The sequence below is a fragment of the Hemicordylus capensis genome, chromosome 4, assembly GCF_027244095.1.
Source record: "Hemicordylus capensis ecotype Gifberg chromosome 4, rHemCap1.1.pri, whole genome shotgun sequence".
In the NCBI taxonomy this organism is placed as follows: Eukaryota; Metazoa; Chordata; class Lepidosauria; order Squamata; family Cordylidae; genus Hemicordylus; species Hemicordylus capensis.
This window is the reverse complement of record NC_069660.1, coordinates 301246501-302320713: the sequence shown is the minus strand read 5'-3', so window position 1 is coordinate 302320713 and position 1074213 is coordinate 301246501. Positions and strand designations below refer to the sequence as shown.

Genomic DNA, 1074213 nt, shown 5'->3' with positions numbered 1-1074213 from the left:
GTCCCTTCCAATTCTAAATTTCTATTATTCTAAAATTCTATCTGAACGTCTAATGCTGGACGGAAATGAAGAGTATGTATGTCTTTATTTATAGCCAAGGATCGCATGCTGACCCTTAAAACATGGGCAGATTTCTCCTCCTCCTCCTCCTCCTCCATGTGGGGTCTGGCCAACTCTTCCTCACACTTGCTTTTAATTCCTAACTACAACCAGAGGCCACTCACTGGAGGTAGGACTCCCAAATCAGTGGTTGTAATTTCTGACACATCTCAGTTAAGCACTGCCCGCAAGAAAGACAGGAAGAGAGAGACTTAATTGGGATATCTGGAGCAAGAACAAGATCTCTCCTCTAACTGGCACCCTCAGCTCTCCATACCTCATGCCTGCCAAGCTGGATCTTACAGCAATTTGCTGGCTCTGCATTATTTATTTATTTATTTATTTATTTATTTATTCAATTTCTATACCACCCTTCCAAAAATGGCTCAGGGCGGTTTACACAGAGAAATAATAAATAAATAAGCAGTAGGGGGTGGGGGGAATAGCAGTGGGGAAAACTGGAACCTTTCATAGCGCTTCTATTATAGGCCTAGAATGCTACTAAAGGCAGGGCTGGCCTTCCATGGGGCGAGATAAAGCGGTTGCCTTAGGCAGCAGATTAATGGAGCACCAGTGACACGGCAAGTGCCCTCCTTTCCCCTGCTTTAAAATGAGGGAAAGGGGAGCGGGGTTCACACAAGGGTGGTATTTGCGGGGGTTGAATAGGGACAGTTTCTCTCCTCCGGCTAAATTGGAGAGCCACCACTTCAAAAGGTGTTTCCTTTCCCAGTTAGCAGTGGTGATGCGAAACAAACACTTCCCGCCCCCCAGAAAGGAGACAGGCTTTGCCCCCTTTTAACTTTTATACAGTGCTTAGTGTATACTCTGGTATGTACTACAGAGACTTGGTTGGGGGAGGTTGGTGGCCCAGTCTGGTCCCAGCTTCTCCCTCCAGGGTGCTCTGTTGAGGAGCAGGTGCAGGGACGTGGGCGGGGAGGTGGAATGTTTGTGGTCTATAAGAATAACCTCTCCCTGACCAGGATCCCTGTGGAGGTGTCTGGCCACATTGAATGTGTGTACCTAAGTTTGGGGACCAGGGATAGACTGGGACTTTTCTTGGTGTACTGATCGCCCCGCTGCCCAATGGAGTCCCTAACTGAGCTGACAGACTTGGTCTCGGGTTTGGCGTTGGAGTCTCCCAGGCTTGTGGTGCTGGGGGACTTCAATGTTCACTTTGGGACCAATTTGTCTGGGGTGGCTCAGGAGTTCATAGAGGCCATGAAGACTGTGGGCCTATCCCAAAGGATCTCGGGACCGACGCACATTGCAGGTCACACTCTTGATCTGGTCTTTCACTCTGATCAGGCTGGTGTTTGTGGGTGGGGACTCCTGTGATTTCCCTATTGTCATGGACAGACCACCATCTGGTTAAGGTTCTCACAGTCACACCCCACCTTCGCAGAGGCCCATTAGAATGGTCCACCCAAGAAGGTTATTGAATCCAATAGGGTTCCAAGAAGCCTTGGAGGGATTTAGTGTTGTATCTGCCGGTGATCCTGTTGATACCCTGGTGGAGAACTGGAACAGCAAGCTCACCGGGGCAGTAGACATGATTGCTCCTATGCATCCTCTCCAACCCGCTTCGAAACTGGCCCCTTGGTATATGGAAGAACTACGGGGGCTGAAGTGGCAAGGTAGACAACTTGAGCACAAGTGGAGGAAGACTCGACTCGAATCTGACAGATTACAACAAAGAGCATGTTTGAAGATCTATGCTCTGGCAATACGGGCAGTAAAGAAGCTATTCTTTTCAGCCCGTATTGCATCTGGAAGTTCACATCTGGCATAGTTGTCCAGGATTGTGAGAGGGCTAGTGAGTGCCCCTCCTCCCTTGAATCAGAATTTGGAACCATCTATTACCTGCTGTGATGTGTTTAATGATTTCTTTGTGGATAAAATCTCTCGTATTCGGTCCGATTTGGATTTAGACCCCACAATTACTGCAGTGTCTGAATCAGAGGTGTCCAGCAACTCCTCTTATGTGGTTAGGCTGGATCAGTTTCAGTTTGTGACTCGTGAGGATGTGGACAAACTGCTTGGAGCGATGCAGCCTACCACCTGTTCTCTTGACCCTTGCCCAAAGTGGAGGCCTGGTAGAGATCATAAATGCTTCTCTGAGGGAGGGTAGGATGCCACCTTGCCTTAAGGGGGCAATTATTAGACCACTTCTGAAGAACCCTGCCCTGGATTCCACAGAGTTGAGCAACTACAGGCCTGTCTCCAACCTCCCATGGCTGGGCAAGGTAACTGAGCAGGGGGTGGCCTCCCAACTCCAGGCAGTCTTGGAGGAAACTGATTATCTAAACCCATTTCAGACTGGCTTTCGGGTGGGCTATGTGGTGGAGACTGCCTTGGTCAGCCTGATGGATGATCTCCAATTGGAAATGGACAGAGGAAGTGTGACTCTGTTGGTCCTTTTGGACCTCTCGCCGGCTTTCGATACTATCGACCATAATATCCTTCTGGAGTGTCTGAGGGGGTTGGGGGTGGGAGGCACTGCTTTGCAGTGGTTCCACTCTTACCTCTCGGGCAGATTCCAGATGGTGTCTCTCGGGGACTGTTGTTCTTCAAAAACTGAACTTTGGTATGGTGTCCCTCAGAGCTCCGTAATGTCTCAGATGTTGTTTAACATCTACATGAAACCTCTGGGAGAGATCATCAGGAGATTTGGTGCAGGGTGCTATCAGTATGCTGACGACACCCAAATCTCTTTCTCCACGTCAACATCATCGGGAGAAGGCATAACCTCCCTAAATGCCTGCCTGGAGGCAGTGATGGATTGGATGAGAGGTAACAAACTGAGACTGAATCCAGATAAGATGGAGGTACTTATTGTGCAGGGTCGGAACTCTGGAGATGATTTTGATCTCCCTGTTCTAGATGGGTCACACTTCCACAGAAGGAACAAGTATGCATTCTGGGGGTGCTTCTGGACACAAAACTCTCCCTGGTTTCCTAGGTTGAGGCAGTGGCCAGAGGTGCCTTCGCCAGCTGCGTCCTTTTCTTGAGATAAATGACCTTGGAACAGTAGTACGTCTGCTGGTCACCTCCAGACTTGACTACTGCAATGCGATCTATGTGGTGCTGCCTCTGTACGTAGTCTGGAAACTGCAGTTAGTCCAGAATGTGGCAGCCAGATTGTTCTCTGGGTCATCCCGGAGAGACCATATCGCTCTTATCATAAAAGATCTACACTGGCTGCCGATAAGTTTCCAGACAAAGTACAAGGTTTTGGTTATAACCTATAAAGCCCTTAACAGCTTGGGCCCTGGGTATTTAAGAGAACATCTTCTTTGCTATGAACCACACCGCCCATTGAGATCATCTGGAGAGATCCGTCTGCAGTTGCCACAGGTTTGTCTGGTGACTACTCCGGGACGGGCCTTCTCCATTGCTGCCCCGAGGCTGTGGAACACACTTCCTGCTGAAATAAGAACCTCCCCATCTCTTACACTTTTAAAAGGGCAGTCAAGACACATTTGTTCACCCAGGCTTTTAATTAGATATTGTTTTAATCATTTTAACTTTTTAAATTTTAATTGTTGAAATGTGTCAATCTTTTTATTGGTTGTTTTATTGTTTTGTAAATCGCCCATAGAACTTGTGTTTGGGGCGGTATAAACATATGATAGATAGATAGATAGATAGATAGATAGATAGATAGATAGATAGATAGATAGATAGATGCTATAGCAAATAACAGCCTTATAATTGTGAAGTTGAATTGCTCATAGCTCTAGCAGATTGCTTCTTCAGTACAGCCTTTTAAATTGAGGCAAGGTGTTTGAGCCTTGCGACATCCAGCAGTTCCCAAAATAGAAGGTGGGCCTCCCCATGAAGGCATGGCCAGAAGCCAGAGGAGACTTAGGTTCCCCCTGAGGCCATCCAAGAACGCGGCTTGATTTGGCCAGAATGCCAGGCCTTGTGATGACAGCCATTGCTGGGAGCCCAGTGATGGGGTGTTTAGGTTCAAGTCCCATCTCGTCTGTAGCTCACTGGAGAATTGTTACAATTTCAAGGTCAGTCCAGTCCAACATTCAGTACAGTCCTGCAGCAGCCAGCCAGATGCCTCTGGAAGATCGCACGAAGAATGTGAAGGAGACCTTGTTACTCGCCCCCAGTATATGGCATGCAATATCACGTATACCATTAGACATGGAAGCAAGTCCCATTTTTAGCCACCATGTGCATTAGAAACTTCCAGGAATACGCCTAATGCTTTTTTTTTTTTAAGCCATCTAAGCCAATGGCCATCAGTACATCTTGTGGCAGGGCATTCCACAGGTTAATTATGCAACATGTGAAGAAGGTATCCCTTTGGGGGGCCCATATATAGGGGAGCATGCCAACTAGTGTTGTGGTGGCATAAATGCTGTTGTGCTAGTGTAAGGACATAGTGCAAGATAAATGCACAAATAAAGTAATCTTCATTTCAGACTAGCTCTAGTGGAAAATTATGCACTAGGAACAACACAACAAGGAGCACTAGTTAATTATTGTGCAACATGTTGCATGATCTCATGCACAAGCTCATGTATGTCCCCAAGATAATGCCTCTTCTGTTAGTAGTAGTACAACTCCCCAAAACACAACAACCAGAAAGAGTGCCCTGGTTCAGAGACAATTGTTCGGATCTAGGTTTAATGCGAGTTACTGACCTTCGTTCACAGTTGTGTGAACCCGTGCCAAGGTGGTTTATGGCCCAAGATGATCAGTGGTGCATTTAGGCACAGACCATGGGGCAGGGGTCCATGGCCTCGTGCCTCCTGGGGGGCCTCCGAATGCTCTGAGGGGCCTCCCCAGAGCCCTGATATTCTGCCACTGCTTTCTACCACCCGCCACTATTTCCCCTTCACCACCACTCGCCACACAACCCTGGTGGCGGCAGGTGCAGAAGGGCCACCAGGCCTGCAGACTGGCCTCCTCTGTCTACGCATATGCACAGTCCATAACTCCTATTGCTCATGCGCGCAGGCAGGCCAGCCTGCAGGCCCAAGGAGGTTGGTCTGTGCCGCCGCCACCACTGGAGTGTGTGTGGTGAGTGGTGGCGAAAGGGAAATAGTGGCAGACGCCAGACATCAGTGGCATGGGCTAGACAGCAGCATATTAGAAAAATAAATAAATAAGGGGGGGCCTTATTATTAAATGTTGAAAGCTGAAGCCTATCTCTGGGCAGAACTCAACTTTACAAGAAACACAGGGTGGTTGCCAAGAATGGCAGCACCGTGTCAAGCTCTGCACCTCCCCTCTGTACCATCTAGTTAAATTTCCCCCATGACCTCCTGACTTTATTATGCTGTGCTACACTTCCCTCCTAGGGATGTGCAAACAGGTTCGATGTCGAATGTGTTTGAAGTCAAACTGGCTCAGTTTGACTGTTCGGGGTCAAACTGAACCACCCCAATCAGTCCTCCTCCCTGCGGGTTCGCAGGGTTGTGTCTTTTTAAAAAAAACTTACACCCTCTGAGGGAGTTGTTGTCCAAGGTGGCAGGGGGGATCTGCAGAGGTTCCCCTCCACCTGCCAGCCTCCCTTAGTCCAGAAATTGGCCATTCGGCTGTTCTTCGGCCAGTTTCCAGCCTTCCCCTGTAGCGTGGCAGCTATTTTGAGGGTACGTTTTTTAAAAAAAAAAAATTAAAAGGAAAAGAAAAAAATCTTGTTACACACACATACACACACCCCGACTGAACCAAATCGGGGGGGGGGGGATTTGAGGGGGTGCCGGACTAAACTGGCCCTATCCAGGTCCAGTTTGGACTCGAACCGAACTGGACCAGCCAGTTCCGTGCACACCCCTATTCCCTGCCCCACGTAACTGGCTACTGCTGGCAGAGGTGGCTAATGCAGAGTATGATGTTGTCAGGACATGGGGTGTGTACTAGATGGCATGGACATGGACACAGCACAGGGACTGCCATTTTTTATGGTAGCTTAGTGTTTCTTGTAATACTTTTTCTGACCTCTATGTCATTTTCTAGACTAATTCCAAACTGGCTTTAGGGCAGGCTATGGGGTTGAGATGGCCTTGGTTGGCCTGATAAATGACCTTCGCCAGGGAACTGATAGAGGAAGTGTGACTCTGCTGGTTCTTTTGGATCTCTCAGCAGCTTTCAATACCATCAACCAAGGTATCCTTCTGGATCACCTGAGGGAGTTGGGGATAGGAGATGCTGTTTTATGGTGGTTCCGCTTCTATGTCTTGGGTAGATTTCAGATGGTGGTGCTTGGTAACAGTTGCTCTTCAGAATGGGAACTGTTATATGGAGTCCTTCAGGGCTCCATTGTGTTACCAATGCTTTTTAACTTCTCCATGAAACCACTGGGTGAGGTGATCAAGGATTTGGTGCTGGGTGTTATCAATATGCTGATGACACCCAAATCTGCTCCTTGTCATCAATATCAGGAAATCGCATTAGCCCCTTAAATGCCTGCCTACAGGATGAGGGATAATAAACTGAAGCTGAATTGAAGCAAGATGGAGGTCGTGCTCATTATTGGGGGTCGTAATCTGCAAGACGGGATAGAACTTCCTCTGGACAAGGTTATACTCCCTCAGAAAGAACATGTTTGTGGCTTGGGAGTGCTCTTGGACCTGGGTTTCACGCTTGTACCTCAAGCTGAGGCTGCAGCCAGAAGTGCTTTTTAACAGCTGCAATTGAGTCGACAACTCCACCCATTCATTGAGGAGAATGTCCTGAAAACAGTGGTACAACCTCCAGGCTGGACTACAGCAATGCACTCTATGTAGGGCTGCCTTTGTGAAACTTCAGTTAGTCCGAAATGCAGCAGCCAGATTGGTCTCTGGGTATCTCAGAGAGACCACATTATCCCTGTTCTTAAACAGTTGCACTGGCTGCCGATATGTTTCTGGGTTTTAAAAAAAGTGCTGGTTATTACTCTTAAAGCCCTGAATGGCTTAGGTCCAGGTTACCTGAGAGAGCACTTTTCTCTACAAGATCTCCTCCACTCATTAAGATCATCAGGAGGGGTCCGTTGATGATCAGGTGCCACCAATTCATCTGGTGGCAACCTGGAATCAGGTCTTCTCTGTTGTTACCTCTAGGTTGTGGAACGTGCTCCCCATGGATATAAGAGGATTGTCTTCCTTGGAGACCTTCAGGAAAGCCTTAAAGACCCACCTTTTTAGCCTGGCTTTTAATGATATCTATTTTTAATTTTAATGAGTTTTAATCTGGTTTAAATGTTTTGTTTTGTTTTATTTTAATTGTTTTATTATCTGTATGATTTAAATGTAAACAGCCCTGAGTCACTTTAGGAAGGGCAGTATATAAATTAAATACATAAATAATTTTTCCTGATGCAAATTGCCTTCTCCTCAAAGCTGCCATAAGTCCCAAGGGTTAAACCTTCTGCCCATGAAGCAAGTAACAGCTCCAAAGGGGCAAAACAGATCAGGAAAATATTGGGGAGGGTTAACCCTCCTCTCTTCCAGAGTCACAGCACAGATCCAGATTTCCCCTTGCCGCTGCGCTGAATTCTTTTTACTAACACCAGAGATCCTGACCTCCACCAGTCTACACCAGAGGCACATGTGTTGCATGTGAGCAACTCCAAAGCACACCCACTATGTATGTGAATGTGGGGCTGCTCTGTGACTGCTAAGCCCCTGCTAACAGGGCAAAGCTGCAGAGGGGACCGCTGGTTCAAGCAAGAGGTGCAGCCGGTAGTGTCTCATCCTAATCAGCCAGGTGGCGGGGAGTGCTAACTGAGACACAGCTGCCTCTGGTTCCTGGCAGGTGCAGTTGTACCTCTCTCCCATCCCTCCCTGCCCTGGCATTAACAAGAGCCATACTGCCTGCAGGCTGGCCGTTTGTCAGAGCTGTGACCAGTCCCCACAACTCTACCCAACAAACAGCCAGCACTGCAGGCATGGGGTGGGGCAGGATAGGGGAGAGAGGCCCAACCAGGGCTGCGGGGAACCAGAGACTGCTGCGTCTCATTTAGCATCCTCCCCGCCGGCTTATTAGGATGAGACACTACCAAGTGCACCTCTTGCTTGAACCAGTGGTCCCCTCCACAGTAATATCCTCTTGATTTGAAGAGGCCTGCTATGAAAACGTCTAAACACACAGCTCTATTACTGCATTTGATTTTAATGGGAAAACATGTCACTCTCCTCCTGGAATCCAGGAAAGCAGGAGTCCTGTGTGAGAGACATGCACATACCTTAAGCCTTCTGTTGCATCAATCCTCCCTCCTGTAACAGGATCATGCTGAAACAGATCTATTAATAATTACTCTGGTGCCCAGGCATTTATAGGGATCTATTGTCGCTCCGAGATCATCCAAGCCTCAAAAATGTAACACAGATGCTGGCCAGGCAAGCAGCCCATTGCAGCAGAAGTACCGTTGTACAGCAACTCAGACAGACATGAAACTGGAATTCAAAAATAAAGCCTGGCAGCTGAAACTTGACTTGTATTCTATAAATAACTGAGCAAGACCTTGGGGAATAAGGGAAGCAAGGAGCCTAAGGCTCCATTTCTCAGCAATTATTATCAAGGGAGTCACAGTTCGAACTCAAAATGTAAAAATTCTTAAGGCGATTCAAAGTTCTTGAATTTAAGCCCAAATATAAATATTTACAAAACTGTGGCATTTATTATTATTCCAGGCCTGCTCTATACCCTGTATTTGTACTCTGGCCCAATACTCCAGGGGTTATTCTAGAAGTCCAAAGTCCATGGCTTGGTTCACACAATCATTCATACTTAGGTTTAATGTGGGTTACCAGCATTAGTGTTATCGTGTGAACCCATGTCAAAGTGGAACTCTCAGGTTCATCTCAGGCCATAAACTACTTTGGCATGGGTTCACACAATCACACAAATGTTGGTAGTCCACATTCAGTGGTGGAACCAGGGAAAAAGTTGAGTGGGGTGGAAACACAGAAGGGGCAAAGTGCATTTCTGGGTGGCTGAGCTGTGTCCCACATATTAGATTTCTAAAACTGGGAGGGCAAGAGGCAGAGCACTTGGGGGGGGGGTGGCTTGACCCCTCCCTTTGGAGCCGCCCTTGCCCACATTAAACCTAGATTCGCATGACTCTGTGAACCTGGTCAATGAGTTGGCTTGCTTTTTCAGAGCAATATATGAACTTATCTTTGCAGCCCCTCATCATGCCTCTCTCTCTCTTCTTCATCAATTTTCTCCCCTTTCTTTTGTTGGTCTGCTGCCTTCTCTGGCTTCCTTCTTTCTTAGGCTCCTGATTCATCCACTTCCTAAACCCCTTTCTTAAATCTTTCAAGAATCAGAGCAGCTCAGCCAGTGGCAGCCAGAGATCATTCATGCTGCCTTACTCCTCTGTGACATCAGGGTCAGTTCAGCCAATCACAGGAAGTGGCGATTCACCACACAATTCCTTCAGGCTGGGGTTCTCAGACTTGGGTCCCCAGATGATGTTGGAATACAGCTCCCATCACTCCAAAGGCCATCATAGCTGAGGATGAGGGGAGTTGAAGTCCAACATCTGGGGACCCAATTTTGAGATCCCCTGACTTAGAGCAACAACCAGGGGCGGAGCCAGCCAAACGGCGGCCTGTGTTCAGCCAGCCCGGCAGACTCGCCAGTGACGCCCCGTGCATGTGACTTCACGCACACAGAGGCATGGCTTGGGCTACAGAGAGTCCTGAGTGAGCTCTCGCTGTCTTATTTCAGGCAGTGTTTGCTGCCTGACAGCATTTATTTCAGGAGAGGAAGGGAAATAAATGCTGTCAGGCAGCAAGCGCTGCCTGGAAATTAAAAGGGGAGGACTGGGGCAGGCCTTTGGGCAATCGGGCCATGCTCCTTCTGAACGTGACATCATGTACAATGGGGGCTCCAGCAGCCCTTTTCATTGGCGGCCCAGGTTCTTTGAACCCGTTCACTCAAAGATGGCTCTGCCCCTGGCAACAAGACCAATTGATCAAGTTGCTCTGAATCTGCACTACTGCATAGAATTGTAGAACTATTCAGATAGACACACACCAAAGTTCCTTTAGTTGAACCCAGGAATACCGAAGTAGAATAATCTGTGCCCCAAATATCCCTGTTTGAAATCAGAAATAGGATTGCCTGAAAGGCTGGAATATGTCAATCCTTCTATGCCCAGCCTCTCCTCTGCTGTTTGGTAAAAATGCCAGTTTGCATCATATTTACAGCTGTGTCCCGGGGACTGAAATGTTTTTTTTTTTAAGTCCCTCCGTTTTACAAATATTCTGCAAAACATTTGTTCCAGGTCATAAGAGTCATTTGGCCTGTGCCTGTGCATGGAATCCAGGCACATGACATGGCAAAATAAACAGATTGCTGCTGAAAGCCTTGCTTCATATTTGCTAAAATTCAAGGGTGAGGTGGGGCTAAACAAGAAAGACAATCCACTCTGCATGCTGGCTCATTTGCAGTATTGATCCATTGTGTATCATCCTGCAGCAGCTCTAAGCAGGGTGTAATTCAAGCAATCGTCAAGGTTACAGATGAGGCTTAGAGTGCTGAGGTCTGTCAGCCAACAGAAAGTCCTAGCCCAAGATATAGATCTGATAAACAACGGTAATCCCTCGGGACATCTGCTTGAAGTATTAGCATTTTTGCAAAAAGTTCTCCTGATCCCATGTGAAGAACCTATCACTTCATAAGGTTTGTGTTTTATTTCAGGGACAGTGACCAACAGGCTGCCTAACACCTACCTCACACTCCCCCCGGGTCTGCTGCAGACTCCTAAGCAGCCCCGAAGCGGTTCAGAACTAGCAGCTGCACAAGCAGTGCTACCAGTTTCCCCATTTTGCACAATATGCAGTCAAACGGGAGTTCAAACGAAAGGAGCATAGGAACATAGGAAGCTGCTATATACTGAGTCAGACCATAGGCCCATCTCGCTCAGTATTGTCTACACAGACTGGCAGTGGCTTCTCCAAGGTTGGAGACAGGAATCTCTCTCAGCCCTATCTTGGAGATGCCAGGGAAGGAACTTGGAGCCTAGAAGCTCTTCCCAGAGCAGCTCCATCTCCTAAGGGGAATATCTAACAGCGCTCACACTTCTAGTCTCCCTTTTGTATGCAACGAGGGCAGATCCTGCTTTGCTTAAGGCGACAAGTCATGCTTGCTACCACAAGACCAGCTCTATTACCAAGTCAAAGAGTCAAAGAGGTTCAAATGAGCTTAGATAAGTTGAGTGGTTCAGCCTGAATTTGGTTTCGGCAGCTTTCTGAGGGCCAAATGACATGTGAGGCTGGAGATCCATGACCAGGAATCCCTGATGCATTTTTCTTTTCTTAAAAGTGACAGCAGGGATGTATCTAGGGCAGGGCAGGCAGGGCACGTGCCCTGGACGCCACTTGAAGGGGGCACCATTTTTAAATTTTTTTTTTTTTTAAAGGCCACCAAAAACAAAATGGCCACTGCACATGCCCTAGGCCAGGGATGGGGAACCTTGGCACTCCTGCGGATGTTGGCCTACAATTCCCATAATCCCTAGCTATTGGCCTCTGTGGCTGGGGATTATGGGAGTTGTAGTCCAAAAACAGCTGGAGTGCCAAGGTTCCCCACCCCTACCCTAGGCCATGCCAGGCCTCGCAGAGGCCATTTGAGCATGCACGGTGGCCATTTTGTTTTCAGAGACTATATATATATATATAAATGGCCAACGCACATGCTCAAATGGTCCCTGCGAGGCCCTAGAGGCCAGCAGGGGGGAGAAGAACCTTTGCAGACCCCCTCATGGCCTTTAGGAAGCCCCCCGAAGGGGTTACAGGTAAAAACAATTTTAAAAACTAGCCGACCCCACACAGAGCATCTGTGCGCTCTTTGGGGCCGGCAGTTACCTCTTCCCCCCCACCTTCTGCCCCAGTCTCCACTTCCTGACCATGGTCCAGCCACCTCTCCTCCTCACCACCACTTCTGCCCCCCACTTTCTCCAACCCCCTGCCGGGCCTTGCCTCCGTGGCCGGGCCTGCCGCTGCCGCTGCTTGCCTCTTCAGCCAGGCCGGGCCAGCCACCTCTGGCCTGCCATGGTGGCAACCAATCCTCCTGGGTGTACCTCAGCCAATTAGGCGCCTCTGCCGCCCAGCCAATCAGCTGGGCAATGGGACACACATTCCAAGGCACACCCAGGAGAATTAAATATATAGATTAATATAATATAAGTTACTGCACACATATTCAGATTGGCACTATGTACAGAGAATCAGGGCTTGTGAATACTGAGCTGAAGCTTATGAGCTAGGATTGTATTTATTTGCTCTTACTTTGCTTCTTGTGATAAGTGAGCTAAATGAGATGTCTTAATAATATGGCTATTAATGGTGAGTTTGTATTTGAATCAGTGTGAAATCCTTAGTATTAAGGCCCACGGGGAGTTTCTAGCTCTCTTTCTCTCATTTTAACTGTCTTTCTGAAATACTAGAATATATTCCAAGCAGTGATACAGTTTACTCTGCATATCCTTTAATTATTTTCAGAGTATCTGGGAAAAGCCAAATTCTCCATTTATTTTTAAAACTTATGTAATAGTGATGCTACAATGCATAGTAGAGAATTAGACAGGCACTTCTGTTTAGTTTCCCAAGTACACCTCCACATAATATTTCGGTATTTCATGAGCCCTAGCATACTGAAATTTGTAGTTTTCCAGCATTTTTTGGTCTGGCTATGTCCACTGCTAAATAGATTTTGAAATATTAAAAGACTTACAAGCTTGACTTGTATTTTTCAGCTGATATTATGGTAAAGTTATCTGAAAGATGGGTGTCAGATGTTTGGACAGGGTGAGCAATTTCAGTGCTTGCCCTAGGGGCTATTTCCCCTAGATACGCCTCTGCTCCCCGTGCTTTAAAGCAACCACCCCCTGCCTCTTTTATTTTTAAAAAAATGTTTTTACCTGTAACCCCTTTGGGGAGATCTCTAAAGGCCAGGGGGGTCTGCAAAGGTTCCCCCTCCCCCCTCTGGCCTCTAGGGCCTCACAGGGACCATTTGAGCATGTGCAGTGGCCATTTTTTAAAATTTTGTTTTTTAAAAATGGCCACCAAAAACAAAATGGCCACTGTGCATGCTCAAATGGCCTCTGTGAGGCCTGGCATGGCTAGGGCCTCACAGAAGCCATTTGAGCATGCACAGTGGCAATTTTTGGTGGCCATTTTTTAAAAAAATGATCTTAAAAAATGTCGCCCCCTTCAAGTGGCGCCCGGGGCACATGCCCTGCCTGCCCTACCCTAGATACGCTCCTGAGTTGGGGAGGGTACCCTTACCTGCCCCACTGCTCCCACCACCACTGGTGCTCTCCCCAAAGGCATTGGCGTGGGCTGCAGCGTACCTCCCTGCAGCCCCAGTCAGCTTTGTACTGGAAATGGCCGCCTGAAGGGAGAGGTGTCATATGTGTGTTCACTGCCAATTCCATAAGCTGCAAACTTGCAGCTCATGGAATTGGCAGTGGACATGCTGATGGCAGCACCTTCCCCTTCAGAAAACGGCACTGTAAGCATGTCGGTGGGAGGGGATGAGTGACAGCTCTGGGGCAGGGCTTCTTCCCCTCTTTCCCCACTGTAAGCACAAGTGCTGCTTATACTGAAAACAGCTGAAGAGGGCTGCTGAGACCCTGGAAACAGTGGCAGAAGCCAGTGCTTCTTGTAGGACTTACAGGCCCAGACCAGATGTAAATTAGGTAAATCCTCCCTTCCTGAGCCCCTAGGAGCTATGTCTAAATGGCATTTGTCACTTGTGCTTCATTCATCTACTGCCATAGCTGGCTATAAATACAACCCAGGCGGCCAGAAATGTAAAGAGTTTAAATGAAAGGATCTAAAGAAGCAAAAGGACGCCAATCAATCCTTAATTTTTTGAAAAAGACAAGGCCTTGGTGGGAGCCACTGAATTCCTACATTCTTGACAGTACTGCTGGTGCTAGGTTATGGCCAGTGTTCCCTCTTACAGGGATTCCCAGATGTTGTTGACTACAACTCCCAGAATCCCCAAGCTGATATAGCTGGGGATTCTGAGAGTTGTAGTCAACAACATCTCGGAATCTCTGCTGGAGGGAACACTGGTTACGGCTAGGGTAAGTAAAGGTATAAAGAAAACTTCCATTCCAAGTTGTGAATTTGAAACCTCACTGATATTGGGAGGAGAGCTTAGCCTTTATTTAAGCATCTCCCATTGAAATCAATGTGAGTTATTGCTTAATTTTGGCCAGATAATGCATGTTTAATATATCCAGGTGTATTTATTTATTTGTCATTTTATTTAGATTTCGTTTCCTGCCCTAATTCCAAGGTCTGGAATACAGCTTCATCTCATTTGATCTACATTCCTTGACTGAGAATGACTTCCTTGTGGCCACCCAAGGAGCAAGGATTGCATCCAAAATATTGTGAAAATACCAGTGGACTTTATTTTTGCTAGAAAGTATCCATAAACTCATCCCAGCTATACTGTCTTTTCCTGTTTATCATACCAGCTATTGCTGGTATATCCCTTAATTTTTTATTTTTTTTTAAGTGTGAGCCACTTTGGGAAAGAGAACCATTTTTTTGTTTCCTATTTCTTTTCTATGTAAACAATTTTGTTGAAAAGTGGTATATACATACACCATAACTATAAGATAAACTTATAAAGATAAACTTAAACAAAGATAAAAAATAATCAGTAGCACTGCATATTTTTATTATAAAGACCAGCAACATTACATCCAATACCTACAAATTAAACTATGAGTTAATATGAATAAAATAAAATACATCCCACACAAACAGAAAAGAGAAAAGGTAATTTTGTTGAAAATTTTGTTGAAAAATATTTTATTTTTATTATTATTATTAACATATGCCATAACTATAGATAAAAATAATCAGTAGCACTAACACTGACCACTGCAATTTGAGAAAGCAACTATTTCTCATGTATTTCCTTGTCTAGACATTAAATGTCTAGATACCTGTACTTCACTAATGCTCTCAAGTCTTGTTTATTTATAAAATGTATATATTGTCTTTCCTTTGCTAGGAGGCCAAAAGCACCTAGCAAAATCCATAGCCTTAGAACAATTCCATTAAAGCAAGCTGTACTTCAGGCAGAAAAAGACAACAGCCAGGAAGCAAGAGAAGATTAAGAGCTGCTCTTAAAATTACCTTTATCTCCAGCTAGGGTTGCCAATTAGGGACTTTAATATGACTATTTTGAGGACCAAATGCCTGTGCGGGGGGCATTAGGAGGCTCTTTGGGGGACCAAACAACTTTTTCGCTTGTGTTGTGGTGTCCCAAGTTCAGGGGAGCAACTGGTACAATTTGTTCACTCAGAACAATTTGCTCTCATGAGCAGCTTTTCTTCCTCTGTCTCCTTCCCTTTCCTACTGACCATCCATCCAATGGGGAAGTCAGAGGGGAGATTCTGCTTCAGTGGCAGGTTGCTGAGTCATGTGATGCAGGAGCATGGATAGGTGGGTCTGGCAGATGCAGCTTGCTTCCTTCATGTGTGGTCAGGAGCGTATCTAGGGTAGGGCAGGCAAGGCACGTGCCCCAGGTGCCACTTGAAGGGGGGAGCCATTTTTAAAAATTAAAACCAAATGGCCACCACGCAGGCTCAAATGGCTTCCGTGAGGCCCTAGCCATGCCAGTCCTCACAGAGGCCATTTGAGCATGTGTGGTGGCCATTTTGTTTTTGGTGGCCATTTTTTTAAAAACAAAATTTTAAAAAATGGCCAGCACACATGTTCAAATGGTCCCTGCGAGGCCCTAGAGGCCAGAGGGGGGAGGGGAAACCTTCGCAGACACACACCCCCACGGCCTTTAGAAAGCCCCCTGAAGGGGTTGCAGGTAAAAATATTTTTTAAAAATAATATAATATAAGTCACTGTACACATATTTAGTTTGGCACTATGTACAGAGAATCAGGGCTTGTGAATACTGAGCTGAAGTTTATGAGCTAGGATTGTATTCATTTGCTCTTACTTTGCTTCTTGTGATAAGTGAGCTAAATGTGATGTCTTAATAATATGGCTATTAATGGTGAGTGGGAGTTTCTTGCTCCCTTTCTCTCATTTTAACTGTCTTTCTGAAATACTAGAATATATTCCAAGCAGTGACACAGTTTACTCTGCATATCCTTTAATTATTTTCAGAATGTCTGGGAAAATCCAAATTCTCCATTTATTTTTAAAACTTATGTAACAGTGATGCTACAATGCATAGTAGAGAATTAGACAGGCACTTCTGTTCAGTTTTCCAAGTACACCTCCACATAGTATTTGGGTATTTCATGAGCCCCAGCATACTGAAATTTGTAGTTTTCCAGCATTTTTTGGTCTGGCTACGTCCACTGCTAAATAGTTCTTGAAATATTAAAAGATTAACGAGTTTGACTTGTATTTTTCAGCTGATATTATGGTAAAGTTATCTGAAAGATGGGTGTCAGATGTTTAGACAGGGTGCATAATTTCAGTGCTTGCCCTAGGCACTATTTTCCCTAGATAAGACTTTGTGTGTGGTAAACCTAAGTGGGGGGTGAGTGTAGAGCACTTAGAGAGGAGACTGAGCATACATACAGCTCACATGTTCTTCATTTTCACAGTGGTGAGCTGTATTCTCAAATTCTCCAATTTTAATCAATAATACCAATAAACATATGCAATAAACCAATAAATATAATGCCAATAAACATATGCAAATTTTATGCATAGTGGAGACTTTCTTTAGTGGAAAACATCCTCTTTTTGGTAATGGATATCTACTTTTTTCACCATTTGGACCTGGCAACCCTACTCCAAGCTCTCTCTGAAGACATTTCATATTTGATGTCTTGCATCAGTAGAACCATATCCCAAATCTGTGGGAGACTGCCAAAATCCACATATCTTATGTTGGTTCTCTCTGTCCCCATTCCCTCCCGCTTTTTTTGTAAAAATTATAGCCCACGGCTGAGACAGAGTGTAAGGCCCAAGTCACATGATGTGCTTCATGACTAAGGGGGGATTTGAACCTTAGTTTTCCTAGAATAAGAATATAGTAAACTGCCTTATACTAAGTCAGACCTTTAGTCTATTTAGCTTAGTGTTGCCTACACTGGCCAACATCCTGTGCTGCAAAATGCTGGTGTGAGGAATCTGCCAGGGTATTGCAGAGGTGGGGAGTTGCAAAATGACCTAAAACAGCATGTAGGCACTTGCATTGCACTACTTCCATTGTTGCCACTGGTTGCCCCCTGCTCGCCCACCCCTGGCTTCTGTGGCACCCATTCACTGCCATCTCTAGTTGCCTCCCATTATACTGCCACAGTGTGCCATAATGGCATCAATGCCCCAGTGTGAGCCCAACCCAGCAAAAACAGCTGCCAGGATGGTGATGTTATTATAGCAGTGGGGCAAGCACTGCCATGGGAGCTCAGAGGAAGGCAGCCAAGCACCCCCCAGAAAAGTAGTTGCCTCCCCCACAGCTGCCCCCTCCCCATTTCTGCTTCAGAAATCTAACATGTAGGACCCCTGCTAACTGAGCAAAGAGGCACCTCTTAAAGTGATGATTATCTTATATTTAGCAAGGGAAGAGCAACTGGTCCTATCCAACCCTAGCACAGCATCCATCCTGTGGCTACTGTTGGCGCCATGTTTCTTTTTAGACTATGAGCCTTTTGGGTATAGGGAACCATCTTCTCTCTCTCTCTCTCTCTCTCTCTCTCTCTCTCTCTCTCTCTCTCTCTCTCTCTCTTTCCCGCTTTGGAAACTTTTGTTGAAAAGCAGTATATAAATAGTAGTAGTTGTAGGGCACAGCTCAACCATCCAGAAATGCATTTTGTGTTTTCTGTGCCCCCTCAGTTGTTGCTTTTTCTGATCCTGCCATTGTTTAGGCCTCCTTCCAATTTCTTTTTTCTTGTGCTACTATTCTCCAGTCCTGGTCCAACATGGTCTAACCAAACTGTTTCTCTATGCATGAACCCAACAGTCTACTATCTGTAACATCAGTAGGCAAAAGTCTAGCCTTCCGTAAGACAAGGAAGGGATAATCAGAGTCCAACAGTCTCTAGACAGACTCCATTAGAGGCAGAACCAAAATTAGAAGGAATCTTCTGTAGGAGATTGGCAGAGAGACCTGGGTATCAGGTCCAAAGTAGCATGAGGAAATTTAAACATATGGGTCAAATTCAAAGCTGGGGTTTGCTAGAGTAGGACCTGAACCAAGATCTCAGACATGAGTGTTCTTAGGAAGAAAATTAATTAAGAAGTCTATGGTATAGAAGCATAGTATTGCCATTTGCAAGTGTGCACTTCAAGAGTATTTCATCACATACATGGCTAGACAACATTTGATGGTTTCATCACAGAAGATGGTGTATGATGAAACCATACCTACTGCTTGTGATGAAACATGCATACCTACTGCATGTGATTTTTTCCTTCCATGTGTTTCTGTGTGCATTGCAACATTGCAAATGAGGTCACAGAAGTTGTTGAAAGTTTTATGCACTTGTATACATGTTTACTTGGAAGTAAACCTGCCGAAGAGGGGGAAGGGGTGGCAGGGAGCTACACTGCCGCCCCAAAGGCTTTTACAGACAACAAGTGCCAGTGGGGGAAAGTGGGGGAGGGGTAAGTGCACCCTTCCCTGCCCTTAAAGTGGCACCCCGTGAGCCACCCCTGCCCAGTTCCATGCACATCCCTAGCTCACGCTGGCTCTGTTATAATTGGGGTTAATCAAACCCCTCCCCTCCAACACACCCCAGCAGGGTGAGGAGGGGGAAATGAACAGCATGCAAGAGGAGGGGGTGAGGAAGGGTGGTGGCAGCAGGCTTATGGGGTGGCACCCAGGCCGTCCTTAGGGTGGGGCGACTGGGGCAATTGCCCCGAGCCCCACACTGGCACAGGCCCTGCTCTGGGCACATTGCAGTGCAGCCTGCCTTCCTCTCTCCCCCAGTTCCAGCCACTCATCCTTCCCTGCAGCCCAGCTGGAGCCAATCTTTTGTGTCTGTATGTAGCTTGAAAGGCTCCCAGGCAAACAGCTAGAGCTCTGCCTCTCACACCTCTCAGCTGTTCGGCGGGTGGGCAGGGCTTCCAGAGAGGCCTCCGTGCAGGCCTCCCTGAAGCCTGGACCTCAGGAAAGAAGCAAGCAAGCCTGCAGGCAGGCATACAGGCAGGCAGAGAGTGTCCAGCACCAGAGCTTTCTGTAGACCCTCTGCCCAGACCAACCTTAGTAATGGAGGTATGATGTGATTTCCTTTTTGTGGTTATCTCCCCCCCCCGACCTTGAATATTTAGGGATTGGCTTGCCATAGGGCTTTGGCATTGAGCAAAGATGTAGAGCAGGGTGAGGGGAATATGTATATTTAAATTGAAGTGGATTGGACAAATTTTTGTTTTTTAATTTAATTTATTTTTAATTTAAAAAACCCCATCCAAAAAGTCCTGTAAGTGGCTTGCTTCATGGCAGAAAATTACAAAAATGTCTGGAACTGAAATCCCCCCCACCTTAGACTATCATTCCACCCCCATATGGAATAATCTGCCCTTTGTCTTCATAAAAAAGGGTAAAATGCCCCCTTTCTGCCCCAGGCTTTAAATCACCTGGAATGTCTTGGCATAGGGCTTTGGCATTGAGCTGAGATGAAGGGCAGGGTGGGAGGAATATGTATATTTAAATTGAAGTGGATTGGACACATTGTTGGTTTGTTTTTTTTAATTGAGTTTTGAAAAAATTCAAAAAGTCCAATTAGTGGCTTGTTTCATGGCAGAAAATTACAAAAACTTCTGGAACAAGCAGTATATAATATTTATTTATGAATGCACTATGCTCAAGTTGATTTGCAACCCAGAAGGTCTAAGAACTGTGAAGCATGTGTTGTGCTTTTGATTTGTATTTCTTTAGAAACGCATTATATGTCCAAGCTGGTTGCACATGTCCAAAAACTTCACTCATGCTATTTACACTGTATGACATCAATCAGTATGATTCTGTAATGATATGAAATGTTAAGGAGTCCCCGCACATGCTGATCCGCCCCCAGCCCCGCATCCCCCTAGGGACGGCCCTGGTGGCACCCATGGTGACGGGTGGGGGCAGTGCTTGCTGCCACTGCACCCCTCCTCACATCCATGCTTGAGGTGACTGACTGACCATGCCTCATGGAAGGACCATCCCTGACTATGAACCACTCCAAGATGTGCTGCAGTCACAAGAATTGTGGCTAGCCATATCTAAGTTTGTCCAATTCACCTGTTACACTGTGGCTTTACTGAGTAAATCCGACTTGGAATAATGGGAAGGAATTTCTGTAAGGACTGTACCATATTCTAGCATTACTCAGCATTCATTCCCGTCTAAATGGGGGAAACCCACAAGTTCAGAAATGCAGGACCCCACTTCCCAACTACCCTATTGAACAAAAGCTAAGTTAAACAGCTGGGACGAACAGTCATGAGAAGAAACGTCCAGAAGTTATAGACTGTTTACAAGCTTCTAGAATTACAAGTTTACCTCAGGGTGCTGTGGTGGCTGTTTCCATCCAGGCCTCTTGTAAGCAAGCCATCCTTCACCTTCACGTCTATTTTCGTATGGAAAGGCTTGCCAGAAAAACACCCCTTGGGCATGCTCAGTAGCGCAGTGTTGCATTCACCTCGTGGCACCAGGCAACTGGAAAGTCACATGTGACAACAGTGTGAAAAGTACATGGCTAGCTATTCTTAGCTGAGGAATGTATACAGTGCCTCACTGCAGTACCTCGTTAACCAACCTTCAGAGAGCCGTGACAGTGCGTTGATATTAAACAAACTCAGAAATCTCCCCCTATGAATCTTTCGCCAGCGAAAGAACAATCTTGAGAGGTTTAAGAGCCTTTTTAAAAAAAATTATTACTCTTTATGTTCATGATCTAGGCATGGAAAGCTTCAGCAGAGAATAAACAACCCAAAGCGACTGAAGGCAGGGAAGGAATAAGGTAAACATATCTGCCCCAATCTTCACTGCAAATGTGAACAGTTGGGTTAGGAAGAGAGTTTAGCCATTGCATTTAAGTGCAGACTGTAATGGTCAGCCATGCAAATTACACAGTTATGTCTTTTGTTTTTCATGGGGTGGGGGTAGGGCTGCAAAAGCAGTCGGCAGCTATCCCTCTCAACTACAGGTAGCGGAGATTTTAAATTAACGTGTGTGTGTTTTTCTTCTACAGCAGTGTTTGCTCTTTTAAAAAAAGGAAATTGGAGATTGCATCCATTTTTATCTAGGGTGGGTTGGGTGAATATAGAGTGTCGTGGTGTGGGACACTGGGGGTGGAGCAGTGGGTATCCTCGCAGACTTTTTGCACAAAGCCATGAAGAAATCGGCTGCTCTTGGTTGATATGAAAGCAAAAGCAGTTTGGGGCAAATAAATATATCATTTTCCCTACAGATTCCTAGAGCTGAGGAGTTTATTTTGTCCTGTTGCTCTGCCAGAGCGGCATTCTTTGGAAATGACTAAATCGGGGAGTTGGGGGGGGGGGGGAGTGGATTGAGATGGAAGATACCAGACTATAAGTGCTTCAAGGGAATGAGAGGCTGACATGGATGTGTATTAGAAATATTTATCATGAGCAAATTGTTTGCTTTATGCCGGAGCCACCAACTGATGCAATCATTTCATATCACTTGTTTGTTTGTTTTTAAAATTATATTTTATTACTGAGGTGCTGTACATGGGTTACATCAGAAATCCACCTGGTTTGTTTTATATAAGAAGACTGTGATTAATTCCCCCCTTGACTGCATGGCCTTTTACTGCTGTATGTAGCTTGTTTGCCCATTTCTGCACTAGACAAGACAATAATCAAAAGGGTTGCTCCACTGTGTTCCTTCAAGTCAAGTATGTTGATAAAACACTCCTGGGAATTCATGTTTGGTCACTGTTGACCTCTCTCTGGTTTCAGCTATGGAAGAGAAATCCCCACAAGACCTGCTCTTCAAAGATCAGGACTTCTCCTCTGAGATGTTAAGGCAACTTAATGGTTTACGACAGAACAGGATTCTAACTGATGTCGTCCTAAGCACAAGTGACATCGAAATCCCTTGCCACAGGAATGTTCTTGCTTCCAGCAGCCCCTACTTCAAGGCAATGTTTTGCAATAAGTTTAAAGAGAGCTGTCAGGAAAAGGTCAGCCTCCAAGGCATCGACTCAGGTATTCTTCATTGTATTATCATGTATGTCTACACAGGAGAGATTCTCATAACAGAGGATAATGTTTTGTATCTAATGGAGACTGCCTCCATGCTCCAGTACGTGAGACTGTTTGAGGCCTGTTCGGCCTACCTCCAGGACCAGCTCACTCCAGACAACTGCCTCAGCCTGATTCGGCTCTCGGAAATCTTGCACTGTGAGAATCTCAATAAGAAAGCCAAAGCGATGGCTCTGAAGTGTTTCCCTGAAGTAGCCACTTCGGAAGACCTGAAAGAACTTTGTGCCTTGGAGCTTATTAACTATCTTGGAGACGATGAACTCTGTGGGGATGAGGAACAAGTCTTTGAGGCACTGATGGTTTGGGTTAGACATGACCTCAAGGCCCGGCAAGGCTATATCCAAGACTTGTTCGAGAAAGTAAGGCTTCAATATGTCCATCCAACTTTTTTCTTCCACTTCATTGCCAATGACTCTCTCATTCAGTCATCACCTGCCTGTAGGAACATCTTGGAACTAGCAAATAGGCAGATGTTTTCTTTGTATAGCACCAGTGCTCCAGGCATCAAACCTATGTGGCACGTTCCTCGGCGATATTCGTGCCGGGAATTCCTTCTCCTGGTTGGTGGTCGGAAAGACAACCAACAGACGACGAGGGATGTCTTGCTGTATGACGAGAAGACAAACCAATGGCTGAGTCTTGCCAAATACCCAACAAGCCTCTATAAGGCTTCTGCTGTGAGTTTACACAGTAATATCTATCTCCTTGGAGGCATTCCTATTGGCAGTGGGAATAGCCAAGTCACTGCCAGTGTTTATATCTTCTCACTCAGACTTAATCAGTGGAGGTTGATAGAACCCATGCTGATCCCACGCTATTCCCATAGGAGTATCGCCTACAAAAACTACATCTTTGCTATTGGAGGCATTGGGATGAACCAGGAAATATTAAATTCCATGGAGAGGTATGACAGCATCTACAATATTTGGGAGCACATGACAAATATGCCCATTGCTGTTCTTCATCCTGCTGTGGCTGCCAAAGACCAAAGAATCTATCTTTTTGGAGGGGAAGACATTATGCAAAACCCTGTCCGGCTAATACAGGTAACTACCAGGCCTCCCCATCTCTTCAGCATTGCACCAGTTTCCCCCAGCTGGAGACAGTATTTAGCATGCATGGATACATGATTCAAAGACTGTAAGAACATTGTCTGTCATACAGAGCAAGGATTCACCAGTGCAGTGAGAGAACAGCCTAACAGAACTTTCCAACTAGCTGCACCAGTGCAGTTAATTGGGAAGTGGCAATTTTTGACGCTATCACCTTACTCAGAAAGCCCTCTATACCACCCAAAAGTATGTCCCTCTGGGTTGCGCAGCCCTCGGGGACATATTCTCAGGTGGCACAGAGGGCTTCCTGGGGAAGGGGACGGCATCAAAAATTGCCACTTCCCCATTGTACTGGCGCAGTTAGTTGGGAAGCTCTATTATGCTGCTCTCTCACTGCAACGGTGGAACATAGGAACATAGGAAGCTGTCTACTGAGTCAGACCATTGGTCCATCTAGCTCAGTATTGTCTACACAGACTGGCAGTGGCTTCTCCAAGGTTGCAGGAATCTCTCTCAGCCCTATCTTGGAGATGCCAGGGAGAGAACTTGGAACCTAGATGCTCTTCCCAGAGCGGCTCCATCCCTTAAGGGGAATATCTTAAAGTGCTCACACATATAGTCTCCTATTCATATGCAACCAGGGTGGACTCTGCTTAGCTAAGGGGACAAGTCATACTTGCTGCCAGAAGACCAGCTCTCCTCCCATTATGTGCATCCTCTATGGCAGCCATTGATTAATATCATCATATTTAGGTGTCCTTATCTTCTCTAAAAATGGAATAACTTGTGCCTAGAATTGACAAGCAATATATCATTCTCTTCTTTTGTCTTGATTTATCATGAGTCACACAGAGTAGATATCCAGGTGAACACAGGACACTGCCTTCTACTGAGTCAGACCATTGGTCCATCTAATTCAGTGCCATCTGCATTGAGTGGTAGCAGCTCTCCAGGGTCTTGGGCAGATGTCTTTCCCAGCCCTACCTGGAAATGATAGGGATTGAGCCTGAGGCCTTCTGTATGCAAAACATGTGCTCTGCCAGCAAGCTCCAGTCCCATTCCTATGGGATACAGTTGTACTTGGAGCAGGAATTACCTTCTCCAGAAAACATCTAAATTAATTTCTGTTTACACATTCAGTTATGTTATTATTAAGAGTGTAATGAATGTCGCAATGACACTTTGCTCACTCTTTAGATAAGGGGCCCACCAACACGGCCGGCACCATTTTGCAGCATGCAATCCAGGCAGTAGATATACTGCCATGCGCAGGAAACACGGAAACCTCGAGCCAGGTCAAGCCAATGACTAATCAGAGACCTGAAATGTCCTCTTGCTTGCTTGTCTGCTTCCCGAGTCTCTACCTCTTGACCCTGCCCAGAAGACCGCCATTTTTAATATACAAAGTTGGCAGCCTGAAGTGCAGCAAATAGCACTGCCCCGAAAATAGAAAGGAATGAAGTTTAAAGCAGTGGTTTCAGACTGTGAACAAGCCAATATGAAAAGCTAGCATAATATACTGTTATGTAGACAAAATTCTCTCTTAAGCAAAATAGTGCCAGTGGAGAAATTCTGCTTCATAACACAGGCATTTTATGCAGTATTTTTTAATATCAGATATTCACTTATCCAGAGACACTGTAATCAAGGACTTTAAATTTGGGCACTTCTAATCAATTTAATTGGTCAATCAACCAACTAATTAATTATAGTTAAATTTATGTGCCATCTTTCATACATTTATTCCAAGGTGGTTTACAAGATTAAAACAAAACAAAACAAAACAAAAACAATAAAATCTATAAAATCCAATTAAAATCACCAACAATATAGATCTAGATTGCAGAGTATTTATTTTTAGAGCTGGGAGCTTCAGCAATTCGAGTTGGTACTAACTAAGAATAGGAGCAGACTGTGGTACGTAGAGCAATTGCTGATGGTCTAAGGATACCTAGCAAAGGATAGCTTGCTGTCTCCTGTGGGGAGATGCTTGCTATTTGGAATGGGGTAGCACAGTGGTACAGCATATGTTTTGCATGCACAAGGACCCAGGTTTAATCTTTGGCAATTTGAGATATGACTGGGGGGAAACCCTTCCTTGAGAGCTGTTCTTATTTAGGATATTTATATATCCACCCCCGCACACCAAAAAAAACCCCCAGTTCTCAAAGCAGTTGCTGGTCAATATAGGTAATATTGAGAACTGGGTCAAGGCAGCATCTGATATGTCTGTACAGATTTCTTCCTACTTCCCAGCTGCTAAGATATATCAAGCCAAGTAAAAATGTATAGGCCCTGATCCAGCCCTATTCATGCATATAAATACATGCATAGGAGAATGTGTACCGCATTGAGAACAATACTGTGTGGGTGGCATGTATATTTGAGTGCACCATCTGACAATGCAATCCTATGCATGTTTACTTAGAAATAAGTCTCACTGGCTGATGGTGTACCATCACGAAGCTGTAGTGCTGAGCTCCGGGGTGGGGGGGCTGCAGACTCAGAAGGCAGCCTCGACACTGTTAAGAACAGGTGATTGTGCAAGCAGCACTACTGCAGTTTTCCCCATTTGCAATAATGGGGGAAACTGTGGAAGCACAGCCGCTCTTTCTTAACAGCATCAGGGCTACCTTCCAAGTCCTGGGGTGCAGCATTATGGCTCCGTAATGCTGCGCATCATGTTAGCCACTGTGTTTAAAAGGGCTCACTCCCAGGTAAGCCCCTTTGCTGCATAGTGAATTGGATTGCTGCCTGAATGAGTATCTGATTTATACCACTGATTCCAAATCCTGCAAGTGTCAAAGCCTTCTTACGTGCATCATTCTCCATCCACGGAGACCAAATCTGTTTTTCCATTTACGCAAATGGTAGCAATTGCTGCAAGGACAGAAATAATTCACCCTTCCCAAATAAAATTGGGATTTTCAGTTGGGGATTCTATCCCCACCCCCAATCCGTTCCATGCCTTATATGTTTCTTAGGTGTACCATGTATCCAGGAACATGTGGTTCCGAATGGAGACCAGGATGGTAAAGAACGTCTGTGCGCCAGCAGTTGTGATTGGAGACCGGATTTTTATTGTTGGAGGTAATGTTTATTTAAACATTGATAGATCTGTTTTGCAGCTCAAGCACTCCATGGCAGAATGATTTCTTCCTTAATGCATGATAGAGCCTCATTGTTATGTTCCATACCTGGTAATGAAGTCACATCTCCATAAAGGTTGCAGAGTACCTTATAGTTTCTGGAAGTGTTTCTCATGCCCATAAGACCTTCCAGGTAGAGAAATGCTCCAGTGGGTTTCAAATTCCTCTGGACAACTTACTGTTAAAGCACATATGCCAGTTCCCTTGCCTTGCTGCCTTCTCAGGCCTCTGCTTTTCTATGCTCCTGCTTTTTAAGCTGACTCCTTTCCTAGGCACTGGCCTTCTGCCTCTTTCTAGGATCTGAGCAGCTCATTCAGTGCCAGCCAAAGCCTCCTTAAGATCAGCTCAGCTCAGTCAACAACAGGCAGAAACGCTTCTACTTGCCCAGCAACTCTGTGAGAGCTGCTGCCTCTCACTAGATCATGACTCCTCTCTTTACCTTAGCTTCTCTGGCTAGCTTTATCTGATCCAGAAGAATTATAAGATGTTCACCTGGAAACAGACAATAAGGTCTTTCACACAACCAAGAAGTAGAAGGCAGGAAGCAGTAAATTCAGCTTTTTCTGCCTGTGAGAACCCACGGGATGTCCACCTATCCAGGACATTCAAATTCAATTTTTTTTCATATCAAGGTAGGATGGAAATAGCAGCTGCCCTAACTTGGTCTGCCAATTATGTGTTGAAATCCCCATTTTAAGCAGTCCCCAGCAGCCAGTGGTCATGTTTTCCAGAGAGTTCTGCAGCTGTCAGAGGGAGAGTTGCCTCTCCCCTGGGATTGCAGTGCATTGTGGGATGCCTCCTTCAGTCCTTGGAGAACTCAGCTCCCTGAAGCAATAATGGAGCCCGTTTGCTGTGTTCATTTGTGGGGTGAGTTAGCAAAGCCAAATGGAAGCTCAGCTCATCTGCCAAGAATGGGGTAGAAACCCTTCCCTCTCCCAGACCACCCCCAAATGATCTTTTAAAAGACCTTAGTAGTTTTTTAAAGATAGTTAAAAGTCATGTGACAGCAGACATTGTTCACCTTGGTGTACACACACACACACACACACACACACACACACACCCCTTTTGTCCCACTTTCAACTCCAGTCAAATAAATGTTGCAGGTTTCTAAAGCACTACAAAAACCTGCAGAACCTGTCTGACAAGAGGCAACAATGAACATATGAAGTTGCCTTCTACTTAGACACATCACAGGTCCATGTAACTCAGTCTTGTCTATAGACAATAGCAGGGGCTCTCCAGGTCTCAGACAGGGATCTTTTCCTTCTCTACACAGAGATGATGCCAGGGATCGAAAATTGGACCTTCTGTCTGAAAAGCATGTACTAGCTATAACCCATTCACTAAGTGTTTCTCAGATTTCAGCTTCAACTCTTTGGAAGCACATGTGTGCACACACGCACACACACAAGCAACACCAACCAAATTCTTGCCTTTCTCCAGCCACCATAGTAACAGAGAAAGGATGGCAGCCATACAAGGAAGGGGGAAAACTGAACCTGGAGCAATGGGACAGAGTATATCTGGGTAGCCTTTCCATGAGGCAAAGTGAGGCAGTAACCTCAGGGGGCAGATAACTTCAGGGAGTATATAACAGGGGGCCCAGTAGAGCAACTAGATTCCCCTTGCATCAGAGCAGCTCTTTGGGATCGATCTGACCCTTGAGAGCTATGCAAGGAGCATCTGGTCTTCTCAAATTGCTTCCAAAGCTTACAAGAAGCATGAGGAGAGAATAAGAGGCTGTTGGCAACTTTCTCTCCTCCCTGCCCCTGAGTCACTGTTAAAGCTTGCAAGGATCAGTTTTGAAAGGAGGCCAGCCCTCACTAGGGGTGTGGGACAAGGCAACATTTGGTGCTTTGCTTCAGACACAACAATTTTTTGGGATGCCCCTGAAATATATAACTACAGGCCTGTCTCCAACCTTCCATGGCTGGGCAAGGTAATTGAGAGGGTGGTGGCCTCCCAGCTCCATACAGTCTTGGAGGAAATGGATTATCTAGACCCATTTCAAACTGGCTTCCGGGCTGGCTATGAGGTGGAGACTGCCTTGGTTGGCCTGATGGATGATCTCCAACTGGGAATGGACAGAGGAAGTGTGACTCTGTTGGTCCTTTTGGACCTCTCAGCGGCTTTCGATACTATCGACCATAGTATCCTTCTGGAGTGTCTGAGGGGGTTGGGGGTGGAAGGCACTGCTTTGCAGTGGTTCTTCTCCTACCTCTCAGGCAAATTCCAGATGGTGTCCCTTGGAGACTGCTGTTCTTCAAAATCTGAACTTTGGTATGGTGTCCCTCAAGGCTCCGTATTATCTTCGATGTTGTTTAAGATCTACATGAAACCGCTGGGAGAGATCATCAGGAGATTTGGTGCAGCGTGCTATCAGTATGCTGATGACACCCAAATCTATTTCTCCATGTCAGCATCATCGGGAGAGGGCATAACCTCCCTAAATGCCTGCCTGGAGTCGGTAATGGGCTGGATGAGGGATAACAAACTGAGACTGAATCCAGATAAGATGGAGGTACTCATTGTGCGGGGTTGGAACTCGAGAGACAATTTTGATCTGCCTGTTCCGGATAGGGTCACACTTCCCCAGAAGGAACAGGTTCATAGTCTAGGGGTGCTTCTGCATCCAAGTCTCTCCTTGCTGTCCCAGGCTGAGACAGCGGCCAGAAGTGCCTTCTATCAGCTTTGGCTGATATGTCAGCTACGTCTGTTTCTTGAGTTAGACGACCTCAGAACCGTGGTACATCTGCTGGTAACCTCCAGACTGGATTACTGCAATGCGCTCTATGTGGGGCTGCCCTTGTATGTAGTCTGGAAACTACAGTTGGTCCAGAATGCGGCAGCCAGGCTGGTCTCTGGGTCATCCAGGAGAGACCATATTACTCCTGTATTGAAGGAGCTACACTGGCTGCCAATATGTTTCCGGGCAAAATACAAGGTGTTGGTCATAACCTATAAAGCCCTAAAGAGCTTGGGCCCTGGGGTTTTAGGAGAACGTCTTCTTCGTTATGAACCCCACTGCCCATTGAGATCATCAGGAGAGGTCCACCTGCATTTGCCACCAGCTCGTCTGGTGGCTACTCAGGGACGGGCCTTCTTCGTTGCTGCCCCGAGGCTTTGGAATGCGCTCCCTAGTGAAATAAGAGCCTCCCCATCTCTGACATCTTTTTAAAAGTCTCTAAAGATGCATTTCTTCACCCAGACTTTTAACTGATATTGTTTTGATTGTTTTAATGTTGTTTTTAGAATATTGTTTTAAAATTTTAAATTGTGTTTTAAATTTCTTGCTTTAAATTTTTTTTAAAAAAAAATTAATGTTTTACTTTTAATCTTGTTGTAAACCCAGAGATGTAAGTTTTGGGTGGTGTAAAAATATGATAAAATATGATAGATAGATAGATAGATAGATAGATAGATAGATAGATAGATAGATATCAGGGGGCACAGCCAACACACATACATATACTTACACTTCCAAGATTAACCTTTCTACTCACAAAGAAACAGATAATGGCCATAACAACAACATCATCATCATCATCATCATCATCATCATCATCATCATCAACATCATTTCAATTTCTATACCACCCTTCCAAAAATGGCTCAGGACGGTTGGTTTACACAGAGAAATAACAAACAAATAAGATGGAACCCTGTCCCCAAAGGGCTCACAATCTAAAAAAGAAATGTAAGATAGATACCAGCAACAGTCACTGGAGGTACTGTGCTGGGGGTGGAGAGGGTCAGTTACTCCCCCCCTGCTAAATAAAGAGAATCACCACGTTAAAAGGTGCCTCTTTGCTAAGTTAGCAGGGGTTATTACAACATTTCAGGATTTGTTCTGATATGCGCTACACTTCACCCATGATAGTTTCCCTACATGGATTAATGTTTGTGCATAGCAGGGTTGTAGCTACGATTGAACAAGGGAGGACAAATGTCCCTGGACCCCGCTGCTGACAGCTTGCTGTATACTCTTCTTGCACCTCTCTGAAAAATAAGGCTGTGGAGGGGGGGGCAGTGTAAGGGGCCACCTTCACTTTTTGTCCCAGGGTCTACTCCTTTCTTGCTATGCCTCTGCGTCATAGTGTCACGTGTGATTAACATACATGTCTCTGTTTTGACTCACAGCCACAGTTGGCCATGGCTTCTCATCATGGGAAATTATGTATATCCAATTTTCCATATACAGATGAAGACATCAGTGTATTTGTATTTGTCATTCTTACACTTGGTGTACAGACTTTTCCAGTATGGAGTTGTCAGAAAATCAGGATATACAAAATGACCCTGTGTGCAGAAAAAACAGAGAGCCCCAAATGCGAACACAGCAAAGATGAAAAGGGATTTACAAAAATAATGCTTCAAATATATTTATTCTGAATCTTTGTGCCAATAATTCAGCTGACGAGCTTAAGCCATAAGCCTTTTGGTGTATTTGACAAAGTACAAAAACATTTCAGCTAATTTTAAACATAATTCATTCTCTTTCAAAGTGGAAAGATTTACTGCCGATACGTTTTCATTTACCAGAGTCTCCCATAACATCATCCATTTGTTCCTGGCTTATCAGCAACTAGAACTGAAAATCACAACAAACACATTAATTTTTGTTTTTAGAAAAGCATCCAATATATTTCAAGACTTCCATGGACAACTCACATCAAAACAATGTAGATTTATTGCCTGAGTGATTCTTGCTTTTAATTACATATAGCCTTTTTTCATTGTCACCTATTGCAATAAAAATTGTGCCTCGGCCTACACTGATTTTGTTCTGAATTAAACCTACAAAACATAGCTGCTTCCTACCCCCACCAAAAAAATAATGTGGCAAAAGATAAATTCGCAGAACCATACAAGTGAGCTATCTACCAGCTCATGTTTAGTATAGGCATCTTAATCCTGATTAGATCCCTGTGAGCTTAAGGATGGGCATAGGGACTGGAGCAGAGGGAGGGGGGAACAGCCATCCTTCCTTTTGCCAATGCCCACTTCCTTCTCCAACAACTTACCTCCCCCCATGATTAGTGTGTCTGTCAACCTAGTTGGGAAGTGGTGGCTAAGTGTGGAGGTGACAGAGAATTTGATGACTGAATCAAATGAGGGCTCGTGAAGGGTGACTCCCAAAGGTCCAATTCAGCCACACAGTCAGCAGATGGGCAACTATTTGAAAATGTAACAATCGGGGGCTATTCCACATGGCAAACCATCTGTGTGCTACAGCAGATGGGCACTTTTCTCCATGTGACTATCAGGTCTTCATTTGGGTCTGCTTACTGTGTAAGTTTATCTCTTCATAGGTCTGTCCCAAAGCTAGAAAGCAGAAGAGTCTAGAGTGACCAAACACACTTCTCTGTTCATGCAGGATTAAGCATTGCACAGCTTAGCACAAACCTACAGAACTGGTTCCAACCAGACTGGGAGTAAAACCACATCATCTGCTAGAGGAGGAGAAAGATGGCAACAAACTAAACTTGATTCTTGGAGCATCACATACACCAGCGGTTCTCAAACTTGAGTCTGTGGATGTTGCGGGACTTCAGCTCTGCAAAGTTGGGTAATTGTGGCTGGGGATTATGGGAGTTGAAGTCTACCAATATCTCAGGATTCATGTTTAAGAAACACTGACATACACAGGGGCTATTCACACGGCCGCGTGGGTGGGGGCGAGGATGGTGGAGTTCAACTTACCTCCATACTGATGACTGCTCTGGCCCCCGTAGCATGCAAGCCGCACACCCACATGACCAGCACTGCCAGGAGCAGCGCAGATGACTATCTGTGCTTTTCACGGCAACATGGGTATGCAGATACCAGGACTCGTTGTCCCAGCCTCCGAGAATTCCACAGTGCACTGGGGGATACCCCCAGGGAATGGGCCTCCAGGAGCCCATTTCTGTGTCATCGCAAGCTGCAAGCAGCTCGCACGGACACACAATCTTGGGAGATACGTTTGCATCGCCAGGATCCATGCAGATCTGACGGTTCTCACGAACAGCAAAGCCCAGGCTTGGCTGCTCATGAGAACAGCCTCATTATGTACCAAGGCTTGCCAACCTTGGGTCCACGGTTGAAAGATCCAGTTGTGTGGTCAAAAATGTATGGAGTTATGCACACAGTTCCACATGGTTGTCATTTCAGGCCACACCGCTGACTGCATTTGTGAACAAAGTCCAAGTTATTCATATCCCAGAACTGGAACCAACCTTCCAGAACTGGAACCAACCTTCCAGTTCCAGAGGCTTTTATTGCTCGGAATCTTCCTCTTGATACATTTTATGTGAATAATTTATCTCCCCCCCCTTTCTCTCTCTTTTGGTAGGATATACCAGGCGAGTAATTGCTTATGATACAAAGGCCAATAAATTTCTGAAGTGTGCAGACATGAAGGACAGGCGGATGCACCATGGGGCAGCAGCCATCAATGAGAAGTTGTATTTGACAGGAGGCCGCTGCCTTACCATTGACAATGTCATCGAAGACTCTGATTCGCTTGAGTGCTACGACCCCAAGACGGACACCTGGACTTCAAGGGGGAAACTGCCACACAAACTGTTTGACCATGGGTGCCTTGCACTTCAGTGTGTGCCTTATGCCAACCTCATGTGAGAGGAGGACTGGCTGAAATGGATGTTGTTTCCCTCAGGCCAAAGGGAACATGCATCTGACAAATTGCTTTTTTTCATCTTAGATATTCAAACCACAAAAAGCTAATTCTGAGTCCAGAAGAAAGAAAAGGGAAGAAAGAGGGGTGGGGGGGGGGAAGAGATTGAACTTGACCATTTGCAGAGAAAAAGCATCCTATCCCTGTTCTGAATCCAGATCCTTCCCTTCCAGTCTGACCTTGATTTTTTTGGAGTGCTTTCATTAAAAATCAATGACAACCGATGTGCTTTTACTCCTATCTGTGTTTTGGCCTTCTTTCTCCGTTTTGTTTAGTTCTTTTGAGGAGCTGGAGGCAGAGGTGCCTTGAAAAAGTTTCTAATTACTGTATTCCAAACTGAAGAGAAAACATTACATAACATGAGGATGTGGAACTCACTCTCTCAGCTGAGACTGCATGGCTCCCTCTTTCCCAGCCTTTAGGAGGAAAGAGAAGACTGCCCTTTTTATCCAGGCTTTTTGGCCAATGAGCTGTCCTTTGGTCTTTTAAATGTTTAGCTGTATTTGTTCTGTTTTTATGTTTTTATTGAATTGTTTTTATCTTGTTCACTACCCTGAGGTCTTCAGACAAAGGGCAGTATATAAATATCAATAAATATCAGTTTCATTAAAATGTCATTAATATATTTACATTATATCTGATGCCCGTTTTGTCCTTTCCCCATCTTGCATCTGGCCTTTTCATCCCTATTGCCTCTCCCTACTCATACCACTGGTCTCTTGCACAAGCAGCTGGGGCGGGAACTTAACTCAGTGGTAGAGCATCTGCTTTGCATGCAGAAGATTCCAGGTTCAATCCTCCATCTAAAAGAAGCTCAGGTTGCTGGGAGTCGGGGTCCACCCATACTCTGATCTGGAGGAGACCTTATTCGAGACAGGAAGAGGCTGCCTCAGCCTGGGTCTTGATCCCAGCAACAGCCTTCCCGAATCCTTAAACCCAGAGGAGCCAGTGCTGGTTGCCGCCTGCCCACAGGACCTTTGGGATCTTCATGCAGTGAGTCTCTCATCCCATCAGCAGAACCCCTTCCCTTGCCCCTGAGTCATCAGGAGCAGAAGTGATGCTGTGAAGGCTTCATTTCTGATGGGCCTACTCAGGAGAAAGGGAGGCCAACTAAGACCCCTCCAGAGCAGGGCTAGCCTGAAGGTCTAAGGAAGAGGTAGGGCCCCTGCTGGCTATATAAGACCCACACCAGCCTTTGGGTGGCTCCACAGCTCCCTTTGTGAGCTCATGCTTCCTGTTGCCTTGTGGCCTCCACCTGACAGACACTAGGCTGAGAAAGATCTTTTCCTGCAGCGCTCTACCTAGACAGAGCAGGTGACTCTGGACTAGTTGGATGAGTGGCCTGGTTCTGTATACAATATATACAACTGTGGCTGAAATTCATGAGAGCCACCATTTGATCTTTGAATAATTCATATTAAGCAGGAACAAACTCCTAATATCCTTTGTTTCTGCAAATGAGCAGAACAGAATCTGTACTTCAGTCCTCTATCCATTCTCTTTCCTCACACTTCTATTTCGTTCCTTGTAGTTCTGTGAACACTTCTGTACTGTTAAAGGTTTGATCCTCACCAGGAGCCTTTGTGGGTGATGTCTGTGTTTTTTAACTCTGGGCATTTATCAAAGAGTGAGATTGGTTCCAAGAGCAGTGTTCTCCTTGTACCGTTACTGTGTTTATCATTTTAATGCATTTCTCATTCCTTTTTGATTGAACTCCCTGGACAAATTATGAAAGAAATTGATGCACAGATAAGCAAGTGTTCCAACTTTGCTCCCCTTGTCCTTGCCTGCTGTCAAAGTTCAGTGAGTTGAACAACAAGGAATTTTTGCATCTGACCAGTGTTTGGTGTCACAGCTAAAGGAAGAAAATATGAGTGGCAGAGTCATCTGCTTTATCACTATTACTTAAGCCTTGTTAGTCACCCCGTGTTTGGTAGCTGCTGGGAGAGGGAAACAGGTGCATAATGACTAAGCCAACTACCTTCATGCCAATGTGCTCTGTGGGCACACACCCAGGCCTTCTGCACATTCAACGCTGGTCCGAAGAAGCAAGCATTAAATGCAGGGAGAGTCAATTTTAGAACCCTGGGTGGCCAGGGTTCTAGAACACAAGGAGAACTGTCTTAGTCCAATTCAGACATTATGAATTTGTTTGTTTGTGTGAGTGTTTGTGTGAATGACTGTACCTGTGTTAATTTCAAAATATGACCTGGATACAGGCCCTTCAAATGCATGGTACAGATAGAAAGTTGTAACGAATGGAGACTGGTGAATGGCAGATTTAAGCCCAGCCTTTGTCTCAGAGCAAGTCCATGTGGGGGAAAGAAAATTGCTGATTCACTTCTTCCATATTTGTTCAACAAAGACTGTCCCTCTGGTATTGCTGCCACCACACCCACTTTTTAACAAGTTTTAATCCCTCCCTGGTGTGGGTGGAATTCCAGGAAAACCCTCTTTCTTTTACCAAAGAGAAAAATACCAAAACCTCCCACGTGTAGCCTATGCATGAGGAGAAAAACTTGGTAGTGTGCTGCTGAGCAATCAAACTTGAGGCATGTTTGCACTAGAGTAAAACCTCTTTTCAGCACCACCACCCCTTTTCTTGAGTTGAAAATCCACTCAAAGAGGCTGGTTATAATTGTGAAGGACCAAAAAGAAAAATAACCTTTATTCAAAATACTACAGACTGTTTCAGTCTGAGGCTCTCTCTCTCAGCTTCAGTTACAGGTAACAGCAAACACTCAGAGATTACTCAAGATACACACAAGATTACTTTCAAAAAGACCACTCCAGTTGATAGTTGGAGTGGTACACTTAAAAATCTTGATTACCCAGTTGCAAAGATAATTCAAAAAGCACCCCTGGTTGCCAGGAACCTTTAAAAGCACCTTTAAAGGTCACAGAGACATTTGCAGTGCCCTGGATGGATAATAATGGCACAGGTACAACATTCTTATGTTACAGATAAAACACAATAGACCAGTTGTAAGGACTTGCAAAGCACTAAAATAACACACGATTCCCTGACTAAACCCTTCTCCGAAGCCAAGCCCTGGCTTCTTCCCTGAACTCACCAAAACCATGGTAGATGCTTCAGGCCCCTGAAGAGTTCTTGGTTGCTGCCATGGCTTGGCTAGCCAACTGTTGCTTCCCCTGCCTGGCTCCAACTGCTGAGAACAAAAGACACTTTCACTTCCTGCCACCAGGCCCTCTAAGTCCTAGTCACCGTGTGCTGAGTGTCTGATCCCTAGAGGTCACTGCCTGACAGACAGGACAGGGTTCCCTTCCAGTTCACTCTTTAGCGTAAGGGAGGGGCCGATTGCTACAGAAGTGTACTGTACCTGCTTTCAATATAACACGTGAATGACTTTGCCTGTGTACAGATCTGTACTTGTGTACACTATACACTCGTACGAGTGTTGAACATAATGTGTGAATGGGCCTCCTGTGAAACAAGGAGAAAGGGCCAGTGTAGTGTAGTGGTTAGAGAATTCAGTTGGTCTAGGACCAGAGAAAGAACCAAGTTCAAATCCCCATTCAGCCATGAAACTCAGTGGGTGACTCTGAGTCAGTCACTTATACGTCTCAGCCGAACCTACCTGATAGGGTTGTTGGGGGATAAATATAACCATGAACACCACTCTGGGTTACTTAGAGGAAGAGTGGGATATAAATGTAAAAATACAAATAAACTCTCCCCATGTTCAGCAAGTGCTGAAAGGACAGAGGAATGGGGGACAACATAGCCAAAGAGTGCATGGGGAGTGATTTGCTTGAGTGCTCCTGTTGCCTTCATCCCGTGTTCAGTGAAAAACATAGGGAGAATGTAATGAGAAGAGGGCTTGTGAATTCAGTTCCTGGTCTGGAAGTTATTGCAGTTCCTGCAAGTTCCACTAAGGGCTGGCTTGGATGATACTCTAACCAACCCTTTGAAATGTATGGGTTAGTAGCATGGACACACCCATCTCCCTCCCAACTTGGTGCACTGTTCTGCTACTGCCTATTTGCACAGGATGATGCTTCAGATGAACCATCCCTCAATGCAGGATTAAATACACAGTTAAAGTGGTATAGAAATCGAACAAATAAATAAATAAATAAAGCAGTATTAAAACTGAACATATAGAGGCCGTTTGAACAACTCCCCCCACCCCGCAATGGTGTAACGGGACACTGGGTTTGGGGGCAGACTACACTCCCACTCTCCTCCCTGCACATTTAAAGGAGCCAATCAGAGTACTATACAAACTAAACCTAATTCCAGTTGTGTGGGGTAGAATTATGATGTCAGGAACTCAGATCAGAAATTTGGTAGGCTCAAGCTCAGACTTAACCTGAGTTGCTTCCATACTAGGGCCCTTTAGCCCTTTCCACAGTTACAGTAGCTGGAACTGAATTAAAATGGAAGCTCCACACAGCACAACATAGCACTATATCAGAAGCTCCCAATTTCAGCTTTCCGGATTTTGTTGGACTACAATTCACAACAGACAAAGGCCATTGTGGTTGGAGATGATAGGAGTTGTAGTCAACAACACCTGGAGGCCCAAAGGTTGAGGGCCTCTGCACTATATAATGCAGCAATACCTTTCCATAAGGCCAAGATCCTTCTATAATGTCTATTCACAAGTGTGTGATTAGCTTCACTCAGATACTCCCAAAATGCCTTTAAATATTACAGCATCACTCTGGTATTTATTATTTGTTTACCAAATGTATATACTGCCTGATATGTGTATCTCTAGGCGGTGTACACAATTTAAAACACTACAATTACAACAATTTCACAAGGGGACAAAGTTAAAACAATTTCATGAGATAAAAACAATAACAATTTAAAATTAATTTCACTTAAAAGCCTGAGAAAACAGGTGTGTCTTGAGGGTCTTCCTAAAAGCAATCCGAGATGGAGATGATCTTATTTTTACAGAAAGCATATACCAAAGCTCCGGTCCAGTTCGAATTAGAGCTGGTTTGGGCCCGAATTGAGGGTGGTGGTGGGGCGTTAAAATTGGTTTTTAAAAGTGATGACTTACTGCTGCCAAGGGCTGCGGTAGCCTCGGGGGGTGATGAGGTGGCCACTGAGGGATCCAAAAGGATCAGCAGTCACACTCCCTCTGCCGATAGTCAATTGGAGATCATCCATCAGGCCAACCAAGGCAGGCTCAACCCCATAGCCTGCTCTAAAGCCAGTTTGAAAGGGGTCTACAAAATCTGTGTCCCCCAAAACTGCCAGGAGCTGTGAAGCCACCACCCACTCAGTCTCCTTGCCCAGCCATGGAAGATTGGAAATGGATCTCTAATTAGCTAACACTGAAGGATCCAATGCAGGTTTCTTCAAATAATGTCTAATAATAATCTCCTTGGGACAAGGAGGCATCCTGCCCTCCCTCAGAGAAGCATTTATAATATTTACCAGACCCTCTCTGATAAATACGGTTACCAGATTAAATAAGCCAAGTTGGGCAAGGGTCAAGATAACAAGTTATAGGACATATAGTTTGTCCACTTCCTCAGAAATAACCAACTGAAAGTGTCCCAATCTAATCCTATAAGAGGAGTTGCTGGACACCTCCACAATAGACTCTGCAGTAAGTGTGGAATCCAGTTCGGCCCAAATATGAGAGATTTTATCCACACACAAAATTATGGAAGACATCACAGCAAGTGACTAATGGTTCAAGTTCAAATTCATGGGGGAAGGGGCACATACTAGCCCCTTCACAAGCCTAGACAACTCTGCTGGACATTAATTTGTGGAAACAATGCAGGCAGAAAAGAATCGCTTCTTTGCCGCCCGTACTGCCAGAGCATAGATCTTCAAATGTTCTTTGTGTTGTGATCTGTTGGATTCATGCCAAGTCTTCCTCCACTTGTGCTCTAGTTGTCTGCCTTGCCGCTTCAGCTCCTGCAGTTCTTCCGAATACCATGGGGCTAATTTTGTAGCAGGTTGGAGAAGCAGCTTAGGAGTGATTGTGTCTACTGCTCTAGTGAGTTTATTAATCCATGTTTGCACCGTAGCATCATCAGAATCACTAGCAGAGCCAACTCGAAACCCATCCAAGGCTTCTTGGAATCCTATTGGATCCAATAACCTTCTTGGGCAGACCAACCTAATGGATCCTTTACCCCTGCAGGGGTGTGTTGTGGTTGCAAGTCCTACCTTAACTAGATTGTAGTCCATGACGATCTCCCAATGACAATGGGGAGATGACAGGAGTCCTCACGCACAGAACACCACCATGATCAGAGCAAATGACCAAACTGAGTGTGTGACCAGCATCATGCATTCGTCCAGAGACCAACTGGAATAGTCCCATAGTGGTTATGGCTGCTATAAACCTCTGAGCTGCTCCCGACAACCTGGTCTCAAAATGAACACTGAAGCCTCCCACCAACAACAATCTGGGTAACTCCAATGCCAGCTCCAAAACCAGATCTGTCAGTTCAGTTAGGGACCCTCTTGTTCAGCGGGGTGATTGGTACACCCAGAAGTACCAATCTATCTTTGGTCCTTACTCCTTAGGCTTAGGTACACATACTCAAAATAGGCCAATTCCCTTACAGAGATACTGATAAGGGAGATGTTTTTCTTATAGACCACAGCCACCCCACCTCCCCCACCACATCTTCTCACCTGCTCCACCATGGAGTATCCCATCGGGAGAAGCTGGGGCCAAGCTGCCTCTGCCGACCAGGTGTCTGTAATGCACACCAGCTAAGCTCCTTCATCCATAATCAAGTCATGGATGATCTCAGACTTATTTTGGACTGACCTGGCATTACGGAGTAATACGGAGAGGTTCTGTGGGTAATTGGCACTTCCCTCCAAGGTCAAAGAGGTGGTAGGTCTGCTGGAAGGGGAAACAGGGAATTTCAAAAATAGATGTCTGAATTCCCGTCCCCTGTATTGGCCTGCTGACCTACCTGCACCACATCTTAGTCGATTCCCCACCACCACTGGAATAACTGCCCTAGAGCTGTCCCCTACTTCCCATCTCTAGCCACCCTAAGACACATACCTGTACCAGGCCCAACCAATTACTAAGCAACAATAATACATTGTTGATGAGGAAATGACCCCCATGATGCTACAGTAACAATTAAAGGTTATCTCCATTCCTGATACTATGTAAAGGGGTGAAGGACACTGATGAGGTAAAGAAAGTGATTCATTGGGAGACAATGGCAGGATGGGCTCCAACAGGTCACCTTTGATGCTGAATCAGACAAAGGCCTACCCTTCCCTCACCACCTTCGCTGGGTGGTATGAAATGGTGAGGGAGAGAAATGTGTCTGCTTTGTGTTGTTATGACACATGTATATAGTTCCCTGAAAACACTGAAAAGCACAGAGGGTGCTATGCCATTGAGTTCATTAATATTTCTCAGCAGGAGCTCATATTCCAAAGGACAAAATAAATATCACAGGATATAGCTTCTGGAAGCTGAAGTTGCTCACGTGAAGCTCTTGTGTCCCTCGCTTGGTACCCAAAACAAATCCTGTCCTCTCAGCCTCAGAAGTGGAGGCAAGTAGAGGAAAATAAAGGGTAATATTCATAGTAAAATGTCAGCTGTTGTTGTACTTGGGTCCCCAGGTGTTGTTGGACGACAGTTCCCGTCAGCCATTCTGGCTGGGGGTGATGAGAGTTGTCCGACACCATCTGGGGACCTAAGTTTGAGAATCTTGTTTTAACTGAATAATATTTATTATGAAGAAGGCGGAAGCCAAAATGCCTTGTGCTTATACATCATGTCTGCTAAGTTAATCACAACAAATTTATAATCTAATCTAAACCATGCAGAATTACATGCACCCCCTACTCCCCCGAGTTGTGAGAAGTTTTGGAGCAACACTCCCCAGGGTTGGCTTACTTTGGAGAAGAGTTCACTAAAGGCTTATGGTATCTAATAGTTGGCTAATTTACAAATATTCAAGTGGAGCATCAAGTGGAGCCTAGCAGCTATGAACTGTCTCCTAGAAGTCAGCAGCAGATCGGATCAGCTTTGCAAAGAAGCCCTGCACCCCAAGAAACCTCATTCTCAGCTTCGTCATTCGCCACTCAATCCCTTCAGATCTCAGCCCATCTCTCACAAAACCCCAGTCTTCCTCCAAGCTGCTTCTTCTGCACTTTACACTCACATATTAGCCCCTCCTGTCTGGTAAAGAAGAGGTAGGATAAGCCGCCTTGCTAGTTTCGACTGCTTTCTACTTAAAAGATATCTCTACAGAGGTTGCCCAGCCATTTGCTCACCTTAGGAAACATGAACTAGTCTTCCTCCTAGGAACTCACAATCTGAAAAGAAATGCAAAGGAGACACCCGCAACGGTCACTGGGAGGGACACTGGGCTGGGCTGAATAGGGACAGTTGCTCTCCCCGTTATAAATATAAGAGAGCGACACCATATTCAAAAGGTGCCTCTTTGCCCAGTTATATCATTCGTGATGCAGGTAAGGCAACAAGCCAAAGGATAAGTTTATAGCAACCATCAAACCATTACAGATTCCACTGCTTCCCATCATGGTTTCAGTCCTACATGCAGTAGAATCTGATCATAAGAAGTCTCTTCCTCATGCCACATCATGGCTGCTGCACCCTTTGCTAACCAGGCAAAGCGGCACCTTTCAAAATGGCGATTCTCTTATATTTTGTAGGGGGAGAACAACTGGCTCTCTGCAATCCCAACTCTATATTCCTTGAGTGGCTGTTGCTGGTGTTTCCTGTGTTTTTCTTGTTAGATGGTGAGCCCCTTGGAGACAGGGAAACATTTTGTGATTATTATTCTTGTTCTATGTAAATTGCTTTGAGAACTTTGTGTTGCCACAGGAAATCATGCCTCCGTTCGGGCAAGTTGCATTCGAAACGTAAACAGCAGGATGGGCAGTCTCACAGCAACTAACAACCCCCCAAAACACCAACTTTTTCACACCGGATATATGATGTCCTAGCTCTATATCGCAGCAATTAAATTCTAAACAAGGCATTGGCAATGTGAACGGCACCCTGCTTTCTGCGTAGGGACTGCGGTGTCACAACGCGGGAAGTGTGGAAGGACACTTCTGAGATATGTCCTGACCCCGTTGTAGGGTCTAATCTGGAAAGCACCCTACAGAGGTAGCATCCTTTGTTAAGGCAATTAGGAATTCTAAGTACCTCTTTTCTTGGAGACTGAGGCTATCCTCACAATTGCTCAGGCGGGTGGACCAGGGTGGGGATGCAGGGTCCAGCTCACCTTCCCTCCAGATGATCTGCAACATGCTGCTAGGGGAGCAGCTTCCACTCCCAGACCATTTGCGCTACTCCATGCACCGCAGATCGTTCGAGGCCAGGACTCATCCACCCAGCCTCTGGATATCCTTCAATGCACTGCACAATGAGCACGGGACATTGAGAGATAACCCATGAGACAGGCGCTCTAGGTGCCCAACTCTGTATGCACTTGAGCTGCAACCCGTCTGAGCACACACACGATCCTGGTGCTGGAGGTTAAGGGTGTGCTTGCACCCTTTACCTTGTGTGCTTTCACCCTTTACCTCGGCTAAAGGCCGGGTTTCAAAGTGGGGTTAGGTGGGCCGTCAGCACCAGGAACTGCACAGATCCCAGCACTGCACACGAGTAGCATTGGGCTGCCCAAGCCTGGGATAGGCTGCCCATGAGAACAGCCTTACTGTCTGATAGTTCTACTTACTGAATCCTTGCAACATACTGCTGCTGTTTTTTTAGCCTGACCTGAACGACACCTGTCTGGGTGAAGGGTATCTGTAGTCAATAACAATTCATGGTAACTGTTACATATGTAATCCATACTGTCTGGAAATAAACCGATCTGTTTATATTTATAGGGTCAGGGAAGTTCAGGCAACACTGTATGACTCCCATGTGGCTGTCCATGCTTCTGCCAAGCAAGGGGTGGCGGGGAGGTGACAGATTGCTCATATGTAGTGACAGAGATGCAGAAAGAGATAGTGGGGAGAACTGGAAAATGTGAGGAAGCAGAGCCAGATGTACAGCAACAGGTGGCCTTGTTGCCTCTGTCCCCAGTCAAACCCACAAGAGAGTATTAGTCTTTGGCTGGCTGGTCCATAGCAGTTCACGGGAAGCAAGTTCCAGTTGGGAATGTAAACAGCTTGGGAAATGATCCACTTTGGGGAAGCAACTTGGACAGTAAATCACATTGCTGCCCCCCCTTTGCTCCAGCAGTCCTAGAAGGAGCTGAGCACACACAACTCTGCGAAAGGGACACCCAAGTGCACAGATTCCTGGAGGATGGAAGGATTGCTGGGCATCTGCCTGGCCCTGGTTTGCTCCTCTTTCCAGAAGCAGGAAAGGAATCAGGATTGGTTTCCTCTTGGAAGAGAGAAAGGGAGAGCTCATGGGGGCGCTATGAACATCTGCTTCTTTACAAATACATAGGTTAAGATTTCTCAGCTTTGTTCTCCTGAGGTGATAAATATGTGTCTGTCTCTGGGTTGTACCACTCCAGACTGCAGGCAGGGGCTCGTATGATTGATGCTCTTCCATTTAGCAAAAATGTATAGATAAGAAAGGCTAGAGTAACTCATCTGATTGTCTGGAGAGCAGGCGCTCCTAATGTTTGGGGGGAGGGGAGGGAACACAATGCTGCTGCCCAATCACACCTCTGCTAAAATCCTACATTTCTCCTTTTATTTTATTTTTATTTTATCTTTCATTTCATTTCCTCTTTTCTTTTCTACTACTTACGACAGCAAAGTGAAATTGACAAAATTTGGCCAAGAAACCCAGAACATCCAATAGTGCAACTCAAAGTCTGCATTTGCATGTAACAAGAAACAACAGGTAGATGAACCCAAGGTTAATGTTTTTAACTGTGAATTGCATCACAGACATTCATCCAACTGTAGACCAGCAACCTCTGGCTTGAAGGTAGGAGAGGCCCTCCCTCTTCCTGGTCCACCAAGTCTGCATCCCAGCAAGCTCTGTAGAGCAAGTGTCACCAGACTGTGGGCCAGGCAACAGAACGTCTGCAGGGCAGCACTCATTGGCCACGATTGCAAAGGGGGCGTGCCAAGAACAATTGTACCTTTTCAGCATAGAAAGGGCATTTAAATCTCTTTAAATGGCATTTAAGCCCATATTCTGACTGCAATTGCACCACCGCCCTCATAAGAGCCCCAGACCAAAACAGTCTTGCACAGGCACTATTTATGGCCATGGGGGGATACAGAAGGGCACTATTTTCTGTTACTCTGGGAAGGGATCATGATGACTTCCTAGGAGGGAATATGTATATGAGCGAGGGATCCTGGGGAATGGTCCACTGTGAACAAGGATGCTCTTGTGATGGCAGACCCCAGCAAAGCAGTTCAGGAACACCCAAGCACACTCCTGCCCTCATGTCAGCTTGCTGTCCGCGATCAGTCCTCTCATGGGAAGGCCAGTCCACTGGGGAGGCCCACAGGCCCACAGACCTTCAGTCCTCCATTGGACTGCATTCTCATGAATTAGGACATCCAAATCAAAGGGGCCCCACTTGTATGGGGTCCTCGTTCTCTCTGGTAAGTAATAGAACTTGTACATCATGACCCCCTCCTCTCCAGGGAATGCTTTCATACTCCCAAGGAGTAGTGGCTGCTCCATGTGTCCAGGCAGTACCGGGTGGGCAGACTAGGGAAATACCAGGATCGGGGATAGATCTTTACTCTCATTCGAATTTCGTAGGTTTGGACTGGCATTGCAGAATATGCAGATTGGGTGCCGTGGGGAATTGTGGGAGAGGAGGCCTCTGGTTATCAGGGACACCAGGAAAGTAGGGTCACAGTGCCAGGCAAAAACTAACATGGATGTGTGCCAATGGCTGTCTGGAGTAGCAGAAGGCCTTCTTGTACTGCTTTTTCATGGCAGTCACCAAGATAGGGAAAGGTGTTGCCGGGGTACCTGTCCCCGCGGCTTGTTTGTGTCAAGCAACCAGGCTGGGCGGCATCTGCCAGCCAGCCAGCATACAGGTGAAACTCAGAAAATTAGAATATCGTGCAAAAGTCCATTAATTTCAGTAATGCAAATTAAAAGGTGAAACTGATATATGAGACAGACGCATTACATGCAAAGCAAGATAAGTCAAGCCTTAATTTGTTATAATTGTGATGATCATGGCGTACAGCTCATGAAAACCCCAAATCCACAATCTCAGAAAATTAGAATATTGCATGGAACCAAGAAGACAAGGATTGAAGAATAGAACAATATCGGACCTCTGAAAAGTATAAGCATGCATATGTATTCAGTACTTGGTTTGGGTCCCTTTTGCAGCAATTACTGCCTCAATGCAGCGTGGCATGGATGCTATCAGCCTGTGGCACTGATGAGGTATTATGGAAGACCAGGATGCTTCATTAGCGGCCTTCAGCTCTTCTGCATTGTTTGGTCTCATGTCTCTCATCCTTCTCTTGGCAATGCCCCATAGATTCTCTATGGGGTCAGGTCAGGCGAGTTTGCTGGCCAATCAAGCACAGCACACTGTATACTTTTCAGAGGTCCAATATTGTTCTATTCTTCAAGCCGTGCAGCGGCTCAAGGAGCGCAGGGACGGGGATGGGCAAGTGCTTGGAGAGGCAGCCATGGAGAAGCACAGCAGGCATGGAGCAGGTGTATTTCTGGGTGGGTCTGGGCTGCCCTCTCTATGATTTTGGTTCCAGAAACATAACGAAACCACAGTTATGTTGGCGTATGCATTCAGCCGTAACACTGCAGCCTTCAAACCTCAGGTTGGAGCAGCGGAACTCACTACAAACCAAAGGTTCAAACTGGAGTTTGGCAAAGGAAACTGCAGGTCGCTTTTTGATGCAAAAGCATGGTTTAACGCTTTCAGATGTACACAAATTCCAATCTCTGCCCCATTCATCTCCGGTTTGGCGTTATGTGCGAATGAGGCCAAAGTCTGCATTCTCTTTATCATGGCAAACCCACCTACTCTCAATCAAAAGTGCTACAGAAAGCTGAGACTCTAGGGATGCCACATACCAAATCCTCATCATGATCCAGCAAGTGCCACTAGTTCTTGGAACAGCAACCAAGGGGTATAATAGGAACATACAATGTGCACAGTGTATGCCCATCAAAGGAAATCCATACACAAAAGCAGGTTTCCAAATATGTGGCTGGGTATACATCCACATCATAATGCTCATCCCGGCCTCACTGAATGAGCTAAACATGTCTTTTGAACTGGATACCAATATGCATCCCCATGCCTGACCACTAGATGTTGTATACAAGTAAAGCTGGATTGGGGCCACTTAGGAACCATATTCACATGTTATACTCAACACAAGTACAATCTGTGCTCAGTGTATGCATATACAGATCTGAACACAAATTCAGACATTATGTTCAGCACACACATCTTAGTACATTTACTCTGTGCAGCCTGCATCTGAAAGGGCCTGTACCCAGCTTTACTACTGAAATGAACACATCTACATCATGCAGACACCTGTACACACATACAGAATAATATCTCAATAGAGTTAGAGTATGCAGAAAATATCAGACTGTGAGTCATCTTTGCAGCACTTTCCTGTAAAGAAACAAAGAAGAAAAACCAGCATTGTTTTAATGCTGTAGGTACGCTTTGGCTGATTTACACCAACTGGGGACCTTGCCTTCATTGTTTAGAGTACGTTATGTATTTGGCTCATGAGTTTGTTCTGTTTTTCCTCTTCACTTTGAAGATGTGATGTTCCTGATCTTTGGGTATTTCCTCTTCTATTAAACTTTTTAAATAATCAAAACATAAATCCTTTTTAAAATACTGCATAACATCACCAGAGAGCATTGGCAGGAGACATTTGACTGCACTCAGACAAGAATAAGGATTTGTTTGTTTGTTTATCATATGTATATGCATATCTCTAGGCGGTGTACATAAAGGATGAGCTTCATTTATGCCCAGTGAAAAAATAGAACATCTGTTGTTCTTCACAACTGTTCTTCAGGTGTTAGTTAACACAGTAAAATAGAAACAACACCAAAAAATCCCAACTCCCCTCTTAAAGTGGATGTCCTGTATGTGGACACCAAAAAGAAAACTGGCAAGAGGAAAAGATCTGGGTTTCTCTTTCCCCCTCTGCCAAGGCAACCAAAGCCTTACTTTTATTTAAACATTCTGTATAGCTACTTTATAAATAGCGTAAATAGCTTTGAGAACTTTTTGTTGAAAAGTGATCTAAAAATATTCTAAATAAACACATAACATTTGTGCTTGTGACATAGGTTAATCCTGCTCCTGTATTTTCAACCACAGCACCAGAGGCAGAACGATAATTGTTCTGGAGAGGTCTGGTTACGGTCGCCGCTAGCTCGTTTGGTGGCAACTTGGGACTGCGCCTTCCGTGCAGCTGCCCCGGGGCTTTGGAAAATGCTCCCTGTTGAAATAAGAGCATCTCCTTCTCTGTTTGCTTTTAGGAAGACTAGGAAGGCATAACTGTTTTCTCAGGCTTTTAACTGACATTAATTTTAAACTGTTTATTTTTATTATATCAGACTGCTTTTACTGTATCTTGTGATATTTTAATTGTTCTTACTCTGTTTTATATTGTGTTTTAAATTTTGTACATCGCCTAGAGATGTACGTATCAAGTGATAGGGAAATATGATAAAGGAATAAAGATAATTGGACAACATGTTCAAAGAACATGGGCCACCCAGCTCCTGGGAGCCCCCGGCTTGCCCCCAACTTCATTGTTGGCTCCATGGTTTCTTTGTTTTCTCCCTTGAGCAAAGGAGAGAATGAAGAAAACACGTAGCTGACAATGAAGGTGGCTAGGAAATGAGCTCCAGAGGGCCGCACAGGTCCTTCCGGGTGCTGGCCATGCCCCCTGTATGTGACATCATGGCTGGCATGCACGAGAGGCTGCCGGGGAGCGACGCAAACATGAGCCCACCCTCCCCTAGCTACGCACCTGAGCAGCATCTTGCCAAGGCTGTGAGCCTGTACATATTTACTTGGAGTGGCTATAGAACTTACTAGGATTTACTTCCAAGTGATGGAGTAGAGTGGAGGAGAGACCCTCAAGATATTAACCAAATTTTTAATTTCTGGGGAGAAAAGCCCAGCACCGTTTTTTAAAAAAGAAGACCAAACTAGGAACAACTGTAAGCACTGCATATATAGCAGAAGGATTCTGAGGACAGGCCATGGCAATTGAGGGTTACAGACGGACACAAGGAGGGAGAATGTAGTCAGTGGCAGCAGAGGCATTAGATGAGAGCCTGCTGTAGGGCAAAGAGCACCATGGTGAGGTGTGCCTTCAGTGCCCCCACTGGTCAGTTTGTCAGCCAGCTGGTTCAGATCAGCAGCCTTCTCTACACGCGAGCAGGATGGGGCCATGGCAAGTACGTGCCTGCCCTGATGTCACTTAAGGTTGGGCCAATGCTATCTCAGCTTGTCCTTTAATTGCATATGAGGAGTGTTCATCCGAAGAGTGCCTCTATATGCATACAGGGCAGCTGACCTTGTGGCAGCAAGCATGAATTGCCCCCTTTGCTAAGCAGGCCCCACCCTGGTTTGCATTTGAATGGGAGACATGTGTGAGCACTGTAAGATATTCCCCTTAGGGGATGGGGCCACTCTGGGAAGAGCATCTGCATGCTTGCATGCAGAAAGTTCCACATTCCCTCCCTGGCATCTCCAAGATGGGGCTGAGAGAGACTCCTGCCTGTAACCTTGGAGAAGCCGCTGCCAGTCTGCATAGACAATACAAAGCTAGATGGACCAATGGTCTGACTCGGTATAAGGCAGCTTCCTATGTTCCTGTGTTTCCTGTGATGAACACCCCTCACATGCAATTAAAAGACGTGCAGAGATCCCGTTGGCATGGTGATGTCAGGGTGGATGCATTCTCTGTCCCTGCTCACATGTAGGGGAGGCTGTTCATTTGAACTGAACTGGCTCAGTGTTGCCAAGTTGAGTGGCTTGTGCAGGCTCACAAAACCTAGTAGTGTCACAGACTCTGCTTCTATCCCCAGCCTATCCCAGCAATGCTCATGAAAAGGGCCCCGAGCAACCTCTCAGTAATTGGCTGCCAGGGCTCTCTTGCTCCAGTTCTGGAGTCCCACTGAAGTCTTATAGGTTGTCTGTAGCTTCTTCTTCAGCCTTCTTCCCTCTTGCTCCCTAGCTGAAAGAGGTGAGCCACCCCAAGCAGTAGTGTACTGTAGGGGAGGGGCATAAACAAACAAACAAAAACAACAATACGAGCAGTAGTGTACTGGAGAGACGGGTATATATATTCTAAATAAATAACTACTACTACTACTACTACTACTACTACTAGCTGGGCTGGACACAGAGTATCTGCGCCTCTAGTTCTCCTCTCTCCTTTCCCCCCTACCTCTCAGTTTTCCCTCTGCTCTCAGCCGCCCCACCACCACCTCCATTTTCATTCCTCACTTGCCCATCTGCCACTGCTTTCTTTCCCCCACCCACCCACTGCCAGCTTTTTCTTTCCCCACCTGCCCACCACCATCTTCTTTTTCCCCCCTCCACCTGCCACCAGGGTTTTCTTTTCCCCTGCCCACCCCCGCTGTCATTTTCTTCCCCTCCCACCGCCGCTTTCTTTCCCCCCTCGCCCGCAAGCCTGTCCACTGGTGCCACCGCTTTCCTCGCCCTCTGCCGGCAGCTCACTCCCGAACTCTCGCGAGAGCTGCCACCCATGCGATTAGCGACGGGTACGCCTTAGAGAAACAGAGAGAGAGATAGCTCACTGCAGACAGTATACTCCACAAACAGCAAGCCACAATCTCAGTTCAGTGCCCCCTTCAGATAGATGCTTTGGGCAACCACCCTACTCACCTGTGACTGTCTGCCCACAAGTTCAGCCCAGTGTCAGACTGTGCATGACTGTGTGATGGGGGTGGGGAGACAGAAGGGCAACAGTGAGTTTAAAGTCCCATCTGATTTGGCCCTACGACTGAGGATAAAAAGACATATGGTTTTTTTTTAAAGGAATGTCAAGGAGGGAGGGAGGTTAACAGGATGGAATATGAGAAAGTGAGAAAAGCAGAAAGTTTTTTTTAAAAAAACAACTGAAAACATAAGTTTGAAAATAGATAGATAGATAGATAGATAGATAGATAGATAGATAGATGAGACTCAAATGCTATTTTAATTGTTTTCTATTAGGAAAAAGTGGAGTCAAGTTCTATCCATGTCTGTTTGGAAGTCCCACTGCATTCAATGGCACTTATTGCCTGGTAAATATACAGACAATTGGAGCATTCATTGTTTTGGGACAGAGGTTGGTTATTTGCAGCTTATTAAACTTTTTGAATTAAAGATCAGTTGTGTCTAACAGCCCTTACATTAGGACTGATTTGCTTTATATAAAACACAGAAAAATTAGTCCACATGTCCAGTTTATTAAAGTAAATCTGACAAGAACAGGATAAAATTGGATATTTAAGAGAAGTCAAAAGAGGGATAAATACAATCTGGCCACACTTTAAAGATGTTTGGACAAATAGAGAAGTTTGGTAAGCAAAAGAAAAGGGGATTTAGTCTTTCTGTCTTCACATCAAAGAAAATTGAAATTACATAAATAAATGTTTATAGAGTAAAACAAAAATGGCAATAAAACCCTAACAGAGAAAACAAAGACAAGGGAAGTGCAGAAAACGAGGCACAAAAGAAAGTTAAAAGCAGACAATCAGGGTGCATTCAGTCACTCATACCTTCACTCAGTGATAAGCCCACTGTGTAAACATATTCACAAATGTGGAAGTCAGGGGCGTAACAAGGCTGGAGTGGGCCCAGAGACAAAATTTTAAAATGGTCCCCTTGCAGATACACACACGCACACTTCACAATATATAGTCATGTGACTTGCCTCTGGGGGGGCCCTCAAGGCGTGGGGGACCCCAGGCAGCCGCCTCCCCTTGCCTAATAGTACTCACGCCCCTGGTGGAAGTCTGTTTTAGACACATTTGCTGTCTTCTCCCCACATTGGGTTTTTTTTCCCCTCCTTCAAATTTGCAGCAGGAGCTAGATTTGCACAAAACTGGCTGACCAACCCCAGCATCAGTCATGAAGCCAGTAGTGGTCCAGGTTGCTGTGGCACTTGAGGCCTCCTCTCTCATCCTGTCTCCTGCCACAGAGCACAAAGCCATGACCAAAGTCCCACCCGACATTTTTTATACCAATGGCTGCATGCTGCACAATTTTTCCCTATCCTAACTGTCTGTCCTTCCTTCCCTCTCTAGCAGGGGCATAGCTATAATTGAGCGAAAGGGTTCAAAGAACAGGGCCCCCAGCTCCTGAGGGACCTCTAGCTCTACCCCTCCCTATTTTCTTCATTATCTCCCTCACTCTGGGGGACCGCCAGTGAGAGGGATTAACACGGGCCCCCTCTCCCCTAGCTACACCCCTGCTGTCTAGCTCTCTCCTCCCACCCTCCCACCCAGCCTAAAGCATCCTTCTTTCTCTCCATTTCTTCCTCTTCCTTTCCTTCTATCTCCCTGCCCAAACCACTGCATCTGTCTTGCTCTCTCTGTCACTCCCACTCACATTCACACACAACATACAGTCCATGTTGAGAGGAGAGATGGTCTTGTGATAGCAAGTATCAATTGTCCCCTTAACTAAGCAGGGTCCACCCTGGTTGCATATGAATGGGATACTAGAAGTGTGAGCACTGGAAGATATTCCCCTCAGGGGATGGAGCCACTCTGGGAAGAGCAGAAGGTTCCAAGATCCCTCCCTGGCTTCTCCAAGATAGGGCTGAGAGAGATTCCTGACTGCAACTTTGGAGAAGCTGCTGCCAGTCTGTGAAGACAAGACTGAGCTAGATAGACCAATAGTGTGATTCAGTATATGGCAGCTTCCTATGTTTCAGTCCATCACATCCCCCCCTTCCCTACTTACATCCCCCCTCACCTCACCCAGCAGCATCAGTGCAAGGGTCTGGGCCTGGGTGCATCCCACAATCACAAGCTGGCCATCCCTACTATTCATTTATCAGCCAATGGCTACTTCCTCCAGGTCCACTAGCCCTCAGGTGGAAACTTTTCTGAAAAAAGACCATCCCATCTCAGCATTGCACATGGTGCAATCTGGTGTAAAATGCCAACCATCAGAATCAGAGCCCAAAGAGTAAATGTGGAATCAACATCGTATCCACCCAGAGAGGATAAGAAAGGCCTTTCATATCAGCAGTAATACCAGGGTCCTCTGTTCTGCATCTGTATTCAAAAACAAAAGGCAGCCAAAGCAGCCTGGTTGTACACAAACAAGGCTACAGTACAGAACGTTACAGAACCATGTGACTTTTGAGATGCAGGCAAGCAGAGGCCAATACAGATGGCATCCATCCAGCAACTGCCTGCAAAAGGCTGGACAGTTGGGGTGGAAGAGCACACAAGGATAACTAATGAAGAAAGTTAATTTCATACATGGATTAGAATTAAACATCCAGCCTCTCATCACTCAACGGAGAAGAGAGGTTGTAGATGTAGGTTTCAAACAACTGCAAATCCAGGCCAGTCTGGAACAAAATGTTTTCATCCAGCTCATTCTTAGAAGACAAAGGAAACTTGTCCATTATGAATGGTTTGACTAAATACCCTCTTTGTGAAGAACGGCAGCAGAGGGCAAGCTTAAACCCTGAACCTTCCAGGTGCTACATGGAACTTGATCCCTGGAGTGCTCCTTTTAGAGTGCTCAGTGAATCATAGGGAGGGACATAGCATTTTCTATACAGACTGGCAGCAGCTTCTCCAGGGTTGTAGGCAGGAGTCTCTCTCAGCCCTATCTTGGAGATGCTGCCAGGGAGATAACATGGAACCTTCTGCATGCAGGTGTTCTTCCCAGAGCAGCCCGATCCCCTAAGGGGAATATCTTGCAGTGCTCACACATGTCTTGTTGGAGCTAGGACCCTGGCAGCATCAGCTCTCAGCTGCAATGTCTCATAGTGTCCAATGTGGGGGGCAGTTAAGGTCATGGATAAAAGTGCTGGACTCCTCCCCTCTTTGTTTTTCCAGTGTCTCCATTTTGTCTTTCCAGAGATGGCTGTTGATTTTTGTTTCTCTCTTCAGCTGTGAGCTAAAGCTGAAATTAAGATGCAGGCTCTTTCACATTTATTTGTAACCTTTCTTTAAATAAATCCTTGTTTTGGTGGCCATTTTTAAAAAAACAAAAATGGCCACCGCGCATGCGCAAATGGCCTCTGTGAGGCCGTGGATCATGCCAGGCCTCACAGAGGCCTTTTGTGCATGTGCAGTGGCCGCCATTTTGGTCGCCACGCCGTTTTTTAAAAGGCCTGAGAGGTGCACTTTGAAAGCTAGCGGGGGAAGGGGAACCTCCTCACACACACGCACACTCACCTGCTGCCTCAACAATCATTTTAAAGGTAATTTTAATTTTTTTTTAAGTACTTAAAATTCACGAACCCTCCCCCCGGACAGGAGGACCTGGCAGGGGGTGGGTTTGAGGGGTGCCGGACCGAACTGGCCTCAAACCAAACCAGGCCAGACGATTCCATGCACATCCCTAGTTGCTTGCTCACACAGGGCTCTAATATTCAAAGCCTCTTTCTGTTAAGGACTAACTGTTATTATTTCATCTCTGGGGTAAAACACTTGCTTTGCATGCAGAAGGTTACCAAGTTCAGCCCCATATATCTCCAAGGGCTTCTCCAAACAGCCATTGAATGCTACTTTACTACACATAGATGGGGGTGGGGGGGTGGGGAGAGTTCATATTAGGGAACCATTTACACACAGTGATGTCAGGATGTCTACAGAAGGGGCCGTTCATACAACCAATGGCATTATTCAGCTTTGCTCCTGACGATTTGCAGTTTCTGCACATTATATGCATCCTAAAGAAGTAGCACTTTGGTGCAGTGTTCGAAACAGCTTAACTTCAGGCACTTCCTGCCACAGTAACGCTGCCTGTCTTGGAAAGTTCCGGGGTGCTTTCCAGACTGCGGGAGGAAGTGGTGTAAAATCCCACGGCTTTTACCCTAACGTTTTGAAGCTGCCATGGGATTCAACACCACTTCCTCCGAGAGAGCGAGAGACAGAAGGGAGAGGCAGATGGCTGGCAGCTTCTTCCTCCCTCTCATGGTGAATGTGTGCATGGGCACCATCAAGGTGCTTATTTTTCTCTTGAGAACATGGTGTGGAATGTAGGGGAGCCTTAAAAGGCATCCCTCCGAGAGTTGAAAAAGTTGGACTGGCGGCACCAGTCCGCCTTTTGCAAAGAAGGAACAACACCCTCCTTCTCCCCCAACTCCTATTTGAGCAAATTAAGCGGGGGGGAGGAAGGCATGTGTGTGAAAGAGCGAGCACAACAGCAAACAGCGGCAGGGGTTCTCAAGCCCGGTCTCCTTTCTCACTGTCCACTACTCCTCCCTGCAGCTGGGCATGGGTGGGGAAGCACCCCCCTTGCATTGGCAGTCGCTGGGTGGACCCCCCCAACCCCCCCAACCCCGCTTTGCAGCGCCACAATTTGCACAAGAGCACCAGGCTCTTGCCAAAAAAAAAATAATGGTGGGAAATTGTCTGCCTCTGTGCAAGCCACACTTCTACAGCGAGCCTATGCACTCTTTCTTGGGAGTTGAGTAAACAATTTACATTGAACTAAATTGTTTACTTCTGAGTAAACCCAGCAAGCCTGCAAACTGTTCTCAAAACTAAAAAAAAAAAATCAGCTACTTTTTTGTAAAAAAAAGTAAACTAAAAAAAAACTAAAAAAAAAATCAGCTACTTTTTTGTAACGCACATAAAACACTCTAAGCCTGGAACAGCAAGATAAAATCCGAAAACAGGCTGTGGCTGTGCAAACGGCACCTTGCTGTTCCTGTTTGCAAGATGGTGTCAAAAACCAGATCATACGAACCCACACTAAGCCTATATGTTGCAAAGCCATTTTAAGTCACCAGCGTCTGGAAAGCACCCTGGCTGGGTTGGGAAAGAGTGCTGGAGTGCTGCTAGTCAGAGCAGACAAGACTGACCTCGAGGGAACAATGATCTGCCTCAATATAAGGCAGGTTCATATGCTGTTTAGGAATCTCTTGGTTCTAAGGCAAAGCAGGAGAGCAACTGTTTTAAGCATTGTATTTACATGGGAATTGTGATGGTACACATAGGCATTTGGAACAACTCCTGTAGCTAATGCTGAGTTTCTTGAGTTTGTCTTGAGTTTCCAGACACTCTTTATTTCTATGACTAGATTTTGGTATTTAGTATTTTGGGCTGCAACCTTATGCATACTCAGGAGAAAACCTCACTGAATTCAACGGGACGTTCTCCCAAGTAAATATGCATAGGGTAGCAACGAAAAATATTGTGAGGAGTGTGAGGTTGTGAAGAAGTCCGGCACTGGTGTTTTGCCCTATGGCAATGCCTCGGGGTCAGTGTGCCTGGGATTCGACAAAAGAATGAAATGGACCAGGATGCTTCCTTAATGGGCAACTTCCCTGGAAGGTGGAGACCCCATCAGAGGTTATTCATCCTGTTCCCCAGCCAAGAATGTGTGTGGTCAGCAAAAAAAAAAGACAAGCAGTTTTATGTGGTTTATGTATAAGACAGGGTGAGCAGAGGCAGAAACAGAAACAGAAGGGAGAAGGAGAGGGAGGGAGGGAGAGTGAAAAGCCAAAACACCTTGGTGTGCAGGGGTTTCTCTCTAAGGATCTGAGGTAATGTGTTCCTTATTTTTAAGTGTACACTACTACTATTTGTCTACTGCTTTTCAACAAAATGTTTGCAGTTTCTGGCTTAGAAAGAGACTGAGGCAAGCTGGAGGTGCAGCAGCTGGCACAGGCCGCCTGCAGGTGGCCACCAAAGGGGAACAGCCTTGGGTGGCAGCCTTCAGGGGTGGGACTGAGGGCTGGGGCCAACTTATTGTTTTGGACCATTGGAAGGAAGACTCCTGCTCACTACATTGTTGCTTTGTTCTTAGGCTGGATACAGGTGTGTGTCTTAGGCTGAACAGAGATGGGGAAATGGGAGACGTCCCTCGGGCAGCTATACCAGTGGTGGTGGGGAACTGACGAAGGTGTGGCATTGGTAGGTCAGTGGGTCATTACAGAGGAAGAGAATTCAGAAATTTAATTGCTATTGCTCCTTCCAGCAGGCCTACCACCTCTTTCACCTTGGAGAGAGCAATGCCAAACACCGACAGAACCTCACTTATTACTCTGCTATGCCGGGTCGGTTCAAAATAAATCTGAGATCATGCATGACTTGATCGTGAATAAAGGAGCTGACTTGGTATGTATCACAGAGACCTGGTCGGGAGAGGCTAGTGGTCTGGTTAGGTCCCAGCTTCTCCCAGAGGGTTACTCCATGGTGGAGCAGGTGAGAGGATGTGGGCGGAGAGGTGGGGTGGCAGTGGTCTATAAGAATGCCAGCTCTCTTAACAGGATCCCTGTCAGGGATTTGGCCTATATTGAACGTGTGTTCCTAAGTCTAGGGAACAGGGATAGACAGGGACTTCTGCTGGTGTACCGATCACGCTGCTGCCCAGAGGAGTCTCTAATTGAGCTGATGGACCTGGTTGTTGAGTTGGCATTGGAGTGAACATAAGAACAGCCCTGCTAGATCAGGCACAAGGCCCATCTAGTCCAGCATCCTGTTTCACAGATTAGGCCACCAGATGCCTCTGGGAAGCCCACAGGCAAGAGATATGTGCATGCCTTCTCTCCTGCTGTTGCTCCCCTGCAACTGGTATTGAGAGGCATTGTGCCTCTGAGGCAGGAGATGGCCCATAGCCATCAGACTAGTAACCATTGATAGACCTGTCTTCCATGAATCTGTCTAAACCCCTTTTAAAGCCATCCAAGCTGGTGGCCATCACCACATCCCATGGCAAGGAATTCCATAGATTAATTATGCACAGGGTGAAAAAGTACTTCTGCTTGTCAGTCCTAAATTTTCCAGCCTTCAGTTTCATGGGGTGACCCCCTGGTTCTAGTGTTGTGTGAGAAGGAGAAAAATGTATCTCTTACCCTCTCCACTCCATGCATAATTTTATACACTTCGAACATATCTCCCCTTAGTCACCTCTTTTCCAAGGTAAAGAGCCCCAGATGCTGTAGCCTAGCCTCATAAGGAAGGTACTCCAGGCCCCTGATCATTTTGGTTGCCCTCTTTTACACCTTTTCCAGTGCTACAATATCCTTCTTAAGATACGGTGACCAAAGCTGTATGCAGTACTCCAGATGTGGCCGCACAATAAGGGCATTATAATATTAGCATTTTTATTTTCAATCCCCTCTCCTAATGATTCCAAACATGGAATTAGCATTTTTTACAGCTGCTGCACACTGAGACAACACTTTCAATGAGCTGTCTACCACAACCCCAAGATCTCTCTCCAGGTCAGTCACCGACAGCTCAGATCCCATCAGCGTATATGTGAAGTTGGTGTTTTTCCCCCCAATGTGCATCACTTCACACTTGCTTACATTGAACCACATTTGCCATTTTGTAACCCAGTCCCCCAATTTGGAGAGCTCTTTTTGGAGTTCCTCACAATCCGTTGTGGATTTCACTACCCTAAATAATTTAGTGTCATCTGCAAATTTGGCCACTTTGCTGCTCACCCCAACTTCTAGATTGTTTATGAACAAGCTAAAGAGCACTGGTCCCAGTGTCTGGGGCTGTGAGGGGGCTAGTATGTATCCCCTCCCCCTTGAATTTAAACTTGGAACCATCGATCACTCGCTGTGACATTTTCAACAACATTTTTGCAGATAAAATTTCTCACATTTGGGCCGAGCAGGATTCCACAATTATTGCAGAGTCTACTGTGAAGGTGTCCAGCAACTCCTCTTATGGGATTAGATTGGTTCATATTCAGATTGTGCCTCCTGAGGAAGTGGACAAACTGCTTTGGACTGTGTGCCCTACAACCTGTTCTCTTGACCCTTGCCCAACTTGGCTTATCTCATCTGGTAATCATATATTCAGAGAGGATTTGGTAAATAATATAAATGCTTCTCTGAGGGAGGGCAGGATGCCTCCTTGTCTTAAGGATACTATTATTAGGCCACTTTTGAAGAAAGCTGCACTGTATCCCTCAGAGTTAGCTAATTACAGACCTGTTTCTAACCTTCCATGATTGGGCAAGGTGATTGAGCAGGTAGTGACCTCTCAACTCCAGGCAGTTTTGGATGATGCAGTTCATCTAGACCCATTTCAAACTGGATTTCCTGTGTGCTATGGGGTTGAAACAGCCTTGGTCAGCCAGGTGGTTGATCTCCAACTGGCTATCGACAGAGAGAGTGTGACTCTACTGATCTTTGTGGATATTTCTGTGGCTTTCGATACCATTGACCACGGTATCTTTCTGGATCTCCTGAGGGATTGGGTGGCACTGTTTTACAGTGGTTCCATTCCTACCTCTCTGGTAGATTCCAGATGGTGTTGCTTGGAGACTGTTGCTCTGCAAAGTGAGAACTGAAGTATGGAGTTCTACAAGGCTCCATATTGTCTCTAATGCTCTATAACATCTACATGAAACCACTGGGAGATATCATCAGGAGGTTTAGTGCTGGGTGTTATCAATATGCTGATGACACCCAGATCTACTTCTCCATGTCGACCTAAATGCCTGCTTGGAAATGGTAATAGGCTGGGTGAAGGATAACAAACTGAAGTTGAATCCAAATAAGATAGAGGTATCAACTGGGGGCGGGGGGGGCGGGACTCGAGAGATGGTTTAGATCTGCCTGTTCTGGATGGGATTACACTTCCCATGAAATATCAGATACATAGCTTGGGAGTGTTCCTGGATCCAAAACTCTCCCTGGTTTCTTAGGTTGAGGCAGTAGCCAGGAGTACTTTTTATCAGCTGAAACTGATATGTCAACCATGTCAATTTCTAGAGGTAAATGGCCTTAAAACAGTGGTACTGTTATGCTGGTAACTCCCAGACCTGTCTACTGTAATGCGCTCTACATGGGGCTGCCTTTGTATGTAGCCTGGAAACTACAATTGGTACAGAATGTGGCAGCCAGATTGATTGGTCTCTGGGACAACATGAAGGGACCATATAACACCAGTTTTGAAAGAACTGCACTGGCTGCCAATATGTTTCCGGGTGAAATACAAAGTGCTGGTTACCACCTATAAAGCCCTTATCAGCTTGGGTCCAGGCTATTTAAGAGAGCGCCTCCTTTGTCATGAACTCTCCTGTCTTTTACAATCTTCTGGAGAGGTCGGGTTGCGGTAGCCACCAGCTCGTCTGATGGCGACTCAGGACCAGGCTTTCTCTGTGGCTGCCCCAGGGCCTTGGAAAATGCTCCCTGTTGAAATAAGAGCATCTCCTTCTCTGTTTGTTTTCAGGAAGACCTTCAAGTCTCTCCTGTTCTCACAAGCTTTTAATTAGAATTTTATTAATTTTAATTTGTTTTAATAACTGTTTTATACTATTGTTTTATTGTGTTTTATGTATTTTAATCTGTGATTTTTTAATATCTTAAATTTTGTACACCGCCTAGAGATGTACATATCAGGAGGTATTAAAAATGTTAAATAAATTAATAATAAATACATAGAAGAAGAAGAATGAGAAGATGGTTCCCTGTCCCCAATAGGCTCGCAGTCTAAAAAGGACTTTTTGAGCAAAAAGAACTGTAAAGTAATAAACCCCTGGAAAGCTGCTGTGCTGGGGCTGGAGAGGGCCAGTTCTCCCCCTGCTTAATATAAAAAGAATCACCACTTTGAAAGGTGCTTCTTTGCCCAGTTAGCCAGATAACATGAATATATTGTTTACTCCCATATAATGCTTAACTTGTATATTTGTAAATAAACCAGATATTTCAAAGGCGTCATAAGTCTCCAGTGATCCAAAGGAAGCTAAAATACAGGTAGCTCTGGTTCCTTGGAACTTTTCACCATTCAGTGCAACATAGTGCATGGATGACAATATCAAGCACCAGAAACTAGCTTTGGAAAGTTTCACCACCAAAATCAATAGGACTTACTACTGAGTAAGTTCTGGAAACAATGGCCCTACTCTTGTGTAACATCATTTGCATAATTTTTGCATGTGTGCAATTTATGTATGCAACATTACTGGGCTGACATACTCTTGTGTTATAGATAGCAGAACATCTATATATATATATAATTCTCTAAGGCGTACCCTTGGCTAATCCTGTGCGTGACAGCTCTTGCGAGAGTTCGTGAGCAGAAGCACTGCGGTGACTGGGCAGTGGAGATTCCATATGCAGATAAGGAGGAGGAGCCTGTGAGAGAAGAAGCACCATGGTGATTGGGGAGTGGGGATTCCATATGTAGATAAGGAGGAGGAGCCCGTGGCACCATGGTGATTGGGCAGTGGGGATTCCATAAGCAGATAGGGAGGAGGAGCCTATGATGGTTAAGGTTAGTTGGAATGCAACTGTTCAGAAGATGTTCTTTATTGTAGAGGAGAGGAATCTATATATATAAAAGGATAGCGGGCAGGGGTCTCAATAGATAGATAGATAGATAGGGCAGAGGTCTGCAAAGAGAGGCGTTGTGAGGGAGGAAAGAGCCCCTTTAGGAAAAGGAGGCTGGCATGTGAATTAGATGAGGAAACAAAGTGTTAGCTCAGGAAGGGAGGGAGAGAGGGGAGAGTGAGTGGAGGACAGAGAAAGAGAGAAAAAGAAGGTAGGGGAAGAGAGAAAGAAGGAAGGGCTAGGGATGGCCTGAGCCTGTCCACAGCCTGAGGGGAACAAGCGGCCATGGCAGCGCCTATTGGCAGCAAGGAATGGCCCAGTCAACCACTGCTGTTGTTTGGGGCTACTGAGGCCATTGGTGGAGGGAGGCAAGCAGGCAAGAGACACACCCAGACCTGTCAGCAGCCTGAAGGGAATGAGCAGCCATGGCGGCAGTGAGGAAGTGCCCTGTCAGTTGCTCCTGCTGATGCTTCTGTGGGGAGGAGCAGGAACGGAGCTCAGGTGAGGGTGGGGAAGTCTCTGTGGACAGGGGGCTACAGCTTGGCCAATAGGCACCAGCAATGCTGTGGCCGTGACCAAGAGCGGTGAGGGGGATGGAGTAAAGGGATGAAGAAGTGACCAATACGGGTGAGGGGGGTGGAAGCAACCGGATGGAGGAGGAGGAGGAGGAGTGCAGCTCAGGTCAGGTGGAGAGATATCTGAGGTGAGGGGGTCTGTGGCAGGGGGTGAGGGGAGCAATCGAGTACTAGCGCGCAGATGCTCTGCGCAGGTTAAGCTAGTATAATACATATTGTCATTCTTTTAAAATTGTTTTAATGCTCTTACTTTTTAATTTTTGTTTTAATCTATATTGTTTTATTGTAAATCACCCAGAGACATGAGTTTTAGGTGGTATAGAAACATGCCAGATAGATAGATAGATAGATAGATAGATAGATAGATAGATAGATAGATAGATATCAAACAACGTGGGAGTTACTTCTGAGTATACATGTGGGTACTGTTAATGGAACTGCTCCCGGGGAATTGATGGGGACCCCGAGCTACATTTTAGGCTTGTGTGGGGGAATTAGCTAACTTGAGATGGAGCAGTCCCACCTTCACAATAAATTTTTTTCAAAGCTTTGGTTGTAGAAAGAACTGGATGGGGAGGTTAAAGTTCAAAATAAAATGAGGTTTATTGAGAGGTTTGGGGGTTTAGGAAGAGAAAATAATGGTAAAATGAGAAACAATATTAAACTAATAAGACTAGGGGTGTGCACAAAACCATCTGGCCTGGTTCGGTTTGAGTTCAAACTGAACTCCAACCGCACTGGGTCAGTTTGGTTTTGGCTCTCTTCAAACCCCTTCCCCCTGGTTTGGTTCGGTTCAGGGGGGTTCGAACATTATTTTTAAGATTTTCTTTTTTTTAACTTATCCCCTCTGGGGGGCTTCTCCAAGGTGGCAAGTGGGTCCACAGTGATTCCCCCTCCCCCCGCCGGCCTTTCCCTAAAAATCACCCCGTTTGGGCTTCTTCGGCCCTTTCTGGGCCTGTTCCCTGGTGTGGTGGCCATTTTGGAGGCCACCACACCTGTGCAATGGGACCCTCAAGCCCCCCAGAAGGGGTAAGTTAAAATAAAAAATAAAAAGATTAAAACATTTTTTTAAAAAAAAGCTCAACAGGAGTGTTCTGTTCGGAGTGAGCCGAACTGGGGGTGGTTTGGTTCGACCCCGAACCTTCAAACTGAACCAGTTCAATGTCGAACCAGTTCAGATTCAAGACGGTTTGCACATCCCCAAATAAGACTAGCAAGACCAACAAGTTATATAGAACTATGTTACAGCTCACAAGGAGGCGATTTGGCTTTAGTTTCCAAATCAGGTTCACTCAAGGCTGACAAGAGAAAAACATGCAGTTTTAGATTGTATAAGGAATGAGGGAAAAGGGAAGTAGAGTTTTGGGAATAGGGGTTATATACTACCTTACACCTTCCCAGAGGAATGCTGTGAACCCTTGCAGCTCGGTCATTTCCAAGAGGCTTCTCTCCTCTGAGGCAGGCAGGAAGGCGGGAACGGGAACCCAGGAACCAGGCAGAGGTCCAGGAGCCAGGAGAAATAAAAAAATGGACCAGAATCTCTCTCTCTCAATGGACCAGTGCTGCACAGACCAGGTTAGGGAAAGGGCTGGTTTGGAGGCAAAAAGTAAAGCAGGAGTGAGAGTCAAGGGAGGGGGAAATAGAGGTGCCTGTGCCAAGACGAAGGAAAAAAGGTGATGGGTCCAAAGAAGAAACACCTGGTGAATCTGAAGTAGGGACATGAGTGGCCCTCGAGACACACGTAGTCCAAGAGACACAGGAGACACAGAAAACACACAGATTGATGGTGTCTTGATCTCTTACAGGAAAATTCTTGCCTGAGAGCATTATGCTGATCGTACCTTGCAAAAGTGGACAATAGGGACAAATGACAGGACACAACATTGTTCAATTCAAAAGTGAGGAGTGGAGTTCTTCTTGGATGAAGGCTAGGGAAGGTCTGAAGGACCCGTGTAGGAAGAAGTGCAAAGATTATCTCTGATGTCTTTTGGAATATCTGGGGGTGGCTAAAATGTAAACAAGCTAGCTTCCTTCACCTCTAACCAGCCATTAACATACTTGTTAGCAAAGGAGATGGCCTGTTGCTTTCTTATCACTCCTTCCTGAGGAAGTGCTATCTTGACCAGCTCTGCTGTGCCAACATAGGGAGAATACTTAGTTGATTCTTTAAAGAATAGCTCTTGATTTAATCACATCTGCTCCAGCTTCTGTAAGTAATCAAGGGGTGACAGCAAGGGGAGGTCCTTCTGCAGTCCTGTGCTTTGAAACTGACCTAAGAGTTCCTTCTCCCAGGCTATGTGCCAAAGTGACATGCCCTTTGAGTTAGCTGCAGGCGAAACAAAATGGAGATCTGTAAGATCCAGAGTGCAACCAGTGGTAACTACAGGCTTGTAGTTCCAAATGTAGAGGGGTGCTCCTCGGGGGAGCCCCCCAACAGACTCTCTTTGTAACAGTCCACATATTGATCACACAGCTTAGAACCCATGGATCAGGCAGCACCAGGGATATATCTATCATTGATCAAGTGGTGGGGGAGGATTTATCCCTGGGCCGCTATGGGAGGGAGGCCTGCCAACTCAGCAACAACTGGTTCTTCACTCTCCCCCTCCTGCTCGTACAAAGGCAGAGGCAAGGTGGGAACGGGGGGCGGGGGAGGGCATCTTGACTTTTGGCACCAGGGCATCACACTAGTCTTATTTATTTGTCAGAGTGGTGTACTACATACTTAAGTTTCTCCTCACAACAACCCTGTGAAGTAGGTTAAGCTGAGAGAGAAGTGACTGGCCCAGAGTCACCCAGCTAGTTTCATGGCTGAATGGGGATTTGAACTCAGGTCTCCCCGGTCCTAGTCCAGCACTCTAACCACTGCACCACGCTGGCTCTTTTTATGGCATAACAATCTGAAGAATTAGTAGTTCAGCACCCAGCACATTTTTTTTCTTAAAGAAAAGTTATATTGTAGTCTTGTGGAAGAGAGGTTTGGGGTGGTTTTTCACACAGATGGTTCCCTGCTAAGGCTTTAAGCAGAAGCAAGCAAAACAGCCCTCTGATTTTTTCATTTTGTTTTCTATTTCGGGAAACCACCCCTGGCACAAATTACAAAGGTTTGCTGTACTCAGAGATGGTTTATTCCGTGAGATCAGTAGGGCTGATCCCTGAAAATCACTTTAGCTGTTGTAGATTTTTGTTCTTCTTTGGCTGAGATACACAACTGACAATCCTGGTACCCCTCCCCCACCTTCTACATATGGCAAGTGTTGTTTTCCACTGGAGGAACTTCAGTTAGATGCTTGGGATAACATTGTGGTTTGGCCAAAAGAAACTGGATTTAGCACAGTGCCTGATTACAAGGTGGCTCTTGGTTGTAGAATTTAACCCTTCAAGGACCTGTACAACTGAAGAGCTATCGGTCAGGGGCACAGCACACACTTTGCATGTGAAAAGTCACCAGGTTCATTTGCTGGCTTTTGCTGTCAAAGGATTTCTGAAGGCGGAGCTGGAATAACATTTGCCCTAGACCTTGGAGATCAGCTACCAACCACAGCAAACAGAACTGGGCTGGGTGGGCCAATGGAAGGGCTATAGCTCAGCAGAAGAGCATCTGATTTGCTGGCAGAAGGTCCCAGGTTCAACTCCTACCATCTCCATGCAGGGTGGGGAGAGAGGCCTGTCTGAAAGCTGCTGCCAGTCAGTGTAGACAATACTGAGCTAGATGGACCCAAGATCTGACTCAGTACAAGGCACCTACTGTATGTGCCTATGTTTTACCCCCCGATGGACTAACTCAGTATAAGGAAGGTTTATGCCAGTATCCAAGGGCATCATTAGGGGGTAGTCCATGGGGGCCCCTAATGAATTGCTCTGAGCCCTGAATCTCAGTGGCCACCTCCCTCCTCCATGACCTCTTCCACTAAAGTGCAGCATGGGAGAGCAATTCCAGCCTCATCTCGCTCTCTGCTGCTTCCACCTTCATAAGCGCGGCATTATAATATGAGAGACTTAAACACACACACACACACACGTAATTATTCTTGGTGGGGGGATATGATTGAGTTTAATTATCAAAGGGGTCTCTGGGCCTGGGGCACTGGTGGAGCCAGACCGCTGGCAGCCTGGGCTCAGTCATGGGGGCGGCCCCGCTCACCCCGCCCCCAATGCCAGATGCGGGGGCTAGGCCACTACTGTGACTATGACTGGTCCACATTCCATGCACCATAACTCAGTCAGTTCAGAAAGCTGAGGTACAGAGTTGACGACGACAACGAATATTTATACACCTCTTTCCAACAAAAGTTCCCAAAGCGGTTTACATAGATATAAATAAATAAATAAAACGGCTCCCTGTCCCCAAAGGGCTCGCAATCTAAAAAAGAAACATAAAATAGATACCACAACAGCCACTGGAAGGATGCTGTGCTGGGGATGGATAGGGCCGGTTGCTCTCCCCCTGCTAAATAAAGAAAATCATCACTTTACGCTTTTAAAAAGGTGCCTCTTCTGTTCAGTTAGAGAGGCCAATTCCTGAATAGCAAGCTCCTAGGTCATTATCATTCTATAATATCCATGAGCTGTCTTTTAAGTACGGTTGGGATCCCTTTTTAATTTAATTTTAAACTGAATATTGGAGCAATTTATAGCCTGCTCTCACCTTCTAAAATACAAATAACATCATATATATTTACTGCTTTCCAACAAAAGTTTTCAAAATGGTTTACATAGATATAAACAAACAAACAAACAAACAGGCTCCCTGTCCCCAAAAGGCTCACAATCTTAAAAAAAAACACACCAAAAAAACACACTATAAGATAGACACTAGCAACAGTCACTGGAGGTAGTGGGCTGGGGGTGGATGTAGCCAGTTACTCTCTCCCTGCTAAATAAAGAGAATCACGATGTAAAAAGATGCCTCTTTGCCCAGTTTTTAATACCAGTTTAAGTGTCATGGCTTCCCCCAAAGAATAGTGGGAACTTGGCTGAGGTGGTAGGAGTTGTCTGTTAAGATCAAAATCCGCCCTCTGCAAAACTACCCTCACTCTTCACGTTTCCTAGGATGAGAGAATTATCGCCAGGGAACAGTGACATGCCCCAGTGGAGGGCTGCCACAACCGATGCCTAGGTGTTTGGGGTCAAACCAGGGTTGAGGAGCACCCTCAGATCGCAAACCTGCATTTTCAGAGGAAATGCTACCCTATTCAACATCAGTTGAATTGTGTACTCTCAGGGGTTCTCAGACTTGGGTCCCCAGGAGTTGTTGGACTACAAGTCCCATCATCCCCAGCTGCATTGGCCAAAAGCCATTGTTGCTGGGCATGATAGGAGATGTAGCAATAGCAATAGCAATAGCACTTACATTTATAGCACTTACATCTCACCTTCTAAAATACAAACAACATCATATATATTTACTGCTTTCCAACAAAAGTTTTCAAAACGGTTTACATAGATATAAACAAACAAACAAACAAACAAACAAACAGGCTCCCTGTCCCCAAAAGGCTCACAATCTTAAAATATTGTGAGAACTGGTCTTAATAGCCAGAGCTCTCTAAGCGGTTTACAATGATTTTTTAGCATATTGCCCCCAACATTCTGGGTAATCATTTTACCGACCTCGGAAGGATGGAAGGCTGAGTCAACCTTGAGCCCCTGGTCAGGATCGAACTTGTAACCTTCTGGTTACAGGGCGGCAGTTTTACCACTGCACCACCAGGGGCTACAACACTTGGGGACCTAAGTCTGAGAACCCCTGGTATAGCTGATTAGCACCTTTCTGGACCAAGAGCATCTCTGTCTTGTCAGGATTAAGTTTCCGTTCTTTGGCCCACAGAGATACACATATCATATATAAATATGATAAATAAATAATCCAGGTAGTCACCACCTCCAGATACCAGCTCAGTATGTGTCCCTGGAATCTGATGGAAAAGAGCTGAGTATCAGGCATGGCATTTCCATGAGGCAAGTTGAGGTGGTGGGCAGCAGATTACTGGGGCACCAGCAAGATGACAAGATGGCCTTCTGCACTTTTTTTTTTTTTTTTTTTAAGGGGAGGAAGGTGTACACAAGGGGACAGCGTTTGCTTCCCTGCCTCAGGCACACAGAGGCCTTGAGTCTCCACTGCTGAATATCATTAGCATACTGCTGACAAGTTCCAAATCCCCAGATGATCTCTCTCAGCGGATTCATGTAGATGTTGAATAGCTTAGGGGACACCATTTAGCCTTGTGGGACACCATATGATAAAGGCCATGGTGTCAAACAGAAGTCTCCCAGCACGTCCACCTAGGACCTGCCGTCCATGAAAGACCAGAATCCACATAAAAGGCTCCAATGGTCTGACTCAGTATATGGCAGCTTCCTATATTCCTATGTGTCCAAACGGTATATAAGAACATAAGAAAAGCCCTGCTGGATCAGGCCCAAGGCCCATCTAGTCCAGCATCCTGTTTGACACAGTGGCCCACCAGATGTCACTGGAAGCCTACAGGCATGAGTTGAGGGCATGCCCTCTCTCCTGCTGTTACTCCCCTGCAACTGGTATTCAGAGCTCTCCAACTAGTAGCCGCTGATAGACCTCTCCTCCACGAAGTTATCCAGACCCCTCTTAAAGCTATCCAGGTTGTATATCATGGTCAGTTGTACTGAATGCTGCTGAAAGATCCCAAGATGCTGAGGGAGAAGAACTGGTCTTGTGGTAGCAAGAATGAATTGTTCCTTTTGCTAAGTAAGGTCCACCCTGGTTTGCTTTGGAATGAGAGACTACAAGTGTGACCACTGTAAGATATTCCCCTTAAGGGATGGGGCCGCTCTGAGAAGAGCATCTGCATGCTTGTATGCCGAGGGTTCCAAATTCCCTCCCTGGCATCTTCAGATAAGGCTGAGAGAGACTCCTGCCTGCCTGCAACCTTGGAGAAGCTGCTGCCAGCCTATGTAGACAATACTGAGCTAGATGGACCAATGGTCTGACTCAGTATATAGCAGCTTCCTAGGTTCCCAACTTCCATAGCTGGGACAGTTTCAGGAGGCACTAGAAAGCCTCCTGCCTGCAACTTGGAGAAATCTCTGCCAGTCTATGTAGACCAGTGTTTCTCAACCACCAGTCCATGGACAGGTGCCGTCCGCAAGGCATTAGGTACCGGTCCATGAGGCATCAGTAATAAAAATCCCCCCCTTTAAAAAAAATTGGGGGCCAACAGAGGCCAGTGGGAGCTCTCCGGAGCTCATTTCTAGGTTGCCCTTGCTGTTGGATAACATTCATTTCACTTCCTTGAAATGAACATGATCCAGCAGAGAAGGCTGCCTGGAGCTGAGCCCCGGAGAACTGCCCGAAAAAAATTGGGGGGAGGTGCCTGGGGATGGGGGTGAGGGGGGTGACCCTCTTACTAACTGCTGGTCCAGGAAATGGCACATGAATAATGTACTGGTCCATGACTCCAAAAGCATTGAGAAACACTGATGTAGACAATACTGAGCTAGATGGACCAATGGTCTGACTCCATATAAGGCAGCTTCCTATCTCCCTATGATGTGCTGCTCCTGTCTATGGGGATGCGGAGCCAATCTTGTGGTAGCAAACTTGAATGGTCTCCTTTGCTAAGCAGGGTCTGCCATGATTTGCATTTGGATGAGTGACTACATGTGAGCATTGTCTACTGTAAGATATTCCCTTAGGGAGTAGAGCCATAGCAAAGTGGCAGAGCATCTGCTTGCACATGGAAGGTCCCAGTTTCAATCCCTGGCAGCTTTGGGAAAGACTCCTGCCTGAAGCATTGGAGAGCCACTACCAGTCAGTGCCGACAGTACTGAGCTAGATGGACCCATGGTCTGACTCCATATAAGGCAACTTCCTATGTCCCTAGTTCACAGTGAAGATCACCAGTCAGGGCAACCAAGGCCATTGCTGTACTAAAACCCAGCCTGAAGCCAGATTGATAAGGCTCCAGATAACCATTCCTCGCATCCTGACGACCTTAAACCCCCCTGGCTTAAATACACTTTGGGGTCCCCCTCCTTTTCTTCCTCATGTTTTCTTTGGAGTTAGGATGTTGAGTAAGCATTTGCCTTCAGACGCCTGTCCCATGTGCTGCGTTCCAATCACTGGGAACGCTGGACAGAAGATACCCATGGCATTTTGTATCAACCCTGAATCACAAACCTACATCCAAATGCCCTTGACATCTGGGGGCAGCTCAGCTCAGATGTGAGCTTTGATGTCTGGGCCTAGCACTAATTGTAATGGACTGCTCTTATCCTCCTCCAAGAAATACATGCCAGGTGCCTTGCTTGAGTCTGGAACACACTGTTCTTGCACAACTCTTGAGGATTACAAAAAGAGCTGGACAGAAAGAGCAGCAGTTAGAGTTGGTGTTTAGGTGTCTAATGTTTGAGTTTTTTACTGTCACCCATGCACTGTGACAAGGCCAGGCAACCTTACACGTTGTGTGGGCTGAGAGCAGCCCTCTACAAAAAAACCCCAAAACTGCCTCCAATGTGGGGACCCAGCAATGGTTCGTTCACAATTTGCTGCACCTACAAATATCTAGACTATGTTCTGCATTCATGTTTAGCAGCCGAGCTCAACTGGACACATGTCTGGGGTGGGGGGAGAGGTGGCTAATTGCACACATTGTTGCATCATTAAGCCAACTGCACATGTGATTGGCAATAATGATTCAGATCTGAATTACAGCGTTGACATTCTTACATGGAGAACAGTGAGGTAGAATTAAACCTATTGCAAATGATAATATACATGAAAGGCAGATTGAAATCCAGATTGCAAAAAATCACATATTTACTTTCACAGATAAGTGTCCCACACATGTTACACCCATGAGCACTAGGGAACAGAAATACCTGCATAAGAGAAAAGGGGCAGATTTTGACACCCCTAATCTAGATGTGTGTTTTGTATTTGCCTCATATTTACCTCTACCTTTGTTCATGCAGTTTATCCCACGTTGCACCTCTCAACCCATACACACACACACATCATGCTTTCTCTCTCTTGGACAGTGGGAAATTCAAGTCAGCCTTTAAAGGGGAAATTGCCTCTAGGCAAGAGGAATGAAATTGTATCATGCCTTTAGAATAATCTGCTTACTTGCCTATGTATGAGTAGGGCAGGTTGGTACAGGTGGGGAGAGGGTTTACTCCTCCACCTGACTGAGACAATCTTCACTGAGCACCCTCCTGCAGCTATTGGCTGGCTCTCCATAACCCTTCTCCTAATATCCTGTTCTCAGACTCCATGCCTTTCCTGTTTCCTGTCTCACCCCCACCCTTCCAATCCGCCCCACCTGCATTATTCTTGGTTGCCACAGCCGCTGACCCTGCATAGCCAATTGACCGCTGAGACTTCAGTGCCGCTTCCAGCTCCAGATGAACCCCAATCATATCAGAAGGAGTGGCCACATCAAGAGCAGCATCTGTGTGTAGGGTGTTTGCTGCTGGGGTGGTCCAAGGTCGGAAAGCCCAGCAAGGTGCATGCATCCGTTTTAAAAATGAACCTGCATTTCAGGGGGCCTGTACCCAGGTCCACTTTTAACACAAACACAGGTATAACCAGGCGCGTAACAATGATAGGGCAAGGGGAGACAGTTGTCTGGGGGCCCCACTGCCTGGAGGGGCACCCCAGGGGCACCTCATGTGACTCCCCATTGCCCCCTGCCCAGCCCCATAGCCTCTCAGCCACTTGCCCTCTTCGCCGTCTCTCCTGCTTGTTCTGCTGGCCCGCAATCGAAGCAGCAGGCAAGCTGCCAAGAGCTCCTTTTCTCCCGCCTCTCAGCTGATCGGCGGGTGGGCGGGGCTTCCACGGAGGCCTCCGTGTAGGCCGCAGTGAAGCCTGAACTCGAGTAGGGCCCAAGCCAGCCAGGAAGGAGGAGGCAGCCAGAGTGTTCTCTGCAGCAGAAGACCCCTTGCTGCACTGCTTAACCCAGACCAGCATTTGCCAGGTAGAGTGTGAACTCCTTTTTGTGGTTACCTTTCCCGCCCACCCCCATATATAGGGATCTGCTTGCCATAGGGCTTGGATATGGGGGGGGGGAGGGACCGAGAAGTCTCTGAATATTTATTTTGAAACAGCTTGGAAAATTTGCTGACTTAAAAAAAACTATCTAAAAAGTCCTTGTGTCATGGCAGAAAATTGCAAAAACTTCTGGAACAGTATTTTATTAATTTTATTTATTCATTCATTCATTTATAAATGCACTTATGTTCAAGTTGTTTTGCAACCCAGAAGGTCTGAGTGAGAACTGCGAAGCATGTGTGGTGCTTTTATTTTATTTTTCTTGTGTGTGAACTGCTCCCCAATAACTTGCAGGGACTTCAGGGTAAATCTGGCCAACATGTGAATGCAGCACCTCCATTCCAGAGGAGAGGTGTCTTAAAGGGCTTTAAAAGCCTCCTGTGAAAAACCTCCTGCAATCAAACTTTACTGAATTTGTTCAGAATTCTGAGAAAACAAACATAGGTTCACCCTGCATGGTTGAAAGTCTCCTTTGCTAATCTGCAACAAGGGGCCCATTTTAATAATTCATCTTTCTAGTGTGTTCTAGGCATTAAAAGTAATACAAATGTATAGTACTCAATGTATATCACTATATATTGTGACGTGTGTGTGTGTATTCAGTGAAATGTATTTGCAGGCAGCATACTTATTTTGGAATATCAGACTTAAATCCTTGGGGGCCTGGGGTGTGCGGAGGCCCTGGACTTTGGGGGGGGGGCATTTTAAAATCTTGTCTCTGGGCCCACTCCAACCTTGCTACGCCCCTGGGTATAACCATTCACACAAAAATAAGTGTGTGTGTATAGACATCTGAACTCAGGTACAACATAATGTCTGAATAGGACTATGCTGTTTAGGTGAAGTGTTCACTACGTGCAGAAGCAGATTTCTTGCCTGCCATCACAAACTCGCCTAAATAAATCAGCCTTAGAGAGAGAAACGTTTGAAACAGCAGTAAGTGAGACTGCCTTCCAAAGATATTAAGGAGTGCTCAAACCGGAGATGTTCTCAGTCAGCTTGGGGAAGGGGAAAGTGATATGTTAAAACCCAGATCCTTAAGGGAACCTCTATTACAAAACACCATGGAAGTGCAATAACATCTCCAGGAATTAGAGTGCCAGCCTTCTTGCACAAGGACAGAAACACAACTGTCAGCTAAAGCGGTGATGATAGGTTACACAAGCTCCATTGCAAACACATAGGAACAGAGTCAAGATGTGTGGGGCTGCTGCCATACAGGCCAGTTGCAAGTCACACTGTTGTGTTGTGATACCTCCTTGCTGTTACCAAGAGCTTGGGAGCTTAACAATTCAGCTGTTCCCTCAGCTGTGATCTATTTGTGGTTTCATAATTCTCATGTGTTACCTTGGTCAAGAGTTATTTTCCACAAACACATGTGCTGGGGCTTCATTTAGGCTTCCTCTGACACTGTCACCCCCAATAAAGCTTTGGGTTGAATTTCCTGGAATAGTTATCCCCCCCCATAACTTCCCAGGAACACAGATGAGCAGGGAACTCTATTTTTCTGGAATTAATTTATCTTGCAGAGCAATTCACAAGATTTCTAGATACCACTGAATACGAGGAGTACCTGCCTCTGATACTGGTGTCATCAGGGGGTTAGGAACTCTGGAAACCCAAATTCTATGAAAACCCACCCACCCCCGATATTTCACAGATGAAAATAAGAACACCCTTGAGTACTGACATCAACACTTTTATTCTCACACCAAGCATCATTGTATAAGCATAATCTCCCCCTCCGCCCAGTCATTATACCAGTGGCAGCTGGGATAAATGGGCTGTGGGGTGGGAAGTGAGCTGTGGGCACAGTGCATCAGGCTCCCATTCTGCCCTGCCCCTCCCCAGCTACCCTCTCGTATCACTCTAGGCCCAGCGGGCTGGCAGTTCACTCAGTTGGGGTCTGAACTCGCCATCTGCTTGGTTGGAGAGTTTAATCCCCAACCACTGGGCTCAGGATGGGGAGAGATGAGAGAGGTAGCCAGGATGGGGCCACCAGGAGCATCCCTCATTACAAGCCCTGCGGCTTTTCTCCCCCCCTCTCCCGCTTGTTTATACCTGCCACCACTGCATTATACATTTTGCAGGCTTTTTTCTACCTGACGCACACTGTGGGCCATTTCAGACAATAATTCAACCAGCTCATCCTAAGCATTTGGGCCCTGGATATGTGAAAGACCACCTGCTCCCAAGCATTTCTGCCCGCTTAACAAGATCATTGGAGGGGGCTCTGCTCTGCATGCCCTCGATAAGAGAGGCTCAGCTGTCCAGCACGCAGGACAGGGCCTTCTCAGACATTGCCCCCAGGCTTTGGGATGCTCTCCCAGCTAGCATCCACTCCTCAGCCTCCATCACAGTTTTTAGAAAACAAGTAAAGATGCAGCTCTTCACCCAGGTTTTCACTACTGCTGCTTTGTGGTTTTTGGGTTACTGTTGTATATATGTTTTTAAAAGTTTTTAAACTTTTAAATAGGGATATGTTATGTTCATATTTAATATTCGTACTTTTAATTTGTATTTTAATTGTGCATTGTTTTAAATATATTGTAAACTGCTTTGGGGTTATTTTAATGAAAAGCAGTGTAGAAATGGATCAATCAATCAATCAAATATATGGGGGAGCAGAGTGTGGGTGCACATCTCTGCTCTGCTCCCGCCCACTCAGTGTGCCTAATTGCATTTCAGTGTGTAGTTTTAATGCTAAAACTGTGCATAGAGGAATGGTTCGGACAAACCACGCTGCCCCCATGCAATTAGATCCTGATGCGTCAGAATGGAAAGAGGATGTGCATGTCCACACTCCTCTCCATACATTTAATGGACCAGCTGGAGTATTGTCCAAACTGGGCCTGTATTTATTCTGCAATATTCTGTCCTGTGGTGGCTTCAGCAGGTGTGTTATTAAAACTGACCATGACCGTTTCCTTTAAATAATACCAAAAAAGTAAGAATGTTTAATGGAATGCTTAATCTCACAGTGGATCTGGCTGTACTTATTACAGATTAGCTGCAACTCAAACACACTTCAGCAACATCTGGATAGGCAGTTAGTAGAGGCGTGGAAGTGTATGCTAACTGACACATGAACAAAAAGGTTTTTGTTCTGCTTTAAAGCAGGAACTTCAAAAGCTTCCTCACAAAGCAAAATTAAGACAAGGATTTACCAGAAACAAGGTGACATATTTTGTGCTTCCAAAACAGAAGCTCTATTTTACTCATATAGACTATGTCAGGGATTCCCAAGCTGTGGTACTCCAGATGTTGCTGAACTACAACTCCCATCATCCCCAGCCACAATAAATCGTAGCTGGTGATCAGGGACGGAGCCACCATTGCACGCACGGGTCCAAAGAACCCGGCCGCCATTCTGGTAGAGCTGCCTAATCCGCCCTAGCCACGCCCCCTGCCTCTGACATCAGACACTGGGGCGTGGCCATATGTGGAAATGGGGCTGCGTGACCTCGTTCACAAGGCAGTTCAGCCAGCTGTGCATTTCCAGCCTGGCTGGGAGCACCTTCCCCTGCTCTGAAAGGCAGAGAGACATAGTCCTAGCCAGGCTAGGAACCCAGCGCTGGCTGAAGCGTCTCACAAATGGAGTCATGTGGAAACTGAGTTCCTAGCCTGGCTGGGAACATGCCTCTCTGCCTTTCAAAGCAGGGAAAGGCATTCCCGGCCAGACTGGAAACGCAGCACTGGTTGAAGCACTTTGCGAAGGAGGCCCCATTTTTTCATATGGCCGCGCCCCCATTTCTGACATCAGACACAGTGGGCATGGCTAGGGCGCCTAGGGGCCACTACCAGGAGGTTGCACTTGTGCCACCGCCAGCTTCCTATGCACCTGCTGGAGATGATGGGAGTTGTAACTCAGCAACATCTGGAGTACCACAGGTTGGGAACCCCTGGACTATGTGTATAGTGGTGGCTGGTGGCGACTGGGGTGGAGGGGAGGAACAGAAGGTGGAGTATGCCTTTAACATACGAGTATGTTACATGGAGTATGCCTTTAACTGGCCCTATCCACCCCCAGCACAATACTTCCAGTGACTGTTGCTGGTGTCTATTTTATGTTTCTTTTTAGATTGTGAGCCCTTTGAGGACAGGGATCCATTTTATTTATCTTATTTATATGTTATTTCTCTGTGTAAACCGCCCTGAGCCATTTTTGGAAGGGCGATATAGAAATCAAATAAATAAATAAATAAATAAACATCTGGTAAAACCTCCCCTTGCTGCCCCCAGCATCCCATGCAGACAATCATCTGCTCAGCGGGCTGATGTGCATGCGCAGTGACCATTTGAGTGGTCAGCATGGCAAGTTTTTGCTATGTTGATTCTTCGAATGACTGCCGTATATGAGCATCAACCAGCTGAGTGGCAGGATGGGGCATACAGATGGTTTCCTACATAGGAGGCCAGGCAGCAAGAGGGGGAGATTTTACTGATGTTAAAGGCATACACTGCCCTCCTTGCCCCAGCCTCATAGGAACATAGGAAGCTGCCATATACTGAGTCAGGCCATTGGTCTATCTAGTTCAATATTGTCTTCACAGACAGGCAGCAGCTTCTCCAAGGTTGCAGGCAGGAATATCTCTCAGCCCTATCTTGGAGAAGCCAGGGAGGGATCTTTCAACCTTCTGCTCTTCCCAGAGCAGCTTCATCCCCTGAGGGGAGTATCTTACAATGCTCAGACTTCTAGTCTCCCATTCATATGCAACCAGGGTGGACCCTGCTGAGCTAAGGGGGACAATTTATGCTTGCTACCACAAGACTAGCTCTCCACCAGCCACCACTGGTATATCTATATAATTATGGATGGTCTATACTACATTATATGGAAGCATTATTGATATTTAACGCTAGGAATAATTAAACCAGAGGACAGACAAGGAATAGATGAGAGTGGGGACGGGTCGGGTCGGGGGGAGAGAAGAATAAATGCTTGCAGGATAAAAGCTTTACAATTTCACCAGCATCAACCCTGGCTAATGTTTCTCTTACTTGATTGCAAACTTGTGGTTGGTGAGAGGAAAGCCTTATCATCTTCACTTTGATGTCACATTCCTGGCCCAGCTTTTTGTCAGCGATGCAAGCAAAGAATGTATAATTTAGGAATGCAGACTGGCTGGAAAACATCTGCAAAAGCCAGATCATTTAGACCACATGGAGAATCGGAACCCACTAATAATAATTAGCCAAGGATTGTGGAATGTTTTACATCGAGTACCGTGTCAAACATCCTTTGCAAACCTGTCATACTGGAAATGTCTCTACTATACCACACATTTAGTCCAGTTTCAGAAGGAAATAACTGTCCCTAAGGAACACTGTGAATTGTAGTTAAGGAACACTGTGAATTGTAATTTTTCTTTCTTTTTTTTCTATTTGTTCAAGACCCCAAGATGCACCATAGAACTTCAGTTCCCAGGTCACTTTGGCTGGAAGCCATTGACCAATTCAGAAATTACGTCCACTACTCTTTCCTAATAATGTTGGGGAGGAGGGCAGGAACTCACACAACCAGCACCCAACATGCCAACCTGCTGATGCCTAATCAGTGTGGTATAGTGGTTAAAGTGCTGCACTAGGGTTGGGGAGACTCGAGTTCAAATCCCTGCTCAGCCATGAAACTCACTGGGTGTCACTGGGCCTGTCACTTATCCCTCAGCCTCACCTACCTCACAGGGTTGTTGTGACAATAAACATAACCATGTACACTGCTCTGGGCTCCCTGGGAAAGGAGTGGGATATAAATGTTAAAATAAAATAAAATAAAATAAAATAAAATAAGGGTGAGGTTTGTTCAAAATATTCCACATTGTACAGATTAAATCCTGTGTTGTTGTTTTTTTTGTGGTAGTAGTAAGTAGTAGTAGTAGTAGTAGTAGTAAGTTTTTACTGCCCATACACTGCCAAACCCTTAAGGATGAATGTCAAAAGGAACAAGAGCTTCCTTGACACAAATTACTTTTGCTGCCTCCAAACAGCTGGGACAGTGCATGATCAGACTGGCACGAGCCATGACAGGAGAAAGACAGGAAGAGAAAGTACAATGTCACATGCACGGTTTTGTTGGGCAAGATTAAACTGCTTCACACATGCATGCGTCTCACTTGGTGATTGCACCATTCAGTGAAGACTTCCATGCGTGAATTAAACATCAGAGTTCAAACACTGCAGACAGAATTCTCATAGCACCTCCAACAAAATGGCTTTATGTTCTTGTAAGGGGCTTAGACAAATTCACAGAGGACAGGTCTATCAGTGGCAACTAGTCTGGTGGCTGTGGGCCATCTCTAGCCTCAGGGATAAAATTCCTCTAAATACCAGTTGCAGGGGAGCAACAACAAGAGAGAGGGCACACTCTCACCTCTTGCCTGTGGGCTTCCCAGAGGCATCTGGTGGGCCACTATGTGAAACAGGATGCTGGACTGGATGGGCCTTGGGCCTGGTGCAGCCGGGCTCTCCTTATGTTCTTATTTTTAATTGAGCCAGACAGTTCAATTGGAGCTGAACATGTTGTCCCTACCACAGGGATGCAGCTGAAAACTGGCAAACGCTCCCCTCTCCCTGCTACAATGTCTAGGAATGCTCACCATCTTATGTGGAGTCATCATATTGGAAGTTTGCCCACCAGTAGCATTGACTGCCTCCTCCAGCTGGGATGAAGAAGCTCACAGTGCAATGGCTGCTGCATCATGTGCATATTTCCAGGCATTACACCAAGCAGAGAGCAAACTCACCATGGGCATCAGGGGCATAGCTATCGTTGAACAAGGGGGTCGGGCGTCCCCAGGCCCATGACAGAAAGGGGGCCCAGTCGCTAAGCAACAGCTCAGCTCGTCACTCCCTGCCCCCATTCTCCCTGACGAAGGTGGTGGCAGGCTGTGAACCCTGCAGATAGGTGAGCTGGAAGTCAACATTTATTTATGTGTAGAGTTAGGAAATGAATGTAATTAAATGTAAAAGTTATTGTAAAATATAATAAAAATTTAAAATGCAAAAAGGAGGAGGAGGAGGAGGAGGAGGAGGAGGAGGAGGAGGAGGAGGAGGTAGCAGGGACAGAGGCCCATCTTAACATTTTGTCCCAGGACCCCCTGCAGCCTTGCTACATTTCTAATGGGGCTTTACATTTTGGTGGCAATTAGTCCTGTGTGTATTTGAACAATTTTAATCATATCTCTATTAGGACTGCTACAGTTAGTAAGTTGATTGATTGATTGATTGATTAAAAAGCAAATTCTTTTTTAATGTTCATTATTTCTAATTAAATGTTGCATTTGTGGGTCTAGAGAGGTAGAGGGTGTTATCCATTACTTAGGAGGTTGTCCTTTACAAAATGACCCAAAGTGTAAATTTCTTGCCAATATTTTGCAGTCTCTTGCTAAGTCGCTTTTAGAGCAGATATCTATTCTTTCAGGCAATAATTTGTTTACTATTATGAGGGCTGAAAAACCTGTCCTAGGCACAAAGAAAATCCAAGCCCAGCATACAGCAACATGACGCAAATTAAAACATGTATGATTCATGCAGTATGGTCTCTCTACGTGGATAGGAACATAGGAAGCTGCCTTATACCAACCCAGACCATTGTTCCATCCAGCACAGTATTGTCCACACTGTTTGGCAGTGTCTCTTCAAGGTTTCAGGCAGGTGTTTTCCCCCAATCCTAGCAACCCAGAGATGTCGGAGACTGAACCTTCTTGGGACCTTCTGCATGGAAAGCAGATGTTCTGCCACTGTGCTACAGCTCTGTCCCTTTCCTAATGTCCATCCAATCATCCATCCTGCCAATACAGAAGCCCTTTATCAAAGTTCTTACCTGTCTGAGTGTGAAGACAGGCAGGCATTTCTAACTGGGGGAGGAGGACGCTGAATATGCATCTCTGCCGCAGAATGCTGGATGTGTCCAAGGCTCTTCCGTCACACTTAGAATGTCTGCCCTCACCCTGTGATGCTTCATTGCTTTGGGGATTAAGTCCTATGATGAGTCTGTCCATGGGGTCACCAGGTAAAGCAACTGAGACATCCTGCATTCCATTCCTTGTGGTGACACTGCCTTGGGCTTGGGCAGCTCTAGACAGATCATTTCTCTCTCTTTCCCGCCATGGAAGGAGAATAATGACTCTTCCTCATCTCCCAGAAGTGAGTGTGGGTTGATGAATGAATGCTCAGATGCAATTTGTAATTGCAAAGTGTTGTATGAAAAAAAGCAGAAGCCCGTTGTTATGAAGCACAGTCTTTGTACACCTGTGAGTAGGCGTTTGCTGCATAATTAACCTTGAAGTCTGCATGCAGAGATGTTATTGGAGTTATTTTTTACCTGCTGAATACTGAAAAGATGTGCCGAGGTTGGCAGGGCATCACAGGGGCTAAAAGAACTTGATCACCTGAGGCTGGGTAGGGTATGAGTAAAGGCAATCCCATCAAGGCCTGTTCCCCTAAATATCAACTATACTGTAGTCTATTAAGGATAGTAGCCCCTTGTGGCAAGGAGTTGCAATAAAAATGACAGCTTCTGCAATAAGGTTAGTATTGCTCATACAGTATGGATATACTATCCTTCTGCCAAGGAGGTCATGCATGCATCACCCCTTTTTTTTACTCACAACAGCCCTGTGAGGCAGGCTGGGCTGAGAGAGAGCAATTGGCTCCTAATTGCCACCCAGTGAGTTTCATGGCTCAGTGGGGATTAAAACCTAGGTATCCCTAATCCTAGTCCAACATTCTAATCACTACACCATGCTGGCTCCTTAGAGCACAAGGGTTCTTAAACTTGAGTCCCCTAAAGTTGTTGGACCACAGCTGCTGTCATCCCCAAAGGCCATTGTGGCCAGGGATTATTTATTTATGTATTTATTTATTGACTTTGTATACTGCCTCGTATAAAACTCTCTAGGCAGTGTACAGAATTTTATGTACAAAACAAAACTTAACACATTTAGAATTCATAAAAAGATAAAATCATAATAGATAAAAACACATTAATAACACATTAAAATTTAAAAAATAATGGGAATTGTAGCCCAACGACATCTGCTAACTGAGCAAAGAGGTGATTTCTCTTTATTTAGCAGGTGGAGAGCAACTGGCCCTATCCATCCCCAGCACAGCTTCCCTCCAGTGGCTGTTGCTGGTGTCTATCATATATTCCTTTCCTTTCCTTTCCTTTCCTTTCCTTTTGCCCCCCTTGGGGGACAAGCAGCCATTTTATTTATTTTGTTTGTTTGTTTGTTTATTCATTTATTTATATCTATGTAAACCACTTGGGGAACTTTTGTTGAAAACTGGTAAATATTTGCCGTATTCATATTTAGGAAGCCCTGTATTAGTGGCATAGCCTCTGGTCTAGATCTAAAACACTTATCTATGACAATAGCCCATCTGGCACTCGAAGTAACCCATCCCCATGAAAGGATGTGAGGGGGAGGAAATCTTACTCCCCTCCTTGCTGAGAGGGAGGAAAGCTTACCACGATTTTTTTTAACACGATGGTAGGGCAAGTCTGTGGAGACAGGCCACACCATTTATCCACCTTTTGTGCCTTACAGTACCCTGCAGGTAACTCAGTGGATCCCACCATGCTGCAAAACCCATTGTGCAAGGTGGGGGAATAAAAATAAAATGTCTTAATCCACCCTCAAGTTTCAGCGGTGCTTCAGCATATCTTGTGATCCTGTGTGGACAGGTTGGTCCACATACCTCCAAAATTCTGTCATGATTACTGCGTAACTCTCCCAACACCTGGATGTGAAGGTGACAGTAAACTCATCTAACTGCCAAGGAAGAATGTTGTTTTGAGGAGTCAGGTGCTGTCTGTCCTTGGCAGAAGCTTTATGGTAAATGCCTGGCAAGTGATACAGTTATCTGAGAGTATGTGCACTCAAATAAGTAAAACCAGATGGTAACAATAGCTAGCCACAAAACACCACTCAAGGACATGCCATTGTCTAGCTGTCTGCATATTATACAAATGTTGCCACTGTCCCACACAGGAGAAGACGACTGAGGAAGCGAGCACATCTCTATGTTTCCTGGGGTTTCTGGTGTCATTATTGGCAGCATAGTACAGCAGCTAAAACACTAGATTTGGATGCTGGAAACTCAGGTTCAAATCAGTACTGGACTGCAAAGCCTGTTAGATGACTTTGGGCAATTCACTGTCCCCATTCGCACGTAATGGGAAACCAGAGTTAAAGGAGACTGAGGTTGACTTTCCTGTACATCCAAATTCATGAAACCCCAATCCTGAAAGAAAAGCAACCCGAGGTTTCCCTTCCCAAACTTGTATTTGAAACCTCGGGCTGTAGTGAGTTTCACTGTTTCTACCTTAGGTTTTCATCCACCAGCATTACATCCATTTGCTGGACTGCAGGCTGCATTGGCAGTAACTGGAATTGAGGGAGGATGCTCCTCCCTCTCTTCGGCTGTGATTGCCTGTCAGGGCTGTCCATGCCAGAAGGAAGCCTGCACAGGCAATTCCCCCTCCCCTCTGCAGTCTCCATGACAGCAGTTTGGTTCCTGTAGGTTTCGTACAAACACGGATGGGTAAGCGTGGGGGTGGGGGGTGGGGACGGAGATTGCAGGTCCATTGGACACTCAGTTCCGCATTATGTTTGAATGGAGCATTTATCTCATAGCCTAACCCACATCACACGGTTTGTATGAAGCTGAACATTTATGTGTTTATCTAACACTAGTCACATTAGGCCCATTACAATAACGGGCGCTAGAAGAACCGTTGCCGCCTGCGCCCCTGCCTCACCTCCTCCGGGCCTCCTCCGGCAACTGGTGGCGGTGGCAGCGGCGCCGGGTGGTTCCCGCCGTGGGTCAGCTTCCCCCCAGCTTCCCCCCGGGCCCGCTTCCCCCGGGCTCTGGCTTCCCCCGGACCCACCGGCTTCTCCGGCCTCTACCCTCCGCCTCCTCCCGGCCAGGCCCACCGCCTCTTCCGGCCGATCCTGCGGCTCTGGCCAGGCCCACCGCCTCCTGGGCCCGCCACCGCCTCACCCGGCTTCCCCCGCCGCCTTCTCGCCGTGCCACGCCCGGCCCAGCGCCTCAGCTCCTCGGCCTCTCCCCGTCGCTGCCGGGCCAGGCCCACCAGTGGCCATGGCCGCCGCCGCAACGAACCTTCCGCTCCTGCTCAGCCAATGAGAGGCTATGCGCACCACGCATGCGCAGAACACCTCCCAGAGACACGGACGCAGGACACGGACGCAGGTACCCTAGGGTTTTATTATATAGGATGTCCGGCATTTAGTATACGTGAAGTCAATAGACTGGGCTGGCGATGGCATGGAGCTCAGACAGTGGTCCTTAAATGTTGCTTGGCATGCTGTCATGGTTAATAGCCACAAATAGATCTGCCCTTTATTATGAATTGGTTTAATCTTTTTTTGGAGGGAGCGGGGAGTAAACTCGAGCCACAAAATGGCTCCACGCTGCCTCCAGACCAGAAATGCCACCAGAAGTCATTTCTGGTGGCCCAGGAACCACAGATAGGTTAAAATCACCTATTTTAGTACCATGGATAAGGAAACTGTGATCTGTGAATAAGCAGATAATAAAGATCTCCTCATTATATTGAGGGTCTCAATGGACCAATTATCTGACTCACTCTAGGGCAGCTTCATATGTCCAAATTGGTTTTAAAGCAATCTTGCAACCCAAGTAACAGCTACCAAGTACCTCCTTGCTGCATTGAGATCCCCTCCACCCCAGCCCTGTCCTACAAGGAACAAGTGGTATAGCACCCAATCTGTGCTATACAAAACTTTCCAACTGCTTCAGACACAGCAAGATTAAATGGCAGAGAGATAGTAGGCAGATGCCAGGAACTAGCACAACAGCACTGATGCTAATGCTAAAGGAGTCAACTCTGCATTAGGACAAAGGAAATGTTGAGGCACACCTGACACAAGTCACCTTTATACGCCAGACATGTCAGAAATACATCTTTAAAGAATACTAGCTTAACCCATGCAGAGCATCTGCTTATTAGTACTTGATTGCTCCCCTCACCCCCTGCTACAGCCCCCCTCACCTCAGAGATCTCTCCACTCTCACCTGAGCCGCACTCCTGCTCCTCCTCCATCCTGTTGCTTCCATCCCCCTCACCCCTCTTGGTCATGGCTGCAGTGTTGCTGGTGCCTATTGGCCAAGCTGCAGGCTCCTATCCCCAGAGACCTCCCCACCCTAACCTGGGCCCCGCACAGGAGCAGCAGGAGCAGCAGTTGACGAGGCCTTTCCTTGCTACCGCCACGGCCGCTCATTCCCCTCAGGCCTCTTACAGGCCCAGGCCCGTCCCTTGCCTGCCTGCCTCCCTCCACCAATGGCCTCAGTAGCCCCAAACAGCAGCAGTGGTTGACTGGTTCCTTCCTTGCTGCTGCTATGGCCGCTCGTTGCCCTCAGGCCGCTGACAAGCTCTAGCCCATCCCTTGCCCTTCCTTCTTTCTCTCCTCTCCTCCCTTCTTTTTCTCTCTTTCTCTCTCTTCCACTTGCTCTTCCCCTCTTTATTTCTTCCCCTCCCTTCTCTCTCTCTCTCCCTTCCTGAGTTAACAGATCTTGTTCATATTGTTTCCTCATGTAATTCACACAACAGCAAGCTCCTTCTCTTTCCTCCCTCATGACCCCTCTCTTCACAGACCCCTGCCCATTATCCTTTTATATATATAGATCTCTTCTCTACAATCAAGAACATCAACTGACCAGTAACAGTTGCATTCCAACCTACCTTAACCATCACAGGCTCCTCCTTCCTATCTGCATATAAAATCCCCACTGCCCAATCCCCATGGTGCCACAAACTCCTTGTCCCTATCTACATATGGAATCCCCACTGCCCAATCAGGTGCTTCTGCTTGGAAACCCTCGTGAGAGCTGCCACGCACGGGATTAGCTACGGGTACACCTTAGATAATTATTTATATAGATGCTTTTTCTGTCAGAGAGCTATCATAGCATGGAATACACATAGCTTCAGAATTAATCCTGCAAACATCATTTCTATTGTGTCATGACTGATGATTCTGTATATAATTGCTACAGAGTGGCAGAACAATCATGCATTTATTTCAGAATTCTATCCTGCCTCTTCCCAAAGTTCAAGGTGTTGAGAACAATTATTTTGTGGTTAAAAAATTAAGGGTGGAGGAGTAGAAATATTAGAACAGTGTAAAATTTATAGATGCACTGATGGTGATTTATCTCACACCTGCTTAACGCCAGCTGTTACAAGCCAGGTTGAGCGATAAAGTCTTACAGTGCATCTAGAAGGCATAAAGATCTGGACTTGGAGGGACATCAAGTTCCACAGTGGAGGAGCAGCCACCAAGAACACCTCTCTGTGTGGTCATGCGGTTGCTAGATGCACTGACAGTTCAGTCAAAATGGTGCTCTCAGCTGATCTTAAAGACCACAATTAAGAAAAAGGGAAAAGATGATCTCTGAGGGCCCAGTCTTTTGCTGGCCTGGTTCAGATCCAACGATTCAGCCCAGGGCTGGCTCAAGTCATTGGCCAGATTGGCCTCAACAAGGAGCATCAAGGGTTAATGGGCATCCAAAAGAGCCAAGCAGACCTTCCATCATCTCACTCAGACCCTTCTTTAAACCAGTTCCCTAATCTTATCTGACACAGAAGATAGGGCCATTTTGCATCTCACCACCCAGAGGGGAGGAAATTATAATACTCTTTGGACAGGTGTGAGCTCGCCCCCTCCCTCATGGCTTTAAAGTTAGAGGACAATGGCCTGGCCAGTGTTCACCCTTTTTCATTTGCAAATGGATAATTATAAATAAATTATAAGCATAATTATAAATGGGAAGGTGGAAAGGGGATTGAAAGACTCTGGCGCTGACATTACCTCCATGCATGAAAGCCTTGTAGGACCAGAGATGATTGTGCCTGAGAGAAGCTGGGCCGTTAAACCCTTTGAAAGTGCAGTGGTGTACCTACCGCTTGCCAATATTTGCCTAAAGTACTGAGAGGGTCCCTGGACAGTTACTGTGCACAAGGATTTGCAAACTCCTGTTTTGATTGGAAATGATCTGAGCAGCCAGGTTGCCTGACATGCCTGTGTCAGTGTGGTCACATGCAACCAGGCTCAAGCACATCAGATATGGGGGCGTGGCTTGGGGGCACCAGGGACTATTTTGGCCAAGGGCACCAAAACCCCTTGGGCCCTGGTTCAGCCCAGTTTGACCCGGTTTGGGTGGCTATGCTTGTAAAGGGGAATCCTTACTGGATTCCCCTTTACAAGCAAAGGGGATTCCTAACTCTAAAACGGGATTGAAGGGGCAGGTAGCAGGGCAGACGAAAGGGCATTTTACTGGCGGTGGCAGCTTCCCTAGGTCCTGCCAGCGCTCCCCTCCCAGCAGCACAGGTCAGCGGGGGATGGTTCCGGCCTCCGCACATGCACGGAGGCTGGAACCAGACCCCCACCAGCCCCCGCTGCTGGGCAGAAGTGCAGGCGGGGCCTAGAGGAATTACTGCTGCGCTGCCGCCCGTAAAGTGCCCTTCTGCCCACCCCCCTGCCCGCCCCTTCAACACCTTTTTAGAATTAGGAATCCCCTTTGGCTGTAAAAGGGAATCCTTACCAGATTCCTCTTTACAAGCATAGCCACTCAAACTGAGCCAAACTGGGCCAAACTGGCTTGACCTGGTTCAACTGCACAAACCAAACCACCAGCTGGTTCTAACGAACCGGTTTGTGGACCAGCAGTTTGGTTTGAATTCAATCTTAATTCAAACCAAACTGCCCAGAACAGTTCCGTGCACACCTGTAGAATATGTACACCTTGTAGCATTTATTCAAACATATCTTGGAAGCAGTATTCCCTCTAACCGGGATTTCCAGCTGTTGTTGACTGCAACTCCCAGAATCCCCTGCTGCAATGGCTTTTGCTTGGGGATTATGGGAGTTGTAGTCAACAACATCTGGGAATCCCTGTTAGAGGGAACACTGCTTGGAAGCGAAGTAGCAGGACAAGAAGCCCCCACCTTGGAATCACGGTTCCCTCTAAGGTGTGCACATGTGTGGACGCTCACACATTTTTTGATTTCCACTCACTTAATTGTCTATCCCACTTAGGTTTAATCAGGAAGGTCCCACTCTGAATGCATGTGAGCACACACTACCTTGATACTGCCACCCAGAACAAAACTCATTCTGCACACAGATGAAAAAGATTAGGGAGAACACTGCTTGGAATAGGTATTAAGTCATAACTAGATCACCGGAGGATTAATCAGCACCTTGCTTAGTAACCCCAAACTGACCTGGCTGCTTCCTTTGTCTTTAACAAAAGCTTTAGCCACAGAAATCCGCAGGTGAACCTTGTATGACCATTAGCATACTCTGCAGCTAATACTTCAGCTCAAGTGATCCTTGAAGATTCAGGAGCAGGACAGGCAGCTGCAGTTTACACTTGTTTATTAAACATGGACTAGAAAAACTCTGGCAATCCTGGTACACAAATTTATGACAATGATCTCTCCCTTTTTTTTTCTTCTTTTTTTTTTTTGCCTACTTTCCTTAAGGAAAGTAAGCTTATGAGATCACCTGGCTGTGTGTGTGTGTGTGCTCTGCTATCAACTTCACAATACCTGGACAAATATAAACCAAATTAGCCAAAGTTTTAGGGACACATAGGGAAACCTCAATGGTGCAGTTTAGGATGATGTCATCCACCCCAATTCAAGGTGACAGACGCATGCATGTTTGAGGTGCAAGTGGGAACCAGTTTGGACCAAATTTGGTACAGTTGTAGGGACACCTCAAAGAAATAGTTTGTGATGATGTCATCCACCACAATTCAAGATGGTGGACGTGTGAATATTGGTGGAGGACCTGAGCCATTTTGGAAGGGCAGTATACAAATCAAATCAATCAATCAATCAATCAGTCAATCAATAATAAATATTTGACGTGCAAGTGGGCTAACTTATGAACTGCCTAACCTATTTGGACCAGATTTAGTCTATTTGTAGGGCTAGTGAAAGGAAGTAGGTAGATTAGTTCTTATAAGAACAACTTGTAAGGTTTTAATTTCTGTTTTAATTGTTTTCTGTTGCTGAATCTGCCCAGAGATGGAAGTTTGGGGCAATGTACAAATAAAATAAAATAAAATAAAAAATAATGGATAGAAACAAGTTTCTTTTTTTCTTATGAGATCCCATGTTTATGCATTCAGAAGGCTGCTTTAACAGCCATGCCTATATGATTTTTTGCCATTTCCTGCTCAAGACAAGTTAGTCTTCTGTGAAGCAAAAGTTAAAATGAGATATTGCCCTGTTTGGCAATACAGTTGGCCCTCATTATCTGCCATTTCAACAACTGAGGTTTCGTGTATCCCCAGAGGGGTCTTAAAGATCCGTGGTATAAATATAGGCTAAAATTAGCCTATTCACAGTTTTGAGTGGCCAGAAATGACCCAGAAATGACTCCCAATGTCGTTTCCAGCTGCCATTTTGCAGTGCAGAGCCAGTATGTGGCTTTTAAAAGAAATTGTAGCAAATCTTTTGTAAAATAGGAGGGACGGGGGTTTGGGAAGGCATTGCTTGAGACCTGGAGAGTGAAATAGAGTACTTTATTTCTCTTACTTATGCTCTCCTCCTCAATTTTTAGCTTTTTTGTGTGTATAGGAACCTAGCTCCTAGATTCCCAAAGGGATAAGGTTTCGTTGTTTGTGGTTCCCTATTATTCATGCCTATAGAGGAGAACAGAACCACCATGAATAATGGGGAACCACAAACAACAAAACCTTATCCCTTTGGGAATCTAGGAGCTAGGTTCCTATACACACAAAAAAGCTAAAAATTGAGGCCTATAGAGGAGAACAGAACCACCGTGAATAATGAGGGCCACCTTTATAGGGCCCTAAGGCCATTGTGAAGGATAAAAACATCAAGATCCAAGCATGACAGATGTAATGGATAGCACCCTTGCTCTCCCTCTGCAATGTTACAGGAAGCAACTGTTTTCGTATTAGGCAGTGAGTTACATCTTTCTGTGACAAGGATTTGTCAGACCCTAAAGGGTTTTCCTGCCAATCAGGTGGTATCCAGTTTATGAAGCAACCCTGAAGAACCGGGGGTGAGTTCATCACTTAAACTTAAACAGGCCAAACCAGAAATGATGTCCAGAAATCTGTGATCAGATCTTGTGTAGGATTTTTTTAAAGGTAAAAGCTTCCCAGCTGTGTTGGGAAAGTTCCCAGATGTATTAGGAAGAGAATCACCTGGGGCTGCACCACTTAGGGAAGAGTTTTTAAACCTTTTCCTTTTGTACTATTTTCCTAATTTACTGATACAGTAAAGTCCTAATTTACTAGTAAATTCACTTAGCATTTGTCTAGCACTTTTTGAATGTGCAAAGTGCTTCACATGTGTGATTCTGGCATAATCCAGGGCTGCACAACTTTGGCCCTTTTACAGATGTTGGACAACATTTCCCAGCATCCCTGACAGGGCCACTGTGACAGGGGATGATGGGAGCTGTAGTTCAGAAACAACTGGGGGGCTGAAGTTGTGCAGCCCTGGTGTAATCCTTGCAACAACCTTGTAAGGTAAATAAATGTCATGATCCTCATATTGAAGCTGGAGCTGAGAAGGAATGGCTTGCCTAAAGCCACCTAGTGAGTTCACCTCAAATATCTGAAAAGAGGACATCCGGGATTTAAGGTAGGGAAGTTCTGGTTTGTGGCTCAGTCTATTAGACACTACTTAATAGACTGAGTTTGAGGGGGCTGATTAAGATCGGGAAAACTGGGTAAGGGGGGAAAGTCAATCCCCTGCCCCCAACATGTGTTGGGGTTTGTGGTTATTTAGCAAAGCACCGAGGAAGCTACCACTCCAGTTACAGAGTGCAGAGTTTAGATGTTGCAGCTATTCAAGGAACATGCATGGAGATCACTGCAGAGTCTAAACTAAATTGATTTATTGGTGAAGTCCATTTGAGACAGGAAAGACCTATCCCATCTATCAGTTACGTAATGAATAGGGAGAGGGAGAGATGTTTCCATCTTCTCTCTAGGAGGAAAGGAAGGGGACTGACTCACTACAGGAAGTACCTGAGGCGTCAAAGCAGGGTCAATCTAATTTGGCCCCCTCCTACGTTCCTATTGCAGGTCTTCAACATCTCATCTATTTTGGCCTGTTTCAATAAGCTGTGTGACCATAGATCCTTGCCATAAAATAAAACATCAAATCTTCCGCTAGTGGTTGTTGCCCAAGGTAGCAGATGTCACATGATAGCCTAGATAAGTGAGCCTTGCATCACAGAGTGACTCATAATGAGAGAGTATTTCTGACTCTCCTAAAGGCACTAGTCATCAAAGGGGAAAAAAGTTGTCATGTGCTGAGATCACGACCATGTGAGTGGGCTTTGGGGAAGGTTGTCTGAAACCAGCACTAGGAGGGGATCAGTTGGGATGACTCAACACAGAGTAACTGATGCCAACAAACTTTGTGTTATCAAGTGACATCTGAAATTACCACGCTAATCTGGTCCAACATTATGGATTGAATTCAACCTAATACTGTATAAAGTTGTTTCTTGTGTTGATTTTTGTTTTGTTTTTGCTGATATTCGAAAACTCCAGTTATTTCTAACCTTTATTTATTATTTATTTATTAAAATTTTCTTATAAACCACCTCCTCCAAAGACTCTAGGTGGTTTCCTTTGTTAGAAAACAGTTTCTGATTTTATTTATGTGTCGTTTCTCATTTTTATTTATTTATTTAAAATGTCTTCCGTGCTTTCCCATCCTAATATAGGATGTCCAAAGTTGCTAACGAGCATACAAATTAAAAACAATGGCCACAGGGAAACCTATCCTCTTAGCCTATGGATAACATTTTATCTATCCTCTAAAATGATAGAATTTCTCCCCTCAAAAATTATCTGAAACTATCATCTGTTTTCAGCTTATTTCAATATGCCCACATTTTAAAAAGTCTGCTCTCAATACTTAAAAATAAATACATAAACCAACACAGAAATTGGACCCAATACTTCTTTTGTCATTCTTAAATAGTGCTGGTTGCAACCCTGCAACCCTCAGAGTGAGGCCTAAAAATACAGAGGTTTATGTTTTTAACCTTCAGCACTTGGGTTTTGAGACTTTGTTCTGAATAACAAAAGTTTTGAAGTTCCAGTCACCGTATCTTAAGAAGGACATCGTGTAAAACTGGGAAAAGGTGCAGAAGAGGGCAACCAAGACGATCAGGGGCCTGGAGCAGCTTCCTTATGAGGCAAAGCTACAGCATCTGGGGCTTTTTTGTTTGGAAAAGAGGCAACTATGGAGAGACATGATAGAGGCGTATACAATTATGCATGGAGTACATACCTGCCAACATACCTCTATTTCCCTATTCTCCTGAATGGGAAAATAGGGACATATTGGCAGGTATGGCAGTAAAGAGAGTGGACAGAGAGAAAATTCACTCGAAAGCGGACTAAGGGAACCCAGCCTGCTTTCGAGCAGTCATGAGAACCACAGGGAGGCGTGGGACTCCCAGAGGTTAGCCCTCTTAATTCCCCCCCTTAAATGAGGTTAGCGGAGTGAGTGCTCCACTAACCCTTTTTTGAAGATCATGAGTCACCACGGTGCAGCTCCGCACCACGGCGACTCTACTTTTTTAAAAATATTGCGCTCTTCCTCCAAGGAGCACAGAACGGTGTACTACATACTTAAGTTTCTCCTCACAACAACCCTGTGAAGTAGGTTAGGCTGAGAGAGAAGTGACTAGCCCAGAGTCACCCAGCAAGTATCATGGCTGAATGGGGGTTTGAACTCAGGTCTCTCAGGTCCTAGTCCAGCACTCTAACCACTACACGAGGAGACTCCCGACTGGGAGGTTCCAACAAGCCTCCTGGCCTCGAGGGTCTCCCCAAAATGCCCCACGCACTTGCTGCCTTTTCCTACTTACTGCTCCTGAGTTTTATGCATGCTGAATTTCAAAACATGTACCCCAGGTTTATAAATAATTCCTTATACTGACTCAGTAGTGCCATTTTCTGATAACTTGTATCGACCCAACTACATTTAGCATAATACCAAAAGCTGCCTTTTCAAGAGAAAAGGAACCTTTTTTATTCTGGGTTCCAAACAACTAGTGGGACTTCGTTACACAGATCATGTGACATGCATGTGTATGTTACATGCAATTTTTAGGACTACGCATCAAATCAGAACAACAATCGAATCTCATACAGCCTCTATTGGCAGCACTTTGTATTGTATAGTTTTTGATGCAAAATTGCTAATATTAGCAATGCCAAACTATTATTAGCAATGACAAATATAGTTTCTGCATCATATCGAGCTGTATCTATCATACTTGCCGATTTACATACCTGCCTACCCCTATTTACCCAGGACAGCCACGAATTCCCACCAATGTTTCCTGGCTCACAACCACACAAGGGCAAATCCTGATTCCCACCGGCTCCTGTCTCCCTCCTCTCCACTCCCTTCAGAGAGTCGTCCTCATCTGAGGGACTGTGAGGGAGGGGACCATCACAGAGAGAAATCTTCTCTCTGAAGGGAGCCTGCCACAAGGTCTCTCTCTCAGAGCGCATGGATTTCCCTGCAAGAAAGCAGGGTCTGATTTGTTTAAGAGAGCACTACCTTCCTATCCCTGCAGAAAGGGTGGGATTATTTGAGAGAGCACTGACTTCTTTGCTTTTCAGAATAATTTTTACCCCAGTTTATATATATCCCTGCAGAAAAGAGTCAGATTCATTTGAGAGAGCACTTGCTTCAGAATTCAGTATATATCCCTGCAGAAAGGGTCAGATTATTTGAGAGAGCATTGATTTCGCTTTTCAGAATAATGTATTGAGAGAGCACTGACTTTCCTGTTCTGAAATCTTCTGAGATCAGATGGTTGCTTTGGCTTGTTGCCCTCTATTAGCTATGCACAGAATGCCTACCAAGTTGGGGGGGTGTCCCCCCACCTTTTAAGCAAAACCTCTTGCTAATTTTATTTTTTATTTTTCAGGGGAAAATTGAAAAAAAAACAAAATCATTGTCCCTATTGCTCATTCTGAAATGTTGGCAGCTATGATCTAGCTCCATCTGATGATCAGATAGCTATTACATGCTTTTCTCTGTTGGTGATGATATCACAAAACGTGCTTGTAAGTGAATCTGGTGATGTGCCATATATGCAAAATGCTGCAGGGATTGAGAGAAAGGAGCAGTGGTGTGACTGACATCTCTGCTTCAATGCCTCAAGCCTGCAGCTGATCCAAGTATGCTGCAATTGGTTCATCTCCCTTCCAATCACATTGCTTGGTGGGCGGGGGTGAGGGGTGGGGATGTCGAATTGTATATTACAAGGTATCTTCTGTGAGTGACTTTTTCAAGGAGCATTGGGAAGGTACTGCTTTCCAAAGGTGGTTGGAAAGTGAATATTGTTGATCTTTTCTGAATGTATATATTGAGAGCAGAAGTGTTAAAAGTTGGGGGGAGAGGTTTGCCTGCTTCTGGGGGAAATGGGGGTGGTATCAAGCCCTAAGAAAGTAAAATGCCACCCTTGCTAACTAAGCCACCTTTTAAAGTGGTGATTATCTTATATTTAGGAGGGGGAGAGCAACTGGCTCTATCCAACCCCAGCACAGCATCCCTCCAGTTGCTGTTGCTGGTATCTGCCTTGTGTTTCCTTTTAGATTGTAAGCCCTTTGGGGACTACGCGCGTGCACAAAACTGGCTGGCCTGGTTTGGTTTGAGGCTGAACAGACCTCGAACTGGACCGGGCCAGTTCAGTTTTGTCCCCCTCGATCCCCCGATTCGATTCGGCTCCAGGGAGTTGCAAATATTTTCTTTTAAAATGCTTTTTTTTTAACCCCCTCCAGGGGGCTTCTCTGAGGCTGTGAGGTGGGGTCCATGGATGTTCCCCCTCCCCCCTGCCGGCCTCCGTTTTGTTAAAAAGCACCTGGTTCAGGTGATATCTGGCCCGTTCTCAGCCTTTTCCCCATCACAGCTTCCATTTTGGAGGCTGCCGCGCATGTGCAGTGGGCCCCTGCCTAGCTGGGTCATGACCCGAAGATAGCCCAAACCGGGTGCTTTTTAGCAAAACAGGGGAAGGGGGACATCTGCAGACCTCCCCGCCGGCCTTGGAGAAGGCCCCTGGAGGTGGTAAGTATTTAAAAAAGTAAGAATTTTTTTTAAAAAAATCTGCAAACCCCCTTGAACAGCTGGGGGGGGCGGTTTTGGTCCAATGTTGAGCTGAACCGGGTGATGGGATTCGGCTGAACCATTTCAGCTTCTAACAGGTTCAGATTTGAACCTATTCACACATCCCTATTGGGGACAGGGGGCCAACTTATTCATGTATTATTTATTTTTCCATGTAAAGTGCTTTGGGAACTTTGGTTGAAGAGCGGTATATAAATAGCAGTAGTAATTGTAGTTGTAGAAGGGCCACTATCAACTCCAAAAGAGGTCTACCATGCCTGAAAGCTTTATCCGATTCTGACTTAATAATATTCCATTATATTCTATGGGAAAATGCAACCCAAGAATGATGCATCAGACAATTCAATCCTGGCTGGTACAATTATCTGATGCATTATTTGATCATCACTTGCATTGGGATCAGTTCTGATAATTTTGTCCATGCATAGCCCTAGTAATTTTGCCCTGTGACAAGTAAGCATGGGCCCTAGTTCTGCCCTGGGTGTTATTGGATGGCCTTGAATCTGATCCTACACTCTACACAGCATGCACAGGGCCAAATTTTTATGGAGCAATAAAATTAAAGGAAGACATTTGATTGACAAAAATAAATATGATTGATGGCCTGGGGAGAGCAGGAAATAAAGATGTTCAAACTCTGAATATACTGAAAAGTTTTTAAAAACACACCTGCGTTCTTGCACGCTTAAACCATAAGAAATGGAACTCATAATTCCCTAAGTAGTTATATAATTATGTTGTTGCCTGCATATTTTTCACTGTACAAAGTGCTTTACTTGCTTTACATCATTTACCTTTCAACAGCTCCATGAAGTAGTTTAAATGGAGATGTAGTGCAGTCTGTTCCATGATCAGTTGTCCTAGAGCGGTGACTTTCAAATGTTCCACCTTCAAGGAATGCTTTCCATACCATCTTATGAGCCAAGGAACCAGCTGAGTGTCTGCCACAGAATCCCTGCTCATTGCAAAGGATTATGCTTTAGGCTTGCTGTTCCCCACATAAACTGGGAATGCATCTTAAGCCACACCTTATGCCACCCTGTATCTGCAAATTTCAAGGGAAGATTAGTCATGGTGGGTAGGAGGTCTTCCAGGGAAGCTTGTGTACAAGTACTGATCTCCTAAAGAATCCTCTAATAAGCTTCCAAAGAGGATTTTCCTGGAACATAAATTTGAAATCTGCTCTCCTAAGGGGGGAAAAATCCTGAATTCACTTTAGCACATCTGATTTGATTATATATTTAAGTAACAAAGATGCTTGTGTGGTGCTTTTCCTTTTTCTTTGGGTACAGATACATTTTTCAGCTCATTTCAGGGGTTAATAAATTCATACTTTACTTGACTCAAGAACAGAACTCTGAGGACAAAATACATTCACAGTGCATCTGTTGTGAATAGCACATCTGCATTTACTTGGCCTCATCCCAACAATATACTTGGAAGCAGCTATCAGAAAATAATTGGGTCCTCACTTCTATGTTAACTGTGGATAAAGCTGGAGATTTAAATGCAAAGGTATCATTTACTATTTATGCACAGCTACATATAATCTGTCCTCAGGGATCTGTTCCTGAATACATAAATTTTGACTGGGATAACTCCTGAGTCAGAATTTAATTTAAATTTAATCTTTTTTAAAAAATATCCCGCTCTTCCTCCAAGGAGCCCAGAGCAGTGTACTACATACTTGAGTTTCTCCTCACAACAACCCTGTGAAGTAGGTTAGGGTGAGAGAGAAGTGACTGGCTCAGAGTCACCCAGCAAGTATCATGGCTAAATGGGCATTTGAACTCGGGTCTCCCCAGTCCTAATCCAGCACTCTAACCACTACACCACACTGGCTCAGGGGTCTTGACAAACTTCTCTTTCATTCTAGGGCAAATTATAGCAGGGTTGTTATCCTTGATGGATGGGGTTCGCAGTTCCATAGTACAGTAACTTGTGAATGATATAGTACAATCAGCATTGCAACAGGGTGTGATTAAGCCCTGGTCTTCACATGCAACAGAGTGAGGTGCTAATGAGATGGCAGAATCCTCCTGAGGTGGCAGAACGTATAATTGGAGACTGCTGGTGGGGAATCTTATTGTTGAAAAGATCTATTATGGAAAAAGATCTTTCTGCATGTTTTTTTAAAACAACAAAACCTTACACAACAGAGAGAAAACAGGAATAGAATTTATCTCTTCAATGTGCTTGTTCTTTATTTGCAGGAAGCATTTAAGAAAGGTACATCCCCACCTGTAGCGATACAGTCTGCCCTGTCACCTCAGCATTCTACCACTTTATTCTGCTGCATATGCAGACCAGCCTCTGGAAACCTAGGGAGAAGAGCTGGTCTTGGGGAGGAGAGCTGGTCTTGTGGTAGCAAGCATGAATTGGCCCCTCTACTAAGCAGAGTCCACCCTGGTTTGTATTTGAATGGGAGTCTACATTTGCAAGCACTGTAAAATATTCCCCTTAGGGGATGGGGCTGCTCTGGGAAGAGTATCTGCGTGCAGAAGGTCCAAAGTTCCCTCCCTATCATCTCCAAGATAGGCCTGAGAGAGGCTTGTGCCTGCAAATTTAGAAAAGCTGCTGCTAGTCTGTGGACAACAATGAACTAGATGGACCAATGGTCTGATAAGGCAGCTTCCTATGTTCCTATACCCAAACTTGTTTGAACAGAGCTGCCTTATACTGAGTGAGATCACTGGTCTATCTAGGTCAGTGTTGTCTGCACTGATTGGCCGTGGCTCTGCAGAGTCTGGACAGGAGCCTTTCCATGCCCTACCTGGAAAGACCAGGGACTGAACCAGGGACCATGTGTCTGCCAGATGGGAAGTTCTTGCATGGCAGGGAAAGCACTTAAATCAGGGCTTCTCAAACTTGATTACCCAGATGTTGTTGGACTACAACTGTCTTTGCCCATTGGGATTAGGGATGATGTTTGATATGAAGCCCTGATTTAAATGACTCAGCCACACAGACCCATTTCCCACCTATGTGGTGATGAAGCACCTGCTCCACAAAGAAGACCAAATCAGGTCACCCCCACATGGCTGAGTCATTAAAAACACAATCCTTCGTGTGTTTGCTGGGGTGCAAGTTCCCCTGTGTTCAGTGGGGCTTATTCCCTAGTAAATATGTTAGGGCTGCAGCCTGAAACATGCTGTAGGCCGCTCAGAAGCTGCTAGCTGCTAACAGATACATGGCAGGGGGAGGGCTGGGAGAAAGTCTAAAGGGCATCAGAAACATCTCTGCGCTAGTTTACTCTGCCCCTGCCCCTATCAACATTTGAATGTGAATTGTGTAAGAAAGTCCCTCGTGACATGCTTGAAGGTCACCCAGTAAGCCTCATGCAGCTGATCAAGAATTTGAACCTAGACTCAAGGCTTCATGATGGGGGGGGGGGGGCAGCTACAGCCACTCTTACTACCAGTTGCAATGTGTTGTTGTTAATAATCGCTTATTCTATCCAACATGGTTTCTGACTGTAGTCTCTCCCTCTCTCCTCTGTTTTGCCTGAACTTCCCTTTGGGGCCCTAAAAATATACTGATGCCAGGCCGCTCAGCGAGACCCCCCTCCCCTGCCAGGACAAAAGTTTCCATTTCCAGGGGTTGTGCAACAGGCAGGAACAACAACAACTCCGCCTGCCTCGCTCCCTCTCTCAAGCAGGCACCGAGGAGGAGCAGCAGCAATAAACAAAGCCACGTGTCCCTCCCGGGCAGCGGGAGGCGGAGCCGCCGCGGCTCTTCCGGCAACAAAGAGCCACCCGCGGCAGCCCTGCAGATAAATACAGGGGCGGCCAGTGTGCGGGCAGAGGAAGCGACCAGCAGCAGCAGCAGCGGGGGGAGAGGGCAAAGGCGAGGAAAGCTAGAGCAGTCGGCCTTCAATCCCGCGCACCGACAAGGGACCTTCCCCGCGACCGATCCCGGCTCAGGCGCTTTGGAGCAAGCGAGGTCGCCTGTGCGCTCTTCTTGGTGCGTTCTTGGCTGGCGGCGATGCCTTTTCTAGGGCAGGACTGGCGGTCCCCAGGGCAGAACTGGGTGAAGACGGCGGATGGGTGGACGCGGTTTCTGGAGGAGAATGGGAGCGCCTATGTCAGCGATCGGAACAGGTGAGGCTGCCCCTGGGTTTCCTCTGGGTTGGCAGCAATTGGCCGCTGTGGTGCCCCAAGAGAGAGAGCTGACTGAGAACTGTTGCGGTGCTTTGAAAGGGCAGGGGCGGCAGGTGGGCCCCTTCTTGATCAGCCCCTCGGGCGTATTTGCAAATCTGCTAAATACAGTATTCCGGCTCTTGCAAAGGGTATCTTTTTTCTTTTCTTTTTTTCTTCCCCAAGTGCCGCTCTGTTTGTATGCGAGGCTGCGAAGCCTTTGTTTATGTTCTCGGGGTTGTGGCGTCATTGCGGGAAGGAAGGAGGATCATCAGCTCTGGCGACCTAAAACCCAGAAGGCAGAAAGAGTCGGGAGGAGGGAGCGAGCAGTTAACCCCCGCCCTGCTGCAGGGCTATAACAAGTGTTGCTTGCTCCAGATGTACTCGACAATTCATTTCGGCTTCACTTTGGTGGGGGGGGGGCGGTCGGGTCTTGTTTGCTCTAGATGTTAGCGAGCCTGTATGGTGGTGGAGAGAGTAGGAGTCGTCTCTGGAACCAGAGGAGAATTCCTTTATCTTGGTTGTAAGGATATACAGAGATGGAGCTGTAAAAAAGAGAGAGAGCGAGAGAGAGCAAAGGTCTCCTCCTAACATTCCAGTTTTCAGGACAGGGGTGTGTGTGTGTGTGTGTGTGTGTGTGTTCTAAAGGAGGGGTGGCCAAGCTGAGGCTCTCCAGCTGCAGTGGGACTACAACTCCCACCATCCCCGGCTGCAATTTATGCAATTTATGGCAGCTGGGGACAGTGGGAGTTGTAGTCCCACTGCAGCTGGAGAGCCTCAGCTTGGTCACCCTTGCTGTAAGGGCCAGTTTGATGTTTAGTAAGGAGTTCTTGAGCTCAAGTATGTCCTAAGATCTTCGGATAGTTGAGCATCACAAAGTAATGTATCTCTGCCTGCCAGCCAGCCAGTGCTTTATTGACCTCCTAGCTCTTCTCCAGTTGTCAGAACCAATAGAAGTAAGTGAGGAAGAAAAAAAGCCTTGCTGACCCATTCTTGCTCATAGGGCTCAGGTATGTGTGCTGTCAAAATGCATGCCTATGCTCTGAGGTGCCACATGATGATGGCACTGCAGTTGTAGTGTAAATGTGGATTTAGGTGCTGTGAATGCTGGTTGCACATACTATGTTGCCATGTTGAGCTCCGTCCCTTATTGAGAGGATGCTAGAGGTACTAACTGGCACCATTCTGCAAGATGCATTTGGTGAGACTCTGTGTGTGTGTGTGTGTGTGTGTGTGTGTGTGTGTGTGTGTTGGTGTCCCAGCTGCTTACAGGCAAATGGTGTCTCCAAGAATCCAAGCCTCTTCTTCTCCCCCGCCCCACCTCAGCTGAGTGGCTGCCTGCCATCCTGCTCTAGAGCAGGGGCTCCTGACCTCAAGTCTCCAGGTGCTGGACTACAACTCCCACCATCCCTTCAGCCACAGTGGATGATGGGAGTTGTAGTCCAAAAATATCTGGGGACTTGAGGTTGGGAACCCTTGCCCTAGGCCACCTTAGGCAGTACAGCAGCATCTGTGGCACCACTTCCAACTTAGCCGTGTCGGCCGGGGCACAGAACACCAGTTTCTACAGATCACTATTCACATGCTTAGTGGCATTTTCCCCTTGGATCGTTGTGTGTGGGGGGGGAAGCTCTGCACGTGCTCAGAGTCACTCTCCTGCATGTGCCATAATTATGTTGTGTCTGTGTAACATGTAGCAGTACTATACCACCATTGCCTTTCCCCTACACCCATGTCTTTCCCCCCTCGCTCCACATACATCCCCCTCTTATCCTAGCTTTCTGCCTGTCTGCTCCTGTTAACCTCTATTGGCCTTGGATACCCATGCATGTGGTGGAACACCCCCAGCATGTGCTGTTGCTTCCTTGTCTGTCTCAGTTCTGCTGGTGTGAAGCTGGAAAAGGTGCCCCAGAGAGCTTCAGTGCAGAGAATGGAATGTCCCTTAGCTCTTCCTCCTTGATAGTCTTCAGGACCTCAAGGAACAAGTGAGAGGATATATCAAAGAATAGCTGGGTTTGTTGGAACAGGAGGAGTTTCTATGTGGATTGCAGATGAGGTCGGATAACAACCCTAGTTCTAAAATAAAAATTTAAAGCAAAAACAACCCATGGACCAGCAGTGAAAGATTTGTTTGGTGGAGGCATGTGCGAGATACATTATGTAGTTAAGAACTGTGCCTGGAATAAAAATACTATCCCCTGTGGCTAAAAGCTGTGGCAGACCAAAAGAGATTTTTAAGATGGATGACTTGTGCATGAGCCAGCCCTCTACTTATTAGTTTTTCAAGAGTTTTGGATTTGTTCCCTGAGCAAGCAAGAAATGGAACCCAGTTTGCCCCTTGGTTAAGGTGAAATGTGTTTGTTTAAACTGGTGTGTGTCCCATTGTGTTTAGTGGGCCTCAAGACTACAGAACTAAGCACAAAGGCTGCAGGCCTGTGCAGCACTTACTTGAGAACAAGTACCATCAAACTGAATGGGATTTATTTCTGAGTAAGCATGCATAGGATTGTGCTATTCCTTGAGAGTAAATCCAATTAAATTTACTCAGACTTGCTCCTGAATAAGTATGTTTAAGACAAGTCTGTAAACTTTCTTAAAGGGAAGTGCTTAAGCTATAACTGGGCTACAGATGGAACTCTGAGAGCTTGGCTGACAATATTTAGCTAACAAGTCCCAGTTATGGCAGGCTGATTGGTTTTTTATTTTGTTTTTTTTTTTAAATCAATCAGAATGTTAGCCAGAGATGTGTTTGCTTATTAAATGCTTCCATGAATAAGGACAGAAGATTAAGCACTGATCAATCTAGCCCCAGTATCCTGTCTCCAGCAGAGACTGGGACTGTCAGCTGAACATCAGAAATGGTGTTTCAGTCTGTTGGTCCCACAAAAAAAGAGGCAGCTTCAAACAAGTAAAAAGATTCTGTTGGTTGAACAACCTAGTTGCTTCATTGTCTTTCAGGGTTTAAATTCACCTGACCATCATGCAAAGTGTTTTAGAGCAAAAGAAGTGAAATGGAAAACGTTCTTATGTCTAATTTTATTTATCATTTGAAATCTTCTTTGGCAGAGGAAGTAGGTTCTTCAAGGGTTATCTGGCTTTTAAAAGTGGAGTAGCAAAACAAAATCCAGCAATCCTGGGACAAGGCATGAGTAGCAGATAAGAGAGAACCTGGCAATGCTGCAGCAATCATTTCTTTGTAACTCACTTGGAATCACTTCCAGCATAGATGTGTGACTAGTCAAAACATGCCCTAACAGTATTTTTAAGCTCGTGCTGTGATATTCCTGCAAGTCTCTCTTCAATAACAATAGACCATAGGCATGAAATAGATTGGAAAGATAGCTGTGCTGTGTTAGCAATTTTTAAAAAGAAAAATATGGCTGGATGTGTAGGAGAAGAGATGCACAACTGCAAAAGTATTAAGAGGATGAAATGAAAGATACACAATGGGACATCACGGGCGGGGGTGGGGGTGGCATTACAGAAGCACTCCTGAGCTGGAGTGCAAAGTCTCCTTGCAACTACAAAGACAGACAGGAGCCTTCTTTCTGACATGCTAGATATGCTTACATAAGAAGACGTCCAACATGTTCCTGTACTCAGACCTGTAGATGCCCATATTCATAACTTGAGATCGCCGCTAGTGGTAGCACGGGGGTGTGTGTGGAATCGTGGGAGCACAGAAGGGTCAAAGTTCATTTATGAGTGGGTGGGCTGTGTCCCACGTACTGGATTTATTAAATAAAGGATGGGGGGGCATTACCCATTCCACCCACCCCCAGATCTGCCTTCAGTGGCCGCTTCCCCTAGTTTAGAATCTGCTTTGAAGGATTGCAGAAGTTGGTGTAGATATCTGTCCTTGGAACCCCACCGCCTTTCTGGCATAAACATACTGCTGGCATCTCAAGACAGTACTCCTAGTGAGTTTCAAGCCGAATGGTATTGGGCAATGAAGCACTGTTGAATCATCTGATCCAGTGACATTTCTATGGCCTAGTAACACAGCCGGGTAAACAAAGATACAGTTTCTATTGAAGATGAGGAGCAAGATGACGCTGGCTTTGGGAAAACACAGAGAAGTGAGAAGCTGGGCGCATGGCGATGCCTCCTTAGATAACATATTTTGCTATATAGCTCCCTTAGGGATGGAGCAGGGACTTCTTTGCTCAATAGCTGTTGGTTGCTGCTGCACCAAGCGCATGCATTGCAAGCCAGATCAAACTTGTACATGCATCAGAACATTTCAGGAAGGCCTGCCTTCTCTCCAAGACTCAAGCAAAATGTTCCTTCCCAGCTCTGCTGCTACCTGAAATGCTTTTTATCAGAGACCTTCAACCATTGTGGCTGGGGATGATGTAGTCCAGTGTCTGGGGACTCGGGGTTGAGAACCTCCGCCTTGTACATGCAAAGCATATGTATGGCAGTAGCCTCCTATGTTCCCAGTTTTAGAGGGTGGGATTCAAGAACTAAGGCGCCCAGTTCTGCTTTCTCGAATGTAACTAATTTCTCCTGTGTGAGTAATGAACTTCTGTGTTGTTGAACAGGATGGAGGAGCAAAGTCTTTTTTTGATGGCCACTTTCCAAGTCATTCCTTTTTTAAAAGAAAAAAAGATGAGATTTGATATAGAAGTGTGACCTGGGTAGGAGATCCAACAAGAGTCAGTTGTCTAAAGATGGCTCTGAAAAGACAGGATCTTGTTACAACAAATGAAAGAGGGAACATGATCTCTTTCTGCTTGCTGCAGAGGATTTTGTTGTGCCTCTTTTAAACATGCTCTGAAATTGTTTGACCTGAGCATTACACAGGGGGTGAGAAAACAGATTGCTATGTAAATAGGAACATTTGGTACGCATGGCTGTAAAACTATAATCTGAGTGCAGTGTGTCTAGCCTGCCATAATTGTTCAGTTACCTCTGATATAAAAGCATTATGAGGGCAACTTGTTTGTGTTGAGGATGGTTGTTACTGAAATCCTCGGAAGTAACTCTGCAGTCAAGGTTGTATTAACCTTGTTCTGTCATCTGAATAACTGAGTACAGTCTCTGTACTGGGAACCGGATTTGCATAGAAATCTGCCTTATACTGACATAATTCACACAATCAGACTGTGTTCTATCCAGGTTTGCGAGCTGTGTGTGCTCCCAGTTTTCATTTGTGCGGAAGCAAGATAGGAGGAAAACCTGGGTAGAAGTGATCATTTGGAAGGGTAGGGGGAAAGCTACCCAGGTTTTCCTCCTGCCTTGCTTTCATACAACCAAAAATTGGGAGCACACACAATCACAATCATCTTTATTCGGTCCATTGACCAGTAAAGGGAGCACACACTGCTCCCAAACCTGAATAGAACACAGTTCTTGATTGTGTGAATGACCTCACTGAGTCAGTCCATTGGTCCATCTAGTTCAGTAGTGTCTACTCTAACAGGCAGTATAGCAGCTCTCTAGGGTTTTAGGCAGGACTTTTCCTCAGCCCTACCTGGAGATTCCAGGGATTGAATCCAGGACCTTTGCATGCAAAACACAGAGCTCTATCATGGAGCTACAGCCTCATCCCCAGCCTTTGTCATGCAAAGCCAACAAAAAGTGATACAAACTTGGGGAAACCACGTGCCCTCCTCATAGCCTTATTTGTGGTGCTGCAGAGAGTGTGAGACACTCGGGGAGGTATATTGGTGGCATTTGAAATCGGAGTTGCTTCTCCCCACAGCCCTGATGGCCAGTGCAGTGAGGAAGGCCAAGGGCTGTGCATGTGGACTGAAACCAGTATTTGTTTGAGCAGAGAAGTTTCCACTACAACCACAGACATAGAACACTCAAACATGTGATTTCCACCGACAATCTGAAATGGTACAGTCTATCTCACAAGACTTCTCTGCAAGTGTAGAACAGCTCTTTGTTTTGCTCTCCCTCCATCCCATTCATCTTTGTAAACTGAGCTGTTCAAGCTTTGCAGGCAATGTAGGGATGGGCCCGGACCGGTCCGAAGGCTATTGAAAAGTTTACTTACCCCTCCCGCCGCTTTCCTGCTGTGGCGCCATAATCTTCAAAGTAATTGGGGCGGCAGGATACCTCCCTGCCGCCCCTTCCCCGCCGCTGGTCTGCAAACCTCCCAGGAGTGCTTTGCGCGTGCGGGCGAGCGAACGTCAGAGATGTGAAGCGCGCGCACGATGTGTGTGTGTGTGTGCGCGCAAAGCACTCCTGGGAGGTTTGCAGACCAGCGGCGGGGAAGGGGAGGCAGGGAGGTATCCTGCCGCCCCAATTACTTTGAAGATTACGGCGCCACAGCGGGAAAGTGGCGGGAGGGGTAAGTAATTTGCAAGGTGTCTACAAGAAGGGGAATAGTTACTGAACTGATATAAGTAGCATTTCTAACAGCATGATCAGTTGGTTACATAGGAAGCTGCCAAATACAGAGTCAGACCATGGGTCCATCTAGCTCAGTATTGTCTCTACACGGACTGGCAGCGGCTTCTCCACGGTTGCAGGCAGGAGTCTCTCTCAGCCCTATCTTGGAGATGCTGCCAGGGAGGGAACTTGGGAACCATCTGCTCTTCCCAGGGCAGCTCCCTAAGGGGAATATCTTACAGTGCTCACACTTCTAGTCTCTCTTTCATATGCAACCAGGGTAGACCCTGCTTAGCTTAAGGGATCAAGTCATGCTACCACAAAACCAGCCCTCCTGTATACAGGAGTTAAATGGACTCCTGTATACATACACATAAGTTGTGCAGGAATTGCCTCTGAGCACCCTTCCCATGTCTCTGTGGTTAAATTTGGAATCTTGATCCAGGTGAGTGGGACCAGTTGCGTGGATCTTGCCCCCAAACCATACATATAACCCTCCTGAATGCACCAAAATTCCCACTTTCCAACTTGGGTGCCTTCAGGGCATTAATTTCAATGGGAAGTTTACCATAATCGGAACCAACACACTCGTCCTTTGCAGACCTTATAGGGAGTGGGGCACTAATAGGCAAGTACAGTGCCTTGGAACCCCTGCCCTGGTGCTGATGTGCTGAGAAGCTCAACCTGCCTGTATACAAACACTGTAAGCATGAAGAGATCATTTCTGTGCTCAGAAGTCTGGAGTGCCCCAGCCTTCTAATCGTGGAAGGAATCTGTTAACGGATGATTAGTCTAAGATTTGTTTTTTTAAAGGGTTGTTGGTATCCATCGCTTTGTTGGGTCTAGATTTTATATTATGTATGTTAGCTGCCTTGGGGAGAAATGGTGGGATAAGAACATTTTTGTTCAAGTGGTTTCCAACCTGGGGGCCTCCAGATGTTGCTGAACTAAAACACTGATCAGCCTCTGCTACAATTTATTGTGGCTGGGGATGATGGGGGTTGTAGTTCAGCAACAACTGGAGGCCCCCAGGTTGGGAACCACTGTTGTAATAAATAAAATTTAACATTCTCCTTTCCTCCCTTATCCCCAGTTACTGCAGAAAAGAGGACTACAATAAGGAGAACATTTTCAACAGCCTGAATTGTGATGTTGCTACAAAGAAGAGAAAGAAGGACCAGATGAATAACAAGACAAAGATTCAGTGTAAGACATTAGCTAGGGAGGCTTGTTAAACAGCCCCGCCCCCCCAATAACCATAAACAACTGTGCTTGGATGAGGAGTGAAGCCTCTCGCTTCTCACACAATAACCTGACCTCTGCAGCTCTTCCAGAAGTCTGTGGAGAGAGATTTCACCCATCTTGTTATGATCTTAGCCAGAGAACTTGGAACCATTTCAATGTGAAGACTTCTGCCTGCAATGCTAATCTTCGCTCCGTGCCTTTTGTACTTATTTTGTTCACATTGTTGTCATTTGTGTTTGGCAGAGGAAACGTGACCCCGCCCCATGGTGCACTCAAGTGAACAAATTCCAACGTCTTCTCTCCCTGCCTATGCAAAGCTTGGATTTGGTTCTATGGGAATTTATGGGAATATAAACCAGGCCTTGGTTCTATGGGAATTCCTCTATGGGAATCCTTTTGGATTTGGTTCTACCTGTACTGGCTTTTAAAGCATTTTTGCCAAAAGTTCAAGTTGGAAAAACACAGCAGTGAAAAAAGTGTATTAATTCAGGGGTTCTCAGACTTGGTCCCCAGATGTTGTTGGACCACAACTCCAACAATCCCTAGCCACAGTGGCCAAACAGAGTTGTAGCCCAGTAAAACCCAGGGTGGTGGTGGTTGTTTTTTAACAAAAAGCTAAATGCTTCCGGGCTAATAATGCTTTACAACATACAGAAATAAGGTCCTGAAATATTAACAAAACATTCCAGTCTAATGCAGAAACGCCTGGTTCTAGCACTATTCTAAACTCAGATTTTTGAAAATCTGTTTGGATTGTAATTGGATTAGGATACTGTATTAAAGTTAAAAGGTGACAAATTTTACAGTTAAAAAAACAAACTCATGCTCTTTTTCTCTTGAGCATTGCGGTGCTAGAAAGTTGGTTGTGGCTGAATTTGCTTCAGATTATTATTATTTCTTGTTTACACAGTCAGACAGGTGTTATTGACTGGTTTTATCCAGACATTGAGTCCTTCCCAAGGACCTGGGATGGCTGAATTTTATTGTCAATTGTTATAGATATCGTCGCAGAATATAGGCTGTTCCCAGTAAGCTGCTTTATTATTATTATTATTAATTCAATTTTTATACCACCCTTAGATGTGACATTTAACCAAAATTAAGGAAGCCATTTACCAGTAATTCCAATGATTTCATACTCCTGTTAATATTGGGAAGGCTCTGATGACAGTTGAAGAAAATGATACATAAGTATTGACTCTTTCATTTCTGATAACATTGCAGCCGCCCACCACCACCCAGCCCCAAGACTTAGTAATTTAGAAGAAAAAGGAATTGATTTTGTTCAGGCTTTTACTTTCTGATTAATTGATTTTACTTTCTTGAGAGGAGGGAAACAACTGAGAAACACACTAGGATGTGAATAAAATGTGCGTGGGTTTAAATGAAGAATATGTATTTTTTTCTCATTTGAACAGATTTTCATCAAGAAAAGTGGATTTATGTGCACAAAGGAAGCACAAAAGAAGTGAGTGTCTATCTTGTATTGCTTCAAAAACGGTTATTTTTCCTGAACTATAATACAACCCTTGCTTCTGTTTGCCGCAGCCCAACTGGCTTATAAAGCACAGCTATTAGGCAATAACTAAGTATAGTGTATGTCCTAAAGGTGCTGGTTTAACCAAGAGGGCTTGAAGATTTTGTACCAGCCGAGCCACACATCCAGGACAATTACAAGATATAACCCTCTTGGGACTGCATCACTTCTGACTGTTTCTGAAGGAAAGGATGCTTAAATAGTTCTTCTTATCAGAAACTCCCTGACATGCTACGTTTCCACATGCAGGGAGTTCTTGTAATGTCTGCTGTTAACAAAACATATGACACAATTTCATGGCATTTAGAGTTTTGCCTTCCTATGCACATGACAGCCAATGAAATTGAGCAGAAGTATGGAAAACTGCAGGCACGATGACATCATGTGTCACACTGGTAATAGCAGACATGACAGGGAGAGAAGAGGAGGAAAATGTTTGGAGGCAGCAACGTGTGCTGCATAACCTGTTTTGGTCCAATCCATGGTTCACTCCAGTCACTAGGCTGAAGAATGGGGACAGAGAGGAGCATAGTGCTTCCCCGCCCCCTTCTTAGTCAGTGGAGGTGGGGCAAGGGGAATGATCTCTCTGGATCAGCATTCCTTTGCTCTTCGTTTGGAGTCCTCCGTACCCTATGAAATGTGGGGGAGACTAAATTTAGTTATTTGGAGGTTAGTTCATTTACAGAGGTGAAATGCAGGTGGCATATCTCATTGGAGCCTGGTCTCTGGCTCCTGGGGTTGTAAACAGGGGCTCTGTCCCTTTAGATCATGTACTCCTTCTTCTTCTAGCACTGTTCAAAGCCCCAGGTAGAAGAACTTAAAAAGAATCCTTCCGGATCCGACCAAAGTTTCCTCTAGTCCAGCATCCTCTTCCCCATAGTGGCCAATCAGATGCTTCTGGGAAGCCCACAAGCACTGTGCTTAAAAGCAGTAGCCCTCTTCTGCTATTGCTCCCCAGCAAATAGTATTCACTGGTATACTGCCCCTGAGCCTGGAGGTTCCAGATTATGGTAATGACTGCTCATCCTTGATAGGCGTATATGAATATTAATATGGCCTCTTGTTTCTTTCTCCTGTTCTCAGCGTCATGGCTACTGTACCCTTGGAGAAGCTTTCAACAGACTTGACTTCTCCAATGCTATTCTGGACTCCCGGAGGTTCAACTATGTTGTTCGGGTGAGTGTGAGGAAAAGTCAGCTCCTTTAATGAAGCGTTAAAACTAGATGCAGATATCATGAAATCAATGCAGGAGAAGAAAATGAAGTTGAGCATGCAAAAGTGTGTGCCTGTTTCCTTGCTTAAAGATAACATCTATTGCCAAATAGCCTCATGCTCCTGCATTGAACATGCTCCTGCATTGAACATGCTCCTGCATTGAGCAATTTGAGGATCACAGCTCTAGCAAAACTGTGTTGCTTCTTCTGATACACAGGTGTGCCGGTGCCCTTATTTAGAAGAAATAGCTCTGTGGTCAGGATTGCTTGTATGGCTGTACCAAGTGTAATATCTTTGAGCACAGAATATTCTCTTTGGTGCTAAATGTAGAAGCCTGTATGGTTATTGTGAAGGTGTGCAAGGTCACTTTTTGAAGAACAGGTTTCTAGGTCTCATGAAGAATATCCTAAATACCTATTGGTGGTTTCTGCTAAAGACTTGGAGGGTAGAGAGAGTCTTGCTTGATATCTAGATCAGAGCCTCCCAATCCTGGGTCCCCAAATGTTGTTTGACTACAGCTCCCACTGTCTTTCCATTGTGCCTGGGGATGGTATGAGTTGTAGTCCAACAGAATCTGGGACCCAAGATTGAGAACCTCTGATCTATTAGTCAGAGGGTGAGGTGTCTTCACTTAGTATAGTTCTGAAGCCCCTCATGAACCTTGGTTCCAACCTCTACATCTTCCATTACCTGTTTGTTCCCTTCCTTGAGTCCAAACTCTAATTCTCCAGTCCCTCTTGCATTATCCCCATCTCTCTCCCACACACACTAAGCTGTTTACACATAGCTGTGTTCTTGCTTAGTCATGGGGAAAACATCAGCTGCTCTAAGTTTTAGGTTCTAGAATGACGTTCTGGCTGACAAGTTGCTGCACCCAGTTTAGTCGGGTGCTTCACTAGAGGCTGTCAAAAGGATGATGATCGGTTGGTTGGCTGTAGTTCCACATACTTGTTGCCTAGAGGTAGGTATCCCAGGCAGACTCCAGCAATTCTTATGACGTGCCTGATTGTTAGTTGGCATGCTCCTGCGGACTGATCTGGTCCTCACTGGGATGGTCAAGTTGTGTCTGAGCTATGCCACTTCAGGAATGGTTTTTTTTAAAAAAAATTGTATAGAAAAGCTTTCATGTGAGTGTCTGCCTCCAGTCTGAAGTGGTACAGTCCTGACACTGGTTTCCCACTTTGTTGAGAACTAGTCCATTGACCTAAGGGTGGCCTGTGCAACGAATCCTCCTTGGCATTTCTGACATAATCCATATTCCAAAACTCAGCCCAGGAATTTAAATGTCCCTGTCACTCTAGGCTCCTGGCAGCATTCCTGGAGCTGAAGGAGGACCAAGGGAAAAGAAGCACATTATTATTGGGACAAATGGACACTAAGATCAAGGATACAGCAAACACTTCAGACCTCAGGAATTGGATTCTGTGGACTTGCTGTCTTTTCTCAGAGATAACGAGACTTAATTTAAAACAAAACAAAACCCTACAACCCAACTGTAGTGAAACTTGAAGGTGCCTTAGAATATTGACTGACATCCAGATTAAATTACTCCTGAATAGTCGTCTTGAAGGGCCATCTAATGACGTAGTAGCAAAGTAACTTAACTTGCCTAGGGAGCAAGAGGTTGCTGGTTCAAATCCCCACTGGTATGTTCCCAGACTATGGGAAACACCTATATCAGGCAGCAGCGAAAACTAAAACATAATAAAGAAATAAATAATACCAGTATGCATGCAGTCTACTGAATGGGCTAGCCATGTTAGAGGACAATATACTTGTTTGTATTGGCTAAATATCCATTTGGTGTTACAACTGTGGGAATTTTAGCTTAGTGAAAATGCTGAGAATTCTGTTAGTGATCCAAAACCTCCTCCCAGAATTACAGTTCCCTGGAGAAAGGAGAAGACTACAGTATTAATGGTTCTAGGCTGCAATCCTAAGTCTTACTGAACTCTGTGGACTCTATCCAAGTATGCATAGGACTGCACTGCATTTCGACACCGATTCGACGGTGCAACTCTACCTTTTAGTCTTACTGAAATTAACTAGTCCTTTAGAGTAGCTCCTTGAGTAATATTGCTGATTAACTTAGTCTGGATGTTAACCACTGTCTCAGCAAGTTGTGTAGCTAAAATAACTCTGTACCTGGAATTCTCTGTGAGAAACCATGGAACAAAGTGTAGATGGAGCTTGAATGACTCTTTGATGTAAACTATGTTCATAGGAAAGGTTTAAGTAAGATTTAGCTTTCCATTAAAATGCTGTTAGGGAAAAAACTGGGAACACTAGTTTTATCTTGGGTGGCTCTTAGCAGTCAATGGTAGGTGTCCTCCAATGTTGTTCAGAAATCTGTGCATGTGCAAATACCATTGGTGGTCCCTTGGCATGGATAACTCGTCTTGCCTTTGTGCCTGTCTCCGCTACAAATCAGAAAGGTGGAGGCAAGAAACAAGTCCAGGGATGCCATGCACTCGAATTATCCGAATGTCTCCTTTTCCAACATTGTCTATTAACTGAGCTGGGCTGGTAATCTGTTACAGTGATAGGCAACCTTTGGCACTCCAGCTGTTGAACTACAACTCCCACCATCCCCAGCCACAACTGATGACATGCACTGCACTACATATAAGTGATTGTGGCTGAGGATGGTGGGAATTGTAGTTCGGCAACAGCTGGAGTGCCAGAGGTTGCCTCCCCTTCTACTAGGTCTAAGGTCATTGGGAATGAAAGACAATTATATAAGAGATTAGTGAAATGGGTAGCATTTCTCTCTTTGTGTAGCTGAACACACATATAAGTGAATATTACACAATTGTTCAGAGTTGCAAGCTGTATAGTATACCAGACAGGAAGCGTGGTTCTTACCTGAATCACTTTGGCTTCTAAATTTTCTACTAGAACACTTCTCCCCCTGCCCCTGAAATGGATTGGAAGTGCAAAGGCCCTTTTTAAAAAAAAATTGGCACATGATTGTTCTAGTTGAGTTGGAAGAGCAGCAGGAGTACAGCGGGCTTAGGAAATTGGTTAACCACCAACTCCTTCTCATGGTGTAGCTTTTCAAACTCAGAATTGTTCACTTCAGCTTTTTATGTGAGGGTGAAAAGGATGTAAAATTGTACCATATATACGGTAGTGGTGGGCACTGAGTAGCTTAGGAGCTACTGGTAGCTCTTGGGCTTCACTGAGGTTGCTCCCTAGGCATTTAGGCTTGCTTCTCCTTCCCTTCCTGTCGGTACTGAAAACCTAAATGGCTGAGTGGGGGTGAGGGGTGTGCATGAACCAATTCTGGTGGGCTGGTTCAAGTCGAACTGGCCCCCCGTTTGGCCCCAGTGTCGAAACAATTTGGCAGTTCAAGGGGGCATGCTTATAAAGGGGAATCCAGTGAAGATTCCCCTCTACAAGCAAAGTGGGAAACACTGCCTACCTTTTAAGCAGGGGGGGGCTCTAATGGGGCGGCAGGAGGGCACCTGTACGTGATGGCATGGCTCCTCCGAATTATCCAGACTGGTTCCAGCATAGAACCAGGCTGTGCTGGAGTGCCGGTCCTGGTCCAGACAATTCGGAGGAGCCCCGCCACTGGGACACCACATATAGGTTAGGGATGTGCACGGAACCGCCAACTGCGGTCTGGCACTGGGGGGGGGGTACCTTTAAGAGCGGCGGGTGGGTTTACTTACCCCTCCTGCCGCTTTCCCGCTCTGGAACCTCCCTGTCACAGAGACAAGCGTGCGCAAAGGACTGCTGGGAGTTCTTTCAAGCAACATCACGGGAGGGGCGGCAGGGAGGTGTCCTGCCACCCCAATTACTCTTAGGATTACAGCGCCAGAGCCAGAAAGCGGCAGGAGGGGTAAGTAAACACTCCTGCCGCTTTAAAGATACCCCCCCCACCCAAACCGGACCGCCCAGGTCCGGACCAGTCCGGAGGCTTTTTTAATGACCGGTCCGGGCCCATCCCTAATATAGGTGCCCTCTTGCACCCCTTTATGGTCTTTTTTTTTTTTTAAGGTAGGCAGCATCCCGTGCCCCCGTTTTGCTTGAAGGATTCCCCTCTACAAGCATGCCCCCTTGAACTGCCGAACCAGTTTGTTAGAACTGGGGCTGGTTCAGCTCAAACCAGAACCCCTTTTGGGGGGGTCTGGGTCTCTTATGCACAGGTTTGAATCTCTTATGCACAATGCTGCCCCACCCTTCCTAGTACACTACTGGAGCCTTGATCCTGACTGCTTTTGCGATTGGGATTCTTCCACCGTAGTTACACCTGTTAAAGGTGTAGGCCGGGGTGCAGCAATCCGGTGTTTGAATCTCATTTCATGCACATCCCTGCACTGGTAGGGCTGCCTGTTTGAAACCGTCTCTGCATTGTGCTTCTCTGTGCATATATAGCTGGCCCAAGAGAAGGCTAGACTAGAAGCCTGCTTGAGTAATCCACACCTGTGTGGTTTTTAATTCTCAAAATGCTGAGTCAAGAAATAAAGCTGATGTGAGCCCACTTTGTGAGTACAGGCCTGAGCAGATTGTTTTCTTCCCTCCTCCTGTCCACTTGTCCGCATTCTAGACAGTCTTGCTCACTCTCTGAGGTGTTCTGTATAGGCAGACGACGGTGACACATTCCTTGCTTTGCAAGAATTGGCCATGTGACACTCTTAGTAATGTGTTATGAGAGATGACTTGCTCTTGCAGTGAATTCATGAGACGGAAGGTGTGTGTTTACAAGGGGAAATAGAAAACTGTTCTAGGGGAATAGCATTAGAGTGCTTGTGACTCGAATAGCTGGGCTAGTAATTAAAAATGTGGTTAGTTGTCTACTTGCCCTAAAAATGTAATGGAGGCAGCTGTGCTGTGTTGAGTCTGTACATCTCTTGCTCTGACACTTTAATTAAAAAAAATGACCTTTGAGTTGAGAATCGGAGTTCATAATTGTCACTAATCAAGGTTGTACTAATGTGATCTGTAGAACAAACTGCTGATTTATTCCTGGAAAGATATGAAGAGCTAGCACTCCTGGCTTATTTGCAGTGTCTTCCCCATGCTTTTCGAGTTAAAGCTTAGGATTAATAGGGCCTTTTGAAGATGGCCGTTGGTTAACTGAGATCTTTAATGGCTGCATTTTGAAGTCCAGTCACTACAGCAGAGATCCCCCAACCTTGGGTCATTGTGCTGGGGATGATGGGAATTGTAGTCCAACATCTGGGGACCAAAGGTTGGGAACTCCTGTACAACAGTGTTTACAGGAGGCTACCAAGAAGTTTGGTCAAAGAAACTTTACTTGGCAGACTAGGAATCATAACAAACCCTCTCATTCATCAGCACTGTCTTCAAGATAGCTGTGATATTGTATTCTTCTCCTGTTCAGCAGTAATGTTGACACTTCAAAATAATGAGGTTGACATTTGAAAAGTTATCTTTCCCATCCCACACCACAGGGCAAGATGCTTCTTCCACAGCTTTAAGCACTAGAAGTTTAATTGAAGCAAACATGTTTAGAGAAGTTTCAAATGTTGAGCAGGCTCCAAGGTGATATAGTCTTCAGACTGTATTTGATTTATATACTGCTTTTCTTCCAAAAATTGGAACTCAAGGCAAGCACATTGAAAATTAGCAATTAAGAATTAGTTTTTAATAAAATAAGACTGAATTGATGAACAACATACATCCAGTCACAACAGAAAATACACACAGCAAGCCAAAAGTCCCAAGTCAGAAATATTTCCAGTGAAAAACATGGAGCAGAAAAGCAGAAGCTTAACTTGTCTGCAGGAGGCCAACAGAGTGGAGGCCTGGCAAACCTAAAGAGGCAGGAAATTCAAAAGGATAGGCACCACCACTAAGAAGGCCTTGTTAAGGGTTACTCGAACCTGCACCTTAGAAAGGGGTGGCTGGCACCCCCAGAAAAATCTAAGTGTCTGTGGTATATCTTTAGGAACTGCCTCCCTAAGTTATACCGTTCAAGTGTAGACTTGCATGTTTAAAAGTATCTCACTCCTCGTTTCCCTGAGCATGTATTCCTAGCATGTTAAGGAAACTAGACTAGAAGCCTACGGACTGTCTGACAAATGCACACCTGTATATGTATGTGCACACACACATCCCCCCCCCCTTTAATTCCCCAAATTGATGAGTCATAGAAGTAAAGCTTATTACCTGGTGTTAGATGGCTTAGCAAATTAGCATTGACTCTCTTTTTCTGTGTCTCTTGCTTTATGCCAATCATGTGGTGTGCAAAGTATTAATAGAATGCCCACATAGAAGAGCCATCTGTTGACATTCAGAGTTGGCCAGAAAGATAAACAGAAGAGTAGATCAGTCACTTTCGGCCACTCGGCTGCCTTGAGCTGACAGTCACACGGTGATGACAGCGCTGAGTAAAATGGGCAGGTGGCTGAAACGGGACATCTTCCCACTTCCCCTCTTCCTCCTCATCCACTGTGCTCTGAGTTTATGGAATGATGTTGATAACAGCAGATAAATTCTTATCATTATTCTAACTGGGCAAAACAGTTCGACCCATGACTCTGCTTTTTTTTTCCCCCTTCCCTTAAATCGTTTTAACATTGAGTTCCCTTGCTGGATCAGCCCAAGGTTCAACCTGCCCATCATTCCGTTTCCAACAGGGAACAGCCAGATGCCTGTCAGGGTTCACAAACAGGGCATGATGGTGATAGCTGTGGCAGTTTCCTGTTGGTTTCCAGTTTCTGATATTTGACTACCTCTGTACGTGGAGGTTCCATTTATCTGTTATAGCAAAGATCTTGCCTCTTTTTTTATTTTTATTTTTATCAGAGTGCATTTTAAGACACCTTTATTGCCCTCCTAGGTTACTACAAACAATGTAGAATAGGCTAGCTGTGTGTGTGTGTGAGAGAGAGAGAGAAATATGGGTGCATTATTATGGATAGCTAAACAAAATAGGCTTGCTCTAACTTGAAAGGAAAAGGCAAAATGAAGAAACCTACATGACATTCTAATGTATTGTTTATACCACTTTTAAACAAAATTTCTCAAAGCAATTATGTAGAAAAAATAAAAATAAAATGGTTCCCTGTCCCCAAAGGGCTCACAGGCTAAAAAGACACAAAGTAGACACCAGCAATACCCACTTTAAGGTGATTGTGCTGGGATTATATAGGGCCAGTTGCTTTTCCCCTGCTCTGACAGAGAATCGCCACTCTGAAAGGTGCCTCGGCATGAGCATCTGAAGCCAGCTTATACAGAGTCAGACCATTGGCTCAGACATTTAGTTTAGTATTGTCGATGCTGACTTGTAGTAGTAGCTCTCCAAGGCTTCAGACAGTCTTTCCAGGCTCTAATTGGAGATGCCAAGAATTAAATGCCCTATCCATCTCCAACACAGTACCTCCAGTGACTGTTGCTGATGTCTATCTTGTTTTTTGTTTTTAGAATGTGAGCCCTTTGGGGACAGGGAGCCATCTTATTTATTTATTATTTCTCTGTGTAAACCACCCTGAGCCATTTTTGGAAGGGTGGTATAGAAATCGAATTAATAATAATAATAAAAATTAAAAAATCAGTGATTTTTCTGCCTAAAAGCATGTACTCTACCACTGAGCTGCAGTCTTTCCCTGAATTCCATATTTGATGCCAGTTGCATCCTCTCACAGAGACACTGGGCCTTGTTGTCCCTTTATTTTTAAGATTTCAGTCTTTCCACAGCATATGTCCTAAACTTTGGCTAAATTGAAACAAATCCTTTTAAAAAAAATAAATGCAAGCAACACAAATACACCAAGTATACAATAGTACTTTTTTCTGCTTGCAGATCTTGGATATCTATATCTATTTTGGACGGCACAGAAGGCTTTCTGGGGTAGGGAAGGGCATCAGACTGCATGAATACAACTAGTTGGAAAGTACTTCTGGGCTACACTCGCACTGCACTGCAGAGTGCAGCCTTCTCTGTGTGTCATCCAGTAGCTTCCAGAAAGAATAAACACCGGGAGAAAAGACAACTTAAACAGGGCAGTCAAGAGAAATATATAGTTAGGCCTAATGGGAAGCTGTAGTTGGTTCAAAATGAAAAGTGGAAGTTTTAAATCTCTTAAGTGTGAGGGAGAAAGAGGAGAGTGTGCAAACCTCTAAGGCTTGTCTTCATAATACAAGCCATAGTTACATCTGAACTGGACCAGTAGAAGAGAGTAACGCTCAGTGATGGAGGGGAAGTTATTCTCGCTGACGGTCTCTTTTGGTTCCCCTTCACTTTGGTCATGATGCTTCCTCTTCCAGCAAAGCGGCTTAGATGACCACAATCTATTTTTCTCCCCTGTCAGTTTTAATGACTTGGCTTAGTAATTAAACCAACTAGAGGAAGAAGCTAGATTGCTATCACTTAAGCTCCTGCATCTGTCTTTCCTTTCTAGCTCTTCTGCCTATCTTTAAAATAAAAATCCAAGCAACAAACGAGCATCTGAACTCTGTCATGTGACCAGAAAGCCAAGATTAGAAAAGTGCCTTTGTACTCTCGGGCTGAATGTCTTATTTTTATCCACAGCTGTTGGAGCTGATAGCAAAGTCCCAGCTCACGTCACTGAGTGGAATTGCCCAGAAAAACTTCATGAACATCTTGGAAAAAGTAGTGCAGAAAGGTAAACAAAAAATAAAAATGTAAAGCTAGGGTTACCAACCCAGCAAGAAATAGCCCAATCCCATGCATGTTCAAATAAGAGGTTGCCCATTCACATCGCCGCTGGTGTGTTTCCCAGACTTTGGGAAACACCTATATCAGGCAGCAGCAATATTTATTTATTTATTGTTAAATGTATATACCGCCGCGTGGGAGGAGGCAATGGTAACCCCCTCCTGTAGTCTACCAAAGAAAACCACATGGCCCTGGTCACCAGGAGTCGACACCGACTCGATGACAACTTTACATTTAAGTCCCATTAGTTTCCCAGCCAATTATTGGATCTGTTTTCAAGTTGTATACATAGTTGGATGGGGGAAACGATGTGTAGTTATAGTGTGCACTCTCTCTAGATATAGAAATTTTCAGCTCTTCACGGCTGGCAATCCTGAAAGATTTGGGATACTGGGTGAATCTGGCACAATTCTTACCGAGCTGATGAATTTGTGTCTGTGCTGTATTACTTCAGGTGGGAACTAGCATGACAGAATGCTCCTTGATTATTTTCATATTTAAAAAACCCTTTACATGTCAGGGCAAAGGCTAGGCTTGAATCTTTCTTTCTGGACCTGTTAGTTCTCTGTATGGATGTTTCCCCTTCTATGGAGAACCTTTTGATCCTTTGAGCCCCTACAGCAGTCTGAAGTGCCACAGCCACAAAACACAGGCTTACCATTCTGATTAGAACCATGCTTGAAGCCCCAGGCCTTACGTTGGGCATCTCTAGCAAAATTCAACCCCTTTCCCTAAAATGGAATGGTCCAAGCCAGAGAATGCTAGCGGTGCATAAGTCCAATAGCCATCAATGGGATAAATGAGTCGTGACAAATGTCAGCTCCATTAATTTAAATGGGTCTTAAAAGCTGCTAACTTTCTCTGGAAGAGGGCTCTCCTCTGCACCAAGAGAGCCTCTGTCCAGCCTTTTATTTGGAAGCTTTAAGGAAGGAAATTCTCCAGCTTACCACACTGAAAGGCAGTGTGATGTAGTGGTTAGAGCAGCATCCAAGGTCTGGAAAAACCTAGATTTACGCTCCTGCTCAGCTATGAACCTCACTGGATGGCCTTGGCCCAGTTGTTATCTCTTATTCCAACCTTCCTCACAGGGTGGTTGTGAGGATAAAAATGGGTTGGGGGGAATCCTGTCAGCTACCCTGAATTCCTTGGAGAAAGGGTGGGATATAGATATGTTTATTCTTAATCTTATTATTTTCTCTCTCCTACAAAAAGTACTGGAGGATCAGCAGAACATCAGGCTAATAAAGGAATTGCTCCAGACACTCTATACATCCCTGTGCACTCTGGTTCAAAGTGTGGGCAAGTCTGTCCTGGTTGGAAACATCAACATGTGGGTCCACAGAATGGAGACGATTCTTCACTGGCAGCAGCAGCTGAACAATATCCAAATCACCCGGGTAAGCAAGAGTCTTGCCCTGTTGCTTAGAAGCTTAAAAATAATACCACTGTTTCATCATGTAGCCTTATAGCACCTATTTAAGGCAAGTTGGTTGCAGTTTGCATGTGCTGCTACATCTTCTGTTGGCTACATGTGTACACTACCACCATTTTTGATTGCCATACCACATCAAATATCAATGGTTTTCTAGTGGCTTTCCTTCTTAATCTGTGGCATCCCCTGATTACTTGAATAGCCTTTATAATCTCTCTCTCTCATATATATTGGGTTCACATGTAATGTTAACTCTTACTTAAGTATGGAAGAGCTGCCATTCCCCACTGGGCACGCAGGCTCCCAGTCCTGCTACCCTTTCAGCATCTTCAGAGCCTAGAAATGTTGAGTGGAGAATATTTTTTGGTGACCCACCTTGGCCTGCCATTCACCCACGTTGGGCTGAGGTGGGTCACCAGTGTTCTCCACCCAACACTTCTGGGTTCTGACACCACAGAAACAGCAGCAGGAACTCACACCCAGAAGGAACCAACAGCTCTTCTATACATACTTGCCTCTGTTAATGTGTGAACTCAACCTCTGTATCTCTTCCTACAATCCATAACAGAGAAGTGGTCAGGTTTTCCAACGTCAGTACTATGTCTGAATTTTCTGTATAGTCTAAGGGAATGTGAAGTGCATTGTGGGACATGAACACAACTTTAATTTCTGGGCACAAGTCTTCTGTGGCAAATAATCGTAATACTAACACCTGATTTAAAAGAGTGTTGTAAGCACCTGACCTTAATAAATGGATGATCTCATGGAAACGGCTTCAAGGGATCTCCTTGCTGCTTGGCTCTGAAGTAAGCACAATGTCCGAAACACCCTCTCTACTGTCACCAGTAAAGAAGATTCTTGCCAAACTTCAGCAAAAGCAGTTGAAAAATGTGGACAGGGATTGCAAGGAAGAAGAGTGAAACAAACTGTACTGCAGGCTCTCAGCCATTTACAGTAAACAGACTTAAGTGCTTCAGCCATATTTGAATAGGCAATCATGTTTTGGAATAGCCAAGATTTGAAAGGATAAGCTTGAAAAAATATTTACCAAGCCATATATTTCAGTGACTTTCTGTAAAAACTCAAAATCCTGTCGGAGAAATGAAAACTAACTCACTCTTCCAATCCATCCTGGGCTGTTTCTCTTAAAAAAGCAATGTTTGGACAGCACTGGGAAAAGCTGAGACCACAGAGCAGTTCTTGTTTTCTGTACCCACTGTGAGCTATTAAGTGCAACTTTTCGTTCCATGGAACAGTAAAAACTCAACTGTCTTTAAAAGTATTAAGCAAATAATTTGGCCACTCTGATACCTCTTATATACATCCAGGACAACCCAGTTTTCATTTTAATTAACAAACTAAAACCTTGGGTCCAAATTAGATACCCTGTCAGATGTTCTTTTTCATGAGAACATAAAAATTTTCACATTTTTAGAATGTGAGCCGTTTGGGGGACAGGGAGCCATCTTATTTATTTATTATTTCTCTGTGTAAACCGCCCTGAGCCATTTTTGGAAGGGTGGTATAGAAATTGAGTTGATGATGATGATGAGTGAGAACTATCCCACCTCTTCCTTATAATAGATATTCGAATAGAAGACAACTCTGAATTTAAGACTCTCTCCTTATATTTATATTTATCTGTCTGTATACATATGTGTGTTAATGCGCACACAAATACCTGTATTTATCCAAAAGGAAGAGGACTTTGAATTTAAGATGACCCCTCAGTCTGGAGGGGGATGGGACTAGTCCTGCATTCAAGTAAATACAGTATATAGCTATAGCAATAGCACTTACATTTATATACCGCTCTATAGCCGGAGCTCTCTAAGCGGTTTACAATGATTTAGCATATTCCCCCCAACATTCTGGGTACTCATTTTACCGACCTTGGAAGGATGGAAGGCTGAGTCAACCTTGAGCCCCTGGTCAGGATCAAACTTGTAAACTTCTGGTTACAGGGCGGCAGTTTTACCACTGCGCCACCAGGGGCTGGGTATATGTCTTCAGGATATTGTTAAAAATATTGCTTTTCAACACAAAAGGGTTCTCTGAGTGTTTTACATAGCAAAAAGTAAAAGAAAATGGTTCCCTGTCCCAAAAGGGCTCCTAACTTATACACACAGCCACTGGCGGGATACTATTTTGGGCTGAATTGATGCCACCTTACTTCTGTGCCTCCATGAGGAGAGTGGTGACAGTTATGCTCTGTTCATTTTACCACTTCCAATAGCCATGAATCCTCCAAGGATTACATCACATGGTCCACAGCAAGCTGAATTGGAGGACTGTCACAAGCCTTGTGTAGGGTTTATTCAGTTAGCTTGATCTCAGGCTCTTATTGAGGTGAAACTGGCTTCCTTTAAGCACATATCTATTCCACAGACATGCAGTGCAGTCCTGTGCATACTTGGATAGCATCCACAGAGTTCAGTAAGACTTAGGATTGGAGCCTAAAATCACTGTTAATACTGTAGTCTTTTCCTTTCTCCAGGGAAATCTGGGAACTATCATTCTAGAAGGAGGATTTGGATCACTAACAGAATTCTCAGCATTTTCACTAAGTTAAAATTCCCACATTTGTAACGCCAAATGGATATTAAGCCAATACAAACACATGTATTGTCCTCGGATATGCCCATACAGTAGACTGCATGTGTACTGATAGGTTTTGGTTTTCCTTAAATCCATGGAACTTCCATTTTTAAACTGAATTCATTAAGCCTTCTTAGTTTGTCAACAAAGTGAATTGAGTTAGTGCTGTGGGGCAATACTGGAAGGCAGGGGCGTAACTACCATTAGGCAAGGGGAGGTGGCTGCGAGGGGGCCCCCACAGGCAAGTCAAATGTGAAGTGAGTGTGTGTGTATCAGCGAGGGGCCCATTTTAAAATTTTGTCTCTGGGCCCACTCCAGCCTCGTTATGCCCCTGTTGGAAGGGAAACAGACCTGGGGTGACTGCATTGCATGCAGTGTGCATTGGTATGGACATGGGTGATGCAAATCTATGCTCAACAGCTTCTCTAGAGCATTCTCAATCTCAGAGGATTGCTGTGGAGGTAAAATGAGGATACTGTAGCTTATGGATTTACTTCTATTTCACACACTTATTCCTGAGTTCTGGTCTGGGAGGCAATCTCAAGGCATAGCCCACCACCAGCCTCACTGAAACAACTGTTGTAATTAGGTGTCACTTCGACTCTTAAAGTATCTGCATGAATGGATTGTTCATAACTTTCATTTGTGTCAGTGCGGATGGTGTAGAAGGATCTTTCCAGTGGATTGTGCCCTAAAATCTCCATGTTGTGTTGGACACATGCATAGTAGACCTGCCTTGCAAAGGAGTCCACAAAATGTCCTCACCCACAAGAAAATTGTACGCTTGTCTACACAGACCTATGTTAGTTCCTTGTGGTGTATAGATGCCCTAAAGTAGAAGGACCAGTGCTTTTCCAGCCCACCCCCTTGTCTAGTTACCTGGAAGCAATACATATTTGCCATGAGTGACCAGGTGAACAGATCTGCAAAAACCTTAAGTAGCATATATTGTAAATGGAGTAGAGCAGGCATCCCCAAACTGCGGCCCTCCAGATGTTGCTGAACTACAATTCCCATCATCCCGGCCACAATACATTGTAGCTGGGGGTGATGGGAATTGTAGTTCAGCAACATCTGGAGGGCCGCAGTTTGGGGATGCCTGGAGTAGAGGCTTGCACTGCAATCCTTCCCAAGACTGTTCCAGAAAACTCCCTAATAGGGTACAATTTGAGCCAGGCCTTGGAACAAACTTCTGGTGTCAGAGCATATATGAAATGAGAATGCCCCTGAGCATATGCAGTGTGCTTTTATCTGCTTAGTGAACCATACATATTTTATATATAATCTCTGGGCAGTTTACAATTTCAAACCTTGAATTGTATAAAACAAATTAAAATAGCCATCAATAAAGCTTGAAAAGATTATACACTGAAAACTTATACCCTTGGACAGGCAGTAGGTGTTGGTTGCAAGCACGAACATGTCATGTAAGGCACTGATCTTTGCTCTTGAAATAGGAGTCACTTGTTGGTCACTACTTTAAAAATCTTGGATAAAATCACTTGTGTGTGTTCCATCATTGTCTCACATCATTATTTGCTCTCTTTCTCCTCCCCGCTCCAGCCTGCCTTTAAAGGGCTGACGTTCACAGACCTGCCCTTGTGTCTACAATTGAACATAATGCAACGGCTAACAGATGGGAGAGACCTTGTGAGTCTCGGGCAAGTGGCACCAGGCCTTCAGGTGCTCAGTGAGGACCGGCTGCTGTGGAAAAAACTTTGCCACTACCACTTCACAGACAGACAGGTAACAGACAGCAGGAAGTCAAGTTCTGGGCCCTGCATTTTAAGAAGGATGTCGATAGACTGGAAGGGGTTTAGAGGAGTGGGACCAAGATGGTAAGGGGTCTAGAAACGAAGTCCCATGAGGTTGATGGAGCACTGGGTATGTTTAACCTGGAGAAGAGAAGATAGGATAGTCGTCTTCAGATGTCTGAACAGCTCTAACATAGAAGAAGGAGCCCTGGCCACCACCTCCACCTGTGCATCCCAAAGCAGAGCTGGGTCCAGCCACACCCCCAAGCCGCTATGCACTTGCTCTTTCAAGGGGAGTACAACCCCACCCAGAGCTGATTAAATTGCCCTATCCCGATTGCCTCTTCTACTGACCAGCAGCACCTCTGTCTGGATTTAACCTCATTGTGCTAGTCTACATCCAGCCCCCAGTTCAGGACATCCACTGCTTCCCTAGGATCCGATGTCAGAGAAAGGTGGAGCCGAGTGTCATCTGCATATTGATGACACTCAAGTCCAAACCTCCTGGTGACCTCTCCCAGCAGTTTCATGTAGATGTCGAGCAACATGGGGGACAATACTGAGGCTTGCAGGACCCCAGAGGCCAAGGAGTCGGGCAGAAGTCCCCCAGCACCACCTTCTGGAACCTTCCCCCAAGAAAGGGCCGGAATCTCTCCAGTGCACCACCCCCTGATCCCAATATCTGAGAGGCAGTCCAGAAGGATTCAGTGATCTCAAATGCTGCTGAGGTTCAGCAGAACCAACAGGGACACACTCCCCCTGACCAAGGCAGTTTCATTCCCAAAGCCACATTGAAAAAGGTCTAGATCATCTGTATCATCCAAGACCCTTTGCAGCTGCACAGACACCACACGCTCCATCACCTTGCCTAAAAAGGGAAGATTTGAACCAGGCCAATCTTGATCAAGGGAGGGCTTTTTAAAATAGTGGTCTTACCGGTGCCTGCTTGAGGCTCGATGGCATCTTGCCCTCCCTTAGTGAAGCATTTTTTATGGGCTCCGACCACCTACCTGTTCCTTCCCTGGCAGATGTTGCTAGCCATGAAGGGCAAGGGTACAGAGAGGGGAATGGACATGCATTAGATGACTGCAACTCCTCCTCCCGGACCCTCAAGGCAGGGCTGCTGTAGGATCATGAAACCTGAAGGGCAGAGCACTCCACCGAGCTCACCCAACCAGGTCTCGGTCACACATACCAGCTCAGCATGCTCATCTACAACTTAATCATGGATGAGAGGTGTTTTTGCACTTACTGACCTGGCATTCAACAGCAGAACCCTAATAGGAACATAGGAACCTGCCATATACTGAGTCAGACCCTTAGTCTAGCTAGCTCAGTATTGTCTTCACAGACTGGCAGCAGCTTCTCCAAGGTTGCAGGCAAGAATCTTTCTCAGCCCTATCATAGAGATGCCAGGGAGGGAACTTGGAACCTAGATGTTCTTCCCAGAGCGGCTCCATCCCCTGAAGGGACTATCTTCCAGTACTCACACTTCTAGTTTCCCATTCAAATGCAACCAGGGCAGACCCTGCTTAGCTAAAGGGACAAGTCATGCTTGCCACCACAAGACCAGCTCTCCTCTCCAATAAGCCTACTGCACCCGGTATTCCCAGGCGGTCTCCCATCCAAGTACTAACCAGGCCTGTCCCTGCTTAGCTTACGAGATCGGGCGCGTTCAGGGTAGTGTGGCCGTAGAAGGAGAACTTGAGGGAGAACTCCTTGGAGCTGCAGGATTGGGAGAAAAGCTGGAAAAAGGAACAGCCTCAGTTGCCTAGACTGTTGTCCCCTGTAGGCCTGCCCAACATCCACTAGCATATCTCCCTCTGCCCGCCACCCAAGAAATAGTTGCCCCCCCCCCGACTACCCCAGTCCTCTGCTCTTCCAAGCATGTGCTAAACTCCAGTTCCCCCATGTGGGTAGCATTTAAGAAGTTTTTCTCATGGCCACACAAATCTCAGGGCATGGGGTGAGAGCCTTTGTGCTCTGGCCAAGAGGCTCACACCTCTGCCTCCAAGTGGTCTCTTGTACCTGCAGAAGGGGAGGGGGAAGAGCAAACAATTCAGGGCTCCACTCACAGCTGCCTCTTCCCACTCTGAATGATGAAACTTCCTAACCTAGGAAGCAACAGAGATAACTAAAATGAGGCCAGGTTCTTGTTTAGTTTCACCCCAGACTAGCCTTGGGCTCTGAAAATACTCCATAAATTATAACATCAGTTGTCTGACAAGCTCCCCTAAGCAAGTTTGTAATATCTTGTGGAGGATCCAGAGATGAAACTTGTGCCGTTTCTATAGCCAAAGAGACAAGTCACCATTCAGTTTAATTACTTTCCTCTTCAGTAGCCAGATCTGCTCCAAAATAAGAGGGGACCCAAGCCTTAAGAAAATTTCAGAATAAATATCTCCATCTTTGTGTGTCGTCTTGTACATTTTTTCCATTTTTAGATGCCAATTTATGGGCCTTGCAACCAATTTATAGTGCTAAGCGGACACAGATTGCAATTTTAAGTTTACACCATATCCCACAGACACTAGGCTTGGCTTTGGATCTTGTTTCATTGTGGTGTGGACTATACTAACTAGCCCATGAAGTATCTTCTAGATTTGCACTTCTATGGTATCTTCCATATTTCAGATTCGCAAACGGCTAATCTTGTCAGATAAAGGGCACTTGGATTGGAAGAAGATGTACTTCAAGCTTGTGAAATGCTACCCAAGGAAGGAGCAGTATGGGGATACTTTGCAGCTCTGCAGACACTGCCATATTCTGTCCTGGAAGGTAGGTGGTCGGAATCCATTGATGGTTGCATCTCTGGCTGGATGTTCAAGTTTGGGAGCAGGAGGCAAGTTACTTCAGGCCTTGACCAATATTCTTTGGATTCAGGAGCCAGGCAATGGACACTTGACAAAACAATTAGACTTAGTGATGGGTACTGTGGCAAGGGAGGGTAAGTGGACTGCTCTTTATCCCCTGTGCAAGTAACATACTTAGAACAGAATAGGGCTGTCTGGGACAAATACAGATTTTTTGTATTTAATAACCCTGCCTCTGAATATCTTTGTCTAGCCCAACAGTTAAATTTCTAGGCTCCATGGGAGGAGAGCTGGTCTTGTGGTAGCAAGCATGAATTGTCCCCTTTGCTAAGCAGGGTCTGCCCTGGTTTGCATTTGAATGGGAGACTACAGGTGAGCACTGCGAGATATTTTCGTAGGGGGGATGGGACCATTCTGAGAAGAGCCGAAGGTTTCAAGTTCCCTCCCTGGCTTCTCCAAGATAGGGCTGAGAGAGATTCCTGCCTGCAACCTTGGAGAAGCCGCTGCCAGTCTGTGTAGACAATACTGAGCTAGATGGACCAATGGTCTGACTCGGTATATGGCAGCTTCCTCTGTTCCTATGGTGCCTGGGATTACATAGGAAGCTGCCGTATACAAAGTCAGACCATTGGTCTATCTAGCTCATTTTTGTCTACACAGACTGGCAGCAGCTTCTCCAAGGTTGCAGGCAGGAATCTCTCTCAGCCCTATCTTGGAGAAGCCAGGGAGAAAACTTGGAACCTTCTGCTCTTCCCAGAGTGGCTCCATTGGCCAAGCCCTCTGTTACATGAGCCTAGAACTGTTCCACACCTTGCCTACTACTCTAAAGTAATATGTAAATTGCATAGTGAGAGGCACTTTGGACGTTCTACCCCCCCTCACATGATTGTGCAAAAAAGCACGATAGTGTATGAAGGGAAATGCACATAATCCTCCCCTTGTGCCTTGGCAGATTGCTGGGTGGTATTGTCCAAATTTGCCCATTATTGCAAATATTTATCCTGCAGTTACACTCATTGGGGAGCCAGATTTGCTTGAGGTGCCTTGCACAGGTGTGCTCTGTGGCAAACCCATGGTTACTGCTGCATCATGTATGATATGGCCCACAGGGATACGTTTCTGTGTATTTTTTGAATTGCAGTATTTCTAAAAAGGCCTGGTTATTATCTAATATGTTGTGCAGTGGAGAAATGACTTGACTAGCAAGCCAGAGATCGCCAGTTCAAATCCCCGCTGGTGTGTTTCCCAAACTATGGGAAATGGTTTCCCAAACTATGGGAAACACCTGTATCGGGCAGCAGCACTATAGGAAGACGCATCTGATACTGCACAGGAAGAGGCAATGATAAACCCTCCTGTACTCTACCAAAGACAACCACAGGGCTCTGTGGTTGCCAGGAGTCGACATCGATTCGACAATACACTTTTATGTCAACCAAGAGCTGCTGTGATAGTGCTGATTAAATGAACATTATCAGTTAGGTGAGCTTGTGGCTTTTGCATTCAATAAATGGCTAACACTGATCACTGCTAGTGAGGAATCTGTCTTCCTGGCAGCACTGAACAAACCTGAAGATACACCCCTAATCATGCACCCTTGTAAATCCTAATGTATGTGTTTGTTTTTTTAGGGCACCTATCACCCATGTACAGCTAACAACCCGGAGAGCTGCTCCTCTTCTCTTTCACCCCAGGAGTTCATCAACTTGTTCAGATTTTGAACTCTCAGCATAATTTCACTGTATCTTCCGATATTCTATTGGGACGCTTTATGCTACTGAGCAGACTTGCTCAATCTGTATATAAAATGTAAATAGGACTGCAAGGAGTTCCTGGGTCAAGAGGACACAAGAATTTTAGGAGGCAAAGAGTCTTTATTCAGTGACATTGAACTCTTTTGGAATATGACATTCTAATTGGACTGACTGTGTAAAGGTAGTACTCTGTAAATACTGCGCTTCGTAAAAATGGGAGTACAGGGGAGAATCCTGGTTCTGCTTAAAAAATCCAAATGGAATTTGGTCTTCGTCCATTTGAAACATATCTTTGGTTTCAAAGCATGGAGAATTAAACCACATGATTAGGCTAAAGCTTTGGAACTACTTCCCAGTCTGGGATTCGTTTACAGTACATATTTATACTTATGAGGATATATCCCTTTATCCTAGACTCCATGCAAAATGTTCACGCCACACCATCTTCTACCTCTGAAAAAGCTTTCCAACCAATGCAATGTGAAGTGTTTGTACTTTATATACAGAGATTTAAAGGGAAAAAGTTGTTGGTGACAGTATAAAAGTGTTCCTTTTCTTTAATGCTTGATTTCTAGTTTAGTCTGCTTGTTTTTTGTGGTATTTGAATTCCCAGATTCTGGGAAATCCAGGGATCTAGCAGAATTCTTCGCTAGCCTTTTGAGGGGCTGGTAAAACATCAAATGCAAAGACAGAGTTAACGATGGAGACAGGTTGCTATGCCACATCAATCCGTGTGAAATGCCATTTCCCTATTGGCTGACATCCAGAGCAGCAGAATAAGGACCTAGCAGAGCTGTCTGCCTATGCAGAGAGGCTGCTCTAATCTCGGCCAGAGTCTTCCTTAGCTGCAGAGTGTGGGGAGTCAGGGAAGCAATTTTCAGCTATCACCCCACAAGTGCTCTCTGACTTCCACAAATACATCCCTGGGGGCTGTTCTTCCTGCTGTTGCAGACTGCTGCTCTGTCTAGCTCAGGGCTGCACAACCCAAATGCCCTGGTAGGCTGGAACCAACCAGGACATGGTATTCGAGGGCAGAAGTCGACTTTCAGCATATTAATACACTGAAATTATTACATATATTAATGAAAGCAGTTATTAGTTACTGGTGGATCTCCTCCCTTTGTCAAGGGGCCTACCATTTTAACTCGAGATTGTGGCCAGAAAATAGGCCCTGGTCCTGTTCAGTCACTGTAACGGACCCAAAGGGTGACAGGCTGCCTTTCTAGGGTGCTGTTGCTGCAGGATATTCCTACCTGCGGGCCAGCAAAAATGTCTCCCCAGGCCAGATCTGCCCCTGGGCCTTAGGTTGTGCAGGCCTGGTCTAGCTCAGTATGGTCTGTACTGACTGGCAACAACTCTCCAGGATTTCAGGCTGTGGTCCTTCCCAGCCCACAAGTTGGTGCAAAGGACCCGGACCTCTTGCTTGCAAAGCATGTGGTCCAAGACTGAGCTGTGCCTCCTCCTTGACATGAGGGCCATGTGCACGTGCTGCCGCGGAGTAGATTGTGAAGGGATGAGTAAGGTTGAAATATGGGCAATGGGGTGGTTTGGAAAGTAGGCAGAAGTGACAATGTTCCGGAAGTCTTTTTGTGACTAATGTTGGTTTCAGTACTGTGCAATTCATGTGCGCTCTGGGTTCAACCAGACACGAATGCCATAGAAATCCATAGAGTAATGTTGAACACTACAGTTACTTACTGCAAGGGAGGACAGGCTTTGAGCTTCCAGGAGCTGCTACTTTGTTTTGCCAGAGCCTCTGGAGCAGGGGTTCTCAACCTTGGATTCCCCAGATGTTGCTGGACTTCAACTCCCATAATCCCCAACCAAAGACCACTGGGGCTGGGGATTATGGGAGATGAAGTCCAACAACATCTAGGGACCCAAGATTGAGAATCCCTGCTCAGGAGCTAGCAGCATGAAAAAGCTGCCTGGGGAGGTGGAATTGGTCGTAAAAGGCAGCCGCTTGTGTAAGAATCCATATTAACCGAATCAGAGATTATAATATCAAAACCCCTGAGTTCCAGGAGAACTTGATTGCAGGACAGAAAGGGAGCAAGAGAAGCTGTTTTGTGGGAGAGGGAATTAAAAAGCCAACCTGAGAGCCCAGAGAGATGGAGGAGAGAATGAGACAGCCATGCCCCCAAACTCAAATTTGCCGCTTTGATGGGAAAAGATGGGGAAGCCCAAATGCCTAGAGAGCTATTTCGGAGAAACCCAGGGAGTTACCAGTAGTCTCTAGGAAGCTGCTTTATGCAGAGTCTGCTCCTGCTCAGTATTGGCTATGCTGGCTGGCAGCAGCTTCTTGAAGGTTTTCCAGCCCTACCTGGAGATGCTGCCAGGGACTGGATTTGGGACCTGCTACATACAAAGTGGATGCTCTGCCACTGAGCAGCCTAGTGCCCACCCCCGGGTTACTACATGCTTTTTCATCTATTCTTGAAAAGTGTGTGGAGAGAAAGGAAGGAGGCCTTATGTTTTGTTTCTGAGAACAGCAGAGTGGAATGTCTGAGCATATCTGCACTACAGATTGGAGTCATCCTCTTTCTAAGGAACCCTAGGAACTGTCCCTCTGTGAGGCTCAGGATGAACGGAAAATCCTCTGTTCCCTCCCCAAACTACGATTCCAAGTACTCCTTGAAGGAAACTGTCTCATTACACCATTATCTGTAGTGTTGATAGATAGGAAACACTGTAGAAAGAAGCCGATCTTGAGGAAGAGTAAAGGGGGGAGGGCCCTGGATGTAACGGGGCTTTTGGTGATAAAGGAGTGTTTGGGATATGTGCATGAGAGAGAGAGAGAGAGCGGGGGAGACTGTGTTTATGTGTGCTAAGATGTTTTCATTCTCTCTATTAAGCAAAGTTAAAAGAAACTGGTTTGTAACAGCAGTTACACACTTTAACTCTTGAAGCTCATTCAACATTTCCTGTATTTAACCCAGCCCATGGCAAGCAAATCCCTAATGAATACCACTGGTCTATATTATAGTGTGGCTTTTTATTTGATTTTATAAAATGTGTGACTTTTTTATACTGTAGAAACACTTATTGTTCCAATGATGGAAAGAGAAGTTTCCACCATGTGTATAGAAAGCTTATGAATGTCTTTAAGTTTTTGAATCTGGGTCTCCTTCATCAAGAGCCCAGTTCAAAGTGTGTGTCTACCACAATACAAACCCAGACAACTATTTTAATATTTATAATTAATATTATAAATATTAATATAATAATACATTCTATTGCACAGCCTACCACAGGGGTTTCCAATGCTGAGTCTCCAGATGTTGTTGCACTACAACTCCAATCACCTCCAGCTACAATGGCTTTTGTGGTTATGGCTGGGGATGATGGGAGTCGTTGGACTCTATCTGGAGACCCAACATTGGGAACCCCTGATTTCATTGCACATCTTCATCTGATGTATGGTACAATCTTTCTTCCATTTGGCAGGATGGCTCAGATGCATTCTCACGATAATCTGGGCTAGTGGGAAAGGGGGAATTTTAGATCCAAGTGGTGTGCACACTCCCAATTTTGTATCCTTGTGAGATCCCAGAAACCAAGGGCTTGCAATCACATCCAGCTACATCAACCCCAGATCAGTAACCTAGGGCTTTTTCTGGGGTGGCTGCTCTGTGGTCAATATGGGTCGGGTGTGATTGCAAGCCCTGCATTTCCAGATTCTCGCAACACACAATCAGTAGTGATCTACTTGGGTATAGGTTTCCTGCTAGCCTGGATCATCATGAGAGCATGATGAACAGAAAAACAAGCTAGCCCATTCAGAAAGAGCTCACCCTGGGTAGCTGGGCCGTCTGTTGGTCTGTCTGAAATAGTGTTGGATGCTGAAATAAGAGTACTGTACTTGATTAAATCCTGTGTTTCTGTTTTTGCACAACTCTGATTACTTTTGTGCAATGAACTCCCTCCATGAGGGAGGGGTATCCAGATAACTATCTTTCCTATTTACCAAATTCTTGACCACAGATAGCCTCTGTTGTCAGAGATCAGGAACCTTCCAAATGCAATAACATATCTAATAACTCTGACAGGATATTCCTGAGTTTGACATCATCCATTCACTACATGGTGTGCAAGAGAGACTTCTCAGGAACCTCTTTCATAGCGTATCATAACAGTCCAACATTTTGCCAAAATAAGTATTTAATTTAAAATGACTCCCCTTGCTATCTGACTTATTGGCAAAAACAATACTTTGCTGTAACTGTGATGACTTTAAAAATCATGTTCTTTTGGCAGATGAGATGGCCTCTCTGAGATTTTTAGCTCAACTTCTGGAGTTCTGCCTGCAATACACAGTGCAAAGTACTGACAATCTGTTAAGCCTTTTTTACATGTAATTTCAGCTGAAAAGCCCCACTCTAACCTAAAGTGACAAGAACTCATTTGACTCATGGACTCTGTAGTGTCTGGAAAATGAGCCCTTTGCACTGTGATTTTATTTCCAACAAGCTTTGCAATATCAACCTATTACTTGATTCCCCCACCCCACCCCCCACTTCAACAACTACACACTCTAAGGATGATCAGTAATTCACGGAATACCATTGCTTGATGATACAAAATAATGTGATATGAGGAAAGTCTATTGGTGTAATTCTTCCTTGATTATGGCAACAACCCAAAGGCTTTGCATGTGGAAGGACTAGCAAGCAGAAAGGGAGCTAAACCGCACCATTTCCCAAAATTCTCTACTCTGACCCACCAATGGAATACTGACCCTGAACCAGATGTGTGTTAACTCCCCTATCTAACTTGCAAGCTTTGTAATTTTTTGTCTATACCAGGGTCTCAAACCACAGCCTTCAGAGATGTTGGCTCACAACTCCCATCATCCCTGTCTACTGGCCATTATGACTAGGGATAATGGGAGTTGTAGTCCTAGCAGCTGGAAAACCACTGCTCTCTGCCTTTGTCCATTTTTACCACTACTTGTCTCCTGAGTTTAGATGGCTGACACTGATTGCAACCATCTGTAAAGCAGGGAAAATAAAAAGCTCTCTGTAACTTGCCTTATAGGAGTGAGAATCATTCCATTTGAAATTGTGAGGTATGCATTGTGCAGGAACTGTGGTGGAAGGGAGAGGCATCCCAAAGCTAATGCTGCTCTTTTCTCACGACAAACTTGTCACACTTTGCATAATGCCAATAGCTCCAGAATGATTTTTTTTTAATCACAAATTTCCTTAAAGAACATCATTAACACTAATTATATATATATGTGTGTGTATAAAGAGGAAGCTTATTTGTTGAGAAGTTTTTTAAAGGTGCCTGCTCAGTGGAATGAGATGAAAAAGGATACCTTGTGTTTTAAAACTTCTTGCGTTTTTAATATTGTGTGGATATTATTGTGTGATTGAAAATTCTTCCCATATACATCTTGCACATTCTTTCTTGCATGTTCAACCATTTTGTCTTTTACAGCTGTTTGGTACAAGCAGTGATGTGACTCCTTTTTTGTAAACTGTTTTTGACACAATTACAAATAAAATGTTCAGATATTATGAACACGGGTCCTCCCATTGCTTCAGCTGGCTCAAGTGTCTCCCTAGTTTAGCTTTCATTTACTTTTGTCCCTTCCTTTCCCCCACTCTCCCTCCAGATTTGGACACAACTTTTGTGTCCAGTCCTGGCAAAACTGAGTCCACGGACAGATTGGGAAGGAGCAGGTCCGGCAAGCAGGTTGGGGCAGAATGGAAATTACAACCAGGTTTTAGTTCCAGAGCAGGCAGAGAGAGGTCCCAAAACATGGATGACTTATTTCACCAGTTTCTGGAATTCAGCTCCAGTTGGATTGCAACTCCCATTGTTCCCAGCCACAATGGCCAAAAGGGATGATGGGAATTGTACTTACCAGAAGCCAAGAGTAGTTCTTTTTAAAGTTATTTGCTGTTAGAAATTGTGGGTGCGGTGGGTCGGGTCATCTTCAATTCAGCCCTCTCTTTAAGAGTGCAATTTTAAATGTAGAGTTGCCTTCTTTTGGGGTAAATCAGTTCAATGCCATTTGGAGACCAATTTTGAGAACCCCCAACTTGATACAATTTTATTGGTATTCATTTAGTACACTTCTATATCGCCCCATACAAAAAAAAGCCCCTGGGTGGTATAAAAGTGTACTAAATACATAAAGAGCCCCTGGTGGCGCAGTGGTAAAACTGCCGCCCTGTAACCAGAAGGTTACAAGTTCGATCCTGACCAGGGGCTCAAGGTTGACTCAGCCTTCCATCCTTCCGAGGTCGGTAAAATGAGTACCCAGAATGTTGGGGGCAATATGCTAAATCATTGTAAACCGCTTAGAGAGCTCCGGCTATAGAGCGGTATATAAATGTAAGTGCTATTGCTATTGCTAAAAATTAAGCCTCCGTTGACTCATTTTCCTTGGCTTTGATTACTCCTCCAGGCCTTGTCCCCAATAACAGAGGAGTGGAGAGCCTTAAAGGGTCAGTCTTGGCCCTGGAGGTAATTTCATTTCCCCCTCTGTCACTTTCACCTTGTGTATTGCCTGGACTGGCAAATGGGCACCTGCAAGGCCCTTGGAGTGGAGAGGCCCAGTTCCTTGAAAAACTCCATCCTGGGGGATGCTTTTTCTGAGGATCCTGGTTTAGGGACTTGGGCTTCAGGGAGTCCTGACAGCCAAGTGCAGATGTGGTAGTATCGCTGGGATCCAGAGCCTCGGCAATTGGCACTGGCTTTCCTGCTTGACTGATGCCTCTAATCAAGAGCCCAATTCAGACATTATGCTGTACAGGTGTTTCTGTGAATGACTGTACCTATGTTCATTTAAAAAATGAACCTGGATACAGGCCCTTCAAATGCATGGTACTGATAGGAAGGAAGCATACTTCTGTACTTGCATTCAGCATAACATGTGAATGACTGTACCTGTGTATACTCATTGTATGAATATTGAATGTAACATGTGAATGGGCCTAAGGTCAGGGTAATAACATCCCCCACACACACCCCGCCACTCTGTTTTTCAAATCATAGGGTATTTATTGAGGGCTGATCTTGACTGTGAGGTCACTAACAGCCCACTCCTTTCTTATGGCCCCTTATCTGGACTATGAGTAACTCTGGCCTGCTGAGCCCAGTACAGACCCAAGGAGGAAATTCTACAACAAATCCACAGGATTGACTCTGTCCCTGTCGAAATAATATCAGCAGCAATGGCCAATATTATACTACATGTGATAAACTGGATTAAATCAAGTTAATTATTTTGATTCCAGGTGGGAATAATATTGGCAGCAATGGTTCACCTGCATGCCCTCAAAATGTGATATGTGCTGCCATCTACCAACAGTGTCCTCCTCTGGTTTACTTAGGAGAAACAGGATAGTCTGAGGAAGAGAATTAATGGACACAAATCAGACTCTAAAAACAGCCACAAGAATGTCACTGGCTGGAAATGTGTTTCAGACATTCCATTTCCGGCTTCAGGGTCACTATATCTTAAAAAAAAGATCCAAAGGTAGATTGAGCCCGAAGCTGCTGAATAATTCAGATTATTTTCAGGTTTGATACAATCTGATACAACGGCTTCCTCAGCCATTTTTGGAAGGGCAGTATATAAATCAAATACATAAATTAATTTCATTCAGCCCTACTGGTGACTTGGGATGCTTACCACAAATAGTAATCATCTCACATACAGGTGAAACTCGGAAAATTAGAATATCGTGCAAAAGTCCATTAATTTCAGTAATGCAAATTAAAAGGTGAAACTGATATATGAGACAGACGCATTACATGCAAAGCGAGATAAGTCAAGCCTTAATTTGTTATAATTGTGATGATCATGGCGTACAGCTCATGAAAACCCCAAATCCACAATCTCAGAAAATTAGAATATTACATGGAACCAAGAAGACAAGGATTGAAGAATAGAACAATATCGGACCTCTGAAAAGTATAAGCATGCATAAGTATTCAGTACTTGGTTTGGGCCCCTTTTGCAGCAATTACTGCCTCAATGCGACGTGGCATGGATGCTATGAGCCTGTGGCACTGATGAGGTATTATGGAAAACCAGGATGCTTCATTAGTGGCCTTCAGCAATTCTGCATTGTTTGGTCTCATGTCTCTCATCCTTCTCTTGGCAATGCCCCATAGATTCTCTATGGGGTCAGGTCAGGCGAGTTTGCTGGCCAATCAAGCACAGTACACTGTATACTTTTCAGAGGTCCAATATTGTTCTATTCTTCAATCCTTGTCTTCTTGGTTCCATGTAATATTCTAATTTCCTGAGATTGTGGATTTGGGGTTTTCATGAGCTGTATGCCATGATCATCACAATTATAACAAACTAGTATTTTGAAGCCCGTTATAATAACGGGCGCTGGCCTTTTCCTCTCCCCTTTACTGTTTTTTTTTTTTTAATTCTGACGACGACGCTGCCGCCGAAGTCCCACCCTCCCTCCCTCCCTCCGCTGCCCGGGACCTCTCCCTTGTCGCCGCGGCGTGTCCTCTGGCCAAGGCGGTGGTGGCCAGTATCCCCCGGCGCCGCTCACCCGGCTTCTTCGGGGCGGCCGCTTCTGGCCGCCCAAGATGGCCACTGGGTGCCGGTGGCGTGTCTCCCTTGCTCTGTTCTGCGCATGCGCTCCGCGCATGCGCAGAACAGGCCAGGGAGGCACGGACACACGCTTGGTGTCCGTCCACGGACGGACACCAAGCATTTTATTATAGAGGATTAAGGCTTGACTTATCTCGCTTTGCATGTAATGCATCTGTCTCATATATCAGTTTCACCTTTTAATTTGCATTACTGAAATTAATGGACTTTTGCACGATATTCTAATTTTCCGAGTTTCACCTGTATGGTATCTTGAAAGTTAAGCCCCAACTGGCAACAGTTGGACATGATCCTAGAAATTACCAGGAATCTCAGATTCACACCATGCAAAACTAAGATCAAGCTAAGATCAAATATTGGTTGGCAATTTTAGCTTCATCTTCATTTCCTGCAGTGTTGAATATGAGATTACTGGACCTGGTAATGTATGGGTTTTCATGACAGGCTCCATGGTAGCGTACATGCCTTGAGAATTTGATTGATGTTAAACTAACATAGATCATGAGCTTATCTTTGAAAGCCCTTAAAGGATTTATACAATTTAAACAATAAAAGCACCAGTTTTGAAAATAAAATAAAACAGGCAATGACTACAACATGACAAAAGCATCAAAACAATAACTGTAATTGAACAGCAGCTACTATAAAAGAAAATGCAATAAACCAGAGATCCTAAATACTATGAGCTTTCCACTCATTCCCCTTTCTTGTCTTATACAGATTTGTGTCATTTTGTTTTCTATACAGCATTCTAAAATAAGTAGCAATACACTGGGGATGGGCATGGAACCATGGCGGGGTGGTTCGATGCCAGCGGGGGTGCCGCTTTAAGGGCGGAGGAGGGTGCACTTACCCCGGCCGCTGGTGCTCGTTGCCAATAAAAACCTTCAGGGCGGCAACGTACCTCCCTGCTGCCCCTTCCCTCTCCTCGGCCGGAAGTGGCCAGAAGTACTGGGTGCACATTTTATTATTTAGAAATACTGGTTTTATTCTTGCCTATTAGCAAGGGGAAGCATTTTTTTTTAATTTGCCCAATGCCCAGTTAAAGAGAGACTTTGGACTAAGGTACTTTATTATTATCTTGTTTTCACAGTCAGACAGATGTTATTGACTGGTTTGTTTTATACAGACATCGAGTCCTTCCCAAGGACCTGGGATGCCAGAATTTTATTGTCAATGTTGTTGTTGTTTATAGATATCGTCGCAGAATATAGGCTGTTCCCAGTAAAGCTGCTTTTTGTAATTGGCTGATGGTGATTTCTGTGGCCCCTATGGTGTTGAGGTGCTCTTCAAGGTCTTTTGGAACTGCACCCAGGGCGCCAATGACCACTGGGATTATTTGGGTCTTTTTCTGCCACAGCCTTTCAATTTCAATTTGTAGATCTTTATATTTGGTGATTTTTTATATTTCTTTTTCTTCTATTCTGCTATCCCCTGGTATTGCTATGTCGATTAGTTTGACTTGTTTTTCTTTCTTCTTGACTACAGTGATATCTGGTGTATTGTGTGGCAGATGTTTGTCTGTTTGTAGTCGGAAGTCCCATAATACTTTTACATCTTCATTTTCTTCAACTTTTTCAATTTTATGGTCCCACCAATCTTCAGCTACAGGTAGCCTGTATTTTTTGCAGATGTTCCAGTGTATCATCCCTGCTACCTTGTCATGCCTTTGTTTGTAGTCAGTCTGTGCGATCTTTTTACAACAGCTGATTAGGTGGTCCACTGTTTCATCTGCTTCTTTACAAAGGGGGCACTTGCTGTTTGTTGTGGATTTTTCTACTTTTGCTATTATTATTATTATTATTATTATTATTATTATTATTATTATTAATTTGATTTGTATACCGCCCTTCCAAAATGGCTCAGGGCGGTTTACAATTAAAACAAACCACTAAAACAATAAAGAGCTAAAACAAATTAAAAACACATTATAACAATCAACAATTTAAAAACTTTTTAAAACAACCATTAAACAATTACAGTGATTAAAATCCCAAAATCAGGTTATTAATTTTAAAATAAACCAGATATTAAAACCTCCGAAATTCAGGAAGCTGAGAAAGCTTGGGTGAAAAGATGGGTTTTCAGCTGTTTTTTGAAAAATTGCCAGAGATGGGGACGATAGTATCTCAGCAGGGAGTGCATTCCACAATCTTGGGGCAGTGACTGAGAAGGCCCATCTCTGTGTAGCCACCAAACGAGTTGGCGGTAACTGGAGACGGACCTCCTCAGATGACCTCAATGGGTGGTAGGGCTCATAATGAAGAAGACGCTCTCTTAGACACCCAGGGCCTAAGCCGTTTAGGGCTTTGTAAGTTATAACTAACACTTTGTATTTTGTCCAGTAACCTATTGGCAGCCAGTGTAACTCCATCAGTAAAGGAGTAACATGGTCTCTCCGAGATGACCCAGAGACCAACCTGGCTGCCGCGTTCTGAACCAACTGAAGTTTCTGGACTACGTACAAAGGCAGCCCCACGTAGAGCGCATTACAAAAGTCAAGTCTGGAAGTCACCAACAGACGTATCACTGTTTTGAGGTCATTGATCTCGAGAAACGGGCGCAGCTGGCGTATCAGCTGGAGCTGATAGAAAGCACCCCTGGCTACCGCCTCAACCTGAGAAACCAGGGAGAGGTGTGAATCCAGAAGTACTCCCAGACTGCGAACCTGTTCCTTTTGGGGAAGTGTGAACCCATCTAGAACAGGCAGATCAAAATCATCGCTAGAGTTCCGTCCCCGCACAATAAGTACTTCCGTCTTATCTAGATTCAGCTTCAGTTTATTCTCCCTCATCCAGCCCATTACTGCTTCCAGGCAGGCATTTAGAGAGGATATGCCAGCTCCTGAAGAAGTTGACATGGAGAAGTAGATCTGGGTGTCATCAGCGTACTGGTAACACTCAGCTCCAAATCCCCTGATGATCTCTCCCAGCAGTTTCATGTAGATGTTAAAAAGCACTGGAGAAAGTACGGAGCCTTGAGGGATACCATAAGCTCAGATTTTGAAGAGCAACAGTCTCCAATCGACACCATCTGGAATCTGTCTAAGAGGTAGCAGCGGAACCACTGTAAAACAGTGCCTCCCACCCCCAACCCCCTCAGAAGTTCCAGAAGGATACTATGGTCGATAGTATCCAAAGCTGCCGAAAGATCCAAAAGGACCAACAGAGTCACACTTCCTCTGTCAATTGCCAATTGGAGATCATCCATCAGGCCGACCAAAGCAGTCTCTACCCAATAGCCCCCACCCGAAAGCCAGTTTGAAATGGGTCTAGATAATCCGTTTCCTCCAAGATCGCCTGGAGCTGAGAGGCCACCACCCTCTCAGTTACCTTGCCCAGCCATGGGAGGTTGGAAACAGGCCTATAATATAACTCTGAGGGATATAATGCAGGCTTCTTTAAAAGAGGTCTAATGATTGCCTCCTGAAGACAAGGAGGCATCCTGCCCTCCCTCAGAGAAGCATTTATGATTTCCACCAGGCTGTTTACAACAACCTCCCTGCTAGATCGAACAAGCCATGTTGGACAAGGGTCAAGAGAACAAGTGGTAGGCCTCACCACTCCAAGCAGCTTGTCCACATCCTCAGGAGTCACAAACTGAAACCAATCCAGTCGAATCACATAAGAGGAGTTGTTGGGCACCTCCAGCTCAGACATCAAATTAATTGTGGAGTCTCCATCTAGGTTGGCTCGAATCCGAGAGATTTTAACTGCGAAAAACTCTTTAAACACATCACAGCGGGTAACTGATTACTCCAAATTCTGGTTCAAGGGCGGGGGGGGGGCAGATACTAATCCCCTCACAACCCTGAACAACTCCGCTGGACGTGAATTTGCAGAGGCAATACGGGCAGAAAATAACCGCCTCTTTGCCGCACATATTGCCTGAGCATAGATCTTTAGATGTGCTCTATGTCACAGTCTGTCAGATTCGAGTCTAGTCTTCCTCCACTTGCACTCCAGTCGCCTACCTTGCCGTTTCAGCCCCCATAGACCTTCCGTATACCAAGGGGCCAAGTTTGATGTGGGTTGGAGGGGACTCTTGGGAGCAATTGTGTCTACTGCCCTGGTGAGCAAGTTGTTCCAATTCTCAACCAGGGCATCAACAGAATCACTGGCAAAGCCAACATTAAATCCCTCCAAGGCTTCTTGGAATCTTAATGGATCCAATAACCTCTTCGGGCAGACCATTCTAATGGGCCCCTTGCCCGTGAGGAGGTGGGAAGTGGTTGTAAGTCCAACCTTAACCAGATGGTGGTCCGTCCATGACAATGGGGAAATCACAGGAGTCCCCACCCACGGAACACCACCCAGATCAGAGTAAAATACCAAATCAAGTGTGTGACCTGCAATATGCGTCGGTTCAGAGACCACTTGGGATAGGCCCATAGTTGTCATGGCCGCTATGAACTTGTGAGCTACCCCGGACAGATTGGTCCCGAAATGAACATTGAAGTCCCCCAGCACCAAGAGTCTGAGAGACTCCAATGCGAGTTCCATGACCAAGTCCATGAGCTCAGTAAGGGATTCCACTGGGCAGCGGGTTGATCGGTACACCAACAGAAGTCCCAATCTATCCCTGGTCCCCAAACTCAAGTACACACATTCAATATGGTCCGATACCCTGACAGGGACCCTGGTAAGGGAGATGTTATAGACCACAGCCACCCCACCTCCCCACCCACGTCCCCTCACCTGCTCCTCCCCAGAATATCCTGGAGGGAGAAGCTGGGACCAAACTGGACCACTAGCCTCCCCCAACCAAGTCTCGGTAATACATGCCAGGTTGGCCCCTTCATCCATGATCAAATCATGGATGAGTTCAGACTCTAGTCCAACCATCTAGTCCAAACATTAGAGTGCTTGGTGGCAGCAGTAACCTACCAGATCTTCTGGGTTGACCTGATCAGAATCTTTTTCTTAGCTTTCTGGGTTTTGAAAGTTAAGGATTTTTTAATCGTTCGTAGGCAGCTTCTCTGAGCATGCTGCAGAAATGACTTATCACTGCTAGGAGTCATTCCTAAGCTAGTTGACCGAGAAGGCTGCTATGAGCTGGTTAAAGTCTGTTCAGCCAGTTTATTCATTAACTGACCTGAGTCAGGAAAGGAAATTTCCACATACCAATTCGGTACACTGGCTGATGTGCAAATGCGCACCCTCCATTTTGAGCTAAAAGCCCCGTCTGGAAATGCTCCTGGTGAATTCCATAAAGGTTGCAGAACAGTTGAGAATACTTGTAATTTGCCTTGAACTTGATTTTTTTAAAATTATTTGATAGAGTGAGTGTGTGTGCGTGCACGCGTGTGTGTTCGTTCTCTCTCTCTCTCTCTCTCTCTCTCTCTCTCTCTCTCTCTCTCTCTTCTCTCTCTCATGCACCAAGGGAGGTCAGGATATAAACCAATGTAAGTGGAGGAGGCCAAGGGTGTAGCAAGGCTGAAATGGGCCCTGGGACAAAAAGTGAGGATGGGGCCCTCAGTCACCTTGCTGCCTTCTTTCCTCTGCAGAAGGACTGCATGGACAGGGTAAAAAAAAAAAACATTCTGGCATGTGCCATTTCTGTCGCTCCTATGAAAATATTGCACACTCCCCACATTCCAATCAGGAGCCAGCAGCTCACCACAGCCAGGGAGGTAGGAGGGGAGATCGGGCTGTTTCCCAGCCAGCAGGGCCCCCTCCCTCATGGGCCCACAGACATTTATCCCCACCCCCACACCCCTTGTTCAGTTACGGCTACACCCTGGACAGATTGCCCTTGCTGCAGTCTGGCTCAGTCCCTCCCTGCGTTTGCCATTAACCCCAGGAGGGAGGTTCCCATCTGTGTCAAGGTGAGCTGTCTCCCAGGACAAATGGCAGTGTGGTAAGTCCATAGGAGCTTAGGAAGCTGCCATATACTGAGTCAGACCATTCGTCCATCTAGCTCAGTATTGTCTACACAGACTTCTGCAAGGCTGCAGGAGGGAGTCTTTCTCAGCCCTATCTTGGAGATGCCAGGGAGGGAACTTGGAACCTTCTGCATGCAAGCATGTAGGTGCTCTTCCCAGAGCAGCCCTATCTCCTAAGGGGAATATCTTACGGTGCTTACACATGTAGTCTCCCATTCATATGCAACCAGGGTAGACCCTGCTTAGCTAAGGGGACAAGTCATGCGTGCTACCACAAGACCAGCTCTCCTTTCTCTGAGACCAGCTCTCATCCAGTCCACATCCGGATGAACACTGAAGAAGGGTCAAGGTCCATGTTGCAGTCCTGAACCTGATAGATTCCCCTTCTACCCCGGCTGCTATTGAAATGTGTGTGTTGGCGGGCGGGGTGGGGGGCAGGTAGACTGCATGCTTGGTGTAGTTTGGTCCTAGCCACTACCTTATATCTGCTTTATATATTTCCCCCTCCTCCTTAATGAGATTAGATCAAAAATTATTTTGTGTTGTCTCCTAATTCTGGCCACTGCTACACTTTTATATGAGGAAATGAATCAGCGAAGAGCATGTAATTTACATACCAGACAGAGACGTCTGTGGCTAATTCTTATCTCTCATGAACTCTTGCAGGCTGTTTTGAGATGCAGGCTCAGCTCTGTGACTGGCAAGAGTTGTGATCGGGCTCTCTCTCATGGGCTACTTACATATTCTTCTTCTTCTTCTTCTTCTTCTTCTTCTTCTTCTTCTTCTTCTTCTTCTTCATTTTTACATTTATATATCCCGCTCTTCCTCCTCGGAGCCCAGAGCGGTGTACTACATACTTAGGTTTCTCCTCACACCAACCCTGTGAAGGTTGTGTAGGTTAGGCTGAGAGAGAAGTGACTGGCCCAGAGCCACCCAGCTAGTATCATGGCTGAATAGGGATTTGAATTCGTGTATCCCCGGTCCTAGTCCAGCACTCTAACCACTACACCACGCTGGCATATTAAACTGGCTGGCTGGAAAATGAGCTTTCAGCAAAGTAAGCAGCCCAACCCAGGCTGGTTGCAACCTTCTCACACCTGTCTCACATAGTAAATCTGAAAGGAATTATTCTCCAAATTGATTGGCCGTGGTTCAGGACATGCAAAAGAAAGTACTCCTTCATGCACCACACAAAACTAACTTCTGGAGTTCACTGTCACAAGTTCATGAGAATCACCTCCAACTCAGGGGCTCCCACCCTTGGCTATTGTGGCTGGGAATGATGGAAGTTGTAGTCCAACAACATCTGAGGCCACAAGGCTGGGAATCTCTGCTCTAGCTTAGAAGCCTTTCAAAAATGGTTAGACAGATTTGTAAAGGATAAGTCTACCGGTGCCTGTTAGCCATGATAGCTCAGTGAAACCTCCATGGATAGATGCAGTAGGCTTCTGAACACTCGACATTAATCAGCAGGGAAAGTGTATCACCTTCATACACAGTTTGTGAGAGACGTAAGCCTCATTTAGATGTTCTGTTGAAGAAAGATGTACTCAAGTAGACTGTCCAAAGCAGGAACAGAAGTCTCACCCTGCCTTCACTGTCTATTCCCCTTCACTAGCCCTTCCGTGACACTCACCCTTACAGACCCTTACAGCCTTCGTCTGAAGTGGCAAAGGCTGTAAGTGTAATGGTGGGTGCTTCCTTCCATGCTAGAAAGGCTTCAGCACCTGAGCCTCCTGATCACAGAAGCTCCAACACACGTACGGCCTTCGCCTCTTAAGATGAAGGCTGTAAGGGTGAGTGAAGGGCAGTGAGGGGGAATGATGACAGTGGAAGCAGACCAGGACTTCTTTTCCCACGTTGGGTGGTGTAATCGGGTACACTAGAGGTGTGCATGAACCATTCTATGTTGAACCAGTTCAGCGGCTTGATCGTGAACCAAACTAGGGCCGGTTCAGTCCACAATCAAACCAAATTAAGCCTGGTTCGAGTGGACCAATTTGACATTGAAGGGCGGTGGTGGGGGAGTGACGAGAAAGGTAATCTATGCTTCATACCGGCATGGCACGGCACAGCACAGCTGCCGTCATGACCGCTTGCCACTCACCTCCCTCTAGTGCAACCCAGCCCAATCACCAGTCTGGATCACTCTGTAAGCAAACCGCCCATGTGCCACCACCATGGGGGCAGCCTGCTTACAGAGTGAGCCGGATCAGCAATTGGGCTGCACTGGGTGGGTGGGTGAGTGGAAGTGCTGACAACTATGCGGGGCCACGCCAGGCCGGTAAGAACCTTACCCTTCTCACCACTCACCCACCCACCCTTTGGTGGATTCCCCACCCCCACCCCTTGTAAAGGGGAATCCTCACTGTAAAGGGGAATCCTCACTGTGTTCCCCTCTACAAGTTTTGCCACCCGAACCACTGAACTGGTTCAGTGGAACATGGTTCAGTTTGAATTCAGTTAGAACTGAACATCTATTTTGGGTTTGTGCACACCCCTAGAGAATACCATCCTTAAGAAGAAATGAGGCTGTAGAAACATCTATTAAAATGTTATGTTCAGCACTCATAAGAACAGCCCTGCTGGATCAGGCCCAAGGCCTATCTAGTCCAGCATCCTGTTTAACACAGTGGCCCAACAGATGCCTCTGGGAAGTCCACAGGCCAGAAGATAGGGCATGCCCTCTCTCCTGCTGTTACTTCCCTGCGACTGGTATTGAGAGCAGGGGTGTAGCAAGGTTGGAGTGGGCCCAGAGACAAGATTTTAAAATGCCCCCACCTCACTGAAGCTCAGCTCATGAAGTAAAGAAATCTTAAATGAGGCTGAATAGTGGTAACAAAAAGCATAGTAAAAACCTGTGTGCCACAAACAGAACATCATCCTAAATTATTTTTTTGAAGGTTTTGTAAATTGTGGACAATGCATGCCATTTAATCGCACTAGAGAAAGACATGCTGTTCTGGTAGCTCCAGGTCTTAACACTCACATCAATTTCGGAGGATAAATACAACTGAAGGAAGCCCGGGCGGGTGCACAGCTGAGGGAGTCAGTCATGTGACTTGCCTCTAGGGCAGGGCTGCTCAACTTCAGCCCTCCTGCAGATGTTGGCCTACAACTCCCACAATCCCTGGCTATTGGCCACTGTGGCTGGGAATTATGGGAGTTGTAGTCCAAAAACAGCTGGGGGGCCAAAGTTGAGCAGGCCTGCTCTAGAGGGAGGCCAAGGCAGTGGGCCCCCAGACAACTGTCTCCCCTTGCCCTATTATAGTTACGCTCCTGATTGAGAGGCATCTTGCCTACAGTATGAGTGTACAGTATATACAAGTACAGATCTGGACTCAGGTACAGTTATCCACATGTTATATTGAACACAGGTACAACTGTACACTTCCTATCTATACCCTGCTTTTTAGGGGGCCTATACCCAGGTTTGCTTTTAAAATGAATGCAGGTAGTCATTCATACAAGAAGCAAATGGATATCTAAAGATTCATACAACATACAGTAATAGACCTATTCAGTCGTTCTGGAAAAAGACCCTCTACATGAGTAAAATGTCTAAAGTGGGTCTGAAAGTCCTTGCCTGGCTTGTCACTCCGCTTCCTTCCACAGTTCTGCAGCATTTGTCTGGAGCGGCGAATTCCATACTCATGATGGCAGGCATTTCCGTGATTGAGAGACTAGGGTGCCCCAGCCTTGCGATCATGAAAACATCCACCGTCACGGGCATGAAGTTCACCTCTTCAGGCAAAATGCTGCTGTAACCATGAGCCCCGCAGCAGGGAAGGTGAGAGATGGGCTAGGGTGGGATTTCCAGATCCACTTTTGACATTCTGCTCATTTAGAGCATCTTTTTTCCTGGACAATTGAATAAAACTAATATGGCTCTAGTTAGCCATTGTTGGAAAACAAATGCTGGTCTAATCCATCAGAGCTTTTCTGTTCTTAGCAGGTCACCCAGAAGTACCAAATGGACAATCATCCAATTGAAATGTTTTTATGTAAAGATATTTTTAAATGTCAAATAACTGCAAAGAAAAGAGAGCAAAGACATCACTATCCATTTTAAATCCAGTGAAATCAAAGCCAGCATTTCATGCTTAATGTTTTCCTTTGGCATTGCTCCATTCCAATAATGAAGAAACAGACACCGACTAATCTGCCAGGAATTTCTCATTTTATTTTTATTTTTTATTTTTCTTTCCATTGGCCCTTGAAAGAGGTTAACTTGTTCATAAACTTTGTATTCCAGGATGTACATAGTGAACGTTCCAAAGGTGGGTAGCTAAGACTGTTTCCAGTACTTCAGTATCACAGTCTTTGTAGCCATCAAGAGGTTTTCCACTTAGGTTTTATGTTCAATGTTAACAAAAAACTTTTAATATCTAAATAGAACAATCATGGAGTGAAAGGTATCACATATCCATAATCTAGATAGTTAATACAATATCTTTCTAGTGCATCTGAACAAAAGTATCAAGAGATAAGGCAAATAACTACTGTGTTGATTATTAATAAAATTGGTGCCAGTACATATTACTCTTACTGGAATAATTAATCTCACAATTTTAGGAATGCTGGAACTCTTTAATCAGCTCTTGAATCAAGACAATCTCCTCTTTTGTTGTTGAAGAAAGAAGTTTCTCATATCGTCCTTTTAAAGAACACTAGTTCAGAAAGTCAAGAGCATCTCTAGAGAACTTGAAGACACATATTATCTAGACAGCTCCACAAATAATTGAAAACCGGTGGCTGAGCTGAACCACTAGTTCCTGGAGCATGTGTGTGCGCCCGACTCAGTGTTGGTACAGCTACGCTGACATTGGGTTCACCATCCAAACTAGCCAGTGTTGGCGTATTCAACTCTATGTGCAGTTCCGAACCTGGCATTGTCTGGAGGACAGCAAGGGTTCCAGGGTGGGTTACTTTAGCAAAACCAGTGGATTGTGCTCATGGTACAAATGTTACATCCATTTGAGCAGATCTATACCCCAGGCTTAAACTGGCTTAATAGCTATAAGAACGTAATAAGAGTAGCTCGGCTGGGTCATACCAAGAGTCCATCTAGTTCAGATTTCTGTTTCTAACAATGGTCAGCCAGATAGATGTTTCCTGGAAGACCTCAATGTGTCATAGCATCCATAGCTCAGTGGCAGATCATATGCCTTGAATGCAGAAGACCCCAGGTTCAATCTCCAGGTAAAAGGTTCTCTGTGCCTGAGACCAGAGATTGCTTTTGCCGGTCAGAGCGGACTAAGGGTTCCCAACTTCGGGAAATCCCTCTGAGGTCCACAGGTACTTGGAGCACAACTCCCATCAACCCCAGCCACAGTAGACCCTTGTGACTGGAGATGATGGGAGTCGGAGTCCAACAGCTTCTGAGGACCTAAGGTTGGGAACCCTTGGAAGAGACAATACTAGACTAGAAGGATTGATGAACCAGCTCAGTATAAACTGTGTGTAAAGACAGTAGCCCTCCACTGCTGTTTGTCTCTGTTCCCTGACGATCATTCTCTCATCCTAGGAAACATGGGGAGTGTAGTTTTGTGGGGGGCAGATTTTGATCTTAACAGCCAACCCGCACCACCTCAGCCAAATTCCCACTATTCTTTGGGGGAAGCCATGACACTTACTGGTATTAAAAACTGGGCAGAGAGGCACTTTTTTACATGGTGATTTTCTTTATTTCGCAGGAGGAACGTAACTGGCCCTATCCACCCTCCAGCACAGCATTCCTCCAGTGGCTCTTGCCACTGGAGAAATCTTATGAAAGAAATCTTATGTTTCTTTTCAGATTGTGAGCCCTTTGGGGACAGGGAGCCATCTTATTTATTTATTATTTCTCTATGTAAACCGCTTTGAAAATATTGTACAACCAATATAAGTTTGTAGAGAAGATACGAGCTTGAAGGGCACTATCACTCTATCATCCCAACCTTCCTACTGCTGAAAGAACCTTCTTTGAGCTTTCAAAATAAACTAGGCACATTTTGCTGCATAGCTTTGTTGAACTTTCAGATTTGTTCAAGTCCAATTTCTTGCAGATTAAACGGTTCTTTCTCCAAAATAACTGGCTTATGGGACTGGATGACAACCCACAATCTTTCTTCACCACAAACCTCATATTTATTATTCCTCTATTTTTAACCCAGTGATGGAATTCAGGGTTAATACTAGTTTAGAGAGTCATCTAGACAGTCATGAAAGCCAGGCAGGAGGCAGCAGGGGAAACAGGAAATGTCCTATGTAGTTGAACAAGTGGAGACAGGAAACATCCCTTGTTATTGTTGAGTAGGCAACCTCTTGGCAAAACCAGAGCTTGTGTCAGAGTTTTATTTGGAAGTTGCAGAAAATGCAAAAAACAAAAGAACACAATCCAGAATCTGTTTACTAAAGAGAAGTCTTACTAAAGTCTAAGGCAGTGGGTTGCTGCCAAAACCTGACATTTCTACAGACCTCAGAGGGATTTCACACACACATTTCTGTTTTTAGCCTACTTCCCAGTAGGCATATATGATCACCCGTCATTCTGTGTGTGTGTGTGTGTGTGTGTGTGTGTGTGTGTGTGTGTCCATCAGTGTGCCCCACACACCCCGCCATCAACTTCACAATGCCTGGACCAATATGAACCAAATCGGGTAGTTGTAGGGACACATAGGGACACCTCAACAGCGTAGTTTGTGATGATGTCATCCAACCCAATCCAAGATGGCGAATGTGTAAACTTTTGAGGTGCAAGTGGGCTAACTTGTGCACCACCTGATCGATCTGAACCAAATTTGCTACAGCTGTAGGGACACATAGGGATGCCCCAATTCTGTAGTTTTTGATGATGTGAACATCTAAGGTGCAAGCGGGCTAATTTGTGGACTGTCTAACCCCTTTAAACCAAATTGAGTACAGTTGCAGTGAGTGACTCACAGGGACATCATAGTTTGTGATGATGTCATCTACACCGATTCAAGATGGCAAGACACAAACTTTTGAGGTGCAAGTGGGCTAACTTGTGAACTGCTTAACCGATTTGAACCAAATTTGCTGCAGCTGTGGGGACACATAGACACACCTCAATGGCATAGTTTGTGATGATGTTATCTACCCCAATCCAAGATGGCAGACATGTGAACATTTGAGGTGCAAGTGGCCTAACTTCAGGACTGTCTAACTGATTTGAAACAAATTCTGTACAGTTGTGGTGAGTGACACACAAGGACACCTCAGAGGTGTAGTTCATAATGATGTCATCCACCCCGATCCAAGATGGTGGATGCATGAACATTTGAGCTACAAGAATTCTAACTTGTGGACCTCAGTTTGACCAAATTTAGTCCAGTTGTAGAGACAGTGAAAGGAAAGTAGGCTGATTAGTTCTTACTAGAACAACTTGTTTGTTATGGTGACAAGCTAATTTGTTTTCTTTGGTCCCAATGGGAAAGTTCTGTTTTTATAGTTTTCTGGAAACTGAAGCATCTAAACATGTTGAAGGATAATTTTAGATGGCTGAAATGAGCTCTAGAAAACCCAAGATCTCTCCAAACTGGGTGAGTGGACGACAAAGTGGCAAATGCGGTTCAGTGTTGGCAAGTGTAAGGTGATGCACATTGGGACAAAAAAACCCAACTTCAAGTATATGCTGATGGGATCTGAGTTGTCGGTGACTGACCAGGAGAGGGATCTTGGGGTTGTGGTGCACAGCTCGTTGGAAGTGTCAACTCAATGTGCAGCAGCTGTGAAAAAGGACAATTCCATGATAGGGATCATTAGGAAGGGGATTGAAAATAAAACAGCTAACATTATAATGGCGTTATACAAAACTATGCTGAGGCTACACTGGAAGTACAACATACAATTCTGGTCACCACATCTAAAGAAGGACATAGTTGAACCAAAAAAGGTGCAGAAAAGGGCAACCAAGATGATCAAGGGCCTAGAGCACCTTCCTTATGAGGCAAGACTACAACACGGGCTATTTAGTTTAGAAAATATATGACTTCAGGGAGACATGATAGAGGTCTATAAAATCATGCATGGCGTGGAGAAAGTGGATAGAGAGAAATTCTTCTCCCTCTCATATAACACGAGAACCAGGGGTCATCCCATGAAATTGATTACCAGGAAATTTAGGACCAACAAACGGAGGTACTTTTTCACACAACACATAATCAGCTTGTAGAATTCTCTACCACAAGATTTGGTGACAGCCAACAACCTGGATGGCTTTAAGAGGGGTTTGGATAACTTCATGGAGAAGAGGTCTATCCACGGCTACTAGTTGGAGGGCTATAGGCTGCCTCCAACCTCAAAGGCAGGATGCCTCTGAGTACCAGTTGCAGGGGAGTAACAGCAGGAGAGAGGGCATTCCCTCAGCTCCTGCCTTTGGCTTCCAGCGGCATCTGGTGGGCCACTGTGTGAAACAAGATGCTGGACTAGATGGGCCTAATCCAGCAAGGCTGTTCTTATGTTCTAGGCTGGTAACTGTAGTGGTTACCTTTTCTGTAGTTGTCCCAGGACTGTGGAACACACTTCTTGCTGAGATTAGAGCTGCTCTATCCCTGTTGGCTTTTAGGAAACAACAATGAAAGACACATCTCTTCAGCCAAGCTAGTTGATGTGTTTTTATGGATAACTAAAAAGTTAGTTGGTGTGTTTTTATGGATACTTTAATCTGATTTTTATATCTTTTAACTGTTAAATTTTTGTTTTGTTTTATGCTGTAAGCTGCCTAGAGACTTCGGTAGTGGGCGCTATACAAATTTATAAAATAGAATACCTGGCCTAGATGAAACAACCACAGCAGCAATAGGAAATAGATTGCAATAAAGGAAGGACTGTGGTTGATTAGTGGAGTTATTTCTTAGTAGTAATAATATGAACGGTCCATGCATTATGCACTCTAATGTGGGTAGTAGCAATGAGCCTGTGCTGCTGCGGACATCCCATGAAACACCAGCACTGTGGGGCATTTGTGCAAAGGTCAAATACTCCAAGTTGCCCGCCCACACTCCGGAAGCACTAGATAGATGCGCAACAACTCAAGCAATGTAATGAGTTTCTAATCTAACTATTGTAGTATTCTTCATTGTTAAACCCCAGGAACCAGTGGTGGCCCACGTCAACCCTAAGTGTGGCTCCTTTACTAATTGTTTCTTGGGACAGTGTGAAGCTTTGGCCAGAACTAAAAACCTGCACAGCTCCCCTGGCACCAAGCGGAGGTGACCATTCTCACCATGTACTGTTGCACTTTGCCCAGCACTGGGGAGTGGGGGGGGGGCTCCTTTAAGGGAAATGGAACCCTCTTGAGCCCCTGCTCTTTCTTGGAAGGCATGCACAGAGGACTGGGAAATGCAGCCCTTCCCAGTGCCTTCCTCCTTGAGCTCTGTCTCTCTTAAAGGGCCCTCCCAGCACTGAGAAAAGCACACCTCTGTGCGGAAATCAGCATAGTGAGATGTGGCTCTCACATTGAAGGTTTTTTGCCAAGGTGGCCTCCACTTGAAAAAATAGCGACGATCACTGAGAACTTCCAGAGTGCACACAGGCTACATGGAGTGCCTCACCAGAAGCCAACAGCAGTCCAGGTGACTCACCACATAGGAAGCTGCCATATACTGAGTCAGACCATCTAGCTCAGTATTGTCTACACAGACTGGCAGCGGCTTCTCCAAGGTTGCAGGCAGGAGTCTCTCTCAGCCCTATCTTGGAGATGCTGCCAGGGAGGGAACTTGGAACCTTCTGCTCTTCCCAGAGCGGCTCTGTGCTCTACGGGGAATATCTTACTGTGCTCACACATCAAGTCTCCCATTCATATGCAACCAGGGTGGACCCTGCTTAGCTAAGGGGACAAGTCATGCTTGCTACCACAAGACCTGCTGTCCTCTCCACCACTCACCTTACACTGTGCCACACGTGGGCCACTGTCCGTAGCTGGCTAGCTAGTAATATTTTCTTGAAGTTGCACCCAATTTTCATTGTGGCTTGAGCATATTTCTTCCATTTAGCCTTATCTTATATTACAGAATTTATAACATACTCCCTTGTAGATTTAACAATTGCTGTGGCTCTACTCAAACTGACAGAAGATTGGGTGGGGGCAATGGAAGCAAGAAACAGGCAATGTTTAATTTGCTTTATGAGCAGGAGAGACAAACTGCAGATGGTGACATCTGGCGACAGAACACTAGAATCTGCCCATCCCATTTGATTTGGTGTGGAGGGTCTCTTGCATGAGCCACTGACAACAGAAACCTGCTCACTGGGAAGTCCTTTTCAGTGGTGGTCCCTTGCATTTGACGTGCACTCACCCTAAGGGATTTGTTTGATATTTCTTTGTGTTGTTTCTGTCGCTGAAGACTCACCTATTCTGCTTTGTTTCCCTCTTGCTCCATCGTTTTGACACAGGCCTTCGTTTCTCTCTTTTCTGACGGCATTCTGTTTTGTTTTTAACGTATTTTTAAAATCATTTTTAATTGATTGCTGTATAATTTTATCTTGATTTTTAGTCACCTTGAGTGAAAATTTTGAGAAAGGCAAGACAGAAATCTTTCAAATAATAATAATGTACATAGGGACAGAGGAAGCTGCCTTCTACCAAGTCAGACTCTTGGTTCATCTAGCTCAGTATCCTCTACACAGACTGGCTGCAGCTTCTCCAGGGTTGCAGGCGGGTGTTTCTTGGAGATGCCAGAGAAGCCCCATCCCCTACGGGGAATATCTTACAGTGCTCTTAACAAATATATTATTTAATAAATAATATATTTTTATTATTTATAACACTATATTGTATATTACTATTATTTTATAGCAATAATTAAAAACATATTTAATAGAACATAGTACTAGCCCTCCCAGGGTGGGTATAAGATAAGTATGAGCAGGAAGTTCCCTTCTAACTGGGCAAAGAGGCACTTTTAAAGTAGTGATTCTCTTTATTTAGCAGGGGGAGAGCAACTGGCCCTGTCCACCCCCAGCACGGTAAAAACCACTCTGAAAACCTTGGTTAAAAAGGTGGTATATAAATATTTGTTGTTGTTATTGTAGGAAGGATTTTTTTAGATTTTGATCAAATTGAATATTAAGAAGGAAAGAGTAAAAAGATGAGTTTTGAACCATTTCTTATAAGAACAGCTCTGCTGGTTCAAGCACAATGCCCATCTAGTCCAGCAGCCTGTTTCACACAGTGGCCCAACAGATGCCTCTGAGAAACCCAGAGAATGCCCTGAGAAGCAAGAGGTAGGTACATGCCTTCTCTCCTGCAACTGGTATAGAGAGGCATCATGCCTCTGAAAATTTGTGCCTCTTAAAGTGAAACAGACAGTACCAGGTGAATATTAAAGGGAAAGGCTCCAGACATAATTGGCCATAAGAGAGAAGGCAAAGACAAGAAATATCATGAGAAGAGGTTTAAATACGATTTGTGTTTGATGGACAGACGAGGAAGAAAAAAATTAAAAGAAGGGGTAAAGCACTGAAGAGACTTAAAGGTGGAAAAGATGTAAAGGTTAAACTGAATATCAAATAAAAGTCTGTAAAGAGAAACATATCAAGCTGTAACATAATTAAACATGAACAAATAAAAATCAAATAAGAGCTGAGAACAGAGATGATAAGAGTAAGTGGAGAGATTGGGAGACAGGAAAATATATTGCACTTAGATGAAACTCTCCGCAAGTAAAGAAAAGCACGACAGAGTACAGAGTAAGACTGAATTTTTCTTCCTGATATGCCAGCTTTTTTTTAGTATTTCATGGTAGAGCATTCAGAAATGCAACCCTTTACCAGCAATATAAAGTAGTACAGCGTCTTCTACCATCTCATACATAGGCCAGGCCATGTCCCCTGCTAACTGATCAAACTAACTGAGGTGCCTTTTAAAAGCGGCAATTCTCTTTATTGATGGGGTGGCGGGAGCGAATGGCCCTATCCATCCCCAGCACAGCATCCCTCCAGTGGCTGTTGCTGTTATCTATCTTATGTTTCTTTTTTAGATTGTGAGCCCTTTGGGGACAAAAGGAGCCATCTTATTTATTTATTTATTTATATCTATCTATCTATCTATCTTTGGGAACTTGTGTTGAAAAGCAGTAGATAAATATCTGTCATATTCGTTTGAAACAAAGAAAGGAGAGAAAATGGAAGCAACTGCCTTTTGAGGGTTAAAAAAGAGAGAGGAATGGAAAGTGGTTGCTTTAATGACTGAGTTGAAGGGCAACACACAAGATGAGGCAAAGGGGAGAAGGATGGAGGGGGCGGGATGGAAAATGTACCGCTTCCAAGAAAGACCACACACATTTCGTTACAAATGAATAATTCCTTATTTTCCCAGTTAGGTCTATGCAAGGTTCTGCTCCTCCCTTTTCTGCAGGGGTTCATCCCTGACCTTACGAGTGATATAAAAACACTTGATCGGAATTTTTATTGAGGTATTCCAAAGTTTAGTGTTCTTTCAGATGGGCAAATATGTGAGAATGGCATAATTTTGGAATCTAGATAAATCCATGTAAACAACTCTTTGAACCCCTAAGACAGCGGTTGCTTGACAGGAGCACATGACAGCTACTCCACAAAAAGGCATTCTGGCCCCTCATGACAAATATCTCAACGATGCCCCCACCAGAGTTATAAAAACATAATAAAATATGGAGAAGCTGCTACCCTTTAACAGTACCTAAACATTGGGGGCCGTTCATGGTTTGAATGGGATGTCTTCATCCATGCCCCCATCCTGATGTAATTGGAGCATCACAGCAAAGCAAGAACACCTGAAGGCCCATCTTAAAACAATTTACAGTCCAATCTTATGCCTGCCTTAGAAGTAAGTCCCGCTTAATTCAGTGGAACTTAAGGTAAAGTGTGCTGTTGAGTCGGTGTCGACTCCGGGCGCCCACAGAGCCCTGTGGTTTTCTTTGGTAGAATACAGGAGGGGGTTACCATTGCCATCTCCTGCGCAGTATGAGATGATGCCTTTCAGTATCTTCCTAAATCACTGCTGTCCGATATAGGAGTTTCCCATATTCTGGGAAACACACCAGCAGGGATTCTAACTGGCAACCTCTGGCTTGCTAGTCAAGTCATTTTCCCGCTGTGTGGAACGTAAAGGTAAAGTGTGCCGTCAAGTCGATTCCAACTCCTGGCGCCCACAGAGCTCTGTGGTTGTCTTTGGTAGAATACAGGAGGGGTTTACCATTGCCTCCTCCCACGCAGTATGAGATGATGCCTTGCAGCATCTTCCTATACCGCTACTGCCCAATATAGTACCAGCGGGGATTTGAACCGGCAACCTTCTGCTTGTTAGTCAAGCATTTCCCTGCTGCGCCACTTAAAGAACTTACCTCCTTATAAATGCGGTTTTAGTTGTAGCCCAAAGGACTTGCCAGTGCTGGAATACAAGAAGCCCTTAGGAAGGGGTGCACAGCTCAAATACCCCGGTGGGCCGGAACCAACCATGACTTGGGGCCAAGGTAAAATGTTCCACATGCTAATGATTACATGAACCTTAATTATTAAATATAAATGGAAACAATTATAACTCATTAAAATATGAATGAAAGCAATTATTAGTTACCTGCAACATGAGGAGAGAAGAGGAGGCTGAGAGCAACCTTTCCTCCTCCCAGCCCCTTGAGTACTTTCAAAGCTTACAAAGGTTAATTTTGAAAGGGGCCTGACCCCCACCAGGGCCATGGGGCAAGGCAGCATTTTGCACCTCACCCCAGGTACCACAAAACTTTGGGCCACCTCTGGGGCTAGAAAAAAAAAAAATCCCGCCCCCAGGCCTTATATTGTGCAGGCCTTATGTTGGGCAAGACTTCTCTAAGCTGGGTCTCAATACATTGTTGTTTTTGTTGTTAATTAAATGTCTATACTGCCCTTCCAAAAATGGCTCAGGGCAGTTTACACAGAGAAATAATAACGGTAACCTTGCTGGACTACAACTCCCAACACCCCCAGCCACTGTGGCTGGGGATGATGGGAGTTGTAGTCAGGTAACATCTGGGGACCCAACTTGGAGAACTCCTGCCCTAAGGCAAGCCCCTGCTGTAGCTCATCTTTTCTTTGAGGCTCATCCTAGCCTTTGATGCAGAAATGAGACTAACCAAGCCTTTGTGGGGAAGGAGGCCAGAAAGTGGATGCTGTCCACCCCTGCTGAATAGTTTCCACTCAAACAACCAACTGTTTTGTGAATTAAGCATAGTTTACCCTGGCATTCACCTAGCTGGGTGCCTGGCACCATAGCAGATAATGAGTGCCACTAAATAATATTTTGCACAACTGACTTCTGACTGCTGCCTGCACAACCATTACTTTCCTCTTGCACTTGCACCTCTGAGTCGTTTCAAGCACACACACTTTCATGCGGCATTTCCCCCCCATGTAAAGTGGTGGGGCGGGGACACCCCTATTGCATAAATGGCCTCCTATCAAGCAACTGGTCTCAAAATCTGAGACTAGGGCCTACCCTAGTAAGCTACCCATGACTGTGGGGACCTAGATTTCAGGGGCCGATTCAGGCACAGAAGGAAGAAAGGTATAATTGGTGGGCCACATGAAGCCTCTGGATTGGCCAGGCCAGGTATATATACTAGGAGGCCGGGATTTCAGCCCTTGCCTGGTCAACAGAGCAAGCCTGCTACAACCCAGCCTCTAGATTCATCAGCTGACTACAATAGCCAAGGGCTGCAGCCCCCGCACCCCCTTAATTAATGGGAGGTCTGCTGGTCTTGTGGGAGCAAGCATGCACTACCCTCTTTGCTAAGCAGGGTCTGCCCTGATCTGCATTTGCATGGGAGACTACTGTAAGCTCTGGGGCCGCTCTGGGAAGAGCATCAGCATGCTTGAATGCAGAAGATTCCAAGTTCCCTCCCTGGCATCTCCAAGATAGGGGTGAGAGAGACTCCTGCCTGCAATCTTGGAGAAGCTGCTGCCAGTAAATGTAGACAATACTGAGCCAGATGGATCAAATGGTCTGACTGAGTATAAGGCAGCTTCCTATGTTCCTAACATGGGTCTTTCCACTTTTAATGCAACACTCTAACCACTACCCCACAGTGGCTCTGTGTTTGGTTCTAGATATGCCCACCCATTGCCCTTTCCTGGTTCAGGGACCTTTAAAAGAACTGCATCCATTTTCTTAGGCTCCTGCTCTTGCCATCTGAAACCCTAACCCTATGAAACGTGATCGACGGTCTTGGTTCACTTGGGGCCAGCAAAAGCCCTTCCAATGACACAGTTCGTTTTGCAGACTGGGCTACAGGCACATCACAAATTCCACAGAGCTAACATCGATCCGATTCTCATGATGGACTTTTAACACCTTGCCACATATTTCAAAAATTTAAAAAGGTTTATTTAGTTCAGTACATTATTTTATTTGCCGAAACGCAACACATCATATTATGCCATATTTAAACACAACAAGCAATAAATAGAATGGCAAGTGTCATCAGCTTGATGTCTCAACTTTAACAACTTCATTGTCCTTCATCATAAGCTGGAATCAGCTCTGACTGCCAAAACCCTGCACGAAGTCAGGAAGGGGGAGCACAGATCCCCATCCTACACCTGGATTCATACTGATGAAGTCGTTCAAGTTCATCATAAAGTCTGGGAAAAAAGGGGGAAAGAAAAGAAAGGTATTGGTGGGAGGAAATGTTTCCTACGCCTGGAGATCTCAGGAATGTTGGCCCTGTTTTTCTCATGGCCAAGTCCCTGGCCATATAGCTTATAAGGGATAGGCCCAGGATTCACCCAAACCAGTAAAATTATTGCTAAGGGCAAGGGATGAAGAGATGGTGGGGACAGCAGAGCTGGATTACGGAAAAGGAGGAGACAGTTGAGAGAGAGAGGAGGTCAAGAGGACCCTCTGCCCACATACACTGGCCCCAGTCCAGACGTAGTAGCACACAATAGATGAGTTGGACACAAGATGCTAAATAAAGACTATGAATGGAGATGTGTACTTGCAGACGCATTGTCAGATTTATTAGTGGCATTTTAATCCTGCCCTTCACGGGCAGCAGAGCAGCATGAATAGGTCTCTCTCCCTGATTAATTTCATTCTCATGACAGCCTTGTGAGGTAGGATAGGCTGAGAAAGAGTGTTTCGCCCAAGGTCTTGCGGTAAGCTCTGGAACAGAGTAGGATTTGAATCCAAGTCTCCCCAATATAAGTCCACCACTCTAACCACTACATTACACTGACTTTCTAGACTGGGTTGAACACATATCCCTGTCTCCACTTTGCAATGCGGATGGATTTGGATGCAATCCAATGTAATAGATTTGGATGTAATCCAGCAAGAAAATCCACCCATGGGGCTGACGATCTTCGCTTCATCTAAGATGGCTGCCGTAGCGGAACTGAGATTCCTGGTAATTCCCAGGTTCTCACAAGATGCCCCTGCACACCTCAGGAATCAGAGATTCCCATTTAACTAACATTGTGCAGGTTGTGAGTACTGGTGCCCACTCTTTCTCTATCCTAAAAGTTTTTAAAATATTTTCATAAAACAGATGTTGAACCATTGGACCTAAATAAATAGTAGAAGGTGGGGAAGATGTTAGAGATCACCTTAGGGAAAATGTTAGAGCTATTGCTTACCTGGAGATCAACTTGGGGGAGATGTTAAACTATTGCTTACCTGCAGTTTCAATGCATGGGTAGGGTGGAGGAGTCTTCAGCCAATTCCCACTGGCATCCTTCATGTGGGACCGGTCAGAAGCAAACATCTTCAGGTACACATCAGCTCGAACCACTCTGACTTTTCTAAACAAGCCAAATACTTAAGTGATGGAAGTTGTATAGTCCATAGCAGAAACATCAGGAAGCAGTGGGCTGATTCTATTCCTAGTATTTTCCACTGCAGCTGAACCAAACATTAATTGTAAGCATCAAACTCCACAAATGTAATTAATTTGAATGGTGAAAATCCACTTTAAACATGTACATCTTGCAAATGAAATTCGTATGCCAGTATATGCCATTTTAAATCAAGTTTGAAATTAATATACAATTTGGGATGTAGAAGCAAATCAATAAAGAGTCTTGTGGCACCTTAAAAATTAACAAATGTATCATGGCATAAGCTTTTGCAGGCAAGAGCTCATTTCATCAGGTGCACAGTACGTGTCTTAGTCAAAGGTTAAGGTGTCACAGAACTTGTTGTTGCTGCAATAAACTATCAGACCTATTCTTCTAGAATTTCTCTCTACTAGTGGGCCCGGGCACAGAGCATCTGTGCCTCTAGTTGGGCTCTGCCCAGGCCCACCACTGCCGCCCGCGGCTCCGGCCAGGCCCACCGCCGCCTTGCCCGGCTTCCCCCGCCGCCTCCTCCAGCCAGACCCGCTGCCTCCTCCGGCTTCCCCTGGGCTCCAACTTCCCCCGGGCCCGCCGCCTCCTCCAGCTTCCCCCGCCGCCTCCTCCCGGCCGGGCGCGCCACCTCCTCTGGCCGGGCCCGCTGCCGCCCGCCGCCTGCCTGGGCCCGCCACCACCTCGCCCGGCTTCCCCCGCCGCCTCCTCGCCTCGCCCGGCCAGGCCCGGCGCCTCGGCCTGTCCCCATCGCTGCCAGGCCGGGCCCACCAGCGGCCATGGCCGCCGCCGCCGTTCTCCTGGGTGTGCCGCCAGGACCAATCAGGCGCCCCCGCAGCCCAGCCAATCAGCTGGGCTGCCGGGACGCATTTTTCCTGGGCACACCCAGGAGAATTATATATATAGATACAGGAAGTTTTCCATCTTGTGCCTACTCCATATTCGGTTGCATCTATGTGGTATAAAAGGACAAGTAAATAAAACACAAATTAAAAAAGCAATGAGTCTGGCTTGCTTGTATGTGTGTGTGTGTGTGTTTATTTAAACTATCACTTTAATGCTAATGTGAATTCAGGTCCAAATCTTGGCTGTTATTTAAGTGACACAAATAAGGTTTGTGCTTTACACTCACCTCCGAAATTCAGGATGAATAATGCTGTCCGATTTAAATGCCTCCTCAACGTAGGTGTCAAAAGGGCATGGGAAAGGTAGCACAGTGTCAAGATCATAAATAAAGTTCTGGCCCCTGCTTGACGTATGAAGCAAAACAACGTGGTAATCCTAGTAAAATACAATATTCTCGTTAACTGTAAATATCCACAATGATTAGAGAAGCTGGGAGAAATGTCCAAAATGTATGCACTTTATCTATAAAGCATGAATAAAAATATAACAAATCTTTAATTTTGCCATTATACATTTCTTAGTAGTGATAGTTGTTGGCTGGGAAAAGGAACTCAGGGCAAGCAAACCATAATCACAAGATCTGGTTGCAGTTTAAATCCAAATTTATCAGTGCTTAACACTTCCTGAAAAGGTGAAGTCAAGGGTCAGGTCTGTCTGACCACAGCTAATCTATAAGGGGCTTACAGCTGTTTTGAATTCCCTGATGCATTGAGACCAGGGCTTTGCATGAAGGGGTTAACATCCTTTTGGAAGGCTTCAGTGCAACCAAGCCTCAAAGGTCCACAACCTTAATGAGAAATTGAAACCCAGTAGCTGGACAGAGAGCCAGCATGGTGTAGTGGTTAGAGCGCTGGACTAGGTTGAGGGAGACCCAAGTTCAAAACCCCATGCAGCCATGAAACTCATTGAGGCGATTCTCACGATCGGTGAGAAGAGCCGTAAAGGGGTTTGCGGGGAGAGCGGGCTTAGTCCACTCTCCCCGCAGATGATTGGAAGGCAGCCCTGTCCCTGGGCAGCCGGATCAGCCACCCACATGACTGCCGGCTCCGTCATGGAGCCAGTGGGGGCTGCGGGGATCGGAGGCCATGTGGTCCCTGGAAGTTCCAGGATGCCCTGCACGGGCACTCGGGGCATCCTGGAGAGACCCCCTGAGCCTGGGAGGCTGCTTGTAGCCTCCTGGTTGGGGGTCTACTCGTGTGTTGCCGTGCGTCATGCCAACACACAAGCAAAAAGACAAGGGGTATTTATGAGGGTTAGCTGCCAGAAGCCACGCAGCTCCCGTTGCAGCACACGATCACCCCAAAGTGGGCTAGGCTCGCTCAGCCTACTTTTGGCCGATCGTGAGAATTGCCTTACTGGGTGACTCCGGGTCAGTCACTTATCTCTGGGCTGAACCTACCTCACAGAGAACTTGCAAGCATAGCCATGTACACCAATTTAGTTAGGAGGGAGTTAAAAGGGTTCCCCAAGCGGAAAACCCCACAAATAACCCAAACTCCCCCTGCAATAACTAAATTGGTCTACAAGAAAATTGTCTGCGGATGGGCAAAACCATAGGGGATGATTCTCCAAAAGTAAAGGGTCACCTGTATTTAGTTGTAAGAAAGTTCCATTGTGTATAATGGGGCTTACTCCCAGGAAAGTATGCCTAGGGTTGCAGCCTTCATTAGTTATTCATATGAACTATAGTCAATGAATCAACTGGTTAATTTGCATATGAGTGAAACCAATAGTTTCACTTCAAAAGCAAAAAGTGGGCTTTGTTTTTAGATTACTCTTGCTACAACACACATCTGCATCATCTAAGGAGGGGCGTTCCGTCCTGTGTAGGAGAGAAGTGGGACACCTCTTTTTAAGATGGTGTTTGCCATCTGCTGGCTTGTAGGAGAACTTGCATTTAAACATATCTCTTTTAAAAACCGGCTGCCTGATTAATCAGAGCTCCTTTCTAGTCAATCAAAAGATATACTGCAGTCTTAGTGGAGACTCTCTGTAGTGGGGGGGAAATGCACTCTGCAGTTGCTCAGAGACACTTTCATCTAACTTTATTCGTAAGTTCTAGATTTTAGCTCAGTACTGAAAACAGATGCCTTGGCAAAGGCTCATTACTTCCTGTCTGCCACCCCGGACTGCAACATGGAAATAATAATACTGGTCTGTCTTACAGAAGTGACACAAGGTTGTATCCAGACTTGCACAACCAGCAGAAAGCTAGGAATCTTTCTGCCCCTCCCTCCCCACTTCAGTTCCCAAAAAGCTGCTTCTGAGGGTCGTGGGACCCTCAGAAATAGGGGAACATGTGGCTGTTCAGAGGGGAATCCACTTAAGTCAGATGGAGGCACATTGCATGGGTGAGAATAATATCAATATGAAACACAGAGAGGAAGGTGTGAATTTCCTCACCCAAATCACAGGCTGATCTCCACATCCTGCTTGTTGCTTCCAAAGTGGTACCTGAGGGTTGCAAGGAATGGGTGGCTACATGTAAATAAGATAAACCAACATGATTTATACATGTGTATTTTTAGGCCGCTTTTCTGCTTTAAAGCCTCCAAAGTGGTGCAGAGTATTAAACACTTCACAATAAAATAACCAATTTATTAAAAAAAACAAACCACCAGTATGCAAAATAAAAATCAGCAAAAGGAAGTTAAAACTAAGCAGCAAAAAACCAGAGTCAGCCACACTGCTAGGAGTTCAGACAAGACAGTTTTTTCTTCATTACTCAACAAAATCAGTAGGCTCGATCACAATATTATTAGGGTGAAACAAGTTCAGGAACTGTGCATGGTCCCGTCTTGTGACCATGAGCAAGGAAAAAAGCAAGGTGGGGGTGGGGGAGGAAGTGATCATCTGGGAGAAAGCAGTTAGCGCTGGCGGTGTTTCCTCTTACCTCACTAAAGGGCTGGGTAAAGAGCTGGATAGGACGGTGCCCTCTGACCCAGCTCTTCTCTCCCAGACAATCACTTCCTCCCCTCCTAGCCTTCCTTTCCCCCTTGCACATGATCACAAAATGGAAGCCTGCACAGCTCCTGAACTAGGGTATGACACTTGTCCTACCCTAATCATCATCATGTGAACCAGCCTTGTAATTTGTTGTGGAAGGTGGACTGGGATCCAAAGAGCCCCATGCAAGTGTCGAAGATACTCCCGCACAAAGGGGACGCCTTTCCTCCCTTCTGAGTGCAGCCCTTCTAGGAATACTATTTATTTATTTATCACATTTATCATATTTTTATACCACCTGATATGTACATCTCTAGGCAGTGTATAAAATTTAAAACAATATTTAAAAATCAACACAGATTAAAATATACGAGACACAATAAAAATAACATAAAACAGTCATTAAACCAAATTATTAAAATCATGAAAATTAATTCTAATTAAAAACCTGCAAGAACAGGACAGTCTTGAGGTTCTTCTTGAAAACAAACGGAGAAGGAGATGCTCTTATTTTAGCAGGGAACATATTCCAAAGCCCCGGGTAGCCACAGAGAAAGCCCGGTCCTCGGTTGCCACCAAACGAGCAGGTAGCAACCATAACCGGACCTCTCCAGATCATAACAGGCGGCAGGGTTTATGACAAAGGAGGCACTCTCTTAAATCCTTGGACCTAAGCCATTAAGGGCTTTATAGGTAATAACCAGCACTTTGTATTTCACCTGGAAACATATCGACAGCCAGTGCAGTTCTTTCAAAATCAGTGTTATGTGGTCCCTTCGTGTTGTCCCAGAGACCATCTGGCTGCTGCATTCTATACCAATTGTAGTTTCCGAATGTACAAAGGCAGCCCCATTTAGAGTGCATTACAGTAGTCAAGCCTGAAGGTCACCAGCATATGTACCACTGCATATTTTAAGGTCATTTACCTCTAGAACCCATGCTAACTTGGCAAAGAGGCACCTTTTAACGTGGTGATTCTCTTTTATTTAGCAGGGGGAGAGTAACTGGCCCTATCTACTCCCAGCACAGTACCTCCAGTGACTGTTGCTGGGGTCTATCTTGTGTTTCTTTTTAGACTGTGAGCCCTTTGGGGAAAGGGATCCATCTTATTTATTTGTTGTTTCTCTGTGTAAACCACCCTGAGCCATTTTTGGAAGGGCGGTATAGAAATTGAATAAAATAGATAGATAGATAGATAGATAGATAGATAGATAGATAGATAGATAGATAGATAGATAGATAGATATGACATAGCTGACATATCAGCTGAAGCTGATAAAAAGCACTCCTGGCCACTGCCTCAACCTGAGAAAACAGGGAGAGCTTTCGGTCCAGGAGCACTCCCAAGCTACGTACTTGATCTTTCAAGGGGAGTGCAACCCCATCCAAAATAGGCAGATCTATACCATCTCTTGGGTCCCGCCCCCCCACAGTCAGTACCTCCATCTTATTTGGATTCAACTTTAGTTTGTTATCCCTCATCCAGCCCATTACCTCTTCCAGGCAGGCATTTAGGGAAGATATGCCATTTCCTGATGAGGTTGACATGGAGAAATAGATCTGGGTGTCATCAGCATATTGATAACACCCAGCATCAAACCTCCTGATGATCTCTCCCAGCAGTTTCATGTAGATGTTAAAGAGCCTTGTGGAACTCCACACTTTCATTCTCACTTTGCAGAACAGTTTCCAGCAACACCATCTGGAATCTACCAGAGAGGTAGGAATGGAACCACTGTAAAACAGTGCCACCCAATCCTACCATCCTCAGGCAGTCCAGAAGGATACCATGGTTGATTGTATCGAAAGCCACAGAGAGACCCAAAAGGATCAGCACATTCCCTCTGTCGATAGCCAGCTGGAGATCATTCATCAGGGCAACCAAGACAGTCTCAACCCCATAGCCCACAAAAGGCAGTCTGAAATGGGTCTAGATAATTTGCATCATCCAAAACTATTCCAGAGGGTCCTCTGACCTTCGGGAGCAGCTTCTAGGGGCATACGGGTGCTGAATTGAGAAGAAAATGCCTGAACACCATCCAGTTCCTGACCACAGAATTTAGTGCAAGAGCTATTTTTATTATTAGAAATGCAATCGTCTTTCAAACCAGATTCTCATTTGGCCTTCCTGGAGCTATTAGTTGATTTGGATCACAATGACCCATTTGACTTTCCAAGAGTAAAGGCAGGAATTGCTATTCTCTTTTGCCTTCCCTTGTCACTTCGTCACATTTGTCTTTCTCAGTCGGGACAAGGAGAGCTGCTCTTGTGGTAGCAAGCAAGACTTGTTCCCTTTGCTAAGCAGGCTCTGCCTTTGTATAGATTTGGATGGGTGACTACATGTGAGCACTGTCTGCTGTAAGATATTCTCCTTAGGGGATGCAGCCATAGCTCAGTGGTAGAGCAGAAGGTCCCAGGTTTAAACCCTGGCATCTCCAGACAGGAATCCTGTTTGAAATCTTGGGGAGCTGCTGCCAATCAGTCTTTTCAGTACTGAGCTAGATGGACAATGGTCTGACTCAGCAAAAGGCAGTAGGAATGTGCACAGACCGGTTTGGAGGCCATTCTACTGGCCTCCGAACCGGTCCGGACATGGGGTGGTTTTGGTTTGGCACTGAGGTGAGGGGGTTCCATTAAGGGCGGCGGGGGGGTGGCTTTACTTACCCCTCCCGCGCTTTCCACCTTTTGAACCGTAAATATTGAAAAAATCCAGGCGGCAGGATCCCTCGCCGCCCGCTTCAATTCAAGACGATGGCGCCTCCCTGTTAAAGAAATCGGGTGGCAGGATACTTCCCTGCCGCCCACTTGAAACCCCTGCTGCTGCCGCCCCCTTAAATCTCGCCCAGACCCGACTGCGCTCTCTACAAACAGGCAGGCGGCAGCGGGATGTACTGCTGCCCGCCCGCCCCCTTTCTCCTTGTCTGGCGTCCGTCCTGCAAGTCTTCGGGAAGCCTTCTGCGCGTGCGCGCGCAGAAGGCTTCCTAAACACTTCTGCAGATGGCAGGGAAGGGGGCGGGCGAGCGGGAGTACATCCCGCTGCCGCCCGCCCGTTTGTAGAGAGCGTGGTCGGGTCCGGGCGAGATTTAAGGGGGCGAAAGGGGGCGGCAGCAGCAGGGGGCTTCAAGGGGGCGGCAGGGAAGTATCCTGCCGCCCGATTTCTTTAACAGGGAGGCGCCATCGTCTTGAATTGAAGCGGGCGGCGAGGGATCCTGCCGCCTGGATTTCTTCAATATTTACGGTTCAAAAGGTGGAAAGCGCGGGAGGGGTAAGTAAAGTGCCCCCCTGCCCTTAATGGAACCCCCTCACCCCAGTGCCGAACCGCAGCTCCCGGATCCATGCACACTCCTAAAAGGCAGCGACCTATGTTCTTAACCTAGTGTTTCTTCAGGCACCACCAGGTCTGCCTTTTCTTTCTGCTTACTCTACAGTCAAGCTTCGCTTGCACTGAAGCCCCAAACCACTTCTTAAGTTTGGAGGAGATTGAAACAGAGGGTATAGTTTGGCATGTGACGCTGCTGCAGTGGAAATTAGGGATGTGCACAGACCAGTTCAGAGGTCCTTTTCCAGACCTCTCAATTGGTCCGGCTGGGGTGGTGGTTTAAAGGTAACCCCCAAGGAGGGTGCTCTTACCTTCCCCGCATTTCTCCCGCCGGCACTGTCTGCAAAATTGCTGGCACGAGGCGGCAACATACCCTCTTGCAGCCCCAGTCAGAGTCAGACCGGAAGTGGCCTGACGATGACCGGGGCGGCAAGAGGGTACACTGCTGCCCCACGCCAGTGATTTTGCAGACAGCGCTGGTGGGGGAAATGCAGTGCACGGGCCGTCTGCCAGTTTGTCCACATACCTAGTGGAAATGGCCTCGTGGCTTAGGCCCTGGATATCTAAGAGAAGGTCTTCTTCATCATGAGCCCCACCGCCCATTGAGGTCATCCGGAGAGATCCATCTCCAGCTGCCAGCAGCTTGGCTGATGGCCACACAGGGACAGGCTTTCTTGGTTGCTGCTCCAAGACCATGGAATGTGCTCCCTACTGAGATACGATCCTCCCCATCTCTGATAATTTTTTAAAAGCATTTGAAAACCCACCTCTTGACCCAAGCTTTTTCAGTTCTTTAAAATTTTAAGGTTTTAATTTGTGGGTGATTTTTAAATTGTTAAATTGTTTTATGTTTCTGTATATGTTATAACTTGTTTTATGCTATTGTTAACAGCCCAGAGATGAGAGTTTGGGGTGGTGTACAAATTTGATTAATAAATAAAGAAAACAGATGGCAGAAGGGAACCCTGTGTATGCACAGTATTGCTGAGTCCAGAAACTGTAGGCTTCAAAACAAGAACTGTTCTTTAAACATCTGCTCAACAGCTATGCTCATTCACTATTCAGGCAAACTAAGGGCATATCTGAACCAAACATTTTGTTTCATTTCATTTCCCTTTTATCCCTTGCTGTCTCCAGATCTCCTTCTTCCTCTCAAATTTGCAAAGCCATTTTAAAAAATTGTCTTGTTCTTAATAAACGCTGACAATGCAGAATTCAGTTTATGCACCCATAGATTTTGCCCCGACCACTGTGATGCACAGTATCAAAGAAGGGGAAAAGTGTGTCAGAAGGGATTTTTTAATGGTGTCATGCAGTAGCCACATTTAACCCCTGAGATAGATAGATAGATAGATAGATAGATAGATAGATAGATAGATAGATAGATAGATTTATTTGTAAAGGCAAAATTAGGAGAGGAGAGCTGGTCTTGTGGTAGCAAGCATGACTTGTCCCCTTAGCTAAACAGGGTCTGCCCCGGTTGCATATGAATGGGAGACTTGAAGTGTGAGCACTGCAAGATATTTCCCTCAGGGGATGAAGCTGCTCTGGGAAGAGCAGAAAGTTTCAAGTTCCCTCCCTAGCTTCTCCAAGATAGGGCTGAGAGAGATTCCTGCCTGCAATTTTGGAGAAGCCACTGCCAGTCTGTGAAGACAATACTGAGCTAGATAGACCAATGGTCTGACTCAGTATATGGCAGCTTCCTATGTTCCTAGTCATACTGTGCGGAAGGAGGCAATGGTAAACCCCTCCTGTATTCTACCAAAGAAAACCACAGGGCTCTGTGTGCGCCAGGAGTCGCAATGACTTGACGGCACACTTTACCTTTACCTAGGTTGCAAATTCACCATAAACATTTATTTTAATGAAGAAAAAACAAGGCTCTAATTGTAAAGGAAAAAGTGAAACAATGATTAGGAATCGCAACAATGCAAGACTTCTCTCCAGGAAGTTTCTACCTTTGTAATGAAGTGATGCACTAAACAGGACAAAGATCATAGAGTGTAATTTCTTGAGCAAACTGTATGAAAATTGCTCATCTGGACTAGGATAGCTACATCCTGCTCCTTCTCTTTTAACAGCATCAGAAACAACAACATAGAAATTTAGCAGATGAAGTTTTCCTGGTATGGAGAATGGCTGGCATCCTAACAGTGTGCTACTTACTGCAAGGCGGTTTTGCAAAATCTAGAGCTTGCATTCCAACCGAGAGTTGTGCTAATGCAAGCATGTTTGTACTTGCACAACAGATGAACAACCTGTGTGGCACACCTCATCTGTTTCAAAGGGAACTTTTTCACAACAGCGCAACAACATGATCTTCTTGCACGAGCACAACTTTGTTGCAGAAATGCGCCATTCGTCAGGATGTCAGCCACTGTAATGGGAAAAGTTTCACCAGCTGTGATAGGGAATGTTGCACCAACACTGGCCTTTGCCAAGTTACTGTCCAAGGTGGAAGAAGAAAATATGTTAAAAAACAACCACCACCCTAATCTGGGTTCCAGTAAAAGGCAGGGGGAGCACTAAGCTACAGAAACTGTAAAATCTTGGTGTTGAACAACACACCAGGCTCCAGCTTTTGACCCCCATACCCTGAGCCCAAGCTGGTGCTTCAGCTTCACGTCTGCGTCACAACTTACCATCTTTCTATCATTGGAAATGAAAACAGCATAAAACTCCTCCAAGGGATATTGATTCCGGTTTTGGATGAATTCACAAAGTTTCCATACATTTTCCTCGCTGTGGAAAAACACACACATGCACACAATTTAAATTTCACATTCTCTCCTGGTAATAACATTTTAATAGTGAATATATGTATTGATATTGAATTGCACAGCATTTAAAAATTCTTCTAAGGATTATAAATTTTTAAAATAATAATATCTCTAATTTCCATGTACACATCTCTTTCTAATACTTTGGTCCAATCTCTTTTTAGAATTTTCTGTGCATATAAATGTACTGAAGTCAGGACTTCCAAAATCCATGCCTACCCCACAGACACTTTTGGATACCAGCTGCACTGATGCAAATTCATTTTGTCCAGAATAGTTGTCCCTTGAAGAAGATGCGCACAGTCCTTTGAAGGTATTACAATGCACGGGGTGGGAAATGGAAGTGGAGGGATAGATGCACTGATATTTCAATGTGTTGCAAAGCTGCCCTTACACAGGAAGCTGCCTTATACTGAGTCAGACTATTGGTTAGGGATGTGTACAAACCTGTTTGGACACTGGTTCGAACACTGGGAGGTTCGAAGGTGTCGGACTTTAAGGATGGAGGAGGGTGCACTTACCCCTCCCTCCGCTTTCCCCCAACCGGTGCTCGGTTTTTGTAAAGTCCTTCGGGGCGGCAGCATACCTCCCTGCTGCCCTGTCCCCTCTTTGGCCAGAAATACCTGGCGTGCATGCGCACGTTGGGTGGGCTCGCCCACGCGCCAGGTACATCCAACCACTTCTGGCTGAAGAGGAGATGGGGCACATCTAAAAGGTGTTCAACATATGTGCTGGTTACACACACACACACTTTTATATATTTTATTTAGTTAGTTTTTAGGCCACTTTTCACTTAAAAGCTCTAAAGCAGCTTACAATACCAAAAAGCAACATAAAACAAACCTTAACACCAAATCAATACAGTTTACACCTGGGCCATAGATTACTGGCATGCAAATGCTATACTTAGACAGGCCTTTCAGGGGGCACACACCTTTTAAATATTCTAGCTTTGTAAATGCCTATCCAGGTAGGTGCTTTCTGTGCAATGATATCACATTTCAATTGTATCTTACTCGGATATGTACAGTTAATACGAAGCTGTCTTATATGGAGTCAGCCTATTAGTCCATCTAGCCCAGTACTGTCTCCTATCAGCACTTTCAGATGTCCCCTGCTAAGTAAATGAGCAAAGAGGCACCTTTTAAAAGTGGTGATTCTCTTTATTTAGCGGGGGAGAGCAACTGGCCCTATCCACCGCCAGCACAACATCCCTCCAGTGGCTGTTTTGCTGGTGTCTATGTTTCTTTTTTAGATTGTGAGCCCTTGGGGGGACAGGGAGCCATTTATAAATATTCGGTATATAAATATTTGTCGTATTCATATTTGAAGCATTGCTGCTTTCACATTGCAGTAGATATAGGAGGTTTTGGAGACACAGTACATTGATCCAAGCCCTTGTCCCTCCTATTTCTGTTCGATCTGGATATGCAGCAGTGCTATCAACAGTGTCCGGAAGTGCAGTCAATGCACAGCTGAACCGCTGTTCTCAAAAAGTAATTGTCCATTAGTAACTATGACAATTTAAGTGCAGTAAATGTACAGGTTAACTGCAGATGTATGACAATGGTAAAGAATGATTCAACAAGGTGCAACAATCCCAAACTAAACACCCTGTCTGGAGGACATGCCTGGCAGAGACTCTGTCAAACTTCAGACAAGGGATTACGCAGGTTATGCAGGTAAAAAGCTAACTTCTATCTAGTCAGACAACGCATTGGTCCTTCTAGCAGTACCGGTTCTATGCTGACCGGAAGTGGCTCCCCCAGTTTCAGGTGGCTATTTTCCAGTCCTACCTGGAGATGCCAGAGATTGAACCTGGGACCCTTTGCAGGGAAAACAGATGCTCTGCCACTGAGCTAGTCTGTCCCCTTTTGCCAATCCTGCCACCAGCATGCAAAGCTTGTGCTCTACCACCAAACTGAGTTCTGAGTCCACCAAAAACCTCTCAAGGTCTGAACACAGCAACCTTAACTCGATAAGGTGACTGGCATTATTATGCTTTATAGAGGAACTGATACTCTGAGCGTTATTATTATATGAATATTTATATACCTGTTTTCTCCAAAACGTTTTCAAAGCAGTTTACACATACAGTGCTCAAGAAGGAACATAGGAAGCTGCCATATACGGAATCAGACCACACACCCACTTAGCTCAGTATTGTCTTCACAGACTGGCAGCGGCTTCTCCAAGGTTGCAGTCAGGAGTCGCTCTCAGCCCTATCTTGGAGATGCCAGGGAGGGAACGTGGAACCTTCTGCTCTTCCCAGAGCGGCTCCATCCCAAGGGGAATATCTTACAGTGCTCCCATTCATATGCAACCAGGGCAGACCCTGCTTAGCTAAGTGGACAGGTCATGCTTGCTACCACAAGACAAGCTCTCTTCCCTACGAGGATGGGGCCGTAGCTAGGGGTTGAGCATCTGTTTGCATGCAGAAGGCCCAAGGTTCAATTCTTAACATCTTCAGCTAGAGCTGGGAAGGACACCTGCCTGAACCCTTGGAGAGCCACTGCCAGTGGGTGCAGGAGCGTTCCCAGACTGCGGTTTTACTTCGATTAACCACAGAAGAGCAAGTGTGCTCTCTCCCTGTGAGCTGTTGGGAAGCACTCCATACACAATTTGGGTTTTTCATTGCACATTGGAACTTAGCCCGATTTCTGTCCGGAATAATAAAAAAAATATATCCCAATTTTTGCGTCGGTTTTTAAAGCAAATTCAAAATATCCATAACGCGCAGCAGCACTTCACCCCTCTTAATCCTAAAGTAAAGCCTACTGTCTGGGAAAGCTCCAGGCAATATTTAGCAAGATGGACCCAGGGTCTGACTGGGTATAAGGCCTCTTTCTATGTTCCTAAAAGGGATCACACAGTCAAACACACACACCAGCAAGAGCTGCTGAAGAGACACTAAGCTGGGCTGAATTCTTAGCCACTGCTATGATGAGGGCCTCAGTGGTCCCTAGGCTTGGGTCCCCAGACGCTGCTGGACTACAACTCCCATCATCCCCCGTCACAGCAGCTTTGGCCAGTGTGGCGGGGGGTGATGGGAGTTGTAGTCCGGCAGCGTCTGCGATCCAAGCCTGGGAACCCAGCCTGGCCCGTGGAACTTTGGGTGTTCTGGAACAGGTGGCCTCGATTATGCGATGTCCTAGAACCAAGCCTTGCTCCAGGGGACGGCGACCGTCTGGACGCTCGGGCAACCCTAAGCCGGCGCCAAAATCCCCTCTCCTCCTCCCTCGGCCCTTACCAGTAGCAGCTGGTGTACACGCAGGCGGGCCGAGCGGGCACAGCGAGCGGATAGGTAGCGGCGGCAGCAGCAAGCGCGGAGGCCGGCTGCTCCATGTGGACCCTCGCTCAGCTGGCAGTAGGGAGCGCGGCGTGAGGGGCTCATTTCCCGAGCAGGCGGCAGCCGCAGCAGCCCCAGCGGCGGCTCTCCCAACGATGGGAAGCTAGCTACTTCGGGAGCTCCAGGAAGCGTTGCTTGGTGTGTACACAAGCAGCTCATGGGGCGACGAGTTACACAGAATTCCTTCCCCGGGAAACCAGGCTGCTTTGCAAGGGAGGCGGGGGCGTCTGCTGCTGCTGCTGCTGCAGGGCTCTGTGGAGCCTGAAGGCACACACGGGAGCAAAAATGAATTTTGTAAAAGAATTGGTTGTTGGTTGCCGGGGGGGGGGGGGCGATATACTGGAAAAGGAAGAACTAAGACGGACCTCCAGGAATAATTTCATTAAGAGTTGGCATCGCTAAGTGAGATGTGGCTGCGAGCCTTTCTTCAAGCCCCGCTGCATGCAAGGGAGTTTCTAGGGATAAGGACTAGCTGGGACGGGACGGAGCTGGCCCTTTTCTGAATAAAAGAAACGGGGGCAAACAACAGCGGGATGCAGGAGGGTCACCAGAACAATGCTTTAGGTCGGAAACCCAATAATTTAATTTATTCAACACCGTCCCAGCCAGAGCCCATTTGAAACAGAAGGGAACAAGCCGAAAAGGATGTTATAAACAACTTCTGTGCAGAAAGAAAGAAAAAGTGGAATATGTTAGAGGCACATGAGAACAATATTTGGAAATAAATCTATGAAATATTTTTTATTAGTCCTTTGCCAGCCAAAATCCTATATTTTACAAAATATAATCATGCTTCTTTAAAAAAATAGAGAGTGAATACAGTTAGGAACTTGGGAAAAACCTAGTCTTGGATTCAGGTAAGTACGATAATTAACAACCATACAAAAGATTCCACACATACATGTTTATATGTGTGTGTGGTCTAGTGGACTGGGGAGACCTGAGTTCAAATCCTCATTCAGCCATGAAACTCACTGGGTGACTCTGGGCCAGTTATGTATCTCTCAGCCTAATCTACCTCACAGGGTTGTTGTGGGGATAAACATAACCATGTTCACCACTCTGGGCTCCTTGGAGGAAGAGTGGAATATAAATGTAATTAATAATATACACATATACACAAAATATATACTTAATATACTACAATTATTCTACAAACACAAAAAATAGACAAAATAGTCAAGCCCAATTTTTAACAGCAAAAAAAGTAAGAGATAATAAGCCATAATGTATAGATTTAATTTCCAAAATTTTATGTACCTAGGATCGCTGCCTTAGGGCCCCCCTAAGTTTCCTCATTGAATGGGGATAGTATTAGAGCATCCACATGCAGAAGGTCCTAGGTTCACTCTTTGGCAGCATCTCCACTCTCTTGGAGAGACTCCTGTCTGAAAATTTGGAGAGCTGCTGCCAGCCAGTGTAGACAATTCTCAGCTACGTAGACCAGTGATAGCCTCAGATTCCTGCCTTTCTTCTCCACCCTGTCTTAAATTGGGTTGCCAATTCAAGCAGGTTATTCCTGGATATTTATTATTTTCCAATATTTTTCTCAATATCATGCCATTAAGGTCTCCAGGATTGCTTTCAACAGTCAACTGGAAAGATACTGATTGCTGGATACTTCAGGCCAATCCTGGAGGATTGGCAGCCCTACCTATCAACATTGGCTTTAGTCTTGATAACAGACAAAGGAAAGACAATTTGCAGCAGAGGGCATAGCAGCCCTGTAAGCCTTTGTCAGCAAAAAACAACAGAGTTTTGTGTTGCAAATTAATTGTAGTGTAAGCTTTTATCTAAGACCTACCCTGAACTCAAGACAGAAGTGGGGAAATGTTTTTCCTAAAATGAAGCCAACAAGCCAAACAATGCAAGGACACAGTCATGGGTGGGTCACAGTACCTTGCAGAGCACAAATGAATCTAATCATGCACTTGATACAATCAGCATGGCAATGTGAGTGTGATCTAAGTGGCAAAGCACCTGGCAGGCCCTCTCAGAGGTCCCAGAGTGGCCCAGGCCACTTCCAGCTTTTGAGACTCCTAGCCATAATAATTATTTTTTAAATGATGACAAAATAAAATAAGGCATCAAAAAGATAGTGGGACATAATTTGAATTTTTAAAATTTAACAAAGCTTTTCTAGCCTTTTTCTGTACAAATGCATTAATTATTAGGAAAAATCTAATTTCTTGCAATGCCACAGTCAATATTAAGCATGGTGAGCCCCTTCAAATGCTACTCTCGTCCCACAGTTGAATGAGACAACAGTCCTAATAGGAATGCACATAAAAGCAACTTGCTAAGCTCATCAAATTTCAAAAAATTGTCTAAATTTGAGGCCCTCTTTCAGTTTAAGGCCCAAGCTAAATGCCCCCCCCCTTGCCCCACTCTGATTGGCCCTGAGCAGAGGCACAGCAAAATTAAGAGTTTCAGTGGTCAAGTCTCTGTTCTCCATGGTACTATGTCCTAGTAAATACCAAAGAAAAGAGATCATAGTTTTTTGTGGTGAGCAAGAGAGTAAGTCCTACTGAATTTGATGGAGCCCTTGTTCAGTGGTAGCACATTTGCTTTGCATGCGGATGCAGAAGGTCCCAGGTTCAATCCTGGCATCTCCAGGTAGGGCTAGGAAAGATTCCTGTCTGAAACTTCAGAGTCAGCATAGGCAGTACTGAGCTAGATGAACCAATGGTCTGATTCATTATAGGGCAGCTTCCTATGTTCTTATGACTTACTGTTGAATAAAAATCCATACGATTGGGTGCAAATGAAATAAAGTGGAGCCTTAAAGAGGAAACAGGTTGCCACCTCTCCTGACCCTTAAGGTTGCCAGCTCTGACTGAACCTATTCCTGGAGATTCCGCCCCCCCCCCCTCAATATTTTCTTGGAATATATCATCCAATATATTTTTTCATTATACTATTTCCAACATTTCCCACAATATCAAGCCATTTAAATCTCCAAGAATTTTGGAGACTCCAGGTCAGTTCCTGTACCTTTAACAACAATCCTCATGTACAGAAATTAGGGGAAGCATTTCTTAGTGATAGCAAAAATCACCAATCCTATCACCAAGTGATAGGAAAAGTCCCGCCCTCTTTCCTAAGGCAGCAAGAATCTCAATAGTCTTGGATGAGATGTGACCTGTAGCTGCTGGGAAGGGACTCTTTTCCCACCGGGTGGAGAAAACTCGGTTTGCTGTCTGCTTTGGAGAACTGTTGCCACCGGTTGCATTACTGGTAAGTATGGCTTTCTATCTATTATATATTTTTGAAGAATTTGTGCAAAATAAAGTTATACTTCCTGATGACCTAGAGACCAAATTTTGCATACACAACTCTGCCACTGCAATTAGCTGGATGCACTACTTTTTTCACCAGAATGTGCACAGTGAACACTTAAATAATTTTTGTAGCTTTTGAAGAAATTCTGAATATCATACTTTGGAATTGCAGAGTATGATATATGCATATTCTGAATATCATACTCTGGTGAAAACAGTCCAAATTTTGCATGAATACCCCTGCTTCTTAAAATAGCTAAATGCACTACTTTTAACACCAGAATTAATAACTATAGTTTAACTGTTATTGCTCTCAACAGATTTTAACACTCATTAATCAGACCAGTATTTCCAAAACAACATAATGCTCATGAAAAGATCTTTTCCAGATTCAAATATACTATGATTCAAACTTACCATATGTGTTTATTATACAATAAGTGAATAATGTTTGAGATTGAAATTCTACAAACTTCAAACTGGTTTCACATTTCTTTTGCAAGCACAAGCAAATAAGTCTATAGCATATGTTTAATTTCTGGAACTTTCCTAGTAGTGTAATATATGCAAAATGACAACCAGTCTTCTAATATTTTATTGAACAGGGAGTGTTTACTCTTTCTTATAGTAATATAGAATTCAGAAAACGTAGGCTTATTGGAAAGAGCTCTGTGTCAGGCCTCCCCCTGCCCCCCCCATCCTGCAAAGGGATCCTATGCAGGTTGACTTGGATGTAAGTCTCAGGTCCCTGTAAACAGGTCTCGCTCTGCTACCAGGCGGGGGGTTGTAGGGAGCCCATATCGAACAGCAAACTGTTTAAGGGTTGTTGTTTTTTTTTTAAACCACCACTAAAAAGATCAAAATGTCTTAGGCTAGCCCTGATAAGAGCATATCTTCCTTAGTCATACATGGGCGAAACGGCGAGACAGTTTTGTGCAGTAGGTATCCTTGGCACCTCGTGGAATGGTTAACATCTTGCTTTAAAGGTAATTTTTTCACTTTATGAATTCAGTATAAATTGCAGTGTTTTTCCAGACAGATGTTTGCTCTTCTTCTGTTAAGGATATATTGCATTTTCCCTTAAATATGTTTAAGATATATTACATTAAATATGTTTAGGATATATTGCATTTTCCCTTAAATTAAATATGGCATTGATGGGGAAATGTGATTCTTTTAATGTGGAAATAAAATTGTGAGGGGCCATTTCATCTATTGATTGAGCTAGTCTTTTCTAGATTGTGAGCCCTTTGGGGACAGGGAACCTATCTTATTTATTTTGCTTTGTAAACCACTTTGAGAACTCCGCTGGAAGAATGGTATATAAATTTTAGTAGTAGTAGTATTCTCCAGAGGCCACCTAATGGCGCAGTGGGGAAGTAACTTGCCTAGGGAGCAAGAGGCTGATGGTTCGAATCCTCGCTGGTATGTTTCCAAGACTATGGGGAACACCTATATCGGGCATTAGCAATATAGGAAGGTGCTGAAAGGCATCATCTCATACTGCGTGGAAGATGGCAATGGCAAACCCCTCCTGTATTCTACCAAAGAAAACCGCAGGGCTCTGTGGTTGCCAGGACACCAACTTGATGGCACAACTTTACTAGTATTCTCCAAACAAAATGTGGAAAAACCACCTCTCAGTGAGTTTCCAGACTCTCTTCCCAACTATGTAGGTTTCCTCACTGCTGAGTGGGAGAGATTTAAGTGTGCAGAGGATTTTAGGAGTTTTGAGGCTTTATTAGCAAATTTTGAAACTGTCTCTTACTACAAAAAGGAACTAGCCCTCTTTAGGTGTTAATTACTTAGTAGTTTGCATCTTGCTCTGCCTATTCATCCCTAGTAGATACAAATGGGGAGTAGGTCACACTACTCTCACAGCTGATTGGATGTTAATGCAGTCTGATAGATTCCTTTGTGTTTTGCAAAGTACTGCAAGATAACCTTCTGCTTTCTCTCATATTGCTTGAGGCCTCACTTTGGGGGGGAAAGGTGTGTTTTTCTTCTCTTTACTCATATTTATTTACTATTTTGTTACACTTTTATCCCACCCATCCTTAGAAACATAGGAAGCTGCCATATACTGAGTCAGACTATTGGTCTATCTAGCTCAGTATTGTCTGCACAGACTGGCAGCGGCTTCTCCAAGGTTGCAAGCAGGAATCTCTCTCAGCCCTATCTTGGAGAAGCCAGGGAGGGAACTTGGAACCTTCTGCTCTTCCCAGAGCGGCTTCATCCCCTGAGGGGAATATCTTACAGTACTGCTCACGCATCAAGTCTCCCATTCATATGCAACCAGGGTGGAACCTGCTTAGCTAAGGGGGCAAGTCATGCTTGCTACCACAAGACCTGATCTTCAAGGAGCTCAGGGCAGCATACATTATTTTCCCCACCCCATCCTTGCAAAACCCTGTGAGGCATGTTGATCTGAAAGAATTGGCCATGCCATGCCTGCTGGAGTCCAAACTCCCCATTTCCAGTGACTGCAATGGTCCTGGGCTGCAGAGTACCCACTCTCAAGTTATTTACAATGTAAACTGCACAGGTCTATTCAGGAGTAAGCCCCACTGAGTTCAGCTGAGTTTACTCCCAGGAAAGTGAGTAATAGGATTGCAGTCTCGTTTAAATTCAGTTAAATTTCTATCCCAACCTTTCTCCAAAGAACTCAGGGTGGTGCACATCTCTTCTCCCATTTATTCTTGTGATACCCCGTGAGGTAAGCGAGGCTAAGAGACAGTGACTGGCCCAGGGTTGCCTAATGAATTGATTACTATTGCCCCACTTTAATAGTCACTTAATGAATCTACCCAAGTGTGCACTGGCTGGAGGAATAAGCTTATTAGATAGTAAAAAAACATACTGGTTTCAGACCAGAGTTAAGGCTACCACATTTTTGGCTCAGGCTTCACAAAGATGGGGAGGATGGAGTGCTCCTCACCTGTGAAGATGCCCCATATTGTCCTGGTCCCCTACAGACTGAAGAAGCATCTGTATTGCTAGAGGAATTATCCCATGAGTTTAGTATCCCTATGACTCTTGTCTGTTGTTTACTTCATTAGCTTGCAGGACAACTTCTCTTCAAAGACCAAGGAAAAGTTTGGTTATATGGACGGCAAGTTGTAAGCGAGCACAATTTGTGACATTGCACATCATTACTGGGTATGTGGCATGTCTGTTAAGGCATCAGTCAATTTCCCAACTTTTTGGAGCCTGAGCTCAAAGGAAATAGTAAAAAATCTGCTGGTTTCAGACCAGAGTTAAGGCTATTTAATTTATTATGGCTTTTATTCTGGCTGCAGGCTATCCTTCTGGAACTAGCAAATTATGTTGGATATCTTAATTCTGTGTTTTATGTTTTTATTTATATTGTAAATGAATAAAACATGATATTGCTTCTATATAGGGTTGCTACCCTTCAAGCACTGGCCTGGAGACTCCAGAATTGGCCTGGAGCAATTGGCATCAAGGCAATCCTGGATATTTAACAGGTTCAACTTGCGAAAAATACTGGAGAGGGGGAAACTCCAGGAAAAGCTTCAGAGTTGGCAACTTTACTGCTCAACCTTGTGGCTACTAATGTGTACGTGTGCACACGTATGCATGCTCCTAATGTTGTCGATGTAGTGCTGGATGATGGGACCCTCAGGTCGGATGGTACTCAACATGCTACTGAGGAAGAACTGAGGATCTCTCAGCGTATCGATGGTATTTATGACACTAAAGGCTTTTGGACGTCTAGCTGCTAATGTTGCCGTGCGGGAAAAGAAAATCCGAAGCAGCAAAGACAGAATTACAATGGGAACATGGAACATAAGAAGCATGAATATGGGAGAGCTCGACACAGTGAAAGATGAAATGAATCAACTACAGATTGACATTTTGGGCATCAGTGAATTAAAATGGACTGGAATGGGACACTTTCAGTCAGAAAATCATACAGTTTACTACTCAGGACACGAAAACCAAAGAAGGAATGGTGTTGCTTTCATAGTCAGGAAGGATATAGCAATGACAGTACTTGGGTACAATGTGGTCAGTGACCGACTAATATCAATTAGATTTCATGGACAACTCTTTAAGATGACAGTTCTTCAAGTCTCTGCTCCAATGAGTGATGCAGAAGAAGAGGAAGTTGATGAGTTTTATTCTCAAGTTCAGTCTGAAATTGACAGAACATGTAAGCAAGATGTGATGCTGGTGGTTGGAGACTGGAATGCCAAAGTTGGAAAAGGTAAGGAGGAAAACACAGTCGGCCTATATGGCCTAGGAAACAGAAACTAAGCAGGAGAACGACTTATTAGTTTCTTCCAGGCAATGATCTCTTCATTGCTAACACATTCTTTAAACAACCAAAGTGGCGTCTATACACATGGACATCACCAGATGGAGTACACAGAACAGAAATCAAATTGATCACATTATTGGTGCAAGGAGGTGGAAGAGCTCAGTTATAACAGCAAAGACATGCCTGGGGGCCGATTGTGGAACAGATCACGAACTGCTCATATGCAAGTTCCAAGTCAAGCTAAAGTGGAAAAACAAAGCTATCCATCTTCTACAACATGATCTTGAGAATGTGCCCACCATTTTCAAGGAGAACATCAGGAACCGCTTTGAAGTTCTGAACCTCATTGATAGGGAACAAGAGAAACTGTGGAATGGAATCAAATAAGTTAAGGACGAATGTGAAAAGAGACTGTCAAAGACTAAGAAACAGAAGAAAGCAAAATGGATGTCAGAACAGATGGTGGAAATTGCCAAGAAGAGGAGAGAAGCCAAAGTCAAGAAAGAGAAAGACTTCAGGTAGGAACTTAATAGGCATTTCAGAAAGCTGTTAGAGACAAGGAGCAGTATTACAATAACTTCTGTAAAGACTTTGAGGATGGAAATAGACACGGAAAAACAAGGAAAGTTTTCCAAAAGATCTCTGAACTCAGAGGGAGGTTCCAACCTTGAACTGGTATGTTAAGGGATGCCAAAGGACAGATAGTAATTGATTCAGAGAAGATCAAACAGAGATGGAAGGAGTATACTGAAAATCTGTACCGCAGGGACATCAACATCCAAGATACTCTAGAAGATATTCCCTACTTGCAAGAACTTCTAGTACTGGAATATGAGGTTAGATCAGCACTCTGGTCATTACCAAGTTGGAAGGCTACAGGAATTGCTGAAATAGCTATAGAAATATGGCAGTCAACAGAAGAAGAATCAGTCAAGGCTCTAACCAAACTATGCCAGCAAATTTGGAGAACGACACAGTGGCGAACAGATTGGAAGAGGTCAGTCTACATTTCCCCACCAAAGAAAGGAGACATAACAGATTGCACAAACAATTGCACAATATCCTTAATTTCACATGCTAGCAAAATAAACCACCCTGAGCCTTTTGGAAAGGCGGTATAAAAGTTTTAATAATAAATAATGCTCAGGATCATCCAATGTAGATTAGAGCCCTATGTGGAAAGCGAATTGCCGGATGTTCAAGCTGGTTTCAGAAAAGGCTGAGGAACAAGAGACCCCATTCTCATGCACGCTGGATAATTGAGAAAGCCAAAAAATACCAGAAAGAAGTCAATATGTGCTTCATTGACTACAGAAAGGCCTTCGATTGAGAAACCTATACACAGGACAAGAAGCCACAGTCCAGATGGAACATGGTGAAACGGACTCATTCCAGATCGGCAAAGGAGTAAGACAAGGCTGTATACTTTCTTCTTTATTCAACTTCTGTGCTGAACATATACTAAGAGAAGCTGGATTGGAAGAAGATGAGCGTGGTTATAAAGTTGGAGGAAGAAACATCAATAACCTGCACTACATTGATGACACCACTCTGATCCTGAGAAAGCGGATGATCTGCAAGCTCTAGTAATGAAAGTCAACGAGATAGTGAAAAAATGGAGCTACGACTAAATGTAAAGAAGACTAAACTAATGACAATGGGTACAGCAACCAGCCTCAGAATTGATAATGAGGACATTGATGTGGTGGATAGCTTCTGCCTTTTAGGATTGCAAAGGATCTAGCAGTCAAGAAATATGCTGCGGACTAGCACTTGGTAGGGTTGCAATGAAGGCCTTGAAAAGGATATTTAGATGATGTGACATGTCTACACCTACAAAGATTTAGAATCATTTGGACAATGTTTTTTCCTGTGACACTCTATGGATGCGAAAGTTGGACTTCGAAGAAGCAAGACAGAAAAAGCATTGGTGCTTTTGAACTTTGGTGCTGAAGAAGACTTCTGAGGATACCATGGGCAGCCAGTAAAACAAACAAATTGATCATAGAACAGATCAATCCAGAATTTTCACTCGAGGCAGAAATGACCAGGTTCAAACTATCATACTTTGGACACATTATGCGAAAACCCAGCTCCCTTGAGAAGTCCATAATGCTGGGAAAAGTTGAAGGCAAGAGAAGAAGAGGACGACCAGCAACAAGGTGGATGGACTCGATTAGGACAGCAATGAATGCACCACTGAGAGACCTTAAAGGCCAAGTTGGAGACAGATCATCCTGGAGAGAATCTATCTGTGTGGAGGCTAAGAGTCGACACCGACTTGAGGCACTTAATCAATCAATCAATCAATCAAATGTATACATGTGCATCTTAACAATGTGCTGCTTTTCTCCCCCTCTCTTAAAAAGTACAGCAATAGCGTAGGAGCTCTTGTGTGACTGACTGTCACTAAACGCTTCGTGTTGGCAGGCAAAGCTGCCTGGCAGGAGCAGGAAACAACAGGCGGATCGCGCGCCGTCCTCTAAGCCAATCAGAGCGCGGCAAAACAAGTTGCCCTCAAAAGTTCCAGCGCGCCAAAAACACCGAAATCTCGGCGCGCGAAGTAGCGTGTCCCTCCGCCAGTAGAGAACTGTCTGGAACTACTTACGGATGAAATAGCTCCGAGATCTAAAGGTAACCCGAGAACGTCCAGTACTAGGAACTGAAGGGAAAGTAATTCATGGCTTGATGCCGGCTTGTGCCTCCGTGAGGGGAGGAGGAGGAGGAGGAGGGATGGGAACAAAAAGAGCTGAGTCGCGGAGGGATTCGCAGGGTGGTTGGTGACGCGGTAGCGCTCGGTCTGTGGCGCCAGAATTTGGAGGCGACTGAGGGGAGAAGTGGACGTTGCTGCGGCTTGCTGGGAGTTGCTGCTCCGGACGGCCATGGTGATGCTCCGAAGTGGCGGGGGCGGTGCGAGCCGCCCGGACCCTCATGACGGCGGCGGTGCTGCGCCGGCGGCTCCCAGCAATAATAGCCGCCGCCGAGACGCTACGTCGGGGCCCCTCTTCGACGCGATGGAATCCAGCTCCGAGTTCCTTTCGCTGGAGGTGTCGACCCCCTCCGTGGCGCGGAGCCGGCGAAGCGCGGGGAAGGGAAGCCCCACCCCCGCCCGCGGGAGAGCAGCGGCGGCGGTGAGTGAGGGCAGAGGGGGACGGGTGAGCATCGTGTCAGCCACAGAGCCCCTTCGGGGTACCCTGCTGGGGCGGGAGGGGAGGCCTCTGGGGATGCTGCACGTCGGGGATTCTTAACCTGGGGTCCCCAGATGTTGATGTACTACAACTCCCATCATCCCCAGCCACAAAGGCCGCGGGGGGTAATGGGAGTTGTACTCCAACAACATCTGGGGACCCAAAGTTACGAAACGCTGCGGTACGGGAATACAACGTCCCGACTGGTGGTGGTGGTGGTGGTTTTTGTGTGTGTGTGGGGAGTTTGCCCCTGACGTTAGAAAACGGAGGAGAGTTGTGCTCCAGAGCCTCGAGGGGGCTTGCTTGCATGGGAGTTGAATGACTGATCTCAAGATCTGAAGAAGCCTCTGGTCAGCTGTTCCTGTGCAGCAAAATAGGAACATGAGCAGCTTTGCTAAGTTTTTGGAAGTGAAATCTTCTCTCAAACTGTTCAGTGTTGGCTACTGTTGTGTATAGCAATTTCCCATTGAAGTGCTCTAGTTATAAGTTCTCCCTTTTTTGCACTGCTAGATACAGCTAGGGTGAAGGATAATAGGATCCCCAGTAGTCCATTTCAGAGGAATATAATGTTTGTATTATATGCTTATTTGTGGCTATGGGTATTTATATACTGCTTTTCACCAAAATTTCCCAGAGCAGCCTTACATAGAAAAATAATAAATGAAGATGGTTCACAACCTAAAGTAGATAAATCTAAAGTAGATGACAGCAACAGTCATTGGAAGGGGTGCTGTGCTGGGGTTGGAGAGAGACAGTTGCTCCCCCCCCCCCAAATAGAAGAGAACCACCATTTTAAAAAGTGTATCTTGGCTCAGCACAGGTCAGGCAGGATCCCTTGGCAAGGTTCTGGCTGCCAAGAAAAATCAAGCCATACTGTAAAACTGTAAAATGTACTGTAAAAATCCAGAGTTTAGAAAAGCCTTTCTCCAGCCAAGTTTTCTTTCTCCTCACACTGATTTGGAAGGACAAGGTTTTTTTAACCGCAGACGTGACAAGACTCCAGATCTTATACAGGTGAAACTCGGAAAATTAGAATATCGTGCAAAAGTCCATTAATTTCAGTAATGCAAATTAAAAGGTGAAACTGATATATGAGACAGACGCATTACATGCAAAGCGAGGTAAGTCAAGCCTTAATTTGTTATAATTGTGATGATCATGGCGTACAGCTCATGAAAACCCCAAATCCACAATCTCAGAAAATTAGAATATTACATGGAACCAAGAAGACAAGGATTGAAGAATAGAACAATATCAGACCTCTGAAAAGTATAAGCATGCATATGTATTCAGTACTTGGTTTGGGCCCCTTTTGCAGCAATTACTGCCTCAATGTGGCGTGGCATGGATGCTATCAGCCTGTGGCACTGATGAAGTATTATGGAAGACCAGGATGCTTCATTAGCAGCCTTTAGCTTTTCTGCATTGTTTGGTCTCATGTCTCTCATCCTTCTCTTGGCAATGCCCCATAGATTCTCTATGGGGTCAGGTCAGGCGAGTTTGCTGGCCAATCAAGCACAGTATACTGTATACTTTTCAGAGGTCCGATATTGTTCTTTTCTTCAATCCTTGTCTTCTTGGTTCCATGTAATATTCTAATTTTCTGAGATTGTGGATTTGGGGGTTTTCATGAGCTGTACTCATCACAATTATAACAAATTAAGGCTTGACTTATCTCGCTTTGCATGTAATGCATCTGTCTCATATCAGTTTCACCTTTTAATTTGCATTACTGAAATTAATGGACTTTTGCACGATATTCTAATTTTCCGAGTTTCACCTGTATTTAGGCTCAACAGGCTTTGGGACTGATTGTGTTGTAGGCATTCATGTTTACTTGGAAGTAAGTTCCATATTGCAGTGGAATGTACTCTTTAGTAAGTGTGTAAAGAATTGCAGCTCTAGGATACATTCTTGTGCACACTTACTAAGGAGTATATCCCTCTGCAGTAAGTAGGACTTCTGAGTAAACATGCATAGGATGTTTGGACTAGCTGTCAGTTTCCTCTGGCTGAGAGCAAGTGCTGAAGACTGCCACTGTCTAACATTTGCTTTTATCACAATTGTATAAGAAGGTGGAAGAAACATCAAAACCAGTGTGATGTGGTTAATGTTTGGACTAGACTCGGTTGTGGGGGAACTGGGTCCAGATCCTCCTCGGTCATGCAGCTCATTGGGTCAGTCGCTCTTGTTAACCTTAATTATCTCACAGGGTTGTAGTGGTACTGCTAGTGTATACGTGGCGGGGGGGGGGGATTGTGTGTGCTGCTAAACTATTTGGAGAAGGAAGAGCAAGATAAAAATGTAATAGGCGCTCTTATAGCAAGTTCCTCCCAGAGAGCAACTTGGGAAATCTTCAAACACTGTACCCCCAGTTTCAGGTAACTTATTATCATTAAGAAACATTAACCTTCTTCTGTCACAGGTCCTGAACACTCATTTGCTCACAGTGATCAAGACAGCAAAATATGACAGTTTCATATTTCTCTCTAATCCCTGCCAACTGAGGATAACAGATGCCACCAGGCCCTAACAGCTACTGGATCCTTTCTGAGAAAGGTAATCTGTCACACCTGGAAAGCAGGGACTTTAATAAGTAAAACAAATACAACATTTCATGTATTTGTCTAGTGCACAAAAAAGTACACTACAGTAAATTTGTTAGAGCTGTCACAAGATTCTTTTTTTATTTTACCAGAATCTTGTGACAGCTCTAACAAATTTATTGTAGTGTACTTTTTTGTGCTCTAGACAAATACATGAAGTGTTGTATTTGTTTTACTTATTATAGTCCCTGCTTTCCAGGTGTGACAGATTACCTTTCTCAGAAAGGATCCAGTAGCTGTTAGGGCCTGGTGGCATCTGTTATCCTCAGTTGGCAGCAGGGTGGATTTGATTTAAATCAAACTGATTTAAATCACGATTTAAATCACTAGCAGGGTGGATAAAAATTAAAAAAATCTGATTTAAATAAAAAAAATTTGATTTTTTTGATTTAAATCGGATTTTTTTTATTTTTATCCACCCTGCTAGTGATTTAAATAGTGATTTAAATCAGTTTGATTTAAATCAAATCCACCCTGGTTGGCAGGGATTAGAGAGGGGGAAATTATGGACCAATGTAGGGTATGAAATGCAAGAGGTGACTGTACTAATGTAAAGCTTAAATGTATGAGTGTTAGTGATAATACAGCCTTATTAGCTCTGCTAAATTACTCAGCATAAGCTGCAGTCAGTCTCTCAGACAAATGCTGTATTTCTGGAGAGATTTTTCCTGTCATCAGAGTGCTGGGATGCCCTAGTGTCCTTCATCATGGTAATGATCTCTCCCCAAATACAGTGTTTGTTTCTTCAGAATTGTGTTGGTCTCTTCAGACATGTGCTGTAACCATGGAGAATAGAGGAGTGGGATTTTAGTATGTCAGAATGGGGCTTGCAGGCGTGCTTTCAGAGATGCTGAATGTGAATACAGTGTCCCCACTGCTTTTGTCTCTAACCTTAAGAACTGGAGATGTGTGCTACAGAGCATAGAGGGGGCTTGCATGGGATTTAAATTACTGATGTAAAGAAGCATCTTGTCAGCCTCTTGTTCCTATGCAGCAAAATAGGAACATGATTATCTTTGCTAAATTTCTGAAAGTAAAATCTTCTCTCAACTGTTCAGTGTTTGTCACTGTTGTATAGATATTTCCCATTTAAGTGCTTTAGCTATAGGTCTCCCTTTCTGTACTGCTAGATATGAAGGATAATAGGCTCCCCAGTAGTCCATTTCAGAATAACTTTCTCGCTATGCTTGAACTACATAAGCCTATGCCATAGATTACATCAGAACCCCCAAAGCCAATATTGTGTGCAAGAAGTTGTCTGACTTTAAAAAAACAGAGCTGTGTCCCAGTTTCATTCATTTTCTCTCTTTCTCCTTCTCTCCCATTGGTTGGCATAGAAAATTGGTGGTGGTGATTTTGGCTATAGCATCAATCTGGTATGTCTGATTTTTGTGCCAAAAATACCAGCAGTATGTATCTACTGACTTCCTTACCCTCTTTTGACTTGCAAGAAAGCTAAAGAGATCAGTAGAGAAGCTTTGACTTACAATAGAGTGACATTTTCTCCAGTGATTGCCTCCCAAAGAAATTAAAGTTAGGCTTGAAACCTACCTAGGAGTACTATTTTTCTCATATAAGGCACAGGTAACCTATTTAAGGCCTTGTGCAATTAGATGTTAAAAAAAAAAAGTCATATACAATTGTTGGGGAAATGGGGAGGGGACTTTGCTCTATAGCAAAGTCTGTGATTTGATCTCTAACATGTAGTTTCTTGACCATTTTTGTTCTGCTGTTGGAAATGAGACAAGTTGGCTACACTTTTGGATGACTCAGGCTCTTATGTAAAGTATATCAAAATAATTTGTCCCTAGTGGGTTTTGCTTTTTTAGCATGAGACTCATTATTCTAATGTTTTGACTAGCAGTTTAAAAATGTAATTGCTTTTATCTTTAATCATGGTGGAATTGCTTCTATTTGTATCTCACATGCCTGCTAGCAACAGTTTGTACAAAAGCTTTAGACATGTATGTTTGTATTTATTATATTTGTACACTGCTCCAAACTTCCACAGCAATATATTACAATGCATTACATTGTAATAAATTTGAGGTGGTTGTTATGAATGCTAGTTGGCCTATTCTTTTTGTTAGGCAGATTGCTTGCTAATAGGTCAGGAGGCTGGGGTGTGTTCCTGAACATAGCATTAAGTGCTCTGCAGTGCCATGAGGGGGAAGCCATCAACAGCAGTATCTTTAACTTGATAGGAGCTGTCTTCTCCCCCCCCCCCCCAGGTGTGTGTGTTCGGTCAGTGAAAAGAAACAGCTTTACGCTGGGTGTGTGTGTGTGTGTGTGAGAGAGAGAGAGAGAGAGAGAGAGAGAGAGAGTGGGGGCGGGGGGGGGAATGAGAGAGTGATCTGGAGAGGCTGGAATGAAGAAGCTGGGCAGGGACTTAAAGCACCTTGAAATCCTGGGCCGCTCTCTGAGCCTGTTAATGACTTGTAGCAGTGCTACACTGTAGCTACAGTGACATGTAGCTGTTTCAGGTCCATCTTATGTTCTACTTGTAATTAAAGCAAATGTTACAAACACTGCATAAACCTTCAGTTGTCTGTTCTGCTAAGAAAGTCAGAATCTAAGTCATTCTGCATGCACCCCTGGAACTTAACATTTATGGAGGAGGTGCAAAACACTATCTACTATAAGATTAAACTAGTTGATCACTTCCTGGAGTTAATGGGTATAATTGAAGATCAGGGGAAGATATCAACAGAAATGCTTAGTTCTGCTTATTGTCCAGCAAATGAAAGTGGCTTCTTCTGACTCTTAAATAATGGCAAAGGGTAATATATTTTTGAATCTAGTCCCTTAGATGGCCTTTACATGAACTATTTTGTTCCTGGTAGCCTTTTTAGATTTTAATCAAGGTGTAGTAACAAGTTTTGCTCAAAAGGAAAATATAGGTAATTCTTTTCAAGGAGTCTGATCTTCTGTGATGAGGGTGCATCCCTGGATCAGTAGAGAATAAAACCTCTTGTTAAATTGTGCCTTCATTTTTGTTTTTGCTTCATTAAAATGGCAAATTCAGGCCTTGACATATTTTCTTTGGATTTAATAGCCAGACGGTGGGCACTTGAAAAAGTTACCATTGTGTGGTGAAAGGGTAAATTGACTTCTCTTTATCCTCTTTACAGTTAACATACTTAGAACAGAAACAGGGCTGCCTGGGACAAATATTTAATAACTCTGCCTCTGAATATCCTAATATAGGTGCTGTGGTTAAATTTCCAAATGCTCCATGGTGCCTGGGATTTGTCAAGCCCTATGCAAATAGGGGTTGTTGAATCCAGAATATGTGGCCAAAACGATAAGAAAATCCAAAGTTTAGCCTTAAATAAAATAAGATGAATATTTCATAATTGTTTCTATTTACATTTCAGGAGTTTTCTCTGGATAAAGAATGTGAACATTTCACAAGGCACTCCTTAAGGTCTATGAGGAAAAATAATCAATGTTACTCAGACTCTAATTTTGACAAAAGCATGGCAATGCTTAGTGAGAATGGTATTAACAGGAAACATTTTACAAGGTAATAGCTTTTTCTGCTTCTTGCGAATCAGTTGGCAACATCATTTTTCTGAATCTCTGATAGCTCAGTGTCTGTAACAGGATTGTAGTTCTGTTGATGCAACTTTCTCATGTCAGTGTCAGCTGCGGTCCACTGCATGCTAAATGAGTACAAGAAATCTGAATGGCACTGTACGTAGAGGAACTACAGCTATTGTGAGATTGATTCAAGCTTCATAGTTTTACTTAGCTAAATCTGTGCACAGTGGGGTTGGAACTGGTGTGTACACATTAAAAGAACAGCACCCATTTGTTTTCACATAGCGCTTTGCTATTGCTCTGTGAGAGCCACATGAATAGAAATTATGATAATTACCACAACTATTCAGGTTCAACTGAAATGCAGATCAAAGAACTCAAGAAAAAACCCAAGAAAACATGAGTGCCACAACTCTCCTGTCTTTTAAACAAGGAAAATTGCATATCCTTTTATCTTATTTTAAGACATAGAAACTTGGTTTATTTCCCTCTTTTAAAATTTTATTGCATAATAAAGACAGTTGCCTCTCAAAGAGTGTGCATTGGGTCTGAGAGTGCAAGTGGGAGCAGAGATTACTAAGCAAATGAGCTGTAAGCAATATGAACCAAAACATATGAATACAACAGATATTTAAATACAACCTTTCAACATAAGTTCCCAAAGTGGTTTACATAGATATAAATAAATAAAATGGCTCTTTGTTCCAAAGAGCTCACAGTCTAAAAAAGAAACATAAGATAGACACCAGCAACAGCCACTGGAGGGATGCTGGGCTGGTGATGGATAGGGCCAGTTGCTCTCCCCTTGCTCAATAAAGAGAAATCACTTTTAAAAGGTGCCTCTTTGCTCAGTTAGAAGCATAACCAGGATATATTGTAATGCAGCTATGATAAAGACTAGCATATTTCACATGCCATTTTTTAAAAATGCATGATACTGTAGCATGTGAAAGACTATAATGAAGTGGAAACTTAAGGCTGAAAAACTCTAGTGCCAGGGAACTTGAATTTTTTTTTTAAAGGTACTGTACAAAGCCAGTGACTAAAACATGGTGGCTCCTAAGAATGTGACATTTCTTTCCCTACTTGTGGTCAGCTTATGCTTTAGAATCTTTCTGAACATTGAAGAGAGGTTTCTCCCTCAGAAGAGGGTTGTATCCACCAATAGTATGGGTTATCTCGACCTCCTGCTCCAGACAAGGCCAATCACAGAGTTTTCACATGGTCAGGAGGGATCAGCAATCCCCTAAACCTCAGTTTTCTGCCCTGTCTCACTCCTACAGGTTTCTGAAAACATTTGTTCTCTGCCGTTTTCCTTTTATCGAAGGTCTTTGGCCTTATTGTTTGCCTTCCCCGCATGTCTCCATATGTTGGCAAGGGATGAATAAGAGGGAACCCGGGAGACAGCAGCGTGATCAAACGATGGAGAATTTGCTTGCGGCCTCTGCTGCGGCGCTTAGCGGCTCTTCCACTAGTGCCCTGTGCAGCAAAGACCTCGGGTCAGGAGGACTTGCCAGCGGAAGGTGGGGGGGGGGAGGTTTCTTGACTGTAGCTGAGGGCAAGGGCTTGCGAGGGGCCACACCGAGCGGTCACACGGGCAGCCATAGGGTCAGGGAGAAATTGTACTCTGGCGGAAGTCCAGCTGCCAAGCATCCTTGCCCTTCAGAGGCAATCCAGCTTGAAGGGGGTGACGGGGGGAAGACGATATCCCCCTGGGTTTTGTGGCCTTACTCTGCTGAGTCATGGTGGAGGAACTCCAAAAACTACCCTGGCCTCAGGTTCCCACTGTTCCTCTGATTCCCGCCATTTCCCCTTCAGTGCCCACAAAGGGTGCAGGGAATAGCTTGGAGGATAGGGGGCGCAATGAGGACGGCAGGGCCCCAGTCCCGCATAATTCTGGTACCTCCTCCAACAGAGATAATCTTGACCCACCAGTTCTCTCTCCACACTGGTCCCCAGTTCCAATGCTGCCCGCAGTGCCCCCATTGCCAGCTGAGCCCGACTCTGATTCTTTGGCAGATCCGGTCTCAGGGAGGAGGGGAAGCTGTCGGAGGGTGAGACAGGCCCTTCCCAGTCTGTATCCTATCGGCTGTTTACTCACACTGATTTCCCGATCCTTCTCCATAAGGCTCTCAATAGCCTCCGCTTAGAGGGAGCTATTCAGCCAGTGCCTGAACAACCAGAGGGGGATCCTGACATCCTCCCATCGCTGTAGGTGCCAGAAGTGTCAGTTTCATGCCCAAGGCTGTTTTTAAATGTTATTCAGGAAGAGTGGGACAGACCTACAGAAAGGGGGCCTCCCCCTAAGGTTAGGTTATTCTGTACTTCAACCAAGCCAATGATGGAAAAGCTAAAGGTGCCCCCCATAGATGCAGAGGTGGCTGCCTTGGTGATGGGGATGAGGTCCTTAGAAATGAGGAGGATAAGAAATGTGAGGCTGCCTTGTGCAGGTCTCATGAAGCTACAGCCCTTTTGATGCGAGCCTCTATGACCAACTCTATATTCGCTAGTGTGTCTGTTTTGTGGGTGAAAGAAACATTGGTAGACTTACCGTGAAGGGTTCTTTTTCAGGGTATGGGGAGGGCATCCTACACGTGACAGGTTATCAAGCTCTGCATGCTGCAAGACAGGGCCAATCAAATTTCAGGTTGGTTATGCCTATCCAGGCTGCTGTCACTCCAACCCAGTTCTGGGACTGTAGAGCACAGTAAATCATAAAGGAAAGGAGAAAAATTCTTGGCCATTAAAAAAGTAGTTATAGCACTAAAACAGAAGCAAGGAAAAGACAAGTTATAGCAAAAAACTGAAACCCTGGGAGTCGCCCTGCCTCCCCGATACCTGCTACTTAAAAAACACCCTTGGGCGGGCCAGATGCCCTCCCCATATCCTGAAAAAGAACCCTTCACGGTAAGTCTACCAATGTTTCTTTTCCCATGGTACCCAAGCAACCCAAGAAGGGTGGGATGGTTAGACCACCTGCTGTAAGACTGTCCATCCCATAGGAGCTTGAGCCGCATGAAAGGATGGAGTCTTGTAATATCTAATGAAAGGAGACACTGACGACCATGTTGCTGCCTTCCAGATTTCCTCCAAAGGCGCGCCAGCCGAAAAGGCCGCAGAAGTGTTAGAATGGGCTGTAACACCATGAGGCATGGTCAAATGGGGGAACTCATAAGCCAAGGCTGTGGTCGCCCTAAGCCAACGACCGAGGGAACCCTTGGACTCCTTAGACCCCAAGGAAGAGGGCTGAGAGGGAAAGAGAGAGAGAGAGATTGAGAATTGGTCCTATGAAAAGCCTTGTACAGTGTAATGTACAATCCTAGTGCTCTGTGCACATTGAAGGTATGCCAAGCTCACTCCTTTAGATGATTAGGGTGATGACAGAAGGAAGGCAATACACAAGGTCTTGGCTCCTATGGAAAATTGAATTAAACTTGGACAAAAACATGGGGCCCAACTTTAATACCACACAGTCCTTATGAAAAAACACAACTCATAACGAACTGAAATTGCAGTCTGCTCGGACACCCTCCGTGCCGATGTGATGGCTACCAAAAAACAGGACCTTGAAAGACAAATTTCTCAAGGGAACTGAACTAAGGGGCTCAAAAGTAGCCTTAACAAGGACGTTTAAAATCCCAAGAGGGAACTCTGTGAATGTGGGGGAAGAGCCAAAATGCTTGCTCCTCACAGAAAAAACCAAATATGAGGGTGCAGGGCAGATGAACCTGGCACAACTATATCCAGCACAGAAGACAAGGCCGATGTTCGTCGTCTCAACATGCTAGGGCGAAGACCTCTCTCGATGCCCGATAGAAGGCACCCTAGTACTTCTGGAACTCCCGCTGTGGACAGTAGAATGCTGTGCTTTCATCCCCTGGTACAAAAAGCCACCCAGGTAACTTGATATATACGTGAGGTAGACGCCCCTCTTGATGCCAGGATCGTCTCCTATACCTGGCATAAGTATCCCTTGGCTTCTAAGTTCCTATGCTCAACCTCCATGCATGAAGGTGTAGCCAGGCTAGGTCCAGGTGAAAAGGAGACCCTTGCGACAACAGGTTCCTTCTTAGAGGAAGAGGCCATGGAGCAGCAGGTCTGAAAACCAAGGTCTGCGAGGCCAATAAGGGCATTACTAAAATGACATCTGCCCTTTCTAATAAGAGCTTTCTCAGGAAAGATCTTAGAATTGAGTCTGGGGAAATGCATAGAGCAATCCTGGTGGCCAAGAAGAGGTGAGGGCATCCACTTGTTCCTCCTGGTGACTCAGATATCTGGTGAAGAACCTTGGCAGCTTGGTGTTCAGGTGCGATGCAAACAGGTCCAACTGCTGGAGACCCCACCTTCGTACAATGAGCCCGAAAATGGCTGGATGTAGAGAACCAGACCGGATGCTTGGTCTATCCACTGGTGGCTCTGCCAGTCTGCTTGTAAGTCCTATTTTTTTCATTAGAGCCCATGATGTCATGCCCGCTAGATGGCTCACGTGAGCCTTGGCCACATTGTTTGTGCTTATGAGAACAAGCCTTCCTCTCAGCAGGTCCTGGAAATGAAGGAGGGCCAATCGAACAGCCTTCAACTTGAGTCAATTGATATTGTTCTCCAGGTCCTCCTGCTCCCAAAACCCCTGTGCCTGATGCGCAAGGCAGTGCCCCCCCCAGTTGGAAAACCGATGTTTGTAGTCACTATGACTTGGAACATGTCCAGAGGGAGACCTTTCCCTAGGACCGGCCACAGTCCCCAAGGAAGGAGACCCTGAACTTGTACGGCAAGCGGACCTTCATTCCCCCCCACCCCATGATGGCTGGCTGGTGAGGAAAGAATAACCATTGTAGAGGTCTGGAATGCCACTTGGCCCAAGGTGTACATTTCAGGCAGGCAACCATCAGCTCCATGAGTTGCACCTGAGACATGAGGGAACCTCGTTTCCTGCACATCCATGGCTTGATGCAATCAGCAATTTGCTTTTGACGTTCTAGTGGTAGAAAGACTGTGGCCGTCCTCATGTTGAAGATAATTTCCAGATGTTGGAGTATGCACGATAGCTTTTGGAATGGCTGGTGACAACCCCGTGTTCCCTAAGTATCAGGACCATCTGGAGTATATCCTTGGTTGCCTGGTGATATGACAGAGAGCGAACCAACAATCAACGCCACCATCAGCTTAATGTAAACCCAAGGTGCTGAGGACAGCCTGAAGGGAAGAGTCCTGTACTGGAGCCACCTCTGGTTATAAGTGAACCTCAGGTACGTTCGAGGCAGGATGTACTGGCACATATAAATACGTCTCTGAGAGATCGCTTGATTACAGAAAATTTTCCGTGTGAACCGCGGCCTTGATTGTTTTCAGTGACTCCATTCGAAAAGTGTTCTTCTTTAAAAAGAAGTGGAATTGCTTCAGATCCATAATAGTATGCCAGGAGAAGTCCTTTCTAGGATTAAACAGAACAAGGACAACACGCCTGCACATGATTCCGTTGATGGAACTGGCTCCATTGCTTGGATGTCTAACAGGTGCTGAATAGCCTGATCCGTCAACTTTCCTTTGTACTCGATTCTGGAAACAGGCATCACCAGGAAGAAATCGGGTGGAGTTGTCAAGAGGTCTACGTTGTAACCCACAGTTATAGACCATGTCACCCATCTATCGGTGGTGCAGCACACCCAGGCCTCGGCAAATTCCAGAAGCCATGCCCCCCACCGGTATTGTGTCATTACTTATGGTTTTGATGGCCTCCCACGTTGGGGAAGGCTCCAGCTCGGTATCTGTTTGATCCTCTGCCCCTGTTGCCCCAAGACTAATGCCAGGGAAGTCTGAAAGGCGGCCTGCGATCATCTCCACCTGTAGTTGTCTCTGAATCCTGTAGTTGTTTTATTGAAATTCCTGTAGGGATGAAAAGAGCTCTGAAAGGTGTCATTCACCCTGAAACTCATATGGGAACCACCACGCCCACAGGCATGGCTTTCTTTTTATCCCTTGTTTTCACCAAAATTGGTTCCAAGGATTCGCCAAAGAGTTTTCCCCCTAGAAAGGGAGTAGCCGCCCTGGCAACCTTGGATTTGGCATCTACCTGCCAATTTTTCAACCATCATAACCTCCTGCCATGGCGCGGGAAATATTCTATATACAGTCAAGGCTTTAATCCGTCATAAGGGCAGATGCCATGGTCAACTTATTTCAGCCCCGACGAAGCCTAACGTTCTCTGGTGGTACGAATTTCACAAGTTCCTTAGTCCACAGAAAATGGAGGCCCAGGCGAAGATCAAGTTGGTGGCAGCTGCCCTGATGACGGTGACACATGCCTTATGTCCCTTACGAAGCAGATGATCTGCTTTCTTTTCCTCTGGTGTTTTAAGAAATTTGTCGCCCTCCTTACTCATAAGAGTACTGGACACGAGTTGGGCCACTGGACCTACAACGGGAACGGCTAAGAGAGACATTATGTCAGTAAACAGAATATACAGTCTACTGGGAAAGGCCAATGTGGATTTGGTAGCCACACGCACACCCCATTCTGCAAACATAACATCTTTAAATAAAGATGGGAAGGACACAGTGGCAGCCATAGTAGGGATAGAAGGAAAAAACCTCCTGATCCAAACCGGACATTGAAAGCATCCTTTATGGCCCTTTCACTTTGGTCAGTAACACCTGAAACTCCGCTACAGTAAAAAGGGTGGTATTGGATATTAAGAAATACTTTATAGTGTTCACACATAATCTCCTATTCAAATGCAAATCAGGGCAGTCCCTGCTTAGCAAATTCATGCTTGCTACCACAAGACCAGCTCTCCTCCCTCCATTTCTAATAGGGTCTGTTCATCTGACAGTCCTCCCTCCTCCTCCTCAGACTCTGAAGACTGAGTGTCAGCAGAGAGAGGAACCGAATGCACCAATGGGCCTGAGTAGGAAAAAAACTAGCAGGCGCTGCTTGAACAGGCTGTTGCTTCAATGAAATAGGAGAAGCATTGGCCTGAACCTCTTCTGAAGCAGCTGAAGAAGTAGGGACGAAACGTCCAGGTGCTCAGGAACCCTCTCATAAGAAGAGGAAGGACCAGCCCTTCTTTCCCGACGGTGCCTCCTGACAAACTTCAAAAGGAGACACTGTACCTGTGGAATAGCCTGCCTGGCCGGGCTGGAGTCAGCTCGGGTGGTGGGGGCGCTGAAATTGGTGAAGGAGATAGCATGTGGGTGCTAGGAGCTGGTATGGAGTTAATAAGTGCACCTGAAGTGACAAACTGCCAGGTGGGGGGAGGGCAAGGATCACATGCCCCGCAGAGCCTGACTGCCCAAGTAAAGGAGAAAACAAGGCCAAGCAAAAAAACCAACCCAATTCCCCCATCCAGTGCAACTCACCAGGAGAAAGCAGTTCATTCTCTGCAGGTGAGACCAGGACTCATAACAAGCGGACCCTGCGGGGGATCAATGGTTCCAGATGGCACATTAATAGTGAATAAAGGGATTAAAAACGGCTTGGCATGGGGTTGAAGTCTGGCAGCATTTGGCCGGAACGCTTGGCGTTTTCCAGACTGCTTAGCGTTTTTTTAGTGCTGCGACAGGGCTAATCTGCAAAGGAGAAGACAAAATGGCCAATGGGGACTTGGCAGTTAGATCGGGCGGGAAAGTGTGTGGTTGCTGTGCCCAGACTGCCTTAAGTCATCACCTCTCACAAAGCGGAGCTCTGCTGGAGGCACGCTTACATTTATTTATTTCTCATCATGCCCTTCTGTCCTTTAACAAGTTTGTTTTCTTTGCCGCTTTTTCAGGCGGCAGGGTGATTGTAGCAGGAGTCTCCAGGCTAGATTTAGCTGCTCCCTCATAAATGCCTGTCAGGCTTAGGACCGCATTCCCTTCATTCAAGGGAACTGACGCGGTTTCAGTGAGGGGGCCCTCGGAAAGGGAACCCCTCAACATATCCCCATACGAGATAACTCCATCTCAAGCGGAGAGCAAAACCTCAGACTGAGGAAAATTAAATTAAAATAATTAAATCAACAAGCTTAAAGAACTCAGCAGCATGAACCGAGCTCTGTCTGCGGATCCGGCGAGTCAGGACTGGAACTGGGGTTGGAGTGACAGCAGCCTGGATAGGCATAACCAACCTGAAATTTGATTGGCCCTGTCTCAGATCATGCAGAGCTTGATAACCCATCATGTGTAGGATGCCCTTCCCATACCATGAAAAATGAATTAATGCCACTTGTTCCACCTAAGCTCCCTAAGTTACGCCAGTGGTTAAACAAGCTGGGCAAGGCAGTGGCCTTTATGGCTGATTCTTCATTGGACGCCACCCAGCTGCCTGCTAGGACATTAGCCTCAGATGTTGCCAAGGATACGTAGGATTCTGTGGTTAAAAAATTGGAAGGTTGCTCAAAAGTCTAGGAGCAATCTAGCCTACTTGGTCTTTAAAAGTGGAAAATTGTTTGGTGAGGCATTGGAGCCCATTTTAATAGAGACAAAGGATAAAAAGAAGGCTATGCCCTCTGCTACCCAGAAGAAAGAGCACAATTCCTTTCAGTCCGCGCCTTCGCAATTCAAGAGGTTCAAGCCAACGTCTTGGCCTCGGCTAGGTAGGCAGGATAGGTTTGCCTGGTCCAAACAAAAAATTTCCTTTTGAGACAGTGCATTTCACAAGCTCTAGCAGGCTAGCCAGTCCAGCAAGCTGGGCTTCAAGCAAAACTCCAGCCAATAACTCCTCAGGCCCGGTCTCCGGACCCTACACAAGTGGGGGGCAGGTTGCAGGCGTTTGCACACGTTTGACGGTTGCCACGCAAGGATGCCTGGGGCCTCCAGACCATCTCTCAGGGTTACTCCTTGGAACTCACTTCCCAGCCCCCAGATTGAATCCTTCCCTCCCCAAGGTGGCACAGGAGAGCCAAGCATTTCCTGATGCTGAGGGCCATATGCCACTTGCTGCAGATTCAAGCCATCGAACCTGTGCCTACAGAGGAAAAAGGGGCTGAGAGTTTACTCAATCCTGTTTCTAGTTCCCAAAAAGAAAGAATGGAGGGCCATTCTGGACCTCAAATTTGTCAACAAGTTCCTGAGAAAAAAGGGGGTTCTGGATGGAGACCCTCCAATCTATCCTGATGGCCATTCGAGAGGGAGATTTCCTGGCCTCGGTGGACCTCAAGGAAGCTTACCTCCATGTGCCTATCCAACCCCAGGTCAGGTGTTTTCTTTGCTTTTCCTACTTCAATGTCCACTACCATTATTGGGTGCTCTTTTTTGGTCTGTTGACTGCGCCACGAGAGTTTTCCATTATTATGGTGGTGCTTGTGGCGCACTTGAGGACCAAGGGGGTTAACCTTTACCTAGACGACCTGTTGATCAGGTCTCACTTGTTCCGGAAGAGCCTGTGGGACATTCAGATCACTCTCTCAGTGATCAGGTCCCACGGCTTTGTAGTCAATGTCCAGAAGAGTTCCCTGCAGCCAAGTACCAGGATCCTGCATCTGGGGGTGGTTATCGACTCAATTTGGCAGGGTGGTTTCCCTTCCTCCCGACTGCAGGAAGAAATTGGTGGCCAAGTGCCAGGCGCTGATTCAGTGGCCCAGGGCTAATATCTTTTCCCTCAGCCAACTACAGGGGATAATTATCTCTACCATAGGGATAGTTCCATTGGGATGGTTCCATGCACAGCAATTCCAGTGGTTCCTTCTGCCATGGCAAGATCAGGTCAGGGAATGGTCCATACTCAAGGTCACCCTGCCGGGACGTGTACTGCTTTCACTCAGGTAGTAGACATCATTGGCCACTCTAAAGGGCATCATGTTCCTCTCAGTCACTCAAGTCCAGGTCACAACTGACGCCAGCTTGCAGGGCTAGGAGGCCCATTGTCCCCACCTGCTTGCGCAGAGGCTCTGGTCCGAGGCAGAAAAAGCAAATTCCATAAACTGGAATTTTATGGCTAGAGCTACGGGCAATAAGTTATGCCCTCCAAGAATTCCTTCCCATTCTCCAAAACCATCATGTTCTGGTCCAAACGGACAATGTGAATGCAAGGCAGTCAGGCTACTGTCCTGAGCAGAGCTCCATCTGTTATCTCTAGAGGCCCATCATGTCAAAGGCATTTTCAATACAGTGGCAGACTGGCTAAGCTGGTCCCAGTTAAGCTAGGCGGATTGTGCTCTGAGCAACCAGTCATTCAGAATGATCATTCAGAGGTTCAGTTGCCCAGTGATCTACTTGTTTGTCACTCCGGCCAACACCAAGCTGCCTTGCTTCCTGTTGAGATACCTGCCCCCGGGTGGTGAGGAGGCAGATGCATTGACGGCGCCTTGGCCGGAGGGCCAAATATACACCTTTCCTCCAGCATCTATAATTCCCCAGACAGTGCACAGAATCCGTCAGGGGAAGGTGGAAGTAATCCTAGTGGCTCCATATTGGCTGCAATGGTCTTGGTTGTCGGACCTGGTAGTTATCCCTAGAGCCGCCTATAGTCCTGGAGTTCAATCCTCATCTTCTCCACCAGGGACCAGTTTTCCACCTGGAGCCCGAATGGCTCAATCTACACTTGGAGATTGAGCAGGAATCTCTAGCAGCTTGTGGCTACTCAGGGGCAGCCCAGAGTATGATCCTGACCTCCCGCTGCCCTTCCACTGTTAAAAAAAATCTATCAGTCAATGTGGAAGTTTTTGCCAATGGTGTGGCACGCAACCTGTCTTGCCCGTGTCCGCTTCATTAAGCCAGGTCTTGGGGTTCTTGCGGAAAGGGTTGGACGAGGGGCTCCAGCCAAATAACCTATGGCGGCAGGTCTTTGCCCTATCCTCTGTCATAGGAAGGCAAGGAGGTTCTTCTCTGTCCGGACACCCTCATTCATGTTCAGAAGTTTCTGAAAGGGGCAGTCACTCTTAAACTGCATACAGTACACAGGTTCCCCACATAGGATCTGAACTTGGTATTGCAGGCTCTAATAAACCTCCCTTTGAGCCTCAGGTCAGTGTCCCTTAAGCTCCTATCCTTTAAGGCAGGGATTCTCAATGTTGGGTCCCCAGATATTATTGCACCAACTCCCATAATCCCCAACCAAAGGCCGCTGGGGATTATGGGAGTTGAAGTCCAGTAACATCTGGGGATCCTACATTGAGAACCCCTGCTTTAAGGCAGTGGTTCCCAAACTAGAAGCCTCCAGATGTTGCTGAACTACAACTCCCATCAGTCCCAGCTACAATTTATTGTTGCTGGGGGTGATGGAGCTGTAGTTCAGCAATATCTGGAGGCTCCCAATTTGGGAACAACTGCTTTAAGGTTTTATTTTTAATTGCAATAACATCTGCAAGGAGGTATCTGATCTGGGAGCGCTTTCAGTGTGGAAGGAACTATGTTTAGTCTTCCCTGATTATGTTCTCCAAACTGACCCTACCTATTTACCTAAAGTTAATTCTGTTTTTCATAGGTCCCTGGAATTGATGCTACCTTCCTTTTGTCCCAGGCCTGTTTCTCCAAAGGAGAAGCAGTGGCACACCTTGGATGTTTGTAAGGCCCTAAGGGTCTACTTAAGTTGCACAAAGGCCTTCAGGGTCTCTGGGTCTCTTTTTGTTTCTTTTAGGGATTGTACACTGGGTAAGAAGGTATCTAAGTCCACTCTCTCCAGGTGGATCTGCCAATGTATAGAGCTGGCTTACCTGGCTAAAGGGGTGCCTTCTTCAGAAGGTGTAACGGTCCACTCTACCTGGAGTGTGCTGCTTCGGCTGCCTTGTCCAGCTCAGCCCCATTGGTGGATATTTGCTGGGCTGTCACCTGGTTGTGTTTATCTACCTTTGTGAAACATTATAAAATACAGAACTGAGCCTCGGTTGATGCCGCTTTTGGTAGGCGGGTTCTGCAGCAGGTGGTTCCATCTTAGGGAACAGACTCTTCAAGGCCCACCCTGTATATTTGGGGCTCTAGTAGGTCCCATAATATTAGCGGATACAACCCTCTTCTGAGGGAGAATGAATCATTGGCATTTACCTGAAAGGTCATTCTCTTCAGCAGTATGGGTTATATCTGCCCCACCCAAGTTTGTCTGGGTCCTTTTTTTCCTGTCCTTTTCTCCTGTGGGGTTTTTTGCTCCCCTTGTGTTGTTGTGGTTGGTGTCTTTTTCAGTTTGTAAGTTTCTCTAGTGTCTTCTGGCTATGGAGTGTCAGAGTGCTGGCTGCATACTGAGGTTGAAGGGATTGCTCTTGATCACGTGAAAACTCTGTGATTGGCCCTGTTTGGAGCAGGAAGTCGAGATAACTCATTCTATTGGCGGATACAACCCATACATCTGAGGAGAATGACCTTTCAGGTAAGTGAAATGATTCATTTCTTCCAAATACTGAATACATATTTTGTGATGAACCATTTCTAGTACTGCTCCCCCCAAAAGCTGATAAAATCAGTTTGACTGGATGCACAGTTGGTTAAATCAGTGTATTTGCTTCTATGCAGGCAGCTGGCTAGACTACAGGCTGATCAAAAGAATGAAGATTGTGAAGAAGGTAATCTAGTAAATCATGAATTGTAGAAATGTAGAGTTGTAAAGAACCCAGTAGATTGGTCTGTACAACCATCTGCTCTGGGGAAGGGATGAAACTTTTGTGATATCTGTTTTGTTTTCAGTTGAAGAGCAAATTGTTCCATATCTTGATTAGGAAAAGGTTTTCATCCGAACTTTGATACTTTTTTACCTTGTTCAAACACAAAATTATTAGATTTTGAGGGTTAACTCTCAACATAACACCTTTATTGCACAAAAATAAAGATGGTATACAATAAAATAAAAGACAATTTGGTGTAACAAACCATCATCGATTAAACAGACATGCACAGATAAAAACCCTTCTCTGTTCCTCAGCTATTAAATTCCATAGACTTGATAACATTCTGTTCTGTTACTGGTGGAGAGATAATTAGGGAAGGCGGGTGGCGGAAGAAAGGGAATCACTTGATTTTTCTCAAAGGCTAATGACCCTAATAGTATCAGCCAGTGCCTCCCGAGCATTAATATCTGGTCTCAATTTCTCTATAAATAATGCTTCCTTTATTTTCCGATTTTCGTAAACTCCTTTCAATCCTCCAAATAGATATTTTAGTAGACACTATTTTCCCTTCGTGCCTTTTTCTCATATGCATTGACCAAGGTTTTGTTTTCTGTGCACAATGCCTCATATCTGCTAGATGTTCTTTGTATCTATCTTTCAGTGGCCTACCGGATTCTCCAATGTGGAATGAAAAACAACCTAAGGATTGAATTTTCTATATTGCACCTTTCTTCCCACAGTTTCCTTCCCCCGTTCACAAATTTCACAATCTTTTTACATCACATCTCCTAACATACAACCTGGAATTAACTAACAGCTATTTTAGTGTCATTGGTGCTGTGCAAACTACATTCACTTTGATTCCTTGTCTTTCCAAGATTTTCTGGGTTTGCCATGTACATCTGTCAGTGATGAATGGTATTTTAATTACTTTAATGAATTTAGTTCTTCCCCAACTCCTTGAAACAGGCAATTCATACCCATTCTTCCTAATTAGGTTTTCTGCAGGGTGGATTTGATTTAAATCAAACTGATTTAAATCACTAGCAGGGTGGATAAAAATCCAAAAAATCCGATTTAAATAAAAAAAAATCGGATTTTTTTGATTTAAATCGGATTTTTTAAATTTAAATTGGATTTTTTTGATTTTTATCCACCCTGCTAGTGATTTAAATCGTGATTTAAATCAGTTTGATTTAAATCAAATCCACCCTGGTTTTCTGCTTTCTTTCTAGATTCCTTTTGCTGTTCAATTGTGTTAGACATCTTCTGCCCTCTTTAACACATTTCTCATAGTTTGTATTTTCACTGTTTTGGGATGTGCTGACTGATTCTTTAATAAAATTTGTACAAAATTACATTAGAATTGATACTCTTTCTCTCAATGGTATTCATGTATGAAATAGCCAGTAAAAGAGCAAGTCTATTTCCCATTGCTAGCCCGTCTTTATACATTGTACAAACCATATTTGTCAGTGACATGACCATTGTCTTCTAATAACTATATAAGACTCTGTCTTTGCCCCTTCATTGTCTACATTTGTATACAATACCTCAACATCAAAACTTTCAAAATGTAATTGCTCCCCCAATCCCAATTCCATGTAGAGCCTCCAATAACTTCTTAGTATTATGTAAATGTGCAGGTACATAATCCAAAAGTGGTGATAATATAGTTACAATCAACCAACTAATCCAGTCTGTAGGCCCATCACATCCTGAAATTATTGGTCTAACTGTGATTGTTTCTGCCTGTACATTTGGTCCAGAACAAGTTCAATACAGGGCATTGAGGATGATTATTATCTACTGTATGAGTTCCTGAAACCTTTTACAAATTCTTCGCTTTGCACAAATGCCTTGCCAGGTTGTCTTCACATTATAGCAGTTGTTAATAAAATCCCCCTTTTCTACTTTCCTATAAGTAGTCTCATCAGCAAGATGTAACCTCTTTAAATCCTTATCCATCTGCTGGCTCATAACAACAAAATCACCCCCATTATCACTCACAGAAATCCTAATCAGTCCATCATCCCACATAGACTTTAGTTTGATTATAGTTCTTGATTTCATTGTTAAAATGTCCCTTTGATGTCTTTGCTCTTCTGCCAACAGTCTGTTCACTTCATCCATTACAATAATCAACTTACTGATCTCACAATTTTCAGAGCTGCCTTATTCTTTTAAATGGGCAATTCTTTTCCAGTTGTCTTAAATGTTGATTAGGCTGTGATGTTGTAGGAAAATCCTCTGGAACCTTACCCTCCTGTAATTCAGCCCCTTGCGATCATCCATCCGTCATTTCCCTGCTAACTTGGCAAAGAGGCACCTTTTAACATGGTGAATCTCTTTATTTAGCAGGGGGAGAGTAACTGGCCCTATTTAGCCCCAGCACAGTACCTCCAGTGACTGTTGCTGGTGTCAATCTTATGTTTCTTTTAGATGTGAGCCCTTTGGGGACAGGGATCCATCTTATTTATTTGTTATTTCTCTGTGTAAACCACCCTGAGCCATTTTTGGAAGGGCGGTATAGAAATCGAATTAATAATAATAAGGCACTACCTTGGCGTGGTTGTGGGGCTTGCATGCTCTGAGGAAGGTGAGAGCTATGCCAGAGGTCCAACCGTACTGGACAGGTCTCACCAGAGGAGCCAGACTAAGAGTGCCTCTCCCATCAACAATATGGTGAGATGTAACTTTAATAAATCTATACCGGATCGGTCGTCGCCCGGGTCAACAAGGACCGCGCCAGGTGCTGGAGTCCCTGGACATCTGGTGGCAAGTGGGCTACAGGACTCAGGATCTTCAGTTGAGCAACCAAGGCTGAAGACTGCAAGGTTACTGAAAGAAATGTCGCTTAACCAGAAAAAAAATACGAAAAATGCCAACAAGGAAATAATGATCTGCTATTACAAGTCTAGTCCAACTAGAAGAGGTTATTTAAAAAGAATACACCAAATTTGGAAAGAGAAGCATCCAGATACAGAAATAACAGAACAAAGGCTAGCAGACCAGAGAAGATTCATAATAAGAAATAAAGTATTCACAGGAGTTGAGCTGGAAGAACTGCAAAGAGCAACACAGGCTCAAGATATGGAAGAAGAATTACCACCAACTGAAGAAGTTGCTCAGGCGCAGGTGGAGGAGGTATTGGAAATAGAGAATGCCACTGTTGCTGAACTGTTTCAAAATCAAAACCAGGCAACCTCCCCTTTGCCTTCACCTCAAAAACCCAAATGCCGTTTAACAGAAAAGCAACAAGAACTAAAGCAAAAAAATAACTGAGCACATGAACCAAACAACCACCAGGGTTCGACTTCCAGCGCTAAAAACAGTTGCCAAAAAACAACTTGCTCAGGCATTAAAAGATGTCAATGCTGCACTTGCAGAAATAACAACCAAGAATTTGCAAGAAACAAACCAACTAATGTACGGTGCAGCAACAATAACAACACAAGAGCTCGGATATAAGATCAGTGGACCTGTAAAGAAAGTAATACATCGCTGAAATGGAAGATTAGATTAGAAAATAAAATCTCCAGGCTTAGATCAGATGCTAGTAAATTGAAAGATATGAAAGACAAGAAGCTGAAGAATGAAAACACCAAACAGTACCTGATCCAAAAATACCACCTAGATTCAAGGAAAATTAGAGAAGTCCTGGAAATAATAAAGCAGCAAATAACAGAAGTGTCAAAGAAGATTAGCAGATACGAAACCAGAATTACACACCACAGGCAGAATCTCCAATTCCAGTCGAATCAGAGACGTTTCTACCAAAACATAGAAGGAGAAACTGCAAGAAACCTAGAAACACCAAATAAAGAAGAAAGCAGGCCTACAAGAAAGAACAAGTCAAGAACCGAGCAGAAAAATGGAAAAATAAGACACTACATGGTCAATATTTGCACAATATAAGTGGAAAATCAGACATCACCAAGACCTGGCAATGGCTTAAGAATGGCAACTTGAAGAAAGAAACAGAGGGTTTAATACTGGCTGCACAAGAATAGGCACTAAGAACAAATGTAATAAGAGCAAAAGTAGAAAAGTCAACAACAAACAGCAAGCGCCGCCTTTGTAAAGAAGCAGATGAAACAGTGGACCGCCTAATCAGCTGTTGTAAAAAGATCGCACAGACTGACTACAAACAAAGGCATGACAAGGTAGCAGGGATGATACACTGGAACATCTGCAAAAAATACAGGCTACCTGTAGCCGAAGATTGGTGGGACCATAAAATTGAAAAAGTTGAAGAAAATGAAGATGTAAAAATATTATGGGACTTCCAACTACAAACAGACAAACATCTGCCACACAATACACCAGATATAACTGTAGTCGAGAAGAAAGAAAAACAAGTCAAAATAATCGACATAGCAATACCAGGGGATAGCAGAATAGAAGAAAAAGAAATAGAAAAAATCACAAAGATCTACAAATTGAAATTGAAAGGCTGTGGCAGAAAAAGGCCAAAATAATCCCAGTGGTAATTGGCGCCCTAGGTGCAATTCCAAAACAACTTGAAGAGCACCTCAACACCATAGGGGCCACAGAAATCACCATCAGCCAATTACAAAAAGCAACTTTACTGGGAACAGCCTATATATTGCGCCAATATCTATAATAACCAACAGTATTGATAATAAAATTCAGCCATCCCAAGTCCTTGGGAAGGACTCGATGTCTGGATAAAACAAACCAGTCAATAACACCTGTCTGACTGTGTAAACAAGAAATAATAATAATAAATTGACAGGGGATTGGCTGTCTAACTGAAATAAAGAGGATTAGACAAGGTTCCCTCAATAGAGCTCATTGCCTGACAGAGAAACTCACTTCTACAAGTCAACACAATGAGTGTGCTTGCTCAAATTAGCTTTTATTCATGATCATGAAGGCAGAGTACAGGTCAGAAGTCTGACAAGCACTGTGCACTCGGGGTATGCAGTTGCAAGTCTATACAGGTTAAAAGCAAGTCAGTACATCGATCAGACATATGCAAGTCAGACATATGCTTTCCTGTTTGTTCCGTTTAGAGCCTTAAAAATGAGTTCGTGTCTGGGTTCTGCTGACCCTGCTCCCTATCAGCATCTCCTGGTGCCAGCTATTTTTCTTTCTGCTGAGTGGGGGATTGTCTCATGACCCTGGTCAAATATATTTGCTCTAGTATTTTTACCCCTTGGCTGATAGGCCTCACATCCTTAAGTGTCTTGAACAGTTTTGTACTGGCCTTACATTCTGTTTAGGATCCTAAACCAAACTTTTATACACTTATGTGTGTTCCTGGATTAAACATTTCTTTATCAATGTGTCTTCCTCACTCCTCAGCTCTCTCCATTCTAATTGATTGCCTAGAAGTCCATCTGTATATCCATTCTAATCCGGTAGCTCACTTTACATGTTCGGGCAAATAACAGACCCAAACTTAACACCTCTCTCATTTCCTCCTTCATCTTTACATCTCCAAGTATTGTCTATAATGTCATATCCTCCTTTTCCACACTTGCATCATTTCCCTTCTTTTCTTTCTTTTCCTCTCTTGCCTCCATTCCAATATCATCCATTAAATCAAATTTATTATTATGGTCCAGGACCAAGAAAACAAGGAATAAAAACAATACAATACAGAAAATATACATCAAAGAATAAATTAGATAAAACCAGGGTGGATTTGATTTAAATCAAACTGATTTAATTCACGATTTAAATCACGATTTAAATCACTAGTCAGTAAGGCTTGATTTAAATCATAGTTTTCTACATAAAGACTAATTCTTGCTGGTATAACTTTAATATGCAAGTAGATGAAGATTTTTAGAATAACAACTTTTCATATTAGTTTTTTTTATCCCCAGTTTAATAGGTTAATCATTCATATTTGGACAACTTTTCTGTTGTACTTAGGAAGGAGAAAAATAATCATTACCTTAATAATAACAATTTGAATAGATTTATTCAACTGAAACAATAACATTACAGCATATGTTATTTGCTTAAACAAACATCCATGTTTCTTAACTAATTTGGCTAAACAAAATATATATATTTTAAGAAACTGAAGACTGTCAGCCCAGCCTACACATGAAAAACTTAAATACTGTCCTCTGTAGCTCACTCGTCATCTTCATCTTCTTTGTTCATAATCTGGAAAAGAAAAACAAGCTTTCCTGCTTTATTGGGTCCCAAACAATTTCTCAATTTAGAATGAATGAGTCCAAAGGAAGAGAATATTCTTTCAACACCTGCAGAAGAAGCTACTGCTGTTAAAAGTGAAATCATTACTTGAACAGTCTCTAAATCCAAGTGCTTAAGTGACTTCCACCAGTTCACTGGTGTGACTTTCTTTAAAATATCTTCAGCAAACATATTTCTTGAATGGTTCCCCCTTAGCTTTGAAGTTTATTATAGTTGTCATTACAGATGGATGATTGCTGGATACCCATGTCATAGCTAATTCCTCTTTCTCAGCACTTAAGTTTTGACCCTGGTACTGGATATTGACAATATTTGCCAAAAAATGAGCTGGAGACAGTACTTGTCCCATTCGTTTTTTTAATGCTTGTAATTTAATTCTGTCCATGTGTAGTTCTGTTTTTAAGTGTTCACTCAGTTCCTTCCAAATTTCAACAGCATCAGCAATAAAACAGCTATTTTTCTGTATTTTGTTTAAAGATTCAGAGATGGGTTTCAGGATGCTCAGCATATGTTCAACATTTCTCTTAAGCCCAATGTTGAGGATTTTGGCCGTGACAGTGCCATCTATTTTATCTCGATTTTGTTCACAAACTGTCATCCCAATAGGCCAGTTCTTGATATACTGCTCAAAACAGTCCACCACAGAGTTCCATCTAACATCTTGTGGGAGCGTTAGCTTGGTTCCACCCATCCTTTTCAGAGCTGCTGCAGCAAAGTGATTGTTACGGAAGTATTTAGCAATTTCAACAACATTAGTCTTTATTTCTGGAACACTTAAGTCTTTGGCTAAGAGATGCAGCAAATGAGCACTGCAACCATATGTTATTAGCTTTGTATTCCCTTCCTGCTCTTCTAAATTTCTTCTCATCTTGGATACATTTGCAGCATTGTCTGTGACCAAACTGCGTACTAGACATTTGAATTTTTGTTCACATGTTATTATAGCTTTTACTGCCACTTCTTGTAAGTATTCTGCTGTGTGTGCATTTCCTGACGTATCAATTGTTTGTGCAAGGAAGACTTTCCCTTCTTCTGGTGTTATACTAGCACATACAATAGGATCATTGTGGACATTACTCCACCCATCAATACTTAGGTTAACAATTCTACCCTCCAGAGCTGTTGCACATTGCTCCATTTCTCTGTCATACACTTTATCCAGCAGTTTCCCTGCAACATCTGCTCTGCTGGGTGGACTGTATCCTGGTCTCAGTGACTGAACCATATTAATGAAATGTGGGTTCTCAGTCAGACGGAAAGAAGAGTTCGTTGCATAAACAAACTGGGCAATTTTTTCATCAATTAACTCTTTTTCTAATCTGCTAGTTTTTATCACAAACTTATCTATGGTGGTTCCAGGAGGGAAGGATTTTTTCTTTCTTTTAGGTGATAGTGATATGTGGCTGTGGGTGTCTGATGATGATGCTAATGAAGCACTATCCTGGATGGATAACTCTGAAACTGTAGAACAGGAGGATGGTGATCTTGAAGGTGGATAGTTTCCAGAATCCATGAATTCCCCTAAACAAAAAAGTCAATGCTGTTATTTTATTGTTTATACAATTTCTGCTTATTGTACACAGCACTGCCCCAAAAGGAATATTTGCTTTTCTTCATAACTGTACCAAATGACAGTAACATGCAGTAGTAATAATAAGAAATATAATTTTGCTCAAACATGACTGTTCAAGGCAGTCTTTAGAAATATTATATGATTCAATAAAAATGTTTACCAACCTGAAGATCCTGCCTGTTCAAATGTGTTTCTTTGGTCATCTTCATCACAGCACTTCTCATGATGTTGCCTCATTCGGGCCACCAGGCCTTGCATTTCTTTGTTGCAGTGTTTGCATTTTGCACGCATGCCTGCCTTACCGATAGGTAAAGGAACTTCATTAAAATATTGCCAAACTGGGTCTCTTTTACGGCCTGCTGCCATTATAGGTTTTTTCCTCCAAGGAAAGAATGTGATAAACCTCAGATCATACACACAAAAAGATCCAAAGACTTGTCTGTCTGTGGCTATGCAGTATTGTGCTCAGAAAGTTTCACTTTCATTTTGTACTGCTTGTCTGCTTGCCCCTCCCTCCTCACACTTAGTTTCACTTTCTTCTTGTGCAGATCTATTCCACTCCAAACAATCAGAAAAATATTGTTTCTATTCTATTTCACTGAACTTCTTGAAACTTAGCACTGAAGGGGTAGATTCTGTATTCATAGGTTTGTAGAACAATAGGATTAAGGTCTTTTTCTCAACTCTGTTCATGTCATAACATTTTTGCTGTGAAGAAGAGGCATGTGATCTCTGCTGAGTCAAATTCAGTTTTGAGAACTGCAAAAGTAAACCAAGCATCTGTGATAATATCTTGTAGGCAGAGAAACTGTCCAATAATCTTACAAAAACCTCTGGAAGAGAATGGCATTGTGAATGGATTAATGGAATTTATTTACCAAAAAAATTAAACATATACAGCCTTATTCTACATAATTAAAAAACTAATCTTTATTTCATGATGGAATAACCTTTGGATGGTAATATATTTTCCTCAAAAAGCATTTTATTTTTAAAAAATCCGATTTAAATCAAAAAAATCCAATTTAAATTTAAAAAAATCCTTTTTTTTAATTTTTTTAAAAAAAATCATTGATTTTTATCCACCCTGGATAAAACTGAGTTACAAAGATGGCAAGGTCATACACAGCTAAAGCATTTTACATGCTGCAGCACAAAATCTTGCAATCCTCTCTGTAACCCCTGCGTGGTGATCCATTTAAAAAAATAAGAAACATAGTAATCATCAGAATAACCCGGTTTATCTTTTAAAAGAGGTTCTATCCATATAGGGCAAATAGTCCTATAAAAGCACGGTGTAAAAGGATGTGTGCTACTATCAACAACTCCAGTGCCACAAGGGCATAACCAATTCCTTAAGGGAATTGCCTTAAACCTCCCTTCTAACACCGCAGAAGGTAATGCATTAAAGCGTGCCTGTGAAAAAACTCTTCTATGACTTAAAGTGGTCAGGCGTATCAAGTATCCTGCTGGCAGAGGATAGTTCAAAAAACTGCCTGAGGTGTTCTTTGGAGTAATCAAACTTAGTTCTCTTTGTTTCTCCGTATCTAGCACTCTTTGCTTAACTATCTTTTTAGCAGTATCAGAATTTAAAGATGTCAGATATTGCCATGAGAACCCACAGTTCCCAAGGATGACCTGTGAGTTCTTTCACCAGGATGACTGGAATTTATCTTCCAACACTAATGTCACAAGGCCCAAGGGGTGGGCATGGAGTTTAAGCCAAAAATTAATCAGATATAACCACGCCTGGGCTTCGATTCTAATCAGATTCAAGGCATAAAGCGGCATTGGAAACACATTTAGGAAGATGAAAAATAGCCCGAAAGAAGCCCGCCTGAACAGCTTCCAATATAGAAAAGTTACCTGTAGGGAAGATCTGAATCCTGCATAACATTTAGGCTGATATTTTGGCCTGGAGCACCTTGAGGGCTGCCGGAATATAATATCAACCTTTAGTATAGAATAATTTTTTAAACTGCAATTGAACTCCTTTGGGCACTTGCTGCAACATATTCATAATACGGTTTCCATGGCCCTCCAGAGTGAAAAACAATGTCTAAATATTTATAAGTTTTAACCTCTTGAACCCTGATGCCATTTATTACCCATTTATGGTTTTTCAGTCGCTTACCAAATACCACGAGTTTAGACTTTTGGGTATTAATGATAAGAGATTCATTCTCACAAAATTGTGTGAGTGTTCTCAAAGCTCTTTTACATGCCAGCGAGTGTTGTGGATAATATAACTGCATCGTCAGCATAGAGCAGTATAGAAATATGTCTGCCTGCTATCTTTGGTTGATGAACATCAGGGCTATCCAGGAGGAGAACTAAAAAATAATATAAACGTTAAAAAGAAAGGGGGGCTAAAATACAACCTTGTTTAACCCCCCTCTGCGTGGAAACTGGATCAGATAAATGGCCAATAGTGTCGCACTTAACTCTCACAAAAGTATTTTCATTTTCAGCAGCATGTAAATGAGTGAGAGTAGGCAAGGGTCTATTTATCATTTATTTATTTATTGTTGCATTTCTATACTGCCTTTTGTTAAAAAAAAAACAACCCCAAGGCTGTTTGGGCCAGTTTACTCCATAAGCAAGATCTATGAATTGAATCAAAGGCAGTTTGGAAGTCAATAAATGCCGCATATAAGGAGGGTATACTGGTATATTTTTCTGTGAGGTGACGCAAAGCCAAGGCCTGGTCCAGTGTGGAACGACCACGTCGAAAGCTGGCTTCTTCCTCTCTAAGAACATTATTCTGCTCCGCCCACTCAATAAGCTTTTGACATAGATGTCTCACATACATTTTACTTATACTTAACAAATGTATTGGACGATAATTCGCAGGATTGGAGCGCTGACCACTTTTGAATATTGGAACAATAACGGCTGTATTCCATTCTTATGGGATTTGCACAGCCTGATCTATATATGTAAAAAGACTGGCTAAGACAGGTGCCCACCAATCAACCTCTGCCTTTAATAAATCCTCTAGTATCAAATCCAAACTGGGCACTTTACCCGGTTTTAATTGAGTTTAAAACCATTCCATTTCAATCTCACCCCTCCCTCCCTCAAAAGTCTGTTTGATCTTCCCGTTCATAGTTTTGTGAGTACATACCACCCACAGTGACAAATGATTCATGAACTTATTCCAGATTCTTTTTCTTAAGAAAAATTTCTTGACTAGTTCCAGAAATGACTTCGCTTTTAAATACTGGAACCGATACATGGCTCTCCTCTTCCTATTTAGTTCATAATTTAGTAGGTTGTTTCTTAAGGAGCGTACTTGTTGACATATGTACTCACTTTGATGAAATAGATGTTTAGTTCTGTTGTCAAATCTAGGTATGAGCTTCACATAACATGCAAAGTACTCGGTGCTATATGAATGTGAAACAACTCTGGCCTTCAAGGGAAAATGCCTGAAATGTGATCCTTAATGTGAACCAACAGGTTTTAAAAGAGACTGCTCTTTTAAAACTGTAGGTACTGTAGTTCCTGTCACCAGGTCGCTGAAAGCGGGAATAAATGCAAAACCTGCTGAACATATCACAGAAGAAAATGGGGATGTTGAAGTCCGTCGCAGCTGCAGAATTAGGCGAAGCCGCTATAGTACTATGAACCAATCAGTTTTATTTGACAAGCTTATTACGAAGTAAGTTTTTTCTATGTTCCTGAAAAATGTAAGCATTTTCTTTAGTGTGTGAGATTTCAAGTCCCCAGTGTGCAGTAGCGGCTGGTGGGCATTGGAGCAGGGGGGCAGGGGAGAACCTGGTCACTGAGGCAGAAGCTTACCCCACCCCCTTTTACACAAGCCTGCCAGCACTGTGGAAAACAGAAAGAGAAAAAAAAGCAGAAAAGCAGGGGCAAAAGTGGAGTGGTGGGGGGAAAGGCAGAAAGCAAAAAAGCTGGGGCAAAAGGCAGGGAGAAAGGCAGAAAGGAAGGGCAAGAAGGACAAGCAAAAAGAGGGAATAGAAAATAGAAAGCAGAGGTTGCATCCCCCCTCCCACCAAACAAACAAGCTACTAAAAGATCAGACTTACCAGCAGCCAGGGATTCCTCCAGGGCAGGGAGCTTTCTCCAGCCCCTCCTCCCCGCCTACAACTTCCTCTTTTGCTGTTACTGGCTGGAGTCACTGCTACTCAAGCTGCTCTAGCCAATCTGATTCCTAGGGGGCTCCTCCTGGTACTGCCTCCTGGAAGAAGGGGGGAAATGTATTTAAAATATACTCCCTGAAGCAACCAGGAAGTGCATTTTTAACCCATTGTTTTAGTTCTTGCGGGCAGTGCCAGGAGGAGCCCCCTAGGAATCAGATTGACTGGAGCAGCTTGAGTAGCAGCTGTTCCAGCCAGTAAGACCAAAACAAGTTACTGGCAGGGGAGGAGGGGCTTGAAGAAGCTCCTTGCTCTGAAGGCTTTCCTGGCTTCTGGTAAGTCTGATCCTTTATTAGCTTGGGTTTTTTTTTTTTTTTTTTTTTTTTTTGTTGGGGGGGCACTGCCCTTACTGACCAGCCACCACTCCGTGTGTATCCAAGCACTTCTGTGTACACATGGAACTCTTGCTTTTTCTTTTTTTTTCCCTTTTCATATCTGACTTCAGCCAGACAGGGAACTCAAAGTGACATCCAGTATAATAAAACAGCCACATCTAAACGTTCTATTTCAATACACAGTAAACAGGAAAATGTGCTAAAACACATAGGGGCTGTTGGAGAGGCTTCTTGGTTCAAAGGTAGAGTACACAATGCGCATGCCAAAGGTGTCAGTTTTAATCTCTGACATCTCCAGGAAGTACTGAGAAAGGCCTCTGTCTGAACACCTGAAGAGATGCTGCCACTTAGTGTAGAAAACATTGAGCCTGATGGACTAATAGTTTGATTTGGTATAAGGCAACTTCTTATGGAGTGTCCCTAACTTTCTAGAATGGCTTTTCTGGAGGGTGCAAGGGTCAGCAGTGGAAAAGTGAGGCCTGAAACGTTGCAGTGAACCTGCATGTGGGGCCCTGTGTGTTGAGTGACTTGATTGTTCTACTCCAACAGTAACATAGTTTGAACCTTTATGCTAAATTGTCTACTTATAGGCCCATATCTCAAAACCCCACACAACTGATGTTTATACGTACTGTAAAGTTTTCTTAATCTTACTGCCTGTCTAATAGAAATATTTTCATATAGAATAACTTTAACTTGTGAAAGTAAATTTCTATAGGTAGTAGAATGTGACCCATATGTAGTTTGCCAGTTACGGTGAACTTAGTTGCATCTTTCATTCCTCCTCACAGGAGGCCCCAGCTTGCGATGAGTACCTGCTACATGCATTCAGTATAAAATAGCATGTATATTTATTAATGAATTGCTTACAGTTGAGGAGATAATAAAGAGGGATTTATATAAACAGAAGGTAGCATCCACAATTTGCCTTATTCTGGAACAGGGTTACTTATGTAGAAGAGAGATATCCTGTTCCAAACAAAGGACTATGAGAAAGTTTAAGATTTTACCCCCAAATAGGCAACATGGTGGTAAAATAGTTTTCTCACACACCTTATTTCACTTTTTTTTTAAAGCTACCTTTGTTCTCCCATCCTCTTAGGATAGTGCTGCAGCATGCTGTTTTACTGATCTGTTTCAAATATTTTTCTTGCATCTTGTACATTTTATCAGTACAGCAGAAGCTGTATTACAGAAAATGGATGATATGAAGAAGATGCGTCGACGAAGAATGATGGATTTGGAAGACCTTGGGGTGTTCAATGATGGAGAAGAGGTAAATGAGTACTCAAATTGTTTTAAACAATAAGATTTCTTGATACTGCTTTTGCTTTGTAAAATGTGGAAGTTACAGATTAACTTCGTTCACAATCTGAACAAATCAGATGGATATGGAAAAGCTAAAATATAAATACAGGAGAACCCAGTTATTTGTGGGGGTTACGTTCTGTAGGGAGGGGCAGATAGTGAATCTGTGGATAACAGGGCATTAGGGCTATGGGAATCAGGGTGAGGTTTCCAGACTACAATAAATCACCCCCGAAACCAGTAAAAAGGGCAAATAAAATGCCCTGCCATGCTCCATTTACCTTAAGAATCCACGAACGCCCAAGAGTCACAAATTTGGCTGAAAATTGCAGGGGTTTTGCCATTTTTTAAAAAAAAGAGCCATAAAATGTCTCCCAAACACAAAATGATGGCTGGAAATTAACTCCAAGGTAATTTCTGGCCACCCCCAACCCACAGATATGTGTGTTTAACCCTTTTTGTGGTGTCCCTCCCATATATACTGAGGTCAGGTGTCCACTACCAAACCGTGGATATGCAAAAACGCAGGTGGGTGAGTCCACGATTAAAGAGGTTCTTCTGTATTGATTTTTACTACTTGTAGGCTTGAAGCTTTTCTTTCTCTAGCAAGGAAAGGGAGCACATCTTACAGTGGGGTGCTCTCTCCCATTTGCTGCTGGACAGGGCCAATCAGACTGAAACACATACCAGAGGGCCCCCACTCCTGTTTGTGGAAGGAGCTTCCCCTGAAAACCCAGTTCTGCCATGTCTGGCTCCATATAGGCAGGGTAGTCACAGTGCTCAGATTTCATTTGAGTTTTATTGATCTTTTCTGCCAAGGGAAGGATCGTGTTTGGTTCCTTTCCCTTTGCAGCAGTTGACTGGGAATTTTGTGAGTTTGGGGGCAGAGGGAAAGCCTTACCGGTTAGAGCATGTTGTTCATTTTGTTCATTTGGGTGGGGGCGGCAGAGTACCTTACCCCTCAGAGCATATCTTCCAGGGAGATCACTCCTGAAGCAGACTGCTCACATTCGGGCACCACACTGCCCCTGCCCTGACGTGAGTCTTGCTCACTGGACTCCAGGGCTGAACCTCCAAAGAAGAAAAAAAGTATGCCAGAGGGCTCAGGCGCCCCCATGCCTCTTCCTTGGCTAGCCCGAATTCATGCGCTAACAGGCGTCATGAGGCTGACCTGATTGGGATAGGCCCTGCCTCTTCGCTAGCTGCTGGTTTGGCATGGGGGAACTCCACTCAGGTAGGAGGTGTGCTGCCCGCAGATTCCTGCTCTGAGGAGGAGGCTCTCGAGCCCTATATAGGGGAGCAGCCTCTTCCAAACAGCATAAGGCAATGGCTGCGCAGCATGGTGCTGGAGGAGGTAAAGAAGGGTTTCTCGGCTCCCCTCCAAACCGGTCACAACAGGTGGTGTAACCGTGCTGGGACTTCTGGCGTGAAGGTAAAAAACTGGCCCAGGACTCGGCATTGCATGCTAGGTTGCCCGGGTCACACTCCCACTTCTTGGAGGGCTTGGAACAGGGGACACTGGCTCCTATGGACTGCCTTAGAAACCCCACAGGATGGAGTCCAGCTCCCTTAGTGGTCATCCCCAATTCCCTGCATTGGGACAAGTCCTGTATCCCGGCCTCCCCCCTCCTTCTTGATCTCAATAGGGAGGGTGATTCTGACCCCCCTGATTAAGAAGGCTCCATATCTGAAGGGAAATGGGAGGACCTGGAGGAGGAGGAGGATGCAACTTGAGCCCCATCCAATAGACTTCAAGCAGGAGGAAGTTGCAGTGTTGCTTAGAAAGGCATGTAGGGTGCTAAAATTAGAGTTCTCTGATCAGAGCCTCTCTCAGGTGGATGCCCTGTTAGAGGGCGAGCCTGAGGTTTTCCATTGTGCGGGATTCAGATTTGCACATTCCGTGCCCCTCATCAGGGTGGATTTGATTTAAATCACTAGCAGGGTGGATAAAAATAAAAAAAATCTGATTTAAATTTAAAAAATCAGATTTTTTTTATTTAAATTGGATTTTTTTGATTTAAATCGGATTTTTTTGATTTTTATCCACCCTGCTAGTGATTTAAATCGTGATTTAAATCAAATCCACCCTGCCCCACATTTTTCAAAAAGGCTTTTTCTGGAAGAACGGAATACCCCAGGGGCTGGAACTCTCCTGCCTGTGACAAGCACATTTATGCTTTTGCACAGGACATTTTAGATTCATTTAAAATTCCTCCAGTTGATGCCCCTGTGGCTGCCCTGGTCAGTGGTTCTGTCCTATCAAAGGATGGGGATGATTTCCTCAAAAGATTTTGAGGACAAGTGATGTGACACAATCCTAGGGAGATCCCATGAGGCATCCGCTCTATCCATACGTGCTGCCATGGCAACTTCACTATTTGCAAGAACATCCATTATGTGGACAAAGGATCTGAAAGATAAAATTCCTCAAAAGAATCCCTGGCTAAAACAGTGTCTTAATATGCTTCTCATCTTTTATGGTGGATTCCCTAGGTGCTTGCATAGATATGGAGAGTGGAGTAGTTTCCCTTCCCTCTTCAAAAACTGCTTCGATGGCTCAGGCGTGTCAGAAAGCACAGAAACACTCCAAACCGGACTTGGCCTTCCTGGTCCATATATTAAGGAGCATGGTTGCCTGTTACTATCTGGTACCCTAGGAGCAGTTCCATTCACATCCCTTGCAATGGGCTCTTCTACCTTTTCGGGACAGGGTAGTGGCCAGTAATTCGAGTCCCATAGTATTACTTACATCAGACAAATCCTCTCTATCATGGTGGAGCCTTCCCCACCCCCATTCATAAAAATTGTTTTCTTCTGGTAGACAAGATACCAGTCTGTTGGGCAGGGGTGGTCACTGTGGTTTCTGCGTAGTGCAGGTTCAGTGGACGCAGAAGGAAAAGGGCCACAGTATCAATTGGCTGGAGCTGTGGGCAGTTCTCATGTCTCTCCCAGTGTTCGTCATCCCCCCTCCAATGTCATGTGCTTGTCAGGAAGGACAACGCAACCGCAAAAGCCCACATCAATAGGCAGGGGGGCAACTTGGTCCAAGTCTCCTATGTTGGAGGCCACCCTACTGTTCAAGTGGGTGGAGTGTCACCTACTGTCAATATCAGTGGAACACGTACAGGGGGCGGGATAGAAAATGCCGAAGCCGACTGATTCAGTTGGCAGAGCATGGACTGGGGGTGTAGTCCCTAAGTGCCGAGGCGTTCAGAAGGATCTGCCTTGGGTTTGGCAACGTGGAAATGGACCTGTTTGCCTCACCATATTGAACCACAAACTTCCAAGGTTGCTTTCAAAGTTTCTCTGTCGTCAGGCAATCAACATGGATGCACTAGCGCAAGGGTAGCCGGACAGCCTTCTCTATGCGTTTCCGCCTCAGGCAATCCTGTTCAGGATGGTCCAGACTGAGTGTCATGTTGTGCGAGGCGGAGATAGTGCTAGTTGCTTGGGCCTGGCTATGCAGGCCAAGGTACTCTTATCTGAACCAGCTGTTTGTGGCAGAGCCTCTTTCCTTGGGGGACAGCTCAAGCCTCCTAAGTCAGCGACTGGTTTTTTATCCGGACCTGGGTTGGCTGAACTTTAAGGCTTGGCACGGGAAGCGTTAAAGAGGAAAGGCTATTCGGAAAAGGTGTTGGCAACGCTGTTAGCAAGCCGAAATTCTACCAAGAAGCTTTATCAAGCATCTTGGAAGGCTTTTGATACCTGGTGCCGATGGGAGGGTATAGTATCTTCTTCCCCTTCAGTCCAGGTGCGCATCTCCTTTTTGCAGGGTGGGCTGGATATAGGTCTGAAGCCAAATACCCCTAAGAGGCAGGTAGCAGCACTTTCTTCTGTCCCGAGGGTCAATGATTCCATGTCACTATCGACCCACCCTCATGTTATGCAGTTCCTGAGTGGGGCAGCTCTTTTGAGCCCAGTGGTGGCACACAGACTCCCCACATGCATCTTAATGTGGTTTTGTAGGCTCTAAAAAAAAATCCCCCTTGAACCCTTGAGATCTGTAGATCTCAAGTATCTATCCTGGAAGGTTTTGTTCTTGATAGCCATCACCTCAGCTCACAGAGTTTCCAAGCTGAGGGCACTTTCCATCAGAAAAGAGCTCTGTCAGACTTGTCCAGATTATATTGTACTATGCACAGATGCTTGTTTTGTCCCTAAAATTAATTAAGTTTTCCATAGCTCACAAGAGATCTTCATGCCTTTTTTTTGTCCTAACCCATCCACTGCGAAGGAGAAGTCCTGGCATATGCTGGACCTCTGGTGAGCAGTAACAATTTACATTGAACAAACTAAGTGTTTTCGTCAGTCAGAGTCCTTTTTTCTTTCTGTGCCTGCACCTTGGGAAAAAGGGTTTCTTCCTTCACTCTAGCCCATTGGATCCGGGCCTGCATATTTCAGGTTTATGCTAGTTCTGGAGTTCCTCTGCCATTGGGAATAGCAGCACATTCCTACATCTGCCACATTCTCCACTCAAGCACCCCTAATTGACATTTGTTGGGCAGCTACTTGGTCCTGCCCATCCACATTTGTTAGACTTTACAAGCTAAGTGCTCTGGCCTTGGCTGATGCATCTTCCAGCAGAAGACTGCTTCAGCGAGTAGTCAAAACATAGGAAGCAGAGATACACCCTTCTGGTGGGACTGAAGCTCATGTAGGTCCTGCTGTCAGATGCACTCTCTTTCCCTGCTGGAGAATGGAACATTGTACTTACCTGAAGAGTCTATTCTTAGCAGGGAAACGTAGTGCATCCGCCCCACCCCTATCTTTGCTTATTTTTCAGTCAGGTCCAGGTTTGGGAAAACCTGGTGATTACCTTCTTCCCAGTCTCTTGGGGAAAGAGCATGTTAGAGCTTTGGGATTATTCTTTCTTTAATCTCTGAGTTGTTTTTTCTTCTGTTTTAATATTTTTATTGTTTTCAAAGCACTGTTGGATTAGTCACTCTGAACTGGGTTTTCAAGGGAAGTTCCTCCCACTTGCAGGAGTAGGGGCCCTCTGGTATGTGTTTCAGTCTGATTGGCTCTGTCTAGGAGTGAATAGGAGAAAACAACCCACTGTTGGATGCACTCAGTTTTCCTGCTGAGAATGGATTATTCAAGTATGTACAATGTTCCATTCTTATGAATGTTTGTCCACAGTGTTAACTGCTCATGTGTTGTATAGTGCACTGTCATTAGTAGGACCCTTTTTTTTTATCACCACTAGGAAAACCTTAATGTGTACTCACGAGGGAAACAAAAAAGAGGCATCCAGAGGATTGACGAAGAAACCACAGATAACCAGGATGGAAGTGCAGGTAATTCTGTGTTAATTTGAACTCTTTATAATGGTGCTCCGCTGTGCGACTTATGTAGTACAATTTTGTTTACATACATAGCTATTTTATGATTTGTCACTATATGCCATTTAATTTTTTTAGCAAATGGATAATTTTTATTAGTATCCCTCTAGCATAAGAATCTATTATCTTGGAATTTGATAGGTAGATATTCCTGGTCTTCGAAATCTAGAAAATGACACATGGAGATGGGAGTTATTAGCCTCTAAAGAATTTTTCCACTGAACCCATGTACAGTCTCCTAACATAACAGGGAAATGACATGTTCACAGTCCTAGAATTCATTATAAGTACATCCCCCCCCCCCTTTAAAACTAAATAAAAGTATTCTATGTTAATCAGAGTCTTCAGAAGAAGGTGAGGACCAAGAAGATGAAGATGGAGAAGACAATCAAAAGCGTTATGACCTTAGACAGCGAAAAACTGTTGTACGCTATCAAGCCTCACCAGAAAGTAGGTTGCTTCCATTCAATCTTTCTAACTTTTTTGTGGCTGTCTTCATGTTACACTTACTTGGAAATCCTTGATCCTTATAGTGAAGCTTTATTTTACTGTTTTACTCTTTGCCAAAGTTACATGTTCTTCACTGTTCAGTTTTTGCAACAGACTGAATGGAACTAACTTTTGCAAATATTTTACAGTATGGCAGAACAAATGAATTTAGTTTAGTGCTTCCTTGAATCTAAGTGTATATACGTGGTTGTTAAATTTTTGTCTTTGTAAGGAAAATGAATATTTACATATGCAATCTCTTATTAATGTGTAGGCAAAAATATGTAACCATTCTGAAAGAAGCTTTGTTATTAACAGAGCCTAGACACCAAAGAAAACCCAAATTATTTTATCCTGATGCTACCTCTCCAGAAAGGCGAAGGTTTCCCTTTAGCCCAGCAGGATCCAGGAGCCCTTACTGTAAAAAGATGAACAGGTTTGTGACAGTGCTCCAGTTTTGCCAGTGTTTCCTATGTCTTCTCTTTCCTCCTTCCTTCAACTAATGGCTTCTATAGTTGCAGATCAGTTGTAGTGTCCTCTAGTTGTACTTGGCTTATTGTAATTGTAATTATTATTTTATTTACAGTCATTGACCAAACAGAGAGTAAAAACTAATAGACATTAAAGTGTTTGTGTGTGTGTGTGTGTGTGTGTGTGTGTGTGTGTGTGTGTGTGTGCGCGCGCACACACACAACTCTCCCTGGCGGGCGTGCAGTCTCTGCTGCGCCTGCCAGTGCCGACCAACACCCTGGCACCCTGTTTCCCCTCCTCCCTAACTGGGAAGCATTGCCACACTTTCCCCCTCTCTCTGTTCTGGTTGCTTCTGCACCACCGCCTCTTCCTCCTTCCTCTCCCATACCGGCCAGACCTCCTCCTCCAGTTCTGGCTGTAGAACCAAGCAGCTAGAGGAGGATGGGAGGCGTTGGTGGCTCCCTTCACCAGCAGCTCCCCACCCAGAGAGACTGGAGCTGGGGAGGGGTAGGAGGACGGGAGGAGGTTGGGAAGCGGCAGTGGCCCCTCCCCAGCGGCTCCCTGCCCAGAGAGACGAGAGCTGGGGAGGGGGAGAACGAGTGGTGGCGGCGGCCCCACAGCAGCTCCCCCCCACCGAGAGACCAGAGCTGGGGACGGGGTGGGGAGAACAGGTGGCTCCCTCCCCCCACCCCTGGTTTTAAAATTTTGCGCACCGTGCAAAGCGCAATAGTCAGGGACAGGGTGGGGAGAACAGGAGGCGGTGGTGGCTCCCTCCCCCCACCCCTGGTTTTAAAATTTTGCGCACCGTGCAAAGCACAATAGTCCGTTAACTTGTGAATGTGAGTGTTTAAGAGAGTTATGTGTGCACACTGACAATGCTGCCACCCAGGATTGCTCACTGATCATAAAAATTAGAGGCAACACTGATTCTCAGTGCAATCTGAAGATAGTCTATTTATTAATTCATTTTATATACCACCTGACTCCAGAAGCTCTAGGCAGTTCTTTCTGTCCATGATGGTAGATGTTGCAAATAGTTGTAAGCTTTTCTGTATGTCTTATGAGCAGTGATCCCTCTAATTTTTTTCATCTCTGTGCGGAATGAGATTTGTTCTGGGTGGCAATATCAAGGCAGTGTGTGCGCACCTGCATTCAGAATGGGGCCTTCCTGATTCAGCCTGAGCGGGATCTGAAATGAACTGAGTGGACATCCAAAAACTTGTGAGCGTATGCCTTAGAGGGAACATTGCTTATGAGGGTGGGCTGGTACAGACAACAGTCATTGCCCACTTGATTAGAAAGGAGGCATGCTGAGAATGCGCCTGTTGTGACATTTTCCGCAGATGTCTTGACGTGTCCCTTTATTGCATACTGTGGGAGGCTGTTCATCCAAATGGCTGCTCTATATGCCTTTCAAATAAAAGTATTGGGGCACAGGTAGAGTTGCTGTTTGGATGAACAGACCACCACCACCCCACCATGTGATACCGATACATTGGAGGAGTGTCAGAATGTCTGCGGATCCTGATGTCACCACAGGTGGACTCTCAGTGCGTTCTTTTTCTAATTGTGTGGGCAATGACTATGTAGTCTGATGTAAACTATGTAGTCTGATGCAAAACATGATGGCATACCTTCATATGAGGATGGAAGATATTTTAACTAGAGATGCCATGGATTGAGCCTAGGACCTTGTACATGCGTAGTATTGGAGCAAGGATATCCTCTCAAACTAAGCTGTGTGCCCTCCTCATAGGTCTCTCCCAGTTATGCAGAATATTATTTCTTTACTTAACATATTTGTATACTGCCTAAAACGCAAGTCTCTGGACAATTTACAAGAAGGCAAAACGTTACAATAATTTAAGATTTAAAACCATCAGACTATTAAAACAGTATCTAATTAAAAGCCTAAGTGAACAAATGTGTCTTGACTGCCTTTTTAAAAGTTATAAGTTGTAAGCAGGGAGTGCGTTCCAAAGTCTCGGGGCAGCAACGGAGAAGGCCTATCCCCGAGTAGCCACCAGACGAGCTGGTGGCAACTGCAAAGGAATCTCTCCTAATGATCTCAGTGGGTGGTGGGGCTCATAGTGAAGAAGACATTTTTTAAATACCCAGGGCCTAAGCTGTTTAGGGCTTTATAGGTTATAACCAAGACCTTGTATTTTGTTTGGAAACTTATCAGCAGCCACTGTAGATCTTTTAAGATAGGAGTGATATGGTCTCTCTGAGATGACCCAGATATCAACCTGGCTGCTGCATTCTCCAGCAGGGAAGAGAAGTGCATCTGACAGTGGGTTGCTCTCTCCCATTGGCTCACAGACAGGACCAATCAGTTTTCAATACTCCCTAGAGGCCCCCCTCCTGTAAGTGGGAGGAGTTCCCCCTGAGAAATCTCAGTTCTGTCTGGCTCCGAAATGGTAGGGTAGTCACGGTGCTCAGCTTTTCTTGAGCTCTTTCTGTATCATTTTTTTCTGCCAGAAGAAGGGCAGTGGTGGTTCCTTTCTCCCTTGCAGCAGCAACCGGGAGCTTCATTGTTGAAAAGAAAAGAGACCGATTGGAGCATGTCTTTCAGGGAGTTAGCCCCTGCTGCAGAGGGCTTGCATTCGGGTAGGGGTGTGCACCAGACCGCGGACCTGCGGTTCGGCACTGGGGTGGGGGGTTCCATTAAGGGCGGGGGGGGCTTTACTCACCCCTCCCGTGCTTTGCTGCTTTGGCGCCATAATTAGTTTAAAAAATGCGCCGCAGAATCGCTCGCCGCCCGCTCGCCGCTCCAGGGCTCCTTCTTGTCTTTAAAATCGGGCGGCACGATACTTCCCTGCCGCCCCCGAAGCCCCCTCAAGCCATTTTAGCTCTTTAAATCTCGCCCCGGACCGAGTGCTATAGCGCTCGGGCGGGCGGCGGGGAGATGTCCGTCCGCCCACCCCCTTCCCTGCCTTCTGCGAAGTGCAGGGAGCCTTCTGCGTGCGCAGAGTCTGACCCTCCTGGCTCGGGAGTCTTAGTCTGATAAGAATTGGGATGATTTATCTGTGGAGGAGCCAGATAGCATTCTCCGCCTCGTCCCTCAGCAGACTCTTCAAACAGGAGGATTTTGCAGTAGTTCTTCAGAAGGCTCGTAGAGTTTTAAAATTGGATGCCCCCAATCAGGACCCTCCTCAGAAGGAAGTCACTTTAGAGGGTGAGTCTGTGGTGTTTCTACGCACGGGAGGTTCAGACACATGTGTTAAATGTTCCAAATTTTTTAAAAAATGCAGTTTTGGAGGAATGGAAGGTGCCAGGGGCTAGCAGGAACCCACCTGCTTGTGCTAAGCAGATTTGTGAATTTATCCAGGATGTTTTGGACCTGTTTAAAATTCCCCTTATTGATGCTCCTGTGGCAGCTTTCGTCAGTGGAGCTGTGTTGTCAAATGATGGGGATGACTTCCTCAAGGATTTTGAGGATAAGCGTTGTGATACTATTCTAAGGAGGTCCCATGAGGCATCAGCTCTCTCTCTGTGTGCGGCCATAGCAACATTTTTGTTCTCAAGAGCATCCATTATGTGGAGAAGGGAACTGTTATGTGGAGAAGGGAAGGCTATTCCCCATAAGTAACCACGTCTCAAGCAGGGATTAAATAAGCTTCTCAAGGCATCATCCTTCATGGCAGATGCCAGCTTGGATTCTCTACAATTTTCTGCAAGGGGCCTGGCTGCAGCTGTAGCAGTTAGACGCTACCTTTGGTTGAAGAACTGGAGGGTGGATCAGAAGTCAACATCCAATTTGGTTTCATTTGCCTTTTCGGAGGGGTGGGGTTGTTTGGAGAGGCTTTGGATGCAGTAACATTGGAAACAAAGGAGGAAAAAAAGGCCATGCCATCTTCTCAGACTAAGGATGATAGGAAACCTGCCTGAACGTACAGTCCTTCCTTTCATGTCTCCCATTCCTTTCAGTTTAGGCAGCCTAAGCAAGATAGCTTCTACTGGGTGAGGGTGAAAGGCCCCGCCCCCAGGCAAAGGACAACAACCAAGCCAGACCTCAACAGCACAAGGGATTCAAGCTTCCCCAAACTCAAAGACTCTGTCCCGCCTCCGGTTGAGGGTTGTCTGCAAGTGTTCACACAAGTGTGGATTCAGATGATATCCAACAAATGGGTGCAAGACACCATTGGAGAAGGCTACCGGCTGGAACTTTCACTCCAGCCGTTTGGTCATTACCTTCCCTCTCCCAGATCCCACAAACAGTCAAAGCACAAGCTGGTGCTGGAGGCCATCCAAAATCTACTAGATATTCATGCCATTGAGGAAGTCTCTCTGACTCAAAGGTGATTAGGCATCTATTCAATTTTCTTTCGTTCCCAAAAAGAACAGCAGCTGGAGGGCTATTCTGCACTTGAAGCATTTAAATCAATTCATTAAAAAGCACAAGTTCAGGATGGAGACCTCAACGATCACCTGTCATTGGATCTTACCTAGGCTTACCGTCATGTCCCTATCCATCCGGACTTCAGAAGGTATCTGAGGTTTGCATATGGTGGTCTCCACTTTCAGTAGAAGGCTCTGTGCCTTTCGATTTCTCATCTGTGCCACAGGTGTTTACCAAGATTATGGTGGCACTGGTGGTGCACTTGAGGACCAAAGGCATCCATGTTTACCCTTTCTTGGACAATCTGTTGATCAGAACGTCATCAATTGTGCAAGGGCACCAGGACGTTGGAACTACTGTCCACTTGCTTCAGGAACATCGGTTTGTCATGCATTTCAAAAAGAGCACATTGATTCCATCATGTCGTATCACTCACCTAGGGGCTTGCATAGATAGGGAAAGTGGAGTGGTTTCCCTTCCTCCCTCAAAGGCAGCTTCCATATCACAGGCATGCCTGAAGGCACAGAGAGGGTCCAAACTAGACTTTGCTGCCCTGATCCATATTTTGGGGAGCATGGTAACCTGTTACAACCTTGTACCTTGAGCATGGTTCCAGTCACATCCCCTAGAATGGGCCCTGCTGCCCTTCCAAGACAGAATAACAGAATGTGGGGCCCGGTACCTTTTGTCTTTGTAAGTCAAATCATCCCTATCTTGGTGGGGTTCTATCTCCCTCAGTCTCGGAAATTGCTTTCTTCCAGTGGAAAGGGTGCAAGTGACAAGGGGCGCCGGTTTGGTTGGGTGGGGTGGTCACTGCGGCTCGCGTATAACTCAGGCCCGGTGGACGCAGGAGGAAAGGGTCCACAGTATCAACTGGCTGCAGCTATGTGTAATCCACCTGTCCCTTCTAGCGTTCCACTCATCTCTCCTCCAGACTCATGTGTTTGTCCGTGTGGACAATGAGACCTCAAAAGCATATGTCAGCAGGCGGGGGACACTCAATCCAAGTCTCTTATGTCAGAAGCCACCCAAATGGGTAGAGGGTCACCTCTTGTCAATGTCATCAGAACATGTCTGGGGAGTAGAAAATGTCCAGGCCAACTGGCTCAGTCAACAGAGAGTAGTTCAGGGGGAGTGGTCCCTAAACGACGAGGTGTTCAGAAGGATTTGCTGAAGGTTCGGAACCATGGAAATAGACCTGTTTGCCTTGCCATGCAACCACAACTTCCAAAGTTTCTTTCGAGGTTTCTCTGTCATCAAGCGACTGGCACAGATGCTTTAACGCAAGAGTGGCCAGGCAGTCATCTTTACGCTTTCCTGCCCCAGGCGATTCTGCACAAGGTAATTCAGAGAGTCAGGGCATCCGGAGTGGAAGTGGTCCTTGTTGCCTCGCCGTGGCCCCTTGGGCCCTAATACTCTAATCTGATTCAGCTATCCATAGCGGGGACAGCCCAGACCTTCTCAGTCGGTCCAATTTTCCATCCAGACCCGGGCTGGCTGAACCTCCAGGTCTGGCACTTGAGCGGGAGGCACCAAGGAGTAATGGTTATTCAGACAAGGTGTTGGAAACTGTTAGCTTCTCAGTGTTTGCCCACTAAGAGGCTTTATCAGGCATCTTGGAGGGTGTAGCCAGAAGGGTATAGATTCCTCATCTGCCTCGGTGAATTCTGTCCTCTCTTTCTTGCAGGGTGGGCTAGATAGGGGTTTAAAGCCAAATACCCTTAAGAGGCAGGTGGCGGCACTTTCTTCAGTGCTGAGGGTCAACAATTCCATGTCGCTGTCTGCCCTTCCCCATGTAAAAAGGTTTCTGAGGGGGGAGGCTCTGTTAAGCCCTCCAATGGTGCACAGATTCCCCACATGGGATCTGAATTTGGTACTACAGGCTCTAACCAAAGCGCCCTTTGAGCCCTCGAGATCAGTAGACCTTATGTCTCTGTCCTGGAAGGTCCTGTTTCTGATAGCCACTACCTCAGCTCGTAGAGTTTCTGAGCTGGGGGTGCTCTCTGTCAGGAAAGAACTTTGTCAAATCTTTCCGGATTATGTGGTTCTCTGTACAGATCACTCTTTTGTTTCTAAGATCAATTTGGATTTTCGTAGATCGCAAGAAGTTTTCTTACTTTATTTTGTCCTAACCTTTCTAATGCGGAGGAAAAGTCCTGACACATTCTAGACCTCTGGCGGGCTGTAAAAATTTACATCAAATGGACAAGGTGCTTTCATCAGTTGGAGACCTTTTTTGTTTGTTTTAGTGCCTGCACCTTGGGGGAAAGGGACTCCTCCACTCAGGGCCATTGGATTTGGGCGTGCATATCTCAGGCCTACGCATCCTCTGGAGTTCCTCCACCACCGGGAATAGTGGCTCAGTCCACATGGGCTGCATTTTCTACTCATGCACCCCTAATTGACATTTGTTGGGTGGTGACTTGGTCCTTTCTGTCCATTTTCATTAGACACTACAAGCTGAGCTCACTAGCATCGGCCGACGCTTCGTTCAGCAGAAGGGTGCTTCAGCAAGTAGTCAAAACGTAGGAAGTAGAGATTCATCCTCCCAGTGGGACTGAAGCTCATGTAGGTTCCGCTGTCTGATGCACTCCTTTTCCCTGCTGGAGAATGGAACACTGTACTTACCTAAAGAGTCCATTCTCAACAGGGAAGCAGATTGTATCTGCTCTGCCCATATCTCTGCTTATTTGTCTGTCAGGCCAGGCATTGTGATCTGGATCCTTGATGTATCCTTATGGTTCTCTCTATTGGGGAAACAACATGTTAGAGGTGTGGGATTGCTATTTTCATTTCCTCTCGAGTTATTGGATATGTTATCTGTTGTTAAAGTATTTATCACTGTGTTTTCATGGACACTGTTGGCTTAGTCAGTCAGACTTAGGATTCTCAGGGGAAGCTCCTCCCACTTGCAGGACTGGGGCCTCTGGGGAGTATTGAAATCTGATTGGCCCTGTCTAGGAGCGGTGAGAGCAACCCACTGTCGGATGCACTCTCCTTCCCTGCTGAGAATGGACTCTTCAGGTAAATACAATCTTCCATTCTGGACCAACTGCAGTTTCTGGACTACATATAAAGGCAGTCCCACATAGAGCTCATTGCAGTAGTCCAGTCTGGAGGTGATCAGCAGACTGATCTGAGGTCACTTATCTCAAGAAACAGATGCAGCTGGCATATTAACCGAAACTGATAGAAGGCACTTCTGGCCACTGCCTCAGCCTGGGATACCAGAGAGAGGTTTGTGTCCAGAAGAACCCCCAGACTGTGCACATGTTCCTTCTGAGGAAGTGTGACCCCATCTAGAACAGGCAGATCAAAATCATCTCCCAAGTTCCAACCCCTCACAATAAGTACCTCCATCTTATCTGGATTCAGCCTCAGTTATCCTTCATCCAGCCCATCACCCTCTAGTGAGGCATTTAGGGAAGTTATGCCTTCTCCTGGTGATGTTGACATGAAGAAAAAGATTTGGGTGTCATCAGCATACTGATAACACCCTGCACTAAATCTCCTGATGATCTCTCCCAGCGGTTTCATGTAGATGTTAAACAACATTGGAGACAATATGGAGCCCTGAGGGTCACCATACCAAAGTTCAGATTTTGAAGAACAAGCTGGGTCATGACTTGTGTGAGAAGGTAGCTTGCTCAAGGGAACCTACCTGCTCTCTTCTCCTCCTAGCAGCCCCCATGCCTCCTGAAAAGTAACTTGTGAGTTGGGAGATTCTCCATGGGTCCTAGGATGCAACATATGGGAAGGGAATTGCCAAATAAATGGGCAGACACACCTTTCAGGAAACTCACACAAGGTGCTTTCTCCTAACTTTGGGCCATTCCCCCTATACCACATCCCACAGCCTTCTGGGGAGTTCTTTTAGGGGGACATTGGGCACTGATGTGGGGAGGATGGGCTGGGAAAATCCTTGGTGGAAGTTTCCTTATGCTTGTACAAGCTAGGATGTAACATGTCAGTGCAATCAGTTCCACAGATGTGTCTATTACATTTCCCACCCCTAGGTAGCTGCAGTTTTGAGGTTGGCATTTATTGGAAATTTATTTTTGTCTTTGCATTTTCGCTCCTTTATTAGTTTCTCCAATCACTCTGCTCTTTACCTTGCTACTGCTGCTTTGTTTTGCCCATGAACAGGAAATCATTTAAAACATCTCTACATAGGATCCTCTCATTCACAGCAAACTATTAATGCAACCTTCCAACTCTCCAAAATTCCTTGCCATCCCTTTTTATTTCTGTGCATTTCCTATTTCCCCTAAATGTGTTTATTAGTCTACAAGGTTTCTAAAATACCTCTTTAATGTGTTAAAACATAAAACAGATGTCCAGACTTGGCAAATGTTTCAGTGTAACACATCAGCTTAAGTGCTATACACTAGTGGTTGAAGCATGGTCTTAAATACAATAGCTAGGCATCATGACTCAGCAAACTGAGAGCAAATAGCCAACCCTATTACAGTACCAATACCACCCAATCCTAGTACAATGCCTAGCTATTGTATTTAAGAGTATGCTTTGACCACTACTGTATAGCACTGAAGCTCATGTGTTGCATCAAAAGGTCTGCTAACTGGACATCTGCTTTATGTTTTAAGGCATTAAAGAGGTATTTTAGAAACCTAGTGGATTTCGGAATATCCATATTTCATCGCCATTATTATTATTATTATTCAAAGGTGTGTTTAAAAGTTTGTTTTTTAAAAAATTAAGTGTTCAGGGCACATTAGCAACCAATACCCTGACTTACATGGGCTATTGTTCTTGGAATTGACTGAGCAGAAAACACAGCTCTACATCTGCTTTCCCTCCAATGTGCCATGTACCAAAGTTGAGTGGAAAACTTCCTCTGCTTGCTTATTGCTCAGTCAGCCCCTTTCCTCTCCCCCATCTTTTCTGTTCCCTCTCTTTGCGTCTGTGCACTACCCTTGAATGCTGTGCTCATTCCTCCGAATCCTTGAAATGCCCACGTGCAGCTCTTCAGTTTTTCCTGGATTTGAATCGGTGTGAGCTTTCCCCCACAAGCCAGGGTTTTTATACATCCTATTTGTAGGGGTTGGCTCCTGTCCTCTCTCTCCACCCTTTCTAAACCAGCATATCCACTTTATTAATATTGTGAATGCCTCAACTGGGCATCTAAATTAATCGTTATACTTCATTGTATATGAATTTTTACAATGTTTGTCTTCGAATAAAAACAGACGAAAGCATGCAATTCATAACAGTGATTCTACATCATCGTCCTCATCTGATGATGAGCAGCGTTTTGAGAGACGTAGGAAACGAAGTCGGAATAAAGCATTAAGCAGGTATTTTTCTGTAGCTTTTTGTGCTCAGAGTAGTGATGTATATATGTTTGGATAATGTTTGTTTCGATAACAGGTCACCGTTGTGTCCAAAACTTTGGCTTGGACCAAAGGTGCCCTTCTGCCTAGTGCAAAGCCTCTTCTGCTAACTGGGCTGATTCTGACCTGTGGGAGAACATTTTCCCTGGAACACGGGGAAAAATAACCTTGAATCCAGATTACTTATTCCATTCACACAAGTTCTCTTCAAGACTTAATTATAGAATTTGAGACTTTATATGCTATTATCTGTATCTTCCTTGATTCAACCTGTTCCACAATCTCACGTTCACAATCCTTGTACTGTGACACAAATAGCCACTAATACATTATTCTGTTCATTGTTTTTTTGGATTCAACACTTTGTTCCTGAAAAACATTGTTAATTTGGGAGTTCCTTAGGTTAAACATACAGGAGAACCTCATTATTAGTGGGTTCGTTATCTGCGGATTCAAGTATCTGCAGTCTGGTAATAGACACCAGTCCCTGGGATACATGGGGGTTGAGGCAATAAAAGGGTTAGATCCGTAGTCAGGGGTGGCCAGAAATTAACTTGGAGGTCATTTCCAGCCTCCACTTTGACATAGGGAGCCATCTTATGGCTCACTTTTTTTTTTTTTAAGGGAGCAAAAAAATATGGTGATTTTTAGCCAATTTTCAACACTTGGGGGCATTGCTTGACTGCTGGGGACCCATGGAGCATGGTAGGCACACACCCACACCATCGCACTTCTAGGGTCTTCTAGCCCTGCTTTTTTCTTTTTTTAAAAAATGGGCAAAAAATTGTGATTTTCGGCTGGTTTTGGCTCCTGGGGGGCATTCCTGGACTACTGGGGGGCTCATGGAACACATTAGGCTGGCCATCACCACATATTTATAGGGACTTTTAGCCCAATTTTTCAGAAAAAAACTTTATTTAAAAAATGGCAATTTTCCTCTCCTGGAACCTAACACCTGTTATCCCAATGCAACAATAACCCAGTATCCATGATAGTAGGAGAGAACAGAATTCCCACAAATACTGAAGTTCTCCTTGTAGAGAGAAGAAACCATATTCATACATTGGGCAACCAGTTTGTTGTTTGACTAATGTGGATTCTACTTTGTTAAGCAGCTAGGACAGAATGTTTTTTTACTTGAATCTGCATTTCTTGGTACTTAACAACTTTAACATCTTAACTTTAGCAATTGGTGAAACCCATTACCTGGCTATGATATAGCTCATTGATTTGTTTTTTCTTACACTTTCAACAACTCTGATTTCCACACTAGGTGCCTTCCACTAAACTTTAGGAAAGATGAGTTGAAAGGAATTCACAAGGATCGAATGAAAATTGGAGCAAGCCTGGCTGATGTTGATCCAATGCAGATTGACTCATCAGTAAGTCTTTAATATCTTGGGTTCTTAAGGAAATGTAATTTACCACTTTCTTGAAAATAAACTCAACTCTTTCCTCAGGCTAATAATCAGACCTCTGAGTGAGAGCTGTTAGCATTTTTAAAAACTGGATACTATAATCATGTTTAATTCATTGCTTTGCTCTGATTTCTGTGGACTTATTTCATTTGTCAACTCTTTATCTCACCATCTCAGGTACGATTTGATAGTGTGGGTGGACACTCTAGCCATATTTCAGCTCTAAAGGAGATGGTGGTTTTTCCACTGCTTTATCCAGAAGTGTTTGAGAGATTCAAAATTCAGCCTCCAAGGTAGTATGCAATACCATTTAAGTAAATGTGTGAGGGTCTAGAGATTTTTAAACCAATCCAATATATCTTAGAGGCTAGTTTATTGGAATCATTTGCACAATATCACATCTGTATCATGTTGCCATTCATAAACTTGGGTTCTGCACCTCCACAGGACCTCATGGGTGGATTCTCCAAACTCCTTGTGGTGCTCGTGTTCTACCTACCCCTTGTGCTCGGCGCAGCCATATATTTTGGTGGTTGGGATGCCACTTCTTCAGTTCCTTTCTGACTGCCATAGCATACTCTTTGATGGGGTTAGGCTCCTCGGTTATTGGTCAGGTTCTGTGAGTAAAAGAAAATACTTGGCTTTGACTATGGACTGTATCTTGATTATTCTTTGCTACTCTAAACATTGGACTTGGTTATTTCGAACTGGGTGCAGGCTAGCACCACAAATGAAGGTTAAAAAGACTCTTTAAAAGTGTGTGGAATGTGGCAGCAAATTTACCATCAATTGACTGCCATGACTCATGCCTTTTGTGCTTGGACGAGAAGTGTAATATGATGGTCAGTTAAGATCTGCATGTCATTTTCTCACCAAACTCTGAAAAACAGAGCTCTTGAGCTTCGTGTGGCACTTCATGAAATGCCCTTCTACCATTACTGCCAATTCCATGACCTCCATCAACGATGGTGTCAAAATCGATGTTGGGGACTGTAGCTGCTGCACAGTCTAAAACCTTGGCATTGAGTGGCACTTCATCATTAACTGAGTTAAGTGTCCAGACATGCCTAGGGGATCATATTCGTCAATGATGCTTTGTAGAGGAAGAGTTACTTGCCTCTCCTGCTGCAAAACGCCATAGGGATTGGAGCACCACCTTGTCCTCGAGATCGAGCAGAGATATTCGATCCCCTACTGGTGTACAGACCCTCAGTGTTCCAGCTTCGACATCGACACCAAGATTAACATAGATGCAGAAAGACTCGGCCCCCAGCACTCAACAACACAGGTGCACCTTGAGCATGCATCTTCAGTGTCGATAAGCCAACAAGCAACACCTTGCCAGTTGCCCTCTATTTCTGCACCGGGAACGCCTCATCAGTCTCATTTGACGTCAACTGCCAAAATAAATGGCTGCGCCAAGCAAAAGGGACAGAGCATGAGGAGCCTGGAGAATCCACGTCTGTGGTCCTGCACAGGTACAGAACGCAAGCTTACTCACTGAGTCAACGGATTACTCATAGATCATTAGTTACAGGTGAGCAAGCTATTTTTTTGACAATATTACTTTGGTGTAGGTGCACCATTGTGTGACAAATCAATTGTGATGTGTGACAAATCAATGTGTGTCCCTTGTGAGTTCAGGTGAATATTGCAGGAAACAATGAATGGTTGTAGAATTTACTTGTGTGCACTTAGTATGTTGTTGTTGTGAGTTCAGGTGCATATTGCAGGAAACAATGGATGGTTGTAGAATTTACTTGTGTGCACTTAGTACGTTGTTGTTGTTAAATCAAATTTGTACACCGCCCCAAACTTTCTGCTCTGGGCGGTTAACAATAGCATAAAACAAGTTAAAACATATACAAAAACTTAAAACAACTTAACAATTTTAAAATCACCCACAAATTAAAACCTTACAATTTTAAAGAACTGAAAAAGCTTGGGTCAAGAGGTGGGTTTTCAAATGCTTTTTAAAAATTGTCAGAGATGGGGAGGATCGTATCTCAGTAGGGAGCGCATTCCACAGTCTCGGGGCAGCAACCGAGAAAGCCCGTCCCCGTGTGGCCACCAGCCAAGCTGGAGGCAACTGGGGATGGATCTCTCCGGACGACTTTAGTGGGCAGTGGGGCTCATAATGAAGAAGACGTTCTCTTAGATACCCAGGGCCTAAGCCATTTAGGGCTTTATGTTATAACTAGCACTTTGTATTTTGCCCGGAAGCCTATTGGCAGCCAGTGTAACGCTATCAACAAAGGAGTGAAGTGGTCTGTCTCTCTGAGATGACCCAGAGACCAACCTGGCCGCCACATTCTGTACCAACTGAAGCTTCTGGACTACGTAAAAAGGCAGCCCCACATAGAGAGCATTGTAGAAGTCAAGTCTGGAGGTTACAACCACAAGTACTACTGTTTTGAGGTCATTCATCTTCAAGAAACAGACGCAGTTGGCGTATCAGCTGAAGCTGATAGAAAGTCCCTCTGGCCACCGCCTCAACCTGAGATACCAGGGAGAGGTGTGGATCCAGAACTACTCCCAGACTGCGAACCTGTTCCTTTTGGGGAAGTTGGACCCCATCTAGAACAGGCAGATCAAAATCATCTCTGGAATTCTGACCTCGCACAATAAGTACTTTCGACTTATCTGGATTCAGTCTCAGTTTATTCTTCCCCATCCAGCCCATTACTGCTTCCATGCAAGCATTTCAGGAACTTATGCCATCTCCTGAAGAAGTTGACATGGAGAAGTAGATCTGGGTGTCATCAGCATACTGATAAAACCCCGCTCCAAATCCCCTGATGATCTCTCCCAGCGGTTACATGTAGATGTTAAAGAGCATTGGAGAAAGTATGGAGCCTTGAGGGACACCATGCTTAAGCACAGATTTTGAAGAGCAGCAGTCTCCAATCGACACCATCTGGAATCTGTCCGAGAGGTAGGAGCAGAACTATGGTAAAACAGTGTCTCCCACCCCCAACAGACGTTCCAGAAGGATACTATGGTCGATAGTATCGAAAGCTGCTGAGAGGTCCAAAAGAACCAACAGAGTCACACTTCCTTTGTCAATTCCCAATTGGAGACCATCCCTCAGGCCAACCAAGATAGTCTCTACCTCATAGCCCGCTCAAAAGCTGGTTTGAAATGGGTCTAGATAATCAGTTTCCTCCAAGACCACCTGGAGCTCAGAGGCCACCACCTTCTCAATTACCTTGCCCAACCATGGGAGGTTGGAAACAGGCCTATAGTTGCTGAACTCCGAGGGATCTAATGCAGGCTTGTTAAGAAGAGGTCTAATGATTGTCTCCTTAAGACAAGGAGGCATCCTGTCCTCCTCCAGAGAAGCATTTATGATTTCTACCAGGCCTCCTACAACAGCCTCCCTGCTAGATCGAACAAGCCATGCTGGACAAGGGTCAAGAGAACAAGTGGCAGGCCTCACTGTTCTGATCAGCTTGTCCATGTCCTCAGGAGTCACAAACTGAAACGGATCCAGTCGAACCACATAAGAGGAGTTGCCGGACACCTCCAGTTCAGACATTGAATTAATTGTGGAGTCTCCATCTAAATCGGCCCAAATTGGAGAGATTTTATCTGCAAAAAATTCTTTAAAGACATCACAGCGGGTAACTGATGGCTCCAAAATCTGATTCGGGGGGGGGGGGGCACATACTAGCCCCCTCACAACCCTGAACAACTCCGCTGGACGGGGACCCACAGATGCAATATGGGCTGAAAAGAACCCCTTCTTTGCCGCACGTATTGCCTGAGCATAGATCTTTAAATATGCTCTATTGTAATCTGTCGGATTCGAGGTGAGTTTTTCTCGACGTGCTCCAGTCGCCTACCTTCCCGCTTCTGCCCCTGTAGATCTTCCGTATAGCAAGGGGCCAGTTTTGAAGTGGGTCGGAGGGGACGCTTAGGAGCAATTGTGTCTCCTGCCCTGGTGAGCATGTTATTCCAGTTTTGCATCACAGCATCCAGGATCACTGGCAAAGCCAACATTAAATTCCTCCAAGGCTTCTTGGAATCCTATTGGATCCAATAACATCTTCAGGCGGACCATCCTAATGGGCCCTCTGCCCCTGCAAAGATGGAAAGTAGTTGTAAGCCTAACCTTAACTAGATGGTCATCCGTCCATGACAATCGGGAAGTCACAGGAGTCCCCACCCACAGAACACCACCCTGATCTGAGTAAAAGACCAAATCAAGCATGTGATCTTCAATGTGCGTCGGTCTGGAGACCACTTGGGATAGGCCCACAGTTGTCATGGCCGCTATGAACTCCTGAAGTGCCCCAGACAAATTGGTCCTGAAATGAACATTGAAGTCCCCCAGCACCAAAAGTCTGGGAGACTCTAACACGAGTTCCGCGACCAAGTCCACGAGCTCAGTAAGGGATTCCGTCGGGCAGCAGGGCGATCGGTACACTAACAGAAGTCCCAATCTATCCCTGGTCCCCGAACTTAGGTACACACATTCGATATGATTAGATACCTCGACAGGGACCCTGGTAAGGGAGATGTTATCCTTATAGACTAGGGATTCTCAACATTGGGTTCCCAGATGTTATTGGACTTAAATTCCCATAATCCCCAGCAGCCTTTAGTTGGGGATTATGGGAGTTGAAGTCCAATAACATCTGGGGAACCAACGTTGAGAATCCCTGTTATAGACCACAACTACTCCACCTACCTGCCCACGTCCCCTCACCTGCTCCTCTACTGCATACCCTGGAGGAAGAAGCTGGGACCAGACTGGGCCACTAGCCTCCCCCAACCAAGTCTCGGTGATACACACCAGGTCAGCCCCTTTATCCACAATCAAATCATAGATGAGTTTGGGTTTATTTTGGACTGACCTGACATTGCAGAGGAGCAAGGTAAGGCTATGTGGGTTCTTGGCAGTGCTCCCTGAGGTCACAGAGTTGGCAGGACAGCCAGAAGATGAAACAGCTATTAAATTTCTGACTACTCTTCCCCTGGAACGGCCTGCTGACCTGCCAACATTACTACTTCTATTCCCCACCACCAACGGAATAGCTGCCCCACATTCAATGAAGGCATCCCCTGTCTCCCCATCTCTAGAAGCACCCAGACACATTACAACTACATCAACCCAATCTCACCAACAGTGTAGTGAGCAAGAATCTTCTCTAGCTGTTCAAGTTAATAAGTCGGCCCCAGCCCTCCATGCCACCTCCAAAGGCCGGCCCCCTTTGGTGGCTGCCTGCAGGCGGCCTGCACCAGCAGCTGCACCACTGGCTGCAGCCCACTTTAATAAAAGCCAAGATCTCAGAGGCCCAGTGGGTGTGTCTCACACCCACACCAATCAGGCAGTCTGGCCAGGTGCAAAATATATATGAACACAATTAGAGTGAGTTCAGCCCCTGATAGCAAATAGGCTACAGAAAGGATGACAAGAGCAAAAGGACTGAAATGTATATCATTTTCTGATATGGAAGTGATATCTGAGTAAGAAAACAATTCTGCTGGTGTTTGTATGCATTTCCCATCAACACTTAGAAATGTGCAAATCTGTTATGCTCAACAAACTGAGAAGATGGTGGGGAAGAGCTTCAGAAGCAGGTTGTTGTATAATCCAGGGGCTGATAGGATAGTGGAGATTAGTAGAGATGAATGCCCTCCCAGACATGCACAAATGTTTAGCTGTGTTTTAATGAGATTCCCTTGACGAAATATTCTGTTAGGTGCAATGTAGTATGTTCTTGAAATGTTAAATTCCATCTATGTATTTGTTATTTTAGTATCTTACCACTGTTACCAATTTTTCAGTATATCTGATTTTTTGATATTTTGATGATTGTATCACTGCTGCTTTATTCTGGTCTAGGACCGTAATAAAGTATAAAGTAGATCCCTTAACCTAAATATTTTATATTTCAATTTTTAACAGGGGCTGCCTATTCTATGGTCCACCAGGAACTGGAAAAACTCTTGTTGCCAGGGCACTTGCTAATGAGTGCAGTCAGGGTGACAGAAGAATTGCATTCTTTATGAGAAAAGGTGCTGATTGCCTCAGTAAATGGGTGGGAGAATCGGAACGGCAGCTTCGTCTGTTGTTTGATCAGGTAATTTTGCTTTCTGTATCTGTATGCTGTATTCTGTAACTACCAGGAGTCGACACTGACTCGATGGCACACTTTACCTTTCTTTACGTTAATACTTACATATTTGAGCTTACTTTATAGGCCTATCAGATGCGTCCTTCAATTATATTCTTTGATGAAATAGATGGTCTTGCTCCTGTACGGTCCAGTAGACAAGATCAAATTCACAGGTACTAGCTTCATACTTAAGAATTGTTTTGTTTTTATAATTTACTTGAACCTTTGAAGATTCGGTTTCAGTTAAACTGGGTTTCATATTTATGGTCCTGATACTATGTGTAATTCTAAAGATGGTACAAAATAAGAACATAAGAACAGCCCTGCTGGATCAGGACCAAGGCCTATCTAGTCCAGCATCCTGTTTCTAGATAGTGGTCCTCCAGTTGCCTCTGGGAAGCCCACAGGCAAGTGCTGAGGGCATGCCCTGTCCTGCTGTTGCTCTCCTGCAACTGGTATTTAGAAGCATCTTGTCTCTTAGAATGGAGGTGGCCTATAGACCTCAGACTAGTAGCTGTTGATAGACTTGTTATCCATGAATTTATCTAAGCCCTTCTTAAAGCCATCCAGGTTGGTGGCTGTCACCACATCTTGTGTCAGAGAATTCCATAGGTTAATTATATGTTGTGTGAATTAGAGCCACCTTGGATCCATTTTATTTGGAGAAAAGTGGGATTTTTTTTAAAAAAGTTTCTCATTTTAGGTGAGTGGCTAAATGCAAGGTTGCCTGAAAACAATCACTCTTTCCATTTAATTTCTGTGGCATAATAGCTGGATCCCACACCAGCATGGTAATGCTTATAAATGGTAAACATGTAGGACATTTTGCCAGCACCACTAGTCCTTGTTGAGGTGCAGTGTTGACATGATGTGCCCCATCTATCTATCTATCTATCTATCTATCTATCTATAAGCCTTAGTTGGTTCTATATATATAAAAGCCTTAGTTGGTTCTCTATATATACTGTATAAGCCTCAGTTGGTACATGGCAAGCTTAACACACTGCTTAACCAATCGAGGTGTGCGTGGGTGGGGCTACCGAGGCCAGGGGGCTTCTCCGTAGTCTTCGGAGGGGGAAAAATGGGCAGCAACTGAGGGGGGAAAGAGGAGGTGGAAGGGGAAGATGGCAGTGCTCCGGGCCTGGCAGGTGGTTGTTTTTCCCCCTCCACCACCTCCTCGCCTGAGGAGCCAGGAGGACAGGCAGGCAGGGGGGCTGGCACAAGGTGGCCCAGTCCCACCCCGCCTGGAGAGGCAAGTGAGCGTGTGGCCTCTGTTCTAGCCTGCACAGCACCTCCTTCTTTATCTTCTCAGCCCCTCCAAGGCTGAAGCTTCACAGGCAAGCGAGCACAGGCTGGGCCTGAGGCTTTGATGGTGGTGGGTGGGAGCGGGCTCTGTTCCGGTCTACACAGATCCCCTCTCCCTTCATCTGCTCAGCCCCTCATGGGCTGGAGCCTAGCAGATGGATGAGGGAGCATAGGCCAGGCCCGTGGCCTTTTGAATTTGGTGGGAGGAGGGCGGCCTGCATCCACCACCACCCCCAACATGAAGACAGCTGCAAGGCACCTGCCCGCTTCCCTCCTAGCGCAGCAGCCTTGCTTGGAGTGATGGCGGCAGTGGGGCTTCAGCCCAGGAAGGACTCTGACGTGGAGTGGGCAGGCATTCAGCTTCCTTCTATTCTTTCTCTGTGCTCCCTGCCTGTCTCTGGCACCTCCCCCGCATTAAATCCCCACCGACCGGCCCACCACCTCCTTCTTCCAGCTCCGACTGAGGGCCCCCTTGCCAGTTGCGTTGTTGCCCCCCATACTTGCTTTGTTAACTTGCTGCTCGGGCCCTGCAAGGAGGAGGAGGAGCGGGGCTCAGGTGAGGGTGGGGAGCTCTCTGCGGTGAGGGGGCTATGGCAGAGGATATGGGGACTTCATGTAGGTCTGTCACAAGTAAGATCAAGAGATCATAAAATGTATGTATGAAGAAATTTATGCCACTGAGCAAAAAAGCTGGGGCTGCAGGGGGTGGGGGGAGGAGAACAGTAAAGTACTAGCATGCAGCTGCTCTGCGTGGGCTAAGTTAGTATGTTAGAAATGTCCTAAATTACTAGACTTAGACATCAACACTAAATGGACTCTTGGGTTAGGGAAGTTATTTTGAATTTTTCATTAAAGCTACATTTAACATTGTAATAGAAGTTTTCTAGTTTAGGAAAGTCTCAATCATTTGTTGCTATTTTATTGGCATCTTTGGGTAGATACAGCACACATATAGGTTTAAATACAAGGATACTGCTATACAAGCCATTGTACCATCTGCTAGAAGGGGTGGGTATTACTGATTCCTGCTCTCCATGTTCCCTGAAAAGCTGTTTTGGCAGATCTGAATTTCTGAAGTCAGAGGACATTTTAGGGGGCATAGACTAATTGGGTTATAGCCTTTCACTTGGACAGTAAGATTGTTGATCCTAAGCCAGAAAACATAAAAACGTGTGTTTTTCTTTAAAAGTTCTATTGTATCCACACTGCTTGCGCTGATGGATGGCTTAGACAACAGAGGTGAGATTGTGGTGATTGGTGCTACTAACAGACTGGATTCCATAGATCCCGCTTTACGAAGGCCTGGACGTTTTGACAGAGAATTTCTTTTCACCTTGCCTGATAAAGATGTAAGAAACTCCCTTTTATTCATGAATAATTGTCTGCAAACTACTCGGGATCCATGGGATGGGGTAGTTAGTAGAGCAGTTAATATCTGACCAGTAGAACAGCTTCTTAAATTCAGTATCAGTAAGTCTTGCACTGAACAGATTAAAACAAGAAATATGCTGATTTTAACTTTGTAAAACTCTAGTTCTCATTTTTTAATAAACTAAACCAGTTTATATTGTGTAGTTCAGGCCTGTTCAACTTAGGCCCCCCAACTGTTTTTGGACTACAACTCCAATAATTCCCAGCCACAGTAGCCAGGGATTATGGGAGTGTGTTGTTTTTATTTTTTAACTGCCCAGAGATGCATATTTTTGGTGGTATATTTCTATACCACCCAAAATTTGCATCTCTGGGTGGTTTACAAATGATTTAAAACATTATAACATTTAAAACCAAGTATTAAAAATATTAAAACTATGAATCTAATTAAAAGCCTTAGTGAATAAATGTGTCTTCAGTGCCTTTTGAAAAGTTGCCAGAAATGGGGAGGCTCTTATTTCAACAGGGAGAGCATTCCAAAGTCCAGGGGCTGCAATAGGGAAGGCTTCAAGTGGTTGCGAGATGAGTTGGTGGCAACCGCAGATGAACCTCTCCAGGTGATCTTAACAGGTGATGGGCTCATGGTGAAGAAGGGGCCTAAGCTGTTTTAGGGCTTTATAAGTAATAACCAGCACCTTGTATTCTGTCCAGAAACATATCAGCAGCCAGTATACTTTGTTCAACAGAGGAGTAATACAGTCTCTCCGAGATGACCCAGAGACCAACCTGGCCGCCGCATTCTGGACCAACTGCAGTTTCCAGATTATGTACACAGGCAGCCCCACATAGAGTGCATTGCAGTAATCCAGCCTAGAGGTTACCAGCAAATGTACCACCGTTTTGAGATTGTTAATCTCAAGAATCTGATGCAGCTGGCGTATCAGCTGAAGACAATAAACAGCACCTCTGGCCATCGCCTCAACCTGGGTCACCAGGGAGAGGTTTGTGTCCAGAAGCACCCCCAGACTGCATATCTGTTTCTTCTGGGGGAGTGTGACCCCATCCAGAACTGGCAGATCAGAATAGTCTCCCGAGTTCCAACCCCACACAATAAGTACCTCCGTATTTTCTGGATTCAGCCTCAGTTTGTTATCCCTCACCCAGCCCATAACCGCCTCCAAGCCAGCATTTAGGGAGGTTATGCCTTCTTCTGATGATGTTGACATGGAGAAAAAGATTTGGGTGTCATCTGCATAGTGATAATGCCCTGCACCAAATTTCCTGATGATCTCTCCCAGTGGTTTCATGTAGATGTTAAACATCGGAGACAATATAGAGCCCTGAGAGACACCATACAAAAGTTCAGATTTGAAAGAACAAGACTCCCAAGAGACACCATCTAGAAATCTGCCCATGAGGAAGGAAAGGAACCACTACAAAGCAGTGCCTCCCACACCCAGTCCCCTCAGATGTTCCAGAAGAATACTATAGTCCATCGTATTGAAAGCTGCTGAGAGATCCAAAAGGACCAACAGAGTCACACTTCCTCTGTCAATTCCTAATTGGAGATCATCCATCAAGCAGACCAAGGCAGTCTCCACCCAATAGTCCCTCCGAAAGCCAGTTTGAAATGGGTCTAGATAATCAGTTTCCTCCAAGACTGCCTGGAGCTGGGAGGCCACCACCCTCTCAATAGCCTTGCCCAGCCATGGAAGGCTGGAGACAGGCCTATAATTTCTTAACTCTGAGGGATCCAAAGCAGGCTTTTTGAGAAGCAGTCTGATTGCCTCCTTAAGACAAGGAGGCATCATGCCCTCCTTCAGAGAAGCATTTATGATCTCTACCAGGCTCTCTACAACAGCCTCCCTGCCAGATAATATAAGCCATGTTGGGCGAGGATCAAGAGGACAGGTGGTAGGCCACACCATTCTGAGCAACTTGTCCACAACTTCAGGAGTCACAAACTGAAACTGATCCATGGTCATCACATAAGAGGAGTTGCTGGACACCTCAGCATCCAAGTCTGTGACAATTGTGGCATTTGAATCTAAGTCGGCCTGAATATGAGAGGTTTTGTCCACACACAAAACGCATTTAAAAAGTGACAGCTAGTAATTGTTGGTTCCAAATACTGATTCAAGGAGGAAGGGGTGCACATTAGCCCCTTCACAACTCCACCGGATGTCCTTCACGTATTGCCTGAGCATAGATCTTCAAGTGTGCTCTGTAATAATCTGTTGGATTATTACATAGAGCACATCACAGCGGGTAACTGATGGCTCCAAAATCTGATCCAAGGAAATGGGGGAACATAGTAGCCCCTGAACAACTCCTCTGGATGTAAACTCGCAGATGCAATATGAGCAGAAAATAACCTTTTCTTTGCCACACGTATTGCCTGAGCATAGATCTTTAAATGTGCTCTATGTCATAATCTGTCAGATTCGAGTCGAGTCTTTCTCCACTTGCGCTCCAGTCGCCTGCCTTGCTGCTTCTGCCCCCTTAGATCTTCCATATACCAAGGGGCCAGTTTTGAAGCGGGTCAGAGGGGACGGTTAGGAGCAATTGTGCCTACTGCCCTGGTGAGCATGTTATACCAGTTTTGCACCACTGCATCCAGGATCACTGGCAAAACCAACATTAAATCTCTCCAAGGCTTTTTGGAATCCTTTTGGATTCAGTAACATTCTTGGGTGGACCATCCTAATGGGTCCTCCACCCCTGTGGAGGTCGGACATGGTTATGAGTCCAACCTTAACCAGATAGTGGTCTGTTCATTACAATGGGGAAATTACAGGAGTGTTACAAGCTTGCCTGACGGCCGGCGCCTTACCAGATATTTATGCCCCAGGATCCAGTAGCTCTGGTTTTAGGTTTCTTGCACGGGAAGCACGGGTCACAGGAGTCAGAACAGAAGTCTGGAACTCAAGGTCACAGAAGCTCCAACAATGGTGCAAGCCCAGCCGACGCATTGTTTCCAGCCGTTGCTCGCCACCCACGTCACCTGATTTATAGTCCTTGGCCTTAATTAACGCTCCACCCCTGCCAGCTGCTAGAGATTCAGCGTCACTCTTGCTGTCTCTCGAGGAGATGCCAGCTTCTTCTCAGTTGCTTCACTTGCTGTTGCCGTCTTTCTTGTCTGCATTCTTGAGGAGTCAAGGACCGCTCACCCTCTGGTTCGGGTCTGACTCTTCACCCCCAGGGTCCCCTGGACCTGATGGATCTTATTGTGCTGAACATTTGCCCTGGCCCATCTCAGCTATCCTGATACCCAACACCAGACTGCCCTCTTTTAGATGCCTCCTCACCTACCAGAAGGCTGCCTGCCTCCCACTCCTCTTCACTGTCCTCAAGCGAGGACATGACAAGGAGTCCCCACCCACGGAACACCACTCTGTTCAGAGTGAAAGACCAGATCAAGCAAGTGACCAGCAATATGCGTTGGTCCCAAGACCACTTGAGACAGGCCCACAGTTGTTAGGGCCACTATGAACACCTGAGCCGCCCTGGACAAATTGGTCCCGAAGTGAACATTGAAGTTCCCCACCACCACAAGCCTGGGAGACACCAATGCCAAACCCGAGACCAAGTCCGTCAGCTCATTTAGGGACTCCATTGGGCAGCGGGGCTATCGATACACTAACAGAAGTCCCAGTCTATCCCTGGTCCCCATACTTAGGTACATACATTCAATATGATCAGACACTTCAACAGGGATCCTGGCAAGGGAAATATTGTTCTTATAGACCACAGCCACTCCACCTCCCCATCCACCTTCCCTCCCCTGCTCCTCAACAGAGAACCCTGGAGGAAGAATCTGGGACCGGACTGGGCCAGCAACCTCCCCCAACCAAGTCTCTGTAATACATACCAGATTGGCCCCGTCATCCAGAATCAGATCATGCATGATTTCAGGTTTATTCTGGGCTGACTTGACATTACAGAGGAGCAAGATGAGGCTCTGTGGGTGGTTTGCATTGCTTTCCAAGGTAAAAGAGCTGTCAGGACAGCCAGAAGGGGAAACAGCAATTAGGTTTCTGACTTACCTTCCTCTGAAACGGCCTGCTGACCTGTCAATGTTACTTCTTCTGTTCCCCACCATCATTGAAGAACTGCCCCATAATCAGTGGATACACCCCGTCTCACCATCTCCAGACAGACCCAGACACATTAAAACTCAGATCACCCAGGATTTCAAAAATAAGCTGAATTAAAAATATCCACCCACCTTTACACACCCACGAGGGATCTCGAGCCAAACAGCCTGGCCCTTGCCCTCGTTATCCCCCGAAGTGGCTCCCCGAAAGGGGTGACAACCCTGCTGGTGGCAGGCCCACCACCACAGGCAGTGTTCCTATTAAAGGCCCAAAGCTGGGCAGGTGACCCCAGGAACCTCTGAGTCACTCAGAAACTGGCTTCAATCCTGCACACACTCCCCACAGATGTTACACAGAGGCAGCAGGTCACAGCCTGCAACCTCACAAGGGAAGCAGGAACAGGCAGGTAACAGCAGAAAGAGCCAACAGCACCCACCCTGTCTCACCCCAGGCAGCACTGGGTGGGAAGCAGATGGACTTTTCCTCTCCTCTGCTGGGCTTCTAGCAAACTGAGAGACAAGCAGTGTTCCTATAAAGGCCCAAAACTGGGCAGGAACCAAGTTGTAGGCCAACATCTGCAGAAGGGCTGAAGTTGAACAGGCCTGTTGTAGAACCAGGCCATCCTGTTTGAACTGCAAGTAACTGAGAATTTCTTTGTTTGACACTTGAGGAGAAAGAATCTGGGAAAATTGGGAAAGACTTTCAGGCATATATAGAGCATGTGGGCACAGGTACTCTTTAGCATCCATCACCTCGCTTTCTAGCATATGATATGACTTCACTCTAATCCCAAGCATATCACACTGAAAAAAGCTCCACTGTAATCATTGGGACGCTGTTTCCTGTGATGTGTTTAAGAAGATAAAGTTAGAGAGAACACTTGTATTCAGTGTTTCCTCTAACAGAGATTCCCAGATGTTGTTGATCCCCAAGCAAAAGCCATTGCAGCTGGGGATTCTGGGAGTCAACATCTGGGAATTCCTGTTAGATGGAACACTGCTTGCATTGTGTGCTTGGTTTTGAATACCCTGGAAAAATCTTTACTCTGAACTTCGCTCCATTGAAATCTTTATTCTGAGTAAATGTTAGAATCGGGCTGGAATCGGATAGTAAGGAAAACCTGCTCTCTTTCCAGATTGCTTTCCTTCATCAAGTGTTTTTCATATAATGTGCCAGTTGGTTTACAACATTGGAAAATAGCATCCAGCACATTCACGTTAATTAAAGCATATCTATAGAGTTTAACAATTGAAAGGTATGAGTAGTATAGCTGGAGATTATTTTTGGAAGAAAGACCTAGAGGAATTGTAAAAACTGTTTGTGTGTTTCTAGGCAAGGAGAGAGATTCTTAAGATTCACACACGAGAATGGTCTCCTAAGCCAACCGAGTTGTTTCTTGAAGAGTTAGCTGGAAAATGTGTTGGTAAGAGAGTTTAAAAATACAATATGTTGCAATCCTTGTCTTAAAAATACTTGTTAAACTCAGATTTTTAAAAAATAACAATGAATGTGAATACTCTAATTTGAGCAAAACTTAAAGTTGAAGATTGTGACCTGTATAAAATATCAAATAGCTCTAATTGCACTGAGATTGCAGAGAACAAAAAGCCCTGACTACTGCAGTGGAATTTAATCACATGAACACTGACAATTTTACTAAAACTATATTCTAATATAGAATGAATTGTTTTCAGACATTATTATGGATGTGAAGGACTTTGATATATTAACAATATATTGTGGATACATTCTGCATGTGCATGCAGAATTTGTTGGAATGTATTACTTAGTAAAAGAGGACACAACTGTAGTATCTACTAATATTTGGCATGAAAAATAAGCCAATCCATTCTTTGGAAAAAGTGCATTTTGTCCATAGTAAATAATGCATAACTTTTGTAGTACAAACACACCTTCTGGGCTAAATGTTACTAATACATGGAGGATTTATTCTATTCATTTTTACATATACACTGACATTATCTGAAATTTCCCCTATATAGGCTACAATTAAGTCATCTTGCCAATATAAGATCAGTATATTTTGTATGCTGGATGGAAACCACTAGCCTTTGGGCCAGTGACAACATGTTTAAAAATAGATGAAAGTGTAAAGTAGAACCTGAACACATAAAGTTATTACCTCACATAGATGAGAAGAATCTTTGACATATATTTGATTGTAAACCTCTGATAGTAGGTTCTCTGTTTCAGGCAATGACACTCTAATTTCAGTATACAGTAAGGCTGTTTGCAGACCACATGGTTAATCTAGAAATGTTTTTTCCTTATAGGTTACTGTGGTGCTGATATAAAGTCCATATGCACCGAAGCAGCTTTGTGTGCTTTGCGTCGACGTTATCCTCAAATTTACACTAGCAGTGTTAAGTTGCAGTTGGATATCTCTTCTATTAACATAACAGCTAAGGATTTTGTGGTTGCTATGCAGAAGACCATACCTGCTTCTCAGAGGGCAGTAGCTTCACCTGGCCAAGCACTTTCCACCATTTCAAAACCACTGCTTGAAAACACACTTCAGAGAATCTTGGAAGTCCTACAGAATATATTTCCACATGCAGAACTTGCACAAAAAGGAGGAGAAAAGTCAGGTATTTATATATGGATTCTCAATTGATTTGGAGAAAGAGCAAGGAAACATTTACTTACCCCATTAAGTATATCACTGTGTCATGTATCAGTGCTATTTTAATAAAATGCTCTGTGAATGTAGCACTGAAACAACTTTATCCTTTCCTCCTCTCTTTAAGGGTTACTACTTTTTTTCAAGAATTCGACAACCCAAAAAACAACCTGCTGTAAAACTTGTGACGAACTAGATGCCCAGGTTGATTCTTCAGCCTTGCAAATAATTCCTCACGAAACAACTAGGCTGCTCAGCCGCACATCTTTATTATTTAATTTGAAATAGTTTCAAAGCAGCTTATATTTAATATATGCTAAAAACAGTTTATCTTAAGTATCCTACACTGGCCAGGGCTTTTTCTGCCAGCTACCAATGGTGTCCTGTGATTCCTGGTTCCAGAGGTAAAAGGCACTAGGGACAGGCATGGAGAGAGAATCTGTGGCCAGACATTTGAAAAACTTACCTATTGTTTACCTGGAGGGGTTTCTTGCACGTATTTTGTTTTACAGGAGCCCTGCTTATTCTTCTTCTTCAGGGGTTCTGTACTCTCCTCCAAGCGCAAAAATGGAAACCGTGAAAAAGAAACCTTAAGCCTATGGGGATTGGTGTGGGGTGGGGTGTTAGGTTCCTCAGCACATTTAAGTCTGCTAAAACCACTGAAAAAAGTAGAGGGGTTATGCAGAAAAAAGACACAGCACAGTACTTTGCTTTCTAGCAATGCCCCCCCCCCCAATCTTCCAATTCTCCCTCAAAAGAGGGTTGTATCAGTTGCCTATTATGGATTGCTTCAACCTGCTCCAAGACAGGGCCAATCACAGAACTTTGCCTGCCACTTGGAGGGAGGAGTAATCCCTTCAACCCTTAGTTTTTTGCCCTGTCTCGCTCCAGGAGGTGCAGAAATTGTTCGCTCTGTATCTGTACCGTGTTCTTCAGGAGTAGTTTGGTCTTGGTTTGTTTTGTCACCCTTCCCCCTCCTGTGCATTCCCTGTGTGTATTAGTGCTAGTCAGAAGAAACCAGGGAGACAGAGTTGCGGGTTCATGACTGGATTTGCTTGAATGCCTCCGCTGCGGCACTTGGTGCGTGCTCCAAGATGGCCACCAGTGCCCTGTGCAGTGAGAGAGGTTTTTCCTTCTTTTGGAGGATTCTGTGGCGTATTATCTATGCCAGGCCGAGTGGGCTGCAGCAACATCTCCTGCTCCTGATACTCTGACTTTGAAAGCTGCAAAAATGAAGGTTATGGCAGCAAAAAGGGGAAAAAAGAGCAGCACATAAGGTCCTGTTTCGGGAGGGGAGACCGGCTGAAGTGGGGAGCTAATGCCACAGCACCTTCTGAGGCCGATCTGCCAGTGCCAGGCGTGGCAGGAGTTTGGGTTGTGAGACCAGGGGCGCAGGCATTAGCAGAGGCTTCGAATGATTTGCCCACCAAGCGTTGTCACCCCTCTGGGGTCTCCCAGCAGTCAGCCTTGGCTGAGAATTGGGAGGACAACATCCCCCTGAGTTTTGTGGCTCTGCCCTGCTAGGTGATGGAGGAGCTCAGGAAATTGCCCTGGCTGCCCGTTCCCACCAATTTGCTGCTTTTGCCCACGGCTGCCATTCTGGGGAACAAGTGTAGTGATGGGTCCCTTGTCTCTGCCTGTCCTGCAGCACCTTTGCTGCTGAGAAGACCTGATCCCGATGACCCTTCTGAAGCATCAGAGTCTGGAAAAAGGTGTGGGAGTTGTTGGGGGGATGAGGAGGAGTCTGGGTCTTCCCAGCATCCACCTTACCAACCGTTTTCACAGTCGGATTTTCCTGTGCTCCTGCACAAAGCCCATAAGAGCCTTCGTTTGGAGGGGGTGGCTTGGGCTGCCTGTGATAAGTCCAAAGGGGACCCAGCAGTGCTTCCCTCTTTTCAAGTACCTGAGGTCTCAGTGCCTTGCCCACAGTTGTTTTTGGTTGCCATACAGGCAGAATGGGACAGGCCAAATGAGATTAAGGGGCCTCCCCCTACGATTAGACATTTCTGTAATTCAACCAAGCCAGTAATGAAGCTCATGGTGACCCCTATTGATGCCAAAGTGACAGCCTTAGTGATGGGAGCTGTTTTACCAAGGGATGGCAATGAGGTACTGAAAAATCTGGATGACAATAAATGTGATGCTGCCTTACGCAGGTCACATGAGGCTACTGGCCTTTCAATGCACGTCTCTGTCCACTTCCATTTTTTGCTAGGGCATCAATTCTATGGGTTAAAGAATTGTTACCGCTTGTCCCTCCCGGTCTGCCTGCGTTTCAGGCTGGGAAAGGCTGTAGCTTTTATGGCAGATTTCTCACTTGACTCTACTCAGTTGTCATCCAGGGCTCTGACATCAGATGTTACAGTTTGCTGTATGCTCTGGCTCAAGAATTGGAAGGTGAACCAAAAGTCCAGGAGCAACTTGGCTAATTCTGCTTTCAAGGGTGGCAAGCTGTTTGGTGAGGTTCTAGAACCCATACTGATTGAGACAAAAGATAAGGAGGCCATGTCAAAAGATAAGGAGGCCTAGTCAAAAGGAGGAGCGTAAGTCCTTTCCATCCACATCATCTAACACCAGGGGTTACAAGGCAGGATTCTGACCCTGCCAGAATAGGCAGGATAGGTTTACCTGTCCTAAGCCAAAATTTTCTTTTCAGGACAACGTGCTCTACAGGCCCCAGCAGGCCAGTCAGCATGCCAAGTCCAACTACAAGCGAATTCCCAAGCAATGACTGCTTCTTCAGGTGGGGGGCAGGTTACAGATGTTTGCATGACATTGGAAAACGTGTACAGACAACTGGATTCACCAGATTGTGCCCCAGGGCTACTTGCTGGAGTTTTCTTCCCAGCCTCCGGACTGTTTCCTGCCATCTCCTCCATCCCACAAGAGGTCCAAGCATGCCCTGATGTTGGAAGACATTTGTCGTCTGGTTCAGATACAGGCCATCAAACCGGTCCCATTGAAGGAGAGGGGGTGGGGAGTGTATTCCATCTTATTCCTAGTTTGGAAAAAGAATGGAGGGCCATCTTGGACCTCAAATTCATCAACTGGTTCCTGAGGAAGAAGAGGTTCTTCATGGAGAGCCTTGGTTCAATTCTGATGGCCATCCAGTGGGGGGACGTCTTGATATCGGTGGACCTCAAGGAGGCGTACTTCCATGTCCCCATTCATGTCCAGGACAGGTGCTTCCTTCATTTCACATACAGCAACTCCCATTTCCAGTATTGGGTGCTCCCCTTTGGTCTCTCGACTGTGCCATGGGTGTTTACCAAGATCATGGTGGCACTTGTACACTTGAGGCCAAGGGTGTCCACGTGTACCATTCTATAGATGATCTTTTGATCAGGTCTCCATCAGTCCAGAGAAGTCTGGGGTATGTCCAGGCCACCTTCTCTGTGCTGGAAACTCATGGCTTCATTGTCTATTACCAAAAGAGTTCCCTCAGACACCAGAACAGGATCCAGCACTTGGGGACATTCATCAGTACCATTCAGGGGATGTTTCCCCTTCCATGCAAGTTGGTTGCCAGGTGCCTGTCCCTTCTACTGCACCCAAGGCCTGCCATTCTGTCCCTGAGTCAGCTGTAGAGGATTATGATGTTGCTCATAGAGATCGTCCCGTGGGGTCGCTTTCATTCGCAGCCTCTCCAATGGGTTCCTTTGCCTTGGCAGGACCCGGTCATGGAAATGTCAAGGTGCAAGATCAACCTTCATCAACCGGTTCCTAAGGAAGAAGGGGTTTCTAAGCGATCAAGCATTTCATTGGATTGTGTAGAAGTTTGGCTGGCCGGTAATGGACTTGTTCGCCACTCCGGCAAATGCAAAGCTGCCCTGGTTCTTGTCCAGGTACCTGACCCTGGGGGCCGAAGGGGTAGATGCTTTGAAAGCGCCCTGGCTGGAGGGTCTATTGTATGTGTTTTCCCCCCACTCCCTGCTCAATTTCCATGTGAAACAGATTGAGCCATTCTCAGTTGGTTCTAGGCAACATCATGGCCTCTCGTCACCCTTCTATGGTCAAGATTTACCAGTCGACCTGGAAAGCATTCTCCCAATGGTGTCACACACTGGGAATCGCACCAGTGTCGGCCTCCATAGCTCAGGTTTTGTGATTTCTACAGAAAGGTCTTGATCAAAGGCTTCGGCCAAACACTTTTTATCGCCAAGGTTTTGCCATTGCCTTGGTACTAGATGTTCAGAGTGTGACCTCTCTATCGGCACATCTGCATGTTTAAAGATTTCTGAGAGGGGCGGCTGTCCTAAAACTGTTGATGGTACATAAGTTTCCCACATGGGCTTTTAAGTGCTTCAGGCCCTCACTAAGGCACCATTTGAGCCCTTAAGGACGGTGTCATTGAGGCTTCTCTCTCAAGGTGTTCTTGGTGGCGATAATAGCCGCAAGGCAGGTCTCTGACTTGGAGGCTCTTTCTGTCAGGAAAGAGCTGTGCTTAATCTTTCCTGAGTATGTGTCACTTCAGACTGATGCTACTTACTTACCGAAGATGAATTCTAGTTTTCACAGAGCCCAGGAATTGATGGTGCTGTCCTTTTGCCCTAACCCGTCTTTGCCTAAAGAGAAGGAGTGGCATGCATTGGATATATGCAGAGCTCTTAAAATTTACTTGAGGCATACTGTCCTTCAGGGTTTCTGAGTCACTCTTTATTTCCTTTAGGGACTGTTCCCTTGGCAAGAGGGTTTCTACATTTACCCTGGCTCAGTGAGCTTGTCAGTGTATCCAGTTGGCTTATACTACTGCAGGTGTGCCTTCACCAGGGGGAATCACAGCCCATTCAACTAGAAGTGCAGCTACTTCGGCTGCTCTTTCCACAGTGGCTCCATTGGTAGACATTTGCCGGGTGGCCACGTGGGCTTCCTTGTCCACTTTTGTGAAGCATTATAGGATACAGAATTGGACTTCAGCTGATGCCTCGTCTGGTAGGAGGGTCCTGCAACAGTTGATTTCTACTTAGGGGCCAGACTCCACAATGGCCACCCAGTTTTTTGCTGTAGGGGCTCTGGTAGGTCCCGTAATAGGCAGTGGATATAACCCTTTTCTGAGGGAGAATGAATTGTTGACACTTACCTTAAGGGTTATTCTCTTCAGAAGTATGGGTTGTATCCGCCCAGTTCGTCTAGCTGTTTCTTCTGCCCTTTGTTCTGTGGGCAGCGTTCCTTTCTGGGGTGGACTGTTCTCCCTGGACAGTGTTGTTTTAGTACTAAGAAATATTCCTTGGGGTTATCTACCTTGACTTTGCGAATGTTGTGTGTTCAATCTGTTTTTTCTTACCTTTTGGCAACAGAGCATTAGGAAGCTGGCTACATATTGAGGGTTGAGGGGATTGCTCCTTCCTCCAAGTGGCAGGCAAAGCTCTGATTGGCCCTGTCTCTGAGCAGGAGGTCAAAGTAACCCATAATAGGCAGTGGATACAACCCATACTTCTACAGAGAATGATCCTTCAGGTAAGTGTCAACAGCTCATTTTCAACAGTTTTGGGTGTGTATGTGTAAGCATCCCAAAATGGCTCTGTGCTGACTCCAAACAAAATACCACTGCAAATTACATTGGAGGTCATTTCCAGGTGGCAGGAAACTGTGAATAGCTGAAAACAGCCTTATTGTCATCCCTATGAATCGTCTGCAAATAGCAAGAGCTGGGAAAGGAGAACTCACAAAAAAGAGGGTCTCCTGTATTTACTATGGAAGTGTTAAGCCAAGGTGGTGTAGGATGATTGTCAATAAGCTGAAATGGAGGCATTTTTACTCTTAATGGATGTAACCATGACAACTCAAGATCAAATTGCCTGGCCGATGCTTTAGCAAATTAATTAATTGTGCATTTGTGGAATGCAAGGCAAGAAGACCAACTTTCTCTGGCCTGCTTGAGCCTTTAACAACTTATTTGAGATTGGCATTATGGTTGGGAAGATGGAACGCATTTGTTGTAGGTCCCACTTTTGCACACTGATAGTAAAATCTCATAGTCAAGTACCCTCGGGTCAAATACCTACCAAAAGTGTGTTACCTAAACACAAGATAATGTGATCTACATACTTGGGAGACTCCCTCGATATGTAGAATTATTTTGGTTTATAAATGGTTATATCATTGATACATTACTACATTATTATTATCCTAACTTATTGTGTTTTTATGGTGTGAATCTTTGTGAGCTGCTTTAGGAGCCTCTTGGGGCGATAAACAGGATGTATATATTCTAAATCTCATTTAAGAAAAATTGAAATAAAGACCAAAGTAGTTAATTGTGGGGTTTTGTGGGGTGGTTATAGTCCACTCTATTACCCTGTGTTTTGAGGATAACTGGTCTTGTAGAAGTTTCTTAGGCTTTATTGAATTTTTACACATGCTGCCGCCAGGAAAAATAACCTATAAAGCCTCCATAATACTTCAGATTCATTTCAGTCTCTCACTGTGCTGATAAACATAGCTTTGCTTAGCATGAGTAGAAAAGTGACAGAATTTACACAGACCAGAGATTCAAAACAAACAGGAACATATTTTTTTACAGATGTTTCTGAGGTATTTATCTCTACAATGCTGTAGGGCAGTGGTTCCCAAACTGGGAGCCTCCAGATGTTGTGGAACTAGAACTCCCATCAGCCCCAACTACAATTTATTGTGGCTGGGGATGATGGGAGCTGTAGTTCAGCAACATCTGGATGCTCCTAGTTTGGGAATCACTGCTGTAGGGTATTGTACTTGTTGGTATTACGGGGTTACACTTTACTTGGTTGCAAGATATTCATTAAGCTTTAAATGAAAGTCCAGATCAGGCACTTTCTCAGAAACCCAGCTTTTTTTCAGGGTGACTTTTTCTTTGAGTCACAGAACATCTCTTCTTTGAGACTGTCCTAAGTAGACTCCAACCCCCAGCTATCAACTGACATTTCTAGCCACACCAGCTCCCATCAATGGATTCTTTTGATTGACAGCTCTGCAGGGTTGCAAACCATCTCATCACATGCCCTGACATAGAATTGTGCTCATTGGTTTCCAGAACTTAAGGAATGCTAAGGGTGTCATTTTTTGGGTGGGGGGTTGACTGACGAGGTTTTCACACAATTTATAGTCTAATTTATAGTTTGTTTGTTTATATTCTCGGCTGCTGTGTGAGGACATCTCCTGGGTTATCTCATGCTCGCTCCAGGGCAGGACATATGCAAATTAGCAAGAAGCTATAAGAGGGGCCTGATGATAACCCCTCTTTTCGTCCTGTCAGCGCTCCAGTAAAGGACTCTTCAGCCTTGCTTCTTCATTCCTATTACTTTACTTCTACTTTCTTTTTGGTTCAGTTAAGCCCCTCATTATTGGTTTTCCTTCAAGTCTTTGTTTCTTGTCTCTTGGTGTTACCTTAAAAACAAACAAAAAAATGCATCTCAGCCTTGTGTTCCCTCGTCCCTCCTTCCGCCTTCCTGCCCTCCTTGTTGCCTTTTCTGCCTCATGGAGGCAAGCAGGGTACCCTGCCTGCAGGGCCTTCGGGCCAAGAGTGATAAGCGAAAGCTCGAACCCAAAAGCAAAATGGCCAGATAAGCCCGCTCTCTGCCACTAAGCTCCCTTCCGACATGCCCAGGACCACTGCGTCCTCCTCGGGCGAGGGATCCTCAACCACGCCGCCTCCTACCGTGGCAGCAAGCACTCCGTTGAGTGGCTGCCATTTCAAGCACATTCAGGCTCCTGCACAAAGAGGGCAGGCGCCATCTTGGGTTAGCCCATGAAACTCCAGGTGCAGTCGCAGAAGACGCAGAAGCTCCTACTTTGTCACGGGTGGCAGAGGAGCGGGCAAGGGTGCAGAGGTGCCTGCGGAGGGCGCAAGTGCTTGAGCCTTTCTTGCCTGTAAAGGCTTCAGAAGCTACAGGCTCTTCGGGGGCGGAGGAGGAGATTCTTGAGGAGGAGGCTGCAGAGGAGCCTCATTCAGCGGGAGGAGCAGGTCCCTCAGATAATCGGCCACAGCCCCCGCTAGCAGGCCAAACGATGGCCGCATAAATTTCCCTGGGAGACCCTTCACATCTGGAACTGGCAGGACAGGAGGTGGGGTGTTTGGCCATGGTGGTGCACCAGACTAATAACTTGCCAACTGCCCCTTTTCCCCCTGCCATGGTCAGGGAAGAAATTCCATATAGTTGGAAGCAATGGGTTTCCAGTACCTTGGCTCAAGCACTCCAAATGAACCAAGGAGACAGGGGATGTAAACGAAGGAGGAGGTATCTCTTCTCATCCAGTGAGTCTTCTGCCTCGTCTCACGAGGAATCCCATAAGAGCAGAAAAATTCACAAAAAGCACCACAAGAGGCGTAGGCAGCATAAATCAGCAAAGCCACGTTTACCCACCCTGCATTCATCAGAGGTTTCCAATTATGAATCGCCTGCTTACCCAGGGAAACCTTGGGATTCTCATCAGACATCACGCAACCCCTCAGTTACGGGAGTTGCGGGGGGGTCCAATCCTGACATAGTGGACTTAGAACAAGGGGAAGAATCTAGAGAGGAAGGAGAATGGTCAGATGGACAGCAGGGGGTGTCACTACCCCAATTCAAACGTTTATTTCCCCCAGATGACTTCTTGAATTTGTTTATAAAGGCTATGAGTACCCTGAGTCTCACAATAGAGGGATTACAGTCTGCGGTAATTCCCTCCAAGGACTCTTTGGTACTACCTACAAATACAGCCCCTGAACTCCTCTTCCCTTTACCAAGTACCTTTTCAGAGGTTCTCCAGCAGGAGTGGCAGGCGCCATCTGTTCAGAAAAAGGTGCTGCCGATTGCTAATAAACATTATGCTTTTGTTCCTTCAGCGGCATCCCGGTTCCAAACTCCTCCTGTAGATGCGCACGTGGCAGCTCTGACGTCTGGTTCGGTGCTCCCTCAAGATCGGGAGTCTGTTTTGAAAGATCTGGTTGAAAGGAAGATTGAGTTTCAATTAAAGAAAAATGAGTGTATTTCTCTTTCTATTAGAGCATCTATAGCCACATCCATTATCTCAAGAGTATCACTCCTGTAGACAGATGAGCTGCTCCAGTCTCCGCCACCAGACCCTGCCAGACAACGCCAGATCGCTCTGAAGCTACAAAAAGCACAAGCATACATCGCAGATACAACATCGGATGCGGTACATTTGGGGGCTAGGGCCACTGCCAAAAATGTCATTGCCGGGCACACCCTGTGGCTCCGCCATTTGCAGGTGGACTCAGCATCTAAAGCCAATTTGGCTGCAGTCCTGTTTTCAGCGGCAAAATTGTTTGGGGATGATGTTCTAAAGGACATCCTTATAGAAACGAAGGATAAAAAGAAGGTGCTTCCTACTACGGTTAGGAAGGAGGAAAGGCGCTTTTTTCGCAGGGGTCAACAACAGTTTCGCCCCTTTCAGTCTTCCTTTAGCGGCCATGACAGGGACAACAGAAATAAGCGCCACAACGTCACAGGGCAACTTTGCTGCCAGAACCAACTCTAGACAGCAGCAGTCAGGCCAACATTTCAGGCAGCGACAGTCTCAGTGACTCTGGGGATAGGGAGGTGCCTCTCTCGCTTCTACCATGTGGGAGGTGTCCATCACAGACTAGTGGGTTCTGCAGACGATATCACTAGGTTACACCATAGAGTTGTCAGAGCATCCCAGGGCTCGCTTTTTAACTACTTCACGGTCAGTGGCAAAACACCTAATTCTATAACAGGCCATAGACCATCTGTTAGCAATTGCAGTGATAGAGCCATTTCTGTCTTTGGAGCACCATCAAGGGCTTTATTCAATCTTATTCACCGTGCCCAAGCGGGGCGGCTCTTACAGGGCAGTCCTCAATTAAAAATTTTTGAACCGATGTGTGCGCAAACGAAAGTTCTGTATGGAAACTCTTCTATCTATTGCAGAAAGCTTGCAGCACGGACATCTTACAGCCTCAGTAGACTTGACCAGCATACCTTCACATCCCTATACAGCCAGAGCCCCGCCGCCTTCTGCGGTTCTGTTACAGGGGAGTTCATTACCAATACCGGGCCCTTCCATTCGACCTCTCTTCAGCTCCCAGAGCATTCACAAAGGTGTTGGCCCCTTTAGTGGCTCACATTCGTCAAAAAAAGTTGTGCCTCTCTGCCTATTTAAACGATTTGTTAATACTATCAAGGCAGGAGGCAGCAGGAGATGTCCATGTTACTCTAGAAGCCTTGTCTGCCCAGGATTTCAAGGTAAACTTCGCAAAGAGTCAGCTGACCCCCTCCTTCAACCTACAACATCTGGGAGTCATCCTGAACACCAAAACGGATCGTCTGTATTTACCAGAGAAACGCAGACTGAAAATTTGGACTATGGTCTCGGGTCCTGGCCGCCCGCAAGTCATGAGTACTCAAGCTGGCTCAGCTGTTGGGACTGATGGTGTCAGCAATCGACTCAGTCCCGTGGGCGAGGTTCCATCTCTGCCAGCTATAGTGGTTCCTGCTTCCATTTCAAGTGGCAATTGCTTCCAAATCTCCCAAGAAGGTTGTATTAACTCAGCAGGTTCGATCCTCCCTACTATGGTAGCTTTGCAAGAAAAAATCAGCTGTTGCCCTTCTTCAGCCGGTTTCCGTGCACACAAGCAAACAGACATATGCCATCATGTCTCCGTGGCTACAAGAGCTACTTTATGCATTTCCTCCAGTGCCTCTGCTGTGCAGACTTCTCAGGTGCATTCGTAAGATGGGTGCCCAAGTAATCTTAGTAGCCCCATATTGGCCTTGTGGGCCTTGGTTCCCAGAGCTGCTCAATCTGGCATCACGTCCTCCAGTCTTCCTGCCAGTCTGGCAAGATCTACTATCGCAAGGCCCGATATATCAACCAGTTCCCACATGGTTCCAGCTTGAATGGGACCTACTAGGAAAATTTGGATACTCCAGGAGTGTGCTAGACACTTTGATGGCGCCCTTCAACACATAGAATGTACCACTGTACATGGAGGATATTCATCAGGTGGTGTAGAGGAAAGAAATTAGCCCCCAGGGCATGTTCTCTGCTGGAGCTTTTGCAATTCTTACAAGATGGCCTTGACAAAGGACTCAAGGCGAATACAATCAAATGCCATGCAGATGCTCTAGCTCCTCTTCTCCTACCATTTAAAGGAAAAACCGTTATGTCACACACTCATCTTAAGCATTTTCTTCGAGGAGTGACATTATCCTTGCCCCCAGTTGTACATAGATTCCCTACCTGGGGACTTAAACAAGGTGTTGCGAGTTCTACACAAACCTCTGTTCGAGCCGATCAGATCCATTTCTCTGAGGATCCTGTCCATGAAGCTGGCCTTCCTGGTCTCTATTACATTGGCCAGAAGAATATCAGAGTTGGCTTCGGTTTCGGCTAACCCCAGATTTTGCATGTTTTCTTCAGACTCAGTAACCTTAATTCCGGACCCATCAGTGCTGCCCAAGGTAGCCTCAGTTTTTCATAGGTCACAAAATTTGGTTCTGCACTCCTTTTGCCCCAAATCTACACATTCCAGGGAAAAGGACTGGTACAATTTAGATGTTTGGCGTTGTTTGAGAATAGACCTGAAAAGAACTGCTTCATTCAGAACAGCAGCCTCTTTGTTTGTGTCCTTTCTTCCGGCATCCATGGACCAAAAAGTTTCTTCTGCTGTCATTGGTCGTTGGATCAGAGCCTGCATAAGCTTGGCATATGAATCTCAACACCTATCTACCCCTCTAAGGATTACAGCGCACTCTACTAGAGCAGCCTCCACCACAGCAGCGTTTTCCACCAATGCACCGTGGGAGGAAATATGCAGAATGGCTACGTGGGCTTCATCGTCCACTTTCACAAAACATTATAAAATTGACACTATGCACTCTGCTCAGGCTGCATTTGGCAGATGAGTTGTGCAACACATTCTTCCTTCCCAGTAGTCCCCAGGAGATGTCCTCACACAGCAGCCGAGAAAGGAGCATTGGTACTCACCGAGAAGGCTTCTTCTGGCTGCTGTTGTAGAGGACATCTCGGCCCACCTGAGGTCTTCTCAGACTACTGGAGTTCTTTCTTCTGCATGCGTTACTAGTTTGTTGATTGTAGGTTAACATATTTGTGTACTTTCTTGGAGATTTCCTTTCATTAGAAGCTTGGCTGATTATAAGAACTGGGAGGGGTTATCATCAGGCCCCTCTTATAGCTTCTTGCTAATTTGCATATGTCCTGCTCTGGAGCGAGCATGAGATGATAACCCAGGAGATGTCCTCTACAATAGCAGTCAGAAGAAGCCTTCTCAGTGAGTACTAATGCTCCTATTTATAGTCTCCTAGAGAGGAAGGGGATTGGGTATGGGCAGATGCATGTTGCAAGGTTAAAAGAAACTCCCCTCGCAGTGCTATGTGGGGAGGTTTCAGGATGGAGGGAAGAGAAAAGAACACTTTCACCTGTCCTACTATCTGGAAACCTACACACTAGGCCTGTTCGTGGAACTAAAAGTTGGATTTGCATCTGACCTGACCCCGCAAATGTTGGTTCAGAAAGCTGGGATTGGGATTGGGGCCGGGATTGGGTTGGAGTCACTGAACCCAGAAGAAAATTAACAAACACCACACCAAAGAGTCATAGGGGAAGTGAGAGAACATCAGAGAATCCAAGAGGAAGTTCCCTTACATCAGACAACCACATGAGGAATCTAGAAATGGACTGGCGTCTGTTAATATGAATAGAAAAAAGGGGCTAAAAGTTGAAATTAAAGTATTTAAAAGTTTAAATATGCATGGGGCAGTCATGCTGGTGGGCAGATAGGGCAGAAGATGGATTTTTTCCCCATGGGTCTCATCCCCGCCCCTCTCCACCCACCTCTCGTTGCTCCAACTTTTTCCAAAGGGGGTTGGAACTGGAGTGTCTAAGTTCAGATTCAAACTCTCTCCTAACTCCTCTGATTTTACTGGTCCAACCTTGCACAAGCCTTACTACATACATGCCTGCCCCCCCCCCCTCTCTCTCTCTCTATATATAATTTTTGTGTGTGTGAATAAAATTATCTGGATTTTATTATGATGTACCTGGCATTAGGTAAAACACAGTTGAAAACATACATTTTTTTCTTTTCTTTTTTCTTTTTAAAAAAGATTTTTCTAGTTGCATATTAGAAAGTGACTTGCAGTACAGTGATGAAGAGGGACCATCAGTGTTTGACACTGGACATTCTCAGAAAGCTTGCGATAAACAAAAAAAATTCCTTAATTTTAGCAGGTAAGTGTGTTGATAAATGAAGCTCACCTTCATTTTACACCTCTTAAAACTTCCTTCCCCTTCTTCCTATTTATTTTGATTTAGTCTGTCTTGTCACTTATTTTCTTGTCTGCATTTAGAAGGCAAAATGACTTTATTTCTGTTGAGAATAAGGAGAATAGATCACTCTTTAAGTACGCCTGGGAGTAAAATATGGGGGAAATGTAAGTAAAATTTTTCATTTGTTTTGAAAATGGAGTGCAGCTTAAGTAACCGAAGATTGTGAAACCTTGTTTTCTTGCATGTAGCTTTTGATAAAGTTGTGTTCATTGTTTACTTCATTCTCCCTGAAGGTTCCATATGAACCTGCTAGGGCCCTCCCGCTCAGCATCTCAGGCCCTGCTCATGGCCCCGCCACTGACAGAGATCCAGTTGGCAGGGAATAGGGACGGGGCCTTTTGGGTTGTGGCCCCTTGGCTTTGTAATTCCCTCTCCAAAGAGCTTCGCCATGCTCTTTCCCTTGGTGTTCTTAAAAAACAATTTAAAACATCTTTTTAAAGAGGCTTTTAAATGTTTTGTCCGCTGCTTATATCTGGCACAGCGGCGAAATGACTTGACTAGCAAGCCAGAAGTTGCCAGTTCAAATCCCCACTGATAAACACCTATATTGGGCAGCAGTGATATAGGAAGATGCTGAAATGTATCATCTCATACTGCACATAAGATGGCAATGGTAAACCACTTTCTGTATTCTGCCAAAGACAACCACAGAGCTCTGTGGTTGCCAGGAGTCGACACCGACTCGACAGCACACTTTACCTTTCTATCTGGTAGGTTCTTTATTTTTTATAGTTCTCGGGTTTTCTTTAATTAACTTTTAATTTGAAACTTTTAAAAAATGTAATTTTAAATGTGGTTTTAGCCTGGTCTTTTAACTTGTTTACTTTTTATTAATTTTATTTTACATTGTATCTTATTTTATTAATGTTGTGAACCGCCCCAACCAGTAGTGGCCCTATGCACCCATAACTGGCCCTATGCACCCCCAGCACAGTACCTCCAGTGATGTTGCTGGTGTCTATGTTTCTTCTTAGATTGTGAGCCCTTTGGGGACAGGGATCCATTTTATCTTATTTATTTATTATTTCTCTGTGTTAACTGCCCTGAGCCATATTTGGAAGGGTGGTATAGAAATTGAATTAATAATAATAATAATACTATACTGGAGGGGCAGGATATAAATATTTTAAATAAAGAAGTTTAATACTAAGTCTTGAAAGTAGGCAATCTTTCAGTAGCATTCTTCTTTTTGTATTGAACAGATATTCTTTTTTCTTTCTTTTTAGAAGTGCTTATCACCAGCCCACATCTTATCGACCAAGACTCTTAATAGCAGGAGAACCAGGATTTGGGCAGGCTTCTCATTTGGCACCAGCAGTCATACATGCTTTGGAAAAATTTACTGTGTATACATTGGACCTTTCCATTCTCTTTGGAGTCAGTGCCAAAACACCTGAAGAAACATGTGCACAGGTATTTTTTGCTATATTATCGCTACTGAAGTGGGGTTGACAGAATACTTAGTGTATGGAAGCTAAGGTACATAGTGCAAATTGGCTTCCACATTGTGCAGCCAGGATATGTTTTTCTAGGGTGTTGAAACCTCTTCATTCATTCATTCATTCATTGTTAAATTTATATACCACCTTTCATTAAAACAATCCCAAGGTGGTTTACAGCAAAATTTAAAAACAAGATGGTAATAAAGACACAACTAAAATATTAAGTGAAAAATATTAAATCTGATTAAATTTAAAACAAAAGCATAAAAGCAATACATAGTGCAAAGAGCAGCAACAGAGAATCAAATAAATGCCTGAGCAAAAAGCCAAGATATTACACTCTTTCTAAAAGCTGTGATGGTGACCGAGGAGCGAATAGCCACTGGGAGAGTATTCCAGAGTCTGGGGGCAGCCACAGAGAAGGCTCTGTCCCGCGTGCATGGCAACTGAGCCTCCCTCACTGTTGGCACCTGGAGCAGAGCCTCCTCAGATGACCTCGTCAAGTGGGCAGTAACCCTTGGGAGCAGGCGGTCCCTCAGGTATCCCAGGCCCAAACCATTAAGGGCTTTAAAGGTCAAAACCAGCACCTTGAATTGGACTGGGAAACAAACTGGTAGTCAGTGTGGCTCTTTCAAAATGGCCAAAGTGAGATAATTATGCTTAACTTGAGAGGCACATGAAAATATCTGTACAAGTTCTATTTCATTTAAGTGTTGTAGCTACTATTGTACTGTCTCTATTACTGAATTAAATTAATTGTTTGGATCACATTACAATTTATTGAATTTTGATAGTTTCAGAAAGGAGGAATATTAGGGTGGGATTCAATAGCTTGGATTTAGTTGGATTTTGAAGTGAGAGAGGCAAGGAAATGGTATATACAGTCAACTTCTACAGCATCCTTGCTTTCAGAAAGTACAAGAATAAGTGTTGCTGATTCTGTACAATTAAAAGTAATCTGTACTGTGTTAATGTATGAACCACAGTCAGTTTTGATTTTCAAACTATGAAGGTTAAGAAAATGAAAAAGCCATAATATTTTTTTGGTACTGAAAAAATCCAAAACATAGGATGGGTTTCTCTCAAAATTGTTTATCTCGGCACCAGGTCAAAAACTACTTTTGGACATGACGACAGTTCAAACTAGTTTTCCATAATAGAGGGTGTATACAAGCATTGTGTGTGTTGCTTGTACATGTAATATGTTCCTTTATGACTTTGTCAGCTGGAAGCTAGAGCATAATGTGTTGTAACAGAGAGTAAAATGACCGAGTTAGCCAGTTCTACATTTCCCCCCCATATGTAAATTCTCCTTTTTTACTAGTTGATCTGTGAAGCCAAGAGAACAGCACCAAGTATACTATATGTTCCAAATGTTCACTTGTGGTGGGAGACAGTTGGACGCACATTGCAAGCTACATTTACCTCACTGTTACAGAACATTCCATCTTTCACTCCAGTTTTGCTGCTTGCAACATCAGATGTACATCATGCAGCTCTGCCAGATGAGGTATTTACTATCAATGAGTTTGTGGTATATCTTTTAATCTAACATACTTTATTCTAAGCTGCTGAATGTTAAGAACATAAGAACAGCCCTGCTGGATCAGGCCCAAGGCCCATCTAGTCCAGCATCCTGTTTCGCACAGTGGCCCACCAGATGCCGCTGGAAGCCACAGACAGGAGTTGAGGGCGTGCCCTCTCTCCTGCCATTACTCCCCTGCAACTGGTACTCAGAGGCACCCTGCCCTTGATGCTGGAGGTGGCCCACAGCCCTCCGACTAGTAGCCATTGATAGACCTCTCCTCCATGAAGTCATCCAAACCCCTCTTAAAGCCATCCAGGTTGTTGGCTGTCACCACATCCTGTGGCAGAGAGTTCCACAAGTGGATCATGCGTTGTGTGAAAAAGTACTTCCGTTTGTTGGTCCTAGACCTCCTGGCAATCAATTTCATGGAGTGACCCCTGGTTCTAGTGTTGTGTGAGAGTGAAAAGAATCCCTCTCTCTCCACTTTCTCCACACCATGCATGATTTTATAGACCTCTATCATGCCTTCCCGCAGTCGTCTTTTTTCTAAACTGAAAAGCCCCAGGCGTTGTAGTCTTGCCTCGTAAGAAAGGTGCTCTAGGCCCCTGATCATCTTGGTTGCCCTCTTCTATACCTTCTCCAGTTCAACAATGTCCTTTTTAAGATGTGGTGACCAGAATTGTACGCAGTACTCCAAGTGTGGTCGCACCATAGTTTTGTATAAGGGCATTATAATGTTAGCCGTTTTATTTTCAATCCCCTTTCTAATGATCCCTAGCATGGAATTTGCCTTTTTAACAGCTGCCGCACAGCTGAGTCGACACTTTCAGCGAGCTGTCCACCACAACCCCAAGATCCCTCTCCTGGTCTGTGACCGACAGCTCAGATCCCATCAGCATATACTTGAAGTTGGGGTTTTTCGTCCCAATGTGCATCACTTTACACTTGCTAACATTGAACCGCATTTGCCATTTGTCACCCACTCCCCCAGTTTGGAGAGATCCTTTTGGAGCTGCTCACAATCCGTTTTGGATTTCACTACCCGGAAGAGTTTGGTATCATCTGCAAATTTGGCCACATCGCTGCTTACCCCTGCTTCTAGATCATTTATGAATAAATTAAAAAGCACCGGTCCCAGTACAGATCCCTGGGGGACCCCACTTCTTACTTCCCTCCATTGTGAAAACTCTCCATTTATACCTACCCTCTGTTTCCTGTCTTTCAACCAGTTAGCAATCCACACATGTACTTGTCCCTTTATCCCATGACAGCTAAGTTTCCTCAGGAGTCTTTGATGAGGAACTTTGGTCAGAAGCTTTTTGGAAGTCCAGGTATACTATGTGAACTGGATCACCTTGATCCACACACTTGTTGAAACTCTCAAAGAAGTCCAAAAGGTTTGTGAGGCAAGATTTACCTTTGCGGAAGCCATGCTGGCTCACTCCCAGCAGGGCCTGTTCTTCTAGGTGCTTTACAATTTTATCCTTGAGGATGCTTCCCATCAATTTTCCTGGAACGGACATTAGGCTAACTGGCCTGTAATTTCCCGGATCGCCCCTGGATCCCTTTTTGAAAATCGGTGTTACATTTGCTACTCTCCAGTCCTCTGGTACAGAGCCCGATTTCAGGGATAAGTTGGCAAGGAGGTCGGCAATTTCACATTTGAGTTCTTTGGGGACTCTTGGATGGATGCCATCCGGCCCTGGTGATTTGTTAGGTTTCAGTTTTTCCAGACAGTTTTCATCATCCCTTGTCACTTCTATCTGACTCAGCTCTCTAGCCTCCATCCCTAAAAAGACTGGTTCAGGAGCAGGTATATGCTCAGTATCCTCTGCCGTGAAGACAGATGCAAAGAACTGTTGTAAACTTGATAAGCTTTAAGTTCTTAAGGGAGGGAAAGAGGCAAATGTTCTTATTTCAATAACCCCCCTGCCCCGTAAACATTTAATTTCTTTAGTATAGTATAAATATAAATGAATAGCTGTCTTGCGTCTGCCAAATACAGACGTATAATGTGTGTGTATATACAATTGTATATATGTGCCAAAAGGTTCCCTACTTTGTTTAAAAATGGAATCTAATTGTTCCATTCCTTAAAGCATTGAAGCGTTCTAAAACAACCTTTTAGTGTGGTGAAATTTCCCAAGTGAAATCAATTGAAATTAGAATGATTTTTATCCACAGAGTTCTGTTTTAAAGCTATTTCTTTCTCATTTTGTCAATGTCCACTACTGGAAGCATTAGTAGTTAATAGGGCGGGAAGATTGATCTGGTCTATAACTATCATTCTGATTTGTATTGTATAAAATAACCTCATAGCAGATTGTGCTTTTCACTAGCCTTGTTCAATTTTTTTAGGTACAAGAAATATTTGCTATTGATTATGGAGAAGTGTTTAATGTCCACTTGCCTAATTCTGAAGAAAGAAGAAAATTCTTTGAGATCTTAATTCTTTGCCAGGCTGTTAAGCCTCCTTCATCAAAGAAAAAAGCAGGTTAGGAAGTTCAGCAAGTAAATTGTAGAAGTCTTGTGTAGATAAAGATGACCGGAATATCAGCTCTTATTTTCCAAATCTTCTGTTTTGGTTTTAAGTTTTGCAGGCTTTAGAAATACTACCAGCAGCAGTACCACCTGAACCACGGCAGCTGACAGAAGAGGAGGTCAAACAGCTTGAGGAACAAGAAGAAGATACTTTACGTGAACTTCGGATTTTCTTAAGAAACGTTACTCATAGGCTTGCCATTGACAAACGTTTCAGAGCCTTTACAAAGCCAGTAGACTTACATGAGGTAAAAGGATTTATTCCTGCTTTATAAACAAACAAAACTATTACAAACCTTTTCTGAAACTTCATTTGGAACATATAGATCTAGATTGTGATCTGTTGAATCCATTAGAATGGATTCCTTGCCTGTGCAGAAGCCTCTCAGTGTGGAATACCACAGCTCCTTTTCGTCGCTTGTGCCCCACCCCACGTGACCACTTGGCTATTTAAAGCTAGAGAAAGCGCCAGCACTTCAGTTGCTTTACAACCACCATTCTCTTTGGTTTCTCCATCACTACAGCTCCTTCGTGGAGCGTGGACAATGTCAGTGGACAAATGCTCAGATAAGAAAATGGGAAAAAGGACTTTCAAGCACTGTTCTAGTTGTAATTTGACTTTACCATCACTTGTGTTTGCTGTGCCTGGGGGAGGCTCACGTTACCTCCATTTATATGGTTTGCCAGTCATTCTCAAAGCAGACCTGACATAACAAAGAACTTCGTCTGAGGGCAGTGCTTTATGACGACGTGTTAAGCCGCCCTGGCCCATCTAGGGAGGGGGTTCCGTCATTGAAGGAAATTAGCTCAAGGGCTGTGGAAGTACCCCAGTCTAAATCCTTGACAACAGTGTTTAAGTCTCCCAAGATGCCAAAGCAACATGGAAACAAAATGGCAGATGTAACAGAGCCTGCAAAAAAGAAGAAAACCTTGACATCGAGAACTACTCCATCCCCTGCAAGAGGTAGTTTTTGTATCTGTGTTGAGGCCATCAACACCGAGAGGCTTGGCTCCTAGTGGAAAAAGCTCACAAGCAGACAACCTTGGCGCTGGCTGTGGCATCGAAAATGCCAACAAGTGCTGCGCCTGCCTCCACATCAACGTCAAAGGAGTGTAGTTTTGTGCATGTTTTTCAACTGGAACTTACCTGTTCGTATAGCATGGACCACCTGTTCCTGTGATCTTCAAGGAACTGAAGTGCTGGCGCTTCCTCCCACCTTAAACACCCATGTGGTCACGTGGGGCAGGGAGCAAGTGTTGAAAAGGAACTGTGATACTCCACACTGAGAGGCTTGTGCGCAGGCGCAGAACCCATTCAAATGAATATTAACAGATCACTATCAGATCTTCAGTTACAGGTGAGCAACCTGTTCTTCTAGGACACAATAACTGGCTAGTGTTGACTAGTATTGTGAGCCGCCCAGAGAACAATTTATGGTGCAGCTAACAAATAAAATTGATGTTGATTATTATTATTATTATTATTATTATTTTCAATCAATATCTAGGTATTTTGTTTAATGTCAATGTGTCAAGTTGGAAAAGTAATAAAATATCAAAATCCCTTCTAAATGCTGTCCAGAGCAAATATTTTGTTTTCTATGAATTAAATAGAGCCTTGTATGTACTGTCCATAATGCTGATCTGGATTGTGATCCGTTGCATTCATATGAATGGGTTCTGCGCCTGCGCAGGGACCTCACGAACCGATTAGCTAGCTCCTCGTGGTGCCTCCAACTGCCGTGCACGAGATCGTGCTCCCAATATCCTTTGCAGTTGGGGCGTGTCCTACTCAATTTCTGTTAGAACACCATTGCATCTACACCTCGGATTGATTAGCTCCTCGGATATTGTTGAACTATTTGGTTAAGACTCGGAACGGATTAGGAACTACGTACGGTATTTGGACATTGGACTGTTTTAACGGATCTGGCTAAGGATGACTCCTTCTAGTGGTGTGTGGGGGGGGAAGTTTTTATCTCCGCTGCTGCAAGGGGAATGTCTGACGCTATATCTGCCAAGGACAAGCTGAAAACAACTTTTAAACACTGCTCTGAATGCAAGGCAAAGTTGCCCTCAACAGATACGCACGACTCCTGCTTGTTGTGTCTGAGTGAGCAGCAAAACCCTGCAAAATGTAACATCTGCTCGTCTTTCAAAACAAACGCTGAAAAACCGAGCACTGAGGTTGTGGGCAGGCCTTTATGACGATGTGCTGCGCCTGCCAACACCGAGGCCCTCAACCTCAAGATTGGAGTTCGACTCCTTGGTGCCAAGCCCTTTGATACCGGGCACTTCGAAACTGAGCCCTTCGATACCGGGTACTTCAAAACTGAGCCCCGGTGTTCCTCTGGCAGACCCTGCTAAGCAGCAGTCTAAAGCCGCCAAGGCTCATGAATTCAAGCAGTCTGAGGTGGTGGGGGGAAAGCGGCACCAACACAAACATCATTAGCACAAATCCTCCACGGAGAAAGAGACAGAAACTTCACTGCCAAGAAAGAAAACGAAGAAGAACCGCGTTCACAGCTGAACTCCATCACTTTCAGCATTACAATCAGATTGTGAGGACTGGGACTCTACGGTGTCGGGCGCTTCTGCACCGTGGGTCACGTTATCGACAGAGAGCCCAAGCTTACCAGCCCTGTTGGGGTCGATGGTGTCGGCATTGGGAGAAATGCCGTCGCTATTGACCATTGCAACACAGACAATGGAATCGGTGCCGATGCCGAACATGGTGTCGAGAGCTGGCAACACTTCGACATCGAGGGTTTCCGATACTTTGGGACCAAAGGAACTACAGCAGCATTGCGGGGCAATGGAGCTTACTCCTGCGCATACCCCGCTTATGTCTCCTGCAATGACTCCATGACCGGAATACCGGACAGAGGACTATCTTGATTTTGGAGAAGATGCTGCAGAGAAAGAAATATCAGCAACTTATAAAGCTAGGACTGATTTGATGGCTCTCCTTGACTCCACGGATAGCACACCAACGGGGTCGACATTTCATGGATTTACTGGAGTCGAAGTCGAGCACGGCTCCAGACACTTGTCGGTACTGAGAACACCTACTATCCAACCAGTACTGAAGACTCCGTCGATGTCACCGATTCATCTACCTACGTTACCGAGACCCATACATTTGGTATTGGCATCTACAAGCCCAGTACATTTTCAGAAAACGATGGATAGGGTAACATTGACTGGTCAGTCACTGTTATTTATATGCCCGTCTTCGCCATTTTTCACACGCCCTTCATCATCGACTCATTTTTGTGGTTTCTCGCATGCACCACCAATGGTATACCCGATGGATTATGCGGGATATGAGATCTGGAAAGCTCAACAAGAGGCAGGCCTTATGCAGCCGACACTGCAACAGGAACGGACTGTAGTTGCACAAACAAAAACTATGACAGCCCAAGCTACATCACGCTCGTCTGAGATGGAGATAAGAGGCAGCCAACGCTGTTCGAATGCACCTACGACTGTGCCCATAGGGCCCAAACCAACTACGCATCCGGTTGCGCATGGCCAGAACGTTCCAGCTGCTCCAGTAGAAATATCTGATTCAGGGGACGCAGATTCATCTGACACATCAGATACTGAAGATGAACCTACAATCCCGGAGGAACCTTTGGATCCAGAGCTCCCGCCCAATGTGCCCCCGAACACTTCGGTTTCGCCAACTGAGGAGCTAATCACATCCAAATATGTGAGATGGCAGAGGCTCTAGGCCTAGAGTTGAAACAGCCAGAGCTGGATTTAAAGGACCCAGTTTATAATATGATGGCACGGGCTAAAGTCGCCCATCCAGTATCTTTGCCTATGCTACTTGCAATAACGAAGGCAGCACAGACTGCCTGGGAAGTTTTGCAAACTTCAACAGCTACCTCACAAAAACTGGAGGGCTTGTATTGGGTGCAGGAGGAAGATAGTGTTTACCTGATGAAGCATCCGCTACCAAACTCTTTAGTTACAGAATGTGCCTCTGCAAAAGGTGGACAGCGCCAGTCTACGCCTAATGACAAGGAAGGCAGGAAGCTGGATGTGTTAGGCCGAAAGATCTATGCCACATCAAGTTTAGCCATTAAAATAGCGAACTATTCTGCCTGTTTAGCTCGATATGGCCACCACTTATGGGATGTACTTTTTCAGGACTCTGCGACAATGTTGCCAGAGGAATTTCAGGATAACTTTAGGAAAACTTATGAGAAAACAACAGTTGTTACTAGGCATCTGTTAAGCACATTCAAACATGTGGCTGAGACGGAGTCTCGGGCTATGACCATGGCAGTAACCCTGCGGCACCATGCGTGGCTTTGTTCCACAAATTACAGCAGGAGATGCGAGACAGGGTAGAACATTTATCTTTTGACGGTAAAGGGCTCTTTGCTGAAACTACGGATACAACAATGCAATCCTAGAAACAGTCTAAATTCACAGCAAAAACATGCATGGCTGCTACAGGGGGCGAACCACCACAAAATCGAACATACAGGAGGTACCAAGGACGTTCCGCATACAGACAGGAGAAGAGGGATTATAGGAGACAGTATAAGCCTTTCCAACGCAAAAGCCCTATACCCAGCAACAAAGAGGGCAGAAGCAAAGCAAAGACCAACCTAAGCAGTCTCTTTGATTGGCAGGTCCATCCACTTCAACCACTTGCGATACCTCGAACACAAGTTATAGTGCCCAAGATCCACGTCACCGGTCTTGCATATGTCAGCACATCCATCAAGCTGGCAAGCCATGCCCAAGCATGGCACAACATAACATCAGATCAGTGGGTCTTGAAGGTTATAAAGTCTGGCTATGCGATAGAGTTCAAATCTTTGCTGCCTTTTCAAGGCATAATGTATACCAGGCCGACCCAGATACTGATGGAAGAGGTGCAGGTGGTGTTGGAAAAGCAAGCAATTGTTCAAGTGAAGTGGGTGGGCAGGATGAAGGGATTTTATTCCTGGTATTTCCAAATCCCCAAGAAGGACAGGGAGATAAGAGCAATCATGGACCTGAGAAACCTGAACTGCTATGTAGACACCAGGAAGTTCCGGATGATTACACTTCAGGGTATTCTCCACCTGCTGGTTCGGGAGGAATGGGACGTGACCCTGGACTTAAAGGATGCGTACTTTCATATAGGCATACGCAAAGGACATCACAAATACCTAAGATTCACCGTAGGAGATACAGCATACCAGTATGTGGTTTTGCCATTCGGCCTGTCCACAGCACCACAGGTTTTCACCAAAGTAACGGCAGCGGTCGTGGCATATTTAAGAACACAGGGAATTGTAGTTTATCCCTTTTTGGACGACTGGCTTGTAGTCAGCGACAAAAGAGGAGAGTTACTTTTGCAAATCCAGTTTGTGCTCCGTCTCCTAGAGGATTTGGGGATCATGGTGAACTTTAAAAAATCAAAGTTGGAACCCCAAAGGCAAGTGAGTTACATAGGGGCAGAACTGGAAATGGAAGAGAAGAAGGCTTCTCTGCCAGTGTCCAGTTATGCACAAATCAAAGAGCTGATTTGCTTGTTCAAGAAACAACCGAGGCAACCAGCAGTGTTAGTCCAAAGGTTACTTGGTCTCATGGCGTCATGCAATGCAACTGTATGCAACACTCGCTTACACATGCACACGCTTCAAATGTGGTATCTCAAGAACTTCCATCCAAATCAACGACTGTCAACAGAAGTGACTTACACTACCACTGCTAGTATTGAGGTCATTGGACTGGTGGACGATTCCTGCCAACTTGAGGGTGTGTGTGCCGTTCCAACCAATCACCCCCACATGCGCTGTGACAATGGACGCCTCCCTTCGGGGCTGGGGTGTGCATTGTCAACACCATCAGATACAGGGGCAGTGGTCCGGACAACAACGAGAAAGACACATAAACTATTTGGAACTCCTTGCTGTGTTTCTAGCGCTGAAAGCATTTCAGCCACTGATACAGGGGAAAGTGGTTCAAATTCACTTGGACAACACCACTGTGATGGCGTACCTGAACAAGCAGGGAGAGACGGTATCGCAGACACTGTGCCTGTTAAGTCAACAGATCTGGAAGTGGTGCTTAGCTCGGGGTATAACCCCGACAGCATTGCATATAAAGGGGACAGACAATGTACAGGCAGATGGCCTCAGTCGGACATTGCTACACAATCAACACCACGAATGGGAGTTGGGCACAGAATATCCGAGAACCCTGTTCAACGACTGGGGCTGGCCAGATGTGGATCTGTTTGTGACTGCTGCCAACGCAAAATGTCAGACATACTGTTCGCGTGCAGGAGTTGGCAAGGATTCACTAGGAGATGCGTTTCAATTAAAGTGGACCAAAGGCCTGTTTTATCTATTTCCGCCACAACCACTGATAACGAGGGTGGTCTTGCAGATGTTAAGAGATGCCACAAGAGGCATCTTGATAACACCATGGTGGCCTAGACAACAGTGGTTCCTGACAGTGCTGCGTCTATCAGGGAAGGTATACCGAAGATTTCCAAATCGACCGGACTTATGCAGAGTTACGGCGCAATTCAAAACCCACAGTTAGAGATGCTGAAACTGACAGCATGGCTCATAGGTTATTGAAGAAGATACTATTAAATAATAGAAAGAAATCCATACATCTTAATTATGGCAGCAAGTGGAAGCATTTTAAGATGTACGCCAGACGAAAAGGATTATTTCCAAAGAAAGCTACGGTCAGGCAAGTACTGTTATATATGACAACCCTAAAGATGGAGGGCCTAGCGAATGCATCTTTGAAAGTACATTTGGCGGCAATTTCTTCGGAACATAGTGGATGGGAAGGGACTACAGTGTTTTCCCATCCAGACTGCAAGAGGTTCATTAAGGGCCTGAACAATTTGTTCTAATAAGAGTTCTGCCTTGAATGAATAACATACAACCCTCCACCAGGGCTGCAGCTGGCTAATCACCCATTCATATGAATGCAACGGATCATGATCCAGATAAACAGGTTGCTTACCTGTAACTGATGATCTGGAGGTGATCCGTCGTATTCGTAAAACCCGCCTGAACCTCCCCGCAATGAAAGGGCAGGACAGAGCTCATCAGGATCATCATAAAACAGCAACTGATGGTCTGCCAGAAACTGAGTAGGACACACTCCAACTGCAAAGGATATTGGGAGCACAATCTCATGCACGGCAGTTGGAGGCGCCACGAGGAGCTAGCTAATTGGTCCGTGAGGTCCCTGCGTAGGCGCAGAACCCATTCATATGAATACAACGGATCACCTCCAGATCATCAGTTACAGGTAAGCAATCTGTTTTTCTCTCTGTCCATAATGCTGTCCCCCTTCACTAAGTACTCAGTAGCTCTTGTTTCATGGAAACAGGGCACTACTCAGTAGTGGTCTGATCATCCAGTCACACTAAGGATGTATGTGCAGACCACATCTCAGAACCTTCCAGAGCTAATCTGTTTTGGCGGTAAACCCGCCCTGTTTTAGTGACAGAAGCGCTTACCTGCTCAATCCCTCAGTCTTTTTCCGACTGCCGCAGCAGTGACTTTGGAGAACCTTCCTTGTCACTTTTGCTCGTGAGAGACTTAAAAAACCAAAAACACACCTCGTTCTTATCACGTTTATTAGTCGTTTGTTTACTCTTCCTTTCTGTCGTCTCGGTTTTTTAACAGTTTGTTCTGCGGTTGTTTCTTTGCCTTCGGTCCACCACCATGACCCTCCCCATGTCCAGCATGGCCTGTGGCTGCTTGGATAAGCTTCAAGCTCTGCAAGACATGTTCGGCAAAGAGTCATTCCTCGGAAGGCCACATGGAGTGTTTGGCCTGCCTCGGTGAGGCGCACAATGTAGAGCACTGCAAGTTCTACCTGGCCTTCACAAGGCAAGCCTGTCTGAATCGGGCCTCACGTCTGCGAGCACTGCTCTGGGAAAGGGCCCTGAAGGCAAACTCGCTCTTAAAGGAGAAGCCCACCCAACTCCACTCTGAGGAGCACCACACTAGTTCCTCCAGCATGCAATCATCAGAGCCGTTGGATGTGCTCATGCCTGACACGATGCAACTGGTCCTGCCGATACCGAAGTCCGGCCCAGGTTCCACGGAAGTAGCCGCCTTTACTAGTGCTCTTGAACCCAAGGGGCCACTCTGCTAAGCCCCACAAAAAGAACAAGCCTGTATTAGTGCTGGGGCAAGAGCAGAAGAAAAAGAAACAAGCAACACAACCAGAAAATGACCATGGTTTCAGTGGCGACTTCCCTGATGGTTGCAGCACCCTTGGAGGAGGAGCTCCTACCTGACAATGTGCCTGACTTGGATGGAGAACACAACCCAGACTGGGAAGCTGATCCCTATCTGAATTCTGAGGAGGACCTGGAATCCCCCGAAAGAGACCACCATAGGTGTAAGGACTTTGAGGGCAGACAGGCAGTACAGTACTGGGGGAGAAGATACCATTACTCCTCAGAATACCTGTATGAGACTTCCCCTAACTGGTAATATTGACTATCATAGGCCCACGATAGAGTACATGTTGATGGAGCCCAGGCATACTACCTACCACGGATGGAGGACTTCAGCCTATCCTAGACTTGTGTGGTCTTAGCCAATATATCGCCTATGGTCATTTCCAAAAGGTGACAATCCTATCTTGCAACTCTTTCGAAATGACTGGTTTGCATCAATATTCATATGTCTATTCACCCTACCCACAGGAAATATTTACACTTCTGCAGAGAAAATAATATCTTACCATTCGGCCTCCATGGCATCACACACCTTTACAAAATGTATGGCCGTGGTGGTAGCGCATCTTCGGCAACAATCCATTCGACTGTTTCCGTACTTGGACAAGAGCTCTGTCTGCACACCACCACAACCCTACATCTTGTAAAGCAGCTGGGGTTGCAGGTAAACTGGGAAACTTACCCCCACCAGATCTATCGAATTCATCAGAGCATCCCTTGACTCTCCATCCATGTGTGTTCTTCAACGTGGTCTCTGTCTTCTACACAAATGGGCTATGCTCCCGCACAGAGACCTTGTCAGAATCTAACAAGTTCGATTCTCCTGCTTTGGACGGGATATGGGTCCCGTTATTCAGAGAATCCCTCGTATAAGTCCTTGACGATGAAGGGTTGGCAAGAGCCCCCCTCGCATTTGGAAGAGAGGGCCATGTTCCCGCTCACCTCAGCGCTCCCCGAGGGACCATATTGAACATCACGAACTGTCCCCTTCGGTGCCAGTGATACCCCAAACCACTTTGATACCGAATGCTCAAGATGACAACTTGGGCTCCCCCTCGGGGTCGATGCCTGTGGCACAAGACTCTGGAGTCCGATTATAAAAGTGAAGATAGCTCACAGGCTTTGGAGGCAGTTTATCTGGGATCGTCCCCGCTCGATGTCCAGTTGGACTCTAAACTGATCTCCCCATCTGAAGACCTAAAGCTGTATACGATGTATGTGACGTGAATGGCTTCTGCCCTGGGTGTGAATCTGGGTAACCAACAGAAGGGAGATCTAGAACTGCCGTTCAGCCTCATCGATACTGAGGCCAGGGTACAAGGTACCCTGCCCCTAAATCCAGCATTGCTGAAAGTATTAAAAGGTCACTGGAAGAAGCCAACGACGCTTTTTCAGCCCAACAAACGTCTGGAAAGTTTCTGTCGGGTGCAATTAGATGAGGATACGTCCTTTTTGAAAAATCACCTCACCCTGAATTCAATAGTCGTAGAGGCGTCCCTGCAAAGAATCAGAGGCCACAGTCAGTTGGCACCAAGTGATAAAGAGGGCAGAAAGCTCGACTCTTTTGGGAGGTGACTATACTCTGCCTCAGTGCTACATCTAAGGGTGGCAAATTACCAAGCTTATAACGCCCGATGTAATCATTTTTAATGGGAGAATGTAAGCCCATTTCTGGACCACCTCCTGTAAGATAAGAGAGATCCGGCCAAGTCATTTGTCAGAAAGGCCATTCAAGTGACCAAACAAGAACTTTATTCTGCCCAACATTCGGTGGAATGTGTGGCCATGTCGGTGGCACTAAGGAGGCATGCATGGTTTTGGTCATCAGGACTACACTATGAGGCTCAATCCATGTCTTATGCTTCACCTACTAGTAAAACACAGAGGACAGCCAAGTGGTTGCCCTACCAGTCGCAAAAGGCTCTTTCCCAGCAGCAGTCGTCTTCGGAATGGTCTTTTCATGGCACTAAGTTCCAACCGAGATACAAGTCGGGAGGCCAGCCTAGTAAGCTGTCTTTCCAAAAACAGCTCCCAAGTATCCCCCAGAAGAAGCAATGACTCAGGGTGCTACAGGACTCACCTGGCTCTATTCTTGGCAAGCTGGGACAAAGTGACTACAAACCAGTGGGTCCTCACAATCATACATCTGGGGTATGCCCTGGAGTTCTGTGGGACACGGCCGGTGTCTGGGGTTGTGGTGGCTCCTTGCACCCTGGAGTTAGAGCAGGAAGTTGTTGCCGTCCTGGAAAAGGATGCGAGTGAGTCATCAACCCCGACAGCCCCAGGTTCTACTCCTGGTATTTGCTGGTACCAAATTCAGACCAAACTCTACGTTCAGAGTTCTGCTGAGTGGAGGAAATCTCCCTCCTTGTTTGTTCTCTATGACAGGCCTTGTAAGGGTCTACAGGTATCAGTCGGGTCCATGTCTAGGTGGATTGTTTCCACAATTGAGCTTTGTTATTAGTTGGCTCATAAACAATTGTCTGCAACAGTTAAGGCACACTCTGTTAGGTCTGTGGCGGCCTCTGTGTCCTTTGATCGTGCGGTCCCGTTGTACGCTGTATGTCAGGCAGCTACTTGGGCTTCGCCCCATACATTTATTCGTCATTATACAATTGATACTAGGGCATGGAATGATGCAGTATTTGGCAGGAGTATCCTACAATCCATTTTCAGTTGATGTACTTGTTTCTGAAATAAAAAGTTCTGGCAGATTATATTTGCTTCTGTTCTTCCCTCCTCCTTGGGTGCTAGCTTGTTATGCGCCCATTTGTGTAGAAGACAGAGACCACGTTGAAGAACTACAGGTTACTTATCTGCAACTTTGGTTCTTCTAGTGGTCATCTGTACTTCTACACAAATAGGCTATGCACCTGCACAGAGACCTTGTCGGATTCTCCTGCTTTGGATAGGAAACCTGCCGCCAGCCGCTATATTCAGCTGCACCACTCCTCAACCCCTTAGTCACAGAGTCCAGCTTCAGCGAACCCCGCGGGGAGGACAGGAGGGCATGTAGAAGTACAGATGATCATTAGAAGAACCAAAGTTACAGGTGAGTAACCTGTAGTTACCTTGCCACAACGCAGGATCGGCAAAATATAAGCGATGGCACACCAGTTCATAACTTCAAAGCTCCACACGGTGTACTCTATTGAAAAACTATTGGGGTTCATGCCATTAATAATGGTTATCATTTGTCTGGCTTGTCTACAAATGTGCCCTCTATAGGCATGGTTTCTCTCTTTCTTCCATGCCCAAGTACACCCACCAAAAAAATCTTTTCATCTGGATCGTGATCCGTTACATTCATAATGAATGGGTTCTGCACTTGCACAGAGACCTCACAGATAGATTGACTAGCTCCTCACTACGCCTCCAACTGCCTAGCATGTGCTCCGTGCTTCTTTATTTTCAGCAGTTCTGGCGTGTTTTTGCTCAGTTTCTGTTAGACCACCTGTGCGTCTACACCTCATATACTTAGCTCCTTGTTGAATTCATTAAAAAAAAGTTTATACATGGTAAAAGACTCCAGACAGAATACGGATAACAGAACTCTAAGCAATTTAAACGAAAAGAAAATAAACAGAGCATTCCCCGCACTTGTCCAGAGGACGCACAACTTGGAACTGCTGGTCAATCCTCAACAATGGCATTGAAACCTGTGGCTAAAACTACTTTCAAATTCTGCACGTAATGCTGGGCGAAGCTACCAACAACGGATAGCCATGGTGCGTGCTTGCTTTGCTTAGGAGAGCACCACAACCCAGCTATGTGTAAGATATGCTGCTCATTCTCAAAACCAATGCTCAAAAACTGAGCACTTCATCTCCAAGCGGCCTTATATGATGAGGTGCTTCAGCCATCAACACTGAGACAGACATACCCGTCGAGGTCGAGCATGGGATCATGCATGGATGTGACTCCTTTGGTGGAACCTGCAACAACACAGTCTAAAGCCACCAAGGAGCAAGAGTTCAAGCGACTAGAGACGGTGGAGAAAAAACACAACCGGCACAGAAAACATAGACATTCATCCATGGAAGAGGAGGAGGACTCCCCTCCTAGGAAACAAAATAAGAAAACAGACTCCAGGAGGAGTATGCCTTTGCTGACCTACAGATGAGGTACGGGACATCTCGACATTGATGTCGAGCAGAGTGCCTTCGACATTGACAGCCCTGGGACCAATAATCACACCATTGAAGACAGTGCTGTCTTCGGTATCGACAGAATTGGAGTGCTGGAAGCCAATAGAATTATCTCCAGCAGAAACGCCACAATAGACATACCAAGCAGCAGATTATGTGGATTTTGGAGAAGAGGCGACTGGAGAGGAGTGTGTTGCTTTAGACCCCAAGATGACAACATCACTACTTGCAATCTTAGAATCCACAGACAGTACACCATCCGGCTTGACTTTCCAAGGGTTCATGAGCGGGGGTCTCAATATCGAGCATGGCGCCAATGAGGGAGCGCTCTCGGTACCGAAAACCCCATCAATGTTTCCAATAAGAACACAGTCTTCATCAATGAACCCTATACGCCTAATGCCTACGACTACAAATCCAATATGGCTAATGTCACCATTGAGACAGAAGGGTGACCGAATGGGTGTGTCAAAATCTATTTCTTTTTTTGCATGTCCAGCATCAGCCTATGCCCTGTGGAAATTGCCATCACAATATGCAGCCACGCAAGGATTAACTTCCTCTGGTATATCAGAAGGCTACGGTGTGGCCAGATCACGCATAGTTGTGGGTTTAAGCAAATCCCTACAGTGGTCTGTCCTGCTGATTACGCAGAATACCAAATTTGGAAAGTGCAACAAGAGGCTTTGCACAATATGCAGCACGCAGCATTGCATGCAACTCCCGCACCTGCTAAAGAATCTGAGACAGTACCCACGGTGGCGTCTACTGCTAGTCAAATGCTGACTCCGCCTGTGCAGCTGCAAGTGCCAGTGCGGTTTAAGAAGGCAATAAAGAAGAAAACACTATCTGACTTACCCCCAGAAGATGAGAATGAAGATGAAGGAGATAGACTACAGATTCATCGGAAACGGATTATGGAGGGGGTGATGATCCAGATCCACCAGCAGAGGCGCCACCTAAGACTTCCTTGTCGCCCTCAGAAGAGCTGAAAGCCTATCATGCACAAATAAGAGAAATGGCTGAGGCTCTGGGGTTGGAACTGAAGCAACCCAAAGTAGATCTTAAATACCCAGTTTATAATATGATGGCTAAGGCAAGGGTGATGCACCCAGTAGCACTTCCCATGCTGCCTGTGATTACAAAGGCAGCCCAGCTGGCATGAGAGGTGCTGCAAACATCTACACCGACATCAAGAAAATTAGAAAGATTGTACAGAGTACAAGAGGACAACACTTATCTGATGCGGCATCTGGTGCTGAACTCTTTAGTCGTGGAATGTGCAGCCTCTTCAAAAGCAGGGCAGTGGCATACTACTCCTTCTGAAAAGGAAGGGAGAAGAATAGATGTATCGGGGTGGAAAATATATGCCACTTCCAGCTTGGCTATAAAGTTAGTAAATTATGCTGCATGTCTGGCAAGATATGGACATCATTTATGAGAAGTACTTTTCCAGTACTCAACTACAATGACACCAGAAGTGTTTCAGAACAAGTTTGCACAGACAGGAAAAGACAACTGCTGTGACTAGACAGCTACTCAGCACTTTTAAGCATTTTGCAGAGACAGAATCAAGTTATTTGTGGTACACAAGGGGAGGTCCAAGGGGTAGCCAGTGTCAGGGCAATGGCTATCCCAGTGGATAGTCTAGCTGATAAGGTTAGTATACAAAACTCAGGGGAAAGAACCTCCAAAGGCTATTAAGGCACACTCCACAAGGGCTTATGCATCTTTGGCAACCAATCTGGCTGGAATTTCAATGGCAGAAATCTGCAAATCCACCAGCCATTTATAATGCTTTAAGCCATTGATTTGTATCTGACAAAGGAGGCCAGTTTTGGAAGGAGCATTCAGAAGCAGGTACTGCCACAATGACAAGCTCTGCTGTGCCCACCACCAATTGCGGAGCTGGCTAATCACCCATTCATTATGAATGCAATGGATCACAATCCGGATAAACATGTTGCTCACCTGTAACTTATGATCTGGAGGTGATCCATTGTATTCCTTCAATCAACAACAACAAAAGAATAACAAGGAAATCACAGGGATCATCAGCACTTGGCAGTCTGAAAGAAACTGAGCAAGAAAACACCCCAGCTGCTGAAAATAATGGAAGCATGGAGCATGTGCTAGGCAGTTAAAGCTGTAGTGAGTAGCTAGTCAATCTATCTGCAAGGTCCCTGTGCAGGTGTAGAACCAATTCATTATGAATACAACAGATCATCTCCAGATCATAAGTTATAGGTGAGCAACCTATTTTAATGCCCAGGACGGCCAGGTGCTACATCTGCTGGTGAACAAGGAGCTCCAACTTAGAAGATGGCTTGACCCTTCACATACAATCAGGATCCAGCGATTGTACATGACTTGTTTTGCCGCTGGGGCCAGCCAATGATAGATCTTTTCATGACCTGGACAGACACACACTGTTGGAGTTTTGCAGCCGCAGAGGAAGGGATCCAGCCTTGCTTGGAGATGTCTTTCTCCTGCCCTGGACTTCTGAACTCTTGTACATGTTTTCCCCACTCCCTCTCATACAGAGAGTGCTCCAGAAAATTCAAGTAGAGAACTCAGACTGCATCTTAATCGCACCCTGGTGGCCATGCCAAACATGGTTTGCAACTCTCCTGTCTCTGTCAGAAGCCCAACACTTACCACTTCCCAAACAGAAACATCTATTCGCCAGAGAACACAGAACAGTGCTCCACCTGGATATTCAGAGACTTCATCTTGCAGCATGGCAGATTCATCCGAAACAATTCTAGACCACGACATCTTGAGAGTTATTGAAGCATCCAGAAAGCCATCAACCCGAGCATCCTGTTAGGCAAAATGGAAGCATTCCACTGGTTTTGCAAATAGCAAACGTGTTTGGCCTGAAGAGGCTTCATTTGAGTGAGTTTATACCTTTTTTTTTTTTTTTTTTTTGGCAGTTAAAAAAACAATTGGGACTATGTATTGCTTCATTAAAGGTTCATTTGGCCGCCAGTACAACCTACACCTCACATACTCACGTCTTCTCAAAAGAACCCCATCGGACATTTCTTCAAGGGACTGCTTCGCCTCCCCCCACCCCAACCCAGACTAGTTTGTCCATGGGATCTGAAACTAGTACTTACCACTTTGATGCGAAAGCTGTTCAAGCCTATGGCTTCTTGCCTTCTACGATACCTTAACTTCAAGACTGCATTTATCTTAGCCATTGCTTCTGTCCAACACATATCAGAGCTCCAGGCCCTGAGATCAGATTCTCCATTCCTCTCATTTCAGCAGAATAAGGTGCTCCTCTGTCTGGATGTTGTGTATTTACCTAAAGTGGTATCTCAGTATCATGTTTCCCAAGACACTTACTTACCAGTCTTCTTTCTGAATCCATCCTCCGACTAGATCACACCTGACACAACTTAGATGTCAAGCGCACCATATCTTTCTGCTTATATTTGATGGGTGTTCTGCCAGACAATGGTGCTCTTTGTATGCTATGCTGGCCCTAATAAAGGCAAACAAGTCTTTTGCGAATGCCTCTCAGTCTGGATCAGCTCTATGATCAGACTGGCGTACATACTGGCCAATCGGGAAGCACTGAAAACTATCTGTGCTCATTCTACTAGAGCCATGGCAGCTTCCACAGCCTGCCTCCAAGGCATGCTACTGGATGACATCTTCAAGGCAACGATGTGGAGCAGGCCACTTTCACTTTGCTCTCGACACTTGATCCTGGGCCCACTCTCCATTTGGAGCAGCAGTCTTAGACACAGTCCTGCAGTAGGAGACGGATGCTCGCTTACCCACCAACCAGGTTAGTAAATTTCTAGCCTGCTTGGTGTGACTGGACAATCAGGCCGCTACTGAGAAAGTCAGGTAACTAGTTCTTGTAGTGGTCCATTGTCGATTCACCCAACCCTCCCTTCTTCCCGCTGCAGCATTCACCATAATATTTAGGTGCTATGCAACGGTCAAGGGCTGAGGGATTGAGCAGGTAAGTGCTTCTGTTACTAAAAGGGGGCAGGGTTACCGCCAAAACAGGTTAGTTCTGGAAGGTTCCAAGATGTGGCCTGCATGTTCACAGACTTACTTAGTGTAAATGGACCACTATGGGAACTAATGTTACAGGTAAATAACCTGACTTTATGCAGTCCTCTTAGGATAGCTTTGTGTAAATATAGAGCTATATGAGCCTGATTATAGGCTTCCTAATAATATATGAAGCTGCCTTGCACTAAATAGAGAGCTTTGATCAATCTAGTCAAGTATTATTGTCATGACTCCTATCAGCCAGATGAGAAGGGGGGAATTCACTGGAGTTGAATTATTGTCTGTAAGGGATTCACAGTAGGCTGTCACCATGCGCTTTATTTCGATGTAGGAAAACCCAGTCTACATATAAGATTCCCGAGGGGGTAAAGTTGCAAAACCCTCCCCAAAAGGGTTAAGCAATCCTAGGCCTCCAAAGGTGTGTGACTAAGGCAGACCCAAATTAAAGAGTAGCACGCTTCACGAACAAGGGTTTATTATTACATTAAAAGAAAAACAAGATTATGCAATAAGATGAATTGTCTCTTCATAAAGAGGACTGTGTGAGAGTGATAGTTTCCATTAACTGGGCAACTCAGATTCCAAGCAATACAGAAAAGAAAAATATAAGTTCCATTACATGTCTAACTGAACTGGTCCTAACTTTTGACTGGCTGCGGCCTTCCCATTTCCCCAGCAGCTCTTAGCTCGCTGCTTCCTCAGGGCCATCCTGGGACAGATCTAACTAAGAGAACAAAGCTTTCTCTTCTTCAGTAGGTGGCTGTGTGGGCAGTTCCCGTCCGGTCCTCAGGATTGGTCCTTCCATTTTGAATTTCTCAAGCTTTTTCCCTTATTAGGAAAGGCCTAGCCTGCTTGCATTTGCTCTGAGTGAGATCTAGTCCTCCCCCAAAGCCCTACTATCACTACAATTGTCTATCCTGTTCTGACTGGCAGCAGTTCTCCAAGACCTTGGTTAGAGATTTTAGCCAGCATTTTGAACTGGCGATGGCAAGGAATTTAACCTCTGGCCTTCTGCATTCAAAGCCTATAGATAGTGAGCTAAATGGGCCCTTGGTCTAATCCAGCAGGGCTCTTAGTGCAACAGTGTAGCCAAACAATATTATTTGCACTCATGTGATCTCCTTGAATCAATGTTTATTCTCCATAAGTAGCTAATTGTAGGGCTGGTGTTGCAGTTTTAATGAAGGACAAATATTTTCCTTCTAGTATCATAATGCAAAAGATGCCCTTCTAAAAAAGTCATTTCAGTAACATTAAAACCAACATCATGAGGTACTAGTATCCTTGGACACAAATCAAGGATTTGTGTTTAAGTAATAAACTTTTCTAAGCTTACTTTTTATATTGAATTTGTAGGTACCAGATTATGTCACAGTTATCAAGCAACCAATGGATCTTTCAACTGTTATTTCAAAAATTGATCTTCACCAATATCTGTCCGCCAAAGACTATTTGAAAGATATTGATCTGATCTGTAGCAATGCATTAGAGTATAATCCGGACAGAGATCCTGCAGGTCAGTACATGCTATATGGCAACACTTACAATATGATCTGTATTGTAATCCTGAATCTGGAATGTAAAATGAGGTAATGTTTTTAAAAGCCATTCTTTTGTACATAACTCACATTTATTTTCTTACCATTAACATTTATTTAGATAAATGACAGTATTGCATGAGGGAGCCTAAAAGTTAATGTAAATTTTTATTGAACTGCCGATTTAGCTGCTACAAAGTACTTTCTTGGGTGTTTGTAGATCGTCTCATCAGACACCGAGCCTGTTCTCTCAGAGATACAGCATATGCAATAATTAAGGAGGAAATGGATGAAGACTTTGAACAACTTTGTGAGGAAATTCAAGAGTCTCGCAAAAAAAGAGGTGTGCATGTAATTCATCTATAGTATGTTATAAAAATAACGTGGCTGAGTTCCAAAGGATTATGCCCATCTTTTGTGTTTGTATAAAGGAATTGCCAATTGCCCCTGCCTGCTTCAATTCTTTGTCAAATTTAACTCCACCAGGCCCTCAGCCTTCACTCCTTCCGACTTCTGCAATGTTTGGTTAAAAGATAATATTAGTACCTTGTTTCTTTTAAAGGTTGCAGTTCCTCAAAATATGCTCCATCTTACTATTATGTAATGCCAAAACAGAATACCACATTGGAGCATAAGAAAATGGATTCTGAATGTACTGAGAAGCTGAAAATGCCCCCAGTTCCTCTGGATTCTAGCTCTCCTTCCCTCTCTAGTGGTAAGCACTGCTTTGTTATGATTTATCTCTTGGTTTATTTTATGCATTTACAGTTTTTCTGACGCAGCAAGCCATAAACACAATTCTATTTGTTTAATAAGATAATATGTAAACCGTCCAGAGACGTAAGTTTGGGGCAGTATAAACATGTTAAATAAATAAAAAATAATGAGAAGCAACACACAATTGGGGTTCGTGTAAGGATAAATAGGATAACCTGGGGTAAGTCAGTTTGTATCCACAACTAGCTTTAACTTAACAGCTTCTTGAAAGGTGTCTTGCCTTGTACACTGTTTTTCTTCAATTTAAAATATTTCCTGTGACAACAACTTTCTGTAGCCTTATCAAAGAGGAAACTCCGAAGAAAAAGTAGATGGTGCCTGGGTAACCTAGCAAAGCGGAAGAAGATTTCTCACTTCAATAAAGAGAACAAAGCTCCAGGGGAAGAACAAGATGAAGCTGAAAGTGATGGGGAAGAGTGTCTAGAAAATAATGACTCTAGCATGGAGCAAACTGAAGTTGAGATAACTCAGAATTCATTGGAAGAAGCTGAAATTACTCTTCCAGTGCAGCACACAAATGGATGTGAAAATAAATCTGATACAGAAAATGAGAAGCAGCAAGCTGTTGGTAACATAACCAAATGTAGGTCTGAGAAAAGCAACAAGGACACTGAATGTTCAGAACAAAGCAAAGGATGCAGTGGAGACCTACTGGAACCCTCATTGGATAAGGACACTAATAGTAAGTAGAAAGTTCATTTGTTGACATGTCTTGAACCTCTGGGCAAAGAAGCATTTGTTTTGTTATGCATAGTTTCCTTCAGTTGCTTTAATATCACCCAGCCGCCGCCTCCTACTACTACATATTGCAACAATAACACTTTTCTTTCTAGTTTTCCACATAACCAGCATTATATAAAACAAGACTAATGATTGATGATCATAGGCTGGTTTGACCATATGTCCAACTGGCCCTGCCATTGTGCAATAACAGGTGTGAGTGTGCATGTTCTGCTCCCCTCCTGGTACTTCACATAATTGCGTGAGAGCACACACTCTTTAAATACTGCTTTAATTTATACTACTTAAATTACACTCATGCAATTACATGACTATAGAACAACACACTGGGGGGGGGGAGTGTGTGCGCACAGACACTCATCACAAGTGATGGAATGGGCTGGTTGGGCATATTATCCAATCAAATTCATGTATATACTCTATATAGCTTTTGCACACTGAACAGGACTGTGATTAAGATTTATCTACCTTTGTGGATTTCAGCCTTAGTTTTGTATTGTACCGCTTCCCACTCACTACCTGATAATAAATCCCTCTGTAGTCACTGGGAGTTGCTTCCAAGAAAATGTGCATAGAACTAGAGCTTTTATATGAAAGCAGTGATCTGCAGATTTTCTGGAGAAGTCTTGCTGCCTGTGACTCAAAAGTACTTCTATGGCCTAAAATCTTAGAACTCAATGCTTTTTAAAAAGTATACATAATATATGTTCAAACAATACAAAATGTGGGAATTACTTTTATTGAAATACTTACAAATTTTTGATAAAGCAGTTCTATAACCTGCATGTTAGTTACATTATTTTAATTTTTTTAAATAAATGAAGGCATTGAAAATTGTTAGTATGTTAAGCACACTCAAGTGCTGCATTTCTGTTTGCTATATTTATGTACATTCTTTCTAGGGATAGATGCTGGAAGAAATGAGTTGCAACTTTTGAAGCTGTCTAATTTTGACTGGGGCTTTATCTGTTCATAATGTTGAGAGTTTATTTGCCCTCTTTTTTTGAACAGTAATAGTGTTAACTCAGCAGTAATACTGCGTTTCATTCTAGCTTTTCCTTTTAAAAATATACTCTAGATGTATGTGTGCTTCGCATGACACGTGCTAGACGGTCCCAAGTGGAACAGCAACATCTCATCAGTGTTGAGAAAGCTATGGAGATTCTCTCGGAGCAAACACCACCACTCATTGTAGACTATGAAAAGCTTAATGTATGTACCTGGTCTCTTTCTCTAGAATTGTGAAGTAATAAGAGATTGAAATAAATGAAAAAGCATCCTAATTTTTAGGATATATGTGACTACTGATGCCATGGGTGCATGCCATTTCACTAGTACAAAACTGCTAAAATTGGCAGAAATACCCTTCTGTATTTAAGTTAACTTATTTCAGTGATCTCCTTCTAGTAGTACTCTATTGCTGAGTTCAGGATTCCCTGCCTTCATTATATGGTAGCTTAAATATGGATTATGCTATACATTTTCTGTGCAAAGACACTGCTAGTCTAATGAAGTGAAATGTATGTGCATTCACAACAAAGTGTTCCTTGGTTGTCCCACACTAAGCTCCCAGTAAACACGAGCTGGGTGGGGTGGAGTGTGAATTAATAATAATTATTATTATTATTATTATTATTTTATTATTGAGTGAGGCACTAAATTGGCGTGGTTGTGGGGCTTGTGTGCTCTGAGGAAGGTGAGAGCTATGCCAGAGGTCCAACCATACTGGACAGGTCTCACCGGAGGAGCCAGACAAAGAGTGCCTCTCCAATCAACAATATGGTGAGACATAACTTTAATAAATCTATACCGGATCGGTCATCGCCCGGGTCAACAAGGACCGCACCAGGTGCTATAGTCCCTGGACATCTGGTGGCAAGTGGGCAACAGGACTCAGGATCTTCAGTTGAGCAACCAGGGCTGAAGACAGCAAAGTTACTGGAAGAAACATCGCTTAACCGAAAAAAAATACCATATTTTACGGAGTATAAGACGCACTTTTTTCCTTGAAAAACAACCGCCCAAATTCAGGTGCGTCTTGTACTCCGGGGAGAAGTTGGAAGTTGGGCTTGTCGGGGAAGCGGGGGGGAGGGGAAGGGCAAGCAGGGAGGATTCACTTCCCACCTCCCTTCCTCTCTCGCTGGGGCCTGCCAGGAGCGTCCTAGTCAGCCCGCCCGCTGCCCCCCTCCCCAGGCTCCCTCCGGTTGCCACTCCGATGCTTCTGCAGTGAGGGAGGCTGCTGCCCGCCGGCGGCTGTGATGAACAACAACCAGCGGCTGCCGCCGCCGCGGGTCACCAACGTGGGCTCGCTGCTGCTCACCCCGCAAGAGAACGAAAGCAAGAGGACAGAGCGGGGCGCGGTGGAAGGGCTTGGAGGGGAGATGGAGGCGAGGGGAGAAGGAAAGCTCAGAGAGGGAAAGCTCTCAAAAACTGGATTAAATTTAAGGTGCGTCGAATAGTCCGTAGCGTCTTATAGTCCGTAAAATACGGTACGAAAAATGCCAACAAGGAAATAATGATCTGCTATTACAAGTCTAGTCCAACTAGAAGAGGTTATTTAAAAAGAATGTACCAGATTTGGAAAGAGAAGCATCCAGATACAGAAATAACAGAACAAAGGCTAGCAGACCAGAGAAGATTCATAATAAGAAATAAAGTATTCACAGGAGTTGAGCTGGAAGAATTGCAAAGAGCAACACAGGCTCAAAATATGGAAGAAGAATTACCACCAATTGAAGAAGTTGCTCAGGCGCAGGTGGAGGAGGTGTTGGAAATCGAGGATGCCCCTGTTACTGAACTGTTTCAAAATCAAAACCAGGCAACCACCCCTTTGCCTTCACCTCAAAAACCCAAATGCCATTTAACAGAAAAGCAACAAGAACTAAAGCAAAAAATAACTGAGCACATGAACCAAACAACCACCAGGGTTCGACTTCCAGCTCTAAAAACAGTTGCCAAAAAACAACTCGCTCAGGCATTAAAAGATGTCAATGCTGCACTTGCAGAGATAACAACCAAGAATTTGCAAGAAACAAACCAACTAATGTACAGTGCAGCAACAATAACAACACAAGAGCTCAGATATAAGATCAGTGGACCTGTAAAAAAAGAAAGCAGTACATCACCTAAATGGAAGATTAGATTAGAAAATAAAATCTCCAGGCTTAGATCAGATGCTAGTAAATTGAAAGATATGAAAGACAAGAAGCTGAAGAATCAAAACACCAAACAGTATCTGATCCAAAAATACCACCTAGATTCAAGGAAAATTAGAGAAGTCCTGGAAATAATAAAGCAGGAAATAACAGCAGTGTCAAAGAAGATTAGCAGGTATGAAGCCAGAATTACACAACACAGGCAGAATCTCCAATTCCAGTCGAATCAGATGTAGTACATCCCATCCCAGATGGCCACATGCACCAACAGAGAAATGCACCAACAGAGAAAAGAATGCTGGTACACAGTGCTTCTTGTTGGAGTTATGGAGACCAGCAAGACCCACCCAATAGCTTTGAGGATCTAGTGTAACTGAAGTACAAAGGCTGCAGAACAGAGTCTCTCACAGAAAGGGATTGTAATGTGGAGACTGCCCATCTACACTTCTTATTGCAGTCTCTCCATCACTTATGTCCCTCCATACCATCTCTACTCCTACTCTCTTTGCCACTTCCTCGTGCAACATCTTCACATTTCTCTGTATAGTCATTCACACAAAAACATGTACAAGTGTACAGACCTCTGTACAACATGATGTCTGAATAGGGCTATTTTCTGTTCTTAATTAGTACAGAATGAATTATTTAGAATCCTTCAGTAAGGTATGTATAGATGTTCTATAAACTTAAGCATTGTGGTATTTGTTTGTAACTTTGTATTCTTAAAATTTCTTCATTCCCAGATATTATTGAACATTGTTGTTGAAAAAACTAGAAACTACACTATATTTCAGTTGGAAAAACTATATGCCTTGCTTAGCCAATGTATTTATAGACATCGCAGGGACTATGACAAAACCAAACTAATCCAGGTATGGTATTTTACACACAGGTATGTTCTTGTGGATATTCAGAACTATGCATTCCAGTGTATTACTGGTTCACCCTCATAGTGGTCATCGGGTTTTTGGATTTTTATTGTTTGTTTCGATTCACTTCCCTGCAGCCTGTCTTAACTAAATTGCCCTTTTTAGAATGCAGACTGAGATTAAACTATACGTATCACAAATATATTGGTACACATGACACTATATTGCCATTCTCCCTCAGTGGGGAAATGTATCCAATGATGCTGGGTTGCTCCTCCCACCTGCTCTGAGACGGGGCCAATCAAAGGACGGCTTTGCCGAGGAACGGGTGCAGCTATTCCTCTAGCCCCCAGTTTTTGCCCCCTCTCACTCTGGTTCAGTGCATATATTTTGAGTTCAGTGTCTTAGCTAGGGGGTGACTATTCCTCAGAGCCCAGGAATATTGTGCCCCTGGTCTGCTACAGTGTGTCACAGCTCTGTCAACATGGGAGTCAGCAAGAGAGAGGGAGATCTCTCCCCCCAATGATTCTACCACAGCCTCCATATGCTGGGTGCAACTGATGGCAGCAATTCTTCCCACCACCAAAAGCCACCCTAAAAAGGACAAAGCCAGGGAGGTGAGTAAAACGGCTTGCAAGGCCACACGGAGTGCTAGGGCCCTGAAGGAGCCAGTCCATAGCCCGAATCCCCCAATTGCACTGACCCCTACACATGGTTCCAGGGATGAGATGGCACAATAGACAAGCAGGGAGGGCCAGGGGGCATGGCATAGGCTGGGTTTCCACCTAGCAGACAGACCAAGCGTCCCAGGATGCAGCCCCTTGCTGCAGACAGCAATAGGAGTCCCAAGTGCACCTGTTCATCCTGTACTCCACTGACAGGAGGAAGAGTAGGCAGACAGAGAAGAGGAGGTTATCATCTGCATAAAGATGCTCCTCTGACACTTGGTTGCAGAGAAGCTGCAAAAAGAGCTTTTCCCTCTGGTTTTCACCAATGCTGCAGTATTTGCCAATCGTTCCTGTTTTCACTCTGGCTGACATTAAGGACAGTAGGGGCCGCTCCACCCCTAGACCTGACTTGGGCAATTCCTATCCCCAGCATTCTTAATTGTTCCAGGCTTGAGGCTGATCTTCCTGTCCTCTCCTCTAATGGCTCATCCATACCTAATCCAGCAAGTCCCACTGAAGACTCGGGTGACTTAGATAAGGAAGACCATTCATGATCTCCATTATTGGGATTATTCCTTGGGCTCACTTTCATTCCTGGACTTTGCAATGGATGCTACTGCTGTGGCAGGAAAAGATCACGGCATGTTCTCACCAGTGGGTAACACTTCCCAAGAAGGTCTTGTCATCCCTCTCATGGTGGACCTCTCCAGCCACCCTGAAAAAAACTTGATTCCTCCCAGTCCCTCAGATTCAAGTCACCACAGATGCCAGCCTAATGGGCTGGGGAGCCCATTGCCATCATCACCCGGTCCAGGGTTAGTGGTTGGATCTGAAAAACATTACTGCATCAATTGGCTGCAGCTCTGGGCGGTATGTTATGCCTTATTCAAGTTGCTGCCAATTGTCCAAGATCAACATGTGCTGGTTTTGACTGACAATACCACAGTCAAGGTGCCCATCTGCAGGCAAGGTGGCACAAGATCCTGATCTCTAATGAAAGACGCAGAGCTGCTCCTGTTGTGGGTGAATCCAACCTTCAGTCCCTAACAGCGGAACATATAAGAGGGGAGCTAAACATAGTAGCAGACTGTCTAAGCCACTCCCAAGTGGACCAGGTGGAGTGGTGTCTCAGCTCCCTGGCATTCAATCAGATTGTTCATAAGTTTGGTGTCCCCGTCATAGACCTCTTTGTGAAGCCAGACAATGCCAAATGCTCCCACTTTCTATTCAGGTAGGAGTTGAATGGGGCTGAGGATGTGGATGCCCTCAAAAGGCCTGGTATATGCTTTCCCCCCATATCCATCATCCCTCAAACCATTTGAAGGGTTCATATGTTACAGGCATAGGTCAGCTTAATTGCTCCCCATTGGCCTTGCAGGCCCTGGTTTTTGCACCTGATGGAGCTTTCAACGGTAGCTTCTCTGGATCTGGGGTCAGATACTCCTCTCCTGCACCAAGGCCCAGTGTTCCTACTCAGAGCTGGAGTGGATGAAATTATTCACTTGAAGTCTGAGGGGAGGTCCCTAGAGACCTGCAGTTACTCTATAGAGGTCATTAATACCTTACTGGCATCATGCAGACCCTCCACTAATAAAATATACCAGTCTACCTGGAGGGCATTTTCAAAATGGTGCAATTTACAATTTTTCACCTTCTAGCTTTTCTTCAAAAAGGGATAGACAGTGGCCTTCACTCCAATATCTTAAATGGTAGGTGGCTGCTATAACTTCAGTTCTGGATGCAAAGGGTATCTCATCTCTAGCAAGACATCATTACACGAAGAGGAGAGACAGCGTGGTGTAGTGGTTAGAGTGCTGGACTAGGACTGGGGAGACCCGAGTTCAAATCCCCATTCAGCCATGAAAACTAGCTGGGTGACCCTGGGCCAGTCACTTCTCTGTCAGCCTAACCTACTTCACAGGGTTGTTGTGAAAGAGAAACTCAAGTATGTAGTACACCGCTCTGGGCTCCTTGAAGGAGGAGCGGGATATAAATGTAGTAGTAATAATAATAAGTAGTAGTCCTGGAAATAATAAAGCAGCAAATAACAGCAGTGTCAAAGAAGATTAGCAGATATGAAGCCAGAATTACACAACACAGGCAGAATCTCCAATTCCAGTCGAACCAGAGACGTTTCTACCAAAGCATAGAAGGAGAAAATGCAAGAACCCTAGAAACACCAAATAAAGAAGAAACAGTGCAATTCTGGGGGAAATTATGAGACAATCCAATAGATTATAATAAAAAAGCAGGCTGGATGAAAGAGGTCGAAAAATGTAACCAACAAATGCAAGATCTAATAACAACACCAGAATTAATAAGTGAAAGAGCAAAGAAAATTAAAAATTGGATTGCGCCAGGCGACTATGAACTGCATGGCTTTTGGCTTAAACACCCAACAAGCCTTCATAAACAACTATCAAAACAGTTCAATCACATTTTGCAAGGAGGTGATATTGAACAATGGCTAACAACTGGGAAAACTCATCTCATCATGAAAGACCCAGCAAAAGGTGCAGTTCCAAGTCATTATAGACCGATCACCTGCCTGCCAACCATGTTCAAATTATTAACTGGAATAATAGCAGATGAAGTGATGCAACACTTATTAACTAACAAACAGCTTCCAGTTGAACAGAAAGGAAATTGCCCGAACACCAGAGGCACAAAAGACCAGCTGCTGATTGACAAAATGATTTTAGAAAATTGCAAGAGAAGAAAAACCAATCTAAGTGTTGCATGGATTGACTACAAGAAAGCCTTCGATTCATTGCCTCACACATGGATACTAAAATGTTTAGAAACAACTGGTGTCAGCAAAAACATTTAGATATTTATAAAAAAAGCAATGAGCATGTGTAGTACACAGTTAACAATCAACGGCGAGACACTTGGACAGGTTAGCATTAGAAGAGGCATTTTCCAAGGGGACTCACTATCCCCTCTATTGTTTGTAATCGCCATGACCCCACTTTCACAAATACTAAACAAAACAGGCCTTGGATACCAAACATCTAAAACATCAAGTCAAATCAACCATCTGCTGTACATGGACGATCTGAAGTTGTATGGAAAGTCCCAGTCAGAAATCGAATCACTGCTAAACACTGTCCGTATATGCAGTAGTGATATAGCAATGGAGTTTGGACTAGACAAGTGTGCTGCATTAATAATGAAAAGAGGAAAAATAACAAAAACAGAAGGAATAGAACTACCCAATGGAAGCAACATCAAGAACCTGGAAGAGAAAGAACATTACAAATACTTGGGCATTCTCCAGACTGATAACATTGCACACACTGAAGTTAAAAGAAAAATTGGAAGTGAATACATCAGGAGGGTTAGAAAAATCCTCAAGTCCAAACTCAATGGTGGGAACACCATACAAGCCATAAACACCTGGGCTACACCTGTTATCAGATACACTGCAAGAATAGTAGAGTGGACCCAGGCAGAGTTAGAGACGCTAGATCGCAAGACCAGGAAAATCATGACCATCAATCATGCTCTGCACCCCCACAGTGATGTAGATAGGCTATACCTCCCTCGCAGCTCAGGTGGAAGAGGAATGCTGCAAGTCCATCAAACAGTAGAGGAGAAGAAAAGAGGCCTTGAAGAATATACAAGGGACAGTGAAGAAGGTGTACTTCAAATGGTCAATAACGAGAAACTATTCAACACCAATGAAAGAAAGCAGGCCTACAAGAAAGAACAAGTCAGAGCAGAAAAATGGAGAAATAAGTCCCTGCATGGTCAATATTTGCACAATATAAGTGGAAAATCAGACATCACCAAGACCTGGCAATGGCTTAAGAATGGCAACTTGAAGAAAGAAACAGAGGGTTTAATACTGGCTGCACAAGAACAGGCACTAAGAACAAATGCAATAAAAGCAAATCGAAAAGTCAACAACAAACAGCAAGTGCAGCCTTTGAAAAGAAGCAGATGAAACAGTGGACCACCTAATCAGCTGTTGTAAAAAGATCGAACAGACTGACTACAAACAAAGGCATGACAAGGTAGCAGGGATGATACACTGGAACATCTGCAAAAAATACAAGCTACCTGTAGCCAAAAATTGGTGGGACCATAAAATTGAAAAAATCGAAGAAAATGAAGATGTAAAAATATTATGGGACTTCCGACTACAAACAGACAAACATCTGCCACACAATACACCAGATATAACTGTAGTCGAGAAGAAAGAAAAACAAGTCAAAATAATCGACATAGCAATACCAGGGGATAGAAGAATAAAAGAAATATAAAAAATCACCAAATACAAAGATCTACAAATTGAAAATGAAAGGCTGTGGCAGAAAAAGACCAAAATAATCCCAGTGGTAATTGGCGCCCTGGGTGCACTTCCAAAAGACCTTGAAGCGCACCTCAACATCATAGGGTCCACAGAAATCACCATCAGCCAATTACAAAAAGCAGCTTTACTGGGAACAGCCTATATTCTGTGACGATATCTATAACAACAACATTGACAATAAAATTCAGCCATCCCAGGTCCTTGGGAAGGACTCGATGTCTAGATAAAACAAACCAGTCAATAACAGCTGTCTGTGTAAATAAATAAATAATAATAAAACGGGTCTCTTGTCCACCCACAGGTTTCGACTTGAGATCTCCACATAATCCTCACAACCCTCACTAAAGCTCCCTTCAAGCCCCTCAGGTCGATTTCCCTTCAGTTCCTGTCCTTGAAGGTTCTCTTTCTCATTGCCATTACCTCTGCATGTAGGGTTTTGGAACTGGGGGCTCTTTCTACACATAAGGAGCTGTTTGATATTGCCTGATTATGTCCTACAGTTGGATCCTACCTTTGTCCCTATGGTCAATTCCTTATTTCTCAGATCATAGGAACTCATGTTGCCTTCCTTTTGCTCTAATCCCAGTTCATCTAAAGAAAAGGAATGACATATTTTGGACGTGTGTAGAGCTGTTAAGATTTATCTCCATCACACTAAGAGTATTGGAGTTAGAGTTATTCTTCATTTAGTTTTGTGACAATTCTCTGGTGTACAAGGTGTCTAAATCTACCCTTGCTAGGTGGATTTGTTGGTGTATAGACTTGGCCTATGCATCTAAGGGTCTCCCTTCTCCTAGGTGTGTTCCAGCCCACTCTACGAGGAGTTCAGCTACTTCCACTGCCCTGTCCACCCTGGCGTCTTGGCTTACAAGGCCTCCACTTGGACATCCTTGTCTTGTTTCAGGAGGTGCTACAAAACCCTGAGTTGGGCATCAGCTGATTCCTCGTTTGGGAGATGAGTATTGCAGCAAGTGGTTCAACATTAAGACCAGACTCTCTCTCTCTCCCCCCCCCCCCCCGATCACTTGTAGGGGCTCTGGTATGTCCCGGTATCATCGGATACACTCTCCCACTGAGGGAGAATGAATAGCTGGCGCTTACCTGAAAGGTCATTCTCCTCAGTGGTAGGGAGTGTATCCTTCCCACCCGCGTTTCATCTGTTCTTGGTTTCCTTTCTGTCCTTTCCTATTGGACAATTTCCATTCTGTGATGGACCATTTCCCCCGGGGCCTACATTAGTGATATGTATTATTCCTTGAGGGTCCTCCCTTTTTCGCTCATGTTTGTGGTTATGTTTTTTTTATCGATGTGTTCATATCATTTAAGTGCATTGTTCATTGGCACCAGAGCAATACTACTTCTACGACTTCAAACTGTAGACTAGGGGGATAGCTCTTCCCATGTTAACAGGCAAAGTCGTTCTTTGATTGACCCGGTCTCTGAGCAGGTGGGAGGAGCAACCCAACATCTTTGGATACACTCCCTACCACTGAGGAAAATGACCTTTCAGGTAAGTGCTAATGATTCATTTTCTCAAGAAGCCATTGTCCTATCTTGACTGTTGGCACAGATATTTGGCAGTCTGTACTGCACTCCTGAGGTTAACCTAAATTTGCCTGCACCTAGAAACATGACCACCATCAAGAGATGGAACAATTTCTGAGCCCTTCTACTTCCTGTATTGGAAGCATAACCTGTGTCCCTGTGTGTTGTGTTGTTACTTCATAATAATTAGGTTGTTGTAAAATATTAATGGACATGGTACAGTTTTTAATTAGATTCTCTTCAGTAATTTTTATTTGATTTACTTATTTTATTAATATACTGCCCAAAATCTGTTTCTCTGGGTGGTGTACAGTAAAGACAACTAATTTTTCATTTGCATGATCCCCACAGCATGCTAAAATCATCTGAGGTGGTCCATCTTCAGTTACCACCAACACGTCTGGTGGAGACTCAGAGATGGGCCTTCTCTGTAGTTGCTCCTGGGCTGTGGAATGCACTCCCGGCAAAAATCTGTAATCTGAGTTCATTATTGGCTCTTCAGGAAAGCCCTTAAAACCTATCTGTTTGGCCTGGCCTTCCAGGATTTTTAAATTGCTTTTAAACTGTAAATATTTGGCCTGGTTTTCCATGGTTTAAAAGAGTGTTTTAATTGTTAACTAGCCAACCCGCACAGAGCATCTGTGTGCTATTTGGGGCCGGCTTTTCTCCCCTCCCTCCTGCCCCACTCCCTCTTTCCCACTCACTCACCCCCTTTCCAGTCTCTCCGCTGCTTCCTGGGCTTTGCCGCCGCCACCACCTCTCCCTTACCTGGGAAGGCCTGGCCATGCCGTCCCGCTCCTGTTTCCAGTGGCCAGGCCAGGCTTTGCCGCCGCCTCCCCCTTACCCAGGACTGCCAGCCTGCTGTGCCGCCGCCGCCTCCCACACCCTGTGGACAGGCCGGGCTTTGCCTCCTCCTCCTGCCGCCGCCCAGCCGAGGCTGCCTCCTCAGGCCGTTTTGCAGCCTGCTGCCATTTCTCCCCCCCCCCCCCGCCGAACTCTCGCCCAATGCAAGGAACTCTCACAAGAGTTCCTCCCCCAAATCCAGGAGGACATGCATGCCGGCTAAGAGAATTAAATATATAGATGGCTTTATGTTTTTACAGTTTCCGATTTTAACTGTTAATTGATTTTAGTAGTTTTTATTTTAATATACTGCCCTGAGCCACCTTTGGAAGGGCAATAACGAAATTAAATAAATAATAAAAATAAATAATAAATTAAACAAAATTAAAATGATTAAAGCATTACAATGCAGCATTAAAATCATGTTTGAGAATTGGTACAGATGGCAATCTTAATTCAGACTTAAGCCATGGTGCATTCAGATTTTTTTAAATTGCCATTTTCCAAAGCAAAAAAATCTATTTAGGGCACAGTTAGTGAATGCTAGCTGACATCCTAACTACCACAGTGGGCATGGAACGGAATGCTCTGTCTGCTGCAGAAACCTTCCCTAGAAAGGCAGTACTCAGGAACATACTTTTGGGTGGCCTCCATCTGTCCTTCCCCCGGAAGCGTTCTGTGCCACTCAGAAATATTTTCCTGAGGGCTGTGTGGCTCTCAAAGACATATTTATGCAAGATCAGAGCACTTTGAAGAGAAGGAAAGAGCCCTAAAATTTGCTTTGCCTGCTACGCACTGTACCATGCACAGCTAGGGTAAGTTTCCACACTCACTGTGTGGTAGTTAAGATGTCAGTCACTGGATTTTAGTAAAAGATTTTTCTGGAACCTTGCTGTTGTCTTTTTGCCCTCCAAATGTGGGTTTCTGGACATATGGTTGTGCATGGTGGTCAGGATTTTAAGTTTCATTCAGTTTTGGCTCTTTGAGTGGAAATACATGAACTGAAGCTGCTTTCTCTACTGAAATTCTACAGTGCAGATTTGCAAACATAATCTCATCTGAACAATAAAATCTGATAATGATATTTTAGCAAAAACGTCTTTTAAAATGTTTTATTCTTTTTTCACTGGCACCTTTTTTTCCCCATTTGCAGGAAATGATGAGAGAAGTTGTTACCTTCAATTAATTCCATTCACGTACTCTTCCAGTTTGAAATGTGTTATTGGCAATTAATTTGAGACTGAATATTATTGGTGTACAATAAATAGATTTAATTAAATCTTATGTCCTTGATTCTGCTCATGAGTGTAGGCACCATAGCATCTTGGTGAAATGGGGAGCTTGAATGAAAGAGCAAGTGGTTAGCTAATGTGCCTAGCAGTCACAAGCGTATTTGGTTTTTTCCTTTAAGATTATTTTATGATTTGGACGCTGATTTTAAAAATTCTGGTTCTATGGGGTTTTCAGTGAGGCTTTAAAAATAAATATGCATTACACCAAATTTTCTCTGTAAATTGAAAAACATGCTAATTTATCTCAACATATTATTTTTCAAATCATGTACATATGTTGAAGCTCTATTTTAAAAAGCCAGTATCTTAACATTTCTCACAGTTTTTAACAAGGGCAGAATACTCTAGTATTCCCGTTTTTCAAGTTCCCAGCAATATCTAGGTTATTTTTATCACTGTACTCATTCTTTTAGTGTTAATACAACTTGTATTATCTCTTCAGTGCTCTAAATGTTATGTAATATATAAATGTTACATGTTAATAAAGAAAATAAATTTCTGTATTCTTAACATAGTTGGATGTTATTTTTTTCTTTTTAAGTCATATTACCTGTATATTTAGTTGAATGTAACTTACCTGAGTAGAGATACCACACTACCAGTGCATATGTTCTTGTGCTTATTTTGGAGTTGTAAATACTGAACATTAATGCCTCGGGTAATGAAATTGACTTGGAAACCATGATACTTGAGAATAATTTTGAGAGTTTTGAGCTTTCCCCTTTCTTCATATTAGAGAAAAGCAGCCATTTTTGTGTTAACATGCAGCATTCATATCTGACATGCTACATGTATATTTTACATTCTGGCATTGTACCTGAACACAAAGCATCATATGATAAGTGGCCTTGGAGAAGCCGCTGCCAGTCTGTGGAAACAATACTGGGCTAGATAGACCAGTGATTTGACTCAATATATGGCAGCTTCCTATGTTCTTATGTAGCCCTTTATTTGCAAAAATGGCACAGAAAGATTGGGAATCTGAACCATTTGAGAAATTGCTTTGCAGAAGGCTATGGAAAGTGCACACATGAAGCTCACTGTGTGCATTGGGAATATGTGTAAACTCATGTCAGTTTGGCAATACAGTACTTACTAGTTTGAATCTTGTTTCTGCATGTCAGAAATTCCAGCTGTAAACCACCATTCTTTGAAAAAATAGATACAGCCAGGCCTAAAAGCTTTTATCTAGATTTCTTCTGGCCTTATCTCCACAGACTCAAGTTTTAGTGCAACTTAAATATGTAGCCAAAATTGAATTAACTAATTTCATGCAGTATGGCAGAAATTCTTAACCTGGGGTCCAGGGGCCCCATGGAATTTTTTTTGCTGCATTGCACTTAATTTGCTTCTTGGTGAGCCAGAATAAAGTTATTGAACATAACTACCCTGACAAAACCCCCCCCCCATTTTGATTGGTAGTTGAATAAAAAATATAAATGGATAAGGGGGTCCATGAGTAATACCCGAGGAGGGGGGGAGTCCTGTAGGTACAAAAAGGTTAAGAACCTCTGCAGTATGGTATTTGATCAGTTACCAATTAAAAGTCATAATCCTTTTAAATTAGGGTTACCTTTTGGCAATATACTATACTTCTCATGAGCCTTTTTGGCTCTTGGTCTCCAACTTGAGGGAGAGGCAAATAATGGGGCATGGAGGACTACATAGTGAGAAAATAAAATGTGTACATAGGAAAATCCCCTCTCAAACTAATTCCAAGTAGGCTGGGGAAGACCCTGTCTGAAACCTCGAAGATCCTTTGCCAGTCATAATAGACAACTGAGTTAAATGGGCCAGTGAGTTCTGACTCGTTATCAAGAAGTTTTATGTTCTCATAATTTTACTACATCTAGAAGAGTAATTTGAAGGAGCTTGTCAAAGAGTGGAATTGAACACTTCAGCAGTCTAGCCTTGAGAACTCTGTGCATGGCAGTTCCGTGAACAGTGTGCAGGGCTCTCTTCATGGATCAACTTGAAACATGGGGTTGTGGGAGCATGGCAACAGGTGAAGTCCCAAGATATGCTGAATGTATTCGCAAGATTCTTGTGACGTGAAACTACTAGTACTATTTATATACCACTCCTCAAAGAAAGCTCTTAAAACTGATTTACATGGGATAGGAAATGAGAGAATCTGACCACAACTGACCATCAAATAAGTTTCGTTCTCTGAAGACAGGAAAGATATTGCTTCTGGAAATTGTAACCTGTGGTACATTTTGGAACCTGTGCTTAGCTGAACATCTTGGGACAATTTAAACTTGCAATTTTTTATTTATTGCAGGTTAATTGAAATTAATACCAAATTCTGCATGGGCAAAATAAATATTTTCTTTTGCAAGCTGTCCTGAGCAGCAATGTGCTGGAGGGACAGGGTATAAATAATTAAAATAAGTTTTAGAGGGATAGAGACATCCGGGCAGAAAACAGCTTTGCTTTCAAAATATTCTGTGGGTGGGTTTGCATGATCTGCAACACGGGAAATGGGGAAAGGTTGGTGTGATGTCAGTCTGCCCAGGTCCTGTTCTCTGTCGTTCTCCCAAAGTTCTCCCAACTGCCTGAATTCAAATCATGGTTGCAGAAGTTGGGAGAACAGATTTTTCTCTATTCTCCGGCTTACTGATTTGTAGAGGGTTGTGCAAACGTGTCCTGTATGGCAGCTCTAACATGGTCTAGCATTTGCCACATACTGACAGATGTCCTGTGTCAGGGCTGCACAACTTTGGCCCTTCAGCTGTTTCAGGGCTACAACTCCCCTCATCCCTAGCCACAGTGGCTAGCAGGGATGATGGCAGTCGTAGCCCAAAATCTGTAGGAAGGCTGAAGTTGTGCTGCCCTGATCTACTTGATGTACTGATCACATGTAAAGACTTCTACTTTCTGATTTTGATCCTTGCTGCTGCAAAGTTGCTCCGCTTTATCACATGGTATCTTTATGTCAGTACAACATATCAAGCACACTATTGCTTCATCTAGCTCCATATTGTCTACATTGACTAGCAAGAGGCTGTGCAGGATTCCAGATGGGTTCTCAGCCCTACCTGGAAATACCAGGGCTGATCCTAGAAGATGCCTCTAAATACCAGTTGCAGGAGAGAAAGCATGCCCTCAGCTCCTGCAGGTGGGCTTGCCAGAGGCATTTAGTGGGCCCCTGTAAAACAGGATGCTGGACTAAAAGGGGCCTGATTCAGCAGGGCTGTTCTTATGTGTTTAATCTTTGGTATGCAAAGCATGAGCTCTGCCACTGAGCTGTGGCCCCTCCCTAATGTCTGGGTAGGTCCAACTACGGCTAATGATGCTGTGTGCAATAAAAAATACAATGCTCTGTCATTAATCCAGAGATGCAAATTTTGGGTGGTATAGAAATATGTTAAATACGTGGCATTGGTGATGTGTATTTATCCCATGGTAAATATGTTGACCAATGCAATTACTGCATAGCAGTAATTGAGGATCAGGTGCTGCTGAACTAGTAGTGTACCAACAACTGGTTAGTTGTAGATTCAAACGACAGGGCCGGCAGAGCACTAACACGCTCTCACAACTGCCTGATGAAAAGGAGGGAGATGCTCACCTTGTGACTTCCAAGTTCACGCTACCGCTAAACGGGATCTTGGTGTCTGACTCGTTCACAAGTGTCTGTTCCTAATGCAGCACCGTATGGTTGTGTGAATGAACCATCACAGATTTATACTGTCCCAGACTCACACGATGCTTCTCACAGTTGAATCCGCTGATGCATTCCAAAGCAAGTAACTGCTGAGCAAACGGAAAGACAACTTTTAAGTGCTGAACTGGACATGGTCATGTGTGTGAACTAGGCAGCGCTTAGCGCTGTTGTACAGGCATTTATAAAATCAGTCACCGTGCAGTTGGGCTGTATCATATGTGGAAAACACCATGGCACAAGGCTATGATAAATGGTGCCTTCCCTCGCCCTCTGCAAAGCGTGCGATCATTTGCTGCAATCGGGAGTTCGAGTCCGCAACATTCAGCCTCTGGAACGTCTGCTGCTATCAATGAGAAAGTGTTCAGGACTACCTAGGTTTAAGGGAACGGGCTTTAAGGACAGATACTTTGGATTTCTAGGCAGGTTGCAACCTCTGTTTGAAGAAACTTAACCACGGACTCCCTGCGTGTAGCTGTTCACTCGTGTACGACAGACACTCAGACGCTTGCAGGCAACCCAAGCAAAGACCCCTCGCGGTCTCCCCTCCCCTCTCCTTTTTCTCCAATTCCCTATGGCCAGAGTGAAATCTCTCTGGGGGCCAATCAGAAGGTTGCTTTCTGTTGGGCCCTCTTGCTACAGTGGGTCTGACCCCACCCACTCCCTCGTTTCTCACACTCTCAGTCCGGGCAGGGCGGCGAAAAAGGCTCTTCCAGAGCCGGGATTGGCTCCGCCCTCTCGCTGTTGTTCTTTCCTGCTTCTTTTTCTCTGTGTTGTGTAGTGAAGGCTGAACACGCACAGACACACATACTCACACTCTCTCTGTCGCTCAGGTTGCTGGTGCTGCATTCCTTCCCTCCTACTTTTTAAATGTCCCCTGATGTTGTGTGGCGCGGGAGGGAAGGAGAGTGAGCAATTCCAGCTCCCAAGGCTGCATGGAAAAGGTGAATCGGGGAGGTGGGCTTTGGAAAAGTGCTGTCTGGTAGTTCAAAGTTCACTAAGCATCACCAACCAACCCCCCCCCCCAAAGTGCAGTAGATTTTTTTTTTTTAATGCAAGATGGCGGCTCTGCATTGAAGAGGAGGCAGAACCACAGAGGGAGAAAGGCAACCCGCAAACAGTGCGAGGTAGGGGTTTTGATAATCTTTCATGCTGGGGAGTGCTGGGGGCCTCTGTAGGCGTGAGATGGTCAGTAGACTAAGAAGAAATCCTGGGGGTGGGAGCTACAAAAGCATTTTCTTCTTCCACACCCCGGAGCACTAGGAGTCGTTGCTTCTGAAGCTGACATTTGGGAGGTGTGCTTGGTTGTTCTTCATGCTTCCCACCGCCCCACAGATCTTAAAACGCATTTGGAGTAGAGAAGTAAAAGGAAAGGAAAAGGGGCTTGTGGGTGAGTGACACCCATTTTCTCACTCCCTCCCCACTTCCCTGGTTCTTTGTGTTCTTTGGGTTCCTTCTAGAAGAACAGACCATTCGGGGGGAACCTAAAAACACATATTTGTGTGATGCATTTCTTATCCTTTTTTTAAAAAATAAAAGATTATTATTGGGATTGTACATTAAAAAATATTTGGCACACTCTGGTCCCTGCAGTATGCTTCTCTATTGTTTGTTGGATGCATGTTATTTTGTCTCCTTGTGATTCAGAGAGATTTAGAAAACTCACTATGTAGCAGAGGGATGAGGGTGACACCCAAAATGTAGGCCTGATGCTAGAAAGAGAGCTTCTGAATTAAAAACAAGCTCTGCAGTCATCCTCCACAATTCCTTTTTACTTGGATCTGCTCTGCAAAAGCATGCTGTAAAATTCTTCATCTGGTATCAGAGGCGTAGGAATACTACTGTAGAAATGTTTGCTTCTTTCAGTTTGGGTTAAGGGAACCTTTTTCTGACTCTTACAAGCACCCTACAAAGAAAACCCCTAGTTGGGAAGAAGTGGCATTTGTGTTGGAGATGGTTCTGTGTGGGTGTGGGTAACCAAAAGGCTAGACAGAAATTAAGCTAATTGGATTAAATCTGTTCTATTGATGCTGTTCCTTTCCTCTAAGGGGTGACATAGATGGGATTATTTCAGCAGCTGTGTACAACAACCCTTCAAGGTTGCTGGTAAGCGCTAACTTTCCGAAGCCTACCTGCCTAGGTTCATGACTAAGAGGGACTTGAACGCTTGCATCCCACACTTTAAATCCCACCTTCCAGCCACTGTGCAAAAGTATACAGAACTATAAAGTATCATAGACTTTAGGGATTCGGTGCATAGGCGTGCATGAATTGTGCCAAGATACTTTTGACTTGGTGGTGGATGTGAAATTGTGCAGGTCTGCAGAATTGTTTTTGGCTTGATGTGGTGTATGGCAGTATTTATAAGGAAAAAGCTTTAAATTGGAATCATAACTGTTTTTCAGAGTGTCTTTCTCTGCCCTGGTTGCTGTGACATAGAGGGTGCCACTCCTCCTGTCACCCGGAACAGGATGGATGTAAAGAATTGGGAGTCTGAAGAGACTTTAAAACAAGTGTAGAGCTGCAGGACTTCCTGTTGCTCTGAAAGAATACCTGAACTCAGTGGAAGGTACTTCTGTGCTAAGTCTTTTGCCTGGTTTTCCTCTTTGGGGTTTGTTGTGTTCAGTTGTTTAAAGCGATTGTCTGTGCTATTGCCTAGATTACTGAAGTTGTCTTCTCTCTGGCCATACTTTGCTGGTCGGTCCCCTCATTTCTGTCCACAGACCAAAATCACCTCTCCCACCGTGACACTTCTCCTCAAACTGCATGCTGTCTTATCATAACCTTTCTGAGCCATTTTTAGTAGGGCGATATATAAATCAAATAAATACATAAATATCCTTCTGCATCTCCAACACAAGCCCATTTACTTTGCATTCTGTGCTTTTCCTTTCCCCACCTTTCTTGCCTTTGCTTTTTTCCTAATTATGACCCTCCTTTAGTTCAACCACCTTCGCTTGCCTATAAATTTCCTACTCTCTCCAGCAGCTTGTTCCTTACTCCTCAGACTTATGCCTCCAGAAAATATACATGTTGACCTTTTCATTCTCCTTCAGATCCCACCTTTTCCCAAAGAGCCTTTGTTTAATCCCCAACTGCACACACACAAAAGTCTGCATATATATTGTCTCTTCGCTCGAAAACTTGAGACTGTAAGCTCCATGGAGGCAGGATCCGGACTCTTTTGCATCATGCTAAAGCACCGTGAACACTGACGATACTGCTAATGTACCTTTTGGTTATGTGCCTTTTTAAAAAATGCAAGAAATTGGGTTGTTAATATTTGGACAAGTAGGTGAACTACTTTGGATAAACATGTCAAACTAAATGTAAGAGCAGTCATATAGCTGGGAGTGCCATTGGAGAAACTTCCACACCTCTTAAATTAGACATAGTGTTGAAAGTTCACTGTGGCCACGAAGAGGGTGGTCTCAAGAAGTAGCCTTTGGATGTCTCCAGATGTCATGTGATGCTGGTTGAATGACTTGGCACTAAACCCTTAATCGGCAGCGGATATACTGTAAAAATGGTTGCTGTTTACAATTCCTAGGATGCTTATAGCATGCAGTTTATAATTCTTATTTGTCATCACTTACGTATAATCTCAGCTATCCTACAAGAGGGGTTAGGGCTGTGAATGAGCAACTTGCATAAGCGAGTTTTCTGGCTGACTTGGAGCTTGAATCTGAGATAAGTCTGCATAAGCATTTATTTACTTATTTAGTTAAAAACAAGTTGTTCTAGTAAGAACTAATCTGCCTACTTTCCTTTCACTATCTCTACAACGACTAAATTTGGTTCAAATCAAAGTCCACAAGTTAGATCTCTTGCAACTCAAGTATTCACATATCTGCCATCTTGAATTGGGGTGGATGAAATCATCACAAACTATGGCATTGAGGTTTCCCAATATGCCCCTGCAGCTGTAGCAAATTTGTTTCAAATTGGTTAGGGAGTTCACAAGTTAGCCCAATTGTGCCTCAAAAGTTTACGCGTCCGCCATCTTGAATTGTGGTGGATGACATCATCACAAACTGTGCCATTGAAGTGTCCCCTGTGTGTCACTCACTAAAGCTGTACCTCATTTGGTTCAAATTGGTTAGAAAGTCCACAAGTTAGCCCACTTGTGTGTCAAACATTCACGCATCCACCATCTTGAATTGGGGTGAATGACATCACAAACTATGCCATTGGGGCATCCCCATGTGTCCCTACAGCTGTAGCAAATTTGGTTCAGATTGGTTAGGTGGTTCACAAGTTAGCCCACTTGCACCTCAAAAGTTTACGCGTCTGCCATCTTGAATTGGGGTAGATGACATCATCACAAACTACTCGGTTGAGGTGTCCCTAGAACTGTACTCGATCTGGTTCATATTGGTTCAGGCATTGCAAAGTTGATGGGGACACACAAACGGATACACTGAATGCTGGGTGATCTCATAAGCCTACTGGAAATTAGGCTAAAAACATGATGTGTTTCTATTTAAAAAATAAGCAACGTAGCCTACAATGAAATGCTGGCTGACATAATGCTGAGCTGGTACTACAGGGAAGGGATAGGTTTTTTTTTGCTGGTCTCCCGTTCTCCCCGAAGGCCACTGTGTCTCCTTAAAATATGACCCTGAGTGCTATGCAGCCCTCCAGCAGAGGTGCGCCTAGGTAATTTTGGAGCCTGGACCTAAAGGCCTTTGGAACGCCCTTCTCCACCCCGCTGCAAGTATCATCATAGCTAAGTAGCATCTCCCTACATACACACACCGCGACACATGCAGTATTTTTAACAAACAGCAACTGAACTCACAAGAATGTAAGAATCTAAAAGAGGTATCTGGATGCGAATATGCATTAGCAGAAGCATATCAACACTCAACTTGAGATATTCCCATCCCACATATTTCTTTCCCCACTCTCCCCTCTGTCTCTAAAGCAGAGGTCACGCTCAGCCGCCCAGTGCAGCACGGTGACCACACTACCCAGGACAGACTAAAGAGGATTTGTGGGGCCCCAGGGGGTGTGGAGGCCCTGGACTTTGGCCCGGAAGTCCCAGGGTAAGAGCGCCTCTGCCCTTGAGGACATGCTTTTGGGAGGTACAATGACCTTCAGAGAGAAGGGGAGCTCGATGAAAATTGCCCCTCTGTCGTAGTGCCAGTGCAGCATTAGTTTGAATGTCATCCAGTAAAAATAATTAAAATGAGAATTACCAAATATAAGCAACAGCAGACATAAACAATTTTAAAACAGCAGACAATATAGCCCTAAAAACTGTTGTATCTAAAAGGCCAGGGAGAATTTTTTAAAAAGGGCCCTGCGTGGCACCTAAAGAACAACAGTGTAAAGAACCAGCTGAGCTTCCCTGGGGAGAGAATTCTAGAAGTGAAAGTGCCACAGCAGAGAAGACTCTGTCTCCAGCTGCCACCCGCCTCACCTTCAAAGATGGGAGCATCTGGAGGCGGGCTTCCAAATATTACTTTAGTGAACAGGTGAGAATATCGGAGAGCAGGCATTATTTCTGGTATTTGTGATCATTTCGCAGAAAAGAAAAATCAGAAAAAGGTAACCTGTTCCTTGTAAGAGAAGTAGCAAAGGTAATGCTCTTGATAGAGTGATACACTTGAAACTCATTGGGTAAACTTCAATAAATAAATATTTTTCTATGGCCGCTGTGGATGTATTGTATCCCGACAAGAATTCAATGTCTCCCCACCCCACCCCACCCTGTCTGCTTGGAAATCTGAAAACAGGGAATTGTCAGGCAGCCGGCAAGTCACAAAGTTTTGTTTGGTGGGTTAGAAGTTGTTCAGACCTGATCTTAGGGAAAACATGCATTTCATTCAGACTTTCTTGAAACCTTAAGCATTCAGAAGAGACTTCAATACAGAAGTGCTTTCAAAGTTCTCAATAAGATTGAAGGGAAGGGCCCATGGCTTTTTATTTGAAAGAGGTTTAAAAGTATCCTAAGGTGGTGCTTTTAAAAAGTACAAGATTTAAAAGTAAGCAGCCACTCAAAAAGGTTGGTGACAAGCAGTAAGTGTGACTTTCTACAACACTAGAACTTGTACAGTGACAAAAAGTAGTATACGAGGCTGTTCTCACGAGCAGCCAAGCCTGGGCGTGGCTGCCCGTGAGAGCCACTGGGATCCATGTGGATCCCCTGGTGCCAAACCCAGCTCTGAAGCCCGGCTCTTAGCCAAGGTTAAGGGTGCAAATGTGCTGTTAACCCGGCTGCTGGGATCATGTGTCAGCATGAGCTGCTTGCAGCTTGCGCTGAAACAGAGATGGCCGCCTCAAGTATGTGGTGCACTGTGGGCTACTCGGGGATAATGAGTTGGATAACAGCTCGGGATAACGAGTCCCGGCCTCTGTTTGTCCATGCTGCTGGGAGCAGCAGAGATAGTCATCCGTGCTGCTCTTGGAGGCATGGATCGTGTGGGTGTGTGGCTTGCATGCTGCAGGGGCTGAAAACAATCGTCTGGGGAAAGGTAGGTTGAAACCTGCTTCTCCCACCCCCCACGTGGTCATGCAAATAGCCCCTACATCTTAGAGCAAAGATGGAGGCAGACCCCAAAGGTGGATCTGGGCCCCAAAGAAAGCCGGGCAAATGAACACTTAATCCCTGGCGGGGGCTTGATATTGGCTAGGTGTATACGTGTGTGTGTGTGTGTGTGTAATATCTTTATATATATATATATATATATATATATATATATATATATATATATATATAGTCCTTGTGACTAATCTCTCTCTCTCTCTAAAAATATAAAAAGATATTTTGTGTGTGTGTGTGTATAAAATATCTTGATTGATATTTCTGATTAATATCTTGGTTATAAAAAATAAGCAGTCTCCGTTAACGTATAACGGAAACAGCTTTGTGCTTTTGTATGGCTACCGTCTACACCAGGGGTAGGCAACCCTGGCTCTCCAGCTGCGGTTGAACTACAACTCCCATCATCCCTAGCCACAATTTATTGTGGCTGGGGATGAAGAGAGCATAGTTCAACAACAGCCAAAGAGCCAAAGTTGCCCACCCCTGGTCTACACCATATTTTAAAGACCTGCTCATGATTCAGTAATCATGCATTCCTTAGAATCCAGGTACAACTTCTGTTTTCTTATACTCTGTCCTTGAGTTGCCATGTTTGTGTCCAAAATAGGGAAGACATACAGATTTTACTTCCAATGCTGGTAGGTCGTTCTGTTAGTGGTGGTAGGTAGTTTTGAACATGCCTGACATTCTCTGCAATGTACCAGATTCCTTCTATCCATTCTTTCTTGATAGGTGCACACTTCCCTTTCTCTCTCATTGGCTAAAAATAGGATACTTTAAAAAACTAGCCCTCCAAAAAGACAAGGAATTCCAGCACAGTAATATAAAGAGAACAAAACATTGAACGTTTTCTTGATGCTGACTTTTATGTATGCTGTATGACTAAGTTGTGGTGATGTCATGGAATGCTCACAAACATTCTAACCACTGAGGTGGGAAGAGTGAATCATAAAGTTGACAGTCAAGGTAGATGCTGCAAAGAAGCAAATGTCAGTTTGGTTCAAGGAGCCAAACTTCAGTAACACCTAATGGCTACATGCTCCTGGCAGCAAGCAAGGGCAGCAGGGAGACAAGCCTGGAAAACGAAGAGGTTCCAGGAGATGCGGTAGCTAAAGGAAGAGCTAAAAAGCTGGAATCAATAAAAATGGGTGGAGCAGACATAGAGTTATTAGAATAAGACTGTAGCTGGAGGAGAGATGGGCACCAGGGCTAAGAAGCTGAGGGAGGGAGATGGGTGAAGAACCCCAAATAGAAATTAGAACATGCGTGGGGTGTGTGCTGTGAGGACAGGAAACCGATTTGGAGACACAGAGTGATTGGGAAGTTGGTGGGAAAAGAAAGCTATTTTTCTGTGTCCAGTCTCCATTTTTGGTGTGTGATTTAACCAAAGTGGCCCTAGTCCAGAGGATGTGGCAACATAATTGATTTTTTTGCTTTAGGTGCAAAAAAATTTTAAGGCCAGTCCTTGTGACTAAGCAAACAGTCTGCATGTTTGTTTTAAATAATTCCTGACATATTATTAATACCAGGGGATTTAGTGTTCGAAATGTTGTGTGACTTGCTTCAAAGAAAATCCAAGGGTATATGGTACAGGTTTCTGCACACTTTTATTTTTTAATGCTGAATTGAGGCATGAATCTATGTTTCTGCTTCTAAATTAAATCCTTAATCCCTTAAATTAGTCATACACAGAGATCTTTACATGATCCAAGCAGAGGCACTGGTCCAGATTTATAGCCAAAGAAATCTCTGATTTCTTTGGGCCAGTACTGTTGGAGAGATTGCGTAACAACTGCCAAGCAAGCAGATGCTTAGTAATAGTGTATCTGTTTCGTTCTGAAGTGTTTCTTTTCCCTTCTGCAGATATTAAAATGAGAATACCGGATTCAGGCATGCATGGACCATTACAAAGAGGCCTAGTGAAACGATACATGCAAACAGCGTCTAGTTGAAACAAGCTGATGCAGGATAAAAATATTAGCTATTGCCTGTGTGCCGAAATTGAAATAAGTTAAAGCTGTTTGGATATGTGCCATCCTTGCTTTTCATAGGTGCCATCAGTGAACATGGTACCTTACAGAGTTCCATAGAGCAGTCTTGCTCCCAAGAAGCCTACAACCTGAAAAAGAGAAAGGCAGGGTTGGAAGAAAGTGAGCAAATACATGTACTTAAAGCTAGGTTGCAGTTGGGAATGAGGATTGAGCAGAAAAACCAAAGGCCACTTGGAAAATGGGAGTTTTGAGCAGGGGAAATTTGATTTGAATCAAATCAGTTTAAATCATGATTTAAATCACTTCTCAGGAAGACTCAGTTTAATAATTTAAATCATGATTTAAATAACTAGTCAGATTCTATTTAATCATCATTTTTGAGTAAAAGTGAATTCTTGTTGTCTGATATAACCTTAATACGTACTCATCATTAGAAGGTAATTTTATACACTATAAAGCAATTATTTATTCTGAGTGGGATGATGGATTTGATCAGTTTATTTAGTACATGCAAAACAGATGCAGAAGGTCTGAGCTTCTGTCTCTGGCGGCATCTCCAGATACGGCTGAGAAAGATTCCTGCAAGTCACTGGCTTGATGGACCAATGGTCTGACTCAGTATAAGGCAGCTTCCTCTGTTCCTAGATACATACTTGTGAAACCATTAGGAGGTGGATCAGCTCCAGTTCAATTAACCATGGATGTTTGGAGGATATTTTTGTCATGATGTGTTAGGAGAACCACCACCATCACCCAACAGGCTTTTAAATGGTACTAATAAGCTTGCTTATTCTGGTTGGTTTTCTTCAAGCAACCAACCATTTAAGCAGACAAGCACATGCATTTTTGAATTGTTAACTATTTTATTCATTCATTCATTCATTCATTCATTCAGTTTATATACCGCCCTTCCAAAAATGGTTCAGGGCTGCTTACAACAGAATTAAAAAAATTAAAACCAGTTAACAATTAAAATCAAAACTATAAAAACAGCAAAAAACCAATTAAACATTCAAACAGTTAAAAACCCTGGAAAACCAGGCCAAACATTTAAAACCATTTAAAACAGTTTACAACCATTAAAAAACCCTGGAAGGCCTGGCCAAACTTTATAAATGTAAAATTCTTTTTAAAATAACATTAAAAATTAAATAGGCCATTTCAGCCAAGTCAACACGAGAAACTTAAAATATTGGGTGGAACAACTTACTCAATCTTCCTCTTTGTTCAAAGTCTGGAAAAGAAAGACAAGCTTTCCTGCTTTTCCAGCTACCAAATTATTTCTCAATTTATAGTGAATTAATCTGGAAGAAGGAAAAAAGATCTCTACACCTGCAGAAGAGGCCACAGCTATTAAAAGCTGGAGTACCATTTCAGCGGCCTCTAAATCCAAATGTAAAAGCCTGTATTCTTCATTGTGTGGCCCATGGAGACTACACTGGCATCCTCAGACTTGCCATTTTCCCCCGTCCCTTCCCTGATGATTGGGCGCACATCCTCTCCCACACATTCTGCCTTCTGCCAGCCCACAGGAGCAGGGGCGGCAGGGAAAACAGGAGGGTGCTTGGCAGCTCCTTCAGTGTGCACCCTCCCCATTCGCCATTGGGGGCATGCGCCACTGGGCCTAGCACAGGCCTGCGGCAGACAGCAGGAATAGTGACAGTGGCCCTGCCACAAAATGAGTGACAGCCGCTGGTTTAAATGACTCCCATCAGCTCACTGTTGTTACTTAAACACACACACACATCTCATCAGCAAACATATTTCTTGAACTGGCCACCCTTGGCCCTGAAATTAACACTCAGAATATGTTTTCTCAGAACTGCATGAATATGTTCTGCTCACTTTCTGTTCCTCTCCTTTGTCTTTTGCATTTATATCCAGACTCCTCCTCTTTGCCCAGATCTTCTCTATCCCCCCAAATCCTCTGTTCATGGACTTTCTTTGTCTTTGCACCTTTAGAAAGAGAGTGAGGTAAGGACTTGACTGTTTGTGCGCATGTGCTGCACCACCTCCCGAACAGAACAGACAAGGTCTGCTGTGTCTCATCTCTGAATACTGATGTTAATGTTTATATAATATAATTATAACTATTCATGATGATATCTATCATTTCTAAACACATTTTTAAAGAAAATATTAAAATCCAATTTAAATTTTACAAAATCTGATTTTTTTAAAAATTTGGGGTTTTTTTTGGTCCACCCTGGTTTTGAGACAGGACTTGAAAGGAGGGAGAGAGATGGTACCTCATAATCAAGGAGGAGCATAAGAAGCTACCTTGTACCTTTTCAGACCATTGGTCCATCTAGCTTAGGACTGGGCAAATCTCAGGTGCCAGGGAGCTCTGGCACCTAGAAATTTAATTGAGCATGTAGACTAGGATATTCAGTGGTAGAGTTGTTTAAGCCTTTATTTGTCCCAGGCACCATAGTTAAATTCTTTCTGTGTCTTTAAGTGCTTTACTTGCAAAGAGGGTAATGAGAAGCCTGTTTATCATGTCTAGTAATTTTGTCAAGTGTCCATTATCTGACTCCTAAATGTTTGGTCTGGCTCCTAGATCCAAAGAAAATTGTCAAGGCCTGATTTAGCTCAATTTTGTCTACACTGACTGGCAGTGGCTCTCCAAGGTTTCAGGCAGGAGTCTCTCCCAGCCCCACCTGGAGAATAGGGATGAGTCCGAACCGTTCCGGAGGCCATTCTAAAGGCCTCTGGACCGGTCCGGACATGGGCGGTTCAGGGTTTGGGTGATTCGGAAGGGAAGGTTCCTTTAAGAGTGGGGAGAGGGCTTACTTACCCCTCCCACCGCTTTCCCCCTCCAGCGCCAGTAGTTCTTTTAATAATTGGGGCGGCAGGATACCTCCCTGCCGCCCCTTCTTGCATTTTGCTGCTGCAGCCTGCCACTGCCGTTGGCTACGCTCCCAAAGGCTTCAATAAGCCTGTAGCGCACACGCACATTGCGCGCGCTTCACATCCGCGAAGTGCATGCGCGCATACGCATATCGTGGAGACATGAAGCACACGACGTGCGTGTGCGCTACAGGCTTATTGAAGCCTTTGGAAGCATAGCCAACGGCAGTGGCAGGCTGCAGCAGCAAAATGTAAGAAGGGGCGGCAGGGAGGTATCCTGCCGCCCCAATTATTAAAAGAACTACGGGCGCCGGAGGGGGAAAGCGGCGGGAGGGGTAAGTAAGAACCCCCCACCCCAGTGCCAGACCGCAGTTCTGCGGTTCCGTACACACCCCTACTGGAGAATGCTGCTAGGGATTGCGCCGGGGACCTTCTGCAGGCAAAGCAGACACACCACCACTCAGCTATGGCTCCATCCCTTCAAAATATGGAGCATGTTGTGAACTTGCATGTCATGGTTGCATGTAAGCCACACAAATTTTCTGCGTATCTTTCCAAGTTTAGTATGTGTGACACCGAAAGAGATAATTGTAAGCAGATTATTATAACCGATAATTGTAAAAGAGAGAACTTGATCCTTGTCCAACATGGCTTGTTCTATCTAGCAGGGAGGCTGTTGTAGGACGCCTGGTAGAAGTCATAAATGCTTCTCTGAGGGAGGGCAGGATGCCTCCTTGTCTTAAGGAGGCAATTATTAGACCTCTTCTTAAGAAGCCTGCATTAGATCCCTCAGAGTTGAGCAACTGTAGGCCTGTTTCCAACCTCCCATGGTTGGGCAAGGTAATTGAGAAGGTGGTGGCCTCTCAGCTGAGCTCCAGACGATTTTGGAGGAAACTGATTATCTAGACCCATTTCAAACTGGTTTCCGGGCGGGCTTTGGGGTGGAGACTGCCTTGGTCAGCCTGATGGATGATCTCCAATTGAGAATTGACAGAGGAAGTGTGACTCTGTTGGTCCTTTTGGATCTCTTGGCGGCTTTTGATAGTATCCTTCTGGAACGTCTGAAGGTGCTGGAGGTGGGGGGCACTGTTTTACATTGGTTCTGCTCCTACCTCTCGGACAGATTCCAGATGGTGTCAATTGGAGACTGTTGCTCTTCAAAATCTGAGCTTAAGTATGGTATCCCTCAAGGCTCCGTACTTTCTCCAATGCTTTTTAACATCTACATGAAACCGCTGGGAGTGATCATCAGGGGATTTGGAGCTGGGTGTTATCAGTATGCTGATAACACCCAAATCTACTTCTCCATGTCAACTTCTTCAGGAGATGGCATAACTTCCCTAAATGCTTGCCTGGAAGCAGTAATGGGCTGGATGAGGGAGAATAAACTGAATCCAGATAAAACGGAGGTACTTAGTGTGTGAAGTCAGAACTCTAGAGACGATTTTGATCTCCCTGTTCTAGGTGGGGTCACACTTCCCCAAAAGGAACAGGTTCACAGTCTGGGAGTACTTCTGGATCCACACCTCTCCCTGGTTTCTCAGGTTGAGGCGGTGGCCAGGGTGCTTTCTATCAGCTTTGGCTGATACGCCAACTGCATCCGTTTCTTGAGATGAATGACCTCATAACAGTGGTACATATGTTGGTAACCTCCAGACTTGACTTCTGCAATGCACTCTATGTGGGGCTGCCTTTGTACGTAGTCCGGAAGCTTCAGTTGGTACAGAACGCGGCGGCCAGGTTGGTCTCTGGGTCATCTCGGATAGACCACATCACTCCTTTGTTGATAGAGTTACACTGGCTGCCAATAGGTTTCCAGGCAAAATACAAAGTGCTTGTCATAACTTATAAAGCCCTAAATGGCTTAAGCCCTGGGTATCTAAGAGAACATCTTCTTCATTATGATCCCCACCGCCCATTGAGGTCATCCAGAGAGGTCCATCTGCAGTTGCTGCCAGCTCGGCTGGTGGCCACACGGGGACGGGCTTTCTCGGTTGCTGCCCCGAGACTGTGGAATGCGCTCCCTGCTGAGATACGATCCTCCCTATCTCTGACAATTTTTAGAAAGCATTTGAAAACCCACCTCTTCACCCAAGCTTTTTTGTTCTTTAAATTTTAAGGTTTTAATTCATGGTTGATTTTTAAATTGTTAAATTGTTTTAAGTTTTTGTATATATTTTAACTTGTTTTATACTATTGTTAACCGCCCAGAGACGAAAGTTTGGGGCGGTGTACAAATTTAATTAATAATAATAATAACAACAACAACAACAACTTGTAAACTGCCCAGAGATGGTAGTTGGGGGGCGGCATACACGTCTAATAAATAAATAAATAAAATTCATGTGTAGGAGGCAGCAGGGAATAGTAGGAACAGACATGTAGGGAAGCAGGAAGTCTTTGGTTGGCTGCAGGAAGTTAAGTTGAAGGAGTGGAGGTCATGGTCTTGGATACAGAGGGTTGAAAAGTAGGGTGCTGCAAAGTCATGGATAGGGCAAGGGGTTTGTGCTCTGCATTGACCATGTAGAGATGGAGGGGGGAAGCTGCATCTTAAGAGCTAGTAATTCAGCCTTGTAAATACACCTGCAAGACTTATTAGCCCGTGCATAAAAAGATTTCTGTCCTGCTTGCTGTCTCATGTTAGTCATTCATGTTACAGACATCCTGAAAGAAAAAAGACCCATCTGCCTTCCAGTGTGCAAATTCTCCCCTACTTGGCTGTCGACTTACAATCAGAGAAGTGGATATTTACAAAACTGTAGAGGTTGTGTTGAATCCAGTTCTTGATATCTAAGACACTGTTTCTCAACCAGTGGTCCGGGGACCACTGCGTGTCCGCAGAGACTTGAGTGGTGGTCCGCGGCTGGGAGGTAAATCCCCACCCCCAACAATGGAGGAGGCAGTGCCAGATTAACTTGGGGCCCCACACTTTGTCTTGTTCCTTAACTGCTGCCTTTCTTTTTGTCTCTTTCAATTTGCTTATTATCATTTGCATGCCTCTGACTTTTCCTTTTCCCACCCTTTTAATACCTACATGGAAGGGCAAGTTACAGGGAAAGAGAGGAAGTAAAGGCAGGAGTCTTTGCAGATTCAGCACAGCGACGGCCTTGTGCTGGGGGACGGGCTTTTTGTCCCATCCCCAAGCACAGGCTCAAGGAGAGCCCTGATTGGTCGGGGCTAGGAAGGGGGCGGGGAGCACGCGCTCTTCGTGTGGCTTCCTTGCTTCCCCTTCCTCTTTGGGCTTCAGCCGGCGTCCCTTCCTTGCTCCCCTCAGCGCAGAACAGGCTTCGGCTGGTCGTCCTTTTGGGAAAAGGCAGGAGTGTTTGCATTCTTCTTTATTTCTCTTCCACGGGTGGGACAAGTTGGAGAAGTGCATGGCAATGGACTGAAGCTTGTGCATGAGGGATGGCTGGAAAAAGGGTGAGCTGGAAGTTTGAGGGGGTCAGGTTCTTAGGGTGAGGTGGCAGTCCTGCTCCTTTTTCCTTGGAAGTGACTTCTGAAATCAGTGGGCATTTACTTCCAAATAAATGTGTGGAGTGTATGGGGGCAGGGAGCGTGGGAAGTACTTTCTCTAAAGTGGAAGTACATGCATGTTTCCAGGGAGTTTACCCTTGGTTTTGTAGAGATGTGCAAATGTCGATGCCATTTGAGAATATGAGAATAGAGTATGAGAATAGATAAAAAGTTGGAGGGCTACATCTGAACAGGAGTGAGAGACCGCTGTGCCTTAATCTCCAGACTGTAGAGTCGCCCCATGGACTGGAACGGCCTCTGGTGGGTCTCAGATGTTTGTGGGCGCTAGTGAGAAGAGCAAGGGTGCGTGTGTGCATCCTTCTAGCTTTAGCTTTTGAAGGAAAAGAGGAAGATCTTGCCCAGGAGAAGCCTGCGGTGGTGGTGGGACGCTTCTCCTTTTCTCAAAGGCTGCTGGCTAGTTGGTGGGATTATATCCAGTTTCACATTAATTTAATATTGTGTGTGTGTGTGTGTGTGTGTGTGTGTGTGTGTGTGTGTGATGAGTATGTTCTTTGTTAACAAATTTTACTTTATTTAACTGAATACATATGAAGACATACTGAAGACATATTTATTCAACTGGGCTTTTGCAGGGGTTCTCAACCTTGGGTCCCCAGATGTTGGTGGTCTTCAACTCCCATAATCCCCAGCCATAATGGCCAAATGCCATTGTGGTTGGGGGTTATGGGAGTTGAAGCCCACCAACATCTGGGGACCCAAGGTTGAGAACTCCTGATTTATAGTTTTAATGTTTAATGTTTGCTTTTAAATGATTCCAATTGTAATGATTTTAATTCTCATAATATTATTTTAATTGTAAACTTACCAGAGATGCAGGTTTTGGGCGGTATAGAAGTCTGTTAAACAAACAAACAAACTTAAACTTGAAACCCCTTTACTAACTGCTGGTTCGGGAAACTGCGCACGAAGAATGTAGTGGTCCTTGAAACTGCACACAAAGAATTTACTGGTCCTTGACCCCGAAAAGGTTGAGAAACACTGATCTAAGAGATACATTTATTAAAGGGTGGGGGGATACTCTTCAGAGCCTTAAACAACTTGGGTCTTGGGCACCTAGATATGCTATCTGAGACCCAATACGAGTCTTCCCAGGGACTTGGGTCATCTAGAGCAATGATTCTCAGCTGGTGGAATATGAACCACTGTGGTGGGACACAGATATCGTCTAGGTGGGGACACAGGGTTTTCATTATGACTAAGAATTTGCTCTCCCTCAATCCCCATGTCCACTTGCAAGTGTGACATGCTTCCCTGATTTTGCATTGTGAGGCTGGTGATTTTTGTTGGCTCCCTTTCTGTTCTGAACTTGTTTTATTAATTTTTGGTTCATATTATTGTAAAATGCTGGTGGGTCAAAAGTTAAGATACAAATTGCTTAAACAAATAATACATATAAGAATCAAGCAAACTATTACCTTCTCTCGCTGGCAGAAATCAGTATTTTTGCTATTTACATTTGCAGATGTAGAAGGTGAAAAACAAGAGAGCAACTAAAGAGAAACCCACACTTATTCAGTCCTCAGGATTGAGTTGTCATTTTTCCCAAAGCCTGATTCAGGTTTGCCAACTGTTGTTAGTCATTTATTGCATTAATGAAAACACTAAAGTGTAGCTAAACGTGTAGATTGTTTTGGATTCTGAGAGAGAGAAAGCACAGAATATTCTGTTTTGCCTGGTGAAGAGATCGTTGGCATCACCCCTGCTAACTTGGCAAAGTGTCACTTTTTATAAAGTGGTGGTTCTCCTGTATTTAGCAGGGGGACAGCAGTTGTCGCTATTCAGCCCCAGTACAGCATTTTTCCAGTGGCTGCTGTCTTTGTGTTTCTTTTTAGAATATGAGCCTTTTGGAGACCATCCTCTTCATATTCTTCTTTGTTTTTCCCCTTTGCAAATCCCTTTGAGAACTTTCCTGTTGAAAAGCGGTATATCCATATTTTCTACTTTATAACTTGAATGCTTGCATACTTAAACTGTCAGCATACTAGGGATGTGCACGGACTGGTTTGTGCACTCCTGGGAGGTGAGGGGGCCTATAAGGGGCTGGGAGGGGGCCCTTACCTCCGCTTTCCCCCTGCCTGCGCTCTCCCCCAAACCATTGCTGAAGGGCTGCAGCAAAACCATTGCTGAAGGGCTGCAGCATACCTCCTTGTGGCCCTGTTCAGCGTCATGTCGGAAGTGGCCAATTCTGGTATGACGCTAAACAGGGCTGCAAGGAGGTACACTGCAGCTCCACTGCAACAGTTTTGGGGAGAGTGCCGGCGGGGGAGGTAAGGGCACCCTTCCAGCCCCTTAAAGGACTCCACTGCATACTAGGTTAGGCCAATAGGCTATACTGCCATAATAATTTCAGCCAGAATACAAAGAACAACTTGACATATATCCTGGGATATTTGGATTTGAACAGCAGATCCCCATGGTCTTAATAGACTTTAGAAAATGCCCTTGGCTTTAAAAGCAGTTGCCGTTTGGCGTTGGGAGTTATTGTTTGAGCAGCTTAAGTCTGAGGCTCCCATGGGTGCATGGAATTCGTTGTATGGTTCTTTGGATCCTGCCTGTCAAATTCCTGATATTCCTTTATAACAGGGGTTTTCAAACTTGGGTCTGCAGGTGTTGTTGGACTTCAGCTCCCATAATAGCCTTCGGCCATTGTGGATGGGGATTATGGGAGTTGGTCCAACAACATCTAGGGAACCAAGTCTGAGAACCCCTGCCTTATTATTATTATTTAAATCTAGGTAAGCAGGTGCTTGTGATTCTCACCAACACGCACACACACTAGTCTTGGTCTCAAGCATTTTTAAAATTTATATTCAAAACATTCCACTGTTCACTGCTTGTACCACTTTATAGTTTGGGACTCTAATATCTAAAGAACTGTCTTCTCCCCATAAGCCTGAATATTTGGTCACATTCTGAGACCCTTCTTTAGGTACATCCCAAATGGGATAGAGAGGTGGCTGCTGGATAAACAGCATTTTGTAGGATGCTGTGCTGTCTCCAGGGAGGCTCACCTGACGCCAGCTTTCGTATATTTCCGGTGCCATATGCTGACATCTATATTTGCTCCTTACAATAGACCCATTCACGTGTTATGTTCAACACTTGTATGACGAGTGTACAGTGGTACAGATTTGTACACAGGTACAGTCATTCACATGTTATGTTGAATGCAGGTACAGAAGTGTAGTTCCTAGCAGTACCATGCCTTTGGCTGTATTCAGGTTCACTTTTTAAGTGAACACAGGTACAAGTAATTCACACAAACACATGTACAGCATAATGCCTGAATTGGAGTACCCTGAATCGGAGTACGGTAATATCTCTTAGATCAATGCTTGGTTCAATGCATTGACTTTGCAGTATGTGTTGGTTTTTTGTGGGGTTTTTTACTGCTGTGCTCTTTTAAATAATATTTTGTGTTGTGCATTATATTCTAGACTTTATTATTGTTAATTGTAAGCCACCCTGGAGATTTATGAAACTGAAGAGTGGGGTACTGGATGTTTTAAACAAATAATAGTGCAAAGAAAAATACTTCATTTGCCACTTTTTAAAAAAAGTACTTCAGGCAACTAGGATTTGCAAGGAAGCCTCCTCCCCACGTTCCATATAATTTAAAAATATCTTTATTAAAATAAGATAGTTATTACTCCGATTTCAGGGCATACCACATGAATTATATACATTGTGGGGGAAACTTGCAGAAGTTCATTGGTAACCCACGGACTAGTTCTAATATGACAGAGTTTCCATTTCCAGTAAAAATGGTTCACTAATGTTTTCCTGTGGTAAAGCTTAACAAGATAAATGAGTTAACGCGTTCATAAGCCATACTAAGTTTCTAAACCTAAATTTGAATTTTCTCTGACATTCTCTTTTGAGGGGCACATCTGCTTACTCTGAAGTCATTAATTTGACTAGTAGAACAAGGAGTTGCCAGATCTGTCTTCTCAGCTAGGCCTGTGTCAATTTCTTTCTGTGTTTCTATATCTACATTTTAAAAACACTGAAGTCTCCTGTCATATGCTAGTAATACAATTCAGTAAAAGGCACTTTAAGTCTAAAACAGTTGATGTGATGTAGTTGTGGCATGTGGAAATCTGCATGGTGGTTATTTCCAGGAGTGAAGAAATGTTGGCTTCAGTTTATCAGCAAGACAAAATACTTTACTCAAGCTATGTTGGTATATTACTCATCAGGACTTTTTTCACTCATCTTGTCAGGTATAATTTTTCACTTGTCACAACTAGCAGACTAGTGGATCTCTGCAGCCCTGATTATTTAGACTTCCCTGGAGTCTAAAATGTATTGAATCCAGAGAATCTTGTGTTGCATTTCCTTTTTTAAAGCAAGTTTCTAGATCACATAGTTTCAGATTGAGAATCCTAGCAGCTTTTACTAAAAATTATTTTAGTGGAACTGCTATACTTAGCACAGGGATTTTCAAATTTGGGTCCAGTGTTCCCTCTAAGGTGTGCACACGTGCACGCACACACACATTTTCTGATGTCTGCTCAGTTAATTTTAGATCCCGCTGAGGTTGAATCAGGAAGGCTCCACTCTGAATGCATGTGCGCGCACACTGCTTTGATACTGCTTCCCAGAACAAAACTCATTCCGCACACAGCTGAAAAAAATTAGAGATAACACTGCTTGGGTCCCCAGATATTGTTGGACAAGAGCTCTGTGGCATAGGAAGCTGCCATATACTGAGTCAAACCATTGGCCTATCTAGCTCAGTATTGTCTTCTCAGACTGGTAGCAGCTTCTCCAAGATTGCAGGCAGGAATCTCTCTCAGCTCTATCTTGAAGAAGCCAGGGAGAGAACTTGGGACCTTCTGCTCTTCCCAAAGTGGCTCCATCCCCTGCGGGGAATATCTTAGAGTGCTCACATTTCATCTCCCTTTCATATGCAACCAGGGCAGGCCCTGCTTAGCTAAGGGCATAAGTCATGCTTGCTACCACAAGACCAGCTCTCCTCTCATGCATCTGGTGGGCCACCGTGGGAAACAGGATGCTGGACTAGATAGGCCTTGGGACTGATCCAGCAGGGCTTTTTCTTATGTTAGCTTTCATCATCCCCAGCCAGAGTGGCCTTCAGTCATGGACATGGGATCCATATTCACCTGTACTTGCTAAAAGATGATCCCCCCCACCAGTGGATGTTTCTTGTATCGTTCACCTAATGGTTAGACAAATGGTGCTCAAGTATCTGTCTTGTTTTTCTTAAATGCTCACCAAAACTTTCTGCAAACTGAGCTGCTTGAACTATATCCTTTGTGCCTAGCTTTCTTTTTGGGCAAGGACACAAGTCTTCTCAATTTTTGGAAACAATCAGCTACTGTCATGGTGTTGTTTTTTAAAAACCTCCTTGGGAATGAATAAGAACTGGTGGTAGGCATAAAAAGTTGCTTATTAACTGAACGGAAATTGAGAAGCGATTGCTTAAAATATATGCAACAATGCCAGTCTGCCTCTTTGCCTATCCACCCTAAGAGTGTACAAGACTCTTTCCCCGAGAATCTGAAAGCTATTTTGGATAGGTGGGTAGAAGGCGCAAGGTGGGGTCCTAGAAAACCAGGAGTGCTCCTTTGCAGTTTATGCTTTGGACTCCTCTCTCCATATTTTATTACACTGGATGCCTGTGTGGCCATGTGTGTGTTTTTTCTGATAGGGAGGTCCTACTTAAGAAAGAAGTTGAGAATAAGCAACACCAGCCAAGATTTGGAGAAGTTCACAGTGGCTGACTTTGAGCACCCCAGGTTTTAAAATTTGAATTTTAAGTATTATGTACTTTTGGAAAAATTGAGAAAAATAACTTTTTCACAAGGTTTTTGTTTTGTTTTGTTTTTGTTGCGGGGGGGGCGTGTTGAAGTATGCTCAAAACTATATGATGACTGAGAGGTTAATTCTTAACTGGAGTCAGATTTGCAGTTGCAAGCATGAATTGTCCCCCTTGCTAAGCAGGTTTTGCTTTGGTTTGCATTTGGATGGATGGCTACATATCACCCCATCATCCTCAGCCACAATTGCCTAGAGATGTACATATCAGTGGTATAAAAAATATTATATATAAATGTGAGCGCTTCTGTTGTAAGATATTCCCCTTAGGAGATGGGGCTGTAGCTGAGTGCTAGAGCATCTGCTTACATTTAGAAGGTCCCAGGTTCAGTTCCTGGCAGCATCTCCAGGTAGGGCTGGGAAAGACTCCTGCACAAAACCTTGGAGAGCTGCTGCCAGCCAGTATAGACAATACTGAGCTAGTTGGGCCAATGGTCTGACTTGATATAAGGTAGCTTACTATGTCCCTATATGTTATCTGTCGAAGTGGTTGCTCAAAAGGAATTGTTATCATTGTAAACAAAGCTGTTAAGGCAAGGGCTCTCAAACGTGGTTCAGCATCCCCAGCTGCCATGGCCAAACCAGTATATAAATATTCGTTGTCATCGGTAGTTGTTTCTTGTGTTTCTCCCACCCCAGCCCCCGGGTAATTTGCCAGCCTCCTTATGTCTTTCTGTTTCATTTGAAACCTTTTACTCCACAGATGGGTCGATGTCTTCTAAATGCAGGGTCTGAGTGCAGATCTGCACAACTGGTTTCCCCTCAAGCTAAACACAGCTCACCCACCCTATCTGGTTGCCTGCAGGTACTAGACGGCTCCGCAGTTCTTGGAGTCTTGAAGAGCAATAGACATGTATCTTGCCTCTCATGGGCTGTTCGACTTGAAGGGCCTGAAATTGGGCAGGGCTGTGGTATTCTGTTCATAACTCTGTTGAAATATAATCAAGAGTGAGACATTATTTGAGAGGTTTGAGGGCATTTGGCTTAAGACAACAGCAGCCATTTCTTGAAAAAACTAAATTTTCTCCCCCCACCCCTTTTTTTAACACAGGCTGTGGATGCAGATGTCAAGAAATCGCTGCTCTTTTTTCTCCTTTGGACTGCAAATTACTGTCTTGGGTAGTTGCACTATGAAGACGCTGCTAACAGGATAAGCATTGAAAAGTCACCATGCATTGAAGTAGTACCAAAAGCCATTACAGGAAAACAAGCACCCAGCAAGTCTGAAGTGGGAAGATCAGCACTGATTCCATTGTGGTCTTTCCATTTCAACAGAATGGCAAGTAAGCGAAAATCTACCACTCCCTGCATGGTTCTGGCAAATGAGCCAGATGCAGACCTAGAAGCAGTGTCTGATGCTGACGAAGGACCACCTGTGATTACACCAGCAGGAAGTGTCTCAAGTGATGAGGACTCCCGAGAATATGTGGACTCGGACAATCAGCAAAATAAAAAAGTCGAAGGTGGCTATGAATGCAAATACTGCACATTTCAGACTCCAGATCTCAACATGTTTACTTTCCATGTGGATTCTGAGCACCCCAATGTGGTATTAAGTTCCTCCTATGTTTGTCTTGAATGCAAGTTTGTTACCAAAAGATATGATGCTCTTTCAGAGCATAATATGAAGTACCACCCTGGAGAGGAGAGCTTTAAGCTGACCATGGTGAAACGTAACAACCAGACAATCTTTGAGCAAACAGTGAACGATCTTACTTTTGATGGGAGTTTTGTGCAAGAGGAGAAAGCTGAAGAACTGGAGGCTTCTGACATCTCTTCGGGCATCTCAATTAGCAAAACCCCTATTATGAAAATGATGAAAAACAAGAATGAAACAAAGCGAATTGCTTTTCTCCACAATGTGGCAGAGGATGGTCCTGCAGAAGAGAAAGATGTTGAAACTGATCCAGATTGTGAAGAAATAATAGAAAAACCTATTTCTGTGGTTTCAGAATCCAACACAAGCAATAAGTTGCCTGTGGAAACAACTAGCACAGTTGTGAATCCTACAACGGTAATTCAGCCTACGCAAGTGATAACCACCATAGCGTCCCCACAGAGCACAAACTTAATTTCTAAAGTCTTGATTCCTATCAGTAGCATTCCAACCTACAACACTGCTTTGGATAACAATCCCCTCTTGCTTAACACCTACAACAAGTTTCCTTATCCAACAGTGTCAGAAATTTCACTTCTTGCAAATCAAGCTAAATATACTGAGGAACAGATTAAAATCTGGTTCTCTGCCCAGCGTCTGAAGCATGGGGTCAGCTGGACACCAGAGGAAGTAGAAGAGGCAAGGAGAAAGCAGTTTAATGGCACTGTACATACTGTCCCTCAGACAATTACGGTTATTCCGGCACACATTTCGGCAGCCAGCAATGGTCTGCCTTCCATTCTGCAGACGTGCCAAATAGTTGGTCAGCCTGGTCTCGTTCTTACACAGGTTGCAGGCACTGGCACGCTCCCAGTGACAGCTCCGATAGCTCTGACAGTGGCAGGAGTCCCAAATCAAGCCCAGCTGCAGAAAGCGCAGATCCAGGCCACTCAGCCTGTTACCGAAACCAAGCAAGTAGCTGCCGTTCCAACCCCTCAGCTTACCAAACCAGAAGTGGTGGTTGCAAATGCTGACACGGTGGGGGTCCGTGCAAAGAAGACAAAGGAGCAGCTGACAGAACTGAAAATCAGCTACCTTAAAAATCACTTCCCTCATGATTTGGAGATAGTCAGACTCATGAAAGCAACAGGCCTGACTAAAGGGGAGATCAAAAAGTGGTTCAGTGACACAAGGTACAACCAGAGGAACTCAAAGCATAACCATTATAATCATCTCAGCAACGATTCCTGCACTATCATCATTGATTCAAGCGATGAAACGAACGAACCCTCAACACTGGTCCAGCTGCAGCAGAAACCATCATTGAATGCCTCAGAGCTCAGCCCTCAGAAATTCAAAGAAAAGACTGCTGAACAACTGCAGGTTCTCCAGGATAGTTTTCACAACAATCCTGTCCTTACAGAGGATGAACTGAATAGGGTAAAGTCAGAAACCAAGCTGACCAGGCGTGAGATTGATGCTTGGTTTGAAGGGCAAAAGAAATGCAGTGCTCTGCAGGATGAAGGAGAGGAATTAAATGAAAGTAATACAAGCAGCTCAAAGGAAGCATCTGCAGAGACATCTGGTGGGGAAGGAGCCGGAGCACAGAAGTCAGGAAAGCAATCTAAAAAGTCGCCAGAACAGCTACATGTGCTTAAAACATCATTTGTCCGGACTCAGTGGCCGTCATCAGAAGAATATGACAAGTTGGCAGAAGAAACCGGGCTTCCTCGACCAGAGATTGTTAGTTGGTTTGGAGATACTCGTTACGCCTGGAAAAATGGCGGCTTGAAATGGTACTACAACTATCAAGGGACCAACGCAAATAGTTTGAACGGTCAAGGCCATTCCAGAAGGAGGGGAAGAGGAAGGCCAAAGGTGAGAGGACGAGGAAGGCCTCGCGGGCGACCGAGGGCAAATAAAAGGATCAAACACTGGGACAAAACACCAGTGATCAAATTTAAAACTGGAAAAGCAATCCTTAAGGATTATTACCTGAAACACAAATTCCTTAATGAACAAGACCTCGACGAGCTGGTTGCCAAATCGCACATGGGATACGAGCAGGTCCGAGAGTGGTTTGGGGATAGGCAGAGAAGAGCTGACCTGGGTCTTGAGTTGTTTGAGGAGGAGGAGGAGGAGGAGGAAGAGGAGGAGCTGCTGGATTACCAGGAGGATGAAGAAGATGAAGAAGAAGATGAAGAAGAAGAATCGGATGACAGTGACAATTGGGAACCTCCTCGACATGTTAGGCGTAAACTCTCAAAATCAGACTGACATGTAAGTTTTTTGCGTTGTGGGAACATAATCTTGCTTTGCAGTGCTCAGTGTCTGGTGCTGGGCCTCCAGCTCCGGTGATTGCCTGCTTAGAATTTGCTCCACTTTGGAATGGGGAGACAAGTTGCTAACTCGTGCGGCAAACACGCATTTGCTCCTTGATTAGCAGAGATGGGGGGAAACAACCCCAAGATTTGGAATTGCAACACCCATCCCAAATTCAGCTCTCCACACCTGTGCTGATAGGGGCATACCATTTAAGGGACTATCTACTTAATTGCCTTACGTTTGATTCCAAAAATCCTCTATGGATGCAGATGTGTGTGTTTTACTGTTTTTCTCTTATTACAGGAGGGAATAACTGCAAAATGGGGAAAATGCTTACAGCGTTGCTACTGCAAAACTGTGTGTCAGGTTTTCTTCCTTCCAGCGTAAGGAAATGTTCAGAGGGAAAACAAGATGGGTTGTGGGTAAATGATACCAAAGGAAAGAAGCAGCAATGGGATGAGGATTGTTTGAAGGGTTTTTGGCTATTTTTAGAGGACAATAGAGGAAAGGAATATCTCTGTTGCACATGGAGCTTGTGTGCTAGGTTTACAGAAGTCATGTTGAATGTGTCTCCCTAGCTGTCTTCAGGGAGTTAGGTTTGGGCCTGAAATACGTTTTATATTCAACCTAATCAGTGTATATCATATTTAAATACTAGATACAGTGAATGCAGCCAATACCAAAATTTGTTTTTCGTTGTGCAGTCCTTTTGAAATTGTAAGATAAAGGTTGCTTCTATTTTAAAAAAAAAAAAAATGAAGTCCCCAAAACTTTGTATGGCATTTTGGTTTTCGTTTTTTTTAATTAAAGGAGCAAAGTTTAAAACACCACACAAGATGCTGTGTTTAAAACAGTGATGATCAAATTATTTAGCCTGGGGAAGCCAGACACTCCCTAGGATTGACTTTACTACCACCAGCACCTCCATCTCCTCCTCCTCCAGCATAGATCTAAAAGCTTGGCCAGGGAGAGCCTAGACCTTCAGGCTCAAGAAATGACATTGCCAACAGCCCATAAAGCACAATCTCTTACCTGGCGATTTCCAGAGTGGCCATTAGCTTCCTGATGAAAAGGTACCTGCCAGGTAGGAAGGAGTGCCTTGTAGTTCCAGAGGGGGCTGAGTGGAATCATGGCAGGGGCTGATTGAAGCCTGCAAGGCTGCCAGCTGACCACCCATGGTGTTAGAAGAGCAGGAACTCGCAAATATTGTAGGCAAGGACTCCCTATGTCAGGAGAGCAATAGTCTGAAATTATCCCAAGTATATTGAGGCAAAACGCGCAGCTCAGCTCTGAGCCTGCAATCTTGAAATCAAGCAGATGAGGGGGAGATAATAGACTATTTTGACCTGCACAGTGCTTTATGTAGCAAAAAGACCATTAAGTGGTTACCTTGCTGACCATGCTTGTGGCCTATCATTATAATGCAAATGATGTGTATCCCCCAAAAGACATGCTGATGGAGAGTCAGTGGCCCACTCCAGTTGAGATGGGGGCAGTGGGGAGATCCCACTACCTAGCAGATGTCTATTTCCTACCCTTAGGAACCAGGATTTAAAATAGGTGTACAAACTGAAGATAAAGAGGATCTATCTGCTAGGGCTGCCGGTTAAAGAACTCTTGATTGCTTAGTTAATCAAATTTTGCACACGAGTAAAGACAATGGTTCTGAAGCATAAAGCATGTTACCTTTCCTGAAATGTTGGTGCATGCATTTGTTATCTTAGAAGCATTCCCTTCTGTTTGAGGGAGAAGGGGGAATACCTCTTCTGAGACAGCACTTGCTATATGCAGCTTTTCCAGGTATTTGTATTAAGGTTTAAAAGATCTGTTGTTCCAGTGAATAATTGGGGCACAAGAACACCCTGCTGGATCAGGCCCAAGGCATTCCAGCATTCTATTTCACAAAGTGGCCCACAAGATGCCTCTGGGAAGCCCACAGGCAAGAGGTGAGGGTGTCAAACTTCGAACACCCCCCCCCCCCGCACACACACACACACCTGGTATTTGAACCTGTTTTGAGGCCTGTAAAAGGTTCGTGCACATCCCTAGTGGCCTATAGCCACCAGGCTAGTAGCCATTGATAGACCTGTCCGCTGTGAATTTGTCCAAGCGCCCTTTAAAGCTCTCCAAGCTAGTGGCTATCACCACATCCCTGGGCAGAGAATTCCATAGATTAATTATGCATTGTGTGGGAATGCACTTCCTTTTGCCGGTCCTAAATTTCCTGGTCATCAGTTTCATGGTTATTTGAATAACCAGTTTCATGTATATTCTAAGCCTGTCAAGTTTTCATTAAATCAGTGGCACACTGCAACCCTGGCAACAACTGATTCGCGTCAGATGTTAAAAAAGCATTTTTGCCAGTGACCCCAGTGTGTGTTGCATTTGTGAAAATTTAAATTGTGACATTTCCTGCCTTTCTGGTTTTTGGGTGTTGCCAAATCTTTTATGCAGCTGGCAGTTGCTTCATCTGTCTTCCTTTGCAGTCCTCTGCAGTGGCCTGAATGAATGAATGAACGTACACAGGTAGTTTTTCCAAACTTCATAATAAGGAATTTAGGCAATCAGTTACTTTTGCCACTCAGTCAAGTGCCACTTTTTAGTTTAGTTCTTGACATTTATTTGGGCTTAATTTTCAGCAGTGTGGTGTTCTAACTGGGAGAATCCTTCTTGTTCAGTTTTAGCACCCAGAAAGCAGCATTTTGAAGGATCAATTCAAAAGCAGCGTACAGGGATTTCATTGAATTTGTTAACATTAAACATGCCAGACTTGAAACACACATGGAAGTCCCATTCGAAACTGTTCCAGGGCAGCTGGATTGCTGGCTTCCAGCAAACCATGCAGACTGGGAGCAAAAATTTACTTTGAGAATGTGAGTCTGTTCCCCTCTAGGGCGAATTCTCCCTTCACCTTGTTGTTAACCATGCAGGGGTGTAACTATATAAAAGGGCAAGGGGAGACAGTTGTTTGGGGGCCCACTGCCTTCGGGGGGCCCCCCAGAGGCAAGTCACATGACTGACTCCCCCAGCCGCACACCCGCCTGGGCTTCCTTCAGTTGTATTCATCCTCCAAAATTGATGTGAGTGTTAAGACCTGGAGCTACCAGAACAACGTGTCGTTCTCTAGAACCATTGAATGACTTGCATCGTCCACAACTTACAAAACCTTTAAAAAAATAGTTTAGGATGGTTTTCTATTGCGGCACATAGGAGATAGATAGATAGATATAATTTTACTACTGTTACCACTATTCAGCCTCATTTAAGATTTCTTTACTTCATGAGCTGAGCTTCCGTGAGGTGGGGGCATTTTAAAATCTTGTCTCTGGGCCCACTCCAACCTTGCTACGCCCCTGTAACCATGGTTTAGTATTGCATGTGCACTGTCCATGATTAACTCTTGATTCAGTTCTCTCAGAACTGTATACTTGCTTCAAATGAGGGATTCAAATTGTGGCATAGAAGGTAATTATCACTTGTGTTGATTGACAAACAGAATGACAAACCATTGTTAACACCACTGAGGAAAGGAATTAGCTCCAGAGAAGTGAAAGGAAGGAAGCATATATTGCCCAGCCTGGCTTGTGATTGTGAAATCATGGTTTTTAGGCACCAGTGTTGCATCTGCCTTGGGTTCTGCCATACAAACCCTTCCCTCAATGGCACAGACACAGGGGCTACTTATTGTTACTCTGAATATTCTCAAAGACACTCTTCTTTAGCTTGGTTTGGACTGTAGAACATAAGAACAGCCCTGCTGGATCAGGCCCAAGGCCCAAACAGCATCTTGTTTCGTACAGTGGCCCACCAGATGCCTTTGGGAAACCCCCAGGCAAGAGCTGAGGGCATGCCCTCTCCTGCTGTTACTCCTGCTGTTACAACCTGCAGCTGGTATTTAGAGGTATTGGTATTCCCCTTAAACAGTGCTTGTGGAGGAACCAGATAGGCTTGATTTTTCTGTTTGTGTTTAATGCTGGGAAAATCATAAGATTATCTTCATAATTGTGAAAATTTCTGAGGAACAGGTCCCTCTTGACCAGTAGAACCCAGCTGCCTGGCCTCTCATCTGACATGGCATATCCTTGCTGTCTCTAAAAGCCCTCCTTACACACACTATATTCAACACACATGCAATCTGTGTACAGTATACATGTACAGATCTGTACATATGTTCACACATTATGGCCAACACATGTACAGTAGTACACTTCCTATCTGTACCCTGCGACTGAGAGGTCCTGTACCCAGTTTCATTTAAAATGTACAGCCATTCATATAAAATATGTACAAGTGTACAGACACCTGTAAAGACATACAGTGTAATGTTTGAATAGAGCTAAAGTGAGGGCACATTCATAAGGAGCATTCATGGTGAAAATGGCACAATTAAAACGTGCTGGGATTATTTTTGATATGACAAAATGAATGTAGGAATCAAGAGTAATGGAAAACAATACCATATTTAGCTGAATCCAAGCCTAGGTTTTTCCAAATTCTTTTATGTTAGACATCAGGGGATTGTCAATTTTAGAATCCTCTTCCATTTGGGTTAATACAGGTATAAACTAAATTTAACCTTTATATTTTAAGGGGGGTCATCTTGAATAGAAAACTCTGAATTTAGGTAAATACACTATATGGCCTGAAACATGCATGCACAGTCTTTTGACTCTTATTAGACTCCTGAGAATTCTGTTTTGTTTGTGTTGAAAAGCACTCTTTTCAACAAGATTTTAGTAGAAACCCTGCATGCGCACACACACACAGACAGTTCCTGTTTAGATATTAAATCAAAAGAAGTCCTAAATTTATCTTGAAAATTGATTTCAATGGCCGTTTAATTGTCTATCTACAGATATTTTTACTCTTAGAGTTAAGAATTCCATGGTAATGTCACAGTGTGACATGTCTGCCAGTTTTGGTATTTCCCATGATCGTGCAAATATCATGGGTTTCATGCAAATAAAATACAGGTGTTGGCTGCAGGCCTGTACAACGTGTTGTGCTCAGTTATGTCCTTGGTGCTAATCAGAGTTGCCTAACAGAGATGTAGTTCACTCAGGGTTTGGGGTTTGTTTGTTTTTACTGTGGAACAGTCATCCTTAGGGAACTTTACCCTGCAGCTTTCATAGTCTTGCACCCCTCTTAATACATCTACCTTTTACCACATTCTAGAAAACTTGACATTGTGTAGAGATGGTAAATGATGAACTTTTACTGCATGGGATACAACTACAAGAGCACTTTATGGAAGTTGTGGGGAGACGTCTCTTCCTGAGAAGTTTCTTCCGAGACTCTTTCACTTCAGAATGGCTTTTTAAAAATGAGTCCCAAAGACAGATGCCCAGAGCTTCTTTCATTCCATTATGTCTCCTGTTAGGAGAATTTAGACTCTACCAGAAGAATTAGTTCAGCTTTTCCGTATGATAACCTGCTAATTAGGGTGTGGGTGTGAAGAGTGTTCCTTTTGTCAGATAAGTATTTTGTCCTTACAAATCTGTTGATATATTTAGGCTGCACAAAATTTGGGGAACAACATAAAAATTGGGGGATGAATTTGTACTGGTGTCACCCATCTTGTCATTGGGTGTCTGGGGAGACACTTGTCCCACCACACACAGAAGTAAATTAGGACAAAGGGTCTTAAGGGCAACACCTGATAGTGTGCCCACCTGATTTCTTTAATTGTGAGGTAGAGTCTGATAAAAGGAGTCCTACATTGGTAGCATTTGCCACCATTTTGGATTTTCTAAGCTCTAGAGGCATTTGATTCCAATCCTCTTATGAAAAGAACTCCAACAAGATATGGTGAACAAATCTAGTCAGACTCTGCTGGTGCCTGCCAGAGTAAGCATGAACATGGAAAGTGTGCATGACCCCATTGTATTGGATTATAGTTAGTAATCAAAATTTAACTGGGGTTATATGATATTAAAAGGAAGAAAGGAAGAACTACTTCCAAAAAAAAAAAAGTCAAACGTTAGAAAACATAAGATTTCTTAAGCATTTTTATTCACCATTTGACTAGGATGTTTTCCATGGAGGACTCCCTTTCCTATTCAAGCATTTTTAAGATGGAGATAGCCGTATGTTGTCTCCAACCAAACAGGACGTTCCTTCCACAGTGGCTTGCAAATAATGGGAATCTCTCCAGCCAATAATAATTCCCTTTAATTTACTAGGTGTGACCTTTATTAAACAGAAACAGAGAATGGAAATGGCCCAAGGCCTCTCTAGAAGCTGAGCCTTGTCATACAAAGGAGATTAATTCTAATTTCTGCTCCTTTTCGTCTCCACAAACTGAGGGGAATTGAACTGAGCATTTTCTAACGGTTTAGCTGTCAGGTATTCTTCCCTCCCCCCTGAGTTGCTTTATAAAATGTAGGATATACTTTAAAGCATTTTACAGGGCACCCAAAACTGAGCAAAATTTAAACAGGATGAGGGGTCAGTGGAATTGCAGGTTTTTGCTGTTGAGCGACGGACATTGATTCACAAAGATAACTAATCACTCTGAGGCAATTAACAACAACAACAACAAATATTTATATATTGCTTTTCAACAAAAGTTTCCAAACCAGTTTACATAGAGAAATAACAAATAAATAAGATGGATCCCTGTCCCCAAAGGGTTCACAATCTAAAAAGAAACATAAGATAGACACCAGCAGCAGTCACTGGAGGTACTATGCTGGGGATGGACAGGGCCAGTTGCTCTCCCTTTGCTAAATAAAGAGAATCACCATGTTTAAAAAGTGCCACTCTGCCCAGTTAGCAGGTAATTGCTGGTAATTGCTTAAACACACACACACACACACACACACACACACACTTCAGAAGCATGAAATCTGTGTGGTTAAGTCAACAACTTTTAAAAATATAACAAATTTCCACCATGGACTCTCCTCTAGATCCTGAAGTGCAAAAATGTGGCTCCTTCACAGTCTTCTGCACTGAGCACTCTGATTGGCCCTCAGATGGTTTCTCTGAAGGCTTGGCTGGCTAGTTTTCCCCTGACTTGTCACCTCCAGAGGGGTTTACATTGTGTGCCAATTTTCTGAAATAATAGGCAACTTAATTTATGCTAATTGGTGCAATTCTTTGTGGAGCCTTAGACGCACCCTCTGCAGAATGGAGAGAGCTAACCAGTCTTCCTTATGAGATTCTTGTATACTAGTTACTCTTAAACCTTCACGAGACTGAAGAACTGTCCTACTCACTTCAGAAGTGGCCCTGAAGCCCTTAAACCTGCTCTCGGGTATTTGGCTGCTGGGTTCCAAGTCGTAGCTGCCTATAGGGTTCACTGGCACATGCTAACGCCATCCCCATCTGTCTTTCATTTTTCTTCCTTGAGACTGCTACATCCCTGTCCAAGTTGGGAATCTGGCAATGGTTTATGGCTTTAAAGGGCTATGGGGGTCATCCACACAATCAAAAACTGTGTTCTACCCAGGTCTGGGAGCTGTGTGTGTTCTCAATTTTCGGTTGTGTGGAAGCAAGGTAAGAGGAAGACCTGGGTAGCTTTTGCTCCCCCGTTGCTTCCACACAATCCTTCTACCCAGGTTTTCCTCCTACCTTACTTCCACACAACCGAAAATTGGGAGCAGATACAGCTCCCAAAGTATCAAAAAATATTTGGGGAGAGAGGAGTGTGGTTTGTAGCATGAATCCTGATAAGCCTTTATCACAATTCTAGAATTTCAGAGTTGGCAGTAACCTTGGAGGTTTCTAGGTCAATTCCCTGCTCAGTGTTTGAACTGGTAGATTAATCTACTAAAACTTTAGTGGGGGTTGTGAGTTAGGATTACCAAACCTCCAGGATTGGCCTGGAGACTCCAGGAATCGGCATCAACTTCCAGGTGACTGTTGAAAGCAATTGTGGAGATTTGAATGGCCTGATATTGTGAAATGTCTTGAGTGGAAAACATCCCCAGAAGTGGCTTCGGTCAGAGTTGACAACCCCTACTGTGACAATTAAGGACATGCTCATTTACTTTTAAGCCCCCCTTTTTTCTGGCATGCTAAAGGCAATGAAGTAATAAATTAAAGCTGCTGAGTGGTTGCTTTTTGTTTCTTACATTGCAAGCTCTTCACACTTCACTATTTTAGGAGGACACCTTGACTAAAGATTCAAGCATATGCAAATATTTTGAAGATGTAATTGATCCTGTCAGAAGGTAGACAAGACCACCTCAGAATTCTTAACTTCGGCAGCCAAGCCACCGACAGCCTTGTAAGATATTTTAGAAACTAGGGCGGTGTATACAACTTTGGCTCTTCAGATGTTGTTGAACTACAACTCCCTACAACAGCTAGAGTGCTGAGGTTGCCTACCTCTGCTCTAGAGCAGTAGTCCCCAGCCTGAGGGCCTCCAGATGTTGCTGAACTACAACTCCCATCATCCCCAGCTACAAAAAATGTAGCTAGGGCTGATGGGAATTACAGTTCCGCAACATCTGGAGGCCCCCAGGTTGGGAACCACTGAACTAAGGTATAGTTTGTATCTCCAGTGAAGAGCAAGTGAGACAGAGGACCATTAGTGGTTCACATGGATTATAAACAGTCAGTGGAGAAGCACATGGCACACACAGCTTCCACCTCTTCAGCCAATTGAGAATTGAGCAGGGTTTGGAGCAGTGTTCCCTCTAACACTGATATTGTTTTGATTGTTTTAATGTTGTTTTTAGAATATTGTTTTAAAATTTTAAATTGTGTTTTAAATTTCTTGCTTTTCAATTTTTTGTTTTTGTTTTTTAATTAATGTTTTACTTTTTATCTTGTTGTAAACCGCCCAGAGACGTAAGTTTTGGGTGGTGTAAAAATATGATAAATAAATAAAATAACAGGGATTCCCAGATGTTTACTCCAACTCCCAGAATCCCCATATTGCAGCTGGGGCTTCTGGGAATTGTAGTCAACAACATCTGGGAATCCCTGTTAGAAGGAACACTGGTTTGGCGGTCAGTTGGACCTCAGACATCTATCCATTCTGTTTTTAAAAGAAAAACAAACACCACCCTTCCCCAAATGTGAAGCACAATGGCTTGTAATTGTCTGTGTGAGATTTCTTGTGGGACTGAAGCTCTTTTCCCCTTCCAGAAGTGAAAGCGTTTCAGCACTGATTATATGAACCCTGCCTATATAGTCATGTTTCTGTTTGTATTTAAGCTTGCAAAGCCTTTTGGCTTGACAATGCTGTGGGATATTGTTTCATCTTGTATTTGTTTACAGCTCAGTGTTCCTAACTCCTGCTAAAAAAAGAAAGCGTAAAAGCACAACGTTGTGAGGCCGCAACCAGCACTGTGACGAGACAAGCCACAGGACTCCCTGTTACGTTATGCCTTTCAAAGTGGCTTTCTTCCCAACTTCTGGAAAACACAAGTACAATAATTGTTCGTTCTCCATTGGAGAGATGTGTGTGATACAGGGTGAAATAATTGCACAAAGAGTGCCACAAGGGATCCAGCATCCCAGATTTACTTCAGTGAAGCCCCTGAGACTTTATTCTTACGATGTCCTAATCTGCAGTTGCGTTACTACATTGCAATGTATTTGAACCATGAGACTGGTGCTTCTGTAACTGCCAGTAAAGATTTGAGGTCAGCATGTAGCAAGTTACAAAATCTGCTCCTGGTGTATTATAATTGCACATGACCAATGCTATTAGGCTCCTTCTAGAAGTGAAGATGCTTTGCTTGACTGGTGCACAGCAGCTTACAGTTTTCTTCCTTTCCAGCTGCCCAGAGTGGTGAAGGGAAAGCAGTTCAGGGAGAAGGGCAGGCAGGGTGGGGGGAGGAATAGGAGTCCAAGAGCTCTGGCTTATGCTGAATGGGGCATGCCTGATCTTTCGTGAAAGCAAGGAAAGAATTGGATGCATACACAACCCCAGGATTGGAATACACCACAAGGATTGGACTGACCGTGTTGTGCCAAAGTTAAAAGCGCCTGCAGCTGGCAGAAGTTCTGCATTGTAAATAAGACTGATTAAATTACACCTTGTTAAAAATCAGATTTTAATACAGAACATTTTTATTCTGCTACATGATGGGAACTTTCTCTTTAATGAACATTATTCAAAAGGGGACTCGATGACCACTAGATTATTGTCTGGCTTGTTCTATGTTCCTAGTATAAAGATGGGCTTCATTGCCTGTGTTCTTTGATATGTGATTTAAGCTTATAGCTTTGAGTGACCAAACATTTTACAGAGTAAAAGTTCTTAGAAACAAGTAAACATAACTGATATTTGTGTCTTATTTAACAGGATTTGCACACGGGTTTTAGATGTATTTGTTCAACTCTTTTAAAGAAAAATACATCTGGAAATTCAGTGTACTTCTAAAATATCATGCAAAAGTTTTGTGGCACTAGATGCTGTAGTTATGGATTTTCTTTAAAGCAGCTGCTACTGCTTTAACATTTGTAATATTTCAGTGAAATATTGAGCACACAGCTGAAGAAAACAGTTGGGATTTGAGCAGGGCGGTGGGGAAGGAAGAGGCATAGATGCTGTTGGGAGGGGTGTCAACAGCAGCCGCTGAACTAAATAAAGATATACCAAAAATGTTGACAAACAAAATAATAAATATCTGCTTGTTGGTTGTATGTGTGTTTTTTTTCTCCAAGAGTGAAGGAAAAGCCAGAAAATGTTGTTGTTTTTTTAGTCCTCTTCTCCCCGCCACCAGCATCTTTCTGTGATAGTGCTAAAAAAATACAGGTCTGGCATTCAAACATTAAACACTAATTTTTAATTGCACAGGTGTTGAAGCAACAGTGGTTCTGCCCACACTGTCCCCAGTCGTGCAAGGGAAGATTTGGGTAAAGACTTTCCTCCTCCACAGTATGAACAGCAGCATAGAATTTCTCATTTTATTTTATCTGCCCTTTCATCAAGGAGCTCCAAGCTGCTATGCAAGGTTCTTTTCCCTTCTTGCTACTCTGTAAGATAGGCTAGGCGGAGAGCAAGTGTGACGGGTCCAAGGTCTCGCCCAGTGAGTGTAATAGCTGGGCGGGGATTTGAACCTGAGCCTCTGTGCTATTCTGTACACCCTCCCCCCCGCCCTTAAAGGAACCCCCCACCCCATGCTGGACCACAGCTCCATGGATCCGTGCACACCTCTATTGTCATATTCCCATCTCCCATCATTCCCAGCCACAATAAATTGTAGCTGAGGCTGATGGGAGTTGTAGTTCAGCAACATCTGGAGTACCACAGGTTGGGAACCCCTGTTGTAGTCCAGCTGCATTTGAGGACCTAAGTTTGAGAACCCCTGGCCTAGACAATACTGAGCTAAGCAAACGAAGGGTCTGATCTAAGGCTGTCTCATGGGAAAGAGGACAGGTCTCCAGAGATGCACAGAAGAGGGAATTTTAGCAGGTGCAGCTTGTCATGTAGGGGGAAGAAAAGTTGTACCTCTTGAAATTCCCGCTTCTGTGCATCTCTTAAAAGTACAGGAGACCTGTCCTCTCTTCTGTATGGCAGCCCTAGTCTGACGCAGGAAAGAGCATATAGTAGACTAGTCATTTGTATTTTTTTATGTAATTTTAATTCCAAACTTAAGGCTTTTATAAATGGGAAAGCTGCCTATAAATATCAAGAGTGTGACCCACCAGCCACACAACCAGGAGATGAAGATGTGCTCCGTCTCCTGCTGCTGCTCCTCTGCAACTGCATCCTGCCTCTGAACATGGAGGTAGCCTATAGTCAGTAAAGGATCCAAAAGGATAAAAGACTGTTATGGAGTAAATACGATGTACCTCTTGGAGGGCAAGATGAATTGTTATATGTGTTGATTTACCTGTGGTGTCTATCTTTCTAAACAGATTCCACTGTTGATCTGTTTTTATCAATATAAGGAGATAGACACTGTTGTAGTCAAGGCCACTGAGGAAGACCTTTTGGGGGTTGAAATGTCTGGCTTCCCATGACTGTTGAGATCATCTCCTTTTGGAAGTTAACTTCTAAATACTTTGGAAGCATTTTTGGGGTTCTACCTTATTCTCTTTGGCAGTTTAGGATACACACCCCATGGACTTGATAACAATTATTGCATTGTTTTGAATTGGGCAGGGTTTTTTTCTGTTAAAACTCATATCCCTACATGCTTGTGTAAATTTTTGAAATGTTAATATTTTAATTATTCATCCATCTTTTTAGTATTCATGATTTCTTAGCAGTTATTTTGGATTATTTGCTGGTTTTGTCATCTATGAATCCTTGATGAAATATTAATGAAATGTTAATATTTTAATTATTCATCCATATTTTTAGTATTCATGATTTCTTAGTGGTTATTTTGGATTCTTTGCTGGTTTTTGTCATCTATGAATCCTTGTAGATCATTTTCAGTGGTAGGTAGCCCATAGCCATCAGGATCAGTAGTCACTGATAGACTTTTCCTCCCATGACTTCAGTTGCTACTGAACTTGATCAGAATAGAAAAATCTAATGGTTTAGTTCCCTGAGTTATACATAAAACAATGTTTTTAGCATAAAAACTGCATTTTATTTATTTATTTATTTATTTATTTACCCTAATTTTTCACCGCCCAAAACTTACGTCTCTGGGTGGTTTACAAGAAGATTAAAAGTAAAACATTAATTAAAAACAAAAAAATTAAAAGCAAGAAATTTAAATCACAATTTAAAATTTTAAAACAATATTCTAAAAACATCAAAACAATATCAGTTAAAAGTCTGGATGAAGAAATGCATCCTTAGAGATTTTGACAGCATTTGTGGGATTAAATAATGTTCTAGCATCATCAGCTAGACTAGTCTATTATTGGGGCTGTTCTGTTTCCTTCAAGGCTGATTTAAACAAACTGTGAAAACAGCAAAATAAAGATAAAATGTAATACAATATATTAATAATTTGGAATCAAAACCATTGGTGAAGTGGGGGGGGACTAGAGAGTGTCACCATATGACCCACCATATGTGGTTGCCATGGGCTGGATGGCTTCTCCAATTTAATGTAATAAAACCATGGGAACAGTTCCTGTGGATTTCTGGTATGTGCTCTGCTGCTATCAGAGAATGGCAAGGGTTATGATTCTGTGCTGGAGTTACATAGGAAGAAAAGCTGGTCTTGTGCTAAAGTTATGCTGTTGAGTCACTGTCGACTCCTGGCAACCACAGAGTCCTGTGGGTTTTTTTGGTAGAATACAGGAGGGGTTAACCATTGCCTTTCAGCATCTTCCCTTATTGTTGCTGCCCGATATAGGCGTTTCCCATAGTCTGGGAAACATACCAGCGGGGATTCAAACCAGCAACCTCCGGCTTGCCAGTCAAGTCCTTCCCTGCTGCACCATTAGGTGGTAGCAAGCATGAATTGTTCCTTTTGCTAAGCAGAGTCTGCCTGGTTTTGCATTTGGATGTGAGCATATGTGAGCAGTGCAAGATATTCTGCTTAAGGGGTGGGTTTGTAGCTCATTGGAAAAGCATTTGCTTTGTATGCATGCAGAAGGCCCGAGGTTCCCTTTCTGACATCTCCAGATAGGACTGGGAGAGACTCCTTCCTATAAACTTGGATAACTGCTGCTAGTCAGTGTAGACAATACTGAGCAAGATTAACCGATGATCTGACTCTATATAAGGCAGTTTCCCATGTTCCTACATTGCAGTATTCTACAACGTGTAAGACAGCCTCTTGTTTCTGAATAAAACTCAGCCAGTGCCAAAATGTGTAACAGCAAAGACAGTGTGGATGATAGGGGTGTGCACGGAACCACGGTACTGGGGTGGGTGGGGGTTCCTTTAAGAGTGGGGGAGGGCTTGCTTACCCGTCCCGCTACTTTCCCCCTGCGGCACCCGTAGTTCTTTTAATAACTGGGCAGCAGGATACCTCCCTGCCGCCCCTTCTTACATTTTGCTGCTGCTGGCTATGCTCCAAAAGGCTTCAATAAGCCTGTAGTGTGCGTGACGTGCACATGCGCTACAGGCTTATTGAAGCCTTTTGGAGTATAGCCAGCAGCAGCAGCAAAATGTTAGAAGGGGCGGCAGGGAGGTATCCTGCTGCCCCAGTTATTAAAAGAACTACGGGCACCGCAAGGGGGAAGTGGCGGGAGGGGTAAGCAAGCCCTCCCCCTGCTCTTAAAGGAACCCCGAACCGCCCATGTCTGGACTGGTCCGGAGGCCTTTAGAATGGCCTCCGGAATGGTCCGGGCTCATCCCTAGTGGATGACTGGTAGCATAATCCACTGCCCTTGCTAGATAAATGGTTATTTTTCAGTGCTGAATATATCATGAAATGGTTTCTCCAGCACAAGTTTCTATTAGACTCCTATTTATAATAACCTTTGTTCAAAAAATAAATTTTAAGCCAAAAAAGGGACAAAACACATAAAAAACTAATATACTTTATACCAAATCAGGATAGTTTGGCATAGGAAGTTAATGCATAAAGTGACATACTGTACTATAAGATATATTCAACACTGAAAAATATTTTATTGCCAAGGAAATATACATCAAGAAGTGCTTAATGTGGTATAACTTCCAAGTTGCACGCTAAGATTGGTTTGATTACTGTGTGGGAGGACGCAATGGTAAACCCCTCCTGTAGTCTACCGAAGACAACTACAGAGGGCTCTGTGGTCGCCAGGAGTTGACACCGACTCAACGGCACCCTTTAAAGAGAGCACAGAAAGAGATACAGGAGAAAGAAATCACAGCAATAGTGCAGATTTCAATCCCAATCCTAATGGGTGAGGAGGAAAAACCCAGCTGGGATCAATCCTACCTCATGGTATCTCTTCAGATTGCCTTTCTGAGCTGGCCACAGTGTTGCTCAGCTCAATAAGGGCCAAGGGTTCAAAAGGTCTAGTGATGTGGTTCTCATCCACCCTGTCGGACAAATTTGACCCAGGTGCTGGGTATCCATGCAGTTAAGGAGAGCACAGAAACGGAGAAGGGAGGTGTAGAATCCAAGGGAAACAGTTGTGGTATGCAAGGACGAGGCAGTGGAGTAGAATCAGGAATATTAATAGTTTAATGAAATACACATGTAGAGAGAGAGGGAAGTGCAGACTGCTTTTCAGGGTTCTTGCTGCCGCCTGTTTGTTAGCCCCACCTCTACGCCAGGACTGGAATACAGGGAACTGGCCTGGATCAAGGAATGGATTAACAAAAGTCACCACAGGAGGAAGAAAGAAGCCAGAGCTGCAGTTCATCTCACACCCAGTCCAGATGAGGGCTGGGGTGGGGGGGAGAAAGTCAGATCAAATGAATTTTTACCTCATCGGGTCCATGACAGAACAGGACGGAGTTTACGCATCACCATGGATTGCAGAAATATGGGTTAATGAGACACCAGTCAAGTAGAAACTGGACCCCGGGGATAGTTGTCATGGCCATCCCCCCCGGAAATGGTCAGTGGGGAAAACAGCTTCTTACCTTTGGACAAGACACTGAAAGGGCCTTTAGAGATGGTGGCGAGGTTCAATATAGACATGGGGGCCTTTTGTTACTTTGATGTTAATAAAGCCATTTGTATCCATGAGACTTCCAGAATCTCAGTCTTTACTAACAAGACACCAGGTGTTGCTCACCCTAATAAGGGCAACAGTTGTAGACGTCCAAAATGGTAAAAGTCCACCCTATCAGACAAATCTGATCCAGGTGTTGGATATTATTGGGGAAAGCACAAGTCTTGCTCCCAATCCCATTGGGAGTAGGGATGTGCACAGAACCGTGGCGGGGGGGGTCTCCCTTTAAGAGCGGGGGAGGGTGTACTTACTCCTCCCACCAGCATTCGGTATTTTTAGCAGCCCATTGGCTGCTAAAAATACTGACGCGGGGGGGGGGAGCAGCGGGAAGGGTTAGTGCACCCTCCTCCACTCTTAAAGGGAGACCCCTGCCGCCTTCAAACCGACAGAACCGCCAGTTCTTCAAACCGGTTCAGAGGCCCATAAAAGGGCCTTCAAACAGATGCCGTGCACATCCCTAATTGGAGGTGGAGGACAAAGCCCGATGAGATAAGTCCTACCTTACTGTGTTTCTCCAGATTGTCTTCAGACTAGCTGTCCTGGTGTTGCTCAGCTTAATAAGGGTCAAAAGTTTTAAAAGTCCAAAGGTGTGGCTGTTATTCATTCTCTCAGACAAGTTTGACCCAAGTGCTGGGCATTATTGCAATTAAAGAAACCGCTGCAACTACAGGGTCAAAAGGGAGATAGAAAGAAGCCACAGGTGTGCAGTTCAACTCTCATTCCCAATCAGAGGGGTTGCAGCAGGGAGAAAGCCAGATGGAATCAATCTTACCCCACGATGTCTTTAAATTGCCTTAACCCCACTGGGTGGCAGATGGCGTGCCCAAGGTGAATTAATAACATACATGTTCTTAGAAAAGCCATACCATTTCTGTAGTCACCTTAAGAAAACCTCACCAGGTTCAAACATCACTGGAAGGCCATGATAAATGCACAGTAAATCACAGTTATTCCATTTCTTTGGAGAATGGCAAAAAGCTGCTCTGAAGGGGACCAAAGGAGGAAACATAGGGAAAGGAGTCTGCAGCTTGGTTTAAATCTCACCAGTCTCTCGTTTGCTTTCTGAGGTTTCCACCTTGAGAAAACAGCACCAGTTTTCCCCCCAGACATTTATGAAAGACAAAGTCATCCATGAAAGCAAGCAAGCTTATCCAGTTCCATTTAGGAGCATCACCCAGGCATATGTCCAGTCTTCTGTCTGCCAACATCCACTAGCTTTAGTCTGCAAACATCCACAAGAGACTTTGCCTTTTCTTCACATCCCACCACTTTTGCTAACCGAGGATCATTTAGTGCTACTGAGTAGTCTTATTTCATTCCACCTGGTTGACAGCATGTGTAAAACGAATACGTTCCCATGAAATACATGTTCTTGGGGGACTTTCTGCACTTTGATTTAGGCTGTGCACAGTGCAATACTTTGGATTGATCCTCTCAAGGGAATATGAACCCTTCTTTCCCATCCATTTGCCCCAATGACTGTGCCTCCTTTTCTTTCCCTTGCCCTCATCTTCATCTATTCCTCCTCCTGCTGTGACTCCTCTTGTCTCTTTGTTCCCACACCCAAGAAGTACGCAGACACAATAGGCTTGGGTAAAAGGGCCAAATTTTATTGACGTGGTACAATCAGTGAACTGTGTGAAGCAGACTCCACCCCCCTGCAATGCAGGCCTAAGCAGGCTGGTTTAGGACATCGCTGTCCTCACCCGTGCCCCAAAATGGGCGACACACCCTGACTCAGGATAGAAGCCGGATAAGCCCACTTCATCCCCCTCCTTGTCAAGCCATCCGGGTCAGGGCAACTCCTAGGGCTTCACACCCCAAGCCACGCAGCCTTTGAAGTGTATGAAGCCCTGAAGCAGGTTTCCTGGCAAATCTAAGTCCCTGAGCTGCCAACCCTCTAGGGACCGGTTGTCCAGTCCACCTTTTTCAAACTGCCCAAGGGTGCTCACTGTTCTCAAAGCCATGTGCACCTCCACCCAGCCTGCACTGTACCTGCCACAAAGGGAGGTCAGCCTAGCTTGGCCTTCCTACCCCATCACCCTCCAAGATCACAGCAAGTCCCCTCCGCAGGTTCGCCAGGTACAAATTACACCCCACCATGGACAAATGCACCTTGTCAGAATGAAAAAGTTGAGCTTAGGGTCCGGGACCAGAGGCGGCCAATAACTATAGAGCTGGTCGCTGCCCTTCTTGATAGGCTCCAACCCCTTTGCAGCTCCCCTTGGGAAGCTACGCTTTACCAGGCAAGCAAACTGGGCTCTCCTTGATTCAGCAAAATACCAGGCTGCAGGGTGTAACTGCTGCCCTGAGCAACGACATACCTGCTCATGGCTACGTTCAACTTTTTCCGAGCCCTTTCGACACCTGGAGGGCTCTAGGTTCCCCTCCAAACCCTACACTGAAGGCAGTCAGCCCATACAATGTGCATCCTGGGGGGCCCACTGGTGAATGGTCACGAAGTCAGAGACGGCTTGCTGAATCAAGGAGAGCCCAGTTCGCTTCCCCAGGTCATTCTCACCCAAATTAATCATTAAAACATCTGGAGGTGGCCTGCTAGCTAGCTCTTTCCACAGCCTCAGAAGCAACTGGCCCCACAGCATTCCCCTCATCCCAAGCCATTGCACGGTGGTGTGCTTCCCCAAACCCAGTTGGGTGCCAATCGGCGAGGTGCTGGCTCACTTGTGGGCCCAGAAAACCAGGGAGTGGCCACAGATTAACACACGCACTGGAGCCACTGCTCTGCCCGCACCTGCCAAGAAATCACAGTACACGATTAGCAAATATACCGCAGGAAAACCTTGGGTTTCCAGCGACCAATGTGCTTAATCTCACCATCTTCTAGGCCCAGCTCACAGGCGGTGATGGCAGCACCAATCCGGAAGGAGTGCAGGCTAAAAAGGTGAGCTGATTCGCCCAGGGCAAGGAGCGCTTTTCGCAGAACAGCCCAGAATTGGTATTGTGTCAGAGGCAGGCCATCAGAGTGCACAGAAAAGCACCCCTGTATGCTGGGCCGAAGTGTGATGTACTGCCACAGTGCCTGTAACAGGCATAGCATGTCCGGCCGCAAGAGCCAGTTCCACACACTGACTTCTGCCTTTCTGGTCAGTCTTAGACCAGCGCAATAACAGCTGTACTCCAGGTACCTGAAAGGACAAGTCTGCAAATTGCAAACATCGGTCCCTCGGGACCCAACTGCTACATGGGAGGACCTCACTTGGCTGAAAGGCCTCAAAGAAGGTTGTAGTGACAGCAGCCCAGTAAAGGATCACTTCTCAATGGGCACTGCAAAGGGGTTGGAGCCTATCGAGAAGGGCAGTGACCAGCTCTATAGTTATCGGCTGCCTCTGGTCCGGGACCCTAAGGCCCTCCCTAGCCCAGCCCACCAACATGCGCCTCACCCTAACTTCACCTGTGCTGTCCCACACCCCCACCTCAAATGACAGTGCGGCCAGATGACCTGCCAAGGTGGACTGCCTGCCCCGAGGTATGCAGGTGTACCAGGTATTGCATGAGGTGATTGGGTGGGATTGACCAGCTTTCCGGCAAGCCCTTGTGCTGCCGGAATGCATGGAAGGCGGCTACCTTACAAGAGTAGCTAGCCCTCATGCTGGGGGCCAGAGATGCGTCAATGGCCCGCCAGGCTTCTAGTCTGCAAGCCTCTAAAGAACCTCCAGCATCACCTCTGGTTCCAAATTGGCTTCTGGGACTAACTTCCTGAACCTGGCTACCTGGAAACAAGATAGGGCATCAGCAATGTCGTTCAGAAGCTGAGGCACATGCCGCACCAGGAACGGGATGTTGTACTGTAGGCACTTTAGAACAAAGGCATGCAGGAACTCCATCACCCTGGGCGAATGGGAGGTCTGGAAGTTCACCACCTGGACCACCACCGGATTGTCATGCCAGAAACGCACGGTGGAGTCACGAAACTCCTACACCTGTAGGTGGACAGCCATGACAATAAGGAATAATTCCAAGAAAGTGAGGTCCCTCGTGACCCCCCCCCCATAACCCACTGCAAAGGCCACCGTGTGGCACACCACCTGCCCCTGCAGTAGACCCCGAAGCCAATCCCACCTGCGGCATTGGAATGTACCTGGAGTTCGGCTTCCAAGAACTGCTCTGCGCACCAGAAGGACACCCCACTGAAATCCCTCAGGAATACAGCCCACACTGCCAGGTCAGTGCACATCCCTTCCGGGATGCGCACCCTATGATGTGGCCGCTGACCTCCAGCAACGGCATCACAAAGGCATCTTTAAAAAGGCCCATGCAGGAGCAATCACCCTGCATGCAAAGTTAAGGTGGCCAGTCACCACCTGTAGTTCCCTAAAGGTGGCCTTTGAAAGCAATGAATCAAGCAAACCCCTCAGCACTTCCAGCTTATTGCGGTGTACTACATACTTGAGTTTCTCTTTCACAACAACCCTGTGAAGTAGGTTAGGCTGAGAGAGAAGTGACTGGCCCCGAGTCACCCAGCTAGTTTCATGACTGAATGGGGATTTGAACTCTGGTCTCCCCGGTCCTAGTCCAGCACTCTAACCACTACACCACGCTGGCTCTCATCCTCCGGGAGGCGACTGAACCCTGCCACTGTGTCTAGCTCAGTGCCTAGGAAAGACAGTCTTGTGGTGGGCCCCTCGGTCTTAATTGGATGGTCTGACCATCCTAATCGCCTCATCAAAGGAGGTATACCATACCAAACACAGGTGCTCCAGGATCCCGTCGTTCACTGATGACCCCTTAGGGTAGGACAGGTGGCGAATCAGGCAAATCTGATGGCCACGTGGCTTGGAGGGGCTGAGCACTGAGCGAGAGCTCCTTCCTCCAAGCCAGCCATGCAGGGAAGGATGAGGCAGGGGATTAAGCGAGGGAGCTGCTCGAACAGTGCATGGTCCCCGCCCTCTGCCCAGCCCCGACCAATCGGGGCTCTCCTCGTGACTGTGCTGGGGGGTGGGACAAAAAGCCCGTTCCCCCAGCATGAGGCTGCTCCGGTCGGGCCCACCCACTCTCCTTGGCACTGTCAACAGCTTCCTCATGCTCTAGCTCAACTTCCTTTCCTTTCCATCAAACTGCCCATTGTCTTTTCTGACATCACAAGCAGGCAGCAGCTAATGGCAATGGCTGATGAGGTACCATCACAATTCTTGGGGCAGTATCATTGCCCCACTGTTCAGACAGGTGTATTTTTCAGTTAACTTGTCACACATACACATATGTCTGTATATTTGTGCAAAATAAAGTCATCCTTCCCCATGAGCTACTGATAGCAAATTTTGCATACACAATCCTGAAATTATTTATTATTGTAAATTTATTATTTACAACAGAGGTCCTGCAATTTTTAATAGCTATGGAGAAGAAGAATGTTTCACCTTGTATGTGAAAAGCTTCAGCTGACAAAATCACCTCTACTATACAATGGTTAGAGGCATGGGACTTGGGAGTCCTTGTCCTTTTCTACCTGGTTGTCCTCTATTTTTAAGCTTGCACAGCCACATTTCTTGCTGTGCCAGGGATGCAACAGGGAAGGTGAAACTGGGATGTAGAGGGCCAGGGGCTTCTTGCTCAGTGTCGTCCCCCCCCCTTCCAAAAAAAATATTTATGGACTGGGCTCTTGGTAGGTTGGCCCACCTTGCTGAGATGCTAGCACTGGCCATGATGAAGCCACAGCAACAGGGGCATAACTAGGTTGGAGTGGGCCCTGAGAAAAGATTCTTAAACGGGCCCCCCGTCACCGCTTACCTCTTCTTCCTCTGGCCCGATGTCTCTGCTAACTATCCCAACTAGTTGCAAGGTATAGATAACACCTTGGGGAGAGCCTCTGAGGGGCCCCTCCAAGGGTGGACTCGCGGAGACAAACAACAAAGAAATAGCGCCAGAACAAGGAGGAGAATTTTTCTTTAATGACTTCAAAAGGAAGATCGGGTGGGGGAGAGCCTCTGAGGGAGGCTCCAAGGCGGCCTCCCCCTGCCTAATTGTAGTTACGCCCCTGCACAGCAACTCAGAAACTTTCTTTGCAGCATTTTTGCGCATGAGAAGGTGCTGTATGAGAGTAGTTAAGCCACTTGTAACAGCTGGTTTACAGGTAATTGTGGTTGATGGCTGGCTGGAAGCCAGGAAGGGCAGATCTGCAGTTGTGCTGCTAAAGCCACCAGCTGAAAAAATCTTAAGAAAAGCTCTCTGCAGGACTGCACGTTGTCATTCATTAAGTTCAGTGCACAACCTGCCTTACTGGAAAGAGTTCAGGGCAGGCAACAACACTTACTTACCCAGTTAAGCCCTGCTATGACTCCCACAGCGTCAGTGACTGTGGAAATCATGACAGCTCAGCTATGAGAGTGGAAGATGGTAGGAAAATTGGCTGCTGGAAATCCTTAGGTCACTGGTGTGATTCTGGTTTGAAGGAGGCATCTTTGGGGGGATGGGGGCTCCGTGGTAGAGCATCTGCTTTGTGTGCAGAGGGTCCCGGGTTCAGTCCCTGGAATTTCCATGTAGGGCAGGGAAAGACCTTGCCTGAAACCTTGGAGAGCCGTTGGCAGTCATTGTAGATAATGCTGAGCTAGATGAACCAATGGTCTGACTCGGGATAAGGCAGCTTCCTATGTTCCTACATGAAACACTCAGAATGTTAGTAAACATTTGTGGAGGTTCTGCCTTGCCTAGAAGTCCCATCCTTCAGACCTAGAAGAATAGAAGTTTGCTGCCCACGTGCTGATGAGAAGGAAACTCATCCAATCAATTATGGGGGGACGGGAAGTAAAGCTTTGGGGCTCAACACTCAGCAAGCAAACATCCCAAATGTTATGGAAGTATGATATTTCCTGTAATATCTTCTTTGCACTCGTGTTGCACAAATCCATGGAAAAGGGTTTACAGGAGAGAGAGTATACATGTGCTTTCTTTATCCTTAAGAGTTCTTAAAGTTGAATAAAACCATGATTATTACATGAAGGAGCCATAGCTCAGTGATGAAGAACACACTTTGCATGCAGAAGGTTCAGTCCCTGGCATCTCCAGATGTATGGTTGAAAAGACCCCTGTCTGAAAGACCCCTCTCTCTGGAGAGCTGCTGCCACTCGGCGTAGAACATCCAGAGCTAGATGGATCAATCATCTGACCCAGTAGAAAACAGTTTCATACCTACAACAGTATGCAAGGGGATGTCTAAAGAGACTAAAGTTTTCAGGGTTTGTTTCCAATCATCTATATGCCCTACTTTTGCTCCAAGTATCTCAAGATATTCTGCACGGGGATGTTGCCATTCCACACTTACAACGACCCTGCAAGGTAGATTAGATCAGGATAGTGACTCGCCCAAGTGAGCCTCATAGCCAGGCAGAAATTCTGACTTGGCTTTCCTATTCTCACAGTCACCGTCAACACTTTCCACACAGCTGTCAGGGTTTCCCCTTCCCAGCCAACACCCCTGGAGTGTTTGGGCAGCTTGTGGGGGGGGGGGGAAAGGTACTGACTAGCTTTACCACAAGGGACAGACTGTTCTTCTGTGGTTACCAAAGTAATAGCTTTTTCCCACCTCTAATAGAGAATCATAGTCAATCAGCTTTCAGTTTTTACCGCAAGTTATTTTTTTGTGTCACTCTTTTTCCCCCTTCTTTTTGTTTTTTTGTTTTTGGAGAATAGGTGCAGGAAAAATTTCACTTAACTATAGATTGCTTATGTCCATCAGAAAACAATACCTATCAGAAAAGCTTGCCCCAATACTAAAATCCATGGGAGTAATGAAAACTGACAGGGTCCTGAAAACTTACATTAGTCTATCAGAAAACAGCACCTATCAGAAAAGAATACCTCATTACTGGAACCTGACAGGGTCTAGGGATGTGCATTATTCAAAAGGCGGTTCAAAAGGCAGGCGGTTCCTCCGGTTCGATGGCGAGTGTGTGTACATCTTTAAGGGGGGGGTGCACTTACACACACACCCGCCACATTTCCCCCCCGCTGGTGGTCCATTTTGCTAAAGCCCCTCAGGGCGGCAGCGTGCCACCCCGTTGCCGCGTCTCCTGGAAGTAACTGGAAGTATCAGGAGCGCCTGCGTGCACTGGGCATGGACGCGCATGTACCCACAGTGTGCACAGGCGCACCTGATACTTCCAGGTACTTCCAGGAGATGTGGCAACGGAGGAGCGGCAGGGAGGTACACTGATGCCCCAAGGGGCTTTTAGCAAAACAGAGAGCCAGCAAGGGAAATGTGGTGGGAGGGGTAAGTGCACCCTCCCCCGCCCTTAAAGATGTGCCCCCCCCCGCTGTCAAACTACCCTCACCACATCCCTATTGCATGGAACCAGCGGGGGCTAATTTGAAGGCGAGGGGTACAACTTTCAGGGCAGGGGTGCACTTACCCCCCACCGTGTTTCCTCTGCTGGCGCTCTCTTAAAAACTGGCCAGGTGGAGCGGCAGCATGCTTCCCTGCTGCCCCATTCCCTCCTCGGTCCAGAAGTGACGAAGTACCCTGTGCACATTTGCACATCGCACACATGCCCGAAGTGCATGTCGCGAGCATGCCCAATATGTGCACGAGCAAGCACAACATGCGCACGCATCTGCCCAACATGCGCATGCATGTGGGGTACACTACCAGTCACTTCCGGACTGAGGAGGGAATGGGGTCGCAGGGAGATACACTGCCGCCCTGCTGGACCGGTTTTTAAGAGAGCACCGGCAAGGGAAATGCCACCTTTAAAAGCTGTCCCCCGCACCTTCAAACTAGCCAAACCACCGGCTGTTTGAACCTATTCGGAAGCTCACAAAAGGTTCATGCACATCCCTAGCAGAGTCCTGAAAACTTACTGTCTTGCCTATCAGAAAACAGAAAACCAGAATAAAATCTATAAAATAAAAGTATGAGGAAGTTATATTTGCAGTACCGGAAACAAAAATCTGATCATTAAGGAAAAATTATCCTACACAGGTAAGGCATCATCTCATACGGCGTGGGAGATGGCAATGGTAAACGCCTCCTGTATTCTACCAAAGGCAACCACTGGGCTCTGTGGTCGCCAGGAGTCGACACCAACTCGATGGCACACTTTCCCTATGGATGGCATAGGCCAGGGTTTCTTAACCCTGGGCCTCCAGATGTTGGACTACAACTCCCATCATCCTCAGCCACAAAGGCCATGTCTGGGTGATGGGAGTTGTAGTCCAACAACATCTGGAGGCCCAAGGTTAAGAAATCCTGGCATAGGCTCAGCTCTTATAGCTATGAGGGATGGGAGTTGGCTGGGGCCTTCTTTTTTTATATAGACTTAATAATCATACTGACAGGCTAAACTTCCGGGTCCTTTTGAATTTTTTTCCCTTTCCAGCTGACAGGTGTCTATAGAAATCAATGGGAGGAATTCAAAATTTTTGTGTAGTAGGTGTGATTGGGCACCAGCGTGTCTATCCAATATGAAAAGACAACAGCAAAGTAAGCAGCAAAGATAACAGAATTGTTCCTCCTCTTCCTAACTCAGGACACACTCCGTGTAAAAAAAACCCATATTTTTGCAGTCATGAACATTTAAGAGTGCAAGATGTCTGCGTTGTATTCTGTCTAGCAGTCCTTTGTGTTTTGTCAAATAGAAGTTAGTCCCAGTGGGGATCCTATAGAGTGTGTGTGTGTGTGTGTGTGTGTGTGTGTGTGTGTGTGTGTGTGTTGGGGTGGGGTGGGGTGGGGGGAGTCAGAAAGGAAAAGGGAGGAAAAGGAGAAGGAGAAAATGAAGTTGATTGATTGTTAAAATTATATACCACCTTTCATTAAAACAATCCCAAGGCAGTTTACAGCAAAAACTTAAACACAAGATGGTAAAAAAGACACAGTTAAAATATTAAGTGAAAAATATTAAACAAATCTGATTAAAAATTTGAAACAAAAAGCATAAAAGCAATAAAGATTATAAAGAGCAGCAGCAGAGAATCAAATAAATGCCTGGGCAAAAAGCCAAGATTTTACATTTTTTCTGAAAGCTGTGATGGAAACTGAGTAGCGAATAGCCACCGGGAGAGCATTCCAGAGCCTGGGGGCAGCAACAGAGAAGGCCCTGTCCTGAGTGCACGACAGCCAAGCCTCCCTCATTGTCAGCCCCCAGAGCAGAGCCCTCTCAGATGACCTCGACAAGCGGGCAGCAACCCTTGGGAGTAGGCGGTCCCTCAGGTATCCCGGGCCCAAACCGTTAAGGGCTTTAAAGGTCAAAAACAGCACCTTGAATTGGACCCGGAAACAAACTGGTAGCCTGTGCAGCTCTTTCAAAATCAGTGTGATGTGCTCCCACTGGGCAGCTCCAGATAAAACCCTAGCTGCCGCATTTTGCACTAGCTGCAGTTTCCGGATATTCTTCAAGGGCAGCCCCACGTAGAGCGCGTTACAGTAATCCAGGCGTGACATGACTAAGGCATGGGTAACTGTGGCCAGATCTGCCTTCTCGAGAAAAGGATGCAACTGGCGCACCAGCCGAAGCCGTGCAAAGGCACCCCTGGCCACCGCCTCCACCTGAGCTTCCAAAAGCAGAGCCGGGTCCAGTAATACCCCCAAGCTGCGGACTTGCTCCTTCAAGGGGAGTGCAACCCCATCCAGAACCGGTAAAATCTCCTCATCCCGATTGGCTTTCCTACTGACCAACAGTACCTCCGTCTTGTCTGGATTCAATTTCAGTTGATTAGCCCACATCCAACCCATCACGGCCTCCAGCCCCCGATTCAGGACATCATCCACTGCCTCCCTCGGATCAGGTGACGAGGAGAGATAGAGCTGAGTATCATCCACATATTGCTGCCCAGAAAAGTTGTTTCTGAATAAACCTCTAGTTAAATCTATGTAAGTTTTCTTTGTGTCTGTGAGGGAAGCAGTCATAGAAGTCTGCTTATTGCCTTTTTGCAATATGGAACGCATGCAGCTGGGTGCTTGATTTGGGCAATTTAAATTGATTGACCTTTGCTGCAACCTGGGAGGTATTTTATGATGTGGCGAGTGCTGCTAGCCTGGAAATCCAAACCTACCTGCAAAGTTAACAGCAGACTACATTGCAAGGTTATTGTAACTCTCTCTCTCTCATTCCTCCACCTCCCTATATACGGGGATAATTGGCACTGAAATTTGCATTACCGGGGTGGTTGTCGTTTTTGTAAAGTCCATTTTATTCACAGAAAATAAGATCTGTGTTGGAAAAAGCAGGAGGCCTTATCTTTGCTTCCTCCTTTTCTGAGGGGGAGATGGCACTAGGATCGCCATCCACCTAGGATTGGTCTGAACGAAGTTTCCAGGAACGGACATTAATTTCCAAGACTATTGAGAGCAATTCTGGAGTTTTAATGGCTTGTGAAAAATAATGGGGGGAGTGGGGGGAGATTGGCGTGTGTGTCGAATTTCCCAGGAACAGCATCAGTGTTGGCAACCCTAGCGGAGAAACACTGCTGTACTATCACAGTTAAAATCCTCAAATCTCCATTGTTTTCTATAGCCAGTTCTCACTTAGGCGGGACGGAGAGGAGAGGACGTTGGGGGGAAATGGCTTCTCCAATGAAAACCCGGAAATTCCCTATAAAGGGGTTACTCTGGCATTTTCTTACCTCTTGGTGAGCAACATAGACAAAAGTGGCCAACCTGAGGCGCTCCAACTACAACTCCCATCATCCCCATTCGCATGGCCGAGTAGTCCAATTACAGCAGGCGCTCTACCGGTCTAGCCATGTCACCGGCCTCTTCTCTATAGTTCAGGGGGAGTCGCTCTAGCGGCTGAGCCTCCGGCGCTCTCGCTTTCCTTCCCCTTGCAGCGGCAGGATGGAGCTGCCTTTCGGCTTCCAGTTTGAAGAGTCCGTGTTCGAGGGGGGGTGCCGCGAGGCGAGCGGGGGCCCCTCGCTGCTCCCCGCCTATAGCGCCCGATGCTGCGAGTCCAAGGTGAGGGGGGGGTGCTCTTTCTGGGGATGAAATTTTACACCCCGTTCCCAGCTCTCTCTAGGCATGGGTGAAGTTTTTATTCCTCTTTAAAGGAAAAGGTTCTCGGAGGCTGAGCCCTACTTGGGACCACGCGTCCCACCTTAAATCCTGGGGAGACGGAATGGAACTGATGCCTGCGATTGTTCAGAGGGAGCTCCACAGTACTCTGCACGTGCTCAGAGGCAAGCCCCTCTCCAGCGAGCCTGCAGGAGTTAGGGTGGCCACAGTCCTCCAGGAATGGCCTTGAGACGTCTCCAGGTATTAGCATCAAAGCTGCTCCAGGTTACTCTTGAAGCAATCATGAAAGATATTCATGGCTGGGTTTTGTTTTGTTTTGTATCTGCAGGAATAGTTTCAGGCAGAGTTGGCAACCCTCGCATGGGTGAGAGGGAAGACTCTGGTCATGAGATTGATCTTCATCAACATATTTTAGCAGTGTTGTTCATTGGTAATAATGACTACTATTACAACTAATGGCTACCCTTTATCCTGCCTTTGTAAAGACTTGAGGATGGACCTAAACTTAAAAAAACAACAACAAGAAGTTACAAAACTACCTTAGAAACAAAGATGACAGATCTAAGACAGCTGCAGCAAATTTAAAAACAAGCCACAAACAAACCTCTCTCTTGGGAAGCTATTCTAAATCCAAAGTGCCACAACAGAGAAGGTCCTGTGTTTCTAGTAAAGTTGTTGGTTGTGGAGGTGGGTGGGGGTTGCTGATGGATTTTAGAACGAGTAGTCAGGTTAGTCTCTTTCAACAGCAGCAACAATCTAAGAGCCCAACACCTTAATCGAGATTTAACAAATGCATTGTGATGAGATTTCATAGGCAAGAGCTTGCTATGCTTCTTCAGATGCATGATGTATTTTACTTATTTAACACACTTTGTACGGCGTATAAACAAGTCTTAAGGCAGTTTACAACTAATTAAAACATCTATAAACTTTAAAATCAACAGTTAGAACAAATAGACAAATTAAAATGTAAAACCAGGGTTAAAAAATCAACCAAAAGCCTGATTGAACAGGTGTGTCTTCAGACATAGACAGTTAAAAGGGGTGCTGGTGGGGAGGTTGACCCACTTCCCGAATGTTGGAAAGTTCAAGGAGTTTGCAGCACACCTTGGATCCTGATTTCTTTGGAAGGAGAGTCAATGCAAACTCATGGTGTCTTTGTAATATTTAGTTTATTTACACAAATATACAGGTTGAACATTGGATGAAGCTGAAAATTGCATAACATCCCTAAAAGTCAAGCAACAGCCTACATTGGAGAGCCCGGAGTCTGCATCCTAAATTAATTTAATTTTTATGCCCAGTCATTGATTGATTTTAACTGTTTTTTTAAATGATTGTGAACTGCCCTGAGCTATTTTGTAAGGGCGGTCTAAAAATCGAACAAATAAATAAATCTGCTGTCTGCTTGGCTCGGGCCTCTTCCAGACATCTAAAATCCTCCCTCTATCTCCTCCTGCTAGATACAGTGTGCCTTTCTTTCTCTCAAATACCTCCAAGGGAGGGGGGAAATGAGGATGAGGTAATCTTACACCTTCCCATGAGCCCCTGCCCTGAAATGGAGAAATGGCTGACACTTGGTGGCCTTCGAAGGTGATCACAGCTCTTGGATCGCCTTCAAAGGTGATAGCAGCTCTTCAGAGTTATTCAGAAACCTCCTTTTCACTGAACCATTAGGCTGTATTTAATTTATAGAAATTAAACTGAGAGCCAGTCATTTGAGGTGGTCAAGCAGCCCATGACTGAGATGTACTGGGAGAAGGTTGCCTTGACTGTAGAAGGTGTAACAAGATGCCCATGGAGGGCTCAGTGAGTGCTCTGGGAACTTCTGAGGCTGCAGCATAGCTGAAGCTAAATGTGTGGACCTGGTCAGCCCCTTGGCAAGGTCGACCTTAAAGGGGAGCAACAGGACCCTGGATAAATGGATGGGGGTGTGGGACGGTCTCTCTCTTCTTAAAGGAAAGATTGTGCTGTCGAGTCAATGTCGACTCCTAGCAACCACAGGTCTTGGTAGAATACAGGAATGGTTTACCATTGCCTCCTTTTGCAGAGTATGAGATGATGCCTTTGCACCTTCCCATATCACTGCTGCTCGATATAGGCGACTACAAATATATATTTACTAGGCACAGTCTGGGAAGCACACCGGCAGAGATTCGAACTAACAGCCTCTTGCTCCCTAGGCAAGCTGCTTCCCCGCTGCACCACCACAGCTGATCTCTCTCTTCTTACTTGGCTTTAATTTCAACTGAGCAGGTAATGATGAGCCCACTTGACTCAAGTTGGAGTCAAGAAGAAAGAAAGAGAGGTAGCCATGGTGGGGCGGGAAGAGAGAGAGACGCAGCTGCAGTTGGTTCTGCCTCTCCTGCTCTCTGCCCCAGCCTCACTCGCCAGCCATACCACCCACCACTGCCATAGCCGCTGCTGCACTCCGATCCAGCCAGCTCTGCATCCTGGTCTGCTTGGCTGCACACCACCACTGCTGCAGGGCTTGGGATGGCTGGTGGCTCAGGGCAATGGCCCCAATTAAAAAAACCCTAGGAACATCCTGGCCCCTTGGGTAGGAGATCACTAGGAGCTCCTTGTAGGAGCAGGCTATAATACTATAATATAATTAACAATAGTTAATTTTAGGCTTTGTATGTCTCATTTTTGCCTCTGGTAAATGGGTTCCACAGGTATTTGTAGTGTCTGCTGGACCAAAGGTGACCGTGGTCCAAAGGATATCTGTTTATACACCATGGGAAGTGATGCCTCTCTAAACTACTTTAAAGTCTCTCAGAATGAACTTTTGTCTCCCCACCATCACTGTGCATGTCTTGATAACAACAAACACTGTTTTCTTTCCACCTCCCACAGTGGTTTTGTGAAGAAACAGCTGGCGAAGATTATGCTGAAAGTGTCAATCTAAAAAAATTCAGAGGAGATTTGGCATATAAACAACAAGAATTTAAGGTATATTTACAGCCCCCCTCTCCCATACATTCATACTTTGCTGCAAGCAAAACTTCTGGATTCCATCATTTGAATGTGTAGCTTATTCTTGACATGTGTTCATGCACATTGTAAAAGTACAACTGCATCCATTTAGTCAACAGATCAGTTACTGTTGTACTTATTTTTCTCTCCCCGCCCTTTCCTAAAGTCTCAAGACAGCATAGTAATATCCAATTTTAAAAATAAAAATGTAGAGGGCAGATATCAGTTGTATGCCAGGCTGGTGATTCAGTGTTCTCCCTTTAAACCATGGTTTCCCAACAGGGGATACTAGTATCTCTGCAGGTTTCCCAGGGGGTACTTAGAGCCCTTCTGCCTCCCCCAGACTGCAGCAGTACTGTTTGTTCTACATTTGAGGATCATCCACGAAGCTGGCCCATCCTGAGCGATGTGTCCACTGCAGAAGGGGAGGAAGGAAGGTGACTCTTCCTTCTCTGCTCCTGATTGGCTGGCTATATGCTTAAGCTCAGTGTGCCCCTCCCCTCAGCCTGACTGGCAGGTTAAAAAAATAAGCATTGAGTACTCCCATTGAATTTAACAGAACAAGTAAACCTGTTCCATTAATTTCAATAAGACTCATTATGAGTAACTTAGGGTGGATGTGAGCCAGTGACTGGAGTAGCCTGCCTCCCTAACTGTAACACTCATATCCATGTTTTTCTGTATATATGTGTATACATACACCCACATAAATCTATATATTATAGTTATGAGATGGGCTACTGCAGTCACTGGCTTACATCCAGATTATGTTACTCATAAGCAGTCTTCTAGAATTTAATTTCAATGAGAGTACTCATGAAAAACTTAGTCTGGATGTAAGCCAGAGACTGAAGTAGCCAATCTCATAATTGTAACATTTAAATTTGTGCGCACACTCACAAAATCTCTATGGGGCACCTGAGCTGAAGGCTTGCAACAGGAAGGTCACACTTGTGGGTTTTTTGTTTTTTTAAAGGTTGGGAACCTCTCCTTTAAATAATTCAATTGTTATTTATCCCAGAATTTAACATAGATCTTGCTTTGCATTTGATGTTTTTACACCAGGGTTTCTCAAACTTGGGTCTCCAGATGTTGGCGGACTACAACTCCCATCACCCCCTGTCATATTGTGGCAGAAGATAATGGCACCTCTGTAGTCCAACAACAACTGGGAACCCAAGACTGGGAGCCTCTTTCTTACACAGATCACAGTTGCCCCAGACTTTCAGAGTTGTTCTAAGATGAAAGTTGGTCTTTGCAAATCTCATTGCAGAAGGCACTCTTCGAGTATTCCGGCTGCCTTGCGCTGTTACCTCTGAGCAATATTGCCATGAGAAGAGATGTACAAGAGAGCCAGGCTCGCTGTTTAGCTCATCTGGGAAGATGCGAGGAAGCCTTGGAGATCACAGAGATGCTGGTTGGTGGTTTTCCCATTCTCTTCCTCTTTAGTGGGTTGCTGCCATGGGTGGCCTTCTGTCAGTTAGTTTACTGCTCAATGCTCTTCTTTGCTGAACACAGACTAAACACAGACTTTGCTTTAATTCTGTGTTAGTCTGTAGTAAGTCTGCAGCATTTGTTTTGCAAAAGGTTGCTCAGAACAAGAGGTCACTTTGGCTGGAATGCGCAGCACGCGTGCGGTGAAGGAAGTCCGCTGTGACTCTGTTGAGACTCCCCTGTTGAACACAGGGGAGGATTACTACAGTCTAACACAGAATTTCAGCCCTCTCTTCTCCAGTACTTTCCAACAATATCTGTTGGCACTGTGCTCAGTCTATATTTGGTGAGGAGGGAGGAAGTGCTTGCAGTGGCATGGGAAGAATTGCTGGCTAAAGATTATTTCCCTTTTTGTGTTTGGTTTCTCCTAGACCAGGACCCTTTGGTTATTCAACTGTAACTCCCATAATTCTCCAGCCACAGTGACCAATAGTCAGGGATGATGTGGGTTGTAGTCCCACATAGGCAGGAGGACTGAAGTTCTCTAGCCCTTTCCTAGATGGAGAGAGTCCCTTGATCCATGCCCCTAACCCACAAAATAGCTTGTGTGATAGCTCTGGGGGAGCCATTGAAACAAGCCTTCATGAATCACTTACTGAGATCACTCACACAATCGAAAACTGTGTTCTGCCTGGGCTTGGGAGCTGTGTGTGCTCCCAACATTCAGTTGTGTGGAAGCAAGGTAGAAAGTGATTATGTCTACCCAGGTTTTCCTCCTACCTTGCTCCCACACAACCGAATATTGGAAGCACATACAGTTCTCAACCCCAGGCAGAACACAGTTTTTGATTGTGTGAATGACTTCCTTGTGTTGACTTTGATCCTGTTAATTTTGGAAATCTATTTTTAAAGTTCTGAATTGCTGTTTCCTTATTTAGGAAGATAGCTTTCTTTTCCCCAGACTCTCCTCTAAAAAGTCTGTAGTGCCTTATCTTCATTCTCCCTTGATTTTTCCTTCTAGCAAAATGGAGCAACAAACACAGACCATGTGACCGTGGTGCTTGGCCTGAAGTTTGCTATTTACCGCACTCTGGGGCACATGGAGGAAATGATTGGCTGCTTACAGCAGCTGATTTCGCTACACCCTTTTCACCCAGGGAACTGGAAGTTGCTTGCTGAGGCTTACATGAGCTATTTACAGTTTCCACTGCCACAGTCTGTGTCAGAAGCTTGTCTCCAGGGATGCGAAGGCGTCGCCGTGAATCATTGTCTCCCGGTTTCATCCAAGGAAGGCTGCTCTCAGCATCCTCAGAAGCACCACTGGAGGACAGATTTCTCCTTGCAGATTTCACCCAAAATAAATGGCAGTTTGGAGTCTTGTGAAAAATGTCAAACAGGGGGACCCACCAATGCCCAGGGAAAACGGGAGGCACAGCCTGCAGTGAGGAATACTGCGTTTGGTACCATGAGGCAGGAAGAGTCAGGAGACATCTGGATATATGCATGTGCTTCCTTAGTTAGAGCAAGGTAAGGTAATGATAACATGTGCCATCGAGTCGGTGTTGACTCCTGGCAACCACAGAGCCCTATGGTTGTCTTTAGTAGAATACAGGAGGGGTTTACCATTGCCTCCTCCCACGCTGTATGAGATGACACCTTTCAGCACCTTCCTATATTGCTGCTGCCCGATATAGGTGTTTCCTATAGTCTGGGAAACATACCAGTGGGGATTCGAACTGGCCACCTCCGGCTTGCTAGTCAAGTCCTTTCCCACTGTGCCATTAGGTGGCTAAGGTTAGAGCAAGGTACTGTATAGCAATAGTTTCTATAATTTCATAGCCCCCCCCTTTTTTTTGCATACAAAATATTCTGCAATTCTCCTTTTAGTACTGAAACAGACATAACATTGAAAATCTAGGCTCTGATTCCACAGTTACTGTGGGCTTCAAATATGATTGGAGCAGCAGAGCTGTTAAGGGTGTTGTTTTAAAAGCCCTCCCTGTTGCGTTTTCCCCATCCAGATTGACCTGACCAAAGCTGCTGTTTGCCCTGCTGGGGGGAAACATGCAGGTATTTTTAAGGGAGGTGGCCTGGATTGGGAGAATTGTGCAGGGACAGAGGGTTAAAATGTCCTGCTGCTCCCGTCAGAATTGGCGCTTCATCCCATCATCACCTCCTGATGTTTGCTGATTTGTGGTTTAAAAACAAAGTATCAGGAGATCCAGTCCCAGTTCTTCCACAAGGTGCCGGTTCTGGCCCTGTTTACAGTATTGTTGATATTGCTGTTAGCTGTGCTATTCTACCCTGTTAAGTGGAGAGAGGGCTTCTGCTCAAGAACCTGGTACAGCCATGTTGCAAAGAAATTTACAAAAGTTACCATCCCACAACAAGTTCTACTAGCCTTTGATAGTCATTTATGACTCTTTGACAGCCTGAAAGGGTGGGGGAAGAAACTAGAGCCCAACTCTTTTTTCTTCTTTTTTTTCAGTTTATGTTTTTGCTGTCTGGTTGCCTGGAGGAGATTCTTATTTGCCACAGGTGGCCAGATAGGTTGCTATTTACAAACTTGATGGTAAAGTCTTTTTATCTGATAGGAAATAAAAAGTGCTGATTGCTGTAATGGGCTGTGAGTTGCCACAGGTTCACTTTACTTGGATATGGTCTGAAGACACATGGGAAGGCAACTTGGTTGAAGCTAAGCAGGTCTGGACCTCGTCATTGCCTGGATGGGAGATGGCCTGGGGCTTCCAGATATACTGCCTTGAGTTCTAGCATGGCAGACAGGCATGATAAAAGTGTAATGACATAAAAAACCTGGATAACATTTTAGGGGGAAGAAAGACTTTGTTCAGAGCTGTTTGGGAGTTTTGAAGCTGGCCAGTGGTGTTGAAGCTAAGTTGGTATTACTGTGGGACTAGGACAGCCTGTGTGCTTGCTCCTGCAACTCCATAAAAAAATCATTCTGCCTGTAAATTTTGTAAAGAGAGAGCTCATTTGCAAAGCACTCTTTGGTGGAATCTGATGCTGTGAAAACTGTCTCGAACCTGCCACCATTAGCACCAAACCGGTGTTGTAATGCTGTTTTTTACTACCCAAACCCTTCTCACTGTACTAGGTGTGTTCAAGTTTCCCTCTTTACTGTTTCCTCCAGGCTCTTGCTTCAGCTCACACAGTCTCAGCAGTCCTCTTTCGCTTTAGAGAGTAACTTAAAAGCACAGCAAGACATTGAAGACAAAGTTGCATCCTTTGGATTGAAGGGAGATGTCTTGTCCTTGATGACTGAAGTAAGTGGAGGCTTACTGTGTGCGTATGATTTGTGTGTGTTTGTGAGTACACTGGTATAGATTTATTGTTGATGAACAGAACAACTGGTCTTGTAGTGCATATTAATTGCCCCTTTGCTAAGCAGGGTCTGACTTTGGATGAGTGACCACATGTGAGTGCTCAGTGCTGTAAAATATTTCTCTTAGGGCAGAGATCCCCAACCTGTGGCACTCCAGATGTTGCTGAACTACAACTCCCATCACCCCCAGCCACAGTTTATTGTGACTGGGGATGATGGGAATTGTAGTTCAGCAACATCTGGAGTGCCACAGGTTGGGGACCCCTGTCTTAGGGGATGGGGCCGCAGCTCAGTGGAACAGCATCTGCTTGCTTGCTTACAAGGTCTCAGGTTCACTACCTGACATCTCCTGGTATGGCTGGTAGAGACTCCTAAAACTATAGACAGGGGCAGTCACAGAATGAAACAAACAATGAAGAGGAGAAAGGGAAATCCCACCGTGACTACAAAACAAAAAAATACAGATGATAATGACCAAACACTGAAAATATAAATAAACACTGGAAATGTGTATTCAAAAATAATAAACCAGTAATAAATGATCCATAACATTAATAAACAAAAATCATGAATCTAAACTGAATGATTCCACAAGAAAAATAATAATAATGTATGCAGTAGTACTCAAACCTACTAGTAACACATAATACACAAATTGCCTTCTCACAATGCAGAATACAAAAATAAAAGGATGTGCAATAACAGTCAAAACATAAGGAAGGAGGTGTAACTGAGCCCGGCAAAAATTGGGCTGCAGGATGAAATAGGCAAAGTCATGTGTCAAAATGGAAGTGGCAGATGACAAAGGCACTGCGTCAGATGTGGTCTCAGAAGAAGGTGTAAACGTCCTCAATGGCGAAATGCTCAATACCCTTCGCACAGAAGTGAAGATGTGAAATCACAAACATGCTGATAGCAGAGAACCCGTCGAGCATGCTTCCATAAATAAGCTGACCTGGATCAGAGATAAAGCCCACTGCATGTCCTTGTAGAGAAAAACAAACTTCATGAACCAATGTCGTTCATGAATCAAAGTCGAACGGCTCTTCCGGATATGTGCCGTTTCGCCCACAAAGCTTCATCAGCCTCCAAAAAATATTAGTTTTTTTTACAAAGGATTGTAAACTGTGTTAAGAAATGGGGTACTGGTACTAATATTTTCTGGAATGGTACCAAACCACCTAAGAGGAACTACTTATTTATTTATTTACATTCGATTTATTGCATTTATATACCGCCCATCCTAGAGCGGCTTGGGGTGGTTTACAGCTTAACATTTTTAATTTTTAACAGCGACATCAATTTTACAATTAAAGCAGCTGTGTGTGTATTGGCAAATAATTCTCATTCTATAATGTCGGGGTTCCCTACCTTGGGCCCCCCAAATTGGTGGGCCATTGTGGCTGGGGATGATGGGAGAAGTGGTCCAATGACAACGGGGGACCCCCAAGGCTGAGAACCCCTTCTATAATGCATTTATGCCTAGGCTGCAAAGTGTGACCTCTCTTACCAGTACTAGCCGTGATCAAAACTTGTGGCTAGCTCAAATCAAACTTTAGCATGATTTGGGTCCGTCCCCCACTTTCAAACACTAGAGCCCCCTCATTTGGCATTATAAGCTGCTTCTGAAAACTCTCCTGATATCAAAAAAGCAGCCTGGGGATGAGTGTGAAGTGTGGGGAGCACCACTGTCGTCAAAAGCTGTGCTGATCGCCCAGAAGGCTTGTGCTGTCTTCTGGGATGTTGCCTGATGTTGCGTCTAAAGTTTTGCCTCCTTCCCTGCAGGAGATGGGAAAGGATCTCGTTCCAGAGAAGCTCAAAGAGGATGCCCAGGGAGAGGTGAAATGCATAGCGGCTTCAGCCCTGGCATCCCTAATGACGCCATCTGCCCCGGACTTTGAGCAGAAATGGTTCCGAAAGCTCCGAGATGGTTTCTTTTGCTTGGGCTCTTGCACATAGCTCAGGACAGCTAAACTAAAACTCTCCTTCCACTGGTTTCTCTTTCCTGGCTATCCAAAGGACTTGTAAGGAAGTGGCTGAAGGGTGTGTGTAGCCGGATCACATGCTCGCCTCCGTTTCACTCGGGCCAGAGATTCCATACCTGAAGTGGCTTCCATCTGTCCCAGGCTGTGGTTGCCCTCTCCAAAGTAGTCCTTTCAGCTCCCATTAGAGTGGTGAAGGGAGATGGGGGTTGTGGTAGCTGTGGCTGGGAATGATGGGAGCTGTAGTCCAACAACATCTATGGGGACCCAAGGTTAAGAACTCCTGGGCTACAATAACGATCACCCTACATGCAAAAGGACTGAAAACAGCCTTTCGGAGGGGCTGTTGGCTCGGTGGTGGTGATGGCATTATTTTTATTATTTATTTATTTATTTATAATTAATTAATTTAAACCCTGTCCTCCCCCCCCCCGCTGACAAAGTGACACAAGGAAGTTTTGTTTTTTTAAAAAAATACAATCCAATAAAAGAACAGGGAGCAATGAGAGAGCTTCACCTTGTGGAGGCGAAATGAACTTGTAAGCAGCACAGGTGCCGAATGATTGTGTGATCATTTTAGTGCGTGTGTGGTTCCACTCACTATTCAGCCGATCAATTCAGTTTGCATGAGACGGGAAAAGACCAGACAGTGGCCCCTCTTCTGCGCAACAAGCGGCCGATCAGTGTTCCCTGTAACAGGAAATGCTGCCGCGGATCCAAGCAAGGTGCCTGCCCGCTGCTTCTCTGTGCAGCATGCCAGCGCTGCTTCCAGTGGCCGGGCTGCAGCGTGCCTACAAGGGAGTGCAGAAATGCAGAAGCAACAGTCCTCGCACACTCGCCACTTCCGGCCGACGGGGGGAACGGGGCGGCAGGGAGGAACGCTGCCGCCCCAAGGAGCTTAAGAACAACAGCGCACCGGTGGGGGAAATGTGGCGGGAGGGGTGAGTACACCCTCCCCCGCCCTTAAAGTGCTACCCCCGTCGGCGCCGAAGATTTTTGTGCACATCCCTATTTGTTAGCCCCTGCTGCCTCCCTTCCTCCCTCCCTAGCTGCCTGCTTCTCTTCCCGTTGCTGCCAGTAGTGAAGAGCTGGCGTCGGGCTAATGACATCACCCCCTGGCACATGTTGCCAGACAGTGACATCACTAGCCCGTGCACCAGTTCTTTACTGCTGGCTGCAATGGGGAGAGAAAGAGGTGCGCAGCTGTGGAGGCAGGTGGCCCAATTGAACGGCTCTGGCCCCACTGCTTGCATGCAGGAGGTTCCAAGTTCCCTCCCTGGCAGCATCTCCAAGATAGGGCTGAGAGAGACTCCTGCCTGCAACCTTAGAGAAGCCGCTGCCAGTCTGTGAAGACAATACTGAGCTAGATGGGCCTATGGTCTGACTCGGTATATGGCAGCTTCCTATGTTTACTGCACATGGTCACCCAGTGTTAGATCTGCCCTCATCTGGCGGTCATCAATCTAATTGGCAAGTGTGCCAGTCACATTCAAAGTGCTACTCAAGTGCACACTGCAGTACATATATAGCCCCTTGCCTTGGGCTGGTTGCTGTGACTCAGATTCTTGGTGCAACTTGTGACCTACCTAGCACAGGGCATGGTCTGAGAGTACTTTATACAGCTGAGCTGCTCTAAGTCTGGTGAATGCATTGGGTGGCCACTTGGAAACCCCAAGTATGCCGCCCAGTGGAGGAGAAATGTGAGAAACAGCATGCCCCTCACATGTAATATTGGGTGGCTTATTGAGATCCCAACAAACTTCCTGCGGCTTTTGCTTGGTCTGCAAAAGAAGGGTGACTTCTGAGTATTCGGTTTGGCTACAGAATGTGGCTGGCAGACATCAGCTTGGTGGGTTATAGCATGTGCAGGTCTGTGCTACTCCATAGGGCAATGCTGTAGTGCACCACCCGAGTGGATTATACACTTGGTTCCATGCTGTAGCCAGGGCAATAAGCCTTCCCTCCAGTTCAGGAGTACCCTAAACTCGGGAGGGGAGCAGCTCTTCCCCTTTGCTAAGTAGGATATGCCTTGAGTTGCATTTGGATGGGGAACTAAATGTAAGTGCTAACTACATGTGAGCTCTGTAGGCTATCCCCTTTACGGCATGGGGCCATAGGAACTTAGGAAGCTGCCATATACTGAGTCAGACCATGGGTCCATCTAGCTCAATATTGTCTACACAAGACTGGCAGCGGCTTCTCCAAGGTTGCAGGCAGGAATCTCTCCCAGCCCTATCTTGGAGATGCCAGAGAAGGAACTTGGAACCTAGATGCGCTTCCCAGAGTAGTGGCTCCATTATCCCCTGAGGGGAATATCATACAGTGCTCACACTTTGAGTCTCCCATTCATATGCAACCAGGGTGGACCCTGCTTAGCTAAGTGGACAAGTCATGCTTGCTACCACAAGACCAGCTCTCCTCTCATCACCTGCATGCAGAGGGTCCCAGCTTCAATCCCTGGGAGCATCTCTAGCTTGGGCTGGGGGAGATGCTTGCCTGAAAGCTTGGAGAAGCCGCAGCCAGTCAGTGTAGGCAATGCTGAGCTAGATGGACCAATGATCTGACTTGGTTCAAGGAAGCTTCCTATGTTCCTAAACGCCTGCCAGAGCCACAGACAGGCCATCCATGCTTGAAGCAGTGGTCGAACCCCATAACTTATGTCTCCAAAGGATACGTCTCCCACCTTGGTAGTCCTGGGAAGTGAAAGCTGAAATGGATGTATGAACTAAGGTCTGAGCATACCTTGTCAAAAAAAAATTGTATTTGCCTAATAAAGTGCATAACTCATTCTCCGTCTAATACTGCATATCCAGAGAATGTTGTGGTGAGGTGTGCGGGATACAAAAGAATTGCAAGGCACCACAGACAAGGAGAAGCCATCACTCTCTGACTACTGGAAAACCTGTTTGAACTCCTCTGATACAACATGCTGATATAAGTGGCGGACATTCAGACCAGGTTACTCAATTGTGCTACTCAGGAGTTACTCCAAAGGCCTATATAATTTCAATAGGACTTGCACTGGGTAATTTAGTCAGTTTGCCAGTCTGCATCTTCAGCAAACTCCTTTCAACTCCAACGAATTGCTGGAGGAGTTTGGTGCTCATGGAACTCCATTACGTGTCAGTGCTTTCTAGTTCTCTTTGATCGAGGGGGCAGCTGTGAATGCACCTCTCTCTGCACTGGAATGCACATCGACTTTGGACCAGGGCATCAGGGTTTGATTGTATAATCCACAGTGATCAGAAATGTTTTTGAAAAGTTGTTTATTTTGCACATGCTGATATAAGTTGAATAACAGTTATACATGCAAAAAAACCAAACCAAAAACCCCGTGGGTGTGTTTGTATGAATTACAGACAGACCTGGACTTAAAATGCTCTGCATTAAGATGAATGGCACTTAAGACTTTTCAAATTATCACCTTGTTTCAACTTTACAACTGTTTCAATTTTTCAACGCTGGTCGTGGGAGGGCTGGCCTCCGCTAAACGGCTGCTGGTGCATGAGCTGGAGGAGGAGGTGACAATAAAAGCTCCGGCACACATTTATTATAAAGACTGGGAGTCCTGCTGGCCGTTGTTGCTGCCTCAGAGATAATGGAGGAAATGGCTGACTCGCCTATCCCCAGTGGAAGGATGATCTGGCTCGCCCTCATTGGAGGCATGAGCGTCTGCAGGACTTTTTCGGTGGTGGGGCAAAGCCAGCAATCCAATACCCCCTCCCTGGGAATATGTCCCATTGAATTCAATGGGGACTGGCTCAACCCAGAGGGGCAACTGCTCCCTCTTGCCCCACCCACCACCGCCCCAGACACCCATGATTGGAAGCTCCCTGCATTATCACTGTTGCTGCTGTTCCTCCTTTTCCAGGTTTAGCTGTGATGGCAAGAGGGGAAGAGCCTGGCCCATTCCCAGCACACACAATACTTCCCCCCAGCCCCACCTCTTTCCTTCCCTGTCTAACCATTCCTGGGAGGAGGATGGAGAAGTGAGCTACCCAGTTGCCACTCTTCCTTCCACGGAAAAGTGAAAGGAGTGAGTGGCGAGGGTAAGAAATCTGCTGATTCCCCAACACCACCACCTCTGCTGCATGTCTGCATATTTGTGACTGTCAAGCCACCAGCTTTGGCTGCAGCAGGGAGAAAAGGGGGGTATCAGGAACCAAACCCCCTTGTATAACATTTTCCTGTCGGAAAATAGGTTCTGAGTAAAGGCATGTTTCACTTAGGATGCAGTTTTCAGGAACCAACTCGCGTTATAATTCTGAGGACATTTTCGCTTATTCTAGATCTCATTTATTTATTTAAGTCATATCCTGCTCTTCCTCCAAGGAGCCCAGAGTAGTATACATGGTTATGCTTATCCTCACAACAACCCTGTGAGGTAGGTTAGGCTGAGAGATGAGTGACTGGCCCAGAGTCACCCATTGAGTTTCTCTCTGCTCCTAGTCCAGTACTCTAACCGCTACACCATACTGCTCACTGCACATGAGCAAGGCTGTCTGCTATCCTTTTTCAATGATCTGGCCTAGTTCACCCTTGGAGAGGACTGCAGAATTCATGCTTTGCATGCAGAAATAAAGATCTGTAGTAGAAGGCCAGAGGCTCAATCCCATTTAAAAGGACTAGGGACAAGTGGTGAGAGAGAGATCCCTGTACCGAAACCCTGGAGAGCTGCTGCCAAACGGACTGACACGGTGGAAGAGAGCTTCATATGTGATTGTTTACCCCAACAGTGGAAGAGAGGATGTGTGTCCCTGGACGGGACACTGCCTAAGACTGCTGGTTTGCATGGTTGAATATGGCCCTATGGAGGACAAAATAAAATAAAATAAAAATCTTGTGCTGCATTCCTGGCCCACTGGAGAGAAGGCTAGGTTAAAACCCTTCTCTGTGGCATTGGTTTTGTTTGCTTTTTAGTTGTGTTTTAAATCCAGGAGCATTCAAGTCTCCTGGTACCAGTCTAAAGTGGCACACTCCAGGAACCGTTTAGTGTTACGACTTCATCAGCATGTGAAGACGAGACCTTTAGACCATTTGTTTACTCTTTCAGGCCTGGCAAGAAATCGGCCTGCTCGGAGTATCTTAGTGATCATTTCATTCTTAGCTAAATAATGTGGGGAAACCAGTTTTCTGTCTAACTGGGTCCACAGAGAACTCTGGTATTTCAAACTCGCAACTGCTCAGTCATGAATCACATTTCTGATTCTTAAAGAGTCGGTCATACTGCCATAATGTTTTCTCAAGTTTTTCAGTGGTCTTGAGGTCTAGCAACTTTCTCTTTTTTAAAAAAGGACAATTCAGGTCCCCAGGCTGCTCGTGAGTCATTGAGGTGCAAGAAGTACAGTATTCCTCTTATGAAGAGAGTAGTTTCCCAAGACACAGGATGTGTCTCACAGGATGTGAGACACAGGATGTGAGTCAAAGGAATGTCAAGGAATCCCAGCTCCTGCCATTCATGCCCACTGCTTTAAAAAACAGAAATCCTTCTGGTCAATCATCCAATCAGGTTGGCTTTGTGAAGACACCTCCAGACTGGGTTCAGCTGTGCTCTGCTGGCATCCCCTTGCCTCATTCTCATAGGTCTGTAGATATGAATGTTGTTGTAAAGGGCAGCCGGTGACTCTGTGATGTACTGACGCTGGTAATAGTTGACTTGGATACCATTTGGCAGTGGTGGTGTCATGAATGTGGTGTAGCCGTGGAAGGAGTGGACTCTGTTGAGAGGCGACGGTGATACTGGGTGGCAGCTATGAATGGGAGTCTTCCTGGGGGGTTGCCTGCTTGGCGAGACGCTGTTGTTTGACAGACAGCTGAACGGATCCGATGGCGTGTGGATGCTTCCCTGGTTGCTGCTGTTGGTGAGGCTGCCTTGGGTGGCGGCAGTGCTCTTGTTGAGCAGGAAGAGCGAAGGGTGGGAGAGCGGCCGCAGCCCCGCGACAGGCTTGGAGATAGCGTAGAGATGCCGGAACTCTTCGTCAAAGAGCTCCACCACTTGGCCAGTGTATTTGGAGAGGAAGTTCCGGTGGACCTGGCCACACAGCCACGTGAAGCTGTGGAGTGGGGAGGAGGAGAAGGTCAAAAGATGGAGAAGTCAAGGAGTCAGCAATTATCAGAAGGCTGGAACCCCTTCCCTCGCAGGGCAGGCAGGACCGGATTAAGACATGCTGAAGCCCTAAGCGATGTGGAGCTTAAGAGGCCGCACAGCATTACAACATGGGTTGGAAACCCCACCCGGGAGCATTACTATTGTAGCTGGAGATGATGGGAGTTGTAGTTCAGCAACTACAGCAACTGTGGAGTACCACAGGTTGGGGACCCCTGAGCTAGACCATGGCTGCACAACTTTGGCCCTCCTGCAGATGCTGGCCTACAACTGGCATCATCCCTCACAATTGGCCCCTGTGGCTGGGGAATGATGGGAGCTGTAGTCCAAAAACATCCAGAGGGCTGAAGTTGTGCAGGCCTGGTCTAAACTGAGCCCCCTTATCATTCTGATAAGCCAAAAAGTATATTTTTGTCTTACCAGAATAATAATGTCTATGTAAGAGTCTTTTCCTCCTTTCTTTCCCAACCAATTATGTAAAGCTTGAAATTTAGTCAGTTTGGGGGGTATTCAGAGGCCCCTCATTGCGTGAGGCCCTAAGTTGTAGCTTACTTAGCTTATGCCTAAATCTGGCACTGCGGGCAGACTAATGTGACTGAGGCTCTTTAGTTTAGGAACACGACAACTAAGGAGAGGACGATAGAGGTTTATAACATACACATGGTGTGGAGAAAGTGGAAGGAGATATATTTGTTCCCACTCTCATCACACTAGAATGTAGGGTCATCCAATGGAAATTAATCAGCAGTAGACTCAGGAAAGATCAAAGAAAGTGGCCGACATGCTGCGCAGCATTATGGAGCTGTTACATTGCCCACCAGGGCTGCTGCTAAGAGACTCCTCAGGGAGTCCCGATGCTGGTAAGAATGGATGGTAGAGCAAGCACTGCATCCACAGTTTTCCACATTCACAATACAGGAGCGTAGTTTGTGCTACTGTCCATGCTTACTAGTGGCTGGATGGAGGGGGCATTGTAAGAAAACAACAAAAAGAACTAGTCTGTAGAGTTCTCTCTTTTTCCATTTATGAAATAATTTTTAAGTGCCAAAGATGTCCACCAATTTCAAATGGGTTTCCTTTATTACTCAACTAGGGGTTCTCAGCCCTGCATGCCCAGATGCTATTCTACAACTCCCATCATCCCCAGTCTCGGTTGCCTTTAGTCTGACCTAAGCAATTGGTTACCACCTTATGGCACAGTGGGGAAGCAACCTGCCTAGAGAGCAGGAGGCTGTTGGTTCGAATCCCTGCTGGTGTGTTTCCCAGAATATGAGGAACTCCTATATCGGGCACAGCAGCAATATAGGAAGATGCTGAAAGGTATCATCTCATACTGCACGGGAGGAGGAAATGGTAAACCCCTCCTGTGTTTTACCAAGAAAACCACATGGCTCTAGGAGTTGACACAGACTCCTAGAAAGGCACAACCTTTCCTTTCCAAGCAATTGGTTAGGAAATGGCCTGTATCAGAACAAGAGAAGAGCCCTGCTCGATCAGACCAAAGGCCCATTAAGTCCAGCATCCTCTTTCCCTCAGTGGCCAACTAGATGCTTCTGGGAACCCCACAAGCAAGGCTTGAAGGCAATAGCCATCTTCCACTTTTCCTTCCCAGCAACTAATAGTAGTGCTCCTGAATCTGGAGGTTCCACTGATGCATTTCCCCCCAGCCTCCTTTGCATTTCTGCAAGTAAAGGGCCTGAAATGCAGATGTCTGGGATATCCCTGAAGGGGCCTGAATGTTTTTCTCACTGCTCCATCTCCATGGCAATGACCTGGATCCTGTTGAACCAGAAGAGGAAATTTGCTGTTCAGCCTTTTACTGTCTCTGCTCATTTCTACCATATAGCATTTTGCGGCTTGAGGGGGGATTTGAGTTTTCTGCATAGTTTAGCCCTGAAGAAGGGAACGAACACACTGGAATGTTTGGAATATCTGCCAAATATTGCTTCATTTTCAAGATAAAACATGTGCATTTGCTTTTTTAAAACAAGGGTGTGAAAAAGATCTCCTCAGCCCAAAGCTAATACAGTTTCATTAAAATCAGTTTCTGGGAGATAAACCTACCTGGAGTAAGTCCAGGGTTTGTTTCTCAGAGTACACCCAATAGCCTTTTCAATCGCGTCCCTCACTCTATATGCAGATTTTGAAGCTTGGCTATTTCACTACTAAGCCCCTCAAAGCAGTGTTTGTGGGCATCTGTTATACTTTTAGATTAAAACTCCTTGCAACAGCTTGTCTTCTCTTTCTTTGCAAGAGTTTGGGCTGAAATAAATCTGTACGGAGGGAATAAGCGAACAGATATATTCTGTTTGGGCTGCAGAACGTCCACAGCTCAGTGGTAGAGAGCATGAACTTTGCATGCAAAATGTGTCATGTCAGGCTGGGAAAAACTGGGCTGCTGCCTGTCGGTGTAGAAAACAGTGAGCTAGATGGTCTCAGGCTCTGACTCAGCATCAGACACCTTATAATATGGCCATATACTCTTAAATGCATTCAATTGCTAACATTCTGCGCAATGTGAACACCATCAACGGAATTGTGTGCCAGGGTAGCTCAGCTCCAGTATAATGTTGCGCTGATGCAGTTGAGGAATGGTGCGCAACAGACACAGCAACGTGAGTAGGAGTCGGACTCCTACCACCTGTGCTGTTTTGTGCAGAATGTGAACCAGTTTCTTCGTAGCTGTTTTAAATAGGTTTGCTTGCAGCATAACTGCCTTGGTTCGATCTTTCTAGGTTGTACCCATGACACAGAAGGGCATATTCCATTCCACTGATTTCAACTGTGTTTGTGAACTGATGCACAGGCCATTGGTGCATCTGGATTCTCTGCACCAACTCTCCAGGGTTTCTGACATGGGTCTTCCCCGGCCTTGTATGGAGGTGCCAGGGCTTGAAGTTGGGGCCTTCTGTATGCAAAGCATGCGTTCTGCTACTGAGTCATTGCCCTTCTGGGTCAACATACTGTGCAGCTTCCTTTAACCTTAATCTTAGAGAGCACCTTCTTCTGCATGATCTCCACTGCACGTTAAAGTCATCTGAGGAGGTCTGTCTCCAGTTACCACCGGTTTGTCTGGTGGTGACTCAGAGGCGGACCTTCTCTGTAGCTGCTCCTGGGCTGTGGAATGCACTCCCAGCAGAAATCTGTAATCTAAGTTCATTGCTGGCCTTCAGGAGAGCCCTTAAAACCTATCAGTTTGGCCTGGCCTTCCAGGGTTTTTAAATTGTTGTAACTGTTTAAAATTGTTTTAAATGTTTGCCCCGGTTTTCTAAGGTTTTTAACTGTTTGACTGTTTAATTGGTTTTATCCTGTTTTTATAGTTTTGATTTTAATTGTTAACTGATTTTAATTTTTTTTATTCTGTTGTAAACTGCCCTAAGCCATTTTTGGAAGGGTGGTATATAAATCAAACAAACAAACAAACAAACAACCAAATGTGCTTTGGTTCAAGAGGTTAGTCCTGCTTCTAGTTTTTCAGACACAGCCGATTTCCCTTTGGATGAATGCTTATCCATTAATGCATACAAGCACTCAGTCCATACGTTGACAGCTACCTTAAGTTTAAACACAGTTCTTGCAGTTGTCTCTTGCTTCAAGAACTTTGTCAAACCCAATCAGCTTCCATATAGTTGGCAGCCATAGGGTGTGGTGGTAAAGACTGAGCAAGCCTCAGCTTGGATATGCATCAGTTAGTGCAGGGCCATTGCAGAGGACTGAAATTCATAATTAACTTTTGTGGTGTGCATTGGACAGCCTCTTGATGATGACTTTATTCCCTGACAGTGCTTCCCCCAGCGCCCCACTTAGAGCCTGTCCTGTAGCTACCCACTTCTGAAGGACAAGGTACATTTCCATTTCAGATTACTAGGAAGTCAAGTCTGAGGCTGGAGTCCCCGCATAGCTTTTATCCTTCAGCCACCAGATACTTAGATGCTGCTGTTTCAAGGTGGAGGCACTGACTGAGCAAAGTTGAGCTGGGATATCTGTTTGATACTGAAGCCAGTTGGACAATATGTCCAGTAGTCCCTCAAAGGCACACGGAGAAGAGGTGGGCACACATGTATGCCCCCCTCACCATGATGTGCTACCATTCTGCCACACAACCGAATGGGGTGGTTAATCCAAACGGCCCCTTGCTGAACAATTTAGATTCTACCAGCATTTAAATCATGCTGCGAGGAGTATTTCGATCAAACTGCCCTCCCTTGCAGTGATGTGTCAGAACGAGATGGTATATACTGGGTGGGGGAGGCACACGTGCCTATGCTCGTCCCATGTCATTCCAAGGGCCTAGCAGATCCATCACCTAAACTGGCCAGTTATAAAAGTGTGCGTCAAGGGAGACCCACCACTAGCAGGCTGCAATAAGTCATTCATTCAACAAATGATCCTGTGAACGCAAATTGCTCATGCATGGAGGAGGCTGTTTACTGAATCTCTGCAGGGAAAGAGGCCTGTCATGCTCTTTATGTCCAGGAACGGCCAGGCATTGTAGAGGCTGGGTGGATGCTGCCACACACCTGCTGCTCACCTGGAAGCAATTTCTCCTCTCCCAGGAGAGCAACAAACCAACAGTCAGGTTTTTCCTTCCTGAAAGCTGCAGCCCAAGAGACAGCCTGAGCCTTGAATCAAGCCCTGTAAGGAAAATGCAGCAGGTGCACTTACCTGTATGATCCAGACAGCACATATCTCCAGTCTGAGATGATGAATTTTTCTTGGATTTGCCCTGAGAATTTCCGACCTGATTTGGCGCAGTAAACCTCCCCAGTAACGCTTCGCACGGAAATATTCTGTCAGATTATGAAAGAACATCAGATGCATTTGTGTCATACAGAGAGCCGGGCCAGCTGGGAAAGCTTTTCAAGGGGACAGTAATTAGCAATACCTTGAAATGATTCTCTGGGACATGCAATTTGTCACACATCTCAGTGAAGAGTTTCAGGTTGCTGTGGTCAAGCAACAAGTAGACAAACACCCTCCGCTTGTTAGCAGCTTCTAAGACATCACAGAATATTTCTGCATCTGTGAATACATCCATCAAAATGGCCAGTACCTGTGAGGAAAGGGGAAAGGGCTGTTGGAATATATCAGCAGGATGTAGAAGGATCCGAGATGTGGGTTTTCCAGAAAATTTTGAACTGGAAAATTTTCCCATGCAAATTGCCCCCTCATTTCCATCAAAATTGCCTTCCCCCACCCAACAAAAAAGTACCATTCACATTTCCCTGATGTCCCAAATGGACTGTGATCAATTTGGCATGTTATTTGACCTCTTCAAACAACAAACACTTCCATCATATTTATTTCCCCTCACTATTTCTCCAAAGTTTTTCAAGGAGCCAAGTAGAGACTTTAGAAATGGAAAATTTTCCATGGAAAAATAAAGTACGGGAAAAATTTCCAGAAAAATTTCCACCCCACATCTCTGAGGAAGATTGGTCCCGTTAAATACTACTACTACTAGATATTTATATACCACTCTTCAACCAAAGTTCTCAAAGCGGTTTACATAGAAAAATACATAAATAAGATGGTTTCCTGTCCCCAAAGGGCTCACAATCTAAAAAGAAACATAAAGGCAGATACCAGCAACAGCCACTGGAGGGATGCTGTGCTGGGGTTGGATAGGGCCAGTTGCTCTCCCCCTGCTAAATAGAAGAGAATCGCCACTTTAAAAGGCATCTCTTGGCTCAGTTAGCAGGGGCCCAACAGCACAACAGATAGATGGCCAACAGCACAGTTGAGAATGAGCTGCTGTTATGTTCTTAATGGTAGTTAACATGACGGGCAGCAGTAAGTCAGCAGGAAATGGGGTGTGCATTTGCAAAGAGCTTTTAGCATTCCTGTGCCAAAGGCTTTTTGTGCAGCTGAGCAGTGTGGAGTAAGAGAGGGAGTGATTTTTACATATCTGCCCTTGCTGCAAAATATCTTCCCACTTGCATAAATGTGTGTATGAGGGTTGTTCAGTCCTTAGGAACAGATTTAACCCCCCCACACACACAGCTTGGCTGTGCAAAACTCCTTCAGTAAAGGGATGCAGAAGGCTCTTTACAAACGTGCACCCCTTCTCTTGCTGAATTACTGCCATGTTCACATAGAGAACTATCCATGCCAAAAACGGTGTGGCAAGCTGGGCTTGCCTTGGCTTGGTGGGTGGCCACCAGTGTTTCCTGTAACAGGAATTTCCAGACTTTGTTGACTACAATTCCCATCATCCTCAGCCAAAGGTGATTGCAAATGGGGATGATGGGAGCTGTAGTCAACAACGTCTGGGAATCCCTGTTACAGGAGACACTGAGGTCATTCACACATGCGAAAACTGTGCTCTACCTGGGTTTGGGAGCTGTGTGTGCTCCCAATTTTTGGTTGTGTGGAAGCAAGGTAAGAGGAAAACCTGGGTAGAAGTGATTGTGTGGAAGCAAGGTAGGAGGAAAACCTGCTACTTTGCTTCCACACAATCACTTCTACCCTGGTTTTCCTCCTACCTTGCTTCCACACAACCAAAAATTGGGAGCACACACAGCTCCCAAACCCAGGTAGAGCACAGTTTTCGCTTGTGTGAATGACCTCACTGGTGACTAGCCCTTACATATTTGATTCAAACCCCATACCTGACAGGTCTTGTTGATGCAGCGGCGTATGATGTCTCGAATATTGCTGTTTTTATCCGTCTGGAAATACACCGTGGCGCTTGACTTCTCTTTCAGGTAGGGCTTCTCTGCGGAGCTCCATGAGTGAAGGAGAGCTGGTTCGCTGCTCTCAGAGATGAGAGGGAAATAGGTTCCTGACTGGAGTGACCGGCCGTCATTATTCAGCCTTGGCCCTTCTTCTCCATCAGTGTGAGAGTCTCTAGCATAGTAAGGTTCCTTTGCATTCCTCCTGATGTACTGAGCTTCCACCGACGACAGGAAATCCACTTCTCCCTCTTCCTCCAAGGCCTTGAGGTAAGATTGGACCCCGCCATCCAAGAGGGCATCAGTGGCAAGACGCACACTCTCATTGTGACTAAAATCCATTTTTACCAGTCGGAATGACCAGTTCTTGACGTCCTCCAGCCGCCTCCGAATCTTGCCTACATGTCTGGATCTATTCATGATTCTTCAGTGGGTTTGTACAACTAGAGTGAAGAGCTGGATCTGGCGTGCTTCTCGTCTAGGCAACAAAGAAAATAAAAGAAAATTACCACTCACAAGCTGTGTAGGGTGGGGGACTCACATCCAAGACCTGGATGTGCGATGTTGCAAACTCTTTTGTCAAGAGCATCAAAATTTGTTAATGAAGACACACAACTCTCAATACCTGAGGCTAATCATCCCAACTGTCTCCCTTTCTTTCAGAGTATGGGTGGATACCAAAAAAAAGAAAGAAAGAAATTAAGCAAGCTTAGCAAATGCACTTCAGTAACAATTATGCTCCAGAGGGCAGTCAGGCTTCAAGCTGATCTGTTTGCTAATCTCGAAAGCTACACCTTCTCCCCAGGGCCAGGAAATAAAAATTCAACTGCTCATTATCCAATTTCGATTTCATCATATATTTCCTTCACCCTGTAATTCAGTATGACAGGGCAAGAAATTACTCAAGAAAGGACAGTATTATTCAGACAAAAGCAAAAGCATTTCTGAATATCACTGGACAGCTTAAGAGACCTATGGGCTTGTCAGACCTCCTGCAAAATTAATGGAGTTGTAAAGACCCTGGCTGACAAACTGAGCCACAAGTGGATTGCAACATAATGTTTGCGCAGTTGCACAAATGCGCTCTTGCGTAAGTGTAAAGATTTTGTAAATGGAGTTGCGTGACAGTGTGGCCACAGGAAATAATGGCTGTACTGCCATACAACTACATCTGTGCAATTTTGGCACTGCACAAGAGCACCTTTGTGTAACATGACATTGCACAATAAGTCAGCCCCTGTTGAAGAACATAAGAACAGCCCTGCTGGATCAGGTCCAAGGCAGCCCATCTAGTCCAGCATCCTGTTTCACAGATTAGCCCACCAGATGCTCCTGGAAAGCCTACAGGAAAGACGTATGTGCATGCCCTCTCTCCTGCTGTTGCTCCCCTGCAACTGGTATTGAGAGGCATCTTGCCTCTGAGGCTGGAGGTGGCCTATAGTCACCAGACTGACAGCCATTGGTAGACTTGTCCTCCATGAATTTGTCTAAGCCCCTTTTAAAGCGATCCAAACTAGTGGCCATCACCACATCCCATGGCAAGAAATTCCATAGATTAATTATGCACTGTGTGAAGAAGTACTTCGTTTTGTTGGTCCTACATTTCCTGGCCTTCAGTTTCATGGGATGACCCCTGCTTCTAGCGTTAAGAGAGAGGGAGAGCAATGTATCTCTGTCCACTTTCTCTACTCCATGATAATTTTTTATACCTCTGTCTCCTCTTATTTGCCTCTTTTCCAAACTAAAGAGCCCCACGTGCTGCAGCCTGGCCCTTGACTCATAAAGAAGGTGCTCCCTCCAGGCCCCGATCCTCTTGGTTGTCCTCTTCTGCACCTTTTCCAGTTCTACAATATCCTTCTTAAGGTACAGTGGCCAGAACTGTATGCAGAGCTCCAAATGTGGCTGCACCATAGTGCAATTTCTATTCACTGGCACCAGCAAGGTTTGCAACGACCATCTCCCTGCAACCCCTGAGTAAAGCTGTAATATTGTGCTGGAATAGTAATTATGACACTCAGACCAGTGAAGAGAATGCATATTTTGGTGGCAGAGTCCCAGGTTCAAACCCCAGTGTCTCCAAGTACAGTCATTCCGCCTGTTGTAGTTTCCCCAGTCATGGAATTTATTTATTTATCTATCTATTTATTTATCTATTTATTTATTTAATACATTTCTACACCGCCCAAAACGCAAGTTCTCTGGGCGGTTTACAAACAATAAAAACAGCCAATAAAAGATTAAATCATTTCAACAATTAACATTAAAAAGTTAAAACTATTAAAACACAATTAAAACAGTATCTAATTAAAAGCCTGGGTGAACAAATGCATCTTGACTGCCCTTTTAAATGTTGTAAGAGATGGGGAGACTCTTATTTCAGCAGAAAGTGTGTTCCAAAGCCTCGGGGCAGCAATGGAGAAGAAGGCCTGTCCCTGAGTAGCCACCAGACGAGCCGGTGGCAACTGCAGACAAACCTCTCCAGATGATCTCAGTGGGTGGTATGGTTCATGGTGATGTGTTTAGAAATCCAAAGAAACTCCATGTTTGCCCAGAATACCTCATTCTAACTTAAAGTAACCCCAGCCCAGCTCAGGGACATCACTGCCTCTCATGATTAACGTCATTATCTCTCTCCAGCTAAATTGTATCTATGAAACTTGCTAAGACAGCTAAGTTTCCCACTGTAACAAAACAGGATCTAACCAAATAAGGAGTAATCACCAGATGAACAATGAATCATTCACATGTGTACTAGATACTTAGACCACCATTTTATTGCCATGTATACTGTGTCTAGGGTGTCAGCATCATTTAGATTGTCTGTATAAATGTAAGATGCACCTGCAACCAAACTGTAATCGGTTTGAGAACATGAGCCTATTGATTACCTATTGCTGACTGCAGAGCAATAAACCTCAATTAATAATTCCCAATCTTTGTGTCTGACTGATTGGCTAAGTGGACCCAGGAACGAGCCCTATCTACATCAATGGCAAAGAAGATGTTATCTTAAATACCCAGGGCCCAAGCTGTTTAGGGCTTTATAGGGTTGGATTTGAGTATCCGCAACTGGGAAATTGTGATCACCCACGCCAACGGCAATCCGAGTATCCGCGGTTTGGCAGCTTAAACAAAAAGATGTTTTGGGGGGTCATTTCTGGGGGTCAGGGGGTGATTTCATCTATCTTTTACTGGTTTTTGGGTTTTTTTTGTCTTTTTGCAACTGCAATTCCCCTAACCCCTAACTTTCAATGGCTCTCCAACTGCGAATTTGCCAACCGCGAGGGTTCCGTTCCTGCAAACCCTGGTTGGCAAGGGACGACTGTACTCCAAAATGGTCACGACCCTTTCTGCTTTATTTTGTTTGTTTATTACATTTATAAACCACCCCATCCAAAGGCTCTGGGCGGTGTACAACAAGTTTAAAAAGACACAAAAACACAGAAGGTCAAAAGGTGCCTAAAACGTTCACCATGCCCATGTGCACAGTCTCAGAAAACACATGCACACTAGGATATACTGCAACCTTTTCTGTGGGTCCACATTTGCTCAATTCTTGAAGGAGAACTGCATAGAATGTGATTTCTCAGCAAACCAAACAGCCTCCCAGCCAAGTATGGCGGCTAGCAGCAGAGGCTTGGTTGTCCCATTGTTTTTGCATTCCCCGCTGCAAACAGCAGAAACAGGTCCCCGCTGGGATACTGTACCTTGGCTGGTGGGCTGCATTGGGCTTGATGGGTCACAAATTGTGCAGAAAGGCATAGTAGTCCGACAACCCTAATCCTGCAACAGTCCCGGTAGAGAGGGGACTTAGAAGAGCAATAGAAACAGACCTTCTCTGGTACTTGAACGGAGGCAACAGCTGTTGAAGGCTATTTGGTTGCTTGCTATTAATGAACCACAATTTGCCTTCAACACTGGCCTACAGCGGGATCAGGAGCAGCATAAATTAATTAGCCAGTGACCTGCTACGTGTAATTACACAGGAGAGAGTCATCTGGGATCATTAACTGGATGGGTAAATAACGGCCTGTCAGCTTCCATCAGCTAAATCATTTAAGCTGACAGTGTATTGTGCGTGTCTGAGTTATTGGGGCTGGTTTGGGTTTTTAACGTCACAACATGCCTTTCGGTGATGTAGGCCAGGGTGAGTGGCCTTCACATTATATGACATTCAGGATTGTGGGATCTACTTTGCTTTTAACTCAAAACCAAAGGTCCATTAAACGGAGTCAGGTGCATGGTCGTGACTGGAGCGCGGAGCCTGAAACAAAATGGGAGCTCTGGGGGTGGAGCCGATTGGCTACTGCTTCCTGTGAGGTGTATAATGACCTACAAGGACAAATCTGCCTCTGAGTTATTACCGGTCAAGGATTCTGCAACCGGCCAGCAGAGCTTGACTAAGGCAAACAAATAATTATAGTATTTTAAAGTGAGGAATGTGGAGAACATAAGAACAGCCCTGCTGGATCAGGCCCAAGGCCCATCTAGTCCAGCATCCTGTTTCGCACAGTGGCCCACCAGATGCCACTGGAAGCCCACAGGCAGGAGCTGAGGGCATGCCCTCTCTCCTGCTGCTACTCCCCTGCAACTGGTACTCAGAGGCATCCTGCCTCTGAGGCTGGAGGTGGCCTTTAGCCCTCCGACTAGTAGCCCTTGATAGACCTCTCCTCCATGAAGTTAGCCAAACCCTTCTTAAAGCCATCCAGGTTGTTGGCTGTCACCACATCTCATGGCAGAGAATTCCACGGAGGCGGAGAGAGAAACAATTAGTACCAACCATGTAGAAATATATTTTTTTAAACTGGATATTATTAACCTATGGCGAGTTAGAAATCTTACTGAGATTTACTATGCTGGCCTTGGGCCGAAATAAACCAATACATACATACATACATACATACATACATACATACATACATACATAATGAGATTTACCAGCAGGAAGATAAAACATGGACTATGTGTTTTAGATTGTGAGCCCTTTGGGGACAAGGTACCATTTTTGCATTATTTTGTTGTGTAAACAATTCTGCCTGAGAACTCTTGTTGGTGAAAAAACACACACACACACACATACCAAATATTGCTTTGTAGTGAAACTCTCTAGATAGGAATTAGTTCCCCCGCCCCCCGCATTAACAACTGTACAAAAGGCAGACATTCAATAAGTTGTCATAAAGATGCAATTATGGGGAAGGGTTTGGCTGTTGAATGTTAGGCCTATGCCAGTCAAAGGTGCAAAATCTCCCTACATATAAAAAGCTCCCAACTTTAGCCATAGAAATATAGTCATTTTTTATCCTTGGCTCAATTTCTGTCTCCTTCATTGGTTGTCTTTTTCTAGATTGTAAGCCCCTTGAGGCAGGGACCTATCCTCTCATTCTCCATAAATGATAATGTACATAAATGGTGCTATAGTTCTTATTTATAACAAAAGGTACTGTCTGTGTTTTAACTATGAAAGGTGAAAGCCTTTTAGCTTTAAAAAAAAAGATGACCAATGAGAAGGGACATGAATGAGGTGGTAAGAGGAAAATGCTGCTTTCTGTCTCGTCCTTCCAGAAGCTGGCATCACCCAAATAACCTTGCTTGTTTTTACCCCACCTTTCAATAAAATGATATTTTTCATGGTGTTAGAGCCAGGGATTCCCCGGTAGTTCATTTTCTTGGCTAGGTAATTTCTTAACCGGACAGCAGTATCAAGAGTTTCAAACAAAAGCTTTATTAAATTTGCTAGCAACAAAGCTCTTGGGTGTGGCCACATGCTCTAGCAATTTCTACATACCTTTTTATACGCAAAAAACAACACATTCCACACTTGTGCATTGCATACAAGCCAAGACATCCCCTTTTAACTCCAAAGGTCCCAGATGCTTCCAAGTGTGATTTCTCTCACCCACACTTCTCAAGAGATGGGCTTGTGGACCCCAATCTCTACCCTCCTCACACAGAAATTATTTCAAGTAGTGTAATCAGACACCTTCAAGGCAAAGCACGGGATGTACCAGACTATCTCAGTCTATCTTAGCTAGCTAGATACTATTCAAGCTAATTATGCTGTTTCTTTTTCACTCCTCAAGCAAGTTGCAAATACCTTTCAACAATGGTCTCCTGGGTTTAAATTACTTTCTGCTGTGCTGGTTTTACAGCCCAGTGCTATGCAAATCTTGCTTGGAAGGCCCATTATGTGTAATAGTGCATACTCTAGACATGTAAAAGAATATTCTCCAATGCATTTAACAGAATGGACAGAATAATTCTCTGAAATATTCCCTCTTATTCTAAACAATGCAGGAGAATATTCTTTTCCAAGTCAATTTATTATTATTTCTTGTTTACACAGTCAGACAGGTGTTATTGACTGGTTTGTTTTATCCAGACATCGAGTCCTTCCCAAGGACCTGGGATGCCAGAATTTTATTGTCAATTGTTATAGATATCGTCACAGAATACAGGCTGTTACCAGTAAAGCTGCTTTTTGTAATTGGCTGGTGGTGATTTATGTGGCCCCTATGGTGTTGAGGTGCTCTTCAAGGTCTTTTGGAACTGCACCCAGGGCGCCAATGACCACTGGGATTATTTGGGTCTTTTTCTGCCACAGCCTTTCAATTTCAATTTGTAGATCTTTGTATTTTGTGGTTTTTTTCTATTTCTTTTTCTTCTATTCTGCTATCTATCCCCTGGTATTGCTATGTCGATTATTTTGACTTGTTTTTCTTTCTTCTGGACTACAGTGATATCTGGTGTATTGTGTGGCAGATGTTTGTCTGTTTGTAGTCGGAAGGCCCATAATATTTTTACATCTTCATTTTCTTCAACTTTTTGAATTTTATGGTCCCACCAATTCTTGGCTACAGGTAGCTTGTATTTTTTGCAGATGTTCCAGTGTATCATCCCTGCTACCTTGTCATGCCTTTGTAGTCAGTCTGTGCGATCTTCTTACAACAGCTGATCAGGTGGTCCACTGTTTCATCTGCTTCTTTACAAAGGCAGCACTTGCTGTTTGTTGTGGATTTTTCGACTTTTGCTGTTATTGCATTTGTTCTTAGTGCCTGTTCTTGCGCAGCCAGTATTAAACCCTCTGTTTCTTTCTTCAAGTTGCCATTCTTAAGCCATTGCCAGGTCTTGGTGATGTCTGATTTTCCACTTATATTGTGCAAATATTGACCATGCAGGCGCTTATTTCTCCATTTTTCTGCTCAGTTCTTGACTTGTTCTTTCTTGTAGGCCTGCTTTCTTTCATTGGTGTTGAATAGTTTCTTGTTCTTGACCATTTGAAGTGCATCTTCTTCACTGTCCTTGATATATTCTTCAAGGCCTCTTTTCTCCTCCTCTGCTGTTTGATGGACTTGCAGCATTCCTCTTCCACCTGAGCTGCGAGGGAGGTAGAGCCTATCTACATCACTGCGGGGGTGCAGAGCATGATTGATGGTCATGATTTTCCTGGTCTTACAATCTAGCGTCTCTAGCTCTGCCTGGGTCCAGTCTATTATTCCTGCAGTGTATCTGATAACAGGTATAGCCCAGGTGTTTATGGCTTGTATGGTGTTCCCGCCATTGAGTTTGGACTTGAGGATTTTTCTAACTCTCCTGATGTATTCACTTCCAATTTTTCTTTTAACTTCAGTGTGTGCGATGTTATCAGCCTGGAGAATGCCCAAGTATTTGTAACGTTCTTTCTCTTCCAGGTTCTTGATCTTGCTTCCATTGGGCAGTTCTATTCCTTCTGTTTTTGTTATTTTTCCTCTTTTTATTATTAATGCAGCACACTTGTCTAGTCCAAACTCCATTGCTATATCACTACTGAATATACGGACAGTGTTTAGCAGTGATTCAACTTCTGACTGGGACTTTCCATACAACTTCAGATCGTCCATGTACAGCAGATGGTTGATTTGACTTGATGTTTTAGATGTTTGGTATCCAAGGCCTGTTTTGTTTAGTATTTGTGAAAGTGGGGTCATGGCGATTACAAACAATAGAGGGGATAGTGAGTCCCCTTGGAAAATGCCTCTTCTAATGCTAACCTGTCCAAGTGTCTCGCCATTGATTGTTAACTGTGTACTACACATGCTCATTGCTTTTTAAAATAAATATCTGAATGTTTTTGCTGACACCAGTTGTTTCTAAACATTTTAGTATCCATGTGTGAGGCAATGAATCGAAGGCTTTCTTGTAGTCAATCCATGCAACACTTAGATTGGTTTTTCTTCTCTTGCAGTTTTCTAAAATCATTTTGTCAATCAATTATTATTATTATTATTTTTGGAAGGGTAGTATAGAAATCAAATTAATAATAATAATAATAATAATAAATAATTCTATTTCTATACCACCCTTCCAAAAATGGCTCAGGGCGGTTTACACAGATAAATAATAAATAAATAAGATGGCTCCCTGTCCCCAAAGGGCTCACATTCTAAAAAAAAAAAACACAAGATAGACACCAGCAACAGTCACTGGAGGTCCTGTGCTGGGGGTGGATAGGGCCAGTTACTCTCCCCCTGCTAAATAAAGAGAATCACCACGGTAAAATTTGCCTCTTTGCCCAGTTAGCAAGTGTGAGCCCAGTTAGCAAGTCTAGTGCACTTTAGTAAGCATGTTTAGGATTGCAGCCTCAGTGATGCTGAAGACTCATCTGCTTTGGTAATCTGGAATAATCTGCATACGCTTTATAAGCAATTTTGCATTGGGGGCATGCTTGCAGTCAGAATTGTGCATCCTGTCTGCTTCTCATGTGGTTTGGCCACCACCTCACTACATATTGTACACTCCACACCTCCTAGGCAGGCTGCTTCGCCATGCCCTCTACACATTTTATACCATTCCTTCAAGTGCCTTGGCCACCATGCCTTCGAGTTGTGTGTCCACACTCCTTACACATTGTACATCACACTTCAAGGCGGCTTGGCTACACATTCACAGAAATGTCCCTAATGGCACTTGTGAAGGACTCTTATGTTAGTGTTGATTTATTGGTCTGAATGTTTTTCTTTTTATGCACATATTCCCCCACCACATTAACAGACATGTCCCTAATCTCGTTTGTGACAGATTGTTATAGTCCAAGAGCCCGTGTCAAAGAAATATTGTGTGACAAGGAGCAAAAGGTTTGACCATCTAGAGTTGTTGAACTAGTTCTGGGAGTTCCAAAAGTGTCAGTCTTATGAGCGGCTGCTGGGGCATTTAGGGGGTGTAAACCCCCCCATGCCTTCTTGGGGCCATTACTTATGTCATAAAGTACATGGATGAAACAAGCAGTAGCTGTTGGGGAAGGATGCACATAATTCCAAACTATCTGACTTTGCTGGGGTTTTATTATTTATTTATTATTATTATTTTATTATTACTATTATTAATTTATTTTCTGTACCCATTTCAGACTGCTCCGAAAGGGGGTAACAGGGGCCGCAAATTGCTTCATTAGGTAAGTAGAGTTTGCCCTCAAGTCGATTTTGACTCCTGGCGCCCACAGAGCCCTGTGGTTTTCTTTGGTAGAATACAGGAGGAGTTTACCATTGCCTCCTCCCACACGGTATAGATGATGCCTTTCAGCATCTTCCTATATCGCTGCTACCCGAGATAGTACCAGCAGGGATTCAAACGGACAACCTTCTGCTTGTTAGTCGAGCATTCCCCCACTGCACCACGTAAGGTACACGGCTACAACTGATACCATTTGGTAGAGATAACTCCCTTGCATTTTAAGATGTGCAATATGATTACGTTGTGGGGCCAATCCCAGACCAGACCAGACTATTTAATGTGTTCGGGGCTGGGGGTGGGGCAGAACCGCTTCCACTGTACTGAAGCATGTTCAGATCAGCTGGAATATTTGTGAGGAGAAAAGGGGACGGGAAAGGGAGTGAGTGGGCAGAGAGCTTCCACTGTACTGATCTGGAAATGCACACCTCATTCCTGAAATTATGAACTCTCTCAGCAATCAAGTCAAATACAATTTATATCTGGTGGGCGTTTAACTTTCTGACTTTCAGCTTTTAAATTTGGTTTTAGCTAAGTCTGATTAATTTTGTTGATTTTGTATTGTTTTATATCATGTTGCTAATTTTGTGAGCCCCACCCCACTACAGTATTACACTGGGGAGTGGGATATAACTATTTAAAGTACATACACAAATAAATACCCTGAAATGACCATCTCAAACAAATAAATATAAAATGTGTATTTTTGTAGCAAAAATATGTATGAAAAAACCTTTTATGTACTTTAAATAGTTCAATGTAATATATATTCCAAAATAAAATTTGAAGTGAAATTTCATTATTTATCATAGTAGGTAACATAAAATACCATCTTTCAAATTTTAAAAAATCATTAAAGGAAGAGAAAAATAACCACTAGGTGTAAATTATTAAGTTATAATGTGAGATCTTATTCCAGTAATAAAGGAGCTAAGACCAACGAATGCCACGTCCGAGACATTCTTTTAGATTGTTCCCAGTAATGTAAATAGTTGGGTGTATTGTACCTTGTTCCTCCAACAAAGGAGACGCGAATTCAGTTTTTAAGCAAGCCCTAAAGTAATTTTGTCTCCCTCTAACACAGTTTTTCCTCATTGTATGAACTGAGTAGGAAGGAAAATGAAACCTCCTTCTCTCCACTCTGATAGTTAAAAGCATGCTATGCAGAAAAGGCTAGCTTATTACGCGCAAGATTGCAAGCACAAACTCAGAGAAGTAATTGAAACGGCTGAACGTGCGAGTTGAAAAGTTCACATACAGACTTGTTGAAACAAACACCAAGTGCCTCGTTAGCGCAGTAGGCAGCGCGTCAGTCTCATAATCTGAAGGTCGTGAGTTCGAGCCTCACACGGGGCAGCGGAACTTTTTCGACCTCGCTTTAAAAAAAAACAAAAAACAAATCAATGTTCTTGGGGTGCCTTTAGACGCCTCTAGTAGGTGCGTTACAAGCAGAATCAGCTTTTCCCGAAGAGCCTGAGAAACTGTCGGAAATGCCGCAAACGTGACGTTTAAAATCGCGATATGTTTTAAAACTGCAGGCGAAAATATCGAGCAGAGAGGTTTATGGGGAGAAAATCTACTTTCAGCCCCCCCCCCTTTTGAAACTGCTATAACAGGATTGCTGAAATGGATTCATGCAATACAGATTTACTCGGAAGTAACTCCCAGTGAGGTCAATGTTACTGTGCACAAGTTTGCAGTGCGATTTATAGCAATCCGATGCATATCTACTCAGAAGTAAATCCCACTGAGTTCAATGGGACTTACTCCCAAATCAACATAGGACTGCACCCTTAAAGGCTTTTAATATTCCTTGTGAAAAAAATTGTGTTTATTTAAACTTCCATACCACCCATCCTTTAAAATTATTGCCATAAACACACACAGAGACACCCCCGCCCCCCGCGCATCAATCAGCTAAAAACAAACTAACAATAATTCCCTTTTGAATGCATTTAAGAGACTCGGCGAAAATGATTGACAAGAGTGCTAAATGGAGATTGAACGATTTAAGGCTACAATTGTGTTCTAGAGGTTAGGATTTGTCATACACGGACATGTACAAGGCAAATTTGCTTTTTAATCTCTGATGCATGTAGACTGGTTGGCTATGGTTACTTAATAAGGAAAGATACTCTGTACATGCTCAGAAGCACCACTGCTCCACAGGGCAGAAGTGAAAGGCAGAAGTGAAAGTACAGGCCATTTCTGGGAATTAAAGTGTCGCTCAGTTAAATTGTGATTTCAGATATTCTAGACTTGTGACCATTAAAAAAATCAACACAACCTAAAGGAAGTGATTTCAAGAGCATTACTATTCCTGCCCATAATAGTTGAATTAATCAAAACAGCCAAAATAACTGAATTAATCAGAAACTGCTCCAGACATGCTGGTGGCTGAAGCAGCAAATCCAGATACCACTCCTGCAGTGTAAATATAATCATACACACAGCTGGCCATTTTCTGCTCTCGAATGGTACCCTCGATTTGCCATTACCTTGCCTAATGGTAAAACCAGCCTGGGGTTTCATTCAGCTAGTTTTGCAATGCAGAAGAATAAATCAAGTGATGCATACTGAGTAGCTGAATGAATCCGGGTTTTTCTGCTGCCAGCCACAACAAGGCCCATGGTCAAAAAAAATATCAAACATGCCTGCCTGATTTCCATGGCCTGTGAAAAGACCAGGAAGAACCCTGTTTGGTATTCCTGTTAAACCACAACGCTAGCTAAGCAGAATTAAATGAACTTCACAGGGCTGCACAAGTCAAATACACTGGTGGGCCGGAACCAAACATGACTTGGAATGCAGGGGCTGAGGTAAATTTCAGCACAATAGTTATTAAAAATATGAATGAAAGCAATTATTAGTTATTCATGGCATGAGAATGTAAGAGGAGGCTCCTGGCAACCTTTCCTCTTCCCTGTCCCCCCTGCACTTTCAATGCTTGCACAGAACAATTTGGAAAGTGGCCCAACAGCCCCACCAGGTCCATAGGGCAAGGTGGCATTTTGCACCTCACCTCAGGCACCACAGTATTTGGGGCCACCTCTGGGGCCAGCAAAAAAGTCCCTGCGGGTCAGATCCAGCCCCCGGGCCTTATGTTGTGCAGGCCTGGCACAGATTATGGGAGGTGGGGAGAGGGAAGGTGGGGTGTGGAATGAGCCTGTCCTTTAGATATAGTTTCTTTTAAGACTCCTTTTGGTCAGAGACAGAGAAGAGGTTCCCAACCATGGGTCCCCAGATGTTGGACTCTAACTCCCATCATTCCGAGCGGCAAAGGCCATTGTGACCAAGGATGGTGGGAGTTGTAGTCCAACAATATTTGGGAACCAAAGGTTAGAAAACCCTGGGTTAGAGGGATATTTATACACAAAAATAGATGAAAAACAAGAGTAGAGCAAACCTCACATCCAGAAGAGCCATCTCAATATCTCTGGCATGTGGACTTGCATTTGATTTATGGAAACTGATAGCATATAAAAAGATGGTCTAAAGCAGGGACCTCCAGTTGTTGTTGAACTACAACTCCCATCATCCCCAGCCACAACTGGGGAAGATGGGAGCTGTAGTTCAACAACTGGAGGGTCAGGTTTGCCCACCCCTAAAGGAAGCTAGTATGGTCTTTTTGCAGTGTACAGCCCTTTCTACAAACAGCTGCTCTTTTCTTCGAGAGTAGTTGTTATGTTGCTTTCAGTCCAACTACTGTAGCCCAACCACCATTTTTTTCTTATATAATCCAGTTCTCCATTGAACTGCTGTTCAGACCCCGATTATTAGATGGAAGTGAGCTTCAGGCTTCATTCATAAGATTAGGACACATTTAGAATCTGATTATAAATAGAAGCCATATGTTCTATTCCAAGAAAGGGAAAGTCTGCTACTCTGGGCCTCTCAGTGGAGACATGAGTTAGGGCTGAGAGAGCACAGACAAAGAAATAATGAACTGAGCTGGAATAATCTAACATGGGTTTTTACTTTCTTTTCTGGAGTATGGTGCTTGGATATTGGTTTTATGTTTTGTGTGTATTAAGTGCAATGCATCTCCAGCTTTTGAAATGGTGCAGTACGAATTATCGATCAGTGTTCATGGGTCACTAGACATTTGCAGAGTTGCAGTTGCAAAGGTTCTGCTTCTCAAAAGGTTTCTGTCTACAATAAACCCTGGGGAGCACAACAAAGAGAAAAATGTAGGGAGGTAAGAGTGTGGGCAAAGGCAGTTACATTTAGTTAATGCTTAGACACAGAATTTATTGTGTGTGATTAAAAAAAGCATCAAAACAGCTAAATTGTATGTTATGGCCTTATCTGCAAAGGCGTTTCCTGACTGCAGGTGCAGTAGAGTTTCTTCTTTGGGAAGTATATGAAATGGCACTTCAGGAAATGGGCCAACATAGTGGCTCTCTTCAGATGTAAATTTAAAAGCACAATGTACAGTACTTGTGCACACCTTCCAAAGCAGGAACTGAAATCCCACCCCCTGACACGTCAATCATTTCCCCTCACTCCCTGTCCCATGCTGCTCATACTTAGCCATTCCCCACCAACTGCAGATTTTAGTATATGCAAATGGAAATTATGATAGGACTTGCCATATGTGACCCCACATATCTGCGGTTGGAGAGCATTTTTTTTTAAAAAGTTATTTTGGGGAGGTTTCAGTGATGGCGGGGGATGTTTTAGAGGTCCGATCTGCTCATTCTTCTTGGTGACTCTTAGCAATATTATAGGATTTTTAGCAAATTTTTTTGGTATTATTCCTTTTAGGTCTTTTTGCGGCCATGGTTCCCCTAACCCCATTTCCCATAGACTTTAATGCCTCACCAATGGCGAATTTGCCAACGGTGAGGTTTTGCCAGAATGGAACCCTTGTGGTTGGTGAGGGATGGCTGTAGCATTCAGCTGAAGAGGCAAACACTGTAAATGTGATGGCAGGCTGTGCCACAAAGAGGTTTAATTTACTTCATTTTTGTCCCACACACTTCTAAGGAACTTGTGGTAGTATACACGGTCTTGCTCAGTTTCATCTTCACAACAAGCTTGTTAAGGTTAGGCTGAAAGGGAACAGCTGCCCCAAAGTCACCTGCTGAATTTGAACTGGGGTCTCCCAAGTCCTAGTCTGACTCTCTAAGCACTAACCTTAATCCGCTCTAACCACGACACCATGGAGCCTTCCTGATTCAGAAGATGTAGAAGAGCAGAAGGTTCCAAGTTCCCTTGTGAGCACTGTAAGATATTCCCGTCAGGGGATGGAGCCGCTCTGGGAAGAGCATCTAGGTTCCAGGTTCCCTCCCTGGCATTTCCAAGATAGGGCTGAGGAAGATTCCTGCCTGCAGCCTTGGAGAAGCCGCTGCCAGTCAGTGAAGACAATACTGAGCTAGATGGACCAATGGCCTGACTTGGTATATGGCAGATTCCTATGTTCTCCCTATCAGAGGGAGAAGAGAGACAGCCCATTCTCTCAGGCTGGCAGGCACCAACTGACCCTCGCCTCCAGCCCTCCCCTACTTTCCTCCTGCTGCAGCCTTTCCACCAGACTGGGAAAGAGCAAGGCTCCCTCCACTGGTCTGGTGGGGAATGCCACTTGGTTCCTCTTCTCCGCAAACTGTCTCCACTGACAGCTATCCCACCTGATCATTATAACAGCCATGCAGCATTCTGTAAGAAATCAGAACCTGCATTCGCTTTTCCCTCCTTATCCCTCCCCCCTTCCATTAAATTATAAATTTAATTTAATTCCATTAAATTACTTTGAGTTATGAACTGTCTTGAATGCATTGTTAGAAAGAGGGTAGATACATGTTGCAAAGAACAAACATCAGCAACAGTAGTGATGAGCTGAAAAATATTTGCTTATTTAAAATGTTTATTAAACAAAGTTTCAATGTGGAACTTTAGTGTTTTATTTTTATATACAAAATTTCTCTTTAAAAGTATTTCAAACAAACAAAGGATATAATATTCATTCCTGTGATCCCTTTAATGTAGCTACTCAGGATTTCAGTGATAAGGTCCATTTGAAGCTGGATCGTGTCCCTTCAGGTGCTCCATTTTGCGTCCAGTCGTGGGTGAGCCTTTGCGCGTGCCTGAGACATCAGCTTATGCCTGAGCTGCCTAACTTCTGTCATCAGTTCTCGTTCCTTAGATTCTAGATTTTCTCGTCCTCTATCTAAAGAAACTTGAAAAGACAGATAATTAAAACTACAAGGATTTTACAACTCAAAGTAGGGAATGATCAAGAGTAGCACAAGTTTGGTTTTTTTTTTTTTTTGTAAAATGGAGTTGCAAGCATAATATTTTAATGCTTAGATTAACATGGCTTCTGCAAAGAGAAGTCCTATCATTTAAAATTATTTCAGGAGAGGATAAATTTTACAGTGGCTGCATTCCTCTAAGTGCTAAGTGCTATTCCTCTGAGGTCTCATGACATGTTGTCAGAAGTGGAATGCAGCCATTATAGGCTAAGACTACTTTATTATGTAACAGGAAGAGACCAGTTCAACAAAGGTACAGGCAGGAAGAAGGAAGGGACTCTGCCCGCAATTAAGATCACCACTAGCAAATGCTAGTGCCACCTACTGGCTGGACATATTACAACAACATTTCCACACAGATTCTCAAAACCTTCTGACCAACTTCTTTACTGAAGACTGTTTATGAAACCAGGCAGGCATGGAATAAGATAAGTGATGGGTAAGTGCTATTTTATGGCTACAGACAAATTTCAACATGCATCAGCAAACATGTCTGATGTGGTTCTAACTTCTTGAGCCCCTTGCCTACCTCTGGGCTATGGTCACATGGACATCAATGTGCTAAAATCAGAAGGGAAGACAAAATTTGTACCATTAATCTGACTCTCTCAAGAGAGCCAGAAAGGAGATGCATCTTGTGCACCAGTCACTCTTATCTGGGGGAGAAGCCATGTATTTCTCCAGAGGGAAGCGTAAAAGCCTATTCTCCATTTAGCTGCTTACAGTGTATTGGTGAATCTCCTGTCAGAGGCTCATTTAAGCAGATATTGCCAGGTTGTGGCTGGGTCTTGCTTGGTGCTTGCTGCTCTCCTAACACTTGCCGATTCTGGGAGGCTCTCAAGTCACGCAGTCTCTCTGCAGAAAGTGGACAGGTTTCGTGCTAAGCTACAAGCATAGATAAGCATTCTTTGTGCCACACAATACATGCAAAATATGTTCTAAGTCAGGAATTCTCAATGTTGGGTCCCCAGATGTTATTGGACTTCAGCTCCCATAATCCCCAGCCCCAGTGACCTTTGGTTGGGGATTATGGGAGTTGAAGTCCAACAACATCTAGGGACCCAAGATTGAGAATCCTTGTTCTAAGTTACCAACACCCCAATTTTACACTCTGATGAAAACAATGCCATTGGAAGTTGGACTATGAATGGCAATATTTATTAGTTTAAATATTTATTAAATTTATTATTTAATCAATATTTATTAATTAAATACTTATTACTTATTATTTAATAAATAATAATTTATTAATAAATTGAATTTTATTTAAACTATAAAATTCATTTATAATTTAAATAAACTAAATTATTAAATAATTCATTTATTAAATTAATAAAAATAATTATTAAATGATTAACAAATTAGTAATAATTTATTATTATACATTTCAAAGTATGTGACGCAACATACAAAGTAGAACTAAACACACCATCATCAAATAAAGACCATGTCCAAGATGGTATTGTCAGACAGGTGATGTCTATTGGGATATATTTGGTTTAAAGGAACAAGAGACGGTTTCTTCCTCCCAATGTATCTAGCATTTTAGGTTAAAGCAGGGCTACACAACTTCAGCCCTCCACTGCTCTATGACCCCCCCCGCACCATCCCCAACCAGAGTGACCAGTTAGGGATGATGGGAGTCCCACAACAGCTGGGTGGCTGAAGTTGTATAGTCCAGGGTTAATGCCTTCAACTTGAATACTACCTGGAAGATTAGGGGAAGCCTGAATATGGGCCTCATATATAGCAATAGCAATAGCACTTACATTTATATACCGCTTTATAGCCAGAGCTCTCTAAGTGGTTTACAATGATTTAGCATATTGCCCCCAACATTCTGGGTACTCATTTTACCGACCTCGGAAGGATGGAAGGCTGAGTCAATATATGGCCTTGATCCATCCATGCACTGGCTGAGACCACTGAATAGTCTTCAAGAGCAGCCCCAGGCAGAATGCCGTAGGGCAGCTTAGCCTTGAGGCTCACAGCAGAATAGCTGCAAGGGGACAAAAGATAGTTTCATCCAGCTTTTTGCCATGGAGCAGAATGGCCCATGAGCAGCAGCCCAACGTCCCCTACAGACCAAAGCAGGCAATGCTGACCCCAGTGAAGACTGCAGAGAAGTGGAAAGTAGTCAGTGCACAGAGTATATTGCAAGCCATTTAAAGGAACTACCATCTCTGTAAATCAGTGAGGGAGTTAGAATTTGAGTTGCGATTTGAAGAGAACCTGCCTTCTAGGAGAGGGGATTCCAAAGCACTTGGGGAGCAAGCAAAATATTTGTGGCAACTGAGGGAGAGACAGAAAGGAGAATTATTAAATATCTGATAATCTAGACATACACGAGGAGTCATGAGCACGTGATATGGCTTATTAATATGACGCAGTGAGGTCATACTCGCACTCATTCACACTCTCTCACTCTCCCTCTTAAAGAGGACTCTGCCTCTTATATTCTCTGGAATATAATAATGGTTTGGCAGTTGAAGCTGATGAAAAACGAAAACCCTAAATACCCACCAGAAAGGGACAGCTGGTAAGGGCTTGTAGAACAGAATTAACATTAGTCTCATTCCCATGTCTGTCTCTCTTACAGGGCTTCTCAACTTTGGACTACAAATCCCATCACCCCCAGACACAATGTTGTAGTCCAACAACATCTGGAGACCCAGGGTTGAGAATCTCTGCTCTATTATTGGATTTGAAACAGACCCAGTGACTCCATGACTTGGTGGGGATTCCAGCCTGGATCACTCTGGTTCAACACTGGCACTGTATCCAGTCCGTGACTCTGGCTTCCAACTGGATCACAAACATTACATTTGCTTCCCTCCGATGATGCCACTTGAGACCAACTGCATGCTCACCAAAATAGCCGTCTTCATCCTGGAGCTTTGCAGCCAGCTCGATGGCATCTTTCATTTCGCGTTCTAGAAAGAGTTTCCGGTTGGCATCCAAAGCAGCGGTAATGGCCTGCTCTGCCGCTACCTGCTCTCTCTTTTCTAGAACTTCCTCCCACTGAAGAGGAAACACAGAGAAAGCAGGAAATTTATGTTAAAAAGAGCAATGACCGGGGGCGGGGCGGGGGGGGGGGGTGAGAAGAGAGACTCCAGTGGTTGAAGCCATTTAAGAACAATTGTTACACACCATCCTGAACAAGGGGAGCTAAAATGTCAATTTTTTTGCTTTCAAATACCGTATTTTACGGACTATAAGACGCTACGGACTATAAGACGCACCTTAATTTTAATCCAGTTTTTCAGAGTTTTAACATACTAAACTGTTAAAACATATAAGACGCTCCTGAATTATGGCGGATATTTTTCGAGGAAAAAAGTGAGTCTTATAGTCCATAAAATACGGTACCTGAAAAAAGAGTGCAAACTTCTAGGCTCTTACAAACACTTGCAACTTTTGGGACAAGGCAAACATACTTAATTGCCTGGTTTGAGGAGCATCCACATTAGTTGCTCTAGGTCAGGGTTTCGCAACCTTGGGCCCCCAGATGTTGTTGGACTACAACTCCCATCATCCCCAGACATGGCTTTGTGGCTGAGGATGATGGGAGTTGTAGTCAAACAACATCTGGGGAAGCAAGGTTAAGAAACCCTGCTTTAGGTCAGTGTTCGTCATCGCAAGGCCTGGGGGCCAGTGGCAGCTCCCATCAACCCTAAGTGCAGGTCCCTGACTAACTGTTTGTTAGGCCTGCGTGAAGCTTCAGCTGAAGCCAAATACTCTGCACAGCCCCCTGGCACTGCTCAAAGGCTACTGCTGCCCATGGTGTAGTGCTGCACTTTGCCCATCAGTGGTGAGGCCCCTTTAAGAGAAAAGAAACTCCTCTTGAACTCTAGTGTCACCTTGGAAGGCATACATGCTGCATGGAAAAGAGCTCAATGGGGAAAGCGCCAGGAAGGACTACACTTCCCAGTGCTCCGTGAGCATCTTCCAAGATATAGTGGATGGCAGTGTACCCTCTAAGGTGTGTGCATGTACACAAGTTTTTTTTAATGTCCGTTCAGTCAATCAATATCTTTATTATGGTACTTGACCAGAGTTCAGCATTATAATACAAAGTTGACATTCAATGCAGTTGGTACAGTCTGTCAGATATCACAGTTGCATTTAGGTAGAGGAAGTTTACCCAATCAGGGACATCCTTACCTAACGAATGGTGTGTGTGTGTGTGTGTGTGGCTTCGCCACTGCTTGGTGGATCTTGTATGCAATGGCACAAAATCTAGCGACACAAGAAGTGACAAATACAGTCTTATCTCCAAGAAGATAGGTAACATAAAAGTCCACTAATCTTCCCTGAAGGTTCTCTACAAGAGGTAAAATCAATCTGCTACGTGGGAATGTCCGCTCAGTTAATTTTAGAACCCGCTCAGGTTGAAATAGGAAGGCCCCCGCTCTGAATGCACGTGCACACTCTTGATACTGCTGCTCAGAACAAAATTGTTCTGTGTATCCACGGTTTCGTGTATCCACAACTGGGTCGTAAAAGACCCTCTCCACTCCATGCATAATTGTATACACCTCGATCTTGTCTCCCCTTAGTTGCATCTTTTCTAGATTAAAGAGCCCCAGGTGCGGTAGGTTTCTGGCCAGAATACTAAGTGCTGGCTATTACCTATAAAGTCTTTAATGGCTTGTTCCCAGGGTATTTAAGAAAACGCCTTCCTCGTTAGGAACCCTGCCGCCGATTAAGATCTTCAGGGGAGGTTTGTCTGAGGGTGCCGCCTCCAAGGAGAGCCTGCTCTGTAGTTGCCCCAGAGCTGCAGAATAGATTCCTGCTGAGATTAGAGCTGCTCCATCCCTGTTGGCTTTTAGGAAACAATTAAAGACTCATCTCTTCAGCCAAACTTTTGAGTTAGTTGGTGTGTTTTTATGGATATTTTAATCTGATTTTTATATGTTAACTGTTAAAATGTCTTGATTTTATTGCTGTAAACTACCCAGAGAATTCGGTAGTGGGCAGTATACAAATACGTTAAATAAATAATGGTTTCATGAAATAAAGGGAAGTCATTAGATAGCTTTCTGATCCAAGTATGTGCAGCTACACCGTCCAGTGCAGTTGAGACTACTTTTGAAACACTGACACTTTCCTTTGCCATCAGCTTTCCAGGCTCGTTTAGTAAGTTCCTTGCAGCATTCCACAACAACAGTGTGTGGAAAGGATTTTCCATGTGCCTTGATCTTTTGTCCATCCCCATTCAGCAGGACTGGCTAGGTTTGGTTTGCACACAGTCGTTTGACCCCATACTATTCCTGCCTGATATGCAACCAACTTTGAGTGCAGTAAGAGGACATCCTTGGTTGGAGGAATATTAAAAGAGGATTTCTGTTTCCTTGCAAAAACCTCAAGTCTTGAATCATTCACATGCATAGCTGTGCTACCTCTGTCAGGCCTGATTACCACAAACCTCTCCAAGATGTGGAGATCTTGGTCGTCAATCATGGCCGGGCACCGACTCAGTTTTGTAAACACACTGGACACATCATCAAATACACTTGACTTCTTGCCTTTGCCATGAAATGTTAAAATGGTATCATACCCAGTGAATGCATGGAAGAAGGGTAGGCTACTAATTTTTTCAGGTCCTAGTGAGTCTGTGATTTTTTGGACAGAAATCCATCAATACTTTTCATCCCTCCCAAAAGAAAGCTATACGGTCTGAAGGCCAAGCTCCTTCAGTGATGATAGAACTGATATGACAATGATGTCTGTGTCATTCACATCAGAAGTCATTTCTGGGTCATTTCTGGCCACTCAAAACCGCAGATAGGTGAATTTCACCTATTTTTCTACCTGTGGATAATGAAACTGGGTCTTTTAAAGACCCAATTGTGGATACATGAAACCGTGGATACGGACTCTGCTAATGTGGGGCATCTGTACAAATTGCATGCTGTGATCTGATGCACTTGTGTTTTTGCTACGCTTAAGGCTGTCATAAATGAATCTGTAGTACCAGGTGATGCTACGCCCGCTTCAACAAGGGCCGAAACTCTTCATACGATTCTGGCCACTGGCACTAGATCTGTTTGGCAATAGCAAATAGTGGTTGGTCAGCAACCATGATGGGAGTTTGCTCTTGGTTTAACAGTTCAACTGTCTCTGTATCTTGTTCAAAACATGTTTTACGGTAGCTACTGAATGGGCCTGCTCACGTAGCAGAGGAAGTAGTGATGCAAATCTGATTTCAAAAAACAGGTTGCTTATCTGTACAAAGAATCTTCAATTCATAGTCCGTAGATCGAAAAATACAGTCAAATCAGTCCGAAATAAAGCTTTCCTTTTTTTATTAACGAAGGAGCAACAACCCTTTTCTCATGATGACAACGGATCACTTCCACATCTGTTACCTTCTTCTCCGCGTTGCATGGTGGGCTGACCAAGTGATGCAGGCAACATTGTCCACCTCTTCCACGAGGCTTATCTTTTCTGAAGAATGACTGGCCATGTAACACTACAGGATAGGAAGATACCACTTGAGGAGTAGTAGTTGGTGTACTCTTTGGAAAGGAAGCCGGTCCGATACTGGTGAAAGTATTCAGTTCAGAAAGCTTCTTTGCTTTGCATTCTGAAGTTGCTGTAAGGGCTCTTGTGCATCACCTTTACAATCAGAGCTTGAGCGCGTGTGGAAAAGGGCAGAGGAGTTTTTGGGTGCCTAAGGTTACTTTCTAAAATCATAAACACTAGCCGACCCGCACAGAACATCTGTGCGCTTGGGGGCTGGCTGTTTTCCACTCCCTCCTGCCCCAGTCTATCCTCTCTTCCCCCCTCCCTCCAGGCCCGTGCTCTCTTGCCCTCTCTCCCTTCTGTTCCTCCCCCTAGACAGAGCCTCACTGGGCTGCAGGCGGCCAAAAAGGGCCCCGCCGCCACCGTTCCTCCTCTCCGATGGCGAACAGGGAAGCCTCGCCGCCCGATTCCTTCCCGCCCCAGGCTGCAACAGGTGAGGGGGCTGCGCCCCACCGCCCATTCCCCACTCACCCCTGCAGGCGCCGCCAGGGCCAGTCTGTCCCACTGCCTCCTGCCTCCCACCTCCTCCCAGCCCAGGCCGTGGCTGCGATGGCTGGGCTAGGGCTGCAGCCACCGCCATTTCCCCCCCACAGCTGCAACTTAACTCAACGGCCTCTTGCCGCTCGCTCAGCCAATCCCAACGGCTCCCGCCGCCCAGCCAATCCGGCGCCTCCGCTACCCAGCCAATCCGCTGGGTTGCTGGGACGCATCCCCACAGAGGCACGTTTACGGGGATTAAATATATAGATGTTACAACATTTCTTCCAAATCTCAGGTTTGTATCACAATGGGAATGATTCTGATGATTTTATATGTTATTAGTCACCAAACTGAATTTTTGGCACACAAGACACACCCCTGGCCTTATTTTCTGGAAAGACAGAAAGTAGTATCTGAAAACATTTCTGCCAAGTCTCATGCTTGAAGGACTATTTTAACAATTCAGTTTATTTTGGGCATTTATCTGCTCCACTAATGGTACTGGGGCTCAAGAGGGCTCCATTTCTCTTAAAGGAAACACCAGTCACACTAGGACTCTCACACTGAAGGTTGTTTGCTGAAATGGCCCCCACTTGAAACACAGTGAAGACCACTGCTTTAGGTAATCCTCTGGACCTCTGTCAGGATCAACCAGTTTTGTTAGAGATGAGGTTCTCCAACCAGAGATGGAGGATATTATTTTGTGTCCAGAAGAGGACAAAGGTGGAGACATCTAAAACATGATAGTAGTTTTAACTCCTTCCACGTACTTCTTCCACCTAATACATTTCTCAGGAACCTTATATGAGAAGGCTGCTAATAAAAGGAGGAAGCAGGGGGAATGGAAGAGTGTTACAGCAGAGGCAGCACGTGGGGACTCTAAGAAAAAAGCTTTGGAGTGCTTCTCCGGAGGCTTAATTTTATAGCTCAATACCCACCGATGGGATTATCAGTTGTGGCAGCAGACAAGTCTCAAAGTGTGCATTTACATATGGATTTAAACAGGTATCACCTCATTCCCTCTTTACAGAGAACCCACAAGAACTGCCATTCCTTGAAGGGTGGGAGAGGGAAGATGATGAGAGATCTTCAAGCATGACTTGTCAACACCCACTGCAATTCCCAGGATTCTTTGGGAGAAGCCACAACAGCCTAAATGCTAGACAACTGATATAGGTCTGCTGTGTAAATATTGCCAAATACTGTGTCCACTTCTGCCAGAAACTGAGAAGAGAACTGGTCCTGAGTAAGAGGAGGGTGAGCCTCACCGTTCAGCCCAGTGCTCTGAACTGCTCTCTTAAATTCGGCCCACCATTCTACAGGCAGCCAGCATGAAGAAGTAAGACAAGGCATTGCAAGATCATGGTAGGGCTGGACCAAGCAATTAACCAGGCTGCCATATTCTGGAGAAAAAGAAGTCTATATAAGACAAATTGTGCATGTGATGAAGTGAACTGTGCTTCATGGACGCTTTTGCCACAATAAATGTATTGGTCTTTCAAGTGTCAGTTTGTTGAGTTTGCTACAAGAGACTAACGAGGCTGCCCCTCTGGATCGAAAATGGAATTACTAAATAATTCTAAACTGGACAAGATCAGGTTTGTAGTCTGGGAGTGCTCCTGGATCCCAAACTCTCCCCAGTTTCTCAGGTTGAGGAGTGGCCAGGAGTGCTTTTTATCAGCTTTGGCTGATACACCAGATATGTCCATTTCTGGAGAAAAATTACCTTAATAAAACATGCTGGTAACCTCTAGGCTTGACCACTGTAGTGCAGTCTATATGGGGCTGCCTTTGTATTAAATTCAGAATGTGGCCGTCAGATTGGTCTCTGGGTTTACCCAAAGGGACCATATAACACTGATTCTAAAAAAACCTGCACTGGCTGCCAATATGTTTCCGAATGAAATACAAAGTACTAGTTATTACCTATACAGCCCTTAATGGCTTAGGCAGAGGGTCCTTAAGAGAGCGCCTTCTTTGTCATGAACCATGTTGCCTATTAAGATCATCTGGAGAAGCCCAGTTACGGTTGCTGCCAACTTGGGACCAGGCCTTCTTTATGGCTGCCCCAGGGAATGCACTTCCTGCTGAAATAAGAGCGTCTCCTTCTCTGTTTGTTTTTAGGAGGACCATGAAGTACCACCTATTTTCCAGGCTTTTAACTGAAATCTAATTTTTAAATTTTAATGTGTTTTTATCTATTAATATTTTATCTTTTTATGAATTTTAAATGTTCATATTTTATATTATGTTTTTAATTCTGTACACTACCTAGGGATTTTATATTAGGCAGTATATAAAAACAAACAAACAATAAATACTTGAGACCAAAGGCATATGAAGATCCTTGCTGTAATTTAAGGGCTCCTCTATGTAAAGGGTGTACTAATTCCTTTTAACAGCAATTAAGCACCTTAAACATTTGCTGTAGGCTCAACCCTCACAGCCAGCAGAGCTCATAATCCTCCATGTCGGTAGTTTGGACAGCAGGATAAAGAAGATATAATATGTGCCACAGAAGATCTAACAGGCAGGTTATGCTTGGGTGGCACAAGTGTAGCCAACCTCCGTGGGAGAATTCACACATGGGCTGCATTTGCACATAATGCAGAATAGAGGCTCCAATGAACCTGTGGTCCTCTTCTGCCGTGCTTCCTTGTCCGCGTTTGGACGAACTGGACAGGAACCGAACTGTGGTCAGGGACATTGCAGAGAGAATGGGGAATTGGCTGTGTGGGCTTCCTTCTGGCACGTAGGACAGCCCTGTAATCCAATCACAGTCTGACAGAGGGAGGAGTTTCCTCAGTTCCAGTTACAACAAGCACAGCCAGCAGTTCAGCATTCGGATTTAATGCTGGTGGCTGCAAACCTCAAGTAGAAATAGTGAAACTCACTACAGACTGAGGGCTCAAATCAAACTCTGGGAAGGGAAACCTCAGGTCACTTTTCTGACGGGACTGGGGTTTCATGAAACTGGACGTACAAGGAAGTCAACCTCAGGCCCCTTCACCTCTGGTTTCCTGTAATGTGTGAATGCTGCCATCTACCAAATGTATAGAAAAGTCAAAGTACATGACAGCTAGGGGTGTGGCAAAGGGCCATTTGATTCCTCATGGCCAGATGATAATTTTACAAAAATTGTAGGTAGACCAAAAAAAACCAAAGAAAGAAGAAACCCACCCCAAAGCCACACTATACGAATATCTTTCTTAGGATAAAAAAAATGTCATAAAACTGTGAGAAAGCTTGCGAGTTCTCCAGAATTCTTCATCAGGCTAGATGTTAAACAATATGGGAGGTGGGTTGGGGGAGTGAAAAGAAAAATCTGGGCATGATGTTGAATGCTCAAAGTCTGCATTTTATACCAGCCATACTTGGTTTTAGCTCCAGTACTAACTGGAGCATGGGGATGCCTTGTGGGGGATCAGTTTTCAGTGTGTTATGTGGAAAGCATCGTAATTCTCATCACAGGATGAAAACTGATCTGGCTGGGAGTCAGAGCAATCAGATTCCTGTTTTGCTTGCAGCCAATTGCAACGTGCTCTGAAACTAAAACCATGCTAGGGTTCCAATGGGGTAATGGAACTCGTGTGGTTCCATCAAAGAAATAGCCCGATCCTAAGAATACTGTTAACGCCCACCTCCCACCCCCATTCCCTTTTAATCCAGCCCTCCATGCTACAGCCCATCCTTGGGTGGACCTTAAGCACTCACTTTCTGGGCCTCCTCTCCTTTCATTGCATCAAAGAGCTCCGCCTCAGTTGCTCTGTTGTTTTGGAGGAACTTTGCTAGCTCTTGGTAACGCACCTCACGATCCATATCATCACACCTTTGCTTGCGGAGAACCTGAGCGCGCCAGTCTGTGTCAATGCACTCTTGAGCGGCCTTGGCCAAAGATTCTTCAGCCAGCTATGAAGACACAAGTCTTGTCAGAGAGAGAGACTGACTTTTGAGGTCTTTTCCCCCACTTCCATGGAGGGATGCATCAGACTTGTAAACAGCTACTTCCCTGGTCACTTCTGGCAAACAAATGCCACCCCCCCCCCCGGCGGTATGTTTGGACAGATGGGCTAATAAGCAATTTTTGGGGAGCTAGTAACATTTTCTGGAACTTGTAAGGTTGGGATACATAAATGATAACCTCCCATTTTACTTTGAAGTAAACCACTGTTGTATTCTATCTAGCAATCTTTTATGTTTTGTTAATTAGAAGTTTGTCCCAGTGGGCATCCTGTAGAGCAGGGTTTCTTAACCTTGGGCCCCCAGATGTTGTTGGACTACAGCTCCCAGAATCCCCAGCCACAAAAGCCATGTCTGGGGATTCTGGGAGTTGTAGTCCAACAACATCTGGGGCCCCAAGGTTGAGAAACCCTGTTGTAGAGAGTGTAAAGCGTGGGGTCAGAAAGGGAGGGAAATGAGAAGGAGAACAAGTTGTTCTAGTAAGAACTAATCTGCCTACTTTCGTTTCACTATCCCTACAACTGGACTAAATTTGGTCCGAATCAAGTTATGTGGTCCAGAAGTTAGCTCAATTGCATCTCAGACGTTTATGTGTCTGCTATCTTAAATTGGGGTGGATGACATCATCATAAACTACACTGCTGAGATGTCCCTACAACTGTACCCGATTTGGTTCATATTGGTCCAGGCACTGAGAAGTTGATGTGGGGGTGGAGGGGCACACACAAATGGACACACACCTACACCCACAGAATGTCGGCTAATCTTATAAGCCTACTGGAAAGTAGGCCAAAATAGAGCTGTTTCTGAATAAAGCTTAGCTAAACATACATAAAATGGTTTTGTGTTTACGACGGAAGCAGCTATAAAACCACCACAAAAAAATATGTATGTATATACATATGAAGGCTGTGTAGTTCTGTTAGTCCGACAGACATATTGGAATGGATATGCCCTCTGTCTGGTATTATAAGGAGTTCAGACATCCCTGTCAGACCAAGTTATATGGCCCATGAAGAACCTCTCAGCTGAGAGGTGCCAGGTGGGCCATTTGATTTTTAAATGACTCACCTGGCTCCCTGCAGCTGAGAGGCACTGGGGAGGCCATTTAATTTCATCCAGCAGGAATGTTGGATTACTGATCTGACCCGACAATCTGTGGTCAGGGGTGGGAGGTGACATGTCGGCCCTCATTTTTCTGTCAGGTTGGATTTGACATTTTTTAGGCTGCACAGGCCTGGTATGTATATGGAGCTACCTTGTATCAAGCCAAACCAGTGGTCCAGCTAGGCCAAGATTGCTTACTACAGACTGGAAGGAACTCTTCAAGGTCTCAGGCAGTGGTGCTTCCCATCACGTGCTAGCTAAGCCTTTAAGCCAGAGATACCGGGGATTGAACCTGGGGCTGTTTGCATGAAAGGCATGTGTTCTACCACTGACCAGTGGTGGTCTTCTACTAAACTAATGGCTCCTAAGCCCATTGCAACCTTCACAGTCCTTCTATGAACTTCCTGCTAGGCACAGAGAGTTCACTTTGAAGGATACCTGCTGGGATTGTATTCCTGTTAGGTATTACCTAGCCTTCCTTTGTGCGGCGGTAGCAGCAGAACAAGGAAACAAGTGAGGGTGTGCTGCTAGGGAGAAAGCAGCACACTTCACCCTCAGACTACAAAGTTTCCCTTTCAAAAGGAGGAAGTTTAATGTAGAATTTTAAATTTTCAAAAAAGAACTCAAGCATTTCCACGTAAGATTAAAAAGCTCCTTACTCTTTTAGCTTTAAGCTCTCCATCCTGCTCAATGTCAATCAGCCTCTGAAAGAGGTGTTCCTCAAGATCAGCTTTTTTCTGGCTGGTGTTCAGCTCCCCTTTTATTTCCTGTGTCGTACTTTCCTGCTCTTTGACCAGTTTCTGTAGAGACAAAAAACAATTACAGTACCGCTCTTGTGAAGGACGCTTGCAGAATATTGCGGGCTTCATTTTTCCCAATCAGAACCATGGCAGAAGGAAGGTTCCTTCAACTGGCACAACCAATAAGATGGGCCTCTTAAGGATGTCCCTGCACCACAGATGAACATGCTTCCATTGGAGGCCATGTTGGATCATCATGCTCAGCTTGCTCCTACAGTCGATTTGTCATCTGATTGTCTGCTCCTCAGTGCTCCCATATTGGAACTGCATCTGGATTGGAATACAGCTAGGTTATTCTGGGGCAACCAGGCTACCTGCAGTAATGCATGGCTATGGTGTTTTCCCACCCTACTCAAGGGCCAATTCATCAGTAGTGCTGTGGCTACGATGAACAGGAAGCAATTGGACAGAGCAGTCACAAGGAGGAAGCTTCAGACTAATGATGTGGGAATGGTGCTTACTTCTGAGCAAACGTTAGAGAAAAATAATACAGTGCTGTATTGAGTACCAAGAGCTGGTTTTAATTCTGCTTACAGCTTTGTGCAGAAGAATATTTCAGCAGGAACTAAAGGGCCATTGTTGGCAAACAACAAGAGGCGTTAGATCTGCAATACATACACTAGAGAATAATGAAGTTCTGGTATGAGCTAATTTGCCTACTTTCCGTTCACTATAATCTTAATTGGTAATCACCATCTTCACAAGTTAGCCCACTTGCACCTCAAAATGTTCACATGTCCACCATTTTGAACTGGGGATGAACTGGAACATCACCACAAACTATGCCGTTGGAGGTGTCCCCATGTGTCCCTACAACTGTACCAAGTTTGGTCCAAATCAGTTCAGGCATTGCAAAGTTGATAGAGGGACACTAACAGATACAGAAAGCTCGTTGATCTGATCTATAAATATTAAAATCCTCTGCTGCTAAATCAAGGGAGCAGATGGTATTCTATATGCTAGAACAACTGGATTGTTCCCATTGGACAGCCATTTTTCAGCCCATTGGACAGGCCCAGGGAGAAATCTGATCCCCTCTGTTATAGTATACTATATATAGTATAGTTCAGCACTCTACCTGCACCAACTCCCACCTTTGTCAGGGGAACAGATACAGGTTAAATTGACTGAGGAAATGCACCGAACTGGCGCTGACCCAGTGAAGCTGTTCAGGCAAGGCATGGTCCAAGGCATGGTCAACTATTTCATCTCCCTCATATTATCATGTCATGAGTATGTACCTGTTCAAAAAGCTGCCTTTGTGATTGAAGCTCCATCTGTCGCACTTCAATATCTTGAACTGTAGCAGCAGTTTCTTGCTCTCTCATGGATGCCTGCAACAGACATAGACAGTAATGCCCAAAGGACAAAGATTTATTTATTACTTTATTTTACACTTACATACCCCATCTTTAAAATATAATTTCCCCATGCTACAAACGGGAGATTATTATATATTTTTTAAAGTAACAAAATAGATCAGCATATATTTTTAAAATTAACAAAATAGATCAGCATGTCCAGCTTAATCTAATTTCTAATCGAAGAGCCAGAGATAATATAAATCCATCATAAAATGCCTTATGGGACAGAAATGGTTTTCAGAGCTCATCTAAAAAGGCGATTTCCTGAGGAAAGAACTGCACAACTGAAAAGCCACCACAAAAAGGCCCTGCCCTCCATACCACTAGAGTTAATGATGGGCTAGCGAATGGAGCCCATGAATCTGATCTTTGGGGTCAGGTACAGGTAGGTCAATATGGGCAAAGGCAGCCCTTAAGATAACCCTTGATTTAAACGAGAGAACACCTTTCACTGCAAGATCCCCACCACTCACTAAGATCATCAAGAGAGGTGTGTCTTCAGGTGCCACCACTTCAGGTTCATCTGGTGGCAACCTGTAATCGGGCCTTCTCAGTTGTCACCCCTAGGTTGTGAAATGCATTCTCTGTGGGTATAAGAGGTTTATAATCTCTGGAGACCTTCAAGATTGCTGTAAAGAGCCATTTTTTCCAGCCGGTTTTTTAAATGATATTTAATTGGTTTAAAAATGAGTTTTATGTTAATATTTTAACTGTTTATTTTGTATTTATTTATTTTAAATAGGTTGAATACATGATGTTTACATCTGAGCTCAGAGCCATTCTAGAATGGGTGGTATAAAAATGAAAATAAACAAACTGGCAGCAGGATCTTAACTTTGGGTCCCCAAATGTTGTTGGACTACAACTTCCATGATCTCCAGTCACAATGGCAGAAGATGATGGGAGCTGTTCAACAATATCTGGGGATCCAAGGTTGAGAACCACTGGCCTAATTGCATCAAAGACTAGTACCAACACTTTAAACTGAGCTCAGACATTAACTGGTAACCAGTGTAATTTGTTTTCCTTTGCCGTCAACACCTCCATTTTATTTAAAATATTTTTACCGAGTTTGTAGACCACAGGTGGGGGAAACCAGTTATCAGGCCAGCCTCTGATACAAAAGCAGGATCTTCCACATATCTGCCTCCTGCTCAGCACAACTTGCCCATATAATCCTGACCAGCGACAGCGAACTTTTGGAGCCTGGAAGGCCGAATTCTCCTGCTGTCAGACAGCTCAGGGGCTGGATCCACATCCAAGAAACTGGCCATGGAAAGATTAGCCCCTAGACTCAAGAAACTGATAGGCACTCCACCCTTCAAGAAATGAAAGGCTGCTTCAGAAGCCTGAGGCGCGGGGGGAGGAGTTTAACATGGCTACGGACAGCAGGCTTTTAGCTGAGCTCTCAGCGTTTTTCTTGTTTTAGCTTTTTATTTTCTATTTTAGCTCTTCTTAGTTCATTTTTTATCAACTTAAATTAGGTTGAACAATTTTATTCTAAGCTGTTGAGCTTTGAACTGATCTGAAGCCCCTAAAGGGGTTGAAATGATTGATTTTATTCTTGTCAGAAGCCTGAGGCCATCTTGAGAGCTCAAGGCTGCTGAAGGGAGGATTACCTGCTGGTTCTGCTTTCTGCTCTTGGTCAGGGCCAGAGAAGGAGGAAGATGTAGAAGTAAGATGAGAGGTGTGCGTCAAGGCAGAGACAGAGGAGGTTTGGAACTGTGGAAGGCCCTGGAACTTGTGCTGAATGGACACCATTCTCAGAATGGTGGAAACCTCACCCAGATTTCCATCTGGAAGGAACTGTTCACATGTTTTCAGAAATGGTAAAGATTGTGTTCTTGGAGTAAAAGATTTAATAATAAGATCATGGTCTTTTAATTCACTTTGTTTCTCTCATTCTGTAGGACAGATGTGGCAGCAAGAACTTCGGGTGACAGCTTTAAGTATTGGGTTCCTTCTTTTTTGGGAGGTGGGTGGGAAGAGAGATGACAAACTTGTCCCAAAAATCTATGGTAGTAATGAAGGGGCAGAACCATAAACATTTCCGTTTATGGGAATGCTGCAGTCCATCCTGTTTTCGATGCCATACACTACAGTCCATGGCATAATGGCTGTTACACAAATGATACTCATGCCTCTAGACAGTGTAAAAAGAGAAGATGGAGATGACATATTAGCCCACTCAGCCATTCTCTCACTGTGTTCAGTGGGGAGGGGAGGAAGCCAGGAAGCCATGGCCCCTAATCCACCACACACCCTGGTCACCCCCATGTTCCCCACTTGGCTGCAGATGCAAGTATTGAACATGGAGATAACTGGGGGTGCAGCTAGCTGGCACAGGCTATGTGGGGCTAGCCCAGTCCAGCACACTCCTGTGTGTGTTCATTCTCTCTCTCGAACACAGAGAGATCAGTGATATTCGCTTTCTAGGGTAGAGCAGAGCATGTGCCATGTCAACATATATATATTGCATTTTTCCAGGGCACCCCTCTCACTTCCCCATGAACAATGAGCAGCATGGTTACCTTTCTGGCAATTTCATCATCGAGCCTTTTGAGCTCCATTTCACGCTGATCTTGCTGGTATTTCAGAAAACGCCTTCTTGCAGCTTCCAGTAACTGCAACTCCTTCACTTTAAGCTCTCTCTTCACGGCCGCTAGCCTGCCCAAAGCAGCAGCAGGAATGAAAAAGAAGAGGATCAAATGAAAAATCCCCCCCCCCACACGCTTGAATGAAATGCTGGCAGCAGTTTCCTGTTATCTCATTTAGCCGTTCACACTGTATGACCCAATAACATAAAACCCTGAGATTTTTAGAGGCAAACCCCATTAATCTAATCTAATATATTCTTATCCAAAACCAGTCTAATCCATCTGCAAAACAGCACCCCTTTTGAATAATGCCTCTGCAACTTTTGTAGCCATAACAAATAGTGTTAAAATATAAAGTGGGGAATACCTCCTCCTTTGCTCAGAGAGTTTCTCTTCTTCTTTAAGCAGAATCTTCCTTCTTTGCTCTTCAGCATCACGAAGCAGCTCTTGTTTCCGAAACCAAGTTTCATCTTCCATCCGGCGCTCAATGGCTTTAGCTTCCATCTCATGAACCAACTGCCTACAGAGAATAATTTCATACTTTCCTGCAGGGCTGCACAACTTGGCTTTCCCGCAGATGTTGGACTTCAACTCCCATCATCCCTCACTTTTGGCCACCATGACTGGGGATGATGGGAGTTGTAGTCTGACAGGAGGAGGGCCAAAGTTGTGCAGCCCTGCTTTACTGTCAGAGGCAGAGTTTAAGCAATCCTATTTTGCTCTTCTAAGGGCTGGAAAGAGTAATCTCAATTTCTAGTCCTGCCCTATACAATAGCTCTCAAATAGACTAGCTCTATCCTAACCAAATGATTTAAACTGAATCCCTTGGGAGTACATGGGCACATAATATAAACTGAACATGCTGATAAAGAGTATTTCTCATTGTATATGTTGCAAAGGCACAGATTGCAAAGGAATACAGACTGGATGGTTGCACTGTTTTTCTAGTTGTTCTGTCTACTTTGAAGACTTTGCCTTCAAAAGGGCATGGGGTATTAGCTCATTGGCAGGGCATCAGCTTTGCATGTAGGAAGTCCCAGGTAGGGCTGGGAAAGACTTCTGCCCCACACCTTGGAGAGCCACTGCCAGTCAGCCCAGACAACAGATGGTAGGGATGTGCACGGAACCAGCACAGGGAAGTTCGAAGGCGCAATGTGTGTGTGTGTGTGTGTGTGTGTGTGTGAGAGAGAGACTTTAAGGGTGGGGGAGGGTGCACTTACCCCTCCTGCTGCTTTTCCACTGTCACCGCTCCATTGTAAACCCGTTTGGCAGAACAGCAGCATACCTCCCTGCCGCCCCGTCCAACTGGAAGTAAGCAGAAGTATCCGGCGCATATGCGCACATTAGGCATGTGCACGTTGTGCTCGCTCATGTGCACATCAGGCGCACAAGCGATGTGCACACATGCCCGATGTGTGCTGGGTACTTCCGGTCTGATGAGGGGACGAGGCGGAGGGAGGTATGCTGCCACCCTGCTGGGCTGGTTTACAATGGAGCACCAGCAAGGGGAAAGCAGCAGGAGGGGTAAGTGCACCCTTCTCCACCATTAAAGCCCCCACCCCCACCCCCACCCTTCAAACCGGCAGAACCGCCAGTTGTTTGACCTGGGTCGGAGGCCCATAAAGGGCCTCCGAACCAGTTCCGTGCACATCTCTCTCTACTAGATGGACCAGCTGTCTGACTCGGCATAAAGCTTCCTATGTTCCATTTATCAACTGCAGATGGTCAGGTGGGCAAATGTTTCTATGATATAATGCTGTTTGGGCCTCACTCACTCACTGGCATGAAACTCCCAGGCCAAGCCACAATCAAGATAGAAACATGCCATTTTCATGGGTAGGTTCCAGACTTTGCCTAGACTACCAGAAAAATAAAAAATCCCAGGAAAAATGCTTAACTGGCCAGAACATGCAGGAAAACTGTCTCACTGAAAACACATGAGGAATGAGAGCCGCTGACAAACAGTTTTCTCGGGTACTTTGAGACAAAAAGTCCAGACTTGCACTGAGTTATGAAGCAAAGGATAAGCTATATTTTTCCAGTTCACTACATGTCAAACCGTGTCAGATTTCCACAAAAGTCACTGAGGCAATCAAAACCCATGATGAAGCTTAAGTGCTGGAGATATCAATGAACTATTTCTATATACATCAACTCTTCTGGACATCAACTAGCAACGTGTGAAGGACGACTGCATGGTCAGTGGAGGGCACAGGAGAAATGCTTGCAAAATGCAAGCCTGTTTCACTAGTACATACATACATAGGAAAGATTAATCCGCCCCTGGAGAGAATGCACTGGTAAGATAGGAACATAGGAAACTGCCATATACTGAGTCAGACCATTGGTCTATCTAGCTCAGTATTGTCTTCACAGACTGGCAGCGGCTTCTCCAAGGTTGCAGGCATGTGTGCTGTGTATTACTTATGAGTCATTTCAGAGTCATTTTCCTGCCAAAAACCCTTTGTCCAAAGTTGCCACTTGCTGCAATGCACTGGGCGGCGAGGCGGGGGGAAGGAGGAGGGTGTTTGGCAGGAATACTGCACAGAAGAAAAGGTTAAAAATCTCTGCGCCATGCTTGCAATTGGAATTGGGTCCCTGCATGGATATTTTAAAGTAAAAGCAAGCCTCAAACTAGATAATGATACATTTAATATCACATCTTGCTTGATCCCCCGTGGCTGCTTTTGCTTCATATTCCAAGGCTCCAGCATAAGCCAGGCCAGAAGCATAAAGCAAAACACAGCATCAAGGCAACAACCTTCTCATTCCTCCCTGGCCCAGACAGCACAGACATAGCATGCCTGATCTGCTAACTACAATGCATTCAAACCCTGAGATTGGGCTAGATCATCTTCAAGTTCCATCCACTTGAAATTCTGGTTTTTTCAATCCTCGTCCCCATCAAACTTGAGCTGCCATTCATCGTCTTTTCAATAGGTTCAAGAGCCAAATTCCTTCCCCCCAAATGCCCATTTTCCACCAATACCTCTCTCTCAGGTACTCTATTTCATCCTGCCGGATCCGCTCACGTTCTTGAGACTGGTAGTCCACAATGAATGTGGGGTACTTATTAAATACTGGATATTGTCCCTTGGTCAGCGGCACAAAGTCATCCAGCATACGACGCGGATGGATGTCAGCCGGGGTACACTCCATGAGATGGTAGGCCTCCTTAATTACAACATTGATATCCAAGTTGTTCCGATGATGGAAGAAATACTGCAACAAAAAAAGAACCTTTGGTTTTTGTTTTAAAAGCACAAGGAGAATCTGGGTGGCTAAACTTTCCCAAGAGTCATTCAATTCACTCTACAGCCCAAAAATGATTAGCGGGATAGCATGGCAGCACCACCAATTACTGCTCCAGACTACTAGGATATTGTCACCTCCGAATTCATAGGATTGCTAACCCTTCCCTTGATGGAAGCTTCATTCATCTGGTGCCTTTAACAGGGACATGAAGGAGGAAATTCAACAGCTCTCTCGTGAGAGTGGTGGCTCTGGGTTTCTGGGGTGTATAAGGAAGGAGGCGTGCCAGAAGGGACAGAGGACTGGAAGGGCAAGGTAAGACCCTTGGATTTTGCCAGCGAGCCTCCTCCGTCTGGACCAGGAAACCGATTGCTTGCCGCCTCCCACCCCACTTGCTCCGCCAGAGGACCAGTCTTGCTCTGCTCTTGCTTGGCTGCCTACGTTGGAACCGTGGCCTACCTTTCCTGATTAGCCACACCTGCAGGCATTAATTACCAAGTCTTGGAGTCTCTTTGAGAGGGGTAGCTTTGGGTTTCTGGGGCTTATAGGGAAGGAGGTGCAGCAGAGGTGCAGCTGGCAGCTGAAGCTGGCCACCAAAGGGGGCCAGACTTTGGTGCAGGACTGAGGCCTGGGGCAGAGTATTTACTTTTATGGTTGTTTTAGCTGCTATTTAGATAGCCTCTGTTGTCCGAGTCTTGGGTGAGATTGTCTACAATGTATTTAGGTTTGTCTGGAGATAGGAAAACAGAAGGTGTGCTCAAAGGTTATGTGGCAGCTATTCCAGTGGTGGTGGGGAATAGAAGAAGCAATGTTGGCAGGCCAACAGGCCATTACAGGGGAAGAAAAATGAGAAATTGAATAGGTGTTTCCCCTTCCAGCTGTCCTACCAGCTCTTTGACCTTGGGGAGCAGTGCCAACTACCCACAGAGCCTCACCTTGCTCCTTTGTAATGCCAAGTCGGTCCAGAATAAATGAGAAATCATTCTTGATCCTATTATGGATGAAAGGGCCAACCTGATATGTTTCAGAAAGACTTGGTTGGGAGAGGCTGGTGGCCCAGTCTGGTCCCAGCTTCTCCATCCAGGTACTCTGTTGAGGAGCAGGTGAGAGGATGTGGGCAGGGAAGTGGAGTGGCTGTGGTCTACAAGAACATCTTCTCCCCTTCCAGGATCCCTGTCAAAGTGTCTGACCATATTGAATGTGTGTACTTACGTTTGGGGACCAGGGATAGACTGGGACTTTTGTTGGTGTACCAATCACCCTGCTGCCCAACACAGTCCCTAACTGAGCTAACGGATTTAGTCTCAGGCTTGGAGTTGGGAGTCTCCCAGGCTTGTTTCCTCTTGGAGGAAAATGATTATCTAGACCCATTTCAAACTGGGTTTTGGGTGAACAATGGGGTGGAGACTGCCTTGGTCTGCCTGATGGATATCTAACAGAAAATTGATAGAGGGAGTGTGACTGTCAGTCCTCCTGGATCTCTTGGCAGCTTTCAATATTATCAACCATAGTATCCTTCTGGACTCTCTCAGAGGGTTGGAAGTGGGAGGCACTGCTTTGCAGTGATTCCGCTCTTATCTCTCTCAGGCAGATGCCAGATGGTGTTGCTTAAAGACTGTTCTTCAAAAACGTGAACTTTTACATGGTGTCCCCGAGGGCTCCATACTATCTCCAATGCTTTTTAACATCTACATGAAAACTGCTGGGAGATATCAGGAGATTTGGTACAGGGTGTTATCAGTATGCTGATGACACCCAAATCTATCTCTCCATGTCAACATCATCAGGAGAAGGTGCAACCTCCCTAAATGCCTGTCTGGAGGCAGCGATGGGCTGGATGAGGGATAAACTAAGACTGAATCAAAATAAGACAGAGGTACTTATTGCAAAGGGTTGGAACGCAGGAGACAATTTTGATCTGCTAATTCCGGATGGGGTCTTACTTCCCCAGAAGGAATCGGTACACAGTCTGGGGGTGCTTCTGGATCCAAACCTCTCCCCGATGTCTCAGGTTGAAGAGGTGCTGATGGGCCAGCTGCATCCGAATTGCAGGGCACATTCCTTTAAAACCGAGAGCTTACACAGCCGCTTTAAAACAGAGTAGAACAGGTCAATACCTGCTCCTCCCCCTCTCGCCACCATTGCTATCATCCTGGCGCTTCTCCCAGCTATGCCCGTGTGCCGGCATGCCCCAGCTTCCCCTGTGTGCCAGTGTTGTGCAGGGGTAGCTGGGAGACATCCTGCCAGCACACTGACATAGCTGGGGGTGGAGCAACGGGATGACAGCAACAGTCGTGAGCAGAGGAGGAGCAGGTACGGAACTGCTTTGTTCTGCTTTAAAGGGATGTGCCCTGTGAATCACAACTTGGCACATCCCTATTAAATTGTTTTAAGATTTTAATTTTAAATTGTTTTAAGGTTTTAGCTGCTGTAAACTGCCCAGAGACAGAAGTTTGGGGTGGTATACAGATATAATAAAATTAAATAACCAACAGCGACTGTCATGATGGGAAAAGCTGCAACATTTCTGCTTCTCAAAGAGTTACCACTCTTCTCATTTTTATTTGCTCAACACGCTTTATCATGTCCTTCCTCCAAAGTGGTTAGGGAAGGGTCATTCTGTTTTGCCAATGCTATGAGAGAGGTTAGGATGAGTTTACTCTCAAATGCAGGATACAGAGAGGAAGTGTACTATTCTATGTGCATTGAATCCTCCATGTGAGTTGAACCGTATGTGTGCACACTGTATGTGTGAACAAAATACATGCATAGGGCTATAGTTATTATGTAGCTTGACGCTTTTGCTACCTGCGTTTACTTGGTCTTCCTCTTCCTCCCTGTTTCCCCCCCGTCTCCCTTTCACATCATGTCTGTTTCACTGTAAGCCTGTGGGCAGGGCCTGTGCCATTTTTAGAAAAATATGGTGGACACATGAACATTTGAGGCGCAAGAGATTTAACTTGTAGACTTTGATTTGCCCCAAATTTAGTCCAGATGTAGAGGCAGTGAAAGGAAAGTCGGCTGATTAGTTCTTACTAGAACAACTTGTTTAATCTATGTATTAATCAGCGCCTAGAAACATTTAGATACGACAACAAATAAAATTTGGCAATAAAATTCTGGCTCCCAGATCATCGTCAGGCAAGTAGAGCAGGCCCCTGAGAATACCGGAGATGGTCACTCCAGGCAAGAAGCTTACCTCAAAGTCTTCTTTCTGAGCACAGTGAAGCAAAGGGGCTCTGGAACACATCACATAAGCAGCAACCACCATCAGAAAGAACGAAGGGTGGCTGGAGAAGATATTATCAAACATTTTCAGCCACTCCTCCCTTGTCAGCACCTCAGAGAACATCGTTTCTAGAAGAGGCCAAGCATACACCTAGAGTCATGGGGAGAACTCGGTTAGCAGCTGTTACACCTTGGATACAGAAACATTAGACAGGCTTGAACAGAAGAGTCAACTTTTATTTTAATATACACTTCGTTGTCCACCTGGAAAACTTTGGCTCCCTTCCAGTTATACAAGCCCAATACTATCTGCTTCAACTGGCAGCATCGGTGTCAGGCAGGAAACCTGATGCCCCAGGGACCAGAACAAATTCTCAGTGCCTAATTAGGAAAGGGAGACTTGCCTCCATCATGGACTGAGTCAGTTCAAGCTCTTTAGACCTGCTCCCTTGCTTCAGAGAGCATCAGTAGACGCTGCCTAATAGGTGGTGGTTGAAGAGCAATACTGAGGAAAGCCATGGTTAAGGGCAGGAAGTGCTGCTTCAATAATCCTGGCACCATGTGGACATCATCTGATTTCTGTTCCCGATACAAAATTTTAATCTGACTTTATTGTGAGAAAGTGGGATATAAGTCTTAACGATAAATAAGGGAAATATATTAAGCCTTAATTGTAGGATACAACAGTAGTTCCCTCTGAAGAAGGGGACCTTTTTTCTCCAGTGGTTCCACTGAAGGAGCCAGGTTTCAGAACTGTTACAGAATAGGAGTCAACCTCCCAGTCAGTACAGCAACTTTAGCAGGGTACCTGCCCACAAAGATCAGGCTTGAGCAATTGATTGGTCCAGAAGGAACAGCTACTTGCCGAGGGCAAGTGGCTAACTGATAGGCTAGAATAAACAGGGGCTTCAAATTGAGAAAGTCTGTACTGATAGTAAGAAAATTACCTATTTTGTACTGCGAAAACCTTAAATCAGGTGCACAGAACAGAAACAAAAGATGATGATTTCTGGTCCACAGTAGCAACCGATCGGGCCAGCTAAGCCAAAATAATATTTATTGAAGCCATTTTAAAGGGTCTAGACTCAACTTCAGCTGACTCTTGTTTATCTAGGCAATTTGTTCATTGGGCAATCTCATCCTGTTCTTGCTCTATGCACAAAGCTGGGTTGAAGTTTTACCTGTGATGTTATATTGTAACTCATTAAATGCTGAAGCAGTTCTTTGTCATGATGGGCCAAGATGTTCTCCACCATACTGAGGACATTGACTGGAGGATTTGGAAAAAACTCAAACCAGTGCTGACACCAATTAACTAAAAAAAAAAAAAAAAGCAAAAGAACTAGCTAACAATAGCGTATAAGCAACATGTTATCTTCTGTTTCCATCCCACTAATTGCCATGGGTATGTGACAGATCAGCAGATGATCATTAATATGCAGATACAACTCCAAGATACTTTCATCACATACAAGTGTGAGGAAGCTACAACAGGCCTTGGAACCCCACTGTGTGTGCACATGGGGTGAAAACTGGCTTATACGTTATGTGCACACTATGGGGGAGACACATTACACTCACTGTGTATTTAATATATGGAACCATCTTAAGATTTCTGTCACTGGATTTGCACTATGGATTATTGCTACATCAAAAAAAAGAAGAAGAAGAAGATGTGACCAGCTGACATGACAGGCAGTGATCTGTCAGCTGAGTCAGAACTGCCTGGAGGCAGGGAATCTTCAGAGTACTTGCCCTGCAGGCTTGTTGGACAGGGCAGTGTGTGGGGAGGAAGATCAGAAAGCTGTTTTTGCTCCTCTCTTCTCCCTGCAAAAGTGCTGTTTGCTGTCAGGAATATGTCCCTGAGGGTTGCACAGCCCTCATGGACATATTTGTAGCAACAGCCAGCACTTTTGCAGGAAAAGGAGAGGAGCAAAAAACAGCTTCCTGATCTTCCTCCCCAAGCATTGCACTGCCCAACAAGCCTGCAGGGCCACTACTCTGAAGATTCCCTGCCTCCAGGTAGCCAACAGATCACTGCCTGTCATGTCAGCCTAGAACATCAAGTTGCTTAATATGCAGTAGGGGTGTGCAAGAACAGAAATTTGTAGCTCAGTTCAAGTTTGGACTGAATTGGAACAGAACTCTGGGTCTATGAACCAGTTTGGTTGATTGGCTGTTCGAGGGACTATGTTTGTAAAGGAGAATCCGGAGAGGATTCCCCTTTACAAGCAGAGGGGTGGGGGAATCCTTGAAAAATCTTCTAGAGGGTGGCTGGGGGTGGGGCCGCAACAAGAAGACACCTTTAAAAGTAGATTAATGTTCTACCTGGTGGCAGCTGAACTCCTTGAAGCCACCCTGGCACAGGATGCATGTGGTGCTCTTTCCAGCAACCCGCCACCTCAGGGTGGCAGTGCAGGCAGACTGCATGAGGGAGCGCTGTGCACTGTGTCAGGAGGGCTTCGAGGAGTGGCAGCCACCACCAGGGCATTAAGAACCTTAATCTACTTTTAAAGGGGCCTTCTTGTCACTCCCCGGACACCCTTTAGAAGATTTTTCAAGGATTCCCCCACCCCATTTGCTTGTAAAGGGGAATCCTCACCGGATTCCTCTTTACAACCATAGCCCCTTGATCCCAAACCAGTCTGCCATGGACCGGGCTCAGTTGGGTCATGGACCATACTGCCTCTCGTCACAACAGGCCAGTTCAGAAAAGACCTTACCAGCCCATGCAATTAGAAAGGGGCCATACCAAGAACATGCCTGCCGGGACATTTTCCACGAATGTTCCAATGCCTTCCTGGTACATCCCTTTATTGTGTGGAGGTAGTCTGTTCTCCCAAATGGCCAAAGTTCATAATCAATATGCTCGTCTAAAGATTGAGCTGTGAAGCAAGAAGCCTCCGCTTCAAGTCCCATCCCTAACACTATTACAACGTGGTTTCGCCACCTTTTTATTTCCAAAATAGCCTCTGTTGGGTGGAGCTCAACTGTGGCAAGTGGGGGCAGGAGGATAGGAGCCAATGGTGGCTTCCCTTCTGGGGCAAATACCACCTTTGGGGGTGTGTGATTCTTGTCAGGACTGCAGCATGGGCTGAACAGACTAACCTCTAATGCCAATGGAGTCTCTGTAATGCTCAGTTTACATCACTGAAGAATCAGAAACAGTGCCCTCTTTCTGGAGATTCACAAGGGGCTGAATTCTGAATGTGTGCAGGAGATGCACAGCCTTGCATAGGACTGGTCTTCAGCACCCTTTTTTGCAGTTTACTTCTTGGAAGGCCATCAGAATGCCATGCCAAACCCTCAGTGAAACAAGGAACTTCTCCCAGGGCCTGGTCTGAGGGCACATCATCCAGAAACCTTGCTGAAGTTAAGCAGGTCTAGGTCTGGCAGTGCTTGGATGAGTGACTGCCTAGGGACCCCACATACCCTGTCTTAAATTCCACGATGGAAGAAAGGCAAGACAGAAATGTGACAAATAAAAATAGACATGTCAACCAAGAATGATCCATGGTGAACATTTTATGGTAATTTTGAAAATCCTTCCTTACCTATTACAGTAGCAACCACCTCAAAGCAGATGAGCTGATTGTTTTGGAAGAGTTTGACAAAAGGGAAGGCCAGCAGAGGGATGTAGGGCATCTCGCCAAAGATGGTGGACCAGTGAGCTAGAGCCGATAAAGTCCTGTACGTAGACAGAAGCAGCTGCTCAAAAATGTTGGCCAAGAAGAATCTTGAATACCAGAGTTATATTATAAATGCTCTGGAGTCCAAGATCCTTTTAAAAGTTTCATCAAGCTGCTGTTAAAGGAAGTGTTAAAGTTACTCCCAGGCTAATTGGGCAAGGAGGCCAACCAAGTGAAGGCCCCCACATTTATCAGGGGAAGAGCAACTGCCCCATCTAACCCCAGCACAGCATCTTTCCAGTGGTGGTTGGTGGTGGTTTGTTTGTGGGGGTTTTGAGACTGTGAGCCTTTTGGGGACAGGGATCCACTTTTTCATACCTTTTGCTAATGTAAGCTGCAATATCTACATATTTTTTAAAATATCAAACTGTTGGTTGAGGGATGATTGAGACAGTACCATTGATAAATCTCTCCTAATCAGTCTCCTACATAGTACCACTGATAATCTCTCCTACAGGGCTCAGGAAATCCATTTGTCTGCATTTCTGTGATGAGTGAAAAGTGATGCCTGATGAGCAAAAAAAAATCCTGAAGAATAATGTACTAACATAGCTTGACAAGTAAAAAATTTTTTGTCTGGCTGCTGAACACAGCCAACATTTATTGATCCCTGCATATCTATACTTAAGTTTGCTTAATGTCTCTAGATGTCATAAATGTTAAGCCTGTCCACATAAGGGCATACTGATGAGAGAACTTCACAGAAAAGTCATGAAATGTTGACTTTCTGATGTCATAAATGATTGTATAAAAAACACAGAATGAGGTGGCAGAATTCTCAGGCTGCCATTTTATTTATTAAAATGCATGTTCTTTGACATTAAAAACACACACAGCTATAGCTGTTTACCTCATATAAACGGATGAAGTGCCTATGGAGGTTTAATTCCATGTGAGGAAGCATTCAGAATACAACCCCCACCTGCAGTCTGAAGCAGCTTGTACTTTGCTACTTTTGATGATTGTGGTTTTATTGTTACCAGCCATGATTTTATTTATGCAAACTGCCTTGTGCTGTAGAAAGGTGACTTACATGTTTTAAAAGCATTCAACTCCCTGCAAGTAAAAATAATGAACACACTAGGGAAGAAAGGTTCGAGCCTAGCCCACCTGCAGTGCTAGTTTTCTACTTAAAGGGAATTTTTTCAACAAAAGGAGCATCCAAAAATATAATCCCTCCACTTGCAATCTAAAATAGTACAGCCTATTCTACTATCTCATTCTGTTGAACATGTAGGCCAGGTTTTTAACTGGGTCCAACAAATTACAATGTGTTGCTGGTAGCAAATGATTTTAGAATAAGTCACATGCAAAATTAGTACTGCAAACCAATTCTCAAGTTCGCTCGATTCAAACCTTGTATAAATTCCACAAGTCCTGCCTTACTGCACTCACAGAGATAGTCAGTTGATGAACAGAACAGTACAGGCCACTGAATATTAGAATTAACTGCAGAAAGTTTCTCCAAAACAATGTTACATTTACCTTTGTAAGACTCTCAAGAGTTTCCGGCTTTTGATAGGGTATTCATTCTGAAGGTGCACAAATGCCGAATGGGTCCCTTTATCTAACAGGCTGCTGAAGGCCAAGTGATTTTCTGGGAGCTGGAGCAAGGACCGCCAAACAAACATCCTGTAATTACAAGCCAGATTTAGTGAGGCAGATCAATTTGGTTTAGTCAGGAAGAATGCAACAGATCAGGGTTGACACATGCACAGACGCACCTGTATTTTGCTGGATACTCCCCAAACCCTTTCAGCAAGGCTTGCAGCCGTTTCTTGTTCAGACCATCTGGCAGCTCATTCTAGAACAGGACAAAGCGATTTCTTGCATGGACTTCTACACCACTCCGTTCGTTGCTCAGTCTTCTCGCCTCTTCCCTCCATTTTGAATCTCGCTGCTTGCACTGTTTGTTGAATTCCTTATTATGATCATGTTGGATCTCTTTTTCTTTGCTCCACATTGCCCCTTTCTTTATCCTCTTCCTCTAGTTAAAAACTTCTTTGACTGACTTGGTTACTTTTCTAGGCAGTGTTTTGGCAATTCCTCTATACCAGGGGTGGGGAACCTTGGCACTCCAGCTGTTTTTGAACTACAACTCCCACCATCCCCAGGCACAATAATTATGGCTGGGGATGATGGGAGTTGTAGTTCAAAAACAGCTGGAGTGCCAAGGTTCCCCACCCCTGCCAGCTCCACTGCTGGCTGGGGTATAGGACTGGGATGCCTGCACCTGCCGGCTGGAATTAACTCTCAGCTTGCCAGTCTGTAAGAGGCCCAATGGTTACCATCTAGTTCAGCTTTTATATTCAGGCATTTCAAATAAGACTTATTAGCCAAAATATGGTATGTAGGGCTGTTGTTGAATTAAACAAGTTGTTCTAGTGAGAACTAATCTGCCTACTTTCCTTTCACTATCCTTACAACTGGACTAAATTTGGTCCAAATCAGTTAGGCAGTTCACAAGTTAGCCCACTTGTGCCTCAAATGTTCATGCGTCCACCATCTTGAATTGGGGTGGATGACATCACCACAAACTATGTGTTTGAGGCATGCCTACAACTGTACCAAACTTGGTGCAAATTGGTTCCCACGTACACCTCAAAACATTCAAGTGCCATCTTGAATCAGAGTGGATGAAATCATCACAAGCCACGCCATTGAGGTGTCCCTGTGTGTCACTCACTACAACTGTACCCAATTTGGTTCATATTGGTCCAAGCATTGTGAAGTTGGGGATGGGGGGTGAGAGAGAGAGAGAGAAACACACATACACAGCCGGGTGATCTCATAAGCCAACTGGAAAGTAGGCTAAAAAAAATCTTAGTCAAGTAATGAAGTTGGTCACTATCACATGATAAAGATTGTCCCACCATGGCGGCAGAGTGAGGTTGCTGCTGCATACTTCCGATTTTGAATGTCATGAAAGCTAGGAGTCTGGGAAGGCTGTTGTGACTCATGGAGTGCAGTCCACTGGGAAAACCTCTTGCCCAAGCCCAGCTGGAATTTGTGGGGGCTGCACAAGAGCACCACAGTTTGGGTGCGAGACACATTTGGACTTTCCTCTTCAGGCATCAAATACTGGGTTAGCCATGCACACGTGCTTACCTCTTTATCCTCATGTGACACAAACGGTTGCGGTCTTAACACTTTGGTTTGGATTTTCCCCTCTTTTGATTTCCAAGGCCTCTCAGGCCTTCCAGACGTCACTCTCACTATAAGCTTCTGTGCGTTAGACTTGCCTCTGGATGAGTCATCTATCACTTTGAATAGAGGTGGGGGAGGCTGAAAAGCAGAGGTTTCAGATAATCCATTACAACCTTCATAGGAACATAGGAAACTGCCATATACTGAGTCAGACCATTGGTCTATCTAGCTCAGTACTGTCTTCACAGACTGGAAGTTGGATAAAGAATGCTACATGGAGTCCAAAGCCTTAGTGAAAATCCCAGACCCAATACTTGAAAGTGAACAGCACAACATGTGCCTTCAACTCCACCTTATTGACTTCTTGTGTCAGAGCCTGGACACTGTAGACATTAAGACTGCCATTCTCCATGACTGCTGCAATGTATCTTCCATTCGGACTGATGGTGACCATGCAGATTCCCTCCTCAGGACTGCCAATGTCAAAGAGAAGCTTACACGTCTGTATGTTGATAAATCTTACAATGCTATCTTGACTCAGCACTCCAAGAACCTAGAGTGCAAAGAACAAGGTGATAAGCCTGTTTAAAGTGAAGTAGACACACATACTATATTTTAAAAAAAATTAGTTTTAGTGTCTCTGGGCTGAGGTCATGCTTACCTGGAAGTAAATAATATTGAAATAAATGGGACTTACATCTAAGTGAACACAGGACTGGGATGTAATTGCGTAGGGTGTTTTACAATTGCAAGGAAATGAATTGCTACCCCCTCTTTTACAAATGGAGAAGAGGCTCTAAGAAAGACTCTCAAAGACACCCAACAAGAGGCTCACTGAGATCTGGACTGTGACGGGACCTTCTGCATGCGAAGGAAGCATTCTATCAGTGAGCTATAGCCACTTCCCCTGCAAATGCAGCAGGCCTCCAATTTTAATTCAGAAAGCATGCATCAGCTACCAGAAGCTTAGGAAACATTTCTCTACTCCATTCTGCATCAGACTCTGCCACTCACCTGATTTGAGCCACCGTCAAAACTATCCGGAAGGAATTCGAGGTGTCGAATGGCTCGCACTTTGGTTGGCATCTGGATTATTCTGAGCAGCTGCTGAGACTCCAGACACCACACGTGAAGGTGATTTGATTTGCCACCAGCTACAAGGACACGGCCGTCTCTGCCCCAAATAATTACAAAATCAACACAATTAACGCTGATCCAGCCACCTCTATGTACAGCTAAAATTCTAAATTCATAGTTAGGCTTTTGGGCCAACAACTTCTAAGCACATTACAGGACTTTTTTCATGTATAGACACCAAATTATCTTATTTATAGGACCTCTGAATCACCCTTCCTGCCAAATGGGATGCTCAAAGCAACCGCCAATGCAATAAAACACACACATACAATATAATACACAATGAGTAGTACAGGGGCTGCAGCGGAAGAGCCACAGCACAGTGGCAGAGCATCTGCTTTGCATGCAGAAGGTCCCAGGTTCAATCCCTGACATGCACACACAGATATATAATAAGGTGGTATATAAATATAAATTTTGGTGGTTTAAATAAATATCCAGGTAGGTCTGCTAACTGAACAAAGAGGCACCTTTTAAAAGTGGTGATTCTCTTTATTTAGCAAGGGGAGAGCAACTGGCCCTATCCACCACCAGCACAGCATCCCTCCAGTGGCTGTTTTGCTGGTGTCTATCTTATGTTTCTTTTTAAGATTGTGAGCCCTTTGGGGACAGGGAGCCATCTTTATTTAATATCTATCTATATAAACTGTTTTGGGAACTTCTGTTGGAAAGCAGTATATAAATAATTGTCAGTGTTGGAATCACTGGAGAGAACAGAGGAGAGCTGGGGACCACTCTTACATTTGTGGCCAAAGATGTTCCAAAACAGAAAACTTCCCCATACTTAATTTTTCCGTTTCTAAAATTTCACTGGACAACATCTGTACTAGCATTGCACATGTGCAGCAGTGCCAGTTCCAGATTACCACTGTACTGTTGCTTGAGCAGAAGAAGCGGCGACATGTGCCAATTCCCCCTTCCCACTCAAGCCCACTGTGCGTCACCAAAATATGTCCCTGAGGGTGTACGTGCACTAGGACTTTTGCATGCCTGAAGAGCACTATGTACCGTGTAACCGCAAAAGCTTTATAGCGCAATGAAGAACCTTCGATTGGAGATGGCAACTGGTACTTGCAACGAAGTGTATCGAACTCCCAGGCAAAGACAGAGTTATCTTTAAAGCAGCTGAGAATGGTGTTGCTTAGTGGAAGAAAGAAAACCTGAAAGCACAGGGAAGAAGACCTGAGAAAAGACAAGTTTTAGAACAAGTAGCTTTCTACACCACAACATAAGCTGTATTTTAACTTCTAAAACACAACAGATCTACAAACTTCTGCCCTACTTCATCTCTTAAGTATCTACAATCCAGTAGGAACACTTGATCTGCAAGCTAAACACAAGCTTTGGTAATCAAGCCTAGAGGCCTTGAGCCTGGGGGCCCAAAAGGTATCAGGCAGGGATTCGACTTGTCTGCCATCACCAAGCTCCCCATACAGGGAGTAACCATAGAGAAGCCCAACGGATTGAAAAGGAGGCTACTGAGACAATTGGTCAGAGGTGGTCATGTGGTACTGATCGACCCTCTATAATAGCTCTCAGGTTAGGCATTTCCCCCCTGCACAACAAGGGAACTCTACTGTTGCTTGTGGAGATGAACCAGCTTTGCTTTGACCCCCGCCCAGGTCAGACAATAATAACATTTATAATGGATTTCTGAATAAAGGCTGACAAACTTGGTAGTGGAAGTGTTTTAGAGCCTGCTTGTACTCTTGATTGTCTGGCAAGATTCTTCTCTGCATTTACCTGCCAGTGGAGGTTCAGTGAGTAGGAAATGGGTCTTCCTTGTGGTGGCACCCTGTTTGTGGAATGCCATCTTTAGCTGTGAAGGCCTGCGTGTGCTTATGTCCTTTCTGTACCAGGTAAAAACCATTTTTATTTTCCCAGGCTTTCAGTTCAGTATGCAAATATCTTCTTATTGCTGCCATTTTTACCTTCTGGATTTTATTAGAGCTTTGCCCAAATAGTTTTGCTGCTGCAGTGTTACAGTTATTTATTGCATTTTGTCCAACAGTCTAAGCACTACATCACTCTGGCTCTCATGTTTCTTTTTTTTCTATTTTCTTGTAAGTTGCCCAATACTTTTTTTTAAAGAAAGATCAGTGGTTACTTATTAATATTCATCCACAGACATGAATGGCACAATGTAATAACAACAAAATTAACAACAACAACATAAAGCCTCCAACTGACCTTTTGGATACCCACAGACTGGCGAATATTCAGCTTTCTTTTCCGCTGAAACGTGTCAAGATCCCAAATCTGGGCTGTATCTGTAGAGGTTGTGATGGCATACCTCCCAGAACCATGAACTGAGATTGAGGACACTGAAGAATCGTGTCCTCTCATCCAGCTAACAAGTTCTTTGGAATCTTATGATGGAACAAAGAAAAGAAAATACAAGATTCAGCAAGAGAATGAAGACACTCTTGTTTTGCCAGCCAGGAGATGACATAAGTGGTGGTTGTTATTCCTGAGATATATCAATAAAACTGAAAAGCAAGACAGCCATCACACTGGTAAAGGTGGCAAACCCCATTCTGGCAAAAAATGTTTTTCTTGCTAACTGTTTTGAGGAAAGGATTAAGAGAGGCCAAGCCTGAGTGCTTGATGGTGAGGCACTGCTGAAGTTAAGAGGGAGTCAGCCTAATCAGTTGCTTGGATGGAAGTTGCGAGCTCCATGTAAGACTGGGAGGAAAAGCCTGTTTCCATAGTTCCTTGCCACTGCTTCAATTGCCAGTTTTTCTGGGATTGCAGAAGTGAGGGAAAGATCACTCTGCCACTGGCCAGAGGACCAAGGGCTGCTGGACCGGCTTTAAAATAAATAAATAAATAATTGCTGGTTTGTTGCAAGCTGCCTTGGAGATGATTTGATCATATAGTAGTGCATAAATCTTCAAAACAAGTTATCTCTCTTGGCCTAAGCTACCTCACAGGGTTGGGAGGATAGAAGAGGGAGGGAAGAACCACATATACCACACTGCGCTCCTAGGAGAAAGAGCAGGATACAAGTGTCATAAGTTAAAACAATTGTTTGTTTAAAGATGGCGAACTTTAAAACCAAGAAATTATGAAATCAGACCACACAGGGGGAAAACCACACACACACACACACACACACACACGGTCGGTTCAGATGAACAGCAGCCTCTACATGTGATTGTCGGGGCCATGCTGAGAACACACCCACCCTGACATCACTAAATGACATGCTGACAAAATCTTGGCACGGTCCTTTAATTGCATGTCAGGGGTGTTCATTGGAATAGTCCATCTACATGTTTTATAGCACATGTAGAGGGACTATTCCAATGAACACCCCTGACATGCAATTAAAGGATGTGCTGAGCAAATTTGCAGTGGTTCTGAGTTGCCATCATGTTCTGGAACTTCAGAGATGCTTTCAGATTTTCCTCCAGGGACAGCAGCTCCCTCCCTGCTAAAAGTAATGAGAATCACCATTTTGAAAGATGCCTCTTTGTCCAGCCAGCACTGGGAAATTAGTTCTGACTTCAGATAATTGACATCCAGACTAAGTTGTTCACGAGCAGCTCTACTGAAATTAATGGAAGTTAGGCATGACTACTACTGCTCATGAGTTAGGCATGGCTACTACTGCTCATGAGTCATTCAGTCTAGATGTCAGCCAACTTATTTCACACTTATCACTAACAGGGTTTTGTCGTTTGCTTCCCAGCAGAAGTGAAGAATAATGACATATGATCAGGCAGATGCCTATGTATTGCTTGGTAGGAAGAATGCAAGACCATCTGGCAACTAAGATGAAGATGTTTTACACCACAGCAAACTACAGACACGAAAGACAGGACTGGCCATATATCAGCAGCGTGTGCTTCATCAACAGTGCCTATTACCTGTGTCAAAGCATTTAATGGAATAATCAGCCAAAGCCACAAGGAATTCGGTTTTCCTACGAAGATTGAAGGCCAGAGCAGTGGAAGCCTGCATTGTTCGTTGAACCAGTTTAAATCTATTTGTACAAAGAAAGATTATTGCAGCAAGTCAAAGTACTAATCCATAGTAGGTATCAAGCTGACGGCTGAGAAATCAAATGCTTAAGTGAGGCCTTTGTGACCTTTTCACATGCTCTGGGCATGCTAGCCAGAAGAGAATCCTATGAAATGTGGAAAACAACTAAGAATATTTATATACCTCTTTCCAACAGAAGTTCTCAAAGCGGTTTACTTTAAAAATTAAATTCTAAATGAAGTTGTTTCTCTATCCCCAAAGGGCTCACAATCTAAAAACAAACCACTGATCCGTTGCTGGGATAGGGACAGTTGTTCTCCCTCTGATAAATACAAGAGAATCACCACTCTAAAAAGGTGCCTCTTTGTAACCCCTGCTAACTGAGCATTTGTCCCAGTGACTCAGAGGATTTCCAAAGTCTGCAAGGAAATGGAGTGTTCTTTGTACAAGGCTGGTCTACCAATGAGGCCCTGAGGCTGCCTTGCCCTACCTGAACTTGCGGCCCTGACAGACTCCTCCTCCTCCTTTTGGCCACTAATCTGGCCCCATTCTCCTTGCCTTTTGAAAAAGCAGTGGCAGGACATGTGCATTCACACTCAATTTCTTGCCCCTTGCTTTTTGAAAAGAAAAGAAGAGAGGGGCAAGATTAGTGACTGTAAGAAGGAGGAGCATAAATAAATGGTGGCGGCAGCTGCCACCACCGCCAACAAAGAAGATATCGGGGTGGAGTGGGTGTAATTGAGGGAACATAGGAAGCTGCCATATACTGAGTCAGACCATTGGTCTATCTAGCTCAGTATTGTCTTCACAGACTGGCAGTGGCTTCCCCAAGGTTGTAGACAGGAGTCTCTCTCAGCCCTATCTTGGAGAAGCCAGGGAGGGAACCTGGAACCTTCTGCTCTTCTCAGAGCAACTCCATGTTCTAAGGGGAATATCTTGCAGTGCTCACACATCAAGTCTCCCATTCATATGCAACCAGGGCAGACCCTGCTTAGCTAAGGGGACAAGTCATGCTTGCTACCATAAGACCAGCTCTCCTCCTAAATCAGAGCTTGGGGGCGAGGTTGGGCCTGTTGGGGGGTCAGTAATTGGTGCTTGGTACACTCTGCATGCCAAGCAGCTTGAAGGGAGACTGGGGACTCTTTCGGGGAGGGAGATTAGCTCTGTGGGGAGGTGATGCGAGAGTCAAATTGTGCATGTTCTGGGTGGCAAGTGGGGGACGGCAGCTCACCTCACTGTCTGAGTAAGGCTCTGGGCCAGGCCTGTGTGAGAACATGGCAGAGTACCTGCTCAAAGAACTGGATGGCAACTTACCTAGACTAGAAGGACAGTCTGGACAGGGCTTGTCCCTTTATCTTGGGATAGCTACTAAACACTCCCAGATTTCCCCCCCCCGCCATTCATATATACATATATATTTTTAAAGAGCAAGCCAAATTCTTAGAGATAAATAAGCAGCACCTACCTGTTGCCCACCAAGTCAAAAACATAGATATTCCCTTGATGATCTCCAGCAAGCAATGAATCTCCGGAACTGCCAAAGGCCACATTGAGAAAACGGATTGTCTTGGAATGGTAACCTGTCGTACTATGAATAATATTTGCAATGACTCTGTGGAGAAATTGACATTAATATGAAGCATTAAGTGTGCCTAAGCAACAGTTGGCATAGGTGTGCCTGCCTCTTAATAGAGTTGGGCACCCTCTGGGCAAAATATTATTTGCAAAATCATCTTCACCTTTCCTAAAGGTAAACTGTGCTGTTAAGTTAATTTCGACTCCTGGTGCCCACAGAGCCCTGTGGTTGTCTTTGGTAGAATACAGGAGGGGATTACCATTGTCTCCTCCTGTGCAGTATGAGATGATGCCTTTCAGCATCTTCCTATATCTCTGCTGCCCAATATAGTAGCAGTGGTCCCCTGCTGGTTTGAACCAGCAACCTTCTGCTTGTTAGTCAAGCATTTCCCTGCTGCGCCACTTAAGGTGGTTCACCTTTCCTACATAAACAGAAATATTTCATGTACAAGAGTGTTTGACTACGTCCTTCCAAAGTTCTTAAGTCATTACAGAAGATCTGCTTCAAAGGGGACAAGGTCCTTAGGGAACATGAATACACTCCAGGTGTAAAACTATTTCCTCTGAGAAAAGGTAAAGAAAGAATACAAAGAAAAATATTAAACACAAAGAAGTCTAAAGTAATAAAGCTGTATAATACACAAGAAAAAGGAAATTAGGGTGGATAGAGTTATGCTAACATCAAGGGACAATCAGTAGCAAAAACACTTTTTTAAAAAATCCAAAATTCTTTAACGCTCATTTAAATGTTCTTTCATGAACATCACAGATCCTTGCGTACAATTCTTTTTTCTTTAGGATTACAACCTAAATTTTGTTTAATCAAGAGTTAGCCCTGCTTGAAAGTACTGTGATGAATTCCAAGGTGTGAGAGAGGTGTGTTGGTTTATCCTGTACCTCAAAGGACCTCTTTCAAAGTTCTGCTTTTACAGTCTACACACACACTCAGGACAGTAAGAGAGTAATTTCTCTTTGTTCTTTCAATGCATATCCAGGATATGCTTTGAAAGAACAATGCATATCCAGGATTATTATTATAATTATTACAGTAACTCCCATTTTTAATAGCACAGAAAGGCGACAGGGATTGATGAATTAATTTAAAATAAAGGAGAAAAGGGTAGTTTCAAGCCCCACCTAAAGTGATATCCCAGCTTGGACTGCACATTAATACACTCTAGGGAAATCAAGGGCCAAAAAGATACGTCCAAGTCAATCTGTGGGGCAGTTAAGCAAATCTTGGAACAAATGAAGTATTATGTTGGTGAAGCCCCATATCTATGGTCTGGGATAGAAAATGTTTTTTCTGATACATGCTTAAGTTTACTATCACAGACTCAAAAAGCCACACAGCAATTCTGAGCAATAATCTATTACATTTAAAACAAACAAACCACCTTAATTTGTATTCATAAATTGCTGTCTGAATTATTGGTCATCACTGATTTGGCCTTCAATTTACCTGAAGGAGGATGGTGCTGTCATTGACAATCTTATAAGCAGTTCTTTTGAACATGTCAGGTGGCAAAGTCCTGGGCCAGTATTTTGCAGATGGCTCCCCACAACATTTTTCAACAACTCCTTGGTTACACACATAGGTATGAGTCTTATTCAAATTCTACCTCAGTAAAAAACTAGCCATGGTGGCTTTTAAGCTAGCCATTGTCTCTCAGCCCCTCTGTAGCCCACAGGGATAATAAGAAGGGTCTACGTTACAGGGTGGAGGCATCTAGTCCAGCATTGTTCAGTACCTCTGGCAGTTAGGGAGGAGGGCATGAAGGAGATGGTATTCTCTATCTTATCTATCTATCAGATTTGTACACCACCCCAAACTTTCATCTCTGGGCGGTTAACAATAACATAAAAACAAGTTAAAAACATACACAAAAACTTAAAAATAATTTAGATAGTTTAAAATCAAGCACAGATTAAAACCTAAACATTTAAAAAGCTGTAAAAGCTTGGGTTAAGAGATGGGTTTTCAAACGCTTTTTAAAAATTGTCAGAGATGAGGAGGATCGTATTTCAGTAGGGAGCGCATTCCACAGTCTTGGGGCAGCAACCAAGAATTTGCCACCAACATTTCATATTCAGATGAATATCGTTTATGTACACAGAAGTTCCATGAAGCCATCAAGACAATCAGCCATGAGCAAAACTATCCTCTGCAAATCTGTGCAATCCCTTTCCTAACATGAGATATAGAGTCTGAAGGAGTGCCTTTTTCTGCTATTGTGCCCAGCACTTAGTACAGAGGTATACTGTCTCTGCACATGGAAGCTCCATGTAGCGATCAAGGAGGGGGGGAAAACAGCCATTGGCAAAACTATCCTCCATAAACTTGCAGAATCGCTTTCTAAAAAGCCATATAGAGAGAATAGGATGGGAATCACCATTCCCTTTACTCGTCTGCCTGCAGCATCCGGAAACCATGATAGACTGCCTTTGGACATGGGTGCTCCATCGTTTGCTGTCACCCAATCTGGGCCTAGAGCAGGGCAGTCATTTAAAAGAAACAATGAAAATTAACGCCTTTCCCTGCACAGTTACCCCTGCTGCGCTGCCGGGGAGGGCTTGCGGTGCCAGATCTTGCCCTCTTCTCTGCTGCCCAGGTCGGAACTCTGCATCCTCGCAGGGAAGCAACAGCAACCCCCCAACGCTCGAAAAGGTTCCAACCAAACTTCCCCGCCCCAACCGCCGCTTCTCCCTGCCGAACCCGCCCACTTTGGACGACACCAAGCTGCCATCCAAGATAGGGGGGAAACTGAGAGCTATCTTCTCCCCTTGGTGGGAGTCGCCTAAACCCAGATACAAAGAAGCTCCCCCTCACCGTGTGCAATTTCCTGTGCGGTTCAGCCCAATGGCTGCTGGGAGTTGTAGTTTACTTTTAATAGGACCGGCGTCTTGCGCGCAAATCTGGGTTGGGTTACAACAACAGGAGCTGCAAGGGCCTTGAATGAGCAGGTGCACAAGGGCATAGGGCGAAGCTGAGGCTTGCAGCAAAGGAGGGTGGTGAACGGGGGTTTAATTAGGAGGTCAATGAATCTCTCTTATGGAATTATTAATATACTTTTGAACAGATTTATTTGTTTTGCAAATAGGGTGTTCTTCCCAATGTATTTGACTCTTAATGAATTACTTGATAGTATTGCAGTTAATATTTGTGCTGTGTTTTATTTCTGTTATTGTACACTGCCCAGAGCCGCTGGATGGGGCCGTTTATAAATTTAATAAATAAAAAAAATTAAAAAAGTGATTTGACTTTTTGTTGTGAGCTGCCTTGGGCACAGTTTTGTGGAAAGGCAGGATACAAATGAATTTGATTGAGGGTTTTTTTTAATTCTTGGGAGGCAACTACCTGAGTTGTGATTTGTCTTCTCTGGGTAGATGTTCTGTTGTGTAATTTGACAGACAGAAATTCAAAAGGGGTTGCCCTCTGCAGCATGGAGGTACAGAAATGGAGAAAAGGCTGCTCTTTAATGGCTTTTAAAAGTGGGTGAGTTCTTTTCCTCATTCACTCCTGCCCCAAGGAAGCAGTCTTTATCATTTGAAGCACCAAAGAGCACCGTGGTATGCAGAAATTGGCATTGTGAATGGGCCACTCTGTTCTTACCTTGGATACATTTGGTTCTACAATATTATCTATCAAACAATCGGGTTGGGTTGCACTACAGTTACCACTCTGGAATTATTTGAAGACCACCCCCACCTCTGATGGTGAGAAATATCTAGGGTGTATGTATGTGCAATGGCTTTTGAAAAGAATTAGATGAATTCATGGAGGATAAGTCTGTCAATGGCTATTAGCCATGCCAGCTAAATAGAGCCTCCGTATTTGGAGGCAGAATATTTCTGAATACCAAAGGCTGGAGCCAAAGAATAGGGGATGGCTATGACCTTTGTGCCACACTTGTGAATATCCCAAGGGTTATCTGGACTGTAAGGCAATTTTAATGTATTTCACAGCCATGTTACGTTTACAAAAATTAAAATTTGATGAATTGGTGTAAATGCTGCTGGGAATTTGAGATAAACAATAATGTATAAATAAAGGAGCGGTTGCAGGCAGGTAGAACAATAATTGATGCGACTATGTCCAATTTTGCCTTGGTCTTAAAATATATAGTCTAAAATCCTGGCCATTCTTACTCAGAACCAAGTGTATTAAATCCTGCAACTGGTCAGGTGACCTATAGTGTATAACACCATCAATTCAGCAGTCTTTAAAGGTGCCACAAGATTCTTGGTTAGTTTTACTTCTACAGACAAACACGTTGGCCTTTCTGGAATTATTCCAGAGTGCTTTCAGTGGGATTTACTCTTAGTAAGTGTGCATAGGATTCAGGGCTGGCATTAGTGGGTCAGAATCATCAGGCATTTCCTGCAGCCCCTGCAGCAGTAGAAGGTCAAATGTGGGGCCCACCATAGGCCCTGGTGTTCCTTACTGCTGCCTCTTCACCTGCCTTCTCTGGACAAGGAGGGCCAGGAAAGAGAAGAAGGAGCAACAGCCATTGCTTGGCTCCCCTTTTCCCTCTGTGCAGCTGTACAGACTGTGCCCAGAGGAAGAAAGCGAACAAAGAGGGAACGGACAGGAGTGAGAGCCTAGGGACTTGTAACAGGGCAGTGATGATGAGGATGGCCCACCGAAGGCATCCTGCACAAAGCCACCCTCCGAAAACTTGGAACAAGCATTAAATAGGATTTGATCCTGTTGTATTCTATCCAGTACTTTTTATGTTTTGTTGTTTAGAAGTTTGTCCCAGTGGGGGTTCTGTAGAATAGTTTGGGGGGGGTGGAGTCAGAAAGGAAAAGGGGAGAGAAGCAGTTGGAGGAGGAGAACAACAGGGAGTTTCAGAATAAACTCTTAGTTAAATCTATATAAGATTATTATTATTTTTTTAGGGAAGCAGCTATAAAAGAGACCCAAATCTTCAAGCACAATCCTAAAAAGCAAACTCCACTGGACTAGATAGGCCTTGGGTCTGATCCAGCAGGGTTGTTCTTATGTTCTTATAAGTCCCACTGATTTCAAAATGAACTTGTTGCCTTACTCTTTTATCAGTGTTACAGCTACTGCAGCTAAGCAGAAGTACATGTAAATGAAACAATAACATATTATTCTGCGGCTTCCGTCCACCGGACCCTGCTGTTGTCTCTTATTCTCATCTGTGGTGTCGTTTGTAAGCTCCTTGGGGTGTTGGGGACCTGTCCTTTGTAAAGTTTTCATGTATATGTACATACATATACAACTGATGATAATAAAGGATGATGACGACGACATACACAACACTATTAAAAGTGTCTTTATTTATAATGTCTATGTAGTGTGTGCCCATAGATGTGGAGTGGAAATTTATTCTGGAAATTTCCCCCATACTTTATTTTTCTGTAGAAAATTTCCCATCTCCAGCATTTCTTCGTGAGTGTGACAGCTTGAAAAACGTTGTCAAATGCTGAGAAATTAATGTGGTGGGTCTCCCCCCCCACTCCTTTTTTCTTTTAATGTACAAATAGTTCAAATAACATCAGATCACAATTTATTTAGAGTATCAGGGGAATTTATAGTAATTTTTTGAGAAAGCAATTAATGCAGACTCCATGCAAATGAGAAGGAAATTTCAGCTCAATTTTTTTGGGGGGGAAACCTACATATCTGCATATGCCATAATCCCCATATCCCTGTATTTTAGGGCTACATGTGCTTTTAATTCTCTGTCACTTTAAGAAGCGGACCTCCAGCGACGCTCCTTCCGCTTTTCCTCTTCCCTACGCCCCGTTTTGGTTTTGTTGCTACGCGAGGGGAGGGACGTAAACCGGAAGTGTCCGTTACTCGGGCGAATTCGGAGCAGCCACGTCGGGGGAAGGCGGGCCTCGCCCAGCCGCTGTCCAGCCTCCTTGGCTTCGCTGTAGGGGCAGCTTCGGCAGCAGTGCGACACGCCAAGGCCTCAGGTCCTAGGCCCGGCCTCGCAAGAGTCGCTCGGTAGTGGAGCTGCGATGTCGGACCTCGGGGACTGGTTTCGGAGCATCCCGCTCATCACCCGATATTGGTTTGCAGGCTCGATCGCGGTGCCCCTCGTCGGCAAGCTAGGCCTTATCAGCCCCCTCTATCTCATTCTGTGGACGGACGGCTTCATCAACCGCTTCCAGGTAGGGGGGAATGCGGACTACGGCTCCCGGCATGCATCGCGCGACCCTTTTCTGTGTAAATAGAACAACGCTCGGCGCAATACTGCGTTTTGCGTACTGGGCGCTGTAGTTAGTGGAACGCCAGGTAGAAGGGGGCATGCTGGGAAATGTAGTCGGTGGGGTGGGTGCATCTGCTGACCGGTTGGGGTGTCCTCAAGGGGCAGTGACGGAAGGGGTCGATATGGGCATAACTTGAAAACATGCCCACATTGTTTTATTTGAATTTTATTTCAACGAACGAGCCTGAGCTCTGAGTAGCCGTTAGTCCCTCCAAGGTGTGAAGCCTAACATTTTATTTGTTTGTTTAGTGCATGTTTATACCGCCCTACATATAAATTTCTGGGCAATTTACAATTTTTAAAACGCAAATGATTAAAACGATGATGATGATGATGATAAAATTTATTTGTTAGCCGGCCCATAACAAATTATTCTCTGGGTGGCTCACAACACAACATTAAAACATCGAGTTAAAACACACAAAACACATGGAACACACCAAAAAATAAAATAGAATGCAAAATACAGTACAAAGCAACTCAAACTTTTTTTAGAAGTCAGTTTTAAAAATCAAATTTAAAAGTTCTGAGTGAACAGAAAGGTCTTTACCTGGTGTCTTAAAGAACAAAGTGATGGTGTTAGGTGAACCTTATTGGGCAGGCTGTTCCATAAATGGGGTGCAACCACCGTTAATATCTTCTCCCTACTAGCCACCTGCCTCACCTCATTTGGCAGGGGCACTTGGAGCAGGGCCTCCGAAGAAAATCTTAAGGTCCGAGTCTAGATATATGGGGCAAGGCACTCTCTTAGGCAGTGTTCCCTCTAAAAGGGATTCCCAGAAGTTGACTATAACTTCCAGAATCCCCAAGTAATGGCTATTGCTGCTGGGATGCTGGGAGTTGTAGTCAGCATCTGGAAATACCTCTTAGAGAGGACATTGATCTCAGGTAACCTGGTCCTAAGCTATTTAGGATTTTAAAGGTCAGCACTTTTAATTGGGCCCAGAAACTGACTGGAAGCCAGTGCAGCTGACGAAGCACTGGCATAATATGATCAGTCCCAGTTAATAATCTTGCAGCCCTATCTTGTACCAACTGCAGTTTCTGGACCATTTTCAAAAGCAGCCTCATGTACAATGCATTGCAGTAATCTAAGTGAGAGGTTACCAGAGAATGAGTATCTGTGACCAAGCTATCTCTATCCTGACTAACTGTGACCAAGCTATCTCTATCCAGATATTAATAATTTTAAAACTTGTTTTAATATCTATTTTATTCTATTGTTTTAATTATGTATTTTAATTTGTAACTTTAAATTTAATTTTAAATTTTGTGCACTGCCTAGAGATGTACATATCTACGTATCTATATACACTGCCTAGAGATGTACATATCTACATATTTCTATACATACGTATAGAAATATGATAAATAAATAAATAAATAATATGGTCGCAGTTGGTGTATCAGCTGAAGCTGATAAAAGGTGCTCTTGAGCCCCTAGTGACAGTGCTAGATTGATGAGCACCCCAGTCTGCAAACCTAGCCCTTCAGAATGGGGAGTGCAACCCCATCTAGAACAGACTGAACATCATTCACTCAGGCAGAGGAACCACCGACCAACAGTATTCCTGTCTTGTCTGGATTGAGTCTCTACTTGTTTACCCTCATTCAGTCCATTACTGCATCCACGCACTGATTCAGGACAGGCATCACCTCACCCGTGTCTGATGAAATAGAGAGCTAAAACTGAGTGGCATCTTCATACTAATGCTACCTCAGGCCAAATCTCCGTATGACCTCTCCCAGTGGTTTCATGTAGATGTTAAACAGCATAGGGGAAAGAATGAAACCCTGCGGAACCCCAAAGTACAACTGCCAGTGGGCTGAGCAGCAGTCACCCAGCATCACCTTTTGAAAACAGGCCTCGAGGTAGGAGCAGAACCACCTCCAAGCAGTGCTTCCCACACTCAACTTGGCTGGCCTGTCCAAAATGATACCGTGGTCAATGGTATTGAATGCTGCTGAGAGGTCCCAAGAGAATTAACATGGTTGCATCCCCGCTAAAAAAAAAACAGGTCATCCCACAGGGTGACCAAAGCAGTTTCTGTTCCAAAGCCAAGCCTGATTGAAATGAATCTAAATAATCAATTTCCTCCAAGAGTGTCTGAAGCTGATCAGCCACTACATGCTCAATCACCTTGCCCAGGAAGGGAATATTGGCCACAGGCCTATAGTCTACATCTTCTGGGTCCAGACTAGGTTTCTTTAGGATTGGTTGAATAATAGCTTCCTTTAATGGAACTGGGACCACTCCCTCTCTCAGTGAGGGATTTAGAACCTGCTGGACCCAGATAAAGATTCTCTTCCTACTAGATTTAATAAGCCATGAAGGACAAGGACCAAGCATGCATGTGGTCTACTGAATACCTTGTCCACATCCTCGGGTACCAATAATTGAAACTTTTCCAGCAAAACTGGACCAGGTAGTACTCTGGACACCGCTCACAATGACACTGCATCAGCTGTAGAGTCCAACTCACAGCAAACGTTAGCACTTTACCCTCAAAGTGCTGTGCAAATGTGTCACAGCGTGCTGCCAAGGGTTCTAACACATCTTGTCCAGGGCCAGATTTCAAGAGGCCCCACCCGCACCACCCAGAAAAGCCCCGCTGGATGACATTGAGAAGATGCAGTGCTGGGAAAAAATGTTGCTTCTGTTCCATCACTGCCACAGAGTAGGCTCGATAATGAGCTCTAATCTGTGTTTGCTCAGAGTCACCCTGAGTTTTTCCTTCACTTAACATTCCAGCTGTCTCCCAGCGTGCTTCATTGCCCTCGGCTCAGGTGTATACCAAAGCACTGCACGGGCTCTGCTTTGCGGGAGAGGGCACTTGGGAGCGATTGTGTCAACCACCCAAGTGATCTCTCCATTCCAGAGAGCAACTAGAGCTTCGACAGGAGCGCCTGCCATACCAGCTGGAAAATCCCCTAGAGCCCTCAGGAATCCATTGGTCCAGTAGTCTCCGGTGGCAGACTATTTTAATAGTTCTCCCACCCTCGCAAAGTGGTGTGGCTACTGAAACCCTAAACCTCAGAAGGAAGGGATTTGACCATGACAAGGGCACAGATGACACATCCCCCACTTTCAAATCACCATTCTCCTGCCCAGTTGTGGGGGGGGGGAAACAGATCCAGAGTGTGCCCCAATTCATGTATTGGGCCAACATCATGTTGGGACAGCCCCATGGTTGTCATGGCGGCCCTGAAGTCCTGAGCCACCCCAGAAAAGGCAACCTCAGCATGGATATTGAAGTTTCCCAGAAAAATCATTCTGGGAGACCTCAACACCAAACTGGAGACCACCTCCGTAAGCTCAGGCAGGGAGACAGCTGGGCAGCAGGGTGGGCAGTACACCAACAGAATCCCCACTCTATCCCAGGATCCCAGCATCAGGTACAAACACTATGAACTGGCAGTCACTTGGGCAGGGGGCCTAGAGAGGAAAATGGAGCTTTTATAAATTACAGCCTCTCCCCCTGCCCCAGCCTCCAGGCTGTGCTGCTGCTGCACTAAATATGCAAGTGGACGCATTTGGGAAAAACTGTTCTCTCCCAGATCCTCCCATCCAGGTCTCCGTAATACAATCCAGGTCGACCCCTTCCTCCACAATTAAATCATGGAAGATAGCACTGACCTGGCATTAAACAGCAGCACCAGCAAGCCAAGGGACAAGCTGGTAAGGCAGCCAGAGACCCTCCTATTATGGGAACAGCCAGAAGAAGGGATAGGAGTGAGATGTTGAGCCCTCTTCTGATGTAAAGGAGGCCCCACGCCATACCTTCCCCTACCCGTAACCACTCTAATTGAAGCACTCCCAGCTCTTCCCAGGTTCACATCCTCACTCAGGCACATAATTCAATAGCTAAAGCTACTGTCCCAGCCAGTGTTTCCTCTAACAGAGATTCCCAAATGTTGTTGACTACACCTCCCAGCATCCCCAGCTGCAGTGGCCTTTGGCTGGGGATTATGGGAGTTGTAGTCAACAACATCAATAACACCTGTAGTCAATAACACCTGTTAGAAGGAACACTGCTCCCAGCAAATCAGAGTAGAGCTCGTGACCCCGTTTGGTGGCGACCCCTCTGGTGGTGTGTTTGCTGCCCAGGGCAGTGTGCTCCGCTATACTGCCAGCCCATGAAACGATGCAGGGCCCAGCAGAGACTGCTGAGTCAGCACTCCGGGCAGACCGGGGAGTTGAAGCTCTGCCACCAACAGGGCTTGCAGCAATGTTGCTCCCAGAGACAGAGAGGGAGAGAGAGGGCAGGCCGGCCTCAGGAAGACAGAAAGGCAGCTGCTGGTACAATTACCAGACTGAGGGATTGATCTAGGGAAAGAATTATTACTTACCTTCCTTTAAGTAAATAGTTTTTCAAAATCAACTCTCAGTGCCTAAACCTAACCTGCTTTTTACAGAGCAATCCTTTGCATGTTTACTTAGAAGTAAGTCCCATTGTGTTCAGTGGCATTTATTCCCATGCAAGTGAACATAAGATTGAGGCCTTAAGGAATTTTTCTCTGGACTTGCCAGTCTGTTTCAGCCCAGTCTCAGAGAAATGCAAACAGGCCTCTTACGTTACTTATACAAACAGTAGCACAAGCAATTTGCCCTTTGAAGATACATTTTTATTTTCTCCGAGGCATCGAAACAACCACCATGATTATGATATTAGATCTGCCAGCTTTCCAAATGCTATTTTGTTTGGACCCACAGCCTGTGTCACACATTAAGTTTAGCACATCTCCACCTGTTTTATGGAGGCCCCATATCTTGCATTTCAGGAATAGCTCTGCTAACGGAGGGAGAAGCAGCTGTCACATAAATCGCCTGGCTGTGTTGGGCTGACCATGTTCTCAGTTTTGACACACCATAATGAAGTCAGAGATATAGTACTGCCTAACAGAAAACCAGGATAAGTTTCACGCAGAGCATTTCATTCCAGTTATTTGTCAATAAAGCCCTGTTCAGGTGTTATAAAAAGTTGGGATGTGGTACTCCTCTCTGCATGAGCCTCTCTCTGCATGAGCCTGCTAACTGGGCAAAGCGGTCCCTTTCAAAGTGGTGATTCTCTATATTTACCAGGGGAAGAGAAACTCCTTATTCAATCCCAGCACAGCATTCCTCCGCTGGCTGTTGCTGCTATTTTTCTTTGTATTTCTTTTAAGATTGGAAGCACTTTGAGGACAGGGAACCATCTTCTTAGTTTTCTTTCAATTTTGAGAACTTTTCTATTGAAAAGCACTATATATGAGTAGTAATACTCACAGCATCCCTGAGATTGTGCCATGAAGCCCTACTGACAGGTTCACAGGTGCAGGCCACTTCCGGTGTTACTCGGACCAGGGTGGCAAGAGCGTATACAACCGCCTTGTGATTGCAGTTTTTGAAGCAGCGCTGGAGGGGAAAGCACGGTGGGGGAGGTAAGAGCACCCTCCCCATGCCTTAAAGGAGCTCCTGCTCCCACGTTCGAACGGTGTTCTAGCTGAATAGAACACTAAACAGGTTTGTGCTCATCCCTATTTGTTAGTGGATGGGTGATACAAGTAATCTGACAGATTTGGACAAGCGGAAACGTATAACACTTAGGGGCTTTACCTCTTGAATCCTGACCACTGGAAGTCCTGCCTGATACACACACACACTCTCTCTCTCTCTCTGGCTTATCACTCATCACAGTACATTCAGTGTCTTACATTCTGGGGCCTCAAAACTAATTTTTTGAAAACAATTAGCCAAGTAGCCAGAACTTGTACCGAATTTTGTACTGTAAAAATTGCTCCGTATACTGTCTTTCTCTGTATTATTACATCTGATATGATACTATCTTGCAAATCAATGAGAGTGCCTGAATTACACAAATTTAAAGTGTTCTGCCATTTAGACTAGTTCCTTTAGTCTTAAAAAAAAATCCAACATAAAATTCTATATTTATGCTTTATTTCGTTTGAACAGATTTGGAGGCCAATCACTGCGACGTTCTTTTTCCCTGTTGGCCAAGGAACTGGCTTTCTTTATCTGGTGAACTTATATTTTTTATATCAGTATTCATCACGACTAGAAACAGGTAACTTATCATTGTGTGCAGATACTGTTGTGTCCTTGTGTCCAGTGAAACTAGTCATCTTCATCTTGCTTTTAAAACTTTGAGTCCATTGCTGTGGAGACAGGCACTCATTTAGTCATGTTCCAGAAAGAGAGATGCAAGTATATGCAACAGTAAGAAACCACATTTCTTAATCCTAACCTCACTCAGTTGTGACCTTGTTTAGGCAAGGTGTCACAGAACCCTCAGGAGATTAAAGAAAATTCATGGTGCTGTAATTTGTGTTCAATGTAGTGTTGGATTTAGCAGCTCTGGGGCACAGTCAGGAGTTTGCTAGGTGAGGAAGCTGGAAGGTGGCTAGTAAATTGACAGTATGAGGCCCGGGAGGAAATGGCCTCACAACTACCCTGAGAAATAGGAATAGGACCGTCAGTTCATCTCCCTGTTCTTTGACTGACTCCATGCATGACCATGTTGATTTCTTTCCATTCTGCTTGCCCCATGGTAGCTAGGGGTTGGGTTGCCATGTGATGTGCTCAGGACTTCCCTGAAAAGGTCTTGCTTATTTACTGTTCATGCAATTTAGTTTGCTTTCACTGTTGTGTGTGGAGGTGCCCAAGGCCGGTGAGGGTCTTCTTGGGCTCAAACCACATCCCAGTCAAACTCTGTATCTCAGGCTTCTAAATAGCCACTTGCCTACAGAGAGCAAGAAATATCTCCAAGCTAACCAGGAGGAAAAGGTCATAGAAGCTGATTCTCCCCATGTTTTAGACCACAAACATGGCCTAAATATGACCTGTCTATGTATTAGAGGTGAACTAGTGAAATTTGTTGGAGCGATAAACTATTTTGGACGTCTCTGCAAGGCTGTTGTGTGCATTGAACTTGCTGCTGTGAGCTTTTCCTGGAGAAGAGAGTAATTGTGAGAGGGACCTCCATATCAAAATGGAATTGGAAGCTTCTGCACAGGTCTCAGGGCGGCATGGTTGATCTGGTGCTGGAGCAAAGCCCACTGACCGGCTGACTATATGTTCATGCTCCTCTTTAACTGGATCTGCATAGTTGTATCCTTCTGACACATGCAACATGTTGCACTAGGAGTTGTCTCATCTGACAACTGACTCTGCTTACTCGTCTCGGAGCCCTAATAAACTCTGGGCCAGGAGCTCTCAAACAGTTCTGTTGGACTACAGCTCGCACTATCCCTAGCTGTTTTGACTGGGGATCAGTGTTCTCTCATTTTTTCACCTGTGTGCGGAATGAGTTTTGTTCTGGGTGGCAGTATCAAGGCAGTGTGTACGCACATGCATTCAGAGTGGGGCCTTCCCGATTCAACCTGAGCAGGATCTAAAATTAACTGAGCAGACATTAAAAAAAACTTGTGAGCATGCACATGCGCGCACACCTTAGAGGGAACACTGCTGGGGATGATGGAAGTTGTAGTCCATCAACATCTGAGAACCCAAATTTGAGAACTGTTTCCATTGGTATGCTAGGGTCTGGTTGAAAGCTTCTCTGCATAGCCCCTGCCTTCCTAGAGGAACGTCTGATGGACTTGCCTCCTGTCTCAAAAGCCTGGAATCACCAAATGCTTTGGATTGTGTGTGTGCATGTATTCTGGTCTGCTACCTGCGGTTCAGGCTGTTCCTCTCCTGCCCCAATACTGGGGGCATCTCTTCCGGAGTTAAAGCAGGAGCCAGGGTACAACTTGACTGTGAGGTACCAATCAGTAAGATCATATTTCTTGGCTTCGCTGGTGCTTCTGAGACCTTTTCCATCAGAAAAAAACATAGCAGGATGTGAGGTTGTGGTCAAGGCTGCAAAAGTTGTACGTGGCCGTTAAAGGTTGAGGGGACCCAGCTGTCCCAGGATTTATGGTGGTAGATCTTAATGCAGGCCCATGCATTATGACACTCACTAAGCTAATTGAGACCACCAGCTGTATATGGTAGCCCATAAGGGCTTGACAGATCTTTTGTCTCTGCTTTTCTAGGACAGAAAAGATTGTGGTTTTTAAAAAAAGCATCTGGCAGGCCACAGTACATGACTAGGGATTGAGTTTGGTTTGACAGGTTGTAATTTATGTAGGTGTGTTCTGATGCACCATTGGTACCTGAGAGCTCCTTTTTCATGGATAGAATCAACATATTTTATTGTTGCCAACTTCACTAAAAAACCGGCATGTGGATTCCCTTTGTTCTCATCTCCTCCTGCTGCCTGCCCCTCAAACTAAAAAAGGACTAAGCGGTTGCATCATGACTTGATACCTGTGCTCATCTGTGAAGATTTACAAATCACCACTTACTCAGGAATAGAATTCAGGCCTCTCTTTGCTACCTTGGGGAAGAGAGGAAGACGGAAAGCTATGCGGTTAGCACACTAGGTACTAGAGAGATGTGCACAAATGGCTTGTGTGTGGGGCAAGGAGAGGTTCCCTTGAGGAGCCAGTAAGGAGCTCCTTACCTGCTCCTCCCTGCCACTTTTCCGGGCACAGTGCCTGGTCCCCAGCTGACTGCGCAGGGCTGTGACGCTGTTCCCTGCAGCCTCCGCACAGCGTTGGCACGCACTTGGCCAGCATACATGCGGTTTGACGCTTCCCAGTGGAGGCGCTAAACTGGCTCGTGCACATCCCTAAGGTATTGGGTCCTGAATACCCCCACTCCCCACCATAGTCTGGATCTGTTGAGAAAAATATCATAGCGGCCTTCTCAGAAGAGAGCTGTGCTGTAAGGATTATGTAAACTGCTTTCTTTAAAAAAATTTCGTTAAAATATTTATACCCTTGCCCCTCCAGTAACTACTGCTCGGGGCAGCTAACAACATTAATAAAATTAATTTTTTAATTCATTAAAACTGAGAACTATAAAAACTAAAGAACCTACCAGTTATAAGCAGCAGATAAAACATTTAAAAGTCTCTTTAAAAAGATGTGTTTAATTATTATTTTTTTAAAACTGAGGGGAGGGAGCATAGTGAAGTTCTTCAGGGAGGGTGTTCCAAAGCCAAGGGGCCACAACTGAAAAAGCCCTGTCTCTAGTCCCCACCAGCTGGACCTCTGTTAGTGGCATGGCCTGAGATGATGAGCGGAAGGCCCTGGCAGGTTCATATGGGTGAATGCAGTGTGACAGGTGCCCCGGCCCCAAACCATGTAGAGCAGTGATCCTCAACATTGGGTCTCCAGATGTAGTTGGACGTCAGCTCCCATAATCCCCAGCCAAAGGCCACTGGGACTGTGGATTATGGGAGCTGAAGTCCAACAACATCTGGGGACCCAACGCTGAGAATCCCTGGTGTAGAGTTTTAAAGGTCAAGACCAGCATCTTGAATCTAACCCGGAAGTGAACTGGTAGCCAATGAAGCTGTTGCAGGATGGGTGTGACACTCATAAAGTGACTTACGCACACAAACATCCTTGCAGCATCATTCTGGACCAGCTGAAACTTCAGAAGCGTCTTCAAGGGCAGCCTCTCGTAGAGTGTATTTTGTAGTATTCCAGTCTGGATGTTACCAAAGTATGATGACTGAGGTCAGGGCTAATTTCTCCAAGTAGGCTCGCTGCTGGTGTACCAGCTATAGCTGGTAAAAAGCATCTCTACACACAACTGCTGCCACCTGTGCTTCCAAGGACAGCTTCAGGTTCAGAAACATCCCAAGCTGTGGACTTGTCTTTCAGAGGGATTGTGACTCCGTCCAAGACCAGATTTACCTCGCTGCTCGGATGATAGTTTTACCATCCCAGAGCATTTCTGTCTTATCTGGATTAAGTTTCAGCTTGTTTGCCCCCATCCAGTCCAGACCAGCCTCCAGTCCCTGGTTCAGAACGTCCACTTCCTCCCTGGTGACTGCTGATTTAAAAGCTAGGTAGAGCTGGGTGTCATCAGCATATTGATGGTACTGCAGCCCACACCCATGGATGACCTCTCCCAGAGGTTTCATGTAGATGTTAAACAGCATAGGGGACAGAATAGATCCCTGTGGCACACCGTAGGCCAAGAGGTGGAGTAGCTGTCACCCAGCACCACCTTCTGAGTACAACCCTCCAGGTAGGAGTGGAGCCACCATATAACGGTGCCCCCAAGTCCCAACCCGGAGAGACAACCCAGGAGAATACCATGGTTGATGATACTGAAAGCTGCTGAGAGGTCCAGGAGAATCAAGAGAGTCACACTCCCTCTGTCAGCCTCCCAGCATAGTTCATCCACCAGGGTGACCAAGGTAGTTTCCGTCCTGTATCCAGGCTGGAAGCCAGACTGGAAAGGATTTACGTGATCAGATTCATCCAAGACTGCCTTGTGTCTCTGTTTTTCAGACTGTTTTGTGTCCCTTCTCCCTATTACTCCTTGTTATAAAAGTCTGAGCAAAGCGTTCAGATTCCACTGAGCTGCAAGGTCAGATTTCAATTCAAGGAAAAGCATGTATGTTGCATCCTCTGGGTGCAGTCTGCCTTGATGCAATAGATTAACATCCTTGAAGCTAATTTGTTGCAGCTATACAGGTGAGTTCCAAACTCACCTCTGCCCGTCCCATTGTTCCCACAGAGTAGTTGGAGTGACATGGCAAGTTCTGTGACAGTGGGTGGGTGGGGATTGTTCCCAGAAAATGGTCCTCTGCAGAACTGCATGTGTATATTAAATAGTTCAAATGACCAATCTTAAAAGTGTATGTGTGCGCGCCAAATAATACCAATTATTAGAACTATCTACCAACTGGAGAATTTCTAGTTGATCATCTGCATTTTAACTGATCAGTGAATTAATTTGCAGTATACTTGTTTATATGGAGATTTTGGTTAATATACAAGTGTCTTTCAAATTAATCCAGTAAACGTTGAGATATTGTGGGAAACGTGAGGATTTAATAAACACAAGCTATCAGTCAGTGTTGGAAGGGAAGGTAGTCTTTATCTTCTTTTCCATTACCTACCACAAGTCTTGGATGATGAGCTCCTTGAAACAGAGACTATTAGGAATATTGTATATACTGCTTTCACTTTAGAAAGTGCCAAGTACACTGATGATGCTGAATAAAGAAATAACAAAATGCTCCAAAAAATGAATGTTCTCTTAACCCTACCGATTAAAATTTGCTCTTACTGATTAATCAGCTAATGCTGTGTAGCCTGCCTGTATGTGTTTACTTGGAAGTAAGTCCTACAAAAGTGAATGAGATTTATTCCTCAGTAAATGTGCCTTGAATGCAGCTTTAATTGATTTACTATTTAAACCAATTAAAGCTTATGGCCTTAATTCTGCTGTATATGTTTTCAATTCTGATCATGGTGTGGATGCTATTTCAGGTGCTTGCTAAGAACCAAACTCTGCGTGACCTCATAGATGTGTGACTGTTTTTCTGACACAATCTTCTTTTGTTCTTGTTTTTTTGCTAAAAGTAGCTGCAAGGGGGTTAATAGTTCTTCCAATGCTGCAGCCCTGATTAGAAGCTCCCTTACCTGGGGCTGCCTTTAGGAAAGGGACAGGGAGATGCCAGGTGTAGTTGTGCATCTGTCGTCATGTCCAGGGGTCCACAACCTTAGGCTTAGCTCACTAGCCAGCCATTATTTGGGATTGCCACCAATCCGCTCTCTTCCCTCAGACCCTTTTCTGGCACACAGGCAGAGAGCTTAGGAGAGAAGTGGGTCTTCTGTCATTGGCACTGGGATATGGAGATGGTAAGAAATAGTGGGAGCCCTCTCCTGCCGCTTTGGAAGGATTCTTGCTGTTTCGTGCCTTCTCAGAAATGGCCGTGGCAATGAGACCTCTGGCGAGATGCTTGTGGTGCTGAGGGCACTGTCCGCTAGGGATGTGCACGGAACTGGGCGGGGTGGCTCGAGGGGGTGGGGTGGGGTCTCGCTTTAAGGGTGGGGGAGGTTCACTTACCCCTCCCCCGCTGGTGCTCGGTTTTGGTAAAAGCCTTCAGGGCGGCAGTGTACCTCCCTGCCGCCCCTTCCTCCTTTTCGGCCAGAAGTATTGTTTGTGTGTGACGATTGCGCACCTGATTCTTCCGGCCACTTCTGGCCGAAGAGGAAGAAGGGGCGGCAGGGAGGTACACTGCCGCCCTGAAGGCTTTTACCAAAACCAAGCGCTGGTGGGGGGTAAGTGGGGGGAGGGGGTAAGTGCACCCTCCCCGCCCTTAAAGTGAGACCCCACCCCCCGCCTTCAAACCTTGAACCCACCCCGTGTTTGCACTTGCTTGAAGCCCCGTAAAAGGGCCTCCAAACAGGTTCATGCACATCTCTACTGTCCACTAGCAAGCTGGCAAGTGAATCTGAATATGCCTGGTTGTGTCTGATGTTGCCTCAAACTCCAGCATGTGTTTTTATTGTGGTGTTTGTGGGAAAATAACTCCAGATCCAGAGCTGGCACTTTAACTGAATAAATAGAGGGGGCCCCCCGCCCCCAAATATGGGGAGAAATCGTACATTTGTGAGTCTGTTAATGTCACCAACTCTTCGGGTGCTCCTTTGTTTGTGAAAGGTCTCGCTGCCTCTTCTTGCAGATGCCTGGAACAGAGCAGCATCTTGTTTGTCCCTCTGAATACAAGCCACACTTGTGTCCCGCATTCTAATCATAGCCCTTAAGAACCAACCAAGGTCTCTTGGGGGGTGGGGGTGGAAAGAGCAAAACAACTGCTAAGGCTGCCGCTCACACTACCCTCTCTCTTTGTTCACAGGTGCATTTGATGGAAGGCCGGCTGACTATATGTTCATGCTCCTCTTTAACTGGATCTGCATAGTTGTATCCTTCTGACCAGTTTGGGCCCCGAAAAAAAGAGCCACAGGTGGCAAGACAGAGCCAGTCAGGACGTGTCCCCTTCAGATCGTGGCTCAGGCCTGCATTCACTGAGTGGCCAGGGGCAAGGCACTGTTTCAGCCCCTGACTGCCCCAGATGATGATGATACTGACTTCACCTAAGCGCGGGGGTGAGGGGAGGAATAGAGGATGTATGTGGGGGTAAAACCAGACTTGCTCCATAAGGAAGGGACTTGTGTAACTTTTCCAAAATGGAAGGGAGGGTAGAAGCTGGCACTGTGTTTGGCTTCTAGAACTTTCTCTTCTGCCCTGGCCTGTGAGTGTGTGTGAGAAATCCAGCATAATCTTTCTGCACACGGTGTCAAAGCTATGTCGGAGAGCTCTAAACAGTGAAAAGTTCTTACATGTTATGTCTGCTTCACAACCATGTGCAGTTTTGTAGTAGTTTGCTTTTCCTTCATTGCACACCGAAAGATTACTGCCTTGGCAATGAATATGCAGGTAAGTGTCTCTCTTCCGAAAGCAATCGTGCTTACAAAGTGTGACTTCTATGCCGGTGCAAATGAGAGAGTGTCCATAGCTTGGTGGTAGGGTACCTAGTTTCATGCAGAAGACTCCAGGTTCATCTCCAGTGAAAGGAATTCGGAGAGTGGCTGCTCCCATTGCTAGTCCGACAGTGCTGGGCCAGATGACTCGAAGTCTGACTTGGTAGAAGGCAGCTTCGTATGTCGGTAGTGTCAAATACATTTGGGTCTTGTCAAATTGTTGTGGCATATGTGTGATTACTGCTTTTGCCTTTCAAATCCTTGTGGTGGCAGCGGAGGGCTGGTCTCTGCTTGCGAGTATCATGAGGGGCAAATCACCAAACAAAACACCCAGATCCTGCTCCTCTGTGACATGATTCATGTGTCTCTAGTTCTTGGGCAATATGGATGCTCCAGTGCAAAACAGCATAAGGAATGGCCCAAAGAGAATATGTCTGTTAGCCAAGGGATTGAGACTGTTATCGGTGTCAGGAATGGGGGGCATACCTCAGGCATATTTCCTTCTAGCAGGGCTTCAGCAAGCTGCCCTAGAGATTTTGTTTTATGTAGCAAGGAGTACTTGTGGGCAGTGTTCCCTAGAACAGAGATTCCTGGATGATGGTGACTACAGCTCCTATCCTCCCAAGCTGCAATGGCCTTTGGCTGGGGATGATGGGAGTTGTAGTTGGCAATAGCTGAGATTCCCTGTTACAGGGCACACCGCTTGTGGAATGTTCCAGAAGCCTCGAACCAGAGGGAAGGGGTTTCCAGGTGTGCCCCTTTTCTCCATATCCTGAATCCAAATCCTGGAGCTCCCATAAACTGCAGGGTTTGCTCTTCAACTCTCGTCCCTCCTGCACTGGCTAGCTCTGTGCTTGAGCGATTTGGCCTCATTGTGGGGTCTGACACGTTTCCCCACATATGGTACTTTTCTCAGATGTGTGCTGCTTCTTGCACTACCGCAGAGGATTAGGGTTAACTCTGATATTTTAGGTGCAAGGTACAAGTGAGCTCATCCCAAGTACAGCAGGCGGATGTATCTTGTATAACTCAGTTGTATAACTGAGCAAGTTTGCTGTTGACATGTCTGTGAAAACTGTCCCCTGCCTTCAAAGCATCGTTCCTCCTCTGTAGCAGTCACGTCTTTTTTAAGGTAATTGGTAAAGGAAGTAAATTGACACCTTTTTCCCCCTTGCAGAGGATCTGGTTACACAAGAACCAGAATGAAATTTCTGAATAAGGAGACCCAAAATTTTGCACAGCCCCCATTTGTACCATGAATCTCAATTGTTGTCTGTGCACAACTGAGTGACATTGGAGGGCTGCAGTCCTAAGCTTATATCCTTGGAAGTGGGGAGGCTTAATTCCAGAATAAACCAGGTCAGGAATGTTGGGGTTTCTCTTTGTTCCGTGCCTCCACAATTTGCAACTCCCCCTCCCCACAAGCTGAAAGTAACTCACAATCCATGAGTCTTGACTTGACAGCTCTTGTTTCCAGATGCAGGCAGTCAGCAAAACCAGGAGGTTTACTAGTCTCCACTGAGCTGCCCCACACGCCCCATTTGTGGGCTGCCTTTGACTTAGTGGGTCAAGCTGTGAAGGCCTAGGAAGATAATAAGCTGCTTTCTATTGAGTCAGACCATTAGTCTGTCCAACTCAGTATTGCCTACACTGACTGGCAGCAGCTCTCCAGGGTTTCAGGTGGGAGTCATTCTCCTCCCTTGCCCTACCTGGAGATGTCAGGGATTAAACCTGGAACCTTCTGCATGCAAAACAGGTCCTGTACCACTGAGCTACAGCTCTGTTCCAAGGGCCTAGTGAAAAGAGGAACACCCTATTTCTAACCGTGTTTATTCCAGAATCAAGTCCTAGTGGTCTCACAATTGGAGACACAGGCCCAGTTCAAATGTGTTACAGAGCCAGGATTTAATCCAGGCTTGGTTTGATGCCTGAGCTGGACCACAGAGACCTCTGCATGTGTGTTAGAGATGACTTTGCCAGGGGCGTAACTATAATAGGGCAAGGGGAGACAGTTGTCTGGGGGCCCACTGTCTTGGGGCCCCCCCGAGAGGCAAGTCACATGACTGACTCCCCCAGCCGCGCACCCGCCCCGACTTCCTTCAGTTGTATTCGTCCTCCAAAACTGATGTGAGTGTTAAGACCTGGAGCTACCAGAACAGCATGTCTTTCTCTAGTACCATTACATGACCTGCATCGTCCACAGTTTACAAAATCTTTTTAAAAATAATTTAGCATGATGTTCTATTGTGGCACATAGGTGTTGTATTTTACTATGCTTTTTCTTACCACTTTTCAGCCTAATTTAAGATTTCTTTACTTCATGGGCTGAGCTCATGGTGGGGGGGCGGCATTTTAAAATCTTATCTCTGGGCCCACTCCAACCTTGCTACGCCCCTGGACTTTGCATCCCTTTTTATTATTAACTGCAGTGGCTCGTATATGCCTTCTGAGCCATTTTTCTTGGTGCCTCTCTTGCAGTTCCTGATGATCCCCCTGATCATGTCGGTGCTTTACGTTTGGGCCCAGCTGAACAGAGACATGATTGTGACATTTTGGTTTGGAACACGTTTTAAGGTAAGACCCGATGGCTGTTCTTCCTTTTCTCGGGGGTCTTGTCCAACTCAAGGGAACGTCTCCTTCCCATCAAGGCAGAGAGGGAGTCCTCCACCTCCTCACCCATGACCAGTGTGAACATGGGCCTTGACCTGATCCAGCAAGGTGTCTCTTCTCTAGTCTACCATCCTGTTTCCTGCAGTGGCCAACCAGAAGCCTACAAGAGGGCGTGAAGACCACCACCTGCCCCTGTTGGCTCTCTCATCCCAAATCTCCATGTTTTCTCTTGGTACCAGCTGCCTGAAGCTCTGCTTTGACCCCTATTTCTCCCAGTACCTTCACCCCTGGTATTGGACATAGATCCACTGTAGCCCTCCCTAGCTGCTTCTCTAGCATTTTGTAACCAATTAAAGAAAATCTGCTCCCTTACCCTCTTAGTTCCAAAGTACGATTCCCAAACAGATTTGCATGTCCCCTGCCAGGTTCTTGCCTGTAGGCATCACCCTGTGATAGCAACTCACCTTGGGCCCCAGGATCCAGATCAGAGAGGAACCAGGTGCTCCTCTGCTTGAGGTGTCTTCAGTTTAGGTTTGAAGGTTAATTGTGGAATGTTTGCTTTGGGGAAGGAATTCTGATGTCATGTAGAACCATGGTTAAATCTTGGCTCCCTGCAAGATCCCTGTGCCTTGGGAGCACACAATCCTCCCTCCGCTGCTCATCTGAGCCTCCAAATAATTCTGCCGCCTCCAGCCTCCGAGGCAAGATGTCTCTGAATATCAGCTGCAGGGGAGCAGCAGCAGCAGGAGGGAGGGCATGCCCTCACCTCTTGCCTGTGGCTTCTCAGAGGCATCTGGTGGGCCACTGCTTGAAACGGGATGCTGGACTAGATGGGCCTTGAGCCTGATTGAATAGGGCTGTTCTTATGTTCTTATGAATTGGTAGAGGGAATTGGTTCCTCTGGCTCGAGCAAAAAAGCACAAGTGGAAGGGCATTGAAATGTGACTTTTAGACTTCAAAAGTTGTCTGTTACTCTCCAAAGGAGAAGTAATTTTTAAAATGTAAACTATACTTTGGCTACTGGAGACTTTGCTTAAGCATCTTCTTTTAAATTTGTTCAACTATGCCATCATTTCGTCATACTTGCTCTTAAATGCCCTGCAGTGTACTTAGCTAATTATGTAATGTCCTATATGCTGTTATTCCTTTTTGGTCTTCACTTGCTACAGAATACCCCAGTCTGTGCAATCTGAAAACTTTGTTCATTACAAATACACTTTTTCCTCCCCTTCCAGGCATGTTATTTACCATGGGTTATCCTGGGATTCAACTATATCATTGGAGGCTCGTAAGCATTACAATACTCTTTGCAACATATCTTTAAATACCCTTTGCAACATAATCTGGATTGCGTTTATCTACTTTCTGCCCCGCTTCCCCTTAAAAGAAATAGACCTTACAGTGCAACATCATTTATTTCTGTGTCCTAAAGAATATATAAGATATTCAGAAAATTGCATAAGTGAAAACCTGTGATAAAGTTTAGTTTAGGGGTCTCAAACTGCAGCTTTCCTGCAGACACTGGCCTACAACTTCCATCACCTCTGGCTACTGGCTATTGTGACTGGGACTAATAGGAGTTTTATCTGTCTATCTAACATAGTCCAAGTTTAGCTGTAGTCCAAGAACAGCTGGAGGGTCACAATTTGAGAGCCCTGGTTTAGTGGGAGAAAGGTGGGGCAGATGAAGGGGGAAGATTCTTTTCCCTTCCTTTGCCCTCTCCTGCTGACCCAACTTTTAGGTCATTGCAAATAGATTTCATTTGGGAACAGTCTCATTAGAGAGCCTCCATGGGTGTGTGTGCGCAGAGAATATTTATTTGTGTCCCCCCCCTTAACACATTTTTATACCGCCCCATATGCAAGTCCCTCAATGGTTCACACTCTAAAAACACAACAAGGCTAGCTCCCTTAGCCCGCTTTCCAGGGATCGTGGGAACCACCGGGCTCGCAGGCGAGCCTGGTGCTCCCAAGGCGGCTAGCCCACCTCATTCCTTCTCCCCTTAAATGAGGTTAACGGAGCAAGGAGTCTCTTAACCTCATTTGGTTGCTTGTGTGTTGCTGTGGCGTGCGGCGATACATGAGTAGAACCTTGACCCCTCCCGAGCTCAGGGGTCTCTCCAGGATGCATTCTGGGACTCCCAGGGGCTGGGCGGCCCCCGATCCCTGCGGCCCTCGCCGGCTCCATGACGGAGTCGGCAGTTGTGTAGGTGGCTGATTTGGCCACCCAGGGCTGCCTTTTGATCATCTATGGGGAGAACGGGCTAAGCCCATGCTCCCCGCAGACCCGGAAGAAGCTCTTCTCACCGATTGGTGAGAAGAGCTTCAAGAATTAAAACATTAACACAGTTAAAACAGTTTAAAATACAGATTAAAACTTGAAACTTTTAAAACTATAAACTAAAAGCCTGACTAAACTGGTATGTTTTCTGGTCCTTTTTAAAGACATCCAGAGAAAAGGAGGCTCTAACTTTGATAGGAAGTACATTCCAGAGTCCCGGGGCAACCCTAGCAAAGGTCCAGTATCTCATTGCCACCAACTGAGCTGGTGGCAACCACAACCGGACCTGCCCAGAAGGAGGATATAGTTGCAGAACCAATCTTGTTTAAGTTGGGAAATATCTGATTTGAACAAGGTTGCTCTTGAATAAACAGTAGGCTCCTGTACTCTTCCCCTCCAAAGAAAAGGTGGGAAGACTTAACCTTTGCTAACTGAGCAAAGAGCAGCTTTTTAAAGTGGTGATTCTTTTATATTTAGCAAGGGGAGAGCAACTGGCCCTAACCAGCTCCAACACAACATTCCTTCGGTAGTCCTTATGTTTGTTTTTAGATTCTGATGTCTTTTGGGGTTTTGTTTTGTTTGTAAATCGCTTTGAGCACTTTTGTTGAAAAGCTGTATGTAAGAAGTAGTAGTAGTAGTAGAGGAGCTTTTGAAACAAGTATACTGACCCTGTCATTCCTTGTTCCCCTATTTTTAGCATGTGTGTTCTAGACTTGGGTGCTAGGAATCAGGGCTGTTGGGGAGGTGGTGACAGGTCTTTTTCTGCCAGAGGCTCTTCCATCTGTAGGGACTCTCAGCTGCCCTGCTCCAGTTCATTGTTTTTCATGGTAAAGTCCAGAGTCCAGTGGCAGCCCCCATCAACCCTAAGTGCAGCCCCCTGACTCATTGTTTATTGGCTGTGTGCAAAGCTTCAGCCAAAACTTGGACATTCTGCACAGTTGCCCTAGCATCATGAGGAGGTGGCCATTCTCACTGTGCAGAGCTGTGCTGTTCCCATAGTGATGATCACTGCTGTAGTTACTGTCTTTGGCTCTCTGCAGCAGTGGCCAAAGTTTCTGATTGGCTATAGATGCATGCACCAAGTCGATTCTTGCAAGAAAAGTTCAGATAATTGCTTAAATTTTCAACCTTTCATTGCATGATTTTCAAGTGCTTCATGGACAAACTACATATACAATTACCCTCTTAACAGCTTAACTCTGGCCATTGGAAGCCAAATTGAAAGGTCTCTTGGTGCTTTCTAAAGTTGTTGGGGTCCTTGCCAAGTCTTCAAAGCTATGGGCCAAGTGCAGAGAGCACCTCTGGCCTGTGCCCTGGATTCTAATATTTCCCACAGGGCACTTCTTAAATCTGGATAATACAGGCTAACATAGTCGATACAGGCTAATCATAGTCAATATTTCCACCATCCCCACCTCTCTGCATTGGTGGGGAAATGATTAACAGTCTGTCAGTAAGTAGCATTCCAAATGAGAAACTGTGGTCCTCCAGGACAGGCAGGTATGTCCTATGAAGCCTCGAAATTTAGAATATAAATGAGTTGGAGTAGATGACCCTTGAGGGCTGTTCTGATGCTGCAACCCTTATCTGCTCTGGAATTAAAATATGTTTTAAATGACACTTGCTTTTCAGTTCTATACTAAGCCCGTATTTTCAGGATTCATTTTTCCACAGATTTGCAGATTCTAGAATGTACTGCTTTTTTAAAACAAGTGTTTGTTCTTCAGTGTGTATCAGGGATTCTTAATCTTTTTTGCACCCACAGAGCCCCCAAATTCTGAGTATTACCCATAACCCACCCCCACCCCCAGTCCTATTTATATAATATATTTTCATAAGGCTCCAGTAGAAATTAAAGGGGGAAAACAGGATTGTTATTTTCTAGCCAGAACTCTATTCTGGCTTACCAGGAAGCAATTAAATCAAGTGCAGCAGAGATTTTCCACAGACCAACTGGACATAACCCATGAACCCCAGGTTAGGAACCCTTGGTGTAATGTGGGGCATTTAAGAGGCCTGGCTGAGCCCCAACCAATTATGGTTCTAGGTTGCTTTCAGGCTGACAGCAGAAAATGTTCTATAAATGTTAAAGCTAACATATTATTCCTTTTCCCCTCAGTATCATCAATGAGCTGATTGGCAATCTAGTTGGTCATCTGTACTTTTTCTTAATGTTTAAATATCCAGTAGACTTGGGAGGAAGAAATTTCCTGTCAACGCCTCAATTTCTGTAAGTTCTTGGGGTTTTCTCTCTCAGTGATGTTGGGCTTTCTTTCTTAAAGTATTCATATATTATCCCAGTCCATCAGTTGCAAAGCATTTGCAGTGGCAAATCAGGTGACACAAGGCAAGGTTTTTTCCCCAGGTGGGTGCGTCCATCCTTGGACCAACTGCTACATTTAGCAGATGGCATTTCTTTATTGACATTGAGACCAAGAAGAAAATAATTTTTAATTGAAATTACAGAAGCCACCAACCAAAGAGAAGAAAAAGATAACACATAATTGTTGAATAAAACAAAAAATGCAACATGAATGTATTAAATCTGGTATCGTCCTAGAAGCACTATTGTTAGAAGTAGTCATGGGAAAGAACTTGTGTTCAAAAGTGCACAGTATAGCATACTAATTTTTACACCAGCCTTGTGAGGTAGATCAGTACTATTCCTATGTTGAGATGGGAGCACAGTTCCCTCTAACAGGGATTCCCAGATGTTGTTCAGTACAACTCCCAGCATCGCCAGCTGCAGTGGCCTTTGGCTGGGGATTGTGGGAGTTGTAGTCAACAACATCTTGGAATCCCTGTTAGAGGGAACGCTGGCTGGGAGGTGGATGCCGAGAGAGACTACCTTGCTTAAGGCCACCTAGCTAATTATTCGAGGTGAGATTTGAACTAGGGACATGAAGGCCGCAGCTGAGTTCCTTAGCTCTACTCTAGCTCAATTTTTCAAGCTCAGTATGTAGATGCACAGAGCTGTCTGACTTTTACTTGGCTGACATACTGCGCAGTGTTCTGCATGTGTTGTAAAAATGCACGCAGCTGCGCAAGAGTGCTCTTGTACCAATGGAGTTATTTGATGGACGGCCATCCATTGAGCAATGGCACTTGTGCAGTTTTGTGTGTTTGTGCAAGAGTATTCTTCAATTACAAAATGTGCAAAACATGCAGTATTAATCCAGTCTGTGTTAGTAACAGCTTTAGTTCTTTTTAGCTACAGTGGTCCCTCGACCTACGAACTACTCGACTTACGATGTTTTCGAGGTACGAATGACAAAAAAGACTGGAAGTCATTGCCGTTTTAGATGTGGCTTACTCGACCTACGAATTTTTAGATGCGGCTTCCTCGACTTACGAATGTTTTCAGACCTCCGTGGATGCGCTCTTCGACTTACGAAAATTTCGACCTCCGAACGTGCGTTCGGAATGGATTAACATCGTAAGTCGAGGGACCACTGTACTTATGAATAGTAAACAGCGCATCAGAAATTGGCAAACTTGCAGTTTGTTTACCTTTTACATTGTTGTAGTTGCAGGTTGGAAAAGCTTGGGATTTTAGCTCTTAATTCTGCAACTTTGGGCTCAGAAGGACATTTGTCTTTGTAGAACACTATATAGCTTCTAAGTTTACACTCCTGAAAACATTTCAAAATCAGTTTTATATTGCTTTGTTCTATTGTTTTAATATGTTGTAAACTGCCTTCTGGCAATTGTTAACAAAAGTTGGTAAGGAAGTATAAAAAATAAATGCAACAGAAAATTGAGAGGGAATTACAACACTGAATTCCTTGGGTTTATCCTTCCTCTTGCTTGCTCCCTTGCTAACTTAAAGATTGGATGATAACCCTTTAAAATATGCACACTGCAGATAATTCACAGTTTTAAAATTGTCATCAGTTTTGTGTTTCATTTTGGAGAACTCTGTTTGCTTTTACGGTTAATCACAGACCCTTAAGGCTTCTTAAGCAATAACATTTTCCTTGTAATATGCAAATTATTTTGTGAAATGCAATTCTCTGTCATTTACATCTTGCTGGTTTCTGACACTTAATCCCTAGTAAGTAATGCTTGCAGCCTCAGAGTCAACATTGCTACAGTAGAATTGCACAAGATATCCCATGGTCAAACTCACTCAACCACCTGTCATAATGCTGAAAGCCACGCACTTGGCTAATGAGATTTAGCATCCTGCCTTTCAGACTCTGCATCTCCCAAGGTGGCTTACAACTCCAGATATAATAATATTATTTATTTTATTTTATATGTATGTATTATATCTGGAGTTGTAAGCCACCTTGGGAGACCCAGGGTCTGAAAGGCAGGATGCTAAATCTCATTAGCCAAGTGCGTGGCTTTCAATGTGTGGCTATATAAAAATGTAATAAACAATCATTACAAATTCTAGCAGCAGCAGAGCAACCACAGTACAACATCAGCAAGCACAGGCAATACAAAATCAAATAAAAGCTTAAATCGTTTTAACGCTTTACAGAAAAGAAAAATAGCCAAGGCATGCACATGCGCACGCATACAAAAACCTGCCCTCCTTGAATGTTGAGAAATAAAATCAGCAAGCTCCAGAAAAGCCCCAACCGTACTCAAAGGCAACTGCGGCCAAATCATGCACAGTAACAGCCTTTGAATAGACAGGTGGTTAAACGTAATGTTCAAGCCCAGTGGTGTTTGAAAACCACAAAGCAGTACATTTTGTCGAGTGTTCGGAATTGAGGAAACTGCCTGATACCAAGTCAGACCAGTAACTTATACTGAACTTTCTGTATTGATATGCCTTCCTCTCAAGCACGATGAATATGTCTTGTAGCTTTAGTGTGTAACAAATAGTACGACATTTTTTTAAAAAAAGTTTAACTTGCTCTCCTACTCTTCTGCAAACAAGCAACCGGAGAGGCTTGCAAACAACAGAATCTAAAGCATTAAACTACAATGTAACAGACAAGCAGAATAATGAACACCCAAATAGCAACTGCTAAATCAAGCAATTGCAAGCAGGCCCGGGACTAGCTATAAGGATTTGTGTCACGGACCCTCAAGAAGGGCCTGCTGCCAATACCTGAAACCACTTCTATGCCCGGAGCCTGCACGTGGTACTGGCAGACTGATTCCCTTAGGGCCCACCCAGCTAGAAGGAAACCCATGGAGGACAGATTACTGAGGGCCCCCGAGACCTGGAGCTGGCCTGAACAGAACGAAAAGGAAAAACACATCCCATTTAACAGCAGGACACCAGAGACAAGAGGAAGCTCCCCCCAGTGTCTTTCTGAAAGATGGATGTTCACTTGATGTCTAGAAACAAGTGAGGGTGCACCACAAAGTTGGTTTCACAGCTGAGAAGACTGTACTCCTGGTTGTGCAGATTCTCTGCACTTTGGCCAGCAGGGGGGATCTGGAACACAACCTCTGATGAGTGCCAGAGGAAAGACACACAAGGAGGGGAGGTGATCCTTGAGATGCCCCAAACCCAAGCTGTTTAAGGCTTTAAAAGTAAGCCCCAACCCCTTAAATTGAGCCTGGAAATATATAGAGTGCAGACTGAATAGCACAGGATCCGTATGCTCTAATTGCCTACTCAAAACAATAGTCTAGTGCAGGGCTGCTGAACTTCGGCCCTTCTGCAGATGTTGGCCTACAACGGACAATCCCTGGCTATTGGCCATTGTAGCTGGGGATTATGTGAGTTGTAGTCCAAAAACAGCTGGACACGTTGTCGGTTGGGGGGCTCAGTTCAGCGGGCCTGGCATTTTGCAGCCTCCAAACATTTCTTCAGGGCAGTCTCATGCAGTGCACATTATAATAGTCTAGTCTGGAGATTCCTGATCCATTGCCACTGGCCAGGTTTGCCTTCACCTTTGCACATGAGAGGATTGAATTGGAGGCCAGAACACTTATGCAAAACCTCAAATTACTGTTCTCCTGGTTTGAATGTTAGGCAGTCTTTTTTCCAATTATAGTTGAGCAGGGTTAATAAGGATCTGAACTCGAACTTAAAAATAGCTGTCAGTTTTGTCAGAATATATAAACAACTGGCACATGCTTATTTTTCTATAGCTTTGCATATTGGTTAGATGCGGATGCTTAACAGACATGTGAGACCTTGATCTGGTTGACCATGCTGGCATACTCTTGAATGGCTCTTTTGCTCTGCCCCTCAGGTACCACTGGCTGCCCAACAGGAGAGGAGGCGTGTCTGGGTTTGGCGTTCCACCTGCCAGCATGCGAAGAGCTGCAGACGACCGGGAGGGTGGTGGAAGGCACAACTGGGGCCAAGGCTTCCGACTGGGTGATCAGTGAAAAGGGAAAACTCTGCTTCTTCTCTCCCCACCCCTTCCCCTGACCTTTTTTCTTTTTTGTGAGGAACATTTCCAGCCACACATGGGGAGCGACCTCTCCTGTGGAATGTACTTAAGGACTGATTTTGCTCTAGTGCTCTGACCGATAAAGAATCTCTGTTCCTGGTGGAAGATGACACAACAGAAGGTGCAAGATAGATTTTACTATATTGAATAATGCTCAACTCAGTGCTGCCATTAAAACAAACACCCACATTTTTACTGTTGTCTAGCACAGTGTACTTTTTCTTACCAACCTCTCCTCTGGTGAGTTAATGCTGTTCCATCTGTCTTCTTGGCTTCATGTGAGAAGCCTATAGAGTTCTTTAAGAATCTACTCCTGACAGGTCTTGGATCAAAGAAGAGAACTCTCTCTTTCCAGTGCAAAGTTATTTTGAAGTTCAGTTTTTAATTTTTTTTTTTGGAAGTCAAAAAGGGTCTTCAGATTGCTGAAATGACATTGACCTTTTGGTTTGCAAGAAAGGGCCATTATAAAGGTTCCGTTTTGGGTGCCGAACTTTTGTTCACCAGTTCAGATTGGTGTTGATTGGGAGAGATGCTCGCAATCCCCTGAAGCAGCGGGAGAAAGGAACCAATGGGAAATGCTGGCTTGCTGCAGCCACAGTGTCTCTGTACTCACAGCAAGGTGGAAGGCTTGGTGTGCATGTAATTCTGCAATTTTATGCGTATGCAATGGGAAGGAGTCCTCTTGAACTTGGTGGAACTTCCTTCTGACTAATTTGCATTGGTTTATCTGAAATTGATAAGATGCGCATGTGAGTATTGCGTGCAAAATTGAGAGAGTGTTTTGTATTGTGCAGGGTGCACGTGTTAGGTAGGTGAGACAGTAGCTTCTGCTGAAAAATAAGGAACCATGACTAGAACAGATGATGATGACGGATATTTATATGCTGCTTTTCAACAAAACTTCCCAAAGCGGTTTACATAGATAAATAAAAATAAATAGAAGCAGGTTGTTGGATTCAATAAATTTTATGCTTTTCTCTCCCTGCCCTCCCCCTTACCCTATCCCCAAGCACCCCAGCTTTTTTAATCCTGCTACCCTTCTTTGCATGTTCAGATAGGAACATAGGAAGCTGCCATACTGAGTGAGACCCTTGGTCCTTCGCACTCAATATTGTCTACACTGACTGGCAGCGGCTCTCCAAAGTTTCAGGCAGGAGTCTCCCCTTCCTGGGCTCTACATGCAAGTAGGCGCTCTGCCACTGAGATGCTTAACTTTTTATTATGCAAAATGGGTATGACACCATCACAAATACACGTGGAGCATTTCTAATGTCAGGCAATGTTGAGATCTGTGGCCAATAAATACACTTTAATAGCAGGAGGAAGGAGCTGGTGTAACTTGTTTCTCCTAACCCATGGGTCTCTCTCTCCTCCCGTTGGACTGCCTGTGCTTTTGTAGTATTCAGCCCATGTAAGAATTGGAGAATGTGGTCCACTGTGCAAACCCAAGAAACACTAAAGCAATCCTGGTCTCTTTCCCTGCCCTTGCCCACTTGCATTAGGAAGTCTCACTTCTGTATCTGGGTTTCCCATCTGTGAGGTGGGGTTATAAACAACCGTTTGTCCAGTAGTGTGAATTGGCATTGTTTTCATAACATCACAGCAATAGAAAATGCTGCACAAATTGACATGGTTGCTCACACTTAGCAATTTGAGCAACCTCATACATAGGTTGCCACTCATCCTTAGCAGGCTCTTTAAAACTTATATTTGTGCTGAGCTGGGAGCCCAAAGGGATATGCTAACTGGATTTCACTTTGTTACTAGTTCCAAAAAGATGTACGAGTGAACACAAAATCATTGAGCAGTACAGAAATGTTCCAAACAGTGCAGAAAGTTATAGATTAAAAAACAAACATTTAGCACCTTCTTGCTCATGGTTAATGAGCAATGTCTTTCCATGTCTTGCCTCAATTTTTATTTATATTTTCAGTGAGATGGCAGAGAAGCCTCTGCAAGGCACAATGAGGCTATTCACACGATGGGAGGAAATCGGGCTAGCGGAGGCTAGCCCAATTCCCTCCCATCGTGATAACCACCGGGCTCGGCTGCGAGCCCAGTGGTCCTTAAGCTGGTCACCCGCTTAAGTAGCCCGGCAGTTAAACCGGGTTTGCAGAGGTTTTTCTGCTCGTGAGTCGCCGCGGCGTGGCTCCATGCCGCGGCTACTCATGGGGAGACCACCGACCAGGAGGCTGAAAAGCAGCTTCCCGGCTCGGGGATCTCCAGCATGCCCTGCATGCTCATGCAGGGGCCGCGTGGCCCCCGAACTCCCCAGCCGGCTCCATGACGGAGCCAGCAGTTGTGTGGGCGGGCGCCCGGAGCAGACTGCTGCTCATGTGTGGGGAGAGCAAGCTAAACCCGCTCTCCCTGCAAACCCTCCCCAGGCTCTTTTCACTAATCATGAGAAAAGCCTCAATAAGTCATTGATCCTGGCCTGTAGAATTTGGGAAGCCACATGCCTACATCCTGCAGGTTAGGATTCATAGCAATTGGTCATTAAAATAATAGCTTTGCTTGGTCTTTTTCCTGTAGCCGTTCTCATTGCCAAAGAGACAAGCGGCTATTAAAACAGAACTGCAGCTTGGCTCTTCATTTGTGGAAACTGTTGTACCCAAACCAGAAAGCAGTGCTCTAACTGTGCACAGTTCTTTCCCATGGATTTATGCCCCTTCTTTGGATCCTGGCCCAAGAAATATGTATATTTTATGAATATTACATTGTCCAAAACTGGGTTCTCTACTCTGAAAACCGGGATCTCATTGTGAAATAGAATCACATTCAGATCTGGATCCTTGCTGTGCATTCTGGGATAAATTCATCACTGTGTTGCAAGTGGTATTGGTCCTTCTGCACAGAGCTGGATTTTGCACTAAGGTCATGCATTACATAGCTTTAAGAGCTGAAATATACATTCAGAAAAGGCTTTTGTATGATTTGTAATATGACTTCCTGGGGACTATATCATTTTGGACTGTAGGTGAGGAATTGCAGGTTTGAATGTGCCCGGTGTAGAAAATCAGCAGCTAGGGTGTGGGCAGGGATAGGCTAGACAAGACCTGTTTTCTCTAGCAGGCAAGGGATTTGGGTGTGTATATGGTGGAGGCTGGGGAGAAGCATCCAGACATGTGATTTCTCACCTTGGTCTGAAATAGTATTGTTCCATGTATTCTTTTTTCTGAATCTGTAGCTTGACTATAACTTAAGGGACCTCATGCACTGTTTGAGCAGACCCAGTCCCTAGAGTAGGTCTAGTAGGGTTCTGGCTGATACGGGTCCCTCACAGACTGTGTGGCTAGTGTGGTCTGTTATGCCTTCAGAGTGGCTGCTCATTTGGAGCAGAGGGGTGAGCAAAAGGAAAAGTAGTCCCTCCATTTTCTTCACTGCAGTTCCTGCTGCCAAAGAGATAATCATTTTTGAAGTAGAAAAAACTGAGCTGCAGCTTGGCTCTTCAGCAGTGGGAATGGCTGTACTAAACTTCCCATTTTCCTTGCAATGTAAGCCTGTCCTAATGCTTTTGAGAGGATTCTACCCTTAGAAATACACAGTACACGGAAAAGGAAATGGGGAGCATAAAAGAGGAAGCTGGCTGGCTCTATGAAATTTTCCACCTGCAGAGTGACCTGAAGGCTTTACTCCTTGCAGAAACTATGTGGGTGATGGTAGGGCATGTTTAACTAACTGAATTATCCATGTGCATCTGCAGTGGTCCAGTTGTGTGGGGGACTCTCCCTTGTGCCCTCTCTGAAGTCGGATTTGATTCTTTGAATGCACTTCCTGAACTCAAGTCTTTTCCCATGTAGAAACTCCACTTGTTGGGGAGGTGGCTCCTTGTGCATCATCTCTCTAAGGTGCTTCCTTCCATGATGCAGGGGCTGCCTTGAAAGAGAGGATTTGACACAAATGGTATCATGTGCCTTTCCTGAAGATCAACTTCACTTTTGCTTTTGAATGCTCAGCACAGCTTCTATATCCTCACCTGAAGCACTCTTCATTCTCAAGTTGACAACTATGGCAGATCCTGTTGTGAAATGAGTCCTGTTCTTTTGTATAGAGAATGTCTCTTTTGTAACAAAATCTTTTTTGTTGGCAAAGTTTTAAATTAAAGTTGTAAAACTCTATACATATGTCTAGTATTGCTCCATTGTGTTTCACTCTCACAGGCCTTTGACTTGCAATGCAACCTGAAGATGGCTTCTAATCCATTCTGCTGTTCTAACAATTGGCAGTAGATTTGTTAATAGTTCTTCATGCACCAGTCCTACCCCCAGTAAAGACCAGCTTACAGACGAGAGTAGGTAGAACTAATTCAGGCCAGAGTGGATTGATTTAAATCACACCAATTTTAAATAATTTAAGTCACCAAGCAATCATTGACTTAAATCAAATTTACCAATGATACTACTCCATACATTCCTTAAACAATTGTGCAAATCTGATCACTAAAACATGTTAACGTATAACAACTAGGAAAGTATAGTTTGAGCATGTACAACATCTAGGAGGGGTATAAAGGTAATGTGTGCCGTCGAGTCGGTGTCGCCTCCTGGCAACTACAGAGCCCTGTGATTGTCTTTGGTAGAATACAGGAGGGGTTTACCATTGCCTCCTCCCATGCAGTATGAGAAGTTGCCTTTAAGCATCTTTATAGATGCTTCATATTCAGCATCTTGATCGCTGTTGCCTGATAGAGGTGTTTCCCATATCACCATATTCTGGGAAACACCAGTGGGGTTTCGAACGGGCAACTTCTGGCTTGCTAGTCAAGTCATTTCCTCGCTGCATCATTGTGTAGCCCAGGAGAGAGATATACTTTGTGTAATTTTTAAAGCTAATTTGATATTTACTAAGGAATTAAATACCTCTTTTAAATATAATGGATCTGTCATGGCCCAGCCCCACCACGAACAATCCTACTATCCAGCCTGAGTCTTTGCATATGGCACTTTAGTCTGCTTAGAAACAAAGAGCCCAGAAATGTCCATAGCAAGAGCTCGTAGTTGCTAGGCAGATGAGTTGTTTTTGAGATGAAACAAACAAATGTCCATCTTTAGTAGGTAACTGTGAGAGAGGCTGTAGATTTTTAAAAAAGGCTGTAGGTGTAAGCATGTTTGTGATGAGCTTTAACTTAATTTTTAAATGAGAAACTTAGTATTTCATTTACATTTTTAAAAAAATCTAAAATCCAATTTTTAATCCACCCTGCTTAAGGCTGATGGGTGGGAGCTAAGGTAGAAGATCCTTACTGACTCCTTAGGAGATACTGGACCTTCAACAAAGGAATTAATGGCAACAGACTAATATTTAGCCTGATGCTTCTGAGATCCATGCAAGGATTCAGGAGCCATGCTGTCTCAAGGTCCATATGGACATAGATCCTCACACAAAGGTAAGAAAAAAGCCAGTACTGGAAGACTCCAAGTGAGATTTACAGATTCCTGCTGGCCTGTCAGTGCTCTGACAGAAGAAGGAAAAGGGCAGATTTCAGACTTGTATGATCTACTTTGGTATTTTGCTAGAACCTTGATGTCCAACAACTGGAGCCACATGTGAAATAGTGACTCAAAGTAGACCTAGTTGTCGTCTTCACACTGGGATGACCAGCATATACAAAGAGAAATTCTATCTCTTATTACAGATTAGAGACGCTAATAGAAAACAGCTCAGAATAGGTTTTTTAAAGCTGTTTTGCTGTTGCCATTGTTTGACAATTTGGAGTTAGAAACTTCTGGTGATCTACTTATAAATCCTGATCGACGAGTTTGTGTCCACTCCTAATGAAGAGCCATGTTCTCTAAAGGGCTGCATGCTTATCTACAAAATAATCATGAGACCTCTTGAGTGTCCCTGCTGCTGTTGGAAGTTAGACAAATGACAAGAGAGGAAGGACTTTTTCTGGGATGGCAACCCAACTTTGGGATGGTCTTCCTTGGGTTGCTTGCCTAGTCCCTATTTAACTGAATTTTAGTTGCCAGGGTAAGATCTTTTTGTTGCCCAGATGTTTATTGTTCAGTTGGATCTGTGCTGCTGATGGTCTTCTTAAATTTGTGGTTTACTGTGTTTTTATACACTTCTCTTAATGTTAATCATTATTTTTTGACAGTTGGGAGTCATCTTGAAGATGTTTTAAAATGATAACGGTGTTATAAATAGGAAAAAATTCAATTTCCTTAAAATAAACAAAAACAAAAGTTGTGAACAGTACTAGAACTAGCCTCTTCCTCAATATGTGCCACCTAATGGTACAGTGGGGAAGCATCCTGCCTAGAGAGCAGGAGGCTGTTGGTTTGGATCCTCGCTGGTGTGTTTCCCAGAATATGGGGAACTTCTATTTTGGGCAGCAGCAATATAGAAAGGTGCTGAAGCAGGAGAAGGCAATGGTAAATTACTCCTGTATTCTACCAAGAAAACCCCATGGCTCTGTAGTCGACACTGGCATTTCCTTCCCCAATACAGTTCTTCAAGTTGTTACTTAAGACTTGGGTCCCCAGATGTTGTTGGATCACAACTCCCATAATTCCCATAAAATGGGAATATAATAACAACAAATATTTATATACTGCTTTTCAACAAAAGTTTCCAAAGCAGTTTACATAGAGAAATAATAAATAAATAAATAAGATGGATCCCTGTCCCAGAAGGGCTCACAATCTAAAAAGAAACAAAATAGACACCAGCAACAGCCACTGGAGGGATGCTGTGCTGGGGGTGGATAGGGCCAGTTACTCTCCCACTGCTAAATAAAGAGAATCGCCACGTTTAAAAGGTACCTCCTTGCCCAGGTAGCAAGGGTAAATATATAATTAGGTATATAAATGTTTGTTGTAATTGGGGATGATGAAAGTTGTAGTTCAACTTCATTTGTGGACCTAAGGTTAGGAGCAAGAGAAAACATTTGTTCCATTTGATACCAGGGAGCAGTGAGAGTGATGGATAAAATTGTTTTTGTGCTAACACAAGATGTTTAAATAGACAAGAGAGAAAAGCATACCAAAAAAACACTAAACCTTTGTTTTATTGAGTTACACCAAACAAGCAAAAAGTTAGAAAAGTTGGTTTTTATTCAAACTTCCTAGTATTAGAGTTGTGCAATGTATATTTGGGGCAAAAATGATCATTCTCTCCAAACACAGTCAGTTGCCTTCGAACATTTTATACAAGACAGAGTTGCCGTCCCTCCCTCCTTTCAGCAGTTACTTGCAGAACAAAAGTGCACTCGGAAGGACCTAGAAACAAGCTACAAACTTAGTGGTGAGGGTTCAATAAACTTCCCATTGTGCACTACAGCATCTGACAAAAATAAGACAGTCTCTTGATCTTTGCACCAACCAAGTATTATGAAGAAGTTCAGGTATAAAGAAGCTTAAACCCTCCATTGTAAAGTCTTTGTTTCTTCTTCTTCTGAGATTGTACTACGTGTAGTAGAAAAAAGGTGCTTGGAACAAGCAAAGGCGTACAAGTAATATCTTCAGAGTTCCATATTCCAGATGTTTTGGCAAAGTATGAAAGACAGGATATGGGTGGGAATCTGCTCTCCCATTCCAATAAAGGGAGGGGTTTGCATGCAGAAGAACGCAACTTAGCCAACTCCAAACAAAATGGCTATTAAGAAAGCCAACTGAGGAACTAACTCAAGCCCAGAATGGAGTCAGTAAAGCAGGTTCAGATGAATAAACTCTCCTTAGACATAGAAGCCCATCACTGGAAACTGATGAAGCAGGCCAAAAAGGTTCAAAATTATTATAGAAATGGATGGAGTTGTTCCTAGTTCTTAAGATAAGCCAGACTGTGACTTTGAAATGGCCCATCAGAAAAGAGAGCAGAAGTCTCCACGTTGTAAATGCAGGTGATATGCACATTCAGATCTGCAATGTATCTACAACAGGAGGCAAGCAAGTAGGACACCAGAGAGAGGATCCATCTATGTGGGCCCTTTTTGGAAAAATCCCACAATGGGACTTTGGCACCATGAAACTTGTTGCAATACTCCACAGGATTGTCTCGTCATCTCCGCGACAGTACCAACAAGGCTTTGATTCCGGAGTCGAAACGTGTTGGTTATCCTGTTCCCGAAAGCAAAGTTTGAGAGACCACGTACAACCAAGATCAAGGAGATGGTCTGAAAAGCTGAATGATGTGCCTAAGAAAAAAGGGGGGAAAGGCATGGAATGTTATTATTTCACAAAATGCTCCAGAAAATAGCAAAGTTTTGTGTTCCAATTCTGAAAAGGCACAGGATTTGATGGGGGAGGATTGATGTAGCTCAGCAGTAGAGCACTTGCTTTGTATGTGGAAGCTTCCAGGTTCTATATCTTACAATCTCCAGGTAGGGCTGGGAAGACCCCTCTCTGAACACCAAAGAGTTGTTGCCAGTCAGCAGACAATACTGAGCTAGATGAACCAGTGGTCTGGCTCACTAAAAACTCAAAACCTGATTTTTTACAGGATTGTATAATTACACTGTTCTCCGTGTCTATGTAAGCTTTCAAAGTACTTGGAATAACATTTTAACAGCAGGAAAGTTTTCCTGCTGCTGGGTTTCCTTTTTGCTCCCATGAATCCTCCTCCTTGCCTCCAAAGGAGTGCGGAATTAAAATGGCTCATGCAAGTTTTCTCATTCCCCACGTGGCTTTTGCATCTCTTCTCTTTTCTTGTTCTCTGTACCAGCCTTGTTATCTAAAACTACACCCATTTAGCAGGGCTGGATTACCACATGATGAGGCCCCAAGCTATGCCAAGCTTAAAAGGCCCCATAGCATTACGACAAATTTTATTACTCTAACAAAAGGGACAATGAAAATAGAGGTAAAGCTTTATTTTTACATGGCAAAGATGCATTGGAAACAATGGAAGTTGCACTTTAAGTGTAAGGGTGCAATTTTAGATATCTGCACACTTGCGCAAGACCAGTGGCACTTCCGTAGATGCTCACAGCAGCACAGGCCAATTGGAAACGCCGGCATAGGTCTACGCAATAGGTGGCCCAGCAAAAACCAGAGTTCCAAGCCAATTCATTTCTTTTTCCAATCCAACACAGAGTAAACCCGTTGAGTTAAATGGGCTTAAATGTGTCCAACTGTGTGGGACTGAGGCCCAACTGAGAAGAGAATTTCAAGCATGCCTGAGTTTTCTGTTTTCCCACTAGAGGGCAAGAGTTTGCACTTTCAGTATTAAAATGTAAATGAATGATTGTGGTTGTTGTGCTGCCTCCTGGCGACTGCAGAGCCCTGTGGTTGTCTTTGGTAGAATACAGGAGGGGTTTACCATTGCCATCTTCCATGCAGTATGAGATGATGCCTTTCAGCATCTTCCTATATTGCTGCTGCCCAATACAGGTGTTTCCCATAGTCTGGGAAACATACCAGCAGGGATTCGAACCAGCAACCTCTGGCTCGCTAATCAAGTCATTTCCCTGCTGCGCCATTAGGTGGCTTAAGGGCTGCTAAAAAGCTTGCAGTGGTATGTGAAGGTCACTGCTCCATCATCCCCAAAACGTATGAAGCAGATACATGTTTTTCTGGACTGTGTATGGTATATATGGTATGCTTGGACCTTTGAGAGACATCAATTCAAGTCCCAACTCAGCCAAGGGCCTTGAGTAGTCTTGGGCAAGCTGGATTATTTATTTAAATCATCCTTGATTTCTCCGTCTGTAGGGTTAACCTATCTCACAGTGTTTTTGTGAAGATGCAAAATGGTTATACACTTTCATTGTTTAATGTCCTGCAAAAATGATTGCGGTACATCGATCAGCAGCAAATACGGACTGGATAAAATGTCTCTTCTTTAAGTCAGTGGGCCAGTAGACACAACCCAGAGTCAGGATGTGTTTCACTTGCCATTTCTGAGCCCCTGGAGCACACACTCCCCTTTTCCCTTCATGTGCGAGAGTCAGAAGTACAATTCAGGCTCAGAAGCAGCCAGGATTGCTGGTTACATCCAAACCAAGCAATTCCGGCTTATTCTAACCAGATTTCCAAAGGAAAGCAGGAACTGCTCCCAAGATTCTCCTGACTCCATATTATATCTGAACCAGTACACTGTTTACATATTCCTGCATAAGCCAACTTGGTCAGACAAACTCTAAGCAAGCTCTTTTCCCTAGTTGCTTTATGTGCTATAGCCATCACAGAGAGTATTTAGCTCAAAGTATATCAGCAACTGGGATTGTGAGCAAAGGCAACAGCAGAAAACCCCGCCTGGCACCAGGGTACTTAAGCATAGTGCCTTCTGCCACATGAACCTGACCGTCCTCCAAGATAATCAGCAGAGGCCTGCTCTATGTCCTGACACGGATGTTAGACAGGGCCTTTTTAGAAACAGCACCCAGGCTTTGGGACTCCTACCTGGCCCCCACTTTACTAGCATTTCAACAACAGAGATGTGAGTTTTCTGGAAACCTTTGAATTGTAAGATGTTTTGGATTCCCCCCCCGCCCCCAAATTCTGGAATTTCCCTGTGCAAATTTTCCTCATTTGCATAAAAATTGCATTTAATTCTTTCCAAGAACATTTTACTATGCAAATTTCCCTGATGTGATCTAATTTCCCTGTTTGTGATCTAATCTGGCATGGTATTTGACCTATTTAGTCAGTAAAACAAACTCCCACCACTTCAATTTCCCACACTCTATTTAAAGTTTTTCCAGTAGCCAAGTAGTTGAATGGAAATGAGGATTCAATGTTACATCAAAATTCAAAGCTTTATGTGGAAAGTAATCATGTTATGAAACCATACCTGACATTCAGTCTAGCTTTGCACATGTGCAGCTATGCAGGCACGGAGCCAGCCAAAAGGTGGCCTGTGTCCAACCCCGCCCGGCAGCCCCTCTAGTACGTGTGCTGTCACGCGCACAGGGACATAGCTCGGGTTCCAGAGAGCCCGAGCGAGCTCTCCCCCCGTCCATTTCAGACAGCATTTGCTACCTGATAGCTTTTATTTCTCTTTCTCTCCCTCCAGAGAGGAAGATAAAAGATAAATGCTGTCAGGCAACAAGCACTGCCTGAAATGGATGGGGGGGGAGCTTGCTTGGGGCTCCCAGTGCCCGGGTGTGGAAGAATTCGCTTGGGGCTCTTCTGGAGCTCAAGCCATGCCCCCCTTTGAACCTGTTTGCACAATGGTGGTTCCATGACAGCAGCTATGCAAGTTCCAAACTATGCTGCACTATTGCTTGAGCAGAGGAAGGGGTGATTTTTCACTGATCTCTTTCTCCTGATGCCCATTATGCATCACCAAAATGTATCCCAGAAGGTTGTGCAATCCTCACATATTTTGGTGGGCTTCAGAGTGAAGGGGAGATTGGTGAAAAAAGAGCAGCCGTAGTCTAGCATTGCTGCATGTGTACAGTGCTAATTGGATATTGGCCAATGCATTTTTAGAAAAGGGAAATTTTCCATAGAAAAATAAAGCATGGGAAATTACCCCAGACAAATGTCTCTACAACTAGTTAAAACCACATTGTTTTGCCATGTCTTTGGGTTGGATTTTCTCCTGGTTTGCTGCTGGATGGTTTTTCCTGCTTAGTTTTTGTTGATTCGCATATATTGTGCTGATTTTGTGGGTTTCCTGATTTTTATTTTCTTAATTTCCAACCACTTAGTTTATTGTGACATTTTTTATTTTTGCATTGTTTCCTGCTTTGGAGGTCTTTGGTGGAAAAGCAGTTTGTAAATATAAACAAACACATCTACATAAAGTGTCGTGGTCAACATCGGATCAAAAACCCCAGCAACATTACCTGTCTAGGTGTGATTGTTTTCACCAGATATACTTTCAGAATCAAAATTTGCTTTGCCTTCGGGCACTGTTTGACTCCAGCTGTCCATACAGTCGGAAGCAGCATCGTCGTCTTCTATGGTGACTTCCATCCAATTCATGTTTCCAGTGTCGTGATTCTCATCATTACCCTGGCTATCTTGACTGTTGCATTCTGACCTCTCAATGCCTTCCTTGTTAAGCCATTGAACAACATCATTACTGTTCTTCAGACTCTCAGAGCGCTTTGCGTCATTACACCCATCAGTGAGGCGCTGCTGCTGGTACTGGTCCAACCATTTTAACGTCCCAGTTTTTAGAGAGCTCCTGTTCTCCTTGAACCAGCGAACTATTTCCGTTCTAGTGAGCCCCGTTTGAGCTGCCAACTCATCATACTCCTGTGGTGACGGCCACTGAGTTCTCACAAAGGTGCTTTTCAGTAGGTGGACCTGCTCTTGGCTACTTATGGTGAATGCTGTGGGGCACTTGGACAAAGATGCTGGTGCCTGGGAGAGGGTATATGGCTCTGTGCAACTTACTGCACCATTGGAAGCTCCCTGATCTTTTTTCTTTATGTTTGATCCCATTGAGTCCAAGACAGCTTGTTCCATGTTGTCCCTGAGTTTTCTTCGCTCAGCAAACCAGGAATCCACCTCTCTTCTACTCATCTTGGCTTCAGTCCTAAGCCTTTCCAGCTCGCTTTGGGTTGGGAAAGAGCTCTTAAGGAAACTTTCTTCGAGGATCCCAAGTTGCTCTTGGGATTTTCCTTTGAACTTCTGGGTAGTGAATTCAGGGCATGGGTTGTAAGGGCGCCCCTGCCGCGCAGCTGCGAGGGCAATTTGTTCCTTGGCGATGGATTCACTTGTGATGTGGACGATCCCTCTTTGACTTCGGTATCGGTGGTCACTGAACCACTTCTTGATCTCACTTCTGGAGAGACCTGTGATTTCTATAAGTCTGTACACTTCTGCATTGTCAGGAAACTGACTGACTATAAAACTTGCCTTTAGGGCTGCTATCTGTTCCTTGGTCTTCTTGCGGTCATTTGACAAAGTCAGCGGCACAGCGGACAATGGTGATGTAGTTGTATTCGTGGGGGTAGTAGGAGTCGTTTGTTTGGGCTGGACATCTGCAGGGACAACCTGTGGGCGCTTGGCTTCTGGAGCAGCCGGCTGGCTCTGTGGGCCCCGTTTCTGCCCCTGACTGGCTGCTACAGCAAGGGTAATGGGTGAAACACTGGATCCGTTGGATACTTGAGTCAGCACCAGGCCTGTCTGACTCAGTATCTGGCAAGGCACAGCTGTCTGGATAAGGGGCTGTTGCATTTTTGTGGCAGTGACATGTGCTGGCAGAACAGTGATGGTCTGGGGTGCTGCCTGGAGGGTGCCATTGAACATCTTCTTCCTCGCCTCTTCTACCTCTTCTGGAGACCAGCTGATGCCGTGCTTCAAGCGTTGAGTAGCGAACCAAATTCGGATTTGCTCCTCTGGGTGTTTGGATGCTGCCGTCAGCCACGACAACTCTGCCTGTGTTGGGTACGGAAATTTGTTGAAGGAACTGATCATGGTTGTGTTAGTGTCCAGGGCCGAATTGTACTTGGTGCTGTTCAGTGGTACAGGGACTTTGGGAACAAGGTTGATATTTGGTGGGAGCTGTACAGAGGGCATCACATGAGCCAAAACATCTTGGAGAAGCTCAGCTCCATTGAGACACGTGATAGGCTCCACAGTTTCTGTCAAAAGATGGGGCATCCCATCGAGATGGTTGTCTAAAGAGATTTTCTTGACCTCCCCTTTAGGCCTTCCAGTATTCATACTTGATGTCACTTTATTTGTACTGCTTGCCCCAAGGGGAATCACCTCAAATTCAGGGGTTTCAGCCGCAACGGAGTTGTTTGCCACCTCAATGGATTGCTCTAGGACCGTCTGGTTGTTGAGCTTGATCAACTTAAGCCTGAAGTTGTTCTCTCCTGGGTGGAGCTTTGTGTTGTGTTCAGATAAGGAATCATACTTTTTGGTTGTGAAGTTACACTCAGCGCACACATAGAGGGGGTTGAGGATCACATTGGGGTGTTGTGTGTCTATGTGTTCTGTGAATTCATTCAGGTTCTGCGTGGAGTAGGGGCAGTACTTACATTCGTAACCCCCAAGGGGTTTCCTTGCTGGGTTGGCTGGGGAAGATTTCCCCTCGATTACCTCACAGTCATTTTCACAGTTCTCTTTACTGGTTGCCAAGCCCTCTCCTGAGTCCGGCTCCGGAGTGCCAGCTGCCCCTACTGTACTGCAGTCCTTGGGACCTTCCTGCCTCATGGCTTCCGATGCTCGGACCATACATGGAGTTGTTGACTTCCTTTTGCTAGCCATGTTTGATGTGCAATGGTTCTCAACTGCGGCTCTCTCTTCTCTTCTTTGATGAGTCCCAAGGTGCTAACTTAGATGATCTCAGCTTTCCTGGAGGGATGTTACCCAGGATAGAGCCTAAACCATTCTAGACCCAGCCATCACCTTCAGCTCTAGTCATCAAATGAACTGGGCTGCATTGTATCTGCAAAACAGAATAGACACCATCAAAACACGTTCATTGGGCCACCTACCTTTTTTCACAACCAATACTCTACAACCAATTCAGTACTAAAAGCACAGAATTCTGTATTTTCTGGAAAACTTTGAACTGGAAGAAATTTTTTCAGGAAACATTCCCATGCAATTTTTTTTTAATATTTCCAAAACTTTTCCCAGAAAACTTTACTACACAAATTTTCCTGACTCCCCTAAATAGACTGAACTGATTTGGCATGTTTAGTGATAACTGAATATTTATTGTGAAACATTAGTAATAGGATCACTGTGTTTAATTTTCATACTATAAGTTGCCCTGTGTCTGGAACTCTTCTGTATGCCTCCTGCTAGGAGTAAGACACGACAGGAACTGGGAGGGTTTGGCTCCAGCTGCCTGATGGGAGAGAAGGCTGGCCTTCCTATTCTACTCAAGGAGCAAGTTGGAGGACTTAACCCCATGGTAATTGATGACCTCCTACACTGTGTGAGGTGCCTCTTTTAGGATGATGACTAAGCTGATCTTGTGGTAGCAAGCATGACTTGTCTCCTTAGCTAAGCAGAGTCCACCCTGGTTGCATATGAATGGGAGACTTGATGTGTGAGCACTGTAAGATCTTCCCCTCAGGGGATGGAGCCGCTCTGGGAAGAGCAGAAGCTTCCAAGTTCCCTCCCTGGCAGCATCTCCAAGATTGGGCTGAGAGAGATTCCTGCCTGCAACCTTGGAGAAGCTGCTGCTAGTCTATGTAGACAACACTGAGCTAGATGGCGCTATGGTCTGACTCAGTATAAGGCAGCTTCCTGCCTTCCATGTGGAATGTGTTAGTATCATCTAAAAATAAAACACATTTTCCACTTCAATCTATTGTTTTAGTTCTTATTCAAATATATGCTAATTTAATCTACTGATTTAGGGGTTCTCAGATTTGGGACCCCAAATGTTGGATTATAGCTCCTATCCTTCCCAGCCACAGTGGCCATTGTGACTGCAGATGATGGGAGTTGTAGTCCAGGAACACCTAGGGGGCCCAAGTTTGAGAACCCCTGGATTAGCAGGCTAAAACTCATATAATTTAGACTCCAATTTCTTTAACTGGGCAACAGCCAAAGAAATACTGTATACTGGACCACAAGTACAAGCCGTGATAAGCAGTTCATTCAAAAGCCCTCCCTAATGGGAAGCTAGTTCAAGAGTCTGCTTCATAACTCCTGAAGAGCAATTGTATTGTCTACATCTATATAAGGATTCAATCAGGATTCAATCAGAATTACGAACTGCTCATATGAACACAAGAACAGCTCCACTGGACCAGATTGAAGGCATATCTAGTCCAGCATCCAGCTTCTCTACGAGTTCCTCTAGCTCAGTACTGCCAGCAGTGTTCCCTCCAACAAGGATTCCCAGATGTTGTTCACTACAACTCCCAGCATCCCCAGCTGCAATGGCCTTTGGCTCGGGATTATGGGAGCTGTGCAATGAAGGCCTTGGAAAGGATGTTTTAGATGCCGTGATGTGTCTAGACCTAACAATTAGAATCATTTGGACAATCGTTTTTCCTGTGACACTCTATGAATGTGAAAGCTGGACTTTAAAGAAGCAAGATAGAAAAAGTATTGATGCTGTTGATCTTTGGTGCTAGAGAAAGCTTTTGAGGATACCATGGACAGCCAGGAAAACAAACAAATGGATCATAGAACAAAGCAATCCAGATTTTTCTCTCGAGACACAAATGACCAGGCTCAAACTATCATACTTTGGACACATTATGTGAAGACCCAGCTCCCTTGAGAAGTCCATAATGCTGGCAAAAGTGGAAGGAAAGAGAAGAGGACATGTTGTGGACAAATCATGGTTGGTTCTGGTCCACTGGAGCATTTTGGGTTGTGCACCCTGGGATACAGCTTGCATGCAGAAGGTTCCAAGTTCCCTCCCTGGCATCTCCAAGGGACAGCTGAGAGAGACTCCTGCCTGCAACCCTGGAGAAGCCGCTGATAGTCTGGTAGACAATACTGAGCTAGATGGACCAATGGTCTGACTCAGTATATGGCAGCTTTCTATGGCCGGCTACTCTTCTGAAGCAACTGCTGATTAATGGATTAACAAGCAAAGGTGATTGCAAGATGTTTTTAAGTTGTTTCCATTCAAGTCCTGCTAGAGAGTCAGTAAACACTGGCTGCATATGAGAATAATATACCCCTAAGAAACGCCCCTGCTCCCCAGAATTCTGTCATGAGATTCTGGTGTCGTGTTTGAAGAAACTGCTCTTGGACATTTAATTGATAAAAATGTTCTGCATGGAAGCTGTTTTGGATTCATTAACTGTGCATATTAAAATACCAAGATATTACCAGGTCCCTGGAGAGGACTGGGGAAACTCAAAATAATTGTCCCACCTACAATATTCTCTCCGGATGAGGGCTCCGCTGTACATCACTGCCTTCAATTCCCAAAGATGTTTGCTTTTCACCCGTGGATGAAGCAACATGCTGCAAACTTGCTCATAACTTGAAAGGACAAGAAATGCATCACTGCATTTCTGCAATATGCATAATAATAATGCATAATGCATTATTGCATTGCTGTCTCTAAATCTCTTTTAGTAAACAGAAGCTGTCTGGGGACCTGATCTATAGCAGGGTCATAGTATGCAGGTTTAACCCTCCCCACATGCCATTTTCCCATAAAAATTGCCCCCTCCCCAGCAGCTTTGGGGTGGGCAAGGGATTTTAATTAGAAAACCAGGAGTGATGGAAGGTTCCCCCAGCCCATCTCATGGTTCTGATATTGATTTCCTCCTCCCTGCCCTCCATTTCTATGTTGTTGTTTTTTAAAAAAAGAAATGGAAATGCAGGAACACAGTACTCATCCTGTTGACATTGGAAGCAGTCTTTTACTGAGTAAGACCATCAGTCCATCTAGCTCAGTATTGTCTACTCAGCAGTTGTCCAGCATTTCAGACAGGAGTCTTTCTCTGCCTTACCTAGAGAAGCCATAGATTGAACCCGGGACCTTCTGCATGCAAAGCAGACATTCTTCCCCTGAGCTACCATCCTTCACCAAAAAGCCACAAGTCACCTACTACAAGGCTAGAACCCAAGACCCTGGGCTCCCCGAATGTTCAGCTTGCTAGTGCCAGCCACCGCAAACCACCCAGAAAGGCTCTGGTCTTACACTCCTGTTGAACTGGATCAAACTATGTATTATACATGCCTCAGGACCTGTTTACATATGAACAATGTACATAACTAGTTATGTAAGACAACCATCCTGGGCTTGAACACATTTCAGTTTCTGATTTGTTCACAGTAACATTTTTAAAATCCTCCTACATTTAGGGCACCCAATGTGAGAGCCAGTGTGGTGCAGTGGTTGGACCAATTCTGTGGCGATCAGGGTTCAAGTCCCCACTTTGTCATAAAGCTCATAGGGTGACCTTGGACCAGTCATACACATTCGGCCTAGGCTACCTCACAGGGTTGTTGTGAGGATAAATGGGAAGAGGAATGAAGCATGTTGCCTAGAGATCTTGGAGGAAGGACGGGTTAAACTCGTTATTAATTGTTGTTAAAACTCTGCTAGGAACATAGGAAGCTGCCCTATACAGAGTCAGATCCTTGGTCCATCTAGCTCAGTATTGTCTACAGAAGACTTACAGCAGCTTCTCCAAGGTTGCAGGCAGGAGTCTCTCTCAGCCCTATCTGGAGATGCCAGGGAGGGAACCTTTTGCACACAAGCACGCAGGTGCTCTTCCCAGAACAGCCCTATCCCCTAAAGGGATTGACAGAGCTCACACATATAGTCACCCATTCAAATGCAATTCAAGACAGACCCTACTTAGTAAAGGGGACAATTCATGCTTGCTACCACAAGATCATAATGGCGCAGCAGGGAAATGACGTGCCTAGCGAGCAAGTGGTTGCTGGTTTGAATCTCCGCTGGTATCACCTCTATTGGGCAGCAGCGATATAGGAAGGTGCTGAAAGGCATCATCTCACACTGCACGGGAGATGGCAATGGTAAACCCCTCCAGTATTCTACCAAAGAAAACCACAAGGCTCTGTGGTAGTCAGGAATTGACACCGACTCGAGGGCACAACTTTACTTTACCTTACCCCAGCCCCCAGAACTAGCCCACAAAATTAAGAAGGGAGAGAGGGAGACTCCTGCCTGCAACCTTGGAGAAGCTGCTGCCAGTCTGTGTAGACCAGGGATTCTTAATGTTGGGTCCCCAGATGTTATTGGACTTCAACTCCCATAATCCCCAGCCCCAGTGGCCTTTGGTTGGGGATTATGGGAGTTGAAGTCCAATAACATCTGGGGACCCAACATTGAGAATCCCTGGTTAGACAATATTGAGCTAGATGGACCCATGGTCTGACTCAGGATATGGCAGCTTCCTATGTTCCTAAGGGGGACGTGCCAAGAGTAGTCCAATCCCGTCTCTCCCGCCTGCCCCGATGTCCTCTGGGTGCATTCCTTCTTGGTGTGGGGCTGCAGTCATCACCCCAAATGATAAAGGAACACAACCAGAGGACACTGGGGGCAGCCTGCCCTCAAACCTCACAAAAGCTAGAATGCCAAAGTCCTGAAGAACCCCATCTTATGGTTTGGGAGTGGCTGCCACATCTTATTCAAGAGCTCTTTGTGGGTCCTGTCAGCGAAGATCAGAGCAGCCTCTCCCTTTGCTTTCAAACGGAGGCAGCTTTCAAGGCATCAAAGCCCACGGATGGCAGCTTTAAAGCTTCACGAGTCCTCCTGACAAAGCTGTTAACTGATTCAGCCATGGGAGAGGCCTCCCCTCCCATGCCTCAAAGTTAGCTAGCGGAATGGGCAAGGAAAAGGACCGATGCCAGCTCATTAGCACCAGCCCCCAGCCCCGAGTTGCTGCGGTTTCTAAAACAAAAGAAAAAGGTTACCTAAGCTGTGCACTCCTCTGGGAAACGGGGCTTGGAACATTAAAACCAAGCAGCCTCTAGGAATGCCATTGCTTTGATTAATCAATGTTCCTGACTAATTGGGCAACAGGTTAAAAAAAACCAAAAAAACAAAAAACGATGACAAGTACTTCTAAAAACTGCAGATGGCAAGCACCCAACTTCAAGCCATGGGTACAGATCATAGTTTATTTTAAGAGCTCCAGTTAGAATAAGCCAGGTTTAGGAACATAGGAAGTTGCCTTATAAACTAAGTTGCCTTCATCTAGCTCAGTACTGCCTATGCCAGGCATCCCCAAACTGCGGCCCTCCAGATGTTGCTGAACTACAACTCCCAGCATCCCTAGACACAATTTTTTGTGGCTGGGTATGCTGGAAGTTGTAGTTCAGCAACATCTGGAGGGCCGCAGTTTGGGGATGCCTGGCCTATACTGACCAACAGCGGCTCTCCAGCTTGGAGAGAGGAGTCTTTCCCAGCCCTACCTGGAGATGCTGCCAGGGGTCAAACCTGGGACCTTCTGCATGCAAGGCAGATGCTTTACCTCTGAGCTACAGCCTCATCCCCATTGGGACTGGTCAATTCAGATGCCATGGCTGATCCTAGCTTGTTTCTAGCCACAACTGGAACTAGAAGTTGCCCAAAGCTTGTGCATGGAGGCGGGAGCATATGGTCCCAAGGCTCTGAGATGTTGCACAAAGCCAAAGTTTGATCTTTTGATCTTAGCTCTGTGTGACGTCTGAACTGGCCCAATATGCTTGAACCAGCTTATTCTCTCTCTCTCTCTCTCAAAAACCAACCGTTTTCTTTATTTACAAGCGCTCTCAGAGTGTTTGACTGACTCTGGGAGAGGTGGGGGAAGCCTCGAGTTCACATGGCTCCTCCAAAAGAAGCACAAAGCCTGTGATCTCCCCACTTAAATGTACATAAGGGGAACCACATTTTATATTTGCCTGCTAGCAGTAGAGAGGGGCCTGGAAGTTTTATCGCTCTCTTCCAGTCAGGGAAAATTACTGAGGAGGAGTTGGTGGCAGCGATACAATCTACCGCAGACTCCTTTTAATTATTTAAAACCCAGTCAGCCCAAGAGGCTCAGAGAGGGGCATGATTAAGCTGTAGTCTCCTCTCAGGTGGGCTGGGCTTGGGTTCATTACAGTGTGGTGTAGTCGTTAGAGTGTTGGACTAGGACCTGGGAGACCTGAGTTCAAATCCCCATTCAGCCATGAAACTCACTGGGTTACTCTGGGCCAGTCACGTATCTCTCAGCCTAACCTACCTCACAGGAGTGTTGTGAGGATAAACCTAACCATGTACACTGCTCTGGGCTCCTTGGAAGAAGAGTGGGATATAAATGTTTACACACACACCAGTTTCATAAGTGCACTCTTTTCCTTCTATCTGGAGTTTATGTCTGTGTAGGAATAACTGCATGCAGAAAGCAGCTACAGGAGCATTTCCCCAACAGGCATCGCAATTTTTGTCCCAGGTTCCCATGTCTCTGATGTGGCACTACACAGTTCTGAACTATACACATCCAGTTCCTTTTACAGTGATCTAACAAGCAGAAATCCAGCTAGTAACGCTCCTCCCAGATCTGCACCACTGAATTCCTGCTAGTCACAGTTATTAAGGAACAATGGCCCTGTCAGGAAAAACACACACAAACTCTCACAAGCCTATCATACAGTCCTTGCTGCGCGCGCGCACACACACACACACACACACAAGCTGATACCAGCTGTGTGTGGACAATTGGCTGCCACTGGAAACCAAGACAACTGCCCATCCATTTGGCTGACTTGATTGACAGTTCTTGTAAAAGGGTGGATATTAGCTATAATTATTAGCTGTCTGCAACAATAGTCAAGGAATCAGGCCCGGGTGAGTACATCGGTGGCGGGAAGCATGGTTCAATAAGTCATTCATACTTGATATATGTGATCCACTTGGACTGGGAGCCAGATTGTGGGCCACACACAATGGAAAGCAACAACTCCTCCCAACATCCATATTCATCTCCAGACAGTCTTTCCAAATTTCCCGCTTGCATGTATTGCCAACATTAGAAGCCAGGGATGCAACTGTTTGTTCTTAAAGAAAAATAACTCAATATTATTTGGGCGGGAAAGCTGAGTATCAAAGTGAGTGCTATAAACACTCAATAGTGTTCATTACAACATGTTATAATCCCCATAGTATTTCTACTGCTACCAGGAACAAGGAGGTCTAATGGTGCAGACTATAACATTTCCAGCTCTGTCATCACCTGTTTAGGCTGTACATTAATCTAAGGGGGAAATAGTGTTACAGAATTTATTACACGGTTTTTCATGCATATGAAAACACTTGAAATTATTTATACACTGAAAGACAACTCAAGGATAAAGAAGAGATCATCTTGCTGTGCTCGGATCTCACAACATTTGTTCTATCAGTCATTTTTTCCTGTACCATTGGTTGAAAGTGGAATGATTTATTTTGCTGTTTTGCATTGGATTTGAAGATGAACATTCAGTGTTCATGGGATTTGTTTTTGAGCAGAATGAAAAGGGGCATTAATTACAAAAGAAAAAAGCTCTAAAATTTTCATTCGTTCCATTTATCTTCTTTAAGAGATTTTGTAATAGCACTTCAGCATTGGTCAGTTGTTCCAGTGGAGTCAGAATTTCATTTCTCTCTCCTGCACTCACATTCATTCCAAAGTACGTGTCTTCGGCATCAAAAGCCCATCTACAAACATCTTGGTTCACTTGTTGTACATTTCAGTGGGCTTGCTAGCCTTGCCCACCATGTGATGAAGAGCGTCAGTTTCTTTGCATATCGGGGTGGTATTCAAACTGCCCCTCAGTTCGAATACCTGAAATTTTAACTACTACAGTAAACAAGTGAGCCACCTAATGGCACAGCGGGGAAATGGCTTGACTAGCAAGCCAGAGGTTGCCGGTTCGAATCCCTGCTGGTATGTTTCCCAGACTATGGGAAATACCTATATTTGGCAGCAGTGATATAGGAAGATGCTGAAAGGCATCATCTCATACTGTGCGGGAGGAGGCAATGGTAAACCCCTCCTGTATTCTGCCAAAGACAACCACAGGGCTCTGTGGTTGCCAGGAGTTGACACCAACTCAACAGCACACTTTGCTTTAGCAATCAAGTATTTAAATCCCATGTGAGGACAGCTAAGATGAATATGATCTGGTATGATTATGCTGAGCAGAACAGAGCACTTGGAGGACGAGTGGGACATGTATATGCATATGTGTCACCGTGTGATGGGCAGGGCTGGTAGATGGTATCATCCAAACCAGCCCAGTGTATCTGAATTACCACACAAGTCCATAGCCCTTGCTCAGGACATTACCAAAATGGGTGCTATGCACCTGGACAGAAGAGGAACCGGAGTGCACTACCAACACAGGAAGCTGCCCTACACTGACTCAGACCTTTGGTCTGTCTAGCTCAGTGTTGTCTACACTGATTGTCAGTGGCCAAGGTTACAGGCAGGAGTCTCTCCCAGCTCCACCTGGGGATGCAAGGGAGTGAACCTGGGACAAGCATGCAGATGATCTACCACTGAGCTCTAAGGGGAATATCTTATAGTGCTCACATGTAGTCTCCCATCCAAATGCAGACCAAGGCAGACCCTGCTTGGCTAAGGGGACAATTCATGCTTGCTACCACAAGGCCAGCTCTCCATTTCCCGCTTCCCCATGTCAGCACACTCTGCTGTGTTCCATATCACTGGGAGAAAATCTCCCCAAGGTTCGCCACTTGCCTCCGCAGACAAGCACTGAATGTGGGGAGAGCCGTGCGGCATGACCAGAGAGCACACCGGTACTGGAGAAGCTCCCTGAAGGGGGCAAGTTAAATAAACAAACAAACAAACGAATAAATAAATAAATAAATAAATAAATAAATAACACACATTTAAAAAGATTGTAAACCGCCCCCCTCAATGGACGGGATGGGTGGGTTTTGGTCTGACACCGAACCGAACCGAACCGAACCGAACCGTGGGGGGGAGGGGTGTTGGTCCGATATCGGGCTGTTGAACCGAACAGGTTCGATGTTGAACCTGTTCGACATTGAACATCTTTGTACATCCTTACCCTGTAATAGGGGATCACCTCTGCCACTCACCTGGCCTCGGGCGAGTGATCAGCTCAATGGAGGCCAGGTGAGTGGTGGAGGTGACCCCCAGCCACGGGGGTGATGGATGGTGAGCTGCTCCTCGACGCAGCACTCAGGTGCAGTGGTAGCAGAGGTAGCAGAGGTAAGCAGCAGAGGTAAGCACCTATTAATTTAAACTTAAAGGTGCCTATTGGCGGCGCCCACACCGGCTGCTACTGATTAGGGGATGTGGTGAGCTGGTGCATTCCTGTTCCCCCTCTGTCTACACTGCACCCATTTAGATAGTGCCTAGGGCTAGGAGTTCCTTGGCATCTGCCAGAATGGGAAAGTTTTTCATTCTGGACCATCTGTTTAAATCACACTGTTGACTGGGTAATTTTAGGCACAAGAGCCCCTTTTCACATGCATGCTTCAGAATGGAGCAAGGAGGGAATCCATGTGATCAGGCCTGCTCACATGCCTGTGGCTTCACCCAATGACTGAATGCATTATTCAGGTGGATTCCTCAGCAGAACAAGATGGCCCTGTGCTAGAGAACCTTAGAAGCTTACTATTACATTATTATATGAAGCTGAGTTCTATGAGTCAGATCATGGTCCCACAGAAGACTATTCTGGCTAACAATACCGTACCAGAGTCTCAATCAGAGGTTTTGCCTGCCATCCTTTTTGCCTTGATCCTTTGGAAACTGAATCTGGGGCCTTCTGCATGCAAAACTACTGCAGTTGTCCCTCTCCTTATTTTGTATACATTTCAACCTAACATAGAAATGGCACACAGAAGTTATAAGCAGCCATACCGGCTACATTCAACTAAAGTATGGCACCAACAACTACAGTATGACAATATCTCTATTTGGACCAACCCAAATCTTGGACAAAGTCATAAGCAAACTTTTGAGTTTCCCAAAACTCTTCATCAAGCTGAGTGTTCAGAACGGGTGCTGGGGGAAGTGTAACAGTCTACTGTTTATAATAGTTTTAAGGAGGAATGCAAGAGTAGTTATGCAGATGTAACGGGATTGGCTTCACTTGATACTAGACAGGTTTGGGATGCTTGCACCCAGGGCAATATACCGCATGCATTCCATCACCATTTGGCCCACTATTTTATACTTCTCACCTCTATACAGGGGTGTAGGCATAATTGAACCGGGCAGGGGGGAATGTTCCTGGGCCCCCAAGGGAGAGGAGGCCTGTCAGTTCAACTGCAGTTTCCCAGATATTGTTGGACAGTGTATTTTGGCCATTGTGGCTGGGGATGGCAGGAGCGATGGCAGGCATAAACTTTGATGCATTATCCTCAGTTGCCTTTTTTGTTTCAACTGCAGCAGGTAAATACAGCTAACCCCATGGAAATAGCAAGGAACAGTTATGCCCCCTGGATGGAAGCAAATCTGAAGACCCCTAACAGCATATAAAGACCTGCAATCAGAGAGTCCCTATAGTGGGACCTAGCTGTTGTGTAAGCATACCAATGTTTTTGCCTTCATTTTCCACTCCAGCATCCCTCACTGCACACCGAATCCCCCCAGGTTGAAAATGCAGGAGTGGAAGTTGGTTGTCCTGTGGATAGTCAAGACTTAACATGTAAACAAAACCATCTCCCTGCATTTCAAGACTTCTCTTTCTCTCTCCCCCCGCCCCCCCAAATCCTGTGCAAACTGGAAGCTGGAATTCCTCTTTCAAAACAAGCGGCATCAGGTGGACTATAAAGGTCTGGGATGCAATTTCACACAGAGGATGAAGGGAGGGCAAAGAGACAGCTCAGTTTTGCAGTGTGTGCTGAAATGTGCACTTTTAGAATGAGAAATTAATTATGTAGTAGAATGTCCTGCTGAGAATCACAACATCCCAAAGCATCCAAGAGTTGAGCTGGAGCTAAGCAAGCAAGAGACTTCCAAGAATAAACACAAGTTTTGCCTCAATGCCCACCCTGTTCTAGAACATGCCCTTGTTCCTTCATGCCCTGTGGACAGATCACCTGGGCTCTGTCTTTGATCTTTTTTGGATTCTACCTCCTTGTGTTCCTGCCAAAGGCAATCTCTAGAGCAGTGATCTTCACTATTTTTCAAGCGGGGAGCGGGGGGCACTTTGGCAAAAAACCAAAAACACCAAAAGGCTGTGCAGCCCAATGGTTGCTGCCGCCCTTGGGCCTCTAATCTCAAGATAAGAAGACTTTTGGAAGACTCTTCAATATTAACACTTGGAGGAAGGCCTCAAGCTATTAAAGCCCACTTAAAAATAAAACACAGGAGTGATTCTGGCCCAAGGAAGAACAAGTAAAAAAAGCATGTTTGAAGTTAATGGAAAACAGAGAGAGGATTTTAAAAGGAAGTGAATGAAGACATTTTCTTCCATACCGAAAAATCAAAAAGAGTAGTTCACACAATAATAGAGTGGCTCCTTCCCCCTGCTCCCCATAAGGCTCCCCATAAGGCTGTTAAAAATAAAATGAAGGCGTCTCATAATTGTGCCCCAGATCACGGTTTCCAAGAGATGAAGCCCAGCACCAAAGAAGTAGAAGGCAGCAAGGCCTGTGAAGAGAGGGAAGAGGGAACATTTTAACTCGGCCCCTTGCTTTTGGTGCCAACCCCAAGGCAACCCCAAAGAGGAGACACACAGCAGCAGGTTGATCTTTCTCAGTGGGCAAGCCAGCTGAAAATCAATGACTTGTAATTGAGGCTTGCTGGGAAGAAGAGAAAGAGGGAAAAGGCAGAGATAAAAGGCCCTCGGATCTGTAGGTAATGCAGTGGCAAGACCTTTTAAAAGGAGGAACAAAGAAGTGTGTGTGTGTGTGCGCGCACACACACACAGGAGAAAAATTCTTGTCCATTTGCCCCTTGAACTGTTCTCTGAAGAACAGACAAGTGAAGGCTATTGTTATTCCGTTTCTATATAATTTCATTGTCACTTTTGTATTATTACTGACCAGGTAATACTGATTCGTTTGAAGTAAAATGCTTTCTCTTAGACTGACTCCAACATTTGGAAAGCTGCATTTTGCACCCTGTGAGGCCCAATTATAAAACTCTGAACTATGACTAATGTCGATACTGGTCAAGGGCTGTAATAAAGGAGATGAATTGAATGGACGAATGCTGTGCTAGTGCAACAAAGAAAGATGCACGCAGGTAAGAAGGATGCTCAAAGCAACTTAAATCTACTCTCATTTAACTTAAGCCCATTAGATCTACCTCTGCCCTCCGGAACAGCAGAAAACAAGTCTTTGTCCTCCCCTATGCAACATCCCTTCAGGTACTTGGAAGAGCCCGATCATATCTCCTCTCAGTCTTTTCTTAGGAACAGAGGAAGCTGCCTTATACGGAGTCAGACCACCGCTCTATCTAGCTCAGTATTGTCTACACAGACTGGCAGCGGCTTCTCCAAGGTTACAGGCAGGAGACTCACTCAGCCCTATCTGGAGATGCTAGGGAGGGAATTTGGAACCTCAGATGCTCTTCCCAGAGCGGCCCCATCTATTTTACAGTGTGCACATGTACTCTCCCATTTGAATGCAAAACGGGGTGGACCCTGCTTAGCAAAGGGGACAATTCATGCTGCCACAAGACCAGCTCTTTCTGGCAAAGACTAGCTTTTCCAAGATAAACAATTCAGTTCCTTTCCTCATAGGATTTGTTATGCAGACACCCGGCCATCTTCATTGCCCTCCTCTGAACCTGTTCTGATAAGTGTATGTTCTTTTGAAGTGTGGCACCCAGAACTGGACACAGCTTCTGTGGCTGACTTTTGGGCCACGGATCCAGTCAGTGTGACTGTGCTAATCAGATTTATGCCTACTTTACCAATTATTAGCTCCATAAATATAATCCCTACCCTATAGAGCTATGTATTTATCTTTCTCATTTCAAACACAGAAGATGCAGCAGGGTTTGTCTGGATGCTTTTGGAAAGTGAAGCCAGGACACTGACCCAATTCAGCAAGACATTGCTTATGGCAGGGCTTCTCAACACCTAGTTCCACAGATGTTGTTGGACTACAACTCCCATCATTCCCAGCTACTGGCCACTGTGACCGAGGGTGATGGGAACTGTAGTTTTACATCTGGAGATCTTGAGAACTCCTTATGTTCTTAAGATCCAACATGCACAGCAGGCTGGAAAGGATGCAAGATGACCCATAATTTAAAGCTCGTCCTTTATAACAAAAGCATCAGAGTCTCAGACAACATAATACAGGTGCTTTATTTCCCTAGCTTCACAGTTCTAATGAACATAATTGATGCCCTTGATTTTACATGCCACCACTCCAAAGTGACCTTTATTTCTGAAATATCGATTTGATGAACCTATCTGATGTTTGTGTTCTTAGCACTTTTTTCAGAACAACCTGTAAGGAAAGTACTGGCAGATGCTTTTATCTTATAAAAAAAGAGGGTTACTGTTTTGATGATGATGCAGACAGCCAGAGCAGGTGCACAAGGTAGCAGATAAGACACCTGGCTTTTAGATAAAGGATAACTGTCACATCCATATTTTCCATCATTATTATAAGAAAGGTGGCCTCAATTTTTTTCCATACTGCAGTAATCTGAATCATAAAAGTCCAATAGACAAGCTTCTTGGAAGACATGCAGTTCAGGTCACACTGTGACCTTTCATTTTCTTTATGGCATAAGACATCAAGGCAGGTTTGGAAGCCATATACTCTTAACCAAAGGAAACTGGAGGGTATGCCGAAAGGATGAAAGGGGATTTACAGAATGCGGACATTGAGAAAAGTGAGAACTTGGTTAATTACAAATATAGAGAAGATAGCCTATATGCTCCTTTCCCACAAGAAATTGAAAGGAACAGGTTCTAAACTAAACCTGAGAGAGCCAGCATGGTGTAGTGGTTAGAGTGCTGGACTAGGACCGGGGAGACCCGAGTTCAAATCCCCATTCAGCCATAATACTAGCTGGGTAACTCTGGGTCAGTCACTTCTCTCTCAGCCTGCCCTACTTCACAGGGTTGTTGTGAAAGAGAAACTTAGGTATGTAGTACACCGCACTGGGCTCATTGGAGGAAGAGTGGGATATAAATGTAATAATAATAATAATAATAATAAACATCTGCAAACAAAATGTAATCACTCTTGATGTCTATATTGTAGATGCTTATATCTGAACCTGTTACAACAACATTTTGTGCGGTCTCTTTGACCCCTAGTACTGTAAGTGCATAGTACTTTCAGTTTACCATGCCATGCCATAGGGATTGGCAATACTCCAATATCCATATTAACATAAACTGCAATTTTAAAAACAATATTTTTTGTTTTTAAAATTTTGAGGGGTGGTGAACAAAACACAATAGGGCACTTAGCCTCATTATGGTTGATCTTGACCTGGAATATGGAGTTGTAGAACGCTGAAAACAAAGTTCTGTGATCCCCCGCTCCTTCTCAAATGCGGTACAATCCACCCTGGTTCCTTCTGAGGGTTAATGAAGCACAATTAATAGCTTATTTACAAGGGAATATAATAGAAAAATAGAAAAATATTTGAAGAAAACGCCCCAACACAGCCCTATAGGAATCAAGCAATGGCTAAGCATTTGGGGTTTTTTTGTTTAGAAAAGAAAATATAGGATAGAAGTTTGTAAAATGAGATGTGGTATGGACAAATTGGTCCGGAAGGAATTTTTCTCCCTCTTCCATAATAGAAGAACTCAAAATCCATCTAGTGAAACTGATTGCCAAGAGATTCAGCAAAAACAGGGGAAAGCACATCTTCATACAAATGCAGAATTTATGGAATTCACTGTCACTAGATGTGGCGATCAACACCCAGCATGGTGGTCAACAGCTGCTAGCCATAGTCAGTACATAAAGCCTCCATGTTTAGTGTCAGGATGCTACTGAATACCATGCCCTGCTTGGTGGGCTTCCTGGGAGTATCGGGCTTATTATTTTATTTCCACATTTATATCCTACTCTTGCTCAAAGGAGCCCAGAGCAATGTACATGATTATGTTTATCTTCACAACAACCCTGTGAGGTAAGTGAGGCTGATAGATAAGAGACTGGTCCAGAGTCACCCAGTCAGATTCATGGCTGAACGGGGATTCAAATTTGGGTGTCCTAGTCCAACACTGTAACCTCTACACATGGGCATTCTGGTTGGCCACAGAGGGAAGTAAGAGGATGGATTTGATGGATGTTTGGTTGAATTCAGCAGGGCTCTTTCTTAAGTATGTAAAAAGATCATGACCAAGAATAATGTGCTAAATCTAAACAATTATGTCAGAAGCAGTACATTATACTCTACAGCTCATTTTGAACACCAGGCCAAACTAGAGCTTAGATAGCTTCATTTTGTTTTGGCATGATGTCTGAACTGACAAACAATCTCTCTCTCTATATTTCTCTTAGGCGCACCCGTCGTTACTCCCATGTGTGGCAGCTCTCGCGAGAGCTCTCAAGCAAGCTGCCGGCAGGGGAAGAGAAAAGTGGGGGCGTCGGAGGTGAGGTGGGAAACAAAATGGCGGCGGAGGGGGGCGCGGGTGGGTGGGAGAAAATGGCAGCGGTGGGGGCGCAGGCAGGAGAAAATGGAGGTTGGGGCAGAAAACGGCAATGGCTGGTGCGGCAAGAAAATGGCGGCGGTGGGCAGGAGGGGGAAGAAATCAGTAGAGGCGGGGGTGGCAGAAACTAGAGGCGCGGAGGGTGGGGGAAATTAGAGGCACAGATACTCTGTGCCTTGCCCAGCAAGTAGTTATGATTTCACTTTGCCTTAAGAGACTGCTCTACCATTCAGATCAGAGTGAATTTATGAACATGGGAAGCTGCCTTATACTGAGTTGGACCACTGGTCCATCTAGCTCAGTACTGTCTACACTGACTGGCAGAGACTCTCCAAGGTTTCAGGCAAAAGTTTCCCTCAGTCCAACGGGAGATACCAGGGATTGAACCTGAGATCTTCTGCATGCAAAGCAGATGCTCTAACACCAAGCTACAGCCCAACACCCTAAAAGCAAAGAAAGGTCTTCATCTGAGCCAGGTCTATGGTCAGAGGAATAGAGGAAGCTGTGATCTACTGAGTCAGACCACTGGTCCATCTAGCTTCATAGGAAGCTGAATGCTGAGAAGATAAACTGAAAGCCAACAAGTATCTCTAAACAAAGGCAGGCCTTCCATGAGGTGACGCAGAGCACAGTGGCGGCCCGTGAACGCGCCTCCGGGGTGGTGGCGGGAGGCACCTTTAAGAATAAATTAATTTGGTGCTCACCTCTGCGGCGGCAGCACTTGAACGATGTTCGGAGCCACAACGTGCCGCCCAGCAGCCCCTATGGCAGGGAAGCGCCTCTGCCACTCACCTGAACACTGGCGGGGGCTTGGTCTGGGTACTAAACTATGCACAGGGGTTCCCAATCTGGGTACTAAACTATGCACAGGGGTTCCCAACCTGTAGTACTCAAGATGTTGCTGAACTACAACTCCCATTCATCCCCAGCTACAGTTTATTGTGGCTAGGGATGATGGGAACTGTAGTTCAGCAGCTTCCAGAATATCACAGGTTAGGAACCACTGGCTTAGTGCAAACCATGGTTTGATGTGATGTCAGAACCGTGCAGCATCAGATAGCAGGCCTGTTCAAACCAGGGCTGACTTCAGGGGTCAGCACTGTTAGGCAGCTGACGATGGCCCACTGCTGATTCTTGAGACTGTCTTTGGGCCCACAGTCTTCATGATGGTGGAGGAGCAACTCTCAGGGCCTACCCTGGTAGCTCCCTAAAACCTGGAGCCATCCCTGGTTCAAATTGAAACTAAGCTTTGGTGTTTAGAAAATGTTTCTAGTCATCACAAATGCAAAGGACTTCTGGATTACTTCCTTCTCAACGGTTTGCTTTGATTACTCTCAATTCCTCTCTTTGGCTTTGCTAAATCCTTCTGGCTCATTATTTCTCAGTCCCATTCACCTCTTGGCACATCACCAGTGGGATGAAACCCCTCATATGAGCAGTTTCTGCTAATGGTTCTGAAATGGCTTTCAGGGATCTACTCCTAGCACGATGCTGGGATACATGGCTTATTTAGAAAAGTGATTGGTGGAATTTGCAAGGAATTTCAAGAATCATGGGTGGCTAACTCCATCTTTGAAGTATCATCTCTGGTTTGTAAATTTAAATTTGTAAGCTTTAGTTTGGAGCTATCACATCGCTTCTACTTTTGTAAAGTGTTGTTGTGGCATTTATATACAGTTCTGAATCAATTTTTCATTCATTTCATCTCAGCTAAAACTACCAACAACATGCCATTGCACATACAGCCTGCAACAGTTTCCAAGTAGTCGGATTAAACGTCCGAACATTTGAGATGCAGAGATGAAGCAGTGATAATCATGTGCTAAGCTCTACTTATTAGGAGTAGTTATTCCCATAAATCTCTACAACAATATAATCTTTGAGCAACCACCATGAAGGAAGAGTTCCAAGAATCATTTGTTCTGCTACAGCAGCAATAGGTAATGAGGCAGAATGAAATCACCCAAACTAGGCCACAGTCCAAACGGGTGACTTGAAGAGGGCCTGATCAATCCTGACGGAGTGGAAGTGTCTCTGCAAAACTCCCCACAACCCCTTCTGGCAGTTCAGCAGCCCACTGACCCTGGCTTGTTGAACTCATCTGCCTTCAGTTCTTCAAGATAATCCTTACCAAGACAGCCCAAGTGAAAACGGAGGAGGAGAGGGTCTGCTTGCTGAATCCACAAGAGCTTGTGCAGTGGAGTACTTTATTATTGAGTCACATACAGAGTGACTCTCCGCAGATTGCGGGGCCTGGGCAACCATGGTCTCCTCCCCAGGCAGCTCCCAGAAGAGCCCCTGCTGCTGGACTCTTAGTTATGTCAAGCTTAAAAGGCCTTATATTAATGCTAACAAAAAGGACAATCAAAACAGAATTAATAAAGCTTTATTTTTGCACATATACTTGGCAAAGACGAAATGATAATCTAACAAAATCGGTTGTCTTGCAATAAGCCCTTTTTTTGCATTAGAGATACCTTCAGATGAAAATACATGGATTTCTTACTTCACATTTATGAAAACGTTTAATGTACAGGAACACAAGAGCAGTTACACAGTTCAGCATCCCTAACTTGAAGAAGCAATAAAACCTGCACTATGTGTGCTTGCATATCACATACTCCACCTGCTCACCCGATGAAAGCCCCCTGGCTCTCTGTATCACGTTCATTACTAACTGTTCTTTAATAACTTGCAGATGTGCTGGCCTGCTGTTCACTTTTAACTCTGCTGATTTTCTATACCATCTGGTCTCAGTACTACCCTCTTTCAACTGCATTTCTGTGTCAAGAAATGGAAGCCATCCCTGACCATTTGGCTGTTCCCTGGTCAATTTTAGAGTCCCCAATCTATTCAGTTCCCTATGCACATAATCCATGTGATCTACAGACTCTGTAATAATCAGAATGTCATCGATAAATCTCTTATATAGTATTATGTTTTGATTTATATATCTTTTCTTTATTGGTACAGAGGCGCTCTTACCCCTGGACTTTGGGGCCAAAGTCCAGGGCCTCCATACCCCCTGGCCTGCCCACCCCAAATCCTCTTTCATCTGTCCTGGGTGGTGTGGTTTGTGCCCTCAAGAACCTACATGTTAAAAAAATGATACTTAACTTGCAGCTTGGGCTCCGAAGGCCTTTAGGCCCAGGCTCCAAAATTACTGGCAAGAGCCAGCGTGGTGTAGTGGTTAGAGTGCTGGACTAGGACCAGGGAGACCCGAGTTCAAATCCCCATTCAGCCATGAAAGTAGCTGGGTGACTCTGGGCCAGTCACTTCTCTCTCAGCCTAACCTACTTCACAGGGTTGTTGTGAAAGAGAAACTCAAGTATGTAGTACACCGCTCTGGGCTCCTTGGAGGAAGAGCGGGATATAAATGTAAAATAATAATAATAATAATAATACTTAGGTGCACCTCTGAATTCATATAGCTTATGGCTAACAAAGTGGCCAACTGACTTCCCACTGCTAAACCCCGTTTTTGTGTATACTATTCACCATTAAACCAAAAGACATTACATTGAAGACAAAACCACTATTAATCGCTCAATATCCTTAACAGTTAAACCATCTATAGATTTAATTCTCCTGGACGTACCCATCACTAATCCCATGCGTGGCAGATGTTGCGAGAGTTCGTGAGCAGCTGCGGATAGGATAGTGATGGGGACGGGGAGAAAACAGGGGCGCAGGAGGCGACTGGCCAGGCTGGCAGGAGGCGGTGGGCCAGGTCAGCCTGGCTGCTGGGAGAAGGAGGCGGTGGCGGCAGTGGGCCGGCCCAGCTGCCGGGAGGAGGAGGCAGTGGTGGGCTGTCTGGCTGGTGGGAGGCAGCTGCTGCCACTAGTTGATAGGCAGGAGAAGGTGGCAGGCCAGCCGCCAGTCAGAAACCGGGGCGGCGGGGGGGGGGGGGGGAGGAACCAGGCTGGCCAGTGGAGGAGAAAAAAGGAGGGAGGAGGAAAAGGCAGCGGCGGTGGGTGCACCGGCCGGCCGGAGGTGCAGATGCTCTGCGCCCGGCCCAGCTAGTAACACTCTATTTCCCATTTATTTTTCTGTAATTAAACTCCTTCTAGTTTCATTATTCACATTTGTATAAAATGCTTCTACATCAAACTCTCCATACATATTTCTCTGTTGTTCTTATCCACACTTTGCAGTGCTTCCAACTTCTGTTTGGTGATACAGAGAGCCATGAGGTTTTCATCGGGTGAGCAGGTGGAGTTCTCTGAGAGAAAAGCTGAAGAATTAGGAATGGTTACAAACTTCCAATGGATCAATCTAAGAAAATAACTTATGAGAAAAGGAACCTTAAGTACGGGTGACCCTATGTGACTAACAGATTTATCTGGCAAACACAAAAGATTTTGAGAAAACATAGTTTGAAAGTTAATGTAATTTTCACAGCACCCATGACTTTAAAACATCATTTGGTCAAGTCTAGACTTTATGATAGTAGATGGGAGATGAGGGATTGTCTGATTTGTGAGGAGGAGGAGGAGCAGGGCAGTGTTCCCTTTAATTTCTATAATCAGTGAGTGGAAAAAGTTTTGTTCTGGGTGGCGGTGTCAAGGCAGTGCGCGCACATAACTCTCTCACATGAACACACACAGACACACAAGGAAATAATTAATGCACTGTGCAAAGCGCACTGCACAATTTTTTAAATCTCCCCCTGCTCCCAGGCTAACTGGGGGCTAACTATGTACATCTGATCTCCGGCTGTCTTAGAGAACAATAACATTTCTACAAAGTTTAAGATATTTATTTAAGAACTAAAGCAGGAGAAATACTGTTTTCAAGAGAATATGAGCTCATTTTGGCAACTCAAGTTTCCCTTAAAGCAATCAAAATAACCATTCACAGCAGAGGCGTAACTAGGGAAAACGGCGCCCGGGGCAAGCACTGAAATGGCGCCCCCCCCACCGCGCCCCCAACAAACTACATTATACTTAGGTTTTTCCTCACAAGCAACAACCCTGTGGAGTTGGCCTGTATCTCAAACAACAGAATTATGATGCAATGATGATGATACACACTGATGAAGTTCACCTGATGATTATTTGACTAAGGAGAACTAATGAATTCACTAGTCACAAGCAGAGAATCAAGGAAGCTGCTGTTCTTTAGAGGATCCACCAACTTGGACTTGTAATGAAAGAAAATTTCAGCAACACATTCAATCAGCCTCTGCAAGGTGAACTGCTTTTTTCAAAGTCTCTTTACAACTCCAATCACTTCAACTTCACAGGGTTGTTGTGAAAGAGAAACTCAAATATGTAGTACACCGCTCTGGGCTCCTTGGAGAAAGAGCGGGATATAAATGTAAAAATAAATAAATAAATAAATAAACTTCTAACCATTCTTTGGAAGCCTCCCTCTTTCTGTAGGCTGCCAAGCACAAACTATAAATAGGCATCTCATTAAGATTTGGAGTCCTTTCCAGGCCTTTACAAAGCTCTCCTAGTATGGCAAACATGTGGTAATTAGTACCAATAAAAAAGGTGATTGAGTCAGAATGGGGGGTCCAGCACATACAAGAACAAGGGTATCAATAGGGTGAGCAAATGCAAATACATCCTTTGAGAATTTGACAAATAAATCTCTATATGGGGTAGAAAGTAAAGAGCTATTTCAAGCATTCTGTTTTGCAAAACTTGCCATCATTGTACAGTTTCCCAAATATCTGTTATAGATTTATTGAAAACTCATCACAGTCAGTCATTTTTTAATTAATGCAAACTGGGAACAACAATAGGAGCTCTATTAAATGTACCTAGCCTACCAGTGATTTTCCCCCCAAAAGGGAATTTGAACTAATATATCAGAAAATGAGGAGCTATAAACATGATTAATAAGCATATTAGACTTTCCTTATCACATTTGTTGGCAGTTTTTATCTGGTCACAGTTGAAATTCCATGGAGAAATGGAATTTCAATTCTAAGCAATGTAGAACTGTATTTTGGTCATTTTCCAGTAGGAAAACAGACTTATATGATGATGGCACCTCTGTCTCTTGCATAGGAAGCTAGATCAACAGTTCATCATGAGTTTATCCTGAAAATGGTGCATTCAGATTCACAGTACCACAATAAATCTATGCTCGTGCTCTTTAATTATAGTTGAAGACTTAACATTTCAAAGAGGGGATGGAGGAGGAGGCTTGGGAAAGAGAGTGAGCACGCGGGGCGTAAGATAGAGAGAAGGAGGGAAATGGAGGAGACGGGAAAGAGAGAGTGAGAGAGTTAGAGGGGGAAGTGGAGGAGACTTGGGAAAGAGAGAGCGAGAAGGAGGGAAGTGGAGGAGATGGGAAAGAGAGAGCGAGAAGGAGGGAAGTGGAGGAGACTTGGGAAAGAGAGAGCGAGAGAGTGAGATAGAGAGAAGGAGGGAAGTGGAGGAGACGGGAAAGAGAGAGCGAGTTAGAGAGAAGGAGGGAGCTCAATGGAGCCATTTCAGAAAGCCAAACTGGGGAAGGTTAGTCACCTATAGCAACCTGGCTGCAACATTCCACACCAATAGCAATTTCGAGCCGTTTCAGCCCGATCCTGACCAAGGAAGAAACCAGTGAAGCGGAGCAAAATGCAATAATGCCAAGCCCGCCCGCCCCACCCACCCGACCAAGTTCATACACAAATTTCATTGATCTTCTATCATCGATCTCACACACACCTTGTCCACTCCTGGCTGGTGCTGCTTGCTTGACTTGTGTTGTTAGCCTGCCCCGCCCTGCCGCACCTGCCTGCCCCCCCACTCCCGATCAAGTTCACACACACAGATTTCATTGATCTATATATCATCGATGATCTCGCTCTGTGTGCCTGCAAAACCCCTCCCTAAACCAGGCAGGGACTCCCTCTGGGTGGGCAGAAGGCAGGGGGGGCTGCCTGCTGTTAGGGCTGCTGCCAACAATGACTGCAGCTGTTGCCACGGCCAGAAGTTTTTCTTCCCCCCTCCAATATTCGTCGTGCCAAGCATGTTTAAAATACCAAGCGCTCAATGTCTTGCTTCCAAGAGCAACGCGGAGATGGATCCTGATTCCACGCCAGGCACCAATCCTGGACGGGGGGGGGGGGTGGCGCGACCCTACTTCCTTTCAGCTCTTAAAGGCAATGCAATGCACGCTCCTCCTTCACTACAGCATAAGTGGTTTGTTGTTGCAAAAGCCCAAGGTGGTGGGAAAGGCAAAACATTATACGTTAAAATAAACTTAATAGAAGTACTCCTCAACAGATGCAAGGTCCATTTGTTTCACCTCTGGTCTACAGAAAATCTACATGCATGCGAGTTGGGGGTGGGGAGGAGAGGAATGGTTCAAGATCAGAGCATGACTTTTCAGAGACAACTTAAAGCCCAAGTCATCGCTTTCCTAGAAATTAAGTCTTGGGTGTGGATAAGTTTTCCCCTTGCAATTAGAAGATGCTTAGCAAAACAACAAAATAAAAACCAAGGGGTGGGGAAATCAGTCTGGGCTGCAAACAGGTTGCCAGCTTCTAAACCAGCCCCTGCCGCTCGGCTTTAGCAACTGCCTCGAGGCTCCCCGCTCTCTTCCATCCAAGCCGCAACTTTTGCAAGAAAGCACCGGTCACGCAGGCGAGCAAGGCGGGGATTGTTTTCCGGGTCAAGCTGGGAACTCTGCTTGCAATGCAAATTGCAATCCCTTGGAGCAGACACGGGGCCGCAGAGGGGGCGGGACCAGATTCGTACATTGCATTCAAAATACAAAACAAAAAACCCCAAACTAACCGCCCACACACACATTTTCCCCAGGAGAACTTAGGTGCGTCCGCCTCCTGAGGCGCGCTTACGAGGAGCAGCCCTCCCTGCGAGTAAAGAAGACGCCGAGGATTGCAACCCTCTGAAACACACACCTTGTCCACTCCTGGCTGGTGCTGCTTGCCTGGCTTATGTGCGGGCTCAGTGTGCAGCAGCAGAAAAACGCTCCGTGTCCCGTCGCTCCTCCAACTCTCTGCCTCGTCGCCGAGTCACGCACGTGCTGCACGGCGAGCTGGGAGGAGGAGTCAGACACCACACCACCAGGACCACGCATGCCCGACTGGTGGCGGGGCGGGGACTGGGGAGTGCCGCGGAGAGTACTTGCTTGTTGTTCCTCCTGCACATGCTCAGCTGTTGTGATGATGATGACAAATTTTAGGCGCCCGCGCGTGGCGCCAGAGCCAGCCAACCAAGCAATGGGGGGCGGGGGGCGCCACGCCCGGTCGGACTGCTCACTCTTGACTCGACTGCTGCCTGCACAAAACAAAACAAAACAAAACAAAAAAACAACGGGAAAGCCAGGGTATCGGCGCGGGGGCACTTTTGGCGCCCCCCACGTGACCAGCCAGGGTGGCGCCTGGGGCACGTGGCCCCCCTGCCCCCCCATCGTTACGCCCATGATTCACAGAACACAAAGTTTTCTGCTTTTTGGTACCCCAATTGGTGGGAGAAGAGTTTAGTGAGGAAATACCCTTCTGCTAATGGCCCTGAGCTACGCTCAGACTTATCCCCCTACAACTCTCCTCTATGATTGGGGCATTTTATTCTCAGCGATTGTTAAACAAACTGATGTTTGCTTTGCTCGGATGCCAGGGATCCCAAGGATGCCATGGCTGCGCGAAGAGGGGGCCTTTGGCTGTAGCAATACCAAAAACCGCACCTCCTGCCCTGCCCACATTCTTTCCAAGCTCAAGGAGGAACCTGGCTAAGGAACCCCGCTTGTTTTTATCTCCCCTGCCCCCCACCTCGACATTCTTCCAGTCTCCTGCCTCACTCCACCCGCCGCTCTGGCTCTTGTGAAGGAGGAAATTGTCTCCCTCCAAGTCCCGATCCCACGTGGCAGAAGCAGCAAACGGCACTCAGAGAGAGACGATTCCTCCTTCACAAGAGTCCGAGCGGTGGGCGGAGAGAGGCGGAGGCATGGGCTCTGGGCAAAATCCCTTGCCTCCGCCTCCCTTGTCCGCTGCTCAGGCTCCTGCGAAGGAGGGAATAATCTCCCTCCGAGTCACATTCGCTGCTGCCGCCACTCAGGATCAAGCGGTGAGGAGAGGCGGAAAGAAGAGGCAATGGGGGAAAGGCAGTGGGGGGAACAGCAGGCGCACAATGATCCTGGGGGTGGGAGGAGAGAAAGAGAGAGAATAGGGGCATACCAAGGTTGGAGTGGGCCCGGAGACAAGATTTTAAAATGGGCCCCTCACTGCCTTCCCCTCTTTCTCCTGGCTCCATGTCTCTGCCAACTATCCCAACTGCAGTTGCAAGGTGTAAAACAACAGCAGAACCAACTAATACAACAGTATCAATGAAGAACTTTAATAATTGCACATATCCCAACTACAGTTACAAGGAGAAAAGAGGGAGTGAGCAAATTCCATATTTATGGAGTAAACATGCACAGAATTGGGCTTTGCAAGATGCTGGGTTAAAAGTAACTAATGCTTAGAATTATAACCAAAGCAAGGCAAATCTGATAATGCCTGAATTGTCACTTTGCTGTATTAAAGGGAACAGTGGAAAAGGGTTGGTGCCACGTTAAGGGAACAGTGTACATTATAAAATTATATGTTTGGAATGTGAGGAATTTTATACTGGGGAGACAGGGAGACTCCTGTTAAAGAGCATTTATTAATTAATTTATATTGTTAAATTTATATTCCGCCTTTCATTAAAAACAATCCGAAGGCGGTTTACGAAAGTTAAAACACATATAATAAAAATGACAGTTAAAAGTATTAAGCTAAAAATATGAAAACAAATCTAATTTAAAATATATAATACACAAACACAAAAACCGTTCACGGATAAAAACACACAGAAGCAGCAATAAAACAATCATGTAAAGGCCTGGATAAAAAGCCAAGATTTAACAAGCTTTCTAAAAACTGTGATGGAGTCCGAGGAGCGAATGGCTACTTAGCTGACATGCTATATAATAAAGACTGATTGAAACCCTGGGCAAAACATATGAAAGAAAACCATGAAGGAAGAGTTGCACAAACCAAGGTGCTTATTCTGGCTATTGAAGGAAATAGAGTGAAGCGTAAGATTAAAGAGGCTATGTACATTGAATAGTTACAATCCTCTATTACTGTTAACAAGGAGGAAATGAGAGAGGCAATGAAATGTATTGGTCAATAAAAGGGTTAATTTTTGAAAAACTATTCATCTCCCACCCACCCCAGCCTTTTCTCCTGACTTTAGATTAGTTATCTAGTTTCAGTTACTGTACTTAATCTTAAGTGCTCCGAGCTGCTTGAAATAGAGCATTGACAATACAAAAGCTTTAAACAAACCACATACATAAAATGTTAAACACTGCCAAACAGAAGCACGAACATGTAACTCATATTCTATTCCAAACTCTTGTATATTTTCAGGCTAACTTCTTGAAGCACTTTCCTACTAAACAAAACTGTACTCATTTTGGTTATTCAGCCAAGTTGTGAACAGACAGAAGAATTCTTTACCCTCCTTTTGGGTCCAATATCCACTGATGTGATATTGACCTGTGTGTGCTCCCCATCCTGTCTCTGAGGCATCTGTTGTGATAACTGTAGTGGGTAGTGGAGAATGGAAGGGGACACCACCTTCAGGTGGTTCACATTCGCCCAACAGGTAACATCTTGATGCACATAGTCTGGGACTCAAAGGGACATGCAGGTTGAATCTCTCGAGATGGGTTGAAGTGTCCAGGTACTATCTCAGCAGGATTCTCATTCTCAAGCGTGCATGGAGCAGTACAGAGGTCATAGCTGCCATATGTCCTAAGAGACGCTGGACAACGTTCACCAGCACTGTGGTTTGGGACCATACTTTGTCCACTAGTTTTCTAATGTTGGAAATGCATTCCTGAGGCAGGTAAACATGAGCCCGATGCATATCGAAGACCGGACATATGAACTGGATCTGCTTTGTTGGAAACATCTGCGATTTTTCGTAGTTTATTTGGAAGCCCAAGGATTCCAGGGTCTGTAATGGAATGTTCATAGCATTACGGGTCTGTCCAGGGGAGTCCATTGCTATCATTCAGTCATCTAAAAATGGAAAAATCTGTATCCCCTGCTCTTGATGGTACGCTACTACTGGAGCCAGACATTTTGTAAAAACCTTGGGTGCTGAAATGAGGCCGAACGGAAGTGGTGAACTGGTAACTTTCCCCACCGATGGCAAATCTGAAGAACCTGTGATGTTGCAGCTGGATGCATATGTGGTAATAAGCTTCTAAAGAGACCAGCCATAGATTCCTTTCCAGCAACAATACAATCGTGGGGATGGAAAGCATTAGAAAACACATGTAAGTTATGAACCTGTTGAGGTTTCTGAGATCCAAAATTGGATGGAGGACTTTTTGCGGGACTGTGAAATACCTTGAGTAAAACCCTGGCACCTGTGAGTTGGTCACCTTCTCTATTGCGTTCTTTAGAAGCAGTGCTGAAACCTCCTCCTCTAGAGCGAGAGTGGAAAGAATGTGAATGGTACTCGAAAAAGGGGGTTTGGTGTTGAAGTCTAACATGTGGCCCAGGTGAATAATTGTTAACAAGAGAGAGTCATTACTTCTTGTGAAACATGGACTGTCTCTGTTTCTGTGGAGTGGCCTTACTGGTAAGGGTACTTTGGCTGGACATGAAATGTGCTGCTGTTGGGTCAAAAGGAACGATCTGACAAGGAGCGCTGCGAAGTTGATCTGGGTGACTGGATGGGAGCCCATTTATATTGTTTCTGCTGTTTGCTAGGGTTGCTGACAGTTCATTGATCTCGCTGTACTCCTCATCTTTTGCACCCTTTGCAAAGTCCCATCTGTCTGCTCTCCAAAAAGGGCCTGCCCCTCAAAGGGTAAATCCTCGATCCAGGCACACGCTTCATAAGTAAGGCCTCAGGAGCGGAGCCAAGCATGTCTACGAATAGCCACAGACGTAGCCATCACCTTGGCTGCTCATTCAACTGAATGGCGTGTTGAATACAACTCCTGTTTGGCTAACTGTGCTGCTTCCTTTAAAAACGCCTTAGCTGGTTCCTTCTTCTCCTGAGAAAGTAAACTGATGAAAGGAGCAATCTTTTCCCACAAGAAATGGTTATATCGAGTAGTACAAGCTTGATAGTTAGCTATCTTCAAGTGTAACGTAGAAGAGGAATAAAATCTCCTGCTGAAATTGTCCAATTTCTGTCCTCCTTTGTCGCCTGGGTTAGAAGGAGCCTGTCCCACGGGTTTTGTTCAAAGTAGCTCCCACAACAATAGAGTTTGGAGTGGGGTGTTTCTGCAGAAAGGTCAAAACATCTTTCTCTATTTGAACTCTATAAAAATTCTCCAAACGGTGTGTAGGCTGAGGCAAGGAGGACGGTTTCTTCCAATAGCTCTTTACAACTTCCCAAAGTGCCTTGTTCAATGGTAGTGAAGCAGGAACTTTAGTTTTGGCATCGATTAGGCTAAAGAGGAGGTGATGGTCACACTTCTGCTGTGTGTCCAGGTTGATCCTCAGGGCAGAAGCCATTCGTGAAATATACACTGAATACAGTTTCAAATCTTCCGAAGGCTAGACAGGTTTACTGTCAGGTGATGAGGGAATTTGTGGATCTTCAGACTCTCCCTCACTTTCTGTCTCAGGCTCCTCTGATTTAGCAGGAAGGTAGCTGGAGGTAATGTAGAAACAGGGGCTGAATTGTCTCAACTGCCTGATCCCCATTTAGGGATGTGCACGGAACCGCAGCAGGGAGGCTCAAAGATGGCACAGGTCTCCCTTTAAGAGCGGGGGAGGGTGCACTTACCCTTCCTGCCGCTCCCCCCCCCCCCGCCGGCGTCCATGTTTCTTAATGTCCATCAGGGCAGCAGCATACCTCCCTGCCGCCCCGTTGCCCTCGTCTTCCGGATATGACTGGAAGTCGCAGAAACGCCTGCGAACCAGTTCCATGCAGGGAACCAGTTCCCTATCCCCATCCCCATCATCCTGTTCCTCATCAACTAGCGAGCGTGGCCAAGACAGGTGGTAGTCTGGGGAGGTGTCTGCAGGCAGTAAGTCCAGCCTAACCTCACTAGAAGTTCTTGGGATCGAGCAACTGGAAGGCTCAGCTTCCTGTACGGGCACCTGTAGCTTCTCCTGACTTCCGCTTCTCAGCCCCGTGTTTGTCAGACTGCCCGGTTCTGCCATCAGCCTGCCTCCTCCTCCTCTTCTTTTGAATCCCCGATACTGAAGGTCCCCCCGCGCATGCCACCAGCGTTGGCGGCAGCACTGGGACAGCTCCCAAAGTTTCCTTCCAAATTTCTGGAGTTGCTGAAGCTGCCAGTATCGGTTCAGGCTTAGACGGGGAGGAGGGAGCTGAGGCGGAGTCCGACTGCATGGCAAGGACTAAGTCACCTGAAGAGAGCGGACTGTTCTGCTTCGACAAGTCCTGGGAGGCACATAATGCTCGTTCCCACAGAACAGAGCAAAGCCTCGACGCTCTGTTTCCCCTTGCCTGCTTAGTGAATGTTTGACAGTGTGAGCAGGCTGCCACCACGTGAGTTTCACCAAGGCAAAGCAAGTATTTGCTGTGCATGTCAGAAGAAGGTAATTTTGTTGAGCAACCCACACACTTCTTACATTTAATGGTGTCAGGCATATAGAACAGGGTGGGCGGGACACCTGGTCAGAGGGTCTAAAGTTCCATCCACAGGAGAGCAGGAACGCGAGGGGCGGGGGAGGGAGCCCGAATGAATGAAAAATGGCAGGATAGAAACACCACTACATGAAAAAAAGTAAATATATTAAAAGGGGGAACAGGGATAACTAAGAAAAAACAGGAGCAAACAAAGCTTCCAGTTACTTCTCAGTTCTCTAAGGAGCTCAGGAGGTCTAACGACGTTAACTGTTCTGCGGATGACGAAAGACTGAGGGGATGAGAGAGGCGCAGCCATTTATAGTGTTGGGGGTGGGGGTTTCATCAAAATTCAAGGATAGAGCTTGGTAGGTTCTGATGGGGTCTTTACGCATGCGCAAAGCCCATAGGTATAAAAGGCAGAGACCACGTTGAAGAACCTAAAGTAACTCCATGCACCTCACTGCAGAAACCATCCTGCACAAACTTACCACTACTCTCTGGACCCCAAATTTTCCCCCATCTTGGTATTTTATGAAAAGGTTCCTGGACCCAGATCTCTGTATTAGTGGAAGCAGCTGTAAATCCCCATTAAGACCCGAGGATACTAAAGTTTGTAATTCCAAAACCCATTTGACCTCCCTCCTAAAAGCACCCCTTGTTCTAGGGCCCAACATTTTATTTCTGAAGTCTTATGTTTCTTCTCCAAAAAAGATCCACTAAAAGGAAGCTCCTTTTTACAAGTGTTATATTACCCAAATGTAGAATGTACCTTCAATGATACATAGTTTTTCTCATGTAGATCTTATCACAGGGACATGTAATGACATATACAACATGAAAACTTGACCACATGATGAAATACTTTAACATAGTTTTACCATTCATCTGCCTGATAAAGGATGAAATCTTAGTGGTGTACTTGCAATATACATCTGCATGGACCACAAGGAAAATTCCCACATGGAGGTGGCATCCTTATTGAAGGATATTGTGGTGAAACAGATTTCAAACAAAAATTACTCCTAATCAAAACATTCTTGAGATTCCTTGTTATTAAATGAAATCAAAGGTTGTTCTGAGTGCTCAGGAACATCTTATAAAATATTTCAATATTTTTTATTACTCCTCTGCAACCCCCTGAGCTACCAGACTAACTGGTTGTCTGCTGGCCTGCCTGACAGACTGCTGCCTGTGTGCTCAAGATACCTGCCACCCCTAGGACCCAAGCATCTGATATACTGATTTAAACAAACTCTACTTTTGCAGCTTGCTCAAAATGCAATGGCCACAACATTCTACCTCGTGTGGGTGAATTTATCTTCAGTACTTGGTGACTGGGAGGAGGAAGAAATGGACTGTCGCTGAACCCATAGTCTGGTATAGGGTTTTCCAACCTTGGATCCCCAGATGTTGAACTACAACTCCCATGATCACCTGCTACAATGTGGCAGGGAATGATGGAAGTTGGGAGGTTGGGGACCTCTGGCTTAGTATACCAATGTTCAGGGCCACCTCTTGCAAAAGGGCCCTAGTAAAATATGGAAAACATGTACATGATCTGAACTCTATGAAATTTTAAAAAAAATCTTTATAAAACTCAGTGCAAAGCTCTTCTTTGGCTATTTTATGTTCCTTGCAGACGAGCTGGCTCTGCCAAAAGAAGTGCTGCAGTTTCCCCCCTTTCTTTCCAACAGCAGCACACGGATCCAGGCTTCTGTGCAAGCTGCAGGGGGGAAACCATCCAAGTCATCAACCCATGGAAAAATAGAGCAAACAAAATCTGAATTTCCAGACTTAAAAAGGAGAAGGTTTTTTTCCTAAAGAGGGAGGGAAGTTTCAACCGTGCTTAATAAATGCTATTATAACCACTCGGATATTAATACATTAAAGAAGCGACAACCTTCAATTGAGGAGGTTTTAACTGAATTTGCATTGCATTTGCTTCTTGGCTGGGGAGCAGACGTACATTTTCGCACAACTAATGAATTGCAGTGATCTGTCAGGGGAACTGACAGTTCCGTGCCAAAAAACATGACTCTCAAACCTGCCTTTGCTGCTAACCCTTTGTAGTAACAATCTAGCACTTCTACTCAGCCCTGCCAAAAGCTGGTTTCCATTAAACATTTAAAAGGCTATTTGTTAAAATAACATTGCCATAGCAACTGGAGAAAGCTACAGTACGCCAGGTGTCATGGCTGACTCATGGCATGTTGCATCGCCACTAAACATGATCTGGGTGTCCTCTCCCTGCTCCAGACTTTGAGGTTAACAGGAAAGACGTTATGAACGTGGTTGTTGTTGAACAAACAAGGGGTTTTTGATTGGGGCAGAGCAAAGCTGGAGAGGGCCCTGAGACAACCCCCCGCCCCACCGCCTCCTCCTTCCAAGAGGTGGGAAAGGGGAGAAGGAAATGCAAGCTGTGGCTGGCCCCCTCTCCCTCAGGGGCCCAGGGATATATTGTCTGACCCCTTCCCATTCAATTATAGCAACACCCCTGGTTTTAATAGCTGACAGAATTTTGATTGTTCAAAACTGGAGGAAGATGGGGATGCCATCTACTGTATATCATAGATATAATTCACTTAACAGAATTAGGGAAAGAAGAAAGAAGAACAAAGATTGCTGATGATATGAAGACAACTGATAACTTCTTCCAGTACAGTATATATAATTATTCTGGGTGTGCCTTGGAATGTGTGTCCCAGTGCCCAGCTGACTGGCTGGGCCGCGGAGGCGCCTGATAGGCTGAGGCACACCCAGGAGGATTGGTTGCCGGTGGGCCTGGCCATGGAGGCCAGGCGGCGGCGGGGGCCCCAAATGGAGGCGAGGCGCCCGTTGAAGGCCGGGGAAACGGGTGGCTGTCATGGCTCAGACTTCTGACTCAGAAGAGTCAGAGCAGGAGGATTCGCCTGCTAGTGAGGGCTCAGAGGCACAGCAACAGGATTTGGCAGGGAGACCAGACTCTGGAGCTGAGGATTTGCAACAGCTGCTAGACATGATTTCTGATGGGGAGGAGCCTGGGATTTCACCTGTCTTGAGAAGGCGTCTCAAGAGGCAAGCTCAGTGGCAGTCACGCAGGCGCAGGAGATCACAAGAGAGGAAGCCGAAGTGCTGACTCAGGGAAGCCTGATTGGCTGCTGGTTCTCTTGAGCCACATATATTTAGCAGTCTCTCAATTGCTCAGATGCTGTTTGCAACTTTCGCTGGCGGCAGACAGTGTGCTATTTAAATTCCAGACTTTTCCGAGTTCCAGTTTGCCTTGTTTATGCTTTCCTGCTTTGTTCCATTAATTCCTTGTTCTGGTATTCTTTGCTCGTTTCATTCCTTGCTTTGTGTTTTCTTTTCACTTATTACTCAGTTATTGTTAGAGGGGGGTACATAGTTCAGTTCAGGGGACTTAATTCATTTACTATTTTCTTTGTGAGCCTTTTCTTTTCCTTCTTGCAGTTTCACTGCTGCTTTCTGTTATCTCACAGGGGGAGTGCTGAAGGGGGTTGTAAATCCTGTTGGGTTAGCTAACAGATTTATGACAGTGGTGGGACTTCTCCTCGCCACCCGGGAGGAGGAATGGCGGTGGTAGGGCCCTTTATGGCCGCCCGCCGCCCAGTAAGGAGGGCCTGTGGCAGCAGTGACGTCCGGAAGAAAATGGCCACCCGCCACCGTAAAATGCTCAGTGTGGGGGGGAGGGGGGCAGGAGGGAGGGGGCAGGAGGGGGGAGTGCAAGGGAGAGTGGGGCAGGAGGGGGGATGGAGGGTGAGAGAGAGGGGTGGGAGGGAGGGGGAGGGGGCAAGAGAGAATGGGGCAGGAGGGAGGGGGAGTGTGTCAATAGAGTGGGGCAGGAGGGAGGGAGGGGGAGGGAGAGTGGGACAGGAGGGAGGAGGGAACCGCCAGCTCCAAAGAGTGCATAGATGCTCTGTGCGAGCTGGCTAGTAAACATTATAGCCTGACAACCCTGCGTACAATGCAACGTGTGAATAACTCTGCATGTGTATGGATCTGTACCAGGGGCGTAGCTAGGAGTGAGAGGGCCCGTGTTCACCCCTCTCCCTGGCGGCCCCTCAGAGTGAGGGAGACAATAAAGAAAATAGGGAGGTATGGATCTGGAAGGCCCTCAGGAGCTTCGGGGCCTGGGTTTATTGAATCCATCTGCTCAATTATAGCTACACCCCTGATCTGTACATGTAAACATTGTAGCCCTAATCACACAATTTATTTAACACACAATTTGAGTAAGTGTATACACACATTCAGATCTGTACACATGTAGTTATTCACACGTTACATTAAATGCACATACAGGAGTGCAATTCTTTCCTAACTGTACCCTGCATCTGAGGGGGTCTGGGCCTAGATTCACTTCTAAAATGAAAGCATGTACAGTAGGAGTGTGTGGAGCCAGTTTGAATCGAATCAGGTTCAAATTGAACTGGCCCGATTTAGCCAGTTTGAACCTAAAACAAAAAAGACGGCCAGACCAAGTTTGAACTGGATTGGTCTCAGTCCAATATTATTTTATTATTATTATCTCTGTCCCCTCACAATCTAAAAAGAAAGCCAAGGGAGACAGCAGCAGCAACTCCTGCCAACTCAGCAGAGAGGCACCTTTTAAATTTTCACTTGAGGCACAAATGAGCAGGCTCAAACTACCATACTTTGAGACACTATGCGAAAACCCAGCTCCCTTGAGAAGTCCATAATGCTGGGAAAAGTTGAAGAAAAGAGAAGAGGGCGACCAGCAGCAAGGTGGATGGACTCGATTACATGCGACTGCAATGAATGCACCACTGCACCACTGAGAGACCTTAAAGGCCAAGTTGAAGACAGATCATCCTGGAGAGAATCTATCTATGTGGTCATTAAGAGTCGACACCGACTTGACGGCCCTTAATCAATCAATCAATCAAAGGTTGGCTGGGGTGGGAGTGGCGGCAGTGAGAGTGCACCTTACCTGCTTCGGTGGCTGTGGCGCCTCCACACAGGCCATTTGTATGACCTCTGCGAATGTGCAGAGGCCATTTGTGTGAACATGCAAATGGCATCTGTGGAGGCTGGAACCTGCATTGTTGGAGGGAGGCATTGGTGGGAAATGAGAGGAGCCGCTGCCACCAAAGCTGGTAAGGTGCCCTCTCATTCCCGCCCCCGCCCCCTGCCCTTAGAACCCTCACCGGATTCCCCTTTATAAGCATAGTTCTTGAACTGGGTAGAACTGGTTCAACTGAATGGACCGGACTGGCTCGTGGACTGCTGGTTCGGTTCGGTTCCAACTGCCAAACCTGGTTCTGTGCATACTCCTAATGTACAGTCATCCACACAAAAACATGTGTGTGTGTACACACACACACACACACACGTCCATATGCATATACAGCTTAATGTCTGAATAGGGCCAGATTGTATGTGCAGTGAAAATAACATGCGACTATAGCTATTGTCCTTTTCCAGCTGGAATTGTTCCTAGTAGGAACGTAACAAGGTTGGAGGTGACTCAGCAACATTTTCAGTGTGTGCTGCTTAGAAGTGGGGCTCAGGGTCAGGTCCAGGGAAGATGGCAGGTGGCTTTGAGAGACCTGGGGTCCTGCCTCAGCCGCACCCCGTTACCATTAGATCCATGCCCCTGCTTCCCAGCAAATTAGCAGAGGCAAAAGTGACTTCAGGTACAGAGTAGACTCCAAAAGAGCAAAGCAATACTGATCATTATTTCTTCAATGGGGATAAGACTCTCTGTGAGCTCTCTCTTTTTATGATAATTAAGCATATTTATCACAAGGGGATTACTGTTGTTATCAGAATCCACACCAGGCCATTGAAATAAAATAAACTATATACTGTAAGAGCCACCTAATGGCACAGAGCGGAAGTAACTTGCCTAGGGAGAAAGAGGTTGCCGGTTTGAATCCCTGCTGGTATGTTTCCCAGACTATGGGGAAACACCTATATCGGGCAGTAGCAATATAGGAAGATGCTGAAAGGCATCATCTCATACTACGCGGGAGGAGACAATGGTAAACCCCTCCTGTATTCTACCAAAGAAAACCACAGGGCTCTGTGGGTGCCAGGAGTTGAAATCGACTCGACGGCACAACAACAACATATACTGTAAGCCTTTTGGGGGGAAAAATCACACATAACACACCAAAAAGCCAACTGTGAACAGTGAAGGGATGCAAGTTAACATCCATAGTATTCCGTCATCCGTTAAGAGTTTCTTGCTGCTTTGTCTGGGTGTTTCAATTGGTGGCTATGGCAACCGTAAGTAACGTTTGCACGGATGCCATGCAATGGCATCTTGCTTTCTGAACCGAATCCTCAACAAAGACAAGGGTGTTTTTTTGTTAAAACGCTCTTAAAAAATGGAGGAAAATGTCCTTCCCTTTTCCAGAGTGCACCCAAACTGACTGTTACTTGCAGTAATCAGAACTGTGTGGGAGAAACCAAAAGAGATTTCAGGGTTAGGATAACATAAAATGGGACGGAAGAGCCCCATTCAGACATTAAGGACGTGCAAGCAACCGTTTCTGGGGCGGGGAAGGCAGGAAAGCAGGGCTGAACCTACCCTTCCCCCCAGGTGATTGGTTGTCTCCTCTTCGGCACACTGCTGTGCACCCATACAATCCATGCTGTTCTCAGCAACACAGCTCTCTGGAGGCCAGGAGAAGAAGTCCTGGCCTCCTGGTATCCCTCAATGCACCACATGACAAGCGCAGTGCATCGGGGGAATGCCCAGTGAGTTGGGTTCTCTAGGCTCATGATCCCAGCCCTGGGGTTGAGGGTGTGCTCGCACCCTCTAACCCTGGTTAAGAACCAGGGTAAAAGCTCGGGCTTTAGCGGGCAGAAGCGCCTGGACTGGGAGTGATCCTGGTGCTCCACACGAGCAGCCCAACCCAGACTGGGCTGCCCTAGCCTGGGTTGGGCTGCTGGTGTGAAGAGCCTCACTATGTTGTATCTGCATTCAGATGTCTCTAACATACATACATGCGTCTGTGTGAATGACTGAATGGTACCATATTTATCCAAATAGAAGAAGACGCTGAATTTAAGATGAACCCCTTAGAAAGCAGAAGTTAAATACAGGATATACCTGCATTTACTCGAAAGGAACAGGATTCTGAATTTAAGATGACCTCCTAATTGCTAATATAAAAAAACCTGGGAAGAACCTAGTCTTAGATTCAGGCAAATACAGTACTTGCTTTAAGGTGTCACAAGATTGTTATTTTTCTCTGAAGCAGATGAACACAGTGACTTCTATTAATACATGCCTATCAAGTCTTGGAGGTTGCAATTCATCCACTACAGGCCTAATTTTTCTGTGTCTTTTCTGCACTACCTCTCGTTAATTTGTCCTCCTATGACAGGATGGCCTATTAGAGGCTCTCCAGCTGACGAACTACAACTCGCATCACTGCCATCAGCAACGCAGCTGGGGAAAATAGGAGTTATAGTTCAACCGCCGCTGGAGAGCCTGAGATTAGCCATCCCTGGCCCAGGCGATCAAAACACGTTACAGTGAGGGAAATAAGTATTTGATCCCCTGCTGATTTTGTCCGTTTCCCCCTGACACAGAAATGACCAGGCTATAATTGGAATGGTAGGTTTATTGTAGCTGTGAGAGACGGAATAACAACAAACAAACCCTCAAAAGCCCAGTGCCCAAAAGTCAGCGATGGATTTGCATTGTAGTGAGGGAAATAAGTATTTGATCCCTTCACAAAAGATCTCTTAGTACTTGGTGGCAAAACCCTTGTTGGCAATCACAGAGGTCAGACGTTTCTTGTAGTTGGCCACCAGGTTTGCACACAACCCAGGAGGGATGTTGTCCCACTCCTCTTTGCAGATCCTCTCCAAGTCAGAAAGGTTTCGAGGCTGATGTTTGGCAACCCGAACCTTCAGCTCCCTCCACAGATTTTTCTATGGGATTAAGGTCTGGAGACTGGCTGGGCCACTCCAGGACCTTCATGTGCTTCTTCTTGAGCCACTCCTTTGTTGCCTTGGCTGTGTGTTTTGGGTCATTGTCATGCTGGAATACCTATCCACGACCCATTCTCAATGCCCTGGCTGAGGGAAGGAGGTGCTCACCCAAGATCTGACGGTACATGGTCCCGTCCATCGTCCCTTCGATGCGGTGAAGGTGTCCTGTCCCCTTAGCAGAACCCCCCCCCCCAAGCATAATGTGTCCACCTCCATGTTTGACGGTGGGGATGGTGTTCTTGGGCTCATAGGCAGCATTCCTCCTCCTCCACACACGGCGAGTTGAGTTGATGCCAAAGAGCTCGATTTTGGTCTCATCTGATCACAACACTTTCGCCCAGTTCTCCTCTGGATCATTCAGATGTGCATTGGCAAACTGCAGACGGGCCTGTACATGTGCTGCCTTGAGCAGGGGGACCTTGCGGGCACTGCAAGATTTCAGTCCTTCACGGCGTAGTGTGTTACCAATTGTTTTCTTGGTGACTATGGTTCCAGCTGCCCTGAGATCATTGACAAGTTCCCCCCGTGTAGTTCTGGGCTGCTTTGTCGCCGTTCTCATGATCATTGCAACTCCACGAGGTGAGATCTTGCATGGAGCCCCAGACCGAGGGAGATTGACAGTTATTTTGTGTTTCTTCCATTTGCGAGTTATCGTGCCAACTGTAGTCACCTTCTCACCAAGCTGCTTGGCGATAGTCTTGTAGCCCAGTCCAGCCTTGTGCAGGTCTACAACCTTGTCCCTGACATCCTTCGACAGCTCTTTGGTCTTGGGCATGGTGGTGAGTTTGGAAGCTGAGTGATTGCTTGCTTCTATGGACAGGTGTCTTTTATACAGGTACTGTAACAAGCTGGGATTAGGAGCACTCCCTTACAGAGGGTGTTCCTCATCTCAGCTCATTACCTGCATATAGTGAAAAGACACCTGGGAGTCTGAAATCTTGCTGGTTGATAGAGGATCGAATATTTATTTCCCTCACTACAATGCAAATCCATCGCTGACTTTTGGGCACTGGGCTTTTGAGGGTTGGTTTGTTGTTATTCCATCTCTCACAGCTACAATAAACCTACCATTCCAATTATAGCCTGGTCATTTCTGTGTCAGGGGGAAACGGACAAAATCAGCAGGGGATCAAATACTTATTTCCCTCACTGTATATGTGTTTATATTTTTTAGCTTGATGTTTTTATTGTCTGTTTTTAACTTTTGTAAACCGCCTTGGAGTTGTCTTTTAACGAAAGGCGGTATAGAAATGCAACAATAAATAAATAAATAAATAAATAAATATTTGCAGTTTTATTTTCAGTCCTCTTCCTAATGATTGCAAGCATGGAACTGGCCTTTTTCACAGCTGCCACACATTGTGTAGACACTTTCAATGAGCTGTCCACCACAACCCTAAGATCTCTCTCATGATAAGTCACCGACAGCTCAGACCCCTACAGTGTATATGTGAAGTTGGGGTTTTTTTGCATCACTTTACACCTGCTAACATTGAATCACATTTGCTATTTTGTTGCCCACTTCCCCAGTTTGGGGAGATCCTTTTGGAGCTCCTCACAATCTCTTTTGGATTTCACTACCCTAAATAGTTTGGTGTCATCTGCAAATTTGGCCACCTCGCTGCTAACACCAACTTCTAGATAATTTATGAATAAATTAGAAAGCACTGGTCCCAGTACAGATCCCTGGGGGACCCTACTTCTTACTTCCCTTCATTGTGAAAACTCTCCATTTCTACCTACCCTCTGTTTCCTGACCTTCAACCAATTACCAATCCACACATGTACTTGTCCCCTTATCCCATTACTTGCTAAGTAGTGGTGTGCATGGAACCGCAAAGGTGCGGTTCGACGCTGAGGGTGTGTGTGTGGCTCTTTAAGAGTGTGTGTGTGGGGGGGAATTACCCCTCCTGCCGCTCTCCTCCCGCCGGCACTCAATTTTTAGGGTAATCCATGGGGTAGTTGCCCCTTCTCCTGTTCTTGGCTGGAAGTATTGCATGTGCGCGCGATGTGCGCAGGCGATACTTCCAGCCATGAACGGGGAAGGGGAGGCAGGGTGGCACAGGCATGGCTTCGTACGGTTCATTTCTGGCTCCAATTCCATGCCCGTCCAATGGGCCTTGTGCCCTTAGTTTTGAAAGACGAATTTCAGTCATCTTGGAGTAAGAGCTTGCAGGTTACTCTAGGTAAATATGGGTTCTCAGGACAATACTTACTGTCTTTATGCCCTGATGTTGCCAAAAAGATCGTCAATCGGAGAGTGTTAGATATGGAGAAACAAAGGGATCTAAGCCTGGTTACTTCAAAAAACACCCTTGGTAGCTTTCCAAATTACCCTCAGCCTGCAACATACTCACTCGCTGCACATTAAGTCAGAGGAGAGCATTTTTACAAATACGATTCAATGTGTTGCCTTCTGCTGTCTTAGATGGGAGATTTAAAGGAATTCCCCTAAAGAATCGGTTATGCCCATGTGGTGAGGGTGATATTGAGACGGTACCCCACGTTTTACTACACTGTGCTTTCTATAAGCACAGTGGGTAATTGGTTTCCGGGCAGAATATAAAGTGCTAGTTATAACTTATAAAGCCCTAAACAGCTTAGGCCCTGGGTATTTAAGAGAACGCCTTCTTCGTTATGTGCCTCACCGCCCACTGAGGTCACTTGAGGAGGTCCGTCTCCAGTTACCGCCAGCTCCTCTGGTGGCCACACGGAGACGGGCCTTCTCGATTGCTGTCCCGAGATTGTGGAATGTGCTCCCTGCTGAGATGCGATCCTCCCCATCCCTGACTATTTTTAAAAAACATCTGAAGACCCACCTCTTCACCCAAGCTTTTTCAGCATTTTAGATTTGTAGTTTTAATTTTATATTTTTTAATTTTATACTGTTTTTAAATTGTTAAACTGTTTTAACCTTTTATATTTGTTTTAATTGTTTTTATGTTGTTGTTAACCGCCCAGAGACGAAAGTTTGGGTGGTATACAAGTTTAACAAACAAACAAACAAACAAATAAATAAAAGACCATTCACTCCATCTGGATAGAACTATTATTAAAAAATAGGCCAGGTCACTCGGATGATTATTTTGTTTCTCACTTTTTAATGGATAGTCACATGGAAGTCACAGAGAGGTTAACAAGATTTTGTGCAGCGGCTAACAAACTGAGACGAGAACAACTCAGCTGCAAGTGAGTTTTTAAAGTCACTGTTATTTTAAGTTATTGTTCTGAATTTCTGTGTTATGTTTCAAGCTGTATTCTATTTTATTATCTGGTTGTGGACCATAATAAACTATTCATTCATGGATTACCCTAAAAATGGAGCGCTGGCAGGGGGAAAGCGGCAGGAGGGGTAAGTGCACCCTCCCCCACCCTTAAAGAGCCCCCCCCGGCATAGAATCTTTGAGCTGGCACCACATTTGAGTAGTATAGGAAAAACAAGGGGGGAAATGAAAACATTTTCATTTTTTCAACAGTAGGTTCGGAGGCCTTTCAAATGGCCTCCGGACCGGTTCGTGCATATCGCTATTGCTATGTTTTCTCAAGAGTCTTTGATGAGGAACTTTACTAAAAGCTTTTTGGAAGTCCAGGTATACTATGTCCACTGAATCACCTTTATCCACACACCTGTTGACACTCTCAAAGAACTCCCAAAGGTTGGTGAGGCAAGATTGACCTTTGCAGAAGCCATGCTGGTTCTCCCCCAGCAAGGCCTGTTCTATGTGCTCTACAATTTTATCCTTGAGGATGCTTTCCATCAATTTGCCTACACTCTGTTTCCTGTCCATCAACCAGTTACCAATCCACACATTCCCCCTATCTCATGACTGCTAAGTTTTCTCAAGCACCTTTGATGAGGAACTTAGTCGAAAACCTTTTGAAAGACCAAGTATACTTCCTCCTGCCACTGAGCAAGTGAGGGCAAGCAATTCCTCTTGCCTCTGAACTTACAATAAGGATAGAAAGCTTATCACGTGGCTCCTGCTTAAATACACTGGGGTAAAGTTAGGTATATTAAGTTTTTATCCCACTCTTTCTCCAGGCTGTAGTCCAACAACATCTGGGAACCTACATTTGAGAACTCTTGCACTCAGGCAGTTTCTCTTTCATGATTCACCAGTTGCCATGGGGTGTGAAATATACATGGGTACAAACAAAAATAATAAAAAGAGAGCCAGCGTGGTGTAGTGATTAGAGTGCTGGACTAGGACTGGGGAGACCCGAGTTCAAATCCCCATTCAGCCATGATACTAGCTGGGTGACTCTGGGCCAGTCACTTCTCTCTCAGCCTAACCTACTTCACAGGGTTGTTGTGAGGAGAAACTCAAGTATGTAGTACACCGCTCTGGGCTCCTTGGAGGAAGAGTGGGATAGAAAATGTAAATAAATAATAAAATAAAAGGTGGCATCTCAGCAGCTTTTAATAATAATGAGCCTGTAGGAATAAAATAAAGGAACAGGCTGCAACTTATTCGTTTTATTTCATTCCTCCAGGGTCATTATTATTAAAAGGTGCTGAAATGGCCCATTTTATTTTATTTTTGAAGGATCAGCTCTATTGTATTAAACAAAGGATAGGAAAATTTCCAGGACACAAAGCTGATTTTTCAGACACTTTTTATCTGGCTCAGCGTTTCTACTGAGTTGATTGTAGGAAGCATGCACTCTTGCTCTCTCCCTCCTTCTCCACTGATGTGGCAATGCTAAGTCTGAAAAATAGCACTTCAGACTGCAGATGGAAGATCACATGACTAAAATGCTCCCTCATACATAAAAAGCTCCTTCCCACACATAGAAAACTAGCATAACAAGGAGCTGGCGGAGTGGGCTTTCACATTTCCGCTAACCACCTATAGGTACATAGGCAGCTGCCATATACTGAGTCAGACCATTGGTCCATCTAGCTCAGTATTGTCCACAGAGACTGTCATCAGCTGCTCCAAGGTTGATGAACTTTCCGAGTTCCAGACTTTCTCCCAATCTTTGAGCTGGAGAGATGGGTGGAGATTGATTGTCTTGGCAACTGCCATCCCCTTCCTTGCACCAAGGTCAGTATAAAGGCAGGGGATTGCTTGGCTGCTTGAAGCATGTTCATTAAAACACACACACGATTTTTCCTGGAGCCACTCTTGATGTTCTTGACAGTTCTCGTTGGCCCAGTGATTTCTGACTGACTAGTTGCTGCAAAACTGCTTATGAGCATATGAAACTGTGTCACACTGAATCAGGCCATCCAATTCCCTCTACTCCAGTACCATCTACAGGGCTGAGTACATGTTTCAGGAAAGCTTCTGCAGACTTGGGCCCCCTCCTATCTGAGTGAGGCCCCAGAGAGTAACTCTGCATACAAAGGCTAAGGGCACAGAGGTGGTTTGGGAGGATCAGCAGTGGGTCCTTTTGAAGTCCATGGGCCCCCAGCCCAAGGTCTATCTATCTCACCACCCCGTGCCCCATACTAGCCCACCAGATGTCCCTGGGAAGCTCACAGACAGGAGACGAAGGCATGCCTTCTCTCCTGCTGTTGCTCATCCTGCCTCTAAGCATGGAGGTAACCTATAGTCAGCAGGACTAGGAGCCATTGATAGTTCTAAAGGTAAAGGTAAAGGTCGAGTCGGTGTTGACTCCTGGCGATCACAGAGCCCTGTGATTGTCTTTGGCAGAATACAGGAGGGGGTTTACCATTGCCCTCCTGGAATTTATCTAAACTCCTTTTTAAGTCATCCAAGCTGGAGGTCATCATTACTTTCTCTGGCAACAAACTGCATCGACAAATCATGCATTTGCTTCTTTTTGTCAGCCCTAAATCTCCTGTCAATCATTCATTACACTGGTTCTAGTGTTGTGAGAGAGGGAGAAAAACTTCTCCCTATCCAGTCTCCACACTATGCATTTAAAAAAAAATAAACCTCTATCATGTCTCCCCTTAGCTGCCTGTTTCTGAAATAAGAAGCCCCAAATATCGTCCTTCCTTATAAGAAAGATGCATTAGGCCCTTAATCATTTTGGTCACCCTCTTCTGCACCTTTTTCCAGACATCTAGTCTGGATGGTACCCGAGATCTTTTTATCTGGTGATGCCAGGGATTGAACCTAGGACCTTCTGCATGTGAAGCAGACGCTCTACCACTGAGCTATGGCCTCTCCCCCAAGATACAGTCTCTGCTTGGTGGAGCTGCATTCCATTGCTAGTCACCCTCTACTCTTGATGGGTTCCATACCCCCAGGCTCTCAGTTACCTGGTCATGGCAGGAAACTGCCATGCACTTAGGGATTATCAGAGAAGCTAAAATGATTGCTCCCTGCTTTGTGTGTCACATTAGCCATATTCACACAAAATGTGCATCTCTTAGGGCCAAATCAGATGCAAGTTTAATCACATTATTGCCCTGGGTGTGCTTGCCTCTTCCCCTCTAAAACAGGGGTTCCCAACAAGACACTCAGGTCCCTCCTGCCTGCCTCCTCATGCTGCAGCCATGTTATCTGTTCCCCATCTGAGGACTGTGCCTGAGGATTGAAGTTGATGCATCCTCAGTGATCTGTCTACTGCAGAAGGAGAGGGGGGTAGGGTGAAGACCCTCCTCCTGTGGTCCTGACTGGCTGACTACATCCTGAAGTTTAGTGTACCCCTCCCCTGAGCCTAATAGGCTTCAGAGAATTGGCACTCAGGTTCGAATCCCTGCTGGTATGTTTCCCAGACTATGGGAAACACCTATATAGGGCAGCAGCGATATAGGAAGATGCTGAAAGGCATCTTTTCATACTGTGTGGGAGGAGGCAATGGTAAACCCCTCCTGTATTCTACCAAAGAAAACCACAGGGCTCTGTGGGCACCAGGAGTCAAAATTGACTTGACAGCACACTTTACTTTACCTTTACTCCCAGTGCTAATAGTAACCCCTATTAACTTGGCAAAGAGGCACCTTTTAATGTGGCAATTATCTTTATTTAGCAGGGGGAGAGTAACTGGCCCTATTCACCCTAGCACAGTACCTCTAGTGACTGTTGCTGGTGTCTATCTTATATTTATTTTAGATTGTGAGCCCTTTGGGGGCAGGGTTCTATCTATCTATCTATCTATCTATCTATCTATCTATCTATTCTCTGTGTAAACTGGCGGTATAGAAATCAAACAAACAAACAAACAAACAAACAAACAAACAAACAAACAAACAAATAGTTAATTTGTCCCATTAATTTCAGAGGAAGTCCTCATGAGTAACTTAGTCTGGATGTAAGCCAGTGGCTGGAGTAGCCTGTCTCATAACTGTAACATTTGCGCACACACACACCCAAATTGCTATGGGATACCTGAGCTGACGTTTTGCAACAGAAGGGGTACAGTTATCCACAGCACGGGTTCCCAGCCTTTTTAAACAACCCATGGGAGGGAAGATCCATAAGGGACCATGGTGGGGGTTTAACCCTACCCGCTCATGGCCTGCATAGATTGCTCCCCTGCATGTGGTGTTTATATGGGGAGAGGCATGTGCATCAGGGCCAATGATGCGACTAAAGTCATGCCTGGTTCGGCCCTTGGCACAAGGTGGGAAGTGACTTTTGTGTAAAACAAATCGCTGACTTTGGATACTAGCAACTATAGCGGGTAACATGTAATCTCAAGGACACTGCAACCGAAGCCAATAGTAACTTCAAAAAAAGAAATCAACTGAAAACTGAAGCTGGCAGCTTTGAGGTTGGGGGAAAAAAGAGAGAGATTTAGGAAAGGCAACGCAATCTAATTAACTCACCATGGAAAACAAAGAACTAATGAACTAACTCTCAAGTGCTTTTTGAAGCGGCAGTTCCTTTAATATCAGGAAATGTGCTTGCATATTTTTGCCAGCAGTACAGCATCAAGAGAATCTAAATGCTGCCCAGTCATCTGATTAAGAACTGCATTTCCCTTAGAAACAAGACTTGAAATGTGGGTAGCAGAGGAGTTCCTTCCTTGCAGAAGAAAAAAGGGACACGTCCCTGCAGAGGTCTGTATGCAACAGGGACCAGCAGCTGGGAGTTTCAGGGACAAAACTGCCCCCTTGAGGAATATGAGCTGTGCCCACCCCCCACCATATAGAAGCAAGTCAGGTGCATGAAGGGAGCAATTGCTATAGCAACTGGGCCTTTGGGCAGTCCACTTTGAGGAACTTCTTTTTGGTGTGTGTGTGGGGAGGGCACTGGCCTACTATTCTCCATCCTCTTCTCAGACTCCTAGTACTGAGCCTGGTCATTGGTCCATATAGCCTGCACTGACTGGCAGCAACTCTCCAAGACCTCGTGCCAATATTCTGCTAGCTGACCTTCTTTGAACTGGAGATTGATCCTGGGCCTTTCTGCATGCAGAGCATATGGTCTGCCACCGAACGGACTGCGGCCCATCCCAACAGCACAATCTTATCATGCTGTTCTGCCAGGACTGAAATGTTTTTCAGGCAAAGTCTCACCCGCCAAATGTCCTGATTTTCAGGCAGCATCTATGTTTCCCCGCTCCCCCCCCATTTTTTTCTTCACTATGCATGCCTCTGGCAGTTAAAGCAGAAGGCATCTGCTTAGGGAATCTGGAATAATGTGCTCTCCATGCACCATTGCTGGCTTTCCATGTGTGGCATGCTTGTAGTCAGAATTGTACACCACACCCCCTACACATTTTACAACCCAGGTTGCTTGGCCACGCCCCCTACACACTGTACAGCCTGCCTCCCAGATTGCTAAACCGTGTCCTCTACACATCCACAGGCACATCCCTACTTTTCTTGGGATGTGTTGAAGGCTATGCCATTATAAGATCTGCCTGGCCCTACAGAGTCATCCCTAGCCAACTGCTAGGGTTCCATTCTGGCAAATCCTCGCATTTGGCAAATTCGCATTTGGCGAGGCATTGAAGGAAACAGGGAGTTAGAGGAATTTCGACAGCAAAAAGACCTAAAAATACAGTACAAAAATATAAATAAATTGCTAAAAGTCACAAAAATTCCTGTAATATCAACAAAAGTCACCAAGAAGAATGAGCAGATTGAAGTTCTAGACATTTTTTGAACCTCCCAAAATCATTCAAAGGCATTTTAAATTGGCAAGGGACAAAAATTCCTGTAATATCTCAAAAAGTCACCAAGAAGAATGAGCAGATTGAAGTTCTAGACATTTTTTTTGAACCTCCCAAAATCATTCAAAGGCATTTTAAATTGGCAAGGGACAAGGGACAGTGGGACAGTTCAGCAAGGGTCAGCAAGAGACATCAAGAGGAATGAGCAGATCGAACCTCTGAACCCACCCTCCATAGCTGAAACTCCTCCAAAATCACTAAAAAACCTCGCGAAACACAGATATTCAGCTTGTGCTTGGCAAGACGTGTCACAATTTCCTATTTGCATATACTTAAAAAAACTGGTAAAACTGTGGCTGGCAAGGAATGGCTGTACTGCGCTCTTGGAAAGGTTATTTTAAATTCAAGCGTAAACATTCATCTCCCTCTTTCTTTAGCTAAAAAAAATGATAAATTCCTAGGATCTGGAAATATTATTAATTATATTTTAATACCACCCCTTCCAAAGGCTCTGGGCAGTGCACAACAACAAAACAAAAACCAGCCAACAATAATTTAAAACAATCAACTTAAAACAATACAAAAACAAATATAAAAACAGTTAAAAACCATTAAAACAGTTAGAAACATTTAAGAGCAATTAAAAGACTCTGGAAGGCCAGACCAAACAAATAGCTTTTAAAGGCTTTCTTTAAGGCCAACGATTATTCCAAACCACGAATTTCTGCTGGGCATGCATTTCATAGCCCAGGAGCAGCTACAGAGAAGGCCTAGTTCCAAGTCACCACCAGACATACCAGTGATAACTGGAGACGGACCTCCTCAGATGATCTTAACATGCAGTGGGGATCATACAGAAGAAGGAGCTCTTTAAGGTAATCCGGACCTAAGCCATTCAGGGCTTTAAAGGTGATAACCAGCACTTTGTATTTTGCCCAGAAACATAGTGGCAGCCAGTGGAACAGTTTAAGTACAGGCATAATAATATGGTCTCTCCGGGTTACCCCAGAGACCAATCTGCTGCATTTTGGACTAATTGAAGTTTCCGAACTACATACAAAGGCAGCCCCACGTTGAGCTCATTGCAATAGTCAGGGAGATATTCTTTCCCTAGGCAAGAAATCTGAGGCTACTTTCATACTTACCCATCTAAACCCTGCCAGAACAGGCCAAGCTCAGCCAGAATGCAGCCCAACGTCAATTTATCAGCCTCACAAATAAGTCCATAAGTTACTAGTCCTCAAAAAGTCTTAACAATGGCACCTGCCCGTAATCATTTAGAAGGAATTCTTGCTTGACACTGATGGCTAAGTAAGTGCCGATTAACTGCTGCATTAACTGCTGGATCATGGTTTCTTTAACATTCCAGAGCTATAGCTCAGTGCTAGAGGGCATGCTCTGAATGTAGAAGATACCTGGTTTCCTATATTTAACAGGATCTCAGGTGGACTGATCATCTGACTAGGTATTAGGCAGCTTCATATGTCAATGCATGACATTTCTCTTCCTGCATGCCTGCAGCTGACCTACATTGTATTTTGCCTTCATCTGAAGCTGTGTGTTAATTGATTTCTTGGAGTGTTCTGATTTTTGCAAGAAAATTCTTGCACAAAACAAGACCAGATAGAATAACATGATACAGAAGAAAGAGACAACAAATTGCTAATGAGAAAAATATAATCAGAGCTCCAATTACCAAGATAAAGCAGCAAGAGGACACTGTAGTCCTTGATAACAGGCATACATTGTTAAAAGCTCTGTGGCTTAATGAGAGTTTGAAGTATTTAATACATGTGCAGTCCAATCCTCTACGCAAACTGGCTCGAAGCTATGGGAGTGGTTTCCAGCTTACTATACTGTGTGCCCTTACTTCAGAGGAAGCCCCACTAAAACCAGTGGAACTTCTGCATCAACATGCACTGGACTGGGTAGAGATGTTCGCACAAAACAAATCACAGTACATTTGAAACAAACTTTTTCATGAACTGTCCTGACTACTACTTAATTCATCTCCTAATTTCTTTAATGCAACATTACTAATATAGGGAGGAAGAACAACAGTTAAGTGAGATGCCCATGTGAGAACATCCCAGGGGTTCAACAGTGGCCACTGGCAGGAAGAGGGGGAAGGCAGGGTAGGAAAGAGTTTCTTCTGGTAGGAAAGACCCCGCCTTGCCAAAAAACAATGGGCCAGAACAGCCCTGCAAAAGGATGCTTTTGATGGCAAAGTGGGCTAGCTGAAATCACATGTCCTGAGAACTGAAATTGTGCCCCCCTGCCAACTCACCCACCACCAATCTTTTAGACTGTGAAGGTGGGCAAAACCCTCACTAACAAAGGGATCCTGAAGGGTAAAAATTGGTACCACCAACCTTACAAGTTAGTAGGGATGTGCATGAACCTGTTTGCAGGCCCTTTTACAAGCCTCCGAACAGGTTCGAACACTGGGACGTTCGCAGGTTCGAAGGCGGTGGTGTATGTGTGTCAGACTTTAAGGGCAGGGGAGGGTGCACTTACCCCTCCCTCTGCTTTTCCCCTGTTGGCGCTCGGTTTTTGTAAAGTCCTTCAGGGTGGCAGCGTACCTCTCTGCCGCCTCATCCCTTCTTCAGCCAGAAGTACCTGGTGAGCGCATGCACATTGGGAGGGCTCGTGCGCAAGCGTGATGTGCTCGCGCACGCCAGGTACTTCTGGCCACTTCTGGCCGAAGAGGGGACGGGGCAGCAGCTGGTAGGGGGAAATCTGAGGGAAGGGTAAGTGCACCCTCCCCCACCCTTAAAGTCTGACACCCCCCACCTTCAACACACACACCCTGCCTGGTTCCATGCACATCCCTACAAGTTAGCTTTCATAATATTCTTTCCAGGGGCAGAGCCACCATAGTGGGTTCAAAGTGGGTTCAAAGAGTGGGTTCAAAGAACCCGGGCTGCAGTGCTCAGGGGCCGCATCTCGTGCCCCAGCCACGCCCATTGCGCCTGACATCAGACACAGGAGGCACCCTGTTTGCAAGCAAAACCACGCCCCCCGCGTCTGGCATCAGGCACTTCCGTCTGATGCAGGAGGCATGGGTAGGGGGGTCCGCAGGTGGCTGGTCTCCATATGTGCCTGATGCTTTCACAGCAGAAAACATTGGGATTGGAACAACATCCTGCCCCACCAAACGTGGACTATATGCAGAAACGTTCAAGGGTGGGGCTTTAGCTTAGAAGTAGAGCACATGCTTTGTATGCAGAAGGTCCTAGGTTTGATTACTGGCATCTTCACCTAGAGGTGAAAAGAGCCCCGTTTGAAACCCTGGAGAATCCCTGCCAGTCAGTGAAGACAACACTGAGCTAGATGGACCCGTGGCCATCTTATGCTGCCTTGGTATAAGGCAGCTTCCTACATTCAGCTAGTATTTTTTACACTTCCAGTTATAAACAAAATTAAAAGCACAGCTTACAAATTCAATTACAGCAGTTCTCCAAGACAAAATACCAATAACAATTTAAAAGCCAATATAGCTCTCTCCTACATCACCCCAATTACAAGACATCTGTATTTAATAAACATGTAATATTCCAATTTTGCAGTGGGAGGGAGAAGAAAATTCCTGGCAAACAGCAATACAGAACTGTAACTAGAAACATTTGGAAAAAAAGGAGATCCAATTAGCTAGAAAAGCAGAATATCAGAGTGGAGGGTTCTAGCCTAACCTCTCAGAAATTTCTGTATATAGAGACTTTTAAACAAGATAATACAGGGAAGTATTCAATCATGCTCTTTCTTCACTCAGTGCAGAAATAAATTGCGAAAATAATCGCCACGAAATGTAGTGGTCTTCATGGCCACTAGCTTAGATGGCTTTTTCAAAGGATTAAACTAATTCACAGGATATGGGCTGACCACTGGTTATTAATCATGACAGCTAAACAGAATACCTCTGAATACCAGTTGCTGCTCGAGGTGAGAGGGAGAGGGAAGAACCAGAAGAATCTTCTGGTTGTGGGCTTCCAGGAGGCATCTATAAATCTAGCTGCCCACTGCTGGGAACAGGATACTGGACTGGATGGACCCTGGATGGTGCATCTACTGGATGGTCTGATCCAGTAAAGCTCTTATGTTAGAGAACCATAGTGAGGCTTGCTGGCGCTGTCACATTGTTCTTTTAGACACCGGGTGAAGATCTTTCTGTTCGATCAGGTTTTTAAAATGTTTTGTATAGTACTTAGTACTGTAATTTGCTTGTCTTCTTTTATGTGTTTTTATCGGATTTCTTTTTTACTGCTGTTATTACGAGCCACACAGAGAACAATTTTAAATTAAACAAAAAACCAAACAAAAAATAAAGAAATCTTATGGGGTGGCTAACAAATAAAGTTGTTTATTAATTAATTTGTTGTAATTAATATAATAATTATTAGTAGTAGTACTGGAAAGTCACCTTAAGTGGCGCAGCGGAAAAATGCTTGACTAACAAGCAGAAGGTTGCCGGATCGAATCCCCGCTGGTACTATTTTGGGCAGCAGCAAGTCAAAATTGACTTGATGGCACACTTTGTAGATTACGAAGGGACCCTGAAGGACTTCTAGTCCAACCCACAGCTACTGCAGCTCTGACGGCCATCCAGACTCTGTTAGGAAACCTCCAGTGAAAGAGATCCCACCTTTGGGTTCCCTGCCCCCACAGGGCTCACGATCAAAACAGGGATGGGTAAATGTGGCCCTCCAGCAGTTGCTGAACTACAACTCCCATATTATCCAGCCACAATAAATTGTGGCTGAGTATGCTGGGAATTGTACTCCAAAGGCAGTTGGAGGGCCAGGTCTGCCCACCCCAGTCTAAAAAGAAATACAAGGCAGACCATCAGCAACAGCCACTGGAGGGATGCTGTCAGTAGCGGCCCATGCTAATAAGCTGGAGGGGTGGAAAATGAGCTGCCACTGCTTGGGTACTGGCAGCCGCTGTCTTACTCCAGTGGGGAGGGAGATCCCTAAGAGCTGGGAATTCTTCTTCCCCACCGGACATATGACCAGCCCACACAACTCAGTTGCAGTCTGGTGGGGCCAGAAGGGAGTGAAAGAGCAGCTGCCAGTCCTGAAGCCGCTGCTCATTTTCCGCCCCTTCAACTCGTATCATGGACCGCTTCTGGATGCTGCACTGGGGCTGGATAAGGACAATTGCTCTCCCCCTGCTAAATATGATTTTTTAAAAGTGCCATTTAGCTCAGTGCCTTTTTAGCGAGGAACAAGGCATTCTCTGTAATGGCCCCAATGTTATGGAACTATCTACCAGGAGAGTACCATACTATACAACCCCCTCCTGACTAACTTTCCCCAAACAGGCAATTTTTTGTTTGTTTGGGTTGGCTTTTCAATATTAATTGCTTTTTCTTTCTTGCCTTCATAGGGATCACCCTGCTGTTCTGTTTCTTTTTTGTTGGTGGTTGGTTTACTTAACTTCAGCCAACCACCAACAAAAATGCAAAGGAGGAGCACAGCAACACAGTCCCTATGAAGCAGATTGTATTGTTTTATGGATGTTTTAATGTTTTTCACATTGCTTTTGCAATTAATTCAGAAAAGTAGAATATTCATGTTTCTAAGTAAAAAGTAAAATGAATATGGGTCTGACTGGAGCTGTTGTGATGGACAGCTAGATGATGACTTTCCTAAACTTATTCCACCTTACAGGAAGCAGCTCTGTAATCACTTCCCATTGTTTGCAGTTCTGTGGCCCCTTCGCAAATCATTTCACACCTCAAAAATCCCCTGTGATGTAGAGAGCTGCATCTTACAGATGGGGGACATGCAGGAACTTCTGACAGGAGCAAATGTCGGAGAACAAGTGGCAAAGGCAAGGAAGCTCACTGTCTCTTCAGCTGCTAATTAAATCTCCACAATCCTTGACAGAAAATGAAAGGTGTGAACCTTTATGCCCTACATATGCCGCTTCCAGGCAGTGTTAATTTTTAAGTCAACACAGACCTAGTTAAATATTGATAGACGGAAAGTTCTAGAACATAAGAGGGTCTAAAATAACCTCTTACAAAGTTAGATAAACAAATTGACTGACAGTTCTCAGTCAAACATGTCTGTGATGCTTTTATATCAGTGGTTTTCAAGCTGTCCACCTCATTGCCACATGGAATGCTGTGTTTCATGAGCCTCCTTCAGAGCTTATCCAAAAGCCCCACTGTAGCCGTGTACACTGTAGCCGGGAGGGGAAGTCCCGCCCTCCACTGCATCACTCAACCACGGGCCCCGCTACTCACGGATATGATGGGGCTTGTGTGAAGAGCCCTCTTGCCATCACGTGGAGGACTCTTCCCTCTTCAAACAAGCCCCCTCATAACCATGAACAGCAGGGGGTGCGGGTGACTGATGCAGTGGGGGAGGCGGGACTTCCTCTCCCTTCGCCCCACTGCACATGGCTACAGTGGGGCTTTTGGATAACATGTGAATCAGGCTATGGATTCCGGAGAACGTTCTAGACTCTACAGTCACTTCAGGGTTGGCTCCAGGTTTCAGAGGCCTTCGTGGGCCCCCTTCCTATTTGAGCAACCACTAAGAGAGTCGCTCTGCCACTGCCACACAAAGGCTGTGGGCAGAGGGGTGGTCTTAGGGATCTGCCTGGGCCTTGGCAACTGCCCAGTGATGCCCACGCAACACCTGTCCTGAGCCAGTTGAAGAGAAACTGTTGCTAGGCCTCTTAAGTCACACTGTTGTTGGCATGAACTGAGGGCAGAACCAGATGTGTGGACCATATGACTCTGTTGTTAGAACAGTTTCACTGGCCCGAGGTCTGTTTCCAAGACCAATTCAAAAAGCTGGTCATCACATTTAAAGTCCCAAATGGTTTAGGAGCAGGATACTTGGAGGACCACTTCGTAAAAACATTAAGAACCCTGCTGGATCAGGCGAAAAAACCCTATAGTTTAGCATCGGGGTGTGCATGAACAGTTTGCAACAAACCGGTCGACCACAAACCAGGCCGGTTCAAACGGCCCGATCACGGAACAGACCAGCCTTCAGGAAGGCTGGCTGGTCCGCGATCGAACCCAACTGAATCTGGTCTGTGGTGGACTGGTTCACCGCAGTTCAACAGTTCAAGGGGATATGGTTGTAAAGGGGAATCTGGTGAGGATTCCCCTTTACAAGCAAAGGGGAAAAGGCTCCTCAAGGGCGTTCAGGGGTGGCCAGAGGGCAGACTTTACAAGTAGATGTCTGCGGCTTACTGGTCCGGTGGCAGCCACAGTAGTGGTACTGCCGCTCCGTGAAGGCCCCCTGGCCCAGACCCAGTGCATGCAGGGCACTCTCCCCAGCAGCCTGCCCACACGGTAGCGGTGTAGGCCCATGTGCAGAGGCCAAGTCAGTTCCAGACCTGTGCTGCTGCCATGTGGGCAGGCTGCTGGGGGAGGGGAGAGCACCACTCATGCTATGGGTCTTGGCCAGGGGGGCCTTCAGGAGCAGCGAGTCTACTACCGCGGCTGCCGGCGGACCAGTAAGCCCCTTATACCTACTTTTAAAGGTGCCCTCTCACTGCCCCCCCCGGCCGGCTGCCCTTTAGAAGCCTTTTCAAGGATTCCCCTTTGCTTGTAAAGGGGAGTCCTCACCGGATTACAAGCGTAACCCCTCAAACCTCTGAACCGGTTCCAGCCGGTTCAGTCAAATGGACTTGGCCAGCTGTTTTGACCGAACCAGTTCGCAGACCCACAGTTCAATCCAAATTTTTAGGTCCGAATTCAGACTGAATAGCAAAAAATGGTCTGTGCACACCCCTGTTCAGCATCTTGCTTTGCCTCAAGGAAGTCCACAATCATACCATGAAAGAAACAGCCCTTCCTTCCCGTTGCTTTCCAGCAACCATCTCCTCATAAGAACAGCTCTGCTGATCAGGCCCAAGGCCCATCTAGTCCAGCATCCTCTTTCCCACAGCGGGCCACCAGATGCCTCTGGGAAGCCCGCAGGCAAGAGCTGAGGGCACGCCCTTTCTCCTGCTATTGTTCCTGCATGATCCTGGTCACCCCTCAGGTCATTGTGGGGGGTTCTGTTCAGAGGTTGTGGGTATCTTTCATGTTGTGGCACCCAAGCTCTGGAATTCTTTGCCCTTGGAGACTGGGCTGGCCCTCTTCATGAAGACATTCATACCTCAGGTAAAACCTATTAGGTTAGTATGGAGTAGTGGTTAGTGTGTTGGGATGTAGACTGGGGAGACCCTGGATTAAAACCCCTGCTCAAGCACCCCCTGCTAACTGAGCAAACAGACACCTTTTAAATGGCGATTCTCTTATACTTAGCAGGGGGAGAGCAACTGGTCCTATCCAGCCCCAGCACAGCATCCCTCCAGTTGCTGTTGCCGGTGTCTACCTTATGTTTCTTTTTAGACTGTGAGCCCTTTGGGGACAGGGGACCATCTTATTTATGTATTATTTATTTTTCTATGTAAAGTGCTTTGAGAATTTTGTTGAACAGCGGTATATAAATTTTAGTAGTAGTAGTAGTAGTAGTTGTAGTAGTAAGCCACCTAATGGTGCAGCAGGGGAAGCAACCTGCCTAAAGAGCAGGTGTCTGTTGGTTCGAATCCCCGCTGGTGTGTTTCCTAGAATATGGGAAACTCCTATATCGGGCAGCAGAGATATAGGAACGGTGCTGAAAGGCATCATCTCATACTGCGCAGGAGAAGGCAATGGTAAACCACTCCTGTCTTCAACCAAAGGAAACCACATGGCACTGTGGTCACCAGGAGTCAATACTGACTCGACAGCACAATCTTTCCTTTAGTAGTAGTAGTAGTAGGTGACCTTGGGACATTCTAAGCTGAACACACCTCAAAGGGTTGTTGCAAGGACAAAGAAGGGTTACTGCATTCATGTACACCACTCTGAGATCCTTGCAGGAATGGTGGGATATAACAGAGAGCTATAAATACATATTTTATTCCAGTGGGTATGTGGCATGTTTGATTCTTGAGCGTTGCAACTTGTTTTTACCTACAGGTTATTTTTACAGGATTATTTTAATTGTGTTATGTTATGTTTCAGAGCTTTGCAAATTGTAAGCCACCTTGGGCATCCTCTATATACAATAGCCCGATTCAGATATTATGCTGTACTAACGTACAGATATCTGTAAACTCGTAAATGTGTTTGTGTGAATGACTGTACCTGTGTTTATTTTAAAAGTGAACCTGGCCCTTCAAATGCATGGTATAGATAGGAAATGTACTTGTGTATCTGCATTCAACATAACATGTGAATGATTCTACCTGTGTACATTGTACACTCATTGTACGAGTTTTGAATATAACATGTGAATGGGCCTAATATGCTGGTTCAAATGTCACAAACATGGAACCTCAGTTAAAGCCAGGCTCTGCACAGTGTCCCTGAATTTGCAGTCTCCACTCTCATACATACACAAGTGTCTACTTCCTATCTAGCTTAGAAAAAACCAAGTTTAACCAATATAAAGGCAATGCACTACGCATTATGGATCTGCGACAATACTCCTCTCCAGACCTTATTTATTGTGTAAATAAAAATACAAGAGAACTACAACAGAGAACAAATGTTTCAACGTAAACATGTCAGCTTCAGTGTTCGATGTTCCACTGTTTAAAACCCGCAATCTTATATCTAAAATTTTCCCCAATCAAATAAAACACCTAGTTAGAACATAGTGGGAGGGGGGTAAAGGTAAAGTGTGCCGTCAAATCGGTGTTGATTGACTCCTGGTGACTACAGAACCCTGTGGTTGTCCTTGGTAGAATACAGGAGGGATCTGCCGTTGCCATCTCCTCCCGTGCACTATGAGATGATAGCTTTCAGCATCTTCCTATATTGCTGCTGCCCAATATAGGTGTTTCCCATAGTCATACCAGCGGGGATTTGAACCGGCAACCTCTGGCTTGTTAATCATGTCATTTCCCCACTGCACCATTAGGAAGGGGGAGGAGGGACCGATTAACACACAGCTTGGCTGGTCATGACGTCTGAACTGATCAATTTTGGCTTATTTTAACTTACTTTCTTCAAATAACCTGAGATCTGTACCCAAGGTTTGAAGTAAGTAACATGTCTCAGGTTATTTAATTAAGGAGATTAGAATAAGCTGAGATTGGTTGGTTCAGACATCACAACCAATCTTGATCTATTTTAACTTAGACAGGAAGTAGACATTCATGTGGGGATGGCAGAGGGAAGTGTGCACGTTCTTGAGGCTCAGGGAATTGTGCAGAGCCTGGCTTTAATCAAGGTTCTATGTTACATTTGAACCAGCACCATGGAAAGGTGAGATGTACATAATTCAAATACATAATTGTTTAAATGGTAGATGCAATGTCACCCAAATGCAGAGGCCCCATGTTGAGTTCTCATATTACCTCTGTCACTCTAGCAGGCACCACGGATGTGGAGCTGCACAAAGAAAAGGATAACGAGATATCTGCCGAATTGTTATATGTGACACAGAGCTGCTGTTTTTGAAATGTTTTTCCAGCTCTGTTCATATATACCCCAGTCCTGTTATAACTGCAGACACAGCAGCTGTTAACATGCATACAGATCCCTCCCTGTGTGCCTTGCCTCCCTTATATCAGTGGAGGGACAGAAGCTGAGCAAACACAGACTAACTTCATTTCCCATTGAAATGAACTGGGATCCATGCACAGGCAAGACCTGAATGCATCACAGCTCATACAGAGCTCTAGATCAGGCAAATGCTTGCCATTCGCTCCCAGTCATTCCTGCTTATTTGAATCCCACTCGTTTCATTACAATGGAATAATGCCTAACTGGGTGCTGCAATGCAGACAAAACTTCATAGAATTGGGCTTGGTTATTCAATTTTAGAACTTGCTATAATGTCATGGAATTTTCCATTTCCTAACAGTAAATAGCTTTCCAGCATCCCACCCACTCTTCTATCATTATATCTAAAATAAGTAGAGTGGAATTATTTCCCCCCCTTCATTTTAAGTTCAGCTAATAATCATGTAAAACCAGGAACTAATTATGATAAACTTTGACTACGGTTCATGATATTATTTTTTGGAAACCCCATAAACCCACACAATTTGCCCAAAGTGCTTCAAGAAATGTTATTATCATTCACACACACACAACTATGAAGAAAGTAATTAGCAACAAATGCTTAAATTTTCTCTGTAAGCCTTTGCGGGGGAAACAAACTGATATGCTTAAAATGTTTCCTTTAAACTGGAGCAAAGCATGGTAAAATATTTATCATGCTTGAAATGTAACAAACCTATTTATTTATTTCTACCCTGTCTTTCAATTTTATTTACATACCCAAGGCGGCTAGGATCAGCGTTTAAAAAATGACAGAAAACTTTCTGATGCGCTGTCAGATGAACCGGTAGCAACTGCAGGTGGAACGTTGCAGAAGACTGTGTTGGCATCCTTCTTTTTGTGGGCCACAGGGAAAGGTATATCTCTCAGACACTCCCTCCCCAAAGCAATCTGGCCCAGTTTGAGATAAATAGGCTAGGATCTGAGACTGGTGGGTTCGAATGTCATGGATGATCTTGGTTTGTTGTAACTACAGCAGAAGTGGACACATGTGAGGGGAGTGCAGTGACACTGCACAGAGCCTGGCTTTAACTGAGATTCTGTGTGACATCTGAACCAGCCCTGGGTTTAAGCTAACTGATGGCAATTAGCTACATACAGCTTGGTTGGTCACAAGTAGTGCAGGCCTGCTCTACTGAATGCCATATCCCCAAAAAGATCCAAAATGGTTCAGATTATACTTTCTCCAGGGCAAGATGTGCTTTGTGAGAGCAGCAGGGTTTTTGTTTTCTTCCTTTTTCACACAACACATAACGGCTACTTTGGTGGAAAAGAAGAGCCCTGTGCAACTCAAAAGCTATCCTGATACACTTCATGGTACATCTTGAATTTAACAGCTGGGGAATGGAGGAGGTTTTCATCTGTGCTCATTTGTTTGTTTAACTGAGGATGGTGTGTTACACTGAAATGTCTTATGTTTTTATGTTTACCAGCTTTTAGTTCTTTTTTCTTTTGCACAATAAAAGGTCTTTTTGTTAAGAGTTGGTACATCTTTATATATTTCATGGGCTGGTTCGGATGATACGCCCACTGACTCCACATTACATGGAGGCAAAGTGTGTATATGCACTTCTTCCTTCCCAATAGGTTCACCACCCCATAATTGTGTGGGGGCAGTCAATCAGAATCCTCCTCAATGCACAGATTAAGTATTTAATTAAGTGGAACAGTGTGCTAATGGCGTGGGAAGACGTGTGCACATGTTCTTACATGATGCAGAGGGACCAGCAAATGTAACGTCTGAACCAGCCCTATATATTTGGCCCAAATGCTTCTCACTTCTCTTGGTTACATGCTGTACGCCTCCTTTTTGTGGCAGTTTACAAACTGCTCTCTTCCTACTGCTATTCATTTATGTTGCTTACACTTCTATTCTGCACTGATCAGACCTTATAATACAGGAATCTTCATTATTTTTCAAGCAGGGGCGACTCTGGCAAAAAGAAAATGTTTTGGCGTGAGACCGATTCTCACTGCACTGTTCTCAGTGAGTGCTGCACTTTTCTCAGTCCTGGGGGGAGGGGAGGGGTGGGCTTTAAGAGAAACAGAACCCTGTCAAGCCCCAGCGCCACCTTAGAAGGTGCTCACAGACTGCTGGGCAGTGTAGTCCTTTCCAGCGCTTTCCCCACAAAGCTCTAGAGGGGAAACTCTGGGAAGAACTATACTTCCCAGTGCTCCATCTGCAACTTCCAAGATGGCGCTGAGGCTCAAGAAGGTTCTGCTTCCCTTAAAGTAGTCCCACCATCACTGGGGGAAATGCAGCACTGCACAGTAGGTATAGTCGCCTTTGCACGGTGCCAGGGATGTTGTGTGGAGAGTTTGGCTTCTGCTGAAGGCTTGCACAGGCCAAATGTGCAGGCTGTACTTGGGGTCAATGGGAGCCACCACTGGCTCCCAGGCCTTGCAATGAAGAACACGGTTGTAACAAGTTCTGCATCTATTTTGCAACATGACACAGAGCTAAGTCAGGACACACTTGTAACACCCTTCTCTTCCTACCCAAGATCATGGCTGCACCATTCACATGCATACATCCACACAGATCATTACGCATTTCTGAAGTTCTACTCTGCCTGCTATTCATTTACTCTGCAACAGCCTGTTCTGCACTGTTGTATGTGTTTGTTCTTTTAGTTAAAAGCTATGCTCTAACAACACGAATGTCTTACAATCTGTTACCCAGAGTTCAAAATTAGCCTCACCAGCATGAGAAATCGGAGGCTTATGGAGGCAGCTGCCTTATAGTGAATCAGAGCATTGGTGCACCTAGCCCAGTATTGTCTCTACGGCTTCACACAACTAGCAGCAAGTAAGGTTGGTGCAAACCGCCAGTCCCCAGTGCATACACACTCCCAGTCTGAGCCAGTATTTCCGACCCTTACGTGTCATGTGAATCCGCCAGTGCAGGGTTTCTGAGCCATGTTTCTCTCCACCACCTAACTTCATATCTTGGTTATAGATGCTGGGTGGTGGAAGGAAGTGAGATTCAGCGACCACACATTGGCAAGTTCGCACAACACAAAAGGGGTGGAAGTACCAGCTTGTGCTGGGAGTGCATGTTCACTGGGAACCGGTGGTTTGTGCCAACCTTACTTGCCACCAGTTTTGGGATGCTGCCCTATCAGAAGATGCCAGAGACTGAACCTGAGGCCTTCTGCATGCAAAGCGGATGCTCTTTCACTGAGCTACCGTTCCCCAAGGCTGCACTCCACAGGGTGCCTTAATGTTACTGTATGTGCATTTATGGCTGCAGTCCTATACACACTGACCTGACAGCCAGTCCCACTGGATGTAGCAATATTTACTTACTATTCATGTGCAGGATTAAGTTGTACATGTAAGTGTATTACAGACAGGATGCAAACCCGCCCCCAACTCAGATTTAGCAGCTAGAGATCAAAAGAGGGGCTGAAAGTACTCTGGTCTAGATGTATAAACACTAACACAGTTTTAAGAAGCTATATCAGAAGGCAAAAGTAGAGCAGTGATTTAACAGAGGCAGATAGCAGAAAACAGGAACTACAAATGGAAGAATGTAGTAAAATTACTATTACAGGGCTAACAAAAGTCCTAAGCATGTTTATTCAGAAGTAAGCCTTATTTAGTTCAGTGGGGCTTTCTCTCAGGTAATGTGCATAGGATTGCAACTTAAGTGGTTACTGAAAAATACTGAGAAATCAACTAAAGACTTTGTTAAAGAACTGGAGAGTGAAGGAGGAACTTCTGAAATAAATTGCATGAGGAGGACCTTTTTAATATAACTGTAATAAGTGAATAAACAAATAGGGACTGAAACGGATTTTAAACACATGTTGTTGGATATGAAGGGGCTTAACAGTCCAATTAAAAGAAATAATGTAGAACAATCCAATCAGCTTGCTAGAGAGAAAAATGATATTGGCTGAAATGATGTGCAGTATAGCGTGGACAATTCCATATTGCCTGCGCAGCTGCAGGTGCTAAAAAAAATGCCAGCGTTCTTGCGCTAACACGTAAAATTGTGCAACTGCACTTGTGCAACTGCAAAATTGTGCAACTGCGCTACAACTCTAGCAAGTTGATTGGATTGTTTTACATTGTTTCTTTTAATTGGACTGTTAAGCCACTTCATATACAACAACATGTGTTTAAAATCCATTTCAGTCCCTATTTGCTTATTCACTTATTACAGTTTCCAATGCTATAGCCATTGGAAAACATGGCTGTAACACCGCACAAACATGAGTGCACAAATTTATTTTCCCGTGCAACAGCACTACCTTATTTTAGATGCCCACATGTGTGCAGATGGTGCAGAAGCACACATGGTACACTGCACATCATGTCAGGCATGATTATTATTGCAAAAGATTCATTTGATAAAGACATGGGAAATATATGGAGAAGACCAATTAAAACAAAAACAGAGACTGATGTGGGTGAATAGGAGTAGTTGGGGATAAGAGAGCATTACATCAACCAAGATCTCTCAAAAACACTGAAACCGGAAAAGAACAGTGTGATATGCCTTTAAAAAAAAACCACCCAGCTGTACAGCAGACTGCATTCCCACACCAAGCAAACAAAAGGCAATCAGGAAATAGTTGAGGGCACAGACCTTCATTCACATGGCTTTGAAGTCAATCAATCAGGTGGAACTGCTCAGCAAATCACAACTTCACTTCCTCGAAAATTAAGTTCGCTTTTCATTTTTTTGCCCCTTGTGAGGGGGGGAGGAAATCTTCGTTGCATTATCTCTCCCCAGAGTCAGCGAGGCAGAAAAGGAACAAATAAATACGCATTTTACGAGAATAAAAGCTGTGCGCAAAGAGAACCCTGTTCAGGACAGTTAACCTGGAAGCCTTTCCCAAGGGGATATAATAACCTGAGCAAGTTCAGGAAGAAATTCCTGATGATGGAGATGGAGATCTTTGGAAAAACAGGAGTGAAGCCAGCAACGGTTAGGACTAACCTTTTTTTCCTGGCGGTTTAATATATCAGGCGTTGGCAAAAAGGAGATTTTTTTTTTTAAAAGAGGATTTTACAGGGATGCCCCCCTGGAAGATTGTGGGGAGGGAGGGGGGATCGTGTGGCAATATTTGGGAGGGGATGGAGTGGTGAAATGGCTGAAGTGTTTTTTTAAAAGCAAAAACCTCTGCCCATCTAAGTGCGCATCTACACGAATGCCTGTTAATGTCGAAATGCAACGTTTCTTTCTGCCATTGCAGTTTCCAGCCGTTTTCTCCTCTGCAGCTACGGGGCGCGGGGGGGGGGGGGCGATAACAAACTGCAACCTAGCGCGTCATGGTGCCTGCACGCAATATTCAGGACAAATAGTCCTGGTGGGGGGGGGCACTCAGATCTGTGTCAACTCAGCCTGGAGGGTGGTTTTATGCGGGGGTGTTTCATTTTTTTGCTCTGCACCCGCTTTCCGGGAGGTGTCGTGGGAATGGGGAGAGAAACAAACGCCTCTTTGCTTTTAAATGCACCAGTCCCCCCCCCCCAACGCTGCAGGTGCGAAAAAGAAATTTGGGGGAGGGGGTGTCTGTATGCAAGCCTGGCTTTCCAAGATTGCCTTTCTCGCCTCTACGTAACGCCCTCTCGAAAGCGGACGCCATATTTTGTGTGGCTGATGTCGACATAGGGAAACGTAGACATGTTTTTTTAAAAGACCTTCGTCTTTTTTCTCTTCGCCCAGCGCATACGCCCCCCCCATTAAAACAAAAAACAAAAACAAAACTCGATCGATATGAAAGGGGGGCACAGAAAAAAGGACACATAGCAAACGTGTTTTTTTTTAAAAGTCAACCCGATTTTATTCCTACCCTCTCGCTTGCCACCTTTCTTGCAATCTTTCCCCTCTCCTTAAGCGCCCCCCCCCCCTTCAGCTGAAGTCCTCTTTTCAAAGCAGGAGCTTTCTGCGGGGAAGGAAAAGTTAGGTCTGAGTAGGTTGCCCGATCGGCTGGTTCAGGGCAAAGGCAACAGCAGTACCGAAGTCCATGTGGCAAAGGGATATCTAATGTTTTGCAAGGAATCCTCACTTCCTTTTTCTGATCAAGGGTGCTGCTGTTTAAATTTAAAAAAAAAATAACGAAGGGCGGGTGAGTGGAGGAAGGGAGGGTGAAGTTCTTACCTGGGATCCAAAGCTTTGGAACGCAGAGACACGAACTTTCCTTCGAATGGAACTCTCAGTGCGCGTTCTAGAACGCGGGCAGTCGGTGCGGGGCTCTCGCTTAAACGCCCCCCCCCCGTAAAAAAAAAAAACAGTGGTAAATTTTAAAAATAAAAAATAAATCTCTCCGATCGGTGGCGGTGATCTACGCCAAAACCCACATGATCTCTTACGTCAGCTTGCGTATTTGCATACGATACAACCCGCGGTTCTTCTACTTCTACCAGGGTCCCTGGATTTGGTAGAAAGTTTTTGCACGAAATTTCAGCAACGGATCTCACACTCTCTCGCAGCCCAGAGATGGCTTTTTTAAAAAAAGTATCTTCATCTCTCCACCCGTTCTATCCACATGTGGATTGCCTTCTTTGTGTGTAAGATTTTACCCTAAACTTAATATGTTTAAATGGACGTTTAAGTTTGGGGGCGGGGGGATGTTGCCACTACTATGCAATAAGTAATGCTTTCTGTACCATTTCTGGTGTGTGTATGTATATATATAGGGGCTGAAAGAGTCCAATCCTACGCGCACTTATTTTGGAGTAAGCCCCATAACCAGAGGGACACACACAAAAAGCCCCAACTTAATTAAAACGGAGCTTGTATATGGAACTGTGTCCCAAGCCTGTTCATGATTACGAGGAATGCGAATTACTCACAAGTAAATATGCTTATGATCACAGCCTGGGAGTATACATTAATGACAGACTGTCTGTCATTAATGTATACTCCCAGGCTGTGATCATAAGCATATTTACTTGTGAGTAAGTCGCGTTCCTCGTAATCATGAACAGGATTGGGACACAGTTCCATATACAAGCTCCGTTTTAATTAAGTTGGGGCTTTTTGTGTGTGTCCCTCTGAATGTAATGGGGCTTACTCCAAAATAAGTGCGCGTAGGATTGGACTCTTTCAGCCCTGTCCCATGCATCAGAAGATCCTGTTGGTCTTCAGGCTGCTTATATGAAATAAGAAGTACGGGCGTGTTGGAGCTTGTCCGGCGCTTATATGACTTCAATATAGTCTAGGTATACGTTTTATTTCTCCACCGCTGTATACCTCCAGCGTAAAGCAACAGCTTTCTCCTAAGCCTCCATGGCTCAGTAGGAGGGTCCTAGTGGATCCTGACCACTTTTGGATTGACAAACATCCAATAACGTCTGGTTTCTAAAAGCAACGTAGGTACTGGTAGTTCCATCCGCTCCCAGATCTCCAGTACCGAATTCTGAATTCACATGAATAAAGCCACCTATCACCCAGTGCCAGGACCTGGACTGGATCATACCACATTCAGCCCCCACCGCCGCAAAATATAAGAAACTCGATCCTAAACCGGAAGTCCGATTCATTCAATAACACTTCCAATGAAGTTCCAATCAATAGGATTCTGTTTCAGTGTCTGATTTGGAGTGGGCGGCGAGTTTCCTTTGGGAGTTCTAACTTTACCGTCCTGTAAACTGACCTCCGGAAACGGTGCTTGATGTTCTCGCATCATGGGGGTGGGGGTGGGGGGGGGGGTGTCTGAGTCAGGCAAATCTGGGAGGATTGCACCCGAAAACATTCTGATTTAGACCAGAAAAGCAAAACAAGGTCTCGTTTCAACCCACTGCCGCTAGAGAGAATTGTTTTGCTGGATTGTTTAGGGGTGTAAAGTGTGAGCTGTGTGAGTCCGAACGTGGGAAGATCCAATCCGAATTTCCGAGCCGCGCCTTCATAGTGATCACTGAGGAATCGGATTGGCTTGGTGTCAAAACCAAACCAAACCAGCATTACTTTGGGCCCTTTAGCAGCGGGAGTGGGGGAGGGGAGAGGGAGACAGAGCTTGGAGTTTCCTTTCAGGCATGTAATGTTTGCCTTACGTTGTTCCTTCTGATCTAGTATCGCAATATAGGATCAAAAAATTAGAAGGCATTGCACCATGTGTGCGCGCAATTCCCGTTTGAAGGGCGGGGGCAAGCAGATGGCTGTTCCAGGAGTTGCCTAAGAAAATCGGATTACTCCATATGTTCTTGCCTTGGAAAAAAGTTCAAAGTGTCAGTGATGAGTTCGACAGACTTGTTGATCGTGACCACGTGGAGCCGCTGCTAGAAGCCCGTGAATATTATGATTGCAGGAAGGAGCGACTGTTCTTCTCAGCCTCTCCAGTGCTGCTGGCTCAGGTGCTGTTTATCCGCTCCTCCGCCTGCTTCTCATTTGTTAGAAGGAAGAATGAAAAGCGCCAGGCTTCCGTGGGAACGAAGGAAGCGTTGCCAGACAAAAGTCATGGTCATGGGATGTCTTTCCCCCTGCAGGCCATGTCTGAGCTGCTCTTTGCAGTCCAAGGATGTTGACGAAGCTGTTCAATTTATGCAACTAAACAAATGTATTCCTTTATTGTGAACCTTAATCTGCCACCTTAATCTTATACATAGACTGTGTGTCTATCTTGCTCTGATGTCTCTTTCTCTCTTCTTTGCTTCTACAGGACTCCTCCTTTAGCAGCTGCTCAACAGGCAGAAAGTCAGCTGGTATTGTTTGTTGTATTCCATGAGGGGATAAACATCACCTGTTGCATTTCTGCCTGCAAGACTTCTTAGAGGAACAGGCCAGAAGAAAGGATGACGGTGTTGTACACCACCCTGGTAACTGGAAAACACCCTTTCCTAACCTATGCATTGTTTTGAATGCTGGCTGGTTTAAAAGGAAGAAAAGATATTTTAGCTCTGCATTCCAAGTACATTTTTGTGGCAGTTGCAGTCCTAAATAAGTTTTTAAAATAAACCTTTTTGTGGCTTTTGAACTTGCTCTTTTGAACTTCACCAAGAGAGCCAGTACAGTCTAGACCAGGGGTTTCTAGCTTTATGATTCCCCAAATGTTCTGCTGCTCCCACCATCCCCAGCCACAATGGGGCCATTGTGGCTGGGGATGATGGGAGTTGTAGTCCAACAACATCTGGGGATCCAAGTAGGAGTGATTCCAGAAGTACTAATCTGGGGAATAGCAAAGAATGTTATTTGGGAAGCAAAGATTTTGCTATATGCTAAATACTTATAGAGGCAAGGTAATTAATGAGTCTCCCACCTACCTGGCTGTACTGACTTTATTATTTTACATTTATATCCCACTCTTCCTCCAAGGAGCCCAGAGCGGTGTACTACATACTTGAGTTTCTCTTTTCACAACAACCCTGTGAAGTAGGTTCGGCTGAGAGAGAAGTGACTGGCCCAGAGTCACCTAGCTAGTTTCATGGCTGAATGGGGATTTGAACTCCGGTCTCCCCGGTCCTAGTCCAGCACTCTAACCACTACACCACGCTGGCTCATTTAGCAGCTTATTCAGGGGTTGAGTGAGTGTGTGAATGAGGCTTCTTTAAATAAGGGAGGCATTTAAAAATATATAATTCAAGCTATAGGACCATAATAGACTATGACTATGTTGTCTGAGACTTTGCTGTCAAGTTCTAGTCTGGTGCCTAGGGGAGTGGGGAGATATTTGGGTGGATGTGGGGGGCAGCACCTGCTAGTCTTTGCTAGCCTTAGCGTCATCCCTGGACCCAAGGCCGGGAACCCCCAGTTTATTGGTTAGAACATCTGACTTAGGAGCAGGGAGACCTGGGTCCATACCTTTCTCTGCCTACCTCATAGGGATCATGTGGCGATAAAATGGAGCCCTAACTGCTTCAGGTTCCTTGGAGGAAGGGTGAAATACCACTATAACTGATAATACTAGAGAGAAAATGGATTAATAGATAAGATCTCAGTCTGGGAGGGAAAGGCACTAGTGCAGTTGGCAGGTTTGCATTTACACATGTATTTTCTTTAAGGCAATCCACATGTTCAGTTTATCCTAAAATTGCTGCGTATTGAGTTTGCATCTTGGTGTGAGGATATACATAAGATGTTCATGGAAACTGCTCTGGAGTGTTGGTTGCGCACTCCTGACTAACTTTTGGTGCTAAGGCGGGGAATCAGCGAATCTAGAGGGATCAGTTCATTATGGTGTTCAATTTGTGCAAAGTTTTGGTCTGGAAATAATGACAGAGATTGGGATAATATGCAATCAATGCAGAAAGATTGACTAATCAAAATAAGCAATACAACATTAACTCGTAAGTTCTCTTCCAAAGACCCTTTATTGCACAAAAATAAAAGTTGGTACACATCAATAAAAACATCTTATTGATGTATACCAAGTTTTATTTTTGTGCAATTGTAGTGGATTAAAGCCTTTGTCTCAAAGCAAGCACACGCAAGGGAAAGAAATGCTGAATCATTCTTGCTGAGTTGCATGACTAGGCTTCTCCTGATATTCTTCTGTATTTTTGGTAGGTTCATAAATGGCTGCCACCACCACCCTTCTTTATTTCAGAGCTTGAATCTCTCCAGGCTTGGGGTGGACTCCGAGGGAAAACTCTTTGTTTTGCTACTAGACAAGTACAAAAATCTTCCATGTACAAGCCTACATGTGCTGAGAAAACTGATAGCTGCTGAACACCTGAAGAGACATGTTTGCACCAGAGAAATTCCCCTTTAGCCCCCCGCTTCCTGAGTTAAAAACCAACTTGGAGAGGCTCATAAAATAAAAGAACAAAAAGAAAAACAGTTTTATTCAGGTACTACAGACTGCTTTTGTCTGAGGCTTACTCAGCTTTTAGTTACAGTTAAAAATACTCAGTAGGTTACAAGAATACTTCAAAAGCACCCCAAATGATGTTGGGGCGGCACACTTTAAAAATCTTGGTTACCCACTTGCAAAGAACAGGTATTTTGGAAAATGCAAAACACACTAGGATGCATAGAGTGTCTTTTTCTATGCCCTAGGAGAAAAAGCATAGGCTAGTGTTTCTTATTTCAGTTACATTGTAGGTAAACTATAATCAGGAATATGCAGAATACACACACAAAAGGAATATAACTTCTAATGCAAAGTCTCACTAAACAAACTTTTCCCTAGACTAAACTTCCTGAAGCCAAAGCCCAGGCTTCCTTTTCTGGAAATCCCCAAACTCCAGAGGAGAACTCAAGCTTCCTGCCCTCCTAGCTTTCAAGGATCTGCAAAGTCATATTCCTGTAGCCATCCTCCATGGCCAAATGTCCTTCTCTAACAAAGAACTGCCTTCTTCCTCCCAACAGCTCTCTAGGTCCCACCCAGCTGGTGTGCTGATTGGCTGAGCCCTGGAGTTCACCAGCCTGTCAGTTAGGACAGGGTTCACTTCTGGTTAACTCTTTAGGTGCAGGGGTGGTTGATCACTACAGCAATAAAGGGTCTTTTGAAGAGAACTGAAATGTTAATATGTTGGCGATGCAATGCATATATCAACTTAACTAATAAGACTAATTTGAATATCACAAAGAGGCATTTTAGCTTGAATTCTGAATTAAAATCAACTCAAGGCTGGCCAGAAAAAAGGACTTCGAGAACAGCTTTACTTTAAAGAAAGCAAGGAGGGAGGGGTGGAAGAGGATTGGGAACATAGACTGGTTAGTATTCCTGAATCCTTCTGGTGGGGTGTCTGTCTTTCTTGAGGCTCCGTGAGTCCTGAGGGACTTCTCTGCTGGAACAGGCAGGAACGTGGGGTGCAGAGGCAATTGTGTCACTTGTGACCAGGAAGCCAGAAAAGATCTAAAGGTGCTCTGATCTCAAAGAACTAGTTCCCTGAAGCAACCAATTGTGGTGCACAGGTGGGACCTGAGTACAGGTCCAAACTTGAGGCTGGAAGTGGAAAGTGCACCAGGGCCAAGGCATGGGCAGATGGAATGGGCAATTCCAAGACACAAGTACTCGCAGGTGGTGGTTCTAGGAGAAATGCACACAGCTTGATGGGGCTTGGGATACAAATAGGCAGAAGCCTGCCCTTGGGCCATACATGGACCACACCTCTCTGCAAATAAGGGTGCCATCCGTGATGGACATGTTGGACAAGAATACATGTTGTCCTATTCAATTCTGGGTGGGTGTACTCTAGAAGAACAGTGGTTATGATGGTTTGAGCGAACTGTATGGGCCAGGGTGAATGGCTGGAGGTCTTAAAATTCATCTGGTTCACTGGGAAGACCTTCCAGGTGCAAGATAAGAATTTCTTTAGATGCTGCTCCTGGCAACCTACATCAGCCCATTAGCGCTGGTGATTGCTGGGTGGGAGTGAGACAGCTTAATCTGTGTTTCTGTAGAGGCAGTCAGCACTGCCAATGCCAACAATGGAGGTTTTAACTAACTATTCCTTAGGAAACAGTCACTTTAACTCTCAGCTTCAGCCAAGCAACTTCTTTTGTGTATTTACACAAAGAGTTGCTATGAGGAACACTGTCCAGTTGCGTGTTTGTACTTTTGACCTGGGGATTGCTACCCCAAGCTTCTTATGCCAAGTGACTGACTCCAGTGTTTGCCATGTAGAGGCAACTGAATGGAAGTCAACCTACCGAGAGCTCCAACCAAGACTGAGTCTGTAAGCCTGCAGATCCAAAGTAAAGAGTGGGGTGCTTCTTGTAGCCCCGAAACAGGCTGTTCTAGTAACAAAGATGATTGTTGCCAAATGTTTTGCACATGTGAATATAAATGGATACTGGCAATACCAATGGGGGAATACTGATCAAAAGGAGTAGTACTTCTCAGTAAACATGGTTAGGTTTGTGCTGCAAAACATCACAACCTTAATCTGTGATGAATGAGCCAAGTAACTCATATGTGTTCAGTTCTAAATCTCAATTCTCCAATAATGCTTTAATTGCATTTCAATTGCACTTTGAGCCATGCTTTTATTGTTTGAAATTGCTGCTATGGTTAAATGCCCTTTTGACTTTAAATTATAAGAATACAGTTCGCTGGAGGTTATTTCACACATCTTGCTTACTGTTCTGCATTTGATTTTTCTCAATACCAAGCAGCATGTTGTTACAGCCTGTGAGAACACAGCTTAACACTGGGTAAAAAGTAATTATGGCTTATGCGTCTGCTGCAGAGGATAATTAATAGCTTAATTGCTCTATATTTGTCAATCAGGGAAGACCTGGAGTTCAGAATTGTTAGCAATATACTTCAAACTTTTTAGTTGGCGTGGGTATGTGTGTGTTATGAAACTGGGATGTATTCAAGTTCTGTTTTCCCCCATCTTCCTTCCTTCTCAGTCATAATTTGCTCAATTTTATTTTGTCTGGATGGAATTATTAGCACCGTAGTCCTAAGTAAATACAGTTCAGCTAAAATTGGTAGGTTATAAATGTGATCAGGAGGGAGCCCCATGCAGGCAAGGTTTTTGTCTGCAAGAGAAAGAACATGATGCATTCTATATTTAGCATTTTCCTTATCCTAGAAAGCGGGAAACCCCTGCACAGATGGGCCAGTTTAGACAGGGTCAAACTTGGGTCCCCTTTGTGACTTGGGATGATAAGAATTGTAATCCAGCAATTTATATGGTACACTCAAGTCCAGTAAGGTAGGGAACTTGAAACAGAGTTCTTTGCTCTTCCTTCTTGTTAGTGGCCAGAAGAAGAGGACAGGGCTAGGGATGCCAACCTGCCAGAATTGAACTGGCCAGGGTCTCTAGGAATTGGCTTCAGTCTTCAAGCAACCATGTTTGCAATGTTTTCGCTCTTGCAAGGGGGATTGGGGGGTGTAGGTTCCTTGAGCTTAAAAAAGCTAAAAGAGTAGGGAGGGGGCAGAAATAAGGTAGAAAAACAAAGTACCTTGTTAGGAAACTGCCATATACTGAGTCAGACCATTGGTCTATCTTGCTCAGTATTGTCTTCACAGACTGGCAGCGGCTTCTCCAAGGTTGCAGGCAGGATTCTCTCTCAGCCCTATCTTGGAAAACAGCTAAGGAAAACAATTTATGGGGAGATTCTAGAAGTGGGTTTCTTAAAACCTGATTTAGAACGTAAACGCTACAAACACCACAAACACCACAGTACTTGTTGCAACCCGATCACCCTATCGCTCTCTTTAAAGAGAAAAAAGTCCCTTTCCATTTATGGGAAACAAGGTGGCGCTTATACCATCAAGTACTACCACTTAATGCGGCTAAGCCATGGCTCCCAGAGGACCAGCAAGAGTGCCCTAAAATCACCTGCAAACAGAAAGCTAGTGAGCTAGGCAAAACATTCAGGGAAACCCACTCACATTTCTTAAAAGAGTGTGTGGTAGCCAAAAAAGTGTGGCAGGGAGTAAGCAAGCTGTTAGAGTGGCCTGATTTGGAAAAACAGACTTGGGAAGAACTAACCTCGGGTTTGAGCGATAGAACCTCCTTTCGAGGTCCCAGAAAGAAACCTTCAAGGAAACGGGACGGAACGGGTGCCCCCATACTAGGGAATTGGAACGTTCCCCTTCTCGTAATCAGGTTAGTAAACTTGTATGTCATTTATGCAATGCTCGTGCATAGGAATAGGGAGGGAAGACGCGACCAAGAGGTTCACGCAGATGAGACAGTAAATCTCTTCTGGAAAAGTTTGTATGGTTATGTGCAAAAAGACAAGAGTATCTCTTCTAAACAGCAATGGGACAAATTGTGGAAATGGACGTCGGACATAACCCCCCGATTACCTGATGTGCCTTGTAATCCCCCACCCCCGAGTTACAGTACTACCGGCATATACTTCATAACTTGTGTGTTTCCAAATTCTTGTGTGTAAATCTTTGGATATATCATGTACAAACAACCACTTTGTATATAATTGTGCTTTGGCAACGTACTGTACGCTTTGGTAGTTTGTTGGTTCAATTAAAAAATATTGTCCTATCTTGGAGAAGCCAGGGAGGGAAATTGAAACCTTCTGCTCTTCCCAGAGCGGCTCCATCCCCTGAGGGGAATATCTTACAGTGCTCACACATCAAGTCTTGTTCTCCAGGAATGCCCCCTAAATCCCTCAAATATTCTCATTTTTCAGTTAGCAATTAAAAACAACAAGAACAAAGAGCCACAAAATGCCTCTGCGCTTCAAAATGGTTTCTGGAATTGACATTGGAAGTCATTTCCGGCCACTCAGGAACTGTGGATAGGAGGAAATCCCCTGTATTTCATGCCGCAAATAAAGAAACTGGATGTCTCTGACCCATCCGCAGATACATGAAACCTCAATCTGCGAAACAGCAGATTACGAGGGTCTCTACTATGCAAACATTCCTGATGTCCTAAATAGATTGTGATCTGATTTGGTATGTTATTTGACCTGTTTATACGGGGGGGGGGGGGGAACCACCCACCTCCACCATATTAATTTCCCCTCATTGTATCTCAATAACTTTTCAAGCTGCTAAGCAGAAATTTGAGGAACAGTGCCCCAAATCTCTGGCATGTGCTAGCTTACTAATATTGACAGTGGCACTTTTGCCCAATTAAAGGTCCCAGATGCTTTTCAAGGGCAACCCCATTTGAAAAGAGTGTATTAGAGCCAAACATGACATGACCAGGGGCGTGGGGACAATGGAGCCAGGGGGGATGACTGTTCCTGGGCCGCCAGGGTCTGAGGGGACTGCCAAGGCACCTCCTCAGCCAGGCCAAACCTTTGCTCCCTCCTGCACCCAGATGGTGAACCAATTGCTCACTGGCTTGAAGTGCAAGGTGCACCCATCCCCTCTCCAGCCAGTGTCCAGCAAATCAGCATTTCAGTGAAACACTGACTAGGGAGGACGGGAGAGGGCCTGAACGGACCCTCTTCCAGGCAGTAGCCACACCCCCTGCATCTGATGTCAGATGCAGAGGGTGTGGTCAGTCCTGGGGTCGGGTTGATTTAATCTCTTTAAATATAAAATTTAATTTATAAATTTTGTTTGATAAGCTGCAAAACTTGTCAAGAGTTGGTTAAATTGTCTAAGTTACTGTTTTAGTTTATGGTTGGTATCATATTGTCTCATCTCTGTTTTTGTTTTCTGGTCCTCGACTGTAATAAAGATTGATTGATTTGATTGATAGCTGTGTCAGTATACTTGGGGATTTACAGATCAATGGGGGGAAAAGATTGATCTCTGCCCCCAAAGCCTCTACAGCAGAAAAGATGTAGGTCTTATCTCTTATAATGCCAGGAGGTTATTGCAGACAACCCTGCATTGTTGCAAGAGCGTGCTAAGAGCTGATATGCATTGATTTTAAAGCCTGGTGTGAGCACTCGCACATTGGCAGAGGAATCCTGCTGAAAGGGCTATGAGAACAGGCCTTGATGGGGACAAGTCACTCAAAGGGGGCTGTTGCTATTTTTCTTGACCTTGTGGATGATTTGAGGCTCCTTCTCTGTTGGCCGCCTCCCTTTTCTTTCCTTTGTTTCTGCTGTGAAAGCTGAATGTTAGATGTGAATCATTTGCATAACAACATACTGTGATGTGATAAACACAGCATGACAGTCTTCGTCCAGGTTCAGGCAGCCAAAATGGAGAACCCAAAAAGTGATGGGAGGATGGAATTGTAAATCTAGTGTAAATGCCTATGAAAGCAGGTGGCCAGGCAGACCTATACATCGGGATGCATCAAATGGTAGATTTTAGCTTCTCTCCACCCACCTCATCTTTTATTTATTTATTTATTCGATTTCTATACCGCCCTTCCCAAAATGGCTCAGGGTGGTTTACACAGAGAAATGATTTAGTTTATGATCTTCTTCTGAGATCTGACAGTGCACAGGAACATAAAAAATTGCTTTATACTGGGTCAGATCATTGGTCAGTCTAACACTATTCTATGTACACTGATTGGCAGCAGCTCTCCAAGGTTTTAGGCAGGGTCTTTCCCAGCCCTACTTGGAGATGCCATGGATTGAACCTGGGACCTTCTGCATGCAAAGTAGATGCACTTCCACTGAGCTATGGCCCAATCCCCTAAGGGGAATATTTTACAGAAGACAGTGCTCTCAAGTAGTCGCCCCTCAAAATGCAAACTGAAGTGAATCCTGATTAGCAAACCCATCAATTCCTGCTCTCCACCCCAACATAAGCACCAACATCTTGAAGATGAATCCTCTTGTATGCTTTTAACATGCCAACTTTCCCAACAAGGATCCCTTGATCACCCCTCCTCCCTATTATCATCGCTGAGAGCTAGTCTCTGCCTGCTGTGCATAAGGTTGCTGACTTGGTAACTAGCCCTTGCTGTTGTGTCTTTAATTATGAATTGATCACAGCATGGCCAAAGATGTAATTACTGGCTGATTGCTGTAGATCATTCTGCTGTTAAAGGCACAGCTACAGAATTGGTTGAAAAGTTGGCAAGTCTTCTTGTAGGTTTTCATTTCTCCGGTGGGTGTGCTGGCTTCTAAAGTAAACTGACCATAACAGAGTTCTTTCAGGGGTGCACAACTCAAATGTTCCAGGGGGCCAGAAACAACCATGAGGATGTATGGGGGGGGGGGCGTGAAGTCAATTTTCAGTGCATTGATTATTGTAGTAAAATTAATTATAAAGATAAATATTAAAGCAATTACTAGTTATTGTGTCCTCCTCTCCCCCCATGTGCTGCATTTAACCAAGAATAGTGGACAGAAAATAAGCCCTGTCCTTGCTCAGTCAGTGGGCACCTTTCCAGCCTCACACAAATGCCAAATTTCAGGGCTCCTGCTGTCGCTGGCTACCTGGGCCATCAAAAATGTCCCTATGGGCTGAATCTGACCCCCGGACCTTATGTTGTGCAGGGCTGAATGGGTGGCTTTCTAACACAGTGGAATGAAAGTTAGTAGATCCTATAATTTTTTTTTTAAAAAAGATTATCATTATTATTATTACTTTTTATATCCCGCTCTTCCTCCAAGGAGCCCAGAGCGGTGTACTACATACTTAAGTTTCTCCTCACAACAACCCTGTGAAGTTTGAATTACTATAGCAATGGTTGACTTGTATAGTTAATGAATCGCGCAGATTGATGAGTGGGAAGTCTATATTTACTTAATTAGATGTAACAGGCTTGTTAAGATATTGTAAAAACCAATAAAAAATTTTAAAAGCACAACAACCCTGTTGAAGTGACTGGCCCAGAGTCACCCACCCTGAATGGGGACTTGAACTCGGGTCTCCCTGGTCCTAGTCCAGCACTCCAACAACTACACCCCACAAAGGTGAATAGGGGAACAGTGATTTACCGAGAGAGATGCCAGAAAACAGAAAGGTTGTCTTTAGTAACTGGGCAAAGAGGCACCTTTCAAGGAGTGGTTCTCTCAGTTGGAAAAGGGAGGGCAATTGTCCTGATTCGTTCCAGCGTAGCATCTTTTCCAATAGCTGTTGCTCGCCCTTGTAGCTTAGATTGTGAGTCATTTGGGGAGAGGGAACCATTTTTTCATTCATCTGTTATGTAAACTTTGTTCCCTTTTTGTTGAAAAGTGGTGTGTGTAAGTGTAAATGAGGACAGTTAGAAAGCATGCTGCAGCTGCTTGAGGAGGAGGTATAGTGGCAAAAAATAAACCACCGCTCTTTTGATGAGAAGAGATCTGCTGGTCTGGTGGTAGCAAGCATGAATTGTCCCCTTTGCTAAGCAGGGTCTGCCTGGTTGCATACGAAAGGGAGACTACATGTGTGAGCATTGTAAGATGTTCCTCTTAGGGGATGAGGCTGCTCTGGGGAAAGAATTTGCATCAGGGATGTGCATGAAATGCGATTCAGAAACCGAATTGCGGCATATCCCTTTAAAACAGAGGGATTGCACATCCCCTTTAACACGGAGGAGAGGAGGAGAGCATGCGTGGTGGCACATGGGCAGCTGGGAGATGCTGGCGCATGAGCATAGCTGGGGTGGGGGGAGTCCCATGATTTCAGAAGTGGCGGTGAGCAGAGGAGGAGCAGGTATGGACCTGCTCTCCTCTGTGTTGAAGAGGATGTGTAATCCCTGCCATTTTAAAGGTATCAGCCATGATTCAGTTTCCGAATCACGTTTTGTGCATATCCCTAATCTGCATGCTTGCATGCAGAAGGTTCCAAGGTCCCTCCCTGGCATCTCCAAGACAGGACTGAGAGAGACTCCTGCCTGCAACCTTGGAGAAGTTGCTGCCGGTTTGTGTAGACAACACTGAGCTAGATAGACCAATGGTCTGACTTGGTATAAGGCAGCTTCCTAGGTTCCTATGAGGTTACCATGCGTGGGGTGGGGTGAACCGCTGTCGTCAGCAATTCACTGTTGCTTTACTCTTTCCATACAACTCAATGCCTCCTTTTAGCCACAATCCAGTACACAGTAAGGCATAGTGTACTGCCTTACATTATGTGTAAGGATTGTGATCAGGCAGCGGCCAAACAGCATGTTACATTAAGCAATTAATCTGAGCTGACGATGCTTAACTTTACTAAATAAGAGAGAGTGTGATCCAGATTGCGGGAGTGGCCTTTAATCCTTGCCCCTGTCACATTTCCAAACTGGACTAGTCCCCTGCCCCAGTGGCTGCTGTTTGCCGCAGGAGGAAAACTCCTGTTGGCAGCACCGGGCATTGATTGTGTTGTGAGCATCCTGGAATATTTCACAATTGGGGATCTCAACCTTGGGTCCCCAAATGTTGGACTACAACTCCAATCACCCACTTCAGCCATTGTGACTGGTCAGTGAACAAACCACTCCCAACTGGGAGTGCTTCTCACCCGCTCCGAGCTGGTGCTTCTTCTTCTTCCTCCCTCCGAGTGAGGCAAAGCACCCAGCATGTACATCTAGAAAATAAAGAATGAAATACCATGGAGTTGTCTTTGGGTCTTCAAAGGGAACCTATTTGTCTTGTCTTGTGCAGATTGTGTAACTTGAGATTTTCCTGGCATGGCTTGCCTCTAATCTGGTAACATGATGCTTCAGTTATCCCCCCAGCCATTTGAGTGTTCTTAATTCTTCCAACAAAGTGGGTAAAATATTGACCCCCACACGGCAGCATCTTCTCTCTCTCTTAACCTGAATACTCAGTCTGATATAGAAACGTGTGTGACTCATTAGTTTGCACCCAGCATTCAAAACACTAATTGTCCCAAATAAAGATATTGTCTGTGTTTTCTTGTATTTGAGAAGTCAGTCAAGCCAAGAGAAAGTTCAGAGTTTGTGTGTGTGTGTGTTGTGTGGAGCAATTGGCCATCCTTTCTCTGCATGGACTGTGCATCTTATTGACTCTGCAGTTATCCACAGTTTTTAAAAATGAGGTTCCAGCAACTATGCACTGTAGAGAATTAAACTCTATTGATACCCGTTAATGTTTGTTTCTGGAGGAATGTTCACAGGAGATTTGCTCAGGCAGAACAGGCTGAAAGCAACTGTGATCTTTGGCAAAATGCTCTGTATTTCTATGGACCATTAAGCACTTTGCAAAGATTAGCTCATTAGAATGACAAAGAGCGGTGAATCGGTTCTAAACTGTATTCCTTATGGTGAAGCCATTTCATTAATAGCCCCCCCCCCCAAGGCCCACCATCCATTTCCTATCCAAAGGCAGATATGTTGTTTAGCAATCCCCCTTTCCCTGAGTGGTAGGGTCACTTACTTTGGAAGATAGTATTTTTCTTTTGTAATGGCTTTATTTATAAATATATGTTACGTATTGATAAATCAAACTCTCTATCTGAAGCAGTGGATAGGTTTTAACACACAATACAGAACTTAAGACAATATAATATTAATTATAATTAAAATATATAATTACGATGAATATTTGTATATTGTTTTCAGCAAAAAGCCCCTCAGAATAATTTACTTTAAAAAGAAAAGATGGTTTCCTGTCCCCAAAGGGCTCACAATCTAAAAAGAAAGCCAAGGGAGACACCAGCAGCAATCCCTGCCAACTCAGCAGAGAGGCACCTTTTTGATTTTCACTTGAGGAAAAAATGAGCAGGCTCAAACTTCCCTACTTTGAGACAGTATGCGAAAACCCAGCTCCCTTGAGAAGTCCATAATGCTTGGAAAAGTTGAAGGAAAGAGAAGAAGAGGATGATCAGCAACAAGGTGGATGGCCTCGATTATGACAGCCATCGATTATGAAGGTGCTGAAAGGCATCATCATCTCATATTGCATGGGAGATGGCAATGGTAAACCTCTCCTGTATTCTACCAAGAAAACCAAATGGCTCTGTGGTCGCCAGGGAGTCGACACCGACTCCACGGCACAACTTTACTTTAAATGCTTATTTGCTTTGGTGGGTAGTTAGGCAGATAGATTGAGTCGCAGCTTGTTTTGGATTTGAAGAAAAGGGTTTATCCAGCTCACTGTGCTCAGGGTGATGAGGGCTTTTTAAATAAATTGGGTGATCATTAAAAAAAAAAAAGCGCTCTCCCCTGCAGCCTGAAGTGGTACAGTCTACTTCTGTTGAAGATAGCTTGCTTTCCCCCATTTATCATGTCTGTCTTATTTTTAAAATATCTCAAAAAGTGGCTACCAAAGTCACGATGAAGCAGCCAACTTAATCTTAAAATTAAAGTTAGATTTCCAGCTAGCCACTCCATTCTCTATTCTAGGAAACCTTGGTCCGTTGTGAGGAAGCAAAAAGGCATGTGGAGCCTTCCCCTAAATTGCTCCCCTCAGGTAATGTATAACATGAAGGCATTGCACAAAGAGCTGTATGTGCAATGGCTCCGTTGGCACGATTCTTCTCCTTCAAACAGAGGAGCAAGGTCATGCAAAGTGAGCCATTGGCTGTATGGACAAGTTTGCAGGCCCCCCATGTCATGTCCCTGGTGGAGGAGAGGGCTTCTTCAGCCTCCTTGTGCTGCATGCGTAGAACAGGCAGAGAAGCACCCGCTGAATGCAGCTCACAGCCTCCACTACTTGCTTTGTCCCTGCCTGTTCTGCGTCACTCCCTGGTGTTCAGAGGCTTGCCCTGGTTTCTCAGCCCCATCTTTTAGCCAGCAGCTTCTCTCTCAGCCTCTGCCTTTTGCAGTTGTCCTCAGCTTACCGCTCTCTGACTTTCATTTGTTGTCACAAGAATCTAAGAAGATCCCTGCTGAGACTAAAGACTTGGCTAGTCCACCATCCTGTTTTCACAGTGGCCAGCCACAAGCTATCAAGCAGTACTTGGAAGTAGCAGTGGCCCTCTCTGGCTGTTGCTCCCCATCATCATCATCATCATCATCATCATCATCATCATCATCCAGTGGTATTCTACTCCTGGGCCCGGAGGTTCCATACAGTCAGCATGACTGATTTATTGCTCTGTCTCTTTAAAGCTATCTAAACCAGTGACTATCACCTGTTTATGGATTGTTTTAAGTTTTTGTTTTGGGTTCTGTGCTGATGGGGAAGCCTGAGTAGAAACCGATTTAATAAATAAAACCTTATGGCAGCAGATTCCATAAGTTAATTACACATTGTATGTACTATCTTTTATACTATCTGGTTACCATACCTTAAGAAGGACATTGTAGAACTGGAAAATGTGCAGAAGAGGGCAACCAAGATGAGCAGGGGCCTAGAGCACCTTCCTTATGAGGCAAGGCTACAACACCTGGGGCTTTTGCTTTAGAAAAAAGACGTCTGAGGGGAGTCATGATAGAGATCTATAAAGCCATGCATGGTGTGGAGAAAGCTGATAAAGAGAAATTTCTCTCTCACACACATAACACTAGAACCAGGGCGCATCCCATGAAACTGATTGCCAAGAAATTTAAGTCGAACAAAATGAAGTACTATGAAGTACAATTATGAGACAGGCTACTCCAGCCACTGGCTTACATCCCCTGCTAACTGGGCAAAGAAGCACCTTTTACCGTGGTGATTCTCTTTATTTAGCAGGGGGAGATTAACTGGCCCTATCCACCCCCAGCACAGTACTTCCAGTGACTGTTGCTGGTATGTGTCTTATGTTTCTTTTTAGAATGTGAGCCCTTTGGGGACAGGGAGCCATCTTATTTGTTTGTTATCTCTCTTTGTAAACCGCCCTGAGCCATTTTTGGAAGGGCAGTATAGAAATTGAATTAATAATAATAATAATAATAAATAATCTATAACAATTGACAATAAAATCCAGCCATCCCAGGTCCTTGGGAAGGACTCGATGTCTGGATAAAACAAACCAGTCAATAACACCTGTCTGACTGTGTAAACAAGAAATAATAATAATAATAATTCCAGGCTGAAATTAATGGAACAAATTTACTATTAGCACTGGCAATAAAGGTAAAGTGTGTCATCAAGTCAATTTCGACTCCTGAGCCCTGTGGTTTTCTTTCGTAGAATACAGGAGGGGTTTACCATTGCTTTCTCCCATGCAGTATGAGATTATGGCCTTTCAGCATCTTCCTATATCACTGCTGCCTGATATAGTACCAGCAGGAGAATGAACCAGCAACCTTCTGCTTGTTAGTCAAGCATTTCCCCGCTGAACCACTTAAGGTGGTCTCTTATGACTCTACTGTCAATCAATTTCATTGAGTGACCTTGACATCTAGTATTATATGAGAGAGAGAAATACACACTCCCCAGTTTCTCTTTCCTCTGCACAACCATGAAGCTGGAAAAGGCCTGGCCTATGGCTGTGAAGGCTCTGAAGATCAAGGTCCTTCTCATCTCCCCGTGAGAGGCCCTGATCCCCCTAAGGAGCATTCCTCTCATCTTCTGTGACAGCCTTAACATTCCTTATTTCTGTTTTTGCTCTGCATTCTGATAGAAAATCATGAAGTTGGAGATCAATTAATTATGTGCTTGTCATGTATTCAGGCAAAATGTTATCTACTTACAGCTTAATATGCTATCAGAAGCACCTGGGAGCAAACAGTAAAGCTTATGGGTAGTATAATTAAAAATAAATTTCTAACACATTCAACTTTATATGCAGAACTACACAAGGGCTTTATTGCTAATATACATTAATGGCTTGCATCGTTTTTAGGCTGTATATTTTTTGGCATGCAGTCAGTGGAGATAACACTGAGTTGTTTCTGGGTGGTGGTGGTTTGTATTTTTGCTTTTGTATAGTATCTTTGGTCAAAAGCCTTGTGGGGTGTACAACATCCAAATATAAAACACTAAAGTTACAATTTAAAAACCAACAACAGTCAAAACACAGCAAAGCAAGAAAGGGCAGCCAGTAAAATAAACAGATTAAAACCTGCTAAGATGTAATTAGCCAACACCATCAAACTTTCAGCCTCCATGCCTGAATCCTGATGGGCAGGATTTAAAAGCTTGCAGAGGTTTTAAAAATTCCCCGGCACCGAGTGTTTATATGATGCTGATCTTTATTACATGGTGGTTGAAGGAAGGCTAAGGTCATATTTGCTGTCAACTACATCTTTTCACCTTTTGAAATATTATAACTTGTATTGCTGTTTATTAATGTGTGAAATTACTTTACTGTCTTGCTCGAATAACTATCCAGTGAGGTAAGTAATGAATTCTCTAACTTTTCAAATGGGGAACTGAGGGTCAATAACATTCTGATGTATTTTGGGTAATTGTACTTAAAACTTGTCTGGATAATACCAAACTCCACAGTCCTGTTTTCAACATCAGTCAGCAAGATGTATCTGGCCTCTGGCTTCTCACAAGCAAAGCATGGTAGTGATGGTAACTCACTGTTGTTGATCTCTGGTATCTGGTCTTCAGAAGTATACTCTCTCTGAACGTGAAGGTTCAATTAAGCTGTCATGTCTATTCTCCATAAATATGTCTAATCCAGAGGTTTTCAAACTTGGACTCCCAGATGTTGGACTACAACTTCCAGGCTCCCTTTGGCCATTGTGGCTGGGGATAATTCGAATGGTGGTCCCACAACATCTGGGAGCTCAAGTCTGAGAACCCTGCCCTAATTCTTTTCTAAAGCCACCTAATCTAGTGACTACCACTTCATCTGGTGGTAGTGAACTGGATTCACGAATGATGCATTGCTTGAAGAAGTTGTCTGTCTTCAACTTACTGTCACTCTGTATGATTTTAGGGCACATGATATGGATACTTTGCTGCTGCTAAGTACAGTAGGTATGGGTTTGGTCAATGTCTGATGGGACCTGGCTGCTTAGGAATTTAATGTACAGGTGGGATATAAATGTAATAAATCCAGTCAATCATGTTCATTGGGCAACATGAAGTTGGTTCTGTTGATACTGTAGGTCAGTTTCTGCAACAACCCTGCTCAGGTGAGTGGTCCACTTCTGCGATCAGTGTCAGATAGGAGCAGCAAATTCATGGAAAAGAACATGCAATCTCATTGTCACTGGAAAACTGTAATGTGCAAATCTTTGGTTCATGGAAGGGAGCAGGCACTGTTGGCTGCAATGAACCTGAATACAGCCAGTTCATTCTCTTGGCTGCAGAATGAAGTGACTTGGGCATGTCCTTCACACATTGCTCCCAGCCACATGAAACTGCCTCAGGGAAAATGTCTCCCATACAGGATGCTGGAGCTGCTGGTAAAGGGCACCTAGCATGATGGGAGAGAGAAATGTCTCTCTGTCCACTCTTCTCCTTGAGTTTCTGTTGTATAAACCTTCTATCATGTCCCCTTCTAAGTCACTCATTCTTTTTTTGTAAGAAAAACTTTAATAATTTCAGTCTTTCTTTGCAGGGAGGGATGACGTTTCTTTGTCTCTGTGTTCTTGTATGTGACAAAACTGTAGCTCCTCTTCCTCTCCTTCCTCCCTCCACACCACGATTTTTCACTTTCAGTGCTAAGTGCAGAACTCCGCTTGGAGAAAGTCCCCTTCAATGCCCTGTTCCAAAAGCTGGTGATAACGTTGCTGAGACCGTGAGAGCAAGGTAGGGTTACCACCGCTTGAAATAAAAAAGTCTAGTACCTGGGGAGTCCTCTGGACCCAGGTTCTTTGAGCAAGTCCTGGAGCTGAGTCCAGGATATACAGCTTCAAAACAAGACCCAACCTTGCTCCTTCCCTTCCTTGCAACTGGTTTGAAAGTGAAAATCTGGACAAGAACATTTTTCCCCCTTCTTGGCTGGCAACTCCTAGCCTATTGCTGCAACCCTATGGTCTCTTGCATTTGTGAGTAATCTACCTACCTTCTGGAGACATCCCCATCACCACACCTCTGCTCCCCACCCAGCAGAGACATCCCCATCACCACACCTCTGCTCCCCACCCAGCAGCACCTATTCAGCAAATACTCAGAGGAATGCAGGACGCTGCCTTATACCAAGTCAGACCATTGGTCAATCTAGCTCAGTATTGTCTATACTGACTGGCAGCAGCTCTCCAAGGCTTCCAGTAGGAGTCTCCAAGGCCCAGCCCTACTTTGGGATGCAAGGTAGTGAACCTGGGACCTTCAGTTTGCAAGCAGATGCTCTACCATTTGATCTACAGCCCTAACCCTAAGAGGAATATTTTACAGCGCTCAGAAAAGGTCAACCATTCAAAATGTAAACCAAGTCAACACCTGCTTAGCAAAGAGAACAATTTATGCTCGCTTAGTGCAAGACCGTCACCTTAAGTGGCGCAGTGGGGAAATGCTTGACTAACAAGCAGAAGGTTGCCTTTTTGAATCCCTACTGGTACTATATAGGGCAGCAGCGATATAGGATGGTGCTGAAAGGCATCATCTCATACTATGCAGGAGGAGGCAATGGTAAACCTCTCCTGTATTCTACCAAAGAAAAGCACAGGGCTCTGTGGGTACCAGGAGTTGAAATCGACTTGACAGCACACTTTACCTTACCTTTAGTGCAAGACTAGTAATTTAGCAGTAGATACCTGCAGAAACTTGTCCTTTGGACAGCTGTTGGGACTGGTTATATACTGTATGGCATAGACTGAGTGTCTTGGTTTTTTAAAAGTATGTTTAAAATGTATATCCTGCCTCTCTAATTATTATACTCAGGGCAGCTCATAAAAATTAGAAAAGTAACATGGCAAAAATAAATGTTATGTGATTTTTATTTCATTTGGCCTCATTTACTCCCCAAACTATTTAATTACTTAGTCTCCGAGCCCTCTGAGGACAAAAGTGCTAGTTTTTAGATAAACTGTTGTACAGCAAGATAATTTTTTTATAAATCTCATTGAACTCTGTGGGATATATTTCAAGGTAAACATGTATCGTATCAGGCTGCAGAACTAATCTGGCATGAAAGTCCACTCTAGGGTGACCAGATGGGGAAAAGGTCAGGACTCCTATACTTTTAACAGATGCACAAAAGAAGGAATTGTTGGGGTTTGTGATTATTTAGCAAAGTGCCAAGGAAGCTACCATTACAGTTAACGGAGTGCAGAGTTTAGTTGCTGCAGCTATTTAAGTAACACACATGGAGATCACTGTAGAGTCTAAGTAACTTAACTAGTTTATTGGTGAAGTACATTTGAGATAGGAAAGACCTATCCTATCTATCAGCTACATAATGAATAGGTAGGGAGAGAGAGAGATGTTTCCATCTTCTCTCTAGGAGGAAAGGAAGAGTACTGGCTCACTACAGGAAGTACCTGAGGAGTCAAGGCAGGGGTCATAGAGTAGCAGCGAGCAGGGACAGGTAAGGACACCCTCACTAACTACCCCTACTCCCAATGCCCCTAGTGGTCATTAGGCTAGTTGGTGCAAAAGGTCAATGCACTGGAACTCCATCTCCAACAGGAATTTCAGCAGGTGCAGCCTGTCATGCAGGGGAAAGAAAAGTGCACCTGCTAAAAATTTATGTGCATCTAGTACTATATAGCCTTTGATAACTTGCTTCTTTATTTTTAATTGTTTTAGTTCATTGCAGGGTCCCAGAGCCAGCAATAGTTCCCATTGACCTGACGTGTGGCTTCCTGATGATTAGGCCTGTGTGGAATCTTCAGCCAAAGCCAAATATTCTGTACAGCCCCTCTGGCACCATATGAAGGTGGCTGCTACCCACATTCTGCCTCGTGCTGGTGGGACTCCTGTAAGGGAAATGGAGCCTTCTCAAACTCCAGTGCCATCTTGGAAGGCGCACACGGAATTTTGGGAAGTGTCACCAGAATGCTCTAAGATGGGGCGGGGAAGGACTACACTTCCCAGTGCTTCATGCACATCTTCCAAGATGGCAATGATGACAAGCCCCATTTGTCTGAAAGGGGCCCTACTATCCCTGGGCAAAGTGCAGCACTGTGCAGAGGTCAGCCCAGTGAGACATGGCTCTCACATTGAAGGTTTGTTGCCAAAGTGCAAACAACAAGGGGAAAATACAAGGTGCTGGTTATTACCTATAAAGCCCTAAACAGCTTAGGCCTTGGGTATTTTAAGAGAGATCTTCTTTGCCATGAGCCCCACTGCCCGCCAAGATCATCTGCAGAGGTTCACCTGTGGCTGCTGCCAACTCAACTGGTGGCTACTCAGGAACAGGCCTTCTCCGTTGCTGCACCTTTGGAACTTTGGAAATAAGAGCCTCCCCATGTCTGATAACTCTTAAAAAGGCACTGAAGACACATTTATTCACCCAGGCTTTTAATTAGATCTATGGTTTTAAATGATTGTAATGATAATGATTTTAATGTTTAAATTATTTTAATTGTTTAATTGATTTAATTTTGATTTTAATTGTTTTTGTTTTTTTAGTTTTGATTTTAATTGTTTTTGTTTTGATGTAAACCACTCTGAGCCATTTTTGGAAGGGCGGTATATAAATCAAATAAATAAATAAAGTGGCCCCTGCTTGAGAAATAGTGAAGATCATGGGCTTATAAACTTAACAGTTCACACGTCTAAATATTTCCTCCCACATAACTTTATTTTTTCCCCTGTGGCTGTTTCTACAGGGAAATGTTTTCTGTGTTATGTAACACACAAGATCCTTTCTCATCCTGTCATTTTAAAACTGATGAATAAAGTGTAATAATTGGCATGTCTTGAGATCTGCAGCCAAAAGCCTACTACACATTTTAAAGATTGTATATGTCCTAATTTGCTGTATAATTCTTTGGGAGCTCCCTGCAGAGGGAGGCAGGCTATTCCTATTTTGCTGACATGGTATAAAATATATAGCGTCTTTGGGAGTCTGTAAAAACAGGACACTCTGCTGTTTAATTTGGTCCAGAGGTGTACTAGAGACATAATATGCACTGTTTTATTATCTCTGCCTTTCACTTACCCATAGCAACCACTCCAGCTGAAATACAGTTACATTAGGACCTGTCACGGTTTACTCTCTGATATACTCTCCTCTTGGGCCTAGTTGCTGTACAGGTGTGTGTGAACCTACATCTGGACTACACCACCTCTGACTGCAGGTAGGGGCTCCCATGATGGAATAATTCTTTCTCTATAAAAACCATCCCTGAACACAGAAAATTAGATGCAGGGGAAATGTTGGGTTGGAAATTTCCCACATGATCAGGGTCCATGCATGGGGGGGGGCACTTCCCATGGGCCTGGAGGTCCATGGCCCCAGCCTAGACTCCAAGCCTATTGGCATGAAAAACTGATTGGGACGTACCACCCTATGCAACCTGTTTCCTCAAGAACTTCAAGTTCAAATCCGCATTCAGCCATGATATTTGCTGGGTGACTCTGGGCCAGTCACTTCTTTCTCAGCCTAACCTACTTCACAGGGTGGTTGTGAGGAGAAACCTAAGTATGTAGTACACCGCTCTGGGCTCCTTGGAGGAAGAGCGGGATATAAATGTAAATAATAATAAATTCCCTGTGCTCAGGTAAGAGGAACCAACAGGGGTTGGTATCTGACTGGCAGCAGGTGGGAGGGACAAGCGCTGTACTTAGGGTTGGCCGACTCTTACAAGCTATTTCTGGAGATCTTTTTTTTCACTGGTTCCCTGGAGATTGCTGCTCATTCCTGAAGACACCAGGCCAATTTGGAAGGGTGGCGACCCAGCTGTAATAATCAGGGTGTTGAGATTCCAGATGAGTGGCCAGACAGAAAAGAGCACAGGGCTCATAGACCTTTAACAAAAGAGGGAATTTTGGCAGGGGCAGGTTTCCTTTCCCCTGCGTTACAAGTGGTGCCTACTGAAATTCTTTTTTCTGTGCCTCTGTTAAAGGTTCAGGTAAAAGTAAAGTGTGCCGTCAAGTCTATTTTGACTCCTGGCGCCCACAGAGCCCTGTGATTGTCTTTGGTAGAATACAGGAGGGGTTTGCGATTGCCTCCTCCCACACAGTATGAGATGATGCCTTTCAGCATCTTCCTATTCTGCTGCTGCCTGATATAGGTGTTTCCCATAGCCTGGAAGACATACCAGCGGGCATTTGAACTGGCAACCTTCTGCTTGTTAGTCAAGCATTTCCCTGCTGCGCCACATAAGATGGCTTAAGGTTCAGGAGTCCTGCCCTATTTCCCCTCGGGCCACTCTAGGTCCCAGATGACCTAGATAGAATAGTGGTGGTGATAGAATTTGCAGGCCTTGGTACATGTGTGAGAAAATGAATTGTGCTTCCTGTCTCCAGACTGCATAGAGCAAGGGTTCTCATTGTGGCTGGGGATGATGGGAGTTGTAGACATTTAGCATTTGGACAAAGCAGGGAATCCCTGGTATAGAAGAACTAACACTAGACAAGAGCATAGGAAGCTGCCTTCTACTGAGTCAGACCATTGATCCATCTTGTCTACACAGACTGGCAGCGGCTTCTCCAGGGTTAAAGGCAGGAGTCTCTCTCAGCCCTATCTGGAGATGCCCAGGAGGGAACATGGAACCTTCTGCATGCAAGCATGCAGGTGCTCTTCCCAGAGCAGCCCCATCTCCTAAGGGGAATATCTTACAGTGTTTACACATGTAGTCTCCCATTCAAATGCAAACCAGGGCAGACTCTGCTTAGCAAAGGGGGCAATTCATGATTGCTACCACAAGACCAGTTCTTCTCTCTTAGACCAAGACCAGCTCTCAAGAATGGTGTTCGGAGAACATTTATCACTTGTGTTCAGTACATTACAGACAGAGAAGAGAGGTAAAACAGCATTCTATCATTTATTTCACCTGACCGCCCCCCCCCCCCACCGTGGATTCTCAAATATTTCTATTTGCCATACTCATGACTCGAAGGGGCAAAGGAGCATTGTTACCCTCAGAATTACCCGCTCAACAAGTATGTAATTTTTATTTTATTTTAGTAGGAAATGGCTAAGTTATGAGGAGTAACATTTGAAAAGCAGATATGAAACCTCAAGGCCACTGTTGGGTCTCCCCTGCCTGCCCCCATCTTTATAATGGGATTTTTAATTTTTTTTAATAGCTTCACATAGGGAAGCACAGACTGACTCAATTTCTTTGGGAAAATTCTCTTTATGGTCTTTTTTCTGTATGAGGGCATTTGGTGGGTTTGTTGAAGGAAACATGTTTTGAACTTATACAAACTGAGAAAAAAAGAGGGGCCGTAACATCAGATTCATTCAGTCATGCTCAGTTCAGTCGGAATGTTTGTGAAAAGAAAATTGGGGGGGGGGAGGCAGTGGGTGGGCAGAGAAAGGAGGGGGAGTAAACAGCCTCTTCCCTTGTTGTTGCCCTGGAAACAGCTGTAAAGGGGGCCTCTGAAGGGGCTGGCTGGAGAACGCTTTCCCTGCTCCCAAAGAAGGAGAAATGGCTTGAAAAAGTGAACATTACAGTTGAATCATGTTTCTGAGGTATATAGGAGAACAGGCTTGACCACACAGGCCTCCCTTCTTACCTCTGGCTGCTTCTGTTTTGCTTCATTTTGCCTCAGAAAACAGAATGGTAGGCCTCAGTGCTCCTGTACGGCTTTACCACCCTCCAGCCTTGCTCATCATAAGGGGCAAGGCCTACTGAGTTCCTTGTAAGGGCCAGAGGGCCCAGGATAGTTGCGGGACAGGCAGATGCTGCAGGTGCCATGTTAGCTAGCGTATGGGGGTGCAAGCAGCACCTGTACTTCATCTGAAGCACGTAGTGTTTTCAGCGATAAAAATTGCCATATTTCAACCAGGCCTGCTCTATTTCCCATTTTTGTTAAATCAGCTTATGGCTTATTTTAAACTGAAGCACTGAAGTCTGCCTCGTTATACCTGGCAGTGTTGCAACAGCATTATTTTTTTAACTTGCCTTTTCCTACACACTTTTAGACTGAGTGTGGCACATATGGCACCCTCAGCATATTCCATTAAAGGCAAAAAAAGAGAAAGAGAAAGCCCCTTTGGTTTACAGGATAATTATGGGTGTGGCAGTTCCAATTGAGCTCCAAAACCCAAGGAAATTCAATGGCCCATGATGTTCATGTTATCAGGGTGTGAGATCTGATGTCCCATCTGAGATAGTGTACTTACTGGCCTACAAAATCATAACCATGGAAACACAATTTGGCTAGATCCACCATGCTCTAGTGCACTACCTGCATAGGTTGGTAAAACCAAAGGCCGTCCCCCACCCCATGGAATATACATACAAGCCATATTACTGTCTCTTGCAATAAGTAAAAACCAAGCAGCTAGAAACATAAGGAGCTTTAACAAGGAGATCCAAAGAAGCCAACACACACCAATCGATCTTCCCATTATTCAAAACATAAAAGGTTTTCATGTCTGGGGTGGGTTGAAGGAGAGGGGGTTGTGTTCTAAGTTTGTATTGGACCAGAGGAAAAAAAGCATGAGCACCAACATCTAATTCTTGATGTGGAGATAGTGTGTTCACTGAGTCATGAAGTGGCACAATACAGAATGATTTCAAGAAGGGGGCTTTAATCCCTTTCCCCTTCTGTATTCTTGCCCTCCTCCCATCACTTCTATTTGTCCTGGAAGGGAAGGTGGCATTGTGCCACTGCCAATGGGAGCTTTTGTTAATGGAACTGCTCCGGGGTGACTTGTGTGGGGGGAATTAGTGAGCTAGAGTGGAGCAGTCCCGTGTCAGAATAAATTTGTGCAAATTTCTGGTCCTGGGGAAATGAACTGACAGAGAGTAAGTCGAAGTTCACAAATACAATTGGTTTATTGAAGTGTTTAGGGGCGCAGCAGAAAAAAATTAAGGCGACATTATTACTTAAATACGTCACAGAGATTAGCCAGGTAAATTACAAAGAGGCAATTTGAGCTTGGTGTCCGAATTAAATGAACTCCAGGCTGGCTAGAGAAAGAAGGCTTCAGAAGAATAGGTTTTTGGATTTAGGAAAGAACGGATAGGGAGAGACCCAGAGGGGTGCAGTGGTTATTATACTACCTCACTCCTTATGGCTTCGATGCAACCAAAGGACTTCTTTCCTCTGGACCAGATTGGGAGTCAAGAGGCAGCAGCGGAGAACCGAACACTGTTCGGGGGTTAGGCAGCAGGGCTGAATCCCAAAGGGGTCTGGTCTTGTGTAGCCAGCTTCTTGTAGCAGCGAGGTGTGCTGAGCAGATCCGGCCAGTGAGCAAGGCCAATCTGGAGGCTGAGAGCAGGAATGGTGCGAAGAGCAAGACACAGCCAGATGTTATGGCAGGTTTCAGGTCAATCACCCAAACATAGGGAGTGTTTAGCCACGCCCCTGCATTTGACATCAGACACGGGGCGTGGTTTAGCTCCCAAATGGGGCTATGCGGCCCCATTTGGGAGTTAAATCGGCCAGCCCTGCGTCCATGGTGTGGCCGGAGCAACTCACCCTGCCGGAGAGCTATTCTGGCCGCACTGCGAATGTAGCGTTAGCCAGTCTAACTCCCAAATGGGGCTGTGCAGTCCTGTTTGGGAGCTAAATCACACCCCCTCCACATCTGATGTCAGATATGGGGTGTATGTCTGGGGTGTGAGGTGCAGCCCCTGAGGGACAGCGGCCTTTGAACCCGTCCGCTCAATGGTGGCTCTGCCCCTGAACAGTTCCCTCATTACATTTCCTCCCTCTGCCCCTTCAGAGCAGCCTTTTGCTCTTCGTCAAGAGATACCAACAGCAGCTGCCATTTACTGTGTGCCTATCTTGGCCTTCCAGGGATGTCTAAACCTGTTGAGGTTTTCTCAAGGTGATCCTGGAACATGTATGACTTTTAAAAGTGAGGATAGTTCCTCTTACCTGAATCTGTGCTCTCTTAACTGCAATAATATGCAGCAGGTGAGTCAAATTTGTCTGATAGGATGAGTGTGAGTCATACTTTGTGACTTTTTATTAGCTTTTGGCCCTTGTGAAGGTGAGGAATGCTGGGGAAAGCTTAGAAGGGAACATGAGGAGACACCATGAGGTAGGATACGTTTGATTTGGCTTTCTCCCCGCTGCCCCCATCTGGACTGAGAGTTGAATTGTAACTGTGGCTTCTTTCTATTTCTGTATTGACTGCTTATCTGTGTCTGTGCTCTCCTTCATTGTGATAATATGCAGCAGCTGGGTCAAATTTTTCTGACAGGGTGGGTGGGAGCTACGCCTTTTGCTTCTTCTTTTTTGGCTTTTGGCCTTAAGGTAAGTAACAATGCAAGTAAGAGGAAAATGCCAAAGAGATTCTGCAAAGATCAAGGTTTAATCATTCCATCCCTTCCAAGCTGCATCTCTGATGTGGGCCTTCACCACCTCCTGTTCCAGTGCATCCAGATTCTACTCAGTTGCTGTGGTTCCTGATATCAAAGCTCCATTTACTTGCTTCTATGTTTTTAAATTCATGTTGGTGTTTTAAAATTATGTGCATTTTACATAAAGAAATAAAACATGCATCAAATAAGAAATCTTGTCACCAATAGAGGCTTTGCAGTTTTTATGGTGGTCCATGTATTAATACCAACTAATCTTAATGTGCAACTCAGAAATTATACCACATTTAGTACTTCCTGCTGTATATTTTCTTGGGAATAAAGTCGGAGTGTTGAATATATAGATATATAAATATTGGGTTATTTCCATTCCAAATATTCTTGTAGTACGTCACTTTATGCATTACCATCCTGCGCCAAACTACCCTGATTTGATTTTTTTAAAAAATGGTTTTAATTGTAGTTTGTACTTTCTTTTTAGTCTTTATGGCTTAATTAAAAAACAAATGTTATAAATAAATTTCCAATAGAAACTAATAGTAAAGAAACCATTTATCTAGTATGGGCAGCAGATTGTGCTACCAAATAACCTCCCACAGTGTTCTTGCTGCTACACATTTTAAAATGTAGCATATTCCATTCTGAGACAAGGGCTTGTTTCACATGTTGTATAATTTTTGTATCCAAGGCACCATTCTGCAGAAAGTAACATGTTACCCAAATAAAGAGTATTACATATGAGTTCTACATATCCTTTGTCACTGCAGGAACATGCACCAATAAATAAATAATGTACACATGGATCATATGCGAACCCCTGCTAACTTGGCAAAGAGGCACCTTTTAACGTGGTGATTCTCTTTATTTAGCAGGGGGAGAGTAACTGGCCCTATCCACTTTCAGTACAGTACTTCTAGTGACTGTTGCTGGTGCCTATCTGATGTTGCTTTTTAGATTGTGAGCCCTTTGGGGACAGAGATCCATCTTATTTATTTATTATTTCTCTGTGTAAACCACCGTGAGCCATTTTTGGAAGGGCGGTATAGAAATCAAATAAATAAACAAATAAATGTCATTTCGTGCATTATAGTGCCTTCCATGTAGGAGTCTGGGAATGTTGAAGAGGGCTGGGACCATGCATAGAGCTATATTCACTCTGTACTGTTAAAAAAAGAAGAGTCTTTGTGAAAGTAATGCTAATTCTTCGCCAAGAAAAGCTGGGTTTTGCAATTTGTATACATTATGTAAATTAAAGGACATCTGCATAGGTTCCCCCCCCCCATGCATAATATGCTTCTAGTAGTCATGGGGGATGGGGAAGAACTACCAGTAAGGCACACACTTGCCTCTTGAAATCTTATCCAGCCAATCCTCTGGCTTCAAAGAATCCCCAGGCACTGACCGAGGATATTCTCAGCAGGCTGAATTTTTCATCCAAAGTGCCCTTTGCCCTGTTCCTTGTGATCTGTGGAGCTGTGACTTTCATATAGCCTTGCTCCTCCTGTCACCTTTCTTCATTGTGCAATGTAGCCCAAGCACAGCCAACTCTTCCCATTCTCTGCTGGCAGGAAAGCATATACCAGAAATTCACAGGAACTGTTCCCAGGGTTTGATTACATTAAATTGAAGGAGGAAGCTATCTCCATGGCAACCACATATGGTGGGTCATATGATGATTCTCTCCAGTTGTGTGTGTGTGTGTGTGTGTGTGTGTGTGTGTTTGCCACAATGGTTTTGATCCTGAATTATTTCTACATTGAATTACATTTTATCTTTATTTTGCTGTTGTCTCAGTTTATTTGAATAAGAATAATTTGGGGTAACGTTTTGACGGAAATAGAAGAGCCCAAAGGATGGACCGGGGGCTCATGATGTTAGAACATTATTTAATCTCATAAGAACATAAGAACAGCCCTGCTGGATCAGGCTCAAGGCCCATCTAGTCCAGCATCCTGTTTCGCACAGTGGCCCACCAGATGCTTCTGGAAGCCACAGGCAGGAGTCGAGGGCATGCCCTCTGTCCTGCTGTTACTCCCCTGCAACTGGTACTCAGAGGCATCCTGCCTTTGGGGTTGGAGGTGGTCTTTAGACCTCCAACTAGTAGCCGATGATAGATCTCTCCTCCATAGATGCTGCCAGGATGCATTTCAGTATTCACAAGCCCTGATTCTCTGTACATAGTGCCAAACTGAATATGTGTACAGTGACTTTAATTTATATCTATCTATCTATCTAGCTAGCTAGCTAGCTAGCTATCTATCTCCTGTAGCCCCTTTGGGGGGATTCCTAAAGGCCTTGTGGGGAGGGTCTGCAAAGGTTACCCCTCCCCTGCCGGCCTCTTAATTCACTGCCGCAGCCCATCTCGGGCTGATTTTTGGGCTTGTTCGGGCCTGCAAAGATCGGCATGGTGGCCATTTTGGAGGCTGCCATGCATGCTCAAATGGCCTCTGCAAGGCGAGGACTAGGGCCACCGAAAACAAAATTGCCACCATGCATGCTCAAATGGCCTCTGCAAGGCCTGGCATGGCCTAGGGCCTCACAGAGGTCATTGAACATGTGGATTGGCCATTTTGCTTTCGGTGGCCATTTAAAAAAAATGTTTTCATTTTTAAAAATGGCGCCTCCCTTCAAGTGGCACCCGGGTCACATGCCCTGCCTGCACCACCATAGATACGCCCCTGCTGAGGATGTGGACAAGCTCCTTCAGACTGTGCATCCTACCACCTATTCTCTTGACCCTTGCCCAACTTGGCTTATTTCATCTGCCAATTGTACAATCAGAGAGGGTCTGGTGCATGTTAAAGATGATTTTCTGAGGGAGGGCAGGATACTTCCTTGCCTTAAGGAGGCTATTATTAGAACTTACTTGAAGAAACCTGCACTGGATCTCTCAGAGTTATTCATTCATTCACTTGATTTCTAGACTGCCCTTCCAAAAATGTATCAGGGTGGTTTACACAGAGAAATAAATAAATAAGATGGATCCCTGTCCCCAGAGGGCTCACAATCTAAAAAGAAACATAAGATATACACCAGCAACAGTCCCTGGAGGAACTGTGCTGGGGGGTGGATAAGGCCAGTTATTCTCCCCCTGCTAAATAAAGAGAATCACCACGTTAAAAGGTGCCTCTTTGCCAAATAAGCAGGGGTTAGCCAATTACAGATCTATATCCAAGCTTTAGTGGTTGGGCAAGGTGACTGAAAAGATGGTGGCCTCTCAGCTTCAGGCAGTCTTTGTGGAAACAGATTATCTAGACCCATTTCAAGCTGGCTTTCGGTCAGGCTACGGTGGTGAGACTGCCTTGGTGAATGATCTCCAATTGGGTACTGACAGAGGGTGTGTGGCTCTTTTGATTCTTTTTGGACCATGGTATCCCTCTGGGTCACCTGAGGGAGTTGGGATTGGGTGGCATTGTTTTACAGTGGTTCCATTTCTACCTCTGTGGTTGATTCCAGATGGTGTTGTTTGGAGAATGTTTCTCTGCATAGCAGGAGTTAAGGTATGGAGTTCCACAAGGCTCCATACTGTCTTCAATGCTTTTAAACTTCTACATGAATCAGCTGGAAGAGATCATCAGAAGATTTGGTGCAGGGTGTCATCAATATGCTGATGACACCCAAATATATTTCTCCATATCAACTTCATCAGGTAATGGCATAACTTCCCTAAATGCCTGCCTGGAGGCAGTAATGGGCTAGATGTGGAATAACCAAATGAAACTACAACAACAAATATTTATATATCACTTTTCAACAAAAGCTTCTAAAGCAGTTTTCATAGAGAAATAATAAATACATAAATAAATAAGATGGCTCCTTTTGTCCCCGAAGGGCTCACAATCTAAAAAGAAACATAAGATAGATCCCAGCAACAGCCACTGGAGGGATACTGTGCTGGGGGTAGATAGGGTCCAAATAAGATGGAGGTACTGACTGTGGGGAGTCAGAACTAGAGAGATTATTTAGATCTGCCTGTTCTGGATGGGGTTACACTCCCCCAGAAAGAACATTTATGTAGCTTGGGAGTGCTTCAAAACTCTCTCTGGTCTTTCAGGTTGAGGCAACAGCCAGCAGTGCTTTTTATCAGCTTCATCTGATACGTCAGCTACGCCCATTTTTGGAGGAAAATTATCGTTAATAGTGGTTCATATTCATTCATTCATTCAATTTTTATACCGCCCTTCCAAAGTGGCTCAGGGCAGTTTACTGGAAATCTCCAGGCTTGACTACTGTAATTCACTCTACATGGGGCTGCCTTTGTATGTAGTCTGGAAACTGCAGTTGGTGCAGAATGCGGCAGCCAGACTGATCTCTGGGATAACCTGAAGGGACCATATAGCACCGATCTTAAAGGAACTATTTTGGCTGTTGATATGTTTCTGAGTGAAATACAAAGTGCTTGTTATTACCTATAAAGCCCTTAATGGCTTGGGTCCAGGGTATGTAAGAGAGCGCCTCCTCTGTCATGAACCCTTCCACCTATTAAGATAATCTGAGGTGGTCCAGCTATGGCTACCACTGGCTTGTTTGGCGGCTACTTGGGACCAGGCCTTCTCTTTCGCTGCCCTAGGGCTCTGGAATGCATTTCCTGTTAAAACCAGAGTTTTGCCATCTCTAGCTGCTTTTTAAAAGACTTAATTAATTTTACTTGGTTTTATATCATAAACTTTTAATTGTTTTATATTTGTTGTGTGTTAACTTATATACACTTTCTAGGTATTGTTGGGATTTATGTGTATATACATTGTCTTTGTTCTTGCCACTGATGTATGTATGTCTGTGTATAGCCTTGTGGTAGATTTTAGAATGTTCATGTCAATCATCAGTTCTGTAGACTGATAGGTTTGCATTATATTTTGAATACAATACAGAAATACAATTCAGAAATTAGTTCGTATTTCTGACTGGATGCTTGAGACTGTTATTTTTCTGTTAGGATGACCTTTCACTCAGAGTAGGACTGTTGTTTATGATTTGGAAATATTTAAGTAATAAACCTTAGTAACGTTGTTCAATAAACTTAACAAGCCTCCGTTTCTGCTTGGTTACACTCCGCTACATGGGGTTACGGGCCCAGAGTGCTGGAAATAATAAAATAGGCAACAATAAGTTCATGAACAAGAAATGGCTACTTTTAGATCTACAAAGATGCATCCAGCTGTAGAGATGCTGAGTGATACAAACGAGGCAGTGATTGACTCTAAAGGTTGTGCAACAAAATATTAGATTAAGGGTACCATCATTTTTGTCCATGCCATTTTCATTTGTATTATTATTTGAAATATTCTGTTGCATCAAAACTCTAAAGCAAAATCTGATTTTTGTTAAATGCAGAATAAACAATGATGGGTGCCAATTACAATGATGGGTGCCAATCTGTCAGTTTCAAGTTATTTCAGAGACAATTGTGGGATCTTTTTTTGTGGAGGGGTACCAACACATTGGTCCACGTGTGTAAAAATGAAGCCATGCAACTTTGTAAACAGGCATATTGAGTGTGTTAAAGCAAATGCTATTAGAAATACATACTCTTCAAACATAGAAATTCAGTCTAGTGAGGCCTTGGACTTAATCCATAGTGATGTTTGTTGTCCCTTTCCAGTGAAACACTGGGGAGAAATTTGTATTTTATGGATTTTATTGATGCTTTTTCTTGGTGTGTGTGTGTGTGTGTGTGTGTGTGTGTATGCTGAAGGAGAAAAGTGAAGTATTGATAAAACTCACAGAGGTTGTTTTCACGTGCAGTCTATCCCAGACTAGGGAAGCCCGGTCTGGATTAGGCTGCATGTGAGAACTGCTAGTATTGGGCCCAATCCTGCTGGGGCAGTACTGCCTAGTCCAGCTTTTAACCTGGGTTAAGAGTGCATGTATGTGGGCTGCTTGCAACCCATCTCCTGGGGCAATCCCCCCTATGCACTGCACTTGGCACATGGTGCATTGTGGGATATTTGGAGACTGGGATGTGTCAACCCAGCTCTGTAGTGATTGCTCATTTGGGAACATGGTCTGTTCTCCTAGCAACAGTCCTGCAATCATCTGAGGGGGAAGGTGAGTGAAGTACAGACTTGCCCCACCTGCCCAGTTGTGTGAATGATTTCAAAGAGTAAGTGAGCAGAGTCACTAAAGGGTTCAGGAAGAAACCTTAGACTTTGCGTACTGACAATGGCAGTGAATATTGTGGAAATGACATTGAAAAGTATTTAAAGGAACAGGGAATTATGCACGAAAGAATGTTCCCTATACTCCAGAACTAAACAGAGTAGCTGAGAGGAAAAATAGGACTTTTCTTGAAATGTGCAGAAGCATGCTGCTTGATGCAGGACTGGAAAATAAGTACTGGGGGCGGGGGTAGAAGCTATTAAGTCAGCAATTTATCTACAAAACATATTACCTACTAAAACCAAAGATTTAACTCCTTTTGAATTGTGAAATGGAAGAAAACCCGGTTTAAAGCACAAAATTTTGGGGAAGTAAAGCGTACACATACATCCCCAAGGAGCAAAGGGGAAAATTGGATTGTAGAAGTGAGGAAGGAATATTTGTGGGATATGAATTGGGCAGTAAAAATTATAGAATACTCAGCCCTTCTACAGACATTATCAAGTTGCACAGTGTTGCTTACTTTGAAAAACAGAAATCTAATGCCAATACAATGTCTAATTGTGATTTAGTTTTTCCAGCAGGTGAAGAAGCTGAACAGAAACTACAATGTCAAAATAAAGAAGTAATCATCTTTCTTGATGTTGCAGAGATATCTGATCAAGAAGCGGTGACTGAACCACAATTAGAGGTGAGGCATTCAAATAGGATTAATAAAGGGATTCCCCCATAAGATCCTCTTTTGAGGCAAGAGAGGAGAAAATACCTGAATCCATAGACTGGCATAAAATAAAAGGAATACCCAGTTTGGATACACATAAGTGGATACAGACTGCTAAGGAAGAGACAGGTTCATTTCATAAGAATAAGACACGGATACTTGTAAATCTTTCCAGAAAACAGAAGATCTATAGGATGCAAATGGATGTTTACCATTAAGCATGATCAAAAAGGAGACATTCAAAGATACAAAGCCAGGTTGGTTGCTAAGGGATATGCACAGAAATATGGTGAGGACTATGAAGAGACCTTTGCACCAGTAGTTAAGTACACGTCAATTAGACTGTTACTTGCAATTGCTGCATCTAAGGGAATGGATGTGCATCATCCAGATGTGTAAAGATTGCATTTTTATACATTGATACCAAAGAGGATATATATACAGCAACCTCCAGGTTTTGAGGAGTTAGGTAAAGAAACTCTTGTGTGTAAACTACAGAAAAGTATATACAGCCTTAAACAAGCAGCCAGAGCCTGGAATGGTAAATTAAGTCAATTGCTTCTGGAAGAAGGATTTAGACAAGGAAAAGCTGATCCTTGTCTGTACACTAGAAATAGAAATGGAAGATGGACATATGTTCTCACATATGTAGATGATCTGATTGCCATCAAGATCAGAAAGATTATGATGAGATAGTGAAGAATTTAAATAAAGAAGTAGAAATTAAAGATTTTGGGCAAAATATCTTATTATCGGGATACAAATAAAAAGGCAAGATTACTCAGAGGCAAAAGATAATAAATGAGTGTCTTGGTTTAACAGAGACAAATGAGAGGTGTTCTCCAATGGGAATGGGTTTCTTAAAAGAGAAGGAATCCAATGAGTCTCTGGAAAGCAATGAAAACTACAGAATTACAACTGTATCACACCGTGATATTGCAGCAGCAGTTGGAATATTGTGTAGGAAAATGAATTCACCAACAAAGAAGGACTGGATTGCACTTAAAAGAATTGCACATTATTTAAAAGGTACAAATTCACATCTGGAATTAGCACTGCCAGCATGTGAGCAACCCAAATTAGTAGGATACATAGATGCTGACTGGGCTGAAGATAGAGAGGGCAGAAAGTCAACGATTGGCAATGTATTTTTCTACGAAGGAGGAGCAATCTTATGGTTAAGCAAGAAACAATCTATTGTAGCTTTATCTTTAACTGAAGCTGAGTATATGTCCATGGCACAAGCTTGTAAAGAGGTTATTTGGTTGCATAAACTTCTAGAAGATTTTGGAGTAGTTGCATTGAAGTCTACTATAACGTATGAAGGCAAAGTTATATTATCCTGTCACAAAGTGAGAAGGTTACACAGAGAAGTAAATATATTGGTGTGAAATACTATTTTGTAAGAGAATTACAAGAGAAAAATATTATTGATATTAAATATTGTGCTTCAGAATAAATGGTTGAAGATATACAGATAAAATCATTAACCAGGGAACAGTTTCAAAGTTTGCAGATGGCAACTGGGCTTATAAATGAAGGAACATGCAAAAAGTACAAATAACTAGACTATACTACAGTACAGCAGCAGCAACATAGGAAACTACATTTTACTGCTTCAGACTAGGGCTGCCATATGGAAAAGCGGACTGGTCTCCTGTACCTTTAAGAGATCTACCAGAGAGGGAATTTTCAGCAGGTGCAGATTTTCTTCCCCCTGCATGATAAGCTGCACCTGCTGAAATTCCCTCTTTGGTGCATCTCTTAAAGATACGGGAGACCTGTCCACTTTACCATACGGCAGCCCTTCATCAGACCATTGGTCTGTTTAGATCAGTATTGTCTGTATCTGGGATTCTCAAACATCTGGACTCCCAGATGTTATTGGACTACCACTACCATAATTCCCAGCTGCCAAAGCCATTGCAACTGGGAATTATTGGAGCTGTAGTCCAACAAGATCTGGGGATCCAAATCTGAGAACCCGTGCTCTGTACTAAATAGCAGCAGCTCTCCAGGATTTCAGAAGGGGTCATTCTCAGCCCTACCTAGAGACACCAGTGATTGAACCTGGGATGGAGCAAGACTTCTGAGTATCCAAGGGAGGGTTCCAAATGGTGGTGGTCTTTCCCACTAGCTGCTACCTGACTCTTTATTTGAGGGTGCCAGGGATTGAATGCAAAATCTTCTACATATAAAACATGTGCTCTAACAATGAGCTATGGCTCATTGAATTCTATTTCTTTGAATTCTGTTTCTCCAGAATTCTATTTCTTTGTAACCTCTACTCTGACAATGATTTATCTTGAATACTCTCCCCAGAGAAATTTGATGGGTTTCCTCTTTGTCTGTTTGTAAACAACCGCCACTACAACAACTATTTATATACCGCTTTTCAACAAAAAAGTTTCCAAAGTGGTTTACATAGAGAAATAATAATAAATAAGATGGATCCCTGTGCCCGAAGGGCTCACAGTCTAAAAAGCAATATAAGACAGACACCAGCAACAGCCACTGGAAGTACTGTGCTGGGGCTAGATAGGGCCAGTTACTCTCCCCCTGCTAAATAAAGAGCATCACCTCATTAAAAAGGTGCCTCTTTGCACAGTTAGCAGGGGTATGCCCACTTAACAGAAGCTGAACATGGCTTTTATACAGTATGGCTTTTTAATTTGGACGTTTTATCAGCCAAATTACAATTTTGGATTTTTACTTTGATGATTTTAGTATTGTATTTTAATTTTTATTCTAAATTTATTGTTGGCTGTCTTGGCTTTTTTGACAGGTAATTTTTTTCAAAAAGCACCAATGAAATAAATATGTATTTGTTATGAATTTCTGGAAAGCATATTATAAATTCACAAAATTTATGGCAAAATTTTGGACTGTTGTGCATATAACTGTAAATGCATGTACAGAAAACATTTCTAAGCTTTCTTTACTCTCCACTAGGTGGAGGCAAATTCATTTTTTAGAAAATAAAACGTAACCCTTAATTCTGAAATCTGCCATCTGCACTGATGTTCAGTTTGCTTCTGGACACTGTTTCTTGACAGTGTTAGCTCTATATCAGTCCACGACCAACAATATATTCAATGGGCAATATTTGCTTTGTTATGCATATCTTTGTGAAGGGAGACAATGGGTAGATGCCACATACACTCTGTTACAAAGGAGCTACCTTATATTGAGTCAGACTATTGGTCCATCTAGCTCAGTATTGTCTACATTGACAATACAGGTGGTGACTCTCCAAGGTTAGAAGTATTTCCCAATCCTACCTAGAGATATCAGGGATTGAACTTAGGGCCTTCTGCATGCAAAGCAGGTGCCTTACTGCTGAGCTATGGCCCTATCCCCACAAGTTGTTTAGTAGAGATTGTTACTGGAATCTCTGCTAAGCAAGCCTTGTTATTATTTACATGTCTATACCACCCTTCTTCCTAATGTCTCAGAGTGGTGAGCAACACATTAAAAAGAACAATCCCCAGATTTCAGTAATCATCCTCAAAATAAGGCAGACCCACAGCTACAACCACTAAAAGGAAAGCAGGGGGCTACTCATTTGCCAGAAGCCTGGATAAAGAGGGCAGTCTTCATTCTCCTCCAAAAGACTGGGAATGAGGGAGTCACGCAGATCTCCTTCAAGAGCACCTAGGGGGCAGTTACCGAAAAGGCCCTGTCCCACATGCTTGAAAATGGAGCTTCAGCAGGTGTCTGCATGTGGAGCAGAGCCCTCACAGCCAACATAGACATCTGGTTAGATTCAGCTCGGAGCAGATGTTCTTTAAGGTACCTGGGACCCAAGTCATATAGGACTTTACAGTACCTTGAACGGATACCAGAAGCATATTGGCAGCCAGCACAGTTTATTCCGTAGAGGTGTAATATGTGCAGTGTGGATAATGTTTTCAAATGTTAACTCCCTGCAAGAAATGGGATTGCCATATCATATGTTTTCCAGGCAGCTCCTGTGCTTTTAACAGGTGCCTGGCAGGAAAAATGTGACCTCTTGAATTCATACTTATCATGGAGATGTAACAACGATACTTTGAGCCACTCTGCATAAGTTGATATGGAAGACTGAAAAGCATAAAACAAATAAATATTGGGTGCCATGTAACACTGTGGTAACTGTGATTCCTGCTCACTGGAGAGCAGCAATGCCTCCACACTGAAAGGAGCTAGATTGGAAAGAGCTTGAGATTTTCCAGGGAATGCTAACAGAAAACTAGGACTGTCCCCCAGAAAACAGGGGTAGTTTAGTTTTTATTTAGAAAACACACAGGCTGCTACTTTTTTCTGCCTACGAATGTATGCAGGGGAAGATGGATAGAGGAGAATTAGTGGACTATTAGAGAAACCTCTCTGCCATTGTTGATCCGCCCACTGGGGAACCTTCTAAGGAAAGCCAGACTTTGCCAGAACATAATGGCTGACGTGATGCACAACAATATGAGTCTGAGACAGCTCTGATGCCGTGCGCGTCATCATCACCAGAAGGCAGCCCCAATGCTGCAAGGAACAAGTGGTTATGCAATCAGCACTATTGCAGGTACTGTCATTGTCGCGAATGGAGTGCCGATTGCCAGGCAGGGCTGCTTTACGGGTCTGCAGCAGCTCCGACATGGTGCACAGTGGTGTCGTACTGCTGCACAGCACGCCAGCCAGTTTCAAAACCACTGCTGTAGTTGCAATACAAGTTAGACAAAGAGGTTGTTCACACGACCACAAGGGGCTGGGCTGAGGGGAAGGCAGGAAACTACCTGCTTCCTCGCAGATGTCCATTTGCCCATCAGAACTCTGTAGCCTGAGTTGCAGAGCTGATCACCACTGGGCTAGCTCAGTGGTGATCAGGAGGGAAGCGAGCCAGGGCTGCCAGACATCCCACAATGCACCACATGAGCAGCGGGGTGCATTGGGGAAGCTCCACGTCGCCTGGTTGCTCCCCCCCACCAGCTCTCTAATAAAGATGTCTGCCAGCAGCCCGGAAGCAACTGCAGACAGTATGGAATCCTAGACTAGCAGAAAGGGAGGTAGGAAGCATGTGCTTGTCTTCCTACCGCACTTTAGACCTTGGTAGCCGATCAGGGAAGGAGCAGCAGGATCGGGAGCAATTGTGGAGCCCCAGATGACCAGCCTTACCTGGGCTAGCCCTGTCTGACCCAGGTAGGGCTGTTCGTGAGAATGGGCTCTTATTCTGGAAGGGGTGAAGGAGGAGGAGCAGCCCCAACCTGTGTAAATTGTGCCTGGCTTCACTTGGGGCCTGACCTCCTGCAGCTGAGCAGGCTGCCAATAACAAAGGACTCATTCATAAGGACCAAAAAAGCCTCAGGCTCCGTTATCCTAGTTGGCCGGTGCTGAGCAAGGCTTTGAGCACCTCTTTGAGAATGACGGGGGACTTGCTGTTTCTTTCCTTGCCAAGAGCACTTCTTTTTATGTTTTCCTTTTTAAGTGTCTCAAGAGCATAGTTTAAACAATCCCATATTGCTCTCTCTGCCAAAGTCCCCACTTCATATGCAAGTCAGCCAGGAAATTATGTATCAAAAGGAACCAGCCACAAATGCTTATTAAGGAAATGCAGGGGGCAGGTGTGTCGAGTTTGACGAGCAGGCAAAGCTTCTCATGAAAACAGAGAATGTTGATCAGAAATCCTGGAAATACACACACATTGCATATTGCAAGGTCAACATCACCAGGATCCCTGTTAGGGTACCAGATCATATTGAATGTGTGTACTTAAGTTTGGGATCAGGGATAGATTGGGACTTCTGTTGGTGTACCGAGCACCCTGCTGCCCAACAGAATCCCGTACTGAGCTCACAGACTTGGTTGCGGAACTTGCGTTGGAGTCTCCCAGACTTTTGGTGCTGGGGGACTTCACTTTGTCCGAGGCAGCTCAGGAGTTCATAGTGGCCATGACAACTATGGGCCTATCCCAAGTGGTCTCTGGACATATTGCAGGTCACACCCTTGATTTGGTATTTTACTCTGATCAGGGTAGTGTTCCATGGGTGGGGACTCCTATGATTTCTCCATTGTCATGGGTGGACCACCATCTGGTTAAGGTTAGGCTTACAACTACTTCCTACCTCTGCAGGGGTGAAGGGCTTATTACAATGGTCCACCTGAAGGGGTTATTGGATCCAATAGGATTCCAAAAAGCCTTGGAGGGATTTACTGTTGGCTCTGCCGGTGATCCTGTTGATGCCCTGGTGGAGAACTGGAACAACAGTACCACCAGGGCAGTAGACATGATTGTCTCTAAATGTCCCCTCCAACCTGCTTTGAAATTGGCCCCTTGGTATACGGAAGATCTACGGGGGCAGAAGCAGCAAGATAGTTGACTGGAGCACATGTGGAGAAAGACTCGACTCGAATCTAGATTACGACACAGAGCACATTTAAAGATCTATGCTCAGGCAATATGTGCGGCACAGAAGCGGTTCTTTTCTGCCCATATTGCGTCTGCAAGATCACGTCCAGTGGAGTTGTTCAGGGTTGTGAGGGGGCTAGTATGTGCCCCACTTCCTTGAATCAGAATTTGGAGCCATCAGTTACCCGCTGTGATGTTTTAAATGAGTTATTAGCAGACAAAATCTTTTGTATTTGGGCCGACTTAGATGGAGACTGCACAATTACTGCGGTATCTGAACTGGAGTTGGGAGTGGGAGGCACTGTCTTACAGTGGTTCCAAGCCTACCTCTTGGACAGATTCCAGATGGTGGAATAATTCCAGATGGAGTCACAAACTGAAACTGATCCAGCCCAACCATATAAGAGGCTGGATCGGTTTCAGTTTGTGACTCCTGAGGATGTGGACAAGCTGCTTGGAGTGATGAGGCGTACCACTTGTTCTCTTGACCCTTGGCCAACATGGCTTGTTCTATCTAGCAGGGAGGCTGTTGTAGGAAGCCTGGTAGAAATAATAAATGCTTCTCTGAGGGAGGGCAGGATGCCTCCTTGTCTTAAGGAGGCAATAATTAGACTTCTTCTAAGAAGCCTGCATTAGATCCCTCAGAGTTGAGCAACTATAGACCTGTCTCCAACCTCCCATGGCTGGACAAGGTAATTGAGAGGGTGGTGGCCTCTCAGCTCCAGGTGGTTTTGGGGGAAACTGATTATCTAGACCCATTTCAAACCGGCTTTTGAGCAGGCTATGGGGTGGAGACTGCCTTGGTCGGCCTGATGGATGATCTCCAATTGGGAACTGACAGAGGAAGTGTGTCTCTGTTGGTCCTTTTGGATCTCTTGGTAACTTTCGATATTATTGACCAAAGTATCCTTCTGGAATGTCTGAGAGAGTTGGGGTTGGGAGGCACTGTTTTACAGTGGTTCTGCTCCTACCTCTTGGACAGATTCCAGATGGTGTCAATTGGAGACTGTTGCTCTTTGAAATCTAACCTCATGTGTGGCGTCCTTCAGGGCTCCATGCTGTCTCCAGTGCTCTTTAACATCTACATGAAACCGCTGGGAGAGATCATCAGGGGATTTGGAGCTGGGTGTTATCAGTATGCTGATGACAACCAGATATACTTCTCCATGTCAACATCATCAGGAGATGGCATAACCTCCCTAAATGCCTGCCTGGAAGCAGTAATGGGCTGGATGAGGGAGAATAAACTGAATCTAGATAAGATGGAGGTACTTATTGTGCAGGGTCAGAACTCCAGAGACGATTTTGATCTCCCTGTTCTAGATGGGGTCACACTTCCCCAAAAGGAACAAGTATGCAGTCTAGGAGTGCTTCTGGATCCACATCTCTCCCTGGTATCCCAGGTTGAGGCGGTGGTCAGAGGTGCTTTCTATTAGCTTCGGCTGATGTGCCAGTTGCGCCCGTTTCTTGAGATGAACAACCTCAAAACAGTGGTACATATGTTGGTAATCTCCAGACTTGATTTCTGCAATGCACTCTATGTGGAGCTGCCTTTGTATGTCGTCTTGGAAACTCCAGTTGGTACAGAATGCAGCAACCAGGTTGTTCTCTGGGTCATCTTTGGGTCATCAACCGCCCTGAGCCATTTTTGGAAGGGCAGTATAGAAATCGAATGAATGAATAAATAAATAAATAAATAAAATCTTGGAGAGACCACAGTACTCCTTTGTTGATAGAACTATACTGGCTGCCAATAGGTTTCCGGGCAAAATACAGAGTGCTGGTTATAACCTATAAAGTCCTAAACGGCTTAGGTCCTGGGTATTTAAGAGAACATCTTCTTCATTATCACCCCCACTGCCCACTGAGGTCATCTGGAGAGCTCTGTCTCCAGTTGCCGCCAGCTCAGCTGGTGGCCACACAGGGACGGGCCTTCTTGGTTGCTGCCCCGAACCTGTGGAATGTGCTCCCTACTGAAATACAATCCTCCCCATCTCTGACAGTTTTTAAAAAGCACTTGAAAACCCACCTCTTCAGCCAAGCTTTTCCAGCTTTTTAAACTTTTAAAGTTTCAACCTGTTTTTAATGTTTAGATTGCCTTAATTGTTTTAAGATTTTGTGTATGTTTTGACTTGCTTTACAGTGTTGTTAACTGCCCAGAGATGAACGTTTGGGGCAGTGTACAAATCTGACAAACAAACAAACATCAAGGATCGGCAGAAACTGGAGTTCAACACAGGTGTAGTATATGGATGGTGGGTGGGGTGTTCTGGTGTTTTTGTTTTTGCGTTGTTGTGAGTATATTAGATGGTGTAGGAGTAGAGGGAATGCAAATCCTTGCTGTCAGAATAGAAAGGGGAAGGGGAAGGGGAAGGGGAGGGGGTGCCGTGCTGGGTGCTCTGACCCAGTGGGCGAGGCTGACATAGGAATATAGGAAGCTGCCATATACTGAGTCAGACCATAGGTCCATCTAGCTCAGTATTGTCTACACAGGAGCGGGGAGGGCCAATGAGATGGCCAATTGCTCTTTTCCTCTGGTGTCAGTTTGTATTGGGCTGCCACTGCTCTGTAACATCCAATATAGCTTACCCTTTCTCTTGATGTCGTGACGTTGTGTGTCTCAATCTGCTCCCCTGCCAGTGGCAGCCAATGACCTAGTTTTATTTAAAAGATTTCTAGGCTGCTTTTCAGTTGAAGCTTCCAAGGTAATTTATAGGGCAAAACGGTAGAAATGAATAAGAACCAACGATTTAAGATGCTCAAATCATGCTCTTGAATGGTCTGGGAGCATCTGTTGCATTATGTGGGCTGGCACAATAGCTCAGTGGCAGAGCATCTGCTTTGCATTCAGAAGGCCCTGTGTTCACTCCCTGGCAGCAAAAGAGCCAGCATGGTGTAGTGGTTAGAGTGCTGGACTAGGACTGGGGAGACCCGAGTTCAAATCCCCATTCAGCCATGATACTAGCTGGGTGACTCTGGGCCAGTCACTTCTCTCTCAGCCTAACCTACTTCACAGGGTTGTTGTGAGGAGAAACTCAAGTATGTAGTACACTGCTCTGGGCTCCTTGGAGGAAGAGCGGGATATAAATGTAAATAAATAATAACATAAATAAATAATCTCCAGGTAGGGCTTGGAGAGACTCCTGCCAGAAACCTTGGAGTTTCTGCCAGTCCGTGTAGACAATAAGAACATAAGAACAGCCCTGATGGATCAAGCCCAAGGCCCATCCACTCCAGCATTCTTTTTCACACAGTGGCCCACCAGATGCTGCTGAGAAGCCCACTCTCTTGCTGTTGCTCCCCTGCAACTGGTATTTAGAGGCATCTTGCTTCTGAGGCTGGAAGTGGCCTATAGCTACCAGAGAGTAGCTGTTGATAGACCTGTCCTCCCCGAATTTGTCTAATACTGAGCTAGATGGGCCAACAGTCTGTCTCAGTGTAAGGCAGATTCCCATGTTCCTATGTTCCTAACAACATGACCAATTTAAAAGCCTGCCAGCAGTAAAAGCAGCTGCTAAAAACAGAAATATAAGCAACAACAACAAAATGAGAAACGGCAGAAATGACATTATCTCTCAAAAGCTCAAGGGAATAGAAGTGTCTTAATTTGATGCTGAAAGGCAGGGGCAGAGCCACTATTGGGTAACGGATTCAAAAAATCCAGGCGGCCCCATTTGGAACTGAAATTGGCCCGGACTGCATTGGCAGCACAGCCGGAGTGACTCTCCCTGCCTTAAAGGCAGGGAGAGCCGCTCCTGGTCTTGCTGCCAATGCAGCAGGGCCGATCAATCTCCCTCCCAAATGGGGCCGTGCAGCCCCGTTTGGGAGGGAGACCACGCCCCTGTGTCTGACATCAGATGCAGACGGCGGGGCTAGGCGGCCGCTGCAGTAGCCACACGCAGGCCACCGCCAGCATCACTACGCTCCTGCTGAAAGGGCAATGAGGCTAGTGCCAGCTTAAGGTCCTGGGGGTGGGAAAACATTCCACATCTGGGATGTCACCACTGAGAAGCCACTATCCTGCATATTGTGGGTGAATTTATGCCTGCCTCACATCTGAAGGCAGCAGAACCTGGAACATAAGTGGAGCAAGGATAGAGAAACACAATATTGTGATGTTAGGACATGGGTAAGTTGTCAAGATGTTGCAGAGCGGGAACTGGACATTCAGTGGGTGATATTGGTGATAGGTCATATCTTTGCACACCTTAATGTCTAATTGCAGCATGGAATTATATCATGGTGGGCTACTCTGAGCATCTTTGCTTCACTAGATTTCGACTGCTTGCTGACTATAAATGTTGCTGGCAAGAAACCTCCTCCCCCACTGGGAATTCAAAATGTGTCAGCAGGTTGGGCCCAAAGGGAATGTAACCTTTGCTTGAACAAAAAGTGTTCTTTACTCATCTGGCATTGGGTCAAATATACTGAAGTAAGTTATAAAAAGAGTGGGGACCTTCTGGGTTTCACTTGTACATGACATGAGTTGCAAAGAAAAAGATCAACTCTTAATTGAACACTTCATTAAGTATTTCTCTTTGGAGATACAAATATAATAGTAGCAAAACTAATGTGGTGAATAATCGTGATATTTTTGTACACACAGCAATAGATTCTGATCAGTTTCACATTCAGGGCAACAGGGGTACAAAATGACTTCAACGCAACCTTATGCAGACATTACTAAAAAGAAAAGAAAAAGCTGTATGTGAGTACAGCTGTCCAAAATTGTTGTGGACGTCCCACTCTGGCATGTCATTCGCCCTCCACCAGTGCTCTTCATGGTTACAGTGGTGTTTGGCTGAAGAGAGACATGCCATAACTGTTATGATGAGTGTTTCTGTGATTGGTAGGCTAAAGAGCCCAAGCCTGCTGATCACGGAAATGCCCGCCATCATGGTTATGGCATTTTCCTCTTCAGACAAACCTTGTCATAACCATGAACAGCACTGACAGGGTGGACGCATTCACACATAATGTGAAACTGCAGTTACATGGGGCAGAGGTTTGAATTTGCAAACATTCGAAAGTGTGAAACCGCGGTTTCATGGCAAAAGCAACCTGGGGTTTGCCTCACCAAACTCCAGTTTGAACGTTTGGTTTCTAGTGAGTTTTGCCGTAGGGACAGGCACTCCAGGAACTGCTCTCCCTGTCTTGGTGACTGCTGTGAAGAAGCTGTCAAAGCATGTCCTCTGCTAGCCTGTCCACCCATTTGAACATGCCCATCTTTATTTTTGCCTGGAATGGCGACTCCACTCTACTGGGGTTGTACACAACCGGGGCTCCAGCTACCGCAGTTCCTCGTGGCAGCAGATCTCCACACAGCACAACACTGCCCCAAACCTAGGAAATTTGAATGAGAGTAAAGATCTATCCCCAGTCCTGGTGTTTTCCCGTCTGTTCACCCAGCTATGACCAGACACATGGAGTGTCAAAATCTCCTTTGGGTGTATGAAAGGCTTCCCTGGAGAGGAGGGGGTGGCTGTGTAAACGTTATATCATTAACCAGAGAGAATGGGGGCCCCAACCAAGTGAAGCCCCCTCTTTTAGATCACTCAACTTATGAGCACACAGTCTGATGGAAGACCTAAGGTTAGCAAGCCTAAGGTCCTCCCCAGTGGACTGGCCTTCTCATGAGAGTGCTAGTCCAAAAGCGGCAAGCCGCCATGGGGGCAGGAGTGTGGTTTGGTCTCTATGGACTGCTTTGCCAGAGTGAGCCATCACAAGATTATCCTAGGTCATAGTGGGCCAGTCCTGAGAATCCTTTGCCCTCCCACATATACATATTCCCTCCTAGGAAGTCAATATGTTCCCTTCCCTTTCCTGAGCAACAGTGCCCCTCAGCATCCTCCCACTGCCAGAAATTGTGCTTGTGTGAGACTGTTCTGTTGCAGGGCTCTTACGAGGGTGGTGGTGCAACCACTGTCAGAGGAAGGGCTTGCATGGCATGGCATTTAAAGGGATTTAAATGCCCTTTCCCTGCTGAAGGTGGGTGATCCATTCCGGAAAGGCATGATTGCGCTCAGCACACCCACTTGAAGATCACGGCCAATGACTGCTGCCCTGGAGACATCCTAATGCCTTGCCCACAGTCTGGCGATGCAAATGCTAAGAAGCTTGCTGGGATGAGGCCTCGGTGGACCAGGAAGAAGGAGGGCCTCCCCTGCCCTGAATACGGAGGTTGCTGGGCTGCAGTTGGACGGACACCTGTGATGTGATTCATGGTTCGAAAAATTAACTGCGGGTTCGGCAACCTCCAGTTTCACGTTACGTGCGAATGCAGCTGATGTGTGTGAGTGACACATTGGGGCAGGACTTCCTGAGTGCTTTTGGGCAGTTGTACTTGTGTACAGTTTTGTATATTTTAAAAAAATGCCTGAATAAGGCCACTGTTGGTATACAATGCAATTTTTTTTTAAAAGGTAATGCAAGTGAGGAAGGTGCTATTCACATTAAAGTTGGGAAATACATGGAACATGCTGTTGTAGAAGACAGAAATGAAAGCTTTGTTAATTTTTCCGCCTGCCTCTGTGGGTCAGTTTGACTCCACTCTCTGGGCAAAGGTTAAAGAAGACAGAACTTAATTTTGAGGATGTGCTGACAAGTTCTCCCAGCCATAATCTCCTGGAACTATTTCTGACAGCTACTGACCTCTTCCTCCGCTGGAACAGATAAGGGGCATTGTGAAGTGGCTAGATTAAGCTGTTCTTCCTGGCTGATCCCAGTTATTTGATACCACTTATCAGCCAATGGAGAAGAAAAAGGCAATTTATGGATTTGTGTGTCCAACAAGCAAGGATAAGCTGGTGCCAAGGCAATTGGTAACGGCCAACTTTAGCTCCTTCAGCTTGCACTTTAAAAGCTTGGCTCTGTGGTCACTTATGAGTTGCTTCCAGGATTGGCGTGTTTAAAGCCCGGATAGGTTATCCAGCTCAACCTAGGAACATAGGAAGCTGCCATATACTGAGTCAGACCATTGGTCTATCTAGCTCATTATTGTCTTCACAGACTGGCAGCGGCCTCTCCAAGGTTGCAGGCAGGAATCTCTCTCTCACCCCACTAGCATACCAGACTCACTGGCCCATATGATGCGCAGCATTGCAGCTCCTAATGCTGCACACCAGACTGCTGGGGACTCTGAATCCAGCCCCAACGGTGGTAAGTATGGGCAAGAGCACTACCAGCACTTCTGCAGTCCCCCCTTCTTCGAAATGGAGAAAACTGGGTGCAGCTCAGGGACGAAGCGAAGGAGAGGATGCCGGCGCTGCGAGGAGGAAGAGGCGGAGGGGAATCAAGAAGGGGCCGGAATGGTGCTGCTAGAATGGCCTGAGAAAGCAAGGGATGGCCCAGTCATGGGATGAGGCTGCTGTTGTGGCTCTGTATGATTCCCTATTCTGGCTAGCATGCACCCAAATGATTATCCCGCTGAAGCTCTGTATGGGAAGAGCACCTGCCTGCAGAATCTGCTGCCAGTCTGTGTAGACAATACTGAGCTCAATGGTCTGACTTGGTATGTGGCAGTTTTACATGTTCCTATGTAAGACTGCAGAAGTGCTGCTAGCACTATGGCCAATTCTTACCAGCATCAGGGCCGTGTTTAGACTCTGCAGCAGCCCAGAGCGCAGCATTACAAAGAGCTGTAATGCAGTGCATCATGTGGGCGAACAATCGTGTGCAAGTACATAGCTGTCTGCCTCCGTCATTCATCTGTTAAAAGGTATAATGTATTTTATATGGTTTTGGAAAATGCATGACTTGAGGCATATAAAGAGTTCGGAAAACAAGCAGATTAAACCAAAAACAAGGAATATTCAGAAAAGAATAACATGATGGACACAGTCTCAAGGATCAGGTTTGTCAAGCATCTGCAGAGGTCTTAGCAGGGGGCCAACAGCTAAGTGAAGCCTCCAGTAATATTTGCTGGATGGCAGTTATTGTAAAGTCTCCTCCTCCTCCTCCCTGACAAAATTCTTTCTCCTGCCCTCTCTTTCTTCCTAAGTCATTGGCCTAAGTCATTGTGAGTCTGAGGTGATACACTAAATGTTGCCTTGCCCCATATGCCCCTGGTGGGGGCCATCCCCCTTTCAAAATCAATGATCCCCATCGCTCGTTGAGGTCAGCTGGAGAGGTCCATCTCCAGTTACCACCGGTGCGTCTGCTAGCGACTCAGAACTGGGCCTTTTCTGTAGTTGCTCCTGGTCTATGGAATTCACTCCTGGCAGATATCTGCAGTTTAGGCTTGCTGTCAGCCTTTAAGAGAGCCCTAAAAACTTATTTGTTTGGCCTGGCCTTCCATGGCTTGTAAAACTTTTTTTAAAAAAGTATTTTAATTGGTTTTAAATGGTTTTAATTGTTTTTGAATTATTTTTATATTGTTTATAGCACTGTGTTTTGAATTGTATGTTTTTATGTCTTTTTAAAAGTTGTTGTACACCACCCAGAGCCTCTGGATGGGGCGGTTTATAAATGTAATAAATAAATAAACAAACAAACAAACAAATAAATAAAATTCTTACATTTGAAAGTGGCGCAGGAGGCGGGGAGGGGGGAAGCTTGCCAGCAGCCACCTCTGATCTCCTCTTGCTTCTTTCAAGCTTTGCAATGAGTGTGAGGAGGGGCACTCCTTGCAAAGTTTGCAAAGGTTAGATCAGGCCCAAAGAGCTGTTCCAATGGTGTTGCCAGGGGGCATCTTGCTGGCACCCCAATAATTTGCTGCCTGAAGCCACTGCCTCCCTCATGTAAGGTCCGCCTCAAGCTAGCTGATCAAACCCTCTCAGGCATTCTAGAATTTCTGAACCCTTGAAATACTACCACCTTGGAAAGAATTAACACTGTCAGGGCCAGGCCTGCCATGAAGCGGCCTGCTTTAGGAAGCAGGATTTGGGGCATTCGTCAAATGTGCTTATTTGACTTGGAAGTGAACTTGCTTCGTGTTCTTGTATGTGTACAGAGGGAGAACCAAATGAAAATCCTGAATTTCACATGTGCTTCTTTAAGCAGTTATAAAAATCAATAGTTTCCTGTTAATAGAAAAATGAAGGAAAGAGGAGAGATTTCAAAGAAGGAAAGAAGTGGTGGTGTGATTTGATTAGAAAGAAAGGGAAAGGGGGATGAAGGAAGGGGGTGCTGTGCCATTTGGTGCACTGAAATGTTTTGGCAGCTAAATGTTTTGGGCCAGTACTGCACATAACATTGCTCAGTATGTCATCCAATATTCAGAATCTGGAATCTGGCAGATGACACTTGATGCTTTTGTGCATTGCATTGTCTGCTAAAGGAAGAATTTGGTCCATTGAATTTGTTTATCATGCCTCTTTAATTGTAGCATTTCCCTAGTGGGGGGAAATATTACCCTTCGTTAACCTACTGCCAGAAAAGGCAGACTTCCAGTTAAAAGCTTCATTTCCAGTCTATTGCTGCTTTGAAAAACTGCACAAAAATATTTGCATGTGACATTAAGGTTGTGCAGGCCTTGAGAAACATGATTTGAGGCTCTTGAGAATGCTTCCCAGGAATATTTGAAATTAATAGGAAAATCGTTTGTGTGGTGTGTGAGAGAGAACTAGTTTGCCCTGAGAACATTATGATGGTTATGTACATAAATGTGAGAAAAAGAAAATAGCTTTAATAATACAACTTTGAGGAGACCTACCAGATAACATTAGTGACTCATATAGCTCATTATTCTATTCCCAGCACTTAAAATTTGCTGCCTCTTGATTTAAAACATTCAGGAACATGGGAGAGACCACTCACTCAGGGCCGCAGTTGTGAGAACAATCCCCACAGCTACTGCTACCATGTTGCCCCGTCATTCTGTCTCCTTAGTCCAACAGAGCCTGGTAGGGGGCAGGAAGAACCACACAGATATAGCCTTCGGTTTCACATGCTGCAGCAGCCTCTGAGGGGGTGGCTGTGAGGGAGGGCAACACACTTTGGCTACTCAGGATCTATCAGATATAGGCATCATTCGCTTCAGCCAGGGTCTCAGCTCTGGTGTGCTCTTTCTCCTCCTCCTCTCCTCCTCCGAGAGGGTCTTCTCTGGGTCAGAATCTGGGTGGGTCCTGGCAACCTTGCAGTGCACATTTGGGCAGGGGGACTGGGAACTTTATGAAAAAGGAGAGCAGGTCCTTACTTGCTCTCCAGTGCCCCATGCAGCTTCCTTCTGGGGTGGCGGGTGCCCCTAGAAGCCCCGCGCAGCATCAGCATGCACATGGCACATTTGCATGGTCAGCGTGGTGTTGCTGACCATGCAAATGGTGCCCATGCATGCACGGATGCCATGTATGTGCTGACACCGCGTGGGACTTTCAGGGACGCACACTGCCCCAGCAGGAAGCTTCATGGGGGGGTGAAGAGCAGGTAAAGATCTCCTCTCCTTTTTTTAAAAGTTCCCGGTCCCACTGCCCAAAAAGTGCTCGAACCATGGTTCGAACCTCAGTTCATGCACATCCCTAGCAGACATGTGGCACAGGCTTTTGTGAAGGCAGGCGGCGGTGGTGGTGGCGGCACCCTGAGCCAGGGGGCTGACGGTAACCTCCCTACGCCCTGATTCTAACTAAATTTATTGAAATAAACTCAAGGTCTGAAGTGGGTTTCAGATCTTGGTTTATTTCAAGGAATTTGGATAGAATTAATTAAGATCAGAGTGTTTGGATATCAAAACCAATTACTGCAACTGGAGGTAGAATTTTTCCAAGGCTTGAGTGGGCAAGGGGGTGGAGAGTGCACACTCCCAAGATTTGGGGAATCAAGATTTAACCATGCCCCAAGGGGGACTTAGCTCTTCCCTCACCAAATGGCATTCCTGACTCCCAGGAAATAGTTGTACCATTGTAGATATAGGCACTGCAGTCCCCAGCATGTTTACTCAGAAGTAAGCTCCACTGAGCTCAATGAGGTTTACTCCCCAGTAGTCTGCTTAGGATGATTGCATCCTTATCTGTATGCACTCAAAATTTGGAAACGAAGCCTGCCTCTGTCCTCCTGGTGTGGTCCTGTAAGAACGCAGACAAGGGGAGGAAATCTTTGGCTAACCTTGAAGTCAGGTTGTTATGACTATTCTCTACGAAGCAGTAATTTGAGTGCAAATTGAGCCAAGAAACCGAGCGATGTTCAGCTCAAACTGATAAAGCCGTTGAATGGTCTCTTCTTGGGTCTTGAGTGAATGAAGTTTAACCAGCAAGATATGTTAATGGGAAACACATCCACAGAACACTCACTTTGACTACAAACGTCGGGCCTTCAGCCAAGCAAAATACTATTTGGGATTTTCTCAGTGTGTTTTTACATTTTATCCCAGAATGCTAGTCTGGGGGCATAATTGTGCAGCTCAGCAGGAGGGGGAAGAGTTTAAATGAAATATTATATTTGGCTCTCCTTTAAATGACAGCCAAGATAAGTATGTGGGCTATTGCGGCGGCTTTTCAAACTGTGTTTTGGGGAACCCTGAGATTCCTCGATGGGAAGATCAATCAAGGCAGACGAAGCTCCCTGAAAGATAGATGGCCTGCCACTGCCCGTCTTTCCCTGCAATATGCAGCCATGGGGGAGTGTTCGTCTGTGTACCTTGGTTCACGTTGAGGCCTAAGAGGTACGTCTGGTCAGGGTACCCCATGAACTGACTATGCCTTCTGGATTACTCTCAGAATCCGCATCAGCATGAGCCCTATTGAGACATTATGTTGTGCATGATGTCTGCATCTGTACATGTTTTTGTTTGGATGACTGTACATTTGTTCACCTTAAAAGTGAATCTGGGTAATAGGCTCCCTCAAATGTAGGATTCAGATAGGAAGTGTACTTCTGTAGGAATGTTGAGTATAATTTGTGAGTGCATATTGATCTGTATGTGCATACACTATACACATAATTTATGTGCTTTAACCTTAATGTGTGAACAATGCTATGTACACAGGAGCAGGGCGTAGCCAGGTTGGAGTGGGCCCAGAGAGAAGATTTTGAAATGCTCCCCCCACCACTGAAGCTCAGCTCATGAAGTAAAGAAATCTTAAAAGAGGCTGTATAGTGGTAACAAAGAGTATAGCATCTATCGCCCTGAGCCTTTTGGAAGGGCGGTATAAAAGTTTTAATAATAAATAATATCTATCTATCTATCTATCTATCTATCTATCTATCTATCTATCTATCTATCTATCTCAGCTCCAGGTCTTAACACTCAGGTCAATTTCAGAGGATAAATACAACTGAAGGAAGCCCGGGTGGGTGCGTGGCTTGGGGAGTCAGTCATGTGACTTGCCGGGGGGGGGGGGAGGCAGTGGGCCCTCAGACAACTGTCTCCCCTTGCCCTATTATAGTTATACCCCTGCACAGGAGTATCATGGCAGGCACATTGTTGTGGAAATGTTTCCAGAAGCCACTGGCTACAGGAGAGCTTGACTTTATAGCCCAATTCAGATATTATGCTGTACAAGTGTGCATATGTCTGTACACTCATACATGTGCTTGTGTGAATGACTGTACCTGTGTTCATTTTAGAAGTGAACCTGGGCACAGGCCCTTCAAATGCATGGTACAGATAGGAAGCATACGTCTATGCCTGTGTTTGGCATAACATGTGAATGACTGTAACTGTGTACAGATCTGTACACTCATTGTATGAGTGTTGGGCATGATGTGTGAATGGGCCTTATACCTCTTGGCTAGACTTTCTCTTTTATTTTGCTCCTTACGAGATTGGGTTTAGCAGCCAACTATCTAAATAGCACTACCACAGGTTAAAGTATCCCAATTCTAGCACTTCTAAGGAAGTAGGGAACTGGAGAAAGGTAGCAGTGGTCTCCTTCAGAGTAAGAGTCTCAGAGACTTCAAAGTGCCATGTGCCCCCACTGACTGCTCAGCCTACATGACCATGCTCCAAGATGGAGAGGAGGAGTCATTGCCAATCTGCCTGCCTGGTAGGCTGAGTTGAGCCTGCCAGCACCATAGAGAGGGGGATGCAGGGCCTGGTGCCAGTTGGCACCATCCCTGCCTAGACCACCTTATCCCTTTTTGGCTAAGGGTCTGTAGAAGTCAAGAGAGGATCTATCCTAATAGGAAGCCATACATCTAAAGGAATTTCCCTCCTGTCTTACTGAGGGCAAAAGAAACAAATACCTGCATTTGGAAGATATATCTGACCATGTGGTTTTTTGTAATGATATTTCCTGTATTTTCTTCTTCTTCTTGAGTCTAAGATGAAAACAAATTGAAACAACAGAGGGAGCTCTTGTCTTACAATTCAAGGAGATCCCTGCCCCCGTCCCTCATGTGAGCTTTGCACCCAGTGTTAGGACATTTTCATAAGCGATGCTTAAAGCTGAGATAGCTTACATTAGCAGGAACATTTCCAGACAGGGCTTTTAGCTTGCTTCTCCTCTGGAATGGTGGGTGTGCATTCACATATTGTCCAGATTTACTCCAAAGTCCCTGTGAGCTATCGAGGAACACTCCAGACCAGTGCTCACTCTATTTTTTTTTCATCTGGGTGCAGAATGAGTTTTGTTCTGGGTGGCGGTATCAAGGCAGCATGTTCGCACATATATTCAGAGTGGGACCTTTCCGATTCAATCTGAGCGGGATCTAAAATTAACTGAGCGGACATCAAAAAATGTGTGCTCATGTACATGCACATGCCTTAGCGGGAACATGGACATGATTCGGGTTTTTTTTGTTGAGCATTAGAGCATAGCCTGATTTATGTCCAAGGTAAAATAAAATAAATCCATTTTTTGCATCGTTTTTTTGGAGCAAATTCGAACTTGCAGCAAAGGTCCTCAGTAAATCCTGTTGTCTGGCATTACCTGCTCCAGGTAAGGCTGGAAGTCTAGACACAGTTCTTGGCTGTAACAACTACTGAAGCTGGTGAGACTACTGTGAGTGTAACTGGATATGACATCGGGAGAGTCATGATAGGATCTTCTGTTTAAGAAGCATAATAGCAGCTCAGGGGAGAAGGTGCATCTGACCCGGATCGTGGTGCTGGGATGTGCTTGTGTGTTAACTCTTTCCATATGTGCCCCCTGCTGGCCTCCTGAATGACAACCCAGGCCCGGGCCAATTGCAGCCCGGCTCGGGCCTCCGTGCATGCATGGAGGTAATGAAAATGGCCTCCACGCATGTGCAGAGGCTCAAAATGGGCTGCAGCCGGTCCAGGCTGTTTTTAAGGAGGCTGGTGGGAAGTTTGGAGAAATCCTAAAGGATTCCGCTTTACAAGTATCCCCGAACCGGCCCAGAGGCAGGTTCTTAAAATTGAGCCCGATCCGGTTCGAACTCAGACCGGCACCCCCGTTTGGCAGGCCGGTGTTGTTCGAGCTCGGACTGGCCAAACCAGGCGAGCTCGATTTGAACCATGGTTTGAATCGAGCCAGCTTGCACATCCCTAGACTGTAGGTGCATATAAATGTGAGCTGGGAATTAAGACTGCAATCATATGCACTCTGACAAACACAGGAAGCTCCCATTGACTGACTCAGACCATCAATTCATCTAGCTCAATATTTTTGACACTGACTGGCAGGGGCTCTCTAGGGTTTCAAATGGGTCTTTTTCTGCCTTATTTGGAGATGCCAGGGATTGAACCTGGGACCTTGTGCATGCAAAACAGATGCTCTATTACTGAGCTATAGCCCCTGTGCATAAGGAGTTAAACACCAATGAAAACAGTGGAATCTTCTTCTCAGTTAACCCACACAGGATTGCACTGAATATGTTCTGGTCCCCTACCGTATGGCAATAAAGTGTGGGATATTCAAAGCTTTTGCGCATAACCCAAGCACAATCATACTCCCTTATACATGCTGCTACAGGCTTTCTCAATACTTCCTAGTATTTTCTTACCTTCTGTACACATGACAAGCTGGGACTTTGTGCAATTTTCAGAGTGCCACCTGCTGGCCAGCTCTTGCATTCTCAGAAGAACCCATCCTTTTCATCATTCCGTTTTTGTGACTGGGAAAAAAGAGCAAGCTATTCCTGCCAAGAGTTGGCTAGCAAGTGGCTCTGCAAAAATCACACAAGGTTCCTGGTTGGTGTGTGTATAGACATTAAGTCTGCAATGAGACTCGGCATGTCCCACATGTGTTTTTACTTATAAAATGTGGGAGGAAATGCAAGCACAAAGTCTGAAACTGTTTGAACCATAAGTGCAAGATAGCAGAAGTGTGAGATTGACTGTTTTTACATACACTAACAATACTTGCTTTAGTGAAGGGATGATTTCCTGAAGTAGCAATCACTCACTCACTCACTCACAATCAACCAATAAAAATAATAAATTAAATATGCAGGATGAAAGCTGTATTTTCTAGAGCAGAGGTAGACAACATTGGCTCTCCAGCTGTTATTGAACTATAGTTCCCATCATCCCCAACCACAATAAATGGTGGCTGGGGATGATGGGAGTTGTAGCTCAACAATAGCTGGAGATCTGATGGGCAGGGACACAGCTCCAGCGGTCTTCTGTGACCCGCAGCGGGCCCAGGCTTTGGCTGTGGAGCTGACGGAGGAGGGACAGAGCCCTGAAAGGGCTGAAGGGGAGGTGTGTGAGGATAACATCAGCAGAACACCTCCCGAAGGGAGGGGGCCTGAGTGGGAGGAGGGAGAGGCATTGGCAGCAGCTGTAAAGGATAAACAATTACAGGGAATAAAGAGGGGCGTTGGCACCATAATGGGGGGGGGATGCATAGCCTGTGAGGAGGCATATAAGGAGTGGGCCAGGGATGAGAGGGTGGCTGGTGGCAGGTCCCCAGAGAGGGACAGACACAAGGAACAAGCAGCCTGGGATGGAGGAGGCACAAGGTGACACTCAACCCCCTCCCCGTCCCTGCTCTGAGGCTGGACCCGGTAAGCCTAGCTACTCTGGGTAAAGGGGACAAGGATGTGTAGCCAGACAGGAAACATGATTCCACCCCCCCCACTTTATTTTTGAGTGGTGGCAGCAGACCTGACCACAAAGCCTTTGCCTTGCCTTTGACTTTACACTTGCTGCTGTGTCATTGTCCTCCTCCTCACCCTCATTTCTTCTCCTCCTTGCCCTCATTTCTCCTCCTCCTCAACCTCATTTCTCCTCCTCCTCCTCACCCTCACCCTCATTTCTCCTCCTCTTTTTTCCTTCAGCAGATGGACAGTTAGGTGAGAGGAGAAGAGAAGCTTCAGTGGCACGGGGTGCAGGACGAGAGTGCCAGCCAGCTCACTGGCTGCTCTGGCTGTCTGCCTGCCCCCTCTTCCAGCGTATGGCTGGGAGCCAGAAGCAGGAAGAGCGGGCAGCCAGAGCAGCTGGTGGGCCAGAGGACAAGGGGCAGAGGCAGCAGTGGAGGGTGAGACAGGTGGGCACATGCCAGTGGTGGCAGTGAGCAGTAGGAGGAGCCGCTGGCTGGTGGGATATTGGTGGAGGGAGATGATAGAGGGCCTCAGGGGTGTAGCGGGCCCGTGTTCCAAGGAACACTGGCTGCTCCACCCCTATGCATTTTCTGGACTATGAGATTTGCAATGGGTAAAACATTGCAAAATGTGACGGAATAGTGCAATGGTTTAAAACCATTAAAGTGTTATTCAATACTTCATTGTAGGCTGGTGGCCATTAATATTTTCTGCCCATTGCAACATGTTTTCAAGACAGGACTGTCCATATTCTCCTTGAAATGCATTTATTTGCCCCTCCTCCTGCTCCATTTTGGGCCAATGGAATTATGATGGGGGTGACATGATAACTTTTTGGGTGACTTCCTGGCTGCCTTGCGCAAATCTGCTGGCAGGCGGGGAGTGCTGTTCCAAAACAAAAATCTTACTCGGTCTTGCATCATGCCAGTTTTGCACAAGGGAAAAATTAAAAACAGAAAAGAGGGGGAGTGGGGTGCATGAGGAGATCCTTTGGAGTGGCAGAACAAGGGAACTGCTTATTTGGGGTTGGAAGCAAAAGGGAATCCTGTGGCGAGCCAGGAAGGGGGAAAGACAGGAACTGGCACGCCTCCAGAGAAACAAACAAACAAACAAACAAACAAACAAACAAATAGGAGGGAGGAGGTGGAGGGGAGGGAAGCGCTCCCCCAGTGAGGGCTGTGGGATTGCACAGAAGTAAATGATTTAGTTCAATGGGCTTCCCCTTCAGTAAAATTGCACAAGAAAGGGTTGGATTCAGAAATCTGCTCAGCTGCACTTCCATCCCCTTCGATGCTGACAAGCTCAAGTTATATTGGAAGCAAGCGGAGGAGGAGGGTGGTGTGGGGTTTGGGAACTGTGGGGAGGAAAAGAGGGGAAAGCTGAGATTTCTCCCTGCCTGTTTCTCTCCCTGCGGCAAGGGGGCGGAGGAAGCAAGCACAGGTGGGGTAAGGGCGGGGCAAAGAACTGTCCTTCCTGCAACACGCTGCAACACATAAACTCCGTTGCAAGCCTCCATACCATGGAAGAATACAGCTGATTTCCTGCAACGCAATTACCACATTATAAGGCCATAACGCATCATTAAAATTCAAAACAAGGCATTGGCAATATGGAAGGCACCCTGCTGACAGCGCAGCGAGCGCGATATCAAAACACTGGCAATATGGAGGGGCACTTATGGGACACATGGCAACATGTAATCTGGAATACGCCCTGGAGAGGAGATATCACACAAATCATGTTTATGTATGTACAATAACACACATAAGTGCTGTGGATTGCTGTGTTGTGTGGTTAGTCAGGTGGGTGGTGGTGAGAGTGGGTCACACCTGCTTCTTCAGCACAAAGTCATGACCTCTTCCCTTAGCAGTAGCACAAAGTTGACCATGAAGAGGTGGGGGGAGCAGTCAGACCTGAGGAGCCAACCCACATCCTGGCCCTATGGTGCGGGGCACAAAGTGTTTTTGCCCTGGTGTCCTGCTCCAGCTAAAGAGAGCCCAACTTCGGCTCTTTTGTTGGCCACACCCAATGCTCTGCCCCTCCTGCTCTACTTCCTGCCCTTTTTATCTTGTCTCCACCCCCATAATGGGAGTCTCTGGCATGTGCAAAAGCATCCTGGGACCCACATCAATGCTCACATGGGATAAATAAATAAGTCATCACGAATGGCAGAGTCTGAAACACACTGGGCCTATTTATCATGAACAGAGGCCATGCGGATGAAATGAAGTGACTGTGTTCACCTATCCGAATGATTCATGGTAATTTGAAACAAAGTTAACATATTCCACACACCCTTTAATTTAAAGAAAAGACCCCTCCGGCACTTAAGAAGTCCTACATTCTGCTGACTTCCCTCTGCAGGAACGGCTGGGGATACTCAATGGGGATACTCAATCCCAGTGTTGGGATGGGGATAAAGCTTGGAAACATCTGTTCCTGTTTTGGAATGCTTGAACACAGCTGACCGCCTTGCCAGAATATATTAACTATAATCCAAAACACTGAATCAGCTTGGAAAGAAACGTTTTCTTCTCTTTTATTCATGATAAATCTCTATAGTGGCAAATTGGGAGAGGGGCTACTTTACCAGTAGGGGGTTGTCTCAGCCTTCTGCTCTTGGTGTTTATTAGGGAAAGGCTTCTGTAAACCCTACTCTTATTTTCTCGGGTGAATTTATGCTTTTCAGGAAAGCAAAGAAAAATCCTTCCATACTGATTTGGACTGCTCCTTGAGTAAAATGGGGGAGGCTTGAAGAAATGGCTGGCAACTCGAAGGCTTTCAGCGGATTTCATTGATCTGAAATCCCTGCTGGTTTCCTATGGACCTATGTTATTGTTGTTACTGACATACTGCTCAATGTTACATGCGTGTTGCAATGTAATGTTTGCACAATTGCACAGACGCAAAAATTGCGCACATGCAGCTGTGGGGTGGTATGACCATTATTTCCAATGGCTGTACTGTCACACAACTCCATTTGTGCAATTTTTGTGCAAGTGCAAGAGTGCTCTAGTGCAACTTCACACACATTACATTGCAATGTGCACATAATGTTGCCCAGTACATCAGTCACTATCTTTCTATTTATATGATGCCATCAATATACACCAGGCCTGCTCAACTTCGGCCCTCCTGCAGATGTTGGCCTACAATTCCCATAATCCCTGGCTATTGGCTGCTGTGGCTGAGAATTATGGGAGTTGTAGTCCAAAAACAGCTGGGGGGCCTAAATTGAGCAGGCCTGATATACACAATGCTTTACAACAGGGGTTCCCAACCTGCAGTACTCCAGATGTTGCTGAACTACAACTCCCATCACCCCCAGCCTCAATAAATTGTAGTTGAAGATGTTGTTGTTGGACTACAACTGTCATGGTGGCTGGGATGATGGTGTGGCAGTTCTAGAGCTAATACATGTCAGTGTACTTTGGATGCCCACTGAATTCTTTAATATGTGTAGACCTCTTAAAATCAGCTTTTCTAACCTATCTTTAATGTAATCTAAATAAAATGTTAATATGCTTTCTGGTGTGTGTGTTTCACTTCCTGGGCAGTGGGCAAACAGCTAATATCTGGCTACTGGGAAAAATGAGGAATAAATAATAATGAGTAATAATAAACTTATTTGTTAGCTGCCCCATAACAAATTGTTTTCTGGGCGACTTACAACACAATGTTAAAACATTAGATAAAAACACACAACCCATTAAATCACAACAGACCAAGAAGTGGAGGAGGGGAATAAAATACAAAATACAAAACAAAACAATTTAAAAGACATTTAAAAAAAATAAGTTAAAATCAGATCAAGATTTTAAAATTTAAAAAGCCTGAGTGAACAAAAAGGTCTTTGCCTGGCATCTAAAAGAACAAAGTGATGAAGCCAGGTGAGGAGGGTCACTGGGGAGGCTATTCCATCACTGGGGAGGCTATTCCATAAATGAGGTGCAACCACTGAAAAGGCCCTCTCCCTAGTAGCCACTTGCCTTACCACGTTTGGCAGGGGCACTTGGAGGAGGGCCTCCAAAGAAGTTCTTAAGATCTGGGTTGGGACATACAGGGCAAGGCGAATAAAAAAATTCCCATGTGGGAGCTGAAATTCAACATCTGGGGGTCCAAATTGGGAGCCCCTGCTTTATAGCAAAAAGAGGGAGCTCAGGATGGTCTAAACTGACAGCTGTCCAAGGCAGGGCCAGATCAACACAAGGTGCTCCTGGGCAGCTGAGGCTCTGAGGACTGATGCCTGTCCTGGCTCCTGGAGAGGATTGGGCACAACCAGCGACCAGCAGCCACTGGCTAGATGCTACCCACTCCTAGGGTTCTCAGCTGTGACTGAAGCTATTCCTGGAGAGGGGTGTGTGTGTTTTAGTTTGTTAGGCTTTTTTTTTTTTTTTTTATGATTGCTATCCTGTGCCTACACAAAACATCCAGGGCAGCTTGCTTGAGACAATACCTGCTCTTACAGGAAGTTATGCACATAGCTTCTCATTAAAAATTATAATGTGGTGCGTACATGAGCCTGAAGAAGCCACCTAATGGCGCAGCGGGGTAATGACTTGACTAGAGTACCAAGCCAGAGGTTGCTGATTGAATCCCTGCTGGTATGTTCCTCAGACTACAGGAAACACTTATATCGGGCAGCAGTGATATAGGAAGATGCTAAAGGCATCATTTTATACTGCGCAGGAGATGGCAATGGTAAACCCCTCCTGTATTCTATCGAAGACAATCACAGGGGTCTGTGGTCACCAGGAGTCGACACCGACTCAACAACACATTTTACCTTACAGGAGTCTGAATATTCCTGTGGGCCACTGTACATCCAACCGACCCACCCAGGCTATGTGTGAACTGGCTCTGCGCATCCTTGGACCTAACTATATGAGATGCAGGAGATGACCAGATTGCTTGATGTTTTCCTTTTTGCGTTAAACCATGTGCTGGAACCTTTATTTTGACTGAAGCAGACACACAGGAGGAGGGAGGTTTGTTTTCCAGCCTGACACCCCTGCTTACTGAGCAGAGACATCTTTTAAAGTGGTGATTCTTTTTTTTTAGCAGGGGGAGAGCAACTGGCCCTATCCAACCCCAGCACATCATCCCGCCAGTGGCTGTTGCTGGTGTCTGCCTTATGTTTCTTTTTAGATTTTTTAGAGCCCTTTGGGGACAGGGGATCATCTTATTTATGTATTATTTATTTTTCTATGTAGAAGAATTTTGTTGAAGAATTTTGTTGAAGAGTGGTATATAAACATTATTATTATTATTATTAGTAGTAATAATAGTAGTAGTAAATCACCACCAAAATGGCTGTTAGTTCCAGTGAGCCACGTCTCCAAGGCCAAGGTTGCCTTGCCACCACTGCTACCTGGGCTGAGGGTGTGGATAGCAGGCCAGGGCAAGTAGGCACTAGGGTATTCGTTTGACCATGGCAGGGAAATGGTCACCGGACTAATACACTTGGATTGATTGATTGATTGACTGACTGAATGACTGAGATACAACAAGCCCCAAGAGCTGGTAATCAGGGATGGAGATTGGGAGGAGGCACCCACTGTGGCTGGGCATCAAAAGAACGGCTGGTGCTTCAGGTGGGTGGATGGTGGGAGATGCTCCGGAAGAGGTGGGACCAGCTCTGCAGCACCTGGTTATCCTATGACTGAGGAGCTAATCCAACCGAGCCACCTCCACTCTTCTGGCTTCCAGTCTTTGACCCAGACACACATGAGACCCCTTTCGCCAGGAAGGAATGAGCCCAACACGTAGGAGTAGCATCACTATCCAGCCAGGGCCCAGCAAAGTTGCATTTCAGGGCTGCTATATGTTGGAGATGGAGTTCCAGTGCATCAACCTTCTGCACCAACTATCCTAATGACCACTAGGGGTATTGGGAGTAGAGGAGGCTAGTGAGTGTCCCTGCTTGCTTCTACTCTATGACCCCCTGCCTTGACTCCTCAGGTACTTCCTGTAGTGAGCCAATCCTCTTCCTTTCCTCCTAGAGAGAAGATGGAAACATCTCTCTCTCCCCCTCCCTCCCTATTCATTATGTAGCTGATAGATAGGATAGGTCTTTCCTATCTCCAATGTACTTCACCAAGAAATCTATTTAGTTTAAACTCTACCGTGCTCTTCATGTGTGTTATTTAAACAGGTGCAACAACTAAACTCTGCACTCTGTAACTGGAGTAGTAGCTTCCTTGGTAAAGGTGAAGTGTGTGCCGTCAAGTCGATTCTGACTCCTGGTGCCCACAGAGCCCTGTGGTTTTCCTTGGTGCTTTGCTAAATAATCACAAACCCCAACACTATAAATAAAGTCAATTGCATCACACCCCTCTGTGCCTAGTCTGTTTTGTGGGAGTGTGAAGAAATGTACATGCAAAGTACTGGCGGGGGGTGGGGGGGGGGAGAGAAGTTGCCATAGCAACCATGCATAGAATGCTGGGAGGAAGATTTGATTAAGAATCAGTTGGTGACAGTTGAAGAGTTAGTTAAGAGTTGGTGAGGTACCGAGTAGGATGGGGACCAGAAAGCTCTAGCTCATACCAAAGAGATCTATTTAGAAAGAAGGTCAAGATACACTGTGTTGAGTCTAGCAGCTGGCTTATTTGGCAACACTGTTAAGTGAAGTTTATGGGCCCGGTTTTGCAGAGATCCTTATTTCCATCTTTTATAAATAACAAACTCGTTCTTATTTGTTTCTACACTTTCAGCTTTGTTTCTTTTTTAATGCACTGAACATATATGCCTATCCTGTGCTCGCAAGGTGATGTGACTGAGAGGTTATTTACTGAGAGTAGGGTAATCGACAATCATATGGCGGCAGCGAAAGGAAGTAATAACCGATTAAATTCCAGGAACGTGGTGACACAGTTGATATAAAAATCATTATAAACAAGTCACCTCCCTGGACTTGGGAGGGGTATCAGGGTAAGTTCCTGACAAAGAGGATGGAGGGAGAGGGGCCCTTTGAGCAGAATTCAAACTCAACTGGGAGATGAGCCCATGGCAACAGGGGCAGAGGGAGGCCAGTGGTGGCCCAGGTTCAGCCTGCTGCAGTAGTCCACCTAGCCCCGTCCCCTGCATCAGCATCTGACGTAGAGAGTGGTTAGCCATGCCCCCTACATCCAATGTCCAGATGCAAGAGCTAAACTGCACCCCCACATCTGACATTGGATGCAGGGGGCATGTCAGGGGCGCGAGGTGTGGCCCCTGAGGGGCAGCGGACCAGGTTCTTTGAACCCGTTCGCTCAATGGTTGCTCCGCTCCTGCATGGCAATCCCATAGTGGAACAAATGTGAGTGTACCCCACTATATATAACCCCACTCCTCTCTTTCTGCTGCTCTGATGAAAACTGGAGCTGCCAGCCACTGCTTTGAGGTAAATGTGAAAGATGCAATGTACAGGGTCAAGATAATGAGAAGGAAGCGCTCCACTCTATTCTGCACAGGTCAGACCTCACTTGGAATTCTGAGTCCAGTTCTGGGCACTGCATTTTAAGAAGAGTATTGATATCCTGGATCGGGGTCAGAGGAAGGCAATGAATATGGTGGTAGTGTTCCCTCTAACCTTTTTCATCTCTGTGTGGAATGAGTTTTGTTCTGGGTGGCAGTATCAAGGCAGCAGTATGTGTGCATGTGCATTCAGAGCGGGGCCTTCAACCAGATTCAACCAGAGAGGGATTCAAAATTAGTTGAGCGGACCTTAAAAAACTTGTGTGCATGTGCACATGGGCACACCTTAGAGGGAACACTGATTGTGAGGGATCTGGAAACCAAGTCATATGAGGAGTGGTTGAAAGAGCTGGGAGTGTTTAGCCTGGAGAAGAGGAGACTAAAGAGAGATATGATTGCCATCTTCAAATAAAGGAAGGAGTGTCACATAGAAGAAGGAGCAGACTTGTTTGCTATTACTTCTGAGAGCAGAGTTGAAACTCATGGGTTGAAATTGCAAGGAAGCAGCAGGTTTAGGCTAGACTCTAGGAAGAATGTCACAGTAAGAGCTGTTAGACAGCGGAACAGTCTGCCTCATGCAGTGGTGGACTCTCCTTTGTTAGAGGTTTTCAAGCAGAGATTGGATGGCCATCCAATCAGGGATGTTGTGGCAGTTTCCTGCAAAGTCCTTTCCAACTCTCTAATTCTATAATTCTGTCTCCTGTTTCATGAGTTGTAATTTGCACTCTAGTGGAGATCTGAAGGTGCGTCTTCCACCAAAATCCAGCATCCCCCCTGCTCCAGTGCCCTTTCTGCTGTCAACATTGGTGTGTGGAGTGCATGTTCATGATGCATAGTGAAAGAAGCAGATAGAACTGTGGCAAAGGAATCTCGGTTGACCTTTGTAAATTGCCCCAAGAAAAAGAGTATCATCTTATCATGGGGAGGAGAGCAGGTCTTGTGGCAGTGAGTGTGAACTGTCCCCTTTGCTAAGTAGAGTCCACCTTGGCTTGCATTTGGATGGGAGACTACATGTGATCACTGTAAGATACTCCCCTTAGGGAATGAGGTCATAGCTCAGTGGAAGAGCATCTGCATGCATACAGAAGGTCCAAGGTTCAGTCCAGGGGCGTAACTACAATAGGGCAAGGGGAGACAGTTGTCTGGGGGCCCACTGCCTTGGGGGGCCTCCCCAGAGGCAAGTCACATGACTGACTCCCCCAACCGTGCACCCGCCCAGGCTTCCTTCAGTTGTATTCATCCTCCAAAATTGATGTGAGTGTTAAGACCTGGAGCTACCAGAACAGCATGTCTTTCTCTAGTACCATTAAATGACTTGCATCGTCCACAATTTACAGAACCTTTTAAAAAATAATTTAGGATGATGTTCTATGGCACATAGGTATATATATTACTATGCTTTTTGTTACCACTATTCAGCCTCATTTAAGATTTCTTTACTTCATGAGCTGAGCTTCAGTGAGTGGGGGGCCCATTTTAAAATCTTGTCTCTGGGCCCATTCCAACCTTGCTACGCCCCTGGTTCAGTCCCTGTAGGCAATATTGAATTAGATGGACCGGTGGTCTGACTCTGTATAAGGCAGTTTCCTATATTCCTATGAAGACAGGCATAATTTGCTAACCATTTGGCAAATACACCAACAAATCACTAGACTAGACTGCTCTTAGAACACCCAGTATGCTGCTTCTTTCACACAGGGTCTGGCTGCTTCCTTGCTCCCTCCATTCTGCAAAATCTTTCATATCTTTTGAAGCAAACAGCAAATAAATCACCGTAGCTGAGAATTTTCTAGACAGTTATTCCCACTTCAGATGTCTCAATTTTATTGAGTCGTTTCCCCAGTCCTTGAGAAAGATTTAGTTGCTATTCAACCACATCCAAACTCATCACAATTTTCTTTAAACATGTCTTGATTGTCATGTTGAACCTGGTGGGAATATGATCTACTGCAGCAGATTTTCTTGCACATAACAAGATAACATATTGTTCGTTTTTAATGCCTAAATAGATTTCCTTGGATGGAATTTCAGGTGATTCCTATGCAACTTTCTCCCAGGTAAATGTGCTTAGAATCTTAGCCTTAGCACAGCTTTAGCAACTCCTCTAACCAGTCATTTGTACACCTGGGCTAGATCATATGCTGTGATCACATTCACATTCTGTGATCCTACTCACATTCTGTGATCATATCCTGCACGTTCTGTGATCACATTCTGCACATCCTGTGATCACATTCGGCACATTCTGTGATCACATTCACATTCACATCAGTGATTCCACCGATGATCACATTCTGATATTCTGTGATCGCATTCTGTCAGTCACATTCTGTGATTCTGTCAGTGATTTGCACATCTGGGCTTGGTCACATTCTTGATCACACAGGCACCTGCAGCTGATCTTCGAAGTCCTTGCTGCTCAGAAAGATTGCTGCTGCTCAGAAAGTGTTTGTTGCTGCTATTCATTTTTGAATGTCTCCTGTTTTCTCTGTTCCTACTAACAAACTATTAACTATTTTAAACTATTTTAAAGTACTTAAACTAACTATTTTTAAGTACTTTTAACTACCCTTCTGGTCCACTATTTTCTAGGACATAGACTTCTATCTCATAGACAATCTTAGATCTATTTTAAATTTTATACTTTAAATTTAAATCTTTTTCTACCTTATTACTACTCCATACTTTTATAGTTTGATAACGGCAGTTTTATATTTTATATTTTATCTCCCATTCCCTGCTTGTATCTCATGTATATTATTGTTCTTATGCTGGTCTACGACTGAATAAAGGTGATTGATTGATATCTGCAGTATACAGTGGCTGACATACAAGGGTACAGCAGCCCAGTAATGTTGCATGTACAGAAGATGTATGCATCATGTAAGATCTGTTCAACAAGACTGGCTGCAGCCACAGTTAGCAGCCACTGTTGATGCTATGGAAGCTTCCCTCCTGGGGCTAACAGTTGCAACAGGAGTGCAGTTTCCATCCGGACCATGCAGAGGTGTATCTAGGGAAAATAGCGCCTAGGGCAAGCACTGAAATTGTACCCCCTGTCCAAATATCTGACACCCATCTTTCAGATAACTTTACCATAATATCAGCTCAAAAATACAAGTCAAGCTCGTTAATCTTTTAATATTTCAAAAACTATTTAGTAGTGGACGTAGCCAGACCCAAAAATGCTGGAAAACTACAAATTTCATTATGCTGGGGCTCATGAAATACCCAAATACTATGTGGAGGTATACTTGGAAAACTAAACAGAAGTGCCTGTCTAATTCTCTACTATGCATCACTATTACATAAGCTTTAAAAATAAATGGAGAATTTGACTTTTCCCAGATTCTCTGAAAATAATTAAAGGATATGCAGAGTAAACTGTTTCACTGCTTGGAACATATTCTAGTATTTCAGAAAGACAGTTAAAATGAGAGAAAGAGAGCAAGGAACTCCCAGTGGGCCTTTCAAGGATTTCACACTGATTCAAAGACAAACTCACCATTAATATTATTAAGACACATTTAACTCACTTATCACAAGAAGCAAAGTAAGAGCAAATGAATGCACTCCTAGCTCATAAGCTTCAGCTTAGTATTCACAAGCCCTGATTCTCTGTACATAGTGCCAATCTGAATATGTATACTAGGCTTGTGCCCGAAACATTTCGGAGGCCATTGTAAAGGCCTCCAAAATGTTTCGGCGCTGGGGCAGGATTCGGTGCTTTGGCACCGGCGGGGGTACTACTTTAAGGGCTCGGGAGGGTGTACTCACCCCCCCGCCACGTTTCCCCTGCCGACGCGCTCCAAATTTCAAGCCCTTCGGTGTGGCAGCGTTCCTCCCTGCCACCCCGTTCCCCCCATCGGCCGGATGTGTCTGGAAGTCGCGAGCGTGCGTGCACCTCTCGTGCGTGCACGTGCCTGCCTGCCTGCCATGCGCACGCACGCACAATGGGCACTCTCGCGCTCGCGACTTCCGGCCACTTCCGGCCTATGGGGGGAATGGGGAGGCAGGGAGGAACGCTGCTGCACCGAAGGGCTTGAAATTTGGAGAGCTCCGGCGAGGGAAACGCTGCGGGGGGGTGAGTACACCCTCCCCGCCCTTAAAGTAGTACCCCCGCTGGTGCCGAAGCCTATTTGGGCACATCCCTAATGTATACAGTGACATTTTAAATTTTTTTAAAAATAGTTTACCTGGAGCCCCTTCGGGGGGCTTCCTAAAGGCCATGGGGTGGGTGTCTGCAAAGGTTTCCCCTTCCCCCTCTGGCCTCTAGGGCCTCACAGGGACCATTTGAGCATGTGTGGTAGCCATTTTTTAAAATAATTTTTTAAAAAAGTCTGCTGAAAACAAAATGGCCACCGTACATGCTCAAATGGCCTCTGAGAGGCCTGGCATGGCCTAGGGCCTCACAGAGGCCATTTGACCATGTGTGGTGGCCATTTTGTTTTCGGTGGCCATTTCTTTTTTTAAAATTAATTTTAAAAAATGGCGCCCCCTTCAACTGGCGCCCGGGGCACGTGCCCTTCCTGACCTACCCTAGATACGCCCCTGAGACCATGGCAGGAGGGGCAAAGCTTTAAAGCTTCTGCCAACCAAGTGCCATAGTTCCAATCCTGATCACAAACACACTCCTATAGCTAACCTAAAAGAAACAGGAGGAGGAGCAGAGCACTCCATTGGTTACTGAAGGGACCAAATCGAGACTGCTCCCCCTGCTGTTTACGTTTCTAATGTGATTTGCCTGAACTGAAGCATTTTGCTGCTTTTGAGGAGCTAATCTGGAAAGCACCTAGATGAATGGGATGATTCATTTTTGAAGGAACAGGAATGGAAAACCATTTAAGAAGATTAACAAATCAAAACCAGGCCACTTAAGTACCATCACTGCTTCGGGTACCATAATATTAGAAAGCTGCTCTCCCACCACAAATTCCCTATATTATCGTCAGGATCTTCTTTTCAATCAGTTCACCACCTTTTTCTTTTTACAAAGCTGAATTTGTAGGACAAATGTGTAACAGTAGCTTTAGGGCTATGCAAGCAGCACAGAAAGAGCAACTGAACAATGAAGTCTACATAACTGGATTTGCTCACATTCATCTATATTTTTCATCTCTCTTTGGGCTAAACTACTCATAACATGCTGTTGCTTGTAACTTTGCCACAATCTTCCCACCTCCAAAGGAAATTAGCCATAGGAGACTGCATTCTTGAGTGAAAGGCTAGCAGGTAGAGAGGAGATGTTTCGCTCTTTCCTACTGAGACATTTCTCTCTCATTATTTTGAGTATTTCCAGTGAAAATAAACACAATAAGAGAGGATTGCAAAGAGGCAAAAACTATTATTCCTGAATAATGGGGCAGGGGTGGGCTGAGAAAGCTGACAGCTACAGGCACATGTGTGGGTTTATCTTATATATTTAATGCCTTTCTATGCCACTTTCAGTCAGATATCCCTCAAAGCATTTTACTGAATTAAAAAAGTATACAGATAAACAACTCAATTGACAATTCAATCAAAAGGCAGCAGGAAAATGAGAGTTAAAACTCCAGAGTCAGCCCCAGAAATAAAAACCTGAAGAGCTAGGACAAAACAAAAAAGGAGGGGGAAAGCCCTATCTTTTGCAACCACAAAGAACGGGCTCTGATAACAGAAATAGCTTAACCAACGCTCTACCAATGATGTATGCAAGTCTTATGTGGGAAAGGAGGCAATACATACACACAAGAAACTGAAAGTAAAGGTTTACAGGGTGTTTTCCAGATTACACGCTGCAACGTAATCGTTAACGTGTCCATTAAGTGCCCCTCTGTATTGCCCCTATTTTGACATCACGGCTGTTGTGTTGTCACTGGGGTGCTGTACATATTTCCCATGCGTTGTTTCGGGTTTCTTTGATGCATTATGGCCCTATGATGTTGCAGTAGCATTGGAGGAAAGTAGCTGGTTTTTTCCATTGTAGGGAGGCTTGCTCTGCATTTTCTGCGTTGCAGCGTGTGGTGGTGTGGACGGTTTTTCCGTGCATGAAATAATGCTTATTTGACTGCTTCTCTCCCTGCTTGGCAGGGGCAGGAAGGCAAGGGGACACAGGCGGGGAGGGCGAGAGGCTCCCTTCCCATCTCCCCTTCAGAAAGCGTGCTGCAAGCAAGCTCCGCTGGCCGGAGCACTTTTACTGAAGAAGAAGCCCATTGAACTAAATCATGTACTTCCATGCAAAAGCAGTGAGAGGACTGAACTAAATCATTTGAACCATTGAACTAAATCATTTACTTCCATGCAATAGCAGGGAGAGGACTGGTTGATTTTACAACCCCTCTCTGACCTGTCCATGAAATAATTGTTTCAGACTGATTTTGCTCTCCTTCCAGAGGGCTCATTGGGTGGGGAGGGCTGTCCTCCCTCCTTCCGTGCCCCCTCCTCCCCCTTGCAAAGCCGCTGCTTTTCTGGAGCCCCTCTGCCAGCCCGGCACTGATGGGGAGAGGAAGCAGCGGCGGCGGTGTCAGCCCAGGTTAGGGAAAGCCTGCAACTGCCAGTCCCAGAGGAGCCACTGCTCTTGCTCGTGTGTGAGGGGGTGGGGGTGGGGCACAGAGACCAGACCTCCTCCCTGGCAGCCCTCTCCCCCCCTCAATCTTCAGATTGCTTGCCCTCCCTGGAGGAGCGCTTGCCTCCCCACAGCCTCCTCCCTCCTTTTCCACCATTGGATTTCTTAATTTTTTAAAATCTTTGCTCATGCAAGGCTGCAATGACGAAATGCATTTTGGAACGGCGCTTCCCCCGATAGTGGATTTGCGTAAGAGCACTAAGGGGTTTTTTTTGTTTTTTTTAAAACCATAGTTCCGTCATGTCAGCAATCCCCCTCTCCCTTTGCAACCCCATTGGCCTGAACTTGAGGAAGAGGAGGGAACAGTGAATGTGTTCCAGAGGTGGATTATGGATGCTTCCTACTTGGAAAAACTGCTGCAGTGACGGGCAAAACCTTGTCACGTTGCATTTAATACTGCCTGAGAATTGCTGCACTCAGAGTTTCAAACCACTGCCTCATTCCGTTACACTTTGCAACACTTTAAGCATTACAAATTACAAAGTGTGGAAAACACCCAGGGGAAGGCTGGGATGCAAATATAGCCATCCCATTAGACAGAACAGATTGAAGTTGCTTCACCTCCAGGCAGTGATGAAGGCTCGTTTATCCCACCACTTCCCCTCCGTTTCTAGTAACAAAGCCAAGCCAGCACCGGTGGGGAAGGGGGATTTCTGGAATTTTCACGGGACTGCTTCCTGTTTGCAGTCTGCAGACAATCCCTTCCGTTGAGTTTGATCATGATTTGTGTATCCCACAAGTATAGGGGCAGTGGGGAGAGAGAAAACAGTGCTGTCCCTGCTCCCATTTTCTGGCCCCCGAACAAAGCAAAAACCAAAGAAAAACCTGACAAAGTCCATTCCGAAAAGGCACGATCATGCTCAGCATGCCCCCTTGAAGATCATGGCCAATGGCTGCCACCCACAGACATTCTGGCAATCTGGCAACACAAGCACTATGGAGCTTGCTGGAATGCAGACTCGGTGAATCAGGAAGTGGGAGTGGCTCCCCTATCCTGAAACTGGAGATTGCCTGGCTATGGTTGGACGAATGTCTGCGATGCGATTCATGGTTACAAAAATTAACCTTGGGTTCGTCTACCCGCAGTTTGCTATTATGTGCAAATGGGGCCTCATGGTGGTTTACAAAACCATGGTTGCAAAACCATAGTTTGATGTTATATGCGTGACACTCAGTTGTATCCTCCCCTCACATGCTTAGATTCCCTACCTGAAGCTCCCTCCTATGGTTTTGAAGCTGAGTAAGCGCAAACCCATAATTTGCTGATTTGGGTGTATCAGCAAAGTTTAAGGGCATGCAGACATATTCCCATGCATACATGTGGGAGGGGAGAAGGAGGACCACACCCACTGACCACACCCCATCCCTCAGTGGCTTCAATGCTTGCGTGTCACCTTGAAGAACCAGTGCTGGTCAGTCTGGCAATGCTAAGCTAGATGTGCCAATAGTTTGACTCAGTATAAGGCAGGTTTGTATACACAAGGGGCAAAGAGGCAGCACTCACACTATTTGCTTATTGGGTGAATTAATCCAGTGCTTAGGTTTCTATGTATAGTTTGCTATAAGCACACACTATAAAACCTGCCAACTCTAATGGTTTTCACACTATAATCTTACTGCTTATTATAATTAACCTGTCACCATTGCTCCTAAGTTATATTTTGATGATCTAACCAAGGGCGTTTATGGAGCTAACATACAATTAAAGCTGCAAATTAATTCTGATCTGGGGTCTTGTTTGAAAAAGATGGAGGGTGGGGGAGGGAAGAGGAGGGAGTCCAATTAGCTCCTTAGAAATAGTATGTTGGTGTTGGGCACTAGAAGCAAAGCACACAGTTCTTAGGTTTCATGCTGATCCTTTTACCTCTACAGACTTCAGAAGGCATTCCCGCCGCAAAAAAGAGCGACCAAATCAGAAACACGTTTGTGTACATTTGAAAAGCCACTCAAGCTGGGAGTTCACCGCCGAGCTCCCTGGGAGAATAGTGCAGGTCCTTTCAGTCATATGGATGGTTTCCGCTTCGACCGGCGCTTTTCAAGGCGTTCTGTTTTACAGAAATGTAGCATGTGCTCTTAGAACATATAAACACTCAGTGCCAGATGTGGAACTGATTCATGACTCTCCTCTCCCTGTCCAGGGTACCACCAAGAGTCTATAGCATGATCCAGTCACTTTATTTGTTTTTGCAGAGAATAAACTCTTGAAAGGTTTCATAGCAATGGAAGATGCCAAATTGAATGTTGCAGCCTAATTAGAAAACAAGTCAAAATTGTACAGAGACCAATAGTCAAGTTGCCTTTCCAGTCTAGGAATTTATCAGATGTTTAAAGCCTGAAAATGGATATTTGGAGAGAAAGGGCTTTTGGGCACATTTTGCTCCACCAGTAGATATGGAGCTGCATTCTATTCAGTAAGATAATCTAGCTCAGGGATTCTCAATGTTGGGTCCCCAGATGTTATTGGATTTCAACTCCCATAATCCCCAACCAAAGGCCACTGGGGCTGGGGATTATGGGAGTTGAAGTCCAGTAACATCTGGGGATCCAACATTGAGAATCCCTGATCTAGCTCACTATTGTCTCGACACTAACAGGCAGCGGTATCCAGGGTTTCAGTCAGAGGTCATTCCTAGCTCTACTTAGAGATACCAGATGGAACAATGGAAATAAGAACATAAGAAGAGTCTTGTTGAATCAGGCCCAAGGCCTAGCTAGTCCAGCATCCTGTTTCCCACAGTGGCCCACCAGATGCCTCTGGGAAGCCCACAGTCAGGAGATAGGCATGCCCCATCTGAGGAGAATCGTCTTCTGGCTTCTCTCCTCTGTGAAGAACCAGGTTGTCCTCTACAGTCATTGTGATCAGGCTGCAGCAGAAGGCGAGGCAAGCAGCAAGGCCCCTCCATCGGCCTGAGGAGAACCAAGTATTTTCTGGACCCTCCCCCTTTGGCAACTTCCTCCTCCCTTTTAATTTTTGTTTGATTTTTTTTTAAAAAGGTTTTTGGACCTTTTTGGGACAGTTTTCTTAATTCTAAAGAATTCTGTAAGCTGCTCTGAGCCTTTTGGAAGAGTGAGATATAAATTTATTTATTTGTTTGTTTGTTTATCTGTTTAACATATTTGTATACCGCCCACTACCGAAGTCTTTAGGTGATTTACAACAATAAAACAAACCAATAAATTTTAAAACAATTACAACATATATAAGCTCAAATTAAAATAACTAGACCATTAAAATGGCTGAATAAAATAGCTAAAAGGCTTTGCTGAAGAGATGCGTCTTTAGTTGTTTCCTAAAAGCCAACAGGGATGGAGCAGCTCAAATCTCAGCAGGAAGTGTGTTCCACAGCTCTGGGGCAACTACAGGGAAGGCTCTTCTTTGAGTCATCACCAGAGGAACTGGCGGGTCCCTCAGACAAGCCGCTCTTGAAGATTTTAATAGGTGGCAGAGTTCATAACAAAGAAGGCATTAAATACCCTTAAATAAAATTTAAATTCTCTTAGATATATTTAATAAATATAACCATCCAACCAACCAACCAACCAACCAACTGGGTTCACCCATACTGTCCTATGTAGCAGGAGTGATGAACCCACCTTCTGCGCTGTGAACTTGGCCTCCAGAAACCCAGCTCCGATCTGTTTTCCTGGACACAGCATTTCAATTTCCTGCAAGCACAATAATGGCAGGTGCAAAACCAGACTTCCCTGTGTATTTCCAAGCAGACATCTGGTAAGGCAAGTAAAAGACTGAAGGAGTAATAACAATTCACTGCTGTGTTGTTGCAAAGCCGGTTGCGATGTTTGATGATTATCAGATGGCTTCTACTTTCACAGGAGTCCGGCACAGAGCTCATGCCAGCTTTCCCTGAGAGCTATTGCCCTCCTGACAATGGCCGATTCTTTGCCAACGGCACCATTATATGAGGTTGTTAACTGTTCAGACTTGGTACCACACAACTAAGGAAGGATTTCCGAAATGCAGCCTGGCTTTCCCGTGTATTTCTGTGTAAATGCAACAAGCTATATCCATGTTTGCCTTCGTCTGACTTTTGTTTTTGTTTCTGAATTCTGTTTTGTCTCTTTCTTTTCTGGACTTGGTATTCACACTGTACGGCTTTCCCTTCAGCACATGTCAGTCTTTGAAAATCAGGATTAGATGTTAAATCTGAGCTTGTTTGGGTACCTCGGATTTGACAAAGTTATCCTTGGCTTGGTTCATACAATGATTTTAATCTAGGTTTAATGTGGGTTACCAACATTAGTGAGATTGTGTGAACCCATCCTAAGAAATCTCAGATTCATCTTGAGCCATAAACCACCTTGGCACAAGTTCACACAATCACACGAATGTCAGTAATCCACATGAAACATACGCCGCATTCACACGTAATGGGAAACTGGAGTTAAATGGGGAAGAGGTTGGATTTCTTGTACATCCAAATGCATTGAACCTCTGTCCCATTCAAAAAGTGACCCGAGCTTTCTCTCCTCAAACTCCAATTTGAATCCTCGGGTTGTTGTGGGTTTCGCTGTTGCTACCTGAGCTTTGAGTTTGGGGTGCTGAACTGGAGGCAGCCTTCTCCGAGACCAGAGTTGAGGGAAGGAAGCTCCTTCCTCTCTCCATTCCGATTGGCTGCTGCAGCTGTCTTTCATGCAAAGGAGGAAGCCCAGCAGCCAATTCCCCCACTCGTGCAGCCAGTTCCCCCTCCTCTCTGCATTCTCCATGAGAGCAGTTTGGGTCCTGGCAGTTACATCCGAACACAGAAAGGTTAGATCACAGGGTAGGGGGGAGGGCAGAACCGTGGGTCCATTGGACCCTTGGTCCCACGTTACATGTGAATGTGGCCATTGATTCTAATGACTGTGTTAACCAGATCATTATTTGACAAATAATGGAGGTCTTGCAGAGAGGTAGCTAAATCAAAGCAGAACTTTGAACAATGTTCGTCTTCTTTGTACAGGAACCAAGGTGTGTTTTAAAGTACTTGGCTTTAATCTCAGAGGTCATCCTTAATTGCCAATTCTCTTTGGGGATGGGGCTGTAGCTCATTGTTAGACTCTCTGCTTTGCATGCATGCAGAAGTTCTTAGGCTCTGTGTTAGAGCACCAGTGGTCTGGCTTAGGACAAAGCAGCTTATCTGGTATCTTAAAGCAGAGTCACATTTCACATGTGGAAATGAAGGAAGATCAGCTAATGTTGACTCACATCTAAAGTGGGAGAGTTGGCGGATCTGTGTCTCTCTCTGTTCTTTCACCCCACCAAGTGTCCAACCTTGCCAGTTTATACATTCCCATATTATCCTGCCCATCCACTCAGATCTTCAGGGCAGGGAGGCTCCTCTTCATATCTTGCCACCATCAAAGGTTGGTGGGGCAGGGCCTTCTCGGTCATGGCTCCAAAGCTTTGGAATTCTTTGGACTGGGAACTGTGTGAGAGCCTCTTCTGTGTAGCACCCATCCAGGTGTATCCTCTTCCTAGGAAGTCTTATTTGGCACCAAGTTTCGTTTCTTTTTGGCACTAGGTATTTTACTTTTGTTTTAGAGGGTTTTTTCTGTTTTCCTGTATCTTGTGGATTGTTGTTTATTTTATTCTTTTTTCAAGCTAGTCTGAGAATCTTTTATCCTGAAGGGTAGGACAGAAATAAATGAAAATGAATGAATGAATGAATGCATACATGCATGCATGCATGAATAAAAGAGGCACATTAAGTGATGGTCTGTTGCAGGGCATTTCTTTGTCTCCACTCTGATTAATTAATTTATTTTATTTATTTGATTTATATACTGCCCTTCCAAAATGGCTAATTGCCTGCTACTTGCAAGTAGAGTGGTGGTGGTGGATACTGAATATGATTATGTTACATTGGTTTGTTTGTTTTTAACTAGATGTTACTGGGGAGATGTGTAGGTGTAGTTGAACAAGGTGGGACAATGTCCTCAGGCCCTTAAGAAGCCCTCCCCTGCTTGGAGAGTTTGTGATATTATTTGCATAGGAGTAAGATAAAAGACAAGCTGAGACGGTCCCCCGCCCCACACCATATATACTGTTCTTCTACAGCAAAGACATAGGAGGAACATAGGAAGCTGCCTTCTACCGAGTCAGACCCTGGTCCATCTAGCTCAGAACTGTCTACACAGACTGGCAGCAGCTTCTCCAAGGCTTCAGGCAGGAGTCTCTCTCAGCCCTATTCTGGAGATGCCAGGGAGGGAACTTGGAACCTTCTGCATGCAAGCAGGCAGGTGCTCTTCCCAGAGCAGCCCCATCCTCTGAGGGGAATATCTTGCAGTGCTCACGCATTTAGTCTCCCATTCAAATGTCAACCAGGGCAGACCCTGCTTAGCATAGGGGACAATTCATGCATGCTACCGCAAGACCAGCTCTCCTCCCACAGAAGAAGGTGGGGGCCCAGGGGAAGCAGGGGCCCATCTTCACTCTTGTCCCAAGGCCCGCTCCAATCTTGTTAGGCCCCTGTGTAGGGGAGACATGTGTGGCAATGGGGGTGGACACACGTCCCCTGTAACATTTTGTTAGGCCTTGAGATGATTCATGGGTTTCTCTACATTATTGCCCAGTTTGGCAACAGGGGTTCCTTGTTCCTGACTCCCAGCAACTTCCTGAAGCTCGTCAAGAGGTTGTCTTAAGGGCAATAAAATTGGAAGCATGGAAATTAAAAGTCAAATTCATATTGAGCAGGCTTTATAAATCTGGTCTCCACTTCCTGCTGTCCCAAATACCCTATAAATAGAGTCTGCTTACTGCATATGTCTCTCGTTGTGAAGGGCGGCGGGGGTGGGGTGGGGGTGGTAGTCCGATGAATGAGAGGCGATTTTACAGTAAGGGGTTGCTTTCAGTGCTCTTGGTGTAGATCAAGCCCTTGAGGTCAAAAGGCAGCTTTGTAAATTGACTGTGGCTAAAAGTGGTTCTTAAATGCTTCATTGTTGCTCTTTGAAGTGTGATTGCCCATGTGTGAAGAAAGAAAGAAAGAAAGAAAGAAAGAAAGAAAGAAAGAAAGAAAGAAAGAAATGTACAACAAGCATGGAGATTAGAAGACAAGAAAGAATCATTTGTGCATTTCCTTGTGTGTGGAAATGTTCCCTTCCGAAAACCTTAACAGCTAATCTTTTTAGCTGGGGAAGCAATGGGCAGAATTGCAGCCTGGAATCAGTACCTGGGAGACATGATGACTAACAGGCTTCACAGAGCTCCCCTCCCCTCTTTTTATTCAGAGGGGATACTTAATGCTTTCAGTTTGGTACCAGCTGTTCCTTTGAACAATGCCATACTTATGATTCAGATCATGGAAGCAGCATTATGAGCAAGCCCAACTGATTATTTCCCTCCGTACTCTCACTGAAGGAAACATTAGGTGGGCTTGAAAGATAGGAGAGCCTCAGAAAGTACTTGTGAATCAGTTTCCTGGTCTAACTGCGGCCACATGTGACCCTGATTGAAAACACATGCAACTCTGATAAAAGATTGCCTTTTAAAAGAAGGAGCTGCAGCAGGGCTACAGACAACAGAGTACTGTTTCTCATCAAATATCGAGCTACAAGTTTGCAAGTGGTTCACATTAAGAGAGAGAGGACAATTTTAAACAACGGTTCCCCCCAGTGCCATCGGATGGCTAAGCCCAGGGGGGTTAACAAACTTGGGCCCCCAGCTGTTGTTGGACTACAGCTCCCATCTTCCCCAAAGGTCATTGATGGGAGTTGTAGCCCAACGACAGCTGGGGGCCCAAGGCTGGAAGCCCTGGCTCATTCACTCATTCGTTCATTCATTCGTTCATTCATTCATTCATTCATTCAGGGGTATAGCACCCATTGTGTGAACAGGTTTGAAGAACCTGGGCCACCAGGTTCTAGAGGCCGTGCCTGGTGCCCCAGCCACGCCCCTGCATCTGACTGGCCCATTGGGCAATGGGAGCAGCAGGCTTACTTCTGGTGGCCTGAACTAACTATGTCACAGTGCCTTATGGCTGCTGTAATTATATTCATTCCGCAGTTCTCCCTATCTAGCTATTTTGCTAAATAGCTCAGATCTAAGGTTTTGCAGACTGAGGTTGTCTAGTAATTATGAGATGTAATTATGTCTTCAACTAGCAAATGAGGCAAAGGACTGAGCTATATAACTTGCAGACAACATTAATTCTCCAGTGTAATATGAGCATAACAATACTTACTTAACATACAGGATTGCTGTTAGGGTTATAACCATATGATATACATGCTGGCCGAATTTGCACATAACATGAAACCAGAGGTTGAACAACCCGTGGTTTCAATTTCATACCATAAATTGCATCGCAGACATTTGTCCAACCGCTGTTGCAGCCTCCAATTTCAGGCCAGGATGGCCCCTCCCTGCTCTTGGCTGCTGAGGTCATATCTTAGCAAGTTACATAGCCAGAGTGTGAGGAAAGAGTCAGCACGTCACCAGAATGGCTGCAATTGGCCACGATCTTGAAGGGCGTGTGCTAAGCATGATTGTGCCTTTTTGGAACGGTCTGCCTGCCCTTGGTATGGGAAGAGCATTTAAATCCCTTTAAATACCATGCCATGCCTTGCCAGCATTTCTTCTGGCAACAAATGCATCATACACCTCCTAAAATCCCTACAACAGAACTGTCCCACACAAGCATGATTTCGGGGTTTGTATGTGTGTGGTGTCTTGGGGGGCATTAAGGGAAGGTAACATGATGACTCCCTAGGAGGGGATATGTACATGATCTAGTGTTAACTGGTCTATGACCGTAATAAACTTTATCTATCTATCTATGATCTGGTGCAAAGGATCTGGGGTGTGTGTATCTGTCCTGCCGTGACCTAGGATGCACTTGTGAGGACTCACTCTGGCAAAGGAGTCCATGCAGACCAAACCACACTCCTGCTCCATTGGCAGCTTGCTGCTGGAGGACTAGCACTCTCATGAGAGGGCCAGTCTCCTGAGGAGGACCACTGGAATGAGTACCCTAGGCCTTCCATTGGACTGCACGCTGATGAGTTGAGCAAATCCAACAAAGGGGCCCCTGCTTGTGTGGGGACCCCCCTCTCTCTGGCAAAATATAATTTTTGCACTGAAACCCCCTCCTCCCCTGAAAAGCCTCTCATGGATTCAAAGGAGATTGTGACACTCCATGAATCAGAGCCTAGCCACGTGTCTGGACAGGGGGAACACTGGGTGTGGGGACAGATCTTTAACCCCTTTCATCATTACCAGGTGTGGGCCATTATTGCACTGTATGCAGATCTGCCACCATGGGGAATCGCAGGAGAGGGGAGCCCCAATTTCCAGCAACCTCAGGAAAGTGGGGTCACTATTTCAGGACACATGTGAGGGTGCACATGTCCACATGAGTGGACGGGCTGGCAGGGGAAATGCTGTGACAGCTATTTGGCGGCAGTCACCAAGACAAGGAGACCAGTTGCCGGGGAACCTTTCCCCATGGCTTTTCTATATAGAGCAACCTGGTTTGATATAGAGCCCACATGGCCTGACACTTTTGTGAGAGAGCTGTACATAGGAGCAAGGGTTATCACATATTATTAGAGATTCTGCCCGACACTTTGGTGCCCACAAACGGTTCTTCTCATGAGTTGTGAGGGGGTGTTCCCATGGCCTTACACACTCACGAGTGAGCAGTCCGCTTGGGATCAGCATCCATCATTATCACAGAGGAGGCAATGCTGTTTCTGCTGCCCGGTCCATCTCATGATTAAGCCTAGGGAGTGCAAACGTCCCCTAGGGGAAGGGGCTGCCTCCCCTCCCCTAACCTTTTTGGGCAAAAAATAGAAATTAGTTGTCCAAGAATCCTTGGTTGGGACTGCCTTTTCAACCCAACCCCTGGACCCCCCAGCAAATATTCCCATCCTGGCAAACCAAAGATTCAAACTGGAGTTTGGCGAGGCAAACTGGAGGTTGCTTTTGCCTCATAACTGTGGTTGCACAAATTTGGACATAACGGAGTCCAGCCTCTGCCCCATTTAACTTTGGTTTCATGTTACTTCTGAATTTGGCCATTGTTAATGTATATGTTGTTGTAGGGCAATGATCTTCACTATTTTTAAAGTGGGAGGCTACTTTGGCAAAAAGCTTTCAATCTGAGAGCCATTTTGCACTATGCTTTTTCCTAGCACTGGGTGTGGGGGCCTTTTAAGAGAATCAGAGCCCTGTCAACCCCAGTGCCATTTTGGAAGGTGTCTATGGTGTGCTGGGAAGTATAGTTCTTCCCAGTGCTTTCCTCACAGAGCTCTTTGAGGAAAGCCCTGGAAAAGGCTATACTTGCTAGCATCCCATGTGCGTCCTCCAAGATGGTGCTGCGGCCTGAGTGGGATCCATCTCTCTTAAAGGAGCCCCACCACCACTTGGCGAAGCATGGCACAGTGGCAATGATTGCCTCCATACAGTGCCAGGGCCTGCAGTGAAGTACATTGGCTCCCAGGCCTTGCAGTGAAGAACACTGTTATATGGTGATTGTTTGACCTGCGTTGATATTAACATTCCTATAATTATTGTGAGGTACCAAAAACTAGCCACAACCAATGCCCTTAAAACCAGACTGCTGTTTTTTCAGTTTCCTCTTGAGTTCGTTCGAGAGTGGAGCTTCAGACTTTCCTGAGAACCATGCACCTCCATATTCCTGGAGGCCCTTGTATGCATGGTTAGGTGCACCATGAACTGAAAATATTTGCTGCGTCACATGAGCCTTCTTCACACATTATTTGAAATGGATGGTGTGTTTGCATACACTGTACAAAATGGGAACACAGAAGTCCCACCCCAGACGCATCGATCATTCCACCCTACTCCTCCTATAGCATCACTCGTGCATACAGCTTTTGACTGAAGTGACGAAGGCTGTAAGCATGAGCGGTGTGGAAGGGGGAGTGAGGTTAAACGATCAATGGGCTTGGGGGCGGGGCTTCAATTCCCATTTTCAAATAACATGTGAAGAAGACCATGGCAGCTGTCGAATGAGGCATTTGCGAAGCCATCCGCTTGTGCCTTTGTGAGTGGGGAAGTGTGTTTCTCTGGTCCCTTCTATTCATTGTGCTAAAGCTCCTCCACCATCTGGACCACCTATGAGGCCATGTTTTCTTTAAGGCGGCAAGATTAAGGAACAGGGATTTACACCTCAGCCCCAAAGGTAATTACCAGATGGCAAATGGCTTGTTTTCACTTAATGATTCAGAGCAACTGACTCAGGAATATCCAGCCTTGAGGCTGCAGCTGGTTTCCAAGCAACCATTTCATTCTGCAGGCGGCAGCACGGCCTGACCCATTCTTCATGGAGATAGAACAGTCATACTTAAGGCCGGCCTCCCCATGTTTAGTACGGGCTGAGCATGACATGTTTTGATACCGCTGAACCATGTGTTGCCTCATAAGAATGCCTTGGAGAGTGTACAGTCCTTTGTGCCCATCGGAAGAACACTTTCTTTGGGGGAAATGATGACTGCACCCCAGGAAGACACCATGTAAACAACATTTGATCCAGAGTGTGGTTGCTTTTTTGGGTCCTAAATGTACAAAGTAGTTACTTGAAATGCATACAATGGCTGACATCCAGGTGAAGTTACTCAGTGGTACTACTCAGTAGTTACTCTATGGGACTACTTAATTTCAATTGAACTACTCAGGAGTAATTTAGTTGGAATGTCAGCTAGTGTTTCTGAAAGAAGTATATGGGAATAAAACATAGGTTTATTCTTCTGCAACATATGTGACAATGAGATGCAAAGACCTTTTGCCAGAGCTGTATCTATGTGTGATTCTGCAGAAATGAAGACTCTGGGTTCAGAATTCGCCTTACTAAGTCTTTATTTTATTTTATTGGAAGCTTCTAGCTCTTATGGTTGCAAGAATATGCTTATCTTATTGTTTATTGTTATTTTATTGTGTTTTTAATCATACTGAGCAGCAGTGTGCTGGAGGGCTGAGATCTTCTAATTAATTAATTAATTAATTAATAAAGACTGTGTGTGATCCATGCCTGGTGAAATACGAGAAGCCAGAGTAATTGCTGCACATGATTTCCAGCGATTGATGTGCTCAGCATAGCTCCCTGTCTCTTTCCTTGAGTAGCAGAAGTAAAATAAATCACATCAAGGACTAAACAGTCAGAATAAGTTATGCAGACTCATGCCCACTTTGCATAATATACAGAGGCTGCAGAATTCAGTTTGCTCTTGCAGAATTGGGGTTATCACGGTGCAGAATGTTGACTTTTCTTTTAAAATGCAAAGATACGCCTCTGATCTTTGGTTCTTGGTTGGTTCCAACTGTCTGGAAATCATTGTTGTTAATTCCATGATGGTGCCTGAATTGAAACAATGTTTTGGGACTAGGTCACCTGAAATGATAGTTTCTTCTGCCCGCATTTTGAAGAAGGACTTGTCTTGTCCCTTCCTTCCATTTGTTGCCATTTGTGGCAAAGCAGTTTCCTGCTTTTCTTATTTATAGGTCTGTTCTCACCATCAGGGACATAATGCCACCCTTATAGCAGTAGGGGAAAATGCTAAGTTTTCTCAGTATACAGACAAGGCAACCCCTTTGGGACCTGAAGGAGGATATGGATTCAAGTTACACACATGATGGGTTTCAGAGAATGAGCTGCCCTGTGTTTGTCATGTGGTTTACAGACAATATTTATTTTCCTAAAGAATTTCTTAGGCACGTTTATCCCCCCTTTCAAAAAGATCACAGAGTCTGAACCAACAGAAGGGAATATGATATTAACCTAAAGACTTGTTAAACTGCACTGTGGTTATAAATTTGTTTTCCAGATCCATCCCCCCCCTGCACCGGCTTTATCGTAATTGACAAAGCAGATTTAATCCATCAAGATGTACATTTCTTTATTTGGTTAAGAGGCCCTCTTTTCTTCTAGACTGGTGCCACAGTATAGTTTCCACCCATGCTGCCTGAGAAAGAATAAGCACAAAAAATGTATGCTGATTTGATGTATAAAGTTGCTGCAAAGGTATTAGAACTCGAACCCAGAGAGGGTTTATGAACCTGGGTGATATCATAGGAAGCCCCCTTAGACTGAATCAGTCCATTGGTCCTTCTAAAGGCGTGTTGCCTGGACGGATAGCAGCAGACCTCTTGGGTTTCAGATAGGGTTGCCAACTCTGACTGAAGTTATTCCTGAAGTTCACTACCCGCAATATTTTTCAGAAAATCAAACCATTAAAATCTTCAGGATTGCTTTCAATAGTTGCCCAGAGTTGCCACACAAATGGCCTCTGCACAAATGCAGAGGTCACTGTAATGGCCTCTGCATATGCGCAGAGGCCCCCACCTCCACCTTGAATGTCTCTGATGTCTCCGCCACTGCTTCCTCCACTGCCCCCGTTGCCTTCATTTTAAAGGCAAAGACTAGCTTTTCTCCCCACCCCCCAATTTACTGTAGGGAATGCCCTTTATTTGTAAAGGGGAATTCTTGCCAGATTCCCTTTTACAAGTATACTGTGAGAAGGCTTGCCTGGCTCAATGGCTGAACCGGACCGGACCCAGTTTGGCTGAGCCCGAGCCCGAACTGGGCTGGCTTGAATCCAGTCTGGTTTCGAGCTGAACCAGCAAAACTGGTTCCATGCACATCCTTAACTCCAGGTGCCATACTGACTGAGCAGGGATAGGATCTATTTTCTGGCCACTCTCCTTGATTAAAATTGCAAATCCTTTGATGAGGGGAAAGATCCACAAATACTGTAGCTAATAAATAAATAAATAGACCCCTGCTAACTGGGGAAAGAGGCATCTTTTAACGTGGTGATTCTCTTTATTGAGCAGGGGGAGAGTAACTGGCCCTATTCACCCCCAGCACAGTACCTCCAGTGACTGTAGCTGGCATCTATCTTGTGTTCTTTTAGTTAGTGAGCCCTTTGGGGACAGGGATCCATCTTATTTATTTATTATTTCTCTGTGTAAACCGTCCTGAGCCATTTTTTGGAAGGGCGGTATAGAAATCGAATAAATAAATAATAAGAATAATTGCTTTCATTAATTGTTAATTAATTCTAATGCAATAATGAATGCACTGAAAATTGACCTTGGCTCCTGCACACCAAATCATGGTTATTTTTGGCCCACCAGGGCTTTTGAGTTGTGTACCCTTGCTCTAGGCCAATCATGGAGGATTGCCAATCCTAGAATGAACCCCTACCTGGTGATGCCAGGGATTGAACCTGGGATCTTCTGCATGCCGGGTATGTGCTCTGCCACAGAGCTACGGTCCCTCCTCTGTCAAGCAGGCATTCAGCTTATGCCACAACTTAATTCTGGCCAAGGACAGGAGCTACTAGGCAATCAACTAGGCCTGTGGAAGCTTGTTAACAACTATAGGCGAGAAGCCAGATTATTTCTTCCTGGTCCCTATACAAGCTTCCAGGTCAGGTTTGTTCACTGGTTTGAGCAACCTGGAGGCTCTGTTGTTGGCTACCGATGTCCAGTTGCTCTTTTGGCCCTCTGGCTTTCCCGCCTTTGCTTGACTGCCTCTCTTTGCCCTGTGTCAAATTGCACCAAAGCTGGGACTAACAGGTAGAATCAATTCCTGATGCAGCTCAATCCAAGGGTTCAGTTTATGCCACAGAGAGGTGCCAATGGGAGTTCCTCCCCCACCCCAGGACAAAAAGCACCCATGTGGGGGTGGCAGTGGGTGGGGAGTCAATCTGATGTGAAATTATGGAGAAGGCAAAACTGCCTCCCCTTTGCTATGGTTACAGATCAGTGTCCCTGTGCCTGTTATTTATCATCAAAATACACATGCACGCACACACACGCACATGTCACTTGTGTGCTTGTCATAACATGACCTCATATGCAGAGGTTGAATTTCTAGTACTTCCAGGATCTGAGGTCTGTAGGAGGAAATGCCTCTGTGTTCTTGAAGAACTGCTGCCAGTCTAGATGGATGAATGGTCTGACTTGGCATAAGGCAGCAGTGATATAGGAAGATGCTGAAAGGCATCATCTCATACTGTGAGGGAGAAGGCAATGGTAAACCCTTCCTGGATTCTACCAAAGATGACCACAGAGCTCTGTGGTCGCCAGGAGTCAACACTGACTCAACAGCACACTTTACCTTTAGAAGAACACAGGCACGGAACAGATTTATCATGGGACTCATTCAGATTATATATTTCTTGCCCCCATGATTAGAAAGGGGATGCACCAGGAGCATGCCCATTTGACATCTTCCACAGATGTCCTGATGCCTTTCTGGCATGTCCCTTTTAGGGTTGTGCGCTCTGTATTTTTTCTGTTTTGATTTGTACCAAATCCTAATCAATCCCATTTTGTATTTTGTCCAAAATTAAGCCTTCCGAATCACCCCAGTTTTGTTTTGTATCTGGATTAATCTGAATCTGAATTAATTTGGATTAAAAATGGGTCACATGGCCAAAATAGTGGGTGGGGGTTGTAGTGCCCAATGAGTGGAAGCTACCACAAAAATTTCAAAGGAATTGGGGAAATGGCTGATTTTTGGTGAATTTTTGAAGTTTGCGTATCTTTCAGGTTTTCCTCATAGGGTATAATGGAGGTTTCAGGAAAAGTATAGCTTCACGCGGGGGGGGGGGGGGGGGGGGACGGGTGGCCCAGAGTGGAGTGTGGTTGTTGGTAGTGCCCAATTGGTGCAAGGAAGCTACCACAATTTTTTCAGAGGAATTTGGCAAAGGGCTGATTTTTAAAGAATTAATGAAGTTACACATCTTTCAGATTTTCCTCATAGGGTATAAAGGAGGCTTCAGCAGTCCCATAACTCCACTTGGGGGGCAATGAGGTGGCCCAGAGCAAGTGGCAGTGTAGTGCACATAGGGTGCCAACCACCCGCATGGGTTGCCAACCCATGAAGTACAGGGTTTTGTTGTTCTAGAGGTGTTCTGAGTGCAGAGTCTCTGGTAGCATATGAGAGTGGATTCATGGTTTTTCATTAAAAATCTCATTTGCTACCAGAGAATCTAAACTCAACACCTCAGAAACAACAAAGCCCAGTACCCCAATGGGTTAGCAATCCAGAGGGGTGGTTGGCACCCTCTGTGCACTACACCACCACTCACTCAGCACCACACCGGTGGCCCCCCAAGTGCAGTTATGGGGCTACTGAAACCACCATTATTCCCTCTGCAGGAAAAGCTTAAAGACACTCAAACTTCCCCAAATCACAAAAAATCAGCCCTTTGCCCTATTCCTTTGGAATCTGGGTTATGGCAGGCACCCCTTGGGGCACTTCCACCCAACCCACTTTTCTGCCCCAGCAGACCCCTTTCTGCCCCAAATCTGCCCCAAATCTGCCCCAAAGACACTCCAACTTTCACAATTCCTAAGAAAGCAGCCATTAGGCCAATTCCATGGGAGTCTGGGAATTAGAGGAAGGCAATTAGAGAACTTAGTTATGTGGAATTACATAGCAACTGGGCAGGAGCCAAAGTATGGAACTGATTGGGTCTTCAACCTAAATAAGAAGGTTTTTCAAGATCTCTCCAGGAAATTGAGTGGAACACCCAAACTAATATTTTATAATATTAAATATTATATTTGTAGGTCTGCCCCTTTGAGTCCATTGGCCTTGAACATCTGGTAGCCCCACTTGTAAGTGTAGAAACTGAATACCTGCTTGGAATTAAGCTCATCAGAGCTCAGAAATTAAAATATTACTGCATGCACTCTGAGCTGGTCCAATTGTAAAAGAAGAGTTACTTCACAGTGTGTTAATAATAACCCAGCAGCAAGTGTATGCTTTTTGCTTTAACCAAGCATAATAGCTTGTGCCTCCCATATACCTTGAAAGAGACTTGCTGGCATTTTGTTAATTTGTTTTGTTTTCTGCAAGGGCTTACATATTTTAAATGCAAACAGGACAGGGCATGTGGAATCTTAATCATTACACACAAAATAATAAAGAGGGAGAAAATGGGGTGGGGGCGGGGGGGGGCAGGAGGAAAGGAAGTCTTGCAATCTCAGCAGCCCAGACAGAGTTGACAATGGATTGGCGTCTCTCAACTCAACTTAATCGTTTCATTCTCAGCACACAATTGCATCACAATACAGTGCATTTCTCTTAACTAAATCGCCCAAGGGAATGTCATTGTCTTCATTTGTCCCTTTTTGCATATCTTATCTTCTGCTATGCTAATACTTCTGACAAACAGTCAGTTGCTGCTGGAGAGACAAAAAGGACAATTTGCAATGCAATTGCAATGCTGAAATGGAGCTCTGAAGCGTTTCTGAAGTAAACAAAATTCGGATCAGAGAGGACGTCATTTCGGTTTGTAAATAAAAATTATTGGAGGTCTAATTTGGGATTCGATTTGTAGACAAATCATCTGAAATTTCCATTTTTGGGCACAAATCAATTTGTGCCCAAATCGAAATGCACAAGCCTAGTCCCTTTATCACATGGGGAGGGCTGTTAATCTGAATGGCTGCTCTACACATGCTCCAAATGCAAATTTAAACTAGTACATGAGAATATAGGAAGCTGCTGTCTACCAAGTCTGACCATTGGTCTATCTAGCTCAGTATTGTCTACACTGACTGGCAGAGGCTTCTCCAAGGCTGCAGACAGGAGACTCTCTCAGCCCTATCTGGAGATGCCAGGGAGGGAACTTGGAACCTTCTGCATGCAAGCATGCAGGTACTCTTCCCAGAGCAGCTCCATGCCTTCAGGGGGATATCTTTCTGTTCTCACATGTAGTCTCCCATTCAAATGCTAATCAGGGTGGACCCTGCTTAGCAAAGGGGACAATTCATGCTTGCTACCACAAAACCAGCTCTCCTCTCATGAGCATCTGGAGTGCATGTATGTAGATAGAGAGAATCATGTGGCAGAATGACTTTAAGGATTGACCAGAGAGTAAAGTAAAATCAGACGATTTGGAATTTAATATAGTACAACTTTTGGAATCTTACATAGCAAACAAACCAGACTGCTTCCCTGCTCTTCTACTTCTTGCATGTATGCTCCACCCCACAGTGCAGCAGAGGCAGATCTACTAACTGAATCCACTAAATCAGGGGTTTTCAACCTTGGGTCCCCAGATGTTGTTGGACTTCAACTCCCATAATCCCCAACCAAAGGCCACTGGGGCTGGGGATTGTGGGAGTTGCAGTCCAATAACATCTGGGGAGCAAAAGTTGAGAATCCCTGCACTAAATCATGATTTGAGAATGGATATGATCGTTAAACCAGGCAAATTAGGTTAATTTACTGTACCCAAAGAGGCAAATTAACCATAGTGCTTCAGCTCTTGATGGATTTTCAGTTTTCAGAATTTAGTGAGCAAAATTCTGAATTCCTCCCAAGATGTCTGGGTGAACAACTGCCATAATCCCAGGTCCAGGACCACTCCCACCTGGGAATGAGGTGGACAGTTCAGAGGATGAGCCAGAGTAGGAAGAGCCAGCGATCCAGTGACCCTGTGCCACTGCGACCTCCTGCACCAGAAGAATTGGGGGAATCTGAGCCAGTATCCTCACCATAGCCTGAGGACAAAGACCTGCTTTCCTCTTCTATCTCCATCTGCAAAGTACAACATTGCAATTATAAGGGAGAGGAGAGCTGGTCTTGTAGTAGCAAGCATGACTTGTCCCCTTAGCTAAGCAGGGTCTGCCTTGGTTGCACATGAATGGGAGACTAGAAGTGTGAGCACTATAAGATATTCCCCTCAGGGGATGAATGAAGCTGCTCTGGGAAGAGCAGAAGGTTCCAAGTTCCCTCTGTGGCTTCTCCAAGATAGGGCTGAGAGAGATTCCTGCCTGCAACCTTGGAGAAGCCACCTCCAGTCTGTGAAGACAATGCTGAGCTAGATAGACCCAGTATATGGCATCTTCCTATGTACCTATGTTAAGGGTCAGTGCCAGGCAGCAATTTTAGGAAAGAGAACACAAAAATCTGAATTTTAAGGTGTACTTCTTCAGCGTCCACTTTAATACAGTGAACACTGGAGCCTAAATGTACAATCTTCAGGTAGCTATTAAGCTCCAGTCTCATGAAGCAGGTCGAAATCAGGAGAGTAATTGTTAAATGGAGATGAAGTTTAACATTAGACTAACGTAATATTGGTTCTATGTTATCATTGTGGTGGTGTCAGTGGGAATGTACCTAATAAAGCCAAGGCATATCGATATTAGTAAAGGCCCCTCAGCATTGCCAGAGCCAGTGCTGACAAAATGGGGGCAAGGCTCCTTTAAAGTACAGGTTCTTCCTCTGGGGAGAGGCAAGGTTAAGGCACTCTGCCTGAGCAGCAGCCTTAAAAGCCAGCAGTCTGCTCTGCCACAGTGCTGGAGCAACATCTCACTGATGTCGTTTTGGTCAGCTCCTGTGACCCTACTTGGGGTTAGCCAAGGTGCTGACTCTCTGTACATGGAGCTGTCCAGGGTCCCTGGTGCTCTGGCATCTCTGCCTTGATAAGAGAAACTCTGGCTTAGCCCAGGACAGGATAACAACTGAAAACGGAGTTCTGTCTTAGAGGGCTTCGTTTAATAGTTAGATTTCTGAACTTACCAGTGTGGTCTGAATGGCACAAGGCAAAACAAATCAGCTGAAATTAAACAGATCTATATCAGGTCAGTGCCTTGATACAAGACCAGTTGGGAATCCCATGTGTGTTGCCACTGAAATAAAGTGGGATATAAATATAATGGTTGACATGATGCACAACCTTACCGGCAGTGGCAGGCTTGTGGCTCTGCTGCTGCAGACATGAAAGCAGCAGCTCAGCTGGAGACTAAGAAGAAGAATATTTATATACCGCTCTACAACCAGAGTTCTCAAAGTGGTTTACATAGAAAAATAAATAAAACATCAATAAAATGGTCTCCAGCCCTGTCCCCAAAGGGCTCACAATTGAAAAAGAATCATAAGGCAGGTACCAGCGACAACCACTAGGGATGCTGTGCTGGGGTCGGATGGGGCCAGTTGCTCTCCCTCTGCTAAATATAAGAGAATCACCACTTTAAAAGGTGTCTCTTTGCTCAGTTAGCAGGAGTCTAGCAGGGAGCGATTGGGCAGTAGTGCTAGAAGGGTTACTGTATTTTCTCCCCTTGTTGCAAATGGGGGAAGTGCTTCTAGCACTACTGCCCAATCTCTACAGTGGGCCTGCTGCTTGCATATCTGCAGCAGTAGTGCCACAAGCCCTACCATCACTGGAAGGGTTGTGTATCACACCAGCCAATAAAAAGGTCGTTATGCCTTTGGATGCACGTATACAGAGGAAATGGAATGTTTGGAGGCTATAGTGGTCCAAAATACATTAATTCAGTGGAATGGTGATTTTTGAAATATGGGATATTCCCATCAAAAAAATGGCCAACTGGTTGTTCTAAAGACCTATGGAACCTAAATATTCTGATTTTCTTAAGTGCAAGATTAAGTCCATTTTTCCTGATGCTCATCCTTGTATAATGAGAACTGTTGTCTCCAGCTAAAAAGTTGTAACCTGGAGCAAACCTTTCCCAAGGTTTGCAGTCTTTTGCTCCCCACCATTCCCATCCATGGTTTTGGTCTGTGTCCAGAGAATATGGGATGAATCATGTCAGTTAAGAATCTGAATTAGACCTTGTATTTACTAGTTTCTGTACTGGTTTTGGAGTTTGTATGCTGTGCTCTCTTGCCCTATGAAAATATTAGTTTGATCCTTATTTGAATGCTGCAAACTTATGAAATAGATGAACATCTTAGAAAATATGTAAGGAAGACGTGAATGCAGACAAGATTACCAATATGGAACCATTAAGGTTTTAGTGAGCACCTACGTAAGAGGCCTGCAATGGGCCTTATATGGTGCCCCTGCTTCCTTATTAAATATCCTCTAAGCTCAGACTGATGAGGTGATACTTTTTAATAAGCGGTCCTAAGCTTTTGCTAGTCCCAAGGTTATCAGTTCATAGACAAAATTCTTTTCTTCATACTGATGTCCCAAACACTGGGATATCAGGGGTAAGTCTGGGTTAAGGCACACATCAGAGCCAGGGCTCTGGTTGGTGGACCAGCCTATTATCTGTGGGCCATATAGGCAACTCCATAACCTTGCCAAGTACTGGTCTCAGCTATACAATCTACATGGCTTGGGGCCAAAGTAGCAAGAAATTATCACTTTGCATATGTTCTCTCATGATATTTAAATATCAGTTGAGAATGCCCACTTAACAGTACCTTCTGTATGTCAAATCAGGGCATTTATAGCACTAATAGAGTTGGCTCAAAAATTTGGAAGTCCTTGGAGGTGCACTGAAATCCAAGACTAAAAGTGGAATTACATGTTCCATTATTTTCTTGATTCTTTTGCGCTCTGTGTGTGTGTGTGTGTGTGTGTGTGTGTGTGTGTGTGTGTGTTTTACATAATGCAGCTCCTAAGGCTGCAGTTTGAAGACCTGTGATGTTTTGGGGTCCATCAATACAGACAATGGCCCCCATACTGTGCAGCAAAACATGGTTAATTGGAGCATGAAACATGCTGCTGTGTGGGTGTAATCACTATCGGGGCTGTTGTGGACAGAGCGGTTCCGCGTTGCCTTAAAATTGCAAAAGCGCAGTTGTGCAGTGTAACACCCATTGAATATAAAAGGCATCACATTGCATGACAATGTTTGCGCAACTTTAAGTCAGAGTGGAATTGCTCTGTTCTGCAAAAGCCCTGATGTTGGTTAAACATCTGCAGCAGTGCAGGCAGTGCTCCAGTTGCATGGTATGTCAGTGAGCATGAGGAAAACACAGCTCTAGTCTACAAAGTGACTCAACAGCTCGTACGGCATTCTTAAACCTGCCTGTGCTCAAATGTGACTTCGGACATGTTGGAAGTTAAGGGACTTTGTGCTGTCTCTTGTCTCAGACAGTGGAGGACAGACTAGTAAGTCAGAGGGCTAGAGGGTCAAGACATTGGTCATCCCTTCTCTACTGCTCTGACACTATCCCTTTGGATATGTAGATTGCTACTCTTAGGGATTAACTTCCTTCCTCTCTTTCTTCCCTACCTGCCCTTCTACCTTGCAACATGGCAAGCTCCTCTCCCTGCACCATGTGTGCAGAGAAGATGCAGAATCCATCTGCATCCAGCTGGATAGATAGATTAGAGATCCTAACTCCTCACTTTCCTATCTAGAATGGAGTTCCTTAATAAATGCCTTATATATTGAATTGAAACTATGAATTGGCTCCAAGTTACTTTACTCTCAGCATACATGCATGCCTAACTAAATTCCGCTGTGTTGTGCCTCTGTGCACTCTGCTATAATGAGAAAGGTATTCTCTCACCACAGAGAATATCCAGCAGGTTATGGGCCCAGTATTTTGAGCTGCGTGTACTGCAACCAGAGAGTTAGGTTTGTTCCAGGAGATCCAGTGAGATCTTGCATGGACACTTTGAATTGCTAACCTGCAGCAACTGCCTTTTGGAGCCAGTGAGGACGGCTACTTACCTAGAGGGAAAACTCAGGCTGACTATTTTGAATGTAGACAACTATTTGGAATGGAAAACCAGATTGAGGCTTGCACTGAAAGCAGAAGGACTCCAAAAAGTTACTGAGGAGTACCGCCCCCCCGCAGATGGAACCACAGCTACTGAGAAAACTGCCAAAGAAAATTGGGTGCTCAAAGATGCTCAAGCTGGAGCTTTGATCGCAGCTTCTGTGAGTAAAAATTATCTTTACATGATATGTGATCTTGGAACATCAAGGGAAATGCTAAGCAAGCTAGATTCCTTGCATATGAAGAAGGGGTGGGCATACACCTTTAACTTGAGAAAGAAAATGCAGGATCTCCAGTATAAAGATGGGGACTGTTTTGCTACATATATGGGATTTCTGGAAGATTTCTTTTTTCAATTTAAAGCATCAGGGGAGCAATTTACAGAGAGTCAGAAGCTGGAAGCTCTGTTCCTAAGCATGCCCCCCAGCTATAGCAGTATAATCGGCCAGCTGGAAACCCACACCAATCTGAGCTTTGAGGAAGCAGTACAAACATTATCTTCTGAAGCAAACAGAAGGAAAGTTTTGAATTCACGCTATGAAAGTGAATTGGCAAGTAACTTTGCTCTTAAAGCAACAATTGATCATTCCAGAGGAAACCCAAGGTGGGGAGGGAATGCTGTAAGAGGAAACCGCATGGGGCCCCCACATTTACATACAAAGAGATCTGGCTTCGTTGCCAAGGAAACTCAGTCCAGAGAGAGAGGTCACATGACCGCCAGCAGAGAGACTGCTCCTGAAGTGAGGCCAACTGGGACTAATGCCTTTAGACGTTTTCTGTGTAACCAATTTGGCCACTAGGTGGCGAACTGTCCCAAGAATCAGACAAGAAGGACTGATTTTACTAAGAAGAATGTGAATCAGGATTTTAAGTTTACAGAAAGATATTCAAACAAAAGTTTTAACGTTTGTCTCATGCAAAGCGATGAAAAGTTCATATTTTTGGATACTGGTTCTTCTGTTCATATATCAAATAATTTGGATTTCTATACTGAACTGTTTGATATTCCTGAAGAGACTGTTTATTTGGGCAATAATACTACAATTAAAGCCAAGAAGAAAGGTGAAGGAATTTTGTATTGTAAGTTACTGGATGGATCTGTTAAACCATTTTTTCTTAAAGATGTTTTGTATATCCCTGACTTCTCAAGTTCCTTGATTTCAATATCCAAGCTAGAGAAACAACTGTATATTAAAAATGGACTATGTGTTGTTACCCAGAATGGAGAAGTTTGCCTTGTAGGCTCTAAATCCAGAGGTCTTTACAGTGTGGAGGAGCAATCTGTATCAAAGACAGACAGAGAAAGACCAGCCCGGTCTAAACCTGAGGCATACCAGCCTAATGAAGTGAACCTTGCTAAGTCATGCCTGCATGAAAACTGCTTGCAACTGTGGCATAGACGCCTAGGACACAGGAGCTATGAGTCAATCCAGAACATGAAGGAAAAGGGATTAGCTAATGGCATTGATTTTGTACCATGTGACATTGTAACTAACTGTGTTTGTTGTCTTGAGTCCAAAGCAGTTAACAAGCCATTTCCTAAGCAGAGTGAAAGGAAGACCGGAAGACCCCTAGAGCTGATCCACAGGGATATATCTGGACCACTACCAGCAACCATAGGTAATCAAAAATATTTTCTAACAATAACAGGTGATTTCTCAAAATATTCAGTTGTGTTTCTACTAATGGAGAAATCACAGATGCTGGAGAAACTACAGGACTATGTGGCCATGGCAAGCAACAAATTTGGCTGGAAGCCAAAGATCCTGCGCACAGACAATGGAGGAGAATATATGTCCAGCGCCACACAGCAGTTCCTGAGAGAACATGGAATCGTGCATCAAACCACGGTAGCTTCCAAAGCATCACAGAATGAAGTGTCAGAAACCAGAAGTCTACTGGACATGGTAAGATGCATGCTTGCTGACGCACACCTCCCACAGAAATTCTGGGGAGAAGGCATCATGACTGCTACATACATACAAAACAAAATGCACACAAAGCCTATAGGAACAACACCATATGAACTTTGGCATGGTCATAAGCCGTCCATGACGCATCTGCGTGTCTTTGGAAGCACGGCTGACTCATACATCCCAAAGGAAAAAAGGACTAAGTTAGGGGCTAGGGCCACAAAAGGGATTTTTGTAGGCTACTCAGCACAGTCCAAAGGCTACAGAATTCTGGATCCTGACACCAACAAGATAACCATAAGCAGGGTGGTGTATTTTGATGAGAATGAAAGAGCTACACCTTCAGAGGGGGCCTACACCGAAGCAAGCAACCAGACCAAACACCCTGATGACTGGATTATGCTTCCTGATCTCAGAGGAATTGAGGAGGAGGAGACAGCAGATCCAGAACCAACCACACTAGACACAGAGACCCCCAGCGATCCACCAGATGCACCTGAGATAATGGGGGAGACCACAGAGGGTGAGGTGAGGCGATCAACGCACTCAAACAGAGGTGTTCCAGCTCCAAGACTGTCCTACCTCACAAGAATGGCAGAACAACCAGAACCTTCATCATGGGAAGAAATATCCCAGCTACCACAACCAGAAGCCCAGAAGTGGAAACAAGCTGCAATTGAAGAGCTTGAGGCTCTACAGAAAAATAAAACCTGGACTCTTACTAAGTTACCTCAAGGAAGGAAAGTTCTAGGCTGCAAATGGGTTTTCAAACTCAAACATGATGCTGATGGTGAGATTCAGTGCTACAAAGCCAGATTAGTAGCACAAGGATATTCACAGAAATATGGAGGAGATTATGATGAAACCTTTGCACCAGTGGTTAAACATACCACAGTAAGGACTCTGTTAAGTATTGCTGCTAGCAAAGGAATGCATGTTGAACACCTAGACGTGAAAACTGCATTCTTGCATGGCGAACTAGAAGAGGACATTTACATGCAACAACCACCAGGTTTCTTAGAGAAAGGCAAAGAGGACTATGTATGCAAACTGCAAAAGAGCATTTACGGTTTAAAACAGGCTGCCAGAGCATGGAACATAAAACTAAATGATATGCTGCTTCAAGCAAATTTCAAAAGAAGCAACGCGGATCCCTGCCTATACACAAGATGCATAGATGGCAAGTGGACCTACATTTTGGCGTATGTTGATGATTTGATTCTTGCCTATGAAAATCCAGATGACAGCAAGGAAATAATGCATCATCTGAACAGAGATATGGAAGTCAAGCGACTTGGCAACATTGCACACTACTTGGGCATTCAAGTACAAAGAGAGAAAGATGGAAGTTTCCTCATCAACCAAGAACAGAAAATTAAAGACTTGATAAACCTGCTCAGACTGGAAAATGCGAATCCTACACCAACTCCAATGGAAGTGAACTACATAAAGCAAGAAGATCAAACTGAGCAACTATCTGACAACCATAGATATTGTGAAGCATTGGATAAGCTTCTATACATTAGTACACTCACTAGGCCAGATATTAGTACAGCAGTTGGCTTACTTTGCAGAAAGACTGCATCACCAACAGTCAAGGACTGGAATGCAATTAAGAGACTTGTTAGGTACCTAAAAGTACTGCACACTTTAAGCTCAAGCTACCAGCTAACAGTCAACCAAAACTAGAAGCATACATAGATGCAGACTGGGGTGGAGACCTAACAGAAAGGAAATCCATCAGTGGTCACATAATTTTCTATGGAGATGGAGCCATAAGCTGCAGAGGCGTAGCTGGGGAAAACAGTGCCCAGGGCAAGCTCTGCCCCTGAAATTGCACCCCCCCGCCCCCCCCCCCCACATACCTGCACCCTGGCCGGAGTGAGTGCGGCGGTGGCGGGCGGCAGCAGATGGCGCGGCGGTGGCAGATCATCATAGTGTGCCCCTGGGAATGGATCATGGCTTGTGGCGGTGAGCGTGGCGGTGGCGGGCGACGGTAGATCACGCGGCGGTGGCGGATCGCCGAGTGCAACAGAGCGACGCCGAGGCCTGCCATCTGGCCCGGCGTCGCTTCCCAACTGCGAGGTGCGCCTGCGCAGTTCATTCTATGAACTGCGCAGGCGCGCCTGTGCAGTTGGGAAGCAACGCCGGGCCAGATGGCAGGCCTCGGCGTCACTCTGCTGCACTCGGCGATCCGCTGCCGCCCTCTACTGCCACGCGATCCGCCGCTGCCCGCCACCGCCGCGCTCACAGCCACAAGCCATGATCCATTCCCAGGGGCACACGATGACGATCCGCCGCCGCTCGCCACAGCCGTGCGATCCGGGGGGATGGGGGGGGTCGTGGCACTTTTTGGCGCTCCCCCACGTGACCCACCAAAGTGGCGCCCAGGGCACGTGCCCTGCCTGCCCCCCCTATCGTTACGCCCCTGATAAGCTTGTCAAGCACAAAGCAAGACATAGTAGCATCATCAACCACTGAAGCAGAATATGTATCAGCTGCACAGGGCAGTCACAAGATACAATGGCTGTGTCAACTACTGAAGGACCTAGGTACCTAGCCTCTGGTGGCGCAGTGGTAAAACTGCCGCCCTGTAACCAGAAGGTTACAAGTTCGATCCTGACCAGGGGCTCAAGGTTGACTCAGCCTTCCATCCTTCCGAGGTCGGTAAAATGAGTACAGTGGTCCCTCGACTTACAAACTACTCGACATAAGTATTTTTCGAGTTACAAACGGCAGTTTTAGATCCGGTTTTAGATGCGGTTTTTTAGACTTACAAATTTTTAGATGGGGTTTCCTCGACTTACAAATTTTTAGATGGGGTTTCCTCGACTTACGAATTTTACATGCAGTTTCCTTGACTTGCCTGCCTGTTTACTGCCTGTTTATTCTTGAAAAGAAATGTTCCTGTGCAGTTTGCAAGCCTTACTGGGGGTCTGGGTCTTTTTTCTAGGCTCCGGAACGCATTAATCCGTTCCCAATGCATTCCTATGGGAAACCGCTTTTCGACTTACGAATTTTTCGACTTACAAATGTGCATTCGGAACGGATTAATTTCGTAAGTAGAGGGACCACTGTACCCAGAATGTTGGGGGCAATATGCTAAATCATTGTAAACCGCTTAGAGAGCTCCGGCTATAGAGCGGTATATAAATGTAAGTGCTATTGCTATAGCTACAGATGTACCACAGCCCATACCAGTGTATGAGGACAACCAAAGCTGCATTCAACTCTCCAAACAAGAAGATGTAAAGAGGCGTACCAAACATATTGGTGTGAAGTACCATGTAGTGAGAAGTCTGCAGAAGGATGGACTAATCAAGCTGATCTACTGCCCAACAAATGAAATGCTTGCAGACATACTCACTAAGCCGCTATCAAGACCCCGCTTTGAAAAGCTGAGAGAGAAAATGAATCTTGTGAACTGAGTCACGAGACATCGAGAGGGGGTGTTGGAAGTTAAAGGACTTTGTTCTGTCTCTTGTCTCAGACAGTGGAGGACAGACTAGTAAGACAGAGGGCTAGAGGGTCAAGACATTGGTCATCCCTTCTCTACTGCTCTGACACTATCCCTTTGGATATGTAGATTGGGAAAGAAAGCACAGAGGTGGGGGCGGCAGTATAGTTGAGGCAGGTGTGGCACAGCGGGCAGGTGAGATGATGCCCACAGCAGTGGTGGGTGGGGTGGGGTACCACACCTGTTGCCCCACGGTGCATTCCTTGCCTTTGATTGTTGCTTCACCTGGCGTCTTGGGGAGCTGCCGTAACAAGGGGAAAGTATTATGAAGCTCCTCTCTTCCCCCACTCACCATGCCGGTCTTCTGCTTTGCAGTGCAGCCTTGGTGGCTCCATTCTGCTAAACAAAAATTGTGGAACATCACATAACATGTTGTTCCTCCCTGGCCATCTCTTGAAAGTATTGCAAGACATTTTAATTTGTGGGGGCTCCCACAGGCTCAAGATGGAGCAGTCAGTGTGCTGGCATATTAGGACAATTCCATTTTAGGTGCTTGTAACCAGATTTTAACTAGATAATTTATAAAATTGAAATCTTTTTTTAAATTAGCCCCGGGCCTTCAGTATGCAGTGTGTGAGTAAACGTAAATAAACAAATTAGGTTTATAAGTATGTGAAAATGGCAAAATACCTTTCCAGGGCCAAAGATGATAATATTTTGGCAGGGAGCACGCTGTTGAGTTTATTGCTTTGTATCAGTCCAAGAGAGGCGATGACTTTTTATTCACACATCTTGTCCTGCAAACTAATGAAGAAAAGGAACATTCTGTCCCAAGGAACTTGGGAGTGAGAAGAATGTGTATTTTAAAGAAGATGTCACATTATTCACTGAGTAGAAGGGATGCACCCTTTTAGAGGCATCACAGGCAGAAAGGTCTCCACACCAGTTCAGGCACGGTGAGCCTGTTCTGTTGGCCAAACAAGGTTGGGCGGCCAGGTTTCTAGCATTTATACTAGTTCTGGCCAATCCAGAAACTTCATGGTGCCTGCCAATCACAGAAGCCGATGTGCACACCTCTATTCCCTTCTATGCCAGAAGAGGTTCTGAGGCTTGAGCATGCACAGGCTTAGGTAGCTCACAATGCTGGATTCCCTATGCCCTCCAGCATCTCAATAGCTGAAAACAGAGACTCTCTTATACCACCCCTGCTGCCAAACAAGTTAACCAACTGAGTGTCCCCTCAGCAGCACGCAGTGGTGAGGTTCTCCATCTGTTGTATATTGTTTTCAAGCATTCTGCAATAGTTCTGTGCTGGTTTCTTGTGACTGTGGGAAATAACAATAGAAATAGGAGTGTTCAGTAAGAAAAAGAGTAAAACAGCCAACTCCTGCTAATGAAAGAAAAAGGCAGCTTTTAAATTGGTGGTTCTTTTATATTTAGCAGGAGAAGAACAACAACTGTCCCTCTTCAGCCCCAGCACAGTGTTTCTCTAGTGGCTGTTGCTGGGGTCTACCTTGTATTTTTAGATTGTGGGCTCTTAAGGGACAAGGGACCATCTTTCTGTTATTATTCTTTTATTATGAGAACTTTCTGTTGAAAAGCAAAATAATGTTGATGATGATGATGTTGATGACGACGACGACAATGATGATGAATGCAAAGGATCTATGGGGGCCTCAGGAGGTAGTCTTAGGGCCCATGGTGACTGTTTGCTTCCTGTCTCCTTACCCCCAACCTCATTGCAGAAGGAGCCTCCTCTCAAAGCCTTGTCATCTCAAAGGCTGTGCTCAAAGTCTTTTTACATAGTCCTCTTATTGATGGATGTTCAGTAGAAAAGTAAAAAATGCTCAGTAGAAATGCTGAGAGCTATCTAGCAAGTTCATGGTTGAGATGCAATGAAGCAGGGACTTCTCAGTTCCTACTTTTTGCCCCCTGATTACAATACAGATGCATGCATTCATGCTCTTCTCCACAGCAGAGGTGGCCCTTTCATGAGGCAATGTGAGGCAGTGGCAACAGGCAGCAGCGTGTTGGGGTGCCAGCAGGGCATCAAGATGTTCCACCAGTAGAGCAGCTCTTTGGGATCAATCTGACCCTTGCAAACTTTGCAAGGAACACCTCTGCCTCTTTAAAAAAGATTGTCTTGAAGGGCTCAAACTAAGGTTCCATGTGCCAGATGCAGATGGCGGCAGGGGATAAGACACAGAACATAGGAAGTTGCCTTATACTGAGTAAGATCATTGCTTCATCTAGGTCAGCACTGTCTACAGTGACCAGCAGTAGTTCTCAATGTTTCAGGCAGGCATCTTTTCCCAGTCCTACCTGGAGATGACAAGGATGGAAGCAGCCCCTTCCCCTAAGGAATGGTGTGGTTGCTCCTGGGATATGTAGTATTTTCTGAGGCTGCAGCCATTGTGAAGTGGGTCTCCTCAAAGTGGGATCAAAGGGGGCTGAGGTAAGTCAGATATGCTTTGGAAGCTTCAAAGTGGTCCTTGAAGCAAAGTTTGCACTTTGCACAGGCCAAGCAGACACCAATGAAGCAAGAACTGCTATTCAGGGATCAACAACCTATTGGGGGAAGGGAGATGAACAACAAGGCAACATGCACTCTGATGATCTCCTCCCACTGTACCCATTTGCCAAAATATACAAAGAAATGCTTCCCCATTAAAACGGATGTACTTCCTTGATCAAAGGGGCAATTCTATATTCTGGGTGATTTGTTTCCATGAAATGTTTTACCACAGATCTGTGCTTTGGTGTTTGTCTTTAAGTTTCACAACCCCCAAGAACAGGCTCATGGGAGCTATTGTGGCCTATCAGTATGTATGTTCTTTTAAACAATCCGGCATGAAAGAATCACATGAGTGAGAAAGGACTATTGTGGTCTGTAAAGAACATAATGTATGGTATTATTATTATATTGTCAATTCTTTAACTGTAAAGGAATTTTTAATATGTTCCTGGAATCTTTGCTCACTTGCATAATATACTATTCAGTCAAGCATCTGATGCTACATCCAATGATACTTTTATAGTATTTTAGAGCAGGGGTGGTCAGAAAGAAGGTCAGGATCTATTGACTGAGTTTGGGGTGAACTGTAGTAGATTGTCAAGGCTTTCTGATTCTCAATTGTTATCTCTAGTATTAGAGATAACAAAAGCCACCTAAGTTAGGCCTTGAGGCTCACCAACCAGAGCCAGGTGCAAATTAGTGGTGTGGGAGAGGGAGAGGCAGGGATACATTTAGAATCAAGGAGCAGAGTGCTTCTAAGCACATGCATGTGCTTAGGAAATTGCCTTCACAACCACAACAGAGCTCCAGATGCTAAGTTAGTCGAGACAAAGTCCTTTTGAAATCAATGAGACTTGAACTAGTCATGACTAACTTGTCTCACTGATTTGAATGGTGCTTAGTAAGGACTAACTAGTCTAGATGCTGCCCTTTGTTTCTTGGAGGTGTCATTTAATTTCATTAATTCTAAAGAACACTTGTCTGAATTGGCAAGGCATTTTCACATATACTCCTTATTGTCTCTGTAAAGTAAAGTTGTGCCGGTGAGTCAGTGTTGACTCCTGGCGACCACAGAGCCATGTGTTTTTCTTTGGTAGAATACAGGAGGGTCTTACCATTGCCATCTCCCACGCAGTATAAGATGATGCCTTTCAGCATCTTCCTATATTGCTGCTGCCCGAAATAGGTGTTTCCTGGGATACATACCAGCGGGGATTCGAACCAGCAATTTCTTGTTCCCTAAGCAAGTTACTTCCCCACTGTGCCATTAGGTGGACAAGCCTGATTTTGTTCACATTCACAAACCTCTATGAATATTCCCGTTGGGTTGATGGCTGCATATAATTCAGTCTTTCCTTTTCTTCTGTGTGGTCTGACAAAACGTTCCCAAGCTGACACCCAAGTGATAGGACCAGAATAGAAATGTGGAGGCTGTTCTTACAATTTGTCAAAGTGCTCGATAGAAAAGCTGAGAGCTATCTAGGAAGTTCATGGTTGAGATGCAATGAAGCAGGGACTTCTCAGCTCCTACTTTTTGCCCCCTGATTACAATACAGATTCATGCATTCATGCTCTGCTCCACAGCAGGGGCAGCCCTTTTATGACGCAAGGTGAGGCAGTGGCATCAGGCAGCCGCATGTTGAAGTGCCAGCAGGGCATCAAGATGCTCCACCAGTAGAGCAGCTCTTTGGGATCAATAGGACCCTTTGCGAGGAGCACGTCTCCTCACACTTCTTGCAAAGCTTGCAGGAAGTACAAGGTGAGAAAGGAGGCAACTGGAAAATTTCCCTCCTCCCTGCCCCCCCTCACTTTCAAAGCTTGCAAGGACTGGCATTGAAAGGGGGATGCCCCTCACCAAGGGCATAGGGCAAGGTAACACTTTGCATTTCTCCTCAAGCATTGCAATACCTCAGGCCACCACAATATCTTGGGCCATGGAATCTTTCTGTATGGTCACATCAAAGTATCAGAAATACTGGTACTTTTTAGCAATTGTGAAATACCCCTATGTAGTGGCTTTAACCCAGCCTTTGTCTCAAAGCAAGCTCACGTGATGGGAAGAAAAATGCCGAATCATTCTCTCTTTTGCTTTCACCCATAAAGGCTGTTCCTTTAAACTTAAACTATTTCATTAGTAGCTCAATCACTGCCACCACACCCACTTTTTAACAGAGTTTAATCCCGCCCCCTGGTGTGGGCAAACTTCCAGGATACTCTCCTCCTCTTTACAGTTGAAAAAGTACACAAAAACCTCCATGTGCAAGCCTACATGTGATGAGAAAACTTGGTAGAGTTGCTGAGCAATCAGATTGAGACATGAGTTGCACCAGAGACAAAAATTCCTTTCCAACCCCCACTTCCTGAGTTAAAAACCCACTCCAAAAGGCTGGTTAAAATTGCAAAGGACAAAAGGGAAAATAAACTTTATTTAAAATACTACAGACTGCTTCTGTCTGAGGCTTTCTCAGCTTTTAGTTACAGGTAAAAGGAACACTCAGTAAGTACAAGAATACTTCAAAAAGCACCCTCAGATGATATTGGGGCAGCACACTTTAAACATCATGGTTACCTAGTTGCAAAGAACATAGATGTAAGAAAATACAAAAATCCTCTTTTAATTGTTTACAGAGACTTTTGCAACACCCTGCCAGAATGGCACCAACTCAGTTTCTCTTAGCTTAGTTACATTCTGGATAGACAGACTTAGAACAATATCAGGGATGCCAAATGCACACAAAAGAAAGATAAGTTTCTAACACCACATCTGACTAACAAACTGTTCCCTAATCTAAACTCTCCCTGAAGCCAAAAGCCCTGGCTTCCTTTGCCTTGAATTTACCAAAACCATGGTAGAGGATTCAAGTTTCCTTCCCTCCTGGCTTCCCCGGATTTGCAGAGAGATTTTCCTGCAGCCAGACCTCATCGCCACATCTCCTGCCCTCCAGCCAGCTCCTTCTTCTTGAGAGAAATATTCAGGCTAGCTTTTGACCATGAGGGAACAAAATTCCATTGCTCCTCACTAAGCCTTCTGCCTGTCCTCTCTCACCTCTTACCTAGTTGTTTCTGAACAAAGACACACTTCTCTTCCTGCCTAGTGGCCCTCAAGGTCCCACCCACTGTGTTCTGAGTGGCTGATCCCTAGCCTGTCAGGCAGGACAGGGTTTACTTCCGGGACATTCTTTAGGGGAGGGGAGGGCTGAAAGTGATGGTTACATCCTGAAAGTGACTTTGCTGCACATGTGGATTTTGCTGTACATGTGGGTGATGGAGTAGGAGGTTGCTGTGCTGGCTTGGCTCACAAATAATTCAAATTTAGGTTTAAAGTAGGTTACTGACATTAGCATGATTGTATGAATCCATGCCATGGAGGTGTTCTCAGATTAATCTTGGGCCATCAACCACCTTGGTGTGAGTTGTGGGGAACCCACATTAAATCTAGAGTTGAATAATTGTTTGAACCAGGCCATTGTCTACTTGGCAAAGTAAAGCCATGTTGCTGCAGAGTGAACTACGTGTTGGATTTGATTTAGGGCTCAACATCATCTCGGGCAGAGTGACCTTTATTTTTTGTTTACATCTGGCTTGATTCTTAAAGGTTTGTCATTCTTTGGAACTATCTGGCTATGCCGAAAAATGCTGTCAATATCCGCTGCAAAGTAAACATTTGGCTCATTTGCTAGGAGTTCGAATGTCCTTTGAATTACGATTCTTTTGTCATATGACCCATGCAGTATGGGGATATAGGGAAGGGCAAATCTTCCAGTTGATGACTTCCAAAAGAGATCCTTTCCCACCTTTTGGTCTCTTTCCCTTCCAAAGCAATGTCTCTGATGAAATGTTTTCAGGCCTGACATTTTTGGGACACAATGTATGAGAAAAACACACAGACTAATGATGCCTTATAGCCTTAATCTGTGATTGTTAACAGCGGATCTATTTACGGATCACAGGGGCTGAAAAAGGTCGTCAGTAATGAGCAAACACATCTCTCTACATGATATTTGTGGGAAATGTTTTCTATTCACCTAGATAATCCCCTAACGTAAGTGACTAGGTCTATAGAGTGAGGATCTAATCTCACCTGTACCCGTCCTTTCTGTGTAGAAGGCTGTTTGAGGGCTGATTTATATTAAATAACTTCTCATATAGGTGGGCTGCCAATGTTATTATGTACAGTGACCTCACAAAGGTCACAGTGGCTCAAGGAAGTCCCACTGAAATTAAAAGGACAAATTAAGCTTGCCTAATCCCAGTGAGACTTAGTAAATTTAGTCAAGATGTTAGCCAGTGATTGCATGAAGACAGCAACCTCATATCTGTAATTAGAAATATATGGCTTCAATATTCAACACAGCCTCCACCTGCATATTTGGTTAGGACTGCAGAAAATGGCACATAGCACAAGCAGCCATCATCAAGAAAGTGTGAAACCTGTCTCTGTATTTTTGTGGATGTTTCCCCCGCTTCCTGAATGTTGCACTTATCTGCAAAAGCAGATCTGCAGTTCCTGCAAAATGCATACAAATCAATTCCGCTTTTTTCAGGCTTATTGTGCATAATGCTGTTCATAAGAAAGCACAGACAGCTGTGGTGTGAGCAACTGGGACTCAATGACACATGCTAATGTTCCCATTATTAGGGCTGATGAGCTTGTTCTGAGTAAATAGCAGACATATCAGAGTCTCCCATGGATCAGGACCATGGTGAGGGATGGGGGAGCTATAACCTCCACCCATACTATAGTTTTGATCTGCACTGTGCTTCCTCACAGCTGCTATCTAACAAGGAAAAAAGCATCCATTGGCATCAATGGAAGCTTCTTGCCCGCATTAATAGCACATGAAGACTGAGACCATGGCAGGGGTAAGATTAAAGCCCCCTATGCCCCCCCGCCACAGTTGTGATCTATGGGATCTGGCTACACCGATCTGGCTGCTGTTTACTCAGTGAAAAACAAAGCCCACCATCTCTAATAACAAGTTCACTGTCATGTGTAGTTTGGTCCTAGCTTAATTGTGAATCATGTTCCCCATTCAAAACCACAGCCAGCAAGAGTGTATTTATTTATACTGAAATCTGAATCATTGTCATGTATTACTTGCTCAACCCGCTCAATTTGCGTGGACAGTTCAGCTACCATTTTTGCACAGATCTGATGATAATATTCACAAGTTGGCTGCCTGCTTAGAAGTATTACCCACAGCAGCAAATATGTGGGTTTAGATTTGGGAGCAGAAGCCCTATACAGACATTCTATTGAATGTCAGAATCAGAATCTTTATTGTTACGGCCACTGACCAGAACAGTATTAAGAAAGAAAGAAAGAAAGAAAACAAAGTTAACAAATAACGTTAAAAGGATTAGTTAAAATACAATATATCAGCATCAATAAAATGGATATTATAAATTAAATCAGTATAATTTCCTTATTAATCAACCGCTGACGAATATTAATGGCAGTAGCATAGTATCTAGCAACTCTAGATGTAACTGCAGTCTCCGAGTACATTGTATGTCCATTTGGGTGTCTGTAGAAATGTACATGGTTCTGTGTGAATCAGGGGTGTAGCAAGCCCCATGGTGGCCTGTGTTCACCTTCATTGCCCTCCCCCACTGCTTGTATGGGAAGCATGCCACCCCCTGATCTGCTTTGCTGCCGCTTGTCTCCTTCCTCTTCTCACCGCCAATGCCACCACTGCCTCCCATTAGAAATTAATTTCCTCCCATCAGAAATTAAGGAAAGAATGAGCTGATTGATACAACTCCTCGGAGCTTTAATTATGCTCCGATTTTACAGAACAAATCCATACAGAAAGCTGCAAAGAGAAGGCCCTTCAATTCTGCTCTCTGCGCTTTGTGTCATAGCAAGCAGATGCTGATGAAAGCAAACAAGGAACTGAAATGTGAAGATCTTCATGTCACCGTCTTGAAAGCTCTGTTCAATTATGGATCCAGGAAAAGAAAACAGATGTGGCAACAGCTGAGCTCTGGTTTTAGACTGAATAATGATTCATTGTTAAGGCTTGGTCATTTGTATGACAAGAAAGACTCTGCAGATTTGTCCATCTCTCTCCTTTGTCCTCAAATCTTGGGTACGTCAGCACAAAATGCTGAAGGGGATGCATGTTTACTTTGAAAGCAGATCTCTCATGAAATGCTATAAGTTTCTGTCCTATACAAATGAGAGACTTGCAAATTGTAGAGTTCCTACTTTTGAAGAAGCAGAAATGGACAAAATAAGTTACATGCCTAAAAAGCACGTCACTTGGAGATCGTCTGCAGACATGGAATGCAATTGAGGTCCACAGTCATGACTCAATATGGCAGTCAGGTCTTGGGCTTGGGAATGGGGGCTGTAGCCAAGTGGCAGAGCATCTGTTTGGGATGCAGAAGATCCCAGGTTCAATCCCTGGCATCTCCAGGTAGGGCTGGAAAAAACTCCTATGTGAAACCTTGGAGAGTCATTACCAATCAGGGTAGACAAAACTGAACTTGGTGGATCAATGCTCTGACTAGGTATAAGACAGCTTCCTTTCTTCCTATGCATGTGGGAGGCGGCTTATGTTCTGATGTGGGGGGACTGTCTTCATTTGTCCAGATTCTGATGCATCTGTCACAAAGCACTCCAACACGAGCACTGATCCGGGACGCCACTATTGAGCTTTGAACTTGCAATGGCCTTTGGACATTGTGGTTGAGGTTGATAGGAGTTGAAGTCCAACAACATCTGGGGACCCAGAATGGGGTACTGCTGAAACTGAGGGCCAAACATGACATAGGAGTTCTGTGACTGGAACAACTCCAGAGGTCTTTTTCACAAAATGGTCGCCACCCCCAATTTGACTATGGGCTGCATTGCAGAGGGTGGGTGAGAGCTAACCAATCCAAATCAACACCCCTCCCCTCCCCCCCCCCAGTTTCTTTTTGACCAAAAACAAGATGTTTCGAATGCCAGTAGTGGAACTTCCATGTTACATCTAATTTGGTTCTCCGTTACTGTATGAGCATTTTAAAAATTAAAATGCAGTTTTGAAACACATTGTATTTTATTATTTCATTTTTTGGTTTTGGAATCGTAATTGGTTCTTGCTTCAGGATGTCATGAGCAACCATATGGCTTGAATTACCCCAGTGTAAAGCTAGCAGTGATAAATATTTCCTAGATAAGGCTGACATCCCCTCTCTAATTTAAACTGTGCCTTCTTTTCTCTGTTTCTTTGGGAACCAGCATTGAGGCCTTATCTCATAATCCCTTGGCTTTTGTCAGAGTGTTTGTGTCACAACCTCAGCTCAGCTTAAGCCAACTTTCTTCCATCCATCCCTCCTGCGAGCGGATGGAGCTTTAAGGCTTATCCAGTTGTACTTCCCTCCACTTTGGTATTCCAGATAATGCTGAGTTAAGTAGAGCCATGTAGCCCCCATGTACCTGGTATCTCAAGTACTCAGGATCACTGTGCTTTCCCTGGCTTCTGATTGATCTCTTGTTATGGATAATGGGCATGTGTATGTGATGTTACTGACAGATATATGGATGAAGTCCATTAATAGGCTGAAGGGAATTCCATGTCCTGCCTCCTGTATGTTTTCTCCTGGAATTGTATGCAGAAGGAAATTCAAGGGAAGGATCATAGCTCAGTGGAAGAGCACCTCCAGACTTGACTACTTCAATGCACTCTATGTGGGGCTGCCTTTGTATATAGTCCAAAAACTGCAGTGGCTACAGAATGTGGCAGCCATGCTGGTCTCTGGGTCATCTTGAAGAGGCCATATAACTCCTATATTAAAAGAACTACATTGGCTACCAATAGGTTTCCGGGCAAAATACAAGTTGCTGGTTATAACCTATAAAGCCCTTAACAGCTTAGGCCCTGGATATTTAAGAGAGCATCTTCTTCGCCATGAGCCCCGTCGTCCATTGAGATCATCTGGAGAGGTTCATTTGCAGTTGCCACCAGCTTGACTGCAGAGGGCTGTGTCGGCCCTTCCGAGAACTGGCCATGCCCCCTGTGTCTGACATCAAACCCAGGAGGCATGGCTGGCACTCACGAGGGTTCATTGGGGAGAGGGGTGAACAGGAGTCCATTCCCCCCTAACTTGCACCTGACCCATCTGAAACTTTGGAGAGTTGCTGCCAGTCACTGCAAACAATAATGAGCTAGATGGACCAATGGTATGACTTCTTATAAAGCAGCGTTCAATGGAAGAAGGCCAAGGGCTGTGCAAGGGTCATGGACAACTGGGTGTAAAGCCAGACCTCAGATGTGCGATCTCCACCCTAGAAGCCCTGATTCCATGGTGGGAGTGTCGCCTGACATGCAGCAGGCAAGAAATTGGCTCTGTTGACCATCAGGGGCAGCTCAGCAGACCCTTATTATTAGTGCCAAGACTGGCCAATCCAGAGGCTTCATGTTGCTTGCCAGTTACAGGAACTCATATTCTGTTGTGGCCTTGTAGGAAGTTTGGGGGCCTGCACACACTTATACATATACTGTAGTGTGCATTGTGTGTACTGGTTTCCTTGGTTAGGTCCCTCCTTCTCTCTCTAATATTTATATACTGCCTGATCTCTCTCTCTCTAGGTGGTAAACCTAATCCAAATTACAATATTTGGAGAGCAACTAGTGATGTGCAAATTGATTTGGGTACAAATAGATTTGTACCCAAATCTAGCTGATTCGGGTGATTTGGAGACAAAACAAATCACCCCTGTGGCCCATTGGCTACATCCGTGTACAAATCAAATTGCACCTGATTTGATTCAAATTGATTCAAGATTCACCTCCCTCCTATTAATTCCTCCAGATTCCCAGCTTTTATATATATATATATATATATATATATATATATATATATATATATATATAAATAAAGCTAAGCTCTAGCCCTTGTAGAAGTGGAGTTATGGAGCAAAATGTGTGGTCACTATTTTTCAAGTGTTTGGATTCTTTGGTGTATAATAACTTTCCCACAATGAATCCCTATGAGGATTCATTACACACCTTCATTTTGTCATGCCATCAATCTCAGATAGTGAGGAGGAAGGGGAAGCTGACAGCCTTTCAGCCGATGCAGGGGTGCCTGAGGGGCAGAGCCTGGCTGGCAGTTCCCAAGAGACAGCTGAGGAAGGTCTGGCTGATGTTTCAGAGCAGGCACAGCAGTCTCAGGCAGCAGAGACAGCAACAGACAGACTAAAAGATGAGCTAGGCAGGCAACCCCCACTGACTCCACAGCAAAGGGGTGTCACAAGGCAAAGAGCACAGCTGGAAACTATCAGGAGAAGTAAACGCCTCTTGCAGAGAGCCGATAAGCCTTGAATCCCTGCCAGCTGAGAGTTATCAGCTTGGACTATAAAGCACGTCAACAGCTTTCTGTTAACCACTGGAAGACAACATTTGTCAACCCTCGTGTCGACAGCTTTCAGCCCAAGCCTGATATAGAGAACTATTCTGAGCCGTGTTTCGTTTCTGCAGCACAGTTTGTATTGTGGACTATCTTCCTGGACTTCCCTTCCGGGTGGCTAGATTGCTGACACATTTCTTCTATTAATTTTGATTGTCTTTTCGACAGTGCCAACTGTCAACTGCCATGTGGCAACTACACCCCACTCCCACCTGCAAGGCAGTGGGGTACTACTCAGTTTATGTTCTAGGATTTTTTCCAAGTGTTTAGGCTCTTTGGTGTCTAATAACCTTTCCTCATAATGAATTCCTATGAGGATTCATTACACACCAAAGAGTCTAAACACCTCAAAAATTCCTAAAATATAAACTGAGTACCCAGTGGCTTGTGGGTTGCGGGGTAGTTGGAACATGGGATGCATCTAATTCCCCACCCTCACTTGCAAAGCAGTGGGGTCAAAATTAACAGAAGAAATGAAGGTGTGTAATGAAGACATCAAATAATCTAAACACTTCGAAAATACCAAAAAGACAAACTGAGAACAAACTTGTTTTAAAATCTGGGTTTTTAAAAAAAGAAAAACATTTTTAAAAGGTTCTTAGGAATTAAAATGCATGCAAGAAGATAAGAAGAGGAAAATAAAATATTAATATACATTTACAAGCTGATCGCCTGATCATTGAACCACTTATTTTAAACTGGTTACCAATTTTTGTGCTTCAGGGTTTGGTTCCAGTTCAAGGCAATTAAGAGATTTTAGGCTGGGGTTCCGTTCTGGTTCATTGAGAAACTTCAAAACTGAATCAGTTTTGGGGTTCAGGTTCAGTACGACTCCCTGCTCACAGGTCTCCATCTCATATAGGCTGAAATGGAAGCCCAGCAGAGGCACTGGATCAGAACCCTGGACTTCAACAGCTGGATTTCAGAAGCCAAGTTGCCAAGGAATGAAAGCTCATGATAGTTAAACTTGGAATTTTATTGTTATTTCCATTAGGGGGGAAAGGGTTGTTTTGGTTGGTTCTTTTAGTAAGTATTACTTAATACAGCAGCAGTGTAGTAACCGCTTTCCCTTGCTTTCATCCCATGAAACTGCTGTAACTTTTAAAGGCTTGGCACCAGATACGCAGGGCCAATCTCACAGGTCCTTCCTATATAATCCTCCTCCAGCCAGATGTGGAGTTTTTGCTTAACCCATTCCTTGTTCCAGGCCAGCTTTTGAATGGGGCTTTAATTACTTGTGATCCAATCCTGGAATAGAGGTGGGGCTAATAAACAGCCAGCAGCAAAAGCACTGAAAACAGACTACACATGCCTCTCTGTAAATGATATCTATCTCAATAAACCATTAATATTCCTGATTCAACTCTACAGTCTTGTCCTTGCATACCATAGCTCTTTCCTCCTTTCCCTTCTCTTCTATTGAGATTAGAGCGAGACAATATATTAATTCTGAGCAATGCCGCGTGAACATTGTGTTCTGTCTCTTCAGCTCCTGTGTTTCATTAACACCACATTCTTGTGCTTGAAAGATGCAATTGTAAATATTCTAATATCCAGGCTGCTCTTTGATACTTATGCTTAAAGGCAGCTTGTCCTTTTAAATCAATTTTATTCTCTGTTACAATAAACAAGGAACATAAGTAGAAGAGACTGTACAAGTAGCTCCATAAGAAAGCCAAAGTAGTCTAGTGACTAGCTATTGGAGTTAAACTAGGGCATCTTGGCACAGCTTAGGAACACAGGGAAGCTGCCTGATCCTGAGTCAGACCATTGGTCCATCGAGGTCAGTACTGTCCACACCAGGGCTGCACATCTTGGGCCCTCCAGCTGTTGTTGGCCTACAACTCTCATCATCCCCAGCCACAGGGGCCAGTAGTCAGGGATTATGGGAGTTGTAGATGAACATCTGCAGGAGGACTGATGTTGTGCAGCCCTGGTCTACACTGCCTGGCAGCAACTTTCCAAGGTTTCAGGCAGGAGTCTTTCCTGGGCCTACCTGGAGATGCCAGGGATTGAACTTGTGACCTTCTGCATGCAAAGCAGATGCTGTGCCACTGAGATATGGCCCCATCCCCTAAGGGGAATATCTTGATTGACTGATGATTGATTAAGTGCTGTCAAGTCAGTGTCAACTCTTAGTGACCACATTGATAGATTCTCTCCAGGATGAGCTGTCTTCAACTTGGCCTTTAAGGTCTCTCAGTGGTGCATTCATTGCTGTTGTAACTGAGTCCATCTACCTTGCTGCTGGTCGTCCTCTTCTCCTTTCTTCAACTTTCCCCAGCATTATGGACTTCTCAAGGGAGCTGGGTTTTTGCATAATGTGTCCAAAGTATGATAGTTTGAGCCTGGTCATTTGTTCCTTGAGTGAAAATTCTGGACTGATTTGTTCTATGATCCATTTGTTTGTTTTCCTGGCTGTTCATGGTATCCTCAAAAGTCTTCTCCAGCACCAAAGTTCAAAAGCATCAATGCTTTTTCTATCTTGCTTCTTCAAAGTCCAGCTTTTGCACCCATAGAGTGTCATGGGAAAAATCATTGTTCAAATGATTCTAATCTTTGTAGATATAGACATGTCACAGCATCTAAATATCATTTTCAAGGCCTTCATTGCAACCCTACCAAGTGCTAGTCTGTGGAGTATTTCTTGACAGCTGGATCCTAGCGTTGTACACAAAACCAGCTTGGCCTGTTTGGTTTGAATTCGAACCAGCTTCAAACCAGGGTGGGTAGATTAGGTTTTGGCTTTGTTCACCACCACCCCGGGGTTTGGTTCAAATTCAAACGCAATTTGAACTGGTTCTAAAATGTTCTACATAGGGTATAATGGGGACCTGGTACTGACCTATTATTTTTGATGCAGAGCACCTAGGGGTACAAAACTGGGATGGGTGGTAAGCCTACTACCCACCAAACCCCAAAGCAATTGGACACTCCTGTGATTTTTAATGATTTTTTTAAGACCCCCCCTTTTGCATTTCTCCCATACAGAATAATGGGGATTTTAGGCAGCCCCATTCCACCCCTTTAGGGGGTGCCTGAGCACCCCAATGTGGGTTTGGGGGCATGGCAGGTTGTGCCACAACTCCTCCCAGGCAGCCCCAAGCCAGTGGTGTCCCCCTCCCCCGAATTTTTTAGTTTTTTGCCTCTTAACAGTCTATCGCTATCAGAGTAGATTCTTTGGTTTTACCAGAGAAGGCCATGCTACCTTCTCTGCTCCCCAATCTGGCCTCCCACACCAGCTTGGGGACACACCCCACCTCTGTTTGCCTCCCTGCTGTCTGCTTTGCTCAGCACACGGTGCTCAGATATTCCCAAAGTTACCCCAGTGGCCTTTAATTTTTTTAAGAAAAAAGGTAAAAAATTGAAGGGGAGGATTTAAAAAAAACTAGTTTAAAAAAATCTACCCACCCATGACAATACAATACAATACAATGGGGGACAACTAAGGGGGAACCTGTAAAAACAAGAAACAACCCGTAAAACCAAGAAACAACCTGTAAAAGAAAAAGACACAGAAAATATACCTCCCCCAACCCAAATGAGAAAGGAGGCCCTATTTAACAAAAGCTAAGGATGAAGGGGGCACCAAAAAGAAAGCACTTACCCCCTCATTGTCCTGAAGATCCTCTGCCCCACCAAAAGGGGAAAAAAGTTTTCCTGACCAGTGGTAGGCTGGCAGCAGGCAGGCACGTAGAGCTGGTGTGGGGGGAAGGCAGAATGGGCAGCCTTCCAGCTGCCCACCCACCTAAACAAACAAATTAAAATAAACACTGGATAAAGTTTTAAAAAAGGCTGGTGGGGGAAAAGGGTTGTGGGGGTGAGGGGGAAAGAAAGGGAGGGAAAGAGGACAGAGGGGAGGTGCTACTGGAGTATTCTAGAGCAGGTGGTGTGCTAAGCACAGTAAGAAAAGGGTTTTAAAAAGCACCTCTTACAGAGAAAACAAGCTTCCCTCCCAACAGGCCCCCCCAAGAATAAAATAAAACACTGGCAGCAGCTGAGCTGAGGACGCTAATCTCAACTCAGCCAAGATTTAAAAACAGCCACCACAGAAGCAAAAAAAGGTGGGGTGACATTTGGAGTTAAGGAGGGAAATGGGCCAGAGAGGCCTCTCAGGCCAAAGGGCCTGCGCCCCCCCCCCCCCGCCAGCCCAGATGAGGAGAGAGGAGAGATAGAGAGACACTCACTCAAACCCCCCCACCAAAACCAGCAGTAGAAGCACACACACAATCACACTAGCGTGGGGAATGGTTTAAAACAGGGGGGTAGGGAAGCAGAAAAACAGGAAGGAGAAGGGAACAAACACAGCAAGTCTGCAGGCAAACGCTCACCAGCTAGCCAGCAGCACTCAGCTCAAACCAAGGAGGACTTCAGCAAGAGTGATTTTGTGAGGCCAGAGGCTTGCCTTTAAATAAAACTTGAAACTCCCTCCTTTTGGAGCCCCCACCTTTGCCCTCCCCCCTGGCCAATAGGGTGCCAGTTCGCTAGGAGTGTCACCACTCCAGAGTGTACCAGAGAGCCAGACTCATCTGGCCAATCAGGGAAGCATGAGCTCAGCAAATGAAATCAAGCAGGAAATGTTAAATGGAGGATAGCATCTAAAATGGAGGCTTGAGCCTTCAAACCAGTTCGAACCAAAACAGGCTTGTTTGGTTTGAACTTGGACCAGCATTGCCAATGCAATGCCTGGTTTGGTTCAAATTCAAACCTTTGAACCAAACTGGATTGAGTTTGTACCTGTTTGCACATCCCTACTGGCTCCTTTACTGTTGATAGTCATTCCTAAAAGGCAGAAGCTATCTGCCACTTTAACATCTTCATTTTCAACACTGAGGCTGGTTGCTGTGCCTGTTGTCATTAGTTTAGTCGTCTTTACATTTAGTCATAGTCCCATTGTTTCACTGTGCTCCTTGACTTTCATTACTACTAATTAATATACATATATTAATTTATATGTATACATAATAAATAAATAAATAAATAATACTAGAGCTTGTAGATGATCCTCAGCTATCAGTGGTGTCATCAATGTAGTATGGGTTATTGATGTTTCTTCTTCCAGCTTTAAAACCACGCTCATCTTCTTCCAATCCAGCTTCTCTCAGTATATGCTCAGCATATAAATTGAATAAATAAGGAGAAGGTAACAGTCTTGTCTTACTCTTTTGCCTGGAACCAGTCTGTTTCACCATGTTCCATCTGAACTGTGGCTTCCTATCCTGTGTATAGGTTTCTCATGAGAACAACGAGATGTTCTGGGATGCCCATTTTCCTAAGGATATTCCACAACTTGACATGGTTGATCATCAAAGGCTTTTCTGTAGTCAATAAAGCATATATTGACTTCTTTTTGGTATTTGGCTTTCTCAGTTACCTAGTGTGCATCAGCAATGATGTCTCTTGTTCCTCAGCCATTACTAAAACTAAGCTGGAACATCTGGCATTTCCCTTTCCACATAGGGCTGTAATCTGCATTGGATGATCCTGAGCATTATTTTGCTAGCATGTAAAATTAAGAATATTGTGTAATGGTTTGAGCAATCTGTTAAGTCTCCTTTCTTTGTTATGGGTATGTAGATTGACCTCTTCCAATCTGTTGGCCACTGTGTTGTTCTCCAAATTTGCTGGCATAGTTTGGTTAGAACCTTGACTGATTCTTCTTCGGTTGCCTGCCATATTTCTGTAGCTGTTCTATCAATTCCTGTAGCCTCCTGACTTGATAATGACTGGAGTGCAGATCTAACTTCACCTTCCTGTACTAGAGGTTCCTGCAAGTAGGGAATATCTTCTAGAGCAGGCCTGCTCAACTTAGGCCCCCCAGCTGTTTTTGGACTACAACTCCCATAATCCCCAGTCACAGTGGACAATAGCCAGGAATTATGGGAGTTGTAGGCCAACATCTGCAGGAGGGCCAAAGTTGAGCAGCCCTGTTCTAGAGTATCTTAGATGTTGATGTCCCAGCTGTACAGATTTTCAGTATACAATTTCCATCTCTGTTTGATCTTCTCTGAATCAGTTACTATCTGTCCTTTGACGTCCCTTAATTTATCAATTCGAGGTTGGAATCTTCTTCTGAGATCTTTTGGAAAACTTTCCTTGTTTTTCCATGTATATCTCCATCCTCAAGGTCTTTACAGATGTCATTATAGTACTGTTCCTTGTCTCTTCTAACAGCTTTCTGAAATTCCCTATTAAGTTCCTTCATGAGGTCTTTATCTTTCTTGATTTTGGCTTATCTCCTCCTCTTGGCAATTTCCACCATCTGTTCTGACATCCATTTTGCTTTCTTCTGTTTCTTGGTCTTTGGCAGTCTCTTTTCACATTCGTCCTTAACAACTTCTTTGATTTCTTTCCACAGTTCCTCTGGTTCCCTATCAATGAGGTTCAGAACTTCAAAGTGGTTCCTGATGTTCTCCTTGAAAATGGTAGGTACATTCTCAAGATAATATAGTGGAACTGGATAGCTTTGTTTTTTCACTTACGCTTAACTTGGAAGTTGCACATGAGCAGTTTTTTGCTGTTATAAACGAGCTCTTCCAATGCTGATTACCAATGACGTAATCAATTTGATTTCTGTATACTCCTGGTATTTCTGATGATGACCATGTGTATAGGTGCCACTTTGGTTGTTTGAAAGGGAATATCTTAGAGCACTTATAGTCAGCCATTCAAATGTGTCTATGCTCTCTAAGCCTACCCACCAGGCGTGGCTCGTTAACTCTCCTCCGGGGGGCGGGGGGGCTTCTTTAAGGTAAATGGAGCCGGTGCTCCGTGCCGCCCAGCAGCCCCCGTGGCGGGGAATCGCCTCCGCCACTCACCTGGCCGCTGGTGGGGGCTCGCCTCCGCGGGAGCCAGGTGAGTGCTGGAGCCGATTCCCCGCCGCAGGGGCTGCTGGGCAGCATGGAGCACCAGTTCCGTTTACCTTAAAGAAGCCGCCCGCCACCCCCCCGGAGGCGTGTTCACGAGCCACGCCTGCTACCCACTCATAACTTCTAAAGAAGGCTATAGAAATAAAGCAAACAGTAGTTTTGGTTTTATTCTATTATAGTTTAAAATGGCAGTATTAACTCCCATGCCATTTTTTGTTTATGTGCCATTCAGGTTTACAACATCAAGAAAACTATTCTCATGGGAAAGACCCTGGGCTTAATTCATTCTCAGAATTATGCCAGTTTCTTAAAATTAGCTTATTGTTATACTGAGATTTTCAAGGCTTTTGTTTTCCTTGGTTTTTTCCTACTACTCAATGTCAAATTCCATTTGTGGCACAAATGCTGAAGAGCTGAATGTGCACCTTCAACTTTCAATCAGTGTAATTAACACCTCCGCCTACACTCATTAATTTCCATCTGAAGTATATCATGGAACTGTTTACAATTCCTGATGAGCAGCCTAATCTAATCATCTTCCACAATGGAATTTTCTTCTACTTGCAGTCTTGTGAATAACGCAATATACTATGCAGGACCAAGAAAAAGGTGTTGGAAGACCGAGGTAAGAGCTGATGATTGTGGGAATTGACCCAAAGGCAGGGGTGTAACTATCATTGGCCAAGTGGGGACAAATGACCCTGGACTCACTGGCATGCTGTTGGCTCCTGCAAAGGACTAATATAAACTTCAAGCAAGATGAGCTCTCTCCAGGAGGGGTGTGTGTGTGTGTGTGTGTGTGAAAAATATTTCTGAGCCAGGGAACACACATGTGCATGTGTGAGTTAGTGTCTGCATGCATGGAGATGCATGCAGTGTGTGATATTATCTGCATAGGAGTGAGAGAAAGGGCATGCTGAGAATGTTTTGTTTTCCACCATGTCCTTGTACTTCTTTGGCAGCAAAGATACAGGAGGGCAAGAAGAAGGTAGGAGGTGGGGGCACAGGGGCCCATCTGCACTCCTGTCCCAGGGTCCACTCCAAACTTGCTACACACCTACCCAAAGGGAAGCATCCTCTGTCCTCTGCCACAGGACTAAGGCCCACTGGAAGGCAGACCCCCTCCCTTCCACAAAGAAAATGCCAAGGCAAGGGGGAGAGCAGTCTGGCCCCACTCGTTGTCCAGAGCAGGAGCAGCTGAAGAGAGCTTGCTTCCCCACCCATCCTGCTGCCAGGAAAGACATGCTGCTGTATTTGTCAGCTGCTCCTGTTCTGGACAATGAGTGGGGCCAGACTGGTCTTCCCCTTGCCTTGGCATTCTTTGTGGAAGGAAGGGGAGCTGCCTTAGTCCTGGACCTTAGTTCTGTGGCAGAGGACAGAGGGTGCCTGCCTTTTGGTAGGGGTGGGTCAAAGTGATCATAAATGAGGAGGGGAAGGTTTGTAGCTCAATGGTAGAGCATCTGCTTTGCATGCCAAAGGTCTCTGGTCCAATCCCTGGCATCTTCAGGTAGGGCTGGAAAGACCCTTGCCTGAAATTATAAAGAGCTAGAGGTGCACATAACGAGAAACCAGAGTTTAAGGGGACCAAAGGTTGCCAAACCTGCATGTCCCAATGTAGGAAACTCCAGTTCTGCGAGGCAAGTGACCCAAAGTTTTCTTTTTTAAAATTCCAGTTTGAACCTTTGAGTTGTGTGAGTTTTATCGCCCCAACCTGAGATTAAAAACAGGCTGTGTTATGTCCGAATTTGGAACTGCAGACTACATTCCCTGTGACGGGAGTTGGGAGGAAGCTCCTTCCTCTCTCTGGCCATGATTGGCTTTGTGGGTTGTCCAGTCAAGAAGGAAGCCTGCACACCCCTCTGCACTCTCCTTGACTGTAGGCTCCCTGCTCTCCATTATCTATCTATCCATGGAGATAGATAGATAGATAAACTTGATTACGATCGTAGATCAGACAGTACAACAAAAACATTACATAAGACTAGAGCGTATAATACAAACAATGTAGCAAAACCTAGCCACATTGAAAGTGATCTCTTTACAAAAGTTAGATAACAAAAACTCTAAGTAAAATTCATCAGAATGACCTGGAAACTTCCCCAAGAGAGGAGAAATTAGTTTTAAACTAGCATTGCTATAAAATTTACAATATAAAATAACATTAGGGGTCGTTTCTACAGCACAGGGGCAAATCCTTAAATTATATGGAATCCCTTCTATCTACCATCCCTAACAGCCGTCGGAAGGGCGTTTAGGCGAGAGTAAATGGGCACCTAAATCCATTATTTGGACAGGACAGTGGGTGGTGGCAGGGTCGGTGGGGAGCAGAACCATGGGTCTATTGGATCCACAGTTCCACTTTGTGTGTGAATGGGGTGAGAGTCAGCCAGTGTAGACAATACTGTGCTAGATGCACAAATGGTCTGATTCAGTCTAAAGCAGTTTCATATGTTCATGAGTAACCACATGAGCCCTCACTGATTTATATATTACTTGAGCAGCATGGAGAAGTGACTACAGGGGAGCAGCAACTTCTATCACAGAAGAAGAGGTGGTCTTCCAGAAAGAGAAAGGTCCCTTCAGGTGAGTGGGAAGGCAGCACTACTGATACCAGAAGCTGCATTCATAACTGCTTGGAAATACAGACCTCCCTGTTACCCGATATTCCCTTGAGTAATGTGAAGGGGCCCTATTAGACTGGTGACTCCTACAACATTTTACTGTTCTTGGCTATGATACAGTTTGGAGGCTCAGAAGATTATAACTGTATTAGTTGTTCCATATCTTGTTTGATATTGCATAGTGATGCCTAGTAGATGCTTTTGGTTGTACTAACACTTAATACTCTGATTGCCTTTTGATTGTTTTCACGGTAGGGTGATCCAGCAGCTAATTTAAGGACAGCTATATATTTCCCTTGGTCCTTGTTCAGAGATGCTTGTTTTAGGTCTTGTGATCAAGCATTCAGACTCGCAGCTGAATTTCAGTTTTGTTTTGATCTTGCATAGTGGCTGATAGTTCCTGCAACTGGCAGCACTGTAAGGGAGCTATATTTCATAATAATTGTGGCAACATCCTCTGTGTTCAATTGATATTAAAAATAGATTTTGTATGGGCCATAAGCCAAGATGAATAACTGAAGAGCATATAAGTATATACAGGGCTTCATAATTCAAACGGAGACTGAATCAAAATGATGGAGGTACTTGTGCAGGGTCAGAACTCAGGAGACAATTTTGATTTGCCTGTTCTGGATGGGGTCACACTTCCCTGGAAGGAACAGGTATGCAGTCCAGGGGTGCTTTTGGACCCAAACCTCTCCCTGCTGACTCAGGTTGAGGCAGTGGCCAGAGGTGCTTTCTATCAGCTTTGGCTGATCTGTCAGCTGCGTCCATTTCTTGAGGTAAACAACCTCAGAATCGTAGCACATACACTGGTAACCTCCAGACTTTACTACTGCAATGTGCTCTATGTGGGGCTGCCTTTGAACATATTCCAAAAACTGCAGTTGATACAGAATGCAGCAGCCAGATTGGTCTCTGGGTCATCTCAGAGAGACCATGTTACTCCTATATTAAAAGAACTACACTGGCTATCAATATGTTTCCAGGCAAATACAAGTGTATTGGTTATAACCTATACAGTCCTAAACAGCTTAGGCACCCTGGGTATTCAAGAGAACGTCTTCACTACAAGTCCCATTGCGACCATCTGGAGAGGTTTGTCCGCAGTTGCCACCAGCTTGTCTGGTGGCTACACAGGACCAGATCTCCTCTGTTGTTGCCCTGAGATTCTGGAATGTGCTCCTTGCTAAAATAAGAGCCACCCCATCTATGATCATTTTAAAAAAGTCTTTAAAGACACATTTACTCACCCAAGCTTTTTAACTGGACTTGTGGTTTTCAGTTGTCTTAAGGTTTTAATTTTTGTTTATATTTGCTTTATGTTGCTGTAAACTGCCCAGAGACAGAAGTTTTGGGCACTGTACAAATATAACAACAACAACAACAACAACAAAATAATTAGCAAAGCATACAACCAATAGATCGCAGATGTTGGAGAAAAGTAGTATGTTAATCATTAGATGGCACCATCACTGCACCATTCGTATTTTAAGATCTATTTGGTCAGAAGAATAAGATAATAAGATCTATTTGGTCAGAAGAATAAGCTATCACAGTGTTGTCTATCATGCTGTTTGCTATGGTGACTAAAATGTGGATGTCCATTTATCAAGAGTCATGGTCTCTTTTTAAACAGAGGCAGAAATAATTTCACAACTTTTTCATAATTGTCTATAGGATTTCCAGATCTTAAAACCTTCTTGGCACTTCTGCCCACTTTCTTTAACTATGCTGCCACCAATCTCTTATTATCCTAAATATAAAATCACATTTGAGTCTCACCCCTCTTGTAGCAGGTGGTAATAAGGCATGGATGTGGTTTTAATCATTGATTAAATTTAGTTATATAAACACTTTAGGACTTTAGGTGTGTGTGTGTGTATGTGTGAGTAGATAGATAGATAGATAGATAGATAGCATTTATTTAGTAAATCCACAATATTTCAGTCAGGCATTGGCTGCATTTGACCCCTGCTAACTGGGCAAAGAGGCACCTTTTTTACTTGGTGATTCTCTTTATTTAGCAGGGGGAGAGTAACTGGCCCTATCCACCCCTAGCATAGTACCTCCAGTGACTGTTGCTGGTGTCTAAATTATGTTTCTTTTTAGATTGTGAGCCCTTTGGGGACAGGGAACCATCTTATTTATTTATTATTTCTCTTTGTAAACTGCTTTGGAAACTTGTTGAAAAATGGTATATAAATATTATTATTATCATTATTATTTTACACAGTCAGACAGGTGTTATTGACTAGTTTGTTTTATCCAGACATCGAGTCCTTTCCAAGGATGATGATGATGATTACATTTATATTCCGCTCTTCCTCCAAGGAGCCCAGAGCGGTGTACTACATACTTGAGTTTCTCTTTCACAACAACCCTATGAAGTAGGTTAGGCTGAGAGAGAAGTGACTGGCCCAGAGTCACCCAGCTAGTTTCATGGCTGAATGGGGATTTGAACTCGGGTCTCCCCAGTCCTAAAGGCCGGCACAGCCCTCTGGAGCTCATTTCCCAGCCAGCTTTGTTATCAGCTGGATGTTTTCTTCATGAGGGAGAGAGTGAAGAAAATACCTAGCTGACAATGAAGGCAGCTGGAATTGAGCCTGGCTGGAGCGAGGGGTGAGGAGCAAGCCAGGAAGCTCCCAGGAGCTGGGTGGCTCAGTTTCTTTGAACCTGCCTGCCCAATTATAGCTCCACCGCTTGACTAGCCAGTACCTTCCCATGTGGAGCTCTCCCAATGGTCTGTTCAAGATGTCACCAAAACCCTTATGTTTTAAACAGAGCTACTGTCTACATATAAACAAAATTAGAACTAGTCGGCCAAGTAAGCAATCCCTTCACTAAATATACCACCATAAGATGGAAGTTTTTGGCAGTATACAACTGTGCCAAACAAAACAAAATTACAAAACAAAACAAATATGCTCCAGTTCACCCAAGGCCAGACAAAAATGGAACCAATTCCCAACACTATCATGTGAAACAAAGAATTCGAGGAGAATTACCCACACAGTGAGGCTGTTCTCACAAACAGCCGAGCCCAGGTTAGGGCAGCCTAGCCTGGGCTAGGCTCCTTATGTGTAGTGCCAGGATCCGTATGGATCCTGACACTCCCGCCCAGCCTAACCCAACACCCAAGCCTGGCTCTAAGCCAAGCAAGTGCTCCCTTAACCTGGCTGCTGGGCTCATGGGTCTCCCTGGGCTCCACACAGCCTGAGGAGACACAGATATGGGCACCTAGAGTGTCCGTCTGCTCATGGAGCAGTGCATCATGGGATCTTTGAAAGCCAGGACACATCGTCAATCATTTGTGAGTGTGGGCCGTGCTCCCAGCAGCTTTTTATGATCGTCTGGGGGGGGGGGGATGGAAGGAGAGTTGGAACAGCCTCCACCCCGCCCATCCACCCCCTACCATCCCAATAATGTGAATGGTCCCAATGTTTATAAATTGGGTGTCAGAACAGTTTTTAATGCTTTTCAGTCCCCTAGAAGCGACACAGAGGCAACAACCTTCTCCTGTTATTTGTCTCTAGTAATACCAGGCATTCAGAAGGAGTCTGTCTCTGAATATGGAGGCTGCATATGGAGGTTCCATTAGCTGATAGACAAATCTGTGTTCCCTGAGATTGCCCAATCCTTTTCAATCCTGGCCAATACTTCTAAAACAACAACCGCAACAAAAACACACCCAGTGTAAGATAGTGGCCTTTACAATACATCGTGGTAGCAAATTCCATCAATTGACAATGTACTTCTTTTTCGCTGTCTTGGGTGTATTTCTAATCAAGCTGAGGGGGAAAACTTGAAAAGATCAGAAGAAAAAAATTCTAATCAATTTCCGCTCCCCCTCAGTGAGAGAGGGGAGACCTTCTCTGTCCAGTTTTTCCATACCACTCATAATTTTATAAATTGCAGCCATATTCTCCTAGGTAGCCCTCCCTTCCAGCAAAGGGAGCTGTGACAATGACTTTATCTGGCTATACAAAAGACTTGGAAGAACAGCTCCAAGATATAAACCAGAAAGCAGAGGGTGGCTTAGTGCAGCACCACAATATAGTGAAGCACAGTCAATGGAACTAGTTCTTGGAATACACAAGGTACATTTTAAAACATCATGTCAGAAGTGCAAGTACTTATCTGAAGACACGAGCTCAAGCAGGCATGGAGCCAGATGAGCGGCGGCCTGGGTCCAGCCTTGCCTGGCGGCCCCTCTACTGTCGGAAAGGAGAGCTGGTCTGGAGAGGAGAGCTGGTCTGGTGGTAGCAAGCATGACTTGTCCCCATAGCTAAGCAGGGTCTGCCCTGGTTGCATCTGAATGGGAGACAATGTATGAGCACTGCAAGATATTCCCCTCGGGGGATGAAGCCGCTCTGGGAAGAGCAGAAGGTTTCAAGTTCCCTCCCTGGCTTCTCCAAGATAGAGCTGAGAAAGATTCCTGCCTGCGACCTTGGAAAAGCTGCTGCCAGTCTGTGAAAACAATACTGAGCTAGATAGTATATGGCAGTTTCCTATGTTCCTATGATGTGTGCCCCAGTGAAGCCCCTCCCACCCCCGCCCAGGCTACTGGGAGCCAGTGAGCACTTGCTGATCTTTTTCAGGCAACATTTGCAGCCTGAAAGCATCTATTCCCCTTTCTCTTCCTCAGAGGAAGAGAAAAGGAGAATTGATGCTTTCAGGCAGCAAGCGCTGCCTGAAATGAAAGAGAAGGGCTCGCCTGGGCTCTTTGGAGCTTGAAGTCATGCCCCCTTTGTGTGTGAAAGGGGAATAGATGCTTTCAGGCAGCAAATGCTGCCTGAAAAAGATTGGCAAGTGCTCGCTGGCTCCTGGTAGCCTGGGCGGGGGCGCGGGGAGCATTCATTCGGGGCTCTTCTGGAGCCTGAACAACGCCCTCCCGGGGTCTTCTTCAGCGGCTCCTACTATTGGCGGCCTGAGTGATTCGAACCCTTCCGCACAATGGTGGCTATGCCCCTGAGCTCAAGCAGCTCTGCTTACAGTTTGCAGAAACTAATCATAAGGGCCTTTTCTGTGGCTGCCCCAAGGCTACAGAATATGCTTCCTATCAGAACGAGCTTCTCCATCTCTGATTGCTTTTAAAAAGACCTTCAAGGTGCACCTGCTTTCTCAGACTTTGAGTTAACATTAATTATAATGTTAATTGTTTTTATTCAGTTGAATTGTTTTAATTGTTTTTTAAATTCTGTTTTTATTAGACTTGGAAAAGAATATTATCCTGCATTGTTTAGAATAGGAGAGAATATTTCATAGAATTATTCTACCCAGTCTATTACATGCATTGGAGAATATTCTTTCATAAGTCTAGTTTTTATATTTGTTGCATTTTAAATTATGTACACCACCTCGGAATACAAATATCAAGTGGTATATAAATATGATAAAGGAATGAATGAATGAATGAATGAGATCAAGCAGAGATTTTTAACAATGGCAGCCGGCTTGATTCCAGTTCCTGGATCTATGCACACCAAGTGATATTTTAAAAACCATATGTTTTCAGGGTACAGTGGGAGAATATTGAAACTGCAACTAGCTTAGATGGAAAAGATGAAAATGTTAGCATTGCGACACTATTCTCTGTGATGGGAAAAGTATGTTGCATGCTAACTCCATCTGCATCTGGATATCTTAGCAGTGAACACTGAAGATCCCTCTAAATTTGTAGAGGTTTTGCAAAAACGTTTTGAACCTAGGCAAAATGTCATATATGAATGCTTTCTCTTTAACAAGAGTGTGTAGAAGGACCTGCTGGAATCACAGATTGTTATGCTGCCAAGCTGTATACAACAGCAGATTCCTGTGCACATGGCATTTTGGAAGGATTGAGTAGAGACAGATTGGCCACAGGCATTAACGATGCCATTAAAGATGAGAATGCTCAGAAAGCTTTAATTATCCCCACCAGAAGCTACAGAGCTCTTCAAAACTAGTGAGCAAACTGTTACGCAAATGTAAGAGATCCACCCATCAGAAGCTGAGAGCGTGCACTCTGTCAACAAAAATAAATTCACTGAGCCACACAAGAAGAGTGGTGAGCCAAGCAGCCTCAGCATGGGAACTGTGGATACTGCAGCAATTGACATGATTCTGGCAAAATGCCCAGAGTTTGACACTATCTGCGTAAGATCTGGAAGGAGAACTCATGATGCTAGAGTCTGTAAATGCTGTAAGCAGAATGCACCTACACACCACCTGCTGCAGGTTAATAGTGAAGATCTAGGCAGCAATTCAGACTGTGATGTTTGCTTCATGTACGACATCAAAACAGTGCATAGTTAGGTAATGAGCTGGCATGTTCAGCTTGTGCTAACACCTTGTAAAGAAATTTTACGTGCCAGGCTCAAAATATAAACTGTATGCCAAACAGACAGCAGTGCAGCTGTAAATGTAGTGGATTACAGACATTTTATCAACATCACGCAAGAGGGAGTCGCAAAAACTATCAGCAAACCAAGTCAAACTGGGACTAGGCTTTTTCATACAACCCTTAGGTGGGTAGGAGCCCAGGAGAAATGTTACTCTGTATGCTGCACACGAGCATACAGGAGAGCTGGTCTTGTGGTAGCAAGCATGAATTGTCCCCTTGACTAAGCAGGGCCTGCCCTGGTTTGCATTTAAATGGGAGACATGTGTGAACACTGTAAAATATTCTCCACAAGGCATGAGGCTGCTTTGGAAAGGGCACCTGCCTGCTTGCAAGCAGAAGGTTCCAAGTTCCCTCCCTGGCTTCTCCAAGATAGGGCTGAGAGAGATTCTTGCCTGTAACCTTGGAGAAGCCACTGCCAGTCTGTGAAGACAATACTGAGCTAGATGGACCAATGGTCTGACTCGGTATAAGGCAGCTTCCTATGTTCCTTTGTTCCTATGAGCATCACCTCAGCTTGGCTCTAAAACCCAACAACACGGGCATGGCTGCTGAGGGCTCCATTGCTGAACACGGCAACGGTCTGGAAGCCCCGCCACTCCATAGAAGGTCCTCCAAGCAGTGCCGGATTAACCTAGTAGCAAAAGTAGCATGTGCTTCGGGCCCCACATTTTCAAGGGCCCCACTCTAAATGTTTGCAAGCTGTCTGGTGAAATTGGCATCTCACCGAATTCTCACAATCTGGCAATGCTGTTGCTTACATGTCGGGGGAGCTGCACGCTGCATGGTACATGTCGTGGGTTCTGCGTATGTGCAGGCGTGTGTTGGTTGGCTCCTTGCTGTGTCGTGTGCAGGCGTGGTGTCCTTTGTGCTATCTCCCACACTCCCAAGCTGCTGAAGCGTGCACTGTTAAGCCACTGGAGTGTGGGCCACTGCAGTGAGCCTGCGGCAAGGGATGTGCGACTCCAGGGCTAGACGCAATCAGGGTGCACCACCACTGTGAGCCTGCGACAAGGGATGTGCGACTCCAGGGTTGGATGTGGTCAAATATCAGTGACTGTCAATTAATTATTGTCACTTTGTGACTTGCGATTGTGATTGTGTGCCACGTATAAATGCCCGCTTTGAGGTCACATACATTTTTCATTGTTCACTGGTCTTTGTTGATACCACTACTTAGCTTTTGTAACATGAACTGTTGATATAGGGTCCCTTTATAACATATGCTACAGGCCCTGCACTAGCTTAATCTGGCCCTGCCTCCAAGGGTGCATATGCCTTCCCAGCATGCTTTTCCCTACCAGCAGACTGGAAAAGCTCCATGACATCAGTGGCTGCCCTCCCTTTGGCCATGAAGGAGCAGGTGGCGGATGTTGCAGCCTCAGGATGATAGTGTATGCTTTGCAGGCTAGTAGTGTGTCCATTGATGGCAGCCCCTGAATGCCGGGTGCCAGTGGCTTGGTAGAAGAGGTACAGGGTATCACAATCAGGGTAGAAGGGTTCTACAGAATCAGGGTAGAAGGGTCCTCCTATCCCCAGTAAAAAGCTGGGAACAATAGAACTGCCCTGCTGGATCAGGCCCAAGGCCTATCTAGTCCAACATCGTGTTTCTCACAGTCGCCCACCAGATGCTTCTGAGAAGCCCACAGGCAATAGGTGAGGGCATGCCCTCCCTCCTGCTGTTGCTCCTCTGCAACTGGTATTTAGGGGCATCTTGCCTCTGAGGCTGGAGTTGCCACATAGTCATCAGACTACAAAAGCTAGGTAGCCCTTCTGGGAGCAAACTGGTCTGGAAGGAAAGGTGAATTCTGATGATCATGCAAATCTGGGTTGTCCACCTCCTACTCTTATTTTAATGATCCTGTGAATCAGCCTACTGGGTTAGGGCACTATTCTTATACTACCAGGGCAATGTCTACTGCAGGCAGAACATCAAGGAAACATATAAAGGTAAAGTTGTGCCGTTGGGTCAGTGTCGACTCTTGGCGACCACAGAGCCCTGTGGTTGTCTTTGGTAGAATACAGGAGGGGTTTACCATTCCCATCTCCCATGCAGTATGAGATGATGCCTTTCAGCATCTTCCTATATATCATGGCTGCCTGATATAGGTGCTTTCCATAGTACCAGCTAGAGTTTCAGATTGTCAATTCTAGGCAGAAATCTCTTCTCTCAGTAAATATTAGTGAGTGCATGAATCCAGTAATGCTAAATACATCACAAACCATCCACACAATTGATATGGAAGCCAACCAAAACTGTGCTCAGGGACCTGTAAATAGTGGCATACCAAAGGCATACATTCCGACAGAATACAATGATGTCTTTGAAGGACTTGGATGCCTCCCAGGCACACTGCATTTCAAAGCAGATGAAACAATTCAGTCAGTGCAACATTTACCACGAAGATTTCCCATAATGTTGAAAGGAATGGTCATGGAAGCAATAAAGCAAATGGAAATGGATGGTAGCACTGCCAAAGTGACAGATAAGTAGATAAGCAGTATGTTAGCCATAGAGAAATCTGACCAACTTTGCTTCTGCATTGATCCAAGCAGTTTAAACAAGGCATTCCTATGAGCTTATTACCAAACACCCATCATAGAAGAGGTCCTGCCAGAGTTAGCATTTCTGTGCTAGATACCGACGATGAATATTGGCAAGTATGATTTGATGAAGAGAGCAGTTTAGATGACTTCCACAGAGTGGGTAATCACCACTGAGAAAACCTGAGAGGTGGGACATGAAAAGAGGACCTCTCCTGATGACTAAAGGGTTTGGGTAGGCTCACCCGAGAGAAGAAAGAACCAGAAGTTATAAGTCAGGAAGGGCTTTGAAGATCATAACCAGCACTTTAAATCATGCCTAGAAATAAACCAGTAGCCCAATGCAATTGATTAAAAAAGAGAGTCACATGCTCTGCAAAACTAGCACCAGTCAGTGGTCAACATCCTGACTAACAGTGCTAGGGAAGAAGGGTCAGTATAGCTACGACTAAGGCAGCTCTGGTGATCACACATGTGGGATGGGTGGGTGTGTGGTTTTTGACGACCTCTTTCCCCCGGAAGCACTTTGTAAAGGTAGAGTGTGCCGTCAAGTTGATTTCAACTCCTGGCGCCCACAGAGACCTGTGGTTTTGTACAAAATTTAAAATATTTAAAAGTCACAAATTAAAATACATGACAATAAAAACAACAGAATAAAATTATTAAAACAAGTTTTTTAAAATTATTGAAATTAATTCTAATTAAAAGCCTGAGAGAACAGGAGGGTCTTGAGGTTCTTCCTGAAAACAAACAGAGAAGGAGGTGCTCTTATTTCAGCAGGAAGCTTATTCCAAAGCCCTGGGGCAGCCACCGAGAAAGCCCAGCCCTGAGTTGCCACCAAACAAGCCAGTGGCAACCGTAACCGGACCTCTCCAGAAGACCATAACAGGCGGCAGAGATTATGACAAAGGAGGTGCTCTCTCAAATAGCTTGGATCCAAGCCATAAAGGGCTTTATAGGTAATAATCAGCACTTTGTATTTCACCCAGAAACATATCAGCAGCCAGTGCAGTTCTTTTAGAACTGGTGTTATGTGGTCCCTTCATTTTGTCCCAGAAACCAATGTGGCTGCTGCATTCTGTACCAGTTGTAGTTTCCGGACTATGTACAAAGGCAGCCCCACATAGAGCTCATTACAGTAGTCAAGCCTGGAAGTTCCCAGCACATGTACCACTGTTTTAAGGTCATTCACCTCTAGATATGGACATAGCTGACGTATCAGCTGATATGTCAAAAGCTGATAAAAAGCACTCCTGGCCACCACATCAACCTGAGAAACCAGGGAGAGCATTGGGTCCAGGAGCACTCCCAAGCGGCGTAGCTGATTTTTCAGCGGGAGTGTAAACCCATCCAGAACAGGTCGATCTAAACCATCTCTCGGGTCCTGGCCCCCCACAGTCAGTACCTCTGTCGTATTTGGATTCAACTTCAGTTTGTTATCCCTCATCCAGCCTATTACTGCCTCCAGGCAGGCATTTAGGGAAGATATGCCATTTCCTGATGAGGTCGGCTTGGACCTCATCCATGACCAAATATATATGGCCAATATTTTTAGAGCAGTGGAGTTGCTCCGAAGCAACCTCAATGCAATCAAACCAAACATATCTATTCATCTCCAGTCTGGTTTCCAGACGGCGAGCTCTACGGTGGTTGTCATGGGCTTGCGACAATCTCAACTGCACAGGCTTGCCTCGCAGTTGGAAAAAGACACTGGCCTGAACAGCTGGGCCCAGCTTGGGGAGAAGGACTGCTCTGCTCCCCCGCCATGCAGCCACCCCTTGGCCGCGGTGATGATTAAAAAAACAATGGAGGTTTGGTGGGGCAGGCATGGGGTGGCCTCCGAAGGCCCCTGGCCCCTGCCATTTGGAGCCGCCCCCCGGACCTTGGAGGACCGGACCGGGTTCCCAACGTCCGGGGGTTAGAGCGCCTCTGCTTGCCGTGACTGACAATTTGTTTTTTAAAACTAATTTAAAAACTCACTGGCGGAGGCTGAAAGAGGAAAGGAAGAACAGAAAGAAACATAATCACAGAAAAATAAAAATAAATATAATTACAATGGGTTTAACATTAACAGAGGAAGGAAAGGAGCGAAAAGCAGATCAAAAGAAATTGCAAAAATGCACCTTTGCACAAGAGCACCCAGGATTTTTTTTTAAAAAGGATCATTTCAAAAGCTGAGAGGAGATTAAGATATTGAAATGTCAAATTTCTGTACGAACCCTTCATATTACAGTGTGGAAACAGCGGGACAGCCCTTCTAAAATGGGAAAATACAGCTATTTTTTTGGAACACACATGCAATGTTGAAACACTAAAACCTAATGATAAAATCCAGAAGGAGGCTTCTGATGTGCGAATGGCACTTTGCTGCCATCACACTCACAATGGTGTCAAAAGGTGTTTGAACGCACACTTAGCAGATACATAGCGGAACAATTATAACGTGTAACCTGGAAAGCACCCAAGATCAATTTTGAAAAACTGGTTTTGCACCTTGGAAGCTGAAGACTGTTGTGCACAGTGCTGACCAGCTGTGTTCCCCATCCTATGTTGCCACCAAGAAACCTCCCTCCAATGCCTAGTACTGCTTTGTGCTCCCCCCACCAAAAGGGGGGGGTTTCCTTAAAAAAAGAAGGCAATAAATGCAGCTGCAAACATACATGTCCATGAAGTAAGTTCACATTTTTTTGAAAGCAAGCAGCCTGCCCAAAGCACAGGCATAATTGATCCACGTTTGATTCACGGATGTGGATGTCTGTCATTTCAGACACCAGGAGGCAGGCATTCCTATCTATCTATCTATCTATCTATCTATCTATCTATCTATCTATCTATCTATCTATCTATCTATCTATCTATCTATCTACTGCCTGATCAATCTTTCTCTCTTGGCAGTGTCTAGAGATATTATGTCTGTATTCACCCCATGGCAACTATCTTTTTCAACACCAAAAAGTAGCTAAGATTATTCTGTTTTGTGGTCTTTTTGGGGGACCACACCAACAGCTGGTGCTGTCTACATGAACACAGGATGTTCTCTAGAAATTCTTCACTGGATATGAGAACAAGAGCTGGTTTTGAACAGATTGACTGCATATGAGATTTTATTGTTGTCCACTCCTGCTTGCTGTCAAAGGTCATTGGCCTTTGAGGGCTAGTCTATCATTTGATCACCAGGCCAGTTGTGCTCTCTAAGATCTGAGGAGCACATCCAGATCTTTGTGAGTCTTTCCATTGTCTTCAGTAAGTTCTGGAAGAGGTTCCTCCTGCAAGGCTATAAATTAGATTTCATTTGGCTCTCATAGCCCGAAACTTGGTGTTATTTTATTGCTTCTTCTTGATTCTTTCAAATATGTCTTCTGGGATGGATTCTGGATGGGGGGAAGGGTATCATCTCCTTCTGTCTTTTATTCAAGCCCTATTTTGTCCAAGAAGAACTGAATTCTGGCCAGTGAAGTTTAAAGTGTCAAGAAGGTACAAAAGATCCTCATCAACCTTGATAAATTTAGTCAGGGAATATTGTTATGGTAATTGCAACTCTTGAGATTTTACCGGTGTGATGTAGTGGTTAGAGTGTTGGACTAGGACTGGGGAGAACTGAGTTAAAATCTCTGTTTAGCCATGAAACTTACTGGGTGACTCTGGGCCAGTCACGTATTTCTCAGCCTAACCTACCTCACAGGGTTGTTGTGAGGATAAACATAATCACGTACACCACTCTGGAATCCTTGGAGGAAGAGTGGGACATAAACGTTAGAATAAACAAACAAATAAATAATTTTAAGCACTTCGATATTATTAAGCAATTAACCACTACACCAGCGTGGTGTAGTGGTTAGAGTGCTGGACTAGGACTGGGGAGACCCAAGTTCAAATCCCCATTCAGCCATGATACTTGCTGGGTGACTCTGGACCGGACACATCTCTCTCAGCCTAACCTACTTCACAGAGTTGTTGTGAGGAGAAACCTAACTATGTATACAGCTCTGGGCTCCTTGGAGGAAGAGCAGAATATAAATGTTTTTTTTTTTAAAGAATTAAGCAATTGAGCTTTTAAAAATAAAAATAACATTGTTATTTTTAATTATGTTTTACTGATTCCATTACTGTTGAACTCAAAGTATGGCAGTGCTTGATATGCTGTAGCTTGATTGATTGTTTTTATTTATTTATTTATTCGATTTCTATACCGCCCTTCCAAAAATGGCTCAGGGCGGTTTACACAGAGAAATAATAAACAAATAAGATGGATCCATGTCCCCAAAGCTTGATGTATCATTTATAAGGACCCATGTACAGTGCTGCAACTGAAAATTCATTTTTCATATTTGTTTGTTTTTGTTTCTTCCAAACTCTAGGATCCTGCCTCCCCCTCTTCCCCCAAAGTGGTTGAATATGGATTGCAATACATTATGGAAGTATGACATGAGCTTATATCTGATGGATTATGTCAGAGCATGGTGGAATCCTGTGACATGATAGGCCACAAAGCCATCAGCTGTCATCCTGTGATGAAATGCATTTCGTCACACATACTGACTAATGCTGTGTTTGTGCAAGGCTGTTGCACTAGCTAGTTGCACTAAATCAGGAGCTTATATTCCAGACTAGTGTTGTGCTTACACAATAAAGTATGCAACCTGTGGCACAGCTCCTAGGTTTTGATGGGAACTTTGGTGCAATTGTGCAATACCATAATAGCACAAAAAACTTTGCACAGGCATGTGACCTTTTTGCCTGGCACTACTTTGTTCATTGCACAAGCACCATGTAAGAAAGCTGGCCATCCTAAACTTACACAGTCTCTTTGTAGCTTTGTAGTCCATGGCTATCGTAGATGACAAATCTGCAAAGCTATGCAGTTCACCCATGGATCGATCTCTCTCGATCTCTCTCCTCTGTTGACTACTTCACTCTTGAAAATTGGCAGCTAAATGTTCAGATAGACTGCATTGAAAACCAAGATGTTTGAGGTGATCTGAAGGTTCTATCTGCCATGTTTGGGAATTGCATTGCTTCAGTGACAGAGTACCTGTTTTGCCTGCAGAAGATTCTAGGGTCAGTCCTGGACACTTCCAGTAAAAGGGTCAAGTATCATGTGATGAAAAAGGCCACTTACTTGAGATCTTGGAGAGCCACAGTAGGACAATATTGGACCAATAGATGGACCAATAGTCTAGAACAGGATAAGACAGCTTCATTTGGGGAGAAGCCATGGTTCTGTGGTAGAGCCACTGGTTTGCCTGAAGAAGGTCCAAGGTTCAACTGCTGGCATTTCCAGTTAGGGCTAGGAAAGACCCCAGAGAGTTGCTGTTGTACACAGTTCTGAGTAGGGGGACTCCTTTTATGAGGCGAGTTATTTAACAGATAAACTTTTAATCAAAGGATTACTTTCTCAGTGGATCTGGTGGTGCTTATAGAATAGCACTCAGAAACATCCTACAAGTTAACATTTACTAGACAGACAGACAGGGATGACGTGGTAATGGTGGTGGTGGTAGAAGTGAAACTAGTGCTCATGTACAGCTGTTTGCAGAAGGGTTGCAGCTCCGTTACAGACCATCGACTTTGCATCACAAAGTCCCAGGTTCTGTCCCTGGTATCTCCTGGTGGGGTCGAGAAAGAATCTTGGACAGCAGCTATCACTCAGTGTCGACAGAACTGAACTAGATGGACCAATGGTGTGACTCGGCATCAGGCAGTTTTCCTTTACCCCAAAAAAGATTTTCCAAGGAAAATTGGGACAGAGAGCAGATAATAGCAACTGTCCTTGGTAAGTTGGGACAGCTGAAATTTTCAGTGCCCTTGCCTTTGCTAGGACTACTAAGAAACAAACCATGAGATAATGGCTCACAGGGCTTCACTGGTGTCGACATTCAGCACACTCATAAATTTTCATTCCCTGCTGTGAACATCAGCAGTTGGAGGCCGACTAGTACTCCATCTGAATTTATGTCTCGTCTTTCTGTGTCAAGGCAGAATATATATATTCTTTGTATCCCCAAATGCCCACTCATTTCATCAGGCTTTTTCACATTCTTTTAATTTGTCCTGGTAGAGGGCCGAAAGTTTCCCGATCTCCTAGAGTTTTCCTGTCGTTCCCTTTTATTGAATAAATTGGCCATTGGGCTTGGCCTTGCTCACCATGGAGTGTGTGTGCCTGTGTGTTTTAAAGAAATGATATAAATGTTTCTTTCTCTCCTTTGAGTGAGGTTTCCTTAGGGATTCTGGAAACAATACCTTCCTGTACAACACGGGGTTTGATCGTATCCTTAGGAAAACAGAACCAAGCTGTAAGCTTCATGACTTACTACACTCCCACCAGGAAGGCCTAACCAGGGGGTTTGTTGTGGCAACCGGTAAATAATAATCAGACTGTCTGAACACTAAAGTTGTTGTTTTTTAAAAAAAATGTGTGGCTTACTGGCATAGCTAAGAACAACAGATTTTTTTCTATTGGTTTTTTTAGAAGCAACAAATGGTCTCATAAAACCAGGATGGTCTTAAAATAATTTAGATTTGCCTTGCAAAGCATGCAAGGAGGGAGGGTAAAATAAGACAAAGCACAAATGCAAATGTGCTTTTATCACATTTCTAAAGGAGAAAAGATCATCAACCAGGTTTTCTCATGGTAGGAAAGGGAGTGATGGTATTATGAGGAAGCTATGGGGAGGAAGAGGATCAAGGGCGATGATTGGATAGACTTTGCATTTCCTGATTAGACAACTCTGTAGCAGTACAAGCAGGTCGTTATGATATTGGATTCAAGGCTTGGCTAATCATGGGATGGGCTGAAGACCCTGCATCAGATTAGGAGTATAATTTAGGGGTGGCACATTTTGGCCAAAATATTGACTCTCATTTCTTGGCTCACCTGTTACACTAGAAAGCATCTACTTCTATGAATGTTTATACACCATTTTTCAATCAAAGTTCTCAAAGAGGTTTACATATAAAAATAAATAAATAAATAAATAAATAAATAAGACAGTTCCCTGTTCCCAAAATGCTCACATTATAAAAGAAAAATAAGTAACAGCCACTGAAGAGATGCTGTACTCGGGTTGGATAGCTAAATATAAGAGAATCGCTTTTGCTAAATGTAAGAGAATCACCACTTTAAAAGGTGCATCTTTGCTCACTGCAGGGTCTTCAAGATGCGGTCTCTCAGTTAGTATCATCTCCAAGATGGTGTCAGTTCTGAGCATTGGATGCAGTTTTCCTAGAATGGTTTGAATTGGAGCCATCTTGGAGCCCCTGGTGGCGCAGTGGTAAAACTGCCGCCCTTTAACCAGAAGGTTACAAGTTCGATCCTGACCAGGGGCTCAAGGTTGACTCAGCCTTCCATCCTTCTGAGGTCGGTAAAATGAGTACCCAGAATGTAGGGGGCAATATGCTAAAATCATTGTAAACCGCTTAGAGAGCTCCGGCTATAGAGCGGTATATAAATGTAAGTGCTATTGCTATTGCTAAGTGCTAAGATGGTGCCACACTGGAGTAGCTAGGAAGCCTGCACAGATTGCACATACCCAGCACCTTTGTGGAGGTGCTTCATCTTGAATGCCTGTGTGGGAAGCTGACCAGATCCTGCAAATCAGAGAATCACCTTTTTAGTTGACCAAATGCCTTTTTAGTCAATTAATTACCACAATTAAAGCTGCAGCCCTAGTTTTTAGAACTGAGGACCAGACTAAATGTTACTTTAAATTGATCGTTCCATCTTATGCTTAGAGTTCATTTAAAAAATCCAAAATCAGCCAAGGGGGTTGGTTTTCAGCAAGAAACTGTGTGTGTGTTTGTGGGGGGAGATTAACCCCATTCCCCAGTAAGGTTGCCAACTCTGACTGAAGCTATTCCTGAAGTCTTCCCTCCTGCCCCCCCCCCAAATATTTTGTTCAATTTTGTTCAAAAGATGAAGCCATTTACTGACATGATAGGCAAGGATAACAGTGGCAGGAGGCTATTGCAGTGTTGCTGCTGTGGCCAGAGAATCAGCAGTGTCACTGGTGAGAACGGTGGTTGTGCTACCAGTGTTATCTTAGTTTCTTCCATTGTGGGAAATGGAAGAAACGACAATAATGCTGGCAGTGCAGCCAGTGTCCTCCCCAGTGGTGCTGCTGCTTCCATGTCCCCAGCAGCAGCAGCAGCACCACCACCACCACCACTACCACAATACCATCACTTGCAGTAGACGCCCATCGCCTTTACCCTTGTTCATCATGCCAGCCATTATAATTTCCAGGATTGCTTTCAATAGTCATCTGGAGACTGAGGCAAATTCCTGGAGACTCCAGGGCAATGCTGGAGGCAGGGGCGGATCTACCACTGGGTGATCGTGTGCAGTGAACTTGGGCCGTCCAGTGGGGCTAGGGCCAGAGCCACATGCTGCCTGTCTCCGCAGCTGTCTGCCCACTTCTTCCTCCGCTCCTTCTGCCTTTGCTGCTGTTGGCAGAGTTGGTGTGTTGGCTAATGACTTCACCACCTGGTGACATCGGCTGGGTGGTGACACCAGCCCACTGCCAGCTCTTTGCTGCCAACAGTGAGGGAGAGGGAGGTGTGCAGGCAGAGGATACTGGTGGCATTGACGATAGTGGGAGTCACAAAAAAAATCTAACCATGGACCACTGCCCACATCACTACAGGGAAGTGAATGCTTGCAGGGCCACCCGGGGTGGGTGGGGGGTTTGGCACGATGGTCCCCATCAGCCCACCCTTGGCTGCTTTTGGTTCAAAAGAAAAAGAAGGATGTCTGGAACTCAAGCATAGGATTCAGCTACACGTGGTGATGTGTCATTTGGTCCCATGTGGAAAGGAAGATGAGGACAGGCTTGTGCAGAAGAGGGAGTTTTAGTATCTGCATCTTATTGGCCTGTTTCACACAATCATTTGAATCTAGGTTTAATGTGGGTTACTGACATTAGCATGATTGTCTGAACCCACACTAAGGTGGTTTATTGCTCGAGGTGAATCTGAGATTCCCACCTTGGTGTGAAGTCACAGAATCAGGTGAATGTTGGTAACTCACATTAAACCTAGATTCGAAAGATTGCGTGAACCAAGTCATAGTGCCAGATTGTTGCAGGGATGAGAGAAACTGCACTTTTCGACATTTTGAGTCGGGTCTCACGATCCGTGAGACTCAGTTTTGCAGGGTGAATGGAGAGAGTGGGCTAAGCCCGCTCTCCAAGCTCACGAGCGGAGAGGGAGCCCTGGGGGGTTGGATTGGCCACCCACACAATTGCTGGCTCTGTCACTGAGCTGGCGGAGGCTGGGGGGAGCTCCAGCATGCTTCACGAGCGTACAGGGCATGCTGGCGAGACGCCCGGAGCCGGGAGGCGGCTTTTTTCCTCCCCTCCAGGGGGGGTCTCCTCATGAGTAGGCGCAGTGCGAAGCCACACCACGGCTACTCATGATTATTAAAACCAGGTTTGCGGAGCGTTCGCTCCACAAACCTGGTTTTGGGGCAGGGGTTCTTGAGCGGGTTACCCACTCTAGAACCACTGGGCTCACAGCCGAGCCCGGTGGTTCTTACGATCTGCAAAAATCGGGCTAGGCTCTCCTAGCCTGATTTTTGCAGATCGTGAGAATAGCCCCTTTGTCTCCTACAGGGACGAGGACCTGCAAAATCTCATGGCATAACTTGGTGAGTTTTTGTAAGCATGAATTAGACAAGGAGTCTAACAGAGTACTCTGCATGCCAAGAGAGAGAGAGAGGTGTGTGTGTTATGCTAATGATTAGTAACAGTAATGATTAAGAATGAGTAAGGGAGAATAGCTTGCAGGCCTTGTGTGTTACCAAAGGATTTCTCCTGTGCAGGGTCTAATTTATTGGCTTCCCATTACTCTTCTGTGGCTGGTCTCTTGACTAGCAGTACATACATGTATTCAGGGAGAAGCCTACAACACTATTAAAATAGAGGAGCATACAGGCTGATGATTGCTTGCATAGGTTTCATGCAATAAAACACAGGCTTGACTAGAAAATATGGGTCTATTATCTACATTTCCATTCATGGTTTCCAGAAACCACAGAAACCACAGAACTCATTGCTGGGTGATGAACATGTTTTTTTAAAAACAATATATTACCAGTGGTCCTATATAAAACATCACCAGGATTATTTAGATGCAGTAAGTGTGGATGAAAAATGATGATCTATAGCAGTGCATTTCAAACTTCCTACCCTTAGGGCAAGAGTTCCCAAGGTTGGGTCTCCAGCTGTTGTTGGACTACAATTCCCATCACCCCCAGCCACAATGGCTGAAAGCTTGAAAACCCATGCCTTAGGGGACCCCTGTCGAGCTACTGAGCCATGGCGAGAGTCCCTGATGCCAGAGTCTAGAGACAAGAGCTAAGGATGAAAGGGAAGGCCATTGCTGACTGTTGCCTAGGGCAGCCAAGCTCAAACCTGACCTGAAGCCTTTTACAGACCTTTCCAGGTTTGGGGAAACCAGTGGGTTGCCCCAGTGGTAACCAATCACTCTGGTCCCATGAAGCTTCCAACCTGTAGAAACATCTAAAGGTGTTTAGATGTTAAAGTAGTACCTAACAGCCCCTTATACAAACAAACAAACAAACAAACAAACATAATACCCCTGCCAACTGAGCTAAGAGGCACCTTTCTAAGTGGTGATTCTCTGATGTTTAACAGCAGGAGAGCATCTGTCCTTGTCCAATCCCAGCACAGTATCTCTTCAGTGGTTGCTGTTGGTGTCTACCTTAGATTGCTAGAGGAAGGCGGACTATAAATATAAAATAAATAAGGGGTGGTGTAGGGTGCTGGGCAATATTTGCAGTGGTCATTGACTGGGTTCTCACTAGCCTGAACATCTCTTTATCCTTCCCATCTTGTGACTTTTGAGCAACACAATTCTCCATTTGAAGTATGAACACTAACTTGACCTGTGGGCCAATTTTAAGTGGGTGCGGGGGTGGGGGAGAGAAAGATCCCAACAGCATTGCAATGTGATGGTTTATTGGACTGAAATATCAGAATGAAAGTGGGTGAACACATCCACAACGCAATTCCCCATTTCAAGTTCAAATTCCAGCTCAACTCCTGCCCCCATTTTCAAGGGAGCTAGGAAAGTGCAGCAGGGAAGTAACTTGTCTAGGGAGCAAGAGGTTGCTGGTTCGAATCCCCGCTGGTATGTTTCCCAGACTATGGAAAATACTTATATCGGGCAGCAGCGATATAGAAAGATGCTGAAATGCATAACCATCTCGTACTGCATGGGGAATGGCAATGGTAAATCTCTTCTGTATTCTACCAAAGAAAACCACAGGGCTCTGTGGTCATCAGGAGTTGACACCGACTCAATGGCACAACTTTACCTTTCGGAAAGATATAAAGCATGTTGCCCTAAAATATCCCTCTTGAAGAATCCAAGTTGTCTTGGAGTGGAATTTGGCTGCATTGATTAAAGATTGGGATTATTGTTTATATTTTCAGCACAGACTATTATGTAACCTGCAGGAGAACCTTAAAGGACAGCACTTCAGATGTCAGTCGATCAAATTCCCCAACCTGGGTGATTGAGCAGCTGGTACACCTGGGGTTAACACAGCAGCGAGGGAGGCAAGGCAAAATAAGGCAACTGGAGCAGGGATTGATGAGGGGAAATGAGCCCCACTTGCATCCCATTTTCTGCCCCCTTGCTGCTGTGCCCACACTGGCTGCTACTGTCAACTAAATACCATGTAACTAAATGGAGGAAGGGAATGCAAGACCCTTTTCTTAGGAGAAAACAGTATTTTCTTTGTAACTAGTGCTGCATGAACTGTGGGGAAAAACGGATCCAAGTCTGTATCACACATTTCACAATATGTTTCACATTACTGCAGGGTAAATGGGAGTAGATTGAATTTTCTGCAAACACAATTGGTCCTTCCTGACATCATAAGAGAAAAAGTCCATTCTTTTTCCTTTTGTTGAATCATGCTCACAATCTCCACTTGTTTAGGCAATACTGGAGTAAGTGGAGACAATGTGGGCAGAAATGGGCCGCACTGCTGGGAGCGCCGGACCTGTCCGGAGTGTAGAGGAGGTGGCATCTTTTAATTAGATTTGTGTTTTTATATTCCATTTTAATTCTTGTTGTGTAGTTTTTATGATTTTATATTGTTTTAAATGTTTTGTAAACTGCCTGTTTGGAGACAGGGAACTATCTATCTATCTATCTATCTATCTATCTATCTATCTATCTATCTATCTAAATGGCTTTGGAAACTTTTTTTGAAAGGCAGTATAGTAGTAGTAGTAGTAGTAGTAGTAGTAGTATTGTTGTCAGTTCTCTATGTCAAGTTGATGTGATTTGTTTTTATTTTTAAAACTCTGTTTTTATAAAGTTCTATTGCGTTGCGAACCATCTTGGGGTCCTAAGACAAAAGAAGTATTGAAAGAAAGAAAGAATGAATGAATAAATAACGGTGTGGTACTTAAAACAAATCATAATGAAACAACTGGAGAAGAATGCTAAAGGTATTTTCCAGTATGATATTATTTGACAAAGGAAAAGTTTATGTATGTGTGTATGTATGTATGTATGAATCACATTTGTACACTGCCCCAAACTTTCATCTCTGGGCAAATAACAATAGCATAAAATGAGTTAAAATATATACAGAAACTTAAAACCATTTAACAATTTAAAAACCATCCACAAATTAAAACCTTAAAATTTCAAAGATATATGAGAGATTTGCATTGGATGATATATGTATAGCTTTTTTACATCATAGAAATGATCTTGAGTCAAACATAGCATAAGTAGAATGCATATCACTTTGATGTATATACAGAGATCCTACAATGCCCACCTGCTAAAACACTCTAAGGGGCACTCATCATCATCATCATCATTTAAAAAATTTATTTATTTATTTATTTATTCATTCAATTTATATATCGCCCTTCCAAAAATGGCTCAGGGTGGTTTACACAGAGAAATAACAAACAAATAAGATGGATCCCTGACCCCAAAGGGCTCACAATCTAAAAAGAAACACAAGACAGACACCAGCAACAGTCACTGGAAGTACTGTGCTGGGGGTGGATAGGGCCAGTTACTCTCCCCCTGCTAAATAAAGAGAATCACCACGTTAAAAAGTGTCTCTTTGCCAAGTTAGCAAGTTATTCTGGGCACCAGCTCCCTACGGTGAAATGAAGGGGGAAGCCATTCAAGCAAAGGGTGTACTTTATGTGCACCTACGTTTCATTTGCACATTTGGAATTCCTGCACTTGGAAGAGATGCTTGCATCTGGGCAAAACGTTCCTTTGTGCAGTGCCTTGCATAAGAAGCCTGTAGGTGGTGTCAGAGAGGGCGAAGGGAACAAGCGCCCTCCCAGACATGTGGTTTGCCCTTCTGCATCCTCCCACTGCTGGACTCATTCCGAAATCATGAACAGGGAATTAAAATAAGGCTTTGATAGTTATTTACGCTTGCAAGTAAACAACCAAAAGGAATAGGACTTACTTCAGATCAAATAGCTTTAAGATGGAAGTGCTAATGTGAAATATACTGAAATTTCTCTTTCTGAAATCAAACATGTGAGCCAAAGCTGGCTCCCTGCAAAGAATATATATTGCTGCTTCTGTGCCTCTCAGTTTTTAAGTGGTGTGACTTCTCCCCCCTCCCATCATGATCCTGCACATCCATCCCAAACATCATTGCACTGTGTGAATGGTCCCTGGCCCAGCTTACCAGTTAGATTGAAGTTCTTAAGCTTCCTCGAATTATTATATTTTCAATTCTACCACCCCATTTTTGTCCTTTTGAGACTTGGGGACTATTTTCTTTTAGCATGAAACGAAACAGACTGCAGGAGAGCTCAAGCTACTGGCAATTTCAAAAGGCTGCCCGTAAATTATGCCATCAAGGTTCCCAGTGGGTGGGAACTCCAAGTCATGCTCACTTTCCATTGCTGACATTCGGAGGCCGTTATTTGGATGACTGCAACACGTTCACTTTGCCTTTATTATTCTTCCACTATAACCTGACTTCGGCTCAGGAAGAGGAAATCCAGAGGTTTAATTGAAGCCAATCAGCAAAAGGTCATGGGCTAATATTTAACAGGCAAAACTGAAGGGGCGGCGGGAAGGAAAGACACAAAAAGGGTAAAAGCTGTGACTGGGTTTTGGAGACAGAATGCACCTGGATGGAAAGTGGGCTTGGAGCCCCAAAATATACAGATCGCTTGGGAGTTATAAAATTAAATAGAGTTTTGTTTAGATTATTTGCTTCCCGTTTCTCTTGTAACAGCACTAACCTCTGCTCGGGGAGGTTAGGTTGCTTATTGCAAATTTTCAGGTGTTTATTATAGTGGTGCCTGCAAGAGGGATTGTAATGGGAAAAGTCCCAGCATTTCCCCAGTAAGCCGAAATAGAACTTCTCAGGTTTTTGGCAGTTCTGAATTGTTGATACAAAATACTACAAGATGTATTGTTTTTTAAATGGGAGCTGCTGCATAAGAGACTGACCCCCCTGCCCACTAAAGAGGAAATCCAGAGAATAATTCACCATGATATAACATCAGCTACTGAACAAATAGGCTCATGCATTCATAAATTCAAATGTGTAGATTAGGCCAGCACATACAATAATCTGAATTCAGTGGTAAATCCAGACACCCCTAAAAACTAGGAACTAAAGCCCTAACTATGACTTCTCATCTGAGCTACAACCTCTGCCTCAGTCTGTCTCCACTGCTTCCTCTTATCTGCATCCTTTCCAGTTCCTGGGTCCTTACCCTCCCAGCACTGATGCTAGAGTTTTGTTATAGAAGGACAAGGGGGTGGGGCCTTCGAGAGCAAGAGGAGGAGCCTAAATCCTTTTGTGGATTATAAAATCCTCCCATGTTTTTTTCAGACTTAATCTGAGGTGATGTTTTGAGGTAATAAAACACAGTTACAGCCTCTCTGATACAGACATGCACTTTGCATGTGGACAGGCATTTTGATGTGAACAGGCAACAAGAAGCTATCAGTTAAAGCCACAGTAGCCTTACAATGGCACAATAGCACATTTTCGTTCCTTTAACTGGAAGTCTCCTGTTTTTAGCTTCAACCTGTTTTATTGCTTCCTGTTCAGTGTTTCTGGGGGATTAGTGATGAATTGCTCCATAATAGCTTCCTAATTCCTAACCTGTTCATGTTCCCTGTAGTGTGTATGTGTTAAATTACCATTTTGATTCCGTTCTTCCCCCCTCTTCTTTATTCTATAGTAAAAAACCACAATTTTGCTATAAAACAAACAAACTTTTTCCTGCAGGAAACAGATTTTGAACAATTAAGAGGCAATTCAAGACTAATCCCCCATGCCAAACAGGAAGCAATAAAACAGGCTGATAGGGATGTGCTCGAGTGTTTCGGTGGGGCGGGGAGCATTAGTAAAGTGGGTCCGTTCCTCTACCACCCTGCTACTTTTCCAGGTGTGGCACTGTGCCACTCAGAAATTCATGCGTGGGAGCAGGGCTTCACCCAGCAGCCTGTGTGTGGCAGCAGGATACACATAGTCACTGCACATGCATGGCAGCCTTGTGTGTGGTCAGTTGCTGACCATGCACATGGCCGCCGTGCATGTGCAGTGGCCATGTGTGTCCCAACTCTGCTTAAAGGTGTCGTGCTTCACCCTTCTGAAACAATTAAGTGGGCCACACCAAATGGATTTGTCCACATCTCTACAGGCTGAACCTATGAGGAAGTTACTAATTAATGTTGCTGGGGACCTTTCAGAACATAATTTACTACTTGTGAGTAAACATTATAGAATTACCTTGCCCATGAAGAAAGGCATTGTTGTTGTTGTACCGTAGAGTTGGTGTTGACTCCTGGTGACCACAGATAATATATTGCTGTAAGTATGGACCCGCAAGAAAATGTTGCCATATATCTCTGGTGTTCATGTGTTAACTGAGCCTATGCCTGAGCATGGTGAAAGTTTTAGGCACCTTCCCCACTTAGAATCAGAAGGGGTTGTGACTGTCTTAAGAAAGTAGGGATGTGCATAAAACCGGTTCTCCCGGTTCGGTTCGGATCCGAACCGGGTCCGAACCGGACCAGGGTGGTTCGGTTTTGGTTTTGCCGAACCACCCCCCCGGTTCGGTTCGGATCCGAACCGGTTCGGATCCGAACCGAACCGGTTCGGATCTCAAAAAATAGCTGGTTTGAAAGGGGACCTTGTGTTCTACCTGCCACCCAAATTTCAAGTCGATTGGACCTTCCTCTGATTTTTGGTGATTTTTTAAAGTTTTAGTGACTTTGGGGCAGTTCGGGGGCATAGCATGGGATCTGGGCAAAAGGAGTGGGGTGGGGTGGTAGTGCCTAATGGGTGCAGGCTACCACCCCAATTTCAGGGGGATTGGGCAAAGGGCTGATTTTTGGTAAATTTCTGAAAATTTCATGTCTTTGGGGCAGATTGGGGCATATTGGGGCAGAAAGTGGGGGCTGGGGCAGAATAGTGGGGTGTGGTGGTAGTGCCTAATGGGTGGAGGCTACCACCCCAATTTCAGGGGGATTGGGCAGAGGGCTGATTTTTTGAGAATTTTTGAAGTTTTAGTGACTTTGGGGCAGTTTGGGGGCAGAAAGTGGATCTGCCCCAAAAGAGTGGGGTGGGGTGGTAGTGCCTAATGGGTGGAGGCTACCACCCCAATTTCAGGGGGATTGGGCAGAGGGCTGATTTTTTGAGAATTTTTGAAGTTTGGGTGTCTTTGGGGCAGATTGGGGGCAGAAAGTGGATCTGCCCCAAAGGAGTGGGGTGGGCTGGTAGATAGTGCCTAATGGGTGGAGGCTACCACCCATCCCCAATTTAAGAGTGATTGGGCAGAGGGGTGAATTATGGTGAATAGAAAAGGTGTGAATTCTCATTCTATCATAGCAAATGAGATATTTTTCAATTAAACAACTCTCATGACCCCACTTTCACTTTTTCACACTTTCCTTTACTATGAATAATATGAGGAAGTAATCAATTTAGCACACTTCACCTTATGAAGACAAACCTCATACAAATAAATTCACCATAATTCACCCCTCTGCCCAATCACTCTTAAATTGGGGATGGGTGGTAGCCTCCACCCATTAGGCACTATCTACCAGCCCACCCCACTCCTTTGGGGCAGATCCACTTTCTGCCCCCAATCTGCCCCAAAGACACCCAAACTTCAAAAATTCTCAAAAAATCAGCCCTCTGCCCAATCCCTCTGAAATTGGGGTGGTAGCCTCCACCCATTAGGCACTACCACCCCACCCCACTCTTTTGGGGCAGATCCACTTTCTGCCCTCAAACTGCCCCAAAGTCACTAAAACTTCAAAAATTCTCAAAAAATCACCCCTTTGTCCAAACCCCCTGAAATTGGGGTGGTAGCCTCCACCCATTAGGCACTACCATCACACCCCACTATTCTGCCCCAGGCCCCACTTTCTGCCCCAATATGCCCCAATATGCCCCAAAGATATGAAATTTTCAGAAATTTACCAAAAATCAGCCCTTTGCCCAATCCCCCTGAAATTGGGGTGGTAGCCTGCACCCATTAGGCACTACCACCCCACCCCACTCCTTTTGCCCAGATCCCATGCTATGCCCCCGAACTGCCCCAAAGTCACTAAAACTTTAAAAATTCACCAAAAATCAGCCCTTTGCCCAATCCCCCTGAAATTGGGGTGGTAGACTCTACCCATTGGGCACTACCACCCCACCCCAAAATTTTGCCCCTGGGCCCCTTTTTACCCCCCCGAATCGATTCGGATTCAGATTCGGATTAAATCCAAATCCGAACCAAATCAAGGGTGATTCGGGTGACCCAGATTCGGGCACAAAACAGAACAGGGGTGATTCGGTTCGGGTCCGAGCCAAATCACCCGAAATCCCAAATTACACACCCCTACTAAGCACACACACAGAGAAGAAGCAGGAGGCGGAGTGTGGATTCTATGATAGCATATTAGAGTGGATTGATGGTGTCTCATTGAAAATCTCATTTGCTATCATAGAATCCACACTCAATACCTCAGAAACAAGAGAACCCTGTACCCATGGGGGTGCCCCTACCAGAGATCCCTGTACCCCATGGGTTAGAAACCCATGGGGGTGGTTGGCACCCTATGTGCACTACACCACCACTTGCTCTGGGCCACCCCAGCACCCCCATGTGCACTTATAGGGCTGCTGAAAGCTCCATTATAACTTATTATGAGGAAAAACCTTAAAGACGCGTAAACTTCAAAAATCACTTAAAAATCACCTCTTTGCCCAATTCCTTTCAAATAATTCTGATAGCTTCCTTGCCCACCCTAGGAACTACCACCCACCACACTGCACTCTACGACACCCCTTTCCCCCCGACGTGAAGCTATACATTTGCTGCAATCCTAATTATTCTCTATGAGGAATTCAAAAACACTTAACAATTCACCAATAATCAGAGGAGTGTCCAATTGCCTTGAGATTTTTTGGGTGGTAGGCACCCATGCCTGTCTACCACCCACCCTGCTTTTGTGCTCCTAGGTCCTCCACAACAGGGGATATGGACTGGTTTGGGTCCCATTATACTCAATGAGAAAAATAATTAAAAATATTTCAAATATTCATAAAAAATCATAGGGGTGTCTGATTGCTTCAGGGTTTGCATGGTTGTTGGCACCCATGAGTGCTCCACAATAAGAAATAATGGCCTGGTTTGGGTCCCATTATATCCTATGAGAGAAAAATAAAAATATTTTTCAAAAATTCATAAAAAATCGTACGAGTGTCCGATTGCTTTGGGGTTTGGGTGACAGGTACCCCTGGGTGCCAGCTACCATCTGACCAATTTTCAGCTTTCCGAACCGATCCGAACCGGTCCGAACCGGTTCGAAACGAACCACCCCCAGTTCGGTTCGGATTCGAACCGAACCAGGGGTGGTTCGGTTCGATCCGAACCTCCGAACCGGAACCGGTTCGGACCCGAACCGGTTCGGATCCGAACCGGTTCGCACATCCCTATAAGAAAGTATTCTTGTAGTGGAGAAATTTCCCACTCTCTTTGTTCAAGCCCTCCTTCCCCTCCTTGCCACTGAATTCTATTAACTCCTCCCACCTGTGTTGTCTGTTAACTGCACCCTGAGTCCATGAACATTCCACTGCACTGGGGGCCCCTTAGATTTCCCCCCCTTCCAACATATGTACGGGCTACCCTGAATATGTTGGTATCTTCCTCCTGCCTGCAGGTGTTTCGGTTATGCATCCATAGAAATCATAATATTTCCAGCTTTTTCAGAAATAGATACAGTATAGGATATGAAGTACTAGAATCCCTGTTTTAAATCTAGTTCTGGCTATTTGCAGAAAATCAATGCACCAGCTACTCTAAAAAGCTCTTCCGTCTCAAAGTTGTTTCCCCCAGTTCTTCAATAATCTTGGAATTCAGTGATTTGAATACCCTAACTTTTATTGTGGTTGCCTATTTGCCAGTTCATTTGCAGTGACAGCAGCTCAGACATAGAGCTCAGACAAGCTGGGAGTTTCCTCCCAGTTTGTGTACAACATGGATAACGTTTAATTTTGGAGTTAATCTTAGGGTTTGAGTGGACTCCTTTGATCTATTTTCTCCCACTTTGTTTCCTGGTAAATTCTGGCATAGCATAATTGTGGACACTTTTGTCTTTAGGTAGAATTCTACCTCTGTCTTTAGGTAGAATTTCCCTAGGGTGCAAGAGAGACAGCACATTCTGTGATGAAACATTTTAAAGCCCTGAAAGCCAAGAGGATTGTTACATATCAAGATCGAAGGTTGAGATAGAAATTATTTTTAACAACAGCAGCAGCTAAGCGGTGTGCTTAGCTATGGCTCTCAAGGTCAAGAGTCAAACTTGATGAGGTGGTGGAGATCTCATCCCCAAGAATGAGGCTGTAGCTCAGTGGTAGACCATATTATTTGCATGCAGAAGGTCTCAGGTTCAACCTCTGCCATCTCCAGCTAGGAATGGGAAAGAGATTCGTTGCCAGTCAGTGTAGACAATACTGAGCTAGATGGACCAATGGTCTGACCTGGCATAAGGCAGCTTCCTATGTTCCTGTCTGTGATCAGATCCCTGGTCTCTTTGCATTTTTGTAAAAAGCAGCTGTAGAGCCTCTCCATTTGGATCAGGTCAACAGCAGAAGAGGGAGAGTTTCATCCCTTTTCCCCATGTCATTTTTCTGATGTAAATATGTAAATCCCTCCTCCCAAATTGGTCCTGTTAGGGAAATCTTACAGGCAGGGCCAGCATAAGGGGCTGATTTCACTGAGCAGCTGCAAAGAGCCCACGGCCTTAAGAATGCAAATATGAATATGACAAATATTTATATACCACTTTCCAAAGAAAGAAAGAAAGAAAGAAAAAGAAAGAAAGAAAGAAAGAAAAAGAAAGAAAGAAAGAAAGAAAGAAAGGAAGGAAGAAGGCTCCCTGCCCCCAAAGAGCCTGCAATCTAAAAAAGAAACATAAGATAGACACCAGGAACAGTTGCTGGAGGGATGCTGTGCTGGGGATGGATAAGGCCAGTTGTTCTCCAAATGCTAAACAAAGAGAATCACCACTTTTAAAATGTGCCTCTTTGCTCAGTTAGCAGGGGATAAGAAAGGCCCACTCTCAATTCTAGAACTCACTTCTGTGTGTGAAAAAGGCCAATTCCATGCTAGGGATCATTCGGAAGGGGATTGAAAATAAAACTGCTAATATTATAATGCCCTTACACAAAACTATGGTGCGGCCACACCTGGAATACTGCATACCATTCTGGTCACCAAAAAAGGACATTGTAGAACTGGAAAAGGTGCAGAAGAGGGCAAACAAGATGATCAGGGGCCTAGGGCATCTTCCTTATGAGGCAAGGCTACAAAACCTGGGGCTATTAAGTTTAGAGAAAAGATGACTGCGGGGAGACATGATAGAGGTATATAAAATCATGCATGGTGTGGAGAAAGTGGATAGAGAGAAATGCTTCTCCTCACAGAACACTAGAACCAAGGGTCATCCCATGAAATTGATTGCCAGGAAATTTTTATTCGATTTATATACCGCTCTTCCGAAATGGCTCAGGGCGGTTTACAACAGGATAAAAACAATTAAAACCAGTTAACAATTAAAATCAAAACTATAAAAAGAGAATAAAACCAATTAAACATTCAAACAACTAAACACCTTGGAAACCAGGGCAACCATTTAAAACAACTTAAAACAGTTTACAATAGTTTAAAAACCCTGGAAGGCTAGTCCAAACAGATAGATTTTAAGGGCTCTCCTGAAAGACAGTAATGAAGTTAAACTACGGATTTCTGCTGGGAGTGCATTCCACAGCCAAGAAGCAGCTACAGAGAAGGCCCTCCTCTGAGTCGACACCAGACGAATCGGTGGTAACTGGAAATGGACCTCCTTAGATGACATTAATGTGTGGTGGGGATCATGCAGAAGAAGAATTTTTCACACAATGCATAATCAACTTGTGGAATTCTCTGCCACAAGATGTGGTGACAGCCAACAACCTGGATGGCTTTAAGAGGGGTTTGGATAACTTCATGGAGGAGAGATCTATCAACGGCTACTAGTTGGAGGGCTATAGGCCACCTCCAGCCTCAAAGGCAGGATGCCTCTGAGTACCAGTTGCAGGGGAGTAACAGCAGGAGGGAGGGCATGCCCTCAACTCCTGCTGTAGGCTTCCAGTGGCATCTGGTGGGCCACTGTGTGAAACAGGATGCTGGACTAGATGGGCCTTGGACCTGACCCAGCAGGGCTGTTCTTACGTTCTCATGTTCTTATGAGGCCAGCGTGGCCCCGGTTCTGCCACCATGGCGACCCACCTAACACTGCCCACTGCGTCTGATGTCAGATGCAGGGAGCGTTTAGAGAAATAAATTACTCTAACTTGTTTTCCAGATCTCCAGCAATGACCCCCAAACTCCCCTATTCCTCCAATTTTCACAAAAGATTGTGTCGTTTTTTTAAAAAAGAATCACAAAATGGCTCTGCATTGTAAAATGGTGGCAGGAAATGACATTGGAATTATTTCCCAGGTCATTTCTGGCAACTCAAAAGTGCAAATAGGTGGGATTTCACCTATTTTTATACCTTGGAAAAAGAAACTGGATCTCTAAGGCCTGTCCTCAGATACCGCGGTTGTTGAAAAGGTGGATGAATAGGCTAAAATAAATAGGCTAAAAAATAAAATAAATATAAATATTATAAATATAAATAAATAATAATAATGACCTGAAAACATTTCTGTTTAGCCAGGCTTTTAGTTTATAGTTTTAAAGCTTCGGGTTTTAGAGTTTTTATTTGTATTTTTAAATGGTTTTAATCATGTTAATATTTGGATGCTTGTTTTTAGATTGTGAAGTGCCCAGGGACTTTTGTATGGGGCGGTATAGAAAAGTACCTAATTAATTAATTAATTAATCAATCAATCAGTCAATCAATCAACCAATAATGAAGGCCACCTGTATTATGCTTCTATCATTTCATCTAATATCTGTTTAGATACTCATGATACACAGAGCATAGAACACAATTTTCCCCATTCCAGCTGCCAATGCCTTCCCTTCCTCTTCCTCCATTTCAACATGTTGCATCTGCATCCTCTCCCTCCCTCTCTTCACCCCCTACAGTCCATCAGGTTCTCTCTAACTCTAACTCTCTTGCCATTCGTCCCAGCCCGTCTGCCTGCCCTTCCTTCCGCTTCCCGCTTCCTCTTCCTCTTCCCCTTCCCCTTCCTCTTATCTTACTCTGTGAGCCAGAACGACCCTCACTCTTCTTTGTCCCTTTCCTCTGCTCCCACCCTGGCTTTTGAAAAGCCAGCCCAGGGGAGGGAGTGGACGTCTTTTGAACTGGAGTGCAGAGTGCTGACCTAAGTACAGTTCCTCCCTTTGGCTTTTCACAGTGTGGAAACGGAGGAAAAGGGCAGGGAAGCAGCAGCAGAAGCAAGAGGTGAGAGAGGGGACCGTCTCAGAGCAGATCTTTGCTACTCTCGTGGCAGTGGCTGGCAAAGGGAGGCAAGTGAGGTAGTGGGAAGCATCTTACTGCCCTGCTTGTGCTCCAGCAATTTGCCACTTGAGCTGACTACCTCATCTTGCCTCATGGAAGGGTTGCCCCTGCGTGGAGGGCCATTTACCCTGAAACTAGGAGCTGACCCTGCATAGTGGTATCCATCATTTCATCTACATTGGCCCTTAGACTTGGCAGTAACACATGCAGCACAATGAATGTTTACATGGAAGTAAGTCACAAGGTGTCCAATGGGATTTGCTTCCTAGTAATAACCCAGTCCTGTGCCCATGACATCAAAAGACCTACTTTATTCAATGGGATGTGGCTCTCAGATATGTGTGCATCAGATTGCAACCTAATAGGGGTGTACACAAACTGTTTGATGCTGAACTGGTTCGCCTTGAACCAGGCCAGTTTCGTGGCTCGATCGCAGACCAAACTAGGGACGGTTCAGTCTGTGATTGAACCAAACTAATTCAGCATTGAATGGGCAGCCGGAGAGGGGTGGCAAGAGAAGTAGTGTAAGGGTCTTATCCAGCTGGCGTGGCTGCTGGTGCTACTGCTTGCCCCCCACCGAGCGCAGCCCAAGCACACACAATGCCCCATTAGCAAGCCATCCATGTGGTGCAAGAGTTGTTCTGGTCTCCGTGAATGCATGGAGTCCATTTCTGTGATGCCTGTGCATGCACAGAGACCATTTGCATGGCCACACAAATGGCTTCCACACATCCATGGAGGTTGGAACTGTGCTGCAGCAGCACGGGTGGCTTGTTAATGGGGTATCGCATGCACTCGGGCTGTGGGGTGGGGAGTGAGTGGCTGTGCCGGCAGCTGCACCAGCTGGGTAAGACCCTTACACTACTTCTCTTGCCGCCCCCGGCAACCCTTTAGAGCTGGGATCCTCAACGTTGGGCCCCCAGATGTTATTGGACTTCAACTCCCATAATCTCCAACCAAAGGCCACTGGGGCTTGGGATTCTGGGAGTTGAAGTCAAAGAACATCTGGGGGCCCAAAATTGAGGATCACTGCAAGTTTAGAGGATTCCAGGACCTCAACCCATTTACTTGTAAAGTGGAATCCTCACCTGGTTCCCCTTTACAAGTATTAGCCACTCAAAGGACTGAACTGGTTTGGTGAAACGGACCAGACCGGCTCGTCGGTTCGACCAAACTGATTCAGCATCATGTGGTTTGGTTTGAATTTGATCTGAATTCAAACCGAACTACACTTTTTGCTTCTTGCACACTCCCACAACCCAAGTATGTTTAGGACTGAAACTTGATTATGCATGTGAACTTACGAACAGCATCCCTGGAGGAAAGTTTTCATTACAGCTTTCAGGGTTTAAAAAACATAGACTTGCAAATCTATGCACAGTTAATTAGAGGTAAGACCCACTGAATACAGTGAGACTTATCGCTGAGTAAACATGCATAGGATCAGGCTGCTAATCTTAGGCTGTGTTTTTGGAACCTCTGATAAGAGATTCTGCTCAGCCAGTGCTGGGAAGCTGCAGGACTTTTATTATGCTTGTATGTTATCTGGATTATAGCAGCTCTGCCTCTAGGAAGAACTCCTGCAACTGGTCATGTGACTGGGCTACCTGCCAAGTACCTGTGAATTATGGAATTCCTTTCAACAATCTTTCTATTTTCAGTCCTCATCCATATACTTGCATTGTGCCATATTTATTTGAATAGAAGATAACTCTGAATTTAAGATAGGCTCCTGAAAAATACAGATTAAATATAGATTATACCTGTATTGACCCAAATGGAAGAGGACTGGATTTAAGACTGGATTTGAGACCTCCCAATTTCTAACATCAAAGAACTTGGAAATAAAACCTCATCTCCGATTCAGGTAAATATAGTATTTCATCAGTGATAGGGTTTCTGTAAGGGCGCACAGCCCTTCAGATGTTGTTGGAAGAGAACCCCCATCATCCCCAGCCACAATGCCTTAAGGCCACTGTGACTGAGGACCCCAGGTTAGGAACTCCTGTGTTACAGCAGTGTACCAAAAGTTAAGGTCTGTTCTGCATATAGATTCTTCTGACAAAGGCGCTTTCCAGATTAGCTGCTCAACAGCGGCAAAATGCTTCTGTTCAGGCAAATTGTATTCCAAACGTAAATAGCAAAGCACCCAGCAGGGGGAGCAGTATCGTGAAAACTAACAACCTGGAAAAAAACCCAGCAACTTTTTAAAGCCGGACTTATGTTTTATTAATAAATTGGAGTGATTAAATATGAAATGAGGCATTGGAAAGGTGAACGGCACCCTGCTGTCAGTGTAGGGAATATGGTGCCACAACACAGGAAGTGTGGAAGCACACTTCAGAGATACGCTGTGACCTCACCGCAGGGTCTAATTGGGAAAGCACCATAGACTGGTATTTTTGTATCCTATTTCTGAAACAATAATCTCCAACATTCATTGATGGAGGTGTCAGTAATGGCAGAGACTCTTGAATAGCATGGTATGCTTTGTTAACAAAGTAAATTCTGCACATCTTCAGTTAAGCTTGAACACTTTTGTCTCAGACTGTCTAAAAGGTATAACTGAGGATAATGAGATAAAATTGAGCGCCAAGGAAAATGTAGTCTGAATAACAAGGAACAGCATCCAACAATTATGTATAATTCTGAATCAAGTCTATACAGATCTGGGGGCAGGGAGGAGGTATTGCTTAAGACAGCCATGACAGAATTGGACAAATGTTGGAAAATATGTTGCAATGTACAGAGAAGTTGAATAATTGTACTCTTTGCAGCTGGGGAACTGGTGCTTGTTAGTTCAGACAGGATCATGGCACTGCTACCAGGCAAGTATGGATGGATGCCAGTCATAAGCATAGAAGTCAGAGAATCTATCCCTTTAGGGATATGCATGAACCGATTCAGCGGTCCTTTTATGGACCTCCGAACCAGTTCAGAGGTCTGGCATTTGGCTGGTTTGGCGGTGGGGGGGGGTTACCTTTAAGGAGCAGGGAGGGTGCCCATCCCCCCTCTGCATTTCCCCTGCTTGCAGCCCCTCCTTGCAGCCCCATTCAGTGGGGCTTGCAGCCCCATTCAGCACTGGCAGTGGCCAGTGTGCATGTGCGTGCATGATGTGCACATGCGCACTGGCCACTTCCAGCACGCCACTGAATGGGGCTGCAAGGAAGTACGCAACAGCCCTGTGGCACCCGTTTTACAGACAGTGCCGGCAGGGAAAATGTGGCGGTGGTGGTGGTGGGATTAGCACCCTCCCTGCTCCTTAAAGGTACCCCCCCCCCATTGCTGAGCCGGCCGAATGCCAGTTCATGCACATCCCTAGCCCTTAATGGTACTTAATTCCATGCTGTTCTCACTGGGTTCAGTGCCAATGTGCAGAAGTAGCACATGGCACAAACATTCCTGCACAGTACCATGTTATACACAGGTAGGGAATCACAAGAAGAGACCCTCAGGAGAAGACCCTATCCCTGTCCAATAATCAGAGCTGTGTGATGGCCGGTCATATTTCCTTATCACGTGTATATCCCACTCTCTTGCTAAGGAGATATGGGCAGTGTACGTGATTCTTCCCACCCCCATTTTATCCTTGCATCAAATCCTTGTCAAGTAAAGGCTGAAAAAGAGAGTAGATAGCCTAAGATCACCCTCTGAGCTTCAAATCCCTACTAAGCCATGAAGCTTACATAGGGGTGTGTACTTTGAACAGAAAGTGGGTGTCAGACAAATGATCTCCTCAGGCATACTAGCTTGTTCCCTGAAAGAGCTCCGTATTAGGAAAAGGCTCCTAGTCCTACCTGGAAATGCTGCTAGTCCAGAACAGACAATACTGAGTGAGATGGAGTCAGTGGTCTGACTCTATAGAAGGCTGCTAGCTATGTGATGCATCAGCTTGCTCTTGTGGAAATTCTGGGGCCAGTTTTGATTTCTAGATCGTTGGGGGTCTCAAAATGGGACTGAAAGGGGTTTTTCCATCACAGTCCTGGACTCTGATTATGAATAAAGCTGGGTCCAGCTCTATCCAAAGAAACAGTCAATAGTTGTGCAATGTGAAGTTTCCTCATAGTGGGGGGTGGAGCTGGGCTCAGGCGAGGTGGGGAATCGTAAGCAAAACATCTGGTATTATTTGACAAAAATCCATCTGCACTTTAATTACACATCATCTTCAGCCATCCAGAAACCCAACATTGTAAAATCCAACCCTTTTCAAAACGGAGCACTTGATTTCAATCAAAAGCTCTTGGAAAAAGAGACGTTTCCCGCTGTGCACATGAGATCTCATCCAAATCTAACAAGCTGGGCTATAGTTAGTCATGTGATTTGGACCAGGCACTGACACTGAGTATTGTAATGTTTCCTGACAGGCACATGTACCCCCAACATGGGACTGCTTTGCACATATGTCATGAGCGCCATTGGAGAATTGCTCAAAGTTTGGCTGGCTCAAAACGATGTTGTTGCTGCAAAAATTCACTCTGGGCACAATCCAGCCAAAGTTTCAGCGTTTTAACTTCTCATCTACTTCAGTGGGAGAGTTAAGCACATGATAGAATCTTTCCCATCTGATTGTTGGCTCAGTACTGGCCAGGTGGTGAGTGCATGCAGAGGAATGGTGTGATTAGCCCCACCTGGGTGATGTTGGGCCATTAAAATGTACACGAAGGCCACAGACTTATGGGACAATTGGTTCCTGAAAACTGTGTCTTCAGATGAAATGTCTTAACTTGGAACTGATTTTCGCATAGGAAACAATGTTAAAAATTGGAGTTTTTATATATGGATATTTTATATTTGGATATTTTATAGATAATATATATTTGGATATTTTACTGAGGACAAGTCCTACTTCTGATGGGTGGGAAGACCATGCTGTTGGGTGCTGGCATGAATACATTTGATCCAATATGCAACTGCCTTAGTTCAGTGGTTCATAAAGTTGGGTCATTATGTACACAGGCTGCATTCACACAATCACGGCGATCCTTGTTAGAGGATTATGGAGCCCTGTGAGCTACTTGCTTGAATCCTGAATTTCTGGGCAATCCTGGTCAAACTGAGGTGGTTAAACCACATTTAAGCAGGAAACATAGCCAGGATCTGATCCTCAGTCAGGATCAGAGTGGTCTTGTGGTGGTGAGCATGAACTGTCCCCTTTGCTAAACAAGATCCATCTTGGTTTGTCTGGTGTCAAATGCAGGGGGCGTGGCTTGGGGGGCTGCATGCTTCATGCGTGCAATTAAAAAAATCCCTGGGGGTGGGGGAGCCGCTGGAGGACTTTGTCCTCTGGCTGCAGGCAAGGTAGGGCTGGTAGATAGTGAGGCAAGTCTCACGATCAAGGAGACCTGCCTCCAGAGACCTGCCTCTCCCTGCACACGAGCAGTCAGTCTGCTCCGGGCGGCCAAACTGGCCGCCCACATGATGGGGGCTGGGAGGATCAGGGGCTGCGTGGGCCCCCCGGAAGCTCCAGCATGCCCTGTGCAAGTGCGCAGGGCATGCTGGTGGTTTTTAGCCTTCTGATTGGGGGTCTACTCATGAGTTGCTGTGACGCGGAGCCGCACCACAGCAACTCATGATCTGAAAGCCCAGGTTAGCAGAGAGCTCACTCCGCTCTCCTGGGCTTAGGGGAGGATTGCTCAAGCAGGTGACCCGCTTTTGTGAGACTGGGCTTGGATGCAAGGCCGGTGGTTTTCACGGTCCTGCAAAATCGGGCTCGGCTCTCTGAGCCCGATTTTGCAGGACCGTGCGAATAGCCTCATTGTTGCTTGAAACCTTGGGCTGCCAGTCAGTATAGAGAGGTGGTCTTGTGGTAGCAAGCATAACTTGTCCCCTTAGCTAAGCAGGGTCTGCCTTGGTTACATATGAAAAGGAGATTAGAAGTGTGAGCACTGTGAGTACCCTTTAGGGGATGGAGCCACTTTGGGAAGAGCAACTAGGTTCCAAGTTTCTTCCCTGGCATCTCCAAGATAGGGCTGAGAGAGATTCCTGCCTGCAACCTTGGAGAAGCCGCTGCCAGTCTGGGTAGACAATACTGAGCTAGATGGACCAATGGTCTGATTCAGTATATGACAGCTTCCTATGTTCTTATACTAGTTGAATTTTAGGAACATAGGAAGCTACCTTATTTATGTTTATCTCATCTCATCTCATCTCATCTCATCTCATCTATTTATTTATATTTTATACCGAATCATACCCTTGGTCCATCTAGCTCAGTATTGTCTACACAGACTAGCAGCAGCTTCTCCAAGGTTGCTGTCAGGAGTCTCTTGTTGATGCCAGGGAGGGAACTTGGCTCATAACTCATAATATAGCATTGAAAATGTAGATGAATCAAGAAAGACAACAACAAATATTCAAAGTACAAAGTTGTTCTAAAATCTTCTTGGCTGAAAAGCCCTGAATAATAGACATAGCTCCAGAAGTGGGTTTTAGAGTTCGTAGGTTTTCATGCTAGCTATTCATTCATTCATTCATTTCTTTATGTACCGCCTCAAACCCACATCTCTGAGTTTTATAAGACTTACGGTCTTATAAAACATGAGTCTCTGGTTTACATGCCCCTACAAACTTCAAGCATCTTTGATCAAGGCTCATCAAAATTAAAAATCATTGTCCATCTCCAGCACAGCATTGTAAGCATGATTGCCTGGAAATTCTGGGTTCCTGCACTCAGCTTCACAGAGCTTAGCAACCCTGGTTAAAGCTTTAACTAGGATGATTATGTGAATGCTGCCATAAAGAAAGGAGCCCCTCAAAGTTGCCTTTGCTACAAAATACTGTAATCTGGGCACGGGAAGTGGCCTTCTCTGGCTATAGGAAGTTTTCCAAGATCTGGGTTGTTCCCAGTTCTGCTCCATGAGACCCTTTAACTGAACTCCAAAAGCCGAACTCACTCTCTACATCTGGGAAACTAGTGGCAGTTGTGCATGCTGTAAGAGAGCAATAGTGACACCACTTTGAAAGGAATGTTGTTCCTTGGATTTTCTCATAGTGTTTAACCAGAGATTATCCACAGGGTGGGTTGTTGCTTAACTTTTTATAAGACCGCCAGTCAGATCAATGCAGGGCTGCCTGCAGGTGCTGTGATTGTTGGATGGCATCCACCCTGGCATTTTGCAGCTGCAGCCTGTATCCAGCTGTGGGTTTGGATTTATTGTGCATACTTCAAATGAATATAGTTTTTGTGATATATATAGAAACAAAGCTACCTTACATAGAGTCCCTCTAGTTCAGTATTGTCGGTATAGACAATGGGGTTTCTTAAGCTTGGGCCCCCAGATGTTGATGGATTTCAACTCCCATAATCCCCCCCAAAAGCCATTGGGGCTGGGGATTATGGGAGTTGATGTCCAACAACATCTGGGGGCCCAAGGTTAAGAAACCCTGGTCTATATAGCAGTCTTATTTATTTATAAAAATAAATTTAATTTATTTTAAAAAAGTTTATCCTGCTGTTCCTCCAAGGATTCCGGAAAGATGTGCATGGTTATGTTCATCCTCACAACAACCCTGTGAGGTAGGTTAGGCTGAGAAATACGTGACTGGCCCAGAGTCACCCATGCATGCATGCAAGGCATGAGCTTTACCACTGAAGTACTGCCACTCCCCTAAAGGCCTTATTATTGGGATTCCATTGACATAAGGCCATTAGCACGAGAGCGAGAGAGGAAACATCCCATCTCCTTGCTTGCCACTCCAAGAGCCAGCCAGGTATTGATGGCAGGTGTGCATGTGCCCTGATACCGACATCAGGCCACATGTGCACCTGCCACTATTTCGTGTCCAGTTGCTGGAGCAGCGAGAGAGGAGATGGGATGTTTCCTGTCTTTTGAACTGTAGTGCAGAAGTATTGGCTCAAGTATTGGTTCCTTCTGGTTCCTTTGCTGACCTTCGGCTTGGATGAGAGGGGTAATATCTCATCCCCTCACTTTCTGCTGCGAGAGCTGGTTGGGTAGCGATGGCAGCAGAAGAAGAGGAGGAGGAGGAGGCAGCAGGAGGAGGGAGGGGCCAGTGGCGGTAGAAGGTGGGAGGAAGTAGGAGAGGGCGGTGATAAGTTGGTGAGCATCCATCCCAAATACAAATGGCGGAGAGTGGCAGGTGGCTTGGCAGGGCGGCAGGGGCAACAGCTGTGGGGCTCTCGCCAGCTCCTCACGGGTAGATGGCTTAGGTCCTTCAAACATGTCTCCACAATTACAGTTATAGACCCGGATTGTTTATTAGATTGTTTTCCCCTCTTCAGGCCTAAAAGGAAAAGGGGTGTGCAACTCTGGCCCTTGGGATTGGCGGGCTCTGGATTGGCTAGGCCTGGTCTAAAGACTAGGAGCTTAGCCTTCTGCCATATGCCTGGTCAATGTATCTTCAACCTGCTGAACCTCCTGCTTCCGCTCCAGCAATGGGCTACAGAAAGCCAGGACTGGAGAACACACGCTGGAAGACTGGTTTTCTGGTACAGCTGTCCATTGCCAGATGGGGCCCTGAAATCTGTAGTAGGCTACTCCCTCATGTATGTATGTATGTTTGTCAGATTTGTACACCGCCCCAAACTTTTGTCTCTGGGCAGTTAACAATAACATAAAACATGTTAAAACATATACAAAAATCTTAAAACAATGTAGGCAATCTAAAAATCAAAAACAGATTAAAACTTGAAATTTTAAAAGCTGAAAATATTTGGGTGAAGAAGTGGGTTTTCAAGTGCTTTTTAAAAATTGCCAGGGATGGGGAGGACCGTATTTCAGTAGGGAGCACATTCCACAGTCTCGGGGCAGCAACCAAGAAGGCCCGTCCTCATGTGGTCACCAGCTGAGCTGGAGGCAACTGGAGACAGACCTCTCCAGATGACCTCAATGAACGGTGGGGCTCATAATGAAGAAGACGCTTTCTTAAATACCCAGGGCCTATGCCGTTTTGGGCTTTATAGGTTATAACCAGCACTTTGTATTTTGCCCAGACACCTATTGGCAGTCAGTGATTTCATGACATCCATTATCTGATTAGAATAATGTAAGAAAACCTTTCAATCTATAATTTAAGGATCCTCAACAGATGACTGGTAGTAGTGTATGTATACATATTATTGTGGCTGCTGTCTAGAATTTTTCTTTTGTTGGGCAGATTATGAGCGAATAGGATCCTTAGTGTTTTGCAATTATCCAGGATGCTTCATGTCCTGTAATGGTTAGTGGATGCTTCTTGATGGGAGTCTCGGGGTACAGAGAACACTCCTGGAATAAGCGTCCTTCAGAACTTGGTGAAGGTGACTCCGCCCCTATAGAGCTAAGGGTAGGGGCTGATGTAAGGTGTGTGTGTATGTGTGTGTGTATACATGTAAAGAAACAGCATCTTTGTAGTTTGGGGTCAGAGAGAGATGGAGACACTGAGCTGAGAACTGAAGGCATCTGGGGTACAAGGCTGCTCTCTGTGTGGGGCTCTACATGGGGCAGTGGATCTGTGCCATATAGGAACACAGATAGTGCTTGCCTCCTATCCTCTACTTGTATATTTGTAAATAAACCAAATATTACAAATATAGCATAACTTTCCAATGATATCTCCTCTAAAGCAAACTAAATCTGGAAATTCTCACTACTCAGGGGAGTGTGTAACATGATAACCGCAGGGAGCTGATACTCATGTGATGATCACACAGATGGCTGTCAGACCATTACTTGGGTCAGAGCATTACTCCGCCTAGCCCAGTATTGTCTGCTTTGACTGGCAAAAGCTCTCCAGGGTTTCAGATGGGTTTTTCCCAGCCCTGCCTGGAGATGTCCGCCATTGAACCTGGGAACCGTGGGAAGGTTGCCACCAGTTTATATGGTGGTGACTCAGGACCGGGCCTTCTCTGTGGCTGCCCCAGGGCTTTGGAATGCACTCATTGTCAAAATAAGAGCTCCTCCATCTCTGATTGCTTCTAAAAAGACCCTTAAGACACACCTGTTTTCTCAGGCTTTTAGCTAAAATTAATTCTAAACTGTTTAATTGTTTTTCTCCTGTGAAATTATTTTAATTGTTTCACTCTGTGAAGTGTTTTTAATTGTTTTTATTCTGTGAAGGTGTTTTAATTATTATTTTATTTTTATATTGTAATTTTGGATTGTGTACACCGCCTAGAGATGTATATATCAGGCATATAAATATTAGATAGATAGACAGTTAGACAGATGTACAGCAGATGCTCTTCCACTGAGGAACAGTCCCTTCCAGATATCTCAGTTCTACTTGCAATAGCTCCTTTGCAAATGCAAATCATAAGTCAAAGCTGTGAACATCAAGGGGTGAATGTGTATGTTTGAATCAGTGGTGGAGGAAGGCTGGCAGAGGTCAAGGTTTGGCCGCTGCTGTGGCCCCCCTGGCCCCGCCCTGCATCTGTCAGATGCGGGGGGGGACTAGCCACACCCCCCGCATCTGATGTCAGATGTGGGGGTGTGGTCTCCCTTCCAAACGGGGATGCGTGGCCCTGTTTGGGAGGGAGATCGACTCATGCTACGTTGGCAGTGAGGCCAGGAGCGGCTCTCTCTGCCTTTAAAAGGCCATGCTGCCAATGCAGCGCAGGCTGATTTCAGTTCCAAACGGGGCTGCCCAGCCAGGTTTGGGAGCAAAATTACCCCCCCCCCCGCATCTGACATCAGATGCGGGGGGTATGTCTGGGGCGACGCGGTGTGGCCTCTGGGGGTGGCAGCCCAGGCTCTTTGAACCCATTCATGCAATGATGGCTCTGCCCCTGGTTTGAATCAGTTCAGAGTAGCATTGGAGAGAAGGAAACTGAAACATGAATTAGAAGGGATTTGCAAAGAACATGTGCGGCTAATTTGCTTTATCTTCTATTGTGCAAAAACCTGGGGGGTGGGGTGGAGGAAGGGGAGTGACTCATAGGCCTCATTTTTCAGGAACTTTTGATGGATTGTGAGCCCTTTGGGGACAAGGAACCATTTTCTTATATATTCTGCTATATAAATTGCTTGGAGAAGTTGGGGTTTTTTTTTTTTTTTGGTAAAGTGGAACAACAACTACAAATTATAGATTGTGAGAATGAAAAGTGAGGAAAGTGCCAGTATTAGGAAAGATACCTAATAATATGACTCCCTCTAATGATTTGTCTCTTTTTGGAATTTGTGGGCCTTGTTAGCAATTAGGTGAGCTTCTATAGTAATATTTCTTTCTAAACCTATCCCCCTTCTCTCTCCTTTGGGAAAATATGCAGGTGCATGATGAGGAAGAAAAAGAAGCATTTTTTAAAAATTCAGTACATTTAGTACTAATAATCACCTACTTATGATATGCTGAAAATGGCTTTGTGTGTCTGTGTGCAGTGGTGGAGGGAGAAGTGTCTTTAGCTTCCAAGTGTTGAGGATACCTACACTTTCTAGAGATGTGGAAATAGATTAGAGTCGAATTGATTTGAGCTCGAATTGGGCTGATTCAAACTCAAATAGAATAGCCCTTAGAATAAAGGACTTGGTCTGCTGCCGTCTGTAGAGGCCAGGCAGATAACTGCACGAGAGAAGGCTTTATCTGTGGCTGGGTCTGTTTTGTGTACTGCCTCTTTTAGAGCCAAACCTGGAAGGACTCAGGGTGAGACAGGCTATGTGAGAGGATTGGAGGAAACAGCTGCAATTTTACAGCAGAGGTCATCTGTGTGAGTGTTCGAGCCTTATGATCTTCTTAGGGCCTAAGTGGTCCTAAGCCCAGTTGTAACCAGAGACAGTCCTCAGATAAGTTGTTATTTCACCAGTGTAAGTTTTCTTGTCCTTGGGTTCCAGAGTGTTATACAATATATAGTTGGGTTATTAGAAGTAGCGTGTGCTGCTATTGTTCTCAAATACTCAATAGCATTGGTTGTGGAATTCCTTCCCAAGGAGAATCTGCCTGGTGTCATCTTTGTTATCCTCTAGATGTCAGGCAAAGTCAATTTTGTTTACTGGGCTCTTGGGAAGACTGATTTTCAGTGTGGTTTAATAAGTGGTGTCATTTTGCTTGAGTTTCTGTTTTGGCTCCAGTGGTTGAACATCTGAAGCATTTACATCCTTGGTTTTTGTGTTGTGGTGTTATTCTGGCTGCTGCTTTGTAATTGTATATTTTATATTTTATGATGCTTGCATTTCTTACTCTTTGCAAGAGTGCTATATGCAAAAATGTCGCATGCACTGCCTCATTTGGAGTGGAAAGCTGTACTCAAGTACACACTGTGATTTTCAGTTTCTCAAGTTGACTAGAGCATTCCGAGATCCGGGGCGGGGGGAGTTACTGAAACTTTAAAAAATTAATAACAATCCCTTCTATAATAATGTCATTTTGACCGATTAGTCAGCTAATTGTTTCAAGAAACCCTACTGGAAGCAAACATTTCATAACATTTGTTTATCTAAGCTGTACCTCCCAGCTCTAGATATGTATTTAGGGCCTGTGTGATCTCAGAATGGAGTTTTTGATTTTTTTTAAGTTGCAGCTGAAAACCCTCTATTACAGGGGTTCTCAAAGGTGGCTCCCTAGATGATGATAGACCACGACTCCCATCATCCCCAGCCACAATGGTATTTGGCCATTGTGGCTGAGGATGATGGGAGATGTAGTCCAACAACAACTGGGGAGCCAGGTTTAAGAACCCCAGCTCTATTACATCAGAACTTCATTTAAAAAGGAAGAGAAAATTCTGCCCGACTACAGTTAATCCTTTCCCAGCTCTCGTTTGTCTGCTCCACTGGATGCTTTGATTTCATACAGTAATGAAAACCAGCCGTCATTGCTCTAGCTTGCACCCCAAACACAGATGTTAGTGTATATTTTCAATATGCTTATTGTTTTAAAACTCATTTGATATGTTTAATTTAAGGAACAACAAGGAGAGCGAAAGCTGGGCCTTTCAATTGGGGGTTTGTCTGAGTAAGCGGTTCAGGGTTAAGCATATGTTGGTTGCATGAAGTCACCATTTTCTAAAGACTGTATAAACTCTGAGGCTAGATCAAACTTCCTACCCTTGGGGAATCCTTTCCATATTGATTTGTCTGCTGAGAACCTACCTTTACATCTGCTGAGGATCCCCTCTGTGCTTCCAGGGATTTTGGTGCATATTCTGAGGTGCATCCTCAGTGGACGTGAGGCAGTGGCCAGACCTGTTAGGTTCATGAAGCCATTGCTTCACATAACATGAGAGTACATTAGGGGCAGACCTACCATTGGGTGCCCATGTTCAGTGAACACAGGCAGAGGTGCTCTTACCCCTGGACTTCAGGGCCCAGGGGCTCCCCAAATCCTCTTTGGACTGTCTCAGGTGGTGTGGTTATCTGGCGTAGCATGGTATTGCTTAATTGGCAGGGGAGGGGGCCTCCAAAAGCCTTTCAGTTCAGGCTCCAAAATTACCTAGGTGCACCTCGGAACACATGCTGCCCAATGGGGAAGGGCCACCCAAGGAGAGCACAAAATGGTGACTTGGGGAGGCGAAGCCAGTCACAAAATGGGGACTTGAGCAAAATGGCAGCCTGTAGAAAAAAATTGCATCAACAGAATCGGGGATTTTAACATAGAAATCTCTGAATTTTACTGCAGGAGAGGAGGGGAGCGAGAGAGGCTGCTTGTAACAGAAGAAGCTGGAGAGAAATTAATGAGGGGAAAAAAGTAAAAATAATCCTGAGCACCTGAAGAAAGAGATTAAAAACAGCACAGCCATTCTCCCCACTAGTTAGCCAATCAGATTTGCAGTATTGGCTGGAAGGAAAGGCAGGTAGAAGGGAAGCTCAAACAACTGGAGACCTACTTCAGATAAGCCCTGGAACGACTAGTAGCTCCTGAACTTCTTAATGAACATAGGAACGCAAGAAGCTGCCTTATACCAAGTCAGAACATCGGCCCACTTAGCTCTGTATTGTCTGCACCAGCGGTTGCCAACCTGTGGTCCTCCAGATGTTGCTGAACTACATCACCCCCAGCTACAATTTATTGAATTGTAGTTGATATAGGAAGATGCTGAAAGGCATCATCTCCTACTGCGCGGGAGGAGGCAATGGTCAACCCCTCCTGTATTCTGCCAAAGAAAACCACAGGGCTCTGCGGGCGCCAGGAGTGGGAATTGACTTGATGGCACACTTTACCTTTACCTTAGTTCAACAATATCGGGAGGACCACAGGCTGGGAACCCCTGATCTACACTGACTGGCAGTGGCTCTCCAAGGTTTTAGGCAGAAGTCTCTCCCAACCCTACCTGGAGATGCCAGGGATCGAACCTTCTGCATGCAAAGCAGATGCTCTACCACTGAGCTATAGCCCCATCCTCTGCTCTACAGGTATGCATGTTGCTGCCTTATATAGAGTTAGTCTATTTATATATTTCCCCCCTGCAGAAAGGGCTCCTTTTAGGAAGAAAAGCTCTTGACTAAATACATCCAGGTAATGTTTTTTAAAAACCCTCCCCCATGTTTTAACATTTAGTACAGATGTTTGTGAAAACAGGTCTTTGATAATCAGTCGCAACAAGGTCTCACTATAATTGAAAAACACGACAGGCTCTAATTACAAAAGAAAAGAAATGAAGAAAAGCACAATCTAAAAACACATGACAGCAGCAACTATTATGTCCATCTTGGGCTAAGAAATACAGTAATACCTTTGTGTGCAAGTTAGCCACCTAGACTAGCCGGTCGTAAATAAATTGAATACACCAGGTCCACAGGAAAAGGAAAGCTCTCAGGGGAGGTGTGGCGGTGTGCACCAGGTGAAGAGTGCCTGCCCGGGAGACTGGGGGACTTAATGAAGTGGTGATGTTGGTTATTTGCCAGGATGCTAAGTGGTGAAATTGTTACATCTACACAGTAGTGTTTGTTGTTTTGTTTTTTGACACAGTATGTTTTAACGATCTACTATTGTTAATAATGATTGAGTGAGGCAGCAAAGCGTGAAATAGTCAAAGCCTATTCTAATCAATGGAAAGAGTCACTAGTCCAATAATTCCTAATGATGTGCCAGGGCACACTCTGTGCTCTGTGAGAGAGCTGCTAGCCTGCTGCAAGGAAGGAAGGAATTTAAAATGATTAAAGGCTTCTGTGAGCTCCAGGGGTGTAGCAAAGGGAGAATGGGCCCGTGCTTACATAGCAAACATGGGCGGCCACCCCACTTGTGGCAGCGCCCCCTGGTGGCAGCATGCACATTCACGTACACGCACACTCCCACTCACTCCTCATTGTCAGGAGGGACGGCCAAGCTCCTCCGTTACCTGTAGCTGATGCCACCAGCTGATGGACCCCAGCTGATGGAAGGAGGATGGATGGAGCTGGTCAAACTGCTGAAAGAAGTGGCTGGTGGCAGAGGTGCACCTACGTAATTTTGGAGCCTGGACCTAAAGGACTTTGGAGGCCTCCCTTCTCTGCAAATTAAGCATCATCATGCTCCTCCGGGAGACCACACCACTCGGGACAGACTAAAGAGGATTTGGGGGCCCCCAGGGACTATGGAGGCCCTGGACTTTGGCCTTGAAGTCCAAGGGTAAGAGTGCCTCTGGCTGGTGGCTGCTGCAGATGGCTGGCGGTGGCAGTGGCGGGAATCCTGGTTGGAGTTGGGAGGAGCTCAGTGGTGGCTCCTAGATGCACAGAGTGCAGCGGGTTCTTTGAACCCATCCATCCCACACCTAGTGACCTCCCAGGGCCGCTTCGAGTTACAGTACATCTCTAGATTGTGAGTGATCAGGCCAGCCTTGGGGTTTTTGGAACCTAGGCGAAGTTTGACTTTGGTACCCACCCTCCAGCCAAGAAGTACAGAGCCCCAGCTTGGATTTGAACCATGCAGGCAGCTCATTTGACAGCCCATGTGGATGACTAGCGCCTGACTACCCTTCACTGCTTAGGGGATACAGTGGGAGATGGAGGAGTACAGGCGCAGTGTGACACCCGCCTTTCATCTACAGTCTATGTCTCCCTCCCCTCAAGAGTGTCTCCCTGTGTGGAGGAATGAACCATTTCTTCACACCCTGCAAGGAAGCTTTTAACAGTACTGCAAGGAACTTCCCTCCATCATCAACCAGGCCCAAATACTGCCAAGCCAACTATCACATGCACCACTTACTTCCTGTTTTGGGTCCAGCAATGGAGAAACTAGGATGGAGGCTCCCACCTGAGCAGCTGCAGCAGTAACAGAGCAGAGGGAGACAGGGAGGGGGTGGGGAGGAAGAGGAAGGCAAGCCAAAGATCAGCTAGGATGCAGGCCCTGCCCAGAAAACCTCCCTTTTGTGGAGTGGAAAGTGGAAAACATCCATTTTGTGGAATCTAGGGAGCTGCAATGCCTCCCAAGAATTGGTATCCTGTTCAACTGCCTAGGTCTGCCTAGAGGATGGGCTGCCCCTGTGTGCTATTAGGTGATTAAGGCATTATTCACTCTGAGAGGAGGCATCCTGTTGTGTCTCTGAATGATCCACTGTCTTGGATTTGCCTCTTTCCTATCAAGGTTGGGCAATTATGTTGTATCCCTGAGTTGGGTGCATTGGGACCATTCAGCTCCATTTGCAAATGAGACAGCAGTAGTGTGTGTGGGGGAGTGGCAATGCAGTGGCTCTCTCAGCCAAGAGTTACCATTTAAAGGTGGACTGTGGGCACTTCAGGGACTGACAGTGGGTCCTTGGAGGGCCCAGGGGGCCCTTGACATCTGCCCCGGCAGCTGACCTTGATGGCATCCCTGAATTCTAAGCTGGTAGAATGGACTGAACCACTTCAGACTACAGGTGGAGAATCAACAACAATTTATATACTGCTTTTCAACAAAAGTTTCCAAAGCAGTTTAGATAGAGAAATAATAGATAAGAGGGATCCATGTCCCCAAAGGCTCACAATCTAAAAAGAAACATAAGACAGACACCAGCAAGAGTCACTGGAGGTCCTGTGCTGGGGGTGGATAGGGCCAGTTAATCTCCCCCTGCTAAATAAAGAGAATCACCATGTTAAAAACGTGCATCTTTGCCCAGTTCGCAGGGCATATCAGAATTATGAATGTTCCCCCATATTTAAAAAAAATCCCTGTAAGTAGACAAATAGCACAGCTAGGAGAAAGCTGGGCCACAACTTATGCCCCTGATGCTTTCCCCCTGATGTGCTAGTTTTCTCCTGGGTGTTATTCACACATGTTTTCATGCCTCGGGGTATCTGAAGAACGAATCTGCTTAACAGCAGATTAACAAGACGTTTAATTAGGGGGATTAAATGGACAGTTCACACAGGGTCAGCTCCTCTCTGCAATCCCAGGCAGAACCTTTTCCTTTGCGTTCTCACCGGCTTGCTCCAGATTTTTCCTCCCAAAGAGGAAAGGCAGAGGCAAGAGAGCTTTGTTAGTTGTTGTTAGTTTGACAGCTACAGAAGAACGACATGACAAGCCTTGCCTTTGTGAGTGACTGCCTTCATCACCTCATGTCCCCCCTCCCCACACCCCAGACCATTTAAGAGGCAGGGGGCTTTCTCTGTGTCATGAAGAAAAATGCAGCCGAAGGAATCGACTCAGACACAAAGAGCTCAGGTTACATTGAAGCTTGCTGTAGTCTCCATTCTGCGTATCTAAAGCCTATGAGAAAGGAGGGAGATGGGTGGGGTGGAGAGTCTTTCCAAGAAGGTGAAGAGGGTCTCTGGAAGGCAAGAAGGGGACGAACAGTGAAGGGAAGGAGGAGCATCCCAGAAGAAGGGCAGAAGGTGGGCTGTAGTAGGGCGAGGTGGGGAAAGGGTTAAAGGAGCCCACTTCTCAACCCTGTGGAAGGAAGGGGCAAGTATAGCACATGCAGTGTGTGTGTGTGTGTGTGTGTGTAGCACCATTCAGAACAGCAGCTGCTTTTTCAGCCCTCCCTTTGCATGCTTGCTCCAAGGAAGCCCAGCTGGGGACAGTGGGACATCCTCCTTGCAAGGAAGTGTGTGCAAGAGCACAACCCTCAGCTAGTCAAAGGGAGCTCCTCCTTCTCCTCCCTTTCACTTTCTCTTTGTTCTGCTTGTTCAGAGCAGCTGCTCGAGGTGTTCTCAGGATTCCTGGGAAGGAAACAGCAGTAAAAACTTGCTTGGCAGGATTACAGCGCCCCCTGCCCCTGGCACGCTTCTACACAAGGGAAGGTGCTGGGTGAAATGAGGTTTGAAAAATGCCCAATACTGGCATGGCCGCTCCACACTTCAAGGGAGAAGTGGTGGGGCATAATAGAACCCTTGGTCCCCCCCCCCCGCCCCAAGCTGCTGAAACTAGAGGATTTTAAAAAACTGGACATACTTTAAGCTAGAATGTTCAGCCTTGATTTGGGGAAAAAACAGAGTCCTGTCTGTACTGGTCCTGATAGCCAGCAGGGACTTCAAGGTAAATCACCTAATATGTGGACTGGCACACTCCATTCTGGAGGAGATTTGAACTAAAGGCCCTGTGTGTAAAGCCTCCTTGCAAGGGGGTCTTCACACAGAGGAGTATGCAGAAATGGTGTCACCTAGCTAAAGTCAGAATATAGCTATAGTCATTCTGAATGATATAGCTATATAGTCAGAATGACCGTATGGCTATAGTCATTCTACCACCTTTGTTTATTTGCAGTATGGAGCTTTGTTCAGGTGTTACTTTAAGTGTGGATGCTGTACGCTGGTCCAGCATCCAGAAGAGCATGTACTTGTGGACAATGTGGAGACTGGACTATGGTGCACCTTGGTGTCGGGGAAAGGCTGGCCCATGCTCTCTTGTGGGCAACATAACCCATTTGTGCTGAAGGTAAAGGCTAAACAGGGCTATTCTCCCAAGACTAGCCCGGCACGGGGTCGGGGGTGGCTGCGCCATACCACTGCCCTCCTGCAGTGCACCTGGAGGCCGAGTATACAACTGTGCTGAGGGCAGGCTGTGGCCACTGCCAGACTGCGGCCCACCCATGACCCACCTGATGTCCTCTTGTGTGCTGTCGCCAGCTGAGGGCAGTGGCTGAGTGCTGCGGCAGCCCCTGATCTCCCCTGCCATGTGAGGCTCTGGCTGCCAAAGGGCTGCTGGGACTTGGATGTTTAAAGACAACCCTTATGTGAGAGGAAGTTTGGGAAGGAAGGACCGAACTGGCCGCCCTTGGAGGAGCATGAAGCTTCTGCTCCGCTTGAGCTCGATGCTGCTTCCCGCCCTTTTTCTCCTTCTCTTGAACTGTGAGTGTGTTGAGAGGGAGAAGGAAGACTGACTAACATCTCCCTTCTCCTCCTCCCCACCCCAACATGCTTGGGATTGGGAAGGGAAGGGAAGGGAAGGGAAGGGAAGGGAAGGGGGCAGAGCTGCTTTTCTCCCATCCCCACCATGACTTACAGCAACAAAATAAAATCTCTTTATATGTGAGCAGTAGAGTTGCTGCTCTGCATTTAAGATGTGAGAGGAAAGGTTACTGGTGAGGTACCTCATTCTGCCCCCACCCCTTCACACTTGTCCCCCAAAGCAGTTGGATCATTTAGGAGGAGGAGACCCTGCTAGACAGGAGGTGCATGCGGGAGGGGTGACACCCTAAGGGGTTTCACCCGAAGACTAACACCTGCATATTGAGGCAGCTAAACTATTCGCAGTGGGTGACTGAGTTGAGAACTTCACTCTGCAAACTGAGATCCTAGCATTGTGTGTCTATGTTTGTTTTTGGTGAGGGAGGGTAAAAGGTTCTGGGAAAGAGAGTGCCAAAAGTTTGGAGTTGCAGACACCATGAGGTGATGTATGAGAAGGAGAGAGAAGCATATTGCTATGCTGTCAGCTCTTATGCAACTATCTGGGGTTGGAGTTGGGGGGAGTTTGTGTTCTTTGGAGCATGATGATACTGGTAAGCTGTGAAATAAAAGTGGGGTGAGGTTCAGCTAACTTAAGTGGCAGGACTGTCCATGCAAAAGGTGGTATGTGCAGATCAGTGGGAAGTATCTTATTCAGAATTTCTTGGGGGGGGGGATAGGCTCCAGTTTTCCCTGAGCATGCTCTGGTGCAAAATGTAGTACATTCGGCTAATTTAATTGGCAGGACTGTCCATGCAAATGTTCAGTTGCTGTTTGTGCCCTCAAGAACCCATATGCTAAACCCCCCACATCTTAAAAATACTGTGTATGTCTTAGTGTATGTGTGTGTGTAGGGAGATTATGCTTATTTTCTGCTGGGTGGGCAAAAGACCTTTAGGCTCAGGCTCCAAAATCACCTAGCTGCAGCCCTGGCCATGGGTGTGGAATCCAAGCGAAAGAGTTGTGGTATGCAGGGGTGTATCTAGGGTAGGGCAGGCGCCACTTGAAGGGGAGCGCCATTAAAAAAAAAAAAAAAATGGCCACCAAAAACAAAATGGCTGCCACACATGCTCAAATGGCCTCTGTGAGGCCCTAGGCCATGCCAGGCCTCACAGAGGCCATTTGAGCATGCGTGGTGGCCATTTTGTTTTTGGCGGCCATTTTTTAAAAAAGGATTATTTAAAAAATGGCCACCACACATGCTCAAATGGTCCTTAAAGGCCCTAGGCCTTGCCAGGCCTCACAGAGGCCATTTGAGCATGAGTGGCAGCCTCCAAAATGGTCACCACTCTGATCTTTGCAGGCCCAAACAGGCCCGAAAATCAGCCCGTGACGGGCTGCGGCGGTGAATTAAGAGGCCAACGGGGGAAGGGGGAACCTTTGCAGACTGCACCCCCCCCCACAGCCTTTAGGAAGCCCCCCAAAGGGGCTACAGGTATTTTTTAAAATTTACTATAATATAAGTCACTGTACACATATTCAGTTCGGCACTATATACATGTCTTAATAATATGGCTATTAATGGTGAGTTTGTCTTTGAATCAGTGTGAAATCCTTAGTATTAAGGCCACCGGGAGTTTCTTGCTCTCTTTTTCTCATTTTAACTGTCTTTCTGAAAGACTAGAATATATTCCAAGCAGTGACACAGTTTACTCTGCATATCCTTTAATTATTTTCAGAGTATCTGGGAAAAGCCAAATTCTCCATTTGTTTTTTAAACTTATGTAATAGTGATGCTACAATGCATAGTAGAGAATTAGACAGGCACTTGTTTAGTTTTCCAAGTACACCTCCACATAGTATTTGGGTATTTCATGAGCCCCAGCATACTAAAATTTGTAGTTTTCCAGCTAAATAGTTTTTGAAATATTAAAAGATTAACAAGCTTAACTTGTATTTTTGAGCTGATATTATGGTAAAGTTAACTGAAAGATGGGTGTCAGATGTTTGGACACGGGGCGCAATTTCAGTGCTTGCCCTAGGCGCTATTTTCCTTAGATATGCCTCTGGTGGTATGCAAGGACAAGGCAGTGGAGTGGAATCAGGAATATTAATAGTTTAATGAAATAGATAGTATGCACAGAGAGGCAAGTGCAGACTGCTTTTCAGTGCTCTTGCTGCTGGCTGTTTGTTAGGTCTGCCTCTCTACTCCAGGACTGGGATGCAAGTAACTAAAACACAATCCAAAAAGTAGCCTGGATCAAGGACTGGATTAACAAAAAAAGAAAGAATGGATTAATCACAATGGGATGCCACTAGTGTCATGTAGGCACCCTGTAAAAGCCCCTGTAACAATCGGAGTTCATGATGGGATAAACCACCATCTGGAAGACCTATAGGTGTCCATTGTGTCTCAGACTCACCCCCCCCCCGCCCAGCCCCTCCGTAGGAAAGATGAGAATAATAATTCTGATTGATCTTAGAACAGAGATTCTCAAATGTGGGTCTCCAGATGTTGCTAGATTACAACTCTCATCACCCCATTTGGCCTTTGCAGATGGGGATGATGGGAGTTATAGTCCAACAACATCTGGGGACCCATGTTTGAGAACCTCAGCCTTACAAGGTTATTGCAAGGATTACTGAGGTAATATAGATGAAGCCATATAGAAATGCTACAACGGTTCTCTTATTCTTGAGGCATGGTAGATGGAGCAGGCTTTTGAATCTTTTGGGCTGTTAACAATACGGCAGCCCATCTTTCAGAGCAGAATCTAAGAACAGGAGGCCATTGTTGGATGAGAAATTAGACACTTATTAAAACCTGGAGCCAGAAGACATAATCCTTTTTCTTAGTAAATCTGTTCCCCATGTAAATGGTTGAAAGACTTCTTCCTTCCCCCGTTCCTCTCTGCTCTACAGTATGTCATTTTTTTCCTAATCATTTCCAGGAGTTCCTTGGAAGTCATTGCTGTTTTGGGATTCCTATTAGTGACTAATCTTTATATGCAGTTGGACCCAATGCAGAAAAACTTAGAGAAAGAGATTCATTCAGAGCTGTCAGCAAGTCCTTTACGACGCAATGAATTATTCTTCTTGATCCACCAGTCTCCCCCCTCTCCCCTCCCCCTCTCTTTTATAAAAGGTAATAATAATAATAATAATAATAATAATAATAATAATAATAAGAAGAAGAAGAAGAAGAAGAAGAAGAAGAAGAAGGACCATTCAAGGGCTGCTATCACAGACATACACTTCCCCATTAACTTGCAGATGATACAAAATGTACTATTTTGAACAGAAACTGAGCACAATGGCCAAGGTTGCAATAAAATTGCTCATCAAGCTTGCAGATATGCAGTTTACATTAGGGTGAACTACAGCCTAAGGATTTGGAACTGTTGCTCATTTTGCTTCTGGCTTAGAAAACAAAATCCAACTTCTTATGGCATATTACTTGATTATGATCATTTATTAAGGATGAGCTGCAAGTTCTTCTTTAATAGCTCAAACCCTGGGAGCGTTGAGATTGGGGAAATTCCCTGTAACTGTGTGGGAGCCAGCGTGGTATAGTGGCTAGAGTGCCAGACTAGGACCGGGGAGACCCGAGTTCAAATCCCCATTCAGCCATGAAACTAGCTGGGTGACTCTGGGCCAATCACTCTCTCTCAGCCTAACCCTACTTCGCAGGGTTGTTGTTTTGAGGTATGTAGTACACCTAAGTATGTAGTACACCGCTCTGGGCTCCTTGGAGGAAGAGCGGGATATAAGATGTAAAAATAAAAAATAATAAAATAAATAATAACTGCATCCTCTGGCTTTCCTTTTCTACCACTGCCTTGTCCCATTCATACACATGTTTAACACGCTTATAATCTATGTATAGTGTACATACCTACAGATATGTACACATTCTATTTAATGTATATACACCAGTATACTTCTCATCTTTACTTTGCAATTGAGTGGACCTGTGCCCAGCTTCACAGTTAACTTCAAACACATGAGCATTCATTCACACACACAAAATGTGCATATCATGTGTACAGGCTTCTGTACACATGTACAGCATAATGTCTGAATATGGCTCCTGTTTTGAGGTCCTGGTGGTGATTGGCAGAGGCAATTTTTAAAAAATCCCTTTATCCCCTACAGTGTAGGCAGGAGGTATTGCTTTCTTTCTTGGCAGCTTCAGAATAATTCTATGGGATGATGGATTATTGCTCTGATGTCACTCACACTGTGGGCAATGCTACACCATTCGTGTTAAGTCTCAACTTAGCCCATTTCTGCTACTGCATAAGGGTCCCAGAGCATGGTCTAAGGGCACATGATACAGCTAGCTTGCTGAAGGTAAGCAGGTATTGGTGTGGTCAATGCCTGGATGGGAGACCCATGTATGCCACCTTTGGGGCAGTAGCTTGGTGGTGAAGCATCTGGTTTGCATGCAGAAGGTCCTAGGTTCGATACTTGGCATCTCCAAGTAGGGTTGGGAAAGACTCCTGTCTGAAATGTTGGAGAAGTACTGCCAGTCAGTGTAGATGGGCCAGTGGTCTGACATGGTGTAAGGCAGTTGTTTCCTATGTTCCTATCATGGGCGGGTTAAAATATAATGAGGCTACTGTCACAACCACTGGAAAGCGGGCTAAGGGAGCCCAGCCCGCTTTCCAGTGGTCATGGGGACCACCGGGCTCACAGGCAAGCCTGGTGGCTAGCTCGCTTCATTCCCCCTCCCCTAAAACGTGGCTGCAGCAAGCCTCTTGGCCTCGGGGAGGGGGTCTCCCCAGAATGGCCCATGGACTCGCGCAGGGCATCCTGTGACTTCCGGAGGCTGGGTGCCCCCCCGATCCCTGCTGCCACCACCTGCTCCATGACAGAGCTGTTAATCATGTGGGCGGCCTCCTTGCTCGTTTGAGGGGAGAGTGGGCCAAGCCTTTCTCCCCGCAGAAGCCCTGCAGTGTGGAGAGCCTCATTGTGAAACCATGATTTGTTAACTACACTCTGGGCTTCTGTAACATCTTAACCCAGGTTGTCCACAAAACATGGAGGCGCTCCACACAATTAGTGTGAAGCGCCGGCAGGGTCAGTGAGGGGAGAGCAGCTGCAGCTATGCCAGGAGCTCCAGGGATTGGGGGAAGGAGAGCACTACTGTGCGGTGCCCTGGCCCCCCAAACCCCAGGAAGGCACCGCGTCAGTACACGGTGCCTTCCTGGGATCCCCCTCCCCGCTCTCCCCCCATCCCGAGTGTGCCCGCTGTGGATGCAAGCAGCCACAGCTGACACATGATCGAAAAAAAGAGGTTAATGGAGTCCTTGCTCCGTTAACCTTGATTAGGGGTTGTAAGGCGGGCTAGCCACCAGGGAACCAACAGGCTCGCCTGCAAGCCCGGTGGTTCCCACGACTGATCAAAACTGGGCTGGCCTCTGGCAGCCCAGTTTTGATCAATTGTGTGAATAGCTTCATGGTTTGTCTTGGGCTTACAAACCAGGATCTGAAAGCATGGTTTGAAGTTGGTTTGCAAACCATACTTTGTGCCAACTGTGGTTTCCTGTTATGTCTGATTATTTTTTTTAAAGAACAATGACAAACCACAGTTAGGACCATTACTTTGCCTCCAGATGGCAGAGATGGGAGGGAATTTATAAAGCTGAGTCCTGAGCAGATAAGAAATGAAAGCGGACAAGCAGCTCTGCACCGGTTTGCCTGTTGAATGTCTGGAAGTTCAAACCATGGTGTGAATTCTTAACTGTGATTAGAACAAGCCGTGGTTCCATGTTATGTGACAACCCAGCCCATCTCTGCTACTGCATAAGGACAGAATCTGATATCTGTCATCTGAGAATCACAGGTTTTAATTAAAACAAATGCTTCTGCCCCTTATGACTGTGGACAAGAAGCAAAGCAAACAAGTTGTCCATTTGATAAATATTTGCAAACTAGATTAATTGTAGAAACAACTTCTGGTGATCAGGTGATGCAGAAAAGAGTCTTACATTTGGTTCCATTCCCACTCCCATGACAAATCGTCACTGCATATTTTAGCAGCAATATAAACTTCAATCTTCATTGGCTTTGTCAAAATTCCAAATTCTTTGGGAACATAACTCTTTGAATCAAATTATGCAGAAGCTTGGGGCTTCATCATTTGCATGCTTTTGAGTGGAGAATGCAGATTTCCTTAAGACCGATCTTTGGCTTAGCATTTTCTGCAGAGACAGCTTTAGAATAATTCATTTGGGGAGCAAGGGGGGGAGATCATTATGAGGAGACCAAGAACCCCCCCCCCAATACTACAACAATAAAATAGATGAGGGATTATGCTAAGTGATGCATCTATTTTGCACGCTGAATTGGGACAGGGCTATATTCGTGATCCGCAGCAATCAATCAACAACTGTCTCCAGAGTCATAGACTTTGATGGGGGTTCCCCCCCACAACAGCCAAGCTAGCCAAGTCTGTAACTAGTCACTTGCCATGTAGCTCCATAGTCAGGGACTATATCAGTTCTTTCACATGGAGAGCTTCATAGATGAAGAATTCTCATTCTAATCACATACCATTTATATAATGAAGATATTCATTAAACCATTGTTGGTTTGGCGAATTGCATTTGGATATCGTTAAAATGAAAAACCATCTAATGAAGAGAAAGATTTATTCAGGGTTGCAAGATATGCTGTAGAGGCACAGGAACTGTGAGGAAAATTGATCATAATGTCATAAACTGTCAGAATGTCTATAGGCTGGTTCACACAATGAATCTAATGTTAGTTTGACAGGAATTGGAGTAGCACTCTTGTAGAGCGTGTCATGTGAACTCAGGATTTTTCACTGATCTCTGGTTGGCAACATGCCAATCTGACATGGACCCAGTATGGTCAAGCCAACTTTAGTCCTGATTGCACAGTAAGTACTTCCATCTTATCTGGATTCAGCCTCCGCTTGTTATCCCTCATCCAGCCCATTATTGCCTGCAGGCAGGCATTTAGGGAGGTTATGCAGTGTTTCTTCAATGTACATGTGTCATGACCCTAGTTCTGGGACCCCGTGAACTGGGGGAAGAGTCAGATGATTCAGGGGACAAGACAAAGTAAGAAGACTCTACAATCCAGACCCCCAAGTGACCTCACTCCACCAGGACCCCACACACCAGGCTATCCAAGGGAGTCTGAGTCAGCACCTCCACCACAACCTCCACTACACAAAGTTCCTGTCTTATCATCCCATTTCCTTTTCCTGCAGATTCCCAAAGGGGGGAACATGAGACATGGTGGGAAGGGAGCATCTCCCAATGCGGTTTTCCCCTTTTACATGTTTTGAAGCTTGGTACGTGGCAACATAGCATCCCTGTTGTTGGGCAATGGCTGGAGGAGTGTGGAGACAGTGGAGGCGGGGCAAGTGCACGGAGAGGCCGCCAGCGAGAAGTGCGGCAGCCATAGATCTGGCATGTTTCTGGGCTGGTCTGAGCTGCCCTCTCTATTGTTTTGGCAGCAGCCACAGCACAAAACCTAGGTTATGGTGGTGGCGGAATTCTGATGACACAATGCTGCCTTCAAACCTCAGGTTGGAGCAGCGAAACTCATTACAAACCACAGGTTCAGATTACGGCTTCAGCTCTAAAACCTCAGGTCACTTTTGTAATAAAACCGGTTTCACACATTCAGATGACCATGAAATGGAACTTCTGGCTTGTTCGCCTCCAGTTTGGCATTGCATGCGAAGGCAACCAGTGACATTTCTCATAAAGAAAAGATGATGAAAAATGTCCCCCCCTCCCCACGAAACAAGTGATGGTAGGGGGAGGGAAATATTTACACATTTAATTGAGGAAGAAGACTACTTTAGAAGAAATAAATGGTGTTTTCCTCTGCTTATCAGGAAGCTCGGGTAGGCTCTGAAGTAATAAATCCAAGGTAGGAGTCACCAAGGGAAATGCCCAACGCAGTGCAATAAAGAATTTTTGACAGGGGTTATAAAGGTCAGGAGCTCTTTGTGTGACTGAAGCGTTTGGATAGCAGGATTTAATTCTGAAAGGGTCAGAGATACAGGCTGACGTGCATGTACACAGAATTTACATCTACTCATGTGTAGAGCACTCTTTATTGTTAGATCTCCAAGAAAATTCACTTCTTTTTATTTTCTTCCTCTTATTTATTAGAAATGTGTGAAGCTTCCTGAGAAATCTTGCTAATCCTACCCAATTTCTGTATTTGGGTATTTGTTTATTTTTAACATAAACCATCTGTATCATGCCTCTTTAACACTTTCAGGTGGCTCATGACCATAATTCTAACCATTGAGGGTGCTCATGTGGAGGCAAGCAGTCTCTAACATATGTAGGTCCCATTCCACAAAGAGCTTTGAAGGGTCACACTAGCACCCTGAACTGTGATGAAAGCTACCTAGCAGACAGCAGAACTGCTGCAAAACATCATGCAGCCTCAACCAGAAGGTGGGTTGCGGTATTATGCACCATCTTCAAGGGCAGCCCGACATACAGAGTTAATTGCAGCTGTCAGTCCTAGAGGATACAAAGCTATAGATGGCCAAATTACACAGTACAGTAAACTTGGAGTTTGGCCCTCTGCATGTGACTTTTTTCAACTGTAAATAGCAGCTGTGGGGTGTGTATACGTGATAGTGATCAGGACCATGATGTGGGGAGATTTAAACACTTCCTGCATGCACACGGACCATTTGCATGGCCAGGTCACAACCCGGCCATGCAAATGGCCTGTGCACACATGAGGCAGCCTCCAAAATGGCCACTGTGAGCTCAGAGAGGGCTGGAACTGCCTGAAAATGGCCTCAAGCAGCCCCAAACCAGGCCAGAATGGCCTGTGGGAGACCGGGAGGCAGCCCGGGGGGGAGTGGGAACCACCAGAGACCCACCCCCCATGGCCAAAGCAGCACACCCTTGAGGCCTCAGAGGTGATAAGTCCAACTTAATTAGATCTTTTTATTTCACGAAGGGCGCTGCATATATACCTGCTGCTATTACACTCTTTGCAGCTAAAGTACACCCACAGCTTACATATGGTGCACAATTGGGCCATTTCTGCAATTTTTCACCTCTGGAGGCCATACAAACAAAATTTCTTAGATCCATCTTCCAGGTCCCAAATAGTGTTTCAAATGCCGCTATTAGACGGGAGGCAGGCCTCTATACTTTGGAATCGGTTTATTGGAAATGTATTTTCCTATTCTGGTTAAAATTGAAGTTCTCACAAGTGGGATTAGTCCCTCTTATTATGACCGACTCCTTTGATTCGAGATGGAAACGGTCGCTTAAAATAAAATCTCAACTTTATGGGATCCCACTTGAAGAACTTGTTAGGATGGGCTCTATTACAGCTACGAAGGTTATTAAACAGCGAATAATTGATACTGACCTACAGGTTGAAGCCTCCAAAATATCTAGAGGTTTGTATATAGGTAACCAGCTCTACAATCTTAAGCCTGCTGATTACCTAAGTAACATAACTTTTCCTAAATTTAGGCGTGCCTTGACCCTTGCACGTCTTAATGTTCTTCTAACATCTGTGCTTAAGGGAAGGTTCAAGGGGATTCCTTATGTTTTGCGCCTCTGCCCTTGTGGATCAGGTGCTATTGAGTCGACTGCACATTTTATTCTTTACTGTGACCTCTACAGGGATGCCCGTTTAGATTTTATCTCACCCTTGTTGAAGTCTTTTCCTGCCCGCTCAGATGACTTTTATCTTGATTTATTACTGACTAAATTTGATAGTATGAGTACTAACTCTGTGGCCAAGTTTTGTTACGTTGCATGTAAGTTGCGTACTACTATTTTATGATGTTTTATTCTCTTTTTCCTTTTTGCTTGTGTTTGTTCTGGTCATTGATCGAAATAAAGCTTGTACTGTACTGATAAGTCCGCAATTTTTTTTATTTAAAAAAAAACACCCCAAACTGGCCCTGGCCTTGCCCAGGGGTTTGGCTCGACCTTGACCTGAGCAGGACCCAGTCTGGCTTGAGGGCGAACCTTTGGACCGATTTGGCTCGATGGCGAACCGGTTCACACATCCTTAGCAGTGGCTGAAATGGCCTTGCCATGTCTACTAAACTACTTAATCTCAGCTAACAACCTAAGAACAGGGGACAGGTTAACATACTGTAGGTAGAAGTGAATCTGGACTCGTGTGTGTGTGTGTGTGTGTGTGTGTGTGTACACACTCATTCACACTTCCTGCAATCAGACGAATATGAACAAATATGTACTAATAATATCTCCTATGACTGGACAATGATTTGTAATGATTTGTTAAGCTTTGCGCACATTTAATATACATGCAGTAAAACTTTTAATGGACACTTTGGAAAATATAAGGTCAACATGCTAACAACACAAATATCCTCCTTATGGGCCACTTCCTCTGATGTTGAGCCTTTAGCAGCAAATTCTGCCAATGTAGTATCTTTAGTTTATCCTTTACATTTCACAGGGCCTGCAAACTTGCTTTTTGAAGAGACTGAATGCAAAGGTGTTCAGGCTTCTGCAGAATCCACCAGAGTTTGGCGCAGAAAGCTAGCAATGTTAATCTCTGCTCTTGTACATTGAGGATCCCCAGCTGGAGCAAATGGAGCATAAATACCCTTTTCAGATGGCTTCTTGTGTTGATATAATTCTTTCTTTCTCCTTTTCTGGTCTTTTTTGTATGGTATGAGGACTTCTTCTTACATCCAAAGACCTTTCAGCACATATGTATCAGTAAGCTGACTTTTTAAACTTCAGATTTTTTTTGAAAAAACACAACTCATCTGACACTTCTGTGTGTCAATACTACAGATGAACCAAGGCTGCTTTATATTTAGTGGGTTTTGGCCAGTACAACAATAATTGCGTTGACCCCATGGCCTTCATGGATTTCTAAAGCAGGATGAGTTCTTACCTGCATTATTAGGGTAGCATGTGCTTAGTCCAAAGTTGGAGACATCTCAGAGGAATTTCCTGACTTGGAAGGCATCTGTCTTTAGACATTGATTGATTAAGTTTTTCCCAGGACTTCTTAGAATAATCCTGTGAGATCTCTTTCTGTCCAACAGTTTTATGGCAGGGAAAAAAATTTTTTTTAAGCGGTTAGAAAAGAGAGTGAGTGAATAAGTGTGTGTGTGTGTGTGTGTGTGTGTGTGAGAGAGAGAGAGAGAGAGAGAGAGAGCGAGAGTTATATTTCTTGCATAAGTGTCCCTGGGTTTGTTGAATCCAGATGGGCAGAGTGAACTACAGTCTAGTTAAGCTTAGGCATAGGGATGGAATCATGGGACCAAGGAGCACGATTCTAAGGGGGTGCTCTACCACTGGTTGAACCCATTGTAGTTAAAGCTGCACCTTATCCTTAGCACAGTGAAACTCCACACCCTCTAATCAGAAGTAGCCTCCTCATCCTTCAGGTTGCAGATGTCTCTGATTTATTTGTTTATCGGTCACTTTTCCATGAAAATACTCAAGGCAACTGGGGCATGTCCTTGGTAGGTGAGAGACCTAATCACCTTTGCCTCTAAGGGCATAGTCCTAACCTTCACCTTACACTCACCAAGTGCCCAAGGCCCTTCTGCAATGACTAGTTTTGTCTGGGGGTGAAAGACTCTCATCATGGACTGGCTCTTTTGAGGCTGATGGTGTTGTGGATGCTGTTGCTGTCAAGATCCTGTAGTGTAGGTGGACAGCCCAAAGTCCCCTGGTGAAGCTGTCTGCCTATTCCAGGTTCATGGGTCATTATGTTGAGTGGCCTTTGGGGAAGGGTTGCTGGCCATTGGCCCCTTTGGCAGCTGCACACTCACTCCTGTCAGCTAATACCTGGAGCCCCATGCCCAACTCCCTTCCCAGGTTAGCTTAAAACCTTTGCATATTGCTTTCCCTTCCCTCGCTATTGAGGAGGCTTTTAAAAAGGTTGCTGTGATGAGCTGGAATGCCTGTTTGTTGGCATCAGTGGTTCTGCATCACTTCCAGCCTGACCATGTTGCAAACATCTGCTTGGACTAGCTGAGAAGTGGGACCACCAATGAGCTTTGAGCAATAGGGCTGCCAACAATGACTTGTGGGGAATGTTCTTTACCACTCAAAAGTGTTCTTTACCACTCAAAAGTGTTCTTTACCACTCAATCCTTTGAGCTGCCAACTAGAAGATACTGCTTGCCCTGGACAGCATCAGGCTTACACAGGGACTCAGTTTAGCTTTCCCTCCAATTGGAATAATGTCTGCACTACCACAGAGCTGTCCAGGGTCCTGCAATATCCTGACTCTGCTATTCATTAAACTGCTACTTATTGCCAACTTCCTTTTTCCAGCTACATTCTATCTGTTGCTTATTGATGGTCAGCCTCCACTCTTGACTGATCTCTCTCAGTAGGGGAGAGGAAGTGATGGGGGGAGGGAAGAAATAGCTTTGCTGGTGTTTTATATTTTTGTAAGGTTCCTGATTTTGAGTGGCGCAGTGAATGACCACTCAGCCTAAACAGTGGTAAACATATAGAGTGGCAGGGAAAATATTGTTTATCTTACTGTTACATATTTTTGGTGCTTAAAATGTTCCTTTGCAAAGAGTTCATATAAGAATATCAATCTCAGGCATGGCAAGAGCCACGTGTCTTGGTTGACACATTACTTTTGGCAGGTAATGTGTGAGTTTTACATACATATTATGCATTGTTTCCTGCCTACTCTTAAGCAGAAATCAGTATTTATGCTTCACAGTAAAATCTCAGGAATAGCACAGAGGATAGAGCTGGGAGAGATAAATGAGCTCTTCAAGAGAATACAAAACATTTCTTGAGCTATCCTGATCTATGCAACCAGGGTAGATTATTTCATTTTGGTTCAGCAAAATATTCCTAATTTGAAAGCCTATAAGTGGATTGCTGTGGATATCCATAGATAGACAAAATTATTCTTTTGGTCCATAAGGACAAAACTTAGATGTTTGGTTGCCGCAAACTTGTTTGGTGGCAACTTGGGCCTGGGCCTTTTCTGCGGCTGCCCCTGGGCTTTGGAATGAGCTCCCTGCTAAAATAAGAGCATCTCCTTCTCTGTTTGCTTTTAGGAGGAGCCTGAAGACGTACTTGTTTTCCCAGGCCTTCAACTGAGACTCAATTTTTAATTTTTAATGTGTTTTAATATGTTTTTATCTATTATGATTTTTATCTTTTTATGAATTTTAAATGTGTTATATTTTCTGTATTAATTTTGTACACCACCTATAGATTTTTATACTAGGTGGTATATAAATTCAATGAATGAATGAATGAATGAATGTTTGGTGCAGTTCCATGTTACTTTATTCCATGTTTGTATTTTTTTTAAAGCAAATGTAGCTTGGGCAAGCTGAATGGAGGAAGGGTAAGTGGGGAGAGGCTGCTTAACCTTCCCCTCCTCTGCTTGCCCCCCCTTTTCAGTTCAGAGTCTTTTCCCCTCCAAGAGTTTCCTTATCTTGTCCCCTGTGGGTGGAAAAACAGCTGGGATTGGGATATTTTGAGCTAAAATCATCCATAGTAGAAAGGGTTAAACAGCCTCTCATGGTTTGTCTTCCCTTTGTTTGAACCAGCAGCTTGCTAAGGCTACTTCTGGAGAAAACAAAGAAACAAAAAAACCATGGAGGAAAGTAACACAGAACTCTATGCAATGTCCAATTTGGTCATAAGGTACAAAGCGAATGGGTAGAGGCCTCGTGCGCCCCCCCCCCCCCCCCGGTGCCATTCTCTAGACCTATTGGCTTCAAATCTGCTCTGCTGCAGGGAAAAGTTCTGCTGTTGAGGAAATGAGATAATTCTGCAGTGGCCTTAATCATTTCCCATGGGGCAGACTTGGTTGCACATAATAAACTTCAGGCTTACCTTGGTTTCAGGATCACTCTAGAATGAGATAAGAAGGAAAGCTAGAAGAGCTGCAAATTCAGATTTGTGGCTCTCTATCCACTGTTTTTACTACAACAAATGGGAACTGATTGGAAACAGGCTGAAGTTGGAAATGCTTGAAGACAGGAAATAAAGTTTGGTTGTTCAAGTGGCTGGCGTGGAAACACCACAAGCAAATCGACGGAAAGGCTGTGCTCTTGTATTATCGGAGGGAATTTTCCCAGTGTTGTATCAAAATTTTGTTTTTATTTTGCTTGGCAGGAGGAGGACGGTAACTGCATAGAGTGAATTATTAAAATAACTTGGCACTTGGCAACAGCTCTCCCAAATTGCCCTTCAAAACTTCTCAGCAAAGCAGGTAGACATGATTGCCTTACATGATCAAAATGAGCGAGGGGAGAGTGAAGTGAAATGAAACCCAGACTGCAGAGGCAAAGGGCTGCAGAGAAACATAGAAGGGACTCTTCTATGAATTTTTTAAAATAATTTTGGGTGCTTCCAGACAGGCCTGGCAAATAAAAAGAGTTGGAAATGAGTGAGAAATCAAAGTCAATTCCTGGACTTTGTTACACTCTAGCATGACCAAGAGATAGAGCTGAAGACAGACTTATGAATAATAATTAGAGATATGTACGATTCAATTTTTTAAAATTTGATTTGTACCCAAATCGAATCACCCCCTATTTGTTTTGGGTCCGAATTGGTCCAGCTAGTAGAGGGGCGATTTGTTTTGTCCACAAATCTTCCGAAACAGGTAGATTCGGGTACAAATCATTTTGTACCCAAATCGATTCACACAGACAGCAGACGCAGGCAGTGATTCTCTCAGCAACAGGAAGAGGGTGAAAAAAATTCTCTACTCTTTTTCTTAATCAGGGAAAAAAGCGGAGAATCCACTCCAGGCAGCAGGCAGGCTAGGCAAAGCAAAGCTCCTCTGGCACTCTCTCTCATTCTCTCTCTCTCTCCTCCCACGAGGCAGAAAGGCCGAATGGTGGCTGGCTGCTCCCTTATGTATATTTGAAAATCCCTACTTCGAACTCCCCACTCCCTGTCCCTTCTTTGACCCTTCCCCTAGCCAATGTGGGGTCAGTCACCCCTGGCAACACAAGACCGGAATGGAAATGAGCCAATCTGGAAGCAGGTGGGAATCACCAGCCAGCTGTTGCACACTGTGTCACCAATCTGAAGCATGGGAGGGTGGGATTTTCAAAAAGATTTCCTGACACAAAATGGAGACAGCAAAAGATATCGCCACAAAATGGAGGTCTGAATATACAAATTTTTCAGGACCAAAATCTGGGCGATTTGTTTTGGACCAAAATCTGGCCAGCTAGCACAGAGGTGATTTGTTTTGTCCACATATCACCCCAAACAGGTAGATTTGGGCACAAATCATTTTGTACCCAAATCAATTCACACATCCCTAATAACATTTGAGTACAAAATGATGTGAATATGATGAATATTTATATACCACTGTTAAACAGTTCCTAAAGCGGTTTACATAGATATAAGTAAGTAAGTAAAGATTCCATATTTATCTGTAGATGCTGGCTCAGTTTTCAGTGGCTCCTTTTGAGTTCTATTGGAGAACTTGTGTGGTCTGTAATTAAGATGTGGTCTGCTCCAGGCAAAGGGCCAGTTTTGTCCTCACTGCAGTGGTCTCCCTGAGAGCACTCCTTTCTCCCATACAAAGGAATGGCTGCCATTCACCCCTATGAGGAAAAACCAAATTAGGAATATGGGAAACTGCCTTATACCGAGGTCCATCTAGCTCAGTATTGTCTGCACTGACTGGAAGTGGCTCTCTCAGGTTACAGTCAGGAGTCTCTCCCAGCCCTGCTGGAGATGCGGCCAGGGAGTGAACCAGGGACCTTCTGCAAGCAAACATGCAGATGCTCTTCCACTGAGTGAAGGCCCTAAGGAGAAAATCTTGTAGCACTCACATGTAATCTCTCCTCCAAAAGCAAATCAAGGCAGGCCCTGCTTAGCAAAGGGGCAATTTATGCTGGTTGCCACAAAACCAGCTCCCCACTGACTTGAGGAGCATTTTTTTTTAAAAAAACCACACATTTATATCCCATTCTTCTTCCAAGGAGCCCAAAGCAGCATATGTGGTTATAATTAGCCTCTCAGCAATCCTGTGAGTATATTAGGCTGAGAGATAAGTGATTGGTCCAGAGTCACCCAGTGCGTTTCATGGCTGAATAGGCATTTGCCAGTATGTGGTTGCTAGTTGGTTTTAAACACTGAATAGGGACTTGAACTCAGGTCTCCCCAGTCCTAGTCCAACACTCTAACCACTACACCATGCTGGCTCCAATCTTGCAGTGAATGCCAACACTGCCCACCATCTCTGCTTTCACCAATAGGGAACCTGTGAGTTTGCAATGTGTCTCCATGTATAGAATGCACAAAGACAGACTGCAACCCTCCTGGGGCCCTTGAAATATACAGTCCACTACCCCACACACATACTATTGATATAATGGGGGCGGCCCTTTTGTGAGGCAAGACGAGGCAGTTACCTCAAGTGGCAGATTACTGAGGCACCAGCAGGGCAACAAGATACCCCCTCCCACACTGTCACCATCAGAGCCGCTCTTTGGGACCGATCTTACCCTTGCAAACTTTCCAAGGAGGGCCTCTCCTCACACTCTTTGCAAAACTTGCAAGAAACACGAGGACAGAGGAGGAAGCTAGGGATGTGCACAGAATCAGTGTGTGTGTGTGTGTGTGACTTTAAGGGTGGGGGATGATGCATTTACCCCACCCACCGCTGCATTTCCTCTGCCAGTGCTGGATTTCCTAAAAGTCCGACGGGGCGGCAGTGTACCTTCCTGCCACCTTGTTGCCCCCTTTACCGGATATGACTGGAAGTACTAGATGCGCCTGTGTTTGCGCATATTGCGCTCACGCATGTTGGGTGCCCGACGCATGCAGGCATGTCTAGTACTTCTTGTCATATCCGGTAAAGGGGGCAATGGGGCGGCAGGAAGGTATGCTGCCACCCCAACAGACTTTTAGGAAATCCAGCACCAGCGAGGGAAACATGGCTGAGCGGGGTAAGTGCATCCTCCCCCGCCCCTAAAGGTATACACCCCACCATCGTCAAACCTTCGAGCTGGCCAGGGTTTGAACCTGTCTGGAGGCCTGTAAAAGGGCCTCTGAACAGGTTTGTGCACATCCCTAGAGGAAGCTGTTGGCAACCTGCCTGCTTCTCATGCATTTTCAAAGCTGACAAGGGTTGGTTTTGCAAGGAAGGTGAACTCCACCTGGGGTGTGGGGCAAGGAAGAATTCTGCACCTCACCTCAAGCTCCGCAATGCCTTAGTCTGTCGCTATGCTATAATGAAGATAAATTTTTTTAGCGGAGGAGCAAAAGTTTTTAGTGGATGTATGCAAAAATAAATAATCATTAAAGCAATCTCTCTGTCCAACTGAAAAGATTGGATCCAATAGTTTATTTCAAAGATATATTGCTGGTGAGATAGGCGAAGTGAAAATAAATATTCCCAATATCATATTGTAACCAGAAGACAAAATCTCATGTCATGATTTTGCCAACATCCTGTGTTATCCTGTGTTTTCGCCATATGCGTTGCAACTTTGCCATGCCTTCTTCAGCGGCAGTTGTCTGGAGAATTTCTTTCTGCTAGTGGTCTCTACCCAGCGTAAGGGTTGAACTTCTATTAGTTTCTCCCTTCAAACTGCTTAAGGGTACGTTTCAGCAGCTTCTCACATCAAGCTGTGTAAGGATATGTTTTTACTTTAAAACATAATGCCACTTCAGGTTTACAATGCTGCGTATTGCTGGAATGGATATCTCATGCATCTTTCTGCATTAGGCATATTTAGCCTCCAGTGCAAGAACAGTGCTGTGACCTAACATGCCCTGAAGGCCTCAAAGGTCACTGAGAACTTTGGAGGGACAGAGAGCAAATCCTAAGACATTTTTGACATTGCACTTCCCAGCTGAACTAGGTAGCTGGAAGCTGGGTCTCTGTTAAATAGCTGCAAAGCACCGAAGGGGTAGCTGCAAAGGGCAACAGTTTGGAGAGAAATAGTGGATGGGAGGCAGTTATTTAACTGTTTTTCGGCCTGTAGCTTTTGCTCTGTAACTCCTTCTTTTACTTTTCCTCACAAAGTGGCAAACAGATGCCCAGAACCCCAATTAGGAAACAGTGGCTGAGGAGGAGCAGGGAGGAAGTTGCACAGAAAAGGCAGAAGGTAGGGGTTAAGTATCTATATATATATACTGTATTTCTCCTAGGTGTGCCTTCCAAAACGCGTCCCGGCAGCTCAGCTGATTGGCTGGGCTGCGGAGGTGCCTGATTGGCTGGCACACCCAGGAGAGAGGACAATTGGCCGGTGGTGCGGGCCAGGGCTGCCGGCGGGCCCGGCCTGGCGGCAACGGGTGGTGCGAGGGGGTGAGGCGAGAAGGAGGACAGGCCGAGGAGCGAGGAGGCGGCAGCGTGGCAGGCCACGATACTGGGGTGGGGGAGAGGTGGCCGGCCCCCAAAGAGGCTGGCCGCAAAGACTGGCAAGCGGCTCTCGGCAGGCCTGACAGGCAGTGGAGGCGGCTCTCGGCTGGCCCGCTGGCGGCGGCGGCGGCACCCGGTCCCGCTGGCGGTGGCGGTGGCGGCGGCGGTGGCGGCGGCACTCGGCCCTGCTGGAGACTGGGGGGGAGAGGTAGCCGGCTCCAAAGAGCACACAGATGCTCTGTGCGGGGTCAGCTTGTTCAGTATGAATACTGTGTCTCCACTTCAAATGGGAGAAATGGGAAAGGTGCAGAAAAGATCAACCAAGATGATCAGGGGCATGGAGCACCTTTCTTATGAGGCAAGACTACAGCATCTGGAGCTTTTCAGTTTGGAAAAGAAGTGACTACAGGGAGACACGATTGGTGTATAACATTATGCATGGCGTAGAGAGAGTGGGCAGAGAGAAATTTTTCTCCCTCTTTCACAACACTAGAACCAGGGGTCATCCCAGGAAACTGAAGGCCAGGAATTTTAGGAACAAAAAAAAAAAAAAAAAAAAAAAGGAAGTACTTTCCCACAGAGTGCATAATTAATCTATGGAATTCTCTGCCAGGGGATGTGGTGATGGCCACTAGTCTGGAAACTTTAAACGGGCCTTGGACAAATTCATGGAGGACAAGTCTATCAATGGCTACTAGTTGGTGGCTATAGGCCACCTCCATCCTCGATGCCTCTAAATACCAGTTGCTGGGGAGCAACAGCAAGAGAGGGGGTATGCCCTCACCTCTTGCCTGTGGGCTTCCCAGAGGCATCTGGTGGGCCACTGTGGGAAACACATTGAGCCTGATCCAGTAGGCTGTTCTTAGCTGAATGTCTGTTTTCACCCTCAAACTCCTAACCTTGCCATGCAGTACTTTCTTTTGTGAGAAATTCAAATGCCTGCAGCAAATTTTAGATGGATAAACCTAATGGGTTTATCCCATCAGACTAAGGTAGTCATGACTAAATCCTCTAGAGATTAACAGGATTTAAGTTAAGCATGACTAAATTGTCTAACTGATTTCAGTGGGTTTCTCGTCTTGACTAATTGGTTTGGATGTTGCCCAATATAACTAGTTGACCAATAAAGGAAGTGAAAAGGATATTGCTTTATTTGTGTGTGAAATTCCAGGGTTTTTTTGTCACTAGATGTCAGAAAGAAGTGAGCAATCTCCTCCATGACTGATTAAATGGCCAAACCACCGTTTAAATGGAAGCCCCCAAACTTGCTGACTGAAACAGAGCTACAGTATATGTTACTTACGGGATTGAACAACATCTCTTTCTATGCTCCTCCCTCCCTGAGCAATGGGAGGTTTGGAATAGCCTTTACGGAGTAAGCTTTTAATAAAGGATTGGACCAATGCTAATGGGGTTCTTCCAGATGGTGATTTATTCCAATGTGTGAATTCCAACAGGAGATTTAATGAGCTGTCTGCATGATGTTCAAATATGTCGCCTAAGTTCTTAATGCCATCTGCTGACAAATCTGTGAAAAATCATTGTCTTTTCAATGCTACTTTTATTCTAACTTGAAATAGGCATGGCTTTTTCATGGATTGTCAGCTAATGGCACTGAGAACTTATACAGTATAGATGAACACCATGTGGGTGGCTCCTTATATCTCACATTGGAATTTGAACTGAAGCTGGAATAAAGAACATACCTGTAAGCCCTGTCCTGTTCCGTATGCTCTTCAACCTCATACCTCTGCTGTCCAAGGTCACAACCTGTACTCCAGATGTTACTGAACTACAACTCCCATAATCCCCAGTCACAATATATATTGTAGTTGGGGGTGAGGGGAGTTGTAGTTCAGTAATATCTGTGTACCACTGTTTGGGATCCCTTGGTCTAAAGAACCAAATGCTCTACTCATGGAGAGATTCTTCCTGTGATTACAATGCTGGGACACCATCTGCAAGAGCCAATGAATGTATTGCAATACAGTAGGGCTGCTCAGTGCCAGTCCTACTGCAGATGATGGTTTACAACTCCCATAATCCCTGGCTATTGGCCACTTTGGCTGGGGATTATGGGAGCTGTAGTCCAAAAACAGCTAGTGGGGGGCTAAGTTGAGCAGGCTTCCAATACAGCAATGAAGAACGAAGCACAGAAGCAGGCAGTGCTAATCACAGCACTATACAGGCGCGTAACAATGGTAGGGCAAGGGGAGACAGTTGTCTGGGGGCCCCACTGCCTGGAGGGGCACCCCAGAGGCACCTCATGTGACTCCCCATTGCCCCCTGCCCAGCCCCATAGCCTCTCAGCCACTTGCCCTCTTCGCCGTCTCTCCTGCTTGTTCTGCTGGCCCGCAATGGAAGCAGCAGGCAAGCTGCAGAGAGCTCCTTTTCTCCCGCCTCTCAGCTGATCAGCGGGTGGGCGGGGCTTCCACGGAGGCCTCCGTGTAGGCCGCAGTGAAGCCTGAACTCGAGTAGGGCCCAAGCAAGCCAGGAAGGAGGAGGCAGCCAGAGTGTTCTCTGCAGCAGAAGACCCCTTGCTGCCCTGCTTAACCCAGACCAGCATTTGCCAGGTAGAGTGTGAACTCCTTTTTGTGGTTACTTTTCCCGCCCCCCCCCATATATAGGGATCTGCTTGCCATAGGGCTTGGATATGGGGGGGGGGAGGGACCGAGAAGTCTCTGAATATTTATTTTGAAACAGCTTGGAAAATTTGCTGACTTAAAAAAAACTATCTAAAAAGTCCTATAAGTGGCTTGTTTCATGGCAGAAAATTGCAAAAACTTCTGGAACAGTATTTTATTAATTTTATTCATTCATTCATTCATTTATAAATGCACTTATGTTCAAGTTGTTTTGCAACCCAGAAGGTCTGAGTGAGAACTGTGAAGCATGTGTGGTGCTTTTATTTTATTTTTCTTGTGTGTGAACTGCTCCCCAATAACTTGCAGGGACTTCAGGGTAAATCTGGCCAACATGTGAATGCAGCACCTCCATTCCAGAGGAGATGTGTCTTAAAGGGCTTTAAAAGCCTCCTGTGAAAAACCTCCTGCAATCAAACTTGACTGAATTTGTTCAGAATTCTGGGAAAACAAACATAGGTTCACCCTGCATGGTTGAAAGTCTCCTTTGCTAATCTGCAGCGAGGGGCCCATTTTAATAATTCATCTTTCTAGTGTGTTCTAGGCATTAAAAGTAATACAAATGTATAGTACTCAATGTATATCACTATATATTGTGACGTGTGTGTGTGTATTCAGTGAAATGTATTTGCAGGCAGCATACTTATTTTGGAATATCAGACTTAAATCCTTGGGGGCCTGGGGTGTGCGGAGGCCCTGGACTTTGGGGGGGGGCCATTTTAAAATCTTGTCTCTGGGCCCACTCCAACCTTGCTACGCCCCTGGCACTATAGCAGCATTCTGAGATGAAATGACAGGCTCTTCTCATCTGAGAAGCTGCCCTTGATTTGACTGAGGTCTAGTCCTTCTTCCTACACCAAGGAGAAGATGGGTGAGCAAGTGGGAAAAGTAGGCAGTATGCTGAAAAAAAGACGGAAAGGTTGTAAAAACTACCAGAACAGATAGCTACTACTACTACTGTATCAGCATCAGCAGCTGCTGCTACAGTCACCTAGAGCAGGGATTCTCAGCATTGGGTCTCCAGATGTTTTTGGACTTCCAACTCCCATAATCTCCAGCCCTAGTGGCCTTTGGTTAGAGATTATGGGAGTTGAAGTCAGAAAACATCTAGGGACCCAACGTTGATAACCCCTGACCTAGAGGCCTCTCAGCATATGGAGTATTGTTTGCACAGGCTGCTGTGTGAATTGGCCCACTCAAACCAACTATAGGAATAGCAATATCTGGGTACCAGCCAAGGAAGAGATTGTACTGTATTTACCTGAATCTAAGATGAGGCTTTCCCCTAGTTCTTGCCTTTCCCGTAAACCCTCTGTGCCACCCTAAAATATGTCCCTGAGGGCAGTGCAACCCCCAGGGGCATATTTTTGGGTGGCACAGAGCAGTTCCTGAGGAAAGGAAAGTCGTAGAAATTTGCCCCACCATTGATCTAGCAGCATAACTGAGTTAGTTGAAGTTTTCAAAAACACTGGTATTTCTCCCATTACTGCATAACTGACCTTGTACATCACTTTTTGGACTTATTTGTAAAGCCTTCACAAGGCTTGTGTGTAACTGGGCATGGGTTATGTCCTTTTAATCTGAATTTTTGATAGTTATTATTAGACCGATTATTATCAGTCATTTCCAGCGTGGTGTAGTGGTTAGAGTGCTGGACTAGGACTGGGGAGACCCGAGTTCAAATCCCCATTCGGCCATGATACTAGCTGGGTGACTCTGGGCCAGTCACTTCTCTCTCAGCCTAAACTACTTCACAGGGTTGTTGTGAGGAGAAACTTAAGTATGTACTACACTGCTCTGGGCTCCTTGGAGGAAGAGCGGGATATAAATGCAAAAAAATAATAATAATAATAATTAATTAATTTCACATTATTGTCATCAGTCAGTTCACTTGATAGTGTGTGACATGGCTTGGTTTAACATGTTCTCTCTCCCTCTCCCTCTCCTGTGGGTGGGTGGGTGGCGGGGAGAGAGAGAGAGAGAGAATAATCTCATGTGTCACCAGGAAAGTGTGTGTTGTGGGGGGGGGGGCAGGGAAAGGCAACGTCTTTCCCAAAAGCCAGTAGGAGGTCCAAGATGGCACCACAGATTCATGGGCTGACCTTTCACCTCTAGAGGCTCCACATTCACATCTGGCTTCAGTCATAAGCAAAGTAAACTTGGTTGTGTCAGTTCAGTTCCTAATGGATATTTATCTACAACTGTAACTTCCTCGTAATTCAGTAGAGCTTGCTAGATTGCCAGCTGCACAGGTCAGTTGTCAGTGATCAGACTAAAAGAGGAGGATGCCATTCATTGCCAAGCACAACTGTAGGATGAACGCATGGCATGTATGCTTGCCCAGCACTGACACCAGAGCATAAAGGCCTCCTGTTCTTTTAAAAAGCTAAGTTCATTCTCTCTTCGTGCCCTGTCCTCTGTAAATCTTATTTTGCAATGCTTCTGGCTTCTGAGATTTTCAGGCAGACTCCTTAACACATCTCTAAAACCATAAGGGCTAGACACTTGCTTTTAAAAAACAAGAATACTGAATTTTGCACACAGCCATTCTGTATTTCTGTGCTGCCATAGAATTGTGGCATACACATAGCCTAAATTATCTGAAAGCCATTGATGCTAGTGACTATTGTGACACCCTGTGACAATGAATTTGGCAGGCTGATTGTGTGTGCGATGCATCCTAGAGATCTATTAATTTGTTTATATCTTGTTTACACTGCAGTTTTTCTTGCAGCCCCAAAGCCATAAAACATTAAAACCAAGTAAAACCATAAAACTCAGCAAACCAAAAGCAGAAGTGACGGCATAAACCCAACAGAATGCTAGAGAGCTCCAATTCCATCTGTCCCAATGGCCCAATGGAGCAGATGAGTCTGAAGTATGTGGGCTCCTCATGCTCACCAGCTGAACCTCAGCTGGTATTTGCATACAGAGTGGAGCCTTCCCCATGTGCTGTAGTGGTTAGAGTGTTGGACTTAGACTGGGGAAACCCAGGCTCAAAGCCTCCCTCAGCCATGAACATTTCTCACTGGGTGACTCTGGGCCGGTCATTTATCTCGCAGCCTAACCTACCTCACAGGGTGGTTATTGGGGCAAACGTAACTATGTACGCCACTCTGGGCTCGTTGGAGGAAGAGTGGAATATAAATATAAACATAAAATAAATAACAAATAATAAATTTTAAATAAGTACGCAAGTAAATAAATAAATAAAAGGCAGAGATGTAGGAGTAGGTGGTTCTTGACATATCTAGACAGAAATTGTCTAACTTTTGTAAAGAGATTACTTTCAATGTGACTAGGTTTTTATTATACACTCTAGTCTTATGTAATGTTTTTTGTACAGTCTGATCTACAATCGTAATAAAGTTTATCTATCTATCTAGATGGAAAGGGTTATTTACAAATTGCATTTTGATCAAAAGATTCTCAAGGCAACTTACAGTTTATTGCAACAGAATCATGGAATTGTAGAGCTGGAAGGGCTCTGAAGGTCTTCTGTTTCACCCCCTGCTCAGTATAAGAAATGGCCAGCATACCTGACATATGGCTGTCACGCCTCTGTTTGAAAATATTCAGCAGAGTTCCCACCACTGCATGAAGCAGACTGTTCCACTGTTCTACCCGATGTGCATAATTGTAAAGCAGAATCTCGTGAGGATCCCCCTTTACAAGTACAGGGATGGGGGACCCTGGCATGCGTGGAGGCCAGAACTGAGCTACCCCTGCTGGGTGGGTAGCTTGGTAAAGGAGGAAAGAGTGCACACACTGTAGCTATCGGCTGCACTGGGGTGTGTGTGTGTGTGTGTGTGTGTGTGCGTGCAAGCAGCAGTGGGAGCAGTGTGTTGGCGGTAAGCAGACCCTTTTACTATCTGTCTCATCGCACCCTCCACCCCCGCTGCCCATTTGGCACTGAACCTGTCCATCTGAACCGGGCTTGGTTCAGTTAAATTGCGGACCAAACCTCCAAACTGGCCCGGTAAGAGGCGAACCGGTTTGGCACCGAACTATTTGTGCACACCCCTATATGAAATGTTGCTCATTTAATCATTATTATGCTAGCCGACCCTGCACAGAGCATCTGTGCACTCTTTGGGGCCCGCGGTTACCTCCCCGCCCCTGCTTCTGCCTCAGTCTCTGCTTCCAAGCCCAGTCACCTCTCCTCCCCACTGCCACTTCTGCCCCCCCCCCCAATTTCTTTCCTCCCTCCTGGGCCTTGCCTCCGTGGCCGGGCCAGGCCCACCACCTCTGGACTCCACGGCCGGGCTCCCGCCGTGGCAACCAATCCTCCTGAGTGTGCCTCAGCCAATCAGGCACGTCTGCCACCCAGCCAATCAGCCGGGCTCTGGGACACACATTCCAAGGCACACCCAGGAGAATTAATATAATAGATTGATTATGCTTTGGGAATAATACATTTTATTACACTTTATTTTTAATAGTTTAGATTGTACTATTTATACTGTTATTCTTTGTTTTCAGAAACCGAATCAGTTTTTAAGTGGATTATAAATGACAGATGAGACCAACCCTGGCTCTTCCTAAAGCATGTGGGCTGGGAAATAAGGTTCTCATAGATACATGATACATAGGAACAATAAGAAATTGCCTTATAGCAGACCCTTGATCCATCTAGCTCAGTATTGTCTACTGTTAATAGAATGCTTGGCTAGACACTCTTGCTATGCTTTTGGGCTAACGTGAGGAATCAGCTAGGCTATGGGGGAGCAGTCTCTTGCAGTATTAACCTGAACAAAGTTTTGGTCTTGGAAATGATGAGGAAACGTAAATGCAATACAACAGACTTATTAAGGGATAAAATTGGGGTATAGGAAATGAAAAAGGATTGGTTAGGCAGGCAATAAAATCTTAAATGACAATCTTAACAGGAGTTTCGCTGAGAGGAATTTAGCTTAATGTCCAGATTGTAGATAAATCAGCTTAAGGCTTGCTGAAGAAAGGGCTGAGAAACAGAAGAGGAAAAGGAGGTGAGGAGATTCAGAGAGGCTGAAGGTTTGTTTTACCTATCCTTATCCGGTGGTGCATTGTGTGCACTTGTAGAGGGGGGACATGCAAGCAGGTCCCTTTGCAGAGGGAGGGCAGCAGGAAAGCAGGAAGAAAAAGAAGAGACGAGTGGCGTCAAGCTACCACTTGAGAACCAGATTGGTGTAAGTTCAGGCAGAGTTCCATGTAGGGCTGTGCATTTTGGAATTTTCTTGTTTCGATTTGTATCCGAATAGAAACATCCCCGTTTTGTACCCAAGTTTTCTGAATCCGAATCAGCCCTGTTTTGTTTTGTAGCCAAATTTTCCTAATCCGAATCTGAATCGATTTGGATTTTTAAAAAGGGTCCCAGGGCAAAAAGAGGGGGTGGTGGTGGTAGCGTCCAGTGGGTGGAAGCTACCACCCAAATTTCAAAGGAATTAGGCAAAGGGCTGATTTTTTGTGTGATTTTTTTTAAGTGTACACATCTTTAAGAATTTTCCCATAGGCAATAATGTGGATTCCAGCAAATGTATTGCTTCAAATCAAGGGGAAAGGGATGTATCGCTTCAAATCAAGGGGAAAGGGATGACCCAGAGCAGAGTGTGGTGGGTGGTAGTGCCCAATGGGGGCAAGGAAACTTCCAGAATTATTTCAAAGGAATTGGGCAAAGGGCTGACCTTTTGTGATTTGTTGAAGTTTACATGTCTTTAAGATTTCTCCCATGGGGAATAATGGTGGTTACAGCAGCTCCATAATTCCACTTGGGGGGCACTGGGGTTTCCCAGAGCGAGGGGTTGTGTAGTGCACATAGGGTGCCAACCACCCCCACACCCACAAGCCTGTGGGGTACTGGGTTTTGTTGTTTCTGAGGTGTTCATTGTAGATTCTCTGGTAGCATATCAGATTTTCAGTGAAAAACAAGAATCCACTCTCATATGCTACCAGAGAATCTACACTCAGAACACCACAGAAACAGCAGAACCCAGTACCCCATGGGTTAGCAACCCTTCCCCTGGCCAATGTGGGGTCAGTAAAGAGCGGCAAGAAGCAAAAGAACCAATGGGGAACAAGGAGGGAATTGTCAGCAGGTCAGCTCATGATTCAGGTCACTGATCAGAAGGCTGGAAGGGTGGGAAATTCAAAGAGATGTCAAACACAAAATGGAGACTGACTCAGAGATCACCACAAAATGGAGGTCCGAAACATCAAAACGTTTTGTAGCCGAAACAGGGACGTTTTGTTTTGTATACAAAACTTTTGGATCTGGAAAATGGGTGTTTTGTTTTGTCTACTAAACACCCAAAACAGGCTGCTTTGGGTACAAAACGTTTTGTATTCAAAACATTTCGCACATCCCTACTTCCATGCAGACCCCGATTCCAAGGCCATGTGGCTGGGCCAAGAGTATTTAGACTCCAAAACATGGCTGGGGGCAATGTGTAAGTCAGGATCCCTCCCTGGAGGGGCTGAAACTCAGGTAGAACAATGAAGTTCATGGCTGCAAGAACTGATCAGTCTTGGGTGTAAACCCACTGAACAAAAGGGTGGGAACGGCTTGGGTGAAGTGTATGTGGAGGTCTGAATGAGTGACCTTAAAGCTTTTTTGAGAACCGGGATGTCTCTCCAGCTGGAGAGAGATGTTTTTCTTAACTCTTAATGACTTAACCCTTTATTTTATTTTTTTCTTTATTTAAAATATTTCTATACCTCCCAAAACTTGCATCTCTGGGCAGTTTACAATTAAAATCATTTAAAACATTAAATGTTTTAAGTCCTTTAGTCCTTTAGTCCTTGCCAGGTGGTTGACAGTATGGTGGGGATGCGCAGAGCTTATCTGAGTTACTGCAGAGGAGATTATCAGAGTTATCTCTTGCAGGAGGGAGTTAGTTATTCCCTCTGAAAATATCTTTTTAACCTGGGGTCTACTTTGCCAGCTTTTCCTTCTCCTTGAAAGTCAGACAAAGAGAGGTATTGGGGATGATTCCATTTAGCTTTGTTATGGCGACCTAGGGCAGGATTGCCCCATGCTTTGCTTGTGCTAAGCAACCAAATTGCATAGTTTGCCAAATATGGGTATGTGCAGAGTTCCCAATCCCGTGAGCTCAGGTATCCAAAATGGAAGCTGTGGTCCCACAGTTCCAAATCACATAGAAGGGTGCTGTTTACAGCCCCAAGATGAGCTCTTTTGGCAACACTACACTGACTGGCAGCAGCTCTCCAAATTTCCAGACAGGAGTCTTTCCCAGTCTTACCTGGAGATACCAGTGAGTGAACCTGGGACCTCCTGCATGCAGAGCTACTACTGAGCTCTTGCTCCATCCTCACCTCACTCCATATTCTTCCAGAAATCAAGAGCAGTCTAATTTCTTGGGAGGAAAATTAACGTTTCCAGTTACTCCATTTCAAATAGGATGAGTAGGGAAAGCTGGCAGTTATTAAACCTAAAGTATACGATGACATAAGTGTAGTCAGAGCAAACATATATGCCCCACTTGTGAATGATGTTAATTTTTTCCATATGGTGTCCTGGTGAATACAAGAGTTGAGTGTCAACAATGTCATCAACAGGGGAAAATTTAAATTTGACAGTGGTTTTTGATGTTTTACAGATCAGGAAAGGTGCATCCAGAAAATAGAGTCATGAATGAAACTTATAAAGCTTTTAAAAGGTGATGAAAGATTTAGGAGTTCAAATGCCTGGAGTCTGCTTACTTTCCCTCTCCCTTTTCTTCTCACATAGGGCTGGTGATCACTTCCCTGGCTAACTTCAGTTGTAGTCCGATGTGATAATATAGGGTGAGTGCCACTGTAAATTCAGAACATCTTCTTCACCCATAAGCATCGACAAGGGTGATCATTACAGAAGAGTGACTCAACGGTGGTGATGTAATGTGTCCCTGCTTCAGAATGCTCACTTGAAAATGTTTCTTTCTGGAGGCAGCCATGTGAAATTTAATATACATGTCAGTACTAATTTTGAAACCATTAGGGCTAAGTGAAAAAGATATGTATATCCAATTTAAGCTGTAGACCTTGGGGAATTTAAACGATGGAAAGTTATAATATGAGCTTGGCCATCAGTTTCATGGGATGACCCTGGCTCTAGTGTTGTGGGAGAGGGAGAAAATTTTCTCTCTGTCCTCTCTCTCTGCTCCATGGACAATTTTATATACCTCTATCATGTCTCCCCATAGTAGCCTCTTTTCCAAACTAGAAAGCCCCAGATGCTGTAGCCTTGTCTCATAGGGAAGGTGTTCCAGGCCCCTGATCATCTTGGTTGAGTTGGTGTGGCAGGAACAACCAGGTAGGAAAGGAAAGGAGTGCGGGTAGAGCATGGGGGAAATGGGAGAACAGCGTTTAGCATCCTGCCTCAGATGCCAAAATGTCTTGGCCCAGCCCAATGAGTTTTGGGCTACAGATGGCCTTTATTTATTTAATTATAACTACATAAATTTAAAAATTATTTATAAATAAAACAAAATTTTATGAAAGGTGGTATATAAATTTAACAATGAATGAATGAATGACTGAATGAATATTTATATACCGCTCTTCCTCCTAAAAACTCCAGGTGGTTAACAATAAGATAAAAACAATTCATTAAAAATATAAGATGAACTACATGTATCTAATGGGTATACATTTAAAAATGAAGCATTAAAAAGGTCACATTTTGCTTTTCAGCTGACAATGGCCTAAAGTGCCTTGTATTTTCTGAATTTGGATTAAACCTGAATTTAGCAGAAGGGAATCAGAATTCTTTTAAAAAGGAAAGAAATTAAAATCAATGTTGGTTGATTTGCATGAAGCAGAAATCAAGACAAATTTGGTGGTTTGGGGATACCAAAGGGCCCAGCTTTTCTTCAGGGCAATGGAAAAGTAGCATCTAGAGAACTGCAAATGCTGCAAAAGACTTTCCAGATCTTAGACTTGGTGCTGCACTCTGTGGAATGATAGTAGCCGCATTTACATGTAACGGGAAACCGGAGGTGAAAGAGCCAGAGTTTGACAAACCTGTATTTGCGAATGCATGAAACCCATGGTTTCCCTTGCCAAACTCCAGTTTGAAACCTTGGGTTGTAGTGAGTTTCACTGCTCATACACGAGGTTTCAAGCTACATACTGTTCATCTGAATGCAGAACTGTAGGGTGCTCTGGCTGAAACTGTTGAGGGAGGAAGCTCCTCTCTCTTTCCATCTGTGATTGGCTGTCAGGCCTGCAGTTAATGCCAGAGGAAAGCCCACATAGCCAGTTTCCCCTCCTCTCTGCAGTCTCCCTGACTGCAGTTCAACTCCTGTCCTGAATATGGACAGATAGGTGTGCAGGGGACCCAGGGGGAAGAGCGGAACTGCGGGTCCACTGCTACTTGCAAATGAGGCCAGTGACTGAAAGGGGAACCCAAATCTACGACTGATTTTTTGGAGGGAAGCCATTTTGGGGAAACCCAACAAAGTATAGAGCCATTTTATCATGAGGGCAGCAGACATTCTATTGTGATTAGAGCTGCACAGTATTAAATAAAACTCCTTTGCTGCATACCCACTTCTCCTCTCTGCACCATTTATAAAATGGGCCCCAGGAAATAATATACTCATGGTTTCAAAGAATGATTGAGTTCTGAAAGCAGAAGAAGACTCAGAAGACTCAGTCCCAGTCAGTTCTCAGGTTAAAGCAGAGGGACAAAGAGGCTTGGTTACCACCTGGGTAACCTCTTCCTCCTATCATATGTATGAGATTTTCCTAACTTGCCATTTGGGAATCAATGATCTGTCTTGCTCTACAGATATCCAGTCTCATTGTGAGCAAAGCTTTTGAATTGTCTAATGAACTTCTGAGGTGCACTTGGCAATGAATACATGGAGATTCTTGAGTTAATACCTCACTTCCCCAGATTGCTGACTCAGTTAATGGAGCGAATCAGTCTGGAAACTTCACCAGAGCTTCAGAGATTGCACCTTGCCAGCTAATAACTAATAATTAATTTCCTGTGCTAAATGTGCATATAAATCGCTTTGGTTATTAAGAGTGGAAGGAGCACACAATAGAGAGATTCTCCAAAGACCTATAAATGCTGTCTCCCTTAGGACCAAGTTATGAATGGCTTCTACACGTGTGTATAAAGAAGAGCGAAAGAGCTTGCACAAGGCCACCTGCAGCCTTCGCTGTCTCCAGTGAGTGCTCAAGGCCACAGAATATACATCATGAAAAGTACCAGGGCTCTGTTTTCCTTGCTGCAAAGGCTGCTGAGACGGAGCCAATGGGTAAGAAAGGTGTGATCCTGCTGAATCAGACAAAAAACCCATCAAGAACAGCATTCAGTTTTCTACTGTGCCCAGTCAGATGTCAGAGTTTTGAATGAGAGAAAAGATCTGTCCTCGCACCTGGTGTGTACCCTGTCTGCAGACATGGCGAGGCGCTGACACATTGGGCATTAAAATCTCCTTTGGGTCCATGCAAGGCTTCCCAGGGGGTTTCAGTGCAAAAGTTTGATAATTAACCAAAGAGAGTGAGGGCCCCACACAAGTGGGGGCTCCTCTGTTAGGTTTGTTCAACTCATGAGCGCGCAGACCGACAGAAAACCGAAGGTGTCATACCCTAAGGTCCTCCCCAGTAGACTGGCCCTATCATGAGAGTGCAAGGAGCAGGACCGTGGTTTGGTCTGCATGGACTGCTTTGCTGGGGTGAGCCCTCACAAGAGCATCCTTGGTCACAATGGGCCAGAGCTCCCCCCCCCGCAGGATCCTTTGTCCTCCCTCATATATATCCCTTGCTTTGAAGTCCTCATGTTCCCTTTCCTTTCCTGATAAGAGGGAAATAGTGCCCCCACAAGACACCCCCCCAAATTGTGCTTGTGCAGGACAGTTTAGTTTTGGTGTGCATAGGAGGGCAGTGTTTTCAGAAGAAGCACTGGCATGGCGTGGTATTTAAAGGGATTTAAATGCCCTTTCCATGCCGAAGGTGGGTGGACCATTCCGAAAAGGCACAATCGCACTCAGCATGTCCCCTTTAAGATCGTAGCCAATAGCAGCCGCTCCTGTTACATGCTGACGCCTTGCCCACAGTCTGGCAATGCCAGCACTGTGGAGCTTGCTAAGATGCTGCCTCAGTGGACCAGGAAGAGGCTCCCCTGCTCTGAAAACAGAGGTTGCCGGACTGTAGTTGGACAAATGTCTGCAATGCAATCTGTGTGCAAATGCGGCCATTGCTTCTGAACATAGAGGTCCCATTTAGCTTTCCTAGCTAACAGTTGCTGATAGACCTATCCTCCATGAATTTGTCCATCTAGCTAATGGCCACCACTCATCTTGCGGCAGTGAATCCTCCGAATTATGTATACACTGTGTGGTAACTGCTTTCATGTCCTGAACCTACTGCCAATCCATTTCATCGGGTGATCCTGAATTTTGTTATGACAAGAGGGGAAAAACACTTCTTTTAATGCAATCACTGTACACGATTCATCATTTTCTAAGCTGCTATCAAGTTGGACTAGAAGACCTCCAAGGTCCCTTCCAACACTTGCGGGTCTGAAAGACCCACCAATCTATTCCATATAAGCCAAATGCAGGACCATGCTACACCCAGCTACAACAACTGGATCCAACAGTCTGTCTCTGAACACATAGACCAAGGATCTTCCCTTTTCAGAGAGCCAGTCTGGTGCAGGGGTTATAGTATTGGATTGGGGCAGGGAGACCATGATTCAAATTCTCCATTCCACCATGAGGCCCTTCAGTGAAGCTCACTGAATGCCTTTGGGCCAGTTGCTCTCAGCCTAACCCATTTTACAGGATTATTACGAGGATGAAATGGAGGTGGGAAGAACCATCTATACCAAAGGTTCCCAAACTGGGAGCCTCCAGATGTTGCTGAAGTACAGCTCCCATCATCCCCAGCCACAATAAATTGTAGCTGGGGCTGATGGGAGTTGTAGTTCAGCAACATCTGGAGGCTCCCAGTTTGGGAACCACTGGTCTATACCAAACTGAAATCTTTGGAGAAAGGGGAGATCATCAATCTTTTAATAAATAATGGCTGGCATCCAGACTAAATTACTCCTAAGTAGTCCAACTGAAGTTCCTTTAAAGCAGGGCTGCTCAACATAAGCCTTCCTGAAGATGTTTGCCTACAACTCCCATAATCCCTAACTATTGGCCATTGTGGTTGGGGATTACGGGAGCTGTGAAGTTGAGCAGCCCTGCTTTAAAGTAACTCCTGAGTAATACTATTGAGTAACTTAGTCTGGCTGTCATCCACTACCTGCAGGAATTCACCTGGCCACTTTGGTTCTAGCACCGTGTTTCGGAGATGTGCCAGTCAAAGAGCAGATGGAGATTCCAGAGTCGATGCATCACTTTTCTTCATTCTGGCTCAACCAATGAAGCGAATCAGACTGGAAACTATAGACTGTTAGTCAACTGCAACAGTAGATCAGATGGGAAAGGGGCTACGGAGGGAAGATGCTTGTGTGCGCACGCTTTCCAGCTATTCCCCATTCAAAGCAGCATGTTCTTCCTGCCTGACTGTGTTCTCAGGTGGACGGTGTTTCAGATTCATCCTGACTGTGTTTTCATCCTGACTCTGTTTTCAGATAATTACACATCTTGTTTGTTGAGAATTACAAGCTTGTATGAGTTATGAAAAAGAAGGTTAAATGAGTTGCCTTGCCTGAGGTCTTCGGTTCAGAACAAATTCATCCTGACACGTGAGCATCCGGTAACCATTGACTGCCCTGAGCAGTAGGGCACTCGAGGGGCGGTGTAGAAATACTTTAAATAAATAATCATTGGTCCTGGCCACACTGAGCTCCCACCTTGGTTATCTTTTAATTAGATACTGTTTTAATAGTTTGATGGATTTTAATGGTTTTATCATTGTTTTCAATTTTAAATTGTTGTAACGTGTTAACCTTTTTACTTGTTGTTTTTATTGTTTTGTTGTAATCTGCCCAGAGACTTCATCATAAATAATAATAAAAGCTCATCTCAGGTTCCTTTTCAAAAACATGGCACAGTGTTCCATTCCAGCAGGCTCTCTGTGGCTTAACGCAGTGGTTTGTTTTATCAAACATGTTTCTGAAAGGCGGGTTTTATTGTGGAGTATAATAAATACTTAATGTGTAACTGAAACTTGCGCTAAAAGAGTTGTGATGCAGGAGAGCCGTGATCGGATGTCCTGACTTTCCTCTCCGCATTTCAAAGCAGCCTCAGGATGATCTGAGTTTGATCAATGGTGGAGTTGGTGGGAGGGTACAACCCTTTCTAGCTGCACCATCTCCCTGATGTCGATCACTGCTAACCGGACAAACAGTGCAGGGGATGTCACGGCCCTTACCCTAATGACAGCCAGGACTCTGCCTCAGTGAGGTAGCAGCTGGACAAATCTCCATCACTAATACCAGCTGCCAAGGCACTGAGGATGAACCAGGCAGTGCAGAGTCCCTGAAACCTGAATCTCAGTTATGGGAGCGGTAGTCTAAAAACAGCTGGAGGGCCAAAATTGAGCAGCCCCACTTAACTCCTGAGTAATACTGTTGAGTAATTTAGTCTGGCTGTCAGCCACCAGCTTCAGGAATTCACCCAGCCGCTTTGGTTGTAGCACCGCATTTCGGAGATACGCCAGTCAAAGAGCAGGTGGAGATTCCAGAGTCAATGCATCACTTCGAATAAGGCCCTATTCACGCCCCTCCCCCCACGACATTCCAGGGGCTGCTCACTCTGCAGTGCCTGCTCACTTAATGCAGAGATCCAGTGGCTGAGTGCTTGGCTCTAGGCCCAGGGGTTGCCCCTTTGAGGATCCTTGCTCTGCAACAGAGGTGTGGAACTTGGGAGGGGCAGTCAGGGACAGGAGGCATAAAAAGTCTCAGTTGGGGTTGGGTCTTCATAGGATCTCATCTCTCTTGTGTGACTCCAATATTGGCCCTAACCTTAAGAATGCGTAGCTGAGCTGAAGCCTAACTGAAGACAAACATGAGGCTGTTCTCACATGCAACCTAACTCAGGCTAGGGATCAGGCCCGATCCTGGCAGGTCAGTGTTGCCTAGCCTGGCTTTTTATCCCAGGTGTTAGCTGAGGTTAAGGAAGCACTCACTCCCTAACCCGGGCTACCTGCTCATGTACGAGCTCAGGCTGCTTCCAGCCTGGCCACACACAGAGACAGGCACCTAGAGTGCCTATCTCTTGGGGGAATCCCCCCATTCATCTTGCATGTTGTGCAGTGCATTGTGGGATTCCCGGAGGCCAAGACACGTCATCCCAGCCTCTGGAGCTGTGCGTTGCGCCCTGCAGCGCTGCTTGTCCGGAGATGTGATCCATGCTCCCAGAAACACAAAATCGCTCATGGGGTGGGAGGAGAGGAGTTTAACCAGCCTCCCCCCTTGCCTGCCCACCGCCCCACCCTCCCGGTCGTGTGGACGACCTTCATGAATTGTATTCATGAATACAAAAATGAATTGTATTCATTCGTTGCTTCCCTTGTGTTAGCCTTTGATCTTCTCCTGTTGCCCTCTCCTATCATGAAAGATACACTGCAATCCCAAATGGAAGTGAGTCTCATTTGAGTTCAGTGGGATTTTATCCCTTATAAGGCTGTTTAGGATTGCAATTTGGGATTGTAAATGACTTGGGTGAGGAACCTCTCCTTTTGATTCCACTCCGTAAAGTGCTACACTCATAGTTCAAAGTACATTTTACTTATTGTAAGCCTCTGAGTATGTGTGAGGAAACAGGGTAGCTTTAAAAAAAAAATCTAAATGAAGAATTAATGAATTTGAAGGCTTTAGCCACAGAGGAAGCACACTCCCAGGCACTTTTCTGTACATTCAGCATATCTGATGGTTTCCTTTCTTCTCTCCCCCCCCCCCAAATCCCCCACAAAGGGCAAATGCAAAGCTTCCCATTCCCTGAGAAGGGGGGAAAAACAAACAAACCTCCCTTGTGATTGATTGGCTGGGAGGAGAGGCGTTCTCAATTAACCAGCAGAGCTATAATTACAATCTAAACAGTCTCGAGGCTTAGCTGAGACCAACCGTGCCTGAGACCCCGATAAACCAAGGTCAACTTGGAAGCCTAATCTGCTAGTGACAAATGATAAGGTGATAACATGAGAGTGCCCCTTGCTGTGGGGTCTGTGGTTTGTGCTAAGACAGTAGGAAGCCCAAAGGTCATTTTCGCTCTAACATGTCAAAAGCAACATGAAAAGAAAACACCAAGAAGCGTAGACACGGCACATGAATTCCCGCTCACCGGCAGCACTGGCGGTGGCTGAAAGGCTTAACCAGAATCAGCTAAGCCATCCTCCTTCAATAGGAAAAAGGGATATATTAGAAAACAGAGAGGTTCCTTTGAGAAGACACTTCCATGAGCAGGTAGTCCTTAAAGCAAGACTGCTCAACCTTGGCCCTCCTACAGATGTTGGCCTACAACTCCCATAATCCCTGGCTATTGGCCACTGTGGCTGGGGATTATGGGAGTTGTAGTCCAATATCAGCTTCAGGGGGGCCCTTAATTGAGCAGCCCTGCCTTAAAGCAAAAGAGACAGCACCATTTTTGTCCCCCCAGTCATGAAAAGCACTAGTCATTCTTCGTAGGGACAAGCTAGATCAAGGATAATTCTGGTTCTCTAGCTGTTGTTAAACTACAGCTCACATCATCCCCAGACACAATTTATTGTAGCTCAACAACAGCTGGAGAGCCGAGGTTGCCTACCTCTGAGCTAGAAGGGATGCCTCTGGCGTGACTAGGGCCGATGTTTTGTCCTTCAAAAAATGTAAGTAGCAGCGACAAAGGCCCCAATCCAGATTGGGACCGTGGTGGAGGTGTTTTAACCCTTGGTTCCCCTGTAGGCCTCCGCCTGGGGCCCCTGCCATTGCTATTTGTCCCAGGAGGAAAGCAGCAAGGTGCAGCAGATCAGGGATAGTCAGAAGAGGCCTTGTTGATACCCTTGAGAATATAGCATTGCTAGATCATGTCCTTGCATGATTTCTGTTGGGAATTGCAACAAAGCGAGCAGAACCAGCCCCTACAAGCCACATCATAATAAAGCTGATTCCCAGTTTCAGCCATATGGTTAGCCAAGGAATTCCATGGGTCCTGTGGATGGTGCAACCCTCAGTGAAGAATGTTGTACAAGCACACTGTGCAACTTGTAAAACCTCCTTTTCCTATGTTCCTAACATCCATGCCCTGATGTCACAGTGTTTTGTGTTGCCATGCCCCATCATAAGCAGCAGCCGGTGATGGGTAGTCCCCCAATTATGGGTGCTCCCTTCTAGCTCAGTCTGTGCAGAAGCTATAGCATGTGTTTTGCATAAAGCAGATCCCAGGTTCAATCTCTGTCATCTCCAGACTGGACAAAGACCACTGTCTGAAACCCTTGAGAAGCTACTGCCAATGAAGGCAGACAATAGGAACATAGGAAGCTGCCATATACTGAGTCAGACCATTGGTCCATCTAGCTCAGTATGGTCTTCACAGACTGGCAGCAGCTTCTCCAAGGTTGCAGGCAGGAATCTTTCTCAGCCCTATCTTGGAGATCCCAGGGAAGGAACTTGGAACCTAGATGCTCTTCACTGAGTGGCCCCATCCCTTAAGGGGAATATATCTTTCAGTGCTCACACTTCTTGTCTCCCTTTCATATGTAACCAGGGTGGACCCTGCTTAGCTAAGGGGATAAGTCATGCTTGCTACCACAAGACCTGCTCTCTCCCCTAATGCTGAACCAGAGGGGCCAGTGGTCTGACTCATAAAGGCAGCTTCCTAATGATGATGGGGGAACAGAGAACATCATGATGTCCGGTCACAGATAAAAACTACTAGATGAGTGATCTTCATTGCAAGACCCTGGAGCCAGTGGCAGCCCCCATTGCCTTAAATGTAGCTCCTTCACTACTTGTTGATTCAGCCTGTGCAAATCTTTGGCCAAAACCTAATACTCCATTCAGTCCTCTGAATGCACAGACTGACCGTGCTGCACTTTCCCCAGTGCTGGTGGGACTCCTTTAAGGGAAACCGAGCCATTTCAGGCTCAAGTGCTATCTTTGGAAACATGCATATAACATGGGGAAGTGTGGAACTTCTCATATGGGAAATGTGCTGGTACTGACTACACTTCCCAGAGCTGTGTGCATGCTTTCCAAGATGGCACTAGGTCTCAAGAGAGCTCTGCATCTCTTAACGGGACCCCCTGGTGCTGGGAAAACTACAGCACAGAGGTCAGAACAGTGGGAAATGGCTCTCACATGGAAGCTTCCTTTTGTCAAGATGCCCCCAGCTTGAAAAATACTGGGAGTTCACTGTACTAGATATATATGGGAGGGGAGCAGAGAATTAAATGGTTGCCATTTTCAGGGAGTGATTCTAATTTTTGTTGTTATGGTGAACTCTCTTAGCTCTCACCTCTCACAACCGTCATCTCTCCACAAGTCATTTGCTAAAGGCTCTACTGGAATGTTAATGGGTGAAAACCCTTCAGGAAACAAACACTGGCTCTGAAAAACTAGGATTTGGTTTCATGGGCCAGACATGTTCAGACCCATGGTATATAATATGAATGAACAATATAATTTTTATAGCGTCATCATGTGCTCTGTAACCTATGCTGAGGTCCTGATGTTGCAAATAAGCATTTATCTGAATCCAACTCAAACACCTCTAACACTCTAAACAACATTTTAGTCCCAGTTGAGAATGGGTGTTTCCAGAGATTATAGGATTTCTTATGAGCGGACATGAGCCAGCATGAAGTTAATTTTACATGAATGATCAGAAGGAGGAACATTACGTGACTTTATAAGCACAGCAGGGAAGTCTCGCTAGGTTCTCTGGGCAAATAACAAAAATGCCTATTTTCTTGGGTCTAGCAGGTGTCCTTGACCTTAGTTGGCTGGAGTTTGTAAACATCTTTTCTGCAGCTGTGTGGACTTTGAAGTACCCATCTTCTCATCACTCTCCAAATGTTGATCTCAAAGCCAGGGTCCTTCTGCTTTTCCCTTTGACTTATCTAGGGCCTGGAAGTGCCAGTTAACTTCATATACAGATAGGAGAATTATGTAAACTGGAAACTGCTGATTAGGATGAGATAATATTGGATCTCTGTATATATTACTATTATATCATATGTGTATTATTATGTATGCCTTAAATTTTGGTCTATGACCGTAAATAAACATGGCTATGACTACAGATAGGAGAGCTTGTCAAGCAAAATTGTGGCATCTGAATCAGCTGGGATTTGAACTGGTTGCCTCTGAGCACCAATGCCCCTTGCGGGGAGTTATTGAAGGCTTCAGAGAGGAAGAAGAAGGGGCAATACAGTATAACCATCCCAGATCCCAGCATGGCTTCACACTAGCATAAATACTTGTGGATTACGCAGGGGCTTTGCATGGGCAACATTCAGGCGCTGAGATCATACACACAATCAAAAACTGTTCTACCCAGGTTTCCCTCTGTTCTACCCAAGGCTGTGTGCGCTCCCAGTTTTTGGTTGTGTGGAAGCAAGGTAGGAGGAAAACCTGAGTAGAAGTGATTGTGTGGTAGCAAGGTAGGAGGAAAAGCTACCCAGGTTCTCCTCCTACCTTGCTTCCACACAACCTGAAATTGGGAACACACACAGCTCCCAAACCAAGGTGGAACACAGCTTTTGATTGTGTGAATGACCTCTCTGTCTTGGTTTGGGTGGTTTCCCAGTCTTGTTCCAGACATTTCTGCCAATCTGCTTCCCTTTTAATCTATCAGCTTTTCTATCTGATTGCTAGGCAGCCCTTCTGCATGGCAACCGCCTTGCTCTACTTCCACTCTAGTCAGGTTTTTTGGTTCTAGATTACAACTTGTTCTAGATTGCCCCCAGACTGATAATCCTGTGGATCTGCCCCAGAGCTCCATCCGGCACTAGTCTGAATTCACTTTTCCAGAATTTGTAGTTGATACAGGAAAGTAGTTGATACAGGAACATAGAAAACTACCTTATACCAAGTCAGATCATGGGTCCGTCTAGCTCAGTACTGTCTACTCTGACTTGCAGTGGCCAGTCACTGGCAGTGACAATTTCAGGCAGGAGTCTTTCTTAGCTGTACCTAGAGATTCCAGAGTTTGAACCTGGGATCTTTTACTTGCAAAGCAGATGCTTTGCTACTGAGCAATGGCCCCATCCTGTCAGGGGAATATTTTACAGCGGATAGCACTCACATGTAATCACCCATCCAAATGCAAACCAGGGTGGACCCTGCTTAGCAAAGGGATAATTCATACTTGCTATCTCAAGACCAGCTCTCTTAACAGGCTGTCTCTGAAGATGTCATGGGCTTGCGATGATCTGTTTCAACTGCGCAGGTGCACTGGAACGTGTCACAGTTATCAAGAGCTGCTGGGCTGAACAGACAGATCCAGCAGTTGCTCCCATCCCTTGGCCACATGCCGCACATGGCGACTGTAACTTAAAAAAAAAAACACCTGAGGTTCAGCAGGGTGGGGTGGGCATGGGGTGACTGCAGGAGGCCCCCCAAAGTAGGCCTTGTGGTGGTGGTGGGCCCTCATGGCGGGGGCGGTCTGGGCATGAAAATTACCTAGGTGTGCCCCTGGGTTGAATGTAGTCTACTGGCTGAATGTGGACACCTTAAACATGTTGTCTCTTCCGACAAGAATCTGGCTATTTTTCTTTTTACCGGTATGGTGTGTTCTTTGCTGAATGGACTTTCATAAATATCAGCAGGACAATTAAAAAAACCAAGTAAAACATATAGTGGATTTAAAAAGAAATCTGGAGGTTGTTAAAATCTTATTAGTCAGTTTGAAAAGCACATTGAAGTGGGTAAAATAGCTTTAAAATAACTCATAGGAAAATTAATACAATTTCAACATATGTGTCCCATATTTCAGGTTTTATGTACATGTAACTTGTGTTTTAAGCCACTGTGTTGCAAGTCACCTGGTCGTCAAATGAGGTTATAAAGGCACGTTATTAATTCTGAGACTAGTAAATGTTCTTAGGTCTATAATCAGTTTCATGCTTCCAGAGTGGACGTTTCCACAATGATTCTGTTCTAAGTGTCCTTTCTGCTGCAACATCTGTACAGCATGTGCAGAAGGAAAAAGGGCCATTGGTCCATTCCTTCCACCACAGAAGGCAATAAGATTGTCAAGATGCGGTAATAACATTATTAATCTTAATCAACACTGCTGTCCCATCCAAGGGATGTGCTTTTTTATTTCCCTGGAAGCTAAGCATGTTTTCCATAATGTGCTAAGTTTCCTCAGCAGATATGAAGGCCATAGGTTAGGCAGGTGCTCATTAACACTACACCTGAACAACGCACATAAGGTGACTTTATTTGAATCAAAAGTACAACTTTTTAATGATGCCGAGAGTTCGTGTGTATTTGTGATACTCATAGCCTGAGATATGGGCCCTTTCCAGCCTAGCTGCTCAGCAGCAGCAAAATGCATCCGTTGGGGAAGGCATATTCAAAATGTAAACAGTAGGGGGAGCAGTCTCATAGCAACTAACAACCCCCCAAACCAGCAACTTTTTCATGCCAGATATACGACATCCTAGCTCTATTTTGCAGTGATTAAATTCGAAACAAGGCATTGGGAATGTTAACAGCACCCTGCTGTCCGTGTAGGGACTGCGGCGTCACGATGCAGGAAGTGTGGAAGCACACTTCCGAGATACGTCCTGACCCTGTTGTAGGGTCTAGTCTGGAAAGCACCCTTAAGCTTTTATTTGCAGAATGGATAGAATGTTGGCTGGACCAGGGGACATAGGAAGCCGCCTTATTCTGAGACAGACCTTTGGCCCATCTAGCTCAGCACTGTTTATACTAACTGGCAGTGGCTCTCCAAGGTTCCAGGAAGGAGTCTCTCCCAGCCCTACCTGAGATGTCAGGGATTGAAAATGATTTGTACCCAAATCTATGTGTTTGGGGCAGTTTGTGGACAAAACAAATCGCCCCTGTGCTAGCTGGCCAGATTCGGGTCCAAAACAAATCACTTAGATTTCAGACCTCAAAAAATTTGTGGATTCAGACCTCCATTTTGTGGCAATCTCTCTTGCTGTCTCCATTTTGTGTCAGGAAATCTTTTTGAAAGTCCTGCCCTCCCAAGTTTCAGATTGGTGACTTAAAGTGTGCAATGATTGGCTGGCGATTCCCATCTGGTTCCAGACTGGCTCATTTCCATTCAGATTTTGTGTTGCCAGGGGTGACTGATCCCGCATTGGCTAGGGGCAGGGTCAAAGAAGGGGCAAGGGTGGGGGGAGTTCAAAGGGGGGATTTTCAAATGTACTTAAGGAGGCAGGCAGCCACCATACTGCATTTCTGCCTCGTGGGGGAGAGAGAGAGAGAGAGAGAGCACGCACAAGAGGAGCTTTGCCTTGCCTTGCATGCCTGCTGCCTGGAGTGGATTCTCTGCTTTTTGTTCCTGCTTTCCTGATAAAGGAAAAGAGAAGATAATTTTTTTCACCCTCTTCCTGCTGCTGAGAGAACCACTGCCTGTGCCTGCTGTGCCTGTGCCTGCTGTCTGTACGAATCGATTTGTGTACAAAATGATTTGTACCCAAATCTACCTGTTTCGGAAGATTTGTGGACAAAATAAATCACCCCTGTGCTAGCTGGACAGATTTGGACCCCAAACAAATTGGGGGTGATTCAATTTGGGTACAAATCGAATATACATTTTTTGGTTCATGCACATCCCTAGAACCTGGGGCCTTCTGTAAGCAAAACAGATGCTTTACCACCGAGCTATGTCCCCATCCTCTAATGGGAATATCTTACAGTGCTAAGTCACCCATCCAAATGCATACCAAGGCAGGCCCTATTTAGCAAAGGGAAAAATTCATGATTGCTACCACAAGACCAGCTCTGCTCTCCAAGAACAGCTCTCTTCCCCTATTCAGATGAACCCTTGTACAACAATAGTATATAAAGTATGCTGAACAAATGTACAGCAGTACACTTCCCATCTGTAGCATGCATTTGAGGAGTCTGTACCCAGGTTAACTTTTTAAATGAAGGTACACTCATTCATACAAAAACATGTATGAGTGTACAGATATCTTTACGTGCGTACAACATAATGAGGTCACTCACACAATCAAAAACTGTGTTCTACCTGGGTTTGGGGGCTGTGTGCGCTTCCAATTTTTGGTTGTGTGGAAGCAAGGTAGAAGGAAAACCTGGATAGCTTTTCCTCCTACCTTGCTTCCCCACAATAATTTCCACTCAGGTTTTCCACTTACCTTTCTTCCACACAACCGAAAATTGGGAGCACACACAGCTTCCAAAACTGAGTAGAACAGTTTTTGATTGTGTGAATGATCTCAAAGTCTGAATAGGCTCTGGGGTCAAAATGTTCACTACGCACTACAAGAAACACAGAGCTTCCACTGAAAACAGCAGTCCCACCCAGAGCATTTTGCTATGATGTGTAGTTCAAGTTATCGCTTGTCATGATGTCACTGTTGTGAGCCTCTCCCTGCCCCTGCTCCACAACATTGGCTACTGCTAAGGAACAGGTGGATGGAGGCTGCTCTTCATAAAGATGCCAGGACATGTCTGGGACTACCTTTGTTAAGGCTGGGAACTGGAGAACCTGCATTCTGCTGTCCCTTATGGTAGACAGCTGAAATACAGCAGTCGTGCTGGTCATGGACTTCTCAGTCCTGGACTGACCCCATCCAATCTGGATGTTCATTGGATCCTTTGAGGACAGGAAGGATATAAAGGTTTCAGTTCTGGGCTCAGTTTCAAGGTCTCTTTGGTTGTGGTGGGTGTGTTTCATTTTTCTTATTTAATTGACTGATTGATTTGATTTATAAACTACCCCATCCAGAGGCTCTGGGCAGTGTACAACTAGTTTAAAAAACATAAAAACAAGCATAATTTAAAACACACTACTTAAAATAATATAAAAACCATTATAACACAATTTAAAACCAATTAAAATACTTAAAAACAATTTAAAAACATTGGAAGGCCAGACCAAACAAGTAAGTCTTTAGGGCTCTCTTAAAGGCCGACAGCAAGCTTAAACTGTGAATATCTGCTGGGAGTGCATCCCATAGGCCAGGAGCAGCTACAGAGAAGGCCCAGATCCGAGTCCCCACCAGATGAACTGGTAGTAAATGGAGACGCACCTCTCCAGATGACCTCAATGTGTGATGGGGATCATACAGAAGAAGGTGCTCTCTAAGGTAGCCTGGACCCAAAATATTCAGGGCTTTAACGGTAATAACCAGCATTGTGTGTTTTGCCTGGAAACATATCGGCAGCCAGTGCAACTGTTTTAAAAGGCTTAATATGGAAACGCCAGCCTGGCTGCTGCATTTTGAACTAAGTGAAGTTTCTGAACTACATACAAAGGCAGCCCCACATAGAGTGCATTACAGTAGTCAAGCCTGGGGGTTACAGTTGTTTCAAATCTTGGCTTTGTCTCTTACTTTTGGCTTGACTTTGACTCCTCTTCTTGTGTGCTTGGCTTCAGCTCTTTCATAGATTGCCTCTTGATTCTGCTTCTTGATTTGTCTGCATGGCTCTGACGACTGGCTTTGGTGTTGACTCACATCTTGCTCCTTTACTCCAGTGCCTGGTCTGTTCCCTCATTCTTGGTTTTCTGCTGGCCCCTCCCAGATCTGACTTCAGGCTTCAACCTACCTTCCAATGACTGCCCATGACCCAGTGCTGACAGAAAATTATGAAAGTTTAACGTGAGAGAAGGGACATGGGTCTGCCGTTTTCAGTGTAGGTCTGCTGTCAGCTGCAAAGCTCACTTAAGTAAATCACTGAAGCTATTCCCATGATCAGTAGAAAACAGGCTAAGGGAACCTAGCTTGCTTTCTACTGATCGCCAGAACCACCAGGCTCACAGGCGAGCCTGGTGGTTCAAAGGTGGCAAGCCTGCCTAATTCCCCCTCCCCTTAAATGAGGTTAGTGGAGCGAGCACTCCGTTAGCCTCATTTTTTTGCTCATGTGCAGCCGCAGTGTGCGGTGACACACATGCAGACCCCCAACCGGGAGGCTGCAGCCAGCCTCGGGGGTCTCTCCAGAATGCCCTGCTTGCTCGTGTGGGGCATCCTGGAACTTCTGGGGGCCCTGCAGCCCTGATCCCCGCAGCACCCACCGGCTCTGTGACTGAGCCAGTAGTTGTGTGGGCGGCAAATCCGGCCACCCAGGGCTGCAGGCATGATTGTCTGCGGGAAGAGTGGGCCAAGCCCACTCTCCCCACAGACCCGCCAGAAGCTCTTCTCACTGATCGTGAGAAGAGCCTCACTATCTTTTGGCCTAAGATGCTACACAGGAATCCTAGGACAAACCAAGCCTTATACTGAGTCAGACTCCCCTTGCTCAGTATTGACTACACTGGCAATGGCTCTCCAAAGTTTCAGACAGGGGTCTTTCCCAGCCCTTCCTGGAGATACCAGGGATTGAACCTGGAACTTTCTGCATGCAGAACAGATGTTCTGCCTCTGAGCTATGGCACTGCTCTCAAACATGACCTATTTTGAACTGTGAACTCACTAGGCTTCTCACCATAGGTGGTACATAAGAAGCTGCCTTTTGCCAGTTCAGATCACTGGTTCTGTTAGAGGTTGTTAATTTTTACCCCCAGTAGGTAAAACAGCAGAGCACTAGGGAATGAGCACACACTCCAGTTACAGAGTGGGTAGTAGAGGATGGTTTAGTTATTGCCGCTATTTAGAGAAAACACATGGGGATCCTTGTAGAACTAAATACTAAGTATTTATTGGTTAAGTACACTTGGATAGGAAAGACCTAAACCTAATCTAAAGGACTACATAATAGATAGGTAAGGAGAGAGATAGATGTTTCCATCTGCTCTCCAGGAGGAAGGGAAGGATTGCGATTCAGCACAGGAAGTGCTGGAGAGTCAGTCCTGGGGTCATAGAGTGGAGACAGGTAAGGAGACACTCACTCACTATCTCTACTCCCAATGCCCCTAGTGGTCATTGGATAGTAGGTGCAAAAGGTCGATGCACTGGAACTCCATCTCCAACAGGTTCATCTAGCTCAGTATTGCCTACAATGACTGGCAGCTGCTCTCCAAGGTTTCAGGAGGGCATCTTTCCTAGTTCTACCTGGAGATACCAGAGACTGAACCTGGGACCTTTTGCAGGCAAAGGAGATGCACTACCACTGAAGTATAGCTCCATCTGGCCTCAGGATCATATGAGAGTAAAAAGGGATAGCATCAAATATGGAAATTGAATTTTGCATATGGCTTCTGCATACTGCACAGGCACAGGCCATGCTGCACTTTGATAAATGGGAAGATGGAAAATCAAATGAAAATTTTGGTCTTTGCAATAAACTGATTGTCTGGTTTCTTCAGTGGACACCACAGCAGATTAGTACTTCAGCCAAACTTTTCAGACCATCAAGATACATTTTCTGATGCATATACATTCTCTTCACAAGCAATCTAACTTCTCCACAGCATAGTTACAAACTACACAGTGTACCCTCAAAATCTCCAGGGGAATACATTTATTGTTAGGGGTATAGGAAACCCTTCCAGCTATTCATACTGAATCCTCCTTGCCTTCACATCTGAAATACATTAAAGTCTTATTTACTCTAATGTGGTTTGACCAACACGACAGAAGATTTAAGCCTCAGCATTTTGATCCACACAATTTCACAATCTCTCAACACTATAGAGTCACATACCAGTCTGCCCAAGGGGAGGATATTTCCTCTTCCATGTGATTGGAAGCTTCATGCCAAGGGTTTGTTCCACAGTTTACATTCACACTTGATTTGCTACTTAGAAATGTACATTAGTGTGGTTTAGTCTGCTTCTGTTAGCTTGAGATATCGAACAAACTGACCAGTACAATGTACCTGTTATATACTGTGTTGGTATTGGGTCATCTTCTTTTAGTGTAGTTATTTTAAAATGTAATTGCCTGCTACAGCAAACGAGGGGTTATATATGCAAGGTTGTATCCCCACTGAGGTTTTTATTGTTTTTCTGGTGTCATGTAAGCACAGTGTTAGTCTAGATGTCAGCCACTGGTAATTAATCCAGACAAGACACAGGATGAAGGTGCTGATAGTTGGGAGTACCACTGATCTAGGAGATGGTGTTTCTCTTGAGCTTGATGGGGTAGCACTCCTTATCAAGGACTGGGTTTGAAGTGTGCAGATGCTCCTTGATCGGGGACTTCTCAGGTAGCCTCAGGGACAAGAAGCACATTTTCCCAGATTCAACCGGTTCACCAGTTGCAGACACAAAACAAAGTGGCTGCAGCTGGAAGAGACAAGATGAAGTGTCTGGAAAGGTCTGTTCAAGTCAGAGTTATCCATGCTCTGGTCACTTCCAGGATGGATTGCTGCAATGTACTCTACGTGAGGCTGCTGATAATAATTTTAAAAAAGCTCAAAAGCTTCAGTTGGTACACCATGAAGCAGATCCACCTCTATCAGAGATTGCCCAATAGGAGCACATTACACCAGTCTTGTGTGATCTGCATTAGTTACCTGTTTGTAAATTCCAGGCTCAGTTCAAGGTGCTGGATACATTATCTTTAAAGACTTAACAACTAGTTTGGGCAGAGGTGCACCTAGGTAATTTTGGAGCTTGGACCTAAAGCACCTCCTCCCCCGTCCACCCTGCAGGATAAGCTGCAATGCACTATTTTTTTTTACACCAGAACACGCTCAGGGAATGCTGGAAATTTTTAATTTTTAATTTTTTAGAAGAAATGCTGAATAAGATACTTCCCACTGACCCACAGATACCACATTTTGTATGGACAATCCTGCCACTTCAGTTCCCCCCACCCGCCACTCACTCACTCTCACTATTACCTGTTGCTGTTCTTGGGACTGGACTGGTCTGGTGGTGGTTCTCTGTTGGTGTGTGTGTGTGTGTGGTGGCAAGCAGGGGAGGCACGTGCTGCAGGTAGCGCTGGCCCAGCCTCATCCAGCTGTCAGTGCACCACCACCCCACTCTGCTCAACAGGAAATTGGGCAGGGAGACAGGCTGCATGGGCTGCAAGCCTGTATGGGTGGGTGGGTTGCTGTGGCGTGCCTGACGGTTGCACAACACAGATTGACGGCCACCACCTGCAAAACATTTGGGGGAACCCTGGGTGGTGGGGGGACAGTGCATTCTGTCTGGTCCAAAGAGTGCCACTGGGTTTGGGACCTGTGTACTTTAAAGGCTGACTTCACTAAGATGTACCTTCATGCATGTTCAGATCACTGAAGCCTTGTTCTAGGTGCTTTTGCCTTCTGAGATGCCATGAGCATCCACTAGGGGCAGGGCCTTTTTGGTGGTAGCACTGACTTTGTGGCATATTCTCTCCATAGAAGCATAATGGCCCCTACTCTACATGCCTTCAGGTGCTGTGTTAAAACCTGACCTTTTTGTTGTACCTTTGGGGAAGGATGGTGTTTTGCTAGTGACTGGATAGGGTCTTTGGGGGACCTTTGCTGCAGACTGTGCTTTTTATGATGAGTTTTATTTATTTATTTATTTATTTATTTATTTATTTATTTTATTGTTAAATTTATACCCCACCTTTCATTAAGAAGATCTCAAGGGGGCTCACAATAAAATTTAAAAACATGATTATAAAAAAAGACACATTAAAATATTGAGCTAAAAAGTATAAAAACAAATCTGATTTAAAATAATAATAATAAATTAAAAGCCATGATTTGACATTTTATTGTGTTCTTATGAATTTCTTTTATTACCTTTTAATTGTACTGCACCTTGGGTCACCTTCAGAAAGAAACCCAGGATACAAACCTTTTAAAACAAACAATTGATGAGCATAAACAGTAAATAAAATCTTGTCTAAATCAGACCTCAGTGATATTCAGTGGTGGTAGTCTTGTGGACCATGGGTCAGAAACCTATGGCTACTACCACTGCTCCTTCTCTACACCATTTGCTAATCTTGGGTGTGTCTCAAGCCAAGGTCTTGGGAGAAACCCAGCAAGTCCTACTCTGTACTGTGAGAAACAAGATGCTGGACTAGATGGGCCTTGGGCCTGATCCAGCAGGGTTGTTCTTATGTACAACAAAGCAAAGGTAAGGATGGAGCTATCACCCTCTGGAGCCAGAGGGGGAAATGCAGCCACATCACCAAGAGCTGTTAGCAGCTGAATTGATATTTCTCAGGCATACCAGTCCAAGCAGCAAGAGCAGAAGGTTCCAAGATCCCTCCCTGGCATCTCCAAGATAGGGCTGAGAGAGATTCCTGCCTGCAACCTTGGAGAAGCCGCTGTCACTCTGTGAAGACAATACTGAGCTAGATAGACCAATGGTCTGACTCAGTATATGGCAGTTTCCTATGTTCCTAAGGTCCAATAGTCAAAAGAGGTAGCAATACAATACTGTGGCTGCTACCGTGGCTGGGGATTATAGAACGAAATATAGTACAACAAATATGTATGACTTTAAGGCGGAAAGGCAGCAACAAGAAGGCAGGCTGTATTTAAAAAGTGTGTGTGGGTGGTGGTGGGAGGGAATAGTTGTTGTTGTTGTTGGAAGTCAGACTTTAACCCCAGCCCACTCACCCACCCCCACCCCCCGCCGGCTGCTTTAGCCAAAACTTGCCCAGACTGGAGAAGTGCAGCAAGCCTTGGAGGAAGCAGCAGCAGCATAGGACTGGCTCTCCAAAACCACCCACCAGTTCCCAAAACCACCCACCAGTTCCCAAGAGAACATACGAAGAACCCTGCTGAACCAAACCAAGAGTCCAATGAATCCGGTTCCCCACTTCTCATAGTATTCAGCCAAACGTCTCCAGGAAGCTTACAAGTAGGGCCTGAAGGCAATAGTCCTTCCATTGATGTTATTATTTATATACCACTTTTCAATTTAGAAAAGGTTCTCTTAAGTGGCTTACAGAGCAAAAGAAAAAAGAAAACTTTTCTCTGTCAGGAAAGGGCTACAATCTTTCTCCCCACCCCACCCCTGGAATATTGAAATACAAAACTATGGGAAATATCTGTCTGAAACCCTTGAGAGCATCTGCCAGTCAGTGAGCTTGTTGGACAAAAGGCCTGATCTGTTATAAGGCAAATTGCTATATAAAAGAACAATATCCTCTCTACATCTGTGTCTTTTCAAAGGACATTTATCCCATATCCAGTTTGAGAATACCCCTGCCCAATTGCCACCGTCACTCCCTTTTAAGGGAGGGTGGTTAAGTTTGATGAGACTACAAGGGAGACATGTACCTCAGAATATTTAGAATATTTATATACCAATATTCAACATAAGGTTCTCAAAGTAATAGCAAATGGCAAATGGAAGGAGTGAGAATATGACATTTCCCTGTTCTAAAAGGGCTCACAATCTAAAAATTGTTGGGATTTCTCTCTAGTAAGAGATACTCTTCTATTACAGCAGAGTGCACAGAGGCAAAACACAGCGAGTCTGCCCAGGCATGCGTGTCTGCAAAGAGCCAAAAGAAACTTGGAGCCAGTTCATAGTTTCAAATCAATATAAGGAGTCTTTATTGGAGAACTCCATTCTAGATAGGAAAGTGGAGAGACAGTATCTCTAATCTAGCTAGCTAGCTGGATGCAGACTGATGCTGTCTGCATCTTTGTGCACACATGGTGCAGAGAGAGGCAAGTGTGTGCGGGGGGAGAAGAAGAAGGAAGGGAGGAAGGGAGGCAGGCAGGCAGGAAGTCCCTGGGAGTAGCAATCTACATATCAAAGGGATAGTTTCAGAGCAGTAGAGAGGAAGAATGACCAATGCCTTGACCCCTCTAGCCCTCTGACTCACTAGTCTGTCCCCTTCTGTCATTGAGGCATGAGACAGCGCAAAGTCCTTCACTTCCAACAAAAATAAACCCCAGGTAAACCCCAGCAACAGTCACTGGGAGGGATGCTATGGTGGAATGAATAGGGGCAATTGCTTCCCCCTCCCCCCCACTAATAGAAGAGTGCCACCACTTTGAAAGGTGCCTCTTCGCCATGGTAGCAGGTATTACTGTAACAAGTAAGGACAACATCACTGGGTTTTATGGAAGAAAAACCTTCCTCTGCCATGCACCATTTTGCCCTCATCTCCAGTGAGTGGCCCAAGAAGTCAGCAGACAATGCCTGATCTGTGGGATTCCTAAGCCCTATTCACACATTATGTTGAACATTGTGCAAGTGTACAGTATACACAGGTACAGATCTATACACAGATACAGTGATTCACACATTATGTTGAACACAGATGCAGCAGTACATTTCCTGTATGTGCCATACGTTTGAGGGGCCTGTACCCAGGTTCATTTTTAAAATGAAGACAGATACAATTATTCACGTAAAAATATGTACGTGTATACAGACATCTGTACACTCGTAAAACATAATAGCATCATTCATTAGAAAAATGGTGTACTCACATACGCCATCCTAAGAGGGAAGGGAAGTCCCGTCCCCCGCAGGCATTGGTAAGTCCACCACCCCACCACACCTTCTTCCACTGTGCTCATGCTTACAGCCTCCTCTGAAGCAGTGAAGGCTGCAAGTGTGATGATGGGTGCTTCTGTGACCAGGAGACTCAGGTGCCCTAATCTTCCAATCACGGAAGTGCCCATCACCTTGCTTACAACCATTGCCACTTTAGATGATGGCTGTAAGTGTGAACGCCATGCGGGGAGGAGTGAGAAAAATGATGGACGCACAGCGGGGTGGGACTTCTATTCCTGCTGTGGATGGCATATCTGAGTACACTGCCCTTTTCTACTAATGTCTGAATGAGGCTAATGTCTAAATAGGGCTCTAGTACCCTTGTTAACTGGGCAAAGGGGCAAACCTTTTAAAGCAGCTCTTCTCTTAGATTTAGCAGGGGGAGAGCAACTATCCCTGTACAAACCCAGAACAACATACCCATATGTTTCTTTTTAGATTCCCAGCTCTTTGGGAATGATCTTCTTCTCATTCTTTTTTCTATATAAGCCACTTTCAGAATTTTTTGTTGTGGAAAAGAGGAATCACTACTACTACTTCTACTACTACCCCTGTTAATTGGGCAAAGAGGCACCTTTTAATGTGGTGATTCTCTTTATTGAGCAGGGGGAGAGTAACTGGCCCTCTCCACCCCCAGCACAGTCCCTCCAGTGACTGTTGCTGTGTCTATCTCATGTTTCTTTTTAGATTGTGAGCCCTTTGGGGACAGGGAGCCATCTTATTTATTTATTATTTCTCTGTGTAAACTGCCTTGAGCCATTTTTGGAAGGGCGGTATAGAAATTGAATAAATACTACTACTATTACTACTACTAAAATAATAATAACTACCGACAGGTAAAGCATCATGGTGCCTGATAACTACCCCACGACTCCATTCTCCTTACCAGTGTAATATCAGCATAGAGACAGCCTGCCCTTCCCAAGAGTATTCACTAGCTTGCTCTCCTGCCTTGTCCTGGATCCGGTCCCAAAAGGAACAATACTGTGCCGGAGCTTCTGACCACTATTGACGCTTACTTCCATGAAGAAGGAAGATGTTAATGTGGAACATATTATTTCCATTCCCTCAAAAATATGTGACACATTATCTTGTCCACCCATTGAGAATACAGTAAGGATTAACATAAATGTGTGCCAAGGCAGTTTGTTCGTTGAGCCTCCGATATTCTAAAAAGATCAAATGGAAAACAGCCCGCTCTGCTATTGACGTGAACAAAAGCATTCTACTGTCTTTATGAACTATTGGCAGCAAGATATACAGACCCTGCCCAAAAAGGGATTGGTTCAACATGAATGATTTCAAGGACCCCACAAAGACAGGCTTAGCTGTTGGTGCATCAAGAGTTTCATTCTACTGTCCATGGCAGATGCCATACTGCCTATGTGGTCCACCCTGAGGAAAGCCCTATTCAGACATTATGTTGTACGAGTGTACAGATGTCTGTACACTTGTATATGTATTTGTGTGGATGACTCTACCTGCATTCATTTTCATAGTGAACCTGGGTATAAGTTCCTCAAATACATGGTACAGATAGTAAATGTACTGCTGTACCTGGGTTCAACACAACATGTGAATAACTGTACCAATGTACAGTTCTATACCTGTGTACACTGTACACTCATTGCATGAATGTTGAATATAATCGGTGCATAGGGCTTGTGTCATTATTTAAAAAGGGCTTGAATATCATCAGTTTGCCAACAATACACAGGTAGGTTCAACGGCCTGGAACGAAGTCCAACTCAGATTCTTCCAATTGTTCCCCCTCACACAGCCAGAATTATCTGTGAAGGAGACTTCACACTGCCTGAATCTATCAGAAACTGCCTGAGAAAAATGCTTGATGAACATCTTGGTGGAGGAGGCTTGTATGTAATCATACAAGCATCTTAGACTTTTCTGGTGAAGAATTCTAATCAATCTACTATCAAAGATCATTGCACAGCACCACAAAACATGGTTCCAAGCTGGAGTACCAGTTTCCTCAACATTCTTTGAAGTAATTATTTAACAACAATAACAGCAACTAGCTGGCAACTAGCTGCTAATTTCTCTCCCTGCCCGTCTGCCCGTTCGCTGGCCTGTCCATTGGCCTTATGTTCCCTACTGCCATAGCTTTCCTCTCCCCTCCCCTTGCTTGCGAACTCTTGCGAGAGCTGCCACACATGGAATTAGCAACGGGTACATCTAAGAGAATGATAGATAGATAGATAGTTTCTGTCTAGCAGAATATTCGGATTTTTAAATCCAAAATATTTGTGAACTTGTACTTCTGGTCTGCCATGTGTACTTTCTGCTGCAGTTGGTCAGTGTGTTTGGTTTTAAATGGTTAGTTATGGTTTTTGTATCTTATTGTAATTTTTTATTTTTTATTGTACACTGCCTTGAATCCCATTTTTTGGAAGAAAGGCGATATATAACTCTAATAAATAATAGTGACAAAATAATAATAATGTCTGGATAAAACAAACCAGTCAATAACACCTGTCTGACTGTGTAAACAAGAGAGAGAAGAGAGATAATAATAATAATGAAGAGCACCTCAACACCATAGGGGCCACAGAAATCACCATCAGCTAATTACAAAAAGCAGCTTTACTGGGAACAGCCTATATTCTGCGACAATATCTATAACAATTGACAATAAAATTCAGCCATCCCAGGTCCTTGGGAAGGACTCGATGTCTGGATAAAACAAACCAGTCAATAACACCTGTCTGAATGTGTAAACAAGAAATAATAATAATAATAGAATAGGAGAAATAATAGAATAGAAGAAAAAGAAATAGAAAAAATCACAAAATACAAAGATCTACAAATTGAAATTGAAAGGCTGCGGCAGAAAAAGACCAAAATAATCCCAGTGGTAATTGGCGCCCTGGGTGCAGTTCCAAAAGACCTTGAAGAGCACCTCAACACCATAGGGGCCACAGAAATCACCATCAGCCAATTACAAAAGGCAGCTTTACTGGGAACAGCCTATATTCTGCGACAATATCTATAATAGCAACAACATTGACAATAGAATTCAGCCATCCTAGGTCCTTGGGAAGGACTCGATGTCTGGATAAAACAAACCAGTCAATAACACCTGTCTGACTGTGTAAATAAATAAATAATAACTGTGGCTGACATAATGTGCAGCATTACAGAGCTGTAATGCTGTGCTCTGGGGTTAATGCAGACTTCAAAGGCAGCCCCAACGCTGTTTTGGAGCCACAATTGTAGAAGCTGTGTTTCTGCAAGTTTCCCCATTGTCATGAAGGGGGAAACCTCTGGATATACTGCACCCACAAACACTGCTTCCAGATAGCATTGGAGCTGTCTTTTAACTCTGCAGCAGCCCCAGGGTGCAGCCTAAAAGCTCCATAATGCTGTGCATCATATGAGTCAACTGACTGACTAAATAACTTGAGAGGCAGTCTTCCACTAGAGACTGGTTCAACATATAACGAATCAGTTGAAACTTTGGACTTCATTGGAGCAACTCTTGCTGTCACTGGGAACTTTCCCAGGTCCTGAATTCTCTGATTCTGAATGCTTACTCCTCAGATCTTGCCCGGCACCTCACAAACCCTCAGACCAGCTGGAACAGGGGCATCAGTGAGATTTATTCATGGTTTCTACCACTTCCCATACATCTGCTCTGTAGGTTACTGGGAAAGTGGTGGAGTTGGCAGATGTGACACACTGGAACGTTGATCTTATAGAAAAACCATGAGATCAGCACCTTGTGTGGATCAAAAAACCTGTTCCCAGCCAAAAGCGGAAACAAACCAAACCCTGCCATATGGACAGGGAGAGCATCACTGCAGACTGTACACACCTACTGTGTGGTTTCAGGGCTGAGTATATACTGGAAAACACCTGAAGAATGTTGCCCTAACTTACATTCCAGATTAGTGTTGTACTAGTGCAAACGTCCTAGCACTTGCAACCTGTAGTGTGCCTCTTGCCGGGCAAGCTCTTCCTCAGTCCGCATACATCACAAGGAAGATTTGTGCAAGAGTGCAACTCTGGGATTTTGTGCAGCTACACAACCTCCTAGTGGGTGGACAACTTTGCTGTGAAAATATGTTATTCTGGATATTGGCCAGCTTCTTCTGTTACCTCCAGTCTTTTCAGAGTTGCAAAACTGCTTCTCATGCAGGGTTTCACATGGATAGACTGGTGCCTCATTTAAAGAGCTCTTAACCTGTGCACCAACTTCTCTGAGAGCAGCATTCGAGGCCATACATTGAGAGTGTGCAAACAATGCATGGAAAGACGCTGGCAGATGAGTTCAGAGCAGCTTCCCAGAATCTGGGCACCAGAGATTTAAAATGACCTCTGTCGTTAGCAGTGTATCGGAACACAGCGTTTTCTCAAGAGTTTGTGTGTTCTAAGCACTGGGAAGAATCTATCATCAAATTATGGGCATTCTTATGTATGTATCTCAAAATATTTCCCACCACCAAGTTACCAGAAATGCATCTCTTTTGTCCTGAATCTCCCTGCATTTTGTTTAACTGAAATGTATGGCAGAAATTCATTTGGGCTTGACATCCGCCTTTTAGGTTGTATAAAATGACAGACACAATTAGAGCAGATGGAAACTAACAAAGTACATCCCACTTCTTCTGTACGTACTTAGTGTAGTGAGCTATTCAAACCAGACAAAAAGCTGGTAACCATTTAGAATAGTTGGCAGTGACTAAGGCTACTGATTCCACCATCCAGCTTTATACCTAGGGAAATATCATTTCCACTGGTGCTTTGTTACAATTACGGATGAGCTAACTGATGTTGGCTAGTAGTGGTTGTGGCTCCAGCGCCCCCAACATGAATCCCCTTCTTATCAGTCTATTCATTTTGTGTCCACATTGTTACATTCGCTCCTCACTACTCCAAATGGTGAGATGTTCCAGGGAGTGGAGCTACCCAAATTCTGACTCCCAAGGAGGAAAGATGGCTCAGGTGCCTTCATAATATTTGATTTATTTACAAATATTCAAGCTGCCTTATATGGAAGCAGTAAAGCCCCGTCCAACCATCATACCAAGTCAGAGGCCTAGCAATGCTATGCCCCACACTTTTTCTTCCAGCAGCAGACCTTTTCTTCTGGAAGTCAGCTACCCCTGGAATTTCTCTCTGACATGGCTCTGGGGATGGTTTTCAGGGGCTGCATGCTGGAAATTGGAGGCAGGGGAGAGCAGGGCAAATCCCCACTGGGACGCAGTTAGAATCTAAACATTATGTATTACTGACCCACAAAACCTTAAATCAGAATGAATAAATGAAGACTTGGCATACCAAATCTGAAAGGCGGCTGACTCCTGGTGTAGACAATACTGAACAAGATGGGCTAATGGACTTAGTTCAAGGCAGCTTCCTATGTAAAAGTAAGTGATAATTTTATGTCTGTTCAAAGAGTATTTGCTTCAAATCCAGCTTGAGAACCCCATTACCACCAGCATCCCCTTCAGAAGGTCAAATTCAAGTGGTCAAGGCTCATGAGGCCACAAGGGAGGCATGCACCTTATTATATTTAGAATATTTATATACCACTTTCCAAAAAACAGGTCTCAAAGCAGTTTCCATAGCAAATGGAAGGAATGAGAAGATGTGCCTTTCCCCCAAAAGGGTCAGAATCTAAAAAGAAACACTAGGAAGACATATAGCAACAGCCAATAGCCAAGCCAGCACAATGCAAGGAGAAATAGGGACATTTTCTCTCCCCCTGTTAAATATACGAATGCCACCACTTTGAAAGGTGCCTCTTTGCCGCGGTAGCAGGTGTTACAGTAACAAGCAAGAGATCAAAATCCAAGACAAAAACAAAATGGCAGGCATTCCAAGACTCCTCAGGCACCCCCCTGACTCATGCCCAACCTCCTCTTGTCAAGGTTTTGGGGGCTGTTTCATTTTTAGTGGGAGCTAACCCTGCTGAAAGCCACCACCTAATGGCGCAGTGGGGAAAAAGCAGAAGGTTGCCGGTTCAAATCCACGCTGGTACTATATTGAGCAGCAGCGATTTAGGAAGATGCTGAAAGGCATCATCTTATACTGCACTGGAGGAGGCAATGGTAAACCCCTCCTGTATTCTACCAAAAGAAAACCACAGGGCTCTGTGGGTGCCGGGAGTCGAAATTGATTTGACGGCACACTTTACCTTTACTTTAACCCTGCTGAATGAAGTGGATTGTGTTGCAGTTAATTCAGGAATCTTGTAAAGGGAAATGCAATGGCTTTATGTGTTGGCTGTACAATGCCAATCTCTTGCACCAGTGGAGACTGATAATTGAATCAATACACAGCAGAGGAAAGAGAAGCACTGTGCAGAAGTTTGGTTCCAGGTTAGATGTTAAACATATATTCAGTGACTCTTCTCCGCCTCCCTCACATGTCCCTGCCAACTGCAGGAAAGAAATAACTTCTACTATACATACAAGTTCAAGGTGGGGTGGAAGAGAGGCAATGGCTAGACCCTTATGGCATCTCTAACAATGAGTGGGTTACTCTGTGTGTGTGTGTGTGGTCCCCGAAGCAGTTTCACCCCAGGAAACATTTGATCCATAACTTCAGTTCCAGTAAATATCTCCTCTGGAAATGCAAATTGCATCTCTCCGGCCCCCTTTTCTAAGCACCTGATGAATTCATGCACCCCAGGAAATGGCCTAGTTTGTCTCTATGGTTGTGCTGGCTTTGGTTAGTAGATCTGAGAACTATTTCACCTCTAAAGGGAGACAGCTCCATTTTCAGGGTGCCTCCTGTTTCCCCTCCTGTTTTAACATCTAATCTGATTTTGTTTTTATTGTGGTCATTTTTCACCTTCATAAAGTTTCCCTAAACAATGTAATTGACAATTAAACTTTGCAAGACCTAAACTTGCCAGATCAAAGTAAAGGATTTTGCAAGACAGTTCATGTGCAAGCTAATGAAAATAAACCTTGCAAAACTGCACTGCAAGATCAAAGCAGCAAGCATTTCTCGCAAAGCCACAGCTTCTTTGCATGTTGAGCTAAATCCGAGTTGATAACTCAGCTCAGACTTAGGAGGCTGGTTCACACGACCCAAAACAGGGCTGGAGGAACACCCAGCCAGGGCATGAGAGCCAGGCATGCTTCCAATTGGCAGCTGTGTGAACTCTGAGATCAAGGTAGGAGAAGGAAAGAGTGGGAGGCGGGAGCTGGGTAAGAGCCAAGCTCCAGCCCACATTTTCTCACCAGCATTTTACCAAAGGTGGACAAAAAACCATTCTACCCAACTGCCATCTTCCACACAATCACTCTCCCCATCTCTTACCTCTTGGAGTTCACACAACTGCCAATAGGGAGTGTGTCTGGCTCTCCTACCCTGATTGGGCACTCCTCTGACCATATTTCAGGTTGTGTGATCTAGCCTAGGTTCTTGTAAGAGGACCTTGCCAAGCCCTTAACTCCTTCTCCAGCAAGCTAGGCTGAGATATCCCAAGCATCCTTTACAGACCTAACAGAGATACCACCCATCCCATCTTTTGCCCCAGAACCCCTTTTTTTTTTGCCCTGAATCAATTCAGATCCAGAAAATTCAGGTACATATTGAATCTGGTGTGATTTGGGGGGGGGCACAGATTCAGACCCAAAACAAATCGGGGGTGATTCAGTTCAGGTACAAAATTGATTCGTGCACATCCCTAGCCAAGAGTGGGCCAAGGCAGCCAAGCCCGGTCTTGTCTCTGCGTGAGAATGGCCAGGAGCTGCACGGCTCCTGGCGGCAGCACAGCAAACCTGCTTAGGGAGCCCACCTCTTAGCTAGGGTTAAGGGTGCGAGGGCGCTATTAACTTGGGCTGAGTACTCGTGTGTCAGCGCCATGCGGTGCTGACACAGGAGCAGGCTCCCGGCTAATGCCAGGTGGCGGTGTGTGTGTGTGTGTAATCCCCAGGGATCCCCACAATGCACTGCACACTTGCACAGTGCATTGTGAGAGTTCCAGGGACCGGGGTGACGTATCCTGACCCCCACACCTCCACGCTGTCAGGGGAAACAGCGGACTGTCTGGGTGCGTGGGATTGTGCACCCTGACCTTCCCAGCCCCTGCAACTGGATCGTCTTCAGGGAGGGCAGGTTTCTGCTGCCTTCTCTGCCGTCCAGCACCAAGCCCTTCTCACTGATTGTGGGGAAAGGCTCATAGCCTCCCATGCAAATGCAAACCAGGGCAGACTCTGCTTAGCAAAGGGGACAATTCGTGCTTGCTATCACAAGAGCAGCTGCCCTCTCCATGTCCAGCTCAGGTGGAGGATGCTTAGGTGATTCCTGGATGCAGCAGAACATTTCCAAAGCCTAGACACAGAGCCGTCTGTGCCAAGTGAGGTACTACGTTCTGTTCAAAGGGTGTTAGGTATAAGCTGCATAAACAGATCTGATACGCACCGCTAGCCTGGAAAGCGGAGCTCATAAGCACCCATCAAATGTAATATATCCAGTCCAACACCAAATGAACAGATTTTCAGTATCTGAGCTGTAATGAAACACATCTGGAATTCACTTAGCAGCTTCAGCAGAAAGCATTCTACAGAAGAAGCAGGGGAAAGGTCCATATGGGAAACGTTCCCATAGGCATCATAGCAGAAGGTCCCTGTGAACTGACTGTTTGCCTGTTCAGTTCAACAGAACTTCAGCCAGCTGCAGTGTCCCGAAAATGCATCAACGGACTCTTGGGGTTCTTGGGGAATATAAAAGAAACATCAGGGTGGGGTTTTTTTTGGTCATTTAGATTATTATTTTTTTCATTGCTTTTTGTGTGTGTCTGTGCTTTTTGCAGACTCCGTAGCATAGAATACGTCACAAAGAGTCACATTATTATTATTATTATTATTATTATTTTACATTTATATCCCGCTCTTCCTCCAAGGAGCCCAGAGTGGTGTACTACATACTTGAGTTTCTCTTTCACAACAACCCTGTGAAGTAGGTTAGGCTGAGAGAGAAGTGACTGGCCCAGAGTCACCCCGCAAATATCATGGCTGAATAGGGATTTGAACTCGGGTCTCCCCGGTCCTAGTCCAACACTAGAGTAGTGGTTAGAACCACTACACCACGCTGGCTCTCATGCTTGCCATGCTTTCAGGGATCATTTCTATGAACAGACATGCTTTAGTTCTGTCTTACCAAAAACAGTTGGGGGGGATTTCTGTCTGGATCAGGATCGTGGTGCACAGGGAAGGGAGGTTAACATGTGCCTTTGTGGGGTTTTGCTGCTGGGAATTCTCCCTGAAGCTGCTATCTGAGGGCAAATGGCAACTTTGGAGTGATTTCCAGCAGGAAAATTATTCCAGTTTAGGGTTAAGCCCTCCTTTCCTATGTGCCATGTTCCTAATCTGTATCAATTCCCACGGCTGCTTCTTGGTTAAAAAAATTTTAAAAAGCCATTGCCAGATTTAATCATATTTCTTTATGACACATTTGATGGGCAGGTCCAGACTAGGGATGTGCATGGAACCAGGCGGGGGTGGTTCGAAGGGGTAGGGGTGGGGGTTGGATTAGGGTGGGGGGGAGTGCACTTGCACTCCAACACAGATTAGAGCCCTACGTGGAAAGGGAAAAGGCGGGTGTTCAAGCTGGTTTCAGAAAAGGCCAAGGAACAAGAGACATCATTGCAGATGTACACTGGATAATTCAGAAAGCCAAATAATACCAGAAAGAAGTCAATATGTGCTTTATTGACTACAGAAAAACCTTTGATTGTGTCGACCATGTCAATTTGTGGAATATCCTTAGGAAAATGAGCGTCCCAGAACATCTCATTGTTCTCATGAGAAACCTATACACAGGCCAGGAAGCCACAGTCCAGATGGAACATAGTGAAACAGACTGGTTCCAGATCGGCAAAGGAGTAAGACAAGGCTGTATACCTTCTCCTTCTTTATTCAATTGATATGCTGAACATATACTGAGAGAAGCTGGATTGGAAGAAGATGAGCGTGGTTTTAAAGTTGGAGGAAGAAACATCAATAACTGCGCTACGCTGATGACACCACTCTGATAGCTGAGAATGCGAATGATCTGCAAGCTCTAGTAATGAAAGTGAAGGAGCACAGTGAAAAAATGAGACTACAATTAAATGTCAAGAAGACTAAACTAATGACAACGGGTACAGCAACCAGCCTCAGAATTGACAATGAAGACACTGAAGTGGTGGATAGCTTCTGCCTTTTAGGATCAACCATCAACAGTAAAGGATCCAGCAGTCAAGAAATACCCCGCAGACTAGCACTTGGTAGGGTAGCAATGAAGGCCTTGGAAAGGATATTTAGATGCCACGACATGTCTACACCTACAAAGATTAGAATCTTTGTTTTCCCTGTGACAATGGTTTTCCCCATGACACTCTATGGATGCGAAAGCTGGACTTTGAAGAAACAAGATAGAAAAAAACATCTACGCTTTTGAACTTTGGTGCTGGAGAAGACTTTTGAGGAAACTGTGGATAGCCAAGAAAACAAACAAATGGATCATAGAACAAATCAATCCAGAATTTTCACTTGAGGCACAAATGACCAGGCTCAAACTATCATACTTCAGACACCGTATATGAAGACCCAGCTCCCTTGAGAAGTATATAATGCTGGGGAAAGTTGAAGGAAAGAGAAGAAGAGGGCGGCCAGCAGCAAGGTGGATGGACTCAATTATGACAGCAATGAATGCACCACTGAGAGACCTTAAAGGCCAAGTTGAAGACAGATCATCCTGGAGGGAATCTCTCTATGTGGTCGCTAAGAGTCGACACCAACTTGACGGCACTTAATCAACCAAATCAATCAGTGTGCACTTACCCACCCACCCACCCCGCCACTTTCCCACCACCTGTGCTCGGTTCCTGTAAAATCTTTTGGGGTGGCAGCATGCTGCTCTGTCCTCTCTTCAGCTGGAAGTGGCTGGAAGTACCCAGCGTGCATGCACATGCTGGGTGTGCACGTGTGCGCGCCCAGCATGCGTGTGTATGCCCGGTACTTCCGGCCACTTCTTGTCGAAGAGGGGAAGGGTGGCAGGGAAGTACACTGCTGCCCCGAAAGATTTTACAGGAACTGAGCACCGGCGGGGGGAAAGCAGGGGGAGGGGTAAGTGCACCCTCCCCCACCCTTAAAGTCCGAATTCCCCCACCGCTGAATGTTCGAACTGGCCAGTGTTCGAACCTGTTCAGAGGCCTGTAAAAGGGCCTCCGAACAGGTTCATGCACCTCCCTAGTCCAGACATCACACACAGTGCCAGATTTAGAGTACAATAGAGTGCAACTCAAGGCCAATGGACTTAATTCCACTCAGTTCCACATGTTCCTATCCAGAGAGAGATTATGAAAACAGCTTGTCCACACTGGATTGCCCCAGGCGGCCGATCATGGAAGCATTGACTATCACAAATATGTTTTTCCTCTCTGCAGACAAACACAGCTGGTTGAGTGATACTCTGGGTCGAAACTTCTCACCCGCTTTGGCACTGTAACCATAAACAGTGCTAACGTTTGCATACGGCTTAAATATTGCAGGTATGCATGTGCAGAATCCTACCCCATCTGTACAATGTTTAGGGGATGAGATGTTAGCCGTCTTCAGACGTTGTATGGTCTGAGGCAACAGATGTCTGTACCCTAGTGCATGTTTTTGTGTGAATGACTGTGCCTGCATTCATTTTAAAGGTGAACCTGGGTACAGGCCCCTCAAATGCATGCTACAGACAGGAAGTGTACTGCTGTACCTGTGTTCAGCAAAATGTATGAATAACTTTACGAGTCCAGATCTGTATATGAGCATCCTGTACACTTCTTGTATGAATGTTGAGCATAATGTTTGAATAGGGCTTTTGTGAAGGCCGTGTACATAGGAGCAAGATTGTTTGTTTGTTTGCTTATTAGATTAATAAACTGTCTCACATATAAATCTCAATTTAGATCAGAATTCTATTCACATATTGAGGCTATTCTCTCTCTAGACCAAGCTAGGGCAGCTGAGCCTGGGCTTGGCTGCCCGTGAGAACCAGTGGGAGTTGAGCAGCTCCCGGTGGCATCTCGGTGGCAAACCCAGCTCTTAAACAAGGTAAGGGAGCAAGTGCTTCCCTAATCCCATTTACCTGACCGTGTGTTAGTGCTGGCTGCTTTCAGCAGCACTGAAGCACAGATGGGCACCTGTCCATGGCTGGGGAGATCCCCACAATGCACCGCACACTTGCACGGTGCATTGTGTGATCTCCAGTGGCCGGAACAAAATGTTCCAGTGCTGGATCCCTCCAACATGCTCCATGCTTCATGGACCAGGGCTGTTTGTGTGGGAAAGCGGAGCGTGATCCCACTACCAATCATTCAGTCATCTGCAGTGAATTAAGCTCTTTAGAGCCTTCCCCATCCCCACCTCCCATCCACCGCTCACGGTGATTGTGAGAATTGCCCCATTAAGTCCTAAGCATGTGTAATCTGGCCCCATTTGCATGTTTATGTTCAATGCATGAACAACCTGTGTATAGTTATTTATTTATGCATTATTCATACACTTACATACATACACACTGTATGTATCCTGTATTTCAGGGGGCCTGCACCCAGGTTTTCTTCTAAAATGAGTGCATCTGCAGTAATTCACACAAAAACATGGACATGTGTACAGACACCTAAATGCACATACAACATAATGCCTGAATAGGGCTTCGCTGTCCTGTATTGTTGCTCTTGGTGAAACCTTAGGCTGCTGTATGATGATAAAAGACTGGCCCGAAACACTTAGGCACCTGATATGGAAAAGCCAAATGGTACCCTATCCACCATCACATCTCCTGCTGATGTTGTTGTTGATGATGATATCATTGATTATGTGCTACCCATTCTTAAAACTCATAATAAACCAGCTGATATGGCTGGTGCTTTCTGTTTCTTGGTAGGACCAGCTCTCTCCATCCGTAGATGGAATACTTCAATATCTCCCCATGAGAATGAGCTATATAGTGCATACTCCACACTTAAGTCCTATTAAGACATTACAGTGTTCATGTGTACAGGTGTCTGTACATGTCATGTACATGCTTGTGTGGATGACTTTTACAGTGAACCCTCATATTCAGGGAACAGATTGGAAGTACAGTACTGTATGGGCACTGAGCATAATGTGTCCCTGCATTACACATGCACTGGATGTATTGTGTGAAGATGGTTTTAGACATACAAGTTCCATGAAAGGAAAGACTCTCTCCCAGGGAAGCCTTGTTTCTTCCCAATCACCTGCAAGTCAAACAGTGTGCGGCCAGTTTGATGCAAGCTTTCAGCACAACTTTACTGCTGTGTTTAGCTTTCAGCCAGAAAAAAACAAAACAAAACGAATGACAACAAGCTCTCATGTAACCCAGACAATCGGTTGCTAAGCATCTGTTTCTAATTACCTGTTGGATGCTGTGAGGCTCATGGTGAAATGGTAGGAAACACTGCCTTGCAGGAACCAAGCTCTCTGTAGTGACAGAAGAGCACGTGAAGGCTGAAAGCCAGGAGTTCTCAACCTTGGGTCCTCAGATGTTGTTGGCCTACAGCTCCCATCATTCCCAGCCCAATGGCTTTTGGCCATTGGACCTCTGGCTTAAAGGCATGCATGTGACTTGTTGCCGTGATCTGCATGGCAATGGACTTTGCAGACTTTCTGAAAGTGAAGTATTTGCAGGGTCAAGTAAGTTCCAGCATCCCAAGAAGATGCAGGTAGCTGGTGTGCTGCCATGAGAGCACCACGGGTTTAGAATGTATGCAGACTAGAGAGTTATGTATCAGCCATTTAGTAGCCATATATTATTGCTGTGTGTTTTAACCACAAGCCTATGTAGTTGCCTAGAGTTTTAAGTCTATACACTTTTGGATTACCTAGAAGCAGGGGACTTCCTCTCTCTAGCCAGTCCACAATAAGTCACTCTACCCTTTGTTGTTAGCTTAGTTTCTTGGTCTTACTGGCAAGAGCAAGATGGATGCTCTCACTGAATGGTTTCATGGTTAGCAAACCACAGGTCTTTTCACCTGGCAAACACCTTTCCACAGTGTCCACCGCATGCGTGCGATGTATTGTGGGATTTCCGGGAGCTGGGATGACACATCCCAGCCCGCGGTGACTCATCACTGCCAGGGGCAGTAGCGGACCATCTGGGTGTGAGATCCACATGCCCAGGAAGTCCTCTGTGGGGAAGGTGGGCTTTCACAGCCTTTCCTGCTGCCCGCAAGCCATCCCTCTCATGTGAGAAAGAGCTCATGGTGTAAAACAGGCTTCTCCATATAGATATGTCTCCTCAATAAAAATGTCTCGTCTGCATGAGGAAAATAACTGCTTCACACAGGAAAACAAATCTCTACATTCGGAAGAAGATTTCTGAGATTGCTTATGCCAAGCAAATGGGCTGTGAGCAAACATGATACTTTTTGGAATACATACCAAAAATACGAATAATGAACTTGGATGAATAAAGGAAGCAGTTTCCAAGCTTCCCAGGCTGAAAAGACACATGGAGGGAGATATCGCTTGCCTCGGGCTGCTTTCACATGGAAGTGATTTAGGTCAGGTCAAGTTGGTTTTGGTGGCTGCCACTGAAGGGTGAGTTCATTCAGCCACCGCAACATGGCTTACATGTGGAAAGCAGCCATATAAAGTTACACATCACCATCAGATCTTGCTCTCTCCATTTATTTATTTATCTGTTTATTAGGTGTTTATACCACCCTTTGTCCCAAGACTCCAGGGTGGTTAACAACAAGAGAAAAACAATCAAAACGTTCAATGAAAATGACCTGTTTGTAAAATAAAACAAACACAGCTACATCCCAAAAAGAGAGCTGGAGGGGGTGGCGGGGATCATTGGCTGAAAGCTTGCAAAGAAACTGCTCACCAACTGAGATGGGGTGGGTGGCAGGCAGTGTGACCCAATTCTGATGCCAGCCATGCCCCCGGTGTTGGCATGGTGATGCCAGTGATGCCAGCTTTCATGCTCTCAGCCAGTGAGAGGTTCCTTCGCTGTCTGGGCGTGCCCTGGGGTCTGGGGCATGGGGCTGCTCTGGGAGGGAGAGCTGGGGCAGTGTCATGATTCATGGATCGCCCTGAGGAGAGCTCAGGTGCTGAGGTGCCCTTCGAGTCTGCCCTACTCGCAGGAGACCCCACAGCTCTGCCCACCAGAGAAGGGCCTGACAACCAGGAGAACATCATCCTGACCTGGGGGACCCTGAAGGGCCTGAAGAGGTTATGGAGGCAGAGTCCCAGGAACCCCACAGGGCTCCTCCTGAAGCCTGCCTCCAGCTGGGGGCGGGGAGCATAACCCTGGCGTCAGAGCCTCCTGCTCCTGCCCACAAATCTGGCCCAGAAGAGGGGCCCAGTCAACTTGCTCATCGACATCAGCGGATGCGAATGGAGTTGCAGCAAGGGGGGAGAAGTGCCGGATTGGCCGCCGGCCTGTCTTTTCCCAGAAACGGCTCCTTGGGAGTAAGGAGTCTCCTTGGAAGGAAGGGAACAACCAGCCCCAGCTGTTAGTACTGATGAGCCAGTTTCCCTCCTTGGACTCTGAGCCTTTTTAAGCCTCACATAAGCAACCAGCGCCTGCTGGAACAATCGCTGCTTTTAACCCCTTGAGAGAGACCCTGCCTCTCAGCCTTGCAGTCTGGAAGGCAGGCAACTGTGCTACCTGTGCATTCCTTAGACCTCAGGCTTCTGCCTGCCCTTGTCCTGTCTAGGGATGTGCACAAGCCTGTTCGGAGGCCCTTTTACGGGTCTCCGAACAGGTTCGAACACCGGGGGGGTGGTGGATTTTGAAGTCCGAAGCTGGCGGTGGGGGTGGGGTGGGTGGGTGGTTGCCACTTTAAGGGCGGAGGATGGTGCACTTACCCCTCCCCCCCACTTCCCCCCCTCCGGTGCTCGTTTTCCATAAAAGCCTCCACACGCACAACCAGTACTTCCAGCCACTTCCAGCCGAAGAGGGGAAGGGGTGGCAGGAAGGTACACTGCCACCCTGATGGCTTTTATGGAAAACGAGCTGTGGCGGGTGGAAAGTGGGAGGAGGGGTAAGTGCACCCTCCCCTGCCCTTAAAGTGGCACCCCTACCCACTTGAGCCACTTCCACCTGGTTCCGTGCACATCCGTAGTCCTGTCTTGAACCTCTGCTCCTAGGAGGGGTCCTGCTACCACCTGAAGGCCAACCCCATTGAGAGGACTGCCTGCCCAGGTCCTGGGACCAAGCTTGTCAGGCAGCCCCTGGACCCTGGTGGCCCAGGGACATTCACCCCCCAGCTATATGGTGGCCACACCACTTATATGAAGCATTACAGAAATTCTCTGTGGGCTCATTCACAAATTCCAATCCTCATTATTTGATGCTGGAGTCATCATGGAACATACACATATGAACCAACCTTGGAATGATATGTCATCAAGCTGTGAGGTATTCAGTGATGTAGACATGCATGTGGGAATCAGTCATAATCATGTTGGATTTATCCGCTGCGCTTCTCACAGACAGATTTTGTGGAGATGCTTTGGGAGATCTGTAAAAATGTTGTGGCTGATCAGGATTGGATTTTCCCATTGTGGAAAAAGTTCATACATTGGGCTACCTGATTTTCTAGATGCATATTTAAAATGCGAGGAGAAGAATGTAATATTGGGGAAATGGGACAGCCTTGGATTGGCTTGCAGTTTTGTCAGGATCAGGATGCTACGTGTTATGACATTGCCTGAACATCTTGTGGCCAATCTGGCACACTTATAGTAACTGCTTAAAGTGTTGCAGGATAAGGCACTAGTTCTTGAGTCTGCTGGATGTGTGCTGAAGCTTAATGACATATTTCCATATACTGTTAAAGTGATGGCCAGGCTTAACTTCCATAGCTGCATTGTTAACACTTGCTTCATGCTACATACTGATATGATTCGAGCACTCCAGTTAATTGGGATAGAACAGATTTTAAGTATGCATGTAACACTAGATGCTGCCAATTCCCATCTGCCACCTGCTGCTTCTGCTTTTCAGCAATCAGCCTTCTCTATAATAGCTAATCAAGCTTCCCATTTAAGAGCTGAGAATCACTGATGGCCTTGAAACATACTAAACAGCCAATAAATACATTTGTGTGTGATAGTGATTTAATCTTCAGATTTCTGATACTAAATCATTTCCACTATATTATTTGCGACTCCTGGGAAAGCATGTACATAGGAACACAGGAAGCTGCCTGATACCAAGTCAGACTATTGATCCATCTAGCTCAAAATTGTCTACACTGACTGGCACTGACTCTCCAAGGTGGGATCTCTCCCAGCCCTACCTGGAGATGTGAGGGAGTGAACCTGGGACCTTCTGTATGCAGTATGTAGAGGAGCTTTGCCAGGCTCCCTCTCTTAGGGGTTTTAAAAAGTATTTAAAGCCCTTCCTCTTTAGAGAGACATTTTGGTGTGTTTATCTGCTGTCTATGTCCATTTATCTGCTGTCTATGGTCCATCTTTCTCAGTATTATCCTTACTGACAGCCAGTGGCTCTCCTGGAGGCTTTACAGACAGGGCTCTTACCCCAAATCTCCTCCAGAAGAGTGCGTGTGCGTTCACACACCAGCCAAACTTACCCCAAATTCCATTTGAGAACCTTGGAAGCACTCCACACACAAATTGGGCTTTGTTTTTGTAATTGTAGCTTATCTCAATGTATTTCTGGGGTTTTAAAATGCTGGTTTTAAGCTACCTTTTCTGGAAACGCTGGAGCAAATAGGGAGAGGCAATGATGTAGAATCATTAACATGATAAGAGGGATGCAGTCTTTAGGAATGCAGATATAGGCTTTAGAAATCTCTCCTGTCCCCTCCCTCCCCCGCCCATTGGCTAGAAGGAAAACACAGAAGCATGCAATGTGAACCTGCACCAAAATAAAACTCAAGAGCAGAGGGGAGGAACTGCTTCCCTCAATGCCACAAGTGTGATTCGAAGTGGCTTCGCTCAACATTTACCCCACAGCATGAAGCCACGTGCAAAGAACTCCCAGGTTTCAAGGATGGGCTTTCCTAGCCCTACTTAGAGATGCTGCCAGGGAACGAATCTGAAGCCTTCCAGATACAAAGCATGAGTTTGACCACTGAGCAACAGCCCCTTTCCCTAATATATTAAAATATGAAACTGCCTTCTGTTGAATTAGATTATTGGTCTCTTTAGAGACTTGAATTAAATAATTGGTCTAAATTAACTGGCAGTAACTTTCTAGGACAGCCACCTAATGGCGCAGCAGGGAAATGACTTGACTAGCAAGCCAGAGGTTGCTGGCCTTATTTCCCTGCTGGTATGTTTCCCAGACTATGGGAAACACCTATATCAGGCAGTGGTGATATAGGAAGATGCTGAAAGGCATCATCTCATACTGCGTGGGAGGAGGCAATGGTGAACCCCTCCTGTATTCTACCAAAGACAACCACAGGGCTCTGTGGGCACCAGGAGTCGGCACCGACTCAACAGCACACTTTACTTTAACTTTCCAGCTTTTCAGACAAGGGTCTTTCCCAGCTCTACTTTGAGATGCGGGGATTGAACCTGGGACCTTCTACACAGAAAACATGCATTATGCCACTAAGCTGCAGTCCCTTTCCTTGAGCAATGACATTTTTCAGCGGCTCCAGTTATGGCACTCAGACCCTGAAATGGCTTTTTGTCCTACCCTCCTCTTTCGAAGAGAAAACGCACACCTGTTTATGCCATTCAATTAATATCCCATTGTACAGCTGTGGTAATCTTTGATTCCTTAGATTAGTGTGTGTGCATGTATGCATCCTGCCCCACTACAACAAGACTACACAGGGATATCAGGATCAGTGCTGGCATATCCATTTGTGAGATATAATGGAGGCAGGTGGGAATCTGAGGCATGTTGGGAATGTTGATTGGGTTGCTGGAATTATCACTTATTTAACACATGCTGGAAGCACGTTGTGGGAAGAACCATGGCGTGCCAGAAACGAACAGGAATCCCTGTGAAAGCACCATGCCAGACAAGATTGCACTTCCTTTCCAGCTGTCTGAAACTGCATGGGTGTTTCCATGCAAAATAGCAAACTTTAGTAGACATTGAGGATTCCATCACCAAGGCAATAGCAATAAATGGTCTATCTTCTAAAAAAATCTCTCTCATCAGAACACGTTTTAAGATTATTGCTTATCTCTGTTTCTGCGTTTCGTTTCAAAATTCGGATTATGTTTCTCTTTTCTTCTCCTTCTTTTTAAAAACCATGTTCTGTAGGATAGGGGGATTCCAGAAATCCCTCGAATGGTGCCAATATAATCAGTTCCCAGTGAATGACTCCAGGCAGGACAAATGTTTCCTAACTGAGGTAGATTCATAAGATGCCTTTCTCTGCCAAAACGAAAATGTAGCTGCTTCTATAAATGTAGTTTCCAAATGTTGAGCGCTGGCCAATCAGATAGCCTCATCTTTGAATTCACGCTCTTAACTGAGATTATAGTATTTCCCTTTTGATGCATTGAGAGAAGAAGATGCTGTTTCAAAACCAGTGAAGATAATTTAAGTAATAAGAAGATTGGACATTGATATATGCCAGAACTGGAAAGGTACTCTGTGGCTTGTTTCTGGGAAATAAATTCAGCTGGATTTCATGGGACACCTGGAGGATGGAGGAAAGAACAAATGCATTAAAAAAATTAGAGCAGCAGAAAGCAGTTTCTTAAGCAAGAGCGTATGACCCTAGCTGGACTTCCTGGCTCCAGCTTGTCTTCCCACAACACTGACCCCATCAATGGTTTGACTAGAGGCTCAGGAGAGCAGTTTTGTGTGTGTGTGGGGGGGGGGGGAGATTGGGCACCAAACCTCTTCCTCTGCCTGCTCATCTGAAGACCTTGCAGCAGCTGAAGGGAATAGTGGAGATTTGTGACAGCCAGCATGGTGGAGTGGTTAGAGTACCAGATTAGGACTGAAGTGACCAGGGTTCAAATCTCCACAGAGAAGCTCACTGGGTGACCTTGGGCCAGTCTCTTTTTTAGGCTTGTGCATTTCGATTCGGGTACAAAACGTTTTGTGCCCCAAAATGGCAATTTCGGAGGTTTTGTAACAAAATAAATAAATCAAGAATTAAAAAACAGATTTTTGTTTCCAAATCGAAATGACTGTGTTTCGGACAGAATGCTTTGTTCTTTGGAAAAACATTGCAATTCAGATTGACTTCTCTGACTCTCTCCACTCCAGCTGAGGCACTGAGTAATTAGCAGAAGATAAGATATGCAAAAACTATTGAGCATGAATAATTTAGTTAAGTGTTGTATTCAGTGTGATTGAAATGCAAACTGACCTTGCAAAGGGATTTGGAAAACAGCATTTTGAGACAGAAATACCCAAATATCTTTGGGAGCTCAATGCAATTCCAAAGCTCTTGCTAAAAGCCATGGCATAAATTGTGTGGAGAAGCTTTTCGAGAAGCTGGTTAGGAAAGTTCTGAAATTACACAGGTTTTTCTTTCCAAAGGTTTAGAAAGAATCTCTTGACTTGTTCAGGGCTCTTTTGAAGAGCTATTTTGTTTTTCTTCTGATTTTTATGAGTTATAGTGGTGTCTAAGTTTTGATGCCCAAGTTGAGTAGTGTAATGTAATTTAGGCCACAATGTAATTTGGTGGGACATGATGTCTAAGCCAGGGGTTCACAACTTTTGCCATTGCAGGGACAGGTCATCCACATGGGACTACAGGAGACAAAAGGACGGGGGTGGGGAATACACCTGTCAATCTAATGACATCCCCAGGAATCTTAGTTGCTTCTCTCTTTCTTGTAACCATGATCCATGGTTTTGCACTTTCTTAAATGCAGTGATGATAAATCTCAACAATTCTGAACAGTAGGCTCATTTGTTTGGGCCAGAGCTCACTCCAGTTCAGTTAAATGAACATTTGAAGCTGTTCCATAGTACCAAGGCAATTTTATTTTATTTTTTTACATCTTATATCCCGCTCTTCCTCCAAGGAGCCTAGAACAGTATACTACATACTTAGGTTTCTCCTCACAACAACCTTATGAAGTAGGTTAGGCTGAGAGAGAAGTGACAGGCCCAGAGTCACCCAGCTAGTATCATGGCTGAATGGGGATTTGAACTCGGGTCTCCCCGGTCCTAGTCCAGCACTCTAACGACTACACCACGCTGGCTCATTGGTCATTCTCTTCACTCTTTCAACTTGTTTATGTGGGGCTTCAGGGGCAAAACAGTGGGTTGGGTGGTAGTGCCCCAAGGCTGGTGCACCCAGATTACAAATAGGGCAAAGGGCTGATTTCTTAGGAATTTTTGAGGTTTACGCATCTTTAAGACTTCCCCCCCCTAGGGAATAATGGAAGTTTCAGCAGCCCCATAACTCCACCTGGGGGGCACTGAGATGGCCCAAAGCAAGTGGTGGTGTAGTGCACAGAGGATGCCAACCAATCCCCTGGATTGCTAACCCATTGGGGTACTGGGCTTTGTTGTTTCTGAGGTGTTGAGTTTAGATTCTCTGGTAGCAAATGAGATTTTTAATGAAAAACCATGAATCCACTCTCATATGCTACCAGAGAATCTACTCTCAGAACACCTCTAGAACAAAACCCTGTACTTCATGGGTTGGCAACCCATGTCGGTGGTTGGCACCCTATATGCACTACACCGTCACTTGCTCTGGGCCACCCCAGTGCCCCTCAAGTGGAGTGATGGGACTGCAGAAACCTCCATTATATCCTACAAGGAAAATCTGAAAGACACGTAACTTCATTAATTCTTTAAAAATCAGCCCTTTGACAAATTCCTCTGAAAAAATTGTGGTAGCTCCCTTGCACCAACTAACTGGGCACTACCACCAACCACACTCCACTCTGGGCCACCCTTTCCCCCAACCCCACGTGAAGCTATACTTTTCCTGAAACCAACATCATACCCTATGGGGAAAATCTGAAAGATGCGCAAACTTCAAAAATTAACCAAAAATCAGCAGTTTCCCAATTCCTTTGAAATTTTTGTGGTAGCTTCCACTCATTGGGCACTATAACCCCCACCCACTCTTCTGACCACATGACCCATTTTTTAATCTGAATTAATTCGGATTCAGATTCGGATTAATTCAGATACAAAACAAAATGGGGGTGATTTGGAAGGCTTAATTTTGGACAAAATACAAAATGGGGTTGATTCGGATTTGGTACAAATCGAAACAGAAAAAATACAAAACACACAACCCTACCCTTTTTTTCATTCTAACTTACCTCACAGGGTTGTTGTGAGGATAAAGGCGAGGGAAGATCCATGTACTCTATCCTGACATTCTTGAAGGATAGTGAAATAAAAATGTAAACATGAATAGTCATGCTCAAGATAAAGTAGCAGTTAATGGGGCTAAAGCGTATATTGGAAGATGAAGACGACAGATATTTGTATACCACTTTCCAACAAAAAGTTTCCAAACTGCGCTCTCTCTCTCTCTCTCTCTCTCTCTCTCTTTCTCTCTGTATGTACGTACACACACACACACACACACACACACACACACACACAATGGCGCCCTGTCCCCAAAGGGCTCACAATTGAAAAATAAACTTAAGATAGTCACCAGCAACGGCCATTAGAGGGATGCTGTGCTGGGGATGGATAGGGCCAGTTGCTCCCCACCTCACTAAAAACAAGAGAATCAACACTTTTAAAAGGTGCCTCTTTGTCCAGTTAGCAGGGGCAGTTAAGTTAGCAGGGACATGTGGATGTTGAGAGGGTGTTGGTGATTTCCAGGAGAATGTAAAATCCTTCAGACACTCATTGAAGGTGTTGAGGGGATCACACCCACCACTGTTTCTCCTTTATGCAAGATCTGAACAGAGCCCACTCATCTGCAACAGCAGGATTCCCAATCGCGCAAAGAGACGTGCCTGTTTAGACTTTCAGAGGAACACATGGAGTTTGGAAATCCTAGTTCACTCCACAGTAAATTAATACATGATACAGCAGGCAGTGAAGAGCCTTCAGCAATGGCCAGTTTCCTGACTTTTCATTCTGTGAACAGAAGATGTGCTGCTTGCATAAAGAGTGATTTTTTGCTTGTACCCCTTCCCTCGGCAGCTCCTGTGCCCCCTGAAAATATGCCCAAAGTTGGGGGTCTAAAGGGCAGCAGAAGGAAGGGGGGATCAGAAAGAATCACCACTTGCCCTTGCATTAGCAGAACATCTCCCACTCACAGAAATACAAATTAGGATGCTGCCTAATGTGTAAAAATGGAGGAAGTATGGCTCGTGAAATAATCTTTGCTATATTAACAGAGATGTTACAAATTTGTCCATGTTTCCATTGCTGAAATGTTGAAGGATATGTTGACCAGGCCTGCTGTCTTTGCCCCCTTTCCTTAGTGTGAGCGATGCTGGTTGCTACGAGTACAGATAGGCCTGAGATGAAAGTGGGGATTGGTGTCATGCCGGGGCTGGCAACCTTTCCGAAGTTGGTGTGCCAAGTCTTCATTTATTCACTCTAGCTTAAGTTTTTGTGTGCCAGTAACACATTTTAAGATAGGTTCCTTTCTATATATAATTAAACTATTTAAACTATTAAATACTATTGTATGTAAAGCAAATAATATTTTAAATGCTTAATAAGCTTAAATTTAAGATAAATTAAAATGCAGATCTTGTCTGTATCTATCTATCTATCTATCTATCTATCTATCTATCTATCTATCTATCTATCTATCTATCTATCATATTTGTAAACTGCCTTATAAATGTATCCCTAGGCAGTATACATGGCATAAAATTGATTGATTGATTGATTTGATTTCTATACCACCCTTCCAAAAATGGCTCAGGGAGGTTTACACAGAGAAATAACAAATAAATAAGATGGATCCCTTTCCCTAAAGGGCTCACAATCTAAAAAGAAACACAAGGTAGACACCTTCAACAGTCACTGGAGGTACTGTGCTGGGGGTGGATAGGGCCAGTTACTCTCCCCCCGCTAAATAAAGAGAATCAACATGTTTAAAAGGTGCCTCTTTGTCCAGTTAGCAGGGTTATACAACAACAAACTACTACAACAAAAACAGTTTTACAGAGTGAAACAATTAAAAGATTTTTTGTTGTAAAAATAGGTCATTCTCTAGGGATGTGCGTTTCGTTCCGGATACAAAACATTTTGTGCACAAAACAGGCCATTTTGGCTGTTTTGTAGCCAAAACAAAACACCCAATGCTCAAAACAGAAAATTTTGTGGCCAAAACAAAATGTCCCTGTTTCAGATACAAAATGTTTTGTTGTTTCGGCTGTTTTGGAATTCCATTTCGCAATCGCAAAAAGTCTTTCTCCTTCAGTCTCCATTTTGAGTTTTGACATCTGTTTGAATTTCCAGCCCTTCCAGCCCGCAGATTGACCAGCGAAAGCATGGGCTGATCTGCTGGCAATTGCCTCCTTATTCCTTTTAAGCAAATGTAAGGGTAAATTTTACCCTCATTGGCCAGTGGGGCAGTGTGTATTTCATTGTTGTTGTTTCACACTATTGTGTGTAGATCAATTGCATTTTGGGCGGGGTGAGGGGGATGTGGATGTGCATGACCTTTGGAAATCTGCCTGATTTTTTCCAAAGCTCTGCTGTTGTTGATGTGTGATGTTGATGTTATTTGGGGTGGATTGGGGGCAGAAAGGGGGCTTTAGGGGCAGAAGAGTGGTTCAGGTGCTAGTGCCCCAAGGGGTGCCTGCCACAACCCAGATTCCAAAGGAATAGGGCAAAGGGCTGATTTCTTAGGAATTGTTGAAGTTTACACTTCTCTAAGGTGTCCCCCCCACCCCGGGAATAATGGAGGTTTCATCAGACCCATAACTCCACCTGGGGGGCACTGGGGTGGCCGGGAGTGAGTGGTGGTGTAGTGCACATAGGGTGCCAACCACCCCCATGGGTTGCTAACCCATGGGGTGCTGGGTTCTGTTGTTTCTGAGGTGTTCTGAGCCTTTTGGATGGGAAAGCGTTCTCTACTAAAGTCTCTGGTAGCATGTGAGATTTTCAATGACAAACCATGAATCCACTCTCATATGCTACCAGAGCATCTGAATCTACACTCAAAACATCTCAGAAACAACAAAACCCAGTACCCCATGGGTTATCAACCCATGGGGGTAGTTGGCACCCTATGTGCTCTACACCACCACTCGCTCTGGGCCACCCTGGTGCCCCCCAAGTGCAGTTATGGGGCAGGAATTATGGAGGTCCATCATTCCCTGTGGGGAAGAACTTTACAGACGCGCAAACTCCATTATATCTTTAAAAATCAGCCACCACTCACTCCTGGCCACCCCAGTGCCCCCCAGGTGGAGTTATGGGTCTGCTGAAACCTCCAGCCACGAGCGCAGTGGCTACTCTCCCCCTGCCCCCAGCTCACTGCTGAAATGGTGGCGGGCTGGGCAGAAGCCTTTTTTACCCGGGGGCGATCATTCACACGTACGATCTGAACAGGTAAAATGAACCACACATTCGTTTTACCTCGGTAAAATGCCAGGTTAAAAAGTCAGGGCACCCTCTTCTGGAGCAGCCGGGGGCCCTTTGCTCCCAGCGCTCCAGATAACACGAGCTCCCTGGGGTAGCTTGTGTCGTGAGAACAACAGCCCCTGTGTGTGATCTAGTGTAATTCACTGGAATTGCATTGTACCTGAGTGTATTTCAGTTTAGTGTGATCCAAAGTAATTCACTGGTATTTGTCACTTGTCTCTCTGACTTGTATCTAGTGGGAGTTTACAATTTTAAAATGCAATAAAATAAATGCTCAGTCTAAGCTTTGTTCCTGGACAAGCAGAATTTCTGAGAAACTCCCGCTAATAATATCCATCCTTGAATACAGATGTGTGGAAATTCCCGTGGCCCATTGTGGACATAGGGCAAAAGGTGATCTAGCACAGAAGAACTGGCTTCTGCTAAATTCCGTGGTGCAGCCTCCCCTCGGGGGTCAGTGTGAGTGTCAAACAAAATCATTTTGTGTGCCACGTTCACCACCCATGCCATAGGATGCCTATCCCTGGTGTAGTGGATGCTGATGTCCCAAGGACTCTGAAGACTCCCTGAAATTAGCCCAAACCAGTGGAACATAGGAAGCTACCATATACCATCCGAGTCAGACCATTGGTCCATTGTGCTCAGTACTGACTACCCAGATTGGCAATGGCTCCTCCCAGGTTGCAGGCAGGAGTCTCTCTCAGCCCTATCTGGAGATTCCAGGGAGGACTTGGAACCTTCTGCGTCCAAGCATGCAGATGCTCTTCTCAGAGTGGCCCTATCCCCAAAGTGCTCACATGTAGTCTCCCATTCAAGGGCAAACCAGGGCAGTCCCTGCTTAGTAAAGGGGCCAGTTCAGGCTTGCTACCACATGACCAGCTCTCCTGTGTTATTTCCCTATGTCAAGGGTTTCCAACCTTGGATCTTCAGACATTGTTAGACTGCATTCTCATCACCCCCAGTCTCAGTAGCCTTTGGTATGGGGCTGTAGCTCAATGATAGAGCATAGGATTCGTTTGCATGCAGAAGGTCAGAGGTTCAATCCCTGGGATCTCCAGATAGGGCCTGGAAAGACTCTTGCCTGAAACCTTGGAGAGTTGCCACTTGTCAGTGTAGACAGTACTGAGTGTGAAGGATCAAGAGTCTGACTCAGTAGAAGGCAACTTCCAATGTTCCTAACATCTGGGGACCCAAGGCTGGGAATCGGGAGGGGTCTTTCTCCTGTGCAAATCAATGCAACTCCCAACAGCTGAGTCTAGGATTTCCCCCCCTCTCTTGGCATTCCCATAGCAACTCTTGCCAACAAAAACAAGCAGTTTAGGAGGAGAAGGTGGAGAGATAGACAGACAGACTGACTTGCAGATATGTTGGACATCATTCAAGAAGACGAAAGTGCTTTGAAAATGTGGAGGGGCTGCAGTGGTGTTTTCCAAGTTAGTTGCTATCCATGTCTTAACAGCTGCTAAAATATGTATAACAACTGATGAGAAAACAACCATAGCTTCTTTAGCCTCGGAATGCAACCCTGGGATATGTATCATCACCTTAAGAACAAAATGGACTACTTATGAAAGTTTGAATCACGGTGTCTACCGTGTCAAGTAAAGGGGATATTGTTTGGTATGTTCTGAAACAGCAAGTCTGCTCATGTATATCTGCAGACCTTCTGCAGTGTTAATCTTCGCTATGTGTGTGTGATCTTTTCCCCACTTCTCTAGTAACATCAATAAAATAGCACGCTGCATGAGAAGGATATTTCACTGAAAGGCAAGAAAGGTGTGAACATAGCATCTAGGACTTAAAGATGGGTATATAATTGTAATTTGGGGTATCTAATTTAATTTCACCCAAAAAGCTTGGGGGAATGCTCCAGAGATTTCCATATGGAAAACCAGCCCTTCTGCTATTTGCATTGTTGAACAGCGGAAATACTGTGAGAAGATCTGCCCTGGCACGGCTTCAGCCTTCTTAATCGCTCTCTGAGGCATTAAAGAAGCCAGTGGGGAAGAAATATGCAAATTCTGTTGCCCATTTGTTTGGGGGTTTGGTGTTTATGGCTTCCTTGGGGCTCCTGCAGAATCTCAACACTGGAAGTGCTTTACTGGAAACCAAGAATTTTTTCATTCACCAGTGCCAGAGCAGTGGGAGTGGAGTGGGGGGGGGGCACACAACTGAATGGGTGTAGCTTCTCATGTACAGATTATGTTGGTTTGCTAGTTCTGCAGCCTTGCCATTAAATAGTTGGGCTGCTGTGAGCTCAGCTGGACCTGAATTACAAAGAAGGGGACATATCCTCTCAGTATTCTTTGTATCAGCGTACTATAACTGTGATTGTAATTCTGCTATACAGTTTGAAATATGGTTGCATCTTGTATGGGTCTGTTTGCTTTTAAAGTGATATGGCCTTTGGCTAATGTAATAAAACAACTAATATCAAGCCTGTACAAGTGCCTGCTGACAGTGGCAAGCAGCAAAGGGCAGTAGTTACAGCTCTTGCAGCTTCTCCAGACTTTGGTTTATTGCATTTCTTTTTAAGCTCCTGCAGTACTTACTGACATGCTACCACACAGGAATCCAGATGTCTGCCTCTGATTTCACCCACTGGCCAGAACGGACTTTCCTGGCTCTTTTCATAACTTAAAAGTCATTGCTTCCCCACGAAGGTAAGTGCTGGCTGGAAGGTGGCTCTGTAAAAACATGTCCCTGAGGGCCACACAGCCCACAGGGACATATTTTCAGGAGTGGGGCATCACAGAGTGGAACAAAGGGAAGGGGAGATTGGCAGAAATCATACCCCTTGCCTATGTGACCAGCCCTGCTGCTTTACTCTGGAACACAGCAAATGTGCTTGCACTTCTTTTGCTGCACCTGTGCTTAAAAATGTCAGCCATAGAGAAGGGGAGTTGGATTGTGCCAGCTGGCCCCATACCCCCAGCTTCCATGTGTACTGTGAAGGTCTGAACAGAGCCTACATATGCACAACTGTATATACATTAGCTCTGTAGGGACAACCTTGAACCCTGCCAAATGCACTTTGCAGGTTCCAGCTTACACGCACGAGCCCTCGTCTGAAAGCATTGCATGAGCACTTGGGGCAGGGGAGCACCATAGGGGTGGCAAGTTCCTTTCTGGACCCATGTGCATCCACTAGTGTATTGAAAGCTTCATGCAGATTAATGAATGTATGAAGGCTGAGGGAGGAGCCTGCCAGTGCCCTCGCTCTGGGCCGCCCCAGCACCCCCCAAGTGCAGTTATGGGGCTGCTGAAACCTCCATTCTTCCCGATGGAGAAAAACCTTAAAGCCACTTGTGGGGTGCTGGGGTGGCCCAGAGGGGTTTGGTCTAGTGCAAAGAGGGTGCCAACCACCCCCATGGATTGCTAACCCATGGGGTACTGGGTTTTGTTGTTTTGGAAGTGTTCTGAGTGTAGATTTTTTGGTAGCATATAAGATTTTCAATGACAAACCATGAATCCACTCTCATCTGCTAACCTTAAAGACACATAAACTTCAAAAATCACTTAAAAACCAGCCCTTTGCCCAATTCCTTTCAAATAATTCTGATAGCTTCCTGGCCCCCCTTGGGCACTACCACCCACCACACTCTGCTCTTGGCCACCCCTTTGCCCCTGACATGAAGCTATACATGTGCTGACACCTCCATGCTTCTTTATGGAGAAAAACCTTAAAGATGCATAAACTTCAAAAATCACTTAAAAATCAGCCCTTTGCCCAATTCCTTTCAAATAATTCTGATAGTTTCCTTGCCCACCCTAGGAACTACTACCCACCACACGCCTCTCTACAACACCCCTTTCCCCCCGACGTGAAGCTATACATTTGCTGCAATCCTAATTATACCCTACGAGGAATTCAAAAATACTTTAAAAATTCACCAATAATCAGAGGAGTGTCCAATTGCCTTGGGGTTTTGTGGGTGGTAGGCACCCCTGTATGTCTACCACCCACCCCACTTTTGTGCTCCTAGGTGCTCCAAAATAGGGGATATGGGCTGGTTCTGGTCCCATTATACTCTATGAGAAAAATAATTAAAAATATTTCAAATATTCATAAAAAATTGTAGGACTGTCTGATTGCTTCAAGGTTTGGGTGGTTGTTGGCACCCATGGGTGCTCCACAATAAGGTATAATGGGCTGGTTTAATTCCCATTATACCCTATGAGAAAAAAATAAAAATATTTTTCAAAAATTCATAAAAAATTGTACGAGTGTCCGATTGCTTTGGGGTTTGGGTTGCAGGTACCCCTGGGTGTCAGCTACCATCCTACAAATTTTTGGATGCCCAAACTGGTTCAAACCAGTTTGAATCGAACCACCCCCTGGTTTGGTTCGAATTCGAACCTGCAGCTCGAACCTGATGGCTGGTTCAGTTCAAATTCGAACCTTCGAACCACCCTGGTTTGAATTCGAACCAGTTCGCACATCCCTATCAGGAAGTATAGATCTATCTATCTATCTATCTATCTATCTATCTATCTATCTATCTATCTAACGCTTCTGTAAATTCCCTGCTGTGCCCTTCCTTCTTTTCCCATTCCGTGCTTCCTCCTCTTCCCAAAGCCTTTTATAACCAGTTAGGGAATTGGTGGCTCATGCTAAATCCAGAATCTATTGGCATGGTGATATGCCAAACCAGCTACCGTATTAGGCCCCAGTGTGCCAGTTTTGGACTGGAGCCACACAATTCAAGAGAATGGGGGAATTCCCTTAACTGCTATTTAGTAGACTCTCTCCCTGCCCCAGTTGATCCAAATTATGAAATTCTGGCAAAAGCTTTTGGCTGCAGTCAAGCTGCAAGATTAAATTTCAGACAAGACAGATCATTGGAACTGGGAGGTGGCCTATGACACCACTGGGAATAGAATAAAATGATAATATTGTTTCTTAAAACCATGGCTATAATTATATCAAAATCCTATCACCTAAGATAAATTCCAAACTGGGGGAAAAAATGTTTATACAATAACTTCCATTCAGATCACCATGTTAATTTTTGTAAGATTGGCTCTGCTTTTCTCTGCCATTAAAGCAAACATCACAGTCTATCTTACAAACAACTTCTACTGTATGTCCATAACCTTCAAGACGTGTTACAATAAGTGCACAGCTCTCATAAAAAATGACAGGTCCTCTTCACTCTCTGAAGTAACTGGTAGAATTGACCTCATCTTGTGAGATTACAGTGTTCCATGTTTCTCTGCCCCACTGCCATTGGAGGGGGAAGCAGGGAAATCCAGTGTGTTGTGATACTGTTGCAGCACCAAATTTTTGTGAGTTTTGATTTTCAAAACAAAAAGTGCCTTTCAGGAGGACTAAACTCCCTCCCCTTTGACACTCTCCTGACCAATGAGCACCAGTATTTCTTGCCTTCTCTGGTTGTCAGGGTAGGCATGGGGTAGGCACGGGGACTATCATGGAGATCACCTGCACTTCTGAATCCCCTTCTAACTGAGCAAAGAGCCACCTTTAAAAAAACCTGATGATTTTCTTTATTTAGCAGAGGGAGAGCAACTGGCCCTATCCATCCCCAGCACAGCATCCCTCCAGTGGCTGTTGCTGGTATCTGCCTTGTGTTTCTTTTTAGATTGTGAGCCCTTTGGGGACAGAGAGGCACTTTATTTATTTACTTATATCTATGTAAACTGCCTTGGAAACTTTTGTTGAAAAGCGGTATATAAATATTCACCGTATTTGCCGTGTTCTTATTCTGAATCTGCAACAGCACCACTGTGGAATAGTAATGCATGAAGCAAACAGGAGACTAGTTCTCACATTCCTAACCAGGGTAGGAGGAGTACAAAGACAAGGTAGGAGAGCTGCCCACGCTGCTCATCAGTAGTCATGTAAATCCAAATAAGGTACGAGGTGGGGAGAGGGGGAAGTAGTAGCTGGGTTGGATGGGTGCACCCTACCCAGATTCTTTGCCCAGCTTTTTACTGAGTTTGGACAAAAAGCCATTCCACCCAGCTCCCACTTCCCACATGATCACTCTCCCCACCTCATCCTTGTTGTTTGGATTTACACAACTGTCAATCAGGAGTGCACCTAGCTCCCCTATCCTGAGGCTGTTTTCACGAGCAGCCATTATTTATTTATTATTATTATTATTTATTATTTCAATTTCTATACCGCCCTTCCAAAAATGGCTCAGGGCGGTTTACATAGAGAAATAACGAATAAATAAGATGGCTCCCTGTCCCCAAAGGGCTCACATTCTAAAACGAAACATAAGATAGACACCAGCAACAGTCACTGGAGGTCCTGTGCTGGGGGTGGAGAGGGCCAGTTATGCTCTCCCTGCTAAACAAAGAGAATCACCATGTTTAAAAGGTGCCTCTTTGCCCAGTTAGCAGGGGCCATGCCGAGGCTTAGCGGGCCAACCTGGGCTTGACTGCCTATGAAAACTTCTGGGATCTGTGCAGATCCCGGTGCTGCTGCAGCACCAAACCCAGCACCGAAGCCCAGCTCTTAGCCAAGGTTAAGGGTGCTAAAAGGTAAAGTGTCATCGAGTCGGTGTCGACTCCTGGAGCCCAGAGAGTCCTGTGGTTGTCTTTGGTGGAATACAGGAGGGGTTGACCATTGCCTCCTCCCGCGCAGTATGAGATGATGACTTCCAGCATCTTCCTATATTGCTGCTGCCCGAGGTAGGTACCACACCCTTAACCTGGCTCCCAGGATTGTGTGTCAGCATAAACTATTTGTAGCTCATGCTGACACAGAGACGGGTGCCTAGAGAGCCCGTCTTCTGGGGGAATCCCTCAGAGCAGTGCACTCAGTGTGTGGTGCACTGTGCAAGACCTGGAGGCCAGGGTAATGAGTCCTGGCCTCAGATCAATCTGCCCTGCTCCGTGCTGCATGGATCATGTAGGAGTGTGGAGTGCGCTCCCACCAGACTGAATTCTCATCTGGGGGGAAGGCAAATTTTGCAGAGCCTCCCCCCTGCCCGCTCTGTAGGTTGTGTGAATGCCTTGCCCCCCACCCCCGACTGGGTTCTTCTCCTACCCTGATCAGGAACGGCAGAACCAGCCTAGTGTGTGACATCCCAACAAATGAAGTGCCTGCAGGTGGACACTGTGCTAGTGCAAAGCTATTTTGCTAGCGACATGCATTAAGTCTGGAGCTTGCATTCCAGACCAGTGTTTCACGACCATTTGTGCAACATTTGTGCAACCTGCAGGACATTTATTTGTTTCGCAGGAAATGTTTGTGCCAGGGCACTATAATCCTATAGCGCAAGAGTGCAATTCCAGAAATCTGAGGGGGTTTTTTGGTGTAGCTATGCAGTCTTTTTGTGTCAGTGCAACTCTGCTCATACGCAAAGGATGTCCTCGTTGGGATGTCAGTCAGTGTTCTCAGACCCAGATATGGGAGGTTGAAATTATACAATTATTGTGGAGCGCCTAGAAAACATCCAGTGATGGTGTGTTTATGATCATCATTAAGAGAGAGATCATTGATCTGTTTTCACTTGAACATTTCCATTGAAATGTTGCTACAACTAGAACATAAATAAGGTTACAGTTGTTGGATGGCAGCCTTAAAAGAAAAAAGAAACAAGGCAGTCTTGCAGCGAAATAAAGCCTTATGAGCTATTAAGCCATAGTAATCACAGTTGGCTTTTTACTGACTCCACTCCTTGCTCCTACGAAGGTAACTTATAAGGAATAGCACTACTATTTGTAAGTAATAATGCCACTGCCAAACAAACTGAGTGTTAACTGTCTGCTTGAGGTGGAGAAATGTCTCACAGTCATGAAATGTGGTGTTATTAAAAAAACAACCTACCACACCAATTCATTTTATAACAAATAAATGTCTGTGTATTTCTGGTTTGGGTATGGTACTTTTTATGTGCACCTCCCTAGGAGACAAAGAGAAACCAAGTTTCTGACTGTGTTAAATGTGGAATTATTGAGTTATTTCTTATACATTATCCTGAACCAGACTTGGGAAGTAATATGTGCCAAGTCGAGCTGAGATGAAATCTGGGGTTGATTTCTGTGAAAATGTTAATACTTCCTCAAGCAGCTTCCTTTCTGTGATATTTCAGGGCGGGGGTGGTGAATGGTTACAAAAAGTCTTGCTGGAGGAAGGATTAAACAGCCCCAGGAGGATCAACATTCCCTAGGCTGGTTCCCATGATCCCTTTTGTGCTCATGTGCTTGAGAAAAGCAAGGTAGGAGGTGCAGGCAGTGATTGCCTGCAAGGCTTAGGCTAGGGAGGAGGGCTCCGTTCTACCCGGCAGCCATACCCAGCTGCTGAATGAGGCTGGAGGAAAAGCCGTCCTATCCAGTGGCAGGCTGGCAGATGATTGCCCCCTGCCTCCAACTTTGTTCTTTGCTTGCACATGATCACAAAATGGGAGAGTGCGCACCGCTCCCAAATGTGGGTAGGACACTTGTCCTGGAACATAGGAACATAGGAAGCTGCCATATACTGAGTCAGACCATAGGTCATTCTAGCTCAGTATTGTCTACACAGACTGGCAGTGGCTTCTCCAAGGTTGCAGGCAGGAATCTCTCTCAGCCCTATCTTGGAGTTGCCAGGGAGGGAACTTGGAACCTTCTGCTCTTCCCAGAGCAGCTCCATCCCCTAAGAGGAATACAGGTCCATAGCCAGCCTAAAATTCTTGGGGTGGGATCACAAGAGCAGTGTACAAAATTTAAAATATTTAAAAGTTACCAATTAAAATACATAAAGGAAACAATAGGATAAAACAGACATTAAAACAAGTTTTAAAATTATTAAAATACTTTTTAATTAAAAGCCTGCAAAAACAGGAGAGTCTTGAGGTTCTTCCTGAAAACAAACAGAGAAGGAGATGCTCTTATTTCAGTAGGGAGTATATTCCAAAGCCCTGGGGCAGCCACAGAGAAAGCCTCTCCCCTTTACAGAGCATCAACCATGCCTATGTACATTCTGTACATACAGTCTCTCTCTCTCTCTCTCTCTCTCTCTCTCTCTCTCTCTCTCTCTCTCTTGCAGAGCCCCAGACAAGAGTCACACATCCCATCCCTGCCGCCTCTCTTTGCTTTGCTAGCGGCAGCCTGCTGCCAGAACCCATCATGGGGGACGGGGAAGACAGGCATCGGCACACACTGACACACACCTCCAAAATTACCTAGGTGCACTTCTGGCCCTGCCTGTAAACACTCCACCTAATGACTTAATTTCAATCAAGTCAAGAAAACAGATCGTTGTACGTTATCAAGACAGACACAGCCAGCCACTTGCCCGATATGCCCAGCTGAAGGGGACGACTAGAGACTAGTCCTCCCCTGTGTTCTGCTGCTCTGAGCTGCAGCTGCAGAGTCTCTCTCTCTCTCTCTCTCTCTCTCTCTCTCTCTCTCTCTCTCTCTCGGCAGTGCCCATCGTGTTGGTTATTTCCATTCTCTCCCACCATCTCTCTCAGCGCCTCGAGCTGGCCTTGCTTGCACTGGATCTTTGAGCAGGTGTGCAGGTGGGAGAAGACAAAAGCATAGCCTAGCAGCTGCCTGCTTGCTTGCTCGATGGGAACAGGAGGAGGAGGAGCGGCTGGAGCACTGGCGCAGCAGGCTGCGAGGCGAGCTACTCTTCTCACTCCTCAGCTGAGCTCCTGAGCTGAGGAGGAAGAAGAATTTTGGGGGGAGGCAGGTGCACTCCATGCCACCATCTGCCTACAGGCCTGGGGAAATATCTTACAGTGCTCACACATCAAGTCTCCCATTCATATGCAACCCCTGCTTAGCTAAGGGGACAAGTCATGCTTGCTACCACAAGACCAACTCTCTTCTCAGCTCAACCTGCCCCATTGCTGGTTGTGACAACCACCCTTCTGCCTCCTGTGTTGGGGAGGAGAGCTGGTCTTGTATCAAGCATGAATTGTCCGCTCTGGTTTGCATTTGAATGAGAGACTACAGTGGATTGGTCCTGCCTGCCCTGCCTGCTCCTGTCCTCTCCTTCTCCCCCAGTTTACCTGGGACTTGGATGGGGGTAGGAGACCAGCTGTGTGACAGCCATGGCTGTGGCATCAACCCCCCCCCACCAATGCCCTAAGAATCCCAGAGACACCCACATCGCTCAGAAACCCAAGAACGGAATTTGGAAAATGCCTTTCAATCAGGAAGAGAAAGATCTTTTTACAGAGCAAAGAGGACATTGCACAGCTTGTCTCCTGCCCACACCCAGATCCCAGGTAAAGGAGAAGAGGGGAGAAGAGGGCAGGATGGGGAGTCAGATCAATCCATCCTGCTCCACACTGCATGTCAGGTTGCTGACCGAGCATATATGACACAACTGTTGGGAAGCACCAAGATGTACCCACCTGACAGTCTCACTGTTGGATTGGATCAGAACCCAACATTTTGAGCCAAGCACCAATCTCTTGGCTACATTATCCCTGACTGGCTGGGGTCAAGGTAGCCAGCAAGAACAGCAATGGAAAGAAAGAAAGAAAGAAAGAAAGAAAGAAAGAAAGAAAGAAAGAAAGAAAGTGCCAAAGCAGCTGCTGAGAGGTACAACAGCCAGTGACTATTGGCTGTTTAAAAAGTAAGCTTTGAGGGGAGGGATTTTGCACCAAAAATGTTCTTCTCCAACATTTATGCCAGCAGTTCCAAGCTGTGCTTTCCATATGTTGAACTGCTCTAAAGAATGGAGCACAACACAGTCTGAGCTTCATGTTTCTTGACTGATGATGCATTTATTAAATGCATATGCGGCCTTGCTTCCATCATAGAACCCAAGACAACTTACATGCCAGGTAGTCTCCCTTCCAGGCACAAATCAGGTCAAGATCTAGACTTGCTTAACCCTCATCCTGTCATGATCTTTTTACTCATGAGTAGGACTTCCTACTCCCAAGTAGTCCCATTGGTTACATTGGATGCCCCACAACTTTCCCAGACCACAGAATCTACAATCTATATTTAATTCTCTAAGACATACTTGTGGCTAATCCCATGCGTGGCAGATCTCGCGAGAATTCAGAGAACTGCTGGATAGTCACGGGACGGGTGGGAGGGAAGAAAATGGCGGCTGTGGCAGTGGTGGTGGCTGGCTGCAACCAGGCGGCAGGCATGTGGCTGTAACCAGGCGGCAGGCGAGCAGTAGGCAAGTGACTGAGTGGCTGTGAATGGCAGCTGGAGGTGCAAAAGAAGAAGATGGGGTTGACGGGCGAGTAAGAAGAAGAAGGCTGTGGGCAGGAGGGGGGGAGAAGGAGACGGCGGGCAGGCAAAAAAGTGGGGGCGGGTGGAGTGCAGGGAGAAAGCAGCGGCAGCAAACTAGGAGCACAGACGCTCTGAGCCGGATCAGCTAGTAATTTAATATTTCACTTCTGGGGAGTGCAGTGGTGATCCCCATATACCCCAAGCGTGGCACCCTGTGGTGACTGCACAACTCACTGAAATAACCCTAACTTTCCATCATCTTCACCTTCATCAATTGACACACCAATGACAGTGAAAAGTGAGAATGTTTCATTGTTGATGTCTGTTTGTATTTCATATGATGGTTGCCTCCTTCAAGGAGCCATCCTGCCTTCCCTCAGCGAAACATTCATTATCTTGACAATACCCTCTCTAATGACATCGCTGCTAGATCATATAAGCCATGTTGGGCAAAGATCAAGACGAGGACAGGTAGTAAGGCGAAGTGTCCCCAAGCAGCTTGACCACATCCTTGGGAGCCACAAACTGAAATTGATCCAATTTAACTATACAAGAGGAGATGCTGGACACCTCAACAGTAGACTCTGCAATAACTGTAGAGTCTAGTTCAGCTCAAATATGAGAGACTTTATCTGCAAAAAAATTCCATTAAAAACATTGCAATGGGTAACTGATGGATCCTAATTCTCATTTAAGGGAGGAGGGGCATGTACTAGCCCTCTCACAATCCTAGACAATTCCACATTCCTAGACATGCGAAGAAGAGTCCGAGGGATGCTCCTATGATACATTTCCTGCACCAGAACCACTGGAACCATAGTGAAGAGAGCTTTTAACAGATATCCCAGAAGTGTTTCTCTTGGTGCAAGTAAGTGACTGGTAGATGGTGAGAAAGGGGATAGTGCAGCTCTAAACTGCAGTAACCCCTCATCTGATTGTGTTGACTCATAGTCCTTTGAGAAATTAGGGTAGGTCTGGCTTTTCCAGGTCCCTTTTTGAAAGACCTGCATGGCAAGGGACAGGTCTTCTTGGTGTTAATGTGGATGTTTATAGAAGGCCCCTTATTGTCAAGACAAGTGATGTCAAGACAAAGAGCTCTATAGACAACTATTTCCATGACAAAGAGAGTAGTTTTTATATTCTTTTTCCATCCCTTTCCCTTCCTTCTTCTTAAGACTAAACTGATATTCGTTCATCAACATTTACACTTTTCACTCTGAAGTATTACAGTAGGTCTACTGTAATTGAAGCCTCCCTTCACCATCTCAATTATTATCTTCATATTCTGAATCAGCACTGTCACCTTCACCTTCTTGGTCCCCTTCCTCTTCTTGGTTGCGTTTGTTGTAGTTTTCATCATCTCCATTGTCTTCTTCATTGTTTTCTCTGTGTCTGTAATCTTTTTCATTAAGGTTGTTCTCACCAGCAGCCTAGCCCCCCCCCCCCCCCGGCCCCAAGCTAGGGCAGCCTAGCTGTCTGTGTGGAGCACCAGGATCCACACGGATCCCTTTGCTCACGCACAACCTGACCCCACTCCAGAGCCCGGCTTTTAGCTGAGATTAAGGGCACAAGCATACCCTTAACCTCAGTGGCAGCATTGTGTGGGCGCTGGGGCTGATTGCAGTACAAGTGCACACAGAGATGGGTGCCTAGAGCACCACCCATCTCTCATGTGCAGCAGCATGATTATGTAGGATCATGTGGGAGAGTGTTCCACGCCTCCTACCAACTACACAGATTGTCTGGGGGGGGGAGGTAAGGTCTGCAGCCTTCTCCCCCGCTCACCCACCTGTCCCACCAGCCATGAGAACAGTCTCCTCCTCCTCCTCCTCCTCCTCCTCCACCTCCTCCTCCTCCACCACCACCACCATCACTCTCAGTACTCCAAAATGAACCGTGTTTCATCTGGACTCCATTATTCTTCTTTAGCTGCTGACTTTCCATTTTACATGCTCTTTGCACAAAAGCAATTAATTAGGTTTTTTGTTTATATGCAATCCAATTGTACGAAATGTCAAAAAACCTCAAGAACCAAGAGAAGTGCATGTGCCTTGCTTGGGGTTGGTAATAAACTCAAAGCAGCCCATTTGGCAGTAATCAGAATTACCATGGTGGCCTGCTTCTTGCAGCGTCTCTGCTCATTAATTTTCCATCTATGGGTAGTTTTTAATGATTCAAAATGTTAGCCTTGGGACATGGTTTTGATGATGTAAGAACTGGCTGTGAATGTCCTGGATCACAGGATCCTGCCTTGACTCAACTCTTCCTTTTCTTGAGATTGAGGGATAAGCCTACCCAACAGTGCAAATTCCTGGGTGGGCACCACAGGAAACTTGAAATCTGAGATGAAATCCTCGATTGCAGTGACCAAAATGGGTTGGATGCACATACAAGTCGCAGGACGGATGAGCGACTACTGACATGCACATGTCATTCTCCAAGCAAGCCGCACACAGAGCTTAGAAAACAATTAACTCTTTTTTTCCCTAAAAAAAAAAAAATTGTGGTTTTATTTCCAGGGTTTCCTTCTTCCATAGCTTTACAGGATATCTGGCTAATGCCCATTCTCCAATGGCAACATTTTAACCTGATGCATCTTCCGGAGTAGGCTGCTTGCTAATCTACCAGGTACATTCCAGGCATCCTACATCATGCATCTTTTTGCTTAACACTGCAGATTCATAAATCCAATGAGCCCATAAAGTATGCCTCACAGCTAGAGCTGCTGCTGACACACATTTGTTTTGCATTTAGAGGCAAACCTTAGAGCAGTAGCAGTGTCAAAAATTATCCTGAGGTCTTCACTCACCTTCTCAAATTCCTGCTCTTTGACAAACCTGCGTCCTGGCTTTATGCTTTTCTTTCTTTCTTTTTCTAAAAGCAGATTGGATTCTTGTGAGAACCTGCCAAATTTAATTGGATGTATTGAACATTCTCTCCTGTCCCATTCTAAAGTGTTGAAGATCTTTAGCTGAGGCTTCATTTCAGCTCTTTTATTGAACACAGAATCACAAGTTTAATGTTGCAACAGAGGTTGCTCCTGATCTCCTGGACGTTTTTCACACAGGGCTCTTAGCTCACATCTCCTCTGGAACTGAGGTTGTGCATTCACATATCGGCTAGATTTACCCTGAAGTCCCTGTGAGCTATCGGAGAGCACTTCGCACACAATTTGGGTTTTTCATTGCCCCTTAAAGCATAGCCTGATTTATTCAGGGTAAAAAAACCCCACTTTTTGCATCTGTTTTGGGGGCAACTTCGAACACTCAGTAAAGCCTGACAGTAAACCTGCTGTGTGAAAAATGCATGAATGTGCATAATGTGTGAAAGAGAGATGTAGAATTATTATTACTATTGCCACTGTTGTTTCTGATAGTCTTGAATTTTGCTTGTCCCCTTTGGTACTCTCAGACGCTCCAGCTAACAACTAGGCCCATTTCAAGATATCTTTGTTTGAGTGGTAATGTGACAAAGATCAGGTCCAAATCAATTCTCTGGCAGCGACAGCATCAGAATTTTTTGACCATGGATATCACCAGGGTGCACTGGTGCAGCAGGAGAGCAGCCTAACAGAACTTCCCAACTACTGCACCAGTACAGTGGCCATTTTTGACAACCTCTCCGGAAAGCTGTGTATGCCACCCAAAAATACGTCCCTGAGGCGTGCACATTGCTCCGGGACAAATTTTCTGGTGGCACAAAGGCCTTCCTGGGGAAGGGGAGGGTGTCAGAAGTTGCTGCTTCTCCACTGCACCAGTGCAGTTGGTTGCGAAGTTCTGTTTGGCTGCTCTCTCACTGCACCAGTGCATCCTTGCTCGGCATGTCAGCCACTAACCGTATTCACAACAAACATGCAATCTCTATACAGTGTAAGTATGTACAGCTCTGTATGCATGTACAGTTATTCACACATTATATTCAAAACATGTACAGCAGCCCACTTCTCATTTGTGCCCTGCATTTAAGGGGCCTGTAGCCAGGCTCACTTTTAAAATAAACACATGTGCAGCCATCCACACAAACACATGTACATGTGAACAGATCTTCTTCAAAAGCCCTTTTCAGACATTATGCTTGTGCATGCATTCAGCTGTCTGTACATGTTGTGGTATATCTGTGTTCATTTTAAAAGTAAAAGTCCACCTGAAATACAGGATACAAATAGGAAGTGTACTGCTGTACCTGTGTTCAACATAACATGTGAATAACTGTACCTGCATACAGATTTGTACCTGTATGAGTATTGCACATAATGTGTGAAAAGGGCTAGTGATTTGGCAGAGACAGACTCCAGAAAATCAGAACTGTTGAAGGGAAAACTGAAGTGTGTGGATCTTTTTATTTGGACATGCAAGTATCCCTTAATATCAATTTCTGGGATGTCTGAGTTTGCTTGGGTTGTTGCTTTTTATTACCTTTCTTGAGCGAGAAAACTCTCCAGAGAAATTGTGTTTACTTTGCCTGCCGGGAACAAATGGAGTCATCCCGCTCCATCAATCAGAACGTACTTAATCATGAGTGAAGTCAAGTTTATATTCATTTCCATTCAACATTTGGTTGTATGTGTGAAGCTGCACCCGTTGCTGCTGCAACACGGCCGGACTGTCAGCCTTGGCTCTCTGTTGATCTTTCCAGGAATCTTTCCAGGGGCTTGACAGTGACTGACGTGCTGGAACAAGGGCCTGGACGTCTAGACGAGAGAAAAAGTGAGCTTCTGGCAATAACGGGCTTCCTGAAATAAGCAGAGCCTGTTTTCATCAATGAGGCTTGTTTCCGTCAATGGAACAATAGGCGGCTATTTGGATCGGCAAGACGACGCTGGTGTTTTCTGCAGTCTTCTGAAACCCCGAGTATCACTATGGGCACCAAAAGATACAGCCTAAATGATAAGGCTCGGGATTACTGAAAAGGCGGGGTGGGGAGCAGAAGGGAAGAGAAAGGAGACCCAATGCAGATATTTAAATTGCGGGGAGAGTTAATTAAAAATGACGTAAGTTTTCCCATCGTCTCACCCCAACACCCACCACCACCACTGCACCCCACGGTCTGTATCTGATCCATTGTTTCTAATCCTCTGCTCATTCTCAGACGAAGGGAAGCTACTTCATCGGACTTCACAATGGGACCCAAACATTTTTGGCCTTTGCAGTTCAGTGGCTGCCTCTTGCATACACAATGGAAGTAGTATGCAGTCAAAAGATGTGGTGGATCTGTTGGCTATAAAATACATAAGTTAGCAAGCCTTCATTTTCCTTTGGTGCATCATTATGGCAGACCAACAGAAAATAGAGCAATTGCATGAAAATAGAGCTACTGAATGAAAATAGAGCAATTGCAGATAGATGCAATTGCAGCTGAATGGATATCTATCTACCTAGCTACCTACCTAGAGCCAGCGTGTTGTAGTGGTTAGAGTGCTGGACTAGGACCGGGGAGACCCGAGTTCAAATCCCCATTCAGCCATGAAACTAGCTGGGGGACTCTGGGCCAGTCACTTCTCTCTCAGCCTAACCTACTTCACAGGGTTGTTGTGAAAGAGAAACTCAAGTATGTAGTAGACCACTCTGGGCTCCTTGGAGGAAGAGCGGGATATAAATGTAAATGTAAATAATATCTATCTATCTATCTATCTACCGCTAACAAATCTCATCCCTAGGGCTCTCAGCAATAACAATAAATTAAGAAACTTAATATTTAAACTACTATACCACCATTTTGTGTGCTAAAAGGTCAAGTACCCACCAGCTCATGCTGTGCAATGTGAAATAGTACAAGTTGTGCAGTAGAGGATTGTAAAATAGAGACAAGAGGCATCTATTCCCTACTTAGAAATTCTTGAGACCCAGGGGAGGAAAGGAGCTAAGCCTTGAACAATGGCAAATCTATCAACTCACACTAACAAAATGTTATCAGGACATTCCCCAAAGGCAAAGATAGGGATAATGATTTACCAGAGAAGGGCACCAGAAAGGTCAGGACAGTCCCTGGAAATAGGGACTGTTAGAGCACATACATGGGTGGAGAGCCAGTCTTGTGGTAGAGAGCATGAACCCTTTGCTAAGCAGGGTTCACCTTGGTTTACATTTGGATGAGTGACTGCGGAAAGATATTCCCCTTCAGGTATGGGACTATAGCTCAGTGGTAGAGCATCTGCATTGCATGGTTTTCAATCCCTGGCATATTTCCCAGAACAAGGAAAGATTCCTGCCTGAAACCTTGGGAGAGATGCTGCCCATCAGTGTAGACAATACTGAGCTAGAGGGACCAATGATCTGAATCGGCATAAGGCAACATTTTATGATGAAGACCCTAGTGAATTTACAATCCACGGTAGGTCATATTTTGTGGGTGGGGCCACAGCTCAATGGCAGAGCATCTGCTTTGCATTCATAAAGCCCCAGGCTCAATCTCAGGCACCTCCAGATAGGACTTCAGAAGACACCTGCTTGAAACCTTGGAAAACTGCTGCCAGTCAGTGTAGACATTACTGAGCTAGATGGACCAGTGGGTACAGTATAAGGCAGCTTCCTATGCTCTTATGTACTGTACATAGCTGAATTAAAAATGGTGCTTGTATCTCTGGCTTGGTGGGTCCCATTCTGCAGCTTTGTTCTAGTCACCAGATTCCCCCCCATTGATTCTGTTTTTAAGACCACCTGCTCTAAAACACCTGATCCTACATCCTCCAGAGCACAGCCTCTAAAACCAATACTTGACAGTTAGGGCAGGTTCAGATGACAGTTGGCTGGCCTGTATGCTCGTAACAAGTTGAGAAAATGCCAGGGATGCCAAAATGTATGCTTCTGGCAGGTGGGATGTCTGAACCTGTCCAAGTCCAGATCCTGCACCGTGTTAACGACACTGGCCAGACATTCTCCACTCTGCCCAGTTTCAAATGTCAGGCTGAAGCTGGGAGGAGAAGGTCGGGTGAATGTCGGCGATGTGGCATGGGTGCTGGACTTGGGCGGGTTCAGACATGACATCCCCTGGGAGTGCACACTCTCATGTCCCGACATTTTCCTGACCTGTTATTGTTAGAGGTTGTTGATTTTTACCGCCAGTAGGTAAAACAGCAGAGCATAAAGGAATGAGCACGCACTCCAGTTACAGAGTAGGTAGCAGAGGCTGGTTTGGATATTGCAGCTATTGAGAGGAAACACATGGAGATCCTTGTATAAGCAAACACTAAATATTTATTGGTTAAATACACTTAGATAGGAAAAACCTAAACCTAATCTACAGGACTACATAATGGACAGGTAAGGAGAGAGAGAGAGAGAGAGAGATGTTTCCATCTGCTCTCTAGGAGGAAAGGAGAGATTGTGACTCAGCATAGGAAGTGCTGCAGAGTCAGATCAGGGGTCATAGAGTGGGAGATAGGGAGACCCTTACTCACTGTCTCTACTTCCAATGCCGCCAGCAGTCATTAGGACAGTTGGTACAAAAGGTCAATGCACTGGAAGTTCATCTCCAACAGTTATCGGCTTACAGACCATCCAGTGTGGGTCTGAATCCACCCTTAGAGTTTTGAGAAATTGGTGGGTTACATAATCAATAAATCAAATTTTAGGCAGGCCGCAGGGATAATAAACATGTGAAGCAGACTTCTATTAGATCATTAGCCCAGCTAGTTCAGCACTGTTTACACTGACTGTCAATCAGTTATTTATTTATTTATTTATTTATTTATTTATTTATTTATTTATTTATTTATTTCTTGTTCCATTTCTATACCACTTCTCATTAAAATAACCCCAAAGTGATTTACAATTTAATTAAAACAATGCACAATTAAAATACAAATTAAAAGTATAGATATTAAATATAAAAATAATATATCTCTATTTAAAAGTTTAAAACTCCTGGTTCCAGACTGGAGTCTTCCCCAGCCCTACCCAGCATTGAACTTGGGACTTCCTGCATGCAGAGCAGATTCTCCACTGCTGAGCTATGCTCCTTCCCCAGGTTTAGCAACAGGTGCTTGTATTAACACCCACACGGATCCAGGGGCAATGCAGAGGTCAGAACCCAGTTGGAGATGGTGTTTCAGGGCTCTTTTGCACTGCTTGTTCAGGCTTTGAAAGAGAGATGAGATCAAGGGGAACACTTATTTCACAGCCAACATGATTCTAAAAGCATCATTTTACTTATCTGCCCATGGTAAAAATCCATTAGGCTTCAAGTGAATGTTTAGGGAGGTGGTTGGAAAAGAAATCTCCTTAAGCCTATGAGCAATCCTATTAAATTTGACAGATGAATCACTTAGTCAAAAAGGCATTAAGGGAAATGGGATTACAGAGAGTAACTGTTTTCTGTGGTTTCCTAGTCTGCTTTTTTCCGGTATTTGCGTGGCATTCTGGGGCTGTGATAGAGCAGTGATCGTCTCTATTTTTCAGGCAGGGGACACTTTGGCAAAAAATCTTCTATGTGAGCACCATTTCTCACTATTCTGACCTCCACACAGTACTGCACTTTTCTCAGGGCTGGGAGGTACCTTTGAGATGGAACCCTCCCTTAAGAGTTCTAGGAGGAAAGTGCTGGGAAGGGCTACACTTCCCAGCACTCTGTGCATGCCTTCCGGGATGGCCCAATTTGTCAGGGCACACTTAGGGTTGATGAGGGCCACAACTGGACCTTTTTAAAAAATGCATTTATATACCGCCCCATACAAAAATGTCCCTGGGCAGTTCACAACATTGGGCTTTACCACGAAGAACGCTGTGATAGCGGGGTTTGGATGCACATTTGCCGCCAGGTCAGAAGCTGTATGTGGGGGTGGGAGTCGATGTCTATGAGTCGATGGTACCCAGCATTTATAAGACTGAAGGAGGACTGCTACTGGATCAGATCTATGTAATCCAGCATTCTGTTTCCAATCATCAGATACTCCAGTCAACCCACAAGCAGGCATAAAGGCAATAGCTCTCCTCTGTCGTTTGTCTCCAGCACCTGATATTCACAGATATGCTGCCCCTGAAAGAAGGTTTCATTTAGCTAACATAGCTAATAGCTGGTGATAGATTTATTTGCCGTGGATTTGTCCAAGCCTTTTTTTTTTTAAAGGTTGATGACGACGATGACGATGAAGATATTTATTTACCACTTTTCAACAAAAGTTCCCAAAGTGGTTTACAAAGAGCAATAAAAAATGAATAAAGATAGATCCCTGTCCCCAAAGGGTTCACAATCTAAAGTTAATGGTCTAAGTTAGTAGCCATCACACACAAAGACACAGTCAAAATGTAGATAATAGACATCCAGTTACTACTATGGCCATGGATTTCATCTTGTAAAATGCATGTATGATGCACCCAATTAAGTGTGTGGGGCTTAATAAAATTAATCAAGTTAATGGCATATGAAACATCACAGGGACTTTCCCAAAACTTGTGATATTTGGAAACCAGTGTTGATTTATATTGTGGGATTCCCTGGCAATGAAAGTATCATTCATTCATCCATCCATCATATTCACATTAAATATACAACGAGGCTGTTCACACAACTGAAAACTGGGTAGGAAAAGTGTCCTACCCAGGTTTGGGAGCTGTGCATACTCCCAGTTTTCAGTTGTGTGGGAGCAAACAACTAAGTAGGAGGAGGGAGAGGTGATTGTGTGGGAGAAAGGATCAGAGCAGATTTTCCTCCTACCTTGGTCAAATGATGGGCATGAAAACTAGGTGGGATGGCCCTGTCCTAAGCAGCTTCTGCTCCCACACAATCACTTATCCCTCCTCTTACCTAGTTTGCTCCCACAGACAGAACCAAAAACTGGGAGCACACAAGGTGAGGTTCTACACACGATCTGTATGTAGAACCTAACCAGGCTCTGTGGGGATAGCAGGCTTAGCCTGCTCTCCCTGCAGACAAGCAGGGAGCTTGCCCTGGGCGGGCAGATTAGCCACCCATGCAATTACCAGCTCCGTCACGGAGCCGGTAGGGGTGGCAGTGATTGCACCCCCCCCCCAGCCCCCGGAAATCCTAGGATGTCCCGTGCAAGTGCACCAGGAATTCTGGGGAGACTCCAAGGCTGGGAGGCTTGTAGGAGCCTCCCAGTCATGGGTGTCCTCATGAGTCACCACAGCACAGAGCTGCACCATGGTTACTCATAATTGGTGAAATGAGGTTAGTGGAACGCTCACTCTGCTAACCTCATTTAAGGCAGGCAGTTAAGGCAGTTTGCTCTTGGGAGCCATGCAGCTCCTGTTGCAGCACACGACCTCTGAAAACCAGGTTGGGATCCCCTAGCCCAGTTCATGAGAATAGCATCAGTTTGTCCTACCCAGTTTTCAGTTCTGTGAACAGCCTCAGTGACTATCTGATTTAACGAATTTTTTTATCCTATTGTAGGATTTGGGTTTGTTCATTGTGAATGACCTCCCTTTGCTTTTTGCCTGGTCCGTAAACTTGGATTTTACATAGGAATGCAAAATAATAATAATAATAATAACAACAACAATAATAATAATAATAATAATAAATGGCTAAAGATCAGTTCAGGTCCCTGAAATGTGGAGTAAATGGCTCTGACTATACCCTGGGTGGGGGAAATCATGGAGTGTCTTGTAGATGCACATAGAATCAACCTGATGGGAGGGACCCTCCTAACAGAGCAAAGGGCACCTTTTAAAGTGGTAATTCTCTTATATTAAGCAAGGAGAGAGCAACTGGTTCTGTTCAGTCCCAGCACAGCAACTCTCTGGTAGTTGTTGCTGGTGTCTACCATATGTTTTTTGTTTGTTTGTTTGTTTGTTTTTTAGAAAAGAAACAATTTTGGGGACAGGGAACCATCTTACTTACTTACCTACCTATGTATACCACTTTGAGAACTTTGGTTGAAAAGCGATATATAAATATTTGTAGTAGTAGTAGTAGTAGTAGTAGTAGTAGAGGGGCTGGTGAAGTGTAAGGTGGCTCTTCCTTTTCCATACCCCATTGAGGGGTCTGGATTTGATCATTGTAAAGAAGCAACAAATTAGAGTAGGTTAGGACAGAGACTGGAAAGATTTTTTGGAATGAAGAATCCAGACAGGTCAGTGAAGCACTTTTGGGTGCAATGTTTTGCTCTCTGGGACACTGAAGTAGCCAATTTGCTGTGTTTTTAGGAATGTTCTGCTACTTTCAGATCCATCTAATGCTCAACATCTATATTTGTAAATATACCAAATATTACAAGGAAAATACATCACCAGTGATTTCTCCTATAAGGGAAGCTGGATCTCAAAGTAGCACTGCACCCCTGGAACTTCTCACCACTTGCAGAAATGGGGTTGAGGGTGCACAAAATACACACACACACACACACACACACACACACACACACACACACACACATCTTAACCACCTTGGGATAGGTTTTTATAAAAGATGGTATATACACTGTACAATAAATAAAATACAATAAAATAAAACCAGCCTTTGTATTTAATACTTCTTTGCCTTGGAGCTCTTTGGGACCTTCCCTCTCCATCCAATATTGCTCACTCAAAAGGAATACATATATATTTAAAAGCATGCTGTTGTGCCTCCAAATCTTTCCATCATGTTTGCTCTAATGTGGGGATTAGTCAGGAACATTCTTTCCCTAATAATCTTTATTGTCTTTATCATAGTTATGATGACTGGTTCCTTTGTCATGCTAACCATCATATTCTCATGGGGCTTATTGGTTGCGGAGTTAAATAACCATCATACCCTTAAACTGAATATAAGGCTGGAAGAACTACACAGGCAAGATGGCCAAGCCTTCTTCACTTTTCTTTGCTGAACTGCTTGGTTCCATCCAACCATTGGATCAATGTCACTGTGGATCATGGTCATAGCAGATTGTGGGTGGGATTAAGGCTGAGGATTGCCTAAGGCCACCTAGTGAGTTCATGGCAGTGGTAAGATATCCTGTTCTAGGCTGAGCTGGTGTCTCTTTTGAGGCAGATACCAAGGGGTATCTGAGGTAATGTAGACCTCAGATAGCTCTGGGACCAAAGGAGCCAGAAATCCGGCCAGCGCCAAGCAAAAACAAGAGCTGTGTACAGCAACATACAAGGGATGTTGCCCAACAGCTTGGAGAAAACTGCTGGTTTTTATTTAGTCCCTGAATTTGGCCTGCCCCTTCCCTAGGGAAGACTCTGTTTCTTAAAGGGACCTTGCCTGATTTCTTAAATGCTGGCTCCGGTGGCATGGGGAGGGCAGGTTCACTTGGGAGAGGGCCATTGCTCAGACCTTTGCATACAGAAAGTCTAATCCCTAGCAGCATCTCCAGGTAGAGCTGGGAAAGACTCCTGTCTGAAGCCTTGGAGAATTGCTGCTAGTCAGTGCAGACAATTCCTGAACAAGATGGACCAATGGCCTGACTTGGTATAAAGCAGCTTCTCATGGCCCAGGTCATATGTAACACAAAACCATGGGTACAGTGAGTCCGCGGTTCCTTCCACAGCTGGCTGTGCAGGCTTCCTTCTTTCCTGAAAGACAGCTTGCACAGCCAATAGGGGCCAGAGCAAGGGAGGAGCTTCTTCCCTTACCCCCAGTTTTAGAGAGGTGAAACTGTGTGCTGACGTTTGTATGTAATGCTGGCATGGGCAAACCAGAAGCTGAGAAGATGGAACCTAGAGTGAACCAAAGATGGCAAAGTGCAGTTTGGTGAGGGAAACTGAGAGTCCTCTTCTTTTCTTTTCTTTTCACTGTAATTCCATGGTTCATACATTCAGGTTTCAGAACCAGAGGGGAAGGAACCTCTGGTTTCCCGTTAAGTAAGAACTAGGACATCATTCCTATGGTTGAAGGAGACTCATCTGAGTCTGAGGACAAAGGCAGGGCTGTGTCCCCTAGTCATGGTGGAATTGCTGGCTCTGGTTCTCCTGGTGTGACAGTCCTGGCAGTGTTGCAGTCCTGGACAGTCCGGGCAGTATGGGGTCACAGACAGTCTGGGTCATAGAACCTTCCCACCTTACCTCATATCATAAACTGTCCACTTCATCCTGCAATTGAGAGGGTCCTGGATCTGGGGTCATGATAGGGGCTTCGTGGTTATAGCTTAGTCTCTTAGCCATGACACTGCATCAGTTCCACATGGGCACCATTTGATTACACTGCACTAGATAGCAGGAAAGGCAGGATATCAATATTTCAGGCAAACAAATAGACAAACACTGAAGGTTGATTCAAATCTTAAGCAAGCAATCCCTGATCACTACTCAATGCACTCGATAACACATAGCTGAATGTGTGAACCAACCAGTATAGAGTTCACGGTCCTATTAAAGGTTTGCTTGTGCTGTTTCTGATTGGCTGCTTCAAATATGCAAGTCATCACTAGAGTCTTCTCTTGAGACTGCAAGGTACACACTTGTGTGAAAAGTCACCCACAGCAGCTGACAGGATAAGAAAAATTATCCAGAGTAGTCTCTGTGAAATCAAAAGAACAAGTTACATGCAGTATTTTTAACACATGGGTTACTGAGGGCACAAACAGCAACAGAACTAAAACAAGTTGTTCTAGTAAGAACTAATCACCCTACTTTCCTTTCACTGTCTCTACAACTGGACTAAATTTGATTCAAATCGAGGTTCACAAGTTAGAGCTCTTGCACCTCAAATGTTCATGTATCCACCATCTTGGATCAGGGTGGATGGCATTATTACAAACTGTACTATTGAGGTGTCCCTGTGTGTCACTCACTTACAACTGTATCAAACTTGGTTCAAATGGGTTAGACAGTCCTCAAGTTAGTGCACTTGTGCCTCAAAAGTTCACACATCCACCATCTTGGATCAAGGTGGATGACATCATCACAAACTACACCATTGGGACATCTCTGTGTGTCCATGCAGCTGTAGCAAATTTGGTTAAAATCAGTTAGACTGTCCACAAGTTAGTGTACTTGCGCCTCAAACATTTATGTGTCCACCAACTTGAACTGGGTTGGATGACATTGTCACAGTCTGTGCTGTTGAGGTGTCCCTGTGTGTTCCTACAGCTGTAGCAAATTTGGTTCAAATCGGTTAAGCGATTCACAAGTTAGCCCACTTGCGCCTCAAATGTTTACGCGTCCACCATCTTGGATCAAGGTGGATGGCATCATCACAAACTATGCCGCTGAGGTATCCCTGTGTGTCACTCACTGCAACTGTATGCAATTTGGTTTAAATCAGTTAGACAGCCCACAAATTAGCCTGCTTGTGCCTCAGATGTGCTCGTGGCCATCATCTCCCCCATCATCTCTAAAGCAGAGGCCACGCCCGGTGCAGGTCACAGTCATGCTAGAGCGCTCGGCGCAGCATGGGCTGTTGGTGCAATGATCACACCACTCTGGACAGACGAAAGAGGATTTGGGGGCTCCAAGGGGGTGTGGAAGCCCTGGACTTCAGCCCGGAAGTCCAGGGGTAAGAGCGCCTCTGGCAGGGAGGTTTGGGGGCTGGGAGGCCCTTGGAATTCCCATAATGCACCACACAAATGCGTGGTGCATTATGGGGGACCCCCCACCCAGTGCCTGCAAGAAGCCCTGCAGACCCCCAGCCCTGGCTGCAAGCAGCTGGGGCTGGCAGACAACTGAAAAAATGAGATTAAGGGAGCGCTTTGGAAATGGACTCCAGACAGAGGCAAGTTTGCCACTGCTCTGCTGCTGGGAGAGCAGCAAAACTGGCCTGGGCTTCCTTAGCCCAGTTTTGCCTACGCATGAGAATAGCTCCAGAGAATGCCTACCTTGTCCTTTTAATAACAAGTTAGGGAATGAATGTCTAATGTCCTTCAATGGGACTACTCTCATTAACTTCCCTCATCGTGTCAGTTACTATCTTTATGCTAGCCTCCTCTTTCGCCTGCCCAATTCCAGCGTCTTTGCCGGTTGTCTGGCTGTTCTTGCCTCCTTATCACATCAGCCCTTCAGCATCTTCCTTCACCCATTGTAGTAGTTCCCAAAAGCAGTAGTGCTCCATTGTGGTATTGTGAGGTCAAGTCTTTTTCCTTTGCTGCAGCAGAGAAAGTGCTTTACCTCCATCCAACATTTTTCTTTAAACATGTTGAGTCACTGAAAAGGAAGACAGGCCCGATATTTCAAAACTGGCTGCTGGGTGTGCCCAGTAAAATTAGGTCAAGCCATGCTTTGATGGTTCAGTCTTATATCCCTATCAACAAAACTGCCCTGCCTCTTGAGATGTTGGCTGCTAAACTGTAAGCCACTAGCAGATTAATTGCAGAAAGGTCTTTGATTAATCAGATTCCTGGAAATCTTCTAATGTTCCTTAAATGTCGCTATCATACCATCTGTTGTAGGAGCCACACCCCATGTGTTCTGGAAACTGCAAAGCGACAACTTGGTGTCAACACGATACACCATATTTCAACATTTGTCTCTGTTGTGTTGGAGGGAATATTGTTGGCGTGAGACAGTGGGCAGGCATGAAGCCAGAGAACCAAGCCAAGTGACACAACTGAGAATCAAACTTGCTGCTTTTGTTCATTTGTAATCCGGTGGTGCCTGTCAGCCTGGTGAATCTTGGCCATCCACTGTATTACCAAACCTTGGTGATCCAAAGAGGTTTGCTTTTTGGCTGTAAATCCATTGCTGTTCAGGGCGTCTTGCTTTCACAGTCAGGCTGGAGCTTGGAGTTTCTGGCAGATTCTGGGCTGATTTATGTGGCTACAATTTCCTCTGTGAGGTTGATTTTCTGTCTTTTCCACATGATGCCTCTTTCATAGAAATGGGTTTCTATGTGAAAATTACTGCATCACCTCAAAAAATATTATTTATGATGTATTTGGCGTATACCATTAGTGTATATGGCAACCTAGAAGAGTTACACAGGGAACATAAACAGATCCATGCATGCAAGGAGCTCCCAATGTGAAACAGACAATGAGGGAACCAGAAAGAGAGAGGAGAAACAAGGGAAGTGGCAAATAAATGGGAAATGGCTCCTCAGTTCATGCTGATGATACTGATAAATGTCCCCAGAAAAGATGCTCTGTGTATCATGTTTAACTTTCATTTCTAGCATTCAGATTTCAACAAACATTATTTATAGATGTATATAAAATATTTCTTTCCCACTCTCCAGAATGCTCAAGGGGCTCATATAGCTGAAAACAATTATATTCTCTCTCTCTCTCTCTCTCTCTCTCTCTCTCTCTCTGTACACACACACACACACACCAAAACATCAAAAAGTACTTTTGTGGAAAGATGGTACAAAACATTTAAAATCTACCAATCAACTATAACAATGGCACAAATCCAAAATCAATAACCAATATTGTTGATATTAGTATTATCAGTAGCCAGCCTTCCAGATTTCCACTCTACCCATATAACTAAAGTCCTTTGGGAATAAATATGTCTTATACACCCTCCAATGATTCTTACACATCTATTTAAAACTTAGGAGGAAGGAGCTTAAAAGCACTTCCTGGGGGGGGAGGGCATCATTCCAATAAGTTGGGGCCACCATCAATAACTCCCAAATAGAGCAAACCTGGAGTAAAAGATAGTCTGATGTTTGAGATGGCTCCTACAACTAGACATGTATGAGAATATTCTCCAACCACTGTTTTTTCAAATATTTTTCACCTGGAGGGGGAGGGAAATGCTTAAGAAATTTATTTTCCAGTTCACAAATTCTCACGTCACAAAATTCTCCACAGAGGAATAATTTGCATATGCATAAATGGCTCTTTGGGGGCATGGCTAACGGAGGAACTAGACTTTCAGAACACCTTAAGGAGCATTTTTAATCCCAGTAAATGTAAACTTCTGGGGTTTTTTTAAGGGTGCACTAGTGACTGATAGATCACTTTAATGTGATAACCTCATTTATGAACAAAATCATATTGTTTCCAAGTTCAGAGAAACGAAGTCCTTCATTGTCTACAATTCTCTTTAAAAAAATCAGTCTCTTTGAAAAATGGAGCCTTTTAGAAAACAAACATAAAATGCCTGTATTCTTATCTACCAAGTATTTCTGGGAAGAATCACTGTGTCATATTTTGAGACCTTCTTCCTGATGAGAAAGACAGATGCGTTGGTATCCTCAGAGTAACTTTCTGTGTAGTGTTATATTCTAGCTAGTGCTGAAAAGTCATTTTCACTCCAGTTCTCCAATTCATAAACATTCAGATTTTAAACGTATTTATGATTTTGGTTTGGTTCACACTAAGTTTCAGCATGCTGAGGACCTCTGTGTGGGAAGTGTCCTCCATTAACCTAAATTCAAGCCTGACACACATTTTGTTCCTCACAGTTATATGGGAGAAACGGACAAATTTCTTTCGTGCAAAAGATGTTAACACAAGTTAATCCATGAGACACATGGATATAAAATGTAATCCTTTTCTTTCCTTAACACGATGGGTCTGGGACAGATGGAGGAACTTATTTGCACCAAAATGGTCTATAACTTCCAACTTTTCTCGATTAATATTTCTTTCCATCAGGCAGGGATTCAAAAGCCTTTGCGTCCTAGTTGATGTAAATCCTAATATTGTTTTCATGCCATTATAGACAGAGATGGTATTCTGTCTAGAACTGCTTTGATGAAAAAGGTAGGTCAGCAAAATATTCCCTGGTCTGAATATTTTCAGGTTGTTTGTTGTTGTTTTTACATTTATATTCCGCTCTTCCTCCAAGGAGCCCAGAGCAGTGTACTACATATTTAAGTTTCTCTTCACAACAACCCTGTGAGGTAGTTTAGCTGAGAGAGAAGTGACTGGCCCAGAGTCACCCAGCAAGTCTCATGGCTGAATGGGGATTTGAACTCTGGTCTTCCCAGTCCTAGTCCAGCACTCTAACTACTATACCACACTGGCTCTGACATATTTAAGGTTAGACATATTTAAGGAGATGTTAACATCTTATTGTAACTTAAGAGAGCATTAACAGATTTTGAAAAATTGATAATGGAGGGATCACAAGAGTTTAAAGGTTTTGTTGCTAAAATTTACAGCACTCTTGTTATGCTAAAATGGGAACTATCTCCACATTGTCATATGAGAAGTTGGGAAATTGACTTAGGAGTTAAGATGGACAACTCTATGGGTGGCCACCTTCACACTTAACATAATTTACCCCCATTCTCCCTGCTGCACTCCCAGACAATCCAGTCTGGAGACTGGGGGTGGGGGGTGGGAGGAGGGAGGGAGGGGGGAACAGGCTGCATGGGCTTCCTCCTTCTCATGAATGACAGCCGCGGCAGCCAACTGGGGACGAATAGAGAGAAGAGCTTCCTACCCTCAACTTCAGTTCCAAGAAGCGGCAGCCTTCAGATGACATGACAGCACTTTCTAACTGGAGCTTTCATCACTGAAACTGAAGAGCAACCGAGGGTTCAAATTCAGGTTTGTGGTCGTTAACCTCGGGTTTTCTCGTGGAACCGTGGATTCCCACATTTGGAGGACCACAAAACCGAACCTCTGGCATGGTTGACTCCAGTTTGGCATGATGTCTGATGGTGGCCTACAGTATATGGATAAATATATGGTCTATTTGCCTCTTCTTCATTAAATGTAAAGGAATCTGCTTATAAAATCATGTCTAGATGGTACAGAACACCAGCAAAACCTGCCCGTATAATTCCCGAATATTCTAATACATGTTGGAATCTTTGTGGTCAACTGGGATCATATCTTTCTATGTGGTGGTGATCTTGCCCATGACTTAACTTATTTTGGCATACAGTAATTCATTATGTTAAGCAAATTACATTTGTGGTGTTACCATGGAAACCTGATTTAATTTTGCTTAACGCTTTTGGGGAGTCACCACTGCATACTTTATGCAGGAAACTGATAGTGCTTTTATTATTGGCCGCAAAACTTTGCATTGCTAAGGAATAGAAAAGGATGAACCCTCCAAAAATTAATAGTTGGTTCGATAAAATTTCTGAGTTACTAGTGCAGGACAAAGTCTCTTCCCAGCTAAAAGCCTCTGCTCATCCAAATTAGAAGTTTTTCTTTTTAGAACATTGGTTACCCTTTTTAAATTTTATTGAAGCCAAAAAGGCAAATATATAAGACCCAAAAGGCTGAAAAGGATTTTTATAATTTTTTATAAATTATAACATTTATGATTATTTATATATTTTCATAAGGATTTTTTATATTTTAATTTACAAATATTCTAAATGGATTAAGTGAAGTAATGATCTTGAGGTGGTATATTTATTTGTTCCTGAGCTGAGTTGTATCTGGTTTTTTGTTTTGGTAATTTACTTTCTTTTGTACATTTTTACAAAAATTAAAAATTAAAAGGTATATTTAAAAACTCACACTATTTGAGCCAGATCTAGCTAAAACTAACTGTGACTGAATGTCATTGAAACCGGTGGAACAAATTAGTCACAGCTGACTTCATTCTCATTGCTTTCAGCCAGTCCTATATATGTCTACTTGGAAGTAAGAGCCCTTGAGTTCAGTAGGATTTACTCCCAGGAAACTGCATGTAGAACTGCAGCACAATACATGTTTATTCAGAAGGAAGTCCTATTGCATTCATTAGGGCTTATTCACAAGTAATGGGGATAAGATTGCAGCTTTAGTCATGGGTGATTGTAGCTAGATTGGGGCCTTGTCCTTTATATAGAATTACAGAAACATAGGAACATAGACTGCCTTATATTGAATCATAAACTGCCTTATATTGAATCATACCTTTAGTCCATCTAGCTTGGTATTGTCTACAGCAGCTGTCCAAGATCTCAGAAAGGAGTCTTTGTGTTGTTTTCCTTCTAATAATCAAGACACACTGATCAAGAAATAAAGTAAAGCTGTGCCCTTGAGTCAGTGTTGACTCCTGGCAACCACAGAGCCATGCGGTTGTCTTTGGTAGAATACAGGAGGGGTTTACCATTGCCTGCTATGAGATGATGCCTTTCAGCATCTTCCCATATCACTGCTGCCCGATATAGGTGTTTTCCATAGTCTGGGAAACAAACCAGTGGGGTATCAAACTGGCAACCTCTGGCTTGCTAGTCAAGTCATTTCCCTGCTGCGCCATTAGGTGGCTCTCAACAAACCTGAAACTATTTCCCCTTAAACTATTTATGGCGTTCTCATGGACGCTGCCCCTTTGTTTTTAAAGGAGGAGTCTCACATCCTTGTACTTTCCCAGCCCATCTGGAGATGCCAGGGATAGAACCTGGGACCTTCTGCAGGCAAAACAAGATGCTTTCTCACTTAGCTACAGACCCATCCATTCTGGAGGTAAGAGAACTATATATACCTTGACCCCATCTGCACTTGCACATGGTTGTGTTCAGTGAGGCTCTTAAGGAGTGGTACATACTGTATTTACTTGGCAGTTTAAATATCTTCTAAATATAAGAACTGAGGAACTGCCAGACACCCCCCCCCCACACTATTATGTATATATTTTCTATAAAGGCACATATTGTACATATAACCCTTTCAGGAGTTCAACACCCACAAGCTTTTAAAGTTATTTGAAAATTCCTCCAAGCCAGCCAGAGCTAAGAATAATGCTGTACCACAGTCTTTCAAGTGAAGATATTCTAAGACATATTAAAATTAAGCAGGGTTAAATCTGTTTTCCCCCACAGCAACAGTAAATAAAATTAGGTGGTTTGCACGCTCATAGGGTACAGATTGACTACAGCTTATTTATAAAGACTTCAAGAAAGAAGCTACCAAGTTGAAACAGAAACACAATTTAAAACTTGAGTCCAGGTTGGGATGGATACATACTGCTAAGGGGCAATGCAGACATTTATCCAAATCCCACCTATTGCTGTTGGGCATGTGGTCATATGTATGACTCCTCCTGTGCTATAAGAGATACAGACAGACAGGGTCAATCCTAGTGTTTTGGGTGCCTTGGGCGAAGTTTCATTTTGGATTACTAGTGAGTGACTAGCCTGCGCTGGTTTGAGGATACAGTGGGAGAGAGTTCCCAGGACCAGGGTCAGATGATACTTTCAGTAAGTGATTAGATGTCTCTGCAAGTGTACAAACAATCATCCAAACTGAAAAAAACATACGTTCTCTTGATTGATTGATTGATTGTTTGATTAAGTGCCATCAAGCAGGTGTCGATTCTTAGCAACCACATAGATAGATACTCTCCAGAATGATCTGTCTTCAACTTGGCCTTTAAGGTCTCTCAGTGGTGCGTTCATTGCTGTCGTAATCGAGTCTATCCACCTTGCTGCTGGTCATCCTCTTCTTCTCTTTCCTTCCACTTTCCCCAGCATTATGGACTTCTCAAGGGAGCTGGGTCTTCGCATAATGTGTCCAAAGTATGATAGTTTGAGCCTGGTCATTTGTGCCTTGGGTGAAAATTCTGGATTGATCTGTTCTATGATCCATTTGTTTTCCTGGCTGTCCATGGTATCCTCAAAAGTTTTCTCCAGCACCAAAGTTCAAAAGTGTCAATACTTTCTCTATCTTGCTTCCTCAAGGTCCAGCTTTCACATCCATGGAGTATCACGGGAAAAACCAATGTCCAAATGATTCTAATCTTTGTAGGTCTAGACACGTCATGGCATCTAAATATCTTTCCCAAAGGCTTCATTGCAACCCTACCAAGTGCTAGTCTGCAGTGTATTTCTTGACTGCTGGATGCTTTACTGTTGATGGTCAATCCTAAAAGGCAGAAGCTATCCACTACTTCAATGTCTTCAGTTCAGTTCAAAGTTTAATACGGTCTATGACCAGAATAACAAGGGGGGGGGGAATACAATAAAAATAAAAATATAAATAACAATTAAAAAGATAACAAGTCAACAGTCTTAACCCACCAACAATATTATAACTAAAAGGTTATATGGCAGCACTAGAATTATTAATTAAAAACTGACGCAATCTTCGAGCTGCCACACAAAAGCCCGCCAGTTTCCGAGTGATGGCAGGAATACTGTCCTCAAGCAGGAAAGCCACTTGTTGACTAGGCAAATTTCCTGGGAAAATGTCTTCATTATCCGTTCTGAGGCTAGTTGCTGTACCCGTTGTCATTAGTTTCGTCTTCTTTACATTGAGTTATAGTCTAATTTTTTCACTGTGCTCCTTGACTTTCATTCCTAGAGCTTGCAGATCATCTGTTCTCTATCCAGGATTTAAATACTAGCAAGTCATTATCATATGATTAGATGATCGTCCAGATTGCTAAGTGGTGCACCCCCCTCCAGCTTGACCATTGAATTCAAATGGTAAAAACATACAATAGAGCCCAGGATAGGTTCATTCACTCTACCCACACTGGTCTGTTTGTATGAATTCATTTTCCAAGTGAGTATGAAAAAACTACAGATATACTAATCGCTCATTTAAAGGTATCATCTGAACTGGCCCCAGTCTGTTATGGGGACAAAACTCTAACGCCCCAAAAATGAAAAGATGCTTCTACTAATTTGGAAATCCAATTTTTGGAAATCCACTTGTGGAACTCTCTGCCACAGGATGTGGTGACAGCCAACAACCTGGATGGCTTTAAGAGGGGTTTGGATGACTTCATGGAGGAGAGGTCTATCAATGGCTACTAGTTGGAGGGCTGTGGGCCACCTCCAGCCTCAAGGGGAGGGTGCCTCTGAATACCAGTTGCAGGGGAGTAATGGCAGGAGAGAGGAGACGTCCTCAACTCCTTTCTGTGGCTTCCAGTGGCATCTGGTGGGCCACTGTGCGAAATAGGATGCTGGACTAGATGGGCCTTGGGCCTGATCCAGCAGGGCTGTTCTTATGTTCTTATGAAATGAGTGCTGAAGCAGGCAATTCATATTCACGAGAGGGAGTGCAGCTTATAAATCTAGCTGCTTATTGGGGGTTGAGGCTCAATGAGCAAAGGCGACTGTGTATTTTGGGGTGTAGAATGTATAGGCCCTTTGAGGAGCAGGGTGCAGTATACATCCTTACACCACTGTGCTGTGCTTCAGGGGTGCAATGCAAGAGGGAGAGAAAGAACAATTGGCTGTGCTATGTTCTGGCATTGCTGATGCACTCCCCAACAACTGGTGCCCTAGACGTCCCCTGGGGCCTGCCTACTGGGTGGCCATGGAGAGAGATTGTGCAAAAAGTTTGAAAATGGCTCTTTCAGTCTTTGCAACCACCGATGTGAGTCGGGTGTTAAAACAAGGTGGGGAGGGTGGATAGTTAACACCTTAGAATCCAGATTCAATCTCATCTGCTCAAAGATTGGGCCAAAACTAATAAGATGAAGTTCCACAGAGACAAATGTAGTTTTGCATTTGGGTAAGAGAAACCAAATGCACAAGTACAGGATGGGGAAGGCCTGGCTTGGCAGCAGTACAGGTGAAAGGGACTGAAGTGCCTTTGTGGACATGTTGAACGTGAGCCAGCAGTGTGATGTAGCTGTAAATAAAGCTAATATGATCTTAAGCAGCGTTAACAGAGGCATAGTGTCCAGATCACAAGAAGTAATCAGACCACTCTATTCTGTGCTGGTCAGAGTTCACTTGGAATACTGTGTCCAGTTCTGTGCTCCATGTTTTAAAGAGGACATTGATATACTGGAAGAGGTTCAGAGGAGGGCAACAAAGATGGTGAGGAGTCTGAGGGATGGTTAAAGGAGCTGGGTATGCTTAGACTGGAGAAGAGAAGACTGAAGGAGGATATGATAGCCATCTTCGAATATCAGAAGGGCTATCCCACCAAACAAGAACAGAACCAGTGCAGCTGATTGTGTATTGGAAGGCTCTGCCATATATAGATCTCCCTCTACTTGCAAAACAAAGAGGTCACAGGGTCTTCTTCCCAATGCACTCATTTTACATGTGCAGGGAGTAGGTGTTTTAAATGAAAGACATATAAGCATTGAAAGAGATTATCACTGCAGCGGTGCTATTCAGGAGCAGAGACTGAATATGAACCTGCTGATTAGTTGTTTCAGACTGAACAGAGCCCACCACTTGTCAGATAAATGGCATGTTTTAGATGATTTTCCTGGTGCACAGGAGCTGGAAAAATCGTACAGGAAATACTTAAGAGTTTCCATGTTTGTTGGTTCACCGTGTCCAACTTGGTCTTTAAGGAATGGTGTTATCTCAAAGGACCACTTGGTTCCGGCCTAAGCTAGGACCCCTGTGAGGTCCCCCTGTCAGTCTTCCTGCTCAGATGTTCTGTGTAATTCTCAGGCTCCTCCATATCACCTCCTACTCTGTCTGTAGCTTTGTTTGTACCACTTTAGAGATAGGAGCTACATGTTTCCACTTATTACTCCTTCCGCTTACTCCCGTGACACCACTGACCACTTTAGCCCCCGTGCTTATGGCGGTAGGTGTTCTTTTTTCTTCCTTAATGGGGAAAAAGGTTGCATTGTGTTATAAGACTATAAGAATGCCTTTCCATGAACAACACCTCCAAAGTCTCTTCCGAATCTAAAATTCCATTATTCTATAGGGAGGATGCTATAGAATCCCAGCACTGAGCAGCTGCAGGGGGCTGGAACAGACGATCTCCAAGATCCCTTTTCAGCCTCTAAAGTTCTATGATTCTTTTACCAAGAAGGTAAAAGAGATACCAACTTGTATCATCCATGAGGCAAGCCAAATGCTATTTGCTCACTAAAACTTTTAACTGAGAAATAAAACAACAACAAAGAGAGAGGCTGTTCTCACGTGCACCCTGTCCCAGGCAAGGGAAGCCCAGCCTGGGTTAGGCTGCGCATGAGAACTGCCAGGATCGGGCCTGGTCCTTGTGGGGCAGTGCTGCCTAGTACAGCTTATTAACCTGGTTTTTAGCCAGGGTTAAAGGCTCAAGCAAGCCCTTAACCTGGGCTCCAGGATTGTCTGTTCACTAGGGCTGCTAGGGGCATAGCTAGGGGAGAGGGAGCCCATTTTCACCCCTCTCCATGATGGCCCCTCAGAGTGAGGGAGACAATAAAGAGAATAGGGAAAGGTGGAGCTGGGGGGGGGTGCCTCAGGAGTTGGGGCCCCTGGTCCTTTGAAGCCATCCACTCAATTATAGCTACACCCCTGGGGGCTGCGTTCAGCCCCAACAGACACAGAGATGGGTGCCTAGAGGATCCCCCAGTGCACCCCATGTATGTCCCAGGGTGCATTGTGGGATATCCAGAGGCTGGGAGGCATTGCCCCAGTCTCTGGAGCTCTGTGCCTAGGGGCACAAAACTGGGGTGGATGGTAGGCACTCAGGGTTCCAACCACCCACTGAACCCCAAAGCAATCTGACACTCCTACGCTTTTTAATGCATTTTTGAAGATTTTTCCAATTTTTGCATTTCTCCCAGAGGGAATAATGGGGATTTGAGGCAGCCCCATTCCCCCCTTTGGGTCTGGGGGCATGGTGGGTTATACCACAACTCCCCCCAGGCAGCCCCAAGCCACTGGGGTTCATTATTATTACTACTACTACTATTATTATTAATTCAATTTCTATGGTTTCACCTCCAGGACTTTTTTCAGTTACTGTCCTTTTAACAAATCTATTTCTCTTAAAGTAGCTTCTCTGGTCTGTATATATATGTGTATGGGAGATCTTCATAGGGATTCATTGAGAGAACTCATACACAGCAAGTCCAAACACAAACTGGATTCTTGATGGCTGTATGAGGTATCTCAATGAATCCCTATGAAGATCTCTCCATACACACACACAGAGGGGGGGGGGGGGAGAGAGAGAGAGACCCCAGATAAGCTACTCTGAACCATGAACCCCACTGGCTTGGGGCTGCCTGGGAGAAGTTGTGGTACAACCCACTGTGCCTTCCGACCCACTTTGGGGTGCCCTGGCACTCCCCCAAGGAAGAATGGGCCAGTTGGGCCACCTCAAATCCCCATTATTTCCTATGGGAGAAATACAAACATTGGAGAAATCTAAAATCACAGAGGTGTCTGATTGCTTTGGGGTTCGGTGGGTGCTTGGCTCCCTGGATGTTCACCATCCACCCCATTTTTGTGCCCCTAGCAGGCCACCATACAGAGTGACACAACTAAGAAGACAACCAACTGGAAACCAAAAAACCACCACAGAAACAGACCTGCTGCTGTGCCTGCACAACTGCATAGCCAAGGGGACCAAACCAAACAACAGCACAGACTACACAACAACAGCTACAAACCAACAAGACCTAACTAGATGGTGCAAGGCAGTAAAACCAACACGGCACGCAAACTGCAAAGAAAGAGGGGCAAGGCAGAAACACACCAACACATTGAAGGAGAACCTAAAGTAACATGCACCTGGTTCTTCTGCTCTTCTCTTCGTGTGCCATCCATGTGTTTTGCCTGTGGGGAAAGAAACACCTCAGAGTGTTTTGTCCACCACATCTTTGCTGGAGGCCAGGCAGGGCCCCAGGCACGTGGCACCAGCGGCATGCATGCGTGTTTGCGTTTGGTATGTGCGTGTGTGTGCTGCTAGCTAGAAGAGGGGAAAGAGATGGGGGCTCTGAAAAAATTAAAGGGATAGGAAAGTCCAGCTCAGAGGTGGGTCAGTGGAGGCCACACATGACGTGGTGTGGCGGGAGACCACTTACTCATCATGGCTGGTGCATGCGTGTCTGTTGTGTGTGTTTGTGTGCATGTCAGCAGAACCAAACGAGAGGGGAAGGGGGGGCACACTTGATAAAAACAATTCACAAATACATATATACACAAGTCTATACAGTATACAAATTCATCTATACAGCAGCTATACAGTAATATTTACACCACAAACAACTATCTATCGACACAAACCAGACCAAAAACACTACAGAAAGGAAAGGAAAAACCTCTACTACTACTACTGACAACATCCACCACACACACAACAAAAGAAACCTCCACGCACTCACACACAACACTTCTATCTACATAAGCACATATTTACACACACTGAAATATTTACAAATATATATATTGGCAGTCACGCTGCCCTCCCCCTGCAAGTCAACTATGTACATCAGCAAGCAACACAACGCACATCAACGTATTTACAAGTCATCTACACAGTGCCACACTGGCACAAACCACCTAATGTCTGTGTGTGTGCCCATGGCCCCCTGAGTACTGTGGTCAGGTGGAACCAGGGGTTAGTTCAGCATCAGGTTACGCCAGTGGGGGGAGGTGTATCCAATTGCCAAGTCACAGCACTAGCGGGCATGCTGCGACTTGGCACAGCTGAAGGTGGAAGGGTAGGAATGAGATGAAGCTGCTGCCGGGCAGGTGACCAGCACCATGGATCAACCATGGGCCAATCACTCGCCCAGATCAACCTCCAGCTCGTGGTAGCCCTGCAAGGGGAGGTTAACCTTGAGGGAAAACCAGCTGCTCGACCAAGCCAGGTCCAATAGGGACCGAGTGGGTGTTACCACGTCACCAGCACATGAAAACACCCGCTCGCTCGGGATGCTGGTTGGCAGGCAGGAAAGGAGGTGCACAGCAACCACTGACAGGTCCGGCCAGACATGGCGGTAGGCTGCCCAGAACTGCACACGGTCCATCTCTGGGTCTTCCTCCACAGGCTCCTCCAAGTACTGGGCAACGCATTGCACAGCACTGGTGGGCCTGGCAGGCCGAGCCTCCCGCAAACTGGGTAAGGCGCCAAGGCACACCCACTTAAACCACTGGGCTGATTTAGTGCAAGGAACTGCCTGTTGCGTTGGCGCTGTTGCCTGGGATGCTGCACTGCTGAACTGGTGGACAAGCCAAGATTTACTCCTACCTGTCACCCAACTCATCGACCAGCCTGTCGACAACCCTGGTCATCGGGGGGGGGCACTGAGTGGCAAGAGGAGCATTGGAGGGGCCGCAAGAGGGAGGAAAAATCTGGCTGCACTGCCAGCCATCAAGCCCCTGCCCTCGATCCCCTCCATGGAAGGAGCTTCCCTGTTTTTGTTTTTGTTTTTTTAAAAAAACCTTTAAAACAAGCCTGCCCACCCACTCCACCCACAACAATAAAATACAATTTAAAAAACAATGCAATAAAGTACACAATGGGGGGGCCTAAGGGGGAACCTGTGAAAAACAACCTGCAAAAACAAGAAACAACCTGTAAAGAAAAAACACAGAAAATATACCTCCCCACACCCAAACACGAAAGGAGGCCCTATTTAAAGAACACTAAAGGGGGAAAGGGGACAACAAAAAGGGGCCACCAAAAGCAAAAGGGAGTTTCAAATCCTATGTAAAGCCAAGCTTCTGGCCTAGCAAAATCACTCTGGCTGCAGTCTTGCTTGGCTTCCTTCTGGCCTGCTGCAGCTACTGTTGGTGTGGTGAGAGTCTGCTTGGTAGACCCGCTTCTCTCCCCTGCTTTAAACCTCCCCCCCGCCCTGGGGTAGCTATGCATTGAAGATTGAGAACATCCCTAGTATTTATGTTGCTGTGTCTTGTAACAATTGCTTTAAAAAAATTCCTTTGTGCACTGCTTTTGAATGTTTTAATACAGGCTTCTGAGTGAAGTTTACTTTCCAGTCTAAGAAAATTAGACTGACTAATTTGAGACTGACTCTGCCCCTGACTGCAGACTTTCTCTTAACGTGGCAGAATCTGGTGGGACAGCACAGCACCTCCTACACCTTACTTCCCAGACTTGCATATTCTAGTTGCGAAAGAGCCTGGGATGTATCCTTTGGCATTGTCTATCAAAGAACTAGCCAGCCTGATGAGTAATAGAACATTGTTCTGGTGGTGCAGGGTTTAAGAGATTTCAAGATTAGCCCTTATGGAACATGTCCTACGTCTCTCGTGTTATCTATGGCACTAAAATAGATTTAGCCAGGAAGCTCAATTGATATGGAAAATCCTTAAATACAGTGGCTGAAATGCAGAGCAAGGATGCACCACTGCAGCAAGAGGGCAGCCTAACAGAACTTCCCAACTTACTGCACTGGTGCAGTGGGGAAGCAGCAATTTTTGATGCCCTCTCCTTTCTCAAAAAGCTTTCTGGGGCACCTGAAAACATGTCCCCAAGGGCTGTGCAACCTTCAAGGACATATTTTCTGGTGGCACAGATGGTTTCCTGGGGAAGCAGAGGGTGTTAAAATTTACTGCTTCACCTGTTGCACTGGTATAATTAGTTGGAAAGTTGTGTTAAGCTGCTTTGGTGCACCCTTGCTCTGTATGTCAGCCAGTAGTTACTAATGTAAGAATCTTGCCTGCTGGGGAAAAATGTACAGACAGAGAGAGAGAGAGAGAGAGAGAGAGAGAGAGAGCAAGCATATCGTTGAAAAGAGAAAGAACTGAGAAAATAGGTTTGAGTCAATCCTACTGTGGGCACAGCACCTGCATGTGGAAGGATTACCATAGAACATAATGGAACCTAGTATTCCCTCTACCTCATGCATAGATGTTTGCACATCCAGGTACCGCACTAGGAATACTGGAATATGAGGCCTCTGAGCAACGGCCACAGCTCCATCCAGCCAATCATTTCTGCTTGGTGAAGAAGCATGACCATGAAGCACATTTTGCGTGACCAGCAGAGGTGGAGATGGCTGAATGGGGATATGGGATATGTATGCATGCACCTTCCATTTCCTTCAGCTGCCTTATGCAATGCTTAAGCACACCAACCTTGTATGTTGAGGAGGAGGAGGGGTTATTGAACTTCATTATTCCCTGTGGTGATCCCTCCACAAACAGGTGATAGATGTCTATGTCAGGATTGGAATGCCCCCACAAGCAGACAAGGGAATAATGCTTTTCATGCATATCTATTTTTAAGAGAAAGAATAATCAGAAGTACCATTTAGAGGGCCCAGGAGGACCATTACATGACTTGAAAGGGGTACAGAACACACGTCAAACAATTTGATATTGAAGAATTCGGGCCCAGTAGAGACTAGGAATGACTAGATCACCACAGAACAAAGTTGTCCCCTTAAGTCAGTGGTTCCCAACCAGGATTCCTCCATATGTTGCTGAACCACAACCTCCATCATCCCCAGCTACAATTTATTGTGGCTGGGAGTGATGGGAGCTGTAGTTCAGCAACATCTGGAGGTTCCCAGTTTGGGAACCACTGACTTAAGTACTAAGTTACACTCTTGATCTGCTGATTGCCAGTGGACATTAGTTGGGAGTGGGTCACGCCCACTCGGACTAGAACATGGGTTCATATGATTGGTTGTTGTGTCTATATCCACCTGCCTGAGTCAGCCCAAGGTCAGAATTGTCTACACTGACTGACAGTGCCTCTCCAGGGTTTCAGACAGGAGTCTTTCTCAGCCCTGCCTAGAGATGCCACAGAGCTACAGCCCAAAGCCATTAGTGTTTTGCAAGGTGATATACCGACTACTATCTCTTGGCCTTTTGACCCACATTTTTCTTTGTGCTTGAGGCATATCTACCACCCACTTCATGCATCTGACAAAGTAGTCTCTGGCCCACAAAAGTGTATGTCACAATATATATGTTACTCCTTATGGTGTGTCAAGACTATTTATTATTTATTCATTTTATTTATTTATTCGATTTATATACCACCCTCCCAAAAATGGCTCCAAGCATGTTCAGCAACTCTGGGGAAAAGAGAAAAACAAAACGTGAAATAGCTGAAATTTGCCTCAAGCAATTTGATCCTCATTCCAGAGTCCCATTTCTCAATCCTTAGTTACAAGCTTGTGTACAAGGACACTTAAATGAAACACTACTGAGAGATAAAAAGTGCTTTTTAAAGCTCTTCACTTCCTGTGCCCGGGCCTCATGTTGAAATGGATGGATGAGGAAGTACTGCTAGGACAATTCTCCTTTACCAGATATAACCATGTGCTGTCAACAGATGGTGGACATCATCTTTCAGTAACCACAGGAATAGATGGCTCAGATATGGACAGGTGTTTTTTTTTTTAGCACTGGGGTCAATTAATAAATATCCTCTAGAATGCTTATTTTTTATAACACAATTGATGGATAAAGTGCCTTATGAATATCTCCCTTTCTTGATTCACAACAGTGCCCCCCATGTTTTACAGCTGAAAAATTAAGATTTAAGTTCAAGTTCTTTATTGCTTAAAACCATAGTCATCACAATTTAAAATGAAAAGAACGTTTACAAAATTTAAAGCAAAAGGATCACAATATAAAATAAAGGCTTTAAATCTTTCTAGTTTAAAACAAGAGAACCACAATATAATATACATTAAGAAATTAAGAGCATCATAATATAACAACAAGCACCACCACACTAGGTGCAATTCCAAAACAACTTGAAGAGCACCTCAACACCATAGGGGCCACAGAAATCACCATCAGCCAATTACAAAAAGCAACTTTACTTGTAACAGCCTATATTCTGTGATGATATCTATAATAACAGCAACAACATTGATAATAAAATCCAGCCATCCCAGGTCCTTGGAAAGGACTCAATGTCTGTATAAAACAAACCAGTCAATAACACCTGTCTGACTGTGTAAACAACAACAATAATAATACAGTCTAATTCTGGATAGCCAAATCCATTATAGAGCATGATCAATTCTAAAATTAACATATCTACGAAACCAACATTTATATCGCCGCGTAATCTCCTTTTCAGTAATTGAAAAATGTAATTACTCTATGATCATTCAGTTAAGATTGAGATGTAGTGACTGTGTAAAACTCTGTGGTCAAGCAGGTTTTTTTTTTTTACACCAACCTCTTCCTTTCCCCTTCTCAGTCCCTACTAACAGTTTAACAAACCACAAAAGCTAAAATATAAAATGTTGTTGCTTGCCATCTCCTCAAGTCTTTCCTTTAGCCCTCCAGACATGCAGGGGTGTTTTAAATCCCAAATATCTATTTGTGCACTAGAGACTATTTAAACACAAGTAAGTGCAAAGAGTTTAGATCCAGAGTCAGATTAGGTCAGCAGCCAAAGTTAAGTTTATTACAAAATCAGAATCATTAGGCATGGAAACAGAAAAGAAAGTATTGCTGTTCTCATGACCATAAACAGGTTTGGAGGCGTGCCCAGATAGGGCAGAAGAGTCATGTGCACTGCCAGGGAGCTGGGTAGGATAGGCACAGCCAATCCACATTTTGTCCCCAGCATTTTACCAAGGGTTTAGGGGTGTGCATGAACCATTCAATGTCAAACTGGTTCACCTCAAACTGGGCTGGTTTGGCAGTTCTATCACAAACCGAACTAGAGGCAGCTCGGTCCTCAATTGAATCGAACCAAGACCGGTTTGGGCATACTAGTTCGACACTGAGTGGTGGTGGTGAGAGAAGTAGTTTAACGTTCTTATTGGCCCAGCACAGCCGCCAGTGCCGCTGCTCACCCCTCTGGCGCAGCCCAAGTGTGTGGCGAGCCCCCTTCAGCCAGCCACCTGCGCGGTGGTGTGGTTCCAGCCTCCAAGCATGTGCGGACACAATTTGTGTAGCCCTACAAATGGCATCCATGCATGTGCCGAGGCATCTGTGAAGGCCAGAACCGCTTGCTGAAGGGTGATCACCATGTGCTTGGACTGGGCTGGGCTGGGAGCAGTGGCACCCACATGAGTAGCAGGCTGGCAAGTAGTGCGCCAAACAAGGGGGAGGGGTGGAGGAAGACCAGGTGCCATATATCCCACAATGCACCACATGAGCAGTGTGATGTATTGCAGTATCTCTAGGCTGCTGGGCCACTCATTCCCCTAGGCTCTATGGTAAGCATGGCTGCCAGGATTGGGAGTGATCCTGGTGCTGCTCATGACCAGCCTTACCTGAAGTAGCCCTATTCTACCCTGGTAGAGCTGATCATGTGAACAATCTCAATGTCCGAATAGGGCTTTGGTGTGTATAGTATGTGTAGAATCCAAGGGAACGAGTTGTGGTATGCAAGGACAAGGCATACCAAGTGGAATTAGGAATATTAATAGTGTAATGAAATAGATATTATGTACAGAGAGGCAAGTGCAGACTGTTTTTATCCTGTGCTCTTGCTGCTGGCTGTTTGTTAGCCCCGCCTCTACTCCAGGACTGGAATACAAAAACTAAAGCCCCATTCAAAAGCTGGCCTGGATCAAGGAATGGATTAACCAAAAACACCACAGTATGCAACCGTTGGTTATTACAAATATATAGCTTAAGTATTGTTGTTGAAAAAATTGCTTGTGTGAAGTCACCCTTTCAGACTGCAAAGTCGAAAGCACAACTACTAAGGAGCAAGTCCAACTGAATTCAATTAGACTTCTGAGTAAATGTGTTTGGATCACCCTGCAAGTCTGTTGGTTTTTAACTCTGATGTGGAAATGCTGTGAAGCTGCATTCCAAAACAAGTCCTTCCCAGCAATTCCTTCAGTAGTCCAAAGGACACGCACGTTAAATAAATGGATGTGATCAAACACTTTGATGGAAATCCCAATGCTCTGAATAAAGCACATGAGGCCTGAAGGCAAAGGTTTGGATCGTTTTGAGTCCTAGGCCTCTTTAGCAATCATCTAACAAGTTTAGTTTTTTACTGTACACAGAGTCATGTCTGTGAGAGAAAATGCTTTTCAGCCAAGTAGGTATGAAGGCACGTTGGAGGAAAGCTTGGCTGTGCTTCAAGAGAAATATAATTTGACATTGCTTCCAATGAAGCAGACAATTTGAATTCATTGGCTTCAGTGTTTGCGTCAGCCAATTGCGATACAGCCAGGCGCAATGACTTGTTTCAAGTTGATCGCTAACGTAGTGTATTAACTTTCCATCTTGTTTTTATTTAATTGGCAGGCTAAACATCTTTCCTTTGTCAGTTTGGAACATTCATAAGGAGAATTAAGTCTAATTGTATTTAATGGCAGACTCATTACCAAATCTAATATGGCAGACTCATTACCAAATCTAATATGATGGTGAACTGAACGACGTTATAAAAATGTGATGAGGTAAACTATCAACTTTCTGGATATTCCCCTCAGAATTTCGAGAATTGCCACAGCAGAATTCTGGAAAGTGATTCCAACACAGAACTGTTTGCTCACATGGATGAACTGCCTCAGATTTCACATCGAAGGATTTTGAAAAAAATCACCTGAACAAAAATCTTCATATTTCCCTTAAATTTAGACAAAATTAGGGAGCAAATTGCCCTAATTGAGATATTCCTCCTGGCTGTATGTGAGCAAGAACTGAAGCTTTTTCCATTGGCCTGGCTCTGACTTTGGCCATGGGCAGCTCATCCATGAGGTCAGGTGAGGCAATGGACTCAAGTGCCTGTGCCATGGAGCAGGAAGTACAGACATCCTGCTCTACATCATCTGCAGACATCACCTGCGGACATTGCCTTACCTGTCTGCTGCCACCACCCCCAAACTCCTCACCACCCCCACTTTCTCTTTTCTCCCACCTACAGTCCCAGGCGCCAGACCGTGATGTCAGCGGTCTTCCTTCACTGGAACCACCCTTCCCATTTCCTGGCTGAAGGAAATGGGAAGCCATGCTAGCCACCTGCCTGGCTTTCTCTCTGCCTGTCCTTACACAACTGCCAGGCTAGCAACAGTACAGCAGCCAGGAAACAAGGAAGGACAGCCCTGGAACCAGTCACCCCCTGCCCATGGACTGGAGCTCAGCTTACTGACACCGTCCCTCTGCCCACTTTTACTAATGTTTTAAATAATTAATGTTTTAATGTAATAATCAATGTGCTGAAAATGGACCTCGGCCCAGCACAGCAAGTCACAATTGCTTCTGGTCCAGCTGCTTCTTCCAGTTGCTTCTGCTTCAGGGCATTTCAGTTGTGCACCCCTGATTTCGCCCCTCTCCTCCCAGAAACATAACCTTTCTACCTGCTGCATCTGAGGGAGGGGCAGTTCTAGGTCCCAGGGCCCTCGACAGGACTCCGCAGACCTGATTGGATTGCCTAGAATTCATGGTGGGGCTTACACTGGCAGATGGGATGGAGGAGAGGAGGCAATAATGGAGTGACTCTTGGTTCTCTGGAAGAGAACCAAAACTCATGGGACTCTGGAAACCAAGTCCTATGAGGCATGGCTGAAGGAGCTGGGTATGTTTAGCTTAGAGAAGAGAGGACTAAGGTAGATGGAGTGGTATAATATCTGTTTTCAAATATCCAAAAGGCTGGCACCTAGAAGTAGGAACAGACCTGTTCTCTGTTGCTCCTGAGGGCAGGACTAGGACTAATGGGCTGAAATTACAAGGAACTGTAAGAGCTATTTGACGGTGGAACACCTGCCTCATGCAGTGGTGGGCTTTCTGTTGCCTGAGGTTTCCAAACAGAGGCTGGACAGGCTTCTGTCATGGATGCTGTGGCAGTTTTCCGCACTGAGCAGGAAATTGGACTAGGAGACCTCTAAGTCCCCTTCCAACTCTAAAATTCTGTGATTCTATAGCCCTCTTCAGATCTAATGACCACCCTGGATCCAACCAGGTTGAACCTGAATCCAACCAGGTTTCAGCTCATTGATTCGACGTAAGTGATCATGCTTACGGTTCTGCCACCTTCAGATGGATTGCGCATGATCTTCAGTGTGAGGGAGGTGATTGACAGCGGGGCGGCCAAACTTCCTTCTTGCTTTTTGCCCGCTGTAACAATGAGCATCTGGGGCACTCATAATGTCTGAAGAGGGTTTATGCTTCTATAGTTGAGGGAATTCCTCCTCCTCCTCCTCCTCCTCCACCACCACCCAAAGTCTATGGGATAGAGATGGTTTGGGGGCCTGGCTATGCCCTTGCCAGCTGCCTGACAGTGCCAACCCTGACATTCTCCCCGAGTAGAGGCAGAGGTGAGACTGTGAGGCCCCCATTGGCCTGGCTGCCATTTAACTCTTCCCCCACAACTGTCTTCTGGACTGTCTATTTCACAGGGTCATTATGTAACCTACTTGTTTGCTCCCTATACCCTTTCCTTTGCATATTGTATCTACCTTGAATGGTTATTTTGGATTACCTTGAGAGCACAGTTCTATTCATGTCTGCTTGGAAGTAAATCCTATCTACTACTACCACTACCACCACTACTACTACTATGACGGCGAATATTTATATACCGCTCTTCAAGCAAAGTTCTCAAAGCGGTTTACATAGAAAAATAAATAATACTTAGTCCCCAAGGCAGACAACAGCAATAGCCAATGGATGAGACTTACACCCAGGTAAGTGTGTCTAAAATTGTAGCCTGGGTGGTTTATATACCAGCAGGAAGTCGGTATATGAATGAAGCAAATAGGTAAACCTGAAAATGGTGAAAAACATATTGTACCATTCTGCTGGGACTATACAAATTCAGTTGCCTAACAGTGATTAAATCTTCACTGCTTTCACCATAAAAAAACCCAAGTAGTTCTGGTAAGAACTAGTCTGCCCATTCATTCATTCATTCATTTAATAGATTTGTATACTGCCCTGGCCAGAACCTCAGGGGTATACTCATGAGTCAATGGGCCATAACCCAAAATTTGGCTTTAAAAAAGCCAAATCTGACAACAGAGCACCCAAGTCTCTAGACAGTTTACAGCATAAAACAAAACAAACCAAGAACTTAACAGTTACAATATAAAACCAGATTAAAATATCCATAAAAACACCAACTAACTAAAATCTTGGCTGAAGAGATACTGTATGTGCTCAGTTTTTCCCTAAAAGTCAACAGGGATAGAGCAGTTCTAATCTCAGCAGGAAATGCATTCCACAGGGGTGTGCACAACACTGGATGGTCTGGTTCATTTCGAGTCCAAATCAGACCTGAATTGGATGGTCCACAAGTTCGCCAACCCACTTGAGCCTCAACATTCATGTGTCTGCCATCTTGAACTGGGGTAGATGACATCATTACACACTACACCACTGAGGTGTCTCTATGTGTAACTCATTTTGACTGTACCAAATTGGGTTCAAATCAGGCAGTTCACAAGTTAGTCCACTTGAGCCTCAAACTATCTTACTGCCATCTTGAATTGGGGTGGATGACATCACCACAGATTATGCCATTGAGGTGTCCCTATGTGTCCCTACAACTGTATCCAGTTTGGTTCATATTGGTCCAGGCATTGCAAAGTTGATAGTGGGGGACACACACACACACACACACACACACACACACACACACACACACACACACACACACACAGCTGGGTGACCTCATAAGCTTACTTTCCTAAGGAAAGTAAGCTTTTGAGGTCACCCGGCTGTGTGTATGTGTGTGTGTGTGTGTGTGTGTGTCCGTGTGTGTTTCCTTAAGAAACATGGGCAAGGAGGTTTTTGGTGTTTTTTTTAATGTGAATGAGTGTTCAGCCAGGGGGACTGTAGCATGTGCTTTTTCTGAACATGGAGATGAGCCCTAATTCTTTAATAGGCCAGCAGTTTCGTAAGCTATAAATATTTTGCTCTTGGATGGAGGTTGGCTTAGCACACACATGTTCTAGCTAATGATGGTTGGGGTTTAATGTACCCACAAATTGTTGTCAGCTGGCTATTAAGTGTGGTGCAGATGTAGACTAATACCTGATAAGCAGCGTGGCACATTCTAATGGATGAGTGTTCACTGTTCAACATCAATGTGTTTTAATGCATTCCAGATCACTTGAGCTGCACAACCCATTTAATGAATCCAGTTTTATTGCAGGCAACATTGCTTGAGGTTCTGCCAGGGGGGATATTCTTTGGACGGTGTCTTGATGACCCTAGGCGTTCTCTCACCCATGCTTGCTGTTCTGCAATGAGGTGTGAATATACATTGGAAGCAACTGCGGCTACAACAGGGATGAGGTGTTTAAGACTTGTGTGTTTTGTCAGTTCGTAACTTGGCTTCTGTGCAAACTCCACGAGGAACAGTTCCTTTCATTGCTAGGCTGGAAGTACACTGTGACTTCAGGTAAATGGCCTTTGTGGCAGTCCAGGGCTTTCTGAAGTGAGATTTAAATGTCCTTTTGGAGGGCTTCCAGAAACCGAACCCAGGAGAAAAGGTTTTGCTAATGCTGTATTAGTGTTAGGCCTGATTTGGTACTATCTTTACGATATCTAGTCTCCATGAAATGGACTAATTTGTTCAGGGGAGGGGCAACCATAGACTGGGTACTATCATTTCCCCCCAGAAGCCACTGAGAATGACTTCATGTGAGGCTGTAGAGCAGTTGTGGGCAAACCTGGCCCTCTAGCTGATGTTGAACTACAACATCATTCCCAGCCACAATTTATTCCCAGCCACAGTTTATTGTGGCTGGAAATGATGCCTTATACTGAGTCAGACCATTGTTCCATCTAGCTCAGTATTGTCTACAAAGACTGGCAGCAGCTTCTCCAAGGCCGCAGGCAGGTCGGAGTCACTCTCAGCCCTATCTTGGGATGCCAAAGATGGAACTTGGAACATTCTGCTATTCCCAGAGCAGCTCCATTCCCTAAGGGGATTATCTTACAGTGACCACACATAAGACTCCCCATTCATATGCAACCAGAGTGGACACTGCTTAGCAAAGGGGACAATTCATGCTTGCTACCACAAGACTAGCTGCTCTCCTCTCCATTTTTAGGAGGAACAAAAATGCTGGTGAGTTTGCCCTTTTAAAAATTCTTTCTTCATTTCACCATTTATATGGTGAAATATTGTCTTGGGTGCTGGGTATTTAAGCGAATTGCATCTTTGTCATGAACCCCACCACCCATTGAGATCATCAAAAGAAGTCTGTCTGCAGTTGCCACTGGATCGTCTGGTGGCTACTCAGAGACAGGGCTTCTCAGTTGCTGCCCCGATGCTTTGGAATGTGCTCCCTGCTGAAGTAAGAGCCTCCCCATCTTCGACAGCTTTTAAAACATCTTTAAAGACACATCTGCTCACCCAGGATTTTAATAAAATATTGTTTTAATAGTTTTAATACTGTTTTAAAACATTATCTTAAAATTTTTAGATGTGTAATGTTTTAACTTTTTGGTAATTCTTTTGTTTTAACTAATGCTTTATTTTTTTCTGTTTTTACTTTGTTGTAAACTGCCCAGAGATGTACGTTTTGGGTGGTATAAAAATATGTTAAATAAATAAATAAATAAATAAATAAATAAATAAATAAATATCCTACTCTTTCTCCAAGGAGGTATAGAGCAGTATACAGTACATGGTTCTGTTTATCCCCACAACACTGCTGGTGAGTTTTGCCCTTTTATTTGTTATTTCTTCATTTTTACATTTATATGCTGCTGCTCCTTCAAGAAGCTCAAAGTGGTGTACAAGGTTCTGTTTATCCCCACAACAACCCTGTGAGGTAGGTTAGGTTGAGAGATAAGTGACTGGCCCAGAGTTATCCAGTGTGATTCATGGATGAATGGGGATTTGAACTCGGGTCTCTCTGGTTCTAATTCAGCACTGTAAGCACTACACCACACTGGCTTTCATATGAACTTCTTATATTAACTTGTCAGCTGAAGAGGAGGATAAAAAATGATAAAGTACCAAATACTGTATATATAGTAAAAGCCAGTCTGTTGTACTGTAAATAAATAAAAGCCTGCGTAAATAAGAACAAACCTTAGCCTAATGCCTGAAATTCTTTTAAGATGTCATAATTTTGATCCCATCCCTGAAGAGAATGCCAAAATGGCTTCTAATGTTTGTTGCCTGTGCCTGGGTGCTGAAAATGGGGGGATTTAGAAGCAGCACCCTAAAATATCTTTAGCTGTATAAGTGTATAGCCTGCAGAGAGCAGTGATTGGTGAGGCAGTTCTCTGGTGGGAGAGCATTAAGGCAGTGGCATAGCTAGGGTACTGGGGGCCTGTTTTTGGCCCCCTCAGTAATACATCCCCCCCGGAGGTGCATATCCCACAGCAGCGCACGTGCCCTCCACAGTGGCAGTATGTGAGCCCTCTCATGGCGGTAGCACACACACCTTCTCTTATTACCAGACACTGCCCCTTGCCACACTGCCGGTCCCCCTGCCGCTGTGTCCCCGCTGCTCCTGCTGCCACCATGCCTCCACTGCCCCTGCTTCTCCTGCTGCCCGCCATCACTTGCGATCGATCTTGGGAGGCACTCAGAAACAGGCAGGGAGACCTCGTTTTGTTCCTCTCTCCAGAGAGGAATGGAGCAAGGTCTCCCTGCATCCAAGTCAGGGGCGTATCGAGGATGAGGCAGGCAGGGCATGTGCCCCGGGCGCCACTTGAAGGGGGGCACCATTTTTTAGAATTAGAAAATTAAAAATAATAATTTTAACCCCTAGGCCATGCCAGGCCTCGCAGATGTCATTTGAGCATGCATGGCAGCCATTTTGTTTTTAGCGGCCATTTTTAAAAAAAAGATTATTGTAAAAAATGGCCACCACACATGCTCAAATGGTCCCTGCGAGGCCATAGAGGCCAGCGGTGGGAGGGGGAACCTTTGCAGACCCCCCCATGGCCTTTAGGAAGTCCCCCAAAGGGGCTACAGGTAAAACTTTTTAAAATATATATATAATTTAAGTCACTGTACACATAATTAGTTTGGCACTGTGTACAGAGAATCAGGGCTTGTGAATACTGAGCTGAAGCTTATGAGCTAGGATTGTATTCATTTGCTCTTACTTTGCTTTTTGTGATAAGTGAGCTAAATGTGATGTCTTAATAATATGGCTATTAATGGTGAGTTTGTCTTTGAATTAGTGTGAAATCCTTAGTATTAAGGGACACTGGGAGTTTCTTGCTCTCTTTCTCTCATTTTAACTGTCTTTCTGAAATACTAGAATATATTCCAAGCAGTGACACAGTATACTCTGCATATCCTTTAATTATTTTCAGAGTATCTGGGAAAAGTCAAATTCTCCATTTATTTTTTTAACTTATGTAATAGTGATGCTACAATGCACAGTAGAGAATTAGACAGGCACTTCTGTTTAGTTTTCCAAATACATCTCCACATAGTATTTGTGTATTTCATGAGCCCCAGCATACTGAAATTTGTAGTTTTCCAGCATTTTTTGGTCTGACTACATCCACTGCTAAATAGTTTTTGAAATATTAAAAGATTAACGAGCTTGACTTGTATTTTTCAGCTGATATTACGGTAAAGTTATCTGAAAGATGGGTGTCAGATGTTTGGACAGCGGGCACAATTTCAGTGCTTGCCCTAGGTGCAATTTTCCCTAGATACACCTTTGATCCAAGCACCTCCTGAACCCAATGGGTTGGAGAGCACTCATTCACTCTGATGCTGTGACAGGGCACATGGTCGCCCTCCATTTCCATTGGGTTCAGGAGGTGCTCAGAAAGAGGGAGGCCCCATTCTGGAGAGATGAACAGAATGGGGCCTCCCTGCTCCCAAACGCTCCCAAGTCTGAGGGCAAGCGGCAGTAGGTGGCAGGAGCTGCAATGATCAGCAGCAGGTAACGTGAACCGCCTTGGCAAGTGGGATGGGGTGGGGTAGTGCCAAGCAACTGAAAGGCCCTGGAGGGGGGCATCTCTCTCTCTCTCTCTCTCTTTGAACCCAGGCAAATACTAGTAGCTCCATCCTAGGATTAAGGGGTATACAGCCTCTCTACTTGGCACTTTCCAGACTAGCTGCTGGAACAGCAGCAAAATGCCTCTGTTTGGGCAAGTCACATTTGAGATGTAAACAGCAGGGGGAGCAGTCTCACAGCTACTAACAACCCGAAAAAACAGCAACTTTTCCACGCCGGATGTACGACGTCCTAGTTCTATACTGCAGCAATTAAATTCGCAACAAGGCAGTGGAAATGTGAACAGCACCCTGCTGTCCCCGTAGGGACATGGTGTCACAATGCAGGAAGTGTGGAAGCACACTTCTGAGATTCGTCCTGACCCCGTTGTAGGTTCTAGTCTGGAAAGCGCCCTGGTAACCATTGGGAGGCAGAGACGGGGCATCTTAGTCATCACTGTGGTTGATGTGTGGTTGCTTACTGGCTAGTACAAGCTAGCCAGTTAGCAACCAGCTAGTCTGTGCAGGCTGCTGGAATCAACAGAGACTACCGGTCAGTAAGCAATCATGCTCTTGCACAGTGCTGACTGAGAGACCCATTGTCTCCACCACCACCTCCCTGCAGTTACTGGTAAGGAGAGGCAATCTGCCCCACCTACCTAGATCATCCCTTCTCATCTATCGGCATTTCCCACCAAGAAACCGCTTCAGTGGGTGCTGCTGTCTGCAGACACAGAAACAGTTGAGATACATAATTACAGAGATCCACTGTGAAAGTTCAATAATCTTGATTACCTCTGGGAAAACGAAGTGTTTCCCCACTTTTCTCTTGGCATCAAACTGAAACAAGTAATAACCTGGCCCCATGATGTCTATATCCTCCTGTGTTTAAATGACAGAGCCTGAATTGAGACAGAAGGCTGGAGGAGTTATACCTCCGCTTAATTCCCTTTTGGCCAATGAGATGTTGCTTTGTTTTTGGGAGCGCTGGGACAGATCCCCGGTGGCTTGAATAATCCGGCAGAGGTTATGATAACAAACAGCTAAAGCAAGTGGAAAACACGCCGTTTCATCATTGCACACAGAGGCTTTATTATGCTTAACATAGAGACAGGCATAATTTTTTGGATGGAGTCATATGTTGAGTTGTCCAGCATCTTATCCCAGACTCCAGTCTAAGATTGCACTAAGTAACAAAAAACTCCCCAAACATTTAGCTAGAAAAAACAGCAAGACCCAACCTGGGAGGTCAAAGATTGGAAAATGGATGGGCCAGTTCAGAGGTGTGGTGGCTGAGTCTTTTGGCAACTTTTTTGCAACTCAGATCCAAAGTATGAGATAGTTACCACTCCAGTGAACAGCGCAGTGCAATATGCAACTGCCTTGGCCTTGGCCTGTTTTTATTATTTATTTAAAATACCTTCATACTGCTTTTTCATAAACCATATCCAACATGACCCACAATGTGCTCAATAAAGACAATAAGATTTATGTAAAGGAGACCCCACTGGAGTTTAGGCAGTTTCACTCATTCACCCTTGCTTCAGTGCAGGTCTGGTAGTTGCTGCCACCACTCTGCTTTCAGAGAGACCTGAAGTCTGGGGCTGAATCAACTTTTGGCGAGTCCCCTCCATCCTCGCAGAGTGGGAGCTGAGCTTGATTCCCCCCCCCCTTTTTAGGTAAGTTTCCCTATTAAGTAGCTCAACCAAGCACTCAGCTCATGGGGAGCGGCAACTCCAGAGTCTCTGAACATGCACACACAAGAGGCGAGATTGTTCTCTCAAAAGATTACTGTATTAATCTACAGGAAGGAACCAAGGTGGGTTGGGGAGTAGGTAGGCAGTAGTCAAATAAAGCAAAGGTCATTTCTAGCTCCTAACACATTCTACAGTCTAAGCAAAGCACTTGCATACCTTGGTGATGGGTGGTGCAGCACGTAGATGGAATGTAGATGAACATTTTAAACAAGCAACACACTTTTAGAGAGTTTTTTAGGTAAACACCTGGAGGGGCACTGCACACCTTCCACCAGTCAGAGGTAGGCCAGGAGGGCTTAGTTTGACAGCTCCTCAGCCAATGAGAGGATGAGATGCCCTGGTGGACAGAGGTGACTCTGAGACTGCCACCTGTCTGTAGTTCAAAGAGTTTTCCAGTTACCATCCCCACAGGTAGTTGGGGTGCAAAGTGTTCATTTCTCCTGTGCAAGACAGGATTAGGGAATTGGTAAAGGGCAGATCTGTTGGATGCTGTAAATGTGGTGATTCCGCTTTTAGGATAATGGAGGCTAACTCTCATCAAGCCCAGGGTTCCTTCACAATTTATTTGGACAGCATGTAGCATAGATGGCATGTTCTCCAGAAAGTGAACCGTGCGGCTGTCTTGATACAATTCTGTAGTACGTGGACTGACATACTGAGTAGGCCTGTGCACGTTTGCAAATGTCAGGATTGGGTCCAATCTGATCTGATCCCACAAATGTTGGTTTGGGGTCCTTTGGACCCTTTAGAATGTTGGGATCAGGATGGGGGTCAGGGTCGAGATCGGATTTTTTTCACCAAAAGTGCCCATAGGAGTCTATGGGGAAAGTTTTTAAAAATCACCAAAGAGAGAGAGAGAGACACACACACCTCTAAAAGGAGAGCTCTGAAATCTGCTCCACAAATAGACAAGGATGGCCAGAATCCATGTATTTAATTACAAGTGATTCTGAGCAGCCTTTGATTTTAGATTAATTTTTACATGTAACCAGTAAATCGTATTCATTGTGAAACCCAGAAGAAAATTAACATCAGATAATCACACGGGAAGTGATGTAACATCAGAGAATCTCAGAGGGAAATCCAGAAATCAGCCACTTTATTTTTAAAAATGTGAGTGAAAAAAATGGACTAAAAGCTTTTCAAAAATGAGATAAATGCATGGGCAGGCAGGTGAGCAGAAGATGCAGTGGGTGGGTTGCCAGATGCAATAGTGTGTGTGTGGGGGGGGAGGGAGAGCAGACTCCTGCTGCCATTTGGAGCATAAGAAAGCTCCAATTTCTCCCAAATGCAGTTGGAGAAGTCTGAACTGAAATGGGCTTCCCTAGTTGCACAAATACAGTTACATGATCAACTGCTGTTACTTCCAATGGCAGTCAATTGTGAAAGATCATTTGCCCAATTTCTCGCATTTCCTCAAGAGCATTCTCGTGCAACTGCACACATGGTTTGTTACAAGGTAGACGGAATGTTGCACAGTATGTCAGCCACTGACTGATTTGTTAATTTATGATGTTAAAAAAAGTAGTCTATATATGAAAAAAGAATATAGGTAACAGCAAAACACAATAAAAACAACTGATAGATAGATGGATAGATCTTTATTGTCATTGTCCTGTGCAGAACAACGAGATTGAAAAGAATCTACAACCACTACTACAGGACCTAACAAGAATAATCTAAGCATATACCCATATGCCTCCCTCCCATCAACCCACTAAAAAAACTCTAAAAACTAAATACAAAAAACCCCTCAGAAGCTGTGTTTTGCTGCGTTCAAAGCTGAGACCGCTTTTGGGTAGAAGCTACTCCTCAAGCGGCTGGTCCTGGTCTTTAAGACCCTATACCTCCTTCTCGAAGGCAGAAGCTGAAAAAAATCATTTCCAGGGTGCGTGGGATCCTGTGCTATCTCTGCAGCTTTATTATAACACCTAGTGGCATAAATTTGATCTAAGGTAGGAAGAGTACACCCAATTATTTTCTCCGCAGTCTTAACAACCTTGGACAGCAGTGTTCTTTCTCTGGCTGTACAACTCTGGCTGTACAACTGCTAATAAATAAGAGCAAAGGAAACAGAAGCAAGAGGTAAGTCAGCTTGCTTGCCTGATCCAGCAAGACTCTTATATTCTCCCCTGACCCGGCAGTCCATCACTGGATGGAAGAGGCAAGATGCTTTTTCTGCCCAAACCACCTCCCATCTGGCCACCTCCCATTGACGATGCTGGTCCATTTGAACTAGCAGCAACTGACATGGGAATTAGCAATAGCAATAGCAATAGCACTTACATTTATATACCGCTCTATAGCCGGAGCTCTCTAAGCGGTTTACAATGATTTAGCATATTGCCCCCAACATTCTGGGTACTCATTTTACCGACCTCGGAAGGATGGAAGGCTGAGTCAACCTCAATTACTCCCCAACAACAACATGTATTGCAGGCGATTGGTCTAATTATGAGTGTCAATCACCCACCAAATGCAATGTTGTGGAAGGCCCTTAGGAATGACATTTCCCACTATATATGCTCAAGAAACAGGCATTTTTTAAATTTATTTTTTGCTCTGTGAGCTTCCACAATGAGGGAGGGAGGATCCGTTGGAAAAGCATGACTTTCATTTATTAAACACAAACTGATGGGAAATCATTTCTGACCACAATGGTACAACTCTTCGCAAATGAACTGACTGATTTCTTCTTGGCCACTCCCTCAAAGCTGTGCTGCCTTTTATTGGGAGCACCATTTGACCACTACAAATATCTTAAAGGGTCAAGCACAACCTCCAGGGAAAGTAACTTTCCTGGTAAGGTACCAAATATCTCATTTTTATTTTTCCAGCTAAGCAAGCTTCATTACACTTCCTAATAAGGACATCCAGATTCCCCAGATGGGGAAAATACATTTTTTTGTGCTAGAAACCACTTTGCTTGACCCTCAGCGACATGTTCCTGCTCTAACGAAGCACTTCCAAAGCGTGGAGAAGGATGTGTACAAAAGTGCAAATGTGCCCCCACTTGGGAGGGAGCGCACACCAATGCAGGAGCTGGAGCCAGGGGCAGAAGAACTGCCATTAGACAACGAGCAGCAACGATGAAGAATAATAATATTTATATACCACTTTTCAACAAAAGTTTCCAAAGCGGTTTACATAGAGAAATAAAAATAAATAAAGATGGATCCCTGTCCCCAAAGGGCTCACAATCTAAAAAACCATGTTAGGCAGCCATGTGCAGTGAACATGGGCCACCTGAGGGGCCAGGGTCATGCACTGCAGCTGCCCACCCCCTCCTTCCATCATCAGTGCTGGTAAAAAGCCAGTGTGCATGCAGCCAGGATCGGGGGAGCCTGGCCAGGGTACATGGGGCAGGGCTGGACTGTATGCCTCCTTTCAACACTGGCAAAACCAACAATTGTGCAGGGAGAGATGAGGATAGGTGATTGAGTCAGGTGGTGCATGGCTCTCCCCAGACTCATGCACATTGACTCCTTGCCAACATCGATGAAGGAGGGAAGAAGGGAGACAGGCAGGCAGGTGGGGGACTGCAGAGGTCCATGGTGGGAGCCAGAGCTACTAAGAAATCTAGCTGTGCGAAGGGATGTGCACGAGCTGTTCATGCAGGTGCAGGCGGGGTGGGGAGCAGTTCCCTTAAGAAGGAGGTAAGCAGGTCTTTACCTGCTCCGTGGCTACCCCTCCACTTTTCTGGGATTGGTGCTCGCTCAAGCAAAGGCCGCACATGGCTTTGGCACTGTTCCCCACAGCCTGTGCACATGGCGTTGGCACGCACATGGCTGCCAAGCATAATGCTGCTGACCACGTATGTGTGGCAGCCATGTGCGTGCCGACACCGTGCGTGGAGGCTTCAGGGAACAGTGCTGCAGCTGTGTGTGGTCTATGCTTGAATGAGTGCCACACCCGGAAAAGCGGTGGGGCAGCAGCAGAGCAGGTAAGGACCTCCTTCCCGCCCTCTTAAGGGGACCACTCCCTGCCCTCACGGAACTGGTTTGACTGTGGGCACCTGAACCAATTCGGCGCTTCCCAAAGGAGACTCCAAACTGGCTCGTGCACATCCCTAGCTGCAGGCCACCAGCCACATAGCTACACTACTGGCTAGAGCTGAAAGCCAGTGGGTGTTAGGAGTGTTCATGGTACACTGGTCTAAGTTCTGGCCACTGTAAAATATAATTCCCCCTTCTAATATGTGCCATGCTTAGCAGAATATTTCAGGTAATGAGCAGAAGTCAAATTAGTTGCGAGTGTCGGTGAACTTTGTCTATCAAAGGACTGTTAAATCTAGAGTGATGAGGGGGATAGATCTGAAAGGGGTTCATTTAATCCTCTCTAAAACGACTGCTAGATGCCTCCCGATTGTCATTTGTCTGTGACCAGAGCAGTTTGGAATTAAATTTACAGCTGGGAGATCTAGCAGGATGTTTCTGCTGTTTTTCATGGGATGCTTGAAAGAAACAGGTGCAGAGAGTTCTGTTTCCTTTTTGTCCTCTTGGGCAGAAAGAGTTGGATTGGGTATCATTGCACTGCCTTGCTCAATGCCATGCCAGTGAACTTGGGATATCCGTGGCCTTTCTTCTCAGCCTGGGAACAAAAGCAGTGATACAGCAGAAATTTACTCCTCACTGGATGCAAACAGCCCAGACACAAAGTAAAGGAGAGAAGAACCCTAAGGAGGATTTCCTGAGCTTTTGAGAGGAAGGGTGGGACACAAATGCTAGGTAGGCAGTAGAGTTGCCTGTGGTGTTTTTTTGACTAATCCATTCCTTGATCCAGGTCAGCTTTTGAACAGGGCTTTAGTTACTTGTATTCCAGTCTTGGAGTAGAGGCGGGGCTAACAAACAGCCAGCAGTGAGAGCACGGAAAAGCAGTCTGCACTTGCATCTCTGTACATAATATCTATTTCATCAAACTATTAATATTCCTGATTCAACTCTACTGACTTGTCCTTGCATACTACAACTCTTTCCCTTGGATTCTACATTGCCTACTTGTATTTATTAACTTTTATATCCTGCTTTCTCTCCAAAGAGCCCAGAATGATGTAGATGGCTATGTTTACCCTCACAACAACCCTGTGAGGTAGGTTAGGAGGGGAGACAAGTGACTGGCTCAGAGTCACCTTCTACTACAGATATTTATATACCACTTTGCAACAAAGGTTCCCAAAGCAGTTTATATAGAGAAATAAGGATAATTAAATAAATATGGCTCCCTGTCCCCAAAGGGCTCACAATCTAAAAAGGGACATAAGATAAACACCAGCAACAGCCACTGGAGGGATGCTGTGCTAGGGGTGGATAGGGCCAGTTGCTCTCCCCCTGCTCAATAAAGAGAATCACCATGTTTAAAAGGTGCCTCTTTGCCCAGTTAGCAGAGTTTCATGCCTGTACAGGTATTTGAACATAGGTATGGCTTTCCCCGTTTCTGTTCCACCACTCTAACCACTACACCACGCTGGCTTCTACTTTACTTACTTTTGAAATTATGGTATCCAGGTGCATGTAGGCAGAGCCTTTTGTGTCAGGGATGGTGTTTACAGCCCTCTCACCACACACCACAGTTCTCATCTGGATCAGCCCCTACTCCCTGCAATTGCTGCTTACTAAAGATAAGGGAAGCATGTCACTCCCAGTGCTGTGTTCAGCTTAACATGTTGTGTGACCCTCAGAGCTGAAGGGCCAAACCACATATTACATTAAATCTGCAGTTTGCCCTTATGTTCTTATTTTTTCTTTCTTTTGGAAATAGCAGCTGTAGGAGGGAGCAATCAGAATTGGGACTGAGATATGTGGGGCAGCTAGATCTAACTCTTCTCCACGTGCTGCAGGCCCAAGAAACATCTCCCACAAATCTGTCATTTGCCCTGCGTGGGAAGCTGCTACCAGTGCTCACGGCACCAATAACTGTCATCATATTAGTACCTATTTCTTTGAGGATACCACTTTAACACAACTACTCTTGTTCTACAGATATGGCTGGAAGAAGAAGCCCTCTGTGCCACGCGGAAATGTGTCCCTGAAGGTTGTGTAGCCACTTCCTGTGGAAGGGGAGGGTGTCAAAAATGGCTGCTTCCCTGCTGCACCAGGGCAGCTAGTTGACAAGTTCTGTTAGGCTGCTCTTTCACTGCACCGGTGAATCCTTGCTCTCTATGTCAGCCAAGCAAAATAAATTGCTTCTGCACACAAGACGTCCATTGATTTTTGCCTGGGGTTCTCGAACTTGGGTCCCCAGATGTTGGTGGACTACAACTTTGATCATCGCCAAGCACAATCGCCAAAGGCTTGGTGTGATGGGAATTGTAGTCCAACATCCTGGGACCAAATTTGAGAACCCCTGCTTTGTGGAATTCACTGTTGCAAGAAGTAGCAATGGCAATAGGCTTAGATGACTGTTAGATGACCTGGTTGCTTGTGTGGCCCTGTAGAGTCTGGAGGAGGGTGTGGCATCCCTCCTGTGGGGCTTAAGAACAGCCCTGCTGGATCAGGCCCAATGCCCATCTAGTCCAGCATCCTGTTTCACACAGTGGCCTACCAGATGCCACTGGAAGCCTACAGGCAGGAGTTGAGGGCATGCCCTCTCTCCTGCTGCTACTCCTCTGCAACTGCTACTCAGAGGCATCCTGCCTCTAAGACTGCAGGTGGTCTATAGCCCTCCGACTGGTAGCCGTTGACAGACCTCTCCTCCATGAAGTTAGCCAAAGCCCTCTTAAAGCAATCCAGGTTGTTGGCTGTCACAACATCTTGTAGCAGAGAATTCCACAAGTTGATTATGTGTTGTGTGAAAAAGTACCTCCGTTTGCTAGTCCTAAATTTCCTGGCAATCAATTTCATGGGATGAGCCCTGGTTCTAGTGTTCTGTGAGAGGGAGAAGAATTTCTCTCTATCCACTTTCTCCACACCATGCATGATTTTATAGACCTCTATCATGTCTCCCTGCAGTCGTCTTTTTTCTATCTATCTATCTGTCTATCTATCTATCTATCTATCTATCTATCTATCTATCTGTCTATCTATCTACATATTTTTATACCACCCAAAACGTACATCTCGGGGTGGTTTACAACAAAACTAAACTAAATAGCCCCATGTGTTGTAGCCTTGCCTCATAAGAAAGGTGCTCTAGACCCCTGATCATCTTGGTTGCCCTCTTCTGCACCTTTTCCAGTTCTACAATGTCCTTTTTTAGATGTGGTGACCAGAATTGTACACAGTACTTCAGGTGTGGCCACACCATAGTTTTGTAAAATGGCATTATGATATTAGCAGTTTTGTTTTCAATCCCCTTCCTAATGATCCCTAGCATGGAATTGGCCTTTTTCACAGCTGCTGTTTTCTGTCCCCTTCAGGGGATGGCAGAGGTGAGAAGGGTCAAGGCTGGTTGGGTCCCAGTGGGGTTCAGACAGCAAGGCAGGAAGAGCTGCAGGGAACAGCTCCTGGGATACAGCTAGGTGGGCAGACCAGGAAACAGGAAGCAAGGTCAGAAAGGGGGTGGGGCAGGAAGTGCCCTGTCAGCTCTGCACGGGGGTATTTAAAGACAAGGCAGCCTATGACGAGGGGATGCTTCTGAGTATGGGAGTTGGGAATTTCCCAGGAGAGGGAACTGGCTGAATGCAGCAAACCAGGAGGAGGACTCAGGTCAAACTAACCTCCTCCCCTGGCTGTTCCTGAGGCTGACCTTTTCTGTGCCTACCCAGTCATTTTGGAGTTCAAGAAGGGCCAGGAGCCCCCTGTCCCCTGATATGACTTTAAAAGGACATTAGTTGAGTTCATAAAGAAAGAGTCTATCTGTGACTATTTGCTATGACAGGTGTATGGAGCCTCCAGGTTCCGGGCAATATACCACCAAATGCCACTTGCTGGGGTGTAGCAACATGCATGGAACTATTGTAATGATCTCAAACATGGATTCCTAAATATTGTTGGACTATGATTCCTATCATCCCCATCCATAATGACTAAATCCTTGAGCTATTGGCTTCATGACCAGCTTGTGGGTTCCCTGGAAGCTCTTTTTGGCCATTGTGGGAACACAGATGTCAGATTCCATGTCCCTTTGGGGTGACCCAGCACGGCTTCTCTTTTGTTCATGCTGTACATTTATTCCTGCCCAACCCACTTTTGGCTGCTGTACGCAAGCCTTCCTGCTGAGCCTGTGGGTGTTCACTGGTAAAGAAGATCGGAGATTTGTCGTCGTTCTCCTGCTTTCTACCACATAACCCTTTGAGTCAGAGAGCCTGCACAGTCAGCAAGCTCGGTTTTTCTGAGCAACAGGCAGCCATGTGCCTTCTGTGAAACTGTATACCTCTGAGAACCCAAAGGCCACCAGTGAGATGCTGAACGGTTTTGCCCATTATGAATGAGAGATGGCCCCTCACACAGAACGGGAGACAACTCTGGAGGTCTTAAGTGCCTGACAGTTTTACTGCATGATATAGGCTGTGACAGTATTGAACTGAACGCCTCTCCCTTCAGATCTGCTGCTCTGATTCCAGCATTGGTGAAAGGGGGTGGGGGAGTTGAAGATATTTCACAAGGTAGTATGGCTCTCCTCTAGGATTTAAAAATGCCAGCTGAGATCCTAATGATGCGCAATGAACAAACTCGTGCTATTGCAAGAAGATTTTGAATCATCATGTGGGTTTTTGGAGTCACACAACGGTGCCATTACATAAAAGCTCCCTGCAAAACGTTTGAGGTGTGCCACAGGCTGCATGCCTTGTTGTGCAAACACACATGTTTGTGCTAGTGCAATACTAAAATTGTTTCATGTTAATTTTGTTTTAAAGTTGTTGATTTTTTAAAAAACTCTTACATTTTAATTTTGCCTTAATTGGCAAATCAGGGGCCTGGAGATCAGACCAGGGGCCCCTGTATGGCAGATCAGGGGCCTGGAGCACCTTCCTTATGAGGCTAGGCTACAGCATCTGGGGCTCTTTACGTTGGAAAAGAGGCGACTAAGGGGAGATATGTTCGAAGTGTATAAAATTATGCATGGAGTGGAGAGGGCGGATAGGACCAGCAGTGCAGGGAAGCTGGTGGCAGCCCATGTGTGGCTGCCGCCCCCAGGCCCTGCCCCCCACATCTGATGTCAGATGCAGGGACCCGGCTAGTGCCGCATCTGATGTCAGATGCGGGGGATGTGGTCTCCCGCCCAAACGGGGCCGTGCGACCCCATTTGGAAGGGAGATCGGCCCATGCTGCGTTGTTCAGGGAGGGCTGGATAGCTGTTCCTGCCGCGCTGCCAATGCAGCACGGACCAATCTCTCTCCTAAATGGGGCCACATGGCCCCATTTGGGAGGGATATCGATTGGCTCCACTGCGTTGGCAGCGAGACCAGGAGCAGCTCTCACTGCCTTTAAGGCAGGGAGAGTGACTCAGGCTGTGCTGCCAATGAAGCGCGGGCTGATTTCGGCTCCAAACCGGGCTGTATGGCCCAGTTTGAAAGCAAAATAACACCCCCAGTGTTAGATGGGGGGGCTGTCTGGGGCCACGCTTGTGGCCCTTGATTGGTGGCGGCCTGGGTTCTTTGAACCCATTCGCCCATTGGTGGCTCCGCCCCTGACTAGAGCCAGGGAAATTTAGGTCTGACAAGAGGAAGTACTTTTTCACACAGCGCATAATTAATCTATGGAATTCTTTGCCATGGGATGTGGTGATGGCCACCACCTTGGACGGCTTTAAAAGGGGCTTAGACAGATTCATGGTGGACAGGGCTATCAATGGCTACTAGTCTGGTAGCTGTGGGCCACCTCCAGCCTCAGAGGCATGATGCCTCTCTCAATACCAGTTGCAGAGGATCAACAGCGAGAGGGGGGCATGCCCTCATCCACCTCTTGCCTGTGGACTTCTCAAGGGCATCTGGTGGGCCACTGTGTGAAACAGAATGCTGGACTAGATGGGCCTTGTGCCTGATCCAGCAGGGCTGTTCTTAAGTTTCTTTTGTACACTAAACATTCAGGCAGTATGAATGTATTTCCCCCTCTTTATTTCAACTAAACAAACAACAAACTTAATAATAATAATCCATATGAATAATTACATAGTGGAATGAAAAAGAAAAAAAATTAAATATAAAGAAAAAATAATCATTTACAAAGTATATAAGTAGTGCTACTTTTAATACTAGGGGAAGGGGGAAAACCCCTTCCAATAATTTCTTCCAAGAGGAGAGTTGGTCTTCTGGTAGCAAACCTGAATTATCTCCTTTGCTAAGCAGGTTCCACCATGGTTTGCATTTGAATGAGGAACTACATGTTTGAGCACTATAAGATATTCCCCCTAGGGGATGGGCTGCTCTGGGAAGAGCACCTGCATGCTTGCCATCTCCCACATAGTGTGAGATGATGCCTTTCAGCGTCTTCCAAGCTTCAACCCCAGTGGACAGATCTGAAAGACTTTCAATGATGGGACATGGAGGAGAAGCAATGACAGAAGCATAATTTCAATATTCGGCACAGGGTCAACCCTTATCAAAGTTGCTACCTGAGGACAAAGTTTGAATGCAAAGTTCACAGGCATTTGGAACTGTGCAGGGGGAAGCTACAACACCGGGATCTTATATCGTAAATACTCCCAAGGCAGTGTCCCTCAGATTCATGTTCATCTTCAGAACCTTTCACCTTCAGACGGAGATAGATTGCAACAACAGCCATCTCCAGTTCAGCCAGTAGTCCAAGAGAGAGACGCTTATGAGGAAAACAGAATGGGACTACAAACCTGGTCAGGGAGACATGTCAGACCTCCCCAGAGACTTAATTTGTGATAGACACAAATACCAAATAAATTGTTGAGAATATTTACTCTCATAAAATGATAATTTTAAATTAAAAGGCTACTTTTTGGGTTTAAGTTTAAAACAGATCTATAAAGATCAACGTAGGGGAGATCTACCATGATAGTGTATAGCACATAAAGGGGTTTAAAATGTTAAGAGGTGGAGTTAAATAAAGGAAGGACTGCCTCCCCTGAAGCTCCTTCTTCAGTTTGTGTTCTTCTAAAATGGCTGCTGTTTTTTCTTTGCAAACACTGCAGTAAGAAGTGGGGTCCCCCAGGGATCTATACCAGGACAAGTGCTTTTAAATTTATTCATAAATGATCTAGAAGTTGGGTTAAGCAGTGAGGTGGCCAGATTTGCAGATGACACCAAGCTATTTAGGGTAGTGAAATCCAAAACAGATTGTGAGGAGCTCCAAAAGGATCTCTCCAAACTGGGGGAGTAGGTGACAAAATGGCAGATGTGATTCAATATTAGCAAATGTTAAGTGATGCATATTGAGGCAAACCCCCCAAACTTCACATATATGCTGATGTGATCTGAGCTGTCAGTGACTGACTAGGAGAGAGAGCTTGGGTTTGTGGCAGACAGGTCATTGAACGTGTCCACACTATGTGCAACAGCTGTGAAAAAAGCATATTCCATGCTTGGAATCATTAGGAAGGGGGCTGAAAATAAAACTGCTAATATCATATTGCCCTTACACAAACCTATGGGGTGGCCACATTTGGATACTGTGTACAGTTCTGGCTGACATACCTCAAAAAGCCCATTATAGAACAGGAAAAAGTACAGAGGAGGGCAAAAAAGATGATCAGGGGCCTGGAGCACCTTCCTTATGAGGCAAGGCTACAGCACTGGGGCTTTTTAGTTTAAAAAGAGAGAGATGATTGAGGGGTGACATGCTACAGGTCTGTAAAATTATTCATGGTGTGGAGAAAGTGGAGAGAGATAATTTTTTCTCCCTCTCACATAACACTAAAACCAGCGGTCATTCCATAAAACTGATTGCCAAGAAATTTTGGACCAACAAAAGGAAGCAACACATAATTAACCTGTGGAATTCTCTGCCATAAGATGTAGTGACAGCTAGGGATGTGCACAGAGCCAGGTGGGGATGGCTTGAGGGGGTGGAGGGGGGGTCTCTCCTTAAGGGCGGGGGAGGGTGCACTTACCCATCCCCCTGCTTCCCCCCTGCCAGTGCTCGGTTTTGGTAAAAGCCTTCAGGGCGGCAGTGTACCGCACGCGCGTCCGATACTTCCGGCCACTTCCGGCTGAAGAGGAGGAAGGAGCAGCAGGGAGGTACACTGCCTCCCCAAAGGCTTTTGCCAAAACCGAGCACCAGTGGGGGGAAAGTGGGGGGGAGGGGTAAGTGCACCACCCTCCGCCCTTAAAGCAAGACCCCCCGCCTTCAAACCTCAAACCCACTCAGTTTTTGAACCTGTTTGGAGGCCCGTAAAACGGCCTCCGAACAGGTTCGTGCACATCCCTAGTGACATCCACCAGCCTGGATGGCTTTAAAAAGGGCTTAGATAAAATCATGACGGACAAGTCTATCAATGGCTACTAGTCTGACGGCTATAGGCCATCTCCAGCCTAAGAGGCAAGATCTATGTAAATACCAGTTGCTGGGGAGAAAGAGCAGGAGAGAGGGCATGCGCCCTCAGCTCTTACCTGTGGGCTTCTCAGAGACATCTGGTGGGCCATTAGATTGGCCCTGGGCTGGATCCAGCAGGGCTGTTCTTATATCTATTGCATCCCAAACCTTTTGTATCCAGCCAGATGGAATTTCTATGGCCTGCTTTAGCTCTGTATTTTAGTAAGATGAGGCAATGATAGAAAGGTTTAAAGTTTCACTGTATCAACACTTTCTGTCAGTTCTAAGCCCCTAACTATGTGGCCACACAAATCTTAAGACACCTTCATGTTACCTTGTGCTACCTCTGTAGAGCACAATAAGGGAACCCCATTGACTCAAGCAGACATTAATGAGCTTGGGATGGGACTCCTGTGGGAAACAACCTTCTTTTATTTGCTTTTGGATACTGTCCAAAGAAGACAGATGTAACAACTGCCTTGATGCAAAATGTATGGGCAGTAAATCAGGGGAATTATATATACCCTCACTCGATTATAATGTTGAATGCCAGATAGAGGCAACAATCACAGCCAATGGGAAATGCAGTGCAATTTCATGCTGTGAAAGTGTTCCTAATGTTAAACTTTTACTTGGTCAAATAAAATCATGGCTGGGAGAAACCGGGAGAAGCAAGCAATAAGATATTTGATATATTCCATGAGAACCCTTTAGCTCAACTGTTGCATTTTCTGTGAGAACTGCTACTTTTTCTGTGGGAATCATAACATTAAAAGGCTCCATCCTGCTAACTGGAGGTTGCACATTTGGCTATTGTGGCTTTTAGCCACAGATAATGTCGGTCTACTGTTTATTTCCTAAATCTTTAAAACAGAAAATCTTTAAGAAAGAAAGCTAATGGCCACTGCAACATGCTGTGATAATGAGTTCTATATGAGCTTATTGTGAAAATACTTCATTTTCTTTCCTTTGCATCGGTTGATAACCAGTTTCACTTAAACTTGCTGAATTTTTATATCTTGAGAGTTTTATATCTCCCTGCTGAGATACGATCCTCCCCATCTCTGGCAATTTAAAAAAAAAACCCTGGAAACCCATCTTTTCACGCAAGCTTTCTCAGTTTCCTAAATTTTTTAGGTTTTAATCTCTGGTTTATTTTTAAATTGTTAAATTGTTTTAAGTTTTTGTAAATGTTTTTAACATGTTTTTTTAAAATTTATTTATTGTTAAATTTATATACCGCCTTTCATTAAAAACAATCCCAAGGTGGTTTACAAAAGTTTTATGCTATTGTTAACTGCCCAGCGATGAAGGTTTGGGGCAGTGTACATACAGTGCAGAGAAATGTGGACAGTTCAGCATCTTCTGTGCTGCTGTGTGTGTGTCTAAACCACTGTTGCATAAGTGGAAATGGGCTGTTCTGCTGTGACAGATTGTGCAGTGCCCGCTGCATGATGCTATCACCATGCTTTCCACGGAAGTCAGTGTTGCACAACTAAAAGTGTACGATTTTAAGCCTCAGTGGAACAGCCCTGTTCTGCAACAGCATGGGTGGTGGTTTAGATACATGCGTGGGTGGTACTGAACTGCCCACATTTTCACTGCGCTGTATGTGAGCCATTTTTCCTTACGTAGGAAGCCTCAGTGCAGTGGCTGAAGCCCGAACCAACTTTTATGAGTGTAGCTTGATCTTAGAACTCCTCAAGTTGATCCCCAAAAGCTGTTTGCAGGGGGGGAAATAGACTCTAGTCCTGATCTTGCACAAGAGTTGGAAGCTCTTGTGCAAGCGGAATAACATGTTTGGATTTCCCATGAGCTGTAAATACTTCCCTCTGTGTGAGCTGAAAAACAGCAGAAGATGCCATCTGCATGCTGAAGCACATTGAAACTGTGGCTGTAGAAGATCCCACAAGGAAACTTGTGGCTATCCAAGACCTCCAAGGTCCTGTATAACGTTAAAATCCTATGTATCTATGAAAACCAGGGGTGTCATTAGGGAACAATCCATGGGGCATGTGTCCCTAATGAACTGCTCAGAGCCCCATACCTCTCCAGCCACCTCCCTCCAACATGACCCCTTCCAGAAAGGAAATGCAGCAGTGGAGGCACCTGCACACGCAGAGCATGGGAGAGAGCTCCTAGCCTCCACCTTTATAGCCACTGTATTATTATATTAGAGACTTTAAAAAACCCACAAATAATTATTCTTGGGGGAGTAGTCAGTGTTCCCTCTAACAGGGATTCCCAGAGGTTGTTAACTACCATAATCTCCAAGCAAAGGCTATTGCAGCTGGGGATGCTGGGAGTTGTAGTCAACAACATCTGGGAATCCCCCTGTTAGAGGGAACACGGGGCATTGTATGATTGAGCTTAATTAACTGTGGACTCACACCCTGGATTTTTAAAGTACCTAGCAACGTCCTTGATGAAGAGCTTCTTTAGATCCAACCCAGAGATTCTTTTTACCTCCTTCCCTAAAATTTAGACCGTAAGCCTCTTGGCACAGATACTGTTCTTTTTTGTTGTGTGTTTCGCTTATGCCACTTTGTAAAGCACTATATTATCATTGCATTAATGGTGCCATGATAATCATATCTTCTTCTAGTTTTGCTATATATTTTTAATACTGGGATTTTGATGTTACATAGTGAGCCCTTTCTCACCATCAGTGACAAGGGCTACCAGGAGGGCGGCGGGGAAGGCTGAAGAAAGCTGACCTTCCCCACAAATGATCGCCTAGTCTTTGCTGGGTGCGTGATTGCACGCACAGACACTCACCAGCTGCCTCTGGCAGTGCGGAGGTTTGGGGTCTGGGATGCATCATCCCAGCCCTCGGACATCCCATAATTCCATTGTGGGGATCCCCACTGAAACAGGTGGGTGCTCATCATTGCTACAGTGCCAGCTGCAAGCAGCCAGCACTGACAGATGAGCCAAAAACCCAAACGGTCTAAGGGAGCACTTGCTCCCTTAACGCCATTTTAGAGGTGGGCTCCACAGGCAGGTTTACCACCGGCAGCAGCTCACCTCCTGCTGCTTCTCGTGTGCAGCCAAGACCAGGCTTGGCTGCTTTAGCCCAGTCCTGGCTGTGCATGAGAACAACCTCAGTATGTTTCTGTTGCATTCTATCTAGTTATCTTTTATGGCTTTTTTTGTTGAGACGTTTGTTCCAGTGGGGATCCTGTAGAGCAGGCGTCCCCAAACTGCGGCCCTCCAGATGTTGCTGAACTACAACTTCCAGCATACCCAGCCACAAAAAAATTGTGTCTAGGGATGCTGGGAGTTGTAGTTCAGCAACATCTGGAAGGCTGCAGTTTGGGGATGCCTGCTGTAGAGGGTGTGTGGGGGGGGTCAGAATGGGAAAGGGAGGGAACGGAGAAGGAGAAAATGGAGTTGATTCTAAATAAACTCTTATTAAATCTACATAAGATTACTTTGAGTTCATTAGGGAAGCAGCTATAAAACAGTTTCGTATCAGAGTATCAGCTCTGTTATTTCATTTCAATATTAAAGGGCATTAATATAAAATAAGTACTTTCTTACTGATATCTTCCATATAGTTCCAGTTATCTCCAAAGACATTTCTGAACTGCATTATATCTGCCTTGGCCACATCAGTGTTTTGTTCTTATCCCTCTTTAATGCCTCTTCTTTCCTCCCTAGTATATGTTCATTGTATGGGAACCTACTCTGGGAAACTTGTGGTTGAGGAAACATGAAACTTTGAACGAACTAGCTTCCATAATGATTTCCACCGCGAGCCACCGCTTTCATGATATAGCGATTTACAATGTGCCATATGCTGTAGCTTCTGTTGCAAATCAAAATAGCAAACCAATGCTTGCTCTGATGTTATATATTGGGTGATTGTTCTGAGATCAAAAGGAGTAGAGAGTCAATTTTCTCTTTCATTGAAATAACAAGGTGTGAATCCAAAAGGGTTCAAAATTGTGTGTGTTTCTGAACCATAATATCTTGATCCTTTCTGTCTGCAAAGCAGCTGGAGTTAAAGCTAAAATGTCTTCCATATTAATAATTATCGCTATCCCCCCACCCCACCCCCAGCAAAACCCATCCATTGGCTTATTCCAGCAAAATTAGCCCAGTGACATTTCTTTTTTAAACATTGCTCTCTTACTCTAAGATTCCAAGTAATTTTAAATCAGAAGAAAATAGGGATCATTTGGAAGAATAATGGCTCACACACAGCTTAATTCTCAGTCTGCCTAGAAACAGAGCATTTGTTGCATAGGATACTCTTGTGCAAGATGCTAGAATTGGGCAAATGCATTTGTGCAATTTCCAATGGCCTTTTGTCGTGCAACTGTGTTTGCACAATTCTAACCTCTTGTGCAAGAGTGCTCTTGTGCAACTGTGCAAATGCCCTGTTGCTAGGCAGGCAGAACACTGAGCAGCTGTGAACCATTAACTGTGCATTAGAGATCTGCAGAAACCACCTAAAAAAAACCCTTTCACTTATCTATTGCAAACTTGTTTGCTTTTCCTGCAGGATTCTCAGATGTCTAATGGGAGAAACCCTGAAATTTGCATCAACTTCCATATTTTCAAAATCCTACTGTGTACCTCTGTGGGAAGTATGAGGCTGACCATACCCTACATCTTGATCCAAATCAATTCCTTCTTTTTTAGTAGGTTTTATTAGCAGGGCCAATCAGAGCAGGAGCCAGGAGAGCCATTTGGCTTGGGCCTCAAGCTCAAAGGGGGCTTCAGATATAGACAATAAATATCCAAATTATGTCTCACCCTTGTTTTTTGTGTGTGTTCCTATTTTGTTTTCATGTGCTGTCATTTTTTATTTTAATTGTGGCTAGGGACATCAAAAGCTAGAAGTGGCCCAGGCCTCTTTGGACCTCTGAGAGGGCCTGTTTATTAGCAAAAGAACATCTCAGAGCTCACCCCTTGACAAGAAAAATATTCTTCCTCCTTCAACTATTGAGATGTATGGTACTTGACAAGCCGACATCAGAATCAAAAAGGCCCTGAACCAAGGAGCTTGCAATCCCAAATGCAATTAGATAGCCTTGATGTCAGCCAGTCTAATACGGCATTAGTGCAATTAGGGGTGTGCACAAAATGGGCTTGCCTGGTTTGGTTTGAGTCCGAACCGGACTTGAACCAGACCAGGCATGTTCGGTTTTGTGCACACCCGAACCCTCCCCCCCCCCGGGTTCAGCTTGAGTTCGAGCCGGTCCGGGATTCGAAAAGTTAATTTTAAAAAAACCTCACCACCTGGCCCAGGGTAATTTTGCTGCCTCTGGGGTGTGCTGCCGCAGCCACAGGGAGGTATCTGAAGCTTCCTCCTCCCCCTGCCAGCCTCCCCCCAGTCTTTTCTGGGCCGGGCCGGCCCATTTTCAGGCCTTTCTGACTCGCTGTGGCCATTTTGAAGGCCGCCGCGCATGTGCATTGGATACTTGTATGCCCAGGTCTGCACATCCCTAAGTGCAATGAGCAAAGATGTGCACACGAAAGGAGATCATGAGCGGATGCTCACAGCTGTGCAGTCTCCTGCAGTCTTGGTCATTACCGTATTTTACGGACTATAAGACGCTACAGACTATAAGACGCACCTTAAATTTTCATCCAGTTTTTGAGTTTCCGAGCTTTCCTTCTCCTCTCGCCTCCATCTCCCCTCCAAGCCCTCCCACCGAGCCCCGCTCTGTCCTTTCCCTCCTGCCAGCAGCAGCGAGCCCACGGTGGTGACCCGCGGCGGCTGCTGCTAGTTGTTGCTCGGGACCTCCTTCACCTTGTGCCTCCGGCGGCTCCTGTGGGCTGGCGCTCGCCTGCACGGGCTCGTGCCGCCCCTTTCCCCTTTTAAGAAGCCTTTTGCGCGTGCGCGTGCAAAAGGCTTCTTAAAGCCTTTTGCAGCCAAGCAGGGAAAGGGGCGGCAGGGAGGTATCCTGCCACCCGATTTTGGAAAGGAGCCCAGCGGAAAAGGGGCGGCAGGGACCTCCCTGCTGCCCCCTTCCCCGCTGGGCTCCTTTTAGAAATCGGGCGGCAGGATACCTCCCTGCCGCCCCTTTCCCTGCTTGGCTGCAAAAGGCTTCTTAAAGGGGCGGCAGGGAGGTATCCTGCCGCCCGATTTGTAAAGGAAATACAGCGACGGAGTGGGGAAAGCGCGGGAGGGGTAAGTAAACCCTCCCCCGCCCTTAATGGAACCCCCCACCCCAATCCTTCCGAACCCTTCCTCCTCCTCTTCCTCCTCCTCCCCCTCTCTTTCCCGACAAGCCCTAAACTTTCAATTTCTCCCCGGCCAATCGGAGTATAAGACGCACCTGAATTTGGGGGGGATATTTTTCAAGGAAAAAAGTGCATCTTATACTCTGTAAAATATGGTACCATTACTGCACTTATTTATATACCACTTTTTACCAAACTAAAAAAAGCTCTCAAAGCAGTTTACACAAAAAAGGAATAATAAAGAGAAGATGGTTCCTTGTCCCTCAAAGGGGCTCACAGTCTAAAAAGAAACACAAGGTAGTAGAGGTGTGCACAAAACTGGGAAATCCAGTTCAGCTTGAACTGAACTGGACTCGAACTGAACTGGGTCCAGTTCAAACCTAGCCCAGTTCAAGTGGTCTTGAAGCTCTACTGTGAAGGGAAATTCAGTAAGGCATGGAAGACAAAAGAAATAAGCCCATTTTGCCCCCAAGTCCTCTAAACGTTGGCCGAAATGTCCCATTGGAGATCTTTAACCCCATCATTATGTCTACTTTATATGGCCAGCCCTGATAAGATGGGGAAATGGGAACAGGGGTTGGAACTTTCTGACCATCAAAACACAAAATGCACTTGAAAGTTTCCATCAAATGAGAACTGACAAGGAAGGAAGGGGTTAAGCAGCTCTAAGGCACTTGCTTCCATCCAACCCATGCTCAAAGGTGACTCAATGGCAGTTGCCCATGGCAGCTGCTGATTGACCTACTGTATATCAAACGTGTTGGTGGTCTAGGCCGGTTTCCTACTTGGAAAATGTTTCCCTCCTGCACACTCTACAAACTAGCACTGGGACATGGTGTTGCTGGTATCCCTGCAGAGGGAAACCCTGCAGTAGCCTCCCTCAAGGGGAAAAGTGATTGTGAAAATATCAGTAATAACAATGAACTGGCCTCATAAACGAGGAGGGAAGGAAGATGTGATTATGTTTAAATGTCAACCGTCCAGGTTTGTCTCTGCTAGCGTTTGATTCCACTCTAAAGAACTCTAATTGTTTATTAAGTGACCTTGGTGTGCCTGCCCCTTGTAACCCTGTCTGCCAGGCCGCTACACACATTTATTATTCTCTGAATGAAACTGCGCTTCCCAACATCTGTTCTGCGTTTGTTTTCCTTTAATTTCCTTTAAGCCCTTCCACCCCATCTCCCAGTTCTGTCATCTAAGCTGGCCTGAACACGGTTAATATGGGCCGATGTTAATACAATGCTATTTATCTTGGGATTTACGCGTTCTGGAAGAGCCGTCTTCTCACCTCACTGTGACTGGCCTGGATTGTGACTCAGTGTGTATATGAAGGGGAGGAGGCGAGGGCAGTGCTGGGTTGCACCCCCTCTTTGCTTCCTTTGTTCCTGGAATTACCTCCCAGAATACCTATGTGGCCCCCCTGCCTTCAAAAGCCTCCTCAGAACCCATCTTTTCTGTGAGGCCCTTGTGTAACCCCTTTTATTCGTTGCTATTGAACATAGGAAGCTGCCTTGTACTGAGTCAGACTATTGGGTGGCGGAAATGTCAGGCGGAGAACCAGGAAGTGATCGTGTATGAGAAAGCAATTCCGGTTGGTTGGTTGGTTGGGCAGCCAACCTTCTCCATCCTAGATCAAATCTCAAATGACCAACATTGGCTGCCCATGCCAGACAACTGGGGGATTCCTTCTTGCACACAATCACTTCCTGGTCCTCCACCTGACATTTCTGCCACTCACGTGATCCATTGTCAGGAGCATGCACAGCTCCTGAATCTCAGCTGACCTGTCCCTCCACTTGCATCTGATTGTGAGAACCAGCCCATTGTTACGCCACTGGTCAACTATTTCTTTCTCAGGTGGCCTTGACATGTTATGTTATGTGTGGCTGAGGGGAGTTAATGGTTAGGAAATAGTTGGAGATCTCTCCTGAGTATTATGAATAAAATGATTTGGAGGTTCCATACCCCAGCTAAGGAAAGAGGGCTGATACAAAGTATATGTGATGTAACAGTGGCTTAGAGTAAAACAGAAGGTCTATTCATACACGTTATGTTGTACACATGTACAATCTGTGTTGCATGTACACAGATTGTTATCTACCTGCATATACACATATTCACACACTGGGCTGGTTCAGACGATACTTCATCCATTAGTCCCACCACACATGATGAGGATGTGTGCATGCCATGAGCAATATTTGTACAAGGAGCTACTCCTAGAATAAGAACTTGCAAGAAAAAAGATCTGGAAGAACTTTGAGTAATATTTAGATAAGGAGCAACAACTTGAACAAGAACTTGTAAGAGTAAAGATCTGGAAGGACGTTATGTATCTACATGTACAAGGACTATGGGCATAATTGACCTTCAGCCACACTTTTGGGGGTCTAGAACACAGAAATCTTCTTCAGTAATTGTGTGTTTCATTATATATGTTTAATTTACCCATGTTTCATGTAAGTTGTGTGTGTGTGAATAGACTCTCATACACGGTATATATACTACTCTTAGTATACATTTTGTTCCATCAGTGCTAGTCCTTGCAGCATGTGTAGCAGGATGGTCTGGATGAATCCCTAAGCAAAAAAGAAAGGCACTAGCTTGTTCGGAATGGGAGAAAGACGTGCACACTCACAGTGCACACTCCTCCTTACCACGTGTAGACCACCTGGTGGACAAAGAATTGCTTGAACTCACCCATTGTGTTCAACACACGATCTGTTCAACATTTGAACATATTGTTCAACACAATATGTTCAACATTTGGGGGTGGGGGGCAGTTCCCGAATTCATTTTTAAAATGAACACATGGACAGTCATTTACATAAAAGCATATACATGGGTACAGACATCTAGAGAATACATGGGGACACCTAGGGATATTTCCATGTGTGAATATCCCTAGAGAGAGAGCAGCAGAGAGTGAGAGAGTGAGCTGTGAGTTAGTTAATGGCTAGAAGCATCTTGGGGGGTGCAGGGCCTTTCTCTGGGGCCTGGATGTTGTGCAGGGTAGTGGTTCAGCTGCCTTGTTGGACTGACTGTTCTTTGCCTCTTACTTTGGAACTAGTTGAAAATAAAGCAAATATTACCAAACCAACCAAAGTCTCTAGTGCTCTTTCTCATCCAAGGGAAACAAAAGTGAGGTCACACTGCCCTTGGAACTTCTCAGAAGTGGGGAGTGCACCACAAGAGCCCACAATACTGGAAGTCTTTTCATCAGCCTCCTCCTCCAGAACTGCTTTGCCAGGGTCTGAAATCTGAGAGGGAGCAGAAAGGTAAGGGAATGGACTGTGTCTGGCCTGCAGTCTTTTACCTGGAAGAGAGCCCCCAAATGACCTTCCTGGTAGTAGCAGTGTAGGGGAATAAAATGGTCTCCCCCTGCTTTCCCATTCAGGTTCCCTCTGAGTAGGTATCTGTGGTGTTTTGGTGAACCCATTCCTTGATCCAGGCCAGCTTTTGAATGGTGCTTTAGTTACTTTTAGTCCAGTCCTGGAGTAGTGGTGGGGCTAACAAACAGCCAGCAGCAAGAGCCCTGAAAGCAGTCTGCACTTGCCTCTCTGTAAATAATATACGAGGCTATTCTCACGACCAGGAGGAAGCGGGCTACGGGAGCCTAGCCTGATACCTCCTGGTTGTGTGCTGCCACGGGAGCCACACAGCTCCTGGCAGAAAACCTCACAAAATACCCTACCCTTAAATTGGGTTAGTGGGGTGAGCGCTCTGCTAACCCCATTTAGTTGATTGTATGCTGCTGTGGTGCAGCTCTGCGGCACGGCGACACACGAGTAGACCCCCAACCGGGAGTCTACAACAAGCCTCCTGGCCTCAGGGCTCTCCCCGGGTTGCCCCACACACTTGCGTGGGGCATCCTGGGATTTCCAGGGGCTAGGTGGGTCCCAATACCCACCACCCCTATCGGCTCCATGATAGAGCTGGTAGTCATGTGGGTGGCTGATCTCATCTAAGCCCACTCTCCCCACAGTGCCCAGCTAGGCTCTACACACAGATTGTATGTAGAGCCTCTATGTTTCATTAAACCATTAGAATTCCTGATTCTGCTCCACTGCCTTGCGTGCCACAACTCTTTCCTCTGGATTCTACAGTATCCCATTCAGGGGTTCTCAAATTTGGGCCATTTGAGAGTGTTGTTGGACTACAGCTCCCAATGGTTTTTGACCATTGTGGCTAGGGGTGATGGGCATTGTAGTCCACCCACACCTGGGGACCCAAGTTTGAGTACCCTTGCATTCAACCAATCTCCATTCAATTAATATCATTAGCAATGTCTGCCACACTAGCTGCAGCTCCTCTCTTCTTTCCTCAGTGCTATGTTCTTCTACATTTGGGGAGTTTTTAAACAGGGGGAAATATTCAAAATGCAGATCCCCACTTAAAGAATCTTGGGACCCAGCTGTTATGGTGCATATTGTATAGTGATGAAATGCATCGATAAAGAGAACGTTTGAAGCCAGAAGAAATGGGCCCGACAAAGATTATCCTGCTATCCATACTAGTTGGGCAACTGGGAGGGAGGGAAACCAGATACTTTAAAATCAGAGTCCTTTCCAGTAAGCAGTGTGGTAACACAACCCTCATTATTAGAGCAATTAATACACATGCAAGGCTACACTTGGCAGATGGCAAAACCAAAGTCTCAGGTCCAAAACCCCCACGTCTAATGGGAGAAGGTCAGTTTCACCACGACAACTCTCTTCCAGAAAAAGGGGTAATGGAAATGGAAATGCACTGGTGAAGGAATACCTTATGAATTCCTTCTCTGTTATTCCTCTGAAGTCTAGGGTTGGCTTTCTGAGAAGTCCATGAGACAGAGGGCCTCCCCACAAACCCCATGGATTCAAGAGGATCGTATTAGTCACAGAGAAGGGGTGCCAAGTCAGCTAGAAGTGAGCTAAACTGGGGGCTGGTGTGGGTGGACATTTTCTGCCCCCCCCCCCGCAGCTCCTCTGGCTGTTCTTCAAGTTGAGGTGGGATTCATTTGTATCCAAAGTGAAATCACATACAAAAGAGGGGGCTTCAACTGAGTTGTATTTGCAACTGTGTACCCTCTCCCTGCACAGTGAGGATAACTGATGGGCTTTGTTTGCCCTCAGTGATAGCATGGAGCTACATCTGATTGACTATGGGATCCCTGATTGGCTAGAATAACCTAGCCAGCAAAAAGACAACAATATTTTGAAAAAGAAATGTGTGTCAATAGCACCAGGTAACTGACAAGAAAATCAGCAAACAGTGGCAGAAGTGTGAGCAGGGAGTTCTGGGGGACATTTTGGGCCCTCAGAAGTGTTGGTTTTGCCCCAAACATTTTCACATGTGAACCTTTAGCATACTAGTTAACTTATAGCATACGTCAGGCACAAAATATATTATGACATGAATGTGTGTGATCTATGGAATTCTTGCTATAGGAAAGAGAATCTTTCGTGTGTCACAGAGACCCCCTCATTATTCCTTCTGACAGAAGCACTCTGTGACACATGGAAATATATCCTGAGGGCAGCATGATGCTCAGGGACATATTTCTGCCAGTTACAAGGCAATCTGAGGGCAAGGTAGGGAGGGACCCCAACATTCACCCTCCCCATTGCATACTAGGCAACGCACAGCTAGTCTGGATGTGGGCTACTGAGAATACACAAACTCTTCATTGGACAAAGACTTTCATGTTAGTATTTTCATAATATTTTATATTTGTAAGTAAACAGTCTTTAAATATTCAAACAAGTAACAGTGGCTCTTGTGAGCCAATCCCAACACAACATTTGAGCCTGCCTTATATTGAATCAGACCATTGGTCTGCCTGGGTCTATGTTTATTCCAACTGGTGGGAGCCAGCTACTCAGAATCTGAGGCTTTTCCTATCATTTGCTACCTGACCTTTTTAGCTGGAGATGCAGGGACCAAGGTTGCATGCAAAGCATGTACTCTACCACTGAGCTTTCCTACATAGTTTTGTTCTTAAAGAAAATGTGACATTAGTGGTTTGATAGCTCCTGAAAACTATTTTCAGATGGGTGAGGTTCTATGCAGATACGATAATAATTATAAAGGCAGCATTCGCATGTAACATGGAACCAGAGTTGAATAGGCCTGCAGTTCTGCAGACGTTACGTCGGAATGCGGGGAACTGCAGTCAGGTGCAGCGACGAAACCAAGAGTTCGAGACTGGGATTCCAGTCTGCACTCTCGGGATGAGTATTGTTTTGTCACCTTAACCTGAGGTTCCCAGTAGCCCGCAAATGTCTGAATTTGGAACTGCAGGCTGCTGGCCTTGGAATCTAAGTTGAGGGAGATAGCTCCTCCCTCAACTCTGGCCTGATTGGCTGTGTGGGCTGTCCTTCTGTCAAGCAGGAAGCCCAAGCAGTCAGCTCCCTTGCCTCTCTACAATCTCACTGACTGTAGAGAGGTAGCTCTCCTGAATGTCCAAATTTAAATGGGAGAGCAGGGGGAGGGGGTATGGAATAATGGGTCCCATGGACCCATGGTTCTGTGTTACATGTGAATGCAGCCAAAGAGCGAACCATCCCGCATTATCATATGGAATATTCAAACATAACTACAGCAGTTTCAGGGAGAATATGAAGTGGATGTGGGGGTATTTCACGTGGAATCATGGAACCTCACTGGTTCTGAATATTTGCCGGCTGCATGGATCCCCACCCATGTGGAAGCAGGTCTCAATGCCTTCCATGCCACTAATACCATGTTAGTTCTCTGTGAAGGGGGACATAAATGGAGGCTAAAGGTCACACAGGCACCAAATCAACACAAAATTATAGAACATAGGAAGCTGCCATATCCTGAGTCAGACCATAGGTCCATCTCACTCAGTATTGTCTGCACAGACTGGCAGCACCTTCTCCAAGGTTGCAGGCAGGAATCTCTCTCAGCCCTATCGTGGAGAAGCCAGGGAGGGAACTTGGAACCTTCTGCTCTTCCCAGAGTGGCCCCATACCCTGAGGGGAATATCTTACAGTGCTCACACTTCTAGTCTCCCTTTCATATACAACCAGGGTGGACCCTGCTTAGCTAAGGGGACAAGTCATGCTTGCTACCACAAGACCAGTTCTCTTCCCTAATGAATAAAGTATCAATTAGAATGAGCCATAACTTGTCCTATAATTTGGCATGATGGTCATTGAAGATAAAGGAAGGAAGATGAATGCAGGGTGGGCAGATTCTGGTGATCTCAACTTTGTGAATAACCTGGAGTTAATGAGACATGCTATGAAGAACCATAAATGTTGTAATGTTGTCGGTAAATACTAGATGTAATATAAAACAGACTCCCATACTGCAACAATTTTTTTGAGCCAAAGTGAATTATTTCTCTAAGGTCCCTTTTTCAGATCGTTCTGCTTTTATTTATGTTCATTCATTTTCTCCCTTTCTTTTGCTAGCGTCACATGAAGGGCTCTTCCAAGTCAAATTTTATTTACATCAGATTCATTGCAGAGTGAGTGCGGGTCTTTTGTGTGTGCCCTCATTTCATGCAATCAGCTATCATAACCGGAGTGTAGTGTTCCATCTGTCTCCATCAGTTAGATAGATTAAAAACAGGACTCAGGTTCGAGGAAGGGAGTCTTGCAGGGAGAAATCCCACAGTGTGGTAGATTGTCTCACAAATACTCAGTTTTCACTTGGATGCTTTGTTTCTAATATTTGGGTCAATCTCCATTTCAGTGGTGTAGCCACCATTGAGCAAGGTGGGGGACAAATATTCCTGGCTTGCGGGGAATGGATATAGGGGTCAGGGGGCACCCCCTCACCCCCAGTGTTGCTGCAGCAGCTCCCCCAAGAGCTCCCAGGAGAGCTGGTCTTGTGGTAGCAAGCATGACTTGTCCCCTTAGCCAAGCAGGGTCCACCCTGGTTTGTGTTTGAATGTGAGACTAAACGTGTGAGCACTGTAAGATATTCCCCTTAGAGGATGGAGCCGCTCTGGGAAGAGCATCTAGGTTTCAAGTCCCCCCACTCCCCCGCATCTCCAAGATAAGGCTGATTGAGACTCCAGCCTGCAACCTTGGAGAAGCCACTGCCAGTCTGTGAAGACAATATTGAGCTAGATAGACCAATGGTCTGACTCAGTATATGGCAGCTTCCTATGTTCTTATGTTCCTGTTGGTGGTGCTGTGCATGCCCCCTCCACACTGCTGCTGTCGCCAGGTGCTGCACTTGCCCCCTTTTGTCGCTGTCACATGTGCACAAGGCCCATCCAGGGGTTGGATCCAGCACGTTCTTCACCGGCCCTGCTGGGTGTTTCTCTTAGGGTTACCAGGCCTAGCTGGTGAAAAAAGTCAATATCTGCCCAGAGACAAAAGTTTGGGCGGTATATAAATCTCTCTCTCTCTCTCTCTCTCTCTCTCTCTCTCTCTCTCTCTCTCTCTCTCTCTCTCTCTCTCACACACACACACACACACACACAAAATGGGACACTTTCTACCAAAAAAGTATCCAAAAAGTACTATTTTCATAAAATTTGCATACCTTTATAGGTATTATACATAATACCTGGGTAATTAATACATCTGCTTCACCATGAGCCCCACCACCTGTTAAGATCATCTAGAGAAGTTCACCTGCAGTTGCCGTCAACTCGTCTGGCGGCTACTCAGAAACAGGCCTTCTCTGTTGCTGCCCCTGGACTTTGGAATGCGCTCCCTGTTGAAATAAGAGCCTCCCCATCTCTGGCAACTTTTCAAAAGGCACTGAAAACACATTTATTCAGCCAGGCTTTTAATTAGATTTATGATTTCAAATTTTTATTGCTGGTTTTAAATGATTTTAATGTTAATATTTTTAATGTTTAAATGATTTTAATTATTTATTTGATTTAGTTTTGATTCTGTTAATTGATTTTAATTGTTTTTATTTGTTGTAAATCACCTTGAGCCATTTTTGAAGGGGCGGTATATAAATCAAATCAAATCAAAAAATAAATATGCATATGTGATAAAAAATGAGATAATTTGAGAATAAACACAGCTCACAGCTGTGCAGCTGATGACCAGGTGAGCTGTAGGTCTGCTCAGACTGCTGTCTAGGTGCAGAGTTCTCAAGGCCCCTGCTTCTTAACTGCAAATTCACCTCCTGGTTAGGTTTACCACACACACTGTCCTCCTCCCGCATTGGGTCACTCAGCCTGCTCTCAGCAGTAGGCCAGCAACTTCACCTCTTGGTTCAAAGCAGAGCAACCAGCTAGCTGCCGAGCTAGCCTCTTAGCATGCTGGTGCAGTGGTGTGTGCATACACGGTCTCCCACTCACTTTCTGCTCTCTACAGCTACAAACATTTATATACCACTTTTCAACATAAGGTTCCACAGTGGTTTTCAAAGGAAAAAATAATAAGATGCTCCCCTGTCCCCAAAGGGTTCATAATCATAATTCTAAAAAAAAAACAAAAGGCAAGGTAACACCAGCATCAGTTATTGAAGGAATGCTGTGCGGGGGTTGGATCTGACCAGTTGCTCTCCCCATGATAAACAGAAGAGATTCACCACTTTAAAAGGTGCCTTTTAACTCAGTTAGCAGGGGTAGCTGCTAACTGAGTAAAGTTAGCTAGCTAACTGCTATCTTCTCACTGCGGCTACTGCATGAAAGCAGCAAGCTGCACCTGTTGGGCCCACTTAGCTGTGCTCCTGCATCACATGACTCAGAAACCTGTCACTGAAACAGAACCTCCCCTCTGGCTTCCCCACTGGATGGATGGTGAGTAGGAAGGGGAAGGAGAGAGAGAGAGAGGAAGAGAAGCTGCTCATGAGAGCAAAGTGTTCTGAGTGCACACAATGTTCCTCTACTTCCCAGAACTTCGGACACTACAACAGATGCAAAAAAGGACATTTTTTCCTCCAGAATAGTCACATGTACTCTATAAAAGTTCCTAGTTGGCAACCCTAGTTTCCTCTCCCTCGTGAGCAAGACAGGAGAGGAGTACCCAGCCAGGCCAGTGACAAAAGTGCTGGTTGGCTGGATGGGCTGCACGTCAATGGTCAGCGCTGCCAATGCCCCCTGCGTCAGTGTGCTGACACACCAAAAGGGGTGTGGCCAGTGCAGGGTAAGTGCATCTAGCAGAGGAGGGGGCAGGCAGGGTGCACAGAAGCGGCAGTGAGGGGCGGGTGCAGTGTCCGCCCACCCATCCTGCTCCGAGGCTGCTACCAGCCTTCCTCCGCCCCTGTTCCATGTTTAACCAGCTTTCAGGACAGGGGCTGTAGCTCAGTGTTAGAGCATATTCTTTGGGTGCAGAAGGACCTAAATTTAATCCTTAGTAACACCAGCTGGGGCTGGGAAAGGCCCCTGTCTGAAACCCTGGAGAACTGCGGCCAGTCAATACGGACAGTGCTGAGCACAATGCTTTGACGTGGCAACAGACAGCTTTTTTTAATAGTTTTCTATTTGTTTAACTGTCAAAGCCTTTTCTGGTTTTATCTTGGTTGTTTGAATATTGTGTTTTATGTAGCACATTTTTATACAGCGTTTTTAAGGTGTTTATATTTTTATAAATAGCTTGTTTACGTAATTTGGTTAATGTTTATTTTACATGGCATCTATCTTATTGTTGTGAGCTGCCCCAAGCAGTAGTGTACTGGAGGGGCGGGGTATACATATTTCAAATAGATAGATAGAAAGATAGATAGATAGATAGATAGATAGATAGATAGATAGATAGACTAGAATGTTCTTTTTGATTTTGGATGTGTTTTCAAACATTTACAGAAACAGTTGGAAAATAAAAGACTAGTGACAAACAAAGAGTTATGGGAATACGAGACATTGCATTGTGGGGTGACTGCCAGTGGGAAAGGGGGCATTTTAAAATGCTGTTGCTGCCTTCGTTACTGCCCACATGGCAGCATATTTTGAATTTAGGTATGGATAGAAGGGGACCCCACCAATCATCTAAATCAGGTAAGCCACCCCCATCAATCATAAAACTGATCTGATGTGTCGACTTAATTCAATGCACCTGGACCCTGAACCAAAAAGCCCAGGTGTTGTAGCCTTGCCTCATAAGGAAGATGCTCCAGGCCCCTGATCATTTTCGTTGCCCTCTTCTGCACCTTTTACAGTTCTACAAGGTCCTTCTTAAGATATGGCGGCCAGAACTGTACACAGTACTCTAAGTGTGGTCTCACCATAGATTTGTATAAGTGCATTATAATATTACCATTTTATTTTCAACCCAGCTCCCCTGAGAGGTCCATAATGCTGGGGAATGTTGAAGGAAAGAGAAGGAGATGACGACCAGCAGCGAGGTGGATGGACTCAATTACGACAATAATGAATGCACCACTGAGAGACCTTAAAGGCCAAGTTGAAGACAGGTCATCCTGGAAAGAATCTATCTATGTGGTCATTAAGAGTCGATACCGACTTCACCGCACTTAATCAATCAGTCAGTCAATTTTCAACCACCTTCCTAATGATCCCTAGCACAGAATTTGCCTTTTTCACAGCTGCTGTGCACTGTGTTGACACTTACAATGAGCAGTCCACCACAATCCCAAGATCTCTCTCCTGGTTAGTTACTGACAGCTCAAACCCCATCGGTGTAGGGCTGTAAAATAGAGCTGCAAGATTATTAACTGGGACTGGACATTTTGATCATATTATGCCTGTGCTTCACCAGCTGTACTGGCTCCCAGTCCATTTCTGGGCCAAATTCAAAGTGCTGGTTTTAACCTTTCAAACCCAACCCTAAATGACTTGGGACCAGGTTACCTAAGAGAGAGAGAGCACCTTGCCCCATATGTCCCAACATGGACCTTAAGATCTTCTTTGGAGTTCCTGCTCTAAGTGCCCCTGCCAAACAAGGTGAGGTGGGTGGCTACTATAGAGAGCGCCTTTTGGGTGGTTGCACTTTCACCCCATATATGAAATAGCCTCCCCAGTGAGATTCACCTGGCTTCATCACTTTGTTCTTTTAGATGCTGGTCAAAGACCTTTTTATTCACTCAGGCTTTTTCAATTTTGATTTTTCAATTTGATTTTGAAAACTGATTAAAAAAGATTTTTAAATTATTTTGTATTGTGTGTGTGTGTGTGTGTGTGTGTGTGTGTGTGTGTGTGTGTGTGTATAAGGGAGGGAGAGAGAGAGAGAGAGAGATTTTTTTTTTTTATTTGATATGTGTTTTTAACTTTATGTTTTAATGCTGTGTTGTGAGCTGCCCAGGTAACAGTTTGTTATGGGGTAGCTAACAAATAAAGTTGTTTTTACCATTCTTCTTCTTCTTATCATCATCATCATCATCATCATCATCATCATCATCATCATCATCCAGGTTAACACCTGGCCCACTTTAAAATACTTCCCCCCCCTGCTTATTGAAAAAAAATGTCTACTATATTCTCAGCCTGCCATCTGCATCTTAGCAGCCTGAAATTTTGCATGACCAGTGCACAGAGTGTCAAACTGTAGTCACATGGATTGTATTTGATCTTACACTGCAGCAGGATGTTCATAATGAAAACCAAAAGCAAGAATTCATCAACTTCAAAGCCTCCCTAAACAAACCATATTCGTCAGATATTACTCTTACCATTTATATATAACTTGTTAATATCAGCAGCATGAGTTATTTTGAAAAAGCATTACTGCAGATGGGCCATCAACGTTTGATTAAATGTTTACATATTCTGACAGACCAGCTGGCCTTGATCCAGCAACTAGATGTCTTTGGGTGAGCTTCCTTGACTATTAATAAACAAAAAAAATAAAATATTAGGTATCCACACAGCTCTTGCATTGCATCCACAGGTTTTAGTCTCACTTGGTCCACATTATACCACTTTTGATCCTTTGCTCCTTAATTTGGGCTGATCTTGCACACATTTTCCATAACATAGTGAAATCTGATTCCAAATGTGGATAATAAAATGGTGAAGGGCTTCAAGTTCTGCTGCAACTACTGAGCATGCTCTATTGCACTTGAGCATGCTCAGCAGGATTAAATGTACAGACCTGTAAATGTAAAAAATTGCTGCTGTAGCTTGCAGAGCTCCCACTTCAGGAACCCCCAAATAACGTGTGTTTATGCAAGTCCAAGATAAAGCTGTTGGAAAGTCTGGAGAATGTTAAAGGTTCTTCTTTTCTTTCCCCCTATCTGCACCAACTTAAGGACAGGTGCGCTACTATTATTGCATAATTATACTGGAAAAGAATACTGCATATATTAAAGGATCATTTCGCCTTTCATCATATTTGCAGGCTTTTTCAGATCTATTTTTATAAGCAATTGCCAGTTAATGATCTCCATTATCTCTCCTACGTATTTATAGAAATAGCAGACGAGTACAGTGTGAGCTGGGAGAGGGCTGTGCAGGCCAACAGACAGGGTGGTCTCTCCCATGTTCGGGACGTGAGATCTGCAGAACTCTCAGGTTGCTTTTCAGGAGCAGATTTCCCCTTCACCTTTGGCTTGCATATGTTCCAGATGTCCTTGTTATGGACAGTCCAGATTTTCTGGTTACTGGCTGTGGTAAATCACAGTCTGTCTTTTGTCCCTATTTTTTGTTTTGCCTTTTGGGGGTGGGGGGGTTGCCTGGTTATAATTTTGTTTAGTGTGAAGATCAATTGAATACAGAAATGCATACACGGCTCTTGCTTATTTCTAAAATGGAACATGAACTTCCAACATCAGCTGGTGATTATGGTGCCAGAGAGAGTTATTAGCTCAGACACAACCTTTCAGCAGGATGAAGAAAAGGAGAACTACTTTTATACATACATACAAAGCCTTACTAATAAAATACTATGGGAAAGCAACCAAAAACTATATGATCCATGCAGAACTGTGCTTATTATTTTGTCTAGCCGTTCCATATTTATGACAGCTTATGGCACTTGGCCTTTCCAAATGGTGCTTTTAATTTGAAGAGAAAAACCAAAATGTAAGTAAGTTCACATCAGGTCAAGAACTGGAGAGTTTTATCCTACTGAATAAAGAGGAATTTGGGTTAAATAACCTGTTTTGGTTTCGATGTTCATTCACAGCAGTTGATAGTGCCCAAGAGAAAAGCAGAGTGCCTTACCCTGCCTCCCCTGCTCTCATTGAAGACTTGTTTCTGTGCGTGTTGGTCATGGAGGTTTGATACAGCCATATCTATTTCTGAAAGAGCTGGAAAATTTCAGATCCTTCTGGATGCATAAGCGGAGCACCTGTGGGCAAGAGGGAGGTAGTTATTCACATGTTATGTTGAACACTGGTGCAGCAGTACACTTCCTATCTGTACCCAGGTTCACTTTTAAAACGAACACAGGTACAATCATTCACACAAACACATGTACAAGCATGCAGACATCTGACCACAGGAACAACATGAGCCCTCTTCAGACATTATAGAAGGCAGCCATGCTCATGCTTACAAAGGGGAAAACGTGGATGAAGACCCACTGCCCTGCTGTCACTCATCCCCTCGCACTCTACGAACATGCTTATGGTGCCATTTGACTGACGAGGGCAGCACCATATGTTCAGTGGCGATTCCGTGAGCCACAAGCTGAATCAATCCAAATTGTAGCTCACAGAATCGCCATGAACATGCTTATGGCACCGCCTCTTTTAGACAAATGGTACCATAAGTGTGTTCGTCGAGTGTGAAAACACTCATACATGTTTTTGTGTGAATGACTGTACCTGCGTTCATTTTAAAAGTGAAGCTGAGTACAGATAGGAAGTGTGCGGCTGCACCTGCGTTCAACATAACATGTGAATAACTGCCTGTGTACAGACCTGTACCTGTGTATATTGTACACTCGTCATATGAAGGTCCATTCACATATTATGTTCAACATCCATACCACGAGTGTACAGTGTAAACAAGTACAGATCTGTACACATGTACAGTCATTCACATATTACGTTGAACACAGGTACGGAAGTACACTTCCTGTCTGTACCATGCATTTGTACGGTCTGTATGCAGGTTCACTTTAAAAACAAACACAAGTACAGTCATTCACACAAACATGTGTATGAATGTACAGATATCTGTACACTTGTGCAGCATGATGCTTGAATTGGGCTAGAGCGTTGAACATAACATGTGAATAGGGCTTATTTAAACTGCTAATGATTTCCTTTTCAAACCACCCTCAGCACTGAAAAATACGGTTGTCTTCCTCCAGTCTAAAAAGGTCTAGAATTCCCTGCCTAGGGTCTAGGGTAAGATGGTCTAGGGTAAGATGGTCGAGTCAGCAGGAAGACCCTAGACTAACAAAAACAGCTTTGATACCCCTGACAGCACCAGCAAAGGCAGGGGAAGAGAACAAGCATCAGTACAACAGGCCCACTTCCTTCCCCAGTTCCTGTAGCCTCCAGCACTGGCTTTGGACTGTGAATCTCCAGCATCACAGTGGCCACATCCTGCCAAAATAAACAGACCTTTGCATGAGCACCGGAGCCTGGTGGCAGACAGCCTAGCCTTTGCCAGCATATTCCTAGAAAAGGCCGAGCGTTAAAAGCCCCGCAGAGGACTGATTTATGACCCCACGTGCGAAGTGAGTGAGCTTGCGCCGTTTCGAGTGAATGACTCCAACCTACCGTAATGGGCGCAAGGATTGGGGAGTCTTTTAAAAGGCCTTGGTTGACAAAAGCCCCTTTGTTGATTCATTCAACCGTGGGGGTCTGCAGGCAGAAAGTTCATGGTAAACTGCGAGCGGGAATTGTCTCTCAGTACGGCAGCCTCATGGCCGACAGTTGTTTTAGCAACTGAGAGTGGATCTTTTTGTTTTCAGTCTGCAGCCGGAGACCTTGGCAGGGGGCCCAACTGGTCTTAGATTTTTTTTGTTTTTGTTGACAATTAATGCAAGGCCCACTAAGCTTGTGAGGAAACAGAAACTCTCCGTTTCTCACTCCCTCTGCAGTGCTTTTGGTTTTATACTTGCAGCCTGCCTTGGGGTTTCCCTCCTCCTGTTTCACTTCACCGCATGGGCGGCAGGCAGTATTCTGTGGCAAAACAAACAAGCAACATCCACACCAAATGAGCCCCCGAATTCTGAATTAAGAAAAATCAAGCTAATATCATGTTACATGCCTTAATAAGGATACACAGAAAATGAAACTGCACTTGTAAAAACTGATCATCTGGCAATGGTGGCTGACATCCTGACTAATAAAGCATTTGCATTCTGAGCAAAATTATGCTAGTGCATGAAGATTGCATAGTTGCACTAAACAACAGAGATTTGCACAATTGTGATCCCTTTTAAAACAATCCCTTTAATAGCACTAGCAATAGCAATAGCACTTACATTTATATACCGCTCTATAGCCGGAGCTCTCTAAGCAGTTTACAATGATTTAGCATATTGCCCCCAACATTCTGGGTACTCATTTTACCGACCTCGGAAGGATGGAAGGCTGAGTCAACCTTGAGCCCCTGGTCAGGATCGAACTTGTAACCTTCTGGTTACAGGGCGGCAGTTTTACCACTGTGCCACCAGTGGTAAAAAACAAATGAGATGCTGCTGTTGCGCACTGTTACGTAGGAACATAAGAAGCTGCCGTTTACTGAGTCAGACCTTGGTCTTTCTAGCTGAGTATTGCCAATACTGACTGGCAGAGGCGCTTCCAAGGTTGCAGGCACGAGTCTTTCCCAGCCTTACCTAGATATGCCAGGGATTGAATCTGGAATCATCTGCATGCAAAGCAGGTCTTCCTCCATCAAGCTACGGTCCCCATCTCCCAAACAGATGTTGTTGCACAAGTGCAAGCGTGCTTGCAGTAGCACATTAGTCTGCAATGCAAGCTCCAGTCTTAGGCGGTTTCCAGACTAGCTGCTCAACAGCAGCAAAATGCCTCCATTCAGGCAAGTTGCCTCCGAAACATAAACAGCAGGGGGAGCAGTCTCGCGGAAACTAACAACCCGAAAAAAAGCAACTTTCTTATGCTGGATATATGATGTCCTAGCTCTATATTGCAGCAATTAAATTCGAAACAAGGCATTGGCAATGTGAACGGCACACTGCTGTCTGTGTAGGGACTGCAGTGTCACAACACAGGAAGTGTGGAAGCACACTTCCGAGATACGCCGTGACCCCGTTTCAAGGTCTAATCTGGAAAGTGCCTTAGTGCAGCTAGATAGTGCCACAGCTAGATAGTGCCGGCGCAATGTCTTTCTGCAAGCACTTTGTTAGTCAGGATGTCAGCCGCTGGGCCAGTTTTTCTGTGGGGAGGGGCAAATTCTTTCACCTCTTTGCCATGTGGATACCTATGGAAAACCATGCAGGCTGCATTCGACCCAGTTGCTTACTAAGAAGCAAGCCTGCCTTTTCCTTAAGATATCCAGGGCAATGTGTGCAAAGGCCCTGGGATAACTGACAAAGACGAGGCCCTTGTCGCTAAATGTTATAAAGTTAACTTTTATTTTATTACAGTGTGTACAAAGGCCCAGGGGTAACTGACAAACATGAGGCCCTTGTTAAATGTTATAAAGTTTATTTTTATTTTATTACTATTAAAGAACTTTAAACATATTAGGCTATCTGTATTTATGCTCTGACTATTCTGCAATGATGTGTGCCTGCAGGGGACAGATATAGGGTTAGCAAGTTCTGTGTGAAGCTAGACCAGGAGAATCCCCCCCACCCAATTCCCCCACCCCCCTACGTTTTCCACAATATTATAGGAACACAGGAACTTCCTTATACTGAGTCAGACCATTGGTCCATCAAGTTTTGTTCACACTGATTGGTAGAGGCTCTACAGGGTTCCAGACATTTGGTATCTGTTGAGTTACAATTTTTCCTGGAATTTTCTCTTCCCCCTTTTTTGGAATCATTATGTAAAGAGGAGGAAGATGAACACTTTGTTTAAATTCCTGTTTGGAATTCCTTCTTTGTTTATATTTCTACCTGGCAAATTATTATTGTTTTGTAAAGTATATATTTTATTATTACTTCTTGTTTACACAGTCAGATGATATTATTATTATTATTATTATTATTATTATTATTATTATTATTGATTTATATACCGCTTCTTAAGCAAAGGCCTCACAATTGCCTCCTTCAGACATGGAGGCATCCTGTCCTCCCTCAGTGAGGCATTTATGATGTCAACTAGGCCATCTCCAACAACCTCCCTGCTAGATGTCATAAGCCACATTGGGCAAGGATCCAAAGGGAAAGTGGTAGGCCGAACACCTCGGAGGAGTTTGTCCACATCCTCAGGAGTCACAAATTGAAACGGATCCATTCTAATTGAACCAGAGGAGATACTGGACGCCTCTGCAGTTGACTCCCTGCCATAACTGTGGAGTCCAAGTCGGCTCGAATGCAAGATATTTTATCTGCAAAAAGGTTGTTAAAAGCATCACAGCGGGATAATGAAAAATCCAGATCTACTGAGGATGGAATGCATGCAGAATAGCATCGCTTCTTCACTGCACGGATTGCCACAGAATAAGCCTTCAAATCAGCTTTGTGCAGTGTCTTATCGGATTTGAGTCTTCCACCACATATGCTCTAGTCTTCCCCCTTGCCGCTTCAGCTCCCGTAGCTGTTCAGTATACCAAAGAGCTCGTTTCGAAGCAGAGTGGAGAAGACACTTAGGGGCGATAGTGTCTCCTGCACTGGTAAGAAGCAACCCTAAAGCTCTCCAAGGCCTCTTGGAACTCTGTAGGATTTAACAGCCTTCTTGGGTGGACCATCCTAATAGGTCCTGCACCCCTGAAGAGGTGAGTTAGATATTATGGTAATATTATGGTAACCAAAATTAGATATTACGGTGTCCTTAATATAATTATTAATTTAAACAGCCTATAAATTAAAAATTCATGACAGATATACTGTACATCGTCATTTCATGACAGACATACTGCCCATCCCAATATAATGTGCATGCAGATGTGCAGGAGCACTGTTGCACTCAGTACAAGAACTGCGGGAACGCATTTGCGCAATTGGCAGACAGAATTTCCAGTGGCTGTTAATTGCACAACTGTATTTGCACAGTGTTGAATTTAGCACAACAATGCTTGCGCAACTGTGCGCACTTTTCATTGCAGAGAATGAGCCAATGTTCTTTTATTTTACTGATTAGCTGAACTTACTCATTTCTATTGCTAACAATAAGGGTGGTTACAAATGCACCAGGGAACGAATGCTGCTTCTTTCCCCAGAACATTGTGAGCTGGCTGTCAAGAAGAAAAATGGTTGCTGCTGCTGGCAAGGAAAGAGAATTACTCGAAAAAGAAAGAAAAGGAGCCTGTTGCTCAGCTATCATGAAAGCTATCAGGTAAGGTCTCCACCCTCACTGTTGTGTTGAGCCAATCCAATGTATTGGATCGATCTGCACATCATCGACCTGATGCACATAATCGGGAGCAGATTGGGTACGACCTGATACTGATTATTTTTTCAGTGCGTAGTACTACTAAGTAACTGTTTCAATGGGACAGTTGAAGTCCCAGGAAATCATTCCAGCTTTGTGCATTCTTTAACAAATCATGTTTAGTCATAACTCCTGGGATGTCCCCCCCCCCCAAATAAGAATAATAAAAAATGTATCCACATTCTATTCAAGTTAAAAGCAGATCAGGGAAATCTGTGCCTAACTCAGACATTCCAGCTGAGAGGAAGTAAGCCAAACGCTTGCTGATAAAACAACCGCAAGGGTGGTAGAATTGCCACATCTCCCACAGAATTGCAACATTCAAAGAACAGGTTTCCAGGTTTTGCAGAGTGGAGTGAACGAGTTGTGTGTGCAATGGATGGCCTTGTGTGTTGTTTGGAATGCAGTGGTTAGAACCCCATCTCTGCCAGCAGCCGCGTCTCATGGCTGAATGGAGATCCAACAAGTTCTAATTCAGTCAATGTAAGGCAAACAGTGTATATTGAAAAGTCTCACACAAATAGCTGCAAGCTAGTTTTCAAATTAGCTCTGTAACAAGGATGCACAAAGATACTTTCTGAAAGTGCAGTTTGGATGGGCAGAAGCCATCGTATTAAACAAGATGAACGACCTTCACTTCCTCCCCAGTGGGCTGCATATCTTCGGGCAGTTCACACAATCAGCCTTAGGGTAGGAGAAACCTCTCACCCTAATTCGGGAGCTCTGCGCACTCCCAATTGTCAGTTGTGTAACAGCTGAAAACAAGGTCGGAAGCAGGGAGCTTGAGCATGGGCAAAACCCTAGGATGAGCACTGCCAACCTACCCAGCTTCCCTCCCTAGTTTTGGAATGAGGTAGGAAGAAAAATCATCCTATCCAGCTAAGGCTTAGCTGATGATCAAGCTCCCTGACCTTGTTTTTCACTGACACACAATAGAAAACTGGGAGCAGTGAGAGCTCCTAATTTAGGGTAGGAAGATTTTCCTACCCTAATATCAGTTATGGGAACTACCCTAGTATGTGCTGAGAGATGGCCCGTGTGTGGATCTCTCTCTCTCTCTCTCCCCCTCTCTCTCATTTGATTTCTCTCTGCTTGAATCCTTTTCAGAGAAGCTATGCCAGATGACTACTACATAGTAGTAGTGGGAAGATGGGATCAGGCAGGCAGGCAGGCTCCATCCCAACCAATGCATCAGGGGTGTAGCAAGGTTGGAGTGGGCCCAGAGATGAGATTTTAAAATGCCCCCCAAAAAAGTCCAGGGCCTCCACACACCCCAGGTCCCCAACGATTTAAGTCTGATATTTCAAAATAAGTATGCTGCCTGGAAATACATTTCACTGAATACACACATGCACACTCACAATATATAGTGATATACATTGAATACTATCTATTTGTGCTACTTTTAATGCCTAGAACACACTAGCAACTCTAATTATTAAAATGGGCCCGTTGCTGCAGATTAGCAAAGGAGACTTTCAACCATGCAGAGTGAGCCTATGTATGTTTTCTCAGAATTCTGAACAAATTCAGTAAAGTTTGATTCCAGGAGGTTTTTCACACGGGGCTTTTAAAACCCTTTAACACACATCTCCTCTGGAATGGAGGTGCTGCATTCACATGTTGGCCAGATTTACTCTGAAGTTCCTGTGCGTTATTGGGGAGCAGTTCACATGCAATTCAGGTTTTTCACTGCTTGATAGAGTATAGCCTGATTTATATCCGGAGGTTAAAAAAAAAAATCCACTATTTTGTGTTGGTTCTTTGGGACAACTTCAGTTTCTCAGTAATGCCTCCCAGTAAACTTGAGGTAAAGCCTGCTGTGTGTAAAAGTTCCAGGTAAGTGTGTGGAGAATTGCAGCCACAGGCAGCAAATCTAACCACATTTAGCTGGAAGTACATTTCATTGAAACCTAAAGGACTTACTAGCAAGGAAAGCATGTCTACTTAAAAATAAACTCCATTGCATTCAACCGTCTGAGATCCTTCCCTGGTAGGTGCATATAGGATTACACATGCTCAGGGATGTAAAACAAACCAAACTAATTTGTGCTCCCAGTAAGTCCCACTGAAGCAAGGAAGATAGGTGGGGAGAAACAGAGAACAGAGCAAGAATTAACACCATTCCTCAGGAGAAAAAGGGGAAGGGGAGAATGAGGAATCTGCCTCTTCTTGGTAAAATGTTAAGATAGATGAGGCATGCCAGGGCTCAAGGAGCTCCTGAAGTTACGCCCTAGTCTGTCCTAAAAGTAATTCTCCTTGCTCCCCAATGTGGAAGTAGGGCTGGTTGTGGTCTCTCACTCTACTAAGATAAAAACCGCTCTCTGTAGGTGCTCAGAAGCAGGGTTGTCCCTAGTGGGGTGTGGGGCAGCAGGACAAATCAGCCTGTGCAGGGCCTCCTTAACATTTCATATCATTACAGAATCATACTGACCGATGACATCCTATATAATAAAACCCTAAGGTACCTGCGTCCGTGTCTCTTGTGGGTGTTCTGCGCATGCGTGGCGCACGTGCTGCTCCGCTGGTGAGGAGGCTGCTCGGATCCCCGGCGGCAGGGCTTAAGAGCCCTCTGCCACCGCTACAGCCCCCAAGAGCAGCCGCTCGGATTGGGCCGCGTCTGTGGCGCCGCCCAGAGCAGCCACTCCGGTGGTGGGGAGGCCGCTCGCCACCCTGGATCCCCAGCGGCAGGGCTTAAGAGCCCTCCGCCGCCACTACAGCCCCCGGGAGCGGCCACTCGATTATGCTGCGTCCGTAGCTCCGCTGAGGGAGGCCGCACCCACGGCCTCTAAGCAGGGGGCCACCCTTGATTCTCGGCGGGGGGGGGGCTTAAGAGCCCTCCGCCGCCGCTACAGCCCCCAGCGCAGCCACTCCTATTAGGCCTGGCCACGTGCTCCTGACTGTCCTAGGAGCTGCTACAGACGTCCTCTCTCCAGCGAGTCAGAGAGAGGACTGAGCCGGCGCAGGTGCGCAGCCGGCTCCCCTGTTCACAACTCTTCTAGCGCCCGTTAATGTAACGGGCTTAATGACTAGTACAGTGAAATAGTCTGAGTGAGGTTTTTGGACATGTCCAACTAGCTTGGCATTTCTAAAGAAAAATAAAATAAAATAAAAGCACAAGACATGCTTCACAGTTCTCACTCAGCCCTTCTGGGTTGCAAAACAACTTGAACATAAGTGCATTTATAAATGAATGAATAAATACATATAAATATAATATTGTTTGTTCCAGAAGTTTTTGTAATTTTCTGCCATGAAACAAGCCACTTATAGGATTTTTTAGATACTTAAAGAAAAAAAGCCAGCAAATTTTGCAATCTGTTCAAATTAAATATTCAGAGACTTCTCAGTCCACCCCCCCATACCAAAGCCCTACGGCAAGCAGATCCCTATATATGGGGAGGGGGTTAACCACAATAAGGAATTCACATTCTACCTCAATTACTGGCAAAGGCTGGGCTGGCTGGGCTGGGCTGGGCAGAGGGTCGGCAGAGAACTGTGGTGGGTAAAGGCAGCCAGCGCTGGCCACTCTGCCTGCCTCCTTCTTTCCTTCCTTGCTTGCTCCCTGGAGAGCTTCAGGCTTCAGCGAGGCCTATGCATAGGCCTCTAGGGAAGCCCCGCCCACCCGTTGATCAGCTGAGAGGCAGAGAGAGAAGGAGCTCTAGCAGCTTGCAGTCTGCTTAGATTGCTGGCCAGGAAAAGCAGGAGAGAGGGCGAACGGGGCAAGGGGAACAGGCTGAGGGGCCTTGGGGCTGGGCGGGCGGGCGGGCAATGGGGAGTCATGTGACATGTCTCTGGGGGGCCCCTGGAGGTAGCAGGCCCCAAAACAACTGTCTCCCCTTGCCCAATTATAGTTACGCCGCTGCAATGCATATTCTGTTAGCTGTGTGAAGAAAGCTTATGTTTGTAGAACTATAGGGGAACTTTGGAAGCCCCATTCAAATATTCTGATGCGATGCCTGTGTGGGGAGAACAGGCTGGCTGTGGCAGGCTCCACCCGCTGGCTGCCACCTGCCCATTTTAACATCTGTAGAGAGCTTGCGTACATTCAACTGGAGCCAATGGGAGTTGTGGTCCAATAATAGCTGGAAGGCTAGAGTTGTGTTGCCCTGCCCTAAGGGGAATATCTTATAGCAGGCAGTGCTCACTAAACCCTGCTTAGCAATGGGTATCATTTATGCTCACTACCGCAATATTTATTTATTTATTTGATTTGATTTTTATACCGCCCTTCCAAAAAGGCTCAGGGCAGTTTACAATTAAAAACAGAAAGCATTAAAACCAATAACAATTAAAACAGATATAAATATTAACACCAATTAAAAACATCTTAAAAAACAATTAAACTATCATAACAATTAAAACCCTGAAAATCAGGTCTGAAAAGAGTCAAAATGTATGAACTGATCCCATTGAAAAGCATTTCCCCATTACTGGCAGCCAATGGAGGGGTGCAGAAACCCAGTCCCTAACTTGTACCTGAGCTCTTAGAGGAAGTGTAGACATCACCTTCGCCACAGAGGTTACCACCCTTTCCCCTCCCCACACTCGAGATACTGTTTCATCCTTGGTGAGTCAGAGTCATTGCATCATGACTTTCTCCACCTATAAACTACATCAGTGGCATTTGCCCGTGGGAGCCAGGAAACGTAAAACATGATGGTCCCACTCCTGGGACCTCCGGTGAGCAGTAAATAATATAGCTGCAAGGGAGGTGAGATAAGATGCCTGCCACAGGATATCAGTCTCTGCCATTAGTGTAACATCTAGGTCAGCTTTGGTAGTTCAGATTTGTACACTAGAATTAAGAAAGCAAACCATAAAACAGTCTCCACTTTGTTTTGTTAGTTTTCCTCTAGTCTGGGAGAAAGAGGGAGACACTCTTTGGAATCATTTCCCCTCTTCCGCCACCCAGCAATGCTTCCAGCTTGCATGCCCTTTCCCTTTGTTTGCAAAAAGCATATCATTCCCATTTTGATTGATCACAAAATGTGCTTTTCTGTATCTCTCTGCGGGATTATGCAGAGAAATTCAAACCATCTGGGGAGGCAAAAGTATTGTTTCACTGCAGTATTGTTTTTGCTGATTTTAAAATCTCAAACAAAAAACTCCAAATCCTGAAATCCTTCCCAGCCTCACTTCCAACATGTTTATTGGTGCCAGCTCCCATGTCATTGTTGTGCTGTTGGGGTCTTTAGTGTGGGGAGGACTCTTGTCAGCCACTAATTTTCAACAGAGGTCATATTGAAGAAATGCCAAAGGGGCCAGAAACCTTGTGGGGTAGCATGGTGCGATGCTTCCTAAAGAGGAAAAAAAAACTTGGGGTGGGACACATTTTTCCAGGAAAAAAATTGGGGGGGAAACCTGGAGCTTTCCCAGACAGCAGGCTTTACTGCAGGTTTTCTGCGAGGCTTTACTGCAAGTTTGAAGTTGCCCCCCCAAACCGACACAAAAATTGAATTTTTTTTACTCCAGATATAAATTGGGCTGCACTCTAATGCGTGATTAAAAACCTGAATTGTATGAAAGTGCCCCCTAATAGCTCGCAGGGACTTTGGGATACATTTGGCCAATATGTGAACACACATATCCATTCTGGAGGAGATGCAAACTAAAAGCTGGGTGTGAAAAGCTTCCTGGTTTCCCCCATTTCTCCCCCAGGGCACTTTCCAGATTAGACCCTGCAATGGGGTCACGGTGTATTTCTGAAGTGTGCTTCCCCACTTCCTGTGTTGTGACATTGCAGTCTCTATGTGGACAGCAGGGTGCCATTCATATTTCCAGTGCTTTGTTTCGAATTCAATTGCTGCGATATAGTGCTATAACGTCATATATCCAGTGTCAAAAAGTTGCTGGTTTTTTGGGTTTTTAGTTTTCATGAGACTGCTCCCTCTGCTGGGTTTTACGTTTTGAATGTGATTTACATTTTGAATGTGATTTGCCTGAACGGAAGCATTTTGCTGCTGTTGAGCTGCTAGGGATTTAGTGCTGGCTCTGCTGGTGATTCTGTCAATGCCCTGATGGAGAACTAGAACAGCAAGTTCACCAGGGCAGCAGACATGATCGCATCTAAGCCTCCTCTCTGACCCGCTTCAAAATTGGCCACTTGGTATATGAAAGAACTACGGAGGCTGAAGCGGCGAGGTAGATAACTGGAGTGCAAGTGGAGGAAGACTCGACTTGAATCTGACAGATTACAACATAGAGCACATTTGAAGATCTATGCTCTGTCAATACGGGCGGCAAAGAAGCGATTCTTTTCAGCCCGTATTGTGTCCGCAAGTTCACATTCAGCGGAGTTGTTCAGGGTTGTAAGAGGGTTAGTGAGTGCCCCTCCTCCCTCAAATCAGAATTTGGAACCATCTATTACCCGCTGGGACATGTTTAATGAATTTTCTGTGGATAAAATATCTCATATTTGGACTGACTTGGATTTAGACCCAACAATTACTGCAGTGTTTGAAATGAAGGTGTCCAGCGACTCCTCTTATGTGGTTAGGCTGGATCAGTTTCAGTTTGTGACTCGTGAGGATGTGGAAAAGCTGCTTAGAGCGATGCAGCCTACCACCTGTTCTCTTGACCCTTGCCCAATGTGGCTAATACTATCTGGCAGGGAGGTTGTTGTAGAAGGCCTGGTAGAGATCATAAATGCTTCTCTGAGGGAGGGCAGGATGTCTCCTTGTCTTAAGGAGGCAATTATTAGACCACATCTGAAGAAGCCTGCCCTGGATTCCTCAGAGTTGAGCAACTATAGGCCTGTCTCCAACCTTCCATGACTGGGCAAGGTAATCGAGAGGGCGGTGGCTTCCCAACTCCAGGCAGTCTTGGAAGAAACTGATTATCTACACCCATTCCAGACCGGCTTTCGGGTGGGCTATGGGGTGGAGACTGCCTTGGTCGGCCTGATGGATGATCTCCAATTGGGAATAGACAGAGGAAGCGTGACTCTGTTGGTCCTTTTGGACCTCTCAGCGGTTTTTGATACTATCAACCATAGTATCCTTCTGGAGCATCTGAGGGGGGTGGGCGGTGGGGGGAAGCACTGCTTTGCAGTGGTTCCACTCTTATCTCTCAGGCAGAGTCCAGAAGGTTCCCCTTGGGGACTGTTGTTCTTCAAAAGCTGAACTTTGGTATGGTGTCCCTTAGGGCTCCATATTGTCTCCAATGTTGTTTAACATCTACATGAGTCTGCTGGGAGAGATCATCAGGAGATTTGGTGCAGGGTGCTATCAGTATGCTGATGACACTCAAATCTATTTCTCCATGACAACATCATCGGGAGAGGGCATAACCTCCCTAAATGCCTGCCTGGAGGCAGTGATGGGCTGGATGAGAAGTAACAAGCTGAGGCTGAATCCAGATAAGACGGAGGTACTTATTGTGCAGGGTCGGAACTCAGGAGATGATTTTGATCTGCCAGTTCTGGATGCGGACACACTTCCCCGGAAGGAACAGGTACACAGTCTGGAGATGCTTCTGAACACAAAACTCTCCCTGATGTCCCAGGTTGAGGCAGTGGCCAGAGGTGCCTTTTATCAGCTTTGGCTGATATGCCAGCTGCATCTGTTTCTTGAGATAAATGACCTCAGAACAGTATTACATCTGCTGGTCACCTGCAGACTTGACTACTGCAGTGCGCTCTATGTGGGGCTGTCTTTGTACATAGTCTGGAAACTGCAGTTAGTCCAGAATGCAGCAGCTAGGTTGGTCTCTGGGTCATCTTGGAGAGACCATATCACTCTTATCTTAAAAGATCCACACTGGCTGCCGATAAGTTTCTGGGCAAAGTACAAGGTTTTGGTTATAACCTATAAAGCCCTAAACAGCTTGGGCCCTGGCTAGTTAAGAGAATGTCTTCTTTGCTGTGAACCATACTGCCCATTGAGATCATCTGGAGAGGTCCGTCTACAGTTGAGCCCCTGGTGGCGCAGTGGTAAAACTGCTGCCCTGTAACCAGAAGGTTACAAGTTCGATCCTGACCAGGGGCTCAAGGTTGACTCAGCCTTCCATCCTTCCGAGGTTGGTAAAATGAGTACCCAGAATGTTGGGGGCAATATGCTAAATCATTGTAAACTGCTTAGAGAGCTTCGGCTATATAGCGGTATATAAATGTAAGTGCTATTGCTATTGCTATTACAGTTGCCACTGGCTTGTCTGGTGGCTACTCGGGGATGGGCCTTCTCCATTGCTGCCCCGAGGCTTTGGAACACACTTCCTGCTGAAATAAGAACCTCCCCATCTCTTACAACTTTTAAAAAGGCAGACACATCTGTTCACCCAGGCGTTTAATTAGACATTGTTTTAATTGTATTTTTAATAGTTTTAATGTTTTAAATTTTAGTTGTTGAAATGTTTTAATCTTTTTATTGGTTGTTTTTATTGTTTTGTTGTAAACCGCCCAGAGACTTGCATTTTGGGCAGTATATAAATGTGTTAAATAAAAATAAATAAATACATAATCGAGAAAGCTCCCTGTCCATCACATCTCTAATGCTTCCCTATGAACACTATTTCTTGCACTTTGCAAATCAGGGAGACAATTAGACTAGAATCCTTTCCCCGAGCCTTTCTGCCGATCCTGTGCAGTGTGAACTCAGTGGATGACATCCAAAATATGGAGAGAAGAAGAGGTTCCACTGCAGGAGGTGTGCCAAAGATTGTGCATGCACACCCTGATGCACCAGTGGAACACTAGTCTGGAAGGCAAGCTCACGACTTAGTAAAACTAGCTAAAGCAAGATCCCTGCACTAGTGCAACAAGCATTAGTTTGGATGCCAGCCAAAGGATCACTCCCACTCCCCATGTGCAATCCACATGTGTTGATCAGCCATGGGCACAGAGCCAACAAATGTACAAGTTGTGCACACACAGATGCCATGCACATACGGCTGTGATCAGTGCATGGAGGTCAGGGAGGAGACAACAGGCATGATCCCACTCTCCTCTCCATGTATTGAGTTAAACGGATTCTGAGCCTCGGGAAAGGCCTCTAACTCTCTATGGACAGGTAAGGTTTAAAACAACAACAAATAAGCATTTAGCCACATGACCTCATTTGCAGCCTGAAATGTACAACTCAGGAAAACCTTTACCACGGTCTTCCTGTATGTGTGAATGGAGACTGTGCTGGATAAAGTAATATATGAGATCATTCCTTAGTGTGTGTGTGAGGTGAGGGTGGGGAGATGATAGGGGTGGCTGGGAAAAAAACCATTTTTATATTTTGCCTAGATAAACTGAAATGTGACTAAAGCCAACCATACAGCTCAGCTGAAGACTGAACAGGAGGATCCCTGTTTACATCAGATGTTTTCACATTCTTTTAATGTAAGGGTCCCGTCCCCCCGACTCCACTGACTGTTTTTGGATTTCGTTTTGTTCAAAGGCAATCCCAGAATGTCGAACAGATGGCTTGCCTGCTGCAAGATCATATATATGGTTGGGAGGCCCAATTAGGTTGGCCTGTTATTATGCAGGAGGCCATGCCAAACAAATGCTGAACAGGCTTGTCAGCCTTGATTGTGTGAAGAAAAAGAGAAAGACAGATCTCTCATGTTAAACAAACATGTTGCTTGTTACTTCCTCTTCTCAAACTTCCTCTGCTCTTCTGTGTTAACCAGGTGGGCTATCTGATCTTTATGAGCAGAGGATGGGATCCCAAGACAAAATATCCTTCGCTGCCACTTGATGCAAAAGGGTAGGAAAGGCTTTCTCTCTCTCATTGCTAAGCACCCTCGTTTTGTAAGCATTGGAGGCACACAACACTCTTACGCCCTGTTCTGCTTTCTAAGTACATAAGAATTGGAGCCATCCATCTTTAATGGATTTTAGAGCTTTTCATGGCGCTCATTATCAGGATCGGTATTGACCCCAACCCCAGTAATGATCAAATCATTCATCAGATATTGGGTGTGCCCTAGACTTTATTGAGCTGATACATAGGTATTGGATTGATGCATCAGGCAGGGGCATGGAGAGATCTGGTATTCCCTGAGGAAAGCGGCTTCCCACAAAGCAGCTGCAGTGGCAGCGATTCAAACTGCCACCTTTTCGTCCATCTTCTCACCCTAGAATGCATCAGGACAGGAAACAATGTTATTACATTGTGTCTTTTTCCTGGTGCATTATTTGGGTGGGGGGGGGATGACAACATCCTAGAGTTACAGGACACAGCCACCATTCCCTCCACCACTAAATCACCCCCAGAAGGATGCAAAGGAACGCCATTGCTTCCTGAGAACTCTGTGGGTGTGGGTGGGTGTGTGGTTGGGTGTGGGTGTGTAATTTCAGCAACCTTCCCTTCCCCTAGAAGCCCTCTGTGTCACCAGAAAATATGTCCCCGAGGGCTGCAGAAACCTCAGGGCATATTTTCAGGTGGCAGAATGCACTTCTTAAGGAAGGGGAGATTGTCAAAATTTGCCCCTACTGCTGAGTCAGCAGTGGAGCTGAATTAGTTGAACTTTTCAGAAGCACTGGTGCTTCTCCCAGTCCACTAATGCTTCATTATTCAGGATGTCAGTCCATGTCATTTTTTATTAGAGCTCATAAAGCTATTACCAGACTGTGGCTTTCTAATGGACCTCGTGGAATGGCCACTGAGGGAGATGATTCTGGGGGACAAGGAACCAAGCAGAAGTTGGTCCCAGCCAAATCAATAGTGGCAGCAAAAGCCCACAGATGCTGCCAGGTAAAAGAGTCTTATAAGGCATGAACTGTGTATGGATAGAAACTTAGGAACATAGGAAGCTGCCTTCTACCTGGTCAGACCATAGGTCCATCTAGCTCAGTATTGTCTACACAGACTGGCTGTGGCTTCTCCAAGGTTGCAGGCAGGAGTCTCTCTCAGCCCTATCTGGAGATGCCAGGGAGGGAACTTGAAACCTTCTGCTCTTCCCAAAGCGGCTCCATCTCCCAAGGGGAATATCTTACAGTGCTCACACTTCTAGTCTCCCATTCATATGCAGCCAGGGTAGACCCTGCTTAGCTAAGGAGACAGTCATGCTTGCTGCCACAAGACCAGTTCTTCTCCTGTAATGATGATGATGAGGCTGTGATTAATCAATATTATCTATGCACTTAAAATTCCTCACTATTTTAAGATTAAGACTTCCACGATGCTGGCATATGGGAACAAATTCTCTCTTTAAGCTCCAAAAGCAGCCAAGGACACTTTGACATCTTAAAGACAAACAAATTCATCTTGGCAGGAGCTTCTATGGGCCAGAACCCACTTGGTCAGATGTGCGTTTTGGCTTATGAAAGTATATACCGTAATAAATTTGTTAGTCTTTAAGTTGCCAGAGGGCTCTTGGCTAATTTTGCTGCAATAGAGCTACCCCTCTGGAATTCGGAGGCTGTAGCTGTATGTCCCCCACCTCTGTGATTATCATTTTCTTGGCATAGCAGGAAACACAGCTAGTTCTTAAAAGAATGTGAGAAATTCTCTGGGCATGATGATTACTGGCTGTGGGCAACTTGATGATGGGTTGTGAAATCCAGACTGAGAGCTCATTACAAGGATGGGGTTTTCTTCACTGTGTAACATCTTGGAAGCCATAAATTTAATATTTAATTCTCCCTTCTTAACAAGGGGTGGTAGTAGCAATATTGATTCCTCTGAAATGTGTTGATTCTTTGAAAAGTTTTGGCACAGAGCACTCACCACAATATTATCTCTCTGTCTTCTAGTTTTTTTTGTTTTTTGTTTTGCTATGACAAAAATGCTGGCAATACTAAACATTCTGACCATCATACAAGGATGGGAGGTGGACAGAGAAGTGTAGACAACAAAAGAACATAAGAAGAGTCTTCTCGGATCAGGCCCAGGGCCAATGTAGTCTAGCATCCTCTGTCCTACAGTGACTTCCCAGATGCCTCTGGGAAGCCCACAAGCAGACTTCCTTTGTGACCTTCATTCCAAGGATGAGGAGATGGACAAAAGGTAAGCTTGCTTCTTGCTCAAGGTTTATTTCATCTCATTTCTTTCTTTCTTATTTTTATTTATTTATTTATTTTAGTTATAAAAGTCTGTTTTTCCAGCCATCAATGGCCTGAGAGCAGCTCACAACAGTGTGCAAAATGTTATGAATGATGTGTGAGAAAGGCACACAGGAGGGGAAAGCACCCCACCAACAGGTAGGAAGGAAGGAAATGGGAATGGTGCAATATAGTTTATTAAAGAGTAGATCCCAACGCGACTAAAACTCTTCTTTGTGGGAGTGGTTTACAGGGCACAATACTTGACTTCTAAACAGCTTAGCTAGCAGATCTACTCTTGATCTACTCTCTAATAAACTGAATTGCACCATTCCTGTTCCCTTGCTTCTTGAATGATATGTGAGGCCAACTAGAAGTTTGCCCAGAGTGAAAGGTAGGCAGCTGAGAAGCCTAGCTCCAGTTGCATGTATGGCGATTGGCTAGTAAACTCTGTCAATAAAGAGGAATTTAAACGTAGGAACCTCCTCTGGAAAGAATTCCTAAGGGAGGGGCTTTAGAATGGAGTGAGCAGGTGGCTCTAAAATTCAGTTGGCGTTAACTGACAAGTTCAGATAGGGACAGTTAGGGCTACTATTAATGTAGTAATAGTAATAGTTATATAATAGGGGCCCCATTAGCACGTAATGGGAAACCAGAGTTAAAGGGGCCACAGATTGCCAAACCTGTACATTCGAATGTGTGATGCGAGATTGACTCGAAGGTTTGCTCTCCAAACTCCAGTTTTAACCCTCGGGTGGTAGTGAGTTGCACCGCTCCTACTCAAGGCTAGCAGCATCCTTCAGTACGTCCGAATGTGGAACTGCAGGCTTGGCTGTCTGAAACCAGAGTTGAGGGAGGAAGCTCCCCCCTCTCTCCAGCTGTGATTGGCTGTGTGGGCTGTCCTTCATGCAAGAGCCAGTTCGCCCTCACCTCTGTGGTCTCCCTGACTTCAGAGAGCCTCCTCTCTGTTACGTCCAAATAAGGACAAGAGAGCGGGGGCGGGGTGAGTGGGGAGCAAAACCGTGAGTCCATTGGAACTGCGGTTCCATGTTATGTGCGAATGCAGCCAGGATCTCTGGTTAGGGTCTCTAGGGCAGGACTGAAGGTTGAATTGGGAGGTTGGTGGGTAGGTTTTACACAGCAGGCATGACCTCTGTAAAGCAAGCTTGACTATCAGATGTAAATGCTGGGAGTGTTTGGTTGATTTCACAGGATATACAGCTAGGGAGGTTGTATCCCTGTAAAGGTGTTGAAAGTCTAAAGAAGCTTGTTATTTTTAAACAGTCACCTCAGCAACTTGAAAGTAAAGGCTTTGTTGATGTACTGGCAGAATCTTATACAAGTACCTGAGTTTGAATACCAGTTCGAAGTATAACTGGTGGTGTACGCTCTTGCCAGTTTTTGAGTGGCTACTTTATCTCAGGAACCATTACAAGTTTGACCCTACATTGTACTGAATAAGAAACCACTCAAGCTTTTGTACAAAAACTCAGTTATTTTCTTTGGTTTGGAATTTTAAAACTGTTTCAACTGTGCCTACTTATTTCTCCCCATGTTACCTCTTGGGCACAAATCCAAAGTTAGTGTTAGAAACCCAAATTAGGATTTAATCTGGTGGCGGCAGTGTAATAAGTAAATAAAGGGTTTAAAACAAATCCAAAAGGTAAAATAAACAAATATTGTTTATTTTAACATCTATATATTTAAACACTAATCTCTCTGTCCCAGCCTCGGGTCCTGACACCATGGGAGGGAGATAAAAAGAGGGAGAGAGGAACCTGAGAGGGAAAGGCAGGGAGTGAAAACCACTAGTGGGGAAAAGATCAGTCTGAAGCTGAAGGAGGCTCTGTCTGAAAGCTGAGACTACTCAGCCTGAAAGTTCATGGGGAAGGAAATCCTGAGTGGAGGGAAATCCCTGACAGAAGTCCAGGAGGACAGGTCTATCAGTGGCAACCAGACTGGATGGCTACAGGCTTATTGATTAAAGAATTTCATACCCTGCATTTTGGTTCCAAAGGACAAGAAAGAAAGAAAGAAAGAAAGAAAGAAAGAAAGAAAGAAAGAAAGAAAGAAAGAAACTGAGGAGATGTGCATGGAATGGCTGAGGAGATGTTCATAGGAGGTTCTGCATTACCTGCGCTGATGTGGGCATCTACAATACATTTCCACACAGTGCTTAATTAATCTATTCTTTGCCATGGGATGTGGTGATGGCCACCAGCTTGAATGGCTTTAAAAGGGCCTTAGAGAAATTCATAGAGGAGAGGTCTATTAGTGGCGACCAGACTGGATGGTTACAGGCTGCCTCCAGCTTCAGAGGCAGGATTCCTCTGAATACCAGTTGCAGGGGAGCAAAAGCAGGAGAGGGGCATGTCTTCAACTCCTGCTTGTGGGCTTCCCAGAGGCCTCGGTGTATAGGTGTTTATATACCAATGTCAGAAGCCTCTGAGCGGTGAGAACCAGTTGGACACTGATATTCCTGGATACAAACCCTTCAGAAAGGACAAGAAGGGGCGGATTGGGGATGGAGTAGCACTGTATGTTTAAGAAGGGATAGAATCTAATAAGCTGGAAAACCCAGGAGGACCAGAGTCCTCCACAGAAACATTATGGGTGACAATACAAGGATGGAAAGGGAATGTGTTGCTATGGACATACTATTGCACTCCAGATCAAAGCACTGAAAACAGCCAAGAGTTGTAGAAGCAAATCAGAGAGGTGTCAAAAAGAGACAGAGCTACAATAATGGGTGACTGCAATTGTCCTCGCATAGATTGGGCAAATTCGTGTGTGGGTATTATTACCATTTTTATTTATTTATTTACACAGTCAGACAGGTGTTATTGACTGGTTTGTTTTATCCAGACATCGAGTCCTTCCCAAGGACCTGGGATGGCTGAATTTGATTGTCAATGTTGTTGTTGTTGTTATTGTTATTATTATTAATTCAGTTTCTATACTGCCCTTCCAAAAACAGCTCAGGGTGGTTTACACAGAGAGTATTGACAGAGAGGCCAGATTTCTAGACATGCAAATGACTGCCTTAGAAAAGTTGGTTGTGGAACGAACCAGAGAGAAGAAGAACTTGGACTTAATCTTGAGTAGTGCCCAGGACCTGGTACAAGATGTCAGAGTTATAGAACCATTGGGGAATAGTGCACCTTTTTGGCTTTTTACAAATCTATGGTGCAGCGACATTTGCAGTACTGTGTACAGTTCTGGTTACTGTATCTTAAGAAGGACATTGTAGAACTGGAAAAGGTGCAGAAGAGGACAACCAAGATGATCAGGGGCCTGGAGCACCTTCTTTATGAGGCAAAGCGACAGCATCTGGGGCTTTTTAATTTGGAAAAGAAACAACTATGGGGAGACATTAAAGGTGTGTATAAAATCATTCATGGATTAGAGAGTGGACACAGAGAAATTCATCTCCCTCTCTCACAACACTAGAACCAGAGGTCATCATCCCATGAAACTGATGGCCAGGACATTTAGAACTAACAAAAGGAAGTACTATCTCACACAGCACATTATTAATCTATGGAATTCTCTGCCATGGGATGTGGTGATGGCCACTAGCTTGGATGGCTTTAAAAGGGACTTAGACAAATTCATGGAGTACAGGTCTGTCAGTGGTTACTAGTCTTCTGCCTATAGGCCTCCTCCAGCCTCAGAGGCAAGATGCCTCTGAAAACCAGTTGCAGAAGAGCAACGGCAGGAGAGAGGGCAATGCTCTCGGCTTGGGCTTCTTAGAACCAACTGGTGGGCCACTTTGTGAAACAGGATTCTGGACTAGATAGGCCTTAGGCCTCATCTAGCAGGGCTCTTCTTATGTAGGAGGCATAAGTCTGCACTGTGTGGAACATAACTCTTTACCTGAGCTGATTTTTTGTAATTTACAATTTTTAGCTTTTACAATAACTTTTAATTTGAAACTTAATACTGATTGTTGTTTTAGCCTGACTTTTAATTTGTTTACTTAATTGGGTTAATTTTATTACTTTTATTTTACATTGTATCTATTTTATTTCTGTGAGCGGCCCTGAGCAGCAGTGTACTGGAGGGGTGGGGTATATCTATTTTAAATAAATGATAAATAAATCAGACTTTAAACTCGGTACAGGGAATCCTTTATCACCAAATGGAATCATTTCTTAGCTACCCACCCCATCTTGAGAACAGTTTAAGGCAAAAAATAAACAAACCCTAATTGTTTTAAGGACCAGCATTAACAATCTCTCTCAACTGCATCCAGTGTAATAGTTTTCTTTTCCTCCCAACTCCTGTTTGCAATTATGATCATCATTGTGAAATGGATAATTAGTTCATTTCTTTGCAAAACATTAAAAAGATATTGAAATATATATATTGGGGGGGAAAGATGGTTTAGATTAAGAGGAAGGGTGGGGGAAATTAATCCCAATGTAGTTCTTTGTTTTTAACATGCATGTCCTCAGGACAAGTTGGAGTCGATGCAAACTGGTCTTGGCAAAACCCAATGAAATGGAAAGGCTTGCTACTTTCAGGCCCTCGTTAGGCCTCTAATGTGTTTAATGAGGCTCAATGGGCTAACATTTAACATGTGCGTCCCCCTCAACTCTATAATTCACCATGTGCCATCAAGATTATATAGGCCAATGTGTAACTATCTGCCAGGTGTAGCTTCTGGAAAGAATCACAGAGTGCTGATGAGTCCGTAAGGAAAACAGTTGCACCCCTGGATAGTTGGCAGCTACAGCCAGGAGCTCTTCTGGTGTATCAAGGCTGTACATAGACAACAAGCTGTCAATCAATTCCAAATTAATGTTTGCCATTCCCACTTTCACTTTCTGGAAAGTCAAAGCAAGCCATCATGATATCTAGCATCTCTCATTCCATCCTTCAGCCACAACTGCATGATCAGTGTTCCATTTCACTAGGATATGCTGTGTTCCATTTCATCAAAGTTATGGGTGCTCCAAGACTCAAGCGCTTAGGAGCCAGGACAGAGTCAGCAGTTTTACAGGGACAGGTGGGACTCTGTTGGCCCCTTCTGTCTACTGGTCCTCCTCCTGGATTGGTCGTTGCTGTACCCCCTCTGGCCATCTGCAGTGGTGGCACTGCAGAGCAGCAGAGAGCAGGTCAGCATCTACCTCCTTCAGCCCCTCACTTTTAGTGGATACACCCATTGTGCCAAGGGCTGGCAACACAGGTGGGCCAAGCTGGGCAGTAGGAGCCACATAAAGATCCAATGGGATCTGACCAACCCCTTCATGGGGGAGTAGTTGCCGCATAAGGTGTATAGAGAGAGACGAAAAAACAAAGCCACATGGGAATCCTGTTTTCTTATCTCTATCAGCAACTCACATATAGAATCACAGGCTTGCATATTGTCCTGCTTGATGGTTTCTGGGAGTCTGATGTCAGCAGTGGAAGGGGACTGGTTCAAGATGGGAAACAGACAAAAGAACAGGACCAAGGCGTGCTCCCAGGGCAAGATCAGGAGTTGGAGAATTCCAAGGGCTGTGGATAGGGCACCCACCAGAGGATAGCAGGATGTTCCTTCCACAGAGATCCAGTCCCAACTGAGCCTTCAAACAGCTCTGCTCTCCAGCTTCTGTCTCTAGCTCCACCCCTTCTAGAAGCTGACAGAAGCTAAAGAGGCAACGCTCTATTTCATAGGCACTGGCTCCGACGAGGCAGATTGGTTCTCAGTTGGGTCCTTTGAGGAAGGCAAGAGTGCCTCCTTTGGTCATGGTGGAGGAAGTGGATCCAGTGCAGCCAGAGCTTCCTGCTCTGGCTCATCTCCCAGACTATTTGTGTCCTGCCCTAGAAGGTGGGCTTCTGGAGCCGGGGTCATGACACATAGAAAGACAAGAAGATGAGCTGCAGTTCAGCTGAATGCAAAGAAGTGCATTGAGGGGCATGGCCAGCAGAGGTGCCAACACTGAGGGCAGAGGCAGCTCCATGAGGTCCCTGATAAATTTGGAGAGTGCACTGGGCATTTCTGGGTTGGAGTTTAGCTGGACAAAGTAGCATAGGGTGGGAGCTCACTACAGGGGTCCAAAAGGCAGATATGAGGCCAAACGGTACCTACTAAAATATCTATTTTGGGATTGAGCGGAACCTCCATAGAAGGAAAATCAAGGAAGCATTATTTATAGGGAAATTGTGACCTGACATTAATGCTTGGGAGGCACTGGCCCAGAACCCCCCAGTGAGTTTCATGACTGATTGGGGATTTGAACTTGGGGTCTCCTGGTCCTACATTCTAACCATGCCAAGCAGGATCTGTGGTTCTGAAGCCTGATGTAGGAATCTACTGCTTTCAGTATACTCTGCTTGTATATTTGTAAATAAAAAAAGATATCACAAAGTTTCCATAAGCCTCCAATGTTATTTTATCCAAAGCAACTTAACCTGTAACACTGTGCTAAGAGTGTGTGGAGTGTGAGTTCTCAGCATGTGTGGAGGTGCAGACCACTTCACAATATCTTCAAGCCATGCTTTTCCTGCAGGCTGTTCTGCTTCCTCTTGGGCAACTTTAGTGGCTTTGCATTATACCTCCACTACCACCCCCCACTCCCGGCCAGCTACAAGATCCTTTTAAAATATATAATTGCTTTTGATCAACATTCAAATGGATCAGAATCATACTAACTGGGATGCCCCAGAAAAAACACACTCTCTCTCTCTCCACACTAGATAGATAGATAGATAGATAGATAGATAGATAGATAGATAGATAGATAGATAGATAGTATAGAGAGGGCATGCCCCCAACTCCTGCCTGTGGCTTCCAGTGGCATCTGGTGGGCCACTGTGAGAAAGAGTCTGCTGGTCTAGATGGGCCTTGGGCCTGATCCAGCAGGGCTGTTCTTATGTTCTTATACACCACCTGACCTCCAAAGCTCTGGTTCACACCAATCAATACAATAAAACAAAATAAAACAAACTGTTAAAACCACAACGATTTAACACAATTTAAAACATTCAAAGATTAATAAAAGCCAGGCAAAAAGAAAAAGAAATGAGTCTTAAGGGCTCTTTTAAAGGCTGATAAAGATGTTAAGCCTTGAAAGTCCATAGGGAGCGCATTCCACAGCCTAGCCGTGGCCACAAAAACGCCTGCCCCCAAGCTGCCACCAGATGAGCCAGCGGCATCCTGAGACAGACCTCTCTCGATGACCTTAATGTGCAGTGGGGCTCATGCAGAAGAAGGCACTCTCCCAGGTAACCTGGTCCTAAGCCATATATACTTATATTAAGACCTCTCCTTGGAGGAAGATTGGGAAATACACACAAAAACAAACAAAGAAAAAATAAGCATCTGTATGAATTCTGTCTCCTAGAGAGAGAGAGAGAGAGAGAGAGAGGTGCCCCTGATCTGTGCTAACACCACAAATGCTGACTGTGCCGGATTTAGGCACAGCCTAAGTAAGTTCCAGTTTAGGGCTTCACATTTTGAGAGGCCTCTGAATACCAAAAAAGAACTCAGTTTTGAGTGTTTGGTTTAAAAAAATAAAGGAGAAATGGAAAGAAAGACTCTAAAACAGACTGAGAAGAGGAAAATATACTTATTTGGCTACACAGTTATTTATCATATTGTGTTTATGAATCTGTGCGTTGTAACTGGAAGGTATATCAGTGAGGTTTACCTGGCTTCATCGCTTTGTTCTTTTAGGTGCCATTAAAGACCTTTTTATTCTCTCAGGCCTTTTAAATTTTGATTTTCAAATTTGAGTTTTGAAACTTATTTTTTAAAAAAGGGTTTTAAATTGTTTTGTATTGTATTTTGTAGTGTGTGTGTGTGTGTGTGTGTGTGTGTGTGTGTGTGTGTGCGTGTGTGCGTTTTGATTTCATGTGACAGGATGATCTGTATTCAACTTGGCCTTTAAGGGCTCTCATTAATTGTTGTTGTAATCAAGTCCATCCACCTTGCTGCTGGTCGTCCTCTTCTTCTCTGACCTTCAACTTTTCCCAGCATTATGAACTTCTCAAGGGAGCTGGGTTTTCACATAATGTGTCCAAAGTATGATAGTTTGAGCCTGGTCATTTGTGCCTCGTTTGAAAATTCTGGATTGATTTGTTCTATGATCCATTTATTTGTTTTTCTGGCTGTTCATGGTATTCTCAAAAGCCTTCTCCAGCACCAAAGTTCAAAAGAGTCAATGCTTTTTCTATCTTGCTTCTTCAAAGTCCATCTTTCACATCCATAGAGTGCCACGGGGAAAACCATTCTCACAGGGAAAACAAAGATTCTAATTTTTGTAGGTGTAGACACAACATGGCATCTAAATATCCTTTCGAAGGCCTTCATTGCTACCCTACCAAGTGCTAGTCTGCAGCATATTTCTTGACTGCTGGATCCTTTACTGTTGATGGTTGATTCTACTTAACCTCTATTTTTTAAGAGGCTTGTCTTTAATTCAGGGTCATACATCTGAATTTATTCATAATAAATATGTCATATGTGGTATTTATTCAGAATAAATATGGTAGTTTAGGGCCTTAGCATGTCATAATCCAGCTCTGAATGTCATGGAACCTGAACAGTAGTCTTTCTGGCAAATGCTAGATTGCCAGACACTTGGCATCAGGTGAACCTTCCTGCAAAGAGAATCCCAATTCCAGGGTGCCACTACTGAAGAGGTGAGCAACTCTTTATCAGGAACAACTGTTGTGGTACATTCAAAGGATAACTAAAGCAATTATTCTGAGGTAGCATAGGGCTAGAAATTCAAAATTTGAGGACTATATGATATATATTTTTTTAAAAATGCCAATATATTCCATGCACTTTGGTGCCCATCTTGGTTGACCCATCAGCCCCTCCTCCTTCTACCATGAGTAGGTCTGTCCCTGCCTGGTTTCTCCTATGAGCTGCTAGATGACTCTCCTTTTGCAAGCCTCCCTGTATAAAATATGAGTACATTGTGTGAGTGCCGCTTGAGATCACCCTGAGGCCTAATGAACAAGTGTACATGGAGTACTTTGGATGTCTGTAATGCAGAACAAAAACAAATGGACATTGTAAACAAGAGTTGGCTAAACATAGAGGGTTGGGGAAGTTGCTCAAGCAGGACATACAATTACTCTCTTGACTGTTGTTCAAAGGAAAGTGCTTCAGACTTTCTTCCCCTAGGGTACCCTTTCCATATCAACTCTACTGCTGAGAAACCACAGAAGATGCTGGATGTGAGGAAGGGGGACAAGCCCTAGCCCCCTTTTGGTCTCAGCCAAAGAGAATGGGCCTCCTCATTCTTTCCCCCTTTGTCTGTTTGTTTGTTTATTTATTTATTTAACGTATTTGTATACCGCCCCAAACCAAAGTCTCAGGGCGGTTCACCAAAAAACAAACAAAAAACAAACACTAAACAAAACATTAAAATCAGTTAAATACTAAAAACAGTTTAAAACAAATCAATGAACAATCTAAAATTTAAAAAGTTAAAAAGCCTGGGTAAAAATATGAGCCTTCAGACACTTTTTTAAAGCCACTAGAGATGGGGAGACTCTTATTCCCATTGGAAGCACGTTCCAAAGTCTCGGGGCAACAACAGAGAAGGCCCACCCCTGGGTGGCCACCAGATGATATGAAGGTAGCCACAGGCGAGCCTCCCCTGATGGGGATGATGGGGATCATCATGCAGAAGAAGATGCTCTCTTTAGCTCTTGGTTCAATCCCTAACAAAAAAGAGCCAAATATGTCCCTCCCTCCTTGGCCTTCCCCTTCTCTCTTTCACATAAGCTTTCTAGTCACACTCTCTCCCTGCCTTCTGCACTTGACCCTTACCGGCGATCTGCAATGTGTATGTAGATGGTCACAAGTGCCAGACTTTCCAACAGGAGTTTCCAACAGGGGTACTATCAACCCTAGGAGGAGAGCTAGTCTTGTGGTAGCTAAGCAGGGTCATTTGAATGGGAGACTGCATCTGTGAGCACTCTAAGATATTTCCTATAGGGGATGGAGCTGCTCTGGAAAGAGCAGCTGCAAGCTTGTGGGAAGAAGATTCCAAGTTTCTTCCCTGGCATCCTCAAATCAGGGCTGAGACAGACTCCTGCCTGTGACCTTGGAGAAGCTGCAGCCTGTCTATGTAGACAATACTGAGCTAGATGGACCAATGGTCTGACTTGGTATAAGGCAGCTTCCTATGTTCCTATGTACTTGAAAGGCTCCCAGGGGGTACTCAGAGCCCTCCTGCCTCCTATGGTGCAGTTGCACTATTTGTTCCCCATCTGAGGATTGCCAGCTTGAAGCCAACACGACGTCAGCGATGTGTCCACTGCAGAAGGGGAGGGAGGAGAGAGAAGACCCTCTTCTATTCCTGATTGGCTGGCTAGATGCAGAAGCTCAGCGTACCCCTCCCTTCAGCCTGACAGACTCCAGAAAATTAGCACTGAGTACTCCCTTTGAAATTAATAGGACAAGTAAACTTGTTCCATTGATTTCAAGAAGACTGTGTATAAGTAACTTAATCTGGATGTGAGCCAATGATTGCAATAGCTGGCTCCTTAACTGTAAGACTTAAATTTGTGGTTTTATGTATATATGTGTATATACACAAAACCACACACACACACACATTTAAATGTTACACTTATGTGACAGGCTACTCCAGTTACTGGCTAACATCCAGATTAAGTTACTCATTAACAGTCGTATTGAAATTAATGGGGTTTACTTCTCCCATTAATTTCAGTGGGGGTACTCATGAGTAACTTAGTCTGGATGTAAGCCAGTTAACTGGAGTAGCCTGTCACATAAGTATAACATTTAAATTTTTGTGTGCACACGCGCGCACACACACACACACTCACAGTCTCTATGGCAGACCTGCCCAACTTTGGCCCCCCAGCTGTTTTGGGACTAAAACTCCCATAATCCCAGCCACAGTGGCCAATAGCCAGGGATTATGGGAGTTGTAGGCCAACATCTGTAGGAGGGCCGAAGCTGAGGAGCCCTGCTCTGTGAGGTAACTGTGCTGAAGGTTAGTGACAGAAGGGATACACTTGTTATAAAAAGGTTGGGGAACCCTGGTGTAGAGAAAACTGAGCAAGATGGAGCAATCGTCTGAAGACAGCTAAGCTTCCTATGTACCTATACCAGGGATTGAACCTGGGACCTTCTGCATATAAAGCAGGTGCTCTTCCCTGGAGCTCCAGGCCTTTCTCCCCCAAGAATGGTCTGCTGTGGTATTGCATGGTGGGAGAGATCCGTGAGATCTCATTGTCTGTCTCAGGTTATGCAGTGCCATAGAGCAAAGCCAGGTCCTTGTTGCAAGTTTCAGCTTGGCCACTTTCCCTTTCAGGATACTACACAGCAACAAGATAATTATGGTGCTTAAGGAAGCTTTTTTTTTTTTTTAAGTGGCTTAGGCTGACAGTTTTGCAACAGGCCTTTTAGAAGGGGGCTTAGGGAAAGCAACAAGTCAGTGCTTGCTAGAGGGAAGTCCTTGCTGGCTCCCTTTGCCTGGAGATAAAGCAGGTATCCGGGCAATGATGCAACTAGGTGCTTATCCAACAGGCTGCTACCTCCTCCTCCTCCCTCCAGGTGGTATGTCTTGGGCAGGCCATTCTCATTTGCTGAGCTCTCCCTGAGAAGTGACTCAGCGGGTAGTCACGGGGCCAAAGGGGACCAGGAAGAGGGTGTCATGCTGCTGCATGCTGCATCCTAGATCACATCCTGCTGTTCCAGCAGAGCTGCAGTTATGGTGCTCCTGAGGGCTTCCTCTTTGGAATGAATGTCATAACCACCCCCTCAATGCCGGTCACTAAATCCAGTAATTTTGTCAAGTGTCTATTGCACAGTATGGTGGTGCTGGCTCACCTCTGCCCCAGTCCTTATCTACAGACAGGTTATTGTTCATGAGGCAGCTTCTGTTTTTTCTCATTCCTCAGAAGGTTCTCAAGGTTTCTGTAGTGAGAAAATTGTCACCCCATTCACATGACCATGCATACCTGGGTACAGCCTCTGAACTGGGTATGCATGGTCGAGTGAATGGGTATGTGTGTACACACACAACAACAACAACAAACAACAACAAAATTTATATACTGCTTTTCAACAAAAGTTTCCAAAGTGGTTTACATAGAGAAATAACAAATAAACAAATATGATGGATCCCTGTCCCCAAAGGGCTTACTATCTAAAAAGAAACATAAGATAGACATCAGCAACAGTCACTAGAAGTACTGTGCTGGGGGTGGATAGGGCCACTTACTCTCCCCCTGCTAAATAAAGAGAATCACCATGTTAAAAAGGTGCCTCTTTGCCTAGTTAGCAGGGGTTCACACACACACACACACACACACAGGACCACAGATACCCAGGTTAAAGGCTGTACCCAGGTATGCATGGTTGTGTGAATGGGGTGCATGTATGGCAAACAAGCTTCCATCAAAGACAATTTGCCCATCACCACCAACCTCCCCTTACTATGTGTTGTCGGAGAGGATGTTGAGTTATTCTCGACCGCACTCTCAGGTGTCTAGTACAGACAGACAATACAAAGCCCAGCACATGTGATTATGAAGGGGACATTCCAAGAGCATCCACATTGAGACATCCTCCATGGATATCCCAATGCCTTCCAGATGCATCCTTTCATTGCATGAGCGTGTGTGTGTGTGGGGGGGGGGTCATTGGCATGGTCCCTTTATACATGCTCCAGATGTTTGATTAAACAAGTATCTTCAGCATATGTGAACAGGCCATGCACATGAACAGTCTCCCCTCAACACAATAAAAGCACATGCCAGGAGGATGTAGGGATGTCCACTGAGGATATCCTGATGGGCATGGTCTTGGCATGCTCCCTTCTTAGTTATGTGCGCTGGGCTCTGTATCATCCATACCAGCCCCCTGAGAGCGTGACCAAGAATTTCTTAACATCCTCCTGCGATAGCACATAGCATGGGGAGCACAGGAAGCTGCCTCATACCTAGTCAGACCACTGGTCCAACTAGCTCAGTATTGTCCACACCAGTGTTTCTCAACCACCGGCCTGTGGCCTGGTGCTGGTCTGAGAGGCATTGGGTACCGCTCTGTGAGGCATCACTAATACCCTCCCCCCAAAAAACCCCTATTTTGAGCCAGCAGAGGCCAGTGGGAGCTCTCTGGAGCTCATTTCCAGGACAGGTCTATTAATGGCTAGTGGTCCGAGGGATATAGGCCCCCTCCAGCCTCAGAAACAATATGCCTCCTGTTGTTGCAAGAGGAGCAACAGAAGGAGAGATGGATGCCATCATCTCTTACCTGTGACCCTCCCAGAGGCATCTGGTGGGCCACAGGATGCTGAACTATATGGGCCTTGGGCCTGATCCAGCAGGGCTATTCTTATGTTCTAAGCCCTGAGAACCTTCTGAGGAATCCCAGTCTGAAAAGCTATAACCTAAAGGAAGTGTAAGAGGAAACTGCAGAAATATTTGCCGTAGATCTGAGCTGTAGAAGAACGTAAGGGTTGCCTGAGGACCCTGTAGTGTTCTGCTCACCCCATAAATCAGATTCATGCTAAAGAAGGACATAAAGAGAGATGGGAGGTTTACGATTGTTTTTCATGTAGGCATCTCTCAGCACCCCTGTGTAGCAAAATGAAAAGAGTCATCTTTTCTTCTTTCAACCCTGAGAGAGTTTTTACAAGATGTCCCCTCGAATGAGCAGGAAAGAAAATAAAATTTGAAAGTCAAGCCACATGCCTAATCCTAATATATTTCTCTCTTTTTCTTAAAACAAATATAAAATATCCTACTGTTTCTCTGTGACAGGACAGCTGTGCCTTTGGGTTTCAACCAGAAAGTAACTGCAACTGTACACAGGCGTGATTGCAAACATCAACACAAGAAGGATTTCCAGAAGGTTCCCCCCGCCCCCAAAGAGAATTCTCCATGGAGGAGAGTCAGGGTTTTTTAAAGGTTTTTTTTGCTTTCATTTTTATTACTGAAAAACAAAGCAAACCAACCATTCAATGCTAAGCCCTAGAGTACAATTGTAACGATTGAAGAATATTACGAGCCTCCACACAAGTAACCCAGGAAGCTGGGCTGTTCATCACAGAGGCATTTCATTTTTGGAGAGGCCTCTCCGACCCACATAATTAGCTTGGCACTTAGCATTGGTTGCTCATCCAATCAGGACCAGAGGTCATTGGCAGCAATGAACAAGAAAGGGGGAGGAGGAGAAGGATAGACGAATCAGGAGTAAGAGAAAATGGGGGGGGGGAGCCGATGGAAACAATAAGTGTGTTTACCAATTGCACAGCACATGTAATCATGCAGAAAGACGGCAAAGATTATTTTTAAGATGGGAGGAAATGTGGTGAGTGGAAAGGTGAATCATGGCAATGTGGAAGCACCTTGTTGTTAATATGGACTGCTCCTTACGAAGGCAGGGTACTATAAAAGTGCGACTGACTTCTGCTGTTATACAGGAAGTTCTGTTGGATTTCATTCTGCCAGACTTTGCCACCTAGTAGTAAGGAAGAAGTACTGGAGTTCCTGTCGGCCTTACCTGCTGCTGTTCTGATCAGAAAGCAGAAGAGACCCCAAAGATGCCTCAAAGTCCTACAAAGTCTTGCCCACATAAGGAAGTGTGGTTGTGAAGGAGCTTTCCCAGATAGGCTTTACTGCAGGTTTACTACAAGACTTTACTGCGAGTTCAAATTTGCCACCCCAAAACTAATGCAAAAAGTGGATTTTAAAATTCTGGACATAAATTGGGCTATGCTCTAATGCGCAATAAAAAATCTGAATTTTTATTTATTTATTTATCAAATTCGTGTCTGGAGTGATCCTCAATTGCTTGCAGGGACTTCGGGGTAAATCTGGCCGATATGTGAATGTACACCCTGTTGGAGATGAACTTCCAGTGCATCGACCTTTTGCACCAACTCTCCTAATGACCACTAGGGGCATTGGGAGTACAGACAGTCAGTCAGGGTCTCCCTATCTGTCCCTACTCTATGACCCCTGAACTGACTCTGCAGCACTTCCTGTGCTGAGTCACAATCCTTCCTTTCCTCCTAGAGAGCAGATGGAAACATCTCGCTCTCTCCTTACCTATCCATTATGTAGTCCTTTAGATTAGATATCGGTCTTTCCTATCTAAGTGTATTTAACCAATAAATATTTAGTGTTTAGTCATACAAGGATCTCCATGTGTTTTCTCTAAATAGCTGCAATATCCCAAACATCCTCTGCTACCTACTCTGTAACTGGAGTGTGTGCTCATTCCTTAGTGCTCTGCTGTTTTACCTATTGTGGGTAAAAACCAACAACCTCTAACATACCCTCTGTTCTGGAGGAGAATTGAGCTCAAATCCCCATCTGGAAATGCTCCAGGTGAGGCTGACAAGATCTGTAGATCTTCTTTGCTTACCACTAGAGGGCAGAAATCCAGCATGGCCCCATATTGCATTTAGCAGGGCACTGGAGAGTCTTTCCATGAAAGAACTGCACTGGAAGGGATTCATAGGAAGCCTGTAGAGTTCCATTACAGTCCCAAAGGCTTCACTCAAGCTGTAGTTTGCACTACATATGAGCAAAGGTCTTTTGAACAGAATGAGGAAAATCATAAATGCAATTTACAAACATGTGATATATTTACTAGAAAGAAATTAATACTTGTAATATTATTGTATATAAATATTGCTACCCTAATAAACCGAAAGCCGCTAAATGTTCATCCATATAAACACTTTAAAAATATCAATACAATATCCAACTATCTGACTCATAGATACATAATGTAGAATTGCAGGCTTTAATAAAGTCTCGTCAAAATTCCAAAATGTAGCCATACTCTCAGAGTGGCCTGGTTCACACAATCATTTGAATCTAAGTTCAGTGTGGGCTACAGATATTAGGGTGATTGCATGAACCCACACCAAGGTGGTTTATGGCCCAAGATGAATCTGAGATTCCCACCTTGGTGTGGGTTCATTCAAACATGCTAATATTGGTGATCCTCATTAAACCTGGATTTGAAGGACTGTGTGAACCAGACCCTTATTTTCCTCATTCTATTCATTCTTTGTTCAGATCAGATATACATCCTGCGAGCTGTTTGCTCAAAGGCCTTTTGATCCAGTATGGTAGTGCAAAAAAGAAGCAATGGTGTTATATTAGAGGGTGTTTTATATTTCTCAGGCTGAGCTTTAAGAACATAAGAACAGCCCTGCTGGATCAGGCCCAAGGCCCATCTAGTCCAGCATCCTGTTTCGCACAGTGGCCCACCAGATGCCGCTGGAAGCCACATACAGGAGTTGAGGGCGTGCCCTCTCTCCTGCCATTACTCCCCTGCAACTGGTACCCAGAGGCACCCTGCCCTTGATGCTGGAGGTGGCCCACAGCCCTCCGACTAGTAGCCACTGATAGACCTCTCCTCCATTAAGTCATCCAAACCCCTCTTAAAGCCATCCAGGTTGTCAGCTGTCACCACATCCTGTGGCAGAGAGTTCCACAAGTGGATCATGTGTTGTGTGAAAAACTACTTCCGTTTGTTGGTCCTAGACCTCCTGGCAATCAATTTCATCGAGTGACCCCTGGTTCTAGTGTTGTGTGAGAGGGAAAAGAATCCCTCTCTCTCCACTTTCTCCACACCATGCATGATTTTATAGACCTCTATCATGTCTCCCCGCAGTCATCTTTTTTCTAAACTAAAAAGCCCCAGGTGTTGTAGTCTTGCCTCATAAGAAAGGTGCTCTAGGCCCCTGATCATCTTGGTTGCCCTCTTCTGTACCTTCTCCAGTTCAACAATGTCCTTTTTAAGATGTGGTGACCAGAATTGTACGCAGTACTCCAAGTGTGGTCGCACCATAGTTTTGTATAAGGGTATTATAATGTTAGCCGTTTTATTTTCAGTCCCCTTTCTAATGATCCCTAGCGTGGAATTTGCCTTTTTCACAGCTGCCGCACATTGAGTCGACACTTTCAACGAGTTGTCCACCACAACCCCAAGATCCCTCTCCTGGTCCGTCACCGACAGCTCGGATCCCATCAGCATATACTTGAAGTTGGGGTTTTTCGTCCCAATGTGCATCACTTTACACTTGCTAACATTGAACTGCATTTGCCATTTTGTCGCCCACTCCCCCAGTTTGGAGAGATCCTTTTGGAGCTGCTCACAATCCGATTGAGCTTTGGGTGGCTCCTTGTAGATGGTGCTGCCTGCAGAGCTCAGAGCCAGGGTCAAGAGAATCAGCAAACCAGTAGTTAAGAGCAGGATCAAGCTGAGCAAGTTAATCAGGCGTCTGGGCTCAAGTAGCAAGCCAGAGGTCAGGCATAAGTCAAATGTCTAGAAAGCTGAGCTGTTAAGCTGAAAGAAGCAGATATAGGGGCCATTCGCACAACCTACTGGGCAGGTGGGTGGGTGGGGTGGCAGGGGGAGGCTTACAATCGTCGTTTTGTTGGTGGGAGTGCAGTCTCACACAATCAGCCCTACTCCATTCAGCACGGAGCAGGGCAGATTGATCTGAGGCCAGGATTTGTTTTCCCGGCCTCCATGAATCCCACAATGCACTGTGCAACACACACAATGCATCCGGGGATTCCCCCAAGAGATGGGTGCTCAGGCTGGAAGTAGCCTGTGCTTGCACACGAGCAAGTAGCTGGGGCGCACACTGTAGGTGTTTTGTTGATGTTGTGAGCTGCCCCGAGCAGTAGTGTATGGGGTATAAATATCTTAAAATGAGGAGGAGGAAGAGGAAGAGGAAGAGGAGGAGGAGGAGGAGGAGGAGGAGGAGAAGTCCCAGGTTCAATCCCTGGGAAAGACTCCTGCCTGAAACCCTGGAGACCCTCTGCTAGTCAGTGTAAACAATACTGAGCTAGATGAACTAATGGTCTGAACTGGTACAAGGCAGTTTCCTATGTCTCTCGTTCATATCTTAACCACACAAGTTTAAATTTGAAATGTGCCTTCTGCCCTGTTCTGTAGACACCAAGTTTTGCTCATCTTTTTTCCTAGATAGTTACAATTGTCCTTGGTAGGACACCAAGAGAGCAAGAAGCAATTTAGGTGAGGCAATGATTTCCATCTGTTGTTAACAGGGGAAGCAAAATTTCACTAATGCAGGTATACCAAGCAGTGTTAGTACATTTTATTTTTCATTGGATCTTGATGCATTGAGTATTCACATGATGTATATAATGCATGCTTACACATAGATCTGGGTGACAGCCATGCTAAAGATTTAAGATGGTCTCATGGGAGGTGTTAATGAACCTTGTAAAATGTGTGCTCCTTTTTTGTGGTCTTGCTTAGGGGCATGCTCCAATCAACATTGCATCAATGAGAAAACGTATGTTCTGTTTATACATTCACAGAATTATAATGTAATAACATATGTATTTTTTTTTCTATTCCTACGGAGCAATAAACTGACATATAGATGAACTGACTCATAAACTGACTTAAATATCTCCTAAGAGGTTTATTTCATAGGCCTGTTATGAACATAAACATCTTACTCTATTTTTTCTGTTTAGGAATATACTAGCAAAATGCCCACCAATATGCAGTGAGGGGGGTGGTAGAGGAAAGGCCTGGAGGTTTCCCTCACTGTGCAACTCCTATGGAATCCCTGTCTGTCAGACTGAGCCACCCATGGAGAGCAGAGAGCTTTCTCATCTGCTGTAAAAGCCACCTAAGAGCTGGGTTTCCCTCCCCTGCCCCATAGGAGTACATAGGAACATAGGAAGCTGCCTTATACAGAGTCAGACCATTGGCTTATCTAGTTCAGTATTGTCTACACTGACTGGCCGCAGCTCTCCAAAGATTCCATCAGACGTCTCTCCCAGCCCTACTTGGGAATGTCAGGTGAACCTTCTACACAGAAGCAGATGCTGTGCCCATGTACATTGTATCCTTCTACATTCTCCCAAGCCAAGGATGTATGCTCTCAGAGATACCATGGGGAAATGCATACATTTTACTATGCTGGTTAAACTAGCCCTCTGCCCATGGTGATCCCACTGACTAGGCCAATAATTGGGTTTTGCACCACCACTGTGTCCCTAGTTAATTTTCAGATATCAGCTCTGCCTTTATTAACTGTGATTCTCTGATGCACAGTGACATGACCTCACGTAACATGACCAAAGGATAAAATCAAGCTGACCAGAATCTAGCTTTCTATGTCCATGTAGAACAGGGATTCTTAACTTTTTTTGCATCTATGGACCGGATCCTCAAGTATTACCCATGGACCCCTACCCCACTTATATACATTCTCCCAAGTCAAGGATGGATACTTCAACCAAGGATTCAGTAAAAATTAGAGAAAAATAAATATAAGAACTTTAGTCCCAGAGGGTTGTGCGACCTAGAGAAACATATTTTTGAAGCCAAAAAAGTACTTTTTTTGAGGGAGGAGAGAGCAGCAAAAATTTCTCCCCCGTCCGCCACATATTTGGCTGCTTGGAATGTTCTGGGCTGAGTTCCGATGCAGCTCCTCCCACCACTGCAGCTCCTGTTCTGCTCTTCTAACACTGCAGAACATATGAGCCAATGAGTCTTCCTGGTGGTAACTAGTTACTCCAGAAAAAAATGAATGAAAATGAAATTGATTGAAAATGATAATGAAATGAACAAAAAAAGAGGAAATAAAAATAATGCAAATGAAAATGCAAACCAAAATAATATGAAGATGACCTTTCCTTTCCTTTCCTGCACATACCTAACACACATGGACAGCTTTAAAAGGGGCTTAGAGAAATTCATGGAGGACAGGTCTATCAATGGCTACTAGTCTAGTGGCTATAGGCCACCTCCAGCCTCAGAGGCACGATGCCTCTGAATACCAGTTGCAGGCGAACAACAGCAGGAGAGAGGGCATGCCCTCGCCTCTTGCCTGTAGGTTCCCCAGAGGCACCTGGTGGGCCACTGTGTGAAACTGGATGCTGGACTAGATAGGACTTGGGTCTGATCTAGCAGGGCTGATCATCATCATCATCATCATCATCATCATCATCATAGTAACGCAACACCATAGGGGCCACAGAAATCACCATCAGCCAATTACAAAAAGCAACTTTACTGGGAACAGCCTATATTCTGCGACGATATCTATAACAACAGTAACAGCACTGACAATAAAATTCAGCCATCCCAGGTCCTTGGGAAGGACTCGATGTCTGGATAAAACAAACCAGTCAATAACACCTGTCTGACTGCGTAAACAAGAAATAATATTGTAGCAATGTGTTTGAATGTCACCCCATTTATTTATTTATTTATTTATATTGAAATTTTATAGTGCCTAACCCAGATGGCTTTAGGCAGTTCATATGAACAAATAAACCACCGATTAAAACATGGGTTCATATGAACCAGTGGTTGCCCATCTTCTAGTGAGATAGCTGTTCATGGGTATAATAAGGGAATAAATGACACTGAGGCAAATATAAGATTATGAGAATGTGGGCCTGAACTGCTGGCTTGCCCCTATGGATTTTCATGTATAGAAACATGGGCAAGGACTGCAGCTCAGTAGAAGAGCATCTGTTTTGCATGCAAAAGGTCTGAGGCTCCGCCCCTGGAATCTCCAACTAGGACTGGGAAATAGCCGACTTGTGGGTTGCTGCCAGTAGGGATGTGCGAATTGATTCAGATAGAAATCGATTTGTACCCAAATCTAGCTGATTCAGGTGATCTGGAGACAAAACAAATCACCCCTGTGGTCCATTGGCTAGATTTGGGTACAATTCAAATTGCGCCTGATTCGAATCGAATCGATTTGAGTTTTGGATCCTTCCTATTAATTCCCCCAGATTGCCAGCTTTCGTTTTATTTTTTTTCTAAAGCTAAGCTCTAGGCCTTATAGAAGTGGAGTAATGGAGCAAAATGTGTGGTCACTATTTTTCAAGTGTTTGGATTCTTTGGTGTATAATAACTTTCACTCAATGAATCCTTATGAGGATTCATTACACATCTTCATTTCTTCTATTCATTTTGACTGTCTTTTTGACAGCGCCAACTGTCAACTGCCATGTGCCAACTACACCACACTCCCACGCACAAGGCAGTGGGGTACTACTCAGTTAAAGTTAAGTGCCTAATGGGTAGAGACTACCACCCAAATTGCAGAGGAATTGGGCAAAGGGTTGATTTTTGGTGAATTGTTGAAGTTTTAGTATCTTTGGGGCAGATTTGGGGCATAAAGTGGGATCTGGGGTGGAAGAGTGGGGAGGGGTAGTGGTGCCTAATGGGTGTAGGCTACCACCCAAATTGCAGTGGGATTGGGCAAATTGCAGGGGGATTTAGCTCAGTGTACACAATATACTGAGCTAAATGGACCAAGGCCTGACTCAGCAGCAGGGGCGTATCTAGGGTGGGGCAGGCAGGGCATGTGCCCCGGGCGCCACTTGATGGGGGGGTGCCATTTCTTAAAATTAAAAAAAGATTTAAAAATGGCCGCCAAAACCAAAATGGCCACCACGGATGCTCAAATGGCCTCTGCAAGGCCCTAGGCCACACCAGGCCTCACAGAAGCCATTTGAGCATTGCAGTGGCCATTTTGTTTTCAGCGGCCATTTTAAATATATATATATCCACCACATGTGCTCAAATAGTCCCTGAGAGGCCCTAGATCTCGCCAGGCCTCACAGAGGCCATTTGAGCATGAGTTGCAGCCTCCAAAATGGCCACCACGCCAATCTTTGCAGGCCCAAATAGGCCTGAAAATCAGCCCGGGACAGGCTGTGGTGGTGAATTAAGAGGCCAGCAGGGGGAGGGGGAATTGTTAGTTTGTCTTTGAATCAGTGTGAAATCCTTAGTATTAAGGCTCACTGGGAGTTTCAGAAAGACAGTTAAAATGAGAGAAAGAGAGCAAGAAATACTAGAATATATTCCAAGCAGTGACACAGTTTACTCTGCATATCCTTTAATTATTTTCAGAGTATCTGGGAAAAGTCAAATTCTCCATTTATTTTTAAAATTTATGTAATAGTGATGATGCTACAATGCATAGTAGAGAATTAGACAGGCACTTCTGTTTAGTTTTCCAAGTACACTTCCACATAGTATATGGGTATTTCATGAGCCCCAGCATACTGAAATTTGTCGTTTTCAAGCATATTTTGGTCTGGCTATGTCCACTGCTAAATAGTTTTTGAAATATTAAAAGATGAACGAGCTTGACTTGTATTTTTCAGCTGATATTATGGTAAAATTATCTGAAAGACGGGTGTCAAATGTTTGGATAGGGGGCGCAATTTCAGTGCTTGCCCTAGGCGCTATTTTCCTTAGATACACCTCTGCTCAGCAGAATGTGGCTTCCTATGTAATTTACATGATGTAGCTTTTCATCATCCTTCCACACGTCTATCCAATGCTTAAGCAAAGAGCGAAGGGAAACTGACTACAACTTCAAGTCAAATTGAGGTGGAAGAAGACCAGCCTGGCTTTAGCTAGCAAACAAGCATTCTTAGGAAGCATGTTTCTGCCTTCCTTGGTAGGCAGAACTCTTCTCCAGCTGCCAGTTGCCTTGAAATCTCAGTACAGCTTTCCCAGGAAGAAATCTCTTTCCCCGGGAATCTCAGAACAGTTTTCTCCGAGAGGAGCTGAAGAGATGCCCTATCTCCATTTGGAAGATTTCCGGGTTCCAACTTCATCTATATGTCCATTTGGCAGATAACATGACTAAACTTCTGGTCTTATCTAAAACCATGTGACAAGGAATAATAAGGTCCAAGCAGAGATTCTGGTAGTGGTTTTTTACAAAGTCAGATTTTGTTACCTGTCAGCTTGAGCCTCTGAAACTGTCGCCGAATTTAGACGGACTAGGAAACTGGAGGTCCCTTCACCTCTGGTTTCCCAGCCAACATATCCAAATTGGCGAAACCGGAGTTAAGGGCAAGAAGGAACCCATGGTTTCCCTTCCCAAACAGCACTCAGAACTTTTGGTCAAAGTGCAGTTTCACAGTTTCCAAAGACTGATACTTGGAAAACAAGTGCTTGGATTATTTTCAGAATAATACATCCGAACGCTAGCACCACAGTTTGGGCTCCATGCAACTGGAGTTGAGGGAGGGATCTCCCCCCCTCACTCTGGCCTGATTGGCTCTGCAGGCTATCCTTCTGTCAAGAAGGAAGCCCGCACAGCGAACTCCCCAACCTCTCTGCAGTCTTGCTGACTGCAGAGAAGCAGCTCCTCCTGAACTTCTGAAAGTAGATGGGAGAGCAGGGGGAGGGAGATGCAGAACCGCGGGTGGTAATGAACCTTTTAAAAGGCGGCCACTCACTAACAAACCTAGAGATAGCCTGAATTCAGTAAGCATAAGCAGACAAACCCTTTATTGTTTCTCCAAATGACCACACAAGCCAGAAGGTGGACGATGTGCTACCAATATGACTGTTTCCAAAAGACTGATACTTGCTTGGAAAACAAGTGCTTGGTTGGATTATCTTCACAATACAAGGAAATTGGACTGCAGGCAAATATTTTGCTCTGACTGCAGAGGAATGGGCATCTGAACTGGCCACACCCTGTTGCCTTAAGTGCTCCCAGGTTAAGGAATGGAGTCAGAACTCTTAGGAGAGCAATGTTCATGGATTAGGAACAGTTTGTCCTGGTAGCCACTGGACTTTGCCTACAAACTGAGGCTGCCTGTATAATAGTTCATACAAGAAATTGGCTGCTGATTCATGTTCTTCTAGGACTGTGCTGGCTAAGGTTATTCTCCTTTGGCTGTCCTTATTTTATTTACATATCATTATTTCATCAGCTATATGCATCAAATACGATGCCAACATCCCCACCCCCACCCCCTTGTTCATTGAACAATTGAACATGGTAAATGAAGGCAGACAGCCAACCCATATGGTAATGATAAAACACAGTAGAGGAAGATTAAGGGTCACATGGATATGCAGCTTATGTTTCCTCCCACCCCAATATCAGTGTTTTTATTTTCTTCTCCAGCATAGATATTCCAAGGGTTGAGAAACTGGGCTCTGATTCAATATAGATCGCATTCAATTTAATGGCTAAAAAGCCCACCTTGCACCTTTTCCAAATGTTCACGTTGTTTTAATCTTTTGAGAGATGAGAGTAAATTTGCCATAATTTGTGTTTGCTGTTGTGTAGTGCTTTATGTGAAATTGCAATGTCGAAACAGGTGTGAATTGGAAAAACTGAGCCTAAACTTCTCACAGTATTTCACAAAGATTTATTGCAGTGCTGGAAAGCCCTTGCCCTTTTTGGCAAATATTTAATACTTGTAAAAAATGTACACATCCTCATTCAGGAGGTTATAACTCTCCTTCATGCTCAGCTGCCCCCACTTGCCCTCAGCATTGTCAACTTGCAGCCAATCAGGTTGGCTACATAAAGATATCACCCCTTTCACGGCATGATCTCTGATTGGGTGAGATCATCCATATGACTACTTCAGGAAGGTGTTCAAAGCAGAAGCAAGGGGAGGGGAGCACAAAAGAAGCAGTAGCCAAGAGAAAGAACAGAGCTGTACACAATAAGAAAATAGATACACAGAAAATGGAGTCACCCAGACTAAGTGCTTTTCAAGGACTCTTTCTCTGCAATTAATTTTTTTTTTTTGTTTATGTGTAAAAATGGAAACTGGAGCATATCCTGTGTAGGTCCAGAGTGAATTTACAATGTGCCAAACAGGGTTACTCTCTGGAAAAGAGGGGAGAGACCCTTGGGTGGGGTATGCTTTGGGGAGCTCATTAAAATGAAGTGGGGGAAACCTCAAATGTTTAAGGGGGGGGCTGCTGCACCCCTTCGAGGAACAATCCCTATTTTATGGAATCTGTCCCTGATAAAGCACTGACCCTACTTTGTCCTAGTTTTTGCCCTCTTACAAAATGCTTCCCCCCCCCACACACACACTGCACCCCCATGAATTACTGGAGCTGTCATTCTTCAGGATTCTGCTCCCTCCCCAGAGTCTCTAGAAATTAAATCTCCAAGTAGATGCATCATGTTGCTAGTACACCTGCATGCCAGTGGGTGCACAACTTGACAGCATTATGCAGTGCACAGCACATAGTGGGTGGAATCCAGTCTTCCATCATGTGTAATAGTGGGGGTGGTGGGTAGTGAGGATGCTTGGCAGTAATCTGTGGTAAGAGTATTGGTCGTTATTAGTGTATCCCTGTTTTCATCTGCAGAATGTCAGTGGATATGGCTTGGTTCATCTACTTTGATCATGTGCTCTACAGGTGAAACTCGGAAAATTAGAATGTCGTGCAAAAGTCCATTAATTTCAGTAATGCAAATTAAAAGGTGAAACTGATCTATGAGACAGACGCATTACATGCAAAGCGAGATAAGTCAAGCCTTAATTTGTTATAATTGTGATGATCATGGCGTACAGCTCATGAAAACCCCAAATCCACAATCCCAGAAAATTAGAATATTACATGGAACCAAGAAGACAAGGATTAAAGAATAGAACAATATCGGACCTCTGAAAAGTATAAGCATGCATACAGTACTTGGTTTGGGCCCCTTTTGCAGCAATTACTGCCTCAATGCAGCGTGGCATGGATGCTATCAGCCTGTGGCACTGCTGAGGTGTTATGGAAGACCAGGATGCTTCAATAGCGGCCTTCAGCTCTTCTGCATTGTTTGGTCTCATGTCTCTCATCCTTCTCTTGGCAATGCCCCATAGATTCTCTATGGGGTCAGGTCAGGCGAGTTTGCTGGCCAATCAAGCACAGTACACTGTATATACTTTTCAGAGGTCCGATATTGTTCTATTCTACAATCCTTGTCTTATTGGTTCCATGTAATATTCTAATTTTCTGAGATTGTGGATTTGGGGTTTTCATGAGCTGTACGCCATGATCATCACAATTATAACAAATTAAGGCTTGACTTATCTCGCTTTGCATGTAATGCGTCTGTCTCATAGATCAGTTTCACCTTTTAATTTGCATTACTGAAATTAATGGACTTTTGCACGATATTCTAATTTTCTGAGTTTCACCTGTACATGCATTTTATTACTTGCTTTCCATTTCTGGCATGCTTGTAGTCAGAAGGTTTTGCCGTGCCTCCAGGTTGCTTGGCCACAACCCCTACACATCCCCAGTCCCCTGCTAACTGGGCAAAGAAGCACCTTTTTAGTGGTGATTCTCTTTATTGAGCAGGGGGAGAGCAACTGGCCCTATCCATCCCCAGCACAACTTCCCTCCAGTCGCTGTTGCTGGTGTCCCTCATGTTTCTTTTTCAGATTGTGAGCCCTTTGGGGATAGGGAGCCTTTTTATTTATGTTTTTACTTACTTACTTAATTTCTATGCAAACCACTTTGGGAGACTTTTGTTGAAAAGCAGTATATATAAATATGTCATCTATCTATCTATCTATCTATCTATCTATCTATCTATCTATCTATCTATCTATCTATCTTCATTGGTGCAATATTGGAGGATATGTGATGGAACTCACGATCTATCAGGCCTCTGCTACCTTAATTTATCATAGGCCTGCCCCTCTATTGGTGTCGTTTTCTCAAGCACACCAATAGAGGGGCAGGCCTATGATAAATGAAGCTAGCAGAGGCCTGATAGATCATACATCCATCTCTTTGTGAGTGAATAATTAATCTTTGCAATGTGCTGTTGACCTATAACAGTGCTTAGCAGGATTCAGACCAATGGAAACAGAGGTTATCACTGCTTCTCCTGGGAGTCTGTTCTACCGCCTAATATAGTTATCTGGCTTCCTTGGCAGTCTTCAAAGGCCAACATTTGCTTTGAGTTCTCCAGCTCCTTTCTCCACTCCTGCTGTCTGTGAAATTTTTCCTTCTCCCTCTTTAGCATTTCCCCTCCTCCAGATATTTGCAGGCTGTTGTCATGTCCCCACCTTGGCCGTTGCTGAGCCAAGCTGCATGTGTTTTCGCTCGTATAGATTTTCCTCGAAAGCAAATTCCCTCTCGCCCCACAGTCAGGTTTTAATGGGCTTCTGTGAACAGTCTCCAGTTCAGCACTTATTTTTCTGCTGTGGAGAACGCAGCTATAGTTCAGCTGTGCAGGGAGAGGTTGGAAGGAGTCCCAGGAAAGAGAGCGTGGGAGATGGTGGGTCCAGATCCAGAACAAGTCAATGTGGAGATGGACTCTCCCAGGTGAACATCACAAGCCACTGCTATTAAGCTACTCTCTTGAATGCAGACAAAACACTATTTATTGTATGAATTTAGGAACAGGACCCAGCTTTAGGACATGCTCAGATAATTCCAGCTCTGGAGATTAAGGGGGTAGCTTTGGTGGATCCAATCCATGCACTGGCATTAGGGGTCATGGGATCTACCTACATTGCCATGACTACTGGTCAAAGGACAGAACTATAGGCCATTCTCAGGGGCGTAATTATAATAGGGCAAGGGGAGACAGTTGTCTGGGGGCCCACTGCCTTGGGGGGGGGCAGAGGCAAGTCACATGACTGACTCCCCCAGCTGCGCACCCGCTCGGGCGGCCTTCAGTTGTATTTATCCTCCGAAACTGATGTGAGTGTTAAGACCTGGAGCTACCAGAACAGCATGTCTTTCTCTAGTACCATTAAATGACTTGCATCGTCCACAATTTACAAAGCCTTTTTAAAAAAAAGTTTAGGATGATGTTCTATTGTGACACATAGGTTATATACATATACATATACATATACATATACATATACATATACTACTATGCTTTTTGTTACCACTATTCAACCTCATTTAAGATTTCTTTATCTCATGAGCTGAGCTTCAGTGAGGGGGCCCATTTTAAAATCTTGTCTCTGGGCCCACTCCAACATTGCAATGCCCATTCCAGGTGGGAGGTTGCCTCAGTTGCTCATGAGCTTCCTGGTCTTGGAAGCCTTGAATAGTCTTCCTGGTCTTGGAAGTCTTGAATACTGGAGCATTCCCAGAAGATGGGTTTTTTTAAGCTCACTTCTCCACCAGAATGCTTGCACATCTGCTGGATTAACACAAAGATCTGTGCAAGATATTGGTAAGGACTTCACACAATTCGAGGACTTAACACAATTCGGGTTTTTCACTGCATGTTAGAGCCTAGCCTGATTTATGTCCAGGATTTTAAAAAATCAACTTTTTGCATTGTTTGGTGGGAGGGGGGGACAAATTTGAACTCGCAGAAAAGCCTTACAGTATACCCATGGTAAACCAAAATGAAGAACTAACTGGATTCTGCTAAGGGATAGAAAGACTAACAGACCAATTGAAGTTCTTCATTTTGGTAACTCATTGCTGGGGTGTTGGGATATGCAACAGCTGCAGGTTAGCCTGCTGTATCATATGCATGCAATCTACTACAAAGGCAGAAGGAATACTGCTATAGTTTTCTCTGTATTGGTTGGGCTAGCTAGGAGTTTCTATTCTCCTTCCTGTTCCTGTTTGTCCCTGTTCTTTCTGACCGCTTAGTGCCTTTGTCTCCCAAGTAAGGTTCTCTTTAAAACCTTACACTGGTGTTTGCTCTGTACATCACATGGATAGAACACACTCTGCAATGTGGGGAAGGCAACTGGTCGGATGTCAGTTCACCAGGCTGACTGAGTCTGCTAAAACTGAGCTATCTGATTCCTGTACTGAGCTAGGGTTTCCTGGGTGGAAACAATTCCTTGGTATACTTCCCAGGTTCTGGACAGAGTGGTGTTGTATAGGAAGCTGCTGTCTACTGACTCAGACCATTGGTTCATCAAGCACACCATTGTCTGCTCTGACTGGTGGCTGCTCTTCAGGGTTTCAGATAGGAATCTTTCCAAGTCCATGTCAGGGATTGACCTTGGGACCTTCTGCAAATGCTCTACTACTATGACTCCCTCCCCAATTAGGAAAGCAAGAAACTATTGTCTGGGTCTACTCTCTACAAAATTGTTAGGTGCTGATGATTTTGGAAATGGTGTGTGGTACAGTGAACATAGTACTGGTTTTAAACCAGGGAGACCTAAGTTTGAATCCTGACTCAGCCATGAAGATCACTAGGAGACCTTGGGGCAGTCCATATTTCTCAGCTCCATCTACTAAACAAGGATGTTTTGAAGATAAAATGGGATAACCCAGGACTTCGCACTTGAATCCCCAGACATTTTAGCCTGGGAAAAATTATGGAAAACTGATTTAAAGTTTACTGCATGTTATGTTTTAAAAGAAAATTACTATAAAATGATGTATAGATGGTATTTGACACCAAAAAAACTGGCACTAATGTATAAAAATGTTTCAAACAAATGTTGGAAATGTGGACACTCTGAAGGAACCTTTTTTCATATGTGGTGGACCTGTAGGAAGGCTAAGGCCTATTGGGACATGATATACAATGAGTTAAAGAAAATATTCAAAATGACATTTCCTAAGAAGCCAGAATCCTTCCTGCTGGGGATAACACAAGGAGTATTTTCTACAATGAATTTAACATTTTTAATGTACGCATCCACGGCGGCCAGAATAATATATGCACAGAAATGGAAGAGCAATGAACTGCCTTCAAAAGAAGATTGGCTGATAAAAATTTTGGAATATGCGGAGATGGCAAAACTTACAATATTGATAAGAGACCAAAATTTAGAATGCTTTAAAGAAGATTGGAAATCATTCTTTCTGTATCTAAAGAACTATTTTCCTACTATTGATTTTACAACAGGGTTTGAAATTTAGTAATAAGTGCAGGTTGGGTAGATTAAAATTGTGTTTGTAAGGTTTAAATTTATGTTTTGAATTATTATTATAGCAAAGGTTAATTCTATAACTGATGATTCACGAGGAGGTGTGAGTGGGAAGTCCATATCTGTTTATTTGTTGTGAATGTTAATGTTAAGATTATTGTTAAAATTAATAAAAATTTAATTTTAAAAAATCCCCAGACATTTTTGGACTACAACTCCCATCATCCTCAGCCACAATGGCATTTGATGGAAGTTGTAGCCCAACAGCATCTGGGGACCCATGTTTGAGAAGCCCTGGGATAACCCCATGCACACCACCTGAAGTGTTTGGGAGGGAGGCTGGAATAGCAACACAACAAATAAATACATGGACCTGCAGTACGGACAAAATAGAATTTAAATCTGATTTATTAAGCTTTGAACAGTTGCAGGTTTCACTCACTCAATCAATCAATCTTTAGTATGGTCATAGACCAGCATAAAGCACAGGGAAAGGATACAGTCAATAAAAGTCATTAAAAGGCATAAAAGGCATGAAAGCCATAAAGGCATAAGAAGACATAAAAGGACATAAGAGGGTGAGGATTGCCCAGCAAGTTTATAGGGGTGAAAATCTGGGTTGTTGAGCTGGCCCACCATGGTGTTAATGTCAAAGCTGAAAAGTTTCTATCTTCCTTATGGCTCTGTGGGGGGTGTGTGTGTGTGTGTCCCCCCCCTGTGTGTGTGTGTGTGTGTGTGTGTGTGTGTGTGTGTGTGTGTGTGTGTGTGTCAGCAATCCTTACCCCATCATGTCTTTTATGCCTTTTATGCCTCTATGTCTTTTATGTGTTTTTATGAATGATATGGTCCTTGTGGCCAATCTTATGCAATTTTATGCAGTTTATATAACTTTTTAATGCAGTCCTCACCCTCTTACTGTATGTCCCTTTATGTCTTCTTATGCCTTCATGGCTTTCATGGCTTTTATGCCTTTTTATGACTTTTATTGACTGTACCCTTTCCCTGTGTTTTATGCTGGTTTATGACTGTAATAAAGATTGATTGATTGATTTCAGGCTTCACTTTTGAAATGAAGCCTATCTAAGGGGGAAATTATGCCACCTTAAATATTGATTTCAATGGATGATGTTGCTGGCTGCGTAAACGACGTATGTGCCATTCTGGTGACTGTTGTTGATGTCTATGTTGTGTTTCTTTTTAGATTGTGAGACCTTTGGGGATAGGGGTCCATCTTATTTATTAGTTATTTCTCTGTGTAAACTGACCTGAACCATTTTTAAAGGGTGGTATAGAAATCAAATAAATAATAAATAATTCCATCTCTTTGGAAGGGCGGTATATAAATCAAATCAAATCAATCAATCAATAAAAATCCACAAAAAAGGTAGAACAAAAAACACCTGGTTTCTGCTGAGTTGAATGCGTGAGTAGCTCCTGTGCACATTAGATGTCAGCAAGTAGACTCTTAAGAATGGGTTTCCATGGGAGGTGTAAGTGGGGTGATGACCTTCTTAGGGTGGGGAGGAGTAGGTTTGCTGCCTCTCCTCCTCCCCCTCCTCCCACTTCTTGCCTCTCATCCTCTGTTGCCACAGCAACCTCAAGTGCATCCTCCCTCCCTCCCTCTATTCCCTCATCCCATCCCCACTTCTCCTACCCTTGCCATGCTCTTGAGCTCCCTGCATGATCGCTCTCTCTCTTCCATCTTCCTCCCCCTTCTCCTTCTGAGTCTATGCTCCTGGGTCTCTTTCTTTCTTTCTTTCTTTCTTTCTTTCTTTCTTTCTTTCTTTCTTTCATTCCATGGTCTTTTTCTCCTCTTTGGGAGGAGAGCTGGTCTTGTGGGAGCGAGCATGAATTGTCCCCTTTGCTAAGCAGGGTCTGCTCTGGTTTGCATTTGAATTGGAGACTACATGTGTGAGCACTGTTTCGCTTAGGGGATGGGGCCACTCTGAGAAGAGCACCTCCAGACTCGCACGCAGAAGGTTCCAGGCTCCCTCCCTGGCATCTCCAAGATAGGGCTGAGAGACTCTCCTGCCTGTAACCTTGGAGAAACTTCTGCCAGTCTCTGTAGACAATACTGAGCTAATTGGACCAATGGTCTGACGGGTCCTATGTTCCTCTGTAGCAGCTCCTGGGCTGTGGAATGAACTCCCAGCTGAAATACGCAATCTTTGTTGACCTTCAGGAGAGCCCTTAAAACCTATCTGTTTGGCCTGGCCTTTCAGCATTTTTAATTAGTTTTTAATTGTTTTAATTAAACTGGTTAGGGTTAAATTAAATTAAATTAATTAAAATTAACCTGGTTTTCAGGGTTTTAATTGTTCTGATTGTTTAATTGTTTTTTAATGATGTTTTAATTGTTAATTGATGTTTATATTTATATTTCTGTTTTAACTGTTATTGGTTTTAATGGTTTCTGTTTTAATTGTAAACCACCTTGAGCCATTTTGGAAGGGCGATATAAAAATCAAACAAACAAACAAATAGTTCCTCCTCCTCCTGCGGCCAGGGCTGGCGGTGTGTATACAGCCCTCTCGTGCGCTGAGTTAAATAAAATGCAGGAATCCATTAATCCTGCTGCCACAAAAATTCCAGTCTAGTGGACCCCGTGATCTTGATGGAAGTGTGTGCTTTAAAAAAAACACCACCTTCATAGTTTAAGTCTAGCTGACTCATGTTAAGACAGTGCATTTGGGGCAGTGGGTTGGCTTCAACCTATATCCCGGAAGTGAAATACAGTATGCACCGTTCATTGTGTTATAGTGTTGCCAGCACTCATTTCCTGCAACCTAGTAATATAATACAAGATTCCTGTTCTCCCTGTAGTAGGCCTTGAGCCGTCCTTTGGGAATTGAGAATTGCAAACACTTTCCCATTATGTCAGATATTTTCTAGAACATTATATACCTAGCTTGTTACTCATTAAGAAGCAAACATACATTCAAATGATACAGACAGTTGCACAACTTTGTCTTCCATTGCATGCAATGTGACAATAATTGCACCCGAAAGGTTGAAATGTATATTCTGATGCTGCTTTACAATGCTGGCTATTATTCCTTTACTGACCTGGCTGCAGGCAGCCTGAGCAAAGATGAAATCACTTGCAAACCTATTATCTACCAGATGCTTGGAAAGGTTCATTAGTGAAAAGAATAATGATCCATTGTTGGATGTAAGCGATAAATATTGGAACCTCTCTGTGGATATGCCAATATGCAAATCTCGGGGACAGGAGGGAGAAATCATGCAGTCATTTATAGTATGGTGATATTACGCCTACATACACATTTTTCATATGAAAAATTACACTGGTTAATGAGATATCAATATGGTCTTGTAGTTTCTCTATTGTAGGTTTAGTATCGGGCTGATTCAGATGATACTGTCCCTGCCCACACAATTACTTGTTTAAACAAGTATTTGGAGCATGTGTAGAGTAGGTCATTAGTGCAGGCAGAGTTTGGAAGCATGTCTCCCAGTTAAAAACAAACTGCAAAAGGATGTGACCAGCCGCTCCTCTATGGAGGTAAGCCAACTTAACAGACCCATCTAAAGCAAATTGTTCTGGGAGAAGTTGCTTCCACCCAGAGATAGCAGTTGGAACACTGAACAGGACAAATATGGCCATTTCCTCCCTTGTTAATGGGTTGTTTGATGAAGTGGCTGGCAAAGATAAAGGATGAGATGCATTTAGCAAATGGACAGATTTGCACATTGGCAGCTCCGGCGCCGTAGCTTCAAGATAGTAAGCAGACATAGAACCATTCCCTCCATGCACAAGAACATTTACAAAGCATGCACTTGCCTCTGTCCAAAAGGACCCACCTGCCTTGACTCAATCCATCTATCAATGAACACTTTTGTTTTGCAAGAGTCGCCCTGCCCTATGAGGAGGGATGACCCCTCTGATTGAATCACAGTGTCAAGTCTTGTATCCCCCAAGTCCTGTCCCCTTTTTGTCTGTGGGCTATTCAGCATCAGAGGTTGTAAAGAGTGCCACCTATATGGAGGCTATGTTCATTCACAGAACCTCCCAGGTATGCTCTTTAACCAATTCTAACTGGCCCCTCCTCATCAACCAGTCTCTCTTTATATAGCTCATGGCAATCATCATCATCATCATCTTCTTCTTCTTCTTCTTCTTATTATTATTATTATTACATTTTATATCCTGCTCTTCTTCCAAGGAGCCCAAAGCGGTGTAGTACATACTCAGGTTTCTCCTCACAACAACCCTGTGAAGTAGGTTCGGCTGAGAGAGAAGTGACTGGCCCAGAGTCACCCAGCTAGTATCATGGCTGAATGGGGATTTGAACTCACGTCTCCCCGGTCCTAGTCCAGCACTCTAACCACTACACCACGCTGGCAACTCTTGCGAGGTCTTGGGCCGGAACGAGATCTTGTCCCAAGACCTCGCAAGGGTCCCCGCAGATTATCCAAGGCCCCAGTCCTGGCCAGACACTCACTTACACTTACAGACACTCACACCTTAAACTATTGCTCTTGTTCACCTCCCTCTTTGCCTGCCTCCTCACTCTCCAGGAGACTTTTCAGAGAGCAGGCTTTACCGCAGGTTTACCGCGAGGCTTTACTGTGGGTTTGGGGCATAATGGATACTCTGACACAAAAAGAGGATTTTTTTTAAAACCCTGAACATAAATTGAGTGGTTCCAATACAGAGGGAAAACCCCGAATTGTGTATCAGGTGTTCTCTGAAATAGCGCATGGAGTTTGGGGAAAATCTGGCCTATATGTGAACGCACACCCATCCTCCCAAAGTAAAGTTGCGATAAAGTCGCTATCTGAAAAAGCTCCAAGCATTTTTAATTAAAACCTGGAGAGAATCTATCTATGTGGTTGCTAAGAGTCAACACCAACTTGACGGCACTTAATCAATCAATCAATCAGACTCTTTCTCTCTCTCTCTCTCTCTCTCTCTCTCTCTCTCTCTCTCTCTCTCTCTCTCTCTCTCTCAGAAACGCTAGGCAAATTATTGAATTTCTTAACCAAACTCTTCTTGCCTTTTATAACTCCCCATTTTGACCCTAAATAAAGCTTTGAAACTGTAAGTATGTACATACGTCTCCTCATTCTTTCCAATACACTAGACTTGCTTAAATTTGATACTGTGTCAGAATTGCACTCCAATTGACCTAGTTTCCCCACTTTAGCCCCAAAGCATAGCCGGAGCACCTAGCCAATTGCTCCTGTGCAGCTCTGGTAACTGCATGTACATGCCAGAAAGGAGAATCCCCATCACAGAGAGCTTCTTGAGAGCCACAATGCCTATCATGCAAGGGGTGGGGAAAAGATTTTTTGCTGGTCTCTTCCCCCACAAGTGCTCTGTGCCACCTGAAAAGGGTCCTTGAGAGTTGCAAGCCTGGAGAATCCTGAAGTTCTGGCACAAGGGTTGCACAGGATTCCAATCTGATGATCTTGCTACAGTTTTCCATCTTCATGTGCAACCACCATCAGAGAAAGTGCCTAATCTTTTCAGCCAAACCAACCTATGTTGGCCTTCGGTCTTTACAGCTGTTCTAATCTGGAAAATTTATTCACATATACAGACACATACAGGGCTGCCCTGGGGCTTTTGGTGCCCTAGGAGAAGTATGACTTTGACATCTTTTCCCCACATTCTGTTAAAATTACATTCTGTAATATAATGTTAATTGAATGTGCAGGGAGGGCATCAAAGCCATACTTGGTGCCTGGTGCTGGGTGGGGTGGTGAGAAAGCAGATGATACCTTTAAAAAAAAAATGTCAGTTGTCCCACCACAGCCCAGCTCTGCACCCCAATTTTTGAAAGGCATTATTTTAAAACATTTATTCACCCAGACTTTTAATTAGATTCATGGTTTTAATTTTAATGCTGGTTTTAAATGATTTTAATGTTAACGGTTTTAATGGTTAATTGATTTTAATTGTTTAATTGATTTAATATATTGATTTAAATTATTTTAATTGTAAACCATCCAGAGACACAGGTTTGGGGCGGTATAAAAATATGTCCAATAAATAAATTACCTGCTTCCTCCCCCACTCCCCCACAAGATTTGATGCCCTAGGCAACCACTTAAGTCTGCCAGGCTGGGCCTGTGCATGCACATGAATGCGCGTGCGCACACGCACGCACACACACACGCACGTTTCAAAAATGTGCAGCATTTTTAGCAAAGAAATAAGGTCTTTATTTCTTAGCTCTTTGCTCCACACTCCACACTCGGCTTAAATGCTGCTTCATGTCAGCTGCAAACATTATTAAAGAAACTACTGCATACAATGTGGTTTCTTATTTAGAAAATTACATCCCTAGTGCTTGATGTTCCAGATAAGGAAGTTGCCTGATTTTATATGCAACTGGAAATTTCTAAAGAAATAAAAAACTAATCTCGAAATGTGCTCAGCATCTATCGTCTGCATCTGCAAGGGTATCTGAGACACATTTGAATTTCTAAGGGGCTTTTAAAGTTAATGAGAATTCAGATTAAAGGCTTGAGTTTGCAATATTACCCAGCCTGCTGCCTGATTCCAGCAGGCAACAAGCCATACAGTTTGAAAACATGAAAGAGGCATACAATATTTTGGACTCCATGTTGCAAGTTGGCTTCCTGTGTGGTGGGGTGCTTCGAGCATTTGGAAACTTAAGGTGACAAGCATGAAAAGCACAGGCCTTTCTGCCAGTTTTTAGCTGTAGCGCCAGAAAATGCTTTCTGAAGGCAAGTAGTCTAACCCAGCTGCCATAGTTTGTACGCCCAGAAACTCTAATGTGCAGACTAGCCCATTGACAGAATCCACGTTTTCCATGCAGAAGGTCCCAGCTTAGGGCTGACCCAAAGTGGAGGGGCATTCTGATGCTTTTTCTGGAGTGCGTAGTAAAAGGGAGGGTCTTGCCAAAGCAGTGGTGGCTCACTGGTTGGTGATTGCCATCCTCCCTTCACACACATCCCATACTTCCTTTCATGATGCCATGTTATTACATAGAGACATTGCAAGGGGAATTGTGGGTAAAAAAATGGTGGCTGCATTTTTAAACCTATAATTCCGCTTGGAATGGCATTATGTAGTGTCATGCCAGGGCATTCTGGGTGTGAGGGGGGAATGGGAGCTGCTGTATAAGGACCATCTCTGTCACAGTGCCAAAAGAATGGCAGCAAAATAGCAAAAAGAAAAAAAAGGGGGGTGGGAAGTAGGCCTGTCCCCCCAACACATGCCCCCAGAGGCGCTCTTACCCCTGGATTTCAGGGCCAAAGTCCAGGGCTTCCACAGACCCTGAGGTCTCCCAAATCCTCTTTAGTCTGTCTTGGGTAGTGTGGTTACCCAGTGGAGCATGATGATGCTTAATTTGCAGGGCAGGGGGGCCCTCCAAAGGCCTTTCGGACCAGGCTCCAAAATTACCTAGGTGCACCTCTGCGTGTCCCTGCTAAACTCCCTAACTTTTAACTGAAAGTTCTTCCAGCTTCAATCCTATTTGTATCTTATTCCTGGTAAGGAAGACATTGCAGGCAAGGCAAGCTGGTTCTTTACTTTCAGACTGTCTTACAGTTTTGGTCTCCATTCTCCTGCCTCTTTTCCTTCCATCATTCTCTTATCCCCCTCCTCCCTTCTCTGTTGTGTCGGGGAGAACTTCTGAAAAACAAACTGGGAAGGGACTGCCACTATAAGGATACCACAAGGATCTCCTGTGGACAAGTTGGGAAAGATCTTTCCCTAAGACCTTGGACAGTTGTTGGCAGTCAGATAAGACCATTCTGGAGTAAAGAGAGAATAATGGTCTGATTCAGTACAAGGCAGATTGGCATAGAGCAGGGGCTCTCAAACTTGAGTCCCTAAAGGTTGTTGAATTACAACTCCCATCATCCCCAGTCTTCCTCCATTGCTGGGGATGATGGGAGTTGTAGTCCAACAACCTCGGGGAACCCAAGTTTGAGGACCCCTGACAATTCCACTCCACTTCCTTACTGGAAGAGTCTCCCAATTCCTTTTTAGGCAGGGACTAAATGCATTCCACTGTTTACATCTGTTGGTTCCCACAATCAGCTTCAGCTCTCAGTAACCTGCTAAGCACTGTCTAGGTGAAACACTGACTAGCTTCATCTCTGCAGAATAAGAAAGGTGGGTAATGTCCACAGCATTGCTCCCCTGGCAGGGGTGGAGCCACCATTGTGCGAATGGGTTCAAAGAACCCGGGCCGCCAATGAAAAAGGCCACCAAAAGCCCCTGTGCACATGACGTCACATGCACTGGGGCATGGTTCAGGCTCCAGTGAGCCTTGAGCGAGCTCTCCCCTGCCCATGCCCGGGCTCCAGAGAGCATGAGCGAGCTCTTCCCCCATCCATTTCAGGTCACGTTTGCTGCCTGATAGCCTTTATTTCCCTTTCTCTCCCTCCAGTGAGGGAGAGAAAGAGAAATAAATGCTGTCAGGCAGCAAGTGCTGCCTGAAATGGATGGGGGAGAGCTCCCTTGTGCTCTCTAGAGCCTGGGCCACACCACTGTGCACATGACATCACACACACAGGGCATCACTAGAGGGGCCACCGGACAGGGCCGGACCCAGGTCACTGTTTGGCTGGCTCCAAACCTGTCCCCTGGGCTGCTTCTTCTTTCTCCTTATGAGCTGAGTCCCATGGACAATCTTAGCCAAAGAGGATTACGCAGTGAATGGGAAGGCACCATGATGCTACATAACTAATCCATTTTGTGTATGTGATTATGTCCCTTTGGCTGGATTGTGGCCCAAAGACAACAATGGGGAAAGCCAAGGGACAGCAAGGATAACAAACAGCAGAGATATTGGAGTGGCAGAAAAGGCAAGGAAAGAGAGAGGAGAGGAGCAGAAAGGGTGAGGAAAGCTGGTCTTGTGGTAGCAAGCATGAATTGTCTCCTTTGTTGAGCAGGGTCTGCCTTGGTTTGCATTTCGATGGGTGAGTGCTGCAAGACATTCCCCTTAGGGGATGGGGCCCATAGCTCAGTGAAAGAACATCTGCATGATTGCATACTGAAGGTCCCAGGTTCAAACCCTGGCATCTCTGGGTGGGACTAGGAGAGACTCCTGCCTGGGAGTTTGGAGAGCCGCTGTCAGTTGGTATAGACAGGTGTGTAGCTATAATTGAGCGGATGGGTTGAAATAATGGCTTGACTATTGCAATGCGCTCTACGTGGGGCTGCCTTTGTATGTAGTTCGGAAACTTCAGTTAGTTCAGAATGCAGCAGCCAGATTGGTCTCAGGAGTAACCCGGAGAGACCATATTACGCCTATTTTGAAACAATTGCACTGGCTGCCAATATGTTTCCGGGCAAAATACAAAGTGCTGGTTATTACCTTTAAAGCCCTGAATGGCTTAGGCCCGAGTTACCTTAGAGAGCACCTTCTTCTGCGTGATCCCCACCTCATATTAAGGTCATCTGAGGAGATTCATCTCCAGTTACTACCAGCTCGTCTAGTGGCGACTCGGAGGCGGGCCTTCTCTATAGCTGCTCCGGGGCTGTGGAATGCGCTCCCTGCAGAAATCTGCCATTTGAATTCTCTATTAGCCTTCAGGAGAGCCCTTAATACGTATTTGTTTGGCCTGGCTTTCCAGGGTTTTTAAATTGGTTTTAATATTCTAACCCAATTTCGGGGCTTTTAATCACTGTAGTTGTTTAATTGTTGTTTTAAAATGTTTTTAAATTGTTGATTGTTGTTATATTGTTTTTAATTTGTTGTAGCTCTTTACTGTTTTAGTGGTTTGTTTTAATTGTAAACCGCACTGAGCCATTTTGGAAGGGCGGTCTATAAATCAAATCAGTCAATCAATCAATCAATCAATAAGAACGCGGGCCCACAGCTCTGGAGGGCCCCCTTCAGCTCCACCCCTCCCTATTTTCTTCATTATCTCCCTCACTCCGAGGAGCCACCAGGGAGAGGTCCCCCTCTCCACCAGCTAAACCCCTGGCTGTAGACAATACTGAGTTAGATAAACCAATGGGTCTGATATAGCATAAGGCAGCATAAATGGGAGCAGATGCAGTTGCACAAACTGTGTGTTGTTTGTAGCAGGGGGAATGAGGAGGGCCAAGTGGTTTAGGCAAGAGTTCCACTCAAAAGCATTTAGAACTGTGAAGTTCGAGTGAAACCTTAGATTTTTGGCTTCAGCCATTCTGCCTAACCTTTCATTTGTGCTTCTGTGGTGGGTGCGTAGAATGAAAGTCTCATTTATGAAGGGCCATGAATCATCCGTTTCGTTTAGACCAGCTGCCCTGGTGGCCCTGTCTTTTCCACTGCTACAGAAACCAGGTGTTGGCAGCAGACTCCCTCAGGGTTTTGTATCCACTGACACGGAGAACCCCCTGAGGTGAGCTTGGTGAACACCAGCAGTTTCCCCATACTTGGCAGGGGAAGCAGGGAATCAAGAACTGAATTCCCATTTTAGGAGAGGAGTATTGTCTTTGGTCCATGATTCACAACACGAAGGAGGGCTGACGGGCATGGAATGGAACTTTAATAAGCTGACTGACTCAACACATTTGTACAACAGTCTCAAGCCTCTGTGCTATCACAGCTCCATGTGACCTTAGGGCCTGTCCACAAAATACAGTTTCCTTAGTATGTTTAACTAATAAGGAAGTGTCTCTAAATTATAAACTGTCCCTGCAGGTGTGAGGAGGAGAATCAAAATTTTCACTGTGAGTAATATTCAAATACTAGTTTAACCCACGCAGAGCATCTACGTGCTAGTATGTATGTAGTATTTATTTATTTATTTATTTATTTATTTATTTATTTATTTATTTAGTTTCTATACCGCCCTTCCAAAAATGGCTCAGGGCGGTTTACAGAGAGAAATAATAAATAAATAAGATGTATCCCTGTCCCCAAAGGGCTCACAATCTAAAAAGAAACACAACATAGACACCTCAACAGTCACTGGAGGTACTGTCCTGGGGGTGGATAGGGCCAGTTACTCTCCCCCTGCTAAATAAAGAGAACCACCACGTTAAAAGGTGCCTCTTTGCCAAGTTAGCAGGGGTGTACACCACACTGCACCACCATCAATGTCTCCGCTGCCACCACCTCCGCTAAGCTATGGAGTACCCTTTCTCTCCCCCGCCCCAGACTTTAGGATAGGGATGATGCCACAGCCCCCTCACTTCAGAGATCTCTCCACCCTCACCTGAGCCTCACTTCTGCTCCTCCTCTTCCATATCCATCTCATTGCTCCCATCCCCCTCATCCCTCTTGGTCGTGGCTGCAGTGCTGCTGGTGCCTATAGGCCAAGCTGCAGCCCCCTATTCCCAGAGACCTCCCCACCCTCACCTGAGCCCCGCTCCTGCTCCTCCCCACAGGAGCAGCAGCAGCAGCGGCTGAATGGGCCCTTTCTCACTGCCGCCACCGCCACGGCCGCTCATTCCCCTCAGGCTGCTGACAGGCTCGGGCCTGTCCCTTGCCCTTCCTTCTTTATCTCTTCCCCTGCCTTCTTTTTCTTTCTTTCTCTCTCTCTCCTCCACTCGTTCTTTTCCCCCTCCCTCCCTGAGTTAACAGGTCTTGTTCATCTTGTTTCCTCATCTAATCCCCTGCTAACTGGGCAAAGAGGCACCTTTTACCATGGTGATTCTCTTTATTTAGCAGGGGGAGAGTAACTGGCCCTATCTATCCCCAGCACAGTACCTCCAGTGACTGTTGCTGGTGTCTATCTTGTGTTTCTTTTTAGAATGTGAGCCCTTTGGGGACAGGGAGCCATCTTATTTATTTATTATTTCTCTGTGTAAACCGCCCTGAGCCATTTTTTGAAGAGCGGTATAGAAATTGAATTATTATTATAATAATCCACACAACGGCAGCCTCCTTTTCCTGAAGGGGCTCTTTCCTCCCTCACGACCCTTCTCTTCACAGACCCATTCCCACTATCCTTTTATAGATAGATACTGTAGATAGATAGATATAGATATAGATATATAGATTCCTCTCCTCTACAATCAAGAACATCTTCTGACCCGTAAGAGTGGCATTCCAACTGTCCTTAACCATCACAGGCTCCTCCCCCCTATCTGCATATGGAATCCCCACTGCCCAATCACCATGGTGCTTCTGCTCTCACAGGCTCCTCCTACCTATCTGCATATGGAATCTCCACACTGCCCATTCACCATGGTGCTTCTGCTCTCACAGGCTCCTCCTACCTATCTGCATATGGAATCTCCACACTGCCCAATCACCATGGTGCTTCTGCTTGCGAACTCTCATGAGAGCTGCCATGCACAGGATTAGCCACAGGTACTCCCCCACCAAGTTCCATGCACCCTGATAATTTAAAAAAAAAAGTGTGGGGTTTTATGTTTTTGTGATTACTACCTGTAGGTACAACAGACAGGTCTGATCATAGGCATATTTATTTAAATGTAATCAACCTAATTTATTTGAATGATTTTAAATCATTCCAATCATTAAAATATTTAAATGATTAATCAACCCAATGCATTTTTGTCCATTTTCCAAATGGAAGAAGGCTTATGAGATCACTGTGTGTGTGTGTGTGTCCCCCTCAAATACATTTTGCATTTGCAATCCATCACAAACCAAATTCACAGCACATGGGAGGGCCTGGGAACTTCGATGGGGTACTTTTTTTTTGTCACTGCCATGTTGGTTCAAGATGGTGGCAACAAAAAATGCAGACCACAGCCCTTTAGAACCTGTGTGCTGACAGTTGTCAATGCAAGCATTGACAAGAAGTCCCTTGCTTTTACTTTGATGAAAACTTTGAATGAAACATATTTGTTTAAATCAAGCGCAGAGCTGTGTATATGCTGCTATCCAGTGGGAACACAGAAGAAGCACATAACATAGTAGCATGCAGATTCCTGAAACCTCAGGGTTTTTTTTCTCCTTTTCCTGCGAAGTTATTCTTGAAATTGTGTGGCCCATACTGACTGAAATCTTAGAAGCCGATGGCTGAAGATGTATTACAGTAACTGTTCATGGGACTTCAGTGTCCTTGACCTTCCCATTATTAGCAATGCTGGAATAAATGATCCACAGTGGCAACAATCATGAAATCATATAAAACAAAGAGAAAATGTACAAATCTGTTCAGTTTGTATAATTTGTATAGATAACAGAATTCATCTTTCTTTCTTTCTTTCTTTCTTTCTTTCTTTCTTTCTTTCTTTCTTTCTTTCTTTCTTTCTTTCTTTCTTTCTTTTTGCTATCTCTGGATATGGCATATGAATTTGCTTGGCATGGTGGTATCCACACAACTCTAGTCATGCCTTCCTTCCCTCACTGAATCCCCTTGTTGGTCTCTTAGGTTCTGTATGACCTGCAGATGTCACAATGACCTTCTGAGTCTCTCTCAGGAGAGTTGAGAAAGCAGGGCAATGTATTGGTTTCATTTGCAAACACTGGAGGGGGAACAGTGTGTGTTTCCTGTTCTCCATTTTGTGTTAGTGAGAATGATATGTTCACTGAAGGAGAATAATATCCCCCATTTTCTTCTTTGTCAAGCATTGCTTCCCCTGCTGTCTTTCTCTCAGCCTCTGCGTCTCTCATGATGGACAAGTCTTGCACACATGAACACACCCCAAACAACCAACGAAAACTATGACACAGTGGTCTCCTTGGGAGAGATCATTCCCTTATAGCTTCAGCAATACACTCTTCTCCCAGGCTTCCAGCAGTTTGAACGTTCTGGCAGCTGGACTGTCCAGTGGCTCAATTTCTGACTCACTCTTTATTGGGATCGTAATGATCTCCAGATGTTCAGGCACTTGGAAGAGACACAGGAGCCTGGGCAGGAGAACTGCTCAGCAGACCGTGCCCTTGACTGTCCATTTGAGGACCTGGCAAACAGCTCTCGACAGCTTCACTACTCCCCTTTAAATGTCCTCTGACCAGTATGGTTGTGGCAGCTCCTGCATGCCCTCTCCATTTCTGCTGCTATAATTGTCAGCAGTAGAAATGGGGGGGGGGGTTTAGTTTTGGTGGGAATGTACCCCCCCAATTTGTGGAAATTTGAGGGGTGGGCTGGAGAAGCTTGTTGGAAGCAATAGTGGCAGTCTTCTTGAGGGTTTTTTTTTCCTTCCAATCTATAAAAAGCTCCTTGAAGAAGTGGGAAGCAGCAGCAGCAGCACCATCTGTCTTCCTGCCAGCCACCATATTCTCTTTGCTGGAATGCACCAGGAAAGGACGCACATGCATATACCTTTGCATTGTGGAATCACTGGATCACTCAAGAGGCATGGGAAATAAGCCCCATGCATGCCAACATGACACCTCTGAACATGCTCATGGGAGTCCAGGACAGATAAGGCGAGGCCTACAAACCTCTCCTGTCTCCTGAAAATCCACCCTGCTACTAATCCCCTCTCCTCTTCACAAGGGTAAGTTTGCTTGTGGGGCAGATGTGGGCTGGCTAGGAGCTCCTCCATGTGTGGTTTTGGGGAGAGGTTGTAGCTCAGTGGTAGAGATCCCATTTTGCATACCGAAAGTCCCAGGAGCAATCCCTGGCATTTCCAGGTAGGGCCAGGAAAGGCTCCTGAAACTGCAGAGCATTGCTCCCAGTCAAAGTAGATGATGGACCAATAGACTGAGCTACATAGACCAATGGTCTGACTCAAGTTAGGGCAGCTTTTTCTATAACTTATAGTTCTCCTGAGTTTTTCAGAAAAAGCTGCAAAAGACATATCCCCTCCCCCTAGAATTCTCCAGAAAACTAGGAAAAACCCAATCCAACATGAAATGATCAGGCAGGGGTGGGAAAGAGATGATAGTGGTTAGTAGTGGACTAGGACTGGGAAGACCCGAGTTCAAATCCGCATTCAGCCATGAAGCTCACTGGGTGACTCTGGGCCAATCAGACATCTCTCAGCCTAACCTACCTCACATGGTTGTTGTGAGGATAAACATAACCATGTACACCACTCTGGGATCCTTGGAGGAAGAGCGGGATATAAATCTAAATAAATACATACGTAATACATAATACATACATACATACTTTGCTTGTGTTGAGCAATTGCCTCCATGCAAGTGAATGAAGAATTCCACACCCATAAGGAACTGCAGGATCCAACCATAAGTCTGCCTCACATTCCCACTACACTCTCATGGAGTGTGCCATGTTGTACCCGACACTGATTGATCTTTTTAATCAAATGTATCTGTTGCAACATAGTGCATGATTCTACGGCGAGGAAGAAAATGTTACTGCAAACGGTTTCTAACGGGAAGATGATGGGTGTAAAGCAATATTTATTCCAACTAATTGGAACCAGATAGTATTGTCTGGTATTAAAGGCAAATTGAATTTGAATATGTTTTTCCCAACTTGGTACTTGTAACAATTTTATCTTTAATATTGGCAGTGGATTGTACTATAGGGAAATAAAAGATACTTAAAAGTTTCATTTATTTAAGTTCTAGCAAAGTGTCTGTCATTGTGATGGGTGAAGTATGTGTAGAGAAAGAGGTCATAAGCTGCAGAGACTTCTGCTAACTGCTGCCCTGTTGATACGTGTGTCTCAAATGAAAAGCAGGTTTTCCTCCCTCTCAACTGTATCCCAAACTGAAATCAGTTTGATTTGTCTACTATAAGTCAATGTAAGCCGTTGAGATTGAAGCCAGTCCTATTTGCATAGCCCCACCCAGATTCCATTTCTTGGTCACACTAGAGTAGACGCCTTCGGGTGCAATGGGAAACCTGAAGCAAACTCACCTTAGGTTCGCCCCCATGACGTCTGAGTTATCGGAACTGCAGTTCCTGGACCCAACCGTGGTTCTAATTCCTCCCCATAACCTCTGATTGAACTCTTAGTTGCAAGTAAGGTTCATGTAACTAACCAAGAGTCCGGAGGCTGCATAGTGTCATCTGGTTTGGGTGAGAGTTTTCTTCTCATCCAAACCAGAGTCAAAAGAGGAATCTCCTCCAGCTGCCAGAATCCCATTGGCTGGTGAGGCTTTCCTTCATGGGTCGGAGGAAGGCTGAACAACCAGTTCTGCCCCCTTTGCAATCTCCCAGACAGCAAATCACAATCGTCTGGGGGCATGTCGGGGGCTCTGAGGGAAACTGTGGGTCTGTTGGACCTGCAATTTGAAGGTGAATGCTAGTAACCTCCAGACTTGACTACTGTAATGTGCTCTCCATGGAATGGATGCCTTTGTATGTAGTCCGGAAACTACAATTGGTACAGAATGCGGCAGCCAGATTAGTCTCTGGGACAACATGAAGGGACCATGTAACACCAGTTTTGAAAGAACTACACTGGTTGCCAGTATGTTTCCAGGTGAAATACAAAGTGCTGGTTATTACCTATAAAGCCCTTGACAGCTTGGGACCAGGCTATTTAAGAGAGCGCCTCCTCTGTCGTGCACCTGCCCGCCTTTTATGATCTTCTTGAGAGATCAGTTGCGGTTGCCACCAGCTCATCTGGTGGCGACCCAGGACCGGGCTTTCTCTGTGGCTGCCCCAGGGCTTTGGAATATGCTCCCTGCTGAACTAAGAGCATCTCCTTCTCTGTTTGTTTTCAGGAAGACCCTCAAGACTTTCCTGTTCTCACAAGCTTTTTAATTAGAATTTTAATAATTTTAATAATTTGTTTTACATTGTTTTTATTGTGTTTTATGTATTTTAACCTGTGGTTTTAATATTGGGATTTGTACACTGCCTAGAGATTTACATATCAAGTGGTATAAAAAGATGATAAATGAATGAATGAATGTCCCCAGGAACATATTTATGCATGTCGAAAGGAGTTTTGGAGGGAGGGGAGAGACAAAAATTGCTCACCATTCCCCTCTGTGCCCAATCCACTGTGCAAGAACATTCAGCATGGGGACACTGAAGATTTCTTGCAGACCCACTTCCAGTGATGGTGGGCTGTGCATCATGTAGGTCACTGGGCGTTTGCCCAACTGGGTTCTCTGAAAAGAAATCCACTCTGCAACAAAGAGACATGGTTTTGAAATTTTTCAAGAGCATTTGGGCATTGCAGTAGGGAGCCGGGAAATACAAGTCTGCAGAAAGAAAGCAGGGATGGAGAATGGAGGAACACCATGTCAGAGTTCTCTGTCTGCTAAAGAAGCTTCTCAGTTTACATCTGTTTCCTGAGCCAGGAAACAGAAGGAGCAAAGAAATTGCAAGGAATAACAATGCATTACTCTTGACTATATATTTATGTTTATAAAATAACAAGGATAAATCTCAATTAAATGTTTGAATGGATGAACCCAGTAAATACTTTTTTAAAAAAGATTATTTTTTAAAAAAAATACTAGTTGGGAAAGAGCTTTTTATGCTCATTCTGCTTGGCAGCATCTGTTTGTTTAAATGGGCAGCCTTTTGAATCACCCGTTAATTAGCTGAACATAAAAATATAAGAACATTATATTTAAATTTATATGTAAATCCTAGATATATATATATCAGGCAGTATAAAAAAATGATAAACAAACAAACATAAGAAAAGCCCTACTGGATCAGGCCCAAGGCCCATCTAGTCCAGCATCCTGTTTCATACAATGGCCCACCAGATGCCTCTGGGGAGCCCAAAGGCAAGAGGTATGTGCATGCCTTCTCTCCTGCTGTTGCTCCCTTGCAACTGGTATTGAGAGAGGCATCATGCCTCTGAGGCTGGAGGTGGCCCACAGCCACCAGACTAGTAGCCATTGATAGACCTGCCCACCATGAATCTGTCTAAGCCCCTTTTAAAGCGATCCAAACTAGTGATCATCACCACACCCCATGGCAAGGAATTCTATAGATTAATTATGTGCTGTGTGAAGAAGTACTTCCTCTTGTTGGTCCTAAATTTCCCCACCTTCAGTATCATAGGGTGACCCTTGGCTCTAGTGTTCTGAGAGAGGGAGAAAAAATTCTCTCTGTCCACCCTCTCCACTCCATGCATAATTTTATACACCTCAATCATGTCTCCCTTAGTAGCCTCTTTTCCAAGGTAAAGAGTCCCAGATGCCGTAGCCTAGCCTCATAAGGAAGGTGCTCCAGGCCCCTGATCATTTTGGTTGCCCTCTTCTGTACCTTTTCCAGTTCTAGAATATCCTTCGTAAGATATGGTGACCAAAGCTGTACACAGTACTCCAGATGTGGCTGCACCATAGATTTCTATAAGGGCATTATAATATTAGCATTTTTATTTTCAATTTTATTTTCAATGAAGAAAAAAGATGATAAAGAATTTCCCCAAAAGCTACTGCTGGTCACTCGACTCTTCTGCTCAAGGAATCAGCACGAAGACCACAAGCCTGGTCTTAATTGTCACAAAAAACTAGATTGCAAAGGGGAAATGAGGAAACAGTCTTAATCCAGCAGCAACCTTTACAGAGCATGAGCCTACCCCCCCTCTCATCCCCTCCCCTCTCTAAATTTCAAAGCACTTGTTAGTGTTAGAGAGTTCGGAGGGGAGATTTCTTTACCTTCCCCAGCTGCAGCAGAAGTGCACAGGTAAGGAGAGTGCTGGAAATTAATATTGTGTGGAGAGATGGGGTTAAAGTTCTAAACAAAGTAGTTTATTTAGGAAATCCATTAGGGAGAAAGATAAGGCCTAAATGCCTTGCTGCTAGTTACATACAGGAAGAGGGGAAGGGAGAAGACGGAGGTTTCTCTCTCTAGGTGAGAGAATGAAACCTGAGACTATCACTCTAACAAAGGAAGTAGAGTAGAGAAAGTGTAGTCAGAGAGAGGATTCCTTTACTCACTATCTCTACCCCTAGTGTTTTACAGTGGTTCCATTCCTACGACTCTGGCAGATTCCAGATGGAGTTATTTGGAGACTGCTGTGGTGCAAAGTGGGATTTAATGTATGGAGGTCTACAAGGCTCCATACTCTCGCCTATGCTTTTTAACATCTACATGAAACCACTGGGAGAGATCATCAGGCGACTTGGTGCAGGGTGCTATCAATATGCTGATGACCCCAAATCTATGTCTCCATGTCAGCTTCATCAGGAAAGGGCATAACTTCCTTAAATGCCTGTCTGGGAGAAGTAATGGGATGGATGAGGTATTACAAACTGAAATTTAATCCAAATAAGAGAGAGGTACTGTCTGTGGGGGGGGGTCAGAACTCAAGAGATGGTTTAGATCTGCCTGTTCTGGATGGGGTTAAACTCCCCCAGAAAGAACAAGTATGTAGCTCGGGAGTGTTCCTGGATCCAAAACTCCCTCTCGTCTCTCAGATTGAGGCAATGGCCAGTAACACTTTTTATCAACTTTGGCTGATAGGTCAGCTATGCCAATTTCTGGAGGAAAATGACCTAAAATATACTGGTAACCCCAAGGCTTGACTACTGTAATGCATTCTACATGGGGCTGCCTTTGTACATAGTCCAGAAACTACAGTTGGTGCAGAATGCGACAGCTAAGCGGGTCACCAGGATAACCTGAAGAGACCACATAACACCGATCTTTTAAAAACTGTGCTGGCTGCCAATATGTTTCCAAGCAAAATACAGAGTTCTGGTTATTACCTATAAAGTCTTTAATGGCTTGGGTCCAGGGTATTTCAGAGTGCCACCTTTGTCATGAACGTTCCCACCAATTAAGATCATCTGGGGTGATCTGGTTATGGCTACTACCAGCTCCTATGGTGGCTGCTCAGGACTGGATATTCTCTGTGGCTGTCCTGGGACTCTGGAATGCACTTCTTGTTAAAACCAGAGTTTCTCCATCTCTGGCTGTTTTTTAAAAGATCCCTGTGACACACCTGTTTTCTCAGGCTTTTAATTCATTTTAATTGGTTTTATGTCATAATTGTTTTAATCATTTTATTCTGTTTTTATATTGTGTTTAACTTATGTACACTGCCAAGGGATGCACATGTCAGGTGGTACAGAAATATGATTGATTAAATAAATCAATAAATCAATACGTAAGTACAATACTGCCCCTAGTGGTCAATAGGGTGGCTGGTGTTAAGCATAGATGCCATCAGGAGGAGCTGCCTCTCCAACAGTTAGGACCACCCAAAACTGAAATATTTTGGGCTTTTTGCCTTTGGCCTTACCCTAAGTGAGAGAAGCCAGTCTTCTTTCAATAGCACTGGAAAAGGCAGAAGTAATTATTGTGAAGCAACTGCAAAGAAGTTTAACAGACATCTTTGATGTGACAGAACAAGAAAATAATTGTGTTTGTCTCATTTTTTGTTGTCAAAATAGAAGTTAGTTGCATGGATACAATAGGTGAGTAAACTGTTATTTATTTTATCACCCCCTTCCCATGTAGGCCCACTTAGCACTGAGGTCCGGCTTCAGTTTGCCTCTGTGGCGGCAGACATACTCTTCTGTCCTTATAAACAAGACTCCCGGCCAACATTCACACACTTTGTGTTGGCAGCAAGTGAGGCAGAAGATTAACTCGAATGACGTCTTCACTTTGGGAGTCCAATCTGGTTCTCCATGTGCCAAGAAATTAGTTTGGCCCTTGCGTGATTGGTTTCTTTTTGTGAAGGGTGGGTCCGCAGAAACAGGCCTTCTGTGAAATTGCTGAATCAAATTGTATGGGCATAAATTGTGTGGTACCCTCACCCCTTCTGTCTCAGCTTGCACACAGTTTTAGGCTATTTAAAATAATGCCCATAGATGCATAAAACTGAAACCAAAGGGTGAAGGAAGGCCCCTCCCCTGCCCTTCATGGGGCATTATAGGGTCCTTTTAGGATGAGCCCCAGGGCTGTTGCTAGGTACTTAAAAGATCTGGGGCCTAGGCCCAGGGGCGGGGCCCATTTGTTGGAGGGAAGAAATGTATGCAGCAGAGGATGCATGTGTGAGAAGAGAGAGGCTCATTAAGAGTACCTGGAGTGGAGACTGATATTTAAGGTCCAAAAGGTTTATTTGGGAAATTACATGCTAGGATAGAAAGCCCGTGTCTCTGGAGCTAGCTACCTCATGGTGCTGGGGAAGAGAGGAGAAGCAAGAAAGAATAGCCTGCCGATATCAGTCTACCTGTCAGATGGGCTCAGAGCAGACCAAGAGCAGAATCAAAATGGGGTTCCTTTACTCGCTCTATCTACTCCTCAAGCCCCTTGTGATCCGTAGAATAAACAGATGCAGAGAGCTTATGGTTGAGGAGTCACATCCCCAGTACCCTTTTGATAACGAAACTCAACCATACTCTTCAAGAATAATTATGTATGTTTTAAAAACATATCCAATATTATTATAATACAGCACGTATGAAGTGGAAGCAGCAGAGGGCTAGGTAAGGTAGGAGCTCTCTTCCTAGGCTCTGTGCAGGTGCCACTGCACTTCCCTTCTGGGAAAGGTCAGGGAGGTGGGTGATGATATTCAGGGCTCTGAGCAATTCATTGGACACCTGTGCCCCACAGGCCACCTCCTAATTATGCCCCTGATGAGTTCACATGAGCATGTTTCTCATGTAAAGATTACAACTCCAAGGGCTGCTTCACACAGTGTTATTTCCCTTTACATGATTGGGTTTAGAGTAAGGGGTGACGTCACCAACTCCCAGTCCCCACTGAGCATGTGTTCCCAGAACAAGCCACAAGTGCCACACACTTCCCTTTGGCCTTACCTACGTAATCATCTGCGAAGTGTTCGGTGATGGAAGCACTGGAACTTTTCACCGCTCAGGGAAGTCAGGCAGCTGGAGGCAGTGACTTACTACATTAGAACTGCCAAACTCGAGTGGGTGGGATGTCACTGTGAAATGGACTGTACGTGGACATAGCTGCAGTGATTCTCAGGACTTCAACAGGCTGGGGGAATGGAGGAAGTGCTGCCAAAAGCATGGAAACAGCTTCCAGGGATATCCATAAACACTACAGCCCATATAGAATTTCCCTCCAACAGATCTCAGCCAAAGAGTTGGCTGGGGACAACTCCAAGCTGCTCATATATAGGAAAAAGTGTTAAGCACACCACTTACCATCTGGACATGCTACTATCCATTATCATTTGTGCATGCATTCACAGAGAGTGTTGGGGTAAGATTGCACCCTGTTATGGATGCTCGGTGACTTTAATAGCAACATGAGACAGAGAAAAACAATGTGCATTCTCATCACCTCATCTAAAAAACAAGGAAAGCTTCACCTGTTGAATCCCTCCTTGTCCTCAGCAATTACAGCACCATTCCACTTAACTGCTACAGCACTGCACTACCCACTGTTTAAGTCGTCACAACTGAAGTGGACCTACACATTCAGGCCCTCTGAAAAACAATGCATCCACCCACCCTCTTGGAGAATGAATATCTAGAGACTCTGGGCAAGGTGTTCAATCCCAAAGAATGGCATCTCCAGCAATTCACATGAAAACAGGCAAAAGAAGGGACAGTCACATACTGTGCAGTGCTCCATGGATCCAAGAGCAGCATGCATACATTGGTTCTTGGATCCATGTCCATCTCTAAATCCCATCCACACTGCTCCCGAGCAAGGAGAGGCTCCATGATGCCTAAGAATTGCTCTTTCACCTGGAGCGAGGATGAGAACAAAGAAAATACCCAGCTGACAACAAAGCCAGCTGGAAAATGAGCTCAAATCATATCAAATCAATCTTTATTTTGGTCTTTGACCAGCACAAGGCAACCAGAACATAGAAACGGTAAGCACCATAAATCATATATAACAGCATCAAATTATGTAAAACTAAGGAGATTAAAACTATTAAAAGAATGATTAAAAGAATGGCAGCGTATGATACCATCAACAATGATATCCTTCTGGACTGCCTGGGGGAGATGAGGATAGGAAGCACTGCTATCCAATGGTTCCACTCCTATCTTTCGGGTAGATTCCAGGTGGTGGAGCTTGATGACAGTTGCTTTTCAATATGGGACCTATTATGTGGAGTCCCTCAAGACTGACCAATGCTTTTTAGCATGTTCATGAAACAGCTGGGTGAGGTCATCAGGCAATTTGGTTATGAGTATGCTGATGACACCCAAATCTATTTCTCCTTTTCATCATCAATCATCATCATGAGGAAATGACACTCATTCCCTAAATGCCTGCATGCAGGCAGTAATGGGCTGGATGAGGGACAACAGATTGAAGCTGAATCCTAGCAAGACAGAGGTGCTCATTGTGGGGGATTGGAATTTGAGGGATAACTTCCTGTGCTGGATGGGCTTACACTTCCCCAGAAGGAACAGGTATGCAGCTTGGGGGTGCTCTTGGATCCAGGCCTCACCCTGGTGTCTCAGGTGGAGGCTATGGCCAGGAGCGCTTTCCATCAGCTCTGGCTGATTGAAAAGCTGTGTCCATTCCTAGAAGAGAATAATCTCAAAACAGTGGTGCATCAGCTGGTAACCCTCAGGCTTGACTATTGAAATGCAGTTTACATGAGGTTACCTTTGTACGTAGTTCAGAAACTTCAGTTCATTCAAAATGCGGCAGCCAGACTAGTCTCTGGGGTAACCCAGAGAGACCATATTATGCCTGTTTTAAAACAGTTGCACTAGCTGCCAAAATGTTTCCGGGCAAAAGTACTGGTTATTACCTTTGAAGTCCTGAATGGCTTAGGTCCAGGTTACCTTAGGGAGTGCCTTCTTCTGTATGATCCCCACCGCACATTGAGGTCATCTGGAGAGGTCCATCTCTGGTGACCACCGGTACGTCTGGTGGCAACTCAGAACCGGGTCTTCTCTGCATAAGCTCCTAGGCTGTGGAATGTACTCCCGGCAAAAATTAGTATTTTGGACTCATTGTGGGCCTTTAAGAGAGCCCTGAAAACGTATTTGTTTGGTGTGGCCTTCCAAGGTTTTTAAATTGTTCTTAAGGGTTGTTTTTTTAAAACTGGTTTTAAACTGTTTTAAAATTTGCTTTTATTTTGTCTTATGTTTAAGTAGTTATTATATTGCCTCTTCTGCTTCAGGAGATCCAGCACGGATGCTGGGCTCATGCCATCTTTATAAGCATTGTAGTTCGTTATGAGCATTGTTTTGGCTTTTGCACATTTTGAACCATGGTTTGGAGTATTGCTGGTGCTGTATGGACCAGGTGTTGTTTTGAAAGGGTTAGGTTCTTCTATAATTATCACATTAGGTTGCTGTAACTCTCTAGGATTGAGTTGTTTGATTTGGCTGAAAGTAGGGAGAGGCGAATGTGCTGGAAGTATTGTGAAGAAAGTTATGTTATTATTCTGTACAGCTGGGAGGACCATTTGATTCAACAGGTTCTTCCTGCAGGTAGGGTGTGGGGTTGGTATAGAACCTCAGTGCTGGACAGCTGGCCAAAGGGTTTGAGATGCAGGGTGATTGGAAAGTCACTGTCAAGTTGGGGAACAGCCTCCAAACGCTCTGTGAACTGAAGCAGGCTTCCAGAGTCATTTATATAGTCAATGACACTCATTCTGTTCCCAGCCCAAAAGGTAGATTCAGTGAGAAGATAATTTTCAAGGGAGCCATGTAGAATGTAGAGGTTATATCTGTTGGCCATTAGAGCCAAGCAGAGTCCAGCATAGTTTGACTTCATGTCCTTCACGTGGCGAGTGAGGGGGAGTATGTCTGCTTCGGGATTGAGCGGACAGCACTGATGGCATGCATAGAGGATGGGAAATGAGTTGCAAAGGGCCACATGTGACCCTTCCAGGTGTTGGTCACGCCCCTTGCATATGACATCACAGGCAGGGGGCATGGCTGGCGAACGTGAGGGGCCACCAAGGAGAGTGGTGAACGTGAGCCCACTCTCCCCTAGCTATGTGCCTGTGCACTCTTGTGCCACTCATATGCCACTCTTGGCACACTTAACAGGGGTTGCCGGCCATTGATGTAAGCCACTGATTTATCAGGTACAGATTCCAGAAAATGGTGTCTCCCTGGTAAATAGGGACAGTTGGAATCAATGTTAATTATACTGTACCCTCATATGGATTTGTAAGCCAATTTTGGCAGAAAGGAAGCATCTGTATATTTAATTCTCTAAGGCATGCCCATGGCTAATTTCATGCATGGCAGCTCTCGCGAGAGTTCGCGAGCAGCTGCCAGATAGCCACAGGTACACCGCTGCCGACCACTGGGTGGTGAGGGAAAGCACCGCCACCGGGCCGATGGGCAGTAAGGAAAAGCTCCCGCTGGGCTAGCCAGGGAGGGAAAGCACTGGCCAGGCCTGCAGGAGGGGAAGAAAAGCCCTGGGTGCTGGCCAGGCCAGTGGGTGGGGAGGGGAGGGGAGGGAAAGCAGACTGGGAGGGGGAGAATGGACTGGGGCTGAAGAGGGGAGGAGACCAGACTGGTGCTGAAGGGAGGAAGGAGAGAAAGGGAGGACTAGGGGCACAGATGCTCTGCGCCAGGTCAGCTAGTATAAACATAATCAATAAACATAAGCAGCTCCTCCTGAAACACAGAAATGAGGTATCTGCCTGTCTGTGCTGTATATGTGTAGCCAAAGACTGAACCGTAGCTTTATCTCTCACCGCTGGCTACACTCTTTACTATTAATATTAATGATGTTTTGTGTTCCGCCCAAGCAAAATTTGACGGCGGATGAGAAACCTACATGACATTGTGTTGGTTGACATTTCCTAAGGAATTAACCGGGTCATGAATGTGAAATGTGTAGGGTGCTTGTGGCGGTTGGAGAATTCCTTCCTTCCTCTGGATGCTCAGAACACGTTTTTCTGTGAGTGGGGGCTACTGGTCTTTGTGAATCGGCCAAACTGAATTGTCATGGCTGCTACAAGCCAGTCATTAAAAAAACATCATGTCAGTTGAATTAAAATCTTGGCTCTCCACTCTTTTGTTCTGAGCCAGCTTGTTCTGAGCATCCAGCTGAAGATAGAAACAGTAACTATAAACGTTCAGTGGAGAACCAAGTATGGGAAATTAAGCCCCTGCCAAATAGATGCAAAAGGTCAATGGGAAAGGTGCAATTTGAAGTTGAGAAAGACGGGTGGGAGGGGAGGAAGCTGAATCTTGCCCCACTGCTGCCTTCCTCCTGCAATCCCCTCCCCACAATGTGGCAAACTTGAATAAAAAAACTCTGGCTGGGGCAGGAAATGTTTCATGCTGGAGGGGGAAATTGGTGGATGGTGGAGGGTAAAACACCCCCTCCGACTGCTACTTCTTGGCTTCAAATTATATGTTTGCTTTTCATATTTACAGTATATACTTCCGTGTGTGTGTGTGTGGTTTTCAGGTGGTTTGCATGAAAATTTAAAATACAGCAAAAAGTTAAAAACAAACAACCATAAAAACAATTTTAACCATTTGAAAATCCAACTAAAAACCTGCTTAAACAGGAGGGTCTCAATATTTTTTAAAAGAGAGCTAGAAATAGGGAGGTTCTTAACATGAAAAGAAGTGCATTCCAAAGTCCCGGAGGCAGCTATAGAGAAGGCCCAATTCTGAGTTGCCAGCAAATGAGCCGGTGGCAACTATAAACAGTCGCTTAGATTACCCCAATAGAGGTTGGGTTTAATAAAGAAGAAGGTGCTTTCTTAAACTGCATGCTCCTTGTGCTGCTTTTGTGACAGAGGCACGGGATTCCCAGACCTGGGTCTTTGAAGAATTCTAATTCCACCCTTCAAATCTCTGAAGACCTGAAATGACTGGTAATCACTGGCATGTCACAGGGAAGAGTGTCTGAGGAAAGGAGATTACTGCGATAAAGTGGCAGTGAAGGGCTAAGCAGTAAGCACCCCTTCCTTTTGCCATTTCTCCTGTTCAAATCATCCCCCTGATACTCTGAAGCTGTTTAGCCAAGACCTGGGTCACTTTTCAGACATCGGCCGCATTCATACATAACAGGGGACCAGAGTTGGAGAACCCTGAGGTTTCCTTATTGTTGCATCCAAACCCAGGCAACTCTGGTTCTGTCTGTAGCATGACCCAAGATCAAGCTGATGAAGAATTCTTCATCAGAGACTCCAGTTTGGTTTGTAGTGAGTTTCACTGCTCCAAACTGAGGGTCCAGGGAGCCTCCTTTTTGTCCGAATGCAGCAATGGAGCCTGCATTCAGCCGGACTGGAGCTGAGGGAGGAAGCTCTTCCCTCCCTCCCTCCCTCTCTGCCTGATTGGCTGTGCTGGCTGTTCCTCAAGCAAGAAGGAAGGCCACACAGCCATCTCCCCCACCTTTCGGTAGTCTCTCTGACTGCAGAGAGGATGCTCTCTTAAATGTCTGAATGCAGACAGGAGAGTGGGGGGAGGGGGCAATGAACTGCGGGCCCATAAGACCCATGATTCTGCGTTACATGCAAATGTGGCCATTATGTTCTATGTGCATACAAGTGACCATACACATGTACATATTTTTGTTCGAATGACTACACGTGTTTATGGGCGCAGGCTCCTCAAATGCATGGCACAGAGAAAGTGTTCAACTGTACATGCATTGAACACAATCTGTGAACAACAGATCTACATGTATGAACACTGTACACAAATTGTACAGGTGCTGAACATAGCATGTGACTAGGGCTTGGGTCTTCTCTGAATGTCTGTTTGTGTTTACTGTAACAGAGAATAAATTTATCAAATAACAGGACTTGAAATATAACTAAAAAGCTTGTTTACATTTTGATTTCTGACTTAGGAAATAACATTTTCATGTTTACTTCATCTTTTTGATATTTATAATCTTACCCGCCCCCCTTTCATCACAGTCTTATTTCTTTAAAAATGTAAAAAGAAAGATTCTACTAGGGGTCTTAAATTTAGTCTAATATGGCCCTGAAATAAGATGTATCCCATGCTAATTATATCTGATTTCAACAAAGAAATAGTTGAACGCAATTTTTCTCTTTCCTTCTTGTCTATCTTTATCCTATCCTGTCTTAGGTCCTTCCAGATGGCAATAAATTGCGCTTGTTCAAAGGGCTGTCTTACTGACCTTGCACTTCCATAGGCTTCTGCACTCCTTCCTATTGGGAACTTGTTTTCTAGGCACACACTGATCAAAGACGTTGTGCATTTTTCACAGTGCCACCTGCTGGACTGTGCTTGCATTCTAAGAAGAACACATTCTCTTTTCAGTACTCCTTTTGTGGCAACTGCTAGTTCAAGGACCATTGTGGCTGGGGATGATGGGAGTTGTAGTCCAACAGCTGGGAACCCAAGGCTGGGAACTCCTGTGTTAAAGGACGCCCTTGCCTCTCTTTTCTCTTTTCTCTTTCATCCAAAGTATTAAAGGAAAATGTGCCAACATTCCTCTGTCCTCTACATTCCCACACTTCAGTCTTTATTGATGTACTTGTATCTCATGGGTTTTCTTTCCATGCACCACCGTCAGTATTAGACTAAATACAAAGTGTAGCAGCTGAGTGAGCCAAATATACAGACTCTTCTCTGGGGGCACAGATCAGCTGCCGGGCTGGGATTGCCTTTGATGTCTGGTAATTAGAATGCTGGGGCTGTCGTTCCTGAGCCCAGAAAGCATCCGTACCTTTGACTCACCTTTGTTCCTCCAGACCGTTGGCATTCTCTCCAAAATCGGTCCCCCGTACCAATTCCTCCGCTTACTATATGCAGGCCTTCTCTGTCATCTGGCTAAGTGAATACACTGTTTGGGGGATCTTGCCTATCCTGTTACAAGGGTCATTCGCTCCTCAAATGTCTCTTTCTCCACAATGAACTTTGCAGCTTCTGTGTATACAAAAATAGTGAGCAGCATTTTCCCCACCACCCTACCCGCAAATGGTGACATGGGAAATTTCTCAGAACAAAAGAGGAGAGACGGACGGGTTGTTAAAGGTCTTGTGTGAGTTAGATTAGACACTTTGTCCTTCCCTCTCTGAAGTTGCCTTTAACCTGCTTTGGAGAGTGTTCTTTGTTCTGTTACTTTCCCAGAACCCTCTTCCTCCCCTCCACCACAACACCACCTATTTCTGTTGTTGCTGTTGCGCCATCTTTTCAGCTTATCAGGCTGATTTGCCAGCTTAATGTAAAAAGCCAGGGACAGCACTGAAGGAGACTGGCCCCAATTAAGAAATCTCCACTGTAGGTAAGGCCCCATTTCAGAAGAAATGTCAGTCCTCAATTGAGTGCCACGGGAGTATGGAGGGCCCCAGCACACCAGGGAGGGTGGCCTGGCCATGTCCTGGAGCTGAGTCCTGCCATGTCCTGGAGCAGAGTCGAGATCTGAACTTGGGTCTCCCTGGTCCTGGTTCAACACAGTGGCTAATATACTACATGATCTGCTGTATTGTACTGAACATGCATGCAGTGGTGCAAGAGCCATCTTGAACAAATGCACAGACTTGTGCAAGCAGAATTGTATGATGGACAATAATTGGAAATAATGGCCATCCAGTGCACAATTGCATTCGCCCTGTTTTTTCTGCATTTGCACACATGAGCTCTTGTGCAACTGTACACACATTTTGTTCAAAGGCACATAGAACGTTGTGCAGTTTAGTCAGCCAGTAACCACTGCGACACAGGAGCAAAAGCAAAACACTTGGCAGGAACTATCGTCAATAAGTCTATGGGGCAATAGTCACATGGGCAATTCATAGAGAAAGTTCAGATGATAGGAGTGTAGGAAACAGCCATATACTGAGTTGGGCAATTTGTTGTGAAATTTCAAGAACATAGGAAGCTGCTGTTTACAGATTTGGACTATTGCTCCTTCTAGCTCAGTATTGTCTACACCTAGGATTCTCACCATTGTGTCCCCAGATGTTATTGGACTTCAACTCCCATAATCTCCAACCAAAGGCAAATGGGGCTGGGGATTATGGGAGTTGAAGTCCAATAACATCTGGGGACCCAACGGTGAGAATCTCTGGTCTACACTGACTGGCAAGTACTTCTCCAAGGCTTCAGGCAGGAGGTCTTCTCAATGCAACTGGAGATACCAGGGAATGGACCTGAGTCTTTTTGCATGCAAGACAGATGCTCTGCCACTAAGCTACATTTTCATCCTGCTGATGGTATGTGGGAGTGTTAAAATAATCAGAAATCAGAGGTGGAAGATTATTGGTGCATAGCTTGCTTCCCATCTCCACCCCATAGTACTTGCAGTAGTCCGCAGAATTGGCATCTGGACCCATGCTGGAAATCATTTTAGCCACTTCACCATGTGATCAAGGCTGACAAATCAAATGATGACTGTCAATTGAGTGGAGAAAACGTACCCAGAGTAGTCATGTGGAAAATGGCATGACTGGAGACAGACTCAGAACAAAATCTTGAGTGTTCTCAATCTTATCTCAAATCATAGAGGAGAAGTGGTTTGGGTCTTACTTATTGCTCAGAGGCACACACACACACATGCACACAACTACATATGAGCATTTCTATCAGGCTGTTCTTTCACAGGGTGCCAGCAGGTAACTTCCTAAAACAACATGTGGGAGATAGAAATCCTGGGGAAACAAAGTGAGATCTTTCCTTTCAAGGAGCAAGAAACCGGTGGCCCAAGAAGGCGGAAGAAGGGAGACAAGATCTTCAAGAAGAAGGACGACACGACGTAATAAGGTTCAGGGTAAATATTGGGGTTATCGGTTAAAGGGGATTAAAGGAGATCATTCCACTTCATGTCCTAGCAAATGAAGATAAATGCTGAAAAGAGCTGAATACAATGACAAGAGGAACCAAAAGGAAGGGGGAGTTCCTGATCAAAAACATACTCCAAGCTCAGGAAATGAATATCTTCTTGCTCTTAAGAGAAATACAAGAAGAGCAAATGAGCTGAATTTCACCAACAAAGGGAGCCATAAATACTATGGAAGCAAAGAGATGCAATTAAAATACAACACAAAAATTTCAGTTGACAGAATGCAACCCAGGGATAATTACTAAACTGGCATCAGTGCAAGTCATGGGAACCAACCAAGTATTTTATTTTTATTTACAATATTTCTACTCATCTTGCAGGTACAAACTGGATCTGGCAAGTCGATTGCTGAAAAAGGTTTCTGCTCCTTCTCTGTAAAATGCAGAGTTCCTTCTGGCTGGCTACAGCTGTCATTGGACCCCTGCATGCGAGGAGGTATTTGGATCAATTATGTGTGACATAGAAGCTCTCACATATATTCCTACGAGGGAGCGGCAATTGGCACCCTTAAAAGGTCCTTATCTGCTCTCCGAAGCTTCCTGCTACAATGGCACACACATGGCCTCTGCGCATGTGTGGACCCCATTGGTGTGGTCAGCAGCATCATGCTGACCATGCAAATGGTGCCTGTGCATGTGCAGAGGCTATGTGCATGCCACTGCTGCACCACCATCATGCATGGGCCGTTGTTGGGAGCTCTGCTGCAGCAGGAACTTGCATGGAGAGGTGGAAAGCAGGTAAGGACCTGCTGTACTCCCTTTTAAGGGTGCAAATTGCCGCTCCCCCCTACTGGCGGCAGCGCCTCGGAGTGCCGAACCTTTGCACAAAACTCAGTTCGTGCACATGCCTAATTCCTATACATAAATGCAAGGATTTCTGCCGTTGCTGTGTTTGAAATATGATCCTGTAATAATAAGTAGGCGTATACACAGGAACTTCCAGCACTGAGAGATTCTGGCAGGCTGAAAGGCTGGATACACATACAAAATATATACATGAATAAAAAACTAGCAATGGGTGAACCAGCAGGGAAATGACTTGACTAGCAAGCTAGAGGTTGCTGGTTCAAATCCCCACTGGTAAACACGTATATTGGGCAGCAGCGATGGGAAAATGCTGAAAGGCATCATCTCATACTGTGCGGGTGATGGCATCATGGCAATGGTCAACCCCTCCTGTATTCTACCAAGAAAACCACAGGGCTCTGTGGTCGCCAGGAGTTGACTCTGACTCGACGGCACACTTTACCTTTAATGGGTGAACCACACCCAGACAGATTCATAAAAGAAAGTGACTCCTCCACTTCGTAAAATAGTTATCCCCCCCCCCGCCTAAATGCAATGACGGGTCTGTTTTGACCCTGTCATGTCACCCGTGGTCGCATTGGGAGCACAACAGGAGCCATAAACCGCCTTGGGATTGTTTTTAATGAAAGGCGGTATATAAATTTAACAACAACTAACTAACGAATTAAATAAATAAATAAATAAATAAATATTCACATGTTATGTTGAACCTCCTTACAATGAGTGTGCATTGTACACAGATCTGTACACCAGAACAGTTTATGCACATGTTATGTTGGAGGCAAGTGCAGCAGCACACTCCCTATCTGCTTCATGCATTTGAGGGGCGCTTTTTAAATCAACGCAAGCAAAGTCATCCACACAAATACATGTCTCTGTGTACACAGACATCTGTACAGCCGTACAACATTATTTATTTATGGTTCGATTCCTATACAGCTTTTCATTAAAATAATCCCAAAGCGGCTTACAATACAATTAAAACAATGCACAGTTAAAATACAAGCACTGCAGATGTTAAATATAAAAGTAAATCATAATATATCTCTATATAAAAGGGTAAAAGAAACCTGTATAAAACAGTAATACAGAACACAAATCAGCAGCATTAAAACGGTACTTTCATATAAAAGCCTGGGGGAAAAGCCGCGCTTTTACTTGTCTCAAAATGGTAATGGAGGCTGTTCACATAAGGGGACTGTTCACACAAGCAGCCCTACCCAGGCTTGCACAGCCGTACTCGGGTGGGGCTGCTCATGTGGAGCTCCAGGATCAGGCTCGATCTTGGCACTGCCCTGCTGGGTGGCCTGGTAGAAGGGTGCCTTTCTACCAGTAGTGGCCGGGGAAGGCACCGGTGGAGGGGCAGCGAGAGGCACCTTGAAGAGTAAATGAATTAGTGCTTACTTTTGCTCTCGCCGCACCTGAACGCTGCTCGGAGAAGCAGCGTCCCACCTAGCACCCACTGCGGCAGGGGATTGCTTCCGCCACTCACCTGGCTGCAGGTGGGGGATCGGCTCCGTGGAAGCCAGGTGAGTGGCGGAGGCGATCCCCCACCGCAAGGGGTGCTGGGTGGCACGCTGCTTCTCCAAGCAGCGTTCAGGTGTGGCGAAAGTGGAGGTTTACTCTTCAAGGTGCCTCTCGCCACCCCTCCACTGGCGCCCTCACTGGCCGCTACGGCCTTCTACCCCAGTCCCTGGTCGTGTGGCTTCTCGGGCTGCCTGCAGCCCAAACAACTGCAGAGCTGGGTGGCTAGAGTGCCCAGCAGTGGGGAAATCCCCCAATGCACCACACTCCTCACACAGTGCATTGTGGGATGTGGGAGGCCACCGCCTGCTTCCCGCCCCGCCCCCCCCCACTCCCTCACCGCTTGGTAATTGATCATGCCCTAGCCATGTGGGCACGCAGCATAAGCAATCACAGAGCACTGTTGATCGTGTGAGGGAAGTTAGGTTGTATCCTGCCTCCCCCGCCCCGCAACCACCCATCCTCCCCAGCCCTGCCAAAAAAGTCACAAGAATGACCTTAATGTATGAATAGGATTGGGGTCTGATCTTATTCCTTCTCCCCACAAATACCCAACACTTCTCCGCCTGATTGGATCCAGATATGATTGAAATGATGGGGCTGGGGGATCAGATTAACTCTTCTCCCTTGTGTCATTTTCGCAAACTTAGCCCCCTAGCCCCCCAATCCCTGCACCAAGCAACAAGTCTGGACAAACCTTCCAATTCCTGGCTCTAGCCCTTGCAGTTCCAATCCAGACAGCAAGAAAAGACACAAAGGAGGTTTTGTAAAGGAGAAAACACCCCTCTGTGAATTTCCTGTGAATTTCTACTTAGCCATATCTATTGCTGTCCTATTGAAGTGGATGTCCTCCAAATAACCCTCTGGTTCACAGAAGGTAAGGGCCACTCTTCGTGAAGTATACCCATGTTTCATGTTTCTTTTGAGCTATATTCTCTATATTCCCTTCTTTTTGAAAGCGAGTCCTGGTGAGGAGGCTTAACAAGCGAACGATGGTATGGGGTTGTCTGCCATCCAGCCTTGTCAACCCAGGGGTCATCAAGAAGGAAATGCTAAATTGGAGAGTCATACTGCTTCATTTAAGCTGCTCTCTCAAAACAGATATGAATGGGAAGTACCTGTGAATGGATCTTTTTGTCCAGCTCTGTCCCATTCTAGCAGGAGTCGTAATGAGCTGGTGAAACATGAGATATGGAAAGGGAATACAAGCACACACATATGGAGGGGTTGAGCTGAAGGGTAGATCTGGAGGCAGAGGAAGGAAGGAGGAAGGGTTGGCCTATAAATCAAAGCTTTTAAAAAACAAAAGGTAGGAACACATTCACAGCTGAATTCTATTAAATGGTGTGGAGAGTGATGAACATGTAATGATCTAGTCTTGCAGTGGCAAGCAGGAGTTGTCCCCTTTGCTAAGCAGCATTTGCCTTGATTTGCATTTGGATGGGTGATGACATGAGCTGTAAGATATTCCCCTTAGCAGTGATGTGGTGGCAAATTAAGAAGTGCAGGTATTCTCCATGAGTCCCACGGCCATGCCCACCCTAACAGCCAAAGAAGCCGAGAAGTACCGGCGCACCGTCCCTGCGCGTCCCCCTTCCACTACAACCCTGCCCCTTAGGGGATGGGGCTACATTTCAGTGGTGGAGCATCTGCTTGCATGGAGAAGGCCCCAGGTTCCCAGCTAGGGCTGGGAGAGGTTCCTGCCTGAAACCTTGGAGAGCTGCTGCTGGTCAGTGTAGCGCCGGCTCTGCAGGATGTTCGGCCATGGTTCCATTCCAGCCCTACTGAAGATGACAGATACTGAGCCTGGGATGTTTTGCACACAGAGGTCCACCTAGGTAATTTCGGAGCCTGGACCAAAAGGCCTTTGGAGTCCCCCCACACCCCCACTGCAAGTTAAGCATCACCCCCCCTGATCACACACACCATGACACATGCAGGATTTTTGACACGTGGGTTCTTGAGGGTACAAACCGCAACTGAACTCACCATAATGTAAGACTATAAAACAGGTCTATTGATGCACGTGTGCATTATTGATTTATTATTTATTTAACGTATTTCTAGACTGTCCAAAACTTGCCTCTTAGGGCGGTTTACAATTAAAATAATTTCGACATTAAAATCATAAACATTAAAAACATTTAAAACCCAACATTTTAAAAGGATTAAAACTACAAATCTAATTAAAAGCCTGGGTGAATAAATATGCCTTCAGTGCCCTTTAAAAAGTTGCTAGAGATGGGGAGACTCTTATTTCAACAGGGAGTGCATTCTAAAACCCAGGGGCAGTAACAGAGAAGGTCCATTCCCAAGTAGCTGCCAGACGAGCCAAGCCCATCCTTGAGTAGCTACAACAGCAGAAACATTTCAATGTGCAGCTTAACACATTTCTTTCCCCACTTCCCCCTTTGTCTCCAAAGCAGAGATCATGCTCAGCCACACTTCAGCAGGTCACAGTCACACCTGCCCCCCCCCCCCGGTGCAGCGTGGGCTGGCAGTGTGGCGACTGCATCACACGGGACAGACTAAAGAGGATTTGGAGGTCCCCGAGGGTGTAGAGGTCCTGGACTTTTGCCCGGAAGTCCAGGGGTAAGAGCACATGCTTTCCAAGTGGGCTATAGCCCAATGGAGTTCCACTGAGCAAATGGAACTCCACTGAGTTCCACTGAGCAAATTCTAGCTCATAACTGTCCTGTTCTTTGCCCTGCATATGACACCAATGGTGGGAAGTCCTAAAGCCAGAACCAAGAAGTTAAGGCTGTGATTAGGACCAAGGAGCAAGTCAGGAGTCAGGGTGAAAGCCAAGACTAAGAACTGAGAAGTCAAGAGTCAGGACTGAGAAGAAGCAAGCCAGGAGAAATGGACCAAAGTCAGAAGTGAGAACCGAAGAGTCAGACCAGAAGTCACAGACGGGAACAAACCAAAGCCGACAAGTCTTTGCCCAGACTGAAATCTAGTTCAAACTTCTTTCTAATCCTTCCTGTTCAGAAGATCCAATGGACAGCCTGAATGGCCAGGCCAGTAGAGAGCCTGAGAGCCTTTCACTCTTGTGATAGTCCCAGGCTGCAGTTCTGGCAGCGCACTATAGGGGGCAGCGGCTCACTGCACCTAATGCTCTGAGCAGTAGCCCAGGGCCTTGACATTTATAGCAAACTGCAAAACGGAATCTACTAAATGATATTTCTTTAAGTCCATGGCAAAGACATGCCCTCCTAAAAGGCAGCCTAAAAGGAACTTGGAAAACATCATTGTCTTCCCACTGACGGGCCTAAAAGGCGACAGTGTGGCACTCCTGGCAACAATGGAACAAAAAGAAGCACAAGAGGAATCAACGATGTACTCTGTTCCCTCTGGTGCCCCCTTCTGCCTAGAAAGGGAAGAGCACCCCTGAGGCCTCTGTAATGATGTGGCAGCCTCTGGGGTGCTCTCCCATTACCTAGTTGGAGAGACACCCTGTTTCTTGCCTTGTACTTTCCCCACCTCCTCAGTGTCAGTGGAGGTAAATGGAGTATGCAAGTTGTGTGCTCTGCTCCCCACATGCACCCCTCACTAGGAAATGGTGGTAGCAGAGGCAACAGAGCCCAATGCTTGTGTGCTTTGGTTCCTCCTCTGCCACCAAGAGTGTCACCTCTGGAGACACTGGCTGACCCCCATTTCCCCATGGAAGGAGTACTCCATAGCTGGCTACGGAGGTAGACCGGGCCTTTCCACCTCCTTCCATGGGGCAATGGGGGTCAGCCAGTGTCTCCGGTCAATGGTTAGTCCTCTGCTCTGCCTGATTCTGAGTGTCTCCAATCAGTGATGGGCCCTCTGCCTGATTATGGGTCTGCCTGCTGACTCTGGGCCTGACAGGCCAGCCCACTGCAGAGGTAGTTCATTAGGGGCAAATTGGTGATCTGAATCCCCAATAAAGTAATCAGGAACTCACTTCATCATGCAGCCAACAACAGTACAGGCAAACCTCAGTATTTGCAGACTCACTATTCACAGTTTTATGTATTTGCGGTTGTGTAATTGGCACCCGACCTCAGCATATGTGATTAAAGCCAGCACACAGAGGCTGAAGACCCAAATATCCGCAGGTCGAGGGTGAGTGGAAATGACCTCCAAGGTCATTTCCGCCTGCCATTTTCTGACTAGGAGCCATTTTGTGGCTCACTTTGTTTTAAAAATGCTTTTAAAACTGTGGTTTTAATGGGGGGAACAGGTTTTAGTAATTTTGGGGGGCATTGCTGGGATGCTGGAGGCCCACGGACCATGGTAGGACACTTTATTTTGCATTTCCAACTGTTTTGACCTGTTTTCACCGTGGTTTCCCAGCCTCTAGCAATCTAAACCTTGGGATACCATAGAACTAATGACTCATTATCCACGGTTTCCTTATCCACGGTAAAGGTGGGGAATAGAACCCCTGCGAATACCAAGGTTTTCCTGTACCAACTGAGTAGACACCCCACATCTACACTGACATAAAAGAGCCATATGACGAGGTCCTGGTATTGATTAGCAATTGCTGCTTTTTAATATTTGTTGATAGGCTTTGGCTGTTTCATTCAGACTGAACTGCCTTTTGATCCCACATTGTTCTTAGACCTATTTGCTTATTTTCTTGGGCTGGGTATTTGCTTTAACTGCACACGGAGTGTGATTGTTTTGACTCCCAAAAGCCATGGTTGTTCCTGTTCCCACTGAATGGGCAATTTTGTCTCTGAAGCGTCTCAATGAAGATTTCTTCTGACTTAAAGAAGAAGCTAGGATTCTGAGCACTTTTTAAGAGTACAAGAAACGTTTGTCCCCCTTTACACCACTTCTAGTCCCTTTTACTCTGTATAAGTTCTATTCATCTATTGTCTCTTATTTTCTGTCTTCTGCCTCTTTCCCCTAAACAAGTCATTTCAGAAAACTGCAAAACTGCATCTACTAAATAGTACTTCTTTGAGTCTGTGGCAAAGAAGACATGCCCTCCTAAGAGGCAACAATATGGGCTACATTATGATATTCCTTTTTTCTTTCCAGTGGAAACAGCTTGTCATATGAGCAAACCTCATCCCTGCAGGGAAGACTCATCACACTGAGAGGCTAGCATTAATGCCATTCTACTGTCCTACTGTTCAAGGACGCATTGCATAGCAGGTAGCCACAATTCTGCAGATGTCAATGTGCATGTAAAAAGCTGTGGGTGGTGGTGGTGCGTTCCTCAGTAGGTGGTGGGTGGTGGAGGGGAGGTATATGATATAGGGTTACCATGAAATCTGACAATCTGAGGTGGTTTGAGTCCAGATCAGATTACTACTGCAGAGCCACGTGCCATGGGTGGGTCCCAGTGGGACTATCCTGTCCTGGGTTTGGCAGGGTGGGGCTGTTGGGGGGTATTACTTATATAGCAGAGTATTTCACTCTCATTAACTCACTCCCATGAGAGCAGACGTTAACAGGGTCTCAGGGGCAACAGCTTGTAAATGATGAGCATGAAGCTTCACGTAAGGTTAAACTAATCTACTTCATTCAGAAATACATTAGGAAGCTATTCCCACGATCGGTAGAAGGTGGGATAAGGGAGACTAGCCCGCTTTCTACCAATCGTGGGAACAAGCAGCAAGCCTACCTAATCCACCCTAACCCTTAAATGAGGTTAATGGGGCAAGCACTCTGTTAACCTCATTTTACTGCTCATGTGCTGCCACGGCATGCAGTGACACATGCGTAGACCCCCAACCGGGAGGCTGCTCACAGTCTCCTGGGCTCGCGGGTCCCCCAGAATGTCCTACACACTTGTGGGGGGCATTCTGGGATTTCCAGGGGCCGGGCGGCCCCCCGATCCCCGCAGCCCCCACTGGCTCCGTGACAGAGCCGGGCGGCCAATCATGTGGGCGGCCAATCCAGCCACTCAGGGCTCTGGGCATGGTTGTCTGCGGGGAGAGGTGCTTCACAGTAATCATGTGAAGCGCCTCATTGATAGAAAAGACCTATATCAAACTGCTGGCTACACAGTGGTCAGAGAGAAACCAATAGAAACAAAGTGCTGAGAGAGAGAGAGAGAGAGAGAGAGAGAGAGAGAGAGAGAGAGAGAGAGAGAGAGAGAGAGAGAGGCATTCTGGAAAGAAGAAGAAGGAAGTTGGTTCCAGGAAGTTCCTGAATACACTTTATCAATTGAGGGGTCAGAGAGGCAGCGATAAGTAAGAAAGCGAAGGAGACCCTATCTGACTATCTGTTCTCCCAATGCCCCTAGTGGTCATTACTGGTGCAAAAGGTCGATGCCTTCTGGAGCTGCATCTCCAACGAGGAGTGCTTGTATTAGGCAGCAAGGTAGATTGGGACCCAGATCAGAAACTCAGCTGGCTGGAGGAGGGGTTTCCCAACCTGGACTACAACTCCCATTGAACCTCAGGAACATATTCCTGCAAGTGGAAAGGGCTTTTGGAGAGAGAAGCGACAGGGGTGTTGAAGGCTTCCTGAGGACTGCAGCCCTTCCTACACTAACCTACAGCTGCACATGGTGACAGCCACTGCAATTTACCCATAGGGTGTAATACTTGCTTCATACTGGTGGGTATGGTCAAATAGCTACTCTCCTGTGAGTAGACACAGAGGAAGATAATGGATGGATGGATGGATGGATGTCTGATGCATTAGACAGAAGTTGAACCAGCTCTAACCCCTTGCTTAGGTGAGCAGATTCTGTGTATTCAGTTATTGGGGGGGTGTTATTTATTTCGTTTAGCTGTTGTTATGTGTATGTATTATTTAATTACAGGACTCTAATTCTTGAGTTTGTCTTTTGGGCTGCAAGTAAAGCGCTTGAAAACGGAAGAGCTGGATCAAGCCAGGAGTTCAAGTTTTACTTGTTTTACTTTCCTTCCTTCCAAAGTGGATTAGATCAGCATAACATTGGACTTTTAAAAGACAAATTTGGGGGTGGGGGGAGGGAAAGACATTTGTGAGAACTGTTAAGTTAAATGTTTCTGTTAATGCATATTTGCATAAATATACTTATCACTTGTAAGTCCCCATTTGTAAGTTGGGGACTTCCTGTACTGTGTGAGGAGATCAGCGTAGTGGGATCTTACACTGAAACTTTACCATGTAACAGTGGGCTCTTACATCGGAAGTCCCACCCCCACCCCCAAAGTGGCTCCCACTTGAAAAATAGTGATGATCACTAGACCAGGAGAAGCCCTGCAGCAGGCCTCTGTTTAGAACCTGCCAGAAAGCTGCATAAACCTTATTTAATAAACCTGTGTAATAAACCTGTGAGGCTCCGATCATGGTCTAAGGGGACACTATATAGCCACCTTGCTGAAGCTAAGCAGTCATGATAATACAGAGCTTGGTGTGTTCAGTGCCTAGATGGGAGGCCCGTGTATGCCTCCTCTGGAGATGGGGCTGTAGCTCAGTAGCAGCACATCTGCTTTGCATGCAGTAAGTTCCAGGTTTAATCCCTGGCAGCATCTCCATGTAGGGCTGGGAAAGACTCCTGCATGGAACCTTGGAGAAGCTGCTGCCAGACAGCCAGGGGTTCCCAACCTGTGGTCCTCCAGATGTTGCTGAACTACGACTCATATCATCCCCAGCCACAATACAATGGTAACCCCCAGTCACAAAGGTTGGGAACCCTTGGTGTAGATGATACTGAGCTAGATGGACCAATGGCCAGATTCGGTATAAGGCAGCTTCCTATATCCCTATGTAATTTGTAACAAATGCAGCAGTGAAGGTTAGCAGGCATATGTAATTCTGTAACCATGAAGTGGGTAAGCCATTGGAGAAATCTCTGTAAAAATCTTATATAGTAACCCATCTAGAATTTGTGGTTAGACCTGAAGTTTGATGAACTTCAGTGATGAAGTCCTTGAACTGCAAAGGTTGAGGGCTTTCCCACCATCTCCAGTAAAACCATTCCTCCTTTCCCCCCTCAAAAACTACCAACAAAGACCGAATCACAGGACAGCACCTTTTAATTATATGGTTACACTTCCAGGGGAAACTGAAGTTGGACACGTCACCGCATTTAAAACCCAAGATTTCCTGGAGATAGGAAATGCTTACTTTCCAACAATCCATGCTTTTCTTACAGTTTTGCAATCAACTGGGAGACTGCAAAGCCTTTGTTTGATTATGCGAGTAATTGAATTTAAAACCATATTAAAACTTGTTAATGAACGACGTAAAAATGAGCAGCCACATCCGATGTTTTGATTTGTTGCAAGCTTTTGTTAAATCCACAATTTCCTGGCATGGCCTTTCTTCAGGCTACTTGAGTCTAACCACGTCAATTCAACATCAGTGGGATTGCTTCAAAGAGCAGGGAGTCAAAAAAGTGTATGTGTGTGCGGGGGGGGGGCAGTCTGCATCAAAAAGCTGTTTCTGAAGGGGACACCCAGGCTACAATAGGAGCTCAGAGGTCAGAGCCCAAAGGCACTGGTTAGATGTACTGCTAGATAGCAAGCCCCTTTTAGATCTCAGAAGGTGGCACATTATTCCAGTTTTCTGCATCTTTGAAGGCAGTTTCTAGAAAGAAGTCCAATTTGTGTCTTTTTAAGAAATTAAGCACTGCCATCTGCTCCCTTGCATGGCATGTTATGCAAGTTTTATGGACAACAGCATGAAGTCATATCATTCCCTCGTGCATTCGCAGAGCAGGGTGGATAATGCTTCAAGCATCTTTTCAGAGGCACAGGGCACTTTCAGGACGCTTTCCAGATTACACCCTGAAACAGCAGGAAAATACTTCAGCTTGGCAGGATCGTACACAGAACGATCCCCGGAATCTCAAACTCCTACAAAGGGAAAATACAGCAATTTTTCCTGCAACGGACTTACAACGTTGTAGGACTGAAACGCAAAGATAAAATCTGAAATAAGGCATTGGAAATGTGAACAGCACCTTGCTGTCAGCGCAGGGACTGCAGTTTCACAACACAGGAAGTGTGGAAGCACCCTCCGAAGCACACTTCGGAGATCTGTAGTGACACTGTTGTAGGGGTTAATCCGGAAAGCGCCCAGGGGAAGGAGAGACTGGTGAAAATCACACCCCCACCCCTTGTGTTATCCGTGCTGCAGAGCTAATGAAGCTTTCCGCAGCTGGGACACTTCATCCTGGCCCACGGATGCAGCCTTAGTCAGGATGTTGACGCCCCACCATGCATGTCCCCACAACCATCAATCCCTTACTTCAGAATAACTTTTTTAAAAAACCATCCAAGTCTTACAAGTAGGTAGTTTTGTGGAAGCAGAAGCAGCTAACTATCGGAACCTTGGCAGGACCCTTGACCAGAGTGAATACCTCTCCACTTCCACTGACCAACCAGTTTTGCGCGATTTGAATGCTTCTGGAATAAATCAATGATGAGGTCTCTGGTCTGCTCAAACTCAGCATAAATCAACCCTAACACTGCAGTATAGGCTACATAGACAATACATTTGGGGACAGGGCCCTAGAGCATCTGCATCTGCTTTGCAGGGTTTTGCAATGTCCTGTGTGTCTCTACGGAGAAAATAACAGCGCTCACTTAAATCAATATACAAGCAATTTGGAGAGCAGACCCGCCTGCTACAACATGTCCCTGTTTTGTGAAAGCACGATTTGATAGCCCTCCTTTGGTCCCTTATGTTGCATTAATCCAGACATCCCAGGCCTCCCGTAACCCACACGTGGGTTGCAACCCAGCCTTTGGGGATCATTTGGCTGATTTATATGACAAGTAGTTTGAAAACGCTGGCACTGATTGGGACAAAAGTTTAATTTACATAATGGACAGGGGTTTTCTTATCCATATCTCTTTTCCTGTTGGTTGCTTACAAAGCGAACTCCAGACATTCTAAGCAATGATGACTGAGTTAAAAGTTGCTGGTTTAAAAAGTGTGGGGGAGCGGGCTAGTACCGTGATTTATAAAGTCCGACCAAAGCAACTGCATTTCTTCACACATCTGGAAGAGCTCTCTGCTTTTTTATCTGCTGCAGCTTTACAAGGGAAGTTGGTTACACAAATAAACAAAAGAATCGATGTGGTCATAGAAAGTCTGCATTTGAGATAATCTTATGAAAACAAACCCGGCCTCAATGCACTTTTGTTTGTTGCCTTTATGCCAATATCACTGACCTTTTCGTGTATATTTCAGAATTGTTGCAGCAGCACCGCCAGCAATCACCTTTTTGTCTTTAATTCGCAGTGTGTTCTCTGCCACAACCCTGCAGCCCACCTGCTCAAATCACATCCCAGAGTTCTGGGTCAGCTGAAGCTGCATCAGTACAAGTCGTGATATCTGTTTGGGTGCCTGAAGCTAGATTTGCTGCTGAAATTCAGGATCTATATCAAAGATGTGGTTCCAGCATTTTTTGGATCTTGATCTGAAAACGTTGGTGCCCGTTTCGAAATCTTCTATGCTTGTCTCTAACCTACTTGAGACTAGTCGTGCTAACATGATGAAACCTTTTGCTTTCTTCCTTTCAGCTCTGCCATATATTCCAGACTTTCTATGCTGAGTTTTAAATACCTGCATTCTTGTGATATGTTAACCTTTTTGACCAATTATTCTCACAATACTACTACTGCTGCTACTACTACTGTGGAGATTTATATATCGCTTTCTAACAAAGTACTCAAAGCAGTTTACATAGAAAAAAAAATCAGATTGTTCCCTGTCCCCAAAGGGCTCACAGTCTAAAAAGAAACAAGGTTTCTTACTCCAGCAATAGCCAATGGAGGGCTGCTCTGCTGCAGTTGGAGAGGGTCAATTTAGCTCTCCCCCTGATAAATGAAAGAGAATCACCACTTTAAAAGGCACCTCTTTGCTCAGTTAGCAGGGCATGCTACAATACCAGGCCAGTTCGTCTCTAACTCGGTTCGAGCTTGAACTGGTTCACACACCCCGAATATATCCTGAGCTTATCTATACATAGGAAATCAGCTAGACTAGCTGGTGTCCTTTTGATTTCCCTGCAAGAACTTTGGTTGTTTCTTCTTCTTTTAGAAATAATATAGGACAGCTTCACATGATCACCATCAAATCCAGAAGCTGGGAACCTCCGGCTCCTCGTCAGGCTCACACGTCATGCAAACTTGCCAACTGGTGGTTCCTGACACTGTCCTCCCAAGATTCTTTCTTTGCCCACTTGGAACCAAGGTTTGAAGTTGGGTAGAGCAAGTCGGTAGAAACTGTAGGGGAGAATTTGAATCAACCCCCTTATTTAGCAGGATAACCTAATTACAGAGCTCAGGGAGGAGAACTGGAGATAATTATTTAAGATCTAAAAAACAAATAAGGTTTATCTGGAGAAGTTACAAACTTAGATAGAAAACCTGCACCCTGTACTAGCTACCTCATGGTGGAAGGCAGAAGAAAGAAGAACAAAGAAGATGGGAATATTCTAAGAATATCAGTCTACCAATGAGAATAGACTTACAGCAGAGACTGACAGTGTAAGAGAGAAAAAGGGGGAGTCCTACACATTCTGCCTCTATTCCTAATGTCCTAGTGGCCAATAGGAATGATTGGTGCTGAGTGTTGATGCTTATGGAGTCACATCTCCAAAATAAACTTGGGTGGATGGGTCCGAAACTGTTGGTTGGCGGGTTCAAACAATACGCTTGTCAGGAGCGTACACTCAACGGCAGCCAGAGGTTCTTGGCTTTCAGACTGGGTGGTGATCATGTGAAGCTGCCCATAGAATATCACAGCCAGAGAGGGAGAGTATGTATTTTGGACTGGATTTCAATAACCATTCTATATTTAAGGTCTTAAAGAGAGCCAGCGTGATGTTGTGGTTAGAGTGCTGGACTAGGACCAGGGAGACCTGAGTTCAAATCCCCATTCAGCCATGAAACTAGCTGGGTGACTCTGGGCCAGTCACTTCTCTCTCAGCCTAACCTGCTTCACAGGGTTGTTGTGAGGAGAAACCTAAGTATGTGGTACACCGCTCTGGGCTCCTTGGAGGAAGAGGGGGATATAAAATATTGGAGTATCTTAGTGGATAGGTTGCTCAGGTATAAGATCTGACTGATCTCCATCTTTTTTGGGCTTTGGAATAAATTTCTTGCAACTCAGAATGGCCAAACCTCAAATTTCACATCAAAATTCTCAAATGGCTCTAAGTTAAGTTTTAAACTCAATCTTTTGTCATAGGGTGCAAAGATCTGAAATTTACAGTTGGCTTCCCAGCTGAGTTGAAATTAAAATGTTCTGATTCAAAGTCGTTTGATTTCTGTTCATATTACACTTCTCTCTTTGTCTAAATCTTGTGTAGTAAACAGCCTTCACTAGTTTACAGAATGCTCCAAATCAAGCCTGTCATTACAATTTGTCACACTCTTCCTTAGAAACTCCACATTGTGGCAAAATCTCAGACTTCCCACCCATTGCTTTAGGCTGCTAGACTTGCTCAAGATTCATGAGTATGACATTTTTAAGAAGTGGAATGTTAAAAAAGAAAGCTAATGACACACACACACCCCAACATCCCCAACTAGTACATGCCTCACTCCTCCCAAAGATGTGGTTGGTTTTTATTCAGACTAAAGAAATAAAGTCTCAGAGTAATTACGATGTTCAAGCTGAATAATTTAAAAAAAAATACTCTGGGTGCATGTTATCCAGTTTCTTTCCCCCCTCTTTGATAACGAAAAAATTACGATGCAGCAAGAATAAGTCCTACTCTTTATTTATCCTGATTGGCAACCTGATCCTATGATTATCTATATGGAAATATTGCACAAGACTTAATTCCAGGAGGTAAGCAGGCACAGAATTGCAGTCTTAATATATTCACGCATCTAGCAATTAAGAGAAGATTCAGTTTGTGTTTGTTAATGGATTCTCTGATGCAGAATATCCACAAGAAGGTTCTCAGTGCTAGTCCATTACATTTTGCTGCCTGGAGCAGAGCACCAATGGCACACCTCCCTTATCTCCCCCTGCTATAAAACAACATATCCTCAATTCCTTCAAATCATCCCTCCTTCCTCCTTCTTCTATTGGAAGTAGACAATGAAAAGCAGTGTTGGCATATAGGAACACCTTGTTTTGAGTCAGAGCTATGACCCATCTAGGGACTATTTTCTGGTACCTGCCCCTGGTAAAACTATTGCCCCTATTCTGTCCTTATTTTTGCATTTGGGGGAACACTTTGTTACAATGTCGTTTGTGTGAGTCATGCATGGAATGAAATGCCTGCGCATGAATACTAACAACTGTGGCTCCCAGGGGCATCTGGTGGGCCACTGTGTGAAACAGGATGCTGGACTAGATGGGCCTCCTTGGGCCTGATCCAGCAGGGCTGCTGTCATGTTCTTATGTTCTTATGTAACAACAACAACAACAATTTATATACTGCTTCTCAACAAAAGTTTCCAAAGCGGTTTCCATAGAGAAATAATAAATAAATAAAATGGCTCCCTGTCCCCAAAGGGCTCACAATCTAAAAAGAAACATAAGATCGACACCAGCCACAGTCACTGGAGGTACTGTGCTGGGGCTGGATAGGGCACCATGCTGTGAATAGCAGGATGTTTCATGCTCTGCAGACATTATTTATTTATTATTATTTACTAAAAATGACTTGTATACCGCCTCCTCCAAAGACTCTAGGTGGTGAACAATAACAATAATTAAAAAAAAAAATTAAAGGGCAAAAGTCTGGAAGAAGGGCCTTAAAAGCCACTAAGGAGGGGGCTGAACGAATCTGGGGCAGAAGGGTGTTCCAAAGAAGAGGGGCGGCCACAAAGAACGCCCTCCTAAGGGACCAAGCACCACGCACTACACCAGGGCCCGGGACACTGTGTGTTGTATGTATTGAATCTGATGATAACATATTGTAGAATAATTATGTTGTTATAGTATTTCTTTACCAAAGAACAGTCGCCCTCTTGCCATTAACATCAGCTGAGGATTCATTTAGAGAGTAAATGAATGCATCATACAGCAGGCAAAGAAGAGCCTTTAACAATGGCCAGAGTCCTGACTAAGCAGTTCCATGAAAGGAAGATGCTCCATCCACTTGCAGAAAGGATGATTTTCGTTAATTCCCACTTCCCTCTGAAACCCTCTCTGTCCCTTGAATATGTGTCCCTGAGGACTGGGGAAACCTCATTCATTCATTCATTCATTCATTCATTCATAATTATATCCCACTCTCTCTCCAAGGAGCCCAGAGCCATTTACATGGTTATGTTTATCCACATAACAACCCTGTGAAGTGGGTTAGGTTGAAAGATAAGGGACTGGCCCAGAATCACCCAGTGAGTTTCATGCATGCCTGAATGGGGGCTTGAACTTGGGTCTTCCCAGTCCTAGTCCAACATTGTTGTTGTTGTTGCTGCTGCTGCTGCTCCTCTCCTCCTCCCTCTCCTCCTCCTCCTCCTCCTCCTATTTACATCCTGCTTTTCATCAAAAGTTCTCAAAGCGGTTTTCATATAAAAACAAATAAATGCTAATAATGAGGGTTCCCTGTCCCCAAAGGGCTCACAATCTAAAAACCACTACACCACACTGGCTCTCAATAATAGATTGTTAGGGAGTCCAAAGAGCAAGGGAAGGGAGGCATCAACAAGGATCTCCTCTTCCACCCATGTAATTACTAGTCTGATGCTGTCTAACATGTAATAGAGATGGGGCTTATGACGTGAACCTTGGTATACCAATAGAGATGTGTAGCAATAAAGGCATGTCTCCATTGTTAAAGTGTTGGGGGGTATGGTTGGTGCCTTCCTTCCTCTGGGCCATTGGGGTGGTGTGTGTGTGTGTGGTGTGTGTATGTGCTAGTTGAGCAGGGCTGTCCCCAAGAATGCTCTAGCCCACTTCACTGTGTTTCAGAGTAGGGCCAGCCCTAGAATTTCTGACTATTTTGGATTTCTCTCTCGTATGTTTAAATGATTTTAATTGTTGAATTAAGTTTTGATTTTAATTGTTAATTGATTTTAATTGTTTTTGTTTTGATGCAAACTGCCCTGAGCTGTTTTTGGAAGGGCGGTATATAAATCAAATATATACATACATGGCACCACAGCTGTTGCACATTGTAGGTTCTGCCTTTTGCTAGGTTCGCCCATTGCTCCATGTAGCCCAATATTGAGGCTTTCACATGACTGGGAGGGTGTGGGGCTGGTAGGAGTGGGGCCGAAGGCTGGGTCCAACTCACCTTCTCTCCAGAGAATGAAGTAAATGTTGCTGGGAGCACGCAGCGCGCTCCCAGACGATCTGTGCTGTATTGAGCAGTGTGGATCACCAGAGGCTGGGACAACACGCCCTGGTCTCCGGATATCCCTCAATGCACCACATTATAAGCACGGTGTATTGGGGAATTTCCCCAGGAGTTGGGTGCTCTAGGCACCTATCCCTGTGTCTGCTCGAGCTGAAAGCAGCCTGAGTAGTCACACGATCCTGCAGCTGGGTTATAGGCGTACTTGCACCCTTAACCCTGGCTAACAGCCGGGCTATGGAGCCAGGTTTGGCGGTGCGGCAATGCCGGGATCCACGTGGATCTAGCCTGCTTGTCAGAACAGCCTTATAATCTACTCCAACTGGCAGCAGCTCTCCGAGAACTCAGGCAGAGGTCTTTCCCAGCACTGCTACCTGCTCTGCTAATTGACACCTGACCCCTTTATGCATGCAAAACATGAGCTTTGTTACTGGCAGTAACTGTATGGATACTGTATTTACGCAAACTGAGGATGACTGAATTTAAGATGACTTCCTTAATAAGTAGAGGTTAAATACAGGTTGTACCTGCATTTACTCGAAAGAAACTGGACTCTGAATTTAAGATGACCTCCTGATTTCTAATATCAAAAAACCTAGGAAAAAAGCCTAGAGGTGGGTCTCATGATCAGTGAGACCTGCTTTGTCCGGGTTTGCGGGGAGAGTGGCCCGCTCTCCCCACAGGCGATCGGGCAGACCTGCCTGGGCAGCTGGATCGGCCACCCACACGACTGCCAGCTCCAGGACGGAGCTGGCAGGGGCTGGGGCGTTCGGGGGCTGCTTATCCCCCAGAAGGTCCAGTATACCCTGCACAAGCGCGCAGGGCATACTGGAGAGACCCTGAGCTGGGAGGCTGCTTTTCAGCCTCCTGGCCACGGGAGTCTACTCATGAGTAGCCATGGCGCAGAGCCGCGACGCGGCTACTCATGATCCCAAAAACTGGGTTTGCAGAGTGCTCACTCCACAAACCCAATTTAAGGGGTGGGCTACTTGAGCGGGTCACCCAATTAGGGACCACTGGGCTCACAGCTGAGCCCAGTGGTTTCCACGGTGGAACGAAAGTGGGCTAGCGGAGGATCTTCAATCCTTGTCTTCTTGGTTCCATGTAATATTCTAATTTTCTGAGATTGTGGATTTGGGGTTTTCATGAGCTGTACGCCATGATCATCACAATTATAACAAATTAAGGCTTGACTTATCTCGCTTTGCATGTAATGCGTCTCTCTCATATATCAGTTTCACCTTTTAATTTGCATTACTGAAATTAATGGACTTTTGCACGATATTCTAATTTTCCGAGTTTCACCTGTATACTGAATCAGCTCTTTGGTCCTCATTTGCAGTTTGCATTCCGATGAGAAGGTGCTACAAGCTTCTGGAGGATCCTATGATGCTATATGTGAACATCTAGGAGAGGAGAGCTGGTCTTGTGGTAGCAAGCATAACTTGTCCCCTTAGCTAAGCAGGGTCTGCCCTGGTTACATATGAAAGGGAGACTAGAAGTGTGAGCACTGTAAGATATTCCCCTCAGGGGATGGAGCTGCTCTGGGAAGAGCATCTAGGCTCCAAGTTCCCTCCGTGGCTTCTCCAAGATTGGGCTGAGAGAGATTCCTGCCTGCAACCTTGGAGAAGCTGCTGCCAGTCTGTGAAGACAATACTGAGCTAGATAGACCAATGGTCTGACTCAGTATATGGCAGCTTCCTATGTTCCTATGTTCCTATCTCTGGTTTCATTGTGGAAGTTTGAAGCAGATTCCTGGAGTTGGTGGCAACCCATGTTTGAAAAGCCCTGCCGTAAAGCTCAGATGCTTCATAAGGCAATAGAGGACCAGGACAATGTGGGACATCTCTGGTGCCAGGCACTCCCCATCTTGATTTGAGCCTCAAAGACCAGAGAAAATTGTGGATGCATGGAGGAGAGATGTTAAGTTGGGATGTGCAAGCCAGCTCAATTCGAACCATGGTTCAATTTGAACCTGTCTGGTTTGGGCGGTCCAAGTTTGAACTGGACTGGTCCCTGGTTCTAAGAAATGGCTCGCGGACCCGTTCGGGTATACTTGTGACGGGAAATCCTTGAGGATTTTCCTTTACAAGTAAAGGCGGCTTCTCTTATCCCTATGCTAAAGGCACAGGGGCAGGGGTGGGGAGAGAAAGGTGCCTCTGTACCTTTAGAGGAGACTGTGGCAGAGGCAGCGGAGAAACACCTGAGGTGGCGGGGGCGGCGATGGTGATGGGCCGATGGGGATGGCAAACCCCACACCGGCCTCCCAAATAACAGCATGGGCTGGCTGCGGCCCAGTTCGGGCCTCCGTGCATGTGCAGAGGCCATTTTTGTTACCTGTGTGCAAGTATACAAATATACAAGTATACTTGAACCGTTCCTGGTTCAAGGGTTGAACCAAAACTGACCTGGTTCAACCGAACTCAGAACCAAACGGGCCAAACTGGTTCTCTGCACATCCCTAGTTGTAAGCGAGCACAATTTGTGACATTGCCTAACGTCATTACTGAGCATATGGCACATATGCTAAGACATCAGCCTCAGGTTCCAGTTTCCTGGTTTTGATCCAGATTGAGATGGGTCTTAAACTGGCAGGTTTTTTTCACCATCTAATCTTTAAGATAGCACAAGACACTGTATTGGTTTTGCTGCAACATAGAAGCACAGCTAGTCTTCTGGAACTGGGGGGCGATGCAATGGCCGTTCTTGGCTTAGTTGCTGGACAATGTTGATCAAAAGGGGATCCCCATATCTCTAAGGGCAGGATATATCCTTGCCAGGAGGTGTTATAAATAACAAACAAGCTTGTGAGTCCCCCCCCATGCCCCCCACCCCACCCCACCAAGGCCTCTTGACAGACTCTCCAATCAACAGTATCTATTCAGAAGTTTATGACCGTGTCTGCATGGGAACATAGACAGCTATAGCATAGGCCTGAATAACAACAGATGTTCTCCCTTGTAGTCAAAACATCTACAAAAGACTCCCTAGGTTGTAGGGAGTCCACCTAAAACAACTTATTTTAACCCGTTACATATGTCATCTTGCTTTCACTCCCTTTCCCCTACAGGCCTGTATATCACAGAGACATCATTCAGCCATAATTAAAGTTGGGTGTTCTAGCAACACATATTCCTTTGGGTGAAGGTATTTCAGTAAGTTCTCCCTTCCATATATCTACTTGAGAAAATAAAGTTAAGCACTAAGAGATCCAGGGAAATATAGATTGTGCTCTCAATTTGGGGTGTGTTTGTGCGCGTGCTCTTCATACTCCGTGATTTATTTATACATGTCTTGCTGAACATAGCAACAAGTGACCACAGGGTCTCAAAGCAGGGTGCCAAAGCCTAACCTCTCCCACATACACACACTTGTTTTCTGCCCCCTTATTTAGCTGTTCCCACATCTTCTCTTCACTGCTGGATGGATGGCAAGCAAGAGCACAGCAGCAGCAGTCATGGAAGGAGAGAGAGGAAACAAAAGATGAGACAGGGATGGGAGAGCTACCCATAGAGGTGGGCATGGTGCCACTTGTAGAGTTGGGCTTAGCTGACCATTAGCAGAGTTAACAACTCAGCCAGTCACACAGAGCAATCATAGAGTTGGGCTAGAGTGATGCTACCCACAGAGTCGGGCTTAGAGTTTACTGTTACCAGAGTTAACAAATCAGCCAGTCACACAAAGCAAAGAGTTTCTTTAGAATGTTTTACTATTATAAACAACTGCAAACAATACTGTGCAACATGGTGCTAGAAGATGAAAAGAACAGGGGCAACAGGAAGTTATACGAAGACAGGGAATGCCCTGGACTGAAGCAGAGAAGCAGTTGTGAAAGCACACACTGCACAAATGCTGATGTGCAAGGGAGCTGCATGATTGCATCATCATCATCATCATCATCATCATCATCATTATTAATAATAATTTATATACCGCCTGACTCCAAAGGCTCTAGGCGGTTCACAAAAATAAACACAATAAAACCAAAATAAAACCAACCATTAATCCCAATGGCTGTGAAATCGGATGACTCCCTTGCACAGTTTCAACATGTGTGCACTTGTGCACTTCTCAGATCCATTAGGAAGATGCAGCAGTGCCCACAATCTGCTAAACTTCTACAGGAGGCTGCATGGTATGTGTCAGCCAGGGTCATCAACTGTTGTGTAAACAAGTAGAATACATGTATGGGGGAACCATCTCTAGGGGTTCTTCCAGACATGTATTGATGTATTCCAACTTCAGTGCAAATTACTGTAGAAAATAAAACGTGAAAGCCACACTAAGAAGAAACAAGTGGTTTATAGTTTTAGCACCATCTGCTGGTAATCTGTGGCAATCCATGAAACAACTGCCTTTTTTCAGTTTAGAATAAAGAGCGTATGAAGAAATGGGATTGTTTTGCAGTTGTTTTATGGATTGCTGCAGATTGCCAGCAGCTGGTGCTAGGACTATAATAGTCCAGGGCCTCTGCACAAAGTCCAGGGCCTCCACACACCCCAGGCCCCCAAGGATTTAAGTCTGATATTCCAAAATAAGTATGCTGCCTGCAAATACATTTCACTGAATACACGCATGCACACTTCACAGTATATAGTGATATACATTGAGTACTATATATTTGTGCTACTTTTAATGCCTAGAACACACTAGAAAGATGAATGATTTAAATGGCCCCCTCGCTGCAGATTAGCAAAGGAGACTTTCAACCATGCAGGGTGAGCCTATGTTTGTTTTCTCAGAATTCTGAACAAATTCAGTCAAGTTTGATTCCAGGAGGTTTTTCACAGGAGGCTTTTAAAGCCCTTTAACACACATCTCCTCCGGAATAGAGGTGCTGCATTCACATGTTGGCGAGATTTACCCTGAAGTCCCTGCAAGTTATTGGGGAGCAGTTCACACACAAGAAAAATAAAATAAAATAAAATAAAATAAAATAAAATAAAATAAAAGCACAAGACATGCTTCACAGTTCTCACTCAGACCTTCTGGGTTGCAAAACAACTTGAACATAAGTGCATTTATAAATGAATGGATGAATAAAATAAATATAATACTGTTTCTTCCAGAAGTTTTTGTAATTTTCTGCCATGAAACAAGCCACTTATAGGACTTTTTAGATAGTTTTTTTAAAGCCAGCAAATTTTCCAAGCTGTTTAAAAATAAATATTCAGAGACTTCTCAGTCCCTCCCCCACACCCATATCAAAGCCCTATGGCAAGCAGATGCCTATATATCCGGGAGGGGGAGGTAATCACAAAAAGGAGTTCACACTCTACCTGGCAAATGCTGGCCTGGGTTGGACAGGGCAGCAAGGGGTCTTCTGCTGCAGAGACCAGTGGTGGCCACTCTGGCTGCCTCCTCCTTCCTGGCTGGCTTGGGCCCTACTGGAGTTTAGGCTTCACAGAGGCCTACACGAGGCCTCCGTGGAAGCCCCGCCCACCCGCCGATCAGCTGAGAGGCGGGAGAAAAGGAGCTCTTTGCAGCTTGTCTGCTGCCTCGATTGCGGGCCAGGAGAACAAGCTGGAGAGATGGCGAACAGGGCAAGTGGCTAAGGGGCCTTGGGGCTGGGCAGGGGGCAATGGGGAGTCACGTGAGGTGCCTCTGGGGGGCCCCTCCAGGCAGTGGGGCCCCCAGACAACTGTCTCCCCTTGCCCGACGGTTGTTACGCGCCTGCCTCCTACCCTCTTATGCCTCCCTCTTATGCCTCCCCTCCTACCCTACCCTCCTACCCTCTTATGCCCACTGCTGCTCACCCTGCACCAGCGGCACTGCCAAGCCAGCACAGAGTTGCCCCATCCCAGCAAGAACAGTCAGTCCCTCTAAGGCAGGCCTGTTCTTCTGCTGGTATGTGCAGTGTGCCAGTGCAGACATCATCAGACCATGGCCAGCACAGAGTTGTGTGTCAGCTCTCCTAAGGGGAAGAGAGCTGGTCTTGTGGTAGCAAGCATGAATTGTCCCCTTTGTTAAGCAAGGTCTGACCTGATTTGCATGGAATGAGTGACTAAATATGTGATCACTGTAAGATATTCCCCGTAGGGGAGGGGTCTGCTCTGGGAAGAGCATCAGCATGCTTGCATGCAGAAGGTTCCAGGTTCCCTCCCTGGCATCTCCGGATAGGGCTGAGAGAGACTCCTGTCTGCAGTCTTGTAGGGACACTGCCAATCTGTATAGACAATACTGAGCTAGATGGACCAATGGTCTGATTCTGTATAAGGCAGCTTCCTGTGTCCCTATAGGTAGGCACCGACCAGCAGCAGCTAGTGAGTGGGCCGAGTCAGCCACGAAAGCAAGGTGTAGGCAGACAAGCTGCTGCCTCTAATTTCACCCCAGGCGGATTTCAAACTTGCTGCCCCTCTGCTAGGATCAGCCAGGAAGGTTCTGCTCAGTCTCTTCATTTAGATTTCTGTGAGGTGCTGTGGGGGAGCAATGCTTCCTTAGTTGTTGTGCAGAAACCTTCCAGTTAACCCAAAGTCCAGTCCCACAACTGCTTAGAAAGGCCTGGAAGGTGCAACTGTTCCATCAGGGGTTTTCATAGTGTTCCTAATTCACCTGCTTCTTGCTTTGCCCAAGTGTGGCTTTAATTATTGCCTATTTGCACTCTGTTATTTCAAGTGAGATATCCACACCATGTTTTCTTGTTGCCTTTAGGATTAGAACTCATAATGCTAGCAATTGTGTTCAGCCAATGAAATTGATTGGCAGGAGATTCAGGACAGTCGGGGCGGGGGGAGTACTTCACCCGGTACATTATCTGTTTATGGAATTATTTGCCACAATGATGTGATTGTGACTACTAGCCAGAGGTGCATGTAGGTAATTTTTGAGCCTGGCCCTGAAGGCCTTTTGAGTAGACACCCCCCCACCCACATACCCCTGCCCCTGCCAGATAAACTGCAATGCACTATTTTTTTACACCAGAATATGCTCAGGGAAAGCTTGGGACATTTAAAATTTTTTTGTATTTTTAGAAGAGATTCTGAATAAGATATCAAGATATGACTTGCAGAAAGAAACTCCACATTTTGCATGGACAAGCCTGCCACTTAAGTTAGTGGACAACTCAGCATTTGGAGTCCCCCCCCACCCCCGCCGGCAGCCAACACTTTGAGGCCCCACCCCCAGGCCTGCAGGGGACTGGACCTCTACTCGGAGGTCCAGTCCAAAGAGCGTCACTGCTACTAGCCACCAGTTCAAGGAAGATGGATTTATTAGTTATGATAGCTATATGGGGGTCTCCATATTTAGAGGCAGTATACCTTTGAGAACCAGTTTCTGGGATGACAACAGAAGAGGAAGAAACAGACTCCATGTTCTGTTTGTGAACTTTCTGAAGGCAAATGAAAAATATAGTGCTGGAGTGAATGGACTCTTTCTCCGACCCAGCTTGGCTCTTCTCTTACATTCTTAAAAATAAAAGGGGATTGTATACGCAGCTCTTACTTGGTGTTCCAGATTAGGGAGTGAGCTGCCTAGATGTATTCATAGATGTAAAAGTAAAGTATGCTGTCAAGTCGATTTTGACTCCTGGCGCCCACAGAACCCTGTGGTTGTCTTTGGTAGAATACAGGAGGGGTTTACCATTGCCTCCTCCCACACAGTATGAGATGATGCCTTTCAGCATCTTCCTATATCACTGCTGCCTGATATAGTACCAGTGAGGATTCGAACTGGCAACCTTCTGCTTGTTAGTCAAGCATTCATAGATGTACCATATGGAAGAATTATTGGAGTCACTCTCTTCCTTGCTGCTTGCCCTTTCTTTTATTGTCCTCCCTCTGTATTTATTTATTTTTTAAAAAATTTAAGAGCTGAAAGAGAAGGCAATCATGGCAGTGGAGAGGAGCAAATGACACTTCATCAGAGAATTGTCATCAGAGGATTGTCAGGACTGCCCAGTGTTATCTGTTTTATTTTCATTTTTATTCCATTTTTATTGAAAAGCTGCAAACATTCTGTTGGCAGCCAGAATGGTGGACTTACAAATGTGACAAATTAAAAGGATATAAAATAAAATAAATAAATATGACAGGTCCCTGCACAGAGCTGAGTTGAGCAGGCTGTGCCCTCAAGCCGGTGTCTAGTCCTGGTGCCCACAGAGCCCTGTGGTTGTCTTTGGTAGAATACAGGAGGGGTTTACCATTGCCATCTCCTGCACAGTATGAGATGATGCCTTTCAGCATCTTCCTATATCGCTGCTGCCCGATATAGGCATCTGGGAAACATACCAGCAGGGATTAGAACCGGGAAACTCTGGCTTGCAAGTCAAGTCATTTCCCTGCTGCGCCATTACGTGGCTGTGCTTACGCCACCAAAAAACAAAAACAAAAATGCAACCAGAGCTGCCTCGCTTCTGTGCCACAAAAAGCTGAATCATACTGCCTCCCTAGGTTATGAAGATGAAGCACGTTTGCAGATATCTGTTTATTCTGCATAATTTATTCTTCTTCCGTTACTCACAGGGAAAGAAGGCACAAGGAAAGATTGTGAGCCCTTTAGGGACAGGCGGCCATCTTATTTATGTATTATTTGTTTTTCTGTGTAAAACGCTTGGAGAACTTTGGCTGAAGAGTGGTATATAAAAGGTGGTGGTAGTAGTAGTAGTTGTTGTTGTTGGAGGAGGAGGAGCAGGAGGAGGAGGAGGAAAGGAGGGCATCTGAAGGGCATAATAGCCCTGCTCCCTCTAGAAGAAGCACTTCTACCCCATCCCATCTTTGCAGGGGCGGATCTATAATTGTATGGCCTCTTCCATGAACATGAGCTGCTTGCCACCAGGGGCTGCTCACCTGCTACCTCTCCCCTCCTCAAACCCCCACTCACCTGCTGCTTTCTCTCCCCCTCCTCCCAGGCCACCACTGCAGCACCAGGAGGCTTAGGAGCCTCCTGGTGACACCACAGCCTGAGGGATTTAGGCTGCAATGAAGGGAAGACCTCACTTAGCACACATTTGGTAACGGTTGGCTTCTGCATGAAAAACCTTTTTTTTGTTAAACCCTATTGGTTCCATGGATTTAATCCTAAAGTGTAGGGAACAGAAGGCACTGAGTATGTCTGATGCCTGAGGTACACTAAGCACATGCGATCTGTTGTGGTGCTCTGGCAAGTGAAGACCAGTTGTGGGAAATTCATTATTGTCCAAGCATTCTTCAGATTGCTGAAAATGCGCTTGCATTGTCCAATTGTTGCTAAACATGCGTAACATCTTGCACCACTCACATCATCAGCTCAGAGTTGCCATGGTGATGAGCCACAACATTTTCCTCTCCGAGGAGTTCTCCTCCACTAAAGGAGGGCTCGGAGGATTTTTCTCCGCTTTTCTGACACAGGAAGAAGGAGGCTCGTGTGGTGAAATTAATGGTGACGTTGAGATGTTAATGCTTCTCAGGCAGGGAAATGCTCCTTCAGTGCCATTGGGGTGAGTGACTAGGCTTCTGGAGGCTTCCAGCAATGGCAATTCACATGGAAACAGTTTAGATTGGTGTCCTAAGGCGTCCTAAAGTGAAACACTGTTATCTCCTGGGTTTAGGCGTGGAGAACAAAGCCTCCATCCCTATCTCCGCAATGAAATCTCAAACCAAACCCATTGAGCTCAGAGGAGTCTGCCTTGACATATAGCTTGAGCCCTTTAATCTGCTTTCTAAACAGCAGTGCAAACATGCTCTTATGCATTCAGAAGGCCTGCTCACATGTTATGTCCAGCACTCGTGCAATGAGTGCACAGTGTAGACAGGTACAGATCTGTATGCAGGTCCAGTCATTCACATGTTATGCTGAACGCAAGTACAGAAGTTCACTTCCTATCTGGACAATGCATCTGAAGGGGCTGTATCCAGGTTCACCTTTTAAATGAACAATGGTACAGTCATCCAGACAAAGACGTGCACAAGTCGTGTACTAACATCGGTACACTCGGCTGAATCGGGCTAGAGTTAACGCTAGATCCTATACCTAGCACTGGAGCTGGGCTCACGAAGTCCCTTATGATAGTAAAATGCAGTCACAAGGTTGCACTAGCTTTTTGCCCGCAGAAAGGTGGCCCGTTTGATTCCATGCACTGATAAGAACTTGATACACATAGCTGTGCAACATGATGCTCACTGGAAACAATGGGTGTTGTGATGGGCAGCTCTGTGCATGGAGCCCTTACTGCTGGGTGCTACTGCCCTGCAATGTAGCCCCTCTGCAGGTGTTCACACATGTGCAGGTGGTGCTGAAGCCGCCCATGTCTCCTTGTGCAGTATGTCAGTCACCATGCATGAGCGGCAGCTGAAGTATGCTTTTTACCTGGAACATTCCTAGATGGGGCTTTTAGCTCACTTTCCCACCAGAATGGAGGGTGTGCTTTCGCACATCAGCCGGATTCACACCACAGTCGATGCAAGATATTGGGGAGCACTTCACGCACGATTCAGGTTTTTCATTGCGCGTTAAAGCCTAGCCCGAAAAAAATTAAAAATTCCACTTTTTGTGTCTGTTTTGGGGGGTGCAAATTTGAACTTGCATTAAAGCCTCACAGTAAACCTGCTGTCTGGGAAAGCTTCTGTTCACTTCCAAAAAAAGGATGCTGAGACCTGGGGTCTGCCCTGTTTCTAAGCCACCATTACTACCCACGTTCCTTTGGAAGCCTTGCTCTCTATCCCAAATGTGATCACTCAGTAGTGAGGGAAATGCATCCAGCACATGCTCAGGGGCATTCATTCATATTCATATTTCTTATATTCTTTTCCAAGGAAGGGAAAATAGGCCATAGGCTGAAGTCAGAACCAAATTAAACTCCTGTATTTTTAAAGGTGGTTATGGGGAGGGTTTGGGGTGTGCGTGTGTGTGTTAAGTTCTCTAGGAAGGAAATTTAAATGGCTGCAAAAGAAAAGAAGTTCATTGAAACTCATAACGTATGGAATTTTCATTTAAAGCAAACAGGAGGGTGTGATGGGTGCAGAGGCCCTCTGCAGCAACCTGATAGACAGGGTGGTAACTCTGTGCAAGTCTACATTTGTCAGACCTCACACAGGTCTGAAGTTCTAGGGAGATCAGGCTGAGTTTGTAACAGAGCAGCCAGAGCAAAGGGCATCCCGGGGGGAACCGTATAACTATGACTCACCATGGAGAGGGTGGGTGTCGAAATGCAGTTTGCAGACCAGTCTAGTCTACGCTTGGAGGAAGGATAGCAGGATAACAGCATTGAAGCCCTGTCAGATCAGTTGCCTGAGTGTCACGCTAAGGGAGTGCCCTCCTCTTAAAATGACTTCCTTCCAACCCCTCCCACTCCCATCAGGATCTGGCAAGTGCTGCAGGCAGACGTGCTCAAATTTAGGTCCTATATACAGAAACTGGAGCCTGCATGTGGCAGGTATTACTCTGTTGACCAGAGGCCACATTGCAAGGATTTATATTAAAGGTAAAGTGTGTCATCAAGTCAATTTCGACTCCTGGCACCCACAGAGCCCTGCAGTTTTCTTTTGGTAGAATACAGGAGGGGTTTACCATTGCCTCCTCCCGCGCAGTATGAGATTATGCCTTTCAGCATCTTCCTATATTGCTGCTGCCTGATATAGTACCAGGGGGGATTCGAACCAGCAACCTTCTGCTTGTTAGTCAAGTATTTCCCCATTGCGCCACTTAAGTTGACATAAGGAGGCCTGGCAAATTCAGAGGCTTCATGCTCCAAGGCCAACTTGGATGATACCAAATCGGCCACTGGGATTGGAAAGGGGATGCACTGATTTCATGCCCAGTGGGAAAGGGAGGGAGAGGAGGAGAGCTGCTCTTGGTAGCAAGCACAAATTGTCCCCTTTGCTAAGCAGGGTCTGCCTTGATTTGCATTTGGAAGTGAGTGCTGCAAGATATTCCCCTTAGGGGATGCGGTGCTGCTCAGTGGAAGAGCATGCAGAAAGTCCCAGGTTCACTCCCTGGCAGCATCACCAAGAGAATCACCATGTTAAAAGGTGCCTCTTTGCCAAGTTAGCAGGGGTTTGGCACACCTTGTTTGGCAGCCCCTTTCTCCCCACTGCACGTGGTGGCGGCAGCGGTGGCGGCAGCAGTGGTGGCAGCCTCCCTGAGGGAGCAGCCCGGGGTAAGCTGCCCTGATCCCGCTGCTCAGCCACCACTGCTGCCACCACCATGTGCATGGCAGGGAGAAAGGGGGTGCCTTGGGGGGGAGGGGTGCTGTGGGGGGCCACCACTGGGTTGGGGGGATGGGCAGCCTGAACATGGGACACCTATGGCCTCCCTACACCACTGGGAAGGACCTGTAGCCCAAGGTCTTTCCATAGCCCAATATGCAAGTTAATGCTCTCTCCATATGCAGGAGCAGCAAGAGGGAAGATTGCTGCCTTTCTTCCCCCCCCCCCATCCTGCTCCAACAGTCAGGTGTGTGGGGAGTCAACGGGCAAAAAAAGAGAGAGGCTAATCTTGAAATGTGGCTGCCCCATCATCTAACACCAAAGGCTGGCTACAGGGCTGGGTGGAAATTATGTCAGGCCCAGTGTATACATAAAGTACAGTCAGGTGGTGAAGCTTTTCCTGGACTATACCAGCTGGAGGTGAAAAGTAGCCCATATTGAACTCAGCGGGATGAACCTCGATGCAAACCTTCACAGGCTTGGGCTGCACTTATTGACTGGGATTTCAGAGTGCTTAACATTTGCTGAGTGCTGTCATTTATTAGTATGTTACAGGACTTGCATAGACGTCTCGAACCTGCTCTGAAGCATCAGCTGTTGGCTCGAAAGAAACCAGATACGGTGTGACCTGAATCGAACACAAGGTGCACTCCCTGATACAATCTATTGTTTAGTTACAGCAAGTGGACTGTGATTTGTCATATCTGCCTGCGCTATCTTCCGTGGGACACATTATCTTGGAAATAGCATTGGCAGGGTCCTTCTAAGGTTACTTTAGGAGACCTGATCACAACCTTCACTATATCAGAACTTGGTCACACACCATTCGGCTTGAAAGGCTTTATAACTCTCAGCCATTAAAATGCAATCTGGGCTGAGATTTGGCACAGAAAGACCGCCATACAACTAACTCAAGGGAGTGGAACAGCTGCAGCCTCTTGGAACCAGAGTGCAGTTTGTAATCTTCTACAGATGACTGCTTGGTTGCAGCTATGGCCACTTTTTAAGAGTAATGTTGAAACAACGGATGCAGGTAAGACTGCGATATGGAAGCCTAAGGGCAGAGCTCAGCTGCTCACTTCCTTTTTGATGTGTGCTCAGCCAGTTAGGGCTAGGGATGGGCAAACTCCTCCCAGCTGGATCCATAATTCATTTGTGGGGGAAAACCGATGCAAGCAGTGTTCCCTCTAACAGGGATTCCCTGCTGTTGTTGACTACAACTTCCAGAATCCCCTGCGGCAATGGCTTTTGCTTGGGGGTTATGGGAGTTGTGGTCAACAAGATCTGAGAATCCCTGCTAGAGGGAACACTGGATGCAAGACCCAGCTATTCACTGGATATCTGTTAATCAAAGTCTCCTGCAGGTTGTGTCTCTGACATCTAGACCCCAGTACACAAAAGGAGGAGAGCTGGTCTTGTGGTAGCAAGCATGACTTGTCCCCTTAGCTAAGCAGGGTCAGCCCTGGTTGAATATGAATGGGAGACTTGATATGTGAGCACTGTAAGATATTCCCTTTAGGGGATGGAGCCGCTTTGGGAAGAGCAGAAGGTTCCCATTTCCCTCCCTGGCATCCCCAAGATAGGGCTGAGAGAGATTCTTGCCTGCAACCTTGGAGAAGCCACTGCCAGTCTGTGTAGACCATACTGAGCTAGATGGACCAATGGTCTGACTCAGTATATGGCAGCTTCCTATGTTCCTATGTTCCACCCTGATGATAGCAGTGAGGTGGAGCCCTCAAACTTGCCACATCCCTCCTGACATGGATCTGGTCCTCCTCAGCACTCTATTGCCACAGAGTAAACATGGGGAAGGGGAGGGCTAAATTCATGCCAGGAAGTTTTTCTCACTCGGCTTTAAGTTAGCAATAGCAGCAATAGCACTTACATTTATATACCGCTTTATAGCCGGAGCTCTCTAAGCAGTTTACAATGATTTAGCATATTGCCCCCAACATTCTGGGTACTCATTTTACCGACCTCAGAAGGATGGAAGGCTGAGTCAACCTTGAGCCCCTGGTCAGGATCGAACTTGCAACTTTCTGGTTACAGGGCGGCAGTTTTACCACTGCGCCACCAGGGGCTCAAGTTCTCATCTCCTCTGGAATGGAGGTGTATGTTCACATATCAGCCAAATTTACCCCCAAATCCCTGTGAGCTATCGGGGAGCACTTCACACACACATCAGGGGTTTTTTTTGTTGCGCGTTATTGTGTACCAAGTTTATATCTGGGGTTTAAAAAAACCCACTTTTTGCATTGGTCTTTTCTGGCAACTTCGAACTCACAGTAAAGCCTCTCGGCAAACCCTAAGTAAAGCCTGCTGTCTGGGAAAGCTCCAGGAGGGATACAACAGGTATGAAGGTCTCTGGCCAGGAGACTAGGAACATAGGAACATAGGAAGCTGCCATATACTGAGTCAGGCCATTGGTCTATCTAGCTCAGTATTGTCTACCCAGACTGGCAGCAGCTTCTCCAAGGTTGCTCTCTCTCTCTCTCCCTCTCTCTCTCTCTGCCCTATCTTGGAGATGCTGCCAGGGACTTGGAACCTTCTGCTCTTCAGGGCAGACCCTGCTTAGCTAAGGGGACAAGTCATGCTTGCTACCACAAGACCAGCTTTCCTCTCCTAAATTAATTATTGAATATTATTGAACATCACTGAGACTGTTCAATGATGTCTAGAGGACCTGGACCTTTATCCTCATTCCCCTTATCCAGCCAGAAAGTCTGCTGTAACTGGAGCTAATGGATAAATCTAGCTATTATTAGAGATCAAAATGTCATCAGGGAAAGGAGTGGTTTTTATCTTCACAGATCAACAGAGTTCTTCATGAACTGTCTAGAAGATGGCCTCTGATATTGCTTTGTCTTATTTGCACTCTGAAAGCACTGCCATAACTGAGCACAGCCATACGTTTAAACTGGGGATATTCAGGCATCAATCTGGCATGGTATGAAAATACAGACCCCCACCTTTCCAGGGGATGTTGGCAACGGGTGGCATCCAGAGGAGCACTTGGACAAAAGTGCAAGCACAACAAGCCATCTTCCCCACCCTTCCTCCCTGTAGAAGTCTCTTGTGCCTTCCCCAAAGTCACTTCTTTGGGGACACTCCACAATGGTGTAGTATATGGCAGAGGGGGCTACAGGGGAAAGAGAGAATCCCTGGATTAGGCACCTTCCACAAATAACACCAGCCATGTCATTCCTGCTGCTTTACACCTCCCTTTTGAGTGTTACACAAATATATAACTGGTATGTTGTGGAACTGCATGCTCTTTTCTTCTGTAATGTCTGAAGTAAACCTGTGGAGTCATGCAGGATGTACATAGGGCTGCAAATATATTTACAGCCCTGCAGAAAAAAAACAAGTGCCCCCAGCCCAGTTTTAAAACATTGTTCTCAGCCTCAGTTCCAGGGCTCTCTGGCTAATTCCCTTCTGCCTAGATAACTCTCCTGAACTCCTTAGCTCAGTGTTCCTGCTTGTAGTGACATCTGAGAGCTATCTGTGAGGTCTTTCTCATCTCTGGTTCATTGTGTTCCCTTACCTGGAGATGCGGGCGATCAAACCTGTTAGGCATGCCCTCTACCAGTCCCTTCCTTTCCCCAGATTAGTTTGATGGAAAGTGATTTAATTTAAATCTGCATAATCCACATCAATTTAATTCCAAATACAGCAGTTTGACTTCAGTGGGACTAGGGCCAGAACTACATGTTTGGCAGGCAACATGACTTTCCCAACACCATTTTTGTCACTGATCTGAAAAATGGTAGTGGTGGGAACAGCTGCAGAATGATGATGGTCATTCGAGGGGAGGTTGCTTAAGCCTTTCCCGTCTGATGTTTTCCCTCTGCAACCCCTCCACCCAGTTCCCCCCCACCTGACATGTCCAACAACAATGGAAATGCAGTTGGTTAGGAAATGGTTAGGGAAAGAGATTGAGGAGGAAGAAATGTAGGCATCAAAAGGGTTGAGCAACCCTCCTCCTATCAGTCATTTTGTCCCTGTCAATGCTGCCCCATGCCTCAAACTGCTACTTTGCACATCAGCTGCAAACATGGGGTTGAAAGTGTTGTGCACTACCTCTTTGGGCTGGTTCAAATGATACAGCCACTGGCCAATGTGATTATGAAAGGGACTGCTGAGAGTGCCCCCATTGTGATGTCCTCCTGGTGCGTTCCTTTATCACATATGGGGACTGTTAATCAGAATGTCTCCACACATCTATATATTTAATTCTCTAAGATGCACCCATGGCTAATCCCATGTGTGGCAGCTCTTGTGAGAGTTCAGAGAGCTGCCAATTAGCCAAGGGGTGGGTGGGAGGGAAGAAAATGATGGCTGCAGCATGGTGGTAGCCAGCTGAGGAAAGCAGCGGTGGGCAGCCGCCACCAGGCAGGCAGGCGGGTGGCTGCGACTGGTCGGCAGGCAGCCGCGACCAGGCAGCGGGAAGCTGCGATTGGGCAGTGGGCGACTGTGAGTAGGCGGCTATGAATGGGCAGCGGCGAATGGCATAACTGGCGGGCAGGCAGGAGGCCGTGATCGGGTAGCAGGCAGGCGTTTGCGCCCGGGTGGTAGGTGAGATGGGGGTGGCGAGTGGGTAAGAAGAAGGCGGCTGTTGGCGGGAGGGCAGGGGAAGAAAAAGAAGATGGTGGGCAAACAAAAAAGCAGGGGCAGGTGGGGTGGGGGGAGAAAGCAGTGGTGGCGAACTAGGGGTGCAGATGCTCTTTGCTGGATGAGCTAGTTTCAAGTATTTCTTTAGTCAGGTACTTGGAGTGTTTGTATAGGGACAATTCAGATGAACAGCCCCCCCCCCCCCCACATAATAAAGGGACACACCAGGAGGGCCTCAGGACATCTGCCGAGGATATCCCGATGGGTGTGCTCTTGACATATCACCTTAATAATTGTGTGTGATGGGACTGTATTGTTTGAATTAGTCAATAAAGAGTCTAGCCAAGAAGGGCTCAGGGTAAGACAGGTCGTAAAAGAGAATGGGAAGAAACAGTTTTGCTTTTGAGCAGGAATCTGTGTAAATGGTTGTATTTGTTGTTGTTGTTTATTGTTATTGTTGCCTGCTTTTCAACAAAAACAAACCCCTCAAAACTGTTTACACAGAAAGAGGAATGAGAAAATGGTTCCCTGTCCCTAAAGGGCTCATAGTCTAAAATGATTGTGTCTTTATGATGTCCTCAGGATGATTGTCCTGAATTGTCCTAGGCCTAGCTTCACCAGTAGCAACAGACAGTCCAGATAAGCTGTGCTTTTTATTTCACCGGTAGTTTTTCTGCCTGGCCTCTTCCAGTAATCTCTAAGCAATAAATAGCTGTGTCATTAGACAAAGTCTTGTGTGGGTTGCTGTTCTCACATAATCAATGGGGAATCCCTTGTTTGGCACTGAGTGTCTGTTTTCCATCCTAAATCTACTTAAATTTAAGTGCTCCATCTTATCTCATCACATTTAAGTGAGACTCAGGGCCACTTTATTTTATTATCACAGTGATGCATGAAGTGCTTCTCCACAGCTTCTTTCCGTGTTGTCACAGTAGTGTTCTGAAGCCTAAGACCAAATGGACAGGTTGAGTCATGTGGGACTTTTTCATTGGAGGAAGACCGGTAAGAGGAAGAACCATCATGATCCCTGCCCATGTGGTTTCAGGCTTCCCAGGGCAAGAAGAACCCACAGAGAAGCTGGTCCTAGGCCACTGTGATGACATAGGAGGGAGGCCTTAATCAGCTCAAATCCAGATTCTTCTGCTGAACTGGTATGTGCATTGGAATGGTCTGCGTGTTCTGTGCCATGCTGTCATCTAGATAATATTTATTTATTTTATATATTTGTATCATAAGAACAGCCCTGCTGGATCAGGCCCAAGGCCCATTTAGTCCAGCATCCTGTTTCGCACAGTGGCCCACCAGATGCCTCTGGGAGGGCCACAGGCAAGAGATGAAGGCATCCATCTCCCCTTCTGTTGCTCACCCTGCAACTGGTACTCAGAGGCATCCTGCCTTTGAGGCTGGAGGTGACCCACAGCCCTCCAACTAGTAGCCGATGATAGACCTCTACTCCATGAAGCTAGTCAAACCCCTCTTAAAGCCATCCGGGTTGTTGGCTGTCACTACGTCTCGTGGCAGAGAATTCCACAAGTTGATTATGCATTGTGTGAAACAGTACTTCTGTTTGTTGGTCCTAGATTTCCTGGCAATCAATTTCATGGGATGACCCCTGGTTCTAGTGTTATGGGAGAGAGATAAGAATTTCTCTCTATCCACTTTCTCCACACCATGCATGATTTTATAGACCTCTATCATGTCTCCCCGCAGTCGTCTTTTTTCTAAATTAAAAAGCCCCAGGTGTTGTAGTCTTGCCTCATAAAGAAGGTGCTCCAGGCCCCTGATCATCTTGGTTGCCCTCTTCTGCACCTTTTCCAGTTCTACTATGTCCTTTTTTAGATGTGGTGACCAGAAAATAGTCCTTTCCTTTCTGCCTGACAAGAGACATGTAAGTTGTCGTTATTATCATCATCTAACCTTCTGTATTTGTATATTGTCCTTTACCTCAAAAGAGTCTCAATTTTCAGCAAAATGAATCAAACCCCTGATTAAACCAAGCCCAATGAAACCAAGAAGAGGCAGGAAGTTGCCATGGTGCTTTACAGAGTAAGAACAGGCAGGACCCTGCCCCAAAGAGCTAGACCAGCCTGCTCCTCATTGGGTTGGTTTTCTGCTTGCAAGGTGTTTTTAACATAGAGAAGCATTAATAAACACAAATTTACCCCTGCAGTTTAAAATGGTAGCATCCCTTCTATCGACCTCAGGATTATTCCATCTCATTCTTCGTGCCAGGGCCTCTAATATGGAGGAAGGGATGTCATGAAAGAGACAAATTGTATATGTAAATAAGAAGGGAGGGGCTATAGAGGCTCAAAGGTTACGGCACTCTGTGGGCCATAGGTGTTAGGCAGTTTGTTATATGCATCGTATATGTCTTCTCAACAAAGGTAGGGGGAATTTTAGGAAGCCACCCCCCACCTCTCATTTGGATTTCACACTCCACTAATTAATCCCAGATTCTATTCATATGGTGCTCTCTTCGTTGGTGGCAGGCAAGCCAAGCTGTTCTCCGTAGGCATAAATAATCTGTTAACAATGACTTCATTTACTCCTTTAACTTACTGTGCAACAAAACCTTGTCCATTGAATCTGGCTGGTATACTTCAGTATGGGTTTGACATCAGGACACATAGTGGTTGTGTCTTAACCATGTTTTGCAAGCACAACTAAGAAAAATATGTCGGACAGTAATGCTTTTTATCCCAAGACAGAACTGAACCACAACTAACTACATCTCTTTTCTGCCATGTTAGGGAGAGAACATTTAAAATGCCATGGTGCTTAAGAGCCTGGCTACATGATCAGCTACCCATATAATGAATCAGCTACCCATATAATGAATGAAGTGGCTGTGCCCGTTCAGATGTCAGGGAGAAGGGTCCTAGGCTCAGAGGTGCACTTAGGTAATTTTGGAGCCTGGACCTAAAAGCCTTTGGAGCCCACTCCCCGCCCCCCCCCCCGCTGGAGGCCTCCCCTCCTGCTGCAAGTTAAGCATCATCCACACACACACACACACCAGACACAGTATTTTTAACACATGGGTATATCTATGCAAATATGCAGCAGGAGAAACATTTCAACATGAGACTCAACGTATTCCCATCCCACATTTTTCTTCCCTACTCCTCCCTCTGTCTCTAAAGCACCTAGCACAGGTCATAATCACACTCGGCCGCCCGGCACAGTGCAAGCCAGCAGTGACCACACCAGCCGGGACAGTCTAAAGAGGATTTTGGGGGCCTCAACAGTCTTCCCTCTAACAGGGATTCCCAGACGTTGTTGACTACAACCCCCAGAATCTCCAGCTGCAATGGCTTTTGCTTGGGGATTATGGGAGTTGTAGTCAACAACATCTGGGAATCCCTGTTGGAGGCCCCCAGAGAGTGTGGAGGCCCTGGACTTCAGCCCCAAAGTCCAGGGGTGAGAGCACCACTGCCTAGGCTGATTGATTGATTGATTAAGTGCCGTCAAGTCGGTGTCGACTCTTAGCGACCACATAAATAGATTCTCTCCAGGATGATCTGTCTTTAACTTGGCCTTTAAGGTCTCTCAGTGGTGCATTCATTGCTGCCATAATCAAGTCCATCCACCTTGCTGCTGGCCATCCTCTTCTTCTCTTTCCTTCAACCATTCCCAGCATTATGGACTTCTCAAGGGAGCTGGGTCTTCGCATAATGTGTGCCTACGCTAGCCTCCATAATATAAGGGGTTTCTGCGTGCAGGGACTTTCTGTGTTGTTTTTTTTAAAGGACAGATTAATCAAAGGGGAGGGACCCTAGCTCTGTGGGAAAGCATCTGCTCTGTATGCAGAAAGTCCCAGGTTCAGTCTCTGGCAGCATCTCCAGGCAGGCCTGGGAAAGACCCTTACCTGAAACCCTGGAGAGCTGCTGCCAATCAGTGCAGACAATTGTGAGCTAGAGGCCCGATTCAGAAAAAAGCAACTTCCTAGGCAACCAAACATGCAAACCCTATTCACGTATGATGTTCAATGCATATACAGTCTGTGTATAGGCATATATACTGTGTACAGTATATACGTGTGCAGTTATTCATATGGTATGTTTGAAGCACAGAAAATAGTTCTTATCAGTACCCTGCAATTGAAGGAACCTGTACCCAGGTTCACTTTTCAAATGAATGCAGGTAAAACATGTACACCTGTACTCATGTACAACATAATTTATTACTTTATTTATTTAGCATACTTATATACCATCAATTATTAGATCTTGTGACGGTTTACAAAGAGATGAAAACAATCCAAATCAAGAACAATGAAAACAATTAATTGACTGCATGATTGACTATACTGAATAGGGCTTCAGTCTCCCTCCCACAGGCGTAAGTGACCCTGTCCAGTAACAATCATTCTAAATGATTGTGCATCTTGAATCTTTGTTTTGCTTAATAGTTTACAAGTGGCTTTGTAGACATGCCCTCTCTCCAAAGGGGCTTGCAGTGTATATTTACAGGCTTGGGAGGCATAAGAATATCTTAGATTTGATGGGCCTTTGATTTTTGTACATGCTGCTGTGAGGAATATATAATAACTAGCTGGGCCGGGCACAGAGCATCTGTGCCTCCGGCCGGCCCACCCACCACCGCTGTTCCCCACCACCACTGTGCCGGCATGCCCGGTTTTCTGGCCGGACAGCCAGCCATTTCCCCCGCCCGCTTCTGCCCCCCCCCCGTGTCCAGCTGACCTGCTCCCTCCCCCCTCCACGTTTTCTGGCTTGCAGACCTGCCGGAAAGCCGACTCACCACCTCCTCCCGCCTCTTCCTCCCGGCAGGTGGCCGGGCCAGGCAAGCCTGCTGCCACCTCCTCCAGCTGACCGGTGGCAAAGCCAGGGCCAGGCTGGCCTGCCATCAACTCCTCCCGCCGCCGCCTCCTCCAGCCAACTAGGGGCCAGGCCAGGGCCAGGCCAGCCCGCTGCCACCTCCTCTGGCCGGCGGGCATCCGGGCCAGGCTGGCCTCCGCTGCCATCATTGTCTCTCGTACCTGTCTCTATCCCCCAGGTAGGTGCTCTCGCGAGAGCTGCCACACATGGGATTAGCGAAAGGTACATTTAGGAGAATTAAATATATAGATTTCAGGTCTACTCCATCCCTTCTCAATTCTTGTCTTTCTCTCCTTTCCCCATGCCTAAATAATACATTTCTAAATCCCAAGAAAGGGCTCATGTCACTCTTGTGGGCTACACAGCACCTATCCCACTATTGGTACAATGCAAACATTACCAAGCACTGCAGTAGATCATCGTTAGTAATTTTATGGAAGCAAAACACAAGATAAGGCAAGACTCGGGCTTTATCCTGTCATGTGTTTCATATTAGAAAAAGCCCAAGACCTCTACAGCAAAGCACACACATTTCCCCTTTATTTTCCATCAGCTATCGTGCAAGTTTGCTTACGTGACGGATCCATACTTTCTATGAATGAAGTCTCTGTGATTCATGTTGTAATGACTTAGAGTCCAGTTTTTTCAGGGCAAAGCATAAAAAGAAAGCAAAAAAAAAAACCCTGACTAATAGAGAGGTACAAATTAAAAACATCAAGGACATTGAGACAGAGTGGGATTTAGGGAGAAGAGATGAAAGTAATAGAAAAGACAAACATACATAGCAGAGGGCAGAGTGCAAGTCCTTTCAAGTCCTCATAAACTGCAGAGCAAAGGGATTTTCGGGTGGACACTTTGACAGTTCATTGATGCTGTTTTTCTTCCACAGATAAAAAATTCAGCAATAAAACAAGTTTGACTCAGTGTTAATTGTAAGTATATATGTGGGAAAGGAGTTGTGCTTCCCTGAACTAAATGCACTTGCTTAAAATATTCTTACTTGTGTTCAGGAATTAATGATGCTAAGATCCATAATGGATGTATAGATTGTGTTCATGCACTCAGGAGTGGTTCAACGCATTTTGCTGCTTGAGGCAAAGGACATTATGACACCGCCCCATCTGTGGGTGCACCTGCTTGTGGTGACAGGGATAGTGCTCGCCACCCCTGTGCCTCTCCTCAGGCCTGCGCCTGAGGCAGCCACCTCACCCTGCCTCATGGAAGGGCTGCCCCTGCACACACCGGCCTATGTATTGAGCAAGAATGCACTGGTGCAGTGATAGAGCAGCCTAACATAACTTTCTAACTAACAGCACTAGTGCAACGGGGAAGCAGCAGTTTTTGGCATCCTCTCCTTCCTCAGGAAGCCCTCTGTGTCAACTAAAAATATGTCTCCGAGGGCTGCACAGGACTTAGGGAAATATTTTTAGGTGACATAAATGGTTTTCTAGGGACCAGGAGGGTATCAAAAATCAGCATTTTCCTGCTGCACCGATGTAGTTATTTGGAATGTTTTGTTAGGTTGCCATCTCACTGCACTAGTGTATCCTTGCCATTGTCAGCCATTGTCCAGCACATGGACACATAGCACCAACTATGTGTGAGAAATAAATGTGTCACCTGCACATACACCATCATGTGTGAGATCCAGGGAAGAGAGCTGGTCTTGTGGAAGCAAGCATAACTTGTCCCCTTAAGCTAAGCAGGGTCCACCCTGGTTGCATATGAAAGGGAGACTAGAAGTGTGAGCACTGCAAGATATTCCCCTTAGGGGATGGAGCCACTCTGGGAAGAGCATTTAGGCTCCAGGTTCCTTCCTTGGCATCTCCAAGATAGGGCTGAGAGAGATTCCTGCCTGCAACCTTGGAGAAGCCACTGCCAGTCTGTGTAGACAATACTGAGTGAGATGGACCTATGGTCTGACTCAGTATATGGCAGCTTCCTATGTTCCTATGTTCCTCTTCAATAAGATTTGTCTTCTGTTTAGCAATGTTGTCATCCACAGTTTATTCCCACTGGGTTTAGTAGAATCAACTTCTGCATAGGAATGTGTCAGGTTTTAATTTGCATACTGCACTGTATTGTCCTACTGTGATGCTACTGTTTGAATATTTGAGGAATTAGTTTAAAAATAGGGAGTTTGCATGATTTTTAATTGCTGATGACCATACTATGCACATTTTGGGTCCAGTTTGTACCTGCCAACTTCTTTTCTTTTCAGCAAAAGAATAATCAGTGAAATAGTGTTTGAAGGCTTCACCTCAGCAATTGTATTAAATATACTTTGCATCTTTTCTCCTCATTTTGAAAATGGGTTTGGAGACCCAGAAGTTTTTAAAACCTCAATGGAGCATTCTCATAAATGAACACAACAAATTTCATCCCAATATCACAGTGCTCAAAGGAGATATAGTACTACCATATGTTTTATATTTGTTCTGGCTCCCTTGAAAACAAGTGTGGGGTCAAATTGAGGTTTTGAACTTGAAATATAGAATGGTGTCGTGAACATGTGTAACATATTTCATTCTGATCTCTCAATATTGACATGCCATGGTCATCACCCTGAATAGCAATCCTGAATTTGAGCCTGTGTAGGTGGGAACAGAATTTGAGCCAGTAGACTTTGACACCAGGCAAGAATCCAAAGGAACCCTAGTCCTGGAGCCCCCAGAAATTGTACCCTCAGAGCACAAGCACCTCAGAAGAGCTGGCTTCTCCCACATCTTTGCATTCCTTGGGATCTACATGCCCGCACTAGCAACAGTCTAGACAGGATCTGACAGAGAGGAGGAAGAGTGCCAGATTCCAGGCCAGACAGCTATCTCTGTAAAGATTCCATTCTTCAGGCAGGGAGGCCTAAGCTCAAAGGTTCTTAAAGAATCAGTCTACCTCTGACTGATGTCAGAGCAACTTGTACCTTGGAGCTATCCATGGTGCTGCAACTCTGCCTCACATAACTTCACCTTTCAGAACTCATAAGGTCTCATCTGCGAGACAGGACAGGATGTTAAGAGTGTTACTATGTTACTAACACACAACACAATGTAATGTTGAACAAGCTAGTTGAATCATATACATCACTTTGCTCATCCAAAGAAATTACCTGCAAAAGTGGCTTCCAGACAACTATTAAATATTCTAGTTCTTTCTGCTTATCCATGAGAGACAGAAATATTTTAAAGGTTGTACAGTATTGTGGATGAAGGCATAGCAATCCTAACATCTAGCCTTAAGAAAGAGCCAAGATAAAGCTCTTACGAATTCCTCAAAATGCATACTTGTTTGTGTATGGCCACATGTTAATATCTCCCCGAGTCCCCACATGTAAAAACTTAGCACATAGGGAGAAGACAAAGCTGAATAGCTATTCCCCAGACTTCAGAGACAATTCTGATATAGCAGGAAGATCTGAAAGAAAAAAGTGGGGTCCTAACATAAAAAGAGGTATTTTCTACTCCCAATATGAAGAAGAAGAAAATATTAGAGATGGCCTTCCCAGCAATGAATGGCAGCATTTTAAAGCCAGAATTGTCAGAAATTTATTTATGTTATTCAATTGATAACCTGCCCCACCCCAAGATTTCTGGATGGGTAACAAAATGTTAATCTCCCCCACACACATACCAACTCCCATTCTTTAGGATCTTGAAAAAGATACACTCATAAAATCTGTTAATGTATTAAAATGCGATCAATTAATTGATTACAAATCAGGCAGTTACTTGCTTAAGAATAAATAAATTAGTTGACAGTCCTACTAAATAAACAAAATGGCAGCAAGGAGCTTTCCTAAAAAGTTGCCTTCCCAAGTAACATTGCAGAGAAGAGTTGTGCACATCAATCGTGTTCCCTAAGTGGACATTTTTTGATGGGAAATGGACACAACCCACAGTGATATTTGCAAATGAACATGCTGGGAAATGTCAGTAAAGCTTGCTGGCTTTGGTATCCAGTCCCTTGGCTGTGGTTTTTAGCTGGCTGGAACCAACAATGTAGCAGAAGGGCCACAAAGAGTCCCTACTACCACTCCAGCCAATAATTTGAACAAAGAAAATGCTACCCTTGCCTGAACTGTGGTACAACAACGTGTTGCAAATATGACATCAATGTTTCTCTCCAGCTCCACCCAACAATAATAAGAAATTATATCAGCAGCCTTCCATGGAAAAAAAAAGCAAGAGCTTTCAAATAATTTGGACAGTACAGTATTTCACTCAACTTGCATTGACTCCACAGATGGTTCTTTACTGCTCTTGGAGTACAGCTGGAGCAATTCAGAACTTGGAAGGTATTGTATGATGTCTGCTGGGAAGAAATAGCGTTGACACCAACAACCAGACTATCTAGGAAGAGGCTGAACTTCCTGTTTGAGATCTCATATAGGTACCAGGATATTGGGAAATATTTCCCCACAGCCCCCCCCCCTTTCTGGGAGTCTCACTCATTAGGAGATCCATTATGATTTCATTAGGAGATCCATTATGTTGGGTTCTGACTGAGCGAGGACCCCTTGGCATTTGCCTAGCAACAGTGTGATATATGTGCTAACCACTGGGAAGTGCATCAAAAGCTTGCTAAAGGTCCATGAAGTATTCTCTCCCCTCCTATTTTATTATTATTATTTATTTATTTATTTATTTATTTATTTATTTATTTATTTATATACTGCCCCAAACTCACGTTTAGTCTAGGCGGTTTACAATAAAGCAACACAAATGTAAACAAAATTAAAACATTAAAATAATTTAAAATCTTAAAACAATGTTAAATTCTATGAGTCTTATTAAAAGCCTGTGTGATGGGAAGTTCTTTGCTTGTTTTACATTGCAAGCCATCCAGAGAACAATTGTTATGGGGTGGCCTACAAATAAAGTTATTATTATTATTGCTATGAATTATGTCATGGTGGTAGTAAGGATAGCTTCAGTAATGGTGGCAAAAGTGGGAAATGGAGAAGCTGTATAGTAAAAAAAAGAGGGTTGTGTCCATGTACACAGTGAGTGTGGGAAGAGAGGTATGCAAGAAAACTGACAAAAGCCCTTGTTTAGGGCCCTTCTAAACCTGGTATGGGGCCTAGATGTCCCCTGCTGAGTAAAGAGGTACCTTTTAAAAGTGCTGATTCTCTTTATTTATTAGGGGGAGAGCAACTGGCTCTATCTATCCCCAGCACAGCATCCCTCCAGTGGATGTTACCAGTGACTATCTTATGTTTCTTTTTTTAAATTGTGAGCCATTCGGGGACAGGGAGCCATTTTATTTATTTATTTATTTATTTATTTATTTATTTATTTATTTATTTATAGACCACTTTGGGAACTTTTGTTGAAAAGCACTATATAAATATTCATCATATTCGTATCTGTATTCATAGATGATGGGGTGCAGTGCACAAATATAGATCTACCCAATCCAAGAGTCCCCAAAAGTTGTTGGACTACAACTCCCCTCGTCTCCAGCCACAATAGCTTTTGGCCACTGTGGCTGGGGATGATGGGAGCTATAGTCCAACAACATCTGGAGACCCAAGATTGAGAACCCCGATCTAATCCAGCTAATATATAGGTCGATCTGATTAAATCTACTGACTCACATACTGCTCAAAGTTGCATGCATGTTCTAATATAACATAGAGTTTTGCAAAAACACTGATGCACATGCACAAAAACTGTGCAAATAGAGTTGCATGACAGAAAGGAGATTATATAGAATGCCCTCACCATTGCATAACTCTTGTTTGCACAGATTTTGTGTTGGCACAATATTTATTTATTTATTTATTTATTTATTTATTTATTTATTTATTTATTGTGCTCTTGTTCAACTGCGTGCATATTGCACTACAACATGCATGGAACTTTACACAGCATATGGCACAGCAGGGAAGTAACTTGCCTACGGAGCAAGAGGTTGCCGGTTCGAATCCCCGCTGGTATGTTTCCCAGGCTATGGGAAACACCTATATCGGGCAGCAGCAATATAGGAAGATGCTGAAAGACATTATCTCATACTGCGCGGGAGATGGCAATGGTAAACTCCTCCTGTATTCTACCAAAGACAACCACAGGGCTCTGTGGTCGCCAAGATTTGACACCGACTCAACGGCACTACTTTACTTTACTTTACTTTACTTTAGCCATATTGTCACAGTTAACCAAGCATTGCCCACTTGGCAATTGGCTGGAATTAAGCAGGTGGCTGAAAGGAGCAGAACTCTGATAGTGGCATACTCTCTGTGGAATTGTCCTGCCATAGGAAGCTCACCAGACCAAATTGCTTGAAACTTTTCATAGGCTGATGAAGACTTTTTTTTTAAAAAAAAAATTGTCACAGGTATTGGCAGGATAAAATGGTTGAAAAGGAAGCTGTGGGAAAGGATAATTTATTCTGTTTAGTTCGTACTTGTGTTTTAATACTGGTAAGCCACCTTAATTACCTGACTGAAGAAAAGATGGGGAGTACATTTTTAATCTTTATTTTTGGATTTCCCCCCAGCATTTTACAAACACAGTTGGAATATTTTTTTAAAAGGTGAGTGACATATATACACCCAGGAGAATAATAGACATCATAACAATCCACAGATTCAGCAGGTAACCATAACTATCATTTCAAAATTAAATTAAATGGGTTTGTAGGAGCAACACAAATCATTTGTGGCCACCTAAATATCTCAACAGTTTGGAATTCTAACAATATGGATGTGTTAGACTACAATTAAGATATATTTACAATCCTAAACCTGCATTGTTGGATACATAATGTCTTCATCTTGTTTACATATGAACAGAAAGGAAACCCTCCCTCATAAGAAGTATTTGAAATTTTAGGATTCATCAGAGTGTTCCTAATGGAAATTCTATCCATTATTAAAACTTCCCTCAAAATTTTATCAAACCAGTTCTTCATTTCTAAATAAATAAACCAAAGGAATAATTTGGAAAATACTACTAAATTGGATCGGGAGGAAACTGTGAGTGAGAACTATATAATGCTTTGCTTTTCAAGGAAAGCCCCTTTTTACAGTGAGGGAAAGCAAAATTCAGTGCAGTTGTGGAAGTAGAAGCAGATGTGTTCGCAAAAGGAAGGTGATGTAATCAGCAGATGAAACTTGGCTGCCTCCAAAATAGCAGAAGTGTATAACTGTCTGAGCTGGGAGAGAAAGCTTCATAAAGAGGGGGAAAGAAAGAGGGTGGGGCAGGCATTTGGTTGAGGAAGATCACAGTGTTTATGGCCAGAATGGAACATGGGGTTTCTGAGTGTTTCAATCACATTGCACAGTGATGTGAAGAGGAATAAAAAAGATGGGTCATAAAGTCAAGGGAAGCCTCTCTGAAAACACTCAGGACCGATACGCACATGACCACCCTGCACGTGGCAAGTATGGTGGCCAGTTGGAAGTTATTTTACTCACCTGACCAATAAAATCATTTTCTGACAGGAAGTAACCAGTATGGGGGTCTGAAAAGCCAGTAAACCATGAAACTGCCAGTGGGGGCCAGTCTTTGGGTGCTGGGCCTTTGGAAGTGGGATTGAGGTCTGGAGTAAGATTCTTGCCCAGACATTGTAAGGATTACACTGGTTGGCTGGGCTGGAGGCTTAAATGTGTCTTGGTTTGTCTGGAGATGGGGATTCGGGGGGTGAATTCAATGATGGGGGGGCACCTATTTAAGTCATGGTGATTCTCTTTATTTAGATAACGTGGTGATTCTCTCTTATTTAGCAAGGGGAGAGTAACTGGCCCTATCCACCCCCAGCACAGTACTTCCAGTTACTGTTGCTGGTGTCTATCTTATGTTTCTTTTTAGAATGTGGGCCCTTTGGGGACAGGGAGCCATCTTATTTATTATTTATCTATGTAAACCACTTTGGAAACTTTTGTTGAAAAGCGGTATATAAATATTTGTGGTGGTGGTGGTGGTGAATAGAAGATTTGGCAATGGCAGTTCAGCAAATAGCTTCAGGGGAGGGAAAAGCAGGAACTTAATAGCTTTCCCCTTCCAGCTGTTCTGCCAACTCTTTGACCTAGGGGGGTGGGCTGTGCCAACTACCCACCAAATCTCATCTTGCTCCTCTGAAATGCCAGGTCAGTTCAAAACAAAGTGGAAATTATCCATGATTTAATTGTGGAAGAGCTAGCTGATGTGATATGATTGACAGAGACCTGGCTGGTGGAGGCAAGTGGCCCAGTTTGATCCCAGCTTCTCCCAGTTGGGTATTCTGTTATTGAGCAGGTGAGGGGACTTGGATGGGGAGGTGGTGTGGCTGTGGTCTATAGAAATAATACCTCCCTTCCTAGGATTCCAGTTACAGAGTCTGGCCATATCGTGTGTGTACTTAAATCTAGGGACCACAGATAGATTGGGACTTCTGTTGGTGTACCATTCATCCCGTGGCCTTACAGACTCCTTTAACTGCACTGACTGACCTGTTCGTGGAGCTGGTGTTGGGGTCTCCCAGATTTATGATGGTGAGTGACTTCAATGTTCACTTTGGGACCAGTTTATTAGGAGCAGCTCAGGAGTTCAGAGCAGCCATGACAACTATGGGCCTATCCCAAGCGGCTTCAGGACCTACTCCAGTCACACACTTGATTTGGTCTTTTGCTCTGATCAGGGCGGTATTCCATGGGTGGGGATTCCTGTGATTTCCCCATTATCATGGATGGACCACCATCTGGTTAAGGTTTGGCTTGCAGCCACAACTTGCCTCTGCAGGGGTTAAGGGCCTATTCAGATAATCTGCCTGAGAAGATTATTGGATCCAAACAGATTCCAAGATGCCTTGGAAAGGTTTTTAGTTGACTCATCCAGCTATTCTGTTGATGCCCTGGTTGAGACTTAGAATAGGGAACTCACCAGGGCAGTAGACACAATCACACCTAAGTGTCCTCTTCAACCCACTTCAGAACTAGTTCCATGGTATACAGAAGAACTGCAGGAACTGAAGCAGCAAGGTAGAAGACTTGAATGTGACAGGTTACAACATAGAGCACATTTGAAGATCTATGCTCCGGCAATATGGACAGCAATGAAACAGTTCTTTTCTGCTCATATTGAATCTGCAAGTTTGCATCTGGCGGAGTTGTCTCCCTGAATTCCAACTTGGATCCTTCAGTGACCCACTGTGATGCTCTAAATGAGTTTTTTAGAGATAAAATCTCTTGCATTTGAGCGGATCTGGATTCCTGTATGGTGGCAGAGTCTAGTGGTGATGTCAGAGTCTAGTGGTGATATGTCCAGAAACTCCTCTTGCATGTTAGATTGGATCAGTTTCAATTTGTGACTCCTGAGGATGTAGACAAGTTGCTTGGAGTGGTGCTCCTGTTCTCTTGAACCTTGCCCAACATGGATGATACCATCTGGTGGGAAGGCTATTAGAGATAGCCTTGTTAACATCATAAATGTTAACAATGGAGGGCAGGATGCCCTCAATTATAAGACCACTTTTGAAGAATCCTCCATGGAACACTGAAGTTGATGTCTGTACGTCGAAACATCTGTTCTTTATTTGTAGTTTTTAATTTTCTTTTAATCTATGCCATAAAAAGGTCTGGAGAGAAGAATTAACTGTAAGTTGGTTTTTATTGTTCTGCTGTTATAAATTGTTTTAACATTTTAATAACTGTTTTAATTTGGTTTTAATTCTAGTTTTATTCTTTGCTTTGCAAACCACCATGAGACTTCATCATTATTAATTCTCGTAGATGTGCCTGTCCTGGATGTGTGGGGATTGGCTGGGCAGTGGAGGCGCCAGATTGGCTGGGTGGCGGAGGCTCGCATGTGGCAGGAGGCTGTGGAACAGCTGCCACACTCCGGCCGGCGGGGAGAGCAAGCTGGGGCTGAAGTCTCGGGGGGAGAGCAAGCTGGGGCTGAAGATGGCGGGGGGGGGGAGAGCAAGCTAGGGCAGTTATGGTGGCTGGGATGAACGGGCAAGCAGCAGGTGAGTAGGTTGGTTGGCCAGGTGAGTGGATGGCAGGGACACAAATGGACAGGCAAGTGAAGTCTTCGGAGAAGAGGCCAACGGCTGAGTGCACTACCGCACAGATGCTCTGTTCAGGGTTAGCTAGTTGGTATATAATATATGCAAACAAACAAACTGACAAAAAGAATTAACCCCAAGATGCTGAGGTCATTCACACAATCAAAAACTTTTTTCTACTCAGCTTTGGGAGCTGTGTTTGCTTCCAATTTTCGGTTGTGTGGAAACAAGACAGGAAAACCTGGCTAGCTTTTCCTCCTACCTTGCTTCCACACAGTCACTTCTGCCCAGGTTTTCCTCTTATCTTGCTTCCACACAACCAAAAATTGGGAGCACACACAGCTCCCAAACCTGGGTAGAACACAGTTTTTGAATGTGTGAATGACCTCAGTATCTATTTATTTAACCTTTCCATACTCCACTCCCCATTCATCGATACTCTTAACCTCACTACGGGGCATGTTTATACTGTAGCCCATTCTTGCTCAGCATCATATAATGCAGAGATGACCAGCCTGAGGCTCTGCAGCTGTGGTTGGACTACAACTCCCATCATCCTCAATGTCAAACAATGTGGCTGGGGGTCAGGGCCAGTCCTAGGTCAAATGGCATCCCAGGCAGAAATCTGTAGATGGGAGACAGAACAATGATATTCATGGCTGAACAAGGATTTGAGCCCAGGTCTCCCCAGCTATCTACACCAGACTGGCTCTTATACAGGACTTGCTTTGATAAGCAGCACAGGACCTTCTGCCTGTAGCACTCCAGTTTCTCCAGCTCCCAGCTACAGACCCCAGAGCACGGGGTGGCCCTTTCATGAGGCAAGGTGAAGCAGTTGCCACAGGCAACAGATTACTGGGGTGCCAGCAGAGACAAGATGCCACCCACTGTCACCATCAGAGCAGTTCTTTGGGGTTGAGCTAATCCTTGCAAGATTGCCCTCTTCTCCTCACAAACACAAGACGAAGATGCTGGCAACTTCACTCCCCCCTGCACTCCATGCAACTTTCGAAGCTTGCAAGGGTCCATTTTGAAAGGGTCAACCTGCTAGGGTCATGCTTTTAAAGGAGGTTTTTGGTACCTGACTTCAGGCATCACAGCTGGGATTGCTGGGAGTTGTAGTTAACATCTGGGACAGGGAACACTGTTGCAAGGTAGCATCCTGAAAGATAAAGCAGTCTCTTTGGGAGGCAAATTCCAAAGGAGGAGTCATTTCCCAATTTCCAGCCTTCATTCTTGTGAGACATTTTGGAAAAATAAACAGAGCAGTGGTGTCATCTTGACTTTCTGTGTCAGGTGCAAAAAAGTCTAGGGCAAGCTTTGACCATGATGGATATGACTGGTGATAATTCATTGCATTTTTTCCCCTTCCACCAAATACCCTGAGAAATATATAGTGGAAACAAATTATATCAACAAATGTAGGAACATTACTTCCTCAGCTAGCAATATTTATCCATTCAAGATGTCCTCAAATTGCTCCCTGGGTGAAATTCAGTCAACAGAAGACAGGAATGCTTTGCTTTCCTGCCTCATAAGGAGGCTGAGAGTTAAATTAATTAAGCATTTCTGTTTCCAGCTCTCAGTTGTAAAGCAACATACAAAGTTGTAAAGGATGATGGAACTTAGTAAACTATCATGAATTCTCATGCGCAAGTTTATAGCTCAGCAATCACATTCTAAATCCTCCTTCTATCCTGTTTATGCTGGCACTTGATTGCTTTCATTCTCTTAGCTTTTGTTATAATTACAGGGTTTTCCGTGTGTGTGTGTGTGTGTGTGTGTGTGTGTGTATGCAGGCATGTGCTTGTGTAAATACATATAACAGAAAAGATGCCTCTTTCAAAGAAACTACAGTCCCAGTTTTTATTCTGTATGGGAATTATGATGCAAGGATATGCAATATTTCACTAAGGACCAAGCAGGGATCCTTAGTGAAGATTCACAGGGGTGGGTCTTCCATGAGATGAGATGAGATGAGATGAGATGAGATGAGATGAGATGAGATGAGGATGACTGAATCACTTGAAGCGGCAAATTATTGGGGTGCCAATAGGGCAACAAAATGCCCCCCCCCCCGACTAACTCTGCCACACCACAGACCCAGACATCTGATCAGCTCTGTACTGAACAGTGGCACATGCACCAGTCAGAAAGAACTGCTTCTCTCCTCCTGGCCTCCTCTTGCTGCCTCTTGCCTTGCTTCTGGGTTGATAATAAGAAATGGGAGCAAGCTGGAAAGGAAATGAGGGAAGGCGTAGAATACTGTAGACACTAGACACTCTATAGAGTGTCTAGAACAGAATTCTGTGGGAAGAACATTTGAGTTTATGCCCTTCCCTCATTTCCTCTTCTGTTTCCTCCCCTTGGCCTGCTCATTATCAGGCAAGCAGCAAAGGAAGAGGTGGAGGAGGAGGAGGGAGAAAGCTGCAGTGGTGGATGCACACACTAAATCAAGTGGCAGTGGCAAACCATCGCCACTGTTCTTTGGGAAAAGAAAGGGGGTATGGCATTTGGTGTAAAGAAGCCTTGCATTTCCACTGAAACTAGACATTACTTTTAACTTGTTAGTTGGCCCTGTATATTTGTTTTTATTAAGAGCATCTGCGGTGGGGCAGGGGAGAATATGGATTCATTCTCCCACGGCTGTGATTTGTGCAAAACAAAATACCAGACCCAAACACACAGTCTGATGTTATGTCCTTCAGGTTTAGTCCTAGGTTCTGCATAGAAAGAACCTAGAAAAGTTCATAGAACGAAGTCTGAAAGCCCCAGAACTTCCAGAGAAGGAAGTTTGGGGTGGTCTACAAATTTGATAAAAAAAATATTTATGACTCCAACGTACTCCTTTTGGTATCAAACACCAGCCTCAGTGTTAAGAACATAAGAACAGCCCTGCTGGATCAGGCCCAAGGCCCATCTAGTCCAGCATCCCGTTTCACACAGTGGCCCACCAGATGCTTCTGGAAGCCACAGACAGGAGTTGAGGGCATGCCCTCTCTCCTGCTGTTATTCCCCTGCAACTGGTACCCAGAGGCACCCCGCCCCCGAGGCTGGAGGTTGCCTACAGCCCTCCGACTAGTAGCCGTCAATAGACCTCTCCTCCATGAAGTTATCCAAACCCCTCTTAAAGCCATCCAGGTTGTTGGCTGTCACCACATCTCATGGCAGAGAATTCCACAAGTTGATTATGCGTTATGTGAAAAAGTACTTCCGTTTGTTGGTCCTAGATTTCCCGGCAATCAATTTCATGGGATGACCCCTGGTTCTAGTGTTATGGGAGAGGGAGAAGAATTTCCCTCTATCCACTTTCTCCACACCATGCATGATTTAATAGACCTCTATAATGTCTCCCCGCAGTCATCTTTTTTCTAAACTAAATAGCCCCAGGTGTTGTAGACTAGCCTCATAAGAAAGGTGTTCTAGGCCCTTGATCATCTTGGTTGCCCTCTTCTGCACCTTTTCCAGTTCAACAATGTCCTTTTTTAGATGTGGTGACCAGAATTGTACGCAGTACTCCAGGTGTGGCCGCACAATAGTTTTGTATAAGGGCATTATAATATTAGCAGTTTTATTTTCAATCCCCTTCCTAATGATCCCTAGCATGGAATAGGCCTTTTTTACAGCTGCCGCACATTGAGTTGACACTTTCAACGAGCTGTCCACCATGACCCCAAGATCCCTCTCCTGGTCAGTCACCGACAACTCAGATCCCATCAGCATATACTTGAACTTGGGGTTTTTCATCCCAATGTGCATCACTTTACACTTGCCAACATTGAATCGCATATGCCACTTTGTCGACCACTCACCCAGTTTGGAGAGATCCTTTTGGAGCTCTTCACAATTAGTTATGGATTTCACCACCTGAAAGAGTTTGGTATCATATGCAAATCTGGCCACCTCGCTGCTTACCCCTGCTTCTAGATCATTTATGAATAAATTAAAAAGCACTGGTCCCATACAGATCCCTGGGGGACCCCACTTCTTACTTCCCTCCATTGCAAAAACTCTCCATTTATACCTACCCTCTGTTTCCTGTCTTTCAACCAGTTAGCAATCCACACATGTACTTGTCCCCTTATCCCAAGACTGCTAAGTTTCCTCAGGAGTCGTTGATGAGGAACTTTGTCAAAAGCTTTTTGAAAGTCCAGGTATACTATGTTAACTGGATCACCTTGATCCACACACTTGCTGACACTCTCAAAGAACTCCAAAAGGTTGATGAGGCAAGATTTACCTTTGCGGAACCCATGCTGGTTCACTCCCAGCAGGGCCTGTTCTTCTATGTGCTTTACAATTTTATCCTTGAGGATGCTTTCTATCAATTTGCCTGGAACGGATGTTAAGCTAACCTGCCTGTAATTTCTCGGATCGCCCATGGATCCCTTCTTGAAAATCGGTGTTACATTTGCTACTTTCCAGTCCTTGGTACAGAACCTGATTGCAGGGATAAGTTATATATTTTAGCAAGGAGGTCAACAATTTCACATTTGAGTTCTTTGAGGACTCATGGATGGATGCCATCTGCCCCTGGTGATTTGTTCGTTTTCAGTTTTTCCAGACAGTTTAGAACATCATCTCTCGTCACTTCTATCTGACTCAGTTCTTTAGCTGCCATCCTTGAAAAGCTTGGTTCAGGAACAGGTATATGCCCAGTATCCTCTGCCGTGAAGACGGACGCAAAGAATTCATTTAGCTTCTCTGCAGCCTCCATATCCTCCTTAATAGTCCCTTTCACTCCCTCGTTGTCTAATGGTCCAACTGCCTCCCTGGCAGGTTTCCTGCTTCTGATGTATTTAAAGAAGTTTTTGTAATTCCCCTTGATGCTTTTGGCTAAATGTTCCCCATACTCTCTTTTCGCCTCCCTTATTGTTGCCTTGCATTTCTTTTGCCAGAGTTTGTGTTCCTTTCTGTTCTCTTCGTTTGGACAGGCCTTCCAATTTCAGAAGGAAGTCGTCTTCTCTTTTATGGCTTCCTTGACAGTACCCGTTAGCCATGCTGGCATCTTCCTGGACTTAGTGTTACCTTTCCTCCTTTTGGGTATACAATCTAACTGGGCTTCCAGTACTGTGGTTTTGAGTAAACTCCATGCACTCTGGAGTGAAGTGACTCTCCTGATTTTCCCTTTCAGCTTCCTTTTCACCATTCTCCTCATTTTAGAGAAGTTTCCTCTTCTGAAATTCAAAATGTCTGTGTTAGACTTCCTTGGTGATTCTCTCCCCATATGTATGCTGAATTTGATGGCACTATGGTCACTATTCCCTAAAGGGTTGATGACACTGACATCCCGCACCAGATCCTGGGTGCCACTCAGAATTAAGTCCAAGGTTGCCTTCTCTCTGGTCAGTTCCAAGACCAACTGTTCTAGGGCACAGTCATTTAGCGTATTCAGAAATTTGACCTCTGTGTCATGACCTGACTGTGAATTTCCCCAGTCTATGTGTGGGTAGTTGAAATCACCCATGATTACAGCCCTGCCTCTCCTTGACGCCTCCCTGATTTCCTGCTGCAACTCCCAGTCACTGTCAGCGTTTTGATCAGGAGGGCGATAACACGTCCCCAGTAGCACGTTCCTATTCAGGCCTTGTATTGTCGCCCACAGGGTTTCTGTGGAGGACTCCAGTCCACCTAGCTTTTCTAGCTTGTTAGGTTCTATGCCTTCATTAACATACAGTGCTACTCCACCTCCAAGGCATCCCCCCTTTGCCTTTCTATAAAGTTTATATCCAGGGTTGTTCCTCCATCTTCTGTGGATCACCTGCTTATAATGGTCACAGCTGGTGATGCACAGGTGATCCACAGACGATAGAGGAATAACCCTGAGGCTGGTGTTTGACGCCAAAACATTTGCTTGTTTTTAACATGCTTTTAACAACATTTTTAATGACATTTTTACAAGGTATCTGTTTTTACATAATAAATGTAAATATGGGTATTGCATCGCCAGCTTATCAATTTACAATATTAATGCTAACTCTAAGACACAGGTGTCTATTTTACAAAGAGATTAATAACTTCTTTGTTAGTAATGGGGATATCCAGGGTGGTGCCAAATGCTAAGTTCACAAGAGGGATGAGGGGAAGAGCCATGGGGTCCAGCAGTGGCTGAGGGAATGCTCCAAAGTGTTCCAGAAATAAATAAACAAACATGTCCCCCACCGAACGACAAAACTGCCCGGGACACTGAGGGCTGCTGCACATGCGTGCTTCCCTCTGGCTACTACAGACCCTTGCTAGCAGTAGAGAACAGCATCTAGGCACAAGACCTTAGCTGGCTTATGCTAAGGGGAGGAGGAACGCACCTCAGGGGAGTTTTGAGCACAATTTGACCTCTCAGAATACACACCCTGAGGCTTGTCTTTGGGGGCAAAGGTCAGGGGAGAGGAAGCCACACTGCTGCCCCTCTGTTTAAACTGGGGCCGTCCTGGCTCTTCTGGATGAGTAGCTAAAGTTTGGATTTGGAGCTGTTCCCATGGAGATGGGAAGCACAAGTGGGGGGTGGGGGTGGAGAGGGAGGATAAAAGGAGAAAAGGTCTTTGATGTGCTCTTCTCCTCCTCTGCAAAAATTGTTTTGCACATCCAAACTTATATTTTTTTAATTGACCTCTCACATGGGAGCAGTAATATGTATCATTCTGAGTTTTTTAATGCACTCCATCTGCTTCCTAACACTCTACCAGTCTTTAAAGTGTGATCCTTCAAAGGTCTGCTTGGAAATCTAATAAGTGAACATGTTCAGGAAGAAGGTGTTATGCCCTGAAACTGGCCACATGATGAAGTGAGAGTTTGCCTGCTTCTCCGCTTGCCTAGCTCAGAGTGGAACTACACATTTCGAGGAAAACATGGGGTTCCCAATCCTATATTTTTCTTATAAGACAAACACAGGTTGGAGGGCATTTATGGGGAGAATTGACAGGCGGAAGATGGAGGGGAGGGATTAACCTTTCCCTCACTTGCACATTCTCCAGGCAACTGAATTTCATGAAATGTCTGCAAATTAAGAGACTGAATATAGATCCCCGAGCTCTTCCATGTTCCAGAGGGACCAGGAGGACACACTGGCCAGGTTCAGATGAAATACGAAACCAGAGGTCCCTTCACCTCGGGTTTCGCTAACTAAACGTCTGAACCTGGGGAACTATAATTAAAGGAAAAAATGGACCCACGGTTTCCCTCCCCAAACTCCATTTGTCACCTTCGGTTATTATCTTTAGGTTTCATGTCCCAACCTCTGGTTTGCCTGTGGCAGTGCTACATTCGGATGTGGCACCATTGTTAGCCTTTTCCCAAGCCAGAGCTGCGGGGAAGAAGCTCCTCCCTCACTCCAGATGCTATTGGCTGTGCAGGCTGTCCTTCAGGAAAGAAGGAAGCCCACACAGCCAGCATCCCCACTTCTCCGCAGTCTCACTGACTGCAGAGGGGCCCCTCTCCCCAACATCTGGATGGGAGAGCGGGTGGGGGGGCAGTGGTGCAGAATTGCGTGTCCATTGGACCCGTGGTTACATATTACGTTGGTACTGGGCCACCCCCTCTGAGTATTTAGCAGCCAGCCATTCCACTACTAGAGGATGCTGCAGATTGGTAATGTTCATTAATTTCACTTGTGATTATTAATGTAAGGGTAAACACGACTTTTTGTCTTTTTAAGTAGGTTGCAGAGGGGGTTTTCTTTAGCAAAAATGTAATTAATACATTTATGCAAGGAATAAAATAAATAAATGTCAATATATAACCAAATTCTCCTCCTCCTCCTGTGACACGACCCACAGCAATCTGGGAACAGAACACTGCATGTCAATGTTGAGGAGCCAGAAACGATACAGAAAGCAGCCCTGGTGCTGGTAAGAATGAATGGCGGAAACTGCAGAAGTGCTGCTTATACTACTGCCGTCTGGGTCCATGGCAGCTGCTCCGACACATTCTGTCTCCAGAATGCTACGGATCATGTCAGCCACTATTAATATAGTATCATTTTTTAACAATAAAGTTCTCAAAGTGGTTTACATCAAAAAGGAAGCAACAAGAAGATGATTCCCTAACACTGAAATGACTCACAATGAAAAGGCAAGGTGGGGGAGAGACAAAGGAGGCAGCAGCATGTCCACGAGGATGCAAGTACAGCATCCCCAGGTTCCATAATGTCTGAGCAAGGCTACAGACATAGACATACAAGTTGTTGGAGAGGAGAGCTGGTTTTGTGGTAGCAAGCATGACTTGTCCCCATAGCTAAGCAGGGTCTGCCCTGGTTGCATATGAATGGGAGACTTGATGTGTGAGCACTGCAAGATATTCCCCTCAGGGGATGAAGCTACTCTGGGAAGAGCATCTAGGTCCCAAGTTCCCTCCCTGGCTTCTCCAAGATAGGGCTGAGAGAGAGCCCTGCCTGCAACCTTGGAGAAGCCGCTGCCAGTCTGTGAAGACAATACTGAGCTAGATAGACCAATGGTCTGACTCAGTAAATGGCAGTTTCCTATGTTCCTAAGAAGAGTCTTATGCCGCTGTGAACATGTTTGGAGCTTTCTTTTTATACTGTGAGGCTGTTCTCACGAGCAACCAAGCCCAAGCTAAGGCAGTCAAGCACAGGCTTAGCTGCCTGTCAGAACCACCAGGATCCATGTGGATCCCAGCAGCAAACCCGCTTATGTAGCCCGCCGGTTAGCCAAGGTTAAGGACACCAGTACCAGCTGCTCTCAGCCAGTGGTGGCACAAGAGTGGGCTCCTGACCATCACCGGGGGGGATCCCCACAATGCATCACACATTTGCACAGTGCATTGTGGGATCTCCGGAGGCCGGGACGCATTGTCCTGGCTTCCGGAGCTCAGCACTGCAGGCACATTGCTCATCTGGGAATGCAGTTCGTGCTCTCAGTAGAAGAACTCAGTCATCTGGGGGGAAGGTGAATTAAAAGCAGCCTTCCCCTTGCCCACCCGCCCTGCCCACTCTTGGTAATCATGAGAATCACTCCTTTAATTCATTTCATCAGGTGCACATTGCACTTTTTGGTATAAGGACCAAATGATACATGAAATTTACTCCCAAATCATTGAGGGTGTGTGTGTGTGCAGAGGGAAAATACTAATCTGATGATACAACTTCAGCTGAGAGTAGGGCCCTGTCTGTCTGTCTTATTTTTATAGATCAAGAGACTGCTCTGGATCACTTTTTAATCTATCTATCTATCTATCTATCTATCTATCTATCTATCTATCTATCTATCTATCCATCCATCCATCCATCCATCTCTCTCTCTCTCTCTCTCTCTCTCTCTCTCTCTCTCTCTCTCTCTCTCTCCCTCTCTCTCTCTCTCTCTCTCTCTCACACCCCTTTATTTCATTTCTACACAACAAAAGGGAACAGGACCATAGATACCAATTAATTAGCTGTTTGTAGAGTTAAGGCAGGGGTTCCCAAGTAGTAGTACTCCAGATATTGCTGAACTACAACTCCCATCATCCCCAGCCATAATAAATTGGAGCTGAGGTTGATGGGAGTTGTAGTCTAGCAACTTCTGGTGTGCCACTGCTTGGGAACCCCTGAGTTAAGGCATAGAAACCACACCATGCCATTGCTGAGTGGACAGTTGTGATTCTTTTTGCATTCTTTGATCTGTTATTACTTACGTAAAGCAGCACGCTCCAGTGTCCACTGAAGGCACATCTGCTGTTTAATTTGGCCTTCACTGATGGAACCTTTTGGCCAGATCACATGCATACATATGCCTGTAATATAGGAGATAAAGGAGCCGGTGTTTTCTGAGATAGGAAATTTAGCAGGAGAGACACATCATGGGAATAAGCTCAGCTGGAGCAATAAAACCTGAGCGAAACTGTTGTCCTTGATGTTTGTGTTTAACACTTCGAGTAATCTTGGAAACGATGGACTTTCCCAGTATTAAGAGCAGATTTGGCTGCATCAGCAGACTTAACGGTTTGTGAATTTCTCCCAAGTGTTAACAGTTCTAACAGCCACAACCCAATAGCAGGTCCTTGATCAGTCAAATGATGCCCCATTGCACATTTTCACTAGTGTGTGGTGCATCCATCACAGGCTGTGTACTCTCCCTCGTTCAATACACAAAGGCCAGAAAGCCTTGTTGCAGGGAACAGGGAGCAGTTTGCCCCCATTTTAAAAAAACAAGCTAGATGCACTCCAGTGCAGGAGAGGGGTCTGCACTGCACAGACTCCACAGTGGCAGGGAGGGATCTTTGGGGATGGAGGCCATAGCTCAGTAGCAGAGCATTTGCTTTGCATGCAGAAGGTCCCAGATTCAAGCTGTGGCATCTCCAGGGCGCTTTCCAGATCACATGCTACCACAGCAGTATTTTACTTCACCTTGGCAGGATCGTATTGAAACTGTAACTAAAGGGTTTTGCACAAAGCCACCAGCAGGGGGAGCAGTCTTTTCCAGTTTGCGCAAACCTCCTTCAATGGGAAAATGCCACCTTTTCTGGCAACATTGTAGCACTGTAACACAAAGATAAAACCCTAAAGAAGGCATCGGAAATGTGAACGGCACCATGCTGACAGCGCAGGGACTGCGATGTCGAAACACAGGCAGTATGGAAGCACACTTAACGGACACATAGTGACATGTAACGTGTAAACTGGAAAGTGCCCAGGTAGGGCTGGGAAAGACTCCTGCCTGAAACCTCAGAGAGTCACTGCCAGTCAGTGTAGACAAACCTGAGCTAGATGGACCAAAGATCTGACTCAGTATAAGGCAGCTTCCTATGTAGGTCACTGAAAAGAAGAAGAGGTATATCTATTAGGTTATGCACATCCAAAGAAAATGCACAGGTGTGCTGTTGTGGCATGCACTGTGTGTGTGAGTCACATGCATAACACACAGGCACCCCCACTACAGCCTACCACTATGCGCTTCTAAATTTTCCATGGGAAAGCTCTTGCTTCAGAGAAGATGCATAATTTGGGGGAAATGGTGCTGAGATGGGTGTTCTGCTTCTCTCTAATCACAGCACAGTGACACTGCCTCTGCCTTGCTTTGTAAATTACACCACTTACCATTACTCATATGTTGCCTATGGCAACAGCAGTATCTCTTTCACTCCCACCAACAGGAGGGCAGGGAAAAGGTTAACTATGAGAAATGAAGGGAGGCCCCAGACAAGGGCGTTGGTCTATTACTTTGACATCCACAGTGCTCAGCTGGTCCTTGGCCTGCCACTTCTGCTTAATCTTTATCTCTATCTGCAACTCCCTTTTAAACATTTTCCCTTCCTTATAGTCCGGCGCACTATTATCATGCTCCCCAGATAATGCAACTTCAGCTAGGGATGTGCACAAAACCGGTTTTGCCAGTTCAGTTTGAGTCTGAACTGGGCTAGAACTGAACCGGGACATTTCAGTTTCAGCACCCCCAAACGTGAGCTCCAGCTTGGCTCAAATTCAAACCGGTTTGGGCCAAGTTTGGGGGTTCCAGGGAGGGTTTTTGGTTTTTTTAATGGCAGACTTACTGCCTCTGAGGCCCTTGGGGGCGGGGTGCTGCTGTGTTGTCTTCATTGGTTCCTGCTCCCCCTGCCGGCCTCCCTCTGGTCACCCCAGCCTGTTTCAGCCCATTTCCGGGCCATTCCAACCTTTTCTGATGTGGCAGTGGTCATTTTGGAGGCCTCTGCACATACTCCCTGGCCAGGTCATGGCCTGGGCCACACAAATGTCCAGGGTGCAAGCACAGTGGCATCCAAAATGGCTGCCACCACAAAAGAAAACGTCAGAACGGCCCATGGGTGACCAGGGGGAGGCCAGTGGGGGGAGGGAGAACCAGTGGAGACCCCTCCCACAAATGTGGCAGCACCCCCTGAGGCTGCCGAAGAAGAATAAAGGTTTAATTGTTTTTGTTTTTGTTTTAAACCATGTATAATCCTCAAACCAGCCCCGAGCTGGCCTGGCAGGGGAGGGGTTGGCTTGACCTTGAGCCAAACTGTGCCCGGTCCAGCTCAAGATCGAGCCCAAAAGCCAGACTGGCTTGATGTCTAACCAGCTCAAAGGTGAGTCGGTTTGCACATCCCTACCTTCAGCTTCTAGTCAGGACTGAGACTGAGCCTAATATTTTCAAGTAAACATTTGCAGCATAAAAATTAGACTTTGGGGAAGTCCCAAAGGTTTCCCCAACCCACACAAGCTTTATGTTTGGGCACTAATTCACTCTTGTTCAACTCCTTGACTGGCACCAATTTTTGACACAAATTTTTGTTTGAAAAATACCCTGGGCCCAAAGCTCTCCCTGGTTTCTCAGGTTGAGGCAATGGCCAGAAGCGCTTTTTACCAACTTATCCATTTCTAGAGGTGAATGAACTTAAAACAGTGGTACATATTAGGGATGTGCATGGAAGCAGCCGGTCCAGTCCGGTTTGAGCCCAAACTGGACCCAAACCAGACTGGGCCAATTAGGTCCAGCACCCCCTTGAACCCCCACAGTTCAGTTCAGTCAGGGTGGGCACCAGCTTTTTTTCTTTATTTCAATTTTTTTCTCTAAACTTACCCCCTCTGGGGTAGGGATGTGCATAAAACCGGTTCTCCCGGTTCGGTTCGGGTCCGAACCGGGTCCGGACCGGACCGGGGTGGTTCGGTTTTGGTTTTGCCAGACCACCCCCCCGGTCCGGTTCGGTTTCGAACCGGTTCGGATCCGGATCACAAAAAGTGGCTGGTTTTGAAGGGGACATTGTGTTCTACCTGCCACCCAAATTTCAAGTCGATTGGACCTTCCTCTGATTTTTTACAATTTTTTTTCAAAAAATAAATTTTTGCCCATAACTCACAATGTGGAGCCCTTAGGGGCAAAAAAGCTGGGGTGGGTGGTAGCCACCCATGGGTGTCCTCCACCCCAAAAATCCCAAGGCAATTGGTGGCTCCTAGTATTATTGGTGAATTTCTGAAGAAATTTTTTTTTCCCATTGGCTAGAATGGGGGTTCGGGGCTGCCCCAGACCCACCTCTGTGGGGTGGCAGCACCCCCAAAGTGGGTCCGGGGCCATGGCAAAAATGCCCTCAGTCCCTCCCAGCAATCCCCGTAGAGATAGGAGTGATGGTTCTGTTGTTTTTCTGAGGTATTCTGAGTGTAGATTCTATGATAGCTTATGAGATTTCCAATGAGACACCATGAATCCACTCTCATTTGCTATCACAGAATCCACACTCACTCAGAACACCTCAGAAAAACAACAGAACCATCACTCCTATCTCTACGGGGATTGCTGGGAGGGACTGAGGGCATTTTTGCCATGGCCCCGGACCCACTTTGGCGGTGCTGCCACCTCACAGAGGCGGGTCTGGGGCAGCCCCGAACCCCCATTCTAGCCAATGGAAAAAAAAATTTTCTTCAGAAATTCACCAATAATACTAGGAGCAACCCAACAATTGCCACCCCATCTTTTTGGCCCCTCTCTCTGGGCGCCCTAACACGTAACACCTAGTCAGTCCATCTTAATGCCTACCTACTACCACCACTCCTATCCAAGCAAGTAAGAGGAGGACACTCAGAGAGACAACACCCACTCTCTGATCTAACAAAAAGGCCACTGCTGTGCTGCCTGCCAGCACAGCAGCAGCAGCGGAGCAGCACACTAAGCACAAGAGCAGCACACACAGAGAAGAAGCAGGAGGCGGAGCAGCAGAGCAGCAGACCTGCCGCTCTGCATGATGGGTGACGTGATGCCCAAAGGAACCACCGCCTCACTCAGTGCCTGCCACTGACTAGGCCCGACAGACAGAAGCCAGCTAACCTGCTCTGCTCTGCTCTGATGCTCCCCATGGATGATGCACACACACCCTACATCTGCATCCCAATGACCAGACCAGACCAGACCAAGTGCGCAGAGTCAGCACAGGCCAGCAGCCACCAGCCCAGCAACAACAACAGCTACTACTGCTACCACCACAACCAGTGTTGCCGCTACAATAACATTCCCAGTCCAGTCACGCGCGCCACAGCCTGAGCCTAGCACACAGCCAACAGCTGCTGCCAGCCAGTGCCTGGCAAGCCCAGCCAACATGAGGAGGAGAGAGCTAACAAGTAGACGGCGCACGCACATCACCAACCCATCACGACGGCGCAACTGCAAGGGGAGAGGGCACAATTACAGGCAGGAGGAGGAGGAGGAGGAGGAGGAGGCGGGCGAGGCAATCCTAGCACAGATTTGAAAGTTTAAAATCCACCAGGACATCTTCTAGAATCTAGACTTCTGTTTTTTCTACCACCAGCTGTAGTGTCTAGTTAGTCAGTGTGCTGTGCAGCTGAGCTGAGCTGAGCTGAGCTGCATGTGAGGAAGGGTGATTGTAGCTAGTTCTTTAGTTTCAGCAGACTGAGCATTGAGCATGGGCAGTGGCCTTGGGAAGCAACACAATTACACGACACTCACCTGCTGCTGCTGGTTCTAGAAGTTGCCTCTTCTCGTCTTCACCTCTTCGTGTGTGTGTGTGTGTGTGTGCAGTGAGTGCATGCCTTTTGCCTTGCTGGAAAGAAATGCTTCTCTGGTCCACCACCACATATCTGCTCAAGGACACAGAGGCCCAAGGCAGAGGTGGTGGCACCAGTGTGAGTGCATGTGTGCTGGTGGTGTTTGCCACCACAGGTGTTTTGTGTGTGTATGTGTGCGCTGCTAGCTAGGACGGGGGAGGGAGGCAGGGAGGGAGGCTGGGAGGCAGGGGGGAGGAAAGGGGAGGGGGAGAGGGATGTAGAGGGGATTGAAGGGGGGAGGGTCCGGCTCAGAGTTGGTCAGCCACATATTTGTGCACACACGTGCTCACGTGTGTGCTTCGGTGGGAGAGACCAGACTCTCATCATCTGCCAGACCGGGGTTGGGGGCAGGTGAGGCGGTGGTGGGCTGGAAGGGAGGGAGGATGGAAGGTGGTGAAGAGGAAGGGGAGAGGATGAGAGGGGAAGGATGGAGGGAGGCATGGGGGGGAGGAAAAAAAACATGTAGACAGACACACACCACACTACACACAGAAAGCATCCACACACAGAGACAGTGCTAGGCATCCATTCACACAGACAGACAGACAGACAGACACACAACAGGAAGAGACAGACTGAGCCTGCACCACACACACACACACAGACCCAATTCCCCCCCTGCACAGTTATCAATCAATATGTTGTGTTGGCAGCCAGTTCATTGCTATTCTGATGGTTTTGGGTTTTTTGCCATCAGCCAACATCAACAGTGACCACAATCAAGATGAACATAAGATGATAATAATTCATTCGTTTCATTTCAAAAAATCACCCAATCATCTTCTCCATGTAAACCAAGCCCCCCACACATGATTTCTGGTGACATTTTCAATAAAATCAATTCATTTGGCATTCATCATTTTGTTCTCCCTTTGTCACCTTTTTTTCTTTCTTTTGCATAATTTTGAGGCTTGATTTTGACATGGGGTTTTTAAAGAAAAAATTATTTACATGTTTATTTACATACAGTATTTACATATCTACACTGCATTTTTGAACGTATACCCGCCGCTGCCGCTAAGTCTAGTACTCCGTGGGCTGTGCTACTTTGGGGGGGTGTGCCGTGCCCACGCCAGGTCCCCAAATGCTGACAGGTGGATAGATAAAGGGCCTGTGCTGGTCAGCATTGGGTTTCTTTTTAGGTGGGCGTGGGCATTGTAAACATCTGGCCAGTCGCAGCACTACAACTACTACTACAACTGCATCTCTGTGTGGGCACACTACACGCTGCGACTGGCTGGCACGGCTCAGCATCTGTCACGTCAGCTCAGCTAGAGGTGGAAGGGGGGAGGGTAGGGATAAGCACAGAGTTCGAGCCAGGCAGGTGACCAACCATGGGGCAACCCACGGTAATCACTCGCCCGTCTCAAACTGCAGCTTGGGGTAGCCCAACAGGGGGAGGTTCACCTTAAGGAAGACCAGCTGCTCCACCAGACCAGGGTCCAAGCGGGAGCGAGAGGGTGTCACCACGTCCCCGGCACGTGAAAACACCCGCTCGCTCTGGACACTGGTTGGGGGGCAGGAGAGGAGGCGCACAGCCAGCACCGCCAGGTCCGGCCAGACTTGGCGGCGGCTCGCCCAGAACTGTGCGCAGTCCACGCCGTCTCCCTCCACAGGCTCCTCCAAGTACTGCGCAACGCATTGCTCAGCACTGGAGGGGGGCCTGGCAGGTCGAGCCTCCCGCATACCAGGCATGGCGCCATAGCAGAATCGCTGAAACCACTGGGCGGATCTCGAGTCGGTAGCAAATGGCTGCTGCGATGGCGCCGCCTGGGATGCCGCGCTGCTGGACTGGGAAGAGGGAGGGGAAGGGGAAGCTGACGCCGGCTGGCCGCCCATGCTGCTGCTGGGTGCAGGTTGGGCCGCGAGGGCTGCCCCCGCACCACTACCAACACCCTGGTCGCTGCGGGCCCTAGCGGCCTCCTCCTCCCTAACCTTCTCGACCAGGATGCCCTTCCACCTGGGCAAGTCGTCGGCACTCACGGCATTGCCCTTGAGGGCTGGGTGACAGAGACAAGCAAGGACATACTCCTCCCTGTCTCCCAGCACATCAACGAGCCGCTTGTCAACCCCAGACCTCAGCCTCCCAGCCAGAGCACGACCCTCTGGCGTGGTCAGAGAGATATGGAGTCCACCCATCAGCTTCTCGAGACCAACAGCTGTGGGCAGCGCCTGGCTCAAGGGAGTGGTGTCGCCACACAAGCCCTTCGTGGCAAGCTGGAAGGGCTCGAGTGCCGACACCGCCTCGGACATCTGCTTCCACTCTGCGTTCGAGAAGTCGCAGACATCCAAGGACTCGTCCCTCGCCAGGGCGACAAGGGCTCTCTCCTGCTCCAACAGGCGCTGGAACAGGAGGAAGGTGGAGTTCCACCGCGTCTCCACATCCGTAGGGATGAGATGGCGAGGAAGGCCAAGGTCATCCTGCTTCTGGCGAAGCAGTCTCCTGGACTTCTCGCTGCGGTGGAAGTGGGCGGCCAGCTTGCGGGACTTATCCACAAGCGTAGCCGTGGCAGCAACAGCACCTGCGATGGGGCGGGCCCCCTTCTCCTGGGACGCCCTCAGCTCCTTAAGGCCAAGGGCGTCCCTGACGGTCAGATGGAGCGTGTGTGCCATACACCGTATGTTCACACAGTCCATGACTGTCTCGACAGCGGCGGTAACGTTGGCTCCATTGTCGGTGACAATGAAGCCGCGGGAGAGGTGTGGACACCCGCCAATCCACTCCTCTATCTGGCGGTCGAGTACGGCCGCCACCTCCTCCGCGGTGTGCCTCGTGTCCATCGTCTCCACGTGCAGGACGGCCCACCTGTGCCGTAGTGCATCGGGAGCCGCGCCGGACCCGGAAGCATCGCCCGCGGAGGTCCCCTCACTCTCCGGTCCCCACCAGTGGGCAGTGAGGGCCAGGAAAGAAGCGTGCATCCCACTGACACTGGTCCAGAGGTCAGTCGTGAAATGCACGCTTGTCCCGGCCGGAGCTGCACGCAGCTCGGCCGACACGAGCTCCCTGCACCGGCGGTACAGGGAGGGGACCACGTTCCGGCTGAACGTCGTCCTTGAGGGGATGACGTATTCGGGAGCCAGGTATTGGAGAATACGGCGGAAGCCGTTGTTCTCGACCACCTGAAACGGCTGGTCATCGGTGGAAATCATCTCCCCTATGAGGCGGGTGAGGTGATGATGGTCCACGCGAACAATACGCTGGCTGCCCGAGGACTGCGTCCACCGCTGGACGGGCAGTGTAGCCTGCCTGCTGGCTGGCACACTGCCGCTGCCCGCCCTAGTGGCAGATGCACAAGGCGCACTAGCGCTGCCAGCCTGTCCCCTGAGACCTGGGTGGTGACGCTCTAGGTGTCTCCACATAGGCGTCGTACCCAGGTGCGCAGGGTCCCTTCCACGGCTGACAAGCATCCTGCAGTGGACACAGCGGGCGTGGAATGGGGCATCTTGAGGGACCTCAAAATGCACCCATGCACCACTGCCCTTGGCCTCCTGCGCCCTGGGCGCCGTCCTAGGCCGTTTCTCGCAGGGTGGCTGCAGTCCTGGGGGGGGGCGGCCGCCGCTGCCTGCCCACTGCTGCCACCCAACCCGCCCCTTCCGCCCTCCACAGCGGAGGAAGGGCCCGGCTCAACTGGCATCGGAGAGGCAGGCCTCTCCTCCACCACCTCGCCAGACCGCTCCCCACCAGAGTGTCGGGCTTCACGAGGGGGGGCCCCACTGAGCGGCGAAAGGATAGGGGGAAGGGGCCCCAGAGGGAGGGAGAACCTGGCTGCATCGCTGCCAGCCGCACGGTCCTCACCGCCCTCTACCTGCTCTTCCAACTCCACAGTCTCCTCCACCTCAACAACTGGCGGTAGCTCAGCAGCACCTGGTGCCGCCGGCGAGGAGGGACCCGCCACAGCCCTAACAGTGCCTCTGCCTCTGCCGCGATTGGCGGCAGCAGGCGTGGGGAACTGAATCCTGCGCACCAAAGATGGGGCCGGAGCAAAGAATTCTCCAATGGGGAGAACTGGGGTGTCCTCAGGCTCCCCGCGTCCTCTCCCTCCCCATGCCGCAGGCGCACCCCGCACCTGGCCTCTCCCACCTCTGCCTGCCAGCCTTGAGCGAGCCCTGCCCGCCACACGGCGCTCAGACATGCTGCTAGGTCAGAAGGAGGGAGACTTTAGGAGGAAGGCCAGACAGGGTCAAAAAAATAATTTGGAGGGGCTTAGGGGCCAAAAAAAAGGCAGCTGATTTGGAGGCGGCGGGGGGGAAGTTTGTTTTCAAAAAAGGAAGCCAATTGGGGGGAAAGGAAGACTTTTTGATATGGGGGGGGAAGCCAATCGAAGTGAGGGGGAGGGTGTCCTTTTTGAATTTGGGAGTCAACCACCAAGCCAATTGGGGAGATGGGTCTGGGAGGGGTTTTTTTTAGAAAAATAGGGGGTTAAAGGGTGGAACCCCGGTGTGGGAGGGTGGCACGGGCAGTTGGGTGGAGTAGTTGTGGTGTGGGTGGCAAGTTTTTAGCTTTTTTGGGGGGGGAGAGTGGATGGGGGGAGGGCACAGCACCTACCGGGGGTGGGGGAGGGATGCAGTCAACGCTTGGGAACCTGCAGATCAAAGGAGGAAACCCTTATTTAGTGAACTGGAACACAAAGTGTGGGTTCTGGGGGGTGGTTCTCAAGTAATGCTCCTGTGGGGGGAGCATCAAACTCAATGCAGCCTATTTAGTGACTCTAAATTGCACACAACCAAAACCAGAACCCAGTCACACCAACACAGAGGTTGAACCCACCCACTCTGTGACTCTGCCTGCCCAATGCCATGGCAAGCAAGCAGCAGCAAACACTTGATGGCAGCCTCATGGATTGAACATCATGATCATCATCATACGTGTGTATTGGCCCAGCATGTAGTGGCAGCATCAGAGCCCAGCCAGGACCCCACTCAGACTGCCCCAGAGGCAAGGAAGCACTCTGGCATGGCATGGGCCCAGCATGTAGTGGCAGCATCAGAGCCCAGCCAGGACCCCACTCAGACTGCCCCAGAGGCAAGGAAGCACTCTGGCATGGCATGGGCCCAGCATGTAGTGGCAGCATCGCATCAGAACCCTGGACCCCACTCAGACTGCCCCAGAGGCAAGGAAGCACTCTGGAAGGCACCTGTTCAAAAACCACCTGCAAGACGCATGCAATGCAACGCAACACACAGCAGCAATTTCTTTACTGGGCATGGGCATGAAGACACAAGTTTTACAACAGTACATCTCCTCTCCAAGGTTCCCTCCCTCCTCCCCACACCCAAATGCATTTCAGAATAGGGGTGTCCCTATTTAAAACCGCCAGCTAGGGAGAGAAAGGGGCAACAAAAGGTGCACAATCGCACACGCACTAACCCCTCTTCTTCCGGTCCTTCTCCTGCCACTCACTGCTGGTCACGGATTCGCCGCCGCCAGCCAGCCACCCTGGGCTGAGACACAGCAGGGCGGCCGCACGAGGCACACAGGCAACCGGGGTAGTTCAACAACGATGGAGGGGCAGAAGTGAGGAGACAACACTATTTGTGTCGCTCAACTCACCCCCAAGCAGAGACAAAATCAACCAAAAACTATAAAAAGAAAAAAAAAACCGATGGCAGCCGCCAGGTGGGTAGGCTACTGTGTGCGGCTGCAGCTGTGGGAGAGGAGGTGGAAAGTGAAGGGGAGCAGAGAGAGAAAAGACTAAGAGAGAGAGAAAAGAGAGGGGGGGCAGGGACAAAGAGAAAGAGAGGAGAGAGAGAGAAAAGAAAGAGAGAGAGAGGAGAAAGAGAGATGATAGAGAGAAAGAGGAGAGAGGAGAAGCGCAGCGCAGCAGGGAGGGGGGATTCAGGTGTGGGGGGAGGACACAGCAGTAGCAGCGGTCCAAAGAGGTGGGGGGAGCAGAGAGGGTGTGTGTGGTTGGGGGCTAGTGTGTGGCAGGGGGGCTGGGGTAAGTGGAGAGAGTCGGGGGCAAGGAGGAAAAGAGGTGGGGTGGGGGGAGCAGAGAGGGTGTGTGTGGTTGGGGGCTAGTGTGTGGCAGGGGGCCTGGGGTAAGTGGAGAGAGTCGGGGGCAAGGAGAAAAAGAGGTGGGGTGGGGGGAGCAGAGAGGGTGTGTGTGGTTGGGGGCTAGTGTGTGGCAGGGGGCCTGGGGTAAGTGGAGAGAGTCGGGGGCAAGGAGAAAAAGAGGTGGGGTGGGGGGAGCAGAGAGGGTGTGTGTGGTTGGGGCTAGTGTGTGGCAGGGGGCCTGGGGTAAGTGGAGAGAGTCGGGGGCAAGGAGGAAAAGAGGTGGGGTGGGGGGAGCAGAGAGGCTGTGTGTGGTTGGGGGCTAGTGTGTGGCAGGGGGCCTGGGGTAAGTGGAGAGAGTCGGGGGCAAGGAGAAAAAGAGGTGGGGTGGGGGGAGCAGAGAGGGTGTGTGTGGTTGGGGGCTAGTGTGTGGCAGGGGGCCTGGGGTAAGTGGAGAGAGTCGGGGGCAAGGAGAAAAAGAGGTGGGGTGGGGGGAGCAGAGAGGGTGTGTGTGGTTGGGGGCTAGTGTGTGGCAGAGGGGTGTTGGGGGGAAGGGGAGGGGGCAACAACAAACAGCAAAGGAGAAACTGGAACAACTCGGGCAGCAGCAGCGATTAGGCTGGATGGGGTGGTTGGGGGAGGAGCTGGGCCTGGGCTAGGGTAGGGTCTGGGAGGAGGGAGGGTGGGGGGGGCAGGCAGGGGGGGGAGGAGGAGGAGGAGGGTAGCAAAATATATAAAGCAATATATATCAAGAGAACACAAGCCAGAAGTTTAAAAAAAAAATTAAAAGAAAGACTATAACCAGCAGAAAAAACTTGGGGGTGGGGGTGTGGGGAGGGGGAACCAAACACAGACTCTGAGGGGGGCCACTAAGTGAACAGAGACAATGAAACCACAATTGCTGCAAATTAATAATAGCAAATGAATAAGTGGAACCAAGCAAAGAAAACTGGACTCGGTTTGGCAGCAGCAAACTTGGGAGAAGGCTGGATGGGGTGGGGTTGGGGTGGGGTGTGGTTGGACTTGGAGGGGCAAGTTTGGAGCAGGGAACCAAAACTGATTATATGGGACAACAAGAAACAACAACAGAATCCTCTGGGGGTGGGGGGGAGGGATTCAGGGAACCAACTCGCAGGGCAGCAGCAGTCAGCAGAAACAAACAAAATGGTACAATTTAAGCAAAACCAGCAAGCAATATATAACTGAAACCAATGGAATGCAATGTGAAAATCAAAAAGTTGGACAACAACAAGGCAGGACAAAGAGCAATAATTAATGGAAGAAGATTTAAAGCAATGAGGATGCAGTGGGTGGGAGTGGGGGAGGGGGAGGGTAGGCCCAAAGGATGAGAAGGGAAAGGGGGGGGAGGGGGGGGAGAAAAGCAGACAGACAAGGAACAGGGAAAATTGGGGGAAATTAAGAAGAAAGTAAAGTGAAGTAACACACAGTATACAGGCAAGAGAAGAGACAGACAGAGAGAGGAGACACACAGAGAGTCACAAAGGGCAGGTGGACAAAGGATTAGACAGAGCACACACAGAGAGACACAGGACACAGTCAGGACTCACAGAGACACCAGAGCAGCCAGCAAAGGGCAAGCAGGTCTCAGAGATGATCCCACAACTGCAGCCAAGAGAAGTTTCCAGAGAAGAGGCTTGGGTTTATATAGGTTTAAAATTCCCTCCTTTGGGAGCCCCCACCTTTGCACTCCCCCCACGGCCAACAGGGTGCCAGCTCTCAACAGTGCAACAGCCAAGCAGCCTACCAGACCAAAGGACTCATTCTGGCCAATCAAGGATCAATAGCGCAGCCAATACAATGCCTGGAAATAGCATCACAAAATGGATGCAAGGAGGAGCAAAAGTTTCGGGAAGGAGACACAAAATGGAGGACACACTTGGAACTTTAAAGAGACACTCCAGAGACTCAATTTCGTTCCCGAACCGGTTCGGGAAACCCGAGCCGGTTCGTTCCCGAACCGGCTCGAATTCGGTCCGGCTCGGTCCCCGGGAGGGCCCGATTCGGTCCGGGATCGAGCCGCCGGATCCGGACCGGTTCGGACGAACCGGTCCGGATCCGAACCGAACCGCACATCCCTACTCTGGGGTTGTTGTCCAAGGTGGTGGGGTGTCCCAGGGAGGTTCCCCTTCCCCCACCATCCTCCCTTACTCCATGCCTGGCCACACAGGGGCCCATTGTGCAGGTATAGCAGCCTCCCAAATGGCTGCTGCACCTGGAGGAAAGGCCAAAACCTGGCCGATTTATGGAGTAAGGGAGGACGGCGGCGGGGGGCAGAGGGGGAACCTCCACGGACCACCACTTCCCGCCTCAGACAACTCCCCTGGAGGGGCTAAGTTTTTAAAAATGGGGGAACGGGGTGGTTCAGTTCGACCCTGAGCAGTTGAACCAAACTGATTTGACATCAAACACATTCAACGTCGAACCTGTTTGCACATCCCTAGTACATATGCTAGTAATCTCCAGATTTGACTACTGTAATGTGCTCTAAATGGGACTGCCTTTGTACATAGTCCAGAAACTACAATTAGTACAGAATGCTGCTGCCAGATTGGCCTCTGGGACAACATGAAGGGACCACAATACACCGGTTTTGAAAGAACTGCTCTGGCTGCCCATATGTTTCTGGGTGAAATACCAAGTGCTGGCTATTACCTATTAAGCCCTTAACAGCTTGGGTCCAGGCTATATAAAAGAGTGCCTCTTTTCTCATGAACCCTGCCACCTTTTACTATGTTCTGGAGAGGTCCGGTTATGGTTGCCACTAGTTGGTGGTGATGCAGGAACGGGCTTTCTCTGTGGCGGCCCCAGGGCTTTGGAATATGCTCCCAGCTGAAATTAGAGATATACATATCAGGCAGTATAAAAATATGAGAGAGAGAGAGAGAGAGAGAGAGAGAGAGAGAATGCAACCAAACAATAATGCCCTCACTCTTAACTAGCTTTGTTTGCACTTAGTGATTCATCAGGTAGCCAAATCTGATTGTCTGAGTGCGGATGGAAAAGCACTGATTTGAGTAGTTCAAGTAGCCAATCAGCATTGCAAAGAGAACAACAATGCAGCACTGCCACCTAAACATGAGCTGGGTAGGATGCCGAGGGACAGTGCTGGGTATACAGTCTGGGTTGGCTACTGCCACCCAACCCAAATTGAGGCTAGCAGATTATTACTTCCCCCCAGAGGCGCACCTTGGTAATTTTGGAGCCTGGACTTAAAGGCCTTTGGAGGCCACCCATCCCCACACACCCTATTTTAAACACATTTTTAATGCAACCACACCACCTGGGACAGACTAAAAAGGATTTGGAGGCCCCCAGGAGATGTGGAGGCCCTGGACTTTGGCCCCAGCATCTAGCCTCTGCTTCCCCCTCCTCCTGCCTCAGTGTTTGCTGACACACAGTCATTTCTCAAGACTGCAGGTGAGGTTTGGAGCCTGACTAGATGCTCCTCCTACCCTGATTTTGCTCACGAGAACCAACCCAAAGTTTTTTTGTCACAATCACAATAAGAATCACTGCACTATCCAGAAGCATCATAGATGTTTCCAGAACACTGCACATGCTTAGCACTGAAAATGTAAGAGACTGGTTCTTATGGCCAGCAATAGGATAGGGCAAGCATCCTACCCAAGCTTGGGAGGTGTGCACTCTCCTGTTTTGTGATCACGTGCTGGTAAAAAGCAAGGCAGGAGGCAGAGAAAGTGATAGTGTGTGAGGCTCTTGCTGGGTAGGAGGGCTCCGTCCTACCCAGCAGCTGTATCCAGCCGCTTAAATAGGGCAGGAGGAAAAAACTGTCTTACTGAGCGGGAGCCTCACAGATGATCACTTCCCTTGCTTTTTATGAGTACATGATCACAAAATGGGAGTGCCTACAGCCCTATCGTCTAGCACTTGCCCTACCCTCTAGAGCAGGGAATCTCAACGTTGGGTCCCCAGATGTTATTGGACTTCAACTCCTATAATCCCCAACCAAAGGCCACTGGGGCTGAGGATTACGGGAGTTGAAGTCCAATAACATCGGGGGACCCAATGTTGAGAATCCCTGCTCTAGAGGACCATGAGAGCCAGCCTGAAATATTGTGGCTGAGAAAATGCAATCCTTTCCTTTCCCCCTAGGACCAGTGTGTGTTAACACTGCCTGAAATGCAGTAGCATAAATGTCATTAGTATCTACTAGAGAGGGACAGCTCTATCCTCTCCCCACACCCCTAGCGAGGCTTCCCCGCCCCAATCTATTAGGTGTGAAAAGGATTTTGCGTTCAAAAAGTGTATCAACTTGGCTTAAACTCCTGCCAAATTTTAAATGTTAGCTAAAAGAGAAAGGAGAGAGTGGGCGGGTGGGGTGCCACTGGATGCGGTGCTCTAGGCAGTGGGATGTTGTGAGCCAGCACTGAATCAGGTCTCGCAGTACTATCTGCAAAGGCTTAAACATATTAGCATTTCCAGGCTGCTGATTGCTACTGTGCCTTGGCACGTTTGCTCATCCCTTTTGTCTCCCTAATCCACCACCACACATGCTATAGGCAAGGAGTGGCTGGCAGAAGAGAGCAGAAAGGAAGTGAAGGAAACAATAATAATCCTATGGTTGACATCGTTCCCTTTCATAAATTGAAACAGATTTTTTTCTGATGTCCCTTCTGGAATGCTATTCAACTACTGTTAAGCACTGTTATTAAGGCAAGGGATCCTGCCTAGCTAATTTCGACTCTGTCTCTCTGTGAAGACAAAATAGTGAAGATCCATTGGCCTTATTGGGATGAGAAAGCTTGATGAGCTAAGAATTGGTTCAGGGCAAAAGATACTGCCATGCTTGCTGGCTTGATGGAGATGCCGCTTTTGATGGCATAGACTCTTTGCACCAGCAACTCTATTGACCACTAGGGGCATTAGGGCATCCCAGTAGGGCATCCCAGTAGGGATGTGCAAACTGGTTCAGGGGTTCATGGTTCAACAGTTTGGTTTGGGGGTTTGGAGTTGAACTGAAAGAGACCCAACCCCGGTTCTGTCTGGAAGGGAAACCAAACCCCCGCACAAGTTCACAATTTTTTTTTTAAAAAAAATCAAATATATATTTTTAGTACCTGTAGCCCCTTCAGGGGGCTTCCTAAAGGCTGCGGGTGTGGGTGGGTCCGTGAAGGTTCCCAAGGTTCCCCCTCCCCCCACCGGCCTCGTTTATCACTGCTGCGGCCCATAAAACCTTCCTTTTTGGCCCATTCAGGCCTCTGTAAATCAGCGCGGTGGCCATTTTGCCTGCCGCTGCGCATGCTCAAATGGCCTCTGCAATGCTGTGCATGCTCAAATGAGCTCTGCAAGGCCTTGGGCACCAGGCCTCCCAGAGGCCATTTGAGCATGCACGGCAGCAGGGAAAATGGCCGCCGCGCCGATTTACAGAGGCCTGAATGGGCCGAAAAGGAAGGTTTTATGGACCACAGCAGTGATAAATGAGGGTGGTGGGGGGAGGGGGAACCTTGGGAACCTTTACGGACCCACCCACCCCTGCAGCCTTTAGGAAACCCCCTGAAGGGGCTACAGATACTAAAAATATATATTTAATTTTTAAAAAAATTTCAAAAAGTGCCAAAAAGGAAGGTTTTATGGGCTGTGGTGGTGATAAATGAGCCCAGCAGGGGGAAGGGGAAGTTTTGCGGAACCCAACCCCCTGGCCTATAGGAATCCCCCCCCAAAGGGGCTACAGTTACTACAAAATTTTATTTAGATTTTTTTAAAAATCATGAACATCCCCCCCCCCCCCGACTGGACCAGACCGGGGTGGGGCAGGGGGTTCAATTGAGGCCAGACCGAACTGGCCCGGTCAGGTTCAAGTGCAGCTCACACTTGAACCGAACTGGGCTAGCCGGTTCCGTGCACACCCCTAATTCCCAGTAAGGGCATTCCTTCTCTGACCATGCTTTTTCTGTCCTCTGATTCCCTTTTGTTAGTCTCAAGTTTTTCTCACCTGGCCATTTTTCACACAGCAAGCTCTACCCCGCGTTTACTGCGAGGCTTTCTGTGAGTTTGAAGTTGCCCCAAAAAACTGACACACAAAGTGGATTTTGGTTTACCCCGGATATACAGCGGTCTACACTCTAATGCACACTGAAAAACCCGAATTATGTGTGAAGTGCTCCCCAATAGCTTGGAGGGACCTAGGAGTAAATCTGGCTGATATGTGAATGCACACCCTTCATTCCGGAGGAGATGCAAGCTAAAAGCCCTGTGTGAAAAATGCCCTGGTGAGAGAGGCTTCTGTCTTCTTGCTTCTCCCACTTCCTGTATGTAGCTAGCAGCCAGGCATGTAGACTTAATCTATCTCCCTGATGGATTTCTGAATTCAACTACTTTATTTAGAACTTTAACTCCATGACTCCAGAAAATATTAATTAGCAGTCCTGTCCTTACCTGTGTGCTTCTGCAGCTGAGGTAAATAAAGAAATCACCCCTCCAAGCACTCTAACTGCTGGTTAACCATCCATTTTTAAATGGAATGCTTGCTAATAACTAGAGTGATAGGTTGATGTTCCCTAAATTGGAGGTAATAACTCGAAATCTCACTCCTCTGCCTTTGGTAGGTGACACTCTTCACTTCAGCTAGCGGGACGGGAAGGGCAAAGATACTGTGCTCTTGCACATTGGATTGGGAGACAGAGTCAAGTTCCAACTAGATGAGACAGTGGGAAACCTATGATCAGCTCTCCTGCTGGTTATTTTATTTTATTTTATTTTATTTTATTTTATTTTAACCGCAGACAAGACTGTCTTGTCTGGTTTGGCCTTCAGACAGAGCTGGGAGTTTTGGAGCTGGAGTTTGGCTAGACTAGAAGTGATTTGGGATAAGTGATGTTGTTGCAGGAATTGATTTCTCCCAGTATGTTCTGCTTGTATATTGGTAGGAAACAAACAAGCCCCCAAATATTTTGTCCCTTTTTAAAATTTAAAAAAAAGTACAAGAAGTGAGTTAGCAGATAAGTATAAATTACATATAAGTATCACTATACAGTTTACTGTACTCAAATAGAGAATATTCTAATTATTCAATCATCATAGCAGTTGAAAAATTATACAGTATTACAGCATATCAAACACATGCAAAACATCCACAGAAGAGTGAGCTTTGTTTTGCCAAAACTGAATGAAAGGCTGCCAATTTCTCATGAACATATTGCATTTCTGCTTCTGCTTCTTTTTTCGAACATATTCTGTTCTTTTTGCCATAAAGGTAAAGTGTGCCATGAAGTTGATTTCGACTCCTGGCGCCCACAGAGCCCTGTGGTTTCCTTTGGCAGAATACGGGAGGGGTTTACCATTGCCTCCTCCCACACAGTATGAGATGATGCCTTTCAGCACCTTCCTATATCGCTGCTGCCCAATATAGGTGTTTCCTATAGTCTGGGAAATAGACCAGCGGGGATTCGAACTGGCAACCTTCTACTTGTTAGTCAAGCATTTCCCCGCTGCGCCATAACAGCATAATAATGCATTTTTTCTTCCTGTCCAGTTAGTAAAGGACTGTCTCCAAAGTTCCAGTATCTGGCATAACATACTCTAGCTCCAACCAACATATAGGCAATTAATATTATCTTGGTAAATTCATAATATACGGAAATCATTTTTTTAAAAAACCCAAAGGGATCTAAATCTCTTCTAATTCCCATAATATTTTCCATTGCTCTCTGTCTTTCAGTGTCGTAGCAACAGTGGTGGTGGCCCATGTTTACATGCTGCCACTTCCGCACTGACTGCGTCCTCCACCCCCACCCTGGGTAGGCCCCCAGGTCACTGGCCACCACTTCAGCAGCTCTGCTAAGCCCTCAGTCTGAATAGCCATTGGACACCCAGCTTGCTTCTTTTTGCTGGCCACAGTAGTACGATGACGACATAGGTCGGCACCAGGCACCAAGGCCATGACATCGTCATACCACGGCTGGCAAAGAGAAGCAAGCTGAGCCTGTGGCAGCTACACAGACTGAGGGCTTAGCGGATTGGGTTGAGCAGAGCCACTGTGGAGGTGGCAAGTGATCAAGAAGGCCGCCTGGGGGTGAGGCAGGGGAGGGGAGGGGAGGCAGGCACATGGGAGGCCGGCAGAGGCGGCAGGTGATCCAGGGGCAGAGGCAGGCAGATGAGAGGCCCTCGGTGGCCCCTCTTCTGGGGGAGTGTGTGCTTGTGTTCTTTGAACACATCTGCCTAATCACAGTTACACCCATTTGAGTCCAATTAGCATTTCTCATATACTCACAATTCGCATACTCACATGTGTATGCTAATGCACAAATAGTACCAATTTCCATTTTTACCCTTCCAGAAATGGGCATCATAACTGACACCAATTTTGTGTAATTTTTCAGGTATCATTGGCACCTTGTCATGAATTTTTTACAGTTTTTCTGTTCACTTGAAAGTATCTTTGAAACCAGATATTTCAAAGACACCATAAGTCTCTGAACTTTCGCATCCAAAGGACACTAAATTCTGCAGTACTCACTCTGCACTTTTCAATGCTTGAGGAAGAAGAGAGCAATCTGACGATATTCCTCCTTTGGTGACAATATGAAAAATGTTCTGCTGGATCTGAGCTGCTGGCGGGGAATGAATTATGGCTTTCCCTTTCTAATTGCTTTTTCAACCAACAATGTAAACCTAGATCAAAAATGTAGATCACATCCCATATTAAGGAGGCTTGTGGTGACTGGCCCCAACATTACTGAAAATCTGCCTAGGGTATGCAAGAAAAAAAATATTGTGTTGCTATTCCATTCATTTCCATTATTAAAAACATGATTTGTTTCATCATCTATTCATTAAAATCACATACGTTTGAGGTATTTCTCCATCTGTTTTTGTTACCCCTTGTCATGGCTTGGCCTCCACCAGCCCAATGGCAACCCACTGCCACCAGGTAGAGTTCTTTATAGCTCTACCGACCAGCCTTTGTGTTCTCTGTCTCTAAACTTCAAGAGCAAAATAGTGTGGTAAGGCAATTCGGCTGGGGTTGAAACGGTAGACAGAGACAATGATGGAATCAAATAGCAAAATTTGGTTATTGGGTTCAAAAGTTAATTAAATTCAAAACAGTTACATGTATACTATTACTTAGATGAAGAATGTACAGGAGGCCCTCTTAATTCACAGGAGTTCCATTCCCACCTATTTCCGCAGATAATAAAACCATGAATAAAGAGACCTTAACCCTTTGGAGATTAGGTCATAAGCACACTGAAGTGTGCTGGAAATCACAAGAGAAAAGGTGTGGTGGTGGGGAGAAATAAACACAGTATCTTGCTCTCCAGCAATGCCCCCTCCAGCCCCAAATTCTCCAGTTTTCAGCCTTTTGTTGTTGTTGTTTTTGGGGGGAGAGCCACAAAATGACTCTGTGCTACAAAATGGCAGCAGGAAGTTATGTCAGAAGTCATTTCCATCCACTCAGGAATTGCAGATATGCAAAAATAGCCCTATTTCCACCCTGTGGATAATGGAACCAGGTCCCTAGGATCTGACCACAGAAAACCTGCAATCAACAAGGGCCCTAGATACCCAATGAGCAAAAGAACAAATGAAGATTGGAATGACCAAATCCTCTAGCTAAATCCTCTTGGAATGGCAGCTTGTGATGATGTCATGACACAGTGTGTGTGTCTCCCCCACCCCACAATCAACTTCACAATGCCTGGACCAATATGAACCAAATCGGGTACAGTTGTAGGGACACATAGGGACACCTCAACAGCACAGTCTGTGATGACATTATCCAACCCGATCCAAGATGGCAGATGCGTAAACCTTTGAGGCACAAGTGGGCTAACTTGTGAACTGCCTAACTGATTTGAACCAAATTTGCTGCAGCTGTAGGGACACATAGGGATGCCCAAATGGCATGGTGTGTGATAATGTCATTCACTCCAATTCAAGATGGCAGCCGCATGAACATCTGAGGCACAAGCGGGCTAATTTGTGAAGTGCCTATGCTATTTGAACCAAATTGGGTACAGTTGCAGTGAGTGACACACACGGACACCTCAATGGCATAGCTTGTGATGATGTCATCCACGCTGATTTAAGATGGTGGACACAAACTTTTGAGGCGCAAGTGGGCTAACTTGTGAACCATTTAACCGATTTGTACCAAATTTGCTGCACCTGTAGAGACACATAGGGGCACCTCAACAGTGAAGATTGTGACGATGTCATCCACCTCAATTCAAGATGGTAGACGCGTAAACTTTGGAGGCACAAGTGCACTAACTTGTGGACAGTCTAACCGATTTGAACCAAATTTGCTACAGCTGAATGGACACATAGGAATGCCCCAATGGTGTAGTTTGCGATAATGTCACCCACCCCAATCCAAGATGGTGGATGCATAAACTTTTGAGGCACAAGTGCACTAACTTGAGGACTATCTAACCGATTTGAATCAAATTTGGAACAGCTGTAGTGAATGACACACAGGGATACCTAAATGGTGCAGTTTGTAATGATGACATCCACCCGATCCAAGATGGCGGACACATGAACATTTTAGGTGCAGGAGATCTAACTTGTGGACCTTGATCTGCACCAAATTTAGTCCAGATGTAGAGACAGTGAAAGGAAAGTAGGCTGATTAGTTCTTACTAGAACAGCTTGTTATCAATGAAATGCTGGAGGGTATTGCGTGTGCAGCCTGAATCAGTAGGCAAGATTCAACAGGCAACACCAAGGGCAGAGCAACATACTAGTATTAAGATGACTAAATGGGAGCTGGAGCTGATATGAGTTGGGGGGAAATGGAAATGTAATGTTACTTTTATGGGGAGAGAGCAGAGGGGAGAATTAAGTGGAGAAATTAATATTTAGAAGCGGGGAGCTGGGAGGTCAACTAACGTCTGAAGGAAAAGGAATTTGGAGAGGAACTGATATATTATATTCTATATTATATATTATTATTATTATTATTACATTTATTTCCCGCTCTTCCTCCAAGGAGCCCAGAGCGGTGTACTACATACTTGAGTTTCTCTTTTCACAACAACCCTGTGAAGTAGGTTAGGCTGAGAGAGGAGTGACTAGCCCAGAATCACCCAGCTAGTTTCATGGCTGAAAGGGGATTTGAACTCGGGTCTCCCCGGTCCTAGTCCAGCACTCTACCCACTACACCACGCTGGCTCTCATATATGTGTGTGTGTATGTGTGTGTGACTGGCCCAGAGTCACCCAGTGAGTTTTATGGCTGAATGGGGATTTGAACTCAGGTCTTCCTAGACCTAGTCCCAGCACTCTAACCACCACACCACACTGGCTCTCATCACACTGTTAAGGAAAAATGTTTGGCTCAGACAAATATCAATCGAGGTCAACATTCCATTTCCAAGTGGTCAGACAGATGACTCTAGAATCTCGCATAGGCACTCAAAAAGAAGAAGGAAAACCAATCCAGACGATAACCGGAGAAAAAACAAAAAAGATCACCAGAGAGAGAGAAGAGCCTTGTAACTACACTGCAATATGACTGACACATAAAACAATGATGTAAACAACTGTATGTATATTATATTGTCAGACTAACATCAACACTCCAGAAAATACAATGCAAAGTGACGTGTCCATGAAAACCAGCCGTGAACAATGAAAGCTGAACCTAATACATGCTAATACTAAAACGGAGTAAAAATACATCCATATGTGATTCAATGCAATGATATAATATATGCACTTTCTGGAAGGCTGTCAAGCATAGTCTATAAATCCACTGTTGATGCTGACAATAATAAAAGTCCATTTTGAAGGCTTGCTTGGCTGCCGACTGACTGCATGAGTCTGAAAATGATCTTCTGAGGGTGAATCGAGATGAGATGTGGAAGGATGAGATGTGAAAACATGTTGATTTCCTTTTTTCTTAAAAGTTGGTTCAGCTGAGATTTCAATGTTGGAGGAGGGGAAGGGTGTTTTAATCCTTTCCCTCCATGCCATGTTCCCAATCTAAACTGCCTCCCTTCTCCAAGAGCTCAATGGAGGAACATTTGCTGTGCATGCAGAAGGCCCCAGATAGTCAGTCTCTGGCATCATCTCTGCAGGTAGGTCTGGGAGAAACTCCTGCCTGAAACCTTGGAGAGCCACCACCAGTCAACATAGATAATACTGAGCTAGATGGACCACTGGTCTGACTCGATATAAAAGCAGCTTCCTATGTTCCAAAGTTGCTATTTACTGTATGCATGTTTTCACCAGCAGGAGAAATTGCCGCTCTTTTGGAGGAGGGAAGGGTTAGCTTCACTTTCCCCAATGCTGTAGCTGCAATCCAATTTGCGCACACACCATGGTGCTCTTATGAAAAAGGGGGAAAAGGGAAAAGAAAGAAACATTGAGAGATTTGTAATCAGTTCTCTAACCATTCATTTCACTTGGACCTAAGCTGTACTTCAATTTCAGTCTTAAAAACAGACCTCCTGGCAATATATTTCATGTTGATAAGATATGAACTGTTGGAATGCAAGATAAAATTATTATTAGAGGGTTTAATATAGTGGTTACATTTCAATTTGCCCTCAAATTTCAACACAATTGTATCTAAAAAAAAAAAGAACGGAGATCTTTACCGTGGTTTATGGGGGGAAATTCCGTTGAACTATTCATGAAAGTCAAATCATTTCCTTGAAATACTAAAAACAAGTCCCCCTGCCACTCAGGAATTATATCTAATAGATCCAGCAGAAAATGGGTGTGTGGGTGTAACTAGATGGACTTTTAGTAAATCTAGCAGGGCAGTTCTTAAGGATATATACAGGTGAAACTCGGAAAATTAGAATATCGTGCAAAAGTCCATTAATTTCAGTAATGCAAATTAAAAGGTGAAACTGATATATGAGACAGACGCATTACATGCAAAGCGAGATAAGTCAAGCCTTAATTTGTTATAATTGTGATGATCATGGCGTACAGCTCATGAAAACCCCAAATCCACAATCTCAGAAAATTAGAATATTACATGGAACCAAGAAGACAAGGATTGAAGAATAGAACAATATCAGACCTCTGAAAAGTATAAGCATGCATATGTATTCAGTACTTGGTTTGGGCCCCTTTTGCAGCAATTACTGCCTCAATGCGGCGTGGCATGGATGCTATCAGCCTGTGGCATTGATGAGGTATTATGGAAGACCAGGATGCTTCATTAGCGGCCTTCAGCAATTCTGCATTGTTTGGTCTCATGTCCCTCATCCTTCTCTTGGCAATGCCCCATAGATTCTCTATGGGGTCAGGTCAGGCGAGTTTGCTGGCCAATCAAGCACAGTACACTGTATACTTTTCAGAGGTCCGATATTGTTCTATTCTTCAATCCTTGTCTTCTTGGTTCCATGTAATATTCTAATTTTCTGAGATTGTGGATTTGGGGTTTTCATGAGCTGTACGCCATGATCATCACAATTATAACAAATTAAGGCTTGACTTATCTCGCTTTGCATGTAATGCGTCTCAGTTTCACCTTTTAATTTGCATTACTGAAATTAATGGACTTTTGCACGATATTCTAATTTTCCGAGTTTCACCTGTATAACTGCATTAAATAGGTTTGAGTTGAACATATAGATTGTGAGGGAGAGAGCAACTGGCCCTATACCACCCCAGCAGAGGTTTCCCTTGTGTTTAGACTGTGAGCCCTTTAGGAACAGGGAACCATCTTCTTGTTCTATGTAAAGCATGTCCCTGTCCCCTTTACTAAGCCTGGCTAGGCTTTTCAGGTCTGGCCTCAGAGCAGGGACGGGGAGGGGGTTGAGCATCACCCTGTGCCTCCTCCATCGCAGGCTGCTTGCTCCTTGTGTCTGCCCCTCTCTGGGGGGCCCTAACACTCTCCACCAGCCAGCCTCTCATCCACGGCCGGCGCCTTATATGCCTCCTCACAGGCTATGCATCAGCCACCCCCAATTACAGGGCCAATGCCCCTCTTTATTCCTGTAATTGACTACCCTTTACAGCTGTTGCCAATGACTCTCCCCCTTCTCCCTCCTCCTGCTCAGACCCCCTCCCTTTGGTAAGGACAGATGGCCTCGCCAGACACCATGATGTAAAGAACAATTTAGATAGGAAAAGCAGTATATGTGTGTGTGTCACACACACACACACACATATATGTGGGCTATTCACACAAACATGTGTGCACGGTTCGGCAGTTATGGGGGAAGGCAGGATTCAACTTACTTTCCCCCAGACGACTGCTCTGGCAGCTGTGGCGCATGAGCTGCGCTCCCACATGACCAGCACTGCTGGGAGCAGTGTGGATGACTATCTGCTCTACAGGGGCGTAGCAAGGTTGGAGTGGACCCAGAGACAAGATTTTAAAATGGGCCCCCCATCACTGAAGCGCAATTATTTTTAAAAAGGTTTTGTAAATTGTGGACGATGCAAGTCATGTAATGGTACTAGAGAAAGACATGCTGTCCTGGTAGCTCCAGGTCTGAACACTCACATCAGTTTTGGAGGATGGATACAACTGAAGGAAGCCCGGGCGGGTGCGCGGCTGGGGGAGTCAGTCATGTGACTTGCCTCTGGGGGGCCCACCAAGGCAGTGGGTTCCCAGACAACTGTCTCCCCTTGCCCTATTATAGTTATGCCCCTGCTGCTCTGCTCCTAAGAAGCCAGGTAAACAGAGGCTGAGATTCATTGTCCCACCCTCCAAGAATCCCACAGTGCACCACATGCCACTGAGCGCAGTACACTGGGGGATTCCCCCAGGGGCCGGGCACTCTAGGCACCCATCTCTGTGTCAGCATGAGTTGCAAGCAGCTCATGCTGACACACAATCCTAGCAGCCGAGTTAAGGGTGCATTTGTGCCCTTAACTTCAGCCAACAGCCAGGTTTCAGTGCTGGGTATAGTGCCGAAGCACCACCGGGTTCTCACGGGCAGCCAAGCCCAGGAGCCTGTGGCACCATGGTGATTGGGCAGTGGGGATTCCATATGCTGATAGGGAGGAGGAGGAGCCTGTGATGGTTAAACCATCACAGGCTCCTCCTCCCTATATGGTCAGTTGGAATGCAACTGTTCCTGGTCAGAAGATGTTCGTGATTGTAGAGGAGAGGAATCTATCTATCTATAAAAGGATCTATATATCTATATATAAAAGGATAGTGGGCAGGGGTCTGTGAAGAGAGGGGTCATGAGGGAGGAAAGAGCCCCTTCAGGAGAAGGAGGCTGCCGTTGTGTGAATTAGATGAGGAAGCAAGATGAACAAGATCTGTTAGATCAGAAAGAGAGATTGAGAGAGAGAGAGAGAGAGAGAGAGAGAGAGAGAGAGAGAGAGAGAGAGAGAGAGAAGAAAGGAGGGGAAGAGAGAGAAGGCCTGTCAGCAGCCTGAGGGGAACAAGTGGCCATGGCTGTGGCAGCAGCGAGGAAGAGCCCAGTCAACCACTGCTGCTGCTGCTCCTATGGGGAGGAGCAGGAGCAGGGCTCGGGTGAGGTTGGGGAGGTCTCTGGGGATAGGGGGCTGCAGCTTTGCCAATAGGCACCACAACGCTGCAGCTGTGACCAAGAGGGGTGAGGAGTGACCAGGAGGGATGGAGGAGTGACCAGGTGGGGTGAGGGGGATGGAAGCAACAGGATGGAGGAGGAGGGACAGGAGTGAGGCTCAGGTGAGGGTGGAGAGATCTCTGAGGTGAGGGGGCTGTGGCAGGGTGTGGGGGAGCAATCAAGTACTAGTGCGCAGATGCTCTTGCCAGGTTAAGCTGGTTGTATAAATAACTGTTGAAAAGCAGTATATAAATAGTAGTAGTAGTAGTAAAGTTAAAGTTGTGCCACCGAGTCGGTATTGATTCCTGGCAACCACAGAGCCATGTGGTTTTCTTTGGTGGAATACGGGAGGGGTTTACCATTGCCATCTCCCGTGCAGTATGAGTTGATGATGCCTTTCACCATCTTCCTATATCACTGCTGCCTCATATAGGTGTTCCAGCGGGGATTTGAACCAGCAAGCTGGTCTGGTGGTAGCAAGCATGACTTGTCCCATTAGCAAAGCAGGGTCTGCCCTGGTTGCATTTGAATGGGAGACCACATGGGAGCACTGTAAGATATTCCCCTCAGGGGATGGAGAAGAGCAGAAGGTTCCAAGCTCCCTCCCTGGCATCTCCATGATAGGGCTGAGGGAGATTCCTGCCTGCAACCTTGGAGAAGCCGCTGCCAGTCTGTGTAGACAATACTGAGCTAGATAGACCAAGGGTCTGACTCAGTATATGGCAGCTTCCAGCACCTAATGTGAGCCGCCAACCCCCTTTCAAACCAACCCTTGTAAGCTCTGAAAGAGCATTGGGGGGCAGGGAGGAGGGAAGGTTGCCAGCAGCCTCCTCTCCTCTCCTTGACTTGGGTTTCTTGCAAGCTTTGCAAAGAGTCTGAGTAGAGATGTTCCATGCAAGTTTTGTCAGCGTGAGATTGGTGCCAAAGAACTGCTCGGATGGCAGTGGCAAGGGGCATTTTGCCACCCTGCTGGTGCCCCAGTAATCTGCTTCCTGAGGTTACTGCCTCATGAAAGGGCTGCTCCTATATTTAAATCCCTTACAAGTGGCAGCAGAGCAGGGAAGCTTAAGCAAACAAATGGAGGCCTTTTTTAAATTTTTAGACAGAGGTGGAGTAACTTTCAGAAGGTCTGGCTTTTTTCAGAGACTTTATCAAGTTCAAACAGAACTGATATCAAGAATAATTTGTCTCCCCAAATGCACAGATATAGCTTGCCAAAGCCACATCTGAAAACTAACAATGTTCCATTATAAAGTGCAATCTCTTCTCCTAATTAGACCATCGGAAACATCCACCAGGGCTTTATATATCACTGAGTAACAGGAGGGGAAGGATTGGATTAGACAGGGAAAGGGCTTGATTGATGCGTGAGGAAACCTACCCAAGTTTATGTATTGCTGTGGCTTTTGGAGTTATTTAAAAATGGTGCACGTTTCAACCTTTGAGAGGGCTGGATATTTGAAACTCAGGTTTAGACTTGCAATGGGCAAATAGGCAGGCATTGCAATGGGCAATGGACATTCTAATTAGGGACATGCACAGAATTGGTTAGGAGGCCCTTTATGGGCCTCTGAACTGGTTCGATCCACTGGTGGTTCTGCCAGTTCGAAGGCAGGGGCATACCTTTAAGGGTGGGGGAGGGTGCCCTTACCCCTCCTGCCATTTCCAACACTGGTGCTCCATTAAATAAGTCCCTGTGGGGGTGGCAGTGTATCTCCATGCTGCCCTGGTGTCCTCTTTGGCTGGAAGTTAGGTACTTCCTTTAATTAACTAACTAACTAATTAATTAATTAATCAAATTTTTACACCACCCCAAACTTTCATCTCTGGCTGACTTCCAGCCAAGGAGGACACTAGGGCAGCAGGGAGGTACACTGCCATCCCAACAGGGACTTATTCAATAGAGCACCAGCGGGAGAAATACGGTCCTCCTATGCCCCTTGCCTTTGAACCACCCCCTGCTGGCTCCGTGCACATCCCTAATTGTAATGGGCGAATAGGCAGACATGCACTAAGGAAGGTAGAGTGGTCTTGGTTTTCTGCTATGACCATCTGTGCTGCTCACTTTGGTTTCATTTTGTTTTCAAACCGATTCCGTTTCCACGTTTTCCAAAGATCCAGACAGGAAGGGAAATGGACATAAATCTGTGGTCGCAGTGAAAAGAGGTTTCCTTAGCAGGTGAGCCCATGTGAAAACGATCAGAACTGCTGCCTTCTTCATTGGCTCAAAGAGTGCCAACGGTGCAAGCCGATTTAATTCACACAGATGCTTTAGTCTTAAATCACAAGTTGATTCGATCTGACGCTGCAATTTGATGCCGCTTTTGTCTGACTTCAGTTTTATACCATGGTGCCACATGGCCATTCACACACACACACACATACACCCCACCCAAAATTCATTTTTCCAGTACATTGCCACATTGAATCAATCTTTCTAAGACTTCAACACTTCATTTCCTGCTGTGATTATGACTCAACACTTTTTAATGATTCCCTCCCCACCCCCCTCCACACAGGGTGTGAGATGTGCTTTGGACAAGTTAATGCGTTTGCAAGGCTGGTAAAAAGCTATCGTATATATTCCAAAATGGGCATTGTTTAAAAGGAGTTCAGTATAACTAGTAGGAAAAGACACACCATAATTCATATTGTGGAGCTCCCAAATAATCATAGTGGTGCCTGACAGGGTTATAGGGTACTGAGCAAACTCCAAAAATGGAGGTGGGACCTTGGACTCTGGATTTTACGTGACCATGCTTAATACAGTGTCCATGATTCTGAGCATCCCTGAATGTTGCACTGAGCATGTGTGGCAGCATCCAGGGCTTCATTTCCAGCATTGCATTTCCTAGAGCTCTCCAGACTGTCTCTGGTTCCCCTCTGGTAAATTGCAAAATGTAGTGAGAGTGCCAGGAAATGCTGTGGCAAAAATTAAGGACCCCGGGCAATGGTGGGTGATGATGATGTCATCAGTATGCAGCAGGGCTAATGGGTCTCATGTGCTCTGGAGTTAATTGAGAGCCTGGGCCATTTTTTGAAACACTGACCAGAGAACATATGCGGTATCTTTTAGTCCTGCTATGGAATTCTGAAGCATGGGTGTCCCTTATGCAATGCTCTCTTGACCCTTGCCCAACTTGGCTTATTTCATCTGGTAGTCACATTATTAGAGATGGTCTGGTAAATATAATAAATGCTTCTCTGGGGGAGTGCAAGATGCCTCCTTGTCTTAAGGACGCTATTATTAGACCTATCTGAAGAAACCTGCATTGGTCCCCTCAGAGGGGAATTACAGACCTGTTTCTAATGTTCCTTAGTTGGGCAAGGTGATTGAGCAAGTGGTTGCTTCTCAGCTCCAGGCAATTTTGGATGACACAGATTATCTAGACAAACGGGCTTTTGGGTGAGCTATGGGGTTTATTTATTTATTTTATTTATTTATTACATTTTATATCCTGTTCTTTCTCCAAGGAACCCAGAGCAGTGTACTACATACTTATGTTTCTCTTCACAACAACCCTGTGAAGTAGGTTAGGTTGAGAGAGAAGTGACTGGCCCAGAGTCACCCAGCAAGTATCATGGCTGAATGGGGATTTGAACTTGGGTCTTCCCGGTCCTAGTCCAGCACTCTCCAATTGGCTATCGGCAGAGGGAGTGGTACTCTGCTGGTCCTTATGAATCTCTTGGCAGCTTTTGATACCATTGACCATGATAGCCTCCTTCTGCTGGGTCGCTTGAAGGAGGTGGTATTGAGTGGCACTGTTCTATAGTGGTTCCTTTCCTACCTCTCTGGCAAATTCCAGATGGTGTCACTTGGAGACTGTTATTCTGCAAAGTGCAAGCTGAAGCGTAGGGTTCCACAAGGATCCATACTGTCTCCAATGTGTTTTAACATTTACATGAAACCGCTGGGAGAGATAATCAGGAAGTGTGGTCTGGGATGTTATCAATATGCTGACGACACCTATTTCTCCATAACAACTTCATCAGGAAATGGCATGACCTCACTAAATGCCTGCCTGGAGGCAATAATGGGCTGGATGAGGGATAACAAGCTGAACCTGAAGCCATATAAAACGGAGGTACTGCCTGTAGGGGATCAGGGCCCGAGAGATGGTTTATATCTGCCTCTTCTGGGTGGGGTTACACTCCCCCGGAAAGATCAGGTACATAGTCTGGGAGTGCTCCTGGATCCCAAGCTCTCACTGGTTTCTCAGGCTGAGGCTGTGGCCAGGAGTGCTCTTTATCAGCTATGCCTGATATACCAGATACATCAGTTTCTGGGGACAAATGAGCTTAAAACAGTGGTACATATGCTGGTAACCTCTAGGCTTGACTACTGTAATGCACTCTATGTGGGGCTGCTTTTGTACATAGTACAGAAACTACAATTGGTGCAGAATGAGACATCAAAATTGGTCTCTGAGTTTACCCAAAGGAACCATATAACACCATTTTTGAAAGAATTGCACTGATTTTATACTCACATATTCTTTGGGGGGCAATTATATATAAAAATGCTGGTTTCCTCTTGTCCCCTATTAATATTAGTTGTAATCCCACAAAGGGTTGTTTTTTTTTTTAAAAAGAAGTACTGCTATTTCAGATGATTCCATGTGCTGCTTCCATGTTGACTCTGCTAAATGAGCAAAGAGTCGCCTTTTTAAAGTGGTGATTTTCTTTATTCAGCAGGGGGAGTGCAACTGGCCCTATCCATCCCCCGCACAGCATCCCTCCCGTGACTGTTGCTATCTTGTGTTTCTTTCTTTTAAAAAAAAAAAATTGTGAGCCTTTTGGGAACAGGGAACCATTTTGGTTGTTTGTTTGTTTGTGTTTATATCTATCTATGCAAACCACTTTGGGAACTTTTGTTGAAAAGCGGCATATAAATATTTGTCATATTCATACTATCTATAAAGCCCAGCTTTTACAATGGCAGCAGATACTGGACAAGTTTATCTGGAGTTATAAAAAACCAGGAATACAAAAAGCGATATTAAAACAAAGAAGCCAACAATGGAGGTTTAAAATATCCAGGTCTACATCTATGCTATGACTCCACAATACCTTGGTGTCTACCTAAACTTTTATTATATCATGATGACCAAACATGAGTGAATCTGAAGAATAAGTTTTGCTACCCACACAACTCTGAAGAAATTTTATGGCAAACATGGAAAAACAGACCATCAATGTACAAAGACAATTCATACTTATTAAATACTATATTAATATGGGAGAAATGCCATTATATTTCCTAATAAGGGGGAAAGCCTGGGAAAATCAAAACTGAAGTGCCAGTCCAGAGTACTGGGTGGGGATTGCATTCACAGCCACCAGCAGAAGGAGAGAAGGCTTTGTTCTGTTCAATTGTTCTGTCCCAAGAGTGCCCCGAGGAAGCAGCTGGCTGAGAAGCTGCTGGGGAAATGGGAAGGCCACAGCCTGGAGGCTGAAGACAGCAGGAAGATCCTTGCCTGTGAGTAATAAGATAGGGATCATTATGATTAGAGGCATGATTGATTGATTGATTGATTGACTGATTGATTGATTAAGTGCCATCAAGTTGGTGTGAGCTCTTAGCAACCACATAGACAGATTCTCTCCAGGGTGATCTGTCTTCAACTTGGCCTTTAAGGTCTCTCAGTGGTGCATGCATTGCTGTCATAATCAAGTCCTGAAAACCTTCACCTTGCTGCTTGTTGTCCTCTACTTCTCTTTCCTTCAACTTTTCCCAGCATTATGGACTTCTCAAGGGAGCTGGGTCTTTGCATAATGTGTCTGAAGTATGATAGTTTTAGCCTGGTCATTTGTGCTTTGAGTGAAAATTCTAGATTGATTTGTTCTATGATCCATTTGTTTGTTTTCCTGGCTGATCATGGTATCCTCAAAGGTCTTCTCCGGTGTCGCTAAGAGTCGACACCGACTTGACAGCACTTAATCAATCAATCAATCAATCAATCAATCAATCAATATCTTACTACACCAATGCCGTATCAAAGTGGCATAATCAAGTAGTAAACAACAGCTGACATCCAAATTAACAAAGTGCTGGCGCAGATAACACATGTGCTTAAGGGGAGCCCTTTACTCAATCTCGCTTTCCCTCTGAAGTCAACTGTGACTCCCAAAAATATAGCCCTGAGGGCTGTGCAATCCTCATGGGACATATTTCCAGGAGTCACAGTCAGCTTCTGTAATTGTGTGAAGAAACTGCGTGAACTGTTTCACTGAGTTTCTTTGGGGATGGGGCTGTAGTTCAGTGGCAGAGCATCTGCTTTGCATGCAGAAGGTCCCGGGTTCACTACCTATCTGGCATCTCCAGATAGGGCTAGGAAAGATTCCTGCCTGAAACCTCAGAAAGCTGCTACCAGTCAGTGTAGACCATACTGAGCTAGATAAACCAAAGGTCTGACTCCTTCGAAGGCAGCTTCCTTGGAGAGGAAGGGGAGATTAAAATCATCCCTCCCCTGAAGCACTGTGCACCATCGCTGCACTAGTGCTTCATTAGTCTGGATGCTGGCCAATGAGTATAATAAAATCATAGGAACATAGGAAGCTGCCTTATACCCAATCAGACCATTGGTCCCTCTAGCTTAGTATTGTCTACACTGACTGACAGTGGCTTTCCAACGTTTCAGGCAGGAGTCTCACCTGCCTGGAGATGCCAAGAAATGAATCTGGGACTTTCTGCATGCAAGCATGCAGATTCTCTTCCACTGTGTTATGGCCCCATCCCCTAAGAGGAATATCTTACAGTGCTCACCCATCCAAATATCTTACTCACCCATCCAAATGCAAACCACAGCAGATCCTGCTGAGCAAGGTGAACAATTCATGCTAGCCACCAGAAGACCCGCTCTACTTTCTTCACAAGCTGGCATCCAGACTAAATTACTCTTGGGTCCTACTGAAATTAAGTTTTCCTTTAGAGTACCTCCTGAGTAATACTACTGAGTAAACTGGATGCCAGACGCTAGATTTATTTGATCCATCTGGATGTCTGCTAGAATCATGCTAGGTGCCAAAGGGAGCTATTCCTTCCAGTATATCAAAAAACCCAAAACAAAACCCAGAAGAAGGTCTTGTACACCATTCAACATCTGTGGTTTTCTGTTCAGAAAACACCTCTTGAATGATACATTAAGAAAATCAGAGGTTATGCTTTGGGGAGTGGGAGTATCCATAATAAAATTCCCAGTTTTGGCTCATCCATCCCCAGTCTTACGATGGGGTATTCCTCATCCCAGCTACAAACTGTGTGAACTATTTCACTGAGTTTCTTTTAAAATCTACCCTCTGGAAGATAAGCTGTATAATCAAGTGTCCGAATAATGGAAAGACTCTGCAATGTATCTTCTTTGTTACAATGACAACAGCCAGATCGCTATGGAAACTGGGGTCTGAAGGAATATATATATAAACGTACCTGGCCAGGGTTCCTATGACAAATCAATATTATTGCACCAACCATAAATCCACCCTGGTGAGGTTGTGTTCTTCACTGGGATGCTTAGATGGGGGGCACATGTAATTCACAGTGGCTTTTCCTGGTTCTGCTTGCTGTATTTGGCCTACAGCAGGGATCAGCAACCTGTTATGCACACAGGTGTCAAAAATGGCACGTGAAATGATTTTGAGCAGCACTTGCTTTGCTATGAAGACCGGCTGCTCTTATGCCCACTATCTGTCTCTAGCTGGTGTGTCACTGCTTGCTATAGCAGACAGCCAGTATTCAAGAAGATCAGCAGCGGAGGTCTCTCCAGCTGTGCTGATTGACTGGTTCTTTCTCTCTTGAATTTGCACACTCCAAAATGAACATACACATGGGGAGACATGATAGAGGTCTATAAGGTCATGCATGATGTGGAGAAAGTGGAGAGAGAGAGATTCTTTTCCCTCTCACACAACACTAGAACCAGGGGTCACTCCATGAAATTGATTGCCAGGAGGTCTAGGACCAACAAACGGAAGTACTTTTTCACACAACGTGTGATCCACTTGTGGAACTCTCTGCCACAGGATGTGGTGACAGCCAACAACCTGGATGGCTTTAAGAGGGGTTTGGATGACTTCATGGAGGAGAGGTCTCTCAATGGCTACTAGTCAGAGGGCTGTGGGCCACCTCCAGCCTCAAGAGCAGGGTGCCTCTGCGTACCAGTTGCAGGGGAGTAATGGCAGGAGAGAGGGCACGCCCTCAACTCCTGTCTGTGGCTTCCGGCGGCATCTGTTGGGCCACTGTGCGAAACAGGATGCTGGACTAGATGGGCCTTAGGCCTGATCCAGCAGGGCTGTTCTTATGTTCTTATTTGAGAGAGAGAGTCAACCAGCCAGCACAGCCAGAGAAACCTCTCATCCTGGATGTTCACTGCCAACTCCGGCAAGTAATGACATGTTGCCTGGAGGCAGGCAGAGGGCATTGTAACAGCCTTTCTTCCTTATGTGGGCATTCCCTCTCCCCTCCAGCAAGTAGCTTCTGTGCTTTGTCTGCTCCCAAAATGGAGGAGAAAAAGCACAAAAGTTTGCTTTTGTAACAGGCCAGCCAGTGATGAAGTGGCCAGGAGGGCTTTTTATCAGCTTCAACTGATACGCCAAATATGGCCATTTCTGGACACAAATGACCTTTAAACAGTGGTACACATGCTGGTAACCTCTAGGCTTGACTACTGTGATGCACTCTACATGGGGCTGCCTTTGAATGTAATCTCGAAACTACAATTGGCACAGAATGAGGCAGCCAGATTGGTCACTGGGTGACCACATAACACCAATTTTAATAAAACCTGCACGGGCTGCTAATATATTTCCAAATAAAATGCAAAGTGCTGGTTATTACCTATAAAGCGCTTAATGGCTTGGGCCCAGGGTACTTCAGAGAGCACCTTCTCTGTCATGAACCCTGTCACCTATTCAGATAATCTGGAAAGGTCCGGTTACGGTTGCCGCCATCTTGTTTGGTGGCGTCTCGGGAGCAGGCCTTCTCTATATCTGCCCTGGGGCTCTGGAATACACTCCCTGTTGAAATAAGAGCATCTCCTTCTCTGCTTGCTTTTGGGAAGACCCTCAAGATGTACCCTGTTTTCCCAGGCTTTTAACTGAAATTTAAATTTTAATGTTTGTTAATATTTTTACTCACTGAGATTGTTTTATCTGCTTTATGAATTTTAAATGTTTTAAATTGTTTTTACATTTGTTATGTTTTAACTTTGTACACTGCCTAGAGATGTCTATATCAGGCAGTATAGAAACAGAGAGCTGGTCTTGTGGTAGCAAGCATGACTTGTCCCCTTAAGCTAAGCAGGATCCACCCTGGTTGCATACGAAAGGGAGACTAGAAGTGTGAGAGCTATAAGATATTCCCCTTAGGGGATGGAGCCACTCTGAGAAGAGCATCTAGGCTCCAGAATCCTTCCGGGCATCTCCAAGATTAGGCTGAGAGAGATTCCTGTCTGCAACCTTGGAGAAGCCTCTGCCAGTCTGTGTAGACAATACTGAGCAGGATGGACATATGATCTGACTCAGTACATGGCAGCTCCCTATGTTCTTAGTTGGCTGATTGATTGATGCTGGCTGGAGAACAGTGTGGATGGCACCAAGAAGAAGAGAAGTGGTGAACTGTGTGGGGCTTCCAGCCTGGAGGGGAGTCCAGCGGCTGGTAGTGTGGCCAGTGACATGGGGGTGGGACAGTGTCGTGGCCTGGCTGATATAGGGGGCGGAGGCAGGGATGCAAACTTCACTTCAAGTAGCAACCCTTCTCAAGACTAGGTGCACTGCTTCTGAAAGGTTGCTGGGCTTTCCTGGTCTACAGCCACTAGTGCATCTCCTTATCCCTTGTAGATAACACTCGGCAGAGTAGACCACTGAACTGATGCAGGAGTAAGTGCTATTGGACGAGGGGGAAACCTCAACCCCCATGTTCCAGACCACATTTAATTATGCCTCACATACAAATCAACCATAGAACTTATACTGAATCAACCATAGTACCAGCAAGTAGTCCTTTCAATGACTCCAAGTCATTCTGGAGGGAGGTATTGAGTGGCATGCCACAGGACTCTGTCCTGGGCCCAGGGCTGTTTGACATTTTCATAAATGATTTAGAGGAGGGAGCAGAGGGGATGCTTTTCAAATTTACAGATAAACAGCTGGCAGGGTGGACAGCTAGCATCTCAGAAGACAGATCTGAGATTCAATCTGATCTGGACAGGATTGAAGATTGGACCAAAACCAACAAGAGGGAGACAAACATAAAGTTCTTCATTTGGGTAAGAAAAATCAAATACTCAAGTACAAGATGGGGGAGATCTAGCTTAGCAGCAGTACATGTGAAAGGGTAATTTCACATAGGTGCCTTCATAGACAACAAGATGAACACGAGCCAGTGGCATGATGCAGCTGCTAAAAAAGCGAATGCCGTTTTAGACAGCATTAACAGAGGCGCTGTGCCCAAATAATAAAAAGTAATTTTGTAGCGGTCAGACCTCACTTAGAAGAGAGGCTGACATATAGTGCAGTGTCTCGCCGATCCAAGAGTGGAGCAACTGCACTGCTTGTGTCTATTCCTAAGCCGCACTCATGCTGTTTCTGAGGTCGCAGAGCCCTCATAGTAACTTAGCATGGCGTCTGTGCTGTAGCAATGCTGCTGCAATTATTCCCAACAAGAGCACCGTCTATTTTAATTAGTTATTATTATTTATTTTATTAAATCATTTTGAGAACTTCTGTTGAAAAGCAGTATAAAGTTAAAGTTGTGGCGTCGAGTCGGTGTCGACTCCTGGTGACCACAGAGCCCTGGGGTTGTCTTTTGGCAGAATACAGGAGGGGTTGACCATTGCCATCTCTTGCACAGTATGAGTTGATGATGCCTTTCAGCATCTTCCTATATCGCTGCTGCCCGATATAAGTGTTCCCCATAGTCTGGGAAACATACCAGCGGGGATTTGAACCAGCAACCTCTTGCTCTCTAAGCAAGGTACTTCTCCTCTGCGCCATTAGGTGGCTCAAAAAGCCGTATATAAACTAAAAGTTAGAAAGACCAAAGGACAGCTCATTGGGCAAAAACCTGGATAAAAAGGGCAGTCTTGAGCCTGCGATCAAGTCAGGAGGGTAGATTCAGCTGGAAGCAGATGACCCTTAAGGTACCTGAGGCCCAAGCCGTTTAAGGCTTTAAAGGTAATAACCAACCCCTTGAATTGTACTTGAAAACAGACTGGCAGCCAGGGCAGGTCCTTCAAGACTGGAGTAATATGTGCACCACAAGACTCCTAGAAATCAATCTGGCAGCTGCATTACATACAGATAGGTTAAAAAAATTGGCCCTTCCCGAAGCATTTGCTCTTGTATATGACATTTGGCCATTTGTACAAGGAATACGAAAATGACAAATATTTATACACTTTTTAACAAAGGTTCACAAAGCAGTTTTCCTAGATATGAATAAATAAATAAAATGGCTCCCTGTCTCCAAAGGGCTCACAATCTAAAAAAGAAACATAAGATAGACACCGGCAACAGCCACTGGAGGGATGCTGTGCTGGGGGTGGATAGGGCCAGTTGCTCTCCTCCTGCTAAATAAAGAGAATCACCTTTTTAAAAGGTGCTTCTTTGCTCCGTTAGCAGGGGACAATAGACACTCTTCACCACAAATTACCTCGTAAGACCCATTGTGGAGATCGGTGTCCCCTTTCAGCCTCTGAAGAACTGATGAGACAACCAATTTAACCACACAAGCGAGACAACTGAGCTCTGAATGCCTGCTCCCTCCTGAGCCTTCTTCTTTGAATCCCAGACTGTTAATTCACTTTTAAAGACATTTCCTTTCCCAGACTGGAGGGTGTATCCTTCATATCAATGGGCTTGATCTAAACCAAACATACTTACAATAAACCAGACAGCCTCATTTCTGATATCATTAGCCTTTAACCTCCCAAGGACTTCTTCAGGAGGGAGCTGCCGTTTATTACCAGATGTCAAATGTTTGGGGGGCGGGGAGCATTTGCCATCAAAACTCAAGTGAAAACTCAGGGCCAAGCAGGGTCAGTTCTCTATTATACGTACTTGAAGTACTGACAGAAATTTTCTTTAGCACAACAGTGTTGGATAGGTGGAGAGCGAGAGGATGGAAAGTTTCTGAAAAGGTCATTGTTTGCAGCTGACGCTAATGTTGCCACACACACCAAGTTTGACTAATAACCTTTGGATTTCCTCATCTGGGCGCTTTCCAGACTAGACCCTACAACGGGGTCAGGACAGATCTCGGAAGTGTGCTTCCACACTTCCTGCATCGTGACGCCGCAGTCCCTACACGGAGAGCAGGGTGCCGTTCACATTTCCAATGCCTTGTTGCGAATTTCATCACTGCGATATAGAGCAAGGACATCGTATATCCGGCATGGAAAAGTTGCTGTTTTTTCAGGTTGTTCGTTGCTATGAGACTGCCCCCCCGCCCTGCTGTTCACATTCCGAATGCGACTTGCCCGAACGGAGGCATTTTGCTGCTGGTGGGCAGCTGGTCTGGAAAGCGCCCAGCAGAGAAATGTCTTGAAGTTCATAAGCTGCATCTCTGTGCTGTTCTTTGCAAAATGCAAAACAAACAAACAAAAAACCCTATCTGGTCAGGGCTGCATATAAGCCATTCAGGGGGTGAGATGACAATTCTGAAAAAGAGTAGCCCTGGTCGCTCACGACAAGGGGCAGCTATCCACAGAGCAGGACGTTTCTGCTTCCGGCCCTGGAAGCTTGGAACAAGGATGTCCTGCTGGACAATGTGCTGGAGACCACATCAGGAGGCTGTTCTCCCATGCGGCCTAACCCAGGCTTACTCAGGCTAGGGTTAGGCTGCATGTGAGAACTTCTGGGATCGGGCCCAATCCCAGCGGGGTAGCACCGTCTAGCCCAGCTTTTTAGCCCAGCTGTTACCCAAGGTTACGGGAGTGAGCGCTCCCTTAACCAAGGCTTGGTGCTTATGTGCGAGCATGGGCTGTTTCCAGCCTGGCTGCACACAGAGACAGATCCCTAGAGCACCCATCCCTTGGGGGGATCACCCAATGCATTGCACATGTCACGCGGTGCGTTGTGGGATTCCTGGAGGCTCCAGAGCTGCATGCTGTCCCAGCCTCCAGAGCTCTTACTCTTTATACAGTAAATTGTCCCAGCCTACCAGAGTCGCCCAAGCCTCCAGAGCTTCATGCTGTGCCATGCAGCGCAGCTTGTATGGGAGCACGGTCTGCGCTCCCCAAACAAGAAACTGCTCATCTGGGGGGCAGGGGAATTTACCCTGCCTTCCCTGCCCCACCAGCCGCCCCACCTGGCTGCTTGTGTGAATGACCACAGACCAAGAGAGAGGAGAGCTGGTCTTGTGGTCGCAAGCATGACTTGTCCCCATAGCTAAGCAGGGTCTGCCCTGGTTGCATCTGAATGGGAGACTTGATGTGTGAGCACTGCAAGATATTCCCCTCAGGGGATGAAGCCGCTCTGGAAAGAGCAGAGCAGAAGGTTTCAAGTTCCCTCCGTGGCTTCTCCAAGATAGGGCTGAGAGAGATTCCTGCCTGCAATCTTGGAGAAGCTGCTGCCAGTCTGTGAAGACAATACTGAGCTAGATAGACCAATGGTCTGACTCAGTATATGTCAGCTTCCTATTTTCCTATGACCTCTTGGTCTGTGGTACATGCTGATAGGCTTGGGAAGAGGCCATAGCTCAGAGCTAGTGCAGCTGTTTTGTATGCAGAAGGTCCAGTTCCTTCCATTTCTAGTTAAAAGGCTCCCTGGTGGCAGAGCTGGAAAAGACCTTTGTCTGCTTCAGAAAGTCACTTCTGGAGAGTCACTTCCAGTCAAAGTAAATCAAGCTGGATGGCCCAAAGGTCTGATCCAGGATAGGCCAACTTTGTGTGTTCAGCTTTTTAAAACAAGCGTTATTGTCTGGATGGCTGAAATTATTCCTTCAGTGAAAAGAAATATATACTGTGTATACACTCTTCCCCCCCCACCACCTTTGTACAGGGATATAATTATTCCTTTAAGGAGAAAGCCAGAAGTTCCAGACTGATATGTAGCACTCTCACACCTCATTAAGTAAGAAGGAGGCTGTAGAAGATAATTAACCACTTCTCATAGTTTCGGCTATCTCCCTGCACACACACCCCCATAAATAAAGTTGAATCAGGTTTTGTTTGCCACCCACATTAATTGTCCAGAACGGATTAACCGGTGCTGGATCAAAAATATTGTCCCACCACCAGCATCCAATAACCCTGCTTTGCACAGAGGAAAAGAGAAACCTGAGAAGAAAGGGGAAAGCGAGAGTGGTGGGAAGGAAAACAGTCTCTTCGTTGTGCAATGGGTTGTGTCTCTCTAATGAATCCCCTTTGAAAGCCACACTTAGTAATAAATGAGGACATAATATAATGCAGATGGAGCAACAGGGGCAGAGATGCAGCTCTGTGGATCTAACACAAGAGGGTTGGAGTTGGTGTCTGACAGCAGGTCAGGAGTCCTGGCTGCTTCCTGTAAGTTGCCGCCATGAACAGATACAGCACATAAAATGCTGGAGCTTGCTTTTTCTTCCCTTTAGCAGCTTTTCCCAATTGACCCTCAAGGACTTGGATGAATGTCAGTCCCTACGGGAGCTGGGAGGACCTAGCACCATTCATGTACCTAGCGCTTTATCAGGAGCGGCTCTTTCATGAGGCAAGGTGAGGCAGTTGCCTCAGGTGGCGGATTACTGGGGCATCAGCAGGGTGGCAGGATTCCCTACGCCGCTGCCATCAGAGCAGATTTTTGGGACTGATTTGACACTTGCAAGCTTTGCAAGGAGTGCCTCTCCTCACACGACTTACAAATCCTGCAAGAAGCATGAGAAGAGAAGAAGGGGCTGCGGGCAAGCTTCTTCCCTCTCCCTGCTCCCCATGAACTGTCACCAAAGATTGCAAAGGTTAGTTCTGAAAGGGATTGGGCTCCACCAGGAGTGTGGGGTGAGGCAGCATTTTGTGCAACTCAGGCACTGCAGTACCTTGAGACATCCCTGAAATTTATAAAGGATAAGAGGACAGTTCCCAAAGGGATAGATATCAACACAAAAGAAATAATGAAGGAAGAGGAGAGAATTGGAAGCCAGGTAGTTTTTCACACCCAACTTTTAGCCTGCATCTCCTCTGGAATGGAGGGGGTGCATTCACATAGCCAAATTTACCCCGAAGTCCCTGCGAGCTATTGGGGTGCACTTCAAACACAATTGAGGTTTTTCATCACATAAGAGTGTAGCCCGATTTATATCTGGGGTTAAAAAAACCCCACTTTTTGTGTCATGGGGGGGGGCAACTTCGAATTCACCTGCAGTAAAGCCTGTTGTTGGGGAAAGCTCCAGGCCATTGCATTGTATAGGGTAGGGATTTCCAACTTTAGATCCACAGATGTTGCTGGACATTAACAGTGTTGACCAGTAACACAAAATTAAAACAGGCAGAAGTAAGAGAACTTTTATTCTGAAGTGTGGAAAATTACTTCAAAGACAATATCTCTTTCTTCTACCAGTTTATGGAATAAACATTTTTAATCTGTGGCTGTGGATAGCACAGATTGTGTTATTCTGTTTTAAAATTAATAATATTAAACTTCTAAATGTAAATTTTAGTTAAGAAAAACAAATAAGGGATTTACATTGTCACAAATTGTTGTATTTTCTATCCCAGCAAGCAAAATAAATAAATAAAAATGAAATTTACATACCTGTCCTATTCTTTTTCTTTTATATACAAAAAGTTATGGAAATTGGTAACATATGCAGTTTATTCTTATGTTGTTTCAGTGTTCTGACTGTTTTTATTATTTATTATATTCTCAATCATTTTTACAATCTCGCTTGTTGTAAAGAGCAAACACGGGATATAGATAGATGAATAGATAGATTATTATTATTATTATTATTTATTTGATTTATATACTGCCCTTTCGAAATGGCTCAGGGCGGTTTACAATTAAAACAGAAAACATTAAAAACAATTAAAACAGAGATACAAATATAAATACCAATTTAAAACAACTTTAAAAAGAATTAAACTATCAAAACAATTAAAACCCTGAAAACCAGGTATTAAAACAATTAAAACTGATTAAAAACCCTGAAAGGCCAGGCCAAACAGATAGGTTTTAAGGGCTCTCCTGAAGGATAGGCTCTCCTGATAGATAGATAGATAGATAGATAGATAGATAGATAGATAGATAGATAGATAGATGTATATAAAAAAGCAAATACATAAAACAATCAGGCAAATAATGTTTGACAGATTATCTACTGCTCATTTCAGCTGTTTCTCTCCCTGCCTTATCCTAGTGACTTTTTCATTCCAAGTCTTATAACGTCATCCAGTAACGTATTTGGGACATCAGAGCTGCATCCAATTGCCACGGAAATCAAGGGTGAAGAATGAGGCCTCTTGTGTTTTGGCATTGCCTCCCCACCCAGCATTTCTCTCTCTGAAGTTCCATTCTGCTTTTCCAAGGGGTCCCTTGTCCTTTATTCCGTTGCCTCTATTCCCATCTTTTCTGGAAACCGTATTGCTTTGCTTCGATGGACAGTGAGTTGGTCTGTATCACAAACTATAGAGGGACATTTTGTCAGAATAGCATTTTGCCTCCTTTGAATATTAGTGGTGGATTTGGGAGGAGGGGGAAAAAGAAATGCTAAATTGAAAACACATTTCAGTAGAAATGAGACACTAGCCTATCTACTTGATTTTATACAGCACTAGGAAACCTATATTAGTGGAACTCTTTCAAGGCAGGCATTAATTTTGCTGCATGGCTCTGTCAAAGTTCCTATAGAGTAACCTGTAGTGACCTTCTAGCTTCATGTCAGACACATTTTAACCATCTCCTTCTTTCCCTTTTCATGCCAAATGGCAAGAAGCAAATCCTCTTTCTCTCCTTTTTAGTAAATCTTAAGTTCTACTGAGATTTGTTCAGCCAATCAACTGGTTTGATGGCTGTTGCTTTTTTATTCTTTTAAGTGGATCCATCATCTGCTTTTTTAACCTATTAATTCCATCCTGAGAACAAATGTTATGGAGCGGCCAATAAATAAAGTTCTTGTTCTTGTTATTTGTCTCTTTGGGTGACCTTGGATCTCTCACAGCCTAATAACAACAATAACAATAAACGTGGCTCACAATACAACATTAAAACATCCAATGAAAACACATAAACACATCAAATCACACCAAAAAGCCAAAACAAAAACAATTTTTAAAAGCCAGAGTGAACAGAAAGGTCTTCACCTGGCATCAAAAAGAACAAAGTGTTGAAGCCAGGCAAACCTCATTGGGGAGGCTGCTCCACAAATGGGGTGTGATCCCTGAAAAGGCCCTCTCCTCAGTAGCCACCTACCTCACCTCGTTTGGCAGGGGCACTCTGAGCAGGGCCTCCGAAGATCTTAAGGTCCGAGTTGGGACATATGAGCAAGGCACTCTCTCAGGTAACCTGGTCCCAAGCCATTTAGGGCTTTAAAAGGTTGAAACCAGCACTTTGAACTGAGCTTGGAAACAGACTGTGAAGCCTAACCTACCTCACAAGGTCGTTGTGAGAATAAAAGGGGGGGGCTAAAGAGATTGGCTGACATGCTAAGGAAAATTACTCAAAGTAGTCCCATTGAAATTAAAAGGAGTTCAGGAAAGCCTAACTTGTCCTTTTAATTTCAACAGGACTACTTTGAGTAATTTCCCTCATCATGTCAGCCTCTACATATGCCACCCTAAGCTCCTTGGAGGACAGTGCTTTAAAGGTAGCATCAGTATTTATGTTACTACTACATTTGTAAGAAATCAATAAAATTAAGGGCTGACACAGAGAACATGGATATAATGGTGCGAGAGAGAGCAACTTAACAGAACTTCCAAACTAAGTACACCACCAGTGCAGTGGGGAAGAAGGCCGTTTTTGATGCCTTCCCTTTCCACAGGAAGCAGAGTTGCTCAGCCCTCAGGGACATATTTTCAGGTTGCACAGAGGGCTTCCTGGGGAAAGGGAGGGCCTCAAAATCTGCCACTTCCCTACTGCACTAAGTTATGTTAGTCTGCTGTCTTACTGCACTAGTGCCTGCTTGCTCTATGTCTGCCAATAATTTTTGTTCAAAAAAGTGTAGTAGGTGAATAATTGCTTCTCTCAAACAAGCTTTCTTAAGCTGCTGCCTAAATGCATAAATCTAGGAACATTCGTAAGATAACAACATTGAGGAGGAAGAGCAAAAACAAATAGATTCCCCCCACTTTCATTCTCTTTAATTTTGTTTTAATTTTATATTTGTTGCCTCTGGGAAACTTTGGTAACCTAGACTTTGAAAGTATACTTGGAAGAAAATACTTTAAAAAAAGAAAAAACTCAACACCCATAGGCTGTGCTAGTATTGTGCCTGCCAAAACCGTGAGCGTGATGAAGTATTACTACTTGACACACCTAAAAGAAGCATCGTATTATGACACCATTAAAATGCCATTACAGACCAGCTGCTTTATGGTGGACAGTGCCAAGAAACGCAGACTTTGGTCTTGGTGAATTATTCATTTCTAGGATACTCCCAATTCCCTCTCTCCTTCTTAAAAAATAAAATACTATGACTGAAATATAACTGGGTTTTAAAAATTGCATTCTGTGATAGAAAGGAGAAGTAAATTAATATGTAACTGGTGTACTGGATTTTTAAAAATATAAAATCACACACTGCTTATAACTGCTTTTCCAGGAATTAGTTCAAACGTTTCTCCCAGGTCTGTTGAAATTTCAGTTGGAAAGCAGAGCTGACATTTCAAAGAAAAACTCTTTTTATGCATGTTGTGCCTGCTTTGGTTTCAGTCAGGAAACCACTGCTACCACAGTGATCAATAATCAGTGTTCCCTTGCAGAACAAGGGAGGTTCAACTATGCAATTTACTGCTAAGTAATTGCTCCATTTACCACTGGAGCAAGTTACCCTGAATAGGGTGGTGGGGCAGGGGATCTGGAAGGGAAAGTAGCACCACACTCTGCCTTTTACAATAACAGCCTTTTTCTGTTGTGATGCCATTCTAGCTGGCCTTTGTTATCCTAGACAAGAAGTGGGCACATTTCAGACTTGCAGCATCCGTGTCCCTTTATTAGAACCCTGTGGTTCACTGTCCGGCGCAAGATGCAAAATGGTGGATCAAGGGTGGGGCTATTTACTGGCTGCACCCCATGAGCCATACACTGGGAAAACTGCCTGTGCAAGTGCCACCTATATCGAAATAAATACACATCGGGGATTCTAACACAGAACTTAAGATTGCCCAGCAAAAAGCCATAAAAAACTGGTGAGGAACACTGAAGGATAACGTTGCATTCTGTCTGGTCTGCGTGTTGTTGCCCCTTGTGGCAGCTTCTTGCACTCCGGTAAGTTTTCAAGTCTTAAGGCCTGGGAAACCCCACCCTGTGGGATCAACCATTGGCTCCCTTGCAGCAGGGAGAGTCTAAGAAGCTTCCTGTCTGAGGCAGGCCTTGCTTCAGTATCAATGTCTCCTTGTTTCTGGTGTGGTTACTTTCAGTTACTTGTAGGTCTGTCTACTTGGCTCCTTTGACCTCTGGTGTGTTTTTGACCTCTGGCTACCCATTCATCCTCTGATTCCTGACTATCTGCTCAGTTGCTCAGTTTAACCTCTGGTGTGATCATGATCTCTGACTAATGGTTCAATTCCTGACCCATACCTGGTTGCTTGGTTCCATTTTACCTGCTACCAGAGGGTTGCCAGCACTCCAGGATTGGCCTGGGGTCTCCAGACATCTCCAATAATCCTGGAGATTTTAATGGCTTGACATTTCGAAAACTATTGGGGAAACAACTGGAAAACCACTCCCAGAATTGCTTCTGAAACAACTGGAAAACCACCTCTACCTGCTGTTCTTAAACCTTTGGTATTAGGTGCTCACTTTGGCACATATACTAAAATTGGAATGATACAGAGAAGGTTAGCGTGGCCCCTGCATAATGATGACACACAAATTCTTGAAGCGTTCCATGTTTTTACCCAAACAGGGCTATTGATAGAGCAGACCACCTTATCCCAGTAGAGGCATGGGAAGAGGATTTTAAAAACTTATATGGGAACCAGACTAGGATTGCAGAGTCTTTAGACTTTAATAAATTGATCCTGCCTGACTGGCCAGTTGTCTCCATTCAGGAGGTCACTGGACTTATCACCCAACTGAAATCAGGCAAGGTCCCAGGATGCGATAATATACTCGCTGAGCTACTGGTAGTTAGAAACCCTTGTAGATCTACCAAAGATCACCAAAGATCTACCACTAGTTCTCAATCTACCTTCTGCCACCCCTGTTCTAGGTGAAACAACAAAATGGCATTGTCCAGCCCCTTCACTGGACACTAGAAGCCCTGGGTTGCTTCAAAAACCTTAACTGTGCTTATGATTTGAGGATGGTGTTGTAGCCCAGGTTCACTCCCTGGCATCTCCAGGTAGGGCTGGGAGAAACTCCTGCTTGAAACCTTGTAGAGCCACTGCCAGTCACTGTAGACAATACTGAGCTAGATGGACCAATGCTCTGACTTGGTATAGGGTAGCTCCCTATGTTCCTCCAATAGATTAACCCTAGAGAACGCTCTTTAGTTCTCTCTCTTACACTTGCTGATTTGAACAAAGGAGTGGATTCTGGTGTAAGTGCAAGATGAAAGAACAGAAGTCAATTAATAGATAGAAACAGATTAGAGTGACATATAGTTTGAATTTCCAGTATAAATTGAAAGCTGCTATTGACCATGAATCTCTATGGGTACCATAGACTCAATTAAAAATAACATTTTCCACACTCTTTGCTGCTATCTTTTGACTGAGGTGGGAACACACTTCAGTCCAGTCACAGTTACAGTACAGTCCTGTATTTCTCAATTCACTTCTGTCTGCACCTTTCACTTCCACTCTGGGGAGGCAAAATTATGACAGCATCAATCCATAAGCCTCCTACCCAGACAAATAAGATGAATCATTTTCTTATCTCTATGAGTTTAAATGAAGCTATCTTATTTGACTCAAGGAATTCATCACCAAAACCCACTTCTGTTTTCCCAACCATTATGATGTTTTGATAGCCAGACTATCGACAATGCCAACTTGCCAGAATTGCCTGCCACATGAGCACCTTTTTTGTAGGAGGAAGTGAAAGAAGAAACATAAGAGAGTCATTAATGTTTTCCCAGCACTAAAATGGAGATTGGCTCAGGTCATCAGTCTGCAGGAGAAAACAGTGGTGGAGATTTTAATGGCTTGCTATTGTGAAAAATATTAGAAATAAGATCTTCAGGAATAGCTTTAGTCAGCAAGCTAAACTCAACAAGTGATTGACAACACACAATTGCAAGCAAGAAGCTCCACCTAAAATTCATGATTGGAGCAGAATGTAAAAGAGGGTTCTTAATTATCAAATTGACATATTTAAATTGGGGGGTGGGGGTGGAGACATGTAAGGAAACTTGGTTTCATTTGCTTACAGTTCATCTTTCCAGCACTAGTTATGTCTTTAAGCTTTCCCAGAAAAAATGCATCCTCAGTATTAGAACCTGGGTAGATAGATAGACCAGCCTCTGCTAGCAGCAGCGACAGCACACTGTACCAATAATGAGGTCCCAAGGAACCAGCACCTGTGCATCTACTGGGCTAATATGGACTATGACTGACTTGGCACCCTTCCAAATGCTAACTAGAGGCAAGGTCATTTTATGTGGTTTCAGCTGCACCCTGGCTGGCAAACCTCATCATCTGCATGCACGGAAGGACCCTTTTTGATTGGCACCACACTGATCACCATAACTCAGCCTCTTAATTCATAAAAATGCCTCTCCTCAATTGCAGCCCATTAAGCCCTACTAGGAAATAATTGCACCTCCTTCTCTGTTTTTGTCTGGAATGAATTTGCTTTGATCAGTAAGCCAGCTCTGTGGCATACTTGATTTGAGCTTTTTTCAGGGATATGAGAGATGGATAATGCGAGCTTCCTTGTTGCTGTCAGGAACATTTTCCAGTCAGTGAGTGGTGTCTGCAAGTTGTTACCTGCTGGTGATAGCTCTTGATTTGCTGCAAGGAGAAACAGAACTTTGGCAAGTTGCCCTATCATATAAAAAGGTTGCCATTTGGAGAGTGTATGGAGCAGCAGCAGAGAGTAACTTGTAGTGGGAATTTGCTTCTTACCCCTATACCTTCTCCTGTTTCTGAAGAACTCCAAGGAACGCCTTGGCCTCTTAACAACCCTGTGATGTAGGCTAGGCTGTGAGAGAGTGACTTGCCCCACAGTTAAGAAGAGACTGAACTCTGCATTTCCCATATCCAGCCCTGGCATGAGACACTCTCCCCACACTGTTTGGCCAAAGTCAGAAGGAGATGGACAACTGCAAGCCTCAGACATAGAAGCCATTCACTCAGTCCCCAGCCCCATGTGTTCATGGCATGCATGAAGGGGGAACAGGATCACATGCACTGTAACCTGACCAATGGCCAAGCTGAGGCTTCCACTCAGGCAGAGATCCAGATATGGGAGTGGGGGGACCACAGATCTCAGGAAGCTCCAAAGAATGCACAGAAGGAAAGTGGTCAGGGCCTTGGATAGCACGAAGCAAGAGAGGTCACAACAAGGAAAGATGCTCCAGTGAGTGCTTGGAGCTGACTGCTAGTTTATATGGCTGCTGTCCAGGTGGAGAAGATTGGCTACTTCCCTTCGCTTCCCTGCAGAAAGTTCTGAAGTGTAAAGGTCTCTTGTCTAATTTTGTAAGAGCTGGCTGCAGTGGCACTGGGGGACTTCTGTGTGGACTGGCAGGTCCTTGAGAGATCCCTCTGTGTAAGAGGATGAATCCTCAGATCATGGTGGGGGTGCTGGCTCTGGTTCCCCCAGTTCCATTGGCATAGGGAGTCCTGGCAATATAGGGTTGGGCCACTTTGGCTACTTTTCCAGATGAAGGCAATATCATGGGAGAACCCTACAATATCACCTGCCTGCACTCGGAAATGGTACAGTAGACCAACTTAAACAGAAGGGCAAGAGTGGGGTGTCAGTATGTACTGATGCTTCCATGCTGAACACAAGCATGGGGCTATGACGATCTGCACAATCAGTTGGAGCCCACCATGCAGCTGTAATAAGCCCTAGAAAAATGGTTACTGCCTGATTTCATATTCATAATAATTCAGACTGTAGCAATCAATCAATTTATCAACTAGATAAATCAATTAAAACTCTGATTAAAAAGATGTCCTCTTTTGTTACACGGTCATTCTTTCTTTTTGTTTATGGTTTTGCCTTTTTGATCCGTGTTTCCTCATTTTTTTGCTCAATTAACTGGACAGCAGATTTTTAACTATCTAAAATTACTTTTAAGACACATACTTAGAAAAACTGCAGATGGCAAGAGTGCTTCTTCTAAGGTAATGCCTATGCCTTCTGTAATAAATTTTTCTGACGGCTAAAGACAAATATCCTTTATTTCTTTAGAATGGTTAATTTTTCTCATACACTTAATTTTTGCAGATTTAATAAATTAAATGACTAGAATAAAATGTGATGAAATCAGATATCACATTGCTTCTGTTATATTTAATCACAGAAGAATCATAGCTCTCTGTGATATTTCTCTGAATTTCTCTAAATCAGGTGGCAGCCCTAATAATTATTATAACAGATTTGCACCACATCACATATTAGCATGCCCTGCAAGAGAATCAACATCATCCTTTTACTACAGTCTTTGCTCATTCTAAAAGCTGGTTAAGGTGAGCATCCTGTTGTTGCTTTGCTATAGATCAGCCAGATGTGAATGCAACTGTGGTGTGTTGAAGCTGTCCAGACTTCTGATTTCATGGAAACAGCACGGCGTTTGAATAAACACTCCATTCATTTACCCTGGGACACAATCCGTATTTGAAATTCAATACAATAACATAACAATTATACATTTTGCAAAAGCACAATTCGTTCAAACCTTAAAACCATTGCTCTTAGTGCAGATTTGTCCAGGATTATAGCATCAAGTTCTAGAGATAGGCCACAATCCACTTTCCAGAGCTTGAAGTGTATAATTTTACATATGTAAAATATTCTTACCTCATTTTTCGATCCTTTGGCTCCCAAGGCAGCTTGCAACTCATCAAATTAAAATATCAGCATAATAATGTTTATAGAAACCTGCTCTCTAGAGGCAGGCACAGACTGAAGACAAACATAAGATTTTGAATGTAGGTGAAGGGATTTGAACCTATTGCACTCAGGTTCAACAAATGCCTCAAAATGCAAGGAACTGGTGTTCAAACAATTTCTGTCACACTTAAAATCTTACATCTGTCTTCATCTTTTGATAGGGTAGCCAATATTGTACTAAGGTAACTTCTTGTGCTAGTGCAAATTTGATTTTTCTGCAAGTGTGCCATTGCTCTGGATGTCAGCCATTGTTCTGGATGTTTGTGCACCATTTCTCTGGATGTTTGAACATGATAATTTGTTCAAGAGTGTTGTTGTTGTTGTTGTTATTCATTTGATTTCTATACCACCCTTCCAAAAATGGCTCAGGGCGGTTTACACCGAGAAATAGTAAATGAATAAGATGGATCCCTGTCCCCAAAGGGCTCACAATCTAAAAACTAAAATTCTAGTTCCTTCCTGGCCATATTCTGCCAGCCTCCACTTGTACCTGCCAAATTCCATCCTTGGCCCATTGGCTTCCATCCTCGTTCCAGTCCTAGTTATTCCACTATACCACTCTGGTGCACAAGTTCCCATTACAGCAGCAAATGTGGCATGCTGCAGTTATGCAGCTGTTGTGCAATCACAAACATGCTGGCCGTAGCTCAACACTAGCCCAGAGCGCAAACTCCAGACTTAGTGCAACGAGCTACTTTGTGCTATCCCAATCCTGCAAGTGCTCTGTTGCTCTGGATGTCAGCCAGTAAAACCATGTTCTGTCAGGGAATCAATACTAGGAGGAAAATGCCAGTAAATTCTAGTTCCTTCCTGGCCATATTCTGCCAGCCTCCACTTGTACCTGCCAAATTCCACCCTTGGCCCATTGGCTTCCATCCTCGTTCCAGTCCTAGCCTGCTGGCTCTGCTCCTGATTCATCCTCATCTACCCTTCCTGTTCTTCTGGAATTTCCTGTTCCAGCTTTACCTTCCAGGCCTCACCCTGTTTAAATCAAAGTTAGTAATTCTGGCTGGACAGGGTCTTTCCCACCAAATAAATAATGAGCCAGCAGGGGCCCCATGTTCACTCCTCTTCCCAGCGGCCCCTTTGAGTGAGGGAGAAAATGAAGAAGATAGGAAGGGGTGGAGCTGGGGGGAGGCCCTCTGGAGCTTGGTGGCCCCGGTTCTTTGAACCCATACGCTCAATTATAGCTACGCTCCTGCCAACCAGTTCCCTGGCCCTCTGGGAATGACATCAGAACATGGGTAAACCCTAGCTTTTCTGCTCTGAACATCTGCAGGAGAAAAGTCACTATGGCAAGCAACTAAATTGCATGTTTGTTTGTTATTTTAAACATCCCACTTTTAAAATGACATTTCCAAATAAGTGTACCATCCCCCCCACAAAAAATATAACAGACTAAAATGTTATAAATACAAACAGAATCAACGGAAAAACACTAAAACACCATAAAACAGCTGAGAGCCTGCCAGCATTTAAAAAGGTTTCTCTTTGCCTAGTTAGCAGGGGATGACATGGTTCTTCTTTAGCTACAGACAGAAATGCTCAAAATAATTTATTTATCAACAACCTTTATGATATGATTATTAAATAATTGTGCTGCTATAACATCGTCCAACTGAATTTTAACTTTTAGAAGATATTCTATCAAGTATCACCTAGGGCAGGGGTGGGCTGACCAGGCTTCTCTTCTCTTCTCTTCTCTTCTCTTCTCTTCTCAAAGAGCACTCAAAGAGAGATTGAAATTAAAAATGGTGCAGCGGCCATGCTTCCCCTTAGACAACCAATCGGATTTGCACTATTGGCTGGATGGAGCTGCTCTGGGAAGAGCATCAGAAGGTTCCAAGTTCCCTCCCTGGTACCATCTCCAAGATAGGGCAAGATTATTATTTTTTTAAGTAGGACAAGATTTTTTTAATTGAACCAATGAACTACCATAGGGCTGAGAGAGATTCCTGCCTGCAACCTTGGAGAAGCCACTGCCAGTCAATGTAGGACAATACTGAGCTAGATGGACCAAGGGGCTGACCCAGTATATGGCAGCTTCCTATGTTCCTAACCACCTCAGCTCACTAGCCCAGGTGACTTGAGATGAACTTTGCTTTTTATACTTTGATTCAGTGCTAAGTTTGCAAACTGAGAGGCACTGGGGCTCATATGAAAAAAACCGCCAGTGTTAATACAGCTGTGGATGCAGTGGGTGATTTTATTCATTACTAGCTGAGAGTTGTGCATTTTGTGGTTTTGCATGAATGCAGAAAAACACACCAAATGTAGTGGTAGGCACAAAAATCAGCTTCCTGACACACCTAGCCAATGTGGTGTGATGGTCAGAATGTCAGATGAGGACCAGGAAAATCCAGGTTCAGATCCAGACTGAACCATGAAGCTCAGTGAATAACATTTGGCCAGTGTGGGTTAAGTGCCCAGCTTACCTCACAGGATTGTTGTGAGGATAAAATGAATTGGGGGTGGGGATGTGTATGCTGTCCTGAGCTTCTGCTGGAAGGAAGCGGTTGGTTGATGGATAATGCTCCAAAACCCATACTTCCCTTTACCTTCTGAAACACTTAAGGGTTTAGAAAATTCAAACCTCATGTACAAACCTCATGTACATCTACTTCCTAACAGAAAATCATCACCTCAGAAGCTTAATCATCCTTACATTGTTTTCATTTGGAGTCAGGGCCTCTCGAAGGCAAGCAGCCAGCACAGAACAGTTTGACTGTTCTGTATTTCAGATCCCCCCTCCCCCCCCCCCCCCCCGCTTTCCACAGTGCTCATGATAACCAGTGACATCTGCTGGGCATCTAAGAAACTTCATCCAAACCACAGTTAAAAATACAGTACAGCTGCCCACAAAGGAAAAGATAACAAAAAACCATGAAGCATGAAAACAACCATTGTTACCAACAGCAGAAGGGAATGCAAAATATGTGCTGGGAAAGAAAAGTAAGATGAACAGAGAGGTGGGGAGCCAAAAAAACAAGTGCAGAGGAGAAGCTGTCTCCAGGCACACACAAAGAAAGAGAAAGAGAAGACAGAGGGATGGAGAGGCGAAGGAAGGAAGGGAAAGGAGACTAACATACGCAGAGGTGGAGAAAGATGCCACATAAAACCAAAAACTGTTTCCCACCAGTCCACTTTTATTTTTGACATACCTTTGGCTAGTATACTTGCTTTAAAAGGGATTAGTCTAGTCTTTCCTTATAGGGAATATGCTCACACAACTTGATCATTTTAGTTGCCCTTTTGGCATCTTTTCCCCAACTCTATGATACTCTTTTTGAGATGGAGTGACTGGAAGTATACATTTTAAAAGTAGCTGGACCACAGAGTTGCACCATGGCATTGTGTGACTTGTTTTATTTTCAATTGCTTTCCTAAGAGCCCCTGGTGGCGCAGTGGTAAAGAGTGGTAAAGAGCCCCTGGTGGCGCAGTGGTAAAACTGCCGCCCTGTAACCAGAAGGTTACAAGTTCAATCCTGACCAGGGGCTCAAGGTTGACTCAGCCTTCCATCCTTCCGAGGTCGGTAAAATGAGTAGCCAGAATGTTGGGGGGCAATATGCTAAATCATTGTAAACCGCTTAGAGAACTTCCAGCTATAGAGCGGTATATAAATGTAATTGCTATTGCTATTGCTAATAATTCCTAGCACTGTGAGTCAAGAAATTTCTGTAGAATCCTCTGTGTCAACTAGGAAATACAAGTCTTCTAGGGAATCTTCTAGACAAACCGAAGACAGGGATGTCTTCAAGAGGTAGCAAGGGGTAGTGGGTGCTCCCCCCTGCTAAAAAAAAAATTCCACTCCCCCGTCCACCACACTCAACTTTATAGCAAAGTATCAGAGAATACAGTCATAGTATATTATGGGCCTATATCTTGATTTAATTATTTTAAAAGACCTCCATTATTTAAAGAAGCCTTATTTGCTCACTCCTCTACTCCAGAACAAGCCGCAGAAGCCAATGCAGTCAGGTAGGTCAGAGACTCCTCCAGTCTCCCAGGAGCCAGGACCATCCCTTCTCTCCCTCCCTGGCCAGAAACTGAGCTGGGTGAGACCAAGTGTGCAGGGTCATCTCCCCTGCAGATATCCGCTGAGATGGTATGGACCTCTCTTCCCATCTCAGTCTTTCCTGCCACGTGGTCTTAGACAGGAAACGAAAACTAGCCTGGAAAGTAGACTGGAACGTTTGGACTAATCCAAAAAGATAACATTTTCTAAAAGGAATCTGGGCCCATTTTCTGAATATGTTTGAATGTGTCAATCAAGCTTCATTAATAAGGAAAATAAACTAACAACATTAATTAGCTTACCTCTATAAGTATTTAATGTATATCAAAATCCTTGCTCCCCTAATAACATTCTTTGCCAGAACTTCTCTCCCCAAACTAGTAGTTCTAGAGTTACTTCTGCTTTAATATTAGTCAGACCATTGGCCCATTAGCTCAGTTTTGCCGACCTTGATTGACAGCAGCTCTTCTGGTTTTCTTTTGGTTTTCACAGTCCTATTGGAGATGCCAGGACTTGAACTTGAGACATTCTTCATGCAAAGGCTCATGCCCTACCACCAAGCTACAGTTTGCTTTCTATTAGGAATGTGCAGAATGTCTTGACGGCAGAATATTTCGAGTCGAAATGGGCCATTTCAGGTGTTTCATGCTCAAAACAGAACCCCCTTTAAATGAAGGGCCTGTTTCGAGCTCGAAGCGAACAACCCCATTTCGGTCAAAACATTTTGACATTTCGGGCACCATTGGAAGCCTATTTTTCCCTTGCTGATTGGTTTTCTGGCACTAGCTTCCAATTGGCTTGAAATCTCCTTGCTTCTTGGTTGGCTTGCTATCATACAAATCAAGTGTTGTCATGGGCAACTATGCCTCCATTGGCTTATGGGGAGAGAGGAGAAAACACAAAAGGAGGGGATTTCAAAATGTATTCAAAGGGACTGAGAGGCAGAGAGAACCCTTATAGTGTGCCTCTCTTGAAGAAGAGAATATATCAGGAGAGGAGGAAGGAAGGTTTGATTTGGTGGTTTTATTTTCTCAACACAAAGTATAATATGCTGCGCTACTGCTGCCATAACTATCTGGTTTTGCTGGATCTCAGACTGAAAAAGGCAGGACTTGGGTGCCTGCCTTCTTTGAGTTGTGGTTTGTTTTGTTTGTGAGATAGTGTTGTGGTGAGAAATGGACTGCTGATCGTGTGTATGAGTAATATTTTTTGATGATTGCTGTAATAAGCTCCATGTCTGGCCTTGAGACTATGGGGGTTTGGGGAAAAGGTTAAACATTTGTTTAAAATTTCCCATTTGCCCATTTCTTTTGTGGGTTGGTTGGTAGGTAGCAGCCATCATCCTCTACCACACAACCCACGTTGGTGTCCCTAGGAGCTACCCATGAGGAACAATGGGAAGTTTCAAGTTTTTCCATTGTTCCCTATGGCCAAAACACTCAAAATATTTTGAGTTTGTTCCACCAAAGTAGCTGGGGTTGGACACTGTTTTGATGAAACGTTTTGGCCATCTGTGTTTTGTTTCTAGCTTGAAAGAGAATGCAAAATCTGTTTCATGCACATCAGTACTATCTACATGAGCTTAAAGTGGCCATTTCCTCTCCTTGGAGGACCCCGGAAAATGCTGTTAATTCCTGAAGGGAATTAACAGAGGATTCTCAGTACAAATGACAGTTCCCAGTATTCTTTGCAGGAAGCCATGAAAGCTGAAACTGGTCTAAACTGATATACATTTGCAGATTTGCTCCCTCCCTGATTATTGCTTCACCTGTCCCCATATTGCCAGACTGAGGGCTCTTGAACCTTTCAAAAGCAACTCTGTGGCTTTTCTGAAAGCTACCGATGTAGTCTCAGGGGCTGGGGCTGGCAAGCTTCCTCTCATTCTCTCCTATGCCAAAACCTGCCTTGACCACAGCCAAGCCAGTCAAATTAGATTGTATTAAAATTCCAAGACCTTTAAAGCCTATGGAACGTGCTCATTATTATTATTTTCTCCTTTCTCACTTTGCCGTCTGGGCTGACTTATCCCTCAGCGGATTCACTTCCCAGAATACTGCTCAAGTTATAAAACAGTGCTGGTTTTTCCTTCCCGCTGCATGTGGAGTGTGCAAAGCTCCCCCCCCCCTCTCTTTCTGTATCTTTTGATGCTTGCCATAGATTTTCCCTGGTTAGTTACACCAGCAGAATTTTCCTTACAGGATGCTCCAGACATTTCTCTGAGGACCAAGCGACATGTCTGCTTATTTGTTAAATTTATGTACTGCTTTTCTATCTTTGGCACTCAAAGCAGTGTTGAGTATGTGTTGAGAAATGCTCTTTCACATTTCATTACATGCATCATTCAAGTTGATGTGCTTATGTTCTAAATAGGATCTGGGAGCAGAGATGCTCTTACCCCTGGACTTCCGGACTGACGTCCAGGGCCTCCACACCCCCTGGGCCCCCCCAAATCCTCTTTAGTCTGTCCCGGGGGTGTGGTTGCTGTGCTACCAGCCCGTGTTGTGCCGGGTGGCCAAGCATGACTGTGACCTGCACCGTGCGCCATGCGCCATGTGTGACCTCTACTTTAGAGATGGGGGTGGGGGGGTAGTGTGGAAAGAAATATGTGGGATGGGAATGTGTTATGTTGTGTCTTGAAATGTTTCGGCTAATGCATATTTGCATAAATAGACCTGTTTTATATTCTTAACATTATTGTGAGTTCAGCTGCTGTTTGTGCCCTCGAGAACCCACGTGTTAAAAATACTGCATGTGTCATGGTGTGTGTGTGTGTGGGGGGGATGATGCTTAACTTGCAGTGAGGTGGGGGAGAGGGCTCAAGAGACCTTTAGGTCCAGACTCCAAAATTATCTAGGTGCACCTCTGGCTGCGGGGAGCCCGCTCTGGATCAGGTCTATGCCATGGGGAGAGAGAAGTTTTAACTCTAATGCAGTCCCAGTCCAGGTCGGGCCCTTCCATGAGGCCAGGTGAGTCGGTCCCCTCAGGCAGCAGGTTATTGGGGCACCAACAGGGTGGCAAGTTGCCCCCATGCCCCACCATCACCAGCAGCCCCTTTGGGACTGCACTGAGTCACCGGCCCCTGCAAACCCAGCAGCGAGCACCTCTCCTCACTGCTAACAGGTGGGAGGCTGCTGGCAACCTTCCCTGCTCCTCATGCAAGTTCAGATAGAAAGTGTGCTGCAGTATATACACTTAACCGCACATGCGTACAAACTTGTGCATGCATACCCTGTACATTATTTGAACACAACATAGGATGTTTGCAGGACTTTTTCCAGGGCTCAGGGCAGTGAGGCTGCAATTCTGTAACTGCTGACCTGGGAGTAAGCCCCATTGAATTCAGTGGGACTGGCATAGCCCCAACTTTACCTCCCCCACCCCCACCCTACTCCAGACATCCCTGCATGTACTGTAATAAGAATGGTCCCCAATCAGAAGAAAAAGAGGCAGGCTGGGGAGCTGCCACCATCCAGCTCCTTGTCCCAGCTGAAGTGCCCCCCTCCACTGGTGGAGGAAGCCAGATGGTGGCCCATGTTCCTCCCGCTGGTGCCCCCCCATCACGCCCCCTGCATCTGATGTCAGACACAGGGGGTGTGGCTCAGGTGCCAGGCATGGCCCCTGATTGGCAGTGGTCCGGGTTCTTTGAACCCGTCTGCTCAATGGTGGCTCCGCCCCCTCCCCCTCCCCCAACTGCCACCATCTTGCTCTGAGGGGAGGAGAGAGGAAGTGAGACTAAGGCCCATGTAATAATATAAATGTGTGGCTTGATGTATTGTCCTTTATTTATGTTTTTTGTCAACCGTTTTGGGAGGTTCATCAGGAAAGTGGTATATAAATGCAAAAATAAATGAAATAATTAATAAATAAACCCATGCATACAGCATCACATGCATAGTTTATGCACACATAGGCCCTTTCAGACACTATGCACGTTGCAAAATACCACTTTCCCTTATGCACACATTCAGAGTAGCATCTTAATAAACTGTATGTATCTGAGCAATAAATTTTTGGCATGGCTGTTTCATCATTTAAGGAAGCCAGTCTTTTCAAGATTTGCATGAAGGAAATATCTTCATGCAAGATGTAATCAATCTCCTCCAGGCTAGTGTTTCCAAACGGACGATGATGGTCCCTCTTTTTTTGTTCTGAATCAAAATTAGATGCACAGGTCACTCCTCCACCCTTGAAAAGTTTACTTCTAGAGTGTACAAGGATCAAACAAAACTTTACTACAAGAGTACATGATTGGGCTTAGTGTGCATGTTTTTAATTCACTAAATAGCAGCAGAGTTTGTGGGATTTTGCAGGTATTATCTCTGTGTGTGTGTGTGTGTGTCTAAATGTAAATGTATAAATGTATTCATGTGTGTACATTTCCTTTTTTAATTTTTACCTTTACAGCTTTTACATGCCTGATTTATTAAGTTTACACAACGTGCATAGCTTACTTCATTCAACAATAATAAGAGTTATTATAACCTATCAGAGCTCTTGAAACAATGGTATTGAGATTGATTACATCTTGCCTATAATTTATTTAATTTGTTGATGTGATGTTACTCATGGTGAAGAACCAGGCAAGAGGTAAACTTATTTACATTTTATTTACAGATAAGTAGGTAAGAAGTACAGCTCTCTTGCAGTCCTGCTGCTAATTGAGCTTCCACTAGTGAGATACTGGCTCGGTTCATACATAACACGAATCCGGAGGCTGGTGAATCTGCGGTTTCAATTTGGAACTGGAAATTGTGCTGCAGATGTTAGTCAAACTGCAGCCTGCCAACCTCCAGTACCAGGAGAGGGTAGCCCCTCCCTGCTGCTCAGCTGCTGATGCCAATCCCAGACTGCTCCAAGGCTAGATTGTGGGCAAAGCGTTGGCACATCAGCAGAGTGCCTGCGATTGGCCATGATCTCAAAGGGGGTGTGATGGTGCATTTTTTGATTGCCTACCCTCAGCAGGGAAAGGCATTTAGATCCCTTTAAATGCCCTGCCCTGCCATGGCAGTGCTTCTTTTATCAGTGGTGGCACCGGCGGTACCCAAAGAGCCCTATACCCTGATAGTCCTGCACAAACACAAATTTGGGGTGATGTTGGGGGTATGGATGTGTGAACCGGCTCGACCTCGAGCTGCTTTGCCATCAAACTGGTCTGGATTGAGGGCTTGAGGCCAGCTGAACCCCCACCACGTCGGGCCATCTTGGGGCCAGTTTGGGCAAGTTTTCCAAGTTGATTCTTTTTAATACTCACCTCCTCTGGGTGCTGCTGCAGCCGCAGAGCTTTCTGCATGGTCTGCATGGTCTGGGTCATGCAGGTGGGCAGTGTGCATGCGCAGCAGCCTCCAAAATGGCCGCCACCAGTGCAGAGAGGCCAAGCATGGGCCAAAAATGGCCAAGAATGAACCAGTCCATATGAGACCGGGTGGCGGCTTGCAGGGTCAACTGCTGGAGACATCCTCACAGCTGTGGCATCAGCCCCCAGAGGCAGTGAGTGTTTTTTGTTTTTTCTTTTTAAAAAACTGACTTTAAAACCCCCAAACTGGCTCAAATTCAAGCTGAGCTCAAATTCAAGCTGAGCCAGGTGGTGGGATCTGTTCGGGGTGGGGGACTGAACTGGGCAAGCCAGTTTTGTGCACACCCCTAGTTGGGCATCCACGGGGGATATTTCCCTCTTACTCTGGGAGGGGAGGGGAGGGGAGGAGAACGTTACTTCCTAGGAGGGAACGTGTAGGTGAGGGAGGGCAAAGGATACTGGTGGGGCGGTGTCTGTCCCACCACAACCTAGGATGATGTTGTGAGGGGTTACCCCACCAAAGCTGTCCATCCAGATCCAATGAACATCCTGCTCCACTGACAGCTTGCTGCTAGTGGGCTTGCCCTTTCATGTGAGGGTCAGTCTTCTGGAGAGACCAATGCAGGTGTGAGGGAGCTGGTCAAACCACGGACTGCGAGCTCACAAGGTGAGCCACCCCACCCCACTGTTTAGGGGTATAGGCAAGGGGGCACATGTTCACATGGGCAGATGGGCTGGCAGGGGACATGCTTTGACAGCAACTTGGTGGCAGTTGCCAATACAAGGAAAACAGTCTGCCAGGTACCCCTCCCCATGGCTTTCCTCCACACAGCAACCTGGCTCCATATAGAGCTCCAATGGCCTGTTGCCCTTGTGAGAGAGCAGACCATGGGAGAAAGGAGTGTTTTGCCATCAGTCATCAATACAGCTTTTGATCAGCAATTCTCTTGCCTCCACTCTGTTGATCCTTCTCATGAGTTGTAAGGGGGTGTCCCCACAACCTGGCACTCTCGTGAGCGAGTGGTCTGTCCTGGGCTGGAAGGTTCTGCCTTCACAGCAGTTGTGCACTCTCCTAAGACTGGAGCACCACTGACCCTGGTGACCGACCTTGCTCATGCGTAAGCCTAGAGACTGCAAACCCCCCAAAGGGGAAGGGGCTGGGCTCCCCTTCCCCAACCTTTCAGTGAAAAAAATACAACTAGGCTGCTCCATAATCCCTGCTTGGGGCTGCTTGGCACCCCCAAAACCATTTGCTCCACTCCTGGCGATGGGATGCCCTACTCATGTTGGCTATCTCTCCCATGAGAGGGGTTGTCTATTGGGGAGGACCGAGGGGTGTCTGAACCAGGTCTCCCTCAGGATTGCATGCTCATAGGTTTAGCTAATCCCTCCATAGGGGGCCCAGCTTGCAGGCGGGGGGCAACCAACACAATGGCAAAAGATTGAACTTGAGCACTATAAACTCCACTTCTCCATAAACACTTGTGCGTACCCATAGGGGATTTTGAATGCCCCAATATGTCAGAGTCTACCGTGTGCACAGGTTGGGGGAGACACTGGGGTGTGGGATAGACCTTTAAACTCATCCAAAATTCCTGGGCTCAGTCCAGCATTGCGCCTTATGCAGATCTCCCCAGCATGGGGATTCACAGGAGAGGGAAGCCCCAGTTTCCAGCAGCCCCCGGACAGCGGGGTCACTGTTTCAGGGCATGGGCAAGGGTGCACATGGCCACTATTTGACAGCTACTGTTTGACAGTAGTTGCCAAGACTTGGAAGCAGTCACTGAGGTGCCTGTACCTACCACTTCCCTCCACAGAGCATCCTGGCTCAGTTTTAAGACCTGATGGCTGGCACTCTTGTGAGAGAGCAATCCGTGGGAGAATGAGTGGCATGCCCGGAAGTAAACCTAGTAATTTTTTTATTAGTGCTCCCAGATGGCCATTCTCATGAGTCAGGGAGTAAACTCCACCCCTCCCAGGGTGGGGCTGGGCCCCCTTCCCCAACCTTTCTGTGTAAAAAAAATAGAACTTGGCTGCTCAAGAATCCCTGGTTGGGGCTATCTTTTAAATTTGACCCCGGGCACACACCCCCACACAACAAACTAAATGTCCCACTCCTGGCACTGTGATGGGGTGCCCTGCTTATGTTGCCACCTGGAGTGTTTGTGCTTGTGAGCATGCATCAATGCCACTTCCTTCATGGGGAGAAAAGCACTTAGTGCCCATCTTGTCATCCCTTCCCCTTCCCCTCCCGCTTGCAAGGTGGTGGGAGCAGAGGACAGAGTGGTAAGAGGGAATGCCCCCGGCCCGAGTGACTGTGCAGCTTAACAGACTGGAGGCTGAAGAACTGAGTCAATTTGAGGTGATGAGGGAAGATGTTCTAAACCAGGGATTTTCAACATTGGGTCCCCAGATGTTATTGGACTGCAACTCCCATAATCCCCAACCAAAGGCCACTGGGGCTGGGGATTATGGGAGTTGAAGTCCAATAACATCTGGGGACCCAGCACTGAGAATCCTTGTTCTAAACTGTCTTGAAAAACTAAAAATTAACAAATTGCCAAGGCCAGATGGCATCCATCCAAGTGTTCTGAAGGAACTCAAAATTGAAATTGCTGATCTCCCAGCAAAAATATGTAACTTTAGATTAGAATTTGGGGCAGATTTAGATTTAGATTTAGAATTTGGGGCAAGCATTGAAGTGGCCAAATCAGCAGATAACACTAAACTATTTTGGGTAGTAAAATCCAAAAGGGATTGTGAGGCACTCCAAAAAGATCTCTCCAAACTGGGGTAGTGGGTGACAAAATGGCAAATGCGGTTCAGTGTATGCAAGTGTAAAGTGATGCATATTGGGGCAAAAAAAACAACCCCAACTTCCCATATACACCAGTGGGATCTGAGCTGTCAGTAACTGACCAGGAGAGAGGTCTTGGGGTCATGGTGGACAGCTCATTGAAAGTGTTGACTCAGTGCGTGGCAGCAGTGAAAAAGGCCAATCCCATGCTATGGATCATTAGGAAGGGGATTGGAAATAAAACTGCCAATATTTTAATGCCCTTATACAAATCCATAGTGTGGCCACATTTGGAGTACTGTGTTCAGTTCTGGTCACCATATCTTAAGGACATTGTAGAACTGGAAAAGGTGCAGAAAAGGGCAACCAAGATGAACAGGGGCCTGGAGCACCTCCCTTATGAGGCAAGGCTACAGCATGTGGGGCTCTTTAGTTTGGAAAAGAGTTGATTAAGGGGAGACATGATCCAAGTGTATAAAATTATGCATGGAGTCAGGGGCGTAGCAAGGTTGGAGTGGGCCCAGAGACAAGATTTTAAAATGGCCCCCCCCAAAGTCCAGGGCCTCCGCACACCCCAGGCCCCCAAGGATTTAAGTCTGATATTCCAAAATAAGTATGCTGCCTGCAAATACATTTCACTGAATACACACACACACATCACAATATATAGTGATATACATTGAGTACTATACAGTACATTTGTATTACTTTTAATGCCTAGAACACACTAGAAAGATGAATGATTAAAATGGGCCCCTCGCTGCAGATTAGCAAAGGAGACTTTCAACCATGCAGGGTGAACCTATGTTTGTTTTCTCAGAATTCTGAACAAATTCAGTCAAGTTTGATTGCAGGAGGTTTTTCACAGGAGGCTTTTAAAGCCCTTTAAGACACATCTCCTCTGGAATGGAGGTGCTGCATTCACATGTTGGCCAGATTTACCCTGAAGTCCCTGCAAGTTATTGGGGAGCAGTTCACACACAAGAAAAATAAAATAAAAGCACCACACATGCTTCACAGTTCTCACTCAGACCTTCTGGGTTGCAAAACAACTTGAACATAAGTGCATTTATAAATGAATGAATGAATAAATAAAATTAATAAAATACTGTTCCAGAAGTTTTTGCAATTTTCTGCCATGAAACAAGCCACTTATAGGACTTTTTAGATAGTTTTTTTTAAGTCAGCAAATTTTCCAAGCTGTTTCAAAATAAATATTCAGAGACTTCTCGCCCCCCCCCCCCCCATATCACACTCTACCTGGCAAATGCTGGTCTGGGTTGAGCAGGGCAGCAAGGGGTCTTCTGCTGCAGAGAACACTCTGGCTGCCTCCTCCTTCCTGGCTGGCTTGAGCCCTACTCGAGTTCAGGCTTCACTGCGGCCTACACGGAGGCCTCCGTGGAAGCCCCGCCCACCCGCCGATCAGCTGAGAGGCGGGAGAAAAGGAGCTCTTGGCAGCTTGCCTGCTGCTTCATTGCGGGCCAGCAGAACAAGCAGGAGAGACGGCGAAGAGGGCAAGTGGCTGAGAGGCTATGGGGCTGGGCAGGGGGCAATGGGGAGGCACATGAGGTGCCTCTGGGGTGCCCCTCCAGGCAGTGGGGCCCCCAGACAACTGTCTCCCCTTGCCCTATCATTGTTACCCGCCTGCATGGAGTAGAGAGAGTGAAATTTTTCACCATCTCTCACAACACTAGAATTAAGGGTCATCCCATGATACAGAAGGTTGGGAAATTTAGGACTGACCAAAGGAAGTAAAGGTTGAATCTGGAGTTTGGCGAGCCAAACTGGAGGTTGCTTTTGCTGCAAAACCATGGTTTCATGCATGCAGATGTACTGGAGTTCCAAACTCTGCCATGTTTAACTCTGGTTGGGCATTGCATATGAGCCAAGCCACTGTTACTCCCACCCCCTTTACATTCCAGGATGCTTTCCTTCAAAATTTAACTTAAATTCTTAAAGTGATACCATCATTATCATCACAGTTGACTCTATTATTGGTCTTAATTCTAATTAGCTTCTATTGTGATTAGCATTTTCACTGCTTTAATTTATATGCAGATTTCTTGTTTTCATTTACAATTTAAAAACTACGTTTCTGTCCCTTATGACTGCGGAAACACATCTGACAAACAGCCAAGAAAAAGGGTATGACTGGAATGGGTTAACATAAAGGAGGGTAGCTTTCATTTGAACACTAGGAGAAACTTCTTAACAGCAAAAGCAGTTAGATAATATTTCATTTCATTTCATTTCATTTCTATACTGCCCTTCCAAAAATAGCTGAGGGCTGTTAGAATACCGCCCTGAGAATAATCTATATATTTAATTCTCCTGGGTGTGCCAGGGAAAAATGATTGGCTGGGCTGCGGAGGCGCCTGATTGGCTGGCGCACCCAGGAGTGCCCGCTGGCAGCGGCACTCGGCCTGCTGGCGGCGGCGGCCATGGCGGGGGCACTTGGCCTGCTAGCGGCGGCGGCAGCACTCAGCTCGCTTGCGGCAGCGGCAGCACTCGGCCCACGGCGGCGGGCCAGGCCGCGGCGGTGGCGGGCCAGGCCGCAGCAGTGGCGGGCCAGGCCCGGCCCGGCAGCACGGAGTTGGTGGTGGTGGGACTCGGCCCGGCCGTGCAGATGTTCTGCGCCCGGGCCCACTAATAGAATCAATTACTCTTCAAATCAATTAGCTCTTCTCACTAGAAGTCTTAAGGTTAATGCTGGACAATGATCTGTTGGAGATGTTCTAGTTCTGGGTTGTGGAACTACAATTCCCATCATCCCCTGCTGCCAAAAGCGCTCTTACCCCTGGACTTTGGGGCTGAAGTCCAGGGCCTCCACACACCCAGGGGCCCCCCCAATCTGTCCTGGGTGGTGTGGTTTGTATGTGCCCTCAAGAACCTACATGTTAAAAAATGATGCTTAACTTGCAGCGGGGGGGTGGGGGGGCTCCAAAGGCCCTTAGCTCCAGGCTCCAAAATTACCTAGGGAAACCACTGCC

General features: G+C 45.1%; 11 protein-coding genes, 9 long non-coding RNA genes, 3 other non-coding genes and 1 pseudogene across 49 annotated transcripts; 10 read left to right on the top strand and 14 right to left on the bottom strand.

Annotated features, from left to right (window-relative positions):
* Positions 1–20780: 20780 nt before the first annotated feature.
* On the top strand, positions 20781–33763 carry KLHL38 (kelch like family member 38). Of its 3 annotated transcripts, none has more exons than XM_053242486.1 (4): positions 20781–21001; positions 21966–23317; positions 26308–26413; positions 31018–31245. In XM_053242486.1, exons 2-4 carry the CDS (start codon positions 21968–21970, stop codon positions 31062–31064), a joined length of 1503 nt encoding a protein of 500 aa, XP_053098461.1. In that variant the 5' UTR covers positions 20781–21001; positions 21966–21967; the 3' UTR covers positions 31065–31245. The 3 variants fall into 3 exon arrangements, with proteins under 3 accessions (XP_053098461.1, XP_053098460.1, XP_053098459.1); XM_053242485.1 differs by lacking the exon at positions 31018–31245 and adding an exon at positions 30616–30836; XM_053242484.1 differs by lacking the exon at positions 31018–31245 and adding an exon at positions 32810–33763 and having other exon boundaries at positions 20783–21001.
* On the bottom strand, positions 30950–39913 carry LOC128321934 (uncharacterized). Its single transcript, XR_008305429.1, has 3 exons — positions 39789–39913; positions 36226–36321; positions 30950–31066 (listed from the first exon to the last, which is right to left on the bottom strand). It is a non-coding gene; the product is annotated as an uncharacterized LOC128321934 (long non-coding RNA).
* Positions 39914–96973: 57060 nt separating this feature from the next.
* On the top strand, positions 96974–132389 carry FBXO32 (F-box protein 32). 2 transcript variants are annotated; one of them, XM_053247047.1, is made up of 9 exons: positions 96974–97481; positions 104956–105068; positions 106526–106575; positions 107728–107820; positions 116366–116459; positions 117725–117909; positions 122106–122288; positions 124931–125074; positions 126741–132389. In XM_053247047.1, exons 1-9 carry the CDS (start codon positions 97366–97368, stop codon positions 126828–126830), a joined length of 1068 nt encoding a protein of 355 aa, XP_053103022.1. In that variant the 5' UTR covers positions 96974–97365; the 3' UTR covers positions 126831–132389. The 2 variants fall into 2 exon arrangements, with proteins under 2 accessions (XP_053103022.1, XP_053103023.1); XM_053247048.1 differs by lacking the exon at positions 96974–97481 and adding an exon at positions 98332–98527.
* Positions 123885–123993, bottom strand: LOC128325477 (uncharacterized; annotated as a pseudogene).
* Positions 132390–156661: 24272 nt separating the features above from the next.
* Positions 156662–181434, bottom strand: NTAQ1 (N-terminal glutamine amidase 1). Of its 5 annotated transcripts, XM_053250633.1 has the most exons (7): positions 181332–181434; positions 177663–177800; positions 167957–168056; positions 161453–161503; positions 159276–159424; positions 157977–158101; positions 156662–156940 (listed from the first exon to the last, which is right to left on the bottom strand). In XM_053250633.1, exons 2-7 carry the CDS (start codon positions 177710–177712, stop codon positions 156834–156836), a joined length of 582 nt encoding a protein of 193 aa, XP_053106608.1. In that variant the 5' UTR covers positions 177713–177800; positions 181332–181434; the 3' UTR covers positions 156662–156833. The 5 variants fall into 5 exon arrangements, with proteins under 5 accessions (XP_053106608.1, XP_053106607.1, XP_053106610.1 ...); XM_053250632.1 differs by having other exon boundaries at positions 177663–181386; XM_053250635.1 differs by lacking the exon at positions 177663–177800 and having other exon boundaries at positions 181332–181354.
* On the top strand, positions 174538–298869 carry ATAD2 (ATPase family AAA domain containing 2). 4 transcript variants are annotated; one of them, XM_053250624.1, is made up of 29 exons: positions 174546–174680; positions 175627–175710; positions 188181–188329; positions 200764–200813; positions 212122–212290; positions 214298–214400; positions 219639–219729; positions 220114–220224; positions 220582–220699; positions 230287–230394; positions 231704–231812; positions 232026–232141; positions 237763–237937; positions 238058–238146; positions 240468–240627; positions 246079–246169; positions 247041–247355; positions 260461–260584; positions 261910–262096; positions 263450–263635; positions 266012–266147; positions 266246–266442; positions 283970–284129; positions 284372–284494; positions 284714–284866; positions 285206–285610; positions 286748–286881; positions 289568–289696; positions 298221–298869. In XM_053250624.1, exons 3-29 carry the CDS (start codon positions 188235–188237, stop codon positions 298251–298253), a joined length of 3867 nt encoding a protein of 1288 aa, XP_053106599.1. In that variant the 5' UTR covers positions 174546–174680; positions 175627–175710; positions 188181–188234; the 3' UTR covers positions 298254–298869. The 4 variants fall into 4 exon arrangements, with proteins under 4 accessions (XP_053106598.1, XP_053106599.1, XP_053106600.1 ...); XM_053250623.1 differs by lacking the exon at positions 175627–175710 and having other exon boundaries at positions 174538–174680; XM_053250625.1 differs by lacking the exons at positions 174546–174680; positions 175627–175710 and adding an exon at positions 181583–181643.
* LOC128325142 (uncharacterized) lies at positions 207107–209028 on the bottom strand. Its single transcript, XM_053250630.1, has 2 exons — positions 208791–209028; positions 207107–208574 (listed from the first exon to the last, which is right to left on the bottom strand). Exons 1-2 carry the CDS (start codon positions 208990–208992, stop codon positions 207214–207216), a joined length of 1563 nt encoding a protein of 520 aa, XP_053106605.1. The 5' UTR covers positions 208993–209028; the 3' UTR covers positions 207107–207213.
* LOC128325145 (uncharacterized) lies at positions 256218–302975 on the bottom strand. Of its 3 annotated transcripts, none has more exons than XR_008307280.1 (4): positions 302842–302975; positions 301934–302115; positions 279434–279897; positions 256218–256291 (listed from the first exon to the last, which is right to left on the bottom strand). It is a non-coding gene; the product is annotated as an uncharacterized LOC128325145 (long non-coding RNA). The 3 variants fall into 3 exon arrangements; XR_008307281.1 differs by lacking the exon at positions 256218–256291 and adding an exon at positions 276516–276669; XR_008307282.1 differs by lacking the exons at positions 256218–256291; positions 279434–279897 and adding an exon at positions 281105–281398.
* Positions 302706–337315, top strand: ZHX1 (zinc fingers and homeoboxes 1). 3 transcript variants are annotated; one of them, XM_053250627.1, is made up of 4 exons: positions 302706–303153; positions 304432–304595; positions 323844–326669; positions 335946–337315. In XM_053250627.1, exon 3 carries the CDS (start codon positions 324069–324071, stop codon positions 326664–326666), a length of 2598 nt encoding a protein of 865 aa, XP_053106602.1. In that variant the 5' UTR covers positions 302706–303153; positions 304432–304595; positions 323844–324068; the 3' UTR covers positions 326667–326669; positions 335946–337315. The 3 variants fall into 3 exon arrangements, with proteins under 3 accessions (XP_053106602.1, XP_053106603.1, XP_053106604.1); XM_053250628.1 differs by lacking the exon at positions 304432–304595; XM_053250629.1 differs by lacking the exons at positions 302706–303153; positions 304432–304595 and adding an exon at positions 322871–322992.
* Positions 337316–353136: 15821 nt separating this feature from the next.
* C4H8orf76 (chromosome 4 C8orf76 homolog) lies at positions 353137–364406 on the top strand. Of its 3 annotated transcripts, XM_053313433.1 has the most exons (7): positions 353202–353238; positions 353982–354105; positions 357022–357117; positions 358415–358558; positions 359597–360102; positions 361727–361859; positions 363704–364406. In XM_053313433.1, the coding sequence occupies exons 2-7, from the start codon at positions 353989–353991 to the stop codon at positions 363875–363877; spliced, it is 1170 nt and encodes a 389-aa protein (XP_053169408.1). In that variant the 5' UTR covers positions 353202–353238; positions 353982–353988; the 3' UTR covers positions 363878–364406. The 3 variants fall into 3 exon arrangements, with proteins under 3 accessions (XP_053169409.1, XP_053169408.1, XP_053169410.1); XM_053313434.1 differs by lacking the exon at positions 353982–354105 and having other exon boundaries at positions 353137–353238; XM_053313435.1 differs by lacking the exons at positions 353202–353238; positions 353982–354105 and adding an exon at positions 354224–354402.
* A 4991-nt stretch (positions 364407–369397) lies between these two features.
* FAM83A (family with sequence similarity 83 member A) lies at positions 369398–380410 on the bottom strand. The gene is made up of 5 exons (XM_053250538.1): positions 380388–380410; positions 376618–377158; positions 374892–375059; positions 374672–374796; positions 369398–369953 (listed from the first exon to the last, which is right to left on the bottom strand). The coding sequence occupies exons 2-5, from the start codon at positions 377098–377100 to the stop codon at positions 369398–369400; spliced, it is 1332 nt and encodes a 443-aa protein (XP_053106513.1). The 5' UTR covers positions 377101–377158; positions 380388–380410.
* A 7039-nt stretch (positions 380411–387449) lies between these two features.
* Positions 387450–387522, top strand: TRNAM-CAU (transfer RNA methionine (anticodon CAU)). The gene has a single exon. It is a non-coding gene; the product is annotated as a tRNA-Met (tRNA).
* Positions 387523–392014: 4492 nt separating this feature from the next.
* Positions 392015–431999, bottom strand: TBC1D31 (TBC1 domain family member 31). Of its 3 annotated transcripts, none has more exons than XM_053249177.1 (22): positions 431822–431999; positions 429162–429308; positions 427582–427697; positions 425900–426078; positions 424718–424869; positions 423587–423746; positions 422925–423125; positions 422534–422710; positions 421150–421229; positions 420911–421057; positions 419291–419424; positions 416918–417051; positions 415708–415887; positions 412246–412478; positions 409624–409776; positions 409191–409326; positions 406537–406629; positions 405155–405295; positions 403143–403337; positions 395291–395441; positions 393144–393275; positions 392015–392335 (listed from the first exon to the last, which is right to left on the bottom strand). In XM_053249177.1, exons 1-22 carry the CDS (start codon positions 431896–431898, stop codon positions 392205–392207), a joined length of 3249 nt encoding a protein of 1082 aa, XP_053105152.1. In that variant the 5' UTR covers positions 431899–431999; the 3' UTR covers positions 392015–392204. The 3 variants fall into 3 exon arrangements, with proteins under 3 accessions (XP_053105152.1, XP_053105151.1, XP_053105153.1); XM_053249176.1 differs by having other exon boundaries at positions 392015–392344; positions 431822–431998; XM_053249178.1 differs by lacking the exons at positions 424718–424869; positions 425900–426078; positions 427582–427697 and having other exon boundaries at positions 392015–392344; positions 431822–431996.
* A 3062-nt stretch (positions 432000–435061) lies between these two features.
* Positions 435062–464233, top strand: DERL1 (derlin 1). The gene is made up of 8 exons (XM_053247770.1): positions 435062–435418; positions 441470–441581; positions 448230–448294; positions 448784–448810; positions 451333–451428; positions 452700–452752; positions 455864–455974; positions 459912–464233. Exons 1-8 carry the CDS (start codon positions 435266–435268, stop codon positions 460048–460050), a joined length of 756 nt encoding a protein of 251 aa, XP_053103745.1. The 5' UTR covers positions 435062–435265; the 3' UTR covers positions 460051–464233.
* A 2876-nt stretch (positions 464234–467109) lies between these two features.
* Positions 467110–537734, bottom strand: ZHX2 (zinc fingers and homeoboxes 2). Of its 3 annotated transcripts, XM_053247768.1 has the most exons (4): positions 537255–537734; positions 497874–498252; positions 471850–474410; positions 467110–468252 (listed from the first exon to the last, which is right to left on the bottom strand). In XM_053247768.1, exon 3 carries the CDS (start codon positions 474227–474229, stop codon positions 471854–471856), a length of 2376 nt encoding a protein of 791 aa, XP_053103743.1. In that variant the 5' UTR covers positions 474230–474410; positions 497874–498252; positions 537255–537734; the 3' UTR covers positions 467110–468252; positions 471850–471853. The 3 variants fall into 3 exon arrangements, with proteins under 3 accessions (XP_053103743.1, XP_053103742.1, XP_053103744.1); XM_053247767.1 differs by lacking the exon at positions 497874–498252; XM_053247769.1 differs by lacking the exons at positions 497874–498252; positions 537255–537734 and adding an exon at positions 535740–535873.
* TRNAV-CAC (transfer RNA valine (anticodon CAC)) lies at positions 517605–517674 on the bottom strand. The gene has a single exon. It is a non-coding gene; the product is annotated as a tRNA-Val (tRNA).
* LOC128323877 (uncharacterized) lies at positions 535944–742900 on the top strand. Of its 5 annotated transcripts, none has more exons than XR_008306505.1 (10): positions 535944–536081; positions 539755–539911; positions 572218–572258; positions 580808–580903; positions 654711–654777; positions 655789–655846; positions 657723–657804; positions 737637–737692; positions 739981–740157; positions 742488–742900. It is a non-coding gene; the product is annotated as an uncharacterized LOC128323877 (long non-coding RNA). The 5 variants fall into 5 exon arrangements; XR_008306504.1 differs by having other exon boundaries at positions 742190–742900; XR_008306503.1 differs by having other exon boundaries at positions 742163–742900.
* LOC128323879 (uncharacterized) lies at positions 611676–652789 on the bottom strand. Of its 2 annotated transcripts, none has more exons than XR_008306509.1 (3): positions 652684–652789; positions 651960–652100; positions 611676–614225 (listed from the first exon to the last, which is right to left on the bottom strand). It is a non-coding gene; the product is annotated as an uncharacterized LOC128323879 (long non-coding RNA). The 2 variants fall into 2 exon arrangements; XR_008306510.1 differs by lacking the exon at positions 611676–614225 and adding an exon at positions 637129–637242.
* LOC128323878 (uncharacterized) lies at positions 724234–734094 on the bottom strand. Its single transcript, XR_008306508.1, has 2 exons — positions 733354–734094; positions 724234–724500 (listed from the first exon to the last, which is right to left on the bottom strand). It is a non-coding gene; the product is annotated as an uncharacterized LOC128323878 (long non-coding RNA).
* A 58645-nt stretch (positions 742901–801545) lies between the features above and the next one.
* On the bottom strand, positions 801546–890794 carry LOC128325148 (uncharacterized). 2 transcript variants are annotated; one of them, XR_008307284.1, is made up of 4 exons: positions 890517–890794; positions 872554–872680; positions 809928–810381; positions 801546–801882 (listed from the first exon to the last, which is right to left on the bottom strand). It is a non-coding gene; the product is annotated as an uncharacterized LOC128325148 (long non-coding RNA). The 2 variants fall into 2 exon arrangements; XR_008307283.1 differs by lacking the exon at positions 801546–801882 and having other exon boundaries at positions 808322–810381.
* LOC128325149 (uncharacterized) lies at positions 815220–833852 on the top strand. The gene is made up of 3 exons (XR_008307285.1): positions 815220–815305; positions 817047–817168; positions 831173–833852. It is a non-coding gene; the product is annotated as an uncharacterized LOC128325149 (long non-coding RNA).
* Positions 890795–999201: 108407 nt separating the features above from the next.
* On the bottom strand, positions 999202–1008666 carry LOC128322018 (uncharacterized). Its single transcript, XR_008305475.1, has 3 exons — positions 1008587–1008666; positions 1000044–1000124; positions 999202–999587 (listed from the first exon to the last, which is right to left on the bottom strand). It is a non-coding gene; the product is annotated as an uncharacterized LOC128322018 (long non-coding RNA).
* Positions 1008667–1009684: 1018 nt separating this feature from the next.
* On the bottom strand, positions 1009685–1024649 carry LOC128322017 (uncharacterized). The gene is made up of 3 exons (XR_008305474.1): positions 1024530–1024649; positions 1022104–1022280; positions 1009685–1009706 (listed from the first exon to the last, which is right to left on the bottom strand). It is a non-coding gene; the product is annotated as an uncharacterized LOC128322017 (long non-coding RNA).
* Positions 1024650–1054844: 30195 nt separating this feature from the next.
* Positions 1054845–1054948, top strand: LOC128325529 (U6 spliceosomal RNA). The gene has a single exon (XR_008307511.1). It is a non-coding gene; the product is annotated as a U6 spliceosomal RNA (small nuclear RNA).
* The last annotated feature ends 19265 nt before the right edge of the window (positions 1054949–1074213 follow it).

Bases quoted from the DNA above. Each gene is read 5' to 3' on its own strand.
- KLHL38 (XM_053242484.1), top strand. From the start codon at position 21,968: ATGGAAGAGAAATCCCCACAAGACCTGCTCTTCAAAGATCAGGACTTC. The intron at 23,318-26,307 runs GTAACTACCAGG...TATGTTTCTTAG, and splicing joins ACCCTGTCCGGCTAATACAG to GTGTACCATGTATCCAGGAA. The intron at 26,414-32,809 runs GTAATGTTTATT...CTCTTTTGGTAG, and splicing joins CCGGATTTTTATTGTTGGAG to GATATACCAGGCGAGTAATT.
- FBXO32 (XM_053247047.1), top strand. From the start codon at position 97,366: ATGCCTTTTCTAGGGCAGGACTGGCGGTCCCCAGGGCAGAACTGGGTG. The intron at 105,069-106,525 runs GTAAGACATTAG...TCATTTGAACAG, and splicing joins TAACAAGACAAAGATTCAGT to ATTTTCATCAAGAAAAGTGG. The intron at 116,460-117,724 runs GTAAACAAAAAA...TCCTACAAAAAG, and splicing joins GGAAAAAGTAGTGCAGAAAG to TACTGGAGGATCAGCAGAAC.
- NTAQ1 (XM_053250631.1), bottom strand. From the start codon at position 171,439: ATGGAGCAGCCGGCCTCCGCGCTTGCTGCTGCCGCCGCTACCTATCCG. The intron at 158,102-159,275 runs GTGAGTGTAAAG...TGGCTTGTTTAG, and splicing joins ATTCATCCTGAATTTCGGAG to AAAAGTCAGAGTGGTTCGAG. The intron at 156,941-157,976 runs GTAAGCAATAGT...CTTTTTTCCCAG, and splicing joins CCCATGCATTGAAACTGCAG to ACTTTATGATGAACTTGAAC.
- ATAD2 (XM_053250622.1), top strand. From the start codon at position 181,892: ATGGTGATGCTCCGAAGTGGCGGGGGCGGTGCGAGCCGCCCGGACCCT. The intron at 212,291-214,297 runs GTAAGTTTTTTC...ACATTTTATCAG, and splicing joins TTTGACAAGCTTATTACGAA to TACAGCAGAAGCTGTATTAC. The intron at 284,130-284,371 runs GTCAGTACATGC...GGGTGTTTGTAG, and splicing joins TCCGGACAGAGATCCTGCAG to ATCGTCTCATCAGACACCGA.
- LOC128325142 (XM_053250630.1), bottom strand. From the start codon at position 208,992: ATGGCAGCAGGCCGTAAAAGAGACCCAGTTTGGCAATATTTTAATGAA. The intron at 208,575-208,790 runs GTTGGTAAACAT...TTTTTTGTTTAG, and splicing joins TGAACAGGCAGGATCTTCAG to GGGAATTCATGGATTCTGGA.
- ZHX1 (XM_053250628.1), top strand. From the start codon at position 324,069: ATGGCAAGTAAGCGAAAATCTACCACTCCCTGCATGGTTCTGGCAAAT.
- C4H8orf76 (XM_053313433.1), top strand. From the start codon at position 353,989: ATGGAGCTGCCTTTCGGCTTCCAGTTTGAAGAGTCCGTGTTCGAGGGG. The intron at 354,106-357,021 runs GTGAGGGGGGGG...CACCTCCCACAG, and splicing joins CCCGATGCTGCGAGTCCAAG to TGGTTTTGTGAAGAAACAGC. The intron at 358,559-359,596 runs GTTGGTGGTTTT...TTTTCCTTCTAG, and splicing joins TGGAGATCACAGAGATGCTG to CAAAATGGAGCAACAAACAC.
- FAM83A (XM_053250538.1), bottom strand. From the start codon at position 377,100: ATGAATAGATCCAGACATGTAGGCAAGATTCGGAGGCGGCTGGAGGAC. The intron at 375,060-376,617 runs GTATGGGGTTTG...CTTTCCTCACAG, and splicing joins GCATCAACAAGACCTGTCAG to GTACTGGCCATTTTGATGGA. The intron at 369,954-374,671 runs GTAAGTGCACCT...CCCACTCCACAG, and splicing joins GTGCTGTCTGGATCATACAG to CTTCACGTGGCTGTGTGGCC.
- TBC1D31 (XM_053249176.1), bottom strand. From the start codon at position 431,898: ATGCAGAGTTCCGACCTGGGCAGCAGAGAAGAGGGCAAGATCTGGCAC. The intron at 426,079-427,581 runs GTAATAGGCACT...TTCCATCATAAG, and splicing joins CATTAAATGCTTTGACACAG to ATTCCAAAGAACTTGTTAGC. The intron at 421,058-421,149 runs GTGCGTCTGTGC...TTGTAATTACAG, and splicing joins GAGTATCCAGCAAAATACAG to GATGTTTGTTTGGCGGTCCT.
- DERL1 (XM_053247770.1), top strand. From the start codon at position 435,266: ATGTCGGACCTCGGGGACTGGTTTCGGAGCATCCCGCTCATCACCCGA. The intron at 435,419-441,469 runs GTAGGGGGGAAT...TCGTTTGAACAG, and splicing joins GCTTCATCAACCGCTTCCAG to ATTTGGAGGCCAATCACTGC. The intron at 455,975-459,911 runs GTAAGTTCTTGG...TCTGCCCCTCAG, and splicing joins CTGTCAACGCCTCAATTTCT to GTACCACTGGCTGCCCAACA.
- ZHX2 (XM_053247768.1), bottom strand. From the start codon at position 474,229: ATGGCTAGCAAAAGGAAGTCAACAACTCCATGTATGGTCCGAGCATCG.